The 1,153,433-nt window shown below is 40.6% G+C and overlaps 4 protein-coding genes and 3 long non-coding RNA genes across 25 annotated transcripts in view; 3 read left to right on the top strand and 4 right to left on the bottom strand.

The window, feature by feature from the left end:
- LOC132375170 (uncharacterized) overlaps positions 1-128,571 on the top strand; it is a 136,133-nt gene extending 7,562 nt beyond the window's left edge. For 2 of the 6 annotated variants that reach the window (XR_009505943.1, XR_009505942.1), the window contains exons 2-7: positions 22,659-22,753; positions 102,139-102,199; positions 105,608-105,848; positions 111,359-111,529; positions 114,898-115,011; positions 126,648-127,797. This is a non-coding gene — a long non-coding RNA (uncharacterized LOC132375170). Of the gene's footprint in view, positions 1-22,658; positions 22,754-78,889; positions 79,324-102,138; positions 102,200-105,607; positions 105,849-111,358; positions 111,530-114,897; positions 115,012-126,647; positions 127,798-127,873; positions 127,973-128,059 lie in introns of those variants that run through there. The other 4 variants (XR_009505944.1, XR_009505940.1, XR_009505945.1 and 1 more) reach the window with 4 other exon arrangements.
- ITPR1 (inositol 1,4,5-trisphosphate receptor type 1) lies at positions 112,547-437,194 on the bottom strand. Its single transcript, XM_059940230.1, has 59 exons — positions 437,027-437,194; positions 436,102-436,177; positions 412,471-412,578; positions 407,966-408,036; positions 314,254-314,369; positions 305,761-305,847; positions 303,611-303,769; positions 301,336-301,434; positions 300,117-300,200; positions 299,873-300,019; positions 295,714-295,809; positions 293,998-294,042; positions 290,267-290,421; positions 283,586-283,685; positions 282,435-282,595; positions 281,769-281,910; positions 279,007-279,165; positions 276,729-276,901; positions 275,240-275,359; positions 274,063-274,257; positions 271,718-271,969; positions 271,045-271,186; positions 270,152-270,305; positions 268,920-269,107; positions 265,043-265,181; positions 264,460-264,518; positions 261,834-261,995; positions 261,553-261,723; positions 260,978-261,043; positions 259,892-260,029; positions 256,370-256,495; positions 254,046-254,246; positions 251,543-251,794; positions 248,850-248,975; positions 246,739-246,867; positions 241,698-241,818; positions 239,255-239,439; positions 235,199-235,347; positions 234,139-234,250; positions 215,156-215,288; positions 212,928-213,118; positions 183,420-183,600; positions 181,667-181,920; positions 175,258-175,458; positions 173,649-173,759; positions 171,297-171,392; positions 168,630-168,752; positions 167,544-167,648; positions 164,419-164,611; positions 159,620-159,742; positions 154,039-154,214; positions 149,399-149,563; positions 143,836-144,031; positions 142,400-142,492; positions 141,074-141,213; positions 140,325-140,490; positions 137,340-137,500; positions 120,761-120,922; positions 112,547-113,035 (listed from the first exon to the last, which is right to left on the bottom strand). Exons 3-59 carry the CDS (start codon positions 412,560-412,562, stop codon positions 112,949-112,951), a joined length of 8,130 nt encoding a protein of 2,709 aa, XP_059796213.1. The 5' UTR covers positions 412,563-412,578; positions 436,102-436,177; positions 437,027-437,194; the 3' UTR covers positions 112,547-112,948.
- A 26,293-nt stretch (positions 437,195-463,487) lies between these two features.
- Positions 463,488-604,268, top strand: SUMF1 (sulfatase modifying factor 1). 9 transcript variants are annotated; one of them, XM_059940219.1, is made up of 10 exons: positions 463,488-463,770; positions 472,628-472,801; positions 475,978-476,052; positions 525,388-525,470; positions 527,516-527,638; positions 528,398-528,512; positions 536,162-536,278; positions 565,327-565,386; positions 578,631-578,688; positions 603,820-604,255. In XM_059940219.1, exons 1-10 carry the CDS (start codon positions 463,501-463,503, stop codon positions 603,882-603,884), a joined length of 1,140 nt encoding a protein of 379 aa, XP_059796202.1. In that variant the 5' UTR covers positions 463,488-463,500; the 3' UTR covers positions 603,885-604,255. The 9 variants fall into 9 exon arrangements, with proteins under 9 accessions (XP_059796202.1, XP_059796206.1, XP_059796205.1 ...); XM_059940223.1 differs by lacking the exon at positions 603,820-604,255 and adding an exon at positions 598,870-599,714; XM_059940222.1 differs by lacking the exon at positions 603,820-604,255 and adding an exon at positions 598,867-599,714.
- LOC132375166 (histone-lysine N-methyltransferase SETMAR) lies at positions 598,500-607,111 on the bottom strand. Of its 3 annotated transcripts, XM_059940228.1 has the most exons (3): positions 606,925-607,111; positions 598,844-599,517; positions 598,685-598,748 (listed from the first exon to the last, which is right to left on the bottom strand). In XM_059940228.1, the coding sequence occupies exons 1-3, from the start codon at positions 607,039-607,041 to the stop codon at positions 598,730-598,732; spliced, it is 810 nt and encodes a 269-aa protein (XP_059796211.1). In that variant the 5' UTR covers positions 607,042-607,111; the 3' UTR covers positions 598,685-598,729. The 3 variants fall into 3 exon arrangements, with proteins under 3 accessions (XP_059796209.1, XP_059796210.1, XP_059796211.1); XM_059940226.1 differs by having other exon boundaries at positions 598,500-599,517; XM_059940227.1 differs by having other exon boundaries at positions 598,500-599,517; positions 606,967-607,111.
- Positions 607,112-607,200: 89 nt separating this feature from the next.
- Positions 607,201-1,104,804, top strand: LOC132375162 (uncharacterized). Its single transcript, XR_009505936.1, has 7 exons — positions 607,201-607,312; positions 617,342-617,414; positions 619,384-619,442; positions 767,812-767,928; positions 793,440-793,519; positions 1,002,956-1,003,078; positions 1,104,773-1,104,804. It is a non-coding gene; the product is annotated as an uncharacterized LOC132375162 (long non-coding RNA).
- Positions 773,057-797,771, bottom strand: LOC132375163 (uncharacterized). The gene is made up of 3 exons (XR_009505937.1): positions 797,713-797,771; positions 792,986-793,121; positions 773,057-773,330 (listed from the first exon to the last, which is right to left on the bottom strand). It is a non-coding gene; the product is annotated as an uncharacterized LOC132375163 (long non-coding RNA).
- Positions 951,898-988,141, bottom strand: LRRN1 (leucine rich repeat neuronal 1). 4 transcript variants are annotated; one of them, XM_059940203.1, is made up of 2 exons: positions 987,670-988,141; positions 951,898-955,071 (listed from the first exon to the last, which is right to left on the bottom strand). In XM_059940203.1, the coding sequence occupies exon 2, from the start codon at positions 954,790-954,792 to the stop codon at positions 952,642-952,644; it is 2,151 nt and encodes a 716-aa protein (XP_059796186.1). In that variant the 5' UTR covers positions 954,793-955,071; positions 987,670-988,141; the 3' UTR covers positions 951,898-952,641. The 4 variants fall into 4 exon arrangements, with proteins under 4 accessions (XP_059796186.1, XP_059796187.1, XP_059796189.1 ...); XM_059940204.1 differs by having other exon boundaries at positions 987,607-987,683; XM_059940206.1 differs by lacking the exon at positions 987,670-988,141 and adding an exon at positions 977,441-977,459.
- Positions 1,104,805-1,153,433: the final 48,629 nt, after the last annotated feature.

The raw sequence follows: 1,153,433 nt of genomic DNA, 5'->3' as shown, positions 1-1,153,433 counted from the left end.
GGCAGATTCTCCACCACTGCGCCACCAGGGAAGCCCCTCTATGTAGTCTTATCACGTGTGTAGATTAGTGTAACAACCACCCCATCAAGATGCAAAACTGTCCTATCACTATGAAGTCCCCTGTTGCTACCTCTTTATTGTCATACCTATTTCCTTCTCTTCTCCCATCTCTAATGTCTGGCAACCACTAAAATGTTCTCCGTCTATAGTATCATGTTAAGAATATTATAAAAATGGAATCATATATTATGTAACCTTTTGAAGTTGAATTTTTTTTTCTGCTCAGCATAATTCTCTTGAGATCCACTCAAGCAGTTGTGTGTATCAATAGTGTTTCTCTTTTATTGATGAGTAGTATTCCATGATGTAGATGTGCCACAGTTGTTTTAACTATTCATCCATTCAAAGACATTTGAGTTCAATTTTTTTTTTTAATAAATTTATTTATTTATTTATTTTTGGCTGTGTTGGGTCTTTGTTGCTGCGCGTGGTCTTTCTCTAGTTGCGGCGAGCGGGGGCTACTCTTTGTTGTGATGCACGGGCTTCTCACTGTGGTGGCTTCTCTTGTTGCAGAGCACAGGCTCTAGGCGCGCGGGCTTCAGTAGTTGTGGCAGATGGGCTCAGTAGTTGTGGCTTGTGGGCTCTAGAGCACAGGCTCAGCAGTTGCGGCGCACGGACTCAGTTGCTCCGTGGCATGTGGGATCTTCCCGGACCAGGGCTCGAACCCGTGTCCCCTGCATTGGCAGGTGGATTCTCAATGACTGCGCCACCAGGGAAGCCCCTGAGTTCTATTTTTTTTTTTTGCTATTAGAAATAAACCTACCATGAACATTTTTCTACATATTTTTGTGTAGACACAAAAAGCTTTCTTCTCTGGGATAAATGCCCAGGAGTATAATTCCTGGGTCATATACTAATATATGTTTGTTTGTTTTTTAGGAAAATGACAAACTATTAGCCAGAGTAGCTGTACCATTTTATGTTCCCAGTGGCAATGTTTGAGAGATCTAGTTTCTCTGTATCCCAACCAGTATTTGGTATTGTCACAAATTTTTTTTTTTTTTTTAGCTTGTCCAAATAGGTGTGTAACGCCAGGTATCTTTTTATATGGGTTTCTAATTTATTACCATTGGGTCAGAAGACATACTCTATTTTATTTTAGTTCTTTGACATTTGTTAAGATATCTTTCATTGCCCAGCATATAGTCTATGTTGATGAATATTCCCTGCGGGTTTGAAAAGAATGTGTATTCTGTAGTTCTTGGGTGTAATATTTTATCAAGTCATTTGGGTCAAATTGGTTGACAGTGCTGTTCAAATATATCTCTCTACTGATTTTTTTGTCCATTGTCGTATAATTACTGAAATAGGAGTATTAAAATCTCTCCAACTATGATTGTAGGTTTGTCCGTTTCTGTCAACTTCTGTTTTATACATTTTGGAACTCTATTCTTAGTTGCATACACATTTAGGATTGATAGATCTTCCTGATGATTTTATTCCCTTGTCATTAAAATTTTTCCTCTTTCTCTTCAGTAATATTGTTGTTTTGAAGTATGCTTTGTCTGATATTAATATACCCACACTTGCTTTTTTATACTTAGTGTTTGCATGATATATGTTTTTCTACCCTTATGCTTTCAACCTGTGTCTTTATAATTGAATTGTATGTTTGTAAACAGTATATTGTGGGATTTTGCTTTATAGCAATCTGACAATCTCTGCCTTTTTATTGGAGTGTTTAAGATATTTATATTTGAGGTAATTATTAATATGGTTGGGTTTAAATCTCCCATCTTGGTATTTATTTTCTACTTATCCCATTTGTTCTTTGTTTCTGCTCCTACTTTTCTGCCTCCTTTTGGATGTGTTGAATTTTTTAATCATTCCATTTTATCTCCTGTGTTTAGGTACACTTCTTTATGGTATATTCTAGTAGCTGTTGTAGAGCAGTAGTTCTTAAACTTTACCTGCATTAGAAACAGCTGGAGGTCTTATTAAAACACAGATTTCTGGGCCATACCCCCATAGTTTCTTATTCTGTGATAGAGCTCAAAAATTTGCATGTGAGTTCTCAGATGCTGATGATATATATCTGGGAAGCATACTTTGGAAATCTCTGCACTAGAGATTGTGCTCTGTATCTTTAAGTTACCACAGTTTACCTTCAAATAACATGCTAAAAAATGCTACTATACAACTTGACAGATGTATAAGAGCCTCACAACAATATAATTCTATTTATTCCTCCCCTTGACCTTTGTGCTCTTGTTATCTTACACTTTACGTATGCTATAACTGTCACAATATTTTGGGTTTGTTTTTATTGTTTGTTGTTTGCATTAAACAGTCAATAGTCTTTAAAAATGTTATTCATTCACAGATAGATAGATATAGACGTAGACATATTACTTTGAAAAGGTCTTTGACATTTACCCATGTATATATCCTATCTGATGCTCTTCACTTCTTCCTGCAGTTCTGAGTTTCCTTCTGGTTTCCTTTCTGTTCATTCTGAAAAGTGAATGTTAGCTTTTCTTGAAGTGTTGGTCTGCTGGAGATGAATTCTCCCAAATTTTCTGCCTGAAAATGACTTCATTTCATTTTCACTTTTGAAGTATCTTTGAAATATATTTTCACTGGATATGGAATTTGACAGTGTTTCTCTTTTAGCATTTTAAAGAGGTTCTATTTTCTTCTGGCCTCCATTGATTCTACTGAAAAGTCACCTGTTCTTGGTATGTTAGCCGTAAATTTATGTCTTCTTTTCCCCTCTGGCTGCTTTTCAGATTTCCCACTTACTGTTGCTTTTCAGCAGTCTGGCTAGATTTATTTAGGTGTGGTTTTCTCTGTGTTTAGTCTACGTGGCATGTGCTGAGTTTCTTGGTTTTGTGAGTTGATATTTTTCATCAGTTTGTGTAAGTCTTAGGCAATAAAACTTCAGTGATTTCTTCTGCCATGTTGCCCCTCTTCTCTTATTTCTGGGATACCATTTACATGTATGTTGGGTTGTTTGAAATTAGTTCAAACATTGTCAGATGCTCAGTTTCCTTTGCTGTTGAGTCAGCTACTAAGCTTATATAATGAATTTATTTGTGATATTGTGTCTTTCATTTCTAGCATTCCCATGTGGTTGTTTTTTCTAGTTTCCACTACTCTGTTGAAATTCCCCATCTCTTCATGCATGTTGCCTTCCTTTCCATGAGATCTTTTAATAGTTTTATATCATAGGAATTTTGTATTTTAATACCCCAGTTTGATAATTTCAACCTCTGAGCTATTTCTGGATCTGGTTCTATTGTTTCTTTCTTATATTAACCATGAGACACATTTGCTTCCTTTTCCATAGGTCTTGAATTTCTTATTGCATGGTGAATATTTTGTAGGAAAGAGAAGTAAAATACAAAGTAAATAATATTTACCTCCAAAAAGAGCAAGCCTCTTCTTCCATGAGAGGCTGAGCCAATCTAACGTATACTTGACCTGGATCTGGGCTTAATTGTAGCTTTAATTTGATTCACTTGACTACTGCTTTCAAGTGTTTTGAGGGTGAGGTAGGACTTTCCCTTCAGCGGGGGCTGGGATCTGAGCACTGGCAAGATTTTTGAGATCTGCCTGTTCTTCAAAACCAAGCTAACAGGTTTCAGACCTGTGGGAGGTCTCTCCCTGCTCTACTGCCCAGCTGATAGCTTTTTGATTTCTCTTTGCCCCTTGTCCCCTGCTTTCTGCACCCACTGGAGATCTCTTCCAGACTTTTTGCTCCTTGCAGGCTTTAGCAGCTGCCTAGACTCTGTGAAATGCCTCAAGGAGTCCTCCTCAGCCCTTCTTCCCTGCCCACAACTTTGGTGAACTACTTCCCACCCTGTGTGAGGGCTGCTGGGACAGGTTAGGTAGGTAGGTAGGTGCAGACTCGCTTTGTGGCTGCGGCTCCTCAGCCCACAGGCAGCCGTTACACGTTTGGTGAAACTTCAGCTGAGTTCTCCTCATCCCCACCAATCACAAACTCTTCTTCCTTCTGCCATTCCACCAGAGGCAAAAGTGGCTCTGGGTCTCTTGTCTCCTATGGAGAGCTTGTCACTTTTTTTTTTTTTTTTTTTTTTTTTAGCTTGTCACTTTGAGTTTAGTTCATTTAGATTTTTTTGGTGCCCTCAGTTCTCTAACGGGTTTTAAAAACCATTGATTATTTTGGGCTTACCTGGCTTGTTTTGGTTGTTAGGGTGAGAATGACAGTCTCTTGCAACCCTATACCTCTGATCTATAAGCAGAAATCCCCCAGATAACTGCCTCTTATTAAAGATGAGAAGGTGTGTAGGGATCAGAAGGAAGAAACCAACTGGTAGTAACTGAAAATCTGAAAGATGAAGCCAGCGCAGGGAGCGGACAAAATAGAGGATAGTAAAGGTTTGCCCTCAGATCTATCAAATAGGTGCTAAGGTGCTCATCACACACACACACACACACACACACACACACACACACACACACACACACACATATATATATAGAGGCTAAGGCAAAGAAGATGGAAGAGATGCTTTGGGCACCCAACAAGTGACACTTACTTTGAAGAAGGGACATGCACGGAAGTCTGTTGTTTTCCTCTTCGGAGAACGTCCCCCTCCCTCCTATGTCTCTTAGGGCAGTGATTCTCACATTTCACTCTGCATACAAATCTCCTGAGCATCTTGTTAAAATTCACATTCTCTCCTTCTAGATCTGGGGCTGGGCTTGAGATTCTGCATTTCTAAGAAAGCTCCCAGATCATACTGATGATATATGAATAGCAAGGTCCTAGAGAATGTACACCTTCATTTGTGAGTGGTAATAAAAATGGAACTTAGAGTCATGCAAGGTGCAGAGAAAAGTGACATTTTAGTATTGAGGAAACCTTGTGAGAGGCAGGCTTCTTTGGATGGCGGTTTAAGTTTTTCTTGAAGTGGGCAGCTGCCATGCTGGGCGCTAGGGTCAGAGGTGGTTCATTGCCATAATAAACCAGGCTTTTTACACCTCTGGTCTCAGACCTGCCTAAGTCCATGGAGCACCAGCTCCATGGGGAGAGAAGGATGAGGAGAGGATATGGGGAGAGGGTTTGGGTAGCATTAGGGAACCCAGCCAAGTTTGGCTGAGTGGTGCCAGCACTGACAATTGCAGAGAACATTCATTGAATGGTTATAAATTAGCACCTGAATCCCACCTCCCCTTCCAATGACCAAGTTTATTTGTTTATTTCCACCAGAAGAGACTTACCAATTGAAATTTTATAGCTCTGATATTAGCTATTGGTCCTACATTATATACAGAACTAATTCACGCATCATAAGAAGAGAGAATTAATTTTCCCTCATTTTCTGCGCTTACCAATGCAGCGCTAATGTCAAACAAAGATGATTAGGGTCCAGACCACCTTGTTAGGAAGAAAGCATGGAGAAATCTGGAAAATAATGACAAACCAGCTGAAGATAAGGATTCAATTTAATAAAACTTTACCACTCACAGACATGCAGAGGGAGGTAGTCTGAGGTTTGAGTAACAACTAATTAAAGAAAATTTAAGGGATTGTAGTATTTATTTAACCAGAACATTTACAGTCAGCCCTCTGTATCTGTGGGTTCCACATCTGCAGATTCAACCCCACCACCCAAAAAAAATTCCAGAAATTTTCAAAAAGCAAAACTTGAATTTGCCCCTCACTTGCCACTGTTCACATAGCATTTACATTGTATTTGGTGTCATAAGTAATCTAGAGATGATTTAAAGTTTACAAGAGGATGTGCATAGGTTATATGCAAATACTACACCATTTTACATAAGGGACTTGAGCATCCTCAGATTTTGGTATCTGTCGGGGTGGGAGGTGTCCTAGAACCAATCCCCAGCGGATTCTGAGGGAGGATTGTACTGAGAGTTTTCTATGTACCAGACATATGCTATGTGAACAAAATTCTCATGACTGGACTCTCAAGAAGCTTACAGTTCTCATGGATGATTTTATTACTTTGAAGCATATAAGAAACTTGAACTAGGCTAAGTGAATATTGCATACATTTCCCTAGGGCAACTGTTTAATGAGTAGGTAAGAATTATTCAAAATTGTCATGCTTTTTTTTCCCCTACAAAAGGGCATTTTAACTGGAAAATAATTTGTTCTCTTAAGTACTTAAGCCAAGTTTTTTCAGACGTCACTCACACTATTTGTTTTCTTGAGTAGGGCCCTTTCTTTTCTCCCATGGCAGGGACAAATTTGAGGCTGACCAGTAGTCAATTATCGCAGTGTTCTAGAAGGGTAAGACTTTCATTAAATGGGGATTGATAAATGAGGCTACGAGGTCCGAGAAAGCTGGGTAATATTGTTAGCGGTTAGAGCCAGTACTTTGGTGCAGTGAGACTGACATGGATGAAAGTCTCTTGCGTGTTCCTTAAAGCCTTAGTTTGCTCATCTGTAAAATGGGGTAATGATAGTAGCTACCTCATAGGGTCGTTCAGAGGATCAAATTAGATCAGTGTTTAAAATACTGATGACAGTGCCTGGCACATAGTAATGACTCTGCTAATATCTGTTGATACCGTGTATTATTCTTGGTAGCGTGCCAGTAATAAGTTAGCACATCTAAGCCATTAGGCCCATAGATGTAATTTGGATATTAGTAGTACAGTCATTTTCTCTGCAAAATGTACTGAAGGTGACCTCAGATTCTAAGACTGGGTGCGTGTTATATACAAACTGTTGATTGCTCTTTGGACCAGCAAGCAGGGAAACAATTTCAGAGTCCTGAGCTTCTTGCCCAGAAAAAGATAACATTGACCTATGTCACCCTTCCCCAGCACAGTGATGTTGTCCAGAATGACCCAATAGGCTTTTCTTTTAAATAAATAGATAAAATCTTAAGTTTTTGATATTTAAGTATATTAACAAGATAAATAGATGATTCTGAGGAATGTGAATGAATGTTTATAAGGATTGTGATGACTAGAAAAAAATTAGACCCATTTTTAAAGTATCTTCCCTTAGAAGTAAGAAAAGTCATGGAAATTTTTAGAATAAACCTGTATAAATTCATCCCACAAAGAATCATGCAGTTCCATGGAGGTGTTCAGAGCTCTGTGGTTTTGTCTACATGGTGCTGAAACTTTTGAACAATTCAAACAATGGCCCAGTATTTTTTTAAAAAATAAAATAAAATCAAAGCTCTTTGATGGATAAGCCTGGTTAGTTACAACATCTGATCTGGTAGCCAACTGTGCATATGGACTTTGCCTGGATGTATCTTTCAATAAAGTTTAGCAGTAACAGGAATTTGTGATAAGAGTAGCAAAGAAAGGTAGGCGTGTGTTTAATAAAGCTCCACATCACAATGGACTAAGAAAATAGAGTATGAAACACTGGCCAACTGACACTTTAAAAAATCATCCCAGGACCACTCAGATTATAAAATGTAGTTAACCGTTGATTGCATACAGGAGATCATATATTCGTTCATTCAACAAAGATTTATTGAATGCTGTATTAGTCTGCTTGGACTGCCATAATAAAATACTATAGATTGGGTGACTTAAACAAGAGAAATTTATTTTCTCACAGTTCTGGAGGCTGGAAGGCCAAGATCAGGAAGCCAGCATGGTTGGTTCCTGGCATGAGCTCTCCTCCTGGCTTTCAGATAGGTGCCTTCTTACTGTGTCCTCACATGGCAGAGAGAGAAAGAAAGAGAGAGAGAGTTAGTTCTCTGGTGTCTCTTCATATAAGGGCACTAATCCCACCATGAGGACCCCACCCTCATGACCTCATCTAAACACTAATTACCTTCTAAAGTCCCACCTCCAAATACCATCACATTGGGGGTTACAGCTTCAACATATGAATTTGGGAAGGACACAATTTAGCCCATAGCAAGTGCCTTCCTATGTTTGGTACTGGAAATACAAATATGATCTCTATGTTCCTGGAGGGAGGAAACAGACTATAAATGAGTAAACAAAGTCAATTAATTTCTGAATATGACGACTGCCATGAAGGAAATGAACAAGGTTCCTAGAAAAATAATGGGGCAAGAGATGAGGAGGCCACTGGCCCTTCTGATGATGGAATGTTTAGGCTGAGACCTAAGGATTGAGAGGGAGCCAGCCATCGGAGACTAGCCAGGAGAAGGGCATTCAACAGAAGGGACTGCAAGGGCAAAGGCCCTGAGATGGGAAGGGGCTTGCCATGTTCTAGGACCAGTTACAAGACCATTGTGATTCGAGGGTCATGACTGAAGGATGAGTGACACAAGAAGAGGTTGAATTGGTAGCCAAGGGCCAGATTATCTGCAGTTTATTTAATAGTAATACTTAGGTGTTTTTTGGTACCTTGGCACTTGTTATGAGTTAAACTCAATCATCTACAATACTGTAGAATTTTGTTTGATAATTCAGCTTCCTCAATTCACTTTGCCTGGAGGGATACCCTTTGAAACCAAACTGAACACCTATGGTAATTTAGGAAGACTCAAGATGTGCAGTGCCATCACCAGCATGGGACCAGTTAAGCCAAGTCAATTACCTGAGGCCGTTTTTGTTATTGTATTAATACCAGATTCTTAGAATATCTGATACCACACTGAAATCACCTGAGGATAAACAGCCATGCAAAATGGTGTGACCAATTAAAAACTGCCCTTCTTTGATGGGAAACCAACCCTTATGAGTTAAGGTACAATGTGACTCGTCAGAACTGAGTCAGCAAAGTAGCCCACGTGGGATTAAAACCCATGCTGTTTGCCTCCTTCTATAAACAAGTCAACTCAAACCCAAGGGCATATTTCCCTCCTCATTTGGCACAAGAGATTTTTTTGTCCTGGCACAAGAGCCCGAGGAGGTCCTGGTACACAGCCTTGATGTTATGCCAGCTACATTTTTGAGAGGTAGAAAAGATTTGCTTTGTGGGCTTTTGGTAAATTCATACTTTCACCCAATACCACCCATTGTTCAGGAGTAGAATCCAAGGTTCTTCTCACGTGGAAAGGTGCTTCCTTTCTCTCTGCTTCTGTGTGTTGCTGTGAAGGGGTCCCTGAAAAATATGCAAAGGTAAAATGCAAGAGCAGCACATAAAATGGACAACTTTTGATCTCCACTGTTTGCAGTTTGGAGGGTAAGGTTTAGTGACTTTTAAGGGCTGGGTATGTTGCATGTTTCCTCAGTGATTCAACCATGTGATTACAGAAGGTATTGAATATGTTACTAGCATCATAAGTGCTAGATGAAATGTTTAGTCACGGAGGGAAAATGTGTATTGTTACTTAAAAGAGTTTGATCTCATAAAATGCAAATACTGGAAAGAGAAGGAACACAGTGGTTCTTTCAGTTTTCTCGACCTGGAGTGTGAAAATCCTAATGGCACCCTCTCAGGAAACCCGAATTCTTGCCCAGGGAATATATAGATATTTAGTGAATGCAGTAACCGTTTTAATTATACAGATATGCGCTTTCTGCTTCTTAATTCTTCCATGAACTGGACTATAATGTAGAACTATCTACTATCACTTGCTTGTATTAGAGTCTAATTAGATTGATAACCAAGCAAAACTTTGTTACCTGATACTTAAGCATGCCATTTGAAAAGCTATATATATTACTACATTTATTTGGATTGGGTTTCCCCTGAAGTTTTTTTTACTTAAAACAAACCAAAAAAAAAAAAAAAAAGGGTATAAGAGTTATATTGACATTGAATTCACGAGTATCCTAAGTGCATCTGAGTGTATGCCACTGTGAAACTTTCAAGATGATTGTTTTCATGGATTTAAAGAAACAGGAAGAAAGAAAATGGGAGAGGGAAAGAAAAGTGAGTTTGTAGAATGTACACACTTTCTTGAACAAACAATTTGTTCTCAGGCTCTCTGCCCCAACCAGCTTTAGTCATTAGCTGTAGGATCAAACAGGGCTTTACACTGGGAGGGACATTGAAGCGAGTGTACAAATGGAAAACAGCAAAGATCTAAGCAGAACATCTGTCTCAGAAGAGAGACTCTAAAAAGAAGGCAGGGGCCTCTATCTGATTCATATGTTCATACATTCATTTGTTCACTCATTCATTCATTCTATTTATTGAGCCCCAGACATTGTCCTAGTCATTAGGAATCATTTACTGACTTTCTCTTCGTCTGCTGTTTTCAAGAATGAAAGAAACAGAGCAACCAGTGATTTCCGGTGTGTGGAACAGACCAGTTCCATTTGGACTTCCTTTCCCTGGACCAGCTCAAAGGGGCAGCCTGGCTCTGCTCAGAACACCACCTGGGTTCCGGTGCCCTTGGCCAGCCCTCCACAGTAAGGCTCTGCCTCCAGCGCAGGGCCAGGAAAAGACTCCACAGCCCCTAAGCTGAGCCAGAATCGCTATAGAACATGTGGAAGAAGGTCCAGAAATGTTTCTGTCATCTTTAAAATGATGACCCCTGACTAGATACTGCAAATGAGGAGTGGCCAGAGAACATTTCCCTGATTGTGTTTATGGTAGAGTTCTTTCAGTGGTCGTATCGGGCATTCTTTCTGGTGTGGGGCTCGGGTGAGGCAGTGAGGCACCTAGGATGTGAAACTGAGGGAGGTGCTCACGCTTGGGTTGTGCAAGCGCCTTTGCACAGGTGGGGGCTTTCTTTTTTTTTTTTTATTGAAGTATAGTTGATTTACAATGTTGTGCTAATTTCTGCTGTACAGCAAAGTGACTCGGTTATGCACATATATACATTCTTTTTTTTAAATAATTCTTTTCCGTTATGGTTTTTCCCAGGAGATTGGGTATACTTCCCTGTGCTGTACAGTAGGACCTTGTTGTTTATGCATTCTAAATCTAATAGTTTGTGTCTCCTAACCCCAAACTCCCAGTGCATCCCTCCCCCTCCTCTCCTCCCCCTTGGCAAGGACAGGTCTGTTCTCTATGTCTGTGAGTTTGTTTCTGTCTTGTAGATAGGTTCATTTGTGCCATATTTTATTTTTTTAAATAAATTTATTTATTTATTTTTCTCTGAGTTGGGTCTTCGTTGCTGCACGTGAGCTTTCTCTAGTTGCCGTGAGCGGGGGCTGCTCTTCATTGCAGTGCGCGGGCTTTTCTTTGCGGTGGCTTTTCTTGTTGCAGAGCATGGGCTCTAGGTGCACGGGCTTCAGTAGTTGTGGCACACGGGCTTAGCTGCTCCGCGGCATGTGGGATCTTCTCGGACCAGGGCTCGAACCCATGTCCCCTGCATTGGCAGGCGGATTCTTAACCACTGCACCACCAGGGAAGTCCTTGTGCCATATTTTAGATTCCACATATAAGTGATATCATATGGTATTTGTGTTCCTCTTTCTGACTTACTTCACTTAGTATGATAATCTCTAGTTGCATCCATATTGCTGCAAGTGGCATTCTTTCTTTTTTTTATGGCTGAGTAATATTCCACTGTATATATGTACCACATCTTCTTTATCCATTCATCTGCCAGTGGACATTTAGGTTGTTTCCATGTCTTGTCTATTGTGAATAGTGCTGCTACGAACATAGGGGTGCATGTATCTTTTTGAATTATAGTTTTGTCCGGGTATATGCCCAGGAGCGGGATTGCTGAATCATATGGTAAATCTATTTCTAGTTTTCTGAGGAACCTCCATATTGTTTTCCACAGTGGCTGCACCAACTTACATTACAGGTAGGGGCTTTCTTAAATGTTGTGCCCTAGGTGTCTCATTCACTTCACACTAGTTCCAGCCCTGCAATTAATTCTTTTTTTAGTCCCCTCACCCCTTCCTCCAAAGAATCTACTGTCAAAGAAATTTGGAAAATATTGCTTATCATAGACGGTGTATTCTTCATTTCCCCATCTGCATCTTTTGGTTTATACACAGTACACAGTAGTCTATTATGGGCTCTGAGTATTCCTGCAGGAAAGAAATCCTGTAATCCTACTGAGCCCTGCATTTCCCAGATGTATTTGTCTGTGGAATTGTTTTCTTTTTAAAGAAAAACTTATTAGCATCTCATGGGACATTCAGGGAAGTTGGTTAAAAACTACCTCAGAATGGTTGCATATGGAACATATTCATTATTTTGAAAACTTTTTTTGCTGAGTAATAGCTGTGTTCTATTTTGGGTTTGGGTTCATTTGCAAGTTGCACGAAACCCTCCAGCCTCTGAGTAAGGAAAGGGTTAGAATGCTCATTCATACCGTCCAACTCCCAGACGAACAGTTCATTGAATCAACCAACATTGATAAGACACCTACTATGTGCTAGGAATACAAAGGTGAGTGAAATGGTTTTCCTTACCCCTAGGGGGCAAAGGAGGAGCAGAGACTTACACAAGTCCAAGTCCAAGTCCTCTTGCTGTAAAAGTGCAACACAAATAAGGAAAGTAGCTCACAAAAATGTCCTTTTATGATTTTACCTCCAGACCAAATGAACTGCTTCTAAGGAGAGAGCTATTTATGATATTTTTCAATCTTTCCTATAACATCTAGCAGGGAACTAGGCATCTAAGGGGTGCTCGATAAATATTTGTCAAATAAGTAATAGTTGAGGAAACATCTTGCAACTTAATTGATATACATTAGATTATAATATCTATTAAGGATCACTTACAAACACACTTTAAGAACTCAAACAAAAGGTTGTACTAACCCTTCTAAGTTTCATTTCCCCATCTGTCAAATAAGGATAATAGTACTAATTTCAGGGGGTTCTTGAGAGGATTAAATGAGAATTACAAAAAGCAGCTATTATGTTCCCTGGCATGTAACAATTTGGCCAATAAACTACAGTTATTATGACTACAACACCCTGTGATTTTTATCCAGAAAGTTACTGTAAGTGGCACACTCTCTGATTTGGCAAAAAGCTCACTTAGAGCTTTATGTGACCCCATCAGCACTGTCCCCTTGCTGAGAACATATGGTTTGGAAAGGTTGTTGTGAACACATGCAGGTCAAGAGCCCTAGGTAAGGCTGTACATACACACACACTACAACACGCCCACCCCACACTGACACTCCTCCCTCTCCCCCCCATCTAGCTCCACCACGAGGCACCAGCAGCAGCTCCCTAAATGGCCTGATTTCCCCAGCTGCCAACGTGAACTTGTTGTGAAATAGTCAGGCTGAGTCCTCCCTCTGAAGGCACTGTTTTGAGACACGAAGCAGGCATGATAAGTAGAAGAGAGACCCCGCGAGCACCCGTGAGCAAGACCCCGCCGCACGTCCCGTCCGGTTAGCTTCAGGTTCCTCAGCTGACTCTCTGCAGCGTTCGCTTTGGACGCCTCACTGATTTCTGCTGCCTTCGTCCCCGCTGATCTAAATGCTCCCCGAGAAAAAGCTCTGAGCCGCGTTCACCTGGATTTCCCTGGCTCCCCCTGCAGTGTTTTCTGGACTGGAATAGGCATTGGGTGACTTGTTAAATACACACAGAGTGTCTCCAAAATCTCTAGGCATGGGCCCCACAGAGCCGTGTTGATAAGCCTTCTGGGGGAATTCTTGGCAATCAGGGTGGTGTTTGGGCCACGCCGGCCCACAGCACTGCATTCCACGTCTGCTCACAGTTGGTCTTCTATGTTTATTGAAAGAAAGAATGACCTATGAGAGGGCAGGGATTCGGCAAATAAGGCATTTTGCAGGAGTGTGGATGGGTGCTCGCGTGTGCCCACATGCATATGTGCCGCGTGATCTATAAAATAGAGCTCAGTCTGTGGCGTAAGATGCTGCCTGTATAGTAATCCCCCCTTATCCTTAGGGGATACATCCCATGACTCCCAATGGATACCTGAAACTACAGATACATAGGTACCAAACCCTATATAAACTGTTTTTTTCCTATACATATATACCTGTGATAAAGTTTAATTTATAAATTAGGCACAGTAAGAGGTTAACAACAATAACTAAAAATAAAACAGAACAGTTATAACAATCTACTGTAATAAACATGGTGTGAAGGTGGTTTCTTTCTCTCTCTCAAAATATCTTATTGTACAAATTTAAAGCCTTTTCCGTCTTAACTAAGCATTTATCATGCACTGTGGCTGTAACTTTTGCAGTCTGAGGTTTGAGAGCCAAACTAGCATGAATTTCTTTTTCCTTCTTCACGGTTTCACCCATAGAAGAGTCATTCTTACCGTAGATCTTAGCAACCTCAGCAGATGATTTCTCTTCCTTTCCTCATTAAGTGGGGGAACTTTGACCTTTTCACTTGAAGGAAGAAGTTTGTGGCGTCTCTTTGGCATTATCCGAATTGCCAGCATCATTACTTCTGCGCTTTGGCGCCATTATTAAGTAAGATAAGGGTCACTTGAACGCAAGCACTGTGATACCTCGACAGTAGATCTGATGACTGAGAGGCCTACTAAGTGGCTGACAGGCGAGATACGCTGGACAAAGGGATGGCTCGTGTCCTGGGAGAGATATCACGAGATGTGGCGAGATGGCGCGAGACTTCATCACGCTACTCAGAAGGGCATGTGATTTAAAACTTAACGAATTGTTGGGAATTCCCTAGAGGTCCAGTGGTTAGGACTCGGTGCTTTCACTGCTGTGACCTGGGTTCGATACCTGGTCAGAGAACTAAGATCCCACAAGCCACACGGTGCAGCAAAAACAAAAACAAAAACAAAACAAGAAACAACCCCCCCCCCCAAAAACTTATGAATTGTTTACTTTGGGAATTTTCCACTTAATATTTTCAGACTGCGGTTGACCGTGGGTAACTGAAAGAGTGGAAAACAAAACCGAGGGTAAGGTGAGACAACTATAAATCAGGACCAGGTGACCCAGGAGTCACAAGGTCCACGAGGGAACAGTAATCACGGAGCTGCAGTGACTTGAACGATGCCAAAGCAAAGCCAGCACCTCACCCTGCAGAACAGCACAGCAACTGAGCGTGGTAGTCTCGACTCTTTTTGTTGCTGGAACAGACAGCTCCAGATTTACATTATCCTGTCCAAAGGAACCCAGAGGAAGGTGAGCATCCGTTAACAAAATATCAGGATAGGAGCCTGATGGACCCAGCTTAGGTCACATACCCTTCCCTGCGCTAATCTCTGTGGCCACGAGGCTGGGGTCTATATTGGCCAGTCTTGGATTACTTATTGATCCTTTGGCGAGGGAACAGGGTCCCATGATTGGCATCTCCAACAGAAGCACGTGGAGTGGGAATCACAGTTCCTCGAAGGAATAGTGGCTACTGCCAGAAGAACTGGAAGAGGTGGCTGTGGAGATGAAACAGGTTCACTCCCAGCAGTGACCTTGACCTATTCTAATGAACTGAGGCATCCAGCCAGCCCCAAAGGGATGCATCCTATCCCCCCGACCAAGCTCCTTGAACCTCCCCATTGAAGGACTGTTCACCTTGAAGTGACCTTGAAGGTAGTGTTTATTTCCTGGGGGGTCTAGGGTCATAGTGCAAAACAAGCATGGTCAGTCTAAACATCTTTTTGAAGTCTCCTGTTTAAAACGAAAAATATTTTGTGAATTGTATTGAATCCATTTAGTTTAAAAATAATGTTTTATCCCAAATTTTTATTTTGAACCTACAGAAAAGTTGAAAAAAAATAGTACAATCAACACCCATTTTCATCAGATTTGTTGTTAACATTTTGCCACATCCACTTTATTTCTCTCTCTTCACACATACCTATGCAAAGATACACACAAAAGAACCTAAAGATATTTCCCCTTTTTTCCCCTCTAAACCAGTTAAGAGTTAGTTGCAGGTACAATGACACTTCATCCCTAAGTACTTAAAGTTATACCTCCAAAGAACAGAAACATTCTCTTACGTAACTGCAATTTAATTATTATACTCAAGAAATTTGACATTGATGCAATAATATTATCTAACATATAGCTCATATTCAAATTTCCCCAAGTATCTCAATAATGTTCTTTAAAGTGTTTGTGTTTTTTTTTTTTTTTCCCGTGCTCTGGGATCCAGTCAAGGATGACACATTGCATTTGGTTTTCTTATTTCTTTAGTCTCCTCTTTTTGTCTTTCATGCCATTGATATTTTTGGAGCCCAAGCTCCAGTTGCCAAACGTCCCTTAATTTGGAACTCTCTGATTCTTTCCTTATGATGAGATTCAACATTTTTGGATGGAATACTATGTACTTCTCAGTGCATCCCGTCAGGGAAACATGATATCGGTGTGCGCAATTATTGGCAGTGTTCACTTTGATCACTTGGTTAATATGGTGCCTGCTGTATAATTAATAAGGAATTCACATGAGATCACGTAAATGTCCTGTTTTCCAGCAGCCTTCTACACTATGGTGGTTATTGTCTGAATCAGTTATTCCTCTGGTGATTATAAAATGGTGATTTTTCTATTTCTGTCATTTCTTCTTACATTTTTGAGTTGGTATTATTCTATCTTTTAATAAAACCTTTCCCTCTATGCAACATTTATTTTTTATTTTTAGTAACAATAGGGACTTGTGGATTTTAAAAAATTTAATGTGTTATAATCCTTCTTGTTTTTGTGCATTTTGATGCTCATATTGTCTGAAGTTTGGCCAGAGAAAGTTCCTTCACACCACCTCCTCTGTCCTTTTGAGATAGCTACATCAGTTTTTGAGAGTGTTCTTAATGTCTGGCAGAAGATATTCCAGACTGACCTTGTACTTTCTCTGCCTCAGCCCTGGAATCAGCCATTTCTCCAAAGGGCGCTGATTCTTTTTCATGAAGGATGGTATTTAGAAACCAAGGCATAGGTGGTGGGTGTACTCATTACTATTGGTATGACACTGCTTCCATGCTATTAGAGCCAGGGAATACATCTATGTATATACGTGCACATACACACATATACCCACACATATCTGTAGTTATTTCTACATCTGTCTATACATATTAAAAGCTATGAGTTCACAGTTCACACTGGTAGCTCCAGTTCCAATCAAATAGCCCAGGATTCATTCTATCATTCTCCCTTTCCATATTTGCAACTCCATTCCTCAACAATGAGAAACCATACGGAGGATAAAATTTAATTTTGCAAACATTGTGTTATATGCATAGAATGGAATTGTACTCAGTAATAAACAGAAAGGAACTAATGCTCAACATGGATTAATGGATGAATCAAAAAAATTACATTACAGCAGAAACTAACACAACATTGTAAAGCAATTATATTCCAATAAAGATGTTAAAAGAAATTACATTGAGCAAAAGAATCAGACACATATACAAAATAGATACACATAATGTATATTCCATTTACACAAAGTCCAAGAACAAGCAAAACTAATCTATGGTGATAGAAATCAGAAAGTGGTTGCTTCTGGAGCGGGTGGGAGGAGTGGCTGGAAAGGAACACAAGGGGATTTTCTGGGGTGATAGAAACATTCTAGATCTTGTTCTGAGTGGTGTGTACACAGATGTATTCAATTGTCAAAATTCATTGAACTGAACACTTTATATCTGTACATTTTATTGTATGTAAATTCCTTCATTAAAAAAGGAAGGTACATCTAGAGAATGAATGTTCACAATTCCCATTTCCCTCTTTTCCTCCCAGTTCAGCCACCTAACCCCCCCTGCCCTGGCTCTGAGGTCTTCATCACTAGTCTGTCTGAGGTATGGGAGTCCCCATCATCCACCATCAGGGATAAACAAGATTTGAGAGAAAGAAGAGGTAACAGTGGACAGACTGAAAATGAGAAAGCTGGAAAACACCAAGGGCAGGGCAACCCTCGTGCACACACGGTGGTCACGTGGGGGGACACAGCCATTTGGCAGAGGAGTGGAAATCAAATCAATCCTGTGGGTCAGTGACAGTCACTGACACTTAATGAGCACTTACTATACGCCAGGCATTGTTCTAAGCACCTTACACAGGTTAACTCATTTATTCCTCACACCACCCACACAAAGTACTATTGCCCTTGTTCCCATTATATGAATGAAGAAACTGAGGCACAGAGAGGTTAAATGGCTTGCCCTAGGCCAGGCAGCTAGTGATGGAGAGATAAGTCCACACAGGTGGATCTGGCCCCAGAGATGACCCTCAACCACCATGGCACCTGCTTCTGTGTCAAGCTCTCCTGGGTGTGTTTCCCAGAGAAATTCTCCCACAGGTCCCTAAGAGGCTGTGCTTGATGACGACGAGGAGCTCAGGTGGTTGGTGGAGTTGGGAGCTGGGGGGTGGTCATCACTGGCGAAGCAGAAAGAAAAAATAAGGTGGATGATGGGAATTCCCTGGTGGTCCAGTGGTTAGGACTCCATGCTTTCATTGCTGAGGGCCCAGGTTCAATCCCTGGTTGGGGAACTAAGATCCCACAAACTGCGAGGCCAAATAATAATAATAATAATAATAATAATAATAATAAGGTAGAGGTAAAAGGCAGAATAGAATAGAAGTCAGTGATTGGAAGCGGCCAATTAGCTATGTGGTAACAGAGAAGGGAGAGAGAAAGAGAGATACGAAGGGAGGGAGGGAGAAATGGGGTGCGGGGGGGAGAGAAGAGGAAGAAGAAGAGAAGGAGGGGGAGGGAGAAGGGGGAGAAAAGCAAAATATATTCTTCTCCAGTCTACCCAATGAATGTGAATGTATCTTTCTGGGGAATATGTCTATAAAATAAACTGGTAATTTGTCAAATAAAAAAAAAAAAAGGAAGATACAAAAATATGCAAAATGCTCTTGAACAAATGAAAAGATTAAATTTCATTCATAGTAAGAGGATGCAAATTAAAACTGCACTGAGATACCACTTTCATTTATCTAAATGGCAAAAATTCAAAACCTTGACAGACACACTATTGGTGAGCCCATGAGAAAATAAGCAATAATATCTAAAGATATCTAAAAATAGCTATATTTCCTCTCTGCGCCATTCTGGGTATTTATCCTGAATATATAGTCTAATGCTAAATTTCCGTATATACTTGGGTCTGTTTCTGGACTTCCTAGTTTTTCTGCTAGTCTGTCTATATTATGCTCCAATACCATACAGCTATAATTATAGAGGTTTTATAGTATGTTTCAATGCTATTAGAGCTAGTCTTCCCTCCTTGCCTTTATTTTTCAGTTTTTCTACCTATTCTTGTGCACCTTATTTTTAAAAATGTATATGAAGTTTAGAATCAACTTGTCTAGTGCCAGAAACAAAAACTTATTAGTATTTTTTTTGGAATTGCATTACATTTATAATTTAGGGATAGGTGACATCTTTATGATGGGTGATACTTCCCAAAAGCAAGGAATGTCTTTCCATGAAGTATACTTTTACATGTTTCAGAAATGCTCATATGGGATTTCCTCATATAACTTTTACACATTTCTTGTTAATATCTAAATATTTTATCTTTGTTGTTGTTGCTGTTGTAAATGGGGTTTTGTTTTTGTTACCCCTTTTAGCTGGTCATTGTTTGTGTATATGTACCTGTTGATTTCTGTATCTTAATTTTATATCCTGCTATATTATTGAACTGCTTTTTTTGTTTAAGTTAGTTTTATCTTTGGACCACTTGGCTTTTGCAAGTATAATATGTCATCTGCAAATATAGTTTTACTTCTCAGTTTCCAATTTTTATAATTCAAATTGCTTCCTCCTGTCTAATTGCATTGGCTGTAACTCAAATATGGTGTTAAACATGTAGTAGTAGAGATAGTTGGCATCCTTGCCATATACCTGACTTTAGTGGGAATGTCTCTAGTGTTTCCCAATTAAATAGAAAGCTGGCTTTTGGACTTAGGTATTTTTTTAATTGTGTTAAGGAAATACCCATCTTCCTATTTTATTTAGTATTGGAATGAGTGTTGAATTTTATCAAAAGCCTTTTCAGCATTTATTGAAAACAATCATACAAATGTTCTTCTTATATTAATATGGTGAATTATATTAAAGGATTTCTTAATATCAAACCATTCTTGTACTCCTCATATAAATTCCACTCCATCATGCTATTGGATCCTGTTTGCTAATGTTTTATTTAGGTTTTTTTTTTTTTTTGCATCAATATTCGTGAGACTGATCTTTAAGTTTATGTGTATATGCTATATTTATTAGGTTTAAGTAGGAATGTTAATCTTGCTTTATACAAAAGTTAAACATTTCTGTTTTCTATGCTCTGAAATAATTCACATAGCATTGCAATTACTCCAATTTTCAAGATTTGGTAGAATTCCTCTCTGAAACTATCTGAGCGTGATGATTTTTTTATGGGGTAGTTCTTTAAAATGTCCTTAAAAATTTTAATGGAAATATGTCTGCTTAAGAATTTTCTTTCTACTGGGGTCAATTTTGTAAAATTGTATTCCTAGAAAGTTATCCATTTTATCTAAGTTTTCAAATTTGTGTAGGATTGTGCAATGTAGTCTTCCATGATTTTTAAAATTTCCTTCATGTTAAGACATTTCTCACTTTCCTTTTTTCTATATTCATGCTTTTTTTCTTTACGTTAGCCAGTGTGCCTCTCACCCCCAAGGAACCATTTTAATCTATTAATTAGTTCTCTTATTTTTCTGGGATTTTAATTTCTGCTTTAATATGTATTACTGCTTTCCTTAAGTTATTTGGTTGACTTTGTTTTTCTAGCTTTTTGAGTTGGAGTGTCATTCACTTGTTTTCCTTCTTTTATCTTTATGGATATAAGTATTTGAAGTTATGAATTTCTCTTTGATCACTGCTCTAATGTCTGCCATAAATTCTCATATATAGTGCTTTATTTTTTGTAAGAAATACTACTGTTGTGGTTTTTATTTCCACTTTCACCTGACTTTTTTTTAAAATTAATTAATTTATTTATTTATTTATTTTTGGCTGCGTTGGGTCTTTGTTACTGCACGCGGGCTTTCTCTAGCTGTGGAGAGCGGGGGCTGCTCTTCGTTGCGGTGCACGGCTTCTTATTGCAGTGGCTTCTCTTGATGCAGAGCACGGGCTCTAGGTGCGCAGGCTTCAGTAGTTGTGGCACATGGGCTCAGTAGTTGTGGCTCATGGGCTCTAGAGCGCAGGCTCAGTAGTTGTGGCACACGGGCTTAGCTGCTCCGTGGCATGTGGGATCTTCTGGACCACGGCTCGAACCCGTGTCCCCTGCATTGGCAGGCGGATTCTTAACCACTGTGCCACCAGGGAAGGCCCACCTGACTGTTTTTTAATAGAGATTGTTTTAATTTTCACCTGTAAAGGCCTTTAAAATATTTCGTCATTTCACTGTATTGTGATAAGAATTATAAAGTCCTCATCAGTTAAAATTTTTTTCTTCCAAAATATTAAAGTAAAATTGACATGGAGAAGATGAGATATGTTCACCTGGTAGTGTCTTGTTGCCCCTGGTGTACAACCACACATCCCTGACAGCATGTTTAGTAATTTTTGGTCATATTTTTAAAGGGTAGAATCAGTTCTTCTCGTAGGTATTCAAGTATTATTTTCTTATCAGTATAATGATAGTATTTGATTAAAGTAGTCTGGATACATCAAACCATATTGGTTCACTAGACTATCAACCTAAAATTATGTATATGCACTCAGTTCTCCTATGGTTCAAAAATTTTATGATAATTAAATTCCTCCCTTTTTTTCAGTCCCCTGGAAATTATTTGATTTCATGCAATCTTTGTTTTACTGTATGCTCAAGGTTACCTAATAGGTTATCAGCCTGCATTAAGAACAAGGTGATGGCTGTAATCACCACAACCTAGTAAAGATCTAACAGTTAATAAGTGTTCAAGAAATAATTTTTAAATTGATGAGAGAGTAAATGAATATTTATTCATATAGATTATAACATCAATTATGATTACATATAGAACATATAGATTATATGTTAATATATGCATATGTTACATGATATATTACATATGAATATAATATATAGAACATATAGATTATAATTCACTTACTTTTGCAAAATAACATCACTCTGATAGATCTTCAAGTAGTTCAGTATGGATGTTTTCATCTTAGTACTAATACCCCTTTTGTGTCATACTTATCTAAGGTTAATGGGTTGTGCTTTATAGCTTAAGTACAGTGTGTTGGAAATTGCATTTTCAAGGGTGAGTGTCAGAAGACCTAGAGTTTCCCAGGCTAATGGAAAGGAAATAATTCCTCTGGCTGTCTTAAAATAATAAATCATAAAGTCTTTCAGTTGATGGTACAAAAAAAAAAAAAAAAAGAACTCTTGAAAGGATTGATGATGGAAAGGATGGCTTTACAAGTCACCAAGTCTTTTCCTTAGGTGAGGGTCTCCAGACGGAATGTGCAATGGAGCACAGCTTTAATAAGCAAAACTCTGAGAGTTGTGTGGTTGTCTGTTACATTTGGTAGCCTCCAGTGAACCATGCCTCCTGGTGTGAAAGTTCCAGGGTTAAACCTTAGAAGCCTTGTCAACGTCTGCTTTTCATTCTTGGAACCAGCCACCATGCTGTAACAGCCCAAGCCACATGCAGAAGCCACACTGAGGAGTAACAAGGCACTCCAGCGGTGAGCCACCTTGGATGTGTCACCCTAGTTCAGCCCCTAAATCAAGGGTGAGAAAACTATGGCTTTCAGCCAAAAGTGGCCTGCCATCTGATTCTGTAAATAAAGTTTTACTGGAACACAGCCATGCCCATTTGTTTATATATTATCTATAACTGCTTTCTCACTACAATGGCAGAGTAGAATAGCCATGACAGAGACCTTATGACCCACAAAGCCTAAAATATTTACTATTTGACCCTTTATAGCAAAGTTTGCTGACTGCTGCCTTAGATGACTGCACCCTCATCTGCCATCATGTGAAGCAGAAAAACTGCCTGGCTGAATGAAACCAACCCACATCGTGAGTGATAATCTAATTGTTGCCGTCTTAAATCATTAAGTTTTGGGATGGTTTGTTATACATCAACAACTGAAACAAACTGTAAAATCTAATATCTGTATTTTATAAGCTTGATGATTTCATGGTTTAAATTTTTCTTTTCTTTTCTCTTAACTTCCAGTAAGCTCTGTTGAAATTTTTCCTGTGTGTCTTAGCTACATGTCACTGAAACTTCTCTCTCCAAGGTGAACACATTCTTTGTTCCTAAATCCACTAGATGTCTTTGAGTCTTCATCTCATTTGACTCTTGGTCAGCATTTGACACTCCTGACCACCTCTTTGTTCTTGAAACATCTTCTCCCTTTTATTCATTTAAATCATAATCTCCTAATTTTCTTTTGTCTTTCAAGAAGTTTCTTGTCAATTTCTTTTGCGGAGGGTGGGAGGGGAGAGGCGGGTGCTGATCTTCTGCCTAACATTTAATGTTCAAGTCCTCAGGATTCTCTCTTAGAGTTCATTTGACATTCAACTAATATATATTGAGCCTACTACTGTATGCCAGACATTATTCTAGGTACTTGGGATACATTAGCAAACAAAACAAACAAAACTCCCTTCCCTTGGAGAAATTTTTAAGTGTACACATAATAAAATAAATCAGTACAAAACTAGATGTTAATAAGTGCTTTAGAAAAAATAAACAGAACAGGGGCGTAGGGAGTATGGGGTAGGGGGAGGTGGGAATTTAAAGAAAGAATAGATCAGAATAGGCATTTCTGAGATTATGATATTGGAGGAAAGCCTTAAAAAAGGGAAAGGAACCAACCTGTGGGTATCTAGAAAAGCATCCCTCTAATAATTAATGATGTTGAGCATCTTTTCATGTGCCTCTTGGCCATCTGTATGTCTTCTTTGGAGAAATGTCTATTTAGGTCTTCCACCCATTTTTTGATTGGGTTGTTCGTTTTTTTGATATGGAGCTGCATGAGCTATTTGTATATTTTGGAGGTTAATCCTTTGTCCGTTGATTCATTTGCAAATATTTTCTCCCATTCTGAGGGTTGTCTTTTTGTCTTGTTTATGGTTTCCTTTGCTGTGCAAAAGCTCTTAAGTTTCATTAGGTCCCATTGGTTTATTTTTGTTTTTATTTCCATTACTCTAGAATGTGGGTCAAAAAAGATCTTGCTGTGATTTATGTGAAAGAGTATTCTTCCTATGTTTTCCTCTAAGAGTTTTATAGATTCTGGTCTCACATTTAGGTCTTTAATCCATTTTGAGTTTTTTCTTTTTTTTTTTTTTGGCTGCGTTGGGTCTTCATTGCTGCGTGCGGGCTTTCTCTAGTTGCGGCAAGTGGGAGCTACTGTTGGTTGCGGTGCGCGGGCCTCTCATTGCGGTGGCTTCTCTTGTTGCAGAGCACAGGCTCTAGGTGCGCGGGCTTCAGTAGTTGCGGCACGTGGGCTCAGTAGTTGTGGCTTGCGGGCTCTATAGTGCAGGCTCAGTAGTTGTGGCACACGGGCTTAGTTGCTCCATGGCATGTGGGATCTTCCCGGACCAGGGCTCGAACCCATGTCCCCTGCATTGGCAGGCGGATTCTTAACCACTGCGCCACCAGGGAAGTCCCTTGAGTTTATTTTTGTGTATGGTGTTAGGGAGTGTTCTAATTTCATTCTTTTACATGTAGCTGTCCAGTTTTCCCAGCACCACTTATTGAAGAGACTGACTTTTCTCCATTGTATATACTTGCCTCCTTTGTCATAGATTAGTTGACTATAGGTGCGTGGGTTTATCTCTGGACTTTTATCCTGTTCCATTGATCTATATTTCTGTTTTTGTGCCAGTACCATACTGTCTTGATTATTGTAGCTTTGTAGTATAGTTTGAAGTCAGGGAGCCTGATCAAAACTACAATGAGGTATCACCTCACACTGGTCAGAATGGCCATCACCAAAAAATCTGCAAACAATAAATGCTGGAGAGGGTGTGGAGAAAAGGGAACCCTCTTGCACTGTTGGTGGGAAAGTAAATTGATACAGCCACTATGGAGAACAGTATGGAGGTTCCTTAAAAAACTAAAAATAGAATTACCATATGACCCAGCAGTCCCACTACTGGACATATACCCAGAGAAAGCCATAACTCAAAAAGACACATGCACCCCAGTGTTCATTGTGGCACTATTTACAGTAGCCAGGTCATGGAAGCAACCTAAATGCCCATAGACAGAGGAATGGATAAAGAAGATGTGGTACATATATACAATGGAATATTACTCAGCCATAAAAAGGAATGAAATGGGGTCATTTGTAGAGACCTGGATGGACCTAGAGACTGTCATACAGAGTGAAGTAAGCCAGAAAGAGAAAAACAAATATCGTATATTAACACATATATGTGGAATCTAGAAAAATGGTACAGATGAACCTGTTTGCAAGGCAGAAATAGAGACACAGACATAGAGAACAAACGTTTGGACACCAAAGGGGGAAAAGGGGGTGGGATGAATTGGGAAATTGGGATTGACGTATATACACTAATATGTATAAAATAGATAACTAATGAGAACCTGCTGTATAGCACAGGGAACTGCACTTTGCTGTACAGTAGAAACTAACACAACATTGTAAAACAAGTATACCCCAATTAAAAAAAAAAAAAAATAGGACAAGTGAAAAGCATCCCAGGCAGAGAGTGCAGAAGTGCAAAAACCCTAAGGCAAGGAGTGAGCCTGGGCTGTCTGAGGACAGGAAGAATGCCCCCGGTGGTGGGGTGCAGTGAACCCTAGGATATGAGGTCAGAGAAGCAACGGGCTCCAGATCCTGTAGTCCTTGTAAGCCATTGTCAAGACTTGGTCTTTTCTCAGGGAGATGGGGGTGGTCTTTGGGGAGTTTTGAGGAAAAGAATCAAGTCATCAAAAGGACCACTCTTGCTGCTGAGTTGAAAAAGAATGGAGGTGGCCGCAATGGCAGCAGGCTCTGGGAGAGAGGCAGACAGAAAAAGGTGCCAGCAGAAACCAAGAGGAGTAATTCTCTCCTCTAACTGGACACACTTTCCTTGGACAATCTGAGGTACTCATGCTGTCCTGGTTCTAATGATCATTCATGGGCTGATGTTCCCAAGTCTATTTTTTTCCAGCCCAGATCTCTCTCCTGAGTCTCAGACTCACAAATCCAAAAACCTACTGGTCATCTCCTCTTTGTGTTTTGTGGGTGCCTCAGGCTCTGCTTTTTCATCTAAAACCTTTGTCTCCTCTGGTGCTCCCTGGATTTCACTACTGAAGCCACAGCCATGCCTTCTTATTAAGACTTTGTCTTTAAGAGGCCACTGCTAACATATGTTAGTGGACAATCCGTGGTGGCGCATAAATGCTCTGGGTTCCATTAACACATCGTTATGGTTTAGTTTATCAGATTTTCTGCCTATAGCACTGGCTTGAAGGATTGGACATAGAATAAGTAGGTTTTAACTGGGGCAAGATGATGGAATGCTGCCTTAGATGACAGTTCAAGGCAGGGTGCCATAGTGGTAGGGCACTGAATACCCAGAGGATAGAGGATCGGACTTAGAGTGGATTCCTTACATTTTGCAGTTTTGACCAATAGGCGCATTGCCATTGGGTAAGTAATTCTGAATTTGTCACTTTTGTTACAAATAGTAAACTTACCATGTAGCCAGAATACAAGAGTGAAGACTCCATAGATATTATAGAATTTTAATATGTGAATTCAATTTTCTTCCATCTCTCTTGGGAATTTTTTTGTCTACTCCCCATTACAATTTTAGAATTTAGTATTCATTCTTTTGACTTTAAGCAAAGGAGTTATGGAAAATATTTTATTAGAAGGGTGTGTGATTCCTTTTTCTATGATCTTTTTTTAAAATATATAATTTGTGTGTAAAGGAGCTTCAGAAATATCTTAATCTTTTTTGTCTAACTCTTATAAGTGGTTTTTAAAAAGTAAGAATTTATACAAGGCAAATAAATCTTCCCAGATTATTTTTTTCCATATCACACTTGTATGTGGGAAAGAGTCTTGTAAAAATCATTAGTGTGAAACTAGGCCAGTGAGGGCTATTATTTTTTATTAAAAAATCAACTTCAAAATGAATGTTTAAATGCAAGCTTAACATAGTTAAAAATGCAATTAAGTCTCATTCCTTGACACTTGAGAGCTCTTTTTATTTATTTATCATAGTCAACAAATATTTTTCAAAGGCTTGCTCTGTACCAGGTAGTATGTTTGTGCTAGGGGTAGCGGTAAGCAAAACAGAGAAGGAACTCGCCACCATGGAGCTTACTTCCACTGGGGGAGGGAGACAAAAAAATAGTACAAGATAATTACTGCTTGTAGTAAATGCTAGGAAGGAAATAAACAAAGCATGGAGGAAGAGAGACAGACAGCCTTGGGGATGCTACCTAAGGAGGGTCTCTCTGAGAAGGTGAATTTGAGTTGAGGCTTGAAGGATGAGGCTGAGTCCACCGGGAGAACTGGGAAGCGCCTTGGAGGGAGGGACCAGCAGGAGCAAAGGCCTAGAGGCAGGACAGGCTCAAGGTTCAAGAAAGAGAAAGGAGGCCAAAGTGACCAAGAATGGCAGAGGCGGAAAGAGGGGCGGGAGCCAGATTGTGCAGGATGTTATAGGCCTTGGTAAGGAATTTGAATTTTATTCTGAGTGAGTGTAGTAGGAAGACAATGAAGGATTTATGCAAAGGAATGATGTGGCCAGGTGCTGTTCTTTGCTTTTTAAAAAATTGTGGCAAAATATACGTAACATAAAATTTACCATCATAACCATTTTTTAAGTGTACAATTCAGTAGCATTAAGTGTATTCGTGATGTTGTACAACCATCACCACTGTCCATTTCCAGAACTCTTCGTCATCCCAGACAGAAACTCTGGATCCAGTAAACAGTTACTACAGGCTGCCTTATATGGGAATCATTTTCTGTTCCTTTAAATTTTGCATGCCCATGATGACTTTTCTTAGAAAGTCTCCCTAGGGAGAAGTCTTTCCGCCCAGGGAAAGCTATCATGGTGACTCCAGCAGTTCTGTCCCTAACCCTTATTATCCTCACACCTGTAATCCAGACTGGAGCTCACTGAAGTGCAGGCTAGTGCTTCTGGTTGGGGGCGAGTAGGAAGTAGCAGCTGGGTTTTAGACCAGTTCCGAGCAAATGATCTTCCTCGTCTCAAAAACTGGCCACGCCACTTTGGAAAATAGTTTGGCAATTTTTCAAAAAGTTAAACATAAAACTACCGTGTGCCCAGCAGTTCTACTCCTACGCGTCTACTCGGGAGAAATGCAAACATGTATCCACACAAAGAATCCCACCTGAGTGTTCAGAGAAGCTTTGTTCATAATAGTCCCAAACTAGAAGCAACCCACTGTCCATCAGCTGACGAATGTATAAACACAGTGTGGCCGGTGCATGCAACAGAATACTTTTCAGCCCCCAAAAGGAACAAACTACGGACACAGGCTATGTCAGAACCTCAGAAACATGATGCTAAGTGAAAGAAGCCACACACAGGCAAGCACATATTGTGTGAACATGAAATAACCAGAAAAGGCAAATTTATAGACAGAAACTAGAGTAGTGGTTGTCTGAGGTTAGGACTGGGAACAGAGATCACCTGTAAGTGGGCATGAGGGAGCTTCTTAGGGGAGATGAAACTATACTTAAAACTGACTGATGATGATAGTTACACCATTTGGTAAAGTTACTAAAAATCATTGAATTATACACTGAATGCGAGTGAATTTTATGCTGTGTAAAACGTACGTGATCAGCAGCTTGGATAGGGTCTGGTACTCAATGCTCACTGGAAGACAAAAGGTTCACCTGGACCAATATTGAAACCTTTTAATTGAGCAGAATGGGAAGGACAGTCTGTCCTAACATTGCTGATACGCCTTGCTTTATCTGTGACAATTCTATTTTGAATGGCTCTCAGTCTCTCTATTTTAAAGGGAATTAAAGTCTCTAAAGCCTTTTTAAAAAGCCATAATTACCTAAGGTTTTCCCTATAACTGTGCAATTCTTATTTCCTTCAGCTTTTCCTACTAGGACTTCGGATCTGAAATAATTTCTGTTCCCTGAACTGTTATGTCTGTTCCCAAGTAAACTGGTTGTATCAAAGATTACTACTGAATATTTCATTTTTGGTGGCTTTGAGGAATTTGAGGAATTTGTTTTTTAAATTCTCAGAGAAGCTTTTGGTCCTCAAATGGCTGAAAGTTTCTGATCAAGATAACTTCACAAGATAACTTGGCCAGTGTTTGTTCAAATCCTGTGCTTGGCTGTTTTTGGAAAAATATCTTCAAATTAACTTTTGTTTACAGGGTATGGTTAGGAAAAGAATAATTATATTATAAACATCCTTTTGAAAAGTAGCAATTTAGGAAGAACCTAAGAATCAGGACCTGTGGCGTGACCCTGGGTAAGTCTGATTACCTCTGTTTTCCCTCTTTTCTCATCTTGTTCCCTGGGGACAGTATGTACCTTAAAGACAGCGACATATAGAAACACCTAGAACAGTGACCACCAGCTAGGAAGCACTCCATAGGTGTTTTCTTTATTCCCATGGAAAATGACCATCCGTAGTAGTTTGTATGGTATTTCTTTGGATGTTTTTCTTTTTGCACAATCATTTCCTTTCAAGAAGCAGAATGAACACCATTGTATATCTTGGTTTTTGAAAGAACAAAGCCATCATCACCATCTACATTATCATCATCGACAACAAACACTTATAAATGCAGGGTGGGGTTGTGGTTAAAAGAGTGGGAGCTGGGTCAGCCTAACTGGGTGTGAATGCCGGCTCTGCTGTTACCAGCTCAAGTGACCTTGAACAACTCTCGTAGCTTCCCTCGGCCTTGTTTTCATTAATAAATTGGGACTCATACTGGTACCTTTGTCATAGGACAGAGATTAAATGCTAGAATATGTGAAAAGCACAACACTGTAAAAATGGGGCCAAACGATGACTCTTAGTAACTGTAGATGCTTAGACTCTGTAGGAGAGACCATCCCCATTCTTGACCGGCCAGCAATCTCTGTTTGCACTTGAATGCTAAATTTTATGTGACTTTAATCAGTTTAGAGTTGCTAAGAACTCACATTTCCTTACTGGGAAATAGAAATTGCTACTGTAGATTTAGTGAAAGGCAGAGACGTGTACTGTCTGGCTCTTCCCTCCTTTGGGTTTAAGGAGGTGTGTACAGTAGGTGAGTCCAAGGAAAAGGTCTGAATTGGGCAGTGTTCATGTCTTTGGACCTCCTCTTAGCAGTAATCTCTCACTTCCCCTCATCAAATTTGAAGCCTCTTCTCTGAATGTCTAGGGTCTTCATGTTGCCTCCTGTGGGAGACTGAAAAACGTTGCAAAGATATTTGACAGCCACTCTCATGAAAAGGTAGAGACTGTTTGTCCACACCTTGAGTCTGGGCTGGTCTAGGCGCTTGCACTGACCAACAGAATGTACCAGAAGTGACTGTATGCAAGTTTAGGAGCCTTAAGAGGCCTTTCGTCTTCTGCCTTTGCCTCTTGGAACCCTGCCCTGCAACCACCATGCTATGAAGAATCCCAGAGTGAGAGATCATGAGAGGGTGGTGCAGTGGTTAAGAATCCGCCTGCCAATGCAGGGCACATGGGCTCGATCCCTGGTCCAGGAAGATCCCACATGCCGTGGAGCAACTAAGCCCGTGCGCCACAACTACTGAGCCTGCGCTCTAGAGCCCACGAGCCACAACTACTGAAGCCCAGGCGCCTAGAGCTGGTGCTCTGCAACAAGAGAAGCCACCGCAATGAGAAGCCCACGCACCGCAAGGAAGAGTGGCTCCCGCTCCCCTCAACTAGAGAAAGCCTGCGTGCAGCAACAAAGACCCAATGCAGCCAAAAAAAAAGTCATCTCTAAATGCTCACTGTGCCATACAAGATATGATACCATTTACATAAAATCATACGTTGTGTACATTTTTATGTAAAAAGACATTTTAAGATAGATCTATATCTACTGTTTTGTAAGTAGTGCACATCTGTGATGTATGTAAATGTATATACATATTGTATAGTGCAAAACCAAAACTTGATAGTAATATGTATATTGTAAGTTTATTTTGGTAAAAAGAAAAATGTAAACTCTCCAGTCAAAGAATCAGCCAAGTAGTTAGAGCTAATCCCTGTGTGTGTGTATGTCTGTGTGTGTGTGGTATGTATGTAAGTGTACCTTCAGTTGGGTATGTTTGTAGGGAAAAAAGAGAGTTTCATTTTATTTAGAGACTACTACTTTATTTGTAATGTTACTATATTATATATACACATATGTAACATATATAAAAACATATATAAATATACATATATATATATATGTCTGTTCAAGGAAAAATATGCGAGGGTTCACACCAGGCTTGTACATTGGTTATCCTGGGTGAGGGAGAGGTGGTATTAGAGGCATAACGATTAGCAGAGATGACAATACTTTTCTTTCCTCTTTTTTCCATTTGTTACCATATGAATCTATTACTTTTGGAATTTTATAATTAGAAAATAAATTTTAAAAAGTTTATATGGTAACTGGTAAACATGTAAAAAAAAAAAAAAAAAAAGAAATATCATGAGAGGAGAGAGGCCCAGGACATTCCCCTGCTGAGCCCACTGGAGTCCAGCGCCAGCTGACCCCCCCTGCTGACTGCAGCCATGGGAGTGAGCTTAGGTGAGACCTGTATGAGCCACAGAGTTGTGAGAAATACTAAACCATTGTTTTAAGCCACCAATTTTCGGGTGGTTTGTTACACAAAGAGTGTATAACTAATACTCCTGCAAACTTCCCAAGACGTCACCTCTACCCCACCCCACATGCCCCACGCACACTCACGAGCGTCTCTCTGACTTGCTGGGCTAAATCAGTAATGCTTTGCTGTGACCCCCATCCCTGTCTTAACCCTACATTAAAACTTTCCTCTGATGTGTCCTGGCCTTTAGGAGCCTTGCAGTCAGTTAATGGGTTTGAAAGCAAACTCATACTGTAATTCATACTGAGACCCTAGGAACTGATATTTGCTTAATGTTTTACGTTGCTTTTTTTTTTAAATTAGGTTATTTATTTATTTTTTAAAAAAATTTATTTATTTACTTATTTATTTTTGGCTGCATTGGGTCTTCGCTGCTGCTGGTGGGCTTTCTCTAGTTGCCGCGAGCGGGGGCTGCTCTTCGTTGCGGTGCGCGGGCTTCTCATCACGGTGGCTTCTCTTGTTGCAGAGCACGGGCTCTAGGCGCGCGGGCTTCAGTAATTGTGGCTCGCGGGCTCAGTAGTTGTGGCGCACGGGCTTAGTTGCTCCACGGCATGTGGGATCCTCCCGGACCAGGGCTCAAACCCGTGTCCCCTGCATTGGCAGGCAGATTCTTAACCACTGCGCCACCAGGGAAGCCCCTGTTTTACCTTCCTTTAACCCACAGGAGTAGCTCCTTGCAGTGAAGAAATTTAAGACCTGAGGCAGGCGAGGTCCTGGGAAAGATCCCTCTCGTAAATGGCTGACTCCTTTTCCTAGAGGTAGAACCTTTAGGTATATGAAAGCTAAGTAAGGTGCCTCCCACCTCTGAACTCTTTTCACCTGCTTCTAACATTGCACTTCTTTTGAGTAGGACAGTGGTTTAAAATACCCATTCTTGGGTCCCGCCCACCGAGATACTGAGATTCTGATTCAGTGGGTCTAGGTGTGGTCTAGGTGTCTGTATTTTCACTGATGTTTGGTGACTCTGAAAATCACACACACACACACACACACGGAAAGAATTCAGCCCAGTTCAGCTGAGGAATGAATGGGTACCGGTGGAAGCAGCCTGATATTCACATCACATAGTAACATGGCAGAGGTAAAGGGGGTTAACTTTTTTTTTTTTTTAATTTATTTATTATTTATTTATTTATTTATTTTTGGCTGTGTTGGGTCTTCGTTTCTGTGCAAGGGCTTTCTCTAGTTGCGGCGAGCGGGGGCCACTCCTCATCGCGGTGCGCGGGCCTCTCACTGTCGCGGCCTCTCTTGTTGCGGAGCACAGGCTCCAGACGCGCAGGCTCGGTAATTGTGACTCACGGGCCTAGTTGCTCCGCGGCATGTGGGATCTTCCCAGACCAGGGCTCGAACCCGTGTCCCCTGCATTGGCAGGCAGATTCTCCACCACTGCGCCACCAGGGAAGCCCAAAGGGGGTTAACTTTATAATGTGTAACTATCCTTTGTTATTGATTGAGGAAGGGAATTATACCACCAAGTCTCATCACTCAGAAATCTTGATCTTCTGGAATGTAGGATGGAAAGGGGGCTTTGAGAGATGATCTGATCCATAGGCAGAAACAATCATGTCTGCCTAGACATAGGAGAAGCTATCCTATTTCTAAAGGCTCTGAAAGTTGGCAATTTTAAAATCTGGTTTAATCATGCATTAATCCCCAGATCTGGAGTTTACTACCTTTTGTCAGTAAAAATTGAAGCCCAGCAATTTATTTTTTAAATCTTTACATTTTTTGTGCGTTTTACAAACTCACGTCGTACAAAATTCAAAAGGGACAGGAGTGTACAAAGTGAATATTTCCCTCCTATTCTTTTCCCACCTTCATTCAGTTCCCTTCTCTGGGGCCCAATACTTAAAAAAATTTTTTTTTAATAAATTTATTTATTTTGTCTTATTTATTGTATTGTTGGCTGTGTTGGGTCTTGTTGCTGTGCGTGGGCTTTTCTCTGGTTGCGGTGAGCAGGGGCTACTCTTCATTGTGGTGTGCAGGCTTCTCATTGTGGTGGCTTCTCTTGTTGGGAGCACGGGCTCTAGGCACGTGGGCTTCAGTAGTTGTGGCACACGGGCTCAGTAGTTGTGGCACACGGGCTCTAGAGCGCAGGCTCAGTAGTTGTGGCGCAGGGGCTTAGTTGCTCCGCGACATATGGGATCTTCCCGGACCAGGGCTCAAACCTGTGTCCCCTGCATTGGCAGGGGGATTCTTAATCACTGCTCCACCAGGGAAGCCACCAAATACTGTTAAAAAAATGTTGTTTTAATTGAAGTAAAACATTTACATAAAACATAAAATTCATCGTTTTAACCATCTTTAAAGTATATAATTCAGTGGTTTTTAGTATGTTCACAGTGTTTTGCAAACATCAACCCAATCTAATTTCAGAATACCCCATTACATCAAAATGAAACTTTATACACCTCCCAATGCCCCCTCCCCCAACTCCCTGGCAACCACAGCATTGGACATTTAATAGAAATAGGATGATACAATATGTGGCAACTTGTGTTTTTGGCTTCTCTCACTTAGCGTAATGTTTCCAAGGTTCATCCATGTTCTAGCGCGTATCAGACCTTCATTCCTTTTTATGACTCAGTAATATTCTGTTGTATGGATACACTGCATTTTTTATCCATTCATCCACTGATGAACATTTGGGTTGTTTCCTGCTTTCGGCTATTATAAATAATGCTGCCGTGAATGCTCACGTGCAAGTTTGTGTGTAGGCGAATATGTTCCTAGGAGTGGAATTGCTGGGTTAATGGTACCTCTTTAACTCTTTTTTTTTTTTTTTTTTTTTGGCTGCTTTGGTTCTTTGTTGCTGTGCAAGCTGTGCGCAGCTTTCTCTAGTTGCGGCGAGCGGGGGCTGCTCTTTGTTGCAGTGCGCGGGCTTCTCATTGTGGTGGCTTCTCTTGTTGCAGAGCATGGGCTCTAGGCACGTGGGCTTCAGTAGTTGTGGCTCACAGGCTTAGTTGCTCCGTGGCATGTGAGATCTTCCCAGGCCAGGGGTTGAGCCCGTGTCCCCTGCATTGGCAGGTGGATTCTTAACCACTGCGACACCAGGGAAGCCCTATGTTTAACTTTTTGAGGAACTGCTAAGATGTTTTCCACAGTAACTGCACCATTTCCTCTTCCCACCAGCAGTGTATGAAGGTTCCAATTTCTCTGTATCCTCACCAACACTCATAATTTTCTGTTTTTTTATTGCCTTCCTAGTGGGTGTTTGTTGCTAGTGTATGGAAATACAATTGATTTTTGTTTATTGATCTTGTATTCTGCAACTTTGCTGAACTTTTTTATTAGCTCTAATAGTTTTTCTGGTGGATTTTTTTTTTAGTGGTTTCAATATATAAGATCATATTTTCTGTGAATAGATATAGTTTTACTTCTTGTTTTCCAATCTGAATGTCTTTTATTGCTTTTCTGTGCCTAATTGCACTAGTTAGAACTTCTAGTACAATGTTTAATAGAAATGGTGAAAAGTACATATCCTTTTCTTTTTCCTGATCTTAGGAGGAAAGCTTTCATTGAGTATGGTGGTAGCTGTGGGTTTTTCACAGATGCAGTAGGAAGGTTTGTGTGTGTTCTTTCAGGGATAGTATATTCACATATTAGAAAATATATTAACATAACTTTTAGCCTATATACACTGTCTGCACCTTGCATTTTTCAGCTAAAAATATATCTTGGAGATCTTTCTAAATTAGTACTTAAAGAATTTCTTCATTTAAAAGAAAATGGTTGCTTGGTTTTTTCATTGTAGGGACACACCGTCATTTATTTAATCAGCCCTCTATTGAAGGATAATCTAACTCTCAGCAGTATTGGTCATATGAATTCAAAATCAGCAATCATTTATTTAATCCCTAATATTTATTTAACTCCTACTATTGTGTAGGGCACAATAAAAGTTATTGAAGAAAGTAGAGTCTTTCATTCACCTCATTTTCCTATTTTTGTTATAGAAATACTTGAGCAAAAAAAAAAAAGTTAGCCTAACCCTATTTCTTCCAACTTTCTAAATTTCAAACACATAGAAGAGTTGAAAGAGTTGTACAAGGTAACTCAAATAATAATTACCTAGATTAATCAATTGTTAACATTTTGCCATCTTTATCTATGATAATATGTTTATTTGCTCTGTTTGCTGAATCATGTGAAAGTAAGTTGTGGATTTCTAGACAATTCACCCCTAAAAATAAGGATGTTCTCCTACTTAACTACCATATTATATCACACAGAAACTTAACTGTTTATTCCTAAATATCATCAAATATCTGATCCATGTTCAGCTTTTAAAATTTGTCCCCGCAGTGTCATTTCAGTGTCTTTTTTTTTTTTTTTTTTCTTAATTAAGATCTAATCAAAGTCTACACACTGCATTTTGGTTGTTATCTCTCTTAAGTCTCTTTTTTCTAGAACAGTTCCCATATCTTTTTTTTTAAAATAATATTGACTTTTTGAAGAGACTAAGCTAGTTGACTTTTAGAATGTCCCACATTCTAGCTTTGTCTGATTGTTTCCTCATGGTATTGTTTACCCTGTTCTTTTGTTCCCAGTATTTTCTGTAAATTTAGAGGTTAATCCTAAAGTTTTGATAAGATACAGGTTATCTTTGGGACAACATTTAGTAAGTGAATCTATATACTATTGCATCCTATCAGGAGGCATATGACGTCTTTATTCTCCAATTAGTGATGTTAAGTTTGATCACTTGTTTTCAGTAATGTCCTCTAGAACTCTCCATTGAAAAGGTACGATTTCCCCTTTAAGCTCTGATACTTACTCCTTTAATCATTAGAGAATGTCAAAGACTTGTGTTTGGAGGAGAGGCGGTGGAAGTCTGTTTGCTTCTTTTCTTCCTTATATACCTCAATCCCAACTAGTGGTTTAGACAACTTTTAGTTACAAATAGAAATCTAATGGCAGGCATGCAGTAGATCAGGTGACGATCTATAACCTGGAGTAGTAGGGCATGATCAGCCCCTTACTCTGGGATCAATGGAAAGGTCATTGCATTAGAAATCAAAACCAGGGGATCACAGTTTCAGTCTCTAATCTGCCACGAACTAGCCATGTGACCTTAAATCATTTAACTTCTCTGGGCTCCAGTTTCTTCATCCCTGACTTCAGATGGTCTGTAGAGTTCCCTATGGCTCTGGTGATTCTATGGTTTTACTCCATTTCACTTAGTGAAAAATATTAGATCATGTTTATTAGGTGTACAATGTGGGAGCTTTTATTTCTCTCAGAAATTAAAACACTTGGGAATTTCAATTAATTCCATGACTAGGGGATGCCTACCCCATGTAGGTGTTCACTACATATTCCTGTGAATCAGGATACTAGTTTTGATGAGTGGACTTTTGTTTTCATTATTATGTTTTATTTTTATTTTTTCCTTTTCTTTTCCATGACCCAAGAAAATTGTCGGGCAGCTAGTTTACTTTTTCTTTGTCCTATCGGTTGAACTGTGTCCCTCCACCAAATTTAATGTTCAAGTCCTAACCCCCAGTACCTCAGAATGTGAACTTATTTGGAAATAGCATTGTTGTAGATGTAATTAGTCAAATTAAAATGAGGTTATTAGGGTGGGCTCTAATCCAATATGACTGGTATCCTCATAAAAAGGGGAAATGTGGACAACAGAGACATACACACAGGGAGACTTCCATGTGAAGATGAAGGCAGAGATTGAGGTGATAAATCTATAAGCCAAGGAACACCAAAGATTGCTAGCAAACCACCAGAAGCTAGGAGAGAGACCTGGAACAAATTCTCCTTCATAGCTTTCAGAAGGAACCATCCCTGCTGACACCTTGATGTTGGGCATGTAGCCTCCAGGACTGCAAGACAATAAATTTCTGTGGTTTAAGCAAACTGGTACACTTGGTATCCCTGATCTGGTAATCAGTTCCTCGAGGAATTATATTAACCTATAGGGAAAGTAAAGAAATCACAAGCTTTTCTCTCTTTTTTTTAAACCATTTTTAAAAATTGAAGTATAGTTAATTTACAATGTTGTGTTAGTTTCAGGTGTACAGCAAAGTGATTCAGTTATATATACATATATACATATATATGTTCTTTTTCAGATTCTTTTGCATTATAGGTTATTACAGGATATTGAGTATAGTTCCCTGTGCTATACAGTAGGTCCTTGTTGTTTATCTATTTTATAGATAGTAGTGTGTATATATTAATCCCAAACTCCTAATTTATCTCTCTCCCCACCTCCCACAGGCTTTTCTCTTGTACAGATGTCAGAACCCTTACCAGGCTGAAAAGATATGTATGAATATATGTATGTATTCATGCAAATTCTGTATCAGACCAGACACATTTTCTGAACCATTCATGGGGTAATTTGCTGCTATTGTGTCTCTGGTAGGTTTTGTGCATCTGTACATGTGCACATGTGTATATTCTCAGGCATGAATATATAAATGTCAGCCTTACCCGTTCAATAGATTCTGACTCTTGATACCAAGGAGACAGACTAGAACTCATTATTCTCTAAGTGAATTTAAATATCTTAGTTGTTTCAGCATACATACGGTCACGTCCCCAAAACAAAAAAATTATAATCAGACTTTTGAGTAAAAATCTTAATAATTGCTCACAATTCCTATATGTAGCAAGATACCAGCCATGGAAAGATATAAAGGGAGCCAGGTAACTAGAAAATTCCTCTGAAGAATACAAAGGATCTGCTAGAATTTTCCATTCATTTCCAAGTTTTGCCAGAATCTTGGAATGTGGACCTCTCGATACATGTTATACTTCAATAGGTAGTTTAAAAAGCACACAAATGCAAAAAATGCTTTTGTTTGGTTCAGATGAGTGGCTTCAGAAAGCTATATGGATGTAGTGGTTTTATGAGCATTTCTTCATCTATTCTAACAGTATAATTTGTTCTGCTTTGGAGGAATTTCCTCACCTGTGTCCAGATGATCACTATGGTTCCTTCCACCTATAAAATGCTATCAGTCTAACATAAATGATAGCAGAAGTAGTTAGTGCTAGCATGAATTTTTCAAATACGACCTTTCAAGGTTGACATTCTGACATAAGCCTTCATCAGTGACTGTTACTTAACAACAAAATCATCTTGCAAACGTAACAAACAAATCTTGCTGTTGTTTTAAAAATTTAACTGTCTGTGTCTTTGATCATGTACTGTGATAAGAACAGAGTGCTTAACCAGAGAGTTGATGGATATGAATAAAAAAAGGGACAATAATGGAATTTTTATACTTACTGATGAGTAGAAGTTCAAGTGTATCTGCATGTCTGCAATTAACGCCTTGTGTAAATGTAAGCAAAATGCACTTATCTACCTGAAAAGAAGCTCATCTTGCAAAAATAAAGATTTAGAATAGTTCTGTTTTGCAATAGGAAAGACTGGTGATAAATGAGAAACGTGTTCATCATAAAGACGGCTGTGGTTCAGACGAGTCCAGATGCCACAGGGTCACTACCAAACTCTTAACACTCGTGGTTGAATTTAGAGTGGTTTGCTTAGGCACATGGTTTGGAGTGAACAGTCATTACCCAGACGTTATACACATGTCTCAACTTCTATAGTGGTATAGAAAGAACGGAGACCTCAGAATCTCCTCTTCGGATTCACAGTGTTACAAAGGCAAACTAATGGAAACCAAAATGAACTCCTACGGGCCCAAAGAACATAACTTTGACACTATCAGCCTAAAACTCTGCCTTTACCTAGTCTCATGGAAGTTCTAATAAACACTGCAGGAGGCATTCATCCAGGGGTAAAATGTATTCCATAAAAATTGTCCTTTCTTTAGGGATACTTCTGGTATGATAAGCACTTATCTCACAAATCGTTCCAAAAATGACTCCATAGTCCATGATTTATCTTTTCAAGTGTGCATCCTAAGAGCCCAACCCTGGCAATTCCATTTTCAAACCCCAAAGAGATATAAGCAGGACTGTGAATTATGTCACCCACCTGATAATAACCAGTGACCAAATTTAATCTGTTTCCAGATTTTCTAATAATGATTCGATGTTACAATGTTTGGCTTCAAAAATGACATAAATAGCACATTTTTTACTGCCAATGTTTTTATGATCTCTTTTCATATGTGTCAGTTCAGATTATTCAAGACATCTATCAGTGTATATCAGGCATTGTGCCACTTATTTGATTTTACTTAGATCCAACTGCTTCTTTGAAAACCTATGCTGAATTGGGTTCTTGAATTACGATAGTGAGTTTCTCAAGTTCACATATCTGGCAAACAGAATTTTTTTGGTATTTATTAATCCATTTTTAAAAATAATTTTATGGCTAGTGTGGGCTGCCAAACACAAGCTCAGTGAAACTTTACAAAGATGGGGAAGGATTAACTCTTTAATGTAATTATTTATTCCTGTTTTGTTCACAGTGACAATCTGTCTTAAGACACCCTAAGACATGCCCTGGGCTTAGGCTCTTTTCCCCCTAAACTCTCCAGTGTTAGCAGATGTGCAGGGACTCAGGAAGACAATTGTTGATAAAGTACCAGCTAGTTCCCCAAAGACCCAAGGCTTGTATACATCCCAGCAGCCCATAAGCATATCCTTCTTCTGACCCGGCAATAGGAGCGGGCAGAGATGGGAGTGATCCTTTTCCATCTACTCGCCGGAGGATGTGCGTCCACACTTCTCTTTAAGGCTTGGGTGATGTTTGCAGTACGTGTGTGCATGCACCCTGCTGAACCTGGTGTGGATTGTCCAAATGATCTCCCCTTCCTTCCTTCAAACCTCAGCTTGAATATCCCTTCTGCCAGGAAGCCTTCCTCCATCAGCCTAACATGGGGCGTGGATTAGGGTTGGCACATTGCACAACTGTAGAATATATATATATATATATATATATATATTCTTTTTCAGGTTCTTTTCCCTTATAGGTTATTACAAAATATTAAGTATAGTTCCCTGTGCTATACAGTAGGTCCTTGTTGTTCATCTATTTTATATATAGTCGTGTGTATATGTTATTCCCCAATTCCTAATTTATCCCTTCCCCCGGACCTTTCCCCTTTGGTAACCATCAGTTTGTTTTCTATGTCTGTGAGTCTCTTTCTGTTTTGCAAATAAGTCCACTTGTATCAGTTTTTTAGATTCCACGCATAAGTGATATCATATGATATTTGTCTTTCTCTGTCTGACTTACTTCACGTAGTATGATAATCTCTAGGTCCATCTATGTTGCTGCAAATGGCATTATTTCATTTTTTTTAATGGCTGAGTAATATTCCATTGTATATATATACCACATCTTCTTTATCCATTCCTCTGTCGATGGACATTTAGGTTGTTTCCATGTCTTGGCTACTATAAATAGTGCTGCAGTGAACACTGAAGTGCATGTACCTTTTCGAATTATGGTTTTCTCTGGATATATGCCCAGGAGTGGGATTGCAGGACCCACGTGCCCTTCTTATGTGCTACAGCTTCCACTGACTTTACCCTGCTGAAGTGTAACTGTTTCCTTGTCTGCCTTTCCTCCTGAAGAACAGGGACTGTATCTTAGGTGGTTGAACCTGACAGAGTATGTGCTCAGTAAAGGGTAAACTGAGTTGTTAAGTTCTGTGGCTCTGGATGCCGTATCCCCCGATGTGTGGGCCTGAGCAAGCAGTTGCCATAGTCTTGTTTTGGAAGAGAGGTGCTACCCGCGTTAGAGGTCTCCCTATTCCTCGTCATTTATGAGCGTTACCTCCTGCCAGGCCCCAGTACCCTGTGTACCTTCTGAGAGAACAGGGCCGCCGGAGGGCTTGGAATGGGAGAGAGGGGCTAAATAAACCCAGGTGCTCCAGCCTTGGTTGGTACCATGGTTTTTTAAAAAAGCATGTCCACCCCCTTCCACACCCCTTATCTTTTCTAAGGTAGACCTGTCATTTGTAAATTCGAGTTTAGTGGCAGAGGATTATATAATCTGTAAGGTCTGATTTGTTATTTATTCATTTAATATTTTCTTTATATATATATATATATATATATATATATGGAAGAATCAAAATCATTGAAATCAAAAAAGATGGTTCTGCTTTGTGGAAAACAAATCCTTATGCTATAGTACATTTTTCTATTAAAAAAAAAAAAGAAAAACTGATTTTCAGAGTTCTGCCAACAACACTCTAAGTGCTAGATTTGCAAATAGGCTTATATTCGTATTTAGAGAATATGCATATTCAGAGACATATTATTCAGGAAATATTTGGTTATCTTCAGACTTACTAAAACTTACGGCTAAAAATAAGAGGGGTAAAATATAAATAGTGGGGAAAGTTAGGGAAGATGAACAACAGCCATTACAAGAATAGAAAAGAGAGGAAGAGGTAAGGGGAAGTGTGTGTTATTTTCTGTTTTGGTTTATGTCTTCACCACTATCTGAAATTCAATTCAGTTGAACAAATATTAACTAGGTACCCAGCATGCAGAGGGTCAGAAGATGCAATATCAGCCTCCATGTTCTTGGAGTTGAATAGACAGGGTATAATGACTGACGCCCCAACATTCTTCCCTTCAGGTTATGAAGCCATGATGTAGTTTAGGGTTTGGACTCAGTGCCATGGTAGCCCCGCCCCCTCCCCAAAGAATTGTTCAGACACCCAGGCCTAAGCCTGAAATAAAATTCCTCCAGCCACAATGGTTGGTTCAGGAATGATTGTGTGACCCAATTTAGTCCAATGAGATGCAAAAGGCAGTTTTCTGAAGGCGCCGGGGAGAGTTTCCTGATTCCTAAAACAGAGAATAGACAGTAGGGTATTCTTCCCAGAGCCCCAAGTGGGTATGAATAGGAGACCCACAAGCACTGCAGTCTCTTGCTGTTTGAGAATAAAAGTTGTGAACAGAGGTCAGCAGAGTCAATAAAATCTCAGAGAAATGGATAGAGAGCACTGGTCAGGCCTTGCCTGAATTTGCGCTAATACTTCATTTCATTTTAATTGTATGAATCAACAGATCTTTTTTTATTGCTTAGGGCAGTTTGAGTTGGCTTTTTGCATTCTAACTGATGCACTTGGTAAGCACAATGATATTTATAATGCTTGTCAGAATATGATCAGTGATATAAAGTTTATGATGAAGAACAAAGCAGAGTCCCTCGGGGAGGGGATCCCATTACTAGTAACTGTGGAGTAAAATAATATGAATATTATCAATTAGAAATTAAACTGGGTTTACAAGAAGGAATTAACACACAACAGAACAAATAACAAATGTTAAATAAGAGAAACCTAAGTTAGAAATGAATCATAGAATTTGAGAGTTAGAAGAGATCTCAAAGCTTAGATAGGAAAACCCCTAGATTTCCTGTGTACAAATAGGCCCCGAGAGGCTAAGTGACTTGCCCCAAGTCGCAGAACTGAGTTCCAAGGTTGAGAACCCAGTTTTCTTGAATTCCAAATGGGGTTCTTTCTGCTGCATTACACATAGTTCCGTCTCTAAAGATAGGAAAAGAAATAGGAAAATGGTATTTTAAAATGTCAGCATAGGAAGGAGAGTGAGGAAAATGCTGCATTTTCATTTAACAGGGATTTAGGAAGCTCATAATAGAAATTTTGGATATTTTGTTTTTAAATAAGGCCGTGGCCTTTACTAAAAGGTTGAGCATATGATACAGCGTGGAACCACCTGGGGTAGCAATGCTATGTACGTCGTGTAAAGCCGGACGGGGCTGGTTCAACCCATTCTCACCCCAAACCCGGGACACCCCGCCCCCCCCCCCCCGAGCTGTCAATCATCTGGCTCTTGATAGAGTTAGACTCTACATTCTTTTACAAGATCAAAAACCATTCCGTAAGAGGTCAGGACAATAGTGTATTCAGCTTGGTGTATTTGCACTGAGGGACCTTTTTCTCTATTTTTCCCACATATTAAGTGAGGTAGGAGATTCCAATAGAACTGTAAATGCTAAAACTGCAATAAAATGGATCTCTGGAGTTAGACCTGTGTTCTGGTCTCAGGTGTTCTATTTTAATTGCTCTAAGATCTTAAGCACGTTGTATAACCTCTGAGTTTCCATTTCCTCGTCTGTTAAACTAACAACTGCCTTGCCTATCTTTCGGGGTTGTTATGAAGATCAAAAGCGCTCATGACTGTGAAAAGCAGAGGGTGATTTCCACAGCCCTTCATGCCCCTCAATTTAAAGATTAGGGAGCCAGGGGCAGCTGAGTGACTCCCAGGTCTGTTAGTGACAGACAGGTAGACCAACCCCTTCCTGAGAATGGTGAGATTCGACCTCCAGGATAGAGACTCATAATTACATTCAAAACAGCCACCAGATTTGCTAGATTTATTCAACAACCGCCTAACAAAGCTATATATGAACACTGGATTCTACCATTTCTCTTAAAATGATGCCCCAAACGTAATAAAACATTACATAAAATGCCAAGAGAGATCGGTATGAACAATCTAGCAGAATGAAGCCCATTTTAAAATCAGTTTCTAGCACTGTTTTGCTTTTTTAGCTAAAGAAAAGAAAAAACACTCAAAAGAGTGACTCAGAAGTTCAATGAAGGAAATGAAAATTATTTCTTGCGGACATGCGTTAACAGTACAGACACTCAACACATCATTGTCTTCTTCAGACCTTTCCCAAATTCTCCTTTTCCCTGAGTTTGTGAACCCTGCAACTTGACTACTCGAGGTATTTACTCACATAACGCTGCCAGTCTCCTGCGTTAACAATTTGAACGATGTCTTTCCTCAGCCAGAAGGAATGTGAGATCTTGTGATCTACCATATTGACATTCTTTCTATACTCTATGTGTTTGTCTGTTTGCCACTTTCACAGAAGGATTTGAAGCAATTTATACAAATATATGCTCTGTCCAAGAATAAAACAAAGTGGAGTGAGTTTGGGGAAAGAAAAAAAAAATATATGGATAAGGAAATGTGATGAACTGCCAGATATATATACACAGTAGCCCAACTCCGTTGCCAGCAGTGGGGGGAAAAAAAGAAAAAAAAAAAAAAAGACTCTAAGCTTTTCGAGAAGCCAGAGCAAAGACAAATCTTTGCTACCTGGTGATCGCCATTTGGTTTATAGTCAGCAGCCTGTGCCGGGCTGGAGAGAAGCAGCAGAAGGGACGCTTGGATTACAGCCAATGCAGCATATACTCTTAGGGAGCCGTACTAGCGAAAGCATTAACTTGCACCCTGAACTCTAAATATTCACTTTTAAAACATCCATCTGTCCACCACCCACGAGCCCAGTGGAGTGGCTGCTTAACTTCTCCAGTGAGTCCCCGATCTACAGACTCTCCTACCCTGGGCAAATTGGGTTATATCCAAATTCAAAGGCTGCCTTTGCTCCCACGGAAGCCACTTCAGCGTCTGCTGCCCTTGGTAATTCACTGCCCTAGGCAACTGCTTGTTCCATCTCTGTTCTTTTCCCAGCCAGAGTCATTGTTGCAACTTATTTGTATGAGTCAATGCTTCTCAGATACCCAGAAGCCTATTCCCAGAGCTCACTCATTAGTCAAGTCTGTTTTTTCACTAATCAATTACATTCTTTTGTAAAACTAGCTAATCTGAAGAAAAGTGAGTTAGCTAATTTGAGAAAACAAGTGTTGAAATTGTTGTAGTATCATGTTAGAGAGAGAGAGAGAGAGAGATTCATAGAAAGTGCTTCTCTAAATAAGAGTTGAGGTATATATGTGAATGATGCAAGTGGTCACGGAATTTTAGGAACGAGTCTTTATCCTTGTGGCCATCTCCCTAGATTTTCTTCTCTCTTCCAGTGTACCTTTTTTAAAATTTTTGTTTTATGTTGGAGTATAGTTGATTAACAACGTTCTGTCAGTTTCAGGTGTACAGGAAAGTGTTTCAGTTATACATATACATGTATCCATTCTTTTTCAAATTCTTTTCCCATTTAGGTTATTATAGAATATTGAGCAGAGTTCCCCATGCTATACAGTAGGTCCTTGTTGGTTATCTATATTTTAAATATAGCAATGTGTACATGTCAATCCCAGACTCCCAGTCTATCCCTCCTCCCGACCCTTCCCCCGGGCAACCATAAGTTTCCAGTGTACCTTTTTGACAACGGTGCTATATAAACAACCTTGTTCCTAGTTGAAAGAAAGACCTGTAAAATGACAGGCCCGTGGGTGTGCATGGGAGGGTAAGATTGAGTCATGGGAAGTAGACAAAGAATGGGTGACACTATTTGGGCAGCTTGATTTAGCTGTGTCTATAATCATTACTTTGTGATCACTTTTATCACCATCTGCCTAACTAATAGTGTTTTTAAAACCAGGGCCTTAATTCAGCCCCTACGGAGTGTGTGTTTTAAACTCTTTGGTCTATCTAACAACTGGTGAGAAACTATCAGAAACTTGCAGAGAAAATTCTTTCATTCATTTACACAGACTTGAATGTTTCAATTGCATGAACACATCACTTTTATTTTAGTCACAGCTTTCTTCTCTTGTTTTGATCTGCTGTTTGACTTTTTGCCTTGCCAACCCAGATTCAACTGTCTTCAAAGATGTCTTTAGCGATCATTAAAAAAATCAGCTCTCTTTTCTTTGGATAACTCTGCAACCTGGAGAATTAAAACAACATTGTCTAGTTGTGCTGTTGACTCATGTGCAATCTTCAGAAAAGTAAATCATTTTCCTGTGGCTGATTAGCTTTTTTTTTTTTTTTTTTTTATAAATTTATTTATTTATTTTTGGCTGTGTTGGGTCTTCGTTTCTGTGCGAGGGCTTTCTCTAGTTGTGGCAAGTGGGGACCACTCTTCATCGTGGTGCGCGGGCCTCTCACTCTCGCGGCCTCTCTTGTTGCGGAGCACAGGCTCCAGACGCGCAGGCTCAGTAGTTGTGGCTCACGGAACTAGTTGCTCCGCGGCATGTGGGATCTTCCCAGACCAGGGCTCGAACCCGTGTCCCCTGCATTGGCAGGCAGATTCTCAACCACTGCGCCACCAGGGAAGCCCTGATTAGCTTTTGAAGCAAGGTTTCCATGAACATATGGTCTTTGGAGACTAGCAGTAATTCCATCTGTTTTTCTTTCCTATCCTTTGTCATACAGAATGTGGAGGATCTATAGGAGCTGTAAATTACTGAAATTCTCTATACCTTTAAAAATGCATTTCCGATGCAAAAGATTTTCATTATTTTTGATAAACAGTACAGTTTAGGAAAAGAGACTATTTTTTAATCTGTAAAACTGATATGTTTTATAGATTTGGATTTCTATGGAGTCTATTTTTTTTTTTTGTCCATCTGTTGTCACAAACTCACAAATGAGAAATAGCAATTATTGTGAAAGCAGAATAACCAGAATAATAATCTCCAGTTTTGGAATAGGTTGTACTATTTTGTATCTGTCTTCACCTGCACATGTCAATCTTAATGCTTCTCTGAGGTAGATAATTTTATGTTATTTTATAGATAAGGATAATGATGTACTGAGAGGTTGATTAAGTCCTGGTGTCATATCACCATGCCACAAAGTAAGATTTTAAAGCTCAAATTCAAGGATCAGAAGTATGATTTGCTGCCAAACCACATCAGAAAAGATTCCCAGATTTTGACACCAAGGTTGTGTCTATTTGACATAAGGATATGCAGGTTGACTGGGTCAACTTTTTCTCTGCCTCTCAGGTCCTCTTTCCACTTAATCAAATACGACGTAGCCTCGAAAACAAGAGCCGTCACGCTCTCCCAAAAGTTTTATCTTTATAACAGGGAATATAAGCCTAATACTTATAGAGTTGTTTTGAGGAGGAAATGAGAAGATGTACAGGCTTTGTTACAGACACTGGCACTTAGTAGGTATTCAATAAATGTTAACTACTATTATCATTATGATCAGCTCATAGAGGAAAGAAATGGAGGACTTCAAAATCCCTGACTTGGAGCAGATTAAAAGAATGTTTGTAATAGGGTGTTTACTTTGAAAAAGAGAAAGTTTCAATTGTTTCTTCCAAAAGCTTGGAAGAGCTAAAATACTCTTCTGTAGACGCACAATGCTTGGAGCCAGGAATTCTGTCATGTATTACCTTCTACCTATTATCAATTCTTGTCGTCTACTATCATCTATATATCTACTATCTATCATTATCTATTGATTTTCTGTCAGTTATCTATCATCTGTTATCATCTATTATCCTATTACTCGAGAATAAATTTTTATCCCGTAACTCTCCCATTTACCCACAGCCAACTGACAAGGGTCAAAGACCTATCACAGGGATAATAAAGGAGAAATAGCAAAGTGGTAGCTAGCAACCACTTATGAAATTACCAATATTTGATGATTTTTGACCTACATGAGTAGCAATTTCATATGATTCAACCTAATAGACTATGAATCCAGACACATCCAGGCTATGAATTAAAACCTAAGAGACAATGTATTTTCTATTGTTTTTTTCTGACCTACTTCCAAAGCATATGAAACAAACATATAGCAAAAGATAAAAAAAATTGAATAGGAAATAGTGATTCACCAGGGTTGTTCAAAGTTTAGAGAGTACAAATGAATTCAGCACAATTTCAGTTTATTGCACTTGCCATCTTCAGAAGCCATTTTAGATATAGGAAATGGCATTTTCTAAATATAAAACAGAAGTAAACATTAAAAAAATTATGGCTATTTCTAGCATGAAAGCCCACTGTCTTTTAAATATTTCTTTTTAAATTTAATTTTATTTTTGGCTGCATTGGGTCTTTGTTGCTGCGCACAGGCTTTCTCTAGTTGCGAGCCGGGGCCACTGTTCATTGTGGCTTGCGGGCTTCTCATTGCGGTGGCTTCTTTTTGTTGTGGAGCACGGGCTCTAAGAGCCCGGGCTTCAGTAGTTGTGGCATGCGGGCTCAGTAGTTGTGGCACATGGGCTCTAGAGCACAAGCTCAGTAGTTGTGGCACGCGGGCTTAGTTGCTCCGCGCCATGTGGGATCTTCTTGGACCAGGGCTAGAACCCGTGTCCCCTGCATTGGCAGGCGAATTCTTAACCACTGCGCCACCAGGGAAGTCCCAGGACAGGGTTATTTTTAAAACAAAATTCTCTGCTGCCTTAGACTATATATTCTTATTATGTGTTAAATAGCTCTAATACTGAAGAGTATTTTTACACGATAATTTTATACCTTCCTTCTTGCTGTTTCCTGCTTCCTTAATTGGTCACCTCGCTAACGGAACTCTCTCTTTGAAACATTGCGGCTTCCCTGTCAAAACGGAGAGGCCAACAGTCTGTAAGTAATGCTGTCTTCAAGGCTGGGATTATTATGATTCCATCCGTCTTTCTTTCCTATAAGCTACCGTCCATTATAGGCCATACACGCTTTCCCAGCACAGGCTGACCTTCAGCATGCTAATGAAATCAAGACATGTCTTTCACCACACAATTAAATTTCAGTGAAGTTCAGAGGTTTTCAGATGTGACATCTTGAAGACAATTTCATCTGCAGAAGTTTCACAAATCACACGCTGGCAAATTATCAGCTGTACAGAGTCAACACTATCAGCTGTATCTCCTCAGGAAAACAGGCTGAAGTATTAACAGGAGGTTTTCTGAAAGGCTCCCTATGGCACCTTTGTTGAAAAGATATTAAACCAAACAGCTGCTGATATGGAAACTGGCTGTTTGAACTCTAACTCAGATATGTTGATAGGGGAGCCTATGATGTCTGACAAACGTGATGCAGGAAATGACTAAACATTTAATACTTATTACTCTGCAGTATTTCTGGGGCCAGGGAGGTAGCAGGGATGGCGTTGTATGGTGCTAAACCGAGACCCAGGTCAGTGAGACTTGAAAGGAACCATTCCTTTGTCCTCCTTTCTAGAGTTTCAGGCATTATAAATATTAACTTGTCGAAGATCCTGCTTCAGAGCCATCCTTGACAGGACGAACGAAACACTTTGCAACACCTTAAAAAGAAACAATCCTATCACTGCTGCAGAGCTAGTTTTATTATCCCACTTCCTAAAAAAGCCAAGAGACCTCAATAGCTCTGGCAGAATCTTTGTAAAGGTGATGGAATTTGGCCTTTTAATGACGCAAAAAGATGCACGCATGGATTTTGCAAGTTTATACTTCCACGTACATAAATGCTGGGTTTCACACATGTTTGAACTGTTTGGACTTTTAAAATAAAATAAATACAGATACTATCGTATGGAATTTCTTTTAAAAGCACAAAAAGTTAAGAGTATAAAAGTGTATTTGGGTTATGTGGCACAGTTGGTCTTTCACAATTTTAGAAAAATGAAAGAAAGCATTCTCATTGCAAATACTGTTATTTTTAACCAGTACAAAAGTCATCAGTTGTGCTAAAATTTCCATAAATGCAAAATAAGTGTGTTCCAACATAATTCAAGACCATGGATGACAATCCAAGAAATACTTACTAAGCCAGCGGTCAGGCAGACCATGGCCAGAGGGTCAAATCCAGCTCCCAGCTGATCTGGGAGCTTAGGATGGTTCTTATATTTTTAAAGACTTGTAACAAAGAAAGCAAAGAATGATCAATCGCAACTGTTCATGGCTGGCAAAGCCTAAAATATTGGCTAACCAGTCCTTAGCAGAAAAACTTTGCCCTCTCCTGTAGTAAGCAGTTTGCTATGCTGTGAGCAGAACTGCGTCTTCCGTCAGACCATGCAAGATTGAGTAAAATCTTCCTTGCCCCTTAATAGTTTATAATCTACACATAAGGGGCATAAGGCCAGTAAGCTCGACTGTAAAGTAAATGGCGCCAGATAAGGGCTTCAAAGGAAGAGACACCAGGCCTGGTGGAGAAATAGGGAGTGGCTTCTTGGGAGGTGATTCAGATGAACCCTGAAGATAAGAGATTTTGAAGGAGAGAGGTGGGTGGAGTAAAGAGGGGGTCAGAGAAACCGAAATGCAGGGAGTGCTCTGGAACCTCAGGGCGAGTCAGTTTCAGAAGCAGGTGGCTGAAGGGGTGGCCTACCAGGCAGGAAACTCAGGCAAAGGTATAGCACAGGCCACGGGTAAGGAGTTGGTAGGGAATCTAGAGATTCATTCTCTTAGAGGCCCAAAGGACAGCAATTCACGCTTTTACTTTGGTGTCTGATGTAACTGTATTCTCCTATCCTTACAGGGAAGTGTTGGATTATACTCAGTGACAAACGAGAGAAATAGTCCCTCTTAGCCTGAGTATCTAGTAAATGAGTGGCTTTGGCTGTAAGTCAATGAATAACATTAATATATGCAGTTACCAAGTCACCATTAATAAAGCACTGCAGAGTTTCAATCTACTCATCAGAATTCTTAAATGTCCTATTTTTAAGGCAGTTCAAACCGAGGCAAGGCAGCCGAGGCTGCAAGGCTTCCAGGAACACGGAGTCCTGCCTCTGAGGGCTTCCCTGACTCAGTGCGTGACCTTCGGCAAAGCGCTCAGCTCTGTCTCAGGTGCCTTGGCAATAAAATGGGGGTAACAGATCTTCGCCACCTCACAGGCATGTGACGGAGAGCAATAAATGTCCGCCAGAAGCTTTCAAGATAAGTGCTCTTGGAAACTGAGCTGTGAAAAGTTCTCTTTCAGGAGTTCAGGGGAGAAAAAAAAATTTTTTTGTAAATCAAAATAGGACACTGTTTATAGCTTCTAAGAGTCAAGAGCTTTGCAACACAGAAAGGATCACTGATGGAAGATGCAGAGCCTACAGATTGCTAAGGGTGCCCATAAACTACCAGGAGAGTTCTGTTCTGTAAGTTAATATGAGGGAAGAAATTGTTTTAGTTTAAGGTGGGAGAGGATACTGAAAATCCGACAGCACTGCCCCGCACAGGACAGCCACATGTGGCTGCAGGATCTGTACTTCCAGAGCTTGGAATATTCTGCCCACTTCTCCTGTGTGTTATTCAGTTATGAAGGTACATTTTCTTTTCTCTTGAGACTTTCATAATGTGTGCTAGAGAGAGACTGTCGTCAGTCTAGGGACAGAAGGGCTGCCTCGTAGCTGGCAGTCTGTCACTGGCCCTTGGAGTTTGAGGGAGATGCTATCAGGTTGAAAATACTAACATTTCAAAAGAACATTGAAGAACCGACCCCTAGGTATGCCCACACCACAGCTAGAGCAGACTCCTGGGGATACAAGACCTGAGCTGCTCTGCTCTGTAGAATTCACGGTGAAGTATTTCTAGGATTCTGCCAAGAACGCGCACCTTTTTATCCTCTCCTCCTCCTCTTCCTCCTTCCCTCCCCCATCTCTCCTTCCCCTCACTCTCTCTCTCTCTCTCTCTCTTCCTTTCTTGCTTAAAGAAATCTTGATCTTAGAGTTGACCAAACAGGAGAGATAGGCCAAAAGAATTCAACTTGCAATTTGCAATCTTGTTGGGAGGACAGCAGCTCAAAACCACAAAGCCCTGAGTTTGACCCTAGCACTCTGTGGCTACACATGACTCATCTTGATAATTATCAGACTGAGTCTTCTCTATTGGTTTGACAACACCTGATGAGTGGAAAAAGAACTTCAGTCAAATGTGCACCCCTAATAATCGCTCTCCTTATTGCCTTTCTAGACTCATTGTTCTCTTAATTTTCCTGGCATGTATCAAACAGTAAGATATCCATGCAATCCTTGGGTGCTGCTTAAAAAAAAAAGATAAACTGTTTTCAAATCCTTGGAGAATGTTGCCTGAGTGACGAAGGGAACAGCAAGGCAGAAGTACCAGTCGGGGGTGGCTGGAATAGGAGGAAGTGCCCTTTAATGAAATCTTGATTTTCTATAGCTTTTTTAATAACAGGGTTGCTAAGTAGGAAAGTCACTGGAACTCGAGTGCAGCAATTTTGCCCTTTTTTTTTTTTGGAGCTCTCAGTTTACTGAAGCTCCCTGCCACCTCATCTGTCTATAACTTTTCATCACTTTTTCCTCAAAGTAAGGAATGTGTCCCAGAAAATGCACCTCTGTGACTTAGCAACGTGCCAAAGTGATCTGAGCCTTCCCAGTGTTCCAAAGGAAGCAATGATTTGAATTCAGCTGCTCAAACAATTAGTCTCTAAGCAGGCAGCTTGAAACTTCCTAAAAGTAATGGTGTAAGTTCTGGAGGGGAAATCAGCTTGTTGGTAATTGTTTTAATCTTTCAGTTAATTAATCGTTCGTTTGGTTGCGTACAGTCTTTTGAGCCTGATACTCTGCTAAATTAATCTTGATGTTAAAGTAAGATGGGAACAAGATCAATTTCTGTTCAGCGAAACTATGTACTTTCTGACATTGAATTGTACTTGCAGATCCATAGTAAAAATCACGTTTGAATGAACCACAATTGCAACAGTGTGTATAAGCTATACACATACACATATATAACATATACATATATATCAATAACTTACATATGTAACTTATATACATGTCTGTAATGTATATTTAGGTGTATATATATGCACCAAATAATTACATTATTTACAGCAGCACTATTCATTATAGTCAACAACTGGAAACAACTCAAATGTCCATCAACTGTAGACTGGATAAATAAATTGTGACATACTTATACAATGACCTATTACATAGCAATGAGAATGAATGAACTACTGCTACAAAAACATAGAGGAATTTTACAAACAAAACACTGAGCAAAAGAAGTCAGATGCAAAAGGACACTTAACTATAAATCCATTTACATGAAGCTCATAAACAGTCAAAATTAGTCTATGGAGATCTATTCTAATAGAAATCTGAACAGTGGGTGTCTTTGGGGAGAGGGATACAGAGACTAAAGGGAGAACAAGGGAGCTTCTGAGTTTTGGTGAGGGTTACACAAGTATATTTGCTTTGCGAAAACTCATTGCACTGTACAATAATGATTTGTCAACTTTTATGTATGTGTGCTTTACTTCAGTAGAAATATACTCAAAAACCTGCAGAGTCATTATGATCTGTTTTGGTTTAGTGTAATTTCACTTTTCATCAGAATGAAAGAGATCAAAATTTTGTGAATGCTTTCAAGATGCAAATAAGAGGAGACCCAACTCAAAATGGTTTAAACAGGGGTTGGCAAACTTTTTCTATAAAGGGAAAATAGTAAAGATTGCAGGTTTTTCAGGCCGTGTGGCTTCTTGTCAAGACTACTCAGCTCTACTGCAGCGGAAGAGTCGTCACAGACAACACGTGAACAAGTGAGCGTGGCTTTGGTCTAACAAAATTTATGTGATCATGGGGCCATCACAGAATTCTGCCTGCCACGAGCTCTAACGTGAAAAATTAAATCAGGTAATAGAAATAGAATCAGGCAGTAGAAAATTACACATTTGGAAGAAATGGGCTTTCTTTGGCATTCTCCTTTCTCGGAGGATTTATATTTAAAACCCAACTCCATAAAAACAAAGATAACATGAAAGTCCTGAAAGATCTTTAGCTATTTGCTGTAGCAGGATTGTCAAAATACCAAGTAAAATACTGAACTGTTTTCATAAAAACGATCAAAATGACAAAGGCTTTTATTTAAAATTTTGTCTATTTATTTCTGGACTAAGTGATACATTCACAGGGCTCATATTTCCAAAGATAAAGGGATGTGCAGTGACAATCTCTTTCCCAGTTGTCTCTTTTCTGTCTCATAACTGATGACTGCAGGTCCTCATTTACCTTTTTCTGTGCAATAGATCATGGAAATCATTTCACATCAGTACATAAAGGGCTTCCCCATCCCTTTTAACAGCTGCATAATATTCCATTGTATTGATGGAACCGATTTATTTATTTCCTATTAATATTCACTTAGATTGTTCCTCATCTTTTGCTATTACAGAAAATTATGTATTAAATAACTTAGTATCCAGATTATTTCACACATGCTTGAGCACATAGGCAGGATAAATCCCTGCAAGTGAAATTGCTGTGGCATAGTATACGTCCATTTATAATTTTGATATATATTGCCAAATTGCCTGTGATGGTGGTGTAATGATTTAAACTTTCAGCAGTAAAACTGGAGTACCTGTTTGACCATGCTCTCTCCAACAGTGAATTTTACTTAATCTTTTCCAATCTGATAGGTGAAAATGATATCTTATTATGAGCGAAGTAGAGCTTTTTTCCACTTATTTCTTTTTCTGCAAACTGTCTTTTTTAATGGAAACATTGATCTTTTTCTTATTAATTTGTAGGAATCCTTTATGTTATAAGAATGGCATTTTTTAAAAAGTTTGTTGTTTGTCTTTCAACTTTGCCAGTGTTTGTTGTTTTGCCATACAGAAATATTTGACTTTATGTATAAATCAACTTTTTTTATGGATTCTGACTTTTTTCTATATTTCAAAGGGCCTACTGTTCTCTAAGATTATGTAAAAAATTATCTAACAATTTATTCTGGCATGCTCAGGATTTTCTTTATTTCTAAAAATGTTACTCCATCTGGAATTTATCATGGCAAAAGGTATAAGGTTTGGATCCAACTTAAATTTTTCCCCCCAGAGGACTGCTCGGTTGTTTGCACACCATTTATTGGATAAGCCATCTCTCTCCACTGATAAAAGATGCCATTTTATCTTATACTAAATGTCTTTTTGTATCTGAGTCCATTTCTGTTCCACTGAGCTGCCTGTCTGTTCAGGTACCATGCCTTTTTAATTATTGTAGCTTTACATTTTACTATATAACACAGCTAGGCAACCCTTGCTTCCCTTTTTCAGGATTTTCCTGCATACACTTGCTTGTTTATATTTCCATATTAATGTTATAATCAACTTGTATCATTTTTAAAAAAAACTTTTTAAAAATTGAGTTGTTTTTTTTTTTACATGTATAGGTAATTTAGGAAGAATGACATTTTTATTTTTATTTTTTAAAATTTATTTTATTCATTTATTTTTGTCTGCATTGGGTCTTCTTTGCTGTGCGTGGGCTTTCTCTAGTTGTGGCGAGCCGGGGCTACTCTTGGTTACGGTGCACAGGCTTCTCATTGCGGTGGCTTCTCTCGTTGCGGAGCACGGGCTCTAGGCACGCGGGCTTCAGTAGTTGTGGCACGTGGGCTCAGTAGTTGTGGCTCGCAGGCTCTAGAGCGCAGACTCAGTAGTTGTGGCGCACGGGCTTAGTTGCTCCGCGGCATATGGGATCTTCCCGGACCAGGGCTCGAACCCATGTCCCCTGCATTGGCAGGCAGATTCTTAACCACTGCGCCACCTGGGAAGCCCAAGAATGACATTCTTATAAAGCCTTTTTACTTAAAATCATGGATATCCTTTCCCTTTGTTCAAGTCTTCTTTTTGAACCTCAGTAGCTTTAAAAGTTTATTCTTAGGAATTCAATCTTTTTGTTGCTAATACAAATGGGGTCCTTTCTTCCATTATATTTTCTAACTGTTGTTTCAAGGACTTTTAAAAGCCAAAGAAAAAATTTATTCTTATCTCAATAAATGGAATTTTCTAAACCATCGTAAGTAACCATAGCACTTGTAATTTAATTCTGTTCAAAATATTTCAAAAGGAAAAAAAAATCGCAAATTCATACAAGTAAAAGGATATTAGGAACAGACTAAAATGTCCTTTTAAAACTATTTATTGATTCACATATAAAATGAATAAATAGAATCCACATAATTTTCTTGTTCTCACAAATCACTCACTGTTCATCTTTTCCCTAGTAGGGCGCGCAGATTGTTTTTGCTCAGTGCTGCTTAGGGAGCTCTGCTAATTACTTACCTCTCCCCAGGTGTAGGCTGGCAGCTCAGCTATTCTGATTCTTTCTCACCTAGATCTTAAGAGACAAACACTGCTGGGGACTAGAGCTTGCAACTCGAGCAGAGGAGACAGATGATGCCTCCCTGCTTTCCCCCCCTGCCAGTTCCCCTCAGCACAGCCTGGGGAAGAAATATGTATCCAGGAAACCACAGTTCTACCCAAACCTGAGAACATTTTCAAGGTTAGCTGGAAAGAAGAAAGAGGAAAGTCTTTTCAGGGGACCTCCATTTTGGTAACCTGGGAGGGTGCAGTATGGACGAGCAAGTTGTTCTAAGAGGGGAGCCTGGAGCTGGGAGGTCACTAGGCTGTGTAGCCTTAGGGTGGAGTTTTCCTTTAGTGAGTGGTCACATTCTAGTCTTGGGTCTCATTCTTAGAACCGAGTTGGTTGGCTCTCTGACTTTGGAAGAATCACTGATTGGGCTGCGAGAGGAAAGAGTAGGGTGACTTCTCACCTCTCCTTTCAGGCAGGGGAGGAACTGGAGGCCATAATTTCCCCTTTCTGACACCTGAACAGCGTTCTTGTAGGCAGAAACCCTACCGATCCCATTGCTTGGGTTAACTGGTGGCCCCTGTATTTATTGAAAGACAATCAAGAGGCCTTCTGCAGAGTAACACTAACAAGGAGTAGAAAGGTTACGGAGTGTCCACCCCTGTCTCTGCCATGTACATGGATTCCCTTATTTTAATCCTCACAACAGCCCTGTAAGTTAAATATTTCTGTTATTTTCAACTCACAGATGAGGAATGTCAGGTTCAGGGAAATTAACTAAGATGGCAAAAGACAAGAGTCAGGATTTGAAATCAAGTGTCTGCCTTTGATGATCAAGCTTTGTACCACTATACTTGGCTCTTAGGAAAATTAATGGTAAACCTCAATATTTGGAAATAAGGATGAGCAAAGGAGTTAAAGTTGCTTCTATATACTGAGTACTTCTTCCTATACTTTTACGTATGAACATTTATTCTAAAATGTGGGTTTTACATATATAGGCAGAGCTCATGTCAATGAGAGTAGTTGTAAACTCCACTCAAAGGCATATAATATTTTGTTCAAGTGATAGATATACTCACAAAGACATTGAAACATAAATAACAGATCAGCTAGCATGTTTATTCTACAGTGCTCTGAAGACTGTTCTACTTGTGACTATAATTCTGTACTCATAGTTTATTACATTCTTCCAGAGATGTCAGATGTGTGATGCCAGATGTGTGTGTATGTGAGTGAGTGAGTGTGTGTGTATGTGAGTGAGTGTGTGTATTTATGAATAATATGATTTCCTTGTGGGTGTGAATTTCACCCTCTTTGTGATTCCTGTGCCCTAACCATATTGCTAGGCAACACCAAGAAACACACAGCCCACATTCTCCTAACTCCTTTTGATGTTCCACAAATGGACTTTTGCTTTTCTGTGCAAGCAGAGTCACACCAGTGGGTTTAGAATTTCGGATTTTTAAGTCATCAGGTGTCCACGCAGATCTAGACCAAGTGACCATAACTATCAGAAACTGGCAGAAAAGAGGAAGAGCTGGCATAAGGGACTTGCACATATTTGTTTTAAGTCTTTAGCTGATAATTCATTAGTGAAATCAAATGTGATTCTTGTAGGTGACATGAAGGAGAGAGAGGGTGCTGGCTTCCTTCTAAAGTACTCCTAGGACTTGGAGGGTAATTGGGTAAGGAATACTCTTCATGATACTGGTGACGTCAACATACACAATTCGCCAGATGCAAATCGGGTGCACATCTCCTCGGTCAACATAGAGACTAGTATTTTCAGGTCCGGCTCTAGAGCTTAGCAGAGCACAGTGAATGGATCCTGTGTCACAAGCTAAAGTCACTTAGAGCCCTCCTGCTCTCCGTTTCTAGAGAAAGGTCAGAGAGAGGCTTCAGTAGGCTGAAAAATGCCAGAATTGGGCCTGCAGTGGACAAATGCTTAGCACTTCATTAGGACATAAAAGATCTCTTGGTTTTTCCCCATCCTCTCAGGGAACCACAGGAAGCAGAATTTTCAGGTCTTTACACGGCTGACAGACATGACTGAAGAAGTAGCACTGCCCAAGTCAGAAAGTCTGTGATGGCGCACTGAGCTGACACTCAGCCTGTGAAAGCAAATATCACATTACAGTACCTTAGTTGTAGGCTTAAGAAACTGCAACATTTTTGCCAGTTGGGAGATAAAAATGAAATGGAAATGGGGCCACTGGTAAGAACTAAACGTATGGGAAAATATGGTTGTATTAGTTATCTAAGTCTGCGTAACAACTTCCCCCAAAGCTTAGCAGTTTAAAACAATAATAAACATTCCTACACATGGTTTCAATAGGTCTGGAATGGAAGAGTGCCTTAGCTTGGTTCTGTGTCATGATCTCGTATGAGCTCGCAGTTAAGATGACAGCCAAGGCTGCAGTCGTCTGAAGGCTTGAGTGGGGCTGGAAAATCCACTTTCAAGATGGTTTAATTGCATGACCTGCAAGTCATTGCTGGCTTTTAGCAAGAGGATTTAACAGCTAAACATGTGGCTTCCTACGTGTCCTCACAACATGGTAGCTGCCTTCTCCAGAGTGGATGACCCAAGAGAGAGCAAGACAGAAGCCACGATGTCTTTTGTAACCTAGCATGAGAAGTCACACTCCACCATCTCCACAATATCCTACAGGTTATACAGGTCACTCCTATTCACTATGGGCGGGGACAACATATGGGTGTGAACGCCAGGAGGTGGGAATCACTGGGGCTGGCCATCAAGTGATAGAGACATATCTGTGCATACAAGATTGAGAAGAAATTCATGTATTGATTGAGTGATTGACTGCTCTAGGGCAGAGGTCTCAATGCAAGCGGCAAGCAGTTCTGTAACAGACTCACCTGAGGAGCTTTAACCATGGTTTCCCTGCCCCACCCTAACCCCCAATATTCTGATTAAATCAGAGATGATACCCAGATTTGGGAACTACTGGATTACGTGACCACCAAGGTCAAGTCCCACCTTAATCCTGTTCGCCAAACTTTCCTATCGTTTACCTAGTGTTACCTGGGGAGTTTGTTAAAAATACAGATATCCATGCTCCACCTCTAGCTTCATGAATCGGAGTCTCCAGGGAGGGGCCTAAAAATCTGTATTTTGGCTTAATTTTTAAAATTCTTGACCAGGTCATACATTGAACATGAATAGAAATCCCAAAAGATATAAAAGAATGTCATTGAAAAGTCCCCTTTCCAACCTTGTCCTCCCAACATCCCAATTCACCTTCTGGAGGAGGTGATGAGTGTTACTGGATTTTTTTGGTATGTGTATATTCCTCCAGCAATATGTGAATATATAACACATGTAAGGTAAATATATTTACTTTCCATATATATGTGTGTATGTATATATGTGTGTGTGTGTGTGTGTGTGTGTGTGTGTATTTTTTAAAGAAAAATCCAAAGAGTATACAGTGAAAAGCCAGTTCATTCCTGGTCCTGATCTCCATTTCTCTTCTTCAGAATCAGTCAGATTCAAACGCTTTTCCCAGTTTTTTGTGTGTCTCTTTCAGAGATAGAACTCTGTCATTTTAACAAGTGACTCAAGTCATTCTTATAATCTGGTGGGTTTGCGACACCCTGATCTTTCCAAGCTAGAAAACTTCACTTGGTTACGCTTGAGTTGTATGAAATGCATTTAGTTGGATTCTATCCTGGATGTTATACTTAGTTTTGTGGATTTAACCATTTTTTTTTTTAGAAATTCACGTTCCTTTATTTATTTATTTATTTATTTATTTATGACTGTGTTGAGTCTTCGTTTCTGTGCGAGGGCTTTCTCTAGTTGCGGCAAGTGGGGACCACTCTTCATCGCGGTGCGCGGGCCTCTCACCATCGCGGCCTCTCTTGTTGCGGAGCACAGGCTCCAGACGCGCAGCCTCAGTAATTGTGGCTCACGGGCCCAGTTGCTCCGTGGCATGTGGGATCTTCCCAGACCAGGGTTCGAACCCGTGTTCCCTGCATTGGCAGGCAGATTCTCAACCACTGCGCCACCAGGGAAGCCCAACCATTATTTTAAAAGGCCTACTATGTGCCGGGCCCAGGCGGTGGTGAACAATGAACCCAGCTCACAGGTGCTCACAATCTGATAGAGGAAACAGCCACTTTCAGCCCGAGTGTTATGAGGAAGGTGCATGTGGGGACCACAGCAGCTGCTGGCACTGGAGGTGAGGGGGGCGTTCTGAAGGAAGAGCTTTCCACCCTGAGGCAAAAGGGATGATGAGGTGGTGCAGACCAGGCAAATGGAGAAGGAAAGTATTCCTGGCAGAGGAAAAAAGAAAGATGCAAAGGCTTTAAGTTTTGATCCAGTCTGCTGCTCTCGGCAACCAAAAAGTAAAGCATTGTGGTGTTTGTGTGCAGGAGAAGTTCAAGATAAAATGAGGGAGGTTGGGACTTCCCTGGTGGCGCAGTGGTTAAGAATCCGCCTGCCAATGCAGGGGACATGGGTCCGAGCCCTGGTCCGGGAAGATCCCACATGCTGCGGAGCAACTAAGCCCATGCGCCACAACTACTGAGCCTGTGCCCTAGAGCCCGCGAGCCACAACTACTGAGCCTGCGAGCCACAACTACTGAGCCCACGCACCTAGAGCCCGTGCTCCGCAGCAAGAGAAGCCACTGCAATGAGAAGCCCGCGCACCACAATGAAGATTAGCCACCGCTTGCTGCAACTAGAGAAAGCCCGCGCACAGTAATGAAGACCCAACGCAGCCAAAAATAAATACATAAATAATTAATTTTAAAAATATATATTAAAAAAAATGAGGGAGATAAACTGGGATCAAAATAAGATGGGAAAAAATAAGTCAGGCATTAAGCTTGGGAATGATATAACCAGTGTTTAAAAGAAATGAGTTGGAAGGGGGTGGGAGTGGAGTCAGGGAGATAACTGAGGAGACCAGGACTGGCTTGAATTAGACGGCCATGGTAGGGAGGGAGAAGACAGCAGACATTTTAAAGTTACTTAAAAGGCAGATTCAGCAAGAGTTGGTGATGGATTGAAAGGGCTGTAACTGGGACAGCCCCAGATTTCTACGATGGGCAGTCAGGTGTTTTCACTTCAACCGGGAACACAGGTGGGAAAGCGCTTTGGGAAAAGGGATTTGGGAGAATGAAGGATTGAGTTTGACATTTTCAGTCCGAGGAAGAAAGGAGAGCTAAATTAAAGTCTGCAGTCCGACTGAGAAATGAGTCGTTTGGTGGTAGCTGGTGGCAGGACAGGCATCTCCTAATTCCTCTTTAAACCTTATTGAGTTTGCATCTCGGCCTCCACCCCTGCTTTTTCCCTGCCCCCCACACTCCCGACGCCCCTCCTAAAGCAGGCTGAGCCTAATGGTCTTTTCGTCCTCTCTGCATCCTCCAGAGTGGAGGGGTCCGAAGGATGGTCCTGCGTTGTAAGCTGCCGTGTTTACAAAATTCAGGAGCTGGTGTGTTAGGTTCTGTAAAAAGAAAATACTCTTAAGGTGCTTATAAACCATCACCTAATGGTTCCATGTTTACCAGAATAGTGTACAGCACGGATTCTGACTCTCTTTAGTTTCTCGTTTACTCTGGGTACTAATGATATACCTCTTTAGTACTGCACTGGCCACCGATTGCACTGTGGATGTGTTTGTAATAATGTAAGCCTGCAGTCATAGTTTCCTTTGCCATTTGCACTTATTAACTCCTTTCGCCGGAATTAATAGAACTTAAGCAAGTTAGATATTGGAAAATACGCACCTTTGCTTTGTGCTGTGAACAACCAGCCAGAGGCATTTCAAATTGTGAGGGTGACTAAGAAAATAAAATCTTTGCTATTGTGCAGAGAAATCTGAAGAATTTTATCCATCCTTCGGTTCTCTCTAAATGGCTCATTGTATGCTATCTGTAATGGCTCTAGGACAGATTTCTCTCTGAACTTCACAGCATGGGTGGAAGAGAGTAATTTGGCCTTTATTTTTTCCTGGCAGTCGGTGCTGGTCCATTTATATGGTATGTTCACAGGAGAGCTGACAAGTGTTGAAAGGTTTTATTCGATATGCATTTTTTTTTAAAGTAGAAACAAATCCGTAAAAATAGGTACGTTTAAGCTAGTTTTCCTAGTTATTCTTAAGACCATAACCAGTTCGGTTTCATTAAGGAGTTCCACCTCAAATAGACTAACTAGCTATGTTAAACAGTCTGGGCTATGTTTAATATTCATGATAAAACCGTGTACTGTATGAACAGTTTTTAATGATATAAATGCAAAATCACATTATTTTTCTGTGTAACTTGTAAAAGCCATTCCTTCTAAAATGGGGCTGCTTATGCTAATTTGTTATAGTTAGTGAGTTGCAGGCAGCTCTGTGAATTTACTTTTCTTGGCAGTTCTAGAATATCCTGCCATAACACATACTGAAAAACTGTTTGATGGGTTATGAAAATCTGGATGTACTAAAGGTACATCTTGTGCAAACCGTAAAATAAATACATGATTACATTTAAAAATCTGTTATCTTATCAGGTTAAGGAAATTGTCATTATAACAACCCAAGGAAAATTAAACCATTTTCAACGGAAGATATACTTCCCCTTTCTACATCCTGTAAATATTTTTAATATCCAATGCTGGCTCAATTTTGCTGGTCTTTCTGGAAAAAAAACCCCAAAAAACTGCCAGCTGGAGGTAAAATGGATTCCACCTAGAACCTATTTTGGAGATAGGTAACACCTCATGGCTTTAGTTGGTACTCTGAATAAAGTGTAAGAAATGCTAGTTGTCAGGATTATTGGTATAAAATATATTTTGAAATTTTCAGCATTATTTCTAAGCAAGCCAGCCAAGTTCTATTATTTCAAGGATGTTGAATTCTGGGTCTGTCAATATTACTGTTGCCACTGATACATGATTGCTTCATTCGTAATAAATGAATAAGCTATATAATTTGGTTTGGTGCTGTGCTAGCTATACCTTCCCAACTCCTTTGAGACAGCCTCGACCTCCAGGAGCTTAGATTTCTAACACATGGAAAGATGTTGGGGAGAAACAAAGGCAATTCATTTGTCCACTTATTCAACAAATGTATATTGAGAATGTACTATGTACAAGGCCCCTTGTTACACTTTCTTCCGGCCTGGGGAATATATTGTGGCAAATAGGAGAGATTTGGTTCATATCCTTGTATTCTATCGGGGAGACAAAACATGAAACGACAAATCATACAATTAATTATTTAATAATTAGGGGAAGTGTTTCAAAAGATACCTGCAGGGTGGGTTGAGGGCAGATATCTGGAGGCCGGTGGAGGAACAACCTTCTTTTTTTTTTTTAAATATATATATATATATATTTTTTAAATTTTTATTTATTTATTTATTTTATTTTTAGTTGTCTTGGGTCTTCGTTTCTGTGCGAGGGCTTTCTCTAGTTGGGGCGAGTGGGGGCCACTCTTCATCGCGGTGCGCGGGTCTCTCATTATCGCGGCCTCTCTTGCTGCGGAGCACAGGCTCCAGACGCGCAGGCTCAATAATTGTGGCTCACGGGCCTGGTTACTCCGCGGCATGTGGGATCTTCCCAGACCAGGGCTCGAACCCGCGTCCCCTGCATTGGCAGGCAGATTCTCAACCACTGCGCCACCAGGGAAGCCCGAAACAGGCTTCTTTTTAAAGGAGTTCTTGAAGTTTAAATTGTGTTTGGAATGAACTGGGATAAAATCTTAATTGTGTCAAGTTTAAAAAAAAAATTATTGTATTTAAAGGTAAAGAGTCAAAAGATCTCTAAGATAAATATGGTGTAGTTTGGTAATAATATTATATAGCCAGGAATATGTCCGTGCAGGTGCCGAAGACAATTTCCTACCACTTGAGGAAATGATTTTTAATCTTAGGGTAAAAGTAAGATATTATATTCCACTTAAGAAGGAGGAAAAATGGATAAGAAATGCAGATGGCCAATTAACTTCTTCAGCCAAACCTCATGCCCATGATAAAAAATGTAAAGCTTAACGTTAAAAAAAAAAAACCTTTGACATGCTTATATGTTTGTAAAAGCTTCAAATTGATTAAAATTCTTCAGTGACAAGGTTAGGTTCCTTGATCAGTGAATGTTCTCATATATTTCTAAGCAAAATGGAATGATTTTATTTGAAGCTGAAACATAAGGACAGAGTTGTACAAGGAAAGCCTAAATTGACTAAGAAAAGTCAAATATATAATTTAAATGATTTTTGCAATTTACTCTTTCAATAATAAATTTCAACCAAACCTAATTAATTCTCAATTTCTAGCACAACGTGCAGTTTTAGAAAATGTGTCATTAAAGAGATATACAACCAGGGACTTCCCTGGTGGCGCAGTGGTTAAGAATCTGCCTGCCAATGCAGGGGACATGGGTTCGAGAAGATCCCACATGCCACGGAGCAACTAAGCCCGTGCGCCACAACTACTGAAGCCCTCGCACCTAGAGCCTGTGCTCTGCAACTAGAGAAGCCACCGCAATGAGAAGCCCGCACACTGTAACGAAGAGTAGCCCCCGCTCGCAGCAACCAGAGAAAGCCTGCGTGCAGCAATTAAGACCCAAGGCAGACAAAAATAATTAATTTTAAAAAAAGAGAGATAAATAACCAGAAGTAAAGTAAATGTAATCATCTACTAGGCTTAGATTGGGTAAAAAGAGTAACTTACGCTTATTCAGTACTATTTGAATAGGTAATATGTACATTATTTTTTTTTAAACATTATGAATTGTACATTTATTTGGTTCAACAAACATTTTCTTGAGCATCTACTAAGTATTAGGTTTGATGAGGGGCACTGGGGATACATAACATCTGCCCTTGGAGAAGTCTCAAGCATAGCAAGTCAACTCTGTACCTTGTAACATTGTGGAGGGTGCAGAGCACTATGTGGGAGGAATTTTTAATTCAACTTTTAGGTAATAAGTACATTATTGAAAAAAAAAATCAAGGAATCCAAAAATTATATATCTCATCCCATCCTGTTCTCCATCCACCTAATTCTCAACCATCCTAGACCGTGCACAGAGACGGCACACCCTGGAAGTTATTATTACTTGTGTGTGTGTATACATGAGTTCTTTAGCACATATGAGCAAATTTCGATATGGGCTTGTTTCTTTTTACACAAAAGGTAAAGTCCCGAGTACACTGTTGAGCCTTCACTTTTTTCTCACTTATTTCTTGGAGATCTTTTTGTATCAATATGCAAATCCTTTCACTTTTGTTTTTTCGTGTACAGCTGTATCGTATTACACTGTATGGATGTACCATAATTTATTTGACATTTGGGTTGTTTTTAATAAACAGTTCTGCAGTGAACAACCTTATGGGTGGTTACTTCCCAAGTATACCCAGAAAGGTAGAATTGCTAGTCAAAGATACAGTCATTAGACATTTTAGTAGCTATTGCAAAAATGCCCTGTGTTTGTACTAATTTAAAGATTGCACTCATTTACCCTTCCATCAGCAATATATGAGAATGTTTATTTTCCATTTGGTGTTATCGATCTTTTAGATTTTTTTGGTGAGTGATTGGAGAAAAATGGTATCTCAATTTTTCATTGTTTATCTCTTTTAAGATTTTCTATTGGACTGTTAGTCCTTTTTCCCCCTTATTTGAAAAAGCTCTTTTATATTAGGAAGGTAATATCTTCATTAGTAATATGAGTTGGAAATATTTTTATCTTACATTCTCATTTGTTTTTTGACTTGCTGGGGATGGCTTTTAACACAAAAGTTTTATTTTTATGTAATTGAATTTATCAGTATTTTCTTTTATGGCTTTTGGATTCGACTCATTGTTGGAAAGGGCAACTCTACTCCAAGATCATTAAGAGAGCATCCTGTTTTTCTTCTAGGGCTTGAGTACTTTTCATTGTGTGTCTTCAAATATTTTATCCATTTGGAAATTTTCCTGGAGTAAGATATGAATTTTCCCCCTAAAATGTTACCCAGTTATCTCAATGTCAAGTATTGAATTGTCCATGTTTCCACACTGTTTTGTGATGTCATTTTCATCTCATATCTATTTGGATCAATTTCTGAACTTTTAAAAATATACATATTTTTATACATTTCAACTCTTAAAAATGTTCCCATGCTGTTTCTGTGTTCAGGTTCCTTTTAGGTAACTTCAGTGTTTACTTTTTTTTTTTTAATTTTAAATATGCTTTTTTCCTCTTAACAAAGCTTTGCATTAGTTGCTTCCTTGAGCAACATCTCTAGAAATTTACACAGAATAAAAAATGTACTTGCAATTATGTGAAAATATTATTCGCATCAGAACTAATTCTGCAAAAGCTGAATTCTTGCGAAAAAGAAAAATCTATTTCAAGTGAACTTCCCTCAGTCCCAGGGAACCTCCATATACTCAGGTCAGAAATATTTCTTTACTATACATAATGTATTTTATTTATTTATTTTTTTTTTTTTAAATTATTTATTTATTTATTTAATTTATTTATGGCTGTGTTGGGTCTTCGTTTCTGCGCGAGGGCCTTCTCCAGTTGCGGCAAGTGGGGGCCACTCTTCATCACAGCGCGCGGGCCTCTCACTATGGCAGCCTCTCTTGTTGCGGAGCACAGGCTCCAGACGCGCAGGCTCAGCAATTGTGGCTCACGGGCCCAGTTGCTCCGCGGCATGTGGGATCTTCCCGGACCGGGGCTTGAACCCGTGTGCTCTGCATTGGCAGGCAGACTCTCAACCACTGCGCCACCAGGGAAGCCCAATGTATTTTAAAGTATTTAAAGATGGATCAGTTGGGCAAAGAGTTGGAAGAAAGGGTTTTAGATCTACCTCAGAATCTCTTGGTGAGGTTACTTAGAGACTTATCCTTAAATCACATTTATTGCAGGCTGGTTTTGTCACTTTTTAAAAATATTTTTAAATTGGAAACAACAGCGGGCTGGTTATATAATACTTGTAATGGCAGGATTTTAGGGAAAATATCAGGCCTGCAGGCTTTAGATAATCACATGCAAAGTCACGTGTGAGAGTAGGAAATGGGGAAGAGCAGTGCTATGTCTGATTATTTACTTTCTAGGGGTGCACACAGATTATTTCTGGTTTAATCTGGAAGATTATATAGCCGAGAATAAAGATCCCATAGACTTCTGCAGACGGCAGAATCTCACCAGTTGGTTTTAAACCTGAGGCACATAGGCTGCATTAGACACTGGACCACCCGCTCATGTCCTATTCCTGACTTTCTTGAATCAAATAAGGTCTTTTTGAAAAGCTTGAAATTAGTATTCATATAAACAGGGAAATGCTGAAACCAGCTGGCATTCTGTAGATGAAATCACTAGAACAGGAACTTGGAATAGTTTTTCTTCCTGATTATTTTGCTAGGTCGTCACCATAAATCGGGCAACTTGGGTCAACCCTCTGACTCTTCCTGGGGAAGACATCCACCTAAGTATTTTACAGTGTTTATTAAATTATTTTAAAACATATACTGTGTTTAACATAGACATGGCTATATATAAAAATAAAACGTCTATTTGGCAATCAGGGAAGAATGACATAGAATGCTAGAAAAAAGAGGAAGCAGTTTCATTACTATCAGACGTGGAGTAGAACTTAGTCTTAGCTAGATCTCATTTAAGAAATGGAAACAAAAAAAGAAATCTAATTTACTTCCTAAGTTTGTATCAGAATATCTTTTCTTCTTCAGAATATTCATCCTGAAATTTAAATGAACGCATCAAAAATGCAAGTCCAATCTCCTCTAGGAAACTTAATATGATCACTTGAGAAAAATATCTCATTAACTATACCCTGAATAGTTTTTGCCCATAACTAATAACATGTGTAAACAGAAATACAGGAAGTCAAAATTAATTTTAAACGTACTCAGTAAATGAACAGCTCTCTATTTTTCATAATCTAAAGGGAGAAAAAAAAAAAGCGTTACTGAGAAAATATCCAAATTTCTTTGAAAGAAAGTTTATTGAATATTAGCACCGAACTCCTTTCTTGTGTGAAATGATTGACCAATGTGTGAATTTTTTTCTGAGAGTAAGGGTATAGGCATTTCAAAATTGGGATTAGGAGGCTGGATGATTTAAGTGCCCTGTGTAATTAAATGTGCTTCTTTGCTCTAAAAATAGCATTTTGTTGGGCTTACTGATACAATAGTGAGATAACCTATAGGAGGTAACTTGTGATGACACTATGGTCACTATTTTTTTTTTTTTTTTTTAATTAATTTATTTATTTATTTATTATTTTTGGCTGTGTTGGATCTTCATTTCTGTGCGAGGGCTTTCTCTAGTTGCGGCAAGCGGGGGCCACTCTTTATCGTGGTGCGCGGGCCTCTCACTGTCACGGCCTCTCGTTGCGGAGCACAGGCTCCAGACGCGCAGGCTCAGTAGTTGTGGCTCACGGGCCCAGTTGCTCTGCGGCATGTGGGATCTTCCCAGACCAGGGCTCGAACCCGTGTCCCCTGCATTGGCAGGCAGATTCTCAACCACTGCGCCACCAGGGAAGCCCTATGGTCACTATTGATAAGAAGTCATAAGAGGTCACAGTTGATAAGAAGCGTTGGTTGATGGTTACTATTGATGAATGAAGAAATTATTGGGATAAGAGGGAAGGAGAGAACAGCTGTAAAGTTGCTAGCATGAGGCAAAGAATGAATGAAGCAGTGGATAACAGTGATTATTTGGTGGTAAAGCACTGAAAGCAAGGATTACAGTTTATATTTCTTTTTTTAACCTTTAGCACCTCATACGGCTTTCATTGTTTGCTAATTGTGTTGCCTGAGCAGCATAAATCTCCCTGTTTGATTCCTTTTTAGTGGTTCTTTATTAAAACTGCCTATGAGAAATGAAAATTGAAAAGGCTTTTTTTCTTTTTTCTTTTTTTTAAGGAAAGGAAGACTGGGGTAAGGTCAAATTACTGTTTGGTTAGTGTATATAATAGGAAACAATTACATGAATTGAAAACTTCCTTTCCTGGTATTTCAGACATGCTAGGGTTTGTGTTTTTTAAATTAATGGATGTATTAAGCACCTTCTGTGCTTAAGGGGTAAGACTTGGTGCCTATTGTTTAAGCAAATTATTTCGTTTGAGTGACAAAGTTCATGCTCCCTTATATGTAACATAAGTGTAGTATAGTTAAGTCTATACTAAGTGTCTAAGAGGATTCAGGTCACAGAATTACGTGAACTGTCAGCGCAGGAAAGTTTTCTTTCTTTTTTTTTTTTATAAATTTATGTATTTTATTTATTTACTTTTGGCTGCGTTGGGTCTTCGTTGCTGCACGCGGGCTTTCTCTAGTTGCTGCGAGCAGGGGCTACTCTTCGTTGTGGTGCGCGGGCTTCTCACTGCAGTGGCTTCTTTTGTTGCAGAGCACGAGCTGTAGGGGCACGGGCTTCAGTAGTTGTGGCACATGGGCTCAGTAGTTGTGGCTCGCAGGCTCTAGAGCGCAGGCTCAGTAGTTGTGGCGCACGGGCTTAGTTGCTCCGTGGCATGTGGGATCTTCCCGGACCAGGGCTTGAACCCATGTCCCCTGCATTGGCAGGCGGATTCTTAACCACTGCGCCACCAGGGAAGTCCCAGGAAAGTTTTCTTGAAAGAGATTAAGGTCAGTTCTTTCTCTTCTTCCACGTGTGGCCTATAACTGCCCAGGAATCAGAGAACTGGATTGCTCGTGCTTACAAAAGAACAAAGGGTAGGATTAATGGGATTGGGGAACTTTGTTCACAATCTTGGGAAAAGTGCTTAACATGTCACTGGGGGCACTTGGAGGGTGTGGGGTGTTTGTGTGTGTGTACCCCACCACGATCATATTTTTTCCTGGAATTTTCCCTTTCCGAGTTAGTAGCTAAATATGCCATAGCAAGAATCGAGGGGGGGCAGAGATGGTTTAGGATTACATTTGAATGAAAAAATGGTGGTTTCAGAGGGTTCATTGCAGCCCCTGAACCTGGGGAAGGGCCTTCCCCCGGACCCTGTCTGGGGAAACCGTATGAACGTGTCATTCCTCTCAGTGTGAGTGAAGTTGACATTAGAAGGGAATTGAAGAGAGCTCAGGGAAAGACAAAACGGGCCTCCGTTTTTGATAGGAATGGAGATAGGGGCAGATACATTTGACGTCATGGGGAGATTCTTTCGCCTCTGAACGCATTCTCAACCGGCTCCTTGGAAGTCTTTCCAGTCCTGTGGCATCCTCCAGCTCGTGCCTTAGATTTCTGCTTTCCAGCAGTTACCTAAAAGCACAGCCAGACGTTCCTGACTGCTCACTTCTAGCAATAATCTGCTCCTTTGACAGAGCCTCTCATGGTGAGAGTCCCGTCTCCTGCTTTCGACACACATGCCTGCCTCAAATGTTCTTCTGACATCCAAGGTACAACTCTGAATTCTAGGAATTCGCTGACCCTCTGCTCTGATCCCAGAATGAACAGTCGCCTGAATCAATACTCAGGTCATTCTTTACAAATGAATACCTCCTGCATCACCCCATGCAGACTGCTCTACCACTGAAACCTTTCTTCTAGACCTGGAATTGCTAGGAATGAACGTTTCTTCAGGGATCTTAGCAAATCTAGAGTCTCCAGGTGTCTGCTAAATCCTACCTCTGTTGAATCATTTTGTTGTTTAGCATGCAGTTCTTTTCATTTGTCTGATCTAATTATAGCTGAAAACCTATGACAACTTCCTATGGTCAGTATGTCATCCTGACCCTCACTTAACAAATATCAGAGTTCTAACTACGTGCTGGTGTGCTCTAATGGCCTTCTTTTTTGGGGAAATGAAGGTTGCTGCTATACCAGCATGCTTCTGTGTGTGACTTGCCATCACATTTCTACGTCTTAAGACTCTTCTTTATTTTCCAGGTATTCTATACTGATCATATGTCAGTGCCCTCTAAAAAGTCATCTGAATAGAAACATCATCCCTCCCCCAAATCGACACAGATAGAAACTTATAAAAATAATATATGAAGATGTTCACATACACGTATACACATATGTAACTTTTAAATAAAGATTCACAACTAGGAAGTTTTGATAATAGTGATATTTGACACTGACCTAGTGTTTTACCGTTTAACAGCTGTTTTCATATATCTTGTATTGGAGGTCGACTAGCTTAGTTAGAAGTCAGTTCACATCTTGATATGGCGTGGGCTGGGCGTTGAACTTCTCTAAGCCTCAGTCTGATCTCTGGACCTATCTCATAAAGTCATTATGAGGATTTGGTGGAATGACGCTTGTAATGCGTGAAGAGGGTCTAGATCATGGGAAATGTTCAATTCACGTTCCTTACTGTCTGATTTTTTTTCCCCCCACAAACATTCTTGTGCAAAAGTAGGGCATGGGGGATTATCTTCATTTTACCAAGGAGGAAAATCGTGCTCAGAGAGATTTGCTGAAATGACAAGCAATTCTTTAGTTTTTAAACTGAGTTCCAATTGCAGTCTTATTGCCGGCCTGGAAAGGGCCATCAAGTGAGTCCCCAGGGACCTTTCTCTAGGGCGGAGCAAACACACAGGGAACCTGAAACACCCGTTGAACCACTCTTGTGGGATTAAGAGAACCCCTACGGATCTGACCCTGTCAGATCCTCTATAGAGTCGCAGAGCTAATGGCCTCAGTTCAATTTGAGTCAGATGTTAACAAGGCAGGTTCAAATCATTCTTTACTCTTTTATGGGGGTGCGGGTGGGGGAAAAGATGAAAACAAATTATATTAATTTCAGTAACCTTCTCATTTCTAAATGAAACTTACTTGCCTGAGAATTTCTGTGAGTGTGTAGTTGCTTTCAAAACTCAGCTGCCTTAGAACACTCTATGACATAAATCACAGCAAGATCCTTTTTGACCCACCTCCTAGAGAAATGGAAATAAAACCAAAAATAAACGAATGGGACCTAATGAAACTTAAAAGCTTTTGCACAGCAAAGGAAACCATAAACAAGACGAAAAGACAACTCTCAGAATGGGAGAAAATATTTGCAAATGAAGCAACTGACAAAGGATTAATCTCCAAAATTTACAAGCAGCTCATGCAGCTCAACATTAAAAAAAACAAACAACCCAATCCAAAAATGGGCAGAAGACCTAAATAGACATTTCTCCAAAGAAAATATACAGATTGCCAACAGACACATGAAAGAATGCTCAACATCATTAATCATTAGAGAAATGCAAATCAAAACTACAATGAGATATCATCTCACACCGGTCAGAATGGCCATCATCAAAAAATCTACAAACAATAAATGCTGGAGAGGGTGTGGAGAAAAGGGAACCCTCTTGCACTGTTGGTGGGAATGTAAATTGATACAGCCACTATGGAGAACAGTATGGAGGTTCCTTAAAAAACTAAAAATAGAACTACCATACGACCCAGCAATCCCACTACTGGGCATATACCCTGAGAAAACCATAATTCAAAAAGAGTCATGTACCAAAATGTTCATTGCAGCTCTGTTTACAATAGCCAGGACATGGAAGCAACCTAAGTGTCCATCGACAGGTGAATGGATAAAGAAGATGTGGCACATATATACAATGGAATATTACTCAGCCATAAAAAGGAATGAAACTGAGTTATTTGTAGTGAGGTGGATGGACCTAGAGACTGTCATACAGAGTGAAGTAAGTCAGAAAGAGAAAAACAAATACCGTATGCTAACACATATATATGGAATCTAAAAAAAAAATGGTCATGAAGAACCTAGGGGCAAGATGGGAATAAAGATGCAGACTTACTAGAGAATGGACTTGAGGGTACGGGGAGGGGGAAGGGTAAGCTGGGACAAAGTGAGAGAGTGGCATGGACATATATACACTACCAAATGTAAAATAGATAGCTAGTGGGAAGCAGCCGCATAGCACAGGGAGATCAGCTCGGTGCTTTGTGACCACCTAGAGGGGTGGGATAGGGAGGGTGGGAGGGAGGGAGATGCAAGAGGGAAGAGATGTGGGGACATATGTATATGTATAGCTGATTCACTTTGTTATAAAGCAGAAACTAACACCATTGTAAAGCAATTATACTCCAATAAAGATGTTAAAAAAAAAAAAAACCTCAGCTGCCTTGGTTAACGTAGCTTTGCAAAAGGGGCACACACAGAAGCTTGGAACCAACGGCGGGATGCTGGCCGGCCCTTGCCTTATTTGGGCATGTGTGTTCATCCAGCGACTTTATGTGAGACAGGGCTCCTCTTCTTAAACTACTTGAAAAGTAATGCATCTCATCAGCTTGTGACAAAGATGCACTCTGTGATTCTTCTTAGCAGTTTCATTTCTTTTACAAGATTAAAGTTAACGCCTCACAGCACTTGTTGTGTTAACCATTCTTGGGCAAGTAACCCAATTTTCTTTTTCCTAAAATGTAGTTTTAAAAACAAATTCATTTCTTTTACAATGAACTGAAATGTTAAAATGTTTCGGCTAGGAACAGTGTCACCCTTCCTTCTGCTGTACTTCTTGCAAAAGTATTCTTGGACTTCTCAGCTTTAAGAGAGATAGACTATGTCAGTGAAACATTCCCAATAAGTAAAGGGTAATAATTCACATTATTAAAGATATTTTGTTCACTGATGGATTCTGTTAGTGGTAACTTATTTATAGGAGTGAAATGTTAGGAGTCAGTTGACCAGCAAAATCTCTAAAATCACCTTGTTGAGAAGACAATTGAAAGGGCAAACATTTGATATGTACCAAAGTTTTTGGTAATGCAGCTATCTGGTAAACTTCAAAGTGGAATCTACAGAGATAGTCTGGAAAGCTAATGTTAAAAGCTTCATAAAATCATAGCTCTGAAATATGATGAAAACACAGTTTAGGAAAATAAGCTGGAAAAACTAGGTTTAACGGTTAGACCACAGATAGAAAAGTATTTAATATAGGCATGATAATCTGCAAAGAATATATGGATAATTTCTACTGGATATTTATTTTTACTTCTGACAATTTCAAAAGAACTACAAAATGCCATAGAAATATAACAGCTTTTCTCTGATTGGTACATGTCCCAGGGCATGTTTTTGCAATAATAGAAATGTTAGTTTTGCTGTTCACACAAAAAACCTCAGTTTGGCTAATTTAAGTCTTAGGCACAGAATGATGCCTACCAGAATGACAGGGAGATACTGCACACGTTGCTTCCTGTCCTGAGCATTTGAGTGTTGCTAGGCAACAGTTAAAAAGGCACCACATACCTTTGGTGTGACATTGCCAGGTGTTAAAAAAAAAAAAAAGGTACCAGGTAAGCTGAGCTGAGAAGCTAGAAATCCATTAGGAATAAAAGATTCCTGAACGAATCCACACTGAACGAGTGTGGTTTGTGTGCCTGCCTGCATGCACGTGGATGTAGAAACATGAGTTATTAGTAGTCATCCGCAACTTGTTACAGAACATGCAAAACTAATTTTCTTTAAAATATGTGGTCACAAGAGCAACCTTGCCATGAATACCCTACTTGTTTCAACTGTAAGCAGTGAATCGATTTTTTTTTAAGAGGTGAGAGGTTTACAAAACAGCCGTAATAGTAGATTATTCATTATCCTCCTCTCCCCAGTTCTGAAAAACCTGGGGAAGAAGGAAATTAAACTGTAGCCTCCAAACCAAGACATCTATAGGAAAAATGAATTAACTTTCATAGGGGTTGCAAATAGAAATAACTCTCTTTTTTTTTTTTTTTTTTTTATGTCAAAGCTCCTGGGATTAGTTTTTCTATCAAGATTTTATCCCTAGGGTGAAATTCAGATGCAGAGTTTAGAAGCTGAGGTGGGGTTGTGTTTTCCAAACACATGCCCTTCCCACATGTCCTTCTAACAGTGTGATGATGGCATCCCTCCATCAACAGGTGGGGCCTATGTCCCATTTCCTGGAATATGGGTGGGCCAATGACAGGGCAGAAGGGATGTCACCTGACTTCCAAAGCTAAGTCATGCAAAGTGACAAAGCTCCTGCTGGGATTCCTTTCTCAGAACTTTGTCTTAGGATCCCTAAGACACACCTGTGAGAGTACCAGCTAGCCTGAAACCACCTTGCTGGAGAGACCACATGGGAGGCTCCTTAGCGACAGTTCTAGCCTCTAGCTGTTCAAGCCTTCTTCCCACCACCAACCTCCAGACACAGGAGAAACCGCCTTCAAATTATCCCTAGCTGATGCTGAGTGGAGCAGAGACCAGCTGTACCCACTGAGCCCTGCCCAAACTGCAAAGTACAGAGCAAAGTAGTGTTATGCTACTAAGTTTTCTGGTGGTCTGTGATGCATCATTAGAGAACATTAGGATTTGGAGAAAGTTTTGTTAGAGTTAAATGCTAAGTAAAAGTTAATATACCCAGAGCAGGGTTGTTTGATCAGCAAATTAATAAACTGTCATTTACAGTGTTAGTGTCAAGTTTGAAGCAGAAAACCACCTTGTCTTGATGAGAGCTGTTGACAAACATGGAACCGTTTGGTTGACGGGCTTCCTTGATAGTCTTCTGAAGCCTAACCGTAGTCTAATGTCTTGATTTCTTAATTACGATAATCAAGCGAACAGAGGAAGGCAGAGGATGTAGTGGTCTCTTAGTTGTCTGCTTCTCGTGATTCTCTGGGTTAGGAATTGGGATAGTGGTCAGCTGGGTAGATTTCCTGCTCCATGTGATTTGGTGGGAGTCACTCACTCAGCTGCCTTCAGCTTGTGGCTGGGCTAGGATGGAAGGTCCAAGAAGGCCTCTCTTGCGCATTGCCTCACCACTCATGTGCTGTGTCTCATCACTCAGCAATGTAACCCCAGCTTCTTTAATGCATGGAGGCTGACTTCCCAGAGCGGAAAGCAGAAGCTGCCAGACCTCTTAGGGCTTGAGCGTGAAAGTCCGAGAATGTCCCTTCCACTGCATCCTACTGGTTAAATGAAGTCACAAACCAAGTCAAGGGGAGGGAAAAGAGACTCTACCTGTAGAAGGATGGTGTGGCATGCACATACAGGGTGGGAAGAAATTGTTGGCCATTTAGGAGACAAACGGGAAGAGTAATTGGCTCTGAAGAGGGAGAGAGGGGTTCTAATCCTAGCTCTGCCACTAACTAGCTGTGTGGTTTTGGCCAAGTCACCTGTTAATGCTTAACTTGTTTGTTCACATGCCAGGTGAGGAGAATGAGCCATGAGCTCCAAGACCCTGTCTAGTTCCAAAAATTTGCCTCTAATCAAGACAGAACCTACATTAGCCTAGAAAGTGAGGGGGGGGCAGGGTATATAAACAGAAACACAATTAATGAATTATCCAGTTGTTCTCTTCTGGGCTGTTGTTAGCCTGTGTTTAACCTTTAGCTCTGGACAGGCTAACTAGACTAATCAATCACCATAGGATCTCAGCTTTTGAGGCTTATTCCTCTATCTTCAGGACTTTGCTCCGGGTACAACCTACCTTCCCCTTCCACCTCTTCCTCCTCTTCAGCCTCACGGGGTGGGAAGTCAAAATGCTGTTCAGTTTTACACCTGAGTTTTTATCTTTTACACGGAGCGGGAAGCATTAGGGCTCTGAAGGGAGTTGGAGTAGGGACCCTGGAACTAGGATTTGACAAAATAGTGTAGACAGTTGAATACCTCTCTGAATATTGTGTTGAACAATCTGCACCTGTTGCAAGATGAGACCTGCCCCCTCACCCCCAAAGTGAACTGAAACAGGTTTTTTTGTGTTTTTAAAAATCTTCAACCATGGGCTTTATACTTTTGAAATGTACAATTCCTTCAGCAAGCAGTCTCAAAAACTTGATTTCAGGAGAACTACAGGTTGCCACAAGGACCCCCCAAACTAGATCTTTGATCGTTATTTGGGAGGTTCAGGATGGAAAAAGATCTACAGTGGGTACACAGGGTCTTTACCTTAAGGAGCTCATCATTGAGTAAGTTATCAGGTGCCTTCCAATTTGCAGGCCTAAGTTAGACATAGCAGGTGAGCCCTTACTGGCTATACCTGCTCCAGGAATTTCCACAACAGCATCCAGATACAGGCAGAGCCCTGTGTATCTTACCCCGTTACTCCTTTACCGTAGTCCGTGATTTTTCAAGTTGGGGGTAGGGTGGAGACACTAAAACAATGTGCACTGAGATCTACTGGATCCCAGATGATCATTCTGGCACTAAACTCTCACCCCTCGCTACATCTTTCTACTTTATTGCCAGAACTCTTAGGACTCCTCAAATGAGAAAATAGTCATGTTTTTTGGTCACCATAAGCAATATACAAATCCTGATGCTCAAGAATGCAGCTTATCATTACTATCAGAATAATCTGCTAGATCTGCCAGCCACTCCATGTTTTTGGTCTTCATTCTTTCTCTAAGCGCTCTCTGTTATCTCCACCAGCTAGGATCTTCTTATCCTTGCTTCCTTACTATCCCACACCGTCTCCCCTCACAACCTATTTCCAGCGCTTCCATTCTGTCAACATTTCAGTTTAGGCCCCTACAAATCCAAATGCAGGAAAGATATTCTTTCAAATGTTATGAAGAAACATGTGATCAAAATCAATCCATGAACAGTCACTGTTCTAAAATCTTTGGGGGAGAGGTGTTAAAGATGAACCAGAACTTTAAGACCTCAAAGCAGTAATGCTTTTTGTTATTGGTTCAATTCTCATTGTTCCTTAATCCTTCTCTATGAACAAGGAAATGAAATTTGGGGGTAGAGGAGCAGATCTGAAGCTATTTCCCCATTATATTTGCACCCAGGTTATCAACCTAAAAAAACTGTCCACGGGACAAATATGACAAATGGGGGACAGATGTTCACCTAAGTCCTGTATCAGGAATGCCCCAACTTAGGCCACGACAGCTTCTAAGTCGTGTTAAAAACAACAAAAAGCTAGTTCTCAAGGGACATGTGTCTTAATCGAGGGACCTATGGCATAAGAATATACAAAACTGACATAAGGCACATATTTCAGGTTTTGAATCTCACATCGTGGTCTACATCTAGCCTTATATTTTTCTTCGTATGACCATACACAAGAAAGCTGCACAAGAATACCTGTAATTGGGTTACGTTAATGGAAGAAGTCGAAGTGTCACTAGAGTTGTATGCGTGACCTGGACTGGCCTCTAAGGCCGGCCGATGGCCGGGTGGGCGCCCTCGGAGGAGAGCATCACTCTGAGCCTGCTACTTCTGCTGGAAGAGACTCTGCCCGCAGAATGCTCTAGAGATGATCATTACTGAAGGGTGTGCTGCTCTGAAGGAACTGCTGAGGTTCATGACATGAAGGAGTTAGTGAGGGTTCCAGAGATTTGCATTTAGACATGAAATGGGGAAATCTGGAGCAGTCCTTTCTGACGTTCCTCTGACAACCCCAAAAGGGCAGGGTGTGCGGCCCGTGACACCCACTTCCTTCCTTTTCCGAGGAAACGCCCCCTCCCGCATCCAGGCCTGCCCGGACCCCCCCGCCCCCCGCCTTCCAGTAGAGCTCGCGGCCTTAGCCGCGCAACAGTTTTCCGACCCCCTCCAAATCCCTACCTGGCGCACGCGCACACAGCACGCGGCCAAGCAGGCGCGGCCGGCTGCGCGAGAGGGGCATGAATCGGCCGAGCCTGCAGCGCTCCCTCGGGGGGCGGGGGCAGCGAGGGGGCGTGGTGAGCGCGAGGCCCCGCCTTGCCATTGTAGGCGGCGGGGCCAGGTGCAGGCCCACGTGAGCAGCCGGCCCACGTGAGCAGCCGGCCCACGGGCTCTAGGGCCCGGGCGCGCAGGCGCACAGCAGGGCTAGGGCGAGGTCGGAGGCGGCAGAGGGGTAAAGGCGGAGGAGGTAGTGCCTGGGAACAGGCAACCTGTGTCTGGCGCGGTGCCCTGCAGCTGGTGGCGGGTGGGGCCGGCGGGCGGGCTGCCGCTTTCCCCTGTCGACGGAGGCTGCCGACGGGAAAACGATACGGGAGGGAGCGCCTCGGCCCAGGTCCCTTCCCCTGAAAACCTGCGGGATTTCAGGGCCGAGTAAGCCAAGCAGAAGAGCTGGGCGGTGTTAACAAACGGACGTTGAGACTCGCAGAGATCAGCCTTCGAGGCCTCTGTCTGCCCGCCACCGGCTCTGTGACCTCTGGCGTGGCACAGCCTGGCCTCAGTTTCCCCACCCTTCTAGAGGGCTTGCGGCTTGCGAGTGGCCCGGAAGAAAAGAGTTAACGTCACAAATACTACCAGCCTAGTGAGTATTTAGAGCATCTGAGTCACGCCCTTGCCCTCATTTCAACAAGGTGAAAGTTACACGGTGGTTTAGTGCCAGGGCCCCTGTGTGAGCTTGGGCCTCCGTTTCCTTGTCAGCGCACAGAACGTGCTTCGAAGGTAACGAGAAGGGAGTGTGGAGCGTTGTTCCTGGCACATGCTGGGCTCATAATGCTAGTTCCAGGCGTCAGGCAGAGCAAATGGCGTCGACGTAGAGTCTATTTTAGAGTAGCCAAGCTGTCTGGGGGATGCAATCACAGACCATGTGAGCCAGGGTGCATACCTGCGGATAGCGGTCCCTTTCTACTCTGTCAGCTAGCCAGGGAGACGGGATACACTTAATAATTGATTAAGTACACTCCCACTTATCCCTGACTTAGAAAAGGCTTCCTTGGTCTAATTTTCCCTATCTCTCTAGTTGGTAGTGTTTTAGAAACGCTAAAAGAAACGTTTCATTGATTGTTCTGAATTTGATCTTAACATTTAGTTCTGTTTTTTAAATTTTTTAAAAATAATTTTTGGCTTTCGTTGCAGTGCACAGGCTCTTCGTTGGGGTGTGCTAGCTTCTGCCTAGTTGTGGCGTGCGGGCTCTCTAGTTGGAGTGTGTGGGCTCTGTTGCCCCGCTCTATTGCCGCTCGGCATGTGGGATCTTAGTTCCCTGACTAGGGATTGAACCTATGTCCCCTGCTTTGGAAGAGGGATTCTTAACCGCTGGACCACCAGGGAAGTCCCCATTTAGCCCTCTTCTGATGATGATGATGATGAAGGAATTGTGATTGATCTGTATTTGGCATGGTTATTAGTGTACTGGATTAATTTGGGATAAAATTGTCCATACTCAGCAGGAGAGCTGGCAAAACCGTATGTTCAACTGTTACTGGGGCTCCATGTTGAAAGCTTAAAAAATATTCGTGTTCTGTGCTGTATTACCTTCGTGGTCTCAGTAATACCCCAGCTTCCATTGTCTCTAGGGTGGTCCTTGAAAGCTTTTGTTAATTTTTATTTTTCAGACATTTTGACCTTAATCTCACCTTTTCCTACCAGTAACCACTTAAAGATCCTGTTGCTGCAAGAGTTCAGGGAAAATCCATTTGTAATATTATTTGGAGAAGGGTGACCACACCCTTGCTTCTACAGTGTTGAGTAAACCAAACTACTGTTCTTACTAGAAAAAACCTGCAGCTGAAACTGGGGTTAGGGATAAAGAAACCCAGCTGGATTTTGCCCCTCAGTACCAGTGATAGTTTGTTTGTGGTGTGTTTATCATAAAACATGCTTTGCAAGAGTGTGACTAGCTTTTTATAAGTCTACCGTGACTATACATGGTTTATGATGCCTAGCATCTAAGATATGTACAAATAACTGATAGATCCTGACCCCCTTAAATGACTGACAGGTGTTTGCAAAAGTCAGTATTCTGCCCACACAATAGCTCCTTGCTGGGAAAAGTATTTGGTTGATATTATCTATGACTGATACTTTTAAAATATAGTATTGAAAGCATATGAGAGATTTCGGAGTTTGACTTTTTCATTTATTTTCATCTTCTCGTTTCAGTATTTTAAACAGTTGTAGAACTTATGTGCTGGTGTTAACAACTTCTTGAATTTGGCTTAAAAGAGCTAGTTGTCCTTGGTCTCACTATTTCAGTTCAACATACATTATTTAACAGAGAGTATAATATGCTGAATAACTGCAACAGTCATAATAAACATTCATTGAGAATGTATCATTTCCATTTATAGTTATGTTTATCATACATATCCATTTTATTTCACCATTTTGGACACTGGGGAATAAGACACTGTTTATTATGTGTTCTTTCACCTCAGGAAATTTATGACTTTGTTTCCTCTATTTTTTTTAAGAGAAAAGAATCTTTCTGAAAAGTGAAACCTTTTAATTGTGGTAGAAATCCTGAATATAATGTTTCATTGAGAAACAGTAGTCTCCTTTAAAATTTTTGTTGTTTTTTCTTTGTTTCAAATGAAATAACGAACTCTTACAATGTTAGTGTGGCCCTTAGCCAAAACCAATCATTTCTTACTTTAGTAAACGGATCAAGAATGTTAATTTAATACATAGCAAGTATAATACTTAAGGATCTGCTCATAAAATTGATATTGGATGACAAGTGTTTTAAAACAAGGGTTTTAGACTTTAGAACAGGAAAGGTAAATTTGTGTTTATCCTGGGCTTTATTAAAATATTGGAAATTAATAGTAGAAAGCACTGATGGATTAAAAACAAGCCATTAGACTTTGGGCAACATGGATTAGTCAGTGAAACATATATGTATATAATGATATGTATGTATATGTACCATTGTTTGTTTTACAAAAGGCTTTCACTTTATCTCCTCTCATCAGTTCTCCTATATCACTTTAATATAGGTATTGCTTAAGCCATTGAAGAAATGAAGAAAAAATTTCAGAAAAGGAAAAAAAAATTCAGAGACGGTGAAAGGAAATTGCCCAAGGTCTTCTGAGTCCAAGTCCTATAATGCTCACACAATAAAAAAAGACATGGTGGGCAATGAATATTTTTGATTGAGCCCATTGTCAGTGCAGTCAGTATAGCGGAATTACAATTCTTTCACTGCGATTGACTCCTCTGTTCTAATTTTTACCCGTTTCTATTAACAAAATAAGGATTTCTGAATTTAACAGTAACAGGAATAGAGTGGTGAACAAGATGTAAAGCAGCCCCAGCTCTCATGGGAGTTACAATTTAGAGAGAGGTAACAGAGAGCAAAATAACTTCAGATTGTTAAGTGCTAAAGAGATAAAGAGCACATAACCCAGCTTAGGGTGTCATGGAAAGATCCCCAGGAAAAGGGTACCTTAATTGATGTCTGAAGGATAAGTAAAAATCAAGTGAAGGCAGGAGGAGATGGACAGTCTCAGTAAAGGAACAGCATGTGAAAAGACGTGATGCAGAAGAGTGCATCCATTGTTCTAGGACCTGGAAAGTACAATGTTAATCAATATAGATGTATAGATGTAGGGGTGTGTTGGGGGCAGTGGCTTTGGTGAAAGAGGAAAGTGTGAGAGATGAGGATAAATAAGGAAGAAGGAGTCAGAGGACTTTGAATCTGTGAGTAAAGGTTTCGGAAAGTAGGGTAGACGAATGCTGGGGGCTTCAAGACTGTGAGTAGGAGGAACAACTATTAGGAGACCATTGCAGAAGTCCAGGTAAGAAATGATGGTTGCCTGGAAAGGGTAGTGACACTGCAGATAAAATGAGGATGGAAAAGGGAAGATAACTGAAAAAATATGTATGAGTAGAATTTTTTTCTTCAAAGAATGGTGTATCGTCCTAGAACATAATTGGTAAAAACTCAAGTTGCATACTGCAGAACTTGCATCTTTTTTTAAAAATATTGAAGTATAGTTGATTTACAATATTATATTAGTTTCAGGTGTACAACATAGCACTTCAATATTTTTATAAATTATACTCCATTTAAAGTTATTATAAAATAATGACTATATTCCCTGTGCTGTACAATATATCCTTGTAGCTAATTTCTTTTACGTGTCATAGTTTGAACCTCTTAATCCACTGCCCCTATTTTGCCCCTCCTCCCTTCCCTCTCCTTACTGGTAACCAGTAGTTTGTTCTCTATATATGTAAATCTGTTTTTTTTTAAATTCATTCAGTTTTATCTTTTTAGATTCCACGTATAAGTGATAGCATACAGTATTTGTCTTTCTCTGTTGACTTACTTCACTAAACGTAATACCCTCCAGCTCCATGCATGTTGTTACAAATGGCAAATTTTCATTCTTTTTTTATAGCTGAGTAATATTCCACTGTGTATATGTATGTGTATTTATATATATGCCACATCTTTTTTTTTTAATTAATTAATTAATTTATTTATGGCTGTGTTGGGACTTCGTTTCTGTGCGAGGGCTTTCTCTAGTTGTGGCAGGCAGGGGCCACTCTTCATCGCGGTGCGCGGGCCTCTCACTGTCGCGGCCTCTCTTATTGCGGGGCACAGGCTCCAGACGCGCAGGCTCAGTAATTGTGGCTCACGGGCCCAGTTGCTCCACGGCATGTGGGATCTTCCCAGACCAGGGCTCGAACCCGTGTCCCCTGCATTGGCAGGTAGATTCTCAACCACTGCGCCACCAGGGAAGCCCATGCCACATCTTCTTTATCCATTCATCTCTTCATGGACACTTCGGTTGCTTCCATATCTTGGCTATTCTAAATAATGCTGTGAACATTGGGGTACATGTATCTTTTTGAATTAGTGTTTTTGTTTTGATATAATTTCTATTCTGTTAAATTTTGGGGGACTTGTTCTGTGGCCTAGCATATGATCTGTCCTGGAGAACATTCCATGTGCAATTGAAAAGAATGTGTACTTTGCTGTTTTGGGATAGAATATCCTGTAGGTATCTGTTAAGTCCAGCTGGTCTAATGTGTCATACGTGTCATACAAGACCACTGGTTCCTTATTGATTTTCTGTCTGGATGATCTGTCCATTGATGTAAGTGGGGTGTTAAAGTCCCCTACTATTATTGTATTATTGTCAGTTTCTACCTTTATGTCTGTTAATACTTTATATATTTAGGTGCTCCTATATTAGGTACATATATTTTAATGAATGTTGTATGCTCTTCTTGTATTGATCCCCTATCATTATATAATGCCCTACTTTGTCTTTTGTTACAGATTGTGTTTTAAAGTCTACTTTGTCTGATATGAGTATTGCTACCCCAGCTTTCTTGTTGCTTCCATTTGCATGAAATTTCTTTTTCCATCCCCTCACCTTGAGAGTGTGTGTGTGTTTGTGTGTCTTTACGTCTGAAGTGAGTCTCTTGTGAGCAGCATATAAATGGGTCTTGTTTTTTTCATCCAAGTGGCCACCCTATGTCTTTTGATCAGAGCATTTAGTCCATTGGCATTTAAAGTGATTATTGATAGGTATGTAGTTATTGCCATTTTGTTACTTATTTTCTGGTTGTTTTTGTAATTCTTCTCTGTTCTTTTCTTCTTTTAGTTTTTACCCTTGTAGTGTGATGATTTTCTTTAGTTGTATGCTTGTGTTTCTTTCTCTCTAGTTCTTGGGTATCTATTGTAGGTTTTTGATTTGTAGTTACTATAGGGTTCATATATGTTGACCTGTAACTGTATCTCCTTGTTTTAAACTGATAGTCATTTAAGTTCAAACACATTCTAAAAGATATACTTTTTAAAATTCCCCTCCCCCACGTTTTGTGTTTTTGGTGTCATATTTACATCTTCATGTTTATCCCTTAACTGCTTCTTGTGGTTGTAGTTGATTTACAGTTTTTGTCTTTTAATTTTCATACTAGCTATTTAAGTGGTTGATCCACAGCCTTTACTGTATGTTTGCGTAGGTCCTGACCTTATCGCTTCTCTTGCTTTCCTACCTGACTCCGTGTGGATCTTTCTTTACAGCCTTGCACATATAAGAGTCTTTATGCCTGTCTCCAGTTTGCTTTCAGTGATAATTGCTCTGCATGTAAATGTATTCTTGATGTGTTTGTGTAGGGAGGCAAGTCCACTGTCCTCCTACTCTGCCATTTTGATCTCCTCTTATATATGAGTAGAACTAATGCAGTCTTGTGATAGCTTGGATGAAGGGAGACAAGAGAGTAATGCCTGGGTTTCTGTTTTGGCAATTGAGAGAATAGTAATACTACTCACTGAGAGGAGGGATACAAAACAGGGGTACAAATTTGAGAGGAAGACTGTGAGGGGAAAGATAAGAGTTCAGTTTTAGACATACTGAGTCTAAACATCAAGCTGAAGATAATGACTTGGGAGGTTTGAGTTGAGGCCAGTGATTTGGGAATTACTGGGGGGATAATGTTTGCTTCTCATTACGATTGGGAGAAGATTAGAAATACTAAGAATACTTCAAGCTCTTTTTGAAGAAAGGAATTATGTTTAATTTACATGACAAGTCTATAAGCAACCTCTAGAACAAGGAAAAAATTGCATTACAAAGAATCAGAGCTAGTGGCTTGAAAAGTGCCTTAATATGGAAAGACACCTAATTTTCTTTTTAAAAATGAACACTGGGAGGGCCCGGTGGGACGGAGGCTGGGAGACTGGGGCAATTAGCATGCAGCTCAGCGGGAGGCAGGTGCCTGGAGATGTGACTGGGGCCCACATGGCCAGGTTGCCATCCCAGAGCAGGGCTGCTGCACCCTGGCCCTGGGCCACCCGCATTCTGCATGAAAAACCAGCTCCATGACCCCCCAGCACAGGTGCATTTTTTAAAAAACAAGTACTTAGAGGGAGAATTACATTTCAAAAAAGTACTGCAGGGATTGTTAGATTGGATTTTAAAAAAGTCAAGAACCAACTCTATATGCTATCTACAACAAACTCACCTTAAATATGGAGACATAGATAAGTTAGAAGTAAAAAGATGGAAAAAACATATGCCATGCAAAACACTAATCAAAAGAAAGAAGAGGTGGCTCTATTAATACCAAAGTAGACTTCAAGAAATACTACCAAGGAAGAAGATGGGCATTACATAGTGAATAAGGGGTCAGTTCATCAAGAACACTTAACAGTCACAAATGTGAATGCACCTAACACAACTGAAAGAACCAAAAGGTGAAATAGACAAATTCATAGTTTTAGCTGGCAAGTTCAACTCTCCTTTTTCAGTACTCCATAGAACTAGTAGACAGAAAATGAGTAGGGATGTAGAGACCTAAACAGCCCTATTAGCCAACTTGATATAATTGACTTTTAGAGAATACTCCATCCAGCAGTAGCAGAATACACATTATGGTCAAGTGTATGTAGGAAATTCCCCAAGTTAGATCATATTATGGGCCATAAAACAAATTTCAACAAATTTAAGAAATCATATAAAGTATGTTCTCTGATCCCAGGAGAATTAAGCTAGAAATTAATAACAATATCTGGGCAATTTCCAACTATTTGGAAATTACACAACACACTTTTAAATAACCCTGAGTCAAAGAGGAAGGCATAAGGGGAATTAAAAACTACTTTGAATGGAATGACAGTTAAAATGCAGCACATACTAAAGCAGTGCTTAGAGGGAGGTGTAGCATAAAAGGCATATATTAGAAACAAAAAAGGCCTGAAATCAATGATCTTAGCCTCCACCTTAAGAAACTAAAAAACAGACGAGCAAATTAAATCCAAAACAAACAGAAAATAGGAAATAATAATGATAAGGGCGTGAATAAAGTTGCAAACAAAAATAGAGAAAGTCACTAAAACCAAAAAGTGGTATTTGAAAGATAAATTTGATATACCTCTAGCTAGACTTATCAGGAAAAAAGCTAGACTTAATCAAATCAATATCAAGAATGAAAAAGAACATCACTACAGACCCTACAGACATTAAAATGATAGTAGGGAATATTATCAACAATTTTCTATGTCAATAAATTTGATAACTTAGATGAAATGGGCAAATTCCTTGAAGGACTAACTACCAGAACTTACTTAAGAAGTAGTAGATAACCTAACAGCTTTCCCACAGGAAAAGTCTGGTGGCTTCACTGGTCAATTGTACAGGTGTTTAAGGAAGAAATAATACCAATTCTACACAAACTCTTCCAGAAATAGAAAAGGAGAGAACACTTCCCAACTAATTTTATGAGGCCAGCAGTATACCTCACACCCATTAGGAAGGCTACTATCAAAAGAACCAGAAAATAATAAGTATTGGTGAGTATGTGGGGAAATTGGAACCCTTGTGCAGTGTTGATGAGAATGTAAAATGATATAGCTGCTATGGAAAATAGTATGGTCGTTCCTCAAAAAAATTAAAAATAGAGTTACCATATGATCTAGCAATTCCACTTTTACATCATAGGGATGTAATACACATTATATAGCAAATAATACTGTAATAATTTTGTATGGTGATAGATGGTTACTAAACTTATTGTGGTGATCATTTCATAATGTATTTGATTGTCAAATCACTATGTGTACACCTGAAACTAACATACTATTGTATGTCAACTGTATTTCAGTTAAAAGGAGGAGTTTGAAGAGATATTTGTACATCCATGTTCATAGCATTATTCATGATAGGTAAAAGATGGATGCACCCCAAGTGTCCGTTGATAGATGAATGGATAAGCAACATGTGGTATATACATGCAAAGGAATATTATTCGGCCTTGAAAAGGAAGGAAATTCTGGTAATGCTACAGTATGGATAAAACTTGAGGGCCTTATGCTGAATGAAATAAGCCAGTCACAAAACAACAATGCTAAATGAAATAAGCCAGTCACAAAACAACAAACACCATATGATTCCACTTATATGAGATACTTCGTGTAGTCAAAGTCATAGAGGCAAAAAGTAGAATGGTGATTTTGAGGGGCTAGGGGCAGGGGGAATGGGGAAATATTGTTTAATGGGTACAGGGTTTCAGTTTTCCAAGAAGAAAAGAGCTATGGAAATGGATAGTGGTGATGGTTGAACCCATATTGAATATATTTAATACCACTGAACTGTACACTTAAAAGTGGTTAAGATGGTAAGTTTTCTGTTGTTCATTTTCTCACAGTAAAGAAAATTGAACAAAATTCACTATATAAAAAGAGTAGAAAATATATCGTGACCAAGTGGAGTTTATCACAAGATGCAAGATTGGTTCACTATTGATAAATCAATCAATGCAATTCACCATATCAACAGACTAAAGAAGAAAAACCATATGATCATCTCAATAGATGCAGAAAAAGCATTTTAAGAAACATTTATTATTCATTCCTGATAAAACTCTCAGAAAACTAGGAATAAAAGTGAACTTCCGCTACCTGATAAAGGGCATGAATGAAAAACCTACAGCTAATATCATACTTAATAGTGAAAGACTTGAATGCTTTCCCCCTAAAGTCAGAACAAAGCAAGGATGCTGGCTCTCACCACTCTTATTCGTCATTTTCCTGAAGGTCCTAGCTAGTGCAATGAGGCAAGAAAAAGAGGCATACAGAGTGGAAAGGAAGAAATAAAAATGCCTTTATTTGTAGATACCGTGATTGTGTAGAAAATCCCAAAGAATCTCCAAAAAACTCCTGGATATAGTAGGTAAAATTAGCAAGGTCACAAGATCCAAGGTCAATATATGAAAACTCTCGTACTTTTCTAACAGCAAACATTTGAACTTGAAGACTTTTTAAAGTGCTCTTTAAAATAGCATTCAGGGAATTCCAGTGGTCCAGTGGTTAGGACTTGGAGCTTTCACTGCAGTGACCTGTGTTCAGTCCCTGGTCGGGGAACTAAGATCCAACAAGCTGCAAGGTGTGGCCAAAAAAAAAAAAAAAAAAAAAAAGCATTCAAACTATTTAAATACTTAGGGAAAATATAACAAAATATGTGTAAGATTTGTATGTTAAAAACTACAAAATTGATGAGAGAAATTAGAGAAGACCTAATATCAGTGGTGAGATATTTTGGGTTCATAAGTTGGGAGACTCAATATTATCAGAATGTAATTTCTTCCCAAATTGATGTGTAGATTCAATGAAATTACAACCACAATCTCAGCAGCCATTTTTTGTGGAAATTAATAGGCTAGTTCTAAAATTTATATTGAGAGGCAAAGAACTTAGAATAGCCAAAACAATTTTTTAAATTTAATTTTTACTTTATATTGGATTATAGTTGATTTACAATGTTGTGTTAGTTTCAGGTGTGCAGCAAAGTGATTCAGTTATACATAAACATTTATCCATTCTTTTTTAGATACTTTTCCCATATAGGTTATTACAGAATATTAAGTAGAGTTTCCTGTGCTATACAGTAGGTCCTTGTTGATTATCTGTTTTATATATAGTAGTGTGTATATGTTAATCCCACACTCCTAATTTATCCCTCCCTCCTCCATGTTTCCCCCTTTGGTAACCATACGTTTGTTTTCGAAGTTTGTGAGTCTGTTTCTGTTTTGGAAATAAGTTCATTTGTATCATTGTTTTTAGATTTCACATATAAGTGATATCATATGATATTTGTCTTTCTCTTTCTGACTTACTTCGCTTAGTATGATAATCTCTAGGTCCATCCATGTTGCTGCAAATGGCATTATTTTATTCTTTTTTATGGCTGCATAATATTCCATTGTATATATGTACCACATCTTCTTTATCCATTCCTCTGTCCATGGACATTTCGGTTGCTTCCATGTCTTGGCTCTTGTAAATAGTGCTGCAGTGAACATTATAGAGTGCATGTATCTTTTTGAATTACGGTTTTCTCTGGATCAGTGCTCAGGAGTTGGATTGCTGGATCATATGGTAGTTCTGTTTTTAGGTGGTTTTTTTTTGTTTTTTTTGGTTGTGTTGGGTCTTCATTGCTGCACATGGGCTTTTCTGTAGTTGCCACGAGCAGGGGCTACTCTTTGTTGTGGTTCACGGGCTTCTCATTGTGGTGGCTTCTCTTGTTGTGGAGCACGGGCCCTAGGCACGTGGGCTTCAGTAGTTGCAGCACGTGGGCTCAGTAGTTGTGGCTCACGGGCTCTAGAGCGCAGGCTCAGTGGTTGTGGCACATGAGCCCAGTTGCTCCACGGCATTTGGCATCTTCCTGGAGCAGGGCTTGAACCCATGTCCCCTGCATTGGCAGGCGGATTCTCAACCACTGTGCCACCAGGGAAGTCCCTACTTTTAGCTTGTTAAAGAATCTCCATACTGTTCTCCATAGCGGTTGTACCAATTTACATTCCCACCAACAGTGTAGGAAGGTTCCCTTTTCCCCACACCCCCTCCAGTATTTGTTATTTGTAGACTTTTTGATGATGGCCATTCTGACCAGAGTGAGCTGGTACCTCCTTGTGGTTTTGATTTGCATTTCTCTAATAATGAGCAGTGTTGAGCATGTTTTCATGTGCTTTTTGGCCATGTGTATGTCTTCTTTGGAGAAATGTCTATTTAGATCTTCTGCCTATTTTTTGAATGGGTTGTTTGTTTTTTTGATATTAAGCTGCATGAGCTGTTTGTATATTTTGGAGATTAATCCCTTGTTGGTAGCTTCATTTGCAGATATTTTCTCCCATTCTGTGGGTTGTCTTTTCATGTTGTTTATGGTTTCCTTTGCTGTGCAAAAGCTTTTAAGTTTCATTAGGTCCCATTTGTTTATTTTTGTTTTTATTTTCATTACTGTAGGAGGTGGATCCAAAAAGATACTGCTGTGATTTATGTCATAAAGTATTCTGCCTATGTTTTCCTCTAAGAGTTTTATAGTATCCAGTCTTACATTTAGGTCTTTAATCCATTTTGAGCTTATTTTTGCGTATGGTGTTAGGGAGTGTTCTAATTTCATTCTTTTACATGTAGCTGTCCAGTTTACCCAGCACCACTTACTGAAGAGACTGTCTTTTCTCTGTTGTATAGTTTTGCCTCCTTTGTCATAGATTAATTGCCCATAGGTGTGTGGGTTTATTTCTGGGTTTTCTATCCTGTTCCATTGTTCTATATTTTATTTTTGTGCCAGTGCCATACTGTTTTGATGACTGTAGCTTTGTAGTATAGTCTGAAGTCAGGGCGCCTGATTCCTCCAGCTCCGTTTTTCTTTCTCAGGATTGCTTTGGCTATTTGGGGTCTTTTGTTTATCCATACAAATTTTAAAACTTTTTGTTCTAGTTCTGTGAAAAATGCTGTTGGTAATTTGTAGGGATTGCATTGAATCTGTAGATTGCCTTGGGTAGTAGAGTCATTCTGACAGTAATGATTCTCCCAATCCTAGGACATGGTGTATCTTTCCATCTGTTTGTGTCGTCTTCTATTTCTTTCATCAGCATCTTACAGTTTTCAGAGTACAGGTCTTTTGTCTCCTTAGGTAGGTTTATTCCAAGGAATTTTATTCTTTTTGATGTGATGGTAAATGGGATTGTTTCCTTAATTTCTCTTTCTGATCTTTTGTCGTTAGTGTATAGAAATGCAAGAGATTTCTGTGTATTAGTTTTGTATCCTGCAGCTTTACCAAATTTATTGATGAGCTCTAGTCGTTTTCTGGTAGCATCTTTAGGATTCTCTATGTACAGTATCATGTCATCTGCAAACAGTGACAGCTTTACTTCTTCTTTTCCAGTTTGGATTGCTTTTATTTATTTTTCTTCTCTGATTGCCGTGGCTAGGACTTGTAAAACTCTGTTGAATAAAAGTGGCAAGAGTCTTGTCTTGTTGCTGATCTTAGAGGAAATGTTTTCAGCTTTTCGCCATTGAGTGTGATGTTAGCTGTGGGTTTGTCATATATGGCCTTTATTATGTTGAGGTAGTTTCCCTCTGTGCTCACTTTCTGGGGAGAATTTATCATAATTGGGTGTTGAATTTTGTCAAAAGCTTTTTCTGCATCTATTGAGATGATCATATATGGTTTTTATTATGTTTGTTAATGTGGTGTATCACATTGATTGATTTGCAGATATTGAAAAATTCTTGCATCCCTGGGATAAATCCCACTTGATCATGGTTTCTGATCCTTTGAATGTATTGTTGGATTACGTTTGCTAGTATTTTGTTGAGGATTTTTGCATCTATGTTCATCATTCGTATTGGTCTGTAATTTTTGTATGTGTGTGTGGTATCTTTGTCTGGTTTTGGTGTCAGGGTGATGGTTTTGATATCAGAATGAGTTTGTGGATGTTCTTTCCTCTGCAATTTTTTGGAATAGGTTCAAAAGGATAGGTGTTAACTCTTCTCAAAATGTTTGATAGAATTCTCTTGTGAAGCCATCTAGTCATGGACTTTTGTTTGTTTGAAGTTTTAAAATCACAGTTTCAATTTCAGTACTTGTGATGGGTCTGTTCATATTTTCTATTTCTTCCTGGTTCAGTCTTGGAAGATTGTACCTTTCTAAGAATTTGTCCATTCTTCTAGGTTGTCCATTTTACTAGTGTAGAGTTGCTCATAGTAGTCTCTTATGATCCTTTGTATTTCTGTGGTGTCAGTTGTAACTTCTCCTTTTTCATTTCTAATTTTATCTTATTTTATTTTTATTTTTTGGGGGGGTTTAAAAATTTTTTTTTAATTGAAGTATACTTAATTTACAATGTTGTGTTAGTTTCTGGTGTACAGCAAAGTAGTTCATATATATTTGTGATATATATATTATATATTATTTTTCATATTCTTTTCCATTATGGTTTCTTACAGGATATAGAATATAGTTCCCTGTGCTATACAATAGGACCTTGTTGTTTATCTCTTTTATATATAGTAGTTTGCATCTGCTAATCCCAAACTCCTGATTTATTCCTCCCCCTCCATTCCCCCTTTGGTAACCATAAGTTTGTTTTCTATGTCTGTGAGTCTTCATTTCTAATTTTATTGATTTGAGCCTTCCACCTCTTTTTCTTATTGAAGCTGGCTAAAGGTTTATCAATTGTGTTTATCTTCTGAAAGAACCAGCTTTTAGTTGTATTGATCTTTGCTGTTGTTTTCTCTCATTCCTGTGAGAAAACCTCAGCAATGTAATTACTTTCCTGTTCGTGGGTTGTCCACCCAGTGGGTATGGGATTTGATTGTATTGCGAAGGCACCCCTCCTACTGTCTTGTTGTGGCTTCTTCTTTGTCTTTGGATGTAGAATATCTTTTTTGGGTAGGTTCTAGTCTTTTTTTGTCGATGGTTGTTCAGTAGTTAGTTGTGATTTTGGTATTTTCATGAGAGGAGGTGAGCTCAAGTCCTTCTACTCTGCCATCTTGTCTCCAATCATGCTGTTATCTCAATCTCTAATTGCCTTTTATTAAATAAGCTCTTTCCAGTGTTTTTCAAACCCCCAGCTGGCTCATGATGAAGCTTTTTTGGGTCCTCTTTAAAGATGGGTGTCTGCTGTGGTCAAGCAGAGCTACCTTGAGGTTCTTTTTTTTTTAATATTTATTTATTTACTTATTTGGTTGTGTCGGGTCTTAGTTGTGGCAGGCGGGCTCCTTAGTTGTGGCTCGCTGGCTCCTTAGTTATGGCAGTCAGGCTCCTTTGTTGCAGCAGGCAGTCTCCTTAGTTGTGGCATGTGAACTCTTAGTTGAGGCATGCGTGTGGGATCTAGTTCCCGGACCAGCAATTGAACCTGGGCCCCCTGCCTTGGGAGCACGGAGTCTTAATCACTGTGCCAACAGGGAAGTCCCAACCTTGAGGTTCTTATATACCGGGAAGCTGGAGATCTGGGATGGGGCTGAGCATCAAGAATGGCCCAGAGTGAAGATTCCAGTAGGCTGTTCTGGATTTCTCATTATTTTTTGTGGACTCCATAGTTTGACTTCTGTATCCACCACCCTAACCCAGGAGAAACTTCCCCGAATTCATTGCACAGGCAGTGCAGAACAGTACAGTTTCTCTACTCCTCGGAAAGCTGAGGTAAGATTTGCCACTGGCAAAATCGAAGCTTCTGGGCTGCTGTTTTTTTTGTTTTTTTAAAGTATGGTAAGAACATAAAATACAGAAGATGAGATCTACTCTCTTAATAAATTAGTATACAGTATTGTTAACTACAAGCACAATGTCATGTAGCAGATCTGTAGAATTTTTTATCTTTTACTACTGGAAGTTTATACCCATTGAATAGCAACTCCCCATTTCCCCTTTCCTTCAGACCCTGGCTACCACCATTCTTCTTGTACTTTGATGACTGACTACTTTAGTTAACTCATATAACTGGAATAATGCAGTATTTGTCCTGGCTGGCTTATTTCACTTTGTATAAGGTCCTCAAATTTCATCCATGCTGTAGCAAAGAAAAGGATATCCTTCTTTTTATGGCTGAATAATATTTCACTGTATGTATATGCCACATTTTCTTTCTCCATTCATCTGTTGACTAATATTTAGATTGTTTCCACCTCTTAGATCTTGTGAACAGTGCTTCAGTGAACTTGGGAGTGTAGATATCACTTTGATATCTTGATTTCAATTCTCTTGGATAGATACCCAGTAATTGGATTGCTGGATCATATGGTAGTTCTATTTTTAATTTTTGAGGAACCTCCATACTGTTCTCCATAGTGGCTGCACCATCTGACATTCTCACCATCAGTGTACCAGGCTTACAGTTTCTCTACAGCCGCACCAACACTTGTTATTTTGTTTTCTTGATAATGGCCATCCTGAGAGGCGTGAGGTGATATCTCATTGTGGTTTTTTGATTTGCATTTCCCTGATGATGAACATCTTTTCATATAACTGTTGGCTATTTGTAGATCTTCTTTGGAGAAATGTCTCCCCCAGTCTTTTGCCCATTTTTAACCAGCTTATTTGTTTTTTTGCTGTTGAGTAGTAGTAGTTCCTTATATATTTTGAATATTAATCTCTTATCAGTTTGCAAATACTCTCTCCCTTTCCATAGGTTGCCTTTTCGCTCTTGATTCTTTACTTTGCTGTGCAGAAGCTTTTTAGTTTGATGTAGCCCCACTTGTCTATTTTTGCTTTTGTTGCGTATCCTTTTCATGTTCAAATCAGTGCCAAGACCAGTGTCATGAAGATTTTCCCCTATGTTTTCTTCTTGGAGTTTTAGAGTTTCAGGTCTTATATTTAAATTTTTAGTACATTTTGAGTTGATATATATGTATGGTGTAAGATAAGGGTCCAGTTTCATCCTTTTGCATGTGGATATCCAGTTTTCCCAGCATCGTTTGTTGAAGAGACTAACCTTTCCCCGTTATGTATTCTTGGTATGCTTGTCGAAGAGCAATTGACCATATATGAAGACAATGAGATATTGGTGAGTGGAAAGACACATAGGCCAATGGAATAGAATACAGAGTACAGGAACAGACCACACAAACATGGTCTGACTTTGGACAAAGATGCCAAGATAACTCATGGGAGTAGAGATAGTCTTTTCAAAAACTTGGTGCTGGAATAATTGACATCCATATTTTAAAAAATGAACCTTGTATGTATACAAAAATTAACTAAAAATGTGTCATAGACCAAAATGTAAAATTTAAAACTACAGCACTTCTAGAACTTCCTGTTGCATCTGTTAGCCACATGTGGCTATTTAAATTTAAATAATTAAAACTAAATACAGTGTGACAATTCAGCTGCTTAGTTGTTCTAGCCACGTGTCAAGTCCTCAATGGCCATGGGTGGCTAACTAAAGCTGTATTGATTAGCTCAGATTACAGCATATTTCTTTTCTTTTCTTTTTTTTTTTTTTGAGCTTGGTGGGAAAGGCTTTTCTGGTTTTTTTTAAAATATATTTCATTATTATTCTTTTATATCTTTATTGGATTATAATTGCTTTGTAATGTTGTGTTAGTTTCTGCTGTATAACAAAGTGAATCAGCTATACGTATACCTGTATCCCCTCTCTCTTGCACCTCCCTCCCACCCTCCCCATCCCACCCCTCTAGGTTGTCACAGAGCACTGAGCTGGCCTCCCTGTGCTATACAGCAGCTTCCCACTATCTATCGGTTTCACACATGGTAGTGTATATATTGTCAGTGCTAGTCCCTCAGTTCGTCCCACCCTCCCCTTCCCTCCCTGTGTCCACAAGTCCTTTCTCTATGTCTGCATCTCTATTCCTGTTCTGCCACTAGGTTCATCAGTACCATTTTTCTACATTCCATATATATGCATTAATACATGGTATTTGTTTTTCTCTTTCTGACTTACTTCACTGTGTATGACAGACTCTAAGTCCATCCACATCACTACATATGACTCAATTTCTTTCCTTTTTATGGCTGAGTAATATTCCATTCTATATATGTGCCACATCTTCTTTATCCATTCATCAGTCGATGGACATTTAGGTTGATTCCATGTCCTGTCTATTGTAAATAGAGCTGCAATGAACATTTTGGTACGTGATTCTTTTTGAATTATGGTTTTCTCAGGGTATATGCCCAGTAGTGGGATTGCTGGGTCATATGGTAGTTCTATTTTTAGTTTTTTAAGGAACCTCCATACTGTTCTCCATAGTGGCTGTATCAATTTACATTCCCACCAGCACTGCAAGAGGGTTCCCTTTTCTCCACACCCTGTCCAGCATTTATTGCTTGTAGATTTTTTGATGATGGCCATTCTGACCAGTGCGAGGTGATACCTCATTGCAGTTTTGATTTGCATTTCTCTAATGATTAGTGATGTTGAGCGTGTTTTCGTGTGCCTCTTGGACATCTGTATGTCTTCTTTGGAGAAATGTCTGTTTAGGTCTTCTGCCCATTTTTGGATTGGGTTGTTTGTTTTTTTGATATTGAGCTGCATGAGCTGCTTGTATATTTTGGAGATTAATCCTTTGTCAGTTGTTTCATTTGCAAATATTTTCTCCCATTCTGAGGGTTGTCTTTTCATCTTGCTTATGGTTTCCTTTGCTGTGCAAAAGCTTTTAAGTTTCACTAGGTCCCATTTATTTATTTTTGTTTTTATTTTCATTACTGTAGGAGGTGGCTCAAAAAGGATCTTGCTGTCAAAGAGTGTTCTGCCTGTGTTTTCCTCTAGGAGTTTTATAGTGTCTGGCTTTACATTTAGGTCTTTAATCCATTTTGAGTATATTTTTGCGTATGGTGTTAGGAGGTGTTCTAATTTCATTCTTTTACATGTAGCTGTCCTGTTTTCCTAGCACCACATACTGAAGAGGCTGTCTTTTCTCCATTGTATATTCTTGCCTCCTTTGTCAAAGATAAGGTGACCATATGTGTGTGGGTTTATCTCTGGGCTTTCTATCCTGTTCCATTGATCTATATTTCTGTTTTTGTGCCAGTACCATACTGTCTTGATTACTCTAGCTTAGATTAGAGCATATTTCTATCATCACAGAAAACAGTCTTATGCACTGCTGTTCTAGAAGAAAACATAGGAGAAAATCTTTGGGATCTTAGTTAGGCAAAGATTTCTTAGGACACAAAAATTGTGACCCTAAAAAAAAAAATGGATAAATTGGGTTTCATCAAAATTAAAAACTTAAGGTTTTTGAAAAGCTGTGTTAAGAAAATGAAAAGACAATCCACAGACCAGGAAAGAAATATTTTCAAAACATATATTTGATAAAGAATTGGCAACCAGAATATTAAAAAATTTTTCAAAATTCAATAATATCAAAGAAATTAAGAAGTGAACAAAAAGTTTGAAAAAACATTTCACCAAAGAAGATATATGAATGGCATATTATTTAAATTTTCTAATCTTATATAGGTATGTTTTGTTGTACATTTGTTTAATCAACAGCGGTTATCTGGTTGGGGAGTTTTTGGTCCACTTTTGTTTTCTTTGTACCTCACTGGATCTTAACTTTTTTTTAAAAAATTAATTAATTATTTTTTATGGGAGTAAAATTGCTTTACAATGTTATGTTAGTTTCTGCTGTACAATGAAGTGAGTCAGCTGTATGTATACCTATATCCCCTCCCTCTTGGACCTCCCTCCCACTCCCCCCATCCCACCCACCTAGGTCGTCACAGAGCCCCGGGCTGAGCTCCATGTGCTACACAGCAGGTTCCCACTAGCTATCTATTTTACACATGGTAGTGTATGTCAAACCTAATTTCCCAATTTGTCCCACCCCCTCTTTCCTCCACTGTGTCCACATGTCTGTTCTCTACATCTGCGTCTCTATTCCTGCCCTACAAATAGGTTCATCTGTACCATTTTTCTAGATTCCACATATATGCCTTAATATACGATATTTGTTTTTCTCTTTCTGGCTTACTTCACTCTGTATGACAGACTCTAGGTCCATCCACATCTCTACAAATGACCCAGTTTCATTCCTTTTTATGGCTGAATAATATTCCATTGTAAATATGTGCCACATCTTCTTTATCCATTCATCTGTCGATGGACAGTTAGGTTGCTTCCATGTCCTGGCTATTGTAAATAATGCTGCAGTGAACATTGGGGTGCATGAATCTTTTCAAATTATGGTTTTCTCTGGGTATATGCCCAGTAGTGGGATTGCTGGGTCATATGGTAGTTGTATTTTTAGTTTTTTAAGGAACCTCCATACTGTTCTCCATAGTGGCTGTATCAATTTACATTCCCACCAACAGTGCAGGAGGGTTCCCTTTTCTCCACACCCTCTCCAGCATTTATTGTTTGTAGATTTGTTGATGATGGCCATTCTGACCTGTGTGAGGTGATACCTCACTGTGGTTTTGATTTGCATTTCTCTAATGATTAGTGATGTTGAGCGTGTTTTCGTGTGCCTCTTGGACATCTGTATGTCTTCTTTGGAGAAATGTCTGTTTAGGTCTTTTGCCTATTTTTTAATTGGGTTGTTTGTTTTTTTGATATTGAGCTGCATGAGCTGCTTGTGTATTTTGGAGATTAATCCTTTGTCCGTCACTTCATTTTCAAATATATTCTCCCATTCTGTGGGTTGTCTTTTCATCTGTGTTATGGTTTCCTTTGCTGTGCAAAAGCTTTTAAGTTCCATTAGGGCCCAATTGTTTATTTTTGTTTTTATTTTCATTACTCTAGGAGGTGGGTCAAAAAATATCTTGCTGTGGTTTATATCGAATAGTGTTTTTCCTACATTTTTGTCTAAGAGTTTTATAGTGTCCAGTGTTAACATTTATGTCTTTAATCCATTTTGAGTTTATTTTTGTGTATGGTGTTAGGGAGTGTTCTAATTTCATTATTTTAAATGTAGCTGTCCTGTTTTCCCAGCACCACTTATTGAAGAGGCTGTCTTTTCTCCATTGTATGTTCTTGCCTCCTTTGTCATAACTTAGGTGACCATATGTGCATGGGCTTATTTCTGGGCTTCCTATTCTGTACCATTGATCTGTATTTCTGTTTTTGTGCCGGTACCATACTGTGTTGATTACTGTAGCTTTGTAGTATAGTCTGAAGTCCAGGAGCCTGATTCCTCCAGCTCCGTTTTTCTTTCTGAAGATTGCTTTGGCTATTCAGGGCCTTTTGTGTTTCCATATAAATTGTAAAATTTTTTGTTCTAATTCTGTGAAGAATGCCATTGGTAGTTTGATAGGGATTGCATTGAATCTGTAGATTGCTTTGGATAGTATAGTCATTTTTACAATATTGATTCTTCCAATCCAAGAACATGGTATATTTCTTCATCTGTTTATGTCATCTTTGATTTCTTTCATCAGAGTTTTATAGTTTTCTGAGTACAAGTCTTTTTTCACCTTAGGTAGGTTTATTCCTAGGTATTTTATTCTTTTTGTTGCAGTGGTAAATGGGAGTGTCTCCTTAATTTCTCTTTCTGATTTTTCATCATTAGTGTATAGGAATACCAGAGATTTCTGTGCATTAATTTTGTATCCTGCAACCTTACCAAATTCATTGATTAGTTTTAGTAGTTTTCTGGTGGCATCGTTCGGATTCCCTATGTATAGTATCATGTCATTTGCAAACAGTGACAGTTTTTTTTCTTCTTTTCCAATTTGGATTCCTTTTCTTTTTCTTCTCTGATTGCCATGGCTAGGAATTCCAAAAGTGTGTTGAATAAGAGTGGTGATCACGAGTGGACATCCTGGTCTTGTTCCTGATCTTAGTGGAAATGCTTTCAGTTTTTCACCATTGAGTATGATGTTGGCTGTGGGTTTATCATATATGGCCTTTATTATGTTGAGGTAGGTTCCCTCTATGTCCATTTTCTGGAGATTTCTTATCACAAATGGATGTTGAATTTTGTCAAAAGCTTTTTCAGCATCTGTTGAGATGATCATATGGTTTTTATTCCTTAACTTGTTAATATCATGTATCACATTGATTGATTTGCATATATTGAAGAATCCTTGCCTTCTTGGGATAAATCCCACTTGATCATGGTGTATGATCCTTTTAATGTGTTGTTGGATTCTGTTTGCTAGTATTTTGTTCAGGATATTTGCATCTATGTTCATCAGTGATATTGGTATGTAATTTTCTTTTTTTGTGATATCTTTGTCTGGTTTTGGTATCAGGGTGATGGTGTCTTCGTAGAACAAATTTGGGAGTGTTCCTCCCTCTGCAGTATTTTGGAAGAGTTTGAGAAGGATAGGGGTGAGCTCTTCTCTAAATGTTTGATAGAATTCGCCTGTGAAGCCATCTGGTCCTGGACTTTAGTTTCTTGGAAGAGTTTTAATTACAGTTTCAATATCATTACTTGTGATAGATCTGTTTATATTTTCTAATTCTTCCTGGTTCAGTCTTGGAAAATTACACCTTTCCATGAGTTTGTCCATTTCTTTGTGGATGTCCATTTTATTGGCATATCGTAGTTTGTAGTAGTCTCTTATAATCCCTTGTATTTCTGTGGTGTAAGTTGTGATTTCTCCTTTTTCGTTTCTCATTGTATTGATTTGCGTCCTCTCCCTTTTTTTCTTGATGAGTCTGGCTAAAGGTTTATCAATTTTGTTTATCTTCTCAAAGAACCAGCTGTTAGTTTTATTGATCTTTGCTGTTGTTTTCTTCGTTTCTCTTTCATTTATTTCTGCTCTGATCTTTATGATTTCTTTCCTTCTACTGACTTTGGGTTTTGTTTGTTCTTCTTTCTCTAGTTGCTTTAGGTGTAAGGTTAGATCGTTTATTTGAGATTTTTCTTGTTTCTTGAGATGAGATTGAATTGCTGTAAACTTCTCTCTTAGAACTGCTTTTGCTGCATCCCATACGTTTTGGGTTGTCGTGTTTTGGTGTCATTTGTTTATATGTATTTTTTAAATTTCTTCTTTGATTTCTTCAGTGCTCTCTTGGTTATTTATTAGCACACTGTTTATCATTCATGTATTTGTGTTTTTCACAAATTTTTTCCTGTAACTGATTTCCAGTCTCATGGCGTTGTGGTCTGAAAAGATGCTTGATGTGATTTCAATTTTCTTAAATTTACCGAGGCTTGATTTGTGACCCAAGGTGTGATCTATCATGGAGAATGTTCCGTGTGCACTTGAGAAGAAAGTGTATTCTGCCACTTTCAGGTGGAATGTCCTATAGATATCAATTAAATCTATCTGGTCTATTGTGTCATTTAAAGCTCCTGTTTCCTTATTTACTTTCTGTTCGGATGATCTGTCCACTCGTGTAAGTGGGGTGTTAAAGTCCCCTACTATTATTGTGTTACTGTCCATTTCCCCTTTTATGGTTTTTAGCATTTACCTTATGTACTGAGATGCTCCTATGCTGGGTGCATAAATATTTATAATTGTTATATCTTCTTCTTGGATTGATCCCTTGATCATTACGTAGTGTCCTTCCTTATCTCTTGTAACAGTCTTTATTTCAAAGTCTATTTCATTTGATACAATTATTGCTACTCCAGCTTTCTTTTGATTTCCATTTCCATGGCATATCTTTTTCCATGCCTTCACTTTCAGTCTGTATGTACCCCTAGGTCTGAAGTGGGTCTCTTGTAGACAGCATATATATGTGTCTTGTTTTTGTTTCCATTCAGCCAGTCTTTGTCTTTTGGTTGGAGCATTTAATCCATTTACATTCAAGGTTATTATTGATATGTATGTTCCTATTACCATTTTCTTAATTGTTTTGGGTTTGTTTCTGTGGGTCCTTTTCTTCTCTTGTGTTTCCTGCCTAGAGAAGTTCCTGTAGCATTTGTTGTAAAGCTGGTTTGGTGGTGCTGAATTCTCATAGCTTTTGCCTGTCTGTGAAGCTTTTGGTTTCTCTGTGGAATCTGAATGAGATCCGTGCTGGGTAGAGTAATCTTTGTTGTAGGTTTTTCTCTTTCATCACTTTAAGTATATCCTGCCACTCCCTTCTGGCCTGCAGAGTTTCTGCTGAAAAATCAGGTGATAACCTTATGGGGATTCCTTTTTATGTTTTTTTTTTTGCTTTTCCTTTGCTGCTTTTAATATTTTTTCTTTATTTTAAATTTTTGTTAGTTTGATTAATATGTGTTTTGGTGTGTTTCTCCTAGGGTTTATCCTGTATGGGACTCTCTGTGCTTCCTGGACTTGTGTGACTATTTCCTTTCCCAGGTTAGTGAAGTTTTCGACTATAATCTCTTCAAATATTTTCTCAGACCCTTTCTTTTTCTCTTCTTCTTCTGGGACCCCTATAATTCAAATGTTGGTGCGTTTAGTGTTGTCCCAGAGGTCTCTGAGACTGTCCTCAATTCTTTTCATTCTTTTTTCTTTATTCTGCTCCTCGGCAGTTATTTCCACCATTCTGTCTTCCAACTCACTTATTCGTTTTTCTGCCTCAGGTATTCTGTTATTGATTCCTTCTAGTGTATTTTTCATTTTAGTTACTGTGTTGTTCATCTCTATTTGTTTGTTCTGTAGTTCTTTTAGATCTTTGTTAAACATTTATTTTCTCAATCCATGCCTCCATTCTGTTTCCATGATTTTGGATCATCTTTACTATCATTACTCTGAATTGTTTTTCAGGCAGATTGCCTATTTCCTCTTCATTTATTTGGTCTTGTAGGTTTTAACCTTGCTCCTTCATCTGTGACATATTTTTTTGTCATCTCATTTATTTTTTATTTTTTTATTTTTGATGGGTGGGATTGTGTTCCTGTCTTACTGGTTGTTTGGCCTGAGGCTTCCAACACTGGAGTTTTTAGGCTGTTGGGTAGAGCTGGGTCTTGTTGATGAGATTAGCACCTGTGGGAGACCTCACTCTGATGAATATTCCCTGGGGTCTGAGGTTCTCTGTTGAACCAGTGGTTTGGACTTGGACTTTCTACCGCAGGAGCTCTGGCCCGACCGGACTTTCTACCACAGGAGCTCTTGCCCGACCCCTGGCTCGGAAACCAAGATCCTGCAAGCTGCAAGGGGTGGCAAAAAAAGAAAAAAGGAGCAGAACGATAACAAAGAGCAAAAAATAAAATAAGATTAGAAAACTAACAGATATGTTAGAAAGAACAGAAAAACAAAAATTTAGATAAAACTACAACCGGAAGGTAAAACAGAACCACAATAGTAAAAAGAGGAGGGGAAAAAAAAGCCAGAAAATGCCTTGGCTGTGCTGGGCGGGGCTTAGGCAGGGGTGGGGTTTACACGGTGGGCAGGGCTTATGCTTAGGACCCACAGGGCTGGAAAAGGGAGGTGGGGTGGGGGGTGTTGGCGGGGTTTAGCCTTAATGCAACAGGAGGGGCCCAGGAGTGCCTCTGGCCCTGGAGGGCACAGGAGCAGGTCCAGGACCCCAGCAGGCTCACTGGGCCCGAGTGGGCGGGGGAAGTGCTAGGCCCGTTCCCCGCATCCTCCAATCTGGAGGGCCCCTCCCCATTGACCTCTCTTCTTCCCCCCTCCTCCCTCCTATGCCCCTAGCACCCACATGGCTGGAGGGAGCCCCGGAAATCAGAGGACCAGACCTGGAAGCCCAACAGGCTTCCCAGAGCCAAGTGGGTGGGGGAAACACCTGCGGTGCTTCCCCTGATCCCCCGGCCCAGGAGGGTCCCCCCCCATTTGCCTCTCCTCCTCTTCCCCCCTCCTCCCTCCCTCCTCTGCCCCTAGGAGCAACGTGGCCTGGAGGGGGCCTTGAAGGGCGGGGACCCAGCCTGGGAGTCCAGGCTTCCCGGGGCTGAGTGGGCCTGGGAGACGCCCGCCACACCTCCCCGATCCTCTGGTCCTGGAGGCCCCCTTCCGCCCGCCTCCCTCCTGTGCCCCTAGGACCAACACAGCCCACAGGGGGCCTCAGAGGGCCCGGCCCGGGAGCCCCGGAGGCTTCCAGGGCCTGATAGGGCAGGGGAAACGCCTGATCCTCCGAGCCCCCCGGGGTCTCACCAGGCGTGGGAACCCCTCCCGCCTCGAGCCACCCCTCAGGGGTGCGTCCTGTCCAGCCTCCATTTCTCCTCCCACCTCAGTGCCCCCATGTCCTACCCGGTCGCTCAGGGGTTCCTCCCCTCCCCTCGGGCATCCATGTCCCGCACCAGTGTCCGGCAGGCACCCTAGTTGTGGGGAGACGCAAACTCTGCGTCCTCCCCTGCCGCCATCTTGACTCTGCCCCCTCTTAACTTATTTGTGAAATGCTAATCCTTACAAGTAAAACCTGAGGTAATAAAAACTCTAATAAGGGGTGTGTGTGTGTGTGTGTGTGTGTGGGTGTGTTTGTATAAAAGTAAACACATTTTTAATAGCTGTTTCTGGTTCTCCAAGAGTATCAATAGTGAAAGTAAAAGGAAGCCACAGACTGTCTTGGGTAATCATATGTAGCTTCATCATTGTAAATGGTCATGTTAATTAACTGACTTGTTCAGCCTGTTTGGACCATAAGAAAATGTGACCTTCCCAATTGTATTCAAATCTGTCAAGCGTGAAAACAGGCGATTTGTTTTTCTTGTCCTAAACCTAAACATCTGCCTGGTTTCTGCTTAGGCAAATGTGGTGGGCGGAATAATGGGCCCCTTAAAGATGTCCAAGTCCTCATGCCCAGACCCTGTGAATGTATTACCTGACACGGCAAAAGGGATTTTGTGGATGTGATTATGTTAAGGATTTTGAAATGGGGAGATTTCCTGGTTTATTCAAGTGGGACCAATGTAATCACAAGGCTCCTCATAAGTAAAGGAGGGAAGCATAGCATCATAGTGTGATAAAGGGTGTGAAGGGACTCGACTGGCCATTTCTAGCTTTACAGATGGGAGTAGGCAACGAGCCAAGGAACGCAGGCAGCCTCTAGAAGCTGAAAAAGGCAAGGAAGTAATTTCTCCACTAGGGCCTCCGGAAAGAATTCAACCCTGCCAACCCTCTTCTTTTTTTTTAAGTTCTTTAAATTTTTTGATGAAGACCATTTCTAAAGTTCTTATTGAATTTGTTACAGTATTGCTTCTGTGGTTTTTTTTTTTTATGTTTTGTTTTTTTGGCAGCGAGGCATGTGGGATCTTAGCTCCCTGGCTAGGGATCGAACCTGCACCCCCTGCATGGAAGGTGAAGTGTTAACCGCTGGACCACCAGGGAAGTCCCCTGCCAACCCATTTTAGACTTTGATAGACAAGCCAGCACAGGTTTATCTGTTATAAGAATTGAAAGAAGGGAGAGAGATTGGGGTTACCTAGTGAGAGGGAGGGGGCAGTGGGGGATGGTTTGGGGTTGTGAAGCAGGACTCCTGGGGCCAGAGGCATTATGATTACCAGATAGTTATAAGATTAAATGGTCCGCAGCAAAAAGGGTAGTGACTGCCTGATCTTTTGTTGTCTGTGCAACTCCTTTTGGGCCACTGCTAAATAGTCCTTCCTTAGTGAAAGACTCCTAATTGACCTTGGCTCCAAAACCCTCAAGCAGATTACGTGAAGGTTCACAATCTTTTTTCCCCCTCAGGTGTCTTGAGCCCCTTTATTGGCAGGAATTGTACTAGTTATTGAATGAAAAAAACTAGTTACAGCCCTTACCCATAAGAAGTCTTACTTTGCATCTCTTAGAACTCTTACCTGGTATTTACAGATCTTCCCCGAAGAGGTGGACCGGTCGAGGCCCCAGCACCTCATCGGCAGGATTGCACCCGGCACAGTGAAGCGCTGGCCTAGAGAGGAAGGTATATGATACGGTCAGCCCTCCAATCCTTGGATGTGGAGCCTGTGGCTACGGAACCCGCGTAAATGGAGGGCCGATTGTACTCCTTATGTAAAGGACATGAGCACCCGCGGATTTTGCTGTCCACGGGGGTCCCCATGGATACCGAAGGGTGAGTGTATATCGTCAGATGATCTGCCTTTGAATCCCAGGTCTGATGTTCTAGTTTGGCCAAATCGCTTCACCTTTCTAAATTGATTTCTTCTTCTCTAAGATAGGGAGTTATCAGGAAGGGAAAAACATAAAGCTATTTTAAAAGCTGGTTGCTCTTTGAGTTGAAAGCTAAAGACAGATGAATTATAGTCTTTTTTTCGTTCTGTCAAGGTAAAGGGCTAATCTAGATGGGAGGGGTTGGGACCAGGGGGCTTAAATTGTTCTGTATAATAAAGAAACAAGAATTTTTAGCTTTTACTTGAAGCTGGAGGGAAGTTTTTTTTTGTTTTTATTTTGCTTTTGTTTGGGCAGGGGTGGTGAGAGAAAGTGGGTCCTAGAATTAGGCTCGAGATGAGCATACAAATGGCTACTCCACTGGCAGAAAAGGAAGGGGGCAGAGATCTTCAATGCCTGATTCTCAGTTTTAAATCGTTTCTTACTATTTACTTGTTATTTATTTGTTAGTTAAAATCTTCCTCTACTAAAGGTCTGCTTTTCACAACACCCAGGTGTTAATGTGTTTTGGAGACAGAGTAGAGACGGCTGTGTCTACACTAGGGTGGAGGGGAATAGAGAGAGGGGAGATGATGAGAATTAGGTTGCAGTCAGGATTTAGGATCAAAAAGTGACAAGGAATCATTAGGAAGTTGTAAGCACTCACCTTAGGATCCTTGAAATTATTAAGGAAAGTCCTGGGCTTCGTACAGCTATGTGAAATAACGGTCTAAAATTTGCATTTGAATGTTAAAGATGGTACAATTTAGGACCGTCTACATGTCAGGGATAATACCTACTTAACACGGTTGGGAGACTTTTACCTAAATGAGAATGTAGGTAAAAGCACTTCATAAACTAAGGAAATACATCATCACCCCTAAGATAAAGTGTCTTCCCATGAAGATTTTGTAAAAAGGAAGTCAGACGTAAATTCAACTCTGATCATAAACATGAGAATTAATTATCCGGAAGTTATGAGCTCTATGATAGTTCTCTTTCTTTATGAATTCAGTTCAAACGGATAGTAAAAACAATTTGGATGTTAAAGATATAGTTTTTAAAAATGACTCGATATGTCCCAAACATGTCATATTAAGACTTGGGGGTTTAGGATCCCACTGTAATAACTTCAGGCCCATCTAGTAGGAACAGAAGTAGCTGTGGTCGTGCAGTATTTAGCTGACAGTGTGGGTCGGCCTGAGCACGAGGAAATGATGATGTAGCAGAGGAATGGGAAATGACACGTGTCAGGTATATACTCGACACTTGACATATATTGCCTTTCTTAAAGCTTATTGCTGCCCAAAGAAGTGGTAGTGTCTCCAGTCTTTAGATGGTGGTTGGGGGAACGGGCAGGGCGTGTGTGTGTGTGTGTGTGTGTGTGTGTGTGTGTGTGTGTGTGAGAAAATTACAGTGATTAAAGAACTTGCTTAAAGTCATAGCGTTGAAGTGGTAGAGCTGGCATGAAGACTCTTACCAGCCTCGAGGTCCAGTTCTTTCGCTCCCACCATGCTGCCATGGGGGCCCTGAAGTAAACTAACACTCAGCAGCCGAGCCTTGTGTGGTTCTGGTTCCTTGTCCCAGTGTCATACCGCATCTTAATTGTTTTTCTTCTACAGAGCACTTACAGAAAGCTTCTGACAAGACTTCGTGAGATGTTATAGGTGACAAGTATGTGGGAAAAAAGATGAAATCATTAGCTGAATTAAGTTCTGGAGTGGACAGGCTAAATTCCTGGATTGCCTGAAGTTTCATTTACATGGGACCAGATGTCTTTCGTGAGGTCATGACAGAAATGCTGGCAAACTCTTTCCATTAGTGGGTCTTGCATACAGTATGCACTTCTTATGTTGTAGGACTCTTTTTTTTGTTGTTGTTGTTCAGAATTCACCTTAGGGGTTTTCTCAAACTCGGCATTCTTAATCTATAGTGGTTCTTAGCTTTCTTTTTTCTTTCCAGACTGCGTGAGTGATGCAGTTTCACTTCTAGGTGTTAGGATTCTCTTTCACACTGGTTTGTCATGACCTTAAAGTATTTTAAGTTTCTCTTTGCGTTAATTTTTTTTTTTTTTTTTTTAACGTAGTACCCCAGTGAGCTCGAGATTTGTTTTACCAAATGAGTTTAAATCACCAGCAGCCGGAGGGTTGTCCACGAGCGTTGTCGGACTTGACCAAATGTAAAAAGCTGCCAGTGGTCTTTTTCTTTTCTTCAACTTGGTAGGTTTTGGGGCCCAGACTCGAAGGCTAGTTACGCTTCTGCATCAGCCTTTAGGTTGTTACGAGTTGCCAAAGATGGCATACAGTACCAGGCATGGAGAATCGTTAGCACGATCAGAATGGTCTGAGTTCATAATCGCCGTCCTAGCTCTCCCCTGTGCGTAACTGACAAGTCCTAAGAGTCGTTTTGAGCTGCAGCCACCCACAGAAGCCACACGCGTGGCATTTTACTCAAAACTTGACTTTAACCACTGCTTTGTGATGCAAAACTGGTGGAATTTTGGGTACTTTCTGTAAAATCGAAATCTTTACGGGGGTTTTCCAGCATTCTAGTTGATTGTTAACAAATGATCACTGTAACGAAGATGAGAGAGCAGAGTTGGCTAATCAACACCGACTTCTGTGGTAGGTAGGATAGGATGCCGCTCTGTATGGAATATTTTCACGTGGAGAAAGCCACGTTGACTGAGAGAACAGATTCTCCTTCTGAAAAATGCAATTAAATAAGAGATATTTATATGAGATTTGTAGTTGTAAAAGATAGAGATTTTAGGAGCTTCTTATCTTTGCCACAAAGTTTTCAGTCTTGACAAAGTAATCATATTCAGGACTTTCTAACTTGTAGATCCTCTTATGAAAGAGATTTGAAAAGAAAAGGAAATCCATTTGTATCGTAGGACAAAATACAGTTCTGCATAAGAACTTTCTGTAAAGGGAGACCTGTTATGGGAAACTGATGACCGATAAGATACTATAGCCCGTTTCTGGAATGGGGATAGCAGGTGGAAGAGCTCTCTCCTGTTTAGCTGAGTCAGGAGTGCTTTGTTTATTCTGGAGCTAAGCCCTTGGGCAAGTCACTTTACCACTGTAAGGCTCCATTTCTTACCTTTAAAATGAAAGCTCCACTCCCGTTCTGTGGTTTGGTAGATACGAACACGTTGTCTCAAGAGCCGTCAGTAGGAGTCCTTTGTTATTATATCCTGTCTTGTGTAAAGGTGACTTTTACTGTCATGTCAATTAAGCCTTCTATCAAGCTCATTTTGTTTTCTAAAATCTGTGAAAACATTATTTTAGCAAAACTCAACTCTGCTTGTGTAAGTATGTAGTTATGCTCCTTTTGTATTTAATAGTATTGAAGGACTAAATTTCCTTCTATTGTAGCCCAGAAGTCAGACCGATGGTCTCATGATTAGCCTTAAAATAACTATCAGAAACTTTCAGGCTGTTTCTCATTAGCGCATTATCCCAACCAACCGTAGGAGGAGGATACAGAAATCTATAATTGAGGTTTTTTTTAATTAATGAATTAATTTATTTATTATTTATTTTTGGTTGCATTGGGTCTTTGTTGCTGTGCGCGGACTTTCTCTAGTTGCGGCGAGCAGGGGTTACTCTTCGTTGCGGTGCGCGGGCTTCTCATGGCAGTGGCTTCTCTCGTTGCGGAGCACGGGCTCTAGGTGCGCAGGCTTCAGTAGTTGTGGCTCACGGGCTCAGTAGTTGCGGCTCGTGGGCTCTAGAGCGCAGGCTCAGTAGTTGTGGCGCACGGGCTTAGTTACTCTGTGGCATGTGGCATCTTCCCGGACCAGGGCTCGGACCCATGTCCCCTGCATTGGCAGGTAGGTTCTTAACCACTGTGCCACCAGGGAAGCCCTATAATTGAGTTTTTAATGTGATAATTCCTTAGTTTACTGTGAAGATCGTGGTAATTTCTCACTAGCACATAAGTAAAGCTCTGTTTAGTTTGCTACTGCAAAGACTGAGTTGCTGGTTAGCTTCCACAAATAAGGTGTGCTTGCTTTATAATTTATGTTCGGAAATGTTTAAACAGGGTGAAAGAGTAGTTTTTACAGGAGCAAAATCAAGCAATCCATTTTCAGAAAGTAGAACCACATAAAATAAAATTGACTGAAGAATAACCAGTAATGAACTTGGAAACAGGTAGGTTGAATCAAATTTTTAAAAAACAAAGTGAAAAGAGTTGTATTTTGTATGTGTGTGTGAGGAGTCAAGGCATACGGTTCTAAGAATATTTGTGCAGGATGCAATATGAAGTAAAGCTTTAGGACTCAGCAGAGTGGAAGCTTTATCTGCAGGGGGAAACAAGGTTTATCACTACATAATTTTAGGGACATAAGTAGAAACGGGCCAGAAAATATAAATGTTAGAAAAGTGGAACGGAATTTCCCAGACCCTTTGACTTAACACGTGGCTTAGTTAAGGAAGTTGGCAAAATCTTGAAATTTGAATCCGTGCTACAGCAAACTTTTAAAATTAAATAATCAGAGCCAAAAAGACTTTTTGCATGTTAGTAGTATGCTATCACATTTGTTTCTTAGCCCGATAGCACTAATTTTTCACCTCGGTGAGTAACTTTGAAGGTGACTTGGACCTTCTTGATCCTTGAAATAGACGTGTTGAAAAAGCGATGTCTGGAGAAAGGTGAAATCACAATCACACATCAAAGGCTGTAGGAGTTATAACTTCAAATTTTATGTTTCAGTTGTACCAGCTTTGTGTTCACACCCAAACTCCAAGGGTAGGATCTACTGCTTGTAGGGTGGAGTGGCATTCCAACTCCATTTATTTTCTGCTGAAGCTGGCGAGTTGAATGAAGATTGTATCTCAAGTGACAGGATTCGAATGAAACAGGACAAACCTGTAAAAGCTGCAACCTGAACGTGTCATTGCAGAACTTTGCAGTGAATGAGATGGGACAGGGCTTGGGAGACAAACCACACACACTGCCTCTCCGTGCTGGGCAGCTCAGGAGATCAAAGGGAGATCCAAGGGGAGCAAGTCCTTGCTGGCTGGAGCTCACGTTCGGGGAAGGTTGGGGGTTCGGCATGGAGCGCCGATCTGTTTATAGATACAAGTACGTATCTATTGGGCTTGCCTTATTATGGAAAGATTCTATGGAGATATGCTGCACTGACTGGAAAATTATTCACTTTTTTTTTTAAATTATCAATTATAAAGTAGAAGCATTGGTTTTGAAACTAGTCATTTAACTGGAATTTAATCACGACCTAGTTCCCAACATTGGATGGTAATTATCCTTATTTAGCAAAGCACAGGGAAAATCAGTGTTTGTTAAAAGAGCAACCACGGTGGGCATTGCTCTCAGGAGGGGACAGGTTTCACTACCTTTGGATAGACGAGTTAGCTTTTGCAAAACATTTTCAACTGTCGTGAAGGACTCTGACCGCTGGGCATGAGTGAGAACTAATCTCCCTGTTGGTGATTCTTTGCATTGCAGGTAGCAAGTTGCAGGTCCCCCAGGGAAAGTGCAGGAGTGGGAGCCTTACCATGTGCTGCGGTGCTCGTGACAGTCTGCTTGGCAGTCGCTTACCGAGAAGAATGAATGGCTGGCTACTGCATAAACCCTGCCCCATAGCTGTTCAAGTAGTTCTCAGTTATCATTAATCAGGTAAGCATTTTTGGAATTAATCTGGTAGGCAAACCAGTTATACTTTAAATTGGTCCTAAAGAAAATATATAATTGGAATAGCTGTTATGATGCAAAGAAATGTCTAAATGAAAGCCACCAGTCAGTCACTGTATTTTATTCTGCATCATTTATTAAATATTATTTTTATATCTGCATTTACAAACTTTACTCATTTCAGAACTCTGCTTTCAATACATGTTTAACTTTTTTTGTAGAGAGATTCTCTTGTAAAATGAGATCCATGTACAAAACTAGGCAACAGATATAAAAGTTTCCTTTCATACTTTTCATCCATCAAGAAAAGAAATAATGTGACAAAGAAATAAAACCAAAATGTGGCTCTTTCACAAGAATAACATGTCAGTGTTCAAACTATGAGTTCTAATGGGATAGATCATATTTCATCTTTATATGGATGGATATAGTTTAATAAATACTTCTTAGCTACTGTAGCATGTTGGTTCAGATGAAGAAAAAAAATCAACTCTACTGTTTGGACTAGGTAATCTAGAGCCCATCAATTACTCATTTCTTTATAACGTGACACCAAAATTCACCTAGGAGATGACATTGATTGGCTAGCAGTATGCATTTACCTCAAACGTGGCATAAAGAGTTCCCTTTAAAAAATTCACTGACTTGGCAAACTAAAGTCTGAGCCTCTAATTTAGCTCTCTTTCTTACTTAAAGAAATAGTTTAAATGATCAATTCAGAAGCCTTAAAGTATCTTTGAAAGTAAAGTTGCTTTTCTTAAAATGAATGCTGACTTGACAGTTCCTAGGCTTGGAGCACTGTCACCATGAGACAGAGGCACTAGCGCCGCTAGCAATGAGAAGTAGTATCACCACAGGATAATTATATGGTACAAAATGCCCGGGGGCCTGAAACTCACTATTAATATGATTTTGGCAGCAGCATCATTTGATATTTAACCATTTATTACGTACTATTTATTAACACACCAGCTTCAAAGATGTGCACTCCCCTCAGGATACTCAGGAGTTACAAATTTATTGTGATTGCATAATTGGTATTGCACAGTTTTATAAAAAACATAAATACTGGCTATTCTAGTTTTAAATACAAAATACATGTCATATACTTTTAAATCTATATAATGTGGTTCAAGTGCAAATCAGGTGCTTTCTTTAGTCCTTCCAAAAAAGGCATTTTTAATACTTTTTGGCACAAATGAAATTTCATCGTGCCAACAATTCTAATTACAATACATATATCCACACCTTGAGAGTAGCAATCATATACATACAGTATAAAACTGAGTATTTACACATATACTAAGCATAAATGTGACCTCTGTGGGTGAGTCAGAACGAATTAGCCGTACCCACACTAAAAATAATTTAAAAAGGTAAATACGATTCCTTTATTTCATTTGCTTATGCTGGTTGCTGTGGGTTGACGTTCATGTGAGGAGGATGCCCTAGAAGACCAATTCTTTGTTTCTGCTTCCTTTGTTCTGTCATCTGGAAAGTTAAAAAGTTTCATCATTAGACCCAGACGCTTCCTGTACGTCAAATCATATACTCAACCATAGATTACCTCTGTGGTTATGGTTTATACTGAAACCCACTTTCTACAAACAGTGTACTGTCAGTATATCAAACACAGAACTTCAAAAAGGACATCTTCCTAGGCAGAATGGGGAATTCTGTGCCTTAGGCAATGCGACATTCAGAAACTTTGCTCTCTACTTGTTTCGTAAAGGAACAAAAAAAACAAACAGTTAAAGCACAAGATTCTTGATCGTTTCCCAAATCCGCTTCCAACTGATAGCTTTGTATGATAGTAACAACACACTAAACTGTCAAAAAAGCAGCGTGTTTAGAATCCTAGGTTTAAGAGAGATTAAGTCCACAGTCTTCAGGGGGGTCTTGATTCCTCTCCAGTGACTCTTGGGTAGTTTTGATTTGCGAGAAAAAAATCACATAGCATTTCTAGGGAGATGAGGAAGGTCCTCTCCTCTGAGGTCCAGGGTGACTAAATAACATAATCATGGCCTGGCACTCAGTGGTGACTATTCCTTGCCACCTACAGACACCATTTAGGTGTCTAAAGGTCTCTTTATAGGAAAGACCATCTCCTAAGGCTGGTCAAATGAAACAGTGCTTTCAAAACCCAAAACAAGAGGTTGGTACCGTTTATTTTGGCTGCCGAACTAAATCAGTTCTCAGACTGACAGGTATCTAGCTCTGTTCTGGCTATTTCAGGGCATAATTAATTCCCTGCATTCACATTTCTCATAACCCAGTTAGTCCTAGCTCAGGATTTGATGCTGGGCATCAAATATTTTGGTACAAAATATCCTGAGAACATAAAATAAGATTAACTTACCTAGGTTCAATTTTAAAGTGGTTATTTTTTTCTTCAACATAGCCGTTTTCCTTTCATATCAAAATACTATTTTTAGGCTCCTGTGAAATGCCTTCAGTTATATTTTAGAAGAGAAGATTTACAAGGAGTGAATATTTCCCAAAGGCAGCTTTTTATAAAGCCTTTTATAAAGAGTTGAATTAGGATATTCCAGCTAGCCTCTAAAGTTTCCTTGGATGAGTGACAAATCGTGAAGGGAGGTGTCACACCCTATACTACACAGATTCAGCTGCGGAAGCAGAACCTCACGTGACCCGTGGAATAAATTCACAATTAGATTGTAATGCAGTCAGTAATTCAGTCATCTCACTGCTTGATACTTCATGTACTTAGCCCCAGATTTTCACCCCACGACTAGCCCCTCGGCAGGTAGCCTTGAGAGGGAATCCAATACAACTTAACTAAATTTAATAATCGCCGCATTCTCACAGATTTAGGAATCTTGGTGCGCTCAACCCGTATGGACAGATACTTTATTCAAAGCTTCCATTTAAAGATGCTGCGATTTTTCTGCTGTTGAAGTTGGCCATTAAAGCTTTTCCTGAAATTTTTCCATAAATAACTACGTGCATTTGAGATGACCTTTTATGTACATGCATCTTCACGCCTGTTTGTCGGATCAGCTTTTTGTGACTTTTCAATCTGTTGGCTCTTCCTTCTCTTAAACTTAAGAGCTTCTAAACTGGGTTCCTTATAGCAAATGAGTCTTCAACTGAAGGCACACCTTCCTTCCCTCTTCGACAGGTTATCGCCTGACAGCCCAGTGGGGGTCCGATTCTAATTCTCCAGGGTTGTCTTCCTAAAATAACGATCAGATCACCCTCCCTGCATCACAAACCTGAAAGCTCCCTACTGCTGTAGGTTAGTGGCCAAAACCTTCGTTCAGGCAGTCATATTCCTGGTAATTTCAAGAACCTAGTACATACCTACCTAATTTTGTTTTCTGTTTCCCTAGAATAATGGTTCTTAAACTTTGGCGTGCACCAGAACCACCTAGAAGGCTCCTTAAAACACAGACCCAAGGGCCCACAAACAGACTTTCCGACTCAGGAGGCCCAGGGTAGGGCTGGTGAGTTTGCATTTCTGACAAGTTCCCAGGTGATGTTGGTGTTACTGGTCTAGGACCGCTGCTGCTCCAGAAGAGCTCCTCACTGATTATCTCAGAAACAGGCCAAGATCACTGTGCTTATATTTTCATATACTTGAATACTTTAAAAAAAATTATTTTGGGTACATGTATTACTTTTCTTGAAATAAGACCTTGGAGAAGATTCTCTGCCGTTGAGCGGGTGGTCGGCACACAAATCTGACCCCCTGGATTCTGTCCTGATCGACCATGGCCTTTTAGACAGAACGGCTACCATTTAAGTGAGTCATAAATGGTAAGGAATAGGGCAGCTGCTTAAGTATTGGTCCCTTTTGGCAAGGTCATCATCCAGTGATAATTATATGGGAACACTAATGAAAACAAAACCCCCTAAAGGACTAAATTTGGCCTATAAGAAACCAAGCTCGACACTGCTGGCCAGTTAAGTTTCCCTGGCCCCTTAGTACATATTCTCACATAACTTCTGGCTTTATTAGCTCAATTCAACCTACTTACCTATCGGTCTTCATAGATTCACATGCACTATGTATGTTATTTAAGGCATCATCGTTATCTGTTACTACTACTTATATCAAAACACAGAAATAATGACCAAAGTCTATCCTTAGCATATTCTCACAATATATTCTCTCTGGACATTTGAAACAAAACTGACTAGATAAAAATATCCATCAGGGGCTTCCCTGGTGGCACAGTGGTTAAGAATCCGCCTGCCAATGCAGGGGACACAGGTTCGAGCCCTGGTCCAGGAAGATCCCACATGCCGCGGAGCAACTAAGCCCGTGCGCCACAAGTACTGAGCCTGCGCTCTAGAGCCCGCGAGCCACAACTGCTGAGCCCGCGTGCCACAGCTACTGAAGCCCGTGCTCCACAACAAGAGAAGCCACTGCTCGCCGCAACTAGAGAAAGTCCACGCACAGCAATGAAAACCCAACGCAGCCAAAAATAAATAAATTAAAAAAATATATATATCCATCAGATTCATGTCTAAGGTGGTAACTTCAGTCAAAATTCTAATACTGAAAAAGCTACTTTGATTAGTGTGAATGTCCCATTTGTAGTAGATATGTTTAAAATCCTCAAAATCTACATTTAGCTAAGGATGAATATTCGAAGCAATATTCTTCTTCATAATCTATATACAGACTAACTTGAATTTCAGCATTCCTTCTTTTGACTCAGTCTAAACAAGAAGCAAACGATATGGTAGCTTTACAAGTCAGATGTAGCCAAACATCTAAAAGATCTTCCATGAAAATACGGAGTGTTGAGTGCAAATGGGCAAAATTTACTCCACCGCTATTGGCCTCCAAACGATTAAGGGCTGGCATAGCAGGGAAGGTTCATCAACAGCACACAAAAGCTGCAAGCCGCTTTCCTGTCACAGTGAGATCGTGGCTACTCAGATTCTAAACAGCCAGGAAACTCCAGTCATCAGAATTGCGCTTTACAGTCCTATGAAATCAGTCACGCTCCTAACGACGAGCCTAAAAATATTCAGAAATAAACCTGCAGCATCTCTTGAATGCAGTTATATTGGTTTAATATAAATACACAGATATTCACCCTCCTGAGCCTTAGTGTGCTGTTCCTCTCTAGTTCATCTGGCATACTCGCAAGCTTTGAAACCAAGCTCCTCCATTCCCACCTCTGAGAGGGTTTCCGAGGCATTGACTCGAATCCTCTCCCTGTGATCAGGCTGAATGAAGTGCTCCCTTTTCTCCACTCCCAGAGCAATCTGTTCAAACCTCTGTTACGTACTTACCATGTTGAATTATAATTTGTTTGTTTACTTGTTTGTCTCTCACTCTAGGCTGTTAGTTCCTTGAAGAAGGAGAATTGGTTCTATTCACCTTTGTAACCCCAGTACCTAGGGCTGCACCTGGCAAATAGGTGTTTCATAAATGGTGGTTCGAAGAACAAATGACCCAGAGCACAGGGCCATTCCTCGAGCATGCCATGCGTTTTCATGCCTTTGCTCATGCTGATTCCTTTCCTGGGATGCCCCCTGCTGCATTTCTCAGCTAGCTCAGAAGTCACCTGCTCGTAGGACGGTAGAAGCTAAACTCCTCCGACCCTCTAAGGCCTCACACGGGACTGCCTGCCTACTTCTCTGTGCTTCTTTGTTCACAAATGAAACTCACTTCATTCCTCGGGCCATGGAACTTTTCCTACTGTATCCTAACATTAGAGGTCTGCTGCTTTCTGGATCAATTACAGTATCCTAGAGGGCAGGTGTTACCAAAGGCCTCTTTTGTGGTTCCAACACAGTGTAAGGACCACAGACATTCAAGTAAGGTTTAATATTCCATTCTTCCAACTGTGGGGAATTATTCTGTTCTTTTGTTCTTCCTTCCTTCCTTACGCAGTTAATGTTGACAAGATGATAACCCTCTTGCGTGAAAAATGCCAAACACTATCACGTGCTAATACGATATGAATTTCAAGCACTACTTCTTTTCCTACCAACTACAAATAAGGGTCACTGTGCTATACGAAGCCAGTTACATTTTCAAGGAAGTGAACCCTTCTCTCAATATTTATTCTTTTGCCTTATAAAGAAAACATGCAAAAAAAATTTAAGTTCTTACATTAGTTCTCCGCCTTGGAATAAGAATGTAACAGAATCACATTTAGTATTCAGAATCTCCTGGGAGGGGAAACTTCAAGATGAGAAGCATCATTAAGTAACACTTAGAACAGCAATTTTAATTAACTGTTCTTCGCAGTAATAGAAAAACCACTAACCAGGATTTTACTAATATCCTTGATAAGAACTTTTTCTCCTCAAACTGGCATTTTAAGAAAACAACAACCCACGAGGTCAATAACAGTAAAGATTAAATCCCAAGACATTCAGCTGTCTTTGCTCCATTATGCTGGTTTTTGGACCAGAAGATCTGCAAAAATATCTAAGTGATGAAGCAATTTTTGTATTTTCCAGTGAATGGTATTCTTTCATAGCTGTTTTAAAAAATATCTGTCACAGAGTTTCTTGTTCATTAATCATTCATGGAGTTTTTATATTTTAATTTAGAATTTTTTTCCCTTTGGAGGGCAGGAATTCTCACAATTACCATTTAAGAACCAGCAGTTCTCTGACCTGTCTGCATGGCTTTTTATGCAGAACAATTTAAGAAATCTTTAGGACTGGTACACACCAAATTTAATAAAATTCAAATCTTTTTTGATTTGAACAATGCTGAATTTTTCCTGTGATTCTGGTCACCTTAAAACCTAAGCAGATCAATGCTGGTAAAGGCACTTGAGAATATATTACTGGTTTCCTCCGATTTCTTCTTAGCCTATAACATCTTCCAAGAAAAAATGGTTCAATTTCAAATTCATTCATAGGGGAAAGGTTTTCTGAAGGGTGGTTCCAACTGCTAACTTTAAAACAAAAATGTAAACAGAGCTGAAACCAAGCAGTTTAAACCACACTGGTTTTGATGTCACTTAATGAACCTTAGTCCATATGTAATCAAGTTTTACATAGTTTGTTCAAGCCAAAATTTTGGCTTCATAGAAACGATTCTAATGCCAAGTCTCTGATCAATGGTGTAACATGGCAATGAATGTATCACTCCTTAACGTTTAAGCGCGTGATGCGACTTCTGAAACTCTTTAACGTTCTTAAAAAAATGAATGAGAATTTAAACAGTCAACCATGAAAGGCAAACAGGGTACAGTGACAAAACAAAACAAGGGAAAATAAAAACACAACGCACACCCAAAATCAAACCCAGACTGTAGGACCAGGAGTTCCAGCCTGGCATTTTCAGGTAAAGTTGGATAAATTTCCTAAGAGCCTGCCGTGTACCTGAATGCCCACACGAAATAAAATGAGGGAATTGGGTGCAGTGCCATCTGAGGTCTTGGCTACCTCCTATACCTGTGATGCTCTGTGCGAATTCCCCAGCTTCAGTTCACTCCTTAGACCAGCGTCACTGGTTTGCACGGTGTGCACCACTGAAGCAACTTCAGAACCACCCTCAGGGAGCGATTCAGCACGCAGGATTCTAAGCATTGAAAGGACAGGCCCGGCCTATAGAGAAGGGCTCGAGTGGCATTTACTACCCGAGAATACCCAATAATAGTTTGTTTCAGACGTGTTTACAAATGGCACTTTATAGAGCGCTAAATACTTCCTTTATTTAGGTCTGCATGAGATCAATTTTTGTAAGATTTTTTGGCATCTAATTTAAAACATCTGACTTAATGGAGATTCTTGTAGCCACAGCTCTCTCACAGGGAGAGGAAGGGAACTTGAGCGTTGCTACATGCCGTATGGAGCTGCCTCGCTCTTCAGGGGGGACACAAGCAGCTGTAGCAGCCGGCGTGCTCGTGAATCAGTGTAGTCCTGTGGAGCGTTTGTCAGGTGTTTCACAGCAGGGGTAAAAGGTTAATAAAATAATCAGCAAAGTAATCTAGTTAGATCTTCATTAGTTGTACTTATTTAGGTTATTACTCATTTTAGGTGGCTACCAAGCTCAGCGCTGTAGACAGCCTTCATAAATAAGGCCTTCTGCTCCCATTAGTCTTTTTATTTGTATCTTAATACATGTGAAAGGAAAGAACTTGAGGCCAAATGGTATCTTGGGGCTCAGTTTGGAATAATTTAGTTAGAAAAGAAAATACAATTCAAAGTAGGATTGTTAAAGTGCCATGTAAACTACCTCCAAGAAGAGTTGATCCCAGACAGGGTCTTCACTAGTTATTAGGTACCGAAGAGTAATAAATCACCTGTGGGTATACCTTACAACTTACCTCCAGGCCAGCCTTGCCTGATAACTATTGCTGTGCAAAATTTATAATCTTGTCTACGGAATTGATTAAAAGCTTTCAGCACCGCGTACGGAAGGCTGAACTGTTGGCCATGTTTGTGCAGGATTACCCAGTCAGCTACGGCAGAGCACAGGTCCTCCCAGCAGGAGATCACCACCTGGTGACTGTGAGCGCTCATTTTAAGGGGGTCAAGGGCGGGGCGGGGGGGTGGGGCACCGGAGTATATAGGGTTTGCTACCAACTTGCCCCCTTCGCCCAACTTAGTTACAGGGGCAAAGCATTTATCTTACGGACAGAGAGCAGGGTGGGGCAGCACACCTGTAGACGGCTCAGCTCTGTGAGAGCAGGGATGCGGCCGGCAGACGGGCCACTGCTTCACCCCCAGCACCTGCCACGCTGCCTGGACTATGGGAGCCACTCAGTAAGGATCTGGCCAGTGAATGAACCAAAAGGAGCTCTTCCTTGACTATGGTTTAAACCAGGATGCTGAATTTAAGTATCTGGGGTGAGGGGTTGATAGATCTGAGGGCTGAAAAGCAAAACCAGAAACAGCCTTTAATCTTTGGTCAGTGAAGGAAAGTCAAGAGTACAGCTTTACACATCGTGTTTTTCTGTACAGCACTTCATTGAAGTAGTTTGCATTTTCTCATTTTCTGGTTTTGTTTTTCATATGAAAACCTCATCCTGAGCAGCAATGAAAGTAGCGTCATGGGCTTATCCTGTCAAAGGGCAGTGAAGGGGGAGTGGAGGGGAAACTGACGGACTAAATGGGTTTGTCCTCTGTTGCCCGTTTCCTTTTCTATCCAGGTGATAAACTTCAGCATTTTAACATGAGCACTACTGATTTTTTTCCTCACCACACTTGGTGTGTATGGTAGTGGGTGTGTGTGGGTGTGTGTAGGTAGGTGGGGTTTCTTTTCTTTACCTGGTCCTTTAATTCTGACAGCTGCCCAGAAAGATTAGTGACCAGCTTCATGGTGGACTCCAGCTTCTCCTGCAGGTTCCTCAGCTCATTCTGTTCTCCTTCCGAATCGCTGCTGACCAGGGACATGGCTCTCATCCTTGGGAACCAGTCAAGGTTTCTTTCCTAGAATCCACATGAAAAAAAGAGGGAGTCACTTCAAAGAGGAGAGACAACAAAGGCAGTCTTACCACACCATCTTTTCTTTGTGCCATCTTTCACCGGGCTCTTTCTGATTGCTGCAGAACTAATGTACTGTACTGTGTATTTTTTTAAACCCTTCAGTAAATATTTTTTTAATTGAATATAATTAAACTCTCTTAATTCCTGGAAGAAATCACTTTAAAATATGAGGAAAAGTGGGTTTCCAAACAAGATTCCTAATCTCCAAATACGACTACTGCCACTCCATCTGTGACCTTTGCAAATGACACAGCTAATGAGATTGGAGTTTTAAAACTGTGTTAAAATATATGTAATAAAATTTACCATTTTAATCATTTATAAGTGTACAGTTCAGTGGCATTAAGTGCATTCACATTGTTGTGCAGCCATCAACACCATCCATCTCGGGGATTCTTTTCATCTTCCCCAACTTCAACTCCATCCCCATTGAATACTAACTCTCCCACCCCTGGCAACTGCCTCCTGTTTGCGGTCAGCGACTTTGACCACTCTAGATACCTCACACCGTGCTGAATATTTTTTAAAGCACTATACTTGGAAAATCATTTGCAAACACTCTACAAGTACATGAATTTTAAGATCCCAAGTGCTGTGGGATCGACCCGATACGCGTATGGGTGTGTTTGCTTGGTAGAGGGTTGTTAAGAGGCTGAAAATGGAGAGCGGGTTCAGTTTCCCTCTTTGTGAACATATGGACACCACCTCTCGACTCTTGTTTCCTTTTCCTTCCAGCCTGAAACGGCTGGTGGGTGCTGTCAGTTGGTATAAGAAAGACCCATTCAGTCTCCTTCCCTGTCTGTCTCCTCCCTTTGTTTTGACGCCTATAGCTCATACCTGTAAACATAATTTCTCACCGCTGGTTAACAGAATGGACAAGCCTCCTCCTCCCACCTCACTTCTTTCTGCCCACATATGCTTTTCTCATAAAAAGTACACCTCACACCTCCTGGGTGAGTTCTGTACAGAGAGGCAGGAATGAACTGTAAGAAAAGCTTCATCAGCTGGAGGTAAGGGGAGGCAGACTGACTCATTCCACATCCATCTGGCATCACATCTCACTTGGGCCATTCGGATCTCGTCGGGATGAATTCTAATAAACATCCTAACACAAATCATGCCCACTCCACCAACACACACACACACACACACGGAATTTGCTCTTGTTGCTTTGTGTACACCAGAGATCAGCAGAATTTTTCTGCATAGTAAACATTTTCTGATAGTAAATATCTTTGGCTTTCTGGACCATATGGTCTCTGTCACAGCAAATCTGCTCTGTAGCCCCCAAACACCCATAGAGAATACACAAATGAACTGGGGTAGCTGTGTTCCAATAAAACTTTATTTACAAATGCTGGCGGAGGGCCAGGTTTGGCCCACAGTCTGGAGTTTGCCAACCACTGTCGTATACAATAGAAGGCATCAACATACTCAAAATCAAGAACAAAATACCACAAGACGTCTAAATTTTAAAAAGATAACTAAACCGTGTCTTGACCTAATGCAATCTAGCAATACAGAAGCCAAACAAGAACTAGCTGAAGATATTAAAAAGAAGGCATGAGGTGTCCCATCTACTTGAGAGCATTTTGCTTAAGACGTGTGGGGAGTCTAGTCGGGACTCACTAGCCTGCCAGTGTCCTGAGAGCAGGAACCACCTTAGTACAGTGACTGGAACACAGCAGACCCTTGATAAATATTTGTGAAAGCACGAATGATAAATCCACTGCCTCCTGGTGGGCCCTGGTAACTAATGCTTAAACGGTAAACCTCCATTGCTTAGAATGACTGCTGGAAGAGGGAAGTGATGCTGTTTACCTTCCCGTGCCACACACCCTGTGATCAACACTCCCTTCCCATGTGCCCTGATGTTAGCCTGTACTCGTTCTCATCAACCTCCCACCACAGACAGAGCAGTGGGCAAAAGGACGTTTGACAAAATACCCCATTTCAAAGATGACCAGCCTAAAACCCTCGAGCGTTGCCACGTCTAATCAGTTTTCTGCTGTGTGTCTACAGCGAAGAGGAGAGAGCAGACATCTGAAAACATTTAAGCACAGGAGCGACACTGAAAGGCAGCTGAGGTCACCTGTCACTGATTATACCACCGCCCCATGTTAGTCCTTCACACATCATCCCACCATCCCACCGTGCCACTCTAAGGGAAGAAGCACCTGACTCTGCTCAGGGCACACGGAGGGGGCAGGTGGCTGGCGGTTACTCTCAATAGGCAGCGCGGGCCCCGTGACGGAGGGAGAGACGGGTGGCCAGGCTGATGGACCATGGGCACAACTGCAGCAAGGCCGGCCGTGTACCCGAGACTGGATATCCATGGGGACGGCTGCAAATGTCTGCACACTGACCCCTGAGGAGAGCAAGGTGAAGAGGAAAGATCCAAAGTCCCACTTAAACCGTCAGACTCAGGAGCATATGGACACACCATTGATGGGGATACGACAGAATGTGACGTAGCAGGGAGTTCAGAGATCGCTAAGGCCTACCCTGCGTGGTAATGCAGGACACAGCCCCAGGAGGGAGGAGACAATCCCTGTATTTCAAAGGAAATCCTGAGGATGATCCGGTGTTTACAGACTGTAAACTTCTATTACTGAGTATGTTTAGGGGGAAATATTTGATAGTTCTCTAGATTCAAGTCAAAAGTATAAGCACTCTTGGAAGAAAACATTTTTAAAAATACAGCATATTCAGCGAATACTTAAGGAGCCCTTACCTTACATGCTTGGTTCTGAGGAAACAGCAGTGAGCCCCCTGCACTTGGTCACCGCCTCCTGGACCTCTTTAAAGTGGACGTGGCCTTGAAACCTAAGTATGAGGTAGGGTTCCTGCCATCAAAGTGCTTGCAATTTAGTTAAGGAGAGTGGACATTTCAGTTAAAAAAAGAATGGAAATAAAGTACCTAGGCCGTGTCAAATGAGCGGCAGGAAGAGAAGGGTCAATGTAAGGACTGACTACAGTGGTTTTGCGTGGCTGGAATCCTCTTCGTGGAGGGCCTGGGCCTGAAGGAAGGTTATCACTTGGCCAGACGAGGGGCCAGCGTGAGGGCCTTCTCAGCAGAGTAGCGGGGGGGGGGGGGGTTGGCACAGCCCTGAAACCAGTGTGGCCACAGCTGGGGCGGAGGGCAGACAGGCGGGGCAGCAGCCCAGACCGCGGAGCACTGGGGAGCGATGCCGGCTGGGCTGGCGAGGGAGAGGGACGGCGGTGACAGGAGGAGGCCTGGACACATGGGTGGCGGGGAAGGGGAGGAAGTGACCGGAGCCCCTGCCCGACGAGGCGCCGGCAGAGAGAGGGGACGTGTACGAGCCGGAGTGAGAGCTCACGTGCAGCCCACCGACTCCCGACATGCAGAGGAATGTAGAACTGCCTAAAATGGGTAGAGAATTCATCTCAAACCTGCCTCTCAAATTTTCATGTTCATTTGCTTAGCAAACCCTCCATAAAAATAGAAAACACAGATTTCCAAACAGTCCACGTTAAACAGGTCTTCAAAAAAGAAGACAGAAAATCGATGCAAGAGTCTGCTTAAGTTCCTTAAGTTTAAGGAACAGTTTCTTTTCCTTATTTTAACAGCAAGCGACCACATGACGATAGATGAAAGAGAGAATTTTTCCACGGCAGTTTCCCACCTTCTTCCATGGTGTATGTGATTTGATCCCTGGACTCCCAGGCAGTGATTTCAGAAAGGTCTCTGACAAATGCAAAATGCACAGACCTCATCCAACAACCGTTTACTGACTATTTCTAATTTCTGTGCCTGGCACAGGGCTGAGTGCTGAGGGTCTAGAGATGAGGAAGACAAGGTCCCTGCCCCCAAGGGGTGGAATGCGGTGCAAGGAATGTGTAGTGCGGGGCTCAGGGCGGGGCTCAGGGCGGGGCTCTTGGCTCCCGTGGACCCCACTGCAGCCCCCGCTCCGAGTCCCGAGTGCCCAGTGAGTATCCGCTAGGCCATCGAATGGGGTCCACTGGCCTTAAAATGGCTGCTACCGGCATCTTTGCTCCTCACCGCAATGGCCAAGAGATGCACTCAGATGCTGCTTGTATCTGTACTTCTGTAAATGGGCTACCACCTGTAATCCTGGGGCATGAAGGCCCTGCCCAAGGGGTACATAAAACCATAGACAGAAATAATGCATCTTTTTAGAATGTCCATTTTAGTCAGTGGTTAACGATCGAAAATATTTTTATATTAAACTCAAAATATGCCCTGGAGAACATGAAACAGTCCGATTTTAAAGGTAAAACCCCAAGATTTTAAAGAAATGTCATACTTTTCACAGGCCACTCTGTACCATGTGCCCCAATCCTGGCAATACACCTTCGTTCTCCATTACATGAGAGTCCTTCAGTACAAAGGGAGGAACAGGATTTCCTGGTCGAGATGTTTACCAATTACCACCTTAAAGGTTCTCCCTCACTGCCCTCCTCCAACCTTAATATCTAACAATGCAAAGCAGAGGTGGGGCCCCATTCAAACCCTCAACCACAGGAAACAAGGTGTCCAAGTGCTCTGGATGGTGTGTACCGGTAGCTCTTCTGCCCCGACATGGGTATGTACCCAAATTTGAGGTCCTAGGTGGTGCCAGTATTTTAATTAAATAATCATCCTGGGCTGTTAACTCTAATCTCAAATTACCAACAAGCATCTAGTAGTTAAAATTAATTAACAATTCTAGCCAGACTGTTCTCTCAGTTTCCATTCTGCTTTGCACCCTGCGCAGTGGGATAAGCTCCGACGCAGCGTTAAGGCTCCTCGCCAGCAGGACCTTCTGCACAGAGATCGAAATCTTTACAGGAAGATCGTTAGACTATCCCAATCCTGGCCTTGGAGCAGAGAGAGAACCCCTGAGTCCAGTCACTTTCTCTTTGGCTCAGACTTTCAGAGCAAATGCTGAGCTTGTCTGAGTGCTCAGTGACTCCAGGGAGGCCTGCGCCCGTAGTTCCCCAGCCAGCCAGGGGCTGAAGGTCTATAAATGTTTGCAGAATCCTGCCTTTATGTCCATTCCAGATCAAAAACATGTCTCAGTATCCTGACTTCTCTTGCCTTTTTAAGAAAGTCATCAACGAAGGCATTTTTGTTTATACATGAATTTATCTCGGGCTGTGTGTGTGTGCGTGTGTGCGTGTGCACGCGTGCGGTCAGGAGGGTGGGTCTGGGGAGGCTCGTGGGTTCACTGCACGTCTCCCAGCCGCATCTGTCGCTCTGGGTCTGAGAGCCCCTCTGCACTTCCCTCGCTTTCCTCGCTGCTGGCACCTCGCATACCAATGTCATTAGGCACTGTCTGCCCTGGTCCTCCTACAATCCAGCCAGCGCAGTTCCCGTCACAGCAAGCACTTCCTCTGTCAGAGCAGACAAACCGACTCAAGCCACAGCCGGAAGCAGGCTGACCACAAGTGCTAAGGTTCTGGTTAGTTCTTTTCTAGGTAAAGTTGGAAAAGTCCCTGCAAAGGCGAACACTGAAGTTTTAGACACGGGGGCGGCACTGACCTCTTGAAATGTTCTTGACTGGAAAGAGGGAGGGTGTGTGTGTGAGAGAGAGAGAAACACAGAGAGAGAGGAGGAGAGGAAGTTGGATTGCATGATGCAAATGCTCATCATTCTGAGAAGCGTTTTTTTTTTTCTTCTTCTTCTTCTTCTTCTTCTTCCCAGGTTCAACTGAAGAGGCTCTTCTAAGAAAGACAACTGAGATCATCAGTCTCCTCCTCAGAGAAAGTGCACTGAGGTAGAGTTTTGTTTACCATGTAAACAACGCAACATTTATTGTTGGACCCCTTATTCTTTTACAGCCAGACTAGAGAATTGCAATTTTTTGTTTTTTTTTTTTTTTTGATGGGGGCATGAGGGTCAAAGTAAGGGTCATGGGCGAGAAGATGGGTCCTGGGGAAGATGGGCCTGTAAGCCACAGAATCCCCTCGGGGAAGATTCAGGAAGGCAACGACCGTCCTTTCAACTCACGTGTCAAGTGCGCTCCCACGCGTCTTACCAAGCACGGCGACAAACCGCGTTTTCCCAGAGTGCCTGGCGATGCTTCGGTGACAGGAGTGACGGAGGGGCAGGCCTGGAGACAGATGCTTGGCCACCCCGTGTATCCAAACCAAACCTCCCCGTGTATCCAAACCCCCAGAAAATGCCTGGAAGAGAGCGGAAGGGGAGGACTGAAGATAATCCTTAACTTTTCTAAAGCGGGAACATATTACACTCAATAAACTTTAAATATTTGCCCCTCTTGTGAGTTAGGGTGACTATTTGCATTGAAGAGGAAGAAAATAATCTTTAGAGCTCACTTTTCTAAGATCGTGGAAAACAGATAAAACGCAGAATCCATTGCTTTGGGCGAAAAATAGTGATAATGACTCTACGTACGCTCAATGACTCCAGAATTGTCATTGATAGTATCTATTATACATTAAAAAAAAAAAAAAAAAAACTAAATTGAAAAAATAGATTCCAAAGGTAAGAAGATTGAGGGTTGGGGGCTAGAGGGACGAACAGGTAGAGCACAGAGGACTCGCAGGGCAGTGAACCTATTCTGTTTGCTGCTGTAACAGTGGATCCATATCATTATACATTTGTCAAAAGCTACAGAACGTACAACGCTAAGAGTGAACCCTAACGTAAACTACTGTCTTTAGTTAATGATGATGTATCTAGGTTAGTTTATCGATGGTAGTAACTACACCACAGTAATACAGAATAACGGGAACCGGCAGGTGAGGTGGGGAGAAGGGGGCATACGGGAACTCAGTCCTTTCCGCTCCGTGTTTCCTGTAAAAAATAAAACCTTTTTAAAAAAATGGATCCCACACCTGGAATTTGTTGGCCAGCCTGAAATTCAAGGGTCCAGGTCCCTGTGTCTCACAGGCTTGTTTCCGCAGCAAGCCCATGATGTCAGTGCGTCAGCGGGAAGAGCTGCGTCCTAGGGTCCGGAGCGGAAGCCCTGACAGTCCAGCGTGTTCGCAGGACACTGAGCTGGGGTGAGTCAGCCAGCCAGCCTGGGTCTCTACTCCCTCTTTTTTTTTTTTTTTTTTTTTCTGAGAAAGAGATTACTGTCTACTTCACAGGGTTAATGTGAGGATCAAATGGCTGTAAGAACGTGTCCCGTCAACTGGAAAGCACTATGCACAAGTATAGGTCGGTGTCAGCAGCCTAAGGTCACAAAGCTGGTCTGCGGCCCACGATGCCGACTCCAGGTGTGGCGCCCGACTCCCACGTAAGTTAGCTCTTCCTCTCCCGGGGTGAGGGTTTCGATTTTAGAGGCACAGATTTCTCTTTTGCCGATGGAGCCATGGGAAGGGTGCCCACGCTGCTCGCAAATGCAGGCGTCAGCGTGGTCTGCTGCTCTCGTCTCGGACGACATCACCCAGACAGGCCTCATTATATAATCTTCAGCTGGGCTGGAATGACCACTCACCCTTCCAGACTCAGTTAATAGCTGTCCTTGGACGACACAGTGTAACAGAGATGGGTCCCCACCAGGGAGAGAACCACACCCATTTCTGATGAAATCCCTAGGCAAAGTCAGCTGCAGAGTCACTGCTTCATGTCACTATGGGCCCTCAGGTGAAGTGATGCCGGGCTCCCACTGGGGCCACGAGAAAGCAGCGCTCCCTACTTGGAGAGGTGCAGCTGGGTCCTGGGCCCCTGGGGTGCCGGGAGGAAGAAGCCTGAGGTCACATAGGAGGGGAGAAAGGTGGGGGACGGCCTGTGCTGGACCAGGGCAGGGCGGGCCGGACGGAGATTCCTGATGAAGAGCCCTCAGGCGAACTCGCCTTCTCCCGGGCTGGCTCAGGATGTTCTGCTCAGGCCACGTCCCCTGCACGTTCAGTTAGCTAAGCAATCTACCAGAATATTCCTTGTGGTTACATATGGGATTTTAACAGTTTTTCTTGGTTTTCCTCTATTCTTTTTTGCATTCCACGAGTTTTAAACTTTGATCTCTTTATACAATGGTGGTTTTTTGGGTTTGTTTTTAGCCTACTTAAAAGGCTTTCCAAAGCTCTTTGCTATTGTTTCGGGGAAAAACACTTAGTGTTTGTCTTTGGACATACACTCACGCACACCCACGTGCCACCCCGCTCGCTGCTTCACCTGCAGCAGGGTCCCGCTAGGTAGCGTGTCAGCCTCTGGCTGCTGTGCTGGAAATCTCCTCCTGATTGAAATGGTTTTACTGAAGGCCAGCCCTGGCTAGACACCCTGAGAAACCGGCGATGGGAGGGTGTCATCTTTGTCACCGTCCGTACAACTTCAGTGAGAATTCAAGGGTGCGCCACCACCGCCATCCTGACTTGAGAGGGGTTTGGAAGGCAAGGTGCCCACAGCCTGAACTCTTCCGGGAGAAAGTGCAGATTCTCCAGATTCCTCAATGCTTTCCAACCGCCCCATTTTACCAAGCTGCCCCTTGCACTCTGACCCACGCACTCACTAGCTCGTTCACACGGGTCTCCTCTCTCCCTCCTGACACAGACCCTCGGTGGTCGTTTGAAAGTTGCTTCGTGGAATTGCAGAGCTAAAGGTGGCCTAAGAGACCCTCTGGTTCAACTTTCTCACTTTATAGGTGGTAACACAGTGGCCCTGTAAAAAAGTGCATTTGTGAAAGGAGAAACTGAGACCTTGTCCACGTCATAACCTTTAAATACGAACAGCTGTACCTAAATGCTAGCATCTCTTCCTCATTCTCACGTTCCCTAGACACACACTAGTAGGCCTCATTCTGAAGAGCTACATTTTAAAGAATCCTGAATATATGTACTCGATGAAAACAAATTCAGAACATTCTCACGAAGGCCAGGTGGTCACACCTCTCAGTGGCATCGGGCACTACCGTCCGGCTCTGTCAGACGCAGTCCGTGTTCAGAGCAGAGAGGAAATGAAGGCGTGAAGGCCAGGGAGTTACCGGCGTGGCGACGGAGCCGGGGACCGAAGGGGCAGGGACGGTGGCCCAGTGGGGTCTGCGGTGGGGGAGGAGCGGGAGGCGGGCTCAAGGTGTGGAAGGGAGAAAAGTGCATTTTGGGAGCTTAAAAAATCTGCTGAATTGGGAGAAATATGCGTGTAAAGAAATATTTTATATACGTGTACAAGCATGTACAAACACGTCAATCCCCACACACACCCTGGGACTGACCCTAGCAGAGGCGGTGAACCCGCCGGCAGCCACGCTCGTATTCCGCCCAGGCTCGCGGACCCGAGTCCCGGGGCCCTGCGCGAACGGCAAGTTCATGGCTCTGCTCCCCTCGCTGCCACACACAGTGCCCTCGCACACCCCGGCGAAGGGCAGGCGTGGGAGACTCGGAGGACAGGGCCGGGAGGGCCGTGCGCGGACCCGCCTCCCGATGCCGAGCGCTTGCGGACAGGAGGAAGCCGCCCACAAAGCACGGCCGCGCAGGGGCGGCTTCGTGCCTCCACACTGGAGGGCGGGACGCGGTGTGAGCCTGGGTGGGGAAACCTAAGCTCGGCAACTGCTCCCTGCAGCTGCCATGGACACGAACCCCGGCTCAAGCGCAGAGGGTGGGGCGAGAGCGCGTCTGGCCGGCTGGGTGGCACGTCCAGTGATGCCGACGCGCTGTTCCCAGCCGCCGAGAGGCGAGTGCCAAATCCCTCTCCACTTCTCCCGCACTCCGACGTGCCTGAACTCTGCCGTGGTGTCAGCGAACTTCAGAAAGCCTTCTGGGCTGGATGAGAGGGCAGCGCAGCCCGTATCCCTACCCACCCCCCGCTGAGGGCCGGCGGAGCCCAGCGGGCATCTTAGGCAACTCCGTGACCTCCCGGCTTAGGCAGGAGAGCGGAAGACACATCTCGGGGTCTTATCAACAGCCCCCCCCCCCCCCACGGCATATCCTCACTGGAATTCCAGCATAAAAGCCCAAACCCATTCCTGTACCTCTGGGCGGAAGCAGAGGGTTTCCACGTCACGGTATCAGCAGCCAGGGCCCGCCTGCCAGGCACACAGTGAAGCACAGGTGAGGCGAAAACTCGGGAAAGGGGAGGTCGTGGAGCCTTAGGTGCACGCCCCTCCCTCTGCACCCGAAGTCCGAGGAGGTCAAGTGAACTGATACAAGATGGAACACAGTTGAAATCTCCGGGGGATCAGTGTGTGTGGGTGGGGTGGGAGTGGGGGGATGGGCAGGCAGGGGGAGAGCGCGGCCTACGCTCCTGTGGGAAAAAGTCGGCGCCAGGCTTCAGGGATGATGGATCAGGAGCTCTGATGTTTAATTTTCAGGGAGTTCTGTGCGTTCACATGAGTCACCTGGGTGTGGGAGCCCAAGTCTGGCGGGGGCTCCGGTGAACCGTCCTTCCCCTTTAACCAACCCCTCTCTCTCCCCAAATGTGGTCACCAAAGGAAATATCATCCCCTGTTCCAAGCTTAGGTGAGGGTCACGAAGTTTATCAGATTGTAGCAAGTCCAAATGAACACCTATGGCAGGTACTCCCTTTGTAAGAGCTGTTCTCTGCCATTCCTGAACTCCAGTCTTTTAAACAAGCCCTGTAGCACCGGACTCAGGTGGCTGCCTGACTAGTGGTGCTGGCGGCAGCTCAGAGACTTAACACCATCGTGTTATTTGTGTGCGTTCCCTAGGGGATCCTCTCTCCTGCTCTTCTCCCTATCCCCCTTTTTCCGGCCCTTGCCTCTTCTGAAGGCAGCTAATTCAGCACCGCTGCGGAGAGGAGGGGCCCGGGAGGTGAGCCAGTCCTAGCCAGGAAAACCTGCTGCATCCAGAGCCCAGCGGCTGCGGGTTCTCGACACCGAGGCATGTGTGCGAGCACAGGTGGAGCCACACTGAACGTGCACATGTCAGGACACCTCCAGGGTGGGTGCTAATCAGCAGACCTGGATGTGAATCTCAGCCCGAGCACTTCTCAGCCGTGTGACCCTGGAGAAGCGGTTCAACCTTCCTGGGCTTTAGGTTCCCGTCTGGGAGATGGTGATAGTGCCACCTGCAGTGCTGTTATGGGGACCAAACAAGATCATGCACGCAAAGCATTTATTTCAGTACATACTGATTAAACGAGACCTATTACCACGGTATGATCCAGTCTGCTCGGGTCAGGGCAAAGCACGACACAGCCCACAGTTCACAGGAGCACCCTCTGTGCCCCAGAATCAGGCTGGCATGGAAGAAGGTTCTCCCCAGCTAGGTCACCGTTCAGTTCACTCGTCAATTCACACGCTAGCCTGGCAAAGAGGAGGGGCCAGAGCAGCCCCTGTGAGCTATGGATGAGCGGTACCCCATCTGATCACCCTGTCTTTAAATGCGATTAACTCAAAAACACACCTCTGAAAATACACTTTATGTTGCCAAGGGAGAATTCCAAGCTTCAGAAGGGAAATCTCTATTTTATTAGCAAAACAGATGCCTTAATATTTAAGTGATTGTTTGGTCTTCTTTACCAGCCTTCCCTCTTAATGCTTCTCGAGTTTCTAACTTTCAAGAATAACTTAAGTCTGCTTTTCAAGGACTGACTTTTCTCCTGAGCTTGACTGTCATAGAAAATTGGGCTGCTGGGTCTTTGCTTGGAATCATATATTTGATCTTTTACCTACAACACGCCCACTGTGCAGTATTTAAATTCCTTCAGGCAAAGATACTCACAACTGATTTACCACTTATTCTGGTTAAATACATCAGACTGCATGGCCTATCAAATCATCATGTATAGACTAACACAAATTCTCATTTCAGTTGGCAATGGAGAAAAGCCAAATAGCTCTAAACATCATTCAAGCAAGGGCGTGTGGTACATAAATTACAGTCCAGGGTTAAAAAAACAGTCCACTTATTATAAAGGCTATCGCCAAAACTCTATGTGGTAGCACCAGACTTCAAGTTCATATGGGGAGAAGGGAACTCAGGGTTTTTTCCTCCTCCTTTGAACTGCCAGGGCTAAGTGAGGTCACTCTGTAGTCACATTTCTCTGAACGTTCAGCCCTGTCTGGGGCCTGAGTCAACGAATCTGAGACCGGCTCTGCAGTACCGGGTGGCGCTGGGAGTCCTGTAACTCAGAGAGTCACAGAAGAGGCTGAGCGTCCCAAAGTCACCTCCTCGCAGCGCCACCTCCCATCATGTGCGCAAAGCCAAGAGACGAACCCACCAGCTAACCCAGTATAATCGTGATAGAACCTAACACACAGCACTCCGGGGGCACTCCCCACGTCGCCGGAAACCCTGGTCCTGGGCACTGAACCCGAGCAGAGGACAGCCCTAAACACACAGAGAGAAGTCACACGTATCCGTGACCGACTCAACGGAGAGACAGTGATAACATCAGCCTCGTCCTGCTTCAACATTTAAGGACACAGCAGTTTTAAATTTAAGAGAGAGGAACACACAGGAATTTTCCACTGGAGGATGCCCATTCTGACTTTTCTCAGTAATAGCACGTCAACAGCCGAGACGCCTTATGCAGCCCTGGCACCTAGGAGTCAGTGTTCGCACCAGCTGTCCACACTGCAGACCCTCTGCTTCCCGGCTGACGGCTCTGTGCCTGAGTGCTTACCGCCTCTGCCCCCGCGCCCACACGCTCCTCTCCTTTCCACCAGCCCATGGACACGTGAGGGGACACCGACCCCGATTCACACATGGGTCAGGGAAGGCCCGTGACTTGCCCGGGGTTACCTGGCTCGGAAGGGCCAGAGCCAAAACTCACACCTTTGATGTTCTGCCCCCCAGATCCCATTCTTAGGTGGTGATGACTTCATGGGAGGCATCAGCCTGGCCCTGGCTTTGCCAGGAAAGTTCCCATCTCCAGTGAAAGGAGAGGGAAACAATTTTCTATTATGTTTAGACGAAAACTAATTTGTGGGTGAACATCCGGTTGCTAAGTTCTTGACTGTGAGGCAGAGCATCAAATGCTCCTTTGCAGATGTTTCCGTTTCTAGAGAGAGGTCCTGGCCCCCTGACTGTCGGCCAGTTCTCGAGGGAACTGCAGCCTCAGGAGTTGCCCTCTCAAAGTCAGCTTGGGCTTCTAAGAACCCTTCTCCCATCAGAGCCCCTGGCAGAGTCTACTAAGCAGTTGTTGGTTTCTGAGATGAAAACCTAGTTGCCATCCCTGACACCCCATCTGCAAGCAGTTGTTTTCGGCGCGTCTGCAGAGCTCGCCCACCCTCCGAGCGGCCGCCCGGGGCCTTTTCCATTTGGCTCTATAGGGTCGTCTTTTGGCAACTGTGACATCCCAGTTCTTTAGGAGTCCCTGGGATCTGAACGAACGGGCTAAAGGAGAGCTGAAGAAGAACTCAACACCCACAGCCTCGAGCCACGAAGCAAGAGGCGGTTTTCCCGAGGAACCCAAAGAGCCCGTCTCAGTGATTTCTTCCGGGACGTGATAAGCCAAAGGGCCTCACGGACTCCTGGCCGGCCTTTCCTTCCGTCTGACGCTGCTCGTCAGCTGCCCTTCTCCCTCCTGACGCTGGAGTATTCGCAGCCTCCCGGAGTTGGCTTCTTCGAGACATCTCCTGGCTTCTCCTCCCAGTGGCCCGCCTCCCAAGGAGGGACGCTGAGGACCGCCCCACCGGCTGGGGCTGCGTCTGGGGCATCTAAGTGAGCCCATGACCGGCGCAGGGCGGCGGGGGGAAGGAGCCAGCGCCACGGTGGCGGCTGAGTTCCCTCGGGCTGCCAGCCCCGCACTGAGTGACTCAGCTGGGCACCCGAAGTTCCTAGCCCACTGTGGCTCTCCAGGGAGGCTGCCCGGCAGGGGTTCATGCGGCTTCAGGGCGAGACACCGCCAGGAACGGTGTTGGCAAAATGGCATCGCCTTTCGGCTGGTGGATCGAACGCTTCCTGGGCCCTCGCCCAGCACACAAGACATCTGGTTCCTCAGCAACTTGGACATTCAGAGTTCAGAATTCTTTGATGCTACAGATTTTTAGGCTGTTTGACAAGAAGTTCTCATACAAAGGATGATGCGGATGGGAAAGCACGGTGAACGCAGGGGGCTCTGAGCATGCTGGGTGGCCGGCTGGGGGTGGCTTCTGGCTCGTAATCCTCATCGCATGACTGCTCACAAGCCTCCTGTTAAGTCTTCATGACTGAGACGGAAACCCAGAAGTGCACCAGACTCTTCTGTGACCGTAAAGCAAGGTGATTAACAGAAAACTTCAAAACTGGCCCCCGAAAGACTTAAAGACAGGGCACGTTCAGAGAGAGGCAAACGAAGTAAGGGGAGAAAAGGAATGTGTGATGAGGGTGAAAACTACAGGCTATCTCTTCTAAACATTAAAGGATTTAATGCAAATGCAGGTTGGTTTAAGCAATGCAGATAGGTTTGTGTCTGCATGAATGCCGATCAAACGCGGTTTAATTTGGCACTGTCAACACCAGGAGGAAAAGAAAGGACCTGAAGGCTTTTCAGTTAATGTGTCCTGACCCCGGAAACCTACCCTGTGAACATCTGCACCCGACAACCACCAGAATTCCCAGTCTCCCTCCCTAAGAACAGACCCTGCTCCCACCTGGCCCAGAGCCGCCAGTGCCCTCCCCGTGTCCTCCCAATGCCGGGGTTACGGAGTGCAGTTCCGGGTCATTAAACCCGGGCTTGCATCCCAGCTTCTGAGCTCTTCCTGGGCAGCTTACTTAACCTTAAGCCTCCCTTTCATCTGTAAAAGAGGACATCCATCACCCTCATTCTGGGACTCGTGTCTTTTTCTCCCCCTTCTTTGTGTTATTTTTTTTCTCCTTGCCTTCTCCTACTCTAATCACTCTGGTCTCTCTACCCTTCTCTCTTTCTTTTTTTTTTTCTAATTTGGTTGGACCACGTGGCTTGCGGGATCTTAGTTCCCCGACCAGGGATCGAACCCGGGCCCCCTGCAGTCGAAGCACGGAGCCCTAACCACTGGAGCGCCAGGGAAATACTGTACCTTCTCTCTTTTAAAACCTTTCAAAAAGTCATCTCTGTGGTGAAACCCCATCTATTTCTCCTCACCCCCAAAGTTCTCTCTTCCTGGCTCCCCACTTTGGGTAGTTTTCTTCATGCAACACCATGAGAGATGTGGAAGAGCTTCACAGACCACAGACAGCTAAATCCACATAGAAGAAGGAATGCTTCTCCTCGGCAGTCACATAACCAGTTTGGCTGATAATTTCTTAAAACAGTATCTGTTTTGTCTCTCCTGTTAGACTCTTACTATTCAGCGTATGATTCACGAACCAGCAGCTTTGGCATCCCCTGGAAGCTTGTTGGAAATGCAGAATCTCAAGTTCTGCCAGTGCCTGCTGAATCAGAATCTGAATTCTAACCAGCTCTCGAGATGACTCATATGTACATTAAATTATGAGAAGCACGGAATTAGACTTAAGGGCCTCCGTGGTACAGACGGTACAGCATCCTCAGACAGCCCCTCAGAACTGGGTGCTCAAGAACTAGGGCCACGTGAGTACTGGCCTGCCGGCGTGCACCGCCAGGGATCAGCCCTCACCTGGGCTTCCTCTGCATAAAAAGCCTTAAAATCACATCTGCATAAAAAAACACAGAAGGGCTCATTTAGGATAACTTATACCTGGGCAGAGTGCTCAAGTCCTTGGCAACAGGAGGGAGATCAGTGAATTGTGCAGTCTTTCTTCCCGGCTCAGGGTCCCCTCTCCTCAGTGAGCTGGTGTAAATCACAGACTCCCTGAACTTCACAGCCCATGCCTCGTCGCTTTACCATACGCCCCTGAACGTTTCAGTGAAGTTCAGAACCACAGGGATGAAAGGACAGCTGGCCCGGGACCCCCAGAGCACACGCCTGGTGCCTCTACAAAGCCCTGCCTGAGAAGAGCGCTCTGCAAACCTGCGGCAGCTTCCCCCTTCCCGGGCCACGGCGGTCACGCTCCCCGTCAGCCAGAAGATTCATCTGGGACTCAGATTCCTCCCTCGCGTGATCCCTTCCTGATGATTAGCAAATTGTCTCCCAGAAAGGCTAGGCTGAGGCCAGACAGACCAACCAGGCTGAACTACACCGAGTGATCATTTAAAAAATATACCGCTTAGAGACCAGGTCTTATATAAGGAGAAAAAACAGAAAAGGATCCGTCATCAAGAAAAGAGGCCACGTACATAGAGATGGGAAGGCGGGCTACAGGGTGAGATCTAGGTTAGAAGCCCAGCCCCGGTTCGGGCGGCCGTGTGCTCATCTCTCTGAGCTGCAGTGCTTCCTCCTTTAACCTGGAGATGACACCACCTGTCTGGGGCTTCTGAAGATCACCTGCAAAGACTCACGAAGAAGTTCCAGAGCCTGGCGCCCGGTCCGTGGTAAGGGATCCGTAGACGCCGGCTGTTATCTTCCCCACTGGCTCCCAGCACCATGCTCCGAGCGGAGGCCAGGCCAGCAGGCCGGAGCGCGACCCGCCTCCAGGAGCTCTCCCCGCTCACCTTGATCATTTCCGCCACGTAGCTCTCGGGCCCCGTGTACTCCGTGGAGTCCTTGACTTTCACCAGGACGATGAAGCACAGGTAGTGCCACATGTTGTGCTCCTCCTTGATGTGCTCTTCAAAGGTGACGGTCTTGTTGTCAAACTTGTCTCTTTCCAAGCCTAAAAAGAGACAGAAAGCCCCGAGTGAGCAGCCGTGGCGCAGAAAAACCCACGAGAGAACTGCCCATAGAGAGGCGGCTGTGGTTTCACTCCCGTCTTTCTAAAGGGTTGGGTTCTGTTGGCCTTATAAATGCATTCACTTCTGCATCATAGCAGGAAAACACACAGGCTGTGGGTCAGATGGACTTGGGCTTGGGTTCCACCTCTGCCACTGACCAGTCACTGTTTGGTCTCCACGTGCCTTAGCTGCCTCCTCAGGGGATGGGAAGACAACCATCTAGGTTCCAGGAGTGTGTGTGGGTTAAATGAGTGTGGGTGTGACAGGCCCGTGCACACAGGCAACCAGTGAATGTGAAGTCCCTTCTCCCAGGTAAATGTCAAAAGGGAGACACGTTAAAAGGTTTGTGAGGAGACAGTGTAAGGACAAAAAGAACTAGACATACAGTTTAAACGCCAGCTGGTAAGTTTATATTTTGCAGAGGTATAGGTGAGCAATTCTGAAAATAGCTTCTGTGTATTCTTAGATTGAGGAAATAAATAAATACATGGTGATACTGGGAGTCAGATATCTAACTGTCAAAGAAGGGAGCACAAAGATAGAAAGGGAGAGAGAGAAAATAAACTCTGATTGTTGAACTGGAATTAGAGGTATGGGTGTGAACTCATCCTTTTTCATGTGTTTATAAAATAGATAGAGAACTGTGTGGATACATGTGTCCTCTAGATCTGTGCCCTAATTAGCCCTGGGAGCAGTGACACACCAAGAGGAATGAGCGCACCCAGTCACCAGATCTTGGCTTCTAAATACCAGTCTCCACTAAACAGAACCAGAGCTCTTTGGAGAAATGGCTGATACCAGGGCTGGGTCAGGGAAGATACAAGGTGAGCTTGCATCTAGACTATCTCATGGTGCTAAAAAAGTAAGAAAGTCCATAATAAATGATGGTGACATGGCAAAAACACAGAAGCCAGCTTTGAAGGGGCTCTCAAAATCTGGGGCAATCTGAGCATCAGAATAAATTGTGACAGTAAAGGATTACATAACCCACTGAATTAACTAAAAATACACAAATCCATTGTGTTACAAATACAAAAGTACAAATATACACAGGGAAAACAGAAAGTTATTTCTTAAAGTAAAAAGCCAATTAACAAATGTAGAAAGAACAAGAAAGTAAGAAAATCATCATTTGGCAAACATCACAATCACAGACTCAGGAAAAAACTGGATGCAGAAACTGGTGAGTTAACATTTAATTTGAGAAATAATGGGATATTTATGTTGCCTCAAAGTATCTCCTCATAAAATGGTTCTCAATTACAAAGAGCAGAAAAGTAACTTCAGTGGAGAAACAGGGCAATTACCAGCTTAACCAAGGGATCAGAGTTAATACAACCAGTTATAAGATGAACTGGCATCATGTACCTCCTGATATGATGCACTGAGGAGAATACAGCATTTCTTTGATGTTCCTATAAAAAAATGCATCATCTCAATCTTACCATGAGGAAACATCAGAAAATCCTAAACCAAGGGACATTCTACAAGACAACTAACTTTTATATTCTTCAAAAATGTCAATGGACTGAATTCAACACATGACCTGGGACTATCATTTGCTATAAAGGACATTATTGGGATAAAGTGTGAACTTTGACTAGGATCTGTAGATTAAGTAAGAGTATTACATCCTTGTTAATTTCCCAATTTTGATAATTATATTGCATATATATGAGAAGGGTCCTGTCTTTAGGAAATATATAGTATTGAAATAGGGATAAAGGGGCATTGTGCCAGCCACTCTCAAACTGTTCAGAAAAATAGTGTGTGTGTGAATAAAGAAAATGCAGGAAAACTTTAACATGTGAGGAACTGGAGTAAAGAGTATACAGAAATTCTTTGTACTATTCTTGTGACTTCTGTAACTGGAATTCTGTCAAAATGAAAAGTTTTAAATGGTTTTAAGGGGGCAAAAAGCTAAGATCTTAAGTTTTGAAATGGAAAAATGATCATTCTTTGCGTAGACACACCAGTAGGAAATTTATGTATTTAGTAACTACATTATGAACAATCCTGAAATGACTACTCAGCTCCCAGATTCCTACATGATTAATCTGCATTTACATGTATTTCCTTGTAGTTATACTGAAAATGATATCTTTGGTACCCCATGCACCTCCCTTATGTAGCAGTTTACTACTTATCATTAAGTGCCTACACAGTGCACGTGCTATGCTAGGCATGTTTCATAAACTAGCTCTCCTAAGTCCCAAGATAAGGCAGAGAAGTACATATTATTGTACCCATTTTAACAGATGAGCAATAAAGGTTGAGAGAAGTGAAGTGACTATACCATGGTTACACAGCTAAGTGGCAGAGGTTTAATCAGAAACCAGGCCTGACTCCCAAGCCCAAGCTCTGAACATTTGCACTATATGCTCTTAGAGGACTCTACTTCCACTTAAAACCTGTTACCGTCTGCAGTAAAGACATCCACAGGCTGGAGGTGGAGGAAAGATCTCCATTCTAGTTACTTAGAATGGGAACAAGAGATGCTCTGGCAGCCCAACAACCATGAGACCCTGAGACACATACATTTCAAATGATGTACCATGATGTTTCTGCTAGCCCAAACTTCATTTCTTAAAACCAACTGGCAAGTGCTGCACTAAGTCCATGGGCACTCCAGATACTCTCCAGAAGAACGGATCAGAGGCCCGCTCAGTGCCAAGGGCAGGGACTCTGGAGAACAGCAGCGGCCCTTCCCACGGAGAGTCTGGGCAACCCCCAGCCCCGCGGCAAAAGCCAGGCTGCACCACTCACCGCAGATAAAGCACGTGGTCTTTAAGATCTCCTCTTTCTTCTGCTTTTCACTCCTCAGATCGGCAAAGGTGTCAATGATGACCCCGAAAATCAGATTAAGGACAATGATGATGACCATGAAGAAGAACAAGAGGTCATAGATCACTCGGGCAGCAAAGAGGGGCTCCTGGAAAAGAGGCGCCTCCGTCAGCGGATTACCCCCTCTCCCCAGCACTTGGGTGGGTCTGCAGGGCTCGGGGCGGAAGGAGGGGACTTGATGCATCCAAGTCAGATGTCCCAGCCCTCCTGGCCCACCCCAACCCCCAGCAGCGCCGTGTGCTTCGTTCGGCACGTTACATTGGGCGTCAAAGTGTACAAGCCACAAATGCGGCTCTTTTCACACCCGCTGTGTATATTGTGAGTTCTCCAAGTGTCACGTGGCACGTGCCCGAGAGCAGCCTCCTGGGATCTAAGGGGTTTACAAATGTGTTCATGCAGGCCGGACCTGGCCCCCGAAGGAAGGGATGGCTTAAATACACGGAGAGGAGAGCAGAAGCTGCCCCCTTCCGCGCCGGGGCTTCCTCCCAGGGCTGCAACTCGAGGGTGACCGGAGAGGAAAGCGGCCCTAGGCAGCTGGTCCCGCACGCATGTCGACTCATCACCGCTCCCAGCTCTGCCTCTGTGTCTTCGGTTTACGCTGGAGCCCACTGCGTTGTGCTCTCACCACCCACCCTGCCCCCCCGCTCTTCCTTCCCCTGGGGCGCAGCTACCTCTTTGGACGGCTTCCTGAGCACATCTCCCACTCCGCCCCCGCTCCGCAGCCCGTGACTCAGCACCGTGACGATGCACATCAGGAGCGTCTCGCACGTGTGCTCTTTATCCTGCTCCGTCTCCTCTGCAGGGACCCGCTCTGCGAACACGCCAAGTCGTGAGAGATGCGAAACGTGAGGGAAAAGAGATACCGGGATATGGAGATCAGGATTCCTGAATGCCACCTCACCAGCTGACAGACAGGAGCCAGAAAGAATAAAAGAAAGGAATCGAGCATCCAAAGCTTTCTTTTTCATCACTGTTTTCATCACTAAACCTTGCTAATTTCTCAAGCCCAGAATTGCCCTTCCCTCTATTAAATCTAAAATATTCCCTATCGTTTTCAGATTTTAAACTACAGTGTCAGCTCTGACCAGGCGCTTGACCTTAGGTAAGTCGCTCAGTACTGAGTGATAAGCCTCTCTTCTCTCAGCTCAGGGCCCGGGTGCCTCACTGGGGATGTTGTAGGGCTACATCCAGCAACATTTTTGCAGTTGGTCCTCTGAAGAAATCGCTTTAAACTGGAAACTGTCCATTCTTACTGGTTTTTGGAGGAAGAACTTGCTGACTGCCCTGTTCTTTTCTCCAGCTACAGTGAGAATGGTCTTGCTAAAACACCTATCTCATCATATCACTCCCCTTTCAACAACCTGGATCATCCTTTAAGGAAGCTTTGACCCCCTGAGCCTGACATGTAAGACCCTTCATGATCTGGCCCTTTGTTGACCTCTCTGGCTTCACTTCTTCCTGCTCTATGATCGTTATCTCCCTAAACATGCTGTATTCTACGTCCAAGCCTTTAGGCATGCTGTTCCCTCCAACAGGAATACCGACCCCTCCTCCTTCGCCCAAGATTCTACTGTTTTCATTTAGCTGTCATCTCCTGGGTGATACTCTTACTCCAGTATTAGGCTGGGTGCCTATCTTCTATATTCCATCCTTATTCTCAGCACTCAGCACCCTCTCTAGTAATCACCTCTTGGCCCACCTCCCTCCCCCGCCGCCGCGACCCTGCCACTATAGTATTATATCTTAGAGTACAACACAGTCCCTGGCAAAGAGTGGGCACTCAGTAAATACTGGCTGAATCCATGAAGCAGCTATTTTCTTCCCATATAGCCTTCTTTCCCCCGCTTCATCCCCCTCCTCTCTCCCAGCCCTTCCTCTTTGCTACTGGCCTTACTTCTGAGCAGTGAGTCTGCTTTCATCTGCTTCCAATGTCATGTGCACCATCTAAGCCTCTGGGGGGAGCCTGGCACTAACATGGTAACGCTGCGAGGTCCTACCTTCTTTGGGTGCCGGAGAGGAGCAGTTCTCCCCAGTCTCCACCCTACACACGTCAGAGTACAGGAACTCGCTTGCCAAACTCTCACTGGCTTCTGGAGAGAGAAGGAAATTTTATGATGAACAATCTGGCAACATATGGTTAAAATGTTTGAAGTCCCCAATTCACGGCTGATTAAACAATTCTTTACATAAATAACACCCGACAAGCCTGCATATAAATTCAAAGCAGAGATGCAATTTACACTTTCATTTGGTGATCTGTATGGGAAAAAAGCCAGAAATGTCAATTCCTGTAAGCTTACTAGAAATATCGCACTTAAATAGCACCTCTCCAACTTTAAAGACAAACAGCTGAAACTCTTCGACAAATACTACTGAACATACAGACTCCAGCAAGATTTATACCAAGTCTGCATGAGAAGCAGGAGTGGAAATCTGAGGTCCAGATCAGTTTAGTTCAGAACCCTAAGATGGTTGGCAGTGAATGTCATTTTTAGTGTCAACTTGGAGGCTGGAGTTACATGCCAAGAATGCAGCATTTGGGAGGGAGAAAAAGGCTGCCTGGCTTAGTTACAATCCTAGTTTGTTCCTTGGACTCAGGGTGCCTGGCTACCAGATGAAAAACCAGTAATATTTCACTGACTAGTGTCAAGTATTTTAATTGAGGGAAAAGGCACTTGGGTATCACTCAAGAATATGTATCTCTCTCTCAAAAGAGGAAATCTCTTCTGTTTTTTCTATAAATTAAAATCATATAAGCTCACTGTAAAACTTGCACACTGTTTAAAAAAAAAAAAAAAAGCCCCAGAGACAGCCACTGATTGCGGTTTGGGGGTATATTCTTCCATATTTTATAAGACATATGAGCTTTTTAATTAAAAATAAAAATCTACACAGATCCTATTGTAGTTATTCTTCTGCAATTTCCTACCATATCTTGGGTACTTTTCCATGAAGGTTTATAAAGACGTACCATATCTGCAGGGTTCACCACACCATGCATGAACCACACTCTAATGAAACACTCCCTTACGTTGAGATTGCTTCCAATTTCACACTGCAATGAACATACTTCCGTACACATCTGTTTCTACATTTTTTTTTTAAAGGATAAATTCCTAGAAGTAGATTTACCAAGCCAGAGGGATGCATACTCCTATGCTTTCAATATACATGGTCAAACTGTTTCATGAAAATGTTGTACTAGTTTAAAATAGGACTTTAGTAAATAAGTTCAACGTAGCATCTGGACACTCACACTTAGCACTGACACGTCATACCGCCCTTTGAATGAAGTGAAAGCTAAGCCCTGTATTCAGTTCACACTCTGAGTGTTAGGGAGATACCTACACTGCCAAAGTCATCATTTTTAGTTCAGTTGTAATCAGGAAATACTCTTTTAACATTAAAAAAGCTCAGAAGATCCCAAACCCACCTGGAAGAGCGGTTTCATTGGGCAGCCTATCTACTTCCAAGATGAAGTCATCCTTGAAGAAAAGGTAGCCCACTATTGAGAACAGGTAAACCAGGATCAAAGCCAGGACCGCCGTCAAGATGATGGACCGTCCGTTGCGAGTGACGCTTTTAATGACATTAAGCAGAGTCTCTTCTCTGTACACTAAGTCAAAAAGCTTTAAAAACAAACGAAAGGACGACAATGGGACAATTTTAAGAAGCCTCTATATTAGATGGATATCCATATCCCCTAATGACAACTTGATTTATAAAGAATTTACCCTTCCGGAAACTCAAAAGCATTATACTCTTAACGTGTTACGCTTGCCTGTCTTAACAGTGAAAACCGAGATGGTAAAAATAAGGAAAAACAAATATAGACAAGGAGGGTGGGAAACAAGAGCAACTTCAGGTTGTTTACGTGCAGCTTAGAGGTCTTGGGAATAGAGAAAATACAGGCTGTACCAGTGAGCTGCAGAGGACAAGGGGGACGAAAGGGATGAGGGTCCTGGTATTCATTTAGGGATTATCCACTGAGCTTCTATTAAGGGCCAGCCACTCTGGACATGGGACTGGCTGACCTGCAATGGGCCAGGCCAGGGAGCAGGGACTCTGGAGTGGACAGAGGTTCAAACCTCAGCTCAACCGCTTGCTGCCACCAGGACCAGGCACTACCCCCTTCCTCTCGGAGCCTCAGTTTCATCATTTGCAAACTGGAGGAGAGAGACTTATTGTAAAGAATAAATAGACAATGTATATAGAGTGCTTAGCAGACAGTCATACTTCTGTGCTGAGTAAGTCCACAGTCGATGGTAATTATCATTAAATTCCTGACGAAGAGGCTGGGCCAAGGTCACACAGATAGTACACAGCAGGGACGCTGGCGGTGGTAGCACGCCAGGAAGCCTAAACCCTTCCTATGGCCCTGGTCGGGGCAGAGACGCCCTGCGGTTCACAGCGGGTTCACCATCTTGGTGCGCCCTCTGTCCAAGGGGCCTGCACTTTGCAAGAACTTGGCTTCATGAGAAAGGGAGGCTCCCTGGAGGTACTTAGAGGTATGGGAGACCAGCAGCTGGTTTTCTAAGAACTACAATCTCAGATATTTGGCTGGAGGGATGGCGGAGAGCCATGAGAGAAGAGATGCACGGCGTTGTTCTGGACCTGGGGGGACTGGCTTTAATATGGCCTCTGCGTGGACATCTGATCCTGTCCTGAAGGTCCTGCTTCCACCGTGGCTTTGGGGAATGACTGTGCACAGCCAAGTGAGTCAGGGGACAAGGGTGTGAATCCTGACTCTGCTTTTAATTTGTTGCAAGCTGTTGATCGGGCCATGAGACCTCTCTGGACCTCAGTTTCTGCATTTGTAAAATCAGTGGACTGAACTAGCTCATCTCCGAGTCCCTTCCAATTTAGAATTTTACGTCTGAGTTCATTTTCTGCTCAGTTAGCCCCTCTGCCTCCATAAGGCCAGTCTGTGTCCTGAGACCAGTGTGAAGGGCACCGGGTAAAGGAGGACACTTAAAAGGAAGCAAGGAAGAGGCGTTTATTCGATATAAGAGTACAAAGGCTAATGTTGCTGTTAAGGTTGGTTAAATATTTTCCAGCAACCCACCATGAAGCAGCAAGTAAGAGCAACTTCAGACAACAAATGACACTTGTTTTCTGGGGCTAAGAACTGTAGAGATTATATAGCCCCCAAATCACTGAAATGACAAGTAACTTTTTCCTTTTCATTTACCTATAATTTCTGATTTTAAAACAAGGGACATATATCACTTGATAATAAGGAAAAACTTTCTTCTAATTAGAAAATTAGACAAGTTCAATGGAGAAAACTTTGAAAACACAAAAAAGCACAGAAAAAAACAAAAATCACTAATAACTCCAATATCTATAGACATTTACTCAACAAATTCTTTCTTTCTGACCTTACTACATAACTGAAAAAAGTGTAACGTACGCATACATGTTTTTACTAAAATATTATACCATAAGCTGGCATATAGTCCGCTTGCTTGGTAAAAAGAATCATGAACATTTTCATGTCAAAAAGATCACCTAGTTAAAGTACCTGCCTGGATGATAGCCTGATTGACAAACTCAGAATCTCTGTGAGGGTGTGATCAAAATAGATATTTTTTTCAAATCTAAGTAAATAACTATCATCACAGCTCTGGTTAAAAATAAGCAGTGGTCTGATTTTCTGGACAATACCTTTTCTCTCTTCCTTCTGGTACTTTCACTCATTTTAGACTAGAGATTATTCGAATATGGTCCTGAGGTATTTATAGTCTCTTGAATTTGGGCAATATAGCTGCCACCTGTGTCTATATTTAATAAAAAGAACAATTAGATCTATTTGGATTTCTGAGAGCTTTTTCATTTTATGTCCATGGATCTTTGTTAAGGAAAGTTTTACTTCATTATGTTTTTAAGCTTTGTTTCTGTTATAATTTTTTCTGAGGAAAAAAATAATAAACCTTATGTCAGTTTCAAAAAAAAAAAAAAAAAAGATCACCTAGTATTCCAGTATATGGAAAAACCACAGTCTACTCAACCAATATCTTTTCCTTTTTTAAATAGTCAAGATGTTTTCAATTATATATCATTAAAAGTAATGCTGTGATGAACACCTCTGCATGTGCCTGTATATATACCTGTCCAGTTATTTCTTTTTGGCAAGTTTCCAGAAATGGAGCTGTTGGGTCAAATATTATAACACACGATATCGCTCCACTGCTTTCCGGAAAGGCTGTACCAATTTATCCTTAGCACTGTTAGAGAACGAGGCCCGTTTTAGCGCACTCTCACTAGAAGTGGGCATGATCATGCTTCTGAACCTTTCCCAACATTACAGGTACAACACGGGATCACGCTCGTGTGTTAACCAGTACGTCACTGTTTGACATTAGAACACGTCCACGTTTACTCTGAATTTCTCCTTTTCTTACCTGCCTGCTAACGAACTTTGCACACTTTCATCTTGGGATGTTAATAGTTTGCTAAGGACACAACTTGAAGGCAGGCTTGGGACCGGGTTCAGCCAGTCTCGGGGTGAACTTCAGTTAGGCCACAGTCGCCCACTCTGCCTTTCCGCCCTGCTGGTGTAGAGCTTTCACGTGACGTGTGGGTTTTCCCTGCTACAGGTCTCTCTCTAATTCCTTCCTGTCACAGGCTGTCCTCATTTGTGGAATAATGTGAACGGTTTCAGTATTTTGTCTGTGGTTCCCAACAGACACGTTAAATACTGCTTTTGACACCAAAAGGAACACATCACTTGAAGTCACAGAAAGTCAAGGCCCAGATGGCTTAGAAACCCCGCAGAAGCACCTATGCGAAGCGTCCAACCCCGGTCTCATTGGACCCTGGTCAGTCTTTCTCAAAGTGCACTGAGCCGAGGTAACATCACCAGGAGCTCTGAGCTCCTCTGATCCTTCTGTGACGGGTGAGGGACGGCAAGGCATGCAGACTGCAATGCGAAATACCGGTTTCACCGGAGCAGGGACTTTTTCACAGGCTCAAAGGAAAGGCAGCTCAGGGCCGTGCTTAAGCACTTAGACCCGGGAGTCAACAGAGCTGCGTCGCTATTGTGGTCTCTGCCCCTGACTTGCGGTGCGACTCTGGGCAGGTGACCCGCCTCACCAGGCTCCACCTCGCCAGTGGTAATTTGCAGAGTTCGTCCGCCTCAAAGGCGGTCGTGAGAGGGGACAGAAAGAGCACACAGGGAACAGTCAGTAAGTGACAGTAACTGTTCTTTTCTACACTGTGAGGCCCGTGAGGGCTGGGACGACACTGCCTCGTCTCACCATGACACCCACCGCGTCTAGTTCTGGCACCGGCTGGCACTGCCAATGACCAAAAGAAGAGGATTTGATGAACAGAAAAGGAAACAGAGCCAACGGGATGTAGATGGTCGGAAAAGTCATTCTCTGCCAAGGCGAGATGGCACTGTCTCAAGGGGACTCCCCTACCTCGTGGGAGAGACCCCCTCAGCAGGGGTGGGAGAGACCCCGACTCAACTCTGCCTCCCTACTGAGAGAGGACAGGAATTTGTCAGGTTCCGGACTCGGGCCTCCCAGACTCACAAACAGGAACCCCACCCAGGGGTGTTACTGCATGAGACAAAAAGGCTTAGAAATATACACAGAGCTCTAAAGATCTCTGATAGAGAGCGACCAAAATAGGGCACGTAATGGCCATCACAAGTGTATCCAGAGACCTCTTTGCCTAAAACCTCAAAGTACGGCCAGACCTATTTTAAAATGAGGGAAACGAATCCATATGCATATCCCTCAGCCTGCCGACATCCACCACTAATGGAAGGAGCTAATCCTGGAGGCCTAGATGCTGCATTCTTTATGGTGTTTGGGTGGGAGAGGGGAGAGGGGAGACGGGATGACAGAGACGGTAATAACAGCTGGCCATCGCTCAGCATTTCTGTGGCGGTGCTGTTCTCAGACCCTGACACGCGAAGTAGCAGAAAATCCCTATGATGGCCCTGCCAGGAAATGGACTGTTCTCCCCATTTCGTAGATGGGGAAACTGAGGCACAGCGCAGTTAAGTCACCAGCCCGGAGACCACATGGACGGCAACTCCTGGAAGTGTCTTCCTTGCCCTGCTTTTTGCAAGTAAATCCCTCCTCGTTTCTTTTTTTTGGCTGCACCCCGCGGTTTGCGGGATCTTAGTTCCCCAACCAGGGATCGGACCTGCACCCTTGGCAATGAAAGTGCAGAGTCCTATCCACTGGACTGCCAGGGTATTCCCAAGTCCCTTGTCTTAAGTCAACACTTAGGCCTTGATCATTTTTTAATCATCAGAAACATTCTAATACTTCTATTCCCTTTATGGACGGTTTTGCTCGCACAAAGGTCAATTTTACGCTTCCTGTCATTTGACATAGGTACAATGAAGTGGTTTTTTATCTACAACTCTACAGGTCAAGATTCCCTGTAATGACAGGAGAATAAGCAGATAGAGGTCTGTCGTTTAAAAACCTGCTCAGGAGGAAAATAATGGAAAATCAAGACATTTAAGCACTCGGCTCAGACTGGAACACAACTTCTGCTGAAAAGGCCTCCTGGATCAATAAATCTATCAAGCTCACTGTCGTGGGTCTTGGGTCTTTGAAAATAGCTCCTGCTCTTGTTGGCACTACATGTTTTCACTGGACAATGGATCCCATGAGAACTGTCAGAAGGTGACAGTCGCAAAAACATTCTTCTTGTAAGTGCTGGCTGAGGCCAAGAAATAAGACAAACAAAGGTGCACATAGAGGCAACACCTCCTGATCTAGATGGTGGGCATCATCTGTCATCGTGATCACGCAGTGTGATCGGGCACCTCCTGGGCTCCTGAGAGCTGACCTGCTCCCTGGGTACCTTTCCTCTCCAGATGCCCCAAACGCTGCGTACAGCGCGGGCTAGGACCTCGTTAGCCCAGGCACACCAGTCACCATGAAAAGGAGGGGTCTGTGAGGGGAGGAAGGACAGAGGATGCTCTCCTAGCTGCCCACGTGTAACATCTTTCAACACCAGCAACTCACCAGCAAACTGTAGAAGAATTCATGGACGAAGAGCCCCATGGCGCAGATCAGCAGATACAGCAAATGATAAAGGAACTCAACATCCAGAACCATGGCTCGGTAGCCTCTGGTGAATGTTCCACAGTTGCCCACAAAGCTCATCAGAAAGATGATTTTATTGCAGACCTGACAACAATGACAGCAACAGTCAGATAAGCACGGACCATGGCGAACTCGAGACTCTTCACAAGAGCCGAGGGCAGTTTGCCCCCAAGCGTCTCTCGGCGCCTGTGCCCAAACAAAAGCTTCCTTTTGCACCCAGGGCCCATCGAAGGCGCTGAGAACTGTTCTGCGGATCAAAGTCATTTCATTACTTTGCTTTTCAGGCATATTGCAAGTTAATGTGACAGTCAAATAACTTCATGTGCAACACTAATCAAGTGGCATTTGTAAGTGACAAAAACAAAATTAACACATACTGAAATTATGATTTTCAAGATGAGATATGAATCATTTCTAACATCCTTACATGAGTTAGTCAAACACAGAAGTCACCTCAATCCACGAACCCTGTGATCAGCATGATTAAAAGTGTTTTCTAACTTTCTGTTACGTTCTAGGCATTAGAGGGTTGCAATTTAATGAGAAGCAGCCACTTCTTGTCACCCATTGCTCCTAATTTTACAGGGAAAATGAGAATTCTCTTGGGGTGGGCAGGGGAAAGTAAGTGACTTCAGGATGAGTTCTATTCCCCTGCCCCCCCTTTCTGGGAATAACTTCTTTTTTTTTTTTTTGGTGATGAAAGTTAAATTTATTGTGGTATTCATTTTGTAATTCATATACATATCAAATCAAAATGTTGTACACCTAAAACTAATACAATATTATATGTCAATTACATCTCAATAAAAAGTTAAAAAACAATATATGAAAAGTATGTAACCTTATTAATAAGCAAAGAAATGTGATTTTCCTGATTTCTTCTTTTTCATAAACTCATATTTGAAATAGTCATATATACATGGTAAAACAGCATTTTTTTCCAATAGCATAGAAGAGTATAAAGAATAAAGGTAAGTCTCCCTCCCAACCTATACTATCAGATCCCCCCCACTCTCCAAGAAGACTACTCTTATCCCCCAGAAGGAGCCACACTGGGACCTCGTAAAGTACCAACGTTTGGCCCTTCTTGGGTTGGGAATAACTTCTATTTTTCCTCTGGCATCCATCCCTTCCCATGTATAGGTCCTTGAGGTCTGGGTGGGGCTCCATCCTGGCCAGTCAGAATTATGGCAATCCCCTGGCAACAACTGGTTCAGGGATAAGCACGTGACCAAATGGAGTCAATGACACCCACTGAAATCTTTCCTGGGACTGCAGCGTAAGACAACTTTGTTCTTTACCCCTGACCTCGGACCTACCTGACAGTAAGTGAGCTCTGAGGCTGCTGGCATCCATCCTGCATTACCATGGAGCCCAAGGGTACCACCAGCGCAGAACCAAAAGAGAGGAACTGAGCCCTGACGCTACTGTCTAGCCTCCTGAATTCAGCTACACCTGAAGCCAGGCGCTAGATTCTCAGGCACATTTTCTCCTTTGCTTATATTAGCGTGGATTAGGTTTTCTGACCCCTGCAACTGAAGGCTGACCTACTGTATAACAGAGTTCCACTTCTGAGAGAAACCCCATGCCTGAAGTCTGCCTATAGCAACATGCTGCTAGAAAAACCTGAATCAGGAGAAAGGTGGAGAGAATGCGCTTCGGCTGCACTTGGTAAAACCATCTCCTGCTACCCGAGCTAGCTTGGCCACAGGTGCTGGGGAAACGGTGCCAGTTAATCTGGTGGGTCAGTGCAAGCGAGCTTCTCGGCAATCAGATAAGGGGGGAAGCCAACACCCACGGAGAAGGTTCGGCTTTCTCAGACAGGCTAACCTTTCAACCCACCAGGTCTTTTTCTTCTAATATTCTAAACTTTGCCAGTGTAGGATCTTTTTTAGGGGGAGAAAGCATCATTCATTCCGAAAGAACTGTGTTGCTGGGGTTTCAGAGAGGAAGAAAAAAAAAAAAAAAGGTCACGCTCTGGTCGACATTCCAGGACCTCACACAAGCCCAGGCACCTGCGGTATTCACAACAGAGCAATCCACTTCACCTGAGTCCACTCTGCCCTTTAACTTCTGCCCCCACCTTCTCTGTCGCTTCACCAGCAACTGTCTCCTATTCATGGTCTTCGTCTGCTGTCCCACTTCCTACGGACCCCACTTTGGTTAGTGTCAGATGTGGCTTTTGGTCCCAGCTCTCTACTGCAGCGGCTCTCCCCACGTCCCCAGCGATTCTCCAGGGCACACACAGCCGTCTTGCCCTGTCCACTCCTAGCACCCAACCCCAGCTCCTGCAGCACCCTTCTCACCACCCTCCCTGCACGTGGCTGCCAGGATACCACCCTGGGCTGCTTCCCCAGCTCTCAGATCTCCAACATTCCTTCGCGGTGTTGCCCACAGCTGCTATTTCTTCTCCCATTGCTCCATGTGAACGTTTCTCTTTTTTTATCCCCTCTAAATAATTGTTTACTGTTTCAGCTTTTTCCCCCCCAGCTAATGGTATTATGAATGGTCGTTAATTATCCAAATGGAGTCTTCCCCCCAACTGATTTACGTTAAAGAGAAAACTATGGAATGACCAAAGGCCAGAGAAACAAAAGAATTAACTCGCAGAAGACAACCTCTGAAATACTGAGTGTTTTTTCCTTTTTTTAATTTGTTTCTCCTGTATTTCTTTCTTGAAAAGCTTCCTCTCACTGCAGGTGAAGCCTGCATTTCCTGCTTCAATGCTGATGTGGCTCTGTCACTCTGGTCACGCATTTCCAAACATCAGGCCCAACATTAATAGCTTGTCTTGTTACCTCAAGCCCAGTGAGCCAACAATTTTGGTCTATTTTCACCCTGAAAACCAGGTCTTGCATGACTTCGTTTTAGCTGGAGGCATCATTCTTCTCCCAGCCTCCCGTGACTAAAAATTTGGAGTTATACTTGCCTCCTTCATCACCCAGTCAAGACAGTAATACCTTCTTTGCCTGGAGAAAAGGACCCAGACCAAGCCCTGCACTGCTTTCAGGCTTAAGGCTCAGACCCTACGCCCACCATGTGTCACTGTTCCCTCTGAAGCTCTGACATCTGTACCTTCCTTCTTCTCCGTTATGACCAAGACGCAGGCTTGTCACACGTAATCGAAAGCCCTGCTAGAGGCCCTAAGTGGTCCCCCACCCCCCGTGCTCAAATCCGTGTATATTCATGCCACTACCAAGGGAATTTTCTCAACCACTGAATTGCTCAAAAACCCTGAATCATTTCCCACTATTGGGAATAGAATTTCCCAACCTATATTCTATACAACAGTAATTCCAAGTGATACTTTACAGAAAATGTGGGCAAATAAGTTCGGGAAACACGAATACCCGGTGTCCCTTTCTTACAGATTCATAACCCGTATCAGCATGTTAAAGTCTCAGAAATGCTGCCGTGAAAAACCTTTCATGTTGCTTAACCCAGCATTTCGCACATTGATTTGACCAAGGAACGCTCTTTTCACCTAAGATTTATCAACTTGGAACACGCGGACCTGGAGGATGAAGGCCCAGTGCGTCTTCCTGAAATTCAGGGCCCAGGTTCCTTGCACAGGATCAGGCCCTACACGTCAGTACATGAGCCACAGAGGAGGCGAAACTCAACAGCTGGTCGTCTCCTGAGAAGGTCTGGGCTCCCCTCGCTGCTGTGGCCTATGGGGAAGACGCTCCTCTCAATCCCTGCTTCGTGGCCCCACTGTCTCCATTCTTTAAGACAAGACTTCAGCCCTGTCCTCCTTCTCTCCTAGCGCCCTTGCTGCCGCTGCCATCTGAACAGCCATTTGGGGACACTTATGATTGCCCTCAATTACTGGATTCACCTTTTTTGCAATATCACTTCCATTTTTGAACAGTGACCTTAGCTTCCTTATACACTCAGGGCAGAAACCTCTGGAAGGCAGTTTTAGATCCCCACATGTCCCAATTCCTTCCTTTTTTTTTTTTTTTTTTTAACCAGGAAACCTCTCCAAATTATGGCTTTATATCAGTTGTGTCCATTTCCTAGGAATTCCACAGATGGAGTTGGCACCTACCCGTCCACAGCGGTGAAATAGCATTTCCAAATGTCACTACTGACTTTGAGGTAACTCTCCTTGATTCTCTTCTTACCTCTCCACCAGCTCCATCTCTGTCAACAGTTCCTCTTGCTTCTCTGCGGTCCTCACCAGAAGTGGGTGCTGTGTTAACATTCGGTCATTTGACTTACTGGCTAAAATCTCTCGTCCTAGCACACCTTTGACCTGATTGGCAAAACTAGCCCAGACCTCAACTTCTCTCCCTTTGTCTGCCTAATTCTGAGAGGAATATTCCCTGAAAATGAGACTGTCGGTGCCCGGAGAGTACGTTAAGAGGTCCACCGTCCTGTGAGAAGGGGAAGAGGGGGACGGCCACCTGCAGCTCTCCTTTGCTTCTGCTATTTTAAGAGTTGACCCAGATAATATTTTTCTGCGCTGGAAGCACAGGCCAAGATTCTGGGGAGGATGGAAGGCATTCCTACTTGTATGTAAACAAAACTGTGGCGATGAAGGTATTCATACTTACGTTGAAAGCTCCCAGAAGAAACAATGTGGGTTGTAACCCGACCGAAAATATCAACCGGAGAATTGTGGAAGCGATTAAGGCCCGGATGCCGTGGGGCTTGGGGAGGGCGATGACAATGGCCAGAGATATGAGCATGGCTGTCCACAGCAGCCCTGACCAGTGTGGCTCCAGGGTTCCTGGAAGGACAAGGCAGGGCTCTCAGAGATCAGAGCTTTCACCGGGTACAGGTGACAGACCAAAACAGGTTTAACGTCATTTTCTTCAACCACCTCTCTGGCCTTGTATGTCCCAACCCTCACGTCCAGTTCTCTGCCCCAGACGTAACCCATCACATCCATGTTTTCTTACCTGCAAGCCTTCTACCGATACGTGTTCCTTCTACCTGGGAAATTCTCTCCCTTTCCCATTCATGTTAAGTCTTAGCTTAGATGTCACCTCTTCTAGGAAGTCTCCTCCACGCCCTTCCTCCTCACAAAACATGCCAGGTGCTCCTTCCTTCTCTGATTCTTGTACCCCTGGTCATCCCTATGGGACACTGTTCTCTAGCGGTCACTACCCCCACCCTAAACCCCATCCCTACCAGACTCCAAATTCCCCAAGGGAGGCACTGGGCACCCAGTAGGCACCCATCAAATGAGTTTGTTCCATAAGCAAAACTCATACATGTGTCACACTTCACTCTTAGGGGAGGTGAGCTGGAAGAATAAACTTCTAATTTCTATTAAAAGTATGCTAAGGAAAATTGCAGGTCCCCTGCCTGCATCAGATTTCTTCAAGGCAAGGAGGAAGGCAACTTCCTTATCATTAGCATCATCCTACAATTAGATTATCCTTGTAGTCAAAGAGCTTATACCAGTTTTTGTCATCTCTTGCTATTGCAAGTTCTATTTAGAGTGTCCCACGAGATGGCTTGGTTATATAACATGAGCCAACAGGGCTAAAAATAAGGTTCTGTAAAACACTCATTAAAAAAAAAAACACCCCTATTTCAAATGCTGTCACATTTTGAGTTTCCTTCAGATGTAAACAAGCAGCACTACATGATTAAGGCCACTTATATAAAGGAGTTTCAATTCTCCAGAACTGCTGGGATTGAAGCACCGCCCGGGAAAGAGGCGCCCTGGCAGGTTCCAGCTCTTCCACGAGCCTGCTGGCTGCCCTAGTTCATTTCGTCCACACCTGCTGAGACTCACTTTCTCTCTGAAAACTGTCCCCCTAACCCCAGCCACCTACCTCTTCCCTTTGGATATCCTTCAAAGGTAAACCTGATTAGGAATGGGCACCAAGAGGCAGAAGCGTCTCAGAAATTCAGGAAGAAGTGCATATTGGGGTCTAGGCATCCCTTGCTGTGCATTTAACAATTGTTAGATATTGTATTAAGCCATTTACGCTGATTATCATTTATTTAACCCTCTTGATCACCCTATGAGGTTGCTGTTATCATCTCCATTTTACTCCAGAGGAAACGGAATCTTGGGTTACGTATCTTGCCTAAGGTGACACAGCATATACCAGGAGTATATACGCCCCCGGAGGAACGGTCCTTAACTATCATTAAAATAAAAAAAAAAAATCCATCCGTTTTAAGTGCACACTTTGATGACTTCTGGCAGTGTATACGGTCATATGACCTCATGCAACTGCCAACACAATCAAGATATAAACAACTTTATCACCCTAAGAGGTTTCCTTGTGCCCTGTGCAACTGACGCCTTCCCCCATCTCCAATGCCAGGCAAATATGGACCTGCTTTCTACCACTGTAGCTTTGCATTTTCCAGAATTTCATGGAATGGGAAAAATAATCATATTTGTAGGTAGTCTTTTTAATTCTTTCACTTAACAAAATTTTAAAGATCCATTCAGGTTATTGTGTATGTTAATAGTTTATTCTTTCTATTGCTGAGTAGTATTCCGTAATATGAACATACCACCATTGATTTATCCACTTAACAATTAATGGATATTTGGGTTGTTTCCAGTTTGGAGTTGCTACAAATAACGCTACTGGAAACGACCAAGTACAAATCTTGGGGTGGGTGTATGTTCTCACTTCTCTTGGACAAAAACATGGAAGTAGATTTTGGGATCCTAAGTACATGCTTAACTTTAGAAGACCTAACCATACTGTTTTCCAAACTGATGGTACCATTTTCCCTTCCCATCAGTAATATATGGGAGTTCCACTTGCTCCACATTGTCACCAATACTTGGTATGGTCAGTTTTTCTAATTTTAGCCATTCTAGTAGGTTTCTAGTAACATGTCATGGTGGTTTTCATTTGCATTTCTCTAATAACTACTGATGTTGAATATCTTTTTATGTGCTTCTTGGCCATTCATATGTCCTTTTTTGTGTGAAGTAACTGATCAAATCTTCTGCCCACTGTTTTAATTGGGTAATCTTTTTATTGTTGAGTTGTAAGAGATCTTTATACATTCTGGATATAAGCCTTTTGTCTGATGTATGATTTGTATGTATTTTCTCCCAGCCTGTGGCTTGCCTTTCATTTTCTTAAGCGCTTGATTATCATCTTAAACTGCTCTTAAGAGCTCAGTGTAATAAATGTGACCAGTACAACACATGTGCTCAAATCCTGAAGGGGACAATATAAAAACCTGCTGTCTTCCCACTATAAAAACAGAGGTGAAAATTAATGCTAGATTCCAAAGAAACAATTATAGAAAGACTTCTTTGAGACAACTGGAGAAACATGAATATGGACAGGCTATGACATGATTTACTGTTGGTTTTGTTAGATATGATAATGGTATGGTGATTATACACATTTTAAAATATTCTTAGAAGTTAGGGATGCACAGTGAAATATCTATGGGCAAAACGACAAGATGTCTAGACTTCTTTAAAATCTTGCAGAAAATACAGTAGGAGTACAAATGAAACAAAACTGGCAAAATGTTGGTAATTGTTAAAGCTGGGCTTATGGGTATATGGCAGTTTACTATACTGTTCTTTCTACTTGTGTATATATTTGAAAATTTCAACAGTAAGAAAGTTTAAAAAGTAGTACTTTATGTGCTTTAATCATCATGCCATGTTTACAAATTCAGTATGGAATCTGAAGATGCCCAATTTTCATGCTTTTCAAAGACTCTGTGACTCATCAGTTCTGAAATAAAGGGGGAAAATGATACTTCTAAAAAGGAGCTTTTAAGGCCACAGTGTCCTTGGCAGCCACAAGCCCTGGAAGTCACAGAGCCACATCGGCACACATAGCAAGGTCATTACACACCTGCAAGAGGGACATTTTGGAAATCCTGGTTTCAGGATTCAACGAGCACAAATATTGCTCTCAAAGAAATACTTTCAGGTAACCAATCAGATTTTGTTTCTAGACAGGGCTAACACAACCCTCCTCTTGAAGATGGTCAACAGTGAGTATAGAAGATGCCCCCGACACATCTTCCAAAAGAAAAAAATAAATCCCTCTGAGTGAGTGGATGTGTTTGAGGTGATCTCAGTCACTGCATAATGGAAAGGGCTTCCTTAGGTTGCATCAACCTTGCTCTCTCCAAGGACATCTAATTACGTTTTCTGTTGAGTCTATCTGCATGAAGTTCTAAAGCCAATGCTGCCAAAACAGAAAGCCTGGACTTCTACAGATCAGCCAGGGTTGATGCCACCTTGAGTGCCACCACTGTAAAGTTGGAAGGACCTTTAAGAAACATCGCATCCAGTAGTTCTTGAACTTAGATGGGCAAGAAACAGGATGCTCCAGAGATCCTGACTAGGTCAGCAACTATCTTCTCCTGACCTCTACAGGAATTTCCAAATCCACACCTAGGTTTCACAACTACTGGCTCAACTTAAGCACCTCTTAACAGAGAGGATAAGGAGAACTAATTGAAGTGGCTCGCCCAGAGTCACGTGGCAGGTGAGTGGCAGAGCCAGGCCTAGACACGAAATCTGGACTTTGTAAATCTAGCTGTTCCACTGGATGAGGCTTATCATTGAAGAGGAGAGAGGTGTCAATGAACCGTCCCCAGCACTGGCCTCAAAACTGCCACAAGTGACCAGTGAAGAAAATGGCCAAGATATATTAAAAAAATCAATTTTAAATATTTTTAAAGAAGTGGAGGGTAAAATGAAAACACATCCAAAGTAACAGCTGAAGAATCTGCTGTGATGTGCACAACAGCTCCCCAGAGGTGAAAAGAGGCCTGGGCTCTGTCCCTTCCACCTAAGCCCCTGGTTGACCACTTTGCACTCTTTCTTACCTCTGCTGACTGGCAGCCTGATGAAGGCAGACACCCCCCAGGGGGAACACCCTGCAGCCCTGTGAACCTGCCCAACTTTGCAGCCAAGGACACTTATGATTCCTGATATTGCATTTTAAAGGAAAATGCCCCTTGGGCTTGTGTTTAAGTACTGCTTTTGGGGGGAAAAAAAAATCACTTAAATGGAGCCTTCAACATAGCTTCAGGCCAAACAGAAAAGCTGACGCCTCAAATGAGTAAGTTAGACGCATCATAGAACATATGACCACTTTCAAATCTGACCTTAAATTTACTTCCATTACGTTTATGACATCTGCATTATTAAATCCAGAGCTGAGCCTGGAATTTACCTCTGCACTGTTTCTGTTTTTTTTTTTTTTTGGGTCTTACTTTTGGGCTCTTCATCCCATTATGTTTCACACAAGGTGGCTCCTGGCAGGTTGTGACATATATATGGGAGGTGATCTGCCAAAAAGCTCTGATGAGAAATTGAGCTGAAAAGTAGGCCTCCCAGGAGGCTGTAGCAGGTGTCAGAAAAGTAGGCCGTAGATGTTTAACAGAAGAGGAGCTTCCGCCAACCCCCAGAACCCCACAGGCGTAAATGTCTCCAGAGAGCTGTTAAGCAAACCAAGGAGCCCCAAACAGAAAAGTGCCCCTCCTGAACGGTTTGCCTTTTCTCAGCAAAATGTGCAGAATTGCATACAGATGAGTGGAAGGAGACAGTGGTGGGGGAAATCCATCAAGACCATGGACAGCACGTTTCATTACGTGAATAATGGCATGTAGCTCTTAAGAGATTAAACAGCCAAGGATGTGCAGTCTGCAGTCACCCAAGCCCTGCCTCACCCTACTTCTTGTCCAAAAAAAAAAAAAAAAAATTCCAGAGATTTCTTACAAATTCTTTAGTCTGAAATCAATTTCACAAGTATGGCATGGGAAAAAAAGAATCTACTGGACTGAGCATCAAAATATCCACGTGCTAGGGTTAGCTCGGTTGCTAACTGGCTGTGTGACTTTGGCTAAATCTCTCAGCTTCTCTGACAAATAGTTTCCTAACATACAAAACAAGGAGGCTGACTGAGATGAACTCTTACAGTTTTAATACCGTATCCAGCTTCTTCTCTTTCTTTCCTGGTAAATAAATATGGACATACAATTTATATTATTTCAAGTTAGATTTAAAAATAAACCCGTGGTAAAAGCTACACTCTCATTTTGTCTGAAAATGGGTAACTGGGATCCCATAACTTGCACCAGTACTTCCGGGGATCACGTTTAAGATGCCAGTCACAGCCTTCCTGCTGCTTCTGGAATTTCCCTTGAAATTAAAGATATGGGTGGTACCTCCTCGGACTCCTTTAAATGGGTAGAAAAATGCCACAAGCAGATTCATCAGGACAGCCAGGTTGAATGAAATGCTGCTCCAGAAAGACATGTTGCGGGCACACCAGTACAGAACGGGCTGGGCTGTGGAAACAAGGACAGAGCCCCGTGAGGTTCAAGACTGCAAGCCAGAGCGCTCGGGATCCACACGGCCCTCCCGCTCCGCCCCGACAAGTTCACTTTTGTTCCCAGTTTTTACCACAACAGTAAAAACGATCGTTTGTTTTGAAGGTGACTCATAGGCTCAGAACGACACCAGATTGGGTTTGTTTCTGTTTGGAGTACTTACTGGAACAAAAGATGTATTGGGGGATAAGGAGGAGAAGAAGGGGGAAAAGTTGGAGCACCTAAAAACCCTGCAAGCCCCTGTCAACACCATCAGTTATGGAATCTTGGGGGTTATCCAGGGTTCATGCACCGCGTCCTCAGTTCCCCCTGGGGCGCTGGGACTGGATGAGATGCCTAAGGAGACCCGAAAATTCAATGAGACTTTGAGAAGTGGGGGGCGCTGGCTCGGGGGTGGGGGACACACAGCATTCAGAGTTGGCCCAGCTGGGCCCCAGGCTAGGAACAATGTTACCTCTTCCACACTCTCCCCTTGCTCGAAATTCTTCACCAACTCACTGGTGACTGAAAGCAAGATAATGATCCCTTTCCCAACACCAGGTCATCTGCCATTTTCCTGAAGTCTGGAGATCACTCTTGGGGGGGGGGGGGCAGAGGAACCAGGAGCGGGGGTTCTGCCTGGACGGTCAGAAGCGGGGCTCCTACTTCCAAAGGCTACGGTAGAGAAAGGATGCGGCACCAAAGCCCTCACAGAGGGCGAGAGACCCTTTAGGCAGTGCTGCCATCTCAATCCGTTGTTACCGACAGGTGATACCACACTGGCTGCATCTCGGCATTAGGAGAGCAAGCCGGTGACCACATTGTGTGCCCTGCTGCCTCCTTCTCCTCTGAACTCTTCAGTGGTGCCTTACGCTCAGGACGATGCTCAAAAACAGATATGGCAGGAATCATTTCCATCTCCACGCCACAGGCAAAGTTTCCAAAAGACAGTCTCATTCAACATGATGCTCCTCCGAAGAGAAGTGTGGAGTATGTGAAAATGGATCTCTAGAGTGTTATGTCTCTTTCCCAATGAAGTCATCATTTAACTTTAGGACAGCAGCCAGTGACAAATCCAGTGACTCTCCAACGATGCCTATAGCAGTAGCCAAGCCTTTGGAAACTTCTATCCAAAATAAAGTTATGGCAGAATTACACAGAGCCCTGGATAATTTAATAACTGCTCATCTCATGTTTGTACTTGGTAAGAGGCCATGTTTCCAAACTGTAGAGTTTTAGAGCTATAGGCATCATCTAGTTTAAAAGATCTCATTTTATAGATGAGGGAAACTGAGGCCCAGCAGAGGACGAAAGGCATGGAGATCTCATTCCCCAGCTCAGAGACCCGCTGGGCTCAGTGACAGGGACAAAGTTAAGCGGCTCACGTCACCATTCAATGGAGGAGCCGACCAGGAATCAGTCCCACCTATAGTTAATGAATGACTTTTTCATAAGTTAATTGCCAAAGCAAATTTAAGATGAGAAATCACCCGCTCTGTAGATAATGGCTATTGGTGTTTCTTCTGGGACTGAAGCCCATTTCTGATCTGAATATGAAAACTCCAGAGAGCACAGAAGAGACACATGGCAAGGATGGCAAAGGGCTGAAAACTGTTGAAGCTGAGTGATGGTTTTGCGGGAATTGACAAAATCCGCCTCACATCAGTGTATGTGTAACAGGCTCTTGAGAAGTTAAAAGACAAAGGCAGGAGATGGCAGGGCTCAGTGATGGGTAAGCCAGAATTCTCTTCAGAGGAGCTCTCAATACTAAGTGTGAGAGTAGCTGCTGTATGATGGTCTTCAACTATGGCAGACAGTTCACAAATCTTACATTTATAAGGCTAACATTGTACTTAAATTGTGGTGTCACTCTGAATATGAACAAACATTCCGTCCTTCAAGTCAACTGGGTATCTACACAGGTGCAAGAAGACAGGGTACCATGATCCCAGATGGGAAGGGCGATTTAAATAACTGCACCCGGGGCATCTCTTGGTAACCCTCTTCCCTAGTTTGTTTGTTTGTTTTTAAGGAACCGGGGCTTGCTTGAGGACTTGGACTCCACGTGCATATAGCAAGAGAATTTCCCACTCTACTCTGATGAGTGTCATAACCATGAGGGTAAACTCCACGTAATACCACATAACAAAGTGTCAGCATATGCAACTCTGCCTCAATTTCCTTTCACTACCTTCTAGTTTTCTTAGCCCAGAGTTTTCTCGTCACTGGGGCCAGGATCTTCAGGAGAAGATGTCAGAGAGGCACAGTGGACAGAGGATGTGAACGCACAGAATGGGTGTGTGTGTGTGTGTGTGTGTGTGTGTGTTTTGAGGAGAGCAGGGAAGAGGGTTTCAAGAGAGCACAGGACCTGAGTATCTTAATACTTGCAGAAGAAAAGATGAAGCAATCCGAGTCTCAGACAGACCTTACTGTGTACCCGAGCCCTAGCTACAGATTCTCCAAAGCACAAATGATTCTCTGTGATACTTTCAGGAAAAGGAAGAGGAGCTTCATGAATAAGCCAGAGAAATCTTTTCTGCAGATTTATTAGAAGAGAAGTAAGCTACATAGAGAGGAAAATATATTTCATTTTAATTGCACTTCTGAGTACATTTCTCCCCTTCCTAAATATGCAAATCATGTTTAATTCAGTTATTACTTTCAATTTTTCTCTTACCAGCAGAAAGATATGAAGCCAATTAAAATCTCTCAGTTGACAGCCATAGCTGTGTTTAAGCTTCACCGAAACAAAAACTGCTTTTGAAACAAAGACATACTAAGTAAGAGAAGGTATTAGCTACAATGCAACATAAATCTTGGAATGATGAGATGGCCATTCTGTGATCAATCAAACAATCAGGTAGTCTTAATTCCCCACTTTATAGGTGAGGGCCTAGAAGAAGTTAAGTCATCTGCCCAGAGCCACAGAGTCAGGGGGTGGAGGGAGGAGCATGGAATTCAGATCTCCCACCTCTTGGGGCTGAGGTCTTCCTATTATGCCAGGCTGACGACAACATCTCAGGGATGACAAGGTATCTCACCTCATCATAAAAGGTGAAAAACCTTCCTTTCAGTTCATAAGCCCCACTGGAGAGCCTATTTTATATACCGATTTGATAACACAATTCTGAGAGAATGAATATATCTGACCAGTCTTAGTACTTAGTAGACCCATACATTGGTAAGGGTGAAATCACCATTTTAATAACTATTTTGGAGGTTTGGATACACGAATTCAGGATCATCCCCTAAAGTTGGAATTATGGACTATTTCAGTGAAGAGCAAAATCAACAAATAAGAGGAAGTTCCCTTCTATTTCACGGAAGAGCTAAAAACACAAGAGTACACGACGGATGGGGTCTCTGTCTACCTTTTTGGGTATCTTTTTTATCCTACTGCCCAAGCATGGTGCTGTGTAGACATTCAACACTACTCACGACGCTTGAGCTGGAGGAGCTCAGATCAAGCCCACAGTGGCTACGAGGACACACAGAGAGTGGGGCAACTTGTCCCCTAGGTCTTCTGAGGGCCACACCAAGGAGGACACGCACGCTGTTCTGCTAAAGGTGGTCCAGACACCAAGCATGGGGCTGGGTGAGGAATGGGTTGGCTCAGCAAAACATACGATAACGCTTTAAAGTGCCGGACGATGAGGTGCCCCTTAGAGATCAGGGAGAATGGAGTGGGGGTGAGGTGAGAACAGCGTCTCCTGGCCAGCCTGCTTGCACAAGCCCCTCTGACACCAACCGAATCTGGGGAGGCAGGGAGCAAAGCAGTGCAGCGGAAGCAGTAAAGGAGGCTGGTCTGTGCCGGCCCAGGCTGGCAGGGGCGGAAGAGGACAAAAGCGTCCAGAAACTGACCTCTAGCTCAGCTTCCCCTCACCGCAGCAGGAGCCCCAGTGATCACAACTGCAGCTGGAATCCAGGGTTTCAAATAAAAATCCTGGCTCCTGACTAACAGACAGGAATAAAGCACCATCCTCTCTAAGTTGGTCCTAACGGTTGGTGCCTAGCGTACTGGCGGTACTGCAGGATCACGTTAAAACCCTAATGAAAACCGGGCGCGGAGAAGCCCTCCGGGACGGCCCTATGAAAGTATTTTAGATGAGTCATTGCAGCCCGCCTGGCTGGGCTCCGCCACGGGACTCGCTGGTGACCAATGGCGCATCTCAAGCGGTAAATGATTCCACTGCCTATAAAATGACACTAGGGTCTAAAATCCGAGCTACCCCATAAAAGGGGGGAGACCGGCATCTTCCGAGCAGGTGGGCTAGTAAATCAGCATTCAGGTGGGCTGAGTCTCCTGCTCAGACATACCATCCTGTGAGTGCCAGGCCCGCCTGTTCTCCGCTCCTTTTATTTTCTACATCAAGATACCAAGAAAGGGCACGCCAGGTTCTCCCTGGAGCTCTGCAAGCGGATCAGATCAAAGGCGGCAGGAAGCAAGCCCTGTCAGGGGAGGCGCCTCCCTGAGGCTGGGGCACACTTCTCAGCTCCAAAGGTGCCCAGTCTTCTTGGTGCCCAGAGGGGGACAGAATCCTAAATCGCACCAGCTCCGCTCCTACTTGGGGGTCCACGCACCCACCATCGAGCCCCGCTGTGTGAGACCCCAGAACCGCGTGTCTCTGTAGCTTCTGGAGGCGTTGCTGACCTACCTCGCAGCTTCTTTTGCCAATTCATCTCATTGAAGAGGTCCTCGGACCGCAGGAAGAAATCGTTGATCTTGCTGCCTTGCTCATCCCTCTCTGTAGTGTAGTATATTCGGAGCTTTGACTCCTTGGTGAGGAATTCACATATACTGGGCACGGGGAAAACAATCTGTTCCATGGTTCGGTCTAATCTGACAATCTAGGGGGAAAAAATGGATGAGGTTCAATAGTCATCATCTTCAAAAACCAACACAAAACTAAGGATCTTTGCACTGGCCACAGGCTCAGTATTGAAGATCAAGCACAACACAGACTTGATCCAGAGTCTTCTATGATCTTGTAGCCCCCAGACTGGGCTGTATCTCTTAGATCTATAAGAAAACAGTTTTGGTAAGTATTAAAGTATTTTTCTAACTTCAGACCCATTATTTTGACTAGTGACTAAGTTTTACCCGGAACAACTTAAAGTGTGTTTTGTGTACATATTCAGATGAGGCTCTGGGCTGTGGATATCCAGTAGAACTTTCTGTAATGATGGAATGGTTCTGTATCTGTGTGCCTGCCCCGTCCAAAAGGAGAGTCACTAGTCACACGTGGCCATTGAGAACCAGCACGTGTGGCTAGTACAACCGAGGAACTGAGTTTCATACTTAATTTTAATGTAAATAGCCAAACATGGCCAGTGGCGATCCTACTGAACAGTGCAGCGCTAGGCTGTGGTGCAAATCTCGCCTAACAGCCTTTCTCAGATTGCAAAGTTGCGTTATTTTTCCTAGATAGGAACTCTACAAGGGGATCACTGGTTTATGCAGTTGCAGTGACCTCCTACCTCTGACTTGTCATGGCATCTAACATGTGCGATGCATGAACCAATATGCCCATTTAACACTGGTAGAGTAGAACTCACTGTTCTTTAAACTAGCTTTGTTGGGTCCCGGGGTCGACACCTCACAGATTTTCCCCGGGCCCTTCCTAGATGGGCTCAATCCCCAGAGAGAGTTGTCTGGTCGAGATTGTTCAAAATTTTCAGCACTACATTGTCATGGTCCTGGGGGGCAGAGATTTCCAAAGGGGTACGGGCTGCAGTATCACAGGGGCATGGCCTCCCTTTATCCTTCCTCCCCAGAGGCTGGACAAGTCAGGTGAGGCCCAGGGCCCACGCCCTCTACAAGAAGATCTGGTTCTCTCTCTCCCAACACTGTTCCCAACGCAGCAAGAGAGGTGACTCAGGTCAAGCTGCAGTGGGAAACTCTCAGAAGCGAGACAGGTTCCCACAGCCCTGCCTCCATAAATTCTGGGAGACGTCATCTTGAGACCAACGGCTTCCAAAGTGAGTTGGAGGTCAGGTTATGGAAGCTTCCTTATCATACTAATTGTGGTTCATAAGCCAACCTCATTTAACTGGAATTGTAGTGCGGGGGTTGGTAACACGGGTGCACACACAGTCTGAAGTCTCCCACTGTCCAGAGCCGCCCTGCTTCACACTGTCAAGTGGGCTCTGGATCAGCCCCCCCTTACACGGCAGGAACATGATCTCAGAAGTGTGTCTGGGCTCAGGAGGCAAGGGAGGAGGACACAGGAGGCTCCCTGGCAAGAACTGATTCCCAGACTCCAGGGCGACCCGGCCCGAGTGACCAGAGTGAAGGCACGAGGGTCTGCAAGAGCCCCAGGGAGTGACAGCGCTCTCCGCCTTGCATAGGTAATTCCCTGGGAGGCTGGAAGGTACGGGCAGCTGCCCAGGAACAGGATTTAAGAGCTCGGGACACCCTGCCTGGCCACTTCTCTCTAGCCTTTAAGATTGATCCGTGCCTCTTTATTTCAGTAAACTTACAGTTGGGAATCAGAACTCAGCCCTTCTGCCACCTCTAACAGGGTAGATGACCTTGTTCACACCTCTTAATCTGATCAAGTGTCAGTCTGCTCCCCGGCGAGCCAAGGAGCTCGCGATGATCTCCAAGGCTCCTTCTCCTCTGACATTCCACACCGCAAACACCTGAAGCTCATCTTCTAAGGGCGCCAGAGGACAAACTTCCGGTCATTAACAATAAATCAAGAATATGTGCTTACACACACTGTCATGATCAACTAATCAGTGAAATGATACATTTTATTAGGACAGCCCAGAGACCCGAGACAGCGGGTGAGAATATACTCTTACAAGACTCCATCCTGAACATTTCACACGGCCCAAAGGAGTCTGTGAGTCCTTCAAAATCTTTGCCCCGACGCTGATACTGAATCTGTGCATTTCCTCATTAGCCAAACAAGACAGACACACCGTCGCTTACTGCCCACAGCCTGCACCCATAGGTCTGTGCTCTCCCGACCGCCAGGAGACAAGGCAGGTAACATAAAAAGCACCCATAGGCTCGGGGGTCAGCGCCAGACTTGGGTGAAAATTCCAGCCCTGATAGTGATAACTGGACAGATGACACAACCTCTCTGAGTCCTATTTCAGAGTTTTCCCATCTGCGAAATGGAGAGGATTCTGTTCCTTGTGTGTGTTTTCTCTAAGGCAGGTCTGGTCGTATCACTCCTAGGTGTACAACTCTCCCATGATTCCGCACTGCCCTGAGGGTCAAGTCCAGACTTCTTCTGAGGACGGCGGACACGGTCCTGCAGGATCTGGGCCCGCCTGTCTATCCTCTCTGATCGTGGGCTGCTCTCCCTCTACCTCCCTACATCCTACCCCCTCACCTTCACCTCCCACCTCAGGGCCTCCCCGTGTCTGCAAAGCTCTTGCCTCCCGGCTCTGCCTGTTCATTCCCATCCTTCTGAAGGTCTGTGCTTAGATACCATTCTTCAGAACAGGCCTCTCGGACCACCACAGTCCACAGCAGGTCCCTCCGGGGGACCGTCTCGTGATGCCCTGTTTGTCCTCACGGCCCTGTCAGAATGCATGGCGCGTCTCCTTGTGTGGACTCGCCTGCCTTCTCGCCAAGCCTTACGCGGGCCTCGGGACCGGCTTGGCCATCACCGGCTGTTAGCACTGAGCGCAGGCCCTGGTGCAGTGTAGTTTCCCACGACCTGTTGACCGCTCCGACCAAGGACTGCGTGCCAGCCCCAGCCCAGGGCACCCGCACCGGAGGCCCTCGGCGCAGGCCCGGGCCCCGAGTTTGCTCTGCCTTTACCTCTATCTGGGCCGTGTGCTTGGCGTAAAACTCCAGAGCTTCGTCTCCCTCCACTTGGCCACCAGGTTTCAGCATGGTCTGAAGTTCTTTGTTGTGCCGAGCCAACTAGAACACAAGTGCAGAAAACGGGGGAGTCATGTCTCTCTGCACAGGAACACACAGCTCCTTCCCAGCTCTGGGTAGAGAAGACGTACAGTAACCAACAGCAAGCTGGAGGGCGAAGGGGGCGAGGGCGCCCCTCCTCCCCATCAAGGGGCGCGCTGCACGGCAGCTATTCCGGGCGCTGGCAGAGCAGCGTGGAAAGCGCGTGCCCACTCGAGGTCCCGCTTTGCCCTGATTCCTTTAGCCAGGCAGGAGGGAGATGGGGTTTTCCATCCAGCCCCACGGAGCCGGCATTCGGAATGTCCCGAGACCTCTCAGGGGCTAAATGCCGGGAACGGAGGAGATAAGGGGCAGGGATCTATCGACCTCCGGCCCAATCCCATTACTGTTTTCTACCAAACTCCTCTACCTAAGAGAGGTGAAAGGGACAGGAAGTGCCAGCCTGCAGCAGAGTTCCCGGCTGCCCACACACATCAGCCTCCAGAAAGAGGAAGTGTCTGCAAAAGCCCAGCCTCTTGGGAAGAGAGTTACGAAACAGGGCATTTTGGTGCCAGGGTAGGAAGTATTACTACATCCCCCAAAATGCAAACAAAAAGAAGTCATCATGACAAGTTCCCAAAGATGTCCAAGTGCGATCAGCCAGGCAGCTGAGGTTTATTTCTTTAGATGGTTAAGACAGACTCGCCAATATTTATGAAAAGACTAAGACTCCTCCTTTCAACTGTCTTGAGACACAGCCGTGAACTATCCGAGTGTCACTGCTCAGCGCGGACGCTTTTAAGAAACGTGGGGTTTCCAAGGACATGACCCTACGGTGATGGGCAATGGAAGCATCCTGGACCTCGGCACACTTGGTCAGGTGGCTGGCAGTACCCGTTACCACGAACCCAAACAAGCTCAGGCGAAAACCTTAAAGGAAAAGTAAGTTAAAGGGCACACAGCATGGAGTCCTGTCCAGCAGGTGGGCGTGGGGAGGGGTGGCACCTGATGAGCTAAGATGTAGATGTTGTGTCCCACGTTCCTGGGGGAAGCAGCTCCGTCCTCGCCATTCTCTCCATCCTCGAATTCCACTTCGCCTTGCATGTAGGCTTTCTTGATCACTTCCACCTGCAAGAAGGGCCAGGGAACAGAGTTCCTGCTTCAGTGAAGACCCACGTAGGACTGGCAATGACAGCACGCATACTATCAGCCTCCCCTCCTGGGGCAAGACACTGCCATCAGCCTCAGTACGCTCGGCCGGCAGGCGTGGACACAGCCTCAGAATTCTTCTCAATATGATCGCAGGCAGTCACCACCAATCAGCCTTCAATGAAACAAGGGGGGAACCCATTCGCTCTCGCGAGGCCAAGAGACATTCTGTGGCTGGTCCATGCCCTTCTACTTTAGAACGGGACAATGGCTAAAAAAAACACAAAAAGCCTCCAAACAATGATGTGATACAAACAAAGGCTAGAAGCCACGCTTTCCCTTTCTCTCCATTTCATTCTGCCAACTCTCCCCGTCCCCTACCTTTGCCATTTCAGGAAAAACTAAAAAGGAAAGCATTTGCCTTTAGGAATAGTTGATGAAACTATTTTCTGACTCCAAATGTTTCCCTGTCTCCCACAGCCTACTCCATGTGAAGAAAATACCACTAACAGGCGACATCTACCAGCACTTTCTATGTGCCAAGCACTGTGCTTAGTATCTTCATTTTTTCAGAAACTTTAATGCTCATAAACATTTTATGAGATGTCAAAGATTCCTCCTGATTATGGATGAGGAAGCAGACCCAGAGAGGAAGGAGGCGTGCTGAAATTCACACGGCTAGTGAGCTGAGCTTTGACCCTGACTGTCTCATGCCGAGAGCACGCTTCCCAGAGCGTTTCGGTGCCGGCCTTCCTGCTCCCAGACACTGGCCTCAGCTCCCCAGGACCAGGGCTGGCTCTGCCCATTCCTCAGTCCCTCCCTGGTATCCCGCACAACGCCCTGGACAAAGCAGGGCCCCACCAATATTTATCAAATGAACCTATCATTCAAGATTTAATCATTCAAGATTTAATCATTCAACGATTAAGAACACAATGCTTTCCACCCTTAAGTTGTGCTAAAAATTAATCATTTTCTTTGATGACTCAGAAGGCATTTCCGCCTCCTGCATCGCCTCGAGGCCATTACTCTGAATTATTTCTCATTATCCAGGACCAAGCACGGCAGAGGGCCGCACATTTCTGTACTGACGTCAGGTCAGGCCCTAGAAATAATTTTGGAGACAAGACCCTCGCTCTCTGAGCTTGTCTTCCCTTCCCTTCTCTAAAACCAAACTGAACAGACAACGTGTTGCACGGGACGTGGGAGCCTGAACGCACACACATACGCGTGCACACACAAATGTGCACACGTGTTCCGCACACGTGTTCCGCACACGTGAGCGTCTTGGCTATGCGCATGCTCAGAACCGTGTTTGCACCGGGAAGCCTTTGACTCTTCCCCGAGATTTGGGAATGAAGCTAATCAACCACAAGGGGGCGACCCGGGAGTCAGTGGCACCTAGAGCCCGGGGTGCTGCCAGGTCCCCCACCCAAGATGGGGCGTGCTCTGGATTGATGGGAACTGGAGCAGGGTCTCTGCTAAGTCATTCCGTCCCTACTCAGGAGCGACAGATCCCAGCCTCCCCCAACCCCAGTTACATAAGCCATTACGTAAACTCGGCGAGGACTTCCATCTCAGGCTGAGAACTCACTCCTGACCTCAGAGATCAAAGAGCTGGGCTCGCTGTGAACTTTATTTAAAGGAACACATAAAGGGACTTCAGCCTGGCCCCAAGTGCACACTGGGTCACCGGGGGGCAGGAAAGTTTTAGTGCCCTCATTTAGGTCTGTCAGTCACACTTCATCTGCGTGGGAAAAAGTCCAAATAGAGAGTTCCGTCCTCAGCTCGGTTCAGCGTCTCTGAGAGCTGCTGTCTCACAGTTTGCAGCACAGACTCCCAGCCTGGAAGTCACAGCCAATTGTGAATATCACCCCCCAAATATAAACAAGATTGTGTTTTCTTTTTTAAAAAACCCAAAACATCAGCACCCCCCAAAACACCCTTCTGTTGCGCAGACCATGGGCACCGAGAAGAGATGTGAATTCTTGAGCCCTGGAAGAAGACGCGGCACAAAGCGGCAGTGAACGAGTACGAGGAGGCCGTGCATTCTCGAAGGGGTTTACTGTGTGTGCGGGCACCGTGCGCAGGGCCCCGTGGGAATCATCTGTCTTGTCTCCAGAGCAACCCTCTGGACCAGCTGATACCATCATCTCCCTTTTAGGGAAGAGGGAAGTGCAGCTCAGAGAGTTCAAGGGCCTCCCAAGGCGACCCAGAAAAGGGCAGAGCGACGGACGTGAATTCCAGTCTGCCGGGCTCCCAGACCTGTCCCGCTGCCACCTCCCCCAAGGGAAACAGGCCAGGGGGGCTTCCATGCGTGTTTGTGCTGAAGGCAGAGGACACTTCCTCCACGCAGGGCTCACTTCCCTGCCCTAGGCAGGGGCCCGAATCAAACGTTCTCTCCGCACTTTTTGATCGTTGGCATCGTAAAGAAAGCTCGAGGAGGCAGATGCCCTGCTCTGCCACAAGTGCAGCTCTGAGGCTAGGCAGTGCCACGGCCACAGGCTCAGCCGTCCGACTCACCAGTTCCTTGGGCCTCATGTTATAGAGTATCCTCTCGGCATTTTCACTGTCGTGCCTGCTCTCCATGATGGCCAGGAGCAACTTGGATGCGTTGTTCTAATTGGAGACACAAAGGGAGGAAGAAATGAAGAGGAGTGTCTGGGGGCAGCTGGCCTGAACCATGGGTGACCAGCTGCTGCGTCCTGGCTAAACAGACACTCTGCCCCACGGCAGGGCATGGGTCAAGAGCATCACCAGACTGAGAATGTGCCACTTGATGCCCCAAAAACATGCCGCAGAAACTGCCTGGGGTCAAGGAGGCACCTCTTGGTTTGGGCACAGCTGCCCCCTTATGTCACTTGGTCCAAGCCCTAGCGGACATTTAAACATGGGTTCTGTGGGTACACTGGGACCCTCATGATAACAGTGGTCAGGAAGCACCTGATACATAGACCCACGACGCCTCCGGGGGGTGGGGAGTGGTTACAAACACTGTGATTCAGCCTTGCAGGTCAGAGAAGGCAGGCAATTCAGGTAATTCCCGCCCCCGTCCTACAACAGTGCTCTCAGCTCTCATGACCCCTACTATTATCATGAGATACAGCGACGCCAGTTAACAAAAGTGACCCAAGGGAGCACCATTCTCATGCCAAACCATAATTTCCCATTATATTCAAAGTTTTCATGTGCCCACACCCTGTACTTCTTGACTTGAGCTCATTTTAGGCCCCGGGCCTATGATCATCCATATGTTGCTTCACGTATAGGACTCGAAAGTTGTTGTTTTGGTGAGAGGGGGCAGTATATTTTTTTCTCCCCAAGCACAGATCACAGCAGTTCCATCAGGTTGTTGTGCTGTCAAAAGGTGGCTTTTCACAGAGCAGAAATTTCTATAATAACCTTCAGGTTACCAGATGAGTGGTTGAAAAAGCCACTGAAATGCTGATTAGGAATGCATGAAATTCTCAGTTTATTTCAGGCTCTCATCATATATGTTCTGATAAATGGTAGCCAGGGATGTGAGCTTGAATGATGTTCAAGTCACTTCTACAACACGATTTGTCAAAGGAGTTAAAAACAGCCCCCCCCCCCAAAAAAAAATCCACTTAAACCATACACCCAAACCATCTATTAGTTTGGACACTCATTTTGAAATACTAAAATAAAATAAAAATAACTGTGCAATTCCTGTGGGCTTCTATGTTACCACCTTCCCTAATGACCTTTCTGTCCTCCGGCACCACTGAGGCCATAAATACAGATCGGCTTTTCAGCTAAACCCTGTAGGTCCAGGCTCTCCTGTGACAGTGATAAAGTGCCCAGTGCTGCAAACAGGGGCAAGATGGGAGGGCAGATCTCAACCTGCCCCAACATGGAACAGGTGAAAAGGAAGTGTGCTCAGTAAGGCTAACATTTTGAAATATACTTTAGACACCAGGATGGAGCTGCAAGTCTGATTCTCAGAATTGAAACTTTGGACTCAGAGAATCTTTGGAAGCCCTAAGATAAGTGAGGGGCTTTTTGTTCATTTGTTTTTACTTTTTAATATTTTTTAAAATTAATTTTCTTGGTACACTCAAGAAATCAACATCAGGAGTAGTGGATCAGCTTCTCAAACATCCCAGAGGCTGGCTTGTAAATCCAGCAGCTTAATCACCTTGAAGTCACTGCTTCAAGGTGCTTAAGCTTGGTCACCCCATAAAACTATTTTGGTATCAGAGGGAGTCAGCATGTCAAGGGTGCTTCTACATCAGTCATCTGTCATCCACTGTTTGTACACGATGCAAAGAAACTCATCAGAGGCCCAGAGGCACGATTATGGACAGTTTAACTCTCCTTATTTTAACCCAACATTTATGAGCCACCCTTCTGCTAAAATCAACCACAGAACAGAAAAAGGTGTTCCCGGATAATATAAAAGGTCAACTTTTTTTTGGTCCTAGATAGTTTTTATCTGTACTATTCTTCAACTGGCCCTTTCTCCTCAATGGGGGAAAGATGAGAGACCACAGAGGGAATGGAGTTTCCATTCTTTCTCCGTCTGCGGCTTTCAGAATCAAGGCTGCTAGTTCTTGGATGCTGTTCGAATTTCTTTCTCAGCTTTGAGTGATGATTTCTCATTCCATGTGACCTGTGAGTTGAAAAGCTGGTATCCTATCTTGGGACAGGAAAGGAAAGACTGAAGTTCTGCCTTTTGGAAGGGAAAGACTGAAGTTCTGCCTTTTACTCAGAACTTGCAACGTGGATCATTCATTTACTTTAAAAGAACTGTCTTTAGTAGTTAGTTTCAAGGCAGTGACCACGTCGCGTGCACAGGCAATACACAAAAGGGTTTCCAGATGCTACTGTCTTTTGCTTTCAATTCCTACTTGCCTTCAGTTCTAATACAAGGTCCATCCTCTTCTTTCCCAGAGGGTTGATGTCATTGAGGATGAGCGCTGTGATGATATCAATGCCATTGGACTCATGGGTGGCTATGCAGTTCTGAGGAAAGAGACACATGCAGACATTACACAAACGCTGGTCGTAGATCAGACGTCACAGGCCGACAGGCTCAACTACAATTTCAGCACAATGCTTGCCAGTCCCAGTAATGTCTCTAGGGGAGAGCAGCAAATTTTCCGTGAGAAAGTGGTAAAAATAAAAGACAGATGAAAGTCTCTAGTTTCAGAATTAACAGTAAACAGTAGGAAAGTCCCCATGCACTGTAACTGATAAATTGGCCGCGTCTAATCCAAACAGTGCGGTGGGCTTTTGTTCTTAAGGGAAAATATGGTGTGTGACTGATTCTGGGTCCTGAGCGCTGTTTTCCCCTTTAGAAGTGTGTTGCGTTCTCTCTACATCACTCGGTTTTCGTACTGCACACTTTTGCTTAAGTTTGGAAAGCAAGTTTTAATTCACGTAATATCAGAATTAATCACCTTCCCCCAGGTAAGATCCCCATTTGCAGCAGAATTCACCCCAGTGTGCTCCTTTTAACAGGCCTCTGTTTGGCAGAAAAGCCATCTTGAGGTTATAAAGAAATTCACTTAGATAAAGCCTCTCCCCCAAAGCCTGTTGGAATTGTTTTGTTCCTTTTCACTTTACCTCAAACTACCCCATTGGTCCCATCAGGAAGCCTGGAGACGAAAGTGGATCTAACAAAATGCTAGCTTCGTAGTCACGGACAACTAAGATGAGATTTTTTAATATACAGCAAGTGGTTCCTCTTGTAAGCCGTTCTTCTCTTCTGAGTGAAGGTTCTGGCCTTGCTTCCCAAGTAACACAGCATGTCATACCTTTCCTGGCCACTGGGTTTATAATGGGTCATTTAAGCACTGACCTACCCCCTCCAGCCAGGATACAGCTATAATTTGAGGTAAAAGTCACACTCATTCTAGCATCAGTGCAAAACCGCACGAAATCTGCAAGACGTCATGGATAAGCAATGACTCTACTCAAGAAACTATTGGGTTCCACTCCAAAAATATACTTCTCGAAAAGCTCAAGTCAAGACTAACGGAGTCCTTCTCTCCTCTGAATGTCTGTGGTGTTAAAGTCTCAATCATACGTTTTCTCATATTATTTTCAAGTTGTCTCATATACAGCAAGGTTTTTCTCTCTAGTTAGGTTTAAACCTCCTTCCATGAAGTAGCCCCTTTTTGAGTCTTTCCTAATATCTGAAATAGAGCCCAGTCTCCTGGTCATATTCATTTGACTCCAACTTTAATATGTATCCCTAGTCAACTTCGAGTTGGGCCGTTCAAACCAAACCAAGCTGGGCATGATCACCCAGACAGCCCCTCTAGTGCCTGTGATTAGGTCACATTCTGGAACATTATAAAGCTCGGTTGCTCCTTCCTCACTGCTGGGAAAAGGCCTCCAGTTCTACTGAATCCCTAGGTCCCTAGGTAGATGTTGTATGACTTCTGAACTAGTCCTTGTCAACAACGTTTCAAAATGATAAACTTTTTTTTCCACCCCCAAATGCAAATGGATTTACCTGGTTCTCATGGCAAGGTCCTTGACAGTACTCGGTCAGACTTTCCAGGGTTTGGTTGATGAGGGCCACATTCTTTTCGTTGATATAGAGTCCGAGAAGACCAAGACCCCCCGTGGTACTTCCACAAATACAGTCCAGAAACTGCAGCGTCTCACATACCAAATTGTAGTTGGTCTTGTTATTTTGGCAACGAAGGAAGTTCTGCAGTTGGGCAGTCCCCAGGTTGGGGGAACAAAGGCAAAGAGAAGAGGGAAAAGGTCACTCATTCTGCCCTTTTGATGGTATGTAATTGGTTGGGGCCTGGGATCAAGCAGCAATTACGCAGAGAGATGCAGTGTTGGGTAGAAGAGAAGAGTCAGTCAGCCCCCATGACGGTCAACCGTGGACACGGTCTATGGCAATGGCTGCAAACACTGTGGCCTGTTCTCCAAGGTGCTTTTGTATGGGACGCAGGGGAGGAGAGCTCCTCTCTGACAACCCAGTTCAGACTCCAGTAGCCTTTTTTAAGTTCTCATTTCTTTCTTTTCCGCCCTAGCCCACCCCCCCACCCATCACATGTTAAGTTCAGAGTCTTCTGATGCTTCCAAGGACAGAAGTTAAGGTTTAAAACATGATGCTGTGGTCTGGATGCTGAATGCCCAGAACCTAACACTGAGGATAGTGCATCACAGAATAAAGTGTTACAGGCTGGGCTTAAGCCCACTGCCATGCTGGGAACCTGGCTTATCTTGTTTGGCCACTTCCGTTGTTAAAGGAAGGAACAAAAGCGAGTAAATGTGTGTGTGCTTGTGTGCACATGCCCGAGTATGTATCCTCCAGGTAAACTTGCAATGCTAACAAGAGACATAACAGCAGGTAATTTCTCAACAAAGTCAAGCAAGCCACATTCAACCACCTCATAACACAGAGTCTATTCTGATGCAGAGGAGTTGTTTTCCTCATAGACTCCAGTAATCTCTTCTTAAAAAGAAGGGAAGATTAACCACAGATATTCTTTTGGGCATAGTTATAAAAGTTACACATGTTTACTGTAGAAAACTGTAGAAAATTGTATCTTTTTAAAGTAAAAAGATATAATCAAAAGATAAAACGAATGTTAACTTTTGACCTGGTAATTCCACTTCTATCACTATTCACAAAGTACGTACTGGATGTTTGCTACAGCACTGTTTGAGAGAGAGGAGAACTGGAAACAAGCTAAACGCCCATCAGTTGGGAAGTAAACAAATGATAGTGTATCAACATCATTTAATATCACAAGTTGGAAACACTGAGGTAGGTCCATACGTGCCAATATGGAAAGATCTCTAGGACATACTGTTAAGTTAAAAAAACAAAAAGGCAAATAGCAGATTAATATGTATCCAATGCTTCCATCCAAATATACAGAAAAAGGTCAGGAAGGATACAGTCCAAACCAACAGTAGTTCTCTCTGGGTAGAGAAGTGGGAATGGGTAGAGGGACTGTTTTTTTAAACCAAACACTTATTTTCATTTAAACCTTCATAGAATATATTCATGTACTCCTTGTGTAATTAAAACATCCATAAATGCCCAGATTAAAAGCTGGTAATCAAGTTTATGCTCGACTCATCCTCTAAATAACCCCCCCTCACCCCCACCCCAAGTTAACCTTAGGCCCTTCTGCTCGAGCCTTCCTGACTAGTCTAGAAATTGCACAGTCACTCAGGTCCAGGTGGGAGGTGGAGGAAGGACAGGTGATTTGAGACCACGTGGGCTTTCGTAAGGTGACTATTTTTCTAAGGGTCACAGGAAGCCAGAGGAGGGTTCTGCAGCCATTTCTTGCTCCAGCCCCTCAGGGAAGATGCGACCCGTTCGAGGGCCTGGCTGAACCCCTCAGCATGCAGTGGTGGCGTGAAGGAGTATTCAGGAAGAGGGCAGGAGACGGCCAGGCTAACCGAGGCTCAAATTCACAGCATGGCTCTCGAGGCCCCTTTGCCTCTCCAACTCCTGTGCCATCATTCCTGCCATGTCCTGCCCCTCCCCACCTCTGCTCAGTGATGTGGCCACTCCCACCATGCCCCTCCCTGTTCAGGGACATCATCTGTCCCGCCGTGCTCCTCTGTCTGGCAGCAATGGACTTCTTCCTTCTCTTTAAGCACCCTTCATTCTCTCATCTCCGGGGCTTCAGCCCCACTACTCCCTCTGCCTGTCACTCCCCGCCTCCCTGTCTCCAACCTGATTAACTCCTCTTCCTTCAGGATGGCGTCTCAAGTCACTTCTTTCAGGAAGCCCTCCATCCTGACTCCAGTGAGACTGGAGCACCAGCACTGGTGACCGACAACCAGCACAGGGACTGGCTCGTGCCATGGGCTTCATAAACACTGGCTGAAGTAGCTGAATTAAGTTGGATGAAGGAAAGGGGACTTGGGAAGTCATCAAGGCCGACCTGTGACATGTTTCAGACTCCCCAGGAAGGATGGTGGGCTGCCCTTTCTTGAAAGCCTCTCCCATTTCTCATGGCCTTTGCAGAGTGTCTAGCCAGAATCTCTCCTTCCTAACTCAGTTCCATTTTCTCTTGTTCTCTACAAAAACAAAGGCGTGCCACTCGCTAAAGGCCCATGGGAACTCTTTCTATGCTCAAGGAATAGAGTTCACCCATAGCACATACCACCCACCCAACCTGGTCCAGACTAGAAAAGTCCTGTTCTTTTTGTGGTCTTCCTTGGAGGGCCAGGGACCAAGTCAAGATGGGTAGTTGAAGGAAATCAAAGACCTCAAGTCTGTGCTTAAACAGACTTCAGTGGAGAGAGAGCAGGACCTGTATTCCTTAACCCAGGTGAAAGGCAAAGCCAGCCTCTCAGGGGAAGGTTCAAAAGCACACGGAAAATGGTTCAAAAACAGTCCTTCCCATCAAATTTCTCGCTACTGTGAACAAAGCTTGCTTAAGGCAGCAACTGCCCATTCAGCAAAGTCAAACTCAGTGGCTTTATCGCTACTGAACATTTACCAACAGGAAAGTTAAGGTTCTAAATATGACAAGAAACTCTGGGCAATTTCAAAGGGCCAGATTCCTTCTCTCTCTGGGCTTATCTGCACTTCCTTATACCAGGGAGCTGATAATTCTCTCCTTGTGAGAATGTCTTCTCCCTCGGATCCACGAGGAAACCCTGACCCAGAGATCCACCATCGGTTCCAGAAAACTGCCAGTAGGGTGGCATACAGAGTAGTTGAATCCCACTTAAAGCCATCATTTTGAGAACTGGATTCCTACAAATATCATCGTATCAGAGCAATTTTATTACTACCTCAGTGTGCCTGACTTAGTGCGAGTCTGTAAAGGTGAGTGCAGCCTTCCTCCTTGTGAACCCCTGGTCCAGATCACGGGCTTTCCAGCCACTCCCTGCAAAAACCTGGAGGACCCCAGGAATGCCCCAGCTCTCAGGGCTCCTGCAGGTGAGGGAGGAAAGGAAAGTTCTAGCACTCTGTCGTTTCTACTCTGAACAAAGCAGCTTTGTTCTCATCTCCCTTATCACGTACATTTCTGCCTAAGATGTTCGAATGGAGGATTCTGCAGCCCCAAACAGTTAAAACCACTGGCGTTATAGAACCTTCAAAGGTTAAGTTGCTAAGTTTTAAAAATATATATATTGAAATATACTGTACACTCCCTCTCCCTCCGATACCACTGTTTCTGGCAGAGTGGCGTATTAGAGAATGTTGTTTTGGAAGGACTCATTAAAAGGGGCTTCTGCCCATGGGGTTCTTAGGGAATTAGTTCAAAGCAGAGTTTTGCAAAGAGCTAAGGCACAAAACAAAAACTGTGAAGACTTCCCCACAAGAAGGGGTGAATTCGTACAATGGGAGGCTCCCTCTGCTTTCCCAGTGGAGGCTGGGTGTGCTGTGAAGATGGCAGGTCAAGGGGGCGGGCGGGAGACAGAAGAGGTCCATGAAACCAGAGCCACGTCCAGGAACCAAGCACATCAGGACCGGCCCTCTGACGTTCATGGATGGACTCTACTCAAGGCAGCCTTGTGTTCTGTTTGCTCAGAGCTCAGCAGATATCAGGTCCTCTGGGAAGCCTTCCTGGACCCAGTTTACTGTGCTGGTTCTCCTGCTCTGAACCCACAAAACCCCTAAGATGACACGACTGTAGCACTTATCACATTGCACGGCAGTTTCCCGCTTGCCGAGTGGCTCCTGTCCTAGATGCGCAGCTCTGTGAGGGGAAGAGAGGGGGGGTCTCCATCACCCCCAGGGCAGGGCACAGAGCCGGGTACTCGCCGAGATGAGGAGATCAACACACATATGCATAGTCTCAACCGACTTTTCCTTTGGAGCCCGAGGTTGGTGGAAACCAGTAACACTGGTATAGGGGAACAATGTAGGGCACTGGCCACCAAGTTCAGCCTAGAAATCGCCCCAGCAGCAGGGTAGGGCCCCCATCCACAAAGACACCACAGTCGAGCTGTAGGCTTTGTTTTCTTACTGGCGGGACAGCCTGTTTCCCGTGGCGTCGCTCACACTCCCTTGGCCTGTCTCCCCGGTGATGAACGGTGTAGACACGGTAGGTGGAGCAGACACAGTCCGCCTTCAGACAGAGGAACACCAGCCAGTGAGCCAGTAACCAGACCCTGGACCTTTGGGTCACGAGGGCTTTGTCCACCCACTGATGTTGGCATCCAGGCAAGTCAGGCCAGTGCATCAAGGGCCGACGTGTTCTATGTCCAAAGTAGGAATGTTTGAGCAACAGGCAAGAAAAACAGACTCACAGCCAAGATCCCACACTCAGACGTGGTCAGGGATGAAGCTGGGAACGTCAGGGGAGGAAAGGAGTGGGCAGCAAGGCAGAGAAAGAGCCTGAAGTCCCTGCGTGGCGGACAGTGGAGCTGATGGAAACCCCTTCATTTTGAAATACGGCCCAGATTTGGCTGGTTGATGACCTTGGATCTAAATCCTTTTTTAAAAAATTTTATTTAATTTTTTATTTTTTTTGGCCATTGCCACGAGGCATGTGGGATCTTAGTTCCCTGACCAGGGATGGAACCCGTGCCCCCTGCAGTGGAAGCACGGAGCCTTAACCACTGGACTGCCAGGGAAGTCCCTAGATGCTTTTTCAAAGCCCAGGCTCTTCGGACCCATTTGATTGAAAACAAAAATCAGCACAGTAAGTATTAATACTGCAGACTTCACCCACTTCCATTAAATTGTTCTGTCTTACTGCTTAACAATATAATTTCTTACTCAACTTAGCCAGGGAGAGAATCTGCAGCAGATTTTAAGTGTTAGCGATTTCCGGTGGTGGCACCAAATGGTCTGGCCACAGCTAACATGTGAAAGGCCATCAAATCACCTGGTGGGTAAAGTCAGCAGTGCAAATATTTCAAGGCTGCACCTTCCCCTTGCTATGTTTGGACTAGAATTATTTTCTTTTCAAAGCATCACGATTCAAATAAAACTACCCCCACCAATTTATTTATTTGAGGAGAAAACATTCTATCTTAGAGGAGTTCAGACACACTTTTCCTGTTCATCCTCATCCTTTTTAGGCAGAGAGGGGTGTTCTCCCCAAGAGTCAGCAGCAAAACCAGGAGAAGGCCAAGGACCCGGTGCTCTAGCATGCTTCTCCTGGGCAGAGACAGCTTCCACAGATCTGTGTCCACTCAGAACAAAGACGGTATCTCTGGAACCCACCCTTGGCCCTTCCTGAAAAGCCTTTGCTGTTGGGGAAACTCTGCAAGGAAGAAAACGCCCTCCGTCTTAATGCGGTGGTTGACAGCACAACCTCTACCCACCAGACTGCCTGGGTTCAATTCCAAGCTCTGTACTCCCTAACTGGGTCTTGTGCATCTTGGTTTCCTCATCTATAAAACAAGTGTTATAATACAGGCAACACTTAGCATCCAGGATCATCTAAGTGCCCAATAAACCTGGCCATTGTTATCATCCCACGACAAAAAAAAAGTGAACAAAGGATTTCTGGAATAATCAATCAGTTCAACAAATATTTTTGAACATTTGTGTAAAACGCCAGAAAGCCACTTCATTCATTCGACCAAGAAATATTTGATTAGAACATTCTATGTACCAGATTCTGTTAAGTCTAGTATATTTAATCATCCACCCCTCCATCCAGTCAAGTTTTACCTGTGCACCTATGTATCAAACGGCGGCAGGCTACCAGATACACACACACACAGAGGCACATACACACATATAACAAACACGTGTGGAGCAGGTGGCAACTACACTGCTGAGCATGAGATCTGGTCCCCGTCCCCGTGGAGACAGTGGGGACGACAAGACAAACACTTCTAGTGCCCAGACGTAGAGAACCATGCTGGGTCCTCAGCTTGAAGAGACGGGCTGAAAGGAGAGGAGCTGAGATGTCACAGTAAGCGGTGGCAGCTGTGAGGAGCTGGGACCCCCGCTGCCCCCCGGCCCTCACCTGGAGGTCCCGGTTGTGGTTTTCGCACAGGAGCTGCAGGAAGCGGAGGATGGGCTGCATGATGGTGATGACCGCGCTCATCTCCAGGTCGTCCTTGGTCTTGTCTGCTGTGGCCTGGGCGCCCTCCCCTGGCTGGTAGTGATCGTCGGGGTCAGCCTCCCTTCTGAAGGTGGTGAAGGCTTTCCTGGTGGCGGCAGAGGCCTCCAGGAGCTGATCCCGGACCTCTTCCGTTATCTGTGTCGTGGGCTCTTTGGCTAGAACGCAAATGTAAGACGGTCAATGCTGCCGAATCCCAGGAACACCATTCACCACGCCAAAGATGACATTCAGAGACCTAAGTTCTGGAATTCACCCGAGAGTCTCTCAAGGTTGGCAAAACGCTCCAAGAAGGCACCATCTTCTCTCACCTCTTAGGATTAAAAGTAAGTGGAGCCCTTCCAGCTTGCTGGTGGCTCTAACATGTCACCTACACTTGCTCTGTGGTTTAGAGGAAAAGCAGTAGAGGTTCTGTCAACCTCATACATCTATGACTCTGGGCCTCAGCTTCCTCATCTGTAAAATGGGGAGAACATCAGTGAAGTCTTCCTCTAGAATGTTCCTGAGACAGTCAACATAAGCTAAGCAAACTGTAATTACTGTTCTTAGACAACAATTGATGGAGCCCTTTACTAAGCCCCAAGGCACCGTGATTAAGCACTTGATGTTTATTACCTCATCGAATCTTCAGAGTAACCCTGTAAGGTAACTAGGCACTAGAGTTAGGAGCATTAGACTCTGTAGCCAGACTGCCTGGGTTCAAATCCTGGCTCTAGAACTTACTAGCTCCATATCCTACAAGTTAATTACCATCCCTATGCCTCAGCTTCCTCATCTGTAAAATGGGGATAACGATTTTATCGATTTTACAATGTCGACTTGAGTTCTAAATGAAGTAACACATGTAAAGGACTTTGGACAGTGCCTGGTTCATAGAAAGCACTCAGTAAATGTTAGCCTTTCTTCTTTTTCTTCTCTTTATCCCCATTCTAGACCAGTGGTGATCAACTAGGGATGATTTTGACCCCATCTCCACCCAGGGGACGACAGGCAATATCTGGAGAGATTTTGAGTTGGGGGTGGGCTACTGGTATCTACTGGGTCAAGGCCACATATGCTGCTAAACAGCCTGCAATGCACAGGACATCCCTGATAGCAACGAATTCTCCAGATGTCCCACGTGCTGTGGCTGAGAAACTCAGCTCTAAATTTAAAAAAATGAGACTCAGACCTATTCAAGGCCATTTGACTCCAACACTTTTGGGTCTACCCACTCCCCAGTATAACTTCTCTTCAAGGGGGATAATGGATAAAAAGCTTTATGAACTTTCAAATATTTCAGAAAATATGGGAGGATTAGCTGACAAAGGACGACAGCCAGTTTTAAAGTGCGTATTCCACAACTTTCTCTAACATTAAATGGAAATTACAGGAAAAGATTATTAATGGATTTCCTGCCAATAGAACCTTGAGTTTGACAAAGAAGAATGTATGTTAGTTTATTAAACAGTGGGAGGAGCTTCCAAAGCAGCAGGAATTCAGTTCAGGTTACACAGGAAGAATTATATCACAACCGGATTGGTTTTCTTCTTCTGAAAGCCCCAGTCAGAAAACAGTCTGGAGTCTAGAAGTCGTGTAAAAACTAAAGGAAAACCAGGCATTCCTCCCATGTTCACAATCCAGCTGACTGAAGAGCTGCACGCAGGGGCGCATTTACCTTTTTTCCGTGATGGGGCGTCCCTGTCTACCTCGTCATCTTTCTTTTTATTTCCCAAGTCACTGGTGTTCACTGTCACCGTTGCCTTGATTTCTTGCTGGGCCACCTTCATTCGGTCATAGAAGACCTTGAAGAATTTCTCCGACTTCTTATCTTCTGTCAACCGGCAGAAAAAGGAGTGCTGCCAAGGAAAACCCACAGCTTTTTCAACACTGTGACACACCAGTTACTGAATCCCACTCAGGACACCAAAACCTCGTGGAGATCAGAGCCAGGCACAAAACCTCAAAAACGGTCTAACTTTGGACCAGGGTTAAACACTGTTCCATGCACTGTCATTCTCTGGCTTCTACAGCCTGAGGTTTTCTACACAGAGCCTTTAAAAGCAAACTGCCATTCCTTGGCTGAATCAGTCATATAGGCTTGGGAAGCATGCTAAAGGGTGCTGGGCAGATTTCAGCCAACGAAGCACAACCCCCTACACACATATAAATCAACTCCACTAACAATGGAAACAGAATGCATTTTTGGTGATTGTTGCAGGGCCAGTCATGTGTTTAAGGACTTCTATGAGCCCTCCTCTTTGCAAAGCCTTGTGAATATATACAGATGAGTAAGACGTGCTACCTGCCCCCATAGGGCTCCATACCAGGTTAGCATGACATGCCCATGAAGAGGGCTTAAATGCGTAAAACGTGCTCCAGAAGCTACACAGACAATTATATTATAGAAGCTCAGAGCTGGCAAGGATGACATTGGGCTGGAGTGATCCCAAAATTGTCGTGAAAAAGGTGATTTTCGAATCAGGTTTTGAAGGGCAGGTAAAGGGTGGTTAGATGAAAAAGCTAACAATTAACAACAGGTAGCTCGCGTCTTGAATACACATTTGTTTTTGGACCCACTGCAAGCAATAGTATACATTGTTGATATAAAAACACAATATGGTATCTCAACTTCATTTGTGAGCATTCTCTTTTCACCCCTTTACAAATACCACGCTGTTGTGAATTATTTACATAAAAATACAATACGGTCAATTTCCAGAGGAATAAAACAAGGCTCCAAACAATATATTTGCTTCTCCCAGTTGGAGCTTTCTGCCAATTTCATATCCTCCCCCATTTGGAAAGATGGCACTTCCCTACAGAAGGTAACCCTAGGCTTGCAATCCCAGAAAAAAACAACATCTTACCAGCCTCGTGAAGCCCCTTAACTGCTCCATCTCTCACCCCGCCACACCCAGTGCTTGATTCAGCACCTGCCCCCGCCCTGAGGGCCACCATGTTTCCATCTGCCAACATGCAACTTCAGTCACTGTGACCCTTCTTCTAGCCACTAGCCCATATGCTACCCTGACAAATGTCTGCCTCATTGGCCCACCAAGCTCTTCTTGATCGTGCCCTTTCTTCTCCCTCTCCCTGTTCTTCTTTCCCTCTGGTTGTTTCTTACATACAACACAGGATCCAGCCTTCCTACTTGTGCTCGCTGGTTCTGTCTTTTCTCCTCCAGCCACTCCCAAATGCCAGTTTACAAGTCACTGCCTGCCTCCTGCTCGGCCTCATCATTCCGTGTGTCACTGAGTCCTCCAACCCTCCCACTCTGTGAACCAAGCTCGAGTCTCTAGTGTGCTCCACTGCCCTTGACTTCCCTCTGTTTTCTTTTAGGCTTCCATTTGTCCATCCGTCCATCCACTATTTACCGTGCACCTGTCACGAGTCAGGGATTACGCCCATTATAGGAGAATCAATGCTGAGCAAAAAGAGGCCTGCGCCCCATGAAACTGGCGGCTTGGTAGGAAAAAGACACAGTCATTCAATAGTCACCCTAATGACTTTCACTAAAATGGCCTTTTAACCACTGACTCAACAGAGTGCTGGCAAACAGTAGCAGACACTCAGCGCCACTGCCCTGTTCTTCCTGGCTCTTCCCATGGCTGGAGGGCCCTCATCTTTCAGTCACAGCATTAACATCACCGACTCAAGAAAACCACCCCTGACCATCCTACTCACGCAGCAGCCATGCCAGCTGTTTATTCTCACATGTTCTATTTTATTCTTCATAGCAATTGGCCCCTGAAACGACACTTGTATTTACTGTTCACCTACTTACTGTCTGTCTTGGGCAGAGTGTAAGCTCCAAGAGGGCAGGAGCCTCACCTATATGGTTCACAGCTGTCGTCAGAACACCCAGAAGAGGCCCAGCACATAGAAGGCGCTCTATAACGATTTGATGAAAGAATGAATACAACCCAACACTTTATGGCTCCTCTTGACTCGCTACCCCCCCCATCAGATCCTGCTTATATTCAGTGTCCGCGGCAGAAATAAATTCCCGCCATACTGTAGATTCTTATTTCTCATATCCTCTAACGTGAGAAACCAAGTTCCAATTGTTCACTTCTTTGAGAGCCAGTGCTTCCGCAGACAAACAAGAGGAGATGTGCGGGGGACTAACACCTCAACCCATAGCCACCTAAATACAGTGATTACATTTTCCACCAAGGGGCGTCACACAGCATCTCACGCACACGGGGTCAGGAGGGGACCGCACGAGGAGGCAGCTGCTCGGGGCAATGAACTTCAGTTGCTGCCCCTTAGGTCTTCTCATGGCATGGAGGCAACTTAAAAAACATCCTTGGACACTCTGGTCATTCAAGAAAATAAGTGCACTTTAAGTAAATAAGAAAATAAATAAAGAGCCAAAGCCTGCCATCTGTCATCGGTAAGAGTGCAAGAGTACACACCCACGCATCACCTGCTACAAAGGCACTGCTTCACGTCTAGCTGGTTAACCCAGCCCCTGTCACCTGACAGGGTCAGGGCAAGGACACCTCTTATAAAATGAGAGAAGGGCAAGGCACTGAGGATTACAGGCTTCTACATATGTTTCCACAATGGCCAGTATATTTATTTTGCACTGTTTATAACAGTCTCCGTCCCTCAAGGATTTGAAGCTGCTTTATAAACAGAACGTGGTCAAGAAAACGGTAGAGTGGACAGTGGGGTACGGTGACATGAGTAAGCACAGAAAACCGACATCAAGCAAGGATGGGGGCTGGAGGAGGGGAGAGGTGATTCCGGGAGTCTTGGACTCGGCTCCGAGGCACCCGGCCGTCAAGCTGAAATGAGAGGCCAACTCCATCACACCTCTTAGTAAGAATCAAGAGGAGAGATACCACCAGTGCTTCGAAGGGAGGAAACGTCTCTTAACGGAGGGGTTAGTAGGGCAGGCTTTCCGGTTGGACCTCCTGGGTTCAAGGCTGGGGTCCCTCATCCACTGGCTCTGTGACCCTGGGCAAATTACTCAACCTCTCTGAACCCACGTGGAAGGGCTGCCAAGGTGCACACAACGTGCTTAGCCCAGTGCCCGCTGAGTGTGTTGGTTTCGTACTACCATGACATTAGTATCATGTGAAAACCGCCCAGCAAAGGCATCACCCAAGCAGCTAAGTGGTGAGAACTGCCAGAGAGACCGGCCTTCGGCTCCACCACTCACGAGCCAGTGTCACCTCAGAAAGTGACAACGTTTCCGAAACCCAAATCTTCTCATCTGCAAAATGGGCACCATAACAGGGTGTGCCCTTCACGGGTGGTTATGAAGACCTGAGATAATCATAGCAACACTCCCAACGGCTGACCCGACGAGGTGCTGGGAACTTGGGGTGCACCTTCGTGCGTGTCACCTCACACACAGACCCTGATGAAGCAGTTGTTACTATTACTCCTTTTTGAGATCAGGAGACCCTTTTGGGTCTTTAAGATAATGTGCATCAGGTGTGGAGCACGCCCGAGAAGCCCACACTGTGACAAACGTCGTCTTCCCAGGACGCCGTGAGAGGCACGGGCCTGGGAAGTGGCAGAGCAGCGAGGAGGGGTGACAGCGGGGCTGCAGGGGCCCCAACGGAGAAGCTCAGCAGACGCCCTGGAAGGAAGACATCTGGGCTCCAGAGGGGAAGTGCTGGTACCTCGTACGGGAGGAGAAGTGAAAACGGAGGCATGGGGAGGAACTAAGGACCCCCGGTCCCCAGTCAGGGGCTGTGCCGGGGGAAGGCGTGGGGGCCGCAGAGCAGGCCCGGGCCAGGGGCTCCTGGAGACCCTCGCTGCCCCTCCCTGGTGCCTGGTGTCATCTGGACTCGGTGAGACCAGGCCCCGCACACGGCTCACAGACCTGTTCATTCCACCTGCTTCCGTCACAATGTGCTCGGAGGACCTGCAGGCGGGAAGGGGTCGCCCTCCTCAGGACTGTTTCCCCAGAAGCGGGTGGGACCTCAGACCAGAGCAGGAGGGGACTCGGCCCCGACCCGCCTCAGGCTCTTCGTGGGCACTGGTCTACCTCCCTCCATGGGCGTATTTCAGTGAATCACACCCCAACCTCCACCCCCAAAACCTAGAGCCAAGAGCCATGGAGAGACTGTTTCACTTCTCCAAACTTTGCACTCCACCCCACCCAGCAGGTTTGAGCACCCACTTCCACATAAACCTGGCCTAGAGGAGGCAACATTAGTCCCAGGTAAGAGAAAGCAAAACGGGGGGCGGGTGAATGGGAAGTGACTAAAAGGGAAACAAGAGAACTTTCTGGAGTGAAGAAAATGTCCTGATTGGGGTGGAGGTCACACAGGTGTGGTAGAGAGAATAATGCGGCCCCATCCCTGAAAAGATGTCCAGACCCTAATCCCTGGGACTTGTGAATATGTCACCTCACATGGCAAAGGGGAATAAGGCTGCAGATGGAATTAAGGTTGCTAACCTTAAAATAGGGAGATTATGCTGGATTATTCAGAGGGGCTAGTGTCATCACAAGGGTTCTTAAAAGTAGAAGAGGAGGGTAGAGTGATAGGGTGTGAGAAGGACGTCACTCAGCATCGCTGGCTTTGAAGATGAGGAAGGGGCCACAGCCAAGGGGCCTCTAGAAACTGGGAAAGACGGGGAAACGGATTCTCCCCCGGAGCCTCCAGAAAGGAATGCAGCCCCACTGACACCTTGATTTTTAGTCTAGTTAAGACTCATGTCGAACTTGTAAGATAAAAAAATCTGGCTGTCTTAAGCCACTAAGACTTTAGTAATTCGTTACAGCAGCCATTGAAAACAAATACGATAGGTATAAACATTTGTCAAATCTGATCAAATTGTACACTTAAAATCTCTACATATTATTGTATGTAAATCATATCACAATAAAAAGGAAGAGAAGGAAAAAAAAGCTGCTTTGTTACCCGAAGGCTAGAGAACTTTGTCAAGGCTGTCCAGACAAGGGGACACCCTCAGAGGCCATCTCCCCCTGCAGAGGGATCTGCGTCTGCTACCCTAATGGCCCATCTTTCTTCACCCTCTGCTTATCTCCAAATCGCATGTGATTCCAAAGCCCTCTTCACATAAGCTGTCTCATCAGCGTTTTAGGAGATTGCCAAGATAGATATCACCATTCATAAATCCATCACGTTATAGACAGGAGAGCTGGGGTCAGGAGAGGTCAGCTGACGTGTGGCAGAGCCTCGCCCGCTCCCTGCCTCTGCACTCAAGGCCCTGTGCACCGCCTGCCTTCTTAGTGATCACACGGAACACCAGCCCCAGTGATCGGCAGGCAACTCCAAAAAAACGAGGGTGGGTTTGGGGGCAGACACAGCGTCAATGCCAACATCACGGACAACAGGTCCACGTTTGGAGTGGCCTTAGGGAAGGAAGCCGGGGTTGGGCCAGGTGAGAAAGTGACCACCTGCAGCGGCCACCTCCATGGAAGCTCTGGGGGACAGAGGTGGGAGGGGGCCCAGGTATGGTCACTGTAAGCCAGGCTTAAAAACAATCCCCACAAAACAGAAAATACGGATCACAGAAGGTTAAAGCTGGAAGCACTCTGTTCCAGACAATTCCAGATGTTTTTCCCAGCAGGGAAACCCTGCTCCTCCTCCGTCGCCTAACACCATCTTCCATAAGGACCCGGGTATAAGAGAGACACAGGCAGAACTGCTCAGCCTGAAACACAGCAGGGAGGATGGCCCTCACACCACCGCAACTCCTCCTTGCAACGCCAGGGCTCCACAAAACGCTGTTTGGGAACTACCCATTTAGTCCAGCCCTTCACATTTTACAGAGGGGGAAACAGACATCTCAAGGCCACACAGAGCCCACGTCTCCTGCCTGCTCGAGCCAGTCCCTTTGCCCAGGCTCGGCGGTGGCTGGGTGACACAGCAAGCAGCTTGAATTTCATTCCTGCTCTCAGATAACTGTCGAGTGGACACAGTTTGCCCTCCTCGGGCTGCCTGAGCTGTATGGTGACTTAAGAACTGAGGTCTTAGTTTAAAATAATAAGGAAACCATCCTTTCAGATCACTCTTGGAAATAATAAGAGATCCCTTGATTAGCCTGGCAGCCACCCTCTATGCCCAGCCAAGTCCTTGCAAAGGAACAGAGCGTGATTTATGACAGGTCCACCCAGCTCCTGAAACCAGAGGCGGCCCGAAGTTAGGGGCCAGCAGACAACGGGCAGCTCCTCTGAACAATAGGCCGGAAGTGTGCAGGACAGGGTTGGGGGGAGAAGAATGGGAGCCACGGGGCCTTCGCCATGTGCTGGACATACAACAGGGAAGGTGAGCGAATCAGCACCTTATTGAAAAGCCATCTTCCCCAGAATTCAGAGACTTGGGGGAAGGAGGGCAAAGACAGTCTTGGAACCTTGGAACCCAGAGCCAGCCTGCACCTGCAGGGACACAGGAGGGGCCCTTTCCGAGCATCTCAGATAAAGGAAGTGGCAGCAGCAGGAAGCAGAGGTGGAGGTGATCCAGGACAGGTCTGGCGGGAGAGGGGATGGTATGGGGGGAGCAGTCCCCGGCGCTCCTGGGACAGCTTCGAGACTTTGATCCTTCCCCAAAGGAGAGCATTTCACCCGGCAGCAGTCCACCTTCCAGAAACCCTCACACTGAGCCTTCAGAGAGACTCCAGAGAATGAGCTTTTCTAGCTGACCGCCTGGTACACAGCCCATGACATTCACTCTGCGTGCTCACTTATCTGCGGCAGAATGAATTAAGTTCTCAGGCTAAATGCAAGAATTTGAAAAATGTGACTGCTGAACAGTGCTGAATCCTTGTGCTTCCAGGAGCAGATGGAAATTCCGCCCTGGAGTCTTTTTCTCTTTTTACTCTGCCTCTGGCACACGGGGACCTCGGCCTCGGCCCTGGAGTCTCCAGGACTTGAAGGGATGTCCCCAAACAGACCAACCCGTTCCTGTCCAGCTTGTTCAGAGGCTCTGCGGGTGACAGAGTGACAGCAATGGCTACCCAAGTGTGGGGTTTACCTTGTGGGGTTCTCTTCCTATACCTGTGATTAACTGAGATTTCATCACTTCCTGGGGACCCCTGATCTGTAAATTACAGTGAACAATAATTGAAGCCTTCTGATTTGCTTGGCACCTACTTAAGTGCTTTGTATACAGTATTTCATTAACCCTTCTAACTATCCCATGAGGTAGGGGCTACCACTATCCCCACTTTACAGATGAGGAAACTGAGGCTCAAAGAGGTTAAATAACTTGCCAAGTCATACAGCTAGGAAGTGGTGGTGGTGCCCCAGGACTCAAGCCCCACTGGTCTGACACCTCAGCCCATGCTCTCAACGCCCCTGCTTTGTTCAACACCTCTCACCTGAGCAAGAGTGTGTCAAACTCCAAACACCTTTTGGTTTTTTATAATGCACTCCCTACCCACCAGCCCAGGTCTCTCAGCTGCACAGCAAAGAGTCTCACAGACTCTTCTCACAGGAAAGAATAGCCATGGTAGGAACACATGTGAATGCCTCAACTTTCCTGCAAGGCCTGATGCTCTTGTTAATCTCGGCTCCCAAACAAGCCTCTTTTGCTAGTTGAAGCTTTGCCGGGGCTGGGGGTTACAGGTTGTTCACCGAACCACTGTCACTCAATGACCCCCGTAGGTCTTGAGTCCCTTTCTTAGAAACCCATGACAACAATCAAAACCCAAAGATGATGTACCAGGAACCAGGTGATAAAACACACATGCTTTAGGCACAGGAGCCTGGAGAATTGCAAGTCTGGAAACCTGAATTTTAGCCATTGCTCCTCGATAACCAGCTACGTGAACTTGGGCAATTTGCTTAACTGGATTTGTGCCCTAGGTTCCTTATCTGAAAAACATGACTCTTACCACCTGCCTTGTGTGCATCACATGGAGGGGGTCCATCAAGGTTGCAGTTATGAAACACTCTGTAAAACACACTTTGATTACTACGGGAAGCTACTCAAATGCAGGGTGTATAATCTATCAATACCACTTTCAAAGGAAATCAGTTAGCAGGTAAGATAGGTGGATCGACTAATGTGCTGGGTGTTATGTGATGACCAAAGTCTAGTGTCCCCAAAACATCCAAAGATAAACAAGCCCAGCTCGTACTGGTAGGTCACGATGGCCTGTAAATTGACAGCAAAAACACACTGAAGAGCCTTTCCCAGTAACTGTCACAATGAAGGAAGTTACAAAAAAAATCCAGCTGGAATTCCACTAGTTACAGACGCCATTCAGATTCCGTTAGACACAGAGACAAATGTTTTTGCTTCCACTCCTCAAAGTGTAATACACCCGAGGCAGAATGGTGTCAGACCCTCCCCCTGGACAGGCCCAAGCCTTTCAATATGAACTGTTTTTCCAATATCTTCAACTATTCTTGACTTCAGGAAAAGTATGATATTTGAAAAGAATCTAATAATTAGTGAAGAGGGCATTAAGAATCAAACACTCCCCTGGTATAAATGATCACTCACTCTAAGGACATTTTTTTAGCAAGGTTTGATGGGTTTCAACCAGTAAACACCTGCAAGTCTCAGCTCACCAATGTCTCTGAGGATGTTGCCGGCTTTAATGAGTTCAGAAATAATATAAACTTTAAAACAGAAAAGAAGGAAGTGATGAAGTGAACGAAGTATGGGTTGTAAAGGCACTGACGTTTCAACTTCATTTTTCTGAAAAGAGTTCCTCCCTCATCCAAACTGTAGAGCCATCTCTTGATAACTCAGACATAAACAGCGTGTTTCAACTCCTGTTTCCTGCCAGGGCTGGACGGAGGCCACCGTCTGCTTATCGCTGATCCCCAAGGCCTGAGAGAGGGGCTGGAGGACAAGGAAGACCAAATTAATCTGGGCACTGGGCTCCAGGGAAGGGCCTGAGCTCCAAGGTCAATACCAAAGCCCTGGATCTTCATGATGCTTTTCAAGGTGAGTTAATTCTGGTTTTAGCAAGCAGCAAAGTCCCACCTGTTCCCTAAGAACCACTTTTCTTCTGAGACCTGAGAGCTTAACACCTCTCCGTACCTGTCCCCCGGGGCCCACAGGAAACAGCACTGGCCAGGCGAGTCTGCCCGATCTGGTAAGCAGTCTGGTCCCCGCTCCCCCGTGAGGATCATGACAGCTTCCCACATACGCATCCATGACACCTCAACCAACAAACTGTACTTCCTAAAAAAAAATTTTTTGAAGGTGTTATCTTACAAAGCCCCTGGATGTGTAGGTAAACTGTCAGCAATAACATCTCTAGCAATATTTCAGAGTAAAATCACACAGATTTCAGGGAGGCAGGTCAGCCTTCATTCTAGAAGACCCAGGGACAAGAAGGTAAGGGGACTCCAAATTTTCTCTGGGTTCAATTCTCAAACCTCCTTACAGAAGCCAAAGGCCAGCACATTTTGTGGGGTGCACTGGCACAGCCGTCTGTCCCTTCCAGCCACAGGCAGGAAAACAAAGAGCCTCCAGAGAAAAACAATGATGACCAGTAAGATGGGAAACAGAAGCAACCCCAAATTTGCCTGAAGCGACGGGAGATTGCGGCAGGGACCTCCTTGGGAAATTTCTTTAAGTACAAGAAGGTACTTTGGTTGCTCTACAAGCCAACATGAGGTTCATAAAAAAGAGAGGCACTGTGAAGCAGACGAGACTTTGGTTAGACCTCAGGGACGACTTCTGTTAAAGTACTCAGGGAGGTTTTGGAATCTCGGTCTACAGACATCTACTCAACTAGAGAGGAAGAAAATCAGTATCAGTGCACGTCTGGGGCTGCTGGAGATGCACACTAGTCTCCAAGGGTGCCCTCCAGGACTGACTCTATGATTTAATGCAAGTGCCTTCTGGTGGTTCAGGTGACACTCTCAGGTCTCGTGTCAGCTCGCCCACAGCCTTGCTGCGGGATCTGTGACAGGGGGACAGAGGCCTTCTCAGTGAGCCTCCAATGTGTATCACGAGACCTGAAAAGAACGATGCAAGAGGTGCTGCGAAAACTCCATCAGCAAGAAACGCACCCCGGGCATCAGCAAAGGAGGGCTCAGGTGGGTCCCCTGCCCAGAGCCTAGGGGCGACGCGGCTGCTGTCCCTTCCCGCTTCACTTGGGGGTTCCATCTTCATTATCAAGAAAGAACTGACACAGGAGTCGGAGGATAAGACCTTCGTTCTTTGGTCTTATTTCTGTCCTGGTTACCTGAGGGCCAATCAATCAACACTGACGGACATTTTCTGCCCTAAAATCACCAAGGTTCCCCAGGGCATCCAACTTGAGCTTTACGTCGACGTCAAGAAGAATCCTTTGCGCACCCATTCTCTGTGTTTGTACGGAGAGCAGCAGGGGCTCAGAGAAAGGGCTCCACGTCCTACACACTCAGCAAGGTACAAACAGATGGACAGGGGTGACTGAGGAACTGGGCAGGTATGGACAGGGCATTTATTAACCTGCAGCCTCGGTTTCCTCATCTGTAACGGAGGAAGGAGGAGGGGAAGTGCCACCCAAGAGGCCTGGAGGATGGAATCAAGAAGGTACAGCACAGGGCCTGCACCTGATACGTGTTCTGTACCAGACACTTTCCCTTCCCCGCTCTCAACAAACCAAACTGTGACACACCTGCTCGACGGATAACATCCAAAAATAAATAAATATACCCTGGCCTGTCGGGGGCAAGGACGTTGGCTGGCAAACAGCAAAACATCAAGCAAAGCGAGCACCTTCCTGAAGGAGGGCTCACCATCACCCGCTGTCCTCTGCTCGATCAAATGACCTCTCAGGTCTCAGTCCTGGTCTGAACCCCAAAGGACACGCTCCAGGACTTTCAGTCCTCCCAACCCAGCAGGTCCATTTCACTGGGTACTGGCCCAGCAGGGGGCCCATATGGCTGCAGAGAACATCCTTGGGATCCAAGAGTAAAACGTACAGATGGCCAGACGGATGGAGATGGCGGGATAAAATTACACAGCACTCATCTGTGTAAGTGCTGCTTAATAGATTATGGCTCTGGCATCAGTAACGTGTATCCAAGTAGGTTACAGCCCGAGCCAACTTGGTGCCCTTTAGAAGCACTGACTAGGGCTTGGCAGGGGCTGTGGAGATCACCTAATTCAGCCTCCCACCTGATGATAAGCTCAGTACCTGGGTCGAGCAGTGGTCTCATGTCCCGCGCCCCTGCCCACCCCCCAGTGCTATGCTCCAACCACGCTGGCTTCCTTCAGCTCCTGCAACACGTTGGCTCATGCCAACCCATCTGTCTGAACACTCCTGCCCTCTGCTTTTCACGCCACTGGTTCTCTTCTCGTCTGCTAAGTCTGGGCTTAAATGCATCTCCCTGGAGAAGCCTCCTCTGACCACCCTAAGTGGCTTCTCCATGACACTCTTCCCTCTTCACGCTTCTCCCTTATTTAACTGTTAACTGGCTTATGACCCATCTCCCCTGCTAGACTATAACCTCCTCGAGGGCAGGCCCTCTATGATCTCAGTCCGGACTGCGTCACGGCCACCTCATCCAGTGCCTGGCACCCAGCAGGTGCTCCATCAATACCTGCTATCTTAATGAACGCACAATAGTCCTGAAGGACGTGCCATCCTGCAAAACTTAAATCGAGTCCAGCTTTGCATCTAAGGCAGCTGAAGTTTAACTCAATAACCAGAAGATCCCTGTCCGTGAAAGCTCAAAGTCCTGCCCAGCGGGGAAAACGCCGAATGCCAAAGACCAGCTGAAAGAGGCTAATGCGGCGTTCCCACCTCTCAGAGGCTCATCAGGTTTGTGCCCAGGCCTCCGTGATGGGCTCAGGCTGGCTGGGGGTCCTAATCCATGTCGTTAACTGTTAACTACTCTGGCCTCACTGACACTTGCATTATTAAGGTGGGGCGAGAAGGACAATCATTCGTAGACCTTCCATCTCAGAACCTGGCTCCCACCCCTGACTTGATAACTACAAGCTCGGGGCTGAACAGTTTGTGGGCTTGTGTTGCAAGGAGGCTAATGAAAACACGTTTTTCAAACACCGTACGGTGAGGGCCACTGAAGCGCTGTCCTCCTCCAACAGCGATATAAATTTTTAAGTCCTGAATTCAAAGGGAAACAAGTGGCTTGAAGATATCAGATGGTTTACAGGACTCTCCCCTCTGGCATCTGGGACATCTTGATGACAAATTTAAAACCCAGGCAAAGGTAACTGGGAGAAACATCAAGAGAGGCTCTGACACTTTCACAAAGGAACTTAGAGGACTCAGGAAGTGCACGTGGGCATAGATTTCTCAGTGAGAAGGAGGGTCATGGCAGAAGTGCCGATGCCAGCTATGAATGTCACTTACGTTCTCAGAGGGCTCTGGGTCCAGGCTTGTGAGTGACGTGTCTTTAAGGCCCCCATGTCAGGACTCTAGCCGCTGGCAGTTTCTAATGAGAAAGTATTCTCAACCATGAAGTTAGCTCGACTGGAAAAGTTCCAAAGGGAAAGTCCCTCCAGTTACTCAGAGTGGGGGAAAAAAAGTTGCCTTCTTGGTCTGGAATCTGGGGATATTTTATGCAGATGGCTCTAACAGAAGTTACTAAGGGGAAGTCAGCTCGCCTTTGATTATTCAAACAGGCTACTGCTATTAAGAATTGCACAACTCTTGGGCAAGGCAGGGGTGGGTTTCGGCTTTGTTTTTTTTAAGCCTATCCTCACAGGAACTACTTATTCTTTTCTAAGAACATTTCATTATAACCTCCCTAACTCACGTCTTTTAAATGTCTGTGCTCTGGTGGGAATGTGACCGACAAGGCAAAGCCATCAGGGCAGCCAGGGTGCAGGTGGGCACCCCCGGAGCCGCCACCGGGGCTTCTCAGAAGGGCAGTTCTGCTTCCCTGCCGAGAATTGGATGGAGCAGCCACTTTTTTTTAATGCAGGCTGAGTAATCTCAACCTGCAACCTTCAGGTAACACAAGTTGCCCAAGCTCCAGGAATTATCACTGTGGGACAAACGCCTTCCTTTGTTTTCACGTGGTTCCATCTTATAATGTGCTAGATGAGATAAGAGGTGTCACCCCACCCAGGGCAAGAGCACCAGAAGGATTATGGAAATGCCAAGAGCCCTCCTTCTCTGGGGCAGAGCGATGGTCTGTCCGACGGGCAATGGAATCCATCTAGTTCAGGGGCAACCCGAGAGCAAAGGGTAAGCTTCTATCGGATGAGCTTGAAGACTCCCAGGACAGGTCCCTATAATGAAGGGGCTGGTAATAAAGAAAAATATCCTAGGAAAAGAAATAGGTGAGGGTGGGAGAAAAGACACCTTAGCCAAAACCCTTCTGATGTCTTACAGCTACACAATGGGGAACTCTTAGGGGGAAAAGGAAAATATTCTGTTTCTGGAGACAGCTCCAAGAATACTGAGCTAGGCGTGAGAAACAAGCAAGCGGATAGATTGGGGGGAAAAAAGAAAGAAAAAAGAAAAGGTGGGGAGAGGAAGGAGTCAGGGAAGGGGGAGCGAGATGGCTGAGAGACAGGGGAATTAAAGAACACCATGGCAACAAGTCCGTCCACCTACCCTGGCCGCCCACCCACAGCCAGATTCTTTGCTGACGCACTTGAGAACAAGCTGGTTCCTACCAGCTCAGGAAGGTGAGCAAACCCGGAGAGCTCATTAAATCCCTTCTCAGCGACTCTTGTCTGCCTGCAGATAGTGAGCAAGGAGGATATAAATAGAAGTTATATAACATCTCTTTGTTGATTCCTGTGCTTACCAAAAAAATGCAGCATGACCTTGTTTTTTTTTCTGCAGCGTTTTCTTCAGCCTGCGGGTTGAGGACTTTCAGCCAGTTAGGGATCATCTTAAAGTTTAGAGAGTAGACTATAGATTTCCACGCTAAGGACACTCAGGAGGGCCATCCCAGTTCGGAACCCTCAGGATCAAGTCCTCCTCAGGTATAAAAAACAAAAAATCTACTTGCTGTAGAATAAAACTTTAAGGAATCTTGTGGCGCCCTCTGAGGACATTTCTGATGATGTCAGGAGTTGTGTTAACACCCAAGAGCAGAGAACCGTGTGAAACCAAACACATGACTTGGGTTTTCAAAGGAGGTCAGAGCACTCAAAATACATACATTTAAAGCCATCTGATGGTTTCTAAATACCTCCAGGAAGACTCAGTTGTCTTTTTCTTTCTCAACAGGCAAGACAGTAAGAGGCCAGTGGAATGCAAAGGCCTCCTCCTTAGGGAGGCCAACAGAGGTGAGACGTGCAGAGGGAAACACCAACGGGAGGCCCTGAGATCTACCCCAACCCGGTCAGAGCCTCCAGCGCTGCCAAGGCTGCTGGACGGACTCTTGTTCTGGCATCTTCACCGGGAGGTAGCTTTAAAGGAGCGTGCGCTTACAGGCTGTGCTGTTGAACCCCCATTACTCTGCTATCTTGTCTAACCTAGTGATGCCACAAGACTCTTTCAAAAAACTGTTACCATGGGAACTTTTCCCTCTCAAGCATTTTTCAAGAAATGTCACAGGTGCTGGAGAATTCAATGCCCTTGGTCTCTGTAAGCATGTTCTGAGTCCTTGAACACGTGGCTTCAACCGAGAGGACTTTCAAACCCATGACGCAAGGGTTTTGAACACAAATCTCTTCAAGGGATGCGGTTAAGGACACAGGGCATGGGTGCTATGATGGCCTGAGGCCCCACTAGGCACGCACATTCTGAACCACAGGGCCTTTAACACATCCTATCCGCTAAACAGAAGACCCCATAGGGATATAAGCAGCTCAGAGGGTGACCCCAATAAGGGATGCTGTGCCTATCATCCCTACCATGGGATTTCCCTTCTCATCAGAACTGGGAGGTGGTCAACAACACAACAAGCCATCCACCCAGGCAGGGCAAGAGCCACCATCCCCCACTGAACCCCTGGTCCTAGGTCAGCACATCAGCCCATCTCTCAACTGAGCCCTATGAGCCCAAGCCTTCTCCTCTTCTAAATTCCTGTGAGGAAAACACCATCGACCTTCTATAATATAAACAGCGTGGATCTGGTAGGAACCAATACACCCTCCTGCCCCGACGTGGCAATGTTGCCAGGTAACAATGTAGAAATACACTCAGAAAACTGTATGTGACAATATACAACCTCCGCTCTGCAGCTGATAACCGAGGGAGTGTTAAAACACCATGTTCTCTGAACACTTGGGCTCTTGGTGCGAAAAGAAAATTAAACGGGATATTTCCTCCTGTAAATATAAGACAGGCATACGGCTCACACACGCAGGCACTAACCGCAAATAGTAGAGGGGTTTGCCACAGCCATCTGCAATGCACCACAGCTTTCACTCTCCTGCCCCTCCACTCCCCCCAACATGGATTCCGGAAAACTAAGAGAAACATGACCAAGCACGAGCCTCTCCTGTGTTAGGGACAAGTTCACCTCTGACCAGAGAAAGGACACCAGTGGCAACTACAGAAAAACTCATACCTTATCATAAAACTGGGCGTGCTTCCATCGTGTGGTTCCTAGGTTGACTTAGAGAATTCACTGCATGACCAAGCAGTGACCACTCGCTTCTCAGATCAAATAACCAGCGCTGCCTACCGGCTCCCAACAATGACGAGGAAGATGTTGCTCTGGAGGATGCAAAGCACCACAGTGGATGTGGAGCGCTGATTAACTCCCTGGCATTGGACCCATGCAACTTCAAGGCTGTCCAGCATGGTAGAAAGTCAAGAGGTTTTTGAGGGAGATAGACCTGGGTACCGAATCTCAGCTCTGCTAACTAGGTGACTCTGCATAAGACCTCCCTCGATCTTTTGGGACTCAGTTTTCCCATCCAGAATTGGGGCTATCCCACCTAGCCCAGATCAAGTACATAGCAGCCCCATGCGCTGTGCCTGCCCTGGAACGGGCACTTTATAAAGGCAACAAGTCCTTTCCTTTTCCTTCTGCAACACATAAACACTCTTCAACCTGCCCAAGACTCTAATATGGGGAGAATCCAGTGCATGGAGCTTCTTCACGCAAAATGGGCAAAAGATGAGCTCTAATAAGCCTCACATTACACCAAAGTACATATGCTCCTTTAGATGTAAATGAAAATCAAAAATTGTAGCAGTATAATCTAACTTTTCTTAGGAGCCCTAATTCAATGAGCTGCCCTCTGTCTCCACGAAGTTATGCAAGAGACCTTCCTTCCCATTAACTTTCATGGACCTGAGACCCTGGAACCCGCTAGAGGGGAAGCAGCATGTGTGGCACATATAATTTTTATTTGGCAAATGGGATGCCCAGCCTGAAAGGTAAAGTCTTTCATGGTTCACTTCTCTGTCATGCACAGGTCGGTGATATAACCAAAGCAAAGACACACAAGCCATCTCAGGACTTCTCTGGAAGGCAGACCGCCCTCCACAATGAGCTCACTAACAAAAAGAAGAACAAAGAGAGAGAAGCCATAAATTCTGCAGAGGGGCTGAGACCTCAGGCTCTTCTCTATATTTATTCACTACGTACAGATCAAGTTCCCTTTACCCAAAACAGGCAGAGACTTCCTTGGGGAACGTGGGGTTGAAACAAACCCTGATACAACTACCAGCTACCTCTGTGACCCTAAGCAAGCAACTTGACCTCTCAGATCCTCTATTTCCCGCTGAGCAAAAAGGGGTCCAGGCAGTACCTGCCCACACAGGACCACCACGCAGAGTAAATGAGATCACGCAGAGAAAGCACCAAGCCTCGCTCCTGGCATGTGAGCGTTCAGACTTTGGTACTCATTATTATTACCACCAACTATAGTTACTATAAAGAAGAAAAGAAGGAAAAGATCCATCAAGAATCTCTGGCATCACAAGAAGATTTCTCCAAATTGACATTATATATTTCCCTTGGGTTCAGATAAACTTAACTCCTTCTCTCACCTAAAGAAAGTGCCTCTTTAAAATTGTGATAACCGTTAACAACACATTTTCACCTTTCACATCCTCATGTTTATATTGGGAAAAGAACAAGACGACGAACGTAACATGGTGGCCACATAGAGTCCAGACTTTGATTCATTCAGGGAACATTTATTGAGCACCCACCATGGTCCAGGTGCTGGGAAGTAAGACTGAGGCTTGACCCTGGGAGAAATTACACTCTTGGGTGGGGGGAGTGGGGAGGAGAGGAAGACATACAACCAAAAAGAAACTGTGAGCAATGACTACGTATTAGGCACCATTCTGAGCTGCTGTGTGCTTTCCATATATTATCTCATTTAATCCCCAGAGTAGCCCTACAGAGCAGGAGTCTCTACGTCTATTTGTTACGTACAGATTGACTTTCCTTCATCCAACACATGCAGAGACTTCTCTGGGGAACCTGGGGGTGAAGACAGACTTGATCTCTGCCTCCTCGGGTCTTACAATAAGCCTCCCTTTCAAGAGTGGTGATTGCTAAGTAAATGAACTGCCCAGACAGAGAGACCACTACCTCTGCCTCAGGGGATCAAGAAGTTTCCAGAGCAGGAGGCAATTTAAACAGGGCTCAGCGAGCGTGCCAGGCAAAGGGAAGGTGGGCACATCCCACACGGAGCAGAGGCATCTGAGTACACGGCCAGGGCCGGGCAAACGAGCAGGTTGCAGCCACAGGACAATGAACACGGGGGTGAGTGTGGGAACCCAGGCAGGGCCAGGCACGTGGGCACCAGTGGATCACAGAAACATGGCGGTGGATTTGGTCCTCCGCGGAAGGCTGTTAGGACAGGGAATGAGGCGGTCCGGCCTTCATCTGGGGGGAAGGGGTGGGCATCACTGACAGGAGTATGGAAGAGAGAAATGTCCAGAGGCGGGGACGCCCTGAAGAGCCCATCTCAGGCTCAGAACTCAGGTGGCCCCTGCTGGCAGATGGTATAGGATGCTGGTCAGGGGCAGGAATTCTGAAGCCAGAGCGCCTCGTTTCCAACCCCACCTCCCCCAGCCCCAGCTGGGTCACTCTGGGCATGTCATGTAGCTTCCAGGTGTCAACTGTCTGGCTCATTACAAGTCTGAACTAAGTCCTGGCTATTAGAATACTGGGAGGTAGAGCGGACGCAGAATGAGTTCCTGATGAAAATCAAGAGGGAGGAGACGGATGACATCAAGGCTTCCAGCTCGGGTGACTGTAGAGGTGGCGGTGGGAAGTCCACTGACCTAGATACAGAACACAAGAAGGCCAATGGGGTGGAGGACTGGAGGTGATGGGCGAGGTTGGGGTCGCATGAACTGAGAGTTAACACAGGTGGAGATGCCCAACGGGGATTTGTGCAGAAATCTGGAGATGATCACGGAGGTAGGGCCAGGAGCTGTTGGCATAAATGGTAGCTGGGAACCATGGGGATGGATGAGGTCACCCAGGGAGCTTGGAGAAAAAGACGACAAACAGGCTGGAGACCAGGTGCCAGCATCTCACGTATTTGAAGGTTAACTGTATGTGTCCCAAGGAGTGCCTTGTTCACCACGAGGAAAACCTCCAGAGGAAGCACAGAAATAGCACAGCGTCAGGCCAGCAGGAAGTGACTGACGTAAAATGTGGCACCCTGGGGTGGACGGTCAGACAGGGGTTCCAGATGAAAACTCTGGACTCCTGAGCCACGTATACAAATCCCCTCGGGAAGGAGCTGACCGAGTCTGCCTTCCCAGTCTGCATTAAAAAGTGGTAAGCAGGGCGATGGAATATATTCCTGCAAAGGCAGTAAAGGGAAAGGGGAGATCACCCCTCCAATCAAAAAAGGAAAGAAAAAGTAGAGGCCTCTCTTTCCCTGAATTTCCATTTATTAGCTGAGTAAGTGGCCAGACTCTCAGGGGACTTAGGATATTAGTCATCTGGTGAATATTTACCACAAACCTATCACTGCTCTACCAGGGGGTGAAGAACACAGAACAGAGGGATTAAGACATGGTTCTTTTCCTTAAGTAGCTTCCTATCTCGACAGCAAAGATTCAACAAACACTGGGGCTGGCAGAGGCTTTCCATAAAGGTCCAAATGGTAAATATTCTAGGATTTGCCAGCCATTCGGACTGTGGTGCAACTCCTCAGCTCTGCCCCAGCAGCGTGAGAACAGCCAAAGACAACACTAAAGGTTATTGTAAGGCTGGCTGCGTTCCAGTAAAACTTTATTTACAAAAGCAGGCGTCAGGCTGGATTCGACCTGCCGGCCATAGTTTGCCAATCCCTGGACCAAGGTATCAAAGCCAACGGAGGAGAATTTGGTGTCAGCTTAGAAGTTCATAAGAGGCACTCCATCCTCAGAAGTCACTATGGAAAGTTAGGAAGAATGCAGACCTCTTGCTAGAGCTGAAGGAAGAGAAAGAAAGAAGGACAATTTAGACTTGTGGATTTAATAGGATACAATGAAGGCATAGTGACAACAATTTTCCAGTCTTCTCTGACATTTTTTTCTGCTCCTCAGTCAAACTTTGGAGACCATGGAAAACCCGAGGTTTCCTCTGAAGATATCTCCTCTTAGAAACGAATTCCTGCTTATGGGTTTTCTAGGAAGCAAGAAGATTAACACTTTGTATCCAAAGATCTCCCCCCAGCTCCCTAACGACTGCAGTCCTGTTAGGGAAGGCCAGAAGAGCAGACGTATGGAACCGTCCACTTCTGCCTACACTGTTGGCTTTGCCACTCAGGAAAGACGAAAAGTAACATTGGGTCTCCAGTTCCTCTAGAGGCACGAGCCGGCGGGCACATCTTCCCCTCGGACCACCGCAATAGGACCGTGCTTCTCAAACCCAAGTGACAGGGAACATGCTGACCATCGTTGCAGTAATGTTTTGTCCTGAACTGCAGTAGGTCCATGCATCATCCAGGGTTCACATCACTTGGACAGCTGGGGGCGTTCATTCAAGTCTTATATTCCCAACAATGGGAACTACTTTTGGATTTTGAGTCTTCACTGCAAAACCTTGGTCTAGACCAATAATCCTAAAAGACTCCTGTTCAGTGACACACCAGTTTCCTGGGAATGGAGAGGAAGGGCCTATGTCCAAGGATGACTTAGACCAAAAAGTAATAATAAAAATAATAATAATAGAGAGAAGGAAAGAAAAAGTCCTGGGTCAGGGAGCAGGTAACTGGACTGCCTGTTACTTTCTGCTTCACCCAGACCGTCCGGCAGTGTAAGGAACCAGGACCCGAAGCAATGAAGCCTGCCACCCTCCTGGACCTCTGAAGTTACCTCCCACACAGAACGAGTGAGAGGGACTTAGGTGAACAGTGTGTGAAAACAACATACGACAGCACACCCCCCCAGGCCCACTGCATCATCAACCACTAGACTGAAGCAAAATATCAGAAGTTGGATTTCTGACGGAGAACAAACTGAAGAAAACAAAGCTCATTTTTAAATAGTAAAGACCGTATTAACACAAAAAATCACCACCTCGTTTTGAGATCCTTCTATGACCTGGGCACTGAGTAAGGCACTTTTGGTGACTCACCCTGTCCGACCGTCCCAGGAGCCCTGGGAGGTGGGGACGGACACCGTCCTGCTCCCCAGGCAGGAGCTGGGCTGGGGGGTCAAGGACTTTCCCTGAGCCCTGGGGTGGGAGGTGAGACGCAGCGCTGGAGGCCTTCGTCCCTCCATCAAACCAGCTCCAGGGCAGCGGCTCATTCCTGCAGCCGCGCCCTCTACCCACCATGTGACCCTGTTTAATCCTCTCAATAACTGCATAAGGAAGGGACTCAGTTTTTCTAACTCGTGTTTTACAGATGAGAAAACTGACTTTCAGAGCATCCTGAGAAAGTCCAAGGTCACCCCGCTGGCGGGGGGCAGGGCCGGAATTGTAGCCCAGGTGTTTCCACTCTGGAGGCCAAGCTCCCTCCCCTGCCATGCCTGCCCTTCTGGGCAGTGTCCCCCGAAGTCCCTGACCCCACGCCACCCGTTCTCCAAGGAGGGCCGACTGGCAGCGCCTGCAGCCCTCCCTGAACCAAGCCGGACAGCTTCGCCGTCCAGACCCCTGGTGGCTTCAGCCAAAGGGCACAGGGGGCCAGGCCACCTGCCTTCCTCTTATTGTCATGGCAACGGCTCCCACACCCCCCGGGCTGAGGAGAAAGCAGTCTCCTGACTCCACTGCTGGCCGTGCTCTTCTCCCACATGGATAAAACCCGAGGTCAGAAAACACCGCTCCCGAGTGACTCATTTCTGATTTGGCTGCCAAACACAACACCCTTTTACGTAACTCGCTTGCACACCAGTCTCCTTCCTCCTCCTCCTCGGGGTAGCTGTCCTGTCAAACCAAGGCTGATCTTCTTCACCAGCTGGCCTCCCATCTCCCGCAAAGGCAAAGCAAAGTGCCCTTCCTGCCCTGCATCTCCGCTCACTGGGGTCAGGGGTGGCCTCCAGTCCAGCGTGCTCCCTGCTCAGTGCCTTCTTGCGGTGACTTCTTCTGGAAGGGGTGGGAGATTTCCTATCGAATACTGGCTCTTGGGCTGATGACTTAAGCCAACCACAAAAAATAAGTGTGTGGCAAGGGAAAGGCCCCTGGACGAGGGACCTCTCTCTCTCTCAGCTGAATCCGCAGCCAGCTTCCTGACAGAGCACTTCTCACTTTTTCCAACTCGAGCTGTGTACGTGCGGAAAAGAAAATCCTTTCTGGGTGTGTCTGTAGGCTAGACTTGGCATGGGAAGGGCCGTGGGCAGCCATTTGATACATACAATTCACTGGGCTTCTGCAACCGGAAGCAATTAGTCCACAAAAAAATTTTTTTCTTCGATCTTTTCCCTTCATTTGCTGTGAGGTTCTCTATGGTCATGACAGCACGTACAGCCCCAAACATCTGTATGTGCTTAAAAAAGAAACCCAACACTGGGTATGTTCAAAGATACATTCTACTCCTCCTCTTCCCCCAGGTGAGAGCTGTCTCTGTCCTCCCGAAGCGAAGAGGAAGTGGAGGAACATCCCCCGGGTGCCGGTGGGGACATCTCAGGAGGAAGAAACACAGAAATTGGCAAGGACGCGAAGGACGGATATGCAAGTGCCATGAGACTCACTGAGCCCTGTGTGTGCCAAAAATTAATTCATAAGCAAATGCTTATTTTATAGTTTCCCACTTGCTACAAAACATCAAGCGGAAAGATTTCTTCTGGGGGCTGGCAGGAAGTAGGTGGCATGAGAGAGGGCAGAGAGAAGGCAGGAGTTACTCTTTTTTTTTTTTTTTTTAATAGATCTTTATTGGAGTATAATTGCTTCACAATACTGTGTTAGTTACTGCTGCACAACAAAGAGAAGCAGCTATATGCATACACATGTCCCCATATCCCCTCCCTCTTGAGCCTCCCTCCCACCTTCCCTATCCCACCCCACTAGGTCATCGTGAAGCACAGAGCTGATCTCCCCGTGCTATGCGGCTGCTTCCCACCAGCCAACTATTTTACATTTGGTAGTGTATATATGTCGATGCTACTCTCACTTCGCCCCAGCTTCGCCCTCCCACCCCGTGTCCTCAAGTCCATTCTCTTTGTCTACCTCTTTATTCCTGCCCTGCAACTAGGTTCCTCGGTACTAGTTTGTGTTTTTTTTTAGATTCCATACATATGCGTTAGCATACGGTATTTGTTTTTCTTTTTCTGACTTATTTCACTCTGTATGACAGACTCTAGGTCCATCCACCTCACTACAAATAACTCAATTTCATTTCTTTTTATGGCTGAGTAATATTCCATTGTATATATGTGCCACATCTTCTTTATCCATTCATCTGTCGATGGACATTTAGGTTGGTTCCATGCAATCCCTATCAAACTACCAATGGCATTCTTCACAGAATTAGAACAAAAAATTTTACAATTAATATGGAAACAGAAAAGACGCCGAATAGCCAAAGCAATCTTGAGAAAGAAAAACGGAGTTGGAGGCATCAGGTTCCCTGACTTCAAACTATACCACAAAGCTACAGTAATCAAGACAGTATGGTACTGGCACAAAAACAGAAATATAGAGCAATGGTACAGGATAGAATGCCCAGAGATAAACCCATGCACATATGGGCACCTAATTTACAACAAAGGAGGCAAGAACATACAATGGAGAAAAGACAGCCTCTTCAAAAAGTGGTGCTGGGAAAACTGGACAGCTACATGTAAAAGAAGGAGTTACTCTTAAAGAGAAGCTTGATCCCACGGCTCAACGATGTCACCCATTCCTGGAGAACCCCAGGGTAGTGGTACCATCTCTTTGTTCCTGTAAGCAGAGGGTTCACCATGAAGCCTGAGCCACTCTGACAGCACCCAGGTAGGAGAAGTTTTGGAGGCAATATCTATCTTCAGACATTGTCACCATCAGAGAAGCCAGGGCAGGGACAGAAGATATGGGAAGACTTGGAGTCCACTATGCCAGGCCAGGAACTATCCCCAATTCAGCTTCCAGGCATTTCAGGGCTTAAGTGATTGTGTGACAGATTACAAGGTTTCAGACTAAGGGCAATTCTCTGCATGAGGGTTCCTAGCGAGCACTGTAGGTCCTTAGTTTTGGACTGCTACAAATGGAATCCCTCTGAGGTCTGGACAATGAAGTTTAGAACTTCTGAAGAACTCTGGTCCCCAGTGACCTTATCCTCAGTACAAGGGTGAATTTTCACACACCATCAAAAGGGGAAGGACAGGAGTCGACACTTCTGCAAAAATGGGATTGAACTTCCAGAGAGAACTGAGCTCCTCCATTACAGAGACAATAGTGTCTCCCTTTCTTGCCCAACTCAGGGGCTTGACCGACCCATGGCAGGTGCTCAATCAACGATAACAAGGGTGTGGGGGAGCCAGCCTCCCTCTCTGCTTAGTGCACAAGCTCTAATCACAGCAAGAGGTGCCACTCCTCTCCCCTCCTTCTGTAGCCGAGCCAGTCTCACGACTGGCTTTGACCAGTAGAACGTGGCAGAAGTGTTGTACCATGGATTCCAAGCCCAGGCCTTAAAATGACTGGTAGCTCCCACATCCTACTCCCCAAAACACTGCTTCTTAGAACCCAGCCACCATGCTCTAAGAAGCCCAGACCACACAGAGGAGCCACATGGAGGAGAACCAAGGGCACAGCCCCCACTCAGCAGCTAGCTGGGAGCTAGCACCAGTGCTACAACCATACAAGTGGCCATCTTGGCCGCTCCAGCCCAATCAAAGCCCTGATGACTGCAGCCCCAGCCAGGATCACAAAGGGCAGAACTGCTTACTGCTTGTATGATGAGGGGCGAGTTCCTTAGCTATTCTGGGCTTTAGTCTCCTCATCTGAAAAATGAGATAATCATGGCACCTACCTCTTAGGGAGACTGTAAGAATTAAATGAGATGATACATGAGAAACACGTAAGCATAGTTCCTGGTCCACAGTAAGCCCTTAATAAATGCTGGTTAACCGTCATCATCATTATGGTTTTCACTTTAATTTTTTAATGATCATACAGTAAAACGGACTTTTTTGGTGTGCAGTTCTACAAATTTTCACACATGTATAGATTTGTGGGTCCAAAGCAGGACACACAACTGTGGCATCACCCAAAAAACTCCTCTGTGCTATTCCCTTATAGTCGGATTCTCCCCTCAGCCCTATGCTGGCGAACACTGCTCTGTTCTCCATCACCACAGCCTTGTCCTTTGAGAATGTCATACAAATAGAACCATCCAGGGCGTCGCATTCTGAGACTGGCTTCTTTCACTCGGCATAATGCCTCTGAGGTGCACCCACGTAGTCGCATTTATCAATAGTTCATCCCCTTTTATCGCTGAGTAGAATTCTGTTGCACGGACGTACCACAGACTGTGCAGTCACCGTACTGTAAAGAATTATTTTCACAAGCCAGGGAAGAAAGCCTACAGAAATGGAGCCAGCCAGCCATCACTACTGGATTCTGAGTATTTCTGGAAAAACATCTAATAATTTCTAAAAAGTCCTGATTCAAAGCAGTAAGGAACCCAGGAGTCCACATGCATGTATGTCTCATGATAGATACACACAGGAACAGAAACCCAGGGATGACTTCCCTAATCCCACACAAAACTGGGTTGGGAAGCAGATCTCACTCCCCTCCTTCTCCACGTGAAGCCTGCTGCACGTCCTGGGAGGAGGCGCTAGTAAAGGTAAGGGCTCTTCTGCAGCTGTCTCCTCGGAGAAGCAGCACACAGCTCTGGAACTGTGCAGCGCTGCATGCCCCACAGCGACTGCCCTTTCTACCACCTGTACCTGAGAAACACGAGTCCAGCGGAGCCCACCTGGACTCCCTTCCTGGGACTGGGACACATCACGCTGAACAGGAAGGACGGCGGGCAGTGCGCTCCAGCTGGGACCCACCCCGCCTGCAATGACTGACAGCCTTCGGCGGTCATCAGCAGTCACAACTGCAGCCTTCACCCAACTCACACTAACTTCCCAGCTGCTCTTTTACTACTTTGAACCGGCTTCTCTAAAGCAAAACAGAACTGAATCACACTCCCCCTGGGACTTCAGGGTGTCTGTGCTTAGCTGGCCCCAGACAACTTGAATTCCACATCATTTTCTCTGGAGAAAGAGAAGCTCAGGGCCAAGCCAGCTCCAGGCTAGAATGAATTTTCCTGGAACCACAGGTTTCTAATGAGGCAGTGGGTGAAATCCTCCCAGCAACCCCTGAAATCACAGAAGGAGAGAGAGGAGAGAGAGATGGGGCGCGGGCAGAACCAGCACACGCTCCATGCTGTGCCCTCCCAACCTGGCAGGGGGCTCGCGGGCCGCCCCATCCAGGCCCACCCAGCCATGAGCACGCTGGCTCTTCCAACAGACGGCAGCTCCACTCCCCCGAGAGGCTGCGACTGGAGCTCCACCGTGGCATTTCATCTGGAGCCTGAGCATATGAGTAATAAATGTGTGAAAACATGAAACTAATATTCATAATTACTTTACAAGATAAAGAACTTGAAGGAAAAACAGCTTCTGTGTGCCTTGCCATCACCATCAGGGGTACGCTGTGAAAAACACAGCATCTCGCCAGAAACTCAGACTGCGCCGTGCCAGCCGGGCTCAGCGCCGGCAGCCCTCAGTCTCCTGCTGCCCTCCCCGGGCTTCATTACTCCTTAATTAACGGTGTCTTCTTGTGTCCAGTCATCCAGACTCGGTAAAGCCTCCGGAGCCAAGTGGGGGCCCTCTGACCTTCTCGCTTCTGGCATCCAATCGGGTGACACTTTGGCCAACATGCATTAACTATAAATGGGTCCAAGGCACCAGCCTTGAGGAGGAAGCGAGCGTTGGAGAGTCTCCATTCATGACGTCCTGTCCCCGCCAGGCTCAGGATACTTTTCCTACTTTATTGAAGTATAGCTTTTGTATAGTAAAGCACACCAATTCTAACTGTATGGCTCACAGAGTTTGAAACAGATTTATACCTACGTAACTACCAACATGTAGCCCATCATTTCCAACACCCCAAAAGGCCCCCTATGCCCCTCCTAGAAAACATCCCGCCCTGCGATAGGACCAATTCTCTCATACATTTATTTTGAATTCAGGCTTTCATTAGCTCTCTCCTAAATAACTTCTGATTAACTTTTAAATTATTGGACTGCCTCCTTCTAGGCCCTGCTCTCCTCAATTTATCTGTCAGATTCATAGTCCTATGTTATAGCCCCGAGGCCCCTTGGGGGGCTGCCCGGCCCCCAACATACCCTAACCCCCTTTCACTCTCCTCCGCCGGCTGGGCTCACTCTGAAGGACCCCAGCCCTGTCCTGTGAGCACGCCTTCCACTCTTGTGTCTCTGGGCCTTCTCGCCCTGCGGCATGGTCCAGCCTCCCCACGCCCCAGCTCTGTGCACAATTTCCAACTTTCAGACCCACACCCATCCTTCAAAGCCCACGTCATCAAAAAACCTTTCACTGACTCCTCACATGGCTGCCGTTACTTCTTCCTTGGAGGGTCCGCAGTATCTTTCCTGCCTCCTGGATGGCACTACACATCAGTCTTGAGACACAGCTTCCTATGTGCATGCATACTAAGTCTTATATCCTTGCTCCATTTTTAATTTCTTGAAGACTGGGATTAGCAAACTAGCAGCTTTTTTTTTTTTTTTTTAATTGAGGAGGGGAAGGAATAACCTAAGGTTTCCAACTTCTTATCTGGCCAGTAGGAAAAAAACCCCAAACACTATCAACACCACTTCATTCAAGAAAAGACATCAGAGATTAAAAAAAAAAAATTGGACAGGCTATAACCTCAGAATAAAATGGTCAGATGGGCCTTCAAACTGATACATTTGGTTTATGAAACACTGACCACATCGCCCTTGTTTCCACACTTGGCTGTGCCTGGAGAAAATTCTCATAGACCGACCGGCCCCAGTGTCTGGAAACCACTGCCCTGAAGTCCCTAGTTCAGCGTCATGTACACAGCAAGTGCTCAATTAATGTTTAGTTTGACTGATCTAGTCTCTGGGAATCACATGGTTCAGAGACCAGGAGAGTTTCAGCCCTGCTTCCATGCCAGCGCACGCACCCGGACAGCAGGACCACGGCAGCGGGCGAGCGAATCCTCGTGATCAGAGGACCTGCAGGACCCACCCACGCGCACACGCATGGTCAGACTCATGCGGGACAAAATCAAACGGCAACCCCACATGTTACAGGTCACAGGTGCCCGTGTGACAGCTCAGTCATGCAGCGGACTCTCCCACGGGCACAAATCTCAACTGAGGGCAGCGCACATATGAACGTCAGAAGTGTGTGTTGGGGCGTTTGGGCTGGAGGGCGAGGAGACAGGCCGCCGCAGTTGCCATGTGGGGGGTGTGGGGGTGCACAGGGCACCTGGCTGCAGGAGCGAGTGGGGCTGAAACCCAGGTGCCCTGGCTCAGGCCCAAGAGAAGAAATGCCCTTTTTAAATTTGCACAAAGAAACAAAACTTCATTAATCCAGATTCTGAAATTAAATTCAAGACCAAGAATATATGGTCAAGGCTTCCCTGGTGGCGCAGTGGTTGAGGGCCTGCCTGCCAATGCAGGGGTCGCGGGTTCGAGCCCTGGTCCGGGAGGATCCCACATGCCGCGGAGCAGCTGGGCCCGTGCACCACGGCTGCTGAGCCTGCGCTCTGGAGCCCATGAACCACAGCTGCTGAGCCCGCGTGCTACAATTGCTGAAGCCTGCACGCCTGGAGCCCGTGCTCCGCAACAGGGGAGGCCACCGTGGTGAGAGGCCCATGCACCGCGGCGAGGAGTGGCCCCCACTCACCGCAGCTGGAGAGGGCCCATGAGCAGCAACGAAGACCCAACACAGCCAAAAGTAAATAAATAAAATAAATAAACTTATTTAAAAAAAAAAAGAAATAATACATTTAAGTAGGGGACCAAACATCCCAGCGTATACCTGCTGACCCAGCAAAATAATTGATGGCATAAAAAAAAAAAAAGAATATATGGTCAAGTCAAATATATACATAAGGGTGAACTTTATGGTATATGAATTATATCTCAATCAAAAGCTGTTATCAAAATGTGTGTGTGTGTGTGTGTGTGTGTATGTATACACACACACACACAGCTAAGTAAACCCTTATTCAAAGCCAACAAAGAACAAAGAATGCATGAAGAAGGGAGTATCCAAAATATTTTAAAATATTTAAAGGAATCTTTTTAACTGCCATGTCCATATGAAAATTATGTATATATTATTAAAATTCATTAAAATTGCTTCTTTAAAGACTTCTACCCAGAATTCTACTTCCTATTGTTATTTTAAAATATGTGTCATAACAAGCCAACAAAAAGTCATCTATTTATCTTTGACTAACCTAGCCTGGCTTTCCCCTATTAGCTCCTATTAGTTCAAACTGGTTCAGTTTTATTGAGCTTTTCAGTTAAAAGAAAGAGAAATATATAGTTTGCAAGAGCTGCAAGGTCCATAGATGTAACAAATCTAAATAGCACACACAGTCCAAACCCCTTCTGGTCATCAGGTGATGGGATCCTCTATGATCTTGGATAAAAACTGTAAATATAATTCATGCGATCATTCATGGGACAAACATTTATGGATTATCTATTATGCTCCAAATCCTGGGCCAATTTTCTTCACACATCCTCAGCATTTTATCAGTTTTTGAATGTAACTCATGTTTTAGAACCAAGTCTGAATTATGACAGGATGACCACAGCAAGATATCAAAAGAATTCGCTTTTCAGAACAAAACAATTTTGTGCCCTAAGAATGAGCTCTCTCTCGTACAGGAGTCTCAGCACCGCCCAGTACCTGGTTCCCTGAACGAAGCCTCCTCCTGTTCAGCAAGGACGCCCCATCAGCAGCGAAGCTGCCTTCTTACCTGTATGGTGGTGTTGCCTCCTTCCAGCAGGGCGATGGCCAGGAGAATGCTTTCATGGAACACTCGATCGCTGGATGCGTTCATTATGAGGTCGATGACCAGATTGGAGGCCCCCTCCTTGTCAAGGTGGCACTGAACCTCGGCCAGGCTCATCTCCCCCCTGCTCATGGAGCTGGACCCGGAACCTCCCCCTAGGAAGATGGAACATTGCTCTTATCAACCACAATCAGAGCAGTTAACATTTATTGCACACTTAGCGCGTACCAACACTTTGTGCCCTCAACACTTTAATGATACTATCTCTTTGAACCTTCTTAACAAGCACAAAGGAAGGCACTCATTATTAGCACAGAGATGAAGTCACTTGTCCAAGGACACCCAGTGCAGCTTGGAAGTAACAGAGGTGGAACTTGAATGGAGGCAGGTAAGATGAAGGAAGAATAACACATTTCAAGCAAGAGACTTAAAGCCATCCAGTCAAGACTCTCCCTTACATTAAAATGCAGTGACCTGAGGCAGAATTATTAAGAACTGATCTGAGTTTAAGAGACAAACCGAACTTAAACACTTCTTAGAACTTAAACACTCTCAAGAAGCATAGCCTACAATGATCACTTCAGTCCTCTTTCTAAGAAACCCACCCTAGCCCCAAAACTCACCCTTTCACATACTTTGTATCTGTTCATTCATTCATTCAATAAATATTTGACTCAGTGCTTGGCATGGAGCCAAGAGCTGGGGGTAGGGGAGTGAACCAAACAAAGTTCGCCTCCTCCCTGAGCTTCAGATGAGAAGAATATACTTAGGAAGAGATGGCCTGTGCCATTTAGTGGAACAGATTCCAATCGTGTTTAGAAAGTGCCTATTTAAGAACTTGCACTATTATTGGTAAAACCCGAAATATTAATGTTCATGGGGAAATGGGGTGATCAATTAAAAAAAAAACATAAAAACCCCAGAAAATCATCTATCAGTCCCTCCCGGCAGAGTTCAATTCAAATGCCACATCCTTTACATTGCTTTCCTTGACCTTCTAGAATCTGTTACATTTATAGTACAAGGTAGACACTGGGTGTCACATCTTCTCTCCGACAGCTTCTCAAAGCAGAACCTGTCTCTGATGCATTTCCAAACCCCCCTCCTGATATCGCTCCGGAGCCTCACATGCTTGTTGAATGACTGCACTTCGGCGAGTAAAGAGAAATAGTTTGGAGATGTTGTGGGAAGAACTTCTGCTTGACGATCGCTGGGAATGTTTGGATGAGAAGCTAAGGTCTGTCTCTGGGGTGCTCTGTGGGCAGATCCGCTCTACATTTTCATTTGGCGAGAAGCCCAAGATCCCTCCCCAGAGCCTGCCAGAATTAATTTATTAACCACTGCGTATCTCTGTGCCACCAGCAGAGTCCACCAAGGACTGGAAGTGCTCAAGAGTCATCACCATAGCCCGGGAATTAGGCAACTCACATTTGTGCTTTGAGCACGGAACTACTGGCCCCTCTTAAAACCAACACCATCACCCACAGTTGAATTCAACGTTTTGGTAGCCTTTACCTGTAATTGTGCTTACAGTGTTTTGGGACTCCTTTCAGGATGTGTTTTTAAGCAATTCTTTACTGGTTTTTTTTTTTTTTTTTTTTTTTTTTTTTGCAGAAACCTAAGACTTTGGGGAGGCACAAAGCTTGGGCATTAGAATTAGATTTAATTAATTTAAAGCAGCTTTACATTACAGACCAGCCACTAACAAGCTCCCCTTTCCTCTGTTCAACAGGGATGACAGCAGTCCCTACCAGATAGTGAGTAACTCGGAGGAGAAAAGGAGATGAAGAAGGCAAAATGCTTGGGAAAGCCCTCGGCTCAGTAAGTGTATAATAAATGGTGGCTTTCGCCCTCCTCACTGCCAACAGCATACTCATTTTATGGGAAAACATGAGTCCTCGTGGCCACGAGAAAATGTGCGGTAAAGTCAAGTTCATTGAGTCATTCAAGTATCACCAAGAGGGTTGCTGCATGGGAAAAAGGGGCAAAACGCTCAGCCAATATCTAATTGTAGGGAAACATTTTTAGACACCAATTTGATGGTAGACCAAAGACAAAACAAGCCGCTAAAATAATACACTTGCAACCCAAATGCATCTGTTAGAGGTCCAACCTGCTAATCAGAAACACGCAGCTCTTGCGTGGCACACTCAGTTCCCACGTGCAGCTAATTAGCACCCCACGTGGCCTACCTCCTCCCCCGGACTTGCCGGGTCCTCCTGGTGACAGCGGGCCATTGCCAAAGCTGGTCAGGCTCTCTCTTCTTCCTGAAGGTCTGACGTTTCCATAGTAACGGTTGACCAAAATCTGCCTGAGGGCCTCACCCTTAATTCAAACAGGATAATGAAATCAGGTTCGGAATTTAACGCATGACTGAGCTACTAATATTAAAAAAAAAAAAAACAACAACACAGAGGTACTCAGTTATAATTGGCTCAGTCTCACTCAGTGAAAAAATAAACTATTAATAAGAGCATTTGGAAACTCTAAAGTTAACTTCTTCAGTGTTTTCTCAGGAAACCACATCATAAAAAAGCATCAATCTAAAATATTAAATATCTGAAAGTACTCTCTCAACACAGTGATAAAGACAGAACATTAATCTCGGAGGGTAACTAACAGTAACAAAAAACAAAACGAAACAAAAGAAAACCCCTTTGGGATAAGCCAATAAAATTCAGACAAATTGAAACATTCACAGGTCATCCCCACAGCAATATGAAAATGTTACTCCAACCAGAGCATTTATCCCAAGGTCTAAAGAAAATCTCAACATATCAGAGTAATAGAGTAAATAAAACAATAAGCTGAAAGTAAGCCTTTCTTACAGAAATAGTCAATGGGCCACAGAGTGAAGAAAAAATAATGCAAGAGAAAATAAATTTCTGTCAGAGATCAGATATATCAATCAAAAAATAGGCAGCATGGATAAAGTGACATTTGGGATTTGCTTTGAAGTAATATGGGAGGAGGGACTAGCTGAGTATAAATGAGACAAGACTGGGCATGAGTTGATAGTCAGAGAAGCTGAGTTATGAATGAGGGTTCTCGAAACCCTTCAAAATATGTATTTCGAATATTTTTAAACATTTCCATGATAAAAGCTTAAAAATACACATAAATATCAAAGGACTCCTGGGCAGGGGATATAACAAACTCTTTGCCACGATTCCAACCAAAAAAGAAAAAAACAAAAACACCGAACCAAAAAAACAACCTTGATTTATTCTCAAATACTACGCACATTGGTAAAGCAGCACAAAGCAGTAGGATTTATTCTCAGCTCTATTCCTCGTGCAGTCTTGCTGAGGGACTCCCAGACCACCTCCCAATCTGGAAGTTTCTACCAGTTAAAGGATATATGGATTTCCCCTGGACCCCTTTCTCAAGGACAAAGCAGTTAAATCCTGGAGTTCCTCTGGCACATCACTGAGAGGTTAGTGAGAAGTCTAGCAGAGAGAAGAGGTGCTGCAGTACAGCAAGTCTCTAAAACAGAGACTCAGGAGTTCTTCTGAAGAGACCTACCACTGTAACGGGAGCCAGTAGAGCTTAAAGTGATTTGTGAAGAGGCTCTGAGAATAGGTCTGGAGACTTCAAGGAGGGTGTTTGCAAAACAAGATGGGAGGGAGAAGAGTGTCCTAAGGGTGGTGGGGAGGCAAGGGGCCCCCTGAGGGAGTTGGGACCAGGGAAGAAGTACGAAGGCAGAAAACTCATTAGTTCAGTTGTCAAAATGATGTGAGGTCCCAGGGCCACACAGCCTGGCTTTTCTCCTTTGTTAAATGCATGCTGCCGGTCAGAATCCAGGGAAAAATGGAGAGATGGGGTAAACAGGAGAGAGAGAAGGGGGGAAGGCAGTCCTGATTTTTAAATGAAAGTTCAGGCATGAAAAGAAATCTCAATTTTCCTCTCTCCGTTCCATCCACAAATACGTCTCTCGTCGTAGTTAAGCAAGGGAGAATGCTTGTAACTAGGACATGAAACTGATTTCGTACTTCGACCACCAGTAAATTCAAGATTCCGAGAGTACTTTCAGTGAAGAGGCTATTTGTGATCTTTAAAAATACTTTCAACGTAAGCTGTTTTCAGTATAATATTCTTTAATGGCTTAGGAAACCACATTTTGGTATAAAGATATAGCTTTGCACCAGTGCAAACGTTATCAACACTCTCCAAAGCAGTCATGGAGAGCATGGTGATTTTAAAAGGCTGACTCCATAAGAGAAACACAAATTTCAAAGGAATGGTCAAGAAAGCTGACTAAGAAAGAAAAGGGGGAAAGACAAGCTTACCTCCACGTTGAATGTAACACTACATTAAATGCCATTTCCCTTTGTCAACACAATGATGCATCTACTTGATTTTCTTTCTAAAGATACAGACTTTGAGTTCCCCCAGAACGGAGGGTTGGCAGGAAACCATCCCAGTTTTCTATGGGATCCTCTTGGGCACCACAAGAACATTGTTTGAGAGGTAAATGAGACCTGTAAGCTGCAGCCACAGAGAACAGCCAACACTGCCACTGTGGCAAGAACCTGGAAAACCACAGGGTTGATGGTCAAAGGCAGGTGACTGTCACCAGCCAACAAACATGCATCCTTTAAGGGAAGACTCAACCAGAGGCTTCACACTACGATTCCACCTAGGACTGGAGTGGCTCAGTTAGAGTTTCCTCTCCTCAGGGTTTTGAGGGTCTCATCAGCAAGACCCAGGTCAGTTTGCAATCAAGGAAGCAGGAAGTAGAGAAAGGAGCATATGCCGTCCGGGAACACGTGGACTCCAGGAACAGGAACTTCACATTTATGCAGCCTGGGTGCCAACTGAAGTTACAAAGGGATCTCACATTACCATTTTGCCTCTCCTTGCACAGACAAACCCTAGCAGTTACCACAGCAACGGATGCATCAAATGGTACCTTTTCCCCCATAAGAGAATATCATAAAATGTGTTCATTATGGAAAACACACACACACACGCTCCACCCTACAAACTTTTAATTTTTTCCCTCTTAATTATAAGGTTTTTGGCACACATGCACCTCACCTTCACTCCACAAAAAATAAATTTTAAGGCAAGGGGAAAAAAGAGAACATGTGGGATTTGCTTTTTTTAAAAAAAAAAACAAAAAAAACAAGATGAGGTTCATTCCCTTTCTGAAAGAATAAAGAGTGAAAATTTTAGGTAAAAAAAGGGACAGAAAGAGAAAATGCATAAGCTTTATTAAAAGTGATGCAAATCCCTAGTGTGAAAACTTAGGTTCAAGGAAAATTCTGTTTTTCTGAGCTCGTGGTTTAATTTAGGAAAAATTAAAATCTGCAGAGAAAAGCCTTCCTAATCATCTTGATATAAATTACTCAACAGCACTAAGCTGTTCACGACGTACTGGGCTGAGAAAGCTGATTGCAGAGAAGGAAAAAAAGTCACTTCCCAAAAAACATCACTTCTCCAGCTCTCATATTTGGCCATGCAGCCTTTTCTTCAAAAAGAATACTAGTTTTCCCCCAGCAGTTTACACCTACAACATGCAAACAAATATCAGATGTTTGTCTCTGGTAAAAAAATTCTACATTCCACACACATGATTACCTAAGACTGAGAAAAGACAAAGGCAAAGAGTTTCATTTGCAGTTAAGTGTCAGGTGAAAATGGTGAAAAAGGCAGGTCAGTGACGTGGAGTCAGAAACCAAGCTCCTGCCTTGCAAGTCAGTTCAAACGAGTTTCATTCTGTCAATTAAACTCGTGGCTAATGAACTGTGTGGGAATATAGCCCAGCGTTGGACACAGCACTAAGAGTTAAGATCGCAAAGGAGAGAAAGAGTGACCTTTGGGCTCCCAGGTTCCAGCCGCTTAAAAATCAGGTGCTTCAGAAAAGATTACCCTCTCACATGAGCAGTGAGCCTCTCACACCTTAGTCAGCACTAAGGCAGCACCTTGATTTAAAAATACCTTCCTTTTCCTACTCCGGTTGTCTGTCAAATCACTGCTGTGTCTCGGTCTGCAAGGTGACCCTGATCATTAATATCCCTTCTCAGAGTCCAGCCACCGTGCTAAGTGCTTCAAGGGCACAGCTCTGGAGAACAGTCATAAGGGATGGAGACGATTACCCGCATTCTACAGCAGGAGAAACTGAGGTTAAATAATGTGCCCCAAATCACACAGTGAGGGCCCGGCAAAGGCAGGCTTGAACCGGTTTCTAATTCCAAAGCTCATGCACTGGGGCAAATCAAACTTAGGGCACGAGAGACAGCTATGTGCCTTTACCAGCTACTTCTAAGACCCAGGACAATTCTGGAAGGACAGGCAAGGATGGAAAAAACAGGAATGCAAGGTGCCCTTCATCAATGAACGGCAGGAGACACTGGAAGCTGGTGAGGAAGGGCTGAATGCCAACTTCCTAGAAGAGCTTCTTTGGTCGTAGTCTGAGAAAGCACAATCGCAAGAAACAGGAAAGGACTCGAGATGTGCTGGGACTGCGCAGGGACTGAAAGCACGTGAGCAGAACAAAGGTGCCCCAGGCACCCACTCATCTCAGACGAACATTCTCCAGGACACTGGTGAACACGATTTCAGGGCAGTACTCGCCACGACTGCCCATTTCCTAACCCTATGACTTGTGAAATGGAGGGGAAGGCTGTCTCAGTAGGTCAACATCAGCATTTATAAACATTTACGCGTTAAAACACGTAAAAGTCTTAGCATAGTGATCGGCATATGATAGGCACCCAGAAAACCAGGATATCTGGTATTTTCCAGAAATGGGTAACATGCAATCAGTGGTCAGCATGCTAACGATGTATGTAGCCTTCTAGGAAATGGTTTAGCAATGCATAACCAGCACCTTAAGAAAGAATCTACCTGTTGGCCTAGAAATTCCCCTTTTATGAATCTATACACATATGTACACACTTGTTCATTTCCTCATCAAAGGAAAACATTACAAAGTACTCGTTAATTTGTGGAACTTTAGCCAGTTGTTAACTTTCAAAGACTATCAAAGAAAATGCTTAGATATATTAAAGGACAAAAGCAGGGAAGAAAAGTTATACACTTGGAAGAACCTCAATGACAATGAAAGTGTATCTGTGTGTGTTGCCACACATTCTTACGTGTGCAAAAAGGGGGGCAGAAGAAAATATTAAATCAATGGCAGCTTTTATAGCTAGGTAGTGTAACTGTGAACATTTTTTCCCTCATACTGTTTTTGTTTAGTATACTTTACCCATGATGATCATCCGTTACTTACAGAAAAAAAAAAAAAAAAAAAACAATTTGTTTTTAAGGCTACACTTAAGGAAAAAGCCACTCGAGGAGAAGACGACAGGATGTGAAAAGCTGACTTGGTCGTTACTCGGGGATTGGCTGGGTGTAGTGCGTGAACAGGTAGTTTACAGGTAGAGTCACCAGTCAGTTTCATTTCTGTAAGTGGCTGTGATTGGTCCTGAGCCAGTCGATGCTACACCAATGACAACAGCAAGCACCACCATCCGTCTTTAGGTCACAGCCTGTGGCTGTGGACAGTGTTGTGGTCATTAGCTCCCAACACCCAGGACTACGTACCCTTTTATGGTCCTCCAGTTGCCTCAGGGGTGGACTCAGTTCAAGCTCCTGCTAAGCAGGCAGAAATTCCATTTAAGTACGTACAACACCAGGGAGACACTCCCATCTTCAGGATCAGCCACAAATAAAATACACGGAGCATGCGTACATAGCGAAGACTGACACAGAAGGAACACAGGCCTGTGTGTGGCTTTCCCCAGACAGATACCAATGCTCCATTACTTTGGATACCGCTTAACAACTCGCCCATCCCCGACCCTCGGGCACCGTTTAAAATGAACAGACACATGACTAATAGCTTTGGCCAATATTATTTTTTGCATAGATTATGGAAAGGAACTTCAATGTTAGGTACATTTACATGAACCCAAAAGGGGTTATAACGCAAGACTCAACCGGGCAGGTCCTTATATGACTCACACATGCATTACTGCACAGCACATGCGTGAGGACATCAATGCATACACTTCCAAGCAGACACATACATGAGCCCTCAGCTCTCCCCAGGCCACCAGCACACGGCATTCTAATCAAGGCTACTGATGCTGAAGAGCTCTGATTAGAATATTAGAGAATGATCATTACTAAGCATCCCCACTGGAACTCAGCTATTTGATAATCTGTTTCATTTCTAAGATCTCCTTTCAGATAAACTACACTTCATTTTAGCTTTGACTCCTGTGATTCTATAACTGTTTCTGAAAGTAAATTTTGATCCTTGGAAATATGCCTCCCCAAAAAGCTTCTCTGTAACTTTAGATGTCTTAATTAATTCTAGTCCCTCATTTAGCAAGCTGAGTTAGCGACAGGAAGAACAGAAACAGTGTACTGTGAAACTACAACTTTATCAGCAGCTTCACCAAAACTATACATGAATATCCAGAACTTCAAATTCACTTCATCTCTGCGCAGAACCCAGAGTTCTATTTTGTGTAACAGCAGAAAGGCCTGGACGTTCCAGCATTTCTCAACTGAACATTTCAAGACAGAGATGAACGGTTTTGTGTGAAAACCTTTGGAGAGTCACGTGCCCTCACCTGCAGGACCCCGTGGTTTAAGCTCCAGCAACTAAGAAGTTTCCTTCTACACCAAGAGCCACCCGATTACAGCAGTGATCAGGTCCCAGCCAGACAAGAGACTTCCCTCCTGCACCTACCAGCGGGACAGACACTTCCCCAGAACAACTCACGCACTCAACCAGGAACACTGACAAGCACCCATATTTGCTGGCGCTGCAAATACAGGTGAGCAGCACCCACCTCGGTGGAGTTCTCAGAATCCGGAGCTTGGGGCAGCTAGTTGGGAGCAAAACGAAGCATGTTAGTTACAGCACGTGCATCTCATGCGCCACGAAGAAGTCCAGAGACCAACACTCAAGGACGAAACATGGAGGGCAAGATCAACGATGAGGTGACAGAGGTGCCACACCCACTGAAAGGGGCTTCAGCCACTGAGGGCAGGAGACACCCTCCCTTTTGAACTGAACTGAATGTGCTCGTGTTGGGAGAGACAACGGGCCTGAGATGGGGAAACAGATTTAAATTAAGGAAAGAAAAAAGTCTACCACTGATCAAGTAGGAAGTACGCCTTAAAAAAAAAAAAACAAAAACGATGTCAAAGGAAGAACTACTACACGTCTATGTTTTGTTCGTCCACAGAGAGGAAAAGTGATACAGCGTATCCCCATGGAGGCTCACGGAGGGGAGAAGTGTGTGGGTAATGGCAACAGGGACCTCAGGTGCAGCCCCCTCCCCGGAGGCCCGAAGCCCTTGCAAAGTCTGTACCACCACTCGCCATGGGTGGGTGTACCACCACTCGCCAAGCTTCTTCCATGGGCAGGTGCGTCCTCCTGGGTCTCTCCTTTCCCCACATCCCGGCCCTGAATCAGAGGGTAAGACCCGAGGCTCTAGCTCAGGGACTGAAAAAGCCTCTCTCCTCCAGCAGCTCTGGGAGGAGATAGGAAGGCTCCTGGCTGCAGGTTTACTTGGCTGGCCACTCGCCCCTCCACATACTTCCCTCAGGGCTCCAGGGCCTGGGGTCCCCGGCGCCACCCCACCATACCATGTAGACACCCCACTCCTCTGACTCCCCCTCAATTTCATTACACCCAACCCATATCTGAGAGACAAGATGATGGCCCCGAGGAAAAGGAAAGGCAATTGCGAGGGTGCACGTGGCGGCTAAAAAGTCCACAGTTCCACGTGGCGGCAGCACCACGAATCTGTCCACCAAAGGGCACATGCTTGGAGGAAGGACTGACATCAGATGTAACCGCCAGACCGCACCCTGGGCTTCCCAGGACCAAAGTCACGCACCGGGCACGGCTGGCTGGTTCAAGGTGCGGTCTGGGGCCATGGAACAAAGCCAAGGCTCACGCTGCAACTGAGTGACCTTGGCCTCCTTCGGCGGGGCTCCAGCGACACAGCACACCTCTCGGGAGGCCAAAGCGTGACTGTCAGGTGTGAGCCAGCGCAGGTGCTGCAAGCACGAGGTGGGGAGGCTGGAAGCTGTGAAATCTGGCGGGGTCTCAACCCAGCTCAACGCTTGATACCCCTTTTCATGGTTTGATCCCCAAGACAGAAGAAAATGCTCTTCATATAAGACTGTTATTATGTAACCTAATGATTTCTTTTTTTTTTTTCTTTTTCTATTTGCCAACAGGTAAAATGAGGTAAAGATACATGGGCTCTCTTTAAGCACAAAGATTAAACTAATTTAAGAAGGACAAGGAGGCATAGGTGGGGGGTTGCTCACTCGGTTCCGGACAGAAGAGCTTTCAGACCTGAGCGCAGCTCCACTAGCCTCAGGGAGAAAATTTCCCTCCGATGTGCTTCGCTTCCTGTTGGGGTCGGGAAGCACAGAGTGGTAGCATGGACTTGAGTGTGGCAAGGAAAATAAAACCAGAGCTCAGGCGTACGTGTTTTCCAGATAATATAAATAATATCACGATCCAAGAACGCACTTTAACTCTATCCTTACATCCTGTATGCTTTAGGCTAAAGAATTAAAACTGTGCAAACACTTGTGCCATCTACTCTTAGTGCAAAAAGGACACATAAGAAAAAGTAGAATTAAAGCAACTTCCCATGCATTTTAGAGCAGTCAGAGATACAGATGGGAAAAAGTACTATCTTTTACAATTTGCTTTGGCCACATTTCACCAACATAGCCTTTATACTGATTCTGTATGATCAGAACCAAAGAATTATAGGCAGGCATTGACTGTAGGAACCTACAGAGCTATCCTCTTACTCCCTTGCCCATCAAAATAAAAGTTAAAGAAAAAGAAGAAGATGGAATGGAAGGAAGTAGCGTGTCTTTTTAAAATTCTCTTGTCTGAGATCTTTGTCCAAAGAAGCATCTTGAATTCTTTCGGAACGTTCATGGGTAGTATATAGCTATTTCTTACACACTCAGAGATCAGTCGTTTCTGATATGTTTTATGATTGTACTGACACTCTATTGCCTCCCTCAACTGCTGTCATGTTAGTTTTCGTTTAATTTTTAAAACAAAAATTACAGTTAATGACCTTTTCCCCTAGAACATTACAGAAAGACTTTTGAGACAACAGAAAATTTTTTGCTGCTTCAGGAATCACTATTTAAACAGAAGGACAATTTTTTAACGCTATCCATTCAGGAAACAGAATGGAAAAACTGACAGCAGTGGAAAGGTATCATGCGACCGTGGCTCATGCAGGCACTGGTGCTCTGTGTGACCCTCGGCCAGTCACTGAACCTCTCTGGGCTTCCACTTCCTGACCTGTAGTTCAAGGAGACTGGAGCTTATTATTTAGGATTCCTTTCCAGCTAAAACATTAAGTAATGCTTGGTATATTTTCAGTAAACTTCATTTCGTAACATCTAACAGGCAAGTTCTCTAAATAATACAACACAATAGGACATAAAATGATTTCAGGCATGGAAAAGGCCAAACCAAGCCTGGCGTATAATTTGGTAAAATAACCAATGGCCTTTACCAGCGCTTCTTCCTATGAGGATTTCACCTGTATTTCCGGGAGGATAGGCTCTTTTATGGCGGTAAGCCACACTTTTGAAAAAGAGCTATATATATTCAAATCAGATAACAGCTACATAAATACAATATATATTATCCGAAGCAAAAGATAATTTTGGTAAATGAATGAACTGATTTTCTCAAGATATTTTTATTATCAAAGTAACTTTTTTTTTTTTTTTTTACATGAAAGGTCATTCTCAGTGACCACATAGTAAGGGAGACTATTCTTAGAAAATGAGTATTTCTGCATTTCCCAGGTCTTGTCTTCCACCACCTCATCCCAGGATCGGCCACTATAATCAGATGCTGACACCTCCAGTCAAGGTGAAGTCTCCCCAAATGAACAGGTGACTGGCAGTGATCCTATGCTGCCTGGTTTTGAACTTGGAAACCAACTATTGCCCTCTGTTGCCTCTGCATATTTCTTCTTGGATCTTATGTCTTCTCAGTGCTTTTAGACAAGGCCAGCAAAATCAAACTTCACAGGAAAAAGATTTCAAATGACTGGCTTTGAAACAGAAATTCAAAATGAACCTCAAGTCACAGAATCCCAAGTGTCCTTCCCAGATGAGGCCACGAATCAGGTCATCGTAACTACGGCACTTGAGTAGTAACTAGATTCGTGCAGATAAGATGCTAAAACACTCGCTTTCTATACATAATGTACCTAACATTTTATCCGGGGATGGATTTCTACTACAAATGAAGGAGATTATACTTTGCCATTCTTAAAAGAAACCCACAGACTTCTGAGGGTTCCTATTTGTGGTGTGTGTACAATGGCACATCCTCACATACATACATACTGTATATATATACATATATATACATCCGTTTCATGTGTGCCTATTACAGGCCAACACAGAGCACAGCCACTTAAAACACCCTGTTTCCTGCTGCCATCAACATGAATCCTTCTCCCCTGGGCTTCTAGAATTTTCCTTTGAAATAAGATGTCTCCTTCCATGGACCACCCCTAGCAGAGGTTGAATACAGTTCAAGAAATGAGACTGTACTATAGATCTAATTATCAGCACAGCAAAGAGAATTTACCATCTCCAATCCCCTGAATCAGCCTTCAGTTTCTTTCACCCACTCCATCTCAGAGGAGGGAAAAAAATAAACAAACAGCGAATGGCCTTGCAAATATGTTTGCTGGGTCTTGGCCTTCACGAGCCTTTGAAAACCCACATTAAGAGAACAGAATGCTTGAAAGAAAATTGAGCTAAAATAGAAGTTACCTAACATTTCAGCAAGGGCAATTTTAAATCTTCACATTTGCTAACACAATGCCGTTTACTAATGGCATTTGTTTCTAGAAACAAAGTAAGAAAGAAACATTATCTAGTTCCAACGATGACGTTTCACCTGGGTCTTATAGAACAAGTTCACCGGAACCCAAAAGTAAAATTCATTTTTAAAAACCACATTCTGACTTGACTGAATTATACAACTTCCGTCATTATGGAATCATCTCAGCATTTAAAAAAAAAAGAAAAAAAGAGAAAGAAAAAAAACTTCCCCAGATTCTGCAATAGCTTCTGTATGCTCCGACTTGAGCTCACTTGCTCTATGGCTGCCAGTGTCTAACAGTAAACAGCCCCGCTGCATTTATTGGCAATTACTGCTGAAGGTCACACATCAGCAGTGAGCCTAAATTCCAGGAAAAAAAGAAGCTCTTATGTAACTGCCGCCTGAATGTTGGCAGGTGCCCAACCCAGCAGTTCACAGCAATGTAAAAAAGTAGGACACCTCCACCCTGGGTTGGATGTCATGAGAACGCCCCCTGAAGGTGAAATTGAATAATTCTTGGGTTTGTCTTCTCTGTTTTCTCCCCCCTGAATTTTACTGGCAGTGGCCTCCTTTGCTTGCAGAAGCAGCTCTCGGTGGCAGAAGCTGAGAGAACTCAATATATAGGCAGATACAGGCAGGCTGCCGCCACCCTAACAAGTGGGAACACCAATCCCACTTGCTTTTTTGTTGCAGTGCAAGGAGCTGAAGTTGCCAGCTGCCGCTAGTGGCTCTGGAGAGGTCAGGGTTCCAAGCGAGAGTGATTAAATGGGGATCATATCTCCAATAGGAAGAAATGCAGCATGTCCACTGAGCTACAGCACACACTTTCTAAACACGCCCTGCTTTCCAAAGACGCACACGTGAAAATGAGGTAGGTTACTGTTCTGCCCACCGCCTCGGCCTGAAGTTTGAGTGCTGCATCAAAATCATCCCTTTGTTTAGTCCAGAAATTTACAGTTTAGGAAAGTGACAAACACACTCACCTGCCAGGGGTCCTCACGGTGTGACCTGACCTCCTAAGCTGCTACCTGACCTCCCTGCTCAGGTACAAGTCCCTAAGTTACACGGTCTCATGACCCCAAGTACTTCACCTTCCTATATTTCTCATGGTTGATGGCTGTCATTTAACATAAATTTGGATTACTGTCTGTCACCTCCACAGAACCGTGAACTCCAGAAGGGCAGACACTGCGCCTATTTGGACCCAACTCCCCTAGTCAACGTGCCTGGGATGGAACAGGCACTCAGGTATTAGTCATATGAACAAATGTCTCAAGCAGCAATCAGTGTCTGTTTAAAGCCAAGAATGGGTAGATGAGGGAACTTTCTGGGCCGACAGAAACAGTCCCCATCTTGATTTGTGTGTGTCTATAGGTAACAATTCGTCAAGATACAAACTGAAGAATAAGCTGAATGGACACTAATGGAAGCAGCTCCCCACCCTTCTCCCCTCATCTGTCCTCCCCCTGCGCCCTAAGGAAAAGGTAAAATCAGGGGGTAAGGATGGAGACCCTGCCTATTTGCAAAAACTGATAATAATAATAATAATAATAAAGAAAAGAAAGAAAACCCTCCTTTTCCTGGTTTCAAATGAAATTTTACTCCAGAAGACAGCTGGGAAGGCTCCCACCATGCACTTTTCTTGCAGGGACTCTGATTCTGTCCTCACTTCACCCTCTTTTCTCAGAGCACAGACAGAGACTCGGACGATGCTGTGCTTTTTTTCCAAGCCGTTCACTGCACATCTCCTCTCTCACGATGCTCAACAGGCCTTTATCACTGAAGAGTGGTGGTCCTTCCCCAACCTAGGGACCATGGCTCTCCAGATATGCTGTACCCTGCTCAGGGGCTATTCCCCAGCACGTTTCAAGGTTGAAGTGCTGGTTTGCAATTTAGGTGGGAGGCCTTGCCCGTACCACAGGCCAGCGTGAACTCTCATTAAGTTTCTTAATGGAGTTTCTGCAGAACTCCAGCTGTGGGCTGCTGGTTTTCACCCGCACACGTGGACAAAAGGCTTGGTGGGAGAGAAACCTCAGGAGCTGCGGCTGTTTCCAGAACAGCCATGGATAATAAAGGCCAATCAGGCATCTCTGCTTAGAGGGCCAGAGCCGACAGCCCGAGGGCCTGTGTTGGTGCTCCAGGGCTCTGAGGGCTGCCAGGGATAACAACGGAGAGGGGATCCACAGTTGCTTCCTCAGGGAATTTTCAAAGAATCCAAGTGGCTGCCAGAACATTCTTCTTTTATAAACAGACAGTATTCTATTTCCTAGTGTATAATTATAAACACACCTGCTCCAACTGTGGAATCTTTCCATAAGCGAGCAATAAACTCCCAGCCAGGAGACCCAAGTTCTATCTTGAGCAAGCAAACACATCAAATGATTACTATGGTGCAAAACAGTATATTAATAACACTGCAGACTCCGATTAGGGAAGGTTTTCCTTTCCTGGCTTAATTTGTCTTTAAGCAAATAGAAACTCAACCTCAATATTTCAGAGGAAAAATTCAAATGAGAGAGGCATTTACAACTCTAGGGAGAAACAAGAGTGTCGAAGGGTGCCAACATGAAAATTCAGCATGAGACGTTTTGCTGGCATACAAATAACCCGGAAGACAGAAGACCAAACAGGAAGTAGCAAAAATCACCGCAGTTAAAGTAGTTAAACCCTTGTACAACCTTTTGTTTTTCTCACCCTCTATTCATCCCAGAGAAGCACAGCCTCCTCACCTGTTCATGCTGACCGATTTAAGGAGAAGTCTGCACTTACAGAATCTACCATGGCTGAACAGTAAGCGCTCCAGGCCAGCAGATGAGCCAGCAGTACTAGTTCTGCTTTAGCCGCTATCTAGCTGTGTGAGCTAAGACCACTCACTTAACCTCTCTGAGCTCCATTCCTGAGGGGACTGGACCACATTCATAACCACTCGTGTCGCTTTCAGTTTTAAGTCTGTGATTCAAACTCTCCTTAGGTACATCTGAACCATCTCTTAGTATTTCTGAAATTATGGTGGTAGATATTAGAGCAGGCCTCATATTCTATTTGGTAGCTCTATCCCACCAAAATAAGGTATTAATCGTTCTACCAAAAGAATGAACAGATACCTAAAGAAGCAGACCAGAAAATTAATTTTTAAAAGTCAGATAAAATTTTTTTCCAGTCTGCTTCAATTTACTAAGCAATTAAACTCCCTCAATTATACACATTAATTCCCCTCATTAATCCTTTCTATTATCATTTACCAAACATGTATCACATCCTACAGATATGGCAAGAAATGTTGAAAAATACTCATAGGAGAGAAAATATTTAAGACACCCTCAAATCCCAAACAGAATGGCCACTCATCAGTCTCCAGGGTCATTCTGGGTAAATGAAACTAATTTGATACATAAGTATAGAAACCATCAGATGACATTTCAATTTCTTGATCTCTAGTTGGTTTTCCTAGAAGAGAAGCCAGGGATATTGTACATTCCTAATCCCACCACAAGCCAGCAGCTGGAAAGTCTCAACTAGGGCTGTGGAATTTGCACTGCACTTTGACAAAATTTTATATGACCCCTCACACTTAACACTTCCAACATGTAGGCCAAGAGAGCAGTGGTTTGGTTTTTCTTTGACTACTTCCAAACTATACCAATGTAGTTATTGCTTTTTGCATGGGTGCTTCACATATGGACAGAAAAGCTCCTCATGGTAATATCAACACTCAGTTTCAGAGAGATGTTAATAGCCAGTGTCAACCACAAATTCAGTTGAGATTCTAGACAGTGAAGGATTGAAATCTTATCACAGCTTAGAAAATCTTTATCTAGACTCAGATGGGATCTCCAAAGACAAATGGCAAACAAACTCATGGGAAATGCTAACACAAACACAAAGGACTCGACTCACTCCCAGAGGCAACACTACACAAAGTCAGATACTAGACGCTGCAGAGACTAGGGGACAGATCACAGAGTTCACTGGAAGAGGGTCATGGAAACATCACCATGGGACACTTAAAAAAAAAAATGAAATTAGGACCTCTGCATTATCCAATTCATCAATGGAAATCAGCTGGAAAAGAAAAAAAGGGGGGGGGGGAGAAAAAGAAGGAAGTGTTAGAAAAGGAAATACAAGCGAGCTAAGTGTTAGAAACTTTGTCACTGTAATCTTATCACTGACTCAGGTTGAAGCATCTTTAGAACGTGACCATCTTAAGAGGTGCAGGCATTCAGGACACCACCGCACCTCACCCTGACATCTGCTCTGCAATGTTCTGCTCCGGAACAGAAAGGGCAGGGTGCTGCCACCCTTTGCTCACATGCCAGGTATCAAACCTCGCAGGTCACTTAACCAAGAGCCCAGGACAGCACCTTTGCACTCTCTTGTAGAGAGAACCCTTGAACTGAGCTGTGGGCAAGGGCAAGTTCCCCGATCAAGAACCATGTCCTTTCAGAAGAGGATGGCAAGGAGTAGAGCCAAAGGCTAAACTCTGAGCAACTCAGCTTAGGACAAAATTCTTTCTTTGGACTCATCTTCCCATTCAGTGGGGGAGGGGGGAGTCTTCGGTCCAAACTATCACTGGGCTAAATCAGATCCAACTTCAATTTAAGTAGTAAGACCAACATATCCCAAGCCCAGAAGCTCCGAATCCTGATACTGTTGATGATTAAAGAGAACAGATTTCCCCCAAGGTGATTAGCGCCTACCCAAGTGATAGTAGTAACAAGTAAATGATTTATTAGCATCAAGTTCAAGAAAAAGAAAAAACAAAAGTATTAATCACAATTATGCTTGTTTAATGATAGATGCGTGATCCTCAAAATGTACTAAATATTATGTTTCATTAATATTTAGTACATTTTGCAAATTTAAACTCCTATTAGAAACACTGGTAGCTGGAAATGTTAATAGTTTATTCACCTAGAGAAAAGGAGCAGTGGTAATTAACAGGGGACTGACAGTTCGTATGAAATGAAAACCCTGACATTACTTAAGGTCAAAAACTCTCTAGTAGTATAACAGCTACTGTTATTCAGAAGAAAAAAATGGACTTTAAATAAACTGAGATACACTTTCACATTAATTGTCGGCCTCTGAATTTCTTTCCAAATCCCTGTGACTAAAAAGTAGCTTAATAAAAATCCTACAGTAGATAACAGAGTAGCCAATATATAAAATAATTATGCTTTCTTTTCAAGCAGGCTCTAAGAGCTTAAAGATGTTCTACGAGTTATACAGAGATTCAGGTTAAATTTTAGAGATATTTAGCCATGGGAGGTTATTTTTTTTAATGGTTTAATCTGTAGATTAAAAGCAGAGTTTAGTAGGCATTGCACACACAGAATGGTTGCAAAGTCCTGATTTTAAAGTTTATTAACTATGAATACATTGGATAGAAAAACACACGAATCACACAAAAATGTATTCCATCGTTATTTTGGTGATCCTTTTAAATATCCCTTTATTTTATATTTACCACTCTTTGGTAAATACTGCTGGCCCTTTGCATTTTAGAGACACAATAGTAAAAGATGATTTCTTTAATTCCTAAATGATCATGATTAAATTTTGTGACCATCTTCTTTGTCCAGCCCTTACCTTTCCATCATATGTCATAGTTCTTGGATGGGCACATCTTAGGCAATGGACCAAGACAAGTGGACTGACCACTGGCTTCTCACGGATCTGACTCCTAGGGCCTGACACAAACCACAGGTGATGCCAGAGCCCAGTGGACCAGATCCATGACCATGAAGACTCAGGGGAGGGCAGGGAGAAGAACAGCCCTGGACATCCCAGGAGGGTGTTAGTCATGGGCCAAGTTCCACTTAAGAAGCAACTAATAGAAAAATTGGGCCAAGAAGACAGAAATGGCATTCACACTTGCCCTTGTGTCCCAAGCACCCAGTCCAAAGCACACCTCATTTATTTTATCGACTAACGCCCACGGGTTTGCCTAAGAAAGGTTATTTCTTTGGCTCTGGGTTCCTTCCACCCTTGAAAGAGTCAGCCTGTCCCATATGTCACGCTTCTTTAGTCAAACAGGGGCAGCCAATAAACCATCAAAGGCATTTTCCAAAAGCCTCAGTGAAACTGGACAAAGTGGATACCAACAACCAAACTGGAAGAAAGAGAAATCGTTTAACAACCTCCACCCCCTTTTAAAGTGAATGGTTAAGGAGCCTTTTCCAGCAGTCAGAGCCGGGGGCCAGAAGCTTGGCACACACGTGCTGTCGGTCGGGAGCTGCTGACGAGCACGGGTTTCCAGAACGTCTTCCTTGGTTGCAGAGCATTTCCCACACTTGCTTATAGTACTTTCACTTTCAACAAGGGGGATGACAGCTCCAATCAGACTGGAAAGAAATGTCATCCTGCCTCCAAGCCTCTATCTGCTAGGGTATGACTAATTTCTTCACCAGCTGAAAAGGGATTTGAGCTACAGCCTAAGGACCTCTTCTCAACTCTGATAACTCTTTGAGAGTGACCTCCATCTACTGCCCTCTTGAAGCCCTGGCTCTGTCACTCTCCATGAGCTTTCTCACAGGCAGTGGTACAACATCTCAGGTCTGCTGTCTCCCGGGGGCCGTGACGGTGTTCTCCCTGTTGGCACTACTGGGTAGTGAAAGGGAGCAGGGAAGCACACCTCTACACGGCCCCAAAGACCCCGGTGTACTTTTCTGTCCAACAGCAGACAATCGACCAACTCCTAGTACTTCTACTTTCCATGTTATAAAAAGAAAACTTACGAGACATAAAAGTATAATCACAATTTGCAAAATTCACTGGAGTTGAGACACAAAGTTTACCTGAAGTACCTTGGGTATAGAAAGAAACAGCTATTCTCAAGAAGAGAAAATTGTGGTCTCCACATTTTAAAAGCAAGTTCTCTGCACCAAAGGTGCTAATATATTCACAGCTGGTTAAGGTCCCTTTGGTGGATTTTATCTTATTATGGAGAGTCAATTTCTATAACTAGAGTCATATTTTTTAAACATTTCTTAAATCTCACCTTAAGAAAAATAAACATCTTGTGGAATAAATGGTTATTACTTACTTATTTGATAAGTGTATTCTCTATTACTGCCCACCCCCCGCCTTTTTTTAGTGCAAGACCTACCTAGTTGTCTACACAGGTGTTGTACGGACTGGTCCTCTCATTACTTCCCACTTGTACCAGTGTTCTTTGCTTTTATATTTATAAACTCTTTTCTGGCAGGTTTCCTACACAAAATTCCTCCTGAGTTATAAACACTTATTTTCTAATTAAGCAACATTTATTCAAGTTTTAATTTATACATTGTACAAATTTAGAGTGACGTTTAAAAGCCTTGGGTTTGGGGGCAGTGGAGAAATGTATACTGCAAAAAGGACTGCATACCTTTCTGTTTTATTTTTTCTTATCCAAAGACCCTCACACATTAAATTGCTCTAATATTAATGACAGATATAGCTTAGGTTAGAAAGCAAGATTCCGACAGACTTTTACACTTGCAAAAATCTGGTTGTCACCTTCCCTTTTGATAAGGAAGACTGTGATTTAATTACCAAGGCTTCTTCACAGAGATGAATGAGTTACTGTGTATTTGATAAGTCAGTGATATCAGCACATTTACATGCTAGGAAGATGCTGATAGAAGTGGCTTGAAGACAATGAGCATTATTACCTTCAAATGAAGACTGGTGAGATTTAAACTCAGGCCCATGCTTTTTTGCTGGGGGCAGAAAGGAAGAGCAATGGGGCTCTTTTTACCCCACTTGGACCAAAATCAGGGGTGTGAGGGCTGTTCTCTGTACATCACTGCTCACTGCATGTGCTAAGAAGTCTCATGTCCCAGGGATGGTCCATTTCCCAATCTCAATTAGAAAAGGTGACAGGTTTGTCTGTCTTCATTCCAGTTAGAACTGGAGGCAGTTTCTTCATACACTGGAAGGATTGTGTAACATCTCACCAGAAAGAAGCAAGTAAACCCATAGGTATGCTTAGCTGGAACCCAAAATTCAGGAACACACACCTTGATACACAAGAGGCATTTGCATTCTCATTGGGAATTTAAACATATGGAAAACCTTGCTGTTACTGTTTTTCTGAATATAGACTGTATGGCAAGCAGCCTGTAAGAGACAACTAAGTATATATGACTTTAAGGAGACATTCATATGATTTAGCTACCTTCACGGCAGGATAAATAGTTTAAAAAATCTAAAAGTTAACCCCCTCAGTCAATATGCCTGAACTAAGGTGGATTTCTAACCGCTCCCACTCCACTTCAATTTAATAGCAAAAGCTAGTTTTAACATGAAAATAAAATGCAGTACCTTTTCTCCATAGCCTCTATCTTTGGTCATCATTTCTCTGAGGGTCTGTAGGACCTTAATGCAGAGTTTCTCCTCATTCTCCTCTAGCAGCTGTTTAGTGTGCTTTATTAACCTGAATGGAGGGGAAAACCACAGATTACATCCCTGAAACGATCTTTAAATTAAAAAAAAAACAAAGAACACTTGACAATCAACTTATTGGAACTAGTCAGTTAATGAACAAATATTTACCAAGGGCTCCCAGGTTAAACAGGCTTCCGGGCCGTCCCTGCACTAAGAACAGCCCGTTGGTGTCTCAATAGCGACACCTGCTGGTCGGTAACAGCAAACAGGCTCCCTGGCCACGGGTCTGCCACACATAGTGGAGAGATGATAGGGAATGGAGAACAGAGGCAGGGGCTTCCTCAAACCAGCTCGTTTAGGAAGTGCAGCTATTTATCCACTGAGGATTGTCAGTAATGCGGCTACAATATGCCAGCGGTGTAAAAAAACCTCAGGAGTATGACGGTTGGGGCAAACACACTGTTCTCTTGATCCACTCTTACTCTTTGAGGGGCCCAGAAAAATAAGAAACTCAGAGGCAGAGCCCACGCTCAAGCTAAACAACCAACCAAACTTAGGGTGAAAATCAGATGGAGATTTCTGGTGACGGAACCGATCGTTTCTTCTAGATTTTGCCCCAAGGCACAAACTAACAAACTACAAAGCTGTTAGGAACAGATTGTGAGGCCCTGGTAGGTGTGAGTTTTTTGAGGGCACAAAGGCCATGGCTTTTTGAGTCTGTATGGCAGCTCATGGTGGGCACCCTATCCACACGTGTTGAATGGAAGATGAACACACGGGCATGCCGTTCAAAGGAGAAATTTTCACCAAAACAAGTGTCAGTAAGTAGGACTGAACCTACACACTTACTTTGGGAAGGTCAGAACAGATTCCTAGCACGGGACCTTGTACTCATCAAAGTCAAAAACCAGGCCAGCCCCTCCTTCTTCAGGAACCAGTGCTGTGTCTGGTCAGTGGGATTCTGCCCGTGGGCACTGCAGAGAAAGGGGTTGCTTACTTGCAAATGAAGCCACCACTCTCACACTTTCTTCTGGCATCTGTGTTCTCCGGGAAAAGCAGCTCAGGCCTGTGGAGGACGTCCACCAGCACAGATAACTCGGCCTGCACCAGGGGCCTGAGACGGTCCTCCAGGGCAGAGACGATGTCCTGGAATGGAAGCACAGCCTTGGTGAGCAGCTTGGGCTGCAGCTGACTGCAGGAGGGTGAGAACATTCATTTCTGACCTAAAGCATGACCACAGACGAGACTGGGTTAGACTAACCTTAGCACCGTCTGGTATTTGCCTCAAATTATTAGACATTGCCCAACGGTTACCTGAAGCATTAGGCCCTGACACAGAAAACAAAGTGATAACAAGTCATCATTCCCACCCACCCTGTGAGATGGTCCTTAAGCTACTTAAGGGATCATTCCACGTACTTTAAAATATGATGCAAAAAGTACATTCGACAACATGGAAAGGTGTCTACAATATGAGTGTGAAAAATGGTCAAACAATAGTATGGACTATATGATCCGCTTTTTATAAACAACGTTAATATCTAAAGCATATGCAGCAAACATTACTAAAACATCATTAGTGGTCTTCCCTGGGTGGCGGAACTATGGGTGATTGTAGTTTTCTTCTATATATCGGTTCTTGTCAGTATTGTCAAATTATTTCCAATGAGCATGAATTATTCACATAATAAAAAGTCATATAAAAATGAGAACACAAATGAATGAACATGCTGTATCAACATGCTAAATACATGTACCCTGATAGCATGATGGTCTTCAAATGCAAAACACATAGCTGTAGGAAAGGAAAACAGAGAGAAGTTGAAAGAGCAGCAAAACCAACACAACAAACACCATATAAAGGCAAATGGCAGAAAACAGATGAAAATTATCTTCAAAAGATGCTAAAGTCCGCTGTCTGGCTTGCTAACTCAGAACCAAGGTATCGGCATGCTGGCTAAGAAGAGCAGAACACAGCGTACTGGATAAGATAAGAAGGATCCGTTAACCAAGGAGATTTGCATGGAAAGGGCCACTTTAATTGCATTCATCTCAATTGGGGACCCAAATTTCATAGGCCAAAAATTCATAAAGAATTGGGTGATCTTTTATGCAGAAACTAAAACTAAAACTTGTCAATACAATTTTACTTAATCTTAGATTTAACAAAATCTGTAATCACTCAATAATATTTAGGATGCACTAAAGAATGCATGAATGAATCAAACTATTTCTTGCGGGGGCTGGGGGGGGCGGACAATTTTCCCAAAAAGTTGGTACGAGTACATTGCCACATCCCTTAATTCAGAGTGACTTCCACACCGCTGTCACAAAGAGGGTCGCTCTGGCAAAATTCTCTGAGGGTTTTGTCAGTTTCCCTAACAGTTTCCTCTTAGAAAGCACCCAATCTCCCCTTCTTCAGTAGTTACTGGTCCTAACTCTGGCAAAATGTTACTTGCCTCCAGCATTTGCTTGAGATTGAAGGAGTTCTTCGGCATCATGTTCATGAAATCTTGCATCTTTTGCCAGGTTTGAACTTCACATTGCAATTGATTTGCATTGTATTGTCAAATGTATAACATTCGGCAATCAGGGAAAGACCAACAGACAAGGATGGAGAAGCAATGGGCAGAGGGAGATGCTAGTGTTAAGTGAGGGGGGATGTCTGAATGGGGGTTAATTATATAAGCGTGTCGTTTGCAACTTAATGTTCTCACATTATGACAACTTTTGCTCTTCTGGGCAATCTCGTAACTCCAGGGACTCAGACAGACAATAACTCATTAGATAACGAGGACCCCTTTAGCCACTGCCCAAGTCTTTAAAACAAGCACTACCTAAACTTATGTATTTTATTCTATTCCCCAAGAGTATGCATAATCAATCTAAGAAGAGCCCTGGTATGTTTCTGCAGCCACAGATAATTTATTTAGTTTGAGCAAGAGAAAATACGGTGTGTTCATACAGTTATGAGGCTACAATACAATAACCTTCCTCTTTCTAAAATATAGTGGGGTCAGGAAGCACTCCATGAGGAACCAAATTACCTTTGTTTAAGAAGCGGTTCTGTCACAACAAGGCTGAAATTCTTCCCTTGACCTGCGAAGCTCTGCCCACCTCCCCAGCTCCATGGGTTCTGGCCACACTAACCTTCCTTTGGCCTTTGCACCATATTCTCTCCTGTAGAATGGTCTTTACACATGCTCTTTCCTTCCCTTCCACTCCATTCTTTAAGTAAGTCCTACGGTTTCCTGATCTTGGTTCCAATGCTACTTCCTCAGCAATGCCTTCCTTGACCACCAGCCCCAATTCCAGGCAAGATTAACTTCCTCATCAGTGCCTTTCGTAGCACTACTCATTCCTCTGCAGTGTTTGTCCCCCCTGCCATTTTACTTTTATCTGTGTGATTAGTTGATTAATGTTTGTCTCCCTTCCAACACTTGAGAGTCTATGAGGGTTAAGGTTACTTCTGGTTTTGGTCATTGTATCCCCCGTGCCTAGGGTGGGGTTGATGAATGAATCAGTGAACTCATTCGTCTTTAGGTAACTGATGTAACCCTCAGAGATTCATTTACTTCACCAAATGATAATAATTATTACAGTCATAACAATAATAATAGTAATAATAAGAGCAGCTCACTGATCAAGTGCTCACTACATGCCAGGCTCTGTTCTATGTGCTTTATGTGTATTGTATTTTCCAAAGATGGCCATCGCAGTATAAACTATCTTGCACGCTCTTCTTACAATGAGTCACTGACATCCCTCCCATCAAATGGTGGTCCATGTCCTCTCCCCTTGAACCTAAATGGACACATGTCACTGCCTTGACCAAGAGAATATGACAGAAGGGGTGCTATGTGATTTCTGAAGCCAGGTCATTAAGGCAAAACAGCTTTTACTTATCTCTCTCAAGAGAGACTTATTTTGGGACCCAGCTGCCATGTTGTGAGGAAGCCCAGACCACATGGGGAGACAATGTGTAGATATTTTAGGTGACAGCTGAGGTCCCAGCTGACAATCAGTATCAACTGCCAAACATGTGAGAGAGATTTCAAGATGAGTCCAAACACAACCACCATCTGACTGCAACTGCATGAATGGACTTGAGCAAGAAACACCTCACTGAGCCCAGTAACCTCCAACAGTAAAAGAGAATAAAACAATCGCTGTTGTCCTTTGTTAGGCAGGCAAAGATAACCGGAACATCTTGACTCTCTTAATCTTCATATCAACCCCATGACGTAGGTGTTACTATTATACTATTCTACAAGTTAGGAAACTGGAGAAGGTAAGTAACTTTCCCAAGGTTATGCACTTCTAAGCAGCAGAGCCACGATTTGAACCCAGGCACTGGCCTGAGATCACGCTCTTCACGACTGCACCATTGCACCGAGCTCATCTGAAGGATCTGTGATTCTCCAACTGTGGTCCATGTACCACCTGTGAGAAAATCACCTGGGGTGCTTGTTCAAAGGAAGATGTTAATATTAAGATGTATGTTTAAGTGTTTAACATCATCTAATTCTCACTACTCTCCCTTTTAACAAAGGGAGAGCACATCTCTTCATAGGTACTAAGAAAAAAAAAAAGAGTATACTCTAGCTAGAATTTAATAACACTTTTATTTTCATTTGGCTCATTTTGATATAAAACTCCTCTCTCAAGTCATGATTACACTTGTTTACCTACTGATTCAAGAGGCTAAAATCCCAAGGTGACGAACAAAAAGGAGCTGTTATGCCCTGATTCCAAGCATCCTCTTCTAACACTGATGTACCCCTTCCTAGTAAGAGAGGAGGGACTTCTTCATAAGGAGATCTGTAAATCAATGAATAACCTCTAAAGACCATGACTTTGTCAGGAGCTTTTCTGGTCCCAAGTAGCTCTGCACTCCTAGTCCCACAAACATTATTGCATGTGACTGTCCACTCACCATACTGACATCCCGCTGTGGCCAACCCTGGATTTTCTCTGGCTCAAGGAGGCACTTCTGTGTGGGGAACTGTCTTAGGCCAGGTGAAGGATCGCTTCTGTCAGCACCAGGCATTACCTGCAAGCGCTCGATGATATTCCGGTAGTCTCTGGAAGCTGCCAGGACAGAGTCTCTGCGAGCTGCATTGCGGGCCGTCAGCCGCCAGTTCATGGCAGTTTTCTGCACGATGTTGTGGGACTTGAGGAAGAGGTTGTTGACCTGGCTGTCCAGGTCCACGGGGATGGCAATGGCCCGGCTCTTGGCTGTACAGGAGAAAGGGGACTCGTGAGCCTACAACTTTGATGGGAGACACCCTAGAGACAGACAACTCCCCCTCCACCATCCAGCAGGCAGATGTTTCCACACCTGTAACATGAGTGCAGATACGGAGTAGCTCAACTGAACTTCATAACCTGTTAGGTCGGGTTTTCCAATGTGAATTCTGAGGGGCAGCAGCTCTCAGGGAATTTATAATGCTCCAAGGTCATACAGTTTAGGTAACTCAAAGTCAAAGTTCAAGGGGCTTCCTCAATGAATAGCTTCTTAGGGTCTCAGATGTGTTCATACATTTTAAGAATTATCAAGACAGGGAACTCATTTGGCCAGTGAACTGTTTTTCTAAAAATTCTCCAGTTTGGTATTCTTTCAACAATCTACAAAATGCTGTTTTAAGCCAAACATAGTACAAAGGATAATATTTACAATGACATAAGCTATTCTTTCCATATAGGCTCTTGCATTTTTTTTTTTTTTACTTCCTTCAAAAAAGGACAATTCCAGTCCCATCACGAGAAAAACATTAGTCAAATCCACAATGGGGTATACTCCAATAAAGATGTTAAAAAAAAAAAAAAAGTAACCAGATGAGCAAAAAAAAAAAAGAAAAACCCCACAATGGGGGACATTCTACAGACACCTGACTAGGACATCTCAAGATTGTCAAGGTCACAGAAAATAAGGAAGGTCTGAGAAACTGTCACAGACCACAGGATACTGGGTAGGCATGACAACTAAATGCAATGTGGTAGCCTACACTGAATCCTGGAGCAGAAAAAGGACAATAGTGGAAAAAAGTGGTGAAAACCAAATCAAGTCTGGAAGTTTAGTTCATAGCAACAGGCCAATGTCAGCTTCTTAGTTTTGACAAACGTAGCTGGTAATGTAAGATGTTGATAGCGGGGAAAACTGGGTGAGGGATATATGGGAACTCTTGTGTTATCTTGGCAACTTTCTTATAAATCTAAAATGATTGTAAAATAAAAAAATTTTAAAAAGGAAAATAACTAGACGAACAATCCTTTTTTCCATCTGTGAAATCCAACAACATGGAAAAAAATAAGACAACTATTCCCTGTCTTCAAAGCTTCATACCAGTAGAAGCAAAAAAGTGCTGGGGTTAATGGGTTGTACGGTTTTCATGCTCTGCTGTTTCACAAATACCGGCTCTCCTTGCCTTTTCTCATCACGGCCAAGACTATGAAAACATTTCCTCTCTCTGATGATTACTGGGCTAGGGAACTCAGAGATCTGCCCAAGTTTTAACCAACAACCTTAAGTTGCAGGATCATACATGGGCAGAATTTAGGGCTATCTGGGGAGCCCATCACAGAACCCTATTTGAGAGATATCACACCACGAACCTATAATCTGTAACGTACACACCTTCAAAAGCCTAATCTCTTTCTGTGAAATAGTGCCATGTAAATAATAAAAAGACACAAATACCTGCCATATGAGTGTAAAGGAAATCAGGCAGGGATGACTGAAATCGGGCAATGAGCCCTAGTAAACACAATCTATACTTGCTGGACAGCTACTCAACAGTGCTAAGAACCCCACTTGTCTTTTCTGGTGTCTGTAGAGATCTTAATAGCTACTAGAGACAGACAACCCTTCTCAATTTAGGCAGGAAGATTATCCCTTTGCATAGCATGTATGGGGAGGGGGTGGAACAGGGCAAAGTAACAGAGTCTGACAAGATCAGGGTGAAGGGAGCAGTAATGGTTGTAACTTCCTTTCAAAGCTGCCTATGAGAGGTGATACAAGGTTGGGGGGAGGGGATGGAGAAGTATTTATCATCAAGAGGCAGAAGGGAGCAGTGCACCATTTCTGAGAAAGGGCGTTCCACAGGATTGGACATGTGCTTTGCACGAAAAAAAATTTCCATGTGGTCAAATATGTTTACCGGATTAAACAAATTACTTTCTTGAACAAGGGGCTTCCCAGGGCCTTGAATAAACTTGAGCTCTGTGACTTGCCAAGAGTTGCCTAACATTTAACCGTGGAATCTTGTTTTTCAAAGACTATCTTTCTTTGGGACTTTCTGGCTCTGGACTTTGGCAGGTGCTGGCTTGGAAAGATGAAAGGGAGGTTTAAGAATCAAGACGATCTCAGTTCCAGTTCTGGCTCTGCAGCCTCCCGGGTGCGGAAGCTATAGCCACTGCTCCATCCAGGGTGGCCTTTATTCCCACTGGGCAACGCATTTTCATCATGTTAAATCCCACCTGAGTTGGTGTCTTACCTACATCAGAGAGCACCCGAATGCAGCTCTCCACCGAGGCCTTCTGGCTCGGCATGAGCCAGTTGCAGTGGTAAACCCTGAACACACCTTGCAGCAGCTGCACAAAGACGGGCTGGCGAGTCTGCGAGAAAGAGAAGCCAAGAGGAAGGCGACGTGAAGACTTTTATTTGTGAGCGATTGGTACACTGGTCAGAAACAGACACTGCCTTGAACCACGGGTTCATGGACCCTTATGCAAGAGTGGGAAGGGGTGACCAGTGATGAGCTGGATTCCAGAAGTGGCCTGGCCAAGGGAGAAAAAGTCAGAAGCATTTTAAGGCAATGCACAAACTTGATGCTAAGTCTGACCACCAGAAGGAGCAGCAGAATATCACAGCCTGAAAACAGGTGTTCTTGTCTAGTCACCGACTGGCTGTGTGACTGTAGGCAAATCACTTCACTTCTCTGAGCTTTAACTTCGTGCAATATATAAAATACAGGGATTGAGGCCAATGAACCCCCAAAGTTGTTTCCAGATGTTACATTCCATGAGTAGAACCTATATTTTTAATCAGCATAAACAAACTGGTAAGTGAATCTCACCTAGAATGCTCCTTACTTCTTTATTTCTGGCAGTGTCTTCAATGACATGAGGAGAAGCTAGTTCTGATGGTTACTCTTCACAAGTGTTCATTTACTACAGATCAGTACTTGCACGTTAACTACAGAGTAGGATTTATTCCTCTCTATGACGGTATAAATTTGTACTCATTTTAAAATAAAAGAACTCAAACTACGACTTAATCAATTTGACACTGACTTCCTGAGTGCATTTCAAAATTATAATTTTGGCCTTCATCCAAAGCTACCTGGATCAGAGTAGCTTTAGACCTGCAAGGCAAAGGTCACTGTGTATGGTAAGCTACGCCACTGGTCTTTAATTTTTAGGAGAAAGTACTTGCAGATCCCTTCCGAAAAACAGGAGGAGTTAATACAGCAAAGAAAAAAAGTACAGAAAAAACTCTAGAGAAGTTTCTTAGATAAAAGAAAAACAATTGAAAAGTGCTAGGGGAAAGGAAATTTACTGTAAGAAATTAAAACAGGATATGATATCACTTATATGTGGAATCTAAAAAAAATGATACAAATGAACTTATTTACAAAACAGAAATAGACTCACAGACATAGAAACAAACTTACAGTTACCAAAGAGGAAAGTGGGGAGGGATAAATTAGGAGTTTGGGAATAAACTATACACACTACTATATATAAAATAGATAACCAACAAGGACCTACTGTATAGCAGAGGCAACTATACTCAGTATCTTGTAATAACCTATAACGGAAAAGAATTTAAAAAAGAATACATGTGTATGTGTGTGTGTGTGTGTGTGTGTGTGTGTGTGTGTGTGTGTGTGTGTAGAACTGAATCACTTTGCTGTATACCTGAAACTAACACAACACTGTAAATCAACTATATTTCAATTAAAATTTAAAAAAATAAAACAGGTTAATAAAAATTCAGAACCTCCTCTATAAACACCGTTCAGATAACTTTCACTTATTAAGTACCACACACTTCACATAAGTGCTCACTGGGGCCTTGGTAAGTATCCTATGACAGAGGAGTTACCTTAATACCACAAATGAAAAACAAAAGCTCAGAAAGGTTAAAAGAAAGCATCCAAGAGAACAAAGTGATGGCCAAGCAGTGAGTCACCTTCAGGGCTCTCTGATGCCCAAAATCTGTGCTCTTTCTACTAAGTTCACCTACAAACCAGAATCTCATTACTTTCTGGAGGGAGTACTTTCTGTTCTGCACCTCACAGCCCACCAAGACAGTCATCTGTGTTACTAATAGAGAACAGGCACACAGGGAGCCTGAGAAATTGGCTGAGAAGCCCTGATACGGAGCTCCGGAGCCCAATGGGTCCACTGAGAGCAGCTGTTTACTGAGAACACTTCTTCCCTGCCTGTCCCTGTGCTGAGTGCTTTATACACACCTCATCTGACCAACCCCTGACCCCGTGAAGTAAGCAGTGGTATCATCACCCACCCTACTGGCTAATGTGCGTGGAGTTGGGATGGGAACTCAATGGCCTAACTCAAAGAAAACGAATCCTTCGACTAAATGAATTCAATTGAACCAATATTTATTGAGCATCTGCTCTATTCCCATCTGGCCTCTGAATAAAACAAAAGATGAATAAATCTTTTGGCAGCCAGAGGAGCTGATTCCTAATTATCCATTTTAATGGACAACCTGGGGGCATCAGCTCACGCGACCTCTTGGGCTAATGACCACGGCTGCCCATCGCCTTCTTCCTGAGATTCTTCCCTGCTTAGTTCTTAAGGCCTTGCGTTGCTCGTGAATCCCATTCTGACTGTAAGATAACCCCTTGATCTTCCTCTGCTCTCTTTTACAAACTGTCCTTAATTATCTGTGCTCTGCCCAGTTCCCTTCTAGTCAACCCCTTCATTTTCCCAGCTGAGACTTGAACTAGCCAATGTTTATATTTGGACTTTACCACTTCCCTCTCCTGAGTCTCCCTGATTCATTTAACTCACTCAACAAATGAACATGTACCAGGGGCCAGGCACAGTGCTCGAGATAGAACAGTACCTGAGACACCTCTCTGCCCTCCCCCCTGGAGCTTGCCGTCTAGCAGGACACAGTACAAACTGCCAATTATTGAGCACCTACTGTGTACCAGGCACTATGCTATATTTTCATGAACATTAACTCTAATTCTCACAATAATCTGCAGGGTTGATACTATAACCCTGGTATAGTAAGAAATGGGGTTCTGAAGTTTCAAGATCTACCCAAGTTCACAGAGCTGGGAAGGGGAGCAGTGAGGGCTGGAACCCAGCTCTGAGCTGCTATAAAAGCCTCCAAAGTTCTGCTGCTGCTGCCGGATCCCACATTTCCAGCTGCCTCACGGCACCTTAAATGCAGCACAGCCCAATCCCAGGCCACCATTTTCCTCCCTCACAAATGTGGGTTAAAAGAAAGGAAGGAAGGAAGGAAGGAAACAAAACCAGGAAGGAAGGAAGGACGAAGGTACAAATCTAGCTGGGGAGCACGACATCGGCTTTCCAACAGATAAAGTAAGACAGGTTAGGACAGCTTCAAAAATGGTATTCCTTGAAAATAAATATTCTAGAAATCCAGCTTGGACTTTGTATTTTAAATAGGCTTCGACAACCTGGGCCTTGCTAGGGACTTACATAACATTTATGTTGAAGATTTATTTCTCTGACCACTCCTGCCTGTTCATGGGCTTAAAATTGGTTTCAGAGCGAGGCAGTGGAAGGCGACAGCAGGGGGACCAAGATGAAAAACCAAAAACACAAATTCCTGTTGAATGGTTTCCATTAAATTAATTTGATTGGTCTACTCTGACATTTGGTTTTGCAATACTGTTTCACAATCTCTAGGAGAATGGGCTTTGCCATAGCAATTGCCACTATGCAAGTCCAACTGCATAACTATGCCACTATGCATGTCCAACCTGACTAACCAAAGCAGTTGGCTCTGTAGAACAGCACTTGGTAAGGAGCACGTTCTGGCCTCCAGCAACTCATGTGCTTGGGATCTAACAAGTTCCTGTTGTCCAATTACACAAAAACTATGTACAGATATTCTAAAAGTCTCATTCTAACTTTATGATGCTTCAGAGCACGGGTCCCCAACCCCCGGGCCATGGACTGGTACCTGTCCGCGGCCTGTTAGGCACCGGGCCGCACAGCAGGAGGTGAGTGGCGGCAAGCCAGTGAAGCTTCATCTGCCCCCCCCCCCCCATCGCTCCCATTACCACCTGAACCATCCTCCACCCCCCACCCCGTGGAAAAACTGTCTTCCACGAAACCAGTCCCTGGTGCCAAAAAGGTTGGGGACCGCTGCTTTAGAGATAACTAAAAGCTAGCAGTGAAGCTCAATTAAATAGAAGGTTACCAACAGTCCCTAAGAAAACATATCTCACTAAAAATTCCATAATTCAAGTTTTAGAGTCAGACAGGCCTGGGTTGAAATCATGGTTTTGCCAGGTAGTAGCTGTGACCATGGCTGAGCATGGTCATTAAATCCTCTGAGCCTCACTTTGCTCAGCTGCAAAATGGGGATAATACCATCTGTACTAAGCTAAAATGAACTCCTTTACATAGGTAATGGAATATAGCAATATCTGATAAATGTATCAGTGATATTATACTGACCATGAATCACTCTTCTCTTGGAGAATTTACCTTAAGATTATCTGTCTACGCTCCAACCACCCTGGGCCACCCATCAACCCCAGGACAGCCTCCATCTATGTGCATGACAAGGAGGGTTACTCTTGCTCTTCTGACCACTGGAGACCAAGTCCCGCTTTCATTCTGCAGGCTGTACACACAGACCTGCAGCAAGACTCCCACAGCCACGGACCCAGACATCAGTTCTAAAAAGAAGAGCGACCTTTCCAAGTAAAAGAATAATAAAAACACGTCCCAGATCCAGGGATTCAAATCTTTCGAAATCTAACTACACTGACAATCAGCACGCAAGGTTGCTGCATCGCACGACTCCGGGGGCTCCACGTGAGCAGCACGTGCTGGGGCCGGTGCAACGTGGCAGCCCTGCTGTCAAGGCTAAAGGACTCCTCACTCCCGCCTGCCACGTACCCCTTCTGGTGAACTCTAGGCACACACTTCAAGCTAAAATGCAGATTTCCAGACATATTTTTCAATAGTGTTAATAACACGCTAGCATTTATTTGAAAGCTGCTTCTCTTTCTAAGATTGGAGGTAAGGAATCAACAAGGTGGGGGGGAGGGAAGAAGGCATTTTAAGGAGAAAATCAACAACCAATAGAACCATCTGGGACCGAAAATCATTCTCAGGCACTTGATTATCCAAGGGATCCTGTAAAAACCACTCTCCACAAAGAGAAAAGCATCTGTAGCAATGCTCTGCAGAGTGGCTCATCTATAGCCGCTCAGTCCCGAATCCGCACCAACTCCAGCTGCCAAATATCTATTGTGAATACCCTGCGTGTATCAATACATTTGTATTTCCTACCTGCAAAGTCGTACTCTGGTCTGAGAAGGGAGAACTGAAGAACGTCGTAACGATGCTCATGACAATTTCGGTGACATACCTCTCCAAAATTGAGTCTGCGTGTTTCCTGTCACTTGTGTTGTTACAGGCCTGGAGGACAATTGGACACTTTAGACATTATACCAAAACCTGCACACCAGTTGTAAAATTAAGACATCTGTGACTATTCCTGCTAATTACCCTTAACAAAGGAAAAGTAAAAGCCTGCAAGTCAGTACTTCTCCCCTTAAGAGACAGCAATGATAAAAAATAAATCATGGAAGAAGAGAAACAGATCAACTTGGGTATCATGGTGTGGAATCACAGAACATTAAAATTGGTGTGGGACCTACAAGGCCATCGCTTCCCAATTCCTACCAACTTGTGGCAAATCTAAAACCCAAAAGGCGGTAAGAGGCACAGTAACTACAATTGTCTACATTTTCCCTAAAAGTAAACTGTTTAAGCCATTCATCTTCTCTAGGCCATAGTTTCCTAAAGCATATAATTAAGATCCTGAATCAAATATTATCACTGAGGTCCACTGTGCATGATATTCTCCAAACCTACAACACTCTTCCATTCCATAAAAATTCTGCTGATATGCAGTTGAAATTAGTGGGCTGTGACTCAGGATAATTGTATAAGTTTTGGGGTGAAGAGAGACTTCAGATTTCACCTGGACTCTACATAATTTCGCGGCGTAGAATAAGATTAGAGATTTATCAATAGAAGAACAAGTTTAAAAAATTGATTTTATTAAATCAAGTTTTATTACCAAATTCATGAGCCCTCTAATTTGAGATATAAAATTGTATATAATAAAAAATCATGAAGTAAGGGGTAAAACGATCAAATTTTATTAGCTATCATGCTCTGAGCCCAGTGATGAGCAGTCTGTGGACACATCCAGGGAATGAAGGTGGCAACAGATTTTACAGCATTTTTGAACAATTTAAGGCAGGGGTCAGCCAAGTTAAGTGCTGCTGGCTGTTTTTATAAATAAAGTTTTATTGGAACCCAGCCATGCCCATCTGCTTACAGACTGCTATGGCTGCTCTCATGCCACCAGGGCAGAGTTGTAGTTGTGACAGAGACCGCATGGCCCACAAAACCAAACATGATTACCATCTGGACCTTCACAGAAAACTTGTCAGAGTCCTGATTTAAAGAGGTAAAGCAGCCTTCCATTTCAAGCCTAAACCCCCAGATTTATGGGATTAAAAGACTAGGAAGAATTTGAGATAAAAATATATACATATTTAAATAATACATCAATATATATATCTGTGACACCAACACCAGGGTATTATTAAACATAGTCCTTCGTTACAAGGAAAATAAGTTCTTGCAGGCTCCTTGTCTCACACTGGGAATTGTACAGTCAGGAGAAAATACCACATTCTAGCGTTCTCCAATGCACCTTTTTTTTTTCTTTTTAGCATCACAACGTTTCTGAAATTGGTATTCATCCCACAATCATTCTCTCAAGGACTGAATTACTTTCCCCCCAAGCGCCCTCCCCCCGAAGCCTACCACCACAAAACTCATATGAAATCCATAAAGCGCCCTGTGAGGTCGCAGTCCCATAGCTTTAGAACCAATATTAAGCTCAGTGCAAAACCAAACCAAGAGTACTGAAGCCCACCCCAAAGGCTGGGTCAGGAAAGCAAAAGACGGAAAGTGACATGCTTTGCAGGAGGCTCGACACCAGACTGTAGGAGATATTATAAATGCTCACACTCAGGAAGGTGTCCTTCGAGGAAAGACTTATTCTCAAAGAAATGAAAAGTTTATAAATTTGATTTTAGTATGTCCCAGGTTATCATTCACAAATCAACCCATAGAGGATGAGATGAAAACCAGAAATAATCTACCTTCCCTGAAGCTTGACAAGTAAAATCTATTCTCAGCTAGGAGTAAAAGGGTCAAAAGAAACGAGACGTGTGGAGAGATGATAGCCAGGTGCCTCCCTGTGCCACAAATCAGCGAGGTGAAGTTACGTGACTGCGTCCTTACGTCTGCACAGCACAGGGTGACCCAGACCCACACGTACCCCCTCACCCTGCCTCCTTAGCTCCAGAAAGACTTACCCTGCAGATGTCCACAAGGAAATTCTCAAACAATTTCCACATGTGATTACTGGTATAAATCTCCTTCATTTCCACCTCCGTATCCACATAGCAGTGATTCAAGAAGTTAATGTACGCAATTTTAACCTGGAAGAGAGAAACAGGCTTTTCTCAAAAACCAACTTAGTACGTGCGGGATTGATTAGTTCCCTCATTTTAATAGTGACAAGGATGGACCATGATGGTCATTCCATTTTCCCCTGCACACTTTAACTTCTATGATTTTTTGATATTCAAAATTCACTATTATAAAATTCAAAAACAAAGCTTTTGGAAGAGAATATGTTCATGACCTCAAGGTAAAGAATGGAACAAAAAACACTGATCATAGAAGAGAAGATGGACACGTTTGACTACATTAAAATTAAGAATTTCTGGGACACCCATGGTGGTCCAGTGGTTAAGACTCCGTGCTTCCACTGCAGGGGGCATGGGTTCGATCCCTCATCAAGGAACTAAGAAGAAAAAAAAAAAAAATTTCTATGAAATGACACTGTTACAAGAGTTAAATGACACGATTTGGGAGAAGCTGTTTGCAATGCATATCCCCGCAGAGGATTCCTACAGATTTGTGCATATAAGATGGCCACGCCAAAGGAAAAACAGGCAAAAAATCTGATCTGCTATTTACTTAAAGGAATATCAAATCTCAAAAACAACATATGGAAAGGGATTGAATTTCATTTAGTAATCAAGAGGATAGAAATTAAAACCACTATGAGATATCATTATACATCCACCAGATTGAAGACAAATATATACTAATAAAGGGTCTGATAATAGCAAGGGTTGGCAGGGTCTGGGAGCAACAAGAGATCTAGGGGGAGGGGTGGCCACTGGAGTAACTGCTGGAAACCACTTCACATTATCAAGTCAAAGGGAAGAAATGCACCTTGTATGACCTAGCACTTCTAAGTATACCCCCTGCAGAGGTGTGTACACCAGGACACACGCACTGGTCCTAACAGCCAAAAAGCAAAAATAACCCAAATGAGCATCGACAGACGTACAGAAAATCATATTGTGGGACAATGACACAGAACAATGCTCCAAATCAAAGGAAATGAATACAGGTGTGTATGTCAGGATGGATGAATCCTAACACCACACATCGGAACAGGAAAAGGCACAAAATAGTGCATAAAGGAAGTTCAAAAGTGGTCAAAACTGAATTACACTGTTTAGGGATGTACAAAGAAAACTACGTAAGAGCCACCTCACAACTATACCTCCATGAGGGAGCCCTCTGGGGGAGGCTGGGGGCTGGAAAAGGACACAGGCGAGGAATGAGGCACATTTCCTGACCGGGGTGGTGGTTACACAGCCGCTATCTTCGTAATTATTCTTATACTGCACAATTCACGTCTATGTACTCTTCTGTACTTACGTTGTATTTCAAACAAAATGGGTAAAAAACAAGCTATTATACCTCACTTATGCATAATAAGAGAAATGCAAATTACAACCATATCGAAATACCACAACCATCTATCAGGGATATGAGAATCCAAATGTTTGATAATATACTGTATAAACCAGACTGTGAGAAAAATTCAATTTTTTATTTCCTTCTTCTTATTATTATCACATTATATAATAAGCTGGTTCAACATTCATGGAAGACAACTATGGTACATCTGTACAATGAAATTTTATACAACTATAAAAAAGGAATGTAGAATCTCTTTATGGACAGATATGAAAAAAAGAATGTACCTGGAATGTCACCTTTTGTGTTAAAAAAGGGGGGGGCCAGGATAATAAAGTATATATATTTATAAATGTTTATATGCAAAACTCCAAAAGGATACACAAGAACCTAATAAATAATTTTCTGAGGGCTGTGGGGAACAGGTAAAGAAGATTTTTCATAGTTTACTCCTTTATGGTCTTTGCTATTTGAATTTTTCAAAATGTATTAACTTTTCCAAACATTAATCTAAAAACAGTACATATATTTTATACTACATATGCTATATATATATATAAATGTATGTATATTTAGTTTAAAATATAAACTAAGAGTATATATTTTAAAACATACAAAGATAAAATATATACTATATGATCCATTTTTTTGTTACTAGCTAATGTATATGAATAGGGAAACAGAAAGCTGGAAGAATTTACTTCAAAAACCTAAGAGGTATTTATTATGGGCAGTGAAATGGTAGATTACTTTCATTTTCTTATTGGTTACCTGTAGTTCCTGAATATTTTATAGTCGACATTATTTTTGCAATACAAGTTTTTGTTTTAAAGAATACACTTACAGAGTTAAGTTTTACATTGGTATGAACTGTATCTCAATGCACCGTTTTTCTCATTTCTGAGAAGTTCATTCAGGTCAATGCTCTTTGCTCAACACGTGGAACCATTCGTTCCACAGAGCTGAAGCCCTCCAGCAGTTTCCCATTCTTCTTCAAGGAGACAGACGGAAAAATTTACTTCCCCCATCATTCCTCTCACCCAAAACCAATGCTCAAGAAGATGCTGTTTCAGCCAATGGAAATCTCACAGCAAAATGAGCTGCAGGTGTCAAAACTGTGAGGTCCCACCTAGGTCAGCGGAAGACTCCCATCCAGCCACAGCCCCACACACCACGAGGAGAGACATGAGCAGGGCCCACCCATCCTGGGGATAGAGTCACTCACCTCGGGGATGCAGTCCTCATGGGTCACCACGCGGACAATGTCATCCAGCGGGAGCAGGGAGTTGCACTTGATCTCCGTGTAGACGTTCTTGCCCTCTGTGCACACGGCCAAGAGCTCGACCAGGTGGATGTGGTACATGAGAGGGCTGTTCTCATCCATCCGGTCCCGTTCCGACCTCATCATCTGGATCAGAGTCTGGAAAGAGGCTCTGTCGTTGTAGAATACAAGGACATCCTCTCCTGAATTAACCAGCTATAATCAAAAGAACAACACTTGTTTATAGCACAAATTTGCAGGGATGGGGGAAGCATTAAAAAAAAAATTCTATTCACAGAGAAAGAGATGTTCTGTTAGCATTTACCTTCCAAAACCAGTAGCACCTGTACTACTGAACTCACCTATAGATTTCATTCATTTATATTACTAAACAACTACAAATCTTCAGCAGCATCATTTTCATTCACAGATATAAAAATATCACAACAGTCCTAAAAAACTATCAGGGGAAGAGAAAGTCTACATAACAGCATTCATGTATCTGGTAAAAATGTAGATTTCAAGCTTGCACTTGTATTTCCAAACTAATAATTAGGCTATGATTTTTGTTTTTAAAATTGTTTCCATCTCCTTTTCATGCCTTATAAGTATTCTTCTTACAACTCTTTCATACGCTGCCTTATTTCTTCACAATCACAAATTATCCAATTCTAATTAAGATACGCCTTCCTTTCAACACTCAAAGAGTCAAGGCATTCCTATTCGTAACTTGTCTCCCGGGGACTGGGGCTTCTCATAACTCTACTTAAGAATTAATCAACAGGACATGGAAGCAACCTAAGTGCCCATCAACAGATGAATGGATAAAGACGATGTGGCACATATATACAATGGAATATTACTCAGCCATAAAAAGAAACGAAATTGAGTTATTTGTAGTGAAGTGGATGGACCTAGAGCCTGTCATACAGAGTGAAGTAAGTCAGAAAGAGAAAAACAAATACCGTATGCTAACACATATATATGAAATCTAAGAAAAAAGAAAAAAGATCATGAAGAACCTAGGGGTAAGACGGGAATAAAGACACAGACCTACTAGAGAATGGACTTGAGGATATGGGGAGGGGGAAGGGTAAGCTGTGACAAAGTGAGAGAGTAGCGTGGACATATATACACTACCAAACATAAAATAGATAGCTAGTGGGAAGCAGCCGCATAGCACAGGGAGATCAGCTCGGCAGTTTGTGACCACCTAGAGGGGTGGGATAGCGAGCGTGGGAGGGAGGGAGACGCAAGAGGGAAGAGATTTGGGAACATATGTATATGTATAACTGATTCACTTTGTTATAAAGCAGAAACTAACACACCATTGTAAAGCAATTATACTCCAATAAAGATGTTTAAATAAATAAATAAATTAAATAAAAAGTAAAAAAAAAAGAATTAATCAATTTCACCACTGCATGAAATACAAAAGATCCAAAAAGGGCCGGCACAAAAGTCAAAATAAATACAGTCCATATTATTTACTTAATAATAACTAACCTTTATGAACTCTGATTATGTGCCAGATACCATGATTACTTACAACAGCGACTAGAGTAGCACAGCAGACTTCCGATAAACGGTAGCTATTATTGTCATCATTATCTCATTTAACCTGCCTATCAGCTCCTCAAGTGAATACCGCCATGCCTTCATTTACAGAAACCCACGTTGAGGGTTTGAGAAGTCAAATAACACGTCCCGAATTACACGGCCAGGAACATGGTACTGCCAACGTTCGCATCCCAGGTCGAGCCAACACTTTTAATGACACTGCACCACCTTTCACTGAAATCATATATGTGGATAAGATTATAAACCCAAGTGTTAAGTGGATTTACTTGAGATTCCTTTTTTTTTTTTTTAAGGTGGAAGGATGGATGAAACCAAGCATATGCAGATGCCAAAGTTGCGGGAGTGACAGAGGACCTTCCTGGCCAGACTGCATCCATGGGACACTGATGTCCCACAGAGAACCAAGGGGGACTGTGCCCCAATTCCACTGACCAGCTTCTCCTTGAGAATCATCAAGCAACAATTTTTCCAGCTAATTAATTCGGTGAATAATTTTTTTTTTTTTAAAGTCATAGAATCTACAAGAAGGGATGCTCTGGCTCAAAGGGCTCTACCCACATTTAACCTCCATCCACTGTATTTTGGTTCAGTATTCCTGGGGGTGTTTTTCCCTCTCAGAAGAATCCAAGCCAATGATCCTCAAAATAAACAGATTTATTGCTACAAAAAACTAGATCAGACTCTTGCCTGTATCTATAGCTTAAGCTCACAAACACGATGACACACACTTATACGCACACACACAACACACACACACACACACAATCACTTTCTGTCCTTTCCTATGGCTCCTGGACAGGGTGCCAGTTTATACTGATAAAATTAAATAATTTTTAAGCTCCTACGGAACACCAGAGGAAGATATATACAAATCCATAGTTGTCACCTCAGCCATGACCATGTCTTGGCACTTTTTGATGAATTTCCCTTCGGCCTTGACAATCGTCTGCAAGAACTTGATGTACTGGACGTTTCGACCGTGAGTCTCAATGCAGTGAACAAAGTGCTGGACGACTCTCTCGTTGATCTCACTACACAGCTGGAAATTGTTCATGAAGATGTGCTGCATCGTGACCGCCTCCAGGATCTGGCACAAGAGTGAGGGCGGGGGCACAGGGACATGGTCAAAGGAAGGCCAGAGCAGAGGACCAAGTGAGAAAAAGAAGAGTCCACGACAAACACAGAGAGGCGGGCATTTAACCCCGTGAAAGCATCTTTCTCCATTCTCGCTTCTGTACCGCCTTCCTTTTTACTCAACTTTTTCAATAAACACATAGGGCACTAAACTAATCATTAGTTTTCTGCTGAATGAATTCCAGAGGGACCATCAGCACCCAGATCAAGAAATAAAACAGGCAGCCTTTATGGCCCACCCCCCCAGTTTTACTACTATTTTGACTTGCACAACCATAGATTTGCTTTGCCTGTTCTTGAACCTCATTCATCCTCTTCTACCTGGCTTCTTTTGTTCAACGTTACTTTTGCATGTTGTCATCCATGTTGTTGCATGTATTACTAGTTTGTTCCTTGTCACCGCTATGTACATTGCATTGCATGACTATACCACAATGCATTGATCTGTTCTATTGTTGATGGGCATGTGGGGGAGTATCCAATTTTAAGAGTAAGTAGTTACACAATTCTTATGACAAATACGATGAACAGTGTGAACAGTGCCGCTCTGAACATTCTTCTAAATGTCTTCTGATAAACACAGTGTATGCATCTCTGTTGGCTTTATACCCAAGAGTCGAATTGTTGGGTTGCAGAGTTTAAATATGTTTGGCTTTGGAAGATACTTCCAAACAGCTTTGAAAGATGTTAACAATTAACATTCTACATTACAGCTACTCTGTATCCTTGTCAATACTTAGTAATGTCAGTCTTTTCATTTTAGTCACATTTTGTTGTACGCATCTTGCTTGATTTGCATTTGTCTGATGACTAACCATGTTGAGGGCCTTGTCATATTTATTGGTCATTTGGATAACCTCTACTGTGGAGTGTCCCATTGTTAAATTTTTTGTCCATTTAAAAAAGTGGGCTGTGAATTTCCTTACGGACTCTCCTGAGTTTGATACCTATTCTGGGTATGAACTCGTTGCTGGACTCGTACGCTGTGTCTTCTCCCACTCTTTGGCTTGTCTTTGCTAACTTAATGGTGTCATTTGATGAAGAGAAGTTTTTAATTTTAAAGAAGTTCAATTTATTGATATTTTCCTTGATGACTAGTGCTCTTTGCAGACTGTGTGAAAAAACTTCCCTTTCCACAAGGTCATGAAGGTATTTTCACGTGCTCTTCTAGAAGCTTAATTTTCTACTTTATACCCAGACTTACTGAGTTATTGGGTTTTATGACTAGTATGAGGTAGGGGGCTTTAACCTTTTCATTTTTTGCCTTTTCTTTTTCTTAACATGACAAAGAGGGAACATTACCCTACAACGCAGTAGTCCTTTTCCTGGAAAGTTCCAGCAGTACGGATGAGTGAGTGCTTATGTGTGTTTCTGTGTGTGTATGTGAGGGTGTGTTCATGTACAAAGATGTCCTTTGCAGTACTGTTCACAAGCCAAAATCAGACACTGCCTAATTGTCCATTAATACAGGAATGGTCTAAAAAAAGTTACATTCTACAGAATGCTATTTAGCCATGAAAATGAATGAGAAATGTTTATGTATTTTTCACTTGCAAAGACAGCCAAGATGTGTTAAGTGAAAAAAGCAAAATGCAAAACAATGGGTGGAGTGTACCACCATCTTCTTTTAAAAAAAGCATATTACATATTTAATATATTTTTTAAAACATATTTAACTAAAATGTAACATAATTATGTTTTACATGGATATATGATGTTTCGTATAAACACAGAAAACTTGATGTGTGACCTGAGGAGGTTGTGTCTGGGCTGTGAGAATCAGTACTTTGCTATGGCTGGAGTTTAATGTAAGGAGGACTGTTATTAAGAAAAAATATCAATTTGTCTTACCTTTGCATCTACCACCTCTTCCTCCCTCCTTCTACCTTTTTTCCCAAAAAGATGGGGAGTATTTACATCCTCCTGAGTGTTGATCAAAATGTTCCCCGTTGGAATGAATGTTGCCTCATAACAAGTCCCAGCGGCCACAACAGCAAAAGAATAAGGTGTTCTTCTCTCTTCCTGCTTCCCCAGCCTCCTCCCCACACAGATTTCCAGACAGGCCTCCAGTCTTACCCCTGGGTTGAGAAACAGGTTTATGTGTTTGTGGAGCAAAGCCTGATTCTGCTGGTTGCCAGCACAGAAATTCTGCAGAAACTCGTGAGCCAGCCTCATTATCTCCTGCATCTTGGTGTCTTCGGCCTGTGTGGAGGGAGAGAGACAAAAAACAGGTTGAAAACAGGGCTATGCCTTTGACTGGAGAAGGTCGACAGGAGGAAGCACTGATCTCTCGGCCAGGAGGCCAGGTTCGATGACGCCCCCATCCCCTCCGACTAATGTGGGGCTCTGGGGGTGTTTGCTGGGGGCGGGCTGTGTGAAAACATTGGGGGACTGCACTGCTGACCCGGCAAAGAAGCCAACAACTTGTCCATACTTCATGGAGAAAAGTGAATTCTCTCCCACTAGCTTTGGGCAGAAATGAAACGATTTTATTGGGGAAAAGGGCAATAGAGAGTGAAAGCTAAAAGGAAGTGTCTGGAACTCCACTGTCTAGCAATGGCTGAAATCTCTGAACCCCCTACTTCTGAAAAGACGGACGGACAGCAGATGGGAGCCGACTTCCTCAATGGCCATAAACCCACACCTCCCCAGCTCTCGGGCATACATTTTTAAGTTGCCTTAACCTGTGGACACACTAACTTTTGGCAGTAGCTAACATGGCACAGTGGAAATCTCTTTAGGTTCTAAGTTAGGGAACAGTTATCTATCTTAACTCCTTTCCCTGTCACTTCAGGCACATTATTTAACCTATGACTTAGTTTTCCCACCTATAAAATCAGGATAATATGTGTCTCAGGCATTTCACATGGTTGATTACGATATTCTCATTTCATATATCAAAAACACACACTCGATAAGCAACAAGGATATATTGTACAGCACAGGGAAGTAGAGCCATTATCTTATAATAACTTTTAATGGAGCAAAATCTATAAAGATACTAAATCCCTTTGCTATACCCCTGAAACTAATATTGTAAATCAACTATGCTTCAATTTAAAAAAATATACTCAGTATTTGTAAAGAGTTGGATGTCTATGACAAGACAATTATATAAAACCTCTTGCCACTCTGCCCAGTTCTAAACAAGCCACCATTTACAATAGTAAAAATGCCCCAAATGGAAATCATCCCTCAGATTCATAGAGCCCACATCATCTTCCTAAGTCATCACACATACTTTGCCTCATTTCAAGGGCCAGAAAGTGTAGCAGTTGGGAATGCAGACCCTGAAAACAGGCTGCCTGGCCCTTATGCCAGGTCTACAACTTCCAAGCTGTGTGACCTTGGGCAGGTGACTTAACCTTTCAGTTTCCTCATCTGTAAAATGGAGCTAATAACGCACACACTTCCTACTGTGGTTACGACGATTAAATGAGAAAATTCATGTCAAGGGCTTAGACAGTAATGACTCAGTAAACATTAGCTATTGGTACTGGTCTAGAATGAGTGTCAGCAAATTTTTTTCTTAGAGGTCCAGATACGTACTTTAAGGCTTTATGGGTCAAAAAGCAAAACGGAAGACATTATGTACAAACTTATATAACCCCTGAAAATTTAACTATTCAAAAACGTAGCAACCATTCTTATCTCATATGCTGTATAAAAACAGGTGGTGGGCTGAAGTGATCCATGTCTGCAGTTTGCCCACCCTGGTCTAGACAACAACCCTGTGAGAAAACAGAAGACGTCTGCCGAGAACGCTGACGGACGGAATCCGAGCTGTCAGTGTGACGATCGAACAAAGCAGGAGATTTAAAAGGACATCGTTAGCAAGTCTCAGAACAACAGAACGGGTATTACATTTGTCTCCCATTTACAGAGAGAGGGGCAAAGCTTCTAGCTCTAAGAAACCAGAGGGTTTGGGACAGACAGACACCGCAGCAACCTTGAACCACTCTGCATTCTTCCGCTTCTTCAGCTAAGAAAGGAATCTGCTGGTGCACAAGCTAACTAAAAAGCTTCTGGCCTTCGAAGCAGACTTTTACAGGGCAAGCAAGCTCATAAAGACATAACAAGAGGTTAGCTGTTGGTAGGAATCCCTCCACTGTTCTCACACACTGGGATGACCGTACCCATCCAAAAACCAGACAAATTACACGCACACACACATACACCATCTTCTGCCTTTGAGCCACCAATTCCAACCGAATCTGGTTCCTATAGATCGATTCAACACTGCTCTGTAAATGAATGTCTCTCGTTAGGGAAACGTTATTATGAGGCAAAGCCAAGGCCAGCAAACTCCCTCCTCCCATTCTTTACACAGAGGGAGGTAAACCCACTTGCTCTTTCTAGTCCAAATGTCAGCCACGTTTGGATGACACCCACACCTGTCTACATTAATTCCAACTTAGTTAAGTGCCTGACCTATTGGAGGGATTAAACTTGTGCTTTACTGGCGGCTGGTGAAAGGCCTGACTCATCTGATTCACACAGGCACCATGACTGAGGAGGAGGCCTTGGCAGGGAACTCCCTAAAGTGCAGGGCGGCAGGTAAAGGTGTGTTACCTACAAAGGTGAGGTACAGGTAAGGTGGAAGGCACAGAGGTCCAAGGCCCGGGCTCCGCAGGTGAGCGGAGCTGACTCTGCGAGGTGCAGCTGGGCCTTCCAGGCAAGTTACTAAGCCTCTCCGGCCTCAGTTTTCTCATTTAAAATGGGCCTTCTAATAGTACCACCTATCTCATCTGGGTGTCCTGAGGATTAAATGAGCAAATGACGTAAAGGCCTCAGCACAGTGTCTGGCACCCTGCAAGCACTAGGCGGGGAACCTTCTTCAGGCGACTCTTCACTAGCGAGTCTCTGGGAGCCACTGGCAAACTCAAGAGACCAGCGTCTATGCCTTTGGACTCTACACTTCCCCAAGCCTCAGTCTCCTCATCTATCAAGTGGCAACACCAAGATCGCCATACTGGGTTTTAGAAGCTTGAATGAATGCTTCTGAAAGTGCCCCGTCAGGCCACACGGATGCAAATGTTACCCTCCTTCCCTCAATCCCATCACTAGTAATGCCAAATGCTAACATGAAAAATGGGAGACGCAGTGTAACGGTTAGCAACAGACCAGAAGACTTAGGGCCAAGCAGTATCTGATAGATCCAACTCAACCAGTTGTCAGCATGAGTGAGGACCTTGAGTGGGCGAGTCCCATGTCCCCACGTGCATTTATAACTTGTAGTGCTTACACGCCTGAGTAACACTGCAGACGAAACTGTACAGCACAAGCCCATGTGCAGAGACAGCTCTGTCATCAGACCTTTGTATTCAGACCAAGCTGTCCCCATCCAGCATGGTATGGGAGAGAATACACAGGCTGCTCCTTCTTTATAGAATCTTCCAAGTGGAGGGAGGTTATGGGTGGTTTTGCTTCATTGTTAGGATGCTCTATTTGTTTCATATAAATTACCTGAGATTGCTTTATAGTGACAATCGTCACATCAGCTTCATTTCTGCACCAACCGTTCCCAAGTGCGAAGGGTCTGGGGAGACCCAGGGACCCGCCCCCCATGCAGCGGCAGCCGCGGATGCGGGCGCCCACCTTCTCGTAGGGGATCTGTAGCAGCTCCAGCACCACGGCGTGGGCACCCATGTTCCGGAGCAGGCGCTGCTGCTGCTTCCTGCTCTTCCGCACCGACGCGCTCTCTTGGACACAGAGTTTGCTGAGTCGAATCAAAATCTGGTACGAAGAAAGCATCAGAGTTTCTCCCCTGACCCCCATCTCAGTTCCGAGGACCTAACCTACAGCCTAGTGACTACAGCTCGTGAGACCTCACTGTAGACTTGGAATTTGCTAAGGGAGTAGATCTTAAGCGCTCTTATCTCCCCCGACCGGCTCCCCCCAAAAACCTAACTCTGTGAGTGATGGATGTTTAATTAACTTGACTGTGGTAACCATTTCACAATGCATATGTATATCAAATCATCACTTTGTCAAGTATATTATAATTTTGTCAATTATACCTCAAAGTTGGAAAAAAAATTTTTTAAGAAAAAAGAAATCAATCTCAGAAAACTAGGAAGTGTAGTTGGAAAAAAGATTGCAGGGGGTGGTGTGGACAGAAAGGCAAAAGGATCACAGTATATTAAGAACATAAGACGAGGGAAACTCCTCTAACTTGTAGTATCCCTACTGATTGTATTAAACCAAAGCCACATACGGCTAAGAACAAGTCTTCCAGAATAACCAATGGATTACGGCTCCATCAGCAAGTGGGATGGTTTCAGAGCTCCTAAAATGATATGACTCAGGATCATTGCCAAGGACTTGGGAAGAATTTGCTCCAGGGTAAAAAACACCAAGCTCCAACCTCCCAACTTTGAACTACCCTATGCAAAGATTCCTAAAGAACTATGGTTCTTTGTATGGTGGGTACTACGTGCCAGCCGCTGAGGTAAATCCTTGACAATTTCACCACTTAACTCTTCCTTCAACTGTAAACCTTCAGCAGTATAGGTGCTGGTGGCACCTATACAAGGTGAGGAGACTGAAGACACACAAATAATAAGTGGCAGAGCTGGATTTGAACAAAGACCTGACACTAAAACCCATGCACTTAACCTCAGAGGTTTACTTTCTCCCTGTTACACTTTCCATGAAGGGAAAAGCTCAAGAGGGGGCACTTACCTCTTTGACCACCCTGTAGTTATAGCTGCTGGTGCTTTCATGTTTCTGTGACTTGTTATTCCCCTCCTAGGAACCAAGATGAACATGAGTGGGGTTTGTACAACTCTTAGGATCCTGTCTGTTTGCTAGGATTAGCATCACAATTTAGGAAAGAACAGGAGTTTTGCAGCGTTTTCCAGTTGCCATGCTGGGTTTGTGCCTGTCATTCACTTGCTCACAACTCAGCTCCCCTCTGATGGGAGAGGATGCACATTATTGCACTGATGGGGGAGAGGATGATGGTCCAGGCATGGCTGGAGAACAGGTTCTTTCCCAAGTGCGTCTGCAAGCGACACCTGGTGCTAGTTCATTCTAAGTCTGTTCTACATGGGCCAAGGTGGCACGAGAGAGGACGCTGAACTTGTATTTGTAGCTCACTTCCTGGAAGAATGGCTGTCACCCTGTTAACAAGCAGACCTCTTGAGAATCAAGCCCATCCTATAATCTGCATTTTTATCTAAAACCGGAGGAGGACGTTTACTTGTTCTGAGGACCCCATCCATCTCCTCCTGCAGCGTAACTTGTGTGTCACCCACCTCTGTTTTCTTATGTTCATTTTCACCAGATGCACCGTCCATGGCCTCGTCGGGGCCCTGCCCTTTGTACACCCAAAGCTCTGACTTCTCCACAATGGATCTCAGTTGGTCCAAGTCTTGTTTGATCTGTTTGTAGTTGTCGACATCTTGGCTGGTAACAAGCAGTTGAACCTGAACGAATGCAATTCATTAGTGACTCACAACAGCCTCTCAGACAATGCCAACAACACACACACACACACACACACACACACACACACACACACTGCAACCCGACCTACCTGTTTGAAGGCCTGCAGGACCTCCTGCCTCTGACTGAAGTGCCGAAAGAGGAGCTGCAGGGCCCCTGACACCAGGGGTGGGTAGTCGTGCATCGTCAAATGGAGCAGGACCCGGAGGAAGGTTCTGCCGCCGTGGTCGTCCAGGTCCAGGGGCGTGTTCTCCTCACTGAGGGGAAAGGCCAAATGAGCCAAGACGCCGTCTCCCGTGCCCTTGGGCCCAGACACACCTCACCTAGTGAGATTCCTGACTCTGTAGCCCACCCCAGCCGACCTGGCTCTTCATTGCCTCATTTAACAATATACAACCTTATTTGCTCTTCAACTATATTCTGAGGTGAGGGGGCAGTTAAGCTGTCACAACTGGGGACCTCCCTGGTGCCACAGTGGTTAAGAATCGCCTGCCAAGGCAGGGGACATGGGTTCGATCCTTGGACCGGGAAGATCCCACATGCCTCAGAGCAACTAAGCCTGTGCGCCACAACTACTGAGCCTGCGCTCTAGAGGCCATGAGCTACAATTACTGAGCCCGCGTGCCACAGCTACTGAAGCCAGCATGCCTAGAGCCCATGCTCCGCAACAAGAGAAGCCACCGCGATGAGAAGCCCACGCACCGCAAAGAAGAGTAGCCCCTGCTCGACGCAACTAGAGAAAGCCTGTGGGCGGCAACGAACACTCAAAGCAGCCAAAAATAAATAAATTAAAAAAAATAAAAAGATGTCACAACTGTCAAATTTTTAACCAAAGTCCCCACCTTCCCACAGTGACAGGCCTGGCTTTGCAACCAGATTCCCAACTGGTGTTCTGCTGGGCTTCACCTGTGGTTTGAGAGCTGCACACAGCTGTGTTTCTCCCGAGTTACTAGTTTATTTTTTATTTAAGATGCTCTAATTCAGCACCTAGCAAACCCTCTGTGGTGAAGGATGAGCTTTTTTTATGTCTAGTCTGTAGCCAACTGCTGTCTTGGTCTGTACCATGTCCACTGATGGTGCACTTGGATGCGGTCACAGTATCCAACTGCCATCAAAGTGCCCAAAGGCTCACTTATCTAAACTGGTAGCAAGCGGTTCGGTCCCACAGACCCCACTTTGCGGAGTGTTGCCGTGAATCACCCCAACTCAGTGTTCCTCCAACTGGGGTTAATCAGTATATTATCAGGGGTTCTCTCAATATCTACGGTAACTTGATTGTGTGTTACTTATACAAGTAAAAAAGTAATAAGCACGTGCTGGAGCAAATGGCAGACCACCTCGAACCTGAGCGCTGCCACTCAGTTTTTGTGTCGGTGCCCAATTTCTATTTCCAGTCAAATGAAGGCCGAACGCTGGGACCTCTGTGGCTGCAGACAAGCAAGAAGGCCACAGATGGGACTCAGTGTGTAAAGCCTCCGCCCGTGCTACGTGCTCCAAAAAGGTGTGAAGAAGCTTTCATTGCTGTTCAATATCAGGAAAGTGGTGGGAGAGCTGAGACACCACTCGGCAGACCGAAATGACATCAGGTTAAACTCAAAACCCCTGAGTTTCAGAACAGCAACCTCTTCCACAGAGTAAACGCTGCTGCTAATTCAAATTTCACAGGTTTTACATTAAGCACCGTGGTAGACTGTTAACATCGGTGGTCCCTCTCTGTATAAACACTTGTATACGCCCCTCCCACACTGATGCTGGGCTTGGCCGGGCGATTTGCTCTGACCAATAGGACGTTAGCAACATGATGCAAGCAGAGGCTTGCTTAACGCTTGCACATTGTTGGTCTCTGCACTTAGAGCCAGTCACCAAGCTATGCAGAAGCCCAAGATACTCGTGTGCAGAGAGAGACAAGTCCCAGCCTTACTGACACCTCCACCAAGGAGCCAGAAATGCGAGGAGAGCAACATGGACGTGCCAGCCCCAGTCACAGCTACCACAGCTGCACGACAGACCCAACAGTGACCAACAGAAGAATCATCCAGCTGAGCCCCCGTCAACCCACAGAACTGTGAGAGGCAATAAAATGACTGTTGTTTTAATCCATTAAGTTTTGAGAGTAGGTTATTACATGGCAGTAGGTAACTCAACCAAGTGTGCATATTCTAAGAGTTATGCATAGAAGGTATTTATACCAAGTTTGCCGGCGTTTGAGGCTTATAGGTATTTGAGTCTCATAACAATATTTTGAGTCAACACTGAGCAATCTCATCTTTTAGAAAGGGGTTCATACATTAATCTCATGTTAGGGACAATGAAAGAACAGTATAAGTGCCTGTGTCCTTTTCATTTTTGCTTGGCTTCTAAAGGGCTCGGGGGTGACTGCAGCCCATTAGCAGCAATGATCTTGCTACACTCACTCTGTTTCGAGCCCCCCCTTTCTTTCAACTCTATTTCCTCACCATTTAAAAAAGTTTTGTAATGTGTGTACTTTGGGAAACCTCCGTCAATTCTTTCTGTCGTAAGAAGGAAACACACACACACGTGAACCCAACTAAGATCACTCTGACCTGAGTACTGACAGTTATAAAGAGAGCAGTCAAACAACCTAAACCCAAAGACTAAACGTTTCCTAGAACAGTAAAGGAGAAGCCTTTGAGAGCTAGAAAAGAGAAGCCTCCCCCATCTTAGAACCACCTACAAAACAGAAACTGAAAATATACTTTCCTTCCTCCGAAGATGCCCTCGGCTTGCTCCTCAATGTGTTCAAAGTCAAGAGCACCTGCAAAGTCGGAGAACAGAACTTCAGGCGCAGGAAGGGGTGAAAACGTGCTGCTCGTGAACGTCCCCCCAAACAGGCTTGCCCCTGCCCCTCAGGCCTCGACAGGTGGGGTTATTTCTACCACCACCCTTCTCCTTATCCATCACCACTATTTCCTGGGCAGGGAAAAGCATCCACCATGAGTAAAAGTTGGTAGTGGACAGTAAATTTTCTTGGAGAGTTTTGTTTTGGGTTTTCTGTTTTTTGTTTTTTTGTATTTCACCGTAACACTAGAACCCTCAGCTGTCTTATGACTAAGACACTCCAAGATGGAAGGAAATAAGACCTATCCCAGAAGGGATCTGGGCCCTTTCAATTATTCCCCTGCCCCAGAAGGGTGACTCTCAGGGTCTCATTCTAAAATGCAGTCATCTTCAAAAACGTTCACATATTACCCTTGTTCTAGAACGTACTCTTTGGACTTCCAGTTTTCATTAGACCCAGGTCCCATTTTATGGCTCAAACCCCATTCTGGCATCACTAACCTGGTACATTACTTGGTCCCTCTTGGCTGCTGTTTCCGGAGGATGTTTCCGAAGTCTGGGAATTGCTTTCATCAAATTCCCGCTTAAATATACACAGGAGGCAGGAGATCCTATAATCCAACCTCACATTCAAAATAAACTAAAGAATCAAGTGGAAATGGAAACAGATTGGTTACATTAGCAGACCACCTGGAACATTCTGCCAAGCCACCGCACTCTGGCTGGGCCTGGCGTCTGCTGCATCAATTACCTTAAACACTACGTGAGTCAGATATTGGCTTAGATTTCAAGAGTCACTTTAACAAAAGACTTCTAGGAGTATATCAAGTTTGCCCACAGCACCTTAGCTTCTAGTGTAAACTCCAGCGTCCCGGCAATTAATTTAATGCTCAGAACAATAAATCACTCACTCCCCACTCCATCCTCTATAAAACATTGCTTTAGTTCAGCAAGTATTGAATGACAACTCTGGGCCTTAAGAAGGGTGAAGTTGGCTGCTTCTAAAAGAACTGACAGAGAAAAATGTGTTTTCAGTACTGAAAATTAGTTTGGTTCTTATTTTCTATTACTGATTGTTTTCTTTGATGTAGATACAAACCTTTGGGCTCCCTCTTCTTTCACTCCCTGTATCCCCTCCCTGTCCACTCCAACAGAAAGCCACTTTTTCCATGTTTGTGGCCGGAGCCAAAAAGAAAGATCAACCACCTGGCATTGTTTAAGGGCCTTACCGACATTCTCCCTTCCGTTCTCTCATCTCTGCCTGGCCCTCCTGGCGACCTTACCCAATGCCAGGGCTGTCACCTCTCCTGGATTGAAACAGATCTTTGGCTTATCTTCCAGGCTCTTGGTTCACATTTCCTACTGACTGCAGGACATCCCCTTTGGTGTTTTCCCAGAGTCTCAAACTCAGTCTTGTACCAAACTAACAGTGTCCATTCTGCCTGGGTTCTCCCGCCCTCAGTCAACCTCAGGACCATCAACTCTTCCTTCCTTGATACACACATCTCATCAGTGACCAAGCCCTGCGGGTTCTACCTCTGCCACTCCTCACGGATCTCTCTCCCGCCGTCGTTTACCCCCGCTCACGGCCTCTATCTCCCTCCTCGGCCATTACAGAAACAAGTTTACCAGATCCACGTCTCAAAGGTGCTTATTCTTAGGTTAGCCCCCTGCTTGAAAGCATTCAAAGGCTCCCCACAGAGTAAAGTCCTAATACTTCAGGCACCCAGAGCTCCCTAGAGCATGGCACAGTCCGCCGTTCCAACCTCATTTCTGATAACTTCCCTTCAGCACCGCTCCACGTCCCTGCCCAAGGAGAACAGCTTACTGATCCATGCACCACGATGCCCTGGTTCAACCCGCTCCATCCACCTGAGAACGCCCCCTTGTTTCTATACATATCCCGTCCAGGCCTAAAAGCTCAGAGAAAATCTTACCTCCTCTGGTCCTTACTAAATGGGATCACATGACCTACCCGCATCTCAGGAGAACACTTTTCTCATGGTTTTATTTCCATGTACACACAGCTTCATCACACCTTATCTTCCTATTAGACTATAAACCCCCTGTAGACATAGCCCGTGTCCAAATCATCTGTGCCTTCCTCATAGAGCCCAGCAAAGTGCCTTGCATATGGTAAGGGATCAGTAACTATCTGCTGAAAGAATGAATCCATCAACCAAATGTTCTCAGATTACTACAGTGAGTAGACCTTAAGATGTGACCAAGTTTCACACCGCATCAATTCTGATAAACATGCACGATATTCGCATACTTGGGACCTGTAAGCCATGGCCTAAGAAATCCTTGAGATCCTTCTCTACTTTTGGTCAGACATAAATTCAATGAGTTTTCTTCTTTATTTAAATCACTCTTTATTGTCTTTAGTAATTATTTTGAGGAGTCCCACTAATGTTTTCAAACCATTAGTTAACTGTGATTTCAGAATCGAAAAAAAATCCTCAAATCTGTAAACATTTATAGTTCTCTACTCCATGTTCCGGGGTTGAGATTAGGCAGTGCGGGATGAAAGAGAAAGGTGATAACAGTATTCTTTTCATGAAGGAACAGCTGATTCTGTTAATGAATAAAAAATTATCAAGGAGGAGAAAGAGGAAAATGCACACTGTTGGCAGGCTGGGAGGTTCTCATATGGAAGATCACGGCCTCTCCAGTAAACTGGCTCCCACCCCCTCTTGCCTATGCCAGGACTTTGCTCCTACAATTATCCTCTCTCCCCTTCGTCAGTAAGTCTTCCCTCTCTACATGATCACTCCCATTCACCATACAATCTTGCTGACATCTCCCAACTTAAATATTACCAATAATCACCCTGCAGCCACCTTCCCACTCTTCTCTGTTCATCTTTACAGCAAATCCACTCAAGAGGTTGTATGTACTGACTCCCCATTTCATCTTCTCCCATTCTCTCTTGAACCTGACCTGTTCCCAGACTTGTCAAGTATGCTCCCACCTCAGGTCTTTGCATTTATTGTTCCCTCTTGGAGTCCCGGAGACTGTTTTCCTAGATACCCACATACTAGTTCCCTCATTGTATTCAGGTCTCTGATCACATAACCTTAATGGGGAGACCTTCTCTGACAACCCCATCAAAAACAGTATCCGTGGCCTTTACCCCCAGTGGCCTCCAAACCATCTTGACTCTCTGTTATATTTTAACATCCTTAGTATATACATTTTTATATGTCTATGCCTCCTATCAAAATGTAAGCAGGAATGATGCTGTTCATTGCTGGATCTTCAGTGCTTAAAAGTACTCGGCATGCTCTGACAAGTACAGGTTTCTGGTAACTGACTATACTGCTGAACTGAATGAATAAGCATTTTCAGAACTCTAATGGAAAACTGATGAATTCATAAAAGTGCTAACAAAAGATCAAGATGAAAAAAAACATTAATTACATGGGACTGAGTGAACTGATGAGGATGATTATAATTTTTGTGACTTTCCGTTTGAATTAAAAAAAAAAATCCCACAAGGACTCAGAGGCAAAAAATATACAAATCAATTTTCACTGCAAAGTAGCTGTTACAGTGGAGGATTACTGGACTGAATGTCAATATTATGACATAGTATGAGTGTGTTTCGTGTTTGGTAATTGCAATCATTGTTGCTTTTGTTGTGGTCATCCATTTACAATGCTTGGTGTCAGTTTATTTATCTCTTGTAAAAATAAAATACAGTGTGTGTGTGTGTGAAAAAAAGATTAAATGAGATAATGCATATTAAAAAAAAAGCATTAGAAACAAATATGCTTTATTCTCATTGTTAACTGAAATGGTACATGATGTTTAAATTGTATAATTATAATTAATTGGTAATGTGGTACTCAAAATATAAACAAATATATCCCTCTCACAGTAACACTGCTAGAGGTAAAACAAAAAAACAAACAAAAAAAGTACTTGGCATGGAATCAGTCTCTATAAATGGCTGTTGAATGAATGAATGAATGAATAAGGGAGGGAGGAAGGGAAGGATTGAGGGAGGAGTTACAAACTTAACAGAACCTTGACTGAGTTATGAACAAAAACCAGGGAATTCAGCTATGTAGAGAAGCATAAGTGAGTTAATTCTAAGTGGGTGAAGACAGAGACCAACGATTAGGGAAATCTAAGGTAACTGCAGAAAGTCTGGCATGGCTGGAGGAACAGGGCAGGCTGGGGAGGGGCAGGAGATGACAGCACAGGGTGCAGAGGGCCAGTTCAGAAACAGCACTTGAGGCTGAGCTAAGACTCTACCTCCACTCTCTTCCCAGAAAGCCTAGGGCTCCATCAAAGCAGGGACACCGGATGCAGATGGTCCCCTGGGAAGCACACTCCCGCCCACCCTGCCCCCGCCCCGGCCCATGGTTACCTGGAGTATTTCAATGATCTTCAACTTGGTGTCCATCACCATGATGTCCTCCTTCTCCGGCTCTGCTTGCTTCACGTTGCCCTCAGGGGCGGCGGCCGTGGGAGTCATGGGCAGGAAGCCTCCTCCCCGGAGCACCACCTGGGTCATCAGCTCTCCAACCCCATGGATGGACCGCATCACGTTACTACCTAGGAAGGGCCAGGACACACCTTGGTCGTGACAGATCCCTGGTGTGCGCTCAGGGCACCTGGCCAAGGGCAGAGGCTCTTCGGGACAAATCATTTAACATGTCTCTGTTCCAATACATTCTAAGACCCCGGGAACCTGAAACGGTTAACAACCATCAGAAATGCAGGGCTTCAAGGAGTAGGGGAAAGAGTATGGAGCATTTATGTATGTTAATTCACCTGCCAAATTTTATTGGTCACCTACTACATGCTTGTTGCTGTGCACAGAACTAGGGCTGCAGGAGCTAACAAGACCCACATCTGGTGCTGCTACCAACAGCCACTTGATCTTGAATACATTATGCTACCTCTGAGGGTCAGTTTCTTCCACTGTAAAATAAGAATAACGGAGCCCAACTGACACAGATTAAGTGGCAAAATGTATGCAAAATGACTGAGCACAGGCCCTAACAGATAGTAGGATGTAAGTAAACATACTTTTTCTATTCTAGCTGTAGAGACCAGTTAAACAATAATCCACACATGAGTACCTAGTATGTGTCTACTACGACCCTAAAACAGAAGGGAAAAAAAACATATAAAGGCAGATTTTCCTATTTACAAATTGGAAATAGGATACCCAGACACAGTCTGGATTTCACTTATTCATATACTAATATAAACATCTGAGGACCTCATGACACATCAAGAACAATGACAGGACATGTATTTTTAAGACATAAGCATTAGGCAAGTGTTAGGCAACTTTCAAATGGTGCAGTGAAATGTACAGACTCATATATATAACTATAAAAAATACAATAAAGTGTTAATAATCATTGACTCTAAGTCGTGGGTCTATAGGTGTCCACTGTACTATTCTTTCCGCCTTTATTTATATCTGAAAATGTTCATAATGAAAAGTTGAGAAGAAAAGGACAAAGAAAGGATGCGCCATCACACAGTAAGTATGAGAAAAGCAGGAGGAGGAGAGGCCGGGCAAGCGTGTCACGACGTATGGGCGCCATGAGATCTCCCTCCTCAGCTTCTCCATGTTATTCTCACCTTTATTCTCCTCTCCCTTCGCCATCTTGCTGATGGGGAAGATTGTGGTCACGTGCACACAGTCCAATATGGCCAGGAGGATTTTGGTTAATCGTAGAAGGTCAGAGAAGTTGTAGAAACCAAAGTATATGAGATTCCTAGCTAAGTTTACAACCTATTGTATTTAAAAAAGAGAGAGAGGAGGAAGATGGTATTAAATAAACAGTATCCTTCACTTCCATTTTAGGTTAACTATTTTATAAATGACTGATTCTGATCTTCTTTACAGTAAGAGAAGGCATTTATTTTACTTGCAGTTTCTGACCAAATTTCATTTTGTTTCATAAGGAGAAAAAATAAGAAATAAAACCCTGCAAAGCTACTGATCTGCTCTGTTGACTGGTTAATAAAAAACTGACCTCATCATTGGCTCTGTGCAGCTTCCCAGAGATAATACAGGGCAAGCCAAGGTATACAAATCAAGGACACAGATAACAGCAGTCCTTGGAAATCTAACTCCTCAAAAGGCAAAGTGATCTCAAAGAGAAATACTCAACTCAAAGGTAATAAGGATTTATGTCCCTCAAATGATTAATCTATGACAGATCCCAAGCACAGACTGTTTCTTTCCTGTCACTTTTAGTATAATGTACAGATTACACATAATGTTCTATCCTTTCTACATGATTCAGTTCACCACATGTATTTCTTCCACGAGCATAACTACCTCAAGCCAAGTGACTGGTATTAGTTCTATTTTACTAGGCAACAAAACTGAGCTGAATTCCTTTTTATTACCAAACCAGAGTAGCATGATAAAAAAAAAAAAATCACCACCTATTTTCTATTTACCCCATAGAAAAATGATCAATAAAAAGCAGACAAAACACACAGATCACTTCACCATGAGTTACCTCAAATGTAAGTTTATTTTTCTCCTTATCAGAGAAAGGGAACCTCTGACACACCACATCTCTTAAATACTCCTCCACAAATTCCATAGTCTGAGCAAACCTCTCCTTAATTTCATCTTTGGAAGTGCCACTACTATCATAGCTAAAAGGAAAGGAGAAAGAAAAGGAAATCAAATTTCAAGTTCTAACCAGTGAGGCCTTCCCTGTTTGCTCAGCCCCCAAAGCTATCACCATCCACCCCAACACTTCCCATCCTCCTGCCCCTACTTCACTTTTCCCTCCTCAGCACCCATCACACCAAGGTATATATTTTAGTCCTTTATCTTGGTTACTGTCTGTCTTTCCCCACTAGTGTACACACAGTTTTCTTGTTTGTTCCCAGATAGATGCCTTGAGCCTGGCATGCGGGAGACACTTTAATATTTGTAGAATAAAAGAGATATAAAAGGACAATCATGCCATCTTTTACATTCTTGAGGAAACAAATAACATTTGCCACCCTTAATTATATTTTAAGCTTAAAGAAAAAATGACTTCATCTTTCCTCTCTGATTTAACTAGACTTATTAACCTGACCATAAGTGGTTTGTCTTCCGCTACGTAGAACACTGTAACTAAGAAGTTTTAAAGCAACATGAATGAGGTCTTAACAAGGTGAAGGAGCCAGGCTCACTCATCAATGGCGATCTCGGAGGGAATCTCGGACCAGAGGCGGGCGTATTTCACGGGAGTGACTTGCTCCTGTGGGTCTCGGTCCACATGCATGTGCAGCATGAGACGGCAGAAGGACGCCCGCAGGTCATAGGGCAGGTTCTCATCAGACATGCAGCGGAGAATGAGATCCACGTCCAGCTGGCCCGAGATTTCGTTGATGGCGAGGTACTGGCGGTCCAGGCACATCCTCGCAAAGAGGTTCAGCTGGTACCTGGAGAAAAGGAAAGTTACACAGGGCTCACTCTCATGGAAACACACAGCAGGAGAGTCGCAGGGGGGCCCCAACTCTCATAGGAGTGACAGGTGGCCACGGGAACCTACACATCAACACTCTTCACTTGCTTGTGTATACAAACTCTGGCTTCTGTACCAAGCGGAAAAAGGAACAGTTCAAGCCACGCCAACAGTCACATGTGCCTACCCTGCTGTGTGGGAGTAATTACATGGCTAGTTGATGCCATTTTGCCCTTGTTTATTTTATAAAATGGTGTGGGGGGGAAGCATTAGGCTGAAAACGGTTGCCTGTTTCTTTAGTTCTGCTTTTATGCAGCACGTGAAAGACCGCATAGGAAATGGTAAAGGTTTCAGACCCTTACTAAGTCTGCTTAGAAATTTTATGATACTTTCAGGGTCTTATCCCATAGAGCTCTCCTCTTTGACTTTTACACACACGTGAAAAACATGGTATTAAAAATAGGGGGCTCCTCAAAATGTTACGGTTTCTTCCTCACCTAATTACATATGATCTCTGTTAACTTCCAAATTTGACCACTGAAACACTCTTTCTCATTCACTGCCAGCAGAAGACATAGCAAACATTAAAAGAGTAACCACACCCATAATGTGAAATAAGAAAGCCTTAAGGTTCCACGGTGGCCAATTCCAGCTTCTGACTTTAAAACCCTATTTATTACCAAGAATCATGAGTTGGAAATATTCTCAACTGCACTAGGTATCAGTGAAATGAGGATTAACCTGTGTTCTATTTCATGCTCGTAAGATTAACAAAAATTAAAAAAGCATCACTGTATTCAGAGATAGCAAAGACAAAGGGAAACAAAAGTTCTCTTTTGGTGGGAGTGTACACCAAAATAGCCAATTTAGGATTGGTTGCTCAGTTTAAAATATGCATACCCCCCAATCTCATAATTCCCTGGTGTGGAATGGAAACTCCTACACATATGCACAAATTTGATCAAGGATATTTCCCGACATGAAAAACTAAATTGTGGCATACACTGAATATCAAAGAGCAATGAAAATGCGGCACAGTAATAAAATGGAATAGCATTCAGCAGTCAAAATTAAAGAAATGGACCTACCACCATTAGCATGAATCCATTTCAGAAACAATATGAAAAAATAAGGCAGATTTCAGAACGGAACTCAGACTTTGGAACCATTTATATAAAATTTTAAGAATCAACAAAATACTACGTATTATTTATGAATGTACAGAAATGTAAAATATAAACACACAAAGAGTGTGGAAGGTCACACACCATCTGCATGAATGGAGAGAAAGAATACAGGAGGTAACAAAGGGCATTGTAATTGCAAAGTTTCATTTATTTCTATTAAAAAATGCTGTAAGCACTTCATCATCTTTCCTTCCCTCTTCTTTTATTTTAAAAGTATTTATTGAGTCAGCAGATCTCAGAGCTGGGACCGAGGTGACACTGGGATGGAGGAGGTGACTGGCAGCGATGGAGACTGAACAACACGGCGGGGACAGTGCCAGCCAGCTTCGCACTGTCCGAGGAAGGAGTTATGAATACAGAAGCGTGAAGGCTAGAATAACACTACAGTGTTGGTACAGAATTGGAAGTACTGATGTGAACTCATGATTTTTATTATATTTATATAGATCGCTATAGAAATAGATATGTGTGTGTCTACGTGGACAGACAAACAGACGTGTGTACAGACACACACATTTCCTAGCTCTGTCTGCAAAAGTTCTATGACGTTGTAACTATTGTCTCTATTTTACAGATAAAGAAACTGGGACATGAAGAGGTGACTAACTTGACCAAAGTCAAAAAGCTACTATGTAGAGAGGTGACCCCGCAGCCTGACTCTTAACTACTACAAAATATATCCGTGCCACGTGCCATGCTAGGTAGGGATCAACTGTAACTGGGGGCTGATGCAAACACTCAGCCTTCTTCTGACGGAGCCACACCCAGATGGCGATGTCCTATCTAAGTATCAACGAAACCTTACACTCTACAAACTCCTGAAGTACACAGCCGTCTTTCTGACAGACGGTCTCATCAGAGGACCCCCGTGCCGCCCTCGCACCTGTAGTAGCTGAGGACGTCCCGGTCTTCCTTCTGACCCTCCTTAGCATCCTGCGCCAGCTCCCTCACACTCTTACTGCGAACCTCTTTGTTGCCGTCCCTCCAAAACAGCCACACCTCTTCCTCATCCTCTCCTGCCTCCAGAGCATTCTCTCCAGTAGAAACACCTTCAAATTCGAAACGAGAGAGCACCAACCTGGAAAATAAGAGGAGGGAGGAAACTCATTACATTAGAAATCCTTGCTCATCACTGATCAACTATATTAATGCGTTGAACTCTAGCTGCAAAAAGACACACACAGAAAGCCACTTTACTTCTCCCATCGGCAGAACCACAAAGAACCAAACATTAATGTCTTCATACACTTTAGCCCAGGGGTTCTCCACCAGGGTGACTGTGTCTCCTGGGGGACATCTAGCAATGTCTGGAGACATTTTTGGTTGTCCCAACCAAATGGGAGGGGTACTGTTGGCACCTAGCACGTAGAAGCAGGGAGGCTGCTACACATCCTACAATGCAGAGGACAGAACCCACAGCAAAGAATTACGTGGCCCCAAACATCAAAAGGCCAAGGTTGAGAAAGTCGGAATTAGCCCAAGCCCATAATTAAGTTATGCATGAGAAACAAAACAAATCACTAGTTTAGAGCATAATTTAGTGTTTTTTAAATAAACATTTTTTTAACATTTAAATATTACTGGCACTATGCTTCTCAGGAAAACTGCTCCCCTGCTAAAAACGAATTGCTACTATTACCAAAACTTCTGTGGACCAATGAACACTTTTCGAACAGTGATGATTTAACAAGCTCTTCCCTACAATGACTTAATATCAATAATGAATTACCTCCTTTAAAATTTAAAACTGATGATCATAATTAGAGAATTTTAAACTCTTAAAATTAAACCAAGGATGTGTAAAACGTTCCCTGGTGAGCTCACATTACTGTCAAAGGATGTGACATCACCATGCAGAGGAGCCCACACCAAAAGCAAACTTGATAATTCCTCTGATCAAGATCTTTGCAAGAGGACGATCAATAGCCAGCCAACCTGACTTTAGAAATCAAGGAGCTGGGTTTTATTACCTATGAGCACAGACATCCACTGAGCCACACATTCTCCATCTAAATCCTGTTCTCATCTTTCTTTACCTTAAACCCGCAGACCCCACTCACTTGGTCTCAATCAGAATGTCAGCGTTGGTTGGATTCAGCACAGCTTTACATATCAGTTCCTGGGTCACCGGAATGGATTTGTTCATGGACACGCAGAGATCAGAGAGGTAATCTAAGAATCTATTGAGAAAGAGAAACCAAATAAAACAGTTTCTGTAGACAGAGCAGGGGTTGGGCTCTGGGAGCCTGGCTCTCCCTCAAGAGGACTGACCCGGCCTACCTTTAACACAAGTCAGCGAGGCTTTGGGTTTTAGTGTCAGCATCCATGGAACCCCCAGAAACCCAGACACCAGAGGGAAGGAAGGATGGATGGAAGGAAGGAAGGAAGGAAGGAAGGATGGATGGATGGATGGATGGATGGAAGGGAGGGAGGGAGGGAGGGAGGGAAAGGAAGGAAGGAAGGGAAAGAGAGCAAGTAAGGAAGGAAGGAAGGAGGGAGGGAGGGAGGGAGGAAGAGCAAAGAAAGAAAAGCAAAAGAGGAAGGATGGCAGTGACGGTTGTGAGGAAGAGCTGACAAGGTAAAAATGAACAGAAGGAACCACCAAATAAGAAGTTCACATAAGGAAGACATGGTTAGGATGCAGGGTACCCAGAGTGGTGAGGGGCAAGGCTCTGATGCTTGAGGCCCAAATCAGAACCCTGGTTCTGATCCACTACGTTCTGATATGTACTGTTATTTGGGGAAAATTACTTAACCTCCCTGTGGTTCAGTTTTCTCATCGACAAAACAGGCTAATATAGAACCTCGGAGAGTTCTTCTGAGGATTAAATAAGCTAATTCATGCAAAGTGCTTACTTAGTTCACTCACTGGCACATGAGAATGGTCCATAAAATGTTATTTTATGGGTGGGGACAGTCATTTTTATAAGAACACGTTCAGCTCTCCAGGGTCACCGTTCATGATACGCACATTGTAAACTATTTCCCACTTCACCTGAAATGGTGTGCATCTTAATTAATTAGAAGGAGAAAAAAAGAGGGAAGAGAGCGTAGGGGGAGGGGGAGATCTGTATGAATGCAATAGAATTGATAGAATTCACTAATGTAAATAAAAACACTCAAGTAACAACTATGTGTGCAAAAGACTAACTGATGATATTCGGGGGAGTTCTAACTGATCACCACGGGGTGCTACGAAGTGAATGAGTGGCCGATAGTTGTCATTTACTGTGCACCTCCTAAGTGCCAGGCACTTCACATGTATTTATTCTCATTTAATTTTCACAGTGACCCATCTAGCGGATGAGGAAGTTAAAGCTCAAGGTCACCCAGCTGGTAAATGTTGCAGCTAGGATTCTACCCTGGTCTCATTCCCATACCAAGCTCTTTCAGCTACTCATCAAAGAGGCTGTCAAGACCTGCCCAATCAAAACCTGTCCCTAACAGTCCCAGACAAAGGAAACCCAGGAGAAAGCACCACGACCCACTCAGTGCCTGCATCGGAAATGCAAAGACACCTTCTGCCTATCAACCCCGCCCCCGCCTCACCTGGGCTCCCTGTTCTTTCGCACCAGACTGACGAAGGTGTCGATCTCCGCCGCGGTGATGTGTTTTTCCAGGAGTTTCCGATTATTGTGGAGCAGGGCAGTGATGGTGTCTTCAGCCAGCACGTCATAGCCAATCTGCTTCTGCATGAAGCCAAACTGCTTGGCTATGTACTCCTTCGAAGGAAGGAAAGCGAGGTGAGTGGGGAGGACTGGAGACAATGTGCTGAGGCTGCAAGTAAGGGAGGGGGCAGCAGCCCCCGAGGAGCACCACTGCCCATGAGGGAAATCACAGGGGAGCATCTTTCCACAACTTCCTAATCCAGGGCGGCAGCTGCAATCTCCCTCGCATCCTTTATTTTTACGAAACCTGCCACACAGATGTAATTAAGTAAAATACCCTGTATTTACAGATAGGCATTTTTATTAAGTCCACTGGATAAATTTTAATGTAGTGACTTATTTTTCGAAAGGTCAAAAGTTGTTTTTCAGCTCTGATTTTATTACTAATTCAAGAGGATTTAACTGTGCCTCACTGCTCTGTGTTGCTGAATAAACACAGTCAAGCCTACCTGGATATTTAGAACAATGCTACCCCATTGCGTTTTCCTTATCTGGGGTGAAAATACATTTTTAAAGTCAGTGGGTAGCAGAAACAAGTTAGGAATACGTAAGCCACTCAATTATGTTCGTAGAACATATGAAAACACCTCTGGCTTCTCTTTTGGGGATCAGACATGACATTCCATAGAAATATTTAAGAACTCCAGGAAGCCTCTTATGAATATTTGTTTGTTGCTATTCAAAGACATTTTCCCTGCCCAAAACAGACTGTTTGCTTGCTCAAAGTTCAAACGGCCCTTGAAACTTGGTTTAATTTTTTTTCATTAATTCCAAAATTCTAAAAGTGACTCAGGATGAACATACCGGACATGGGCCACCTTTCAGCCCTCACTCAATAAGGATGCATGTTTGGGAATTCATCAGCCCCCAGGGATGTACTACTGCCAGCTGGCACAGGGTCCATAAGCAACCAAGCAAAGACATCCAGAGTTGCAGCAAGAGGGACTGGTTTAGTCCCCTCGTGTACAAGCAAAATGTCCTGGCACACACTACAGACTCTGACGTATCCTCATTGCAAAAAAATAAAATCACTTTGGCACGAGTATGGTATTCATGGACCAGAGGTAGATTTATAGCAACCATAAAACTAACAAACATAGCATCACGGGTATGTGAGGTTTTATATTTAAACAGTAGCAAAGGCAAAGTGAAAGGTTTAGAAATACTAGCTAACAAAGTTACATCTAACATTTTAGAGCACTGCTTAGGATCAACACTATCTTTATGATGACACACAAAAAACTTTAACTGCAGAGAACAGTTTAAATTTAAAGGCCAGATGTAGGGGCATTCAAAGCTTAAAAACAAAACCTTTTGTAACACAAGGCAGGGATTGGAATTCCGGTTACAATAAGCATCACTCTGTGCACATACAGTAGTTCACGGAGCGCAGGGTTTCTCAACCTCAGCACTACCTACTGACTTCTTGGGCCGCAAAATTCTTTGTTGCAGGGGGCTGTGCGGCGCATGGCTGGATGTTAATGGCATCCGTGGCCTCTGCCCCCTAGATGCCAGTAGAATTCCCAACTCATGACACTCAATAGGGTCTCCAGACATTTCCATATGTCCCCTGGGGGAAAAATTACTCCCAGTTAAGAACTACTGATACAGTGATTCCTCAGAATCTCCAATTGTTAGGAACCCTCACAGAGGTTAAAACACCTAATTCACGGACAGAATATATTGGTTGTGTGTGTGTTGACTGTCATCACACAGTTGATGACTTAGAATGTCATAAAACATGAGCCAGAACCAAAACAAAGAGAAAGTTACCAGCAGAGATGGAGGAAATGGATGGGACAGGAAGAAAAGATTTCACTCCATCTTCAATATAAGCACGTGGAATCACTGTGCCCTTAAGTCTTACGGGAATGTGCCATAAGAAGTACTGTATATGTAATATCAATGTCAAGAAAAAGAAATCTCTTTCAAAGGTGGCTGTAGAAGGGGAATTTTCAGGTATCCTTCTCAACTCTGTAATACATCTTCCCAGGCTTGCAAAAAAAAATCTGTGTTTCCTTTCTAAGAGCAAACTTAACAATGAACTACTACCTGGCCATTAAATAAATATACATGTGACACCTAAAACTCATTGAGGAAAGTTCATGAACTTCAGGGAGGAAGCTGTCCATCACTTCCCATCGGTCCTTAATCCCAACCTGGTTCTTTCTGTAGTCCTGCTGGGAGTGTCTCAGGACCCTGTAGCAGAGGCGGCAGATGTGTCTGAAGGGCGCGTGCCGCTGGTCCCCCAGCTCCTCCAGACGTAGCATCGGGCCGTCACCGCAGTCTGTGAATGGGGCCTGTAACAACTTGAAGATCTGTTTGCAGAAAGAAGAGAATAAAAACTGCCATCACCTACTGTTTTAAGGGCTAACCTTCTCTTTGGAAGTAATATAACCTCAAGGGTGGCTAAACTATATAGGAAAATCTCTCTATGCAAACAATCATGAACCTGAAAACTGCATTCATTCCATCAATTGGGACTGGCTCCTCCCTGAATTCAGTCCTCCTGGACCTAATTGGTCCTCAAATACTTGAAAATGCGGTGTTTCAAGCAGTGCCTGAGAGCACAGACTCTGGAATCAGCAGATTCTAGGTTGAAATTACACATCTTTATAACTTTCCTACAGGTACAGATCATGGTCAAGGTAACCTTCAGTTTTCTCAGCAGTAATATGGAGAGAACAATACCTAGCTCACGAGGGTGTTGTAAGGATTAAAGTAGACAGTAAGTGTCAGGTCATAAGTGTAGCGCTCACACAAGTGCTCAACGAAGGCTCCTCCACAGTTTCAGACCCTCTAGGAATCACTATTGTGGAAAAGAGCATGGGCATTAAGCCAGAGGTCTTATTTGGCAGTTATCACATCAAACGGCAGGGCATAATTTATTCTGGGACTTTAAACCCTTGTTGAAACAGGATGGAGTGTTAATAAATATTGTCTATCATAGTCCAAAAGGAGAAAGGATTCTCAAATCCAAGTTCCTACGGAGAACTATGGGACTTGTAACTAACGCGTTTTTCTTTTGGCTCTAGTGGCCCAGCCTCTGACAGCTTTAGAGAACTGTGTGGCATACATTTCCGTGTACTTCAACTACCCTGGACTTGTCACTTTCCTCCCTCTAATTTATTTCTACCCCAGTTTATTTAACTTTATACCAAATTACATCATCTATGTATTTTCTGTGAGTTCATTTTATTTTCTACTCATTCTTCATTTACAGTAAGATTTTTTGGTGACTTATAATGGTCCCCATAAGAGCCTCTACAGGCCTTCTGAGTTTATCATATACTCCAAATCTCCCAGATACATGAAATAACCTCAAGGATACACTGCACTTGATATTATTTGTGAGGAAAATAAAGTTGTCAACTGAATTCTTGTTGGGATTCCTAACAGGTAAATTCTCACATGGCTGATATTCAACAAGTGTGTTAACAATCAACTGAACTATCAAACCATGAAAAGATGCAGGAAACTTGAATGCATTTTACTAAGTGAAAGAAGTAAAATCTGAAAAAGGTACATACAGTAGGATTCTAACTATACGACATTCTGGAAAAGGCAAAACTATAAAAACAATAAAAAGATCAATGGGCCATCATCAAAAGATCTACAAACAATAAATGCTGGAGAGGTTGTGGAGAAAAGGGAACCTTCTTGCACTGTTGGTGGGAATGTAAACTGATACAGCCACTATGGAGAACAGTATGGAGGGTCCTTAAAAAACTAAAAATAGAACTACCATATGACCCAGCAATCCCACTACCGGGCATATACCCTGAGAAAACCATAATTCAAAAAGAGTCATGTACCACAATGTGCATTGCAGCTCTATTTACAATAGCCAGGACATGGAAGCAACCTACGTGTCCACCAACAGATGAATGGATAAAGAAGATGTGGCACATATATGCAATGGAATATTACTCAGCCATAAAAAGAAATGAAATTGAGTTATTTGTAGTGAGGTGGATGGACCTAGAGTCTGTCATACAGAGTGAAGTAAGTCAGAAAGAGAAAAACAAATACCGTACGCTAACGCATATGTATGGAATCTAAAAACAAACATGGTTCTGAAAAACCTAGGGGCAGGACAGGAATAAAGACGCAGATGTAGAGAATGGAATTGAGGACACAGGGAGGGGGAAGGGTAAGCTGGGACAAAGTGAGAGAGCGGCATGGACATATATACACTACCAAATGTAAAATAGATAGCTCGTGGGAAGCAGCCACATAGCACAGGGAGATCAGCTCGGTGCTTTGTGTCCACCTAGAGGGGTGGGATGGGGAGGGTGGGAGGGAGACGCAAGAGGGAGGAGATATGGGGATATATGTATACATATAGCTGATTCAGTTTGTTATACAGCAGAAACTAACACACCACTGTAAGGCAATTATACTCCAATAAAGATGTTAAAAAAAAAAAAAAAGATCAATGGTTGCTCGCCATCAAGGGTTGGGGGAAAGGGAGGGACAAATAGGCAGAGCACAGAGGATTTTTAGGGCAATGAAACTACTCTGTATGACGTGATAATAATGGATACATGTGATTATACATTTGTTCAAAGCCATAGCACGTACAACACCAAGAGAGAAGCCTAATGTAAACTACAGACTTTGGACAATTATGATGTGTCAGTGTAGGTTCATCAGCTATAACAAATGTACCTCTCTGGTGGGGATGCTAGTAACAGGGAAGGCTGTGGATGGGTGGAGGTATGAGGTATCCGGGGAATCTCTGTACTTCCCACTCACTTTTGCTGTGAACTTAAAACTGCTCTAAAAAATTAAGTCTATTTTTTTTTTTGAAAGTCAATGGATCAAGCCTGTGAGGTGGAAATCATTCACATCCCTCTATAAGAGCAGTGATACCACTGATTTCTTATAAAGCAAACCCAATATGTCACCACTTACTGACCTGCTTGAGGATATTCTGTTCTCTCATCAGCTTCTGCCGTTCTCTGTTGGGCTTAGAGAAGACCACTTCGAGAACATCTTGACCGGAATTAGTTCCACCAGTGACAAAGTAAACCAAGTCTTCCAGCAGCTTGGTTACAGATCTTAGGAGGAAAAAAAGCTATTAGATATGGGAAGTGTTCGACGGGCAACAGGCTGAAAGCTTCACCTTGGAAGCCTTCAGGCCAGAGGAACCAGTTAAGCAGAAGCAAACCCATTCTCCCAGTTTCCTTGAAATTGTCAGTTGAGGCCAATTACCAATAAGAGTGAAATAGAGACAATACCTCCACATTGTCCACAAAAACATTATCACCTTCACAAAATATTAGACATTACATTTTATCTCGGAGTAACCTCAACCCCTGACATTTAGTAAGATAGTTCCAGAGACCAAGTTGGAGACAGGGAAACAGAGAAAGAAGGAGACATTTACAAGTTTAGAGACTTTCAGAACAGTGAAAGCAAAAGTAACTATTGCTTGAAAACCACACGTTGAAGCCACCCACAAATGCTAAGGCCTGCTGCCCTCACACAGAGCTCTTCCAAGCACCCTCTCTCTCTGCAAGGGATTTCAAAAACCCACAGTGGGTGAGGATGAGCGTGATCGGTTCTGGCAAGGAGCCCTCACCTTCTCTCATTCTGGGTGATGGTGCCCTTCTCCAGCTTCCCAGCTATGGAACCCAGCACCTTGCTGGCGTCATTGGCAAAGTCCAGGTCCCGAACCTCAGCAGGAGAGACTGGAACTATGGCAAATGCTTCTTTGTCCTCCTTCACGGGAGAGGTTCCAATCTGAAAAGCAAGATGGTCTTTGTGGAACAGCCTCTTAGACTGAGAGGGTAAGACATTAATCAAACAGTGTATTTATGGGACATGGGGCAATCCAAAAAGCCTAGAGCTCTCTTGTGGTTCAAATAAACGGACATAGAAAAACACCTGGAAAGATGTACCCCAAATCATCAACAGCTGTTACCTCTAGAGGTTGATATTGTGGAGAAAAGTAAGGCAGGAAATGGGGCAGTACTATGATTTTACAGCTTCATTTGTTACAGGGAGCATCTGAGACTTTTGTAATTTAAAAACACGTTTATAAATACATAGGGAAAAAAATCAAATGTACAAAATGGTAATTCTTGTTTCTGAGAGTATTATAAGGGTAGACACTGCACTGATCTTTTAGCTTTTCTATACACCTGAAAATGTTCATTAAAGTAGAGGAAAAAATTCCAATAATCTTCCCCATCACCAAAAGATATTATGTGAGAGTATAATTCCATTTTTTAAAAAGAAAAACCCTATGTCTGTGTATTTATGCTCTATGATCCTGAACAAGGTGAGAAAGGAGAGGTGGGCTTCAGGGAGAGAAATTAAAGAGGTTGGAAGAACTTTCAAGAAATAAAAGTACATATTTAAATACACAGAGAAATAAAGAAATAATAAAGATTGTGGGGAATCAACTAGGTATGTGATGTACGTCAAGGCACAAGCAAACATTCCCCCAGCCAAAATCAGCCTTCAGACAGATATGAAATCCAGACAATTGCTCAACCTTTAGGGCAGAAGCTATGTAATAAAATAAAAGGTTCTAGTTATTTCAAAAGCCCTGGGCTTGCTTTAGCCAGGTCCCTTGGAAAGAATTCTTTCATCACATTCAAGTTTGTCCGCCACCACGCTCCTGCCGAAGCAACAACTTCAGACCTCCATACGCCTCCATCTGCCCTCAAAGGAGCCCTTTCATCGGGAGCATGAGACCGAGGGAGGCAGCCAAGTTCAGGGACTTACTTTTAGCATCACGGGTTTTTCTTCTTCCTTGTCAATGGGGATATTTGTGCTGTGAACCCAGGTATTAGTACACAGGTGTCTGAGCCGGACATATGAGTTTCTAAAGGAAAAGAAAAAAAAAGAAAAAGGATTTTAGGGACAGGGCTATTTAGGTTCTCTATAGCCACTGGCCTAGAATACATCCTATAAGAATAAAAAAAGGATACCAAAATGGTTTTCCGCTACACACATTGGACAGCATAAACTTAAGAGCAAACGGTTCTGGTCCAAGATACACTTTGACAGATCTACAGTGGCAAACCATTCATAACCACTCTAAGGTGATTGTCTCGTGCTGTATTTCTAAATGCAGCCACACCGCATTCTATCATGTTTGGCTCTATTGCCCTTAACAGACACTGTTTTTTTGTTTTTTTAACAAATCAAAGGTTTGTTCATCATGCAAGTCTATAGGTTCCATTCTGGCAATAAAGTATTTTTAAATTAAATATGTACATTGTTTTTTAAGACATAATGCTATTGCACACTTAATAGATAACTGTGTACTGTAAACGTGACTTTCATATGCACTGTGAAACCCCCAGATTTGTGTGACTTGCTTTATTGTGATACTCGCTTTATTGTGATAGTCTGGAACTGAATCCACAGTATTTCTGAGGTATGCATGTATAAAATTATACACCGTGAATGACTGTCTCAGAACAAACTGAGCATGAGACAGAGTAACAAAAAGTATTTACTGAGTACCTATTAGAGCTTATCATGAGAGATGATAAAGCAGTAATTGAAATTTTCATATGGATCAATAGAGCAAAAAATAAAACCATTAAATGCCTGGAAGAAAATGTGAGTAAAAATTTAATAATCTTGTGAGAGGGAAAGCCTTTTGAAGCACATAACAAAATACAAGATTTCCAAATTTCAGAAGCAAAAGATGGATACATCTTATTACATAGCTTAAATTTTACATTTCCATACAGCAGAAGTAGAAAAATGTTCCAATTTTTAAAAACCATCATGAACAAAACTGAAAGAAAATTGACAACCTGGGAAAATAAAAGATTAATATATAGTATAAAAGGGTATTAATCCACATATATAGAGATCTTAAAAATCAGTAAGAAAAACATCATGAGTATTGGAAATGAAAATGGAACATGACACAAACCAGTAATTTAATAAAGAAACATAAATGACCAATAAACATCCAAGTACACATTCAACTTCCTCAATTTATACAAATTAAAACAATATGTCATTTTATTGTATCATATTCCAAAGATCCGGGAAACTGATACAACCCAGTACTTAGAGCTTAGAGAGCTTACAGAGCTTAGAGAAATGAGTTCTACACACTCATGGCAAGAGTGTCAACAGGTTAAACTCTGGAAGAGAGTCTGGCACTTTGTATAACATGTAAAATGTACCTACCTTCTCATCTAGCAATCTCATTTTTATATTTCTTAAGAGATGACAGCACAGGTGCAAAATGAGGCAGAAAGATGTTCAACAAAGCATTATTTATAATAGTTAAAATCTTGCAAACAACCCAATGTCTCAGTAATGGACTAGTTAATTATAGTATGTAAGACAGAATAGTACAGAGTTCTTTAAAAATGATTACAATCGATATTTATTTACTTGGAAGTATGTACAGGACATATTGTTCAGTGGAAAAAATGTTAAAAATAGCTTGATTCATTTATGATAAATTATACACAGGTTATCTGTGTGCCCAGAGACGTGTCTGAAACTACAGAAAACCAAAATGTTTGTCGTAGTTACCTCTGAATGGTTAGATTTTATGTAATTTTTTACTTGTCTCTCTGTTCTCCATGAGATTTTAAAATATTTTTGTTGTTGTTCCTTTTTATGATGAGCATGGATCATTTTACAATGTTTTTCAAATTTGCTTTTCTTTTAAAGAAGTAGTGACATAATACTCGCTCTTAAGGAATCTACCGTCGCATTAGTGAGATGAAATGAACACACGCCAAGCAAAAGTAACAGGAGACATACATTAGAAAGGCTTTAAGATGGGAGACAGTCAAGGTAAGTACTTTTAGAGGAGGAGATTAAGGAGGCTTCAGGGAGTCATGGGATATTTTTGTTACAGAAAACTTGAGCTGGAACTTTAAACGCTGGTGGGACCAGAGCAGAAAGGACAGCGTGGAAGTCATTTGCATTAAGAGGAATTCAAAACAATAGCATCCCAAGTTCATGGGAAAGGGGCACGGAGGAGGGCACATTAAACCAGGCACATCTCTTCAGCAGATCCTCTAACTTCCTTCATTTTAACTGTCTTGAAAATTACAAGTGGTATTTACTTTGAATAGCACGAATATAAATTAAACAACATGAACAAGAAATTTGACAGAGATCTGCATTTTTTCTTCTGAGGAACTTGGATTCATTTTCTTATTTTCAAAGTATAACTGAAAGCTTGGAGCTTAACTTTTACTTGGATGATTGACTACATTCTATAGAGTTCTATGTCAAAGTTCATTTAAAATACCAAGGGCAGGGGGCTTCCCTGGTGGCGCAGTGGTTGAGAATCTGCCTGTCAGTGCAGGGGACACGGGTTCGAGCCCTGGTCTGGGAGGATCCCACATGCCGCGGAGCAACTAGGCCCGTGAGCCACAACTACTGAGCCTGCGCGTCTGGAGCCTGTGCCCTGCAACAAGAGAGGCCACGATAATGAGAGGCCCGCGCACCGCGATGAAGAGTGGCCCCCGCTTGCCGCAACTAGAGAAAGCCCTCACACAGAAACGAAGACCCAACACAGCCATAAATAAATAAATAAATAAATAAAAATTAAAAAAAAAAAAATACCAAGGGCATTCTATCTATTCATCTGAAGTCTCATTCCCAATCCTTAGCTCAAAAGTCATGATATCAGGACAACTGCAAAAGAGCCACAAAGCTGGATGCTCTCCCAATGTTCATTTATTGCATCTAATTTGCATAAATTGCAATTTTACTATCTTGCTTATTATATCCAGGACTTGTCACTATCCCTTTCCGTTTGTCTTGAAAGCATTCTTTCAACCAATGACTATTACAAAAAAGTTCTTTACTGGTAACATTTCAGGTACTTTCATGTATCTACCGCCAGACTTTCTGATCTTCAAAGAAGCAAAATTTAGCACAACTCTAAGAAAGAGGGAAATGTGTGTACTCCTCCTAAAATTTTTATGACTCCACTGAATCAATGAATAAGAGGCCCTGTTCACTTCTGGCTCTGAGGTTGGTGGCCAAGGGCAAGAGCAGATAAAAATTTAGAAAGCTAAGACCAAGTCCAAGATCATAACTAATAATAAACACATTGGTAAACCATGCCAGACACTTTTTCCAGGGTGAACACAAGGCTTCCCTTGCTTATGAGTTTACAATCAGACTGTCTATGGACAACTGCCCACAAAGAATGTTTTCCAACAGAGAAACAGTAATGAATCAAGGGGATACAGAAGCAGGGCTCTACAGCCAACCAAAGCTGTTTGGCAAGCTGACCTAGAAATTCAAACTTCCCCTTCCCACGGGATCATGGGGATTTCCAACCCACTGGGGAATATGGCCAACTGGCACCTCATTTCTCTTCACCAAGGGAATGCCATGAAATATCTTCTGACGGATATTTTACATCACATGGTTCTGTTCTTTCCTAACCCTTACAAACAAAAAACTTAGCAAATAAAACTAACGTCATTCCCTTGTCTTCTGGGAGCCTAAGAACAAAATCCATTAAAGAACTTCCAGAATAGAGGACACAACACATGGAAAAGTACTTAAACCGAAACGCAATTGGATTCTATAGTCCCTATGCCTATCTAGGTAGTAAGTGAGAAAGGACACTTTACAAAAGCAATCTACCCTACTTCAAACCGGATTTTTAAAAATGACCTCAAAATCGATCAAAGATCTAAGTGAAAAGAGCACAAACTACTAAAACTCTCAGAAGAAAACATTAGCATCAATCTTTGTGACCTCGGATTAGGCAACAGTTTCTTAAGAAAGCAAAAACATAAGCAACCAAAAGCAAAAATAGATAAACTGGACTTCAACAAAATTAAAAACTTTTGTGGTTCACAAGACACCATCAAGAAAGTGAAGAAATCTACAGAATGGGAGAAAATACTTGCAAATCATAACTGATAAGGGGTTTGTAATACAGAACATTTAATACTCAATAATAAAAAGACACATAACCCTTTTTTTTAAGTGGCCAAAAAATAATGGGCAAAGGATCTGAATAGATGTGTCTCTACAAATGATATACAAATGACCAATAAACACATGAGAAGATCATCATCATTAGCCATCAGAGAAATTCAAGTCAAAACTACAATGAGATACCACTGCACAGTTACTAGGATGGCTCAAATATAAAAAAGACAGATAAACAAGCATTGGAGAGAAATTAGAACTCTCATATACAGCTGGTGGGAATATAAAACTATAAATGTAAAACTGGCAGTTCCTCAAATGTTAGACATACAGTTACCACATAACCCACTAATTCCACTCCTAGGTAGAGACCCATGAGAAATGAAAATGTATGTCCACGCAAAAATGTGTACACAAATGTTCACGGAACAGCCAGAAAAAGGCAAATAACCCAAATGGCCATCAACTAGTAAGTGAATAAATAAAACGTGACATAACCATACAGTGGAATCTTATTCAGGAATACAATGAAATGAAGAATACATGCTACAAAATGGATGAATCTTAAAAACAATGCTAAGTGAAAGAAGCCAGTCACAAAAAGCCATTCCATTTATATGAAATGTCCAGAATAGGCAGATCAATAGAGACAAAATGCAGATTAGCCTAAGGCTGAGGGTGGAGCCTGGGGAAATAAAAGCGACTGCCAATGGGTACGGTGCTCCTTCTTGAGGTGATGAAATTGTTCTAAAATCAATTGTGCTGATGGTTGCCCAACTCTGCTAATCTACTAAAAACCAATGAATTGAGCACTTCCAGTAGGTGAATTGTACGATACATGAATTATATCTCAATATATCATTTTTTTTTTTAAAAAAAGCAATCTACATCAGGACAAACTTGGAGTACGCGAAGCTGTGCCCATACTTGGGATTTAATAGGAGAACATCTCCAGCTTTTCACAGATTCTCAAGGGGTTAATGACCCAGCAGAGGGTAAGAACCAGCGATCACTGTGCTGAATGGCAATGAACAGCATCCTTGTAAGGTTCTCTTCTTGTGGACACTGCCTTCTGTTTATCACTCTGAGAGGGATAGGAAGAGTATCCAGAACAAGAGAAGCTTCTCCTCTAATTCTTTTTTTTTTTTTTAATTTCATGTTTTGGCATTTTTGTTAGCGTTAATCATTCCCTTCTCTGCCGTCTAATTTTATTAAGCACCTAAGTGTCTAGTGTATGCTAGACACTTGGATACGAACTTTTCCATAGCCATTACTTTCTTTACAATTCCTTTAACGTTCCCTATAATACAATATTTAAGAACATAGTCTTTTGCGTTACACAGACATTTCTGTGTTCTCCGGTTGTAACAGCACCCAAGCTGCAGTTGTCACTTTCACAGCCCAGCTCTGGCTGAGTAGGTAAACAGCCATGATACACAGGAATAATGAAACACAAAGGAATCCTCAGAGAGAGGGGCCCTGTGGTAAAACCTCCCAGTGCCACGGAGACTTCCACTACCCAAGGCTGTGTCCAAGAGTCAGAATTGCCAGAACAGCCCTATCTGGCTCTGCAACGGTGCTCGCTGACTTGTGATAAGTTGTTTAAATTCTCTGAGCCTCATTTCTTTACCTCTAGGAAAGGTCAAATAATAATACCTATCTCACAGGGGTTTTGGTGAAGGTGAAATTATGTAACATGAGTATTTAGCATTATAGACGGCATGTAGTCAGCACTCAACAAGTGTTGGCCACTATTAATACTTTTGTTGATTTTTTGTGTTTTCAAGATTTTTTTTTTTAATGTGGACCATTTTAAAACTCTTTATTGAACTTGTTACAATGTTGCTTCTGTTTTATGTTTTGGTTTTTTGGCCATGAGGCATGTGGGATCTTAGCCCCCCAGCCAGGGATTGATCCTGCACCCCCTGCATTGGAAGGTGAAGTCTTAACCACTGGACCGCCAGGGGAAGTCCCTGTTGATTTTAAGAGTGAGCTTTTGTTCCATTTTCAGTCTAGTAAATGGAAATGCTTTTTTATGCAACAAAACTAAAAGTCAAATTTAATAAAATAACCAAAGAAGACTGGTCTGATTTCTCAATACCTTTAATAAAATTTACTATGCATTGAGTGAATTTCAAACGTTCCACTTTCTAGAATTTCTTTTCAATTGTTTATTCAATTGACCAGGAGATCTCTCAGATTTGGGAAGGAGGGAGAGAGTAAAGGAAACTAGAAATATTGAGCTACTTAAGCTTAACGTTTGGTTTGTTCACCTAAACATAGCACGTCTTAGCTAACCACTGACTACTGAGAACTTACAACTGATAAGCCATTAAAAAAAAAAAGAAGAAAAAAGAAAACTCAGATGTCATTTCCATGGGCAACCAGAACAAATCCTTTACCAAACCCTGTGCAAAAGCTTCCAGAACGACGATGACGTTGTGGATTCCGAGAACCCCAGCCAGGCCGCATATACCACCCCTGACTCACTTGAGATAAGCCGTTTTGGACTCATACCTCGGGACAAGACTATCGCCTCCACGGAGGGTGGTGGGATCTAGCTCAAAGATGGACGAGATGTCATTGCCTTCGGGCACAGAGACCAGGGAGTACACCATCTTCTCTTGGGCGTTTCGCAACCTGCTTCGGGAGGCATCCTGATCAGGGTCCAGCTGAGGAGGAAAAGTCATCAAGTCAAGGATTGCACGTGCCACGGCCTTCCCTCACTACAATCACTGCACAGTCCACAGGAACAGGGAAGAAACAACAGTGAGCGTCAGTAGTTGGCAGGAAGAGCATCACAGTTTCAGAGCAGTCATCGAAGATGATAGTTGGCCACCCACGCCAAGATTGACACTCTACCTCCTGGTGTTGCAATAAAAATGCTTAAGCAACGTGGGGTTGCATTACTAGCTCTCCTCGGGCAGAGTGCTACAGGCGGTACACCCCTGCGCAGCGGTCGGGAGACAGGAGAAGCACTGTGAGAAAACTTAGCCTGTGGATTTTGTCATGGGCGGCTGTGTTAACCGACAGTGAAACTGTCTAGCGAGAATATGATACAGCTACTTCCCAGGAGAAAAAAAACAATGCAGTGAAATAAACCTGAATCCAAGTGTTTGCAAGCAGCTATCCCCGTGTGGCCAAGAAAAATATTTGAGAAGTCAGACTAGCCCTGAAAAAATGTTCCTAATTAATCAATTGCTGACGACAATTCAGGGGAAAAGGGGCCCCTCCTGCTACGTGAGGGATTTGGCTGAGACTGAAGAAAATCTCTGACAGTGAAGGCTGAAGAACAAGGATGAAAGCTTTCCCAAGAAACTGTAAGAACACATCTAGTCTCCAAAGGCCAGCTGCCTAAGAAGCCTGAAGCAGCATGCTGGGCCTAGCGTCTGCTCTGACAGGCTTCACAAGGTGGCTCTCCGCCGTGCGACTCTATACGGGATCATTTTTCATGTTTAACATCCTTGCAAGATGACAATATCCACCTGTATGTACTAGGAAAATCACATTTCCCTTGTCTCTATCTTGCTTTGCTTAGGCTGAGGCCCTGCTTCCTTTCCAAATGGAATGGAGAAAAGAAAAGCAAATCTAACAGGCAAAGGAGAGAGCATAAGACAATTTCGTTCCATGGGGCCTGAGCTCTAGGACTGTAGGCAACAGTTTGCTTTTTCAGTTCATCAGCAGCCCCAGCCTTTGTCTATAAATAAAAAAAAAAAAAAAAAAAAAGGAAGGAAGGGAGGGAGGGACGGAAGAAAGAAAAGAAAATGCAAACAATTCTTCTAATACCCCCAACCTCTGTCTTCCCCCTCTCACACTCCCTCCTCTCACACCCTGTACCTCTGGCTAAACAAACCCCATTCGCTATTCCACCTACACTAACGTAAGAATCCACTGGAGAGGATCAGGGCATCTCCAAGAGCTCAGCTCAGGAGAAAGCACTCTGAACAGAATTTGCCCTCTTCTAACCACTGTTACCTGCAAAGGGTTGCACACACCACTTTCAAAATATAAACCCTGTCCCGGTTCTGGTGTGAGACACGGGGCTCAGCTACAGACTGGCAGCTAAATTTCAGACCTGCCACACGCCCGAAGAAAAATGCCAACTGCACTGAGTCCCCTGCATCCGCACTGTGACTGAGCAAGGCGCCCTCATCCTCCCGAGTGCGGTCGGCGTTTGCCACCTAGTGGGAGGAAAGGCACATGTGCAGAAGGCCGTCAGACCAGAGCCAGCTCGGGTTCTTCTTTCTGTCCCTGTGGCGTCAAGCCCGTGGCTCGAGGGGGCTGCTGAATTTAGAAAGAGGAGAGCGACAAAGCTGAATGGGGTCCCAGGCAAAACCACAGGCACGGGGTGCCAGTCTCAGGAAATACGCGACCAATAAGCAGAGCAGAAAGAGAGGCTTCCTCTCCCACACTCCCGAGTCTCCCAGCCAAGAAGACGGTGAAGGACCCTCCCAACGCTGACACCTTCCTCCCAGAGGCAGGAGCTGCGCTGCTGGCCTTGTGGGTGCAGGGTGAGCCCCCCGCACACACCCCTCCTCCACGCGAGGACCGCCACCCAAGCGACACCCCGAGTAGCCAGAGCAACGCAGCCCAGACCTGCAGCCAGACCCATGCCAGATGGCACTGCCCTGGCACGGAGAAGCACGAAAGAGTAGAAAGATGACTGCACTCCCAGAGACCCTGAGGAATGTGGCCAGTGAGGACCGCTCTCTGCTTCTTCACCCGTCAAACAAAGATGGAGAGACCTGTCCCAATTCCTTCGTGCAACTGCTGTGCAGCCCAGAGGAACTGGTGGATGGAAAGGCACTGAAAATGGTAATCATCCTTTGCAACTTACAAAAATGCCATTTATTAAGCGTTTACTATGGGCTAGGCACTTCATTTGCACAACATCTCACTTCGTCCTTACAACCAGCACATTGTCCACAACTACAGATGAGGGAATTCAGTCTCAGAGAGGGCAAGTAACCTGTCCAGAGTCACACAGGTCATAAGCGGTGGGTCCGCTATTTAAACCCAAGTCTCTCTCTCTCGCCCTACTTTTGATCACTTGTCCTTCCCCCTGCACTGCACATGCCTGTCTTCCCCTCGCACATGAACAGGCCAGGAGAGCAGTCCCGTTCCACACAGAGCTCAAGGTTCACTCGGACATCAGCTCTCCCTGAAAGAAACCATGGTTCTCCTTCAAAGTCACCTCTGAGGGGAGCCTTAGTCCCCCAGCAAGTCCAGCAACTAACTAATGGTGGGACACCCTCAGCTAGAACTGCTCTGCGTTTCTTCCAAAGCTAACATTCTGCCCAAACGTAATTAGAAGCTTCATGGCTGCTGAAGAATTCACAGCACTTTTGATGACAGTTACATTCTGTATTATCTCTACCCCAACTCCCTTCATTAATGTACCTATGTTAATATCCAATTTTTTCAAAATTTTACGAAAAATAATACCCTCAATACCACCTAGCATATTCACCATCAAGATGATCACACGGACACACAACGTCAAACAGAGCAGCAACCGTTTGGGTCTTTGTTTTGTTAATCCTAGACCAGAACGAAGCACTCCACAAGAGAACTGCATGACTTACCCCCTTCATCTCCCTGTAACACAACCACTTCCCTCTTCAACCCGTAACTGTGGACACCTGAACCCCAACCCAAGTGCCTCCATATCAGCATTAATTGGCAATATGGCCTCCAAAGAAGGATCCAGCTGGCATTAAAATTCCAAACCACATAATAAGGTCTATTTCTGACTTTGCAGAAAGGACAGATGGTTAGACAACTGAGTGTCTAATCAGCGGTCATGCCTCATGTGCTACCTCCACACTCTAAACGACAGTGTCCACCTTATACACTCATTCCTTGAAGACATCTGAGTGAGTCATAGATTCACGTCAACAGCAATGAGACACTGGCATGTAAAAGGCTGGCTTCTACAGGGACCATCACTGTCTCCAACCTAGCAATATTCCAAGAGATACCGTGAACTTCTGCAACTTAGAGATGGAGACCCCTTGACTAAGCACACAGAAAGAGCATCATGACCAACAGTCTCTTGGACCAACCAGGACACAAGGGGGTATGACTGCCCTCAAGGGAAGCACAGAACAAGATCCTCTGTTAAGGCAGCGTAAGGTCTCCCCTTCCCCAGCACTCAGTGACCACAGTGGCAGTTTCTTACATGGGGTTCCAGATCACATGTCCTCACCCTACCAGACGAAGACAAGAAGGCTCTTGTCCATACTTACTGAGGGCTGAAACTCCAGGCATTCTTCCTCAAAGTCAGGGTCTACCTGATGAAAAAGAATCATTAGGAAATTAAAACATCCATTGTTTTCTCAAGGACTTGGCCCCACTAGCAGGAGACTTCAAGGCCTGCGAATATCTTTGGACAGCTAAGAACTTCTCCCTTCCCTCTGTTCACGAAACCAGCATGCCACAATCACAACACACATCGCACGAGTACAACACACATGGAACAATCTACCAGTCACCGATAGATGGCTCTCAAATGTAGACAGAGGAACACAAAGAATCCACTAGCAAAGCAACAGTTAAAAGCCTGAAATAAATAAAAGATCAGTATCCAGTCATTGATAATCCTGCTTATTTCTAGTTAGAAATAAAAAAATGTCTGCCTTCCAGCAAGAACTACATTCGCCCCAGGACATAACAGATAATGCAACCACCATTGATCTCTGGCAAACCATGTAATCAACATTTCTCACAGCTGGTTAGCTGGGTCCATAATTTCCTATGGCTCCATTTTAAATTTCAACTTAGTCTTCATCTTCGGCTCTTCAATATTTCAAAATCATCAGTTCATACAAGTGTCAGGCATCTCAGGGGGGTTGGCACATTTAGATTCAGCCTTCCTTGGGGTCAGCTGCAGAAGCAACACTGACACCCAGGCATCAGCTTGAAAATCTCTGAGCAGTCTCACCAGTGGTACCAGACGACAGGAGGCGTGCCTTGATGTACGGCTAGAGTCTGGTATGAATATGCATTGTACATCTTCCAGCAGATCAGAGTAAAACTCAACATCTGTCACACAGTAACACGGCTCCTTAATTTAATACAAAAACTAAAAGGGAAATTCCTCCCATCCTTCAGTGTTGAGTCTTGCCTTTCCTCAAAAACCCTTCACGGTCATTTAAAATACATCGCTTTGATTTTTTACATTCCTGTAAGTAAAAGACCCTGTCTATTCCACTAAAGCTCTGAGTAACCAGGCTTTATAAAATTATCTAATTCTTTATGGGCTTTAATGCTTCCAGCTTTACATACCATGTTTCACTGCGGTCAAGTCTTGGTCATTCATATTAGGATCAGGGTTGGTAAATAAGATGCGGTGAGAGTAGTAAACAAGAGCAAAATGGAAAGATAATCCTAAAACCCTGATTAGCATGATTTTTTTCAAGATCTATTCTCTTAGCCACTGTCAAATACAGCTGACCCTTGAACAATGCGGGAGTTCACACGTGTATAATTTATAGCTGGCCCTCCAAATCTGCGGTTCCCCGTCTGCAGTTCTTCTGCATTCTCGCATTCAACCAGCCACAGACCGCGTAGCACTGCAGTGTTTACTACTGAAAAATATCCACAGGTAACTGGACCCGTTCAGAGTTCAAACCCGCATCGTTCAGAGTCAAATGTATACAACACAGTATTATTAAATAAAGTCACCAGGATGGACATTACATTCCCACGACAGCGTTATTTTCTAACTGACCTTCTCCCCACATCTTGATCAGAATCCCTGTCAAATACTAAAATGTGTTCACGACTTTTGCCTCTTCTTGTCTATAAGCAGGGAAATGAGGTGGAAGGAAACAGAAAAGCAGAAGGAAGAGCTAGGTAACTGAGCATTACCCTCAGCCCCTAACTACTCAACGGCTACAGGTAAGTGAGGGAAGAGGACTACATCATCCTTGAAAGAGAAAAACTATGGGGCTGCCACTTACCTCTGCTGCTAAGTAATGCCCTGTAGCAAGATGCTTGAAACGGAAGAGGCTGTTCCAATACCCTGCTCCACCCCGACACGGGTCATGCTGGACCACCTGCAAGAGGAGAAATGATCAACAGGAGTGGAAGAAATGTCAATCCAAATAACACTGAACACTGAATCTGAGACATCACACAGAAGTCATAGTTCAGGAGCGGTATTTAAGCTGAAAAAAACCATTATCTTCCAACAAACCCGTTAACAAGTACCATATGTATCGTTAAGCGATGTTTCTCCAAAGAAAAAAGAGTCCCCTAATTAACATGAAACGGTTGTAAGACAAAGTTCAGTGGTTTTCGGATTATTTGCCTTAATCATAAGGAAGAAGTTAAGACCCTAGACTTCATCCACAAGAAGCAAAACAAACCAAAAAAAGAATCTCATGGAAAACTGTAACAGCAATTTATCCATGCACTCATGCACTATAATACATCCACACGCCTGTGCTTTGAAACTGGACACTCACAGTGCCTGGGCCAATTCAGCACACAAGTAAATGTAACTGTAGCTTCTGCTCATGATGGAATAACTGGCACCGGTAGTTGGTGCCATGAATAGACACCTCACACAATACATGAACATGCCACAGACAACGAGAAAACTGAGTAAGGTATACAAAACAACTGGGTTCAGATGCTGGATGACAGGTAGTGCACAACTGTGATCTCTGAGGACAGGGAAATAAGGTGATCTCCACAACTGCTCCAGCTTTCTGCTGGGAGGTCCCCCTCTCTGGACAGTGGCATTGAGAAGAAGTATTCAAGCGGAGGAGACCAGTCTCACTGAGGTGAGGAGATACGTCAGAACTTAAGGAGGCTGAGGTGACTGGAATTTGTCAGGGCAGAATACAGAGCTCCCCAGAAAAAAAGTTCCAGAAATCTGCACAGGGGGCCTCCTTTAGTCTTTGGCTAAATACCAAGCTGCATATGTGTAAGGCGAGACCCCACAAGGCCAAATAAAAAATGAGAGGGTAGTCGCAAGCTCAACAATCCAGGAGTTCACACAGGACTAGAAGGTGTTCTGATTCTAACAAGCCAGGGGAGAGGCCGGTTGAACACCTGCGGCATTCAGTAGCGACGTCAAAAGGCTCGCCCCTTAGTAGCAGGGCTAGTCAAGCCCTAAAAAAATGCTACAGTACACTTGACCTAATGAAGCTTTAAAACAAACCTCCAAAGGATCAAAGTGATCTACAAGTAACTTTGTCTGGCAAAACAAAATTCAATACTCTTCAAAGGAAGGCAACAGATGCAGACAGTCAACAAAGGAGCGTCAGGACATTCAGCATACTGTCATAAAGCAGTGGACAGGCAAGAATCAGGAAAATGTAACCTGTCAGACAATATCGAATGACCCAGTATGTCCATGTGGGTTGGTGGAGGCTAGAGAAATACGTAACAGTGACCCCCAAATTTTCCCATTTTGATACACACCCACACATTTTAAGAAACTCAGTGGTTTCAAAGTAGGATAAATACACATACACACACTCACACATGCATCAAGACACAGCATAATTAGGTTAATGTAAACCAGAAATAAAAAGAAAAAATTTTACAGTAGCTAGGGAAAAAAAGAGACACTATATGCAGCGAACAAAAGAAAAGAAAACCACTGAATTCACATCAGAAAATAATGCATGCAAGACAACAATGGATGAACACCTTCAAGTACAAAAAGAAAAAACTGTCTATGTAAAATTCTACATTCAACAGAAATACCCTTCATGAATGAAGGCCATATGGAGAAATCAGAACCTTTAATACACTGCAGGTGGGAACATACACTAGTGCCTTCAAGACAGTCTGGCATTTCCTCAAAAGGTTAAACAAAGTAACCATATGATCCACAATTAAACTCCTCACAGAAACTTGTGCATGAATGTTCACAGCAGCATTATTCACAACAGCCAAAAAGCAGAAACAATCCAAATGACCATAAATAGTAAATAAAATATGGTATATCCATACAGTGGAATATTATTTGACAATAAAAAGAAATGAAATACAGATATGCATGGCAACATGGATAAACTGTAAAAACTTTATGCTAGGTAAGAGAAGTCAGGTACAAAGGACCACACATTGTAGGATACCATTTATACGAAATGTTCAACCTGGGCAAATCTATAGAGATAGAAAGTGGACCAGTTACCAGAGGTGGGGAGGGGCAAACCTGAAGAGAGATGAGGTGTGACCTGCTATGGCTCAGGAATTCTTCTGGGTCAACTAAAAACCACTGAGAACTACACACTGTACATTTGTGAATTGTGTGACATATGAATTGTATCTCAATGAAGCTGTTATTTTCAAAAACGAAAAATAAACTGATTTTTTTAAATGAAGGTGAACTAAAGATATTCACGGACAAATATAAAGCTGTTTTCTTGTCTTCAAATGAGAGCTGAGAGAATTGGCCAGTGGCAGACATGCACTACAGAAATGACAAGGGGGTTCTTTAGGCTGAAGGAAAATGATTCTAGATGAAAACTCAAATCTGCACCAAAAAATGAACAGCTGGAGATGATAGCTATGTGGGTAAAAGACTCCTGTCCTCTCGTTTTTCCATGTTTTTAAAATGCAACTGACTCCTTAAACAAGGCAAAAAAAAAATAAAAATGCACTATGGAGTTTATAGCATATATAGAATAAAATGCAAGAGAATATCACCACAAAGGACAGGAAGGGAGAAACAGAAGTGCAGCTGACCCTTGAATAACACGAGTTTGAACTGCAAGGGTCCACCTACACGTGGATTTTTTTCAATATTAAATATTACAGTGCTACATGGTTGGATGAATCCACGAATACAGAGGAACCACGAACACAGAGGGCTATTAGTTATACATGGATTTTTAACCATGTGGAGGGTCGGAGCCCCTAACATCCGTGTTGTTCAAGATTCAACTGTATACTATTGTAAGGTTCTTACATCACGTGTAAAATGATATGACAATATGTAAAACTGATTGGCAATAAGGTGAAGATGTATAACGAAAACCCTAAATCATGACCAGAAATATAAAACACGTGGTATTGTCTTCCTTCTTTTATTTGGAAGAGGCACTTAAGTGTCTAAAATCCTCAAGAAGAAAATAAAAAAGGAAGACGCTCAGTGTTTCCCTAGAGTATTCAGAGGGAAAATTGGCAGGGAACAGTTTTGGGGGGAGTAAAAATTAGACAGCTGTTGCTCCTCAGACGAAAAAATATAGAAGACGTTCTACAGTGGAATTCTGGGTTAAGTTAGTCCATACTGCAAAAATTCTCCCCAAAAGGTTGACATGTTTACTTCATTTCAATCAGTTTGTGAGTGAAGAAGACATGGTACTTGCTTTTAAGGTTCTAAAGTCAGTCACGGTGACTTCTGTAGGGTTCTGACATTTCTGATACTTTTTTAGTTTATGAATTAAGTCCCAAGTCCCTACAGCCTGGATATGTTGCCCTTCAGGATCTGGTCTCCTAAAACAGTTTCTGTCTTATTTCGCAAGACTATCCTCTGCTCCTCATCAAATGAGGTTACTGAGTTCTAACCCAAGGTTGCCTCACATTTCCAATTCCACGTTAGTATTTTATATGAAGTGACCTACTCCATTCATCCCTTCCTTCTGAAATACAGGTCATCCTGTCAGCACCAGCTCAGATGCTAGCTCCTCCAGGAAGTCTTCCTTAATCGCTTGCCCTGCCTCATCTACACCTCCAGAGAACAGGGAATGTGCCTCTTTGTGCTCTGGACGTGTAGATACTTCACCACCCAGTATCTTCCCATCCTATCACCAATGTGCAGTCACCTACAGATCGTGATGGGTTAGGCACTTGATTACATATTGCTGTGATAGATAACTGAGCAAGGGAAAGAAAAAAAAAAACAGAAGGAAGAGATGATCAGATGATCCAGAGAAAGAAATTTCTAACTTCAGTTGGAAGTTGGCTTCCAAGGTAGCTATTATTTTCCTCCACAGAAACATCCGGCATCCTTCTGATATGGCGTGATGCGTTTGTTTCTCTAAGTCATCCCAAGTCATCCATTGTTTTTGGAACAAGGTGGGTTTAAGCACCTGGATGTGACTTATTCCTATAAATCCGTAAATCCTTTCCCCCTGCCCGCCCCGCCCCATCCCTTACCTCCACCTCCCACAGGGCTTTGGAGCTAGTGGCGGACGTGGCTGACTGCCGCCCGGTAGTTCTCAGGAAGACGTGCTGCTTCTTCCTGTGCTCGTCACAGGTGAGGAACTTCTCCTGCTCGGCGTGGAACAGCCTCACGACGTCACCCTAAAAGTCAACACACGGAGGAATTAAGGAAAGTGCATTTAAAAAGAGAACCAAAGAGGAGCCAAGTGCTGCCCAGCCTGTAACGTATCAAACTTACCCCCTTTAATATGTCATCTTTGTTATCACTCCATTTCATGAAAAGGACTATTTTCCAGCTTGTATTGCAGTTGACGGAATTGACCTAGAAAACAAATTAGAGTTATTTTTTCACATACCCCTCAACAACTGTGGTCTCCTGCGCCCAAATGCCTCATTTCTGCCCAAGAAGCAAGGCTGTGCTTCAGCCCTCCAAGCCTAAAGATTGACACCATTAAGATCATAGAACCTGCAAATTCAATTGGCCTGATAGAAGTCTTCGGTAGTAAATGGTTTATTTGTACCAGTCAGTATGTATGCTGCAACTCTGGCTAACAGAACCAAGCTTCCTGCCCTCCTGGAATGATATCTTCTTCTTCTTTTTTTTCCCCCAAGTCTCTTGGACTATAGCCAAAAAGTAAAGGCCCAGTGAAAACAAGTATGTATAAAATGAGATGAGCTACAAAGGCAAAAAAAAAAAAGTCCAATGTATACATTCTAAAATGTTAATGATACAGCCATTGTTTGTACACAAAATATAGGCCAGGCACTGGGCTAACATTCACTAATACATTTTATCCTCAGCAACACCCTAAAAAATAGCAATAACCATCATGCCCATTTCAGAGGTAGGAAAACTGATGCCCAGGGAGACTGGGTAATGAACCTACAGTCACAGAGGTAGGGAAGGGCAGATTCAGGATTTGAATCCGTATCTGTCAGTTTCCAGAGCTTGTGTCCTCCAAACAAACATTAGGCAAACATTTATGTCACAATCAAGTTATTGCCCTTGTGTCCTATAATTGCCAATTAAGTTAAGTAGATGTATTGCCAAAAGTAAGATATCACTCTCACAGGGCTGCCGATGGCCGGCAGTGTCCCCTTCTTATGAATTAGCAAAAGACACACTCTTTAGGGAGACCAATTAGAAAAGGGTACCCCTCTGGCCAAAAACGCTTGGTAAAGGGGGCCCTTCTCTCATTAAAGAAATTAGAACATAATCCCCCAGGGATACAAAGCTTAGCAAACTGAGCCCTCAGGTGAGTATCAGCCCCCACCCAATGAACAGGCTTATATAACCTCATGTGGCAGGCCTGGCTCTCAGTTTGTTCACCTGCAGAATGGGTACACTGCCCCGAGTCACTACTCAAGTCGCTTTGAGCACGCACATGCTCTAGCCCCAGGAAGGTCTGCTTCTGCAGCATATGCCTGCCCACAAGCCATAACTCGATTTCCCTTACCTCGTTGCAGCCTGGGTTATCCACCAGCTGATGACTGCTGGCATGTAAGGGCTGGCCAGCATTCACGGGGTTCAGAACAACCTTGTCACCTATGACCACCTGGAAAGGAAAGGACCAATAGAGCATTTCCCAAAACAGGTCAGGACTGCAGACTGACCAGTGGCTAGTTCTGGCAGGAGCTGTAAGAGCCTGCAGAGAAGAAGGCCCAGCTTCCAGCAAGCAGAACGATACAGCACAAATGCACAATTAACTCGGCTCAATATTCTATCATAACCTAAACGGGAAAAGAATTTGAAAAAGAATGGATACTTGTATGTATAACTAAATCGCTTTGCTATACACCTGTAAATAACACATCATTGTTAATCAACTATACTCCAATATAAAATAAAAATTTTTTAATATATAAAGAATGGAATTTCAAAAAAATAAAAAATTAAAAAAAGATTTTAAAACCCCGAAGCCTGACCCTGACCAGGAAGGGGTGATGTTTACAAGCCTAAGGGTAAATTTTTGCCCACAATTGTCAATGATTATCCAAAGGCGATCTCAAAGTCAGTCCAGAGCAGGAAGAAAAAAATCAGATCTTTGTTAGCTTCAGTTAAGGCAGTTGTACAAATAAGCTCTAACTAAATTTTAGGAGTAGAAGCAGATTATTGCCTGAAGTAAGTCTTTATCTTTGAAAGAATAAAGCTATAAATTTATATTTCTAAAGCAATGACTTCTATACTTTTTTGAAAAGTCGTATTAAGAAATACGTTTTCTATTATGACTCAGTCATACATACAGACTTATGTGGCTATATGTGTATATGTATGTATGTGTATATACATATATGCATGTACATATAGATATAGAGATCTCTATTTATCTAAAAAAAAAAAGTCACCCCCCCCAAACAATCTTATCCCCATTATGTTTAACACAGCTTGATACTGCCTATTCTATTCCACTTTCTAAAATGAGAGTCACAAGCTACTAAATTGATCTCTTGGCCCATGAGTAGATGAATACCTGTCCTTTGAAAGACACTATTCTACAAGTATTCAAGTCCATCTTACTTTCTCAACTAAGGCACAGCTAAACAGGTAAGCTTAAAGGACAGGAAAGCAAGGGACTTGCTACAAATGCAGTTCAGAGCAAAGCACCCCTGTCTTTTATTATGGGAGTGGAAGGAAGAAGAATGGAAAGGATGGTTTCCTAAGATGTAAAACACACCTATTCTCGGTTTGATACATTTGGGGAACACATACAACTAAATTTTCTCTAACTCAAAATATATGCAAGTTAAATATGTCAAGAAACCCAACCCTCTAGGTGAAACCTAAGCTTTACTGGACTCGTTCTTCTATACTCAGGTGACGATCACTATGCACTGTACACCAGCTGCGAGGGGGCCGCTCAGGTACTAGATGCTTCAGGTATATTGTATATACTTTAATATGCACGCAAGCATATAAACTAAGACATATTTAAACGACCCAAAGCTTGTATACTTAAATATTAAAAAAATGGGAAAACTCAGTTTCAGGTGAAGGCAAGTTAAGCTTTTTGACAAGATTTCACACTGTTTAAATACATATTTCTTTTTGGTAGAAAACAACTATTTCAGAATCTTAACAAGGTTGGAAATACAGTTGATAGCATTTAAACATAGTCACTGTTAAGTATATGCCCACATAATGAGTTACTAAGGTAGCTAATAAGTATCAGAACTGTTCTAAGTCACCCCGGAAAGGATTTCTGGGGCTTTATAACTTAATGACCCCTCAGGAGAAGAGCCAGCTCGGGACCAACCACAGTCACTGAAATGGAATCAGGAGCCTGCAGAGTTATGAACAAAGAGCAACTGAGGATAATCCTAAAATCCACTCTCCTTCCCTGATCTCTCTACCTCTTTTCCATCCTTCTGCCCTAACTTTATTTCCGCAATAGAGAAGCATTTCTTTTCCACTACTGATCTACAAGGACAGGGACACTCCCCAGGACACTCATACATGATAGCTGCTTTTGTGGTAAAGTTACTCAAGTAATGGGCTGCTCACATGATTTTTTTCAGAAGCCCAGTAGGAAAAAAACAGAGCTACTGTATTTAGGTCACATTGCTCTCCAAATTTCCCTGTTTCCCAAACACTGGTTTCCATAGTGATTTCCTTCTCCTCATACAGGATAAGCCTCTGGCTCCAACTTTAAATTTCTCTTAGTTGACTCTAGTGTACAGTTATGGTTGGAGGCCTGGCACGGAGCACGCCCTGGGCTGGGCGTGTGCACTTACACTGTCTCCGATGGATCGCAGCTTGTAGAACGGCTGAATGTAAAACCAGGACCCTTCGTTGCCAGCCTCATCCAACGTGACTCTCATGGCATTCTTCTCCAGCAGAGCTGGAAGCCTCTTATTCACTGTTAGGTATTTATTACTTTTCAAATGCAAGAGCTGAAAACCACCAAGAGAATAAGGTGAGTGTCAGCACATCTCCGAAGCTCTACATTTCTCTCTCAGTCATGTAAGATATGTATCAAACACTCCTCCCACCACTGAGCCACCTGTGGAGTTAGAGAACCACAGAAGTGGCTAAGGCAGGGAATGATTAGGAAAGAAGGAAGAGCAAAGGGAGCAGAAGTAGAAGAGGAGAAGAAGACATTTTTCTTCCCCCAACACAGCCCTGGACACGATGGATGCCGCTCAGGTCAAGGCACCGTCAGCTAGGACAGCACTCTGCCACTGGTTAGCAGGAAGGGGTCTAACCCCAGGTAAAGGGACTAAAGAACTGCAGTCTGAATATGCCCTGACATGAAGGTGGAGCTAAGGAAGGGCACTTGTGAACAAGAGAAACAGTTCAATTTAATAAGTGACCCCATTAGGGGCCTGTCAATTCATTTGGAAAAAACACGGCTGCTATAGATTTCCACCTTGAATTTCTAAGCGCTCTATTCTTAATTCTTGTGTCACGGTTACATGAAGGGGATGGAAAGATGGAAGATCTAGATGGGAAACGTCTCATAGTAAGTCTAGACCAGGAAGAGCTGACCAAGGCTTCCCAACTCAACAGGCTGTAAGAGAAGATGGAAGGGAATATGAAAGACCGTCCAATCCCTGGAGAAATGATAAGACTAGCATGGGACACCACTCCCAACTGCCAGTATCTCCCTTTTCAGGTTAACAGGTACAGTTTCTAGAACACTCCTAGGAGGCCCACAAATCTTCTTGTCTGATCCGTGAGCCCCTGACATCCCCTGGCCATGATACATAAGGCAATGCCTTCCCAAGCTTCCGTGGTACGCTGATGAGTAGCCCCTGATTCTCCATGCACCTCTCCAAGTGCTGGATTTAGCTGGTTTCTAACCTGGCATTACCTACAGGTGATCCTCAAGATCTAGGCTGGGAAAATAAGAAATATTAGGTAGTAAGTATTCACAGCATACCCTGTGACAGGTACCTCTCAATCATCCTAGGCAACAGATACCATTATTATTCCCATTCTGCTAGTGAGCCAGCTGAGGCATGGCAAGAATTCTTGCCCAATACCTAAAAGGAAAAAAAGTGGGAAGGAACTCCTCTGTCATTTGTAAAGTTAATATTAGTATTAGTAAAGAGAGATAAATTAGGAGTTTGGGATTAACATATACACACTATTCTATATATAAAATAAACAACAAGGACCTACGGTATAGCACAGGGAACTATATTCAATATCTTGTAATAACCTATAATGCAAAAAATCTGGAAAAGAATAGATATATGCACATATGTATAACTGAACTACTTTGCTATATACCTGAAACTAACACAACATTGTAAGTTAACTATACTTCAATTTTTAAAAATGGTTAAAAAAAAAAAAAAAGCCACATTTGGCACTGGACTTCTTCACAGTTTTCTGCAAGGATAGACCTAGGTGGATTTTTTTTTTTTTTTTAGCAAAACCTGTTGTAGCTGTTTCTTAAATTGTCTTTTATCCTGTCAAATTTGAAGGTACCAGATATAAACAAGTAAAGCTCACAACCCGTGAGCTAAGACATGAGACCTATCATCAAATATTCTACCTGAAGGTACAGACTTGCTCTTATTACTTCTGGCGACCAGCTCGTGAACCAATTTTTACCAAATATGAAGAACTTTCAAGCAATGCAAGTTAGGCAAAAGTGCCACAGCCAGGCTCCTCTTCAGATAGGGAGCCTCCCATCTAAAAAATGTGGACAGATTTTAAATTATCAGTACAGAGGAGAGAAGTGGACTCTTGCACTGAGAAAGAACCAACTAAAAGCCCAAGAGTCCAGCCCACATCACAAGAAATGCTAGACCTTTGCAATAAACTGGCTGTTTCCATGGAGTCCTATCTGTTCAAGCCAGGTTTCGTGTGCTTGTTTTTCATTTCACTCTTTGTAAAGCTTCAGCTCCACGACAGAACAGTGGCTTTGACCCACCTGGATCACATTGCCATACTGGATCACGGTCCCCAGCAATTTCCTGTTTTCCGTCTCATTCTGCTTCTTTTCCAAGTCTGCAGCATGCTGTACATAGAGGAGGAAGATTGGTTACAAAGAGGAAACAATGGGTTATATATTTCTCTGCCGCAAGGCAAAAGCAATATAGCCAGTTCATACAAGAACCACAGAAATAAGCAAATACCTAAGTACACCCTGAGGCGAAGTGCAATGCACAAGGGGTTCAAGAATCCAACCCACTAGGCCTTGTTTGTTGGCCTTCTTGGCTTTTCAAAAATGTATTCATTTTTTAAGGAATTCATGGACATCTGGTTAGGGTAAGACTAAGTCACAAGCTTATGTATTTTTAAAGAAAATAGGGTAGGGTTGGAAGGGAATTTGCATAGCCCTTTTATAATTTGTAAAGGTCTTCTTTATAGCTTTGAAGTAAAATAAAACAGGATTTAAATACTGGTTTTGTGACCAGGAATGTGTTATTTAACATTTTTGCAAGCCTCAGTTTCCTCTTTTGTAAAATGAAAATAAAGATAGTACCTTCACCTCACAGGAATCACACAGCACGGTATCTCATCGTTGCGGCATTCATGGAGTGTTAGTTATTATTGTTACATACCAATTATAATTTATTTAATTTTCACAGTAGTTCCCTGAGGAGATCATTATCCCAATTTAATAAAGAAGAAACAGACTCAGAGAGATGAAAAAGTTTGGTCGACACTGCATAGCTAGTTGAATAGGTACAAAAGGAGTACTATTTTCTCTACTACTGTGTATATTTGAAATTTTGCTTAATAATGTCATTTTTTTTTTTAAATTACACATCTATTAAGTAAGTAAGAGATAATTCTCAAACCCACATTTGGGTTAACTCCAGATTTACACATTCACAAATGAGGCTGGAGATATTACTAGTGCAGCTCTGGCAGGCCAGGGAACATGGTAAAACCAGACAGAGGGTTCCCATAACAGTTTGCCAAGGCCACCAACCCGCACAGTCATTTTTCCTTCGTTCACCTGTGTAACTCTGCAAGTCTCTTAGCATATTATAACCACACTCAAGGGGAACTAGTTTCATCCTAGGCAATTAAACTGATGTTCCAATCTCTGATTTCCAAACCCAGACTAAGTAAAACAAAAGAAAAATAATGGAAGAAATACGGTAGCTAATCTGATGGGTGATAGAAGCATGATGGTGACCAATGATGTACTTCAGAATCGTTTCCAATGTTCTCTTTGTAGAGTCTCCCCTTGCCTTGAGGCAAGATGCTACCAGATGCCAGTGGGTTAATGGGCTTCTTTCCCAGGGAACACGTCCGCATTTCCACACAACCCTTCTGGACTTGGTCTTGGTTCCACCACAGACCAGCTTTATCGTATTGGCCAGGTCGTTTAATCTCACCAAGGCTCACTCAGCATTCTCATCCACAAAATGAGGACAACACAAGCCTTTTTTCTCCCTAATCAGAGAGATTACAGAAAATCCATACCAGACACAAAATAGGCATTCAATAAATTTTAACCATTGTTATACCCAAGTTTCCATAACTAAGAAATGCTCTAATGAGAATTTCAAAAGGTGAACTAAGGTGGGTGGGTGAAGAATCTTTCAGTTTCCTTCAAATTCAGCATTCGCTCCACCTCAACCTGGAGTATAGGTATTTTTAGGAAGGAACATCTTTTGAGAAAAATAAGCTGCAGGAAGCAATCCTAAACCAAAAAGAAACCACATTTATAGGAGGGTAAGGACTTGCCTACGTTTGTGTGCATGACTGCAAGTTTGCAGCTTGTCTCAACCCTTTAAAACAATGGTCTATTCAGAGGCTTCCCTCTTTCTCTTTCGGAATTAGTCACCAGTCTGCTGTTCTCAGTTACAAAAAGGTAATATCCACTGGGTTCAAGACACATCCAGAAATAATACCAGCGTAGACACCATGGCAATCCTTGGCATCCAAACCGCCCTAGGCACGGCTCTCCCCCACTCTCTCTTCCCCTCCATAAGCACCTTCCCATCCCTTCCTCCCACCTCCGTCCGTCCTCCCTATTTTCATGCCTGAGCTGTACCTTATCCAGAGGGCTCTACAGTACCCACATGTTCTGCAGGTAGTTTTCAAAAAAAAAAAAAAAAAATACACTGGACTGAATCCACTTGGAAGGCAGGTTTATACTTTGCAGAGAGCCATTTATTCTTTCTGCTAAGCAGTTCTCAGCTAATAACGACAGGAAAGTTGAGAAAGCAAAAAAATGTCAAAGGGGGGGGAAATCAAGGAATTCAGTAAAATAAAACAACATTTCCCAACAAATACAAATTTTCTCTGCTCGAAACACCACACCAAAAGGATTCACCTTGAGAAAATTATAAAGTAGTGTTTCTTGAACTTAAATGATATAAGGGCTCCTGTTTAAGAGGGAAAATTCTCATGGCTAATCCTCTTACTCTCAAGAATTTCCAGTGGCTTCAATCTAAGAAATATTAATCTAAAATATTAAGTTCCTGCCTATGCTCAGACTAAGTACACAAGTGGTAATCCACTGGTCACTGGCATATCTAAGAGGAAATGTCAGATTAGTCACCAAGAAGGCACATATTTCATACTTAAGACTAATTAAACACCAGCAGCTCTAAAGATTAAACGGCATTTGTCTACAAACATACAAAAGATAAAATTAGGACAGAAAATACACAACTGGAGAATAAATATCTAAGAATATCAAATATCACATCTGAAAACTCCATTAAAAAGTTTAATGATGACCAAGCCTACATATAACTACTAAACAAACATTCCATGCATTAAGCTTATGGACCATTTTAAGAATTCACTTTTCCTATAAGCACTATTTGTTTAAGGAGAAAACTCTCTCGTTCACTTCACCTTTTACTAAGTGTACAAATACTATATATGTGTTCATCTGAGTTCACAAATCAGTCTTCAGATAACTCCTCCACAAAACCAAATTTGTTCCCTTCCCCCAGTTTTACTGATATAACTGACATATAATTTGGCTTTCAGAAAAAAAAATCCATCATGATTTTTAGTTCAAAAGGTTGATAAAAAAGGAAGTAAAACTAACACAACATTTTAAATCAACTATACTCCAATAAAAATTAATTAAAAAAAATAAAATTTTAAAAAAGGAAGTACAGTACAGACAATACCTGGGCCCACTGACCAAGGCTGCTTTCACCCTTGAAAAAATGAGATCTGGTCTATTAAATCCCTCAAGTATATTCTAAAGAGGAGCCCACACTGTAAGACAGTGAATTTGTATAACCTTTCTGAAGAATAATCCAGCAATATCTACCAAAAAGTTTTTCAACGGGCATAACTTTGATTTAGCAATCCCATTTCTAGGAGTTTCTCTAAGAAGATAATCTGGCATGTGCACAAGGCCATAGCCATCATTTATTCTTTGGGGGAAGGGCAAAAACTGTCAGAATCCTGAATACCTCCTCCCCCCCATAGGGATTGGCTGTCTAAAATTACAATACTGCTGTACCATGGAGTAATCAAGTAGCCATTAAAAATACAGAGCTACCTATTTATTCATGACATATTAAGTGGAAAAAAAAGCAGGTGAAAGAAAGAGAAGTGAGGGACTTCCCTGGCGGCCCAGTGGTTAAGACTCCACGCTTCCAGTGCAAGGGGCATGGGTTCAATCCCTGGCCAGGGAACTAAGATCTCACATGCCACGCGGCACCGCCAAAAAAAAAAAAAAAATTGGAAGAAAGTGAGATGGCATGCCCCCATTAATACTTTAAAATATAGACATAAAGGAATAAAATAGGGGATGGGAGACTGGGGCACACACCAAGATTATCTTTGAGAATTAAGGTTTAGAGATCTTTTTTTTTTTCCTTTTCTTACTCATGTATACTTTGGAGCTCACTTCCTACAATACTCACTTCAGAAACACCTTCATCGTACCTCTGTGGCAAGAAGCCTAGATTTTTAAAAAGCCATCTTAAATGTGTTATCTTTTCAATATTTAAAAATCCCAATAATTTAAGTACCTGTTGCTCTTTTCCCTTACACAATGGGTTGCGGACAGTTCTGAATTTCTAAGGGAGAAATCACGCTCTATGCTATGGTCTCTACCACCATGAATCACCACAGGCATTACGATGCTCCCTAAGCAACATCAAGGTCAACCCCATCACAGTCACCTGTTATTTTATTTCAGAAATGGAGAAACCATTATTAAGTTACTACAGAGATGTCACTGGAACAGTGGGGAACCTTATTTATTTAAGGTCAACAAGCTCTGAAGTATCTAACATAAATATTAAGGCTTCTGAAAACAGGCAGGACCCAGGCTTCAGATGACAACAAAGACTCCTGACTCCTCTGGTTCCTCCTAGCTTGTCGAAGCTATGGCTTAAGGTAATGGACCATTTCTCAGAACCAAAACAATGTAGGTGCTGTTTCAAGGTAACAGGTAAAAATGCTGTCGGGAAACGGCAGTCGAGGGCTGTAGAACAAATTATGTGATTTGCAGATGGGGGAACCTCATTCTGCCAAGAGTCTTGGGAAATCACGACCAGGCGAGTTAGACTCCAGTTATTCTCTCAGAACGAACAGACACACATAGCAACCAGCCACTAGATGTCATTGTCCTTCAGGGAGTTGGTGGCATGTTGCTTATCCTAGTCAAAAGGAAGTCAAGTGGTCTAGACGACTAATTCCTTAAATGGCATTAATTTAAAATAATCTGACCTTTGACTGGGGTGCTCCACAGTAGCTGACAAAAATAAAAATGAAAACCCACTGGAGACTGGCCGTCCGCCCCCAAAGGCAAGTGGCTGCCCAAAATACAACATTTTAATGACGGCACTAGAACATGTGGATGACTTTCAGACACAAGAGGGGGGAAAAAAGGTCCAGCCAAGCAGGAAAGCAGGAACTGCACAAAGTTAACAGCCAAGACCTGCAAGTCATGTCAGTGATCCTGAATCAGGAGACTGTGCTGGTTTCCTTTTAAAATTTATTTAAAACAAAAACAGCATGAAAGAGAGAATTTATTGTTTATTTTAGTAAGGAGTTCAAAGTTCTTGGTCACCTTTAGGATCGCCTTTTTCAACTCTGTGGTTTTTTTCACGGTTCATTTGTGGGAAGTGGGGGGAAAAGGAACTGCTGATGAAACAACACATGTATCACAGGCTGCGAATAGTTGGCCAGAGAACGCCATCCTGTTGAGCCATTCCTGTGTTGGTGCTGAGTGTTATGTTTTAAACTTTAAGGGAAGTAGCTGCCAACATTTTTTAAAAATTGAGAGATGACACATCAAAGCATGGATTTTTAGCTTCTCTTGAAGAAGCAGAAGATGTGGCGGCAGTTCCTGGCCCACCTTCCCAGGCAGCAATGGCAGGGGAGCGGAGCTGCCCCCCAGACCCGCACACGGGCACACGCCCCTTAGCAACCCAGCCCACCAAGGCCCCTTGGTTCCAACTGGCTTCCTGCTTGGCCACGAGGAATCTGAATTTACAACTCCAGCTGTAAAAAGTATAGGAGAAGAAAGGGTTTGAGATGGACTAAGAATACCTCAATGGACAGAATCAATTTCATCCGAGAAAAGGGGCCGCAGGACTGCTAAGGCCGCACTCCTTCCACCAAGATAACCGCACAGGCGTACGTGCTAAATGGCTCTCCCAGGAGACGTGCAGAATTGAGCAACCTTTCCTACCCATTCAACTCGATTCCCATGCTCCCTGTACAGGCTTCGGGGGCGTCCTGGATCCTCACAATGATTGGGGAAGGAGGGGATCGCTACTCATACGCCATGGACAAGAGCCAGGGATGCTGCATGCCCTGAAATGTATAGCACGGTCCTGTGCAAGGAAGAAGCATCGTTCCACCCACAGAATTTGGTATTCCAGTGGACAGTCACGTGGCTTAAAAAGCTGCAATTTCTGAGCCAAACCCCTAACTCCACTTTACACATGAACACAAAGCATGGACCTGCATGGTTCAATTAATAATATTATGAACACCTTTTCCAAAAATGGGAGTGTCATTTAATAAAGAGAGGAGTGTACCTTGCATTCTTAGTAACATTACCAAGAGCAGCTGACCATTTTGGAACACCACATTATGGAAAACATGCTTTTTGGGTCACCAGTACTATAGACCTACATCGGCCACAGCCTTCAGCTGCCTCATTCATGGGGTCTATACAAATAGGTAAAAGCATTTATTTCCTTATGTCCTCTATAGTGACTGTGCCTGAGCATTAACTTAATAAAGTATACAATTATAAAATTTATTACTTTCCCTTTATTTTGCCTTTATAATTCAGTTTCAAAACTTTGGTATCTTGGGAGATTATATTATTTACAGATTTTATTTCCTGTTTATACAGTTACATAATATTTGCTATTCAGAGGGAGCAACGGGTCTGCTGAGGTTGAGAATATCTGCCCTAAAACCATTAAAATAATGATGCAATCCCAGAAGCTTTCAAAGCAATCTCTTTGCTTCTGTTGTTTTCTTTTTCTCTCCTACCCTCTTACTCCCACAGATGCCTCACTCTGAGGCTTACCTGTCACCTCCTCTTCCTCCAGAAAGCCCTCCCTGACTACCATATCACCCATCCTTATACTCAAAAGCGGATTTGACTGCCCCTTCTAGGTGCTCCCACAGCCTCGGTGGTTTGCCCTATAATAGAACTTGCTACAGTCGTGTCACTACCTCTTTATTCTTAATTAGCTATTAAGCTCCCAGAGGGTTACAATGCTGTCACAGTTTTATCACCATCACCTAGCACAGTGCTCACTCATTCATTCAAGAACTATTTCTTGAGCACCTACTATGTGCCAGACACTATTACAATGCACTGGGGATACAGTGGTGAACAAGACAGGCGCTGCTCCTCATCTTGTGGTGTCGTCATTCTGAGTGACAGATGATAATTAAGGGAACTCTTAAATATAACTGCAGACTCTGATCAGTGCAGAGAAAGATATAAACAGGGTGCTATGACGGAGGAAAGCAAGCAAGACATGGCTTAGATAAGGAGATGGGGAGAGACCTCACTGAGATGACTTACACTGAGAGATGAAGGAGGCAGAGGTCTTAAGCTTAGGCAAAGTCAGGAGAAGACTGTTTTCAACAGGACAAACTGCAAGCGCTAAGGTCGTGAGACTGTTAGGAGTCTGTGGTTCTCAAAAAAATAAAACGAAAGGACACAGAGCAAGTCTAGCTGGTTCAGAAGCCTCAGAGGGAAAGCAGGGTCCAGCAGGCACAAAGTCTGCATTTCCTTTTAAGGGCCATGTGTGCTTGTGTGTCTTCACGCTGGAGGATCAGCTCATGGAGGTTAGGAACCTGGTCTTCTCATCATGCCTGGACCCCTCACCCCTGTCTAATACAGTATGTGCTGAATAAAGGCGTCCCTTCCATGGGCCCTACCTTACCCAGTGCAGCTGGCTGTGACTTTGCCATTTATTAGTCACGAAGAGAGAAGGCGTGAGCCCCACGTGCTCACAGATACTCTTCACCCTCGGCTATCATCACTAAGTCTCAAGAAAGAGCTTTTTTTTTTAATTAAGTTAGTAAATATTTGAGTGCCTACCATATGTTGTAGGCAAGAGGGATACAGCAACGAGCAAACCTGACACAAATTTCTGCCTGTGAGTAGTTTACATTCTAGTGGGGGTAGAGAGCTGATAAATAAATTACAAAGATCATGATAAGTGATGTGGAGAAAAATAAAGCAGAACAGGGGGATGGGGAATGGACTGCAATTTCAATACCACACTGGATATATGTCATGTCTTTCTTCCCCACATCTCAAAGAAGTTCCACACAGATTAGCCTCACAGAAGAATTAGATCATCCCGACACTAGAAGAATTATATCATCATTTGACAGATGGAAAAACAGGCTCAGAGAGGCTCAAAAATTTGCTTATGGTCACAAAGCACATCAGCAGTAGAATGAGCATTTCTCTTATATGCCAACTAATAGACAAGATAAATACAATGATAAAAGCTAAAATTTTCTGAGCACTTATCACGTGCCAGGCATTGTTCACGTGCTTTTTATGTTTCATTTCATGTAATTCTCACAACAACCTCTTGATGTGGATATTATTATCATTCCCATTTTACAGATGAGGTAACAGAGGCACAAAATAGCTAAGTAACTCACCCAAGATGTCCAGTTAGCGAGTGGTGAAGCTAGCATTCTAAGCTAGGCAGTTCGCTTCCTGAGCTTGTGCTCATAACCAGTACTGTACCTAAAGCCATCCCAGAAAGGGAATGGCTGAGAAAAAAGTAACTCTCAAGACATCTCAGGATGACTACGACCCACCTTTCCTTAGGGTCAGCCCCCTTTTAGCCCTTTACCAAAGACTATATGAAAGCTGGTGTCCAGAGCTAGAGGACTGCAAAACTCATCTTCCCGACCCATTCCACTCAGACACAACCCACGTGGCCGCTCATGAGACCTCGTCATGGAGCTCCATCCCAATACGTACGTGTAGTTTGTTAAGCAGTACTGCGTCTGTCGTGCTGTTGGCTCCTGGCTTAGCAGCTTTCCAGAACTGCTTCTGGGCAGAGTAGCGATTCATGGGACATAGTTTAAAGAGGCAATCTAGAAGTGAAACAAACAAGTAAAAACTGTTACTGAGGAAGTATATACACTCAACCAATGAAAAAAACTTTCCCCTTTTATTTCTAGGCATTATAAATTACATGAAAGTGTAAATGGTAAGTTACAAGGCCCTTTTACAAATCTCTCCTTTGAACTTTAATTCTCACCACCATTATGTGAGGTTAGAAATGAGGAAAATGAAACTTCTAGAAAGTAAGTCAAATGTCCATTGTCACACAGCCAGTTAGGGGCAGAGCTGGGACTCAGAGTCCAAATCCAGAGCTCTCAATGCTGCCCCAGAGTTACCTCCTTTCCTTTATGATGGACAAATTTAAGGGCAGTAGTCTCACTGTATGCAATAGTACATATAAACATTTCTGGATATAAATCCAACTCACTTCAATTCGACTACATTTAAAAAAAAAAACAAAAACAGAAGCTTATTTGGAGGCACCTCCTTGGGCAATGGTATCTTGAGTGTTGTTTACCAGATGATTCTCTGGGGAGCAGGAAGAAAATAAATGAACTTGCAGAGACACTCTGTGTCTTCTCCCTCTCTCTCAGTGCATGGTGATGTGCTTCTGTTTAGGAATGCCTGGGGTCATGACTTTTTACATTGTTTTATGTAGTAGAACTAACTCACAAAATGGACTAGTGGCTTCAAAAGATGTCTGCAATGAAATCAAAACACCGAAGAGGGGAGTAATGCAAACCCCACAAACAAGAAAAAGGAAAAATAATGATGATCTAACCAGATGTGAAAAAAAGTCACCCAGATATTAGAAACTGTTTTAAAAAACACTTAAAATGTTGTCTCTAATGATGAACGTTGCCCTTAAAGCACCCATGTGCCTTAAGATATTCACATGATAATATGCTAATCATGATTGAGAGTACACCACATTATTGTTTAATCTTAACCTTTTTCATCAACATATATTTTCCTGCTTGCTTTTATAATGTATAAAATCTATTAGTACAGTGACACATGTATATAACTTTTAAACACACACACACACACACAGTTTAGGGGTATTTTTGTCAAAATTTTTTGATAGGGATATGCCATGGAAAAAGTTTACAAATAACCGCTCTAAAAAACTAACACTATAATTGATACTCACTCTCTGAAAATTTTACCTTTTGACATACAGGATTTTCAAATGGTATTTGAAGAGTAAAATTAATAAATTTGGAATGAACACCCAGATTTAGAAAAACTGCACCCTGAAAGTAGATCAGAGCAAGCTTTTTTAAAAAACTTAATCTACTAACTGTACACTTATTCTTATCTGTTCACTGAGACATTCCCTGAAAGGACACTGAACAGGTAAATACTGTTTTTGTCTTAGCCAAATAACTACCTCAAAGTAAAAAATATTCATTTACTGTCAAGGACGCAGATACTAAGTCTTTCCTCTAATTCAGATCTCCCTTTCTTCTAGTTGGAATCAATGGAATTTTACTAAGTACAGTGCACACAAATACTTGACATTGTTCAGAAAATAATTTTTAATCAATTAACTGTAGAAATAAAAGGTACTTTCCCATTTCTATAACCTCCTTCTTCACTAAATATTTCTACCTAGTCACAATCAGCTGCCAGACAAATATAAGATCACTGATATCCATCTTTATCAAGAATATAATCCATCTGCTGAAAGTAATTGTTAGTGCACATGAAACACGCTATCCAGGTCTTTAGAGAACAAAGGACATGGCAGGAAACTGGTTTAAATGATAGGGCTGCTCTCTCCATCTCTAATGAAACTAACAGGTCATTGTTATTTACTGTATCAGTGGCAACTTCATGACATCACTGAAAGACAAAGTTTTTCTACCACTTTGATATACGTGAACCCTCCATTCACCCTGAGAACAATCACACACAACCATGAGACTACCAGCCAGTGTTAAATGTCCTATCTTTGACACAAGACAGAAGGTGGCATTTGCGCAGGACCAGGGTGACTTCCTTGATAATCACAAGACTTAATACCAAGAAACCATTCAAAACACTTAAGTCACTGGCATTAATATCTGATACACAACTTTTTATGGATTAAGTGAGGTTAATAATTTCAATTTTCATCAATAAGAAGACACTGAGAAAAACTATTATTTTTCCCTCCCACACAATTCATATGATGATGGCTAACTGGTATGCATTACCACCCCACCCCAGCCATAATTTGACTTAAGTTGATTTGAGGATCCGGCTGGATCTATAACACCAAGGGATTAACATGCACTGGAAAGTACCATTTTACAACTGTTGATGGTACTGTCAGTGGGTATATAACCCACTTAACAAACCAATGGACTACAGACAGGCTCGAATTTCAGATAGCTTTCCATTCACCTAAGATGAGACCGTGAACTGAAGCACTGTCAATCCAACCAAAGCCTTGCTGTAACTTCCACACCAACTATTTTTCTTGGGCAACACAGAGCATTGTACTGGATTAAGCATTTTTACAACCAACTGTCTATGTAAATATGAGATGTTAACATACTAGTAACAGAACCAAATTAGCCTTGCTGATTTTGTCCTGTCTTCCCAGTTGCTTAGCAACTGATTCAAAGTGAAAATTAGATTAAGCAATTCAAATATGATGTTAAAGTAACCTTCTGAAATTTTGCACTTCAGCGGCTCTATATTGCCCTTTGCTATTTGGATGGCACAGCAGGACAAAGTTAAAGTTCTGCTGGATCCCAATACTGTGCTAAGTATAGAGATGCACAAATACAGGGAATCTGGTGGAAGAATTGTACCTATTTGGGGGAAGTATGTATGTGTGTATATATATGTGCATGTACACACACACACTGTGCTTTGATTTTGCCCCAAAGAAATGCCACAAAGATCTCTTATGTGACAAGTGATTTTTCAAGGCTTTTAAAAAATAAACTAAATTAAGCTTTCAAAAAATTACTTTGGAATATTCCTAAGCTTTAGCAGATGCCACACTGGGCTAGCAAAGGAGAAGTGAGCGGAATGGAGGGGCTGGGTTAAGTGTTAAAGGGCACGTGGGCTGGAAACAGGCCATAGCTGATCTTCCATGGTTTAAAGAACATTCCAGGGACTTCCCTGGTGGTGCAGTGTTAAGAATCCTCCTGCCAATGCAGGGGACACGGGTTCGAGTCCTGGTCCGGGAAGATCCCACATGCCACGGAGCAACTAAGCCCGTGCACCACAACTACTGAGCCTGCGTGCTGCAACTACTGAAGCCCGCGAGCCTAGAGCCCGTGCTCCGCAACAAGAGAAGCCACCGCAGGGAGAAGCCCGCATACCGCAACAAAGAGTAGCCCCCGCTCGCTGCCACCAGAGAAAGCCCGTGCGCAGCAACGAAGACCCAATGCAGCCGAAAATAAAATAAATAAATAAATAAATTTATAAAAAGTAAATAAATAAAGAGCATTCCAGAACTTGGTTGAAGGGAGAACACTCAACTGCTTAGCAGCTGCGTTAACCATGACCTTAGGACTTGTGCTTGGTTAAGAAAAGACAGGTGGGGACTTCCCTGGTGGTGCAGTGGTTAAGAATCCGCCTGCCAATGCAGGGGACACAGGTTCGTGCCCTGGTCCGGGAAGATCCCACATGCCACAGAGCAACTAAGCCCGTGAGCCACAACTACTGAGCCTGTGCTCTAGAGCCCGCGAAATACAACTACTGAGCCCACGTGCCACAACTACTAAAGGCCTGTGTACCTAGAGCCCTGTCCTTCAACAAGAGAAGCCACTGCAGTGAGAAGCCTGCGCACCGCAACAAAGAGTAGCCCCCGCTCGCCGCAACTGAGAAAGCCGATGCACAGCAACGAAGAACCAACACAGCCAAAACTTAATTAATTAATCTTTTAAAAAAAAGAAAAGACAGGAGCAAGAGGAGCCACAGGTGTGCTTGGAGCCCACCTTAATGGGGACCCCAGCGGGGTGAGAAAGCAAAGAAGCCGACCTCAGAGGGAGCCACACCTCAGGGACTCAGTGAGAGAATAAAGTCTGCCAGAAGAACGGCCGAAACCCCCCATCTCCTTTCTGTCTTCCACACCCTTAGAACTTTGAACTCTAGAATGTGAAGTGCCTGACGGCAGGGACTTGCGTCTGTTCTGTACACTCTGGTAACCCAGGGGCTGGGAGTAGTGGAGCAGCACAAAGATGGTGGTTGTATTAAGGGTTTAAACGTGCTGAAATCCCCAGGTCTCCAGAAGCGACATCAGGTTTGTCCTCCTAAGTCACTTCCAGCTTTGAGCCCCCAGCAGTCTATTCATGAATCCAATGACTACTTATTAAAGTGCCTACTATGTGCTGGGCACAGTACAGGGGGCTGACACTGTAACAGTGAACCCAATGCACATGTTTCTTAGTATAACCCTAGTGACAGCGAAAAACTAGTCAAATACACAAGTTGAAGTATACAGCAAGTTAAAGGACTATGGAGACGAGAATCATCTATCAGCCCAATACGGCTGGTGTGGAGGAGCAGCACTTTATACAGGGTCATCAGCGAAAGGCATGTCCACGGCTTCTGAGCGGAGAGCTGCAGGGTGAGAAGGAGCCTGGCTTTGATAACAATGAAGAGGCAACGTCTTCCAGGCAGAGGGAACAGCAAGTGCGAAGGCTTCGAGTTGGAAGGAAATCTTCAGGAGGTTAAAAATGAGCAAAGAAGGGCTGGAGGGTAGCGGAAGAAGGGAGAGTTGCGGGAGACATGCCTGCAGAAGCAAGCAGGGGCCACGCGGCGCAGGGCTGTGTGGGTCACGGGGAGGCAATGCTTGTCCTTGTGGGAAGCTACCAAAGGGCTTTAAACAAAGAAGAACCTGGTTTTTGTTTCTACAGGAGCTTTCTTCTTGGTGATGGTACCTCCTAGGAAAGGGAAGGCTGGGAGGGGGTGGATTTAGAGGAGGAGAGGAGAAATCAAGAATCTTATTTTGGCTTTGCTTGGTTTGAGATGCCTATGAAACAACCAAGCTGAAATGTTCAGTGGGCCATTGGTCAACTAGCAGGTTGAAAATACAGGACAGTCAGTAATTTAAGGGGTTAGAGGCAGAAGAAGAGGAAGGATAGGGGTACTGGAGAAGAGGGTTGAGGAAATCAGTACGACAAATGCAATGTAGCGACTCATCTTGGCTAGAGAGATCTAACCAAACCTAGAGAATATGTTAATTGAGACTTACAAAAGCTTGAACTTGATTCATAGTTTTCAGAGGGCAGAATAAAGACCTTTCCTCTCCTTTCCCCCTCCCCCAACAAAAAACTCCAACACAATGAAAATTAAAAACAAAAAAATGTAACTTCACCTTCTGAGAAACTCAAATCCTTCTTTTGGAATAAATGAAGATGGAAAGAGGATGGAGAGGTGGAACTTGAGAGGTGGAGGGAGGTATCTACAGTGAGGGTACCAGTGAGAAGCAAGCTTATTTGCCCTGCGGAACCCTGGAAAGGCTCAGGACCCCATGATGACACTGTGCAGGGCATCACTGCCCAACCTGGAGCAGGGACAAAGGGCCCACGGGCGGAGGCCCAGGAGTGATGGGTCATCCCCTCCGCCTGCCACATGGAAGCGTGATGAGGCTTGCAGAGGGAGAGAACACTAGTAAATGCTGCAAAAGAGCTAGGCAAATAAGGACAAATGAGATTATTAAGAACTCCAGGGAAAAGCTGTGTACTATTGATAAAATGTAGTATGTGTTTAGCTCAATGGTGAACAATATTTACACAGTCATAAAAATCTAAGACTAACTATTAATTTAGCCAAAAAAAGTAATACAACTTTAATGGGAGGATGGAGGGGGAGCAGGAAAGTGTCAGAAGCCACCGTCATGTATAATAACAGGAAGTGAACAGGTGATATTTAAGATAAATTCATCTACAGATATGAAGAGACACACATCATCTAGAAATACAGTGGGAAATACCAGAATTAAATGTTAAAATGTTTTCAATTGTTGCCTCAAAAAAGTGGGAAAGCGTGAGGTGTCAGACATAAGACCGTAATTTTTATTCTGCATTTTATCAGTATTTGACTGTTTTAAGTTCAATGCACATAAAAGTAACCATTTTCAAATGAACAATTCTGTGGCATTTAGTACATTCCCAACATTGTACAACCACCACCTCTATCTAGTTCCAAAACATCTTCTTCACTCCCAAGAGTAAACCCTGTATCTATGAAGCAGTTCCCCCTCCAACCCATGTATCAATGAAAATCTTTAACTTTTAAAAATGACCTTTTTATACTAAATCACTGTTCAATATCATAGTGAGATATCACTTTACACTACAGGGTGACAAAAGGCAACAAGCTGCATAATAACAAGGATCAGAGGGGGTGCAGAAACCTTTCTGCACTATTGTTCAGTGTGGCTACAAAGGAATGCACACATAACCTCTAACACATAATTCAGCAATTCTCTGCTGGGCAAACATTCCAAAGAAATCTCTCCCAGGTCGCCAGATCTCGCACTTCCACATGTAGAAGGATGCTCTAGGAAAAAGGGCGATGAGAAGGCACATCTGCTCTTGAGCACACTGGCCTGGAAGCAACATTAAACTTGAGCTCACAGACCATCAGTGATAACCACTCACATGATCCCCCCACCCCCACGATGCCAGGAGCTAAGAAATGCCCTTCAGTCGAGTGCCCAGGAAGAAGAAATGAGTTTGCTGTGGACCTAAGCAACCCCTGCTGCAGTCTGTCCTCCAGGTTGCCAAGCACCCATTTCACTGTCTCTTACCCCATCCACTGGCTGATGCAGTGGCAGTTAACTAGGCAAACACAGTCCCTCATCGCACAGGATTTGAGCTCTTCTAACCCACCTCACTGACCAAAGAGACGAACAGCCAACAAGCTATCATTTTTTTTTAAATTCCTCATTCAGTGAGTATATATAAATGCAATTTTATATAGGGAGAAATCAAGGGTAGATTTACATGAGCTCAAATATGAAAAATTTAAGTGTCGATAGTACATATCTTGGCTTCTTTTTGAAAAAGGTAAGAGGCAACAGAATACAAATTTCAGAAGGAGCAGACAATATGATTAACAAAGAGAAAGGTGAATGTTAATTCCCCATCAAGGGAGTTAAGATTTCAAAGAAGCAATGAAAGGGGAAAACGAAATTGTTGGATTTTAAGGACTTTCCCGACTCAAACTTACTAGACAAACAATTGCACGAGGGTAGAGCTTATCTGCCTTGTGTATCATCCTGTCCCTGGTGCTTTCAGTAAATATGGGATCAATGAATGAGTACTCAATCAATGATTGGGTACTCAAGGTGGAAGCATGCTCTTCAACGGCAGTTCACAAAAGGAAAACCTACTCCTATTTCCAACAAAAGCCTTCCACAAACAAGTAATTAAGTCCAGTTCAGTAAGAGGAAACCAGTACATCACACTGTTGTGTCTGTTGCATGCGAATCACATTTCCCAAGCCAGGACAGAAGAAGCCCTTTGAAGTCCTGTGACATTTTCCAACAGGGACTGCCAAATCAACCTTCCATTACCCGTCTACAGAAAACATAGACATTCTTCCTGAGAGACAAAGGACAACAAGGTAATTTTTTTCCCATTAAGGTGACCAGATGCTTTTTCTGAGTAGAAAACTCAGACTGAGGACTCCCAAGGTTGCTCTCCTGTACCATTTATCATCTTACCTGGTTGCAGGACCATCATTCACAAACACATTAAAAACTAGAAATGTAGGGAGAAACTTCCCTTTTTGACCTACTTTAGCTTGGCCAATTAAATTTTTATTTACCTTTTTGGATATAGATCAGAGAAGTAAAAACTTAGTTGGGAAGGCAAGGACTCTTCCCATTGTGAAAGACAAAAGGGACCAGGAGTTCCTTCTAGAGGCAGCCCCAACACAGGTATCTGCCTTCGCTTGGACAGTTGGAGCCTCTGCCCTGGACTCTGCACCCGGACAGATGGATACAAAGTCCCAGGGCCAGTTCAAGACTGTTCGTGGGAGCGAGGCCGGATGTGTCCACGGGAAATGTCCAGAACCTGCCTCCCCCAGCACCTGAGTCTGGTTCCCTGCTGACTCTGCGAGTGACTGATAGTCTTTCAACAGTTTCCTCTTGGCTTAGGTCAGTCAGTTTCTGCCGTTTGCAACCAAAAGTCTGAGCTGACCCGTACAGTAATAAAAATGCCAAAAACAATAAGAGACAAGGAATCTGGAAACCCGGGTTCCAGCCCTGGCTCCACCACGCAATAGCCAAGAAGCCACAGCCAGGTTACTAAAGCTCTCTGTGTTCACACATCTTGCCTGGAAAACAGATGATCCCCAAGGCACCCCAGAGCCCTAAGACCTGATGATGTTTGTGGAAGCTTATAGACCACATCAGAGAAGTCACAGAAAACCCAAATGTGGAAGCGCTGAGGTGTACACTGATCTGCCATCTGGACGAATTGGTTTAAACCTCAGCTCTATACTATGTTGTATGATCTTGGGGAAAATTATCTCATCTCTGTAGGTTTTCATTTCTTGCCTATAAAAGGGCAATAACCACAATGGGTAACTCACAAACTAACCTAAAAGATTAACTACTTCACTTGAAGCACTTAGTACAGATTCTGGCACAGAGTAAACAAATATTAGCTGCTAAGACAGAATGGATAAACGAATTGCATCTTCATGCTCCACTGTGATGCCGGACGCCTACAGACTATTGTTACACGTAACAACATGGATGCATTCCACAAACTTTTTTTTTTTTAATTTATTTTATTTATTTATTTTTGGCTGCATTGGGTCTTCATTGCTGCGTGCGGGCTTTCTCTAGTTGCGGCAAGCGGGGGCTACTCTTCGTTGTGGTGCACGGGCTTCTCATTGCGGTGGTTTCTCTTGTGGAGCATGGGCTCTAGGTGCGTGGGCTTCAGTAGTTGTGGCTCGCGGGCTCAGTAGTTGTGGCACGCAAGCTCAGTAGTTGTGGCTCACGGGCTCTAGAGCGCAGGCTCAGTAGTTGTGGCGCACGGGCTTAGTTGCTCCATGGCATGTGGGATCCTCCCGGACCAGGGCTCAAACCCGTGTCCCCTGCATTGGCAGGCGGATTCTTAACCACTGCACCACCAGGGAAGTTCCCACAAACACTATTTTGAGTGAAAGAAACCAAGGCAAAAAGAGTCCATTTATACTGAACGAATCCATTCACGTGACATTCAAGAACAGGCAAAACTTTGCTAGAGCCACAGTCAGAATAGCAGTTACCTTTGGGGGCGGTATTTCCTGAGAAGGGGCACTTTCTGGGGTGCTGGAAATGTTCTCGTAGCTCAATCTGGGTGGGAGTCATGTGGGTATAAGTGTATTTAAAACATCATCAAGGGGCTTCCCTGGTGGCGCAGTGGTTGAGAATCTGCCTGCTAATGCAGGGGACAAGGGTTCGAGCCCTGGTCTGGGAAGATCCCACATGCCACGGAGCAACTGGGCCCGTGAGCCACAGCTGCTGAGCCTGCGCGTCTGAAGCCTGTGCCCCGCAACGGGAGGGGCCGCGATGGCGAGAGGCCCGCGCGCCGCGATGAAGAGTGGCCCCCGCTTGCCGCAGCTGGAGAAAGCCCTCGCACAGAAACAAAGACCCAGCACAGCTAAATAAATAAATAAATAAATAAATAAATAAATAAATAAAGTAGCTAAAAAAAAAAAAAAAAAATCAAGCAGTGCTCAAATTTAAGGTTTGTGCATCTTTGTGTGCGTGCGTGCGTGTGTGTGTGTGTGTAATAACTTAAGGAAAGAAAAAATTGAAATAGTACTTGTTCTCACAAAAAGGAGGATGATCTTGCTGATAACAGAAAAACAAATTTCCCCTTCATGTAAAAGGTTAACAATAGTGTCTGACTTCTGTGGCTGCGAAAACACACCTTGTTTTGTCAGGGTTTGGGTTGGGCACTTGCTGGTTCATAATGGAGAGGAGGAGGGGCGGAAGAAAGATGACATCACTGTCTCCCCAAAGGGCAGCTGTTATTTGTTCACCGCAGGACACTCTGGGCAATGAGCCCGATGCCCGGAGGGATTCTGACCGAGTCCCTTTTCCCCACTGATTCCCTGTTCTATCCAAACAGTTTTAAACCATTAACAGGCAGTGGTTTTAAATCTGTAATGAAATGCCATGTTGTCTGACATTTGCTTCAAAATAACTGGGGAGAGAGAGATGGGAGGATATAGATGACTTGAGATTGGCCATGAGTTGCTAACAGTCAAGGTGCATATTGGGTACATGGAGGTTTATTATACTATTATTCTCTCAATTTGTATATGTGCTTAAATTTTTGTATAATAAAAGGTATTTCAATATCTTTGAAATCATCTATGAATTTATTTTCAAATGCGAAATTTTTATAAAAATCAATCAAATGTTCACCAAGTTCAAAAAAATACTATTTTTAAAAGAGGAAGAAAGGAAAAAAGGAAGAAAGGGAGGGAGGGAAGGAGGGGGAAAAAGGAAGAAAGGAAGGAAGAAGGAAGGAAGGGAGGGAGGGACAGAGGGAGGGGAGGAAGGAAAGAAGAGGAAGAAAGGGAGGGAGAAAAGCATGTTATTTATATCATCTGGTCCAATTTGCCAATCTACCTGAAAACCAATATATTCTAGAAAGAAGTAAATAGCTGGATGGACTTGTCAAATAAATACAACAGTCACAAAAAATTGAGATAGGATGCCCAGCTCTGTGTTAGATATACGAAGAGTAAACAAAATCGTGGACTTCAGGTTAAAAATCTTGCTGTGTAGAACTCTACATGCTCAATATCTCTCAAGGCAAATCAAATCTCACAGTGCATAGTAGCCCTGGCTATTTCAAACACTACAGCTCATGTGAACCTCTGAGGATATGTCACATCTTCTACAAAAGGGCATTCAGAAGGTCTGGAACGTGTGGTCTGAAAAGACTTACATGAGCTATTGGGTTGGTTATCCCAAGATCCTCCTGGAAAAATACTTTTGCCATCAGAAACGCCCATTACACGAAGGAAACGTACACAGTTTCTCCTGAATTTGATTTCTCCTTCATTCAACAAACATTTCTTAAGCACATGTGTGCTGGAGACACAATGTCAGTAGAACCTGGTCCCTGAGAGTCCTTGGGGAGACAGAGGAGCCAACAGGTAGCTCCAAGGTGTTTGGAGCAGAACATCTAACCCAGCCCAGGGAGACATGGGAGACACAGTGTCAGAGGTCTTCTCAGCTGAGCTTAACAGCATCTACTGCTCAAGCCAGTGGGCGGGGCAGGAAGAGGGATGGACGATATGGAAAGAATGAGAAGCTGGAGAAACCTGTTGCATGATATGTTGCACATCCTGCTTTTCTGTGAAGTGGACCAGACCTCCTGATACGGCCCATGGTCTAGAAGAGAAAGGCTAATACTGCCAGCCTGCTGGCCCTCCTCTCACCCCTACCTAGGCAGGGTGGGGGCAGGGGCAGGGAGGAGGGCATCACCCTTTGACCCCATGAGTGCCCTTCCCTCCCACGTTCTCCACGTGGTATCCAAGGCAACCTTGGCCAAGTGAGCTAAGCTGTCATTGCTGGTTTGTATTCACATCTCCATGGAGAGGCAAGAAGGCAAGTGAACAACAACGACCAAAGGAAGATGCAGCCCCATCTGTCTTGCTCTGTTCGTTTGTTTCCTGGTCTCCACTGAAGACCTAGTGACCCAGCTCTGGGTCCTTCAGTGCTTCCAACCCAGGATTCCCCAACCAGCCCCTTTCATACGTGATGTGGGCCACTCCCTATACATATTTTTGATTTTTTTTTTTGCATACTAAGCATACCCAACAATGAACAGATTATTTCCAAAGGGACCCTTTCACCAACCCTAACTCAGCGAAAAGGCACTAAGTAAACAAATAGGAGTCACTCAAAGATGTCATATATTTATCCTAAATAAAAAGAAATGTCATTTTCTTAATTTATTTCATGACTTAGGTTTCCTTTACTTACATTTGATTTTTAATCCTAGCAAACACAGTCTACCATCAAACAGCCTTTACAAGTCAAAATATTTCTCAAGAAAAATCACTGTCAAGATTTTTCTCTCCTCCAGAACACCTATCTGAAAGACACGATACATTCCCACCCAAAACAGTGGCTCATTAGAGTAGCAACTTTCCAGGAAGGCACCTCAAGAATGACCCCTTGATTCAAAATTATTATACCAGGGTTTCTCAGCACAGGCCCGACACTGTGGGCACCATCTATAATTCTTTGTTGGGGGGGTGGGTGCTGTCCTGTGCATTGTAGGAAGTCTGGCGGCATCCGTGGCCTCTACATCTCAGGGGTCACTAGCACCCAGGTACTACCATCAAAAATGCCCCCCACTGAGAACCTCAGGATTAAGCCTTCCTTCCCATTCTTCTCAAGAATCAATGTCCTAAAGTTACCGAAATTGACAAAATGGACTGATAAAGACAATGGTGGGGGGTGAAGAGGGAAGCAGTCCAGACCCTTCTGTACTACGTCTCAAAACCACATTCTTTGTTTGCTGTATTTGCAGCTCTACTTTATGGCTACAGCTCTCGTTCTGAAACTGACTCCCCTGCCTAAAACCCTTTAGGGTTGAGAGTCTCAGCCCTGGCTACTCCTCATAGTCACACAGGGAGTGTTTAAAATACGACTATGCTCTGGCCCCTCCCCAGGAGATTCTAACTCATTGGAGGTGAGGTGTGAGATTTCAACTGAGAACCACTCCTTCAGGAGTTCACACCACAGCAGTTGAGCTCAAATTCAGAAGTACAAATTTCCTAGTTGCCAGGGGATTTTATCAATACAAATTAATACAAATGCCTGAGTGGAGGGTCAGGGCCCAGGAATTGCCATTTTTTTTTTAATAAATAAATTTATTTGTTTGTTTGTTTATTTTTGGCTGCATTGGGTCTTCGTTGCTGTGCACAGGCTTTCTCTAGTTGCGGCGAGCGGGGGCTACCCTTCGTTGCGGTGCACAGGCTTCTCATTGCGGTAGCTTCTTTTGTTGCGGAGCACAGGCTCTAGGTGCATGGGCTTCAGTAGTTGTGACTCACAGGCTCTAGAGCTCGGGCTAGGTAGTTGTGGCGCACTGGCTTAGTTGCTCCACGGTGTGTGGGATCTTCCCAGACCAGGGCTCAAACCCATGTCCCCTGCATTGGCAGGCGGATTCTTAACCACTGCACCACCAGGGAAGTCCAGAGTTGCCATTTTTAACAAGTTCTCCAGGTGACGTTTCTTTTTCTTTTTTTTTAATTGCAGTATTGTTAATTTACAATGTGTGTTAGTTTCAAGTGCACAGCATAGTGGTTCACTTATACATATATACATATTCTTTTCCAGAGTCTTTTCCTTCATAGGTTATTACAAGACGTTCCCTGTGCTCTACAGTAGGTCCTTGTTGTTTACCTATTTTATATATAGTAGTGTGCATCTGCTAATCCCAAACTCCTAATTTACCCCTCCCCCTCCCTTCCCCTTTGGTAACCATAAGTTTGTTTTCTATGTTTGTGAGTCTGTTTCTGTTTTGTAAATAAGTTCATTTGTATCATTTTTTTAGACTCCACATATAAGTGATATCATATGATATTTGTCTTTCTCTGTCTGACTTACTTCCATAAAAAAGAATGAAATACTGCCATTTGCAGCAACATGGATGGACCTAGAGATGATCATAGTAAGTGAAGCAAGTCAGGTGATTCTAATGTGAATTGTCCCCAACCACACTCAGAGAAACACTAACCTGCAGAATAAATGAATTCTAAGAACGGTACTTCTCAAACTTGAATATGCAGACCAATCATCTGAGGATCTTGTTAACAGGAAGGCACTGATTCAGCAGGTCTGGAGACAGGTCTGAGAAGCTGCATTCCTAACAAACTCTCAGGTCATCTGGAAGTTGCTGGCCTGGGGAACCACTCTGAGTAGCAACGTTCTATGAAACTGAAGTCACTGCCAGCCACTTGGATTCCCCAGTCCTGTCGGACATACCTCAAAGAGCTTAGCAAGCAAAGCGTTCAGATGCCTCAGATGACAGCGTGGTGCACAGAACGTCAGCTGGGGATGAGTGGGCTTCCCACCTTCCCACCCACCTCTCCAGTTTCACTTCTTTAAAATGCTCCTCCACCGACACCCCGCTCCCACCATTCCAAAACACTTAACAGTTCTCACAAACATGTGCCATATGTCACTCTTCTGTATTTTTACCAAGTTGTTCTCTCCGCCTGAAATTGTACTCCCAGGTCCCCACCTTGACCAGCACCATGGCTATTTTCTGCTAGGCCACTCTTCATCTCTCACATGCTTTCAGCTCACCTCAAAGGCCAGCCGCCTGGAGAAGACCTCCCCGTTCCCCATCCTACCTGACGCTGCTACGATGCAGACTCATCACTCCCTCCTCCAGGATGCCAAACAGTGCCTTTCTCCCTTATGATCTATGTAACAGGTACGTGGACCATGAAGGACTCATCTATTCAGTGGGAAAAATTACCTCCTCTGCCCCGGATTTAAAAAAAACAACAACAACAAAACAGCAAGACATTGACTACCCTAAGTTGCAAACAGTGCCAATTCAGAAATTTAAAGTATCTAAACCCTTGTAATGATCAAAGCTGCCAATATTATTTCAAGCCAGGTTTCCACTCCCCCACTCCCTTCTGACTTACACCTCCATCCTCCCCACCGTACCCCCATCCTGCCTACTTCACTTTCAGATCCAGGGATACGGGAAGAGATGAGGGACAGGAGAACAGCAGAGTCCTTCCTTGGCTAGCTTCACACTCTAGCCTGGCATGACAGATACTTAGAGCTGCTTCATTCACGAGCACTTTTTCTTAGATTTTTATTTGTAAATAATTGGAAACTTACAGAAAAGTTACAAGAGTAATAATACGAAGACTACTCTTTACCCAAAGTCACCTATTGTTAACATTTTGCCCATTTGCTTTATCATTCATGCTCTCTCTGTATGTACGCATATAATATATAACACTTCGTATGTATGATATATACATATGACATAATTTCCTGAACCACTTGGGAGTAAGTTGCATCCATTATTGCCCTTTATATTTACTTCAGTGCCCATTTCCTAAGAACAAGGATATTCTCTAACGTGACGATGGTGCAGTTATCAACTTCAGTAAATTTAACATTGATCCTATACCTTTATCTCAACGTTTATGGTCCAGATTTTCATTTTGTCATTTGACCCAATAATGTCCCGTCTAGCACTTGCTGATCCAGTCCGGGATCCACTTTAGGATCAGGGATTGCATTTAGTTGTGATATGACTACAGCTGTTACTCATCTTTTATGATCATGACATTTTTTAAGAACACAGTCCATTTTTAAAAAACAGAACACTCCTCATTAGGGGTTTGTCTGTGTTTCCTCAAGGTTTGACTCCAGCTGGAATACTACGTAAGGGATGCTGTGTGCTTCTCGGGGCGTCACAGCTGGAGGTATACGGCATCCATCTGCTCTGGTTGGCACTTCAATAGGCATCTTGGAGGTAAGCCTGCCATTGCTAGATGTCCCTCCTCTGCATTCCCTCTTCAGGGGGAAAAGCATCTGTTCTGGCAGTCACAACCCCTCCTCAGCCAATGAAGGTCCGATCCATCAACCCTAGGTTCTTCTCCATGGGGCGCCCTTCCTGGCTAAGAAAAGCCCCACACCAGCTCACCCACACACATGGCCCTTATGAGCCCAGTGGAAAAATCACACATTCTTTGCCTGAGGAAATGGACGCCAATGTAGCAGAAATGCTCTTTTACTTTGCTGTCAACAGAGCTAGACAACCTCTTTCATCCCCATATATTCCCTGGTTGGAATCAGACACCCTCATCCCTCCCCCAGCAGAGGAGATACATACCCAGCTCTCCAAGTAATCCAGTAACTTTTTTCAGTTAATGCTTTTATAAAGACTCTGATCCCTCAACAGGAATGCATCGTCCTTTGTGTCCTGGTGCCTCAGCAGAGACTTCTGACTTCATCCTACCTGACCTCCCTCCCACCTTCCACCTCCACAACTCTGCCAATGCCTGCAAACAGAAGTCTACGGTCTTATTCATCCCTGTGTTCCAAACAGCCTAGCAAACACATAAGCCTTCCCTAACTGTTGTTGAGCTACAATGTACCTCCTACCTAGAACACATCCTCAGACACATTCGAAAACTGTCATCTGAAAAATGGGTCTTGCCTTATTTCCGTCTCCTTTACTTCCTTTTTTTACTTGTTTAGTCAAAAGTAGATGCTTTATTATTTTATTTAATATTTCTGTTTTCATATGTTTTGTTACCTGTAAGCTTGAAATTTTTAATATGTACCCATTTTTAATTGATCTATCATTTACATCCAACAAAATTCACACTTTTAAAGTATACAGTTCAACAGTTTTTTAAAAGAAATTCAGAGTTGGTATAACTATCACCACTATCTAATTCCAGAACACCTGCATCTTCCCCAAAAGAAACCCTGTACCTAGTAGCAGTCACTGCCTGTTCTCCTCTCCCCTCAGGACCTAGCGGCTTCTAATCTACTTTCTGTCTCTATGAATTCTGGACATTTCACATAAATGGAATCATAAAATACATGGCCTTTTGTGACTGGCTTCTTTCACTTAGCATGTTTGGAAGGTTGATCCATGTTGTGGCAGGTATCAGTACTTCATTCCTTTTTATGGTTGAATAACAGTCCATTTTGTGGATATACCACATTTTGTTTATCCATTAATCAGTTGATGGACATTTGAGTTATTCCTACTTTTTAGCTATTATGAATAATGTTACTAGAAAGATTCACATACAAGTTTTTATGCAGATCTGTTTTTACTTCTCTTGGGCATGTACCTAGGAGTGGAATTGCTGGTGATATGGTAACTATATTCAACCTTTTGAGGAATTACCAAACTATTTTACAAAATGGTTGCGTGATTTTACAATCTCAGACGTATGAGGGTCCCAATTTCTCCACATCCTCACCAACACTTATTACTGTCCACCTTTTTGACTCTAGTCATACTAGTGGTTTCTCATTGTGGTTTCCATTTGCATTTCTCTAACGACTGATGATAATGAGCATCTTTTCATGTGCCAACTGGCCATTTTTATATTTCCTTTAGAGAAATGTCTATTTAAATCCTTTACTCATTTTCAAACTGGAATTGTTGTTGCGTAATTCTAAGAGTTTGTGTGTGTGTGTGTGTGTGGAATTCTACAAGTTCCTAGATACTAGTCCTTAAAAGAAAAATGATTTGCAAATATTTTCTCCCTTTCTGTGAGTTGTCTCTTTATTTTCTTATTGAAGAGAAAGATATTGTCCTTTGAAGGTTTTAAGTTTCATGAAGTCCAATTTATCTATTTTTTGTTTTGTTGCTTATGTTTTTGGTGTCATATCAAGTAACTACTGCTTAATCCAAGTTCATGAAGTTACACCTATGTTTTCTTCTAGAAGATTTATATTTTAGCTCTTATATTTAGATCTTTGATCCACTTTGTGCTAACTTTTGTGTATGGTGTGAGGTAGGGGTCCAACTTCGTTCTTGTGCATCTGGGAATCCAGTTGTCCCAGCACCAGTTGCTGAAAAGACCATTTTCCCTTTTTAATTGTCTTGGTACCTATGTTGAAAATCAATTGACTATAAATCATGGGTTTCCTTCCCCTTTACTTCTAAGAGGGAATTAATTGTCGACCCAACACTTCCCAAACTCAACTATCAGCAACAAAAGGAAAAAAAAGTCTATTTATTAAAAAAAAAAAAAAAAAAGTTCTAGAAACTCACCAAGAAAGCCTACAAATATAATTAAAGACATTTGAAAACGTAAAATTAGTATTATTTCTCTCAAAGTTAAACAAACATATATACAAGAACAAAAAACACCATCTATACTGCACTTGAGTATGTAAGAATGTGTGGTGATGCAACTGGGTCTGAAAACCCAACTTTTCAAATACAGGAGGAAGACAGAAGGTCTTCAGAATGGGTTCTGTTGACATATAAGGCAGTGTGAGATTACATTCCAAGGCTACTTTTCTTTACTGTCAATAACTTTTTAAACAATGGATATGACAACATACTTGGCAAAGTTAGCTTTGACGAAGTTCTCTTCCAGGAATAAATTCAACTTGTAATACTGAATGAATTTCTCTAAAGACCACAAAATTATGATGTGGTTTCATGAGCTGTACCACCCAACCAAGAAATTAAGTGGGACTCTTATTTCTCCATTCCTGTGTTGTGATGGCTACTGAGGTTCTGTTGAACTCACATTTGGAAAGCAAATCAGTCTTAGAGGGACAGCCATAGAAATTAGCTTTTATGACACAATCTTGACCTTCTTCCAAGGAATGTGTCTACCACCATTAACTTTAAATTCTCAGAATACCAACCTTCACACCATAATCTCCACATACAATTTCTAACCAGCCCACAGACTATCATTTTACATAGAAGACACATAAACATTCACATATATTTGACAAATGCCAGGAAAGTGTTCTCAATTTAGAAGCCAAAAATTAAAGCTATTTAAACCCTTCTCAAAAAAACACAAAACAGGAAGGTCGGTAGAGACAGGCTTCTTTCTGAGCTCCAGCCTGTCAAAGAGCCCATCTGCATGTTCCCCAGCAAGGCCACCCACAAGACCCAAGGTTGCCCTCTCCTTAGAATCCCAGAATCATTTAAGACCTTAGAAATCCTGGATGCCAATCCCAATCCCTGGGGGAGCTTGAGAGAACATGACGAGTGGCCAGAAACCGGGGCCGTAATGTCCAAAAATCTGCCTTGAATGGATAAACAAACTGAGTTATGCAATGGAACTGAGCTCAGCGGTAAAAAAAAGACCAGACTTCTGACAGAACCACAACATGAATGAATCTTAACATAAGTATAGTGCATGGAAAGAGGTCGGACAAAAGAGAGTGCATGCTGTATGATGCCATTTAAATATACAATTCTAGGAAATGCACACTAATCTATAATGATGAAGCAGATCAGGGTTCCCTTGGGTAGGGGTGGCAGTCGGGTAAAGGAGGAGGGAATAGGGATTAAAAGGGGGCAGGATGAGACTTTTCGGGTGGTGAATATCTTAATTATGGTGATGATTTCACAGGTATATACATGTGTTAAAACTTACCGAATTGTACATTTTTTAAATGTGGAGGTTATTGTATGCCAATTATATTCAATACCGCAATAAAACTATTTAAAACAACAGTAACACAAAACTACATCCACCACCTTACAACAGGGCATACTGACGTGCGAACCGGACACTGTCAAGCCCAAGACCAATTCAGTGCAGAGGGGATCCAACTTGTGCTAGTGCCAGGGAAGTAAAGCCATGACCCCAAGGACCCCAACTGTAAAAAATGCCATCACTGGGTGGGTGAGGGCTTCAGCCAATTACTTTCATTCAACGATTTTCATTTTTTAGAGTTCATTACTTCTCTTGACCCCAGCTTTATGAATCAAGTACAGCATCACAAATCCAACTGGCTGCAGCAGCCACTCAAGAATTTTTAAGAAGGTGAGGACCACAGGATATGGAGGGATGTTAGCAAACTGTAGAGTGTGTCCCCCCTGAAAAATTGTCAGTTTCTGACCATTTTGCCACCTAAGAACACTAATCCAAAGTGGCTGGATCTTCTGAATTTTCCCCAAAAGCCAGAATTTTGTGTTTTTATGTAAAGTATACAATTTTAAAGGGTGAACCAACTAACTCAATTTTTAAAACATCGTGCAGGTTAAACAAAAACTAATGAGAGCAGGAGTCAGCCCATGGGTTGATGATCTGCAAATGTGGACAGAGAGGCTATGAACACAGGCTCTGGGTTCAAGACCAGCTCTATCCCTCCCTGCTCTGCAACCTCAGGTAACTTAACCTAAGATCCCATATCCTCACCAGTAAAATGGGGCTATTCATAAAGGATCTACATCTGAGGGTTGCAGTCAAGATGAAATGTTTAACACCCAGAAAAATCCCCAGTACATATCACCAATATTATTCTCCAAATGAGAGCATGCCTCACTTCAACAGACTTCTCCAAAAATAGATTTGTCTTTTGTATTGAAGCTGCAGATGGCATGAAGCTTGGAGTGATCTTAAGAACACTGGTGAAGCAAACAGGCTTCAACAGGCCAGAGGAAGGAGACAAAACAAACCACATCACACAGGTTCAAGAGTAAACTTCTGCGTGCTGGGGAGCAAATCCTAACTCACTAAGTAAGATACAAGCAATATGCAACTCGGAAGGACTTGGAGGGATGCGAGCAGAACGTGTCAGTGTTTTATGGCAACAAAACATGGTGGGGAGGAGGGAAACGCATTACTAATGATCCTGTGCACTAATTAGACCACAAGTGAATACGACATCTAGTTTTGGAAGCCACGCTGTAGGAGACACAGTGAATGGGATACAGACAGAGAGAGGCACCAGGACAGCCAGAGAGAGGCACCAGGACAGCCAGAGAGACGCACCAGGACACCCAGTGGACTTGACAATGTTTCTGGAGGAAAGTAAGGCTCGGTTAAGTTAAGTACCTTATGTGAGATCATACCTGAACTGAGACGCTCCAAATCCAGAGCCACACTTCTAGACATACTTTTGGAAAACTTCATTTGGAAAAAGTTGAAACGATTTACTGTAAGACTTGATAGAGCCTTTACTATACTCCCATGCTTTATGAGCATCTTAAAACATGGACCACAACCGTGTGTCCTAAAACTTCTCTACCTTTATTTTATTTATTTTTCACCTTTATTGTTATTATTTTTTAATCCTCTGGTCAAACTAGGGTTTCCCAAAACAGACCCAGAAAACCAAGTAGGGAGAAGACCTCCTTGCTGCCCTCAAGAATCACAGGACCCTGTTATAAAGGGATTGCACTGCCATAGGCAGCGTGCAGAACAAGGGCAATGACAGGTCATAGTCAGGAGAGCTTGCTTCCTTTCAACCAGGGGCGATGAGGGCAGTGACACACCTTAACCGGGAGGAGGACTGAAGCTTAGCACTCCTCGCTATCCAGAGCCACACAACGCTGTGGAGACCTAGGACAGGCGCTGAAAGCTCGTGCCATTTGATAAGAAAATTCAGCGGGAAACAGTCACAGAAGCACACGGCAGGCGAGTTCCAGGATGGTTTATAGAAACAGCTCTCTGAATCTGAAAGTCAACTAACACTATCAGCCTCCCAAGGTGCAGGTCTCTGCAGATGTTTGCAAAACCAAGCACAGGGATTAACACAATGGAGATGACCACTGTGACTTTGTGTACTTTAGAGTCTGACCACACAGCCGGGAATGGCCCAACAAGCGAGGAGGGGCAGCCTGCAATGAGCACAGCTAAACAGGATCCCATATCATGCTAGGTCAGAATCCCCAGATAACAATTAATCAGGACTTGACCTCTAGCCAAACCCAGTTATGGACCTGAACATAGCTTGCTCTCACTTCTACAACTTTCCTTGGGCTCCTCGGTACCTAGAATGACCCCTTGATACATCATCTTCCCAACAGAACGCAAATGCGCCCCTTCCTTGGTGATGCCAGCCAGAAGTCATCTCTCCAGCCTGGAAACCCTGCGGCACTTCTGCCCTCCTCCTCTTACAATGCTTCTCAGGTACGGCCCTGGATTACTGCCTCATTTATCTACGGCACTGTGAGCTCCACGGGGGCTCAAGTGACATCCTCATCACCTACATAGACTCCCAGCCCCAGAAAACCTTGCTCACTGCTCTGACATAAAGACACATTCAATGAACCAATAGTAGCTTCACTTAAGAGCATTATCCTAAGCCAAGGTTGCCAGCTGGTGGACTTCAGGCCAAATCCAGCTCACAGATAATGTTCTATCTGGCCAGCTCACTGTTTCAAACACTCATATTAATTGCCACTGTTTAAAAAGCAGGCAATTTCACATTAAAATCCTCCTCTCCAGCTTTTTATCAAAAGACAAACAAAAACAGGAATTGGCAATGCTGGGCTCCTATCTCTGCATGGCAGCAAGTTGCCGGAGGCGAGTGAGAGGACCCCTAGCGACAGGACATACACTTACTTCCTCATCTGCCCTCATCCCCTCTGAGCTCATTTACTCACTTACCGCTCTGCAGGCCTCACTCATGCTTGCTGAATACAGTAAGTAAGGGCAAACCCCTGCTGACATATCAACACACTGAGAAAATCAGCCTCTAAAAGTTACATCCTTTTACTGACCCAGAGAAACACTGTGAAGTCAAGTTGCTTTAAAGTGAATTACAACCACATTCCCATTTCCCCATAGGGTGACTTCTGTTTTGTCCTGTGTAGTAAGCATGGAGTAGTTGCTGGGTTTAAACACTGCCAGGGTACACAAATGAAAGGTGACTGTGGAAAGACCCAGAAGCTAATGAGGAGTTCTGATCATAAGAAGCTGTCTAAGACTGTAGGGAGGAGAGAGATTTCCAATTATCAAAATTAAAAGGATTCTAGCAAAGAGGAAGCCATTTAACCCACATAACCCGACACCGGAAAGGTGACACTTCACACCTTCATTAGGGTAACAACCTGCTTTGGAGAACTGCAAACCCATCTGTGACCAATTACTAAACCCTTCTGAACATAAATAAACCCCATGTTCCACTTCTGCCATCTATAAACAAGGGATCAGCAGAGTACAAACACCACTTAACACGAACAGTAGATTATTATTTCACTTGACTACTAAGTCTGAGATTTGGAATCAAAGATGATGAAATATAGGGCAGTTATAAATATTATTAAAATCAATATTTTAAAAGCAGGAATGAAAACTCATACAAAGATTTTATCCCTTTATGAACCTGGTTTTCAACCACAAAGGGAGACTCTTCATAACAAACCCTAAAGAGCGTCGTTCTCAATTCTTGGCTCATCAGGGAACTTTACTGTAGAGACTCACCTACAAGCAAGATACAGACATCAGAGCCACTTTAAGGGATTAAACTGGCATTCTAGTGAGACTCTCATAAGCAGGGGATCTGGATTTAATTTCTGGTTTCACCATAATCATTGTGGGGTGCAGAGGCTTGGGGTGGGGGCAGGGCAGGGTGTGCTTAAGCAAATCCCAAAGAAAAACACACAAAGACCATAGTTCTTCATCTATGAAATGAGGGCCATACCTGGCCGCCTTTCTGATTTCATGAGAACATTCTTCCCCAGGCGTGTTTCTAAAATTCCCCCAAAGGTCATCAATGACCTAGTTGCTATAAAGTCAATGGACTTGGGACTTTCCTGGTGGCGCAGTGGTTAAGAGTCCTCCTGCCAATGCAGGGGACACAGGTTCGAGCCCTGGTCTGGGAAGATCTCACATGCTGCGGAGCACCTAAGCCCGTGTGCCACAACTACTGAGCCTGCGCTCTACAGCCCGCGAGCCACAACTACTGAGCCCATGTGCCACAACTACTGAAGCCCACGTGCCTAGAGCCCGTGCTCCACAACAAGAGAAGCCACCGCAGTGAGAAGCACGCGCACCGCAACGAAGAGTAGTCCCCACTTGCCCCAACTAGGGAAAGCCGGCACGCAGCAACGAAGACCCAAGGCAAATATAAATAAAATATTTTTATTTTACCCAAAATAAAAATAAAGAAATAAATTTATTTTAAAAATAAATAAATAAATAAAGTCAACTGACTTTTCAGATCTCATCCTCCCCAATCTCGGCGCCGTCTGACACTCTTCCTCACCCTCCCCTGCAATTTCCAAGTTCCCTCCCTCCGTCTCGTTGCTCCTCTTCAGGCCTCTCTTCACTAACAACTTCTCTGCTCTTAAAAACATCCCTAAGCCAAGGCCCCTGCTCCTTGCATATACTGGCCCAAAATAACTAATATATACCAGGTACTATGTGAAGAGCTTCATATACAGTATCTACTTTAACAAATTCTCACAACTGCCTTTTTAGCTAGATTCCATTATTATCGCCCTCCTCATTTTTCAGAAGAGGAAACAGAGGCTTAACAATTGGCCCAAGTTATACATCATGTAAACATGAGAGCAGGGGAGGGGTTTATAAACCAGGTCTAAATCCAGAGCCCAAATCCTTAACCTCCCTGCTCTATTTCCTCCTCCTCAGCCAGGCTTTCAAAAGCAACACTGTCTGCATGCTCAGTTTTGAATTTAATTTCTGCAGCAGAGACTGTTTGCTGCTTACTCAGTACCCATTCCCCCTTCTTCTCACTAATAGAACACTTTATCATTGGGGTGGCAATGGGCCCAGATTCAAATAAACACACAAAGCCACACACAGACATTTCCCAGCCTCCCAGTGAGATGGTCCTGGGGAGGGCCTTTTGGCTGAGGGTTTTAAACAAGGCTCAATCAGTGGGTAGGTGCATCCTTTTGCCCTTTCCTCTTTCCCATTTCCTGGAATGTGAATGTGATGGCTGGAGCAAGAGTAGCCATCTTATGATAAAGAGACAACCTGAGGACAGGCACGCACGAGGGATGGGAGAGCAGAAAGACACAAGGGGCCTGGCCTCTTGATAACCACACAGCTGCCACAGCAGACCTGGAACACCTCTACCTGGACTTCATTTACCTGAGGTAAAGATGAACCCCTATCTTGGGCTGACTGGGACTAAGATTCATATACAAATGATTTATTAAGGAAGCGTGGGCTTCCCTGGTGGCACAGTGGTTAAGAATCCGCCTACCAATGCAGGGGCATGGGTTCGAGCCCTGGTCTGGGAAGATCCCACATGCCGCAGAGCAACTAAGCCCATGCGCCACAACTACTGAGCCTGTGCTCTACAGCCCGCATGACACAACTACTGAAGCCCGCGCACCACGATGAAGAGTAGCCCCCGCTCGCCACAACTAGACAAAGCCTGCTTGCAGCAAAGACCCAACGCAGCCAAATAAATAAATAAATTTTTTAAAAAAGGAAGTGCTCCCAAAATAAACCCATAAGGAAGTGGGGGAAGCAAGACAGGGAAGAGAGAAAAGCTCATCACAGTGGACTGTTAGGTACAGTTCTACAGAGGATGACTTCAGCCTGATCCTACGAGGAGCCCCGGGGTATAAACAACGCCTCCTGTTTTCCCGTCCTGAGGCTGAGTTTTCATTCTTCTGTATCAGTCAGTCCCTGGTGAAGGTGGGAAACTTCAGAGACTCCCAGATACTCTGGGCTCTCCATGTTTTACGGCAAAGTGGGTCCTGCAGCCTGAGGGCTATCTCCCCATGATGAGCTCCGTGCTCTTGGGCTGTAGGACGCAAATGCCCCAAAACTGAGGAGGAACACATAGGGATCCCAGGGGACCCAGGCCAAGCACTGACTGCTGCCACTACAGCATCCATTCGGTTGAAAGCTCTGCGATTTATATTTCTGTTCTGTAACAGCCAGACCTAAACCTGAGTGATGCAGAGTCTTGGCTGAAGACGTCCACATTTGCATCTCCAGCTCTAATGGCTCTCCTGAACTCCAGACCAGAATGTAAGTGCCAGGTATTTCTCGCCACATTGGTTCATACATACCGCATCTGGCTCCTTCAAGGATACAGGCAGCTGACATCTGCCTCATGGCCATGGTGACATGAACCAGTGTCAAACCATTCTCTGCCCCTATCACCACCCGAAATCCGTTCCTTCTCCTATCCATCTGCAGTGATTCACAGCACCACTACCTTCCTGGTAAATCAGGAAAGAACACTTAAATGATCTCAACGTATCTCTCTCCCTCACATCTCCCAAAGCCTGTGAGCAGGTCCTAGTGAATCTGCCTTCTACGTACGGCCACCCCACCTTTAGTGCTGCCTCTGCCTTGGTTTTTAATCCTGTCATCTGCCACAGGGATTCTACTGGTAGCCTCTCTGGCTCCAGTCTCCCACTTCTCCACGAGGGGTGACCTTCTGCAACACTTGTTGACCATAGCCTTCCCTACCCAGCAGTCTTCAGAGGCCAAGAATAAAGATCTGAGTACCTGAAACCAGCACCCAAGCGATGGGGCCTCCAGCCACACTTCCGGTTTCATCTCCCACCTTATCCTGTGCATCTTTAACAACACATCTCACACTTTCTGCCACTCTGGGCTCCCCTGGAATATTACACAAGTCTGTTTATATAAATACGAAGGTGTATTTATTTTCTCATGACTTATAATAGAACTATGATAGAATACAGTTGCCCTCTCTCTCCTACAGTGTTCTCGATGCCCGCACGGAAGCACGGCCATCCTATTCACTTTTATATTCCCCCAAGGAACTAGCATCAGAACTTTAAACAGAATTATTCAATTTATGATGCTGAATCAAATTCAAGGCTATAAGGCAAAAAATCTGTCATCAGGCCCCCCACTGCTGTGTTCACTTCTTTCTAATCTCAGCTCTTAAAGTATTAAACGTAACCCAGACTCTGCCAGTAGCTCCAGTCTCTCACCTGGACTCTCACATTCCTTCTCTTAAAATGGAGGGAGGGGCCTACATGACATCATAAAGCTTGAGAGTGAAGAGTGACCTTGTTTAAGCCTCCCATTTACAAATAACGGTAACGCTTACTCAAAGGAGGGAAATGACATGTCTCGGCTCACAAACATGCAAACAAAATCCACACGTGGAAGCTATGGGTAAAGCATCGACGACAGACACTGTTAGACGGGGTACCAAGTGCCAAAGCAAGGGTGACAAGAGCTGAGGTCGCCTGGCTTTGAGCAAGTTCTTGCCCCAGCACACAGCATGTTCTGCGCTCTCCGACCATGGGTCGCTTTCCAATGATGACACCAGAGGAGCCAGTGGTTCGTAGGGTGCCCAGCTAAGCCCAATCCCCTACTCTTCCAATGACATGACTCATTTCTACAGGGGACCAACCTCCAGCCACACCCAAGTGCAGTGTTTGGGTGGAGCTCACTCAAACTCCCTGCTCCGCAGGTGGGCCCGTGACCCACCCTGGTCAGACAGGGGATTGCCTCCCCAGGCCACAGTGCTAGGAGCCCGGGGCCTCTGAGTCGGTGGGATTCAACTGGCTGGAGAAAATAGGCGGAGACATCTTCCTTCCCCTAGCCTGGCTGACAAGAGCGTGCAAATCCAGAGCTGCACACCACAGTCTGGATGCCACCAAGGGAAAGGCTGCCTGAGAAAGGAGCCCAGCCACAGAGGAGCAGAGACAAAACACGGAGAAAGCGGCAAGTACAGCCCCTGAAGACACATCATTTCAGTCCCTGGGCTCCAGCCGGTAACATCAGCCAACAAATCCCTGCATGAGTGAGGCTTCCAGCTGTCTGTACCCTAAGGAATCGTGATTCATATAAAAGCCACGAAGGAAAAGCAAGAGGAAGGAACTGCTTCACTTAAACAGCCAGAAATGTATCTCACAGTAGACAAAAGGCTTTTTATGTTTTACAAGTAATGAGCAAAATATGATGCAAACACTTAATGTACAATGAGTATCACCAATGTGTTGAGACTAAGAGACAAAATGCATAACAGAGGCCAACAGTGCTTAGATACGTAACATAAAACAAGACAGTCAACCTAAGTACACAGAGTGACTCTTTCACCTTCCCGGCGTTCCCAGGTGTGACAGGTAAGGCACCAGCCACACTTACACAAGAGCGACACAGTCCCCTGCCTTCAACTCAAACTTTGTCGTTACTACACACAGACATTATTCTCACTGCCCTCTGTTTTCAGTTGAAGAACTCTTCAGAACCCCAGCTCTGAATTAACCTACTGAAGGGGGGATCAAGGGTAAAAGATCAAAAGCAGGAAGACCAATCCTTAACGTGTGTAACATAAAAGAAGTTCTAAACCCTAATTGCAATGCCTTTTCAATTTGCATCTTTAAAAAGTCTGATTATATAAGACAGCTATATCAGATCTGACTAGTAAACTGACACTGCTCCAAACGAGGACAAAAAAAATCAAGTCGAGGGAAGCCATCATTTAAATAAATACCTCACAACCAAACCCAAGCCAGAGTAACCACTGACATTTAATACTCTGGTATCAGTCCTAAGTGCTGAAGGTTTCTGTAATTCCATCATAAGCTTCTCTTCAAAAAAATTTTTAAATGCCCAGGTTAAATGAAAAGCTCTTTCAAACACTCCCCCCAAACTGGAACCAGTTCAAGGCAAAGATCTAGTGATCTGAACACAGTCAAGTCACTTGAGGAAAATAATCAGGTTATCCTGCCATTCTTTGTTTTTCTCCTTTACATTCTTCCCTTAGGAGGAATCGAGGAAACACCATCCTGAATCAAAATACATGGAGAGGACCAGAGTTACAGGGATGAGGCATTCCTCCTGCCTCGTGGTCTTGAAATAGCGAGGGCAGATTCAGTGGTAAAAAGCCACAAAAACCATAATACGGTCATCCAGTTACCTTGCTGACTCCCATTCATTCATAAATGCTGATTCGGCATCTCCTTTGGGCCAGACACTGTTCTAGGTACTAGGGATACCTAGTGCCTTGGTGACCAAGACAGATAGGACCTCTATCCTCACATAGCTTAAATTTTAGAGAGGGAGACAAAGAGTGAATAAGTAAGAAAACAATAAAAAAAAAAAAACCCATAGTATTGGGAATAATAACTGCTATGACGAAGAATGAAGCATGGTGGAGGGACAAAAAGGGATGAAGCAGCTAAAGGGATCAAGGTGATAAGGCAGGAAGGTCAGGGGAGGTCTCTCTGAGGTGGTGACATCTGTGCAGACACACGAGGGAAGTGAGGGTACGAGTCCTGTGGGGTGGGGGGACGAAATTTCCAGGCCAGACAACGGCTCTGGGGCAGAAATTAGCTACGTGCACAGAACTGTAAAGCAGCCCATATGGTTAGAGCTGAGCCAGCCGGGAGAGCCACACGTAGGCAGGAGCCAGGTCACGTTAAACAGCAGTTCTCAATCCCGGTCGCATGTGCACATGTTCTGATCCAACTCCTCTGTGATGTACCCTGGGCACTATGGTTTCTTGTTGTTGTTTAATTCCTCCAGGTGATCTTAACGTGCAGCCAGCCAAGGCTGAGAACCTGGTTTGACAGAACGTCCTATAGGATTTTATTATAAGTGAGCTGGGAATTAGTGGTCAGCATATTTAACCTCGCAGGACTGGGCGAGATCATCTAGAGAATGAACATCGGTAGAGAGGAGATGAGGGCTGAGAACAAGGCCCGGGACCAGACGAAGGTACAAGAAAGAGGGAGAGATAGGGAGACCCAGAAGGTGCAGCCAGGGAGGTTCTGGAGAACCAGCAGGGTAGGGTGTGTGCAAAGCCAGGCGAAAAAGGGACTTCATTGCTGCTTTGAATAGAGGTTAAAAAAAACCCACTGTAATGTTAAAATACACACTCAGTAACAGCCTTCTTTTAAAAAAAGGTACACACATAGGTGAATAATTGCAGAGGAAAAAACCTGCAAGATTACTGCACCATCGATAATAGTAGTCAACTAGGGTCAGGAAGGGAATAGAAGGAGACAAGCCTTTGCATCAATGCCTTACATGTTTATGGAGAGATTGTAGTTATCTATTTCTTATAGAATGGAAAGCTCTTAAATGATTCTGCGGGCAGCCAGGGCTAGGGATCCCGGGGTGGGGACACTCAAGGGGACATACTCCAGCATTAAATATCATATTGAACCAAGTGTCTTGGAGGGCTTTGAGATTTCCTACGACTGATTTCATATCAAGGAAAAAATCAATACACAGCATGCTTGGCAACTGAGGTATGCTTAGGGAGAATCTCCCTACACAGCTTCTATTTTGGATTCCAGCAGGCTATTTAACAAAGTCAGATGAGAGGTGTTAAAAACCTCTGCAGCTAGAAGCTGTCTTCAAGAAGACTCCACGCAGCTTGATTTGCAGCCTTCAGTGACAAAGATTAGATTCTAAGTTACTTGTTAAGAATACCTGCCTTTTTAACAAGTCCTTTCCAAACTGAGGCAGCTTCTCTTTCTTTCTTTCTTTTTTTTTTTTTGGCTGTGCCACACGGCTTGCAGGATCTTAGTTCTCCAACCAGGGATTGAACGCAGGCCCCAGCAGTGAAATCGCCGAGTCCTAACCACTGGACCACCAGGAAATTCCCCAGTTTCTCTTTCAATACCCTTCCATTTTGCTCCTTTTTCTCACTTTATCCCAGAAGCAATGACATCCAGTAGGTTGTTGGAAACCACCAATTCCAGCCACTATGAGATACAACTCACTTAACTGATTTGAAAAGGAAAGGAGGAGCAGTCAAGATGCACCATCTCAGCACCATTTACTTAAAATAAAAACTGTGAACCCGTAGCTTCGGCATCACCTGTGCTCTTGTTAGAAATGCAGGATCTTGGGTAGAGAGGCAGCAATCAGAGGCCAGACTGATTCCGAATCTGCGTTTTAACAAGATCACCACGTACTTCAGCAGTAAAGTTGGAGAAACTGCCTGAAAGCCAAGTTAGCTGATCATCATAATCTCCAGGTAAATGTTAAAAATATATATATATATACATGTATTGCCAAGTCCTATCCCAACAGCAGGGATGGAGCCCGCCAATCTCATATTTTCATTCTCCTAGGTGATTCCAAGGCACAGTCAAGGTTGGGAACCAACGCCTTTAGAGGACCCACAGGTCTGAGACCTACCTAAGTAGCAAATGAACCAAAGTCAGAGACAAATGGAACAGGGTAAGAAGGGAGATGAAGTTTAAGAGAGAACATGGCAGCAAAGCAGGGCAGAGGGCTGAGTGTGTTAAAGACCCAGTAATCTCGGCAACTTACTGATGTGCATTTAGCCTAGACAGTCCTTGCACCATGATCTCCAGAAACTACTTAAAGAAAGAAGCACTCAAGGCTCTGGGCAGCGGGACAATGACGTAAACAGTGTTAGGAGGCAACAGAGCAAAGCAGTTGGCAAGACAGTGCTTTCCAGTTAACTGTACTGCTTTGGGCATGTTCATTCTGTAAGCCTCAGTTCCCTCAACAGTCAAACAAAGAGTTAATCAGCACCAGCCTCTCAGTGTCGCTGTGAGGAAGAAATGGGGAAATGGGAGTAAAGCTTTCGGTAGAGACCACTACCGTTAAGCTTCGTGTCAGCAGTAATCATTATAGTTAGTGTGACAAAGAGTTATGTGCCCCAGGACAGATAAGAATGAATAAGGAGGATCAAAGAACTAATCCGGCCAAAAGACATTAATCTCTAGTGTACAAGGACTAGCGGTAGTGAGATCAAAATATTCCTGTGGATCCTGTACGGGCACATGATTGGCTGGGTTTACACGCTTAACCCAGCGTGAGGCAAACTTGTTCATTTACACACCTAGCACATTGCTTCCAACCTCCTCAAACTTGCTTGTTATTTTCTAAAGGGGAAACAGAAATACTCAGACCTGATAGGACTGAACTGAGTATTCAAAACAAGTGGCTGGTCAGAGAACAGCCCAGAATTCATACCCGAGGAGAGTGGGGGACACGCGTGTGCCTCTAACAGGTTTGGGTAGGAGAGTAATACGCTGTCAGAGGTCAGGTCAGGTTTATTTAACTCTGGTGTCTAACTTTCAGAGGCTGCCCTTCTGTTTTCCTCCTTCTGGCTTTCCGTCCCAATAAACGTCTAGATGGCACATACGTGCCTGTCCATGAGTTTTCTGGGGATGCCTGGTGATGTTAAGCATCCCTTAACTTCACACACACCCCCAAAATGAACTGCAGGGTAAGGAAGAAGAAGAGGGAGCCTTTCTTTCTGCAGCAAAGATGAAAAAATGCTCCACCACAGGCCCCTGAAAATGAAAGTGAGTTCAGTTCAGGAGTTTCGCTGCTTCTCCCACTGAGGGGCAGCCTCTGTGTTCTGGGAGGTTAAAAAGAAAACACGTTTCCTTTGCCCCCTCCCTCCAAACTCTTAATGAAATCAACTTCCTTGTACTTTATAAAACAACAACAACTGACTGTTCTTTTGGCAAAGAGTGAAGGATCAGCTTACATCAACCTCACTTCCTCTCCTCCCCCCTCTCCATCCTCATCTTCTATCAGAAAGAATATAACTATCTTTTTGAGGATGAGGGGTCTACAAACTTCCTTTTTATGCTAAAGCAGAAAACAAATTTAAGCTCCAAGAAATAAGGTCCACCTTCTCATCTCTCTAAAAGTTATGCTAATTATTTTTTAAAGCAATGCTCCTTAGAAACAAGAGAAGGGTGTGTAGTCAGAAAGGTGGTGTGGGTGTGCTAAGAACATGACTTCATATACCACAAACATGGTAAGAATACGTCTTCCTATAAATAACATCAAAAGAGGTACTTACCGAATATTAAACCGTGAGCTCTACTAAAACCTGGGATGTGGAGCTCTTATATGAGCAAAATTATCTGTTCCTTAAAAGGCATAGGAAAAAGCCCCCTAAGTAGTAGGGAGAAAGTAGAACCGGAAATAATAATTGGGGGAAAGGTAATCTAGATAACAAGATACAGGGAAAAGGGAGAAGGGCATGCCCATTCCAGGCCCTGGACAAAGCAAAAAGGCCGGCATCTTTCATGAGTCCCAGTTTCAAAAGGAAGTTTACACTGCACTATATATATTACGTGCCAACCTCTCACTACGGAGGGATATATCACCGTCAGCCCTGTATACACTGAGGATTCTTAAGGATACTCCAACCCTGCAATTGCCCCAGCTCGGAACAGACACCACAGAGCTACCAGCAAGCTCTGGTTCCCAGCTCCGAACTAGATGCAAGTGGGAAATAGTCCTTGAAACCAGTGAAACAGCCCTTTCCAGGAACAACGAAGCCCACAGCTTTACCAAATAAGGCAAGTGAAAGCGAAAAGCCAAGGAAGAACAGGCTCAAGCTGTATCTTTCCTAAAACTAGCCAGCTGGATGATAGAAATGTGAGTATACCGATTCTACCGGCATGGATGGCAAATGCAAAGAGAAAATGTGAAGAAACCACAAAGGAAAGAATATTTTGCCAAAGAGAGGCCCGTAATGCACGGTTCCCAGCCCGTGCAACTTTCAGGAAGTTTCAAACCCACTGGGCTGCCCAAACGTTCTCTTGTGAAACACGTAACTCAAACTGGAACAAGGCTTTGCTATGATTCAAATCCTAACTCTTTCTCAATGTCATACATGAACAGCTTCAGAGCAAACAGTTCAGATATAACATATAGTTAGACATTATTATATCAATAGATAAGGTTATCCAATGAATTTTCTTTTTTTTTCAACGAAAATATTTATGAGACTACCTGCGTTTAAATATTTTTAAAAAAACACAATAAAAACCCATTTATTTAACTCTATTTTCTTCTCTTCCAAAGAAGTTCCACATCCAATTTCCTGTTTTAGCACATCTCCTTTATAGGAAAAATGGGTTGATTTTTATAAATCAACTTTTCTTTCCCCCCTTATGCCATGAGTCTTTTACATGCCGGAGATGAATTTTAAATAAATATTAGAGACAAAGGTTGCTAAAATAAAGGCTGGGGGTAAAAAAAAAAAAAAATTCTCTCTAGGGTTGTGATTTAGACTTTGACACTGTCTTCTGCAGCTTTTGAGACAAACCACCAGCCCAAAGAGTACGGACTTCTTACAGCAAAGGAGGCATTTTCGCTAAAGCACGCACAACACTGGGAGAAGAACGACACATTCCATAAATTCTTCCAGAAAGTCTAGTATTGCTTTCAGTTTCCTTGAGTCATTTAGGTTTCTGAAAGTTAATCATCTCACAGGAAAATCGAACAGATGGTAAGAAACTTTCAGAGCCATGAAGGGATGCACTGAAAAGGTTAAGAGGCTCAGAGAAAATGCAATGTCCAGTCAAATGCAGAAAGTGACTCCTCTGCGTCCCCGTCCTCTTAGTGCAACCTGGACAGTCACTTACAATCCTGGACCTTTTCTTTTTTTTTTTTTTTCTTGAAGTTTGGAGGTGATAACATAAATCACAATGCTACAGAGAAACGCTCAAGTCTACGTCTGTCTCTAAATGCACCTCTGCTGGCGGGTGGGACACGGAGTTGGTGACTATCCATTCTCCAAAGCACACAGGACAAGTGGGTTAACTGGGCTCCCCTTGGACATAGTCAGACTGTGGGGCTGGGGGGTTGCGTGGGGGGAGCATTGTCCTATAGACGCATCAGGAACAGCCTTGAGGCGTTACAATAACCAGCTGTTCCTTTGGCACGCTCCAACGTTTCTGGATCAGAAAGCTTGTGTATTTGCTAGGGGGAGAGGGAACTTGCCTATCTGATAAAAATCAGAAGCGTCTATCTTCTGAATGCAGAGCTTGATTTCTGATGCTGGTTTGAGAACACTGGCAAACGCACTCCTTGGGAGTACAACTCAGGCCAGTACGGGCGCTCCGGAGTCTGCAAGCCTCATGCGTGGCATAGCTTAAGAAACAGCGTCATCTACATCTGTCACTCTATTGAAACTAACACAACATTGTGAATCCACTATACTCCAATAAAAATTAAAAAAGAAAAGAAAAGAAACAGCATCAGCATTAGGAAATGTGGTGAAGATCTGAAAAGATGTTAACGATCCTGTCTTTTGATTACTCTAATGTGTGGTCTGTTTATTTCCATTTCTCTTTCCTTAAGCCCTTAAAAAAAAAACAAAAAGTCCTCAATACTCAAATACTAGACCATTTCTTTTAGGCAATCAAAAAAAAAAAAAAAAAAAAGCCTGCCTCTCTAAATTATTTTCAGTTTCCTTCACAGTTTGTGTGGACAAGATGACATTTCAGGTCCACAGGAAAAACTGCAGGTCCCTCCAATACCAGAAAAAACCTTGGAATGACCTAGCAAAACTGGTCCTAGGGCACAATTTATGACCTATACTAGGTTAGTCATAACCAGGGCAGCGAAAAACACGGTTCCCCCTACGGTCATTTTTTGCATTACAAATGGTGTCTGAGCATTTGGTTATTTTCAGCCCTTCATATAGTAGAGTCTGCACAAAGCAAAAATAGATGTTTGCTTCATAAAAAACTTGTAATGGGGTGGGCGTTGCCCGTTGTCCCAGACTCATTTAATACTGAGAAGGGATGGTTCCCAATATAGACTCCCACTACCAAGCTAAATTTTCCTAAACGAGGTTTATATAGAATATGGCAAGCAACCTAAAATTATGTAAAAATGACCAATGTATACAACACTAGTCTGGGAACAACAAAGATATCTTTCCTGGGAGTTCTGAACCCCCCAAAACAGAGCTAACCTCACGACGTAAGACCACAGCGCCACACTCCATGTGTCTCACCCGTGCAGACAGCCCCCTTAGGCAGAAATCTCACGGCCTCTCGGCAGCTCAGAAGGGACTGACACTTGACGCTCCTCCTCCACCTTACTCGTGCTGCCTCGGCAAAACACTCTGCAAGGGCTTCCCTGGTGGCGCAGTGGTTGAGAATCTGCCTGCCAATGCAGGGGACACGGGTTCGAGCCCTGGTCTGGGAAGATCCCACATGCCACGTAGCAACTGGGCCCATGAGCCACAACTGCTGAGCCTGCGCGTCTGGAGCCTGTGCTCCGCAACAAGAGAGGCCGCGATAGTGAGAGGCCCGCGCGCCGCGATGAAGAGTGGCCCCCGCTTGCCACAACTAGAGAAAGCCCTCGCACAGAAACGAAGACCCAACACAGCCAAAAATAAATAAATTAATTAATTAATTAAAAAAAAAATACACTCTGCAAGATGGCTGGGCTATCAGAACAGATCTGGGTGGCTTCTAAGTGTTTCTTAGGGGAATTACTTTGAATTTTTACCAGTACCTGAAACAGGGAGTATTTGAAACTTCTGAGATGTTTCAGTTTGGTGCCTGGGGGGTGTGGGGATTGGTTTATATCCCAGGGTCAATACAGTTAAGTCCTAAGGGTTACAGAGTCCAGAGGTACAGAGTTTAATTAACTGCTCTGGCACGGAACATACTGCTTGGTATTTAGAGAACCAATACATATTTGCTGGACAAGGTGGGACTCTTCATTCCTCTTGCCTGAGGGTAGGGGCATCTTCCCAAGGGTGACACTGGTAGCCTCTCTCCTGTCCCCCTCAATCCCTCTTCCTGGCAGGAGGAAGTCCCACTCAGGGACTGGAGGACTGGGAGAAGCTGGGCATGCTTCGTTCAGTCCCTGTGGCTTGTCCACTGAGAGGATCTGTTCTGATCAGTTCAGCCGGGGAAACTCTGTCCCTGCAAGGGGCTGGGGATAAGGACAGCTGTGGGGTCCTACTAACAAGCCTGTGGGATGGCAAGACGAAAGCCACATCCTTCACTTGCGACATGAGTGAGCTGTAGAACCCCAGCGCAGCAAACTCTCCGCTCTGCTCATCTATAACCTCCCTGTAATACTTGTTCTCGCTGCCAGGATCCTCAGCAGGTTACGTGACTATGCTGCTTTGAATAACTGGCTTGGTAATTTTTACAATGAAAAGTGTGGGGAATTTGTGGGGTCCTCTTGTTCTGACTCCCCTTCGAAAGGGTGACGTGGGTCATAAGAAATAGCCGGATGAGTAAATTTGAAAACCACTTCTCTGAACCATCAACCGACCAATTCCTTATTTAACTAACTTGAACCCTTATCCTTCCTCCTCACTTAATGCTTATTACTGTTAAGATTCTCCATCAGGGGGTCTTCCAACATATCATAAGGGGAAAAAAGGCTTGATTTAACATTCACAATGCAGTTATATCTAATTATCCAATCCAGATAATATATGCTTGTAAACTGCAGATGGTGGGATGTGCTTTAAAGACAAAGCAATGAAGGCAAATAATTCCACTTAGTCTATGTCCAACCTCATTTTATACAGCACCAAAAAGAACCCACCATGCCTTCTGAGAATAACACTTTTCAATTCTCTATCATTAAAACAAAAACTCAAGCTCAGTGCCACTGTCTAAAATGAACTTTCCTACAGAAAGGAACCCAGATCAGTAATAGACTTTCTATTAAAGGGAAACCACCAAAGAAGGACGTACTCAGTTAGTGACTGACCAATATTTCCTCTCTCTAAGCACCTCCAAGCCAAGCACCAACCTTATTCCACAACCATTCATCCCGAAAGGAGAAAACACTTTTCCATGAAGACAGCTCTGGTCAAGTTACAGGATCAACATGATCTAATAGATGCTGATTATTCTAAACATTTAAGCTATAGAATATATATAACATAGAATATATAACATTTATTATATATAATATATAAAACAAGGATTTAAAGTATATATTGATATTAGTGAGGTATTACGATCATCATCATTATATGAAAAAGAATATTTATAGAGCTCAACAAATGCTCAATTGTACTACTATTATTAAGTGCTTACAATGCTCTATTTGCTATGTAAGTACTTTGCAATATCATCTCATTTCATCATCAGAGGGACATATCCTTTAGAAGGCTGTGAGAGGTTAAGTAATCTTCCCAATATCACATAGCTGATGAGCTGTGGGCTAGAAATCAAACCCAGGCAATCTGACCCCAAGTCACATGAAGTCACTGCACAAATGGACCTTCTTCGTATCAAAATGCTCAGGTCATAACAGCCATGGAATAACATAAAATTGGTTGGGTAGAACCAAATGAAATACTTTGATAGGTCAAAATTGGCAGTAACACGTGGGTCAAATTTTTGTTCTAGTCAGAACTGTAGAAGCCTCAAAATTACCAGACAAAAGATGCCTTGACCCCTTGAGTCCTATGCTCTCGACGACACTGTCAAGTTCACTGTTATCCACCTCATTTGGTCTATCTCTACACAAACCAGTAACAAGGACTCTGTGCTCACACAGACAAAATGTAAAAGGCACCAAAAAAAAAAAAGAAAAGAAGAAAAGACTACAATAAGAAAAACTTTTTGATGTGTAGTCATTTTATAATTCTTCCGTTGTTCCTTGGAAACGACACATTTCATTATGGCCATCAGGAGAGCCGTCAACGGCCAAATCTCATGCACAAATGTTGATTGGAAGATTACTAAGCACAGACATCATTAAAGAAGGGGGATTCGAACGATGATAACGCCACAGCTGAGCCCACCGCAGAATGCAGAACCGCTGGGCTAGGTTAAGCACCAAGGCCCTTCCTCCTTCTAAAGATAACACAAATTCCACAATTTTAAGTGGCAAAGGAACCTAGAATAACAACTGGATTAATGCTCTTGTTGTCAGCCATGGAAATTTCTAATTTGAACAAGGAGGCCAATACACAATGGAAGGAAATTAATCAAGGAGGTCGAACTGAAATTCTCCCTCCTGTGATTTTCTGTATTTTCTGATATTGTCACTCAAAAGATGGGAAAATCGCTCTTTAAAAAAAAAAAAAAAAAAAAAACAGGTGGCAGAGAGAATCTGTTTTCTATAGAATCTTATGTAATTAAGTTTTTAACCTCATATCAAACAATTTAAAAAAAGAAACACGCCTACACAAAAGCTCAATTTATTCACTTACAGCCTTTAAAAAGCCCAACAGTGTAAAGCATTATAGCAATCTAAAAGTAATAATTTTTCTCCTTCTGCCTGCTATAAACAAATTATGAGCCGGAAGTGAAAGGGCTGATATTTGGAGATGTGTATAGAATGTGCAGTTTCACTGGCTTTAGCTACTGGAAGAGCTTCAGGTAATAATGCTACCCACTTTCAAGATTTTCTGTTCTGGGATATACTATCCTATGCACTAATGTAAGATTGGGGTGGGTGAGCAGAAAAAAAACCAGTGTGACTTCTATCCAAATGTACTGCAGCTAGAACACCCCAATACAGATATCCTAGCATCCTTCCCAGTTCCTTTATAATATTTGTCACACTTGTAATTACAGTCTCTTCTGCTATAATGTGATAGTTGGTGAATTCCAGAAACCTGGTTTATCCAAAATGATGTTATAATGTTTTCAATGAAAATGGGTTAGAAAGGACTTGCAATCATGAAGTTGTTCTTCTGGATGAATTTCAACAGCAAAGGTATTTTTGTAGTTACAATGGACCTTGTTATTATTACAAGCTGAAAAAAAATCAGTTGATCCAAACTAACGAAAACCCCACGGCTTATCCCAGAAGAGATCTTCAGTGACTCAGAAGATCCTCTAATATCTCCAGGTTTCTAGATTCTTGCTATTCAGCGTGGTCCACCTACTGCCAGCATCAGCACCCTTGGGAGTTTGCTGAAAACGCAGGACCTCAGCCCTCACTTTAAACCCACAGAATCTGCATTTTTAACAAGACACCTAGGGGATAGCCTTGCACAGTAAATGTCAAGTAGCACAGCTGTACATTATTCAAATAAATCATAAAAGCTTGCATTAAATAAAATAACTCAGGGCCAAGGAGCAACCTGCCACTCAAACAGTGCAGCTGTGTAGAGAGCTGCACAGCTAATCATGTACCCAGGTCCTCATTTCAATAATATTGTAATCAGCAGGGGGCTGCAAAGTGCAAAGCTTGTTTCCTAATAAAACAACCTTACTGTATTTAACTGGCATCGTGGGAGAAAGAACTCACAGTAGGAGAAATTCCTGTACTTGTTCTACAATTGGCTCCTTCCTTAGACTATAAACTCCACGAGGGCAAAGGCTGTATCATTTTTTTCTTTTACAGCAGAATCTCAGGGCCCAGCCCAGGACTGAGCATATGGTAGGTGCTCATTAAGTGTCTGATAAGTGAACAAATAAGTGGAATGGTTACTCATCAGGAGATTTCTGAATTTCAGCCAAAGCTCTGCTGACCCCTCACAACTTACTTCCCTGGCTCTGGGGCTCCCAGTCTTTTCAGCCCTTCAATGACAGGTTAGAACAAAAAGCTACTCTGAGATTGGTTTCAGCTCTGACATCTTAAGGCACAAATTCCTCTAGAGTTGACATTTTCACTTAAATATTAACCTCATTCTTAAGCCACCTTCAAATAAAATCAGCAAGTATAGATCATAGCATCCTATGGCTAACAGGTTCAACCGCTATTATCTGTTCTGGCGTCAGTCCCTCCAAAGCTAGAGACTGCCCGCCACGTTTGCTCCTTCTCAGATACAGTCTCTGTTTCTATCTTGAGAATCAGCCTGCCTCCTCACTGAATGCTATCGTTTTTCACTTCCAAGCACTTGCCTTCCACCCATCCTCCTCTCACCCCCTACCTTCACTTCCCATCATCACTTCTCACAGCATCCTCTGTGAACCACCCACACTTGCACAACGGTAGGCTTCCTTCCCCCAGACCCGCGGAACATGGGGGCAGGACCTAGGAATCTACACTTTGAACTTGTTAACAAGGTATTTCTTCTGCACCCGCATGTGTGGAACCCACTGTTCAAAGACCAGTTTGGGTGCTATCTGCTCTGAGGACTTCAACTGCCCAACAGTTCCAATCCCTGCCCATCAGTTCCTGCTACGAGCTCAATGCGCTTGCACTAGAGAAATTAGCTTTATAGCACCTTGCAAGGCTTGCTAATTATTGCCTATTATGATTCTGTTCAATCATTATGATGAAGAGAAACAATAAAACCATTTTGTCTCATTAGACTTTTTCACAGTGAGCAACATTTTAAAAAATAATTATGTCACGTTTTTAGCCATTACCACCTCACCACCCCTGACACGCGTAACACCAACACCACTTTCCTCCAATATAGCGTCACTGCTGGTCATTAATTATAATAAATATTTCACAGTAACGAAACACATCAATGGACCTCCCACAATCAAGTGTTTCAACACTCATTCATTCATCCACCTAGTCATCCATGCCAATAGTGAGGTAGGTCTGGGGAGACAATTATCAACAAGTTCCCTGAGGGCAATGATATTTTTAACATGTTTTTTGCTTTTTTAACCAATATTTTATCTTCTAAGCATGCTATCACAGAATTAGAATCTAACCTACTTATTCTGGTTTTCTCTGTATAAATCCTATCGTGTATGGAGGAAGCCAGGAAAAGGTGATAAATTCCATTTAAATCTTCTCTCAGATTTTCCTCCACCCATTAAAAGATGAGTTTGATCCCTTTTATTTTGCTCCTCTAATAGGGCTTTCTTTCATCCTAGCAGTAATCTGAGTGTGTGATCTTCTATTTGACTATCTCCACCAGCAGGAGATCTTTTTGCAGATAGGAACTATGGTTGGTTTGTTTTCTTCAGTAAGCCTTTTTACTGAAGTATACCATACAGAAAAGTACACACAGCGTAAGCAGAGAAGCTGAATTTTCACAAAGTGAACATGCTGTGTAAGTAGCACCCAAATTGAGAAACTAAAAACTATGTTTGCAATCATCTTTCAACCTCTTGCAATTGACAGACCCCTGGTTACCTATCCAAAGACTCCAGGAGTCTACGGACCATTTTGGCTATCACTGTCTCTAACAGACTAGTAAGACTGAAATAGACTTCTCAAAGCCACGAGGAGGCATGAACAGACAAAGATGATGTCCCAACCCTATGACATTACCACTGTGATGATGCACCAGAAGCTCTCTTCCACAGCGTGGAAGCCCATTTAAGGTAGGGGCACTCTGCTCAGCAAGCATGTGCAGATTCTTTAGAATTAACTGAGTGTTTCCACTGGAATAACTTCATCACAAACCCAGCTGGGGGAAAACAAAGCTGCTACACATAATTCTAATCCCCGAGCCCCTAAAGTATAGGATGGCAGGAGTGCCAGGAATATCCCAGACAAACTGGGAAGAAAAGCCCATTGTTTTTGATACTTTGGTATCTTTTATAATGACAGTAAGAGGAGATTCCATTATGTAATTCAAAGACTTGTCCAACTACCATGTCCCCTGCAGGAGGAATTTCTGGCTTTGCTTTATGCTTTAAAGCCCATTTTCAGCATTCACTGTGCAAATGAGGCATTGCCCTCACATTACAATAGGAAATGTGATTGCAGGTAATAAAAAGCAGCCGAAACTCATTTAGGAAGGGTTATTTGGGGCCAAGAGGACAGAGGCAAACAATGCCCATCAATTCCTGAATTGTTGTTTTCTTCTTCCATAAGAAGCTGGGTGAGGCATCTATTTATACTTTCCCACTCAGATCTCTTGAGCAACAGCCCACAAGTGAATAATAACTGGTGAAATCAGCTGGAGGAGGGAGAAAAACTAAAGGCATTCTCCTTAGAAGTCCCCCACCTAGGACACCAGGTGTACACTAGGTATCTCTGTCACCATGACCAAAGCTGTTTAAATACATGAGTACAAAGTATTCTTTTATTCATTCAACAATTATTTATTGAGCATCTTTTACGTGCAAGACACTCTTGCAGATGCTGAGAGAATTCATGGTGCTGAAATTGTCTTGGAGGAGAAAGCCAATAATAATGTCACAAGTAAGTATAGTACGACATCAGAGAGTGGTAAGTGCTCAGCGAAGGTTGACAATGAGCGCCTCTTTTGATCAGGTAGTTTGGGAAGGCCTCTCCGAATAGGTCACAACTGAGCAGACACCTGAATTAAGGAGGAAGTGAATCAAGAAACTGTCCATGAATAAAGCTACCCGGGTTGAGGGTACAACAAATTCAAAAGCCCTGAGGCAGGAACAATCTTAGTGTGTTTAAGGCACAGTAGGAGGTCAGAGTGTCTGAAGCCACATAAGTAAAGGGATGAACATTTTTAGGACATTATACACCAAGGAAGAGACTTTGGATTTTATCCTCAGTGTGATGGAAGCCATGAAAATGTTACGAGAAGAAGAGTGATAAAACCTGGCTTATGTTTTAAAATTATCACTCTGGCTGCTCTGTGGAGAACACACTGTAGGGGGTAAATGTGGAAACAGGGAGACCAGTTAGAAGACTATGGGCGTGGTCCAGACAAGAGCCAATGGTGACTAGGGAAAAAGTGACAGTGATGGACAGATGAAAAGCACTCAGATGGGGGATATATTTTGAGCACAAGTCAGGAGGATTTGCAGATGGATTTCATTAGCTATCTAATCTAAATTAAAATAAGAGGAGTTACAAAGACTCCAGATCTTGGATGTGGAGAAACTGGAACCCTTGTGTACTGTGGGTGAAATTGTAAAATGGTGCAACTGCTGTGGTAAACAGTATGGGGGTGCTCCAAAAAATTAAAAATAGAACTACCATATGATCCAACAATCCCACTTCTGGGTATATACACCCAAAAGAACTGAAAGAGATATTTGCACACCCATGTTCATGGCAGCACTATTCACAGTATGCAAGAGGTGAAGGCAACTATATACCCAAGGACAGATGAACAAAATGTGGTCTGTACACACAATGGCATATGATTCAGCCTTAAAAAGGAAGGAATTCCTGCCACATGTTACAACATGAATGAACTTTGAGAACATTATGCTAAGAAGCCAGTCACAAAAAGACCAATACTGTATGATTCCTCTTTTATGAGTTAAATAAAGTAATCAAATTCATAGAAACAAAGTAGAATGGTGGTTACCAGAGGCTGTGGGGAGGAGGAAAAGGTGAGTTTTTGTTTAATGGATACAGAGTTTCAGATTTGCTAAATGAAAAAGTTCTGGAGGTCTCTTTCACGATAATGGGAATATACTTAACATTTCTGAATTGTTACCCATAAAAATGGTTAAGAGGGTAAATTTTACATTAAGCATTTTTTACCACAATAAAAAATGAAACTCATGTTTAAGGCACCATTTAAGCACCTATTGTGTTTAAGGTATTCATAAATGAAAATACGAAGCATCCTAAAGAAAAAGACTTTTAATATCTACAGATTTCATCTGTATCATATTAAGTTTTCAAGTTTGCTTCCTTTTATAATGTACATACTATATATATTAGAACTGTAGTATATGCATATCATTTTAAAATAAATATATAACCAAACGTAAAAAAAGACTCCAACAAGAGTCTTAAACAAACGGGAAACTGGAATTACCATTTACTGAGAAAAAACTGAGAAGTGCAGGCTTATGAGGGGGAAATCAAGTGGTCTAAGTTTGAGATGCCTGTGAGATATATCCAAGGGGAAATGTGCAATAAGATATAGTGTATGTGAGTCTGGAGTTCAAGGGAGAAGTCTAGGCTGGCGACAGTCATGTCTGAGTCATCAGCGTTGTGGTAACATTTAAAGTCATGGGACTAGACCAGCTCAGTAAGTGAGGGAGTAAATAAAGAGAGGAAATCTGAGAACTCAGCCCTGGGAGACACAAAGAGTAGATCCAAGAATGACCAATCATTGAGCAGGAGGCTGGGACAGGAATTTGAGACAAACAGATCCAGACAGTTCAGATGTGGTGGGTGCTTGAGCTGAAAGGCCACACAGAAGTGGGACAGAGGAGGCCATGATGGGTTATGAGCGAGAGAGAAGAAATAGAAAGAAGCAGAGGGGAATTCCCTGGTGGTCCAGTGGTTAGGACTCCGCGCTCTCACTGCCAAGGGCCCGGGATCAATCCCTGATCGGGGAACTAAGATCCCACGAGCCACAAGGAGTGGCAAAAAAAAAAAAAAAAAAGGAAAGAAAAGGAAAAAGAAAAAAAAAAAAAAGAAAGAAGCAGAGATGAGAGAAGCCATTCAGACTCTCAAAGACAGAAGAGCCTCAAACTCTGTTTAGCAATCTCAGTACCAGTGAGAACTGCTTATTCTTGGTTTCCTATTGATACTTTTACGTATCTGTGAGCCTGCCTGTTCTGTTTACAGTAACCTTCAAGGCAACTTGAGTGTTGAGTCTTTACCACCAAAGAATCCCTCACGTAATCCTAAAGGAAGGAGACAATGTATGTGATGGGTAAGAAGTGAAACCAATTGGTCTCAATCAAAATTCTCTAGTTTACTTGATGGACTGCCACATTTGGCCCCAGTTCTTCACTTCTCCCTGCATTCATGCCCTTTGCCTTGTAACTCTGCAGTGCCAGTCTTCCATGTGTGGGGTGGCCTGCTCTGCCTCTTGACTTTGGCCTCAGCCCAGAGTGACATGCTTTGGTCAAGCAGACATGATGCAAGCAGAGGCTTCATGGGTTTGTACACTGGGGCTGGCTCTCTAGAGCCACTGCCAAGACTGATGGAGAAAGAGAGACGTGTAGCAGAGCCAAGTCACCCAGTCACCTCACCCCATCCTACAGCCAGCCAACCCTAGACACGTGGGCGTGCTCACCCACAATCAGCAGAACCTCAGTGACCCCAGACACATGAGCAAAAAACACTTATCGGTGTGCACCCCTAATGTTTTGTAATTGCTATGTTGCAAGTCACTATGTAGCAAAGATAACTGATACATCATCGATTAAAAACACTGATTGGATTTGATTGACTTACTTCCTATTCACAGTTATCACCACTGGTAAGTCAGGACAAACTTGGCCCCCCAAAACTGTGAAATACAGACAAAACATAATTGACAGAACAAAAAAGGAGCTTCAAAAATATCTAGGTGATGCGTGATCTGACTGATCTACCCCCAACTACTGTAGAACTACTTATAATTTTAAGGTTTATGGTAAAATAAATGAGCAAATAGACAAACAAGCAAGTAAAATAATACTAAAGACTATGAGGCATTCAGACTCTTCTACTTGTGATTTGCTATACGGGTGTCTGGAAACTCAAGAAACAGTCTTATTCTTTCAGCATAAAAACATCATTTATATTCAGTGAGTGGTTACACGGTCTATTTGTACTGTTAGGTCAAACAGTACATAGGTTCCAAAAACATTAGAGAATGATTTTAGGGGAACTCAAGTTAGTACGGCTCTCATAAATGATATTCATAGACTGTAAGAAATTGCGAACATAGAGCTGGCTATTTTATGAGAAGTACAAAAGTTCTCAATAAATTGAAATTAATATTTCAATAGTCTATACTTTTATTTTGATAATATCATGAGGCTCAGGAGCTTACGAAGACTGAAAGAAGCCCAACTAACAACTTCCTATTTGCCTCTGATCAAGTTTGAAATTTTGTCATTTTCCCTCAGCAACTGTATTTGTATTGTACATTGAAATAGTAAGCCTCAAAGTTGGAGTGTGAAAATATGCAATGCTCCAAAATTGAAGGGTAGCTCAATTGCACAGTTGGGAGAAGAGAGGAAATGAACAGCAACATAACCCTTAGCTGTTATACTTGGGACTCCTGGAGTCAAGAATATCAGTAAATACCAGTCCTTGGTCAGCCCACAGTTTAAAAATATTAAATTCCCACAGGAAGTCCTTTCCTTGAACCTGAGCATAATTGTCTTAAGATCTTTAATAGCCATTCAAAAAACTTAATTAAATATGCATGAATGCATTCAGCAGTTGGTCTTTAAAAAACACATTATTCTAGAGTTCAATGTGAGCAAAGTTTAAGGTTAAAAACTGGTTTCCAAAACTATGCGCTCCCATGACAAGCTCAAAGACCTATTCCTTAAATACCAAAACATACATGCACCCTTTGAAAGACATCTATAAAACAGCAGTGTTACCTACGCAGGCAAACACATGGAATTATAGGTTTCCACTCTGGGGATCATGAGTTCTGGGATTTCTCATCATACACAAAAAGAAAGGTAAGCATTTTTAAAAGACACCAGAGATCTGAGTTTAGGATCTTTTAGCTTATGGTTCTCACACGCTAAGTTTTGTCCTTTGACACTCAATATTCATTTCTCTATAGAAAAAGGGTGGTCACAAAAATGAGTTTACTTATAGGAACCTAAAATATCATTTGTTTAAAAATGTATAAAAGTATTGCTATAATGTTATACTGCTACACTGTTAGAAATACATTTTATATACATGTATACAGAAATATATATACTGTTATAATGCTAGAAACTCAGCATTTTTAAAATCAAATTTTAAATTTTATATGAAAGACTGGAGGTAAGAAAACATGTCTTGCACACTATCACCAGAATTAACTTTCTTTTAAAAAAAAAAAAAAGCCAAATTGTAATGATTTTTAAGTCATGCTCTGACTTACAAACTTTCCTGTTTTTAAGGATTCTTCCAAAGTCCTTATGCCTTGAAGAGAGCATAAAAGAACTTGCCCCATACAGCCCTCATCAGCATTTCCAGCCTCACCTGGAACCACTCCTGATGTCAAGAGCCAAGCACCCTGTACTCCGGCCACACAACTCTGTGCATCCTTCACTCAAGCTACGGCCTCTCATCTTCTTGATGTTGCAGGCTCTACTCCCTTTGCTGAAGTGCTTTGGTCAACATCTACCCATGTTGCAAGATCTACCTCAACTGAAGCCATCCGCATCCTTCTTAGCCCAAGACACACTGGGACATTGCCATTAATTCACACCACTATCTTCCCCCTCAGGGGAGATGACCTCCAGGGGAGGGATGTAATCTTTACCCAGCCTGTCAGCCCCTAGGGCCTAGCATATAATAGGTATTCAACAAAGCTCTGTGGAATGGGAGGAAGTAGAAGGAAAGGGAAGAGAAATAGAAACAGATAAAAGCGCGCACAGGTCCCGAAGGGCAGTAAGGAACTTAGCAGTAGAGTATGACTAGTTTTCACTGTGTCTCAGTTCACAACAAAGCTTATTACGTTTTTTGCTATCTGTATTTCTCTAAAACATCATTAGCACCCAAAAGTTTTACCATAAAACTCTACAGTACGTATCATCAGTTCATGGCCCAAATTTTGCAAAAAGAATAGACTTCTTTTTTTTTTTTTCTTTACGTCCTCCTGTCCTCAGGTCCCTGGGTTCGGGCTCCCTCACCCCCATGCCCTGCAATGGCTTTGGCATAGACTCCCAGTGACCACACATCTGCTAGATCCAATGAGAAGCTCTCTTACCTCAACATAGTTGATTTGTTGGGGGTGATGATAGTGTTGAATCTTCATTACTGAACCTCTAGCCCCGTCTGGCATCCAGGACTGCCTCCTCTCCCAGATATTCTGCATTTTCCCCCCACTGCACCTGCCCCTGGGTTTTCTCCCTTCCCTTTAATTTCCCCCAAATGCTGGTGTTTCTTGAGTTTCCAGGCTTTACTCTTTTGCCCTTCTTTTTTCTATGCCATCTCATCCATCCCCAAAGTTTTTAAGTACCATCTGCTACTGACTTCTAAACATGTACCTAAATTCCGCCACATCTCACTGCTGGACCCTTTTTCCTTGCCTACTGGGTACTGAACATACCCTACACTGAACTCAACACAACTTCATCTTCTCCTCCCATGCTCCCTATCGTGGTTAACTGCACACCATTCCAGTAAGCTCTCAGGGCAGAAACCTGGCAAATGTTCCCAGAGGCTCCCTCTCCATCAGCACTCATATCCATCAGATGCTAAGTCCCGTCAAAGCACTTCTTAGATTTCTCTCCTCTCCAGCCCCACAGCCCAGGTTCCTCACCATCTCTCACCCATAGCGTAGAATAACTCGTCTTTGGCTTTCTACATCCCCCCTTCTCCACGCAACCCATCTTATGCGTAATGCTAGCACAGCTGTCCACCTAAAACGCAAATATACCAGACTCACTCCTCTGCCAAAGCCCTTTAATCGCATCCCTGACTAAAGGTAAAGGCCGAGTGGCTTCACTGCCCACAAGACTCTCCATGACTTGGGTGTCTGTTCATCCAGCCTCACCTTCTGTGCGGCATGACCTCTCAACACCCCCTCCAGCCCCAGTGAACCTCTTGCACAGTCCTCCCAATGCTCTGGTATCTCCACTGTTTTACTTGTGAGGTTATTTCTTCCTGGAATTCTTCTTCCCATCTTGTATGACTGGAAAATGCCTCTTCATCCTTTAAGAATTAGCCCAAGTGTCACCTCCTCAGGGAAGCCCTCCATGATCAACCCTTGCTCCCAAGACTCCTCCATATAGTTGAATGTTGTCTTCCTTTGTCCTACCTCTAATCTTGGTTTGTACTTGGGGTCTAGCACTTTCTACACTATACTATAATCCTCTGTTGCCATATCTCCTCTCCTGGTACACTAAGTTACAAAACAGAATTTATCTTATTGTGCTTTATCTTTTCACTTTCAACCTGGAGTTTTTCAAGAATTCAACAAGGAACTGATCCATCAGCAATTAGGTCCTTTCTTCTTATCTCTAGTGCTACAGGAATGAGTAAGAAAGAGAAAGAACTAAAGCAAAATAGATAGGGATTGTCCAATGTTACCTAGGTAAGAATTGAAGGGCATAAAGAGGACAATTCACTTCCTCTTCAATTTACATTAATTGAACACATTCCGGGCCACATCCTAAGGGTTTAACACATTATCTCATCTAATCCTCAAAATATTGTGATCAAATAGGTATTATTATTATCCCCATTTTACCGATGAGGAAACTGAGGCAAAGAGAGGCTAAATAACTTCCCCAAGGTCTACATATAGGTTTAAAGTGGCAGAGCCAGGATTCAAACTCAGGCAGTCTTAACCTACCCTGTGTTACCTCTCAAGATACACGTCGAGGAGAAAGAGAGCTGAAGTGGGAATGGAGGAAGGCAGAGGAAATGAAAGGAAAGCAATCTAATATGCACTCAACTCTCCTGAGGAGAGATTAAGAGAAGGAAAATGTCTCAACTGCTCTGGGTGCCAGGAGAATACCTAGTAGTGGCCAAGGACAGGGCAGGTGGGTAACTGTCCAGAGTCATACGGGGTAGACAGGTGGAAAAATGCAGGGAAAGAAAGGGGGAGGCATCCTTATTGCGTTCAGGAGGTCAAGAACCTGGGAAACAGCTCTACTTTTGCAGTGAGTATGTGTGTGTCTATCTGTCTGTCTCTCGGGCCAAATACTGCTGGCTATTTCTCTCCACTCCCAACTCTGAGCTGGCTCTGAACTCTGAGCTTATCCACCCTCACTCTTGGCCGAGCTGAATCACCGATTCCCCACTTTACCTATTTCTTCATTCCGAGCTGAGGTTCTAGGAGCTGAATTCAACAGACAGAGTCTTGCTCATAGGGAAGACCAGAATAAATGTCAATATATTCTGGGAAAACAGCTCCTGTGCAACAAAAAATTGCTGATATATATAGTCAGGGTTAATTAAATAAACTGTCCTTTTGAAAAGCAATTGTTAAACACATAAGTTGAGGGCAGTGCTTAGAAGATCTATCCAACAGGAGAAGGAAAGAATAGTCTTTAAAAGTCCAAGATTCAGTTTCCAATTTGGCTCCTAAGTTGGCTTAAATTCTTAAGCCAAATAAATTCTTACGAGTCATGATTTTTTTTATAGTTATTTGTTCTGTGAATTCATCTTCTCCTCCATCTCCAAACACACTTTGACAAAGTTTATTTGAGGATATGTTACAGCTCATTGCATAGGGATTTGGCTACCAGAAAGGGCAACAGGCAAGGCAGAGCCAACACTGTGCCACTCAGATCATTAAGAGTGAGACATCGCAACTTCCTGGCACAAACCTCAGGCCAAAGTGGTAACAAATGAAAAGGAGAAAGAAATAACCGCAACCTTGTGTTCTGAAACGTCAGTATCACTTCCAGAGTTAATATACTTAGTCAAACATCAGAATCACTCTTCAAACTACTTCATCTCTGAATTTCTGGGGTTGTACTCAACAGAATTCCCTAGAAGTTAAAACTTAAAACCTGTTTCAATATCAATCACCTTTCTATTTCCCAGAGGGTCAACTGTTCAATAGCCTGCAGAATCCAATCTAGGTTAAAAGAGAATTGAGTACCATTCAGACCTTCCCCTTGGGTGGGTAATCAATACAGCTTACTCCCTGTGAGGACAGGCTCTCCTGCATCCTAAGGCGAGCTCTTGACCCCAAGCAGGAAAGAAAAAACTGTTTATTTCTTGGCACCAGGAGACCAAATTTAATTCGACTTAGCGTTCATGAGCTTTTCATCTTCAAAGTGCTTCACAAATATTAACTGCTGCACAATGACATAAGATCTTCCAAGGATAAAGACCAAGGGAGGCACTGAACAGCCACAGAACAGAATTAGGAAGATAAGAAACTCCTTTTACCTAGAGGTGTTGTTAGAGGTAATGGCGGCTCCCAGTACTCCACCAAGGCTAAGCCGTTTGAGATGAGTATGAAAAATAGTGTTGAAACAAGAGCTGCTGTGGTGACAGAGCCCAAGGTTCCTTACAGCACTAAGTCTCAGTTCCCTCAAGGGTAAGTGAGGTTGATTATAGAATCATCTCCAGAGGGTGCATACAAGGATTCAACAAGGCAACACATGTCAAGACCTTAGCACAGAGGACCCTAGTAAGTGCTCAATAAACACTAAGCTGTTACTAATTGAGAGCGAGCCATGGCTTCCCGGTGCCTGAACTGAAAAAATGGGTTAAACAGCTTCAAGAAATCTGCAGACATTGTTCATTTTTCTGTTTGTGGGAAACAGTGAATTCAGCCAAATTATATACATTTCTCTTAAGGATTGAATTGTGCCCCTCTCCCCCAAAATTCATATGTTGAAGGCCTAACCCCCAGTACCTCTGAATGTGACCTTTTCTGCAAACAGGATTACTGCAGAGATGAGGTCATAGTGGAGCAGGGTAGGCCCTAATTCAGTGTGACTGGTGCCTTCTAAAAAGGGGATATTTGGGCATGGACACACACACACACAAACACGGAGAACGCCATGTGATGAAGGCAGAGATCAGGGTGATGCAACAGAAACCAAGGAATGCCAAAGATCATCCGCAAACCACCAGAAGCCAGGAGAGAGAGACAATGGCAACAGATTTCTTCCTCGCAGCTTTCAGAAAGCTGCCAACACCTTAATTTAGGTGAGACGATAGAATTCTGCTGATTTAAGCCACATGGTTTGTGGAGCTCTGTTACAGCAGCTCTAGCAAACTAATATACCCTCTAAATAAAGTCATATTTGTTTAATAAACAAGCATGAACCCACCAAATTCCAAAAGCAAATATGTTGGTCTGTCGATTCACAGACAACCCAAACATCCTGAATGGACAAATCCAATGCAGTCTCCTCTCCTCGCCAAAGAAAGAGTAAGCAAAATAGGAAACAGGGTGCTGGAAATCCACACAACTTGGGGTACTGGGGGCAAAAGCTCCTGCATTTTGGTAGGAAATCAAACTTTTGTCACCTGAACTTTGCAAGGCTTAGCAAAACCCAATTTACATAATACTTCTCAACATCTGGGTAAAGAGACCAAATTACTTCTTGCAGGGTCTTGAGCACTCCCTACAGTGGGAATGGTTTAGGACAAGGTGATGGGCTCCCCACCATCCAGCTTTCTTCCTATTTCTCCAACACCCCTTGCACCCACATTGCGGTTTCACCCTCGGTATTCCGGGTGCCTGGCACACCATCCCCCATAGGCTCGCATGGCTGGCTCCTCTTAGACTTTTAAGTATCAACCCACACTTTATCTTCTCTAGAAGATTCCCTCACCTCTCTATTTAGGGCTGGCCACACCACTCCACCCCAGCCAAACTGCATCAAACCATCTTACCTGATACTTTTCACAGCATTTATCATTCTCTGGTGCACCTTACTATTTATTGTTTACTTGCTTGGTGTTAGTCTCACCCCACTAGAATGAAAGTTCTATGAGGGCAGAGATTTCATTTGTCTCATTCAGTACTACAGCCCCAGTGGTAAACATGGTGCATAGTGCTTTGCAGGCACTTTTTTTTTTGAAAGAATAAATGAGTATCACCTTCAAAGGTGAGCTATTTTCAGCGAGGTGCGAAGTCCTGCAGTTTATTCAAGGGAGAACCACTAGCTGGTGCAATTATAAGACTCCGGAAAGTCTCAACATATATCTAATTGGCAAATCTAAAACCTAAGATATTGGAAATGTGTATTTAAATGATCCCTGCTATAAACAATTTGCTGAGTGTAATATAAACATGTCACATATCGTTTCCTAAGTAATTTCAGCTTAAACAATTAGTCCAACTGCTTCACCCACTCAGTATTTTTTTCACACACTATCAGCTAAAAAAAAAAAATCTATGATTACCACAAAACAAGCTTTTAATGAAATTGGGGACTATTATCACCCAAAAGGCAAAGCTACTTGTTGAAACTTAACATTTCAATCTAACAATTTTTCTTATACAAAAATACAAATTAAAAAAATTTAGAACACCAAGATATCTTGATAAGATGTATCTAAATGCCAATGTTCTATACAATCAGAAACTAAACAAGCATTAAAAACAAAGTTGAATAAATGTCAGTGACCTAGGAACTTTTCATTTCAGCTTGTCTAAATCATTCTCCCAAGAAACACAGCCATCCTGAGAGTCACAAGCTCTGAATCCTGAATGTAACCTTTATAGCAAAACAAACAGTTATCTGTTTGTATTGTAAAATAGTTATTGGCAGGTCTATTACTCATGTTCTTTTATCCCACATCCAAAAAAATTAATAAACCTTTAAGTCATTTAGGGTAAACCATAACTGTTACAAACCAATGCCATGAATAAAAAAATAAAGAAGTCCCTAGGCAAGCATAACACAGTCCAAAATCCATTCCAGATCCAAAAATCAGAGATAAAGTTGATATATTTTCTTCTTATTTTCTTTTTTTTTTTTCCTTTTGGTCAGTTTATCACACGGGACCCAAAAAAGTCAGTAAGTTTGAAAATATAAATGTACTTGGATAAGTACACAAATTCTAAACAATTATGTATTAGCAAAGTTCAAAAGGTTAAAAAAAAACAAAAAAAACAGGCAAGCCAACCTAGGATTTCTGGAGCCATCTTTAACTACTCAGTCACAGTATCTTTCCAGTCACGAGAATTGGTCACATGTCATTTGGAGAATAAAGGTAGACAATGGGAAATTCCATGCCAGTCCTTCTCAATTAAGTCAGTTTTCACTCACATCATTACCAATTACAGGAACAATCAGCTACTAGGCCAAGCAGATCATCTCCTTCCATCTGACACTACTTACCCAAAACTACTTGGCACTTACTAACACCTATCACACAAAAGTAATCAGCACATCACAGCCAACCAGGTCAGCTGCTGAAAATGGATCAGGAGGCATTGAATACAAGATCCTCCACCTCATTCTACGGACAGCTCCAGCAGAATCCATATATGACCTAAAGTCCTATCAGCCTACATCCTCAAAACAGCAGAGTGCCATCTCAGAAGCAATTCATTGGTCTCCAAGTTGCTCTAGTCTCCTAGATTATAAATAATTACGCTTTAACCCAGTTCAAAAGGTTAAAAAAAATCAGTCAAACCGAGCAAGGAGTTCTGGAGCCATCCTTAACTGCTCAGTCACATTATAATCCACTTCTCCCCTCTATTTCCCTTCATGAGACCTTGGGGACAGATTATGTGGCAGAGGCTAAATGACTGCATCTACTAGCCAGCACTAAAACTTATCTGCCCCTCCAGAACCTTTTGAGATTTCAACTGCATGATGTGACTAACATTTTTTTTTTCCTTTCTCCTTGAAAGGAAAACCTAAACCCAGTTCTCTCTCCTTCCACAGAAAGCTTAACACGATAGTTGCTTTTCATGCTTCCTGATAATTCAAATGATTTGAAGAAAGATGACAAAAACAAAACAAAAAGGAATGGTTAGAAAAGTTGATCTGAACATTAAGTATCAAGAAATATACCAACAAAATACTATGAGCCTGATGGAGAATTTTATTACATTAAGAGATTCCCTTCACTGATGAGATACTGTAAGAAGACACTGCCTACTATCTGCTTCTACTTTTTATTTGTCCATCCGTCACCTGCCCATCAAGCCACACATATGTCAGGCAAAGTGTTTCCAGCTGCAGCTATTTAAATCATTTTTTTGTTTATGTATGTGCCACAGGCTGTTCCATGGTCTTTACAAATAAGAAGTCATTCAATCTCATAACGGCCTATGAAGCAGGACTACTATCCTCATTTCACAGATGGGGAAACTGAGACACAAAAAGATTATGTAACTCACCCAAGGTCACAGAGCTACTAAGTGTCAGAGCCAAGATGGAAACCAGGCAGTCTGGCTCCACAGCCCATATTTTGAACCAGTACAGGATGCTCTTTGTTAGAAGAGATGACCAGCGCATCAAAACTGAGAGGTTTAGTGATTAAGAACTCAGGGTAAAGCATCAGAAAGACTTTGTTCATATACAGGCTGAGTCACATACTAACCTAGATGACCCCACACAAAGTTACTCAGTCCCCTTGGGTCTCAGGTCCCTTGTCTGTACACTGGGGATTCTCCCATAGGGTATGATAAGGATTAAATAAAATAATACATTTACGGCACTTAGTGGCTGGCACCTAGTAAGGGATCCATTAGCTGTTAGCTTAAAAAAATAATTACAATTCCATATGGCAAAACGCCTCAGCAGGGACATCCATAAACTGCCCTCTATGACTAAACTGAAAAATCCTTGTGAGGAAAACAATTATTTTTCTTCACCTTTGTAAGCAAAGAATCCTGCCCAAAATAGTTGATAACTGAATGCTTCTGCATTAGAGATGTTTAAATTTAAGCATTAAAAAGGAATTTTTATTAAAATATACTTAAAGTTAAGGAGAACATAAGGCTTTTAAAAATGTATAAAGCTTTGAAGTTTTTAATCAAGTTAAACTTTTTAATCAAATGAATGCAAACACATATTTTCAATATCAAATATTGTCCATTAAGTCAATTGCATGATAAAAAGCAAAAGGGAACTAGTCTAGATTAAAAGGGACTTAAAAGAGATTGAAGAGATATATGCCTATGTACAAGAGGAGGCCTTGTTTGGAAACTCATTTGAACATTTTAATTATTAAAACATTTTTTTTTCAGATAATCAGAGAAAATTCAATGTTGTGGTAATGATAGAAATTGTTAGTTGTATTGGCTGTGATAATAGTATTGTGCTTATCTAAGATGTCTTTTTTATTTTGAGATGCATTTGGAAGTACTGAGGTGAAATGGCGTGACATTTTTTTTTTTAAGTATCCTAGCCAAAAAAAAAAAAAAAACAAGATAAATGAAACAAAAATGGTAAAACATAGAGTGTTGTTGAATCTTGCAGACAGGTTCATGGGGGTTCACTGTATCTATTTTGGGGGGATTGGGAAATTTCCATCAGAAAAAAGTTTTAAAAATCAAATTAACTTGAAATGAAAAGCAACAATCTCTTGTCCTGTAATAGAAGCCACTTTCCCCAAATGCCTCTCCAGAGAGGATGCACTCTTAACTCTTTTCTCTGTTACTTCTTAATATTTATTTTCCTCTCGTAAAAAGATTAGTTTGGTATTTTCTTGCCCATGGATTTTTAACTTATTTTTTAAATGTAGTCCCTTTTAACTCCTGTTCCACCACCTTCAGTAGCTCTTATCTGCTCTACTTTGATATTACTGTCTCCTCCTTCACTTCTCCATGTCTTTCCATCTCTTAACATCTACCTTATATAATTTTACTTTTGCATCATCAAGATTGATTAGTGATAATGTTTTCTAACCATGAGCTTTCTATTTTGTCTGTAAATTGACTTCGTGTTTCTATTATTATGATCATGTAAATATTGTTCGAAACATATCAGATAATGTAATATGAATATACTTCCTTTTCAGTTCAGTTTTAGTTTTTCCTGGAGTTTCTACCTGCTTTTCTTTTTTCTTTCACTATTTGCCTTTAGCATATCCTCGACTTTCTTCAAACTCTTCATCATATCAAGCATTCAACTGGATGGCTTTAATTCCAATTAACCTCTTCCCCCCCTATGTTTTAAACATACTAAACCTGTCACATGACAGAAGAAATTCTCACTCAGAAAACATATTCCAAAGCCTATTTTCCCTGTTTTTAAACTGAGCTGAGAAGATGTCCAAACACATCTATAAACTTATTCAGAGTGGGCAGAGAATGTTCTTGTAGGAAAGGAGGTGGAGGGTAGGGGTCGCAGCTTATGCAGTTCTAATAAAGCTTATGTTCAAACTCAATGGAGTCACACCATGAATTTATGAACATCAGTGAATTTACAATGAATGCTGAAATCACTGCATTTTTAGAGAAGTGAGGTATGCATCCACATGAATCTCCTGATTCATGTTTACATTTAGAATAACTGGGAACAATCCTACCCTTATCCAAGCTTCTGAGTCATATCCATGCACTATAACTTTGATAGAGGGAGAAAAAATACTGAATCTGCAAGAGTAGAGTAGGGTTACTCTACTTCGTAAGCTTAATTCCAAATGCTAAAAAAAGAAACAAAATTTAAGCTAAAAAGCCACAGATGACTATTTAGAAGTCCAATCAAAGCTTTAGCCAAAATATTTCATCATATGGAGGCCCAACTGAACAGAGTCAAAAGGAAATTAAACAGTATTAAGAATTGAGGCTCTGGAGTTGGAGAAACCTGGGTTCAAGTCACCAACTGCCACTCACTAAATGGGTGATCTCAGCTGATAGGAATGTAAATTGGTACAGCCACTATAGAAAACAGTATGGTGATTCTTCAAAAAATTTAAACTAGAACTACCGCATGATCCAGCAATCATACTTCTGAGTATATATGCAAAGGAACCAAAATCACTATCTTTAAGAGATACCTTTAAAAAAAAAAAAAAAAAAAGAGAGATACATTTACACCCAAGTTCACTGCAGCATTACTCACAATAGCCAAGATATGGAAACAATGTAAGTGTCCATCAACCTTTGAATGGATAAAAATGATGTGGGGGGGCTTCCCTGGTGGCGCAGTGGTTGAGAATCTGCCCGCCAATGCAGGGGGCACGGGTTTGAGCCCTGGTCTGGGAGGATCCCACATGCCGTGGAGCGGCTGGGCCCGTGAGCCACAATTACTGAGCCTGCGCGTCTGGAGAGGCCGTGATAGTGAGAGGCCCTGCGCACCGCGATGAAGAGTGGCCCCCACTTGCCACAACTAGAGAGGGCCCTCGCACAGAAACAAAGACCCAACACAGCCATAAATAAATAAAATAGTGTTTAAATAAATAAAAATAAAAATAAAAAATAAAAAGCCAGCTTGTATATCACCTGCTCTTTAAAAAAAAAAAAAAAAAATGATGTGGGGCGGGTGTGTGTGTGTGTGTGTGTGCGTGCGCGCATGTGTGTATTTACTTATATATTTATATAAACAATGGAGTATTATTCAGCCATGAAAAAGAAAGATATCCTGCCATTCAGGACAACATGGATGGACCTGGAAGGCATTATATTAAGTAAAGTAAGTCAGACGAAGAAAGACAAACACCGTATGATATGACTTATACGTGGAATCTAAAAAAAGCTGAACTCGTAGAAATAGACACCAGAATGGTGGTTACTAGGGGCTAAGGGATGGAGAAAAAGGGGAGATGTTGGTCAAAGAGTACAAACTTCCAGTTATTAAGATGAATAAGTAAGTTCTGGGGATCTAATGTATAGCATGGTGATTACAGTTAACAATACCGTGTTATATACTGGAGAGCTGCTAGGAAAGAAGATCTTAAATGTTCTCACTACAAAAAAGAAACAGTAGTCATGCAATGTGATGCAGGTGTTAGCTAACACTACGGTGGTAATCAGTTTGTAATACATAAACCTATCAAGCCAACAGGCTGTACAACTTAAACTTACACACCTTAAACTTACACAGTGTTATATGTCAACAAAGCTGAAAAAATAAAGGAAGGAGGGAGGGAGGAAGTGTGTGAGTGATCTGAGGCCATAAAAACCGTACCACATTGTAGTTTCTTTAAAGTAAGAGATTCCGTCTGGCCAGGTGTGGGGACTTCGTGGGATAAGGCATAACAAGCATTTAGCACAGTGTTGATAAAGGCTAGTCACTGATATTATTATCAGCTCAGAAGCCATCTTGTGTCCGAATGCTTGGCCATTTCTCCATAAAAAAGTTTCTTAGATAATTCTATTTCTATGCTACCTATTGCACAGAAATATTTGCATTTGTGAACGCAGAGCTATGTAAGCTAAAAAGCAGCACAGTGCAGTGTTTAAGAATTCAGGCTCTGGAGCTGGACTGCGTGCATTCAAATGCTGGCTTTAAGCCATGTGCTGCTAAGCAAAATTATTTAATTTCTTCCCTATCTCAGTTTCCTCATCTGTAAGACAGGTAAGCCTCATTAGGCACTTATAAGGATTCAATTAATTTTAGCACAGCATATGACACAAAGTGGGGGCTATACAAATTTTTTATAAATAAATTACAATATTGTTCATGATAAAAAAAAAAAACTTGTATGTTTACCATTTGGAAAATGCCTACTTATGCTCTAACATATTCATATTATGGAATAATCCTCTATAGTTGAAAAGAACTAGGCACTGGCTTTCTTTAAAAAAAAAATGGGTTAAAGAAATACTTCCAGGTGAAAAAAATCAAGTTGCAGAAGAATAATTTTAAGTTTAAGAGGACTCATAAAAATGTACATGTTTATATACTTGTATATGCCTTCCAATGAATAGGAAACATTCTGGAAAGATAGACACCAAACTGCTGAAAGTGATCCATTACCTCTGAGGATCTAGGTTCTTGTCTAGGCGCTATAATAATTAGCTGTACCACCTTGGCTATGTCACGTAACTCAGTAAACACCCAAGGATAGCTTCCTCAGCTTAAAAGACAGGGAGAGTTAGGGATGACTAGATTCAGCAATCCCTCCAATCAATTCCAACCCCCCAAATTCCCTGACTTTGATTATGGGATTCTGGTCCTTTCTATAAATAATAACACTGAGTTCTCCAACACTCCACTCTGCTCGGTATTTATCAAAAGCCCTATGGAACAGGGCGCACTGTTTCAAAAGCACAGCCCGTACCAGATCGAAACACATTCCACGTGGGTACAATTCCATCCACGGATCATGCTCTCAGTAATAAACTCTTTCTTCGCTCTTAGCCACCACACCGGTGCCATGTGTTCTCACAGAAGAGAGAGTTGCTTTATCAAATGATATATGAGCAACGGTTCCTTTATTGCCATTTTTGCTTTTTCTCTGGATTATCATTAGAAACATATTTACACTACCATTCGTAGACATATGTAACCCAATTAATCTACCAACAGGCAGGAAGACAAGAAACTGCTGTTTCAAAATCAGGGTCATGGGCTTCCCTGGCGGCGCAGTGGTTGAGAATCTGCCTGCCAATGCAGGGGACACGGGTTCGAGCCCTGGTCTGGGAAGATCCCACATGCCGCGGAGCAACTGGGCCCGTGAGCCACAACTACTGAGCCTGTGCATCTGGAGCCTGTGCTCCGCAACAAGAGAGGCCGCGATAATGAGAGGCTCGCGCACCTCGATGAAGAGTGGCCCCCACTTGCCGCAACTAGAGAAAGCCCTCGCACAGAAACGAAGACCCAACACAGCCATAAATAAATAAATAAATAAATAAATAAATAAATAAATAAATAAATAAATAAAATCAGGGTCATGTTTCCATCATTCGCCCAATGACCAACGACAGAGACACTCCCTGTCACTGACACCAGTCATGATTCTTGGTCAGTGACACCAGTCATGATTCTTGGTCACCATCTTCTCTCACTGACTAGACCTGCAACCTCATCCTCACTCCTTCCCATCTGGCCTTCCTACCTCCCTACAGCCTCTATCCCTCCAGCCCAACCCACCAATGAGCTCACCACTCTACATCCCCAGCACCTACCATGGTGCCTAACACACAGCAAGCATCAAATATATTAATTCAATGGATTCATCACATACACACACACACACACACACACACACATCTATTAACTCAGCCAATACATACTATTACCAGACTAATGTTCGTAAAGGAAAGTACTGATTATATCTATTTATAGACGCAAAAATTTATTCTCAAACCCCGGAACACCTGTAGGTTGCAAAGCATAGTGCTCACTTCTAATGATATAAAGAATGATATACTGCTCCCCCACTCACTGAGAAACGCTAGGCTCACAGACATCAGTGGGTCTCTGTTCCTACCAAAGAGAATTGAATTTATCACCAACTCTGCTGCTCACTGATTACCACAGTCTGAATGTTTGTATCCCCCCAAAATTATATGTTGAAACCTAATGCCCGATGTTGACAGTACTAGGAGACAGGGCCTTTGTGGAGGTGGGGGGATTAGGTCACGAGGCAGAGCCCTGAGGAAAGGGATTAGCACCCTTACGAGAGAGAGTTGAGAGAGCTCGCCACCTTCCACCATGAGGACACAGCTAGAAGGCACCTCTATGAAGAGAAAGCAAGCTCTCACCAGACTCTGGGTCTGCCTTCATCTTGGACTTCCCAGCCTCCAGAACCATGAGAAAGACATCTTTTGTTTATGAGCTACCCAGTCTATGGTATTTTTGTTATAGCAGCCTGAACAAAGACAATGTGTGATCTTGGGAAAGTTACTTAAACTCTCCGAGTGTCAGTTTACTCATCTACAAGACGGGGATACCATCACTATACTATATGGGATTGACCTAAAAAATGAGGTAAGGTATATAATGCATTCAGCATAGCAAGAAACTAATAAATGTTCTTTTTCACTAGTAACAATATTATTAACAAAATCAGAATGCCTTAAGTCTAGCAAGGGCTTCAAAATCTGGCACTGATCAACCACTTCACCCTCAACTTCAAACACTTTGTCCCAAGTCAAAAAAGATACCTCTGAACTCTGCCCGTCTATAGTTTTGGCCCTATAAGTCACTGCATAGGAATGTCCCTCCCCTCATGTACCCCAATGCCTCTCATTCCATTCATCTCTAACTCCCATCCATCCTTCATGGCCCAGCTTTATATGTCTTCTTTCAAAGTTTCCCTACTCTTGTCTACAACCCCTTCCCCAACAGACTTCATATACGCTCCCACGGCACTTTACACACTGATAAAACAAAACTTCAACTGCTCTTTATAGATTCAATAAGATTTTGTTGAGGACCTGTTTTGTACTTCATTTTGAGTTGGGAATCCTGAGGTCAACAGGAAAGACACAACCCCTGCCCACAGTATAGGAGGAGAGATACACAGAGAATAACTCGTTACCCAAATAATTTCTTCCTTAAAATTGTGATAAGCACCCTTAAAATAAAACAGATAAAAATACAAATAGGATTGCTTCTGCTGTACTGAGATCTGAATTAACAGCAAGTCTGTTTTAACATGGTACCTCCAGAATGTACTTCATAAATGTTCACTGTAGTCAACCAAATTATCTTTTCTATTAAAAGCTGAGTTAATTGAGAGTAGGGAACATGTCTTAGAAGAGAAAAAGAACTAGATAGTTAGTTGCAGCTATAATTCTTTGACTTACCAGTGATATAACCTCGGCCTGACCCCTCTGATTTTCAAATTCCTCACTGGTATAAAAGAATAATTCTTTAGAAACTATTAAAAGCACTGCACATGAAGTATTACCTTTTCATCTACCCCACTGCAATTAGCGCATATTATTAACATAGCAGAATTTGGAAGTATTTATTGAATGAGTGCTAAATCACTGGCCAAGGCCGGGGCTACCTCTCTTATGACCTTGTTTCACAGGCAAGGACCAACGTCAATACTGAAACATCTACTCAACCCTTTATAATTAAGACGTGGAATAAACTCTCTAGATAAGAAGCATAGGCACTTCTTGGCAATGCTTGAGAGATCAGAAAGATCTATCCTAATAAAAAGCATTATACACTGAAGTTATGAGAAGAGGGTATCTTCTAAGGAAACATTTCTGAATTGTTCCATGATTTTACATCTTTCAATCTCAGCACCAACAGTGAGGGGCAAGTAAAAGAGTTCACCCCATGAACACGATGATGCTGGATGATTCTGACATACTCTCGCCATTCCCATTACTTTTCCCTTCTAGACTCCAGCAGCTGGTCTCTGTCTTTTTTTCTTTTCTTTCCTTCTCTTTTTTTTTTTTTTTTTTTTGGTTACACGCAGACCAAGACCAGAATGAAACGAACAAAACACACGTTGTAGTAGAGGGACTTCCCTGAAGCCCCGTCCTTGGCCTCCAAACCTCTGCTGTGAGAAGCCACAGCTGGCATCTTCTCTTCCAAGTCGCCACGCCCTTACACACATACACACAAGCACTTCAGCTCTGTCTGCTCGATGCAGTGGGAAAAACAGCTCCGTGTAAGACGTAAACACAAAGCCAGACAGCCCTATTCTGGTCTCAGTCCTCTTCTTCTCCAGCCATTTTGGTTCCCAGGGGAGTCATCTTAATCTTCCACAAATCAATGTTTTGAATTTACTTCTTCAAGCCCGTGTTAGCAAAGCATGTCACTTGTATCTGGATAAAATCTAACTTAAAGATAATTGGCTAATTATGTGCTCGGGTTTTTTGTTTTGTCTTTTAACAGTTTAGGAATATTTATTACATGCCAGGTGTAAGAAACACAAAGTTTCAATTGTTTATTATGTACCAGGCACTAAATGATTATCTGAAACAGCCAATAAAATCATCATCACAACCCTGTCAGGTAGGTGCCAGTGTGGCAGTGGGATAGATGGTTACCGTGCACTTGTGCAGCGGACATGTCAGTGCCTTTATGCTGTCACTTGTGCTTGGGGCATCTGCACGTACAGGGTTCCTACTGTATGGAAGGAGCTGGCTGTGGCCCTTTGGAGCAGGGTCTAAAAAGCACAGGTACTGGAAATCGCCAATATGGCCCTACTCAGAGAATCATGGGGTCTTGGGAAATTTTTAATAGCCAGAAATCAACTCCTTCCCCCAAGAACAGCTTTCTTTCCGGCATGTGCCAAGTTGTTAGCAGATTCAATGACAGGTGAATGTTATAACTATAAAGAAAGAGACGGAAAGCACAGGAAATGCTGCAGACACTGATTTCATCAGCAAAAACAGCCTAGCAAAGAAAACACGGGCAATTGAAGTGATGTCTCAAGAAGAAAATCTTGTTTTTTTCCTTGGGGGCAGGGGAAAAAACCACCACCTTTGACTTTTCTTTTTTTTTTTTTTTTTTTTTTTTTTTTTTTTTTTTTTAATGTCTGAAACATTTATATTAACATATTTCCATACATATTTCCATACAAATACAAATATAAGATTTTTAGAAATTTCATGTAATGTCTGAAACATTTATATTAACATGTTTCCATACAAATAACCCAATGAAAGTTTAGTATTAGTTGTTTTGTTTGTTTTTTTATACTGCAGGTTCTTATTAGGCATCAGTTTTATACACATCAGTGTATACATGTCAATCCCAATCACCCAATTCAGCACACCACCATCCCCACCCCACCGCAGTTTTCCCCCCTTGGTGTCCATATGTCCATTCTCTACATCTGTGTCTCAACTTCTGCCCTGCAAACTGGCTCATCTGTACCATTTTTCTAGGTTCCGCATACATGCATTAATATACGATATTTGTTTTTCTCTTTCTGACTTACTTCACTCTGTATGACAGTCTCTAGATCCATCCACGTCTCAACAAATGACTCAATTTCGTTCCTTTTTATGGCTGAGTAATATTCCATTGTATATATGTACCACATCTTCTTTATCCATTCGTCTGTTGATGGGCATTTAGGTTGCTTCCATGACCTGGCTATTGTAAATAGTGCTGCAATGAACATTCGGGTGCATGTGTCTTTTTGAATTACGGTTTTCTCTGGGTATATGCCCAGTAGTGGGATTGCTGGGTCATATGGTAATTCTATTTTTAGTTTTTTAAGGAACCTCCATATTGCTCTCCATAGTGGCTGTATCAATTTACATTCCCACCAACAGTGCAAGAGGGTTCCCTTTTCACCACACCCTCTCCAGCATTTGTTGTTTGTAGATTTTCTGATGATGCCCATTCTAACAGGAGTGAGGTGATACCTCATTGTAGTTTTGATTTGCATTTCTCTAATAATTAGTGATGTTGAGCATCTTTTCATGTGCTTCGTGGCCATCTGTATGTCTTCTTTGGAGAAATGTCTATTTAGGTCTTCTGCCCATTTTTGGATTGGGGTGTTTGTTTCTTTGATATTGAGCTGAATGAGCTGTTTATATATTTTGGAGATTAATCCTTTGTCCGTTGATTCATTTGCAAATATTTTCTCCCATTCTGAGGGTTGTCTTTTCGTCTTGTTTATGGTTTCCTTTGCTGTGCAAAAGCTTTGAAGTTTCATTAGGTCCCATTTGTTTATTTTTGTTTTTATTTCCATTACTCTAGGAGGTGGATCAAAAAAGATCTTGCTGTGATTTATGTCAAAGAGTGTTCTTCCTATGTTTTCCTCTAAGAGTTTTATAGTGTCCACTCTTATATTTAGGTCTCTAATCCATTTTGAGTTTATTTTTGTGTATGGTGTTAGGGAGTATTCTAATTTCATTCTTTTACATGTAGCTGTCCAGTTTTCCCAGCACCACTTATTGAAGAGACTGTCTTTTCTCCATTGTATATCTTTGCCTCCTTTGTCATAGATTAGTTGACCATAGGTGCGTGGGTTAATCTCTGGGCTTTCTATCTTGTTCCATTGATCTATGTTTCTGTTTTTGTGCCAGTACCATATTGTCTTGATTACTGTAGCTTTGTAGTATAGTCTGAAGTCAGGGAGTCTGATTCCTCCAGCTCCATTTTTTTGCCTCAAGACTGCTTTGCCTATTCGGGGTCTTTTGTGTCTCCATACAAATTTTAAGATGATTTGTTCTAGCTCCGTAAAAAATGCCATTGGTAATTTGATAGGGATTGCATTGAATCTGTAGATTGCTTTGGGTAGTATACTCATTTTCACAATGTTGATTCTTCCAATCCAAGAACATGGTATATCTCTCCATCTGTTGGTATCATCTTTAATTTCTTTCATCAGTGTCTTATAGTTTTCTGCATACAGGTCTTTTGTCTCCCTAGGTAGGTTTATTCCTAGGTATTTTATTCTTTTTGTTGCAATGGTAAATGGGAGTGTTTCCATAATTTCTCTTTCAGATTTTTCATCATTAGTGTATAGGAATGCAAGAGATTTCTGTGCATTAATTTTGTATCCTGCAACTTTACCATATTCATTAATTAGCTCTAGCAGTTTTCTGGTGGCAGTTTTAGGATTCTCTATGTATAGTATCATGTCATCCGCAAACAGTGACAGTTTTACTTCTTCTTTTCCAATTTGTATTCCTTTTATTTCTTTTTCTTCTCTGATTGCCGTGGCTAGGACTTCCAAAACTATGTTGAATAATAGTGGTGAGAGTGGACATCCTTGTCTCGTTCCTGATCTTAGAGGAAATGCTTTCAGTTTTTCACCATTGAGAATGATGTTTGCTGTGGGTTTGTCATATATGGCCTTTATTATGTTGAGGTAGGTTCCCTCTATGCCCACTTTCTGGAGAGTTTTTATCAGAAATGGGTGTTGAATTTTGTCAAAAGCTTTTTCTGCATCTATTGAGATGATCATATGGTTTTTATTCTTCAATTTGTTAATATGGTGTATCACATTGATTGATTTGCGTATATTGAAGAATCCTTGCATCCCTGGGATAAATCCCACTTGATCGTGGTGTATGATCCTTTTAATGTGTTGTTGGATTCTGTTTGCTAGTATTTTGTTGAGGATTTTTGCATCTATATTCATCAGTGATATTGGTCTGTAATTTTCTTTTTTTGTAGTGTCTTTGTCTGGTTTTGGTATCAGGGTGATGGTGGCCTCATAGAATGAGTTTGGGAGTGTTCCTTCCTCTGCAATTTTTTGGAAGAGTTTGAGAAGGATGGGTGTTAGCTCTTCTCTAAATGTTTGATAGAATTCACCTGTGAAGCCATCTGGTCCTGGACTTTTGTTTGTTGGAAGATTTTTAATCACAGTTTCAATTTCATTACTTGTGATTGGTCTGTTCATATTTTCTATTTCTTCCTGGTTCAGTCTTGGAAGGTTATACCTTTCTAAGAATTTGTCCATTTCTTCCAGGTTGTCCATTTTATTGGCATAAAGTTGCTTGTAGTAGTCTCTTAGGATGCTTTGTATTTCTGCAGTGTCTGTTGTAACTTCTCCTTTTTCATTTCTGATTTTATTGATTTGAGTCCTCTCCCTCTTTTTCTTGATGAGTCTGGCTAATGGTTTATCAATTTTGTTTATCTTCTCAAAGAACCAACTTTTAGTTTTATTGATCTTTGCTATTGTTTTCTTTGTTTCTATTTCATTTATTTCTGCTCTGATCTTTATGATTTCTTTCCTTCTGCTAACTTTGGGTTTTGTTTGTTCTTCTTTCTCTAGTTTCTTTAAGTGTAAGGTTAGATTGTTTACTTGAGCTTTTTCTTGTTTCTTTAGGTAGGCTTGTATAGCTATAAACTTCCCTCTTAGAACTGCTTTTGCTGCATCCCATAAGTTTTGGGTCGTCGTGTTTTCATTGTCATTTGTCTCTAGGTATTTTTTTATTTCCTCTTTGATTTCTTCAGTGATCTCTTGGTTATTTAGTAACGTATTGTTTAGCCTCCATGTGTTTGTCCTTTTTACGTTTTTTTCCCTGTAATTCATTTCTAATCTCATAGCGTTGTGGTCAGAAAAGATGCTTGATATGATTTCAATTTTCTTAAATTTACTGAGGCTTGATTTGTGACCCAAGATGTGATCTATCTTGGAGAATGTTCCGTGCGCACTTGAGAAGAACGTGTAATCTGCTGTTTTTGGATGGAATGTCCGATATATATCAATTAAATCTATCTGGTCTATTGTGTCATTTAAAGCTTCTGTTTCCTTATTTATTTTCATTTTGGATGATCTGTCCATTGGTGTAAGTGAGGTGTTAAAGTCCCCCACTATTATTGTGTTACTGTCGATTTCCTCTTTTATAGCTGTTAGCAGTTGCCTTATGTATTGAGGTGCTCCTATGTTGGGTGCATATATATTTATAATTGTTATATCTTCTTCTTGGATTGATCCCTGGATCATTATGTAGTGTCCTTCCTTGTCTCTTGTAACATTCTTTAATTTAAAGTCTATTTTATCTGATATGAGTATAGCTACTCCAGCTTTCTTTTGATTTCCATTTGCATGGAATATCTTTTTCCATCCCCTCACTTTCAGTCTGTATGTGTCCCTAGGTCTAAAGTGGGTCTCTTGTAGACAGCATATATATGGGTCTTGTTTTTGTATCCATTCAGCCAGTCTATGTCTTTTGGTTGGGGCATTTAATCCATTCACGTTTAAGGTAATTATCGATATGTATGTTCCTATGACCATTTTCTTAATTGTTTTGTGTTTGTTTTTGTAGGTCCTTTTCTTCTCTTGTGTTTCCCACTTAGAGAAGTTCCTTTAGCATTTGTTGTAGAGCTGGTTTGGTGGTGCTGAATTCTCTTAGCTTTTGCTTGTCTGTAAAGCTTTTGATTTCTCCATCAAATCTAAATGAGATCCTTGCCGGGTAGAGTAATCTTGGTTGTAGGTTCTTCCCTTTCATCACTTTAAGTATATCATGCCACTCCCTTCTGGCTTGCAGAGTTTCTGCTGAGAAATCAGCTGTTAACCTTATGGGAGTTCCCTTGTATGTTATTTGTCGTTTTTCCCTTGCTGCTTTCAATAACTTTTCTTTGTCTTTAATTTTTGCCACTTTGATTACTATGTGTCTCGGCGTGTTTCTCCTTGGGTTTATCCTGTATGGGACTCTCTGCGCTTCCTGGACTTGGGTGGCTATTTCCTTTCCCATGTTAGGGAAGTTTTCGACTATAATCTCTTCAAATATTTTCTCTGGTCCTTTCTCTCTCTCTTCTCCTTCTGGGACCCCTATAATGCGAATGTTGTTGCGTTTAATGTTGTCCCAGAGGTCTCTTAGGCTGTCTTCATTTCTTTTCATTCTTTTTTCTTTAGTCTGTTCCGCAGCAGTGAATTCCATCCTTCTGTCTTCCAGGTCACTTATCCGTTCTTCTGCCTCAGTTATTCTGCTATTGATTCCTTCTAGTGTAGTTTTCATTTCAGTTATTGTATTGGTCATCTCTGTTTGTTTGTTCTTTAATTCTTCTAGGTCTTTGTTAATCATTTCTTGCATCTTCTCAATCTTTGCCTCCATTCTTATTCCGAGGTCCTGGATCATCTTCACTATCATTATTCTGAATTCTTTTTCTGGAAGGTTGCCTATCTCCACTTCATTTAGTTGTTTTTCTGGGGATTTTTCTTGTTCCTTCATCTGGTACATAGCCCTCTGCCTTTTCATCTTCTCTATCTTTCTGTAACTGTGGTTTTTGGTCCACAGGCTGCAGGATTATAGTTTTTCTTGCTTCTGTTGTCTGCCCTCTGGTGGTTGAGGCTATCTAAGAGGCTTGATGGGAGGCTCTGGTGGTGGGTAGAGCTGACTGTTGCTGTGGCGGTCAGAGCTCAGTAAAACCTTAATCCACTTGACTGTTGATGGGTGGGGCTGGGTTCCCTCCCTGTTGCTGTGGCGGGTCAGAGCTCAGTAAAACCTTAATCCACTTGACTGTTGATGGGTGGGGCTGGGTTCCCTCCCTGTTGGCTGTTTTGCCTGAGGCAACCCAACACTGGAGCCTACCCGTGCTCTTTGGTGGGGTTAATGGCAGACTCTGGGAGGGCTCACGCCAAGGAGAACTTCCCAGAACCTCTGCTGCCAGTGTCCTTATCCCCACGGTGAAACAGAGCCACCACTCGCCTCTGCAGGAGACCCCCCAACACCAGCAGGTAGGTCTGGTTCAGTCTCCCCCAGGCTCACTGCTCCTTCCCCTGGGTCCTGATGCACACATTACTTTGTGTGTGCCCTCCAAGAGTGGGATCTCTGTTTCCCCCAGTCCCGTCAAAGTCCTGCAATCCAATTCCCACTAGGCTTCAAAGTCTGATTCTCTAGGAATTCCTCCTCCCGTTGCCTGACCCCCAGGTTGGGAAGCCTGACGTGGGGCTCAGAACCTTTACTCCAGTGGGTGGACTTCTGTGGTATAAGTGTTCGCCAGTCTGTGAGTCACCCACCCAGCAGTTACGGGGTTTGATTTTACTCTGCTTGCGCCCCTCCTACCGTCTCACTGTGGCTTCTCCTCTGTCCTTGGACGTGGGGTATCCTCCTTGGTGAAGTCCAGGGTCTTCCTGTCAATGATGGTCCAGCAGTCAGTTGTGATTCTGGTGCTCTCGCAAGAGGGAGTGACAGCACGTCCTTCTACTCCGCCATCTTGGTTAATCTCCGTCCTAAGTGTCTGACTTTTCAGTTAGTAGAAATAGCCACCTCCTTTCTCTTCTCCCATTTCCTTCCTCGGAGTGCCCACATGGAACGGGGCACTGACTAGACCAGCTTCAACCCCACAGGAGAAAATGCAGAGAAATGGTCCAGAGAAAGAAAGTAATAGTTAACACTGACAATTTGCTACCTCTCAGCAATCCAAGTTATAGTTTGGGGAAACAAAGAATCAGAATGTTTCAGGCTTTTTTTTAAAAAAACGCTCAGACTTCAAGACAGATGATCGTGAGACATGAACAAAGCACTTGAATCCTTTATTCATGGTGGAGCTGTCAGGATTTTAGAAACCTGGAAATCCTTTTTCTATTTTTTGCAAGAGAAAAATAATTTCAAGCCCCTCTGCTTTAAACAGCCCTGGTGAGTCTTTAAGTTATCTTTGACTTCAATTTTAAATAGTCTTGTGATAAAACAGAAAGGAGGATTACTAAATAGCCATGTCAGTGCATTTGCTGATTATGAAAAAGCAAAGCATCATACTTATTTAAACATTTACTATAGAGAAAGTCAGTATTTGAAAGTTTTTTTTCATATTTTCATGTTATAATTCTCTTATTAACCAATCATTTCTAAAAATTAGAAAATCAAGAGGGACTAAGATTTTTTTCCTACTAACTGGACAACCAAGGGTGCTTTGTGTTAAATTGCCCTCTGTGACCAAGAAGAAAAACAAGCCATGCTCTCCTGAAAAGTGATTCCTTAGAAACATGAGAACCACCCATCAGCTTTCCACTTCAAGAAGACTTTTTTTTTTTTTTTTTTCTGCTGAGAAAGGCGAGTTAACAACCCAGATTTTCTTAATACGGTTTACAGGTTAGGTGAGAACTGGAGCAGTTTTACTCTAAGTGTAAAATGCAAACACTGACTTGAAATTTGTCCCTCTGACTTACAGAGAATGGGGGGTCCAGGGCAGTTCTTTAAAAGATCTCTTAGCCATTAGCCCCAAAATTTAGCCCCCAAATGAAACTTAGGACTTGAGCTCCTGCTCTTCCTCCCCCCAATAACATATCTTTGGTGTCACCTTGAAAGAACGGAAGTGATCAGTGTAAAGGGTCTGTGGCACAATTCCAATCAGCAGGACAAAGGGTTCCTTCATCACTACCTGTACATTTCAAGAGGAAACATACGGGCTTTAGGAAAAGGTGCTGAGATTTATTTTCTGCATGAAGGAAATCAAACAGCTGCGAAACTTGATGAACTTAGACGCCATCGGATGGCATCTTAAACTTAGATGCCACCCAAGAAATGAGAAATAAAGTACTGAGTATCTACTAGGAAGAGGAGAATATCCTAGTTTCACACACACGCATACCCCTCTTTTACTTCACAAGTTCTTGGATCATGTGGCTAGAAAATGCCATGAAAAAGGAAATCCAAACATGTAAACAATCCAAACTTGGTTTTTGACAGCAGCACAGAGGCGAAAAACTGAAGATGAACACTGACTGAGACGTAATTCTCAATTAATTAACCAGATTCAATTCCACTGGTTTTAATTCAACTGCAATTGAATCTTGGCAGTGTCTAGCCATTTACAGTCAGACTGAGGTCTTATTAACTTTATCTACTACTGAAGACAAACCTAAGCAGGACAGGGGACAGACTCCATTCTAACAACCCCACGGCCAGTGCTCACTCAGTCACCCTACATAACCCTGACCAGTGCTTGGAGTTGAGAGAGGGTTTGGTTATTAATTCAGCGTGGGAAATAAGAAGTAGGATGGCTTAGTCACAGGCAGGCACCCAGACGGAGCCAGGCTTGTAACTGTGCTTCAGAAGTGGGTAAAGAAGAAAATGTGAATTTAATAGAGTGAAATAAAATGATCTAAATGATATCTAAGACCCTTTTGCCAAGAAACAGTCTGATAACCTGTTTCATATCCCACCTACCACACTACAAGTCTAAGTCTTTGCAGGGTAGGAAGGAAGAAGATGACTCTGGTGCATCTGAAGCTCAACCCCCTGGATTTGGGTAAGTGACTTATATCCCAATGTGATTGGGTAGGAAGGGGGTTGGAAATTAACATTTACTATGTGCCTGTGACATGCACAGTAGACCATCTTTTTGATGGGGATAGTATTTTATAGCTTAAGTAACTGAGCTTCTGAGATACTAACACATAGTAAATGGCAAAACTAATATTTGAACCCAAGTTCCACTATAAAGTCTCTGATATCACCACCATATACCACCACTCTACCATGGACCAACATGCCCAACTCCTTTGAAGCCATACTGGACCAGGGCACAATTAAGAAGGGCAAATCCATGTCATCAGTTGGGACATGGAGGTGGGGAACCCAGCAGCATAACACAAGGAATGGCTGCAGATCTGTCTTTTCATTGCTCGTATTAAGGCTTTCCATTTGGGATAATTTTAGACACTGTTATCACTTCTTGGCCAAATGTTTTTTTTAAATGCATACATGGGGTTTATCCGTATTAAGTAACTATAGGTGATAAACTGGAGGGATTGGTATGTGCTTCTTACAACCGAGATGCAAGAACAAAATGTCAGACCTAATCTTTCATAAACTAGACATTAAAATCAATCAGAGACATAGAGCGGACCTGAGTGATTTAAGAGACTGTAAATACAATTGTAATACAAACTGTGCCCAGCTCAGGCCTTGCATGGGATCAACACTTAATAAAATTCTGTTATGTTTCATTATCCAGGCCAGCATTCTCACGTCACAGATGACGAAGCAAAGGCCCAGACTGGTCAAGAGCATTGCCCGAGGTCATGTTGCTAGTCAGGGGCAAAACAAAGGCTGGGACTCGGGTCCTTCAGCTCCCATACCTGGACTGATTTCTGGACACTCCAAGTCAGCCCTCTCATTTTCCCCTTGTTATGTCTTATGTGCCCACACTTCTTCACATGACAGGAACTCCAGGAAGGTCTGTCAAGATCTACTGCAGAATGCAGCACATTGTCATTCCAAAGGGGAAAAAGCCAAAGTTTTCCTAATGCTTGGTTTAGTTCATTGAGTTTTAAGCATCACCCTGTCCCTCTGTCACTGAATTATTTGTCCCATCTTAAGAGAGACAAACGACCCTTTTATGTAAATGAAGAAGAAACAACAAAAAGTATAATACAGTTTTCACATTCATGGGCTGAAGGTCGAGCGCACATTTGCTACCGAGTGGACAGAAGAACCCAGTTTGAGCACGAGCCTGAGCTAAGGCAGAGCCTTGAGGCAAGAACTTCCAAGAGGAGGAAAAGTTCAGGAGCTCCCTTTTAGTGGCAAGTCTTGCTCTATCGTTTGCCAGAATTATGAGTTTGGGCAAGCTTCATAACCTACACGGTCATCTTCCCTCAACTAGAAAATGGTTATAATGCACCAACTTCACCGAACTGAGGTAAGGATCAGATGATATAAAAGTGAATGAAAGGTTTTTGTATATACACACTCTCAGGCGCCAGCAATCCCAAGGTCTTCTTATGATGCCCTGAGAAGATACTTTCTGCTCCCCAACTCTATCTTCCTAAAGAAAAGAACTCCTTTTCCAACTCAGAAGCATAACTCAGAGAGGAGGAGAAAAATTTACATCTCTATCATCATCATGATAATAATGTTGAGCACTAACTACATGCTTACAGTGTCCTTGGCTTTGCTCTCAGAGCGTTTCTTACATCCCTTAGTCCCCCAAACTCTCTAAAGTTGTTACCATTTTACTTAGGAGCGAATCAAGACAGAAAAATGAAATACTTTGCCCAAGATCACACACTCATCAGGATTTGAACCCAATAAAGATGCTTCCAGAGCCAAATTCTTTTTTATACCATATGCAGTCTCCATACACAAGTACTAGAAATAGGAAAGGAAAGATTTCCCTACCACTTTCCAGGAAAAATTACTTCCTCCTTAAGATGAAAAAGGAAAAAACACTGAATTTGAAGAAGATCATCTAATTTATTTTAGGTTTTTCTCTCAAGCGTAATCTTTTTGGGGAACCAAAACCAAACTGTTTTTGATACTGCAAGTAAGCTTTTGGTTCTTAAGAAGCTGTTCCAATGAAAGCAAACCAAAGGGCAAGCTCATAGAATGACCCTCCAACATCGCCATCACATAAAAGTCCATTTCGCCTTGCAAACTGGCAGTGTTGTTCCAAAATAACTGACATGGATGGCCCCCAGACTCGATCAACGGAAACCCAGTCACGTGTATAAAAGGCTTTTCTTCACCTAGTCCCACTCATCTAGCCAAACCGAGGAATTACAAACAAAAAGCAGAAATTATTCACTTGGGGCATACCTCTCATATGCCAGCCAATAAAACAAATCAAGTGGCTATTACTCATTAAGTTATCTGCTTTCACCAACAGTCATACTATTAATGGCAGATACTGGCATCTGGTGAACATATATGGTTGCTTGCATCCATTTAAGATGCCTTTACATGTTTAACTTCAACTGGGGAAAAAAAAAAATCTTCTTGTTCTTATAGATAGGTACCTCAAAGTATTTATTCTTGATAAAAGCCAGTATTCTTTAATCACAAAAACACTAAAAATTAGACAGAAGGAAAACCACGTGGAGCCCTCCACTGCAATCAATGTACCACATTATGGAGGTCCTAATGTCTACCCTAGCTATTTCTAACACCTCTTTCCCTGGCCGCTTCCCCCAAATTCCTTGCAGCTAAGAATAGTATGGAACCCGGTACTGACCAATGAAACGAAAATAGGATCCTGGGGAACGCAAAGATAAGCTTTTGTTGCCTTATTTAAAAGGACAAGAATGAGAGGAGAAAGCTCACTGTGTTGCCCCCATCCCTTTAATCTTGCCATGAATGCAAACAGGATGTCTGATGCCACAACAGTCAATCTGTAACCAAGATGTGACAAGAGCATGAAAAGAAAAGTCCATACCCTGAGTATGTGGAGCAAAAAGATAGGACATTTTAGAGTCCTTCGCTAAACCTGAGACTGCCCATTCTCTGGATTTCTAATTAAGTAAACAACAAATGTACTCACATTTTAAGCCACTATTAGACGGACCTTTCTCTTATTCAAAGTCAAAATCATTCCTAACAGACTCAAGTATCATTCTTTATTCCCTGATAACCACCACAGCAGACCAGTACCCAATACCTCCATTTTTAGGAACTGATTCTAGCCCAGGTGGTTTTCTTGGGAGCTTCCATGTCAACACAGGTAACCCTAAGCCCGTAGTCTAATCCCCCTAAGCTTTTTTTGATCCAGAGGAAGACATGTGACTGAAGCTCTTCTTGGAATTTTTGATTATTAAAACAACAGAGATCAGTCTCTCTCCAATGATTAAAACTGTAAAATTCTAAATTTCAGGAGCTACTGGCAGCCGTGTTTTCCATCACCCAGAAAATGACACTGTGCAGGAGGTAAAAAGCCAAGATTGTGCACATCTATTTTTTTTACAGTGTGACCAATTCTGAATGAGCCTCTCAATCAAAACACAAAAAAAGCTAGATGAAATATTGAAACACATTTTAAGGCACCTACTGAAGTATCTACTGAAGTAGATAGCTAGTTGGGAATCCAAAGAACCCAATAATGAAGTGAAAGCAAGACCCCTGGGTGGTGCATGAGTCTTAAAGCCAGCATTCACCCTGTGGTTATCTGGAAAACCTGCTGACCTCAGGCTTCCATTCTGATAGCTGTACTGGATACAGGAGATAAAGCTTTGAGCCTAATCAAGGTCAGAAGTCTTCTAGGAGACTCTTGCATAAAGCTTGGACTCCCAAGGGGTTACACCTCCAAAGCAATGATGAATAACAAAGAAACCTACTCCGGTAATTTGTCTATCTTGACTTCGGCACTAGCTATAGGAGAGGAAACTCTCCTATAATTCGTAACTACAGTGGGCTCTCATACTTGTTTGTTACCCCGATTCACACTATACAGGAAATCTTTAAACTCTAAGCAGAAAACAAACAAAACAAAATTAAAGAAAACCTTAGGCAGAGAATTTGATTTAAAGAAGTCCTGAGTTATGGCATCTCAGGCAATTGGCAAAAGGAAACAATTTTCTCTGGAGGAACAGAGCTTTACCACAGTCCTCAAAAAATTCCCAAAGATGAAAATCCACAAAACACAAGCAATAGTCAAAATCACAAAATACACAGGGAAATAAGACACCAGTTTTAGAACCAGCCACTACAGAAGATAGAGTCAGATCTGTAGAAAACTGGAATTTTTAGAGATAGAATATTTTAACACTATGTTTTGTTTTGTTTTGTTTTATGCAACAAGAAGTAAAACAGAGGCTTGAAAATATGGAGGAATACGGAAGAATGACCAAACGTTTTTAGAAGATACAAAGAGAATTTTAGAAATGAAAAACAGAATTGAAATTAAACTCTCAAAGAATAAACAGCAGTTTAGAATAAAACAGAATTAGTAAACAAAGATAGAGTTGAAAAACTATCCAGAGCACAGGCTAGAGAGCAAAGATGGAAAAGATGAAGAGGTTAAGAAACATAACCTAACTAAAGTTCCAAAAGACAACAGACAGACTGGGAAAGGAAGTATTCCAATAGACAATTGCTCAGAATTCTCCACTATTGTTATAAAAAAAAAAACCCTCAATCTAGGAATCTAACAAATATCATTTAGGATAAATGAAAACAAACCAACACCTGGAATCATACCAATAAAACTGCAGATAAGCAAAAGCATAGAGCAGATTCTAAAATCAACCAGAGAGGAAAATACAAACTTTCTGCCTATTGCTTTTAACAGCAAAAATGGAACCCCAAAAAAGAGCAATGCTGAGACAAAGTACCCATCCACCTACAATTCTATACCAAGCAAAACTATCACTCGAGAATAAAAGTCAAATTTTCAGACAAACAAAATAAAACAAGTATTTTCAAAGAAAAAAAGAGAATTTACCACTAGCAGACCCTCTAAATTCTATAGGGCATTTCTGAGGTGGAAAGACAATTATCCCAGATAGACAGTCTGACAAATTCTAATGCGTTAAGTCAATTTTTTAAAAAAGACAATATAAAAAATCATATCTAATATGTAAGCTTAAATAAAAAATAAAGTACTAACAAGAGCATATACTCAGAGAGGGTGACAGAAATCAAAATGTTTTAAGGTCCTTGTATTGTACGTTAGGCTTAATTAAATACACATTAAAATATCTTGAGTAACTGCTATAGTAAACATGTAAAGTATAACCTTCAAGCTGGTAGATGGGAAAAAAATGGAATGGAGAACAACAACAAAAAAGCCTTCAGTGAAATTTAAAGAAGGCAAGAAAGGAAAAAAATAAAGAAAAAAATGAGGTAAAAAAAGAAAAACACAAGCTAAGTTTGTAAATCCAAAACCATCAGTAATTACAACAAATATATATGGAGTAAACATTCCAATTAATAGACAAAGATGGTCAGAATAGTTTTTAAAATCTGGTTATGTGCAGCTTATGAGAGACATCTCCAAAGCATAAAGACATAATTTAAAAGAACAAGTTATACCAAATATATGCTAACTAAAACAATTCTGGTGTGGGTTTATTAATAACAGACAACAACAGACTTCAAGACATAAAACAGATAAAAATGTTCCTTGCATAATGATAAAACACTTAGTTCACCAGGAAGTTATAACAATTTTACAAGTGTTAGCCTTTACTGACATAACTTCAATAAACTAAAAACTAAAAAAACTAACCACAAAAACTTAAAAATTACAAGACAAAATTACAAATCCACTGTAATAGTGGGAACTTTTTAAACCTTTAAAAAATGTTTACATACAGTTAAATTCACCTTTTTCTTTGGTACACAGTTCTACGAGTTTTAACACATACATGTATTGTATAATCACCAACACAACTAGGATATAGAACAGTTCCATAACCTCAGAAAATTAACAGTAGGAAATTTTAAGAAATGTCTTGATAGATCCAGCATACAAAAAACAGCAACAAAAAAGGACCCTAATGAACTCATATATAGGATATTGCACCCCAGGCTGGAAAAAGCATATTCTTTCCAGCACAGTGGAATATGCATAAAAATAGGTCACATGCTAAGCCATAAAGCAAGCCGCTCCAGTTTTAAAGAACTGATAGATACAGATCATATTGTCTGACCAACATACAACTAAGTCATAAAAAAAATTTTTAAAGACAGAACCAGAAATCTCCCATACAACAGAAAATGTGAAATACTTCTAAATAACTCATAGATAATAAGAAATGATAGTAGATATAAGAAAGTATTTAAAATTTAATAAGAATAAAAAATAATACATGTCAAAATAGGTAGGACGCAACTAAAGCAATATTAAAAGAAATTTACAACTTTAGATGCTTGAATTACAATGTGAGAAGGGCTCAATATTTGGAGTTGATTATCCAACTTAAGAGAGTAGTAAAGGAAGAGCAGAATAAATCCAAAGAAGGTAGAACGAATAAAATAAAAGGCAAAAATTAATGAACTTCAAAACCAACCTACAATAGAATCAATAAAGCCAAAATTTGTTCCTTTGAAGACTAACAAGACAGAAAAATGTGCCAATACTTATCCAGAAAAAAGAACAAATAATATTCAGATTATTATTGTAATAATCCTGTTGATGCTGTAACAAAGTACCAAAGTTTAGTAGCTTAAAGCAATACAAATCTGTGCTCTCAATGTCATGAAATCTAAAATTAAACTGTCAGCAGGGCTGCACCCCTTCCAGAGGCTTCCGGGGAGAATCTATTACCTTGCTTTTTCCAGCTTCCTGTACTCCCTGGCTCATGGCCACATCACCCAATTTGTTGCCTCCATCCTCACATCGCCTACTACTAACCCTAATCCCCCTGCTTCTCTCCTATAAGGACCTTTGTGATTACATTAGGCACCTCCCAAAATCCAAGATAATCTTCCCATCTCAAGATCCTTAACTTAATCACATCTGTGAAGTTCCTTTTACCAAATAAGGTAATATATTCACAGGTTCTGGGGGTTTAAAAGTGGACATCACGAGGGAGAGGGAGACTCTTAAACTTACCACAGGGCCCAAACCGGACACTTCTGGGATTAACAAGATAATAGAAGGATATTATAGGTTTGAAAACTTAGATGGCATGGCTACCTTCGCAGAAAAAGACAACTTACAAAACTGACCCAAGAAGAAATAGCCCTTTAAGGACATAAGAAAATTGTCTACTGATAAGTAGTATATCTTGCTATAAAGAAAACACATAGGTTTTTATAGTTTCCAGGAAGAGCTAATTCCAATGCTACACAAACTCTCCCAAAGAACAGAAAAACAGGGAACACGGCACAACTCCTTTTAGGAGTGTAGTATAACCTTGACACCAAAACTAGATGAGAACAGGAGAACACAAAGTAGCAGATGTGCAGAGAGAGGAAGAGACCAGAGATGGACACAGGTTGCTGAAGGTACTCAGTGCCTGAACGGGTCTCTTCCTGAGCCGCTGTTGCATCCCTGCCCTTCATGCAATTCAGTTGTTCAGCCAGTGCTGTTTGAGCCAATAAAAGCCCCTTTATGTTGCGCTAGTTCAAGCTGGCTATTACCCACAGCCAAGAGCCTGGACTAGTTCACCATTCCACCAACCAACTGGACACACTCAATCTCTTCAATGATACTTGCTAAGTATCATCAATTCAATTATCCACATTAATGCAAGGGCCCGAGGACACAACGGTAGTGAAAGCCAGGTCAACCGGAAGTACTTTAAAATGTGTGCTGTCACTTTCCATCAAGCTCTCTAACTGCATTTTTTCTGAAGCTATTATTTTTTTTTAACATCTTTATTGGAGTATAATTGCTTTACAATGGTGTGTTAGTTTCTGCTGTATAACAAAGTGAATCAGCTATACATAAACATATATCCCCATATCTCCTCCCTCTTGCATCTCCCTCCCACCCTCCCTATCCCACCTCTCTAGGTGGTCACAAAGCACCGAGCTGATCTCCCTGTGCTATGCGGTTGCTTCCCACTAGCTATCTATTTTACATTTGCTAATGTATAATGTCCATGCCACTCTCTCACTTCATCCCAGCTTACCTTTCCCCCTCCCCGTGTCCTCAAGTCCATTCTTTACGTCTGCGTCTTTATTCCTGTCCTGCCCCTAGGTTCATCAGAACCGTTTTTTTTTTTTAGATTCCATATATATGTGTTAGCATACGGTATTTGTTTTTCTCTTTCTGACTTACTTCACTCTGCATGACAGTCTCTAGGTCCATCCACTTCACTACAGTTAAGCTATTATTAAGATGAATTCAAATGATTTGCGCACAGTGACCTGATGGAATACATGGAAACAATGAATATCAGGGAAATAAAACCATGTCTAGGATTCAATTCTCTAAGAATAATCCTCAAAGTAGTTCTCACTCATCTCTCCTCATAAGATTGCAAATTCCTTAAGGGCAGGGACCATTTCTATTTGTTCAGGTAGATGACCTTGTAAATAGTCAAGAAGCTTGCACAGTCCAATGACCTTTCAGACTATGTTTCTAAGAGTCTTGCCAAGCACATGTTTTCCATTGCAATAGTTAAGATGCCAATACAGAAACATGCAAAATGGTGAAAAAATCAAATGGAGAAAGTTTATAGCCCCTTAAATATAGCCCACACTTCAAATTCTATGAAAGAATTGTTTTTGGGTAAAAGAGAAAAAGTTGAAATCATAATAATGAAATTGAGAGAGAACATTTATCATGATGTTATTGATAAGAAGATACAACAATGGACGTTGCAGAAAATCCTGAGCCATGCTTTCAAACAGTAATAAACTTGGCAAACAGACGAACTCAATTACACCTCTGCAGCATCCATGGCAGGCAGTGGAAAAATTAGACAAGAATGTCAGCTAGGGATCTGAATACATGTCCTGAAACCACAGAGCCTGAAACCTTCCTCGCTCCAGAAATGTTAACACAGCTTTCTGGATTGATGCAATACTGGTAACATATCGAGCCATCGTCAAAAAGATGAGCTACTGCAGGCAGGGGTCTTAATAGGTAGATGACAAGAGATGCCAAATTCTGCGTAATCTACATACGGGTCATTTTCTTGGCGCTCAATCAGCGCTCAATGACCAGCTAACTGTGGGGTTGAGGGAAGAACACAGCTGTACTCAGAATGAGGGGACAACAAAGGGGCATTGGCCCCCTCATCACACATTCAGCATTCAAAGGAACTAAAGTCTAGAACCTAGCTGCTAAGATTTCAGACAGGAAATAGCTTTCCAAATGCCTCTCCTTCTCCCCAAGCCGACTACGACACCACCAACAAGTGTCCTTGTGAGAATCGCGGCCCAACATCATTTTCAGCTCTTGCCTTGTGAGTCTGTACCCCGCAAGGGACAACTGGAAATAATGCTGAATGTTCTGTTTTGCTCTCTCAGCAAGCTTTGTGTATTCATTCCTGACAGATCTGAAAATAAAGTCAATGCTAACATTAAAAAAAAAAAGAAAGAAAAAAAAGAAAAGTTCTTCTAGCTTGCAAGAGACCAGTGAAGGACAGTTATGGGTTTCCTTCCTCCCCCTGACCGGATCAAGGGACTGCATTCCCCTGGGCTTTTATATCCTTGTGTAATAGTTAATTAAATACTCTGTGCTTACTGGTTTATGTACTAGAGAGCACTAATTTTAGAAAACCGATTAGCTAGTTCTTTCTAACTGTATGTTATTGTAGCTAAGGTCAAATTTTTCACTGAAACTATGGCAACAAAACCCCAGTATTCTTCGTCGACAAGACCGAAGCAAAGTTCTCAGGAGCAGGCCTCTACGTGATGGCTAAACCTAGGCTGAATTATTCTATTTTCTACCTTTACCTGAAATGCCATGTTTCTGAGAATGGATATGGGGGAGGGGGTGACCTCAGTCTCAGAAACTTGCTAGCATAAGTCCAAGTGAGCTTATACTTAACTGTCATCACTGATAACATTTTTAGACACATATAATTTTAGCAGCATAAAATATCCAGACATTTCAGAAGCATCCAAATTGGAACTCAAATGTACCTGGAAAAATACCAGACGAAAAAAGGAACTTCTAAATGTCAATAAGAGAAATAATTGCCCAACTTATTTTCTCAATTATTGCAACTGCTCTAATTGGAGTTCTTCTGCCCTGACCTCCAGCTATTGCTTTGTCAGTGAAAAAAGATGGACTCTTTGAAGAGACACATTCTTCTCCCCACACCTGTGGCCACTCTCCACTTTTTTCCCCAAGTCAGTGGACACAAGTACAATTCTTGCCTTCTCTAGGAGCCACGCTGGCTTCTGCCTTGGCCAACAGTACCAAGGAAGCAGCCGCTGGATATCCCTTCTCCTGGAAGCTCAACTGTCCTCACAGCCAGGTAGAGAATGTCACTCTGCAGGCCAACTGGCAGGCACCCCTCTGAACTTACAAAAAACACACAGCAGGGTGGGGAATTTCAGGAAAAGAGCAGATTGGCAATATCTGCCTCCTGTCTGTCAAGAGTGGTCCGAGTGCCTGCTGCTTGGGTTAAGATAAACACAACTTCCTCTCTCGGCTGGGCCTGTAATTCTATACATAAGGCAGGATTGCCATCTCAAGTGAACGCCCCATCAGTAAGTGAGGCCCTGATCAAGGCTTGTGTAAGTAGAGAAAGGCCTTTGGTTTCTCTTCAAAAGGCTGCAAGCTCTCGAGCTCCCTCTTGTTCATGAACACGCTCAATAAAGTATAAGAAATGCAGAGAGGTTAAAGTGTGCCTGGCCATGGATATCTTTGTACACTCCACATACTGAAGTTTTAAAACGGACATATCAACGTCTGAAGGGCAATGTCTGATGTTCCTAAGAGATGTCCGGAAAGCTGTTAATTGCAAATTTAGCCACAAGAGCTACTCAGCTACTACATATTAAGTGCTTAGGTTGTGCAAGGCATGCTGCCAACAGTGTTACACACATGCATCACCTCACCCTAAAAAGATCCCATCGGTTCCAGGCTATTATTAACCATAGTTACCAGTAGGGGAGACTAAGGTGTAGAGAGGTTAAGTAATTTGCCCACGGTCACACAGCTAATGAGAGGTGGGCAGGGACCTGAGCCCGAGTCCGACTCCAGAGCCAGCACTCTCAACCACGATGCCCATGGCCTCCCCAATACATCTTACTATTCATTTAAACCAGATCTGGCAGGATCCTGATTCAGAAAGGTTTTTGGATTTTTATATTTGCTCACCTTTTCAAATATTCAATAATTCCATCTTTCCACTATTACCTATTGTTTTCTACCCACTGAACTGAACATACTTGGTTCCCTGAGAGCCACTCATTTGGAGAGCGTGTCTGTACTCTCCCCAGCTGTTGGCTGACCCAGTGCCCCCAAACACAGGGCTTCCACGGGAAGCAAAAACAGAAGAAACAGCTGGGTCCTTCGGTGGGAAAACACAGACACTTACAGTCAGATGGGATCATCTACCTAACCTCTGTCCCAGAGCAGAAATCGTCTCCAAGATCCCTGACAGATGCTCAGACCCCTATGAATGAGAGGAAACTCAGTAGTTTGAAGCAGGCCTCTTCCCTAAGCAATGGCTCAGCATTTATTACAGTCAGAAGCACATCTCTAAAATCGAAAACTCTGCCCCTGGTCACTTTCCTCTGCTGGCCCTAATTCTCTGTTGTTCTGGGCTCCAAACATCCCTCCATATGACAGCCTCACAGTAAGAGAAGACAACTGTCAGTTGTCCCTTCGGGCCTTGCATCAGCATGGCGGTTTGTCAGAAATGTAGAATCTCAAGCCTCACCCAGACCTACTGAATCAGAATCTGCATTGTAACAAGATCCCCAGGTGCCCATTCAAGTTTCAGAAGTGATGCCTTAGAGGTTTTTCTTCATTCATTCTACAAATATGCAAGAGCCTACCACAGGCCAGGGCCTGTGCAAAGCCTTAGAGGAGACAGGCACAGCTTCCGAGCTCACGATGAATGGAGTGGGTAAGAGTGAAGTCATACACCAGCAAGAGCAGCCAACGTTTTAGGGCATTTAATACGGGCCAGGCACTCCTTTAAGTGCTTTACATGGACTGGCTCCTTTGACCCTCACAAAAACACCATGAGGTGCATATAATAATCTTCCCATTTTCAAGATGAGGAAATGGAGATACTGAGAGGTTCAAGCTGACATGACCAGCATAAAACAGAGCTGAGAGTCAAGCCCTAGCAGTCTGGCTCCAGGGTCCGGGCTGAGGAGGAGTAGCCTGTGTGTACACGGGGGTCGGCAAAGACCCTCCACAGGGGATGCCTGAGGTTTGAAGGATGAGTGGGCATGAGAAAGACTTGGGTGGGTGGGGTCCCAGGAGGAATGACAGAGATGGGGAGATCATTTCAGAGAGAAGATAAAGGACACGCAAAGGCCCAGAGCACAGAGCGAGTACCCTGACTGCCAGGATGAAATGACTCGGTGTGGCTGGAACACAGAATGTGGAGCCGGGGGGGGACTGCAGGTGAGGCTGAGAGGTAAGCAGGGAGACTCACGCAGGACCCTGCGAACCCCGAAAGCACGTCCTTCATCCTAAGCACAACTAGGGAACCACCAAGGGCGCCAAGCAACCAAGTGACATCATGAGACCTGCGCTGATTCCTCTAGGCGCAGGGAATGGATGGGAGGGGCCCCAACGCTCAGGCCCAAAGGATACAGAGAGGAAAATGCAGAAACCAGCAAGGAGACCACTGCAGCAACTTAGGTGAGAAATGTTGTTGCCCAGTTAGTCTAAAATGTCTCAAGTTCTCTCAGTTACTCACCGTTCAGCATGAACGTCATGACTTTGGGACCTATCCTCCTGGTTACCCCTCCTTTAGCTTCATTCCCATTGAGCAGTATGACTCTTAAATGGAGAACCCAGGATGTGATAAGACGCCCCAGGTGCTTCTTGAGAAGCACAACTCTATTAATTCACTGCAATGGTTGAGTAGAGACATTGCCAAGAACACTCCAGACATGGGTTCAAATCCAAGCTTGGTCCAGACTGGTTACTGACCCTCTCCAGGTTCAGGGTACCCAACTGGAAAGTGGGGATAATACACCACCACACCACAGGAATGCTCCAACAGTCAAGAGCAAAGGCATACCATGACTCTGCCAGAAGACCAGACACAAAGGAGGAAGGGAATTAATTATTGCTTGTTTTTCATGATCATGTATTGAATGAAGCCAAGGAATCTCAAAACTGTGGGCGTAAGAGAGAAAAAAGATCAAACACTGGGGGAGGTCAAGGAGAAGACACCCTCAGAGGATGAAGCCAGTCCACATTCCAGGGAGAAGACAAGTCAACTATAAGACATCTGCTCAGAAATCTTTCCAGACTCAGGTAGTTTGGAGAGAGGTTATAGGACAGCATCAGGCATCCATGTAGAAAAAAAATTAGCCTTCAGTTAACCTAAAATGTCATCAGCAAAAAACGCTGCAAGAACCGGGAACAGTGAAAACCATTTTAGAACAAGCACTAATTCCTTTTCAACCAGCTTTTAACTAAGGACCAGCATTATGCCAGGCGCTGGGCCAAGAGGGCAGGGCAAGATCTGGTCCCTCCAGGTGCTCCAAAAGCTAGCTGGGGAGACAAAAACAGAAGACAGCTGTGATACACACCACACTGAAGGTTGTTAAGTAGGCAGTTAGCATGTACCTCCAGTATGCAGACATTTGCGCCTGTGCAACGCATTTCAGAATGCCATATTTCGGGGCAGTAGAGGAAGAAAGTGATTAAGAAGGAGTCCAGTAATTTGGCAAAGGAATACTCAAAGGCCCGTCTCCTTCTAAAGCAGTTTAGAGTAGGTATTAAAAGGAAGGCTTCTGATGTCAGACTGTCTGGGTTCAAATCCTGGCTCTGCCACTTCGAACTATGTAACTTGGACCCACCACTCAACCTCTTGTACATTAGTTCCTCATCTATAAAAGGAGGGCAAGACTTCATAGCTCTGTAGCTGCCTTATGGGGTTGTTACGAGGGTTAAATAAATTAACGTATGTAAAGGAAACTATACAAATTAAATAAATAGATTAAATTTCATTAACATATGTAAGCACTATACATGGTATTCACTATTATTTGCACTTATGGAGGGCAGATTATCATTAATTACACAAGGTGATAGGATAAAAAAAAAATTTTTTTTTTAAATCCATTGTTCAAACACAGCAGCCTAAAAGATAGTGTGGGTGGGGACCCAGGGTGTGTCCCAATCCCAATTTTGACACAGAATTGCTTTCTGACCCCAGGAGACGACCTAAATGTCTCTAATTTCCTCATCTGTCAAAAAAGGGAGGGAAAGGATTATCATAAACTCAAGTGATTCACCACATAACTTCATCAATGCTCTGAAGACAGGATTATAAAAGCCTTCACCAAAAGAAAAAGTCCTTCATCAACCACTATGTTCTGCTTTCAGGAGAACCATATAACAACAGTATGACGCAGTTACACGTGCTCTCTGTCCAAATCAATTTTGCCCTCAATGGAGGAAGCCACAACAGCAATACTGAGATTCAATCAGATGACAAAGAAAACAGATCCCTTACAATGGAAGCACTTCATGCATATAGAGCTGAAATTTGCCCTCCATTAGCAAATGAATTATTATGAGTAAATGAATATAAAACAGGGGTCTGGGGTCTACTCTCCCAAGGGTGACTCAGCTGTTCAAAAAGGAAGCCATCCAAGGCAACAGAGTATAAAGCTCTCCTGTGCCCATGTGCAGGACGCTCAGACACCTTCAGACACGCATCTGAAAGCTTTGAGCAAGTAGGCCGGAACCCAGCGAGGGCCACTTGCAGTGCGTGGGACTCCAGAACAATCACGCAGCAGGCATCACCCCAGTGACCGTGGAACACGCTGTGACCCTTCTAGGCTGTCCGGGGAATTGATTTAAATGACAGTGTTGTTCCCTTTAGATGGAGTCTGTTGGTTCAAGATTGGGATAAGTGGGTAAATCTGAAATGAAGATTATAAAAAAACCTACTAATCTTTTTATTAAATTTGAATTGATTTTGTGAATACGGAACACGTTGCAAGAGACGTTCCCACAAAGCAGCTGCTGGCACGCACAAAACCTTGAATATGCTTCAAGGCATATACTTGACAAGCACCTTAAATAGAGTGATTTTTCTGCCTTATTTATAACCAGACAGGCAGAAAACTCAGGCCCACTGCGAAAGGCCCATCATGGATTAGAATCAAAAGAACAAACAAAATTTAAGGGAGGCCCTCCCCTTCGCATGTAGGTATTTAAAACTAAGTAAGATATGGGTTCATTCCTTCGAGGCCTTGCCAAAAGGAAAAAAAAAAAGGAGAAATAATGTTGCTTAGCAACAATTAGACAACGGGCAGGGAAGGACAGCGGGTGTGAAAGAAAGCTGAGCCTATGAGTTCATTATGGCCACCCTAGTCCAGATGACCTTTGTGACCCAAGAGCCAGGCCGTGTCCCCATTTGGCCTCAGAATAAGGCCTGGCTGTTTCCATCCATTCGTCTTATCTTGACGAAGAAGACCTGTAATCCCAAAGAAACAGAAACCTACTTCTGGACAGCACGAGGCTCCTGGATAACAATGCTGCCTTGTGAAATGCTAACCGGCCTATTCTGGCGCTGATCGCAGTTTCAAGCTAAACTCCATTGAGCAGATGGGAAAACGGAGGCCTGGAGAGATGCGGCGACCCCCCCCCACCACCACCACGGCGTCACAGTGGGTGGGGCAGAGCCTGGGCCCAAGGCGCTAGCTCTCAGGTCGCCTGGGGCTCTCTACTCCAGGGCTAGCAGTTTTCCCACATCTTCGAAGGACCATCCCCTACCTCAGCCTAAATCGCAGGCAAGATTGTGATCAGATAAGCGGGTTGCTGGTGCTCAAATACTTCTCATCACTGGATCATGAAAAATGCCATTCTTATTTGAGGCTCCCTTCAAAGCTGCTGGGAGATCCCAGGACAGTTCACAACGAGCTTGCAGGTGATGGGAAACCCTTCTTTCTCTCTCTCAACCAAGCCATCTTACTAAATCCACAAGCCCCCTAATAGGTGGGCTGACATAGTGCAAGCATTCTGGGACTGCAGAAAAAGAAGAGTCCAATAAAAATGAAAAGGCCCTAGGTCTGATCCTCAAATACACAGCCATGCTTTAGATCCAGAGTGGTTTGTCACCGCCAACCAGCACGCTCCTCATCCCAGTATCGTCCTGAGACCATGATTCCTAGGCTGTCATTGTTTTAAAGGGGACGCGTGCTGAGCAAGCAGGAGTCTTCAGCCAACATGTTACTCAGGAGACGCCCAGAGGCAGGGTTATACTGCCCCAGACCAGACCCTCATTTGCATTACAAATGAGATTCAAATAATGTTGCAGGTCACAGACTGAGTACCCCACACCTTGTCCTGGTGATAGGTTAAAAAGTTAAAAATGCATTAAGTTAAAGGGTCCAAGTGGTCTTCTATCTTGCAGTGGGCTTTCTTCCTCATTTATATGGTCCTAACTTAATGCTAGAAAGAGTGTGGGCAGACAGCAGAAAAGCCATAACCTAGTCCATTCCCATTTAGAGACTGCAGGTGACACGGCTTGAAGGAACCCTTGTGCTTTGCGTGGGGAAGGGTCCCTAGGGCAGAGGGAAGACAAAGCACTGGGTCCAGGCCTTTGCAACAGGGTTCTGGCCTGACTCTGACACTCACACATCATGTGATGCTGGGCCAGATCCTCAACCCTTGTCAGCCAAAATGGCATCAGGGATAAAACACATACACCCTGGGCTGAAAAGGTGTTGCAAAGCTCAAGGAGAGAGAACACGTGAAAAGTGTCATAAACTACTTTGCTCCAACAAACTACTAGATTAGAGAGGCAATTTTCCTACTTTATAGAAAGATATTTCACCTGCTGGACCTCTACTTGCACATAAACAGCTGTCACGTGGACAACAAATTACTCTCAACACAGCCCTGAAAATTGTTAACTGTGTATTGGCGTTGACTTCCTTGACAATGTCTGTATCTTTCCTCCCTGGGACATAAATGGCTGGTGCACAGGAGGCAACCAATAAATGTTTGTGGAATGATAATAATCATTCTAAGAAGGGACATTTAAGTGACTATGGGCAAGCTTCTCAATTTCTTAGGGCCTCAATTTCCTCATCTGCATAATGGGAACACTGATACCTACACCTCATAGGAAGGTTACCAGACTAAAAGAGAGAATCCACGGGAAGTGCTTTGCACAAGTAAATGCTCTATTACTGTTGGCTACTGTTATTTATAATGTGGGTCTGTTTCTCCAAGACACCTTAAGACTCTCAAAAAGCCAGGGGGACTGTGTTCAACTCATCCTGCCTTCCCTTATCACCAAAACCAGCAGCTGGAACACAGCAGGACCTCAACGCTTGTTGAGCTGAGCACTCATTTTCATAATACATCAACCTAGTGGATTATTATGCTTGAAACCAACTTGATTAGGGGAGAAAGACGAAGCACAGCGGACAAGGGTGATACTTACCTAAAACATCCACACTTTCAGCCTGATCTCTGAGCTCTTCCCCAATTCACATGAAGCACTGAACGATATCAGAATGCTTCCTTTCTCCTCACCTTTCCCTGCCCAAACTAAACTCCTCCCCATCTTTCACTGTGAGTTTTCTTTCAAACAGCTTTTCTTCTGAAACTAAAGGTTCAACTACCAGGTTAAAAACCTCTCACACCTTGGTGACACTGATAGGATAGCATCTGTACAAGATCAAGAATTTGGGGCCAAGATTGGCCTCTTGACATAAATGGAAAAGATCAAGTTTTGAGGGCAAGAACTGGACCACTGCTCCAGTCTGAAAAAGGAGATGACACAATAAACCGCATCAACACCAAAGTCTATCTTATTTCCCAAAAGCCCCAGTTCTTATTTCCACTCCAACAGTGCTGAAGGTTATACTTAAAACAGCAGAGATTCAAGGATCAAAATGGACGATGGTTGTTAGTTTCCATCTTTTCTTTGTAGAAGATGCCGGTATATATACTAGGGGGAAGGGATGGGTGGGAGTGAAAAGGAAAAGATAACGTAGAGAAAGGAAATCACTAACCACAAAGTTTCTATTCCCAGTTTCAATCTGATGTTTGCCTTGCCTATTCTTTTAAGATTATGGGCAAAGCAACACAAATCAGGAAGAAAAGAGATTCTGCCTTCCCTTCCATGGACACTGGTGCTTTAAAATGGTACCACATTAACAAAAGGACTAAAGTAACTGAATTATTCTACATCTCAGCTCTTCTCATCACCTAGAGGACAAGGACACGGTCCAAAATTCATTCGGATAATGAAAAAGCCTTGGCTTATGTGAAACAGACGTGCAGCCAATCTTTTCTTCCTATAGACAATGTTAGGGGCAGGAGATATAGTCAAAGGAATCACAAAAAAAGCAGTTCACTTGGAAATGTGCTTTTACTCATCAGAAAGAAGCAAGTGTGTTCAGCAGTTTAACTCTTCTGCATCTACTGTGGAAAATAAGAGCAACCTGTCTGTCACTGAGCAAGCCCTGTGTACCCAACTACTCTGTTTGGCTCTTTACCCATATTATCTTCAATCCTATTATCTTTATGAGGAAGGAATTCTTTTTCCCCCATTGCATAAGTAAGGAAACAAGCTTAGAAATTTAAGTCATCTATCAAGATCACTCAGCTTGTATATGGGAACACTGGGCCTCAAATCTAGGCCCACGGGGTCCACGTACACACCCCTAACCACAGAAGCATTTAAAGACAAAAAGTGGAACCATATATAAGAATTCACATATAGTTCCTTTCCCTTCCGCCACCATTTATGAGCATTAGGCTCTGTACTAAGAACTGGGAACAAAAAGACAGGGATAGCTAAGGCTTCCTGAGCCCTTAACTAAGGGCCAGGCTCCCTCAGTACTAAATGCGGAACACACATTTAATCGTCACAATAACCTTATGAGGGAGGGACTAATACCATCTTGCATTTTGCAGATGAGAAAACCAAGGTTCACGGAGGTTAAGCCATTTGTCCAGGGTCACATAGCTAAGAATGAGTAGAACTTGGATTTGAACCCAGGAAGCCTGATACTACAGCCTATGTTATTAACCACGAGGGTAGCAGATTTCAAGAGGAGCTCACACAATTAAAAACCCCAAGTCAGAAGCCACAGGGAGTATTACATAAATAGGCCTTTGGCTGCCATTTACTTAAGAACAGGTTACGATGGTTCTCAGTATAGGAAATAACTTGGCAAGGAAACGGTGGAAGCGACAGCAAACCCAAATGACTAAATGTAGCTCTGCTGATTGCTCGGATAAAGACTCCATCATCCTATGCGGCCGCTTGCCAGCACCTCACTTTTCCATATGTGTTTGTTAAACTTTGAGGTGCAATGGCACAGCAAGGAAATGGACTAGAAATGCCTCCAAATTGCCCAACTGCCCTATGCACCATTTCTAAACATCAAAATGACTTTAACTTCAAAATAGACTAGTATTTGGAAAGGCAGTCATCCCTTTCTAAAGAGAGCTCTTTCTCTTCATTTTAGAGAAAAATGTTTCAAAGTACGCTACACCAGAATTGAAAGGCTGCTTTGGAAAATGTCGCCCGGGTTCCAAGGTGGAAGAGACCTTCCTGGCACGGCAGCGGCTGCGAAGGGAGATGGGCCTGGGCCCCTCACCTGTGTGCAGAGGGCCTCCGGCTCACAACAAGGAATTTAGGCAGTCCTGACCTACATTCACAAAGCCTGCAGCAAAGCTTGTTTTGAACCAGATTTCCCACAAGTACAAAGCACCTCACAACCTAGAAATCTTTATTTTTAATTTATGGGGAAAGACAGTCAACAAATTAAGTCACTGTCACGTGACCGCCTGTAGAACCAGGCCAGGCCATAAACGGAGTTTGGTTCTTTCTAAATGGTCTCTATCGGACTGTCACTTTTATCTCAAAACAATCCCTTCCAATCAGCCACCAGTTATACATCTAAGCACCAGGCACTTTTACCCTAGTGCCAGGAAAACATATCTCTCTCCTGACTTCCCCTGGCTATGGTCCTGTTTATTTTAACGTTCTAAACCTGTATTCAAACAGCCACTGGTTAACTTTGTACAGTACATTAACATCTTTCTCAGCTTCCTTTCCCAACTCCCAGAGCCTGGGTGTAGAATGGGATAAGAGCTCACATTGGACCCAAGCAATAAGCTTCCCATCCCTTCACTTGCTCCCAGCTGCAAAAGCAATGTGTGGACCAGCTCCCTGCTACGTAATAAAGCTGGGAGTTTATAGCTCAGGCTCTATTAGCAGTGGTTCTTAACCTAGGCTGCACAGGAGACTCACCCCGGGAGCTTTCAAAATACCTCAAACGCCCAATTAAATGAGAATCTCTGGAAGTGGAGCTCATATGTGATATTTTTCAATGTCTGTGCAGCCCAAGTTGACAACCCCAGCTCCTACTCCATCCATCACCAGCTCTGTGACTCCAGACAAGCTACTAAACCTCTACCTTTGAGGGCTTCGATCCCCTCCCAGGGAGAACAGACCCTTCCAAGAGCTAAAAATGCTTGCAGAGCCCTTAGCACATTATCTGTCCATCACTCTTGGCTCAAGTCTATCACTCTTGGCTCTTTTAAAAGATAAATTGCAGCACATTATATAATTCAGAGTAGGGAATTAATTCTATGAGTGAGTGACTGGATTATGATCATTGGATCAAATCTTTCTGCTGCATTCAGGATTCTGTTTTGGAAGATGACATGGAACAGGAACTGAGAAGAAAAAGCCAACAGAGGCAACAGGAACCTCAGGTTCCTGTCACATCAGGCTTACGCCAACAATTTTTTTTTTAACAGTCTCCCACCAGCACCCCCCAGGTGAAAACATTCTGCTGGCAGACTCATGCCAACTGGATGCAGCTCAACACTGAACGTCTTCCAAATGGCTTCTCTCCATCTGAACGTCTGCCTCCTATTTTATTCTAATTTCTTTAGCTTTTATCCAAAAAACTCAAACAGTTTCTAAATCACCTAACAATAAGAACTTATAACTCAAAGGATACAATCTGCAAACAGCAAGGTTTAAACTCTTTGGGACTGAAGCCATCAGTCAAATACCTAACCTAGTGGGTTCTCACAGCCCTGGCTGCATATAAAAATCACATGGGAAGCCTTAAAAATGCCAGTGCCTAGGCCGCAACCTTGAGAGATTCTTTAATTGGCCTGGAGTGGGGCCCTGGACAGCCATTTAATTTAAAATCTCTCCCAGATAATTCTACTACACAGCCAGAGCTGAGAACCACTCACCACAGCAACAGCAAAAAATAAAAACAAAATGTTTCTCACTTTAAGATAACAACTATATTTTAAACACCTCCTGGAATAAACTAATCTACCTTCCAAGGAAGGCATCAAACGCAAGAGGCCTACAAAGAAAGCCAACACTGCTAGGCTACCAGCAGGAAAGCTGTCCCACCTATGCCTTTTAACTCAAAAAGTAAGTAATAATCAGGAACTTCTCACTCCAAGGCGAGGTATCTAAGGATATCAAAGCTCCAAGATCTGCTGAAAGAACACTTGTTCCTTGTGACTCAATCCATAAATCCTGTTTGTTTGGACATATCTGCACAAGTGTAAGGCTTTAAACTGAGTTAGCACTTACCAACGTGTATTCAAGAGACAAATGAAGGCCCTAATACAAGCCATCCCAATCTTGACACTGAACTTATTTATGCATTTTCAAGAGGCCAGAAAGCTTGAAATTGGTATCATACTTTTAAAAAACATGTAAGCAAATAAGCCTATGACTGCTTTAAAAAAACTAAATCCACACAGAGCAACACACTTCATGAATTTTCAAATGAGGCAAGGGACCCGCTCTGGGAAGGTCACCAACTTACCTCTGAATTTCTTGGGCGGATTGTTAAGGTCCCCAGCTTCTGGCTGTACAACACAACGATCATCAACCAGGCTGCAAAGAAAATAAAGATAAATGTTGCACCAAGCCGAGTCTAAGAGAATAAAACCCTAAGCACTATGCAAAAATCAAATACTCAGGGCTATTCCTGCACAAAACTTAGGCTGCCCTATTCTCCTGCCAGGGAGCTGTTGACACTAGAGGTTTCCTATGTAGGGAGTTAAACCTCATCCAAACGCCCAAGACTCTGCTTCTGCAATGGACACATTCAGCTACTGTTTTCTGTGGCTCTTTTCTCTTACCCACAGCCATGAGAGATCTGAGCACAGCACGTACTAATGCTCAAGTCGGGGGCATAGCAAGGGATCCGTGCGCTCAACCAACGGTAGCTGAGGGGCCCACCCCATGCCAGGCACTGAGCTAGGCCCTGGGATGTGAGGATGAGTAGGAGCCAGGCCCCTGCCCTTAGGGAGCTCAAGGCTAGTTCGGGCAGGAGCCACAAAGACAAACTGATAACAAGAATATAAACCAAAGGCTGTAAGGGAAGAGAACAAAATACAGCCAGAAACTAACGGTGCCTGAGGCCATCTGAAAAGCTGCTGGTGGAAGAGGGAAAACTGGAGCTATTGGAAACTGAAATCAAGGTGGGGGATGAAGAAGACGGGAGCGTTTTCAGAGCGAGGGAACCCCACATACAAAAGCATCGAAGTAAGAAAGGACTCTGGAGCTTCAAAAGCAACTAGTGCAAAAATTACACATAAATAAGCAGCCCCAAATTATATATAAAGACCCCGTGTTTAAAGTCCCAACTGACCAATCTGACTTGTACAATGCTTTTAGAAGAACCGATTTTAAAACAATATTTTTGTTTGAACAGATGAGGAAATTGAAGCTCTGAGGAGTTTAAATGACTTTTCCAAGTTCCTAAAAGTGGTATCGGAAAGACTGGCTCATTTTCCAAGTGACCACAGAATTTGCTCTCAGTTAATACGGTTTTCCAGGGTTTCTCCCATTAATCTGTGTCTTTCCCCAAAGGCAAGGTACCGTTAAACACCCGGCCTTAATTCTTACTGCTCCTTCCTCCAAAATTCCCCGACAACTCCTAAAGTCCTGCACGTCTTTCAAGACCCTGATTCAGAGCCCCCATCTTCTCCATGAAGGCCCTCAAGCCTCTCCTGCCCCAGGCCCTCTCTGCCTCTCCTCTGTCCCCCCAATATCACTGGGCTGAAACACACACGGTGCACTAGGCTACGAACTCCACGAGGGCAGAGAGCTGCCGGCTTGGTGGCCCAGAAGGTGCCCAGGGCCAGCACACTTCCTGCCCAGGCTGGGTGCTCAGTATCTACTTGGTGGATGACTCAAAAGTGTCCCACCAGCAATTTGCCTCCTTCAGCTCCAAGACACAAGAGCTCTCTGCATCAACAAGAGGGACAGTGTGGTCATAGCCTGAATTGTAATGCAAAAATCAAGAGCAGAAAGTCAAGAATCCATGAGCCTCTGTGAGTATAAATAAGGTAATGCCACCAGATCAAATATAACATGTGTATGCAGGGGCCGGGGGGAATGCCTTGGAATCCAATGCAGGACTGGGTTAATTTATCATCAAGCTCTCAAACAAGGAGGAAGAGGTAGGAGAAAGGGTCCCAGTCTAGGCTGGAAGAAAATGAATTGTAGATGGCACTCGGCCACCTAGTAGCAGCACGACGCTAACACCATCACTTCACTCCTCCTGGTCTCAGTTTCTTCATGTGTAAAATCGAAGAGTAGGTCTCAAGGATTCTCAAGTAGGGAGATGTTCATAAGACTTTTTGTTTCTTAAATATATTGATACCAGTGTGCCCATCCTCCCCAGGCCTACTAAAGCCGTGTTCCAGGATGGGACCCAAGAACCTTTATTTTTAACAAGTTCCGCAGGTGATTCAGAAGCACTTCTCTGACACTGCAGTTCATACGCTTGGGCTCTCCAAGGTCCTAGTTGAGTTCTAAAGTTCAGTGAGTCAATAAAGCCATTTGGAGGTAACCACCATCTATGTAAGTGGAACTGGGCAACATAAATGGAGCTGGAGGCTGATTCCACAAAAACTGGCAGTCACTCATCATCATCCATGACTGGTGCTCCATAAATGTAAGAAATATGAGAAGGAAAAAAAGGTCACACTTTATTTTCCAAATCCATTTTTACGCCAATTATCCTCAAATATGTGCAGGGAACCAAGGGAATAAAATATGCATCTAAAGGAAGGACTAGGGCCCAAAATTCAAAAAAGAGCCATCCTCATGTTAAAAGGGGAGACCTTATCATTAATTTGTTCAGAATACTTGAGGAAAACCCTTAGAAAGCTCTGTACTTCACAGGAAATCTAAGAACAGATGCTCTGGAAGAAAAGGAGGTACTAACATTTTAGGGGCTGGCACAGTAGACTGAGCAAGTGACAGGAAGCGTGCCCGGGTGACTGGAAGGGCAGTGGCACCGTTAAAAGAAACTGGGGCCAAAGAGGAGGGATGGGGCATATAGTGGGGTTGAGGTTTAACAAGGCATCCAGGTAAGAGCTCTGGGCAGACAGTTAGGAGGGTGGTGAGCAAATTCAGCCAGAGAGGGGTGGTCAGCAAAGCCAGGAAGGAAAAGTCTACCCTGTCAAGGGCAACCGTTAGGAGTGCTGGTCTTAGAGTCCTGAGTCTTCGCAACTGTGAAACCCCGGGCCAGGTGACTTCACCTCTCTGATGCTCAGAGGTTTTGCCCCCATAAATAGCAATCATGATAGTGCTCATTGTAAAAAGCTGTTCGGGGATTAAAGGGATGGTGTATGTACAGTATGCAGCACAGAGCTGTAAACACCCATAGGATTCGTGTAAGTAGTTACCACTCCTACTTATTATTGGTGCTGTTATGGCTGAAAAATAAGAAGAGGACGCAAGATTCAACCACGGATGGAAAAAGCAAGGAGTCAGCCAAGAAGAAAATAAAGGACAACAGAGAGGCAAAGCAGCAGGACTCTTTGCCAAAAGCCACAGAAGGTAAAATGTGAAGGGTGGGTCTTAAGAGAAGTTAAAAAAAAGGTAAGGACTGAGAAAAAAAAAAAAAATCACTTGATTTGGTGATCAGGCAGTCGTGGATGACTTGTTTTTATCGGATGACTTTTGAAAATAAAATCTTTATTCAGAGAGGTCCAGTTGAGCTACAGAATTCTTTACCTGAAATAACTTGCTCTTTGAGGCTGGAGTAACTGCATGACAGCCCGAGAGTACTCACTTTGCACAAACACCAGAGAACGAGCATACTTTAAGAAGTATGATTAAGGGCTTCCCTGGTGGCGCAGTGGTTAAGAATCTGCCTGCCAATGCAGGGGACACGGGTTCGATCCCTGGTCTGGGAAGATCCCACATGCCGCGGAGCAACTGGGCCCGTGAGCCACAATTACTGAGCCTGCGCGTCTGGAGCCTGTGCTCCGCAACAAGAGAGGCTGCGATAATGAGAGGCCCGCGCACCGCGATGAAGAATGGCCCCCACTTGCCGCAAATAGAGAAAGCCCTCGCACAGAAACGAAGACCCAACACAGCCAAAAGTAAATAAATAAATAAATAAGTAAATAAACCTATTAAAAAAAAAAAAAAAAAAAAGAAGTATGATTAAAATGAAGGTTCTGGCTGCTGTAAGAATGAGGTTCTTGGAGAAGCTGTTGCCTTCCTTCGCCCCATCTATGTGAGATCAGCTCTTGCCAAATACAACAATGTCACCCACTACTCCTTTCCAGCAAAGACATTATAGACCATTTGTGACTCTTCTGCAGTTAACCATCTTCACTCCCCATTCTGCTTGTGTCTGCCTTTGGGGCTAATTCACCTCTCATTTCCTCTTCTAGACAATAGGAGTAGGGAAAGAAGGGAGAAGATAATCAAATGAGTACATTAGGGAATGTATTTATACCCTTAAGAGTTGGGGGGAAAAAAAAAAAAAACTGAAGAAAGCACAAAAGACCAAAAATCTGATTTAAAGAACTTTGTGCAATTTGTAACTTTCAGATGCACAGAGCAACTTGAAGTAGGAAAAGTTCTGCTTCGAAGAAGAGAGATAAGCATCTGAGAAGTTCTGGTCTTTGCTTGTACAACAAACAAGTCAGCATTTAAAAATAAGAGCTTTTACGAAGCTAAAGCACTTCCTTGGGGTCTGTATATATTAATCTTAAAATTCATCCCATATACTTAACACTTTCCCCCTGACATATGAAAAAAGAGGAAATTATAATAAATTCTGGATTAACAGAGTCCTAACTAATGAGATTTCACTCTTGCAGAGAACTGACAGGAAAACAGTATTTTTGTGTAAGATGTTAAACTTGGTTAACGTGAGATTTGATATTCATGATTCCAACCACTGCTGGAAAAGCCAGTAAAATGGAAACATTCTTGTCCTAGAAAAATCACGGTTTTTAAGCTGATGTTATGATGTCTTAAACAAATCCTGCCACACAAGGAACCAGGTGCGCTTACCCCAAGGTGCTAATAAATCCATTTGTCGATCCCTCGGCGTACAGAGAACAAATGTCTCCGATATGAAGGAAACTAGACATCTTGTCAGACATGGCTTTCTTGAGAATCCTAGACAAAGTAAAATATGCAACATTATTAGAAGGAAAGAAATGCTCGGGGGGGGGAGGAAAAAAGCCACTGAAAATTGGCTTCGCTCAATTTTCCAAAGCGTCCTACTTAAAAGTCAAATTTAAATGGGAGTGCGACAGGCAGGCAGTTCCCTGAGCCAAGCAGGACATCTGTAACCACATTTTTCCCACATATTCTTTAATTTCAGGATATTCCAACCACAATAATGCTTCTTTCTAACAAAACCATGCCTGAATCCAATTCTCCAAGTTGAAGACCCTCGATAATAAATAGTGAATATGAAGACAGCAGGGAAGTCAGCCAAGAACTCTGCAGTGATGAGGAGCTGGAAAGTCTGACTTATGAAACATTAACGTATTCAATCTGCCTCAGGGAATGTTCAGTCAGAAGGAAACACCTGGTATAAAACTTGGGTCCGGCAGTGCCTGGGCTGAGGTGCCAAAGCAACAAAATGAAATTAATAAGAGGAAACCTAGTAATAAATACCACAAAGCTCTGGCAGCCTTTTAAGAATTCAACAACCTACACACTTCACCCAGATGCTATTCCAGTGTCTTTCCTTCTCATCCTTCACCAAGAAACACTTGCAGAGGGAGAAAGAATCTTAGCACCTGGTCCAAACCCTTCCCGATGCAATTAAGAAGAGTAAGGTTGAGGTCGCTTAAGAACCTTGGTCAGGAACGCACACAGCTCGTTAGGGGCAGTCCTAGAAAATGCTCTTAAATTCAGGAAATCTCTACACAGCCTAGTAGACACACACACAAATATCAACGAAAATATTGACATGACTCATAGAAACAGCTTTCATCAGGGCCATAAATATTGAGGAGTGGGAGCCAATTGTAAAAAACTAAACTGACATTTAAGAAACAATCTCAGTTTTGTGGGAAGAGCGTGTGCTGGTGTGGACTGCAGTAACTCCCCATCATTTCCTCAGGCACCTGGTGTGTAGACGTTCAGGGTCACCTAGGACTTCCCCAGACCTCTCCTCCAAACCCAGACCCCCTTAAACATCTTTGCCCATCTCTTTACTCAAGATACCTTGCCAGAAAGCATTCCTCCCACAAAGCCACAAGAGTTGTAAGGGCGTGGAGAAGCATACTCTCTTGAAATTGCTTTCTGGGTGCCAAGTTTTCTTTTCGGGAGAAGTATGCAGCAACGATTAGCAGGAAACCTCAGGAAGCATTTCTCCTACCTTAGCAGGAGTGGCAGGTAAGAAAACAAACCATTAAAGAACCTCAGTTCACTGCTTGTGAGAAACAGCCAGGAAAAACTAATTTATCCCCCCGACAACCAAGATGTTACAAGAGAGATAAAGAGCACTGCCTTGAACTTATGTATAAAGAGAGACAGCGGCTGAGAACACAACTCTCCAACAGAAGAGCCAGCATCTCTGGACCTTGGGGAAAGACAGACAACAGGCAGAGGGGCGGTTTGCCAAGTCCCACTCTGCAGAATCGAGTCTATCATCCTGTCATTTCTTCCTAACTGGATATTTTATACCTAAAGGCAAACCAATGTTTTAAACAACATCCCCAAAAGCTGCACAAATGAAAACCACGAAGGGGCATTAATATTTCCCTTATGTGCTTATATACGAAAGTTTTACCATAAAGGGTCAGGAAGTCAGTGTACTTCTGGAACTGATTACTGGGAAACAAGTTCTGTTTGAATTTTGAGTCAGACCAAATTTGTGTCTGCACACTTCGACCTCCCAGAAGGACACTGGGAAGTTGCTGAATGCAGGAGAGCAGGTACGTGCTCAGGCAAGAGGGCAAGGGGACTTGTCTACTGTGACTGACTCTCCTTTCGGGCTTGGCCTTTGAATGAGTATTTGGCCCCAGTGGAGACCAGGCCAGGAAATAGGAGCATGACTGTTATTCACTGAACTTTCAGCACCACCTGGTCACCTTACTAAAAGTTTCAGGCCCTTAATGGGAAGAAGTGGACACAATTCAGTGTTCTGGAATGACAAAGCATGACATACTCAACGTTGCCTGCAGATGATAATTGCAGTAGATGTCTGGACCACGCTCATGCAGCAAGGTTCTGCATTACGACCATTTCCAATAATAATGGCTAGCATTTGGCAAGCATTATCATGCCCACCATTGTGCTGAGAGCTTTACAAATGTTCTCAGGACCACAGCATGAGGCAGGCACTACCATTATTCCCATTTTGCTGTTGGGAAACTGAGCTACAAAGAGGTTAAGATGGCCAAGCCACATATAATTAACAATCAGGAAGGCCAGGGTTATAACCCTGGTCTACATGACTGGTAAACACAACTGTTCAATGGTGATACCTGGAACATGGATTAAAATGTTAACCATTCTTATTCTTTGGGTGACAAGACTATGGAGAACTGATGTTCTTTTATATGCACAATTCTGTTTGCTAATTTTTCTACTTTGGTATTTCCTAATTTTTCTACCGTCGCCACATAATATTTTGATAGGGAAAAATTTTAAGTATCTTCTTCCTCATCAACATGCTTATTAAGTAGATAGTTGAACAAATAAACTTTAGGCATACTTTACATTTCCCCCAGAAAACGCAGGCCAATACATCCACCACAGTTAATGATCCTCTACTGAGCCATCTGCCAGGGGTCCCAATTTTAAAAAGGCGGGGGGAGGAGGCGGGGGCAGGGACAGATTCTTCCCCAGGGTCTCAAACAATAAGTACCCTCACAAAGGACCAGGCAGAGCCTCCCTGGTCTGGCTGGAAATCTTTGGAGGTTTCCTGTCACCTACCATTAGTCAAGTGGAGGAAGAGGAGAAGGGCGAGGGAGGGGGATGAAAGGGAGGAGGGGGGGGAGGAGGGGGAGGAGGGGCAGGAGGGGGGAGGAGGGGCAGGAGGGGGAGGAGGGGCAGGAGGGGGAGGAGGGGCAGGAGGGGGGGAGGAGGGGCAGGAGGGGGGGAGGGGCAGGAGGGGGAGGAGGGGGAGGAGAGGTTCTGGTGCACTCATCAGTGATGTCCTGGAAGTAAAAACAAAGGCCACGATAGTCAACAGAACAGGCCCCTGGGGCCTGGAGGGGAGGAGGTGGAAAGTCAGCCTGTGCCATGGGCCTGGGAGCAATCTTATGGAAGACTTCCTGTTGTTCAGAAGCAGGGTGGGACAGCCTGCCTCTTTATCTGATCCTGGACCACTTGTGCCTGCAAACTTCTCACAGCTGTACCCAGGGCTCCTGTGTCACTCACACAGTGGCTGGGGATCACCTAAGGGAAAAACAGAGCCAGGGCCAACCTGCAGTTGAGCTGCATGACGCTGGTACATCAAATACTATATGGACACCTAGGGCTCTTTGCTAACAAACTCTGAATTGGTCACCAGACATCTATGAGAACAAGCCCAGGTGGTCAGCTCCAGAGCTCCAACTGTCTCTTGGTCCACTAACTATTATTTTTAGTCCACCACTGTCATCCAGACCACTTAAACCTCTCTGCTTTCCTTTCCCCATCTGTAAAATGGGGATAATACGTACTTCAAGGAGTTGGGGAATAGATGAAATGGTACATGAAAAGTGCCTAGTACAGGGGCTGGCAGACTTTCACTGCTCAATGCTAGCTATTTTTCATTACTTTTTTAATGAGGTGAGGTGGAATTCTGGATGATTCTTGGGCTTCAAAATTATGAATCACTATGTTGTATAACCGAAACTTATATAATATTATAAATTTACTATACCTCAATTTAAAAAATAAAAAGAATTCTTTATATTAAACTTTGTCTGTTCATTATAAGATAAATAAGTTCTGGGCATACAATGCACAACATGACAACTATAGTTAACAATAGTGTAGTGTATATTTGAAAGTTGCTAAGAGACTAGATCTTAAAAGTTCTTATCACAAGGAAAAAATTTTTTAACTATGTATGGAGATAGATATTAACTAAACTTATTGTGGTAATCATTTTGCAATATATACATATATCAAATCATTATGTTGTACACCTTAAACTTATACAATATTATGTGTCAAGTATCTCAATAAAACTGGAAAATTAATAAATTTTTTAAAAGTTTAAACTCAGCAAAGGAAAGGATCCCCTGCATAAAAAGTCAGCTGGGTATCATAACAAATGAACTCCTGTATGACCCATGATGATACATTTCACTTTAGGGAAGATAATTATCCTCCCTAATTCACCCCTTGAGAAAAAGCTGAACAATGCAGAATTATACTCAACTCCCAACCACAGAGCATTCTGGCCTTTCCAAGTATACAGAATCATAGAATAAATGGCGGAAGCAACCCTGCAAAGCCTGTAATTCCATGTCTTGCCCAAAAATAGAACTCCCCCCGTCCCACCCCACCCCCCCATCTCGCCTAGGTATAGTCTTCGCTTCTGCTTGAACACCTGGCAATGAGGTCTACCCTAGGTTCAAACAGCCTAGTCAGAAGACACTCCTGCCCTCGTCCCCACCGACACAAGGACAAACGCCTCCCAGAATTTTTGCTACTGATCTGTCTTCCGATGCTCAGAGACCTCTGAATATGTGAATGCTCTCTATCTGATTTCTCCTTAAGACCTGGCTTCTGATTGCAAAGCATCAGCACCCTCCCCTGTTCCTGACAGCACCTGGCCTCAAGAGCCAGGGTTCCAACCCCAGCTCTGCCACCTCATCACTGCACGGCTTCAGGCCAGATCCGTAACTTCCCTAAGCCTCGCTTTTCCCATCTATAAAAGGGGGATAATAAGAGTACCTCCCTCAGCAGGTGGTCAGGGGCTCAATACGATCGTGTTTATAAAGCACCCACCAAAGTACTCGGCAGGAAGTAAATCATGCAATCTACGGAAGCCATTTCTAGACCACCTCCACCTCCCACCACTGCTCTAACCAGCTGATGCACCTCCTAAAACAGGATCCTCCCAAGGAGGCTCGACCAGGGTGGAGAAAGGTGGATTACTACTGCCTCTGTGACGTCCTCAGGCAGATGGAGCTGTGGTGGCTTTGCTGAGCCTCACATCACCCACTGGCCCAGCTTCAATTCACTGTCCTCTGAAACTGCTCCCTGAGCAAAGTGTAAAGAAAAGGGATGTCGGATTCTATTTGTAAGCAAAGTGGGAATAAAAACGCGCCAATACTCAAAAGCATTGAATTGTATCCTCTTTTTTTTTTTTTTGGCCGTGCCACATGCCATGTGGCATCTTAGTTCCCAGACCAGGGATCGAACCCGTGACCCCTGCAGTGGAAGCGCAGAGTCTTAACCACTGGACCACCAGGGAAGTCCTATTGAATTGTATACTTTAAAAGGGTTATCATTTTTTGTACGTGTATCATACTTCAATTTAAAAAAATCAATGTGAGTTCACAGAAAAGCAGACATACCAAGCTTTCCACAAATATAAAGAATACTGAAAAGCCTGAAAAAAAAAATGCACCAATTCAGAGATCTCCTTGGAGAAGAGAAACCAGAGGTGGTGGTCTTCCAAATCCGTGGTCACAGAATCTGTGTTGCTCTTTGCCTTTTCTATACCTCCCTGGTTATCTTGCCCACTCTGCTGGCTCCAGTGGTTTCTATATGATGAGAATTCCCAAATCTGTCTCATGGCCAAGAGCTACCAGGATTCAGCTCCCAAATGCCCACAGCACCTCAATGTACCAAGAAGAACTCACCTGTCTGGCCAACCCTCTTCTCCTCCTCCATACTCACATCATCTACCTCCACAGAGTCTGGCGGCATCTCCCGTCTTCCCTCTCTCCTTATCCCTGTCACAGGGCCTTTGCCCATGCTGTTCCCTTGGGCCTCGAACACACCCATCCCTATCTCATCCCTTGCCCTACTTAAAGCCCAGATCTGTTTGGGATCTGTTTTGCATGCCCACTGCATTCCCATCACCAGTGCCTACCACATGGTAGGTGCTTACTAAATATGTCAAATATATGAATGAAGAAGTTTAATGGGCATCAAAGCTTACTGATTTTAAGCTTTAATATAGTTCTTGACTCCCCCAATTCTTTTAAACTCCTCTTCCCCCACCCAATTGCAGCCATGATCATTTCTCAAGTGGGCTCCATAAACCCTTCCTATTCATCTCTCTGAATCTGTCTTTCTCCCTGCATCTATTCCACACGCACAGCCAGTATGACCTTTAAGAAGCATAAACCAGACCATGTCATTCCTCTACTTAAAAGCTTCCCAAATCTCTTCAGGGCTCTCCATAATCTGGTCCCTGTCTACCTCTCCTTCCTCGTCTCTCTGTACTCTCCCCACTGCTTGTACACTCCAGCCATGATGAACTCTTCCAGATCCCCCAACATGCTGTACGCCTCCCTGTTCCCCAGGCCTTGGCATATGCTGTTCCTGCTGCCTGACACTCCTCCCCTCCCTACCACCCACTGTGGCTAACTCCCAGTCACCTTCACAGTCCCAGTTTGATGTCACTGCCTCTGGGAGGCCCTCTCGGACTCCCCAAATCTGGGTTATATGCTGGCAATACGCTTCTCTATAAAGCACCCCAATTACCCCATCTCAGCCCACTACCACTGTCCTAAAATCACCTGTTCACTTGGTTGCTTGTTTACCTGTCTTCACCGTTAGACTGAGTCCATGAGGGTAAGAACAGCAGAATTATTCTCCCCCATCGCCTCCCGGTCCCTAGTACAGTGCCTGGGACACGGCAAGCAGTCGAACTTGGGTTCAACGTACTACAGTATCAACTTGTCTGCTGCCTAAAAGAAATTACACTGTTTTTTAGGGGACTGTTTTCCTAAAACTAATTAAAGCCAAGTTTATACTGTTGGATCAAGAATGGAGAATAGAGGCCTGCTGGCCCTTTTCAACAGATTTCTATGAGAAATCTGGGGAGCCAGAAACAAAATATCTAACTTCCATCCCTGAAAAGAAGTACCCCTCTCCCACTGACCATCCCTCAATATGTGCAGAAAGGCTAGAAACATTGACTCAGAACACCTGGATTCAAATCCCAGCATCATCAGTTACCTGCTGTGTGTTCTTAAGCAATTTACATAACTTCTGAATTTCAACTCCCTCGTGCATATAAAAAAAAAGGTGGGGTGGACACCCTTCCTATGTCTCAGGGTCATCATGAGGGGCAAACCAGATAATCCACACAAAGTGCTCAGCCCAATACCTGGCCCTTACTAAGGGCTCACTTTTTTATTTTCAAGTGAGACTGAAATGAAGACGTTCCCTTTTCTTCCTTCGAAGTCTTCACTCACTTCTGTCCATAACTTGTGATTCTTCTATTGGATAGATCCTTCTTACTTTGTCAGCACTGCTGGAAACACACTCAAATAAACAAAGGTCCCAGAAATGTTTCAGTCCTCTGCAGACCCGTTAAGTGGCCGACAGTAGGACAAGTCATCCAAGGTACTGCTTCTCAGCCCCCAGATTCAAAACACCCAAGACAGCCAGATTTCATCTCCACTTTCCCTTTTTCTAACATCAAACCAGGCCCCTGCTGGAAGGCGGGGGTGGAGGGTGGAAACCTCTTCAAAGGAATGATAATTCAATATTTAGAACCTCTCCTACTTTTGGTGTTAAGAGAGGCTAAAGCACAGCCTCGTCGAAAAAGAAGTATGTTCATTTCATTTTAAACAGCTCAAGATAGGAAAGAAATCCAAATTTTTTTTTTTTTTTTTTTTTTTTTTGCTAAAAGCTTTGTGGCAGAACCTCACTGATTGTCATTTTTCCCATCTATTTCTCCTGCACACACTTAACTAATTGCATTATACTCATTTTTCTAAAAAAAAAAACTCAACTTTCGCCTACACACAATTCAGAATTTAAAAGTTAGCAACTCCTGAAATGAGACCAAGTTAGAACACTTTCGTTAACCAAGAAGCTAACTAAGGTATCACTTAATCCTCAAGGGTGGACGAACAAGGGAGGAAATCAGAATCATTACTTTATGGCAGTGAATAGACCCCAAAACCACAGACTCACACATTTTTATTAACATGTAGAAGCAAGCCTCTTGTATTGCATTAAGATGAAGCCACCTGGCCCTTAGGGCTGAACAGTCTGACTTTCAGTAATCAGGGGACAAAAAGAAACCCACTGACACTGCCCTTAAATTCGGCCCTTCCAAGCCCTGGTGTCAGGCACTGAAGACCCCCGTCATGCCTGCCCCCCTGGTGCATCACCCACTTCCTGATGACCAACTGCCCCATGTGTTTTCCCGCCCACTTACCTTAACTTTGACAATCGTATACATCACCCAAGACACATGCAAAATACTCCCCAGAGACCTGGATTTGCACTCATTTGCCCTTCTTAAACAGTTAAACTGACTAACATGGAATACCTCATCTACTTTTCTTTTTGGCCATGCCGCGAGGCATGGGGGATCTTAGTTCCCCAACCAGGGATCGAACCCATGCCCCCTGCAGTGGAAGTGCAGAGTCCTAACCACTGGACCGCCAGGGATCTCCCTCATCTACTTCTAATAGCTTCCACGTTGATGCTTTTAACACCAGTTGTGACAGAACCCGAGGAAAATAATGCTTCGAGACAATCTAATTTCTATCACAGGACACAACTTCATCTGAGGCCAACAGCTGCAAGAACCACCAAGTAAGGGGTTGTAGAGTAACAGCCATTAAGGAAGTTGCATTTGAAGCGACTGTTTTCAGACATGGAGAGGAGAGGAACCTGCGCTTTGCCATTTTTTAATGACCCCTCCCACTGCGGAACTTCTGGACTGGTTGGTGTAATCTTGCTCATCTGAAAAAGATGAACACAAGTACCACTGGCTTCCAAGTTCTCAGTGTTCCTTTGCAATGCAGGAGGAGCTTTAGCTGGGAAGCAATTTTGTTCTGCAATAACAGCTTAAACACATTCCCATGCATATATTTCCGAACAGAAAGCTTCCTCTCCCAAATGTCCCATGCCACCATCCAAGCTTCCAAATCCTATAAGCCAGTGGCTCTTATCCTATAAGCCAGTGGCTCTTAATGGTACCCCTGGGACCCCTGAGAGCTCCCAAGACCCTTTTGGAGAATCTTCAAAGTCAAAACTATTTTCATAAGAACACCAAGGTGTCATTTGCCTTTTCACTCAGTCTGTCATACGTGTACAGTGGAATTTTCCAGAGGCTGCAAGACATCTGATGTCACAAGAGATTGGAGGCAGAGGCAGGTATGTGAGTCCAGTTACCTTCTATTAAGCCAGATCTAAAAGCAATTTTCAAAAATGTAAAACAACGCCACTCTTCTCACTGAATTTTTTTTGTTTTGGAAAACATAGTTCTTGTCCATTAAAAATATATGTTAGGGGCTTCCCTGGTGGCGCAATGGTTGAGAATCTGCCTGCCAACGCAGGGGACATGGGTTCGAGCCCTGGTCTGGGAAGATCCCACATGCCGCGGAGCAACTGGGCCCGTGAGCCACAACTACTGAGCCTGCGCGTCTGGAGCCTGTGCTCCGCAACAAGAGAGGCCACGATAGTGAAGAGGCCTGCACACCGCAATGAAGAGTGGCCCCCGCTCGCCGCAACTAGAGAAAGCCCTCGCACAGAAAGGAAGATCCAACACAGCCAAAAATAAAAATTAAATAAATAAATAAATAAATAAATAAAGATTACTATAAGAACAGATGTCTCAAGTTAAAAAATATATGTATGTTACTGTGTTAATATGCAACAGGTCTATTTCTTATATTTTCTGTGTTAATTTTCTCAGGGTTCATTTTGAATATTATAAATACAGATTGGTATAACTCATGTCAACAGAAGTTCTTTGAGGTCCTCAGTAATTTTTTCAGCATGTAAAGAGCTCTTGAGGCCCAATAGTTTGAAAAAAATGCTGCTACAAATCTTCTTTAAGATTTGCTCTGGCACTGGCTAGTTGTGCACTTAGGACTCACATCATACAAATATAAAAAACTGAATAGAATAGGATTAAAATGCAAACCATACAACTTAATAGCCAGGGCTTTAGAGAGGACCCCTTGATTCGAAACTTACATCCTTTTTATTTGACACATTGAGTACCTACTATATATTACCCTTAATTCCAGGTGCTGAGGATGCAGGTCAAATAAGACAGTCATGGTCCCTGCTCTCATGATACACATATTCTAGTGAAGACAGTAAACAGACAAACAAAAAAGATAAAACAATCAAGTCAGAAAATGATAAGTACTATGCAGAGAATTAAAATTGTCACCCAATCATATCAGTTATGGCTGGTCAGAGAACAAGTTGAGACATGTAAATAAGACCTGAAAGTCAAGACAGAGGCAGTCATGCAAAAAAAATCAGGCGGAAGGGCATTTTAGGCAGAGCAAACAGCTAGTACAAAGGCCCTACAGCAGAAAAGGGCTTGGCAAGTTCAAGAAACAGAAAACCAGTGTAAAGGCAGGAGAATTAATGGGGAAAGGAGGAAAGTACTGGGCAAGGTCAGAGAAAAGAGAAGCCTGTACCAGTGGAACTTCACAAAGGTAAAATGCATGGCTTTTATTATAACTGTGATGGGAAGTTCGGAACCTTGACCAAGTCACTTACTCTTTCTGGGCCTCAAATTACTCATCTGCAGAATGGGGATCCTGAGGGTTTACCTCATAAAGTTGTGTTGAGGATTAAACACAAAGAAAGGAAATAATGGACTTAGCACACAGGAGGCAAGACATAGGAAACATTCCTGTGTGCTATTATTCTACCTTCTGATCTGCTCTCCTTTCTTCTCTCATAAGCTACTCGCATTGAGGGCTTATGGGCTTATGATCAGTTGAAGATCAGTCTATCAACCAGCAAGTCCAAATGAATGCAGACAAGGGACACATTGTGACATGCGTTTATCTGAACACGCCAACACCAACTCCTACAGAATGTTCTCCCCAAGTAAGACCCAAACCACCCAAGCACCGCCAAGTGAAGAATGGATGACTGCATGACACCTAGGGAACCCCAAGTTTTGCTACTTGGCCTGAAAGCACCATACGCTTGGAAACTCATTCTTCTGCTGAAAAACACAGCCAATGGAAATCCATCAGCTTTTCCTGCTCTTTCTTGGCATATCCACATCACCTCCAGCCCCTAAAAAACAAAGGGCTTTTGCCAAAGTCTTTTAGTGCTGGTTTTATTGCTGCTCGCTTTAAAAATGACTGTTTAAAAAGAATGAAATCATAAAGCACCCTTTGGGCTTCCCTGGTGGCACAGGGGTTGAGAATCTGCCTGCTAATGCAGGGGACACGGGTTCGAGCCCTGGTCTGGGAAGATCCCACATGCCGCGGAGCAACTAGGCCCGTGAGCCACAACTACTGAGCCTGCGCGTCTGGAGCCTGTGCTCCGCAACAAGACAGAGGCCACGATAGTGAGAGGCCCGCGCGCCGCGATGAAAAGTGGCCCCCGCTTGCCGCAACTAGAGGAAGCCCTCGCACAAAAAACGAAGACCCAACACAGCCAATAAATAAATAAATAAATAATTTTTAAAAAAATAATAATAATTAAAAAATAAAGCATCCTTTAAAGTTAGGCTGCAAAGAAGAGGGCTTATGCACAGAGACTTACAAGCGCCTGGAGAGCCAAGAGGCCACAGGCACTCAGAAACACGGGTGGACCACAGCCGCCACCAACACAAAATGGCATCACTTCACTTTTAGCTCAAGCAGCCCCCGGTGGGCAAAGCCAGGCAAACCACGAGGCCTTTTAGAGGGAAAACAAGAGTATGCCCAGAAAAAGGAAGAGCTGCCAGCATTTGATCAATCTCCTGGCTGGAGGCCAAGGACACTCCCTCCAGAGAAGCACAAGCCTCAGTAAGACGCCCTAGCCCAGGCACATATATGGTAACACGGCTGTAAATACGGCGGAGAGAAAACCCATCCTTTTCATGGTTGACTCTGCCAACAGAGGAGAAAAGGTTCTCTTTCTAACCGTCTCTGCTTACTCGGGGCTCTCACGGTTAATTTTGGAACTTCCTTTGAGCAAAGATACTTTGACAATATCATCTTCATTGTGAAACGAGGACGAGCGGCACCACATTTCTGAGTCAGACACCCGGCTAGATGCTCCCACCCCCACTGCCATCCACGCCTCTGTGCAGCCCCCTCCTTGCCTTCTTGTCCCGCTAGAGTCTAATCAGACTGTGCTCAGAAATGCAGTGTGTCCCCATCAAGAGATAATTTATTTTATTGCACAAAGCATTTCTCTCTGGAGCACAGAAAATCGCATTCTGCTTTCGTTTTCAGCCAGTCCCAAAGAAAGTCATCAGTTCAGAAGTTTCAACTTTAAGCAGGGCCCTCTGTTACAATCTCAGAAATAATAATCGTAAATCTGAAGTTCAGAGCGATCCTCTAGTTTAAACGTTGCTCGTTTAGACATCTCACACACACACACACACAAAGATAAACCTACTTGCCTTTTCACAAACACATCTGCTAAATAAGCTATTCTTGAAACAGGTACATGATCTACAGAGTTATTTCTCAGAAAAGATGTCAGGGGACTTCCCTGGTGGCGCAGTGGTTAAGACTCCACGCTCACAATGCAGGGGGCCTGGGTTCGATCCCTGGTCAGGGAACTAGATCCCACATGCATGCTACAACTAAGAGTTCACATGCCACAACTAAGGAGCTGGTGCAACAAATAATAAAAAAATAAATTAAAAAAGAAAAAAAAAGAAAAGATGTCAGTATGACACGTGCTCCTGGCCTACTCCTAAAGGCCAACGTTAGAGAAACCAATCAAAGTTGGCAGTCAGAGCACTTTACATTTGGTGGGGAGAGATCATTTAGCCAAAAGTCCTCATTTTACAGGTGGAAACAAACAAACATCCTCTGAGTGATTTCTTGGAGGTCACACAAACCAATTAGTGGCCAAAGCCTGCAGACCACAGGGCTCCAGGAACCAAGACCAAAGCTTGGAGGGATGGGGAGGGTGTTGGTTTTGTTAAAAAGTTAAAGTCAGTCCCGACCTAAGAAGACTCCCCTCCGCCCCCCATAGCCTGAACCACAAAAGAATAAACAAATAAGTAAATAATTTTAAAAAGCACGTTAGGTTAATATCCTCAGAGAGAGAGAAAAGTCTCACTAAGTCTGGGAAAAACACTCTAGGCTTTCTCAGCCTCAGGGCTACTGTCACTGGGGGGCAGACGATTCTTTGCTGTGGGGGACCCTCCCTGTGCACTGCAGGATGCTTAGCAACATCCCTGGCCTCAACTCACGAGGTGCCACTAGCACCCTCTTCCCCTCAGCTGTGACAACAAAAAAAACCCATCTCTAGCCACTGCTTAATGGTCCCTGGGGGACCAAATCACTCCGCTGGAAAGGTTTGGTTGTTTTGATCTCTGAGACCTTTTGCTAGCATCTATTATTCTCTACAACTTGGCAGCAATGCCCCAAAGCAGGTATTTTTATACCTCTTCTACAGAAGAGGAAACAGACGCACAGATGTTACATGTTTTGCCTGGACCGAACACGCAGGCGACACCCAGTTCTCGGGAGTTCCCATCCTGCGGCTCGGCAGGATAACACCATTTCAACCTGAGAGCAGCTCATTCACTACCTCATTCCTACCTCCACTCCCTTTCCGTAACCATCACCAACTTTCCAAGCCGAATGCCCTCCAGAGAGCTGTGCTGAGCAAACACCTCAAAAGCAACCATGAGGAGCTGCTGGAGACCCTTCTACCCGGTCCTCACTTCACTCTCCACGGCAAACGGGCAAAGCACTAGGCCAACTCAGGAAACAGGTCATCAGGACAGGGGTACAAAAAATTAGATGAAGAAGTAGCCTACAGACTTCAATGGGAGATAAAACGCAGATAAATAACCTCATTCACAAGTATCTGTGAGCACTTACTATGTGTCAGGTACTCCTATGGGGGAAAGATCAAAAAGGCCTATAGATATAAAGTGTCACAGCGATTCAGATGACAAAGACTTTTAAGGTTCAGGAAAGGTTTCCCAGAAGAAGAAGACCTGGCTGGGAAGAGAAGCACTTGGCAAGGTGGATACAGAGGGGATGAGGACGGGGTCGGCAGGCAGAAAGCATACGTGCAAAGGTACAGAGACAGAACATGATCACGCATGTGGCTGGGAGATATGTGAATGTCCCCAAGTCTAGGTGTTTTTGTCAGCTTTTTCTGTTCAGAAATATGTGCATGCGAAGTGGGTATGGGGAGCTTTTCAAGCTGTTTTTGCAAAACAAAATCACTTCCCAGAGAAAGCTGCTCCTGAAATGCAAACGAACACCGAGGAATTCGGAGGCTAGTGATATTTTCTTCCTCTGTTCATCTTTTTCTGATGAGCAACACTACACCAAGCAGTCCAGGAGTTCTGCTGACTCGAGGGTCACAGAACATTACAAAACGTAAGCTCCTCAAAGCATCTGACAACAGGTGAAAATGCAGCTTTCTGTATGTCTGTGGCTTCACAATCTTAAGTAGGCTTTACATGTAGATCTTGGTCTCTTTCTACCTCTATCCGAACAGCCAATTTAAAAAAATCCCTCAATGTAACCATGAAAGCTCTCATTTTTATCAGAGACAATCCTGCCAGACTTTTTTTTTTTTAACATCTTTATTGGCGTATAATTGCTTTACAATGGTGTGTTAGTTTCTGCTGTATAACAAAGTGAATCAGCTATACATATATCCCCATATCTCCTCCCTCTTGTGTCTCCCTCCCACCCTCCCTATCCCCTCTAGGTGGTCACAAAGCACCGAGCTGATCTCCCTGTGCTATGCGGCTGCTTCCCATGAGCTATCTATTTTACATTTGGTAGTGTATATATAAGTCCATACCACTCTCTCACTTCGTCCCAGCTTACCCTTCCCCCTCCCCGTGTCCTCAAGTCCATTCTCTACATCTGCGTCTTTATTCCTGTCCTGCCCCTAGGTTCTTCATAACCATTTTTTAAAATTTTACTTTATTTATTTTTTTATACAGCAGGTTATTAGTCATCCATTTTACACACATCAGTGTGTACATATCAATCCCAACCTCCCAATTCACTAATGATGAAAAATCTGAAAGAGAAATTAAGGAAACACTCCCATTTACCATTGCAACAAAAAGAATAAAATACCTAGGAATAAACCTACCTAGGGAGACAAAAGACCTGTATGCAGAAAACTATAAGACACTGTTGAAAGAAATTAAAGATGATACCAACAGATGGAGAGATATACCATGTTCTTGGATTGGAAGAATCCTGCCAGACTTCTATACCCTCACCTTAGTTGGTGATTTCGCCTACCTTTCCTCTTAATTGAACATGAGAAGGCTGCTAGGGGAAAGTACAAAGGTCAGTTTCAACAGGTGACAGCTAGCCATGAAAAAACAAACTATAAAAATAAGTTCTGAAAAAGCACAGGGGCAAGCACCCTCCGGCACAGATCTTCTCACACTTTCACACGCATTAAGAATCCCCTGGGGACCTTGCTAAAATGCAGTTTCAGATTCAGTGGATCTGGGGTGGGGCCTGAGAGTCTGCATTTCTAACAAGCTCTCAGTTTGAAGCCGATGATGCTGGTCTGGTGACCACAAATGGAGTAGTAAAGATGTAGAACAAGGTTTCTCAAATTTTTGCCTGTGACCCACAATAAGAAATACACTGAACTTACAATCCAATGTTTACTCTGTGTGTGTGTGTGTGTGTGTGAGAGAGAGACAGAGTGAGAGAGTGAGAGAGTGAGAGAGTGAGAGAGTGAGAGAGAGAGAGAGAGAGAGAGAGAGAAGAGAGAGAAAGAGAGAGAGAGAGAGAGAGAGAGAGAGAGAAAGAGAGAGAGAGAGAGAGGGATTGAGAAAAGTTGTTGCAGCATACATAGTTCTTTTAAGTATCCATGTGATATACTGTGACGTTTTCTATCCTGGTCTACTTTATCAAACAATCATCTACCAAGGTCCACCAAACTGATTTCACAACTTCTTAATGGCTTGCCACACAGTTTGAAAAGCATGGCTATAGAACAAGAGTAACATTCCTGCTTGACTGGGGAGAACTCCTACATCCTAGCCCCAGCATACTAAAGCTAAAACTGAGACCAATTTGAAAAGTTAACAGTATGTTCAGAATTTTTTTTCAAAGGCAAGGATGTATCGATTACATTCTGGAAAAGCTTTCATGAAAAATGTTCAGGTTTTACATTTCCTTCATTTTAATTTGTTTTCTGACCCATAGGATGAGAGTGAGAAGCGTACCTACCTGGCCCTAAGCTCAGCTCTCTAAGTACCATCTCCCACTCAAAAGAACTAGGGCTTCTTGGAGGAAAGACTGATTTCAGGTCTGCATCAAGAAATATAGAAGATGAGCCTGGAACATCTTGTCATACAAGAAGCAGGAAGTCTAAGACCACTGGGGTTGTGTCTTTTGAATCAACTTGAGTAGCCTCTCTCTGCGCAGAGATGGACAATTTGAACATCAATAAGGATGACTACACAAAATGAAACATAGAAAATATGTCTAAAGCCATGAGTTCATAATGATACTAAAAACACCATACCCATTGGTCATCTTGGTACAGGGTTTCTCAACAGTGGCACTGCTGATACTTCGGAATGGATCATTCTGGGTTGGAGGGCTGTGAGATGTATTGAAGGCTATTTAGCAACATCCCTGGCCTCTAACCATTGGATGCCAGTAGCACCCTCTCCCCAGCTGTGACAACCAAAAATGTCCCCAGATATCGTCCAGTGTCCCCCACTTGAGATACATTGCCATGGATCATGCTAGGGAATTAACGCGTTATTTTTGAAAACTGATAAAACACAGAGAGAGACTGAAGTATTGATCCTGTCTTTTGTTTATATATATGAACTTTACCCCAGGGAACCAAAAACTAAGTGGAGGAAATTTCATTTCATAAAATATTCCAGCTAATAAGTGAACTAGAAAAAATAGAATTAGGAGGGTTACAAGTCCAGTTGAACTAATGGATTGAGGCAATGAGCATCACTGGGTGCTAATCACAAGAAAGCGTATCCAGACACATCACACACTCCCGTGAGTGAAGCTCACAGCAGACTTGGGGGAAAAAAAGCGTGACTCTGGGGCTTCCCTGGTGGTGCAGTGGTTGAGAATCCGCCTGCCAATGCAGGGGACACGGGTTCGAGCCCTGGTCTGGGAGGATCCCACATGCCGTGGAGCAACTAGGCCCGTGAGCCACAACTACCGAGCCTGCGCGTCTGGAGCCTGTGCTCCGCAACAAGAGAGGCCACAATAGTGAGAGGCCCGCGCACCGCGATTAAGAGTGGCCCCCTCTCGCCGCAACTACAGAAAGCCCTCGCACAGAAACGAAGACCCAACACAACCAAAAACAAAAATAAAATAAATAAATAAATTTATTAAAAAAAAAAAAAAAACACTGAAATCCACATTTACCTCTATGCCTCATGCATACCCTACCTCTCAGAACTCCAACTTTCTCAAAAAAAAAAAAAAAAAAAAAAAAAAGCGTGACTCTGATCAAGCCTCTGCATCTAACCATCAAATTAAACATAAATATAATAAATATAGAGGACAGAGGAACATGTTCAACTACACCACACTGATGCAGTCAGCAAAATCCAGACTGTAGGAAAAGATATCACCCAGTTTCTTTAATAACAACCAAAAAATGCATGGAAAGAAAAGAGGGGTCGAGGAAATATACAGATTAAAAGACACGGTGACCATTTGCAATGTATCCACCTTATTTGGTTCCTAATTCAAACAAACTGTTGAAGTATGCATATCTGTTATTATCATATATATGTTGAAATAATAAATTTATTTAAATTAAGGAGGTGAGAACACAGACGCAATTTTAAAATTTGCTTTTTTTTTACCCTTGAGATGGACAATAGTATCGTGATTATGTTTTTTTTTTTTTTAAAGAATCCCAATACTAGAGACATATACTAAAATATAGATGAACTGGTGTATCTGAGATTTGTTTCAATGCCATCCAAGAAGAAAGGGAAGAGTATATGAGAATGTGGATAAAACAATATGGGTCATGAATTGACAACCATGGAGGGTAAGGAGTAAAGAGGGGTTCATAATACTAAGATCGCTACTACTACGTGTATCTCCAATTTTCTAGAGTGAAGTTTTCCTGTTAAGTGCAAACAAAAGAGTGCCTGGCCCTAACCCCTCAAGGGATTAGGTTACTTTGCAGAACAAATGAGAAATTTTTTATTTAAACACACGATAACTAGGCTTTACCCTTGTAATATGGTAACTGACATTTGAATAGTGTTTTACCTTCCATTTCGTTTTCTTTTTTTTATTCTTTTCTCCTTATTTCTTTTTGATTTGTATTGGAGTATAGTTGATTTATAATGTGTTTCAGGTGTACAGCAAAGTGAATCAGTTATACATATACACATATCCACCCTTTTTTAGATTCTTAAAAACAGTACAAACTGAATGAGAAAACCTGGACTCTATGACAGTGATGAAACCTGAATGATAAACTTTTTTTTTTTTTACCCTAGCGATTCCATACATGTCCTCATTCCAATGAAGTCCCATCAAAGGTACAGCCCCCTTTGGATAAATGACTCAGATGTCTATTTATTAAGAAGAAAAGATGTTCACAATATAGAATGCAAAAGGCAAGGAATCAAACAGGAGGTATGAGTCCCTTTCCATGAAATTTAAACATACGTGTAATTTTTATATGTCTATACATAGAGGGAAAGTTTGAAACCCTAATCTTAGATGGTAGGACTGGGAGTGACTGCTTTTGTTTTGTTGCCTATATTCCCTAAGGTTTTACAACTGACTATGTACATCTTATACAATAAGTAACAAAATGTATTTTTGTTACACGTTTGTACACATTGAGGGGTCCACTCCACTCATCAGGGAGAGTCACTTAGAAGGAGCTTCATATCCCCCAAGGATATTAGATAGCAGAGCATGAGTCCTCTTTGTGTAATTCCTTAAAATGAGACTAGACAGACTGCAGAGTAACCACAGGGCACAAAAGGTTTGTGTTGAAGATAAACCCCCAGGAATATCATTAGGTTCTTAGAATTTGTTTTGTTATCCAAGCTAACCATACGTTCACCTCTTTTATCAAAGATGCCTTTCCTCCTGAAGTGAATTACAATTGCAGGTAAATCAGGTGATTAAACAGACAGTCTACAGATCTGGGTTTTATCCCCCAGCAAGTTCCAAGCTGGTATGTGATCCTGCCAGCCTCACCAAAGCCTCTTCGGAAAGGACAAGGGGTTCAGTGATGCCGAGAACCGCTGAGAACGCTGTGCGAGTTTAGAAATCCTCGGGGAAACAAATCATTGCATACCGGCAAACACCTGGCCCCTGCACAACCTGCCCGATTCCCTCTCCCAACCTGAACGCCTGGCACTTTCCCTCAGCTGCAGCCACCCTGGCCTCCTTGCCCTTCCTCTAACAGGCCCCACCTGCTCCCATCTCAGGGCCTCTACACTGGCTGCTCTGGCCCTTTGGAACATACACCCCCCCAGACACCTACATGGCTCACCCACCCACTTCCTTCAGATCTCTGCTGAAATGCCACCGTGTTAAACAGCGCTTCCCTAACACATTGCAAATCAACAAAAATTTAAAAAAAAAAAAAAAAAAGAGAGAGAGAGAGACAAGCAGACATAACAGGTAAATGAGTACAGTTTGAGCTGACCAATTAACAGTTGATTTCCCTATTACCACAACCATAAACAGAGATGAGAGACTGATCACAACGTTTTCGCATTGCAGGTATAAATAACAAAAGGCAAACTGAAAATAAAAAGAGACCTAACCTGACTGAAGTCAAAAGAAAAAAAAAAAAAAAAAAAAAAAAAAGCCCTTCCATGACTCCTGATCTCCCAGAGTACTCCCTTATCCCCTTCACTCTGTTCTGTTGCTGTTATCATTTTTTTCTTTTTATTGTGGTAAAATATACATATGTAACACAAAATTTACCATTTTAGCCATTTTTAAGTGTATGATTCAGAGGCATTAAGTACATTCACATTATTCTGCAACCATCACGACAATCCATTTCCAGAACTTTGTCATCTTCCCAAAAGGAAACCGTACCCGCTAAACACACTGCCCATTCCCCAGCAGCCCCGCCCAGGGCAACCACTCTTCTGCCTCTTGTCTCTATGAACTTGATTGCTCTAGAAACCTCTTCTAAGCGGAACCATACACTATTTGCTCTTTTGCATCTGGCTTATTTCCACTTAATAGAATGTTTTCAAGGTTCATCTACGTTATAGCATGTATCAGAATTTCATTCCTTTTTAAGGCCAAATAATATTCCACTGTACAGATATACCACATTTTGTTTATCCATTCATCTGTCAATGGGCATTTGGGTTGTTTCCATCTTTTGCCTAACGCTGCTATGAACATGGGTATACAAATGTGTTTGAATCCCTGCTTTCAACTCTTTGGGGTATACACCCAGAAGTGGAATTTTCGGGTTACCTGGTAATTCTACATTTAATTTTTTGAGCGACAGCCACACTGTCTTCCACAGCGGCTGCACCATTTTACATTCCTAGCAACAGTGCACAAAGGTCCCAATTTCTCCACTTCCTCACCAACACTGTTGTTTGCCGTGACCCCTCACCCAGCTTTATTCTTCTCCTTAGCATTTACTGCGTATCATACTACAATACTTGCTAATTATATTGGCTGCCTACCCCCAGTTAGGATTTAAGCCTCTTAGGAATAGAACTCTCATTGCTGCATCCCCAGCATCTAGAACACACCCTGGCACGTAGCAGTTACTCAAAGTTTGTTGAATGAAGAAATAAAATATTTGAATCACAACTTTAACAGGCATTAGAGTTTCTAGAATAGATTTATCATACCAAGAGCCTTAAACAATGTCCAGTTTAGGGAAGAACCTGGACATGGTTCAATAGGAGGAATAGCTCAGTGGGTGATGGTTTCAGGTCATCCTCATTAGCAATAACCTCAGAACCACAAACACTATGACAATTGGTAGGAATCATGGAAATTATGTCATTCCTGTCACTGACTTCAAGCCTTAATTGATTTCATCAAAAGAGCCGGGCAAAAACTTAGTGAACTAAAAAATCGCATGTACTTCCAGTTACTAAAGAAAGAGCCTGTGAAAGCAACGTGTTTTATTTTAAAAGATCAAACCAACAGCAAAAAGATGGGGCACTGGCCTTGGGTAGACTCCTTAATTAGACGTGCCCAAGGGCAGCATGACCTAAAAACCTAACTCCAGGCCTAATTTTAATTCTTTGAGTTTTTTCTGTTGTTCAGATTTGGTGTTTGTTGTTTCATTTTGGTTTGTTTTTTAAGAGCTGCTTGTAAAGAGATCAGATTTTCTATGAAATCATTACAAATGAGCTAAAAAGCCATTTGAGTTTTTGCTGTGGAAGTCAGTTGGTAGTATACCATTGTATTAGAAGTTTCTTTCTCTCTTTAAGACCACGGTCTTCCTCAGCTGAAAATATTTTGAGATAAAAGCCAACACATCTGTCTTCAGTTTGCCTATTTCTTCTCCTCTAAGCAACCATTCCATCTCTCCTTCCTCAAGAAAAGATGTTAATTCCCTCCAAAAGGCAACCACTGTGTTTAAATGGATAACACCACCGTCAACCCCAAACAACTTCCATGAGTGCCGAACTGGAGGCCAGGAGTAATTCATTACGAGCATGAAGAACTTTCCCTGCCTGATAAGGAAATCTTGATAGGATATTCTGTTCCAATTTGAATTATTCAAAAAGCAGATTATACTTTCAACACAGTCACACACACACGCAAGTGAAAGTAAGAAACGAAAAAGAAAAGTGTTCTTGCACAACTGGCCACAAAGCAAACTGAAGGATACATGAAAAGACATCAACATTTCACAATTTAGACTCAATGCAATTTAAACTTTCGAAGTATTCAAATAGAGAAACACCTGATTCTTGTAATCTGCTCAGATGCCTTGATGTAGACGATCAAGATGGATTTCAGGTATGAGATAGACCCAATGATGAACTTAAACAACGTTCCTTGTGGTTTGGTTTGGTTTCTTTTATTCTCATGCAGACTTTCAGCACACAGCTTACCAAAACGAACTCAGTACAACACCTAAGACCTCCTCCAATACCCACAGTATTTTATTCCTACATCTATGGCTACATCGTTTTCTTCTTACATCAAGGTCACTTTGTTCCTTCATCGTTTGGTGGGACACAAGCAAAAGTTATTTCATCGACAGCAATAAGTTTACCACTTTTCCCAGTTACCCCCTTATCCCCCCACAAACCTAGGTGCATTTGTGGGAAGCAGCAGAGTCCCAAACCCTGGGGTTATATCTTGCATGCACTGGGTGCTAGTTACCGGACAAGTGATTTCACTCTCTGCACCTCAGCTTCTTCACCTGTACCTGACTCACAGGGTTTCTGTGATGCATGGCTCTGGACCTGGCTTACAAGTACTTAATGGGTATTATTATTTTTAGCAACCAGTCAGAGAAGAGACCACTTTCTCCCTGCCTGCAGCTTACCCTGAAGAAGGGACCTGAACCCAATCCTTGGCCTTATGCGTGCCCACGTAGCCACACGAGTCAAGAGAACTCCAAGAAGGAAGTAGACCTCACACATCCAAATCCTTCCCACTCCACGAGCACTCCTGAGGAGCTTATCAACAGGAAACAAAAGCACAATACTACTATAATGAAATGTCTGGCTTTTCTTTTCTAATTAGAAAAGCCCGAAGATTGTAGCCCAGGGAACAGCTAAATATTTAGAATGTTAAAGAAGTTATGAAGACCGAGGCCCCCCACCCCTATTACCCTATCGTTTATCCTGTTCCTGACCATTTCAGAAGAAAAAACTTGTGATGCTCAAATCTGCAGCAATGGGGATGTATGTGCACCCGTTGAAACCTCCCTCTCGTGAAGTGCAGTCTGAACATTTGGGGAGGAAAAAAATAGGAGCTGCTTGTGTCTATAGATAAATGCTGCTTTCAGCTCATATCCCATGACAGGCACCTAAACCATAGGAATCCACCAGATTCCTTGATGTTCAAGTGGCTTCAAGTCAAGGGCTGGATGCTATTATCTTATGTTTCAAGAACTTCCCTTTTTAAAGTTCTAATTCTTTCAGTTTGCCAGCAACCACTTTCATTTCTTGGAACCCAACCTACTCTGATTAAACACACGTTCACAGTTAAGAAAAAAGAAAGTGACTATTTTTGAAAGAGAGAAGCAGATAATTTTTGCTTACATATCTTGGCAGATGAAATACACTGTATCCTTCAGAATTTAAATCATCAGCACACCACCTGGCAAGTTCAATTCTCACGTCACCAATGGGCATCCCTTTTACTGCTCCCTTTAATGTTTTCTTTTTTTCCCCTCCTCTCATAAACCTTCAGGCTGCTTCACTTCTGAGCTAGGGCCAAAAGTACTAGGCAGGACTGCCCCCTGGATCTCATCCGCTCCCTAAAGCCCTCACCAAAGGCAGTGACAAATTTTGGACACTGAGCTATGAAGTTTCCTTTTCTTTCCTACTCCACATCTCCATGACTCTTTAGAGAGAACTTAAATAGGCTTAGGAGAGAAACTCCTTATTGATTACAGCTCTCAGGCTTCCACACTCACCTGACCCGGGTCAGGCACTCTGTTGCCAACACACGCCCAGCCAGGGGTGCGAGTCCTGCTCCTCGGTAGTCAGCTCCTAAATATTGAGAAAGAAAGAAGACTGAATATGAGATTGGCCAGATGTGGGTGCCTAAGAGAAATTTTCAAATTCCACACTTCCACTTTCGTTAGCCTCCTTCCTGGAGAGACGACCCCCCTCCCCCCCCAAAACACACACACACACACACACACACACACGACCACCACCACCAAATCTGACAGGTAGGTTGGTGGGATCACTTAGGTGAGGATTACAGGTAACTTCGCTTATTTGTTTCCAATATATAACTGACAAGTGAGACTAAGTGCGCACAAACTTCGAACACGCCGGGGGGGCTGAAACTAAGCGAAGTGTTTGGCAGAGCCCAAAGCACTTGTTTCCCAGAGCGGAGGCCAAGTATCCTCATCGGGCGTGAGCTTCGTCCACACTTCATCCCTCACCGCTCCCGGGGTTTTCTTCCGTTTTTTAAAACCTCCCCACTGGGGCCCCAGCGCATGCATTATTCTCCCAACTGTGCAGCACGAGGGACGGCTACATTTTAAGAAAGATTGTTTCCTTCAGCGGACTCACACAGGACACCCCCGCACACACCTCCCAAAAAAAAAAAAAAAAAAAAAAACTGTTTCCTGCAGCAGCTGCAACAGTTTCCAACTTGGGGGAATGCCATTCCGATCCAGAATGAGTAGCCCTCAAAGCCAGTCGATGGAGTCCAGAATATTTTTAAACTCAAATGAACCCCCCAAAAATGCCCTCAGTAAAAGAACCTCTAAATGCATGCAAGTGCATGCAAATCCACCAAGAACTCCCAGAGAGCGAGGCAAAAACTTCTGCCCCCGGGGGGACAGTACCAACTCCCCGCGCCCTCTGCCCGGCCCCAGCCGCTACCTTGGTGCCCGGGGAGCCACGCCGCTCCGGGGGAGCAGGGCGAGGAGAGGGGTTAGCAGCCGCTGGGTAATCCCATGTCCGCGAAGCGGGAGCTCGTTCCGTGAGGATGGAAGCGGAACACCCACACCTCCTCTGGGCGTGAGCGTTCTCTCTCCACCCTCTGCCTCCTCCTCCACCACCACCTCCTCCTCTCCTCCCACCCCAGCGAGCCTGAGGAAACGCTTCAGCAGCCCATCCACATGGTTACTGCACTTCAAGCGACTCCTGGCAGCTTATATAGGCCGGGAAGCTCCCTGGGCAATGTAGTCCGAGTCCGGGGTCGTGGCGGCGCCTGGGGCCGCGAGGATGAACTACAAGTCCCAGAATCCTATGGGCTCCCGGGCTGGGCTCTAAATAGACGCACGCCGGGACAGGGAGGGGCGTCCGGCCGAGAGTCCGGGCTTCAAAACCAGCTCGGGTTTGAGAGCCGGCTGGGTTTGGAGCCCGCGACCCAAAACCATCTCTGGGGGCGCCCCCAACCCTTGGGGACTCTCCTCCTTCGGTTGCCCCCTTTCCCTAGAATCCAGGTGTCACTGGGAGCAGAGAGCGGGGAGGAGCTCGGATTTCTGCTTTGGGAAGTTTTTACAAGCTGTTACCCACCCTTCCCCCGCTTTGAGTCCCCGAGCCAAGAATTTCAGAAATCCAGGGCACAAAAACGCCAGTGTTTGCGGTCAAGGATTAAAGGCGCGAGGTTGTCTTTATTTAATCTGCTCTGCCCTGTTCGGGTTTGCACAGAAAACTAAGTCTGGGAGCAGCGCAAGCGGGGATACAGGCAAGTGGCTTGAGAACACTTTCCTGAACCCGAACTGCTTGTGTGTTTCCTCGCCCCGCAGGTGGTAAAGAAACGCAAGCCTCTCGGTGCACAAATAAAGGAGCCGGGTTGTGACTTGCCAGCGCTGAGATTGAGAGGCAGAAAACAAATACAAACCGCGACCTCGGTCCTGACCCTGCTACAGGCAGCCCCTCTGCTCCCGGCAGCTGTAAATGCTTAAGTAAATAAACCGCAAACCAGAAAAATAAGGGCTGTGGAGAGAGGAGCTCACACAAAGATGCGCGTCCAGGCGGGGCGCCCTCCAGCAGCTCCGACAGGGGCTTCAGGGACAAGGTGGCTTTCAGCTCACTGCTAAGTGATGCCTGGCTATAAGCTTCAGGCTGCGGCTTTTGCAGGGAGGGCAAGTCAGCCTCAGAAGATGTGCGTTCATTCCTCAAACGTTTCCTGAGAGTCCACTGGGTACCAGGCGCTGTGCCAGGCACTGGAGTATGGTGGTGAGCCAAAACACATCGCAGTGTTCCGGACAGGCACTGCCTACTGCCGCGTAGGATCTGCTACAGCAATAGCAATAATAATAACTGGGGAGACTGATTTTGAGCCCAGCCCACATGCACTTTTCATGAGTTTTAACAACCCTAGGCATATTTATTATCCCTATTTGACAGACGCGCAACTGAGGGCTCAAAGAAATCAAGTAACTTCCCAAGATGACACCGTCAACTAAGTAGTGCAACCTGCATTCCAAGTCCAGCCTATAAGTGTACTAGGTCCTTGTCTTTCGGGAAATCCATCACCACCGCCTTAAACGGCCTCCCTCCCCATTTTGGGAGCAGCCTCTCAGCCCTTGGGCAAGTCATTTTTATCTCTTTGCCCTAGTTTTGCCATCTTGGAGGGAGAAAATCATTAGAATTTGCCAAATTTCTGTCAAGTTTGCTTGATACAGAGTCAACAGTCTTGTGAAACTTCAGAAACAAATTAGGGGAGCAGCATAGCTAATAATTATTACTGACATAATAATGCCAAAACTAATAATAATTACTGACATTTATTGGGTACAGGCCATGTGCCAGGCATTACTCTAAACTCTTTATGTACATTACCTCATCAAATCCTATTAATGAACCTTTTTATGAGAAAACTGAGGCACAGAGAGGTTAAGTAACTTCCCCAAAGTCACACAGGGAGTAGGCTGTCCAACTCCCAAACCTTGGTTTTTTACTACTGCCCTCCACAGCTTCCCCAATGTAAACATATGTGTTGTATTTGCGCATATAAGCATTTAATCATCCAGGAATGGTTATCACATTCACCTTTGTCCCCTCCTCTCTTTCAGCATCATCTTCTGGTCCCTGGACACCACAGGCTTGTGCCTAATGCCTCAAGCTACCACTCCCATCAGCAGGAAGCTCACCCATCTTGTCACAACAAAGGGGTTCACACCTTTCCCATCTGTCCCCTCTCTTCCTCCATGAAAACAATCTGTTTTATTGCTGAAGGGTTTTTTGTTCTGCTTTTCATATTCAACAAATCAATCTATGCTGACATAACTGGTAAATACTAAAGGGCAATTGTTCCCTGTGCTTCTAATTCAGAAACACAGTGGGATTTTAACGTGGATTTTCTGAAGAAAACTTGCTCAAGTCTGAGGGCTGGAGTTGGGTGATTTTCATCCTCACCATATAGTGGACACTTAACCTTTAACTGCTTTCTCCACTGTCTTCCCACCCAGACCACAAGTTTCATTAAAGGCAGGGACCATGTTTTATTTATGCTTGTATTCCCTACCACCCCTAACCCAACAGGCCTTAGTCCTCTGTCTGCGCATTTTTTTAGATATGCAAAAAAAAAAGTGTTCATTTTAAAAAGGTGTTTTGACAGGAGGTGTGGCAGGCATGTGGAAAGCTAGATGAACATATTTTTTGAGCACACAAACCTTGTAGCCCATTTGCGTCATAGACTGTTTCCTCTACCTGTGTGTATGAATGGTCCTATTCAACATTTTGCAACTGGCCTCAGGTTCTGGAAGCTACTGGATCACTAGAAAGTAGTTTTGCTAAATTTGCTATGATGCTCAGAGGTTCTCTATGATGGAGTATGACTGATGATTGAATTCCCGATAAAAGGACCACAGCCCATTTCATTCTCCATTATCCATAGACAGAAGGGGGCTTCTTTGTCTTTGCTGTATTTTTTTCCTGGTAGAATTTTCTAGATCTGTGCTTTCCAATACAGTAGCCACTAGGCATTTGGGCACTTACGATGTGACTACTTGTAACTGAGATGTGAAGTAGGTATAAAATACACACTGAACTTTAAAGACTTAGGACCAAAAAATCAAAATATCTCATTAATAATTTTTATATTGATCACGTGGTGAAATGATAATATTTTGGATATACTGAGTTAAAGTCGATTATAAAAATTAATTTCACCTGCTTCTTTTTACTTTTTTAGGGTATTACCGCAATATTGAAAATTACATATATGGCTTATATTATTCGTTACTGGACAGTGCTGGTCGAGAACACCAAGAATCTGATTCTTGAGATCCAATTTGAGAAGATGACCAGCCCTGAAAGTTGCCATTTATGACTTTGCCCTTGAAAACGCCCTATGCAGGGAAGTAGGAGAGCTTTGCAGTCAGGATACTATCACAGATTGAGTAGAAGTCTGAAGAACGTCCAAAACTAGCACACCAGCCTACCCCAGGGAAACCCTACAAATAGAAACAGGTTCTCGTCAGCGGTATTTAGCTGAAAACTGCAACTGAATTAATCTTCCTAGAAGCCCACCCTCAAATGCTACCCTGATTAACACAGCAAGATATGCTGGAGAAAGCAAAGAACAGAAAAAAAAATGGGTGTGACACCCAGGTGCACCATTAATATCCATGTAACTGTGGCCAGTCACCTAACTGTGCAGAGGCTCAGTTTTTTTGATAGAGTAAAGCCGATAATCCTTGCCCTGCCAAGTTCACCAGATCAAATGAGTCATTGGACATGATTGGCGTTGCAAGCTCACGGTAGCTGTACCAAGAGAACATTATCAACAAGCATGGGGAAAACGTTGATGCGTCATGATATAGTACTCAGTTCCAAACCAAACTTCAGATTATTAGGGCAGCATTAGTCCCAGTTTTCTCCCAGGCAAAAGATTTAAATTGCCTATGAATGTCACAGTGAGCCTTGAGTACTTTCATTAATAGCTCTCCAAATCACTCTTAAATGGCAAGACAGAATGACTGACACTGAAGTCAGAGAATTTGATGTATTTTTTCGGGCCCTGATGAGTTACCTACATGTGCCATCAAACATGAGAACTATCAGTAAAGAGAACGAGCTACTATATAGCCAATCTTCCAACTGTTCTCTCTTGGTCATTGGTCATTATTTACTTTTTGTGGTGGAAGGATGAAATCACAGTCCTCTTCGAGAATCTTATAAAACCCACGGACATTTGCCCCAGCACAACACAGATGCTCACAATTTTAGCACCAGTTCTTGGAATTTCTTGTACCAACACCCCCAGTCTCATTCATAGATACCCCTACAAGACTAGATTGTCTTTTAGCTCCATCTTTCTGTCATGTTGTCTCTCCAACCAGATAAACCGTTTGAAGATAGGGAGCAGGTCCTATATTTGTGTAGCATCTAGCTCAGCTTTGCATACAGAGTAGGTGCACAGCATTTACTGGCTAATTCACTGTTGAAACTATAAGGATGGCCAGAAGAAATGATGCACAAACACATAGCAGCCCTACTTGAGATGGAAAAAGTGCAGTTGGCATTTGGACAAGAGCAGAAGAGAGGCCAATTTGGCATGGAGCTAGGAAAAGTAAGGTGTTTTTCCTGAGCCCAGGCTCTGGGCATCCTCTGAGGCTAGGAAAAGGCATGAACAGGGACAGGCCCTATATTTGCTGTCCCATCTCTGGAACTTAAAGAGACTCCTGGTCAGTAACCTTGCACGTGGAGGGAATCTGGGCAAATTGTCAATGATATAAAATCTGGGAGGCAGCATAATAGCTACAGAAGAATGCAAAAATTAAGTTCTCACTACCACTTTAAGCTATATGAAAGTGACAGCTATACCATCTCTGATTATTGCTGCCAACATTATCAAGAACCACGTAAGCAAATCAAGAGCACTATTGCTTTCTTACCCATTAACTTCCTGGGACACATGCAGAACCAGGGCTTTATTATCGTCTCAGACATTTCCCCCATGTCCTGCCTCCCAGCTGTACGACTATCATCCTAATCTACTCTGGTAGCCAAGCTAGACCTAGGGACTTGAAGAAATCTTGGGAAAGTCCTCATTATCTTATCCTAGTGTTTGAAATGAAAGGCAATCTGTCAAAAGAAAAACAGAAAGCTTTTCCTTACAGAAGATTTCAGCTAATACATGTAGAAGGAATAATAAAATTAGAAAATCACCATTTTGCAGCTTCTGCTGTAAACATGTGTTTAGACAGATATCAATAAATGCCAAACCTCCTGGGCGAAATGTTGATGGGAAAAAAGATATCATATGGTCCTTAAAAATCACCTCCCACACTACTCACTAATTATGAAGTGGAAAGTGGACCTTTACAGTGAAGAAATATGGCAAGCACCCACATTAACCAAGTAATCAAATTTACCATCAAGAATACTGGAACACGCAGAAACTATTTACATCCTGATATGATTCTATAAGAAACCCACAATATCACATGTGAAATGTTCTTGCCCAAAATGTTTCAGCATACAGTCAGACAAACCCAGAATATGGGGCATTCCACAAGACCACTGGTCTGGACGCTTCAGATAAATCCGTGTCATGGAAAAAAAAAAAAATCGCAGGAGGACTATCTAGATTTAAAAGACTAAAACAAACATTACAACTGAATGCAACATGTGACCAGTGATTGGATCCTGAATTGGAAGAAATAAGAAAATATATCTATGGAAGACATTTTTCAGCAACTGGAAAAATTTGAATCTAGATTGTATATTAAAGAATATTATGGAATTATTCATTTTCTTGGGTGCGATAATGGTATTGTGGTTATGTAGGAGAATGCCCTTGTCCTTAGGAGGCATACCCTAAAGCAGCGGCCCTCAACGTTTTTGGCACCAGGGACTGGTTTCGTGGAAGCGTTTTTCCACGGAGAGGGGGAGGCGATGGGTCAGGCTGTAATGCGAGGGATGGGCAGATGGGGAGCCGCAGATGAAGCTTTGCTCACCCACCGCCGTTCACCTCCTGCTGTGCGGCCTGGTGCCTAACAGGCCGTGGACAGGTACCGGTCCCCAGCCGGGGGGTTGGGGACCCCTGCCCTAAAAAAGTATTTAGAAGTGGAATCTCCTGGTGTCTGAAACTCACTCTCAAAAAACGCATATGTATTTAATCTGAAAAAATTGTTTATGTATTGGTACTTGTCTACTTCCTCAAAAAACGATCTAAAATCTTGCCACATTTATAGATATTTCTATGACCATTTTTGTGATCCTTTCACAGTTATGCTGGAGAATTATTTCATAGCTTTGAAGGTGATAGTTAAGTGCAATAAATTATTTTACAATTTCCATTTAAGTTTTTCAGTAAAATGTAAAACAAGCTAGTTCCTGTAACTAGGCATATTTGTGTCAAAGGTGTCCAAGTTATGAGTAATTCATTGCAATTACTTAAGGTCTTTTCAAGGCAACCAGAAAAGCAAAGCAAATGACACATGAGAAAAGGGAAGTGGAAAACTTGAGAATTTTTACAGACTTCATTTTTCCCTTCTCCTGGGAAAGTTATTTAATGATCAATAGACCTGGTCACTAAAGCAAGTACTGAAATCTACTTAATTCAGTTACCAATCAAGCAGAACCTGCAGCTTTTTCACTTCCCGTGTTATATCAGTGTATCTGGACTCAAGAGAGTTAACTGCTTCCTTTTGTTCCCACTTAATTTTGTTCCCAGATTAAAGTAGTATTTTCCTCTAATTGTAGTTTTAGGATATGGGTAATCTGCATCATGAGTTCAACCCAGATGGAGAGTTTGAGTTTAATCCTTCACGAAACAGATCAGTGAGGGGGGGTCAGCCCAGGGAAGTGGGATTGGAGAGGTGGGGAGTAAAGTAGAGGGATTTATATAGGAACACTTTATTGGCTACTTAAGTACCTGGCTGTCAGTATTAAACTGATATTTAATGGGTACCTACATACTCTACCAGGTGCTTAGCTGGGCACCAGGAAGCATGGAAAAGACTAAGTAGAATGCAGAGTGTTTTGCTGTCTGCTTTTTCTGTATCATTACCTTCCTTCCAAAGGAATTTCAGACTTTCAAGTGTGGTGTTTAGAGGGTAACAAATAGGAAGATTGGCTGCTTTTTAATGGTTAAGTTGTAGCCCTTAGATGGTGTTTCATCCCATTTCCTTCACTATCCTTCTTTCCAGTAATATTTTGCAGACCTAGCAGCTGTGACCTAGGAAATCGCCTAGATGCTGTCCAGGTCCTCCGGCCTTCTTTAATTACTTCACCACCATCTAGGGTGATGAAGTAGTTAAAGAAGGGACTATTTCTCCAATAAAGATACACATTATCAGGATGATTCTTTGTCATGGAAACACTTATATCGAATATAATATAGCAAGTGAAGGAGAGGAATAGCTTCTTGTGAGTAGTTTCTCTATTCAACTCTCCCTCAAACAAGCCCTTTTAATTACACTTATAACTGTGCTACCTCTCAGGGGTAGGAGGAGGAAGAAGAAAGTGCATCTATTTTAAAGGCAAAGTCTCACTCAACACCTGAGATGCCTGGAGAAGTAGATGAAGTTGGCAATCCTTGATGCAAATGAGCGATTCTATGCAGATAAGTGTTCACTAGAAAAAAAATTAAACAAGCAGATTGTACTCTCATTATCAAAAATAAAGATATTTGGAAGAGAAAGATTGTTTCAAAAGAATCCCATTCATAGGAAAAGCAAGGCCTTTCTTTCTGAGTTTTTGAATATACTGTTTTCTACCTGAATGAAAAAAACATGTAGTAAGGCTCAATGAAAATAATTCCACGTAGTAACAAGTAAACAGAGCTGGTCTTTCCAAAAAATGATTCCAGTAAGAATTTACTAATTATTTTTAACTTGTGCATAATTGAATGATCATTTGACCTTCAGAAAAAGCAAACTATTTCTGTTCATGTGATTTTGGAAAAGTACACTTGGCTTGAGAAGTAGGGTGAAAAGCTATTATTAGATAGATCTTTGTGTTTTGTCTGTTGCCCTTGCTTTAAAAATAAGAAGTGTACATTCTGACCCCAAATCAGTGTTAGAAATTAGGTTCTCAGGGCTTCCCTGGTTGTGCAGTGGTTAAGAATCCGCCTGCCAATGCAGGGGACTCAGGTTCAAGCCCTGGTCCGGGAATATCCCACATGCCACAGAGCAACTAAGCCCGTGCGCCACAACTACTGAGCCTGCGCTCTGGAGCCCGTGCTCCGCAACAAGAGAAGCCACCGCAATGAGAAGCCCGCGCACCGCAAGGAAGAGTAGCCCCCGCTCTCCACAACTAGAGAAAGCCCACGCACAGCAATGAAGACCCAATGCAGCCAAAAATAAATAAATAAAATTTTTTAAAAAAAGAAAAGAAATTAGGTTCTCAGATTAATAGCCTTTATTTCTCTTCCACTTAGCTTATTTTCAGAACATTATCACAAGGGAAGAGGCACCGATATTAAAAAAGAAAAGGGCAGGGTTTCCCTGGTGGCGCAGTGGTTGAGAGTCTGCCTGCCAATGCAGGGGACACGGGTTTGAGCCCTGGTCTGGGAAGATCCCACCTGCCGCGGAGCAACTAGGCCCGTGAGCCACAATTACTGAGCCTGCGCGTCTGGAGCCTGTGCTCCGCAACAAGAGAGGCCGCGATAGTGAGAGGCCCGCGCACCGCGATGAAGAGTGGCCCCCACTTGCTGCAACTAAAGAAAGCCCTCGCACGGAAACGAAGACCCAACACAGCCAAAAGTAAATAAATAAATAAATAAATTTATATAAAAAAAAGACTTCTTATAATGCTAACCTATTTTGGAACCATGTTTTGAAGCAAGAGCGGCACTTGGTGACATGTCAATCCACATTCAAAGTAAAAGAGGGAAAACACTGTCATGTGTTTCATGGAATAATTTTTTTTTTAATTTTTTTATTTTATTATTATTTATTTATTATTTTATATTATATATTTTTATATTATATTTTTTTATATTTTTTTATATTTGTATATATTATTATTTATATTTTATATTATATATTTTTTATATTTGTATATATTATTATTTATATTTTATATATTATATTTTTATATATATATATTTTATATATATACTATATATATATATAATATATATATATATATTATATATTTTATATATATATACTATACCTATATAGTCAGCCATAAAAATAAATGAATTACTGACACATGCTATAAGACGGATGAACCTTGAAAACATTATGCTAAATCACAAAAGGCTGCATATTATATGATTCTATTTATATAAAACATCCAGAATGCACAAATCTATAGAGACAATGCAGATCATTGTTTCCCTAGGCCTGGCAGGGAATGGGGTTGCTGGGAGGGAATGGAGGGGACTGCTAAAGGGTATGGAATTTCTTACTGAGGTGGTGAAAATGTGCCAAAATTGATTGTGATTATGATTGTACGCCTCTGTGGTTATGTGAAAAGCCACGGAATTGTACACTTTACATGGGTGAATTGTATAGTAGATGAATGATTTCTCAATAAAGGTATTACAAGAGAAAAATGCTGGGTTTGAAACCTGGGACCCTGCCACTTACTAACTTAGGTAAATTACTTATCTGAAAAGGGGCCAATATAGTGTCTCCCTCATGGGGTTGTTGCTATAATGATTAAAGGAGATAATTCTAGGGAAAAGCCTCAAATATAACAAGCACGTAAGTGGTAGTATCATTCGTTATTATAGTATATTGGCTGATCCACAGCCCCTGCTGCTGTGTTTTGAACCATTTAGGAGACACCACAGGACCATAGCCAGCAGTACAACTGCATGTGAAAAGGTGACCTGAGCCAACGGCTGCTCTTTAATTAATTAACTAACTGACTTATTTTTATGTTTAGCTTAGTTCTATTTTCTTCTTCCAGTTTTATTGAGATATAATTGACTTACAGCACTGTATAAGTTTAAAGTGTACAGCATAATGACTTCTACACACATCATGAAATGATTACCACAATGTTTAGTGAACATCAATCATCACATATAGATACAAAATTAAAGAAAGAGAAAAAAAATTTTTTCCTTGTGATGCCAACTCTTAGAATTTACTCTCTTAACAACTTTCATACATAACATACAGGAGTATTAATTGTATTTATCATGTTGTACATTACATCCCTAGCACAATACTTATTTATCTTATAACTGGAAGTTTGTACTTTTTGACTGCCTTCATCCAATTCCCTCTCCACTCCCCCCTGGTAACTACATATCTGATCTTTTTTCCTCTGAGTTAGTTAGTTACTGAATTACTTAGTCTGTTTTTGGAGGATAATTGGCCTACAGCACTGTGTTAGTTCCTGGTACAGAGTATAGTGATTCCATATTTCTATACATGGAATGTATTTCAAAATGATCACAACAATAAGTCTAGTTATGATCTGTCACCATACAAAGATACTACACGATTATTGACTATACTCCCCACACTATACATTTTGTACCTGTGACTCATTTATTTTGCAGCTGGAAGTTTGTACGTCTTAACCTCCCTCACCAATTTCTCTCCCTGACCTAACCCCTCACCTCTGTCAACCACCTGTTTATTCTCTGTATCTATGACTCTATTTCTGTTTTGTTTTGTTTGTTCATTTGTTTTGATTTTTAGATTCCACATATAAGTGAAATCATACAGTATTTGTCTTTCTCTGACATTTCACTTAGCATAATAATATACAATGGGGAAAAGACGGCCCCTTCAACAAATGGTGTTGGGAAAATTGGACCACTCCATGCAAAAGAATGAAACTGAACTTGTCTCTCACACAGTTATAAAAATAACTGCAGGTCCCTCCATGTTGCTGTAAAAGGCAAGAATTCATTTTTTATGGCTGAATAATATTCCACTGTATTCGCCACTTTCTTTATCCGTTTGTGTGTTGATGGACACTTAGGTTGCTTCCATATCTTGGCTGTTGTAAATAATGCTGCAATGAACATAGGGGTGCATATATCTTTTTGAATTTGTGTTTTCGTTTTCTTCAGACAAATACCCAAAGTGGAATTGCTGGATTGTAGTGTAGTTCTATTTTTAATTTTTTGAGGAACTTCCATACTGTTTTCCATAGTAGCCCCACCACTTCCATTCCCACCAACAGTGCACGAGCGTTCCCTTTTCTCCACATCCTTGCCAACGCTTGTTATTTGTTGTCTTTTTTATTACAGCCATTCTGGCAGGTGTGAGGTGACAGCTCATTGGTTTTTTTTTGATTTGCATTTCCCTGATGATTGGTGTTGCTGAGCATCTTTTTGTGTCTGTTGGTCATCTCTACGTCTTCTTTGGAAAAATGTCTTTTTAGATTCTCTACCTTTTTTTTAAAAAAATCAGGTTGTTTCATTTTTTGATGTTGAGTTGTATGAATTCTTTGTATTTTTGGATATTAACTCCTTATCAGATATATAATTTGCAAATATCTTCTCCCATTCAGTAGGCTGCCTTTTCATTTTATTGATTATTTCCTTCACTGAGCAAAATGTTGTTAGTTTGATGTAGTCCCATTTGTTGAGTTTTGCTTTTGTTTCTCTTGTCTGAGGAGACATATCTAGAAAAAATATTACTAAGACTTATGTCAGGGAGTGTACTGTACTGCCTAGGTTTTCTTCTAGAAATTTGATGGTTTCAGGTCTTACATTTAAGTCTTTAGTCCATTTTGAGCTTATTTTTATAACTGTGTGAGCGACTAGTTCAGTTTCATTCTTTTTCATGGAGCGGTCCAATTTCCCCAACACCGTTTATTGAAGGGACCGTCTTTTCCCCATTGTATATTCTTCCTTCCTTTGTTGTGGATTAATTGCCCATATAAGTGTGGGTTCATTTCTGGGCTCTCTATTCTGTTCCATTAATCTATGTGCCTGTTTTTGTGTCAGTACCTAACGGTTTTGATTACTGTAGCTTTGCAGTGTAGTTTGAAATGAGGGAGCATGATACCTCCAGCTGTATTCTCCTTTATTTTGATAGAGAGTACACTGAATCTGTAGATTGCCTTGGAGAGTATGGTCATTTTAACAATGTTAATTCTTCCAATACATGAGCCTAATATACCTTTCCTCTGTTTGTGTTGTATTCAATGTCCTTCATCAGTGTCTTATAGTTCTCCAAGTACAGGTCTTCTACCTCCTTAGATGGATTTATTCCTCATTATTTTATTCTTTTTGATACTATTGGAAATGTGATTGTTTTATTAATTTCTGGGACAGTTCATTGTTAGTGTATAGAAATGCAACAGATTTCTATATATTGATTTCATATCCGGCAACTTTACCGAAATTGATGTTCTTTAGATTTAAATAAAGAAACAGAGAGACTAGAGTAACTGACTGTGAGGCCTAAATTTTCAAGGTCACAGGGGCTGGACAAGCCCTGTGCAAATCAGAGTGATGAGGGAGCAGAAATAGCTGTGAGGGAACAGAGAGGAACACAGAGGAGATGCTCACCAGAAGGTGAGGTGCTGGGAGTAAAGTTGAGGTTGGCCAATACCTAGAACCGTCTGAAGTCCTGGTAATTTCCTTGTCACATTCCAAGCCATTCATAGCCATGCAGTGTGCCACCACCACTGTGTGAGGCAGTGTAACCGAGTACTAAATAGCAGAGGTACTGCCGTCACATTGCAGAAGTCCAAGTCCCACTTTCCAATCCCAGCATTCCACTTACCAGCCCCATGACTTTGGGCAAGACCTATATTGGTCCCTTTTCAGATAAGTAATTTACCAAAACTCTCTGAGCCTCAATTTCCTCATCAGCCAAATTGGTATCATTATAGAACTTCCCTCACTGCCTTGTTAAAGGAATGAAATGAGACAATGCACCTAAGTGCTCAGCACGTAGTAAATACTCAATAAATGAGAGATTATTAGTTAACACTACAGTCTTTATTATTATTATTATTACTATTAATGCAACTTTACTCCTTGCACGCAAAGGCATTTAGTCAAATAGCTGGTTATGCCAAGCTGTTTACACAGTGAAGTCCTTTAGTTGAAAAGTAGTTTGTATAAAAGGATACTTGAAAGCAGAAATTTTGGGGGGGGGGCCATGCCACACAGATTGCGGGATCTTAGTTCCCCAACCAAGGATTGAACCCGGGCCCTCAGCAGTGAGAGCATGGAATCCTAACCACTGGCCCACCAGGGAATTCCCAATAGTGGAAATTTTATAAAGGAGTTATTTACTCAGTCCTTTCTTTTGCTGACGAAGGAACAGACATCTAAAGATTCAGTGGTTCTTGCCCCTAAGGACTACAGGAAGGCAGGGGGAAGGTGTATAATAGAGTTGAAAATACGATAGGTTTTCTTGCTGAGGATGTTGAAAACTGTCTGCAGGTAAATCCGCATATGGGGGAAGCTTGGTCCGGGGGGAGAGTGGCAGAAAATTCAGCAACTTCTTTTGACAAGTGTCATTTTCATTCAGTCTTTTCCCTAACTATGCAGCTTATCTCTCACTTTAAATAAGCCTACCCTTCTGAATTTATACCATTAATAAAATAAGACACTAATTTAAAAAAAAAAAAAAAAAAAAAAAAAAAAATAAAGATTCAGTGGTTCTTCCAGTTCATAGAGACACACAAAGGCTATGTGGGGTTGAGAAACCAGGCTTCCTGACCCTAGGCAGGAGGTAAGTCCACTGACTCTCAGATCTCTGGGATTGAAACTACTAAATTAAAGTAGCAAACTTTTCTACCTAGTCTCTTAACCAGCTCTTTATTTTTAGTTTTTAAACAGAAGTCAAGATTAAAATCCTAATGCTATTTACTTTTTATTATATCAATGTTTATTTCTGTAAATTCTATTATACACATTATAATAAATTAAATCCACCATTTATTTTAGTTAGGTTTTATTCCACTGAGCTTTTGGCTGGTCCATCAATATAGCCAAGTTCCAACAGGAAAGAGACACTTTTCCGTGGTGAAATCTCAAGAATGTCCTGGGTTCCCAATGACCTAACCTGTTCTTCTGTTGTGTGACCCAGAGAAAAAATTCCTGAAAGAGGAGCAACAGTGGAGTCATTCCATGGCTGACTTATTTTTTTTTCACATGACAGTAATACCAATTATCCTAGAAATGGGAGGGGAAAAACACCAAAATCCTTACTTTTTTTGTCAGATTTCCCAGAGGAGCAAGCATGGCACAGTTCCTTTTTCTTTTCTGCAATTATGTCCAAATTAATTTGCTCCTGGCCCAGTTTACTTTTATTCATTTCTATAGCCATTGCATCACACCCAAATGAGCTTCCTCTTTCTATTGTTAGACAAATTTTCTCAAAATATTTTAAAACTTTCTGCTTCCTCTCCATTCTGTTTTGTGGGTGAAGCGTTTTATTCAAACTCTTTCCTCTGAGTCCTCTTGAGTTACAAAGTTAAATGATAATCCGTGGGTGGGAGACTTTGAGAAAGTTTTGACAGTTTTAGGAAGACAGTTTGTGAGATGACATTTACTGTCTCTCATTGGCTTATCTATGGATGTGCCTGTGGTGTCTTGTATGTTACACTTAGTAAGTTGTCATTAATAATAATGATGATGATGATAAACACATTATAATAGAGACCATTTATTGAGGTCTTACTATGTGTTAAGTGCTTTACATAGGTCATTCTATTTAATCCTCTTCGCAGTCCTAAAGCGTGGATTTTATTAACCCTATTTGACAGATGAATTCCAAAATTTAAGTAAGTTGCCCGAGATCATTCAACTTGTAAGCAGCAAGGGTTGTCTGAGTCCTAAGCTCTTATTCGTTATATCCATGCTTCTCCAACTGTGGTCCTCAGACCAGCAGCAAGAGAAGTACCTAGGAAATTGTTAGAAATGCAAATTCTCATGCTGCATCCCAGATCTGCTGAATCAGAAATTCAGGGAGTGGGGCCCAGCAATCTGTTTTAATCAGCTCTCTGAATGATTCTGATGGATGCTGAAGGTAGAGAATCAGCTGCAGCATGCTATGCTTTATAGGCACAAAAGCATCACACCTGTAAGGAGGGAACTGGGAAGTCTTCTGGGAAATGACTCCAGGAACTTTGCCTGGCCAGGGACTGACTGGGACCTGTGGCTTCCTGTCTCTCACAGGGAGGTCCGAGACTTCCCCTGGGTCCAAAGGCCCACAGATCTCCAGGGGTTGGGTGGTTGGCCTTTCTCTGAATTCCCCTGAACAGCTAGCATATGAGCTCTGTCTGTGCCTGAACCCTAAGTGGTTTTCATCACCCTCCAATTTCTCCCTGACCCCATGCAAGACCACTCTCATACTTTTCTAGAGACAAGGGAGAACAGCGAGTGTGAAGGTTGAGGTGCAGAGTCCCCCCTCTGGTACTCAGACTCACTATGGTCCAGCTGTGCCCCCAGCCAAAGCACATCGTCTGACACTCCAAAGGATGCTCTATACATCTGCTGACCTTCTGCTGTGAATCCCAGCCTGCCTCTAGTGATAATGCTGGAACTGAAAGATGTATTTATGTTAGTTTCCTATTGCTGCCATAAAAAATGATCAGAAACTTAATGACTTAACAAACACAGATTTATTACCTTATGGTTCTATAGGTCAGAAGACCAACATGGGTCTCATTGAGCCAAAACCAAGGTACATTCCTTCCTTTCTGGGGACTCTAGAAGAGAATCTATTTCCTTGCCTTTTCAGTCTTCCAGAGGCTGCCCACATTCCTTGGCTTGTGGACCCTTTCTCCATCTACAACATCAATAACATTGCATCTCTCTGACCATTCTTCAATAGTCACATCTCCCTCTGACCACAGCCAAGAGGCATTCTCCTGCTCACCTATGTAATTAGATCGAGCAGGACAATCTCCCCATCTCAAGGACCTTAACTTAATCACATCTGCAAAATCCCTTTTGCCACACATAAGGTAACATATTTATAGATTCTGAAATTAGGATGTGGACGTCTCTGGAGCCATTATTCTGCCTACCAGAGTCTTCTCTTGTAGCACAGAGCACAGCATTCTTTTTCGGAGACTATAGTTGCAAATTCCAAGAGATAGGAGCAAGAAGAGAAAATGAATTCATATATTATTTGTCATTTAGAGGACTATACAAAGCCATGTTTCCTTGATTCCAAGACCATTTACTGAAATATATACCCTGTTTTGAAAAAAAAATTTTTTGAGGGAAAAGGAAGCACTACCATATTATATGTATCCCTAGCTCACAAGATACAACCAGAATTCAGAAGCAATACAATGAGATGTGGAAATGTGTTGCAGAATCAAAGTGATAGCTTAGTAAAACCAGCTAGTGTTTATTTCCTTTCTTATACCCATATATTTGGTCTCAATAAAATATGATTATGAAGTAGGCAAGGTAGGAGACTCAGGCGCGTAGAAGCTTAATTACTAAACCTAAAGTTTCCTAAAGAAATGCTGGGACCCAAAGCTAATCTTTGAGTCTGATGCCAGGACCTCTCTATTACGTGAGGCACATCTTCCCAGAGAGACATTACTTCCTCAGTGATCTCCAGTCTTTGGGTCACAGACCCCTGGGGAACCAGTGATTACAAGTATTGGGAGTTCATTCAAATGTTAAGCATTGCCTGAAGCTCAAAAAGGTAATATATTTCTAAACCTTTCATATATGTACAGGAACTGATGTGATTTAATACGCAGTTTCCTTTGCTAATGTACTGCCTTCAAAGCAACATCTTGATGTTTCATTTTCCAAATAAGTGGATACTAAAAGTAAAACTTCTATTGTAGGAGCATCTGAAATATAAATGTATGTTTATACTATATATACATATATATATATATATATATATATATATATATATATATTCACTTTTCCAATTGAGATCTTCTTGAAAAAGTTGGGAATCATTCTTCTCCATCATTTCATTTGACTTTCCATCTTTACAGCCAGGAGGGTCAGCCAGATGGATATAACAGCACCTCCATCCAGTGGTTATGTGACGATCCACTTTAATTCATCCAACAAGTATTTATTGCGTATCCACTAGGTGCTGAACACAATTCCAGGCACCGAAGATACAACAGAGAAGAAAACAGATGAAGATTCTTGCCCTTGTGGAACTGACATTAAATAATTTAAAACATGAAATACTTAGAACGTTGCTTGGTACCTAGGAATAGCTCAAGAATGATTAGTTCTTATGATTATTATAATTATCAACTTATGTAATATCTAAAATGAGCATTCCAGAGTATTTTTTAAAAATAGAACACATTCCTCTGAATATTTAGAGAGTAAAAATGGGAAGTCCAAAGAGGCAGAAACATTTTGCCACGGGGTTCTTTCATTAGGCATTCTTTAGCATCACTGTGTGGTGAAATCACTGGTTTGGAAAGTCTGCTAACTGAGGCTTTTTAATTTTTTTTTTTTTTTTTTTTGTGGCCTTGCGGAGCAGCTTGCAGGGTTCTTAGCTTCCTGACCAGGGATTGAACCTGGGCCCCGGCAGTGGAAGCACCAAGTCCTAACCACTGGCCCGCCAGGGAATTCCCTAACTGAGGCTTTTTAGTTTTGCTAGTTTGTGCTGCAGTCAATGAGAAAAATTTATACCGAGAAAAATTTTCATTTTGTTTGCTTTTTTCTTTTTCTCTTGTTCAAATAGTTTCATCTTGCTTCTCTCCCACCTTCAGAGCCAAATGATGTTGTGCACTAGTGTTGAGGCCACGGACACCAGCCTGATCGGGACACTTCGTGGCCTCACCACTGTGGCACAGCCCTCGTCCAGCTTTGACGGCTGCTGACACTCGAGGTATCACTGCTTCCCGTTCAGCTGTCAGAGAGGAAACCTGGTTTCCCCAGCTCCTCTTTCTTTCCCCACAGCCCACCACAAGCCCACAGAAGCCTATGGTTTAGCTGTACTTGAGTCACATGGCCATCCCTGGTCCAGTCAGCTGTAACTGGAAGTTCAGGCAAAACCGCCTTGTGCATCAGAACCACTTAAAGCAATGCTTGGTGGCCCCACCCTCAGAATCAGGAGGTCTTGGGGTGGGGCCCAAGAATTTGCATTTCTAACAAGTTCCCCAATGCTACTGATGCTGCTGATTCAGATAGTTTATACATGCCGGCTCTTGTAAACCAAGCCGCTAGCTGTACTCCTTTGTACCTGTGCTGGGAGGGACATTTTTCTCTTAGCAATGCTGGAGGGAGGCGTGGCAAGCTCCGTGACAATTCCAGTGCAGCCTACCGCTTTCCTTCTCCAAACTTACCATCCGTTCATATTCCCGATGTCCCGAACAGTGGTGATTGGAGAGAAAGATGGGAAGAAGCTAGAGTGCACCAAAAGAAGTTCAGAGCAAGTCAAAGATGCTTTCTGGGCCTTTGGGAAGAGAGAGGAAGGAATAACATAAACAATCACCGTCCTAGCTTCTCTTCTAACTCCTAATAACATTGATGCTCACCCACCCTGGAGAGGGCTTTCTGCTTTAACCAGTCCATCCATTCAAATGCTAATCTCCTCCAGAAACACCCTCACAGACACACCCAAAAATAATGTTTGACCAGATATCTGGGCATTTCGTGGCCCAGTCAAGTTGACACAGAAAGTTAACCATCACATGCACTAGACAGAGAGGATTTTCCTGCTCAATGCACCTTCCTGCCTCCTTCCTTCCACAGGTTTCAAATCTGTATTACGGTCTGGAGGCTTTCAATGCCTGTTCCTTTGTATTCCCTTGTCCCTTTAGTTTTCACAGGTGTTACCAACAATACATCTCTTGCATTTCTGATTACATCTTGGCATCTGATTCTTTTTAAATTAATTTTTATTGGACTATAGTTGTTTTACAATGTTGTGTTAGTTTCTGCTGTAGAGAAAAGTGAATCAGCTACAGGGATACATATATCCCCTCTTCTTTGGATTTCCTTTCCATTTAGGTCACCACAGAGCAACGAATAGTGTTCCCTGTGCTATACAGTAGGTTCTCATTAGTTATCTATTTTATACGTAGTAGTGTATATATGTCAAATCAATCTCCCAATTCATCCCACCCCCCTTTCCCCACCTGGTATTCATACGTCTGTTCTCTACATCTGTGTCTCTATTTCTGCTTTGCAAATTAGATCATCTGTATTGTTTTTCTAGATTCCACATATAAACGATATTATGCAATATTTGTTTTTCTCTTTCTGACTTACTTCACTCTGTATGACAGTCTCTAGCTCTATCCACATCTCTGCAAATGGCACAATTTTGTTTCTTTTTATGGCTGAGTAATATTCCATTGCATATATGTACCACATCTTCTGTATCCATTCTTCTGTTGAGGGACATTTAGGTTGCTTCCAGATCCTGGCTATTGTAAATAGTGCTGCAGTGAATATTGGGGCACACGTATCTTTTGAATTATGGTTTTCTCCAGGTATATGCCTAGGAGTGGGATTGCTGGTTCATATGGTAGCTCTATTTTTAGTTTTTTAGGGAACCTCCATACTGTTCTCCATAGTGGCCGTATTAATTTACATTCCCACCAGCAGTGTAAGAGGATTCCATTTTTTTCTCCACACCCTCTCCAGCATTTATTGTTTGTGGATTTTTTTGGTGATGGCCATTCTGACCGGTGTGAGGCGATACCTCATTGTAGTTTTGATTTGCATTTCTCTAATAATTCTGTAATAATTTGGTTGGATTGTTTGTTTTGCTGATATTGAGCTGCATGAGTTGTTTGTATATTTTGGAGATTAATCCCTTGTCAGTTGCTTCATTTGCAAATATTTTTTCCCTTTCTGAGGGTTGTCTTTTCGTCTTGTTTATGGTTTCCTTTGCTGTGCAAAAGCTTTTATGTTTTATTAGGTCCCATTTGTTTATTTTTGCTTTTATTTTCATTACTCTAGGAGGTGGGTCAAAAAAGATCTTGCTGCGATTTATGTCTGAGAGTGTTCTGCCTATGTTTTCTTCTAAGAGTTTTATAGTGTCCGGGTTTACATTTAGGTCTTTAATCCATTTTGAGTTTATTTTTGTGTATGCTGTTAGGGAGAGTTTCTAATTTCATTCTTTTACATGTAGCTGTCCAGTTTTCCCAGCACCACTTATTGAAGAGACTGTCTTTTCCCCATTGTATATTCTTGCCTCCTTTGTCATAGATTGGGTGACCATAGGTGCGTGGGTTTATCTCTGGGCTTTCTATCCTCTTCCATTGACCTATATTTCTTGTTTTGGAGGCGTCTGTTTTTGACATGAACCACACTGACAGAGTTGGTACTGGAAGTGGTCTGAGAAAGCAGGTGATAAGATGGGATTTGAGGACTGGGTCATCCACTGCCTGGCTGGCAATGAGGATGCCCATCTCTTTTTAATGAGATGGAGCTGATGTACAATATTATATAAGTTACAGGTGTACAACATAGTGATTCACAATTTTTAAAGGTTATACTCCATTTATAGTTATTATGAAATAGTGGCTGTTTTCCCTGTGTTGTACAATATATCCTTGTATCTTCTTTATTTTATACATGGTAGTTTGCCCCTCCTCCTTCCCTCTCTCCACTGGTAACCACTACTTTGTTCTCTATATCTGTGAGTCTGTTTCCTTTTAGTTATATTCACTAGTTTGTTTTAGTTTTTAGATTCCACATATAAGTGATATCATACAGTATTTGTCTCTGACTTATTTCACTTAGCATAATATCCCCCAAGTACATCCATGTTGTTGCAAATGGCAAAATTTCATTCTTTTTTATGGCTGAGTAGTATTCCATTACATATGTGTGTGCATATATATATATATGTATGTGTATATATATATATATATATCTTTTTTATCCACTATTGATGGACACTTAGGTTGCTTCCATATCTCGGCTACTGTAAATAATGCTGCTATGAACATTGGGGTGCATGTATCTTTCTGAATTAGTATTTTCATTTTTTTCAAGATGTATACCCAGGAGTGGAATTGCTGGGTCATATCGTAATTCTATTTTTAGTTTTTTGAGAACCCTCCATACTATTTTCCACAATGGCTGCACCAATTCACATTCCCACCAACTGTGTATGAGGGTGCCATTTTCTCCATATCCTCACCAACATTCCTATTTGTGTTCTTTTTGATGATAGCCATTCTGACAGGTGTGTGGTAATATCTTTTTGTGGTTTTAATTTGCATTTCTCTGATGATTAATGATGTTGAGAATCTTTTCATGTGCCTGTTGGCTATCTGCATGTCTTCTCTGGAAAAGTGTCTGTTCAGGTCTTCTGCCCATTTTTTAATCGGGGTTTTTTTGTTGTTGTTGAGTTGTTTGAGCTGTTTATATATTTTGGATATTAACCCCTTATTGGTCATATCATTAGAAGATATTTTCTCCCATTCAGTAGGTTGTCTTTTGTTGATGGTTTCCTTTGCTGTGCAAATACGTTCAAGCCTAATTAGGTCCCATTTGTTTATTTTTGCTTTTACTTCCTTTGCTTTAGGAGACAGATTCCCCCCAAAAAATACTGCTGCGATTTATGTCAAAGAGTGTTCTGCCTGTGTTTTCTTCTAGGGGTTTTATGGTTTCCAGCCTTACATTTAGGTCTTAATCCAATTTGAGTTTATTTTTGTATATGGTATTAGAGAATGTTCTATTTTCGTTCTTTTACATGTAGCTGTCCAGTTTTCCCAGTACTCCTTATTGAAGAGACTGTATTTTCTCATTGTATATTCTTGCCTCCTTTGTTGTAGATTAATTGAGCATATGTGTGTGGATTTATTTCTGGGCTTTCTATCCTTTCTATCCTTTTCCATTGATCTATGTGTCTGTTATTGTGCCAGTACCATACTGTTTTGAATCCTGTAGCTTTGTAGTACAGTCTGAAGTCAGCAAACATGATTCCTCCAGCTCTGTTCTTCTTCCTCAGAGGACCCCCATCTTGAGTGGTATGTGGGGTACGGACAGCCCCTGGCACAAGGTGGCAGCCCAACTGTTAAAATTTTTACTGGTGCTGACCTGGGAAAATGTCCATGTGGAAAGGAACGTCTACACCAGTGTGCTGATTTTGGGAATTTGAAAGATGTAGAGGAACAATGGATCCAAGAATAATGGGATTGGCTGGTTATTACCAAGTGGCATTGACACCCTACAGAGAGACAAAGAGAAACAAGGGCAGCTAAAAAACCAGTTAAAAAGTACATGTGAGAGCCAAGGGGGCTCTTTGGTAGCTGTTTAAGAGCAGGTCGAGCTGAGTGTCAGGCTAATGATCTGATTGTTAGAATCCAGAGCTCCAGAGATGTTTGGATGCTCAGCCACGGCAGGCTTCCTATGCTAAAGTCTGGGATCAGACTGGAAAAACCTGGGACCCAAAACATGGGGCAGGAACATGTAGGTGGAGGCCCCTGAGAAATGTGGCTCTGCAGACTTCTCTGATCCCCAGAGCCTGCAGAGAACTAGTATTGAGTTTGGAGAAGTAGCAGTTCCTCCACGTGGGAAGACGCGGAAGGTCCCCCTCACCCCAGGCAGTGCCCCCACCTCCTCTGTGCCTGCCAGGCTATAAGGAGAGTTAAATCCCAGTATAGCCAAACTGAGGAAATGCTGGGCCTCAGAAAGGAGAAAAGAGATTTTACTCTAAAGGAAATGCAAGAATTAACTAGCATGATGGAGAAAGTAGAACCCCTCAGGCATTGTTGATGGGAATGTAAACTGGTACAGGCGCTTTGGAAAACAGTTTGGCAGCTCCCGCAAGAGGTTAGACACAGAGTTACCATATAACTAAACAATCCCACCCCTAGTTTATACCCAAGAGAAATGAAACATACGTCCACACAAAACTTGTAGACAAATGTTCGTACGCTGTTCATAGCTGCATTATTCATAATAGCTACAAAGTGGAAACAATCCAAATGTCCATCAACTGATGAACGGATGAATTCAATTTGGTATTTTGGCCACAAAAAGGAAAGAAGTGCTGATTTGTGCTACAACATGGATGAATCTCAGAAATATTCCAAGTGAAAGAAGCAGACACAAAAAGTCATATATTTTACGATTTCATTTACAAGAAATGTCCAGAATAGGCAAGTCTATGGAGACAGAAAGTCGAGTGGGTGTTACCTGGGGCAGGGTTGCGGGGATGAGGGAATGAAGAGTGACTGTTAATGAGGTTTGGAATTTCTTTGGGGGGGATGATAAAAATGTTCCAAAATTAGATTGTGGTGATGGTTGTATAATAATGTGAGTATATGAAAAATCATTGAATTATATACTTTAAAAGGGTAAATTGTGTGGTGTGTGAATTATATCTCAATAAAGCTGTTTTACAAAGGAATTAACTAACACATATGAACCAAAGCCAGGGGAGTAACCTTGGGCCTGAACTGTGTGGGTATTTGATTAAGGGCCCCAAACACAAGAATGGATGGGCAAGAATGTACTGACTTGGAAGTTCTCACTTAGGACTTGGGATTTCATACCTTGGCAAGGACCCCAGGGAAAGAGGCAGACTCACTGCTAGAGTGGATCTAGAAGCTGGGAGAAAGCAGTGGCTTACTCTAAATGAAGGTGAAATGCATGGGTTGCTGAGGCAGATAGAAGAAAGGACTTGATAGCTCAGGGAAGTAAAAATGCTGTTTGGATTTATTCTGAGAGGCCAGAAGACCCACTGAGGACTGTATTCCCCGGGAGGGCCCTCATGAGATGCTAGGTGCCAAGGCTGTCAGGCATGCCCGGGGCAGAGGGGCACCAGCATCACTCAGCAATTCAACAGAGGCTCGCCTCGTCCTGGGCCTCAAAGGAGTACACTCTTTCTGTGCACAGGAAAGATCCCATTGAACTACAAGCCATGACTGCTATCAGGGCACTTTGGACTCCGTGTGTTCAGGGACCAGCAGGAAAGACAAGGAGTCTATAACTTGACAGGGAAATTGACCCTGATTAGCAGGAAAAGTGTGAGATGTCTTCTCAAAACTGTGTTATGACACTGCCTTTCAGTTAGAGTAAAAGCTTACTAGATCCTACATAATCTGGCCCCCTGTTACTTTCTTGACCTCGTTTGTTTTTCCCCCCTCCCTTGTTCATTCTACTGCAGTCACACTGGTCTTGCTGTTTAGTGAACACAGAAGTCACTGTCAGGTCTGAGGTCTTTCATCTAGCTTCCTTAGGTGGAAGGGGCAAGAAGACCAGCAGAAGGAACTTAAGTGGGAGTCAGAGCGTGAGAGAAAGTCTAGATAAATTGCCCTAACTGGTGTAGAGTTGATTGCTGAGCTGTACTTTTAACTCTGATTCCTAGCGTGACCTTCTCACCTACGGATTTCTCATCATTTTTTCCCACTTACTCAGTGATTAGTGACCAATAAGAAACTATTTAATGAATTGAGAGAGAAGGTTGATACTTCCTGGAGAATCAACAAAGTTTCCATCTTTGATAATGATGGCTAATAATAGCAAACATTTTTTTGAGGTATTGTGAAATGCTAAGACTTTTACAACTCTATCTCACTTAATCTTCATAAAATCTGTAAGAAGGTGCTATTATTATCCCCGTTTCACACATGAAGAAATAGTGGCTTAGAAAGGTGAATGCTTCTTGTAAGTGGCCGGCTTTAAACACAGCTCTTTCTGAGTCTAAAATCTGTATTATTTTCTCAACAATTTGCTTCTCTTTAAGGGAAAGAGGTCATGATTACTGCCATTCATTTTTCCATTAACTCAATAAATATTCACTAAGTGTTTATTAAGTGCCAGGTCTTGGCCTAATTTTGCAGATACAATGGTGAACAAATAGGCAGGATCCTTGCCTTCATGAAGCTTATCTCCTAATAGTGTAGCAGGACCATCAATCAAAGGAATTCAGGGCTCGGTAGGGCAGCAGGCTTGTGCTGAGATTGAACACTTGCAAAGAGACTGACAAAGATTATCTCTGGCCTGGAATCTATATTTGTGCACAGTTAATATGTAAAACCTTGGTTAAAGCATTGATCTTCTAGCCTCATCAGTTGTAAAATGGGTATAGTAACAGTAGATTTCTTGCCAAGGGGTTGTGATGTCAAATGAGAAAATGTGTGAAAGCTCTTGGCAAACTGTAAAATAGCAAGTATGGAAGGACTTAAAATTTTTTTCACCTGATTTTTTTTTTTTTCATTTGAGATATAGTTGACATATTACATTAGTTTCAGGTGTGCAACAGAATGATTCCGTATTTGTATGTATAGCAAAATGATCACCACGAACTTTCCTTTATATTAAAAAAATTCAAACATAACCTAGAAAGAATAGAACAATAACCACTCAAAAATCCATAAACCAGCTTTAACAATGACCAACTCATGGCCAATTGTGTTTCATCTCTAGCCATCCCCCCCCATTCACTGTATTTTGAGAAGCAACTCCTTGGCAACAGCATGTCTTTCTGTCTATCTATCTATCTATCTATCTATCTATGTATCTATCTATCTATCATCTATTTCAATACATATATCTCAAAGGAAGGAATTCTTTTAAAAAACATACCCACAAATACCATTATCACTCTTAAAAAACTAAAACCAAAATTGACAGTAATTCTTAATTTTATCAAATATCATAACTTGATTTAGTAGCCATATTTGTCTGATTATCCTAAAAAATTTGAGATCAGTACATTTGAATCAGTTTTTAGATAAGGTGCATATATACTACAATTGTGTGAGATGTCATATTTAATCTATAGGTACCCCCTCTTTCTGGTTTTTGTTTTGCCTTTTTTTTTCCCCCCTGAAGAAATTGGGTCTTATAAAACAGTGGTTCTCAAACTTTAGTGTGCATCAGTATGCTTTAGAATCATCTGGAGAACCTGTTAAACGCACAGATTGGTGTGTCCTGTCCCCAGACATTCTGACTGGGTATTGACTTTCTAACAAGTTCCCGGGTGATGCTGATGTTGCTGGTCTGGGACGACGCTTTGAGAGCCGCCACAGTAGGGATTTCTCTAACTGTATCCCTTGGTGAGGTGTCCTTCAACACGTTCATCTTCCATTTTCCTGTTAAGGGAAGCTTATTGAATTACCTACATTACAGCATAATGGTTTAAAACTCAGGGTCTGAAGGTATGTGTTAGAGACGCAGTGTGGCTGGGTTTAAGTCTCGTCTTTTGACATTTATTTGCCTTGTGACCTTGGGCAGATCACTTAATTGTTCTGTGCACTCAACATTCAGGGTCCTCGTGAGGATTAAATGAGATTTCAAAAAATAAAGTGCTCACCTAGTGTATTGCCTGGCACATAACAAATGCTCAATAAACTCGATTATAATTTTTTCAACCTAAAAATAATAATGGGGCGCACAGGCTGCGGAAGGCCAAGACTTTTTGGGTTTTGTTGTTTTCACGTCAGGAGAGCCAAGGAGGAAGGCTCTAAAGGAGAGGTACTTGGAGAGAGGTGGAAAGAGGGCAACTCTTAGGGACACTGAAGTCAGCCTAGGGCTTGGCCCCTTTAAGGAGGGCGGGGCCACGTGACCCAAAGGGTCACATGGCTCGTGGGACAAGATGGCTGCGCCCGCGCTAGGGCCGGCTCGAGGACGAGGCGCCGGGCTCGGTCTCGGTCTCTCTTTGCCTCTGCTCTTGCTGCTGGGCCGGGCGGCGGGGGGCGAAGAGGCCGGGGCCGAGGCGGGCGCGGCGTCCCTCGCGGGCTCGTGCGGTTGTGGCACTCCCCAGCGGCCCGGGGCCCATGGCAGCTCGGCGGCCGCGCACCGATACTCGCGGGAGGCGAACGCCCCGGGCTCGGTATCCGGAGAGCGGCCATTCCCGCCCACCAAGGTGCTCTCTTGGTTCCCTAACGACGGGTGGGGGTCGCCGGGTTCCTCGACAGGGTTGGGATGGGTAAGGCAAGGGGTTGGAGAAAGGCAAGTAAAGATTATAATCACATTGCCAAATCGCGCACTTGCAGATCCAGTTTGATGAGAAGTTCTTCCGCCCTCCGAAACGGCTGGGTCTTGGGGCTCTGCGTAATGCTGAGCATTAGGGAGTTTGGTTTGAGGACAGTTGTCTCTCCTTTTCTTACCTCTTATCTCCTGCTTCCTCGTTCTTGCACCCTGTCTTCTTGATGAGGTTCTCAGAATTTTAAGTCAGATAGATGTGGGTTTAAGTCCTGCGTTCCTCTCATTAATTGTGAAGGAATCAGGACACTGGGTGTCAGTGTCTCTAACCTTGTTGTTTACTTATCAGTAGTCTCTGACAGTAGACTCTGCTTCTTGAGGACAAGGACTTGTCTTATTTATTCTGCTATTCCTAGCACTTTAGTACGTGGGAAAGACTAAGTAAACAGTAGTTGTTTTATTACTATCGTTTATCTATACCTTGCACAGTGCCTGAATGTTTTATGTGCTAGGATATGTAAATAATAACATTAATAATAACTATTACTTAGTTCTTAATTAAAACAAAAAACAAAAAAATAATAACTGTTCCTTAGTTCTTACCATCTTCCAGGTATTTTGCATATTGGTATGGTTGTGAAAACGACTTAGATCTGTTGACTCCCAAAGAAGTTCTTCTTCTTGAATACTAGTACACCCTTTCCAGCTTTTTCCGTCCCAGTTTTTTTTTTCCTGTGGGTTAATTCTGACCAATTTTCAGGACTTAGGTGAGAGGTAACATCCTCCTGCAGGCCTTACCTGACCTCTTTCCTTCCTTCCCCTTCAGTATTTCCATATGCTGCCGTAGTTGTACCTGTTTGCTCTGACATAACCATTACTGAAGATACTTGTCTGTTGGTGTCTCTCCCCAGCTAGGTTGTGAGAGGGAGGGGAGTCAGGACCATAATTTTGGACTTGGTTATAGAGTGTTAGGAGGTTGGTAGCTGGACTTCTCATTGTTTCTCCATCCTGTATAATTACTGGCCTTTAAAATTTTTCCTGTTGTTGCTCAGAGGATGCCCTGCATTATTAGTGTTTATCTTTTGTGTGGTGGGGAGCCTTGGTTACAGTTGTAGTGTGTGTTGGCCATACTTGATTTTAATTCCTCTATAACTTGAATGGTAATTGATAATCAATTTCTCCCTCCTCCTGCAGGGAAAGCCCTCTGTTTATCTGCTTTGTAACTAACAGGGGCGCTGTCTTATTTGCATGTACATTGGTCTGTGTCAAACTTTTGCCGAGAACCTTCTGGCCAGTACTGAACACTCCTCATTTTAAATACTCCAATGTCCTATTGATTCCAGAATGGGATGTACGTATCATTATAAGATATACATTTTTCATCGCTTTAGAGTGGTTTCACGTCTGGACTGAGTATTGTATAGGTCATCTTTGGCCATATCTTGCATTCATTTTATAAAAGGGAAAATATATAATTAATTAATTAATATTTTGTATATGTGCATTTATTTTATGTTTATCTTCCCTTGCACTCAGTTTCTATAATGTTTGGCAGCATCCCAAGTTATTAGTAAACTAGCAGTTGTTGAGAACACAGCTCACAAGCCTTCAAGGACTCTTAAACTTAATGCTTGAACCTGAAGTAGACTTCTTATCAAGACAAAGGACTTCATCGGAGGCTGTTCTTTGTCGCTCTGTTTTCCTTGGTTTCAGATGTTTTAGTTCATGTGCAGATGACTTTGGTCTAATTCTGACACTTAGTCATTTATTCTGAATTCAGGAAGTCCAATATTATGTGAGATACATGGTCGTAGTGATAACCCTTTATTTTCTTAATTTTCTTTCTTTCTTTTTTTAAATAAAAGGATTAATTTTTTGAGCAGTTTTAGGTTCACAACAAAATTGAGAGGAAGGTAAAGAGATTTCCCATATACCTCCTGCCCCAACACAGGCATAGCCTTGCCCATTATCAACATCCTCCACCACAGTGGTACATTTGTTACAATTGATAAACCTACACCGACTATCATAATCACTATCATAATCACCCAAAGTCTATACAGTGGACCCTTGAAAAACATGTGGGTTAGGGGCACTGGCCCCCTGCGCGGTCAAAAATCCTTGTATAACTTTACAGTTGGCCCTCCATACCTGTGGTTCTGCATTCCAGGATCTAACAAAGTGCAGGTCATGTAGTACTGAAGTATGTATCTATTGAAAAAATCTACGTATAAGTTGACCCTCGCAGTTCAAATCCATGTTGTTCAGGAGTCAACTGTAATTTACATTAGGGTTCACTGTTGGTGTTGGACATTTTATAGGTTTGGACGAATGTACAGCGACATATGTCCATCACTATAGTATCATACAGAATATTTTTATTGCCCTAAGAATCTTCTGTGCTCTGCCTCTTCATCCCTCTCCCTGCTCCCCAGTGGCAACCACTGATCTTTTTACTGTCTCCATAAGTTTTGCCTTTTCCAGAATGTCTTATATTTGGAATCATACAGTATGTAGGCTCTTCAGATTGGCTTCTTTCACTTAGTAATATTCATTTAAGTTTCCTCTGTGTCTTTTCATAGCTTGATAGTTCATTTATTTTTAGTGCTGAATAATAATGTATTGTCTGGATGTACCACAGTTTATCCATTCACCTACTGAAAGGCATCTTGCTTGTTTCTGAGTTTTGGCAATTATGAATAAAGCTGCTATAAAAATCTGGGTGTAGGTTTTTTGTGTGGACATAAAATTTTCAACACCTTTGGGTAAATACCAAGAAATGTGATTATTGGATCATATAGCAAGAGTATGCTTAGTTTTGTAAGAAATCACCAAACTGTCTTCCAAAGCGGCTGTACAGTTGTGCATTCCTACTAGCAACGCATGAGAATTCCTGTTGCTCCACACCCTTGTCAGCATTTGGTGTTGTCAGTGTTTCAGATTTTGGCCATTCTAAGGAATGTAATGGTATCTTGTTTTAATTTTGCATTTTTTGGTTGACATGCTGAGCATCTTTGCCATGTGTATATCTTCTTTGGAAGGTCCTTGGCCTATTTTTAATTGTATTGTTTGTTTTCTTATTGTTGAGTTTTAAGAGTTGTTTATTTTGGATAACAGTCCTTTATCAGATGTGTCATTAGCAACTATTTTCTCCCAGTCTGTTGCTTGTCTTCTCAATCTCTTGACATTGTCTTTTGAAGAGTGGTCTCTGTCTAGATTCTTTTTTTTTTTTTTTTTTTTTGCACGTGGATGTCCAGATGTACCAGCATTTGTTGAAGAGACTGCCTTAGCTTCATTGTATTGTCTTTGCTCCTTTGTCAAAGATCATTTGATTATATTTATGGAGGTCTATTTCTGGTCTCTCTCCGCTGTTCCATTAATCTGTTTGGGTGTTCTTTAACCAATACATGTCTTGGCTACTGTAGTTCTATAGTAAGTTGCATAGTGTCTTTCCTCCAACTTTGTTTTTCTCATCAATGTTGTGTTGGTTCTTCTGGGTCTTTTGCCTCTCCGTATAAACTTGAGTATCGTATGGTTGATACCGATCAAATAACTTGCTGGGATTTGGATTGAGGTTGTACTGAATCTATTTTTGTTTTCTGTTTATTTAGTTTAATTCAATAAATACTTATTTGGCACACGTATTATATAAGACTCTGTCCTGTGTTCTGGGCTTAAAGAAAAGAAAGACCTATGCCCTACCCTCAAGGCATTGACTTGTTGGTAGACCTCTCTCTCTCTCTCTGTCTCTCTCTCGTCTCTCTCTCTCACACACACACACACACACACACACACATAATCACAGTTTTATGCAAGCATCATTTTTCTATAGTGACAGTCCTATAGTAGGAGTATGTACAAAGTACTCGGAGAGGAAGAAAGGATTCTTTTTTCCTGGACAAGTGAGGAAGTGCTCAAAGAAAAGGCCACATTAGGCTAGGCCTTGGAGAAGACATTTTCAGGAGTTGGGGATGGAAGGGCAGATTGAAGGACGTTGCAGGAAGGAGAATAGCATGGGTACAAACAAAGCATTGTACAAGTGCATGGTGTGTTCTGGGATATGTAAGCAGTTTAAGGTTTCTGGGGGTGACATTTTCACCCTTTTTAATGTAACACTTTTTAGGTGTGAGTCTTTTTTAAAAAATATTTTGATCAATTTAATGAACGCTTGGCAAGTGCTATTTACAGAGAAGTAAATAGCACTGGGCTTTACCCTCAAGGAATTTAGGTTTCACTAGAAAGTTATGGCAGTAAGAATTGTCTGGGAAACAATATAGATATTTTCAAATTTTACTTAACTTCCCTCTGGTTAAAAAATATACAATGCTCATTGAGAAAACTATTCTAACAATGTTCTGTACAGCTTATTATTTTATAAAAAGGTATCAAAATGTTTTAATCTCCATGTATCTTTTAAAAGAGTTGTTTGAAAAGGCATTGAAGATCATGAGACAATAAATTGTATGTGGTATCTCTGTATATGTGGGTAAAGTCCGTCAATTTCCGGTCTGAGGATGGTTTGATCGGGTAATGCTTACCCAGGTGTCAAGACACAATTGAATACCATCTCTTCTATGACCCCTTTCCTCCAGGAAGAAGTAGTGTTTCTATCCTCTAGATCCTCATAGCATTTTGTCAATGTCTGATGGAAACTTGTATATTTTCTGTAAAGTAGTGTTACTTGTGTAATTGATATCTCTTTCTACCGGGAAAGCAACTTTTTAGGCCTCTTTTAATGTTTGTATCCTCCAAGCGCTTTACACATTTAGGCATTGTATAACAATTTCTGGAATGATCTTTTACCTTTTTTTGTTGGATACAATATTGAGAAACTGCCAGGGGAATTAAGGGTATGAGATACTTTTTAAAGAAACCTTTGGAAAGCAGTCTTTTTGCTGTATCTCATCCTCCCCAGGATCCTGTGAGATATTATGCCCCACTTTACAGATGTGACAACTGAGGCTGAATAGAATCATGAAATCCCAGGGCTTGAAGGAACTTTAATGCCATTTCATCCATGATTAGTATCAGTAGAGTGACAGGATGATATAGGTAGGTAAGCCCTGTGTAGATAGATAAGGCAGCAGTTTGTGGGCAGATCCAGGGAGATTGCTTCTCTTGTTATTCACCCAGCTTTCTCCAGAGCCTTTAGCTTTTTACTTACGTTTGAGGAGAGGAAGGAAGGAAAAAGGAGAAGTGCTACACAAAAGAGTTGCCTATAAACTTATTTCATTTTTGTGTGTAAAACAAAAGTCCCACAGAAGCAAGTGAAAGAAAAGATTCTTAAAACTAGCTTAGTAGGCTGATAAAGAAGTGTGGGTAGGGACATTTATGGGCTCTCATGGCTGGGAAGTTCAAGTGCAGATATGGCCCCAGACACAGCTGGATGCAGGGCCTCAGGCAGCATCTCCAGATCCCTCTTTTTGGCTCTCTCTTGGCAGCTCCTCTTTCTTCTATGTTGGCTTCATTTTTAGGTAGTATTCCTTCTCCTAATGATCAAAGAGCTGGAAGAGAAAGAGAGTTTTCTTTCCCTCATAGCTCCAGCAAAAGTTCTGAGATTAACTTTGATTGGGTCGTGGGCCTATCCCTGATTACATCTCTGTGGTCAAAAGAATGTGGTAATTGGCTAGGCCTGAGTCATGGGGCCGGGGCGGGGTGTGTGTGTGGCGGGGGGAGTAGGGGGCGTGGGGCAGCATCATCCAGCTCCACCTGAGACATATACTTAGTCGAAGAAGTGGTTTTCAAAGAGATGTCACTTGCCCTTACAAGAACAGGAGGGAATGGGTGCCAGGTGCGCAAAAATCATAGATGTCCACTGCACCTGGCCAGAGTATGTAGCCCAAATATGGTCCTAGTGATAAGAGAGTTGCTTTGACTTCACCTGTCCTTTTGGCTTGCTTGGCAGTGGCAGAAACTGATGTGGCAGAAGGGGTTTTAACTTACCTCCAAGGAGGAATGGATTGTTTTGAATCTGGACCTTCATGAAGACTTGATCAAAATGGTTCTTTGTATTTGGTTTAGGAGTGTGAGACCTGATGCTCTGGATTTCACTAGAACGACATTTTACATTTGTAGGACAGAGACTTCACTTCATAAGGGTAAATTGGGAATTATGATCCTGTCAGAGCCATGCAGGCTATTTTTATCTATAGGCTCCAGAATGGAAACTTGGCTTATTCATTGCTGGCTATCTCTGATGGTTAATGAAAGAAAAAAAAATTAGGCCAGGAGTCCACAGTGGAAGCTGTGATTGTATTAGCATTGTTGCTGCTCACCTTGAGGGAGAGTGGGATGAAAAACTGAGATAATTGTAAAACTTCATTGGGTACAATGGGCACAGTTTCCTGTAGGCCTTGTGTTTGCACCTTGGGATGAACAATCGTTCTCAGAAAAGGACCTGCTTGTCTGCTGCTGGAAAGCTTTTTTTTTTTTCGTTAAGTCCTTTAGGAAACATGAAACCTTTTATTAGATCATTTTAATAATCATGTTAAGTTTTCGTCTGCAGGCTTCTATTTTTCTGCTTCTTTGCAGAGCTGCTTAAAATTCTGACTTCTCATCTCGACTGAGGAATCTTGTGTCCCAGATGCTTGGAGAATAATGAGAATAATGTGTGAACCTAGTTCAGTCTTTGAGCAGAGTCTCTTAAACAAGTTTCACTGTGATGCAGACAAGCTATCCATGTCTGGGATGGTGTTATAAAAGACAGAGAATTTTTATAATTAGGAATAATTCAAATGATACATTTTTCATTGTATCCGTGATGTCTCTCTTTCAGTCAATGAAGTTTCTTCATCCATCCATCCCCCCCACTTCCTTCCTTCCTTCTTTCCTTCCTTCCATGAATTATGCACCATACTAGGAGCTGGGGATATAGAAGTGAAAACTTTATTTCTGGTCCCCAAGGAGGCTGGGATCTAGCACAGGTAAAAACAAGCCATTAAAGTATGTACAGTGCATGCCAGTTGTTTAGAGGGTGTTTATCAGAGGATCCCAAATGAGGGGGATATGCGCAGCCAGCAGAGGGAAAGGCAGGCAGGAAAGGCCTTCTTCTGTAGGAGGTGATCCTTGAGCACTGATGTTATTCACATCACAAGAGATGAAGTGCAGGTGGAGTACAGGGTGAGAGAGATGGGGAGAGATTAGGCTCTGATGCTGAGATATTTTACCCTCAAAGGTGATGGGGATCCCTGAAGAATCTAAGTAGGAAAGTGGTATAATCAGATTGACACTTCATTGTTTGTTTTTTTGAATAGAGTACGTTACATGGTTTTAAAATTTTTAAAAAATTCTATAGAAGGGTGTATAGTGAAAAATTTTCCTCTTACGTAATAACCTTCCCCTCGACAACCACTGCATGAGTTTCTTGAATATCTTCCCAGAGCCGTGTTCTGCAAATGTAAGCAAATCCAAAAAAATATGTGAATCTATGTTCTCCCGCCCAACTCCTTTTCACGCAAATGATAACACACCATGCTTCTAGGGTGCACCTTGCTTTGTTCACTTTCCTCTTTATCGTGGTGAGATCTCTCCATATCAGTATATTAAAGTGTCTTTTTTTTCCTGTTGTTTTCCTTCTTTTCCTTTTCTTATGGCTGCCTAATTTTCCATTTTCTGGGTGGCCCACAATTTAGTTAATCATTCCAATATTGAAAAATATTTAGGTTGTTTCCAGTCTTTTTCTGTTCCAAGCAGAGCTTCAATAAATTGTGTGGGATACAGAGGACAGATGTTTTGGAAAGTTCAGCAGGGGCTTAAATACTTGTTGTATGAATGATTGAAAGGAAGGTTGATGGAGGAAGGAAGGTTGAGGAGAGGTTGATGGCTTAGAGAGGAAGGGATGAGACTGGAGGCAAGGAGACAATTGTGAGGCTACAACATTAATCGAGGAAAAGAAAGGGGAGAGGACAGAGGGATATATATTTAGGATACCCAGTAAAACTGGATGACCGCTGTAATGTTGGGATTTCCCCAGTGATGCTGAGGATGGACCTGTGTTTCTTAACTGAAAATGTTCGGTGTGATCCTCAGATCTTATGTTTAGTGCTAGGAAAACGTGAACAGAGCAGCCTCAGTTGCTGCCCTCTTGGTGTTTAGAGGTTATGTGAAACAGTAGATAGGAACAATTAGAGTTTTAATAAGGTATTAAATAAGGACAAGACATGGTCCTTTAGTAAACCTTTTAGATTTTCCATTTCAATGATTTAAGTCTTTTCCATTATCATTGGGAACCTAGATTCACTCAGTGGGTTTTAAAATATATTATATATGGGGACTTCCCTGGTGGTCCAGTGGTTAAGACTGCGCTTCCACTGCAGGGGGCGCGGGTTTCCCTGGTCGGGGAACTAAGATCCCACATGCCGCGTGGCCAAAAAAAAAAATATATATATATATTGTATTTGGCATTTTTATATTTGCTTTTAAAAATAATTCAAAAGAAATACGGACATAATAAAGGACAAAAATGCACAAATATATAAAGAAGTGGAATATTCTCCCTGCCTTTGCACTGCAGCCATTAGCAGCTTGGTGACTGTTGCTCCAGACCTGTTTCCATGGCGTGTGCAGATGTGTATTATGTAGCGTTTTTCCTAAAGAAATTACTACCCTAAAGAATTTTCACTTCTTTTTGTGACTAATCATTCATTGGCATATGCCATGATTTTACTCATTTCACAGTGGCTTTTGTGGCGGAGGTTGGCTCGCTGTTGGGTGCTTACTGTGTGCTGGCACTCTACACTTGACCCAGGTTCACTCCGGCGGTGACGGCCTGACTTCCCGTGTTTCCCCTTTTGCTGCAGATGGTCCCCATCCCTGCCGGAGTATTTACAATGGGCACAGACGATCCTCAGATAAAGCAGGATGGGGAAGCACCTGCGAGGAGAGTTGCTCTTGATGCCTTTTACATGGATGCCTATGAAGTCAGTAATGCTGAATTTGAGAAGTTTGTGAACTCAACTGGCTATTTGACCGAGGTAATGGGGTTGGGATGGGGAGGAAGAACTTTATCAGTTGACCGCTTTTTCCTATGTGCCCAGTGCTGTGATAGGCACTTTATGTATATTTCATGTAATTTTTGTTCTCATAGCAACCCAGTGAGGCAGGTTATTTTTCAGGTGGCAAACTGGGGATTAGCAAAGTGATTGGCCCTGAGTCCCACAGCTGGTTAGCGGCGGAGCTGGGATTCAAGCCTGGCCAGTGTGACCCCAGGACCTGTCTTCTTAACCATTATGCTCTAGTGTGTCAGTGCTTTCATCTGCCAGAGAGCATCACTGTCCTCTCAGGCTTTTTGAGATGATAGCGTGTAAAGTAAGGCCACTTTTCCCTCTCAAAAAATTATAGTTTGGATGTTCCAGAAGCATTGCATAATTCATAAGTAATAGATGCAGAAGTGCAGCTTTTCATTTTTGTGGTTTTATTCCAGTGCCGGACGACTCATAAGCTTTCCTTTGGCAGTTCCAGGCTTTATCCTGTGGTCACTGAATCACAGAGCAAGGTTCTGGAAGTGGATGTTTGTCCTAAACGGGAATAGGAAGAGAGAGGCTTTCTAGTTTATGAAAGTTTCTCTGAGTGTCTAAAATATCCTTGTTATGTAGGTTTCCCATTTTTTTCTTACCAAAGAACTCTACCCTACCCTTGCCTTCAGTTTGTGGAGTCCCTGTCCTTGTTTTTGTTTTTTTCCAGGCCAGAACTTCTTCCTTTCTTTAAAAAAAAATTTCAGAGTGAATGCTGAAAGCAAAACAACATCCGAATTTGGTTTTGCATTTCTTTGGAATTTCTTAAAATATACAAAGTGGTTGTCTTTTTGTACCTATTTGTAGTAAGAAGTTGCTGTTCTTTTTGTTTCACGAGGATACTCTCAGGTCAAGTTCCTTAGTAGTCTGATGAAGTTAGAAGTGGGCTTCTAAGGCAAGAAGCTTCCCTTAGACTAGGGTTCCCATCAAGGCTAGATAGAATAAGCAGAGTTTAGGGCATCTAGGAGCATGGATGGGGAAATATTCCATCTGGATTTCTATTACCCTCTAACTGAAGTTCAGCATTTCCTTCAGTTAGGAATAGACAACATACCACAGTAGTGGCAGCAGTGCCTATGACTTTATCACCAATAGAAATCACAGACATTTTGTATCCCATTATTGTTGTTGTTTGTATTCATCCTCACTTTAGAAATGATAATTATGAGACCTGCCACTAGATCTTATTTAATGTATTATTTATACATATTTATATTTAATGTGTAGATATATATATACACACATATATGTATATGTTACTATAGCACAAATTTTTTTACTAATATTTTGATATAACTAGTTTTCTTTGTAATTGTATTGATTTTATTTTATACACTTAAACATTTCATTCTGAGAAGGAGGTCCTTAAGCTTCACCGTACTGCCAAAGGAATCCAGGGCACAAAAAGGGTTAAAACCCCTGCTTTGGATAAAATATTTCATATGATTATGGCATTCACGTTTCTTTTCTTCCATTTCTCCAACTTCATTTTCTATCACATTTCCCTTGCTCACCGTGTTCTAGCCCTGCTGTTCTTGTTTCTATTCTTTGCAGACTTGACACTCTTTCCCATCTTGGGGGTGCAGCCCATACTTTCCCCCTGCTTGGAATTTCCTGACCCCGTTGCCTGTCCCCTTTTTGCATGGCTGTCTCCTTCTCATTCTTGAGTCATCTCAGCTTAAATATCCCTCTCAGGGAGGCTTCCTCTGCCCACCCTATCAAAAGGAGGCTTCTCTCTACACTCTCTGCCTTAACAAGGTCAAGTAAAGTTGTAATTATATTCTTCCTTTCTTTGTTTGACTTGACTTCTGTTTGTGTCCCCATATGTGAGTGCTCTAAGGACAGAGACCATGCCTCTGTGATATTGACCTTGTAGCTCTGTCATTTAGCCCAAAGCCAGGCATCTGATAGGTGTTTGGTACATGTTGTTGAGTGAAGGAATGGTCTGGGTTCTCAGGCATGGTGATGCCACAGGGGAATAGAGAAATAAGAGCTGGGGTGGAGAACAGATGATGAGCTCTAATCAGGAAAAGGAGTTTGAGGTGCTCAGAAGGCTGGAAATACAGGGATCTAGTAGGCAGTTGATATCATGTGGTGAGGAGAGGAGAGGACTGGAGGTGGAGATATGCGCATCATTTGAAATGCCGGCGGTGGTTAAAATCATGGGATTTCAAGAGTTTGTCCAGCAGCAAGTCCGTGTATCTCATAGTGTGATCTCTTAGACCACATATATTAGAATCACCAGCTTATATGTTCACACGGGCAGGTTCCTTGGCCTCACCCCAGACCTACAGAATCAGAGCCTCTGGGCTTGGGGAGCAGTGCTGTGTAGCTATAACAAGCTGGCCAGGTGATCTCAACTGCACAAAGCCTGAGGGCCACTGGTGTGGAGTAAGAAGAGCAGAGAGCCAGGGCAGAGCACTGGGGAGCAACAGTGTCTTAGGGGCAAGAAGAAGAGCCCGTGTATTTCAGGAGATGAGAAGGAGGAGTCTGAAGTGGAGGAAGAAAACTAGAAGAGTAGAATCATGGAGACCAAGAGACTACATTGGGTGTTTCCAGAACTGGGGTCATATGCAACGAAGAAAACCGGGTAGATATGGACTTGAGACAGTAATGGTAAATAAAAATGATTAAAATAAAATTCCATCTGGTGCTTGAATTGGCCACTTGAGATGTATAAGCACAGTGGACACCTTAGTGGAGTGTGTCAGAATATCAACAAACAGTGCCATTTACTTCTTTTAGCTAGGTTCCAGGAGCAGAACAAAGGACAAATGTTGATTACATAATCTGACATGTAAAGAATCCTGTTATTTTCCAAAGTCATTTGTAATACTTGGGGAGATGTGTTTCCATCAACAGAAACAATCACAGTCTCAATAGCTAATCTCTTACAGTCTGCATTCTTATCAGCTAAATGAGCCTTAAATAAAAATGGTCTCTGTAAGTGACAGTAACCTGTTTTAACAGGAAGCCAGATGCTTTTAGGTCATTTCTGAATCCTTTGGGAGGTTATAAGACAAATTTAAGTTCATTTGGACAAGAAGAACCACTTTAGTAGCGTACAGAGAAAATGGCACATGTGAAATATGTTACTACAACCTTTTCTGGATTTTTATTTCCTTCCTTTCCTTTAGGCTGAGAAGTTTGGTGACTCCTTTGTCTTTGAAGGCATGTTGAGTGAGCAAGTGAAGTCTGATATCCAACAGGCAGTAAGTAATGTTTCAACAGGCTCTCGTATTTCTCTGTTGCTCACTGGAAAGGGCTTGGGTGAAAAATCCAAACTACCAGCGCCCCCCCGCCCCCCCAAAACGCCTCACCATTTTCCTGCTATAGATTTGCCCGTAGAACAGGCCTATGGAAACAGGGCACCTTATCTTGAGGAAAATGGCACGAACCTGGGACAGTATCTGAAGTGTTGGGTCTGACTTGAACTTCTGTCTTGTGCACCTGAGTATAAGTGGAGCTCAGCTGGGCTTTAGACACTTCTGGGTTTCTTTTGCTCATAGCTATTTCTAGAATGGAGGGTTCAGTGTGCATGTTTTTTACTTCTATTCTTAAAGTCTTGGTCTCATCAGGTTCTGGTATGGAGAGAGAGCTTCCTATTTAAACATTCCTGAATTCACTTGATCAGAGTAGTAGTTATGAAAGGGGCCCTTTGCTGTGGATGTACACAGGAAATTGAACCCAGGACCTGGTCCTTACCATCCAGGGTGTACCTTCTCTCGTAAAGGGGTCCAGGGAAATCATGGAGAATGGACTAGGTCTCCATAAGCCCCTGTGTGGTGAGTGGAACTTGGGATTTCTGTTCCAGACATTTTAGTAGGTTTGTTTATATTTGAGAATTTGTTTACTCACATGTCTCATGAGAAAGCAAAATTACAAGGAAAGGAGTGTGGGTAAGCTGGGAAGCTGAGGGTTCACAAAACAAGGATGGCTGAGGACACAGAAGAAGCAGGAGGTGGTAAGAGAGGAAAGGAAACGGGGTCAGCTGACCCAAGGGAGACTGATTAAGATACAGACATCGAAGACAGGAATTCAGCACTAATCTTCCTTTGTTTTACAAGTTCCCTTTCAACTCCTGCCTGAAACTCATCTTTATGTGTTGGGGTCACTATTCTCTCTTGTGAGCAGCAGTGCCAGAAAAATTAAACATTCCTGGCTCGGGTTTGCTTTCTCTTCAAACTCTTGGCAAAACTTGGGGGGGAAAAAGATGAGGTAAAAGCAGATGTGCTATCCAGTCATTTATAGGAGAATCAGGCCACTTTTATGTATGTATTTTAGAAAAATGTTTTAAAAACATGACTGAATTCCATCTGAATTTCAGAGCTTTCTTTGCTTGCTACAAGTTTATATTATAAGTCTATTATATAATCTGATACCCCCCCCCTTTTTTTAAAGGGCTTTGAGGTCAGATTGGCTTAGTGTTGATGAGCCAGTAGCTCAGGATGTGGTGCCTTGTTTTATGATGGGGAGTTCAGCTGGGGGAGGGCCTTTGCACTTATTTTTGTAATTTGTGCTTTCCGAGACAAGGCCTCCTGTCACTTGAGAACCTCTGAGCACATTAGGCATAAAGGCAGAGGCAGATTATTACTAGGCTCTGACGGTGCCCTCTTAAGTCCATAGTGAAGTGTGTATGCTGGTAACTAGGATGAGGATAAGCAGCTCTTACTGGGTTGTAGTGTTGGTCTCTCGCTTAAATGCTCATAATGGAAAAGCAAACCTTTTAAGCATGTTTAGAAAGGGTTGGAACAAGTGAAATGAATCTGTTGGTGATCTGAGAGAACTAAGTTTTTGTTTTTAGGTCTTGGCATACCCTAATGCACCAGACCTGTTTTTAACCCAGTGTTTCCAGAAGTGTAGGATAGGAGATGGTCCACGAGGTGACTTTAAGTGAAGCAGATGACTTAAGGTGGTACATGGCCAAACGTAAGATAATCCTGAATCACATTGTCTCAGGGCTTTTTCAAGACCTGATTAAGTTGAGAAGAAAGTCTCATTTGAGTGCTGACCTGTCACTAACACTCAGCGGCACTTGTTAATCTCCTTTTTAACACAGAAAATAGGCCTCAGAACCTTCCTCAGGCTTCAGTGGCTGGCTGGAATTTAATAATATGGTTTATGTTTGTGTACATTTTATTTATTTATTTACTTTAAAAATTTTTATTGGAGTATGGTTGCCTTACAATGTTGTGTTAGTTTCTGCTGTACAGCAAAGTGAATCAGCTATATGTATACATATATCCCCTCTTTTTTGGATTTCCTTCCTGTTTAGATCTCCACACAGCATTGAGTAGAGCTCCCTGTGCTATACAGTAGGTTATCATTAGTTACCTGTTTTATACATAGTAGTGTATATATGTCAATCCCAATCTCCCAATTCATCCCACCCTCCCTTTCCCCCCTTGGTGTCCATATGTTTGTTCCCTAAATCCGTGTCTCTATTTCTGCTTTGCAAATAGGTTCATCTGTAGGTACATTTTAAATGTGGTTATTTTATAAGATTGCTTACTTTCACATAGTTGTTTTAGATGTTTACTATCGTGTAATTATTTTAAATGTTTCATATAATTATTTAAAATAAATGTAATTATTTTAAATGTCATAAGTGTTCTGTTATGACAGGTAACACTAGTGATATAACTTTTCCTTACTAGAAAAAGCCTTTTTATTGTAAAAGAAAAGTCAAATACAGAACATCACGCAAAGCAAATGTGTAGCTTTACTGTGTTATTTTAAAACAAACATGATCGTAACCTTCCCTTAAGTCAAGAATTAGGATTTTGCTCCCTGCCCAGCGACCGCATCCACGAGCCACATCCTCATCACCACCCCCTCTGTCCCTGAAGTAACCACTGTCTTGATTTTTGAAGTAGATGCTTCCCTGCATTTCTTTATAGTAATATTGCCGGGTGTGCATCCCAAGACTACCAATGTTTATTCCTGTCTATTTAAAGGAAATGTGTGTCTTTTAAGACTCTTTTAATCTATGGATTTCCCTTCCATTACTCTGCTCCTCCCCAGCCCCTGGCCCTTGCCCCCCTTTTTTTCCCTAACAATTCATCTGTGGAAGAATCCAGGTTGTTTTAGCGGTAGGCTTTCCCACAGTCTGAATTTTGCTGCCTGCACTGTCACAGTACAGCTCACCTGTCATCTCTGTCCTGCACGTTGGTAGCTGGATTGCCAGGCCTGATCAGACTCATGTTTGGACCGTATGGCAAGACCTCAGATAGTGACGTGTTCTTTCACTACGAGGCACCTAATGTCTGCTTCTCCCTCTTTTTGTGATGTCACCTGCTGTTAGTGCTCAGTGCCTAGATCCATTAATTCACTGGGAGTGGGAAGAGTCTCATAATCTAATAGGTTTTTTTTCATTTATTAATTGAGATACTTTTGTAAAGAGATGGTTCCCTCATCTGCTATTTTCTTTTTTTTTTTAAAGTGACCAATTAGGTTTCTTTTTTTAAAAATTAAACATTTAAAGAATATTATAAATTACATGCAGTTGTAAGAAATAATACAGAGATCCTGTGCACCTTTCCCCCGGTTTCCTTCAGTGATAACATCTTGTATAATTATAGTACAGCTTTACAACCAGGAAATTGACAATTGACACAACCCACTTACCTTTGTCTGGTTTTAGCAGTTTTATACGTATTCATTTGTATGTGTGTATTTAGATGTATGCAATTTTATCACAAATGTAGATTTGTATAATCACCAGATTAATAAATTATCTTCATGAACCTATGGATTTAAAAATATTTTATGGGTTTTATTCACTTGGGATCATGATACCTTTTGAATGTCAAATTTTCCTATTTTGGGGTATTGAGTGCCTCTTTAAGTTCTTGTGAGTTCTTTTTTTCTTCTCTTTTTAAAACAGCTTTATCGAGGTATTTATTATCCCACAGAATTCACCATTTAAGTGTACAATTTATTCAACTTTTTCTGGTGTATTTATAGAGTCGTGCAGCCTTCACCACCATCCCCGTGCAGAACATATCCACCAGCCCAAAAGGAACCGTGTGCCCATTTGCAGTCAGTCCCTCCTCATTCCCACCCCGAGCCTTAGGAAACTGTCCTGAGTCCTTTTGAAGTAACCCTAGTCGTCTTTCAGTGCTTCCTTGCTTTCTATAATGACCCCCTGGCCTGGAATCAGCCATTTATTTAAGAAACACTAGCACCTTTTAGTAGAAAATAGTATTGCAGGACCCTGTCTAGGTTCTAGGTGTGCGCATTGCCTAAGGTTGGTCATTGTTTCTAGGCCTCTTCAGTGGGCAGAGCTATGATAAAATGCTCTATGAGTTCATAGCGATGTTTCTAGGTTAAGGTTTATAACTTAGCCTGTTTTTGTATTACATGTATCTCCTTCCTTCCACATCAAGAATCCTGGTTCTCAAGGACACAGGGGATGATAGAATCAGAATAACCCATAATTACTCATTTATTTTATCCCAGCTCTTATACATGGCAGTCTCAAAATAACAAGACTAATGCTACCATCATCAATGGAATTACTGAGACTAGGTCAAAAAAAAAAAATAGCTTTTACATTTGCTTTTCCTGTTTCTCTCCCAGTTTTAAAATTGTTGTACTATTTCTGTTTTATCAGAGCATGTGTCTATTTTTTTTTTTTTTAGAGCATGTGTCTATTATATAGAGTACTCACTTCCACAAGTAACTATATGTTTAATGCTTTCTGTGTTCAATGTCTCTCTAGTCATTTGGATTAATGAAGCTTTTTCTCTACTAGATTCTTAAGGAAATGGTCTTGGGGACAGTATTGCCTAGTTTTTGCATATTGTTGACAGTTTGTCATTGCCCATTAGACTTTAAAGTCAATTTTGCTGTATATGAAATCTGGTTCACTTTTGTTTTTCTTGAGTATCTTATATATGTTATTTTGTTTTCTCCTGGACTAGGCATTACTGTTGAAAGTCTGATGATAGTCAAATTTTCTTTCCCTTGAAAGCTGCTTGTTGTTTCTGCCTAGGTACCCAAGGATTTTTTTTTTCTTTTTCTTCAGTATCTAGTGATTTTATCAGAATATATCTTGGTGTTTCTTTATGGGTCAGTATTCTCAGGTATGGGGTGTGTTCTTTCAATATGTAGCTTCAAAAATTTTTTCTAATTTCAGGAAATTTTTCTTAAAGTTTTTGCTATTTTTTTTCTGTGCCTTTACTTTTTTTTCTTCTTTAGGAATTCTTAATATATCTGTTTGTAAGATTCATTTTCAGTGTTTATCACTTTCTTTTGAATCATTTCTATCTCTTTTTTTAATTAAATTCTTCCTTTTCATCTTCTTTGTTTCTTAAGTATTCTTGTGTTCATTTCTGAACTGACTTTTTCTTTTGTTTTAGTTGTTTCTTGACTCCTCTACCTCATCTGAGTTTGCTGATTCTGATTTATTTTATTCTCTCATGAATCATTTTCTTAATTCCACTGACCTCATTTTGAAATGGCCTGTTGCAGGCTTATTTTGAGCATGACTTAACCTTTAAAAGGAGACATGGCCCAGGGTAGCTTCTGTAACTTCACAGAACCCTTTCTTCAGTTGTACTCATGTAGGCTTCAAAAATATGGCCTCCTGGGACGTCCCTGGCAGTCCAGTGGTTAAGACTCCGTGCTTCCACTGCAGGGGGCACAAGTTCGATCTCTGGTTGGGGAACTAAGATCCCACATGCCCTGCGGCCAAAAAAAAAAAAAAAAAAAGGCCTCCTGCTTCCTCAGATTGCCGGCATCTCTTCCCCTCCAATCCTTCTCCTTTTCTCTCTTGTCCCTTGTTTTCTGGAGTTTGATTTCATTCTCTGAGGTTTCTCCTTGGTGAGGGTCTGTGTTCTGGAAGGGAACCCTGGCAGGTCAGTGTAAAGAATTCATAGGGCAAGACTGTTCTAAGGCCTTTATACTCTCTCACTGCGGGCCCCTTACATACACTCACCAGCAAAGTGGGCAGAATTCCTTCCCGTTTTCAATGCTTTCTCACACTGTAATTCTCTGCTTTCCGGTGATACCCATTGGCTACTGTGGGATTTTCCTCGTCTCATCTCTGATGACTTGCCGTTTCTTCTGCTTTCTCCTGCGCAGCCATAGGCACCGTGCAGGTTGTATGGCTATTGGCAGTTTTTCCTCACCTACTTGTATTCTGGCTTTGATGAAGGTACCCTGTCACATAGATAGGCTCTGCATGTTGTTCTTGGGTTTTTGGTGTTGTTACCCAGTGGTTATCTAGTTGCTCTGTCTTGTTTTATACGTAGATTTGGAGAGATTCAAAAACGATTCTGATGCTGCTATCCTCTTTGGTTTGTTTGTTTTTTAATGTATACAGTTTTGAGGCAAAACACTGATCTGGCTCTCAGGGTTTGCTTGTAAAGATAAACTGTGAATTTAATGGTTAAAAATAGAGTACATGTGCATGCTGGAATTTTCTTATTCATGATTATTATTTGGATGCTGAATTTGAAACAGTGTCTTAAAAGCTATAGATATCAAATCCTAGAAAGGATTAAGGTTGTTGTGTTGTTGTTTTTGTTTGTTTTGGGGTATTTTACCCTAGAAAACTTATTGTTGAAAAGGATGGTATTTAAAATATTTAATTTCTAAAAAGTATGTTTCATTTTTTTACTTGTGTCATTAATATATCTCTTAAATCTTTGACAGAGGAATGGCTGTGGGGTGGGAGAAAACAGTTCCTCTTGATGGGAGCCTGAGAAACAATGATCATCTAGTGGTTTGTAATTTGGTACTTTCAAAGTTGTTAACAGTTTAAGGAAGCAAATTCCTGAATAAGTGTCCTCCATAAAGGAGGCTATTCTGAGATGTTATTTTCAACTGAAAGCCGATTTCAGTGAGGATTCAGAATTACCAAGCCTGCTGCTTCTTTTTCTTCTTTTTTCGAGTAAAAAAAACAATGTCTCTTCTGCCTAAAGGACATCCTTTGGTAAATGTTTTTGTTAGTAATTGTCTTAAAATATCTTTATTTTGCTTCATTACTGAAAGATATTTTCACCAAGTAAAAATTTTAGGTTGGCAGTTATTTCCTGTCAGTACACCATAGGGCTTATTTCACTGTCTCCTGGCTTTTGTTGTTGCCATTCAGAAGTCAGCCGTCAGGAACATCTATTGCACTTCCCCTGTAAGTGATTGGGCTCTGCCTGCTTTTAAAACTGTCTCCTGTCTTTGTTATTCTACAGTTTCACTATGGTATGTCTAGGTGTTGACTTCTTTCATTTTTACTGCTTGAGTTTTATTGGGCTTCCTGGGTCTGAGGAGTGGTGTTTTTAAAACAAATCTGGATTATTCTTTTTTTTTTTTTTAAATTTATTTTTTACTTTTTACGCCACGCCATGCGGCATGTGGGATTTTAGCTCCCCGACCAGGGATTGAACCTGTGCCCCCTGCAGTGGAAGTACAGAGTCCTAACCACTGGACCACCTGGGAATTCCCTGGGTAATTCTTTTTTTTTTTTTTTTTGGGAGAAAAGAATTATCTTTTTATTTATTTTTTTATATAGCAGGTTCTTATTAGTCATCAGTTTTATACACATCAGTGTATACATGTCAATCCCAATCGCCGAATTCATCACACCACCACTCTCACCCCCCCGCAGCTTCCCCCCCTTGGTGTCCATACGTTTGTTCTCTACATCTGTGTCTCAATTTCTGGCCTGAAAACCAGTTCATCTGTACCATTTTTCTAGGTTCCACATATATGTGTTAACATACGATATTTGTTTTTCTCTTTCTGACTTACTTCACTCTGTATGACAGTCTCTAGATCCATCCACGTCTCGACAAATGACCCAATTTTGTTCCTTTTTATGGCTGAGTAATATTCCATTGTATATATGTACCACATCTTCTTTATCCATTCGTCTGTCGATGGGCATTTAGGTGGCTTCCATGACCTGGCTATTGTAAATAGTGCTGCAATGAACATTGGGGTGCATGTGTCTTTTTGAATTGTGGTTTTCTCTGGGTATATGCCCAGTAGTGGGATTGCTGGATCATCTGGTAATTCTATTTTTAGTTTCTTAAGGAACCTCCATACTGTCCTCCATAGTGGCTGTATCAGTTTACATTCCCACCAACGGTGGAAGAGGGTTCCCTTTTCTCCACACCAACTCCAGCATTTGTTGTTCGTAGATTTTCTGATGCTGCCCATTCTAACTGGTGTGAGGTGATACCTCATTGTAGTTTTGATTTACATTTCTCTAATAATTCGTGATGTTGAGCAGCTTTTCATGTGCTTCTTGGCCATCTGTATGTCTTCCTTGGAGAAATGTCTGCTTAGGTCTTCTGCCCATTTTTGGACTGGGCTGTTTGTTTTTTCAATATTGAGCTGCATGAGCTGTTTACATATTTTGCAGATTATCCGTTTGATTTTATCCGTTGATTCGTTTGCAAATATTTTCTCCCATTCTGAGGGTTGTCTTTTCGTCTTGTTTATGGTTTCCTTTGCTGTGCAAAAGCTTTGAAGTTTCATTAGGTCCCATTTGTTTATTTTTGTTTTTATTTCCATTACTCTAGGAGGTGGATCAAAAAAGATCTTGATGTGATTTACGTCAACGAGTGTTCTTCCTCTGTTTTCCTCTAAGAGTTTTATAGTGTCCAGTCTTACATTTAGGTCTCTAATTCATTTTGAGTTTATTTTTGTGTATGGTGTTAGGGAGTATTCTAATTTCATTCTTTTACATGTAGCTGTCCAGTTTTCCCAGCACCACTTACTGAAGAGACTGTCTTTTCTCCATTGTATATCTTTGCCTCTTTTGTCATAGATTAGTTGACCATAGGTGCGTGCGTTTATCTCTGGGCTTTCTATCTTGTTCCATTAATCTATATTTCTGTTTTTGTGCAAGTACCATATTGACTTGATTACTGTAGCTTTGTAGTATAGTCTGAAGTCAGGGAGTCTGATTCCTCCAGCTCCGCTTTTTTCCCTCAGGACTGCTTTGGCTATTCAGGGTCTTTTGTGTCTCCATACAAATTTTAAGATGATTTGTTCTAGTTCCGTAAAAAATGCCATTGGTAATTTGATAGGGATTGCATTGAATCTGTAGATTGCTTTGGGTAGTATAGTCATTTTCATTTTCACAATATTGATTTTTCCAATCCAAGAACATGGTATATCTCTGCATCTGTTGGTATCATCTTTAATTTCTTTCATCAGTGTCTTATAGTTTTCTGCATACAGGTCTTTTGTCTCCCTAGTTAGGTTTATTCCTAGGTATTTTATTCTTTTTGTTGCAGTGGTAAATGGGAGTGTTTTCTTAATTTCTCTTTCAGATTTTTCATCATTAGTGTATAGGAATGCAAGAGATTTCTGTGCATTAATTTTGTATCCTGCAACTTTACCAAATTCATTGATTAGCTCTAGTAGTTTTCCGGTGACATCTTTAGGATTCTCTATGTATAGTATCATGTCATCTGCAAACAGTGACAGTTTTACTTCTTCTTTTCCAATTTGTATTCCTTTTATTTCTTTTTCTTCTCTGATTGCGGTGGCTGGGACTTCCAAAACTATGTTGATTAATAGTGGTGAGAGTGGACATCCTTGTCTTGTTCCTGATCTTAGATGAAATGCTTTCAGTTTTTCACCATTGAGAATGATGTTTGCTGTGGGTTTGTTGTATATGGCCTTTATTATGTTGAGGTAGGTTCCCTCTATGCCCACTTTCTGGAGAGTTTTTATCATAAATGGGTGTTGAATTTTGTCAAAAGCTTTTTCTGCATCTATTGAGATGATCATATGGTTTTTATTCTTCAGTTTGCTAATATGGTGTATCACACTGATTGATTTGCATATATTGAAGAATCCTTGCATCCCTGGGATAAATCCCACTTGATCATGGTGTATGATCCTTTTAATGTGTTGTTGGATTCTGTTTGGTAGTATTTTGTTGAGGATTTTTGCATCTATATTCATCAGTGATATTGGTCTGTAATTTTCTTTTCTTGTAGTATCTTTGTCTGGTTTTGGTATCAGGGTGATGGTGGCCTCATAGAATGAGTTTGGGAGTGTTCCTCTGCAATTTTTTGGAAGAGTTTGAGAAGGATGGGTGTTAGCTCTTCTCTAAATGTGTGATAGAATTCACCTGTGAAGCTATCTGGTCCTGGGCTTTTGTTTGTTGGAAGACTTTTAATCACAGTTTCAATTTCATTACTTGTGATTTGTCTGTTCATATTTTCTATTTCTTCCTGGTTCAGTCTTGGAAGGTTATACCTTTCTAAGAATTTGTCCATTTTATTGTCTATTTTATTGGCATAGAGTTGCTTGTAGTAGTCTCTTAGGGTGCTTTGTATTTCTGCGGTGTCTGTTGTAACTTCTCCTTTTTCATTTCTAATTTTATTGATTTGAGTCCTCTCCCTCCTTTTCTTGATAAGTCTGCCTAATGGTTTATCAATTTTGTTTATCTTCTCAAAGAACCGGCTTTTAGTTTTATTGATGTTTGCTATTGTTTTCTTTGTTTCTGTGTCATTTATTTCTCCTCTGATCTTTATGATTTCTTTCCTTGTGCTAACTTTGGGTTTTGTTTGTTCTTCTTTCTCTAGTTTCTTTAGGTGTAAGGTTAGATGGTTTATTTGAGATGTTTCTTGCTTTTTGAGGTAGGCTTGTATAGCTATAAACTTCCCTCTTAGAACTGCTTTTGCTGCATCCCATAGGTTTTGGATTGTCGTGTTTTCATTGTCATTTGTCTCTAGGTATTTTTTGATTTCCTCTTTGATTTCGTCAGTGATCTCTTGGTTATTTCGTAACGTATTGTTTAGCCTCCATGTGTTTGTGTTTTTTACGTTTTTTTCCCCTATAATTCATTTCTAATCTCATAGCGTTGTGGTCAGAAAAGATGCTTGATATGATTTCAATTTTCTTAAATTTACTGAGGCTTGATTTGTGACCCAAGATGTGACCTATCCTGGAGAATGTTCTGTGCGCACTTGAGAAGAAAGTGTAATCTGCTGTTTTTGGATGGAATGTCCTATAAATATCAATTAAATTTATCTGGTCTATTGTGTCATTTAAAGCTTCTGTTTCTTTATTTATTTTCATTTTGGATGATCTGTGCATTGGTGTAAGTGAGGTGTTAAAGTCCCCCACTATTATTGTGTTACTGTCAATTTCCTCTTTTATAGCTGTTAGCAGTTGCCTTATGTATTGAAGTGCTCCTATGTTGGGTGCATATATATTTATAATTGTTATATCTTCTTCTTGGATTGATCCCTTGATCATTATGTAGTATCCTTCCTTGTCTCTTGTAACATTCTTTATTTTAAATTCTATTTTATCTGATATGAGTATTGCTACTCCAGCTTTCTTTTGATTTCCATTTGCATGGAATATCTTTTTCCATCCCCTCACTTTCAGTCTGTATGTGTCCCTAGGTCTAAAGTGGGTCTCTTGTAGACAGCATATATATGGGTCTTGTTTTTGTATCCGTTCAGCAAGCCTGTGTCTTTTGGTTGGAGCATTTAATCCATTCACGTTTAAGGTAATTATCGACATGTATGTTCCTATTACCATTTTCTTAATTGTTTTGGGTTTGTTTTTGTAGGTCCTTTTCTTCTCTTGTGTTTCCCACTTAGAGAAGTTCCTTTAGCATTTGTTGTAGAGCTGGATTGGTGGTGCTGAATTCTCTTAGCTTTTGCTTTTTTGTAAAGCTTTTGATTTCTCCATCAAATCTAAATGAGATCCTTGCCAGGTAGAGTAATCTTGGTTGTAGGTTCTTCCCTATCATCACTTTAAGTATATCATGCCACTCCCTTCTGGCTTGTAGAGTTTCTGCTGAGAAATCAGCTGTTAACCTTATGGGAGTTCCCGTGTATGTTATTTGTCGTTTTTCCCTTGCTGCTTTCAATAATTTTTCTTTGTCTTTAATTTTTGCCAATTTGATTACTATGTGTCTCGGTGTGCTTCTCCTTGGGTTTATCCTGTATGGGACTCTCTGCGCTTCCTGGACTTGGGTGGCTATTTCCTTTCCCATGTTAGGGAAGTTTTCGACTATAATCTCTTCAAATATTTTCTCTGGTCCTTTCTCTCTCTCTTCACCTTCTGGGACCCCTATAATGCGAATGTTGTTGCGTTTAATGTTGTCCCAGTGGTCTCTTAGGCTGTCTTCATTACTTTTCATTCTTTTTTCTTTATTCTGTTCCACAGCAGTGAATTCCACCATTCTGTCTTCCAGGTCACTTATCCGTTCTTCTGCCTCAGTTATTCTGCTATTGATTCCTTCTAGTGTAGTTTTCATTTCAGTTATTGTATTGGTCATCTCTGTTTTTTTGTTCTTTAATTCTTCTAGGTCTTTGTTAATCATTTCTTGCATTTTCTCAATCTTTGCCTCCATTCTTATTCTGAGGTCCTGGATCATCTTCACTATCATCATTCTGAATTCTTTTTCTGGAAGGTTGCCTATCTCCACTTCATTTAGTTGTTTTTCTGGGGTTTTTTCTTGTTCCTTCATCTGGTATATAGCCCTCTGCCTTTTCATCTTGTCTGTCTTTCTGTAAATGTGGTTTTTGTTCCACAGGCTGCAGGATTGTAGTTTTTCTTGCTTCTGCTGTCTGCCCTCTGGTGGTTGAGGCTATCTTAGAGGCTTGATGGGAGGCTCTGGAGGTGGGTAGAGCTGACTGTTACTGTGGTGGTCAGAGCTCAGTAAAACTTTAATCCACTTGACTGTTGATGGGTGGGGCTGGGTTCCCTCTCTGTTGGTTGTTTTGGCCGAGGCAACCCAACACTGGAGCCTACCTGGGCTCTTTGGTGGGGCTAATGGCAGACTCTGGGAGGGCTCACGCCAACGAATACTTCCCAGAACCTCCGCTGCCAGTGTCCTTGTCCCCACGGTGAAACAGAGCCAGCCCCCGCCTCTGCAGGTGACCCCCCAACACCAGCAGGTATGTCTGGTTCAGTCTCCCCCAGGGTCACTGCTCCTTCCCCTGGGTCCCGATGCACACACTATTTTGTGTGCGCCCTCCAAGAGTGGGGTCTCTGTTTCCCCCAGTCCTGTCAAAGTCCTGCAATCAATTCCCACTAGGCTTCAAAGTCTGATTCTCTATGAATTCCTCCTCCCGTTGCCGGACCCCCAGGTTGGGAAGCCTGACGTGGGGCTCAGAACGTTCACTCCAGTGGGTGGACTTCTGTGGTATAAGTGCTTGCCAGTCTGTGAGTCACCCACCCAGCAGTTATGGGATTTGATTTTACTCTGATTGCGCCCCTCCTACCGTCTCACTGTGGCTTCTCCTCTGTCCTTGGACGTGGGGTATCCTCCTTGGTAAAGTCCAGTGTCTTCCTGTCGATGATTGTCCAGCAGCCAGTTGTGATTCTGGTGCTCTCGCAAGAGGGAGTGAGAGCACGTCCTTCTACTCTGCCACCTTGGTTAATCCCCCTAAAGTCCCCCACTATTATTGTGTTACTGTCAATTTCCTCTTTTACAGCTGTTAGCAGTTGCCTTATGTATTGAGGTGCTCCTATGTTGGGTGCATATATATTTATGATTGTTATATCTTCTTGGATTGATCCCTTGATCGTTATGTAGTGTCCTTCCTTGTCTCTTGTAACTTTCTTTATTTTCAAGTCTATTTTATCTGTTATGAGTATTGCTACTCCAGCTTTCTTTTGATTTCCATTTGCATGGAATATCTTTTTCCATCCCCTCACTTTCAGTCTGAATGTGTCCCTAGGTCTGAAGTGGGTCTCTTGTAGACAGCATATATATGGTCTTGTTTTTGTATCCATTCAGCAAGCCTGTGTCTTTTGGTTGAAGCATTTAATCCATTCATGTTTAAGGTAATTATCGATATGTATGTTCCTATGACCATTTTCTTAATTGTTTTGGGTTTGTTTTTGTAGGTCCTTTTCTTCTCTTGTGTTTCCCACTTAGAGAAGTTCCTTTAGCATTTGTTGTAGAGCTGGTTTGGTGGTGCTGAATTCTCTTAGCTTTTGCTTGTTTGTAAAGCTTTTGATTTCTCCATCGAATCTGAATGAGATCCTTGCCGGGTCGAGTAATCTTGGTTGTACGTTCTTCCCTTTCATCACTTTAAGTATATCATGCCATTCCCTTCTGGCTTGTAGAGTTTCTGCTGAGAAATCAGCTGTTAACCTTACGGGAGTTCCCTTGTATGTTATTTGTCGTTTTGCCCTTGCTGCTTTCAATAATTTTTCTTTGTCTTTAATTTTTGCCAATTTGATTACTATGTGTCTTGGCGTGTTTCTCCTTGGGTTTTTCCTGTATGGGATTCGCTGTGCTTTCTGGACTTGGGTGGCTATTTCCTTTCCCATGTTAGGGAAGTTTTCGACTATAATCTCTTCAGATATTTTCTCTGGTCCTTTCTCTCTCTCTTCTCTTTCTGGGACCCCTATAATGCGAATGTTGTTGCGTTTAATGTTGTCCCAGAGGTCTCTTAGGCTGTCTTCATTACTTTTCATTCTTTTTTCTTTATTCTGTTCTGCAGCAGTGAATTCCACCATTCTGTCTTCCAGGTCACTTATCCGTTCTTCTGCCTCAGTTATTCTGGTATTGAACCCTTCTAGTGTAGTTTTCATTTCAGTTATTGTATTGTTCATCTCTGTTTGTTTGTTCTTTAATTCTTCTAGGTCTTTGTTAAACATTTCTTGCATCTTCTCGATCTTAGCTTCCATTGTTTTTCCGAGGTCCTGGATCATCTTCACTATCATTATTCTGAATTCTTTTTCTGGAAGGTTGCCTATCTCCACTTCATTGAGTTGTTTTTCTGGGGTTTTATCTTGTTCCTTCATCTGGTACATAGCCCTCTGCCTTTTCATCTTGTCTATCTTTCTGTGAAGTGATTTTTGTTCCACAGGCCGCAGGATTGTAGTTCTTCTTGCTTCTCCTGTCTGTCCTCTGGTGGATCTCTGGATTATTCTTAACAGTCATCTTTTTTTTATTTTATTTTATTTTAAGTAGTTCGGCTTTAAAAAAATGTTTTAAATTTTTTGTAAAAAAATTTTTTTATTTATTTTTGGCTGCATTGGGTCTTTGTTGCTGTATGTGGGCTTTGTCCAGTTGCAGCGATCGGGGGCTGCTCTTCATTTCAGTGTGTGGGCTTCTGACTGTGGTGGCTTCTCTTGTTGCGAAGCACGGGCTCTAGGCGTGTGGGCTTCAGTAATTGTGACATGCAGGCTCAGTGGTTGTGGCTTGCGGGCTCTAGAGCACAGGCTCTGTAGTTGTGGCGCACGGGTTTAGTTGCTCAGCAGCATATGTGATCTTCCTGGACCAGGGTTCGAACCCGTGTCCCGTGCATTGGCAGGCGGATTTTTAACCACTGCACCACCAGGGAAGCCCCCATCATCTTTTTAAAATATTGCCTTTTCCCCATTCTTACTTCCCCCTGGGACTCCAATTAGATGTTGGTTAGACTTTGTCACTCAATCTTCCATCTCTTAACTTCAGTTTTGAGTAAATATACATATATTCTATATATACTTATACATATTTAGTGTTTATATATGTGTATACTTTATACTATACATATTTAGTATATATATTCCATTCTAATTTCTTTTAGCTTTTGGCTATATCTTTGGTATTATTTTTTAGTAGTTGTTATCAGAATTTGAATATACATACCTAAGTTCTCACAGTCTACTATAGAGTTAACATTTTAACAGTTTAGGTGAATATAGAAGCCTTATAACCATATAGGTTCCTTTACCCTACCCCCATGTTATAGTTGTCATATATAGTACATCTTCATACATTGAGAAAAACCCAAGACAGTGTTATAATTTTTGCTTGTAGCACTCATACATATTTTTTATAATTTAAAGGAGAAAATAATCTATTATATTTACGCAAACTATTTCTGTTGCTCTTCCTTCATTCCTGAAGTTCCATGTTTCCCTTCACCTTAAAAAACTTCTTTTAGTGTTTCTTTTAGAGCAAGAGTTATGGTGATGAATTCTCTTAGTTTCTCTTCATCTGCAAATGTCTTTATTTCACCTTCATTCTTTTTTATACAATTTAAAAAAAATTAATTATTATTTTTTTAAACATATTTTATTTATTTATTTATTTATTTATGGCTGTGTTGGGTCTTCGTTTCTGTGCGAGAGCTTTCTCTAGTTGCGGCAAGCGGGGGCCACTCTTCATCGCGGTGCGTAGGCCTCTCACTATCGCGGCCTCTCTTGTTGCGGAGCACAGGCTCCAGACGCGCAGGCTCAATAGTTGTGGCTCATGGGCCCCGTTGCTCCACGGCATGTGGGATCTTCCCAGACCAGGGCTCGAACCCGTGTCCCCTGCATTGGCAGGCAGATTCTCAACCACTGCACCACCAGGGAAGCCCTGTTTCACCTTCATTCTTGAATGCTGTTTTCACTGGATACACAGTCCTGGGTTGACAGTTCTTTGCTTTCATAACTTCAAAAATATTTCACTCTTTTCTGTTCATGTGGTTTCTAATAACAGTCATTTGAATCACTGTTCTCTCATATGTATTGTGTCATTTTTTTTTCCTGGCTTCTTTCAATATTTAAAAAAATCTTGTCTGCAGCAGTTTGATTATAATGCTTTTGGACATTGTTTTCTTAGAGATCATCCTGTTTGGGGTTTGTTGAGATACTTGTGTCTGTAAATTTGTGTCTTTAACCATATTTGGGGGAGTTTTTAGCCATGATTCCAAATATTTTTTCAACACCGATCTCGCTCTCATTTTGGGATACCAATGCATGAATGTTAGACCTTTGATTATCTGAGAGGTGCCTTAGGCTTTGTTCACTGTTTAAAAAATTTTTTTCTCTATTCTTAGGTTATATACTTTCTATTGATATGTCTGCAAGTTTCCTATTTTCTCTGCCATTTTCATTCTGCTCTTGGCCTGTCCAGTGAATTTTGAATTTCAGATATTGTATTTTGCAATTCAAAGTTTCCTTTTTAAAAATAGCTCCTGCTTCTCTGTTGAGAATGAATGCCTGTCTTTTCATTCATTTCAAGAGCATTCATCTTTACCTCATAGCTGATGGTTATAATAGTGGCTTTGGTCTTTGTCTGATAATTCCAATATCTGGGTCATCTTGGGGTTGGCACCTGTTCATTTTCTTTTCCCTTCAGTATTGGGTCTCTGGGTCCTGTTATAATGCTCTGGAGAATGTTGACTTTTTTTTTTTTTTTTTATGGCTGTGTTGGGTGTTAGTTTCTGTGCGAGAGCTTTCTCTAGTTGTGGCAAGCGGGGGCCGCTCTTCATCGCGGTCCGTGGGCCTCTCACTATCGCGGCCTGTCTTGTTGCGGAGCACAGGCTCCAGACGCGCAGGCTCAGTAATTGTGGCTCACGGGCCCAGTTGCTCCGCGGCATGTGGGATCTTCTCAGACCTGGGCTTGAACCCGTGTCCCGTGCATTGGCAGGCAGATTCTCAACCACTGCGCCACCAGGGAAGCCCTTTTTTTTTTTTTGAGTCAATCAACCTGATAACCTGGTTAAGTATAGATCAGAAGTTTTGTCTTGCCTACTGCTCGTAGTGATTTTGTAGCTCTGTTCATTCATCCCTTTCATTCTAGTGTAGCACTGTAGTTATTTTTTTGTTTGTCATAACTAGCATTTGACTTTTTTTTAATTGAAGTATAGTTGATTTACAATGTTGTGTTAATTTCTGCTGTACAGCAAAGTGATTCAGTTATACATATATATATATTCTTTTTCATATTCTTTTCCACTATGGTTTATCACATTTTACTTGTTTAATCAATTTCTTGTAATTGATTAAAGGCATAATAATGCCTACCTAGTAGAGTATTGTAAAGACCAAATGAAATAATGTACACAGAATCACCTAGTAGTATAATATCTAGCACATAAAGAGCCTTTTAGTAAATGTTGTTATTCTGGTTTCTTCAAATGGACTATCTCTTTGCCTGGCCTAATTGAAAATTTATTTAAATCTTCTTTGCTTCACTCTTGCCCATTTTTAAGAATTGGCAATGCCACATATAGTATTCTACCAAATTACATTGGCATTTTTAAAGGATTTGCTATTGTGAAATAAAGCCTCTTGGATTATCTCAGAGTCCTTGACTGGAGGAATATACAAGTGATAAATCTTTTTTTGGTGGGGGCGGGAGGTAAAATATATATATAACATAAAATTTATCATTTTAATTATTTCTAAACGGGTAATTCACTGACATCATGTACATTCCCAATGTTATGCAACCCTCAATCACCACTGTGCATTTCCCGAACTTGTTCACCATCCCAAACAGAAACTCTGTACCATTAAACAATAATTTTTCATTCTCTCCTCCCCTAGCCTCTGGTAACCTTTACTCTACTTTGTGTCTCTATTAATTACTCTATTCTAAGTGCCTCATAGACGGAATCATACAATATTTGTCCTTTTATGATTGGCTTATTTCACTTACCATAATGTCTTCAAGGTTCATTTGTGTTGTAGCATGTATCAGAATTTCATTCCTTGATAAACAACAAGGTCCTGCTGATTAGCACAGGGAAACATATTCAATATTCTGTGATAAACCATAATGAAAATGAATATAAAAAAAGAATGTATATATATGTATAACTAAATCACTTTGCTGTACAGTAGAAATTAACACAACTTCGTAAATCAACTATACTTAAATGAAAAAAAAATTTCATTCCTTTTTAAGGCTGAATAATATTTCACTGTTTCTGTATACCACATTTTGTTTATTCATCTGTCAGTGGACATTTGGGTTGTTTTCAGCGTTTGTGCATTGTGAATAATGCTGCCATGAGCATTGGTGTACAAGTATCTGGCTGAGTCCCTGCTTTCAATTCTTTTGGGTATATACAGTGACATATCTTTTTTTTGGATTCATGCCTCCTTGATTGTCTGCCATCCATCAGTGGGGTCTGTTTTTTGACTTCTAGTGATAGAAATGAGTCTAGCTCCCTCTGTTTGAAGATTTGCTTTCTGGCTTAAAATATGGGCTGTTTGTTTAGCAAACCATCAGAAATGTCCTACTGTCTTCTAGGTGCTGTGCTATTCCTGAGAATACAGGAATGAAGATACCTTCCCTGTCTTTTAGCTGCTCAAAGTCTAAGGGGTACAGTCATTGACTCTGAACTGATATGAGGTGTTTTTTATTTTTTTTTCTGATTCATGACTTTTTAATAGAGAAATAAAAATGAAAACACATATATCATCTGTTTAAAAATTCTTGAAAAGAATAAGAGTATATCAAGTCCATCCTATTCTGTAGTGGAAGTACATCAGCAGGTGCTGTGATAAAGAGAAGTGGTGAGGAGTTGGGGGAGATGCCTGGAAAGCTGAATTTGCTAGGTTGATCAGAGAAGGCCTGTGTGAGGAAGAGCCATTTTAGGGAAGCCTTGCAGGTGAGGAAGAACCCATCTTGGCATCAACTAGGGCACAGCGTCTGGTGGAGGGCCTACTATGTCCCGATGCGTTGACCATCCACCTTCAGCTTTACATGATCAGGACTCAGCTAAGCTTACTCTGGGAAGTCCATTTGAAATGCCCTTCCGTTGTCCCACATTTCAGATTTAGATGCTTCCATTTATTTGTTCTTACGGCTTCTTGTGCCTTCCTGTTATGTCATTTATCTCACTTACAATTATTTGTGTAGGTATTTGTTGAATGCCCTTTGATTTACCTGATATGTCCTGTGATGGTGGGTGGGGATGCTTCTGTATTATTCACAATATCCCCAGCCTAGTAACTTTCACTTAATAAGCACTTAATAAATATTTGTCGAAAAATGAAAGAATGCCATTTGGGTATCACCTGGAGGAACATTAGTTTTCGAGGTCTGCGGGACTCAGACCTGGTATGACCTGTCTTATGTTGGAAAGGCAGCTTTTCCTTGGCACGAGAACACTGATCCAATCAACAGGGCTAAGGTGGGTTCACAGTAACTGAAGAGTTTTGGCAAGGGCGATCCAGGGCTGGCTGATTGGATAAGAAGGGAACATGGTCAGACAACCGTATTTTATGTCTGTTTTTGAAAAGAGTAGTTGTCTGCCTGTCTTAAGAGTCAGTGTGTGGTGTAGGCTCAGGAAGCAAAGCATGTTAACCCTGGAAGCTGAGAACCCAATATAATAAGATAACAGGACACAATATTTTATTCCAGCCTGCTCCAAAACAAGGCACCTGATCAGAATGAGTGTGAGTGAGGTGTGTTGGGGTCCCAGGGGCTCAGATTCCAAATATCTGTTTAAGGTGTTCTTAAGTGTCTTTTCAAGTCATGGGTCTTTTGAGGTCTGTCTTGGATTAAGAAAGAAAAATGATTCTCACATCCCCCCTACCTCCCAGATGTTGGCATTTGCGTTGTAAAATCTCCTTGGTGAGACAAAGACAGACTATCCAGTAGGGAGTCCTGCTCAGGGGATATCCAGCTTTAAGGACAATTTATGCAAAAATGAGGGTTTAGAATGGAGGGAACTTTCAAAATCATCTGGCAAAAACCCTTCCTCTTGTAGATGAGGCAGCCATGGCCCAGGAGGGGAAATGGCTTCCCTCAGTTCTCAGTAATGTTTGAGGGGGGCCACGAAATAGTACCTGAGAACTAGTCTAGTACCTTTCCCCTTACAGACCCCTGTGCAAAACCCATAAGACAAGGGCTGATTCTCTCTCTCTTTAAAAGTATATCCCACTGAAAGACTATATTTAAAATAGGTGTTTATCCAGAAGATGGTCACCCAAGGTGGGGAGGGGTTTGGAAACCATGGAAACCTCAGGAACAGGTGAACTTATTTGTTAAATAAATGTTGATCCTGTGTATGCTGTGGGCCAGGCAGTGTTCCGAGTGCAGTGGATACAACAGGAAACCAGATATAAGTCCTCACTGTCACGAAGGTTATAACTCTGGTGAGAAACAAACTCTACACAAGTGAACTTTTAACTATGTTAATGGCCAGTGAGTAAAATCAAGCAGGGTAATGGGAGAGAGAGTGATTACATATAGCGTGGTTGGGCTTCTTGGGCTCTTTTATTTGTGGGGTGTGGGGTAGCCTCTCTGAGGAAGCGACACCTGAGCCGAAACCTACATGGTGAATAGGAGCCAGCATGACCTGTAATGAGGGAGTGATGAACAGGGGGAACTGGGATGGGGGTAAGGCTTGGGTGGAGAAGTAGGCAGCAGATGGATGGCATAGGGCTTTGTGGGCCTCAGAGAAGTTTGGGTTTCTTCTTCAGGGCAGGTAGAAGCCACTGGTTCTAATTAGCATTTTGAAGAGACCACTCTGGCTTCTGTGCGTGTTTTGTCATAGTCCAGGTGAGGCATGATGGGGCTGTGGAGCAGGCTGGCAGGAGCAGAGATGCTGAAAGGGGTGTGGTAGTGGGAAGTACGTCTGAGAGCAACGGGGGAAAAGGAGAGCGAGGAATTAAGTATGACTCCTAGGCTTTGGCCTGAGCAACTGGGGAGGTTGTGATTCCCTTAACTTGAGATGGTAGAGCCTGGGGAAGGTTGAATAAATTATTGAACCTAGAGAAGGCTAAGAGGTGAGTGAATTATGATGATTGTACAAATGTCTGAAAGGTGATCCAGAAGGAATTTGACTTATTCCATGTGATTCTGGGGAGCCTAATTAGTGCGAACAGATGGGAGGCATTTTTCTTTAGCTGTTGGTGAAGAGCTCTATTTATTAGAATGATCTGAATGTGAGGAACTGCCTGCAGGGAAGTGATGTCTGTCACCTAAATCGTTCAAGCTAAGATGGGGGACCATCTATTAGTAGAGTGACCATATGATTTACGGTCGAAATTGGGATATTTTTGAGAGTAAAATGGGTTGCTCTTAATTATGTGGGGATAACAGGTGTACGTCTGGACTGCTCTGATCAAATGGGGACCAGTGTTCATCCTGTCTTATGTATTCATCCTAGGGATGCTGTAGTGAGGATACCTTTGGGTATGGGTTGAAACCAGGTGACCTCTTGGCATCCTTCCATGTCTAAGATTCTGAAGATTTTTGGTGTATTTTATTTCACACAAAAAAATTGATGTTCAGCTTTTCTGGATTAAGTGAAGTACGCTTACAATACAGGCAGATTAAGGGAAGTACACATATAATAAAGGCAGCCTCCCATGTGGCGCATCCTACTCATCCCCTTCCTGCCTCAGTTGCTCCTCCTTCTCACCTCCTATGGGAAGCATTTGCAGAGTACCACTTTAGTTGGGTGCCCATCCTTGGGCTCCCATAGCTCACTGAGCTCCTCTTAGCCATGGTACTTAGTGAGCCTTGAACTCATCTGCTTATTTGTCTGTCTTGACTCCTAGATAAAGTGCTTTGCTTCTGCACCCCTAGGGCCTTGCACAGGGCTGCATAGGGCAGGTGCTCATCAAGTGTTTGTTGAATGAATAAATGAATGAATGAATGGCATTATAAATTGGTTCTATAGCTCTCTCATACCAACACTTGAAACATACTTGTCTCCTGGATGCTTATGCTAAATCCGTACTATAGCAAGCCTATTAGATAAGTTCTCTTAGTATAATAATTTTACTTGATTGAGAAAAACCAAGGCTCAGAGAGGTTTAGTAACCTGCCCACTGTCACATAGCTAGTAAGTAGTAGTAGAGCCAGAATTGGAACCCACTAACCACTTGGCTCAAATCTTAACTTAAAACTATCTCTGAGAGACCTTCAAGATGGCGGAGGAGTAAGATGTGGAGATCACCTTCCTCCCCACACATACATCAGAAATACATCTACATGTGGAACAACTCCTACAGAACACCTACTCAACGCTGGCAGAAGACCTCAGACTTCACAAAAGTCAAGAAACTCCCCATGTACCTGGGGAGGGCAAAAGAAAAAAGAAAAAATAGAGACAAAAGAAGAGGGACAGGACCTGCACCTCTGGGAGGGAGCTGTGAAGGAGGAAAGTTTTCCACACACTAGGGAGCCCCTTCACTGGCAGGGATGGGGGGTGGCAGGGTGGGGAGCTTCAGAGCCACGACGGAGAATGCAGCCACAGGGGTGCGGAAGGCAAAGCAGAGAGATTCCCACACAGAGGATCGGTGCCGACCAGCACTCACCAGCCCGAGAGGCTTGTCTGCTCACCCACTGGGATGGGCATGGGCTGGGAGCTGAGGCTCGGGCTTCGGAGGTCGGACCCCAGGGAGAGGACTGTGGTTGGCTGCATGGACACAGCCTGAAGGGGGCTAGTGCACCACAGCTAGCCGGGAGGGAGTCCGGGAAAAAGTCTGGAGCTGCGTAAGAGGCAAGAGACCATTGTTTTGGGGTGTGTGAGGAGAGGGGATTCAGAGCGCCAGAGCTCCAGAGATGGACATAAGCCACGGCTATCAGCGCAGACACCAGAGACGGGCATGAGACAGTAAGGCTGCTGCTGCAGCCACCAAGAAGCCTGTGTGCAAGCACAGGTCACTGTCCACACCTGCCCTCCCGGGAGCCTGTGCAGCCCACCACTGCCAGGGTCCCGTGATCCAGGGACAACTTCCCTGGGAGGACACACGACGCGCCTCAGGCTGGTGCAACATCACGCTGGCCTCAGCCACTGCAGGCTTGCCCCGCATTCCTTACCCTTCCCTCCCCCTGGCCTGAGTGAGCCAGAGCCCCTGAATCAGCTGCTACTTTAACCTCGACCTGTCTGAGCAAGAACAGCCACCCTCAGGTGACCTACACGCAGAGGCGGGTCCAAATCCAAAGCTGAACCCCAGGAGCTGTGTGAACAAAGAAGAGAAAGGGAAATCTCCCCCAGCAGCTCAGGAGCAGCTGATTAAATCTCCACAATGAACTGGATGTACCCTGCATCTGTGGAATACCTGAATAGGCAATGAATCATCCCAAAATTGAGGCGGTGGACTTTGGGAGCAACTGTGGACTTGATGTTTGCTTTCTGCATCTAATTTGTTCCTGGCTTTATGTTTATCTTAGTTTAGTATTTAGAGTTTATTATCATTTGTAGATTTGTTTATTGATTTGGTTGCTCTCTTCCTCCTTTTTTTTTTATATATAGATATATATATTTTTTTCCTTTTTCGTTTTCTGTGAGTGTGTATGTGTATGCTTCTTTGTGTGATTTTGTCTGTATAGCTTTGCTTTTACCATTTGTCCTAGGGTTCTGTCTGTCCTTTTTTCTTTTAGTATAGTTTTTAACGCTTGTTATCATTGGTGGATTTGTTTTTTCGTTTGGTTGCTCTCTCCTTTCTTTCTTTCTTTCTTTTTATTACTTTTTAATTTTTAATAATGATTTCTTACTGTTTATTTTATTTTTTTATTTCTTTCTTTTTTTTCTCCCTTTTCTTCTGAGCTGTGTGGCTGACAGGGTCTTGCTGCTCTGGCCGGGTGTCAGGCCTGTGCCTCTGAGGTAGGAGACCTGAGTTCAGGACATTGGTCCACGAGAGACCTCCCGGCTCCACATAATATCAAATGGCAAAAGCTCTCCCAGAGATCTCCATCTAAACGCTAAGACCCGGCTCCACTCAACAACCAGCAAGCTACAGTGCTGGACACCCTATGCCATACAACTAGCAACACAGGGACACAACCCCACCCGTTAGCAAAGAGGCTGCCTAAAATCATAAGGTCATAGACACCCCAAAACACACCACTGGACGTTGTACTGTCCACGAGAAAGACAAGGTCCAGCCTCATCCACCAGAACACAGGCACTAGTCCCCTCCACCAGGAAGCCTACACAGCCCACGGAACCAATGTTAGCCACTGGGGGCGGACGTCAAAAACAACGGGAACTACGAACCTGCAGCCTGAGAAAAGGAGACCCCAAACACAGTAAGTTAAGCAAAAATGAGAAGACAGAGAAACACACAGCAGATGAAGGAGCAAGGTAAAAACCCACGATACCAAACAAATGAGGAGGAAATAGGCAGACCACCTGAAAAAGAATTCAGAGTAATGATAGTAAAGATGATCCAAAATCTTGGAAACAGAATGGAGAAAATACAAGAAACGTTTAATGACGATGTAGAAGAACTAAAGAGCAAACAAACAATGATGAACAACACAATAAATGAAATTTAAAATTCTCTAGAAGGGATCAATAGCAGAATAACTGAGACAGAAGAACGGATAAGTGACATGGAAGATAAAATAGTGGAAATAACTACTGCAGAGCAGAATACTGAAAAAAGAATGTAAAGAATTGAGGACAGTCATAGAGACCTCTGGGACAACATTAAACACACCAACAGTCGAATTATATTATAGGGGTCCCAGAAGAAGAAGAAAAAAAGAAAGGGATTGAGAAAATATTTGAAGAGATTATAGTTGAAAACTTCTCTAATACGGGAAAGGAAATAGTCAATCAAGTCCAGGAAGTGCAGAGAGTCCCACACAGGATAAATCCAAGGAGAAACATGCCAAGACACATATTAATCAAACTATAAAAATTAAATACAGGGGCTTCCCTGGTGGCACAATGCTTAAGAATCCACCTGCCAATGCAGGGAACACGGGTTGGAGCCCTGGTCTGGGAAGATCCCACATGCCACGGAGCAACTAAGCCCATGCGCCACAACTACTGAGCCTGTGCTCTAGAGCCTGTGAGCCATAACTACTGAGCCCGCGTACCACAATTACTGAAGCCCGCACACCTAGAGCCCGTGCCCCGCAACAATAGAAGTCACCACAATGAGAAGCCTGCTTACTGCAACAAAGAGTAGCCCCCACACAGCAACGAAGACCCAATGCAGCCATAAATAAATAAATAAATAAATGATAAAAAAATTAAATACAAAGAAAAAAATATTAAAAGCAGCAGGGAAACAACAAATAACATACAAGGGAATCCCCATAAGGTTAACAGCTGATCTTTCAGCAAAACTCTGCAACCAGAAGGGAGTGGCAGGACATATTCGAAGTGATGAAAGGGAAAAATCTACAACCAAGATTATTCTACCCAGCAAGGATCTCATTCAGATTCAACGGAGAAATTAAAACCTTTACAGACAAGCAGAAGCTAAGAGAATTCACCACCAAACCAGTTTACAACAAATGCTAAAGGAACTTCTCTAGGCAGGAAACACAAGAGAAGGAAAAGACCTACAACAACAAACCCAAAACAATTAAGAAAATGGTAATAGGAACATACATATCGATAATTACCTTAAACGTGAATGGATTAAATGCTCCAACCAAAAGACATAGACTGGCTGAAGGGATACAAATACAAGACCCATATATATGCTGTCTACAAGAGACCCACTTCAGACCTAGGGACACATACAGATTGAAGTTGAGGGGATGGAAAAAGATATTCCATGCAAATGAAAATCAAAAGAAAGCTGGAGTAGTAATTCTCATATCAGACAAAATAGACTTTAAAACAAAGACTCTTACAAGAGACAAAGAAGGACATTACATAATGATCAAGGGATCAATCCAAGAAGAAGATATAACAATTGTAAATATTTATGCATCCAACATAGGAGCACCTCATTACATAAGGCAAATGCTAACAGCCATAAAAGAGGAAATCAACAGTAACACAATCATAGTAGGGGACTTCAACACCTCACTTTCACCAATGGACAGATCATCCGAAATGAAAATAAATAAGGAAACACAAGCTTTAAATGATACATTAAGCAAGAGGGACTTAATTGATATTTATAAGACATTCCATCCAAAAACAACAGAATAAACTTTCTTCTCAAGTGCTCATGGAACATTCTCCAGCATAAATCATATCTTGGGTCACAAATCCAGCCTTGGTAAATTTAAGAAAATTGAAATCATGTCAAGTATCTTTTCTGACCACAACGCTATGAGACTAGATATCAATTACAGGAAAAAAATCTGTAAAAAATACAAACACATGGAGGCTAAACAATACACTACTTAATAACGAAGAGATCACTGAAGAAATCAAAGAGTAAATAAAAAAATACCTAGAAACAAATGACAAGGAAAACATGATGACCCAAAACCTATGGGATGCAGCAAAGGCAGTTCCAAGAGGGAAGTTTATAGCAATACAATCCTAACCTCAAGAAACAAGAAACATCTCAAGTAACAACCTAACCTTACACCTAAAGCAATTATAGAAAGAAGAACAAAAAACCCAAAAGTTAGCAGAAGGAAAGAAATCATAAAGATCAAATCAGAAAGAAATGAAAAAGAAATGAAGGAAACAGTAGCAAAGATCAATAAAACTAAAAGCTGGTTCTTTCAGAAGATAAACAAACTTGATAAACCATTAGCCAGACTCATCAAGAAAAAAAGGGGAAAAGACTCAAATCAGTAGAATCAGAAATAAAAAAGGAGAAGTAACTGACACTGCAGAAATACAAAGGATCATGTGAGATCACTACAAGCAACTGTATGCCAATAAAAGGGAGAACCTGAAAGAAATGGACAAATTCTTAGGAAGACCCCGAATAGCCAAAGCAATCTTGTGAAAGAAAAATGGAGCTAGAGGAATCAGGCTCATGGACTTCAGACTATACTACAAAGTAACAGTAATCAAGACAGTATGGTGAGCAGAAGCAAGAAAAACTACAATCCTGCAGCCTGTGGACCAAAAACCATAGTTACAGAAAGATAGAGAAGATGAAAAGGCAGAGGGCTATGTACCAGATGAAGGAACAAGAAAAAACCCCAGAAAAACAACTAAATGAAGTGGAGATAGGCAACCTTCCAGAAAAAGAATTCAGAATAATGATAGTGAAGATGATCCAGGACCTCGGAATAAGAATGGAGGCAAAGATTGAGAAGATGCAAGAAATGATTAACAAAGACCTAGAAGAATTAAAGAACAAACAAACAGAGATGACCAATACAATAACTGAAATGAAAACTACACTAGAAGGAATCAATAGCAGAATAACTGAGGCAGAAGAACGGATAAGTGACCTGGAAGACAGAATGGTGGAATTCACTGCTGCGGAACAGACTAAAGAAAAAAGAATGAAAAGAAATGAAGACAGCCTAAGAGACCTCTGGGACAACATTAAACGCAACAACATTCGCATTATAGGGGTCCCAGAAGGAGAAGAGAGAGAGAAAGGACCAGAGAAAATATTTGAAGAGATTATAGTCGAAAACTTCCCTAACATGGGAAAGGAAATAGCCACCCAAGTCCAGGAAGCGCAGAGAGTCCCATACAGGATAAACCCAAGGAGAAGCACACCGAGACACATAGTAATCAAATTGGCAAAAATTAAAGACAAAGAAAAATTATTGAAAGCAGCAAGGGAAAAACGACAGATAACATACACGGGAACTCCCATAAGGTTAACAGCTGATTTCTCAGCAGAAACTCTACAAGCCAGAAGGGAGTGGCATGATATACTTAAAGTGATGAAAGGGAAGAACCTACAACCAAGATTACCCTACCCGGCAAGGATCTCATTTAGATTTGATGGAGAAATCAAAAGCTTTACAGACAAGCAAAAGCTAAGAGAATTCAGCACCACCAAACCAGCTCTACAACAATTGCTAAAGGAACTTCTCTAAGTGGGAATCACAAGAGAAGAAAAGGACCTACAAAATCAAACCCAAAACAATTAAGAAAATGGTCATAGGAACATCCATATCGATAATTACCTTAAACGTGAATGGATTAAATGCCCCAACCAAAAGACATAGACTGGCTGAATGGATACAAAAACAAGACCCATATATATGCTGTCTACAAGAGACCCACTTTAGACCTAGGGACACATACAGACTGAAAGTGAGGGGATGGAAAAAGATATTCCATGCAAATGGAAATCAAAAGAAAGCTGGAGTAGCTATACTCATATCAGATAAAATAGACTTTAAAATAAAGAATGTTACAAGAGACAAGGAAGGACACTACATAATGATCAAGGGATCAATCCAAGAAGAAGATATAACAATTCTAAATATATATGCACCCAACATAGGAGCACCTCAATACATAAGGCAACTGCTAACAGCTATAAAAGAGGAAATCGACAGTAACACAATAATAGTGGGGGACTTTAACACCTCACTTACACCAATGGACAGATCATCCAAAATGAAAGTAAATAAGGAAACAGAAGCTTTAAATGACACAATAGACCAGATAGATTTAATTGATATATATAGGGCATTCCATCCAAAAACAGCAGATTACACGTTCTTCTCAAGTGCGCACGGAACATTCTCCAGGATAGATCACATCTTGGGTCACAAATCAAGCCTCAGTAAATTTAAGAAAATTGAAATCATATCAAGCATCTTTTCTGACCACAACGCTATGAGATTAGAAATGAATTACAGGGAAAAAAACGTAAAAAAGACAAACACATGGAGGCTAAACAATACGTTACTAAATAACCAAGAGATCACTGAAGAAATCAAAGAGGAAATAAAAAGATACCTAGAGACAAATGACAATGAAAACACGACGACCCAAAACCTATGCGATGCAGCAAAAGCAGTTCTAAGAGGGAAGTTTATAACTATACAAGCCTACCTAAAGAAACAAGAAAAATCTCAAGTAAACAATCTAACCTTACACCTAAAGAAACTAGAGAAAGAAGAACAAACAAAACCCAAAGTTAGCAGAAAGAAAGAAATCATAAAGATCAGAGCAGAAATAAATGAAATAGAAACAAAGAAAACAATAACAAAGATCAATAAAACTAAAAGTTGGTTCTTTGAGAAGATAAACAAAATTGATAAGCCATTAGCCAGACTCATCAAGAAAAAGAGGGAGAGGACTCAAATCAATAAAATTAGAAATGAAAAAGGAGAAGTTACAACAGACACCGCAGAAATACAAAGCATCCTAAGAGACTACTACAAGCAACTTTATGCCAATAAAATGGACAACCTGGAAGAAATGGACAAATTTTTAGAAAGGTATAACCTTCCAAGACTGAACCAGGAAGAAACAGAAAATATGAACAGACCAATCACAAGTAATGAAATTGAAACTGTGATTAAAAATCTTCCCACAAACAAAAGTCCAGGACCAGATGGCTTCACAGGTGAATTCTATCAAACATTTAGAGAAGAGCTAACACCCATCCTTCTCAAACTCTTCCAAAAAATTGCAGAGGAAGGAACACTCCCAAACTCATTCTATGAGGCCACCATCACCCTGATACCAAAACCAGACAAAGACACTACAAAAAAAGAAAATTACAGACCAATATCACTGATGAATATAGATGCAAAAATCCTCAACAAAATACTAGCAAACAGAATCCAACAACACATTAAAAGGATCATACACCATGATCAAGTGGGATTTATCCCAGGGATGCAAGGATTCTTCACTATACGCAAATCAATCAATGTGATACACCATATTAACAAATTGAAGAATAAAAACCATATGATCATCTCAATAGATGCAGAAAAAGCTTTTGACAAAATTCAACACCCATTTATGATAAAAACTCTCCAGAAAGTGGGCATAGAGGGAACAAAAAAAAAAAAAAAAAAAGACAGTATGGTACTGGCACAAAAACAGAAGTATAGATCAATGGAACTGGATGGAAAGCTCAGTGATAAACCTACACACATATGGTCATCTTATTTTTGATAAAGGAGGTGAGAATATACAATGGAGAAAAGACAGCCTCTTCAATAAGTGGTGCTGGGAAAACTGGACAGCTACATGTAAAAGAATGAAATTAGAACACTCCCTAACACCATACACAAAAATGAACTCCAAATGGATTAAAGACCTAAACGTAAGGCCAGATACTATAAAACTCTTAGAGGAAAACATAGGCAGAACACTCTATGACATAAATCACAGCAAGATTCTTTTGACCTAATGAAACTTAAAAGCTTTCTCACAGCAAAGGAAAACGTAAACAAGAAGAAAAGACAACCCTCAGAATGGGAGAAAATATTTGCAGATGAAGCAACTGACAAAGGATTAATCTCTAAAATTTACAAGCAGCTCATGCAACTTAATATCAAAAAAACAAACAACCCAATCCAAAAATGAGCAGAAGACCTAAATGGACATTTCTCCGAAGAAGATATACAGATGGCCAACAAACACATGAAAGAATGCTCAACATCGGTAATCATTAGCGAAATGCAAATCAAAACTACAATGAGGTATGACCTCACACCAGTCAGAATGGCCATCATCAAAAAGTCTACAGACAATAAATGGTGGAGAGGGTGTGGAGAAAAGGGAACCCTCTTGCACTGTTGGTGGGAATGTAAATTGATACAGTGACTATGGAGAACAGTTTGGAGGTTCCTTAAAAAAACTAAAAATAGAAGTACCATACGACCCAGCAGTCCCACTACTGGGCATATACCCTCAGAAAACCATAATTCAAAAAGAGTCATGTACCCCAATGTTCATTGCACCTCTATTTACAATAGCCAGGACATGGAACCAACCTAAGTGCCCATCGACAGATTAATGGATAAAGAAGATGTGGCACACATATACAATGGAATATTACTCAGCCATAAAAAAGAAACGAAATTGAGTTATTTGTAGTGAGGTGGATGGACCTAGAGTCTGTCATACAGAGTGAAGTAAGTCAGAAAGAGAAAAACAAATACTGTATGCTAACACATATATATGGAATCTAAAAATAAAAGGTTCTGAAGAAACCAGGAGCAGGACAGGAATAAAGACACAGATGTAGAGAATGGACTTGAGGACATGGGGAGGGGGAAGGGTAAGCTGGGTGGAAGTGAGAGAGTGCCATGGACATATATACACTGCCAAATGTAAAATAGATAGCTAGTGGGAAGCAGCTGCATAGCACAGGGACATCTGCTCGGTGCTTTGTGACCACCTAGAGGGGTGGGATAGGGAGGGTGGGAGGGAGACTCAAGAGGGAGGAGATATGGGGATATATGTATATGTATAGCTGATTCACTTTGTTATAAAGCAGAAACTAACACACCATTGTTAAGCAATTATACACCAATAAGGATGTTAAAAAAAAAAAAACTCCCCTTACTTAGAACTTAACCATAACTGTTATGTTAGCAGTTCAAAGATTTTGAGAAGTTCTGCAATTAAAATGTAGTTTAACTTGATTAACCCAGTGCTTTCCTGGCTAGTTTAAATGCTTTGATTATGTTAGTTTTTCTCCCCCCTGTACCTACTAAAGTCACGTGGAAGACTTAGGAAGCAGCCACTGGGAAATGCTTGGCTAGTAGAACAGAGTTATAAATTGAATATCTGCGGCTGCGGGTTCTTTTCCTGGCTCTGTCACTACCTGCCACATTTCAGGGCTTATTTTTCCATCCTTAAAATGAGGGAATTTGAATACACGGCCTCACTGATCCTTCCCACCTTTAAAATCCTGCGGTACTGTAATCCTGCCTGTGTTAACCATGCACCCAGGCTGGGAAAGCATCGTATATGCCTTTTCTATATTCTGTCTTCTGTTTGACCTTTTTTCTCAGAAGCCTCAGAACTTGTAAGCTATGAAATAAAAGTACAGAACCAATCAAATGGCATTTTGACTTTCTGTAATTTCCCTGTTTTATACATTGAAAAAGGTCTGTAGGTAAGCCAGTAGCAATTTAAGGAGCCTAAATGGAGCCATCTTGTAAAGAGTTGTAATAAAAACCTCGCTCTGGGGTGCCATGAGTTTTACATATACTCATCCCTTTTTCCAGAGGGAAACTAGACATGCCATCTATTAATGTTGGTAGATTTTTAAAAATCCGTTGTTGATTTTTAAAAAAAAAACGATGATTTTTAGCAAGAGCCACAAAAAGACACTCTTAGGTACAGTGATGCCAGTTCTAGAAATTTAGCAAAAGCAAAAACTAGATGAATGTGTTTGAAGATGTTCACTGTAGTGTTATCTATAGTAAAAAAAGCAACAAAGTTGAATATAACCTGAGTGGTTCAATGTTAGGAGATTCCTTGGTAAATTAGAGTACATCAACACGAGAAAATATTGTGCATCCTCTAAAAATGTTTGTTGTGAAGTTCAGATAAAGCACAAGAAAATATTTTATAAAGTAATTGAAAACAATCAATACATATAAATTTGGAAAAAATATGTAAAAATGTGTATGCTTATTGATGAAACTGGAAGCTGAATATAAAAACAAAGTTTATAGAGAACGGTGAATATGTTATTTTTAATTAAATTAATAAATATTTAATTATTTAATATTGCTTACTTTTGTTTTTTCAATGTAAATTAACTCTCAGCTCTGTTAGAAGAACAAACTTAGAAAATCTGAATAAAAAATATATTCACTGTAGATAATTTAGAAAAGAAAAATGACACAAAAAGAACATTAAATATCACCCATCATCTCACCACCCAGAAATAATCATTGCAGACATTTCAGTATATATACCACTAATCTTTTCTTGGTGGGGCGGGGGTGTGTGTGTGTGTGTCTGTTTCTAGACATATTTTTAAGCAGATTTGTACAGCCATACTTTCAAGTGGCTCTTTTCACTTTAAATTGTGAACATTTATCCAAGTAGTTACGTTTTTTCCTGCATATAATTTTTAGTTATTATGTTGTATTCCTTCATATGGATGCACAGTAAGGGACTCAGCCAGTCTCTCCTATGGGTATGCATGTGATGTAGCCTTTTGCTGAGTATTGTCAAATTGATTTCAAGATAGGTTATAATAATTTACTTGGTCACCTTACCTAAAGAAATAAAAAATTACTTAAAAATAATAAAACATTGTTTTGTCTTGTTTTTATGAATTTTTTAAAAAGCCCCAGATCCTGGACCTAGAGAGTATTATGCTAAGTGAAATAAGTCAGACAGAGAGAGACAAATACTGTATTTTATTACTTATATGTAGAATCCAAAAAATAAAACAAACAAATACATATAATGAAACAGAAACAGATTCACAGATACAGAGAACAATATAGTGGTTACCAGTGGGGAGAGGAAAGGGAGGAAGGGCAAGATAGGGGTAGGGGAATAAGAGATACAAACTACTACGTACAAAATAGGTAGGGAACAAGGATATATTGTACAGCACAGGGAAATAGAGCTATTGTAATAACTTTAAGTGGAGTATATGTTGTACACCTGAAATGAATACAGTATTATAAATCAACTATACGTCACTAAAAAAATTTTAGTAAAAAGCCCCTAGTCTACTTTTCCCATGGTTATGGAGTTCTCAACTGAGAATGAGTCAACTAGATCACTTTTAAAGGGTTCTTTGATGCCAAAGATCCCTTAGGCCGTTTTTTTTTAATTTTTAAATTTTATTTAATTTATTTTTTTATACACCAGGTACTTATTAGTCATCAGTTTTATACACATCAGTGTATACATGTCAATCCCAATCGCCCAATTCATCACACCACCACCACCACCCCCTGCCACTTTCCCTGCTTGGTGTCCATACGTTTGTTCTCTACATCTGTGTCTCTATTTCTGCCCTGCAAACTGGTTCATCTGTACCATTTTTCTAGGCTCCATGTATATGTGTTAATATACGATATTTGTTTTTCTCTTTCTGACTTAGTTCACTCTGTATGACAGCCTCTACATCCATCCATGTCCCTACAAATGACCCAATTTCGTTCCTTTTTATGGCTGAGTAATATTCCATTGTATATATGTACCATATCTTCTTTATCCATTTGTCTGTTCATGGACATTTAGGTTGCTTCCATGTCCTGGCTATTGTAAATAGTGCTGCAATGAACATTGGGGTGCATGTGTCTTTTTGAATGATGGTTTTCTCTGGGTATATGCCCAGTAGTGGGATTGCTGGATCATCTGGTAATTCTATTTTTAGTTTTTTAAGGAACCTCCATACTGTTCTCCATGGTGGCTGTATCAATTTACATTCCCACCAACAGGGCAAGAGGGTTCCCTTTTCTCCACACCAACTCCAGCATTTGTTGTTTGTAGATTTTCTGATGCTGCCCATTCTAACTGGTGTGAGGTGATACCTCATTGTAGTTTTGATTTGCATTTCTCTAATAATTAATGATGTTGAGCAGCTTTTCATGTGCTTCTTGGCCATCTGTATGTCTTCCTTGAGGAAGTGTCTATTTAGGTCTTCTGCACATTTTTGGATTTGGTTGTTTGTTTTTTTTAGTATTGAGCTGCATGAGCTGTTTATATATTTTGGAGATTAATCCTTTGTCTGTTGATTTGTTTGCAAATATTTTCTCCCATTCTGAGGGTTGTCTTTTCATCTTGTTTATGGTTTCCTTTGCTGTGCAAAAGCTTTGAAGTTTCATTAGGTCCCATGTGTTTATTTTTGTTTTTATTTCCATTACTCTAGGACGTGGATCAGAAAAGATCTTGCTGTGATTTATGTCAAAGAGTGTTCTTCCTATGTTTTCCTCTAAGAGTTTTATAGTGTCTGGTCTTACATTTAGGTCTCTAATCCATTTTGAGTTTATTTTTGTGTATGGTGTTAGGAAGTGTTCTAATTTCATTCTTTTACATGTGGCTGTCCAGTTTTCCCAGCACCACTTATTGAAGAGGCTGTCTTTTCTCCATTGTATATCCTTGCCTCCTTTGTCATAGATTAGTTGACCATAGGTGCGTGCGTTTATCTCTGGGCTTTCTATCTTGTTCCATTAACCTGTATTTCTGTTTTTGTGCCAGTACCATATTGTCTTGATTACTGTAGCTTTGTAGTATAGTCTGAAGTCAGGGAGTCTGATTCCTCCAGCTCCGCTTTTTTCCCTCAGGACTGCTTTGGCTATTCAGGGTCTTTCGTGTCTCCATACAAATTTTAAGATGATTTGTTCTAGTTCCGTAAAAAATGTCATTGGTAATTTGATAGGGATTGCATTGAATCTGTAGATTGCTTTGGGTAGTATAGTCATTTTCACAATATTGATTCTTCCAATCCAAGAACATGGTATATCTCTGCATCTGTTGGTATCATCTTTAATTTCTTTCATCAGTGTCTTATAGTTTTCTGCATACAGGTCTTTTGTCTCCCTAGTTAGGTTTATTCCTAGGTATTTTATTCTTTTTGTTGCAGTGGTAAATGGGAGTGTTTCCTTAATTTCTCTTTCAGATTTTGCATCATTAGTGTATAGGAATGCAAGAGATTTCTGTGCATTAATTTTGTATCCTGCTACTTTACCAAATTCATTGATTAGCTCTAGTAGTTTTCTGGTGGCATCTTTAGGATTCTCTATGTATAGTATCTTGTCATCTGCAAACAGTGACAGTTTTACTTCTTCTTTTCCAATTTGTATTTCTTTTACTTCTTTTTCTTCTCTGATTGCTGTGGCTAGGATTTCCAAAACTAGGTTGAATAATAGTGGCAAGAGTGGACATCCTTGTCTTGTTCCTGATCTTAGTGGACATGGTTTCAGTTTTTCACCATTGAGAATGATGTTTGCTGTGGGTTTGTGGTATACGGCCTTTATTATGTTGAGGTAGGTTCCCTCTATGCCCACTTTCTGGAGAGTTATTATCATAAATGGGTGTTGAATTTTGTCAAAAGCTTTTTCTGCATCTATTGAGATGATCATATGGTTTTTATTCTTCGGTTTGTTAATATGGTGTATCACATGGATTGATTTGCGTATATTGAAGAATCCTTGCATCCCTGGGATAAATCCCACTTGATCGTGGTGTATGATCCTTTTAATGTGTTGTTGGATTCTGTTTGGTAGTATTTTGTTGAGGATTTTTGCATCTATATTCATCAGTGATATTGGTCTGTAATTTTCTTTTTTTGTAGTATCTTTGTCTGGTTTTGGTATCAGGGTGATGGTGGCCTCATAGAATGAGTTTGGGAGTGTTCCTTCCTCTGCAATTATTTGGAAGAGTTTGAGAAGGATGGGTGTTAGCTCTTCTCTCAATGTTTGATAGAATTCGCCTGTGAAATCATCTGGTCCTGGACTTCTGTTTGTTGGAAGACTTTTAATCCCAGTTTCAATTTCATTACTTGTGATTGGTCTGTTCATATTTTCTATTTCTTCCTGGTTCAGTCTTGGAAGGTTATACCTTTCTAAGAATTTGTCCATTTTATTGTCTATTTTATTGGCATAGAGTTGCTTGTAGTAGTCTCTTAGGGTGCTTTGTATTTCTGTGGTGTCTGTTGTAACTTCTCCTTTTTCATTTCTAATTTTATTGATTTGAGTCCTCTCCCTCCTTTTCTTGATAAGTCTGCCTAATGGTTTATCAATTTTGTTTATCTTCTCAAAGAACCGGCTTTGGGCTTCCCTGGTGGCGCAGTGGTTAAGAATCTGCCTGCCAATGCAGGGGACACGGGTTCGAGCCCTGGTCAGGGAAGATCCCACATGCCGCGGAGCAACTAAGCCCGTGAGCCACAACTACTGAGCTTGCGCGTCTGGAGCTTGTGCTCCGCAACGGGAGAGACCGCGACAGTGAGAGGCCCGCGCACCGCGATGAAGAGAGGCCCCCGCTCTCCGCAACTGGAGAAAGCCCTCGCACAGAAACGAAGACCCAACACAGCCAAATATAAATAAATAAATAAATTTAAAAAAAAAAAAAAAAAAAGAACCGGCTTTTAGTTTTATTGATGTTTGCTATTGTTTTCTTTGTTTCTGTGTCATTTATTTCTCCTCTGATCTTTATGATTTCTTTCCTTGTGTTAACTTTGGGTTTTGTTTGTTCTTCTTTCTCTAGTTTCTTTAGGTGTAAGGTTAGATGGTTTATTTGAGATGTTTCTTGATTCTTGAGGTAGGCTTGTATCGCTATAAACTTCCCTCTTAGAACTGCTTTTGCTGCATCCCATAGGTTTTGGATTGTCGTGTTTTCATTGTCATTTGTCTCCAGGTATTTCTTGATTTCCTCTTTGATTTTTTTCTCTGATCTCTTGGTTATTTAGTAACGTACTGTTTAGCCTCCATGTGTTTGTGTTTTTTACATTTTTTCCCCTATAATTCATTTCTAATCTCATAGCGTTGTGGTCAGAAAGGATGCTTGATATGATTTCAGTTTTCTTAAAGTTACTGAGGCTTGATTTGTGACCCAAGATGTGATCTATCCTGGAGAATGTTCCGTGCGCACTTGAGAAGAAAGTGTAATCTGCTGTTTTTGGGTGGAATGTCGTATAAATATCAATTAAATCTATCTGGTCTATTGTGTCATTTAAAGCTTCTGTTTCCTTATTTATTTTCATTTTGGATGATTTGTCCATTGGTGTAAGTGAGGTGTTAAGTCCCCCACTATTATTGTGTTACTGTCGATTTCCTCTTTTACAGCTGTTAGCAGTTGCCTTATGTATTGAGGTGCTCCTATGTTGGGTGCATATATATTTATGATTGTTATATCTTCTTCTTGGATTGATCCCTTGATCAATATGTAGTGTCCTTCCTTGTCTCTTGTAACATTCTTTATTTTAAAGTCTATTTTATCTGTTATGAGTATTGCTACTCCAGCTTTCTTTTGATTTCCATTTGCATGGAATATCTTTTTCCATCCCCTCAACTTCAATCTGTATGTGTCCCTAGGTCTGAAGTGGATCTGTTGTAGACAGCATATATAAGGGTCTTGTTTTTGTATCCATTCAGCCAGTCTATGTCTTTTGGTTGGGGCATTTAATCCATTCACGTTTAAGGTAATTATCGATATGGATGTTCCTATGACCATTTTCTTAATTGTTTTGGGTTTGATTTTGTAGGTCCTTTTCTTCTCTTGTGATTCCCACTTAGAGAAGTTCCTTTAGCAATTGTTGTAGAGCTGGTTTGGTGGTGCTGAATTCTCTTAGCTTTTGCTTGTCTGTAAAGCTTTTGATTTCTCCATCAAATCTAAATGAGATCCTTGCCGGGTAGGGTAATCTTGGTTGTAGCTTCTTCCCTTTCATCACTTTAAGTATATCATGCCACTCCCTTCTGGCTTGTAGAGTTTCTGCTGAGAAATCAGCTGTTAACCTTATGGGAGTTCCCGTGTATGTTATCTGTCGTTTTTCCCTTGCTGCTTTCAATAATTTTTCTTTGTCTTTAATTTTTGCCAATTTGATTACTATGTGTCTCGGTGTGCTTCTCCTTGGGTTTATCCTGTATGGGACTCTCTGCGCTTCCTGGACTTGGGTGGCTATTTCCTTTCCCATGTTAGGGAAGTTTTCGACTATAATCTCTTCAAATATTTTCTCTGGTCCTTTCTCTCTCTCTTCTCCTTCTGGGACCCCTATAATGCGAATGTTGTTGCGTTTAATGTTGTCCCAGAGGTCTCTTAGGCTGTCTTCATTTCTTTTCATTCTTTTTTCTTTAGTCTGTTCCGCAGCAGTGAATTCCACCATTCTGTCTTCCAGGTCACTTATCCGTTCTTCTGCCTCAGTTATTCTGCTATTGAACCCTTCTAGTGTAGTTCTCATTTCAGTTATTGTATTGTTCATCTTTGTTTGTTTGTTCTTTAATTCTTCTAGGTCTTTGTTAAACATTTCTTGCATCTTCTCGATCTTAGCTTCCATTGTTTTTCCGAGGTCCTGGATCATCTTCACTATCATCATTCTGAATTCTTTTTCTGGAAGGTTGCCTATCTCCACTTCATTGAGTTGTTTTTCTGGGGTTTTATCTTGTTCCTTCGTCTGGTACATAGCCCTCTGCCTTTTCATCTTGTCTATCTTTCTGTGAATGTGGTTTTTGTTCCACAGGCTGCAGGACTGTAGTTCTTCTTGCTTCTGCCCTCTGCCCTCTCCCTTAGGCTGTTTTTTACACATTGTCTATAATGAGTGACTCTATAGGATTTCTGCTACTCTGTTAAGGACACGGAATGAATATTTAGAGTATACCGATTGGTGTCAGGGAATGCAGTGTATTCTAGCATGAGGAATTTCACTAGGAACTGAAGCAGAAAGTATTGAAAAATTTCAGATCTGCCTTAAATTTCTGAAATATTTGTACTCTGTTTGAAAAAGCATGCATTTTTTACTCTCATGTGTTCTATTAAGTAGTCAAGGTACCTGCTTTAGGATTTAATTTGAAATAAGCTGTCAGACTTGACTACCTATCTATTTTAATGACGAATTTGTTTTTATTCTTTTTCTTTCTTTCTTTCTTTCTTTCTTTTTTAATCAGTCATCAATTTTATACGCATCAGTGTATACATGTCAATCCCAATCGCCCAATTCAGCACACCACCATCCCCACCCCACCGCGGTTTTTATTCTTTATTCAAGTCTAGTTCTCAATTTTCTACATTTGTATTGGGTGTTGAAGAAAGAGATTTTTACTCATGTGTGCTTTCTATTCCATTTTATTCCTTCAGTTGCATTTGATTCTCATCCAGTTTTATTTATACTTCATGAATTTGAACAGACCTGTGATTTCTCATTGTTCACTGGTGCCAGTTGAAAAATTCTCCCAGGCTCTTTTTATGGGGTAACTGTCATATTTTATAATGTGTTTCGAGAAATGTCCATGTTTTTAATTCTCTTGTCTAAATACATTTAATTTTTAAAAGAACAGTTGTAAAGTTGTGAACTTGACATCTTTACACTTGAATGTGCATAATTACACAGTGCTCTTTGTCCTGTGCCGACTTCTTTCTAGGCTGTGTGTGTATGAGAAGCATAATTTACCACTTGGCAAGAATAAAGGCACCTTTGCTGTCTTCCCCTTTTCTTTTCTTTAAGCTGTTACTACAAGTATGGTTATGTCCCTAGGGAGAGGTGGGAAAAGATGTCTTTGCTCTCTGAAGTCCATTTCTCAAGGGGACATCAATACTCACAAGGATCCTATTTACATTGTAATTGGTTGCTGGCTGTCTGGTACAGCTGTTTCAACTTAAACCGAAGACAGTCGCTATGGAGATGGTTGACTTGAAATAGGTCAAGTAAAGTCCTTTTCCCCCTGGGTATGAGGGAGTGCTGTAACTCAACTAGAAGTGTCTCAGTTGAACAGAAAATATGTAGATGGGCAACCACATTCCCCCCCACCCCCCAAATTTCTCTTTTTAGGATGAGGCTTGTCACAAATGCTAGTCCACTCATGTTGCTGCTGTGAATCTGGAAACAACACCCCTGAAGACTATTTTTGTTAAAGAAAAGGAATGAGAGATGTCATAATTTGCAGTGTAAACTTGAATTAACTGGCTCATGTATGACTCTCAAAAGATGCTTATTTCATAAGTTCCTAAACATAGTAGAATAGCATTTATTTTTAAGACATGACCAGGAGTTCAAGAACAAGTTTGTAAAAACATGGAGTTGAGGGGGACCTTCAAGATGGAGGAGGAGTAAGATGTGGAGATCACCTTCCTCCCCACAAATATATCAGAGATACATCTACATGTGGAACAACTCCTACAGAACACCTACTGAACGCTGGCAGAAGACCTTAGACTTCCCAAAAGTCAAGAAACTCCCCATGTACCTGGGGAGGGCAAAAGAAAAAAGAAAAAATAGAGACAAAAGAAGAGGGACAGGACCTGCACCTCTGGGAGGGAGCTGTGAAGGAGGAATGGTTTCCACACACTAGGAAGCCCCTTCACTGGCAGAGACGGGGCGTGGTGAGGTGGGGAGCTTCAGAGCCACAGAGGAGAGCGCAGCAACAGGGGTGTGGAGGGCAAAGCAGAGAGATTCCCGCACAGAGGATCGGTGCCGACCAGCACTCACCAGCCCGAGAGGCTTGTCTGCTCACCCGCTGGGGCAGGTGGGGGCTGGGAGCTGAGGCTCGGGGTTTGGAGGTCGGATCCCAGGGAGAGGACTGTGGTTGGCTGCGTGGACACAGCCTAAGGGGGCTAGTGCATCACAGCTAGCCGGGAGGGAGTCTGGGAAAAAGTCTGGACCTGCTGAAAGGGCAAGAGACAGTTTTTTCCAGGTGCGTGAGGAGAGGGGATTCAGAGCACCACCTAAAGGAGCTCCAGATACGAGCACGAGCCTTGGGTATCAGCGCGGACCCCAGAGACAGGCATGAACCACTAATGCTGATGCCGCCACCAAGAAGCCTGTGTGGAAGCACAGGTCACTGTCCACACCACCCCTCCCGGGAGCCTGTGCAGCCCGCCACTGCCAGGGTCCCGTAATCCAGGGACAACTTCCCCGGGAGAACACACGATGCACCTTAGGCTGGTGCAATGTTATGGTGGCCTCTGCGGCCGCAGGCTCACCCCACATTCCATACCCCTCCCTCCACCCCGAACTGAGTGAGCCAGAGCACCCGAATCAGCTGCTCCTTTAACCCCGTCCTGTCTGAGTGAAGAACAGACACCCTCAGGCGACCTACACGCAGAGGCGGGTCCAAATCCAAAGCTGAACCCCGGGAGCTGTGCGAACAAAGAAGAGAAGGGAAATCTCTCCCAGCAGCCTCAGGAGCAGCGGATTAAATCCCCACCATCAACTTGATGTACTTGCATATGTGGAATACCTGAATAGACAACAAATCATCCCAAATTGAGGAGGTGGACTTTGGGAGCAACTGTGGACTTGGGGTTTGCTTTCTGCATCTAATTTGTTCCTGGTTTTATGTTTGTCTTAGTTTAGTATTCAGGGTTTATTATCATTGGTAGATTTGTTTATTGATTTGGTTGCTCTCTTCCTTTTTTATTTAGTATATAGATATATAGTTTTTCCTTTTTCTCTTTTTGTGAGTGTGTATGTCTGTGCTTCTTTGTGTGGTTTTGTCTGTATAGCTTTGCTTTTACCATTTATGGTTCTGGTCCTACGGTTCTGTCTGTCCTTTTTTTTTTTTTAAGTATAGTTTTTAGCGCTTGTTGTCATTGGTGGATTTGTTTTTTGGTTTGGTTGCTCTCTTCTTTCTTTCGTTTTTTCGTTTTTTAAATTACTTTTTAATTTTTTTATTTTTATTAATTAAAATTTTTTTTTATTTTAATAACTATTTTATTTTTCTCTTTTTCTCTTTCTTTTTTTCTCCCTTTTCTTCTGAGCCGTTTGGCTGACAGGGTCTTGGTGCTCTGGCCGGGTGTCAGGCCTGTGCCTCTGAGGTGGGAGAGCCAAGTTCAGGACACTGGTCCACAAGAGACCTCCCAGCTCCACGTAGTATCAAACAGCGAAAGCTCTCCCAGAGATCTCCATCTAAACGCTAAGACCCAGCTCCCCTCAACGACCAGCAAGCTACAGTGCTGGACACCCTATACCAAACAACTAGCAAGACAGGAACACAACCCCACCCGTTAGCAGAGAGGCTGCCTAAAATCATAAGGTCATAGACACCCCAAAACACACCACTGGACGTTGTACTGTCCACCAGAAAGACAAGATCCAGCCTCATCCACCAGAACACGGGCACTAGTCCCCTCCACCAGGAAGCCTACACAGCCCATGGAACCAACGTTAGCCACTGGGGGCAGACGTCAAAAACAACGGGAACTACGAACCTGCAGCCTGAGAAAAGGAGACCCCAAACACAGTAAGTTAAGCAAAAATGAGAAGACAGAGAAACACACAGCAGATGAAGGAGCAAGGTAAAAACTCACCAGACCAAACATATGAAGAGGAAATAGGCAGTCTACCTGAAAAAGAATTCAGAGTAGTGATAGTAAAGATGATCCAAAATCTTGGAAACAGAATGGAGAAAATACAAGAAACATTTAATGACAAAGTAGAAGAACTAAAGAGCAAACAAACAATGATGAACAACACAATAAATGAAATTAAAACTTTTCTAGAAGGAATCAATAGCAGAATAACTGAGGCAGAAGAAGGGATAAGTGACATGGAAGATAAAATAGTGGAAATAACTACCGTAGAGCAGAATACAGAATAAAGAATGAAAAGAATTGAGGACAGTCTCAGAGACCTCTTGGACAACATTAAACGCACCAACATTCGAATTTTAGGGGTCCCAGAAGAAGAAGAGAAAAAGAAAGGGACTGAGAAAATATTTGAAGAGATTATAGTTGAAAAGTTCCCTAATATGGGAAAGGAAGTAGTCAATCAAGTCCAGGAAGTGCAGAGAGTCCCATACAGGAAAAACCCAAAGAGAAACACACCAAGACCCATATTAATCAAACTATCAAACATTAAATACAAAGAAAAAAATTTTAAAACAGCAGGGAAAAACAACAAATAACATACAAGGGAATCCCCATAATGTTCACAACTGATCTTTCAGCAGAAACTCTGCAAGCCAGAAGGGAGTGGCAGGACATATTTAAAGTGATGAAAGGGAAACACCTACAACCAAGATTACTCTACCCAGCAATGATCTCATTCAGATTCGACAGAGAAATTAAAACCTTTACAGACAAGCAGAAGCTAAGAGAATTGAGTACCACCAAACCAGCTTTACAACAAATGCTAAAGGAACTTCTCTAGGCAGGAAACACAAGAGAAGGAAAAAGACCTACAATAACAAACCGAAAACAATTAAGAAAATGGTAATAGGAACATACATATCGATAATTACCTTAAATGTGAATGGATTAAATGCTCCAACCAAAAGACATAGACTGGCTGAATGGATAAAAAAACAAGACCCTTATATATGCTGTCTACAAGAGATCCACTTCAGACCTAGGGACACATACAGATTGAAGTTGAGGGGATGGAAAAAGATATTCCATGCAAATGGAAATCAAAAGAAAGCTGGAGTAGTAATTCTCATATCAGACAAAATAGACTTTAAAACAAAGACTCTTACAAGAGACAAAGAAGGGCACTACATAATGATCAAGGGATCAATCCAAGAAGAAGATATAACAATTGTAAATATTTATGCATCCAACATAGGAGCACCTCATTACATAAGGCAAGTGCTAACAGCCATAAAAGGGGAAATCGACAGTAACACAATCATAGTAGGGGACTTGAACACCCCACTTTCACCAATGGACAGATCATCCAAAATGAAAATAAATAAGGAAACACAAGCTTTAAATGATACATTGAACAAGAGGGACTTAATTGATATTTATAGGACATTCCATCCAAAAACAAGAGAACACACTTTATTCTCAAGTGCTCATGGAACATTCTCCAGGATAGATCATATCTTGGGTCACAAATCAAGCCTTGATAAATTTAAGAAAATTGAAATCATATCAAGTATCTTTTCTGACCACAACACTATGAGACAAGATATCAATTACAGGAAAAAAATCTGTAAAAAATACAAACACATGGAGGCTAAACAATACACTACTTAATAACCAAGAGACCACTGAAGAAATCAAAAAGGAAATCAATAAATACCTAGAAACAAATGACAATGAAAACAAGATGGCCCCAAACCTATGGGATGCAGCAAAGGCATTTCTAAGAGGGAAGTTTATAGCAATACAATCCTACCTGCTTTTCCACAGCAAAGGAAAACATAAACAAGGAGAAAAGTCAACCCTCAGAATGGGAGAAAATATTTGCAAATGAAGCAACTGACAGAGGATTAATCTCCAAAATTTACAAGCAGCTCATGTAGCTCCATAACAAAAAAACAAACAACCCAATTCAAAAAAATGCAGAAGACCTAAACAGACATTTCTCCAAAGAAGATATACAGATTGCTAACAAACACATGAAAGGATGCTCAACATCACTAATCATTAGATAAATGCAAATGAAAACTACGAGGTATCACCTTCACCAGTCAGAATGGCCATCATCAAAAAATCTACAAACAATAAATGCTAGAGAGGGTGTGGAGAAAAGGGAACCCTCTTGCACTGTTGGTGGGAATGTAAATTGATACAGCCACTATGGAGAACAGTATGGAAGTTCCTTATAAAACTAAAAATAGAACTACCATACGACCTAGTAATCCCACTACTGGGCATATACCCTGAGAAAACCATAATTCAAAAAGAGTCATGTACCACAATGTTCATTGCAGCTCTATTTACAATAACCAGGACATGGAAGCAACCTAAGTGTCCATCGACAGATGAATGGATAAAGAAGATGTATATATACAATGGAATATTACTCAGCCATAGAAAGGAATGAAACTGAGTCATTGATAGTGAGGTGGATGGACCTAGAGTCTGTCATACAGAGTGAAGTAAGTCAGAAAGAGAAAAACAAATACCGTATACTAACACATATATATGGAATCTAAAAAAAAAAAATGGTTCTGAAGAAACTAGGGGCAGGACAGGAATAAAGACGCAGATGTAGAGAATGGACTTGAGGACAAGGGGAGGGGAAAGGGTAAGCTGGGATGAAGTGAGAGAGTGGCATGGACTTATATACACTACCAAATGTAAAATAGATAGCTAGTGGGAAGCAGCCACATAGCACTGGCAGATCAGCTTGGTGCTTTGTGACCTCGTAGTGGTGGGATAGACAGGGTGGGAGGGAGACGCAAGAGGGAGGAGATTTGGGGATATATGTATATGTATAGCTGATTCACTTTTTTATAAAGCAGAAACTAACACACCATTGTAAAGCAATTATACTCAAAGATGCTAAAAAATAAATAAATAAATAAAAACATGGAGTTATCAGTGATATTTGGAAGAAGGCACCTGGTGACACTCGATGGGATTTGCCATAAGTTTGGCCAGAAAACATGGCTTTCCCAGTACAACTTGGCTATGATGAATGATGTACTACCTCTGAGCTCAGTCTTCTCTTGTGGGTGACTTTGATTACTTATCTTTCCTTCTTCATGTGTCCTACGTGGAAATGGTTCCTGACTCTGAATCTGACCATTACAATGGGGACTTACAGTCTTTCTGACAGGTGGCGATGCCGTTAGGTTCCCTTATAGGCCCCCTAGCTTTGTCTTGTATGGGGCTTGGTGAATATGGAGACATTTTTGGTTGTCATAGTTGGGTGGCAGGTAGGATGCTACTGGCATATAGTGGGGAGGGGTCTGCGATGCGGCTGAGCCTCCAAAGTGCACGGGACAGCACCCGTCCAGCAAGGAATTATGTGGCCTAATAAGTCAGTTGTGCTGAGGTGGTCTGTTTTCAATGGGTTGCTAAGAAATGTGAAAGATTTCAGGCAAGAGTGGTAGTGGGAGAAATGAAAAGCAGATATCTAGAATGAGAGGAAAGTGTGTGTATATGATGGGGAGGAAGTTGAGTAGGAGCTATAGAACCCATGTGTCTAAGGTGGTACCTGGACCCACCAATTTGAGTTTTGTAGATATTTTTGGAAGAAAATAAAATGACTAGGTTCACACATTGTATCCTGCTTTGTGCAGTTAACCATGTAAGATAAATATGTGCAACAAATAGTTGAAAAACTCGCAATATACCAACTGTCTTAAGTCATACTCTGAGGATTCTGGGAGTTGAAGATCCCCTTTAGGAATTAGGCTTAGCTCCTGGCAGACAGCAGGTGCTCAATAAATATTTGCAACCAGAGTGAGTTAAGGGGAAGAAGAGAGGGAAAGGGAATGGACTCAGAGGCCACTGGAGCAGCTGCCCTGTGTCTACCACACACAGTCCAACTCCATGGAAGTTCCCTGTTGAAGAAGGTCGCGAACTGTGGAGGACTTCTGCCATTAAGGCTTGTGTTTGCTGTCTTTACTAAAGCTGTGCCTGTGTCTACCCTGGGATCCAGCAGTTCCACTCCACAGCGTGCAATCAGCAGAAATGCTTACGCATATTTACTCAGTCATGAGCTTTCAAGAATGTTCACAGAAGTAGTACCATTCATAGTAGCCCAAACTGGAAGCTACCCAAATGCCCATCAGTAATAGAATAGATAAATAAATCCATTAAAAAAATTGCTAATGGACTTGAGGACACGGGGAGGGGGAAGGGTAAGCTGGGACGAAGTGAGAGAGTGGCATGGACATATATACACTACCAAATGTAAAATAGATAGCTAGTGGGAAGCAGCTGCATAGCACAGGGAGATCAGCTCGGTGCTTTGTGTCCACCTATAGGGGTGGGATAGGGAGGGTGGGAGACTCAAGAGGGAGGAGAAGTGGGGATAAATGTATATGTATAGCTGATTCACTTTGTTATACAGCAGAAACTAACACACCATTGTAAAGCAATTATACTTCAATAAAGATGTTAAAAAAAATTGCTAATGATGAAATATTTCCAAATACAATAGGGTATAAGAAAAATAGGCATTCTAGTTCCTACCACCCAGATTTAACAAAGGTTAACATTTTTCCTATTTGTTTGTTTTTATTCTTCTTCTTCTCCTTTTTAAAAATTTTTTATTTTTTATTTGAGAAATAGAACCTTCTGGTGGCCTTAGTGTTGGGGGCAGGGTAGAGGTGGGTGAGTGATGTACAGATACTGAAATGTAAGAGTGGGATGACCTGGGCTTTCTCTGCAGGTCTTCCCTTGACATGGAATGAGTTACCTGTCACTGGCACCTAAACATCAAGCAGAGTAGTCAGCGAGAACATCTCCTCATTAAAGATTCCGCAGTGCCACAGAAGAAATAGGAAGAAGCCATGCCTTTCACCTCTCCTGCTCTCTGAAAAATAAAACACTTTGCAGTAGTGTCCTTTAAGGACACAATGCCTCTTTCGTTGAAATATAAAAGAATTTGGCTTTTTCCATCAAACTGTGATTGGAATACCATGAATGTTTTGATTGCGCTGATGTGAAAAAAGAACCAGACAGGGTTTGGTGTTTTCAGTGATTGCTGTAATTGGTAGCAGGATCACATTCCCCCTTCTCTTCCGCTCAGGCTGGCTCATCAGGACGCAGAGGATTGAGAGTAACATTGTCATGGGGATAACCTTGAGTCTGCTCTGGTTTATATTAGAAGAAACATTTGCACACTTCTTTACTTAGTATTAGCATCATTGATGATGGTAATTTTTTTGTAACTCTCTTCCTGACTGTCATGAGGCCCATGGTTGAGACTGGTTCCCTTTACTGAGTGCTTGCTAAGTGCTAGGCCTAGTCCTAAGCCGTGTGTGTACGTTCTGTTTCCTCCTTGTAATAACCCCTGAGGTAGGCATTGTTCCTGTCTTCACCTACAAATGAGAAAACAGGTGTGGGGAGGTTGATTAGGTTGCCAGGGGTCACCCTGGGAGTGGCAGAGCCATGATTCACATCTCATTTTGCCCGACTCCAAAGCCAAGTTCTCAATCAATCGCTAAATGAGGTCCACTTGATATTGGTATTTAGGTTAACAGAACTGTAAAGTAGGAGTTAAGGTTCTGGGAATAGGATCTGGGCTGAGCACTTCCCAGTCCTATCTAATGCAGCCTCCTCTGAGTCTGAGGTAGGTGAGGCAGGCGGGCCTGCTCCAATTTCACAGATGAGGACTCTGGGGCCCTGCAGGCAGTGAACTTGCCCAGAGCCATACAACTAATGTTGGGCTGGATATTAACCAGGGTCTTTTGAAAACACACTCCAGCTCTTTATGCTGTGGTTCAGCTTGGTCTCTGACCACCTTGGTTGACCTTCAGCCCGGCACTTAACTGTAAGATTAATGCTGTTTCGCCATCTTTTAAATAGGAGTAGTACTACCTGTCTCACTTGTTAGAGATTATAGAGGGTTAGCTAGAAGTGTGTCTTTTAAAATTCTTGGAGACACACACCATTTAGATACATATTTATTTAATCACTGTGGTGCTTTATGATGTGAGATAATGCTTTTTTTTTTTTGGCCACAATGTGTGGCTTGCTGGATCTTAGTTCCCCAACCAGGAATTGAACCTGGACCACAGCAGTGAAACATCAACTCCTAACCAGTGGACTGCCAGGGAATTCCCGAGATAATGCTTACTTGTTAGATTTAGTTACATATAAATCTTTATTTTTGATATTCTGGTAAAGTTATTTGGTAAGTCACCTGGAAGTTGAAGACCTTAAGAGAGATTTTTTTCTGCACAGACTGAGTCAGTGTTTTTCTAGAGGCATCATAACTAACCTCAGCTTATTCTGGGTTGCTTTGAGGTGGCAGCTGCTCCCTGGTGGTTACCTGTTAAAGGCGCTAACTGGAGACACCCAGAAGGGCCCGACTCTACTGTCCTGCACAGGTGAGGCTGGCGGGTCTTTCCCCAGATGACATGTTTCCTTCCAAAATAGGTTCCTGTGCTGTTGAAAAGAAACTCAGTGGCCATCTTCTATAAAAGCGTGAGTATGACAAACTCTACTCACTTGGTTGGTAGGAAAATAGGATGGCAGGAAATACTGTATGTACGTACAGACCCAAACATAGCGCCTAATTCACAGAGAGCTCTCAATAAGTGACCTTCTTCCTCCCTCATTTGGCCTGTCAGAGGGTTCCCTCTTGCAGATTTTTTCCCCCTTTGACAGGCCTATTACAAATCTCATGACATGTTTAACCTTTACAACTTGTCTGTTTGCTCTCCCTCATGAGTGGGTCATTGTGAGGAAGGAGACCATCTGTCTTACAGATAAGTGGTGGTGTCCTGCCAGGTGGCCACTGTAGAAGCTCAGGCCTTGGGTTTAGGACTCATGTTATCTCCAGTCCTGGACTGACATACTTTGAAGCCACCGTCTGACTGAAAAACCACAGAGCTGCAAGTCGGTCAGCAAGTCTCCAGGGTGGCAAAGAAATAATTATCTCAAGCAAAAACGGATGGCACTTTAAGCCCTGAAGACGCAGAAAGGTTTGGGTCAGGACTCAGCATCTCAACAGCCCAAGAAAACTGTTCTCCTAACCTAGTTTTTCAGATGGGATTTTCGAGCTTCTATTTTTGACAACATTCCCGGTTATTGCCCTCATTGTCAGGAAGCTGGAGGTACATGAAGTTCAGCTTTAGGGATATAGCCCCTTGAAAACGTCAGAAATCTTTCGAAGCCTGAGGTGGTAGCCTCTATGGTAGAAATAGACCATGAGGTGGAAAGTTGTAGGATTCTTGGGTACCTCAGGTTGACGGCCTCTTAGGTCCCAATTATTATCTTCTTCCCTGAATTTAATAGAAAAAGAAAAAGCAAAGGGTAGAAGGAAAACTCAGAGTGGAATGTATTATATGCACTGACTGAGTCCTTCTTCTGAGAAAAGTGCGTGTCTTAATATCAGTGCTGAAAACAGTGACTGGCATGTAATAGGTACTCAATAAACGCTTGTGAAGAATAAGTGAAAGTCATGGTGTAATTACTGTAGGGAATTCAAAGATGCTGAAGAAATAGCCTAGGAATGTAGAGTACACCTGAGAAAGAGTGAGCAGGGAATTAAAGTTATCTGGTGCTGGGTAAATATGTTTATCCCCTTATTCTCAAACTTTCCCCCTAACCTTCCCTACCCCTCTATACCTTTAGAAAAAATAAAGACTTACTTGGAATCTGCTAGATTCCTCACTTGCTAGAGTGAGGCACATATAGCTGACTCATCTATAGCAGAAAGACACAGAGTTTAAGGCCAAGTATCACAGATTGGATTCTCTGGAAACAGATGCTGAGATAGAGCTTGGTGTGCAGAATATTTATATAAGGGGATCCACACCTGTGGAAGGGATGGGGAGGAAACAGGATTGGGCAGAGGGCGAAGCCAAGACTACAATGCAGGTCCAGGACGTCCCACCTGGTCCCTGGGGCTCTGGGGTATAAATGACCCATAGGATTTAGCTATGGTGAACTCACATGGCTGTGCCTTTTTGCCCCTGCCGTGGTTGGTCATTGGTGTCTGTGAGGTGGCTCTTTGCAGCTCTCCTGAAGGAGCTGAGAGCTGGAAGCTTCTGCTGATGCCACTCCCAGCAGCTGGAAAATCAATTCCTTCCTCATAGGGGGATCTGGCCGGTGCATCTCCACACCCACTGCACCAAGTGAGATTCTCTGGGGGTCCAGGCCTGCCTGCAAAGTGAAGAAATGTTTTGAGTCTTGTTCCAAGGGGGATCATAAGCTCTTTGGGAGCCTGAGATGTCAGAAACCCGTGGTAGAGGGTGACAGATGTGGCCCGGCTGGGGCTTGATTTGGGGACCAGGCCCAGCTCAGCATCACAGATTGAGGTGAAGGTGATGATGGGCACTTTGCTGAAGCTGGTCCTGCCGGTTCCTGTTCCGGTTCCGGTTCCGGTTCCGGATCCTGCCCTGCTAACTCTGCTCTCGCTGTTCCCCAGGCCAGATCACCCGGTTCTTCACGTCTCCTGGAACGACGCCGTCGCCTACTGCACATGGGCGGGGAAACGGTTGCCCACGGAAGCCGAGTGGGAGTACAGCTGTCGAGGAGGCCTGCAAAATAGGTACTTGGAGGGTCTCGTCTTTGCCTAACAGTATGTGGACCTTTTTCTAAATCTACGGAACTTACTTTGGCTGGACAGTTGATTTAAAACCCCAGCCAGATCGCAGCTTGCTCCTACTGGGCTTTCTTCCCGCCCGTGAAGTTACTTGGGGAACATGCATGCAGGGGTCACCACCCCCTGACAGTCTCCCAAAGCCATGTGTGCGGTGAGGTGGGCTACGGCAATTGAGCCCCCATCCCCGTGTCACATAGTCCTCCTTGGAGCCTCCTGGCAGGCTGCCTTGCTTTTTGGATTTTCTTATTTTAGGCATCTCCTGAAGCAGCAATATATCTTTGCTTCCAGAGCCATGAGACAGAAAACTCATGTTTGGGTCACATCTTCTAGGAAAGGCTCCTTAAAATAACGAAGGCTTTATAAAAAAGTGCGGTGTGATGTTGCCTGCTTCCATATAAGTCCAGGATGATGTCTGCTTTCCCAGCCTCCTATAAGCCCTTCTTTTAGTTCTGTGATTTATTTCAGGCCTCCTGAGTCCTCGGGAGAGACCAAGGTTGTTGTGAACTTGACATGAACTGGTTGTGCGGAAGTTAAAAAAAAAATCCTGATTAAAGGCTTTATGTATTTTTTTTTTTTTTTTTTTTTAAGTATAGCTCACTCGGAACAAGCAAGCAATGTTCTCTCTTTCACTGCCTTCCTCCTCTTGACTTTCGTCCAGAAGCCTGTGTCTGTTTGACAGGCTGATGCCTGTGTCTCTTCTGACAGACTCTTCCCCTGGGGCAACAAACTGCAGCCGAAGGGCCAACATTATGCCAACATTTGGCAGGGCGAGTTTCCTGTGACCAACACCGGAGAGGACGGCTTTCGAGGGACTGCGCCTGTGAGTAGCGAGGCTCGTGACGGATGGCGGCGGCTGCAGCGCACCCAGAAACCGCCAGCAATGGGTGAAAGCGCCGCTCACTCTCTGCCCACGTGCTGCCCCCTTCCTGCCTCCGTCCACCACCGCACGTAGCAAATACTAATAATTAACCAGACGTTCTTTTTCTGTAACACCTTTTTCTTTCTGATTCCATAATACGTGTTGTGGAAACTTTGAAAAAACAAGCAGTGTACAGGGGAGAAAATTGAAAGGATCTGGAATCCTACCACCCAGAGATAGGTAACCCCTGTTAACGTGTAGGTGCATTTCCTCCCATTCGTCTCCCGTGTTAATGATGCTCCTAATGGCTAGTAGTTAGTGAGTGCTTGCAGAGTGCCAGGCACGTTGCTGAGACATTTGCATGAATTATCTCATTGAATGTCTCTTCAGCTCTGTAAGGTAGGTACTGTTATCCCCGTTTTCCAGGTGAGCATGAGGCACACAGAGGTTAACTAACTTGCCCAAGGTTACACAGCTGGAAAGCAGCACAGCTGGGATTTGAACCAGGTCGGTTTGTTTTCAAAGGCCATGCTCTTAACTACCATAGATGCCAGCATAAATGTTTCTGGTGTATATGTGCCTATATATTTTTTAGATATTGCTTTTCGGTCATACTATAAATATTTAAAATCCTACTGTTTTTCCCTGTGTAATATCAGCAACATTTTATCTGTCATTAGCAGTTCTTCACAAATACATGTCTTTTAGCAGCTGGATAACTTGTCATTTGAATGAACCCTAATTTATTTATCTCTTATTTTTGCAAATTTACATTATATCTATTTTTCTGCTAAACAACAATGAACATCTTATGCATAGATATTAAATTGTATCTCCGATGATTTTTTAAAAAATTTTTATTGGAATATAGTTGATTGTGTTAGTTTCTGCTGTACAGCAGAGTGATTCAATTATACATATACATATATCCACTCTTTTTTAGATTCCTTTTCCATGTAGGTCATTACAGAGTATTGAGAAGAGTTCACTATCCTATACAGTAGGTCCTTATTAGTCTGATGATTTTTTAAAAGATAGATTCCTAACAGTGAAATTAATGAGTCAAAGACTAGAAAACTTTCTTGATAAGGGTTTCAGATATATAACCAAACTCTTTTCCAGACTGCGTATCACATGTTTCCCTCCACGAGTGTTCCTTTCTTTCTGCTCTTTTGTCAGCAAAACCATACATTAATGAAACAATGTTGAAAGCATTTCGTTTTCTCTTTTTTTTTTTTTAACATCTTTATTGGAGTATAATTGCTTTACAATGGTGTGTTAGTTTCTGCTTTATAACATAGTGAATCAGCTATACAGTTACATATATCCCCATATCAGCTCCCTCTTGCGTCTCCCTCCCACCCTCCCTATCCCACCCCTCTAGGTGGTCACAAAGCACCGAGCTGATCTCCCTGTGCTATGCAGCTGCTTCCCTCTAGCTATCTATTTTACATTTGGTAGTATATATTAGTCCATGCCATGCTCTCACTTCGTCGCAGTTTACCCTTCCCCCTCCCCATGTCCTCAAGTCCATTCTCTACGTCTGCATCTTTATTCCTCTCCTGCCCCTAGGTTCTTCAGAACCACTTTTTTTTTTAAGATTCCATATATATGTGTTAGCATATGGTATTTGTTTTTCTCTTTCTGACTAACTTCACTCTGTATGACAGACTCTAGGTCCATCCACCTCACTACAAATGACTCAGTTTCATTCCTTTTTATGGCTGAGTAATATTCCATTGTATATATGTGCCACATCTTCTTTATCCATTCATCTGTCGATGGACACTTAGGTTGCTTCCATGTCCTGGCTATTGTAAATAGAGCTGCAGTGAACATTGTGGTACATGACTCTTTTTGAATTATGGTTTTCTGAGGGTATATGCCCAGTAGTGGGATTGCTGGGTCATATGGTAGTTCTATTTTTAGTTTTATAAGGAACCTCCATACTGTTCTCCATAGTGGCTGTATCAATTTACATTCCCACCAACAGTGCAAGAGGGTTCCCTTTTCTCCACACCCTCTCCAGCATTTATTGTTTGTAGATTTTTTGATGATGGCCATTCTGACTGGTGTGAGGTGATACCTCATTGTAGTTTTGATTTGCATTTCTCGAATGATTAGTGATGTTGAGCATCCTTTCATGTGTTTGTTAGCAATCTGTATATCTTCTTTGGAGAAATGTCTATTTAGGTCTTCCACCCATTTTTGGATTGGATTGTTTGTTTTTTTGATATTGAGCTGCATGAGCTGCTTGTATATTTTGGAGATTAATCCTTTGTCAGTTGCTTCATTTGCAAATATTTTCTCCCATTCTGAGGGCTGTCTTTTCATCTTGTTTATGGTTTCCTTTACTGTGCAAAAGCTTTTACGTTTCATTAGGTCCCATTTGTTTATTTTTGTTTTTATTTCCATTCTCTAGGAGGTGGGTCAAAAAGGATCTTGCTGTGATTTATGTCATAGAGTGTTCTGCCTATGTTTTCCTCTAAGAGTTTTATAGTGTCTGGCCTTACATTTAGGTCTTTAATCCATTTGGAGTTTATTTTTGTGGATGGTGTTAGGGAGTGTTCTAATTTCATTCTTTTACATGTGGCTGTCCAGTTTTCCCAGCACCACTTACTAAAGAGGCTGTCTTTTCTCCATTGTATATTCTTACCTCCTTTATCTCTAATAAGGTGACCATATGTGCATGGGTTTATCTCTGGGCTTTCTATCCTGTTCTATTGATCTATATTTCTGGTTTTGTGCCAGTACCATACTGTCTTGATTACTATAGCTTTGTAGTATAGTCTGAAGTCCGGGAGCCTGATTCCTCCAGCTCCATTTTTCTTTCTCAGGATTGCTTTGGCTATTCGGGGTCTTCTGTGTTTCTATACAAATTGTGAAATTTTTTGTTCTAGTTCTGTCAAAAATGCCATTGGTAGTTTGATAGGGATTGCATTGAATCTGTAGATTGCTTTGGGTAGTATAGTCCTTTTCACAATGTTGATCCTTCCAGTCCAAAAACACGGTATATCTCTTCATCTGTTTGTGTCGTCTTTAATTTCTTTCATCAGTGTCTTATAGTTTTCTGCATACAGGTCTTTTGTCTCCTTAGGTAGGTTTATTCCTAGGTATTTTACTGTTTTTGTTGCAACGGTAAATGGGAGTGTTTCCTTAATTTCTCTTTCAGATTTTTCATCATTAGTGTATAGGAATGCAAGAGATTTCTCTAATTTTCTTCTAAGAGATTGCATTAATTTTGTATCCTGCTACTTTACCAAATTCATTGATTAGCTCAAGTAGTTTTCTGGTAGTGGCTTTAGGATTCTCTATGTATAGTATCATGTCATCTGCAAACAGTGACAGCTTTACTTCTTCTTTTCCGATTTGGATTCCTTTTATTTCTTTTTCTTCTCTGATTGCTGTCGCTAAAACTTCCAAAACTGTGTGAATAATAGTGGTGAGAGTGGGCAACCTTGTCTTGTTCCTGATCTTAGTGGAAATGGTTTCAGTTTTTCACCATTGAGAACGATGTTGGCTGTGGGTTTGTCATATATGGCCTTTATCATGTTGAGGAAAGTTCCCTCTATGCCTACTTTGTGGAGGGTTTTTATCATAAATGGGTGTTGAATTTTGTTGAAAGCTTTTTCTGCATCTATTGAGATGATCATATGGTTTTTCTCCTTTATTTTTTAATATGGTGTATCACACTGATTGATTTGCGTATATTGAAGAATCCTTGCATTCCTGGGATAATCCCCACTTGATCATGCTGTATGATCCTTTTAATGTGCCGTTGGATTCTGTTTGCTAGTATTTTGTTGAGGATTTTTGCATCTATGTTTGCATCTATGTTCATCAGTGATATTGGCCTGTAGTTTTCTTTCTTTGTGACATCTTTGTCTGGTTTTGGTATCAGGGTGATGGTGGCCTCGTAGAATGAGTTTGGGAGTGTTCCTCCCTCTGCTCTCAAACTCTGAAGAGTTTGAGAAGGCCAGGTGTCGTTTTCTCAACGCAGTCAGGAAAGGTGTCTTGTGGTGAGGAAATAGCACCTTACTGGGTTTGTTGTTACAGAGAATAATTTTCTTTCAACAATCTTTCAAACAGTTGTTATTTTTAAAATATTTGTATTTTTGTTTCACACGAATATATTTCTTCCAAAATGTATTTATGAATGTAGCACACATATGTTATTTGGAACATGACCAAATGATTCCAGAATTTCAACTGAAATAATAAACAAGTGAGAAAGACCGAGACATTGGAAAAGATGAAGAGTGAGGAGACACTTGACCTATCAGAACTTTAAAAATATTTTGAGCCATATAGTTAAAGCAATATAGTTTTATTTTTTTTGCAGAGTTAATATAGAAAAAACAAGTTGCATGAGAATATGTTGCCCTTAAATAGGCACATGAGTGCATATGTGTGTGCTTCTAAAATTCTATATGTATGAGTTAGGTATATGATAAAGGTACTGACACAAACCAATGCGAACTGGATGTATTATTCAACAGACAAAAGACTAATCAGGCCATCTAGAAGTTGGTTCTTCTCAAGTTTCCTTCAGGATCGCTTGTGCTCTCATGGGTGCATAGTTTTAGTCAGTAAAATGAGTGATTAGAGACCTCGGGGTCTAAACTATCTCAACCTTTTCTCAACCATTTCCTGGGTAAGAAGCCCAGCCAGTATCTCATGGGCCACCTTTTGTCGGCAGAACGGCGCTGCAGGATGAACAGAATAAGGTGCCCGATGAGGTTGCTCATGACCCCCCAGGAAAAATGATAGTTGGTGCAGAAACAAGACAGTGGCCATCACGTGGTTTGAGAAGGGCCTCGGCAGCCTGGATGTCCCTTTTCGATGGGAATCTGTGTGAAGTAGGGCCACTGCCCTTAGCCTTGAAGCCTATGGCGTGGGCTTCTGATGGGCCACACAAATTATATTAGCGCCTGCCAGTTTTCATAAAAGGCGATGAGAAGCTGTATTGGACAGTTATGAATATTTTACAGCACTTAATGGCTACAGAATTTCTTATCATTATTTAAGCACATGAGCCTCCAAGGAAAATAGTCATTTATTCTCAAGTCAGTGCACCTTTTCAGAAAACACCAGTTTCCGTATGAAATAAGGACAGATATTTAGAGTTGGAACATTTAACTGTGGGTTCAATAGATGTCTGCTTGGAGTATATTCAACAGAACTTACCTGAAGAAGTTGCCGTAGAAGTTCCTAAGACAAAATTAGAACAGTTACCAGGAGCCTGCAAATAACCAATTTGAGAAACAGGACCTGAGGAGAGAAAAAGCAGCAAGTTATAGAGAGACCACTTCCACCTGTGTTTGGAATGAGACTTGACAAGATCTGTACCTTTAAATTGGGACTGTTTACCCAGAGAATTATCTCGTCCTTCTTAGCTGCCTTGTTGTGTCCACAGGCCCTGGTCAGTTGAGAGCAGGAATTGAACTTTAATGATAGGATGGACTACAGTGAAATAGCTCCCTCCTCTGCTATTTTATGTATTTTATTATTTTCACTCTGGTTGTAAACTGAGCAGATTATTCTGACCACAGTGAATTTGAAGAATTAGATTTGTATTTGGTTAGGCCTCGGTTGTACAGTTATTAGTATGTTTTGGTTTTCATGGCTATCAGCTCATTCACCTGAAAATAAACATGTTTGAAGTATTTCTCAGGTACATTTGTCTTCTTCTGAGCTTTCTGGAAGGAAGCTTTGGTTGGTGTGATTAATTTAACCATGAGCATTTAAAATTTTTATACTCTGTGTGGTAATTTTGGGGGTGGTGGCCTCCTGATTTTACCTCACTTAAACGTCATTGTTTAAAGAGGGATAACCCCTCAAACCTTTGAGTAGATGCTCTTATTTCCTCATCTTATGGCTTAACTGCTCCAGATAGGCTAACTTGCTTGCCCAGTGGTTTCTGTGTGTTGGCACATAAAGCGGACCTCAGGCTGACTGACCTGAGAGCCCCTCCACTTGTCTGCTCTCTGAGCCTGAGAAATGATTCCTTCTTCCAGAACGTTCGTTCCACCTCACTTGCTCTCGCATCCCTTGCTCCTTCCCTTCTTTCCCTGAAATAACTTATTTTCTTCTTTTCCTTCCTTCTCTTTCCAGCTGTTATTCTGTCTTGCTCTTCCTGATCATCTCCAAATTCTTGAAAGGACAGTGTATCCTCTGGCCTTTCCTCCTTTACTGTCTCTCTGACTTTTGAACTCTGACCTCAATTCCCACAAGGTACCTCTACCTTTGTTGAGAAGGGTTCACCTTCAGCCCGAAATCTCTCCCTCTTGGGAGTTCCTGCACCTTTTCTTTCATTATGTTACCTTACTCATCCCACCCTGCCTTTCAGGATTGGATTTTTTTTTTTTGGTATCCTCCTCCTTTCTCCCTCATTAAAGCTTGTTCATGTCTATGTCATCAGACCCTTCCTGCTTTCAGTCGACACGCATGGAGTTACTGAATGAAGCAATGAATAGGTACCACTGTTTCCATAATGAATGCTGAGTAAGGAAGCAGAGTGGTAAAAATTTTCAGCTTTCCACCTTGCCTGGATTAAGTTTTTTTTGGAGTAGCTTCATAACTTTGAAGTGCTCTGAATTGCCCAAGTATCAGATGCTTCCATATTTATGTGTCGATCTAAAACCATCTGAAGCCAAGTAGAAGTGAATGGTATTCCTTTTAGTTCTACCTCATTAATTGGGAAAAAAACATGGATTTAAAAAAAGATTTTTAAAAAAGAACCCCAAAGATACCTTAATATTTTTTTCATTTAAAAAATAAAAGTTTTCTTCATGTATAAGAATTTCTATTACAATATGTTAGGAAAAATTTTGAGTCCCTAAAATAGCAAAACTGTTCTGTACATATTTACTATTCAGTCAAAGATTTTTCTCTCGTCCTCCTCCCCATCCTCCTTCTTACACAAGTAAGTACCATGTCTGTGACAGTATTATGTGGCAGACTGTCTGGTCTGCCTTTGAAATGTGATCAGACTACTTGCTGAAGAGCCTGTGCAGCTTACCTCATACTTCCAGGTGCCAGAGATTGCAAACCCTCTATGTATTACAGATACGCTTGGCAGTGAATTCACATTTTCTTTATAAAAACAAGTCCCCTCAGTGTTGCGATGATAACGACTGAGGCGTAAAGATAAGCTGGAGGGGGCTGGTGGAGAGGACAGAATTGGCTTGAGGTCTCTCAGTGCTAAAAAGACATCATGGCCAGCAGAGCTCAGCTCTGGTGACAAGACTGATACCGGGTCTAATATGGTGTTTCTGTTATGCTTTTGAAGGTCGAAAGATCGTTTACCCCTCACTCCCCAGTCAGATACAGATTTGACTTATGATCAGTACTAGTCTCTCTATTAGGAATAATTTCATTGACTTTCCTACCATGTAATGTAAACTCTTCTTAGGTTTCTAAACTCTCTTTGAGAGCTCAAAGCTGAAAAATATCTTTCTTTGTTTCTACATTGGCCAGATTGTATTTTCACTGTTGGAATGAGAATTAATATTCATACTTTAAGAGTTCTTTGTGCATTTTTGTACCAAAGAGGTTTTCTAGACAAGGTGAGTACTTTGACAACATTTCCCCCTTTTTTTAATTTTTAGGTTGATGCCTTTCCTCCCAATGGTTACGGCTTATACAATATAGTAGGGAATGCCTGGGAGTGGACTTCAGACTGGTGGACCATTCACCATTCTGTTGAAGAAACCATTATTAACCCAGTGAGTATCAGTCTCTGAGTATGTATTGTGAAAAGGTTACCTCCATCCCCTGGGCAGTCTGTGGCAGCAATTTCATGTGTTTCGGGTATTTATTTTCTATTGACATTAATCTTGGAATTTCCCCAAAGGGATATGAAGCACTTGTCTCTTATTTCAACCTTAAAGCATTGTGTAGACATGTCTATGGACATTTTATATGCTGCTGGATTGTGATGGTGATAATGATTTGAGGGAATCTGTCTATAACTTTAGAAATTATTTCAGCCTCATAAAAGTGATCAAAGTGAGATATATAAATAAGTATGCAAGATTCATTAATGTTTATTAATAACTAGTGAGATCTGGTAGATGGCGTTTATCATCCAGCTAATTGCCTGAGTTTTCATTGGTTGAAATTTTGATTGAAGAGCATTGTTTGGGGAAAATGAGAAAGGATGTTTTCTGGGTGAATGTTGAATCAGGAAGTTGAGTCATTTCATTATTATTTGCTGAACTCCACAGTATGTCAGTTCAGTGCATCATAAACCATGGGAATTTAGACAACCATGTTTGAGTTTTACCTTTTCTGGCATGGGAGGAATGTTGACTGCAGCTAGTGGACTCCTCTGCCTCTAAAACCAAGCTCTCCCAGCAGAATATACAAAAATTGAGACGCTACAAAAACTGGGCATGTGGGTGGGAAGTACTTCCTTTAAAAAGAACATGTCTGAATATTTCTTGTGTAAACAGATTGGGGGGAAAATACCATTTAAAAATCCTATCTCGAGCAAACTAGACATTCATAAGTCAGATCCAAGAATGTATATTTATACCAAAACTAGCTAGACTGGGAACTTAATATGTTTAATTTTAAACCTTAACCTCTTGAAAAGCCACAAAAGGTAGTGATAAAGAAAATTAATTCTTTGATCTCTTCTCAGTGAAGTGTTAAACAGCTCAGAGTAATTGAGGAAGTTGTCAGACTCTGAGCTTCGGGCCATTTTTCAGAATACAGGGATAAATTTGTTTGATATGCTTGATTTTTCTTCACAGAATAACACGTGGATTGCTCATGAATAATCTAGAGACAGAAATCTACTTTCTTGGGGGCAGATGAAAAAGCTGAGTTCTTCAGAAACTGTCATTTCCTCCTTGTTTTCCTTGTACTTTCTGGCAGGGCTGGTGGAAGTAGTGGTCAAAGACAACCCATCTCTCCAAAATGAGAATAAAGTTGTGAAGTTCTCAGTGGGTTTGTGGTTGGGAGACGCCATTCTCTACTGGCAAGATGTGACTTGGCGTTTGCTGTCAGAATCAGAAATAGCATTTTTTTTCCCCTCAGATTAAAGCATCTGCATGTTTGGAAGGGGGTGCACGAGGCTTCAAAATGCTGGCAAGTTGTGAATGTATCTCTCTGACCATCTGTTGTCGAGCTGAGTGCTTATTAGCTTTCAGTTTTATAATTGCTTGTGTTTCTTCTAAGGATTTACAGAAAAATCCATATTTTTCTTATTTTCCCCAGTCCCGGGCTCTATCTCAGATGTTGTCTTTGCTGTATAAATCATTCTCCTTGTAGGGTTCTTTCTGTCACAGAGGCCTCATTTGCTTCCTTATTTGACTGGGATAAAATTCAACAGTTTTGAGAACTAAATCCCAACTCCCTTGCAAACTCAGACTCTTTCATTCAAATCTTCACAGCTCTCCTTCATTTGTAGAGCCACTGCCTGTCTCTCATCTGCATTACTGCATCAGCTTCCCAGCTGGGCTCCCTGCCTTCACTCTGCTCTACTGTAGCTGTAATGATCTTTATAGAGGACACGCTTAATGCTGTCACTCTTCTGTTTAAAATAAAGTACAAACTCTTGAACATGACTTCTGAAGGCTAAAATAATTTAGCCCTTGCTGATCTCTCAATGGCCACAGCTTTTTCTTCTTCTTTCAACATTTAATTATGAAATGTTACAAAAATTCGGACAAGTACAGAAAATAGCATAACAGATACCTATGATATCGACCATTTTGATTTAACATATATTGACAGTATATTGTATTTACTATATTTCTTTTAGCTAAAGAACAAGAAGAAAAACTATTCTAGTCAACACTTAATATTTGTCAGTATTTTTAATTTAAGCTATTCTGGTCAGTGTATAGTGCTATCTCACTGTGGCTTTTTAGTCATCATATATGTATATATATATTAAAATTTATTTTGTTGAAGTATAGTTGATTTACAGTGTTGTGTTAATTTCTACTGTACAGCAAAGTGATTCAGTTGCACATAAATATACACATTCTTTTTCATATTCATTTCCATTATGGTTTATCACAGGATATTGAATATAGTTCCCTGTGCTATATAGTAGGACCTTGTTTATCCATTCGAGATATACTAGTTTGCATTTAGTCATCATATATTAAAGTCTGTATCTGACAACTCTCATATCTGGCCACTCTGTTGATCTGCTTCTGTTGTCTGTTGTTCTTGAATTTTGGTCCCATCTTGTTTTCTCACATGCCTTGCTATTTTTGATTGAGTACCAGATATTGTTTAAGAAAAACTGTGGTGATTATTTGAGATCTGGATAGTGGGATCTTTCTCTAGAGTGGACTTACCTTTGCTTCTGGAAACTTCTATTTCACATTAGCTTATTCCAATCACAAATTGAGATGATTTGAAGCTGAGCTTCAGTTCCTGTGAGGGCTAGTTGGGTATAGTTCTTCAGGGTGCCAACGAACAGTCTAGGGGTTTTCCATGACTTTTCTTCCTTGTAGGCCCCCGAGCTCCAGGTTTTTCTTCCTTGGCCTAAAAGTCTATGCAAAGTTCTGTTCAGCTTCTCAGCATTATAGCTGCTGCCACTGGAATCAATAGACCTCTGGGAAAATAGGCTCACCTCTCTGGACTTCCCTTCTCTCTGGGATTTGAGCCCTGCAATTCCTCACAGCCCTGATAGTTCTCATCTGATCTGTTTAAACTCCCAATTGTCTTTGAGGTCTTTTTTAAAAAAATTAATTTATTTATTTTGGCTGCGTTGGGTCTTCATTGCTGTGCGTGGGTTTTCTCTAGTTGCGAGGAGCGGGGGCTACTCTTCGTTGTGGTGTGTGGGCTTCAGTAGTTGTGGCACACAGGCTCAGTAGTTATGGCTCACAGGCTCTAGAGCGCAGGCTCAGTAGTTGTGGCACACGGGCTTAGTTGCTCCGTGGCATGTGGGATCTTCCCGTACCAGGGTTTGAACCTGTGTCGCCTGCGTTGGCAGGCGGATTCTTAACCGCTGCGCCACCAGGGAAGTCCCTTCTTTGAGGTCTTAATTTATTCGCCTTTCTTCCCTGATGGCCTGTGTATCTCCAGTGCCAAGCAAAGAACCTGGTACATAATAACTGGTCGTATGATAAACCCAATTCCAGATACCTAGGATCAAGAGAGTTTGGTTACTGTTCATACTCCAGGTGTTTCAAAAGCAAAGGCTAGTTAAAAACAGATATTTTCAGGGAAAGCTTTGGACCAGAATACCCATGTGATTAGTAAACATTTCAGCCCAGGAACTGACCTCTTCAGTGTCATGTGTATATTTTAGTTCCAAGACTAAATCATAATGGCAGATCATTTTAAATCTTCTTTGGAGAGCTTAGGAAAAGTCAGTGCTCTGTACGCAGAGGCTATTCGGGGATTATCTTTTTCTTATTCAGTGACTTCCAGGGAGCACAAGTTAATCATTAGTGTTTATTTTATTGGGTAGTCATTTATGGCAAAAGCAGGTGGTGGGAACACCTTGTGTGCTTTGTACACACAATCCTAGGAGAGGCTGAGCTATTTGGCCATATGGAGTGAGGGTCGGTTTGGTCTTACCTGGTAGAAGTTTCTTGGGAATGTGCATGCATGCATGTGTGTGTTTTCTGGAACTGCTTAGGGTGGCATCACCTCTTCCCACACAGACACAATCCAGAGTGTGGCTGTTGATACTATTGGTTTTTTTCACCCAATAATTATAGTAATAAAAGATGATTTGTGGTTTTTTTCCTTTTCAGTTACCTAACCCGGAGACCCTTATTAATCTGTGGCAGTGTGTGGTGCTTAAAAGACTATGTAGAGCTTATATAGCATCCTGATTTCTCACATCTGCATCCTCACTCGCACTACCCTGGTATCATGCTGACTTGTTCACTGATGATGTGAAAGGATGGAGTGATCTATAATATCTTTCCCACTCTTAGAGGTACACAGTTTCATTCGGGCAGCTTTTTTTTTCTAAGGGAAAGAATTCTAGTCTTAGAATTAGTCAAAGTAACTTGGATTATAGCTCTGCCACTTAATAGTAAAGGAATCTTTCTAAACTTAGAATATATCTTAAGTTTCCTTATCTACAAATTGGGAATAACTATACCTATCTCATGAAATTGTTGGGAAGTTAGATTTGATAATGTTGTATGTAAAAATACTTTATACCCCAAAAGTACTATTGTGGTGGTGGTTTACTCTTTTTGTTTAAATTATTTTTGGGTACCTAATTGGGATATTGTATGCTTCTGTTCAGCAGAATTAATGAGGAATGTTGGCCTTTGGAAGCAGAGGGGGAGAAAATGATGTTTATAAATAATGAATGCCTAATATTCCTCCTATCCTTACCTTTTGTTAGCATATCACATAGTCATCCTTACAATGAAAATCTCACTTCATGGCCCATTAAAGTCCAATGGGAATCAAGTTTTCTAAAAAGTATGCCTCCTCTGAATGAATTCCTGCTGCTTGCCAAATTCTATTAGCCAGAGATTCTGTTTGTTTTGTTTTTGTCAACGTTTGATTGTTCAGTTAGATTGTATAGCTCTAGACATCTTGGGAAGTGTGCTCTGTTTTGCAAGTCTGCGTTGTTGTGGTGTGGAATTGATCAGGAGGCTGTAAGCCCTCCTTGTGTGCCAGCCGTGGTTTGCAGTTTGCACTCTGCTCGTTTTGAAGGACACACAGCTGAGCCCTTTCCCATCTCACGGGGCACATGCCAACCCTCTGACCTGAGGTGCTGGCGGATGCCTAATGGCCAGTCCTGCTTTTGCCATTGGGTGACTGGACTTGGGGCTTGGACTTGCGTTTGCCCATCCTCTAAACCAGCGGTCCCCATCCTTTTTGGCACCAGGGACCGGTTTTGTGGAAGACAGTTTTTCCACGGATGGGGTGGGGGGCGGGGGGTGGGGGATGGTTCAGGCGGTGACGCAAGCAATGGGGAGCCGCAGATGAAGCTTCGCGCTCTTGCCTGCTGCTCACCTCCTGCTGTACGGCCCGGTTCCTAACAGGCCGCGGACCGGTATCGGTCTGCGCCCCGGGGTTTGGGGACCCCTGCTCTAAACTCCACATTTGGTTGTTCCTCTTCCCAATAACCCCTCCTCTGGCCTCCCACCACTACATGGATCAATGAATTTTGTGCATCAAAAATGTTAGATCCCTGGGGCTTCCCTGGTGGTGCAGTGGTTAAGAGTCCGCCTGCCAATGCAGGGGACACGGGTTCAAGCCCTGGTCCAGGAAGATCCCACATGCCGCGGAGCTACTAAGCCCATGCACCACAACTACTGCACCTGCGCTCTAGAGCCCGCGAGCCACAACTACTGAGCCCGAGTGCCACAACTACTGAAGCCTGCACGCCCTAGAGCCCGTGCTCTGCAACAAGAGAAGCCACCCCATGAGAAGCCCGCGCACCACAACGAAGAGTAGCCCCCGCTCTCCACAACGAAGAGTAGCCCCCGCTCTCCACAGCTAGAGAAAAGCCCGTGCACAGCAACAAAGATCCAATGCAGCCAAAAAATAAATAAATAAACTTAAAAAAAAAATGTTAGACCCCTGCTTAGCCTGTCTCCTAGTCCTCCTCTGCCTATGGCATGAGCCTGTCCTTGTCTCAGCCGGGCAAGAAACTGTAAATATCACATCATCCTTAGTTGAGATTGCCCCACCCATCGGCTGCCCCATCGGCAGCCTCATCAGTGGAGCAGGCATACCCAGGATGTGCTAGGAGAAGGAGTTCATTGAGGATTTTTATCTGCCGTAAGGCCTTCATTTGTGTATTTTCAATGAGGACAGTTTAGAATAAATCCGTTTGATGTAGAAGTGACCTGGTATTCAAAATGAAAAAGGCATGAAAGTGTTAAGGAAGTTGATTTAAACTTGATAATAAATTACTGTGGTTGTGAATTATATTTAATAAATCCCAAAGGGAAAGCAGGGCAATCAAAAATCATCAGTCTCTAGAGGCCACGCTTATGAAAAGAATTTTATCTTCTTCTCCCTAGTGGAAGATGAAAATCATTCTGGAGGAAAAGCTAATGTTTATCCATTGCCACTGTTCTTCGTGGTTCTGGAGCAAGGTTGATCATTCAACAGCAGTAACAAAAAAAACTGTTGAAAAATAGAAAGAATAAGCTTGAATGTATATGGCTCAGATATTTAGATCCTGTAAACACATTTTCAAACACATGCTTCTTGCTTGAAAAGAGTGAATGCTAATTCCAGTTGCTATTTGGAAGGTGGTAAAAATGCTATTCACAATAGTATTACCTTCACAGTCTCATGTTACAACTCTGGACTCTTCCTGATCAAATAGAGTGGGACACCCAAATGTATTGTGGCCTCCTCTCTTAGTTTGGAGGATCAGTGGATCTTGGAGGGAAGTGAAAACTTCCAGCTTCTACCCCTGCAGGAACCCTTTCTTTGGTACCCATGACAGCTATGGTCCTGCAGCCTCGAGCTTCAAACTTCCTGGGGCCAAGAACGCCCTAAGGTCTGGGGCATCTAGTTGTGTTATCAGATGTGCTCGTTGTTTGATGTTCTCCCATGGACAACCAAATATTCCGTCCCCGGAGTTTCAACTCACTGGTGCTCTTTCTGCAGTTGGTGGAATACAGAACACAGCTTCTGTCTCGTGCATGAAAGCTTTTCAGATACCTGAAGAGAGTCATAGCCTGTGACCCCTCGTCTTTCTCTTTCTAGATAAACATCCCCATTCCTTCAGCTGCACCTTGAATAACTTGGTTTCCAATCCAGGGCAACCGAGGTTACGTTCCTCTGAATAATATGAGTGGTTAAAAAAGTCCCATTTTCTAAATGGGCTTCTGGACATGTACACAGCATTCTAGATGTTCCCTGATAGATGCAAATAATAGTGGGGCTGTCCTTTTTCCTCCTTGTCTGTCATCAGGTCTCAGATTGTGGTAGGAGTTAAAGGTTGAGCCAGTGGAATTCGGTAGAGCCAGGTTTGGATTTTATTACCGTCACTGTGGTTTACCAGGTGTGTGACCCTGGGCAAGTCACTTAGCTACTCTGGGACTCAGGTTTGCTTCTTTCGTAAATGGGGATGTAGATTCCTACTTCATAGAGTTGTTGTGAGGAAGTGAGAGAGCGTTTGTAGCCACTTAGCACAATGTTCGGCAAATAGCAAGCATACGGTACATGGCAGCTTCTGTTTTCAACATGACCGGTTCTCTCCTCCTGCTGCTGTGAATCCTCTCACTACTATGTGTAGTAGTAGCAGCAGCAACAGGAGCAGCTTGTAGTAGCCAAATAAAACTTGCCTTTCTTCCCCTTATATTGATTTTAGGCTAGGTCTCCCTAAATATTGTTGTTATGCAGCTATGTTTTATGCATTTATTTTTTTAAGTAGTTTTAAACTTTTTTGAATCTTCTCTTTATGTTATGTAGCTGTGTTTTTTTTAAATTTATTTATTTTATTTATTCATTTTTTTCTTTGGCTGCTTTGGGTCTTCATTGCTGCATACGGGCTTTCTGTAGTTGTGGAGAGCAGGGGCTACTCTTCATTGCAGTGCACGGGCTTCTCACTGCGGTGGCTTCTCTTGTTGCAGAGCACGGGCTCTAGGCGCGCAGGCTTCAGTAGTTGTGGCATGCAGGCTCAGTAGTTGTGGCTCGCGGGCTCTAGAGTGCAGGCTCAGTAGTTGTGGCTCACGGGCTTAGTTGCTCCACGGCCTGTGGGATCTTCCTGGACCAGGGCTCGAACCCGTGTCCCCTGCATTGGCAGGCAGATTCTTAACCACTGCGCCACCAGGGCAGCCCCATGTAGCTGTGTTTTGAAATGTAATGAGGAGCCTATCTCTTCTCTCCATCAAATTCCATTTTTTTTTTAATGGGTTTCAACCTTCAGAGACTGCTTACAGACCTCATTGTGACTATCAGCTCTGTCATTTATGGTAGTGGTTTTCCCTTCCAGCTTCTTATAATCAACCAATTTGGCTGTGGTTTTGTCAGTGATACCACGTGAATGGGACGAGGCTCAAGGCAGAGGTCAGGCCGCATTTCCTGAGGACTTATACTGTGTTATGGGGCTGTATCGGCTCTCGGGGATGCAGAGGTGCCTGAGATGGGCCGGCTGTTAGGGAGCGTATAGTCTAGGGAGAGGGTGGGTAGTGACCAGGTAGATCACGATGTGCTGTGGTAAGGTTTGCTGCTGATGTGGTTGAGGTGTGGCCTCCCTGAGCTCTTTTCTCTGCTGGTTGGAGCCGTGAAGGCTTCTCTGAGGAGATGCCCTTAGAAAGGACGGCAGCAGTTGTGTGCCACGTCCTTGGCATCCAAACACAGGAAGGACATGGCATGGCCTTGTGAGGAATTCATGGTAAGCAGAGAAAGGGATTTCATTCCTTTATTTCCCTGCTGCTTTCAGTTTCTTGAAGTGAAGCCCCCGAGGCCACAGCTGCCCTCTGCTTGCCCTTCAGTCCTGAAGCGCCTTGCCTTTTCCATACTCACGGTGAAAGTAAAAGTAAAAGCAGTGAGAGGGGTGTGTGTGTGTGTGTGTTTCTTTCTTTTAGTTTTGCCGCAGTGTATTTTTCTTCTTATGGGCACAGTCGAGCTGTTTCAAGAATTTCTGTTAGCTAACCAACTAGGGGCTTTGGAGAGTGACTTGTGAATTGCTTTCCTAGTTTGGCATGCTCAGTAAAAGGGCTTTTATGAGCTATCTTTTTCACAGTGTAGAGCACTCCTGGGAGGGGGAGCCATATGCTCTAAGATTGGGATGGCAGAAGGTCGGCATAATGGGTTGGGGTTATAACAAAAACGTTACAGGCAAAGAGCAAAGAGTTTGCTAATGTGGTTATTTGCTGTCCTCAGTCAAGTTCTTCCTGCTGCACTGAATAACAGAACTGTGGCCTTGTGATGAAAGCAGAGGTCAGCAGCCTGGGTTTCCATCTGAGATTTAGCTTTAAAATGTCAAGGGACCTTAGGTGAGTCATCTTGCCCTTGTCTGGCTTACTGCTTCATCTGTAAATTTTGCTGGGGATGTAGCAAGCCATTCCTAGGGTACAGTAAATCTGGACAGCAGCCCTGGAGTGTCGTGCTGGCTTGGAAAACAGGCAGTGATGGATGAAGAAGCTGGTAGGAACATGGTTAAGAGGACAGGTTTTAAAATGATTCACACCTCGTTCTACATCCTAGTTTTGCCACTGATGGCATGGTGGCCTTGGGAGAAGGGGGTGACATCTTTTGATTTTGTTTCCTTGTCTATAACGTGGGAGTAATGATACAATTTAAGGACATTGGGTTGTTCTGAGAATTCACAAGAGATTCAAGCACATGACACTGTACCTGCACGGTAAGCACGCAGTAAATGAGAGCTAATTACTTTCCAAGCACCCCGCAGTTGGAACATTTCCATTTTGAAAATCCTTTCCCCTTCAGCACATCCTCTTGTTTATTAGACCAGATTATGTTCTTTTCTTCCATTTATTTAATAAGCATTTATTGAGCACTTGCTTGGTCCTAGGGGCAGACATAAATGTCACACCATCCTTGCCTGCAGAGAGTTTGAGTTTCACAGTCCCTAATTACAGTTCCTTTCTTCCATGATACTAGGAAGCCTTTGCCCCACTGACGCTTAGGAAATCAGAACTGAAGCCCAGGTTTTTGGCTTCCTTTCAGAGGTTGTTTATTCCTTCTCTGCACCTCTGTTTACCTGGAAGGGGCCTTGGGGAAAGGAGGGTGGGGGCTTGCAGAGTCTCTGTCACTTGGGTCCCTTATTTATTTGGGTCCACAGCTGACAGGCCAAGTCTGAGCAGCATTTCTGGACAGAGGCGAGTACTCGCCAAATTCTAGGTGGAAGAGGCCTCCATTATGGGTCAGTTGCCCAAGGTTTTTCTCTCCTTTCCTGGTGTGGTTTGCAGTATGAATCGACAGCCGGAAGTGCAGGCGCTGTATCCAGAGCCAGAGCCTCTGCATCAGGCTTGGCGTCCTGGCTTCCGCCTCCGTGGGCCTCCCTTCCCATCTCCTTCCTACCCTAGGCCTTCCTGGACAGATCGTTTTTCTTGGTGTTGCAGTGACTCCCTCAACACTCCCCCAGTATCTCAGCCCCTAATTTATGCTTAACATTTTCGGCTAAGGCCTCTGTCTCATCATGCTTGACAGTCAACAAAGGTTAGTGTATGTGTATATTCTGGCACACAGAATAATTCTCTTCTTTACCATTTTTCACATACGACAGTCTGTAGTCGTAAACACCTTGACCACAGCACTCCTAAACCAGAGGTGGAATCATTGCACACTGTTTGGGAAGAAAAAGTGTGGTCTCTGTCAACCTGGAGGCAGTCCCCCAAGCCCTTCTGCACTCTAGCTTTCTAGATTATTACAATAGAATGTTTGGGTTGCAGAAGAAGCGGTGTGCCTCAGACCCTTGTCCACAGCCTGAATTTACCCCAGAGCTGCCCAGTGCTTTTGTGAGGAGCCAAGTCAACGTTCTTTATACTTTACATTTACATTTGGTTTTTTTCTCCTTGAAGAACTCAGAGTCCTCTCTGTCTCCCTCCCTCCCTCTTTCTCAGAGACTCTTCTGTATTTCTCATACCCGCAAAATATTCCTGATTGTGCAAAAGGAGACATGTGGTTTTAGTCTCATTTCTTATGATAATTCAGGGAGAGGAGAGAGGTTCTCACTTTGCCCCAGATTTTGAATTTTATTTGCGGAGTCAGGATTAAATCCCAGGTCTTCTGATCTTGAGACTCATACAGTATTTACCAGACTCCAGATGTTACTTGAAATACAAAACTTGAAAGGCTACTTACTTTCTTATAGTATCTTACCACAAACTGCATACACTAAGTCAGGAATTTCAGAAAGTGTTATAAATATGAAAGTTAATTTAAGAGATGTGAATTGCTGTGTCATGCAGTGGCTTCTTCCAGAGCAAGGGAGAGGCAGTGAATTATGCCTATGGTTTTTTATATCTTGAGATTTTAAATCAGTTTCTTGTCCTTTTTACCTTCCTAATCTCTTATTTCCACTAAATTGTTCTTTAAAAGTATTGATTCGGCAAGTCAGTTTTTGCACTGAACATTTAACCTGTTAATGAATTGTGAAGTAATGTTGCGTCATCTTCCACTTCTATAGCTTCACCTTTCATGCCTTTTCCTATGCCATAGTGTGACTCATTTGTTCTTTCCCTAAGGATCTGGAAATAAAAACATGTTATTGAGAAGAGAAAAATAGAACAGTTCAACCATCTTTTATATCAGGTTATTCTGGGGATATTTTTCATGTGGATATGTGGACATATTGATAGTATAGGTACTTACATATCCACATGTGTGATTTCTATATAAATATATACTTTTATTCTTTCAGCAAAATTTATTGGCAATCTGTTGAATACCAGACTTATGTGCTGGGTTCTGGGAATCCCACAGACCTGATCTGCTTGCCCTCGTGTAGCCTGCAGATGTTAAGGAGTCAAACAAACACACCTCGTTATATATATGTGCTTATGTATTTAACTATATGTGAAGAGGAAGTATAGCATGATGGTTAAACTCAGCAGTTTTGGAGTCGGACCTGGTTTCCTATCTTAGCCACTTACCAGCTGATTAACCTGGGGCAAGTCACTTAAATTCTCACTCAGCTTCCTCATCTGTAAGTGAGGAAATAGTAGTTACTCCTTGTAGAGTTACTGAGAGATTTCAATGAGATACCACAAAGAAAATGTTTAGTGCAGTGACTGGTATGTGGTAAGCACTTGATAAATCTTAATTGTGTCTATTGTTTTTATGTGTAATGAAAATTCAGATACAATAAGCTAGCAAGTTATGAAATGATACCTCACTCTGAAATCTAATTCATGAAAGACATTTATTCTGGACCTTTTTAGGGATGTGGAAAGGAGATAAGACATCTGGTAGCATGCAACTGTAAATAACACTTCTTTCCGTGGACAGTCTCTGCTTTATACTCACTAAAAAAAGTGAACACTGCTTCTAACGAAGTGACAGAACTTACAGAATCGGGCACTTAGCACTAGTCTACTTTTACAATGTACAAAATAAAATCATGGAAGTGTTCAAGTATTCTTTGCAAAAAAATATTTAAAAATACTATTTGGTATAAACTAATTGCTTATACTCTCTCATAACTTGCTAATGAGTTGTCACTGAAGAACACAGTAGATTGTGAGTGTAAGAGAATGTGATAAACGAAATCCTCAGGAAGACTAAACTGTGTTTTTCTTATTTCTCGCAATGCTTTAGAGCCATATCTGGCTTTGCAAGCAGGACTGAACGGTTTCACACCATTATTCTAAGAGATGGAAGTGACTGAACCTGGAGTAGACCTTTCAGCAGATGTAGCTGGTACCCTGTGATCTTGGTGGCTTGGTTTTCATTGACCCAGAAGTCACCTTTCTTTAGGATGATGCTACTATATACCTTGCCTTGCTTAGAATGAAACAAACTGATTTCTCTATACTTTAGAACCAACCCCTCCAGGATTGGATAGACCATGAATGTTCTTTTGTGTAGTACATTAGCATATTAAGCTTTCAGAAATTAAAAGAACCATCTGCATTATTAGACAACAAATTCCATTTAACAGTGTACACCTATTAGCAGATGATAAGAAAGTTAGCTCTTCATTGCAGAAATCCAATGTGCTACTTATTTTCTCTTAATAGTTGCTTCTTCTGTGTTTAGGTTGACTAGTTTTTAGCATTTAGATATTTCATGGCCTTGTGTTGAAGACTACCACTTATTTGCACAATTATTATGGTCTATATCTCTGAAACAAATCATATGTATCTACCGTTGTATAAGTCAGAGTATTAACCATTTTCCTGGACTTTGCTGCTCTTTCTTCTCTCTTTCCTTCTTACCTAGAAGTTTCTACCCAGAAGCTGTAGAAGTTGAGGCCCTTGGCCACCTCATACCCACTAGGATGGCTACTATTTAAAAAAAATAGAAAATAACAAGTGTGGGTAAGGATGTGAAGGAATTGGAACCCTTGTGCACTGTTGGTAGGAAAGTAAAATGGGGCAGCTTCTTGGAAAAACAGCATAGTGGTTCTTCAGAATGTTAAAAATAGAACTCTGATCCAGCAGGGCCACTTCTGGGTATATGCCCAAAAGAATTGAAAGCAGGATCTTATTTTTTTTAATTTATTTTATTTTATATTTTTTTAAATTGGAGCATAGTTGATTTACAATATTGTGTTAGTTTCATGTGTACAGTAAAGTGATTCAGTTATACATATATATTCTTTTTCAGATTCTTACCCCTTACAGGTTATTATGAAATATTGAGTATAGTTCCCTATGCTATACAGTAGGTCCTTGTTGATTTCCTATTTTATATATAGTAATGTGTATATGTTGATCCCAAACTCCTTATTTATCCCTCCTCCTCTTTTCCACTTTGGTAACCATGAATTTGTTTTCTATGTCTGTGGGTCTATTTCTGTTTTGTATATAAGTTCATTTGTATCCTTTTTTTTTTTTTAGTTTCCACACTTAAGTGATATCATATGATGTTTGTCATTCTCTGTCTGACTTACTTCACTTAGTAGGATAATCTCTAGGTCCATCCACATTGCTGCAAATGGCATTATTTATTCTTTTTTATGGCTGAGTAATATTCCATTGTATATATGTATCACATCTTCTTTATCCATTCCTCTGTCAGTGGACATTTAGGTTGCTTCCATGTCTTGTCTATTGTAAATAGTGCTGCAGTGAACATTGGGGTGCATGAATCTTTTCGAATTATGGTTTTCTCTGGATATATGCCCAGGAGTGGGATTGCAGGATCATATGGTAGCTCTGTTTTTAGTTTTTTAAGGAACCTCCGTACTGTTCTCCATAGTGGCTGTACCAATTTACATTTCCACCAACAGTGTAGGAGGGTTCCTTTTTCTCCACACCCTCTCCAGCATTTATTATTTATAGGCTTTTTGATGATGGCCATTCTGACCAATGTGAGGTGATACCTCATTGTAGTTTTGATTTGCATTTCTCTAATAATTAGCGATGTTGAACATCTTTTCATGTGCCTTTTGACCGTCTGTATGTCTTCTCTGGAGAAATGTCTGTCTAGATCTTCTTCCCACTTTTTGACTGGGTTGTTTGTTTTTTGATATTGAGCTGTATGAGCTTTTTGTATATCTTGGAGGTTAATCTCTTGTCAGTCACATCATTTGCAGATATTTTTCTCCCATTCTATAGGGTGTCTTTTCATTTTGTTTATGGTTTTCTTTGCTGTGCAAAAGCTTTTGAGTTGAATTAGGTCCCGTTTGTTTATTTTTGTTTTTATCTCCATTACTATAGGAGATGAATCCAAAAAGATCTTGCTGCGATTTATGTCAGAGTGTTCTTCCTATGTTTTCCTCTAAGAGTTTTATAGTGTCCAATCTTACATTTAGGTCTTTAATCCATTTTGAGTTTATTTTTGTGTATGGTGTTAAGAGAGTGTTCTAATTTCTTTCTTGTACGTGTAGCTGTTCAGTTTTCCCAGCATCACTTATTGAGAGCCTGTCTTTTCTCCATTGTATATTCTTGCCTCCTTTGTCACAGATTAATTGCCTATGTAAGTTTGGGTTTATTTCTGGGCTCACTATCCTGTTCCATTGATCTGTGTGTCTGTTTTTGTGCCAGTACGATACTGTTTTGACTACTGTAGCTTTGTAGTGTAGTCTGAAATCAGGGAGCATGATTTCTCCAGCTCCATTCTTTCTCAAGATTGTTCTGGCTGTTTAGGGTTTTTGTGTTTCCATATAAATTAAAAACAAAAATTTTATTCTAGTTCTGGGAAAAGTGCCACAACACTTCTGACACTAAATGTATAGGTTTTTTTCCACACCAACAGCCAAGTCCAATTCTCTGGACACCAACTGAGTGTCCTTCGATTCAATTTAGTCTGACACTAACCACCTGGAGTCAGCACAGACTCCAAGGTTTAAGGGCTCAGTCCCACAAGTCTGCTGCCACTTCAGATGCCAGTCCAAATATTGGGCACTCTGGGTACCCACACTTCTGCCTGAGCTGGCTCCTAAGTTGGAAGTTCCCACAGCTCCCCTCTTTCAGGTTTGATAATTTTCTAGAACAGCTCACAGATCACTTAACTTACTATCACGGGTTTATTATAAAGGATACAAATGAACGGCCAGATGAAGAGGTACATAGGGTGGGGTCCAGAAGAGTCCCATGCACAGGAGCTTCTATGCCTGTGAAGTTGGGGTGCAGCACCCTGCTGGCATGTGGATGTGTTCACCATCTCTGAAGCTCTCCAACCTCATTGTTTGGGTTTTTTATGGAAGTTTCATTACATGGGTATAATTGATTAAATCATTGGCCATTGGCGATTAGCCCCAATTACCAGCCCTTCCCCCTCCCCAGTGATCAGGGAGTGGAGCTAAAAGTTCCAACTTGATAATAATGCCTGGGTCTTTCTGACTGACCAGCTCCCATCCTGAAGCTCTCTAGGGCTCTCCAGCTACCAGTCATCTTATTAGCACACAGAAGCCACTCATCACTCTGGAGAAGCAGTACAAAGACCAAATATATATTTCCCATTGTATCACAGGGGGCTCTCCCGTCTTACTCTTCTTTCTAACTTTCTCGCCTATTTTTTTTGGTGAATCTCTACTTTGACCAGGAGTCATTACACAGAAGCTTAAGTGCAGGGTGATCAACTACTAGTTCAAATAGTGTTGACATCTACAATCCCAGCCACTATTTAAGGCTCAAATGATAAAGCAGTGAACAGAGCAAAGTCCATGCTATCAAGGTGTCTGCTTTCTGGTAGGAGAAGGAAAGCAATTTGTAATTTGTCACCAAGTGGTAAGCGCTGGTGTACTTAATTTTTTCTGGCACCGTTCTGACACCAAATGTGTGTGTTTTTTCTGACACCAAATACGTGTCATTTTTCCACACCAATTCTCCAGCACCAGCTGGGTGTCCAGAAATTCAGTCCAATTCTGATACTAACTTTTAGAGTTATCCCAGACACCGCAGATGAAGGGCTCAGTCCTTCAAGACTGTGTCCACTTCAGATGCCAGCTGCAAATGGGGTACCCAGGCTAGCCACACTTCTGCCTGGCAGACTGTGAATTTGGGGGTTCACATGACCCCTTCCTCAGGTTTGATAATTTACCAGAACAACTCACAGAATTCAGGAAAGCACTTTACTTATGATTGCTGGTTAATTATAAAGTATACAACTCAGGAATAGCCAAAAGAAAGACACATCTTTTCCAAGGGTTTCAGCTCTGTGCCAGGAACTGGGGACAAAGACCAGATATGTGTGTTTTGATACCACAGCGAGGAAGAAGGGGGATATATATAGGGTAGCAAGAGAGAGAGTGATGGTAGGTGGAGGAGGGTATGATCTTTCAGCCTGTCTGGAAGCTTGTCATTTGACAGAGACACTAAATGGAGTGTGAAGTCTGAGGGAAGAGGCAGAAAGAACTGTAAGTGCAAAGGACAGTGATGTCACGAGGGACCCAAGAAAAGGGATAATGGGAAACAGACCACCATCATGTTGCCTTAAGAAGCATGTCCACACACAGTCTTGTGTGTACATAAAGACACTTTCTACTGACCTGACATTGTGGCTCATTGAGGTCTCATGGCACCTGTAGTTCATTTTGTAATGAAAGGAACATGTTGGATTTCCTCCTTACCCCTTTAGTTCTGGGGTGTGATTTTTCCTTGGAGGTTTTTGAAAACCATTCCAGTAATACACAAGGGAAGATGAGACTTGACAAAGTAGGTCTATGAAATGGAACAGTTGCTTCCATGGTATGAGGTTGAGACCCCCAAACCCAGGGGGGTTTGAGCCAGTGAAACCACTGAAGGCATCTGCAGTATCAATCTAAGTATGGATGTCTGTTTAAATGGTAAGTGTTGCTACTTTAAATGTGTATTTATTCCTAAGTGAAAGAAGCAGATGTCATATGCCAAGAGAAGTACTTTAGGAGAGGCACATCTAACAAGGGGAGTTATTTCAGCTCTATCCCGAAGCTAATGAATGTCTTTTATTTTTTAACAATGTGAACTCTCGACTCACAGTTTCCCATGGGTTTTAGCCATTTTCTTGGAGTGAGCTTGTGAAATGCGGACAGCCTTGTGCTCTTCAAACTGGAACAGTGGAATAATTTATTTAAAAAATATGATACCACTTCGGCTCATAAGGGGCACATGGCTGAGTGGCTGAGTATGAGCCTGGAACCATATGGCCTGGGCTTGACTCCTGGCTGCTCCGCTTACTAGCTGCGTGACGTCGGACAGGCAGTTTAACCTTTCTGTTCTTTATTTCTCCATTTGTAAGATGGGGCTAGTGATGGGGTGTCCGAACATTCCTAGCCTGTGCTCACGCCTGGCACAGTTGTTAACAGCGGCCCTGTTCACTCCCCAAAGTATCCTTATTGGGACAATAAATTATATAACTGCCCTACCAATAATAGAACCTACATCAAAATATCGTTTTAAAGATGAAAAACATTAAAACAGTACCTGACTCTAATATGTGCTCAGTAACTATTAGCTGCTATTATTAGCTGCTACAACTGGCATCAGTGTTTTTAAATATCCAGTTTTATGTATTATCCCCCACAGCAAGAATTGTTACTGTAGTCCTTGGGCTATGAAAGTGACATATTTTTTTGGAAAATGGAGGACCATGGACACTGAGAGTGAGTTAACACAGCTTTGCGAATTCTCTTCCTTTTTACCCTAGATTGGGTGAAACAAGTAGCATGGAGGAAATGACTGTTTTCATTCATTTCTCTAACAGGGTAATCACCATACAGCACATGCTGATTTTACAGAGAAAATACTGCAGGGGTTGTTAACTTGGATTGTGTGTTTAATGTGCTTTTCTTTCCAATCTGACCTCTAGTTTCCTTTCTTTGACCTTTCTCTGGGTGTCACCCTCCTTTTTCTCTCCTCATGCAAGGTCTAAAGCTAATTGCAGTCCCTTCTGTTGGACCTTGTGCTGGGGGATGAATAAAATTACACATAATTGAAAAAGCTTTATTTGAAATACAGGTTTCAGCTACCCACTCTTAAAATCCCTTGTTATGTTCGACATCAGGTAAACAAAGTGAGTTGGTCCGAGGTGCAGCTAGCCCGGAAGAGATTTGAGCTAGACAGGCACAGAGGTGGGAGGGACCTTGACTCCTGGCCTTGTCACTTGCTAGCTGTGTGACCTGGGGCTCTCCATTTTTTCTGTCTCTCTGAGTTTCACTATTCCTCATCCCTAAAATGGGGATCATGATGCTTCCTGCTTCCCAAGGTTATTGTGAGGATCAAATGAGAGAAGAGGTGTTAGCATGCTCTAAGCAAATGTGGGCAGAGTTCCTTTTTTTAAAAATGGTTGAGGTGATTGAAAAGAGATCCGTTTTAGGAGACACATGAGCAGAGGCTTGAAGGAAAAGATTGAAAAGGCTGCTCCTGTTTGTGTGTTTCTGAGCTGCCTATTGCTATAGTACCTGGTGAGTTAACAAGGGTGCTGTTTTAGCATGCATGAAGTGCTTCAAATGGGCAGCAAGATCATTTTTGTTTAATCCTAAAGTTCAGGCTGCCAGAACCATGCCTGTGGGAGCCTGGGTGATAAGATAGCTTGAAGGCTTGACCAGAAGTCAAGTGTGCAGAGAGCACAGCTTTTAGCCAATCAGGGTGAGGATGACTTAGCTCAAAAGGGAAGATACACGCTTCTCAGGGTCAGAGAGTGGAGAATGAAATCTGTCCTTTTAAACTCCAAACCCCCTATACATAAACTTCTAAGGAAACCTTTGACTCCTAGCATTTTGGGGCTCTGGAAGTTTTTTCTTCTTTGAGCTTAATCTGGTTTATGATTTTCTCTCATTTAACTAAAAACTTGTTTTTATTATAGAAAATTTCAAACATGCAGAAGTTGAGAGAATAGTATATTAAACCCCCATGTCCTTAGTACCCAGCCTTAATAATTATCAACTCATGGCTAATCTAGTTTCATTTATATTTCCGTCCACTCATCCCTGCTCCCCTTCTCTCCTGGATTATTTGAAGCCAATCCCACTCCTCATATTTTATTTAAAATACCATCATTTAAAAAATTTGTTTACTTTCATTAAAAATAGCTTTATTGTGATATAATTGGCATAAATTGTACATTTCTAAAGTGTACAGTTTGATCAGTTTGTATATGTATATATACATAATTATATATATAAATATATATACTGATCAAAAAATAAATATATATACACACACATATCCATGAAACCACCATAGTCTAGATAGTGAACGTACCCAACACCCCAAAATTTCCTTGTGTCCCTTAGTAATCCCTCCATTTTGCCTTCTCTACCTCTCATACGCGAGCAATTACTGATCTGCTTTGTGCCATAGTAAATTAGTTTGTATTTTTTAGAGTTTTAGATAAATGGACTCATACAGTGTGTACTTTTTTTTTTTTTTTTTGTCTAGCTTCTTTCACAATGGCATAGTCTTTTATTCATTCTACAAATATTATTGTGCTCCTCCTACTAGGTACCATTTTGGAAACTGCAAGACGTCTTAGATGGCTATTGTAGTAGTCCAGGGGAGAAGTGGTGGTTTGGAGCCAGGGTGGTTACTATGGAGATGATAGCTGCCACCCATTAGCCATCTGCCTTGGAGGTGGAGCTCATCAGACCAGCTGGATGTCGGGGTGGGAAGAGGGAGGAATTGAGAATTGCTCCTCAGGATTCTGGCTTGAGCAGATGGGTAGGGTGTAGTGAAATGGAGGAAGACTCAGTGAGAAATAGGTCTGACCTTCCCCAATTTGATCCTTTACTGGGTGTCTGTTGCTTCTTCAGAGTTACTCTTGTTATCATTTGTTGGTCTTATGCGGTATGTAATATGCAGATGAAAACAATATTTAAAACACTTTAAGGTATTCACAAGATTTCTGGGTCTTCTCACAAATGTTATTAAAATAAAGGCTAGCTGCCGTTGTCAGATTGAAAATAGTGAATCTCAGTTTTCTCCTCAGGTGTTTGTGGTATCGGTTGTACCAGGCAAGGGAAAGAGAAAGTAGCACAAAGTCAAATGATATTTTCAGACTTTTAAAAGTTTCTTGAGGAGAAGTTCACTCCACTCTTTCTCTGGCCCCCAGAATGTTTTTGTTTGGGTTTTACCATTAAAAATGTTAACGTTTTGCTAAGTCGGATGCTGTGGTAACAGCCTCTGCATGCTGCGACCAGCTATGTGAATTTCATTGTACTATACAACAGTCTGTCTTCCTTCTGCAGTGTTAGTAATAGGTCAGCTATTTTATTAGCACTTAGACTCCTTTTGGGGGTTTTGGCCTTAGAAAAAATGGGTCAAGTTATCACTGTGGTTTTGGAATTTTGGAAGTTACATGCCACTTGGTTTATGGGCACCTTCGGGAAGTCTGAGTTAGTCATGAACTAATAATGTGTAATAATAAACAATAATGACTGCACGTTTATTGTTTATTATTTGCTCAGTGCTTTCTATGCATTCTCTCTTTCAATCCCCACATCATTCCAGTGAGGGGATCTTATATGTGTATGTGTGTGTGTATAAATAATCTAAATGTCTACTTTTCACCTAAAAAGCAATAAACATACAAACAGGAAACTGTGACCAATACCAAGGAAAAAGATTAGTTAAATAGAAACTGAGTAAGCACAGATACTGGATTTAACAAAGACTTAAAAGCAGCTATTATATTTAAAAGATTAAGGGAAAATATATTCAAAGAATTGATAAAAAATACAATGTGAATCAACAAATACAGAATCACAACAGACAAATGGAAATGATAAAAGAAGAACCAAGTGAAATTTCTAGAATTGAAATTATAATAACCGAAATGAAGAGTTCCCTAGATGAACTTGATAACAGATTAGAAATGGTAGGATGGCAGAATCAGTGAACTTGAAGGTAAATCAAGAGAAAATTTCCAAACCAAAGAACAGAGAGGAAAAAAAATTGGAGACAGATCAACAGAGACCTGTGTGACAGTATCAGACATTTCAACGTAATTTCAACACATGTGTAATAGGAGTCCCAGATGGAGAGGGGAGAGAGAAAGGGACAAAACATTTTTGCAGAAATGATCTAAATACTTACCAAACTCGATGAAAATTATTTACAGTTCCAAGAAATTCAATGAACTTCAACTAGGATAAACACAAATGAGAAATATACCTAGACATGTCATAGTCACAGTGCTGAAAGACAAAGAGAAAGTCTTGAAAACAGCAAGAGAAAAGCACTTTATCACATACAGGACAATAATGTGATTAATGACTGCTTTCTCATCAGAAACAGTGGAAGTCAGAAAATGGTGGAGTGATACAGTCAAAGGGCTGGAAAAAAACAACTATCAACTAAGACTTCTATATCTAGCAAAACTATCCTTTAAAAATGAATGTGAAGGAAGTCTGACTTGGTTCTGGGAAAATGAAGTAGACATACATTTCCCTCTTCTTCCCACTAAATACAATTAAAACTCCAGACACTACCTAGAAAAGGAACATAAGAAGTCCCTGAAGAGCAGAAAGAAGGCAGAGTAGCTGCAGACCTTGGGACCCTAGGAATGACAGGGTGGTGAGTTCCATGGATTTTCTTTTTGCCTCATATATCCCAGACTTGGAGCTGAAGAAGCCAGCAAATGCCAGGGAATGTAAACCAAAAAAGTCCCAAGAAAAGCCTGCTCTCTCTAGCCAAAGGGGAAATAGGAGATGGACAGTCTAGCAATACTGAAAACTTCTAGTCAGTAAACCACCCTACTCCATCTAAGCATGACAGAAAAAAACTGTGTTTTCTTATGCCTGCAAAGGCCAGGGTGGGGAGCCTATACTTGCACCCTCATGAGGCTGTATTGAGGTGACATAATACCTCTGCCAGGGTGGTGTCAGAGAAGGCCAGGTGGGGTGCCAGGCCTTTCATAGTTGCCTGGCAGTAATGAGGCCACCCCTCCCCATGGTGTAAGTGGCTACCGTTTGGGGAGCCGAAACTCTCACCTTCTCCAGTAATGAGCATCCCTCATGAGGTGTCAGTGGAGGCTGAGTGGGGAACCCAGACTTCTGCTTCCACCTGGCAGTAACGAGATGGCTCCCTCCCTTCCCCTGCCAATGTGGCGTCAAAGAAAGCCAGGGGAACAGAATATTTAAATAAGAGCCAGAGTCTTGTAACATATAAACATTATCCAGGTTTCAAGTGAATAATGACTTGTCATATCAAGAACCAGGGAGACACCAAACGAGATGAAAAAAAGACAATCGATAACTAACGCTAATGACAGAGATGTTAGAATTACCCATTTAGCTAAAGATTTTAAAGCAGCCATGATAAAAATACTTAAGTGAGCAATTGTGAACATGCTTGAAACAATGAAAAAAGAGAATAAAAAACTTCAGAAAAGAAATAGAGAGTATAAATGGGAACTAAGGGCAAATTTTAGAACTGAAGAATAGAATAACCAAAATAAAGCTTTGTGAATTGGTTCAGCAGCATAATAGAAGGGACAGAGGGGGAAAAAAAATCAGAGGGGGGAAAAAAAACGGAAACAAATTATTCAATCTGAATGATGGAGAGAAAATAGAAAGTGAATGAATGAATGAATGACGCCTCAGGGACCTTTGTGACTGTAAAAAGATCATCTAACAATTTTTTTCTTATTTTATTTTTTAAATTAAAAAAATTTTTTTAACATCTTTATTGGAGTATAATTGCTTTACAATGGTGTGTTAGTTTCTGCTTTATAACAAAGTGAATCAGCTATACATATACATATATCCCCAAATCTCCTCCCTCTTGCGTCTCCCTCCCACCCTCCCTATCCCACCCCTCTAGGTGGTCATTTGTGTCGTGGGAGTCTCAGAGGAGAGGGGAAAGAGCATGGGGCTGAAAGAGTACTCAAAGAAATAGTGGCTGAAAACTTCCCAAATTTGGGAGGAGATTAAACCTGTAGCCAAGAGGCTAAGTGAACCTTAAATAGGATCATCCCAAAGAAACCCATACCAAGACATATCATAATTAAACTTTTGAAAACAGGAGACAGAGAAAAATCTTGAAAGCAGCCAGAGAAAACTGATACCCTATCTATAAGGGAAAGGCCAGTGTGAATGACTGTGGGTTTCTCATCAGAGACCCTAATAAAGGGCAGAAGAAATGGCATGATACTTTTCCCCTGTATTCCTTGTGGTCATGATATTTTTTAAGTGTTGAAAGAACTGCCAACCCAGAATCCTTTATCTAGTGAAATGTCTTTTACGAATAGGAGGAAATCAAGATATTTTCAAATGAAAGAAAACTGGAGAATTTATCACCAGCAGACCTATCCTAAATGAATGTCTAAAGGAAGTTCACTAAACAGAAAGGAAATGATTACAGAAAGAACCTTTGAACATCGGGATGGAAGAAGGAACATAGTAAGGAGAAATACAGGTGCATACAGTAGGCTGTCCTTCTCTCGAGATTTTTAGGTTTTGTTTGATGGTTGAAGCAGAAATTGTAACGTTGATGTGTTTCTAAATGTATTTAGAGGAAATTTTTAATGCAGTTATAAACAGGGGATGCTAGAGTGTTGTGAAGGGAGGTAAATTTTCTATACTTCACTGGAATTGGTAAAATAATACCAGTTGACATATCTTATCACAGTTATATGTATGTATATATATAAATGTAAATGTATATAAAATATTTTAAATATATATAAATATAATATTTTATATATAACTATATATAAAATATATCCACATATTTTATTAAAAATATAAAATGTATTTTATATATTAAATAGTTATCTATTAATATATAATATGTATTTGTTATATATTTATAAATGTATATGTATTTTTATATATATAAAACTGTGATAAAGCATTATAGGTAAATAAAAATGAATTTCTTTAAAAAAATGTTCAGGTAACCCACAGGAAGGCAGAAAAAAGAAAACAAAAAAAATAGAGAACAGACAAAAACCAAAAAATAAAATGACAGTCTTAAGTGCTTAGATATCAATAATTTCATTAAAAGCTCAATGGTCTAAATACATCAATTAAAAGACAGTGGCAGAGTGGATTAAAAAACATAACCTAACTGTATACGGTCTACAAAAAACTCACTTCAAGTATAATGATAAATAGGTTGAAAACAAAATGATGGGAAAAGATGTTTTAGGTAAACATTAATCAGAAAAAAACAAGAATGGCTGTATTAATGTCATATAAAGTAGACTTCAAAGCAAAGAAAATCACCAGAGTCAGAGAAGGACATTGTGTAATGATAAAATGGTTAATCTACCAAGAGGACATAGTAATACTAAATATGTATGCCCCAGTGAAAAGAGCTGAAACATATGAAGCAAAAACTAATAAAATTGAAAGGAGGAATAGACTAACCTGCAATTGTAGGTGGAGACTGTAATGTTCCTTTCAACAGTTGATGGTACAATTATATAGAAAATCAGCAAGGATATAGAAGAACTCAACAATGTCGTCAACCAATGGGATCTAATTGACATTTGTAGAACACTCTACCCTACAACAGCAGAATACCCATTCTTTTCAAGTACTCATGGAACATATACCAAGATAGACCGACCGTATCCTGCACCATCAAATAAACCTCAACAAATTTTGAAAAATTGAAGTCATACAGAGTGTGTTCTCTAACTGCAGTGGAATCCAACTAGAAATCAGTAACAGAAATAAAATAGGAAAATCTCCAACACTTGGACAATAAACACACTTCTAAATAATCCATGGGTCAAACCATACACTGAAGTGAATGAAAATGAGCACATACGGACGAGTGCATGCCTGACCTGTGAGGAGCGGCCTGTGGGGTGAGGCACCCTCCTGTGCCCCAGGGCCAGATGCTCACTGCAGGTAATCAACTCCCCACTGGGACACAGCGTATAAGAAAATCAGAATAAATGCTTGATTCCATGGCATTTTCTAAGTGAAAGTGACAGTACAATATACTCATACAGAAGTGCCTCATATTTTTTTAACATGCCTCATTTTTATTAACAGCTGCTTAGTATTCCACACTATGGATTTCATCACACATGGTTTAAAAGAAGTGCTTTTTGTCTCTTTGCTGACTGATGAAAATTTGTCAGACGCTCTGTTCCCTCTTTTGCTGTCCTTGTTGTTGTGTTGCATATGACACGGAGGGAAAGGGAAGCGTATCTCTTGACTACATAAAATGTCGTGGTTTATGCTCCTGTGGAGAACGACCTGGCCACCCCCAGCACATTGGTCAGCCCTCTTCCTGCAGGCTTACTCCTCATTCAGCAAGCCAGCCTTGCTGGTGAGTGGTTCTGTGGCATCTACTGTGGATTTGTTTCATCACTAAGGACTTTTATGCCTTGCAGGGTGTTTCACATGAGGATCTCTTCCCCTGCACTAGCACTTGGAGCATTGCTCCTTCAGCTCTTGTCCTGAGAACTGGAGATGCACCTTGCTTGGACTTTTGAGATTACTGGGGCTAACATTTAGAAACCTGCTTTTTTGTTTTTTGTTTTTTTTTCTTGCTGTCCTTGCAATCATCCAAGCATTAGAGACCTGTTCGTATTTTGCTGTCTGGGAGTAGAGCAGTTATGGGTAGTAGTCCCTTTGGAGACAACATTTACATGGGTTCTTGTCTGTTTCTGATCAGGGTCTCTGTGTTCAGTGTGTATTTTTACTTAGATTCTTGAGTACTGGTGGTGCAGGTTGTGCGGCCCGGCAGCCTCTCTTCTTGCCAAGTATACAGGCAGAGCTACCGTCGGTAGCTTCTCAAGTTGTTTTAACCTGCAGTAATAAACTTGATCATGAGAGACAACATGAATTTTGATTTATCGATCCTTTCTTTAATGAAAAGAAATGGAGACATTTCCCCCTTATGTTAGTTTCCTAGGGCTTCCATAACAAATTACCACAAACTTGCTGGCTTGAAACAACGGAAATTTATGCTTTTAGTTCTGGAGGCTAGAAGTCTGAGACCAAGGTCCTGGCTGGGCCATACTCACTTGAGAGTTTCTAGAATCCTTCCTTGTCTCTTCCTAGTTTCTGGCAGTTCCCCAGAATCCTTGGCATTCTTTGACTTGTAGCTGCATCACTCCAGTCTCTGTGTCCATCTTCACATGGCCTTCTCTGTGTCCTCTCCTCCTGTTAAAAGGACACCAGTCATTGGATTTAGGGCTCACCCTAATCCAGTATGACCTCATCTTAACTAATACAGAAATTACAAATCTGCAAAGTTCCTATTTCCAAATAAGGTCACATTCTGAGGCTCTGAGTGAACATGAATTTGGGGGGGGGAAACTATTCAACCCCCTACACACTCCAAGTAATTTTTCTGGTTTTTTTTTTTTTTTGACAAAGTGGTAAGCATTTCAAACAGATGTAGCTGATCCTACATCATGTTGTTTTCTGGCAAAAATAGTTGTATTTATAAGGACCAGATGAGCAGCCACCTAGAGGACTGTGTTAACTGCTGTGGCCGTATCAGCCCGGGATGACTCTCATTAGTGCTTGGGTCACTTTGATGAGTGTCATTTTCATTGATTGCAGACTTCCTTCATTGGAGATGGTGGTGAAAGGGAACCGTTCTGTTCTCCTTCCTGTTGGCACATCAGCTCCTTTTTGTTGTTCTTAGATCTAACTTGACAAAAGAATTTAATCTTGCATGATAGCAGATACTGTGAGAGACTTTAATCAGCATTTAAACTGTCATTTTTTGCATTGTAACCCAGCATGCAGAGAACCCTCTGAAGCAGTGTAACGCAAGAATCCCCAGCAAGAAATTTAATGTAGGAGAGAGCGGCCGTTCTATGGGATAGCTGCACAGCTTTAAATGCTTTCACTTCTGCTTCAGTGAATTCTTGGTGATTATGCTGCTTTAGCACAGAATGATAAACTCACCCAGCAGATTCTGTTGTAATGGCTGTCAGATTCCAGATACTCCTGGGAAGGATGCTGTGTTGTGAAGTCATTATTTTCACATGTAGCTCCTCTCAATTATAGCTTGCCCATTTGTAATCAATAAAAGTTTGTTAATGTAACATAAAACATTTAAGGCCATCGAAATACTGTGGCCTTGCAGTGGAATGAAAAATAATCAGTGGCTTGGTCTTTGACAGTTTTTAAGTACCTGGTTTAGAAGAAAACATGAACTTCTGCCCACAAGTTGACATTTGTGAGTCAGTGTGTTAGCCATGCTTGGAGAAAACATGGTTCTTTTAACTTCTGCCACTGACGTCTGGGCCTTTGACAAGGAAAAGGAAAACTAAAATAGGAGGCTCTGTTCAACCTTCTCTTATTTTCAGTAAGCAAAGAACAGGCAGCTGTATTAGTTGACTTCTTGCGTAACAAAGGAAAAGCAAAAAATTCTTATCCCCCTCAGACTTCCCAGATATGGCTCTGGTTCGTAGGAATTTATTGGTAACTCTCAAATACTCTTTGCATGGCTTACCTGACGATGAGGCTTTTGTCCTGGCAGCTTTACGGTGTTCATTTCCATTGCACATTTATCCAGAGCCCTCCCTAGAAGAAATAGTCTTTACCTCTTGGCTGGCTTTTTCTGGCTCCAGTTCGCATTGCAGTGGTAGCCACTGTTCCTTCTTTTTTTGGGGGTAGGGGGACTGCGTTGGGTTTTCGTTGCCGCGTGCGGGCTTCCTCTAGTTGCGGTGAGCAGGGGCTACTCTTTGTTGCGGTGCGTGGGCTTCTCATTGTGGTGGCTTCTCTTGTTGCAGAGCACGGGCTCTAGGCACACAGGTTTCAGTAGTTGCAGCATGCAGGCTCAGTAGCTGTAGCACGCGGGCCCTAGAGCGCATGGGCTTCAGTAGTTGCGGCGCATGGGCTCAGTAGTTGTGGCTCAAGGGCTCTAGAGCTCAGGCTCAATAGCTGTGGCGCACAGGCTTAGTTGCTCCGCGGCATGTGTGATCTTCCCGGACCAGGGCTCGAACCCGTGTCCCCTGCATTGGCAGGCGGATTCTTAACGACTGAGCCACCAGCAAAGTCCCGCCACTGCTCCTTCTTGCCTTCTTTTAGGCCTTGCCCAGTTTCCTATACTCCTGGTCTCTAAACTCTGGATCCAGGCTGCCTCGGTGTGAATCCTCGTTCTGGCACTTGCTTAATCTCAGAAGTCGTTACAGAAATTACATGAGTTAATATTTGCAAAATACTTAGAACCCTACTTGGTTCATAATAAACACTGTATAAATCTTTTTGAAAAAGATAAACTATGTTCTATATCTTGATTGTGGTGGTGGTTACATGACTATACACTTGTCAAAACTCATCAGAAGTGTGCATTTAAAAGTTTTAAAAGTATAAAAGTTTACTGTATATAAAGTATACCTCAGTAAACCTGACCTAAAATTTTTCTAAAGATAAAAAGCATATCCGTTTATTCAGTCAGCAAAGGGTTTATTAGGTGTTGCACAGTAGGATTTTAAAAACATAATTCAAAGAGGCTTGCCAGTCTAGTTGAGCTGGCCAGTTATAATGCAGGATAAATTTGCCCATCAGTGTGAGAAGGTGATGTAAGAGGTGCTGCGAAGCAGCTTATTAGTCATCTAGGTAGGAAACACTGTCGGGGTTTGGATTGCTTAAGGTAGTCACAAAGAGTTCACCAAAGAGTCGGAACTTGAGCTGGACCTCAGAAGATGTAGGATTTGGAAAGGTGGGCGTTCAAGAAGGTGCATGGGTGCAGGTGCAAGACCCAGGGGCAGAAATGCATGTGGAGACTTTAGGCAACCATGTGAGAGCTGGTTGGATTAAAATAGACCCTCTGACTGTGGGAGGGACAGCTGTGCTTTCTGGACTAACGAGTTCTCTTCTCTTCATCCACAGAAAGGCCCCCCTTCTGGGAAAGACCGGGTGAAGAAAGGTGGATCCTACATGTGCCATAAGGTAAGTCAAGTCACTAAACTCTGTTTTGGTGTTCTAACAGCAGGTTTATGGATCCATTGTAAACATTAGCCCCAAGATGTCTCATCCACTTCTGTTAATACATACCTATCTCCATCAATGCCAGAAAAAAAAAAAGTTTGTGCACAGGCATGGGGAAAAGTGGTGCAAGAAGCAGAGGCTGTAAATGATCTCTTGTCAACCATATTCCATCTGTTGTATCTTGACCCTTTGAGAGACCTTTGTTGTCCCATGAATCAGGGTGAGCTGTATATCTGGTTTCCAGCATGTAAATCTGGAAGCACACCCTTAATTTATTTGAGACTCCTGTAAATTTCTGGCTTGTCTGTTGAGATTAAGTTGAGAGTTACAAATGGAGGGTAGATTGTGGTGTACTGGAATGGAAACATCCCAAGTGTCCTAGGTATATAGTGTGTGCTTTGTGGAATAAACATCTCTCTCAGAGAATGATTCTTCTCTTTGGGCTATAATTTCAGTGTCAGAGTTGGTTGTTCTTGGCGAGTAGAAGTAACTCAGTGTTTCATGAGTAACCTTTTTAAGGAGTTCAGAAATCGAATACCACTTCTCTCCCTTTTTTTCTTTAAATCATATATTTTTAGTATCTCTAGCACTTCAATTTCTGTCTTTCTATCTCTATGCAAACATGGCATTTTGCAGATTGTTATTAAAAGAAGCTTCCTATGGTAATTCAGTCAGTCTAGGCAGTTAGAGACTTAAAACCGTAATGGCTCCAAATTAAGTTATTAATTTGATAATGGAGACATTGTCAAACTTTGCCTTAAAATAATGGTTCTCAAACTTTATTGTACATTAGAATCATCTGGGATCTATAAAATATACTGATGCCTATTTCCTCACTCACCTCATTCTGACTTGATATTTCTGAATTGTGACCTGGGCATCAGGATTTTAAAGCTCTCAAGGTGATCATAACATACATCAAAGTTGGGGAGCCACTGGCCTAAAGAGAACCTATTTAAATTATGTATATGTGTGAGTTCGTAGGGGTGTGTGTCTTCTGCATTTCTTAGAATTTTTAGTGTAGTTATTTAGGTGGCAGTTCATAGAGTTGAGTTCACTTTATGCTTTACACCTACCTTTATAACAAGATGTGGACAAATTTATCTTTAAAATTCTAATTTTAATTTTAAATTAAAAGCATTGCCCTATGTTGTCCCAGTACTTTTAGGTGTTCATATACCCATCTGTCTGTAGTCCCAGATTCTTTTCCTCTGATTCAAGCTGTTGCTGCAGGTGTATCTGAATCCTCTTGCTGGGGAACCAGACTTTCATGAAAAACAGGTGAATCTCTTTTTGCACGAGAGCATCTCAAAACCCTAATTACCACCAGTTATGTGTCTGACATATGGCACTTTTCCTAATTGGGAGTCCATTTACTCTGTAAGAATTAAAGACCAGAAGATTTTTTTCTCACAGATAAGTGGAGAAAATGAATCCTGTAAAAAACATTTTAAGCATGAACACCAAAATATTCCAGTGCCATGCATATGAATGTGTCTACTTTAACATTTCATTTTTCTTGCTTATTTTAAATGTTTTAAATTTTTATAAGCTTCTTAGTTTATTCTTTTAAAATATCTTTTAACGTAATATATATTTTTAATAAATACATTTTCATGGTACAGTTGGTTTTTGTATATTTATCTTGTGTCCTGTAACCTTGTTAAACTCATCTGTATTAGTGATGTTTTTGTAGACTCTTTTTTTTTATATATATCTTTATTGGAGTATAATTACTTTACAATGTTGTGTTAGTTTCTGTTGTACAACAAAGTGAATCAGCTCTAAGTATACATATATCCCCATATCTCCTCCCTCTTGAGCCTCCCTCCCATCCTCCCTATTCCACCCCTCTAGGTCGTCACAAAGCATCAAGTTGATCTCCCTGTTGTTTTTGTAGATTCTGTTGTATTTTCTACGTAAGTGGTTATACCATCTGTGAGTACAGACAATTTTACCTCTTCCTTTTTAATCTGGATATCTTTTATTACTTTTTCTTGCTGTATTGTGTTGGCTAGAACCGCCAGTATATGTTGAATAGGAGTGGTAAGAACAGGCAGTCTTACCTAATTTTTGATCTTAGGGGAAAAACATTGGGCTTTTCAAAATTAGCTATGATATAAGCTATAGTGTTTTCAAAGATGCCCTTTATCAGCTTGAGCAAGTTTCCTTCTACTCCTGGATTTCTGAGAATTTTTTTTATCAGAAATGGATGTGGATTTTGCGAGATGCTTTTTCTGCAGCTATTGAGATGTTTATGTGGTTTTTCTTTTTCAGCCTGTTAATATGGTGAATTATAGTCATTGATTTTCTGTTTTCAAATGTTAAACCATCCTTGGCTTCCTGGAATACATCCACTTAGCTATGGTGTATTATCCTTTGTATATATTTTGGATGCAGTTTGCTAAAATATGTTCGTGATAGGTATTGGTCTCTTGTTTTTTGTTTTTTTTGTTTTTTTTCTTGTCTGGTATTAGTATCAGTGTATTGCTGGCTTCATAGATTGAGTTGGGAAATATTCCCTCATCTTGAATTTTTTGGGGAAGAGTTAATGTTGAATTAGCATTTTTCTCCCTTAAATGTCTGATAGAATTTCCCCAGGAAAACCATTTGGGCCTAGAATTGTAACCACACATTTAATTTAGTTAATAGCTGCAGGGTTATCCAGATTATCTGTTTGTTCTTGATTAAGCTCTGGGAGTTTGTGTCTTTCAAGGAATTTGTCCATTTCATCTGAGTTAATGAATTTATTGACATAAACTTTGCCTTTTCACTTGCTGTTTAGACCATTTACATTTAATGTGATTGTTGGTATGGCTGGGTTTAAATTTGTTGTCTTGAGATTTGTTTTTCTCTTTGTCTCATCTGTTCTTTTCCTATTGCTTTTTTTTTTTCTTAACTTTTTTTGGATTAAGTGTTTTTTTATCACTTCATTTTCTCTCCTTTGGCTTATTAACTATAACTCTTTGTTTTAAAAATTTTGTGGCTGATTTAGAGTTTATATTATACATCTTTAACTTTTCTTAGTCACCCTGAAGGATAAGCTTTAATTTAGTCAGGCTCAGAGTGATGGAGAGAGTATTCCAGAAAAGAGAATAGCAGAGTGACAAAACTGAGTGGGATCCACAAGGTTTTCCAGAGAGAAATGGCAGCTCTAGGATCTTTGGTCAAGTTAATTGTAGATGATGTAGGTTTTTAACTTCAGTCTGGTTATTTTGGTGTAGTCAAGAAAACAGCACAGTATTGGCTGTGAATTACTTTCAGTGCTTATTCTTTACACTAGATTAAGAGTGGTAGTTTTAACTGCCACTAAGTATATTAAGATGTGGACTCTAGAATTAGATCTGGGTTGGAGTTCTGTAACTGTTCTTTGCTAGTCTTTGCCTGTAACATTAGGCAAATTACTTAACCTTTCTAAGCCTCAGTTTTCACATTTGTAAAACGTACATCGTAATTGCACCTATTGTAAGGTTCTTATGAGGAATAAATGCACCAAAGTAAATAAGCACTTGGTACAGTGCCTAGCTCATGGTAAAGTGTCCGTAAGTTAGTTGCTGCTAACACCATCATTCTTTTTTTTTTTTTAATAAATTTATTTATTTTATTTGGCTGCATTGGGTCTTTGTTGCTGCACGTGGGCTTTCTCTAGTTGTGGGGAGCGGGGGCTACTCTTAGTTGCGTTGCGGGGGCTTCTCATTGCGGTGGCTTCTCTTGCTGCGGAGTACAGGCTCTAGGCATGCGGGCTCCAGTAGTTGTGGCACGTGGGCTCAGTAGTTGTGGCACACGGGCTTAGGTGCTCCGCGGCATGTGGGATCTTCCCAGACCAGGGCTCGAACCCGTGTCCCTTGCATTGGCAGGCAGATTCTTAGCCACTGCACCACCAGGGAAGTCCAACACCATCATTCTTAATCATCATCTTTATTATAATAAGATTTTTTTCCCTCATTTTCTCTTTTGAATAAAAACCAACTAATGAACTGCTAACTAGTTAGGCAGAATCCTGGAAATGATTATTATGGCACAGGTGAAAATCAGTAAAAGAAAGAAAATAAAAAGAGAAAAGAATAATGTAATTTATTTTGAAAAAAAAATCACCTTGCTTAGAAGGTGACTTACTTTTGATCGTGGCCCAGGGCCAGTTTGCATGTCTAAAGTAAGCTCTGATTATTATTTTTGACTTTTTGAAAGTCCATCCAAAGTATAGCTTCAGTAAGGAGACGAGGCACAGAAGGAACAACTATGAGTCAACATGGTGTTAAGAGCACAGATTCTGGAATGGGACTGAAAAGACTGTAATCCTGGATTCACAGTTACAAACCATGTGACCTAAGGCACACGATTACCATACCTGTGCCTCAGTTTTTTCCTTGTGTATACGATGCACATGCTTATAATGCGTACCTCAGGATTATTGAGAGGATTAAGTCACTTAATACATGTGAAGTTCTTAGAACAGTTCACATAGTAAGTACTCAAGAAATACTAGTCTTTCTTGAAGTTGTTAGATTCATCTCTGTGGGATCTTTAGCCCAACCTACAACATTGACGAAATCCTAGCTCCCCTACCCCCTCAACCCCACCATTTTACACCAAGATTACTAGCAAAAGGAGTTGTCCAAGTGTCAGTGGCAAGAGCAATGGATGGGAAATTGAGAGACCTGAGTTCTGCTGTGTCATTTTTCTATAATCATTTTGTTCATAATGAGCTACAATTACCTTAAAACTGTTCTTTATCCCTAAAAGTCTTCCTCTCATAAAAACCATATTGCCGTCCCACTTGACTTCAGAGCCCCAAGGCTGGTAAGCCATTATCTTAAATGAATTGTTCTTGAATCCAGGATCATATTCTTAGTGCAGATATCGAGGTCAATTTCACAAAGTAATTAGCCATTTTGATGAAGTGGGGCTAAAACAGGTCCTCACTACTACCTCTGTTCTTAATTAATAAAATGACCCATATTTCAACCACTCAAAGACCTAACATCATTAACAACCATTTTTGGTGCTAAAAGTAGAGTTGGAAAAAAAAGAAAGAGCAATGAGGACATATGAAATCAGGCCATTTTCCTCTTTAATTACGTATTTCATTAGCTGCCCATTACTGGAATTTAAAATGAACTACTTATTAATAAATGTTTGCTGAGTGAATGAGTGTATTTGCAGTGGAATGATAATGTGAATTGACTGTTTTCTCATGTGATGGTCCTGACCTTTCAGGACACTAACTTGTAGTGAGACTTGCTTTTTAGGGTTTAGTTCTTCATCGTTTAGGTTAATGGAAGATTTTAGGTACTGCTATGATCCAAAAAAGGACTAGCTCTTTCTGTTGTCACTGATTTTAAGCTTTTTTGTTATGTAAGCAAAACATTTTCATTGCATAAAAATTAGAAAATAAATAATAAACATACAAATGAAAAAAATCATTCACCCTGCTTTCTGAAGAAAACTATTAATAGTATTCTACCAAACTTTTTGGTGCACTTTTATTTTTTCTCCCCAAAATGGAATTATGCTGTATGTACCAGGGTCTTCCAATATGGCTATGGTCAAGAATCTCTTATACATCATGGATCTCTTTTCTGATCATAGTGTTCCAGGCAGGCACAATTCGTCACAGTTGCTACAGCCTGCATTTTGTGGCATATGAAAACCGAATTTTAAAACAGTTTGTTATATAATTTGAGAGATAAGTTGCATATTGAACTATGCCATCCAATAAAGATCTCAGTCCTATGCCTTGTCACCAGAGATACCCCTTCACCTTTTCCATTTATATAACAAATAATTTTCCTATTTTTGTAGCAAATGCGTAACCATATTCAGATGCTGGCAAGGAATCATCTTCCAAACACAAGACCACTAAGTCCTGCAGAGAAGCTGCTTTTGTTTTAGTAAGGAAGTAGGTTAACCCAGGGAGGTCAGATAAGACAGGCAAAGTGAGTTCCTTTAATTAAGAGTGTTGTGTTCATTATAAAGTAACACTTAGAATAATCGCCACATGTCTACTGCTTTGCTTTTTCATGTAAAGATAAGATGAAGCATTTTGACATCATTCCATTAATAGCCCCATTTAATCGGAAGAGGGAGCAGATTCAGAAAGGCTTTGCCTAAGGTTAAATAGCTAATGAGTCTTGGATTTTGCCTTTTCAGGTGAGTAAATTAGCAAAATGTTTGTCACAATTTCCACTCGTGTCAAGCCCAACCTCTTTCTGCCAAGAAGACCACCTTTAATGTGACTCCATCCTATTTTTCCACCCACGTTTCCGCTTTTTGTCATTTATCCTCTCTGTACCAGTCATTGCTTTTGCCTGGAATTCTCATTCTCTAAATCTTTGGGCAGCTCGGCTTTCGCAGCGCCTCCTCAGAGGAGCCTTCCCAGGCCACCTTATCTAAGTAGCACCTAGTCACGCCTAGTCCTCTCTCCCTATTTAACTGTCTTCCAAGCTGACCACTGCCAGAAGCAGTCTTGAATTTATCCGTTTATTTATTGTCTGACTACTTAACTCCTTGTTGAATGTAAGCTTCCCGATAACGGGTACATTGTTTTGTTCCGCATTGCTTCCCTCGTGTCCAGAATAACATCTAGCATGTTGTAAACTCTCAAATATTTAATGAATAAATAAACCATGCTCTGACACTCTCAGGCTGTGGCCTTGCTATCCTCTTCACTTGCCTGAATTTTTCCATTTTCATGCCTCTGATGTCATTGTTTTCTCCACTTAACATACCTTCTTTCCTCGTTCCTAAGTCCTGTAAATCGGTGCTACTCAGTTTGTGGTCCATGGGCCCATAGCATTAGCAGCACCTGTAAGCTGGTTAGAAATGCAGATTCTTGGACCCCACACCAGACTTACTGAATCAGGATCTCTGGGTTTGTGGCCTAGGAATAGGTATTTACATGAGTTCTCCAGGCTATACTTCTGTATACTCAAGCCAGAAGACCACTGCCATAATCACATAAATCCAGCTCTGGCCAAGTTCTGCCTTCAAAGGTCTTTCTTAAAAAATTAGACATTTAGTGACCATTTCCTCCCCTGAGTTAATAGTAGCCTCAGAATCTTTTAATCCTAGCTTGTTTTGTAGCTTTTTGATGTGTAACATTGTTTCCTCAACTAGCCTGTGATCTCCAGCGGGACAGTGTGCACAGAAGGCGATCAGGAAACGCTTGATTGTTTTTTGTCATGTGTGGTACAGTTATGGAACAAGAACGTCCCTGTCTGACTGCCCCCCCGCCCTGAACTCGATTCTTGCTCCAATGTGAAATTCACTACACATACTGAGAGCATGGGGCCCTGCATTATCCACAGGAGCTTGATTCTAGAAATACCAAAGCACTTTGCTTCACAGCAGCCCAGTGAGTAGGCCCTACATGGAACAAAGCTTCTGCTGTGTCTTCCTGCATGGTCACCTCTAGTCCTTTGAGAGCTTCCATTGCATCCCAATCACAGGTAGTAGCAGGTGCCATCACTTCTTTCATTATTTCAGGCATATTTTTTAATTCATTTTCCCTCTGCCTGCCTGAATATTGGTAATAGTGTTACAGTCTTCACTGGCCACAGGGAAAATGAGAAAATTGGTTGCTATTGTTTTGCTATCTATAAAAGACAGAGCACCATGTCTTTTTTTTTTTTTTTCTTTTTCATGGTGGAAGTGCTCCAGAGAATTCCTTTGTCAGCTCTAGAGATAATTTTTATGAAGATTAGAAACATTCAACTTTTGTGAGAGAAAGGAGAATAATAAGAATTAAGGAAAAAACAAAAAACCTCTTTCATGCTGACCTATTTTGCCCCTCCACAAATTCTCTCTCCTTCATGAGTTCCAGAGTTACTCTACATGATTCTTTGTGCAGTTTCCTTAACCAGCGGCAGGGACTTGAGTTTCCCAGGGCCCACTCAGAGTTGATGCTCTTGGTACACAGGGTAACTAGTTTATTTTCATTCTCTGTTATTTTTGATCAAAGAATAATCTTAGGACATAAGAGTTCCATGCATGGTTATTTTTGGAATGTGGAAGCTTTTGAAGTGTTTGAATCAAGTCATCTGTGGTAATTCACTGAATATCTAGTAGGTGACCAGGGATATGTGTTAGGCTTTCTTATCTGTGGAAGTACATGTGTACATGCAGGGGGCTATAACAGGGGTGGGACAGAATCGTGAGTTGTGATGCCTTTCCATCTACGAGTATCGACTCTGGCTAGGCAGGCAAGCACACCACAGTTAGACCTGGGTTCGAATTCTACTTCTTTTAACAACTGTGTCATCTAGGGTAACTCATTTAATTCCTCTGGCCATTATGATCAAATCAAGTAAGTGATGAAGGCGCTAGCACCATGCCTGGAGAGCTTGATGTCTGTGTGTTTGTGCATATGTATATACCATACTCTGCTCTTATAAAATAAAGCAGTACCCACACAAAGATACATAGCTTTATGAATTACTATGATTTAAACTCCAAAAGCAATGTATTAAGAAAAAATGTTTTCCACAGCCTTTCCTACTCTTGATGTTCCTGGGCTTGCTGTTCAATCTTTGCCAACCTGCTGGATGGTAAATAATATCTTAATGTTGCTCGTAATTAATAGTTTCTCAATTGCCATTTAGCTTTATTACTTGGTTTCCTGTCAAATGCTATTCTAAATGTACAAATAACTTTTTTGAATTATAAAAGTAATACATAGTTATCATCGGAAATTTGAAACTCCACTGCCTGAGGATAACTACTGTTCGGATTGTGGTGCAGTTTGAATCTTCCAGTCTGCTGTTCTTTGGCATACGTGGATTGAGATCATAGTGCATATACAGTTTTGTATTCTGACTTTTTCATTTAAGATTGTATCCTGAGAAATTCCTATGTCATTAAATGTTACATGAAAACATGCCTTTTAATGGCTGCTTACTAGTCTAAATTACGGATGCGCCATAACTTATGTAACCATTGGTTGTTACATTTTTTTTTAACTGTTCTAAGTAATGCTGACACCAACATCTTTGTACTATATCTAGTCACGTTTATAGCATAACACTGGAGAATGTGATGAGCTCTGAATGTGCAGGAGGCGGGTGCCTGTAGGGCAGGCACTGTCTGCAGGTAGGCATAACTCTCTACAGTTGGTACTTGGGTACAACATCAGTCTGACAGTTGAGAGCCTTCAGCCCAGAGTCCAAGAGCACTCATGTGTCTGGTTCTCTCTGCAAAGTCCTACTGCTACAGGTATCGCTGTGCCGCTCGAAGCCAGAACACACCTGACAGCTCCGCTTCGAATCTGGGATTCCGCTGTGCAGCCGACCACCTGCCCACCACAGGCTAAGAGCCACGAAGAGCCTTCCCGAATCGGAGAAGAAGTCGTGTCTAACCTGCACACGGCTTCCCTCAGAAGGCTGAACAATGTCGTGTGAAGAATTCCCACCCCGAGGTGGCTTACATACCTGCCCGATGGCCAAAGGAACTGTATGGCGAGACCAAATAACTGACCTGCATCAGCAAGTGTGCTTTATTGTGTGGTGTATTTCATGTTTTACCTTTGAGAGTCTTTTAAAGAGGAAGGCGGTGGAGGGCACCCTGAGCTAGGCCTCAGGAGGTCTGCGTTCTACCCAGGCTCTGCCCCTGGGGTTAGACCCCAGGGTCCCACACTTGACCTTCCTGGGCCTCAGTGACCTCATCTGTCCAGTGAGGGGATGCACAACATGATCTCTGAGGCTGTCTCCCAACTCACAAATTGTCTGAATATATCAGATTCTATTGTGATTTCATAGTGAGAGTTTATGGCAGGTTATTTTTTAGCTGTTTTTTCCCATGTGTGAACCTTGGGTAATACTAATCATGTAAAATAATTGTTCTCTTATATATTATTTTCAGAAAAGAATGGGGGGGGTGGCGGTAATGGGTCTTTATATTCATACGGCACTTTGTTTTTTCAAGGAAATCAGTGTCTTTTACATTGTTATAATGAATCCCACTTGGGCCAGTGATGGTGCGCTCAAGTTCAGCAATCTGAACACGCAGGGATGTCTGTGAGGTGACTTTACTGTGCTTTATATTTTAACATTAAGTGCCTTTGGTTCAGGGGGGCAGTTACAAGCCCTATTTCCCCCTCTCCCCAAAGCCTTTGGTGAATGTGAAATGTTTGCTACATGGAGAAACCTGTTTAATTCTAAATGTAGGAGAAAAAAAACAAGAACCTTGAATGAACTGTATTCAGGGTATCCAGTATTTTGTAATAGGGAAGTAGGAAATCTTGTTGGCTGTGGAGTGTCAGATGCTTCAGATCATGCACTGTGTCGAATAAAGTGGTATCTGCTAAATCAGGCTTCACTCTCATTGTTTCCTTTTCTCTTTCCCTCTGTTATGTTTTCTTTTAAAGAAATGACTTTGTGATATGTATGCGTTTTGTTTGCTAGAAAACTTTCATGTTGTTTAGCTACTTGATAACTTGGATATTTGAGCAGTTTGTGGGAATTTTTATTCCAAAAAGCAAGGCTGTTCTGCCAGGAACCTAACTATGACCGTGCTTCTTCATGCCTCAGTAGATGAGACAAGGTCAAGGGCGGTGCCTCCTGCCTGTGAAACCCAACAGCTGCTTCACATGCCAGGAAAGCACCTTGACTTAGAGTGATGGCTTCCAACCAGAGGTCCCTATCATCAGGATCCCACCCTGATTCCCCAGTCCTTGAAGACCCCATATTTGTTTCTAGCATGTCATTTGAAAGGAGAGGCTTGTCTTTATGTTGGTTGTTCAAAAACTAAGTCACATAATATTCTTAAGTGTTCAGCCAACTCTTGATTGCTACTTTTGCACCTAGCCTCCTAATGTTAAAACAATTATCGTGAGAAACAGTTGTGTTGCTGGGGTGTTTGGCCACATTTGTTAGTCTGTCACTTTGTGGATATAAAATGTTTCTTTACACGCTTTCATCAGTTGATGATTAATTTGGGCAAAACAAACAAACAAAAAAGCATTTGCTTCATTGAAAAGGCTAATGGAGGAAATAAGGTATTTTATTCTTAAAGTCACCACTACCCAAGCACAGTTTTTGTTTTTACTTGTTACCTCCCACTTACTTACATTTTTCACATGGTTATACTTTTAGTGTGTGTATTTTGGATTCTTTTCTTGGTAATTAATGTTATATAGCATAAATATTTTGGGGTGTGTTTTGGCTTAGTCTTTAGAATTGCATTTTTAGCAGCAGCATAATGTTAGAAAGCATTTATAGTGAAATCCTAACAAGGCCTTCGTTTAAGAACCACATTTCTAGGTTACTGACTACAGAGCGTGCCAGACTACAGACAGCTGTGGCCACTGCGCTTTATACAAATTGTGTGTTGACTTACGAACAGACCGACAGGATCGTAGTTGTACTAACTGCAGCTTTAATGCCGTATACGCATTTCTGAAAAACCTCACCTTCTGCAAAATCGTGTGGAAAAAACAGGGAGCATGAGGAAAAACAGAGGTAGGGGCAGACCACTCACATGTTAAGGAACTTTGCCGCTGGAGCGCTAACAAAAATAACACCTATCCCAGTAAAATCAGCGGCTCAGATAAATCTGCAGTGGCAGCAGCACAGCCAGTCAGTCCTTTGCAGCCTTAAGCCCGGGGGCTCCTCCGTCTTTCTTCTCTAAGATGTAAGTTTTTTGTTTTTTTTTAAATTGTCTGCAAGGACTCACGACACCTTGAATCCAGGTTGCTGTTCTTTTTTTTTTTTTTTTTTTTTAATTTATTTACTTTTGGCTGTGTGGGGTCTTCGTTTCTGTGCGAGGGCTTTCTCTAGTTGCGGCAAGCGGGGGCCACTCTTCATCGTGGTGCGTGGGCCTCTCACTATCGCGGCCTCTCTTGTTGCGGAGCAGAGGCTCCAGACGCGCAGGCTCAGTAATTGTGGCTCACGGGCCCAGTTGCTCCACGGCATGTGGGATCTTCCCAGACCAGGGCTCAAACCCGTGTCCCCTGCATTGGCAGGCAGATTCTCAACCGCTGCGCCACCAGGGAAGCCCAAGATGTAAGTTTTTAATGGCATTTGCTTTTAATGGAGACCACCTCCATCAAAAATAAAGATCTGATTGGGGTTTAGACTTCTGCGTCAGTCTTTTTAAGGTTAGGGGGGCAATGTTTTTGTAGTATCTTTATTTGAACTCACAGATTTTCAGAGAGTTTATTTAACATAGGGCAAATTTTAGCAATTTTGAAGCCACTAAATAAACCACTACTTGTACTTCCGTAGGATTAAAAAAAGTTTTTTGGAGGTCTTCATATATTGCTAAAGTTTTCTATTAACTTTCAAGAAAGTTTACCCGTGATGGTTTCAAAACACATTTCAAATAACATACACCCCAACATGACTTTCACATTCGACCATCTTCCAATCTCTGTTTACAAATCACTTATGAGCTATTTCTGCATTAAAGAAATATTCGTCGTAACAGGACAGACTACTTGGCTGATGTGCCAGTACCAGTATAGGAAAATCTGTGTTTTGTTTGTTTGTTGGTTTTGTTTGTTTTTTCAGGAATTCATATATTGGGTGTGTGCTTCTAATTCATTTTTTTGTCCCATTGAAGAGTGGAGGAAATTTAAGGTTTGTTCTCAAATCTGCTTTGGTCCTGAATCTTGGGCAATCTTAATATGTATTCAGGGGTGTACATGAGGGTCTGAGTAGGGAGCAAGTCATCTTTTTTTTTTTTTTTAATTTATTTATTATTTATTTTTATTATTTATTTTTCGCTGTGTTGGGTCTTCGTTTCTGTGCGTGGGCTTCCTCTAGTTGGGGCAAGCGGGGGCCACTCTTCATCGCAGTGCGCGGGCCTCTCAATATCGCGGCCTCTCTTGTTGCGGAGCACAGGCTCCAGACACGCAGGCTCAGTAGTTGTGGCTCACGGGACCGGTTGCTCCGTGGCATGTGGGATCTTCCCAGACCAGGGCTCGAACCCGTGTCCCCTGCATTGGCAGGCAGATTCTCAACCACTGTGCCACCAGGGCATCTTTTGTTTTTTAAGCCTGTAAACATGAGTAGAAGGGGGTAGGTGATGGGGAGTGATGGTTGTGGTGAGCAAGAGTGACCTTTCCTTCTTAGAAAACATCAGATTACTCAGAGGCATCAGACTTTACATGGTTCAACCTACAGCTTAAAATGAAATACAGATCTCCACCAATGCAGACATTTTTTTTCTTTTCTTAACTCTTCCTTCCCCACTTTTTTTTTTTTTGACAGAGCATCTCTGTTGTCCACATGAAAGGAAAAAAAGAAATCGAAGATGCTGTTTATTTTAGTAAGTGTTGGTTTGGGCTGGGGCGTGGTGGGGTAGTGGCTCCAAACTAATATGTTGGTAAATTCTGTTTTCCTTGGACCGTCTTTACTAAGAATTCTGTTGTTGACATAAAATAAGGCAAAGGGCCTTTCATCCATGAGAATCTCAGAATCCTCTTGCTAATCACCTTTTCAAAACAGATCATGTTTTCAAGCTACACATAGAATTGTTCTATGTGGTAAAATCCATAGTTAACCTAGTGAAAGGAGTATTTTGAGGAAAAAAAAAAACGTGGAAGTATGATGTTTTCTGTTCTGAGACTTCAGGAATTTCATACAAGGGACTAGTGTAGGATTTATTTTTCCTTCATAAAATATTTGGTATGCATTTCTTCCTCCTTCCTTCCAGCAAATACCAAAACTAATCTTACCATTTGCAATATTTATCACCAGGGAGTTAACCTGCAGGCTGGCTTTTAGGAGGGGCACCAGAGGTGCAGAGCCTGGCTCAGAACGGGGGGCCAGGCAAGAAGCAGGCTGAGTGATGCCCATTCTAAAGGCGCTCTCACTGCTCTGCCCTCCCTTGGCCGCCATGCAGAAATGTGAGCCCAGACTTGCTCGATTGTCCAATTTCTGGGAGTACGTACCTGGCTCTTTGCATTTTCATGTGAAGTTTTCTGAGTTTTTAATGTTGGCAACCAATTCAGATTAAAAAATACCAAACACTGTGAGGACCTAATAAATTGCTTCTGTAGCCAGATTCAGCCTGTGGGGTGCTACTTTTCAACCGAGATTAGGAAAAGTTGATTCATTTCATGGAGCACGAAATCTCATGTATTTCTTTTCTGAAAAATGACTGATCAAGTAAGTAACGTACCAGTTAGAAATGTCCGAGTTTGAGAAAGGGCAGTGGCTTGCCCAAGGCCATCATCTTGCCTAGAAATGCGTAGGGAACACCTTTTCTCCATCTCCACCCCATCCCACCTAAAATCATTTAATAGCCATAGGCAATCTCAGCAGTGCTATCAACAGTTCATTTTCATTAACTTTGGCACTTATTATTAAGTTTGCAGACTAATATCAGAGAATAGCAGAAATGTCCATTTCTTAACTGTCGGTTTCATTTATTAAAATTTAATTGTCTGTAATACGAACTACCCCAGAGTAGGCATTGTTTTTATAGGTTTTGCCAGAATCAGCCATGCTTTTAGTGAAAGCTGGCCTTTGTTGTTTCAAATGCTTAAAACACCATGGAAATTATTAACGCCAAGAACCTCAGTTGGAGCCCTGGCAGCAGGCCAGAACTCCTTCCTTCCTCTGACTCTTGTGTTTAGACTATTAAAGCAGGAGTTTAATTAATTTTATGATTAAGAAAAATCATTACAGATAATATTCAGGTAGGCTGTAAAATGAGATACGCTCTTTTCTGAAATTTGCCCTATTTAGGATTGGAAAGTTGAAGGGATTAGCACCAAGGAGGTGGAATTTTTCAGCTTCAGATCAGATTCTAATCTGCCCCCAAATGGTAATTGACTCCACAGTCATCATTATGAGAAGGCTGGTTGGGCCTTTGGAATTAGTCATCGTTGTCAGGCAAAAAGACACTTCCATTGCAGGGTAATTGAAGGCCGGGTAGGATTCTCTCCCATTGCTGGGCCTGGGCCATGTTTGACAAACTCCTTGTTTCCTTTGCTGAGGAAATGGAAGACCGATCAGACCAACCCTTTTCCAACATGTCAGTTTGGCACCTCAACAGGGTAAGGTTAGAAGCTCTGAATCAGCCCTTAGCAGGAAAGTGAAACCAGCTGACAGTCAATCAGGGGAACAGAGATAAGCCCTTCCTTGTCAGGTGGTGCTGATAAAAGGTTCACCTGCATTTAGTTTGGTGCCTATTAAGAAGGGCCCTTTGTGGTTGCTTTTCTGAAGCCCACAATTTTTCTCTGCTCCAGACACTTGCCAAATGAAATTTTATTTATTTTCTTTTAAATGATGTGGAAGGATGCCCTTTTTAATCTCTTCCGTTATCTTCTTTAAAAGGCAGTTTATCATGGTGTGAAGAGAGCACCAGAATGAGATTATCTGGGATTGTTTCCCTGCCTCTCCACCTACTTACCTTGTGACCTTTAGGCAGGTAATGTCCTCTCAGGTAAAACAGGGATAATAATAGTACCTACCTCTTGAGGTTGTGGGGAGATATGAAATAATGCAAAAATAAAGTGTTTAGCACAAATTACTTGGGTAAGTGCTTGCTAGGTACTTGTTTCTATTATGAGTATGATTATTAAGATCAGAGGAGCAGGAAGATACTACCAGACAGTCCTCAGTCATGGGGTTCAGCTTAGAACAGAGAGCAAAGTGGGCCAAGAGGCAGAAAACAAAGAGGCTGAATTTAAAAGCATAACTTGATCTCTATCTCAAATATAAAAAAAGAAGCTGGCATGATTGACCCCCAAATCTCTGTTAATACTTGAATTTGAAAATGTTCTGATACTATATGGTCCATCTGTTCCGCAAATTTTGGCTGTGCCAGTGCAGCTTGTAGGATTTTAGTTCCCCAACCAATGATCAAACCCGGGCCCTCGGTAGTGAGAGCACAGAGTCCTAACCACTGGACCACCAGGGAATTCCCCCCATCAAAGTTCTCTTTAAAGGAGAAAGTTACATCTGACTATTGCTACATAGATTGTATAATTCTGAAGCTTTTCCTCCTCAGTCTATCTCACAGAGAACCTCTGGCAGGTTTAATACCAATGAAAACGTCATTCATGGGCAGAACAATAGTTAAAAATAAAGAAAACAAAAGGGAAGGCAGTCTGTTGTCTCACAATATGCTAGTCAGCCTGTTAAGATTTTCTGTGGTGTTTTCAATGTTAATTTGCATGCCAGTTTTAGAGAATAGTTGTTTAGGTAATTCTGGGAAGTCAATTAAATTATTTCTTCTTACTTAATTCTTCTCTGAGATTTTTGGTCCAGGATCTAGATTCTAACTTCATAAATTACCACATTTAAAACTCAAAACAACATCCAAAGGAGAATAGTTGAGGGTTTGGCAACGCTCATAGGAATTGGTGTAATGGGTTTTGAGAACAGCAACTCTCAAAGTGTGGTCTGTGGACCCCATTCAGGGAGTTGAGTCAAAATTATCTTCATGATAATATTAAGATGTGATTTGCCTTTTTTATTCTCATTATCTCATGAGTGTATGGTGGGAATTTCCAGAAACTACATGATAGGTAGCCTGATGGCTCATAGAATATAAGCTTGTATATTTTTATGTTTTTTTTTTTTTTAATGAAAGCTTATTTATTTATTTATTTATTTATTTTTGGCTGTGTTGGGTCTTCGTTTCTGTGCGAGGGCTTTCTCTAGTTGTGGCGAGCGGGGGCCACTCTTCATTGCGGTGCGCGGGCCTCTCACTGTCGCGGCCTCTCTTGTTGTGGAGCACAGGCTCCAGACTCTCAGGGTCAGCAGTTGTGGTTCACGGGCCCAGTTGCTCCGCGGCATGTGGGATCCTCCCAGACCAGGGCTCGAACCTGTGTCCCCTGCATTGGCAGGCAGATTCTCAACCACTGTGCCACCAGGGAAGCCCTATTTTTATGTTTTAAAATGTTTCCAGTCTTAATTTTTAATATGCTAAATGTTAGCTCTGACCCACGTTACAAAAGCTCCTTGGGGTCTTCAGTAAGATGTAGGCATGTAAAGGGGTCCTGAGAGCAAAAAGCTTGAGGGCTGCTGATCTAGGAGAAAAGCAAGGTCTCGTGGTGACCAAGTCTGTCTTGGGAATAATGACCAGCCCTTCTCCAGCTCTTCCGAAGACAGTCAAGAAGAATTGAGTTTAAATGACCACAGGAGAAAGTAAAATTATCTGCTAAGAGGTGCTTCTTTCCTATTCGTTTCTGGAGACCTATTAAATGCAAGAGGAGAATTTCCTTCCCTGGCTCTAAGAAGACCCACCAATGATTTAGTTGACGTGGTCACGTGGAAGGGTCAGAAGAATCTTGTTCATTTACACATATACATATATCTATTGATCTTTGTGTCCTTTTCCATGTAGGTTATTACAGAGTGTTGGGTAGACCACTCTTGGTATTCCATAGGTCTTTGGGGATGATATATTGTATATGTATTAGTATATGTTTGTTAACCCCAATATCCTAATTTATCCATTCCTTACACCTTTTCTTTGGCTTAACCATAAGTTTGTTTTCTCAATCTGAGATTGTCTTTCTCTGTGGAAATATGTTCATTTTTATGAATTTTCAGAGGAAGCTCTGGGGAGCAGCACAGACCGATGGCCCCGCCATGGGTTGTCACATTTTCTCAGAGATGGTGATAATGGAGTTGGGTCCTCTGAGAGACAATTCTGTGAGTGGACTGCCCTAAACAATCCTGTAATTGGAGTCACTCTGATATACAAGGACTCCCCAGGAGGGCTTTGGAATATCAGGTGCACACAGTGTAAGTTCCCCCCCTGTTGCAGCCTCCGCTCGAGGTGATGTGGTTGTGGGACCCCTGCATTGTCAACCATCTGCCCCCTCAGATGGTGGTTGTATCATAAAGCAAGTGAGGAGGGTCAAAGTGTTACTTTCATGAAACAGCTCACTTTCTCCTGGTGGAATTCATCTTCAGTAAATTGTGACTGTTTTACCTTCCTCTTGCCTGGTTTATCTTCCAGTCACAGTTTTAGGTGCTCCTTAGCCAGGCACTACGCTGAATGCTTTATGTACATGATCTAATTTCATCTGCAGGCGATCTCGGGAGGAAACGGTTATTTTTGGTTAGTATTCCCACTGTGCGCTTAGGAAACTAGGACTCGGTGTTTGCAAGGCGTCCAGGTGACACGGCTGAATGAAGCCAAACCAGGACTCACACCATTTTTGTGACTTCTCTCTACTACATCACTAGATCCACAGTTTTGAGTTTGGTGTGGGGAGGGGTGGATTGAAGAGGGGAGATTACTGAGGCAAAAGGGAGCCTGAAGGAGAAAAAAGGCAAAGAGCGAGGAGACGGAATGGATTAGTGGTTAAGAACATGGACCCTGGAGCCAGACTGTCTTGGTTTAAATTCTTACCCTACCACTTGCTAGATGTGTGACTTCGGGCAAGTTACTTAACTGATTTGTTTTTCAGATTTTGAAAATTAAGTGGAAATACTTTCAGAAAAGGTAGAATCAAGGCAGGAGTGTTAAAATTGTCAGTATAGGGTGATCTGTGTGCAAATTTTTGACCTGCTTTACATCCCTTCCGTGTCATTCTCAATACGGCAATGAGACATCCAAGGTTAGGACCACACATTTTCAAAAGGCGTGTTTTCATGACATCCTTTTCTTTTCCAGAATGTGCCGCTTCTTTTTACAAAACGATCATGTTTCCATAAAGAGGCGGATTTTTTTTTTTTTTTAGGGGTGAGGTTGGAGAAAGCTGGGTATATGGGAAACATTCACCTGCTGGAAATAATGAAGATCAAAAGGTGCATTATCAGCTCATTCATACCAGGCTCAAATTCATGAAAAAAGTTACAGCTGATAAGACGACTGAGATCACGTGTGAAGAGTGAAAGGAGAAGTGTCCTGCACCATGCTTGTTAAATAGCGCTCTGAAAAAGCATACGGGAGGACTTCCTTGATAAGAGTAAAACCCCTGGTCTTTGTGAAACTGGGCTAAAGTCTCTTACTCGCTTCCCCTAACTCTGCTGAGCGACTGAAAACTGGGCATTGTTTCTTAAGATGTGGTTTCAGGGCAGCTTCCAACTCAGCATTTTCCTCTGTTCCAGAACATTTGTAAATATTCAGTTTGGTGGGTAGGGAAAAAAAACCTCATTAATGTGGGAATCACATTCACATTTGCAATTTTATATTTATTAACAAACTCTTTTGCTCCAGAATATATTAGGCAAGCCAAAGGATGAATCACGTTGATTACTGCTTCTGGGCTGTTAGCTTTGGACAGTCTCTTTTGGAGGCAGCCCTTGTATTGATACCCCCATCCCTGGCAACTGGAAGTGGTTTTATGTGTAATGTTCCCCCTCTAGTGGCCAGATTGGTTTTGATTTTTGCACAAATGATCTCTAGAGTTGGAGAACCTTTCGCTTAGGGGTACTGTGGATTTGGGAAAGCCAGGGGGAGAGGATAAAGAAGAGTGTGCAAATCTTTATTCCATAGGAAAAAATTGTTCTGAATTTTTTCTCCCATCCAGTCCCTAGATTTTTAAAGAGCTGATGGAGATGGAGACTGACCTGCAGAAGGGAGGTCTCTCATCTTTTCACTCTGATTGTTTTCTGAATTTCTACTGCCTTTATTAAGAATTATCTTATTGGGACTTCCCTGGTGGCGCAGTGGTTAAGAGTCCTCCTGCCAATGCAGGGGACACGGGTTCAGGCCCTAGTCGAGGAAGATCCCACGTGCTGCGGAGCAACTAAGCCCGTGTGCCACAACTACTGAGCCTGTGCTCTAGAGCCCACGAGCCACAACTACTGAGCCCCTGTGCCACAACTAGTGAAGCCTGCGAGCCTAGAGCCCATGGTCTACAACAAGAGAAACCACCACAATGAGAAGCCCATGCACTGCAACAAAGAGTAGCCCCTGCTCGCCACAACTAGAGAAAGCCCGCGCGCAGCAACGAAGACCCAATGCGTCCAAAAATTAATTAATTAATTAATTTTTTAAAAAGAAGTATCTTATTAATAACTCTCCATCAAGTTTCATTAGAAAAATCTTTATTATTTTTTAATTATAAGAGCAATAAAATGCATAGGGTAAAACTAGAAACTCTAAAAAAATATTCAGAGTGTCCTTCATTCTGTGAGTTCTGGTCTTCTCCCAAATCTGTGCCAGCAGGTAACTACTATCAACAGTACGTGCACCTTTCCAGGCTTTTTTCTATGCATTTACAAACATGTATTGTACATGTGTCTATTGGTATATATTGAATACAGATGACTTATCAAAATATACATAGATGCACACAGAAATCACACACAATGTATTCAACTTATATTTGGTTTTCATGAAACAAAATCAAGTCATACTACAAATACTATTCATTTAATATGGTTTGTACACTCCATGAAAGTAATATATAGGTCTAGCTCTTTTTAAATAGCTGAATTAATGACATTTATTTATTTAAGCATTCCCTTATTGATGAATATTTGGGTTATTTTCAATTATTACTGTTAAAAAATGTTCCCATAAACCTATCTGTACCTACTTATATCTCTGCCGGTTTGTGCAGATATTTTCTGTAGGACAAATTCCTGGGAGTCTAATTCCTGTATCAGAGCTTATGGTTATTTTAAATTGTGATGGATATTGACAGCCCTCCTTTTTCTGGCTGTACCAATTTACGTTCCCACACACAGTGAATCTGCAGCTTTTTAACGCTATTTTTTCATCCTGAAACGAATCTGAGAACAACCAAGGTAGCTCAGTGTAGGAAAATTTTCTGTAGGATTCAGGAATAGTTGTCAGGGGGGATAAATGAAATCAAACTGAGGTCTTCATCTGGCCTCCGCACTGGAGCATTCCCCGCTCTTCTGTGGCTGAAATACAACCCTGGGGTATGCTAATTGGTCCAATTTTGATGGCAGATGACTCCAGTCTGCAAAAGTGATTCACTGTTAATGGAATCAGTCTTGAGGAGTAAATTGTTTCCACTCTCCACCCCTGCCCCCAATCCACAGTGACCTCTTTACTGCCTGTAATTTCCATGTTATTTTTCTCCTTGTGGTCTGGCGATGAGGAGCTCATCTCTGAGTTAATAATTCTGACCTTTCCTGTGTATGGCTGGTTGCCCTTGAAAGTTAAAAGATCATAGTCTGAAGGTCAGAAACCCTGCATGCTATCTAGCCTCAGCAGCTTCCTCGTCCCCATCTCTCTACGCCATCGGATGTCCTCAGAGCTGGTCCCTGTGCCAGGCCTGGCTTGTTGTGTTAGAAGTACCCGGGGGGGTTGTCACAAATGCACTTTCCTGAGCCCTCCCCACTGAAGACTGAGTGAATAGGGCTCCAATGAGGCCTGGGATTACATACTTCTCAAAATCCCCATTCTCACCTCCTGGGCCTCTTACCCCTTGGGAGCTTTAGTTGCATTATCTGTAAACTGAGGGCTTGAAGTATATCAAACTCTCCTGTACGGGAAGGGAGGAGAGGAGGGTTGTCGGGAAAATTCTGCCTGAGACTTTCGATTAGGAGAATTGCTCCGGGGAGTCACTAGTGTGTCCATTTTGGTGGAAACATTGGCCAGCAGATGGTGCTTCTGCTTTAGGCTCTATTTCTTGGCTCCCTTCTGGAATGACATGAAAGCAGATGCAAGGAAGGCGAGACTGAAAAAAATGTATGTGCCTCTCTTGGCGTAGACCTGTGGTAGATCCCTCATTTCACAATCTCTAAGGACCCTTCACTCTGGAATTCTGTGACTGGGGTCCCTGGTGAAGTAAACCCAAAGGTGAAGCCAGCGACACAAAACCAAGCAGTAGCTTTTGCTTTATAGTACCTTTGAAAAACAATAACAACAGAAGGCTTTCCTTGTTATTGAAGGACCGAAATGATAGCTGGTATGTTGTAAGTGTTTTATAAATGTTTATAAATGTAAAAAGAGCCAAATGACCTGAGTTTTTGACATTTGCTGGCATTGAGGAGCTAAAGTCAGCCTGCCAGCAGCTTCACGATGGTGTGTGGCTTTTTGGTTACCCTTGGCACGTGCTTCCTCTGTTGGGACCTGTGGGTTTTGCAATATGAACTTGGAGCTTTGGAGCTTTTATGTCCCATAATGTCTATAAGACTCATAATCAAGTTGGCTTGGTGGTAAGGGATAAATTATTACTTACTGCTTTGTATATCCTCAGAGTGTCACTATTTAAAAACAAATAAGCTGAAACTGCAATTGGAGAATTCCAGCTTAATTTTTTCTTAGTTAAGAAAAAAATGTGAACAGCATTTATTATCACCGTATATGTTTTATGGTAGTGTCAGGGTAGGTGGAAAAGGTGTCAAACGAACCACAAAAGTATAGGTGTATTGGTAAAAAAAAAAATGCAGTCTTTTAAAGGAAAAAAAATGTGAAACCATTTGATCTCTGTCCAGTAACAAATGCCTAATGAATGCTTGTTGTACCTAAACCATTTTACATGATAGGTGCCAAAAAGTGCCTTATAAGTCTCCTAAGTTTTAAAAAACATATTTTTATCTGGTATCATAATGAAAAAGAAAGACAAACTCTACATTCATTCATAGCAAGCGAGAAAGAGACTCCTAAATCTTAAAAGGTAAAGCATAGGGTTAAAAGGTGAATAAGTTCTGGGGATCTAATGCATAGCTTGTGATTATAGTCAATGGTACTGTATTATATACTTCAAAATTGCTAAGAGACTAGATCTTCAGTTTTCTCACCACAAAAAAGAAATGGTATTTATGTGACATGATGGAGGTGTCAGCTAACACTGTGTTGATAATTACATTGCAATATCAACACGTTGTGCACCTTAATCTTACACAATGTTAAATGCCATTATATCTCAAGTTTAAAAAAAGCAGAAAGTGGTAGAAAAGCCTAGATCTAAAAGGTACTGCAGAATGTTACCCATGTTTTTGAAGTGAATACAAAGTTAATATGAGGCACATTCATTTTTCTACAACCTTCTCATGTTAAAATATACTCCACAAAATACTAAACGTTAAATGTTAAAATCATTTAAAGATATACTCTACAAAATACATAATGATAATAATAACTGATTTAAATGGGAAAAATAGTAAAAACTGATTTGAATGGGAAAAAAACCCTTTAAAAGTACCAAAATGTCCTTAATCTCCCAGAAGAATCATTGTTCTAAGCACCTCTGCTTCATGGTGGGAGGTCTGCTTGAATTAGACCACACCGTCTACACTGTTTGATCATACTCTCCTTTGGTCATCCCTCCTATTATTCTCCTTTGTATGTTGTCATCAGAATGGCCAGAGCTTGTGTCTGAAGTGGCAGAACATATTTGGCAAGATGCTGATGTACTTTCTGGCAATAATTCCAACCCATGTGATGTTCTTTGTCACCTTTTTTGGGGTACAGTCACTTGAGAACAAGATGTTCTCTTATGAGACTTTAAATTGGTTTTTGGTGGTCAAATAGTCAAAGAAGCATGGCTGAAGACTAAAGCGGCATCACATACATTCCTTTACACTGGGAATATAGTGCGACACAATCACGTTTACGTGGAAGAAGAAGAAAAATGAAGCACCTCAGCGAGTTTTTAAAAAATATATTTATTTTTATTTATTTTTGGCTGCATTGGGTCTTAGTTGTGGCATGCGGCATCTTGTTGTGGTGCACAGGTTCCTCTCTAGTTGTGGTGCACGGTCTCCAGAGCGCGTGGGCTCTGTAGTTGTGGCATGCGGGCTTAGTTGCTCTGCGGCATGTGGGATCTTAGTTCCCCGACCAGGGATCGAACCTGCATTCCCTGCATTGGAAGGTGGATTCTTAACCACTGGACCACCAGGGGGGTCCCACGAGTTTTTTTTTAAAGCATGTGCAATTTGGGGAAATAAACCTTCCCCCCCCCAAACTTGTAAAAGTTTTGCGTGCGAGAGTCTTGTGTCCTACAGGCTGTTTCTCTCATAGTGTTTAGGATATGGTGCCTCAGTACATCCAGCTGTATACTCCAGAAATTGCGGTGTCATTCTTGACCTCTCCCTGTCTCTCATCTCCCACATCTAGCCCATCTCCAGGTCCTGTCACTGCTGCCTCCTAAATACCTCTTTGAATCTATTTTTCCCCATTTTTAATAATCCAAGCTGCATATCTCTCCTGGACAAATACAAAGCGTCTCCTAACTGGTCCACCTGAATCTCCTCTCACAACTCCCTTCTGTCCTCTAACCCAAGTCGGGTGTCCCCATTACAGTCAATTCTCTTTCTTTTTTTTTTGGCCGTGCCTTGCGGCATGAGGGATCTTAGTTCCCCAACCGGGGATCGAACCCATGCCCCCTGCATTGGGAGCGTGGAGTCTTAACCACTGGACCGCCAGGGAAGTCCCCTTTTTTTTTTTTTTCTTTTTGAAATATAAATAATATGTACCCATTCTGCTCAAACTCTACCAGTGGCTTTCCATTTACTTTCAGGAAGAATATTATCTTAGCTTGGGCTACTCTGATAAAATACCATAGACTGGGTGGCTTAAACAACAGACATTTATTCCTCACAGTTCTGGAGGCTGAGAAGTCCAAGATCAGGGTACCAGCTGTTCAGTGTCTGGTGAGGCTCTCTTCCTGGCTTCACAGACAGTTGTCTTCTCCCTGTGTTCACATGGCCTTTCTGTGGTGTGTGCTAGTGGAGAGGGAGAGATACAGAGAGATGGAGAGAGGGTGAGGGGGAGGGGGAGGGGGAGAGGGAGCAGAGAGAGAGAGAGAGAGAGATTCCTCTTCTTATAAGGGCACTAATCCCACCATGAGGGTCCGACTCCTTTGAGCTCATCTAAACTTAATTACCTCCCAAAGAGTTCTACTTCCAGATAACATCACATTAGGACCTAAGGCTTTGATGTATGAATTTGGGAGGTGGGGGAGGGATGCATTCAGTCCATAACAAACATAAACCATAACATAGTCTGTAGAGCTTGGTGTTCTTAAAAGGATGAGACTCAAAAAGATGACACACAGAAATAACACAGCACAAGGCAGCAAATGGTAAGAGCAATGTGAATGGTCAGAAGTTAGGTGGGTTAAGGCTGTATGTGGTTACAGCATGTCGAGGTTACAATGTAATCACAGCGTGTCGAGGTTACAATGTAATCACAGCGTGTCGAGGTTACAATGTAATCACTGTGATCCTTCAAAGTAGCATCAGCATTACCTGGCCACTTATTAGACATGCAGATTCTCAGGCCCCACCCCAGATCTACTAACTCAAAAAACTCTGAGATTAGGGCTAAGCAGTCTGTGTTTTAACAAGCCCTCTGGGTGGTTTCGATGGGTGCTGAAATTTGAGAATACTGGTGTAGTGAATGCTGTGTGCTGCGCGCACATCCCTCCGAAGGCCTGAAGGATTTATTCCTCGGCCGCTGAGAGTGCTCTCAGCCCCCTTTCCACAGGCGGTCTGCATCCAGTGACTGGCTGATGCAGGACTGTAAAGGCTCTACCTCTCACTACAGCTAGTAGAGGCAACCCTGAAAGGCCGCCCCAGCTTCAGGGCCCCCTGTGGGTTGGCTGTGGTCTTTGTTGAGATTTCACTACAGCCCAAGTTCTCCTTTGCCCCTCCCGCTTCCTTCCCTTCCATTCGATCACAGGCGCTAATCCCAATGGCATCGCCTGCTAATCTTCCTGCCCTCCAACCTTCCTCTCAGAGTGTGCTCTCCAGGGAACCCAAACACGTGCCTCACAGAGGAAGTGGGATTTGAGTTGAGACTTTCAAGAAGGATGGGAAAGAAGTCACTAAGCAATGAAGGGAGGGGTGGAAGGGTGGAAGAGGGGAGTTGTCCTGAAGGAGGAAAGCAGCATGAGCAGAACTTCCCCCAAGGCCTGATGAGGAAATGGAGAGCTACCCAGAGGGGCTATAGGTCATAGAATGAGAAGTGAGCAGTGGGGTTTTGCTGAAAAGCTAGACTGTGGAAGGCATTAAGGTGCTCCCATAGAGAATTTGGACTTCATCCTAAAGATAATGTCAGGTTCATCACACTATATAGTTCATTCACTCAGTGATACCCATTAAGTGCTAGAGAGAAACTGGTGAGCAAAATTAGATCTGGTCCCAGTCCTCAAGCAGCTTAAGAGTCCAACAGAGGAGCTAGGCATAAATCAATCACACAAGTGCCAAATTTGTACACACATACCAAATTAAAGTGTTTCGAAGACTTAAGAAGTATAGACATAATATGTAGACCCTTGAGACCCTCTCACGCTAATTTTTTTCCCCTTATTGGACTCTAAACACTTTGGGAATGAAGATGGCTTTTGGTCTCTATTTCTCCAGAATGTAGCATAGTAGGTGCTTGGAAACATTTGCTGAATTAAATATGAATTCAGGGACTTGACTTCACACCACCAGCACATACTAGGTACTTGATAAATGTTTGTGAATGAATGAATGAATTGAATTAATGAACAAATAACAGTTGTTTAGATGACTGGGTGGATCAACCAGAACCACTTCCCAAGTACTGGTCTCGGCGAAGAAAAATAAGGACGAGGTGTCATGTTGTTTATAAAGCTACACTGATTTCATTTTAAGAACTGCTGAGAGATTTTAAGGGGTTATGTGCACCCCCTTCCCTGTGCCTTCTCTTTCTGAAAGGGAAGTGATAGTAAATATTAGGTTATTGTAAATCCTCTCACTAGACAAAAAAAAATCAACAATTTAGTAGCTAAAATGGTTTTAAACTAGTCAAAAATTTGCAAGCAATTTCTGCAGGGCAAGTTAGGGTAGTGGGAGGTCTGGTGTCTCTTGAAGATCTAGGATTAGTCTTTGAACCATCCTTATTTCCACCCTCAAAAGAGCTGAGAATGCATTCCGATGAGTGTACAATTGGGGGAGGAGGTGTGGGGAAGAGGTAGGTTGGTTACTGCCGTGGAAAGGGGAAAGAGTTTATTTTGAAGAGTTGGGGAAGGCAGGAGAAACAGATTGGCAAGCAAGCAGACACTTCCAAGATAAACAACAAAAACAAACCCACTTTGCCTTGAGGGTAAATGGAAGCTCTAATTGAGGGAATTCAGTTATATTTAAATACAGGCTAGGAGAACTCTGTCTTAGATTTGTTTGGAGGCCCTTTTCTGTGTCTGCCTACTATGTACAAATGCTTTGAGCTGGTGGTAGGTTAGAAAAAGAAGACAGAAGTGGTCTAGGGATGGAGGGAGGGTGGAGCGTGGGCTGGTCAGAGAGGGACGTGGTGAGCAGAGGCCATGGGACATGTGGGGTTGGAATTAGTGGCATCAGCACTGTGTAATTGACTGCCCTTATAAACAGGGAGCATTGAGTATGTCTGGACCAGACGACTAACAAAAGTTAGCAAAGCAGTACACAGCAGGAATGGTACTGTGGTAGATCAAGTACTTTGTATTTTCCCAGTTCAGCCCTGGAGATTTGGCAGTGAGGACAAGGCTGGGCAGGTGGCCGAAGGAAGATGAATGACAAGGAGACAGCAGGCTGATGGAAGTGATGGCTAGCCAGCTAGCAGCAAACAGAAATAGGAGAAGCGGGGAAGGAAGGAGGAAGAGACAGGGAAAAAAACAGAATATATTGCTGGCTGTCTTGTTATTTTAGCTGCCTAGTAGCCATGTAAACAAGCAGCATAGGAGATGTATTCTGCAAAGAAGGCCAGGGTAAGAACAATTTAAAGTAAAACCACACACACACACACACACACACACGACCTTCTAATGCCCCCTGGAGGTAAAGTTAAGGTACACACACACACACACACACACACACACACACACACACGACCTTCTAATGCCCCCTGGAGGTAAAGTTAAGGTACACACACACACACACACACACACACACACACACACACGACCTTCTAATGCCCCCTGGAGGTAAAGTTAAGGTACACACACACACACACACACACACACACACGACCTTCTAATGCCCCCTGGAGGTAAAGTTAAGGTACACACACACACACACACACACACACACACACACGACCTTCTAATGCCCCCTGGAGGTAAAGTTAAGCAACCTGCTTCTTTAAGCTTTTTCCAGAAGGGAAGGGGAGGGTGAGAGGGCACGTGGCTTTTCAAGGTGGACCTCAGAGTGAGAAGATGAGTGAGAGATGAGGTGGAGACGGGGGCAGGGGCCTTCTGGTCATCTCGAGAAGTTTGGGCTCCGTCCTGAGTGTGATGAGAAGTCACTGAAGGCTTTAAAGGCAGAGGATACACTGTGGGGATGGTGAGGCCGAGAGGCTGTTGCCGGGAAGAAATGATGGAAGCATGGCATAAAACAATACGGGCAAAACGGAACAGATGGGAGAGATGTGTAGGGCAGGGAATGTATAGGACTTGGTGACTGATTAGTTATGGGGAGGAGGAGGAAGAGGTACGGATGACTTGTAGCTTTGGGCAGTGAGGCAGAAACTAAGGCCATTAACCGAGTAACAATATATACAAAAATAGCAAGGCTTTTTGTCATCCCAGGGAAATCCCAAGTAGTTATAAAGTAAAAGGGAGCTCCAAGGATGTTCTTCAGATTCTGTTCATCATTTGACTATAATTAAATGATCAAAGACAAGTATCCTTTTATTTACTTAACAGAACTCCTTTGGGAGCTTATTCTAATACTTCCATAACATTTACCACCAAGAAAGACTTACCATTATATGGACTCTAAATGAATCTTGACTATGATAATATGATAACGTGTGCGTTCGGTTCTGTGTAGCAGAGTGTAAACCCAGAAATATGCCTGTAACGATAACCAAATTTATATAGTACTTTATAGCCTATATAAGTCCATTATTTTATGTGAGTCCCTTAACAGCCTTACCAGGGAAGCTAGTTTCTTCCCTCCCTTTATAAGCATCAAGGCCAGGACAGCTTATGGGAAATCCACAGGCAATATGTAGAAATATTTAAAAGTTATAAATCAAGTTTGACAAAAATGTCTTCATAACCACAAGAATGGAAAACATGTATAAAGTTAGGGTTTTTATATGAGTGAAGTTGGCAAAATATCATATGTGACTAAATTTAATTATCCTTGCTCATTCCTGGGCATCCAACTGAGTTGGCAATGTTTGGATGAATAATAAAATAATGAGCTATGTGATTCATAATTTTTTACATATTTATGCCAAAAAACAATTTTTCTTATTGTCCTTTCAGTAAAATCATAAATTGTGCTGTTATAAACAAGATTTTCACATGGTTGATGTTCTGTTAACAATGATACCAAATGAGACCATCTTTTCTGAGTTATTGTAGCTCTTTGATAGTTTTTTATTAATGTCAATTTAAGAAAGCTTTACTCCGCTGAAACAGAGTTGAAAATAAATCATGAAATTTACTTATCATGTCCAAACATTGTAATGATATTATATCTGATGAATTATTATCATTGCAGAAAAATATATTAATTATATCACATAAACTACTATCACTTATGTTGTCATTTTAACTGTCTCTTAAATGTAATGTAATGAGAAGAACCAAGTAACGTGAAGTAATGTGAAGAACCAATATCAAACTTGTAGATCCACACATATACAAATGTAAAAGTAATATGAATTGTTTAATATTGCAAAATACTTCTGTCTCCATGTGCAACTGTAACGAATACTGTGCTGATTCGTGAGGAACCACACGAATCTCTGGAACCACAAACTTGAACAGAAAGAGAGGCAAGAAAGTTGATATTCAAGACTACAAGGAAACAATACTTTGTTATTTAAGAATTGCATTCATGCTATCTGAGAGGAAGGATCTGACTAATTAATCCATCCATGTTCTTACCAAACTAAGCACTCCTATTATTCAAAATCTCACTGCCCTGTGAGGCAGGGTCTATCTCTGATAGTGGTGATAGCCACAAAAAAATCACAACCTTAGACGCGGTCATGTTTTGTTTTGAGGACATAAAGCAAGTGGAGAAGAATTTCCTTGGGATCTGAGAGTGTTTATTCCTGAGAGCAACGTCCAGAGTTACAGGTTACCAGTTTCCAAGTGAGAGGCACCCGTATCTTCTTGTTTCTTTTTCTTATGACAGGTTTATGGAGATATAAATCACGTAACATGATAGTCATCACTTGAAAGTGGTTTTCAGTATATTCACTCTAAAAAGAAACTCTGAACCCATTAGCAATCACGTCCTATACCTCCCTCTCCACCAGCCCCTGGCAACCATTAATCTACTTTATGTGTCTACAGAGTTGCTTATTCTGGACATTTCATATAAATAGGATCATACAATTTGTGGCTGTTTGTGTCTGGCTTCTTTCATTTAACATAGTATTTTCAAGGTTTATCTATGTTGTGGCATGTGTCAGCACTTCATTCCTTTTCCTGGCTGAATAATATGCTGTGATATGGATACCACATTTTGTTTATTCATTCATCAGTCAGTGGACATTTAGGTTGTGTCTACTTTTGGGCTATTACCAATAATGCCACTATAAAGGTTGCATACAATTTTTGGTGGGACATGTTTTCGTTTCTCTTGGGTTTGTTACCTAGGAATGGAGTTACTGGGACATGTGGTTACTCTATGTATAACATTTTAAGGAACTAACCAAATGGCTTTACAAAGTAGTTGTGTAATTTTACAACTCTACCAGCAATATACAAGGTTCTAATTTCTCCACATCCTTGTCAACACTTGTAGTTGTCTTTTTGGTTATAGCTATCTTAGTGCTGCATCATTGTTTAAACGCTTTACAAGTGTTAACTTATTTGATTCTCCCGAAAATGCTGTATCCAGAAAAGGGAATTCAGAGTCAGAGAGGTTCAGTAACTTGCTGAACAATAACACACTGGAGAGGAATATGTAATAAGGAATATGTTACACAAAGAGAACATTATTTGAACACTCAAGGGAATGAAAACAACTTTGGGAGATTTTTTTCCCCCTTTTTAAATGAGATCTTCCTGAGTTTAAGATAAAATCCTCTGTTCTATGCAAATTAGTCTCCTATTGATGTACTTAATCCACTCCTGCCTTATGCTTCAGAGTTAGGCAGTATTGGGGCTTAATATTGAAAACAGGGAGGGAGAAAAATAATCTCTGAATATTCACTTCAATTAAGGCAAAATTTTCCATTTAGCCAAGAACAAAATCTGTCAGCCACTGATATTTCGTGAATATTAATTTGAAATTTAAAAACATTAATTTAAAAAAGAAGATTTGAAAAGTTTTGTCCTCCAAGTATGATCTTTGTTATCCTTGGGCCAAAACAGTTTCCAAGGTACACGTTTCCACATTCTTAGTGAATTCAGTGGAAATTGACTTCAGAGCCATTTTTGTGTTTTAATTCCATGAAGACACATAACACCTTTTAAAATTCTAATTTTATACTAATTTATAATTGTAAAAAATTTATATGTTTTTTATATTGGGATAACAGTCAAGCAGAAGTATATCTTTTAATGTTTGCTCTCAAAAGTAGAAGTGTCAACTTTCTTAGGAACATGGCAATTAAGTAAATGCAGTTAACTCAGTACCTAGAAAAGTCTTGGAAGAGTCTTCAACGCTTACTTTAGGAATCTGATTTCCAGGCGACATTGCTATTTAAGAATAAACTTGTGTGTGAGTACAAAAAACTCCAAGGGTCTATATTCAGTGAGTTCTGTCTTTGGAAGAGACATCACGATGGAGGATGCCGCTCGTGTCCTCAGTAGAGTATTTCTGATACACAGACGGTGATATTCAGTAGCTACGGAGCAGGAGGAAGAAGGAAAGGGTATCGGGAGCATCACACAGTGAGCCACTCAACGTTCCTTCTGACCGTTTCCTTATTGCCTCTTAAGTAGCTCAGTTACTAGAAGCCCTTGTGAGGAGGAGAAAGGCCATTGTAAAATGAGAGATACAAGCTGCCTTACAAAAAGCAGGACTGCTTCAGAGAAATCAGTTATAGAGGAAGGTTGGCAGGGAGAAATGATGAGTTTGGAGGAAAAACTCATTCTGTTTTAGACACTGCACATTTGTAGTTTGGGGCATTTTATGGGTACTCTAGTATCATCTATTCACATGGAACCATTCCTGATAATGTTATGTGAATACGCAAACCCTAACATAGTTATTATTTTAACAGTTTTATTGAGATATAATTCTCATACCATACATTTCATTCACTTAAAATGTACAACTATCCTACTTATGATATCATACAGGAGTGTTATATATAACATGGGTCCCTATGATATAACTTTGAAAGCACAGCGTCTCCTGGTGGTAGGGTCTAAATGTACTAGAAAAAGAAATTATAGGGCCCAAGTAATTATTTTAGCTTTCACAAAGTCTAATAAACTTCCATAGTAGCTTTGTTTTTGCAACACTCTTGCTTTAAGGAAGGAAGTTAGAGATGTTTGCCTCTCCAGAAGTTTAAATGGAATTATAAAACTCCCGTCGCCTTTGGTGGTGTTGACAGGGTTATTTTCATGTTGTTAATACATGAAGTGAGGCTGTTTGAAGTTTTGAAGCATAACTTCACAAGCCTTGAAGTACAGCAGGTATATAGCAAAAATTTTACAATTTGTTTCCTTTTATGACTTTTGGTTATACACATGGGAAGTCATTCTCACGGTTATGTTTTTCAGTATTGGCGATAATCATTAAGGTTTTTAGCAGGTGATAATTAATCATGCCCTTGTCCTTGATATGTTTAGAAACAAATGAGAAATAAAATGCAGGAGTCAGACAGAAATGAAAATACCAGCCTTATTACTGATAAAATTGACTGGAAAGCAATGCTTAGGTATTCAGCCATCAGGGTTTCTTTGGATCACTGATTAGGGTTGGTGCTAGTACTAGAAAGTTCAAAATAACAGTGGCATAAATGACGAAGACACAGTTTCTCACCGAAAAGTCCAGAGGTGTCAGGTCAGGACTGGTAGAGTGCTGGACAGTATACAGCCCCCAGACTCCTTTCAATTTTGCTGATTTGCTATGTATGGCTTCCTTTTCCAAGGTTATTTTGGGGTATGGTATGGATGCTCCAGCTCCAGTTATCATGTGTACATTCCAGCCAAGAAGAAAAAAGAGTGGGATAAGGGAAGGATATCTCCACTGAAGGGCACAGCGTTTTCCCTCATATCCCACTAGCTATGACGTAGTCCCTCAGCCACGTCTCACTAGGAAAAGCGAGTATTCTCAGCAGTCATGTACCCAGCTAAAAACTGAGAATTCTATGATGGAAGGGGAGAGAGAGTGTTGCTGGACAATCTGTAGTCTCTGCCACATTCCTAAGTGACAACCACTGGGCTCCCCTACAGTGAGGGGCAAGCTCCTTACCACGGAGCGGAGACTGACCCTGAGGGTAAGTTGCTTGTAAGAGGGGAACCCAGGAAGGGCTGAGCCAAGCACGCTCGATTCCTCCTCGTTCTCCTCCACTGCGAGGCCAGACACGCTTCTGCTATACTCTTCCTTCCTCACTCGTGTTTGGCTTTTCTAAGGGGCAGTACAGTGAGCTGTCATAAGGCAGGAACGCAGCACATGATTCAGCACCACAATAACAAGGTTTCCTTAATTTCCCATTATCTAACCTTTCTTTGTCTTCACTATCCAGTAGATTAAGAAATCTTCCTGAATAGTCATAAGAGAGTTCTTCTTCTGGCACAATGTCCTTGGCTGCAAAAAGTGCCAACTTTGGTACCATCGAGTTGATTCGGACAGGAATCATTAATAAGTTTGGCTCACAAGAATGGTTAAGGAATCTTCCAATATTTCCTATAGAGGTAGGATCAACAAACGTTTCCATTACCTGCCCATTATAAACATGCTCCCTGACGGCTATAATGTAATTCGAATCGTGTATTGTTTGTAACTGAATTCTTCTCTGTACTTCCGAGAATCCTAAAACCTCGCCAGCATATTCACAGACAAACCGTCCTTTTGGTATAAAGTCCAAGGTACGAAGTCCCCAGCCTTTGCGATCTGTCTGGAACACCTGGAGGCGGAACTGCAGACCCCGCTGGACCACTCTGTTCCTGCAGTGGTCGCTGCACTGACACAGGACATTGCATTCGAAAACTGGCTCAGCGCACTTTGCTTCTGATCCTATGTGTCTGAGGCATAAATTATCATCATAGTTTTTCTCACGACGGAGACAGGAGCAAGTTCCAGGGAGGCAGGGAGTTTTGACACAAACGCATCCGGGAAAGGTTATTAGAGTGGGGTCAGTGTCTCCTCCAGGCCCGGCTACATGATCAGGAGTATACTGCAAAAAAACGGAAATACTGTTAAGTCAGCATGGCATGTCATCTATCTCACCTGTATTTCAAGCAGCTTTTGGCTGAGACAGTTCCTAATTCCAACAAACAGAATGAAACAAAACAAAAAAATGCAATATATTGCAATATTACCTGAAAACATCTCTCTCCAATTTAAAAACCAGGGTTAATTTTTAGATTTAAAATTTGGTGGTTTCCTTTTAAGCAGTGGAAAATTTTATGTATTTTTCTCTTATCAGATATTGAAAAATTTGTAATCTATTTTGTTTCCCTGTTAGCTTTAGATGTCAGGAAAATCAGTGCCGAATTTAGGTTTTGAATGCAGTTATGTGTTTTCTCCTTGGCTTTTATCTCTTACATTTATCTGGTAATACAAATGCATATATGTATTTTTATTGTGAGTTACCTCATATCCTTTTTGGGGATAAGAAAATGATAAATGATAAATCAATGAAAAATGGCCTTTGGGAGAGAGTCTTCCATTGATTTTTTAAAAGAATTTTTAAATTTGAAGATTATCTAAATTCCTATATATTCTCTCATGTTTTTAAAAAATGCTATTACCTTATAGTTCTATTTGAGTCTTCACAAAGTTAAAAGCAGAAATTTGGCAAAAAACTTGCAGAGATAATTCCAAAAATTGTTACATAATATTAATAGATATTGAAATTTATTGTAGATATATTGTATACATGTAAAGAAATCCTGTTCTTATTAAGTGCGAAAGGGAGAATACAAAAAAGTTTCTCTGTCTTTTAAACGTACCTGTATTTTCAAAATGTTACATTTATAAAATGTTATGATAAAGAATTCTTAAGTCTAAAGTCTCTGTGAAACCTGACCTCTGGTTATTTCCTCACTGGCAGAATGAAGCATATTCTCAAACTCTGAAGATTAAAGTATCTCTCATGAGCCCAGCATATTTCTTCATGTATAGAACAATTCATTTATTTATACTTGTTTTTTTCCAGAAAGGATTTAATGAGGTTTACAAAGAGGTGAGATAAATGAACAACAGGTAAGGAAAGTAAGGTGAAGGGAAAAATAAGTCGAGAGAGCTTAGACACACTAAGTGTGCAGAAGTAGACTGGACATTTGGCACTGCCCAAGAACAGCCACTTCAAAGAGGGAAATATGATTCGATGTATGGCTTGTACTGTCCGTAAGGAATAATCTCACTGTTCAGAAGCATTGACTTTTTCCACTATGGAGATGGGAGAGAAATTTCACAAATGAGTCTGTCTAAACCATTCTTTTCCAGGATGCAGCTTCATGGGCTGTTTTTCATTTCATTCATTCTGACCCTCAATAAAGGCTGTTGGCATCCTGCCACATGAAGTCAGTAAGAGCAGTTGTGCAAGAGACCAGTCGATAGAATTTAGCATATCCAGAGGAACGTTTGAACAGCCTACCTTTCAGTCAATTATCCATTAATGTTGTGTCAATACTTTTAGAAAAAGTATTGAGCAGCATGTAGTTACACTCCCTGTGGAGGCCTTGGTGGAGCTATGCAGTTAGGTGCAAAACCCTATACTTTAAAAAACGCTGGGGGCTTCCCTGGTGGCGCAGTGGTTGAGAATCTGCCTGCCGATGCAGGGCACACGGGTTCAAGCCCAGGTCTGGGAAGATCCCACATGCCACAGAGCAACTAAGCCCGTGTGCCACAACTACTGAGCCTGCGCGTCTGGAGCCCGTGAGCCACAACTACTTAGCCTGCGCGTCTGGAGCCTGTGCTCCGCAACGAGAGGCCGTGACAGTGAGAGGCCCGCGCACCGCGATGAAGAGTGGCCCACGCTCGCCGCAACTGAAGAAAGCCCTCGCACAGAAATGAAGACCCAACACAGCCAAAAATAAATAAATAAATAAATAAATAAATAAATAAAAAACAAAACAACAACAACCAAAAAACAAAAAAACCGCTGAGCTGGGGGGAAGGATTGACATCCTTCTGTGAAAGGATGGTGAGTGGGCGTACCTGCAGGGAGGGGGGCGAGGGGGCGAGGGGGGAGGGGGGAGAGGGGGGAAGGCTAATACTGCTTAAAAAGTGATTTGGGGGTGGAGAGTAGAAATAGCTTCTCTTGTTTGTGTCGGTTCTTACAGCTTTAGCTTAGCAGAGATGTCATAAAAGGATAAAGGATGGCTTAGAAAAAGATGCCCTATCAGTCAAATTCAATGACTGCTGTCTTTTACAGAATCTACTTCCAGACTTTAAGAGTCAACTTAGAAATGGTTACTGAGACATTTTAAGAAGTGCTTGTAAAATGAAGATTGTACTACCACTTTGTTAAACTTTTCATGAAGAATTCTTTTCACTTGATTTGTTCTTAAAGGTGCATATAATTTTAATGTACTACAGAAATCACTAAACTCTAAGGTGATTTATTTATTTATATTTTGATGCAGATAACAACTTTTAAAATCAACTCTGACTTACTGCAGTTTTCTAACCAGGAGAGCATATTATTCCTTGTTGTTGGATAAATACTTTTTGGAAAAAATACTATTATTTGCTTATTTTTACTTTTATTTTTACATTTAAAATAAGATTTTGGAGAATCTGGTGATACATTTTTAAAAATTCTGCAATTTAAACTTTTTGCACAATCTCAGATCCTTTAGAGACTTAGATTACAAATGGTAGCTGATTCCAAATGAGCTGCAAACACCGTCCAAAGGATAATAGAGACTTCTGGATGATCTTCCTGTTTAAAGAGAATATTTTTTTCCCCTTGATCGATGTAATCATTGACCCTGATACCAATAATAATCACAAATCATTTTATCTCTATATGTTTCCACTTTCTCCTTCATAAAAAGATTGGTTAAATACCATTCCAAAAAGATATTTTACCTGATTTAGAAAAATGGCTATACTAAAGAATAGTCTTTTGAAAACTGTGGTCTAATTTAACATATCATTATGTAATTATCTATCTTTTCAGGTATCTACATATTGAAAAGTTAATTATTCTTTTCAGAAATAATCTGACATTTTATTCAAATATTTATATGCCATATAAACTTACATTTTGCGTTTCAGAAAGCTAATGTTAAGTGTGTTACAAATTAGGAATCAGCTGGCATCAGCTTAAATGCTCCCCATTTGTAACACTCTTTCCATAGTCTGTACCCTACTCCCTGGTACAAAGCCCAGGACCAAGCTGATCCAAAAAGGGTGTTACCCTGAGGGGTTTTTGTGCTTACCCTACACCAAGGAGAGATCAAATCCTGGACATGTTTTTAAATCTATGCAGCATCTATTCTTCTTCTGATGAAAGCATCCTGAGTCTTCCCAGGGGAACCCTTCTCACTCTTGTCTTAATGGTTTGCTGGGGCTTCAGGTTGGGTGGGGCCTAAACCTGGCTAATCGGAACATCGCTTGCTCTTTTCAACAGTACTTTTGGTTCATGGATGGGCACAGGACATAAGCCAGGTCAATGAAATATAATTCTGGGACTCCTGCTGAAAAAATTAGGGAAGAGGTGTTCTTTTTCCACTGGGTTTGCTAAACTACAGAGTATCCATCAGGCATTCCCAAGTTGTACCACACACATAAGACCTACTGAGTGTGTGGCCCACCACAGGAAAGGGGAGCAGGGGTGCGAAGCAGGGAGGTGGTAGAGAGAAATATCTGATGACACCTTGAGAGTTCCTGGATCCAGAGATGCCTACAGTTACCAGTCTCGGACTTCGCTGTTATATGAGGAAATTCCTTCCCTTCTTTGCCTGAGTTAGTTTGTGTCATATTTATGTTTCTTGCAAACAAATGCGTCTTGACTAATAAACTCAGGGTGGAAGCTGAGAATGGTTCCAGGAAATAGCTGGAAAATTTAGTCAAAGGTATAAACGGCTAATGAGCAATGAGGTCGCCAACCGGGAGGTGAGAATGGAGCAAAGCGTGAAGGAGGCTAGCCAGGAAAACTGTGACTGTGGCCTGAACACTGGGCAAGCAGTGGAGAACGTCTTAAGGCAGAACATGGAATGTCCTAGAGGAGACACATACAGGACTAGGATCTTATTAGCACTGTGACCTTACAGCCAGTGACTTGCTAAACTCTGGGTTAGCAACTATAAAACAGGGACACTACCTATATCTGAGGGGGGGGAAAGGTTCTCAAGAAATTTAATGAACATAACACTATACTCTGTGTGGGCCACTTTGTACTTTTAAAATAGTAACTTTCTTAAATTCTTCTAGATATTATTTCGAGATTTTATATTTAAAACATCATATATTTCTGTCCCATTACTTAAGCTCTCTAAACATTCCCTTTCTATTTCTCTTACAGGTTGCTGTGAAGGAAATACATGTGAGAAACCACGTAAAAAGCTTTCTCTAGTGGCTGGCACATAAGTGTTCAATATGAATTATGCAGGCTATCTAGTAGGGTGGTGAAAAAAATAGGTTTGGAGTTAAACTTCTCAGGTTTAAACATACTCAAACCAAAATTATGTTTGGAAAACCATATGATTATAGTCCTACCTCCATTATTTATCCATCTTGATGGGGGGAAACTGAGAGCTGACCCAGCACAGACTGCTTTCAATCATCAGTAAATATTGCCTTATTGTCTATTGTATGCACATGCTGGGATTTAGAAAGAACCACTCAGAAAGATACAAAAGAGGACATGAAGAATGGGATTTTTATCATTTTTTCAGTCGTCATAACAAAAGCTTTACTTTTTCCTGGTATGTATCAAAGTGCAAAATTGATCATGTAAGAGTTGAGAATAAATACAAAATGATCAGTGCAAAATGCACTAGAAACCAGATCCTTGAAGAACTGGATGGAGACTTCACATTTTGTGACAGAAAACTTGAGACTTTTTTTTATAAACTATGGTCACCCAAGAAGCCAAAATGTAAACAGAAGACAGCATGTTAAAGTGCAATTATATTGTACCTCCTTGGCTACAATTAATTTCTCCCTTATCTGAAGTAGACCTGCACTTATTAATAGTATGAACTTTGGGATCTAAGTGGCATAGACTGTTGGACTCTCACTAAGTATGTAGGTCTGATCTTTCTAACAAATGTTTTAAGGAAAGGCATGGTCAGGAGGTTTGGGGTATGGAATGGTGATAGGGGTTGGGTTCCCATCCATAGTACTAGGCACAGAGCAGGTGGCTCAGGAAATATTACTTGATTGCTTAATTGAAGCTCTTAATAATTTTTGATTGGAAGACTAACTTTTCTGAGTCACATTCTGTACCAAAGCCCCAGAAACTGAAATGACACTGCACAATATTCTGGGCTTAAAATCTAGGCCTCAATTCTGAATTTTAAGGAAGTGCTGTGAAAATCTTCATTCCATTTTTGGTTGTTTTGAAACACCAGCTACAAGAATCTTTGTACTTGGCCTCTAGCCCCATGAGTTTGTTTTTGCTCCAAGCAGCTATTAGGAGACTGTGAGCCAGATAATTCTTGTCAAGGCCATGTTGAGACCTTAAAAAGGATATCTGAAGCTGGTTTCAGAAACCTGAAAAATGGCTAGATCCAACTCTTAGTTCAAGAAAATCAATCGGTTTATTTTCTACTTGTCTTTCGACCCCGATGACATTATGATGTGCTTGTTTCCGATCTGAACATTTGAATGTTCTTTTTGCCTTTTCATACAGGACCCAAAGGCAAACTAGACACCAAGTTATTTTTACTTTGAGTTTTTCATGCCTTAATTCTTATGTGTGCACATGCCTGTGAAGGCAGGGTTTCGGGCAAGCAAGCTGTTTTGACCTTTTGTAAGACTGGTATTGTGCTCCATGAATATATGGAAGCAAAGTAGTTGAAGGCCCTTTTAGGCTTGTTATTTACATGTTTCAAGCATGTTTTATCTTCTTGGTAAGACTATAAGCTCCTTAAGGAAGGGATCCTGTCTTCTATCTGTAACTCTAAGTATACCTAGAGCTGTGCATACAGCCAGGAAGCTAGAACACTGTGGGATTGAGTCTTAGTCTCCTGATTTTCATTTATGCCCATCAACTATAGGTATAAGGATCAATCACAAGGCTTCCTCTGCCCCCCACATAGTGCTTTCCATATGCTCTTGTAAGCTCAAGGGCAGGAATTGTATTGGCACCATCTTACCTTCTATGCCTAGCTTAACACAGTGCCAGGCACATTATAGGCACTCAATTATTTTTTGAAGAAATAGAACATATGTCAGTGTTTTTGACCAGGCATTCAGCAATGTTTGGTCTTCAGTAAGCTTTTAGGGATCAGTGTTTAATATGGTGCTAGCCACCTGTATTATTAATGATAAACTGCCTAATGTAGTTTGAGGAAAAATAACCATTTCTAACATTAATAGCCTGCTCTACTCTTTTTAAACTGCTGCTGAATCTGTCCTCTTACTTGATTCTCAAAATAACCCTAGGAAGGACAGACAGGGTTTGATATTGATAATGGGTGTGACAAGGGCACTAAAACTTTATAATTATTTTCATTTTGCAGATGAAGAAACTCAGGCTCTGAGACATGGCTAAGATGCTAAGCCCTGAACCTAGCTCTCCTACTTCCAAGTCCAGGGCTCTTTCCACTCCAACATCCTTGTTTTTGTTTTTTGTTTTTGTCATTCCTTGTTCCTTAGGCAACATGCAGGCCAAGGTCAAAGGGGTGAGAAGGTTGGAGCACAAAGGTCTTTGAGGTAATAATAGTAGTTAACATTTATTGAGTTCTTTCAGCAAACCAGGAACTGTATTTTACTTGTAATTCTTGAAGCAATCCGGAGAGAGGTATTACTATTTTAATTGCACACGGGAGGACTCTAAGGCTTAGCTGAGGCTATTTACATTTGCCAAAGCACTCACAGCATGAGGGAAACCTCAACTAAGTGACTCTAGAGGCTAAGTTTTTAATCATGACACTAGGCTAAGATCCGTTAATGGGCCCCATGCCTTATCTTACAAAGAAGACATCTGAGACCAGAGAGGCAACTGATTTGCCCCGGATCTCAACGAGGACAAAAAGACAGGTTCTCACGGCTCTTTCCAAGGGACCTCACGAGACCTCTGGTTTTGCCTTCAGGAAACTAACTGCCAGTCTATGGGCAGAGAAGACCGTGTAAAGGTCATTGCGAAGGGTTAATGGGAAAAGACCGAAACCTGTGAGCTATTTAAGAGCTTTTCCCGCTCGCAGATAGCTGTGCGATCGGGTAAAAAAAAGAAGGTCTAGAAACTTGGAGACAACAATCGAAGCACTACCACGTAGGGTAATTTAGAACTGAACCCAGCTACCACTTACCCCGGCACGCTACCTGGAAGGCCGCCAGCCCCGCCCCCGGGCTGCGCGCGCAGCGCTCGTGATCGCCTAGCCCCGCCCCTATAGAAAAGGGTACCGGCCACGCCCCCGGGGGCCGCGCGCAGCTCTTGGGCTGGCCGAGCCCCGCCCCCTACCTGAAAGGGCTCTGGCTCTGTCCCTGGGGGCCATGCGCTCACAGGCAAATTTTCCAGCCGGCGCGCGACGTCCAGCTGCTCCGTCAAGGGCTCAGGCTCCTCCTCAGAGGCTGCCATCCCGCAGGGCCAGTTCTGCACGGCTTTAGCGGCCGTATTACGCCGACACGATGCGTCTACCACCTAGACTCTCTTGAACCTCGCAGAGGACGCTGGGAGTCGGGTCCCGGGGCCCCACAGCCTCATGGGAGTCGTAGTTTTTATCTCCCCTATCAGAAGTTTGCCTGTGAGGGCGTCTCCTCCCTCGACTCTCAGCGTTCCTTGACTTTTTGGTCTGGCTCGCTTTTTGTTTTGAGCCAGGTGCACAACAGATAATACAAAACCTTGTAAGGTATGGACAAAGCTTTGGGAACACACAATGAAGTGCTTGAATTTTTCCTGTGAGCCCAGGGAGGGTTTTCGAGGCGAGGTCGTTTGTCCGTGTGTCTGAGGGTTTGGAAGCTAGCTGGCGCGGGGGCAGGGGCGCGCCCTAAGCTGAGGGGGTAAGGCACCCCTGGGTCTCTGAAGTCCTGGAACTTGTGGGGCAGCTGGAGTGTGTGTGATGGGGTTTGCGTTCGGGGGCGGAATAGCCTGACTGGGCGTCGAAAGGCTGTGTGTCGAGTCCGCGCGTTCCCAGACTGGGATCCCTGTTTCCTTTCGGCTTCCCCTGCTCTGAGGAAACCGAGACCCGCCCCGCAAAGGATTCCGATAACGTCGAAATTGCTGAATCCAGTGGAATATTTTCAGCCTTCCCAAAGCTCGCTGACCCGATTGTCCTGCTGCTTCTATGTGAAACCGTCGCTCCTCCCAGCTTGTGGGCCCCTGTCCTGGGTGCGCTTGCCTTGCGCAGACCGCCCTCCCTCTCCTGTCCTTCTCGGGCCTGACTCTGAAATGGGGGCGGGTGTCACTCAGGTTTCTGCCCCGGGCCCCTTTCTCACCTTCTCTGGGTTCCTCAATAATAGCATCCACTCCCTGCCTTCAGATACTCTTACAAAGTATTAGGTCTTCATCTCCAGCCCAGCTGGAGATGGATATGCGGTTATGGTTTCTATTTTCTGTCTTATATGCACCTTAAGTTCAAAGTGACCTGAGTTGACTTACTCTTCTGCACATCTTTCTTTCCCCCTTTAAAATAATGTAGGAGAACAAGTTGTCCATGATCTCCAGAGCTACCAAAGCAACACACCAAAGCATTTTCCTGAATTCTTTCCTCTCCCTAGAGCGCCGTAGCTAAGAATTTCCTGGCCAAATCTTGTTGATTCTACTTTCATAATGTTTTTCATTTTCATTTCTTCTTACTCTCAGGCTCTTGTTCCTTGCTTGAACTCTTGAAGTGATATTTTTCAAATCTAACATTCTCCATACCCTCGCATTCCCTGACCGCTGCTTCTACAATGATCGTTTGAGCATGCACATCCAAGTACTGTATTCTGCTGCTTAAAACTCTTGTGTTTGCTCCATGTGTCTCTCAAAGTCCGCCTTCTATATTCTGGTTTATCAGTTCCTTGAAGATCCAGATCCTACTTGTTTCTTTAGTCTCTGTTTCGAAAGTCTTGTTCTATTTATGTTTTCTCAACAAGTCATGTTGCTTGGGCTTCTGCCACCTTTGTTCACATTGTACTTGGGTCGCCAGTGCCTTTTCCCCGTACTGTCTGTCCACTCAGCTCAAGTGTCCCCTTCTCTGTATCTTTACTGACCCTATTTCCCATAGCATTGGTTACCCTTTTCTTTGTTCTCCCATTTTACTCTGTAAGTGGTTTCTCATAGTCCCAGCAACTCTTTAGTATACTCATAGGCAAAGCTCTTCTATTGAAGTCGTAAAAATTATATATACATAGGAAGAGACAGGCAAAGAGAGAGATACAGAGAAAGAGACACGGAGAGGGAGAAAGAAACATTTTGTTTTAACTTAAATACAGTTGACCCTTGAACAACATGGATTTGAACTGCCCAGGTCCACTTATATGTCGTTTTTTTCCAGTAAATACCACAGTGCTACACAATCCACAGTTGACTGAATCCACAGATGCAGAACCATGGATATGGAGGGCCTCCTATAAAGTTATACATGGATTTTCAACTGTGCAGAGGGTCGGTTCCCCTAACCCCTGTGTTGTTCAAGGGTCAAGTGTAATTTTGGTACATTTATTTACAAGTCTTTTGATATAGGGCCAAGGTGATGGGGTTTTTTGTTTTTTTGTGTGTTTTTTGTTTGTTTGTTTTTGTGGGTCTACTGATTAGAATTCCATGTCATGCTTACTTTGAGTTTCAGTTTGGGTGTCTCTAAAGTGGGGCAGGAACTAAAAGATACTGAAGCAATCAGAGTTCATAGTCTGTTTTTTCTCCCCCCCAGTCTTTTAAACTGTTCTTACACTTACTTCAATAGCAAAACATTTTTTTTTAGTGACTTGCCTTTTTGTCAAGTCTTTCCAGAGTATGTTATTTAGTTTTCTTGTGTGTGTGGGATTTCTTTACCCTCATAGTTCATCATTATTCCCTCAGCTATTATAATAAATTATATCTGGCATTTAACAGTGACTTAGTTTGGGCTGCTGTAACAGAATACCACAGACTGGGTGGCTTAAACAACAAACATTTATTTCTCACAGTTCTGGAAGCTGGAAGTCTGAGATCGGGGTGCCGGCCTGGCTGGCTTCTTAGTGAAGTCTCTCTTCCTTGTTTGCAGATGGCTGCCTTCTCTTTGTATCCTTATGTGGGGGAAACAGAAAGGGTTAGCTATCTTCCTCTCCTTATAAGGATACTAATCCCATCATGGGGTTCTACCTTCATGACATGAAAGGTCCCACCTCCAAACACCATCATATTAGGGCTTCAACATCTGAACTTTAGGGGGACACAAACATTTGTTTGGAAGCAAATAGGTTTGGGAATAGACACTTGGATCCGGCTTATGATGTGTATCCATGCAGGTAAAAAAGTCACTTAATTTTGCACTGAAGTACGCATGTGTGATATAAAAACCCATTTTTGAGAGCAGGTTTAGAGGGAAGGAGATAGGAAATTGATTTTATGTAGAAAAGTACCAAGGAGTAATGGTGCATAGGGTCTGGAATCAGACATGTCTGAATTCATAGTTCTACTTGGCTGGTTTCTGACCATGGGCAACAGTAGGTAACATTCATTGAGTTATTACTATGTGCCAGACACCATTTAAGAATTTTACATATACTAATTCATTTAATTTTCATAATAAGCTATTAATACTTGAAACCTTATTGAAATGGTCCATCAAGGGTCATTTTAGATTCAACTAAATATTCCGACTCACAGGACTCTCATAAGCTGCACGTGTCATTAGGTTCACTCAGAAGGTCACAACCTGCCAGCACAGAGGCTTCAGATGTTCTTTGGGAACAGTGCACGCAGGTAGTTATCACACGGTAGGTTATTACACAGTAGGTTACAAAACTGCCTTGGAGTGTTCTTCTTTGTCTTCCCAGAGGATGGCTCAAATGCAAGAGGAGATCCTTATTAATAGGGTGTGGGATCATCCTGAATTAGAAGTCTTAAACCCCATTGGAACCATAGGCTTGAAGGTAGTCACCTAGTAAATATTTTATCAGACATGGCTGTATACTTGCTGTAACTTCGGAGATAGTTACTTAGGTAATGCAACTGGGTATAGTATAATTGAGGGATGTAAGGAAGGTTTAGGTAAAGTGGAACTTCAAAAGTGGAAAGATTACTTGTAGCTGGGAAGATCAGAGAAAGCTTCATGGAGAAGGGGCTACTTGCCATAGGCCTTGAAGAATGAGTAGGATTTATGAGATTAGGAAAGGGTATTGCAGGCAGAAGGAATAGCAGGAGTAAAGGAATAAAGGCACGTGTAGAGAAAAGAGTATTTTCATGTTGGATAGAGGTCAGGTTCATTTCATTTTTCAGGAATTGTAAACAATGAAGGAATTTTGCAAAAATCCAAAGAACATGCTGTCCTTTCATTTTAAGAAACATTTTTGAACGCTGAGTACATGCACAGTGCTACATTTGCCAATTTGGGGAATGTACCATGAAGAAGACATAGTGCCCAAGGAGAGCTTCCAATCCAGTAAACAAAGAACTATATACACCCAGAAATTACTAAGAACTATAAGAATGTTAAGAAGGAATTATATGAGCGGTGAGGAGAACCACACTCGCTGCTTATTATGCTGTTTTTCTTTTTGACTCTTTCTTGGTAATATTGTTTGACCTTTGGAAAAAGTGTTTTGAAGGATCCATTCTATTTTTTTTTCTAAAGCTGTCAGTGATGGTGCTTCCAGAATAAGATATTCAGTTCATGTCCTGCCTTCAGTTTAATTTGTTTTTATCTTTCTGGCAAAGGATCCCAAAGTATTTTATATAAGTGTGATATTAAAATAATGAGAGGGTGTTTGCAGGCTGATATAACCAATCTTCAGAGTGCCAAGCAGTCAGTCTTTCATTTTTTCCAGGTCTAAAAACCTATCTTATTTCCTCCAGACACCTGTTCTTCACTTACTGGAAGCCCGAATCTTCAAAATTTGTCCTGAAAACCATTATAGCTACTTGGTGAAAAAAAATGTATCTCTGGACAGTAATGAGTTGCCCAAATTGACTGTTATAAATAAGGCTTGGACCTGATCATTATGTTGATTATTCAGATTTCTTCTGGCTTTTTCACTGGCAGGAAAGAAAATAATCTGGTCAATAATAAATTTAAAAATTAAAGAAAATACAATATAGTAAAACTCTAACATTTTATATATTCAATTATCTTTAGCTAAATTATGGAGTATGGCCATATGACCTTCCTGTTTTTTAACAAGAGTGGCCTTTAACTGACATGTTATCCTTAGGCTTTTTTGGCCAGTGTTTTAATGAAGTTTTGCATGATTTTGTATTCAGAAGCCATTCTTTCATTAAACCTCACTAGCATTATCTGAGCTTAATCTGGGATATACTTTACAGCCAGTGATGAAAGGTCTAAAGTTAGCAGAAATTATATATTTATTGGTGTTAATGATAGCATGAATAAAATAGTTTGGAACATCTTAGCTTCCTAATAATAACTATCACTACCCGATGTTAACTAGGCCTAGGATAAGCACGAGATCCTCTCATCAAAGAAAACTGTATAAATGACATCATTTTGAAGAGATTAAAACATAGTAGTTGATACTTTGGAGGGTTTCTGCCCAACTTGTTGAATATTTCATTTCTGAGAACATGCCAGCCCTACACAGCCCATCTCTTGGGCTGAGCTCACTGCAGTCATATTTATATTACACAACCCCTAAGCCTTGGCCCAGACTTTTGACCTCTGGATGCACACCTGATTCAAGCTAGACCAATCAGATTCACTTGATTAGTTGAGACCAAGAAACAGCTAAAACTTTATAATTTGGGAGCCGAGAGGTAGCTTTATTCAGTATATTGATAAAGAAGCAGAGAAAAGTCAGTCTTCCAAGAGAAAAATAGAGCAGACGAGTAACAAGGAGAGAGGACTTTTTAGTTCCTGATGACTGTTCATTTCTTGTTCCAATCACTTTTTGATTCACACAAGATATTCATATTCTTATAACAAATTCTTTCTTTGGATTTAGGTTAAGTTAGTGTTTTCTGCCACTTTAGTCAAAGAATTTTGACCAGTGAAAATGATGGCATTATTACAGGCATACTTAGGAGATACTGTGGGTTCATTTCCAGGCCACTGCAATAAACTGTATATCACAAGTGAGTCACACGAATTTTTTGGTTTCCCAGTGCATATAAAAGTTACGTTTACACTATACTGTAGTCTATTAAGTGTACAATAGCTTTATTTCTAAAAAATGTACATACCTTATTTTAAAAACACTTAATGGCTAAGAAATGCTAACCATTATTTGAGGCTTCAGCAACTTGTAATCTTTTTGCTGGTGGAAGGTCTTGCCTTGATGTTGATGGCTGGGATTCATCAGGGTGGTTGTGGTGTCTGTGGCAGTTTCTTAAAGTAAGACAATGATGAAGTTTTCTGCGTTGACTCTTCCTTTCATGAATGATTTCTCTGTAGCATGTAATGATGCTTGAAAGCATTTTGCTCACAGTAGAACTTCCTTCAAAATTGGAGTCAATCCTCCAACTGCTTTATCAACTAAGTTTATGTCATATTCTTAATCCTGTGTTATCATTTCAAAAATCTTCACCAGGAGTAGATTCCATGTCTTCCCTTTCAAGAGACTGCTTTCTTTGCTCATCCATAAGAAGAAACTCCTCACCCTTTTAAAATTTTGTCATAAGATTGCAGCAATGCAGGCACACCTTCAGGCTCCACTTCTAACTCTAGTTCTCTTGCTGTTTCCCCTACATCTGTAGTTTCTTCCTCCACTGAAGTCTTGAACCCCTCAAAGTCATCAGGAGAGTTGGAATCAACTTCTTCCAAACTCCTGTTAATGTTGATATTTTGCCCTTTCCCCATGAATCAGGAATGTTCTTAATGGCATCTGGAATGGTGAATCCTTTAGAGAAGTTTTTCAGTTTATTTTGCCTATATCCATCAGAGGAATCACTATCTATGGCAGCTATGCTTTACAGAACATATTTCTTAATAAGACTTGAAAGTCAAAATTACTCCTTGATCTGTGGGCTGCAGAATGGATGTTGTGTTGGCAGGAATGAGAACAACATTAATCTTGTGGTACATCTCCATCAGAACTCTTGGGTGAGAAGGTGCATTGTCAATGAGCAGTAATATTTTAAAAGGAATTTTTTTTTCTGAGCAGTAGGTCTCAACCTACTTAAAATATTCAGTAAACCATGGTGTAAACAGATGTGCTGTCATCCAGCCTTTGTTATTCCATTTGTAGAGCGCAGGCAGAGTGGTTTTAGCATATTTCTTAAGGGTCTTAGGAATTTTGGAATGGTAAATGAGTATTAGCTTCAACTTCAAGTCACCAGCTGCATTAGCCCCTAACAAGAGAGTCAGCCTATCTTTTGAAGCTTTGAAGCCAGACATTGACTTGTCCTCACTAGCTATTGAAGTCCTGGATGGCAACTTCTTCCAATATAAGACTATTTTGTCTCCATTGAAAATGTATTGTTTAGTGTAGCCACCTTCAGTAATTATCTTAGCTAGATCTTCTGGATAACTTGCTGCAACTTCTTCATCAGCACTTGCTGCTTTGCCTTGAACTTTTATGTTATGGAGATGGCTTCTTTCCTTAAACCTCATCAAACTTTTCTTCTGCAGCTTCCTTACCTCTCTCACCCTTCATAGAATTGAAGAGCTTAGGCTTTAACTTAAGGGAATGTCATAGCTGGCTTGATCTTCTATCCAGACCACTCACACTTCTCCCATATTAGCAATAAAGCTGTTTCACTTTCTTATCATTTGTGTTCACTGGAGTAGCACTTTTAATTTCCTTCTAGAAGTTTTCCTTTGCATTAACATCTTAGCAAATTGTTTGGCTCAAAAGGGCTAGCTTATCTCATCTTTCTACATGCCTTCCTGACTAAACTTAATCATTTCTAGCTTTTGATTTAAAGTGAGAGATGTGTGACTCTTCATTTGAAAGCTTTGAGGTCATTGTAGCTTTATTAATTGGCCTAATTTCAATATTGTTCTATCTCAGGGAATAGGGAGGCCAGAGGGGAGGGAGAAAGGTGGAGGAATGTCCATTCAGGGGAGTAGTCAGAACACACACATTTAGCAGTTAAGTTCACTGTCTTATTTGGGTGTGTTTAATGGCACCCCCAAACAATTACAATAGTAACATCAAAGGTCACTGATCATAGATCACTGTAACAAATATAATAGTATTGAAAAAGTTTGAAATATTGTGAGAATTACCAAAATGTGACACAGAGACATGGTGTGAGCAAATGCTATTGGAAATATGGCGCCGATAGACTTGCTTGATGCAGGTTGCCACAAACCTTCAATTTTGTAAAAAACACAATAGCTGCGAAGCTCGATGAAGCGAAGTGCAGTAAAATGAGGTATGCCTCTATTACCATTATTATTATTAGAAAGTTTGGGCTGGATAATCAGCTGCTATTGCTCTGTACAGAAGTTGATGTTATGAATTTTTGTTCATTTAAAAAGTTGGTAAGCTATGCTTTTTTTTTTAATTAATTAATTAATTTATTTATTTTTGGTTGTGTTGGGTTTTCATTTCTGTGCGAGGGCTTTCTCTAGTTGCGGCAAGCGGGGGCCACTCTTCATCGCGGTGCGTGGGCCTCTCACTATCGTGGCCTCTCTTGTTGCGGAGCACAGGCTCCAGACGCGCAGGCTCAGCAGTTGTGGCTCACGGGCCTAGTCGCTCCGCGGCATGTGGGATCTTCCCAGACCAGAGCCCGAACCCGTGTCCCCTGCATTGGCAGGCAGATTCTCAACCACTGCACCACCAGGGAAGCCCAAGCTATGCTTTTTTAACACTTTGTCTTGCTGATGTGTCTTCACTAAAGAACGTCTCCTCAAAATAATATGAATAAAAATTTACATCAAAAAGTAGTAAAGGGCTTCCCTCGTGGCGCAGTGGTTCAGAATCTGCCTGCCAATGCAGGGGACACGGGTTCAAGCCCTGGTCTGGGAAGATCCCACATGCCGCGGAGCAACTAAGCCCGTGAGCCACAACTACTGAGCCTGCGCGTCTGGAGCCTGTGCTCCGCAACAAGAGAGGCCGCGATAGTGAGAGGCCCGCGCACCGCGATGAAGAATGGCCCCCACTTGCCGCAACTGGAGAAAGCCCTCACACAGAAACAAAGACCCAACACAGCCATAAATAAATAAATAAATAAATAAATAAAATATTAAAAAAAAAAAAAAGTAGTAAAAAATATAAAATTTCTGTCTAGTGGAAGGGATAATAATATAGCAATAATAGCTAGTAGTTATAGTACTACTATATGCCCAATATTGTAAAAAGACAGCAAAATAGAAAGTAAACTGGACAGAAAAAATGTCTTTTTAGTACCTAAAGTTTTATGTCAAAGTATACTGCATGTAGATCATTTTGCAATAAGAGAAAATATGGCAATTGATTAAAATAAGTTGAGTTATATTTTACAAAATTATGATCCTGTGTTACTTATGCTTTCCAAAGGATAGTATTTTATGTTTTTGAGTTTCGACTGCTAGTAAATATATGTTTTCAGCAGAATAAAAAACTTGCCTCTTGTCCGATGTTTTTATCATGGCATTGTGGTTTAATGAAATCCATAATTTCTCTCATTGATGTGACAACAAAAAACATCAAGATATAATCACAATCAGAATGTTGTTAGTGTAAGTACTTTAGTTGTAAACTAAATATCCAGTATTGATGATTATAGAATATTAACTCATAAAAGTATGCAATCAAATGGGGATTGTTTGATAATAGGTGCAGAGGTGAAAGAAGCCAATTATGTATTTATTTAACCTAAAATGTATCAGCAGGGAATAATTTCACTCACCAAAGACCTGTGATCAAACTTATTATCAGGTGTGTTCAACTGTTATTACCAAGGCTATGACAACAGACTTGCTCTGTTTTCAACTTGATCTAGAAAGGCATAGCCTTTCAATGAGTTATGTTCGCACATTTTCATTTTGACTTAGGAAGGAGGCTTTGCTTATTACCTCTAAGGATACCACCTATAGGCAGAACATAATTTTTTTCTTTTTCTTTGCCATGCTGAGTGGCCTGCAGGATCTTAGTTGCCTGACCAGGGGTCGAACCCGGGCCTTGGCAGTGAAAGCATCAAGTCCTAACCACTGGACTGCCAGGGAATTCCCCATCATGTTTTTCTAAAAGTACTAGACGTTTCTTCTCCCCATTTATAATGAAGCACAGGGGCCAGCCTCTTCTACTTGTAGTTTTGAAAGCAAAGATGTGTATCCTTTGAAGTTTCGTACCACAAATGTCCTGCTACAGAGAAATATACCCAGAACATTTAAGCCCAGATCTACAAGGGTCTATAGGATAATTTCACCAGATACCGCCAAGTATCATCTGAGATTAGAATTCTTAGAATTTCAGCTTCTAAATTTCAGCTTCTTGTAATTCCTCATTTCTTAACTTTCTAGACTCATATTAGCGTTTTCTCTCTAGTATCTTACCAGCTCCAATTCTGGTATTTGGAAGGAGAAAGGAAATGAATCCGAAGAACATAAAGACTAATGCAAAGAATTCTACTCAAGTGCCCAAGACTAACTTGGTTAAAGTTTCTCTGGGGAAATGCTGATGATTCATACTTATTTTTAGATATTTCAGCCAAAATTTGGTGTGAAAAGAATCCTACAGAGTAAAAAACCTTTTTCTTTTCCATTTTCTCAGTAAGTGTTGGTGTGTTAAAGTCTACGTTGTTGCTATGAGTAGGTGGATCTTCGGGTATGAACTGAGGGGTACTATGGAGATTCTTTTTCTCTCCCCACCCTCAGAGTCCAGAAAGACCTTCCCCAGTGTCTGCTGTAATGCCTGAAACCTCCATCATTAGAATTTCTCCCATTTGTGGTAAGCATTGCTTTCTCCTTGCAGTGCTCTTTTAGAACTCCAGTACTCCTGGGAGAGAAAAAAATGATAAACACATATATGTCTTATCATATTGCTTTCCTTCATGATAAGGAGATACCTTGGGAGGCCTGAGAACTTAGAGGAACTGTAGAGGAGGAGAAAAAAAATGCCACACAGATCAAATAAACATTTATTGAGCACTTACTAGATTCTTTAGCAATGTTCAAAAATTTCTGTGATGATAAAAATGTTCTTTCCAGCCACATGTGATTATTGGTTACTGGAATATACCTAGTGTGACTGTAGAACAGATTTTTAAATTTTATTTAATATTCATTAATTTAAATTTGATTTAAATAGCCACATGGGGCTTCCCTGGTGGCGCAGTGGTTAAGAATCCACCTGCCAATGTAGGGGACACAGGTTTGAGCCCTGGTCCAGGAAGATCCCACATGCCGCGGAGCAACTAAGCCCGTGCACCACAACTACTGAGCCTGCACTGTAGAGCCCGCGAGCCACAACTACTGAGCCCATGTGCCTAGAGCCCGTGCTCCGCAACAAGAGAAGCCACCGCAATGAGAATCCCGCCCACCACAACAAAGAGTAGCCCCCGCTCGCTGCAACTAGAGAAAGCCCGCGTGCAGCAACGAAGTCCCAACACAGCCAAAAATAAAAATAAATAAATAAATAAATTTAAATAGTCACATGTAATTAGTGCCTGCTGTATTGGACAGCACATTTCTAGGCAATATACTAAATACTATATACATTTCTTATCTAATTTCAGCTCTATGAAGTAGGCAATATTATCTCTATTGTACAAGATTCAGGAATTGAAGTTCAGATAAATTAAGTAATTTTTTTCATGTACCCCACATGTATGAGTGATAGAGTGGGATTTGGGCCCAGGTCTGAAACTGCCTCTAAAGACAAAGTTTCTCACCATTTGTTTTGAAAAATCTTAGCCATATTCAGAAACTGCCTTTCTTCCAGCTGCTATGGAGGAAATAAAGGATTAGAAATAATGGGATTAAAAATATATATACAATATTTTGTCTTATTTGAAAATATAGTAATTTACGTAAGTAAGGGCGTTATTTAACTTGAGAGTTTTTTTTTTTGTTGGTGGTGTTTTTTTTTTTTTTTTTTTAGGTCTGTGCCCTTGGGCTTTGAAAAAACAATAGATGATTAATTATTCTGCCTCAAAAGAAATCTTCATCTCACTGCTGGGTCTCCTAGTCCTGAAGCCTGACTACTGAGAACAGTCTCTTAGGCTACTGAGGTCTCTGCCTTGTGACAGTCAACTGCTATTACTATGATTTTACTAATTTTGAGTTACCTGAGAGAGGGGGTGAATAATAGAAATCAATTGCATATGTGATTCTGTCTCTGTCTTGGTACTAATCAAAGTGTAGAGAAAATCACCAATTTATGAAGGGCCATAGAAGCGATTTCTAGTTCTACTCTCTTTATCTTTTAAGCATTTTAAATAAGTAAATGGAGGCAACAAAATTCTCAATTCCTGTGCCACTGAGAAGAGGCAAAATAGGTGGCTCTTTGAATGGCAGAACCTTTCAGCTTCACAATAGAAGGCCAAAAGTTTATTTTTATGGGAGATCAAACTTTCTTTGTAATAGTTGGAGGGTTTTTTCCGTGTCATTCTAATCCTTCCACTGCCAGTTATATATTATAACTACACTATGTGGTTAATAAGTGACTGGTTATATCTTGCAGCTCTGAATTTCCTTCTCTAATTCTGATTCTAGCTTTAATCCCCTCAGTTGGAAAGTCTCACCTTTCATTTAGCTGTCCCATTGTAATTTTAATTTGCAGTGTTTTTTTAGTCAAATATTTTTTAAACCTATTTGCTTTAGTAAAGTTTTAGCTCTGGAAGATGACATTTTATATTCTGGAATTCACCCATGAGCTCAGCTTAGAGGAACATTGAACATAATGTGCTTTTTTACAGAGCCTGGAAATTACAGAGTTGATGACAGGGGAAACCACTTCTCTCTGAAGATGAAATCTGTGAGTCTTCTCATCACCTCTTAGCAAATTAATTAAGTTTTCCTCAAAAGTGGGTTTTTTGTTTTTACTTGGTAAATAAAACAGGAGGTTCAGATTGTGTTTTCTAGACCCTAGATTTTGTAGGTATTTGTTGCTGGGACTTTTGTCTGAATGAAGTCTGGCAGTACCTCTTTAGGTGAGACACTAATTTTACCTTTGCCCTGGCACTGAGTCCAGCCATCTGCTCTCTGTCTGGATTCAAACACAAAGAGAAAATACAAAGGATAGCTGACTTGGTGGTGACAGCTGTTGGGAAAAAGAATCATTGTGTTTGACAGTGTCCTTTGGAAACAGACCAGGAAGTGAATCAAATACAATGTACTGCTTCATCTTACAGATGCCTGCAGGTTAGTTGGAATTTTAATTTCTGACTCACCCACCTTATTTCTACTTCTGGAGGAAGCCCCTCCTGTCACACACTATGTCATTGACATGTTCTTGGATAAGGGTAGACCAACACATCGCCGTAGTTATTTCACTAAACAAAGTGCTTGCATCAGCCAGTGCCTTGTGGATGTGCTATTTGTTTCAGCCTCTGTGTATTTTTAAACCAGAAATGGACAGAATTTGTATATTCTAGGGCAAATGGTCATCTTAGTTTTATTACTAAGCCAATATTTTACTTTTTCCTCCATTAAAAAACATCTCTGGGCTTCCCTGGTGGCGCAGTGGTTGAGAATCCGCCTGCTAATGCAGGGGACACGGGTTCGAGCCCTGGTCTGGGAAGATCCCACATGCCGCGGAGCGGCTGGGCCCGTGAGCCACGACTACTGAGCCTGCGCGTCTGGAGCCTGTGCCCCGCGACGGGAGGGGCCGCGATAGTGAAAGGCCCGCGCACCGCGATGAAGAGCGGTCCCCGCACCGCGATGAAGAGTGGCCCCCACTTGCCTCAACTAGAGAAAGCCCTTGCATGAACCGAAGACCCAACACAGCCAAAAATAAAAAAAAAAATAAAATAAATAAATAAAGTAGAAAAAAAAAAAAAAAAAAAAAAACATCTCTGTGTAGCTAAGTAAGGAAAAACTTATTTTAGATGAATAAATTTACATTTGAGCAATTGGAATTTTATTACAAACCATCTGGAGTAAATCATTTTCCAGTCTGTTTTTGCAACTAATTAGAACAAAACCAGAAAATTGAAACAACTAATTAGTTGCAATTAATTAGTTGTTTCAATCTTTTGGTTTTGCTTTTTAGCAAGCAAATGAAGCTATAGCAGATCCTTAAACATAGTTAGTTATTGGAAGCAGCCTTATAGCTAAAGAAACACCATATTAGGATTGCAGTGAGGTAGGTAAAGAGATATGAGGGTGACATCTACCTTAAAGGATAAGGACATTTCTTGTGTTCCTTTTTGGAAAGTGTCTGGAATTCATGATAATTTGGTTTTCAACTTTGTGCTTGGAAACTTAATTTTGTCTTTTCCCAAAGGAAAGGGCCAATCAAACAGGAGCACAGGATCAATGAAAGTTGTGGTAAAAAGCTACTTTATTTTGTTCCCTTGGAGAAATTTAAAAAGCTTATTCGCTAAACATGAAACCAAGTTATCTATTATTCACAACAAATGTTTTCTGGAACAAAGTGAGGCATAAATTATATATTTTGCATTATGAAATAAACTAAAAAGAACAAGGAGAAAGGAAGGCACTTTAGACTGAATCAGAATGGGAGAGAAATGCAGAAGGAAACAAAGATCTGTATCTATATCTCTCTAGATCTATACTTATCTAGAAAATATATCTAGAATTTTTATCTAAATGAATATTTCTAGAAATTTTAGAGATAAAATCTATCTATCAATTGATTTAGAGCAGGAAGAGGCAAAGAAAAAAAGTCTGGGTTATTTATAAGTAAAGAGTTTATATTCCTGGTAATGATCTGTCCTATTGTTAACCTGGGGCTACTATCAGTGTTAACATATCTTAAAATATTCCATTGAAATTCTTGATTTCATTTGTCATTTAACAACTGAGTATTTATTGAGGGATTTACTACTTGCAAGGCACTGTGATGGGGTATGGAGATTGATTATAATATTTGGTTAGCACACACTATATGCCAGACACTAGACACAGCCTTTTATGTGGGTTATTTTGTTTAGTCCTTACAACAGTCTTGTGAGGTAGGAGCTGTCCCACCTCTCCTCACTACATATTACAAGTAGAGAAAATGAGATGTGGAGAAGTTAAAGATGATTAAAAATATTTTTTTAAAGTATCTTGATTTGTGGTGTTTCCTGATTTCTGTTGTATAAAAGTACCTACCATGACCAATTTCAAGCTACCGACAGTTTAACAAATGGCTTGCAAAATTTCTGAGTATTAAACTGTTGGTGAGAACCCGTGTGAGCCAGTTTCAGTACACATTGTCTACATGTCCTCAAAATACTTACAGTGAGTATAAGACTAAGTAATGCCAGCTAGAAAATAAGAGGAACCAGGTAAGGTGGCATGGAAGTTTAGAGCAGAGATGCATTTTCATTTAGCCATTTTCCTGTAATTGTAATTTAGAGATGATTCTATGATGTGGACATTTAAAAAAAAAATTAACATTGGTTTTATTCGTTAGAATCATTAAATTCAATCCAAAGTGCATATCTATATAACATTATAAAAATCTGTCCTCTTGTTAAATGTTTGAAAATTCCTCAGTCTGTCATATTTTACAAGTTACTTGTTTTTAAACTACTCTATTTTCCAGCAAAAATCTAAAATATCATAAAATAACATTTTAAATATTTTAATATTAATTGCAATTTTATGTTTAAACCAAATGAAAATAATCTTCTTGCGTTGCATACAGAACAATTGCTTTCTGAATTTTCTCTCATATAACGCTATGAAATCCCATACCATTCACATTCATATTTGTTCATTTAGCAAATATTTATTCATTACATGAATGCTTATTAACTGCCTCCTGTGAGCATGCTGCTGTGCTAGGCCATAAGTTTGTATATTCACTGTCTCCAAATAAGGGTGAGAGATAGGCAAACAAAAATATTTAACTCAGAAGTTGGTCAAAGATACAATAGAAGTAATACCCAGAGTAAAATTACTTACAGGTAGTCTATAATTTGGTGATAAATAAAACGTTTCACAAATAATGATGGGGACATTTATTTATTTATTTATTTATTATTAATTTTTATTGGAGTATGGTTTCTTTACAATGTTGTGTTAGCCTCCACTGCACCACAAAATGAATCAGCCATACACGTACAGATATCCCCTCCCTTTTGGATTTCCCTCCCATTTAGGTTACCACAGTGCATTAGGTAGAGTTCCCTGTGCTATACAGTATGTTCCAATGATGGGGACATTTAAACTGCATTTTGAGTAATGGGTAAGATTTGAAGATGTGGAATTAGGGGCAGAAGAACTGAAAGCGGTAGGAAAGTATGAATAACCACTGTTTAGTGTTTTCTGTCCTCTCATTCTTAAAATGTGCTTTTGGCTCTGAAAAAGCAATACCCTAACAGTCCACGAGGTGGTAGGATAACTCTATCCTTTTCTCCATTTAAATGCAAATGATAAAATACTAATTTTACTTAAGCTGGACAAGATTGTTTTCCCCTGTTGAAACTAAGAATTTGCAAATACTTGCAGCAATTGATGAGGCGTTTCAGAGAAATGCTTCCTTGTGCCGTGATATGTTTAGTTTCACATTTATATGCAATCTAAGAGAAATTCACATTCAAGGTATAACTTCACTAGGTACGGAATTCTAAGATGACTGAGTGAATAAGTTTGACAAAGAAATAAAATAGTATGCAGAGGTACTAAACTTGGGAACATATTTTATTTGTTTGAGAGGTAAGAATTAGCTTTCTAAGTTTCAGTGTGATTAAAAAAACAAAACCAACATAATTTAAATTTATTCACCCGGTTTGAATGACTAGATGTGCCAGTCATTATGACATGTATGATTCGTGTATTTTGCTTATATCTGGGTCTCATTATATCTAGATCTGCCAATAGTTGCAAAAATGCAACTCAGTCAATTATAGTACAAGTTTTAAAACATGTTGTTTTTATCAATACAATTTACTTGACGTTAGAATCATTTCTAATAAGAAATATTCATTTGTAGCATTTGTTCATTTAGCTCTTCAGCACGTTTATTGGGAACCTGTTGTATGTTGGCCATTGTGCTAGGTGCTATTAAATTAATTAAGTTTCATGTTTGGTTGCTTTTTTTTTTAAATTAACTTTAGTGTTTAGAACAGTTATAATTTCACAAAACAAAACGTGAAGATAGTACAGAGTTCCCATAAACCCCCATCCAGCTTCCCCTCTTATTAATACTTTACATTAGTAAGGTATGTTTGTTACAACTAATGGACCAATACTAACTAAAATCCATATTGTATTCATATTTTCTATTAGAGAATGTTATTAAAAATGAACATCTGGGCACTAGGTGTGCTTCTTGCTTCTGGAGTGTTGTTGGTTTTAGGCCCTCTCAGATGACAAAGCAAGAGAATATATGTATATATGAGTTAGTATACATACATACATATGTGTATGTACATACATGAATTCATACTGGTGTTTCCATTTCTAATCTAGTACCACATGGATCATTCATTCACATGTCTCCTTCCCTGCATATCTTTATTTATTTATAAATTTATTTATTTATTCATTTATTTTTGGCTGCATTGGGTTTTCTTTGCTGTGCGCGGGCTTTTCTCTAGTTGTGGTGAGCGGGGGCTACTCTTTGTTGCGGTGCGTGGGCTTCTCATTGTGGTGGCTTTTCTTGTTGAGGAGCATGGACTCTAGGCACGCTGGCTTCAGTAGTTGTGGCTCCTGGGCTCTATAGAGTGCAGGCTCAGTAGTTGTGGTGCATGGGCTTAGTTGCTCCATGGCACGTGGGACCTTCCCGGACCAGGGCTTGAACCCGTGTCCCCTGCATTGGCAGGTGGATTCTCAACCACTGCGCCACCAGGGAAGCCCTATTTATTTATTTATTTATTTATTTATTTTTTTTTTTTTTTTTTTTTTAAAAGAGTGTGTCACTCTTTTTTTTTTTTTTTTTTTTTTAAACCAAGGAAGAGAGAAAGACAAGGGCTTCTTTTTTTTTTTTTTTAAAACCCCACATTTGTTTATTTATTTATTTATTTTTGGCTGCGTTGGGTCTTCGTTTCTGTGCGCAGGCCCCCTCCAGTTGCGGCAAGCGGGGGCCACCCCCCATCGCGGTGCGCCGGCCCCTCACTATCGCAGCCTCTCTTGTTGCGGAGCACAGGCTCCAGACGCGCAGGCTCAGCAATTGTGGCTCACGGGCCCAGCTGCCCCGCGGCATGCGGGATCCTCCCAGACCAGGGCTCGAACCCGCGTCCCCCGCACCAGCAGGCAGACTCTCAACCACTGCGCCACCAGGGAAGCCCTATTTATTTTTAATTGAAGTATAATTGACTTACAATATTATATTAGTTTCAGGTGTACAACATAGTGGTTTGATATTTTTATACATTACAAAATGATCACCACAATAAGTCTAGTTATCATCCATCACCACACAAAGTTATTACAATGTTATTGACTGTGTTTCCTATGCTGTACATTACTTCCCCATGAGTTATTTACTTTATAGCTGGAAGTTTGTATCTCTTAATCTCCCCCACCTATTTTTCTTACCGTCCCACTCTTCCTCTCCCCCTCTGCCAACTGCCAGTTTGTTTTCTGTATCTATGGGTTTGTTTCTGTTTAATTATATTTGTTTATTTATTTTGTTTTTTAGATTCCACATATAAGAGAAATCATATGTTATCTGTATTTCCCTGTCTGACATATTTCAGTTGAGCATAATAGTAACCTCTAGATTCATCCATATTTGTTGCAAATGGCAAGATCTCATTCTTTTTTATGGGTGAGTAATATTCCTGTGTGTGTGTGTGTGTACCACATCTTCTTTATCTATTCATCTGTTGTTGGAGAGTTAGGTTGCTTCTGTATCTTGGGTACTGTAAATAATGCTGTAATGAACAGGGTGCATATATCTTTTTGAATTAATGCTTTTGTTTTCCTTGGAAAAATACCCAGAAGTGGAATTGCTAGTTCTTAGGGAAGTTCTGTTTGTAATTATTGAGGAACTTCTGTAGTGTTTTCCATAGTAGCTGTACCAATTTCCATTTCTACCAACAGTGCATGAGGGTTCCATTTTCTCCACATCCTTGAAAACATGTTATTTGTTGTTGTTGCTGTTGTTTTTTTTTCATGATAGCCATTCTGAGAGGTATGAACTGACATATCATTGTGGTTTTGATTTGCATTTCCTTGTTGATTAGTGGTGTTGAGCATCTTCTCAAGTGTCTGTTGGCCACCTGTATGCCTTCTTTGGAGAAATGCCTATTCAGGACCTCTGCTTTTTTTAAAATCAAGTTGTTTGTTTTTTTGATGTTGAGTTGTATGAGTTCTTTTTACATTTTGGATATTGACACCTTATCAGATATATTGATTGCAAATACCTTCTCCCATTCAGTAGGCTAGCTCTTCATTTTATTGATTGTTTCCTTTGCTGTGCAAAAGCTTTTTTGTTTGATGTAGTCCCATTGTTTATTTTTGCTTTTGTTTTCCTTGCCTAGGAGACAGATCCAAAAAAATATTGCTAAGACTGATGTCAGAGAGCATACTGCCTATGTATTCTTCCAAAAGTTTTATGGTTTCAGGTCTTACATTTAAGTCTTTAATCCATTTTGAATTTATTTTTGTATATGGTGTGAGAGAGTAGCCCAGTTTGATTTTTTCACTTGTAGATGTCTAGTTTTCTCGACACCATTTATTGAAGAGGCTGCCTTTTCCCCATTGTATATTCTTGCCTCCTTTGTTGTAGATTAATTGCCCAGAAAGTGTGGGTTCACTTCTGGGCTCTCTGTTCTGTTCCATTAGTCTATGTGTCTGTTTTTGTGTCAGTATCATATTGTTTTGATTACTGTAGCTTTGTAGTATAGTTTGAAATCAGGGAACGTGTTGTCTCTAGCTTTGTTCTTTCTCAAGATTGTTTTGGCTACTCATGGTCTCTTGTTATTCCATAAAAATTTTAGAATTATTTTTTCTAGTTCTCTGAAAAATGTCCTTGGTATTTTCATAGGGAATGCACTGAATGTATAGATTGCCTTGGGTAGTATGGTCATTCTAACAATATTAATTCTTCCAGTCCATGAACACAGTATATCTTTCCCCCTGTTTGTGTAGCCTTCCATTTCTTTCATCAGTATCTTGTAGTTTTCTGAGTATAGGTCTTTTACCTCCTTAGATAGATTTATTCCTAGGTATTTTATTCTTTTTGGTGCAGTTGTAAATGGGATTGTTTTCTTAATTTCTCTTTCTGATAGTTAATCGTTAGCATATAGAAACACAACAGATTTCTGTATATTAATTTTTGTATCCTGCAAGTTTTTGAATTCATATGTTCATTCTAATAGGTTTTTGGTGATGTCTTTAGAATCTTACATATATATAGTATATAGTGTCAGGTCATCTGCATAAAGTGACAGTTTTACTTCTTTTTTTCCATTTTGGGTTTCTTTTATTCCTTTTTCTTGTCTGATTGCTGTGGCTAGAACTTCCACTATGTTGAATAAAAGTGGTGAGAGTGGGCATCCTTGTCTTGTTCCTGATCTTAAAAGAAATCCTTTTATCTTTTCACCATTGATTATGGTGTTGGAAGTGGGCTTGTCATATATGGCCTTTATTATGTTGAGGTATGTTCCCTCCCTTTGTTGAGAGGTTTTATCATAAATGGATGTTGAATTTTGTCACTTTTTCTCCATTTATTGAGATGATTATATGATTTTTATTCTTCAGTTTGTTAATATGGTATATCACATTGATTGATTTGCAGATAATAAACCATCCTTGCATCCTCCCTGGGATAAACCCCACTTGGTCATGGTGAATGATTCTTTTAATTTCTTGTTGAATTTGGTTTCCTAATCTTTTGTTGAGGATTTTTACATGTACATTCATCAGTGATATTGTCCTGTAATTTTCTTTTTCTGTGGTGTCTTTGTATGGTTTTGTTATCAAGGTGATGCTGATAAGTTTGGAAGCATTCCTTCCTCTAATTTTTTGGAATAGTTTGGGAATAATAGGTGTTAACTGTTCTTTAGGTGTTTAGTAGAATTCATCTCTGAAGCTGACTTGACCTGGTCTTTTGTTTTTTGGTAGTTTTTACAAATTACTTATTCAATTTCATTACTGGTAATTGGTCTGTTGTATTTTCTATTTATTCCCGATTCAGTCTAGGAAGATTGTATGTTTCTAGGAATTTATCCATTTCTTTTAGGTTGTCTAATTCCTTTGGTGCATTATTATTCACAGTAATCTCTTATGATTCTTTGTATTTCTGTGGTGATGTTTGTAACTTCTTGTCTTTCCTTTCTGATTTGTTTATTTAGGCCTTCTCTCTTCTTTTCTTGATGAGTCTGGCTAAAGATTTATACATTTTGTTTATGTTTTTGAAGAATTAGCTCTTAGGTTCATTGATCATTTCTATTGTTTTTTAGTGTCTATTTCATTTATTTCCTCTCTGGTCTCTATTATTTCCTTCCTTCTACTAACTTTAAGTTTTGTTTGTTCTTCTTTTCCTAGTTTCTTTAGGTGTAAGGTTAGATTGTTTATTTGAGATTTTTCTTATTTCCTGACTGGTATGCTTGTATCACTATGAACTTCCCTCTTAGAACTGCTTTTGTTGCATCACACAGATTTTGGAACATTGTGTTTCCATTTTCATTTGTCTCCAGGTATTTTTTGATTTCCTCTTTGATTTCTTCAGTGATCAATTGGTAGTTTAGTAGCATATTGTTTAGCCTCTACCTGTTTGTGGTTTTCTGCAGTACTTTTCCTTATCGTTGATTCCCAGTCTTATACCACTGTGGATGGAAAGGATGCTTGATATGATTTCAATCTTAAATTTATTGAGACTTGTGGTGGTCTAGCATGGGATCTATCCTGGAGAATGTTCCATGTGCACTTGAAAATAATTTGTATTCTGCTATTTTTCAATGGAATGTTCTATATATACATCTATTAAATCTATCTGGTATGATGTGTTTTTAAGGCCAGTGTTTCCTTATTGATATCCTGTCTGGATGATCTGTCCATTGATGTGTTTTCATTATTAAAGTCCTTTACTATTATTTTCTTCCTGTCAATTTGTCCCTTTTTGTTTTTGCTTTATGTATTTTGGTGCTTATATGTTGGGAGCATAGATATTTACAACTATTATATCTTCCTGTTGGATTGATCCCTTGATCATTATGTAACGTCCTTCTTTGACTCTTGTTATAGTATTTGTTTTAAAGTGTTTTGCCTTTTATCAGTATTGCTACCTCAGCTTTCTTTTTGTTTCCATTTTCATGGAATACCTTTTTCCATTCCCTCACTTTCAGTCTGTGTGTGTCTTTACCTCTGAAGTGAGTCTCTTGTAGGCAGCATATAGATGGGTCTTGTTGTGTTGTTTTTATGTTTTGTTTTGTTTTTTTTGGTCCATTCAGCCACTCCATGCCTTTTGCTTGGAGCATTTAGTCCATTTATGTTTAAAGTAATTATTGATAGGTATGTACTTATTGCCATTTTAATTGTTTTCAGGTTTTTTTGTAGTTCTTTTTGTTGTTGTTGTTGTTGTTCTGTTCTTCTTTTGCTCTTTCCCCTTTACATTTGATGACTATTTTGTGTTATATTTGAATTCTCTTCTCTTTTTTTGTGTGAATGCATTTATTATAGATTTTCGTTTGTGGTTACCATGAGGCTCATATATAACAACATTTATAAACATATGTGAGGGACTTCCCTGGTGGTGCAGTAGTTAAGAATCCACCTGCCAATGTAGGGGACACGGGTTCGAGTCCTGGTCTGGGAAGATCCCACATGCTGTGGAGCAACTAAGTCTGTGTGCCACAACTACTGAGCCTGCGCTCTAGAGCCTGAAAGCCACAACTACTGAAGCCCACGTGCCTAGAGCCTGTGCTCCACAATAAGAGAAGCCACCACAGTGAGAAGCCCATGCACCGCAACAAAGAGTAGCCTCTGCTCACCACAGCTAGAGAAAGCCCATGCACAGCAACGAAGACCCAATGCAGCCAAAATAAACAAACAAACAAATAAATAAATATATTTTAAAAACAGTAAAAAAATAAATAAATATATGTGATTATTTTAAGTCGTTGATTTCCTAAGTTCAGACACATTCTAACAACCCTGCATTTTTACTCTCCAACCATGTTTAATGTTTTTGACATCATATTTTACATCTTTTTTGTTTGTGTATCCCTTAACTACTGATTGTGGATATAGATGATTATACTACTTTTGTCTTCCTACTAGTTTTATAAGTGGTGGATTTACTATCTTTACTGTATATTTACATTTATCAGTGGGATTTTTCCTTTCATAATTGTCATATTTGTAGTTGTGGTCATTTTTTTTCCTCTTGTAGAAGTCCCTTTAACATTTCTTGTAAAGCTGATTAGTGGTGCTAATCTCTTTCAGCTTTTGTTTGTCTATAAAACTCTTTATTTCCCCTTCAAATCTGAGTGATAGCCCTGGCAGGCAGATTAGTCTTAGTTGTAGGTTTTCCTTTGCATCACTTTGAATATATCATGCTACTCCCTCTGGCTTGCAGTTTCTGCTGAGAAGTCAGCTGATACTTTTGGGGAGTTTCCTTATACATGGCTAGTTGCTTTTCTCTTGTTGCTTTTAAGATTCTCTCTTTATCTTTAATTTTTACATTTAAATATATTGTGTCTTGGTGTGGACTTCTTTGGGTTCATCTTGTTTGGGACTTTTGTGCTTCCTGGACCTAGGTGTCTGTTTCTTTTTGCAGGTTGGGGATATTTTCATCTATTATTTATTTAAATAAGTTATCTGCCCATCCCCCACCTTATCCTTCTGGGACCCCTAAGATGCAAATCCTTGATGTTGTCCTAGAGGTCTCTTAAACTGTCCTCACTTTTTTTTTTTTAATTTTTTTTTTTTAATTTATTTGTTTATTTATTTATGGCTTGTGTTGGGTCTTCGTTTCTGTGCGAGGGCTTTCTCTAGTTGCGGCGAGCGGGGGCCACTCTTCATCGCGGTGCGCGGACCTCTCACTGTCGTGGCCTCTCTTGTTGCGGAGCACAGGCTCCAGACGCGCAGGCTCAGTAATTGTGGCTCACGGGCCTAGCTGCTCCGCAGCATGTGGGATCTTCCCAGACGAGGGCTTGAACCTGTGTCCCCCGCATTGGCAGGCAGATTCTCAACCACTGCGCCACCAGGGAAGCCCTGTCCTCACTTTTAAAAATTCTTTTTTCTGTTCAGCCTGGGTGATTTCCACTATTCTGTCTTCCAGTTTGCTGATCCATTCTTCTCTATCATCTAATCTACTCTTGATTCCTTCTAGTGTATTTTTCATTTAGTTATTATATTCTTCACCTATGCTTGATTCTTAAAAATATTTTCTAACTCTTTGTTAAGCTTCTCACTGTGTTCATACATTCTTCTCCTGAGTTTGTTGAGCATCTTTATGTGATTACCTTGAACTCTTTATTGGGTAAATTGCTTATCTCCACTTTGCTTTGTTCTTCTGGGGTTTTGTTTTTTTCCTGTTTGGAACATATTTCTTTGACTCCTCACTTTGCCTGTTTCTTTTTGTTTATTTCTATATATTAGGTAGGTTGGTTATGTTTCCCAATCTTGAAGTGGCCTTATGTAGAGTTCCTATGGAGCTTAGTAGCACACTCCCCTCTAGTCACCAGAGCTATATGCTCTAGGAGTGTCCCCGATGCTGGCTGCATGGGCCCTTCTGTTGTGGGACTGATTACTGTGTGTGCACTGGTAGGCAGTGCTGGCTCCCTGCTCAGTTGGCTGCCAGGTTCTCCCTTGTATGGTGGCTGCTGGCCTGTAGGTGGGCAGGGCTGTGTCCCAGGTTGTCTGACTCTGGTGCCTAAGGAGCCAGGGCTAGTGCTGGCCCACTGTTGGGCAAGGCTGGATCCTGGGGTAGCGGGCTGCAAGCCTTGGGAGATGGGCGGTGCTAGATGCTATTTTAAATGGTCATTTATTGCACATTGTGCTCTAGCTAGAAACTTTACAACTAGACATTTACCTTGTATGGATGATAGCACCAAAGAAAATGAGTTTAAGTTAAGAGAGATTGTAGTTCCAGTCTGTAATAGTGTAGGAAGTACTGGAATGAATGATGGAAGGTGGGTATATGTGGGGGGGTGGTACTTCCCAGGAAATCTCCAAGAACAGGTGAGGTGTAATTAAGGCCTATACTTGCATGAAGGCATATATTTAAGCCCTGTCTCTTAGGTTCCTTCCAGTTTTATTTCAAGTTTCTTGATGTTGGAGCAGTAATGCGAGAACATTCCCTTAACACGTCATCTGTGAATGACCAATGTACACCAAAGTGGCCAAATATGCTCCTTGTTCTCATAGATCATTTCCTCAGTTTCATAGGATAGGCCTGACGATTTAATTAGGCAGGAAATGTGGGGCATGTTTTGGGAACTGGAAACTGCTTTTTCAGTTCTAAGAGGGGAAGGAGAGCTGTAGATTCCTGACCGCCATCCCCAGGTGAGAGTGTCCTGGCCTCCAGCTGCTCTTTTACCTGCAGTCTGAGGTTTATAGGCTTCCTTTATGTCACTATCCTCCTCCCAATCTCCACCTCAACTCCCAGTTGTTGTTTTTTATCTAGTTCAGTTCTGGCTTCACTGGGATAAAGTTAAAATAGCCCTCCCTCTGAATGTGATGTTATTACAGCCCACCAGGAGAAAGTTATGCTACATACTTTTTCTGCTACAGAGCTGAATAGCAATGTATAATGGGATAGCACTGGTAGGAAGAACAAAAAGCACTCTATGGGCCTGAGGTTCTTCTTGATTCTCATAGATAAGTAGTAAATAAGAAAGGAGTAAAGTAAAGGGAGATTTGCAAAGTTCCAAAACCATTCTTATTGGTTAAATTTAAATTAAAGTTAAATGTTTTTACAAATAGAAGGCTGCGTAACTTCTAGTTTTTGAATGAGGTGATTATATTGCAACACTAAGCTAGGTTAGAAGGACTAACTAGATGCTAACCCTACAGGAATAGCTCACTGTTTTGGGATGGAGGCCAATCATAGTTCAGTTAACCCTTGAACAACATGGTTTTGAATAGCACAAATCCACTCATCTGCAGATTTTTTTCAGTAAATATGTACTACGGTACTACATGATCCAATTTGTGGTTGTGTGACTCCATGGATGTGGAACTGTGGATACAGAGGACAGACTCTACAGTTATATGTGGATTTTCAACTGCATGGGGGTGGGGGGTTGGTGCCCCTAACAAGCTCATTGTTCAAGGGTCAACTGTAATTCTTTCAGAATCCTTCCCAAAAGTTTTAGAGTATTTATTTTTTAAGTGGAAAGACATACAGAACAATTATTTCTGCTTCTTAATTCTTTGCCTGAAGCTGATGATATTTTTGTGCTATGCCAAGAGGGAAATTCTCTCTATGCATAGTTTCTCTGCTTGTCAGTACTATTTGCGTACTGCTCAGATATATTTGCTAAGATTAGGAAACTGGCATTTATGCATCAATGATGAAGCAATTAAGAACTTGGTTATATCATTGGACCTGATAACCTCATCTTTCCTAGGTGTTTTCTGATGAAGTCGTTCTAAATGGTCACAAACCTGTACTGAAAATAGCAGGTGCCTGAACTCTTAGGGGTCATTATTTTGCTTTTACACAGATTCATCTTTAAATTTTTCATGCCATCGTAGAGTTGGGAAAGGGAGCTCAGAAGATGAGGAGAAAAGAAAGCATGTATGTCAGAGCAGCAGTGTGAATTATCCAAATACATGAATTATCAGAAAGACTTCAAAAATCATCCTATTTTCCTATACTGGATGATTTGCTAATTTACTTTAAGCTCTGCTTAGTTGATAATAATGGAATTTTCTAACCACAAACAGCTGGCTAATGCAGAACTAACCAAGGTGACAAGGAAAAGCACTCTATGTTTTAAATCTGTTGTTCCCAAAATGCACTGAGGCACCTTAGGGAGCCTAAGGGGAGCTCACAGGGGTACTGCACGTTATTTTAAATATTCAAGGGGAACACAGTATACTCAACATCTGTGCCAATTATTAGCTCTAGGGTAGTTCAGTTTCAACCTTAGATCCTCCTATATTCCTTTTGATTAGGTCATATCTTTGTGAAGTTGGGTTTTGGTGATTACTGTGATAAAGCAAGTACCAGTGACAATCAACAGGAAGTAAGAGCGAGTTTTCAACCTGATTCTAAGGTTTGAGGAGTTGTGTAGTGACCAGGAGGCACACACATCTCATTAGTAAGTAACTGTCCTTAAGAATAAAATAAAAAAATTTTCAATTTACGTGAATTACCCTTCCAAATGGCTATTAAGTTGTCGGGACATATATAGTTGTTTGGATCTAACAGAATTCATATTTTCTCCTGGCTTAGGGATGTCATGAAAAAATTAGTCAGGCACAAAGGTTACCATGATCCAAAAAAGTTTGGCAACCTATGGGTTAAATGATTTTTAAAAATTGGTTTTGGTTTTCTTGTTTCTTCTTAAAAGCTTTTTGTACTTTTCCCCCATCATTTTATCTAAATGTACAAATGTAATCATATACCTATTTTTTAAGGTATTTTCTGTTTCTGCTAGCTTTCCTCTACCTCCTCCTTCTACCTCCCCACTTCCCTACCAGGTAGGAACCTGATATATGTCATTAGCAACCTAGTGTATATCTTTTTATATCTGTCAAGGATATGCTTCTATAAGACATATATACATATTTATTTAAATATACAAGGCTGGGAGGCGTTACTGTTTTATGAAAACTAGAGAATGTTAGTTATGAAAGGCAAATATTATGAAAATAATTTTAACCTTGCAGACCCACTGTAGTAGTCTCAGAGATCTCAGGGGTTCCTAGGCCATGGTTTGAGAGCATTTGCAATAGATATACTTTTACAGCAAATGAAAACCTAAATCTGGATTGCAGTGATACACCCATAGCAATGTTTTTTTTAAGTTCTATATAAATACTTCATGTCTAAAAATGCTTGATGATTTTTATCTACAGTACATAGTGTTATAAATGTATATTAAGTGTCATGGTATGTTATGGATTTTTCTTCATATTTTTCATTTACTTTATTGACACTGATAAAATATCTTTTGAACTTATAATTGTTTTAAATACTCTAGGGTATGAAACTTATTTGTAATATTCTTTTGATTTTTTTTTTTTTTTTTTTTTTCTGCCACGCTGCGCGGCTTGTGGGATCTCAGTTCCCTGACCAGGGATTGAATCTGGGCCACAGCAGTGAAAGCTCGGAATCCTAACCACTAGGCCACCAAGGAACTCCCATATTTATAGTATTCTTTTTTTTTTTAATTAATTAATTAATTTATTTATTTTTGGCTGCGTTGGGTCTTCGTTGCTGCGTGTGGGCTTTCTTTTTTGTTGTGGTGAGCGGGGGCTACTATTCATTGCCGTGCGCAGGCCTCTCATTGCGGTGGCCTCTCTCGTCGCGGAGCACCGGCTCTAGGCGCGCGGGCTGTAGAGCGCAGGCTCAGTAGCTGTGGCACACGGGCCCAGCTTCTCTGCAGCATGTGGGATCTTCCTGAACCAGGGCTCGAACCCGTGTCCCCTGCATTGGCAGGCGGATTCCCAACCACTGTGCCACCAGGGAAGCCCTATATTTCCTTTTTAATTGGCATTGGCTTGATGGCTAACAATGATGATGTGCTTATTGATTATTCGTATATCTTCTTCTGTGAATTTTGTTCATGCCTTTTGTTCATTTAAAAAACCGAGCTGTTAGATTCTTATTGTTAATTTGTAGTAGTTCTTTATATATTTTGGATAGTATTCCTTTGATATATGTGCTATGTTTTTTCCAGTCTGTGTGTGTAGGGTTATTTTGAGATTCAAATGAGGAATTATACGTTAAGGACAGCGCCTGGCACATAGTAATTATTCAAGATGGAGAGAACAGAGGTTACCAGGCTATGAACTCCTCTTTCATATTTTCTGTATTCATTTAATTTTCTTTCAGGGACCATGGGCTTAACATAATTGCTGTTCTGATGAAAATGAATTATAAACAATAACACATTTGAGCATCATTTTTATTTAACATTTTGTAAAAATGAGTCAATCATATTTTTTGTTCAAGTAAGTCATTTTTCATTTCAGAATTAAAATTTATTTCACTTTGCACTGTTTCCTGCTCAGCATCAAAAGACATTCTAGGCTGTATCACTTCGTACAGGATTAGAAGATGTTCCCATCCTTGTTTCTTTAGTAACATGGTTTCTGCTTTGTTTTCCTCTATATTCATAAAACTCATGTTTATAATATTCAAAAAGAACATTAAGAAACTATCATAACTTTATAGTCTTTTTATTCTGAGTACTTATTTTTAATATTTTATTATAGTTTTGCATTTATAAATGCCAAAAAAAACTGTGCAGTTATTCCTTACACAAGAATAGTAATACACTGAAATCAAAACTAAAGAAAAAACTAAACAATTTAGAAATAGAAGCAACTATATAACTTGGGAATATTGTAAACCGGTGATGCTTTTAAGGTGTCTTGTAAAGAATATGCAGTATATTCTTGCTGCATACTGTGATGTGGGCCAAACAGATGGGTATTGCAAATATTTCTTATCTCTCACTAGTATCGAGGCCTGTTTAGGATTTATTTTTATGACATACCCTAACAATTGGCTTGAATTAATGAAGTGAACTTATAATTTATATTTTTGGTTAATCTTCCTGGTTATTACTTTACCATTATAGCATTTACCAATCAGTATGGAAGTATGTGAACATTTTAACAGTTCGGGTGTGTATCAGATGAATATATCAACTCTAACCTTTGCATTCTTGGAAGTATCATTCATTCCTCAAACAGCTACTAATTACTTTCCAAATATGAGGCACTGTGAACCACTGTAGGAGAGTATAAATATGTAATAAGATCCAGAATGTGCCCTCAGAGAGCATGTAATCTATGATACATCTATACAAGTAAATAGAACATACGGAAGAAAATGCTAAAGACTAGGAAAGAAGTATTAATAACATAATGCGTTCACGGAGACATACTAGTTTTGTTTGAGAAATTTCATTGTCAAAGATTGAAATTAACCATATATACAGTATTTCTTCTTATAATTATGTACCCTCATTGTGAAAAATTCAGAAACTCTAGACAGTCACAAAGAAGAAAAATTGCTTGTAATTTCACATAACAATTGCCATTATTATTAGTATTTTGGTGTTTGGCTTTTGCCACTTAATTATTTTAAGTAGACCCTTTGGAAAGTAAAGATACTCATTCTGGGTACAGTTCTAGGAGTAATGCAAATATTACATACAGCCCTTGCTATTGGTGGTTCTGGAAGAGGAAGTGCTATTAAGTCAAGTTATTTTACGCACAAGTTGTTTAATGGACAGTAGTGATTTGGCCAGAGATTATGGTTGTAACTTTATAGTTGTGCCCAAGAGATCTGAAATAGATAATGCAGCTCCCTTACTGGTGGATTAGGGACAGAAGAATCTCACTCATGGAATGCTAAGAATGTGATAGGTTCTACTCAGAAAGAGAAGCAAGCCTCATTTTACTTCAGAGAAGAGAAGCTGATTCTTAGAGACAGTATTATACATACATGAGGAGTAGAAGCTTAGCAAATCCAGTATCAAAAGTATGTTCACATAAAGGTTATCAGTTAAATCTTAGTATTTAAATTAACATGGATTTATCTCTCCTCCTCATTTAGAAATTTTAAGTAATTGTTGAAACTAGTGTGAATTCCTTAGAGGAGCTAGGTTAAAGACATTTTTGGTGGCAAGAAAATAATCACACTGGAGCAAAAGATATGTCAAACATATTTAAAATGGATCATTCACACGTAGGTAATGGAAAGTTGATAGCAGGGCCACCTGTGTGCAAATAGAAAAGCGGCAAGCCCACTTTTTTGTACTTTTCCATTTTCTCTTTTATCATTCCTCATTCTTAGCTCCCCTTACTATTTTTCTAGGGTCCCTTTCCGGTGGGTAACACTTACACCTGTCCTCATTATGTGGTGTCCAGTACTTGGGCTTATCCTGTTCTTTGTCCCTTTATCAAAGATGATGTGTACTATCAGCAATTTTCTCTGTTATCATGTTAAAAAATAAACGAATGTACTGATCCTCCCTAAAATGTTAGGTTTTTTTTAGGATATTTTAATTTATTAATCTTTCAGTCCTATTTGCATTTTGACAATTTTTAGAGAGGCAAAATTTTAACCAAGAAAGAGCAAATACTTAATGTTAAATTTTCAGGTGGGTTGGAGAAAATATTTGGAGACCAGGTTAACATTACAGACCCCTCAGTTCATCCTATAGATAGCCAGACAGTTCCAGCTGAATATATATTTCTGTTGTGTCAAGAATAGAAAAGTGCTATTTGTGTCTTTTAATGCAAATAGGCATGTGGAAATTCCTTTTCCACAGAGTTTTGTAGACTTTATTGTTGCCTCCAGAAGTTGAATGTGGGGGCAATTTTCGGGAAGAGATTTAAACTAATAGGAGCACACTTGTAGCAGATTTGCAAGCCTTCTCTCCTTAGTGATTTCTCTCTCCCTAGAGTCTAAAGATCCTCAAGGGAAAGGTACCACATGCAGGACGTCAGTTCCTTTCAGACCCACAGTCTGAGCTCCTAGAATGGCATAATACTCCATCTGAAAAAGAGATGCAGTCATCTGATTCATTTTGTACTCAAGACTAGAAAAGTGTAGTACGTGATTACAGATTGAGCTTTTAGGAGAGCAATAAAAATAGTTCTGACAGTCATTTCCAATAAAAATTTTTTTTTCATTGGGCAGAATATCCAATCTATAAAGACATTTTTGGAGTTCTTATTTGGTACTATGTTTGAAGATATTATGTCTCCAAAAGTAGTCATGGGAAAAAGGAATACATGATTGATGCAGGACAAAAAACAGACAGCTTATTTTAAGAGAACTGATTTATGACCTTTAATTTTTAAAATAAGATTTCCTTTTAAGATCTTTTTCTAAATAGGAATTGACTGAGCAACAGTTCTCTCACCTTATACTCTTGTGCGGGTATCATTATTTTCAGTGAAAGTGCCATTTAGTATAAAATGGTTGAAATTTTAACAACTGTGGCTAAGAGCCATTCATGTTGCCATGAAGATATTTTTCCCACTCTTGGGACCAAGTAGTTCTGTTTGTTTGCTTTGATAAGTCAAGAATTGGGGAGTAGAGAAATTGTGGAAGATTTGTATGCAATGGTTTTTGATTCTAATTAATTGACTGTAGAAATTAAATAGAAATAGCAGTCCATTAACTCTACATACTTCGCCTCTGTGTGTTTCTTCTTTCTAAAAAGCAAGGTTTAGAATTCTTAGCATTGTGTCTTATTAATGGCCGAGTATTCCTTCTGGTAAAACTGCAAAAAACTTCCCCTACCTCCCCACTCATTTGAATGTGATTTCTTTCTATGGCTAGATAAGTACATTGATTTTGTGTTTCATGGAGATTAGTGGTTTAACAAAATGATAATAGGGACTATTGATTCTAATTTTTGTACATTGTTATTGGACTTAGTAGTCTTTTTAACCAGTGCAGAGTCTTTAAAGATGTTTTCTCTTTGCTCTAAACAATATTAAATGAAATGTATAATGATAATACAAATCAGGCATGTTAAGTAAACAAAATTAAGATTGTGGGTTTTTACCAAAAGCCCAAAGCCAACTTCTAAGTACCTATATAATCTTCTGCGTTCTGGCTCGTTTTTGCTATTCTACTGAATTGTTCTTTCTTTATGAAGTGTTTTATGCTGCTTTTTGAAAAGGAAGTATGTTCAAATGGATAAAAAATGTCAAAACAATATAAAAAGTTTGTGGTAAGGATTCTCATTCCTACTCCTGTTCCTACTTTTCTTCTTTCTCTGTTCCTACATTCTATTCTACATGTAATAACTTTTATTAGTTTCTTTAAATCCTTCCAATTTTTCTTTATCTAAATACGAATATTTTTTCTCCCCCCCATTTTCCCCCAAAGTTTACTTAATATGTAGACTATTCTGAATTTTTCTGTGTTATTTTTTCTAATTATTTTCTCTCACCCCTGAACTATAAACATTTTCCCCAGATTTTTTGGTTTTCTGGTCAGACCAACCTGTATATGAGTGCTGGCTCTACTACTTACTAAGTATGTAATCTTGAGTTAAACTTGAGGGTCTCAGTTACTTTACTTTTAAAATGGAAGTATCATTACCTATGGGATAGGGTTGCTGTGAGTATTAAATGAGGTAATCTATGACTAGTAGCCTATGGTGGGCAATCAATGTATATCAGTTTCTCTTCCCTTTCCTCTGGCCTTTTCTCTCTCCCATAGTACAATCACCCTTTTCCATCATTAAAGGTACAGTAACCTCACAAATCGTCTGTGTCTCCAGTATAGCCCCTGCCCATCTATTCTTCACACTGCAAGTTAGATGGGCCTTTCCGTGGCTTGTGTCACCTGTACAGAGTATGAACTTCAAAGAACACGTGATACTCTTCATGGTCTAGGTTCTTCTTACCTGTCCAGCCTCATTTTATACAATTCCTCTTTTCTGCTCTATAGCACATAATTTTCTCCCTGCCCAGAGGATATTCTGAATTCTTTGTCTGACAGTTCATAGATCTCCTTTTCTTTAGGGTCAGTTATTAGAGCTTTATTAGTTTCCTTTGGTGGTGTCATATTTACCTGGTTTTTCACAGTCCTTGGTTCCTTATGTTGGTATCTGTGCATTGGGGCTCCTCTTCCGGACTTTACAGGTTTGCTTTTCAGAGACAGTTCTTCACCATTTAGCTTAGTTTGGGTTTCGGGGTGTGTCTACTGGTAACGTCTTTGGGCAGATGGTCTGTTTTTGAGTGAGGCAACTGTTTGAGCTCTGAGGATAGAGATGGGGGGTGTGCCACTGGCTGAGAGCATTTGGATAAGACTGCTGGATGATCTCTGTGGTTGCTTGAATTCTCTGGTCAGGCTTACTAGATGGTCAGGACTGGCTACTATACTCAATAGTTGGTGGGACTATGACATAGCTTCCCTTCCCTGACAGGGAACAGGCCAGGGCTCAGGGCCTGCAGATATGTACAGTTTGGGGGCCTGATTCCAGCCTGAGTGAGCACTGAATTCCCTGGTCAGGTGTGGTCACCGTTTTTTTCCCTTAATTAATTAATTAATTTTTGGCTGCGTTGGGTCTTTGTTGCTGCGTGCAGGGGTCCTCTTTGTTGCGGTGTGCGGGCTTCTCATTGTGGTGGCTTCTCTTGTTGTGGAGCATGGGTTCTAGGCGCGCGAGCTTCAGCAGTTGTGGCTCATGGGCTTAATTGCTCCGTGGCATGTGGGACCTTCCCGGACCAGGGCTCGAACCCGTGTCCCCTGCATTGGCAGGCGGATTCTTAACCACTGTGCCACCAGGGCAGCCCTGGCCACCGGTTTTGCTCTGCAGACAAGAAAAGTCATGGGCTGTGCTCTGTGTTCAAGAGCCACTATATGTAGGGCTGTTGAATGGGCTATGCAGCTCCCGGTGTGCTCTGGTTAGATTCTCTGGTCAGACAGCTGAAGGATGTATTCAGTAATGAGTGGGGCTACAAATTAAATGCCCTGCCTGGGTGCAGTGAAAGAAGCAGCTCAGAAACTGGTAAAGCACTTTGTTTGTTGTCTTAACTCAAGCCATCACACACCCCATGTTCCCTGGCCAAGCATGTCCACTGACTTTGCTCTATAAACTGTTGGCTCTGTCTGCCCTTCTGTCATCTTAGGCGCCACAGGCCTGCACAACTTCTCGGACTTGTTGCCTGCCCTCCTGGTCGGATGGGGCCAGAAGACTCTGTCTACAGCAGGTGGGGCTATATCTGAGCCCCTTTGCCCCGGGCACGAATAGGAGGGGGTCACTCCAGGCTACTCTGAATTTCCCAAAGAGGATCTCCAGTTGGGAAGGGCCAGGAGCTACCCTCAGCCTTGGCTATGGATTAATCCCTTGCCTGTGCATAGCATGGAAAGTCTCCACACCTGGTACTGGCTTTGCTCTGGGAGCATTGGCTCTGCCTGCTGGGCTACACAGCTTCTAGGGGTTGTCATCAGTCCTTCTGGTTAGATGTGGCTGGAAGGCACTGTCTGTAGCAGGTGGAGGTATGACTCAGCAGCTTGCCTGAGTGTGGGAAGCCGGGATCTACGACTGGCAAAACTCCTCATTTGAGGATCCGAATCAGCAGATATGCATCCTGCCAAGTTCCCTGGTCCGCGTCCACCCCCGACTTGGTTCTGCAGATGAGCAAAGCCACCAGTTGGGATTACTACTTGGGCACTACAGGTATGAACTTGGTCTGACAAGGTCCTTGTGCTGGTTGTTGCAAGCCTCCCCCACTTCTCTGTCACAATCGGATTCCCAGTGTTTGAGCCCCACAGATTCCTCCGTGGTCTGTGTGGTGAGAAATCAGGGTAGGCCTCCCCACAAAGTGACCCACAGCGCTTTGGAAAGCTGGTTGTCCCCCCACCACTCTCTTTTCCCACTGGAGGAATCGGAAACTGAGGGGAGGCCTCTGTGTGTGGTGCTGCACTGGCCTGGGGAGGGGCAGTGTGGTCAACATGGAGCTGCTTCTCTCTCCCTTCTAATGCGGTCTGTCTTGGTGTTTGAGGCGCCAGGGGTGCTTCAGCCTCACCTCTGTGTAATAGGATTCTCTCATTGCTGTTTTGGTCTTGAATAGATGTGAGTTGTCCTTGTGAGGGAGAGGGAATGACCTGTATTTCGCCATTTAGTCCATATATAGTTTTTTTTTTTTTATTATGAGCTTTTTATCGTTGAATAAAAAAGTGATTAGTATCAGATTTAAGTGAATTAGCTTTAATGGTGATTCACATTTTTTCCTATGTCACTAAGCACACTGTTTAATACTGCTGAACTTTTTTTTCCTTAATAACAAGACTTTTTCAATGAAGGAAGTAGTACAGTGGTTTACATTTTGGCTCAGACTCCCTAATCTGAGTAACTATTCCAAAAACATTTCCTGTCATTGGAACTGTGCCATCTGAACACAGTCATATACAAAATTTAAATTCCAAATCATGTGTTGACAAGGTTGACAACTTAGAATTTTATACAGTTAAGAACTAGTTGTGTTTATAAGCAGTGTAGCTGGAAAAAATCATAAATATGCTAAAAAATTGCCATATTAACAATGAAAAATACTTTACTGGCTATATTTGTTCTATGAGTTGAGCTTCCATATCATTAGCCGGTGCCTGGCTATTTTGGGCTATTGTGTCATTGAAAAGTAGTTTTTGAGCTACTTTCTTTGCCCTAGATTCACCTACATTTCCAAGAAAACATTTTTGTGTTTTTTCAGTCTTAGCAATCTAAAGTGCTACATAAAAAAAGGCTGAGAAGCACTCATATTTATATGTGAGATATTGAACACCTGCTTCTATTAGCTTTTTAATTCAGCTCGCTTTCTTTCAAAGAATTTTTTGGCTTTGAGCTTATTTCTTTATGATTTATATGTAAGATCCACTCAAGTTTTGACCACTCAGCACGTCTCCACAGATAACACATTGTGATTTTAGTACTTCACTCTCAATTATGGCTACATGACCAAAGTCAATATACAAGTATCATATTCCTAATAGAGTTAGAACAAACTTGTTTGGTCCTCATTTACTTGGAATAACTTCCATCATTATCATTTGATTTAGTACCACTGCTGCATGCAGAAAAATGAGTGTCTATTCTTGACAAAAACAAACTTCAGTAAGGTTTATCTTGGCATATGTAAATTAGAGTTAAAAATAAAATAATTTTATGTTCTTGTTTAGTTTATTAAAGTACATTTTTAAAAAGTAAGCTTGATCTAAAATCATAATAATTGTAAAAATAGCAAGTTGTAAAAATAAACAGATATCTGCATTTTATCAGATTTTTATTCCCTTGTGGGTTATAGGTGACAAATTCACCTGAGATATCACGTATTATAAGGTCTTACTGTGCTTAACTAGCTTGCAGTTTATGCCCCATGCGGCTCACCACTTGAGTTTAACAGCATCCGAACTTGTGTATACCTTATTTATCAAAACGAGTCCACTGATTCCAGACTTGGATGTTGTGGCAATGCCAAATGGTTAAAGAAGTTTCTAAACACTTATTGTCATATTCTATAGTTATCTTGTCAAGGACCAGTAACAAACAGCACTGGGTCAGAGACCACACTTTGAGTAGTACTGGCCTAGTAGATTTTAATGTGCCATAATAATACTAGCTAATGTATATTAAAGTTGTATCGTATGTCAGGCTGTTTGACAAGCAATTTACATGTTTGTCTCATTTAATCTTCTCCACAATCCAGTAAGATATAGGTAGTGTTATCATTCCCACTTTACAGATGACAAGAATAAGGCTCAGAGTAATTTAGTAAATTTCCAAGATCATGCAGTCTTCCCAGCTGGAGCTGGGATTTAAGCCCAGGCCTGTGGACTCCAGAACCTGAGCTCTCAATCTCTAATTCAAATGCCAGAAAGCATTGTCTTAGAACTTACAGGGTGAGTTATAGTGGAAAAAATGAGGAATTAGGTTCTGTTCTTAGTTTTGGTACAATCTAGTTGTGAGGCCTTTGACAAGTCACTTTATCTCTCTGGGCTTTGGTTTTTCTATCTGAATGTGACATGGGGAGGGTAGAGGCATCAGTTGTGTGGTTTTTAAGCAGTGGTGTGCTGGAGGCAGCTTATACCATCTCCGAAGAGCCAATTGTTAAACTTATAGGTATTTTGTTAGCTGGTTGATTTCATCCTGGTAGCTTGAAACTGACCATCACGAGAGTATTTACACCATGGAAATTGGCAAACACTGTAAGTGTTTAATAATGTTTAAACACTTAACCAAGGCTTTCCCTTGGTTGTTAAACATTTACCAGCATAACACTGCTTTCAGGTCTCTTCGAGTTAATTCTGTTTCTTTTCAATCTTCCCTATCAAACAGGGAGCAAGTCCTCTGTCTCTTTATCTCTAGCACTGTGGGTGGGTATGTAGTACATATTTGATGATGATGATGATGAAATCACCACATCTATATCTTAAAACTTTGGATGGGCCCTGCTTGAAGGTACTTGCCTGGAAATAGTGGACCCTCAGGGGAAGCTCTTCCTATGGCTCCAGTGAACTGTGTATTGGCCTAATTTTTAGTGGAGATATTCTAACACTGCTTACAGCTTTCTTTTGAAATCTGACTGCCCTTTATCACATTATTATGCTGAATGAGAAAGTATAGCACAGAAATGGTACATATGAAGTCATTCTCTTTTATGCTAGTTTTCTTGAGTTGTTCTGGATGTAAAGAATATTAGTGTTTTTCATTTTTAAGGTCCTACTGTGTTGGTCTATTCTCGTTTTCTAACTTGGAGAGCATCCCTGCCGTTCCTATCTCCTTTTCCTCCAATTTCCTCTGTCTTTTTGATTAGCACTGTGTCTCTCTATGTGCATTAAGTCATACCCTGTAGCTGTTTTCCTATAGCTAATCCTCATTTTCATGCTCTCTCTTGAATAGTCTTTCTTCTTGGATCCAACGAGTTACAAACTGGTTCTTAATGTAATGTTAAGCATACTGTTTTAATGTAATTATGATGTATATTGATGAGGTAATGGAAAGAATCCCAGGCTTTTGGTAAAGGAGACCTAGATATTTTGCTTTTGCTTTTTTTCTTCAACTATTTGCACTTTTTCTCATTCATTAAATAATGCAATTGGACTATACTGTGGTTCCCAAACCTGCCTGTGCTTCAGTATCCCTCAAGGAATTTGGTTAAAATATAGATGGCCAGTCTCACCGTACTCCAGAACTAATGAATCTCTTTTGGGGTTGGGGGACAGTGAATTGTTCGGAGAGTTTATTTTTCCATCCAATGGGTGGCAGAACTAGAGTTACAGACAATTCCCACAGGGATAAAGTTTCTTCTTTTTTTTTCTTCTTATAGTGGAAACAAATAGAACTACAACAAAGTATTGGTGGAATGTTCTACTGATAGTTAATTATACTCAGAAATTCTCATTACTCATAGTAAAAGAAATAGTTACATTTTTAAATGTAATAACAGCATTTAGGGAAATCAGTTAAACATTTCTTGTTTGGTGAGTCACATAATGTCTTTTAAGGCTATTTATTCATTTAAATCAGTTTGCATATTTATAATGTGCTGCCATGATCTTAGTTTTAGGAAATCCAATAAATAGTATTTTCTGCCCATTCAGTTAAGCATCCCTGTTGTCTCCTGTATAAGATTCCTTCAAATCTCTTGCTAGAGAATGATGTTGAGCTATGAGGGTGGATTCCTGGTCAGTGAATTCCCACAGGGGACTTGGGATCTGAGAGAAATTACTGTCCCATGCTTGCACACCTGAATTTGGCTGCCAGGCACATCAGGGTTCAAATATTTTATTTTTCATGTGTAAGGTAACCAGACACAGTGAAATGAAACTGATTTGGGAAATTAGCTTCCTGGGAGTTTTTTTAAAGATACAAATTCTCTTAGGACACTAGGGTATGAGCAGAAAGAAGCCAGTGTGATTTTTTCTGTTCTTGTTCCCAAGCTCCGGGTTCTCCTACTTCTGATCTTTACGTCATAGTTGCTTGGCAAGGTGACACTTGCTGATTTCAGCAACTAGAGCACTTATGCAGGGAACAATGTTGGTTGTACACCCAACCAACATTTTTCCTTTTACTTCTTCCTGAGAGAATTCTGACTTTGTCTGAATATCCACCCCTCCTCCCCAGAACTTTGTGCTTTAGGGGTAGTTGGCCTCAGCAGTAGGTAAAGCAGGTAGCTCCTGATTAGAATGAGCCAGTCATGATGATTCCAAATGGATCACATGCCAGTGATTGGTTTAGGGTTGATACATGATTTTTTTTTGGCCAATAAGATGTGAGGGAATGTCTGCTCGGGTGGAAGTAGGGGGTTTTGGGAAAGGCTTTCTTGTTCTTATACCCCAGAATAGACCGTCCCTCTTTTGACTCTTGACATTGTCCATTTGTATATTTTGTCTGGAACTACCTTCTCTTTTACCACCAGCCTAAGGATGAAGCCAACACAGAGGAGAGAAGAAGCAAGATAATCACAGGGAAGTGGAGGTGGAGCCCCAATCATATAACCTCTGAAATTGCTCTACCTCTGAACTTCCCTGCATAAGAAGCAATACATATTATTTCAACAAATTGAATCTGTCTGTACTTGCAGATGAAGTCACTCTAACGGCTACATCTCTCCTGTCTGTTATTCTAGCATGGTCACAGGTTCTTTTTCTAATTGCTCACAGCAAAAACTAAGGTCAGACTATAATGAAAAAGATGCGCAGTGTGGAGAAAAATTTTCAGCTACTCATAACACAGATCAAACCTGGGGTCTCTCCCTAGGTGTAGTAGACACAGAGATGCGACATATAAGAACTCTAATGGTCAGTGCTTGCTCTGGAGATTCTCACCAGGCTGGTCAGGGCTTTATCAGGCCTGTGTCACAGTTGAACTTCTTTTGTCCAATCCTGCCTCCTAGTCCTTCCTTTCACTGATGTTCTTTCCTAATAAACACCTTGCACCCCCAAAACCATCTCAGCCTCTGCTTCTGGAGAACCCAACCTGTGATTCCAGGCCAGCTTCCTGTTCACTTCTGTCCTGTCTCTATGTGGCCAGGAGCAGCTCATCTCCCACTGTCATTCCCGATCTCTCTGAAATTTGGTGTCCAGGTAAATGAACCAGTAAGAAGTTTTTTTTTAAAAAATTTCCAGCTGCAGGAAAAACTGCTCCCCAGGATATTTTATAGTGGGGTGTTCAGTTTTTTTAGGGGAAACCCCATTCCCATTCATAGGGGGCAGATGCAGACCAGGATGTTATTTTAACCCCATGGTTCTAAGTTCAGAAAAAATAAAAACCACTGATCAGGTCTTGTCACTTAGTGCATGATGAATGAGGACATCCAACCTCCTTCCCTCCCTCCCTCCCTCCCTCCCTCCCTTCCTTCCTTCCTTCTTTCCTTCCTTCCTCTTTACTGAGTATAATTTACTTACTATAAAATTTACTCATTTTAGTAAATTTAGAGATTTTTAGAAAATTTACAGAGTACTGTCATTGCCACAATCCAATTTTAGAACATTTTTGTCACTTCCAAAATATCGCTGGTGCCCATTTGCAGACACTCCCTGTTTCCACCTCCAGCCTCAGGCAATCCTTGATTTACTTTCTGTCTCTCTAGTTTTGCTTTTTCTACACACTTCATATTAAGGGAATCATGTAATATGCAGTCTCTTTTGGCTTCTTTTGCTTAGCGTAATGTTTTTAAAGTGTATCCATGTTGTAGCATGTATGTATCAGTACTGAATTCCTTTCTATTGCTGAATATTATTCCACTCTATGAATATAATACATTTTGTTATATTATATCCATTTACCAGTTGATAGACATTGAATTGTTTCGATTTTTTCGGTCTATGTTGAATAATGCTCTTATGAACTTTCCTGCATAAGTCTTTGTGTAGATGTATATTTTCATTGTCTTTCACCCAGGAGTGGAATTACTAGTTCATATGGTAAATTTATATTTACTGTTCAGAGAAACTACCAAACTGCTTTCCAAAATGGTTGCACCATTTCCTATATTTATTGCCTTTGATTTTTGTAATTATTTTAAGATAAATTGTATAGTATTTATTAAGAAACAGAAAGTTATTAACAACAGTACAGAGTAATTATGTAGCAGACACTCAGATATGACACCCAGATTCTCCTTTAGGACTGAAGGATCTATTCCTCTATCTTCTGGAAGTGCTGCTAGCTGACAGTCCTCAGGTGTCAGCTCTCGCCAGAAACTGCCCTTGGCTAAGCAGTCACCTTGTCCATGGTCATGGCTCCTTCCTAGGGGCAGCCTATATCCAATGACTAGTTGATATGAGGCATGAAAGCACTTTTTGCCCCAACTTAGGACAACTGAGGGGGCCATCCAGCTTCAGGGTTCTCTGTGGGGCTGACTGAGGCCCTTGTAGAAACTGCATTACAGCCCCAGCCCCTGTCTTCTTTCTTCCCTTCCTCCAGAAGAAGGATTGCTCCTCAGACTACTCTCATAAACATTCTGCACATTATTGTGCACCTGTCCATCTGAATTGCCTCTTGGAGGAAACCAGTCTTGAAAGCAACAAACTGTTACCTTTTAAATAATATAGATTATATTTACGCTTGTCTTATGAAGGAGATCCCTCTGTTGGCAAGAATCAGAGTATCTTATTGAAGCCTAAACCAAGTTCCAATCCCTGCATAGAAATCAGCTTCTGTTATCTCAGTATCTACCAAGAGAGGGCAGTGAGATGCTAGTTAAACTAGCAGCCCTGTGGTGAGAGTAAAGCAGAATTTAATTATCACAGAAATTCCCAGCACTTTGTTCTCCAAAAAAAAAATTTTTTTTTTTGTTGGCTCTTTCTGTATTATCCAGAGATCTGTAGGATTTGTAGGAATAAACTTCATTTAGTATGCTCTAAATAAAGCAGAATTCCAACGAGCTCCTTTTTTTAAGGACAGTTCTGACCACAGACTGTGGTTTTAATTTTTAATTAATTAATGTTTCGTTTGAAGCATTTGAACAAAGTGCATTCTTTTTAAAATATAGTCATGGATGACTTATAAAATCAAATAATGTTAGACTCCAGAGTTTCTTTAGTTCAGCCTCCTTATTTTGTAGGTAGAAATACAGGGCATCAAAGACTTGGAGTGATTAGTTCAAGAGCAGCAAGGAGAACTACGACTAAAATTTGGTCAACTGTTTTTTTTCACTATACATTACTCCTTTTCTTCTCTTATAGAACTTTGGTTATTTATAGTTTTTCAGGGAGTTAAAAACACTTATTCATAAAGAAAAACACTGCAGAGATCCTCCTGAATGGGATTAGTGATGGATATGAATGTCAGAGAATTAGGCTGACTATATTTTCAGTGACTGAGTTTGGCATGTTCCAGGATTTGTTTTCTTTCTCTGAATTTCCAGTCATTTTAAATACTACTGTTATCAATATTTTTGATATGCGTAACTATTCAGATTTAACAGTATTTTCTATCTGCTATCTTGATAATTTGCATAATTAGTTCAGTCAGATCTAGTTGACCAGTTACCATGTTACATGATTTGGTTTCACTTTGTGGTGTCCAAAACTCTTCTATTGGGTGAAATGGTATTGTTTAAGAATATAAAACCCTCTAGGGAAGTTTTTAACACAGTGAAAAGCAAATAACCATCTTTGTTAATATCAAGTTATCTAACATCTTTGCTTGGCAAGACCAGGAAATATCCTGCACCAGACCTGATTCATTTTTAATACTAGTTATATTTAGGGAGCTTCCCACATGCTGGTGTCCTTTATTAAAATCTGAGGCAAAGTTCAGTGCCATTTATTTTTTGATGACCTTCTTCTTGCCATGAATTAAAATTCCCCTTATACTCAATTCCCTTTGTCTCTGTAAATACGTACCCTTGTTATGGCAGAATCCTAAAGAATTAGGAAGTGTAATTATAAATGATTGCTTTTTAGATAGTTTAAGTTTTCTGTCTCTTTATCAGTGTGCTTTGAATTTAAGTGTTGCATGTGTTTGATAGAGGGAAAGATGAGGGAGAGGGAGAGAGAGAGATGGGGAGAGAGAGAGAGAGAAAGGAAGGGAAGGGACCTCCTCTCTGTTGGTCTCCCTGCTTGTTTTCTTCTAGACCTGGGGCCCCTTTATCACCTGCAGAGTTGGTTGTGCTTCAGCTATTGATTGTTTCAATACTGAGGTTTCTTTTTAAGGATCCCACAGCTATTTACTCAGCTTCAGTTTAGCACCAATTTAGCTTTAGTGATAGTCCAGCTCTGACCTCCAGTTCTTCATTTGTTTTCCCTGAACTTTGGGTAAATGATCTAACTTTTCTGAGCCTTGGTTTCTTATATATAAAACATGGTTAAGAATACCCAACTCATAGCATCAGTGTGAGGATTAAATGAGATGGTGGGTATGAAATGCTTAGCACATAACGCTCATTCAATATGTGTATCATTACCTCATTGTAAGCTCTTCACCTTCAAAAATTTCCCTCTTTTTGACTGCTAGTTACATGGAGTGTAAATAAACAAGAGCAACTTCTGTAATATGCTCTATGTTTCCCACTCCATCCCCAAAAGGGTGAAACTCTAATAGGACCAAATCCTCAAACAGAACGGATGCATGTCTGGTAGAATTTCAGGCATTAACCAATCCAATGGAAGAATATGATGGAGTGTCTTTGTTAGCTTTTTCATGGCTTCCAAAATCATTCCACATTAGGAATATTCCTATTTTGCCTTTGGGCATGACTGTTGGGTTTTGGGAAACGAAGTTTTGATTGTCAGGATGACTACTTCATTCATTCTTCCTTTCCCCTGCTTCAGGCCTTTATCTACTCTCTTCTCCCCTCTTAGTGATGCCCTATCTTCTGCTTATACCAACTAATTTGAAATATGGCACTTTTGTTAAGACTGCTTTATATTTGCATGTGTCTATTAAACATCCTTTAATTATGATATATGACTAAACTAAATTAAAATTTTATTTCTGCATTTGTCTTGAAAATTTGAATGCTGTAGTTCCAATAGTTTGATAAGTGTGTGCTGCTAAAAAAGACTAGTTAAGCTCTCAGATTTCTAAAATACGATGTAATTCTTTCATTCTTTAAAAGAAAAAAATATTTTACTACTTAAAAATAAGTTGGGAAGATTTAAAATATTTTTGTCTTTTTATGAAATACTATAATTTGGGGGTAGTTAGATAAGCTTGGGGCAGTTAACAGAGACACTACTGTGAGAATTTAAATAACATCATTTGTGAAAAATGTTTTGTAAGCTATAAAGTGTTATTTATATGAGGAATCATAATCGTTACTGCCAAAGAAGCTGACAAACCTGACTTGAAGTCGCTGTTATAAATAACAATAGGAATTTTAGAGGAACAAAAATGTGGCCCACAAGTTTGATCTCTGGGTTCAAGGTTTGGCTACATTGTCTTTAAGATAATTAACCTTGGGATTCTCTGAAAACAGAAGCAGGAATTCAAAAATAAAACAAAATATTAACACAACCAGGGCTTTCCATGCTCCCACCAGATGCAGAGGACACATTTTTGTCCTATTTATTGACTGATGAGCGTTGGGGTCAGATGTGTTAGAAATTGCTGCTGTAATGATGTCTGATGTTGGTTAAGTATCACTTTTATAGTCAGAGTCAGGGTGCTCCTTCTCTGACATACCCCTTCCATTTACAGCCAGCCTGTTTTCTGATGATATACTTTTTAACAGTATCCATTTTATCACCCAATTAATCAAGCTTGATGGAAAACCTAAATGGGGTGTTATTTTTCTCAGAAGAAAAGCACTTTAAAGGTATTTAAAGGGCAGCTGAGTTAGATGTTTGCAAGTCATATCTATGGAAAAATAAAACATGTGCCTTTCCCTGCTGTCTTTCCTTTATAAAAGTGTACTGATGCTCCAAGTTACAAAAACATTTATGGCTTATGAAACTTTCAGTACCCCAAACTCCCCTTTCCCCTGGTTTTTAGCGTGGTAATGCTTGCTGGCAAGAGAGGGACTCTGACATTTTGAAGAGGCATAGTACCAGTGCTATGGCTTGTGGTGGCTCTTTTATTTAAAGTCTCACTGTGCCTTTCCAGTGACTCCCTAATTAGCTCAGGCTCTGGCCCAGAGGACTGTGCATGGCGGTATTTAACTGCCTGGAAAGTGGCTCTGGAAAGATGCTGGCTCAGCGTAAGTAACTGCGTTGTATCCTGGCTGCCTTTTGGGTGAGAGCTTTGTTTTTAACTCTACTCCCTAGTTCAGATGATTGCTAAAGTTAGATCACAGTGAGGAGAACTTGGTTTCATTCTTAGACCTTTGTTTTCTATTTGGTAACGTTCATAACCGTTTTCTTCTTCTCTTTTGCCACTAAGAGGAGGAAATCAAATGATAGGCTTCTCTGGAAAATGTTATGTGCATAATACTAAAGATTTGCTATGTATTTTTCTGTCTATAGTTTTTGGAGGAACAACTCTATCTTCTTTTCTTCAGGTCTTCTATCACCAAATGATATAATACATAAACAAAATAAGCAATTCAGTTGCAATTTCAGGGTGGGAAAGAGGCTATAAATATGTAGAAAATGACACATCCTTGCCCACTAAGAGTGCGTATCTAAGTATAATATAAGGTAGGCTGAAATATGGTCAGGAAAGAGTATTAATAATATGCTTTAAGAACTCAGAGAACTTAATAAGCGGATCAGGGAATGCTCCCTGGAAAATGTGATGTATGAGTGGGGTTTTTAAAGATGAGAAGGGTTTTCTAGGCAGAGAATAGGCTGGGGGCATTTCCCAGTCAGTGAACTGAGTGGAAGAAGACAGGAGTCATGAGAATGCTGGGTGCGTTGCTGGAACAGAAACAGACCAGTGTTGATGAGTGTGGGGTACACAGTTGGATGTACTAGGAGACAGAGCTAGAGAGACAGGTTGTGGCTGGGTCAAGGGGGGTCTGGAATCTGCTGGGCTAGGGAATTTTATACTACTAGATCTCTTCCCGTAGTGTTTGGAATTAGTTGACTTTTTTTTTCTTTGTTTTTTGAAAAACATCACACACCTATTCCTTGAATTCTTTTGGAGTCATGCTCTTGGTTTCAGAGCCACATATCTTAGTGAAGCAGAAATCATTTGGAAGACAAGTTCATGATGTCATTTGTCTTATTTAGTCATCTTCAGGAGTGACTTTTAAACTGATCAAATGAGATAATATACATGGACGCTTTAAAAAGAATAATGTCTTATTACAAATGGTAGATTCTCTTATTCTGAAGAAAACCCTTGACATTTATTAAAACTTAGCATTGCTTTTCTTTTCCTTTACTCCATGCTCTCCACCTTTATTGGAAAAATAAAGACAATATAATAACATTAAAGAAAATTTGGAAACAGAGGGGAAAACATACCTACAAGTCCCCTCCTTTCATTGGTCCTGGGTTAGAGCAAAGTTGGATTTTGGTTGTTTTTGCCAGGCTTGCTGGCATATGTTCTCTTTTTTCCTTGAGTAGCACTCTGACTTCCCCTGGAGAAACAAGCCACTCTTGGACCATGTGGCTGGGGTGGGACTGACCTATTGCTACAGCTGAAAGGATCTTGGCATGGCCAAATGGGCGGTTACATCATCCTGGTTACGATGATTAGTTTAGGGATGGGCATGTGGTCCATGAACCATAGACTCAATTCTGTGACTTTCGTTGGAACTTTTGGAAAAGAAGCGTGCTTTTCCACTGGCATTGCTAAGACAATAGAATAGAAGTCTAAAGCTGCCGGTAGCCATCTTGCTACCACTTGAATAAGAATGAGGCCAACTTGGGGGAAAGCAGAACCAAGAGCCAGAGAGAGAGAAAGAGGGAGAGCTTTCTGATGGCTTTGCTTGAGAACCAGCCACACCAGCAATTGCATTATAGTCATGAATAGTTTTTAGTTATGTCTGCCAATAATTTTCTTTTTTGGTTTGGTCACTTTGAACTGTATTTCTGTCACTGATGAACACACAGAGAAATACTTGAGGTGTTAGGGTTTAAACTCAGAGGAAGAAGATCATCAGTGGGAGCTGCAGTGGTTTGGGAAGTCATAGTGTTGGAGATGGCATTTATAAAAGCTTTGAAGGATGGCTAGGATTGCTTTGTTCTATTAGGCTCAGCTCTCTCCACCACACTCTGGGCGTTGTGCTGGGTAGTGTGCTTCCTCTTGACCTGGCCCAGGGACAGGGCACTTCCATGTACCCTCATGGAGGAAAGGAGAGCCACCCTACCTTTACTCTGCCTGCCTGGGATGAGACATGGCTTAGACACACTTTAGCTTACAGCAGCTCTGAGTGCACAGAGAAGATTGGAGACACCATCAGTTTTGGCCATTTTGATAAGAAGAGGGACAGACTGTGTTACGTACTTGGTTTCTCCCTTCATTCTCATCCCAGAATATTTTTCCTGGTGAATCTGGCTAAAATGAACATCAAGGACAGCCCGAAAGGACAACCTGCAGGCTGCTTGCAGAAATGGAGTGGGATACTTGCTGTGGACCTTTAAAACCAAAAAGTAGAAACGTCTCCTATCCTTCCAGCTGTCTCTGTGCATCAGTGCTCAAGTGCCAGCAACACAGGCACTAATTGTGGCACCTTTGGAAGAAGTCTTTGTGTGGCACGAAGGCTGTTCTTTTACTACACACTGGAAGGGGAAGCAGAAGTGAAAGTGGACAGATTTTTCCCGGCAGGCTTAAGCTCTCATGTCCTTCACGCTGCTGACTCTGGCACCGCTCTTGTCGTCGAGCTGTGATGGCAATCATCATCTCGGCAGGCATATCACAGCTCCAGTTATACTGCAGATGGTTCACACCCAAGCCAACAGAAAATGTGCATAATCCATGGGCTAACAGATCCTTACAAATCCTCCAGAGACAGCAGGACATGCGACCCATGCCCAAGCTGTTTTAATTTCTGCAAATTCCAAACTGGTTAGACAGCAAAGAATCGAAAGCAGGCATTTAGGTAACAATAAAAAGGTAGGCTGATTATGTAGTGGAGTGGCTTTGCATTTTAAACTGAATATATCTCTTTCTTCCTTTCACTTACTTGTCCTTTTAACTAGTTCTGAATCCCAAACCCAATGTTACTACTCCATTAAGTCCTAGTTAAACAGAATGTCTCTCTCTCTCTCCTTTCTTTTCTTTTCTTTTCTTTTTCTTTCTTCCTTTCTCTCTCCCTCTCTCTCTCTCTCTCCTCCCCCCACCCTCCTTCCCTCCCTCTCTCCCTGCCTCCCTCCCTCCCTTTCTCTTTCCCTTTCTCTTTCTTTTCTGTGCATGTTATTGATTCTGCCCTTATGAGAAAATCACATAAAGCAAACACAAAAGCAATCAGGGCACACTGGTACAGAGGGAAGATCACCAAATGTATTTTTTTCCTAGCTTTGTCTTTATGCTCTGTGGACCTTAGTTTCCAAATGTATGAAATGTCAAGCTAGGACCGCAGTATTATTTTGTTACTGTTGTTCTAACAAATGATCATAAACTTAGTGACTTAATACAAATTTATTATCTTACAGTTCTGTAGGTCAGAAGTCTAACATAGGGCTCATTGGGCTAAAATCAAAGGCTTTCATTCTTTTCTGGAGGCTCTAGGGAAGAATCTGTTACCTTGCCGTTTCCAGCTTCTAGAAGCCACTACCTTCTTTGGTTTGTGGCCCTTTTCTTCCATCTTCAAAGCCAACAACAGCAGGTCAAGTTCTCATGTCCTGTCTCTCTGACCTACTCATCTGCCTTCCTTCCTCTTCTGTTTTTAAGTACTCATGTGATTAGGTTGAGCCCACCAGGATGATCCAGGATAATCCCCCTATTTCAAGCTCCTTAACCTTAATCACATCTGCAAAGTCCCTTCTGCCATGTAAGGTAACATATTCACAGGTTCTGGGATTAGGGCATGGACATCTTTGGGGAGAGTTCAGTATTAGTCTGCTTACTGGTTAGTGAATCCCTAAGTCTGTATCAATATTGAATTCTCTTTGTGGAAGCTTCTCGTCTTCCCAGCATTGTCCTATAGATCAAGACTATGATCTAGGTCCAACCCAGGTTCAACTCAATCTCTGATAACCAGGACTACAAACTGGTAATTGATAGTCCAATTTAGGCTCATCATCATGTAAATTAGCCTACATGTTTTAAAAAAATGTCTGTTTAATTGAAAATTTTTAAATTGGGAAATTTCACATAAAGACACAAATTTCCAGCTTCTCTCAAAGGAATAAAAACAGCAACAACAACAAAATAGGAGAATTTGATAACACTAGGCTTTTTTTTTTCTTCCTTTGCATGGCAGCCCTTGGCCAGAATTGAGTAGGTGCCCATTGGTTTTCTTTTACAGACAGGAATTTTGTACCTGCTTATTTATATAACCTGCTTGGTCCCTCTGTGAGCATTTGAATTTTCAAGCTCTGTTCTATCCCTTCTATGACTTCAGCCCTACTATAAAATTGATCTTCACCCTGATGACCCAGAAGTGCTGCAAGTTCCTGAGTCATTAATTATACTTTATCCATTAATTATTGAGCTAGACAAACAGATTACTGTATTTTATGTCTTTCATTTTTTTTCTGGTTCAAAAACTATACATTTATTATGGCATTTGAGAAAACTTTCTAACTCACCACAACTATACCTCCTCCCTTGAGGGTTACAGTTTATTGAGGTTTTCAATATTATTGGCTTCCTTCTGTTTATAAAAGAAAAGTTGAAAAATGGTAACTGTTTTGTAGGTAGTAATTTATGGGTTGTTTTAATAGCCTTCTTTTTGAAAATGTACTTTCCAGTTATCCAAAGTGCAGGTGATACTTTTATAATCTGAAAAAATTTAGTGGAAGTTATTTATTTCATTAACATCCTTTTGCTACTAGGTTTTGTGTGGCTATTACTGAGCTCTAGGCAAAGAGAGCTGAATGGAAAATTATTCATTGCTTGGTATTTTGAGACTTGCAACTCCCTTCCTAGTTTATTCAAGGCCAGTTATAACCCAAAAGGCCAGGTGCTGAGATTTATTGATAGGAAAAAAAAAAAAAAGCAAACCATTGTCCCCAAAAGTCACATATTCCACATCTAATCCAAATATTACTTTGATGAAAAGGCAGAAACACGTAAATAATTCACATCTAAGGTTTTAATACTATGTCAAATGATCTTGTCATCTTAAATAATTGCAGACTCAACAAAAGCTGTCTTTTTGCCTTATGAAATATGTAGGTCAAATAGCGTACTACTCATTTAAATTAAAATTGTGATAGCTGTGAAAGTTCAGGAGCAATGGAAAGAAACTTTGCTAGAGATAAGCAAAGTTCATCCTCAATTTTTTGAAGGGAACAAAAGAGTTGGAATGTAAACCAAGAATTAGTTGCATGAATTGAGCTTATGTCTTAAAAGCTTTTTAACAATGCCTTTTTTTCTTAGACTACAGCTCATTAGACATATAACATTTAGCTGGGTTAAAAAAATTTTAAACCTTTATGGAAAAGCATATAATTAAGTCTAATTGGTGATGAAATACATTGAAAGTAGATGATGTAAATCAAATGTTCCGTAATTCTGGTTTCAGAAGAGCAATGAGCCAGTGGAGAGGTTGGCATTTTATGAAAGAATAAGCCATGAACACTTTTGTATAGGGTATCTTTTTGTGTTTAAATATCAAGAAACAGAGGTGCAATTTCAGATTATCTGTTGACTGCCTGAATATTCACCAAATCAGGCAATTTTCAGTTTTTCATTTTGGAGGTAGAGTTCCTTCCTTTGCCATGATTTTCCACTGTACCTGGTGAAAGAACAGATTTTCCCTTTATTGAAGGGGTTGGCTGGGTGCCTATAGTAAATTGGAAAGAAAGTGGTTTGATGGAAACTGCTTGAGGTTGTAACTTTCAATTTTCCTAGTTTTCGTTCTCTCCCTGAGACCTTTGAGTTCATTGTACCTGTAAAAAAGGCGAAGAGGCAGGCTGGTAATGAGTTTGGCTGCCTTCATTTCCCCACTCCTGCCACTCAGGGTTTTATTTTTCAATATTTGAAAGCTCAGCAGTTTCAAAAGGGTAAATCTATTTAGGGATTACTTTGTTTTTGTATTTTGGGATAATAGATAATGTGGGAGGTTGTACAGATTTTTTTAAACAGTTCAGGGTGTGTGTGTGAGCACATGTGTGCATGTTTGAAGGGGAATCCAAAACCTCCTAAGGAACTATTATTTGTTACTTTCTTGCTTGTCTTTTCAGGGGATTTGTTTGTCCCAGAAATGACACTTATGTAGCCCAATGAAAAGAAAAGGACATACTTGAAACATTTAATTCTATCTCCATTTTGCAGATACTGTTTATTTTGTAGGAGATTAGGATCTTTTTCAGAAATGTATGAATTTTTTTCAGGTAAAACATCCCAAATTACCCATTTATTCATTTAATTATGTCCCTGGTGTAAAGACAAGGAGGAAATTAGTATGGAAACTACCACTCTCTATATTTGGAGGCTCAGTAGAATGCATAGTTCATAGTTAACTAAAATTACCTTGATATTTGGTTTGCTAATTGTCAGAGACACACGGCATCCAACTCTGTGAGAGAACGCAGAGTTTATTTATCCCTGATAGTTTTCCAAGCCAATCCATTAGGAAGACACCTCCTGAATTAGGGGCAGGGACCCCCTCTGCCATGTGGGCCTAGTGGCTTCAGGCACATGACCAGATGCTACTCAGTGAGAAAGGAATAATGGGACGAAATCTCCTGCACATGAGCTGCCATGGCTTCTGGTGGTCTCTGTGTCTCTCTCTTTGAATGTGTGTCACACCTCTTTGAATCCGAGGATCCTTTCAGCAAGTCTGCAGGTCCCAGTGGGGCAGTTTGGGCATGTCTGGTTTTCTTCCATACCCCATGTAGGTTCTAGGAACACGTTACTTTCAGAGACCTTTTCTCTGCCTAGATCTTGTCTCCCTCTGTCTATAACCACCTCTTTCTCTACTACAGCCTCCGCATGTTGGTTGAGTATATGCTGAAAGATTGCATCCTTCTAGGATTCCAGGTGGAAGCAGGAAAAAATTCCCTTCTACTCTTGGATCCTCGAAGTGTAGCTGAGGGAGGGCTGTTTCTAGTACCCATTCTCCCATTCTAGGAATGAAACCCAGGTCTATGGGGATGTGTGGGAAGTCATGAAAGAAGACCTCACTTACATCTAACTCTTCTCTTTTTTTCCCTCAGCTCCTTAATCCAGCCCAGGAATGGTTTTAAGGGCTTTCCTTTGCAGTGGAAAATTGCACTTGCATTCATGGCCTCTGTCTTTCTTACTCTACTGCTCACAGGAAAAAACAAACAAATGGATGCCTTATTTTAGTCAGCTTCTGGTTTTTAATGTAAAGGGAAGCTTTTGGAATTTAGGCAACCTTTTATCCTCCTAAGTGTGTGGTCCTTGCTGTTGAGACCTATTGCTTTCATGACCGTTACCCTTATTATGACTTAAAAAAGTTGAAGTTGAGCAATGACGCTTTGTTTTCCTCTCTCCAGCAGTGGATGCTTCAGACTCAACGGCTAGAGGGTCACAGGGGCAACAAGACTTATGCAGGATGAAAATATATCAGACAATATTAAAAATATTATTCCATGAAACAATACTAGTAATATCAAAAGACATACTAACACCACCACCACAACTTTACATTTGTGTCAATTTGCATCTTACAAACCATTTTCTGATAAAATGCTTAATTCCTTCCACAACTTTGCAAAGTACTATAGCTTTTTAAAATTCCTTTTTTTGTATGAGGGAATTAAGACAGAGAGATCAAGGGGAAAGCCCAAGGTCATCTATGTTGTGAATTTTCGAATCTAGACTGGGACTGAGGCATTCTGATTCCAGGTACTCTTTGCATTTTATCAGTCTTGGTTTCTGCATTAATAGGTCTTGTGGCAGCTTGTCTGGGTCATTACATTCTTCTGCTTCATGCTTTTCTAGGCTTAGTAGGCCACTACTCTTCCTTCAGTTCTGTCTGACTCCTTCTGTCTATATTGAAACTTGCTCTTATTTTAGTCTGGATGTCAGCTGCTTGGTCCAACTCATGTCTTGCTTAGTCTCAGATCAGCTAGCATTCCAGATTTCCAGCTGGGCTTCTCACCCTGTCTAATCCTCTTCTGCCCGTTTACTATAGGAGATTATAATCAGATTTCATGAATGATTAATGTAGTGAATAGTGAATAATGCCACTTTCTAAAATCCTGAATTCTAATTTTAGAACCTAATATTGAATTAATAGCTTTACATAGAAATCTTTATTGGTATTTTGTGTCCTGTTGATTTCACTTTAGCATAGAGTTGAGTTGAATTAATGATTTTTGCTGTTCATGGGACAATTGAGGACATATTGGCTCGAGTAGACTGGGCCAAACGTGGAAATTGTAGAACACATATTCCTAAGTACTGAATCTTTTATGCAATGGAAGATGCACAGTAAAGTAATTAGTTGGCCTTGACTCTGGTCCCGCTGCTGCTGCCGCCGACTCACTATTTCACCATCTGAGCAATGGGGCAGTGCAGACTATATGCCTCCTTTGCCATGTATCGTTATATTGTTTTACTATTTGCATAGAATCCATTTAAGTAGCAAGATAGAGGATAATACTTAAAACACAAAGTCAACTCATAGATACACCTTGAAATCGATTTCCCATGATACATGCTTAAAGCTCCATAGTTGCTAGGGACTCATTAACCCTGAAACAAATTGGTTGAACTCAACCAAAAATGAATTATGTGTTAAGAAAATATGTAATAAAAAAACTGTGGATCTGTGACCTACAGAATTAGTGTTATAATTCTTCAGGTTACTGTTATATTTGCCCTTATTCTTCTGTCATAGGGAAATATGGAAATGTCAGGAGTTAGGGGGCATTTGTCTAAAGCTGGCAGCTTAACCACTTCTCTTAGTGGCTTGTAAATAGCTTCAGTTAAAAGGCATCAGGGAACAGAGAGAAAAACAAAAATCTCTGATGACAATGCCAGCTAAAAAGGAGTGGGACTTTCTAATGAATCTCTGTATCATAAGGTCATATACCAAGGCCAGCTTTTATACAAATTGTGGCCAAAATGTGAGAATGTAATTACATCAGTGGACAAAGTAGCAAAAGGTTGTGGGGTCGGGAGGATGTATTTTAACAGGGTTCTCTATCACAGAAACAAAGGCAGATGTACTTAGCAGAAATAAAACAAATCAGCAACTGGTTCCCATTACGTGCCAGGAGAGACGAGGTCCTAATAATAACCGAAAATTTGAGTAGACCTCTGAAAGATAGACTCAACTCTGCTAAGAGAACAGGATCATGACTTAAGTGAAATAGTTATCAGAATTATTTAACTCCTATAGGGACTAGGGATTTGAAATAGACGGTGAATGAAAGAGATACACTGTCACTTGGGGCAGTTAAAATAATTTAAAGTATTTTGGTTCTTTGGAGTACTGTGTTTTTCATTTTTTTCTCTTTAGACTCTCAGTACACTTTTGCTTTTACGTTTCATCTTTTAATTCGAGGGACAAAATTATAATTTGTTAATACTACAATACTATGTATGTGGTAGGCACTCAATAACTATTTGTTAAATTGAATGAATGGTTGAATCAATCAATAATTACAATGAAAATACAGAGATTACGTTATTGTAACACCTCATAGTTTTGTATTTGCTGTGTTTATTGATGGCCAGGATTAAGGCAAAAATTGATTGAGGTTATGGAGCTTTCAGAGCTGATTTTAGGGTTTGATGTTTCAGAATGACAGTTTGTGGAGAAAGGGATGTACTTACTATTAAAAAGTATAGATGGGTAGCCCCCCAATCACCTTTACAATGAAACTTTTTTTGAAATCCTTCATCTTTTATATGTCTTTCTGAAACCTTTTGCTCCCAACAGGGCCAGTTTAGACACTGCTATCATTTACCTGACATTTTCCATGAGTTATGCTCGTCTGCTAATTTAAAGCCATTTATACAAAGATTGGAGCAGTTTAAGTTATCTTAGAGGCAGCAGGGATTTGAGGTTGGTATAATCTGGCTGTTTCTCTTGTCTGTCATTTGAATAAGAGGTGTGATTTTGGTAGACAAGCATCCTAGAGCCAGTTAGCTACTTTGAGCATTGAAGCCACCGTGGCACAAAGGAGAGTTGCAGACCAACGAATCTTTTCAGTTACCCCCTAGATAACACATTTCAGTTAGTGACCAGATTATTTCAAGCAAAAGGCACTCATTTCTAAGACTAAGAATATTGTTCAGTCATGACAATGTGTGTAGAAAGGAAAGAAGCATCACATAAACTCAAGGGAGGAAATAACAAATACATGTAGAAAAGGCCACCGTGACTTTCTAATGTGCACGTGGAACACAAATCAGCAAGACTTTAGCAGGAGCTGGGAGGACAGGCAGGGATTGAATAAACTGACTGGAGGAATCTGATGGTAAAAGTTAATAGGTGTCGGTAGATTCAAGGCAGAAGGTACAGAAATGGATATTTGTTTTGCCAGGTTCCATGTTCTTTCATATGTGTTCTCTCGTTTAATCTCTTTAACAGCTTTGAGAAGTGGGACTTATTAGCTCTATTTATCTTGTTGTGTACAGAAGGAAACTGAAGCACACAGAGATTGAATAACTGACCTAAATTTGAGCTGTTGGTAATAGAGCCAGGATTTGAATCCAGGGGTGATTCCTCATCCCCACGTCTGAAGCTTCTCACACAATGAATGTTTCCCAGTTGATGCTCTGCTCTTTGTAGTTTTCCCTGACTTTTCTTGAGTCTGTAAGTCAGATTTCCTTAGAAGGTTGAACTTTCTTGTCTCAAGAACTATATGCCTCTTTTTGGCTACCAGTATATACCTTGTCCTCCTGCCCTGAGCCAGGGGCACACGATCCAGACTAAGGTCAGGTTCATCACCACGCTGTTCCTCCTGTCAGTTTATTTAACCCCTGCCTGTCCCTTCGAGCTCCCTCTGAAGTCCTGTACTCTATACTTTAAAGGTTTGGTCTCTGGCTCTTTTTATTAGCTTCTTTGAGCCTGGATTCTTGTTACTCTCAGTGTCTGGGTCGCTTCTCCTGTGTTCTAACTAAAGTTCTTGCTCCTTGTTCCCTGTACCCTCACTATGTGTGTATACTACCCACACTGTGCTAGAAGCCCACACCCTGTGAGGTCCTTTGTTCCCTCCCTGCTCCTGCTCACCTGTGCCAATCTCCTGCCTCTCTAATCTGGGCCGCGTACTTCACTTGCCTTTGCCAAGGCCCCTGGACACCAGATGTTTCCTGACATGATGCATAAGGATGGGTGTTATTCCTGTGCGTATTATCCTTACACAAGTGCATGCAGATTTGGATAAAAATACAATGTAATTAAGCAAATAATACCACCCAGTTGTATTCATTTGGCATGGCATTCTTTAAGATATTTTGTTGGATGTAACTAATACAATTTACCAATTTTATAATCTCAAAATTATAACTTACATAAAAAAAATCAATTAACACGACTAATATAATTTGTATCTTCACTTTAGAAGAGGAGTTATGCTCTACTAGGTCATGAAGGAAGCAAGTATATGCCAACAAGGAATAAACATAAAATGCTTTATTTTATTGTGATGATTATAAGGCTTATAATTTCAAGATTTTAAATAAATTATCGGTGTGACTAGCATTGCTCTAAAGTTCACCTGAACAACCACATGGTATTTGACCTAGAAATTCTGATGGTTATTATTAGCAGAAGTGTTCTCAGCATCACTTCCACTCATGCGCTAGGTAAGTGTGTATGTGTACTATTCAAGCTTTCTTAATCTGCGCTTGATTTATTATTAAATGTTTATGCCTGTGTGCGCAAAAATAAAAGAAGGAAAATAAAACTTACCGATAGCGTGTGGTACAATAATTTTAAAAATTGTTTCAGTTACCAGTTGTATACAGTTGTCCCTCGGTATCCATGGAGGATTGGTTCCAGGATACCCCGCAGATACTAAAATCAGTAGATGCTCAAGTTCCTTGTATACCATAGTATAGTGTTTGTATATAACCTACACACATCCTGCCGTGTACTTTAAATGATCTCTAGATTACTTATAATACCTGATACAATGTAAATGCTATGTAAATAGTTGCTGGTGTGTGGCAAATTCAAGTTTTGCTTTTTGGAACTTTCTGGACTTTTTTTTTTCAAATATCTTTGATCTGTGGTTGGTCGAATCTTCGGATGTGGAACCTGCAGATGTGGAGGTGTGAATGTATTAGTGATGAGAGGACGGTGAAGTTTTTAGCACAAATGAAGTAGTCTGAGGGTTGTGTGAGCTTAATGTCCCAGTGCTGTAACAGCTCCTTTCTCTTTCATTCAAGAAAGCATTTCAGAATGGATGTGAGTGAGAGTGGAATTATTACAGGGAAATCCACAGTGGTTGATCATGTACTAACTTTAGCACATTGGTACTCGTACTTTTATTAGAATCCAGTTATTTTTGACATCTCACTGTTGATCAACATATTAGTATATCTTAATACTGAGGTTAAGACCTCCATTCTGGCTGTTGATGCTTAAACTCACAGTGCTTGCTAGAATTTTCCAGTTTTTTCAGACTTTGGCTCTTGCCTCTTTTCATCTTTTTCCTTTTCAGTAACCAAAATATGTTGGTATACCATGTTGGAAAAGGGTGAGAAAAATGAGACCAAAACTCATTACATTTTATTGATTCCTCCCAGACAATATTGATTAGGTTAAGTTTAATCAAGAATCTCTTTTTTTTTTGGTCATCAATATTGTTTTATAGTAGTAGGGTCAAGGAAATACAATGGTCTTTTTTTTTTTTTTTACAATGGTATTTTGAAGTTAGAATGTTAATAGAAAGTTTTCAGCTCTAGGACCCTGTATGTAACTGTGTATATAAAAAAAAACCTGTATGTAAAATGTACAGTAACCTGGCATCCTGATCCATTATGGGCAGAGCAATGTTTCAAAATACAAAATGGATCTTGTCACTTCTCTGCTCTTTAGCTTTCAGTGGCTCTCATTGCTCACAGAATAAAGACAGAAACCTTTAACATAGTCTACCTTTTTACTCTCATCTTATACCTCCTTCATTTTATACATGTCTGTGCTCTGGACACACTGTCTGCTTTTCAGTGTCTTGAATGTCACTGTCTTGTACCACAGGACCTTTACAAATGCTGACCCCTCTATTTGATCCTTTTACTTTTTTCTTCCCTGCCATTCATTGCTCAAATCTGAGCTCAGGAAAGACTTTCCCAAACTCATTGGTCCAGATCAGATCATCCCCTTCAACTAAATATTCTTTTTTTTTTGGTTGCGTTGGGTCTTTGCTGCTGCGCGTGGGCTTCTCATTGCGGTGGCTTCTCTTGTTGCGGAGCACGGTCTCTAGGTGCACGGGCTTCAGTAGTTGTGGCGCACGGGCTCAGCTGCTCCATGGCATGTGGGCTCTTACCGGACCAGGGCTTGAACCCGTGTCCTCTGCATTGGCAGGCGGATTCTTAACCATTGTGCCACCAGGGAAGCCCCAACTAAATATTCTTTTTATTGACATCACAATTTTCATTTTATAGCATGTGATTCTGTGATTGATACTTACTTCCCCCTCTTGGTGGGAGCTCCAAAGTCTTTGTCTGCTTTTTGTTCATTACTGTTTATTTCTAGTGCCTGGCACATAATCTTCTCTGAATGAATAAATAAGTGAGTAGATAAGGCAAAACAATATAAAAATGGCTGGTGATGCATTTGAGAGCTTGTTTAGTTCCAGCTTGGAAGCACAGCCGTAGGTAAACTTCAGCCAAAGAGTGGCCCTTGTCTACCTGAGAAGGACATCTGCCTTTTGGATTGAGATTCAATAGTGCTGCACATGGAGTTGCCACGGAGGAAGAGGTTGCTTGCCTTGGCATCCAGAATGTCTGTCAGTTGTCCTTTCAACCAAGGATTCAATTTTTGATCTTTGAATTGCTATTGGAAGCCAGACAATCTGTTGTTGATAGGGCGAGAATTATTTTATTATAAAATACATTCTGTTTGTTTAGCACATCTTAGCTCTCATTTATATGAACTCAGTCCTCATGACCACTTGAGGATAGAGACAGAGCTGGTATCATTAACAAATGGAATAACTGTTCCATATTGGTTATGTGACTTATCCAAATTATGCCCTAAATAAGCAGTTAGGGGCCTTCAGACTTCAGAACCTATTATTTTGGAACAGGAAGTCAGTGAAATTTCATTTGGTAGCTCCTTGCCCCCTAGTGAGGATAAAAGACAAATGTCAGGATAAGCTGGATGTAGTTTACATTACAGGGTTTCAGAAATTGAAGATCCTTTGCTCTCTTTTGAAATACCATGTTACACAGAGATATTTGAAGAGCCCTTTCTGGTTTCTGACAATAATTTTCTCATTTATCCTTCCTAACCCCCAAATCTCTCTTCTAATTATCTCCCTAATAAACCAAACTCTAGTAATTACTTTCCACTGATTTCTGCTCTGGAGTTTTATGTGTGTTTTGGATGCTTAAATCTACTTCGTGATAACAATAGGAAAAGGCATTTTATCTGTATATTGGTCTAGTGTCCTGAAAAATATGTCATTTGTCACTATAAATCTTATTTTGAGGGCTTTTATGAAAATCTTAAATATTCTCACATTATGAAACTAATATACATCATATAAAAACTAAATAAATATAAATAATCCATATTCCATATTTGAATTGATAACATTTTGTATAATTTCTACCAGGAAACTAAAAATTATTTTAAAATATCATTTTTAATAGCTTTATAACATTTCATCATCTGAGTGTAATATACTTTATCTAACCATCCTCGTAATTTTTTGATACTTAGGTTCTTTCCAATTTCTCATAATCATAAATAAGCATTCAAAGTGTTGAATAAACATCTTTGCCCAAACCTCTGGTTATTTTCTTAGGATAATTGCTTAGAAGTTGAATCATCAGTTTCATCATCCTTCTAAAACATGCAGTTGGAAACAAAAATAAAATAGTACCAGCGGGTTCCAAGTAAAAATTAAAAGCATTTTTTAACCTTCATAAATAAAACTCAAAATGAGTCGCAGACCTACATGTAAAATGCAAAACTATAAAACTTCTGGAAGATAACATAAGAGAAAATCTAGATGACCATAGGTTTGGCAATGACTTTTTAAATACAATACCAAAGGCACAATTCATTAAAGAAATAATTGATAAGCTGGGTGGAATTAAAATTATAAACTTTTGCTCTGCAAAAGACATTGTCAAGAGAATAAGGTAAGCCAGAGACTGGGAGAAAATATTTGCAAAGGACACCTCTGACAAAGGACTGTTATACAAAATATACAAAGAACTCCTAAAACCCAATAATAAGAAAATGAACAATCTAATTGCAAAATGAGCAAAAGATCTGAACAGACACCTCACCAAAGAAAATACATAGTTGGCAAATAAACATGTGAGAAGATGCTCAACATGATATGTCATTAGGTAATTGCAAATTAAAACAACAAAATACCACTACATGCCTATTTGGATGGCAAAAATCCAAAACACTGACAACACCCAAGGTTGATGAGGATTTGGGGCAACAGTAACTCTTATTCATTGCTAATGGGAATACAAAATAGTACAGCCACTTTGGAAGACAGTTTGGCATTTTCTTATGAAACTAAAATACTCTTATAAGATCCAGTAATTGTGTTCCTTTGTATGTACCCAAAGGAGTTGAAAACTTATGTCTACAGAAAAATCTACACATGGCTATTTATAGAAGCTTTATTCATAACTGCCAAAACTTGGAAACAAACAAGATGTCCTTCAAAATGTGATTTTTTAAACTAATTGTGGTACATCAAGACAATGGAATATTATTCAGCGGTAAAAATAATTGATTTTTAAGCTATGTAAAACCATGGAGAAGTCTTAAATGTTTATTACTGAGTGAGAGAAGCAAATCTGAAAAGGCTACATACTATAAAATTCCAAATATATTTTATTCCTGAAGAGGTAATACTATGGAGACAGTTAAAAAATCAGTGTTTGCCAGGGCAGGGAGTGGGAGGAGGGATGAATAGGTAGATCACAGAGGACTTTTAATGCAGTGAAACTATTCTGTATGATATTGTAGTGGCGGATACATGTCATTATACATTTGTTCAAACTCATAGAATGTAGAATGCCAAGAGTGAACCGTAACATAACCTATGTACTTTGGGTGATAATATGTCAGTGTTGGTTCATCGATTGTTACAAATGTACCACTCTGGTGCAGGGATGCTGTGTATGCATGGGGTGGAGGCAAGGGGTTATGCAAACTCTTTGAACTTTCCACTCAATTTTGCTGTGAAGCTAAAACTGCTCTAAAAATGGAGTCTATCTGAAAAAAATCTCCTTCACCTTTCCCCCTTTCTACAGGCTCATTCATTAGGAAAAAAAAAATCCATCTTTGGCCATTTCTCATTTCTCTTCTTAGTTTTTCTGGTAGTTGTAAGATGCTTATATCTTTAGTCTTCAATTTCTCAGCTCGGGAAGTTTCTATTGATGCTATAGTAAGAAAGATGAGGAATTCAGCTCACATTTATTATCCCCTGCCAATTTTTTTGGGTATATGGTTTTCCTATTAGTTTCCTTTGTAGCTTTTAAACTAAATTTTGGTAACTTAATTTTAATGTGTTGTACTTCTTGGGATAGTGTTATATTTGTCTTTCCTCCTCAATACTTTCCACATTGTCATGAAAACCACCTCAGAGATGAATAGGCATGGTGGTGGGGGAGGGATGCAGTAACTCAGGGCAGCGCTGTGTGGAAAGAAGGGAGGGAGATGGCACTCTTAGCTTCTAGCAATGTCAATTCAAAACAACGGTTACACGTAGAAAAATAGTAGGGGACATAAGTAGTACTTCCCTTGCCTCCTGTCCCAGCCTTCCACTACCATGAGAAACACGCGGTTCTGTAAGAAATGCCCAAAGGAGGGCCTGGGGTGCCCTCATATATGTACGTAGTGATAATCACTCAGTTTGTAGTATACCATTTAAATGCAACAGAATATCATAAAGCGTTTCTCCTAATCATAACTTTTAGTTCTTGCTTAGTTTCTATAGAATTGTATAATAGTTTATTTAGCCATTTGCTGATTGATTATCCCTGAGAGCTTTCTTCTGGGCCCTGTTTTCTTCTTTCTTAGTATATTCTTCGTAGTTGGTCTTACCTTCAGTATGCTGATGACTCCCAAATCTTAACTCTAGTCTAGTCTTTGATCACACAAACTTCAAACTTATGAAATTCAAAACTGTACTTATCCTTTCTTTCCAGAACTTGTTAATCTTCCACATTATAATGAATGGCACCACCATCAAATAATTGCATAGGTAAGAAAATTAAGTGTCAACCTTGACTCTTCCATCTCCTTAATCCCCCCACATCTAGTTGGTCATCAAGTTCTATTGATGCTCCCTGCTACTTTTTTTTTTTTTTATTGTTTCATTCACTTTTCTCTGTCTCTGTCATTGTTATCCTTCCTTGCCCAGGCCACCATTGTTTCTCAACTGGATTGTTGCAGCTGCTTTCTGTCTGGTTTCTCTGCCTTCAGTGTTACTCTCCTGAAATGTATTCATTGTGCTGCAGCCAGAGTGATCTTCCTAAAATACCAATTCAGTCAGTGTTACTCTCCTTCTTAAACCGTATGTATGTATGTATCTATGTAACATATATATACATATATATGTGTGTGTGTGTGTCTCTCTCTCTCTCTCTCTCTCTCTCTCTCTCTCTATATATATATATATATATATAGCATGGTTCTCCAGAGAACAGAACTAATAGGATATATGTCGATATGTAAGAGGAGATTTATTATAGGAATTGGCTCTCATGGTTACGGAGGTGCTCTCTGCAAGCTGAAGAACCAGGAAAATGGTGGTGTAATTCAGTCTGATCCTGAAGACCTGAGACTCAGGGGCCTGATGGTGTAAGTCTCAGCTTGAGTCCAGGAGCTTGAGAACCAGGAGCACCGAAGAATGAGGGCAGGGGAAGGTGGATGTTTCAGTTCAAGCAGAGAGAGTGAATTCTCCATTCCTTTGCCTTTTTGTTCTACCTAAACCCTCAGCAGAGTTGATGTGGGTCATCTGCTTTTCTCAGTCTACTGATGCTAACGCTTATCTCTTTTTGAGACACCTTCAGAGATGCACCCAGATGTAATATTTTACCAGGTCTCTGGGGATCTCTTAGCCTATCAGGTCAACACATAAAATTAGCCATCACATTATGAATACACACACACACATACAGACGCGTGCACCATTGATGACATGTGCTTGCAGACCTCGTTAACCTCATCTCTTGCAAGAAGAATTTCTTTTCCTTCACGCTACCATGCTCTTTTGCTTCTGGAGTGTAACACAGGTTATTTCTTTTGCCTGGACTATTCCTCCTGTGCCTCTTTAATTGTTAATTCTTTCTCATCTTTAGTATCTCAACCTGGCTTACTTATTTCTTTGTCCGTGAATGCTTTCTTAATCAGTAAAGTCTGGAATGGGTACCGTTCCTAGGTGCTCCAAGGGAAATATTTCTACTTCTTCCATCAGAGCACATATCATGCTGTGCAGTAATTGTTTGCGCTTTGATCCTCCTGGGCTGTGAGTTCTGTATATATATATGAATACACACCAATATTCATATTCATATATTCATGTTGTTGAATGAACACTTGGATATGCATGAGAAATGGAAAGATTCCATCTAGCATCTATCAGGGCTTTTGGTGTTACGAAGAAGTCTGTGGGAGGAAAAGCAAGAAAAACAGGAACATGGACGTAAACATTTAATAAGTAAAGGTAAAGTTTTCAATTGCTACTTCTACTTGAAGTGAAAAGGTGTGTAATAAATAATATTCCCCTTGAACTTTGATAAATTAATTAATTTCCCTGAATCTTAATTCATAAAATAGAAATATTTAATTATGAAAATCATTCATATAGTCCAACACCTAATTTTAAAAGTGAGAAAACAGAGGGTCAGAGAGATTAAGTGACTTGTTTTAGAAACAGAATCAGAACCCTATTCCAGTTCTCTTGACTCTCAGGCACTATGTATGATTTTAAACACCCGTAAAATGTCTAGCATTGTGCTTCCTATACAGAATTATTCAAGTTTCCAATTTAGGCATTATGGGAAAATGGCCATAATTCTTTTAGGCTAGGAGGGAATCATTTCAGTACATATAAGATATTGATGAACAACAAAATGTTAATCACTAGTTAGGCAGGAGTGATCTAGTTAGTTCCTGGGAGAATCTGGTGAATGTTGGGACACCTCTGCATACAATGAAATATTTATTAGTACATCTTTGGAAACACTGTGCTTTTATTTTGGGGATGGGAACATCAGTACACAGCTTTTCCCACATATCCTTCTTTCTGGGGCTCATTTAATATTGACTTCAGTTTTATAACTTATGTCCTCACCTAACTCATACAGGTTCAGAGACTCCCTCTAGAAACTTCTATAACATCATTTCATGTCTGCTCATCTGTGCCCAAATAATTTTTCATAACTCAAACTTTTTGAAACTGCAGTGTGATATTTTAAGGCCTTATTGAATTACATACTTTATATTAAACAATTCAGATTGGTTGTGTGTTCTGTTAGTAGAACAGGGTGGATGTTTCTGGATGTTCAAAAACACACCAAATTAAGTTGGTACTTTTTTATAGTTTAGTAATCACTGACTGAAAACATGTAGGCTGACTACCTCCTCAGGGACTAGGAAGAACAGCTTGTGATCATTTTATATTAAAAATGAAAATTGGTTATAAAAAATAAGAAAATTGCCCACTGTAGGTAATAACTCCCTACAAGTTTTATTATTATAACTTACTCCTCATTGTTCTGTGAAGTAGGAAGATTTGAAGTAGATGGTTTTTGAAGCATATCAACTCACACTGACATGATAGGTCATAATGACATCCCTCATGATGCCATCTGCAGATCCCAGAATAAACGCTGGTGGAGCTCCCACAGAAGGTGTAGTGTTTACTCATTGGTCTACAAAGGGTATGCTGCTGCCAAACACCCATTTGTGCCTGGATCTGAGCATGAGTCTTCCTAAGTCCAGATCATTTGATTTGGATTCACCGTTGAAAACCTGGCTCAGGAGAGGGTATTTGCCTTACTTTAATCCACAGGCTTTTGTTACCTGCAGCTGCACATACAAAGTAATTGAATTTGAGAGTTAGGAACTCCTGGTGAGACCTGTGGAATCTCCTGCATTTTTAACCCTTCTTTAGATGAGGAAGGAAGGAAGGAAGGACGATAACCCACTGAACTTTGGCGTTTGGTGCAGCAACCAAGTGTTTGGACATTCTTGTTTGGAGCACAGGTACAATAACCATGTTGGAATCACTTTCTTAATGCACAACAGCTTGGGTATCTAAGGTAGTGAGAGTGTACCTGAGATTGTACTTTTTGGCTGGTGAGGTCTTTTATGCCCTGGGATTGTCTTCTTTATTATATCATATGACCTTGAAAGCCTTCTTAAATGAAAGACAAACACACATACATGCTGTTGTTTATAGCCTTCTTTTTCCTTCCTTTCTTCTTTTGGCCACGAGCAAGGATAAATCCTTCTTTCAGAATGATACCCTGATTTCCGTTGAGAGGACTGTCCTCTATCATTTCATGTGCTGTTGCTGGGATGGTAAATTTTCAGGTGCCTGTCTGCCTCCATGGAATCTGAAAAAGCCTCCTGCCCTCTGCTCGTAGGGGCTGACAAGTGACCTAGCCCTGGCAGTCAGATTCTTTCTCTCTCTTGAGCGAGTGATTTAAGGACACAAAGTACAGTTGGACATCATTCATCCTGGGGAGCAGCTGCAGCAGCGTCCTGGTCCAACTGCAACAATGAGCTCGTTGTGTTTCCTGCTTCTTGGCTCCTGGGATTCCCTTGCTTGCCACGTGGTGCTAAACCTGCTCCTCCAGGCTCCTGTTGGATCTGTGACACTCTCCACCCACAGTACGGTTGCTTTTGATTAAGTTAATCAATGTCCATTCTGTTGCTTACAATCCAGAACACTGATGCATGTGTACAAGTCTGGTGGTGTAAAATGAACTCCCCTTAGATTTTTCAGTGTGGTACTGGGAGGAACTTTCACTGGACATTTGCTAGTTTTAATTACTCTTCCAATTCCAATCATTCCTATTAAATTAATTCTCTCCAACAGCACCTATACTCTTTGCCACTCAACAGATTAAGAAATTCCTGTCTTGGGACTTCCCTGGTGGTGCAGTGGTTAAGAATCCACCTGCCAATGCAGGGGACACGGGTTCGAGCCCTGGTCCAGGAAGATCCCACATGCCATGGAGCAACTAAGCCCGTGCGGCACAGCTACTGAGCCTGTGCTCTAGAGCCTGCAAGCTACAACTACTGACCCCGTGCTCCACAACTACTGAAGCCCATGCGCCTAGAACCTGTGCTCCGCAACAAGAGAAGCCACTGCGATGAGAAGCCCGTGCACCACAATGAAGAGCAGCCCCCGCTCACTGCAACTAGAGAAAGCTTGTGCACAGCCACGAAGACCCAACGCAGCCAAGAAAGAAAGAAAGAGAGAGAGAGAGAGAGACAGACAGAGAAAGAAGGAAGGAAGGAAGGAAAGAAAGAAAGAAATGAAGAAAGGAAAGAAGGAAGAAAGAAAGAAAAAGAAAGAAAGGGAAATCCCTGTCTTCCCTGGGCTTAATAAACCATGGAATGAATTCCTCTATAATGAGATCACTCTGAATGTCGATAATGTCTTTATGACTGTGACATAAAGAAAGGTAGGGTGATTTTTATATCCCAGATACCCATGAGCACACATGTACTTACCTCCTACTGCCAGGATTCTCTCTTGCCTGGAGAGTAGCATGCATTGTTGACCTACTCCTCCAATAAATGCAGCGATTTTCTAATGTGAAGAAGTATATGTTATCAAGGTATGGTGTTTTCTTAAGGGAAGGCTGTTACACCTGTCCACCTGCCCTTGACTGCTCAAGAGGATATCTTGACTTATTTATCAATAAAACTGGAGAGAGAGAGAGAGGAAAAAAGATGCATCCTTCTTTGTATGTAAAAGGACAGGGCATATCAGTGGGGCTATCAGGATGGCAAACACCTCTGTGACCTGCTTCTCACAGTCACCAGTTCAGGTTTCATTTCTTGCAGACTAAGTTGTTACCTGGTTTGGATAACAGTAAGGGACATGGTGAGAGGTTGAAGTAAAATAGCATGCTTTCCATTTAAAGAGTAGTGTTATTTGAGACAGGTTCTCCATATTAATTTCCACTGGCAATGGTAGCCTTTCTAGGCCGTAAAAAGGAATGAAACTGGGTCATTTGTAGAGACGTGGATGGACCTAGAGACTGTCATACAGAGTGAAGTAAGTCAGAAGGAGAAAAACAGATATTGTATATTAACGCATATATGTGGAATCTGAAAAGATTGGTATAGATGATCTTATTTATAAAGCAGAAATAGAGACACAGACGTAGAGAACAAATGTATGGATACCAAGGGGAAAAGGGAGGGGTGGGATGAATTGGGAGATTGGGATTGACATATGTACACTATTGATACCGTGTATAAAATAGATAGCTAATGAAAGCCTACTGTATAGCACAGGGAACTCTACTTAGTGCTCTGTGGTGACCTAAATGGGAAGGAAATCCAAAAAAGAGGGGATATATGTATATGTATAGCTGATTCACTTTGCTGTACAGTAGACGCTAACACAGTATTGTAAAGCAACTATACTCCAATTAAAAAAAAGAAAAAACTACCATGAAATGGATTTTCGTCTTAGGATGGTTGATCAAGTAAAAATAAATTTTATAAACTTCTGTTTCTGCAACTGTTTATCAATTCACATTTAAAGAGCTAATAAAATAGTTTTTTCTTAAAAAAAAAATAGGGTTATTGCATTTGAAAGCAAAAAGGGGCCTGAAAATCATCGATGTACAATTATCTCATTTCATCAGCAAGAAAAGTGAAGTCCATAAAGGTTATGTGATCTAGCTAATATTGTATGGTTGGTTACATCACCCTCGTCCTTCTCACTGTCTTGTAATAAACTCATTCTCGCCTCTCAAATCTGGGTGGTGCCCAGCTGCTAACAGGCCAGCTCTCTAGTTGCTTCCAGGGTAGAAGATTTTGTGTTCTGTCATTCTTTTGCATGCTGAATTGTTTGGGAATATCTGTTAGCTGGTTTGATATCGAGAGAGAGAAATGGGTGGGTCTTTTAATATTCTTATCACTTCTAGAAATTATTTGTGGACATAGGGTTATTAAACACTATAATTCAAATGTACTTCCCCTTACCCCACAGACTTTTTTTGAAACTGTGCTGTCAGCTTTTGGGTACCCAAGTGTGATACGGTAAGAAATATATATTTGGTCTTTGTCCCAGATTCCTGGCACATAGCTCCTAAAACCTTTATTATCTGTGGAGTGATCAGAGTATCTTTTGTCTCCTAACAAGATGACTGATGGCTGGGGACCCCAGAGAGCTTCAGGTTGGGGTTTGGTCACCAGAAAGACCAAGGCATAATTAGAGGGTTGGAACTTTCAGTCCAACCCCCAACCTTCAGGGAGGGGAGGGGGCTGGGATTTGAATCAGTCACCAGTGGTCACCAATACCCAGTGATTTAATCGATTGTGCTTATGAAATGAAACTTTCATAAAACCCCTAAACAACAGGGTTTGGAGAGCTTCTGTGTTGGTGAACACGTTGAGGTACTAGGAGGGTGGTGCATGCAGAGAGGGCGTCCACCCGCCCCTGTGCATCTCTTCCATCTGACTGTTGCTGAGTGGTATCCTTTATTATAAACCAGCAAACGTAAGTAAAGTGTTTCCCTGAGTTCTGTGAGCTCTTCTAGCAAACTACTGAACCTGAAAGGGGGCATTGTGGGAACCCTCAGCTTTGTCGCCCAAGGGACAGAAGTGTGGGTACCCAGAGCACCCAGTACTTGCAACTGCATCTGAAGTGGGGGTAGACTCGAGGGACTGAGCCCCTGAACCCGTGGAGTCTGTGCTAACTGGGTGGTTAGTGTCAGAATTGAATTGCATTGAATTGTAGGACACCCAGTTTGTGTCTAGAGAGTTGGAGAATTGGTTAGTGTGAGGAAAAAACCACACACTTGCTGTCAGAAGTGTTGTGAGTAGAAACAGCATAGACCAGTTCCCATTTGTAACACTCTAGGGAAATTTTCTATCTAAAATTTTTCTATCTATGGGAAATACTTGTAAAAGGAAGGTTCTTTCAATATTGTTAATAATCTTTAATTTATCTATTTGAAAACTCTGACTTTCACACATTATATTTTCTTGGAGCAGATAATACATAATACTATGGTCAATAAGAGCTGGAATTTATTAAGTGTTTACTATGTGCCAGGCACAATGCCAAATGCTGTGTATGAATTATTTCATGTAATTCTCAGAGCAACTCCATATGGAAGGTAATTTCACAGATGAAAGAACTAAGGTTCAGAGAGGTTAAATAATTTGCCTCATATTACCTAGTTAAAAAGGAGTGGAGCCGAAACTCTTAGGAGAAATGACATGTCTAAGACAAGCTGTAGTGGTTTCTCTTCTTGGCTTTTGGGGCTGTAGACATTTAAAAGAAATGTGGATTGTCAAAGGCTCACAGAGGATTTTAGGGGAATAAAATGTATTTAGCCAGGTGCTAGATTATTAGGGAGGATGATTGGTGGGGTGGGCAGTATATCTGTGCCCGTGTGACAACAAGGGAAGAATGCAGGAAGGAATAGGGCTTCCCCTAAGCCCTAAGTTTAGACCAGCCAGGGAGAAATTGGCCACACAGAGTGTGTTTATTTGTCCAGCATTTTACTTATCGCTCTGTATGTCCTTGTTTTATTTCATTTGGAGCTTACATTCCTAGAGGCTTGTTGTTGTCTTGATCTAAATTGCTTTGCACACCAATCAGCACAGTTTCTTGATGATGAATTTCACAAAACACAGTGGGTATGGACATTCTCTTTGCATTTGGGTTTGATTCTTATTTCCTATTTTTACCTGCTGGGTATCCTTTGTCATAAAAATTTATCATTCAGGGCCTCAATTTCCCTCTTTATAATTTGGGAAAAATTGTACCATCCACTTCATAGGCTTACGAGACAAAGGATGTAGGGGCTTCTCCTGGTGCCTGACATGTAGTAATGGCTATAAAAAGCATCTAGTGCTACCGCTGCCCCCACTGGTACTTCTGTAATTAAATAAAGTGGTCCATTTAAAAGAACTGATATGTCAGGGTTTAAGAATTTACAGTGCTTCTTAGGGTTTGGGACCTCGGAAGCCTGAAGGAAAGAATATTGAATGTCCTTTACTTAGAGGGAGCAGGTGTTTGAACTCAGTAACCACATTTTCTACCATCCTTAAATTCCCCTTACACCTGATCTAGAGAAGCAATGAAGCAGAGCTGCGTAAAGGTGAGGGCAGATCAGAGAATACAGCTACCACTACTAGAGTTGGATATTGGCTCTAATTGGCCCCATGGGGGCCACTTTCTGTAAACGTATTTATTGGAACAGCTGTGTTATCCTGAGTATTCTGTCCCCTGCCATCTGCTACCAGAGGATGTGTATTTTGTCCTAGCAGAGGATGAGAAGAATTTGGACCCAGAATCAGCTGAATACAGTAGCAAAGTGTATATTGAAAGAGTCAAGGAGACAAGGTAGAGTGGCTTGATGTGGGGATAGTTGTATTTCAGGTTAGAGAAGGTTTCTAGGAGAATTAACATTGGCTAAAGTAATCTGAGTTTAACTCATGCCGTTAAATGTAGATTTATAGTCATGTATTATATACCAAAAATGAGTTACCAAGTGCGCCACATAGCCTGCCTAATCTGACTCCGTCTACCTCTCCCACCTCCTCTCCCACCACTCTGGTTCCCCGGCACCACGCCTGCTTTTAGTTTCTTCAGAAAGCTCTTTCCCGCTTCAGGGTCTTTGCATATCTTGTTCTCTGTGCCTTGAACCTTGACCTCCAGCTCTTCCCTTGGCTACTCCTTTTGCTTATTCTTCTGGTCTCCGCTCAAATATTAGTTCTTCAAAGAAGCACTGATGTCAAATATAATTTAGGTTTCTATACTTGTAATGGTTATTTCTGATAAAATAATGAAAATTAGGCAGAAAAAGGAGTTCATTGGTCTCTGAACCAGGGAGCCTAGGGATGGATCTGGAGCTTCAGGCGTGACTGGGTCTAGGGACTTAAAAACAACACCTCTTAGGTTCTGGCTCTCTTCTGCCCCTCCCTCCACTCAGCTTGGTGACTCACTGTTGAACTCATTCTTCCCATCTGGGGACTGACTCTGTCATGTGGTCGGGAGAGAGGAGGTCACAACCTCCTTTCTGGAGACCACTTCACATCCCTCTTTTATGGGGCTGCAAGACCTGGGTTGGGGGGTGGGCATGGAGCCCTGTTTTTGAGGCATTCTCCCAAGATGGTGTGGAAAACATGCTGGTGTCTGTGAACTGGTGGGGTGGGGGAAGGGGTACGGAAGGAAGGAACAGGGAAGAATGCATATTGGACAGATAAATGCAACACGTCTCCACTCTTGTTTCTCTCATGTTTTTTCTTATAGAATACAGTTCTTTTTCTTCACAGCCCTTGTCCAGTTTGAAATTTAGTGTACTTTGTGTGTTGATTTGGTTAATATCTGCTGCAGACTCCTCCAAGTTGGCTGTATTCCCAGTGCCTGTGACTGGCACACAGTAGGAGCTTGGTAATTACATGTGGAATGAATTAAATAGTCAAGGAAATCAGAGTGTAGCCAAAGGAGGGGGATGGGTGTGTTGTAACCATTTCTTTATACCTAAAGAAGCTCTGGAGTGCTTTTTGGGCAACTTGGTCATTTCATTGATTGACAGACACGTGAGTAGAGGGCTAGAGTAGGGCAGGTGTTGCTAAAGTGCGGTGCCCAGACCAGCAGCATCAGCATCACCAGGGAACTGGCTAAAAATGCAAATTCTTAGACTTAGGTGGGCCTAAGCCTCCTGAATCAGAAACTCTAGGGATAGGATCCAGAAATCTGTGTTTTAACAAGCTCTCTGGGTGGTTTTGTTGCCAGGTAACATTTGAGAATCACTGGAGTAGGGGATAGGAAGGAGCAAGAAGGTCACACTTACACAGTTGTATCCTATAAAAATTACTGGCAGGGACTTCTGTCTGGGTTTTTTTAAACTTCTTTTGAGCTGAAAGAAGGCAGTAGAGTATAATGGTTAGGAGCTCTTGAGCCAGGTTCTGTTTTAGAATCCTGGGTCCTCCGTTAATTATTTGTACAACTCACTCAATCTCTCTAAGCCTCTAATTCCTGACCTATAAAATAACCGTAACAAATAGTACCTAACTCACGGAATTGCTATGAAGATTAAAAATGGTAATGATGATGGTAACTGACATTTATTAAGACCTTACTAAATGTCTAAACACAGTGTCGAGCTTTTTACAAGTGTTAACTTATTCATTGCATACAAAGCACAGTGCCTGGCACATGGCTAACATTTATTGAATGCTTACTGTTATTGCTTATAAATGGAAAGTGAATGGACCTTGTCTATTTGGGGAGGGCCGAAAGCTCCCCTAGTCAAGGGGATCATGGTGAAGGCTGATCAGACATCTGTGTGACCTGTGAGAGGGTGGGTTTGATGTCCAGCCTCCTGTTCTGTGTCTGCTTCTGCCATCCTGCTTTCTCATGGGCCATCCATCCTACATGTTCCTGTCTTATTGGCTTCCCTTGATACACAGCCTTATAATAAGCCACAAACACTTGTACACCTAGTGATGTCTTACCGGGGATCCTCACTATTATAATGAACTCTTACAGGTGGGATTAACTGAAGGCCTTCTCTAAGGCATTACCTTAGGCATTACCTAAACTCTGCATTTCTGAATATTTGCACTTTAGGAATTTTTCTTAGAACCTACTGAGACTTTGCTAACCTCAGCTGACTTTTCCCTACTCACTGTTCATGATCAAGGTCACCCAGATATGGGTCTGATAAGCCCATGGATATTGGTCATTTGAGCTCTGGTCCCCAGGGATTTGGACCCTTTAGCCAGTGCTGTTTGCTTGCATGCGTATAAGCTGGACCTGTACACCATGGTCTGAGGCAACTCTCCTGCCTGGTCAGGTTGGAGACTGAGAAGCTTTGCATTGTGTTTTGTGGGCACTCTTTTGTGACCTAAACATTCCTTGGGTATTTACTGTGTACGAAGCCCAGAGCCTCCACTTCTGGGGAATGCTAAGGAAGTAATAGCTTGTCACAGTGGAATTTGCTTGTTGGAAACAACCTGGGGACAGTGGTATTATAGCACAGAAGAAGGTGCATATTAACTTGAAGCAGACTGAAGACCTGAGACCTGGGGCCACGGTGGGGAGTGGGAGGAAGTTAGCATGGGCCAGGGTTGTTGTGACACAGAGGGGTATCCTGGGGACTCCTAGGCATAATTTTCAGCAAATACTTATTTAACGTTAACTATCACTAGTGGCTAAATGTGCTGTGGGGGGAGCTTTCTTCACATCAGAGCCAATGCCCAGATTTAGGGTCTTTCCCTCCTTTCTCCTTCTATGGTCTTTCTACCATAATTAATTTCGTACATGGTCACTTCTTGTGCACAGCTAAAGTTTGCCTCAATGTGCAGAGGAGTTTTACTCAGAGCCTTTGATTGTATGTGACAAACCCAATTTAAAGACGCTTAAGGAAAAATAAAGAGTTAATTGGCTCAGGTAACTGGGAAGGATGATGGTAGAGATCACAGAATTAAAGAAAGAACTGCAGGACCCAGGGACTTGGGAATCAGGACGCAACTTCACTGGGGTTTTCTCTTTGCTCATCTCTCATTTCTAAGCCTGTCTTTGTTTTCATTCTGCTTTCGTATCTCAGGTTTCATGTCTTAGCTACCCTAATGTAAAAAACTTTGCTTCTTTTTCCCCAGGTCTATTTGTCATTCCAAGAGAAGGATTCAGTTGGCCCTGTTTGGTCATGGGTCCACTGCTAGACTCATCATATACCCAGGGGAGTGGGCAGAGCTGGTTGCCCACTGGTTAACCAGTACACTGGTTGTACTGGTTAACCATGGTAGGAGCTCATCCTGACTGGTGGTGCCCTTGCTGTGCTGATTGTGAAATATTTTGAGTAGCATCCTTAGAAACAAGGTACTCTGTCTGCTTGGTCACATCTGGGTCGTCTGTCCATCTCTGTGATCCTGGGGGAGGGGGTGGTACACATGGCATGATTTGTTATAAAAATAAGGGATGGGGGAAATGTGCTAGGGAGCCCAAAACTATTGTCATTGTAATATGTCTCAAACATTAGGTAGCTGAATTCAATATGAAACAGCCCGTAGTTACATAGCTTGTATCTAAGCACCCCATCTAGGTCATCTGTTGATACTTGTAAAGCTAAGTTCTTTTCCTCCACTTTCCAGGTCTTTCCTGATGCCAGGCTCACCTGCTTTGCTTTCTGATAGAAACTATTATCTTCATCAGTCTTGTGGCATGAGCCCTCTGACTCTGTCCCTAGGAATCATGACTGTCTTTTCTCCTAATGATGGACATGCGGTTCTCACACTGCTCCCCTCATCAGCCGCTGTCCTTCTTCATCAGCCCTTACCGCTCCCCGCTCCCCGCTCCCCGCTCCCCACTCCCACTCTCCACTCCCCACTCCCGATCCTTTTGTCTACCCTTGTTTCTTCCTTTTTCCCCGTTCTTTTTCACGTGCTTTTATCCTTAATGCTCTTCTATATTGAGCTGTTCCTGACAGAAGGAATGGCTGAGGGGATTATGATGCTTACTTAACAGATTGAAGAAATGAAGGCTCAGAGAATTTAAGGTGATTTGTTTGTTTGAGATCACACAGCTGGTAGTTGGCAGATTCACAGTTTTTAGTCAGAGGCTTCTGACACCAAAGCTTAGGATCTTTCCTCTCCCTCAAGTTCTCTCACTGTGTTTGCTCATTTAATTTAACTGTATTGCCACCCTCCCAATAAATTATCCTAATTTGGAAAGGGGGATTATTTGTGAGAGTGATTTAGGGATAGTTTTGGAGTAGTGAATCTTGAGTCTGGAAGAAGACTCAGGGTTTTGATGGATAGAATGGGGAGGGGAGGCCATTCCAGGGAACAATAGCCACCTGAGTAAGCAGCTGAATGAGAAGTAGCTTCTGTCATGTGTCAGAAAAACAGCCTGGGAGTAGTGATACTAACAACAGTAGCCTCAAGGAATGTGATGACGGAAAAACAGTGGGCAAAGTGGGCAGCTTCTCTGCTCCAGGCACGTTTCTGTGCACTTTCATGCACTATCTTGTCTAATTCTTAGGGTAACCCCCTGAGCTGTGTAATATTATTATCTTCATTTTCCTGCTGAGGAAACAGAGGCACAAAGAGGGTAATTAACTTGCCCAAATCACACAGCTAGTAAGAAGCAAAAAGCTTATATACAAACTTGAACCTCTTTGATCCTGAAGTCCATTTTCTTAACCTGGAGGCTCTGCTGCTAGAGGGTGTGGCAGGAATTTGATAAGAGGCCAAACAAGCAGTCCTAGGTCTGTCCGGAGACCTGATGCTATGCGTAAAAATTGTTGTTTGTCAGATATTTTTATTTTAAAAAGGTGTATCTTTATTAGATTTGAGCTTTAATAATGAATTTAGAAATATTATGCAGTCTGCTTGTAAAAGATTCAGACAATATAGAATCAGAGGCAAATGTGAAAGCTTTCCTTTACCGTTAGTGTCCCTTCATTCTGTGCAGAGTATTTCGTATTTTAATTTCTGTATCAGACTGCTGCAGTGGGGGAAGTGACTCTGTCACCAACTTGTTGGAGGACCTGGGGCATGTCGCTCATCTCTGTACCCCATTTCTTCAACCATAAGCTTGATCTTCTTGCTTGCCTCCCTTCCAGACTCAAGATTCTCTGAATCTCTCTTTTCTTGCAGAGCAGCAGTGACTCAGGAATCCTGTGGGTAATAAATTATGTTCTATAGTAACGGGCCTTTCATTCCGTTCTGTCTGCTGGTTCTCCTTTTCACAGTGAACCTTGATGGGTTGAGGCAGAAAAACTCAGAGTTTAGAAATGAGTTCCTACCCCTTGGAGGTGCCCTCTGTGTGAGGAGATGAACATGAGAGGCCCTCTGGAGAGAGCTAGGAACAAGGTGTGAGGGCTGTCGGGGACAGTGCTACTGCGTGCATAACTCACAGCCCAACCCTGAACACTGGTGGCGATGTGTCCTGCTAGGATTTGAGACACTCACTGAAGCTCCCAGTGTTTGCTGACCATGATCAAATACTAGTGTGGGCGAAAGAGCTCAGATACCTGGTACCTTCCTCACAAGAAAAATAATTATGAACAGTGTCTCATGCTTGGTGTTAAGGTGGCAATAGATTCAACAAAATTTATAGGTATTCAGCAGAGTGAGATTGTGTGGGCTGAGGGTGGAGATGGTCAGTGAAGACTTCCCAGAGGAGGTGAGAGTCCAAGGATAAGATAAGTAAAAATTACTACATGTTCAATGTAGAAAGCTTGGATAATTTTTAAAAAGCATAAAAGACAAAATGATCTATTATGCCACCAAAGATAATTGCTATTAGTATTTTGGTATATGTGTTTTTAGTTTGTCATTATTGCATTATATAATCAGAATGAAATCTTATTATACATGATGTTTTGCAATTTTAATTTTTAGCAATGTATGCCATTTTTCTATTTCAATAAATCTTTAAACACATGAAATTTTTACAATGGAAATGGCTCTTTTCTTATTATAAAAGTGTAATGCTTGCCAAAAAACAAACAAACAAAAAAACAGAGGCTATATAAGACATTATAAGGAAGAAAAGAAAAAAAGCACATAATCTTACAATCTTAATTTTAGTAATCTTACAATTACTACCATTAGCATTTGAGCATATATACTTCCTGACTTTTTTCCAAATACGAGTGTGTATGTGTATAAAATACATATGTATAATATATATTATGTTTTATTCCTGTACATATTTGATTAATTATCTTTCATCCACCTTACCCCCACAGATTTTAAGCATCGTGAAGGCAAAGACTATGTCTTTCCCATTCACGAGACTACTGTATTCCTAGCTTCTTGCATAGTGCCTGGCACATAATAGGCAATTAGTAAATATTTATGACATGAATGAATGACTGAATGGTAGGTCCATATTGTGGTGGATCTTGAATGAGGGGATAATAAGAGTGCTGTCTAATCACTGGGAAATGAGCAGGGCTTTCAGAACTTTGGGCATCAGGTTATGACTCTTTGCTTATATATGGTCAACATCTGTGCATTTTTTTTAAAAAGCCAAAGCAAAAAAAAATAAAATAAACAAACCCAAACCAAACAAAACCCAAACCATTTGCTGCTTTTTATTTGATGAAAAGTTGAATTTTGACTATTAAGATTCATGGCAACTTAAATCACCTCCTTCTCTCACTGTCCTCATCTCTCTAGCTAGCCCTAGGAAGCCAAGGAACATGTCTCGTTCATCTTAGTACTGCTAATGCAGTGCCATATGTGTCCTTGGCATCATTGCATGTTTCTTGGTGAGTGTGATGGTAGGAGGAGGAAGGCGATGGAAAGTTATCCACAGAGAGACCTGTGGTGAATAAAAGGCATGCAGCACTTCTCTGATGTGACGGGATGCTAAGATGACTGCTTATTTCATTAAGATGCCTTTCCCTTATCTAGTTTTGCTAGACCTGATTAAAGAAGTTGCAGTGAGAAATACGTGTGGGCAGACAGTTAAGTAGCTAGACCAACTTTATTATAGCTCCACTGCTGTAGCAGAAGACTCTAGTGCACATTCTGAGAGACATTTTAAATGCTCTGAACTTAAATGAACCGAGGAGTAATTTGGATCCAGAGATTTTAAACTTTCATGTTGTTGGGATCCATTGTGTTCCACTTAGAATTGTAGAATATTTGGATTGAAGGGACCTTGGATATCCACTAGTGCAGTCTTCTCATTTTACAGGGGAAGAAACTGAGCTCCAAAGGGAGAGTTGAATTACTCAAGGTCCGGTAGCAAGTCAGTGGAAAAGCTGGAACTAGAACTCAGTCATTCTGAGTTCCAGGCCCATGTGATTTCTGACTATTTGCTGTGAGAAAGATAAAAACTTAAAACATCCAAGAACAGCTCGTGACCACCATTGGAATGTGTTTTATATATAGATAGGAGGCAGGAAAGAAAAGGGGGGTAAGTGAGGACAAAGGATAAAGGAAACAAATGCAAATGAGAGCCTTTCCAGGTAATGCATTCTGTGGTTTCAACTCCTAGGGAGCAAAATTTTGGTCACACAAAACGATTTGTAAAGTGTTGCTCTCCTGAACTTCTCTAGCGTGCGCGAAAAGCACGGAAGGTTGTAGTTTTAAAAATGAATTTGAAATGCTTTGGACATCAGTAGTGGAAGCTCACTACCTTTTCTTTGAATCTAAATGAATTTAGCAAAGGAACTCAGTTTTAGTCACAGGAGACTAATTAAGCCATCTTGCATGAGCCATAGCTAAATCCCCTTGTAAGAAGAGTAGCACACAAGGGGGAGAGGAGCTGAACTGTGGCACAATGTAATATGCTCACAGAATCAACTTGGTCTCTTAGTAACAGGCAATGGAGCCTCAGTGAAATGAAAGGAAAAAAGTATAGACATTTGGAAGAAGATGAAGAGAGGAAATTATAGTGACTTTTGTAATGCTCCTTACAGTTTTTCTTTCTATTCCCATATTTACCCTTCCCTCCCATCCTGCTCCTCAAACTGGGCTACTGCAGTAATCTCAGACTCATAGACTCCAGTCTCTTTCCACTCCAGCACAATCTAAACACTGCTTCCACGGTTATCTTCTTAAAATAATCCTTTGATGATTCTCGTCTCTGACTCAAAACATCTCAGGGTTTTCATTGCTGAAAGCAGTGGCTCTCAACTTTAAAGCTGGTAACAACACATGGGGAAGCTTGTTAAAAATGCACATTCCTAAACACACCCCTAAGAGAACCTGATTCCATGGATCTCGCATGATGCCCGGGAAACTATTTTCCCAGTGTATTTCTGATGCAGTTACCTCAGGGACAATACTGCGAAAAATTTGCTTACATGGTCAAGTACAGCTCTTTAGCCAGAGGACTGACCTTTAATGATGGAAATTCAGATCTAGGGCAGGTAAAAGAAGGGGGAGAGAGGTTTGGGGAGACTGGTCTCCAAAATATCCATAGGAATGAGATACATTGGCAACCACGATTATGGGAGGATTTGCAGCTTATGGATGGAAAAGAATTTGTAAAACCATGTCATCAGTGTTTGGGCTTAAGCCTGCCAGACAGCTGGCATAGTGGGACGTCTGGAATAAATGCAGAAGATATAGGTGTAGCCCCTTGACTTCCCTGAGCCTCAGCTTTCCCATCCGTGAAATGGGAATGTAAAATGCCCTGCTTCCTCATAGTTATAAGGATCAAATATATGAAAATGCTTTGAAACTTGGAAAGTGTTGAATAAAATAAGGTAATTGTTTCTATTAATAGCCTGTTCTCTTCACCCTCTGTTCTCTCTCTTCACCTTTGCCAAATGACAAAAAGGGTCTCGCTCAGGACAGTAATTGCAGTTAAATAGGCTAAGCCTGTGGCGGGGGGCGGGGGGGGGGGGGAGTGTGTGTTGTTGACATTAATCCTGCTACAGCTATTTGTAGGAGAAAAGAAAAAAGTCATATAGCAGCCAGCAGAATGTTTTTGATTATCCCATGGATTTGGGTAGCTTGGAGATCTGCTGTTGAGCTGTAGAGCTGGAATCTGACTTCCTCTGTGAGTATGAATTTGGCTGAGTTTAGCAGTGAGAAAAGCTTAAGTAAAACCACACATGCTGAAACCCAAAAGGCTAATGAGGAGAATAAACAGCTTGTGTCATTAGACCTTGTGCATTTCTCTAAAAAGAAATCATGAAATATGAACAAAATGTTGTCTCTGAAGGTTTCATGGTTACTCGGTCTAGTTTTTAATTTGGAAACTGTGCTCATTGCCTGCGGGAATTACAAGAACAATAGGCTTCTGGGTGTTTATGAATTGATGCCCTCGCCTGAATTCTGACGTGATGTCCTGTCCTGGCCCCACTCGCAGCAGCAGGGCGCTCATGCAGGCCAGGTGTTGCTCTGTTCTGAACACTCACAGCTTAGCAAACGTAGGGGGCTTTATATTGTGTCTTCTTAATGAGCCAGAGTCTGTGATTTTGGCTTCAAACATGTTTATTCTTCCCTGTATGGCTTGTCCACAGAAAATAAGGAAATGCTTTGTTTTAAATAAATTCTATTGTTCTTCTTAGAGTCCCCTGGTGTTTTCAATAAAAGGACACAACTGCAATTTTTTTCCCCCTTACCACCCAGGTTTGTCAAATCTCTGCATTTTGCCACTTTTGCTCCATGTCTTTTATTATATAATAAGTATATATATTTTTAAAAGAAATAAAATGTAGATGCAGTTCAAGCCCCTGTGAAATCCTTCCCACCCTATTCCTGTTTCTCTCCCTCCCTTTCCAGACCACTATGCTGAATTAAGCAAGCAACATGATGTTCAACTGAATGTTTTGACCAAGTAGTAATATTTCAAAGTGAAGTTCCCATCCCTTGTGGAAATAGGAAAGTAGGTGTCCCAAATCAGGCCATATGAAAGTCATATGAAATCTTGTTTCTTCTGTAAATCATTTCTCAGCTGGTATAAACCTTCATTTTTTTCCCTGCTGAATTTCATTAGCAATACTTCTTTTTAAAAAATAAGTAAAACATTTACATGGTTCAAAATTCAAAATAATTCCCAAACAATTAATATTGAGCTATCTTTCATCTACTTTATTCCCCTCCCTCCCAACCTTGTGGTTAACAGTTTTTATTAGTTTCTTGTTTGTACTTCCAGTGTTTTATTATGCACATAGAAAAAATGTGAATATACATTCTTATTTTCCTGCTTTCTTTACTCAAACCATTGTATTCCATATTCATTGTTTTACCCCATATTTTCTACTTAATAATGTATCCTGGAGGTCTGTATACCAGCATCCCCCCTTCTCTCCCTTTCTCTCTCATTTTTTTTTTTTTTACAATTTTGTATTTTTTATAGTTGTATAACATTTCACCCAGCACATATTAATACGTAGGATTTTATTTATTTTACAGTTACATAGTGTTCTATTGCATGAAGGGAAAATATTTTTTCAACTAGTCCCCTATTGCTGGACACTTGGGTCATTTAAATCTTTTCCTATTTCAGGTAATGTCCTGAAGACTAATATTGTATATACGTCACTTCATATGTGTGCAGGTATGTGTATGCAATTCCAGAAGTGAGATTGTCAAAGGGTAGATGCAGTGCTTCCTATGGGTTGCAACATTTTGCATTCTTGAAAATAATGTTAGTGTGTGCTTCCCCACAGCTTTGCCAAAAGAGCATATTAAATAATTTTTGGAGTTGACAGGTGACCATATATGTGTGGGTCTATTTCTGGACTCTTCATTCTGTTCCATCAGCACACACAGCACATAGCTGTAATTATTGCAGTTTTTTAAGTTGAAAAGATATATGCACCCCATGTTCATTGCAGCATTATTTACAATAGCCAAGATATGGACTAAACCTAAGTGTTCACTGATACATGAATGGATGAAGAAGATGTGATAGATATACATATACACACACAATGGAATATTACTCAGCCATAAAAAAGAATACAATCTTGACATTTGTGACAACAGGGATAGATCTAGAGGGTATTATGCTAAGTGAAATAAGTCAGACAGAGAATGACAAATACTGTATGATCTCACATGTATGTGGAATCTAAAAAACAAAACAAATGAATATACAAAACAAAACAGAAACAGACTCATAGATACAGAGAATAAGTGGGTGATTGCTAGAGGGGAGGCCAGTGGATGGATGGGCAAAATCGGTGAAGGGAATCAAGAGGTACAGACTTGCAGTTATAAAATAAGTAAGTCACAGAGATATGCTATACAGCATAAGGAATGTAGTTAATAGTACTGTGATAACTTTGCATGGGGACAGATGGCTGCTAGACTCGTGGTGATCATTTTGTAATGTATTTTAATGTTGAATCACTATGTTGTAACCTGAAACTAACGTAATATTGTAAATCAACTATATTTCAATAAAAAAATTATCATAGTTTTTTTTTTAAATATTGACACCTCGTTGTGTAAACTCCCCAGTTTTATTCTTCTTCAAGATTGTATTGCTCTTCTAGGTCCTTTGCATTTCCATGTAAATTTTAGAATGTATGGAAAATCCCAACTGGAATTTTGATTTAGATTGCACTGAATGTATGGATAAATCTGGGGGTAATTGACATTTTAGCATTTCTCAGATTTTCAATCTCTGAGTATTTATTTAGGCCTTCTCTAGTTTCTTTCAGCAGTGTTTCGTAGTTCCACAAAATCAATTCGATGAATTCCTAGATATTTTACATCTTTCATTATTATTTAAATGTTTATCATTTTAAAATTATGTTATCTATTTGGTTATTGTTAGTAGATAGTTGATTTTGATATGTCGAACAACTTTTCATGTATTTTAGGACCACTTGTCCTTAAATGGCAACCGGATTTTCTTTTTCTATTGCTTTTTGAGTTTATTCTTCTTGATTTTTAGAATTTCCTTATAAATTAGGAATAACATTTTGTCTGCGCTATGAGTTATAAAAATTTTTCTCTGTCATTTGTGATAAAGTTCATTTTTATGCTTTCATCATAGACCAAATTATTTAAATACTGAAAGGATCTTAGAGATCTTCTACTCTCTCATTTTACAATGAGGAAACTGTGGCTTAGGATGCCTGAGTACTGAGGCCCAACTACCAAGTAAAGACAGAAGCTGAATTTGAATACAAGTCTCAGCCCAATGCTTTGTCCACCATTGTGCCTGTATATAATCAAATAGTACTTTTTATTATGGTGTGATTGACTTGTGTAAACTCCATGAAAATAGGAATTTATGCTTCCTGAAAGACAGCTATGGAGCTACAATGCATATATCATAGTTCCCCAATGATTTAGTTGAATCATCAAAAGAATATTATCCCATGAAGAACTATCCAGGTGTAGATGGTTTAACTAGGGAATTCTATAAGATATTTAAGGAAAATACGATACTAATTTTGCACAAACTCTTTCAGAGAATAGATGTGGGAGACCTTCTTCCTAATTCATTTAATGAAGCCAGTGTTACCCTGATACCAAAGCCAGACAAAGACGTCACAAGAAAAGAAAACCGTAGACCAGTATCTCTCATGAACATAGAAGCAATCATCCTTAACAGAAAACAGCAACCTGAGTCTAGCAACATGTAAAAAGGATTATCACCATGAACAAATGGTACTTATTCTAGGAATGTAGGGTTGATTTATCTCTTCCTTCTCCTTTAGTTATTCTCATTATGTGTTATGTTATACCTTTTGTAGTTGTCCCACAGTTTTTGGGTATTCTTTTCTGTTCTTTTTTCAGTCTTTTGTTTTTTCTCTTTGCTTTTCAGTTTTGGAAGTTTCTATTGTCATATCCTCAAGCTGAGAGATTCTTTCTTCAGAAAATTAGTAGCTGTGTCCAGTGTATTAATGAGCACATCTAAGGCAGTCTTCATTTCTGTTACAGTGTTTTTGATCTTAAGCATTTCTTGTTTATTCTTAGAATTTCCATCTCTCTGCTTTCATTAGTCATCTGTTCTTGCATATTGTCTACTTCAATTAAAGCTCTTAGCACATTAACCACAGGTTTAAAAAATTCTGTTAATTCCAACATTCCTGCTGCATCTGACTGGTTCTGATGCATTTCCAATATCTTCAAACTGTACTTTTTGCCATTTAGTATGCCTTTTAATTTTTTGTGCAAGTGCCTATGATATACTGGGTAAAAGGAAACCATGGTACGTAGGGCTTTAATGCAGTGATAAAGTGTGGGGAGAGGGGAAATATAGTCTACAGTCCTGTGATTCGGGTTCAGTCTTTTGGTGAGCCTGTGCCCCTGGATTGTGACCTCCCACAGTGCTTCCTAGTGCACCTCCACCCCATCCCTTCCCCCCGCCCCCCTCCCCCACCATTTAGGTGGGATAGGATGGCTAGAGGGAGCTGGAGTTTGATGCTTCTCTTCTCCCAGGTAGGTTAGGCTCTGGTAAAATTGTTTCTCCTGAAGGCAGGCCTTGTTAAGGAAAACAGAATGGTCTAGTGTATTTCAAAATGATTCCTTTTTCCCTTCCCTTGCTGCAAGCACAAGAGAGTTTCTCTCTGATAGTCACTGTGAGAACAGGGTGAAGCTCTTAGAGGTAAAACTTAGAAGTGTGCCTCCCACCCCATGACTGGGTCCCCCTGGAGTTTTTATCTCTCAGACTTTTGCACACTGAGCCTCCAGCAATTGTCAATTACAGTTCAAGTTTTCCTACCCTGGTACTGGTTTCTATGGATGTTTCTGCTCCAGTAGGTTCCGATTCTCTGTATCTGCCTGTCTCTCCAGTTTTTGGAGCAGCAGTTTGTCCTGTGGTCTCACTTCTCTGATGGATCTAGGAAGAGCTGATTTTTCAACTCTTTCATCTTTTTACTTGTTGTTACGGTGGAGTGGTAACTTCTAAGCGCCTTACGTTGCAAGGTTGATTTATTATCCAAAAATCAATTTGGGTAAAACAATATGTTAATAGAAAAAAGGACAAAAACCATGTGATTATCTCAGTAGACATAAAATGTTTTTTTAGAATATCCAACATGCATTCTTAAAAGTTCTCAACAAGTTAGGAATAGTTGAAATTTTTCTTACCCTGATAAAGAGCTACAGCTAACAGCATGCTTAATATTAAAAGCTTGAATGCTTTTTCTCCTTCAGATTTAAAAGAATATCTGCTCTTGCCTCTTTTATTCAACACTGCACTGGAGATTCTACTCTTTAATTTCTTATTCTTGCAATAAGGCAAGAATAAGAAATTAAAGACATACAGATTGTAAGATAAGAAGTAAAATTATTTTTATTCACAGATAATCTGATTTGTATGTAGGGAATATCTGTCAAAAAGCTACTAGAAGTACTAAGCAAGTTTAGGAAGGTCACAAGTTACAAGATCAGTATCTAAAAACCAACTCTTATTTTCCTATTTATTGGCAATTCACAATCCAAAAATAAAATTAAGACAATAATATTGTTTACTATGGAATCAAACAGAATAAAATACTTAGGCATAAATTTAACAGAAGGGAGCAAAAACTGTATGCTGAAAATTGTAAGACGTTGCTGAGAGAAAGTAATGAAGAGCTAAGTAAGCGGAAAGATAAACTATGGTCATGGATTTGAAGATCAGTTTAATTAAAATGGCAATTCTCTTCTCAAATTGATCTATAGATTCAACATAATCCCTATCAAATTCCCAGCAGTCTTTTAAATATAAATCGACAAGTCAATCCTAAAATTTAAATGGAAATTCAAAGTACCTACAATCAACAAAACAATTTTAAAAGACAATGTTGAAGGATTTGTGCTACCTGATTTTCAAAGCTTACTGTGAAGCTACAGTAATCAAGACAGTGTGGTATTAGCATTAGACCATAGATCAGTGGAACAGAACAGAGTCCAGAAATAAACCCATACATGGTCCCTTGTTTTTTGACAGACTTGCGAGGTAACTCAGTGGAGTAAGAGAGTCTATTCAACAAATGGTGCTGGAACAATTGGGTGTCTCTATGCAAAACAAAAGCAAAAACATAAAACCCCTGGACCCTTACTTCATACCATAACACAAAGTTCTATTCAAAATGGATCATAGATCTAAATGTAAGAGCTGAAATGATCATGTAACTAGAAATAAACAGGGGAGAAAATATTTGTGACTTCGAATTTCTTAGATAGGACACAAAAAATATGAACACCAAAGGATAAATTAAAATGTTTGCTTTTCAAAAGATAGCACTGAGAAAATGAAAAGACAAAGACAAATAAAAGGAATTGCAGAAAATATTTGCAAATTATTTATCTGATAAAGGACTTGTGTTTGGAATATGAAAAAAACCTCTTACAGTAAATAGTCTGAAAGCACCCAACACAATTAAAAAATGGGTAAAATTTTGAATAGAACCTTCAAAAAAGATCTATGAATAGCAAATAAGCACATGAAAAGGTGTTCAACATTGTTAGTCCTTAGGAAAATGCAGACTAAAATCCCATTTAGAATATACTACACACCTCTAAAATATATGTAATCAAAAAAGATTGAGAATACTGTTACTGAGGTTGCATAGAAACCAGAACTCTCATATGTTGCTGATGGAAGTGGAAAATGATACAGTCCCCTTTGAAAAATTGCCTGGCACTATTCTAAAAAGTTGAACTTATATTTACCAAATGACCAAGAAATTTATTTTCCAGGTATCTGCCCAAGAGAAATGAAAAGACTTGTATCCAAATGTTTGTTAGGCTCAATATCTCCAAATATTTGGAAGCAATCCAAATGTCCATCAACTGGGGAATAGATAAACAAAAAGTGGTATATCTATACAATGGAGTGCCATTCAGCAATAAAAAGGAGTGAACTACTTATACATGTAACAGCATGGATAAATGTCAAAAATACACTAAGTGGAAGAAGCCACACAAACAAAAGAATATATACTGTGTGATTGCATTTGTATGAAATTGCTAGAAAAGGCAAAACTATAGAGACAGCAGGTTTCCTGGGGCTGGGATTGGGAGCAGGGATTGACAGCACATGGACACAAGGGAATTTTGGGGGTGATGAAAGTGTTCTAAAGCTTGAGTGTGATGATGGTTACACAACTGTGTAAATTTACTAAAACTGACTTGATCTGTATACTCCAAATGGGTAAATTTTATGCTATTGTAAACTATACTTTAGAAAGGGTTAAAGAAGGAGAAATCTCTAAAGAGGAAGTTGTATCAGATGTTAATAGCTTGGAAGGTATCTTTCTTAAATGATTGTTTCTTGTTTTTTCCTTTCAAGTGAATAGGGTTTAAATTTTTTAATTTTTTGCTTTTTGAACAGGCTACTTCCTGGTGGCTCTCGGGAGGGATTATTCCCTAGAGCAGATGTACATTACAGCTCAGGCTGAGTCTCTTCCTCAATGGAGACAGTTGCCAACAAAGAGCGAGACTCAGCTGGAGAGGGCTGAGTGAGGCTTCTCGGGTAGGCGCCCCTCAGGTTTTCCTCTAATTACTCCAGCTGAGCATACAAGAAGAAAGGCAAAGCCACAGGGAGGCATATTAATTAAAATGTCTCCTATTTCAGTGGGCCATTGTGATTCTCTTAACTTTTAGGAGGTTACAGTTGTAGGTTTACAGTTTGTTATTTCCTTCCCTGTCCAGCATAATTGCATGATGAAAGAATCCCACATTTTAATATTCAGAAACAGTCGCTTGGGTAGATTAATAAGCAGGAATAGCTAATTACCAATTAGGGTCAGATAAGAAAAAGGATCTACTTTAAAAATGAGACTATTGGGAACTATCTTGAAGGGGGACTTTGACTATAGATTTCCTTCTGGTGTAGCTTACTTGGACATAGCAGGAAAGGTCTTGGTCCCTGAGCTTTTGGTGTCCAATTGCCTGTTACTCCATAGGAGGTATAATAAGAGATGTGAAAGAGCCCCTCTCACTGGTTTTATTTCCACTGCTTGTTTAGACCTTTGCTTCCAATTAATAAAGAACAGGAGAAACATGCCTTTTAGGGAATATAGAGAAAATTTTGCTTTGATCTTATCTGCTGCAATTATTGAATACATTTTCCCTTTGACCAGTGCCCCTCTCTCCCTTCCCACACAAAAAAGCCTAAAACAAACAGAAAGAAACCATTAACTTAAACTGGTTGTTATTCAGAAGTGTTTTTGATTTGATGCTTTAATTTTAAGGTTACTCTGTTAATTGTAAGATCAGAGGCTTATATTTTCAGGGCCATATGCTGCTTTGGTTCCATGAACGGATACCCTGTGGATCTCAGTGGGAGTTAAAGCAGAGCTAGTTGCAGGATGGTGCTTTCTTCCTTTTTTTGCACAAGGAATTTTTCACTTGCTTTTTCCAGAGTGTAATCGGCATGTATTAAGGCCACTTGTTTGGCATAAATGTTTACTGACATGTTTGGCTAGACAATAGCAATTGTTTAATAGACATTTCTTAGTTTACTTGCCAGCGCTAGATGTGCTAAAGATTCTCCCCTAAGAGTGGCTTCCCCATCCCCCTGATGGGCAACTGTGTTCTATTTCCTGAATTAAAACACTCTTTCTCCTATTTCAGAAGAGCGGGATGTTCCTTTCTCTGTCCTAGGAGCTCATTTCTTCCGCACAACCTTTCCTTAGTCTGTTTAGCCCATCTGTCATAACCTCTCATCTCCAAACCTTATCTATCTTTTAGAGCACAGTTTAAAGTTTAATCTCCTTTATGAAATCATTTCCTTGTAGCTCAGAGCAAACTTCTCTCTTTTCTGAACTCCCGAGCTTATATTTTCCCCATAGAACTCATTTCCAAATTATGACAAGCACTGATGGTTGGTTCACCAACTGTTTTCTCTTTGTAGACACTACTCACTTAGAATGCCCATGTGTATCTCAGTTCAGGCTAATAAGATGGTAGCAGTCTGCTGTAGGGTCTCTGGGAAGATGTATTTTTCTGATGTAGGTGACGGGCTGCCAGGTGTTGAGGTGGTCAATTAAGACAATGAGCCAAACTGAAAGTATCAGTCAAGTCTTTATTTATTTATTGTGACAGTGCAAGCAAGAGGCAAAAAGTGGCACCGGCTCCCTAGTGCTCCATTTTTTCCCTGTGGAGCAGCCACACCTGGCAAGGGTGAGGGGCATGCAGTGCAAATGAGGGGAAAGGTTTTATTGCTGAGGAGCCTGGAGCAGAGGGCTCGTGCCTTTTCGTGGTCTGGTAGAGGGGGAGGAGGAAGGCTAAGGAGTAGAAAAATACTGATTGAGCATGAACAAAATGCGTTAGTCAGGCTCCCTGGTAACGAGGTCTTGGTGGAGGTGTCCGAAGTGCCTCAGCGAAGGCCTCTGATAAAGGGGCGTCTGAAGAGAAATGCTTGGGCTAGATGTGTATATGCTGATATGTGTATGAGCATGGCTGGCTCAGATGGGTGGAGTGGAGGTGGGGTTCCTTGAACGCAACTCTCCAGAAAATTGCAGTGCAGTGGCTGTAACCAAGTCTGGTGTGGGGACGGCAGCTTTTCACTGTGACGTCTGTCGGGCAAAGCCTTGCAGTTGCCTATGGTTGGGTCTGAACGATCACATGCAGGCTTTTAGTCTAGAGGTGGACTCTTCAATAGGTTCCACCTCTTTCCCTTTTTATTTTCTTGAAGCTGGAATGTGACCTTATGGTTGAAACTGTAGCAGCCAACCTGTGTCCCTGAGAGAAATATCAAGGGAATTCAAAGGCTCTGGAGTTAACTAAACCAGAAACAACAACTGCACGCATCTGGACTTCCCATTATGTGGGGGAAAAGTAAGTTTCTAATATTTAAGCCACCAAAGTAATGTTTTCTGCTCCTTGTAGCCTAAAATGTTCCTAATTGATACATCATTTAATCATGCAGTGTTTTTAAATGTTATATAACTGATATTGATCTAACTTATTACATATTGTTTGAGGTACCTGAAAGGAACAATCTCAGCCATCCTCTGCTACCATAGTCCTATTTCCTTTTAATCTTATTGCAATTCAGAATTGGTGGTAAGTATACTTTGAAGGTGTCATTGTTTCTTTTTTGTAGATGAAAAACCATAGGATTCTTAGTTTATTTGTTAGTGCTCATAGAAGAGTGATGCTGACAAAATTCCTAGCATCAATTACCTGGAAACTGAAGACCTGAGTCTGGGTCCCAGTAATAGTTTCTGATTAAATAAAGCCCCAGGTAAAGGTCATTTGCCTTTGGAATATTCATTACTGCTTACCATGATGGGCTTAGGTCCTTGTCTACTTGTTAATCCTATTGCCTAGAAGTAAACAAATGCCTGGGATCATGTATAGGATGATTCTAGTAAAAAATGCTTTATGATCTCTCTAAATGATTCCATATAGATGTAGGCCAATTTCCTTTTTGATAAGTTGCTCCTCTGGGTTTCTCAGGACAGTAATTTTCAGGAGTATCTGGGTCTTAGGCACAGCTCTTGTCTTATTGACCAACATTACATAAGCTTCATCAGTTTGTGAATACATTTCTTAGGAACCTTGAATAAACTTTGATTTTATTGACCTTCTATCAGCCCTTGGCTTATGTACAGGAATGGGTTACACTCTAGATACACAATCCTAGCTATTGATACTTACGTGAGACTTGTAAAACCACTGCCCATATTCCAGGTCATTAGAGTAAGTTTCTTGGTAGATTAGATAATTTTAAGGGAGACAAAATACAATATGTTTCAAATTCTCCTCCTTCATGTGTTTCTTAATGACTTGATATTATTCCTGGATGAGCCAAATTCATGCTTCCCTGCTATAAGGAATAGATAGATAAGCATTTGCCTAAATGCTAATGATATAGTTTATTTTCTCAAATTTAGAGTAGCCTCCACAAACAATGGCCCTTCGATCTCATTACTTTAAATCAGTTACTTCAAAACCCAAGTCATCAGTTTTGGCAGAGGTCTTCAAACATTTAATTAGTCAAAATCTAAGAACCCTATATAGAAGGTCAGCTTGTTCATTTACCACTAGCTTGTCTTAAAGAGTTACTCAGTAAATAATACTGTTTGCAATTCAATATTACATGGGCACTGTATTGAGATTATTAACGTCTCCAGTTGCAGTTATTAGAGGCATATTTTATAGCACAGAATAATTCTGATAATGATGATAAAAGAGGTAAAACTGATTGAGTGTTTGCTGTGCAAGGCATTGTGCCAAGCAGTTATATGTATTTTCTCTTCTAATTCTTTTTTTTTTTTTTTTTAAAAGCACTTTTCTTTTTTTTTTTTTTATAGCTACTTTATTTATTTATTTTATTTTATTTTTGGCTGTGTTGGGTCTTCGGTTCATGCGAGGGCTTTCTCTAGTTGAGGCAAGTGGGGGCCACTCTTCATCGCGGTGCAGGGACCGCTCTTCATCGCGGTGCGCGGGCCTTTCACTATCGCGGCCCCTCCCGTCGCGGGGCACAGGCTCCAGACGCGCAGGCTCAGTAGTTGTGGCTCACGGGCCCAGCTGCTCCGTGGCATGTGGGATCTTCCCAGACCAGGGCTCGAACCCGTGTCCCCTGCATTAGCAGGCAGATTCTCAACCACTGCGCCACCAGGGAAGCCCTCTCTTCTAATTCTTGCCGCGGCCTGTTAAAGTAGGTGGAACTTTGGGGCCTGTTCTCGTAAACTGTAGTCAACTCTGGACTGTTTTCTGAGGAGAACCTTCCTTTATCTGCAAATATTACCTTGGCCCAACTCCATGTCACAGTCAGTGGGCTTTTCTCTAGGCTCATGCCTGATTGGTAGGCTTCTTGACTATATAACAAAATCTTAAACCTGTTTTTTCTTGGATGCACACTGAACACACGATACTGCCTTTAACCAGTAATGTAGAGTTAAGTGGACTTGAGTTCTCATTTGCAGTCCTTGCTGGAAGCTTGGCTGTGAGGAATATTGTTCACGAAAGAGCACCCGAAGGGCATGTGGGCTGTCTAATACACCCTGGTCATCTTCACTGTCCAATATATGGTAGCCACTAGTCTCATGTAGCTATTTAAATTTAAATAAATTAAAAATGAAATAAAATAAAAATTCAGTTCCTCAGTCAAAACACCCGTATTTCAAGTGCTCAATAGCCACATGTGGCTAGAGGTTTTCATACTGGACAGCACAGATATAGAACATTATGGTCATTGCAGAAAGTTTTATTGGGTAGTGCTGTGATAAACTGTTAGAGTTTCACATCTGGACTGCATTTTCTTTAAAAAAATTATTATTTTCATTGAATTGTGCTTTGATGTGTTGACAGTGGCCTGCACTGTGGCCCATTCTAATAATAAGTATTGAGTGTTCTTATGTATCAGAAATGGTTTTAAACACGTTTTACGAATTAACTCAATTCTTATAACAATTTTGTGAAGTAGGCATTATCATCATCTCCATTTTACAGAGCTCAGAGTGTTAAGTGACTTGCCTAGAGTCACCCAGATGGTAAAGAGTGGCGATGGAATTTGCATCCTGTAAGTCTGGCTCAAACCTTTGTTCTTCACCACCACACCATGCTGCCTCTGAAACCCCTATAACGCTGTCTTGGATTTCATTCTCAGGATACGAGTAGTAATAACCTCATTACTTTTATCACATTATTTTTGTATTCCTATTCCTCCTGACTGTAGCTCTTCATTTATTTAATTTCTGTTAGTATAATGTTGCAATGAAATTCTGATGCCAGCCACCTGGAGTTAGCACAGGCTCCTTAAGTTAAGGGCACAATTCCCTAAAAGATTACCCTCACTTCTAGTACCAGTCACAATTCCAGGAGTCCCCAGACCACTTGCACTTCTGACCAACTGGCTATAAATTTGGGGGTTACTCTAACTCTCTTAGGTCTGATAATTTGCTGGAATGACTCAAAAAATTCTGGAAAGCACTATACTTATGATTACAGTTTTATTAGAAAGGCTGTCAATCAGAACCGGCCAAATAGACAATTAGGATGAGACCTGGAAGGGAAGAAGAATGCATCACCCTTCCCATTTATCAGTGTGTTCAGCAACCAGGAAGCATATCTGAGAGTTGGTGTCCAGAGTTTTTATTGGGGTTTTATTACAGAGGCATGATTAATTGAATCATTGACCAGGTGATTGAACTCAATCTTTAGCACCCCCTCTCCTCCCTGGAGGTTGGGCTGGCTCAAGCCTCAGCCCTCTAATCCCATGGTTGGTCTTTCCGATGACTAACCCCCATCCTGATTTATCTCACTGGTATAAATCAGGTATGATGCAAGGGACTCATGAATAACAAAGTCACTCCTATTGCTCAGGAAATTCTAAGGATTTAGAGGTTATCTCCCGGAGCCAGGGACCAGATAAATTCTTTATTATACAACGGTATGTATTTTTCCCTTTTTCTTGAAGTATAGTTGACTTACAATATTATATTACTTTCAGGTGTACAACATAGTGATTCAATATTTTTATACATTATGAAATGATCACCACTGTGAGTCTAGTTACCATCTGTCACCATACATACACCGTATTACAGTGTTATCGACTATATTCCCTATGCTGTGCATTACATCCCTGCGACTTATCTCTTTTATAACTGGAAGTTTGTACCTCTTAATCCCCTTCACCTATTTCACCTATCCCCCTGCACTCCTCCTGTCTGGAAACCAGGAGGAAACTAGTTTGTTCTCTATATCTATGAATCTATTTCTGTTTTGTTATGTTTGTTCATTTGTTCTAGAAATCTATAAAACTATGATTAGTAGTCCTTTTGCACCTATATAAAAATATATATTTATACTTGTCTACATATATGTTTATGATGTTTTTACTTACACTCACACGTACATAAATACTTCATTTCAAAAAATATTTGAGACAGTCATGTATTTATTTAGGCTGACTGAAATCCATTTTGAAATGAGGTAGAAGATCTATGTGTGTTTGAATATAAATAAAAACATAAACATTTTATGTAGACATGTATAAATAAACAGTTTTTAATTTAGGTGCAAAAGGACTAACCATAGTTTTATTAATTTCCAGATCTATAGATTGCCTTAGAAATAGCTTCATTTTACACTCTTATTTTTCTGATGAAGAAGTAAGCCCAGAGAAGTGAAGTGGCTTGCTGGTTAGTGGCAGAGTTGGGACTGAAATTCAGGGTTTTTAATCTTAAATTTAATACTCTTCTTGTCTTCATAATGTCAAGCTTCTCCTTTACATTAGTCATATAATTATCACCTCATACTTTTCTCACCATTTTGCTATGCCCAGAAACCTCAGGCTGCCCTCAGGATACAGCTTTGGCGCAATGGGTGAAGCTCTGCACAGACTCCATTTTTGTACTTTCTGCCTTTACACATGTGCTATTCCTTCTGCCTCAAGTGCCATTCTCACTCACTGGTCATTTCTTAATTGTTTTTAAATGTACAAGCTAAACCTCACTTCCCTGTGAAGGCTTCCCTGACCTTCTCTCCTCTCACAGAGTTAATCTTTCTCTTCCTTTTCACATTATTTAGCATATGCCTTTATCTCAGTGGCACTTATCACACTGTATTTTTAATTCTTTTTCCACATCTCAAACCTTAACAGAATTATTGATTTCACCCTTGTTGCCACTAAACCTATTACTCTCTTTGTCTTCCCAATCCCGATATAGCATCATCAGTGACTCAGCTGCTCCATCCAAAAATCTGGAAGTCACCTTGATTTCCCTCTTGTCATCATCTTGCACATCTAATTAACAGCAAGTCCTTTGGTGCTATAGCCTAAATATAGCCCAAAGCTTTCACCTCTCACCTTTAAACTGGTCTATTTCCACTCTTGCTTTCTTTCAATACATTCTCCAAACTGGGGCCAGAGTTCTTTCAAAAGGTAAAACACTTCATGTCACTTCTAGCTTAAACTCCTCCATTGGTTTATACTTTCAGTAAAATAAAATCCAAACTTCTTATTGTGCCTGGAAGGGACCTACGTGATGGAGCCCATTCCTTCTGCATTTTTACCAGGCCCTCTCACTGGCTAGGTGCTGGCTTCTCTAGATTTCTTTCTGTTTCTCAAACACACCAGGTTTGTTTCTTTCTCAAGGCTGCAACAAGGTATGGCTTGTTGTGTGTACGTGACGGGAGGGAGGGAGATTTGGCAGCTTTTCCTCCCCCATGTTCTCCATTAGCTTCCCCGAAAACCACTCCAACAAGAGTTGGCTTGCTGTACAAATGCAGCCTCAAGACAAGAAACGAATTCCCTGGTCTCTCCCTTCCAACCATATTGCTGCCAGGATCTTTAGGTTTGTTTCTTTTCAAGCTTTGGTTAAAATGTCATCTCTTCAGAGGGACTTTCTTCGATCCATTATAGCTTCCTAGATCCTCCAAACTCTATGATATTACCTTGTTTTACTGAGTTTGACAGCACTCAATAAATTGTCTTGTTTATTTTAAATTGTGTGCTGTCTGGCCTCACTAGAATGCATGTTTCACGGCGGCAGGAACCATGTCTGTTTTGTACATTGCTTATTTCCCAGTCACAGTGGGCGCGTAGAAGACGCTCAACAGTGAAAAGCTGCCGAGTGGATGAACACCCCCTGTTGTCTGCAGCAGGCTGTGCACCCCCTGAAGGCGGCCTTTGTGACCCTTTCTGGTATCCGCAGTGCTCAGCACAGAGTCGCGCAGGGTGCGAAATCAATTCAAGTTCACTGAGTAATGCTGAATAAACTTTGTCTTCTACCATTTATTACTTATGTCACCTTGGCAAGTCCCTTAACCTCTTCTAACTTCATTTATAATGCCCATTTCTTAGGGTTGTCAAGATTAAAGGAGGTCAATGGATACGGTATTCTACGAACGTAGGGGATTGTTATTGCTATCATTGGTCACTTTTCTGCTAAACATGCCATTGGGGCTTATATTAACAGTGCATGCCTCAGTAATGCCAAAGCTACTCCTTACTGGCCTTCATAGGCCTGAGATGCCTCATATGGTAAATTCTAGAGAGGCTGGAAGGATGTTATAATAAACTCTTTTGCTTCTGTTCTGTTTGTAGTAATGCAGGCCTACTTGGTAACTTGGAGTTGCCTATAGACACACTGCTGTTGCCAACATGTAGTTCTTATTTATTCCGTGCTTCCCTAGTGTTTCCATTAGCCATGTAATATAGTTTTTCCAGCTAAATGATTAGCGTCCAACTGTTCCTGTGTTAATGCTTGTGTTCAGTTCGTTAAAAAAAACTCCCAATAAGGGTTGTTAGTTCATTTAAAAACTGTTTAAAACTCAGAGAATATTTGTTTCTTATTTTTAAAAAAGTAATCATTTAGTTCAGGGACTTCTTTTTTTTAGGGTGGGACTAAGAATCTTTACAGATATCAATGATTATTTGGAAAAGTCAAATTAGAGTGCAATTCACTGATGTTGTTAAGCACAACAGCTACTGGAGCTATATTTAAAAATGTGTTCCAAAGTGAAGGGTGAAGAAAATTGATTTTGCAGATGCTCAGATGAAAACAGTCACTTCATATTAGGCAGTTTGAGATAATCTCAGTATGAGGGAAGTGTGATTTTTAGACCAGCGAAAGAATAGGAGCATACTTGGAAGGCTGGAAGTGTGGAAGGGTGTATTCACTGATCCAAAGGGTATAGAGGATTAGGGAGAGGGTGGGAAGATAATGTCAGCCTAGGTAAGGGTGGATAATGTATTTTTAGTTTTCTCCTGACTTTAGTTCTTAGACACCCTGAGTCTTTAATCCAGGCCTTCCGTTCTGTTTCCCTACCTTGTATAATTTAACCTTTTTCATCACTCACCTCATCACAATGTATGCATCCTCTCACCTATCCCATCAGCCATCTGTTAGCTAAGCTCGGAACCTATTTAGTGGGTACTAAATGAGCATAGCATGAGATTGTTCAGGTAACATGTCTGCACATTTGTCGGGAATCCCCCAGGAATATCATTCCTGACCCCAAGATGACGATGACTGCTAGCTTGGAAATTTACGCATTTCATTTCAAGATACCTATCTTTTCAAAATTTCCCTGGACAAAATTGGCCTTGAGCTGGACCAGTGGGAAGTCAGTTGTGGGTGATAATCAGAGAAGTGTAGAAATGTGTTGGTGTGGAGTATTCAGGTTCCTCCGTCCCCCAATTTTAGTTCTCCTAAATTAACTTTCTCTGTCCTGAGACCAGACCAGGGATACAAATACGATATAACCCCAGCTTATTACATTCAGAGACTATTACTAATGGATTAATATTTTGGATTTGTTTGTACAGACAGCCGGTTTACCTCATTCTCACATTTTCTGATTTAACAGAACTGTCAAACCTGACCAAATCACCTATGTGTTTTAAGCTCATAGAATGTCATATCAAATCCATTGAAATTGTTGTTTTTGTAGGTCAAAATGGTGAAATATTGGTAATTTTATACAGTCAAACCTAATAGTAATCACTAAGAAAAGCTAACATTAATTACATGTGACATTGTGGTGTTTATTCAAATTAATACAAATAAGCACTTCTGAGAGCTCCTGGCAGAAGAGGGTGACACCATGTGCTTTATTCTAAGTACTTTACATGGATGACCCCACTTAATCCTCACAAACACTTTCTGAGGAAATGGTTTTTATTAACCCTGTTTTATACACGAAGAAAATGAGGCTCAAAGAGTAACCTCTTTGAAAGTGCACTAAGAGATGGTCCAGCAGTGTGTCTCCCAGCCTGCTCTCTTAACCTCTACACACATAATCTCAGATGCCTACTGTATGCCTATTGTACTCTCATTAAACAAATGTTTTGTTGAAAACCTACTGCCTAGAATTCTGCCCTGGATGAGGTTTTCTGGAGAGATAACACATGTGCATAAAAAAGTTTTACTATCAAGGGTCAAGACCAATGTCAGTACAAGATAGCAACATTGGAAGTGCATTTTAGGGTCCAGGTGCATGGCCAGAAAATACTATTAAGTTAAAGCATTATTTGGCAATGTGAGGTCCAGAGGAAGTTTAAGATAAACTACCAGTAGACATTAAATTCAAAACTAGAAAAAATTATTGATTTCGATTCTTCTATGTTATTAATAAATCAGTAAGTTTCAATTATTGTTGGCACACATACTTAAATACTGTCACCTCCATATACATATGCTATATTACCAGTGGTTGGTGAGTATAGATGTGAGATTACTTACAGTTGCTGCATTGAAGGCAACTTTGGTTTTCATTTATTCAGAACCTCCTTCAAATTATGTCCTCTTCAAGTTAAAATCCACAATTCTATTCATTCACTCTTTAAAAACTTATTGAGCATCTATAATGTACCAGGCACTGGAAATTATATACCAGTAAACAAGACATAGTCCCAGGGCCTAAGGAGCTCACAGTCTTCTGAATGAAAAAAAAGTCACGTTTGAACAAGAACTCAAACGTCTGAAGAAGAGAATCAATGTTTCAGTACAGCACAAGTCTTAGAATTAACAAAGGTTTACTCAGCTGCTTCCTGACATAAAGGTATATTGTCTGTGTTGCTTCATAACTTAAGTCTTTTATCAGTTCAGAAGATCCATGGTCTACTATCCCACTGTATAGTCACAACAGTTCAGGTCCTGCTGGAAAGGTACTAGTAACATATTGGTTTGTATCTGTTACCTTCAGAGTGATTTTCAATCAATGTCTGATTTTGGAGTAGATCTAAACTTTTACTGGAATCGGGGAAAATTACACCAATGTAGTATAGAGAAGAAAGAGAAGAGTTTGACTCAGTACATTTTCAGAAACTTTGCTAACCTCATGAATTCCTGGCATGATGGGAGCAGACAACTTAACTTCTCATTTTCTCCAAGGAGAAAATTTTATTTAAGTTTAAATAGTTAATTTGCATCTTTATAGAGAAGTTACCTTCTGCAGTCTGTGTGTAAGACAGAATTTGGGTGTAATAAATATTACTTCTGACTACTCAGTAAAATTGGTCTTAATCATAGGGACATTCTTATTTTTCAGCACAAAGTAACTGAGATTGGTTAAGAAATGGTAGATCAATGCATTTCACTTCCCACTCACTCTTGGCCATATACTTACTGAATGAAATGGTGGACAGACTTGCCTACATTATTTAAATTAATTTTTTTAACTGAGCAACATATATTTGAATTTGTCTAGGTTTGAAGAGCATATGATGATAATCCACTGTATTGGCTATGCCCTTGCTCTATATAATATAATTCTCTTCCAGTTCAACTATCCCCTGTTACTGTAACAACCCACATGAGTAGAGTCTTACTGGAAAAAAATGGAAAGATTGAACCTCCAAACACAAACTTGACCCCAAGTTGGAGGTGTTGGTCTTCAGGTTTTGATTATTGTCTTGTAGGTTCTTGGTATTTTGTGGCATACAGTATCTGCCCATAAACATGAGTTTCCAAGTTGATCCATACTGTCCTAATGTCTTGGTGCCAAGGATATAAACTCCCTCAGTGTTTGTTAAACGTAGAACTCGCAACATCTTGAGTATATTTAAATTTACCCCATCACAAATGATGACACAATTGGTCATCTTAAAGGTACTATCCATACGGACAGAGAAGGAATAAAGATGGGTTTGAGATATCCATTTGCTTCTGGAATGTCCAGTGTGGCTCCATCCTAGCTGAATTTCAGAATTCCTTATTTTAGTCCCACCTACCATAAACAACTTTCTCCATGGGAAAAACATTACTAAATAAATAAGAACAAGGAGATCCTATTTAAGCCAGCATAATTCACAATCCTGGCGATTAGCACATGTTTGTGGTTATCTATATATGTACAAACACTTTTTCTTCTCTTTCCTTATTAATATTTTATCATAAAGTTATGCTCTAACTTACTACTACAACATTTATTACAATAGATCTATTAATTTATCATTACTGTAATCATTATTGCTATTATTAACTGTGGCATCCCTTGTAATTATTGTTGTTTTTGGTTCCAAATATTAAATTTCAGTTGCACAGTTCTTGTTATTACTGACTTTGTCGTTACCTTCAGTGTGTGCTGTCCCAGTTTAGAGAAAGGAAGCATTTCTGTCTGCTAGGCCTGAGGCTTAGAACATCGGAGACTCTCAGTGGATTTTCTGTTGAGCACAGAAGACATGGGAGCTTTCATGTTGGTTATTGGACTGGAGTAGGATAATGTATCTTGCATTAAGTAATTCACAAGCATCTTTAGTTGTCATTAGATTCAAAGAAACAATGAAAAATAAAATAAGCCCATCATCATCTTCTGCAGCTGAAAAATCATTATTCACCCATTATTGGTTATTGAGTGTACATGTGAACATTTTGAACATATAAAATTCTGTCTTTATAGTAAGACGGGGTACATGTGATGTTCAGATGATCTCTTTGGAGCTTCAGCTATGGATTGTTCAGTAAGCAAGGACCATACCTTCTGAAGTCTGCATACAACATGACTTCTCTAGGGAAATATGTAGACATAAAAGGAGCATGATATGTGAAACTCCTAACTTCTTGCTTTATAAGACTGCTTCATAGGTCTGACTGTCTCATAATCAGATTTTACCAACCAAATCTCCTTGTATATGACATAAGATGATCATACCTTATTTTAAGTCACAGAGAAGTTTACAGAACTTTTAAAATGTGTTTTAAAAAGCATATGGGAAAGTGTCTAGCATATTTTAAACCAGGGAAAATTATTTTTCTGTAAATACCTAAAGAGGTGAAATTGGATTTATTAATTATCTCATTATGAGATCACAGAACATTAAAGTTGAAGTGACCTTCAAAACAATCTTGAGACCAAGTCTTTTTACCATTTTTCTTTAATGCCTTTTTTGATGGGGTGTATACTTCTTATAAGGTAGCCCATTACATTGTGGACCAACTCCCAATTATTTGCTTTAATTAATGAGATTTTATTTCCTTTTAACTTCCTCCCATTGGTCTTGGATATCCTGAATCATATATGCAGGTTTCAGAAGAACGGGAAAATCATATGCTGATTTTCAGTGTGAACACTGATTTTTTCCTTGAATCTTTTTTGCCGTTAGCACCATAGATTCTTTAGGTGCAGATCCTGCCAAAGAAGTGAGCATGTGACACTTTATCCTCTAATTAGTTAGCTCTGAAACTAAATTAAGTCTGAATCAGCAATCTGCAAATAAGTACATTAAGATTATTATCTGGTGAGTGCTATCAATTTTCCTTCTGTCTCTGAATTATTAGCCTCTTATTTGTTTACATTACAAATTCAGGAGGAGTAATTATGTAAGAAGAAAATGATAGTGTCACTTTAAATAAACTGCTCAGCAACTGAAACATCAGGACTATAATTAAAGGCATCACTCACAGCTTCCATTTTAATACATAAAGAAGGACATGATTAGATTTCAATGAACTTGCTTTTGTTTTAGCTTTATTATTGTTTTATTTTAATCTGGATGTGGTTATTTCAAAACACCACTAAATGTTAGTAAGCATTCTTAATTTCATATATTGGGATTGTAGTAAATTTAACTGTCCTTGCCTCGGACATCAAGCTTTCAGTTTCTAATCTGTTCCTTAAATGTAAGCACAATTCCTTCTAGTACCTGGAATGGAGAAATTCTCCAAGGCAGTTTAGGCAAATTTCCAGGCCAGTAAACTCCCTTATTCCCGGCTGACCAATGGTAAAAAGGTGTCAGGTTACACAACTAAACCCTCAAGCAAATGCCATTGTCTACTGCAGTCCTTAGTCTAAAAGAAGCCTAGAGTTGGGACTGCCTGAGGAGTAATGGAAGGAGTACTGAGCAGGAGTAATAGAAGGAATACTTGGAGACTCATGACTGGGGCTGAGTGTATGAGCTGCTGAGTTGCCCCCTCTTTCAGCCTCAGATTCCTCGTATGTAAAATGGAGATAATAAAATCTACCTGTGGAGTTGTTGTGAGGAGTGTCTCAGATTAAGGATTTGAGTCTGTTTTATTAACTATAAAGTATGGTACTGGTTTTGACTATGATTACTATCTACTAGTACAAACTGAAGTGTTTGGAAACTATACCTGAGATTTCCCCCCAAATCTTCCCCATATCCTGCCATTGTAACTGAAATTTGCACTACAAAAATACTTCTTTTGGAATAAGTTACTGTTTCTCAGTGTGCCATCTGTAGACCTCCTCAGGTGTTTTTTAGAACATTAAGACTCTTGGACCTCACCCCTGGCCTACAGAGTTAGAATCTCTGGGCTGGGACTCAGTAATCTTAATTTTAAACACGCTTTCTTGGTGACTTATAGGCATACTAAAATTGAGAACTCCCCAATAAGGCATTGAAACCTCTGTTAAAATATCAATACTTTGGGGGCTTCCCTGGTGGCGCAGTGGTTGAGAATCTGCCTGCCAATGCAGGGGACACGGGTTCGAGCCCTGGTCTGGGAAGATCCCACATGCCGCGGAGCAACTAAGCCCGTGTGCCACAACTACTGAGCCTGCACGTCTGGAGCCTGTGCTCCGCAACAAGAGAGGCTGCGATAGTGAGAGGCCCGCGCACCGCGATGAAGAGTGGCCCCCGCTCGCCGCAACTGGAGAAAGGCCTCGCACAGAAACGAAGACCCAACACAGCCATAAATAAATAAATAAATAAATAAATAGATAGATAAATAAAATGTTAGAGAATTGTGTGAGTTGGTTGTTAAACAGCCATTGTTAGAATTAAAAAAAATCAATACTTTGAAAGGGTGATATGGGTCAGCACTATTAGCCATTAACATTTTAAAATTAATTAATTATTTTTTATTTTTGGCTGTGTTGGGTCTTCATTGCTGCACGCGGGCTTTCTCTAGTTGCGGTAAGCGGGGGCTACTCTTGGTTGAGGTGCACGGGCTTCTCATTGCGGTGGCTTCTCTTGTTGCGGAGCATGGGCTCTACGTGTGTGGGCTTCAGTAGTTGTGGCATGTGGGCTCAATAGTTGTGGCACGCAGGCTCAGTAGTTGTGGCGCATGGGCTTAGTTGCTCCGCGGCATGTGGGATCTTCCCGGACCAGGGCTCGAACCTGTGTCCTCTGCATTGGCAGGCGGACTCTTAACCACTGCACCACCAGGGAAGTCCAGCCATTAACATTTTAACATGAATTAATGTATTGGAATATTTAAGCTTACAGGGAATAGGAGCTAGGCCAGGAAAAATCAAAACAAAAAACTGGGGGTAGAGGGGTGGGCAAAAATCTGGTTTTAACTGAAACTTATAGAACTCTGAAGACCTGGACTCTTGCATGTGAATCTCTAGGGCAACCTTTCATATTTTCAAGGCCCAGGGCAAGAATACAAATGATAGCTCACTCACTATGTGTCTAAATATTTAAAAGTTGTAAATCACACTAACAAACTGACAGATATATTCTTTCCTCCTACATTAACAAATTAGTATTGTAATGACTTGGAAGGCTAGGTTCTGGCCTCCTCAGAGTTTGGTGCCAGTATATGGTAGTAGAGGCAACCACTCAGTGGCCTGTGCCCCCTCCCACCAGCCCCCTGCCCATCTATGCGTGTGGATACTTCAGTATGCATGTCATACCCTCTGCAGACAGCAGCCTCTCTGGAAGCTGGCTCAAGGCCATTTGAGCAGAGAATTCTAGTGTCCTGGATGCTTGGAGCTGGGTTCAAGGGTAGGCTCATCCCTTTGGTCCTAGGGACTCTCTCAAGTATGGGTCCCAGGACAGGAGTCCTTCTTGCCCAGGTATAAGGGAGATTCTGGGAATCTCGCAAAATATTGGAGTTATAAAACTGAAAGGGAACTTGGAGATCATTTGATCCAAGGCCTTCATTGGCAAACAAAGCAACTGGGATGCAGAGAATTGATATGACTAGCTCAAGCTCACACAGTAGCTAATGGCAGAACTAAGAGTAGAGCTCAGATCTTCTTCCTTTCTTTTCTGTGTCCAACCCTTTTATATATGGTGAAATCCCCAGGTAGAAGTATTTTCTATTGCTTCTTCGGTCGGAGAATGTTGTTGAAGCATCCTTTTAAATAACCATGTTCCCCAGTGTAAGTAGTGAGTTACGCCGGGAGCCTTGGTGGCAGTGGCATTTCATTAACCAGGAAGGAGGAAGGGGGTGAAGGTGGGGAGACGGGGGTTCCCTTGAACAAAAGCTCTAATGGAAAATAGAGCTAGGGAAAACACGACTTAAGAACTGGTCCTTTTACCAAGCGTAAGTCAGAGGACCACCCTCACATGGGAGCACAATATGAGACATTCTTAGTTGTACACCAGTGTTTTTCCCTCCTTTATTCTCTGTGTAGAAATTCCTATGACACCTTCTGGTATGGATAGCAGTTACATAAAATATATTTTCACTCTTTCTACTTGATTTTCTAACCTCCAAAATTAACGAAATGTATTATTATTATTACTGTTTTGGTTAGGAAATGAATTGTAAGCTTATTTTCCTTGAATATTCAAAGAGAGGTATGTTTTAGTAGTAGACTTCTTACCAACCACATAGGGAACCCAAGTTTAATTTCCAGATTGGGTAACCATAATCTAATCCTGGCTAATAATTGCTAATTATATGACTTTGGGTAAAGAGCAATTTCTCATTTGTAGAGTGAAGGTTTGGCTAGATATCTTAGAGATTAAGAAAGTGTGCTATTAAACCCGCTCTTAGACTTGCTCCTAGGCAAGTCACTTAACGTCTCTGCACCTCAGTTTCCTCATCTGCCTGACAGCTAATAATAGCACCTATCTTATAGAGTTGTTATGAGGATTAAATGAATTGTATAAGGAAAGTGCTTGGAAGAATGCCTGCATTCAGTAAAGTTTGCTATTCATTATTCTTGGCTGGGCTTTAGGCCCTATTTTTGAGCATATACCTAGAAAACACACATGTTAAATACTATAGCTTTACAAACTCCATGTGTCCAAAATCAAGCCTATCATCTTTCTTTCAAAAGTATCTTCTCCCCCACGTGTATTTAATCTTGGTACTGACATTGCCATTCACTCAGTTTCCCCAAGCCAGAAATCTGTGAATCATCTTAGCTCTTTTTTCCCCCTTGGCTTAAGTCTAATCGACTATTAAACATTGTGGATTGAGTTTTTCAAACACTTCAAATCAAATCAAGATTTAGATTTAAGTACATTCTGTTCTTTCCCCCCTTCTTGCATTGCCACTGTCCTCTATGAAGTCTGTGTGCTGCGGAAACTTTCTAACTGATCTCCCTGCCTCCATTCTTGCTGCGTTAAACACATCATCTTGCTTTTGACAGGATCTTTCTAAAACACACATTTAATAACATCACTCCTCCAGTTGAAGGTGCTTACAAGGGTGAAGTGTGCTTTTGTCAACTTGGCACAAAAGGACGTCATGGTCTGACCACAATCGCATTTCTCACCACATCCTCTGGCGCCTCATGTTTCAGATATACAGAAGAACTAGCTTACTCCTGAACTTACTTTGTGCTTTCTCTCACCTCCGAACATGCTGTCCCCAGTGTTTAGCATGTACTCCCCAGCCCACAGCTCCATCGCCTCCCCATCTTACAAGCCCATCTACCTGCAACACCGGTCATTCTTCAGACTTGGTTCTGAAGTGTGAAGCCTCCTTTGGCAAGGAAACAATTTGCTAATTTATTTTTTGATACAATCATCTGGTCTAATTTAGATAAAATCATGTAGCCTGAATTATTCAGATAATTCTTGGATTTGTTTGGCACATTTAGATACGTTTATGAAATTCACATTCAACTATCGCCTAACTAACACCTCAGAGTCAATTTACCCTTGACTTTTGGCTTTATCGCCTGTTCTGGGGACCTACTTCTCATAAACTCCTGTGTGCTGACTAACATTTCATTAATTGCATGATGAGGGGATTTCCCTGTGTATTAGAGAATCCTGGAATAGATTACAGAGCATCTGTAAATACTTCTTGCTGCTGATAGTGGCAAAATCATTAGGAGTTGGCAACATTCTGTGTGGTGGTATGGAGGACTGTCACATGGAACAAGGTGTTCATTCAGCAATACTTGAAAATAGGGTATCTTTTCTCCTTAAGGATGGATGTTTGAATAATTCTTTTACAAAGTGTGAATTTGAGGTTGAGATTCTGTTTTTTCACCTTTAGGACTAAGTAATCTTCATATTAGAGCCTCAGAAATATTCTCATGAGGCTAATCAGAGTTTGGGTGAATGGCATAGAACACATACGTTATCACATTCTTCAAACTTCTTTTACATTTTCTCTCTTATAAAAACATTGAGGTGTAGACCAGGCAACAGTGTCTGACCTAATATGCTTCTGGGTTTATCCTTTTTACAAACCATGAAGAAAAAGCTGCTATTCTTTTGGTGTATGAGTGTGAGGAGTGGATTAAAGTTCATTTTTTTTGCTTATGGATATCCAACAGTTCCAGCACCATTTGTTGAAAAGGCAGTCCTTTCTTCATTGAAATACATTTTCACCTTAGTGAAAAATCAGTTGACTATATGTGTGATGGCTTAATTCTAGACTCTCTATTCTGTCCAGTGACCTGTAGTCTATCATTTTGACAGTGCAACACTGCCTTGATCACTTGCGTTATAGTAAGTTTCAAATCAGGTAGCTTAAGTCCTCCAACTGTCTTCTTCTTTTACAAAATCAAACACATTTTTAAATCAACTGTCCTTCCCTCTCCCTTAAAACACTCTTACTGAGTGCATCTGCTCATTGTAAACTTAAAGCATGGTTCTCAAAATGTGGTCATTGGAACTTGTTAGAAATGCAAGTATTAGGCCCCACCTCAGATGTTTTGAGTCAAAAAATCCAGGGGACTCAGCAATCTGAGTTTCAACAAGGCCTCCGGGTGATTCTGATACCTGCTAATGTTTGAGAACCACTGATAATAGAGCTTTCTACTTCAGAGTTCAGCAAACTTTTTGTATAAAGAGCCAGATAGTAAATATTGTATGCCTTGCAGACAATCTGGTCTCTGTTGCAATGACTCAACTCTGCTGTTAAAGCACGAAAGCAGCCATAGACAGTCTGTAAATAAGTGAGCATAACTGTTTTCCAATAAAACTTTATTTACAAAAACAGGTGGTGGGCAGATTTGGTCTGCAGGCCACAGTTTGCCCACCCCTGCTGAATTCCATTCCCACCTATTCCACATCTAAAACCTTGGCATTTGTCTCATTTCTCTTGCAGATCCATATTCTCCATCATTGTGGGCCCTCTTTGTTTTAAAGCTCCTCGAGGAAGACTCTCTCAGTGAACCTATACATAGTTCTTTTAACAGGGCTTTTTCAGTTCTGAGGTCAGATATTTCACCTATTCCAGTTAACCTTTAAGGCCTGCTACCATATATCTGCTTTTTATTGTAAAAGCAGGCAGTTTGTCATTTAGCCTCATTCTTGAGCATGCTAGCTGCTTGAGCCCTGCATGTTGTCCACATACAGGAGCTTCTCATTTTCCTCAGATCAGCAGCCCCAAAGAGGGTAATGGTAATTTTATTAGTTTGTTAGGCTACTGTAATAAGGTACCAAAAACTGGATGGCTTTACATAACAGAAATTTGTCTCACAGTCTAGAGGCTAGAAGTCCGAAATCATGATGTCCGCAGGGCAATGCTCTCTCTCACGGCTCTAGAGAAGAATCTTTCTTGCCTCTTCTAGCTTCTAGCGTTTGTCAGCAATCCTTGGTGTTCCTTGTTTTATAGATGCATCACTCCAGTCACATGGCCCCTTCTTTCTGTGTGTCTTTACATTGTCTTCTCAGAACATGTCTGTCTCTGTGTCCAAATTTCCCCTTTTTATAAGGATACCAGTGGTATTGGATTAAGACCCACCCTAATGACTTCATCTTAATTTGCTCACCTGCAAACTTTTTCCAGATAGAGTCCCTTTCACAGGTACCAGGGCTTAGGACTTCAATATCTTTTGTAGGGTTACAATTCAACCCCTAACAGTGGTGAAAGTGGGAACTGAGATTTAATAGCAGCCGTTTTAGATAGAATCTTTGCTCATGAATTTGCAAGCCTTATCTGTTCCAGCTGTTACAAAATGTAATATTTACCTCTGGGAAAGGTGCAGAGATATCTCTTTGCTTTATGTCAGTAAAAGAGACAATAGTCACATTTTGCTAATCAAAAAAAATTCTTTTTTGAGAGAGAGAGAGATCATTATTACCTGTATAACAAATGGTAGGGAGGCTTCAAGTTATCAAGAGGAATTTGACAAATGAGTTCTTTGAACAGTATCTAACATAGTTGCTGACACACAGCATGTGCTCGTAAGTGGAAGAAATGTCTGGAGTTGAGACGGAGATTAACATTCATTCATCCATATTAACTACAGTCACCATGTGTTAATCTCTTCCCGTGTGTTTGGCACGATGCTAAATGCTTCACGTGCACCTCACTGAACCTTTACCCTGACACTGGCTACTTTGACATCTCCTTCTTACAGATTAAGTCTAGAGAGATGAAGTATGTAGTGACTTGCTCAATGTCATGACTGGAAGGTGGCAAAACAGGGATTTTAACCCAGTCAAAATAATTGGAAAGCTCATTAAAAAAATCTTTTTTTGCAGTGCAATATGCACACCGAAAAGTGTACATATTTTAAGTGGAAGGAAAGACCATGTTTTAACCACTGTGCTATTTTTACCTTTCTGTAATTTATTTGCATAAAGCTTTTATTGACTACCTACTGCATAAGTTTAATGACAAGTAGTGTGGAGTCCATTTTGCTGAAGAGAGCTTAGGAGGGCAGATATCCTCATCTGTCTTCAGATCACAAAAGACCCTGAACTGCAGGCTAAAGAGTTCATATTCATCCTTAGGCAAATCAGTGTCATTATTGATTTTTAAGTAGAGTAGAGACATGATTAAATTGAAATTTGAGGTATGTGCTTTGGGCGGGGTTGGAACAGTAATAAGTAGAGATTTTGTCCACTACTTCCAAAATCTGTCATATGGAGGTTGTAATCATATTTGGAAATGGAAACCTTTCCAAATAAAAACAAAATTAATTAAAGTTCTTATTAAGAATCACCTTGTTCTGATTGAAGGCATATAGTCTGCTACACTGTAAACTTCTTAAAGTAGAGGCTATATGTGTTAGATAATGGTTATTGCTAAGTGTCCAAGATAGTATTAAACCTCTGTGAGCACATTAAATACTCCTGTGAAAGACTGTGGGCAAAACTGGGCAAGACTATGGTCCTCCACTGTTGGAACACTGTACTTCATGCTGGGATTTCAGAGAAGCAAGTGATGATCAGATGCGAGAAGCAAGGGATGATCAGATGCCTGCTTTGCCTCTTCCCTATATCTAAAAAGTACAATTTCCTTCCATACAAAGGAGCTGAAAGACTGTCTGTACAGATATGTCTGAGAAAGTGAGTCCGGGAACAGTATCCCAGGATGCCAATGCAGGAAAACCAAAATGTCACCAAAGAAATTGAAGGAAGATCCTATAATAGGTCTTCAAGAGGTATTTACATAGGTCACTAGATAGATTTTCTTAAGTCTTTACAAACTTCTTTTCTTTCCTCTCCCTCCCTTCTCCCCCCCCCCACCACACCCTTTCTCTTTCTTATAATGAGAATCCCCATGAAAAGGAATTCTAAAAAAATGACAGGAAGAAGATTGACATTGCTTTTTGGTATGATGAAAACAAGGAGAGAGAATCGGTTGGTTGTTTTTCTTCCTCTTCTGTTCAGTGAGCTATGTGCAGTGACCTGGAAATCCTGGCAATCTACTAGAAGGAAGGTGGTGGCTACATTTCCTTGGCATAGAAGTACACAGAGAATTTTCCAGACTGCTGCTTAGTTCAATGCCCAGTGACTTTACATCAGACCTTTGTAAGTTTTTGACCCATACTGGGCATTGTTTCCCCTTCAGCTCGCCCACCAGGGCTAAATACTTATGTTTTAGTGGGCCCTAAGGTGATGAGTTTGCAGCTCTGTGAAACATTACACACTTTTCAGTTTTTCTTCACTACTATTCAAAAGCTTTATGTATATCTTTATTGTAACTTACCACATTCTTTCTTGTGTATTTAAGATTATTTATGTAAACACCTAAGACCATTATAAGCTCCCTGAAGGTAGAGGCTGTGTTTTGGGCCTCTTGGGAATTGTGAAGGATGCTTAGTGCAATACCTGGTACAGAGCAGATGCTCCCTGATTTGAACTCAGTTGGATTGAATTCTCCTGGGTTGTCTAGCAATTAGGGCAATAGCTTAAATAAAATCAGTGCTTTCCTGTAATATGTTCAACCTACCTGCTCCAAGTATTGAGCAGGGCTATCAGACCCAGAAAGTGTAAGTGCAGAATACAGTATTGGATGCATGACCTAAGTATAGATATATCATTGTTATGGGCTTAGTGCCCAGAAAGCTAAACAGTTTTTAGCTTGGTGACAGGGTGGAAGTGGTAAATTTTAGAGCCTAGGTGTGTTGTAATAGAACCAATTACTAAGAGATGCCTTTCTGTCTCACTTGTGTAGCAGGAACTTAAAATCCTGATTGCCTCATGTTGGAAAATGGAATAAATAGAGAAGTTTATAGAAATAAGCAGAGTGATAAGGGAAACAATATAAATCATCCTGATGATTAGTGGGTAAAACACTGGGAAGAGAAGGTACATGGGCCAATTACAGCAGGATGTTCCAGAAGTCAATGCTTGCTCTCCGATTCATACTTTGCCAGTTATGCAAATGATTCTGAGAAAGTGACCCTAAGGGTAAAATATTATGATATAAAACTATGAAGAGGGGCTTCCCTGGTGGCGCAGTGGTTGAGAATCTGCCTGCAGGGGACACGGGTTCGAGCCCTGGTCTGGGAGGATCCCACATGCCGTGGAGCAACTGGGCCTGTGAGCCACAATTACTGAGCCTGCGCGTCTGGAGCCTGTGCTCCACAGCAAGAGAGGCCGCGATAGTGAGAGGCCCGCGCACCGCGATGAAGCGTGGCCCCTGCTTGCCACAACTAGAGAAAGCCCTCGCACAGAAACGAAGACCCAACACAGCCATAAATAAATAAAAATAAATAAATTTTTAAAAAATGTAAAAAAAAAAAACTATGAAGAGAAATATTTTTTTAGAATGTGTCCTATTGTTTACTTATTTATTTTTAACATCTTTATTGGAGTATAATTGCTTTACAATGGTGTGTTAGTTTCTGCTGTATAACAAAGTGAATCAGCTATACATATACATATATTCCTATTTCTCCTCCCTCTTGCGTCTCCCTCCCACCCTACCTATCCCAACCCTCTAGGTGGACAGATTCCATATATATGTGTTAGCATACAGTATTTGTTTTTCACTTTCTGACTTACTTCACTCTGTATGACAGTCTCTAGGTCCATCCACCTCACTGCAGATAACTCAATTTTGTTTCCTTTTATGGCTGAGTAATAGTCCATTGTATATATGTGCTACATCTTCTTTATCCATTCATCTGTTGATGTACATTTAGGTTGCTTCCATATCCTGGCTATTGTAAATAGTGCTGCAATGAACGTTGTGGTACATGACTCTTTTTGAATTATGGTTTTCTCAGGGTATATGCCCAGTAGTGGGATTGCTGGGTCATATGATAGTTCTATTTTTAGTTTTTTAAGGAACCTCCATACTGTTCTCTGTAGTGGCTGTATCAATTTACATTCCCACCAATAGTTCAGGAGGGTTCGCTTTTCTCCACACCCTCTCCAGCATTTATAGTTTGTAGATTTTTTGATGATGGCCATTCTGACTGGTGTGAGGTGATACCTCACTGTAGTTCTGATTTGTATTTCTCTAATGATTAGTGGTGTTGAGCATCCTTTCATGTGTTTGTTGGCAATCGGTATATTGTCTTTGGAGAAATGTCTACTTAGGTCTTCTGCCCATTTTTGGATTGGTTGTTTGTTTTCTTGATATTGAGCTGCATGAGCTGCTTGTAAATTTTTGAGATTAATCCTTTGTCCATTGCTTTGTTTGCAAATATTTTCTCCAATTCTGAGGGTTGCCTTTTCATCTTGTTTATGGTCTCCTTTGCTGTGCAAAAGCTTTTAAGTTTCATTAGGTCCCATTTGTTTATTTTTGTTTTTATTTCCATTTCTCTAAGAGGTGGGTCAAAAAGAATCTTGCTGTGATTTATGTCATAGAGTGTTCTGCCTATGTTTTCTTCTAAGAATTTTATAGTGTCTGGCCTTACATTTAGGTCTTTAATCCATTTTGAGTTTATTTTTGTGTATGGTGTTAGGAGTGTTCTAATTTCATTCTTTTACATGTAGCTGTCCAGTTTCCCAGCACCACTTATTGAAGAGGCTGTCTTTTCTCCATTGTGTATTCTTGCCCCCTTTATCAAAGATAAGGTGACCATATGTGTGAGGGTTAATCTCTGGGCTTTCTATCTTGTTTCATTGATCTATATTTCTGGTTTTGTGCCAGTACCATACTGTCTTGATTACTGTAGCTTTGTAATACAGTCGGACGTCAGGGAGCCTGATTCCTCCAGCTCCGTTTTTCTTTCTCAAGATTGCTTTGGCTATTTGGGGTCTTTTGTGTTTCCATACGTATGGTGAAATTTTTTGTTCTATTTCTGTGAGAAATGCCATTGGTAGTTTGATAGGGATTGCACTTAATCTGTAGATTGCTTTGGGTAGTATAGTCATTTTCACAATGTTGATTCTTCCAGTCTCTCCATCTGTTTGTATCATCTTTAATTTCTTTCATCAGTACTTATAGTTTTCTGCATACAGGTCTTTTGTCTCCTTAGGTAGGTTTATTCCTAGATATTTTATTCTTTTTCTTACAGTGGTAAATGGGAGTGTTTCCTTAATTTCTCTTTCAGATTTTTCATCATTAGCGTGTAGGAATGCAAGAGATTTCTGTGCATTAATTTTGTATCCTGCTACTTTACCAAATTCACTGATTAGCTCTAGTAGTTTTCTGGTAGCATCTTTAGGATTCTCTATGTATAGTATCACGTCATCTGCAAACAGTAACAGTTTTACTTCTTCTTTTCCGATTTGGATTCCTTTTATTTCTTTTTCTTCTCTGATTGCTGTGGCTAAAACTTCCAAAGCTATGTTGAATAATAGTGGTGAGAGTGGGCAACCTTGTCTTGTTCCTGATCTTAGTGGAAATGGTTTCAGTTTTCACCACTGAGAACAACGTTGGCTGTGGGTTTTTCATATATGGCCTTTATTATGTTGAGGTAAGTTCCCTCTATGCCTACTTTTTGGAGGGTTGTTATCAAAAATGGGTGTTGAATTTTGTTGAAAGCTTTCTCTGCATCTATTGAGATGATCATATGGTTTTTCTCCTTCAATTTGTTAATATGGTGTATCACATTGGTTGATTTGTGTATGTTGAAGGATCCTTGCATTCCTGGGATAAACTCCACTTGGTCATGGTGTATGATCCCTTTAATGTGCTGTTGGATTCTGTTTGCTAGAATTTTGTTGAGGATTTTTGCATCTATGTTCATCAGTGATATTGACCTGTAGTTTTCTTTTTTTGTGATACCTTTGCCTGGTTTTGGTATCAGTGGTGGTGGCCTCACAGAATGAGTTTGGGAGTGTTCCTCTCTCTGCTATATTTTGGAAGAGTTTGAGAAGGATAGGTGTTAGCTCTTCTCTAAATATTTGATAGAATTTGCCTGTGAAGCCATCTGGTCCTGGACTTTTGTTTGTTGGAATGTTTTTAATCACAGTTTCAATTTCAGTGCTTGTGATTGGTCTGTTTATATTTTCTATTTCTTCCTGGCTCAGTCTCGGAAGGTTGTGCTTTTCTAAGAATTTGTCCATTTCTTCCAGCTTGTCCATCTTATTGGCATATAGTTGCTTGTAGTAATCTCTCATGATCCTTTGTATTTCTACAGGGTCAGTTGTAACTTCTCCTTTTTCATTTCTAATTCTATTGATTTGAGTCTTCTCCCTTCTTTTCTTGATGAGTCTGGCTAATGGTTTATCAATTTTGTTTATCTTCTCAAAGAACCAGCTTTTAGTTTTATTGATCTTTGCTATCGTTTCCTTCATTTCTTTTTCATTTATTTCTGATCTGATCTTTATGATTTCATTCCTTCTGCTAACTTTGGCATTTTTTTTTGTTCTTCTTTCTCTAATTGCTTTAGGTGTAAGGTGAGGTTGTTTATTTGAGATGTTTCTTGTTTCTTGAGGTAGGATTGTATTGCTATAAACTTCCCTCTTAGAACCACTTTTGCTGCATCCCATAGATTTTGGGTCATCGTGTTTTCGTTGTCATTTGTTTCTAGGTATTTTTTGATTTCCTCTTTGATTTCTTCAGTGGTCTCTTGGTTATTTAGTGTACTGTTTAGCCTCCATGTGTTTGTATTTTTTACAGATATTTTCCTGTAATTGATATCTAGTCTCATAGTGTTGTGGTCGGAAAAGATATTTGATACGATTTCAGTTTTCTTAAATTTACCAAGGCTTGATTTGTGACCCAAGATATGATCTAATCTAGAGAATGTTCAATGAGCTTTTGATAAGAAAGTGTGTTCTGTTGTTTTTGGATGGGATGACCTATAAATATCAATTAAGTCCATCTTTTTTAATGTATCATTTAAAGCTTGTGTTTCCTTATTTATTTTCATTTTGGATGATCTGTCCATTGGTGAAAGTGGAGTGTTAAAGTCCCCTACTATGATTGTGTTACTGTCGATTTCCCCATTTATGGTTGTTAACATTTACCTTATGTATTGAGGTGCTCCTTTGTTGGGTGCATAAATATTTACAATTGTTATATCTTCTTCTTGGATTGATCCCTTGATCATTATGTAGTGTCCTTCTTTGTCTCTTGTAATAGTCTTTAAAGTCTATTTTGTCTGATATGAGAATTGGTACTCCAGCTTTCTTTTGATTTCCATTTGCATGGAATATGTTTCTCCATCCCCTCACTTTCAGTCTGTACCTGTCCCTAGGTCTGAAGTGGGTCTCTTGTAGACAGCATATATATGGGTCTTGTTTATGTATACATTCAGCTAGTCTTTGTCTTTTGGTTGGAACATTTAATCCATTTATATTTAAGGTAGTTATTGATATGTATGTTCCTATTACCATTTTCTTAATTGTTTTGGGTTTGTTATTGTAGGTCTTTTCCTTCCCTTGTGTTTCTTGCTTAGAGAAGTTTCTTTAACATTTGTTGTAGAGCTGGTTTGGTGGTGCTGAATTCTCTTAGCTTCTGCTTGTCTCTAGAGGTTTTAATTTCTCCGTTGAATCTGAATGAGATCCTTGCTGGGTAGAGTAATCTTGGTTGTAGGTTTTTCCCTTTCATTACTTTAAATATGTCCTGCCACTCCCTTCTGGCTTACAGAGTTTCTGCTGCAAGATCAGCTGTTAAGCTTATGAGGATTCCCTTGTATGTTATTTGTTGCTTTTCCCTTGCTGCTTTTAATATTTTTTCTTTGTATTTAATTTTTGATAGTTTGATTACTATGTGTCTTGGCGTGTTTCTCCTTGGATTTATCCTGTATGGGACTCTCTGCGTTTCCTGGACTTGATTAACTATTTCCTTTCCCATATTAGGGAAGTTTTCAACTATAAGCTCTTCACATATTTTCTCAGTCCCTATTTTTTTCTCTTCTTCTTCTGGGACCCCTATAATTCGAATGTTGGTGCGTTTTATGTTGTCCCAGAGGTCTCTGAGACTGTCCTCAATTCTTTTCATTCTTTTTTCTTTATTCTGCTCTGTAGTAGTTATTTACACTATTTTATCTTCCAGGTCACTTATCCGTTCTTCTGCCTCAGTTATTCTGCTATTGATTCCTTCTAGAGAAATTTTAATTTCATTTATTGTGTTCTTTATTATTGTTTGTTTGCTCTTAATTTCTTCTAGGTCCTTGTTAAAGGTTTCTTGTGTTTTCTCCATTCTATTACCAAGATTTTGGATCATCTTTACTGTCATTACTCTGAATTCTTTTTCAGGTTGACTGCCTATTTCCTCTTCATTTGTTTGGTCTGGTGGGTTTTTACCTTGCTGCTTCATCTGCTGTGTGTTTCTCAGTCTTCTCATTTTGTTTAACTTACTGTGTTTGGGATCTCCTTTTCGCAGGCTGCAGGTTTGTAGTTCCCGTTGTTTTTGGTGTCTGCCCCTAGTGGCTAAGGTTGTTTCAGTGGGTTTTGTAGACTTCCTGGTGGAGGGGACTGGTGCCTGTGTTATGGAGGATGAGGCTGGATCTTGTCTTTCTGGTGGGCAGGACTGCGTCCGGTGGTGTGTTTTGGGGTGTCTGTGAACTTATTATGATTTGAGGAAGCCTCTCTGCTATTGGGTGGTGTTGTGTTCCTGTCTTGCTAGTTGTTTGACATAGCGTGTCTGGCACTGTAGCTTGCTGGTTGTTGAGTGGAGCTGGGTCTTAACATTGAGATGGAGACCTCTGGGCGAGCTTTCACTGGTTGATATTACATGGGGCTGGGAGCTCTCTGGTGGAGCAATGTTCTGAACTTGGCTCTTCCACCTCAGAGGCTCAGGCCTGACACTTGGCTGGAGCACCAAGATCCTGTCAGCCACTCAGCTCAGAAGAAAAGGGAGAAAAAAAAAGAAAGATAGAAAGAAAAAAATAAAATAAAGTTATTAAAATAAAAAAAATTTTTTTTTAAGTAATAAAAAAAAAAGAAAGAATAGAGCAGGCAAACCAAAAAACAAATCCACCAATGATAACAAGTGCTAAAAACTATACTGAAAGAAAGAAAAAAAAAAATCCTGGACCATCGGAACCCTAGGACAAATGGTAAAAGCAAAGCTATACAGAAAAAATCACACAAAGAAACATATACATACACACTCACAAAAAGAGAAAAAGGAAAAAGGAAAAGAAAAAAATATATATATAAAAGAAAGGAGGAGAGCTACCAAATCAATAAACAAATCTACCAATGATAATAAGTTCTAAATACTAAACTAAAATAAACAAAACTAGAAACAAATTAGATGCAGAAAGCAAACCCCAAGTCTACAGTTGCTCCTAAAGCCTACCTCCTCAATTCGGGATGATTCGTTGTCTTTTCAGGTATTCCACAGATGCAGGACACATCAAGTTGGTTGTGGAGATTTAAGCTGCTGCTCCTGAGGCTGCTGGGAGAGATTTCCTTTCTCTTCTTTGTTCGCACAGCTCCTGGGGTTCAGCTTTGGATTTGGCCCAGCCTCTGCGTGTAGGTCGCCTGAGGGCGTCTGTTCTTCGCTCAGACAGGACGGGGTTAAAGGAGCAGCTGATTAGGGGGCTCTAGCTCACTCAGGCCGGGGGGAGGGAGGGTACGGAATGCAGGGCGAGCATTCAGCGGGAGAGGCTGGTGTCACGTTGCACCAGCCTGAGGTGCACCGTGTGTTCTCCCAGGGAAGTTGTCCCTGGATCATGGGAGCCTGGCCATGGCGGGCTGCACAGGCTCCCGGGAGGGCACGTGTGGATAGTGACCTGTGCTCGCACACAGGCTTCTTGGTGGCTGCAGCAGCAGCCTTAGCGTCTCGTGCCCATCTCTGGTGTCTGTGCTGGTAGCTGTGGCTCAGGCCTCTCTTTGGAGCTCATTTAGGCAGTGCTCTGAATCCTGTCTCCTCGCGCACCCTGAAACAATGGTCTCTTGCCTCTTAGACAGTTCCAGACTTTTTCCTGGACTCCCTCCCGGCTAACTGTGGTGCACTAGCCCCCTTCAGGCTGTGTTCACGCAGCCAACCCCAGTCCTCTCGCTGGGATGTGACCTCTGAAGCCCGCTCCTCAGCTCCCAGCCCCCGCCCGCCCCAGCGCGTGAACAGACAAGCCTCTCAGGCTGGTGAGTGCTGGTCGGCACCGATCCTCTGTGCAGGAGTCTCTCCGCTTTGCCCTTTGCACCCCTGTTGCTGTGCTCTCCTCTGTGGCTCTGAAGCTTCCCCGCCCTCCCACCATCTCCGCCAGTGAAGGGGCTTCCTAGTGTGTGGAAACCTTTCCTCCTTCACAGCTCCCTCCTAGAGGTGCAGGTCCCGTCCCTATTCTTTTGTCTCTGTTTTTTCTTTTTTCTTTTGCCCTACCCAGGTACGTGGGGAGTTTCTTTCCTTTCGGGAAGTCTGAGGTCTTCTGTCAGTGTTCAGCAGGTGTTCTGTAGGAGTTGTCCCACATGTAGATGTATTTTTGATGTATTTGTGGGGAGGAAGGTGATCTCCACATCTTACTCCTCCACCATCTTGAAGGTCCCCCTATGAAGAGAAATATTGACTTAAAAATATTTTGGAGAAAGAGCAAATCACTTCTTCCTACGTGAAATGAACAGAGCATGATGACCAGAGTGTTGATAAATACTGCATCATAAGCTAAGGGGTGATAAATAGCCCAATTGGAAAGCAGCCTCAATTGACTGTCAAGGGCTGATTGTCTACGGAGTGGGAGGAAAGACAGAAACCCCTTCTCTGAAGTGCTACAGCTCAAAGAACATGATGACCACACCCAAGTGGTCACTAATTGGTCTTGTGGTACACTAGAAAAGTGAGGATATTGGGTTGGAGATGTCTGTGATGCTAAATGACCTACTATTGTTCTATGAATTACCTCCGTGATAGGACCAAATGCCAAGCAATTAAATGGGGTGGGCATACCTGAAGGTAAGGGGATTATTGATTAATTTAATAGCCAGTAGGATGAATGGTAAGAAGTTGGTCTCCAGACACTGGAGGATGCTTTGGGTACTGAAAAGCAGGTAAATTGACTCTGGGGCTTTTTTCTGCATCAACTTTGGAAAAAATAAAAGGATCTGAACATGTTTTAGTGATGGCATGTATTTGCATGTGAAGACATGTGCATTTTGTCATTAGTAGCATTAATCACTCAAGTTTGCACTTAGTTAACTGGGATCTAGGAAAAACTATTTTAAAATATTTATTGAGCATCTGTTCTGTGCTAGACACTGTTCTATGCACTGAAGGTGCATTGGAGAAAAAAAAATAGAAAACCTCTGCCCTCATTGAGCCTTCTTTAGTGAATACCTATAACATTAGATTAGGTACTAATTAGTACTATGAAGTTAAAGTATGGTAGAGGATACAGAGAGAGGGTGTAGGAGTGTTGATAGGAGGTGGAGAGAATTTGCATTCTGGTTTCTAGAAGCTGTGTAGCCTTGTACAAATCGCTTCCCCTCTCTGGGCCAAAAATTCTTTGTCTGCTAAATGAGAGGGACAGGCTACATTCTGCATTCTGCAGGAACCCTTATATCAGATGTACACAACCAGGTTACTTTATGCTGATAAGGAAGCAGTGGCACTTTGCCATTTTACATTTCACAAGCCAAGTTACTACTGTACTCTGGTATACAAGTTTTCTTTCTTAGTTGCAGATAAAAAACTAAAATCCAGGTCAAACTGTTGGACCCAGCTCGGGTCATGTGTCATACCTGGACTAATTACTGTATTCAGGGGAACATGATTAGCTTGTGTTCAACTGTAAAAAGTACCTGTGGAGGGGCAGGATAGGGGAACCTCTGTGATAAGCAAGCTGATTTTGATATACTCTTTAATTTGGGATCAGGGCAGTTACCCTAACCAAATGTTGTAATGTTACTAGAAGAAAAGGCTGAGAGGGATGCTGGTTTTCTTTCCCTTACCCGAGTTCACAATGACCTTCCTATTTTGCTGACCCCAAGGCGGTTATCACAGACGGTCTTACTTAAGCTGTATCCACATATAAAAGAAAGCTGTCGTTTTGATGTGTTCTGGAATGGGGATGCGGTGGTTGCCCTACTATTTGCCGGTGAGCATCCTTTCCTTTTCATAGTGCAGTTCTTAGAAAACTCATATTTTCAAACTCTGAGTCTATGGACCTGTTTTCCACAGCAATTCATAAGATAACCAATAAGATAGTGGGCAATCAATAAATATTTTTTGAATAGATAAATGAAGTAGTATGGAGTCCTGAAAAGAGCTCAGAGTTTGGGGATAGGTAGACTGAGAGGTTGAATTCTCTTTCAGTTACTTCATAGATGTGTGACCTTCAAAAACTCATTTAATGGCAATGAACCTTATTTATTCATTGTAACATGGAGATAATGGTCCCCATCTTGCATGTATGTTGCCAGGATCAAATGAGATAATGTACATAAAGTGACGGGCACATAGTAGGTGCTCAATGAATGTTCTCTGTTTTATTATTCATGATAGCATGGTAATTCATTAAATGTTGATGAATGAAGAAATGAATGGATGTCATGAGAAATTCCAGTGCTGGGTGTAGAGCTTCCTCGTTTTTGGTGGGGTGAGGTTCCCAGGGATTAGGATAATCTTATGTGAAGGCTTGTGAAGGAGAATAGAAACACTTAAATTCAGGCCCAGAATCTGCCATCATGCTTTCCCACATGCTGCCATTTCTCTCTAGAATATCCTTGCTCCACTTCACCTGACTTCTTCCACACATTCTACAACATCTAGCTCAGGAGTCACCTCTTCCTCTGAGAAGCATCCTTTGACTCCTCAGTCTATGGTGGGCACCACGCCATTTCATGTTCACTTCCACCATATCCCTTGTCATAGTCCTCAGTTAGACTTGTGTCACCAGCACCATCTGTGGTGCCTGATTCTTTGCAAGTTGAAGAAATGAATGGATGGATTGTTGTCTAGATTGTATCAATACAGTCAGATCTGATTCCTTAGGCAAGTGTCTTAACCTAAGCTCCAGTTTCCTTGGTAGTAAGATGAGGATGGAACGTGACCTCTCTGCCTCCCAACCATACTTGTGAGGATCAACTGTGACTGTGGAGGTAACCTAACAGGGCCCTGAGAGCTTGTCTGGGGTATTCAGAAGACCAGGGTTGGTGAAAGAGCAGGTTTTTGCTTAGCTTATGCTGTACAACTAGCTTTCATTGTATTGGGTGGGGATTACAAGCTAACAGGATTTTAAGTATCTCTAGGGAAAAGGTAAACTGCAGAAACTGGAGCAATTGTCAGGGAGAGAGACTAGGGGTTTAGAGAGAATTCTAGAAATATTTCTTCTATCTACCCATGAATCCATGACCAACAGTGACGTTACTCAACAGTGCTTTTGGAGTGGAGTTTCTGAGGTTTTGTTTGCGGGAGTGGGGACCAGGCAGAATCACTGATTGTTGTTATTGGCTTCAGGATGGCCATGGGCCACAGGAATCATTGGCGCAGTGAGGTGTAGGCAGTTGTAAAAGATGTCAAAGTGGTCTGTGTTGAAACCCATCTCTGAGGTGGGTTATGGAGTGGATCCATATACTGTTCCTTCTGTTTTAGAAACTGAACTACCTTTCCAGACTATCTGGCAAATGATCAAATGCCTTCTTGGATCAAGCCCTTTCTTCCTTTTCCATCTCTTACTGAGTCATCCCAGGTAAGTTAGTAAATGAGTCTAAGTTTATTTTAAACATCCAAATTCTTCCAGTTCTTTGTTCTTTGCAATGCTGCAGTTTAGTGCTTCTGTATGATCTTAATGCAACTGAGTGCTTCTGTATGATCCTAATCTTTACTCACGTTTATGACCCGTAGGCTGGTCTCAGGAATAATATCAGCTATTTAGATGTTTATGTGATGTTAGATCATAAATGCTTGCATTTTTTAAAAATTAATTAATTAATTTATTTATTTTGGGCTGTGTTGGGTCTTCGTTTCTATGCGAGGGCTTTCTCTAGTTGCGGCAAGCGGGGGCCACTCTTCATCACGGTGCGCGGGCCTCTCATTATCGCGGCCTCTCTTGTTGTGGAGCACAGGCTCCAGATGCGCAGGCTCAGTAGTTGTGGCTCACAGGCCTAGTTGCACCGCGGCAGGTGGGATCTTCCCAGACCAGGGCTCGAACCCGTGTCTCCTGCATTGGCAGGCAGATTCTCAACCACTGCGCCACCAGGGAAGCCCCAATGCTTGCATTTTAATCATACTAATCCTTGAATTGAATTAGGGAACGATAAGCAGGGTTTTGGAAACTACCTAGCAAGTAGAGAATTTTGAGGGTGACAGACGATAAAACCTAGCTAGTTATCTTGCTTACATGAGAAGGTCATTTATGCCTAGAGTTGTCCCATTCTAGTCCCAATGCATCTTTTCATAGGGCATAGAGGACTGGCATCACTGTTGCTTCCTTTTCTTATTGAAAATAAAGTTGAGGTAATTATGAGTAATTCCTAATCTACATATTTTTGTTCAGCAGTGGAATGCACAGCAGTTTTTGTTTTTGTGTGTAAATCAGTACACCAGATCTCCAGAGGCTAAATTTTAATGTCTAAGACATCCAATTGAAATCCACTGTTATAAATATGAGCCTACTGAAGTGATGAGTTTCTCATAGGCAGAGCAAATAGATAAATGGTTCAGATACAGCATCAGTTGAAGCAAGCAAAACTCTATTGGCCTCTATCCATCAACACTTTGCTGTACCTCTTGGCACCAAGTAGCACTGCAAACCTATAGGCAAGGCAGCAACCCCATATGTGAGGACCACGTGGTCTTCCTCACCCAAAATTGCATTATTAGCAAAATTTCAAAATGATTGAATATGGCCATAGATTTCAATGGTGCCAAGTGGGAACAGTTGCTTCCTGTTTGGGGATTATCCATAGTACCTGCAAAGCTTTGGGAAGATAAATATTTTAGCTCAATCTGAGGAAGAAATTCCTAATGAAATGGTTCAAGGAAGGAATGTGTCACCTCCAGAAGTCATTAGTTTCCTCTTATGGTAGGTATTTTATCATATGCTCAGTGAACTGTGTGGTGATGTGCTAAAGGGATTTCAAGCATTGAATAGGGCTGGGCTAGGTGTACTGGCATTTTATCTTATGCTGGGGTAGATTTTAAGGTCATTAATTATAGTAACCCTTGGAAATCGATTATGAAGACACCGTTATAGAGAGCCACAAACTCTCTCAGCTAGTTCATTGCTTCTCCTTTCCCCTCCAGCCTTGGTGTTTTTTTAAGTTGGGCTGCAGATTAAGTAATTTGTGAGTGCCGTAGTAAGAAAGTAAAATAGTGTCTTTAAATGCTACAGCTAGAACATCACTCTGTAGGGCAAGGTGCTCATGTGATGAAAGATCTGGTGAGTTTCAGAATTCCTCCGGAACTTCAGAGGGGCAAGAATCAGGAAAGGTGAGTGATTAAGGAAATGTGACATTTCTCCCCTCTTTCCTCAGATCTTTCTTCCTCACCAGTCATAGGTTAAACTAAGTAGAGTGGTAGGTTAATTGTCTGTAGTATTTGAATTGTTAATTTTTTCCTCTTCCTATCTGTCTTTTTGAACTCATAGCATGTAAAGTTGAATTTGAGTAAGTAAATGCACAGTTGATATGATTGCTGTGTGAAGGTCCTTCCAAACATGAGATTTTGCAATTTCTACCCAGTGGGCCTCTAGAGATCTAGTTTGAGAAGTTGCTAACCCTTCAGCCCAGGGTGGCAAACGATGGCCCAGTCTGCAGACCAAATCTGGCCCATTGCCTGTGTTTATAAATAAACTTTTATTAGAACACAGCCATGCCCATTTGTTTATACATTATGGCTGCTATCAAGCTACTGTGGCAGAGTTAAGTGGTTACAGTAACAAGTGTATGGACTTCACAGGCTAAACTATTTACTATCTGGCCCTTTACAGGAAATAGTTTGCTCACCCCTGCTGTAGCCTTCTTTTTTTTTTTTTTTTTTTTTTTCCTTTTTTGGATAAGGAAGCATGAATGTACTTATCCATTTGCACTTGCATACACTTATCCCCTTGCACACAAAGTGGCTTCCTGTAAGGCTAGAGTTTTCTAATGATTCTGGGAAATAGCTCACCTGGCTAAGCACTCTGACCCAGAAGATTATTAGTACTTGTTTTTCCACTGACTAAATTGAAGCAAAGAACTTGTATTAAAAGAATCCATGAAACACTAGTTATCACTATATCAAAATTGTCAGTAAAAATCAACCCCCATCTCTTGGGTGAGAAATTCTGCAAATGATTATGGCTTAACAGAAAGATATTTATCTAATTCCTTGCCTCAACAGCAGCCTTTCTCTGCCTGATTAGCTAGGGTGGAATTTAATTCTGCATTTGAAGATTTCAGATTACATTAAAAGAAATGTTTGTTCAGAGGAGTGTGTGGGAGCTATACCAATGTGTGGAAATGGCTGATATTAAACCTTGTGATTAAACTTACTTAAAAATGCTTTATTTATTTTTTTTAATGTGCCAAAGGAGGTTTATATTTCATCTGACCTCAATTTCCCTGAATAGAGCTGAGTGAGATTTCCTAGCATAGTGCAGAGCTGCTTATCTTGAGGTGGAAAAAAAAAAAGTGTCATTAGCTGATTCCTGCTGAAGCATCATATTTAGAAGGCCTAATGGTTAGCTGGCTAACTTAAGATCAGATAAGATTATTGCTTATTATAGGACTATTTCCATCTCTGATATGGGTCCTTATTTGATTTGAGAATTCTGCAGACTTAGGAAAAGGGGATGGTGGTGCTAGTTCTTTTTATATATATCCTATATCACAACTGTTATAGGGAAGCATCTGGTTCCACACAGCAGTAAGTTAGTCACAATATGTGGCCATAGTTTACATTCTAAAAGATTTTTTATGTAGGCTTGGCATATAGCTTTTGTCATTTTCAAAAAGGCTAGAAAAAGACTATAAATTCTGTCAACAAACAACTTTTTAGGTGAGGCATTTATTATCTCAGATTCAGTACCAATCAGCTGCTAGCTGAGTTGAGAAACTTCCATTCTCTAAGTCTATGATTCCTTACTTGTAAAATGAAAGGTTAGATATATGATTTATGTGGGTCTTTATTTCTGATCTTCCAATAATCAGTGCTATTTAGGACTATCAATTTTTGTCTTTCACTTCTTCATATGCTGTCAGTGCTGACTGCATGTAGAAGGTTGGAAAATGGTACAGACTTCTCTGTTCACCTCTCCCCATCTCCTCTCTCTGCAGTAGATTCCATCACTCTCCATCTTTCCTCAGACTGAAGCTCCCCACTTCCTGGCTTTTCCTTCACCTCTTCCTTACTCTCTAAAAGCTCCCCACTTTTGCTCCCTCTTCCATTCTCATTGTATCTATTTATTTCTGCATATTTTCACTATTGCCCTCCTTCCCTGCCTTTTTTCTTTCCCCTCTTTCATTCCCCCCCCACCCCGCCACATTTTCACAGGCTTGTTTTGAAACCACCTCCCAGAGCATACTTGCGATTCTGTTTTCTCTCACAGTGCTGAGGTCCTCAGGTGAAATGCCTTTGCTGGAGATGTTAGGCAGAATGCTAAGTGTTTTAAGGACCTGCGAAGGTCAAGTACCTGTCTGCTGGAATAAACGGAGCCTCACAGTGAGACCAAGTCGACACAATGGGAAGACCCAGTGGGTTTTTCTTTTCTGTTAGTCCATGGTGAAATCAATCATAATATGCCTCCCTGAAAACTGAACTCAGGGAATTGGAATCAGTGAGGTTCTTTTTAACTGTACCTGAAGGGGTAGGAGGGGAAAAAGGGAGAGGTGAATGGGCTGGGCAGCCTTTTACAATAAGTGCCTTAAAATACTTTTCCATTGATCATTCATCCTTGTCCTCTGCCCCATTGTCTTTTATAAAGAACAACTAGAAACCATTCATCATGAAACCCAAAGCCCCCAAAACTCCTTGATTGTGATTTGAATATGAATTCCATCCATATTTTGAGGCAGTTATGAAGAAGGCATAGAAAACATGTGGCAAAAGTTGACCATGAACTTCAAATGTGAGTCAAATGCATTATGTACAGAGATGAAAATAATCCCAAAGTAATATATGTGTAGATTGGAAAAGCACTGTAATTGCTTACAGCTGAAGGGCAGTCATGTAGAAGAGGAAGCAGATTTGTTCTCTTCTGAACCAGAGTGATTGGATATGAATTGCAGGAAGGTAAGATTTAGTAGAGTGTAAGGAAAGACTATCTAATAAGCATACCTTCCCACTAAGTAATGGGTCTCTGAGTTTCCAGTTCAGGAGAAGCTGGAAGGAAGACAGCTTGCAAGAGATTTACTCATTCATTCAGCAGATATTTACTGAGTACCTATTCGATGTCAAGCACTCTTCTCGGTTCTGGGACCCAGCAATGAGCAGAGATATCTGGAGGATTCAGACATTACATATGTGACTTTAAGATCCCTCATACCTTGAGGATAATTCTGGGATTTGTTCAGCTTTTAGGATTTTAATTAGCTAAAAATAAATGAAGCCATCACATATGAACTATCTGTTTTTCAAGAATTAAAATGAAGTAAAACTTACTCAGAACTGAAATTACACTATACACAAAACTCAGATGAACTCGTCTCTAGATTTTAAGTGCTATAGGGTCATCATTCCAAATATCAGTTGCAAGTACCAGAAGAAAGCAGATTGTTTGTGCTTTGGAGTGACTTGGATTATGAGTAAGTAGACATTGACGTCTCTTTCTAGGTTTTTTTAAAGGCTAGTATTGAAATGCATTTGTATTCCTAATGATGGACCTGTAGAGGAAACTGAAGAGAAGGGGTAATTTACTTTTAGTCCCTTCCTTCAATTTTTGCTTTCCTCTCCCAGCTGCAGAATCTTCTCTTATTTGCTTCAGAGACAGTGGTACTCTCAGGGTCCAAGGCTCCCATAATTCACTTTGTCTCCTATCTTCCAGCACCCTTCAAAAAGTGTCTAGAGCTTTCCAAATCATACATTTCTACCACCTCTCCTCTCATCTCTCAAATATTCTTTTCCTCAATCCTGCTTCCCAAACTATCATCATAACAATAAGAAAAAAGGTCATGAAGAACCTAGGGGTAAGACGGGAATAAAGACACAGACCTACTAGAGAATGGACTTGAGGATATGGGGAGGGGGAAGGGTAAGCTGTGACAAAGTGAAAGAGTGGCACGGACAAATATACACTACCAAACGTAAAATAGATAGCTAGTGGGAAGCAGCCACATACCACAGGGAGATCAGCTCGGTGGTTTGTGACCACCTAGAGGGGTGGGATAAGGAGGGTGGGAGGGAGGGAGACGCAAGAGGGAGGAGATATGGGAAAATATGTATATGTATAACTGATTCACTTTGTTATAAAGCAGAAACTAACTCACCATTGTAAAGCAATTATACTCCAATAAAGATGTTAAAAAAAAAAAAAAAAAGAATGCGGCTGCATTAAGGAGGGCACATTGTTTGGTGCAGTGCTTCTCAAGCGTACACATCATTTAATGCATACATGTCACTGTGGCTCTTGTTAGGATGCGGAATAAGTTTCAGCAGAACCGGCTTGGGGCCTGAAATTCTGCATTTCCAACGAGCAACCAGATGCCGCTACTGCAGCTGCACTGCAAATCACAGTATGAGTAACAAGGGTTTGACGAATTAGGTTTTGGAACTTTCTTGCTTGATTTTATGACCTTGGGAAAGTTACCTACCTCCCTGGGCTTATCTTATATAAGAATGGAGATAAGCCAGTCCCCCCTTTCTCTGCATATTCTCAAATCTAAGTTCAACTAGTCTTCATACAAAGAAAACTACTTCCTGTTTCACAAAGTGGGCTTTGTGAATGCAGTTTGGTCACATTTTATATCAAAATAATACAGACTATAAGCTACTAAATGATTATCCTCATTGGGGTGCATTGTAATATCAAGAGTGAACTCACTGTTCAGACATAACGGCTACTGCTCTTGATCAAAATCCTACCATCTGACATCTCCTTATGTTCCCTAGGAAAAAACAAAACTTGCTTCCTGTGGGGTACATTTGACATTCTTACAGTCAGGGTCACCTGGGAAAAGTTATTGCCATGGAACTCAACTTATCCCTGGCACACTTTGGGGGCAAATTTGAACCAAGTTTTCTGCATTGGTCTGTTCTTGAATCTGGCACTTAGCATCTCTCTAAATTTAGTGGTCATTTTCTGCTTTAATGAATATCTAACTGTGTAAATATAGATGTTGTTTGGTCAGCATTTTCCCCAGCAGTATTTTCCAGGGATAATTTGCCTGCAATAAACTCCTGAGGCAAACATGCTTCTCCTCTACCAGCCTTGTACAAACAGCTGATCTAGGCCTGAGGACATAAATAACCTTTTTGCAGAGAGACACTTACCTCCAGAGAGTCCCAAACTTTGTCAGAGAAGTTTCTGTCTTGGAAGCGACTGCCTTTCACATTTCTATTTGTTGAGTCTCTTGAGTTCCTCTTGGGACTTGATATAGGCAAGCATGGCCATCCTTTGTTAGGGATTATGGATCGTTTTAGAGCTAGAAGTTCTTTGAGATGACCTGGTCTAGTCGTTCTCTGTCTCTCTCTTTTTTTTTAATTCAAGTATAGTTGGTTTACAATGTTGTATTAGTTTCAGGTGTACAGCATAGTGATTCATTTCTTTTTTTTCCAGATTACATTTCATTATACATTATTACAAGATATTGAATGTAATTCCCTGTGCTATATAGTAAATCCCTGTTGCTTATCTATTTTATGTATAGTAGGTTGTATCTGTTAATCCCATACTCCTAATTTGTCCCTCCCTTCCTCTCTCTAATCATAGGTTTGTCTTCTATGTCTGTGAGTCTGTTTCTGTTTTGTATATGGATTCATTTGTATTGTTTCTTAGATTCCACATATAAGAGATATCATATAGTATTTGTTTTTCTCTTTCTGATTTACTCCACTGAGTATAATATTCTTTAGGTCCATCCATGTTGCTGAAAATGGCAATATTTCATTCTTCTTTTTATGGGTGAGTAATATTCCATTATATATATATGTATATATGTGTGTGTGTGTGTGTGTGTGTGTGTGTGTGTGTGTGTGTATATATATGCCACATCTTCTTAAGCCAATTATCTGTTAATGGGCACTTGGGTTGTTTCAATGTCTTAGCTATTGTAAGTAGTGTTGCTATGAACATTGTAAGTAGTGTTGCTATGAACATTGGGGTGCATGTATCTTTTCAAATTAGAGTTTTCTCTTTTTTTGGATATATACCCAGGATTGGGGATTGCTGGACCATCTGGTAGCTCTATTTTTATTTTTTTAGGGAAACTCTGTACTCTTTTCCATAGTGGCTGCACCAATTTACATTCCCACCAGCAGTGTAGGAGGGTTCCCTTTTCTCCACACCCTCTCTAGCATTTATTACTTATAGATTTTTGACGATAGCCATTCTGATTGGTGTGAGGTGATACCTCATTGTGGTTTTGATTTGCATTTCTCTAACAATTAGTGATGTTGAGCATCCTTTCATGTGCCTGTTGGCCATCTGTATGTCTTCTTTGGAGAAACGTCTGTTTAGGTCTTCTGCCCATTTTTTGATTGGGTTGTTTGTTTTTTGTTTGTTTTTTGATATTGAGTTGTATGAGCTGTTTGTATTTTTTGGAAATTAACCCCTTGTCGGTCACATTGTTTGCAAATATTTTCTCCCATTTTGTGGGCTGTCTTTACGTTTTGTTAATGTTTTCCTTTGCTGTGCAAAAGCTTTTAAGTTTAATTAGGTCCCATTTGTTTATTTTTGCTTTTATTTATCTTGCCTTGGGAAACTGCTTTAAGAAAATATTGCCATAATTTGTGTCTTAGAGTGTTTTGCCTACATTCTCTTCTAGGCGTCTTATGGTATTATGTTTTATATTTAGGTCTTTAAACCGTTTTGAGTTAATTTTTCTATATGGTATGAGGGAGTGTTCTAATTTCTTTGATTTACATGTGGCTGTCCAGCTTTCCTAACACCACTTGCTGAAGAGACTGTCTTTTCTCCATTGTATATTCTTGCTTCCTTTGTCATAGATTAATTGACTGTAGGTGTGTAGGTTTATTTCTGGGCTCTCAATTCTGTTCCATTGATCTGTATGTCTGTATTTGTGCCAGTACCATACTGTTTTGATAACTGTAGCTTTGTAGTATTGTCTGAACTCTGGAAGAATTGTGCCTCCAGCTTTGTTCTTTTTCCTCAGGATTGCTTTGGCAATTCTTGGTCTTTTGTGGTTCCATATAAATTTTAGGATTATTCATTCTTGTTGTATGAAAAATATCATGAGTATTTTGATAGGCATTGCATTAAATCTGTAGATTGCTTTGAGTAGTATGGCCATTTTAACAATATTAACTCTTCCAATCCAAGAGCATGGGATATCTTTCCATTTCTTTGTATCATCTTCAGCTTCCTTTATCAGTGTTTCATAGTTTTCAGTATATAGGTCTTTCACCTCCTTGGTTAAGTTTATTTCTAGGTTTTTTGTTTTTTTTTTTTACATGATTTTAAATGGAATTGTTTTTTACTTTCTCTTTTGATAGTTCATTGTTAGTGTAAAAAAATGCAACAGATTTCTCTATATTAATCCTGTATCCTGCTATATTGCTGAATTCATTTATTAGTTCTAATAGTTTTTGTGTGGAGACTTTAGGGTTCTCTATATAGAGTATTATGTCATCTGCAAATGGTGACAGTTTTACCTCTTCCCTTCCAATTTGGATACCTTTCATTTCTTTTTCTTGTCTGATTGCTGTGGCTAGGGCTTCTAATACTATGTTGAAGAGAAGAGGTGCGAGTTGGCATCCTTGTCTTATTCCTGAATTTCATGGGTAGGCTTTCAGCTTTTCACTGTTGAGTGTTATTGGCTGTGGATTTATCATAAATGGCTTTTATTATGTTGAGATATGTTCCCTCTGTACCCACTTTCGTGAGAGTTTTTATCATGAATGGATGTTGAATTTTGTCAGATGCCTTTTCTTCATCTGTTGAGATGATCATGTAGTTTTTGTCTTTCCTTTTGTTAATTTGGTGTATCATGTTGACTGTTTTGCATATGTTCAACCATCCTTATAACTCTGGAATGAATCCAGTTTCATTGTGGTGTATGAGCCTTTTTATGTACTGTTGGATTTGGTTTGCTAATATTTTTTTGAGGATTTTTGCATCTATATTCATCAAAGATATTGGCCTATAATTTTCTTTTCTTGTAGTGTCTGTCTATTTTCTGTGTCAGGGTGACGGTGGCCTCACAGAATGAATTTGCGAGTGTTTCCTCCTCTTCAATCTTTTGGAATAGTTTGAGAAGGATAGGTGTAAGTTCTTCCTTGTATGTTTGGTAGAATTTCCCAGTGAAGCTGGGAAGTCTGGTTTTGTTTGCAGGGAATTTTTTTAAAATTACAGATTCTATTTCACTTATTGGTCCAGTGGTTTGTTTATTTGTTTGTTTGTTTGTTTATTTATCTTTGGCTGTGTTGGGTCTTCGTTGCTGCATGTGGGCTTTCTCTAGTTGCAGCGAGCGGGAGCTACTCTTCATTGCGGTGCGTGGGCTTCTCATTGCAGACGCTTCTCTTGTTGCGGAGCACGGGCTCTAGGCGTACGGACTTCAGTAGTTGTGGCGTGTGGGCTCAGTATTTGTGGCTCGTAAGCTCTAGAGTGCAGGCTCAGTAGTTGTGGTGCACGGGTTTAGGTGCTCCGCAGCATGTGGGATCTCCCCAGACCAGGGCTCGAACCTATGTCCCCTGCATTGGCAGGTGGATTCTTAACCACTGTGCCACCAGGGAAGTCCCATTCTAGTGGTTCTTAACCTAAAGGCTGTGATGGTTTTGGGGGGCTTAAATTTCAGATCCCTTCAAAATGTATGTACACTTTGGAGGGTATGGAGGCTGTGAGACAGGTGCAAAGCATTCATCAGATGTTTTTAAAAAATACATTTATTTATTTATTTTTGGCTACATTGGGTCTTCGCTGCTGCGTGTAGGCCCTCCGCAGTTGTGGTGAGTGGGGGCCACTCCTCGTTGCAGTGCGTGGGCCTCTCACTGTGGTGGCCTCTCCTGTTGCAGAGCATGGGCTCTAGGCACGTGGGCCTCAGCAGTTGTGCCTCGCAAGTTCCAGAGCTCAGGCTCAGTAGCTGCGGCACACGGGCCTAGTTGCTCCAGGGCATGTGGGATCTTTCCGGACCAGGGCTTGAACCCATGTTCCCTGCATTGGCAGGTGGATTCTTAACCACTGCGCCACCAGGGAAGCCCCATCAGATTCTAAAGAGTCTGTAATTCAAAAAAATTTAAGAACTTCTGATTTGATCAAGGTTCCCTCTTTCCTAAGGCACCTTTCAAATACATAAAATAATAATTAACCTTTATCTGTATCTTATAGTCGTTAAACAAGCAACAAATTTGTTGTGTTAAGTACTGTGGAGTGTGCAAGGAGATGCAATGAATAATCACTACTTTCCTATATCTTAAAATACATTATTCATTTACTTATCAAATAATTAAGGATTAAAAATTGCATGGCATCTCCTATTTAGACTGGGGATTCAGAGATAAAAGACACTTCCCCTGCCCTTAGTAACGCTTCAGTGCAGATAAAGACCTGTGACCATACAGCCATATGTGATAAACATCAGTGTATTTTATGTCCTCCAACTTCCCACAGGAACTGTAGGATACATGATAGAACTGTCAAAAGTACTGATTCCATAATCAGCTTATGTGAATTGGGAAACCTAAGTGACAATTCTGTTTATTCTGCAACAGTATGAAAAAATATTTTTAAAAATAACTTGTTTCTCATTAACAGAGAAAATAAAGGCAGACCAACTATTCCCTGGGAAAGTTTGGGGAGGAGTTAGCAGTATCCCAGGATTGGGGGAAACAACCATATCCACTGAATAGTTTTCAAATTTGGCTGTACGTTAGAAAAACCTGGAGAGATTTTTGTTCTTTAATATATATCAAAGTAATTCGTGCACACAGTTATAAATATCAAATAGTAGTCAAGGACTGATTGTGAGGAAAAATGGTAGCCGCTGCTTCAACAATTTTTACTCCCTGGTCTTGCTTGAGCAGCTTTTAAAAACGTACAGGCTACCCAGATCTAAAGGTCTCCTACCTGTTTGGATGAGTGGGAAAGGTCCCAATTTCTTCTCTCTTGACTATTCCAACAGAACTTCTGTTTATCATATGCCTAACTGCAGTATGCACCATGCTTACCGATGGTTACCTCCAGATGAGGGGGAAAGTGACAAAAAGGTCAAGGCATTGCAGCATTTTCTTGAAGGCAGTACACATTGCCTTGTAAAATGCTGTGGCAGAAAACACAGAGAACAAAAATGAAAATATGCTTGTGACTAACTTGACCTATGCTCATAACAATCTCTAAATACTAATTTCATTATGTGTTTCTAATGTGCATGAAGATGAATGTTTCTAAAGGTCAGTAATAAGTGAATGTATTAAAACAGTCTCTTGTCTGCTTATCAGGTGAAAACCCAAGAAATGCAAGCTTTTACTATTTTCTAGGGACTTCATTTTTTTCCTCTTCCTTGTTTCTATTATGTTTCTTTGACCTTAATCTCTACAGGTTGCTAATAATCTCAGTTCCTTGAGAGATTTATGATCTTCAACACGACAAAAACTTTTTTGTTTTCCACTTACTGTTGGAGTAAGTGGATACCTTTTCTAAGGGTATCCCTCTACTTTGAGGACAACCTGAACTATTCTCTGCTGAAGGGATAAGAAAACTAAATATTGTATTAATGATAAAATAATTTGAAATTCTTGGGAGAAATATACTATATAAAATACCATATAAAATAGTGTCACTTTGTTTCAAAGGAGAAGTAAGTGCAAGAATTAGGTTAAGTCAAGAAATGGTATAAAGTGTTACAGAGCAATAGAGGAATCGAACAATAAGAAGTATTTTATCCACTGTGGGAGAAAGAAATATGTTTCCTCTTTATTTAAGTTGGAAGGAAAGCAAAGAACAGATGATTCCAAAGTGCACTGATTTTTCATAATTTATAAAGAGCTAAACTCTTCTTTGAAAACTGAAATAGACAAATAATGGCATTCCAGGTTGCGATAGCAGGGAGTTACATTAGAACAGAGTAGGAGGCAGTTTTCTGAATCCTTTTAAAAATGATGTTCAAATCAATTTTGGTTGGGGGAAAAACCCTAGAGAAAACCCTAGGCCTTGGGAATGCTTACAGATGCATCAGAGGTGTAAATAGAACTTCTGTTTTACAGTACACTCAAGTCAGGGTTAGATTTTGGGAGAAGCTGATACGTGTGAATTCTAGAAGGGGAAAGCCAGAAGGGCAAGTTCATGCCCAGGTATCCTATGGAGAATTAAGTCAACTGCAATGGAAATTAGGTTATATTCCAGTCCAAAACCTGGGATTAAGATTAGGATTAGTGATAAGAACTGGAGCCAAGAGTTTGTTTGTTTGAAATATATTTTATTTATTTATTTTTATTTTTCTTCTTCCAGTTTTACTGAGATATAATTGACATACAGCACTGTATAAGTTTAAGGTATGTACACAGCATAATGATTTGTGTACATACATCATGAAATGATTACCACAGTAAGCTTTGTGAACATCTATCACCTCATGTAGGTACAAAAGAAAAAGAAAAAATAATTTTTCCTTGTGATGAGAACTCTTATGACTTACTCTCTTAACTTTCATATATAACATTCAGCAGTGTTAATTATATTAATCATGTTGTACATTACATCCCTAGTACTTATTTATGTTATAACTGAAAGTCTGTACCTTTTGACCACCTTAATCAAATCCCCCCTCTCTTCATCCCTGGTCTCTGGTAACCACAAATCTGATTTCTTTTTCCATGAGTTTGTTTGTTTGTTTGTTTTCTTTTTTTTTTTTTTTTGAATTATAGTTGACCTACAACACCATGATATTTCCTGGTGTACAATATAGTGATTTATTATTTCTATACATTACAAAATCATCACTGTAATAAGTCTTATTACCATCTGTCACCATGCAAAGTTGTTACATTATTATTGACTATATTCCCCACTCTGCACATTTTATCCCAGTGACATTTATTTTGTAACAACAAGTTTATACCTCTTAATCTTCCTTACCTATTTCACTCATTCCCCCACCCCTTTCTCCTCTAGCAGCTACTTGTTTGTTCATTGTATCCTTGATTCAGTTTCTGTTTTATTATGTTTCTTCTTTTGTTTTTCAGATTCCACATATAAGTGAAATCATATGGTATTTTTCCTTCTCTCACGGACTTATTTCACTTAGCATAATACCCTCTAGGTCCATCCATGTTGTCGCAGGCTACAAGATTTCATTTTTCTTTTTTTTTAATGGCTGAGTGATATTCATATATATATACATATGTATAAATATATATACACATACACACACCACATCTTCTTTTCCATTCATCTACTGATGGGCATTTAGGTTGATTCCATATTTTGGCTATTGTGAATAATGCTGCAATGAACATAGGGGTGAATATATGTTTTTGGATTAGTGTTTTTGGTTTCTTTGGAAAAATACTGAGAAGTAAAATTGCTGGATTGTATGGTAGTTTTATTTTTAATTTGGTGAGGATCATCCATACTGTTTTCCATAGTGAGTGCATCAATTTACATTTCCACCAACAGTGCATGGGGATTCACTTTTCTTCAGATCCTCACCAATACTTGTTATTTGTCATATTTTTGGTAATACCAGTCTGACAGGTGTGAGGTGATTATCTCATTGTGGTTTTGATTTGCATTTCCCTGATGATAAGTGATGTCGAGCATCTTTTCATGTGTCTGTTGACCATTTGTATGTCTTCCTTGGAAAAATATTCAGGTCCTCTGCCAATTTTTTCAATCTGGTTGGTTGTGCTTTTGATGTTGAGCTGTATGAGTTCTTTGTATATTTTAGATATTAACCCCTTATCAGATGTATCATTTGCAAATATCTTCTCCCATTCGGTAGGTGGCCTTTTCATTTTTGTTGATAGTTTCCTTCAGTGTGCAAAAGCTTGTTAGTTTGATGTAGTCCCATTTGTTGATTTTTGCTTTTGTTTCCCTTATCTAGGAGACAGAGGCAAAAAAAATATTTCTAAGACCAATATCAAAGAGCATACTGTGTTTTCTTCTGAGAGTTTTATGTTTTCAGGACTTATATTTAAGCCCTTAATCCATTTTGAATTTATTTTTATATACGGTGTGAGAAAGTAGTCCAGTTTGATTCTTTTGCTTGTAGCTGTCCAGTTTTCCCAATACCATTTATTGAAGAGGCTGTCTTTTCCCTACTGTATATTCTTGCTCCCTTGTTGTAAATTAATTGCCCATTTAAGTGTGGGTTCATTTCTGGGCTCTCTATTCTGTTCCATTACCTATGTGTCTGTTTTTGTGCCAGTACCATACTGTTTAGATTACTGTAACTTTTTAGTATAGTTTGAAATCAGGGAGCATGGTACCTCCAGCTTTGTTGTTCTTTCTCAAGATTGTTTTGGCTATTCAGGGTCTTTTGTGGTTCTATACAATTTTAGAATTACTTGTTTTAGTTCTCTGGAAAATGCCATTGGTATTTTGATAGGAATTGCATTGAATCTGTAGATTGCCTTGGACAGTATGCTCATTTTAACATTATTAATTCTTCCAATACCATATCTTTCCATTTTTTAATGTTATCTTCAATTTCTTTCATCAGCATCTTACAAGTTTTCCAAGTACAGGTCTTTTACCTCCTTAGATTTATCCCTAGATATTTTATTCTTTCTGGTACAGTTGTAAATGGGATTGTTTTCTTAATTTCTTTTTCTGTTAGTTCATTGTTATTGTATAAAAATGCAACAGATTTCTGTATATTGATTTTGTATCCTGCAACTTTATGAATTCATATATTAGTTCCAATATTTTTTTGGTGGTGTCTTTAGGATTTTCTATTTATAGTGTCAGGTCATTTGCAAACAGTGACAGTTTTACTTCTTCCTTTCCAGTTTGGATTCCTTTTATTTTGTTTTCTTGTCTAATTACTGTGGCTAGGACTTCCAGTACTATGTTGAATACTATGGCAAGGGTGGGCATCCTTGTCTTGTTCCTGATCTTAGATGAAATTCGTTCAGCTTTTCACTGTTGAGTGTGATATTGGCCATAGGCTTGTCATATATGGCCTTCATTATGTTGAGGTATGTTTCTTCTATACCCATTTTTGTTGAGAGTTTTTACATGAATTGATGTTGGATTTTGTCAAAAGCTTTTTCTGCATTTTTTGAGATAATCACATGATTTTTTTAAAAATTTTATTTATTTATTTATTTATTTATTTATTTATTTATTTATGGCTGTGTTGGGTCTTCGTTTCTGTGCGAGGGCTTTCTCTAGTTGCGGCAAGTGGGGGCCACTCTTCATCGCGGTGCGCGGGCCTCTCACTATCACGACCTCTCTTGTTGCGGAGCCCAGGCTCCAGTCGCGCAGGCTCAGCAATTGAATCACATGATTTTTATTCTTCAATTTGTTAATGTGGTGTATAACATTGATTGATTTGCAAATAATAAATCATCCATAATTCCTGGGATAAATCCCACTTTATCATGGTGTATGATCCTTTTAATGTATTGTTGAACTCGGTTTGCTAATATTTTGTTGAGGATTTGTGCACTGTGTTCATCAAGGATATTGACCTGTAATTTTCTTTTTTTGGGGTGTTTTTGTCTGATTTTTGTATCAGGATGATGCTGGCCTTGTAGAATGAGATTGGAAACGTTTTTCCTGAATTTTTTGTAATAGTTTGAAAAGGATAGGTGTTAACTTTTCTTTAAATTTTTGGTAAAATTCACCTGTGAAGCCATTTGGTCCTGGACTTTGTTTGTTGGGAGTTTTTTTTGTTTTTTTTTTAAATTACTGATTTAATTTATTCCTGGTAACTGATCTGTTCAGGTTTTCTCTTTCTTCCTGATTTAGCATTGGGAGATTGTACGTATCTAGGAATTTATCCATTTCTTCTAGGTTGTCCAATTTTTTGGCTTATAATTGTTCATCATCACCTCTTATCATCCTTTGTATTTCTGTGGTGTTGATTATAACTTTTTTTATTTGTGATGTTTAAAATTTGGGCCCTCGGGCTTCCCTGGTGGCGCAGTGTTGAGAGTCTGCCTGCCAATGCGGGGGACACGGGTTCGAGCCCTGGTCTGGGAGGATCCCACATGCGGCGGAGCAACTGGGCCCGTGAGCCACAACTACTGAGCCTGCGCGTCTGGAGCTTGTGCTCCGCAACAAGAGAGGCCGCGATAGTGAGAGGCCCGCGCACCATGATGAGGAGTGGCCCCCACTCTCCGCAACTGGAGAAAGCCCTTGCACAGAAACGAAGACCCAACACAACCATAAATATAAAAATAAATAAATAAAATTAAAAAAAAAATTTGGGCCCTCTTCTTCTTGATGAGTCTGGCAAAAGGTTTATCTATTTTGTTTGTCTTTTCATAGAGTCAGTTGTTAGGTTTCATTGATCTTTTCTATTGTTTTTTTTTTCAGTCTCTATTTCATTTTTTCTGATCTTATATTTATTCTTTCTCTCTATTAGCTTTGGGTTTTGTTTGTTCTTCTTTTTCTAGTTCCTTAGGTATAAGCTTTGGTTGTTTATTTGGGATTTTTCTTGTTTCCTGAGGTAGGCTTGTAATGCTGTACACTTCCCTCTTAGAACTGCTGTTACTGCATCCCATAGATTTTGGATTGTTGTGCTTCCATTTTCATTTGTTTCCAGGTATTTTTTAATTTTATCTTTGATTTCTTCAGCGACCTATTGGTGCTTAGTAGCATATTGTTTAGCCTCTATGTGTTTGTTTTCCTTGCAAATTTTCTTTCTTGTAGTTGATTTCTATATCATAGTGTTGTGGTCAGAAATGATGCTTGATATGATTTCAGCCTTCTTAAGTTTACTGAGATTTGTTTTGTGGCCTAGCATGTGATCTGTCCTGGAGAATGTTCAATGTACAATACAATGTGAAAAGAATGTGTGTTCTGCTAGTTTTGGATAGAATGTTCCATATATACTTATTACAGCCATCTGATCTAACATGTCTTTTATGGCCAATGTTTCCTCATTGATTTTCTGTCTGGATGATCTGTCCATTGATGTAAGTGTAGTGTTAAAGTTCCCTACTATTATGGTGATACTGTCAGTTTCTCCCTTTATGTTTGTTTTTGTAGTGCTTTTTCGTTTTTTTTCTTCTTTGCTCTCTTCCCCTGTTATTTGATGACCATCTTAGTGTTAAGTTTGGATTCCTTTTTCTTTTTTTTTCTTTTTTGTGTGTATCATAGATATATGTAATTATTTTTAGTTGATCTCTTAATTTCAGACACATTCTAACAACCCTGCATTTTTACTCCCCCACCCTGTTTAATGTTTTTGATGTCATATTTTACATCTTTTTGTTTTGTGTATCTCTTTACTACTTATTTCGGATATAGATGATTTTACTATTTTGCCTTTTTACTACTAAAAGTAGTAAAAAAGAGCTGTATGATTTAGCTTTATAAGTGGTTGATTTACTACCTTTATGTGTATTTGCCTCTACCAATGAGATTTTTCCTTTTGTAGTTTTCATATTTGTAGTTGTGGTCTTTTCTTCTCAGAGAAGTCCCTTTAACCATTTTGTGTGAAGCCAGTTAGTGGTGCTGAACTCTTCTAGCTTTTGCTTATCTGTAACAGTCTCTCTCTCTCTTTCAAATCTGAGTGATAGCCTTCATGTGTAGAATATCTTTGTTGTAGGGTTTTTCATTTCATTACTTTGAAGGTATCATGCCACTCCCTTCTTGCCTGCAAAGCTTCTGCTGAAAAGTTAGCTGACAATCTTACGGGAGTTCCCTTGTACGTAACTAGTTGCTTTTCCCTTGCTGCTTCTAATACTCTCTCTTTAAGTTTTGCCATTTTAATTAAAGTCTTGGTGTGGTTCTCTTTGGGTTGATCCTGTTGGGGCTCTCTGTGCTGGGCCTGGATGTCTGTTTCCTTCCCTGGGTTAGGGAAGTTTTCAGGTATTTTTGCCTCAAATAAGTTCTCTGTCCCTTTTTTTTTTTCCTCTCTTCTTCTCTGGGAACCCTAATGCAAATGTTAGTATGCTTGCTGTTATCCCAAAGGTCTCTTAAACTGTCCTCATTTTTAAAAATTCTTTTTTCTGTTCTGCCTGGGTAATTTCCACCACTCTGTCTTCTAGTTTGCTGATCTGTTCCTCTGTATCATCTAATCTACTGCTGACTCCTTCTAATGTAATTTTTATTTCAGTTATTGTATTCTGCAACTCTGTTTGGTCCTTCTTCATATTTTCTAACTCTTTGTTAAATTTCTTACCGTGTTCATCGTTTCTTCTGGGTTTGTTGAGCGTCTTTATGATTGTTATGTTGAACTCTTTATCGGGTAGATTGGTTATCTCCATTTCACTTTGTTCTCCTTCTGGAGTTTTGTCTTGTTCCTTTGTTTGGAAAATATTCCTTTGTTGCCTCATTTTGCCTAATTCTCTATATTTATTTGTATGTACGGGGTAGGTGGGTTATGTTTCCCCATCTTGGAGAAGTGGTGTTATGTGGGAGATGTCATACGGGGCCCAGCAGCACACTCCCTTCTGGATACCAGAGCTGTATGATTTAGGGGTGCCCCCTATGTGGGCTGAATGGACCCTTCTGTTGTGGTGGGGCCCGCTACTGTGAACGTGCTGGTAGAAAAGGCTGGTTCTCTATTTATTGCCTGGTCTTTCCTTGTGTGGAAGCTGCCAGCCGTGGGTAGGCAGGGCTGGGTCCTGGTGTAGCTTCCTGCATGGCCTGGAGAGTCCTAGGGCTGCTACCAGACTGCTGATAGGCGGGGCAAGGCCCCAGAATGGCTGGCTCCATGGCTCTGTGGTTTGGGCCTGGTGCTGGCCCACTGGTGGGTAGGCCTGGGGGGGTTCTGGGGCAGCTGGCTGCAGGCCCTGGGGGATCCTGTGCCTGATTGTGGCCTGCTGGTGGGTGGTAGAGCCAAGAGTTTTGAGTTAGGTTGGAATAGTGGCTGAGCAAGAGCTAAGAGAAATGAGTTAAGAGACTTCAGAAATGCCTTATGGTATTTATGACTTAGTCATTTTGGGTTCCTGCAAAGGATGTGTGGTCCTTTGGAGTGTCTGAAAGAGATAGAACATTCTTGTAATTGAAGCACGTATGCCAAGTGCACATGTTTAAAAAGCCCAAATAAACTCTGCAGTGTGTATATAAAGAGTAGGCTGGAGTCATTGCAGAACTGGTCCATATCATTTTTTATGAAATAATGGTGACCTTGGAGGTTGAAAGAGGGAATGTTTTACTTGTCAACCTTACTTCTATGTCTAGAATTTATTAAAGCCAATTGTGTAATTAGACTTACTGTACAATTGTTTGTCAAATGACTAGACCTATTTCCTTGAGGATAATAACACTAAAATCAGTAGTGTGCTGGTAAATGAATTAACAACTGGATCTCAAAAAAAAAGTGTGCATATACATATGTACTCAAGTTTATTACATATTTTACTGACATAAAAGATGTATAGCACACAATTCACAGTTAATAATAAATTATACAGTACTTTTTATTGTAAATTCCATAATAGCCAACTGATTCTTACAGAATGCTCTTATTGATTTTTTTTCCAAATTCTTGTTTATGTAGCCAAGTTATGGTTGCAGCTGGTGAATTAGTGTGGTTCTGACATGAATATTGGTTGATATTTTCATTTACAATAATGAGTGATATGAAAGTGAAACAATGAGGCCATATGCTGGAAATTTACTCTTTTGTCAATAATGCCAGCAATTTCTTTGCTGAACTGTAAAATAATTTTCAAATACTGGCAGAATATTTTCTGAGCTTTTTGTGCTATTCAAAATGTAATGACCATAGATACAATAAACTTTTATGTTTAATCTGTATTAGTAGTAGTTTCAATATCAACAAAACAATAGATTAAGCCCTGATTCATAGGTTTTACTGATTCTATGGTATAAATACTCTTATGGTCAATTGAGAATAGACCATGGTGAATTTCAAGGTACCAATGTGAATCATTGCACATGGAGTTGGGAAGAGATCTTCATTACCACACCATGATATAATAAATCCAGCATACACATAAATTACACATAAATACCTTCAAGAGCATCAGACCAGCTGGCTATAAACTTGAGGGCTCCTACAGCCACCTTCAGGTTTGGTCATTCATTAGAACAGCTCACAGAATTCAGGAAAGTGCTATACTTAGGATTATAGTTATATTATAGCAAAGGATACAAATTAGAACAAGCCAAAGGAAGAAATGCATAAGATGAAGTTTGGGGAGTGTCTAAACATGAAGCTTCTGGTTGTCTTTTCCTTGTGGAATCCTGGGTGTCATTACCTCCTCCCAACTGTGATGTGTGACAATACTCAAAACCCTCAAAATTCCCAACCTGGAAAGCTCACATGAGCTTTTGATATCCAAAGTTTTTATTGGGGCTTGATGATATGCTGCTCACATGGCTGACCTTTAGTCTCCATCCCCTCCTGAAGATTCAGCCTATACTTTAATTATCCATTTCCTCCAGAGATTAAAACTAATAAGGCATATCCCACAGTTCCCATTGTAAATCACAGTGTTAGATTATTCAGTGGTTAAAGCCCCAGGCAGCCAAAGACACTCCTCTCAGGCAGGGTATTCCAAGGACCTAGAGATCACCTCCCAGTACCTGAGGGCAAAGACCAGACCTCTTTTTAGGTAAAGTTAATTTTTCACTATACAGATTTTGATAGGGATTCTGTTGAAACTGTAGGTTTGTTTGGGTAATATTGTCATCTGAAAAATATTATGTTTTCCAAAGCACGAACACAGAATATCTTTCCATTCATTTAAGTCTTTAATTTCTTTCTACCATTCTTTATAGCTTTCACTGCACAAGCCTTACACTTCTTCTGTTAAATTTTTTCCTAAGTATTATATTCCTTTTGATGCTATTATAAATGGAAATTTTTTGTTATTTTATTTTAGGATTATTCATTGCTTAGTGTATAAAAATATAATTGATTTTTGCATATAATTTGTATCCTGCAACCTTGCATAACTTGTTTACTAGTTCTCATTGTGTGTGTGTGTGTGTTCCTTAAGATATTTTATAAACAATATTGTTATCATCTGCAAATTGAGATAGTTTTACTTCTTTTCTAATTTGGATCTTTTTGTTTCTTTTTCTTGCCAAATTGCCCTGGCTAGAACCTCCAGTACAATACTGAATAGAAGTGATGAGGGCAAACATCCTTGTCTTGTTCTTGATCTTAGCGGGAAAGCTTCAGTCTGTCATCACTAAGTATGATGTTAATTATAGAATACTCATAGATGCCCTTTATTAAGTTGAGGAGGTTTCCTTGTATTCCTCCTTTGTTGAGTATTTATGTACTTTAACTTTAATAATTGTTGTGTTTAACAACCAGATTACAAAGTTCTTCATAACGTAACAGTTGGTACTCTTGAGCCAATACAAGCCAGCTGTAGCATACTACAGTAAAGTCAACCCTTTTACTTACTTTAACATGACATTTTCAACTGTGGCAAATGAGACCTCCCACATGCTAATTGAGTGAGTGCTAATGTGTTTATAATGCTAACGAATGCCTTCAAGAAAAGATTAAATAAAAACATTAATTTCCATAATAAAAATCAGTTACCCCAGACTTTTTTGAAAACGAAAAGTATATCTTATATTAAATAAGTAACTTGCTTTGGGAGTAAAATTTTTCAAGTACCTAGTATATTCATTTATGTAATTTAGTGAGATGCTTACTGTATAAAATGAGCATATTCTGATCGATTATCTAGTAGCCTGGCTGTCCTAATTCAAGTTTAATTTGCAAAAGATGCTGTCAATGAACATCACGTCTGTTTTGATCAGGGTGGTTTCTGCGGTTGTGAAAGTATTAACCACAAAGCAATATTCAGTAATAACAACAAAAGCATTAGTACTATAGCTGTGGAAAATGTCTCATTGAAAAACACATTTCAAGGTACACTGTTTTGGTTTTGCCTCATTACATGTGCAATTAAGGAATAAACAATGAGAAAAAAAGTTTTCTTCTCTCTTCTACCCCAGTTACCTTTAGGAAGTTTAATTAATCTAAGAAATTTGTAGAAGAAGTAAATTTGAATATGAAACTTTGTCATGTAGTCTGAAAGCATATTAGTGGAACTCCATAATGGTTTATACCTGCTATTTTTTCCATGAAAATAGAAAAAGATGGCATCAATGAAGTCAGAATCTATCATTTATGGTCTTTACTTATACTTAATCTTTGTTTTCTATTGCTAGATTTTATTAAACCATCAATTTAATGATGTGAATTGGTTAGACAAAGGCATTTGAGACATATCTCCATGATTTTATAGCCTTTGAATGTTCAGATTATTGAGATGTTTGCTGTCTTTTGTATTCTTATTAAACCTAAGTCGCCCTTTTTAGCGCTTAGCAGGGCCCTTGGGGGAAATTTATTGATTCTTCTTAGAGTATGAAATAGAGACTAGAAGTTTGGTCAGAGTCAGATATGAACCCCAGAAGTTAAGAAGTCACATATAAAAAATCCTCATTTAAAGCATTTTGAGCTAAAAGATGGCTTAAGAGGGTTGATAATTCTCAAAAAAGTTTGTAATTATCATAGTGTGAACAAGAAAAGGTATTAGGATCTAAAGAAAAGGCACCAACTCAAAGAGTGCTCCCTTATCAGTTTAGGCTTATTGGTATAAAGTAGATGTATTTGGGGATGTCTTTCCATCTTACAATGACGTCCTTAGCCTTTTCTTGTGTCCATGGACATAGCTTCCTGGCAACCATCTTCATACTACGTGATTGTACCTCCTGGAGCAGCAAATTGCAAGTGGGGAGGAAATCTGACCCAAACATTATTAGACATTGATTTATCAGAGAATGAGTTTCTCTGTGTATCTGGAACTATACCATAGGGACATGGGGGTTCTGGGCAGCTATCTTCTCTCTGCCTTGTTTACTGAGGGGCATAGAAAGCCAGTTAGAAGGAATGAAGCAGATGCACATGCAAAGAGAAGAAAAGATAGAAAAATACATGCTGTTTAAAATGTCCAGGGGATTTTGAGCATGAGAAGGAATACTCATTATTCTTTGTATTCTTTGTTCAATTATTAATCTCATATTCATGTAGAAAACCATTTTTTGTTGAATTCACATTTAGATATTGATTGCAAATTTTGATTAAAGTCCTCTAAACAATTTAAACTGAAGTTATACATTTAGTGTAGTTGATTCTTTTCCTCAAACTCCTTGAACAGCAAATGAAGCATAGGTAATATAATGATTACAGATCTTCTGAATAACCCTTTACCAAGGATAGTTACAAAAATACTAATACCTTCTAGTTAACTTTGTTTCTTATTTTTTTGCCTCATCTCTTTTTACGGTTTCAAAAACTACAGTTTCTTAGGGTTTCAGAAGTTCAAATCGAATATATTTTTATATCTTCCTCAATTTGTTTTTTGAAATCTTACCAAAACAAAAGTAAAAGAATATCTCAGACAAGCTGGGGTGCAGGTTTTGTGTTTTTAATGGATTGTATTTTATAGACAAAGGTTTTTCAGAACTCAGCCACTGGTCAAACAATTTTAGCTTTTAAACCTTTTCATTGAAATGTGACTTATATTCAGAAAACTATGCAAATCATAAGTGTATAGCCTAGTTACTTTTCACAGTTGAACATTCTTGTGTAACCAGCACCCAGATCAAGAACCAATACAGCAGAAACTAACACAACATTGTAAAGCAATTATAATCCAATAAAGATGTTAAAAAAAAAAAAGAAACGATACAGCACGCATCCCTAGAAGTCCCCCACCAGTTACACCCCCAGGTAACAAGTATAGTTATTTTAAAGTCCTTGTCTGCTAATTCCAATATTTCAATCACCTATGGGTCTTCTTTCATCATCTGTGTTTTCTTTGTGTATCAGTTATATGATCTTGCCTTCCCCAAGTCTCCTAATTTTTGATGGTCCAGTGATCAAATACTAGTTCTCCAATTCTCTGAAACCAATTGGGTGTCCTCCAATTCAATTCATATTTTACACTAACTGGAGTAAGTGCAGACTCCACAGGTTAAGGGCTCACTCCTACAAGATTGCCTCCATTTCAGACACTAGCTGCAAATGAGGTCCCTAGGCTACCTACACTTCTTCTCAGATTACTACAACTTCGGGGGTTCCCACAACCCACTCCAGGTTTGATGATTTGTTGCATTGATTTACAGAACTCAGGAAAGTGTTGTACTTATGATTACAGTTTATTGTAATGGATGCAAATGAATAGTCAGTTGAAAAGGTACATAGAGTAAGTTATGGGGGATACAGAGCTTCCATGCCTTCTTTGAGTGTACCATCCTCTAGCATATCAATGTGTTTACCATCCCAGAAGCTATCCCAAACCTCCTTTTTCCAAGTTTTTTTTTTTTTTTTAAACTGAGGTTTTGTTATATAGGCACTATTGATTAAGTCATTGGCCTTTGGTGATTGAACTCAACCTCCTACCTTAGTTTCTTCCTTGGAGGTCAGGGAATGGGGCTAAAATTTCCAACCTTGTAATCACGTGGTTGGTTCCTCTGGTGACTAGCCCTCATCCTGAAGCTATCTAGGGGCCACACCTTGAGTCGTTTCATTGCCTAAACTCATGCATAAATTCTTGCTCAAAAGGGGCTCAAAAGACACGGCTATCACTTAAGGAAGTTCCAAAAGTTTTAGGAGTTCTGTGCCAGAATGTGGCAGTGGTGCAAAAATAAAATATATTTTTTATTATGTCACAAATGATATTGTGAATGTTATACATAATAGAACCAAAAAGGTTCTAGATGATATTATCTTCCACCACAGATAATTCCTCTTTCCTCTCTTAGGCTCACAGGGCAGAGGACTGATCATGTCAATCCATTCAGTGTTTTCTTTGAGTCCAGCCTAGGTAACAGTTTTGGTAAGACTCTATATACTGTTGGTTCACCTACATTTCTAGAGTGGTATTCAACTGAGTGCCTGCCGGGTCTTTGTTTCCTTAGCCCTGTAAGACTGGGAAATTCAGCTCTTCAGCTTCCTGCCCCATGCAGCTTCAAAATTTTGCAAATATCTTAAGGGATAGATTGACCATGTGTTTCAGGACTCCCAAGTATCCAATTTTATCACTCTAGCTCAAAAGAAATACCACATCCTCTGCTGGTTTCTCTTTTTCCAACGGTGGCCTTCAGTCAGGGGTCAAGCCTGAGCTTCTAGTGAGCCCGGAATTGATAAGTGCCTCTCTGTGAAAAGTGGCTGTGGAGCTCAGGGTCAATTTACCACTCCCTCTAGCGTTTTCATCTCTTGCCTGTTTTGTTTGCAATCTCCCTACTCCTGGAGGTTTTTCATTTCTTAAGCACGGCAGGATTTCAACCTGCGTTTTAGAAGACTGTGGCCTAGCTCTTTAGCTTTCCACATAAACATCAGAATTCAACAAATACTATTGAGACGCATTTGGGGCCCTTTAACTCACCAAGTTTTTCACTCCAGCCCTGTGCAACTGCTAAAAATGATGTTGATTTCTTTTACTCCAGTTGCATCTCTGTTTAGACCAAACCTAAGTACTCAGTTTCATTTGGTGCTCTGAATCAGCAAGCGCCCCCAGGGGAAAAAATATCTGCCACAATCTTTAATTTACCTCTAAATAGTTCTCTTCTGGCTGGAATTTTAGTTCTTCTAATCCTTATTGTCTCTATAGTTTCATGCAGTTTCCATATACTTTCTTGTAATTTATCTGGCTTTTTGTTCCTTCTTGTCAGTAGGAGTGTTGCCCTGACACGGAACCTAGAAGTGGATGGGTTGCAAAACTTTTATCAAAAATGTGCCACTTGTTAATCATAGAACTCTTTTATATTTGTTTTTCCTACAGATTTTGATTTTTTGAGACTACATACATTTTTGACAAATGATCTGTTCTTTATTTTATATGGCATGACGTTAATAACTCATCATATTGGCATGATATATTGTTAGATAACCATTTTTTATAATTAGTATACTTTATTATAATTAGTGGCTTTGTTCCTGGGAGGCAAAGATGTGATTATGTGTCATTTTTTTGCTTCTTTAGGATGTTTGGCTAATTGATCATCTTGGAAGACATACTTTTGCCAGAGCTAATCAACTGCAGGGCTTTCACTCTTCCTGGTTCTAACAATGAACCCTGTGGATTTGTTCTTCCTGTTCTTGCATAGATACTACTTTTTGTGGTGCTCTTTGGCTCACATGTGTTCATTCACTCTTGAAGAAGCTGGTATATATCTATATTTTTTAGACAGACATATGCTTAACAGAAGAATAAATATCCATATATATTTTTTTCTTTCCTACTTGTTAAAAATCAGTAAAAGTTCAGTAATCTGTTATATTCACTCTAAATTTGTATCACTACATTTTTGTATTCTTTTTTTTTTTTTTAAGAAATTCACGTTCTTTTATTTATTTATTTATTTATTTATTTATGACTGTGTTGAGTCTTCGTTTCTGTGGGAGGGCTTTCTCTAGTTGCGGCAAGTGGGGACCACTCCTCATCGCGGTGCGCGGGCCTGTCACCATCGCGGCCTCTCTTGTTGCGGAGCACAGGCTCCAGACGCACAGGCTCAGTAATTGTGGCTCACGGGCCCAGTTGCTCCGTGGCATGTGGGATCTTCCCAGACCAGGGCTCGAACCCGTGTCCCCTGCATTGGCAGGCAGATTCTCAACCACTGCGCCACCAGGGAAGCCCACATTTTTGTATTCTTTACATTAATTTTTTTCTCTTCTGCATCATTATGGGCTCATGGCCTTTTACACATTCACGGTCTTTTATACATTAAATTATATATTAACTTGTTTCAATTTATTATTATTATTTGCTCAGATTGACATATCTTGGTCAGTGAGAGATCTCTAAATTGTCTCATTTGACTTCTGGAGTTCTTGGAAGCAATCTTTACTTTTTGAAAATAGTGGATTTCTAACCCATTTTAAGTTTGTTCTTCCCAAGATATGGAATCAATTACCCTCCACTGAGTGTTGGTGACATCCTAGGGAAGAATACTAGAGATCAAAGAGTATGCATGAGATTGAAGGTGGGTAAGAGAGCCATTACTTTCATTAAGTCTCTCTTGATAGTGACAGGACAGAAAAAATATTTATTTTTATGATCTTTTCAACACACCTTTTCAATTTAACGTATGGTTGTTTCCTACTTTTCTTATATTATGAGTTTTATCAACTGCTATTATTAATTTTGCCCTCTTTGAAATGTGACACCCTTCCACTTGCCAGTTTTAGTCCTTTCTGAGAAGTGGTTGTTTTCATACCCTTATTTGGGCTTCATATCCCTTTATTCTTCAAACTTCTATTGCCAGAATTAGCTCCAGTGAGCTTTTGCTTCTTGCAACCAAAGGTCTTAACAAACACAAGCTTATTAACTAAAGATGAATATGAGTCTGGCAGATGGGCTAGAGGATAAGATTTACTGAAATATGTTAAAAAAAGTTGTAAGAATAAGATTCTATTTATAGTTTGTTTAGAGAAAGAAGAGTAAGCAAGGGTGTTTTAATGGTGTAGCAGTAGCAGAAAAAATAGGGAAGGCTACAGAGAAAAGAGAAAAAGCTGTCAGGGAACATTATATTCAAACTTGAGTAAGTAGAACATTCATGGAGAAGAAAGTTGAAATCCACAGGGAACACCTCATTTTAACTGAGTTTAAAATTATCTAGGATGTAAAAAGTATGTCCATGGATACAAAGAAATGACTGGACTATCGTCAGTGATCTTTGTGGAGTCCTGGTTACAAGAGTGACATTAAAAATGGAAGGGAAGCATCTACAATTCTGATTTTTTTATTTGAGAGGACATTGATGGGCAGGGCACTGGTTGTAGGTGAGACTGTAGAAGATGTAATTCTAGTGATGGTTTGTTCATGCTTAGAAAAGATGGCACAAGGGACTGGCATGGGTTTAATAATCAGTGACCGGGACAGTAGAGCCTTCTGTCCTCTATTTATTTCCTTCGACAGAGTTACGGATATCCATTACAACAGACATTGGCACTTGGATTTCAGCAAGGCATTTGATAATATGTCTCATGACATTCTTATGAATAAGAAGAAAGTTAGTTGGTTAATGGCAAAAAGCAGGCAGATTTATAACTGGTTAAAAACTGTACTCACCAGCATTGATGTACACATTGGTATCTATTGGAATAATCAGTTAAAAGAATGAAAGAAACATTTCTTTCAGGGCTGCACAAAGATGATATAGCCCAGTGCTTTTTTTCTGTCCCTTCATACCAGCACTGTCCAGTAGAATGTTCTGTGATGATGGAAATGTTCTGTATCTATGCTGTTCAGTACACTGGCTACATATGGTTTTCTGAGCATTTGAAATGTGGCTAGTGCAACTAAGGCACTGAATTTATATTATTTTATATTTAATCATTTCAAATTAAAATAGCCCCATATGGCTAGTGGCTACTCTATTGTACAGCACAGCTTTAAACTATCTCCAGATTTTTAATGAAACACATGCAAAGTGTATATTTTTTATTAAGATTAATTTAAAGCTACATTTTATAGGGTTATGAAATGGTTTTGCTAAGAGAATCGTCAACTGTATTACAACTGTTTACAGATGATAAAAATGAGGCCCAAAGGAAATGATTTATTCAGAATCACACAGTTATCAACCGAACAGGGACTCAAACTAAGGTTCTTTGAATCTCAGTGAATATATTTTTCACATGTACCATATTGTAGAAAATAGCCCTTTATAGGTATATAAGTGGGTATTAGATATTGACTTCCAGTGACCAAGCAGTAAAAAATTTTCCTTCTGAATTTTTTTGATAATGAGTAAAGATAAGTAGTATCTGAAGTCAATATATTGACTCTTTGTAGATAAGGATTCCTAAAAATGGAATGTTGAGTTTTTTTTCTCAGTTATGAAGGCCAAAGCTAATTAATGTTAGCTTACAGTGAGTAAATGTGTATCCTCTTGGGAAGACTATTTTTAGGTCCCTGAACTTAAGAGTTGATTTCCTCTTCTTTTTCCTCCACTCAATTGAAAAATATATTATTTAGGACTATGGCACTGTGCTAATGTATTTCTGAAAAAAGAAAGAGGTGACCTGCTGCTCTGCGAAATTGTAGCAAGAAATCAACAGGGAAGGGATTAGAACAATTGAAATCTTACATTCACAAAGGGAGGAAATGAAGTTTGATTAATAAGATTTATAGTCTGTATTTATAGGAAAGAGAATAAAACTGTATTTCAAATATTATTTGTACCAAACTAAACTCATTATCTTCTTCCACCTTCCAAGATATAAGAGAAATCCTCCTTCTAATATCAAATTGAATGGACATATGCATGCTTGTATAATTTTCTTAAGAGTAGAAATGGATTGTCTTGATGCCATTTTAAAGAAAAATCCGTTTGTTCTGTCTCCTCAAGTGTAGGGAGGTGATGTGTAAAGTGGGATTTTTATTTTTCAGAGAGGAAAAAAATCCCCTAAGAAATCGATGTAGTTTTAAACTCTGGTTATTGATATATTTAAATCCTCTTGTTTTATTCTGGTAGGTAAAGGGAGGGAGGGAGAGATTTTTTTGAAAAGGAGCTGAATCTGAGAAGTGCCAGGGTGGAGATAAAGATGGGGAAAGCAATTTATGCCCCACAGAAATCATCGCCCATGTGGGTTAGCCATTCTTGAGTCCCCGTATCTGGTCAATGTCTGCAGTACCCTGGCTATACCTCTCTCTCTGATCCCTACTCTCCCTCTGCCCCCGTATGTATCGAATACGAGAAAAAAACCTCAGAGATTTTGTAGTCCAATTTTCCCATTGTACAGAGGAAATTGACTTGCAAGTAGTGAAGTGATTTTCCTGTGTTTGCACAGAACGTTGACAAAGTTGGGGGTCTCATAATTCCCAGTTCAGCATTATTTTCTCTCTACTGTGCTACTCTTCCAGTCCTGCTTATGTAGAAGTTTGAAAATGGCTTAATTCTTGCTTCCAACCATTTAATATTAATATTGATTAACATAGCAAGTACAATACCTGTGTTTCACTCTGGGCTTCATTGTAAGTTACATGTGTGTAGAAGAAAATGTTTTAGGGCCAATGATTTGCTTCCTACAGACAAAACTCAAAAACAAAACAATCCCCACCCCCCCCCCCTAAAAACATGGTTGTATGCCATTTAGCCTCTTCCTCTTATTCTGATTTACAACAGTATTTGTTGTGTCCTTTGTATGAAGAATGTGGGACTTAGCTCTGTAAGGAGTTAGCTCGTGAGATAAAGTATCTGTATTAGTAAAGCTAGTTTCTGCAGTGCTCCAGTATCATTCTCCCACCCCAGCCCTCACTCTGAAGATTAGGTCTCACTCACCTAACATATCACTTCTTCAAAGATGCTTCCTTGTCCGCCTTCTCTTATGCTGCACCTCTTATCCCCTTTACTCACATCTATATTACTCTATCTTCTTTTCTTCATTGCTGTGATCTTATCTGAATTTATCCTCTTTCTTTTCTCATCATTTGTGCATCTTCCTCAATATTATGTAAGTTTCATGAAAACAAGGATCATCTCTGTCTTACACAAACTATAGAATAATGCCTGGTACTAAGTAGATACTCAGTAGATATTTATGCAGTGAATGAATTTGCCTTTGACTGGGCACACATCCGCTTTCCCCCTGGTGCCTGGGTGGTTGATGCAGGGGTAACATCAACTTCACCAATGCCTGGTCTCCTCCAAAAGCAACTGAGATCCTGCTGTTGCAGGCGGGTAAACAGTCTCAGATTCTACCCTCTGTTAAAGGCTGTTTTCCCTTTCAACCCCTGGGGTTCTTTCCTCCTAGTTAACCAGTCATAGCTGTATTAGTCCCTCTCAGCAGGTTTTAGTGACTTTGAACTTAGGTCTTGATAAGGACTTCAGATTCCTAGGACTAGTTTTCCTTCATTATCATGTCCCGTTTTTCCTTTTCCTCATATTAGTAGGCATGTACTTTTTTTTTTTCTTAAGGAGAAATTCACATAACATAAAATTAATCATTTTACAATCAACAAATCAGTGGCATTTAGCATATTCACAGTGTTGTATAGCCACGACCTCTATGTAGTTCCAAAGCATTTTCATCACTCCCAGTAAAACCATGTATTCATTAAGCAGGTATTTCCCATTCCCCACATACCCTCCCCTAGCCCCTAGCAAGCACCAATCTGCTTTCTATTTGTATGGATTTGCCTATTCTGAATAGTTCGTATAAATGGAATCATACAATATATGTGGACTTTTGTGTCTGGCTTGTTTCACTTAACATGTTTTTGAAGTTCATCCATATTTTTAGCATATATTAGTACTTCGTTTCTTTTTATGATTAAATATTACCCACTGTATAGATATTCCACAATTTGTTTATCTATTTATCTGTTGGACATTTGAGTTGTTTTCACCTTTTGGCTACTTTGAATAGTGCTGCTATGAACATATGTGTACAAGCATGTGTTTTGAGTCCCTGTTTTCAATTCTTTTGGGTATATACCTAGAGATGGAATTGCCAGGTCATATGGTAACTCTATATTTAAATTTTTGAGGAACTTGGTATTTACTTTAAAAACTATGTCTTTAGGCCACAAGGAGCCTCACAGGTGGTTGATGGCAGAAAGAAAGGTCTACCTTAAGTTGACATCCCAAATTCCACCAAATTAAAAACAACTATCATTTTTAAATGGTAGTTACCCTTGCCAAAAAACAAAAACCCAAACGTCCCCTGCTGTTCCCCAAACAGCTACAATGCCTGTTATGAGAATATTGAGATCCAAAAATCATGCATGGAATCTAATATATAGTAAGGATTAATATATATTAATTACCGTCTTTCATAATTTATTAGTCACTTGACCTTAGAGAGGTCATTTAATCATTCTGGTCTCAGTTCTTTCATTGTTAAAAATAATCTTATTCATGAAATTGGGGGCCTGGGGAAAAAAAACTCAATGGAATTTAGAAATTTACTGATGGCTAGAAAAAAATCTTTTTAAAAAAAAATAAATTTATTTATTTTATTTATTTATTTTTGGCTGCATTGGGTCTTTGTTGCTGCACAGGGGCTTTCTCTAGTTGTGGCGAGCAGGGGCTACTCTTCGTTGCGGTGCGCGGGCTTCTCATCGTGGTGGCTTCTCTTGTTGCGGAGCATGGGCTCTAGGTGCATGGGCTTCAGTAGTTGTAGCACGTGGGCTCAGTAGTTGTGGCTTGTGGGCTCTAGAGCGCAAGCTCAGTAATTGTGGCGCATGGGCTTAGTTGCTCCGCAGCACGTGGGATCTTCCCAGACCAGGGCTCGAACCCATGTCCCCTGCATTTGCAGGCGGATTCTTAACCACTGTGCCATCAGGGAAGGTCTAGAAAAAATCTTAATAGTCAAGTCCAATTTTCTGAAAATACAGTCGAGGAAGCTATATCCTTGAATGATTATGTGACTAGCCCAGGGTCACAATGTTGTTGCTGAGCTTATCACCCTGGTCTGCAGTCTGGTCCAGGGTTTTCCATCCCATAATGTAAGTTCTAGTTCACTTACTTCCTATTTGTTTCCAACAATTGATTACCCAGTATAAGCTGGAGACTGGGCCTGGCATCTAACATACTTTAACTTGTGTCCTTGCAATAATCCTACATTTTACCAGTGAGGAAAGAGAAGTTCATGGAGTTTTGGCAGTTTACCCATGGTGGAGCCAAAATTAGCAATCAGGTGTGTTTGACACCAAATTGTGAAATTTCCTGATACCACAAGTTGTAGACCTTAAAGAAGGGAGGGGTAGAGTGTAGAATCAGCAGCCTTCCCAGCCCAGCTAGAGTGATCTACCTAGAAGTTGTCTTACCCAGACATCCTCCTTGTAGCATTCTAGAAATCCCCTCCTACACATATCTCTACCTGAAATCTCTGGTGAGAGAGGAACCCTTCCCTTCTTTTGGCCTGCCATTTGGCCTTGAATTTCCCACAGGTATAATTGTGACTCCAGGTAGCCAGGTGATATCATGATTATTTTCCACACAGGGGAAACAGAAGATGGTATTCCAGGTCAGATTTGCACAAGGATATCACAAATACCCTGTAATTTTAGCTGCCCCAGAGTAGTTCCTTGAAATACCTTTTTCTAAAGTGTACATCCTTTGCCAAATTATAGAAGCCTAAAATTGCAAATAGGTTCTGAGACCTGAAAATATTTTCAGAGAGCTTGGTTTTGAAAGGCATATTAGGTTTGCTCATTCAACAAAATTTATTGAGTGTCGTGGTAGGTGACCAACGCTGCGCTTGTCACTGAGTATATAACTATGAATAATATATGACCTTTGATTTCAGAAAGCTCACAGTCCAGTGGTAGAGATGGAAACATAAATGTATAAATTACAATACAAGCTGGAAACTTTTATCTTAGTGGTGTGAGAAGACAGACTTTCTGTGTCTGGAGATCTGCAGGCACACACATTATTCAGGAACATTGTGTCCTGACTCACCTTTCTCCCCTCTGTGAGGATATGCCTGTGCTGGTGCTGAGTTTGGATTAAGAACCAGGAGGGCCTGTTGTTTGTTAACATTTCCTGAAAAGCAAGATCATAGCTTGTTAGTAGAAACTCTTCCGGAATGGTGATTATAAGCCCAAGTGTAAAAGGGTGGTGGTGTAGCAAGATTTCAGCTTCTGGGACTTCCCTGGTGGCGCAGTGGTTAAGAATCCGCCTGCCAATGCAGGGGATACGGGTTCGAGCCCTGGTCCAGGAAGATCCCACATGCGGCGGAGCAAGTAAGCCCGTGTGCCACAACTACTGAGCCCGTGCTCTAGAGCCCACAAACCACAACTACTGAGCCTGTGCCCCACAACTACTGAAGCCTGTGCACCTAGAGCCCGTGCTCCACAGCAAGAGAAGCTACTGTGATGAGAAGCCCGTGCACTGCGATGAAGAGTAGCCCCCACTTGCCGCAACTAGAGAAAGCCCGCCAGCAGCAACGAAGACCCAATGCAGCCAAAAACTAAGTAAATGAATGAATTAAAAATTAAAAAAAAATATGTATATATATTAAAAATAAAAACAACAAAACGATTTCAGCTTCTTTCTCAAATATGGCTGTATCCTACCAGAAGGGAGAGTGTCAGTGGCAGCTACACAACCTGTGGGGAACCAAACAACAAGGAAAAAGCTACGCAAGAATAAGCTGCATGTGCTCCTGCTCTGTGCATCCACTTCTGTTAGGTTCTGTGTTTAGCCATTAGGGAAATACATTGAAAACTGTGTCTGTGTGTGTGTGTGTGTGTGTGTGCATGTGCATATACGTGTCGTCTTCCTGCAGCTCCAGAGCCTGACCTTCAGTGCTGCAGGCAATAAGAACACAAGACTGTGAAAGCACTGAGGAAGATGAATCTACTTTGTGTGGCTTCACAGAAAAGGTGACATTTCAGCAAGGTCTTGAAAATTAGTATGAGTTTTCCAGTTGAAGAAGTTGAGGAGGAAATGCCAGACAGTGGGAACAGAATGTGATGAAAGTAATGAAAGAGCCTGAGGCATTCAGGGACCAGTAAGGAGTCCAGTGTGTTTGTGCAGCAGAGGTTGTATGTATATTAAGGCAACATTGACTGGAATGTGGGTTGTAGTCAGATTGTGAAGGACTCTGATGCCAGGAAAAGAAAATTGTACTGATAATGAGTCATTGAAAGGTTTTAGGCAGGGGTAGGATGTGGTCAGATTTGGGTTTTAGGAATATAAGAGGCAGTAATGCAGAGGATCAGTTAGCATGGGAAGAGAATGACATTTGAAGAGAAAAATTAGGCCTAAGATAAGGCAGTGGCAGTTTGGATGAGGAGGGAAGGCTGAATGTGAAAGGTCTTTCTGATCTGAAGGTTGAGGAAGGAATTGAGAATGCCCATAGTTTCTAACTTGGTCAGATCATTAAGCTGGATGGAAAATGTAGCAGAGTGGATATGGGTTTTGGAGGTGGGGGGAAAAATGGGAAAATAATGAGGTCAGTTTTGCCCATGTTAAGTTTGAGGTGTTTTTAAGGACATCAAGTGAAGATATAAACAGCTGGAAATATAGTTCATGAGATACAGATTTTGGAGTCATTGGCTTATAAATTGGTAATTGAAACTTGACAGTAAGGTCATCCAGCATGAGTACATGGATTAAGAGTAGGATAACTAAAGACGGAACCCTAAGAGACATCAAAGTTTAATGTAATGTAGAAGAAAAATCATGAATGGTGATGTTGACCTAAAAGCAGGAGAACTAGGTGTGACTGCCCTCCCAGAAATTAAGAGAAGATTGTGGAGTGGTCAAATGCAAATGTTGTATACTTCTCCAATAGTATGAGTATTGAAAATAGCTCATTAGATTTGGCATTTAGGAGATCAGTGTTGACTTAGTAAATGTGGTTACTATGGAGTGTTAAGGAATAAATTAGAAATGACAATGTAGGATATAGTACGTGTAAATAATATTTTAAAATTAATTTTTGTTTTTATCAAGGTGATACATGTGCATATTAAGAAAATTCAGAAGCTACTAAAAGGCTACTAGGAAGATTTTCTTATCTTTTCTCTTTTATTTCCATTAAAAAAATCTTTTATGTTCTATTTTCTGGAAATTTCCTTGATTAAATCATGAAACTCTTCTATTGCATTTTAAATGTAGACAAATGATTATGCTTTAAATCATCAGAGCTCTTCTTTGTTCTTTGATGGTTTCTTTTTCACAATACCCTGTTCTTGTTTCATGTATATACTATCTTCTTTTATCTTTCTGAGGAAGGAGAGACAGAACTAGAAGTAATGATGCTGAGAACTCCAAAGAATTCAAAGTAGAACATTTCTATGTGTTGTTGGGAGAGGAGGGTCCTATTCACTCATGCAAATGGAATTCTCATGGGCCCATCCCACCAGGCAGATTTGTCCTGACATGGTTGAATATTAAGGGTAGACACAGCTTAGGTTCAAGCCAAGAATCCTGCTACAAAGACATATATGCAGGCTCTGTTTTGTATGCTGAACAAAATTCAGACCCATACCAAACTATTGGAGGTAATCATGTCTACTTTGGCCCAGTGGGATGATTAGAAAATCATAGCTATTGTCAGATCCTAATTTGAATATCAGTTAGAACCAAGTAGCTCATTGGAGTGAGATCCAAGAACCTTATGACTTAATATATATATTTCTATTTCAGGCAGAACAGAAAACCAAAGTGAAGATCAGGGCAGAGATTCATGTTTAAGTTGTATTTTTTGAGTTCTAACTACATGCTCCAAATTTTCATACACATTTTCTCATAGAATTTTCACAGTAACATCATGAGTAGGTATTGCTGTCTCATTCTTGATAAAGAAATTGAAACTCAGAGAGGTAGTGAATCTTACCCAATTAAGAGAGACTAATGGGATAACCAAGGCCTTCTGACTCCAAGTCCAAAATTTTATCCACTAAACCACCTATTTGTTCCCAAAGCAAATAAGGAAGAAAACCAAGAAAGTAAGTTGCAGAGAAGAGGAAGAGGCTGCCCACAACTCCTTGATCACCTATTTGTAATTTCTTGAGTATTAATTAGCATGTATCAGAATTTTAATTTCTCCCTAGGAATAATTTGTTATTTGGTCCCATGCAATCTTTTCCTTTACATTTATTTTACTCTTTAACCATTTCCATGTTTGAAAGTTGGGAAAGGGTGGATCATGGCTCTGATAACCTTTGTTTTAGTTATCTTGCCACAGGTAGGGTTTGACTTTTCCATTATTATACGGTAAGAAATATAAGTTTATTGTGGAAAAACTAGAAAGTATAAATAAAAATTTAAAAATTAAAAAAAATCCGGGCTTCCCTGGTGGCGCAGTGGTTGAGAATCTGCCCGCTAATGCAGGGGACACGGGTTCGAGCCCTGGTATGGGAGGATCCCACATGCCACGGAGCAACTGGGCCCGTGAGCCACAACTGCTGAGCGTGCGCGTCTAGAGCCTGTGTTCCGCAACAAGAGAGGCCGCGATAGTGAGAGGCCCGTGCACCGCGACGAAGAGTGGCCCCCGCTTGCCGCAACTAGAGGAAGCCCTCGCACAGAAACGAAGACCCAACACAGCCAAAAAAATAAATAAATTAATAAAAAAAAAAATCCATAATTCCTCTACCTAGAGAAAGTCACAATTTCCACACTCTCTTTATTCATGGATATATATATATATATTTTTAAAGACACCAATTGTACTTGAACATTTGTTATTTTTTTTTAATTTTTTAAAATTTATTTATTTATTTTTGGCTGTGTTGGGTCTTCGTTTCTGTGCGAGGGCTTCCTCTAGTTGCGGCAAGCGGGGGCCACTCTTCGTCGCGGTGCACGGGCCTCTCACTATCGCGGCCTCTCTTGTTGCGGAACACAGGCTCTAGACGCGCAGGCTCAGCAGTTGTGGCTCATGGGCCCAGTTGCTCCGTGGCATGTGGGATCCTCCCAGAGCAGGGCTCGAACCCGTATCCCCTGCATTAGCGGGCAGATTCTCAACCACTGCGCCACCAGGGAAGCCCCAGGGATATTTTTAAATGGAGGCGTGTTATGTATAGTTCCATAAATTATTGTGAACATCTAATGTCAGTAAATGTAAATCTATACAGTTGCTTTCAATGATTTAAGAGTTTTTCATTATATGATTATAAGTAAAGCTTTGTTTTTGTTCACCCAGCATTCATTAACTGTTCACAAGCTTTGTTGTATACAGAATTCCAAATAGATTTCTTTTGTCTTTTGCAATCCCATGTCCCTGAACTTATTCACCTTCTAGGTGCTGGCAGAGTTGGACTTATGATTTTATAACTGCCAGTTTCACTAGGCATTGAATTGACTTGATAGAAATTGCTGGAATTGTTCAGTGAGAAGAAGTAAATTGTTGTGTAGTACTTTTTTTCAGCATGATACCCTAAGTGAAGACACCAGATAAGAAGTGATTAAAGTACGGACCACAGAGGCTCTGAGTGAAAAGCAAGGGCCACTGCTTTATTGCTTTTCATATAAAAAAGGGAATAAAAAGGAAGAAATTTCGGGGACAAAGTGTAAATGAATTTGACTTGCTGACCCTTGAGAAATTTGGGATTTGAGCACTGAATCTTAAACACCTTCAGAGAATCACTGAGTTAAAAATTTAATAGATCAAAATGGAATATGAGAAGATAAAACCAGAAGGTTTCTCATACCTCCATGTAGCAATTGATATATCTTTTGAAAATTTCAGGTCATGGGAAAACTTTCCAGGAAACCAACTACATGTGTTAGTTGTTGAAAATTGCTTATTTTGAGCAAAGGGGAAAGCCAGATCCAGGAGAATAATAATGAGTGTTTCTCCGTTTCTAGGAAGACGTCTAGGAGATGTAGGTGATGTGGACCCTGATGTTGGGAAGTCAAGTGATGTAGCAAATCACTTTGTGATGTAAACAATTAAATTATCAACCAGGAGATCTAGTTCATCCCTATTCTACATTAACTTTTTGTGTTACTGTGTACAGGTCACTTAACGTTTTTGTATCTCAGTATGTTCATCTATAGATTTGGGGATGGTTTTAACTCTGGTCTGATCCACCTTGTAGACATTGTGGGAATCAAATGACAGAATGATATAATGAGTTTGAAGACACTTTGAAAAGAACCAAACTCTCCAGCTTAGGGGTTCATGAAAAATAATAATAACTTTCATTTACTTCTGTTTAATCAAGTGCCTGGTTTTCTTGTTCCCAGAATACAATTCTTAAACATCAGAACTGTTTCCCTCATTAGAGATCCTCAGTAGAAGACCTACGAGTTCAAATAGTTAATCCTCCCAGAGTTAAGCATTATTTGTTTAGAAGATAGATTTTTTCAGTTGTGTATTTTAAAATATAATTTCATGTCTAGAAAATCTTCATCAAGGTATGTAGTCTAAAACATAAGATCATTTCTTTAAAAAATTAGACTCAAACATGGAGAGAATGTGGTTAGCTAAAACAAAACCCAGCAAGGACACAAATTAAAAATCTGCTCATCTAGTCCAAGAACTAGATTATTTTTCCCCACAAAAAAGACTATGTATTTAAAATAAGTGGAAAGAATTTTAAAGAGGCAATGAAGGCAGTACAGTAAGGACTCTGAAATCATGGGAACACTTACACTTTACCTTTGATAAAACTGGGCTTTTTAAGTATCTTTCCTTAATTGGGGAAATTACACCCAGAATTTAGAGGTACTTTCATTATATGGGAGTCTAGACTTGTTTTCCCTTTCTTTTGTCCTAGGAGTTTGTACTGTAGATCACACAGGGCTGTGATAGAGAACATAAAAGCTTCGATTCTGCCGTTGAGAGTTCTGCATGGCACCTGACTCACCCAAAAGACTTAATGTCCTTCCCCATTGTGAGTAATTTTCTCCCTATTCGTTGGTAGTATCTGTACTAGATCAAAAAGTTCAGTGGTATAATGGGAAAGCTTGATTTTGATTTTAGGCTTTTGGTCCCTCAATTTAACTGTGGAACATTTCCCAGCCCCCACCTAAGAAATTTGCTTATAAAATTTCCACCAAGAATCAACAGAAGTTGAATCTGGGGAAAGTTCATTTAGCACCTTTTGATAGTAGCTTTCAGAGAAGGAATAACTTTCAATCTGTTTGCTATATAGGACATTTTATAAATGTCTATATTCCAAACGTCTAAAGGAAATTTAGAGAAGGCATATATACTTTGTCCATTACTTCACCTTTTTGGGGAGGCATTTGAATCTGTAGGATAACTTTGAGTGGTTTGTTCTCATTCTCCTACCCAGAGTCAAGGTCGTGATGACCTTTTTCCTGACTCTGATCTGTGAGTGGTGGTGGATCTAAATTGTCCCACATAAACAGAGACTGAGGTTTTTTTTTTTTTTTTACATCTTTCAAACAAAGCATTCTCTTTTATTGACCATCTCTTTTAGCATTATTAATTTAAAAATCCTCTTGTTAGTTAGCTTTACCAAACATGTCTTTTCAATCAGTGATGAGAACCAGAAGGAAATAAATGGGTGTGGAGTGAGAAGACCCCATGCTGCCACAAGCATTAGAAATTATAACCTTTTATGCAGATTGGCACTCAATTAATATTTGATTGATTGACAAGCAAGATCAATTTAGATTCTGTTGGCTAGCAGGCAGTATAATAGCCTTGAAAATTACTTGGGTGCATTGGTGAACACCTAGAGCTTTTAATGTATGAAAGCACAGATTGTTCTCACTTTATTGGGTCATAGGGTGAAGTGGGTAATAAGAAATCTGGAGTTCACTGTTCTGCTTTCACTACACTAGCTGTAGTTTCTACTTATGCTGATTACAGCCGTTTCACCTCCTGTCCCCCTCTCCCTTTCCTTTGCCCATCTAGCCCCTGAGTTTAGCCTCTTCTTACCCAAAGTAACTACAGACTCATTAAGGTAGCTTTATGAAGTAGTTTAACTTGATACAAGTCTCATTAATCTTTATGTTGGTCACTTAAGGTATTTCTCTATAAAGCACAGATAATTTTAAGCAAAATCAAGAAGGAAAATTGTAAATTGAAAAGAGGTACTAGAAGGTGCTGAAGACAAACAAGTCAGCACTTTCTAATGACCCTTTGACAACTTCTTCTCACCTTTTTAGTAACCATTAGCAGTTTCATCTATTCTTGAAACATGCTAGCTCTTTTACTGGAAGGTACCAAGTACACTAAAGCTAAGGAGTAAATGAACAGCAGAGAGTTTAATCTGTTTATCCCTCCCATCGTGTGTGTGTGCATAGTCGAATGTTTGAACAGAAAGATGTTCTTGGTTCTAGAAACCAGGCACTTGGTCCATCCACCATGCACATTTTATGTACCTGGTGTTTCAGGCACATTTTATGTACCTAATGTTCTACTTCCATTTGTAAGTTTCCTTAGTAGATTGGTTTCTTGCTTGCTTGGTGTGTATTTTGATTTGTTTTATTTACTTGAATTCTTAAGGCAAGTTTGAACTATAGTTAATTGTAGCATAACTCTGTTTGTCTCAAGTTAGAAATGAAAAGTAAAATGAGAGTAATAATAACATACATCTCCCTAGGAGAGCTACTGTTTTCTTTTTTGCTCATGTCTTTCCTGTTATTTACCAACATACAGTCATATTTTCTACAATTGCCACTCTAACATCTGTACCACTTTGGAACCTGCTTTTCCCTTAACATTATTATAATTCTCCAGGATTTCTTGCAAGTAAATTTTAAGGAATGAATGTACCTAGGCCAGTACATTTCAAAATTTTTTGGCCATGCCCCAGTCTAAGAAATATATTTTACATTGTATTTTGCAAGCATACATAGATGTACATATGCACATGTACACATACATATGTACATAGAAATAAAGGTTTCAGGAGATAGTACTTGCCCTCACAAAGGGTGATGCAATCTGATATTTTCCATTCCATTTCACTGTATTTTCTTTTTTATCCATTTCATTAAAAAAACAACTGCTGGCTTTGACCAAGTAAAATATTTTTATCACTCCCCGTAGATTGATATACTACCATTTACTCTCCTATTGTTGGGCATATGGATTATCTCTAGAAGTTTTTTCCTCTTCTTTCCTGACCTTCCTTTCTTTTCCTTTCCTTTTCTTTTTGTTATCACAGAACATATTATACCAAATGGCTCATGTATTTAGTAGTTTTCTTTTGTTGAATTATTCCCAAAAATGGAATTACTAGCACAAAGATTAAAAAAAGTATGGTCTTTATATTTGCACTTTAATAGAGAATAATTTCTTAATGCCAGGCAGTTCTGATAGGTGATTAGGAGACAGGTGGGACAGAGAGGTCTTTATTTACAGACATCCATTAAGCACCTATTAAGACCTAGGCACCATAGTGTTGTGGGGAAAGGATCAGAGTCAGAAGCCCTGAATCTCTCAACTTTGTCATTTGCCAGTTTTGTCAGTTCTCTGATCTTCAGTGATAGCTACCTTGGGCTGTCGTGTGGAGTAAACAAGATAATACATCACTGCAAAATGTCATTGTTTCATTATTACTGCCCATATTTCTATGGCTAACTCTGTATAGCTCTCATAAGGAAAACTTTATTCTGCATTTAATCAATTGGGGCATCAGCAGTTTCTTAATTGTTGCCCTCGATAGAAACTGGGTGGTCTCCTACAGAGAGGGGCAGAAAATCTGGCAAATAGTAGTCCCTGGACGGCTTATTCCTTGTCTACAGAGTGAGGGTCACCTCAAGTCAGATTTTAGTGACACCAGAGGCACTAGCTTCTGCTTCTTGTCCCTGAAGCTCCTTTTATCTCCATTGGGGTTTGATCTGAAGAGCTAACAGAAGGATGAAATTGAAAAGATAACAGAACAGAAAACAAAAGGGACCCCACAAATCTCCCTACAGTAATTTTGTCCTTCCTTTCTGACAAAAGGGTTGGAGGGACATGTGAATTTTTTTAATTACATTTTGCCTTTGTTCTAAAATCATCATGGAAAAATACAGTTTTATTTATCTGATGGTGTAGCTTTATTGTTAAGATTCTAATAGACACAGCCCATGTTTACTTAGGGTGAATCATAATTTATTTCACCTTCTGGAGGGCTTCTGACACAAGTTTGACATCTGCAGTTAATTGAAGAATAGATCTTTTTGCCTCAAATCAGGGAACCCTCATTGGGAGGACAAATTAATTTTACAAGTTCAAGTAGAGTCAATTCCTGATTTCTCCTGGGGTTGACTAGTTTGTAAATTATCCAACTTGTACTTTTCCCACCTCCTGCAAGTTACTTGTTATTTATTTGTTAGTGACTTTACTCTTTATTTGCACTGAAAAACCGATTTTAAAAAAGGATGCACTTAAGACAGTTGGAATTTTCTATTTTTTAGATTATTCTCATAAAAAATGTAGTTGGAGGGCAGTTTTAGGGCATCAAGATACTGTGTTATGGTACTGTACTGATAGATTACATGTGTATTTGTTCAAAGCCATAGAATGTACAACACCAACAGTGAGCCATAATGTAAATTACGGACTTTGGGTGATTGTGCTGTGTCAGTGTAGGTTCATCACTTGTAACAAATATACCACTCTGGTGGGGGATGTTGATAATGCGGGAGCCTGCGCATGTGTGGATGGGGGGGTATGAGAGAAATCTCTGTATCTTCCTCTCAACTTTGCTGTGAATATAAAACTGTTCTTTAAAAAAGTCTTTAAAAAAATGTAGCTGTAGTAGAGATTGAAACTATTACCTAAAATGAGGCATCTGTGAATTTCCGTCATCCCCTGAAGTGTAGGTGTGAAGACTAAATGAGATAACGATTGCAAGATACCTGATTTAGGGCCTGGTGAACAGTGCTATTTTCATCTCGTAGTTGAAAAAAATAGAAATCTAGCTGCTGCAAACAGAAATATCTTTATCTTCATTTCTTCTTTCTTATTTTGTTTATGACTACTGTTAAAATTTAATTTTGGCAACCAGGAGCACAGCACTTCAAAGTCAAGGTATCTAAACTCAGTTTTCTTTGGGTCCAGCCATGCCACAAGAGCCCTAGAGGTAGTTCCTAAGGAGATTTATAAAGGAGATTCACTGAAGCATTGTGGGTTGTCGTGAAAAGTCTGTCAATAGAGGAAGAGATAAAGAAAATGTGACGTATTCATATGATGGATTATTGCATAACTGTTAAATGACAGATCTATATATGTCAATATAGATAGATCTCCAAAACATAATTTTGAATGAAAATCTCAAGTTACCAAATTATGGAAATAGTAAACATAACACATAAAATTTTATAATTGTATCATTATAAATAATAATAATAGTATGTAAAGTATAAAAATAGTTTCTAAGGGTATATATTAAATTTATGATAGAGAATTCTCTGGGAGAGGGGGCTAGCAGGACAAAACTGGAGTGTGGAATGGAGAGTACTTCAATTTATCTGTCTTGTTTAATTTCTTTTTAACAAAAAAGGACTTGTATTGCCTCAAACAGATATTCAAATGAAGAGACAGATAATCACGGTAACATATAAACTCCTAAATGTTTATTAGTGTCCTCATTTCTCTCATTATTGTTTTCTAGATTACCTGGGCTCAGAAATCTAAGAATAAATTCTATTTTTCTGTTTTATTATCTGCATCAGTCTTTCATCCATGTGTGTTACTTCTTTTAGAAAGTATCTCAGAATTGGACATTTTTTTATGTTTTTAATATCACTGTTTTAATTCACAAAGTTATCACCTATATCATTCCGGCTCCCTGCAGGAAACAGATGGCACACTTAAATGTTGTGATTGAGGCAAGTTTAATAAAGGGATACTTCATAAATGTATGAGCATAGAAAAAGCAACAAGTGTGGGTGTAGACTGGTAACACGAAAATCATACATCACACCACCTGTAGACCTGAAAGGTTAAGAGGAAAAAAAACTATTAAAATAAGAGAGAGAGAGTGTGTGAGAGCGAGAATGGGGGTGGGAGAGCACGAGAGAGAGAGAGAGAGAGAGAGAGAGAGAGAGAGAGAATTACCAGGAGTCTTCTCCCTTTAGTAGAGGTCACAACCAACCTGAGGGGGTACATCAGTAAGGCATCTGGGGAATACAGGCCCTGACTTTTCTCTTTTCTGGTTCTCTGTCCATGCGTTTCTCTGGATAACCTCAGTGGGAAGCCACAGAGCAGGTGCCTTGCTTCAGGTCCTCCAGGTCAGCAGCTGGGGTGCAGAGCAGGGTGGAGGAGAGTAGGGAGTGGATCTGGAAGGCTACATGGGAATTTCCAGCATGCCATCTCATCTTCTCATGTCTGGAATTTTGAAAACACAGATGTAGGATGTATAGACAAAAACTAATTAAACAAGGTAAACTTTGCTGTCAGGTAAACTCTGTGTTATCACTAAAACGAAAAATGTGTGAGGGAATTGAAGGCTCTGTTTCTGCTTTTCCAGGTTTACTAAGCACCACATGTTGATTCTTACATTAGCGGCTTTCTAACTGTGTGATCTTGAGCAAGATGCTTAGCCTCTCTGTTTCAGCTTTCTTATCTGTAGAGTGGATATAATCATAGTGGTTTTCCTACAGATTAGGTTAAATAATTTATGTTCAGCTCCTAGCACAGGGCCTGGTACATAATAAATGTACACATTAAATATTAGGGTTTATCCTCTATTGTTATGAAAACTATTCTCCAAGCCCACAAAAGTCAAGCTGCAATCACTGTGTTAGTCAGATCAGAAGTCACTAATTACTAACGGCCAATACAAGAAGTGAGGTTGAGTATCAAGGAACATTCTAGGACTGGCCATCCTCTTTCATTTTTGCTTATCCAATTCTCCACTTCAAGTTCTAGCCAAAAAAGCACCTTTTTATAAAGCGTTGTCTGAGTTCTGCACCCCACAGACTATCATCTTTCAATGTATAGCATTCTTCTTAGAAGCCAAATACTATATTGTGTGGTTATAAACCACCTAATACAGGCTTCCTGTTGTACAAAAATATGTATTTCTATCTACCCAGCTAGATCAGAAGCTTTTTGAAGATAGACATAATTGTTTAAAAAAAATTCTTAGAAGTATTTATTAATCTATCCATCTTTCCTTCCTTTCCCTCCCTCCCTCCTTCTCTTCCTTTCTTCTTTCTCTCCTTCCCCACTCCTTTCTTCATCCTATCAATTAAGCTGTATTAATTTATTAAGGACCTAACAGGTACTATGCTATTGCTGCGGGGATGCACATGGAAGGAAAAGACACAGACTCTACCTTTATAGAGCTTAAGATACAGTTGAGGAGATAGGACACATGAATATATTAACTACAGTCATAATTATTCCATGTACAATACTATACAATGTAGAAAATAGTAAGCACTTTTAGAAAATTACAGTTGAAGTCTCTGGATATTTAAACTACAGAAAGATAAGCTTTGAAGAATAGGGAAGACCTCAGCAAGAAAAGAGTTGATGAAGGGCCAGAAATTAAGATAAGAGGAGGGACTTCCCTGGTGGCGCAGTGGTTAAGAATCCGCCTGCCAATGCAGGGGACATGGGCTCTAGCCCTGGTCTGGGAAGATCCCTCATGCCGCTGAGCAACTAAGCCCGAGTGCCACAACTACTGAGCCTGTGCTCTAGAGCCCGCGAGTCACAACTACTGAGCCCGCCTGCCACAATTACTGAGGACCGTGCACCTAGAGCCCATGCTCCGCAACAGGAGAAGTCACTGCAATGAGAAGCCCACACACTGCAACGAAGAGTAGCCCCCGCTCGCCGAAACTAGAGAAAGCCTACACGCAGCGACGAAGACCCAACACAGCCAAGAATAAATAAATTTATGTATATAAAAAAAAAAAGGATAAGAGGATACCCTCACTGCTGGCGAAGAAGGGAATGAGCCATAACGGCAAATGAAGGCTGGACTGTACCATTACTGCTGTGGGGTTTCCGGGATATTTGCTACAGTAACGTTAGCCTGGAGAAGCTTGTATTCCAGCTCAGGGCTTGGGCACTGACCTGTTTACCGGAACTTTCCAGATGAACATCTTCTAGTATTAAGATGTTTCCAACCATGATTACTGATGTTTCTGACAAACTCCTGATTTTTCACAATCAAGTTTGGAGTGATGAGTTGGTACCAGTGGATGTCTTTGTATGGATTTAATGATGTTAAGGAGCATAGCCCAGATATTATTATGTGCAGGTATCACATTTTAAGTAAAACTCACATTCTCTGCCTCTTTCTGAAAAAAAATCTATATCAGAGTCTATGGAGCTCAAAGAACAGGAGGGGGTCACATGGCTGTGTGATGCAAATTAATTATATAATAATTACAGCTGGAAAATAATTAACCAGATCTGTGCTATCAAATGAAAACAGAGAACAGGGGAGGAAACACAGATAACTGACTTGCTAGATAAACATCCTGAGACCTTCTCCAATTATAGCATATAATATGCAACATAAAATATGTATGCAACTATGGAGAAAGAGAAGGTGCTTCGTGCTGTTGCCCATCTTTTATTAAGCAATTTGTTAGGTAATGCCTATTAATGATATTAATAGCTGACATTTCTGGAGTATTTAATATGTGTTGGCCACTGTTAGCCAACACACACAATAGCACTGTGTACACATATAATAGTATTTAATTGATTATTGAGACAATGCAACTTTAGGTTGAAGTTGGTTGAGAAATGAGGGGGAAGTGAAAACAACATGAGCAACTCTTTAGAGAAATTTGGCTGTGAAACGAAGATGAAAAAGGAGTAGAAGGAGGAAGTTGTAGGCGAAATTGTATAAGATATTCTTTCTTCCACTTTTCACCTGGGCAAACAGGTGCACAGAGTATATATGACCCAACCAATATTTAACAGAGTCAGTAAAGGAATTTCAAATGCTTGTACTGGCTTCTAGGGCAGTAGATTATCTTTTGCCAGCTGACAACACCATTCCCTCAAATCAGGAAAGCATGGAAACTGCAGAATCCATGTTGGACTTCTGAGTGAGGTTTTTCCTAGGAGCCCTGAATCAGAGTGAGGTTAGGGAGAAGTCGTCTTCATTCTTATTTTTATGTTTTATAGTCACTGGAAGAATGTTCTAACCTTAGTAGGCCCTCAGTAAATAACAACAGTAACAAAAACATTTATAGGTCACTTACCCTGTCAAGTCCTAATCTGAAGCTTTATACACATCATATCATCTTATTTCATCTTCACAACAATGCTATGAAGTATATGATGTTATTATCTCCATTTTAAAGATAAAGATATTTAAGCCCAGAGAAGTAAATTTCTGTAAGAATATATTTCTACTAAAATTGAGTTTAGTCTTTGGGTCCAAAGTCCAGATTATTAACCACCACTACTTCTTATAGTATCTTGCTGGGGGAGGGAGTGGAGAAGTATATGGTAAGGGGGTGGTTTAAAGTCCACAACTATCTGCTTTTATCCAGCTCCTAATTTGGAAGCAAAGTAGTTTCTCCTCAAGTTACTATTAACTGGACACTATATTGGGGCAGATTCTGATCTATTCTTATGCCATCTCATGACTCACAGGGAATAGGCTTGCTTAGGTTTTTGCTAAAGACTCCAGTGGCAAAAGTCTGTTTTTCTGTCACCAGTGGGTTAAAAAAATCCATTTTCTGAAGATCTAGTACATCAGATGTGAAGTGAATGCTACAAATCTGCTTAATGAGTCTTGAATGTGAACAGTGTATTGGCATATTTAAGACAAATTGCAATTGTCAGAAATTCCTTTGTGGCTTCCTCTTGAGGCCTGTGAGTGGAGGCAAGTTAACTCTATGGTTCTCTGGCAGTTTTAATTTTTACAATTTTTTCTCTTTTGGTTTGAAACCATGAAGAATGAATTAGCTGCAGGATGCTTTTTGGTGGATGGAGGAAATATTCTGAAGGCCTCAAAATGAAATACTGTACAAACATTTAGCTAATATGATCATGCAATGGTCAGGGAAAAAAGGTACTGTGCATAAAAATATGGAGATATTTATTACAGAAAAAATAGTGTACATTTAGAGTCCCAGAAAGCTTTCAGAGGAAACAGCTTCCTTTGCTTTTGAGAGCCATTAATCATTGCCACACAAAGGATATTTCTAGTATTGGAGATAGAAGAATACAAGAGAAATACATCTAAGCATTCTTTTTGAAATGAAATAGAGAATTAAACAAAAATAGATTTTCAGGCTCTGCTGCATTTTAATATATAATGATGTGTGTCCATATATGTTCATACCCTTGAAATGTATATGTATGTTGGTGCTTAATCTACCTTATTAGAGACATCAACTACTTAGAAGCAAGTGTGCTTCTAGAAGGAACATAATTATTTTGCTCCTCTGAAGAGATGTCTTCAAGAATGGCCTCAGTAAGTGAAATACCTCAACACCTGCAATGAGCAGTACTGCTGTGGGACCCTCAGTTTTCATATGAGGCTCTCCCACTGAGCTCTTCTGATGTTCACTTCGTTGTGAAGGTTAGCATTAAAGATGAAAGTGGTGTGAAGCAATTTTGGAGAAAGGAAGCTTTGAAATCTCAACCCCGGGGGGAAGATAAATTATTCTTCTAGGTACTTTGGCAGAGGCACTGTTTTGAAAGGCAAGAGGCCAGAGAAGGCCTGAAAAATCATGGCCATTGTTTCTGACAGCTTTTGGGGTGTTGATCAGATTAAGCAAGACCAGGAGGCTGCATTTTCAGTGAGCCCTGAGAAGCCGTGGGAGCCTATCTCTGGGTGTGCCACACCAGCCCCTGGCTGTTGTCAGTCTGATGGATCGCTGGAGCTAAAGCTTTAGGTGCAGGGACAGCTGGGGGTAGGAAAGGGTGGCACTCCTGAGAGAACTCTGGTTAATCTAGGTACTCAGAGGTTTTGGACGCCGCAGGGTAAATGTGGTATGTTTTCCTGGAGGGTCAGTTTTACTAGAAGATTAGAGGTGCAAATCATCTTTTTGATATTAAAGGGAACAACACAGATGTATTGTGAATCGGAAGGCAAAAATTGCATAAATTTTAAAGATAGAACTAGAGATTGTAAGGAAATAATAAGCTTGTAGTAGGTTAGATTCTGATCGCCTCCTTTCCACCCGATCCCAGTGAGTATATGAAAACTCTATTCTACCTTTAAGGGCCCCTGTGTTAGGCATCTTTGAGCAATTAAATACAATTGAACCCAGAAAGGATAAAAGAGTTTCTGTTGCTTAAACTGAAAGTTTTAAATTGAAATTTGTGGTTGAAAATTGTCAGTCTACAGGCTGATTCTGACAGGTCAAATTTAATCAACAGACAGGTTTTGTTTGATCCATGCAGTGTTAATTTTTTCAATTAGTTGCTAGAATTTGTAAAACAAAGTCCTCATAATAGTCCAGTTTCTCTTAAAAAAAAGGAAAGTTTGGCAACACCCAGCATGGTCTCTTGCATGGCAGTACTCAACTAGAGCTAAATAGTGTTGGCTGCCTTCAAAACAGTATGCTTCCAGCCCACCGCACTTACCACCCAGCCCAGTTCTCTCACTGCTATCTGCCCGATCTCTATAGACATTTCCATTTGTGACCCATTCTTCAGCCATGATACCCCTGGGGTTTTTCTCGTGGCCTTATCTTTATAGGATTCATCTTTTCATTTTGGTCTTGTGCCCTGCTGTAGACCATGGTTATCATGGTAATCTATAAAGTTTTCTTTGCATTCTGAGAACTAATCCTTACTGAGGTGTAGATATTAAGTGTGCACAGACAAGCTGCTGTGTGTTATGGCAGTATGAAGACTGAGCCTGTAAGCTGGTGTTTGCTACTTTGAAAGGGACCTACAAAAACTGTCCATGCCCACATTTCACCCATTTTTGACTAGGTGAATATAACTCTTTATGTTATCATTTATTTTAAAACTTAGTGTGAAAGAGGCATGTGTCAATTTTGGTATAGAGGAGAAAGTGTAGAGAACTTGGTTGCTTGTCAGCTATAGTGTTGGAGAAAGACCATTAGATAGGGAATTAAGGTCCTTGGATTATAATCCCAACTCTTCACTTACTGTTCATTCTCAGGTGTGAGGACTAAGTTGGTGATGCTTGGCTTCCTCGTCTTATGTGGATTATATCACCTGCCTGTTCTATCTCACAAACTCCCTGAGAATCTCAACTATAATAATACAAAGAAACCAGCTTAGAAAACCATAGAAAACTTTACAGATTTAGGCATCACGTTCGTATGAAATCCTAAAATGGTGGGTTATGTCTAGGTAATTCTCTTTGACCAATATAATCCCCACGACAGTTAATTATATTTCCTGATGGTGATGTAGTTTCCGTTTTTAAAGACTGAAGAGAGAATTCAGTTACAACAAGATGTATCTTTATTGGCCAAGTAGGGCCTTAAAATGATAAAAGAGTGTCTTGCTATCCCTTTCTCAATGAATACCAGAGTTATTTACCACTAGCTCCAAACAAGAAATAATAAAGTTATATAAAACTGTGTTGGATTTTTATAGGCTTGGAGGTCACTGGGATCCAGCTTTATATTCATTATTTGCTAACACCATTTTTCTTTCATGCACTGTGAATTTGTGAGGGTCTTTTTCCTTTCAGGCAATCAGAAATATGAATTTGTTTTATATTGATCTGCTTATGGTAGCTGGTGTAACAGCATCTTGTAGTAGACATGCTGCAGGTCATATCTTCTTTTACCTTTTATAAAAATTTTAGTGTTTCTCGTCGGTGGGAAAAAACATCAATGTTTCTCCTTGAACAATTCTGAACAAGTCTTTTGATGTTTTCTGGTTTAGCTCTTAAAGCTTGTGTGGTGTGGATTACAAAGAAAAGAGACATTAGGGATTCTTTCATCAATCTCATTCTTCAGAGATTTCAAAAGAAAACTTTGAAAGGCACTAGATTTTCTGCAGCTAAGGAGGCTTCTGGCATGTACATTCATAGAGATGGCTTGCACAATAATCCTTTTTAACAAGAAAGCAGAACACCATTTGTTCTGTTACTCATGGTTGGCATTTTAAAAGCCATTTTAATCTTGAAACCTAGAGTCCAAGACCTATGGATACACTATATCCTGTACAAAATTGTTTCTTTTTAAATTCAATAATTATGTCTTTGAAAAAGCCAAGAAATTGTTAAGAGATTTGTATTTTATATAGATTTGTCCTGTATAAGTACTTTCAAATTGCATTGTAGGTGACACAGAATTAGCCTAGACTCTCTTATTGAGAAATACATTATTTATGATCAGTACCGCACTCAATGTTTATTTTCCTGTTTCAACATTGCTGCTATTTGGTCATATGGTCCTGTGTTTCTTTTCTTTTTTTTTAAACATCTTTATTGGAGTATAATTGCTTTACATTGTTGTGTTAGTTTCTGCTGTGTAACAAAGTGAATCAGCTATACGTATACATATATCCCCATATCCTCTCCCTCTTGCGTCTCCCTCCCACCCTCCCTATCCCACCCCTCTAGGTGGTCACAAAGCACTGAGCTGATCTCCCTGTGCTATGTGACTGCTTCCCACTAGCTATTTTACATTTGGTAGTATATATATGTCCATGCCACTCTCTCACTTCATCCTAGCTTACCCTTCCCCCTCCCCGTGTCCTCAAGTCCATTCTCTATGTCTGCGTCTTTATTCCTGTCCTGCCCCTAGGTTCTTCAGAACCTTTTTTTTTTTTTTTTTTTAGATTCCATATATATGTGTTAGCATACAGTATTTGTTTTTCTTTTTCTGACTTACTTCACTCTGTATGACAGACTCTAACTCCATCCACCTCATTACAAATACCTCCATTTCATTTCTTTTTATGGCTGAGTAATATTCCATTGTATATATGTGCCACATCTTCTTTATCCATTCATCTGTTGATGGACACTTAGGTTGCTTCCATGTCTTGGCTATTGTAAATAGTGCTGCAGTGAACATTGTGGTACATGCTTCTTTTTGTATTATGGTTTTCTCAGGGTATATGCCCAGTAGTGGGATTGCTAGGTCATATGGTAGCTCTATTTTTAGTTTTTAAGCAACCTCCATACTGTTCTCCATAGTGGCTGTATCAATTTACATTCCCACCAACAGTGCAAGAGGGTTCCCTTTTCTCCACACCCCCTCCAGCATTTATTGTTTGTAGATTTTTTGATGATGGCCATTCTGACTGGTGTGAGGTGATACCTCATTGTAGTTTTGATTTGCATTTTTCTAATGATTAGTGATAGATATTGAGCATCCTTTCATGTGTTTATTGGCATCTGTATATCTTCTTTGGAGAAATGTCTATTTAGGTCTTCTGACCATTTTTGGATTGGGTTGTTTGTTTTTTGATATTGAGCTGCATGAGCTGTTTGTATATTTTGGAGATTAATCCTTTGTCCATTGCTTCGTTTGCAAATGTTTTCTCCCATTCTGCAGTCTGTTTTTTCTTCTTGTTTATGGTTTCCTTTGCAGTGGAAAAACTTTTAAGTTTCATTAGATCCTGTTTGTTTATTTTTGTTTTTATTTCCATTTCTCTAGGAGGTGGGTCAAAAAGAATCTTGCTGTGATTTATGTCATAGAGTGTTCTGCCTATGTTTTCCTCTAAGAGTTTTATAGTGTCTGGCCTTACATTTAGGTCTTTAATCCACTTTGAGTTTATTTTTGTGTATGGTGTTAGGGAGTGTTCTAATTTCATTCTTTTACATGTAGCTGTCCAGTTTTCCCAGCACCACTTATTGAAGAGACTGTCTTTTCTCCATTGTATATTCTTGCCTCCTTTATCAAAGATAAGGTGACCATATGTGTGTGGGTTTATCTCTGGGCTTTCTATCCTGTTCCATTGATTTATATTTCTATTTTTGTGCCAGTACCATACTGACTTGATTACTGTAGCTTTGTAATATAGTCTGAAGTCCGGGAGCCTGATTCCTCCAGCTCCGTTCTTCTTTCTCAAGATTGCTGTGACTATTCGGGGTCTTTTGTGTTTCCATACAAATTGTGAAAGTTTTTGTTCTAGTTCTGTGAAAAATGCCATTGGTAGTTCATTAAGAATTGCATTGAATCTGTAGATTGCTTTGGGTAGTATAGTCATTTTCACAATGTTGATTCTTCCAATCCAAGAACGTGGTATATCTCTCCATCTGTTTGTATCATCTTTAATTTCTTTCATCACTGTCTTATAGTTTTCTGCATACAGGTCTTTTGTCTCCTTAGGTAGGTTTATTCCTAGGTATTTTATTCTTTTTCTTGCAGTGGTAAATGGGAGTGTTTCCTTAATTTCTCTTCCAGGTTTTTCATCATTAGTGTATAGGAATGCAAGAGACTTCTGTGCATTAATTTTGTATCCTGCTACTTTACCAAATTCACTGATTAGCTCTAGTAGTTTTCTGGTAGCATCTTTAGGATTCTGTATGTATAGTATCATGTCATCTGCAAACAGTGACAGTTTTACGTCTTCTTTCTGATTTGGATTCCTTTTATTTCCTTTATGTCTCTGATCACTGTGGCTAAAACTTCCAAAACTATGTTGAATAACAGTGGTGAGAGTGGGCAACCTTGTCTTGTTCCTGATCTTAGTGGAAATGGTTTCAGTTTTCCACCATTGAAAATGATGTTGGCTGTGCCTTTGTCATATATGGCCTTTATTATGTTGAGGTAAGTTCCCTCTATGCCTACTTTCTGGAGAGTTTTTATCATAAATGGCGGTTGAATTTTGTCAGAAGCTCTTTCTGCATCTCTTGAGATGATCATTTGGTTTTTATTCTTCAGTTTGTTAATATGATGTATCACATTGATTGATTTGCGTATACTGAAGAATCCTTGCATTCCTGGGATAAACCCCACTTGATCATGGTGTATGCTCCTTTTAGTGTGCTCCTGGATTCTGTTTGCTAGTATTTTGTTGACGATTTTCGCATCTATGTTCATCAGTGATATTGGCTTGTAGTTTTCTTTTTTTGTGACATCTTTGTCTGGTTTTGGTGTCAGGGTGATAGTGGACTCGTAGAATGAGTTTGGGGGTGTTCTTTCCTCTGCTATATTTTGGAAGATTTTGCGAAGGATAGGTGTTAGCTCTTCTCTAAATGTTTGATAGAATTCACCTGTGAACCCATCTGGTCCTGGGCTTTCATTTGTTGGAAGATTCTTAATCACAGTTCCAACTTCAGTGCTTGTGATTGATCTGTTTATATTTTCTATTTCTTCCTGGTTCAGGCTTGGAAGGTTATACCTTTCTAAGAATTTGTCCATTTCTTCCAGGTTGTCCATTATATTGGCATAGAGTTGCTTGTAGTAGTCTCTTAGGATGCTTTGTATTTCTGCGGTGTCTGTTGTAACTTCTCCTTTTTCATTTCTAATTTTATTGATTTGAGTCCTCTCCTTCTTTTTCTTGATGAGTCTGGCTAATGGTTTATCAATTTTGTTTATATTCTCAAAGAACCAGCTTTTAGTTTTATTGATCTTTGCTGTTGTTTTCTTTGTTTGTTTCACTTATTTCTGATCTGATCTTTATGATTTCTTTCCTTCTGCTAACTTTGGGTTTTGTTTGTTCTTTCTCTAGTTCCTTTAAGTGAAAGGTTAGATTGTTTACTTGAGATTTTTCTTGTTTCTTGAGGGAGGCTTGTATAGCTATAAACTTCCCTCTTAGAACTGCTTTTGCTGCATCCCATAGCTTTTGGATCGTCGTGTTTTCATTGTCATTTGTCTCTAGGTATTTTTTGATTTCCTCTTTGATTTCTTCAGTGATCTCTTCGTTATTTAGTAACATATTGTTTAGCCTCCATGTGTTTGTGTTTTTTACGTTTTTTTCCCTGTAATTCATTTCTAATCTCATAGTGTTGTGGTCAGAAAAGATGCTTGATATGATTTCAATTTTCCTAAATTTACTGAGGCTTGATTTGTGACCCAAGATGTGATCTATCCTGGAGAATGTTCCATGTGCACTTGAGAAGAAAGTGTAATCTGCTCTTTTTGGATGGAATGTCCTATAAATATCAATTAAATCTATCTGGTCTATTGTGTCATTTAAAGCTTCTGTTTCCTTATTTACTTTCATTTTGGATGATCTGTCCATTGGTGTAAGTGAGGTGTTAAAATCCCCCACTATTATTGTGTTACTGTCGATTTCCTCTTTTATAGCTGTTAGCAGTTGCCTTATGTATTGAGGTGCTCCTATGTTGGGTGCATATATATTTAGAATTGTTATATCTTCTTCTTGGATTGATCCCTTGATCATTATGTAGTGTCCTTCTTTGTCTCTTGTAACATTCTTGATTTTAAAGTCTATTTTATCTGATATGAGTATAGCTACTCCCGCTTTCTTTTGATTTCTATTTGCATGGAATATCTTTTTCCATCCCCTCACTTTCAGTCTGTATGTGTCCCTAGGTCTGAAGTGGGTCTCTTGTAGACAGCATATATATGGGTCTTGTTTTTGTATCCATTCAGCAAGCCTGTGTCTTTTGGTTGGAGCTTTTAATCCATTCACGTTTAAGGTAATTATTGATATGTACATTCCTATTAGCATTTTCTTAATTGTTATGGGTTTGTTTTTGTAGGTCCTTTTCTTCTCTTGTGTTTCCCACTTAGAGAAGTTCCTTTAGCATTTGTTGTAGAGCTGGTTTGGTGGTGCTGAATTCTCTTAGCTTTTGCTTGTCTGTAAAGCTTTTGATTTCTCCATCAAATCTAAATGAGATCCTTGCCGGGTAGAGTAATCTTGGTTGTAGGTTCTTCCCTTTCATCACTTTAAGTATATCATGCCACTCCCTTCTGGCTTGTAGAGTTTCTGCTGCGAAATCAGCTGTTAACCTTATCAGAGTTCCCTTGTATGTTATTTGTCGTTCTTCCGTTGTTGCTTTCAATAATTTTTCTTTGTCTTTAATTTTTGCCAATTTGATTACTATGTGTCTCGACGTGTTTCTCCTTGGGTTTATCCCGTATGGGACTCACTGTGCTTCCTGGACTTGGGTGGCTATTTCCTTTCCCATGTTAGGGAAGTTTTCGACTATAATCTCTTCAAATATTTTCTCTGGTCCTTTCTCTCTCTCTTCTCCTTCTGGGACCCCTATAATGTGAGTGTTGTTGCGTTTAATGTTGTCCCAGAGGTCTCTTAGGCTGTCTTCATTTCTTTTCATTCTTATTTCTTTAGTCTGTTCTGCAGCAGTGAATTCCACCATTCTGTCTTCCAGGTCACTTGTCCGTTCTTCTGCCTCAGTTATTCTGCTATTGATTCCTTCTAGTGTAGTTTTCATTTCAGTTATTGTATTGTTCATCTCTGTTTGTTTGTTCTTTAATTCTTCTAGATCTTTTAAAACATTTCTTGCATCTTCTCGATCTTTGCCTCTATTCTTTTTCCGAGGTCCTGGATCATGTTCACTATCATTATTCTGAATTCTTTTTTTGGAATGTTACCTATCTCCACTTCATTTAGTTGTTTTTCTGGGGTTTTATCTTGTTCCTTCATCTGGTACATAGCCCTCTGCCTTTTCATCTTGTCTGTCTTTCTGTGAATGTGGTTTTTGTTCCACAGGCTGCAGGATTGTAGTTCTTCTTGCTTCTGCTGTCTGCCCTCTGGTGGATGAGGCTATCTAAGAGGCTTGATGGGAGGGACTGGTGATGGGTAGAGCTGACTGTTGCTCTGGTGGGCAGAGCTCAGTAAAACTTTAATCCACTTGACTGTTGATGGGTGGGGCTGGGTTCCCTCCCTGTTGGTTGTTTGGCCTGAGGCAACCCATCACTGGAGCCTACCTGGGCTCTTTGGTGGGGCTAATGACAGACTCTGGGAGGGCTCACGCCAAGGAGTACTTCCCAGAGCTTCTGCTGCCAGTGTCCTTGTCCCCACGGTGAGCCACAGCCCGCCCCTCCCCCGCCCACCTCTGCAGGAGACCCTCCAACACTAGCAGGTAGGTCTGGTTCGGTCTCCCCTCGGGTCACTGCTCCTTCCCCTGGGTCCTGATGCACACCCTACTTTGTGTGTACCCTCCAAGAGTGGAGTCTCTGTTTCCCCTAGTCCCATCAAAGTCCTGCAATCAATTCCCACTAGGCTTCAAAGTCTGATTCTCTATGAATTCCTCCTCCCGTTGCCGGACCTCCAGGTTGGGAAGCCTGACGTGGGGCTCAGAACCTTCACTCCAGTGGGTGGACTTCTGTGGTATATGTGTTCTCCAGTCTTTGAGTCACCCACCCAGCAGTTATGGGATTTGATTTTGCTGTGATTGCGCCCTTCCTACCGTCTCATTGTGGCTTCTCCTTTGTCTTTGGATGTGGGGTATGTTTTTTGGTGAGTTCCAGTGTCTTCCTGTCAATCATTGTCCAGCAGCTAGTTGTGATTCTGGTGTTCTCGCAAGAGGGAGTGAGAGCACGTCCTTCTACTCCGCCATCTTGGTTCCTCCTCAGTCACCCTGTGTTTGAAGAACTTACTTTGTCTTCAAAGCCTAGCTCACATCCTAACCTCTCCATAATGACTTTTCTGGTTTCTTCAATTGAAGGTAATTTTTCACTACACTGAAATCCCTCTTTTATTAAGTGTATCATTTTCTAAAGAATTTGAAAAAGAAAAGGTACATGTATATGTATAACCGAATCACTTTGCTGTATACCTGAAACTAATACAACATTGTAAATCAATTATACTCCCCCCCCACCAAAAAAAAAAAACTAGAGAAAAAAAAGGTATTATTTTCTACCTTGTCTTAATGGCTACTAAGGTACATTTCATATCTCCCCTATCTATATTTATACCATCTTTCTATCTCCAGTACAGATTCATATTACTCTGTCTTAATAAGTATTAATACATAGTTTTGAATGAGTGAGTAACAGAATGGATGAATAAATGAGGTTAACACCAAAAGTCTGATAGCCTTCTCTACCGTTATCTTTTCTTCTCTTAAAATAAATGGTCTACAGTCAGTGTATTTTACCATCACACATCCCTCATAAATTTTATTTCTTCCAGGCAATTTTGACTCTCCCTCTTATTTATTTGCTGTATCCAGATTTATTTAGGCATAACTTGGATTTGTTTCCTTCATTCCCACTGTCAAAATCCAGGTCCAGGCCCTTATTATATTATTCTTGGATGTATGCTGCAGCTTGCTAGCTAGTTATCTTGTTTTGAATTTCTTTTTAATTCCTATTTTGGACGTACATCAGCCTAATCTACCTAAAATAGAATTTCAGTATTTCTCCCCTATTTTAGAACTAAGAATCCTTTCCAACAGCCCATAGACTAAAATTCGTACTCAAACTGGCATTTAAAGCCCTTCAATAACTGGGTATAATTTACGGATTCAACCTTGCCTTTGGAATTTTTGATTCCTCTTTTTAGAATTCTTAGTCCTCATCATCTGATTCCTTTGCCTAAAAAAAAAGTTCAAATCTGGTTTTCTTTCAGTTTTCCAGCCTTGCTCCTTGCTGTTTTCTCCTCCATACCCTGAACTCTATCCACCACTAAACTGTTTGCAATTCTCAGATCACTTAAACATCCATGCCTTTGCAAGTTATATTTATTCTATCTAGAGAAACTTCTCTCTCTTATGACTTATATATTCCTACTCATTCTGTTAGAATTATCATAATCATTACCCTCTTTGTAGTGTTTTTTTCCTCATCCTTCTCTGCTCCCCAACCATTGTTAGGCATTCATTTTCTTTGCTTCTATTTTCATAGCTGTAGCACAATATGTATCACAGTGAATTATTGACTAGTCTCTTTCATTTTCAGATTGAGAGTTTTTTGAGGTCAAGGGCATAGTTTCACTTTATTTGTATCTCTTGGGCCTAAGGGTGATTAGTACACAATAAGTTATCAGCAAATATTAATGTACAGTGCTATCAATATGGCTAACATTTATTGCATACTTGCTTTGTGCTGGGTATTACTTTGTGTGATTTCATGTAATTTAATCCTCATAACAGCCTTCTGAGGTAGTCCTTCTTAATATCATTATTTTACACATGAGGAAATTTAGAGGCTCAGGGAGGTTAAGTAACTTACCTAAAGACAAAAAACTACATGACAGAACAAGGATCAGAAACCAGGCTACCAAATTGCAAAGCTCATACTTTTAAGCATTGCACATATTTATTCATTTCTATCTCTAAACATTGGCATGTTTGTGGTAGAACTTCCTCCCTAATTTTTTCTTTTTTATCAAATTTAAGGCACAGGTCAAAATCTAATTCCTACTCATTCCTTCCATGACTGTATCAGTCTTACCTTCTTGCATTTACTTATTTGGCCATATGTTGCACAAAGTTCAGTACTTTAACATGAATGGCTTGACATGTATTAATTTAAAAATCCATTTCTTGATTCTTTCTGGACTTGGATTGTGATCTTTATTTAAATGACACTCTACCCCCAGCCCCATGTAACACACAGTTATCACAGTTATGGATACTTAATAGCACTTAGCTAAAAATTCTTGGTTTAATACCACATGTAGTTGGGATTTTTTTGGTTTTTTTTCCTTTTGTGAGTCTCTCTAAGTTGGAGGTAGGTTAGGAATCTGACAGGGTTAACTACTTTGAAGACTCATCCTTGTCAAATTCTCTTTACTAAGGAAAGGGTTACCTATTTTCAACAATGAGGAAACAGAAAGAAAAATAGGCCTGGCACATCAAAACAGTGATCCCCCCAAATGCATACACTCTCTGTTCTTGAAAGAGTCCTTTGAAGTCATATAATTCACCTCCCTCTGAAAACAGAAGGGGAACTGAGGGAGACCCTATGTTGCTACCTGCCATGCTCATAATCCCCTGGCCTGTACAGCAGAGCCTGGCCAGTGAACTTGGATCTCCTGGTTATTTCAGGTCCTATGCTCTGCTATGAAAAGAGGCATCTGTGAGTGAACATGTAAAGGGTCAAATGCAAATACTTTGCACTTAAGAGTGTTCCAGAATGGAACCCTAGCCCTGTGTGGAATTGTTTTTTAGATGCCACAGGGTTTCAAAGGAGACTATGACAGCGAGCTATGGGTCAGGACAAGCAGCCAAACAGCCCTAAGAGGGGATTAAGAATTGATTGTTGATAGTTTGTCTCTACCACATGTCAGGCCAAGTGGCTGCAGCTGGCCAGGGTGCCAGGGAGGATTTTCCAGTCTCTTCCTTTACTCTATGCTGATTTGGCCTTTTGGGAGAAGGGGTGATCATTGCATGACAAAGTGACTAAAATGTATTACATCTGTCCTTTGAAGGGTCCAAGGATTACTTAGTCATTTCCTGAAGATGTTTTCTTCTTAAAGAAAATTACACGCTCAAAAAATACAGTTGAAATGAAAATGGAGTATTCAGAATAATGAATGTGTTTGAAGTAGCTGTGATGTTTATGTCCTTGTGAGTAAATGTTGGTCCCAAAGGGCATCCTACATAACCATTATTACCAGTGAATATATTGCACATACTTGTCCAGCCAAGCTGCCAATTGTGGCAGAATTATTATTTTTTTCTTTTAGATTCTGATAAATGCTGTTTAATTTCAATAAAAATGAATTTTTGTTCAAGTGACGAAGGACTATTATCCTGTTTGAGGTTGTTTTAAAGGCTGCAACAGGTTCTTTTGTCAACAGCATAACACCTTGTAATGGTTTAAAATAAGTATTCAGTTTGAACACACATACAAAAAGAAGTCTTTTGAAGGAAGATGGAGGCCAAAGACAGAGAGCAGTGATGAATTCTTAAAGCTGCATTTAGTTCCTTATGTATCTCTTTTCTTTTCTTTTCCCTGCCACATAGATGCATATATATTTTCATGCACGTATACACAGCTTTTAGGAAAATATATCCTATCTAATATTCATTAAGCCATTATCATGTTTATAAAGCACATGTTATGAGAGATATAAGGAGCTTAAAATCTTTAGGGAAGATACTACATATATATGAATTACATATTAATCATTAATTTATTAATTTAACAGGTGTTAATAGAGCAGCTACTATGCCAGGCACTATGCTCATGGTGGGAATACATGGTGAACTAATATGTGGTCACTAGACTCATGCAACTTAAAGTTTAGTGGGGGAGACATTTCCAAATTAATTGTTCCTATAAACAGATGTGTAACTAGAGCTGACATAACTGCCCTGAAAGAAAAGAACATGGTTTCATGAGTATGTATAACAAAGGAACCAGTCCAAGATAACGGAAGTGGTCAGGGAATGAAAAGACTTTGGAGCTGAAATTGAAGGATTTCCACAAGGTAAAATGTGGTGAGTATATTAAGGAAGATACTAATAAAACGTGATCAAGGGGTAGGAAAAATGAGGTTTGGGTTGGGAAAGTCAGAGAGACTTTGGTAGAAGGTAGTGGCTGAGTCTTGAAGAATGAGTTGTGAGCTACGTAGGTTAGGGGACCTTTAGAATCTCTGGCATATCAGGTAATAAAAAAATCGATTATTCTTCCTTTGTTCTGCAAAGGAAGCTTTTCATCCAGTGAGTTATTTATTTATTTGTAAAACCCTGCAGTTCCAGGTATAGGATAGGCTTTATTGCTAGAGAGGCACTGGGGGATAGACAAAGAAGAATAAAAGTTCACATTCTGAGACAGATTCAAGAACAAGAACAATGTCCTGTATTTTTCCTGTATCATCCAAGTGTTTTCTACTTACTTACTACATATTATTCTACTAGACCAACTAGCTTCTCTTATTTCTCAAGTGACATTCTTCATCTTGTCTTCTAGACAAGAGGTTCTATAAGGCACAGTTAAAATTCTGGAATGTTGCCAACACTTGTGATTTATGTCCTAAGTAATTGATTACTAATCACAATGAAAGTATTAAATTTTAGGAAAAATTACTTTACAAAATAGAACAGATTCAGGGTTACCCATGTGGAAATAGTGTTCATCCTCTTGAAATCCTAGCTCCTAATGCTTTCTTGAGTAGGAGCAAAAGGGTGTTGTTTCAGGACACGAGAGAATTACACATATACATGTAGTTCATTTTTTTAGTGCCAAAGTTTGTAATGTTGGACATGGCTGTGGAACTGTCTGACAGGTGTGAATGTCATCTGTCACATGTGCCTGGTTGAGAGTCATTGGTAAACCACGAGCTCCTTAAGAGCATAGTGCATGACTTAATTACTTCTTCTTCCCACAGAGACAGATGTTATGTTCATTTGTTCATTCACTCACTCATTCATTCAGCAAATGAGTTTCGTGGTTTTTGCTCCTCACATCTATCTATTTAGCATTAAAGAGCTTGTAGGCATTAAGGCAGCTGGAGAATCTGACTAGGACAGCCAATTTGAAGACTCTGCTTGTCAAATTCTCTTCAGTAAGGAAGGAGTTATGTGCAGTAAAGGCAGAAATCAATTTCTGTGTGTCAGGCTCCATCATAGGTGCTGAGGACTCAACCATGAGAGAAGCATACAAAATAATACCTGTCTTCATGGAACCTACACTTTAGTTGGGGAGATAGAAGTAAATAAAATGAATAAATGAAAATTTTAATGTGCTAGTGATAAATATCATAGAAAAAAAATAGAGAACAACGAGAGGAGAGGGAAGTAATAGGGAAGTGGTAATGTTGGTGGGGCTGGCAATTTTAGATGGATGTCCCTGGAAGCCCTCACTGAGAAGGTGATATTTGCATGAAGACCTGAAGGAGATAAAGACAGATAATCGTTATTCACAAAGCGTTATGAATGAAGTGAATAAAGTGAGTGAATAAAGATTGTCTCAATGTTAAGTGAGGTTTACCTGGTGGCTCAAGTGGGGAAAGGAATTCAGAATATTATTTTTGCCTATTTCCTGAGGTGAAATGTCAAGTTCATGGCATCATAAAGAGCAGACTGGCCCTGTTTGAGTATGGAAGTGAAAGGAATAGATGGAAAGAAGGAATGGCATGGCAGTGGCTGGAAGAAGGAAATGGTGGAAATAAATCACAGGTGTGCAGAAAGAATGCACACTTAGTACTGAGTTCAGATGCTGCCTCTAACCCCATCTTCTCACAGGAATCAAACTATGTCTCCCTGCCTTATTAGTCCTTCATTTGTCGTCCTTTCCCCCGCTTAGACCATGCTTCTGCTTAGGAAGATTTGTATTAGACCTTCTTAGAATCAAATAGGCGTATACATTTTTTTTTTTCCTAATCAAACTCTCGATCATTAATTTCCCTTCAAAAACTTTTTCAGGCTGTTAACAAAAATAAATTATCAGTAATTGCTAGTAACGGCTGATTTGTCTGGGATTATCACTGAAGTATAAAATGCAATTTAGAATCTCATTATGATTATTATTCCATTTCATTCACTAAATGTGGTGACCTTCTAATTTAGAAATTTTAAGATGCTTATTAGATAAATGTTAAAATGGTGCTTATATAATTGTAATGATCTTTTTCTAGTTTCTTTTCCATTTGCTTATATACTATTTTGTTTTATTGCCACTGGGGGATGGAGTTGGGAGGTAATCCATTTCTCTCACTGTCTCTTATGAAGCCAGACATTAAAGAGTCTCCCAAAACTGTGAAACAGTGCCACTCTTCTCATTATTTTAGTTTTTGGAAAAATGTAATTTTTTTCACAAAATATTTTATTTATGTTAACATGTAATAATAGGTTTATGATTCTTATTTTTAAATGAGTTCATAAAGTTTAAAGTGTTTCTCAATTTAAATTTCTAATATAGTAAATATCAACAGATATAATTCTGAATAAAAGTTCTTTGGGCTCCTCAGTAATTTTTCAGTTCTCAGACCAAAAAGTTTGAGAACTGTTGATTAGAGGTCAATAGCATAGACGCTGAAATCAGACTGATTGCCTGTCACTGAACACCAGGTGACCCTAAGCAAGTTAAGTCCTGGTGCAGTGCCAGTTACTTCACCTGTAAAATGAGAATGATGATATTACCTATCTCATAGGGCTATTTTGAGGTATAACAGAAGGAAGGTATGTGAAAAGCAATGCCTGGCAAGTATTAAGCGTTCAGTAAATGGTAAGTATTGTAATTTGCCCAGCTCTGTGAGATCTGGAAGCTGAGGGAAATCAGACTAAGTACCTTGCTTGAAGTCACACAGAGTCTGTGTGGGAATTTGTCTTCTGAGTCTCACTACTCCACACTGCATCTCCAATACTTCATCAGCTATTGGCTCCAAAGTTGCTCAGAGCAGTAGAATTATCACATTTTGTTTTACCTTTGGAAATTAAGAAGAAAAGATCTTTTCTGTTAGATGTTTTGATCATAATCCTTCTACTTAATTATAACTGTATAACATTTACAGTTCTCTAACCACTTTCAATCCAATTCTCTTCAGCCACACAAGGTAGGCAGAGCAGGTGAATTTGTCTCCATTTAATAGATGAGGAATTCTGGGGCTCAGGGAAGGTTAAATGACTTTCCCAACACTTTCTGACAGATCAGGTATTGGACCCCAGGCTTTATAACTCCCCTGTGTTTTATTATGTAGCTGTTCAGCATTGTAAATATCGTCTAATCTAACTTAATTTCACAGAGGAAAATTAGTCCCGGAGAGGTAAAGTGACTTTCCAAGGGTACGAAGTTCCCAAATAAGGTGCAGAAGAAGCCGAAATAGTAAGTGTGGTTTCCAGGTTCTTGTGTTTCTTTGTTTTAGGTTTTAGTTTACCTAAATTTAATAATGATAATTCCATTTTCCTCTGATTCTGGGTTGTATAAACACTGTGGGGCTTATTGGTTTAGTGTTTTAAATACATATCATAACTGGGGTGATGCATATTTTGCCTCATCAGCTAGGTTGTTTAATGCCCCTTATTCTTGTGTTCTCTGTGTTTAAAATCTCAGCCTCATTTTGCTGTGGATCTTGTTGGAGGCGGTCGGCATTAACTTGCACCAAGGGATACATTGACTGCTTCCCAGATTGAGCTTTATTTCAGACATTTGCAAATTTCAATTTTATACACTTTTTGTGTTTGACTGGTGGTCTATGTATTTGTTTGTTGGTTTTCTGGGAGAAGGAGGAGGGAAAGAATTATGAATTCCAATGTCAAATCATTGGGACATCATCTATTTTTGTAGGAGGAATGTCTAGTGTAACATCAAAATAATAATATTTCTGTCCCTTTTTGGGCCTTGTATCAAAACAGCTTCATGTCTCATATTTGTAGTTCTTTAGTTAAAAAGAAATTTAAAAGACAAAGGAGAACAAAGAACATCAAGTCTCCTTAGCATTATTGTTTTTTCCATGTACTGCCATATGGCATCAGTCTTGTCTACAGTGGTTTTAGAGAAGTATAAGAAACATGGACATGATTGAGTGTCTGAAAGAATGAACTTTGTTTCACTTATAGTTTTCGACTTTATAATGGTGTAGTCCTTCAAACAGGACTATTCACAACTTAACAAGACACATGAGGCTCTCTTACAGGCTAATAATTTGATGCTTGTTTGAGTAGATGTACTTAAGTGTTTGTTCATTTAGAGGTGAGTTTAAGCACTATATGAAATAAAGTAGAGAAAAATCACTGCTGGTAGCAGCCCCCCACCTCATCTCTATTGTCTAATCTCTAGCCCCCAAGTATATATTTTAAACTTAGCAAAGTCAAAGCCCTCAGCTTCTCACATCTACCTTTGTTTGAAGGCAACCATTTTTTTTCTATTTTCTATTTTACTGACAAAGTATATAGAGTTGCATAAATTTCTCTCATCTTCAACAATAAACAATAGCAACAACTACAGCATATTGATCCTATGTCACTCTTCATTGACCATCCCCCATTACTCTGCTCCCTTTTTAGCAGAACTCTTCAAAAAAGTTGTCTGTTCTCACTGTCTCTAGTTATCTTCCCATTCTCTTGAATTCACTTCATTCAGATTTGGAATGTAGTTATTTTGGATGCGCCTTTGTAGGGTCTCACAGAACATCCAAAGCAGTTTAGTAAGTAATTGTTTCCAGCCATATATATTTTTTCCCTAATTGGAGTTCTGGCAAACACATGTTCTTCATCTTATTACATTTATAATAATTTAGTGCCACAAAGACTATATTTCAGCTTCCCCTATATGATATTGCTTGGATTACCCAAGTGGCTGGCCCACCTCTAATATGTTTCTGAATCTATCGTACAGCAATAGATCTTCTGTATTAAAATGCGTATGGTAGATAGGCAGTGTCTATTTCTTGAATGAATGAATCAAGATACACAATATAAAACTTGTATTTCATTCACTTGTAGTCACTTGAAAATTCAAGATGGTCTTTTTGACACCTTCCTGTTAGGTTAAAATCCAGGAAAGATGTGGGATTGGTGTTTCTGGAGGAAAAAAGTCCTCTTGTCATCTTTAAACAAGATAACCACACACTATGTTTTTCCAAAATATAGAGATCATAACTATAATCCTTTGTTTTTGCAAGGTATGAAAAATGTTAACAAACGTTATTTACCAATCTCTAAAATAACCTTGTAAAGTAGTAAGTGCAAGGTGATAACATTCTCAATTTAGAGAGTAATGTTGCTAATTGAACTCAAAAGAGGCTCCGTGAATCAAAGGTTGCACATTATGCTGTGTGCCGAAGTAGGGAAGAAACTTATGTCTTCTGTTTCTCAGTCCTGTGTTCTGTCTGCTTCATGACGTTACCTTGTTTTTGGAAAAGGTTTAGTTCTAACCAGTCAAGCAATATAAGCGTAGACTGTTATAGGGTTCTGGGATGGGAGAGTTGCGTTGTATGCAGATTCTCTACAGCGGGGGTGAGTTATTTCCTCTGAGAAGACATCATTCCATTGGCTGCTATGACCGACCAGTGAGTAGACAATTGCTCACAGGCAGGTCAGAACCATGAGCTGGTTCTCATTAGCTGATTTTTTCTCTTTGGCAAATTACAGCATTTCCTGAAACATCTGCTCCTGTGTAGCCTCTTCTGTAGTCATTCCATTGGAACTGCTGGAATGACTACAGAAAAGAAAAGAGCCTTGCCTTTTGTGCCACTTGCATATTCCTGGACTTTACTGAGAGGATAATTAGGAGCAAGTAGTGGGGAATTGTGAATTTGCTCATGCTCATGGAGGAGGTGCCTCTCTTCCTTTAATGATGTCCCAAGGAGGTAACGTGGGGACCAGGCACCCAACAAACTTACTATTATTCTACCAAATAATATCCATTTAAAAAGTACCATTTCCTCCATGAAGTGCTTTTTCTTTTTTGAAATAGCAGTATTGTTTTTTGTAAAAATGATTCATACTTACCAGAAAAATCCAAACAAGGTATAAAGTACTAAGAAGAAGAAGGCAAAAATCAACCCAACTCAGAGAAAACAAGTTAACATTATGGTGAACATCCCACAAAATTCATTTCTAATCTCTTTCCTTTTGGGATGTCTGTGTGGCCAAAGATGATGTCATACTTGTTTCTGGTGTATATTTATATGTCTTATCTTTCCCATAGATTATAAACTCTCTTTAAATAGAGAGATGGAGATGGTGCCTCATATATTTCTGGGCAGTGTCTAACAAGGTATTGCATATTTGGTAGGTTTTAAAGACTACTTTGTAAAATATAGAAGTCAGAGATTTAAGTTCTACTTTAAGACCCTAATTTTGGGTAGTCTGTGCTCTCCTTGGAACAGATTGCAAATGGAAGATAGTGATAGCAGAAGACTGAGGAAATTAGATGAAGTCATGAGGCATGTAGATTTTTCTTTGTGTCTCCTGGGTGTTTCACAGTCACAGTGGGGGGCAGTCCACAGATGCCCTGGTGATAAGCTCTGGTCTGCTGATGCATCCTCATAAGCCTAAATGAAACTTCTCACTGTGGGCACTGAGCAGTGACAATCAGCATTTGGGGTTTGATTGCTGAACTTCAGTGCGTTCAGTTTCCAGTGATTTTTAGTAGTGTGTGTCTTGGCAAAAGGACAGGGTGTTAGCTCAAATGTCATGTTTAAAGGGTAGGCGGCCTGTCTGCGAGGTTCTAATTGTGTAGCCACCAACAAAGTTTGAATTATAATTTTAATAACAAGTCAGTTTGCAATCTCTTAATCAAAAGTGATGTGTTCGAACAAAGCCGCATCCCAGCAGATGGCCCCAGATTTCAGCCTTTTCATCATTCATTTTTCTCTAGTGAAATCATACCCATTCTCCCTCCATTCTCCCTAAGCAGAATATAATCTTCTTCTCTTTTGAACCTCTACTTATTAATAGTTCATAGAGATATTGCACAATTAATATGAGAAATTGAGTTGGTTATTAAATAGTGTCTGCAATTAAAAAATAGGCATTGTATACTAATCTCTCTCACTCCACATCAGCAATCCTTGCCTCAGACCTTTGGATGTTGCCAGAGTCAATCTGTTGGAAAATTTTAATTTTAATTTAATTCTATTAATTTTTATTATTTAAAAAATTTTGACTTTTTATTTTAAAATGATTTCAGACATAAAAAATTGCAAAAATAATGCAAAGAATTCCCATATATTTTTACCAGGTTCCCCAAATGTTCATATTTTTCCATATTTGCTTTATCATTATCTATCTGTATACAATTTTTCTACTTAACTTGTTGCAGGCATCATCCTTAGGAGAATTTTAGACAAAGACAAAAACGTATTCTTACACTTAGAGTCATTTTGTTGAAGGCTTTTTCTATGGGTTCAATAAATAATATTTTAAAAATAACAAAATACTACTAACACTATTAGCAGTTAATATTCATTGAGTAAATGCTGTGGGCCAGGTATTGTATCAATCAGGGTTCCACCTCAGGTTTCCTGAGGTTTAGGAAAGTTGGGTTCTGCTCCTGGCTCTGTAGCATCCTACCTTGGTCTGCTCAACTTTAGGCAAGTAACACAGCTCTTTTCTGAACTTGTTTCTTTATCTGCAAAATAAGAGGAAATAAATAAATTGATTACTGAAGTCATCAATCCAAGAGGCTTGCACTCACCATTGTCTTGAAATATGTGCAATCACTGGGCTAAGCACTTAATGTGCATTACCTCACTGAGTCCTCACAACTCCTATGAGGTTAGTCATTATCATTCCCATTATACAGATGAGCAAACTGAGGTAAGACAATTTAATAACTTGCTCAAGGTTAGAAAATGGAAGAGTCTGGATTTGAACCCAAATAATTAGCCTTTTGAGTCCAAATTCTTAACCTCTGTGTTATACTTCTCTGAAATACATTGGGAAGGTCTTAGTTAAATCTGAATATGTGATTCCTGGTTTACAAAACCAGTACTCTAATAATCCTTGAGCTGGGAAGACTTTAAAACATGTATACAAACCGTCAAGTACAAATATGTGTTTTATGACATATATATGCTTGTTCCTAAGTCTATATTTTTTCTTTCTTTTCATACCATTGTTTGTGTGTTTATTAGAATTTAATGCCTATCAGAAAATTAATAAAAACCTGGATTTTGCCCAGTGGTTTCAATTCAGTGTTGGATTTTGAAGCAGGGCATCCAGCTGTGCTGGACTCAACTGAAAAAAAAAAAGGGTTGGTTAAAGTAATATCATAGGTCCATTTATTTGTTAAATATACCTCAATAAAAATAATTTTTAAAAAAGTATTAGAATATGTCCAGAAAGTCTGAATTTAGGGAGAGAGTTGGAGAGAGATAATCTGGGAAGTGCACCACAACACCACCTTGGCTGAGACTCAAGAGGAAGTGAAAAGCTGCTGATATGATCGTTGTGGGTCATAGCCTGTTAGACCCCCTGAGGCATGCTGAAGACATAATTGTGTAATCTTTTGGTGTCCAGCTGTGGCCTTCATTACTAAAAACCTGAATTTTCAGAACAAAGCAAATGGAACATATATTCTGTGAAAAGAACACCTTAGTGGTTAGTTAATACCAAAGTTGTCAAAACTGGAAAGAAAGAATTGCTGTTTGTAATATCCATTGAATTATGGGAAAAGTGTCCTCACCCCCTGGAAACACAGGACCACCTGGGTGTGACTGCTCTGTGGAGATCAATTAGATTCTAATTCCTGTATTTTGTAAATAAGGAAGCTGAAGTCCAGAGAGCAGTGATGTGCCCAGGGTTGCGTGTGGCTCGTGAGCCGAGTCAGGGCAAGAACCCGGTGTTCTTTGAGGGCCTCCACTTTTGAGGAAGACAACACATGTGATTTGGAGAATGTCCCAGATTGTTACAGCTGCAGTTTCTCCATCTGTATGTTTAAAGAGTTGGGACTAGATCAGAAATGACGTATGCCTGGCACTGCTGCTGCCTGTCTCCTCTAGGAACCATGCCAGACACAACAAATGGCTTATGGCCAATATGTAATAATAATATGCTGAGTATTTAGGGTATGTTAGATGCTCCAGCAATCATGTTACGTGTATTATTTTGTTAAATTCTCACAACCAACCTGTGAGGTAGATTTTATTATCCTCATGTTACAAATAAGTGAATTGATGGTTAGAGAGATTTAATAACTTGGTCATTGTTGCCCCATCAGAGAGCAGTGAAGCAAGACTTGGATTTTTGGAAATCTAACCCGAAAACCCATATTCTTAAGTGCTCTGCTATATTGCCAGGATAGCATATGAGCCTCTGCTGCTCCCTCTCTATACCCATCACTTATCAGATATGTACTCTATCCCGATATGCTCCAAAGTGGCCTCAAAATCCTTGTCATCAAGTTGCTCCACGCATCTACTACCAACTGATCAGATCAGAGTGGGCATGTGAGATAAACCTTTCTCTTATCCCTGGATTAGATGATCTCTAAGGACTCTTCTGGCTCCAAAATTCTAGTATGTGATTTTAAGGATTAAAGGAAGGTATTAAATAATAATATTTACAAAAACCGGAATATAAGATATTTTGACTGGCTGAGCTGATGTCCTGAATGTTCTTATTTCTTGAACTGAGCTTGAACCCTTTGGTTAGAGTAGGAAGGACTGAAACAGGTGAAATTGTTCATCAGGTACTTTATGAGGCAGCTCAAATAGAACTGCTCTAGAGTCCAGATGACAAAGAATGTCAAATGGTAGAAGGCCTGAGACTGCAAGACCCCCACGCCACCAAGAGCATCCAGATGCAGCATCTTTTACAAAATATTGCCATGTTTGTGATGGACACCTTCTGCAGAGACTCCTTCAAGAGGTTATAGTAGTACAAACTCTATATCTATCCTGCCTTGGTTCAACTGCTGGCTCTGCTATTGATTAGCTGATGACTATGGGCCAGTTATTTAACTCCTCTGTGTTCCAGTTTCCTCACATATAGAAATGGCATAATCACAGTACCTACCACATAGGGTTGTTGTATGGATTACATGAGTTGATATACACAGATCACTTAAAACAGCACCATAGAATAATAAGCACCGTAGAAATATTGATCAGTTTATTGCATTATATATTTTTCAAAGGTTTCTACGCTAATGTAGTTAAAAAGAGCTCTAAATTGTGGACCACTTCTGTAACTAATGAGATATGAATCTGATTACCTCGTTTATTAAGTTGACTTTTGTTATGTTGTTTCATACATGGAGATGGAATGGTGGGTTCACAGGGAGTTGATAGTTCACAGAGAGTTTAGCAAGCTTGGCCTGTTCTTTACCATCATGCACACCACCCAGTATTTTCTTTGCCTGGATTGCCACTCCCCTTCTATCTGCATGGTTTGGTTTTGGGGGATGTCCATAGATTTAACATGTGTACCTGCTTAGATTGCTCCTTGGAGCACTGCTTTGAGAAGGATTGTGATGTCATGTATGGGCTCAATGAGAAACAGTGCCGTATGTGATAACATTTGCCTTAAATGTATGAAAGGGGAAAGCTGCATGCTTGCTGTCAGGGTTGGCTACATAATTTGTGAGACCCAGTGCAAAATTAAAATGTGGACACCCATGTTCAAAAGCAGAAAAAAAAGTGTCATTACACGTGGTAAAATATAAAGCTTTTTCCTTTCCTCCATGGTTTCTCTCTCTCTCTCTCTTGATTTGTCCTGGTATTTTTATTTGCTATTTAATATTGTTCTAAATTTTTTAAAAATTAAAAATTTAAATTATTAGCAGGAATTTTACCATTCATGTAATATTGTTCAATGTGAGTTTTAAATGTAAATATAAGGCATTTCGCTTGTATGCAGAATCACCAAAATTACTCAATTTGTTTTTCATAGCTTGTACATATATATTTTATTCTTATCAGAACTGTGAAAATGCTGCACAAAGCTAAATCAGTTGTTATTTCTTCAGTTCTTGATAAGCACATGTTCTACTGACACTCTCTACCATAGACTTACTGATGAATAAGAAAGGACTAGAAGGAAAAGAAACTATGGTTAGCTCTCTGTCTTTCCCTTTTCTTCTGTGTCCTCATTTTCAGTATGAGTGGTTGGCTAATACAGGGAAGTAACCAAATGGGAAAGATATGATAGGGTTCATTGGTTGTTCATGTTTCTCAGAATGCTACCGTCTTTTTTGTGTTCAAAGCAAGTTTTTGTTCAAATGAAAATTGTGGCCTCTTGGGGTTATCTGCTTATTCAGTTGTAGTCATAACATACTTACCTTGTACTTGCTTTGAGTCTCTCTGAACTCCCACACATTGTAGGTCTACTGCAATTCTTTGCTCATAAGGCATCATGAACACAATATGCAAATAGAGTGGCAAGAAATGGAGGTGGACACTTAACATTGCATATTACGTGTATTTCTTCTGTTCATGCACATGCTTCATTGTCCCAGCACACTTCACTTAAAAACACAACTTCAAAGATAAAATTATTAATAATTTCAAGACAGCATTAGACCGAGTGTGGGGCCTTTCTGATTATAGGACCTTGTGTGATTGCACAGGTCACATGTTCATGAAGTTGACCCTACTTGCATTTGCTGGTCATAGCCTACTTCTCCCATATGGGACCCTAAGTACCAGCTCTTTCTGGAAAGACTATCATGACTATGACAGCCCATGTTGATCACTACCCTGGATTTCTGTAGAGTTCACCTTTTTTTGCCTGTTAACATGCTATAAACTGCCTTAAATGATTAGTAATTTCTTCCCCTGTGTTCTTTCTCTCTACATTATAAGCTCCTTGGGACAGTCCTAATAATGGCTCCATATATCATGCAAGGTTGGCCTTGTTGAGGTTTGAGTTACAATTCTCTTATCTTATTAAAATATAATACTTGGTAGCTGTCATTATTATTGCTTTTATTATTATTATTCTCATAAAAGAGTCCAGATGCTGAAATCAGATTGCAACTGCTCAAATTGTTATTTCCTAGCTATGTCCTAGGGCAAGATACTTAATCATTTTATGTCTTGATTTTCCTTATATTTTGTTATAAGAATTAAATGCCGTAAGTCCGGTAAGAGTTAGTAGTGCCTGTCACATGACAAATAAATCTAGCTCTTCTTCTTCTTCTTATTTTGTATTACTATTATTGTTATTATTCATTTAATTCCCAAGTGTATCATTATTCCCAATTTCAAGATGAGGAATATAAGAGATGTTTAGAAGACACAGCCAGCCAGTGGAAGACCTTCTTGTCTCCAGAATGGTGCCATCCAGTATGGCAGGCATCAGCCACATGCATCCACTGAACACTTGAAATGTGGCTGGTCTGAACTGAGATGTGGCATAAGTATAAAGGACAAACTGGATTTTGAAGACTTAATATCAAATAAAGGATGTGAAAATCCTATGAATATTTTTATATTGATTACATGTTGAAATGATATTCTGGACATATGGGGTTAAATAAAGTACATTATTAAAATTAATTTTATCTATGTTCTTTTTATTTTTTAAAATGTAGCCTCATTTTAAAGAGTAAAAAGAACAACTTTAAAATTGTTGATATGGCTGCATTATGTTACTGTAAGATAGTACTGCTTAAGGGCTATGGTGTGAGGGCTGACAATTGGAAGTAAAGCCCTCTTTAAGAACACATTCCACTGAGCAAGCTAATAAAGCTCTTTGAATTCCTTGCTTATCATAATCTTTAAGATTTAATTTTAATGACCATAGGAGGAAATGTGGATTCTACTTATCAATGCAGAAAACATTTTAAGCTGGTAATTGGTTTGCATCTCAGATGAACCTAATTCTCCGTGACAGGAAGCTGAGAGGCTTTATTTTCTTCCACGTGCTGTAAATGGCCTAAGGAAGAGCACAAGCTTTAGAATGGAAGGTTTGAATCTCTGCTTCCTCATCTAGCTATGTGACTTTGGGCAAACTACTTAGCCTTTTGATGTCCCAGTTTCTTTATCTAAAAAAGGGACGATAATATCTACTGAGCCAGGTTTCTTTGCCCTCTGGAGACAGTCTTCATCCTTCTCTAGCTTGTTCTGCACTCTGGGAGGATGACCTATGAAATATGTCAATTACTATCCTTACCCACTGGTTTCAGGTTCGCTTTGGACAATGGTAGTGGGCACCCTCTGGATGTCAAAATATTGTGGAAGAAGTATGTGGATGGACTTTTTTGGAGTAAGCATAGATATTTGTGTTCTGTGTTGATGACCATTGAAAGCACCCACTGTGGCTGATGCTCTAGGTAACCAGGTGGATGAGACACCCATTCGGTGGATGCTCCAGTGCTTGCTCAGCGGGCTCCTGAATAAATGGCCATGGGGCCAAGAAGGGATTAGCATTCATGGGCTCAACAACATAGACTTCTCTCAAAAAGGCTAAGTGCTTAACATGCCCACAGCAGAGGCTAATGTCCCAGCTACATGGAACCATTTCCTAAAGGGAACAGTGGTTACTTGGTGACAGATTCATTATGTTGGACCTCTTACTTCACAGAGGGGACTTTTATTTGTCCTCATAGGATAAAGACATATTTCATATGTATATTTGCTATCCCTGTTCTCTGCTCCTCTGCTATCACAATGGTATCTCAATATCATCTCTGACTCAGAGTCACATTTTCCAGCAAAAAGCATGCCATAGTCAGCTCATGCCCATGGAATTCATTGGTCTTCACCTAGAAGCAGCTACTTAACAGAATAGTGGAATGACTAGTACAAAGATAATCTACAAATTTGGAGTGCTTCCTTCATGATGTGGTATACATGCCTCACAACAAATGGTCAGGATATCGTATCATTCCCTATAGACAGAAAGCCTAGATCTTGGAACTGTTAAAGAAATAAATTATTTATGATACTTGTGAAAGATGGTAAGGAATACTTTATGTAAGAGAGACTTCTACAGTGGGGTTTTGCAGTAGGGTAGAGACAGTAGAAAACAATGAGTAAAAGTGAGAATTTATAGCCAAGAAGGAGGGTGGGGGTGATTGGACAGAAAATTACTAAGAGGAAGCATTAGTAATTACTAATTAGAATTCTTGCTGAAGGCAGGCCAGGGACCTCAGACATCACCTGGGGGAAGATGGAGGATGAGGAACCTGATTAGATTTGAGATGATCAGATATTGAGGATGGGGGATTAGGTTAAACTGAGTTAGCAGAGTTCTTGCTAAAAATGGACGATACAGAGATGAACACAGAAGCCCAAAAGTCCGGGCCTTGTTGAGAAGAGCATTCAGAGGAGCCTGACTAAAGTTTGGCCAAGGAGAGACTCTTTGTCAGAACCAAGGGTGGAAATGGGAGTGGCTGGTCTTACAAATACACCCAATTACCCATGGGAAGAACTTCTGCTTCGTGTTCCAGAGATCCTGATGTTCAAAGAAAGAATGCTTCCAAATGGGATACAGTCGTAGTTCTAGTGAACTGGAGCTGCAACTGCACGTGGCCATTACGAGCTCCATGGGTTGCGGACCAGCAGGTAGAAAAGAGCTCACTGTACTTAGCAGGGTGACTGATCCTGACCACCAGGGGGAGCCAGGTTGCTGTCACACAATGGAGTGAGGAGCATTATGCCTGGGACCAAAAGGGTCCGCTGTGGTGCCTCTGGCCCAGTAGTCCTGGTCAGTGGACATCGGCAGCACCCCAATAAAGACAAACCTCCAAGAATTCAGATTCTTCAGGGATAAAGATTTGAGTCACCTTAGAAGTAAAGAACAACATCCATTTGAGAAGCAGGCAGAGGGTAAAGGGAGCATGCAATAGTGGTGGACAAAGGCTGGCTGCTGTGTTTACCAGCTGAGGCCTTGTGCTCAGATACAGAAGCTACAGAGACTGTTAACAGTTAGATTTTATGTTAAATAGTTATCTCCCTCTTTCACTCTGATATACTTTATGAAAAACACTGATGGTTGCTCATGTTTGGGGTTTCATTTGGGAAGATGACTGAAATTGACATCATCCCATCCTGATTTGGCATCCTTTCAACTGGATTGTCAAACAATAATTAGTATCTTAGTAACAAGGCTGCAAAGAACAAAGAGCTTTACTTGAGGCCTTCGGAATTGCAACCTGGGAGACACAAACTCCGGTAAAACTGAAAGAGTGTTTGTGGAAGAGAGATTCAGAAGCTTATAAAGGCAAAAGCCATGAGGCTGTTAAAGTTGTCTTGGAAGAATTATGATTGGCCTGATGTAAAAAGAAAATATTTGTTCTTAAGGGATAAGCTGTCATGAGTTATTTAGTGTAAGGGTCCAATAAATATCTTGAGTTTCTGGAACAGATGTTCTGCAGATGTTCTGGATGCCTGCATTAGACATTAAGTGGTCAGTAGTTCACATTTCATCCAGGCTGAGACATGCATTAAGTCCCACTTCCTCAATGACCTCCGGGCTTCATTTTAGAGAGCTCTCTTAGCAATACCAACTCCTTTTTGATTTTCCTTTCACAGGATTAAAGATAAAAGTAAATCATGAGGGAACATAAAAGAGTGGTCTGTGCTGGATAACTTCTGTTCTTCCCTCTAGATCCACTTTTCACCGTTATCCATCCTACTGTGTGCCCAGGCACTCAAATAGGTTGCACCAATGGGATCCCTTGCCTCTGGTTCCAATTGTGTTCAGTCAGTGGAGGGTGAAGGCGGGGGTAACGAGCAAAAGATGAGAGGGCCGGTGAACAGTGAGTTCAGAATATCTGTTTTCCTGGCCATCTCCCTAGTGTATCACAAGGGTTGACTGCTTCACTCCACAGAGAGCCATGGTTCCTGTTGCCATTTGCTAGTTTCTCTGAGTCCCCACGTGCTGTTTCTAGCCTCAAGTTACTACAGCACTCCTTGTTAGATGACTTTAAACTCTGCTGGGACCCTTACTGATGTGCCTGCCTTGCTGGGTTGTTTTGATGTTTGGAGATAATGAATGCAAATCACTCAGTAGTATGACTAGCACCTGGTAGGCACTCAAAATGATAATTTTTTTCTCCCAAATGCTTGAAAATTCTAAATTCAAATGATTGCTTAAAGAATTACCACTGTTTTAGGAAATAAATGAGATAATGTATGTGAAGGTGCTTTGTAAAGTGTAAATCACTATCCAAATGCAAGGTATTCTTATGTTAGACTTCCTAAACCTTAAAAATATTATTTCAGAAACAGTCATTCATGTCTGTCTTGCCTTAATCAGATGCAATTACGTTTTTCTCAGACATGGAGTAGGGTAGAAACTTTAACTGCAGATTTCCATGCCAATCTCATTAAATTAAAAACTTTGTTCATCTTTGGTTTTAGATTTCCCATTCCCATTTCCTTTTCTTTCCAGCTCAATGAAGCCTATGTATCAAGATGAGCAGACTGAGAGGTAATTGCTTCTCTGTCTCATTGTACAAAAAAAGTAAAAAAGCAATAGAAAAAAAAAAAAAAAACACCTTGAAATGTGGAAGAACCTATTAAGGCTGCCTTGTGGCTTTCCACAGTACCTTCTGACACAGGAAGGGAAATGGGTTCCTCACTTATCAGGCTGTTATCTCAGCCCCAGTTTCTTTCTCTGTCAAATGGGGCTAATAATTGTATCTTGTTGAGACAAACAAATATAACAGTGACTGAAACAAGCCCTTTATAAAATGTCAAGCGCTGTGCTGATTTAAGGGGTTATTATTTCTAAGGTAACAATCTCTCATAAATGAATTTGACTTTCATTAAGCTGTATTCACCTTGAAATAAAGTCCAAGAAACATTTAGTAATTGAATAAGACATATGATGGTGTTCACAAAAGTGAGATTTCTGACTATATAACACATTTAGAAATATCTAGGATAGTCCTTGGCATATGGTAAAACAATCCTCAAGGCATTTGGGGGTCTTATGGAACTTGATAACTAGAAGGACTTAAGAGGTCATCTTTTTCATTCCTTACATTTTATAGATTAGGAATTCGTAAATTCATGCAGGTAGCTAGTTTTGTACCAAGAGCTTTATTTAACAAATTCTTCTATAGCATTTACTATATGTCAGGCACTGTCCCAAGTGCTTGCAAACAATGATTCATTTATTCCTCATAACAGCCCTAGGAGGAAGATAATACAGGTCTACAGTTTCTTACTTGCAATTCTGAACTTTAAAAGTCTCTGAAAAAACATAACTTTCTTTTTTTTTTTAAGGTTGGTGCAAACTCATTGGTAGCAAAACCTGATCTGAATTGACATAGCCAAACTCTAGTTATTGTCTTAATTATCGCACATAGTGTTAATAGCTTTACATTTTGCTTTGAAACATATCAATGGTTTGATTATGGGGTCCTGCCCAAGACTCTGCTGGGGATGGTACTGAATATTTAATATAACCTCGTACCTTTAAAAAAATCCAAAAATTCTGAATTAAAGAAAAAAATCTGACTCTGAAGACTTTGGATAAGGGATTGTGGAAACTGTTTTATTATGCCCATCTTACAGATGAGAAAACCGAGGCAAGGAGATTTCTTAACTTGTGCAAGGGTATACATTGGCATCCTGGGATTCTAAGCCAGGAAGCATGGCTTCAAAGTCTGTGCTTTTAACCAACACAAATTCCCTGATCCCCGCCACACAGTACTCTCCTGACAAGGCCAACCATACAGATTGAGACTGCCCTTAATTGCTCTGCCCAGGTACTTCGTGTGCATATGATGTCATGTAAATTCAGACACCCCTTAATCTCCATCTCTACCCCCACCACTTGAGTTCTGCCATTAGCTCTTATCTCCACCCATTTGTTTACATAGAACAGCTAGGGTATTTTCAAAATGCAAATCTGATTCCTATCACACCTCTCTATCAACCTCTGCTTCAGTGCCTTTCCATTGTATTTATAAGAGCCAAAATTTTCCACTTGGCTTGGTTTGACCCTGCCTGTCTCTCCAGCTCCGACCACAGCCCCCAGGCTTTCTGTGCTCCAGGCACTCCCACCTTCTTTCAGTTCCTTGACTGCATTGTGGTCCCTCTTGCTGCAGGGCCTTTGCACGTGCTGTCCCCTCTTCCAGGAACACTCTCCACTTTATCCAGATCTCTTACCTCTGTCATGCCATAAACAGAACTATCCCCACCATCTTCTTGGGTATCATAGAGTTGAAATTTCAGGCGTTCTTTAAAAGTTAATGACTGCCTGGAAGATTTAAGCTTTCATTTGCAGAATGGCAATTTCCAAGGACCTTCTTTTCCTGCTCTTACTGACATAGGAGGGCCAGTCAAAATGGGCAGCAGTAGAGAGAAAGTATATCACTTTCCTATAAATACAGATAACAAACCAAGTTGTGTTAGGTGCTCAGTTGACTATAGCCTTCACACTGAGTCAATATTACAAGAGTGACAAAGGCATCTGTCTGCCCATATTCTAGCTTTATGCTGAAGCTGGTGTTCTCTGGAGGGAGTTGAGCTGCCTTTTTATTTATTTAGTGCAAGCATATTTGTGGTACTATTATAAAGGCCTCTAGGAACCTGTCACATAAAAGCTTACTGTATATTTGGAGTGACCAGCTTTTCCAGTATGTTTTCCCAAATTCCCCCTTTTCTCTATAGCTTATTCCCCCTAATGAAAAGAAAGGGATTTTTTTTAAATTTACAGGTTTATCAAATGCAGTAATCCATTATTTGGAAGGAATTGCTAGAGTAATCTCACCTCATTGGTTTCCAACAAAGCCTCCCAGACTGACATCTCACAAATTGAAAATTAAATGCAGTATAAGAGCTATTAATTAAACCTGTATGCTAAAGGGGTATTAGGTTAACAGAATTAATGAGTGTTTTTTTGCTTGTATTTTCTTGAATGTGTCTTAAAAGCCTTTCTTCTCCCAGAATCTTTTCCAGGAACCATGCTTGTCTAAGTTTATTTTTAATAATACTATTTTTCCTCAGCTTTGCTTTTTCTTTTGCATAGAGATATAAGGTCAACATATTATCTTGAGAAATGCCTCACCTGTACAGTCACACAATGGTTTCCCTAGCCCCATGTTTTTTCTTTTACCTGATTTCCCTCTTACTTTCCCAGACATCTTTCAAAAGAGCTTCCTTTCCATCCCGGGAGGATCCAGCCAGTTCCCTGGTCCCTTAACCTAGGCACTTTCTTGACCATGTTTCTCCTTGATTTGCCATATCCAGTCAATCTCCCAGAATGTCTGCTTCTTCCCCTCCACACCCTGCTCCTTATCATGACCCTAAATATCACTGCATTCCAAGGCTTTTTCTGAACTTAAGAAATATTAAAGGAGCATTTACTATGCATGTGACCCTTTATAACGGGTGTGGGTGTGTGGGCAGTGCTTAAGGGGGTGACAGGGCAGTCTGGTAGAATATACGTGCGTATCTGCTTTGGAGCAGTGTCACCTAGTGGTTATGGACACAGATTCTGGTGCCGTACTGTCTTGATTGGAATGTTGGCTCTTTCGTCTACTACCTCTGTGCTCTTAGGTTGTATTTAACCTCTTGATACCTAAGTTTTCTCATTTTTAAAAATGGGAACAATTATCTCACATGGATATTGGGGAATTTAATAAACTACTATATACAAAGTGCTTATTACAGTGTCCAGGACAGAGAAAACACTCAGTTATAACTACTGGTACATCTAGGCTCCAAAGCCTGCCCTGCCATTCTCTTAACTCCTTGAATCTCTAGTTTCATAAGGCAATATAGACAGAGAAAAGAGCACAGAATTTAGAGGCATAGGGTTCAAACTCTACCATTTATTATTATGTGACTTGAGACAAGTTAATTAAATTCTTGGAGCCTGAGTGTTCATCTCTTTAAAAATCATCTATTCTCAGAAGCTACTTCAAATGCCAGCCTACCTTCCACCTACCTGCAATTTCTACCTTCACTTGCCTGGGCCACTTCAGCTGCTGCTTTACTGACGATTTTCTCCTTCCTTCCCCATGATGAGTCTTTATATTTTTCAAAGTGCTTTTCACAAACACCATGTAATTAATTTAGTCCTCATCACAACTGTGTGAGGCACGTGGGCATTATTCTCATTTAAATTTTATTGTAGATATGGAAACTGAGGGCCAGAGAGATGACTAGACCATCTCAAGTTGGCACAGCTGCAAATTGTGAAGGTGGGACTTGTACTTGCTTCTTTCTTTGATTCCACACAAGCCTATGAGTTCAGTTTTTTATTTACCCATACAGTTCACTTTTATTAGATCCTCCTGTGCTTTCCATCAAATTTGAGCTCCTCGTCATGGGCCAACTGCCCTCCCCTGACTCATGCCTGATGCAGTGAGTGATGGAGAGGAGACAAGAGTGACTAGCAAGTGACCTCCAGGCTTTGCATTTATCCCCTCAACTCCATTCTTTGGTCTAGCCTGCCTTAGCAGACTCCTTGACCATTTGTGCATCCTGAAAACTCCTTCTTAGTGAGGACTTTTAATTCCCTCCCCAGCTCAGAGCAGCTGGTGGTGCCACCCTTGCTGCTCCCCTGCCACTCTTCACATTCCTTTATTGGCACGCATTTCAACGCATTTTATTTTTTAATAAATTTTTGTGATTACAAAAGCTATTCATGCTTGTTGTAAAAAAAACGTGGAGCATAGTGAGAAAGAAGCAAAAAGCACACATAATTCCACTACCCAAGAGATAAACACTGTTAATATTTTATTATTTAAACTTCTGGTTTAATTCACGCTATATGAATCTCTTTGGCTTCTAAGTTTTGATAGCAGGAGTTCCAACAGGGAAAGTTCAGACAGTGACAGTTACCTGGTGTAATGGCTTTAGATAGATGTGGATCTTTGGGGGTAAGAAGATGGGCTGTGGTAGGTAGCATCATGACTCCTAAAGATGTCTATATACTAATTCCCAGAAACTGAATATTCTAGTTTACATGGCACAGGAGAATTAAGGTTGCTAATCAACTGACCATAAAATAGAGAGAGTATTTTAAATTATCAGGGTGGGCCCAATGTAATCACTAGGGTCCTTAAAAGTGAGAGAATTGGAAGACAGAACCAGAGGGATGGCAGTGTGAGGAAGACTTGGCCATGCATTGCTGGCTTTGCAGGTGAAGAGGATCAAGGGCGAAATGGAGAAAAGGGAGCCCTCCTACCCTGTTGGCGGGAATGTAAATTGGTACAGCCACTATGGAGAACGATATGGAGGTACCTTAAAAAAGTAAAAATAGGACTACCATATGACCCAGCAATCCCACTCCTAGGCATATACCTGGAGAAAACCATTATTTGGAAAGAAACATGCACCCCAATGTTCATTGCAGCACTATTTACAATAGCCAGGACATGGAAGCAACCTAAATGTCCATTGACAGAGTGGACAAAGAAGATGTGATACATGTATACAATGGAATATTACTCAGCCATAAAAAAGAACAAAATAATGCCATTTGCAGCAACTTGGATGGACTTAGAGTTTGTCATACTGAGTGAAGTAAGTCAGACACAGAAAGACAAATATCATATGATATTGCTTATATTTGGAATCTAAAAAAAGGGTACAAATGAACTTATTTACAAAACAGAAGTAGAGTCACAGATATAGAAAATAAACTTAAGGTTACCAGGGGATAAGGGGGGTAGGGATAATTTGGGAGACTGGGATTGACATATACACACTACCATATGTAAAATAGATAACTAATAAGAACCTACTGTATAGCACAGGGAACTCTACTCAATACTCTGTGATGGCCTATATGGGAAAAGAATCGCAAAAAAGAGTGGATATATGTATATGTATAACTGATTCACTTTGCTGTACACCTGAAACTAACACAACATTGTAAATCAACTATACTCCAATAAAAATTAAAAAAAAAAAAAGAGCTAAAGAATATGGGAGGCCTCTAGAAGCCAGAAATGTCAAAGAAGCAGATTCTCCCGTAGAGCCTCCAGAAAGGAATGAAGCCTTACCAACACCTTGATTTTGGCCAACTGAGACCTGCTTGAAATTTCTGAACTGTAGAACTGTAAAATAACAAATTCGTGTTGTTTTAAGCTGCTAAGTTTGCGGAAATTTGTTACAGTATCCATACAAAATGAATACACCTGGTATATGCAAATAAATAGAGTTGTCGTGAGGGGTCAGTGAATACAGAAAAATAGCTCAGAAGATACCTGGATCATAGTAAACAATAAAGGCTAGCTAACATCATTTTGCATGTTTGTAATGTTTTAAAATCTGCTTTTTCCTCTTCACATTTTTCCACTTCTTTATATTTTTGCTATAACATCATTTGTACCAGAGCATTTTCCAACCATTCCCTAACTCTTTTTCACTGTGTGCAGTGATTTGGCTTAGCAGATGAGTATCAGCAACATGCTGAATAAAGAAAGGGTATCCTCCCTCCACTGTAGTATCTAGTTCTCCAGCACCACTGAGGAAAGTGAGCTGGTGAAGCTGTGCAGTGTGTTGATTGAGTGCTGTTCGTCAGGTGTGGGAGTTGGGGAGACTTTCGTTTATATCCCGTTCGTGGTCTTGGGGATGTTTCCTAACCTTTCTGAGTCTCAGTTTTCTTCTGTGTAAAATGGGGATAATTATAATACTTAGAGCCATGTTTATTGTGCAAATGACAAAAATTATGTGTATTAGCCCGTAGCATAGTTCCTGGCACAAAGCCAAACCTTGATACCTGTTAAAAGGTATTATTATTCTTGTTGTTTATTTATCAGTTTCTCTTGAATTCTGGGTCAAGAAGGTTGGGTATGGAGATGTCAGACCTTCTGTGTGTTATTTGCAATGAGCACAGTGTGAGTATCTCATAAATATTACATAGTATTGGGAACAGGCATGCTCTTGATGCTAAAAGATTGTGACATAAATGGAGGGTAGAGGGTAAAGAAGTCTTTAAAAGCAGGCAAATAAAAATACACCTGTATAAAATATTTTAACTGTTTGCTACAGCATTTGCAGAGGTTTCAGAGGATGGGATACTGATGTCAGAGAGATAATAAAAGAAAAATAATTTAACAAGGTGGTAGATTGTCATGACATTTTTGCTGCAGTCAGCAAATTTTTCAGTTTCTACTAATCTTATGTTTCCTTTGAGGATTTCTGGACCCAGCACTGACATTTCAAAACATTTTATCATTTATATGATAAATTCTTTAAATTGAATCTGTGTTGTTTCAGGTGAAGGTATGTTTGCTTTGAAAGCCATATTAGAGATCTGCAGTGAAATTATGCTCGTATACTATTCTTTTTATCACTACTGACCTGCATTTATTTATTTAAAAGTTATTTATTTTACAGAGTGTCAGCTAAACAAATGGTATTGCTCAAAAGGTCATGCTTGAGTTCTCTCTGATATGATTAGTTTTATTGGTCTTTATTATTTCTCAGACATTCTTTTTTGAATGTGTTACTATTGTTTTGGTAATTGATTTGGTAGAGACTAATTTTGTGGAAGGTGGCAGCTTTTAACCCACAGAAAAGGTGATTGTAAGGCTTCCAAATTGTTCTAGAGACAGTGATTATGGTGAAACTTTACTTTTCATTGGAAGGATTTTATAGGTGTTTTATTACTTCCTAAGCTTATGCATATTTCATATTTCTCTTCCACTGGAAAGGTGAAATTATTAACTGACACAGACCACATGGAGGCAATGACAGGTATTCAATGTTTTAGTGTGTGTCTTGGGAATTGCTTGTCCTCCCCTCTCCCTTCTATACTACTTAATAAGATTAGTTTCCTTCCAGTTCTGGAATCTTATGACTATTCTTTCCTCCAGTTTTAAAGGCCATGTCAAATGGATAGGGGAGGGCAGTGGGGACTCTGTAGGTTGGGAGAGGAGATTCTGGGATTCTAGTCCAGCTCTTAAATTGTGCTGTAAATGTGTGCATTCCTCTTAGCCTTTTTGATCCTTATTTTTCCATTTTTCAAATCATAATTGTTCTACCTATCTCTCAGAGGTATAGTGAGGAGCAGATTATGTGTGCAAAAATAGTGGACTAAAAATTCAAAGAAAAAGATGGATTGTTATGTAGCAGTTTCAAGTAAGCACCTAGGTCAGTAATACTGCATTTGAGAGAGGAGCTTCTCCAGCAGTTTTTTGGTATTATAGTAGTTCTCCTGGAAGCTTTCATGAGCTGCAAGTTCCCTGGGAAACACATGAAGGGGGGTTAAGCATGTATGTACAGAGCACTGGGCTAGATCTGAGACTAGCCTTGGGTCAGTTCCAGGAGGATAACTACTTATAAACCCCTCATTTGTAGACCTGCCCTCCTCCTACTGGAGTATTCATTCTCTTTCACTAATGATGTGTGGAAAGTATATATTTGGAGGCTACACCTGTCCCGTCAGCCAAACCTACTGAATCAGCAAGGTGACCTTTACAGAACCAAATCACCCACCACTCCCCCATCCTTTCCCTTCACATCTGTAACTTATCATCATGTTACATTGAGGAGGTCATTTCATTTCTGAGTCAGTTTTCATATGTAGAGAATGAAGAGATTGGACTCTAGATCTAGAAATTTTTAATAAACTCTTTCAACCCATTAACAAAAATACCTCCTGAAAAACTTATTCATAGGGTTGTTTTATGGGTGGAATTGTGTCCCCACCTTAAAAAAAGATAAGTTGAAGTTCTAGCCTCCAGTACCTCAGAATGTTACTTTATTTAGAAATAAGGTCCAATTGTAAATGTAATTAGTTAAGACGAGATCATAGTGCAGTAAGTTGGCCCTTTAATCCAATATGACTGGTGTTCTTGTAAAAAGATGGCCATGTGAAGACACAGGGAGGATGCCATGTCACGATGAGGGCAGAGATTGCAGTGATATAAACCAAGGAACGCTAAAGATTTCCAGCAAACCACCAGAAGCTACAAAGAGGCAAGGAAGGATTCCATTACAGGTTTCAGAGGGAGGATATCCATGTTGACATCTTGATTACAGACTTCTAACCTCCAGAACTTAGACACAATAAATTTCTGTTTTTTTATAAGCCACTCAGTTTGTGGTGCTTTGATGCAGCAGCCCAAGGAATCTCATACAGGTTGCCTTGCAGATAAAGTGAGACAGAAGCTGAAATACATTTTGAAAGTTAAAATGCCATGTGGTGCTTAGTTGATACTCTTGTTTTGTGTCAGTCATGATCCAAAGTGCAGTAATGGCCTTTCTCTGGGACAGTTTAGCACTTATGCTGCAGGGATAGAAGTGAAGGAAGAAGAACTAAGAGCTAAGAAGGCCAGATCTCTTCCCATGCGGGAGCATGTCCACATCCTTATAATTCCAGTAGCGTGAAAGGGAGAAAAGACACAAGGCAGCGCCTAAGCAGTGGTGTTGTATTGCCCAATAGCCCGCCTTCAGTAGCAAACATGGCCCAGTGTCCTGGAATCAGGCCATGTCCTTGAGAAGCATCAATGAAGATGTGGGTAGGGAGGGAAAAAGTGGAGGGCTTCCTCCCTCTTAGGTATTTACATAGCACATCTATTTAGAAACAATACAGCTTTAACATGTGCTTATCCCCTCATCCTGAAAACACTTGTATGGAATAGGGGGTATAGTAATATTTAATTTGGGGGTATTTACCTTTTAAAGCTCCTTCAGTCACACACTTGGATGAGTGTAGACTGTAGGATAGTGGAAATGCTGTCCATCATGGGAAGTACTACGAGCTTGCTGGATCTGGTCTTGAGTCTTATCTATAAGTAGGCAAGCTGGGAAATGTACAACACGGGTCCTCCACTGAGCCCTGTGCGGGGAAGGGATATGAAGACAACGCAGAAGGATAGAGAAACCCTGGCAATTTGTGCAGCCCTTGGATACAAGGGCTTGGATACAAGGTACAAACCCTTGGTTTGGTTCTGTCTGGGAAGGACAGGTAGTTTCATTATTTTAATGGTTTTCTTTCACTGCCTTCCTTCCTCCTTTGCCATATACAGTTAGTCCTTTCCTAATTATTTGAGTTCTGGTATTAGAAGGGTGTGTGGATGAGTGTTTGCAGCAAGTCATTTTAACAGGTAGACAACCAACAATATCAGCCAAATAAAATTGCCAAGCTTAAGGGAAAGTGGGTGGTTTTGTCTCTCCAAGATCTGGAGGAATTAATTTTTCCTACACTTCACAAGACAGTACTTGGATTTGAAGATTGTGTTTCCCCAAAGTCTAATATTTAGTGATCAGCTGTGCCAGGCTCTTGATGGGTGCTTTCACATACATCATTACAGTTTCCAAAGAAGTTCTGAAATTCTATTTTTTTTCCTATTTTACAGATAAGGACACAGAGGTCCAGAGAGAAACTTCTAAAGAGCTGATGGAAAAACTACCAATTTCATCACTTTAGTAACAATAGATCGCTTTTAGAATATGTAGTGGTCTTTCTGGATGCTATGTCAGGTTCTAACTAAGTCATTTCTCAGTGTTTTCTCCTGAGCAGTCTGTTATTGGGGCAGTCATTAGAGCCATTCACCAATGTTTTTGCTTCTCCTCCCTGCTATGGGATAGGAAGGCATTCTCACACCTTCTTTGTGTGTGTGTGTGAATTCAGGTTTATCCTTCTTTTAAAAATTTTAAATTAATTAATTAATTAATTTTTAATCGAAGTATAGTTGATTTACAATGTTGTGTTAGTTTCAGGTGTACAGCAAAGTGATTCAGTTTGAATGTATGTATTCTTTTTCAGATTCTTTTCCCTTATAGGTTATTACAAAATATTGAGTATAGTTCTCTGTGTTATACAGTAGGTCCTAGTTGTTCATCTGTTTTATATAGAGTAGTGTATGTATGTTAATCCCAAACTCCTAACTTATCCCTCCCCCCAACCCTTTTGGTAACCGTAAGTTTGTTTTCTAGGTTTGTGAGTCTATTTCTGTTTTGTAAATAAGTTCATTTGTATCTTTTTTTTTAAGATTCCACATATAAGTGATATCATATCATATATTTGTTTTTGTCTGGCTTACTTCACTTAGTATGATAATCTCTAGGTCCATCCAAGTTGCTTCAAATGGCATTATTTCATTCTTTTTTATGGCTGAGTAATATTCTATTGTATGTGTGTGTGTGTGTGTGTGTGTGTGTGTGTGTATATATATATATACACACACACACACCACATCTTCTTCATCCATTCATCCGTTGATGGACATTAGGTTGCTTCCATGTCTTGGCTATTGTAAATAGTGCTGCAGTGAACATTGGGGTGCACGTATCTTTTTGAATTATGGTTTTCTCCAGATACATGCCCAGGAGTCGGATTGCAGGATCATATGGTAGCTCTATATTTAGTTTTTTAAGGAACTTCCATACTGTTCTCCGTAGTAGCTGTACCAATTTAAATTCCTACCAGCAGTGTAGGAGGGTTCCTTTTTCCTCTCCCCCCTCGTCAGCATTTATTATTTGTGCACTTTTTACTTTCTTGTAGGTAGCTAATGAAATGTGAGTAGAAGTGACACAGCGTTACTTCCAGGTAGAAGCTTTAACAGCTGCTATATGATTTTTGCTCTCGTTTACCTTCTGCCATGGCAACCAGTTATGCTCTGTTAACTTGTTCCCTGGAGTTAGGATGATGTAGAACAGTGCCCTCAGCCTACAATATCTTATAGTGAGAATGAAAAATAAAAACTTTTCTTTAAGCCACTGAGATGGTCAAGGGCTTATCATAGCAGCATAGCTTAATGTATCCTGACTGATAATATTGTGTGACTTGGGTTTCACATTACAGATTTTTTTTTTTCTTGGCTTTCAAACCTATACCTGTTAGATAATAAACTTCTCCTGTAAAGAAACTATGTGGTGATTTTATCTAGTCCCTACTTAGGAACCTTCAATGACATAGGGTTTGAAATGTTACAGACCTATAAGTAAAATGTGTTTTGCAAATGTTTTTTGAACTCCTACTATGTACAGAGCATTATGAAGGATGCAGAGATAAATTATGTAGGTAACCTGCCTGAGGGAGCTTACAGTCTAGCAGAAATGGGCTAAATTTACGTATGAAATATATACAATGAAATGTACATAGTTCATTCATTTATTCAGGCATATTTGTGTAGGTCCATTACTACTATATTTGTCAAGTTCTGGCAATTTAGTAGAGCAAAAAGAGATATAGTCATTGCCTCATGGAGTTAGGGACTAAAAAGGGAATTAAAATTAATCATGTAGTTATAAATAAAATATTAACTATGGAAAAGATTACAAAGAAGAGGTATATGGCCCTTTGAGGGGAGGATTTATTTAGTCTAGGGGTGTAATGGAGAGCTTAGAGTAACTTTGTGGAAATGCCTTGGGCTCAGGCAGGTGTCAAGCCAACCTGGGTTTAAATTCGGATTTTGCTGCTTTGAGCTGTAAGAACCTGCCCAGGGCATTTCACCTTTCAGAGCAGATTTAATGCCTACTTCATAGGATAGTTGTGAGAATGATACAGGCTTTTATTGTGACAGTGCACATAGTATATTCTTTTTTTTTGGGGGGGGGGTGGGTATAGTTGTTTTACAATGTGTGTTAGTTTCTACTGTACAGTGAAGTGGAGTTCACTGTGCTATACAGCAGGTTCTCATTAGTTATCTATTTTATACATATTAGTGTATATATGTTAATTCCAATCTCCCAATTCATCCCACCCTCCCTTACCCCCTTTGGTGTCCATACGTTTGTTCTCTACATCTCTATTTCTGTCTTGCAGACCGGTTCATCTGGACCATTTTTCTAGATTCCACAAATATGCGTTAATATACGATATTTGTTTTTCTCTTTCTGACTTACTTCACTCTGTATAACAGTCTCTGGGTCCATCCACGTCTCTACAAATGACCCAATTTCATTCCTTTTTATGGCTGAGTAGTAATCCATTGTATATATGTACCACATCTTAAATGTTAGTTACTGACCCTCTTTCCCCTATATGATTGATTCCACATGACCAACGCAGGGAAAGGTGAGGTGGGGGATGGGTGTGTCTGCAATTTAATCAAGTCTTCATGGAAGAAGCGGCATTTGAGCTCAGACTTAAAGAATGGAAATGGCTTTGATAAAAATAATTGTAATTATATGATGAGATGATAATTATAAAAAGCAGGTGATGTTACTTAGCAGCCAAGATCATAGGCTTCAGAACTAGACAGACCCCAATTCAAATCTAGGATCCATTACTTATTAGCTTTGTGATCTTCAGGCAAGGTGCTTCTTTTCTCTATATGGAAGTTTTCCCTTCCATAAAATGAGTATATGAATACCTATTATTTAGGCTTGTTGTGAAGATGAAATTAAAAAGGTGTGTAAAATATTTAATACCAATCTTAGTAACTGAGGAAATGCTCAATATAACTAGCAATCACTATTTACTCTTACAGGTAGGGAAGGGACAAGCTCTGGGTTCCTTTTTTTTTTTCTTTTTAATAAATTTATTTATTCTTTGCCTCCGTTGGGTCTTCGTTGCTGCACGTGGGCTTTCTCTAGTTGCGGCGAGCAGGGCCCACTCTTTGTTGCGGTGCATGGGCTTCTCATTGTGGTGGCTTCTCTTGTTGTGGAGCACAGGCTCTAGGTGCACGAGCTCAGTAGTTGTGACATGCAGGCTCAGTAGTTGTGGCTCGCGGACTCTAGAGTGCAGGCGCTGTAGTTGCAGTGTGCAGGCTTAGTTGCTCCCCGGCATGTGGGATCTTCCGGGACCAGGGCTTGAACCCGTGTCCCCTGCATTGGCAGGTGGATTCTTAACCACTGTGCCACCAGGGAAGTCCTGGGTTCTTTTTTGTAATGTTTAAATTCAAACTTCTAATGCTTTGTCTGACTGCCAGGGGCTGATGTCATTGAGTCCAATGTGAGATTTACTGTCTCCTTAGAGTATTAATACCCACCAATTAATAGTGACAGACACTAAACATTTAGTACCTAATGAGCTGCATCTCCTCAGTATGGGTGGAGTGGCATGGCCAAGAAAATGTGTAATTCAGCTCACCAGACTTCCTTCTTGCTGGTTCTCCATCACCTCCCCACTGAGCTGCCTGAGGGGGTTGACTTCATCTGAAAAATGCATTTAGAAATGTCAGTGTCTGGAAAGCCCTGAGCCCTAAAGCCTCCTTGGAACTGTGGATGCAAAGAATGTCAGAGCCGTTCCCTAGTAAACTGGTAATGCCAAGTCCTCATCCTGAAAATGGGAAAATAAAGATTAGAAAGGGGAATGAGATGGCCCAGGTCACACTGTTGGGGATATAATAATGAAGAAGTTAGGCAAGGTCCCTTCTCTTGTGAAGCTAATGATCCATTGAAGAAGAGAGACAAAATGCAAGAAAACAAATAATTCCAAAAGCGAACAGGTTATAGTGACAAAGAGTAATGAACTTGAGGGATGTTTTATATAAGATAACCAGGGAAGAGTCACTGAAGAGGTAGCATTTAAGCTGTGACTTGAAATATATAAAGGCAGCAGCCACACAAAGATCTGAGGCAGGAGTTTTCCAGACAGAAGGGACAGCAAGTTCAAAGTTTGTAAGGCAAGGATACACTTAGTTTATTTGCATCTGAGTGTGGTAGAAGCCCACTGATCTAGGGTAATATTGGTCACAGAGAAACAGTGATCAGTACTATAAATTATAAGTTAAAAATTCTAGGGTTTTAGGCCACTAAAAGGAGATCAAATTTTATTGTAAATACAAAGGAAAGGAAGGCTGCTGGGAAGTCTTAAGCAGTGGGGTGACACAATTTGATTAATGATTTAAAAAAATCATTCTGCTGTTGTGTGGAAAATAGCCTGCTAATGATAAGAATAGAAGCGGGGAGACCGGTTAGGACTTTATTTCAATAGTCTTGGATGAGAGGTGGTGATGGAGTGAACTAAGGTAATAGTCTGGAGGAGAGGGAGAAAAATGGACAAACTGGAAATATATTTTGGAGAGAGAGTTGGCAGGATATTGGGAGAGATTAAGGTAAAGGGAATGGAAATCAAGATTGACTTCTTGATTTTTGCCTTGAGCAACTGACTATATGGTAGTGTCATTTACTGAGATGAGGAAATCTGGGAGAAGAGAAGAGGTGGGAGCATATGATTAAGCATGTAGTATTAGATAAAATAAGTGTGAGATGCCGGGGTGACATCCAAGTGGCGTTATCAAGTACGTACTTGGCTCTAAAAGCCTTGAGTGTTCTAACCACCACTCACTGGCTATATAAGCCTGTGGAAAATACTAGAACTTCGTGATGCCACTCCCCTACCCAGTGCCACACAGACATCGCGCTTAGATTACAGCGCTCCTTCCTGAGGAGCCGCAGTGCTCCAGGCAGCCACACAGCTACTCCACCGGTGTTGGTGTTCGAAAGACATCTATTGGCCGCTCCTTCTGTGTTGTATTAGCATCTTTTCTTGATCAACCATCTCAGCTTATTACTGGTTTTATTGTAAAAGTTAGAGCTAGTGAAGTATGATTCATTTTCATCATTTACTAAGAGCCACTGTGTAAGTCCATTGCTCTGCAAGGTGCTGTGTTCTAGTTAAGTTAATTAATATATGGATTGGTCCTTCCCTAAAGAAGTTTACAGGGCACCCATGGTGGGTGGGGGTATGGGATCAAAGGAAAGTGCAGGACAGTGTATGATTAAATGTCCAAACAGTTGGTCTAAACAGTATGTTTAGAGGAGGGCAGGATGACCATGTATTAAAGCATTTCTTAAAGTGCTGGAGAGAGATGAGGCTTGATCTGGCCTTGAGGAAGAAGAGGATTGAGATGGGAGGATGGTGCCATCAGATGGGATAAGCAGTCTGATTAAAGGACTGAAGGAGGAAGTGGGAAATCAGAAACAGAGGAATCTGGCCATTTGGAGAGGGAAATTGGTGGAAAAAAGTTAAAACAATGGTCATATTATTGTGCTGACTTTAGGAAAAGCCTCTAATCAGTGGTTGGCTTAAGTGCTGGGTTGTTTACTGTGTAGCATGAATTCCCATTTCTCCGTTTGCATTCTCAGTTTCCTTGCCACTGGCTACCTGAGTAAGCCAATGCTGTATATTTTTATTACAACAGCATGGCAAATTCGGTCACAATTTTTGTTAGCTGGCTGATCTAGCAGATAAACTCCCAAATCTCAGTGGCTTAACACAGTACAAATTCTTATCTTGCTAACATAATAATCTGATGCAGTTGTTCTCAATCAGTTGGCTCTCCTGGAATCTCTTTCCTCCAATCAGTGATTCAGGGACCTAGGCTCTGTACTGTATGGCTTTTCCATCTTCAATATGCGGCTCTTACGGCTGCCCTGGGAATTGGCTCCATTCCAGCCAGACAGCAGAGGAAAAGAACAGGAAGAGTTGGGCATGGGAGGTGTTTATGAGCCAGGTCTGGAAGTGGGAAACTCTGCTCTCATCCCACTGGCTAAAATTCAGTCTTACAGCCATATCTAAGAGCAAGGGAGTCTGGGGAGTGTAATTTAGCTGGGTGGCCTAAAAGAAAAAGACATGAATTTGGTGATTATCTCTCTCACAAGGTACCACTGGTCACCTGATTCTTTGGTATGAGGGCTCCTGAGCCTGAGGGTCATCTGGCACACAACTTGGGTCAGGAGTTTTCCTCCCAGCCCATCAGCTCACCCAGCCACTGGGGAGCTGAGTCAGCCCAGATCAGGTAAGACCAGAGCTAGTGTCTGGAATAGCCCCTGATCTCACCCCCACTCCACCCTCCCCTCCTGTGATTTCATTTAACTTTTTATCCTTTAGTTCTGACTCTGAACGCATTCTTCATCTTGGGCATGTCTAGGCTCCTGTTTGAACACCGACCTTACTCCTGTGTCTTTTCTTGACCTCTGATATCCATGTCCACAGACTGTCTCAAGTTCATGATCAGTTTCTCATGAAGAGTAACATATCTGGATGGGGTGCTTGTGGCTTTGAGTATGATTGTCTGTCTTAGTCTTCGAGACTAAGGATCTGGTAGTGTTAAAAAGTAGCCTTAGAGTGTAAGAGAATTTGCAATATCTAAAAAACACAATGGTTTGGTAAGGCCTGTTAGGAAAGAATGCGTTTTTATGGAGTTATTAGCTAGATTGGAGTTAGTCACATCCAAAAGTAATACTGTGTATACTTCGTTACATTCATTTTGTGTTAATTCACTTTTATGCACATAATCTCATTATCTCATTTTATTCATACAGCATTCCTACAGAATAGGCGTTATTATCCCCATGTATCAGTCATATATAACCAGAAAAACAAAACCACTAGGGTGGATAGATAGATTGATTGATTGTTTGCAAGGAACTGGTTTACACAAGAGAGGGCTGGCTAGGCAAATCTGAAATCTGTAAGGCAGGCTGTCAGGAAGGGCAGTTTGGAACTCTTGGGCATAAGCTGAAAAGCACAGGTAAATTTGCTTCTTCAGGGAAGCCTCAGTTGTGCTTTTAAAGACTTTGAATTGATTGAATCAGGCCTATTCAGATTACCTAGGATAATTTCCTTTACAAAAGTGAACACCGACCTTACTCCTATGTCTTTATAGCAACACCTAGATTAATATTTGTTCAGTAAATGGGGATTAAGCCTAGCCAAGTTAACACATAAAACTGATCATCACGCCTCATTTTACAGATAAGGAAATACAGGGATGTAGTAAGTTGCAGAGCTGGTTATTTGGGCTTTTTCTTTTATGCTAAAATATACTCAGGTATTTTTCAAGTTCCTAAATTACATATGTTTGCAGCAGGCTCCAAAGAAAATTTTTGGATTGATTTGCCGAGAGTGATCTAAATGATATAATATTCAAAACATAATAGTGAAGCAAGTCATTCACTGTATGGCAGCGAAAAGAGTATGAGAATGACTCATTTTTCCCTATCTAAAAGTCCCATTGTGAATAATTGCCAATATGGATAAAACCTTGATTTTAAGGAAATCAATGATGGTAGAGTTTTCTTCTATAATTCTTCATTCAGGATCGCAAGAGGCACAAAACCTTAACATTTATTTCCAGCCCTGAGGCTGAACAAGTTATTGGTATAATTATGGAAAGCTGAACTTTCATCTTCCTTTAATTGAGCATGGATAATTTGTACCTGTGATCAGTAGCCAAAATGTCATAAAATCACTTACGAACTTTTATACTCTTGAACTGTAGTAAAAATACCAGTTATTTTGTGTGTCTGTAGAGTCATCATTTGGAGCACCTGTTTCAATTTGTTCGTAATCTTCAGCGCTTCATGACTATTGTGGTTTGCAAAGTGTCACGAATAGTGGTCTTTCCCTTTTGGTGACAGCCAGTACATTTAGGGAAGAGGAGGCCAATGAGGAGACAGATGCTGGCTTCGTGGGCACATGGTTTGAATGACAAGCAGAGATCAACAGATTATTATTTTTCACAGCAAGGAGAGGAGGAGGGAGCTCAGGAATTCTGAAGGAAATGTCAGCTTTTGGATGCTTTGGTTGTGCATTCTAACACAAGAAGGCAAGGACATTTTTGTTTGTTTTTCTTCCCTCCAGTCACACTCTAGGAAGACAAAGCTATTATCATAGGTTATGTCTAACCACCAAACTCATGGTCTTTAGTGAAAAAGCACCCTAGAGGCCAAAATGACTACTGTGCCTGTTTCTGCCATAAATTTTGATGGTGGAAAAGAGTGTTGGACCACTGATTATTGCAGCCTTGGAGATAGTTACCAGCCCACATGCCTAGTAACAATTGTGATCTCGTTTGAAAGAAGAGGGACTTGACTGTACTGTCAGTGTAAGAACAGTATATATAACCTTGAGGAAAAAACTGATAGGGTGGTTGATATTTTTTATCCCTTTTAGGCAGAATTACCTTTTTTATAAAGGATAGTTTGCGAGACTTCCCTGATGAAGCAGTGGTTGAGAATCTGCCTGCCATTGCAGGGGACACAGTTTCGAGCCCTGGTCCGGGAAGGTCCCATATGCCACGGAGCAACAAAGCGCGTGCGGCACAACTACTGAGCCCGGATGCCACAACCACTGAAGCTCACACCCCTAGAGCCCGTGCTCCACAACAAGAGAAGCCACCGCAATGAGAAGCCTGTTCACTGCAACAAAGAGTAGCCCCTGTTCTCCGCAACTAGAGAAAGCCCGAGCGTAGCAACGAAGACCCAACGCAGCCAAAAATAAATTTAAAAAAAAAAAAAAAAAAGGATAGTTTGCAAATTTGGAATTGAGAGAAATTCATGGTTTGAATAGAATATGTTTCCCCTGAGGTAAACTCAGAGAGTGCATTAATGCTGTTCCTTAACCCAGACAGGTCAACTCTGGGGAAAGGAAGTGTGAGACAGAGGAATAAGAAAGGCTGGGGGAGTAGGAGCTAAGGAGAGGGCTTAGCAGCTTTTAAATTGGTAAAGAAGAATTGGGAAAAGGAAGATACAAACTGATGGCAAGTTAGTACCTGGAGAAGAATGGACGTGGCCTGGGTTTCCTGCAGAAGGAGTCTGGGAAAAGTGAGGACAGGGATGAGAGAGGAATTGGAGATAGGTGGTAAACGTTTCCTTGGTAGCCTATGAACAAGTAGTTTGGAAATGTGGAGTTTATCAGTCAGGAAGTCAGCAGACAAGAGAAAGCATGCTTAACTAGAATGTTGTAGAGAATTTAATGAAGGTACTATTCAGAGCTGTGTAGGCAGGGCTGAGGCACCCAGGAAAAGATGATGAAGTGCCGGGAATTAGCAACATCAAGAAGCTGTTACACTGTCTAGGTCTGAAGAGCAAGGGGTGAACATTGGGACCCAGTGTTACTGGAGCCCCATGAGACTTATCACTGTAGAATGACCCTCTAGACATGAGGTGAAATTGTAGAGGGATCAAGCCATTGCCAGAGCCACAGTGCTGAGGCAAGGGGAGAGCATCGGAAGAAATGTCCCAACCTCTCTCTCCTCCCACTCTCTCTCCTCTCCTCTCTTCTTGTCCTTCTTTTGGTAAGTCCAAGCTGAAGTCAGAGGAGACAGGATGCACAGAAGGGCAGAGAATGGTTTGGGGATAACAGCACAAGAGAGAATAACTAGACAGGTGAGAGCCAGGAAGTAGGGGAGGTCCAAGTACTAAGTACTGGTCTTGGCTAGGTAATCAACTTGCACAGGGACTTTAAACAATTAGATTAACCCTTTTCTGTTTCTTTTTTCCCCCATCAGTAAATGGGGATAATAATTCTTGCCCATATCCTGGAGTTGTTATAAAGATCAGATGACTTAATAGATGTATTTGTTTCATTGATTTATATTTATATTGCACTTTATAATTTCCAAATCTTTCTTACGTCTGTTACCTTATTTGCTTCTCAAAATTAGCTTGTAAGGTATGCAAGATAAGTTTTATTATTCCCATTTAACATTTGAGATGATTGATTCAGAGAAATTAGGTGGTTTCTTCATGGTCACAAGGCTAATAGTCCTTTTGCCTCAAACTTGACTGTAATTTTCTCTTATCACACTTAACTGCAGTTTAGTTCAACATTTCAGGCAGTTTTGGGGGACTGTTACTGTCTTTGATTATCTGGGTGGGTCTTTGTAAGCCATAAAGTTTCCAGATAAGGAGCCTGAGACCACACCTTTCATGTGGGGAACAGCATCCATAATTCAGGAGGTCTTTCTTTTTTGAGCATAATCTTGGGAAGAAAAAATGGGGAAGAAAAGGGCCTTGTTCTTTTTCCATAACTGACCACTCTTCCTTCTCTCTTGACAGAAAATGCAAAATGAAGTGCTATAAAAAAGTTCTGTCCGCCTTAAATTTATATGTTGAGGCCTAACCCCCAATGTGATGGTATTTGGAGGTAGGGCCTTTGAGAGGTGATTAGGTCATGAGAGTGGAGCCCTCATGATTGAGATTAGTGCCCTGATAAGAGACATCCCAGAGAGCTCTTTCTGCCATGTGAGGACATAGTGAGAAGAACTCTCTGTTAGTTATCATAGTGGTTCTATTTTTTTCTTTTAATAATATGGCTATCTATTTTATAAATATTTCAACTTTAGAAAATAAATGGCCTTCCTTTATCAAAGAGATTGTGTACTCACTTTTCCTCCCTCTACCTTTATCTGTTATTATATTAGCACGTGTGCAATTCTATTTCAGTGTATCCACTTGTATATCTTAGGAAGAATGCTAAAGTGATAGCTGTGTGAAGAATGGGTGAAAACTGAAGATGGAGAAGATGACTAGTTAGGAATCGTTGTAGGAGTTGAATGATGGGAGTGGTTTTGTCTGAATGACGAGGAAGGGGCCTGATATGAGATTGTTTAGAAATCTAGTTTCAGTTTCACCTTTGCTATGGGGCTTTCTTCATTGAAAAGGAATGTGATCTGTCTGTACCATTTCTTTATTCTGCCTCACCCATGCCAATAGGTCACTCTCCTCTCAATGTATTTGACTAGATCTGAATCCTTAGAATATTTCTATGGTTTAGGCAGTACTTGAATTTACTTGTTTTCTCTTCTGAGGTGATGTACCTGTCTGTTTTGTGTGTCCTTGACTATTTAGAGCTGTTTGTTTTTGAACCTTGTTGTCTTCATAGTCTGAAGCCCTGACAGTGCCCAGAACAGTGTGAAGGCTCTCTGAGCATCTCACTATGTGCTTTCACCTTGGCTTTTTCTTTCTGCCTCACTGATCCCAGCATCAAATGGAAATGACAAAAGCTGCCCAGGATCTGCTTCACATGGGCACTCTAACAATTAATTCGCTTTTTTTTTTTTTTTTTTAAAGTAAATTTATTTATTTATTTATTTTTGGATGTGTTGGGTCTTAGTTTCTGTGCAAGGGCTTTCTCCAGTTGTGGCGAGCGGGGGCCACTCTTCATCGCGGTACGCGGGCCTCTCACTATCGCGGCCTCTCCTGTTGCGGAGCACAGGCTCCAGACGCGCAGGCTCAGTAATTGTGGCTCACGGGCCTAGCTGCTCCGCGGCATGTGGGATCTTCCCGGACCGGGGCACGAACCCGTGTCCCCTGCATTGGCAGGCGGATTCCTAACCACTGCGCCACCAGGGAAGCCCTTAATTAGCTTTTTATTATTTTAATTTTTTTAGAGCAGAGCCCCTGTACTTTGATGAAGCAGAGACAGAACTTCTAGTATCAGAGTAGGTTATCACGTTAGTTTTTGCTCACAGTTGGGCTCTGTGCAGCTTCTCTGGAGTGAGCAGGTGTTGGCTGACCTGTTTTTCCATATGGATTTATTTATGAGGATCATAGCAAAGAAGCAAAATGGCAAGAGACGGAGTGAGAAAGCTCCTCATGCAGCAGTCTCTGCTCAGGCCTATGGAAAGAGTTATAGGACTCCACACACAGGTGTTCTTTTCCACAGAGCCTATATTTTTTGGCCCCTTTGCCCTCCAAAAGTCACCAGAAAATTCTCAGCAGTATTTAACTTGGAAAAAATATAGTCCAGGGAGCAGTGTTCTCCCTGAGCATCTGGAGGGGCAGTATTCTTGCCTCAGGCAAAGACACAAAATAATAAGATGACAAACAGCTTTGGGGAGAACCAAATGAGATATTACATATGAAAGTGCTTTATTTATGTTCTAAACACTAGATCTCTGGATGTCAGTGACTAGATTCCCTCTCAGATATGATCCTTTGTCTCACATTCATAATTACTAAGTAGCTGACTTACTGTATGCTAGGGATGGGGCTGAGTATTTTACATATATTACTTCTTTTAATCCTAATTTACGTAGTTAATATTATCAACTCCATTTTACCAACTTCAGATTTAAACAAAGGCTATTACAGAGCTAAGAATTGCACCCAGGGCACTCATCTCTCAACCCTGTGCATTTAAGCCCTAAAATATATGGCCTGTTTAACAGATCTCACATGACACTAGTCCGTTTATATGATTAACATTAGCTACAATTTATTGAGAATCCACTATGTACCAGACACTATGCTAGGTATCTTAGATCGGTACATGACCCATAATCCTTATAACAACCCCATGAAAATTTATTATCACCATCTTACATACTTGTTCCACTTATTGTGGTGACACAATAAGTAGCAAAATTTCTTTTGAATAAGGATTCAAATTCAGATAGATCTGCCTTCAAAAACAATTCTGTATTATGTTATGGTCGCCGGTAGTGAGTTGAATGGTGACCCCCCCAAAAGATATGTCCATGTCCTACCCCCTGTGAATGTGACCTGATTTGTAAAAAGGGTTTTTACAGATATAATTAAATGAAGGGGCTTGAGATGAAATCATCCTGGATTATCTGGGGGGGTCCTAAATGTTCGTATAAGAGAGAGAGAGAAGACATGGGGATAATACAAGAAGACCTTATGAAGACAGAGGCAGAGATTGGTGTGATGAAGTCACAAGGCAAGAAATGCCTGGAGCCACCAGAAGTTGAAAGAGGCAAGGAACTATTTTCTTCTATAGCATTTGGATAGAGTACAACCCTGCCAACTCTTGATTTTGGACTTGTGGCCTTCAGATCGGAGGCCAAACAAGCAAAGAAGCTTGTTTGTTGTGCAGTAGATTTTCCTCATCACTCAATGGATTGATTCATTCAGCTATCTGTGGGTTGCATAGGAGGATAATGTGTTCTGACAGATCCACTGGGGTCAGTCCTTTTCTGCTTAAAAGTCACATTTTCTTTGGCACTCTTCTGTGGTAGCAGACAATTGCATGTGCAGGCTTGGATGCAAAGGGCTCTGTATTTTCTTATTGTCTCCAGGCATGCTTTGAAGGATATTATATAGACATACCCACTTTCTTAAATGCTTGAAATTTTAACTAGAGAATTACACACTTTTTTCCTTGTCCCAATATCAAACAATCAGTTATTTCTAAGGGTGAAGCTGTTCTTTGTATTCACTATTTAGGACCATGAAAAAGAAAGTGATGTTATCATTCTTGAAATTGTCTAATGCAGTTTTTGCCTCTAGGCCAAGGGAAAAGACCTGCCTTTTCTCCACAGCAGGCTCGTTTTGCGAGTGGTTACAGTTTTATTGTTGACACTGTACCTCTGTATTAGTGTTAGTGCAAGGCTCATAACCCTTAGCAACTTCATTACTCACCAGTTAGTTTCAAATGAATTCTACTGTCTTGGATCTAATGGTGCTCTTCATGGAGTAAGCTTCACACTCATAAGGATTTCACTTCTAACTGCCTGGGGTGATGGCATAGAGTTGGAGTCACCAGTTCTTTAGTTAGGAATTCTTATTTGAGGGAGATCCCTCAAGGTCTCTGAGGACACATTGCTTCCTCTTGTCACTTCTTTCCAGTTGCATTGATTTTACCTTCCCTTTCCTCAGAAGTCCATGCAAGTGTGACAAATGACTAGGAAATGGGACCAGAAGACTTGGGTTTTAGTCTGAGCTCTTTTGCATTTTGGTATAGGACCTCAAACAGGTTGCATAAGCTTTGCAAGTCTCAGATTGTTCATCTATGAAATGGAGATAAAAAGGCTCATATCACACAGAGTTTTGTGAGAATTAAGTGAGATAATGGACATTAAAGTGGTTTGTGAACTATAAAGTGTTCTGCAAATTTGAGGAAGGAACATTATTGAGCCAAGGAGGAGCATAGCCCTGTAAAGATCATGCTCATCCTGAGACCTATTCTTGAGATAAAATAAAATTGGGATACCATCCTAGATCCTCCTCTCTGAAGAGCCCCCATTACAGCTCTGCAAGGCAGTGACTTAAGAAATAGGTGAGGCCTTATGTGCAATGTAGCTGGTAGAGCAATCCTTACCCTCACCTTGTTCTTTTTTTCCTCTCTACTCAACATTATGACATCACCTCCCTTCCTGGCTGTCATTAATGGATATTTCATCCTGGTTTCACCTGGATTGAAAGACTGGGGAAGAGCAACATTTTTATGTGTTCCAAGTCCAGGGTGGATAGGTTAGCCTTATACCTTCTTAGCCCTATGTTAGAGGAAACTTCTCTGAGTTTGGTTCACTTTGTGGGCTTTTAATTACCCTTGGAGAGGTTATGAATTTAGGTAGATCTCATTATCCTCTATTTCCAGGAACCCTGTCTCAGAGCTAACTAGCTTAGTTTCTTCTCTCCCTCTCTCCTTCCCTCTCTCTCTCCCTCCTTCCCTTACTCCCTCCTTCCCTTTGATATTAGGATAATAGGAATAGATATTAGGGTAACTTACTAATTTGAATACCATTAAATGGCCAGGTTTGTTTAAGTATTAACATTAACCTGTAAGACTTTTGACTGTTGAAAAGTCAAAATAATAAGGGCACCTTATTCATGCCCTTCTCTTTTTATTCCCCAGAACCTGGTACAGATAATAGGTGCCTAGTAAGCATCCACTGAATGAATAGTGACTAGTAACGATCAGCACTTTTCAGGGTATAAAATGTGTTGTGAACCCTTTAGGGATACTCTCATTTAAAGTTCACAGTGGCCCTATGAGCAGATAATGTCATTCCCATTTTATAGATGATAAAACTGAATGGCGGGCACTTAGATTTATCCAAAATCATGCAGTGACAAAATGTATGGATTTGAATTTAGGTTAGTATTGCTCTAAAGCCCATACATCTTATGCTATATTTATGCACCTTAAAATTACTGTCTTCTGGTCTTAATATAAGTAATTCCTTGGATAGTGTAGCATCTAACAAGGGTAAAATGGTACTAGAGCAGGGGCTATAGAAAATCTATATTTAAGAAAGAGAAAGTGTCTGGCATGGAGATGAGCTCCTTCTTCTCTTCTTGAAATCTCATTCTATTAAATTTCTACTCAACTTTCATGAAAATAACCAATATTTACCGAATACTTGTGTGCCAGGCTGTGATTAGTGCTTTACATATGTTTAATTCTCACAACCACCCCATGAAGCTGATACTATTGTTTTTCCTAATTTTTAGATAACAAATTATGACACAGAGAGAGTAAGCAGCTTGTCCATGGTCACACAGCACATCCTGGCTTAGATGTAAACCTAGGTCTATCTGACTCCAGAGTGCATTTTCTTAATCACTTCATGGTACTATTTTTCACTTTTTGTGCCTTTATAGTCAGAACCAGCAGTTACATATTAGTTTGTTTGTGACTGTTGATAATCCCTACCAAATTGTAAACTCCTTGGGAGTTCGGCACCTTGCCTTTAACATCTATATTTCCCCATACTGTTCAGATAATGTTCAATAGGTGCTCATTTAATACTTGTCAGGCAATTCTCAGACTCAGCTAGCTGATCAGTTTGTCCCTCTGTAGCACTAAGAATTAAGAGATACGATTGTTCACCCTTTCAGTGTTATCACTGGCAACAACCCTTCTGTGCTGTAGCAGATACTTTTTGTGTCCTGTGCCACATTCTCTTCATCCACCATGAATCTCAGCTGTAGCTGTGCTGGACAGTTCCTGTGTAAGCTGACCACATCCTACCTTACGAGCCATCCATTTCTCTCGGCTCTTCTGCCTCAGGACTGGTTTTGAAGTCCCTGAAGCTCTCTTAGTCCACTTTTTGGGCAGGACAGAACAGCATGGAGTTAATGACTCCAGTGGCAAACCTCAGCCAGTGGAAAATAGGATAAATGCCTCAGCCTCTTGTCCTTCAGAGGAAATTCTTAGGTGCATTCTCTGTGGTCTCTCAAGAATCCGTCCCCAGATTCAGGTTTTGTGATCTTTCTATTAAACACAGTTGCTTTATGCTTCTAAGTTGACCCTTTTAAATTTATCTTCCATCTTAAAGTAGTTGTTTGTTTGGTTCCTTGGAAGTGGGTAGGGTAACTCAGATCCACACCTTGAGTGTGACTGTAGCCTCAAAATAGATGGTAGGTATATGTCAGCGTGCATACGTATAAGGGTGGGAAAAGGGAAATGGAAATCATCCTTTTTAAAGAGCCTTTCCCTTTTAATCTGTTACAGTTTCAGAGGAGTAAACTGAGCTGTGGGAGGTATTACGAAGAGACTCATCAGATGTGGGCTGTGAGGTCTAAAGCGTATTGCACTCAGTCTAGATATAATTACATGTTTGTAGTCCTGCATTGTCTTCTCATTAACTGTGAGATTTTGTGCAGGTCCCCTTTACCTCTCTGGAGTAAATTTCATCTCTAAAAATGGTGTGTGTGTGTGTGTGTGTGTGTGTGTGTGTGTGTGTGTGTGTAGGGAATCATTATAGAATTATTGGCAGAAATTCTGACTGCAAGTCACAAAAAGGACTTGTTCCCTTTTCCCTCACATTTGTTGCTTAGTGAGCTAGAATGTGCTTGTTATTTGGGGATCTAAGGTTGAAATGTATTCCATTATGTAACCCAGCTCTTCCAAAGGTTTGGGACCAGTCCCACCTGTCTTTGAATTACAGCAGTTTTGTAGAGCTCATTGCAGGCCATTTCTAATAAGGGAGGATTGAATACTGGCATGTTTATTTCCAGTTAGGATAATGAAATGTTAGTGCTGGGAGGGACTTTGAGAGCCAGTAAATATAGCCACTTATTTTATAAATAAAGAAGCTGTGGTTTGGACAGAGAAAATGGAGAACTAGGATGCATAACTGAAGACTTTGAAATTTACGTCCAGTGTTCTTTTCAGTATACCAGGTGGCTTATTTTATTCCACCCTTTATTTTCAGTACACTTGAAAAGATTTTAAAATTATCTCTAATATAAGTAATATTTACATCTCGAAAAGTTAATGAAGTCTCTTTTTCTATCTTCCTTTTCTGATAGAAATATCCTTTCTCTGATTGTAAAAACAATATATGCTTATTGTAACAAAATTCAATCCATTCAGAAGTACACTAAGTAGAAAATGAGGGTTCTCCATGATATCAAACCCCTAGAGACAATCACTGTTAACTTGTTAATTTGGTTCATGATTTTTAGGCTCTTCTTTCTCTCATACTCTTGCATATATAATTACATCTATCTATTTATCTATCTATCTATAAATATATCTCATTAGCTGTGATATATATGCTATATATATTTTTTCATACATTGATCTTGAGTATGTACCTTACATATTTATATACAAATTTGTATATACATTTAAATTATATAAATGTGTATTTATATATAAACATATATAGTTAAAAATTAGATTGTATTACATATACTGTTTGTATCCTATTTATTTTTCTGAGCAATATTTAAGGGACACATGGACATCTTTTCTTGTTAGTACATCTAATTTATTCTTTTTATTGGCTGGCTGGTAGTTCATTTTGTGACTGTACTTTACTTAAACAAGTCTCTCCTGTTGGATATTTATATTGTCTCCAGTCTTTCACTATTTTAGGAAATGCTGCAGTGAACATCCTTCTGCATGCATCTTTGCATATTTGTCTGTTTCTTCATAATAAATTTCTAGAAACCACACTTGACATTAGTCATAGTATTTAGACACAAAATTGTATAAGTAAAGCAATATAGTTAGCTAATTCCTGTAGTAGGAAAGGAAGGAGATTTCAGACTGAGTGTGATTTTAGATACAAGGTCATTAAACACATGAATCTTTCCTTGGTCAAGCTTTGTAGTTTTGTCATCACAGTTTTGTAGAATCAGCTCAGCGCAGCAAATTCCAGTTCAGTGAATCCCGCAAGTTCTTTCTAGTTGCTCTGTAAATAGTTGCTTCACTTGGCTCGAGTTCACTGTAAATGGATCTAATCACGTTAAAGACATCTAGAGTTTAGGTTATTCCTTCTAGCCCACAATAGTTATTTTCCCTTCAGCTATTTAACGAAACTATCAGGTGTTTGGAGGGACTACCACTTACGTGTCAAACAGTGAGGTAAAGAGGAAAAATATTACTTCCCTGCTGAGAAATTGTGAGAAAACAAACTGATGATGTCTCTGAATCTCTGAACTGACTTCTTGCCCAAGGGGATCACCAGGAAGAGAAGAGCCCCCTCTGGCTTGGGTTTTTTGTTCCCTTTAGTTGCTTGAACTTTGCTCTCTCTGTATCACCTGTGATGTAGCCAGTGCTTTCATAAGGCATTTAGTAGCTTTCCGACACTCCGAGCCCTAACACAGCCGATGTGGTCATGTCTAAGTTAAAGGATTATTTCTTCTTCAGCATAAATCTAGAAACTCAGGGGATATGAGAGGGAGGAGAGCCATCAGAGGTCATCTGGTAGGGTGACCTCTTGCCTCTGGAATTCCTCTGACAAGAGCTCTGAGGGGTCATCATCTTTGAGTGGCTCCTCTTGGTCTTCAGAATAAAGTTTATATTCCTAGGCTAGTGCTTAAACCCTCTGTGGTTGAGATGTAGATGACCTTTCCATCCATGTTCCCTAGCTTCCCCAAATATGCCCTGTACTCCAGTCAGTCTTCAACTTCTCCCGTCTGTCTTGGCTTATGCCATTTGCTCTGTCTGTTAATGCCATTCTTCTGGCTTAAATGTCATCACTTCCACAATATCTTCCTTCCTGAACTACTGTGACATTTAAACTGTACTTTTTTTGGTGACACTAATAATTTTCTATTCTATATTGGAATTTTCTATGTATCTATCTTATATCTCCTGCAAGAATCTAAACTCTTTGAGAGCAAGATTGGCATGACTATGACTATTCTTTGTGTTCCTCCAATATCCAGGACATTGCCTGATATTTGATAAGTATTTATTATGGAGATGGGTAGACAGACTAACCCAGTCTTCAGCTGTAAATAAATGTATATCTACATATGCCTTCCCTTTCTATTTCCACAACCTCCAAATGGTTACTAAGAAGTACTCTCCCTCCCTTGATATGCATTATCAATAGAGGAGGTGTTGTGGGCAGGGCAGATAGTCAGACTGTACACATATCAGCGCTGGGGGAGAACTTAACAGAGTCATGAACTAGGTGTGTAGTTCTTCTCTTTGTTCATCAGATTCTGGTGTTGCACACAGCAATCTGGCATGGCTGGAAGTCATATTCTGGGAGGGAGATTCCCATCCTTGGGCTTTGGGGCTCTTAAGCCGAATTTTTAGGGAAGCATCAGTTCACCCTTGCTGCAGTCAGTAGCCAGTCACAATACAGTAGCATTATGAGTTGGCTCCAGCTACATGCTCTTAACTCAGCATGTATGGTTGGGGGTAGTAGCATCAGCCCCTCTCCTAGAGTGATTAGCAGGCTAGACTCCAAGCCTTATGGTTGTAGCTGTGTGACCTAGCAAGCTATTGGCAGGATTTGCTACATCAGCATTCAGGCTGGGGAAGCTGGTATGATTGGGGGACTGGGGTCTAAGACTTGCCATCATTGACCAGGATTAATTGACTTAAGCAATAGGCCACTGATGAGTTTCCATGGAACTTTTCAGAAAGCTAATTTCTTTCCTAGGAGGCCTGCCTTCCAAGGACAAGTCTTGGGCATGTTAAACCTCTGTCTCAAGGGAAGTTGTAGCGGTACAGAGAAGAGAGATAGGTAGGTGGCTGGGGAGTTTGCATTTGAGCCAAGATTCAGCACCGCAGCCTTCCTGTCCTGTCCCTCTGGTCTTACACACTCAGAGCCCAGGTTTGAATGCAGATGTTTTTATTCACATCCACTGTTCTTTGCACCATCCTTCAGCTCTTCATATATTTTTATAAAGAATGATTTTAGAGCCTCTGGGTGTTGGGTATAGTATGTATAAAGGGATTATTCTTTTTGGCAACAGCAGCTTTGCCTAAGTAATTCCAAAATAAAGTTAAGATTTACTCTAGGCTCAAGAAGTTACCCTGCCCTCTCTGTTGGCTGTGAGGGAATCTTAAAGACATTTGAACACTTTATTCATTTTACTCCATGTTAGAACTTCAATTTTATCACCTCTTTCAGTTTTCTTTTGGAAGAATCAATTCTTGTTTTAAATTATGAATTAAAAATTTGTATGTTTCAGGCTACACATCTTGTGGCTTTTCACTTTTATTGCCCTTGTTGTTTGGTGCTTTACTTTCTGCCATTCCTGGATAATCACTCATAAATTCGCCAAACTGTTTGTCGCGAGAATAAGTAAGTTCAGCCCTCCCTGTCTGCAGATTCTGGATCAAATTCCGTCAGCAGTTGGTTGAATCTGTGGATGCGCCTGAGGATATGGAGGGCCAGTTGGGCTCCGCCATTTTTACCTAAGGGACTTGAGCATCCACAGATTTGGTATTGTGGGGGTCCCGGAACCAATCCGCAGGGGATACTGAAGGAAGACTGTCCTCTTGTCAGCTTGGAGTAGAGAGTTACAAAACTGAATCCAAACTAAACTGCACATTGGATGCCATTCTGAAACGGAAATATGTGTACGTCTTTTAAACATGTGGAATTGTGTGAGAAGGTGCCCAAAGCCATGCTCTTTGTTGAAACAATATTTTTGACCCATAAAGAGTGAAAGCATCTCCCTGAACCTCTGTGATTTCACTGAGACCAGTTTCTACGATTTTTACCCAGACCACAGACTTATGGGGCAAAACTACCTTGGGAATACAATCTAAGAAAAACCACCTTTGTTTACACTATCTTTTTGCTTTGAATCTCTTTTCCTGCAATCTTTGCCTGTTAAAATCTTAGTATTACTCTTCTCGTCATCTCTACTACTAAAAAAATATATAATTAGTAGCTAGTAAGCACTTATGGGCCATTTATGGTGCCAAGAGATGTACATGCACACCCTCCTCCATTTATTTATTTGTTTGTTTTTAACATCTTTATTGGAGTATAATTGCTTTACAATGGTGTGCTAGTTTCTGCTTTATAACAAAGTGAATCAGCTATACATGTACATATATCCCCAAATCCCCTCCCTCTTGCATCTCCCTCCCACCCTCCCTATCCCACCCCTCTATGTGGTCACAAAGCACCGTGCTGATCTCCCTGTGCCATGTGGCTGCTTCCCACTAGCTATCTATTTTACATTTGGTACACCTCCTTCATTTATTGGTTTATTTTTCATTGCCTATTCTGTGCTTGCACTGTGGACCAGCAAACAAGAAAGGTGTGGTCTCAGTGCTCATGGTGCTTACATTCTAGTAGGGAAGGTAATAAAAAGTAAACAAACCACAAGATAACGTCAGAGAGTAGTGAGTGTCGTGAAGAATGTGAGATAAAGTAATGTGATAGAGGGTGACTGGGAGTGTGCGGTGATGGGGGAGCTTTTAGATAGAGTTACCTCAGAAGGCCTTTCTAAAGAGAGGAGAAGGAGCCAGCTATGCGAAGAGCTAGCAGAAGAGAGAATTTCAAGGCCAAAGGCCTGAGGCAGGAGTGAGCCTCATAACACCCCCCTGAAATCACTAGATCTGTCTGTGTGACTTGGTGAAGGAACTTAAACTATCCGAGTCCCTGTTTCCTCATCTCGCAAAGGCAGATTGTTTAGCTCATTCATAATATTTTCCTTGAGTGCTTACTATGTGCCAGGTACTCTTTAGACTCGGGATGTATTACTGCCCTCATGGAGCTCATGTTCAAGCTTAGGTAATGTAAGTGCATTGAGGAAAATGAAAGCAGAGCAAGGAGACGGAGAGTGAAGGTGGGAGATGGATTATTAGGAGAGTCAGGGAGAGCCTCTCTGTGGAAGTGACACTTGAGTAGAAACACTGATGAGGACAGGGAGAGAAGCAGGCCACATGGCTATCTGGGGGTGGGGTGGGGAGCATTTCAGGTGGAAAGAACAAGTATCAAAGGCTGTAAGGTTGGAAGGAGCTTGGAATGTTCAAGGTATAGTGAAGGAGTTGTGTGTGGTAGGACTTACGGTCAGAGAGGAAGCAAGAAACCAGATCATGGAGGACCAGGTCATTCTCAGTGTGATGAAAAGCCTCTGCAGGGTTTGGAGTAGGGACGTTTTGGGAGTAACGTTATTTACAATGGTGTTGGGAGAATTGAGAGGTAAGGTGATACACAGCCTAGCACAGTGCCTGATACACAATAAGTGCTAAAAGACCTCTTGTTTCCTTCTTTCCTTTCTTCCGTAGTCACCCCTCAATATTTCCTTCCCTGTTCCCTTCCTTCGTCCCTCCTTTGTACACCTGTACTTTTCAAATACATCTCGGAATAAAATGCTTTAATTTGCTGTTATCTGTTTCTTTGTCATCTTCATGCCACACTATAAGTTTCTTGAGAACAGAAATGTGTCTCTTATTTCTTTGTAATCGCTCTATCACCCTAGTGCCTCGAAAATTGGTGGAATGCAACAAAATGTATTGAATTGGCATTCAAAAATTCTGCTCTACAGGGAATGGCAGTGATGCCTGGGAGTTAAGATGTATGTTTGGACTGGCAAGACCTTCTTGTTTGCACTGGAGAGTCCTGAGTTTGGTCACAGCAAAAACACCAGGAAGGCTGCAGCAGTATCGTTGTTCATGAAACAGCTTGCCAGTAGTTTGGACCCAGGTCCCAATTCCAGTGGGATTTGGGCAAGTCACTTACTCATCTGTACAACTGAGATGAATATCCACAGGATTATTGGGGGATTGAATGAGACCGTGCGTATAAAGCTCTAAGTATAGTAGACAGCTCTGAGTGATCAATAAATATTATTATCTAGTATTGAAGGTGCTGTCCTGATTTCCTGCCCTTCCCCCAAAACAATTAGACCAATTCCAGAGTCAGCCTGGAAGCTGACGTCCAGGAGGAGGGGGAGGGGTTTATCCCTCCCTAGCTGAACTGGGACGGACATTCTACCTCCTTAGTTATAATTCTGATAAGCCTGTTGCAGGGCAGAAAGTCAAATAATTTAGTGCTGGCTCCTCCTGTTTGACCTTGTCTACCTATTTGTGCCAGATTTACCTTAGCTCTTTGAAAGCAAAGAACTTCTTTTATTTATCCTGATGGTAAAGAGGAAAGTAACTTGCCTAAATTCACACCTCTAATAAGTGGCAGAGCTAGGCTTTGAATAAAAGTCTGGCTCATTCTGGAGCTCGAGGGAATGGAAGAAAGCATGCTCTCCCGAGAGGCAGGAAACAGGATCTGGGGACTCTACCACTTACCTTGACACCTGGGGGAAATGCACATAACCTCTCTCAGGAGGACTAACCACCTTGCTGATCCCCAGTCCAATGCCCTTTCCCTTGACCTTCTCCGGTTTCATTTTCCACATGTACCAGTCGAAGGTATAGTAATAGTCTCTGACTCTGTACTGCATTTTTTAATACCTTAGGGATGATGCACATGCCCGAGAGTCTTATAGCTGACCTGGTTCTGTCAGGTGACCTTTCTGCTGAGAGATCTGTGTGATTATTCCTAGGCACCAATCTCTACCAATACTTGATAAAGCCACTTAACATTGCAAAATAGTCACTAGAGTGTGTTTAGTTCAGCTGGGGAGATAACCTTACATTTCCAAATCCTTTGCTCTCCTTCTAAGTCCTCTATATACCCTTCCTCCAGCCTTGCTTTTTTCTTTCATCAGCTGACTTCTGCTTTTAGTCCCATCTGTTCTTCCTTTTGTTCGTTTTATCTCTAGTGGGGACAGGAAGATAGGAAAACATACACCTGAAATACAGACTTGTTGTCTGGGAGAGATCAGAGGATTATTTCTTTCTTTTCTCTTCTTTTCCTTAACAGCATGATCAAATCTTGGTTTTTTGCTGATAACTTTTCCAGGCTGCCAATTACAACGTTGGATAATGAGCATTTAGTGTTCTGGTGATTAAGACCTCCCCCACCTCGCAGGTCATTGCCACCTGAATTAATTGGCACTTTCTCAGTTGGAGTTCAGTTCTCACATGTCTTATGCTACAAAGAATGGCATTCAGAGATCTCTATAATCCATCATCATGCAGTTTTCCCAGCCCTTCCTCCATCTAACTATACCACTCGTCTCTTGATTGAGTGATTTACCCTCTGTCACTCTCTTGCTATGTGATTTGCATCCCCATGGAGTCTGTTCCTTTCCTCCCCCTCTGCCTGGAATGGTGTGGTTGCCACTACAGAGTCAGGAGACAGTCTGTATTGAAATCATTGCTACCAGCTCTGCAACACTAGTTGTTTCACCCCAGCTTTCTCACCTATAAAAGGATATGATAGTGGCTTACTCACTTCAGTGGATAGTTGTGAGGATGATATAAGGTAGTGTAAAGGGTTTAGCGAAGTACCCAGCCCCTAATAGTAAATGCTCACTATTAGCTCTGTAATTTTCCACTTAAACCTATTCAAATCTCACTGCTTCTTCAGGGCCGCCACTCAAAATACACTCTCACTTCCTACACGAGAAGTCTTTTTTGACTATCTTCCAGTCCAAGGTGACCTCTTTCTCCTAGCGGTCTTATTTTATGACTTGTATAGAATTATTTGGTGGATCTGAGATTATGTTCAAAGTCCCCGCTACAGGTGAAATGCTCTTTCTCCTGAGCCTCTCAGAGCCAAGGCACATCTCTATAGGATGGAACTGTCTGCCATCTCCTCCCCCTGAGTTAAGGGACTTTCATTCTGTTGATGTTAGGTTCTTGAGTATTCTACTGATTTAATGAGTGGTCATTTCTCACTGTGTCAAGACACTGGTATCCTGGATGTGTTGCTTCCAAGAGAGTAGTCAGTTCAGACTGCTAAGGCTGCCACATGGAGTCTGGTTTAAGTCAAGGGCCTGGCTATTTGGCAAGCATTGGTAAGGCCTGTTTTGGGCCACTAAGGTCATTTACCTTTGGCATGCTACAATACAGGATGTTTTGAAAGAACCTTTAGGGTAAATCACAATATCATCTATGTGCATCTGCAGTTCAGGTTTACAAAGAGAAATTTGGTTCCTGATTTATAGTAGCAGTATTATCAGACTTTTTTAACTGCAAGAAATTTCACATATATTTTACTTAACAAATACCTATAATTAGGTCAGAATTCAGAAAAGTGGGCTTCTATTTGCATAGAATGACTAATTCTGCATTCTCTCCTAACAAGGTTCAAAGAGAGGATTAATCACTTATTCATGCAAAACCAACTCACATGAATCATTTATTTATCTTGTTCTGCTAGTTTTGCAGAGCTCATTTTTATATGCCTCAGGTTGCAGATAAAGTGAAAACTCAGAAGGTGATTTACCCTCTACAATAAAGACATAATGGCCATGTAAACAGGATGTTTCCTATAGGAAATCAATGGGTAACCATGGAAATGACTCTACAATGGGAAATTCTATTTCCTTATGAACAAATCATCAGAAAGATCAATTGTAAGATGAAAGAGCTTTGCCTGGGCCTATGCCTTTCACAAAGGCTCTCAGTCTATGAAAAGGAGAAAACATGTACATCAGTGCTCGTCAGCAATTATCTTAAGCTATGTTGAGAGTGAACATCATTTTTACTTTCTGAAGTTTAGGCTGGAATTTCTTGAGCACTCTTCTTAGAGGTCTAGCTAAGAAACTTACATCTAATGACAAGAAGAATGGTCCAGAGTATAGGATGCTTGAATTCTTGACCCAGCCTAACTTCAAGCAGCAGTGAGATCTTCGACAAGATCTTTGGACCTCAGTTTCTTCGTCTGTAAAATGAGTGAATGGGACTAGCACAGGGATGGCAAGAATGTTGTCTGTGTACTGTCATCTCAGTTTCCCTTCCTTGGAAGATATTACTAATCAATCGTGGAACTCCTTCTCACTGAGCCTAGACAGGGTCTCAGAATCCTTATTAATACATTTCTCCAGGCAGCTGCCTCCTACATGTCAGGGTTGTCATGTGGAAGACATCCATTTGCGTCTATTTGACCTTTAAGGCTCATGTAGCCCTGACATTATAAGAATTTGCAAACTAACTACAAGTACAAAATGTCTGTTCATGTCCTTTCAGTTACACTTGAACACAAAATCCAAGTAACAACAATTAGAAATAATAATTATATTGTCTGTATTAAGCCACAGGAATTGTTGGATCTCAGCAATGAATCAAATATCACTTCAATGAAAAAGGTACTTTTGAATCACTTATTGATAAAAGTGAAATGGTGTTTGTAGCGCTTGGCAGCTGTCCATTTTTATTATCAGCTCAGAGACACAACTTAAATAGCAAGTTTGTTTGCTGTTTTCATGCCTACTCCTTTGTGAACAGTAGAGGGCAGCACAGTTATTTTCAAGTGTCTTCATGGAGAGCCATTTGCGTATGTACATCAGCATTGTACACAATGGATCCATAGATATGGGCTGTGGTGGGTTGCAGTGGAAGAGTAAAGAGTATATTCACATGTCAAAAGAGCCACCGTAATCGAATCTCCTAGATTCGAATTGTCCTCTTTAAGGCTTTCAGAAATTACCATTACCCTCCTTGTAGAGTGTTTACACGTTTTAGCATTTCATATTGATTCTTTTTATTTTAGTCTTGCTGGTGGTTTTTTCTCCTCTTATTGCTTGTCTCATCTGAGAGGCAGTGTTATTTAGGCCAAAAGAACACAGCTTTTGGCTTCTGAAGGTGTAGACTTGATTCCCAGCTCTCTCTTGCGAGATCTGTGACTTTGAGCCAGTCAGCCTCTCAGAGGATCAGCATTCTCCATTGTTAAGCAGAGACAGAAATGCAAAATCTTTCCTACCATCTCGTTGTTGTAAATATCAAATACAATCAGTACATGTGAAAGCCTTCTTAAATATAGGTTTTAAAAATAATTATTAATCTCTCATGTGCTATCATTGTTAATATGAACTTAGCTTTTCATTCAAATGGATTATAAACATAAGTTTTAGAGTTTCTTTTTGAATTATAGGATGGCACCTATAAATGGGTAGTCTTGGCAGCAAGGCTTACTGGGGCATCCTCGGCATGGAGGGAGCAGGATGGCAGGAACTGGTGTAGCTCTAAGGGCCGAGTCCTGAAAGGGTGTGCCAAGGATGCACAGGTTATTGTGAATGTTTACTTTATCCTGAATAAAGGCTCATATTGATATTGCAAACCTATCGCACCTAACATCTCTTCCCAACAGATATTTGGTAATGCCCACTTTACTTTCAAAGATAACACAATTCATAGATAGTAAAACCTAGCTACACATATCATTTCACACAGAAAATAAATTAATATAATGCCTTAATTTTGATGAAAAGGGCTAGCAAATATAATTTAAAATAACAATATATATCTCAATATGTAAGTACATGGGCCTGGTTTCATTAAAAGGCATAATGAAGCAGTCACATGTTTGTACCCACATGGTGAATGGAAACCACAAATGCAGCCTGATACAGAAGCTGCGTACCTGTGACTCAAGTACCAAGAATGTCATTGCGTTATTGGTGAGGTGACTTTTATAGCAATGAACAATTCTTGGTAAAGGTTCCAGCTAGATGGTATAGTCTCCACTTCGTTTATAGGCTAGAGACTGTTCTGGAAAGTTTGTTAGCTATTAGGACTTGCTGCAAAATATACTTTGAGATTATATGTAAAACAAAGTTAGCATCTAGCCTCAGATAGTATCAAAGAGGTTTATGCCCCTAAATGAATGTTCACAGAGACACGGTACAACTAATCCTTGTGTGGGGCCGTCCAATGCATTGTGGGATGTCTGTTTTCACTGGGCCCACATTCTGAATGCTAGTAAAAGCAGGATGATGATGTGAGAGGAGGCAGCTTCTATTGTGACGACCAAACATAGCATCAACAATTTCTAAAACCCCACTGGAGGCAGAACCATTACAGCTGAGAATCATATAGCAGCTTGGGCACGCCAAGAGTAAAAGTAGCCCAGCCACTGACTAGATGTAGAGGATGGAAGCCAGCCCTGAAGTGTGCAGGTGGCAATGCCTGGGCAGAGTGCCAGTGCCCCAGCCAAGAAGGCTAGGGTTCCAGGGAGAGCTTTGATAGAGAACAGGAAACCCAGAGAGAGGTCCAGGTGAACGGACTAGACTGGTGAGGTAGAGTGGGGTTGAGAGGAAGGATGCAGCTCAACAGACATACAGCTGCCCTGGGCTCATAAGTCACTGAAGCCCAGGGTAATGGCTGCAGGATTCCAGACTCACCTGTTTGTGGGGCTAAGCATAGTGATCTTGATCAGCCTTGGTTCAGATTTACTCAGGCACCCCATAGGGCTGGGTCACAGACCTAAGTTATCGTGGAGTCTTCTCTGAAAGCCTCTAGAGAAAGCAGGGAGTGTTTCCTAGAAACATTAGAAGAAAGTTACACTTCAAATTATAAAATAATGACCTACTGCATGATAATAATCTCTTACATTTATAAAAGCATTTCGTAGTTGGACATTTAGCTTAAATCATTCATGCCTTCTCTTGCCCAGTAGTTTAATATTGTCCTGGATCATTTATTATTAGCCATCTAGTGAGTTCACCACTCACGTTGAGGTAGCAGGAGCTTCACATATTATCTCCCAGGGGCATTGCTGTTGAGAAGGAAAGACCAATGTTTATCATAGTGGACTGAATTGGTTTTCCATATTGTCTATGTTTTAGAATCACTTGGAGAGATTTACATATATATATATATATATATATATATATATATATATATATATATATACGGATGCCCAGGGCCCTCCTCAGGCTATTTAGATTCAGTAGATTTGATTACAGGATATGCATTTTTAAGAAGTCCCACAAGTGATCCTTTCAGCAGTAGAGGCTAAGAACAACTTTCTTAATGTATAGATTCTTTTTTCCATATTAGAATGTAAGCATCTTCAACCAGAAATTCAGTTAGAACACTCCATAACACCTAGCTAAGTGCTAGTGACAAAGTTCTTAATAAATATTTGTCAAATGTTTGATTAATGCATTGTACTGTGGCCTATGTACGTACAGATATGTGTTTGTGTGTGTGCATGTGCGCACGCTCAAGTGTGCAGCATTTTGGAGCAGCGTGGGGCTTTTATAACACATTTCAGCTTTTAACCTCACAGGCCATTGCTTACTTCTTGGAAATTTAAATCTGATCCTAATCCTACTTCTCTAGCAGGTTAGTGGTTCCCCTTCCTTCCTTCCTTCCTTCCTTCCTTCCTCCCTCCCTCCCTTCCTCCTTTCCTCCTTTCCTCCCTTCCCTCCTTCCCTCCCTCCTGCCATCTATCTATCTGTCTGTCTATCTATCTGTCTGTCTATCTATCTATCTACCTATCTATCACAGAGCGAATTGTGTGCCCCCACTCCAAAGTCATATGTTGAAGACCTAACCTCCAGTGTGCCTGTGTTCTGAGATAGCTTCTTTAAGGAGGTGGTTAAGGTTAAATGAGATAACAAGGGTGAGGCCCTAATCCCATTGGACGAGTGTCTTGTTTTTTTTTTTAATACATTTTATTTATTTATTTATTTATTTTTGGCTGTGATGGGTCTTCGTTGCTGCACGTGGGCTTTCTCTAGTTGTGGCGAGCGGGGGCTACTCTTCTTGGCAGTGCACGGGCTTCTCGTTGTGGTGGCTTCTCTTATTGCAGAGCATGGGCTCTAGGTGTGCAGGCTTCAGTAGATGTGGCTCACTGGCTTCAGTAGTTGTGGCTCGCGGGCTCTAGAGCGCAGGCTCAGTAGTTGTGGTGCACGGGCTTCTCATTGTGGTGGCTTCTCTTATTGCAGAGCACGGGCTCTAGGTGTGCAGGCTTCAGTAGATGTGGCTCACTGGCTTCAGTAGTTGTGGCTCGCGGGCTCTAGAGCACAGGCTCAGTATTTGTGGTGCACGGCCTTAGTTGCTCTGCGGCATGCGGGATCTTCCTGGACCAGGGCTCAAACTGGAGTCCCCTGCATGGCAGGCGGATTCTTAACCACTGCGCCACCAGGGAAGCCCAGGCCTGGTGTCTTTATAAGAAGAAGAAAAGACACCAGGAGTGAGCACAGAGGAAAGGCCATGTGGGACATAGTGAGAAGTTAGCTATCTGCAAGCTGGGAAGAGAAGCCTCACTAGACACCAACCTGGTTGACACCTTGATCTTGAACTTCCGGCCTCCAAAACTGAGAAAACAAATTTCTGTTTTTTAAGACTCCCAGTCTGTAGTATTTTGTTATAACAGTCTGAGCAGAGTAACACACTGTCTGTCATCTCTCTGTCACTCATCTCTTACTGGTGTGGAGCACTTTGTCTGGCAGGTAGTAGCTTCTTTCCCATTAACTCAAAGACATCCCAGAAATGATCAAGTTTTAAGAATTATTATTAATAGCAATTCCAGGCACTACTGTTCCTGCTTTTATATTGCAAAGAGAAGGGGGTTATCTAAAGGATTGGACGTCCTAGGTATTTTTCCATATTGAGTGGCAAGCAGCTTAATAACACAACTGCTGACATCAGGTGTTGCTAATGAGCTATTTCTTTAACTCTAGGACTGAGTAGCTTGAGCAGGTCAAAGAAGAGGCAATGTCTTCAGGCATTTTGGTGCATAATGAAGTTTAATAAAATCTTTACTTTTAGGAGTGGCGGTTATGCTTCTCCCTGATAATTCATGAGAATAACAAATTGCGACAATAAGGCTGAGAAGCTGAGGGTTTGTGCAGCATTAATTTTAGTTTACTGTGTCATTGCATTTTTTGTCAGTAGCCTCATTTCCTCTCATTTTCATACTTAGCAATGAGTTTAACACCTTTATAATGGATTACATGCCCGGTGATGAAAGAAAAACCAGACATTTTCTCCCCCATACACTTGTGTTTAATATGTCTAAATTATACCTAAAGATCTACCTTTGGCGGCCACCCTTTATGAGCTCTAAGCATGTAACAGGATCTGAGTTTATGAGTCTGACTAGGTGGTTTTAAATCAATGCCAAAGCAGTTGTATGTGAAAATCTTTGGATAACAGTTAGGACTTCATCTGAGTGGAAATGTTTCCCTGGGGGTTTCAAATCTGAAAATTATTCTTCCATGTATGAGTTATACATGTGTCTATTTCCCTTGAGGACTTGTACTATGCATGTTATCTCTCTATCACCCTTAGCACTTAGATTTTCATCTAAAAAGTCACTCATTGTTTCACATGTTTATCAAACATACAATTATCTAAAGGTCTGCTGTCTTTGAGACCTTCACAGACTTGTTCAGAAGATAGACATGTATGTAAACAAATAAATAAAATGCTCTTTAGCAAGAGATACAAAAATTGGAGCACAAAGAAAGGAATAATAAACTCTCCTGAGAGGTTGGAGAAGTGGTAATTTTGGAGCTCCATCAGGGAGAACAGTGGGGCATTGGCATGGAGGAAGAGGGGAAGGGCTTTCCTGACAGGGGGCACAGCTTGGATTAAAGCAAGTGGAACATGGTGATGCCCTTTAGAAGGCCTGTGGAATGCAGAGATAATTTACACTGTACAGCTGTGAGGCTGCTTTATCATATTAGGTTTGTGTAAAAGCAAAGGCTGTCTTGTTCATGATGTGGAATGTCTTTCATGCTTTATGTTTGCTGTTTCTCAAACATGCTATTCAAACCCATGCCTTTTTTCTCATGGTTCCTTCTGCCTAGAATATCTCCTACTGATCTTCTGGGGCTTAACTCCCCTGTAGAAACTTCTTCCCACTTTCTTGGCAGAAATTATTGCTCTCTATTCCATGTTCAATTTGCTGATATTGCTATGCAGTTACCATACAGCTCATTGTTTATGATGAGTTTTTCCTTGCTAAGTTCTTCATCTTAGCAATTGTGAGTTCTTCAAGTGTTAAGACTGTATACTGTTTCCTTTTTGTGTTCTTACTGTCTGTCATACTGCTTGGCGAACAGTGTGCTCAAAAAATGTAGAATGAATATAAGAATGCCCACTAGTGCTCCAAACAGAATACTTTTTAGAGGAGAAGCAGCTTGGTGCAGTGGGAAGAGGTCTGACGAGGATACTGGAAACTGAAATCTAAGTTCACGTTGCTTCTTGGTGCTAATCAGCTGTCTGTCAAGAGGCCTGCCCTTTACCCTTCTGGGGCTTCCTTTACGCTCACATGGATAGAGCAATACCTTATCAGGATAAAGCCAGCAGAAGTGAAATGATCTCTTGAGGTTCCTTCTAACTCTAACAGCTGTGATTTTAAGACATATCTGATGAGTTGACTTTATATTTACTCACATTTTCTTCATTTTCCTTTGAAGTGGCAGGAGATTTTATTATTTACCTGCTTAACTGTTCTTATCAATGATACATGGAGGTTTTTTTTTTTGTCATTAGGTATTAGGGAAGGGAGCTGAAATCCTAGGTTTGTGCTCTGAAATAGTCATAGGGTTAGAAGGGATGTGGAATAAACAAATATGACCTAATGAAACTTAAAAGCTTTTGCACAGCAAAGGAAACCATAAACAAGACCAAAAGACAACCCTTAGAATGGGAGAAAATATTTGCAAATGAAGCAACTGACAAAGGATTAATCTCCAAGATTTACAAGCAGCTCATGCAGCTCAATAACAAAAAAACGAACAACCCAATCCAAAAATGGGCAGAAGACCTAAATAGACATTTCTCCAAAGAAGATATACAGATGGCCTACAGACACATGAAAGAATGCTCAACATCATTAATCATTAGAGAAATGCAAATCAAAACTACAATGAGATATCATCTCACACCGGTCAGAATGGCCATCATCAAAAAATCTAGAAACAATAAATGCTGGAGAGGGTGTGGAGGAAAGGGAACACTCTTGCACTGTTGGTGGGAATGTAAATTGATACAGCCACTATGGAGAACAGTATGGAGGTTCCTTAAAAAACTACAAATAGAACTACCATACGACCCAGCAATTCCACTACTGGGCATATACCCTGAGAAAACCATAGGTCAAAAAGTGTCATGTACCACAATGTTCATTGCAGCTCTATTTACAATAGCCAGGACATGGAAGCAACCTAAATGTCCATCGACAGACGAATGGATAAAGAAGATGTGGCACATATATACAATGGAATATTACTCAGCCATAAAAAGAAATGAAATGGAGGTATTTGTAATGAGGTGGATGGAGTTAGAGTCTGTCATACAGAGTGAAGTAAGTCAGAAAGAGAAAAACAAATACAGTATGCTAACACATATATACGGAATCTAAGGAAAAAAAAAAAAAAAGGCCATGAAGAACCTAGTGGCAAGACGGGAATAAAGACACAGACCTACTAGAGAATGGACTTGAGGATATGGGGAGGGGGTGGGGTGAGATGTGACAGGGTAAGAGAGTGTCATGGACATATATACACTACCAAATGTAAAATAGATAGCTAGTGGGAAGCAGCCGCATAGCACAGGGAGATCAGCTCGGTGCTTTGTGACCACCTAGAGGGGTGGGATGGGGAGGGTGGGAGGGAGGGAGATGCAAGAGGGAAGAGAAATGGGAACATATTGTATATGTATAACTGATTCACTTTGTTATAAAGCAGAAGCTAACACACTATTGTAAGGCAATTATACTTCAATAAAGATGTTTAAAAAAAAAAAAAAAAAAAAAAGAAGGGATGTGGGATCATCTTTAGAATATCTCACTGTCTCTAGGCAGTTCTCAAACTATGATCTTATGCAAATACAATCGTATGTTGTTTTCTCTGCACTGGTGTTTTAACATCGTATGTCCAATAACTTTCTTTGTGAGTTGAATTTTTAATGAACTGATTAGCAGACAGATGACCAAAATCTAGGAAAGTGAGAATAAATCATTTTATCAGTATTCACAACCAAAGTCCTTTGAAATTCACAAGGCTAAAGGAAGTAACTCAGGAATTCTTTTTTATCTGATTTTCATTATTAGGAAAACATGTTTAAACAAGTATATCAGGTAAGAAGAGATGATTTTGTAAAACATGCAATTCATCAATGAAGTATTAAAAGAAAGCAAATATTTAAGATACTGCTTTCCAATATGTACATCAGTAATGTTATCTAGCTGTTCTGATATCTGGGCAGATTATGACTCTGTTCTTTCCTTGAAATGCATTTTATTGTTAAGTGGTATCATGAACAGAGCCCTGTAGTAATTAACATATACACTAACGATATCGTTTCCTAACTGTCAGGGGTCATGGGTATTTGAAAGAGGCAATGGTGATGAGAGGGTGAGAATGGGACCTGTGGCTTCAGGGCATTTAGGTGTTATTCAGAACCTTGGAGAAGGTGATGGGCAGTGAGGGTAGCAGGTCAGAGCCCACAGAGGGCTGACTGGGCAGGAAGGCTGAGGAGACAGTCTTTGGCTTCACTGCATTCAGTGGTATATGGCAGGTTAACCTGACTGAAAAACTATTGGTGTCTTTTTTTTTTTTTCTAGTTTTATTGAGAAATAATTGACAGACATCACTGTATAAATTTAAGACATATAACCTGATGGTTTGATTTAAATATACTGTGAAATTATTATCACAACAGCTTCAGCTAACATCCATCCTCTCATATAGATACACTATAAGAAAGAAGAAAGAAAAAAAAATTTCTCCTTATTATGAGAACTCTTAGGATTTCCTCTCTTAACAACATTCCTATACATTATACAGCACTTTTAACTATAATCATCATGTTATATATTACATCCCAAGTACTTATTTATCATATAACTGAAACTTTGTACCTTTTGACCACCTTCTTCCGATTCCCCTTCCCCCCCACCCTCCTCCTGTGGTAACCACGTCTGATCTCTTTTTCTATGAGTTTGGGTTTTTTGTTTTTGTTTTTTTAGACCCTACATATAAATGAGATCATACAGTATTTTCCTCTCTGACTTATTTCACTTAGCATAATAACTTCGTGGTCCATCCACGTTATTGCAAGTAGTAGGATTTCATCATTTTTATGACTGAATAATATTCCATTGTGTATTTATACTAAAATTTCTTTATCCATTCATCCATCAATGGACACTTAGGTTGTTTCCATGTCTTGGCTATTGTAAATAATGCTGGTATGAACGTGGGGTGCAGATATCTTTTCAAGTTAGTGTTTTTGTTTCCTTTGGATATATTCCCAGAAGTGGAATTGCTGGATCATATGGTAGCTCTATTTTTAATTTTTTGAGGAACCTCCAAACTGTTTTCCATAGTGACTATGCCAATTTACATTCCCACCAACAGTGCACAGGGTTCCCTTTTCTCCAGATCCATGCCAGCATTTCTTTTCTTTTGTCTTTTTGATGGTGGCCATTCTAACAGGCGTGAGACGATATCTTATTGTGGTTTTCATTTGCATTTCCCTAATGACTAGTGACGTTAAGCATCTTTTCATGTACTTGCTAGCCTTTTGTATATCGTCTCTGAAAAAATGTCTATTTATTACCTTTGCCCATTTTTCAGTTGGGTTATTTGTGGTTGGTTTTTTTTCCTGTTGATTTGTTTAAGTTCTTCATTATTTTGGATATTAACCCCTTATCAGACATACGGTTTGTAAATATTTTTCCCATTCTGTAGGTTGTCTTTTCACTTTGTTGATGGTTTCTTTTGCTGTACAGAAGCTTTTTAGTTTGACATAGTCACACTTGTTTATTTTTGATTCTGTTGCTTATGCTTTAGGTATCATATCCAAAAAATCATTTTCAAGGCCCATGTCAAGGAACTTTATTCCTATGTTTTCTCTTAATAATTTTGTGGTTTCAGAACTTGTATATTTAAGCTTTTAATTCATTTCAAGTTAATTTTTGTGAGTGGTGTAAGCTAAAGGTCCAGTTTCATTCTTTTACATGTGATTATCCAATTATTCCAGTACCATTTATCGAAGAGACTGTCTTTTCTCCAGTGAATATTCTTGTCTCCTTGTCAGATATTAGTTGACCATATACGCTTAGGTTTATTTCTGGGCTCTTGATTCTGTTCCATTGGTCTATCTTGGCTGTTTTTATGCCAGTACCATGCTGTTTTTATTACCATAGCTTTATAGTATATCTTGAAATCAAGAAATATGATGCCTCACGCTTTGTTCTTCTTTCTTAGGATTGCTTTAGCTATTCAGAGTCTTTTCTGATTTCACATAAGTTATAGGAGGGTTTTTTCTACTTCTGTAAAAAATGCCATTGGAATCTTGATAGGGATTTTATTGCATCTTTAGATGGCTTTCAGTAGTATTGAAATTTTAACAATATTAATTCTTCCAATCCATGAACACAGGATACTTTCCACTTATTTCTGTCCCTTTCGATTTCTTCCATTAGTGTCTTATACTTTTCAGAGTAGTGATCTTTCACCTCTTTAGTTAAATTTATTCCTAAGTATTTTATTGTTTCTGAATGCTGTTGTAAATGGGATCAATTTCTTTTTTCTTTTTCAGAAAATTCATTGTTAGTGAATAGAAATGCTACAGTGTTTTCTATGTTAGTTTTGTATCCTACAACTTCACTGAATTGATTAGCTCTAACAGTTTTTTGATTGAGTCTTTAAGATTTTCTGTATATGTAATCATGTCATCTGCAAATAGAGACAATTTTACTTTTCCTTTCCAATTCTGTTACCTTTTATTGCTTTTTCTTGCCTGATTGCTCTAGCTAGGACTTCCAGTACTATGTTGAACAGTAGGGGTAAGAGTGGGTACCCTTACCTTATTCCAGATCTTAGAGGAAGACCTTTCAAAGTTTCACTATTGAGTATGATGTTAGCTGCTTCTCTAACCCTCCTAATACAATCTCTCTTGGTTCCTGTGGTGCAGGGGGTGCTTCAGCCTCACCTCTGTGTTCTAGGATTCTCTCAGTGGTGTCATGTTCTTGAAGAGTTATTAGTTCTTTTTGTGAGGGGGACAAAAGTCAAGGACACCTCTGGTGATGTTATGCCCCACTACTGAGGTCTTGAATGAGAGAGACCTGTCTTTTTTCTTTTTTCCTCTCCCTCTCAAAAGAGAGTAGCTAAGTCACAGACCTTGGTATTCCCTTGCCCCAGGGGAGAGTTTAGAAGTTTTTGTTTTGGATATTCCAGTGTTCTGTAGAGATAAAGAAGGCTGGGCTCCCTCACCTCCACTGGGCTTCTAGGCTTTACCACCCTGCCCCCCTGCTCTACTAACCCCTCATGACCTGGGCCAGGGTCTAGCTAGAGTTACCCTCAGCTGGCTCTGATCTTTTCATATGTGTAATTAAAAATATTTCAACATTTTTATGATTAAAAAGCAATACATTATTATTTTAGAAGATGTGGGAGAATAGAGACCAGGAAGTATAAACAAGAAAGTAAAAGCCATCCCAAATCCCACTGCTCAGAAATAACCACTGCTAATATTCTATGCATTTTAACATAATTGAGATCATAGTTTGTTTACAACGTTTTTCACTGAACATTAAATCATAAGCACCTATTAGGCCTTTAAAAATGCTTCCTAAGTATTTTTTAAATAGCTGCTTTACATGAAAGAATATCCAGAGTTTATATAACATATCTCCTATTGTTGCATATTTAGGATTATATGGCTTATATATTAGACTGAAGAGTTTCACTGGCCCAAAGGATTAGGTGTTTTCTTTGGAGGGCACTTTGGTTCTGCCTGGGTTACCTGGCAGGCCATATAGCCACGCTGCTCCTCGAGGGATATGCCTGCCTCACATGGCCATTGTAGACATCCTGGAACTCAGTGAGAAGGTTGAAGAGTCGCTTTGATCTCAACTGAGAGGAAGTGATGAATACTCTGGATGTGCATTGGATCTTGTGAGAAGGAAAAGAGGATGAGTTTATAATCTGACTTGACTTTGTTGGAAGTGAACAAGCAAAGCTGCTTAACTCAACCTTTCAGAGGCATTTTTGTCAAAGGCAGGAGAGCATAGTGATTAAGAACATTGGCCTCTGAAGTCAGACTGCCTGTGTTTGAACCTAGTTTCTTAATCTCAGTAAGCCTCCATTTTCTCCCTCTACAAAGGGGTAGCCTGAGGGTTCAGAGAAATTATGCATGTAAAGTACTCAGCACAGTGCATGGCACATACTCTAGTATGTTTATGATACATGTGAACAAATGCTCTTTGCCCTAGCACGTAATGTCACTACAGCTGACGCGCAAGAGAGTCTGTCTATCCAGAGACCAACAAAGTGCAGGGCATATTTTCTCTTACTGGATATGAAGTCCTTTCTTTCATGTCCATTTTATTTCCTGAGGGGCAAGCAAGTTTGACTTGAATCTTTCTAGTGCTCTGTGCTCTGACAGCTAATGGCTTCTGGGAGTCACTGTCACACCCCCTTTTCCCTCCTACACCAGTGAGTCCCTGAGTGCTGCCTATTCTGTCTCCGAAATATTTCTTGAGTCTGACCTCCCTCTTCACTTCCTCTGCCCCTGCTCTAGCTCCCATGCTCTTCTCTCCTGCCTGGTTAATTCAGGAATCTCTACCTTATTTTCCTTTCTCTTGTCTCTTCCCATCTGGTCTGCTCCTTTCCTTTGCTATTTTCCCTGGCCTACAGAATAGTGTCCTGACTCCTTAGCAAGACATTATTTAAAATCCTTTTTGGTCTGATTCCAGCCTACCCTTCCATCTGCAAGAATCTCCCCCATAAAACATCTACTAGTTCCACAGTCACTGATGTTCATGGTTCCCTGAAAACTCCCAAGCCCCAGCACCCGTGAAGGCCTTTGCCCATGCTGTTCTCGCTGCCTGTCTGCCTTTACCTCTTCTCTGCTTGGCTAACTTCTGCTTATCTTCCAAAGTTCAGCTCCTCTTCCCTGGGTCCCTAGCCTTGTGCTTTCATAGCTAGATGTACAGGCAGCATTTAGCACACTACTTAACAATTGCCTGCATACCTGTCTCTACGCTTATATGCACCGTAAGTTCCTGGAAGAAAAGGGACATGGCTTATGCATTTTTATGCACCCAGGGCCTAGAAAAGTGTCCAAAAAAGAACATATTTTCTACAATGAATATTGTCCTTAGGTTGTAAATCAGGAAGGATAAAACACACTACTGTGCATTTCTTTTAATATAGCACCATTTTGTGTAGTACTTAGGACTTTTTCTTTCTTCCTTTTTTCAATATTTTTCAATTACACAGTAATAAATATGGGAATTTATTCTTATTAAAAAGTATATTAATTTCCTCCCCCAAGGTAACCACTGTTATTAGCTTGATGGGTACCCTTCAGGATTTTTCAAAATTATTTATTTATTTACTTTTAATAACAGCTTTATTGAGATAGAATCCACATACCATAAAATTCACTCTTTTAAAATGAACAATTCAGTGGCTCTTAGCATTTTCGCAGAGCTGTGCAACCATTACCATTATCTAATTTTAGAACATTTTAATCACCCTATTAGTAATCACTCCCCATTCCTCTCCCCCACTTCCCCACCCCACCACCAGCCCCTGCCAACCACTAATCTACTTTCTGTCTCTATGGGTTTGCCTACTCTGGATACTTCACATAAATGGAATCATGCAATAAACCTTTTGTGCCTCATTTCTATCATTTAGAATAATGTTCTCAAGATTCATTCATTTTGTAGCGTGTTAGTACTTCATTCTTTTTTATGACAGAATAATTTTCTATTTATGGATATACCATATTTTGTTTATCCATTCATAATTTGGTGGACATTGGGTTGTTTCCACTTTTTGGCTTTTGTGAATAATACTTTATGAACATTCCTGTATAAGTTTTTATGTTGACATATATTTTCAATTTTCTTGGGTATGTACCTAGGAGTGGAATTGCTGGGTAATATGGTAACTCTATGTTTAACTTTTTGAGGAACTGCTAAACTGTTTTCCACAGCAGATGTGCCATTTCACATTCCCACCAGCAGTGTATGAGGATACCAACTTCTCTAAATCCTTGTCAACACTTGTTCTTGTCTTTTTTACCATAGCCATTGTAGTGAGTGTGATGTGATGTCTCATTGTGATTTTGACTTTTATTTCCATAATGACTAATGATCTTGATCATCTTTCATGTACTTATTGCCATTTTTGTTTCTTCTTTGGAGAAATGTCTATTCAAATCCTTTGTCTAAAATTTTTAAATTGGTAATTTGTCCCTTTATTGAGTTATAAGAATTCTTTATATATATTCGATATAAATACCTTATTAGATATATTATTTATTAATATTTTCTTCACAGCCTTCTTATATACATGTAAATAAATGTGTGTTTATTTTTGTGCATATGTTTGTATATGTAAAGATTTAAATAGGTTTCTCTTTTTTGTACATGTGGGGTTATATTCTTTGTATTGTCGTGTAGATATCTTCCTGGGTCATGGTACATATCAATCTACTTCATTATTTTCAATTTTTGCATAGATGTACATGTAGCCATTCCCCTGATGATGGGCATTTTGGTGAGTCTTGATATTGTTATCATTAAAAACAGTTCTATAGTCAGCGTCTTTGTAAAGGTCCTTTTCTGCACAGGTGCAAGTATCTCTCTAGGATACATTGAAGAGGGATCACTGAGTTTACGGGTATCTGAATTTTTTATTTTAATACATACTATCAAAATGTCTGTCAGAAAAACTGTACAAATATGTTCTCACAGTAACATTGCATGGAAATATTGTTTGTTTGCATACTGGCCAAGATTGAAATTTAAGCATTTTTGCCTAGTTGATGAGCAAAAATGGTACCTAACTATTGTTTTAATTTGCTTGAAATAGTTTCAATATCCTGATTTTCATAATTCCATTATTTGATGTTCAGAGTAGAGCCCATCTTTCATCTAATTCTGTAGATCTTTCCTTCACATGGGAGCCCCTACATGACATGGAAAGGAAATGATAGATGGGCTGGAAGAGTCTGGATTTATGCTTTAGCAGTTATGCATGGTGAGGCCAGCTTGAGAAAAACATGGTTCTTAAAAGACTTTCCATTGTTTGAGGCTGACCAGACTTTTAACCACAATCCAGAGACTTTTAACTTCACCAAGATGTGGCATTTTATTTTAATAAAGCTATCGACAGTTCTCCCATTTCTAGTGACTTTTCAAAACGTGTCTTCTGTCAGCAGAGAGCTTTTATTAGCTAATGTAACCCTGCTGTACTCCATGTTAGCAGAGAGAGAAAAGAAGTGTCTTTGGGTACTGAATATGGAAAGTGTGCAAAAACTCTCAAGGGCAAAGAGGTTGTTCAGCCTTTTGAGGCTACATTTGTCACTCTGTGTTGTATCTTAACTAAGAATAATAAAGTTCTCCAAAGCTAATGTCCAGAAGGTAAAGATTTACAAGGTTATGCCTGCAATCTGACAGTTGTATAAAAAGAAATTACAGAGGATTAATATGGAGAGACCAGGTAGAAGCGTGGCCTTAGCTGTGAGCATAATAACTTGGATAGGCTCAAGTGTGAATGTCTGTGGTCTGATCCCCTGAAAACAGGGAGTTAGGCAAGAAAATCTAAGAGTGAGAGTAATAGGCTTGGCTCTGAAATGGGGTAGCTAGCTGGTGAGGGCTTACTTTGAACCATTACTGATAAGTGAGGAGCACCAATAGACTGGAGGATCATGGGGCAGACATACAGACTGTGGGCTCTGGGCACAAGTCAGGTGGAGAGTCAATGGTGTGGTTCCAATAATCAGTCCTTTGATGTAAGCCTTCAGTCAGTAGTGGAGGAGACTGGGCTTAGGGGCTTAGACAGGTGTCAGGACACTAGAAAACAGACTGGAATTCTCGGACAGGTCCACTGCAGTGTGGGAACTGATATACTGTCAGGACAGAGCTGTCTGACCTCAGCCAACATGGTAGGAATGGAGAAAGTTGCATCTCCAACAGAGTCTGTACAATACTTCAACTGAATGACTTAATTTCTAAAGCCATGAACAGTTAAGGTAGGACAGCTAATGCCTCTTCTGCTCTGTTAGGGACTGACTCACAAACTGAGGAGGGCACCTAATGGATACCTGTGGACTTGATGCTCAGAGCAAAGAGTCACCAGAGAAGGCAGGAAGGATATTCTGATAACACTGGCCCTGAGTCCCCTGATATTACTACAGATTTTCTCTCATCTTTGCTGGGAACCGGTAGGTAGTGGTGCTTGATGTCTATTAGACTCCAATTCAATTCTGAAGTCCATAATTCAGTAAGGATAGATATAAAAAAGGGTTCTTTTTTCATCAGAAGGGTAATTACCTAGTTATCAGTGTGTTGGAAGGATGAGAGCTCATGGATTTTTCATAAAATCATAAGTTCATAATGGGCTGGGTGAAGTCATTTCGTTCTGTCTTCAAGGAGGGCTGAATTTAATTCACCCGTGTTGGATGGGATGCCATTTCACAAAAATCTCTAAAGAGAAAGGGTTGACAACCATTAGTATTTTAACAATTTTCAATTGCGACATTCCTTCTGTCTTAGTGAATGTGTTGGCATAGAATGGAAGCCCATAATATTTTGTGTCCTCTTTGGGTAGAGAGAACAGTATTATAAGTGTCTTTCATTTTCATTAATTCAAAGAACACTTATTGACTACCTATACCATGTGCTAGATGTGGGTGATACGGTAGTGAAACGGTAGGAAAGACAGATTTGATTCTTGTTGGCATTTACCTAAGAGACGTGATGGATAATAACCAATAACCAAATAAATATGTGATTACAAACTGTAGTAAGTGCTGTGAAGGAAACAAGGAAGTGCTGTAGAGAAGAGCAGGAGGAAACTTTATGCCTAGTTTAGATGGGTGATTAGCAAAGGCCTCTTTTTATAAGTGACATTCACTGCAAGCCCTGCAGTATAAAAGGAACAAGCTTTTTAGAATGCAGAGAAGAACGTACTTGACAGAGGGAGCACCATGTGCAGAGGTTCTCAAGGAGAAAGAGTGTTGTGTTTGAGGAATTTGAGGTTAGCTTGGCTAGAGCAGAGGGGTCAAGGGAGAAGATGGCATGCAGTGAGGTTAGAGAAGGAAATAAAGGGCCAAATAATGTCTGAACTTGTGGACAATGATGAAGGTTTTGATTTTATTCTAAATGGAATATTTCTAAAAGATCAACCTGGGTGCTCTGTGGCAAACATATTAGCAGTGAGAATATCAGAACAGAGAGACTAGTTAGGAGACCGTCCAGGAGGGAAATGTTGGCACTTTGGACTGTATTGGTGGCAGTAAAAATGGATAGAGACATTTTTGAGATGTACTTAAGGAGTCTCACTGATGTGTCGGATGTAGTGTAAGGTAAATGAGAGATGCAGATTCTAGGCTGACATCTTGGTTTCTAGGTAGAAGAACTGGGAAGAGTAGTACAGCAGATGGAGAACAATTAGGGGGGAGCAGGTTTATAATGGGAAGGATGGGAATTGAAAGTTTGCATTTGTACATGTTAAGTTTGAGATGCCTGTGAAACACACAAGTGGAATTGTTGATTCAAAGTCTGGAGTTAAGAGAAGCCGGCAGTGGAGAAATACATTTGGGTGACACTAATCTGTCCATGGTAATAAAAGCTATGGGGAAGGATGAGATTGTGAAGGGAAAGAGGAAAGAGAAGGAAAGGGTCCCCAGGTGTGACCCCTGAGAAGCTCTAACATCCCCCAAGGCCTTGGGAAACAAGGAGTTGAGTAGAGAGAGCACCAGACTGAAAAGCGTGTGGGTTCTGATCCCATTTCTGTTTTAAACTTGATGACCTTGAACAAGTCACTGCCTCTCTCTTGACTGTCAGTATCTATTTCTTTAAAATGAGGAGTGTGAGCCCTCAATTCTTTTCAGTTGCCAATATTCTGTGATTCAGCTCTCATTCAGTGTTAGGCTCATTTCCCAATTACTTTGGCCATTACCTGTTACTTCCTTTACTTACCTAGGTTTAGCATATCCAGAATACCCTTTTCTAATTTACTCTTCTAATTTTGGGTGCATTAAGTTACTCTAAATCTTTGCCATCCCCTGCCAACTTGTTCATTTTTGGGCAGTTTGAGTTGTTACGTTCCAGTTCAATTTGGGGGTGGGGAAGTCTGTAGCACTGTGGAGATTGATATTGATAGGCTTGCTTTTTCATTGAAAATTAGTCCCTTTATTTTTACTATTCCTCTTCAACTCGATTTTCTGGTCTCTTTTAAATCAGCTTTAGAGATTTGAGGAATGAAAGGGGTTAATGTTTGTGTTTTGTCCATATCATAAAGCAAACCAAGTTGACTGCCACTGCTCAGTACCCAATAGGACTTATAACCCAGGTGAAAATTTGGGTTGAAAGGTGTATTCCCAACTGCAATGTAGTGGATGTGTTTGTAGCAAATGAAGTTTCAGAACATTGCTTAAGGATCTCAGGGAAGTATCTGTCCTAGATATTTTTTTCTTAACAAATTAACACAGTCAAACTACTCATGTTGGAATGATTTTTCTTAACAAAGTGCCTTTGTTGCCCAGTCATGATGCTTTATTGCTAATTTTTCTTGTGAGATGATTCTCCCTGTTGCTTTTGCTTTTGTCTCACAATGTACCATCTGAACCTGCTGAGAGTGTTGGAAAAAAAAGAAAAAGAAAAAAAAAACAGTTCAAGCTGAAAAACAAAGGTTACTGGTTAGTGAAAAATGATAGGTAAAATAGCATTTAGAAGTCTCATTAACAGACATTCTTTTTTTACTAAAAAAATACTCTGAAACTGGCATTGGGTCATCTCAGGAAAGAAGGAATACAATTATTATAGTGATGACAATCTTCCTGACATAGGTAAGGCCTTGTCAGCAACTTATTTCTTCTATGTGTCACTCTTTCCACGATTTGAGGCTCTAGTCATGGCTGATATGGTTATTATCATAAAGAGATAGAAGGGGTTAGATTAAATGAAAACAATCATTCCCAGTTATGTCTTGGGTGATTCAACTTAATTAACAGTAGTGTTAAATGTGTAATGCAGAAAGTGGTGAGAAGGTGTGAGCCAGTAACGTGATTGCGCTTGGATGAAATGGAACATTATCAATCTAATTGCATTCTTCCTCATGCTCCTAGAGTTCTACATGTAAACCCTTTCAAATTCTCTAAAATAGACCCAGCTGAGGTAAGCCTCAGTATCTGTGTTTATATGAGGCAAACATTTCCAAACTGTTATATGATTTTTGGCTGTATAATTTGTCCTTCCCTCTTCCCACTGTAATGAGTTGAATGTAGACCCCCATCAAAGATATATCCAAGTCCTAACCCCTAGTACCTGTGAATGTGACCCTATTTGGAGAAAGAATCTTTGCAGATGCAATTAAATGAAGGATTTCTAGATGAAATCATCCTGGATTAACTGGGTGGCCCCTAAGTCCAATGACAAATGTCCTTTTAAGAAGAAAAGATATAAACACACAGGTATAATAAGGTCATGTGAAGACGGAGGCAGAGATTTGAGTGATTTGTCTGTAAGCCAAGGTACACCAAGGAAGACAGAGCAGAGATTGGAGTGATTTGTCTATAAGCCAAGGAATGCCAAGGAACATCAGAAACTAGGAGAGAGTTACGGAATTGAATCTCCCTCAGGGTCTCCAGAAGCTTGCTGACACCTTGATTTTAGATTCTTGGTCTCTAGAATTGTGAGATAATACTTTTCTATTGTTTTAAGCCACCTAGTTTGTGATAATTTGCCACAACAGCCCTAGGAAACTAATATACCACCTTCTATTAAGCATTCTGTAGGAGGCAGCATGCTGGAATAGAAGGACATTGGACTTAGAGTTAGGAAACATAGGTTCTGAGCTTGATGCTGTTACTAGTAGCTGTGTGACCTTGGGTGTGTCACAATCTCTCTCTGCGCCTCTGTTGCTTCATCTGTAAAATGAAGATTTGGACTTCCCTTTCAAGTCCTTCTAAGTCTAGCCTTATTCTCCCACTATTAAAAAAATTAGGAAACTGTATAAAACATAAAATAATGCTTTTTGGTTATTGGACAACAGGCAGTGTAGGAATGTGTTCACTGAGAGGAGCAAAAAAAGAAAAGACCCCTACGATTACTCTAGCTTTTGGCTTGCAGGCACTTTCTGCCCTGTGCCTCAGAGAGGGTGAAAAGCAAAGCCTGGCAGTATTGCTGAGCTGATGAGAAAAATGTTGGAATTTGTGGATGACAAGGGCACTGAAATTTGTGATAAAGAGCGTCAGAGGTGAGCGAATTATGTAGAAAAATTGCTCCAGAAATCTGCATAGCATTCACCTGAGTCTTTGCTGAGTACTAAGATATAAATGCATATGGTGAAACTACATAATGTCGGGCAATGGAGTGACTTGGTAGTTGTGAGCTATGTGGCTTCCACATATCACATAGCCTGGGGGCTATTTCAGTTCCAACCAGTCATATTGGAGAGACTTCATTGAACACCTGGCATGTCATTAGAGACCCCAGAAGGGTTATGTCTTAGTAGTAGGACTAAACTAGCTTTAAAGTAAAGGCTGCTCTTGACCTACCTTAACAGAGCAGAAAAATAAGCCTTGAAAAGATCAGGCTCATTTACCAGTAATGTTAACTGCCTTTCAGAACAGACTTCAACACTCCTTAAAGGAAGACAACAAAATCCAGGTACTCAGTAATATAACTTTCATAATGTCTTTGATCTAATTAAAAATTACTGGATATTCTAAGTAGCAGGAAAATGTGACTTATAGCCAGGAGACAAATCAGTTAGTAGAATCAAACCTAGGAATGATAGAAACAATGGAATTATAACAGATAAGGATTTTAAAACAGCTCTGATAAATATGCACAGAGATTTAAATGAAAATATGAATGTAATGAAGAGAGAAATGGAAAATGTAAAAAGAATCAATAGAACTTCTAAAACAGAAACAATAGCAGAAATGAAATATTAACTGAATGAGTATAACAGCAGATGAGGACCCCCCAACCCTCCCTACCCACCAGAAAAAGAGACCATAGAACTTGAAGACACAGCAGTAGAAACTATTTAAACTGAAGCACAGAGAGGAAAAAAAGTTTTAAAAATAGTGAGAGAGCCTCAGTGAACTCATGGGATCATAAACGGTCTAACATACCTAACTGGAGTTCCAGAAAGAAAGGATGGGACAGGGACATAAAAAAATAATGGCTGAAAAATCTCCAAATTTGAAGAAATATCTAAGTCCCTTGATCCAAGAAGCTCAATGGGCCTCAAGCAGAATAAACACAAAACTATGCCAAGGCATATCATAATGAAATTATGGAAAATCAGTGATTTTAAAAGTCTTAAAAACAGCTAAAGAAAAAAAACACCTTACACACAGAGGAACAAAATAAGAAAAATTTCTTATTAGAAACAATATAATCCAGAAGAAAATAGAATGGTATCTTGACTATGCTGGGCAGAAAACAACCATCAACTTAGAATTCTATATCCAGTAAAAATATCCTTCAGAAATGAATGTGAAATAAAGAAATTTCCAGACAACAAAAAAAGCTGAAAGAATTCATTGCCAGCATATTTGCACTTCAGTAAATGATAAAGGAAGTTTCAGGATGAAGGAAAATGATGCCAGATGGAAACTTGGACCTACAAAAAGAATGAAGGGTTCAGGATATGGTAAATATGTGAGAAAATACAAAAGACTCTTTTCTCATGTATATATTTCTTTGAAAAATAATTATAGTAAAGATATTATGTAGTTTATAACACAGGAGTAAAATATGATAATAGCACAATGGATAGGAGGGAGAAATGGAGGTATTCGATTGTGAGAGTCATACATTATATGTGAAGTGGTTTAATATCATTTGAAGGTAAACTATGATAAAATGAATATACATCCTGCATTCCCCAGAGCACCAAAGTTGTCTTATAAAAGCCTCCTAACTAATCTCCTTACTTCTGTCCTCAATTTTGCAGCTAAGTAAGATCATATCACACCTCTGCTCAAAACTCTCCACAGACTTCCCACATCAGAGCAAAGGCTAAAGGTTTATAAATTTATACTTAATCTTGTCTAACATGACTTCTCTGACCGCATCTCTAACCTCTGCCCCCGTCACTCACTCCATTTCAGCTGCATTAGCCTCCTTGCTGCTCTTTGAACCTGACTGGCAAGGTCTCTCCTTGGGGTCTTTGCACTTTCTCTTTATTTGGCTCTCACCCTGCTCATCCCAAATAGCTGGCTTACTCTCTTCTCTCCTTCAAATCTTTTTTCAGACTTACCTTCTCACTAGTGTCTTCCTTGAACACCGATTTAAAATTGCAAACCTACCATTTGCTCCCCTGGCTCTCCCCATACCGCTTCCTTTCCTTACAGTACTTATAATACTTCTGTTTTCTTTGTAGTACTTTTCCTTGGCTTCATTTTCCTTGTAGTACTTTTTATTTTCTAAGGTATCATACCCTTTACTCATTTGTTTTATTTATGGTCTCTCTCCCCAGAGTCCATTACAATATATAACCTTTACACAAGCAGGTTTTCTTTTGTTTCTTTTGTTTTGTGTACCCGTGTATCCACAGGGCCTAGAATAGTGCCTGATATATAGTAGGTGTTCAATGAATATTTGATTAAATGACAGGATCTGCAACCAAAAGCTTGGGCACTCCTGGAGAAGCACTAAGACTCCTTTTCTTTGCCATTGCTGCCCCAGTGTGTTGGGCCCTGTACGCCAGCATATAGAGTATGGCCCTGTCCCTGCCTTCTTCAAGCAGTTTCCCCATCATCTCCCTGTCCTTGTTTGCCTCAGAGCTTCAGGGGATTGGGAAGATGTTCCTTATCACAAAAAGAGAGACTTGAGAGCCCTGCTCTAGGCATTTTTGTTTGCCCTGACAGATATGACAACCTGTTTTTTGTTTGTTTGTTTGTTTGTTTTATGTGTGGTAAAGGATATGTGAACTAACTTTATTGTGGTAAAACATTTTGCAATATATACATGTGTCAAATCATCATACTGTATACCTTAAACTTGCACAATGTTATATGACAACCTGTTTTTATCTTTAAAGCATTTGAGGGTCTGGAAAGTAGTCACTCTGAGAAGGCTGGGTTTTCTCTATTTCAAAGGGAACTTGTGGTCTTTCTTGGATTTTGATTTCTATCTTTTGGAAAAGTCGGCGCCCACAGCTCTGTTGCACTTGAAGCTTGGAATCTTTTATCCCTGAAGGTAGGAGGATAAAAAGGAGCTCACCGTGGTCTACTAAAGAGACTTTCTTATGCTTAAGGCAGCTCTGGATGTAAGCAAAGGCAAAATGACTGCAAGACTCTTGCTTTTTTCTGGACCAGGGTTGAGGAAAAGATAGAGCCTAGTTTGCCCTACACTAATTTATTTTGCAGACACAGCATTTGGAGGGGCAAGACAGTCTTCACAGAGAATCTGTTTCGCAGTCTGCCTCTTTGCCCCATGACTTGTGCTTTGGTGGGAGAGCCCAGAGCACTCTGATCACAACCTCAGTCTAGCAGCCAAGTTCCTTGATGTCTAGGGCGCTGAAAGGAAAGGGCAGCACAAGACTAATGGGCAGATGTTGAATGGTCTAAGGTACAGTTTGTGACTAAAGCCTACTTCACTGGAAATGATTAAATATCTTTTAGGTAATGATTTTGAACTATATCTGAAGGTTAAGAGATTAGATGGCTATTTCTTCTTTTAAACAGATTTTATCTTTACATGTGTCCAGAAAATGAATAGTGGTAGTTTCCATTAGTAAATTTAATTTTCTTTTGAGTTGATTATCCAAATAGCAATGCTTCTCCATTTCCCTAACATATTAAGTGTAGCTAACCCACTAGATTCATTTCCTTGGTGGTAATGAGTAAAACTTTCTGGGGTCAGGACTTCTGAGTGTCTGCTGACGACTAGAGGTGTTAGCTATTTTGCCAACAGGTGACAGACTAAATTATATTCTCCCTTTCTCCTTCTTGACTCTTTCCCCAGCTATCCTGGAAGGATAACCGTTTGTGAAATAGAAATTCAAAAACAGAGTAAGACAAAATCTGTGTTGGTCTATGTTTATAAAAGGGAGGAAGGGCTTCAACTAGAAGGTAAAGGGTGCAGTTAGGTTGGTGGCTGGGGTGAAGGTATCACATGTCCCCTTTGTTTTAACTAGGGTCTTGTTTTAAGATCAGAGATGTGTTTTTCCTGAGAGATTAATAGTCCAAACAATTGATAAAAGGTCACAGATGATTTCAATATGCCTCTCATGCTCTAATTTTATTTTTTACTCAATAATCTCTTGGTTGCAACCAATAGACATCCAACTTTGATTAACTTGAAAAATAACACGGAATTTGTTACTCTTATGACTTTGAAGTTAAGGGTTGTAATGGCTTCGGGCACAGGTGGATCCAGGGGCCCAAGTGATGTTCTCAAGACTTTTATCTCCCTCACTTCTGTTTTTCTTGGTGGATCTCGTATTTTTCTATAGAATATAGGATTTTTCCATGTAGCAGGAAAGATGGTACTAGCAGTATTTGATTCACATCCTTCTGGATCAGTGACTCAAAACTCAAGCTCTTCCTGTATCAGAGGTAAATCTAAAATTTCTTAGGGGGAGAACTTTGACTCAGTTTCATCACATGTCCAGTTCTGAGGCCAGGTGGCAGAGTATTTTGATTCTTAGTTATTATGGTCACACATTTAAATTTGGAGAGACATTGTTTTGTTAAGTTTGGGTAGTTTAGTTTGATTTTACACTTAATTTTTATTTTGTTCTTTTGCTTATCTTTTGATTTCTTGTGCATAAAATATCACTTTAAAAAAACATTTTTATTGTCTCTATTACATGGTCATGTAAATAAGTGCTGACCCCAATACCAAGGTTTAATAATTTTATCTCATTATTGTGATTTGCACAATACTACAGTGGCATGTCTTTTGAGAAAAGATTCATTCATTGAATGCAGACAGGTAGGTATGAATGAATGAATGAAAGATATAGGACATGTCTGAATTCCCATCTTTTGGAATCCTTTATTTACTTAATGTGCAATCTGGACATGTTCTTTAAACTTGCTGAAGCTTGGTTTTCTCCACTGTGAGTAGGGTTGTTTTGAGGACTTAATGAGGTCATGCATGTAAAGTAGTAAGCTCAGTGATTCAGGTCCATAGTATGTATTCAAGAAATTGTTAACCATTGTTGTTTTGGTTATTGTTATTATTATTGTTATGGTTAAAAAATAAAAGTCAACTAAATTTTGTTTTGATTATGGATAAGCATACGATACCACCTAGGGAATACTTTGGTGTAACGATGTTTGACCTGGGAATTTCTGATACAGCAGGATTGAGCCTTAGTCTTCTATTTGTGTAATTAATTCACTGGTCACTCTCAGTGCTGCAGGCTTCACACAGGTGGAAACAAAACATTAGGACCACTAGTAGGTCATTATGATCTTTCAGATCTCCATGAGTGGGTATAACTCGCTTATGGCTTTGATTTCAAAGGTTGATTTGGGTTGTTCAATTCTAATAATAATAGTCAAATACTTCCACTTGGAGGGCAATTGGTGTGAAAGAGCAAACATATCTGTGTACCTTTAAGTAGATGAAAGCGTACATATAATTTGACAAAAGTCACTTCATGGATAGAGTTGTAAGGTGATATTGGGCTAGAAGCAAGCATTTGAACACATAATAGACATGGAATTTATTCTGCCGGTATCTTAATCTTTCTGTGGATAAAGACTGAATGTTAGATGATATCCATAGAAGAAAAGAAACAATTATTAAAACAGAACTCTTTCCACCCAAATCTTTTCCTCTTGTAGTCTTATCCATCTGTGTAATCGGCTCAAGCCAGAAACATGACCCCTCCCTGTCTTCCCTTCATCTCACCCAGTCCAGAGGCTAAGATCTAAGATCTGTCTTCAAATATATATTCTGATCAGACAACTTCTCTATTTTTCTTTTATCATCCTAATCCAGACCTGGTCACCTCCAGCCTAAATTATTTTGATAGCTCCTAAGTGATACCTCCTACTTCCACTTTTGTCTTCATGCTGTCCCTTCTTTGCATAGCCACCTGCAAGTTCTTTAAAATCTTCTAGTGCCTCTCCATTATTCTTAGAATAGAATCCACATTTCCTCTCTTGGCTCACCTACTCTCTGACCTCATCTCCTACCACTCTCCTCCCTACTAAATGAGCTCCAAGCACAGTCACCCTATTTCTATACTTCTAGTGCACCAAACTCAAGCTTGTTTTTGCCAGACTGCTTTGATACTTGCTGTATCTTCTGTCTGAAATTCTCTATGTTTGGGTTATTCCCAAAGCACCCTCCTCCTTGTCATTAGGTCTCAGCTTGGAGAAGCTTTCCTTGACGATTCTTGACTATGGAAGCAAAACCAGCACCCCCTCTCCTAATCATTTTCTAGAACATCCTTCATAACTTTGAGCACTTACCATGCTGTGCAATTATTTTGGTCATTTATTTATCATTTGTTCTCTTTTTAAAGACACCAGAGCAGTGATCTTGTGTTTCTGTTTTATTCGCTACTGTAACCACAGCACCTAGAAGGCGTCTGGGTTATTTATTGAAGGTGCTCAATAAATATCAGTTGAATATTTCCAGGCATCTAACAAGGCAGAAATCATCACTACCTTCATGAAACATATGCTTCTTTAGTCAGTTACACTCACACTTTTGTGTGTGTGTGTGCGTGTGCGTGTGTGTGTGTGTGTGTGTGTGTGTGTGGCTGCATTGCGTCTTCATTGCTGCGCACGGGCTTTCTCATTGTGGAGCAAGCGGGGGCTACTCTTCATTGCGGTGCACGGGCTTCTCATCGTGGTGGCTTCTCTTGCTGTGGAGCATGGGCTCTAGGCTCGTGGGCTTCAGTAGTTGTGGCACACAGGCTCAGTAGTTGTGGCTCGCAGGCTCTAGAGCGCAGGCTCAGTAGTCACGGTGCACGGGCTTAGTTGCTCTGCGGCATGTGGGATCTTCCCGGACCAGGGCTCGAACCCGTGTCCCCTGCATTGGCAGGTGGATTCTTAACCACTGCACCACCAGGGAAGCCCTCACACATTTATTTTTTAAAAAACATCGTGACTTTTTAAATGTAATCAGTTTTGAGAATATATGAAAGTAACTTGGTATTCCTGGTACTTGAATTAAATTCACATTCCTATTTTCACTGATTGATCTTCCTTCCTGCTGATTTTAGTGATTGTTCTGCCGATAGGCTAAGCAATGTGTTAGAACAATATAAAGGCTGCCATATTTTATTGATGTTGGATATGTGGATGATACTTAATAGAAAATGAAAAACTCTATAGGTTTTCCACTTTTCAAAATTTGCTTTTAGTAAGTCAGAGATCAGAAAGATTTTTAAATAAATCTATTGAACTAATAATATGAGAACTGAAAAGCGAGCCAATACGTAGTTTTCTTCCTGGCTTTGAAATGGTCTTTCATTATTCACAAATAATCTTTCTGAACATTTGGATGTACTTCATGAAAATAGGTTTTGAAATAGTTCTCAAATATTCAGTTTGGGGGTCTTTCAGAAGTGAACAACAATTTTGGTCTCATCATTAATGTGTGCTCATTACAACAATTTAAAATGTATTTTTTGATTTTTTTAATTCTTGATAGTTCAATCTGAGGTACTTTTCACATGTTTAATAGTCTTATCTTGCCACAATTTGGTAGCAAAGTTAGAGCAATCATTTTTATAACTCATTGTTGCTTTAATATTTATTTTAAATTGCACAGGGATTTTTGTTAAGATTTGTTTAAAACATTGCCTGATTCTTTTGGGGGCATTTTGGTCAAGTCATTGAAATAAAATAATAAAAAAAAATACAATATTGAATGCATACTAGATGCCAAGAGCATTAATTCAAGTTCTCACATGCTAGCACTTTAAGGTAAATATTATTACTTATTAGCCTCATTCTTCAGAATAGAAAACAAATTCTCAGGCAGGTGAAATAACTTGTTCAAAGGTATATAACAGTATGGCAGAGTCAGCATTTAATGCAAGATCTAGGCAGTTCTGAAAGTTTTTGATGATCCCACAATACTAATGTCCCTTCTTTAGGGTTAGTGTCATCTTACATGTTCTTCATGACCATTTGAAATACTGGTGATGAAAACTAGAGAACACAGGAAGGGAATCCAATGCAAGACCATTAAGCTCAAAGATAAATTAATTGGAAAATTCCTAACTTGGGATACTTATTCCTAATTTGACATACGTGTGCAGCCATGGAATTTCATAGCAGAAGGGTACCTTAGAGATGACTTACCACTTCTAATCCAACTTCATTTTGCAGATAATAAGGTTGAGGCACTGATACCTTAGGTTCCCACTATGACAAAGAGATGACTGGGTTAGAACCAGGCTTTCTGTGTCTAAAAAGAAGATCTTTCAGCTACTGGAAGACCACATTTTTCTGTCATACCAATACTCTTGAATTACTCTTTGCTGCCTGTGATACCACTTTATGATAGTCAGGCATATAGCTAGATTCTTTGCAGCACTATCTCATTTAATTTCCATGACGGATTGTTGGGATGGATATTATAATTCCCATTTTACTGTGGTGAGCCCTGGAATTGCTAAATAACTTGAATGGCAAAATAGCTTACCCTGTCAATAGTTGAATTGGCAGTCCAGCCTAGGTCTATTTGACATCAAGCTGTAGTGGTCTCTAGGAGCAGTTTAGAGGTCTGATTAGAAATGGGAAGTGGGGGAGGGAACTTGAAGGTGCATGACTGAGGAAGATCACCAAGAATCCCAACAAACCCTTGATTTAGCACTGCCAGTGGCTCCTTATGCTGACACCAGATACCCAGGATTCTATCCTGTGCCTGATTTCAAGATCCTGTTCTTTTGATTGTTGCTGATTATAACTATTGTGAACATATTTTAGGCTATTTGCGGAAAGATGAGTAAATTAATTTTGAATCTGTAAGTGATCAAGTGTGTTATCAAGAAGGGAGCTGAAGAGCAAGCTCTACTACCCCTCTAAAAAGTAACCCACTTGAATGATATGTGGGAATATTTTCATTACTGTCTTTTATTAATTTTCCTTTTTTTTTTCTTGAAGTTCTGTTCTCAAATCTTAATTCTCTTAACAATAACTTTATGTGCCTGTCATGTTCTGTACCCATGGCTTCCTTGTATCCTCCATCCACAAATCAGTGGGCTTTGGGTGCTTCCAAGACTCCGCTTCTTTGGATCTTAGCCTGACCTGCCCTCTCTGTTATGTACAATGCTTCAAATCTCTGATTTTTTTTTTTTTGTGCCTCATCCTACCATATAAAAATGGCTGTTTAGAACAAACCATTTTAGCCTCCTCAAACTGTAATGTTAGCACATACTGAAAAAGGAGTCCGTAGTAGAACAAATGTAAAATCACTGTGGCTTCAGTTGATCAGAATCAATAAAGTAATGAACTTATAACAATGCCAGTGTTAAGAACTTTGGTGACTTGATAGGTAGATAGATAGATAGATAGACAGATAGATAGATAGATAGACAGATAGACAGTTGACTTAGTTTTCATTTAGTTAGTTCTGTTTCTATTGAAACTGACTTAACAGTTTGAATGGCACTAACAGAGTCCTCTACACTTGGACTTTTCTCAAGGATAGACATAAGATGCATATTTGTACTCCAGGTAGGAATGCTACCTTTAGAATTGGTGTTCAAGGACAGCTAATTGAGAAACTGCGTTACAAGTTCTGCTGGTTCTTTTGGAAATAAAGATTCCATTGATAAGAATGAGGATGATAATGGTGATGATGAAGATGGAGATGATAATGGTGGTGAAGATAATCATACTGGCACTGTGCCTGGGTCCTCTCAATTTCTTATATAATTCTTATAACAAATCAAAGCAATAAGTTCTGTTATTACCCTTATTATAAGATGAGGAAACCAAGACAGTTCAAGTTTACATTACTGTTCACTCTTGGTGTAGTGCATTCTATTGGTTTTAACAAATGCATAATGATATGTATCTATCATTGTGGTATCACGCAGAGTATTTTCACTGCCATCAAAATGTCCTGTGTTCCGTCTATTCACCCCTCCTCCAACATCAGCCTCTGGCAACCACTGATCTTTTTACTGTCTCTATAGTTTTTACTTTTTCTAGAATGTCATGTAGTTGGAATCATATAGTATGTAGCCTTTTCAGATTGGCTTTTTTCACTTAGTAGTATGCACTTTTGTTCTTCCATGTCTTTTCATGACCTGATAGCCCAATTCTTTTTCAGTGCTGTATAATATTCCACTGTCTCTGTGTGCCACAGTTTCCTTAGCCATTCACTTATTGAAGGACATCTTTATTGCTTGCAAGTTTTGGCAATGATGAATAAAACTGCTATAACCATCCATGTGCAGGGTTTTGTGTGGATATGAGTTTTCAACTCCTTTGGGTAAACACCAAGGTATGTGATTGCTGGATTGTATGGTAAGAGTATGTTTAGTTTTCTAAGAAACTGCCATACTGTCTTCCAAAGTGACTGTACCAGTTTGCGTTTCCACCAGCAGTGAATGAGAATTTCTGTTGTTCCACACCTTTGGCAGCATTCGATGTTGTCGGTGTTCTGGATGTTGGCCATACTAATAGGTGTGTGGTGGTATCTCAGTGTTGTTTTAATTTGCCTTTCCCTGATGGCAAATGATGTGGAACATCTTTTCATATGCTTATTAACCATCTGTACATCTTATCTGGTGAAGTATCTTTTAAGGTCTTTGGCACACTTTTTAATTGGGTTGTTTATTATCTTGTTGCTGAGTTTTAATAGTTCCTTGTGTATTTTGGATAACAGTCCTTTATAAGATGTGTCTTTTGCAAATATTTTTTCCAAGTCTGTGGCTTCTCATTCTCTTGACAGTGTCTTTTGTAGAGAAGAGGTTTTAAACTTTAATGAAGTCCAGCTTATCAATTATTTCTTTCATGGATTGGGGCTTTGGTGTTGTATGTAAAAAGCCATGAATTCCAAGGAATTCATCTAGAATTCCTTTATACTGTAGTTGTGCACTTTATATTTAGGTTTGTGATCCATTTTCAGTTAATTTTTGTGAAGGATGTAAAGCCTGTGTCTATTTCTTTTCTACTTCTTTTTTTCTTTTTTTGCGTGTGATGTCCTACTGTCCTAGCACCATTTGCTGAAAAGACTATCTTTTCTCACTTACTCTACTTTTGCTCCTTTGTCAAATCAGTTGACTATATTTATGTGGATCTGTTTCTGGACTCTTTATTCCGCTCCACTGATCTACCTATGCATTCTTTTGACAGTATCACACTGTCTTGATTAGCATAGCTTTATAGTCAGCCATGAAGTTGGGTGGTGTCAGTCCTCTGGCTTTGTTCTTCTCTTTCAATAGTGTGTTAGCCATTCTGGGTCTTTTGTCTCTCCATTCAAACTTTAGACTCAATTTGTCAGTATCCACAAAATAAATTACTGGCATTTTGATAGGAATAGCATTGAATTTATAGATCAATTTGGGAAGAATGATATCTCGACAATATTGAGTCTTCCTACCCATGAACATGAACTGTCTGTCCATTTCCTTAGTTCTTCTTTAATTTCTTTATCAGAACTTTATAGTTTTCCTTATATAGATATTTTTCATATTTTGTTATATTTACACCTAAGTATTTCATCTTTGGAGGTGTTAAGGTAAGTGGTATTGTGTTTTAAATTTCAAATTACGCTTGTTCATTGTTGGTATTTAGGAAATGATTAACTTTTGTATATTAACCTTATATCCTGCAACCTTGCTGTAATTGGTTATTAGTTCCAGGAGTTTTTTAATTGATTATTTTGGATTTTCTACATAAACAATCATGTTATCTGCAAAAACAATTTTAATTCTTTCTTCCCAATCTGTATGCCTTTTATTTCCTTTTCTTGTCTTATTGAATTAGCTAGAACTTCCAGTATGGTGTTGAAAAGGAATGGTGACACGGGACATCCTTGGCTTGCACCTGATCTCAGTGGGAAAGCTTTGAATTCCTCACATGAAGTATGATGTTAGCTGTGGGTTTTTTGTAGATATTCTTTTATCAAGTTGAAGAAGTTCCCATCTATTACTAGTTTACTGAGAGTTTTTTTTTTAATCATAAGTGGGAGTTGGATTTTGTCAAATGCTTTTTCTGCATCTATTGATATGATCATGTGATTTTTCTTTTTAGCCTATTGAGATTATATTAATTGATTTCAAATGTTGACTCATTCTTGCGAACACTTTCTCTTTTAGTCATTCTGCAGTAAAGTCCTAATGAGCTATGTAAGTCAACCTGGTTGCCAGGAGACTCTGGTATACCCCAAACAGAAAGAATTACTTTGTGCAATGTCTAAAAGACCATCACCCATGGTTTAAAACGCTTTTGATGATGAAAGTTTAGAATCTCAGTACATAATACATTGATCTCTAGACATTGACCCTTTGGGTTATTTTCAACATAATTTACTTTGTTACATCTCTAGCCATAACTACTGAGAGTCATAAAAAATAGTTTGGATGAGAGCCTTACAATTATTTTCTCTACAGTCAATTAAACTAAGATATAAACATTATCGGAATTCCCTGCCTGTCCAGTGGTTAGGACTTGGCACTTTCACTGCTGGGGCCTGGGTTCAATCCCTGGTTGGGGAACTAAGATCCCACAAGCCATGGTGTGGTCAGAAAAAAAAAAAAAGGTATAAACATTATCATATACATTTCCTCCTGTTTCTGTCTATCTCTCTCTGATATCTATATCTATATCTATCTCTTAGTGTATTATATATGTAAAGTATAATATATATATATATATAGTATAATATATACTCAGTTTGCCAGGTTCTAATGTTTACAGACATGTTCCTTAGCTTAGGATTCTTCTCTTTTTGCTGATCACTATTTTATTTTTTGTCAGCATAACCCATAATTGTTCACTTCATGAGTTTTGAAACTAAAATACCTAGGTTAATATCCACAATTTGCAAGTGAAGTTTATGGAATGAATATTGAGTACAAACTTTTATCTTTGGCTTCAACTGCTTTCATATGCCTCTTTTCCTTTTGCTTTATCTTTATTTTATTTTGCTCTATTTTTGGCATTTTAAAAGTCACTTTAAAACCCTTTTAAAATAAACATGATATACATAAATGATAAAACATATTTACACTAGAATTCAGTATTTACATTTCACATTATTATTTATGAACTATTTAGAGATACATTTAATACTCAGCTTGAAAATAGTCACCTTCCCTGAGTAAGCAAAAAGAATGTTCATTGCACTTAATCTATTGTCTGTTTCTAGCCACAGGGGATTGTGAAATGGGGGGGGAAAACAGAATTGGTTTTTCATTTTAAAAATAAGTTGCATGTCCATGCCACTCTCTAACTTCATCCCAGCTTACCCTTACCCCTCCCCGTGTCCTCAAGTCCATTCTCTACGTCTGCGTCTTTATTCCTGTCCTGCTCCTAGGTTCTTCATAACCTTTTTTTAAAAAATTTTTCTTTTATTTTTAGATTCCATATATATGTGTTAGCAGTTAGCATACGGTATTTGTTTTTCTCTTTCTGACTTAACTTCACTCTGTATGACAGACATGGACTTATTTTTACTACCAAACGTAAAATAGCTAGCTAGTGGGAAGCAGCTGCATAGCACGGGGAGATCCACTCAGTGCTTTGTGACCACCTAGAGGGGTGGGATAGGGAGGGTGGGAGGGAGACGAAGAGGGAGGAGATATGGGGATATGTGTATATGTATAGCTGATTGACTGTGTTATAAAGCAGAAACTAACACACCTTTGTAAAGCAATTATACTCCAGTAAAGATGTTAAAAAAAAATAAGTTGCAGGGTTATAAACTGTGTGTTGTATTAATTTTTCTAAACCTGTTAACGGTCTACTTAAAATGTAATAATTTTTCATCTTTAAATACGTTGAAGAGTTAGATGCAATGTCCGAAAGCATTTATAAGAAAAAATTTCAGGTTTCCTTACAAATATAGTGGGCAGCAATGTATAAGTAGTAAGTGTATCATAATTTAGGCAGAAGAGCTAAAGGCTATTTTCTGTTTCAACTGGAAGTTATGAAGAGTTGGATTTTCCCTAAGGAGCTAATTATTTGCTGAGATCACTATGGTAGCAGATTTTATAAGAAGTTCAAGATCTCTGTAAATAGCCATAAAAAAACTGTAGATGTCATTTAAATGCAACACTGAAATCATATAAGCTAGTTTTAAAAAAATGGCTGAATGTATAAATGATTAGTTTAACTATAAAGAATTTTTAATTAAAAATTTTATAGTCCCTATGAGGTAATATTTGAAATTTTTTCGATTCTCTAATTCCTTGGCCTACTGTTAAAAAGATAATAACATTTTATAATTTTCCAATTGACGTATAAAGTTCATAGTCTTTCAGAAGATGACATCTTTATCCGCAAGATACTAAAAGTTGTAGTAATGGTCCTCCATAGTGCGAAGTATATTGACAAATTTTTAAAATACTATCTTTGGGAATATTCCATGGTATCCTATGTGTTTTCATGAGGTACTTATGTCCTTTACAGAGTATGTGTCCTGTTAGTGGACATTTCTGTTTCTTGCCCCTCAGACCAGCTTCCATTGTCTCTTCTGGTAAGAAAACCAGATTTCTGTGTGGGAGGGAACTACTCCTCCCTGCCAATCAGCCTGTATAGTTTGGATGGGCCTGAGTCCACCTTGTGACTCTAAAGGGCATGAAAATCCAGATTGGACCAAAGAGAAAACTCACATGCTATGTCAGGGATGGGGTGCATGACCCAAATCAGGTCATGATCAGGGAGCACCAGTCTTGGAACATTTTACTGGAACTTCTGGCAAGAGGTGCTTTCGTTCCACTAGGTTGCTAGGATGAGAGAATATAAGCGGGAAGCTTCTGTTTCTCATATTTGCCACGATATGGGTATGGATATGGATATGGATAGAGTCTTCCTGAGGATACAGATAGAGCCTTTCTGAGAATACTGAGGAAGCAGAGCCCTAAAATGGAAAAAGAGTATCCTGATGGTCTTTTTGATCCCCTAGATCTAGCTATGCCTATAGACAGATATACCCCTGGATTGACTAGCCACTTGAGCCACTATTTTACCTTATTTTTCTTAAACTAGTTTGAATGGTGGTGGTGTCTTTAACCAAAAAGGCTGGAAGGTTCAGACTGGATCTTCCATAGTCCACTATATTGTGGGTTATAGTAGGTGATTTAATAATAAGATATAGTTTTACTAAGGTCCACCCTATGCGTTTTTGTGAAGGGATCATTGAGGCAATTATCCTGACAAGTCAAGGAAAAATATCCTCAATTACTTATCTATTTCCCACTGAATTCTTTGCATGTTTAAAGTTTTAAATAGCCAAACAATCTATCACTGACTAATATTAATCTTGAGCAGACAAAAGAGGAAGAGCAGGAAGATAAAGCATAAAGAACACTAGGTGAAGTGTGGGAAAATAAATTATGCTGGACAGGATTAAATGGAAATATTAAAAAAGAATTAAGGGGAACTCTAATGGGCACCTAGTTTAAGACACCAAAGTCTGGGCCAGTAGACATTCCAAGCCTACTTCGGTAAGCTTTTAATTTCTCTCCATTCTCCTTAATATGGTTTTACATCTTGGTAATACCTTAATTTTTTTTAATCATCAGCATGACTTCCTACAGACCTTTTTGTTTTAAACCATTTTTACAGTATCCTGTGGTGATGAGGATTTAGTAATTTAGTTAGAGCTGGGATTGCCCCTATCTTTGCTGTGCAGGATTTGTATAATTTGGGGGTTATCTATAATTACGTCTTTTAAATATTATGGAAGGCACATAAGGAGTCTCGGTGATATCTTTGCTTGACCAAGAGAAGTTGGAACTATCTGGATTCATCTGGGAAAATTTTTCAGTTCTAACTGGATAGTGCTATAACAATGTGACTCTTCTACAAGACAAGATCATTAGATCTTTGAAAAGAAAGCTCCCCTCTTTGCCTCTCTTGATAATGGTCCCTCCTCTGCTTTTTATGGAATGTGGTTTGTGAAGGTTATAGTTGGGGGAAGGGCACAGAACTCGGAGTGGGTTGGAAAAGATGTTACTATGTGTAATGGAATTTAATATATATTGTATGGATTATAATATATACCATCTATCTATTATCTATACATTTATATACCTATAGTAAAAAGTATGTGTGTGTGTATTACATATTACTCCTTTGGGTAGGGTTTATGATGTGACCTTGTCTACCCATATACAGTAGTATGAAGAAAGTCTCTTAAGTACCTGACAGCTAGATATGCCTCTTTTTTTTTTTTTTTTTTTTTTTTTGTCTCCTGACCTCTTGGAGGTCAAAACTACTGAGCAGTGCCTGTTATTGGTAACAGGTTCTGTTCCTTGCTTTTTTACTATCTGGCTCTATGACCTTGGGCAAGGTACCTTATTTAATCTGGATATTTGCTACAAAGGTATTTTCAGTTAAATTTTTTTATTCTCTGAGAGTACTTTTAGGTCATTCTAATATTAACACCAGAAGTATTTGGGGCTGAAAAACATGGGTAGTCATATTATTTCAGTTTCTTCAGGTTTTTCTCTTGCTTAATTATCTAATGTTGCTCTTCATACCCTTGGGGAGCACAACATACTTCATTAACATAGACATTCTAACTGGATAATGAATCTATTATTCTGTCTGTTTATCAAGTAACATTCGAGTGGGTCATAGTGCCCTTCTGAGACATTTTGTTTACTTTTGATACAAGTTGTTCTTTATGTAACTCCCACCTTGAATTCTCTCACCTTGGTGATCTCCAAATTTGAACAATAACAGTTTCCTTTAATGTTGCCACTTATTATAGAGATAGACCAGTTCCTGACAATAACTTGTACAGCTTGATGACATGTTTGAAAAGAACATAGTCTTTCCTAGAAGAGTACCGTCTTCTGGATGATCATTGATTTTTTTCCCTCCCACCATTCTGTTTCTAACCAAGTATACTGCAGATTTCTTATCAATGGTATCAGAGATATATGGGAAACCCAGTATTTTTTCTGAGAATATTATTTGTGTTGTCTCTCTCCAAAAATGCAAGGGAGAAAAAGAGATTCTGTACCTTCACATAGTCTTCCAGACAGAGTAGAATACTAAAGAGTTGTAGCACAATTATATGTTCTAGCTATATCAACATTAATATTGATTAACAATCTTAAATTTCAAAAGAAGGAAGTGACACTTTCAAAGTTGATGTTACTGAACTAGCATCATAAATTAGTGATTACTATGACTTCAAGGTTATGAATAATACATATTTAAGGACAGTTGATGAACAGAATCTATCTGTGTATTTTATGCAACAGTTAACATTAGCTAGGATAATATAATAAATAAATAAACTACAAGTGAAAATCAATTCTTCCCATTCTTGGAACATTTTTAAGTGGGTGTCTTTGGGAGTCTCTCTTATTTAGTGTTTCAGTGACAAATTGAAAACAGTAGTGTCTAATTCAAAGCCACAAAGATCAGTTTGTAAGTAAGTTAACATAGATACCAATCTAGGCTAGTATTAGGGTTTTTTGTTGTTGTTTGTTTGTTTGTTTTTTATACCAAAGGCTTGTGGTTCAAAAAGGAAATAGTCTTTGGCTCTTTTCATTTTTCTTCCTTATACTTGGGAAAGTTCCTTATATTTCTTCAGGTTTATAAGAGCTGACACCTATTTTCATGATTTTGTGCAACATGAAATAACAAGGAACTCAGAGGTGAATCTTTAAAAAAAGGAACTTATGATATATAGACATAAAAAGTATAAATGCATCTTTTGTAGTGCTGTTTGTTTATTTTGTGAATATTGCTAATTTAATAAGTATTTTATTTTTTAGCTTGTGAATTCAGTACAATGTTTAAAATCATTTTCTATCTTTATGTGAATATCTGTGCATATGTGTTTTTCTGTAGGATCTGTCTATGGTAAACAAAATAATATGTATTCAAAAAGTTACATAAATATATTAAAAAGTGCAAATATTCATATAGCTCAATGAATTTCCATAAAGTGAACACACCCATTTCACCATCACCCAGATCAGAATAAAACTTTATCAGCACTCTTGAAACCCTCTTCATATACCCTTTCATACCCAGAATCAACAATTCTCCTGACGGCTATAATCATTAATCATTTTTTCCTGTTTTTTTTTTTAAGTCTTTATTGAATTTGTTACAATGTTGCTTCTGTTTTATGTTTTGGTTTTTTGGCCCCAAGGCATGTGGGATCCTAGCTCCCTGACCAGGGATGGAACCCTCACCCCATGCATTTGAAGGTAAAGTCCCAACCACTGGACTGCCAGGGAAGTCCCTTTTTCCTGTTTTTGACCTTTAAGTGAATGGAGTCATATCCAAGGTACTCTTTTGTGAATGGCTTTTTTCATTTATGTTATATTTGTGAAATTCATCTATATTGTCGCATGTGGTTGTAACTTGTTCATTCTCATTGTTGTGTAGTATTCCATTGCACAAATACACCACAATTTATTTATCTGTTTTATTGTTGATGGACATTTAGGGTGTTTAGATACATAAATATTGTGCTATGCCCATCATCTACATGCCTTTTGGTGCACAAATATGTATGCATTTTTTTGGATAAATAAATACATAGCAATGAAATTATTGGGTCAAACTGTATGTGTGTGTTCAGTTTTTATAAATACTGCTGAACAATTTTCCAGATTTATACTTAACAACAATATGAAGATTGTAGTTGTTCCTCAACTTCATCAATTCTTGGCATTGTCAGTCTTTTAAGTATTGCCATTCTTGTAGTTACATAATAGTATTATATTTTATTGTGATTTAAATTTGCACTTCTTGGATACTAATAAAATTCAGCACCTTTTCAAACATTTATTGACCATGCAGATATATTCTTTTGGAAGGTTTTTATTCAAGTTTTGTGCTCATTTTCTTCTATTTTATCATTATCATTATTATTTTTGCAGTAGACCTTTTATATATGCTCTTTACAAATGTTACATACACTGCAAATAAAATTTCCTGCTCTGTGGCTTGCCTTATAAATATCTCTTTAATGAACAGAGGTGTTTAATTTTAATGTAGTCCAATTCATCAATCTTTTCCTTTATGGTTAGTGCTTCCTGTGTCCTGTTTAGAAAATCTTGGACTACTCCGAAGTCATGAAAATATTTTCCAATGATATATCCTAGATCTTTATTGCATTAGTTTTATATTTAGATCTACAATTAAATCAAGTGATTGCATATGTGTGAGACAGTTCCTTTTCTCTTTCATTGGTATATTTGCTTGTCCTTAGGTCAAAACATGCTATCTTAATTACTATAGTTTTTTGTAGGTCTTCATGTCTGGTAGTATAAGTCCTCCAGCTTTGTTCTTCTTCACGATATTCCTGGAGGGAGGATTGTAGGAAGATAGCAGAGTAGGAAGCATCAGGAATCTGTCTCCCAACCTAAACAATAATTATACTAGCTGAATCTGTCTGATGTAACTGTTTTGGAACTCTCGGGTGTACTGAAGTCTTGCATCCTCCAGGGTAAACTTAGATGGTAAATTGTGGCTAATTTTGGTCCATTTCAGCTCTTAGCACAGTAGTAGCTACACATCCTCCACCCTTAGCCATATAGCAGGCAGCTGTGCAAGTGTTCCTGGAGCAACATGCACACAGCTTTTGGGAGCCAGAGTGAGCAAAAAGCACACTGTCTTCCAAATATCGGGGATCTGTACTCTCATTGCTGATTGCTGCTTCTGATCACAGAGGTGCAGACAAATGGGTAGGTGGCCATTGTTGCTGTACCTCCGCTCATTGTTGCAAGCCCCTCCCTTTCTGGATGAAGTGACTTCCAGAGGATTTCAAGGGCCCTTCCTCCCCTCCCCCTTTCATTTTTCTCTTTTTCCTCTTTTGGGAGCCAGATGCTAAATATTGGGACATTCAAAAGGAACCACATAGAAAGGGAAAAGTAGAAAGTGATCCCACATGCCCAGGGGAAGGTGCACATTCATAAAAGATCTGAGAAGACCTCAAGTTTACACTTCAGGCTGATACTTGGCATATAGAAAGCCTACAGCACTAAAACACACACAAGCACAAAGAAAAAAAAAAAAAACAGCAAAACTTGGGGATGGGTGAGAATCTAATTTCCAGAGGTATCACATCATTAAATTCAGATGTCCAGTTTTCAAAAAAAAATCACAAGACATACAAAGATTCAAGAAATTATGGCCCATTCAAAGGCAAATAAAAAACCAACAGAAACTGTCCTTGAAAAATATATTCCTGGGTATTCTTGGCCTTTTGAATTTCTATATAAAATTTACAAGCAGCTTATCAACTTATGTTTTAAAAATACTTGCTGAGATTTTGATTGGGATTACATTGAGTCTGTAGACTAATTTATAGAAAATATTTTTATAATATTAAGGCTTTAGTCCATGAACATTGTATAGTTTCCATTTAATTAGATTTTCTGAATTTATCTCAATTATTTTTAATAGGATTTATTTTTAGAGCACATTTAGATTATTAGCAAAATTGAGTAGAAAGTACAGAGAGTTCTCATACATTCCCTGCTCCCTCACACTCCAAACCTCCCCCACTATCATCATCTCTAACCAGAGTGGTACATTTTTTACAACTGATGAATCTACATTGACACCCAAAGTTCATAGTTTACATTAGGGTTCACTCTTGGTCTTTGACATTCTGTGGATATTAACAAATGTACAATACATATGTTCCATTATCATATCATGCAGAAAAGTTTCGCTGTCATAAAAATCCTCTGTGTTCTGCCCCTTCATCCCAACCTCCCTTCTAAACCTTGACAACCACTGATCTTCTTACTGTCTCCATAGTTTTGCCATTTCAAGAATATCATATAGTTAGAGTCTTACAGAGAGCAGTCTTTTCACATTGGCTTCTTTTACTTGATAATATGCATTTACATTTCCTCCATATCTTTTCATAACTTGATAGCTCAGTTCTTTTTAGCACTGAATAACAGTCCATGTTTGGATGAACTCTAGTTAATTTATCCATTAATCTATTGAAGGGCATCATGGTTGCTTCCAAGTTTTGACATTTATGAATAAAGCTGCTATGAACGTCCACATGCAGGATTTGTGTGGACATAAGTTCTCAACTCATTTGAGTAAATACCAAGGATCATGATTGCCAGATTATACGATAAGAGTATGTTTAGTTTTATAAAAAAAACTTTCAAACTGTCTCCCAAAGTGTCTATACCATTTTACATTCACTAGGAATAAATGAGAGTTTCTGTTGTTCCACATTGTCATCAGCATTTGGTGTTGTCAGTGTTTTGGATTTTGGCCATTCTAATAGATGTGTAGTGGTATCTTATTGTTTTAATTTGCAATTCCCCAGTGACATATGATATTGAACATCTTTTCATATGCTCACTTGCCATCTGTATATCTTCTTTGGTGAGGTGTCTATGCAGGTCTTTGGCCCATTTTTAAGCGGCTTGTTTGGTTTCATATGTTGAGTTTAAGAATTCTTTGTGTGTTTTGGATAACACTCCTTTATCAGATGTGTCTTTTGTAAATATTTTCTCACAATCTGTGGCTTGTCTTCTCATTCTCTTGGCAGTATCTTTCACAGAGCAGAAGTTTTTAATTTTAATGAAGTCCAGCTTATCAATTATTTCTTTTATGTATCAAGCCTTTGGTGTTATATCTAAAAAGTAATCACCATACCCAAAGTCATCTAGATTTTCTCCTATATTGTCTTCTAGGAGATTTTAAATTTTGCAGCTTACATTTAGGTCTACAATCTATTTTGTGTTATTTTTTGGGAAAAGTATGTGTCTAGATTCTTTTTTTTTTTTTGCATTTGATGTCCAGTTGTTCCAGCACCATTTGTTGAAATGACTATCTTTTCTCCACTGTATTGCTTTTGCTCCTGTGTGAGAGATCACTTGACTGTGTTCATGTGAGTCTGTTTCTTAGCTCTTCATTTTGTTCCAGTAATGTATTTGACTATTTTTTAATCAATAGCACACTGTCTTGATTACTGTAGCTTTATAGAAAATATTGAAGTTGGGTAATTTCAGTACTCTGAATCTGTTCTTTCTTTTCAATATTATGTTGACTCTTCTGAGTCTTTTGCCTCTCCGTATAATCTTTAGAATCAGTTTGTCAATATTTATGAAATAACTTGTTGAGATTTCGGTTAAGATTGCAGTTAATCTATGGATCAATTTAGGGAGAACTAGTATCTTGACAATATTGAATCTTCCTATCCATAAACATGGAGTATCTGACCATTTATTGGTTATTTGATTTCTTTTGTCAGTGTTTTGTAGTCTTCCTCATATAGATCTGGTACATATTTTGTTAGATTTATACCTAAGTATTTAATTCTTTGTGGTGTTAATGTAAATGGTATTGTTTTTTATTTCAGACTACTCATGAGCCCATCAAAGCATTCTTCATTTCTGTTACAGTGTTTTTCATCTCTAGCATTTCTTTTTATTCTTTCTTTGAAAGAATATTCTTTCCTTTATTTTGGCATGTCAAATATGTCATCCCATTTTTTTCCTTGGGTCTTATCACTTACTTTGAGAAGTCACCTTTCACCATTATTATTGTTTCTCTGAAGGTAATATGTCATTTTTCTCTAGTAGCTCTTAAGATATTCTCCTTGTGTTTTTTCTTTTATTAGCAGTTTTGCCATGATGTGTCTAGGTGAGATTTTCTTTGTATTTTTCTTTCTGGGAGTTTGTAGGACTTCTTGAATCTATTGGTATAATGTCTTCCATTAGTTTTGGGAAACTCTCAGCCATCATTTCTTCACATATTGGAGCCCTATTTTGTTCTCTTTTCTATTCCCTTGTAAGATGCAATTACACTTTTGTTAGAGCTCTTCACCATGTTTTCTGTAGTGTATTAAAGGTGGCCACAGATTCTTTGCTCCTCTTCCCAGGAAGGGGTGGAGTCTATGTCTTTTCCAGCCCTACCCCCCTTGAAATCTGGACTGGCCCCGTGACTTGATTTGACTAAGAGTACCTCATCCCTGCAGACACTTGTACACAAAGTATGGTACCTGGGCAGTATCAGCATTACCTAGACCTTGTTAAAAATGCATATTATTTTTCTTATCCCAGACTTACTAAGTTAGAAACTCTGGAGATAGGGCACAAATCCTCAAGGTGATTTTGATGCATGCTAAAGTCCTAGAATTACTGTCCTAGGCAGTAGTAATTGGTCTAAGAGGTGGTCAGATGAATGAAGTCCTTTCCTATGATTGTATGAACTCTAGAAGGAGGACGCTGTCTTTTCCTGATGGCATTGCTACCGTGGTATGATATAACCCTGGAGCTGTTGGCAACCATTGTCTTTCCCTTCGTAGTAGAAGTCCCTATGGAGCAGGACAGAATGAGACTGACCCATAGGTAAGATAATGTCCATAAAACTTTGTCTGAACCCTGAATCCAACTGTGCCTGAAGCTTCAGACTAGCCCTTGAGTTAATTATGTGAACTTTTTTCTTTTTTTCTCAAGTTAATTTGATTTGATTTGTGCACTTCCAACTAAAGAATCTTGGCTAATACACAAGTAAACCCTCACTTCCTCTTTCAAATGATGTCCCATGCAGAGCCCCCGAAGTATAAAATAGATAATTGGAGGTCTGCTCTGAATGGAACAGAAATAGAATCCCTCAAATCTTGCCATATGGCTTTTCCCAGGCCTCCCTCAGCAACTCCTGGAGACTCTATGCAGAACAACGCTAAAGCTCTAGGCAACATACATTAAAGCCCACTTGCAGTAGACCTTTTCGTGGCCTATGACACAACCCCTAGTTCCACCTGATTTCAACTGCAGCTGTGATACAAATTTGCTTTATGTGGCCCAACTCAAGCATCCTGCTGTGTCTCTCTGCTTTTTTGTCCCTGGGATTCTCTTAAGTCACTTGGTTTGCTTAGCATAGACAGGCAGCCTGAAAATTCAGGAAAATTTATGCTTCTGGGGGCAACCTTCTACAGGGATGATACATAAATGTCCTGGCTTTCCATCCTGTGGAGGCACATTTCTTTGGCACATTCTCTAATTCTAGAGGGTCCAAGGGATTGGGCCCTAGGAGTCCACAGTAGTAACAAGATTTATGTTGCATGTTTTTTCTCCTTCCCTGCCTCATCTTCCTGTTTCTTTGCTCCTATTTCTTGGATTACTTCCAAAATAAACCACCTACATTCAGTCCTTTTCTCATGCTCTGCTTTTGGGAAAACCCAAAGTAAGATATCAATGTTATAAAGTATAGAACTCAAGTTAGGACATACGGTTTTGAATCCCGCCTCTGTGAGTTAGGTTATGATATAGGTCTAATCATTTCTTTTCTCTAGGCCTTAGTTGTGTCATTTGCAAAACAAGGAAGGTGAATTAGCTGCTTACTTAGTTTCCTCTAGCTCTGACTTTTTAGGTTCCTTCTGGCTCTGACTTTCATGTAACTCTGTGTACTGTTTTAGAAACTGAACAGTTACACATGAAACTAGAATGATGAGTATAGTCAGGTCCTTGTGGTTTTTCCCTCTTTTCTAAACACCATTTCTGTTTTTTCCCATTTTCCCCCACAGAAGTATCCAGAGGATCTGATTCACCGTTGATTGGTCTTTGTAGATATAGACCCAGAAAAACAACCATAAATACCCAGTCCCACGCAGACCACACACAGCTATTCTGACAGGTCAGAAGCTCTCAAAACCACTGACATTCAGAGTCTCATGTTTATGTAGGACATAAAGTCTGAACATAAAAGCAAGTATTATAAGGTGAATATGATCAACTCTCTGGATGACTAAATGCAGCATAATAGCTTAAGTACTTTAGGGCTGGAGCCAAAGATACTTAACAAAAAATGGCTTCAATTTCATATTGATTTTTAGAAAATGAAATGTTACACCTGGGGATCCAGCTATGGATTTCAATCTACTTTTTCTTGTAATTTGAGACAAATTGAAATCTATGATAATGAACCTAATCAGGAAGGGAAAGTCTATTCTTTTCTTTGTTCAGCAACTAGAAATGATCAATTTGAAACTTTATTGTTGTTGTTTTTACACAGTGGTGGCTTCCAGTGGGGCCTTAATACAATGATTGTGTTGATTCCTCTTGGGGAAAAAAAGAAAGGGAATAGACACTTGCTGTTTTAAAAGGAAGCAGAAATGTGGAGGGTAGGGCACAGAGGACATTCCTGCATACTTTTGTCAGGTGAGAGAGGTTTCCCCGTGCTCACCAATGGCTTCCCTCAGCGCAGCTGGTCTTACACAAGAAGAGGGTAAGCAGCTCCCTACAAATGTTGTTTAAGGGGTTCATGAAAGGCTTCTGTCTTTCAATATGCTTTGTCCATTTGGTCCTTGATGCGTGAAATTTCTTTGAGGTCAGAGCCCTTCCTTTGCCAAGTAAAGAAAAACTCTAGTGGAAAACACCTTTGTGAAGATGTAGTGGATAGAGTCCTAAGTTGAGAGTCAGATACAGAACCCTCACCTCTTCTCTGTAGATAATTAACTCTATGAACTCTGATAGGTCACTTAACCTTTCTATGGCTTGGTCTCTACATCTCTAAAATGAGTGTGTTCATAAAGGATGATTTCTGTCATTCTTTGCAGCTTCAGAATCTGGATTATTGATGGAAATTCATGCTAGCATATAACTAACAGATAGATATTTTTTCCTTAGAGTGGATTTAATGAGAAAGGGTGAGTATCAGGGCTTGGAGAATTTGAAAGTGGCCACAGATAGAGAAAGGATAAATTCTGCTTCTTTATAATTTTTACCTCTCGTCCGTATGACCACCCCATCTGCAACATTGCATAAAATGACAAGACATACATAGGAGGCTTGGACTAGTCTAGAATTAATGGCTTTCACTGAAAGATAGACTGAACTAGGTTCTAATCCTGGTCTGACCCTTATCAGTGGTCACAAGAAGTTGCCTAACAGCTCTGAGCCTCAGTTTTTACACCTATAAGATGGGAATAATACTACCTCCATTGTGGGGTATTAGGTATCCCAGGAAGTGATGGTCAGGTGGAAGTAGTCAGTAGGGAGGAAGATTACAAGGTTTTATAAGCCAGCTTTGTCCTCTGGATGACATTGCGTCACCCTGGTACAGAAGAAGGTCGTAGAGCTCTGCTATCTGCAAGATATTTATGTGAAAGATGGAGGATGTCATCAGGCATGCTAATGCTTTGGTAATTACACCAACAGTTAAGTTACATTATTACTACTCAATGCTGTGTCATTGCCAAGATGGGATCCAATGTTGATGTCTTTAGAGCTTGCAACATTTTCCAAAAGTAGCAATGCATCATAGATCTCATCAACGTCACTTGGTATATGGACTCATATCTGGGCACATGAAAAGCAAAAGCAAGGTTATGGATTATTGTGTAGCACGTATGCTGTGTTTACATAGAAAAGAGTCTGAAATAATTAAAACCATTTTTTTGACGAGAATAGTATAACCTCAAATGCTTGCTTTGTATTAACGTTCATGATGTTGTCAGAAAAGCTTATTAGTTTCTTATATTGTAATTGGTTTAAGTGTAAAGCTTCAATCATAGAGAAGAGCAAAATATCTCAGAACATATCTTTAGTTGATTCTGGAAATTCATCTTTCCACAATGTGCTCTTTGTATCTTGGAGATGATTTGATGATAAAAACTTTTATAATCCCTGATATTTTATTAAAAGGTTCTTTAATTCTTCTTTAGACCAATGACTCCCAATCTTTCTAGTGATATGTGACCACCCTCAAACCAAGAGCAGCTGGAAATTCATCTTAACTCTGAGGATGACGGATTTAGAGCAGTTTGGACCTAATATGTAGACCACTTAAATTTAAATGCTGCACCCTTTCAGCTATGGCTATTATAGAATCAATAACATTTATTCCTCCTTTCATTTCTACACAGTAGGAGTAATATTCAGATTTCCTGCAGCTTATTCTTGTAGAATAGGGGATTGAGATGCAGATTACTTAAACCTACTATGAAAAGTTAATGTGGGAAAACATTCAAGTTTCCAGTAATATTTCCTTCCCCTTATATCCATTTTATTTTATTATTTTTATTTTTTTTAACATCTTTATTGGAGTATAATTGCTTTACAACGTTGTGTTAGTTTCTGCTGTATAACAAAGTGAATCAGCTATATCTGTACATATATCCCCATATCCCCTACGTCTTGCGCCTCCCACCCACCCTCCCTATCCCATCCCTCTAAGTGGTCACAAAGCACGGAGCTGATCTCCCTGTGTGATGCAGCTGCTTCCCACTAGCTTTCTCTTTTACATTTGGTAGTGTATATATGTCATTGCTACTCTCTCACTTCGTCCCAGCTTACCCTTCCCCCTCCCCATGTCCTCAAGTCCATTCTCTACGTCTGCGTCTTTATTCCTGTCCTGCCCCTAGGTTCATCAGAACCTTTTTTTTTTTTTTAGATTCCATATATATGTGTTAGCATACGGTATTTGTTTTTCTCTTTCTGACTTACTTCACTCTGTATGACAGACTCTAGGTCCATCCACCTCACTACAAATAATTCAATTTCGTTTCTTTTTATGGCTGAGTAATATTCCATTGTATATACGTGCCACATCTTCTTTATCCATTCATCTGTCGATGGACACTTAGGTTGCTTCCGTGTCCTGGCTATTGTAAATAGTGCTGCAGTGAACATTGTGGTACATGTCTCTTTTTGAATTATGGTTTTCTCAGGGTATATGCCCAGTAGTGGGATTGCTGGGTTGTATGGTAGTTCTATTTTTAATTTTTTGAGGAACCTCCTTACTGTTCTCCATAGTGGCTATATCAACTTACATTCCCACCAACAGTGCAAGAGGGTTCGATTTTCTCCACACCCTCTCCAGCATTTATTGTTTGTAGATTTTTTGATGATGGCCATTCTGACTGGTGTGAGGTGATACCTCATTGTGGTTTTGATTTGCATTTCTCTAATGATTAGTGATGTTGAGCATCCTTTCATTTGTTTGTTGGCAATCTGTATATCTTCTTTGGAGAAATGTCTATGTAGGCCTTCCACCCATTTTTGGATTGGGTTGTTTGTTTTTTTGATACTGAGCTGCATGAGCTGCTTGTATATTTTGGAGATTAATCCTTTGTCAGTTGCTTCATTTGCAAATATTTTCTCCCATTCTGAGGGCTGTCTTTTCGTCTTGTTTATGGTTTCCCTTACTGTGCAAAAGCTTTTAAGTTTCATTAGGTCCCATTTGTTTATTTTTGTTATTTCCATTTCTCCAGGAGGTGGGTCAAAAAGGATCTTGCTGTGATTTATGTCATAGAGTGTTCTGCCCATGTTTTCCTCTAAGAGTTTGATAGTGTCTGGCCTTACATTTAGGTCTTTAATCCATTTTGAGTTTATTTTTGTATATGGTGTTAGGAAGTGTTCTAATTTCATTCTTTTACATGTAGCTGTCCAGTTTTCACAGCAACACTTATTGAAGAGGCTGTCTTTTCTCCATTTTATATCCTTGCCTCCTTTATCAAAGATAAGGTGACCATATGTGTGTGGGTTTATCTCTGGGCTTTCTACCCTGTTCCATTGATCTATATTTCTGTTTTTGTGCCAGTACCATACTGTCTTGATTACTGTAGCTTTGTAGTATAGTCTGAAGTCAAGGAGCCTGATTCCCCCAGCTCCGTTTTTCTTTCTCAAGATTGCTTTGGCTATTCGGGGTCTTTTGTGTCTCCATACAAATTATAAAATTTTTTTTTCTAGTTCTGTGAAAAATGCCATTGGTAGTTTGATAGGGATTGCACTGAATCTGTAGATTGCTTGGGGTAGTTTAGTCATTTTCACAGTATTGATTCTTACCATCCAAGGACATGGTATATCTCTCCGTCTGTTTGTGTCATATTTGGTTTCTTTCATCAGTGTCTTATAGTTTTCTGAGTATAGGTCTTTTACCTCCTTAGGTAGGTTTATTCCTAGGTATTTTATTCTTTTTGTTGCAATGGTGAATGGGATTGTTTCCTTAATTTCTCTTTCTGAACCTTTGTTGTTAGTGTATAGGCTGCAAGAGATTTCTGTGCATTAATTTTGTATCCTGCACCTTTACCATATTCATTGATTAGCTCTAGTAGTTTTGTGGTGGCATCTTTAGGATTCTCTATGTATAGTATCATGTCATCTGCAAACAGTGACAGTTTTACTTCTTCTTTTCCAATTTGGATTCCTTTTATTTCTTTTTCTTCTCTGATTGCTGTGGCTAGGACTTCCAAAACTATGTTGGATAACAGTGGCGAGCATGGACATCCTTGTCTTGTTCCTGATCTTAGAGGAAATGGTTTCAGTTTTTCACCATTGAAAATGATGTTTGCTGTGGGTTTCTCATATGTGGCCCTTATTATGTTGAGGTAGTTTCCCTCTATGCACACTTCCTGGAGAGTTTTTATCATAAATGGGTGTTGAATTTTGTCAAAAGCTTTTTCTGCATCTATAGACATGATCATATGGTTTTTATTCTTCAATTTGTTAATATGGTGTATCACATTGATTGATTTGCATATATTGAAGAATCCTTGCATCCCTGGGATAAGTCCCACTTGATCATGGTGTATGATCCTTTTAATGTGTTGTTGGATTCTGTTTGCTAGTATTTTGTTGAGGATTTTTGCATCTATATTCGTCAGTGATATTGGTCTGTAGTTTTCTTTTTTGTAGTATCTTTCTTTTTTGTAGTATCTTTGTCTGGTTTTGGTATCAGGGTGATGGTGGCCTCGCAGAATGAGTTTGGGAGGGTTCCTTCCTCTGCAATTTTTTGGAAGAGTTTGAGAAGGATGGGTGTTAGCTCTTCTCTAAATGTTTGATAGAATTCACCTGTGAAGCCATCTGGTCCTAGACTTTTGTTTGTTGGAAGATTTTTAATCACAGTTCCAATTTCAGTGCTTGTGATTGGTCTGTTTATATTTTCTATTTCTTCCTGGTGCAGTCTTGGAAGGTTATACCTTTCTAAGAATTTGTCCATTTCTTCCAGGTTGTCCATTTTATTGGCATAGAGTTGCTTGTAGTAATCTCTTATGATGGTTTGTACTTCTGCGGTGTCTGTTGTAACTTCTCCTTTTTCATTTCTAATTTTATTGATTTGAGTCCTTTCCCTGTTTTTCTTGATGAGTCTGGCTAAAGGTTTATCAATTTTATCTTTTCAAAGAATCAGCTTTTAGTTTTATTGATTTTTGCTATTGTTTTCTTTGTTTCTATATCATTTATTTCTGCTCTGATCTTTATGATTTCTTTCCTTCTACTAACTTTGGGTTTTGTTTGTTCTTCTTTCTCTAGTTCCTTTAGGTGTAAGGTTAGATTGTTTATTTGCGATTTTCTTGTTTCTTGAGGTAGGATTGTATTGCTATAAACTTCCCTCTTAGAACTGCTTTTGCTGCATCCCATAGCTTTTGGATCGTCCTGTTTTCATTGTCATTTGTCTCTAGGTATTTTTTGATTTCCTCTTTGCTTTCTTCAGTGATCTCTTGGTTATTTAGTAACATATTGTTTAGCCTCCATGTGTTTGTGTTTTTTACGTTTTTCTCCCTGTTAATTCATTTCTAATCTCATAGCGTTGTGGTCAGAAAAGATGCTTGATATGATTTCAATTTTCTTAAGTTTACTGAGGCTTGAATTGTGACTCAAGATGTGATCTATCCTGGAGAATGTTCCGTGCGCACTTGAGAAGAAAGTGTAATCTGCTGTTTTTGGATGGAATGTCCTATAAATATCAATTAAATCTATCTGGTCTGTTGTGTCATTTAAAGTTTCTGTTTCCTTATTTATTTTCATTTTGGATGTTCTGTCCATTGGTGTAGGTGAGGTGTTAAAATCCCCCACTATTATTATGTTACTGTCAATTTCCTCTTTTATAGCTGTTAGCAGTTGCCTTATGTATTGAGGTGCTCCTATGTTGGGTGCATATATATTTATAATTGTTATATCTTCTTCTTGGATTGATCCCTTGATCATTATGTAGTGTCCTTCCTTGTCTCTTGTAACATTCTTTATTTTAAAGTCTATTTTATCTGATATGAGTATTGCTACTCCAGCTTTCTTTTGATTTCCATTTGCATGGAATATGTTTTTCCATCCCCTCACTTTCAGTCTGTATGTGTCCCTAGGTCTGAAGTGGGTCTCTTGTCAACATCATATATATGGGTCTTGTTTTTGTGTCCGTTCAGCAAGCCTGTGTCTTTTGGTTGGGGCATTTAATCCATTCACGTTTAAGGTAATTATCGATATGTATGTTCCTATGACCATTTTCTTAATTGTTTTGGGTTTGTTTTTGTAGGTCCTTTTCTTCTCTTGTGTTTCCCGCTTAGAGAAGTTCCTTTAGCATCTGTTGTAGAGCTGGTTTGGTGGTGCTGAATTCTCTTAGCTTTTGCTTGTCTGTAAAGCTTTTGATTTCTCCATTGAATCTGAATGAGATCCTTGCCAGGTAGAGTAATCTTGGTTGTAGTTTCCTTCCTTTCATCACTTTAAATATATAGTGCCACTCCCTTCTGGCTTGTAGAGTTTCTGCTGCGAAATCAGTTGTTAACCTTATGGCAGTTCCCTTGTATGTTATTTGTCGTTCTTCCGTTGTTGCTTTCAATAATTTTTCTTTGTCTTTAATTTTTGTCAATTTGATTAGTATGTGTCTTGGTGTGTTTCTCCTTGGGTTTATCCTGCCTGGGACTCTCTGTGCTTCCCGGACTTGGGTGGCTATTTCCTTTCCCACGTTAGGGAAGTTATCAACTATAATCTCTTCAAATATTTTCTCAGGTCCTTTCTCTCTCTCTCCTTTTTCTGGGACCCCTATAATGTGAATGCTATTGCGTTTAATATTGTCTCAGAAGTCGCTTAGGCTGTCTTCATTTCTTTTCATTCTTTTTTCTTTATTCTCTTCTGTGGCAGTGAATTCCACCATTCTGTCTTCCAGGTCACTTATTAATTCTTCTGCCTCATTTATTCTGCTATTGATTCCTTCTAGTGTATTTTTCATTTCAGTTATTGTGTTGTTCATCTCTCTTTGTTTGTTCTTTAATTCTTCTAGGTGTTTGTCCTTCAGTTCTTGCAGGTCTTTTTTAAACGTTTCTTGCATCTTCTCAATCTTTGCCTCCATTCTTTTTCCGAGGTCCTGGATCATCTTCACTATCATTATTCTGAATTCTTTTTCTGGAAGGTTGCCTATCTCCACTTCATTTAGTTGTTTTCCTGGGCTTTTATCTTGTTCCTTCATCTGGTACATAGTCCTCTGCCTTTTCATTTTGTTTGTCTTTCTATGAATGTGGTTTTCGTTCCATAGGCTGCAGAATTGTAGTTCTTCTTGCTTCTGCTGTTTGCCCTCAACAGTCCTATTTTTCCAAGTTCTGATTAAAATGCCTGTAGGGCACACAGATGAGTATGTCAAATAGGTAATTGGATAAATCAGTTTTGAGATAAATCTAGAGGTAAGGGCTAGAGAATTATTTCATAGAGACTGTATTTAAAACCAAAGTTCAGATGAGGTCATATGGGAGAATATTTGGACAGAAAAGAAGGTGAAAGATAAGTTTGGTGTACTCACACTTCAGTGATTGAAAAGAGGAGAGGGAGCTAGCATAAGTGATTGAGAAGGAATGGCCAGTGAGGTGGAAGGCAAATGGGGAGAAATCAGGAGATGGGACTATTTCAAGAAAAAAGGGGAACAGCCATGCCACATGCTGCTGAGAGGTCAGGCCAGATGAGTATACAGAAATAATCATTTGAGTTAGAAATGGGGGAAACACCTTGACAAAAGTGGTTTCAATGCAATTGGGGTGGGGGCAGGTGTGGGAAGAAGCCTAATTGGAATGGATTGAGAGGAGACTAGAAGGCAAAGAAGCAGAAATATATTCATTTAGATAGTTTTTTTCAAGAATTTTGCTAGGAGGTAGAACAGAAATATGGATGGGTAGAGATGAATGGGGGTTATACTACAGTGACAAAAACCAAATAAAATCATGAGAAAACTTGACTATATTACCTGTCAGTAGCTAGAGTCAGCCATGGCCCTCCACCATGGGTCTTGTGATTTCTGGACACAAGCTGACAGAGCTCTGCCAACCTAGGATATGATCCTTTGATGGAAGAGGGAAGGAGCAAGAAACAGAACTGTACTATGCCTCAAGTCTTCAGCTTGCACTTGTCATACTTTATGTTTGTTCACATTCTATTGACCAAAGCAAGTTACATGACTAAGCTCAATGTCAGTGAGGTAGAGATGTATACTCTTTCTGCAGAAGGCCCTGCACTTCTCATGGTAATGGAAAGGTATATATACTTGTCTTCTAAGGAAAACGTAGTGATTAGTTGGGAGCAATAATGCAATCTGCCTCTTAAACATACACATTTTTTGATGGGTGATGTAAATCACGTTTGTATGCTGTAAAAATAATGCTAGAAATAGACACATTGATTACAGAAAAAAAAGCCTGTGAGAGTGTGAGGAAATAGGTGCATTTTTAGGAGTAAGGGCATATTATTAATAGGAGGAAAGGCTTAGAGAGAGTATAGATATTAAAAGGTTGGTAGTTTTGCCATGTCTTTTATAATAAGACTTCTTCCTTTCTAAATTTTGCTTCTGTTCTGACTTTCCAGTAATTTCTAAGATCAAGGTACATGGGAGGTATATTTTGTGAAACTTGAATGTTTAGGAATCTTCCTTTGTTGCCTTCAACAAAAACAAATAGTTTGGTCCAGAGTTATTTTTTAATCTTCAATTGTCTAGAGACATTGCTACATTCTTGTAGTAATTAGGATTATAGAGGAGGTTAGAGCTAAGATCTCATTATCTCCAGGACATGCCTCATGCATGTTAGAGCGGCTCAGTACATACTTATTGAATGAGTGCATGCATGAACCCCACCCATCACATTTCGCAGGCAACTTTTTAATGACTAATTCTTTAATATTTTAAACTTGTTCATCTCTTTTAGCTCTGGCAGAATGAAACCCAATTCCCTTTAATGAATACAAGGTATGAAAGGAAAAGATAAATCTTATAAGTATATGCTTTGAGAATGAAGTTCTTTAAAATGTAGATATATCAGGTACAATTAAAAACTCATATATAAGTTTAGCCTCTTTTCTGAGAACAGTTGAGGGAAAGTTACATATCTGTTATGGTGGTAAACAGCAGGGCTTTTGCAGTGAAAACTGGATCTTCCTTATAATGTATATATTAAGAACATCAGTCTTAGTAATAACTTCTACTAGATGAACACATATGAAGGATTCCATCTACCTAGAGTTAAGGAATGAACTCATTTCCTTCTCATAAAAATATCCTTTTCTTCATAGCAAAGGTATAAAGTAGTAGCTCAAGTAATTATCACTGAAGAATGAAAATGCCTACTTAAAGTATTGTTGTATAGATGATTTTCTTGCTCTCTTCACTAAGCAAAGCCTTTTGGATTGGAGAGATGGCTACGGATGCTCAAGTGTGTGGGCACTTCAATATGCAATGGAATTTTTCTGCAGATTTTGAGCTATTGAGTTGCCACTTGTCTTCTCTGAGAGCCATGATTCTTAATTATGAGAAACCCATTTTGACAAAGATCAAGAGTGGCAGAGACTTAAGTGGGAAAGTTAGCTGTCAGAATATCATCTGTCTCCCATTTTTCTGAATTTGGGAGAGTATATTGGAACAAAGTCCCAATTTCATAGCTATTACTCCTTCACAGATAAATTGGCAGTGATTTGGGAGAGAGGCTCCTGACATTTCTGCCCAATAATTTTTAATCATTCTTTTAAAAAAATCCACTGGGTTCATTTTTGAAACTTAGGTGTTGTCTCAGTCCCTAGCAAACTCAGAGACCTCTCTGGGAGACAGCAAGTCTTCTACTGCAGCTTGGACACAGATGGACCCAAGTTTGAAAACTGTCCTGCCACTTACTAGCTGACTGACATTGGGCAAGTTTCTTTACTTTGCTGGAGCAGGTTTAACTCTTCTATAAACAAGAATACTATTGCTTGTCTTACTAATTCATTTATTTACTCTTTTAATAAACATGAAGTACTTATTATATTCTCATACCTGAATTGTGTGTACTAGGGATGCAAATAATAATAGCTAATGTTTGGTGAGTATTAACCAAGTGCAAGCCCATTCTAAATATATCTCCTTTATTTTTCCCATCAGCTTTATGAGTAAAATAGATACCCTAATGTTCATTTATCAGATAAGGAAGCTCTGCTTAGAGTTTAAGTAACTTGTCCAAGTTATATAAAGTAGAAAGCAGGGAGACTAAAATTCAAGCCAAGACAGCTTTCAATTGAGAGTGCATGTTCTTAACCACTGTACTATACTGTAAAGATGCAAAGATACAATCCCTGCCGCTAGTGTGGACACAGAGAAGAAAACGAACAGTCATATTAAATGGATGTGCAAAGTATCCAGGCATTTTGGAGAAACAAGCCCTTAATTCCCTGGGATCAACTTTGGTCTGAAATCTAAGACCATGATAAGTCTATGAAAGTTTTACCTGTAATCTTCGGATTGCTGCTGATTTCAAAGTCACTGGTATCAGAAACACACATACATACTAGAGCTTTAGAAATGTCAGTATTTATCATTTTAAAGTCAGACTCTCCATAAAAATTCATGATGTCGCAGTGATAAGTACCAGAAATTTTACCAAATGTCTGCTTTTGGTAAATACTTAGTCCATGCCACCATTTACATTAAAGGATGATTGGACTATTTAAAAGATTATGATATTGGTAACGACTGATACTATTAAGAATACACTTCACAGAAAATATGCTGATATTATTTTCATTAATCAAGTGCATATTTTAATAAAAATAGGAAAAGTGCTTTTTATGAGCACATTATAGGAGGATGTGATGCGTGAACTGTACTGTAAAGGCACCAATAAACTAGAATAAAACAAACGAAAATGGTACATTTTTAATGACTTGAAGTTTGGGTCAGATAAAATGAAATCGGCAAGTTTTGAATTAATAGCACACCACAAGCTTGGAAACTTGCATGCAATCCAGTGTTTGTATATATTGTATGCTATTAACTTGAAAGCAAAAATGGCTTCTGTAAAACATTGCCTTTTGTTAATTAGACAACTTCAGGCCTTTGAACGTGAATCATTAACTGCTGATATTGCCCTAAGGACAAATGTTTGTGATCTCCTGGGGCTTTTAAATATAAAGAAGAGGGGAAAACCATGAGGAAAGTGCTTATTTCTCAGTTTTAGATTATCCAATTATTTTAAGTAGAGAAATATCATTACTAGGGTCACTTAAAATAGAAATAAGTGGGAAAATAGGAAGAAAGCATCTCAGTTGCAGCCATGAAGTTTTATGACAATTAAAAAAATAAAAATTATGAAAAAATAGCTATTTATTATTTTAATGGTGACAGGAGACTAATGGAAGTTCCTGTATGTGAGGAAAATATGACTTGTGCCGGTAACATCTATGTCACTACAGACTCTGGAACTCTGTTTGCAAGGAAACCCATCAGCCATTATTAAGGAATCTTGTGATGTTCTTGGCAAACACTATGTAGATTGAAAGGAAATTTCATTGTATCTTTAATAATTCATAGTTCACTGATCTTGAACAGCCTGGCTCTCATTTCAGGTGTCTTTTGCTCCTTGGGTCTTTATTAATGGTGATTTTTGCATTTATTACAGCACAGAGAGAGGGACTTTTCCCCCCTAAGTAGGTTTACTTCCCATGTGCTATTTTTTGTTAGTGAGGCTGAGTGCTTTATCCATCAATCCAGACTATGTGACGGGAACATTTGCAGGATTATCTCTTTGATGCTCTGGTGTCACTATCCACTGTACATATGGTGGGGAAAGGGACATGTGTCCTAGTTTATTCTGCAAAACTATATATAAACAGGCCTAGCCCACTTTCCTCTGCTCTCAAACTCCTCTGGGGCTTCTGCTAGTGGAAACAAAAAGTGTAGAGATTGTAGGTCAGAACCGAGGTGTTGCACATTTCACTGACATGGAGAGACATCAGCACCCAGAGACTATAGACAGGGGTTTAAGGAGAAATGGAGTGAGGAGGTCACAACAGAGAAAAATGACTCTTCAACGCTCTATAAAATGCAAAAGGCCATGTTTAAAGATTGGAGATATTATTGTTTATTGCTTTGGCAGCTTAAATTCCCTGGGCTTTCTCTGAAATTATGCCAGGGTCAGGTTGGATTTTGCTTTCTAACACTTTTTCGTCCCTTTCTTTCCTCCTCTGTGCTCTTCTGGCTCTTCCTCCTGTTCTGCTCCTAACAACTGAGGGGCCAGTAAGTGGAGGTTGGAAGGTCTGACCAAGCTACTCCTTGCCCTCTCTTCCTTGCTCGCCTCTGTCCTTCAAGCCATGAATGAACTCATGGCAGCATATTTGTACCTTTTTTGCCTGACCATTTCATAGCATTCCTGTGTTAAAAACCTTCCGTTTGAGTCACCATTTCTTTCTGCTTCAGCATCCTGGCCCTGTAAACCTGCCTGTCCCATGTCCTCTTCCTCATATCTCACTTTCCTATGACCTATCCCTTGCCTCCATGAGAAGCTATTTTTCCTTTTTCTTTTTCTTGTTCTTTTTCTTTATGTGCTCCATTTTAATAGAAGTGGTGTCCCTTTTGCATTGGCTGGTGACATTTCATGATAGTCTTCAGGCAATAAAAGAGAGGAACACATTTTAAATGAAAGCACCAGGAACCATGTGCTCAGATTGCCTTTGTTGGGTACAAGCCATTTTGCATGGCTAATGGTCTTCTTTGTGCGTGGGTGGTTATTAGATGTTTAATGACCATTGTTATTAGAACTTTAGGTGGTCTTAGATTTGGGTGAACAGTTTGAAATCTGGCTACATTAGCTAAGGTCTCATTGTAGGAAGGCATATTTCTGCCTGTTTATAGATGAGAGCCCAAGCAAGGTTTAGTTTTTGACTTGGATAGACCTTTTATTGGGGATGGGGGGTCTTGGGGGAGTGTGGGTCTGTTTTGTCAACAATTCTTACTAATGACATATTAAGCATTAATCATACAATAAGCGCTTGTGTATTTAGAAAGAAGGGAGATTCAAATGTCTGGAAAGACATACTGTTTCTAATTTTATTTACAGCGGCAGTGCATATCTTTTTGATCACTGATTCTGGGATTCTATTTCTTTCTGTTTGTCTGAAGCCTAGGAAGAGACTCGGTCCCTAAGGGACACTCCTTAAGTGTCTGCTGAATGAATGAGTACAAAATGCAAACACAGGAAAGGAGATCCACAGTAAGCAGAATGAAGGTGCTCAGGCGCTGTGAGTGAAGCCGTCCATCAGAGGAAAGAGGGGTGGCAACATCTTCAAGAGAAATAGTGAATAAATGCATAAAGTGTGTCTTGCTTTGTCTTCATGACCTCTCAGTGCCTCAGTTTCTTCATGGATAAAATAAAGGGTCTGAGTTAGTTCAGTATTTTTAAAACTTTAGCTTTGTGCATGATAATCACCTTGTTGAAGTGTAGGGTCTGGGAACCCATCCTCAGGAGTCTGATATCACTGGTGGTTCTGGCTGGATATCAGGAGTTTGCATTTTTTACAAGCCCCATTGACCATTCTGAGAGCAGTGGTCCATGGATGATCTTTAAGTTCCTTATGTGCCTTAGAAACTCTCTTTCTACTTGTCCCAAGGTACTGACGTCTACTAAAAGTCCTTGATGTCCTCATATACTCATCATTCATGGTGCTTCTTAAAACCCCTCATTACTCCCCATGTATACCCATCAATTCTAATCTTCAGAAAGTTGTGGCTGCAATGAAGCCAGAGTCCTATATACAGAAGACGGCCTTCCCTGCTCGAGGAACTTCTTCCCTCAGAAGGCGCTGTGAGTGGGAAGTACTGTGACTGACCACCCAGGTCACTGCTATCTTACTTGGCTCCCACATGCGCATCTCTTTTTGGAGACTGCCGTGCTCAAGGTCACTGAGATATTTCTAATAGAGTTGAAGCCACAACGGGTTCAGCTGTTCAGCTTTTGAAATGCTGTGCTTTATGTGCACAAAGGTGACAGACCCTACATGAACCTTTGCTGCTGTTATTGTGGAAAAACTGGTACCTGTTTTCACCTCCCCTCATACCTTCCAAAATTCCTTTCAGTGATGAATATTCTTTAGCTGAGTTGGTAGATTATGGCACTCCTGACTTGAGGTCCAGTATACATGCCTTGAGTAAAATGACATTTATTTTCCTTCTGTTTCATTTTTTATATGATTTTTATAGGAATGCATTTTACAGTTCAATAGCCAGAAAAAGTGAATGAGCATGGCTAATCCTGTTAAATATCTCTTTCCTCCTAGTGTACTGGAATTTCTTTTTAAATCTGATAAATCTTTCCAAACAGCTTGACATTCCTCCCATCTGTTCCTTAGGTCACTCTTATTTTCTGGCTGGTGAGGAGTGCTTGTAGCATTCTGCAAATGCCTCTGCCTTAACAGGGCCTTGTAAAACATTTATTGTGGTCCTTTCACTCAAATTGCAAATATTGTCATAAAAGTTCATTTCCATGATGTGTTTTGGGAACCGGTATGTTGCCAAGAATGCAGGGCTTGGAACACTGTAGATTCCCATAAATGCTGTTGAATGAATGGATTAATGCCTGGATGCTGGGTGTCAAGGAGTTTAAAGTCTAGTCCTGGCTATGCTACTTATGAGTTTTGTCTCCTCAGGCAACTGACTCAGCCTTTCTGAACCTCAGTCTCCTAATCTATGAATGTGGAACTCAGCGTAAATGGCCTCTTTCTGCTAAAAAAAAAATGCAGCAATTCTAATATAGCTCTAATGATTTACAAAACACCCTGGCTAGGTGTGGTTGTATATTGAATGTTTGCCTCACTTCTGTGGATACTTCCAGCTGCATATTCAAAGTAACAAAATCCCAGACTGAAATGGCTTCAACAATAAGGACATTTATTATCTTACATAACAGGAAGAAGAGAGGTAGTGCAGGCCTTATATTTCAGCAATTCAGCAACTCAACAATGTCATCAGGAGCCCAGGAGCTTTCAGTCTCTGATCTGTGATCTCCCATGTAACTGGTTCTCCTAGTAGCTGTATGTAAATTGGAGCATCATGCTTCTTTTTTCATATCCAGTGGGAGAGAAGAAAATCTCCTAGCCAACCACACAGTATAATTTCTTCTCTTCAGGCTGTCTGGGCCTAGCGAAGACCTGTGTCTGTCCTTGGATCAGCTGAGTCCTGGAGGACTTGAGTGGGGTGATTGGATTGGACTGGTCATCTGGGGTAGAATGGACATTGGGGGCCCAACCACAATGTCTTCTGTACACTATTAACCATTATGCATTTGGTCTTGCAGTGCCAAGTAGAAGGCAAAATCTACTTTGAAGTCTTTATACATCTACATATGCTGTTCAGTGTACACTTGCCATTGTACCTGTGACACACCAAGAACCCAGTTTCAGGGTGGTCACTATATAGTGGGCACCTTTGATATATTTCAATCCATTCCTGGCACCTTATAAAAGACCCAGATGAAGTAAACAAAACACAGTCCCTGCTCTCTGGGAAAATAAAGTCTCATGGGAGAAGCAAGAAATAAATACCTGAAAAGGTAAATTAGAATACAAGGAAAGTATACGTCTAGTGTCAAAATAACCATAACCATAAGTAACCAATTATGAGACACCTACTGTGTACCAGGCATTGTGGTTGGTGCTTTACATATGTGATTATATTTCATTCTTGGAACAACCTTCATAGGTAGACAGTGACATTACCACTTGGCAGAGGAGAAAACTGAGGCTCAGAGAGATTAAATACCGTGCCCAAAGTTATTCAGCTCATTAATGCCAAGGCTGAAATTTGAACCTAGAACTGTCTGTCTACAACACCTGTGCTCATTTCTGCTTCATCATGCTTTGGGCAATAGTTGAAAGTTGGACCAGAAGCTTCCAACCAATTAAGTCTTTTTACCATCCTATTTTAGGATGATGGGCTAAAAGAAGGTGCCATTAAGAGGGCTAAAGTCACAGAATAGAAAAAGGGGATTATCACTGGTTGGGTTCTTCAGAAAAAGATGCTGAAATGGAGTTTGTGGTGCAGGGTGTTTACTGGAGATCAGCACTTGGGAAGGAGCAAACAAAATTGGGCAGAGGAAGAAGGGACTGTGCAAGTAAGTATTGCTCTGCAGAGCGTCCTTCTTCCAGCTGAACAGTGAGGCCTTTGTACCCGCTTTGCTTAGTCACTGGATACAGGCTACCCTGGAAAAGGTGTGACCTCAGTGAGCCTGCTCCCTGGAGCTGAGGCAGGCCCTGGAGAAGTGACAGCTGGAGGCTGTCTGCTGACCACACTCCTCGCAACTAGGAAGCAAGGCCTTTCTTGAAGGGGAGCTGGGCAGTGCATTTCTGTGTCTCTCATAGTGATGCTAAGGGCGAACTCTGACTATATCCCGATTCTGCCCATATTCTGGTTTGTGTCCAATGAGTGTTACTAAAAGTGGTGACTGGAGGCCTATTTGACTGAAATGGGTAGGAGCCTGGGAATGATAAGACTGCAGATGTCATTTCCATGCTTGCTAAAATGCTTGTAGAAGGACATCTTTTAGTCTGGCCTCATTTATTTCAAACCAAGGTCTTATTTACTTCTCAAAGATGCAATTTCAGAAATAGGCCACATTGTATCAAAAGGCAGGAGCCATGTTTTCTCATCACAGCAATGAGATCAGGCCAAACTAGGTTGCCAGATTTCATTGTTTTTCTGAAGTTGGTGGATTTCTAGAATAGGGCTCTACTAAGGTAATTATGGGATGTTTGCTGGCTTTTAAAGGTCAAAAGTTAGTTTCAGATAGTATGTTAATTAGATTGATGTAGTAATCATTTCATTATATATATCAAATCCTGTTATATACCATAAATATATGATTTTTGTTTTAAAAAAAAGGACAAATATGGGCCCAGTGATAAAGCCACTCTTGGGGTGGCTAATAAAACAAATACACATGATGCGATAAAGCATGGATCAGACAGGCTCAAATTTGAATTCTGCATTACAACTTGCTTGTTGTATGACCTTGGGAACGTTTCTCTCCAAGTCTGCCTCCTCATTTGTAGAATGGATTAGCTATTGCTGTTATTGATGTCATTATTATTTTGGTTCCCCAACATTTTACCCTCTTGGTTATTCTCTGCCTGTACTGCCTCTTAAAATGTGGAATTCAGAAAGGAATATAATATGCTGGACCTAGTATGACCAAAGTGGCATACCATGAGACTCACCCTTCCTTGTCCTAGATGGTACACACCTATGAACACCACACAGTCTGCGGTAGCACAGATAACAACCACACACGTGTTGGCTCAGTTGTGATCAATACCTGCAGGTCTTTTTCTCACAAACTGCAGATAAGTCAGCTTTCTTCTTGCCTCCCATCCATCAAATGCAATTGAATTAACTGAAAAGTAGGAGTTTACATTTATCTCAGTTAAATTCCATGCTATTTCAAAAACAAGGGAGATGTTTCTCACCTATCACACACCCCAGCTGTACCAGTTGTCTGTGGTTTATGGTCCATGCAAAGCAGAGGGAAAAAGTTTACTGTTTACTTCTCTCATTCAGGGACCCTGGCTGACCCCCTGACTCATCTACAGAGGTACTGGTTGCCAAAGTGACCTGGAGATGTCTTCTCTCCCGTATTGCCTGCTTGCATTTTTGTGTCACAATTAGGAGATATGATAAAGTCTGCACCACACTCATGTGCCCATAGAACAGGGCTGGAGGAAAAGTGTAGACTCTCCCTTCTCACTCAGATATCATATGCAACAATATTCCAAGTTAATTTGCAATGGCCAGCCAGGTCTGGAGTAGGACTTCCTGGCTCTCAAGGATGCTGGGGTCACTTTGAATGGGAGGTCAAGCCCAGTGCAGGTTAGTGGGGATATTTGCAAGCAAGCCGTGTGTACCTGTGAAAGAATCCTCCCAAAGAGGTTTTGGGGCTGCCAATAGATTTTTGAAAATCTCCCCCACTGAATGTAAATCGATACAGCCACTATGGAGAACAGTGTGGAGGTTCCTTAAAAAACTAAAACTAGAACTACCATATAACCCAGCAATCCCACTATTGGGCATATACCCTGAGAAAACCATAATTCAAAAAGAGTCATGTACCACAGTGTTCATTGCAACACTATTTACAATAGCCAGGACATGGAAGCAACCTAAGTGTCCATCAACAGATGAATGGATAAACAAGATGTGGCACATATATACAATGGAATATTACTCAGCCATAAAAAGAAATGAAATACAGTTATTTGTAGTGAGGTGGATGGACCTAGAGTCTGTCATACAGAGTGAAGTAAGTCAGAAAGAGAAAAACAAATACCATATGCTAACAAATATATATGGAATCTAAAAAAAAAAAAAAAAAGGTTCTGAAGAACCTAGGGGCAGGACAGGAATAAAGATGCAGATGTAGAGAATGGACTTGAGGACACAGGGAGGGGGAAGGGTAAGCTGGGACGAAGTGAGAGAGTGGCATGGACATATATACACTACCAAATGTAAAATAAATGGCTAGTGGGAAGCAGCCACATGGCACAGGGAGATCAGCTCGGTGCTTTTTGACCACTTAGAGGGGTGGGACAGGGAGGGTGGGAGGGAGACGCAAGAGGGAGGGGATATGGGGATATATGTATACATATAGCTGATTCACTTTGTTGTACAGAAGCAACTGACACAACAATGTAAAGCAATTATACTCCAATAAAGATGTTAAAAAAAAAAATGTCCCCCACCTTTTCTGCCCAGAATGTGTCATGCTCCTTCATAGGTAACATCAGGCACCTGGGCTTGCTGGAAGGGGCATGAGAGCCCTTGATCCACCTGACCTGGGCTCCCAAGCATCAAGCACAGTGACCACAGCTGGTGGAGGAGGGGAGCTGGCTTTTGGCAGGTTTCCACAGCAGCTCTGTTGGAGTGATAATTGCAGGGGCTGTCATTACATACCTCTTAATGGCTTTCTTAACTGTGCTGACTTAAATTTATTTAGTTTCAGGGGTTCTCTGAGTACTCATAACTATATTTCAAATAGTGATTTCTATAAATTAGAAATACCATTTTTTTTAGCAGAAGAATTTCGATGAACCAATTATTCAAAACCAAATTTAATCAAGGGCATTTTTTTTTCCCTTGGCAAGTGTGTGTTCCCTGGGCCTGCAAAGAAACACAAAGTTGCCATCGGATTGGCTGAATAGAGCTGATTGATGGGGCTGTCAGAATTTATTGCTAATTTGGTTGTTAAGCCTTGCAAGGACTTGACAGCATTGGTGCCTTACATAATGATATTTAATGTCTGGTCTTGGGTTTGAATTTCAGTTTTCCCAGGTGTTGGTAAACATGCAGCTTTGCTCTGCATTTGCAATATATACCCTAAACTTACTTGATTTCCTTTGGTGGAGGGCAGTTTGCAAGTGTGGCAATAGTGTTAGTGTATGCTCTCTTTGTTATCATTATACCCACGTGCTGTGACTTATGTTGGGTTTGTGTGTGAACAAGTGACCACTTCTAACTGTGGCATGGAAAACGAAGGACATGGAAAAAATGAAAGATACAATATCCTATTGTTACTTCCTTGGGTAAGGGTAGGAATTATGGTAAGAGAAGTGCATGAATTTGCCAGAGTAGAAGAGTATGGGAAAAATTAGAAATTCGTTTGTTATCATGTAGAGCCCCAAGGGTATTAAGAGCATAAAATCAAGTGTTAAGAGCTCAAGTTTGCCCGTGTCTGGATTCTTGGCATCACTACTTACCACTTGTGTGACCTTGGGTGAATTACTTATACACTCTGAGCCTCAGTTTTCCAGTCTATAAAATGAGGATAATATAATAATTGGAATGTAAAATGAGAATGATAATAAACTTTGTCTCCCAGACTTGTTATGAGGTGATTATGTTGTTGGCCATTGTCTAGTTAGAAAGTACACACTTCATGTTGGCTATCGTTATCATCGATTCAAGGGTTAAAGGCATTGTTGAATGATTGCTTCACAGAATTCTTGGATGAAAGTAACCCCATGAAACAAAGACAAAGTAGACAAACCAATAAATGATTCTCTTCCTACCTTCCATAAACTTCCTTTGAGTTTGACATGTGCATAGCACTGTAATGGGATCTCTGGCCCTCCAAAAACTAAATAATAATAACAGGGGAGTAAAGCCTTGCTTTTGAAAATTCCATAATCAAAATATGATTAGAGTAAACTATATCTAAGTTATTTTTCAGCCTGAAAGCCTGTGATTTGGGGTCTCTTCACATTCAAAAATGATGATTGTCATCTTCTTACACCTCCAGGGAAGTCTGGGATGAATCTAACAGTGAAGTCTTTGGATTGGAGGCCTATTTATGGAGGAGTTTGGAAATGTAGCCAGAACTCAACTCCCATCTCCACCTCGGGCTTTCAGGACCTATCCTAGCCCAGTGCCTTGGTGCAAACCTGAAGGAGAGAAGGATTTCCTCAGATAGTATGGTTGACTCCTCAGTGTTTTAGGGTGGCTCTCTACCATTGATAATTATTCTAATAGCTAATATTTATTGGTCGCTTACTATGTGCTGAACATTGTACTGAGTTCTCTATGTGTATGTCTCATTTAATTCTTACACTAAACCTATAATGTAGACATACTAGAATCCTTATAATTCAGTTACCTAGGTGGAAATTGAAGCTAAGTGGGATGAAATAAGGGGAAAAGTTGGACCCTCAGCTCAGATTACCTGACTCCACAGCTTATGCTCTTAACCATTTCCGGTCTTGGCTCCCCTAGTACCAGCATGGTGTCATGCACTAGTCTTTTCCTGGCTCTTATTCTCACTCTTCTCATCTGTAAACTGAGGGCGCTGGGTTCTGTCTCTAAGACTCTTCCAGTTCTTATATTCTATGATTTTAGGTGTGTTGAATGCTTTGTATCAAACCCAAACATGGTAGAATCTCCATGCATGTAACTCATCTTCCTCTTTATTTCCTTTGTCTTTCTGTCAAATTACCTGAGGATGGATTGCAGAGAAGTAGTGTGTATATGCGTTTTATTTTATTTCTTTTTCTAAAAATTTAAACTGACCCGAATAGGCCACCTACACATTTTGGACATTGCTGGTTTCTGTGTCTGATTCTGGCCCTGAGGGGCCCCCATCCTTGCCTACAGAGATGTCTGAGAGCAGCTCTCTGGGGACATTTGACAAGTCTTGGGAGAAGCAAGATAATGACTGTGTTCAGTAGAATGTTGTCAGCCAAATAAGAGCTGAGACTTGAGGAAAACAGGTAATAGCTGACCCTCTATGAAACAGAAGCATTTGAGAATTTGGGAGTACTTAGGAATGTGTGATAGTAAATATATGGAATTATTTTATTCAGGTTTAGCCTATCGCTCATTCAGGTTTGATTATTAATGAGGAAGCTATGAATATTGGAGAATGATAAAGCACTGCCTGCTCTCTGATGAATGATATGTGGAGTTCAACGAAGTGTAAAGATATAGTAAAGAGAAAAGGAAGGTGAACTAGAAAAATTTCAAGTCAAGTCCATGGAAATGTTTAGTGTAAACCTTTACCTTCTTGGAGATTTTACTCTCTTCCTTCAAACAATGCGTAGCATAAATGTAAACTTACCCGGTAATTAACTATATTTATAACTAAAATAACATTACAAACAGAGAGTTTTTGACCTCAACCCAACAATTAATGGCTAAAAATGGGAGATAAACAAGAATCATCCATCTTTTATTCATATACTTAATTATCCATTCAATAATTTTAGAAAATTATCTGAAACTCAGCTCTCCTACGCCACTAACACCTAGCTAACTCTTACCATTGTTTTTTTTCAGCTTAAATGTTGAAAACTGGCTTCTTCTACCTCCAAATTGTGTTGGTGCTGCTGACATGTGCTTTCAAAGGCATCCTGTACTTCTCATAATAGCACTTAACACATTCTGTTGTAATTGTTTATTTCTCAGTCACAGAGCTTTTGGCATTTTGTTCATGACAATTCTTCATTGTGTTAAATTATCCCATATGGTGCTTACTAAATGCCAGTAGATTGTCCCAATCATTTGACAACAAAAATGCCACCATTCATTTCCAAATTCCCTATATGGGTGAATATTTTTCCTAGTTGCGAACCAGTGGAGGATATACATTCTAAGAAGGCAGGCATCATACATTCTTGCTCAATATTGTATTCCTTGTACTAAGCATGCTGCCGAGACACAAGCAGTTCTCAATAAAAGTACATTTTATTGAGTGAGTGCAGCTAGCTCCTGCTTGGTTTGGACTGGTGTGGAGAGAGGGAAAAATAATAAAGCCATTTGAAGTGCTGGGTAAGAGGACCTCAGGATGCTTTACAGTGCCAACTGCCAAGCAGTTTGCTGCTGATTTTGTTTCTCTAGATCTTTCCTCATGTGATCAGGTGATAGAGAAGGAAGAGGGATAGAAATAATGAAATGAATGCTATCTACCTAATTAGGATAGGGTGAGGGGATTCTGAGTCTATATTTATTATCCTACCAATTTCATTTCGTCTACCTTTTGGGAATCTGGAGATAAAATTCATAAAATGGAGAAACGTGAGGGTATTTTTAGGAGTAATACTGAGATTTCACTATAGATAGTTATTTCTCCACTTGAGAGAGTACCAGCTCTACATCAGCCTTTGAAAAGCAGACACAAAATCCGATGTATTTTGCAGCTCTCCATCTGTGTCTGGGGTCAGAATAGTTCGCGTAGGATTGTGTCTGAACTCTGGACAGCTGTTTGGTACTTCAATCTTCAGTTTCTTTCTTTGTGAGATAAATTAGAAATTGCTAAAGCCCAAAGATTTTGACACTTGAAGGCCACCATAAAAATATTTGGGAAGGCAGATTCTAGGAGGCTCCATTAAGCTGGATGTCTTATTTTCTTGGCTGTCTGACCCTCCAAAGACTGAGCAATTAGCTTCAGGAAGCTTCTGATGTCTGAAACACATATGTACACAAACAGAGCTTATATATAGGAAATATAAAATTCAGGACCAAGGCATGGAAAAGAACAAAACTCTAACCATTAGAGTTAATATAATTGCTAAACATAAGATTTGGCAAAGAGGTTCCTGGTTGCCAGGACAAAAATGGAAACCCTGAAAATTATAAGTTTCTCTTCTTAAACCCGTTTCCTTCTGATGGGAAGAAGGAGATACATGTTTATTTTACCTCAGGCAATAGAGATTTTACTGTTAGAATATTCCACAAGGTAAGGAAAGACTAGAAATCCTCTCAGTAAATATATAGACATGCCTCATTCAGAGCTCAAATGTTCACAGTAGGTCAGGGGTTTTAGTGACCCAAGAACAAACCTTAAGTCAGCTACCTTCATGACTCAGACTTTTTTCTTCCTGTTTGTTTCCACTCCCTTACTGAGTTGATTGCCAGTGTTCTTTGTTTGTCTTGCATTCTAATTCTACAGGAGAGGAAAATTGATGGGAACAGTTGGTCATTAGCAATATGGAGCATTCCTACTGGGCAAAGTTCTCAAGTTAAGTCACCCTAAAGGTCACTTTCCAGCATATGGAACTCCATTTCAACCATTTGTGGCTAATTTGGCCTGGGAAAATGGAAAAGAGCATGCCAATCTCTGGGTAATCATCTTCCTGTAATAGTTTTCTCAGAAGAGAGCAGTGTAACTGGCGGAAACTTTGGGGCTTCATGACCATTTATTTGATGCACTCTCTTTGTTAGAAAGGAAGAGGTCATTGTTGACTCTCTGCTCTATATCTGGGACAGAGACACCATCCATTTCTGTGTCATGGGAAGAGTTGGATGTGCAATTTCTCCATTTCATCTAACCCATTAAGGGGGCCAGGAGAGTGAGTTCTGGGTTCCTGGGACTTCTTTTCAAGCAGCAATGCTAATGAGTAGAACAAGTAAGAGAATCTGAATAAGCAAGTACATTATTTTTTTTCCTACAATGACTTGACCAACATTGTTGAGAAAAACAATGGGTCTGCAGAATCTAGAAATTCACTTAATGGTATAAGCTCAAGTAATTTTTTGTTTATGCCTAAATTCTTCTCCTTCCTGATTTATTTTGTTTTGTTTATCTCCCAAGTTCTCCCCAGACCTCTTCTCAGATGAAGATAACTTATAGCTCCCCTTCTAATTACTATTTGCTTCCTGTTATGGACTGAAAGTTTTTGTCCTCCGAAAATTGTTATATTGATACTCTGTCCTCCAATGCAGTAGTATTAGTACGTGGGGCTTTGGGGAGATAATTGGGTTTAGATGAGATCATGAGGGTGATGCCCTCATGAATGGGATTAGTGCCCTTATAAGGGTCATGAGAGAGCTTGCTTCCTCTGTCTGCTTTCTGTCACTTAACAATACAAAGAGAAGCTGGCAGACTGCAGCCTGGAAAAGGTCCTCACCAGAATTCAACAATGCTGGTGCCCTGATCTTAGACTTATATGCTCCAGAACTGTGAGAAATAAATTTCTGTTGTTTACAAGCCATACAGTCTATGGTACTTTGTTATAGCAGCTTGAACTAAGACCGTTGATTTGCATGCAAATATTTTCATTTTAATGCCAGGACAAGCAGGAGTGAATTATCCACAGTGAAGTATTTAACAAGAAACAGGTTTCCACTTCACCTTCCTACTCTGTTTTTGGTTCCTCCTACTCTTCAAGTCAAAATTATGTAAACCCTTCTGAGGTTCCTCTTGACTCTCTGACTGTATTGTTTCCCTCTTTCACCATGATTTCTGACTGTGACCTGAATTTATTTACCTGAGTTTATTTACTTAAAAAATTTTTACTAACCAACTTTAATACCTTTTTCTTTCCTTTTATAATTATTTCCCCTTCCATTTATAATATTGCTCCTTCGATATGTAACAATATTACAGGAGAAACAAAGCTTTTCCTGGATTCAAATTTTAAAATAAGATTCCAATACATATTCTTACATGGAAGTTGAGTAGTGCAATTGAGGAACAATTGATGATGAGTTATATAGCAGTACTAACATAGTTTGGCTTTTGTCAGCACCCAGTGATCCTGGGAAGGGAGTTGAGGAGTCATGCATGAAACTCTCAAGAGTAGAAGTACAGAATTATACTTTTAGCCTGTTTTTCTTTGTCTTGCATTTCCTGCTTATGATAGGTTTATCTCAATATCTGTCCCTTTGTTGTTGTTGTTCAGGACAGTTTCTCATGATAGGAAATGTCAAGCCAAATAGCATGACGCGACTTGCTGAAGGACTGAGTCAACTCTTGACCGCCAATGGCATTGTCAACCATGGCTGCTGAATAAGAGGAAAATTAAAACTCCATTTTCAGAGGTCAAGAGAAGTTCACTATTGTTTGACTTCACATGATTGACGACCAGTTTTCTACACTTCATTTTAAAATTTTTGATATTGAAAACTACCTGAAACAGAAGACCATTTAAGATCAATGGCCAATGTCAGAAAGGGACACTCTTCAGATTTGAGAGGCAGCACTTTAGAAGGAACTGGTTGTCAGATGATCTGTGTTGGAATCCTAGCTGTATGACCTTAGCATATCATTGAACCTTTTAAAGCATTGTGGGGTTTTTTTTAACCTGTAAAATAGTTTTGGTTTATTTCAGTGATCAAATAACATGATCAGTGTGAAAGTTTGCAATCTGTAATGCACATTACAAATCTGTTATATATGACAATGTACTTAGTTTTTGTTTTTCGCTTAAAATTTTCTTATTGATCAAATTTTCCTTAAAGATTTCAGTCAGTATTATATTGGATCTGCCTTTGACAGGAGAATGCTGTTAAGCGATATTTCACAGGTAGTATGATAGTTGCAAATAAAAGGCAAGAAAATTTTCCTTTAAACGAAAAGATTCATCATATGCCTGAAAGATTGACCAGAATTCTGAACAGATGTACATCTACTTAAGTGATATGCCTCTATTAGTTATCTCTTACTACACAAAAAATTAGTCCAAACGTAGCCACTTAAGACAATAAATGTTTATCATCTCAGTTTCTCTGGGTCAGGAATTCTGCTTAGTTGTGTGGCTCTGGCTTAGTGTCTCATGAGATTGTAGTGCAGATGTCAGTTGGGGTTACAGCCATCTAAAGGCTATTGGCAGGAAACCTCTGTTTCTTGCTGACTGTTCTTTAGAGGCCTCAGATTTTCACCATGTGGGCCTAGCCATAGGGTTGCTTGAGTGTCTTCACAAAATGACGTTGGCCTCCCCCAGAGAGAGTGAGCCCAGTGAGAGAGGAAGGAGGAAGTCACAATGCCTTTACCACTTAGTCTCTGAAATCACACACTGCTACTTCCATTAGGGTTGCCAGCTACAAAACAAAATACTCAGTTATATTAGAATTTCAGGTAAACAACAGATAAATTTTTTAGTATAAGTATATCCCATGAAATATTTGGGGTATACTTATACTAAAAATATTCATTATTTATCTCAAATTCTAATTTAACTGGGCATCCTATATTTTTACCCTAGTTCATGGTACCTTTATTTTAGAAAACATATTGAATCAAACAGGTTAGAGTTACTGCTTCCTCATGCTGTGTATTTCTATCATCCACTTGAGAAAAAACATACGGTCAAATCTATCTTCATCCATTTTCTTAATGAGGTAATTAGCAAAAAGGATCACTGGCCACTTCAAAAGGGTCATCTGGAATCAAAATCCAGGAATCTTAGGTCTGTTACCATTTTTTGCCCTTTTTTACTTCACTTGGTATGTAATGTTGTCTCTTTTCCCATGCAGATTTTAAGTCAGTAGGTTTCAATCTGAGGAGTTCCCTCTGCTGCTGCAGCCAATCAGTTTACCTCTCTGCTGAAATAAAACCACTGCATTTACCATTTATTATATACCTGCATTATTGGAGCAAGGGGAGTTTAGAAGGGTACTGACTACAGATGTTCTCAGTACTTCTCACTTATCTTCAGGAAGGACAGGTTTTTCTCTGGGTATTATTTTGGTTTTTTTGTTTTTGGTTGTTTTGTCTCCTGAAAAAGATTTTCTTAGGAGGAGATCATGTCTCAGCAGCCATATTGCTCATAAATCTCAAAAACAGTGAACCAGGAGAAAAATATAACACAAAATTTGATTTCACAATGTCTCTAAGCTTCCCAGAACCCAAACTGGGGACTCATTGAATGAAGAGAATTTGTTTTTCCATTGTTTTCTTCTTGAAAAATAAGAGATGACTTTGAAAGTCAGTGACTTCTTTCAATACCTTTGATAACTTCTCAAAGTCTTATAAAGTGCTTGATGAAAGCAAGTCTCTTGATGGGTTTTTCTAATGTTTCAGGATGGTTTTCTTCTGGATAGAACATACCAAAAGATTTCAAAAAGTTCTGTGGAGAAAAGGCCAGCAGAAATGACAAATTATAGGAATCAAAAAAGAAATGATGAAAAAATTTAAATGGAATAGTTTATATGTACATTTGTGTGTATATATATTTCAGTTTCCATCGTGGGTGACATAAAACAATATCAGAAATAATTACTTTTATAATATAACTAAGACTTACAGTTTTAAAATAGACAAAAATTTTACAGTAATTCAGATTTTAGCATGATATGTTTATACATATATGATAGATACATTTTTACCTCTCATAATAGCAATGAAGGTTATATATGAAAGTTATTAAACAATTATGAAAATATATTTAACTTTCACTTAAATATATAAGCTGTTTCATTTAACTTCTTTCAGAATGATTTGTTCTTGTTATTTACCTTAGTTTTTGAGGGAATTCAAGAAGCTAGCCATGTTTTTAAAGTCTAAGATAACCATTCCTGCCCTTTTCGTTCTAACACTTTCTCTATTTTTATTTGATAAATCTGGCACCGTAACTTCCTTTTTACTCTGTTTGTTTGAAACCAGTCGTTAAGCTCAGCCTTCACGCAAGGGGAGAGGAATTAAGTTCCGCCTCTTGGAGTAAGAACTATCAAATAATTGTGGATATATTTTTAAAGCCATCATAATGGCACAGTGGAAAGAATGTGGACTTTTAAAGCCAACAGACATTGGGTTCAAAACCTACCGCTTCTATTCATTAGCTTTTCACTTTAGGCTAATCACCTATCCTTTTAGAGCCTGTTACCTTATGTATAAATTGGGAATAGTAATACCTACCTGCTAAAGGACTACCCAAAAGCCATTCTCCTTCTCTCTTGCTGGGTCCCACCACAGAAGCTAAAAATTTAATACTCTCATTCGCAGCTTTTTTTGCAGTTTGGAATGGCCACGTGCCCTAGTGCTGGTCCATAGAAGAGAATAGAAGTGTGCTAGGATGGGGGCTTCTGAAGGAATACTTTCACTTTCCTTATAGAAGGGGGTAGACCTCTGCTGGCACCAGTAACTAGTATCTGATTGGCAGAGTCTATGTCACATGTCAGTTCTCTGGTGGGAGAATATATATATACACACACACACACACACACACACACACATATTTATAGAGATTTATCATGAGATATATATAGCACTTTACAATAAGATATATATATATGTGTGTGTGTGTATATATATATATATAGTGATTTATAATAAGATATATATTATTTGGTCTTCATCTCCATTTCTGGCACAGAGATTCTAAAAACCTTGGATAAGAAATAATGAGAGAGATAAAGGTGTCTTTCGTTATGTTAATGAAGTACTTTTGGAAAGCCCTTAGGTAACCTAAGGATGGGGGGCCAGTTGCCAGGGGAACCAACCCTATGATAAGAGAGTTGGAACTTTCAGTACCACCCACGACCTCCCGGGAGGGGAAAGGGGCTGGAAATTGTGTTCAATCACCAGTGACAAATGATTTATTCAGTCATGCCTATGTAATGAAGCCTCCATAAAAGCCCAAAAGGACAGGGTGCAGAGAGTTCCTGGGTTGGTGAACAAAGTGGCGATTCTGGGAAATCTGCGCACTCAACGAGGACATGGAAGCTTTGCGCCATTTCTCTACACCTTGCCCTGTACATTTCTTCCATGTGCCTCTTCCTGAGTTATATCCTTTTTAATAAACTGAGGATCTAGATAGTAAAATATTTCTCTGAGTTCTGTGAGTGACTGTAACAAATTAACTTGAACCCAAGAAGGGGCTGGATGAAACCTACAATTTATAACCAGTTGGTCAGAATTAGAGGTGACACCTAGACTTGCAGTTGGCATCTGAAGTGAGGGCTGGGCAGTCTTATAGGACTGAGCCCTTAACCTATGGGATCTGATGCTATCTCCAAGTAGATAGTGTCGTAATTGAGTTGAATTGTTAATATAAAATTAATTCATATTTTTCAGACTCTATGGATACCCTGTAGTTAAATGTCACACAATTTGTAAAGAGAGAGTAAGAACAGTCACCATGCAGAGATAATACCTGAAGAATAAGCAATTTTCTATGAACATCACGTTGGAGTGATATGCATTTCTGCCAAATTAACCAATATAAGTAGTTTGAATTAATCACGAAAATGAAATCAACGTGGAGGCAGGATAGCATAGTAGTTAAGAGGATAGCCTTTGTAGCTCCCATTCTGGCAATATGACTCTGGGCAAATTACTTATCTTTTAGGGCTTTGATTTGCTTATCTGTAAGATGGGGCTAGTAAATAGTACCCATCTCAAGGGGGTTTTCTTTTCTTGGGATCAAATAAATTTTATATATAGTAAGAGCTCAAAAACTGTTAGTTATAATTATCTAGGAGTGACTGAAATATAGAAGTGGGTAAGCAGTGTTCCCAGTGGAGGAAAAGTCTGTCTTTGAACAGCTAATCAAAAAAACCCTTTGACTTACACATGTCCACGTTTGATGTGCTATACACATGAGGAATCTAACTGGTTTGTCTTTTGTGAGCGCTGGCAGATCATCATCAGTTTGTACCCCCTACCTAGCCTATATGTAGTAAGCCATTAGAGATCTAGCAATGAAGTGAACCACACAGTAGAAATCTTGGGTATGAGTCTGTCCCAGTCAGCTTTTGCCATAATAATACTACATTAAAAACCACCCCAAAGTCATTGGCTCACAATAACAAACATTTATTTCTGACTCATACATGTCTGGGTGTGGCTGAGTTCATGCCTGCTCAGTGAGTTTCTCATTTTCTTTGGATCAGCAACTGGTTACCCAGTTGCTGAGAATATATTCTTTTCATGGCAAAGTACAGGAGAACAATAGGACAAACCCAACCATGCAAGCATAATTCAAGCCATTGCTCATCCCATGTCTGCTAACATCCCAGTGGCCAGAACAAGTCACATGGCAAGTCCAAATTCAAAGGGCAGAGGCATATACTCCAGCCAACTATGAGGCCATAGCCTGGGTGTGGATGTACAACACGACTGCAGAGAAATGAAGAATTGAGATCAGTAACTGAACTACCACAGAATCTTAGCTCTGAGGGTTTGGCTATGCATTCATTTGCAGCCACTGTACTGCTCGAGGTCTGAGCTTCTTTATTTGTAAAGTGAAGAGGTTGAATTAGATCAGTATATTAAAAAAGCTGGGAAAGCTTTTAAAAAACACCATTTGCTGGGCTGCATCCAAGGCCAATTAAATCAGAATCCCTAGGGGTAAGGCTCAAGAACTTTTATGTTTACAAAGCTTTCTAGATGATTCTAGTGTACAGCCAGGATTGGGAACCACTGTGTTAGACGGTTTCCAGTGTTTCTTCTATTCTAAAACTAATTTAGGTTCTAATAGGACTGGTTGGTTGGCCATAAGGACTTGTTCAAGGCTGACATGCTGATTGGTAGGGTAAAAAGCCTGTGTTCTTCGCTAATTGCTGACACCCGCCCCCCGCCCCCTACCAAATAGCAACAACTATCTTGTTTTCTCTCAGTTCCTTTGCTCAAAGACATTCCTGCATTCTGGCAGATGCCTTCTTCCTCCTCTTCTCTCTCACCTATTTCAGTTGCTGGAAAAGTTTTCTGAAATAAGTGAGAGCTCTTCCCCCTCTTCTGTGTCATTTATTTTCCAGCTCTGCCTGAATTTCACTTCAAATGCTACTTCCCCACTTTGCCACTTAGAACTAGCAAGTGTCACCCACCTTCCCATCAAGGTTGGCACTGATGATTAGCACACCTCCACATGCTGCCACTCTTTCCCCACCTACCCCAGTGTCAGCCCGTGTGTCAGAAGGGGATTTACATTTCCATAAAAGCAATTCTAAGAGCTGTCAAAAGGAGCTCTGGAATGAAATGCAACATAACTATCATCTGAGTATTTCAGAGATGCCCTAGAAGAGATACTTGCCTTGGGAGGTGGGGAACTAGTGCCCGAGGAGTTCTCATTCCTTTCAAGGACTCCATGAATATTGTAGGGGATTTGTCATAAGTCACCATGATCATATATTATGATTCTTTGTTGGCTCTCTCTGGCAAGTTCCTTAATTTTTCTTCCTCACTAACAAGAATTATAATTTGGGGCCTGTAAATAAATGAAAAATTCACAGATAGATCTGGTCACTGAGAAATTAGTTTATTGAGAATTTTCTATTTTTCCTTTTCCTCTTCTCCATCTCTTATTATTGTACTACTTATATAAACTATTATGTTTCATGGATTCTAAGGTGAATTTTCTCCCAGAATTTTATCTCTCTGCAATGGGGATGTGTCTCATGGTTGTTGGTGTCTTAAGTTTAATTGGCAGAAGTTTTTTCTTTCTTAGAGGAACACACAATAACGGTACACCTCGTAATGGGTGACTTCTGTGAGGCAGTGTAATAGGGCATCATCTAGGCTTTGTGCTAAGTCTGTTGCATACATTTTCTTTTTTAGTCCTCACAATAATCCATTAAATAATTAATTTATCAGTACTTTTTTTCTTATCAACACATATTTATTGAGCTAATATAATTAATAATAATAATTAACATGTATTGAGCAGGCATTATGTAAGTCCGTTAAAAATACTCTCTATACTTAGTACCTAGGAAGATGCTGGGAGGTAGGTATTGATATTATTTGTACTTTATAGGCCAGCAAAAGAGGCATTCAGAGGTTAAGAAACTTGCCAGAGTCATAGAGTTGGTAGGAAGCAAGGCAAGATTCAAACCCAGGTCGCTCTGACTTCAAAGCCCATGCTATTAAGCACCACCTACAATTGCATCAAATATTTGTTATTATTATAATTATTAATGGTGAAGTACTTTACCATTTACAATAAGCTTTCACAAACACCCAATTTAATCGTAGCTTAATAACCTGGCAAATGCAAATTCCTTTACATATTTTGTATTCAGAGATGTAAAACACTGTTAAAATACATTCTTAAAAGTCTTCGTAAAAAGGTATAAGCCATCCAAAGAAACCCCAAGGAAAGCTAAAAACCTGGAACTGTTTTACTTCCTTAGGGCCAAGTCAATAAAAGCTGGGTCAGAGTCCACGCTGATTAGTGTCAGAAGGACAATCATCCCCTGGATTATGGAAAGACAAACTATTACAATGCATAAGCCTTCACTCTGAGATATAATTCTGCATTTCTAACTAATTAAGGAAAATACTATCTAAATCAAATGGACTTTAAAAACAATGGATAATAATAGTTTGTAAAGTGGATCAGTGGAGTTGGTAAATATGATAAATGAACTCAGGCCGATGACTCTTCCGTATAGCTTCAGTTTTATAGGGAATGACCTGAAAATGCAGGATATCAATGTATTTGGGTTAAGCCTATTGTTTTGTTATTCTAGTGATTTATGGCCAACAAAGAAATCCCACAAAAGGGACTATATCTGAATGAATAGGAGAATTATATTACTTTCAAATAATTCTATTCCTTTCATCTATTAAATAACCTAGGTAATCATAAAGCCACAGAATCACAGGATTCTAGAGTTAGAAGGACCCCCAGGAGGTTGAATGTTTTCCACTTACATAGGTAGAAACATGAGCTTTCTAAGACATCCATCACTGTTTCACTTCATTTTGTCTTTGTTGGGTGGCTTCTTCAATATCAATTTGTTCTGTCTTTTAAGTCTTCATAGGTGTTTGATCTGGGTTTATTGGTTTTTGAAAATCCTGTTTTCTGGGACACCCCCCCCCCCTTCTAATCTCCTTCTAACCAATGTGGGTAAAAATGGGATGTCTAGCTTTAACATGTGGTTAGAAATATTGCTACCTTGAAAACTGGGTATCCTTCCCTAAGCACCCCGTGTTTTATGCCAGATATGAATTATGTTTGTCCCTGGACGATTGCCTTTTAGTCAAAGATCTCAAGGTGAATGAAGCACCTACCAACTGGTTAAAGGGTTAGTAACTAAGATGGGTAAATTAAGTCTTTCTTTTATCCAACCCCAAACTTTTTCTTTTTCCTCTCCTCAGTCTCTGAGATAAAAACAGATCCCCACAAAAAACCTTTATAGCTCAAAAGACAGGCAGTAATTCGTTATCTCTAGTTTATAGAATACCAACATTTCATTAGAGCTCATTGTAAAACATTTTTCTTTATTGTTAATAACTCAACATATTTGTCATGGAATTATAATAGATCTAGGACTGGAATGTACCTCAGAAATCATCCACTCCAATTTCCTTATTTGCAAATGAGAAATTTTGTTACTGGAGCGATTAAATGCTTTACCCAGGAGCATATAGCCAATTGGTGGCATATGTAAGGGTAGAACCCTGGTCTCCTGACTCCCAACTTAATTCTCCCCCCAAAAATATTTCAGTTAATATTGGTAACTTCTTGCACATGAGAACAATGTCCATGAAATTATTTTCTTGGGAAAATAGCAAAAGATCCTGACTTGATTGCAAAAGAGATTTCTCTTTAAGACAAGGCTTCAAAACTGGCCTTTGAGGGCATTTTCCATATTTCTGATTACTGGGTAAAATAACCTTTAGCTGAAGAAAAGGGCATCCAAAGAGCAGAGCAATAATAGAGGAATTACTTTGGCAATTACCATTACAATTACAAGTCCACCTTTGAAAATAGATCGAGGAATCAGTAATGGAAATAGCCAGCCTCACCGCCTATGAGAAGAATAGAAATGTCAATATCAAACATCTAGGCCATTCCATTGACTCCACTGGTTGAAATATAACTGAAACAAGCAAACAAACAAAAAAAGTGCTTTTTTTCCCACTATAGTAAATGGCACTTTCTACATAGTTCGTGCTATTAAACCTGAAGAACTACTCGGTATCTTTTCATTACTATGAACCATAGCCTCACCATCTCTAAAACGGAAGTAATATAACCTAACCAGCCTCCCTCATATGATAAACATAAGTTTAATAAATGATCAGACTGAGAAACCACTGTGGTTTTAAGTGAAATTTTTGAGCTCTGTTGGGGCTTTCTCTTAATGAAAGTAGCTTTATTTTGCATTTCTTTAGATTATTTTAAGTGTTGGCTCCAGCCTCCCAGGTTTCTCTAGAATGTGGAAGAAGACAAAGTATGCTGCCTGATACGAGAAAAAGCTCCTGGTCCCTTTTATTTAACCTCTTCAGTTTAGTATAACTGAATGAGAGAAATTACCAGATGTACTCAAGAGTATGCCTTCAACGCTTCCCAAAACACAGCCTTTGCTTTGCTCATGATGGCATCATAAACAGAGCCCATCTTAGCGTAGCAGAACACTGATTGGACCCATTCAACCCTTTATATGAGCAGGTATAATTAGCTTTAGCTTCCTTTATCTTTCCTAATAATGCAATGAGAATTTCTTTTTTTTAACTTTTTCCTCAGACATTCACTTTTCTATATACCCAAGTCCCTAATTTTCTAATTTTTTCCAGAATTAAGAATTTTAGTTTGGGAGACGTGGTGTATTGGTGGTAGAAAGATCTTCATGACTCTCTCCTCTGTCGACTTACAATCCCACTGGGGACCATGACAATTCTCTTGCAATCCTTCTTCTCTGTTTCCTCCTTGGAGGAGAAAAGCAGTGTCTTTTAACTGTAGTTTACCCATTAGGGATAGTCTGAGAATAAATGAAATCATTATGTGTTGAGATAATCCTGTAAACAAAGATGCTCTGAGAATCTAGATAACATTCAGTGTTTTAATACATAGTCACAGAGCCCAAACTCCCTCACTCCCCTGTGCCAGGCTAGCCCTGAGGTTTTGAAGATACAAAGGTTTTACTCTCAGTTCTCTCCCTGGTTCAGCTATAGGGCCAAGTGAACACCACTTCTCAGCTCTGTGCCAGGCTTTTCTATCTCTAAAGTAGATATTATCATCTTTGACATCTTAACCAGAGCTTCTAAGCAGCTTCCTACCTCCAGTTTTGAACAGGACTCTAGCTGGATGAATGATTTAAAAAATCATATCAAATAAAAATATTTATACCTGTGTAGTGCTTTTTTTAGATATAAATGTATTCATTCAGGGACTTCCCTGGTGGCGCAGTGGTTAAGAATCCGCCTGCCAATGCAGGGAACACTGGTCTGAGCCCTGGTCCGGAAAGATCCCACATGCCGTGGAGCAACTAAGCCCGTGCGGCACAACTACTGAGCCTGTGCTCTAGAGCCCGTGAGCCACAACTACTGAGCCCGCATACCACAACTACTGAAGCCTGTGCACCTGGAGCCCATGTTCCGCAATGAGAGAAGCTACCGCAATGAGAAGCCCGCTCATTGCAACTTGAGAAAGCCCACGCGCAGCAATGAAGACCCATCGCAGCCAAAAATAAAATAAATAAATAAAAATTTTAAAATACTTTAAAAAAATGTATTCATTCATAAATGAAAAATGAAGCTAAGATTTTGAGGAATATGCTTTCCCCAAATCTGAAGTGTTCTTCATGAACTGGCTATTAAAGCATCAGCCCTGCTTTGCTACTTGACTTAAAATTTCTGTGTTCCAGTTTTCTCCTCTGGGGAAAGGGTCAGAGATTTTATAAGAATAATGAAGCCACCACTGGATTCAGATAATCCCCTGGACAAATGGGCACGTATTTATGCATGAGCATTTTTAGCCCTGTTTTCCTGGACACTCCTTCATCAAATTGAATTATTTTCATGTTTTTTTTTTTAACACCCCTTGACCACATCAAGATTTTTGATTTCATGTTAAGGTTTTGTGACTTTCAGAATGAACCATGCTATCTGGTATAAATGGGGGTTCCATTTTAATCTAAGAATTTCAGAAATTGCTGTAGGCTGTAATCAGAGCAAAGGAGCAAGTGACAGAGTGTTTTTCTCTGAAATGGAAATAAGTAGAGAAATGCAAAAAAAAAAAAAAAAAAATCTTTCTGTAGTCTGTTCTAACCAATTCTACTTTGGATTCCAAGGCAACTGTCAATTTAATACCAGCGCCCCTTTAAGCAGAAGTTTTGACTTGCCGTGAATTTAGCAGGAGTCCCTCTCCCTATTCCTTTCTTCTTAATCAAATCTGCCCCAGCTGGTCATGCATTTTCCAAACCTGTCCTTAGGGATCCTTCTGCCTTAACACCTCGAATACTTTCCGTCTCCACCACCCAGCTGACCCATCTCCCGATAAGAATAAGGTCTTTGAATGCAGAGAATGTGCTTTTTATTTTTTTATTTTTATTTTCCTATTTCATATATTCCTGGATACACAGAGTGCTCAACAAATACTTGGCTAATCAGACAGGTTAGCCATATCTTCCCAAGGGTCTCAGCTTGTGGGCGTCAGATCAGTGGTGTCTTTCTCTAATTTGCCTCGTCATGGTTGGTAGAGTGAAATATGATGGGTCTCTCGGCCCCTTCTCAAGAGATTCTGGTGATGTTAACATTACATGACTGTTTTGTGAAATGGGAACTGTCAGACTCCAGGTAGCAATTTGGGAAGAAAAACTGATGTATTCTATGATGTTTTAGGTATAATTGACTTGTGTGCTGTTAAATTTCACTTTCATTCACTTTCTAGCTTTGAGCTAGAAGTCAAGAGACTCAATTTTAGTTTCAGCTTTGCCATTAATTAGCTGTGTGACTTTAGGCCAGTCTTTTCCTCTCTCTGTTAATAACAGCTATCATTTATTGAACACTAACCGCTATATACTTTGCTAGGTGCTGTGAATCCATTATCTCACTTAATCCTCATATCAACTTTGTGAGGTGGACCATGACTGCTCCTAGTTCCAGATGAGCAAAATGAGGCTCATGTTAGAAAGTTCCAGAGCTAGTAAGTGACACAATCAGAACTCAAAGCCAGGATTGGCTGCTTGCAAAGCTTATGAGCTTAATCATTATGCTTCAGCCTTAAATGAAGAGACGAGAGTGCCATCTCTAGGAAGCTTTCCAAGTTTGTGACTCTTCTCTAAGTACACATGTTATTTCAGGCATGAAATTGAAATCTGTAATTTGTAACCAAGCCACAGTCACCCAGCTACCACTACTCTAAGAGGAAACTCTCTTCCCCACTCCTACTTGGCAGAGTTTGGGGTTGGGGATGACCTCCCTCATGGATGGGCATGTTACCTAGAACGAAGCTAATCACACATTTCATTCTTGGGCCACGGGCTTGGTCATGTGACTTAATTCAAGCCAGTAATAATCATGTTCATGACTTTTATTCTGACTTTCAGGGGAAAAAAATTAGTACTCACTTGCATTGAAATAGAACCTGGGAGAATGCAGGCAATCACCCATGCTGGTGGCAGTCACCCATGTTACTACTTGTGGAACCTGGAAATTAGCCACCACAGGGCAGAGCAGAGCCCAAAGAGACTGGGTCGTGGTGACATTGTGTTATCCCCTGAATCCACCTTTACCTGAAGCCAAGCCTAAGGTTGGACTCTCCAGATAACTGAGCCAATTTGGGGGTTCAGTTTTGTGTTACTGGCATCAAAAGATAAGATGAGTTCATTGTTCTTTTCTTTTTTGGCACAAACCTACCAAAATCTTATTGAACAAGCAATTTCTTCAGGCTCAGGCCCAGCCAGAATGCATCAGGCCTTGAATCATCTCTAATTACTGTAGGAAATATATTATCACCGTGGATGAAAAGGTACCTAATTTATCATGTGATAAAATATCTGTTAAGTGGTACAATGAAATCTTATGACTCTCTTCTGCCAGAAGGCTTCCTGATCATTTGCTTGTCTCTAGAAGATGTTAATTGCTAATTGTCGATGTGCATTTCAGGAAAGTGAGCCGCTGCCTGGGATGCCTGTTAGCTTTAACTGGCCACTCATTTCTGTCCCCGCCATTTCTTTGTAATTACATTTGGACTTTGAAACCAAAAATCATTTAGGTTAAGGCAATATGACTTGAGTGAATGAATTATCTCTGTACTTTTACCTGTCATTATATTTCATTGAATCACAGAATTTTAGGGTTGGAAGAGACCTTTAGAGAACAGCTTTTCCAAACCCCCTTAATTTAGTAGATGAGGGAAATGGCAGGCAGACATTGGCACAGAGTCACACAGTAGTTAGAGGTTGTCAAGGGCTCGAATCAAGGTCTCCTGACCTCAAGCCAGGGTGATTTCCACCACACCACACCCCCTCTGCTGACCTGTCCTGCTTTATTACATGAATGTGAACTACAAAAGCCTGAGACACATGACAGATAACTGCAAGTCTTCCAGATGAGAATGCACCTCATTCACAGTCTCCCCCTTCTCATTCCTACCGACTCTGTTCTTTTTGGGCGGCAGACTAAAGGGAGCACAAATGCCACCTGGGTAGGTAAGCCAGGCAGGAAACCTACCTGGAAGTTAATGTAAAGTATGGTACAACCTTAGGCATTTTCCACCAGAAATTAAGGAATTTGTTTTGGTGCCTGGAAAATAAAAGCATTTTCTAGAAAACCACTTACTAATACAAATGATTCTAGAGTTTTACTTACCGTAGATTTGGTCCATAACTCTGCTTGGCAATACTTTTAGACATTCAATCTGTGTCATTAACTACCCTTGACAATAAGAAGATCCCACTTATTTGTTATATTCTGTAAGTTTACCTTTTACTCCATTACAAATTCACTTTGTGCACCAAGATTTCAGCTGTGTAAGGTTTACTACCAACGAGAGAGAATATTAAGTTGATTTTAGTATCACTGTGTTCATTGTGGACTAAAGCCATTTAGCAATGAGTAAGACTAAGTTATCCTAAGTTAATTCATGAGTAAGGGGTTTGCCGCCCTCTTAGAAACTTAATTTGTACACTGCTGTCAGTGATTTGTCAGAAATAAGAAATCAGAGGAGAATGAGAAGGGAGACCAATCGGAGACTTAGAAAGCAACAGCCCTTTTCCGTTATCTATGAAAACCGCGATTTACATTGCAGTTCATCAGTAGGGCATCAAAGACAAGGTTTAGGCTCCCTGAAGTTTCAGCTTTTGATAGATGGGTTTATCAATAGAAAGTGAGAGCCTCAGTTCAGAATTAGAAACATAAATTACAAATGTATAAAGTCAACTAGACTTTGACCTTAAAAAATTGTATCGCAAGTATGTATTCAATTATTGATTATTGTTAGTAGCATTAAGGTTACAAGAAGAAGAAGAAAAGTAACTTTGGGAGATATTAAAATAAGACCCAGTGTAACTTCTCCTACAGTAAGATGACCTGGAGGTGATTGTACATTTTTCTTAAATGACTAAGCAAGTGATGTTATTTATTCTGGTAAGTTGGATTTTTAAATGAAGATAATAATCTTAGGATACAATTCTATTTTATGGAAGAACTGTTGGGAGATTAGTGAATGCCTTTTAGAAAATGCTGAATCCCTGTTAAAAACAAATCTGTCAAGCAAAAAGGAAAAGTCCCCACCTTCTGCAAGTAGTAAAGCATTCTTTATGGAGTCGAAATGTGAAAGGTAAATGGACAAGTTTACTGCCGATTTAGTGTCCTGTCTCTGCTGCTTTCTAAAGCTGCACATAGAGAAGAAATGAAGGGCCTATTAACAGGAACTGCCCCCTTGGAGCCACAGATGAGGGTGGAAGGAGAGCAGTAGACTGAGCGGAGGATGGCCGTTTAACACGGTTGGCAGGTGTTATGAAGATGACTGCATTAACAACAAGAAAAGGCCCTCCAGAGCCGATTCACAAAACCACTAAAACAAAACCACCACCACCGCAACAAAAGACCTCCCTGGACAGTGAAAGATTATAGGCCCCCCAGTCACATCAGATAGGCAGGTATGATGCCAAGTCTCCCTGAGCACCCTAACAACCCCAAGGGCCTTTCAGAGCCCACGATCCTATAAGACTAAGTCACACCAGTCTGCTATCTGTGCAATTGTGTGGACCCATATTTGAACACTTCTCTAAGAATCACAGAATTTAATCACTAAATTATAAGAGACCTATACATTCCAACTAGTTAAAACCCTTCGTTTTGAAGATTAAATAAGTAAAGTAATCTTCAAAACATACTTATTGAGCCTCTATTGGGTGGCAGATGTTATTGCCTCATGACCCAGAAAGACTAGTTGTTTTCTGAGCAACAACTGTGTGCCTGGCATGATGTTATATTTACAGGATGAACATAGTTCCTGCCCTTTGGGAGCTTTCCATCTGCTGCGGAGATACGCAATAAGCACATGAACAAATAGAGGGTGTGTAAACTGATGCAAGTACTAAGAAGAAAACAAACAAGTACAATATCAGAGGATAGCAGGAGGAAGTAGAAAGCTGAGGCAAAGACATGGATGATGACTTGTTGTAGGCCACTCAAGAAGCTAATGTTTGACAGAGATTGTTGAATCGGGGAGTAATTATTAAGCTCTTACTATGTACCAGTGCTGTTCTAAGCACCGATAAAGCAATGAAAACAAAGTTCTGGACTTTATGGACCTAAATTTAGTTTGGAGAGATAGGCAACAAATAAATGAGTGAATGAAATATACAGTATGTCTGCTATTTCTAATTTACGTGGTGAAATTAGGAAAAACAAAGCAGGGAAAGAGGATGAGAAGTAGCAGGGCAGGGGTGACTTGCTGTTTTAAGTAGCTCGATCAGAGAACACCTCACTGATAAAGTAACATTTGGGCAGGTGCCTTACAGAGGTGAGGGCATGCGCTGTGTGAGTATCTCAAGGAAGAGCACGCTAGACCTGCTTTAAGAGTAGGCACTAGCCACAGGTGGCTGTTTACATTGAAATTAATTAAAATAAATACTATTAAAAGTTCAGTTCCTTAGTTGTGCTACCATAGTTCAGGTACTCAACAGCCAACAGTTGTCTAGTGGTTATGGTATTGGATAGCATAAGTCCAGAACATTTCCATTATCACAGAAAGTGCTGTTGGGTAGACAGAGAGACTAGCTAGTGTACAAAGGCCTTCAGATGAAAGAGAGCCTGAAGTGTCTGAACAACAGCAAGAAGACTGGTGTGGCAGGAGCAGGAGATTGAGTGTGAGAATAGGATGGGAGGAGGTCATAGAAGTAGTTGGCAGCATGGTGGGAGCTCATACTAATAGAGTGTGGAAGGCAATTGCAAGAATGTCGGCTTTCACTCTTGGTGAGATGGGAAGCCACTGGAGGGTTTTGAGCGAAGGGATTATGTGCTCAGTCTTATGTTTTAAGAGGATCATTCTAGCTACTCTGTCAAGAATATACTGTGCAGGGCAAGAGGCAGGACAGGGAGACGAGTTAGGAGACTACTGCACTCAACCAGGCAAGAGATGATGGTTATTTAATCCAGGTGAGAACCAGCTTCTGGATATTTTTAAGGTAAACACTATAGGACAGAATTATCACCAGTAATTCAAGTGATGAGTGACATGGATTGGGTTTGTATTACTGGAGGTGGTAAAAGTAATTGGATTTTGATTTTATACTGAAGGTAGAGCCAACAGGATTTGCCAATAGACTGTAGAAGTGGTATGAGAGGAAGAGAGGAGTCCAGGATGATTCCAAGGTGTGAACAAATGAAGGATAGAGTTACTCTTAACTAATATGGGGAGGATTGGGGGTAGAGCATGTTTTGGGGAAAGATCAGGAGTCCAGTTTTGAACATGTTGACTTTGAGGTGACTTTAGGTGTCAGGGTAGAGCTGTCAAGTAAGCAGCTGCAGTCTTCCAGCAGAAGACAGGGATTCAGGAGGGAGGTCTGAACTGGAGATAGAAATTTCAGAACCATGAATGTGCAGATGCCAGTCAAAGCCCTGAGACTAGAGTGAGTGTGGATGGAGAAGAGGTGTGAGAACTGAGCTGCAGGTCACTCCACCGTGAAGAAGTCAGGGAGATAAGGAGAAGGACTGGTCAGTAAGGTGGGAGAAAAACCAAGAGGGTGTGATGCCTTGGAAGCCAAGGGAAGAAACTGTTTCCAGGAGGAGGTGATCAACTGTGCCAAATGCTGCTCATTGTGCAAGTAAGATGAGGACTTAAATCAACCATTTGATTTAGCAGCATGGAGGCCATTGGTGTCTTTGTCAAGACCAGTTTCAGGGAAGGTGTCAAAGAAAGGATGAGAGGAAAGGAAGTAGAGAGAAGTTTTGCCTTAAAGGACAGGTGAGAAATGAGGCTATAGCTGGGGGGAGAAGTGGGTCAAGATTATTTCGGTTTGTTGAGATGGAAGAAATTACAGTACATTTGGATGCTGACAAGGATAATTCAGTAGGGAGGGAAATTTTAATTATGCATGAAAGAAAGGAAACAACTGTTAGGGCAGTATCCTAAAGTAGGCAAGAGGGGATGGGATCTAGTGAACAGTGAGGAGAGGCATGAATTTAGGTAGGAACAAGGATAGTTATTCCAGGAAGCAAACAGGAGTAAAAGGAGGGAAGGCAGAGCATAGGGACACAGATGCAGATGGGTGTGTAGATGTGGTGGTGAGAACATATGGAATTTCTCTTCTGATTGTGTCCATTTTCTCAGCGAAATTGGGAGAAGCTCATCAGCTGACAGTGAGATAGTAGGAGGAGTTGGGGAGCTGGAGAGAGAAGGCATGAAATAATTCTCTTAGGAGAGGGGGAAAGGGAATGATTGGGAAATACTGCAGGATTACTGGGTACCACTGAGACCCTTTTCAGGTTAGTGGTCATAAACTTGAAGGCAGAGCATTTCTAGTGGTTGTAGTTTTTTTTTCCTCAGCCATGTTCAGCTATGCAGGTATAAATTCGGTGTTGTATAGAGCTGGAATTAGTTAGCGTAGGGTTTGCTTGGAGAGTATGAAAACAAGAAGGGGCAGGGGAGTGAGGATTGTATGTACATCAGGAATGTAATGATATATACCAGGAATGCAAGCCGGGTAAGAAGGAAGTGAGGACACATGGGAGATGGAAGTGACGAGAAAATGGCATTAGGACTAAAGTGTTGCTTGTCCTATTTGGGTATAAAGAATAATCGAAGTAAGCTGGAATGACAGGAGGTGATGGGTGGAGAGTGGGATATTTGAAATTGAGAGTATGGAGGGTTGTTAGGAATGACGAAGTCCAGAATATGGCTGTGGGGTGAGTGACTGAGGTCACGTGGGGGACAAGTTCACTGAAAAAGAGAAAGGACATTAAGGGATTAAGATGCCAGGCAATTGGAAGGGTTATCTACAGCAATATTAAAGTCATCAGGAATTACGACAAGAGTAGTATTGGAGAAAGTGACAGTGAGTTGGGACCTAAAATCTCCAAGGATAATTAGGAGTCAACTGAGGGTCTGTAGAAGCCTATACCAAGGAGGAGCAGTGAGTGGTTTAGCCAGATATTGGGGTGTTTTATGGAGGAGGGAAGGAGAATAGTCTATAAATAGAAAGAATTACAGGACACTTTAGAACCCTATTCTTTTCCTAAATGCCTGTATCTTCACCTAACTCCCATTAATAGGGGATCCTTCTAGACGAGGGAAAGGTCTGGGTTCTGCTCCTCACCAGATTCATTGCCCATGATTTTTGTCAGTTGAGAACAACTGTATGTGTTATAACACGTGTTATAACATTCCTGGGTTTCAAGGCTGAACAGACACATGATTGTTTGAGACGCCGGAGGGAACACAGCCCACTGGTGAAATGTTTCAGTTCCAGAATCAGAGTATACTATATTCAAATGCGCTTTTCCCCACTTACTAACAGTGTGACTTTGGGCAAATCACTCAACCTATTTTTGTCCTCCATGTCATCTGTGTAGCTGTTATCTGAATTAACAGCAGTAACTACTTCATCAGATTATGGTGAGTATTAAAGGATAATCTAAGTCAAGGGCCTTGAATGTACTATGTTTTTTGGTAAGTTTTACTATTGTTAATATTCAGGTTGTGATGTTTATCTTTGCTTAGCAAGATTTACTTTGCAAAGTACATTCATTCCCTAGATTGGGAATTGGTTCATTCCTTTCAAGAACTGTACTTGTAATTCAGGTAGATGACACCAGGGGGAGTGAGGGCCTGTTAGATTTCCCAGATGGGCTTCCTCCTGCGGTTGGCCCAGCAGATTATGTGTCCTCTATTCAAGATTTAAGAGGAGAATTCACTTGTGATCTTGAGCAAACCAATAATCTTCTGCATCTTAGTTTCTGTATCTGTAAATTGAGATAATACCACTTGTCTTATCTAATTCAGGATTAAATGAAGAATCACATGACAAGTATGAATTACATTGTAAACCATATTGTTTCTGTAAATACAAGAGCTTTGTATTACTAGTATTACTAATACTAGGCTTTCATTCATTTTTAAATGAAAATTTCCCTCAAATATCTATATAAACTGATATTTTTATAATTTGGGTTCATGAAATTTTGCCATTGTCCTCATGTGAAACTTTTAGATAGGTCTCAAATAGAAAAAAAATCTCTAGAATGGCAATCTTGTAGCTAACAGTTCACTAGAAGGTAAGTTCCAGGATGACAGAGATCATGTCTGTTTTGTTGCTCATTCTTAGTGATCAGCATAATACCTGACATATAGTAAGTGCTCAATAAATATTGTTGAATCAGTCAATCAATTGAACAATCATTAAATCAGTCAGTCAGTTGGTTACTATTTGGAGGAAACGTATCCTTCCAACTTGTCTCATTTCTAACTGCTCCCCATCTTGAAATCTATACACTAATCATACCAGACTATATGTATTTCTAATATGTCATTTCCTTTAAAAGTAGTACAAGTCTGAGAAGAGTCAGCTATGCTTTTAATAAGGTTGCAAGTAGGCTGTATGCTGACTATTTTACACGTATTATCTCTTAAATTTTTATAGTAGTATCCTATGGAGGTAATTACTATCATTATCTTCATTTTACAGGTAAGTTAAAAGACTCAGAGAGGTTAAGTTCTTGTCCAAGGTCTCGGTTAGTAAGCAGCAGAGCCTGTATTTGACCCTAGACTGTTTGCCTTCAGAGCCTATACCCCTGAAAACTTTGCAACTGAAATGAGGGCTTTAAATGCAGCACTCCTGCCTTGAGCATCTCTAGTTCATGTTTCAAGATGCCAACTTTGTAGATCATTTTGGTGAAAAATAGGATTTGATGAAACTGTGCAATGAAGAAGTATGCTGTCTTTTCTTGCATTGTACAGTTATTGCTGCCTCTCAACTTGGTCTTTAGGCAAAATAAAGTCACTTCTTTTCATCTCTTCTTGAAAACTTACTTTTCAACTCTCAGAAGTACTGTGTTTTTAGAGAAAGAGGGGAAAAGGAGCAAAGCATGAAAGAGGAATTGGAAGAATAAGATAATTAGACAGAGTAATGTTCGGCTGGGCCTGTTTCTATATACATGGTTTAATATGAAGTACATCCTAGCAGGTCATAGAAGAAGCTTGTTTGATGTTTTCTTTGCCTTTCTGCAAAATTTCCCCATCCATTCTCTCCTCCTCTGAACTCCTGATATAGGAATCTCAATTACACAACTTAGTATTTGACTTTGTGCTGTCTAGATATTTCTCAGCTGCAAGATTTCCTAAAATTCTAAGATTTTAGAAGTTAGAGTTAAAAGACACATTGGACACCATTTTTCCAAGTCCCTCATTTCCAAATGTGGAAATCGAGGCCTGGGCAATGTAAATGACTTGCCTAAGTTCACACAGCAAGTGAAGGACAGGGCCAGAATTGTAAGACAGTTCTGCTTGCTGTCAGGCTAGGAGTTTGGACACTAGATTGCACTGCCTCTTGCCTTCTCAATTAGATTTTAAAAAATCTCATCCAAATATTCATCCTTGCATACAGCTAACAGACATTTGCAGAATGCTTCCCATGTGTCACACATGCACTAGGAATTGAGTTACAAGGAATAAACCATGGTCCCACCTCAAGCAGCTCAGGCATGGAGACCAAACATTCCCTTGAATACACACCCTCACAGGTGGTGAGTGCTAATAGAGGTGTGTACGCAATACACCCACTCTGGATGGGTGTACTGGTCCTCTCTGTGTGTCCAGATAATTCCCTGAGCAGGAGTCTCCCAGGCAGGCTGGGAGGCAGAGCGCACCCATGCTGAGCAATGAGTTTGTGCAATGGAGGAGGATGGTGTGGCATATAAGGTAAGGAGGTGTGAGGATGAGATAGGACACCTGGAGGGAGGGAGCCTCTTGGGGAGCAGTGGGCAAAGAGCCTATGGGGAAAGGGCCAAGTTGTGAAGGGCGTAATATGGCATACTGGAAAGATAGACTTTATGCTGTAGGGAATGGGAAACTACTGCAGGTTTTTAAGCAGGAGAATAATATGATCAGACAATATTCCCTCTACTCTTCTTAAATCTTCACCTAGAGTCAGGCTGGTGCTGGGTAGATAATAACACGAACTTAATTGACTTAAAAACAGAAACAAGAGGCAGTGGAAAATTTCCAATCACGTGTACACTTTCTCCTTCAGGAATTTCTGGAAAATAGCATGCTTTATTTATTAAAATTTAACAGCATTTTTGGAAACAGCTACAATGCTTTATTATATTCGGTGGTTTTGCTGTAAAATTTACAGTGTTTGAAATAAAGGAGTAGCTCACTTATTCTCTCTCTCTTATTTTTTATACGTTTTGTTTGAGATATAATCCATATACCACAAAATTTACCTTTTACCTTTTAAAAGTGTACACTTTGGTGGTTTTTATTTTAGTATGTTCGCAAAGTTGTACAGCCATCACCACTAATTTCAGAACATTTTCATCACCTCCAAAGAAATCCTGTACCCGTTAGCAGTCGCTTCCTATTCTCTCCTCCCTCCCCCAGCCTCTGACTACCACTAACCTACGTTCTGCACCTTTTTTCCCCAAAGGATTGGCCTATTCTGGACTTTTTGTATAAATGAATCGTACAATAGGTGGCCCTTTGTGAATGGCTTCTTTCACTTAATGTTTTCAAGGTTCAGCCATATACCAGCATGGATCAGTACGCCATTCCTTTTTATGGCAGAATAATATTTTATTATAATATATAGGAAATTTTGTTATCCATTCATCAGTTGATGGACATTTGGGTTGTTTCTACTTTTTGGCTCTTATAATGTCACTACGAACATTCATATATAAGTTTTTGTGTGGACATATGTTTTCAGATCTCTTAGGTGTATGTTTAGGAGTGGAATCGCTGGGTTATATGGTAATTCTATGTTCAACCTTTTGAGAAACTTCCAGACTGTTTTCCACAGCAGCTGCACCATTTTACCTTCCTACCAGCAGTATACAAGGACTTCAGTTTCTCCATATCCTCCCCAACACGTGTTTTTATTTATCCTCTCTTCTGAAGGAGTGGTTCTGCACTTGGCATTAACACCAGAATCTCGCTATAATGCTATCCTACAGGTAGGCAGGTAGATAAAGAAATGTAGAAGGAGACAGCATGGGTGAGTGGAAAGTGCTCACAGGGATCCATATTGAGCACTTAATGATCAGAGGTAGACAGTTAGTGGGTATTTCAAACCCACCTTAACCTTCGTTTCTCTTTGGGCTGTTTCCTTATATACTGATTAGATTCTCTATTTCCTTCTATGAATAGTGCCTAATAGTAACATTCTCCAATATTTTTTTAAAATATTTTTACAGTCTCCTTTTGTGATTCTAGAATAAATTGAGAGCCTTCACTTTTCCTGGGCTTGCTTTGTAGATGTTTGTAAACTGACCTTTTGTCTTATCTGTGATACTTGGATATTAAACCTTGCAGAAGATGTTGTGAAGCTAAATTTTATAAATTACAAGTCCTTGTCCTTATCTGGGGCCTTTTCCAGTGATAATAGACAGGGCCATTTATCTCAAATCGCAAAGAACCCATAGCAAGAAAATAACATTCCAAGATGAGATCCACAGAGAGACATGGCAAAGTGTTCTCCTTTCGCCTCTTTCCATAATATTCCCCATTGTTTATTTAATGACTGAATTGTTGTGATGGAAGAGAGGGTGTTTGTTGCCCTGGGAGGGGATTAGGAAATAGGCTGCAGTTTGATGAAAATAGTAGAGGGAGTGGGTGCTCCGCTCTTACCCTGTTGTTGGATGTATACCAACCTGAGGTGTAGATGCCTATACCTGCATCTTTGCCTGAAGGCTTTTTTTGATCACCTTAGGGCACTCACCTGCCTTCAGGCTGGAAGTACTGGGGAATTAGCACCCCAGGAGTAGTCCCTAACCAACAACTCATAAGAGTTGGTGTATGTATTAGTTACCTCTTGCTTTTGTAACAAATTATCACCAACTCAGTGACTTAACACAAATTTATTATCTTGCAGTTCTGGAGGTCAGAAGTCCAACACAGGTCCTGTGGGACTAAGTTAAGGTGTCAGCAGGGCTGAGTTCCTTCTAGAAGACCTAGGGGAGAATCTGTCTCCTCACTTTTTCCAGCTTTTAGACTTCTTTGGCTTGTGGCCCCATATTACTTTGACCTATGCTTCCATGGTCATATTTTCTTCTCTGACTTTGACTCTCTTGCCTCCTTCTTATAAGGATTACACTGGACCCGTCCAAATAATCTCCCCATCTCAATGCCCTTCCTTAATTTAATCACACCAGCAAGTCCCATTTGTTAGCTAAGAACATATCTACAGGTTCTGGGCATTAGAACACAGATGTCTTTGGGGGTCATTATTCTGCCTACCTCAGTGTAAAATAACCCAGTTCCCTCACTCCTTGAGTGAGATAGCTCTGAGCATACGTTCTGCACAGTTTCCAGAGTTTCCCAGCAGGCCTTTGCTCCAGCTATCCATGTTGATTACTTGCTCGTTAATATAATATACCCTTTCCCAGTTTCCTTCCCTCTCCTGTTTCACTAACCCCCATTTCCTGGGAGAACCTCCCACATTCAAATACATATGGTCCCCAACTTACGATTGTTCTACTTATGATTTTTCAACTTTACAGGGGTGTGAAAGCAATATACCTTCAGTAGAAACTGTACTTTGGATTTTGAATTTTGATCTTTTCCTAGGCTAGTGATATGTGTTATGATGTTCTCTTGATGCTGGGGAGTGGCGGCTGCATCTCCTGGTCAGCCACACAATCACAAGGGTAAACAACCAGTGCACTTACAATCATTCTGTACTCAGACAAACATTCTGTTTTTCACTTTCAATATAGTATTCATTACATTACAGAAGATATTCAATACTTTATTGTAAAATAGGCTTTGTGTTAGATAATTTTGCGCAACTGTAGGCTAATGTTCAGAGCATGCTGAAAGTAGGCTAGGCAAAGCTATCATGTTCGATAGGTTAGGTATATAAAGTGCACTTTCTACTTAACGATATTTTCAACTTATGATGGATTTATGGGGACGTAACCCCATCACAAGTCAAGGAAGATCTGTACTTTCCATTCAAATCTCAGGGTCTACTTCTTTTTTTTTTTTTTTTTTTTAACGTCTTTATTGGAGTATAATTGCTTTACAATTCTGCGTTAGTTTCTGCTGTATAACAAAGTGAATCAGCTATACACATATACATATATCCCCATATCCCCTCCCTCTTGCATCTCCCTCCCTCCCACCCTCCCTATCCCACCCCTCTAGGTGGTCACAAAGAACCGAGCTGATCTCCCTGTGCTATGCGCTGCTTCCCACTAGCTATCTGTTTTACATCTGGTAGTGTATATATGTCAACGCTACTCTCTCACTTCGTCCCAGCTTACCCTTCCCCCTCCCTGTGTCCTCAAGTCCATTCTCTACATCTTTGTCTTTATTCCTGTCCTGCCTCAGGGTCTGCTTCTTACAGCTCAATTGCTTAATATCTGTAAACCCTTAGAAGAGTGAATTTCTTTGAGTACTCAAAAAATGATGGGAGTAGGGGCTTCCCTGGTGGTGCAGTGCTAGAGAATCCACCTGCCAATGCAGGGGACATGGGTTCGAGCCCTGGTCCGGGAAGATCCCACATGCCGTGGAGCAACTAAGCCCGTGTGCCACAACTACTGAGCTCTAGAGCTTGTGCTCTAGACCCCGTGAGCCACAACTACTGAGCCTGCGTGCCGCAACTACTGAAGCCCGTGCGCCTAGAGCCCGTGCTCCACAACAAGAGAAGCCACCATAATGAGAGGCCCGTGCACTGCAACGAAGAGTAGCCCCTGCTCGCCGCAACTAGAGAAAGCCCGCCCGCAGCAACGAAGACCCAACACAGCCAAAAATAAATAAATAAAATAAATAAATTTATATAAAAAAAATTATGGGAGTAGGTCAAATGGACACTGGAGCCAGCTTGAAGGAACTCCCACTAGCCAAATCTAGACAATAAATAATGATTATAAAGGATTACTACCTATTGAATAATGTAAGGATCCATGAGTCCACTGATAAAGAAACAACAAACATAAATAAGAAGGGAAAGTTCTTCCTTACAGTCAAATCCAACTAATAAATGAAGAAAGGAGGATAGAATCATAAAATCATTATTTGGCAAAATCATAATAATAACTGATTCAAGCAAGAAAGTTCAGTGGATGCTAAAACCAGGGGGTAAAAATTTGGGAATAACAGGAGTTTACATAGTCTCAAAGTATTTCCCTACAAGGACATTACAAAGGGTAAAAGAGTAGCTTGATGGTGGAGAAATCTGGTAGCCATCACCTTAACCAAATTATCTAATTGGTCAATGAGACATAATCATCTGCCTTCCGATATGAGGCACTGAGAGGATCTCAGTGTACTCCTGCCAAAAGGGCATAACTTGAATCTAATCATGAAAAAAAGTGACAGAACCAAATTGAGGGACACTCTATAAAACAGCTGGCCTGTCCTCTTAAAAAATGTCAATGTCGGGGCTTCCCTGGTGGCGCAGTGGTTGGGAGTCTGCCTGCCGGTGCAGGGGACGCGGGTTCGAGCCCTGGTCTGGGAGGATCCCACGTGCCGCGGAGCGGCTGGGCCCGTGAGCCACAACTGCTGAGCCTGCGCGTCTGGAGCCTGTGCTCCGTAGCAGGAGAGGCCGCGATGGTGAGAGGCCCGCGCACCGCGATGAAGAGTGGCCCCCACTTGCCGCAAATAGAGAAGGCCCTCGCACAGAAACGAAGACCCAACGCAGCCAAAAGTAAATAAATAAATAAATAAATAAATAAGTAAACCTATTAAAAAAAAAAAAATGTCAATGTCATGAAATACAAAGGAAGATTCAAGAACTATAACTATTCCAGAATAAAGGAGACTAAAAATACATGAAAGGTAAAAGAAATACATGATCTTGAGTTTTTATTTTGCTATTAAGAACATTATTAAGGCAACTGAAAAAAATCTGAATAAGGGCTTTAGATTAGATAATAGTATTTTATCAATATCAATGACCCTGATTTTATAAATTGTACTGTGGTCATGTACAAGCATATTCTTATTTTTTATGCTTAGAATACTTAAGAGAATTTTCTTATTTTTGAGAAATGCACACTGAATTATTTAAGGATGAAGGAACATCCTATAAGAAACAAACAGTTCAGAAGAGAGAGACAGAGACAATGAAACAAATGTAGTAAAATGTTATCATTTGGAGGATCTGGGTAAAAAGTATCCAGGAATTTTTGGGTACTGTTCTCGCCGGTTTTGTCTATATCTTAAGTATGGCAAAAATTTTTTAATGTAAAAAGTATAAGGCATTTTAGTTATTGAGTCATTGCCCTGCTTACCTACAGGTTGCTGTGTTGACATTGTGAGATAAATAAAATGTCCTCAGCTTTCTTAAGCCACACTGTCTCTGTCTTCACTGTGTCCCAGAGATGTGTTGACTGTTGAGTAGAGTTTCTAATACCTGCAACAGAGCACTGGATTGAGAATCAAGAAACTGAAATTTGAGTTCTGGTTCAGTAGTTGTGTGACCTTTGATAAGTCATTTTACTTTTCTTGGCTTCAAACCATGTCTGGAATGTTAAAGATTTTAACTGTTCTTTGATTCTTCTTCATCCCTTCCAGAACACTCATTTATGATTCTCTAATGTCCTTTGGATATTTGAATAACTGAATCTTTTCTTCTGGGTATGGTTCATAATGACTTTGCCTTATAATACATTCCACTGGATGTGGCGACTATGACATCAAAGAAATTTCCAGTGGAAGGTTATTATTTGTTTGTTGTTGTTATTGTGAAGGAGGGAAAAAGCCAGGCAAAATATTCAAGAAAATTATTCAGTCTGTGATTGCACTTATTAGATTTCTCACATAGGATATTTTATAAGTTTAGGTAATCAAATTTCATATTAATGACTACTGGGAACAATTTTCTTGGTGTAACAAATTAGCCCTTTTTGCTGAGTTAGTTTGAGCTGGTTTATTTCCAGAACCTCCAGGCATGTGTGAGTTCCTAACTTACACTGAAGGAGAGAATGAACAGTCTAGTGGAAACAGCTAGGAACAGGGCAGTTGAGCTCAGCCACTGAATCAACCCTACAGCTGCTCTGCTCCTTGGTATTTGGCTGGGGGTAGTTCTCTAGTCATTGCCCTTCCTCTTTATTTTAAATAGAGGTGATGAGGCTTGAATCTCTCTCTTGCCTCTCAGAAGTGCTGCAGTGATGAATGGAAATGCCAGTTGAAAACTGCTGTGCCTCCTTTGCTAGGGAGCTATTTCAGTAACAAAGCATCCTCATCAGAGTACAGTCAGCTCCTGCTGTAATGCCAGCACCCCAGGGTATTGAGTCTTCTCATATTAGCAGGATCTACAATGTACTGTAGGTAGCCATGCTGGGGGAGAGGAACAGACCGACCGCCCTCTTTCTCCCACACTAGTTATTTTTATTCAGTACTTACATTTTCTTCATAACACTTATCATAAGCTGAAATTAATTAACTAATTATTTAACTTATTTATCTCTGGTTGCCCGTCAAGAACATAAAAGTTCAAGGGGGGCAGGAACCAAGTACGCTTTGTTCTTCTTGTGTCCCCAGCACCCAGCACAGTGCCTGACAAATAGTAGGGGCTCAATCAAGATTTATTTAGTGATGAATGAATGAATTATATAACCCATGATCTAATCTTCCTGTTCCTTTATGACAGGATTTGACCACATATGCCAGGATGCCAAGATAACTGCCCATGAGCTTTCAAATTCCAATAACTGAATAGGCAATTTCCCATGAAAGTGATTTTAAAGATACCAATTATAGACAAGAAATAAATAAGTTGACACATGATACCAAACATGTGGGTCTCTCCTATATCAATGGGAACTTCTTAAGGAGCTTTAGCATACGTATCTGGTAGCACTGAAATGGGTAATTCACCAAGTATCAATAGATTCTTTTTAAGTTTGGAAAGTAATTTGTTCATCTCTTTATTTTTCTGATGAAGAAATTCTTAACACACATTTTGTTGTGTTAAGTTGCTGTAAAAAGTGCACCCTTTTTTTTCTTTTTGTCAGTTTTGAAAAGCCAAACAGTTCATACTACTGAGGCAGAAAGGGGGTGAGGGGGTAGTAGGGATACACACTGAGATTAATCATTTGCCCTAGATAATCTCCAACCGGTGTACCACCTCTATAGGTGATTGATTTTTGTTTCTATACAGCTTTAAAAGGTGAGGCAATTTGTGTGTTGAACCTTCCATCAACCACCTGTGAGGATCTGAGTCACCTGTCCCTCCAGCCTCCTTTGTTCTGGTGCCCAAAGTCTGATGACCTGGAGCTATGCATGAAATGAGGGTGGGGAACGGTGGAGACTCTCGCTGACTGCTTCAATTCCTTAATGGTAGTTGAGGTTGGGAAAGAGCCTTTGTTCTTGAAAGCTGTACTTTTTTTTTACTCTCTGTATAAATTCTAGGAGGTCTTTTTTGTGTATATTTTGGACGCTTATTGGATCTCTTTGCCTTCCTGAAGAATGACATTGATTATGTTATTGTTCAAAACCCTTCACCAGCTCCCCAACACTTGTAGCTAAAGTCTTCAGCATTCACTCTGCACTTTTCTTACAATCAAATTCTAGAATAGTGTTGTGGTTACGAGCATAGATTCTGGGATTAAATATCTGATTCTGCCTCTTGGATGACCTCGGGCAAATTGCTTAATCTTTCCAAACCTATTTTCTCATGGAGCAAACAAACAATGGAACCTATCTCCTGGGGGTTGTTTTAAAGATTAATTAAAATTATGCATATAAAGTGCACACTCTTATGCCTACAACATTGTAAAGGCTCAATAAAAGGTTGTTATTTTTACCACCTCTCTCCCCTGATCCAGCAAATGGAACTAATTACTGCTGCAAGCACTATTGCAAGTACCCCATAATTTACATTTTCTTTCAGACTTCTTTTGCCTCATGCTTTTCCTCACTCCTTCCCCTCTTTCCCGAGTTCAAATGTTCTTCATTCTCTGATGCCCCTTCACAATGTTGCCTCCTATCTAACTGCTTCCACAAAAGTAATTCCTCCTTTCCTGCTCCCCACACTTCTAAGTGACCTCTCCTTTCTTTAAATCCTGTTGACATTTTTTTCTGAGGTGAAAGTGGCAGCCACTTGAATCAAGGATGCTCTTCTGGACTCCCTTTTGGTGGCTGAGATCTGGAGCGTGTTTCTTCCTTTCCCCTGCATCTCTGAGGTAACATCAGTCCTCCCTAGCATGCTGCTTGGCCTTAACTGGTAAATGCAACCTCCCTGTGATCATGTCCGGCACACAGTAGATGCTCAATAAATATTTATTCAGGGAAAGGATCTGTGTGGAGTGAAAGGAACTCTCTGTGGCTACCATGTGTATCATGCCATCAGAAGACCGCATTTCATCCTAAATTTGAAATTCCTCAGTAAGTGTGTGTAGTGAGATTCGAAGACCCTTTGAACTTTGAGCCTGGGGAGGATTTGGTGACATGTCAGATATATTTTATGGCTTATGGATTTAGGTTGGTTTTGGGGATTCTATATGTGAGAGCTGAATCTTTTCAGATTCATAGTTCTTTTCTCTGTGATAGCTACCATTTTCACTCATGATCCAGGTTAAAAATGATTGTGTGGGAAACAGAGTGCTTTGTTATTTGAACAGATTATGATGGATTATTTCTGTCTTGTCATCTTCTTCCTTCGCAAGATGGTAGAAAAAAAAGATGAAGTCCCCTATATTTTGAAAAAAATGCTTCTTTTCAAGAATAGAATTGGCCTTGGGGCGAGGGTGCTACCTGTGGTTTTGCTCAGCACAGTTGATGTGGGCAAGGTGTTGAGGTTAAAAACAGAAAGGAATTTCCCGCCTATATTGTAGGAGCTAAAAGCAGGACTTTCATAACCAGAACACTGTATGACCACAGATTATTTGTCCTTGACAGACTAAATGAAATAAGCCTGATACAATTATCTTTTTGATGCAAGGTGGGAAAATTTGGGGGGGAAGCTTAAGTTTGCCTGTTTCTGAAATTCAGGAGACCGTGGTTCTAGTTTCAGTTTCTCTACTCACTGGATGGGGAGATTTGGCCAAGTTGGTATCTTTCCCTGGGTCTCACGATTTAAAAGATAACTTAATGACCAGGACCCTGCCTCTACTCTTCTAGGTCCAGCTAGAAGGTTCTCTTCACTCCCCAGGAGAAAACCCAAGTGAGAGAGGGGCCAGGGGTGATTGTAGAAATGTCAGAGCGCTTTGCTTAGAGAAAATGAGAAAAAAGGAGGGAAAAGGAGACCGATTCACAAAAGATCAATTTAAGAGGCTCTTTTTCAGCAAACTTTGTCCTTTCTCTGCTTCTACCATGGTTGCATGGTACAGAGCTTTTAGGGAGGTGGTGGTCTCTCTGCACTCTGCCCCAAAGCAGTTTTCTGTCTACATTGTCCCCATTGTTTGGCATTTCTCCAGTCACTGCATTGCATGGCTTTCTTTCCATTTCTTCCTTAGTGGCATTACTCTTAACAAAACTCTTCCCCAGCCTGCCTATTGGTAGTTGTGAAACATGAGGGAGATTGTATATGAATTTCTGCTTGTCTGCAAAGCACAAGGCTTTGTGGGAAAAACAAAAACAAAAAGGTAGCTATGCTATTTTGACTAAGGCTTCCACAGTTTGGGAATTGGGAAGGTGTACTCCACTGAACTATAAAGAATATGTACTCATCTGCATGGGGGGTACTCGAGGCTACCAAAGCCACTGACAGTTGCGATATGCCCAGACAATGTAAGCTGTTGTGTGGTGTGTTCAGGAAATCCCAACAATCCTGGGTCACCAAAAGTGGCTCAGCTCAAGCAGATGTCCTAGGTTGCATGATATCCAGAAACTTGGATTGAAATTAAGGCAAAGTTTCCCAGTCCTCAATACAGAAGAAAAATAGAAAGAAAATACAAGAAATGCAGTCTGTTCCCCAAATCAACCAAATGCCATCTTGCTCCCTGCAGCAGTCCAAAAATCTATTACCAGACAAAACAAAATCTAACTAGGAAGATGAATCTGCTCCTAGCAAAAACTTATTTTTCACTCCAGAGTCAAAATTGTGAATGAATTCACTCATTCACCAAACTGCTATTGACTTTAGGATTGCCCAGTGTTTTTCGTTGTCTACAAAACTGCTTGTCTCGATTTATGTACCTAATGGGAAGATAACTATAACTTACATTGTCTGTCTGGGGAAACAGATTGGAATGAAGACATCTGTAGAATGGTTATTTTAATTTTTCTCCAGAGAAAGACCAATAATTCAGAGGGTGAGTTGAGGGAATGTGAAAATAGGCTTGGACAAATCTCCCAATGAAAAAAACACTGCTAAATATTATGTCCCACTAATATACTTATTAAGAGCAGAATTAGGAAAATGAAACTTCTCTACCAAACTCTTCTTGCTGTCATGAATTTCTATTCTCAGGAATTAATCACATTAAGAATCCAAAGGAAATCCCATATGAATGGATTCTAGATTCAGAAGTATTTTGTATTAGGTTACACTACAGTGTTTTTGACCTGTTTTGCTTTGGGGAACAAAGAGGGGTGCAGTGTGTGAGTCTGGAGGTAGATGTGTCAAAGTATGGCTTGTTCTTTATTGCTATTCCCAGCCCAAGGCCTAGTTTGTTACGTTAAAAAATCAGGTTTTTTTGTAAACAAGAGAACCAGAAATATTTGTATTTAGTGGGTAAGGAGCAAGTTGAACAGAGAATTTTTGTGCTTTAAGATCTCACATAATCAGTTTCCATCTTCCAAACACGCGCTTCCTATTTCCTTGACACCACAATCACCAAAGGAAACCTGAACTAACTGCAGGCCACTGATGGGTAGACATATGCAATTAGGGCAATCTCTCATTTGTTTAATGCTTAGGTTTTATGTATTTCCGCAGTTGAGATTCCACGTTGAAGCCTCGGGGCTTGGGAGGTTTATCAAGTTGCTCTTGCAAGCTTCTCTTATCTCACCAGGAAGGCACTACTCCAGGGATTATGTGGAATGGCTAAAAGAAATTAAATTGGGAGCAAAGCTCCTTCTGGGGCCCATAGCCCCCTTGTATTACTCAGCCTCACCTTCTCATCTCTGCACAAAAACTTTCCTCCTGCCTCAGCTTCCTATTTAGTTACTCTGTATTTTTAGTAGCCCTTTCCTCATCGCCAGAATGCCTCCAGAATCCCCAGCTCCTCTGAGAAGCCTTCTTCCATGTCATCGGAAGCTCTGTGATCATGGGGATTTGCTTTTCACCCAGAACACCCTCCCTCTAAATGTTGGCTCCTTGAATGCTCACCACATCATTTTTTTTTTAATAAATTTATAAATTTATTTATTTCTTTTTGGCTGTGTTGAGTCTTCGTTGCTGCGCAGTCTTTCTCTGGTTGCGGCGAGCGGGGGCTACTCTTCGTTGCGGTGCACGGGTTTCTCATTGCGGTGGCTTCTCTTGTTGAGGAGAACGGGCTCTAAGCGTGCGGGCTCAGTAGTTGTGGCACTTGGGCTCTAGAGCGCAGGCTCAGTAGCTGTGGTGCCGGGCTTAGTTGCTCCGCGGCATGTGGGATCTTCCTGGACCAGGGCTCGAACCCGTATTTTCTGCATTGGCAGGCAGATTCTTAACCACTGCGCCACCAGGGAAGTCCCTCACCTCATCTTTTAATTCTGAGCTTAGGTAGTAAGATTTGAAGTTTGAGCTCCCCAGCTGACCAGGGTTCTTTTTCCTGTGCTTTCATGCCACGATTTCATCCTCTTGGTGGCAGCTCTCATACTGGGTGATCACTTATGTGGATGTTCATCTTTCTTTGTGACTGTGCACTGGAGAGCATGGGCATGGGATGCTTATTTTTATGCCCCTAGTGCTTGATGTAGTAGAGGTAAATTGCCCCCAAAGGGAGGAATTTTTCAATCACTGGATACCCATATGATTATACAGACTTTAACAACAGGCTTTCCAAGAGAATTTAATAAATAATATGAGAAGATGCTTATTTTTTGCATGAAGAAAAAAAAAAAACCAGTATACAAAACCATATATACCAGGATTCTAATTCTATATTCATAAATATGTATATTTTTAAAATTATTGTATATATACATATATAAATATACACACAGAGGGAAAAAGGACTAGAAGAAAGTACACCAAAATCTCACTTGGTTATTTTGATAAACACTATTTTTTCTTACTATTTTTCTCCAGATTGTCTGTAGTGAACATATGTTAGTGTCATAATTGAAGAAAAATAATACCATTTAAAAATGAATGGCAGATAGGAACTATCTTATGATGGCAGGGGTACACCTAAGCCAGTTAGAATAAAATTTGGTGAAATAGAGCATTGTTATGTGTGATATTCTAACAAGAGGAAAAATAATACAGGAGCATACATTTTTAGTTACTATTCATAGTGGCCTTTTTTTCATAGTTTTATCAGTAGAGTAGGAGGTATTTAAACCAATTTGCTTCTTATAAGATAGAAAGTAATATATTTTAAAATGAAGGGCTATTGAGATCACAAAGATATGGCATAAAACTCTTCATTTAAAGGTACCCCAGGGAGTTTATCCTCCCTGAAAACCTCCCTCGCCTCCGCCCCACCCCCGCCATACACACACACTGGTCCCCTGGAATGACTTACAGGAAAGTTAAGATTAGATTACACTGAGCACCAGAACAAGTCTTTGCTCTGGGTGATGTGGTGTAAAACAGGTCAGAGAAATGATTAAAATGTGAGGCTGACCTTAATGGTTACAAAAGAAAAAGACTGAGGCAGAATTTTTCTCCCTACCAAAGCCTGTGGCATTAATCCCACGTTTATACACCTTTTGTAGGAAGGTCCTTGCAAGATCCTCACAAGGTCATGAAACCTACCCTTTTTCTTGCTTCTCACTCTCAGGGAAGAACTAAATCAATCAAGCAAATGAGATGGCCAGCCCAGTCCTCTGGGTGCCTTTTAGGTACAAAACAGTTTAGTGGTTAGTCTTGGGCCTTAGAGTCTGACAGCCAGGGTTGAAATCTTGGCTTCAAGATTTGACTTCAAATTAAGACTGATGAACTGAGGCTCAGTTTCTCCATGTAAAAAAATGAGGATATACCTATTTCATAAAAATAACCATACTCTGAGTTCCACCCCTACCCAGACTACCCTCCCCTTTTTTTTAAACAGTTTTTTCTTCTTCAACTTCAGTGTCTTCCATTTGCTTGTATGTATTTGTTATCACAAATAATCCTTTACTTTTTCCTCTCTCTGGCTTACTATTGTTTCCGTATATTGATCTCAGGTTTGGGTCTTAAATTAGACCCCTGTACTCTGAGTCCTCACTTCTGGGCAGTGCCTCTCTTTGCTCCATTTTTCCTTCTATCTCAAGTGCCAGATTGGCTTTTGGGCTCTGTGTTCTACACTCCTGGTCCAGATTTAGCCTGCAGACCATTTTATAATGGAAAAACAATAAGTTTTATGCATATAGACCTCAAGTTTAAGTTCTGCCTTTTACAAGCTGTGTGATTTCAGGTAAATTGCTTGCATCTCTGAGGCTGAGTATTCATTTTTCTCCGCTCGAATGGAGGGACAATGGTACCTGCCCTGTACCCACTCCCTGGGGGAGGAGGGTCAATTAAAAGGATTAAATGTAAATGATCTATGTGAAGTTCCTAGCAGAGGGCTATGTACACAAAAAATGTTTCTCCCTCCTTTTTCTTTCATAAGTCACCACTGTAAATATGTTTTTCTTCCCTCCAGGACCACCCTGTCTTGTTTATATTAGTAAGACAGGCTGAGGTGCAGACTGATGCATTAAAATGCTACGTAATTCAGGGCAGCCCCCCTATAAGGAATTCATGACCATTTTGTCAGAGCCCAGGCTGAAATTTACCTTGTCAGTTTAATCTTATGGGAGAGAGGGAGGGAGGCAAGGTGGAAAGGAGAGGACTGCATGGTCTGACCCACTCTGCACCCAGAGCTACTTTCATGAAGTGAGTGAAACTGGTTTTGCTTCATATTAAGTGGTATGTAACTGACAAAATTAGAGTATGTCAGGAGGGCTATCACATTTATTTAAAAAAAAAAAGAAAGACATCCTTTTAATATCTTACGGCCTCTGGATAGAATTTTTTTCTGGGGAACAGAGAGATCCCTGAATAAAAATATCCCACCAACTCCACAAACTTGGTGATTGTACAAAAGCCATTTGTTTCCAGGTATGTCATATATACACCCTTGCAACTGCCCAGTTGTATGAATTTCACATTTCCCCCTTTAAGCTTTGGAGCTAAACATTGAGTTTGTTACTAATTTTACATACGCCTTCCATGATTTACTGCTAAGGAAAGAATGAGCTTGGAATTTCCTCCACAAAATCTTTCAAATTTTCTGAGCAGGTAACAGAGAGGAGAGTATAGGAGAACTGAAGGTTAGAATTAAAATTTAGCCTGATGTGAACACAGTTTTGATGGGTAGTTTAGAAATTCCCAGCACATAAATCTTTAAAGGGGAAGAGAGAAGAACATTAAGACATAGAGAAAGTTTTCAGTGTTATCTCCCATGAGTTCTCCTGTATGTACTTACTCTGCTTTCCCCAGGTGCCCTGTGACCTCCAGCCTCTCACCTTCTATAGATACTCCCACCTCCACCTTAGAAGGGTGCTGGATGGATGGAGAGGAAACTGGAAGTGAAGGGCCCCATCATGGTCACCCACTTACAGAAACTGTACGGTGTCACCAAATGATTACTCCTATGGGCCTTCGTTGCCTTTTCTGTAAATTGCGAAGAATCATAGCCAATTTATCAGGACTGTTTTGGAGATTAAATTAAATCCTCAGTTTCTCAGGGTCTGTAGTACAGAATAGTAGCCTGAAATATACTAATGGTCAAACGGCTGTGGGAAATGCTATGTAATTAATATTAGTACCATCAAGTCTCTGAGGAATTCTACAATACAAGAAACCCATTTAGTTCTGTTAACGTGTGCTGGGCAATGCTGAAACAGCAGGTACAAAAATAATGAGTTTCCTTGCCATCTCCTTATTCTTACCATATACCCTAAGTTCCTGACTTGGAGTACAGAGAGAAGGAGCTGGTGCTGGTATCACTGCAAAGGGGGGTAGGGGGGAGGACTGAGAAATCATGCCCACACCAGATTAGATCAAGTCCTGCAGGGATTCTATGCCAAAGTCATTCCAGAGCTCTGGATGGATGATGACTCTCAAATTCATCTTTTAAGAAACATTTTTCGTCCAAGTAATCCCTTATGAATAATAATAAAAAAACTCTATTTGCAAGCAGGATGAGAGTGAAAGAACTGACATGAAGAAAGCATATTCAGTTGTAGTCAGAATGCATCAGAAATAGTCAAAATCCCCTTATCAGTGAATAGAAAGGCAGAAAATATGGTTTTCCCGGCAAAGTGTTAGGGATGTGTAATGTTTTTTTCCAGTAATGAAGAAAAGAAAATGCCCTGGAAGATGAATACAGAGAGAGGAACCAAACACCAAGTAAAGGACTGATTGTGGTGTCCTTGGCAAATAAATGAATGAATAAATAGAAAACCACATGAGAGAAAATAATGGACTTTGGTATTGTTTGTTTGTGAAAGAATGGAGATGACTCCTTTTTGCCAATCACACAGCCAAATTAGAAAATTTGATAATCAAACATTGCATTTGTTTTTATATTCATGGCATCAGTTCAGTTTCTCATTAATTAAACAGGCAAATTTAGGAATGCCTGTTTTAAGAAGCTGATCCAAAAATAACCTTGTAAAATCAGGTTAGAGATACATTATATGCCCTGAGGGCAGCCCGAAGCAAAAGGGAAAATATGAAATTAGAAAGTGACCTATGATAGTCACTTCATTGGTAAAGGTGACATAACCTCCATTACCAATCAGGACCTAGTTTGATGTCTAATTTTACTCGCTGTCGAACTTATCAAATTAAATTAAGTACAAATGAGGAAATACTTGGCTAGGGAAAAAAAAGTACTATGCCATTTTGCTTTCTATCAACTGAAAACCAAACCAAGTAGCACGGACAAGGAAAAAGAAGCTCAAATATTTTATTGGAGGAGGAATAAAAGGGATATTTTCCCCCCCAAAGTGGCCTGGCAAAAGGTAGTTGGCAAAAAAACACTTGGATTTCCTGGTGATTGCTATATATCCAGAATAGAGAAATGGTTGTTTTTTTGGTTTTTGTTTTCATTTATTCCACTAATATTTGAGTGTTGATTATGTGCCAGGTTCACATCATTGCTTTATGGGATAAACAATGCCTCCTCCCTGCTCTGGGCCTAATGCTTCGGTGTCCTTCCCCTTTCACTGTTTTTCTTGGATAGTCCACTACTCTCTGTAGATATTTGAAGACAAGAATCCCCAACAGGAAATCCCCCCCACCCCGACCCCTGCCCAAGGTTGCATCCAAGGCATCTCTAATTCTCGATGTTTCCCACATGTACTCGGCAGTACCCACAATGTAGAAGCTTTCCTGACCCTCTGCTCTGCCCTTGTGCTAAAATATGTTCTGAATAAATGAGAACTTGAGGATATAGTGCATTTTTGGAGCAAGAGCACCAACAGTTGTTGAGAACTGAAAAAGATAAGCTCTGCACAGCAACCTAGAAGGCTGCTGGACCCAGAGCAACAGATGGATGGCAGAGTTCTCAATGGGCAGGAGTCTGACCGGGGCAAGTTACAATTCTTCCCTGGGCCTAGGTTTTTCTGACAACAGATGTAGGCTGTGGAAAAAGATGCTCCTGGTTCAGACACTCATTGTTTTTCTGTGCAGCTTACTTGCTTCAGCATTTGAAGTTCTTTTCTCCACCTTAGAAATGGGAAGGAAGGTGATGATTTTTTTCCTAAGTGATTCATGAAACAAGGAATTTTACAAAGAAAGAAATCCTTCATCCTTCCTTGCCTGCACTTTCTTTCTCCCTTTTCCTTGCTTTTGCTCAGCTGGCACCTGCTTGCTCTCAGTCCCTTTTTACAATTTCATCGTTCCTGGTGTGATAGCATGTCTGTGGAAGCAGGTGCCAGCTAGAGCAGCCTTTAAAAAAAATTTCTCTGCTTTATCAACCTGCATTTTCAAGTGGGTCCTTTTTCCTCCACCTATACCTTTAAATCTTCCCCCTCCCCCACTTTGTGGAACTGGGATCCTACCTAAATCTAGCTCCTTCTGTTCTAAATTTCACACACATTACCCGTGAAACACTTAATTCTGCAAAACTGTTTCTGTATATTATTTGGATGAAAAATGCCAACTGTAGAGAAGTTGTTGTGTTTTCTATTAATCATTTACTTGTCTCAGCAGATATTTTCCCACTGATATGTGGGCTAATATGGATCTAGGCATAATGACAGCTGTTAAAAGAGGGATAACATGTAATGAATTTTGGAATATTACATAGCAGCATGTTTTAGACTTTGATGGGGAATATTATACTACTAAAAAAAAATCAAATTTTAACAAGACCCTTACAGAAAAGGAATGTGACATATCCAATGTATATATCTCTTTTACCACGTTTAGCTATACATGGGATACAGTAATATACCTTTTTTCTTCAAATGAACTTTTCCTTCCATTAGGTCTGGTCAGTAATATTGAAAATATAGAAATCCTATTCATTAAAATATCTTCATTAAAATATTTATTTCTTCCCTTAGAAAAAGAATTCAAAACTTTTTAGGGCCTAGTTTTAAAAAGCAACATGCTATATAGGTAATTTATTTTGGTGGTTTTTGGGAACGTGAAAAATATCACCACTGCAACTAGCAAGAACTATAAATGATACATTATTGCAAGTGTTCTAAAAAATCAGAACAAAACTAATTTATTATATAGTTCTGTCTTCATTATACACCACATGTTGGTGAGTTAAACACAAAATTATTGTCTTTTAAAAGTGTTCTACTAAAGATAAAAAGAATAAGGTAACAATTAACATGTAGTTTGTTACATTAAAAAATCTGATATACATATTTCTATTGCCTGTTAGCTTGTTCTAAGCCTTTTAACTATTACAAAAAAAAAAAAAAGTCGTTGTTCAAAAGCAAACATTCAATTCAGTTGATACAACATTACAGTACAGTCAACTAACATCATTCAACAAAGGTAACAAGTCTAGCCTTAGCTTCTCCAGTTAAAAGTCTGTAGACCAAATTGCTACAAAAAGTTCAATGCTGCTTCACAACTGTGTGTGAGCTTTTTGGAGGACGTGGTACTGTCTGCTCATGGCTTCAGAAGAAGGGGTCATGCTACTGGTAAAAGCACAGGGGAACCCCAACCTGTCATTAATCATTTTATTTAGCATTTAGTTAGAACAGCATTATTGAGTTTAGCACAACAACTAAAACAAAATAATAATCATAATCATAATAATGATGAGAATAAAAACCAAACACAAACTGGAAGCCTAGAGACGCTGCCAGCTGTGTCAAACCCTTGCGATACGCTATACTAAAAAAATTTGAAATATCCACCCATCCTCTCCGCCCTGCCACAAACTAGCAAAGTCAAAAATACAAAAGTCTTCAACTTGTTACTTTTGCAGAATAAAGCAAAAACGTCTTTGTGCTCCTTACTACCAGAAGCAAAATATCCACTGAGTTACCACATGTAATAGCTTCTGGATGTGTCAACTTGGGTTGGCTTGGTGTCTGCAGTACCATCTTTGTCTTTCTCGCTGTCACCTTCCCAGAGGTTAATGAGTGGTGGGTACAGCTCATTTAGTGGGATTGAAGAGGTTTTTTGCATATACTTTTTTAATGAATGGTGGTAGTCTTTCCTCTTAAATCTTTTGGCAATGTACACAGCAATGGATGCAAGGCTAATGACGGCAAACATGGACCCCATAACTGCAGCAAGAGCTGTACTGGTTTCTTGATCAGAAATGTCCAGCGCGAAGGCAGCATTTTTGGTTGTGACATTAACACATGACTTTTGAGTCTGCTGATGAATATTGGACACTGTGAGACACACTTCATAATCTGTGGAAGGCTGCAGGTGTGTTAGGTTATATTCGTGAACATCTACCGGGACCCTGGCAGTATATGTTATGTGGGGATTGTCAATCTTCATGGTGGCAGATGACCATTTTAAGTTTGACGTCATGACATTGGAATTAACTTTCCAGGACACTAAAATGGAATGAGATTCTGTCTGCTTGACATATATTTTCAGCACCTGGGTACCATCCAGAAGGGTTCCATTAACCTTAACTGTCACCACTCGAGTGTCTGCCCCTTCAACATTCTGGGCAACACAGGTGTATCTTCCTGAGTCTTCAGTTTGTATGTTAGATATTTCCAATGTACCTTCACTACTTAGTTTGTATTTATCTGAAAGCGTTTCCACAGTTATCTTATTTCCAAGGGGAGTGACCCAGTAAATTTCAGGTTCTGGCTCGGCCATGGCCCGACAGTCTAGGAAAACTGTTGTGCCAGTATCCATGTTTAAATGATTTGGGAATGTGTCATGAGATATCATTGGGAGGCACTGTTCACCTGAATCCTGAATTAAAACTTCCTTCACCTGCTGCCCTCTATATTCAGGCGGCATGGCACAGAACATGGATAAGGGCTCCATGAAGCGGATGTTTGTCTTGTTGGAATTAATCCAGTGGATAACACAGTCACACCTCAGGGGATTGCTGTGGATACTGATCTCACGCAGATTAGGAAGGGATTCTACTGTCTTCTGGTAAACAGCATTCAAGGCATTGTTGTTCAACATCAAGCTTTCTAGGGCAGGGACACTTCGAAAAGCCAAGCGGTGGATGTAAGATAATTTGGGGTTATTGGTGGCTTCTAACTTTGTGAGTTCAGGCAAGTTATCCAGGGCATAGCGGTCCACAGAGACAAGTTCCCCCATATTGTTGATTCCCAGTTCTTTTAACCGGAGCATATTTTTGAAGTCCCCTTCCTGGATTTTGTGGATGGGGTTTTTGTTGAGGTCTAAGAATTTCAAATTTGGAACTTTTTGCAGGGCAAGTTGAGGGACTTTGACCAGTTTGTTATCATAAAAGGACAGGCTCTCTAGGCTATCCAAGCCCACCAAGGCATTTCCAGGAATATCAGTGAGATACATTCCTGCCAAAACTAAGCTTCTCAAATTTGAGAGGGGTTTGAAGTTCATATCCAGAATTCCAATCACGGGGTTTTCCCCAATCATGAGAATTTCCAGGTTGGGTGTTGAATCAAACCAGCGGCTATCAATCACTTTCAATCTGTTGGAGTTTAGGTGGAGCCTTAAAAGATTTTTTAAGCCTGAAAAAGCATTAGCAGAAATAGTGCTAATCTGGTTATGGTTGATGTAGAGTTCTTGAAGGTTGCTGAGATCTTGCAGACAATAATCATTCATTTCCGTAATCTGATTTTCCTCCAAATGCAGAGTAGTGAGCTGGGTCAGGTTTGCCAGTCCTACCTCCTTAATATTTGTAAAGTTGTTTTGGGAGAAATCTAGCTCAGTCAGGTTGAAAAGCTGCTGAAGCTCATCCACGGTCTTTGCGATGTTATTGCTCTGTAGGAGAAGCACTTGAGTATCACTAGAAAGGTTGCTGGGAATCCTTGTTAAGCGGAGATCATTGCAATCGACGGTGGTGGCTTCTCTGTATGTTGACTGCGGGGTAAACCAGGGCCTAATTTCACATACACAAAGTTGTGGACACTCACTATTTTGTAGGGAAGACCCAGTTAATGAAGTCATTAGCAAGCTCAGCACTATTCGGCAAGCTGCTAAAGCAAAGCTCATCCTAGCCATGCTGGCTTGCTGAGCAAGCTCAACTCCTGATAATTGTTAAGTTTTAACAAAAGGTGAACACTGTATAGTGGTATGAAGGACAGCAAGAAGAAAATGTAAACATTCAAGCAAAGTCTCTGTTGAGATGTGTAGAATGCCAGAGTCTGAAGGGATGGTTTCCTGGAGTTTTTGAAAGGCAGGAAACAGTTTGGAGTCTTTTACCTGTGTCTCTCAATTCCAGGCATGCGCACAGCTCTGTGGCATAAGTTATTTCAGCCAAATCAAAGTCTGGAGATGTGCCTGAAAATTAGATTAGGACAAATATTATGTTTATTCCATATACTTTCTAATACATTATAGCTTTTCTTTTGTCTACAAAAAGGCATAATCACTTATAAATCTAGTAACAATGTTCAAAGTAACTAAAGCTTTTAAACTGTAGAATACTTTTAATATATTATTACACTTAGTAAACTAGTTTTAGTGTTCCTTCACATTTACAATTAAATTGGGACCGCTTGTATTACTGGGTAAAAACATTAAACACACATTGCACATACACACCCATTCACACACACACACATAATAGAAACACTTAGAAAAGCCCACAGATATCATTTCTTTAAAAACAAAGGTGACGTAGAAACTACATATATTCATGGCTCCAAAAAAATCAAAAGGTAATTCCTCATGAAAGCAAAACATGGTTTATTAAAGATTCAAAGTTCATTTTTAGTTATTTATATTTTAATTAATACTTCATTTGTTTTTAGGAATTCTTTCTTTTCCAAATGGTACATTCTGTAGAAATATTCAGCCAAACCTGATCTAGCTTAATTATTCTTATGCAAAAAATTAATCTAACAGAACTAGAAAAGAAAAATATCAGTTTTTCTTGTATTCTCATAGCCATATCTGATCTTGACTGAATGAAATTGTAAAAGGACTCTATTCCACCACACTACTGGTCTTCATTAAAAATACAAATACACTTATACATGTATATATATATAATCTCACATGCATGATTTCATCAATCTCATGGGAATGTCATGGCCACTTAATAGTCATGGCTATACACCATGAATATGTTATTTAACCTTTTAAAGCCTCAGCTCCTTCAACCATAAAATAGGGTTGGTCATAAAAGTATCTCTCTTATAGGATTACTGAGAGAATTAAAGGAATCTATGTAAAGCTCTTAGTGTAGTGCCTGGCAGATATTAAATTCTTATAAAGGTTAATTGTATTTATTATCATCTTCTTATATCTCTCATCTATTTAATTTTAGCTATGTAGTGGTTATTGGAGGATAAGTAAAAGAAGGAAAGCTGGAGATATTTGATTTTATTTAGCTGTCATCTGTTGACTTTGATAAGGTCTTCTGAGGTCAAATATGTACTGCTCACCTGCTTGTAAACATCATATAGTAGCTAATGCTGCTAGTTTTCTGGATTCCAGTCAGGTGTAAAAAGCCATTATGGATTCAGTGTCTGTCTTGCTTTCCCAAGACTACTCTAGTCACTTGCTAAGATATGGAAAGTAGAGATATGTATTTCCTTTCACTTGTCTTGTTATAATGCACTTCAGCTTTGAGTAGAAGGAACTTAAGTGACTAGTGTTTTCTTTATCTTCATAAGATTACTGTAAGGATTCAATAAAATAGAGCATATAATATATTTGAAGCCCTAGTGTTCAACACACTGCAAGCTCTCAATTCATATTTGCTACTATTACTACCTTCATACTTTGCAAAACACAGTTATCCTGTGATGGACCAAGAAGTATAATACTACAAACAGCCAGTCCTAAAGTTCTGTATTTGTTATATTTTAGTAGAAAGAATGAAAAATTCTACATTTTTTGGTTTGTTTTACAAAATACACAAACCAAGTTACCAGCTAACAAGATGGAGTTTTAAAAAACCATCCAGTCCAGATGTGGCAAATCAGAAGTGGGAGAAGGAAGCGTATGTGTTGCGTAATGCTGGATCCTTGCTCTTCTCTGTGGGGAGAAACACGCTGACATTCTCCTACCCCCTGATCTGGATAGTTTACCATATATCATGGACATGCAAAACTTTTCAATATTTAACACTATCTGATTTTGACTTTTATCAAGAAATTCCATAAAATAAAAACATACCTCAGAGAATAGCATTTTCCAAATATTATTAACTCCACAAGTTTATTCCACTCTTTTGTTTCCATTTAGAGTAATCCTAAAACAGGGACAGTAGTCACAATAAATGTTCAGTTAAGAACATTTCTGCCACAGGTTATTCCTTAATTGTAATTCAAAATAGAAAACCAGGAGAATAAAATCTACCTTTCATAACTGAGACGGAATTTCAACTGATTCTTCTGTTTTGACTGAATTGAAGAAAACAGCAGGAAGTAAAATATGTATTAATAAGTCATGTGAGACTCCCAAAGCAATCTGTTACCATTAAAAAATATATTTTATGGGGCTATACTTTGAATACTGTCATGAGTAATGCCTCCATTTTAGTTTAAGTTATATGACTTGAGGTTATTATATTGAAATATTCAAAATTCTCTTTGACACACATACACACCTCTTTAAACACACAAACCACACAAGCTCAGAATGTCAGCTGTCATGTCAAACACAGAGGGAAGACATTTTCCTTTCTCAAACCTGCATTTGGCTCCTTTGGGAGTAGAGAATGAAACTTCCTTAACACAAAAGGAGGTGTTTAAGATGTTTCTATTTGTATAACATTGTAAATTCTCTTTAGCATTTTTTCCCAGACTTACTTTTGAACGTGAAATTATATATAGAACAAAGCTTCAGAGCCCCTATACCATTTTATACGTTTAAAACTTAGGTTATATCTCAGGAGCTATTCACTAACAGTGTTTAAAAGTAAATCCATTATCACAACAAGAGAAGAAAACTACAGACCAATATCTGATGAATATTGATGCAAAATTCCTGAACAAAATACTAGCAAACTGAATTCAATGACACTTTAAAATGATTATACACCATGACTAAGTTGGATTCATACCTCAAATGTAAAGATGATTCAATATATGAAAATCAACCATTGTAAGACACCATATTAACAGAACGAATGACAAAACCCACAAAATCATCTCAGTTGATGCAGAAAAAGCATTTGACAAAATTCAGCACCCTTTCATGATAAAAGCACTCAACAAACTAAGAATAAAAGAAAACTGCCTCAACATAATAAAAGCCCTATATGAAAAGCCCACAGTCAAAATCAGACTCAGTAGTGAAAGAGTGTAAGTTTTTCCTCTAAAATCGGGAACAATGCAAGGATTGCTACTCTAGCCTCTCCTATTTAACTTAATGTTAGAACTCCTAGCCAGAGCAGTTAGATAAGGGAAAGAAATAAAAGGCATCCAAATTGGAAGGGAAGATGTAAAACTGTCCCTGTTTGCAGATGATATGATCTTGTATGTAGAAAGCCCTAAAGATGCCATGCAAAAAAACTCCAAACTAATTAAACTAATGCTAATCATTAAACTAATGAACTAATTGTTCATTAAAACTAATGAACAATTTAAGGAAAGTTTCAGAACACAAAATCAATTGTGTTTCAGTACATTAACAATGAACCATCTAAAAATGAAATTAAGGAAAGAATCCCACCTACAATAGCATCAAGAAGAATAAAACACTTAGGAATAAACTCAACCAAGGAGGTGAAAGACCTGTACACTGAAAGCTACAAAACATTGCTAAAAGAAATAAAAGAAGATACAAATAAATGGAAAGACATTCCATGTTCATGGATTAGAAGACTTAATATTGTTAAAATGTCTATCTACCCCAAATAATCTACAGATTCAATTCAATCCCTATCAAAATCTCAATGGCAATATTTGCAGAAATAGAAAAAAATCTTAAAATGCATGTAGAATCTCAAGGAACCCTGAATAACCAAAACAGTCTTGAAAACAAAGAACACAGATGGAGGCCTCACACTTCCTGATTTCAAAACATACTACAAGTGGGACTTCCCTGGTGGTCCAGTGGTTGAGACTTCGCCTTCCAATGCAGGGGGTATGGGTTTGATGCCTGGTCGGGGAGCTAAGATCCCACATGCCTCATGGCCAAAAAACCAAAACATGGAACAGAAGCAGTATTATAACAAATTCAATAAAGACTTTAAAAATGGTCCACATCAAAAAAATCTTTTAAAAAACCCCAAAAAACATACTACAAGTAATAATAACCAAAGATAGACATATAGACCAATGGAACAGAGAGCCCAGAAATAAACTGTTCCGTATATGATTAGATGATCTTTGACAAGCGTGCCAAGACTACACAATGAGGAAAGGATAGTCTGTTCAACAAATGGTGTTGGATATCCACGTGCAAAAGAATGAAGTTGGGCCCCAAGAGGATAGCTACTGTCAAAAGAACAGAAAATAACAAATTTTGGTGAGGATGTGAAGAAATTAGAACTCTTGTGTACTACTGGTTGGAATGTAAAATGGTGCAGCCATTATGGAAAACAGTATGGAGGGTTCCTCAAAAAATTAGAAATAGAATTACCATATGATCCAGCAGTCCCACTTCTGGGTATGTATTCAAAAGAATTCAAAGCAGAATCTCAAAGAAATATGTGCACACCAATGTAAATTGCAGTATCATTCACAATGGCAAGAGGTGGAAGCAACCCAGATGTCCACTGATGGGTGAATGGAAAAAGAAAACATGGCATATATATAAAGTGGGATATTATGCAGCTTTAAAAAAGAAGGAAATCCTGTCATATCTACAATATGGGTGAACCCTGAGGACATTACACTAGATGAAATAAGCTGGTCACAAAAAGACAAAATACTGTATTGATTCCACTCATATGAATTATTTAAAATAGTCAAAATCATAGAAAGAGAAAGCAGAGAGGTGGTTGCTAAGGATTGTAGGGAGGGAAAAGAGAGGATTAGATTTTAATGGGTAGAGTATCAGTTCTGCAAGATGAAAAAGTTTGAGAGATCTGTTGTACAGCAATGTGAATATATTTTAACACTACTTAACTATACACTTAAAAATGGAAGATGGGGGCTTCCCTGGTGGCGCAGTGGTTGAGAGTCTGCCTGCCAATGCAGGGGACACAGGTTCGAGCCCTGGTCTGGGAGGATCCCACATGCCGCGGAGCAACTAGGCCCGTGAGCCACAACTACTGAGCCTGCGCGTCTGGAGCCTGTGCTCCACAACAAGAGAGGCCGCGATGGTGAGAGGCCCGCGCGCCGCGATGAAGAGTGGCCCCCGCTCGCCGCAACTGGAGGAAGCCCTCGCACAGAGACGAAGACCCAACACAGCCAAAAATAAATAAATAAATAAATAAATTTATATTAAAAAAAAGAAAATGGAAGATGGTAGATTTAATGTTAGGGCTTTTCATTATAATGAAGTATATTATAATACGAGCCAACTTTTATCACCCACATACAAATTAAGATCTTAAATTCTGCAACAAATAAAAAATGGCTGGCATAGATCTTTTTAAAAGTAAAATTGCTTTGTTCTAGGGCAGACTGAACTAAGTTGGTCAAATGTGAGAAGAAAATGTCTTCCACAAACAAGTATGGCAGTTTAAAGGAACAATCCCTTAAATAACAAACCATGGCTTTAAAGGCCCAGAATTGGCAAGGGATGCCTTTCAAAGAGGCCCACAAACAACTATATAATTAAATTTGATGCTTCTTTTTCTAACAATGTATGTTTGGAACACTCTGCTCGGAATATAAAATTCCAAAGGAAATGGACTGCATGGTCATCACCATCCGTGAAGTTGGCACTGACCCCCATTTCTCCCATGGAATCATGTCAGATGGGATGTTAGTTTAACAAAATCACAATAGTTGATAGGAATTTGGGCTAGGATCCTCATTCATTAAGTTCTTAGGGAGTTGAGCGAAAGAAATAAGCAATCACAGTAACATGACGATTATGTGAATTCTAGGTATACTAAATCCAAATAGCGCTCAACTTATAGAAAGAACTCTGTCCTGGGGGAATCAAGCGATCTGGACTCAGAGTCCAACTTCTTCACTTACTCAATAGAAGTGTTACCTTGTATGAACTACATACATTCTTTGTGTCTCAGTTTCTATGGCTTAAATTAAGGCTTATTATACATACTTCATATATGAATACTATGAACACTAAATAAAATACTCTATGTGAAAGTAGTCAGCCCAGAATCTGGGGAAGAGTCCAGTGCAGACTGAGACCTCAAATCCTTGTTTGAATCTCTGGAACCTCATCAAGTTTGCCGTTAAATTTCATTCTCACCCTGCAGGGCTTTTGGGAGGTAATGAATAAGCAAATCTCTTTACGACTCTCGGGCATAACAGGTACTTAGAAAAGAGTTATTTTTTCTAATTATTTCTAAACTATTATTTACCATTTCCATTATATTTTCAATCAGTATTATTGGAATTAATAGTGTTAGAAATCCAGAGACCAAATATTACACGGGGGCTAAATTAAAACCTGATGCAGGCAAGCAAATTATGAAACACAAACTCCCCACATGGAAATTAACATCATCTCAGAGACATTATTAGTCACAGCAATGAGGAACTAAAATTTTGATCTCCTAAAATATGAAGAAAATGCCTTCAGAGGACATGTGCTTTTATGCCAAGTTTCTTTGGTGGCCAAATTCACACCATGTACATAATGTTCAGAAAAATCAGTCTTTTAGCTCTGTTGGTCCCCCAAAGATCCAGGGCTAATGCCACATTCAGATTTGCATGTCTTCTTTTGGGAATGGCTTGAATAATGGAGAAATGGGATTTTTGTTCAAGTAAGCTTTCCTCTGGTTATAAACAATGATTGTCTCAATACAAATTATCCCTGTATCCACTCTCCTGGTGTGGGTGGGGGCTTGCGTGGGGGGCTAAGGTACAGCCAGACTTCACTCGATGGATTGACCTCCCAGAGGGAATCCCCCCGGGTCTGAAGGCCACCTTGACTTCTACTGCAGGTACAAGTGGCTGATTGTTAGACTCACAAGGTTGTTAAGCTTTCTGAAACAGGAATTTAGCATAGAGTTAAGAGTGTGGCTTCTGGAGAGACATACCTGGTTTCAAATTCAGCTCTGTGATCTTGGGCAAGTTATTAAAGATTTCTAAGTCTATTTCCCTTTTTTTTAGAAAATGGACATCATAAAACCTTCTTTGCCAATGGTGGTTAAGAGAAGTAGAATGAGATGTTAAACACAGAGCTTTTGGTTGAGGGCCTGGCACATAGCAAGTACTCAACAGATGTTAGCTATTATTATTTACAGGTTTGATGTCTCATATTGAATCTGAGTCTCTTTATGGGCACTGAGGATGAAAAGGTAGTGGAAATCAGTAGAGGGTGCCCTTTGTGGTATTAGCAACTGCAAGTCCTGAAAAGGGCCTGGCCGGAGACCTTCTAACAATGTAGATGACTAGTGTAGGTAGAGCCAGAGAGAGAGAGAGAGATTACAGAGATTTCTTTATGGAGGGTATATTTTATTTCCCTTGAGCAGGAAAGAAGGTCTTGCAAATGCATTCTGAATGCTGAATCTGCATGGACTTTTTTTAAAGACACTAGTTTCTTGGACTTTCGTTTGGCCCCTGACCCTTTCTGACTTTTAGATTTCTTTCTCCATTTTCCAAAATTAAGTTCCTTGTTCACACATTATCCAAAGTGAAGCACCCCGTAGTGTGTGTTAGTGATCGCAGATGGAGGGTGCGTATGGGAGGAGGAGCTATAGTCGTCTCCATAATGCATGAAGAAAACAGTGAAGTGCATCCCTCGCAAGGACATAATGGAGCTTGCTGAGGCTCTTTTGCATAAGGAACTGTTCCTGAGAGCCCACATTATTCATCAGCCAACAGTGCAGCAGTGTGTGAGTGGGCCGAGCAACAGGATGAGGACGCCAGGGAAAGGATTCTTAGTTTTGGCTTCACCACAAACTTTCTAGGTGACCTTGAGCAAGTCCAGTAACTTTGTGTCCTATTTTATTTGTCTTACAGTAAGTGGGTTGAGAGGAGAGACAGTCACAGCTTCCTAGACCAACATGAACCTCGGGAAGTCATCTTAGCCCATTCTCCCATGTCATGAAAACTATACTTCCAACCATTATCAGAGAGGTAATCCTTCCTCCTGCCTTCTCTTCTTCCTCTTACCTCCCTCTCTTCTTTCCCTCATTTGTTTCCCTTTTATGATTCTTAAATTGTTGTAGAGGCATGTTTGATTATGCCAACGATCTCAAACTGCAGTGCCTTCAGGGGCCAGGTAGGTCAAGTCAGTTGAGTTGAACACAGAAGGAAGTAGTGATCATGTAAAAAGCTGGAGAGTGTGCACTCCAAGAGGCATCCATGGATGTTTATAACTGTACAAGCTAAAAAAATCTGCTTTCTGAGGCCTTTTATGGCGTGTGGCCAGTCTGACACCTCTGAATTATTTAAATATCACCATAAATAACCATTATCACCAATAATGCGGAGGTAATGGGAGGATCTGATAATTAGATATCAATTTTCAAATATTATTGGCAAATACTCCATATATGAAAACCTATAATTAGAAACAGTATATTATGGTGTGACTCTTTGCTCTGAAGAAAACCTGTTTAGTGCTTTTTAAAAAACCATTACATTAACAAAAATTCATCTTAACACTCCTTTTCTTTTGGAAGACCTACTTTTAAAGGCAGGCAGAACCTTAGAGATACCCTCCCTAGGTGATCCAGGATGACACAGTTAATTGGCAGAGGAACAAAATAAAACACAAGTGTCTTGATCCCTGATTCAGCATTTCCTGCTCTGACCACTTTAAAATTCTGTGTTGGTTTTTCTGGTTCCCAGAGAAAAATTTGGTTGTCCTTTCCTTAATTTTATTTTCTTCTTGTATTTGTTATTCTTAATTAACAAAGACTCAAAAATTCTCTGGCACACTTAGGCAGTACAAATGCACTAGTGTGTAAAGCAGAGGATGGACACAAGTGATCTTTTGATTCCCCCTCATTTTCCTTCCTCTTTTGGGCCGGGCAAATCCATCGCACCGCAGGTGCAGCATCAGCCAACACCTCTGGGAAAAGCTCAAAGGCGCAGCTGGTCTCCAAGCTGAGGGTATAAGCTGGAGCCACAATTCATTAGGTTCCTGAGAGGAACTGGGCATGGACAGCACACTAGCCATTGTAGGAGGGTTGGCCAGGGATGGTAAACAGGGCAGGCTAGGACTGTATGAACTGAAGAAGTACAAAAGAAAATTATAAAAAGGTGAAAGAAAAACGAAAGCCAAAAGCCCAGAGCCACCTGGCATGAATCCAAATCGAAGTAGGTGGCTTGGCATGATGAGGAAGGTGCTTGTGGAAGAGCCCTGGGGAAGAACATCTACTTCAGATTCTGATTTGGCTTCAACTGATCAAAGGCAAGCAGGCTAGCCTCCCTTTGAAATATGAGGAACACAAACTGTGAAAGTTGGATAAGGCCTTAGAGATCACCTGGCACATCTAAAAAAACCTCTCATTTCACAGAGGACACCTCAGAGAGGTGAGATCACACATTTGGAGGCCAAGCTTGACTGCATTCCATTCCTACTCTCCAAACACAGGGTCCTTTACAGAACCCTACGCTGCTTCACTTAGTCTGGGATTAGTTGAAATTCATATTCTGGCAGGGTCTAAATGGGCAGGGTCCAAAACTCTCTGAAGAATGTTGGCCTCTAGTACTCCATTAATCAGTTACCATTTATTAGACACATAGGAAAACATCATTCAATTTAGGAAGAGTGCTGTGGCTTGTTTAGTAACCTGTGTCTTGACCTTTGCTTAGGTAGATCAGAGATAGGGTGGACAGCTCAATCAATCATGCTGATGGCCAACTTATTACAAAAAATTAAGTCAGGTCATCTAAACAATGTTCACTGATTTTTTAAAACATGGCAGTGAATTGACTATAATGGTTGATTTGTTCTATAACTTTAATTTGTAAAATGCATAAATTGAACTTCTTTTAATTTGATGGATTGTGTGTTGCAAACTCTATAAGGGCATAGATATTCAAATGTAAGAAGCGTAAAGTGGATGAGTAGGAGTTGGAAAGTGAGCATTCAAGACAGGAGATGCTTCATGAATAATAATAATAATGAATTAGCTAACTTTATTAATAGATTTACTTTAATAGAAGACTTACTATGTACTAACCACTATAGTGAGTGACTTACACGTATATGGTATAAAGTGTGATCGTCCCTATTTTTCATAGAGAGGTCAAGTCGCTTGTCCAAGATCTCAAATGAGACTGAGTCAAGGATATAAGGCTCATGCCCTAATACTGTCTAGCTCTGAATCTTATCTGGTTTGGAGGTAGTTCGAAAATCAGAGTGGTGCAGAGATTGGAGTATTAGATGAAGAATTAGGTGACCCGAGTCCTTAGCTCTGGTTTTTCCTCTGACTCAGATCATGCTGGCCATCTTTCCTGCCTGTAAATGGTGAGGTTGGGCAAGTCTAGATGATGTCTTAGGACTCCTTCAGCTCCAGGATTTTAAGTATTCGACGCTTCTTTTTCTGAGTTTCTACTCTTAATAGCACCCATGTAAGCAGCACTTCTTATGCCTGCGAAAAACCTTCACAACAAGGAAAAAGACTAATCTTCAAAACACCCATGTGAGGCAGATAAATGATGATCCCCTTCCAACAGGTGAGGAAACCAAGGCCCAGAGAGTTAGACTAATCTGTCCAAGGTGACGTACGTAGTTCAAGGATATGGACCTAGCTCTGTCTGCCTCTTTAGACCATTTCTTTTTTTAAAAAATTGCTAAACACAGGTTCTCTTAAAAAGCCTGGATCAAAGGCAATGTCATTTTTGGAATTAAGAATATGTCACACATTTATTTTAATGAGACAATGCTAATTAAATCTTTACATGCTGGTTACTTAGGGTTTCAATTTTGCAGTTTAATGGTAAACCCCTTGAAGGAATTCTCCTTTGCAAGCATTATGCTAAAAAAAGTGCATATACCTCTCTACCTTTAGAGAGGTTGAATGACAACCCAAGCATTTCCATTTCCAAATGAGTTAAATCCTTCGCCAAACAAAGAAACAAAAAATAAAGCAAGGGATGGGCATTTACCAAAACCAAAAATAAAGCAAGGGATGGGCATTTACCAACACATTTACGTATTTATCTTAATTACTCTGGCTGCAAAGATGTAAACAATAAGCAGAGGGATTTAAATTGTTAGCCCAAGAAAGATAGTAAGCATCTTTTCCAAATAATGAGGTATTTTCTAGCCTTGTAGACACTTCCCATTTTTACATCTAATGTTTGTTGTGGAGTCGTTTTGGCTGAGTAGTGGTCATAATAATAGCAGTCAGTACTTGCTAACAGCAGTCAGCTCTTACAGTGCCACAGGCACTGCACTAAGCACTTTACATAAATTATTGCATTTAATGCTCACAACCCTATGAGGTAGGAAACATTAATTTTTCTATTTTTATGGATGATGAAATGGAGACTCAGAAAAATGAAATAAGCTGGCCAAGATCTTGGAGCCAGTAGAGTGGTGGAGAGTCTGTATGAATCCAGGCACCTGAGGCCAGAGCCCAAATCATGCTCCTCTTCTATCCCAATCTGTCTGGGCATGGGGAGTCCTTGCCAATATTTTAATCTGCCAGGACTAAATTGAGTTTCACGGGGTAGATACCCTGTTTCCGTCTTGTTCACAATGACACTGGCCTGGCATCTACATAGTGGGCACTCCATAAATAAATAAAATAACTAACTGAATCAATTAAAATGTGCTTTCCAGGTACCCAAATATGACAATGATATTAAGCTTGCAAATGTTCAGTCCTACTGGGTCTCTTCTACATTTGGGCTGATATAAACCCTGTGCTTTTAAACGTCACACTTTTATTTAAAATAAAGAAGAAGAAGAAGAAAAAGCTTGCAATTTAGCACATATCTGCTCCCCATCCATCCTCATGCTTGTGATTTATGAAAATCCTGCTCTCTGATTTTTTTTCCAGACTGTGATGAAATCAGGATTCAGACTAAATGCAAAAGAGGTCTAATAAACTGATGCCCAATTTAATTAGATTCATTAAATCAAGCAAATACTCATTGGGTGTTTACTGTGTCACAGGGCCAGAAAGACCAGACCCTGCCCTTAAAGAATTTATAATCCTGTGGAGAGAGAATAAGACAAATACACAAGTGACTGTAAAATAAGATACATGTCAAAAGGAAGGAAGGAGTGAGTAGATATGTGGATCCTTGGGAAGGAGAGATCAGAGTTGCCAACATGTGACAGCTCCATCGGCGCTCTCCAATCCAACCCTCTGATGACAGACATGTTCTGTATTGGCACTTCCCAATAGGGTACTGAGTAAGCTACTGAGTACTGGAAATGTAGCCAGTATGAATGAGAAATGGAATTAAACATTTTTATTTCAACTTATTTCAATTACATGTAAATAGCCAGCAGCTACCATATTGGGCAGCAGAGCCCTAGATCTACAAACTTAGCTGTTCATTACCCAGGGATCTTTTTAAGAATGCAGATTCTGGGCTTCCCTGGTGGCGCAGTGGTTGAGAATCTGCCTGCCAATGCAGGGGACACGGGTTCGAGCCCTGGTCTGGGAAGATCCCACATGCCACGGAGCACCTGGGCCCGTGAGCCACAAGTACTGAGCCTGCGCGTCTGGAGCCTGTGCTCCGCAACAAGAGAGGCCGCGATAGTGAAAGGCCCATGCACCGCGATGAAGAGTGGCCCCCGCTTGCTGCAACTAGAGAAAGCCCTCACACAGAAACGCAGACCCAACACAGCCAAAAATAAATAAATAAAATCATTAAGTAATTAAAAAAAAAAAAGTAAACTTAAAAAAAAAAAAAGATTACTTTAAAAAAAAAAAGAATGCAGATTCTCATTCCTTATGGAGATTTTGATGAAGTTGGCCTGGGATAGGGTTTGGGTGTATAAAGCTGCACATGGGTCTCTAAAGCAGACCAAGTTTAATACTCCAGCCTCAGGCTATCCTAGCTGGGCTCTGCCCTATCACCACTCACAGGCTCAGAGGGTCTGGCAGCCACGTTGGCCTGGGCCTGATAACTGCAAAGATGTCACTTGACTTGCCTTTGCTCTAAGCCACTCTGTTTCCTTTCTCTACCTACTCAACCAAATGTTTTTAGAGCTGACCCAAACTCTAAGCTAATATATAACTGAGGTCCAAGGTTGTGTTTTATTCCTCTTGGTAGGCACTGTACCACAGTGCCTGGCCTATGAGTGGTATATAAATGTTGGCTGAAACAACCAAGATATGTCACAAAACACATTTTCAACAGCCTTCCACTCATGGGGCCTGCCACCCTGGAGAACAAAGTCCACCTGAAACAGGTGTATGGATGATGGTGTGCAAAAAGCAAATACAGGAAAGCCAATGCACTCTTTAAAAGATTCATAATTTGACTCCAGAAGGAAAGTCATAAAGAAAGAATTCTTCTGTCCAGAATCTCAGGATAAGGCAAACAAGTCTGGACTCCTGCCTTCAAACCAAGTATCAGAGTGCACCATTGTTCTCCTTACCCTCTTTGAAAATAGTTGTCAGAAACCATCCTGCATAAAAACTAACCTAAACAAAAAATGTCTATCCCTGTAGCAAATGCCATGATTCTTTGTCTATTTCCTAAAGACAAGGCTGAGTGTAGGAAACTTTTTAGAAATTAAGAATTTTTGATGGTGTTTGCTACACAGTGCCTGGTAGAGTGCTGAGTGTTTAGGGGGCGCTCAGAATCGGTTGTGGAATGAATAGGCCTTTAAGTGCTAATGCCCCTATCTGTTTTGTGTTTTAAGCATTTTAGTTGGCTCCCATCAAAAACATTTGTCATTTTGGGATCATACCCTTGGGCAAGATAATAGTAGAAGACATGAGATAAAAGTAATGCTAAAAACTAGCAAGGCAAATTCATATTATGGTAGGAAAGATGGAAATCGTTTTTGAGAACTCAGGAAATGATCTCTATATTTCCCTCTAGAAGAAAGGGGATGGGAAAACATGCCAACTGATAAGGCAGCTCTTGAGAAGATGAGAGTAAACTCAGGATTTGGAGCCAACAGATTGAATTAAAATCTGGCTCTGCATGCATGAGAGTCACTTTTCTAGACTCCAAGTCCTCCTTTGAGAGCAGTGTGAGCTTCCTTTCTTCCTGGGGTCGTTTAAAAGGCTCAAATGAATTGTCCTCCCTCAAAAAGATATGTTGAAGTCCTAACCCCTGGGACCTCAGAAAGTGACCTTTTTTGGAAATAGGGTTGTTGCAGATGTAATTAGTTAAGATGGGGTCATACTGGCACAGGGTGGGCCCCTAATCCAATATAACTGGTGTCCTTATAAGAGGGAAGATGATGTGAATACAGGGACACACACGGAGAACGCCCTGTGTCAATGAAGGCAGAGACTGGAGTTGTACAGCTACACCAGTACACAAGGAGCACCAGTTTGCCAGCAAACCCCCAGATGCTGGGAGGGGGCAAGGAAGGGACCCTCTGCAGGTTTCAGAGGAAGCATGACCCTGCTGATATCCTGATACCTTGATTTCAGACTTCTAGCCACCCAGACTGTGAAACAACAAATTTCTGTTGTTTACGTCACCCAGTTTTTGGTACTTTATTATGGCAGTCCTGAAAATAATACAGTGCTGTATGTGTATTAACTACTTTCCTAATTATTTTTACATGAATGCTTATTTTATTTAATATTTAAGGTGCTCACTCTCCTCACCACCTTTCTCCCCACTGCACACCTACAACACATACACTGGTTATGAAAAGAGGTTGTTTTCTACCATTGCCTATACATCGTATGGATAGGGAGATACCCATTCTGAATTTTAAACGTCGTGGTAAACTCGATGATCTTGGGAGCTTCTTCTCTAGGACTTAGCAAGCAAGACTAATACTTACTCATGAGCTATCTCAGCTCTATGCCAAAATCACTTTTCCTCCACTGTTTTGAAAGTCATATGCCAGTTACAGTTTGCAGACTTCCTGAACGTACAGTCTTTCAAATCCCTTTTAAACCTCAGATTCTAAGACAGGCAAAGGAAGCTGGACCAGGAAAAAAAATTTCTTTTCTGTTTACATTACTTGCAGGATCAAGAAAGTTTTTTTTTTTTCTTTCTTTCTTTGTAAGAAATGAGCTATTTGCATAACTGGAATCGTAAAGTAGCAATTTAACATTATTGAATTGAGAAACCGACAGAAGGCTAAACAGAACAAAACATGAACCAACAACTGGGCTATTTTTATTGCTCCTTTTTAGTACCAGCAAGTGCAGTGATATAAAAACTACCATGAAATCAATTAATTTTAGTCTTTTAACAAATTATTTTAATTCCTCTCCTGTAATATGTCTGTATAAAATAATTGCTCTGTAATTACCGACATGATTAAATGTTAAATAAACGCGCAATCTTTAGTTCGGCAGCCTTAACATGCCTAGAAGGCTAAGTTTCATTACTTCTTTTTAAGAACTTCACAGTGTATTGCTTAGTATTTTCACTGCACACATAGATTTCATCATGCCATGTTAATAAATGTTCCATAAGGAGCCAGTTGCTACAATGGATCTTGATTATACATTCGAAACTACAGATAGACCAACGAAAAAAATAGACTCATCATGGTTGGTACTGAAAGTGCCAATATGTAGGCTGCTAATACAAACGCTGTAGATTTTTGGATGCCAACCAAGTCAAGCAACTCCATTAGATTGTATTAGATTTTCTTTTGCTCTAGACTGAATGAGAGTTTAGTTTGTAATAGTGAAAGTAACTTCTCATCAAAAAAATGGCAAACATTTTTACATCCATTTCAGAATATTTATTGCGTTTTTCTTTGCTCTAAGAGTTCTGTACTATCTTTTGTTATATTTTTTTATATCCAGTAGTAATCTTTATTAGCTAACTGACATTTTCACAAAATTTTTATTTAAAAAATGAAAGCATCCAATGTCCTTCAGAGGGGAGCCTATACTTTTAGATCTCATCTAGTAATATTTCTCTAAAGAATCTGACTGCTTAGAATTTGCCAATTAGAAGACTAAGTGCTGTTTAAATCTCAGACTGAGAAAATGTCAAGAACATATCCCTTCCACGTGGTAATGTTCCTTTAAAATTTGGAGACCGACATATAGAAGTATACATATCTTTAATGTAAAAAGTTCCTGCTACTCAAGGTTAAAGACTGCAGTGTTCAGGGGAGTGACAGTATTTGCCCTTCAATTTGATAGACCTTAAGGACATTGTATTTCTACAGAATGCCATCTTTTTTAAAGAAGCAAAATAAAGCCATCTGTCCCTGAACTCTTAAAATAAACTTGGTTTCAGTTCTTTTTCTAAACTATTTTTATATGACTTTGTTCTAATAAGGACTCAAAGAACCTGATTTTCTTCATCACTGGGAGAGGATAAATATAGCAAAAAGTGTGCCTGCCTGTTCAAACCTTCCCTTTGAAGGCCTGGGGGCTGCAGTGGCTCTCTAAGGAAGAGTGCTAACATAGCCAAAGGCCAGGGATGGGGAGCAGGATATAGAGCAAGAGGGACAGCACCGTGGGAAGTGCTTTGCCTACATTCTCACAGCACAAGATGGTGGTAGATGTGATTATTTTCATTTTATAAATGACCTTAGGGCTCAGTGATCAAGTGACTTGCCAGAATTCCCACAGCTAATTGGTGAAAGAGCCGATATTAAACCCAAGTATGTTACATTCTGAGTGAGAACCCTTTCTGTGAACCCACTTGCCTCAGTGTTCTTTTTTTTTTTTTTTAATACATTTATTTACTTATTTATTTATGGCTGTGTTGGGTCTTCGTTGCTGTGCGCGGGCTTTCTCTAGTTGCGGCGAGCGGGGGCTACTCTTCGTTGCGGTGCGCGGGCTTCTCATTGCGGTAGCTTCTCTTGTTGCAGAGCACAGGCTCTAGGCGTGCGGACTTCAGTAGTTGTGGCACGTGGGCTCAGTAGTTGTGGCTCGCGGGCTCTAGAGTGCAGGCTTAGTAGTTGTGGCTCACAGGCCTAGTTGCTTCACGGCATGTGGGATCTTCCCGGACCAGGGCTGGAACCCGTGTCCCCTGCATTGGCAGGCAGATTCTTAATCACTGCACCACCAGGGAAGCCCCGCCTCAGTGATGTTATGGGACCTCCAGTAAGTAGCGTGAATACACTGCAGCGTTCTCCCAGGTACACAGAATAAAACTAACTTGTAAAGTAAAACCTTGGTTAACCAGAAGATTAGGCTCAGGGAATTTGCAAATTTAAAGGTTTCCTAGAAAGCTTTTTGCTTCAATCTCTAATACCCACTTTCTTGCCTTTGATAATGGTAGTTAAATTTTTGTTTTTTTAAAAGACATTTTTTCTTCAAGGCCTTGATAATGAACACATATTGGAAATTTTTTAAAAATCTAAAGCCTTGGTTATTAACTTATTTTCTTCTAATTTCCCATTTTCTCCTAAAAGTGGACTCTAGAGGAAAAGAATTCCAGTTAATTAGGATTTTAGTAATCTGGTTTTTAAATTGTTTTAGTAAATTAAAATCAGGTGAAAGCTACCTCCCTGAATTTGAACTAGTTTCTTATTATAGATTCTCTTTGATGCCAGTGTGTTCACCTATGTTAGTATGCATTCGAAACTAATGGTCCAATACTCAAAGTACTTCCGCTCGTGGATGACCTGGATGCCATAAATCCACCAGAGCACATTAGTGGGCTGGTCCTTAATTACACAGTGTAGGCTTTGTGTAATCAATGGTGCAAAGGAACAGCTGAGAACATTAAGATGCCAGCAGGCATTGTAAATCATAATGCATTCTATAGTCTCTTCAATTCATGTGTCTTATTAAATTAAAAGTAAAAAGAATAGTTTCAGTTAAATATCTGTATGGCCATCATAACCATTAAAATATAAAATAATCCAATGCTATTATAAGATCATCTTTATTACTTTCCCTGGTTTTCTAATGGAAATTGTAGTTACTTTTTGAACCTTAACTATAGGAATGATTTTTTTTTTTTAAGTTATTTTGGACTTTTTTTTTTTTAATTTATTTATTTATTTGCTGTGTTGGGTCTTCGTTTCTGTGCGAGGGCTTTCTCCAGTTGCGGCGAGCGGGGGCCACTCTTCATCGCGGTGCGCGGGCCTCTCACTGTCGTGGCCTCTCCCATTGCAGAGCACAGGCTCCAGACGCGCAGGCTCAGTAGTTGTGGCTCACGGGCCTAGCCGCTCCGCGGCATGTGGGATCTTCCCGGACCAGGGCTTGAACCCATGTCCCCTGCATTGGCAGGCAGATTTTTAACCACTGCGCCACCAGGGAAGCCCCAGGAATGATATTTTTAATGAAGCAAAATTAAAGTTATCTCTTAGAAAGGTTGACTAAATAAAAAGGTTATTTCATAAAAAAGTACATTTTAGAATAAAATGCAGTGCAATCTTATCTATCTAGGACTAACATACACCTTAAAAGCTTTCTGTAGAGTTTTAGGTTTAAGAGTACACTATTTAAACTGTGGAATGTTCCACTGGTTATAATAGTGATGAAATATATTAATGTTGTTTTATTATTACTTCAAGTTATATTTAAATGAGGATAATGAAGACATAATTTGAACACAAGACCAGAAAATGAGAATTATTTTCTTGGAGAATTAAGCAACTTTTAGTAAGCTTCAGCAACTTGGGATAAAATATGGACAGGTAACTTATTTTTGCTTCAGGACTTTTAAGTCTCCAAAATCTAACAAGCACCCATGTTAGCACTCATGAGAAGATTCTGGGTTCAGAAGTATTACCATCAACATGTGGCTGGCAATTAGGTTACTGTACCCTTCAAAGGAACAATAGAAATGAATTAGAATAGTTGACTGGGCAGTTCTTCTGTGTAAGGCACTGTTGAGGAGTGGGGGGAAGCAGGCATCCTAAGTGGAGGTGAAGTTGTATGCAAAGCAGTGGTGTCCTGAGCCAATTGTAAGCATTTCTTTTCACATCCAAGTTTAGAGACATCATGTTGTTAGCTTACGATTGGTCATGGTGAGTGTACTTACACCACAGAAATTGGCAAACACTACGAATCAGGCTTATCTTTTTGGAGATCTGACTGTTAAACATTTACCAGCACACCGCTGGTGTCAAGGCACCAAAGTAGCAGAGGCGGAATAGGTACATGGAATCAGAACTATTTCATTATGAATGAGATTCAAGGTCTCTAAGATAGGAATGGAAATCAAGACAGAAAAGAAGGATGGTGCCTAGCTATGGAGGGCTTTTTATGCTTCACTAAGAAGTATTCTCTCAATTTATTATCATTGTCAGAGACCTAGCAGAAAACAGAAGGTACATTCAAAAGGGAGTGAATAAAGAAAATTTTAAAAAAGGGACCATTTACAAGGCATGGACAAGGTTAAGGTAAACTCACAAAGGATGGCCCAACACCCCTGAGCTAGCTACTGCACGAAGCAGAAGTCAACAGAAACCAGATGGCAAAGGACCCACTGGGACAGTCCATACAATCTGATTCCCAGGTTGCAAAGCAAAGTGGAGTAGGGTGGTTCTGGAGGGGTATGGAAAATATCCAGCACAATCTCATTATCAGTGGGGACCACTAAATGTCTTTTGCAGGGAACTATGGGATCATTTCTACAATTCAGAAAGATTGATCCACCAGCTGTGTGTAAGACAGGAGAGGGAACATAATGGATATGGGGAAACCCACTAAGAAGCATTTTCAATAAGCTAAATAAGAGGTAATGAGAACTGAAATTGGTAAGACTTAAGAAGATCTCAAGAGGCATGGAGAGAAAAGTAGAATAGTAATAAAAGGGTTCAGGGGACCAGAGATGTACTGCTATAAAGCACAGTATAAATATGAAGGATAATGGCATCTTACTGAAAAATAAGTCACTCTATCTCCATCATCTCCTTTGATAACTATTTGGTGATAGTGTCTGAATTAAGTTATATGTCAATACAAAGATGAAGCTAAAACAAATTATTACAGGGGCAGCATGCTAACTCAGTGCTGAAATGATCTCTGTATTATGAACCATAATAATTGAGATCAGGCAGAAAAGTAGATCTCTCCATGGAGGACAGATCAATAACAACTAGGTTTTACGGTCATTAGCACCCTAATGGAATTACTCAGCATCTAAATCTCTTGGAGGATCTTGAACACTCAACATCAGTCACGTCTTTCATGTTAACACCCGGCCAGATGTGGCTAAGTGCAATTTACATAATGGAGATCAGGAACAAGAATGATATTCCACACATGAAACATTTGCATACCAAGCAAGAGGGTTTTAAGATACCCCTAAACTAGTATTTAAAAATTTACATCTGTGGGCAACACAGCTGATGTGTTGTCAGTTAGCCAGTGTCTTAATCAGGGGTTCATCTACAATAAAAGGAAATGTATTACGGGGGAAAAAGGCAATGGAAAGCAGGAAATTAAAGAAGGTATATTAGCTTACTAGACACTCTGTGTCACTCTCACATACATTTTATCTTTAACCAAGAGGTGGAAAAGTTAAGTAACATGCCCAAGACCACACAGAAAGGAAGGAGAGACTTTCTCCTCCTGTGCTCTTTAGCTGTTAGTCTTGGTATGTCAGTCCAAACACGTCAGGCATTGGCATGCCACTCAGCCAGCCCAGGCACCTGAGCCCTTGCTCCTGCAATTCTTCTCTCCAGGAATTCAAGCCTTCTGTTCTCTTCCCCTTTCCATGACTAGATTCAACACATCGCATCCCTTCTGTACATAATGCAAACTCCCCCTTTGCGGAACTTCATAATAATCTGTCTTGTCTGAACTCCAGTGTACTTTAGAGGAAAGGGGAAAGGAAGGTCTGAGATTAATGGCCCCCCTTTTGCTCTATTCTAAGCCTCACTGGTCTTCTGTTTCTCAAACCCATCGAGCTTCTTCCAACCTCCAAATCTTAGCTTACAAAGCTCCCCCGTGCACCCCATTGCCTGGCTAATTCTCACTTATGCTTGGGATTTTGGTTGAAATGTCACTTCTTTAGGCAGGTCTTCTCTTAGAAGCCTCCATGTAATGTTCTATTCTGGCCTCATGAACTTCTCTTTCACTGGACTTAACACAGCCATACTTTTACATTTCCTTGTGTGATAATCGGATTAATGCTTTTATCCCCCATGAGAAGGCAAGCCCCACATAGGACGGGACTGCATTTCATCTGTTTTGCCCACCACTGTATCCCCAGCTCACACAAAAAGATCTGTACAGAGGTGATGCTGTCAATATTTGCCAAGTGACTGAAGTAAATGACTGTCATGTTCTAAGCATTATAGCAAGAGCTTTCCCACATATCTTCAGAGCAGCCCTGTGGGGTCATATCACTCCTCCATTCTACAGATGAGACAGCTTGGGGAATCAGACAAGTTAAGTCTTTTAACCAAGATCACACAGCTAGTATGTGATAGAGTTGAAATTCAAACCCAGACCCATCTCATCCGAGCCCCTCTTTTTTTCTGTTGTTGTGGAATTTCCACAGACGATCACTTAATTATTTTGTCTTGTCTCTATTCATTCTGTTTCCCCAATGAGTCTCAAAGCTTATTTGGGATGGAAATAACACCTTGTACACTTTTTTCATTCCTCCACATCACCCTGCTAATAGCACTGGATATTCTACATGCATTTAATGAATACTTTTTGATTAATAACACTTCCTTGGCATTAATAACATAAAAGCATCCCCAAATGAGTTCAGCTTTCTATAATAACCTATCTAAAATAGTAATGTACTAACATCTCTGAGTATAAATACAGGTTTAAGAGCTACTAATTTCTACCAAACTATTTAGGAAATAATTTTTTTTTTTAATTATTAGAAGAAACAGCATGGCAAAATGAAAAAGAGATATGATATGGAAATCCCTTTCCTCTTTCATCCACTGAATATTTGTAAGTGTGTTTTCCATGTGCCAAGTACTCTTCTAGGTGCCAGGGACTCAAGGCTGAGTAAGCCATAGTCTTTCCCTTAAGGAGCTGTTTGGTGGAGGGGGTGGTATCACAATGATGTGAATAAATAAACTTAAATTAAGATAACACACTATGCTTGAAGTGAGGACAAGGAAATGCGGGAAAGTCAAAGACAGTGTGACTAACTCAGCCTGGAGGAAAACCAGAGTTAAAAGCACCTGGTCCTATACACTAACTGGCTGTGAGATATTGGACAAATTCTTTGTCTCAGGTTTTTTCCTTATCTTTAAACCGGGGATAACAGTTGCTGTGCACCTCCTCTCAGTACACTAGAAAATGCTGTTTATTGGCAAGGGTTACCAGAGGTGACTAACTGGGTGGTACTGGCTGTCCCCAAGGGCTAAGAGTATCAGTATCTCCAATTACCTGTAAATGCACCCAGCTACCAGTTGGGAAGCTCTGATTAGAAGGATTAAACAGACAATGAATATAAGGTTCTCTGTACATAATTATTATTTCCAGCCCTCAAAGAATTCAAAGAAAATGAGGCACTTAATTGTATTCTAACACTCCCATTCATGAGTAAAGGAGAATATGCTAGCTGAAACGGGGTAGAGGCTATAGAAGCTAAATCATAGCAACTTTTTCCTACGTCAATCTACCAGGGGTCTTCTTAAGAGTCACCTGATTTGGCTTGCCCGGTACTTCCTCTTGCTTTGTGACTGACCTGCTCCCAGGAGGACTCTTGGTTACACTGCATTGGGTTCTAATCTGCTCCCAACCAGGAGCTTTGTAGTTTGGTCAAGAAGCAAGAAGATAAATGTTATGAAGATGGTGATACACAGAATCAACAATAACAGTGGTAGCAGCAGGATTTATTGAGCATTTACAAGATGCTAGCCATTGTTCTAAGAGTTTTATACGCCTCAACAACTTTATTATCTAACAATGGATTTCAGAGAGTTGAAGCTTTTGGGTCTGTTAGTTCTAACAATGTCTTGAATTCAGCTCCTCTTTGGGGGATGATAGCTCTGAACTGAACCTTTTCTCTCTGGTTAGACAATCTGATTCTATGAATCACAACTTAGGAGTATTATAATATTTTCAGAGAGAGAAAAGAGAGAGTGGATACAAAGCAGAATCTAGAAACAAAAAAGCTCTAATGTATTCATGTGTTTGCCACTTCTTTCAAAGTACATCCTCTGACTCAAGATTTCTTGCATGTCTGGACAAATATAAAGCTCTCTTGGGGTTCATCACAAAAGGTGACAACCGTGTGAACTATCGACTTCTCAAATATCTAGTCTGAATCTTCTTGTCTGTTAAAATACATCCACTTGCCTCCAAAAGAGCATCCAGACACAATAGCAGTCAGAATGCCAGATTTCCACATAATAATACCACTACTACCCATTGCTACTATTTACTAAGTACTTACCTTGGTCCAGGAAATATGCTTTAGACACATGATCTCATTGAATGAATCCAATGATTCTATAAGGCAGGTTCTATCATTATCCCCATTTTACAGATGAGGATACTGAGGCTCACTGAAATCACTCCATCGCACAGCTAGGATGCAGTTTTGGAACCAATTCTTCCCAACTCTTAAGACCTGCCTAGTTATCCACTCTCTTTGCCCTGCCTTGGATTGTACATCCTGTAATACTATGGCAGGGATTCACATTGTTCTGATGCATCACTTGGATGCCAGAAGGATCTCTTAAAGCAAAACAATATTTAGAAGCAAATCTCAAGTAGTTTCTAATATTGCTAGCAGCTTTAAGCTCTTGTAAAAATCACTCAATACTTTTCATAATATTCAGCAATCTCCTTATCTCTGCAAATATCAGAGTAACTTTTTTCACAATTAATAATTTGACTTCTTTTCTCTGTGTAACAGAAAGATATTTTTCAATTTTTAGAAACCTTCTAAATTTAGACGATGATATAATTCAATATGCCATGTGATGATACTGGTTAGGAGAATGCAATCTTTAAGTATGCATTTTCATCTATTTAAAATTACTTATCTTAAAAACAATTTAAAAACATGCTGTTAATAACTCCAATGTAATTTTAAAGGATAATTCAATGATGATTGGTTAAATAAAAATATCAGATTTTAAAATTTAAAGTAATAAAAAATACATCATGTTTTATTTTACATAAACCTTACTTTAATAATGGAATTATAGAATTTTTAGAGCCGGCTGGGCTATGAAAGCTAGTCTAGTCCAATCCTTTTGTTTTATAGCTGCAATTAAAGAGAAAGAAGCATAGCCAAGTGCTTTAACAGTGCAGTTTCAGAGTCGGACCCAAGTTCATATCCCTGCTCTGTCACTTACCAGCTCTGAGACTTCATCTGTCATCCAGACGAAGTTAGACTTCATCTGTCATCCAGACTTCATTTGTCATCATTCTTGAAAGTGCCCTGCTTAGAAAGCAGGACTGCTATAAACTGAGAATTCGAATAAAGGACTCTCTCCTCTAAAACAGATGTATATCCTATTCATTCATTTATTCATTTGATAAATATTTATTGAGTACACACTAGTTTGTGGCCTTGGGCAAGTTACTTATTTGCTTTGTGCGAGTTTCCTGAGCTATAAAGCGGGTGTCTACATTTTACAGTAGTTGCAAGGATTAAATGAATGAATGTGGGTAAGGTGTGTGAGATGGTTCCTGGCACACTGGAAAGGCACAATAATGTTGGATAGCATTACCTTTCTCCTACTGCTTCTACATTCTATATTAGGTAATATGGTGGGCCCTGGGGATGCTATTTGGGAGTTCCATATAATATTTTCTTCCTAAAAACTAAAGCATCTCATGTGCATGGAGTGAATCTCTCATTCCATTGCTCTATCCTGAGGGTGAAGCCATTTGGAAACTTCTTCACTAGGGTTCTATTTTGACAGTGTTATCCTTCATGCATGAAGAGAAAACTATCCCACCAGTATTTGCCCACATACTTTGTGTTTTTCCTTCAGATGGTTTGGAAGAGACCCAAATTTTTCACCTGGCCTCCCAGGAGAGAAATGATGAGTTTGTGGGTATGTGCGGGAGGTCGGCTGGGATTCCAGAGACAGACTATCCCCGTAGGACACAGCAAAGCTAACTGGTCCTTTGAGGGGTTAAACCTGACGTGTAGTTCTCCCTGCAAAGAACCATAATCAGCTGGAAGAACAAGTGGAGAAATCCAGTTAATTGCCACTCCAGAGTCTTCAGTGGTTCTATCATGCTTGGATAAGTTAATATACATTCCATTAGTGTCTCGGAAACTCTCAGGTCATGGCTGAAGTCCTACATAACTCTCGCTCATGATCTTGGAAATCACAGAATTATGAAGATGAAAAGAAATTTGAGCAGTCAGGCAGCTTCTCAGTCTTCCTTCTCCCAAGAAAACATTACTCCATCGCACAGAAGTGAGAAGTAGTTAAATCTTTAAAACCTTGAGAGAAGGCTCTCCCCAAAGCTCATTTTTAATGTGCCAGTCTTAATTAAAGCAAAAACATAAATGTCTCAGTATGGAATCTAGTGTGTCATCCCTGTTGTATGTGGGTGTGCATGTGTGTGTGTGTACACGCTGGTCATTGTTCTCTGGGAGGAAAGTTAAAATACCCCTGCCAAAGAACAGAGCAAAATCAAACAAAGGCAGAAAGCCACGCCACTACTGCATCTCTTTTCTAGGCAGAACATCGTCAGTTCTGCACACACATTCTGGGTTATATCATTTTCTTACCCTAGCATCACTCTCCTATGAACCTTTCTTCCCAGCTTGTCACAGTATTTTTTTAAGCTTCTAAGGTCAGCTTAAAATAAAATATTAGAGGGAAAGTCTGATTAGTCCTTAGGTATCTGGGAAACCCAGCTTAAGTTTCTCTGCATTATACATTATAAATGACGCCTCCAAAATCCTTGCTCTTTTTGGTAACCCAAGAGGTAGAATGCTGAATCACTGTCATATTATTACCTGTTCTGACTTCATGGTCCAGGAAGCAGCCTTGGTGTGAATGGGAAAGGCACTGGGTCTGAGAGAGGCAGTGAGGCTGGTCTTATCCCAGCTCCACTGTTTCCCTAGATGTGTCCTTAGACAAACTGAACTTGCATTAGGAAGAAGAGCCTTGCAACCCCTCTTCTTTTATAGATAAACATTAGAGAAATATTAAGTGACTCGTCCAAGGTCACACTGAATCTCTCCATGGCTCTGATACCTTAGTTATTGAAAAAAGGGAGAAGGAATGATAATACTTGGTGTCTCAGACTGTGGCAGGTCAGATGAGATACATATTTAAGGACTCTGCAGAATTTGAGGTTCTAAAACATGAGGCATTATTCACTTTGTCAACTCAGCTACATCTTCTCTTTAAGCAGCTTGTACAGCCCTATGTTTCTCGCCGCTGACATTCATTCTGTTTCCAGCCTCCTCTCCTAACGACTCAAGACACTCTGAATTCTGAGTCCTACAAGGAATTAACAACTCCATCCCCAGTGTAGAGTTCTCAACAAACTTAAGGCGTCCACCCTCTTTCAAACAACCATCCAACTCACTTATGTTCAATGAGGTTAGATCTAAAATTGTCTCCTGCTGAACACTGGTGTTCCAGGTGATAGCCCATTCTGGGAATTAATCAGAATGTTTCTTAAAGCTTTTTGCTGGCAGCCAAACTTTGAATGAAGGCTCCTACTTCTGTACAGATTCTGTAGCTCACACTCTTACCATCACAGCATGCTTTATTGTACTTGCCAGTCTCCTTTCTGTAACCTGTACTAGACTTAAACTCACTGAGGGCAGAGCTACATCAACCAGAGCAGGATTCCTCAACCTTGGCCTGACTGACATGTGGAGCAGATACTTCTCTGTTGTGGAGGGACTGTCTGTGCATTTTAGGATGTTTAACATCATCCCTGGCTTCTACCCAGTAGCACACCCCACCCTCAGTTGTGACAATAATTGACAAAAATGTCTCCAAATGTCCCCTGGGGGCGGGGGGGTGCGCAAAATCACCCCTAGTTGAAAACCTCCATGCTAGATCTAGCCAAGTGCTTTTTCATACCAGGCACTTAATAAATACTTAAAATGCTTATGATGGATTTAGCATACAAGATGCAGAAAAATCAAGCTAATTTCTTTTGGTTTTAGTACCTCTTATGATGCCTGGCACATGGCTGGTGGTCAGTATATATTTACTGAGTGTGCAAGCAGCTTCCTATATCCCAAGTAAAATTCTTTCCCTCAAGAGAGTCCAAGTGAGGTGGTGGGGAATTGTCACATTAGGGGGAGAAAATTTTTAAAAGAACAAAACAATCTCTCAGTTGTGGGATTAGGAACCAGAAAAATCACCTTGCCGTGTCCCCCAGACCTTTAGCTCTCCATTTCATCATGACGTATAGGGCAGAAATCAAATTCTTTGCAGTGGTAGTACTAGAAATATCTACCAGTGTTCCTGGATCCTTTAAAACACAACTCGGATAGGGACGTGAAGCACCAGGAGGGAGGCAGGACATCCAGAAGGTCACACATTCAGTCATTGGTGTCAGAGCTGGGAAATGAGCCTGTGCCTTCCTGACTCCCTGTACAGTACTTGATTACAGTGATTATTATAGATGCAAATTAAGACTTATTACTATTGTGAAATAACAGTGCAGGTTAATGATATTCTTTATTGCCATGCTAACATTTTTTTCTAGAGGGGAAAATTATAGGCATGAAACCAATTAAGCAATCTTTCTTTGTAAAGCTTTTTTAGTTATCCTAAATGAAGATTCTCTCTTTGTGCTTACTGCTTAATAGTGCAGATTGATTTTTTTGTCTCCTGGGTCTTACTGAGATGGATGCTGTCCATTTTTCCTTGTATGAATCAAAAATGACTATGCTGATATATTATCTCACAAAGGGCAGTCATGAATAGGAGGAGCAAATATTTTGAAATGAATACGTAACAGACATCCTCCTGTAGAGGTTAAGCATTGTTGGAAATGCCTCCCTTGGAAATCTTTGCTAGTCAAAGTCTTGCGATTGCCTTTTCCTGGACCTCACTGTAGGATGGCTCTTCTCCCATGATTGAAATGGTGGCTTCAGAAATGGACAACAGATTAATCTATGTATGCCTCAAACTTTAGATGGTTGTCCTTTACTCCCAGGTCAACATAATATTTGCAACAAAAACCTTTCACGAAGAAGTATGTCAGGTCATTTGTATATTGTTAATGTAACTATGGTAACCAAAATATGCCACCAGTGTGTCTGTTTCATATACAAATGAGGGGGCAGTTGTGGAGTCCACATGTCTGCCAGGGGTATAATAGATGTGAGCTAGGATGGCCAGAAAATTACAAGACACTTATATTAATCAGAGCTTTCAAATAACATTTCAACCCCTGAGCTATGAAGAGTGTAAATGGAAGGCAATAAGCCATTGTAAACACAGTTTTCACTCCTCAGTTTTCAAAACTAAATGTTGTAAGTCAAGGCAGCAGCATCTTTGGAGGGTACCCTCAAATCAGAGCTGACAGACCTCCAGTCTGTATCAATGCAAGTTTAAGCCTAGTTTCTGTGCATCTCAGGATAACTTTTGGTATATTAAGTGTAATGGTTCCGTCCAAATTAAATGTTTATGTTAGTTGTGGTATTGAAGACACAGCTTCCACAAACCTTTTAGCAATCTCACTAATTATGGTAGTTAGTCCTTCCAGCCCTATACTCCCAACCTTGTCATGATACAAATGAGGAAACTGAGGGTTGGTGGGGTTAAGAAGCTGATCTAAGATCACCTGGCTATGACTAGGTAGCTTAGTTACCCACCAAATAACTGATAAAACTGCTAATAATATCCTACCTTTGTTAGACCTTTTGGAAATATTCAAAAAGTAAAAATAATAATAATAATATATAAGCCTGCATATTGTTTCTTTAAAAAAACTCTAACATAAAATGGCATATGTTTTAATTATTGAATAATATGCTTAACACTTCTATAGGGTGGCCATAAAGTCTGAAAATATATACTATATTATTTTATCATGTATTGTAATTTTAATGTCAGTAAACAATTTATTATGCATTTGTCTATGTTTTGAGACTTGGATGCTACATCCAGTGATGTATCCATAAAATAAGTAAAACAAGAAAATTTAAAAGGCAGACTTCATTTAAGAAGACTTGTAGAATGAATGGTTCCCTTGGTCACTAAAGTATTGGATTTTACATATAGGGTTTAACTTTTGTCTCTGTTCTGCACTTTGAGCCAAAACAAGAGAGAATACATGTTTTTCTGACTTCATCTATATAATTATAATTTCATCTTGAATAAAATATTAATCAAAGCTCTATTCATGAGTTAAAGATACTTACATTGTTCCCAGAAACCAAAATATGATTATGAGTCTAAATTGGAATTTGCTTTATCTCCAGATTGCCTTAACCCAAAATAGATGTTCAGCATAATAATTCTGAAAAGTTAAATACAATATTTGAGCAAGCTTACATTAGTGCTCAAGCGAATCATTCAAAGAACTATTATTTTGTAGCTTAAAAATAAATTATAAGAAAGCATTATGAAAGTCTAGTAAAAAGTGACACCCAGGTCCTATAATTTACCATACTTTATTCATGGCTTATTTATGGTGACATTAAAAAGTCCACCATTCTAATTATTTATAATCATGCCCAACTGGCTTGGGAAGTAGCATTGTAATTCTGTAGAGACAGATTTTCTTTAGTACCTACTGGGTTTGTTCCCATGGGTGTCACTGGTTTAGAATATGTGATAATTGTTCTAACAGTTCAGGTCAAGAGGCTAGCCTTAGCAGGGTCTAACCAGAGAGAAATCAATGGTTGAGTTTTCCCCTGCTTTTTGGGAATTCCAGACACTGCCCAGAACTATCTATATTATTGTTCAGAACCAGAGTCGGCAGTTGGATCCGGTCTAAGATTTTACTTAGCAGAGTGATCCTTTTCTAATAATAAGTACTTTATTACTTTTATTTACCAAGGAGTAAGCCCTAATCTTCCCTTTCATTAGACTTGCAGAACAAAGATTTCACACAGGCAGGTAACAGCCGAAGTAAGTTCTCACAAAATGTGAGGCTTTGGTCATTTTAAACTTACATTTGTTTCCAAAATACCTAGATGATAACTTTACAGTAAAACGGCTTATTGCCTAGTTTAGAAATGTCAACTGCATTTTACAGGTAGCCCTCAAGTCCATAATAAAGACAAAATCCCAGGCTTAAGTCACATAAGAGTTTATTATAATGATTTGTTACTTTCTGACTTCTAGATAGCTCTAAGACAGAAAATGTAATCTTGGCTATAACATTTTCTTACTTAAATTTGACTCAGTTCATTTTTCCCCTCCTGGGAAAGTACTGCTTTATGTGTAAAAAAGTTACTGAACCAGCGAAAATAACTTAAGGAAACATGTAAAACAGCAGACTAACATCTGTTATCCATCCCCCATCCCCCCACACACTGAGTCCTCAAAACAATGTTGTCTTGTTTTGGGTTTTTTTTGGTTGTATTTTAATGTCCCTTTCAGTGAATATATAGCATACAGTGGCAAACGCTGTTTAGTGAATAGGTTCTTTTTCCCTTCAACAGTGTTTGAGACTGACAAAAGAAGAGGCCACTGGGCTGGCTTGTCAGTAGGTATAACCCCTGGGACTCACGTGTGGCCCACACTGCCCGCCTTTTGTTCATCGGTTGATCAGTGCCAGGAGGTGAGCAATGCAGAGGTCTATTAGCTACTCTTAGACAAGGCAGAAATGTCCCTGTTTTGGGGTCTATTGCATGACTGACTCGCTATTCATTGTTCTGTCCTGTGACCCTAAAATCCCTCAGGTGACTAGGAACGTGATGGTTTCATCACCTGCAGTTCTATAAGTTTGGTGCTTGTTACTAAAATGATTTTGACTGGACTATGGACATTCTAATGAGAGATTCCTGTTAGTCATCTACAACTATCTTCTCCTATATTGTATATTTCTGAGGATGGAGAGCAAATGTGAGCAGGAGGTGGGATTACTAAAAGAAAAAGAGAAGAAACTCTAAATAAAAGTTGAGGGGTCAATTCAGAAATTACTTGAAACCACCAGAAGTGAAATTAAGTTACTGTCTGCTTCATATAACCATTTTCCTCACTAGTTCAGAACATCCAGCTTGAAATTGCACACAAACACACAGCCAGGTAAAGAGCAAGCAGTACTTGAGGCTTTCAATACAATAGCACTCAGAGAATTTGGCTCCTGAATAAAGGTGTCAGCAAGCCTTGGAATTCCCAAAGAGAAAAACTCACTGCGCCTTTATTCCATTTTCTTAAGGTCTATTGTTAACTAAAGACTCCTTGTCTTTTCAAATTCCTTCATGTGAATGGATGAGGCCAGACATCTGCCAGGATTCGCTCACATTTGCATGCAAATCAGAGACTTTGGGACACACATGGCCCTGGAGCCAAGAGCACCACTTTTACTCTAGAGTTACACTGATCAAAGTACCTTACTGAACTTTCCAGTCCTCCAGTCCTAGCTCTTAAAAATGAAGTCATGAGTATATTCGAGTGATATTAATTCTTTAGACCATCGTGGCAAGGCAAATTGCGAAACAAAACAACATACTGCCTTTCAAAAAAATCCTACAAGCAAAAGCTCAAGTCAGTAATACCTGTCGCCTCACTGAATTCCACTTTTTCTTTATTTTCTGGGTCTGGGAGTGAAAATGCTAATGCTAATGGTGGCATGATATTTAGAGAAGGGTCTCTTTTCCTGGACCCTTGGCCTTTTCCTCTGTGGTTCGAATGCCTCAAAACCATTCCCACCCCGGTCATTCATTCATTCAGTTCCGGGCACTGTGGCTACAGCGGTGAACCCAGCAGTCAAGGTCCCCCTCTGTCTCCCAGAGCAGGTACCACCGCCGAACCTCCCAGTGCGAGGAGGCAGGCCGGCTCCCTCACAACCGTCCTGGGACGGGTTTTCCCACCGGCCCCGAGTGCGCCGCGCCCCTCCAGCTACTCGATCTGTCCACTCTACCTGGGCTTGCCAAGCAGGGACTCGCCTCCGCGGAGGTAGTCGCTGCAGGGCCCTGGGAAGTGCCGAGTCGGCGGCTGCCCACACCCCTCTCCACGCAGCACAAAGGACACTCGCTGGCAAACTTTCCTCGCCATCGACCCCGGCCGCGCGGGGAACCCAGCACCGGCTCCGTGCCTGGAGCGGACCGAGGCTTCCCTGACATTCCAGCATCCTTGGCAAGCCTCCTGAGGCTGCCACCCCTTCTGGACTCAAAACGTGTAAGATGAGGTCTTTTCCCCACTTCGACCGCGCGACAGTTGAGCAGATCCTTCCCAATACCCTGACTTCAGTACACTCGATGCTTTGTGAATTACGCCCCTTGTCCCTTTCTTTACCTACAAGGCCACCGCCAAAACATCCTTCCTCTTTTCTCTTACCACAGCCTGCCACCTTCTTTCCCCTTCTCTTAGTCCTCTTTCCAACTCCCCGGGCCCCCCTTTCGCGCTCTTCTCCGGCTCCGGCTGCCTTCCCCAGTTCACATTCCAGCAGCCCTCCTTCCTCCGGATACCCGGGCATCACCCTCCCCCGCGTCGGTCCCTGAAATCTAGCGGGCTCGCCTCCTGTCAATGCCTTTTGCTCGCTTCTGTTCGGCCTTCCTTCCGAAGTATCGTTCTCCCCGACCCCAGTGATTTTTTTCAGTAAGGAGGTCACTAGATTCTGGTTTCCCCGACTTCGTCATTTTCCCCAGTTTCATGAGCCGCGCCCCCTCGTACCCCTTAGGCCCGCGATCTTGTCCCAGGTTCCCCAGACCCTTCTCGGGCCCGCCACGCCGCCAAGTTTACCTCGACTTCCCCTCGCTGCCGCCCACATCTCCCGCCGCTGCCCGGCTAGGCGAGCGCACTTACCCCGAGGCCCGGCTGGCGGGGGTGTCGGGGTGCGCACGGACCAGGCACCGGCGGCGGCAGCAGCAGCAAGAGGAGGAGGAGGAGGAGGAGGAGGAGGAGGAGGACCGGCTGAGCGGCGCCTCCCTCCCAACCCACAGGCACTGGCTCCTTGGGGGGCTCCCGGCAGAACACCAAGACAGGAGGCGAGGCAGCCACACGAGCAACAGCTGCTGAGCGGGCCTGGGCTCAATCCGGCTCTCGGGGGCCGGGGCAGGGGCAGTCAGGATTAGGGAAAAGGGCAGAAGTGGGGTGCAGAGGGCGGGGCAGCGAGCGTCCTGGTCCGGAGGACGGCGTCCGGGGCGCCTAGGGACGCCACCGCGCGGATGCCGCTGCCCGGGCTGACGCCGGCGGCCCCTCTCCCCGCCCGGAGGGCGCTGCAGGCGCGGACGCACTGGCCTCGCCTAGCTCGCCGGCTTGCTGCCGGCGCCCTCGGTGCGCCCGGCTTTGTGCTCCCCGCAGCCGGCGTGCACCTGGTGTAAGCAAAAGCGGTCAGCTGATGGGCTGCACTCCGATTGGCTGCTCCACGGTCTCCTCCCCTCCCGTCCGACCCCCTTCCCGGCCTCCCCCTCCGGTCCTCCGGCCCCCCACGCCCGCCCCCGGCTCAGCCCAGTGCTGGGGCACCATCTGTAGCCGGCCCAACAAAGGCGTAGCGCCGCGGGTCTCAGGTGGCCCGGCCTCCCTGCGTCGCCGCCGCGGCCGCTGCAGGCAGCAGCGGGCTGCCGCTTTTTGTCTAGGGGACGACAGGCTGCGGCTGGGTTAGGCAGGCAAAACACATTGCCGTTTCTTAGCAAAAGACACACCAGAAAAAAAAAAAAAAGAAAGCCCACGGTAGCAGGCCAACTAGGCACAACGGTGCCAGATCTCTGTGCAACGTAGAACTTGGGCTCCAGGGACTGAGAAGCAGATAAAATTCAACCCGAGAGAACCAAGTCTCAGTATGAAATCTGACCCTTCCTCCTAAAATGAATGGCGATTCCTTGTGCTGTGTGTACATGCCTGGGTATACATGCCTGGGTGTACGTGCACGCGGAACTGGTCTGAGCCCTTGCCGCGGAAAGAGAGTATTATGACACTTAAATGAACGGCGAAGCAGCTTCTTATTTAGGGAGGCTTTCAGAAAACATTTCTGAAACTTTGTAATTACAGCTTTCTGATTTGGTAGGTGTGAAAGTTGTGTTCAAATAAGCGGAGGATTGAGAGTATATATAGTCTGTTTGGAGAGGGGGGTGTCAGAGAGCAAGGTGGAAATGGGTTTTTGGAAACTGCTCATGAACCTGAGTTTCATCTTCCAAGTGGGCAGCTTAGAGCCAGACTCCAGAGAAGCCCTTGGTTCTTGTTATTGGGGGATCTGATTTAAGCTAGAGCATTATTAACCCCTCAGTGCCAAGCAACTTCACGCAAGAGAATGTGGTGACATTTCCTCATGATGTCCAAGCTTAGAACTTCTGGGGAATTAGGACGGATACATTCATTATTATAGAATCATCTTTTGAATTCCTTGAAAACATAGTAGAAGTTTAACAACAATAATCTTATATCTTGATTCTTATAGCATTTCTTGGTATCTTTCATAGATGTCTGATAAATATTTGATGCTCTCATATGTCCATTTACTCTATATTATCCTGAAACTGTCATATAAATACCAGTGGGTCACAGTGTGCCTTAGAAGGCTCTAGGGAAAGAAGATATTAGGATTTAGGGAAGAAGGTAAGTGAAGGGTAGAAGGACAACTATAGGAAACGGCCCATTGCAACTAGAGTGGGAGGGTGCTACCTATAAAAGAAGATTTTAAAACTTTCAAAGCAACTTGTCTAGAACCTTTCTCAAGAGCCATACTTTTGTCTCTTCCTCCCTTTCTCATGCTGATTACATGTAGCTTGGAGTTTGTCTGAAGGAAGGTGGGCCTCTGGTAGAAACACAGAACTTGAATGATCAGGGAAAGACAGAACACAGGTTTCTTAGGGAGTCTCCTTTAGGTTTTTCTGGGAGAGGAGGGGAAACAATTCTGTACCTTGCGCAGTGGGGCTTTACAGAGGTAGGCCCTGGGGAGCAGTTGAAGCAATTCTTGGTGGTTTGCAGTTACACTTCCTAGGGGGCAAGATATCTAACAGCCTCCAGGTTTTGGAAGAGACTTCATGAGAATGGTTTTTAAGCCCAGCTAAGAAGAAACTGAGTCAGACTCCAAGGTATGAACTTTGAAACCAGGCTGACACTGCTTTAAATCCCAGCACTGCAATTTATGAACTGTGTCCCTCTGGGGTAAGTCACTTTACCTCTTTAAGCCTTGGTTTCCTTGGCTATAAAGTAGGGTTAATAGCAGTATCTATCCCAGAGGGTTGTGCTGGTTAAGTAAGAGTAAGCCTGTAAAATACTTGGTGCAGGTCTTGGTATACAGTAAGCATTCAACACATGGAAGCACTCGGCATTATTAGCCAGGTAGTGAGGACTAAAGCAAGACATCAGGTCAGACAGGTGGGATGATTCTTTCACAGAACCGACACAGGTGACAGAATATTTTAAAAGCACTACTAGCAGCTCCAATGAGAGAAACAGACTCTGTCTCTCCACTGTTCATTTCTTTTTAAATCACCATATCATTTATTTAAACTAATTTCCTTCTTCCCCAAGGCAAGGGTGAGAACGGAAGCTCTGCCTGTTTCCCCTTGACCATGGCATATATTTGGCTCCTGACAGAAGGAGCATTATCATTAGGCAGAAATGTACGTGCCAGAGATTGCTGTGTGTTGGAAAGATTGCTGTGGGACAGAGGAGGACAAATGTAGGCAGAGCATTTATAAAGAAATCTGAAGTTTGATTCAGTCATTGGAAATTTGATGAATTGCCTAAATGGTTTATGGGTCCAAATTTTAGGAGCTGCCATTTTGTAACTCTGCAAAGTGGTTTCAGGATTGTTTTATCAACTGACACTTAAAAGCCCCTTGTCATTGGGATGAATGAAGAGGAAACACTCAGTCAACAGACAGGGATAACTAAACCAAACTCATTTGTTTCTTTTGTAGAATCCTCAAATCTATCTGAATTACTCCTAGTGAGCTCACCCAGTTCTGGGGTCCTAAATTTATTAGTAAATATTGATTTATTTCTTACATATTGGAAAACCTTGGAGGCTTTGGAGGAGAATGGAAGTGGATAGAAGGGCCCCAGAGTTCCCAAGGGAGCCAGGTGTTACTGTTGATGTACGGAGGAGTTCTTGCCCCTGGAGTTGGCCTTGTTGAGGCACTACAAATCCCTCTGGGTTCCCTCACTATCCCGTTGAGCTTCTTCAGCTTCACTTTGAAGAAACATTATAATTGGTTTTAGCCTAATTGTACTGGTCTATGTGGTAAATGAGGGAAGAAAGAAAGGTGAAACTTTAGAAGGTGATCATCTTAGAATAATCTTTAAAAGGACATCTGTATTTTAAGAACAAAATTATAATATGCCGTTTTAAGCCACAACTTTGAAAAGTTGAAAATATATCCCTCTCTAAGGGCTTAATTTCTAAAATATATAAACATCTCATACAACTTAACAACAAAAAAACAAACAACCCAATTGAAAAATGGGCAGAAGACTTAGACATATTTCCAAAGAAGACATAGAGATGGCCAATAGGCACATGAAAAGATGTTCAACATCGCTAATTATTAGAGAAGTACAAATCAAATGAGGTATCACCTCACACCAGTCAGAATGGCCATCATTAAAAAGTCTACAAATAACAAATGCTGGAGAGGATGTGGAGAAAAGGGAACCCTCCTACGCTGTTGGCGGGAATGTAAGCTGGAACAGCCACTATGGAAAACAGTTTGGAGGTTCCTCAGAAAACTAAAAATAGAGTTGTCATATGATCCAGCAATCCCACTCCTGGACATATATCTGGACAAAACAATAATTCAAAAAGTTACATGCATTCCTATGTTCATAGTAGCACTATTCACAATAGCCAAGACATGGAAACAACCTAAATCTCTATTGACAGATGAATGGATAAAGAAGATGTGGTACATATATACAATGGAATACTACTCAGCCATAAAAAATAATGAAATAATGCCATTTGCAGCAACATGGATGGACCTGGAGATTAAGAGATTATCATAGGGCTTCCCTGGTGGCGCAGTGGTTAGGAATCCGCCTGCCAATGCAGGGGACACGGGTTCGTGCCCCGGTCCGGGAAGATCCCACATGCCACGGAGTGGCTGGGCCCGTGAGCCACAACTACTGAGCCTGCGCGTCTGGAGCCTGTGCTCCACAACAAGAGAGGCCACGATAGTGAGAGGCCCGCGCACCGCGATGAAGAGTGGCCCCCGCTTGCCGCAACTAGAGAAAGCCCTCGCACAGAAACGAAGACCCAACACAGCCATAAAAATAAATTAATTAATTAATTAATAAAAAAAAAAAAAGAGATTATCATAGTAAGTGAAGTAAGTCAGAAAGAGAAAGACAAATACCATATGATATCATGTACATGTGGAATCTAAAATATGACACAGATGAACTTATCTACAAAACAGAAACAGACTCACAGATATAGAGAACAGACTTATGGTTGCCAAGGGTTGCAGGGGGGAGGAATGGAGTGGGAGTTTGGGGTTAGCAGGTGCAAACTAGTATGTTTAGAATGGATAAACAACAAGGTCCTACTGTATAACACAGGGAGCTATATTCAATATCCTGTGATAAACCATAATGGAAAAGAATATTAAAAAGTATGTATGTATATGTATAACTGAATCACTTTTCTGTGCAGCAGAAATTAACACAACATTGTAAGTCAACTATACTTCAATAAAAATAATAATAATAATAAAGAAAATGTCTCTCTCTAATTGAAATATTAATAGAGTGTTCTTTACAGCCTCTGAATTAAGATTATAGTTTCAAAACTGTAATCATCACCAAGCTTTCAGAGGATGATGACTGTAAAACTCATAATTATGTGATTGTTGTGATCATTGTTAACCCTCACACGAAATGTGTACTTCTCTAAAAATTTTTGACAGTTGAGTGACTTTACTACATATTCATATTTCCTGTTCTTTCAGTTTTGTACTGCATATGAAATCATTCCAATACAAAAAAGGTATTCATTAAGGTTTCTGTAATTATTATGTATTAATTATTATTAGCAAAATAATTTGATTATTATTAATTAAAATTATTTTAGCATTGAAGTTAATAATTTGACATGAAACTAAGGTGACCAACCATCTCGGTTTGCCTAGGACTTTGCAGGTTTTAGTCCTAAAAGTTTCACATCTCAGAAACCCCTTAGTCTGGATCAAACCAAGGTGATTCATTGTTCTAAATAACTCAACATTGATAGGTTTATGGTACTTTCGCAATTTTAGTTGTGTTATAACCTTGCACATACACCAAATAATGTCCTTATGCCTGACTGGATCAAGAATCCCATTTCCACTTAATTTAATTGCTGCATACATAGCCCTTGACAATCATCTAAGCCAACCTCCTTATTTTACACATAAGAAAACTAAGCCCTAGAAAGGGACTGTGCCAGTCTGTTGACGAAGCCTACACTAAGAAGCTACACTATATACTGTTTGAAGGCAGAGACCAGATGGCCGTCTCCTAGCCCAGCACCCAGCATGTAATCAGTACTCAGTAAACATTTTTTGAATGGATGAATTGAATCAATTAATAAATTAATGTCTCTATATAATTAGAACACATTATATCATGAGCATTTTCTTCATATTATTAAAAAGTCTTTAAAACTATAATGCTTTATGGCTGTATAATTCCACCAGTCTTCTGTTGGTGAGAAATAAGGCCTTTATCAATTATTTGCTAAAACATATGTTATAGTAAACATACTCATTAGAAATGCCCATTTTGGTTATTGAACTATGGATACATAAACTATAGCTTGGAGCATCAATTTAACATATTCAATTTTTTCTGTTTTCATTACTATTTATTTTTAGACAGCCAGGCCTTACTGAAAAATAAAGGATTATTTAGGTTTTTTGCTTCTATGTTATAAAGATTTTAGTTGATATGTTTGTTTTCAATTATTTGCTCTCCATTCTGATTTCTCTTTTGCCTGTATAATAATAGCTAACATAAATTAACATAAATTAAGTACTTACTCTGTGCCAGGTAATACACTTAGTAATGTTTCTTATATTGAAAGAGGCAATATACTATAATAGTTACAAGCTAGAGCTCTTTATTCATGTTACTAAGGTTTATATTCCAGCACAACCTGTATGGATTTGAACAAGTTATTTAAGTCCTCTTTGTAACTGCATCTATATCATGCAGTTTGTGAGGATTAAAGAGATGTTTATGTGCCTAACATATAGCAAGCATTCACTAAATATTAATGTATTAGTAAATATAATGCTAGCTACTGGAACAAATAAAGAACCCCAGGAGCTTAAATAAGGCAAGTTTATTTCACACTTGTGTAACAGAGTGTGTTCCTGGCTGGGTGGCCTCCACATGGTCATTTAGGGTGTAGGCTGCTTCCATCTTTTGATTCTTCTTCCTCTATTTCTGTAGACTCCTTCCCATTCACCCAGAGGATGGGGAAAGAAAGACAGAAGAAAAGACCACACGGGAAAATTTGATGGGCCAGGCTAAGAAATGGCTCACATCACCTCCACCTACATTCTGTTGGCAAGAACTCAGGTACATAGCTACACCGAATAGCAAGGGAAACTGGCAAAGGTAGATGAGGTGTGTGCCTAAGAGTAGAGGACAGTTTGCAACACACAGCGATCTGTATTAAATATATAGCAACATATATTAGAAATACAGCAATCTCTCTTACTGTTGGTTCTCATCTTGCTTAGTCCTCATAACGAGTTTGACAAGGTAGGAGAGCGAGGACATGACGGACTCAGGGTCATACAGCAAGGAAGAGGCCATAATTACAGCAAACAAAACACACATAGAACAGCTGTTAGACAGGGCTTTCCAATTCTTACTTCCTTTTTTAAATTATTATAAAACTTTAAAATTGAAGTATAGTTGATGTATAATAGTATACATTACAGATGGACAAGATAGTGTTTCACTATTTTTAAAGGTTATACTCCATTTATAATTATTATAAAATATTGGCTATATTCTCCTCTCACTTCCTCTTAAAACTGTTCTTGGTGGATGGCTAACCTGATTACCCTCACCATATTGCCTTCCCGAAGTTCCCAGAGAACTTAAAGCGCAGAGAGGTGACTGTCAGCTGCCCCAATAGCAGCTTGAACTCCTTCTTTCATTGACATCCTTTTTCTTTCAGTAACCATAAAACTTTAAAGAAGTTCAGAATATTTCCTCGTAAGAAAATGCTTAGAGACTACTGCACTGGAATTCAGTGCCCCTATTACCATAAATTTAATATCCACATTTACTTTTAGTCCTAGGGGCCTACCAGGCTATAAGAGAAAGATTGTCAGGCAGAGTAGACACAAATGGTTTATACACATCCTGCAGAAACACGGAAGCTCACAGAATTTCCCTACATTTCATCCAACACCTTCCTCTGTCCAGTTTGTCTGCATTTTTGACTGCACTCCATTTTATAACAGAGACGTTCACACTTTATATCTCTGAGCATGTTAACAGTCTCTTCTGAGTAAAACATTGCCTATATTCCATTTTCATGGATAACTAACTACTCTCCTACCAGACCGATCATCTAATGAAATCCTTATTTCTCTGAAGTTTGACTCACATTGTACCCTTGAGTCTGTATACTGCCCAAACCTTGCACTGTACACAGCCTTTTGGAAAAGGGACCTGGTTTTTGAGTTTTGTGACTTGGGGAGAAGAAAAAAACACAGAGAGATGTGCGATATGTAAGCGGTGACTTAGGCTTGTCGTTAGAAACGAGGCTGTATTGCAATTCAGTTCAGCAAGTACCATAGGATTTGAGGGCTGAAAAGAACCTTAGAGATAATCTGGCTCAGCCCTTTCATTTCACAGATGAGCAAACTCAAGTCTCAAGAATGCTAACATTTCCATGTACCTCAAGAGCATCTGAGAAGTTTGGGTGGATTTAAACCGTTATCCAAGGTCACACTGCTGGTTAATAGGAGCACTAAACCTAAAATCTCATTCTTTGATTTTTAGGTCAGGAATCTTTCTCTAGCAGTAGTATAAATTTAACTGGGATCCTCAGGCACCCTAGGATTTTGTGGATATACCCTCAGGAGTCTGCTAGGTAACAAAATACCTGTAAGAAAATTTTATTTGTTTGAATTTCAATAATAATCTGAAAAATTAATATAAGCATATTCTGAATCATTTGAATAGCATCCTTATAATTGAATGAAGAAAAATGCCATCTAGTGCCAGTGTTTGTGTTTATGTTTGTGTTTATGATCACATTCATGCCAAGCAGTACCACTTAAAGTATTTGGAACTAATGAGAGAAAAATGGGGTGGTTTTGATGTAGAAATGACGTCTTCTCACCGGGTAAAGGCCACATGATGTCTCAGCACATTCCAAGAAAGAAGGTTCCTGAGAAATTTCATGAGTTAAAAGTGAGGGGAGAAAAAAAAAGGATAAGAGAACTGAATCACCCCACAACATGGAGTAGTCTAAACTAGAGAGAGAGAGAGAGAGAGAGAGAGAGAGAGAGCGAGAGAGAGAGAGCATGAGTACCATGTTCACACTTAAAAAGGTGACAATTTTAGGAAAAAAAGGGGAAAAGTTCAACTCTTACATAAAATTGATGGTTGAATTTGAGTTTAACTGGTTTGGTAGGTTTTTTGTTTTTTTCTAAACAGTTTTATTTAGCTATAATTGCTAGTATGAGTTGAATTGTGTCTCCACAAATTCATATGTTGAAGTTCTAACCTCCAGGACCTCAGGGTGTGACTTTATTTGGAAATAAGGTCATTGCAGATGTAATTAGTTAAGATTAGTCATTCTGGAGTAGGGTGGGCCCCTAATCCAAAATGACTGAGTCCTTATAAAATGGGGAAGTTTGGACATACATGCACATGGGGAGAGCACTAAGTGAAAACAAAGGCAGAGATCAGGGTAATGCTTCTACAAGCCAAGGAACACCAGTGTTTGTCAGCAAACCACCAGAAGGTAGCGGAAAGTCACAAAACAGATTCCCCCTCGCAGCCCTCAGAAGGAACCAGCCCTACCTACACCATGATCATGAACTTCTAGCTTTCAGAACTATGGAAAAATAAATTTCTGTTGTTTAAACCACTCAGTTTGTGGTATCAATACTTTGTTATAGCAGCCCTAGCAAACTGATACAATTGCCATATAATAAATTGCACATATTTATAGTGTCAAATTTTGACCTCTGTATACACCCATGAAACCATCATCACAATCAAGATAATGAAAAAATTCATCACCCTCCAAGGGTTCTTTGTGCTTTCTTGTATTCTATTCCTTCCTACCCTCTGTGCCCTCCTCCTTGCTGCCCATCCCTAGGTTCAGTAAACTCACCTGCTTTCTCTAGATTAATTTGTACTTTCTAGAATTTCTTTCACTCAGCATAATTATTATGAGGTCCTTCCATGTGTTGTGTGTTTTAATAGTTTGTTATTTGCTGCTGAGTAGAACTCCATTGTGGATATACCACAATATGTTTATTCATTCACCTGTTGATGGACATTTAAATTGTTTCCAGTTTTTGCCTATTACATATAACACTACTCTGAGTATTTGTGTTCAAGTCTTTATCTGGATGTATGCTTTTATTTCTCCTGGGTAAATACCCAAGCATGAAATGACTATATCATATGGTAGGTGGGGTTTTTTGGGTTTTTTTTTTTGCTTTTTAAAAAGTGCCAAACTGTTTTCCAAAGCGGTGGTACCATTTTTTATTCCCAGCAGCAGTGTGTAAGAGTGACAGTAAGCCTGCACATTAACGACTCTTGAAGGTGAATGTTTTCAGGGAGGTAGGGAATTTTAGATGCTCTCAGAAACCACCCTGCCTATTGCCTTACACCAGACTTGACTCACACACTTAGGTTACTGGTCTGTTTGGTTTTGAAATGTACAACCTATGATTTATAAATCGGTTTAGAATTGGCTATTCAAATATATTATTCAAGTGTTACTTGTATATAAATCTCTAAAGAGTCCTGGACTAAAGACAGAAGATATAAATGTGCCAGTGACCAGCCATGTACCTCCCAGTGTGCCATCTGCCAGCTTAAATGTGCACCCTGAAAAGTCAGAGAGTAAAGACATCTGTCCAGCCTGCCTCCTCAGAAGGTGTTTTTTTGGATCAAGTCAAACTCTTCAGCAAAGCACTTTGCAAACTCTGGAATACGTCAGCCATTTTCTCCATGATGCTGGGAAAATGGAAGGTTCTCTGAGAGATGGGCTTCCAGCATGAGGTTTCCACAGACTGTGACAGCCTGCATGATGTGGGTGGTATCTAATGTAGAGTGTGTCGGCCAGCTGCTCCTGCTCCCTCCCCCCTCATTCCTGGGCAGAAAAAAGGTACCAGCAGACGCTGGGACAAATAACTAAATGCCCTCTGGGGCAGTTCCTTTTGAAATCTGAAAGGAGTTTGGGATTGGAAGACAGGAAGCAATTTTCTCTGGAATTTTCCCTATCATAGTTAAGATTTTGTTTTAATAAGGAGAAGAAGAGGGAGGAGGAGAAGAAGGAGAAGAAGAAAAATATAGCAGCTAACTCTTATTAAGCATATATTATGTGCTAGGCATGGTGCAATTTTTGCATGGATTCCATGTAGTTCTTACAACAATCCCATGAGATGGGTAGGTATGATTATCACTCTTGTTTTTTTCAGATAGGATAATTGAGATCTTCACAAGGGTAGATAACATGCCCCAGATACCAGAACTCATGCTCTTAGCTATGATATGGTATATAATCTCAGATTCCGTCTGTGATACAGTACTATAATCTGAAAGACCTGCACCACTTTGGTCATATTGACATAGATACACCTTTTGGGAAAATTTTTTTTAATTAAAAAAAAAAAAAGATTGATGTAACATTCTAGGAACTGTCCCCAAATATCTTAATACTTTTGGAAAGGAGAAATCTGAGGAATACTAATCACATTTTATTAGAATAATGGAGACAGTCACAAAATAATAAGATTTGATAGTCTACAGCAGGACATTTGAAAACTTTTGAAATGTAAAAGGAAACAATATTTTCATTTGTAAAACTGGAGCTTTTTAAAAAGTGTGCAGGAAGGGCCAGACAAAGACCACCTAGGTGATTCTTAAGGACTGGGCAATTGAATGGGATCTGGTTTGCCAAGGTCACTTTCTGGAACATCACTTGGTGAGCCTATCATGAGAATTGGATTCTAAACTCAGCTTTACCACTAATAGCTTCACTTCTCTGAACCCCAAGTTCTTTGTATATAAAAGAACTGATAGAATCAGAACTGATAGGCAGCTGATAGAATCTGTAGTTGTCACATTTTCTTCCTCCCAGAATTCTTTGGTTAAATAAAATCATAAGGAAACACTACATCAAGACATAAAAGCAAATTTGTCTGGGTTTTTGGTTGCAACCACCAAATCTACTGTAGGCAGTTCAGGTAGGAAGAGCTTAATAAAAGGTACAAGTTAGCCTACAGAGTCTCTGGAAGGCTGGACGGCTGGGCATGCATATTGCCCATCCAGGAACAAAGCAGCTAGAGAATTTTCCACCATGCCCCTATTCTGGTGGAAGCCACATTGTCACTTGCCCATCACTTGATACCTACCACACTATAGACTGGAATCCAGAAACTCTGCACAGCTCTGCCTAATGATGCTGCCATTGTCCTTGCCAGAAGATCTGAGCCCCCAGCCTATGGCTGCCTTTTCATGTAGCTCACTTGTACCTGTGTGTTGCTTGACTGAACCCAGGCACTGTGCAGGACAGGAGGCCAGCTAGAAAGGGGTTGCAATACGTGCTGGGTGGGTCAGCTCACAACATATGCCATCGGTGCTCACTGAAGACGAGCAGGAGCCCCTATTTGACCGTTACCTGTCACTGTTCCTTGATGTTGATGGGACCCTGTTGGCTGGTCACTCGCTAATCAGGCTCCCAGGGCTCTGTAGACCAAAGGTAGAAAACCACCAAACTAGATTATTTCTAAGATTCTCTCTAGTGTTAAAATTTCTTGATTCTATGCATTTCTAAGGTTAAATTAGAGAAGTTTAAAGAATTATTTCCTGTAGGATTCAGCTAATTCCAATATGTTCTCTATAATTATAGTAGTTAAGGATATTATACTCAAGGAGTATGGCTTCATCTACATTTACATTTTGCTTGATTCCCTCAGTTAGGTATATTGGTACAAGAACATCCAATTCACGCAAAAGGAGAGAAAAGGGAGCGCAAGGGAAAGAAAGGAGGGACATTTGACAAAGACGTTGCATGGGATTTTTTTTTTTTTCAGAAGGGCATATTTAGGGCCTTTCGAGGGAAGCATTTTTAAGTTTGCAAATACTTGCAGATGCAGGTATAGGAACACTGCTTACAGTGTTTGGCACAGGTTCAGATCTACAAATTCCAAGCACAAAGTTTCAAAAATCAGAAGAAAGAACAAGCAAACTTAATCCACCTTAAATATCCAAAGATCTGTTTACATTATCTTTTACTCCCTAACATCTGTCAGTTACCAGAAAATAACTATTCTGGTTATTAGCTGGACACCCCAAAGACAACAGAAATCAGTGAGGTACCACATTATTACGCATGGCATATACATCAACTGTATGATAACATGGAACGTACTATGTCCTTGTGCCTAAGAGCTTGGCTTCTGGATTCAGTCCCGTTAGAAGCTTTAGTCAACTTATCCACAGGATGGGAATAATAATAGTAATGGTGTCATGTTGTTGCAAGTATTAAATGGGCTAATTATTAGCACATTGCCTGAGACATGAGAAATGTTTTCTAGAACAGTCTTTGGTGCACCTACCTTGACCTTTGCTCCTTTGGAAGCCCAGTTGGTGTTGGCAGTCGAGCAGTGATTTAGGGAGGCTGCTGCCCAGGAGAGGAAATGTGGCTCCACCAATTGATCTTCTAGCGGAGAGAGATGTGATATTCATAAATGTGCAATTGACCCCCAAGTCCTCTACCATCATCAAGTTGTAGAGACAGAGCTCTCCCTTGCTTGGAACCTTCTTTATTCCTTTAAGACTGCCATTAGTGTTTATTACAGACTGATTTCATCTATACATGATTCAGTAAACACTGATGAACATTGACTAGAGGCAAAACACCATGGTCGGGAGCTTCCCTGGTGGCGCAGTGGTTGAGAGTCTGCCTGCCAATGCAGGGGACACGGGTTCGAGCCCTGGTCTGGGAAGATCCCACATGCCGCGGAGCAACTAGGCCCGTGAGCCACAACTGCTGAGCCTGCGCGTCTGGAGCCTGTGCTCCGCAACAAGAGAGGCCGCGACGGTGAGAGGCCCACGCATCGCGATGAAGAGTGGCCCCCGCTCGCCGCAGCTGGAGAGAGTCCTCGCACAGAAACGAAGACCCAACACAGCCAAAAATAAATAATAATAAACTAATTAAAAGAAAAAAAACAAACAAACCAAAAAACACCATGGTCCATGAACTGGGAGGCTGGACAAACATGGACACAAATTCAGCAAATATATGTTGAGTTTCTACTATGTTTAGGGGCTATTTTTGGCTCTGAGCTTTAGCTAGGCCCTAGGGGATCAGATGTAGGCTGTGGTGGGGACATGGGAGAATGATGCTAAAGAAGCAGATGTTAGGGTTGACTCTGGCCCCTACATATGTGGGAAAACTACAGGTAGGCTGACCAACTGTCCCAGTTTGCCTGCAACCGAGGGGTTTCCTGGTGCACAAAATTTTTCTTTTTCAAACAGAGACTGAGTGATTTCCCAGGATGCAATATTTTGGTGCCCAAAACCAGAAAGGTCAGTCTAGACCAGAGTGAGCTGGTCATACTAACAGGTTTTATATCCACTATTAGGCAGCCTCTCTACCTTGGAGGACTTTAACACCCTGCATCTAAAATGAGAAACTCTGCGCTGGGAGGTAGCTGTGATGTGGTCCAAAGTGGTCTGGAGTGGGGTTTAAGGGAGCAGATGAGACTCTGGCCCTAGCTCTTGGTATTGTGATAACCCTTGACAAATTAATTACCTCTCCAAACCTCAGCTACCTCATCTAGAGAAGCAGGTACTGTTTAGATACCTACCCTCTGTGTGTTTGAATAGGTTAAATGAGATACTACACATGCCTAGCACAGAGAAGAAATGCAGTATTTTAAAAATTTTCTATCTTCAATTAAGAAAACATACTACCCTGGCTTAAAAATAAGAAATTTCATATACGCGTGTTGGTCTGCATTAAGCTTCGTCATTTGTGCTTCATGTATTGCCCTGGAAATTCTCTTTAAATGTTTTCATTGGTTGAACTCCAAGTGTAGGTGTGAACTCTTTATGTCTTGGGTATCTTTTAAAAGCTTCTAGAACTTAGTATGGTCAAATTTTGGGAACACAAAGTGCTGCAGTTACTTTGTCAGGCCCCAGAGATAAAATATGCAGCAAATATTTATTTTTTATGTGTTTTTTTAAAATGCAAGTCTACCATGATGAATGTTATTTTTATATAGATCATAGGAGCCAGCTCAGATCATATCCTTTTGAAGCCTCCCCCCTTACCTAAGTTATTGCATCTTAATCCCTTTATCTGCGTGATTTCCTTGCCATGTGCAAATTTAAGGGAAAGGAAAGGCGACAGAGACAGGACAGATATATACATTTTGCCATGTAAAGTAGGCAGAAATCTTTCTGTGCCATGAGTCTGAGAAAACACAGTTGAAATGTCAAAAAAAGAAACAACAGGCCCAAAACGGAGTTGCCTGTGCTAAGTCCCAAGTCAGCAAACCAAGACTTCATACCCGACCTAACTGCAGTTTCAGCCTCTCCCAGGAATGTGACCTTTATTTATTTATTTTATTTTATTTTATTTTATTTTATTTTGGAATGTGACCTTTAATCAGTCAATCTGGAATTATCTGGTCAGTATTAATGAGGTAATTTGCCTGAAAGCCCCCTGCCTTTCCCCAAAGGAAGGTGACCTTGCCTGAAACAATCCATTCTTCACTAAAATAGCTTCCTTGCCCTGCCTCCTTCTGCCTATAAAAGTTTTCCATTTTGTACAGCTCCTTAGAGCTCCTTTCTATCTGCTAAGATGGGATGCTGCCCAATTCATGAATCATGAAATTAAGCAAATTAGATCTTCAAATTTACTCCATTGAATTTTGTTTTTTAACAGACTTGGTGGCAATGGTGGTGTCGAAGGAGACTTCCAGTGGCTTCAGGGACAATGAGAAACAGAGGCATAGTAACTGCAAACTCTTCTGAGTTCTGTCTTTCTCACCATTTCTGAGGGCTGTGGGTAAGTTCTTCTTGGTTCTGAGCTCTGTTCTCTTTGTGTCAAGCTCCTGATCTAACTGGCTTTGCAGTGCAGGGCAGGGCAGCATGAGTGAGCAGATGGTCCCATCCAGAGCCCAACACCCTAGCCTTTGGTTCAGTCCACAGTTTTCCATTTGATTGGAAAACCTCAGCCTTTGGTTGTGTCCCTAGATTCCACATTGGGAACTGCTGGCAGTTTAGTCTGGAGTTCCTCATTTGTCTGGAATCAGCCTGCAGTTCCCTTTCTTTGAGATCTGCTGGTTCAGTTCTTTCCCCAGCCCCCAGTTCCATGGGAACTGCTGTTGGTGTACACAGGGCCTTCTATTGGCCATTCCACAGTAACATCTCAGTGATAATGCTGGTATGTTAATGTGCACCTGAAGTAGAGGCTATTGCTAATGGGCATCTCAGAAGCCAGAAAGCCACAGAAATGTACACGAGTCAAGCATTTAAAAGGTGTTAGAGTGCTCACCCCTAACACACCCATGTTAGGTTAAGTTGGTCATGGAATGGGTTAGATTGACATTGACCTGCCAATCTCGAGAAAATTTCTGTGCAATGAGGTACACTGCAAAACATTACACAGTTTCCCAACGCAAAGGCACATCCCTTTTAGGTATTAGTTTGGCTCCAAGAGACCCAAAGTTTTAGCTAAAATAAATAAATAAATTAACGATAATAAAATGAATGCTTAAGTTCCAAAGAGTTGGGCATGCCATCTCTGGCACAGGTGCTTATTTTATGTCTAAGAACTATGGTCCCAGAAGCTATAAATATCTATAGAAATGGCAAAATCTTACTAAAGACAATCTAGTATTACAATGGCCATTACGGGGAATGTTCCAATTAGACAAGATTGTTCATTTAAGAAGTGCAGTTGAAAGCAAGGGTTCCTGAATTAGACAAACAGAATGGGATACCTATTTTAGTTGGTGTGCAGAAACATCCAAAAGGCTTCAAGATTCCAAAATCTCTGAATCTCTGTCTGTAATACCAGGTAGACAGAGGAAAAGAAAATATCTTTTGCATCCTTTCTGGGGCCACCTCTTGAAGGGGAATTATTCAATATTGCCAAAATTATTTAATTATTTACTGTTTGTCCTGGCTAAAAAGTAACAAGATATTTGAAAGGATTTTTTTGTTATGTTTTGTTTTGTTTTAAGTAGCTCTGGCATCAGAAGTTGGCCAAATCTGAAGCTGATATTCAGAGCCTGATAGAAATTTTTTTTTTTTAAAGCTTTCTCCCCTAAGCTAAAAGAAAACTATGTACCCAGAGGGAAAGAAAAACCTTCTGAAGCTTTTGTGAAAGGATTTACTAAAACATTCCAAAGGCAAACAACTTGTAGGTGTTGTAAAAATTCTGGCCCTAGGGAACAAAAGTCTGTATTGGAGGATCCTGCATTCTTTCTCTGTGCCTTTGAGATGTAAATGTTCTACCTGGTCTTCGCCTAGAACTCTTATCTTCTTATCTAGGCCATCTCCTTGAAATGAAAACTTCAGGGAGGTAATTCTTATCAGAAGGAAAAAAGTAAAGGGGGAAAGGTTATTTTGAAACTTAGGCGAATGGAAAATCTTAAGTGTGTTCTTCACTACTATTAATAAAAAGCTTTAGGGAATTCCCTGGCAGTCCAGTGGTTAGGACTCAGCACTTTCACTGCCAAGGCCTGGGTTGGGGAACTAAGATCCCACAAGCCATGTGGTGCGGCCAAAAAAATAATAAATTAATAAAGATCATGCTTCCTCAGTCTTTCTTCCTAGCTGAGTTTTCTGCAGTCCTCTGTTAAATACAGATGTTCTTAAGGTTCTCTCTTTGACCCTCTTTTTAAATATTAAAAAAAAAAAAAAAGCTTTAACTATCTGAGCAGGTAACTTTAAATTTTTCCAACTGCTAGAAACGTAATTTGAATCCAACCATTTTTATAACTAGTGAATTTTGTATTATTGTGTCTGATTCATGGCTAAAATTTTTAAATAGAAGTTATAAGGTGTCTGTTTGTGTCTGTCTATATGTTTATCTGCATCTATGTATATGTGTTGTAGATATATGGTGTTTTCTACCTCTGGATGATATTACTATAATTGATTTGAAGAAGAACTCTATTTGATTGGCTTGAAGAGAATTAAGTGCTTATATAAATTAAAGATTCCTAAAGCTCTTGGAAATATAAAAACATAACTCAAATTCAAGTTCTCATGATACAGGATTAACCTTTAGTAAATAAAAGCTAGTTTAAGGTTTTTGGTTTAATTAAAACAGGCATATCTTTAGAGTTATCAGCATTAAATATAATCCTTTCATTCTGTCTGGGTTTACTGATTAAGTTCATGTTATCTCCTACAAAATTTGTTGGCCAGAAAAATAACTTAGGATGATTACCTTTGTATAATGTCTAATGAAGTTTTTGCAGGTAATCGAAACATGATTGTTAAGAAAAAGTGGTTTAAAGATGTAATAGATGTAAATGGAGTAAGAGTTTCTAGGTGAACTTTTCACCAGGTTCCAAAGTCTTTTGGTTACTTGTAACCTTGAGGTTTTGCCAAGTTAATTTAAATGATGAGTTAAGTCAAATTTACTGACTATCTAGATTATCTCCAAATAAAAAACTGAAACATTACTAAAAACAGGTTTATACATTTTTGGCTTCCTTTAGCAGAGGAACTAAAGATATTTGGGTCTAATGGTAAACATGTTTTGTGTCACATTGGAAATGCACTATGAGGAAAATATACTTTTAAGAATTATGAAATGTATTCATAAGTTTGTCAGTAACAGACTATTCACAACTGTTTAATGCTATTAGAAAGAAAAAGGGCAACATCTCTAGTATGCATGCAAAGTAGGATTGTGTTTTTGGTAAGGGAAGGAATGAGAAACAGAGATGCATTTCTTTGAGGGAAAAGAAAGTAATTTTGTCCTATTGTGAGACAGGGTATTTCAGAGTAGGAAAGAGGAAAAACAGAACAGAATCTGAATGTTAAAAGGAAAGTTGTAGAAGGTTTGTGGAAAAGGCGTCTTTAGAAAGAAACTTTAATGTGTGGACAAGCGGGCTAAGATTGCAAAGCATCCAATTACATTCTTTAAAAAGCGAACGCCTAGAGGGCTGGTGTGTAATAGAGCAGTGCCTTTTAGGTTACGTAACTGTGCCCCTACCTCTTCACAGACAGACCGAGGCATCTCACTAGTCCACTCCCTTGAGTTTACATCGTTGAGTTAGGGAGAACCTACCAGGATGCTTTCATAAATCAGGATTTGCTTTGGCAGGTCTCTAATTCCCTGGTTAGGAGTAAATGTAAATGAGGCTATGATCAGGAACCTCTCCTTAACTCTTCAAAGTACTGCGGAATCCACTGCTAAAACAATAGCTACCCCAAAAAATCCTAGGAATCTCTGGCTAAAGTCGTTCTTGGTAATAGGACAGCCCTTGACTGTCCTTTAGGTGAATAAGGAGGTGTCTGTGCTGTGGCCAACACCACCTGCTGTACCTGGATTAACACTTCTGGGGAAGTTGAAACTCAGTTTATGTTAGATCACTGAGCAAGCCACTTGCCTTAAAAAGGTGACTCCTTCAACAGGGTCTTTCTCTGACTTATTTGATTTTGATTGGCTTGGGCCTTAGGGATTGTGGCTCTGAAGTACAGCCCAGATATTGGAAATTATCCTGCTTATAATAATCATAGTAGTTCCCCTGGTACACTGTATTCTCTCAAAATCTTTAAATGAATGTTTACAGGTATTAATCACCAAGCAAATGATCTTAAGACTGGAACATCAAAAAAGGAACAAAGAGAATGACGAATTAAAAAAAAAAAAAAGAGAGAGAGTGAACCTAAAGTTATGACTTGTGAATACCTCAGAGGTTTACCAAAAATGTCATGACCTGTGAGTACCACATGGTGTATTAGCAAAAATTGGGAGAACACAGAGTGGTAGCTGAGAGTGGTGCTAGTGTCTTCAGTTTGGATCACATCTGTCAGTGAAGCTGTGAGCCTGATCAAAAGGGGGGAAACTGTTAAAAAAAAAGAAACAGCAGGCCCAAAAGGGAGTCACTTGTGCCAAGACCCACGTCAGCAAACCAAGACTTCACACCTAACCTAACTGCAGTTTTGGCCTCTCCCAGGAATGTGATCTTGAACCAGTCAACTTGGAATTACCTGGTCAGTACTAGTGAGATAATCTGCCTGATAGATGCCTGCCTTTCCCAAAAGGAAGGTGACCTTGCCTGAAACAATCTGGTTTTTGCTAGAATAGATTCCTTGCCCTGCTTCCTTCTGCCTATAAAAGTTTTCCACTTTGTACAGCTTCTTGGAGTTCCTTTCTATCTGTTAAGATGGGATGCTGCCTGATTCATGAATCGTGAAATTAAGCAAATTAGATCTTCAAATTTACTCAGTTGAATTTTGTTTTTTTGACAAAGCTAACAGTGTGGGTTCTGGAGTTCATAAGCAGCAACAAGCCAGCACATTACAACCCCACATTAGACAAATGGAGATAAACTTCTTTGTAATTTCTAATTCCCTGTTAAACTAATAGTCATTCTTATCATTTAGGAAACCCTGAAGAGCTTTCTCTTAAAGTACCAGCTAGGAGAGAAAATGTCACCCATTAGCAGCTAGCTTGACTCTTCCTGTATTAATTCCCCATTTCTCTTTATCCAGCCTCCCTCCATCTCTTTCACATTAGGCAGTTTCTGCCACTGATTTTATGCCAGAATTTCGGCGTATTGACATATGGTGTTGTGCAACGGCTGTGTTGGTCTTCACATTAGGTGTCTTCTCCTGATGATTAATCAGATGTTTCAGATGCACTTATGACTAAAGGCACCATAGATTCTGAGAGATGGCTCATCACCAGGTTTTTGGGATTATTCCCTAAAGCAAGCTGGAGAGATCTAAAATTGTATAACTAGAACCATCCTCTTCTGATGCTTGAAGGATGTTCCTGAGTTTGTGCCCATAGATTATAAGAGGTCATTCCCAGTGTTTTATTTTTATAGTAAGATCTGAGAAGGGGGGAGAGTTCAATAGAATGTTTATAATTGCTAAAAGATGTTTATAATTGCTTAACGTGACCTCAGGCTGCATTAAAAGAAGTATTGTGGTTAAAGCAAGAGAGGAGAAGTTTTAGCAGCTGTCTTCAGCTTAAATTATTCATTTATTCAGCTAAAAAGAATGACACCTATTCTGTGGAAGACATTGGGCTGTGAAAGATACAAATATAACAAGTAGCATACTGAGACAGATATAAACGGTATTAAATGAGAGTTCTGTGAGGGGGCTGCTGCTTTTCTGGTTAGGCTCATGGGGCTATCAGAACTTTTACTACAGCAAACCTGTAGATCAAAGGTGTCTCCAGGAGGCTGACTGCTAAGTGAGTAAGATGACTTGGTGGGCCTGTGTCAAACTGGCGAGCACATGCCCTGTTTAAAGTGGGCGGCTGACATTCAGTAATGTTAGATTGTCATCTTGTGAGAATATGGGTCTGGTTTTGCCAAGAGAAACTGGTGATCCAGAATTTTATGTGAAACATTTCATTTAAAAATATTGTCAAGATGGTAGCTGATTCAAGTGATTAAAAGCTCCACAGAACTCTTACATGCCCTTGGGCTACATTCTACTCTTGGGCTTCTGATTTGTACATTCTGCTCTCACCATTAGAGTCCCCCCAGTCAAGGTATATTTGCCAATAGTTAGAGGAGTTCTTTAACTTGAGACTTCAAGTAAATACCTAATTGGATACCGCAGTAAGAATGACTCAGTTTACTTAATGTAATCAGTAGGTGAAGACAAATGAGTGACATATGCATGTTTTATATAATTTTGGTGGGGGAGTCGGTTCTTCACTCACAGTGGAAAGTTTTAGCATATTCAACAGCCTGTGACCTGAAAGCATTTCACATTTCCACTGGGACAGGTGAGAGGAATAAAAACTCCTGGACTCCATTTGCTAATTTGAGGATGTTGAAAGCTATTTCTATGAGGTTTCTCAGTGTGGATTTATGATGACCTCAGGCCAAATTCTCTGTTGATGCTTTGAACCTCTGTCCAGAGCATCATATACATTTCAAAGGAGCTTGCCTTCTCTGTGTCCTGGTGAAAGAAATGCATGTGCTCAATTAATGGGTCACTGGCTCTTGAGTAACTTCTGGAGTTGCCCGGATGGAACCTCTATTCCTCATGGACTATAATCAAATTCCATCTCTTTTCCCGCTGCCTGTATCATGCCAAAGATAGAGCCGGGATTTGAACCCAGCTGTGTCTTAGTCTCATAGCAACTCCAATTGCGAGCTATGAAATATCCACGTGGCCTGTTTCGGTTTCAGAAAAATTACTGTTATATTTACTTTTACCCATAGTTAATTTGAGTTTGGATATTTTTAGCAAATACATTTAAACTGGGAAGTTAACACTTGAGAAGCAAAGAGTTAATACAAACCCAGTTTTCTATTCACTTTAAAATTGAACAGGAGTACAGTTGACATCTGTGTGTTTAGGCAGATTAACTGACATAACTAAGTAGAAATCCTCCTCTTTCTTCTGGAGATATGGTAGTTGGATCTCTGCTGTTACTTTATGAAGATCTAGATTGAGGCTTGAATAAAGAGTCCATCCAGGTTCCTGGGCTCCTGGAATTTTTAGGAAGTTATTTAGATCTGATCTCATCAAAATGGCTATGTTGAAATGTGTGTGACCCTGATAAAAGCTAGTACTCTATGTAATCCAGTCCTTGTCAGTGTTGCCTTAGAAGAAAAATACAGTCCATAAATCAAAAGTACTTTAGACACTTTGAATCTTTTCTGAAATTTCTTGAATAATGTCAAGGCAGATACAGTCTGAAACTCTCATCTTTTTTTCGTTAAAATTATCTTTTCCTAGTTTTTTCAAATATCTCTCAGAGCAGTAGCTAAACTTGAAATTTTCTTTCTCTCCCCACTGTCAACACTCCAACCTTTTTCTTTGAGTTTAAGCGGGTTCTTGTTTTTAATATCTTATCCCTTTTCATTCTACCACTTGCCATGTTGTTTTTTTGTTGTTGTTGTTTTTATCTAGCCGTTAACCATCTCTGTCTAGCCATTGCCCAGAGTCTCCATCACAAAATCCCAGGAACCAAGCTATTAAAGACACAATTCTCACTAGATGACTACTGAGGAAGGCAAGGCTGGGAATATTCACCCATTAATAATTTTTGCTCTGCTCTGTCACATATAAAAAATACTATATGTAATTACTAAGGATTATACATAACAGATATGCTTGGACATACATTATCCCAGAGCCCCCTTTTGCACCCTCACTGTGGACAAGACTGAAGAACAGCGTGAGGATCAGGAATGGTGAGAGATTCAAGTATGTGGTGGGAGGTGAGGTCGGGTTCATGGGTGGACTGAGCATTAGCCCTTGGTTGAAACTCAGCATAATAAATATGACAGTTTTTTGGGTGATTTTCTTAAAATTACATTTGATGACTTCTGTTTTGAACAGCATCAGAATAACCCTGTGCCAGAATAACTGCGGCAGAATGTTGTTTACTCTGGCTTTGAGTAATATAATATTACGAATATTCTTGCCTCTCTCTTTTCCACGTGTATCACTTTTTCCAAATTTCTAGATACCAGATCAAGTGTTAGGTTGAAATCATAGAATGTCAGGCTTGGAAAGATAAAAGTTATGGAGTTTGGTGGTTCCCAAATCTTATACCTGTCTCCTTTGTCAAATTGCACATTCTGTATTCCACCGCTCAGAGGTACTGATTTATTAGTTTGCCGTGGGGCTCTAAAATATGTATTAAAAAAAAAGTCTCCTGAAGTGTTTTTGTTAACCATTCTGGTTTGGGAAATCCTGATCAAATTCACCTCCTTCCACCCCGCCTGATGCCTGGATTCCCTCTAACAGCCTACCTCTTGATAGTCAGCCTGGGGATGACGTTGGTGATGGTGAAGGAAGCCCATAGGTACCAAGTGCTTTCTAACTGTTAGGCACTGAACTAAGGCTTTATCTAATTTGTCCCATACACTACCTATAACAATCTCAGGAGCTAGATAAGATTATTATACACACGTTTCACCCCACGTCTTTGAATTGGCTATGATCTCACTTTCTTCTAGGTTTTTACTCATGTATTGTTGCCCTTGCAAGGCACTCCCTGCCTAATTATACTTGTCTCCTTTGAGCTTCTTTATCATCTTTACTTTCTTCTATTCCTCTATATTTTATTGGGAAAACAGTACAGTTTAACAAATTAAGGATATGGGTTCTGGAGCCAGGCTCTGTGGGTTTAAACCCAGCTCCACCATGCTCTGACAGTGTCGTTCTGGGTTAAGCTAACCTTCCTTTGCTTTCTTCATCTGTAAAATGGAGATTTAAAATACACCTCTTCACAGAGCCCATGTGAGGGTTAGTATATTAATGCATGTTAAACATTCATAATAGACCCAGGAATGGAATAAATGCTCGATAAATACTACCCATTTTTATCTGATTATACCAAATTTTAATTGTCCATTTACTTGTCTTTCTCACCTACTAGGCAATAAGCATCTTGAAGGAAGAGAGTATATCTTGTTCAATCTTGTATCTCAAGTGTCTACTGCAAGGCCTAGTAGATAATAAATGTTCAAGAATTGGTAATTTTAAGTGTAATTCTAATCTGTAAGAAGGTTCAGAATAAAACATTATAAAGACTTCCAGCCTACACACTGATTTCTCTGAACATTTACAACCCTTCTAAATCATACCACTCCACTGCCAATTAATAATAATTTTTTTATTGTTATTAAACCACATGGCCCTGTAAGTTTGCTCACTGCTTTGCCTATCAGACAAACCTGGGTTTGAATATCCTTGCTTGCTTCTCTTGTTCTCTTGATTTGGCATTGGGCAAGTCATTGTACTGCTTAGATCTTCATTTTTCTCATCTATAAACCTGAGGTGAAATATCTTCCCTGCAGTGCAGTTGTAGGGTTAACAGTGTTGTGTGATGGACATGTTATATAGTGCTTGTGATGGAAAAGATGCTCAGGAAGAGGTAGGTAGGCTTAATGTTGCATGGAAGAAGTTCAACACGAATGCTTGTTGATATAGTCTTGGCCTACGTTCAGTATTCTTCATTCATGTAGCCTGAAACCTTTTGGAGTCAGATTTCTTTAAGTACTGTGATGGTTGAATTATGTCCCCACCAAAAGATATCCTGACCCCCAGAACCTCAGAATGTAATCCTTTTGGAAATAGGGTCATTTTAGATATAATTAGTTGAGGTGGGGTCAAACTAGAGTATGATGAGTCCTTAATCCAATATGATTGACGCCTTATAAGAGGAGGAGAAAGAGACCCAGGGAAAAGAATGCCAGGTGATGATGGAGGCAGAGATGGGAGTGACGCACCTGCAAACCGAGGAATTCCAAGGATTGACTCTCACCACCACAAGCTAGGAGGAGGTAAGAAAGGATTCTACCCAGAGTCTCAGAGAGAGCACAGCCCTGCTGACACCTTGACTTTGGACTTCTAGCCCGTAGAACTGTGAGAGAATACTTTTAAGCTCTTTAAAGCCACCCAGTTTGTGGTACTTTGTTATAGCAGCTGTAGGAAACTGATACAAGTACTATGCTAAACTTAACGACCATGACTTCCTAAAGCTACTCTGGAAAAAAGGGAGCAGTTGTGATACTTACTCATAAAAAGGAGCAAATTGAGGTTTTCCAACCTAAAAATGATTATGCGTATAGAATGATAGGCTTCTGGAAAATAAGGGAGAAACAAATCCTTAATTTACCACTCTCCTTAAAGCGTTTAAAAAAATATTTTTTCCCCTTGAACTTCCAAACTTTTGTTAATAAGTTTGGGTCCCTAAAGGACCAGAAAGCTTTCAGTTGTACTTGTTCAGAAAGGTAAGAAAATCCTTTTTGCATTTTCTATTTATGAGCTGTGGCTTCATATTGTCATGTGGTCAGGTGATGCTTGCTTTTAAGAACCCGCAAATGAGAACAGATTCATTATTTTTTAATGTAAAGAGGATGATGGCAAACTGTACAGTGTTATATACAACCAGGCTGTCACTCTTGCCCTAGAATTTGTATTAACATTGTTCATTTAGAAACTAGTAAACCACATGCCATATTTATAAACATCATATTTGACATAAAAGCAATATTTGTTGGAAATTGCATTTAAGTGTTTAATTGCAGTACATGCTTCATAGGACAATCTTCAATTCTGAACGGTTCCATGGTACTAAAACTTGGGAGCACATTTTTTCCATGTAAAGTACACATCTAATAAGAAAATCCCTTCACTTTGCTCTCATAGTTCTCTTTCAACAGGGGGGCAGCTGCCATTTCGGGTGCTAAGTTCATTCAACTTCTAAGTACAAGGAAAATGAAATCAAAATACTCAGATCAGTTGGGGTAAAAAAACCAAATACTAATGTTATGGTTAACCCAAAGTGTTCTAGAAGAAAATTTAATTTGTACTTATTTCTAAAAGCTTTTCTTCTGGGGAGAAAAGTTTTGCATTGCCAGTCTGAAGTAATGTAACTGGGAATCCAGTCCTGTCTTGGAGAAGCTGCTTTTCTCTGTCCTTTGTATATATTCAACTCTCATGTATCTGTCCTGGCCTCAGCTTTAACAAATGTCATAAGCTATGGGAAGATGACATTTCTCTCTTTTGAAGGAAGCAGTTTCACATTTCCTGGAGTGAATTTTTGGCCCAGGTTACTACTGTAAAGTTGTGATTTTTTAGTATTTTTTACAGATTAGCATTTTTTCCCCAGAATTTTCCTAAAATATCTGGATTTTCATAGAATTATTTTCTCCTCTTGAAGTCCATCTTCCATTGCTTCTGCTCTTAGCTATATCTGTTGCCTAAAACACCTAATAAATCATTTTCATTCACTTTTTCATTCAACTACAGCCCACCAGTGGAGTTGACAAACTAAGGCTCGCTGCCTGTGTTTGTGCTACTCAAGAGCTAAGAGTGTTTTTTACCTTTTTTAATTGTTGAAAAAAAATAGCAGCAGAAGAATGATATTTTGTGACACAGGAAAGTTACACACAATTCAAATTTCAGTGTCCAAATAAATTTTTATTGGGACACAGCCTTGCTCATTTGTTTACATATTATCTATGGTGAGTCATGGCTTAGAAAAGCCCCATGGTCATTCTGGTACCTCAGTGTTTTGCTTCCTTCTCGCAGTTCCAAATCTGCCAGCACTGCCCTTAGACCACATGTCCCTGTCATGCCCCACAGCCTTGCATGTATTTTTCTCTGCTCTTCCTACTCACCTTTGTGGGACACTCCAGTAGGGCTCTGCATGGCCAGATCCCAAATTTCTTCCTTTTAAGACAGCTCTGCACCATAACCTAGCCCCACGCACCCCTACTTCCCGTTCATCTGCCAGTATGGTATCTGTCTAAGTCAGCTCAGGTTGCTATAACAAAATACCATAGTCTGGGCGGCTTAAATACAAATATTTATTTCTCACAGTTCTAGAGACTGGGAAGTTCAACATCAAGGTACTAGCAAATTTAGTGTTAGTTGAGAGCCCACTTCCTGGTTCACAGATGACCACCTTCTCCCTCTGTTCCTGGTGGAAAGAGGTGAGAGAGCTCTCTGGGCTTTCTTTTATAAAGGTATTCATCCCATTCATAAGGCTCCACCCTCATGATCTAATCACTCCCAAAGGCCCCTACCTCCTAATACCATCATAACAGGGTTTAGGATTGCAACAGGCAAATTTAGGGGAAACACAATTATTCAGTCCATAACAGAATCCCATGTACTCTTTTGTCTGAAAGGGGAGCTCAGATAGAGGAAAGATAAAAGTCATGAATTTTTTAAAAGACTCTTAAGCTGGGTCTCGCTCTTCTTGCATTTATTTAGTTTTCTTTTTTTTTTAACTTAAATATTAGGAATCTACTTTCATACTTGTTAAATTTCTCCTGATTGGTTTTAGCCCAGCATTGCTGCCTGTGAAGCTGGTTTTGAAACTTCATTTTGTTGGCCATTATACTGCTGTGTTTCCCAGATTTGTGTTGTTCTCAAGTTTTTTTTTGGAGATGCATGTTCTACATTTTAATCACATGTATTGAGTAAGATATTTGAGGATTGGACCCCAAACAGAACTTTGTGGCACTCTCCTGGAAACTTCTTTCCATTTCAATATTGATCTCTTAAGCAGCACTCATTGGTTCAAATAATTGCCAATCCCCCTTATAACCGTGATTATGGAAGACTCTGTGAAGTACTTTGCTAAAATGGATATGAACTGTATCTAAACCCTTCCCCTGATCCAGTAGCTTAGAGCTTCTCATCATGCTATCTATAAGTATGTCGGGGTCAAAGGAGAAATTTTTGCAGTCAGAGAAACCTGAGTTCAAAAACTATGTCTGTCCCTTCACCTAGGAAAATGCTTTTCTAACCCTCAGTGCGGTGGTAAGGATTCAAGAATTGAAGGGTGAACTACTAAAACAATTAGAACACAGCATTACATGTAGGAACTTCCCCTTAAATGGTAGCTTTAATTATTATCACTAATAAGATTATCAAGAAAGGAATGAGATTATTTTAGGATAACTTGTTCTCAGTAAATTCACAAAAGTACCTAGTGAAGAAGAAATTTGTTTCTAAATGTCCATGTATCATTTTTTGATCACTGATTCTTGTAGTTTGCATAGATGTGATGTTATGTATACTGTTCTAGGGTTTCTGCGGTCTACTCTTGGCTGAAATTTGTCATCCTATACAGCTGATTTCAATTCTTTGGCGAATCTCCTATTTATTTAAATTCTTAAATATTATTGATAGTCTTTTCATTTTCAGACACCCTAGTATATAATTTGCTTGAACACGTGGATATGAACACACGGAAGCAGGCACGTATTTCTGTATCATCTTTCCTCTGCAAGGCTTCTCTTCAGCTGAGAAACTTGATTTGGGGTTAAGAGCTCAGGATCAGGGATAAAAACATCCAGATACTGGTGCATAATCTGTTCCTTAACTAGCTGTATGACCTATGATGTGCTGTTGGACCTCTCTTGGCATTATTCTCTGTAAATAATGGTTTCTATCAGATCCTTTCCATGAGTTCCTTCTTGTTCTAGAATACCATGATCATAAGCAATCTGTTAAGCATATACAAGAAATCCCTAGAGGAGTTTGCAGGGAGGGAAGATGATGGAATCACTAAGTAACTACACAAGTTTCATGAGATGACAGCAAAAATAAAGGCAGCTCATAAATTCTGCAGAAATTCAGAGGAGGGAAGGAATGGTGGGTGTAAGGCTTTTGGGGGTAGACTTCATGGATGGCGCCTAAACAAAAGGGAGAAAAGAGATTGTCAACGGTTGATGTCAGAAATGCTTTTTATTTTTGTTTTATTTTGCTGATGTTTTAATCCTCTCCAAGGTCAATGTCAGTGCAAGATATTTATTTCCCTGCCATTCTTTGGAATATTACCTTGATCCTTAATCAGTAGTCCTAACTTAATCAGTAGTCCTAACTTCTACTTTCAAAACTGGACAAGATATTGCCATTTATTCCCAAGCACACCATTTTGAGGTGGTATATCATCTTATTTGGAGGGAAGTAACATTCAACAACATGAAGATAGGGAGAGAAATTTTGGAATTGTCTTCTGGCCTCAGCAGCATTTGAATGCAAACAATTCAGATAGTTGCTACGAAGTGGTTGCTTCATAATGTTGAGTAAAGGATGAGAAAAACATTAAGGGAATAATAGATGCCATCAATTTAGCTTGCTCTTTTGAGGGACGTAGTGAAATGTGGTAGTTAGGAATATAGGCTCTGGATCCACCATTAGTGGTTGGATGAGGCTGGAGAAGTTACTTAACCTTTTGAACCTCAATTTCTTCATTCATAAAATGGGCATAATAATAAAACTTATAGAGATTTTTTAGGGTGAAAAATCATCACATAAATATCTTAAACTAGTAGTTAATAGATTGGAGGAAATGCCCACTGTCACTTCTTATTATTCTAAGTGTTTTTGTATTCTCCCATAAATACACACACTTATTATCACAAGGAATATGGAACAAAGACAGCATATGAAATGGAAAGGAGAAATTCGAAAGATTGAGTCTTTCTAAAGGCATAAATTATAACAATTGAGACCTTGGCTACTATAAATTCTCCTTAAGAAATGGCTTCTCTGACAGTCACTTCCAACATGCCTCTTTACGCTTGAATTCAAAGTTGTTGCAAAATTAAAGAATAAGATCTTAGAATTTTGAGTGATCTCTTTGGACCCTAGATGACATTGTGTCATATGACTCTATTCTGTGATTTTACCATTTAAGATTATTTATTATCATTGAAATGTCATTAATTAAACATGGCAAGAATGCAGCAAAATCAAGATATAAGCATTATTTTGCCTAACCTCTGAATTCATTTTAATAATTAACTGTGTAAAGAATTTAGTTATGTAGTAAAATATTTTTTTTAAATTGTGGAAGGTTGCTAAAATGAATAACAAAAGATAAATACAGTCCTTTAGGAATTTTTGGCAGAAAAAGAATTCCTAACTGTCAAACGAATATAATAGATGCTCCTCTTGCAGAATTTCTGTGACTCTTTTTTTCTTGGGTTAACTCAGCTGTGTGTATGAACAGCTGGAGAATATACCAGGGTGGGTGAGACATTACATGTGGGAGTGAAGAAGGCATCAAAAGACATTAAAAATTTGGAGGCACTGGGTAGGGCCAGTGCTACTGCAGGGGATCAACTCTCTAATGATTATAAAGCATTTTATACATTCTTAATTCTGTAGCAGAATTAGGAACTATTTCTTCAACTATGTATGTCTTTTCTTGTCTTTTTTCTTTTTTATTGAAACATAATTGACATAAAACATTCCATTAGTTTCAGGTGTACAACATAATGATTTAACATTTGTATACATTGTGAAATGATAACCACAATAAATGTAGTTATCATCTGTCACTTATATGGTGACAGAATTTGCTTTTTTTTCTTGTGGTGAGAGCAACTTTCAAATTTTCAATACAATGTTATTGACTATAGTCACCATGCTGTACGTTACATCCCCATGACTTATTTATTTTACAACTGGAAGTTTGTACCTATCGATCCCCTTTGCCCATTTCACCCACCCCTCAACCCTCCTCCCCTCTGGCAACCACCAGTCTGTTCTCTGTATCTATGAGTTTTGTTTTGTTTATTCATTTGTTTTGTTTTTTAGATTCCACATATAAGTGAAAACATATGGTATTTGTCTTTTTCTGTCTGACTTATTTCACTTAGCATAATACCCTCAAGGTCCATTCATGATGTTGCATGTGGCAAGATTTCATTCTTTTTTATGGATGGGTAGTATTCAGTTGTATATATATACCACATCTTTATCCATTCATCCATTGATGGACACTTAGATTGTTTCCATATCTTGGCTATTGTAAATAATGCTGCAGTGAACATAGGGGTGTGTATATCATTTCAAATTAGTGTTTTTGTTTTCTTTGGAAATATACACAGAGTAGAATTGCTGGGTCATATGTCGTTCTATTTTTAATGTTTTGAGGAAGCTCCATACTGTTTTCCATAGTGACTGCACCAATTTACATTCCCACCAACAGTGCACAAGCTTTCCCTTTGCTCCACCTCATCAACACTTATTATTTCTCGTCTTTTTGTTGATAAACACTCTAACAGGTGTGAGGTGATGTGCCATTTTGGTTTTGATTTTCATTTCCCCGAGGATTAGTGATGTTGAGCATCTTTTCATGTGCCTGTTGGCCATCTTTATGTCTTATTTGGAAAAATGTCTTTCAGGTTCTCTGCCCATTTTTTAAAATTGGATTGTTTGTTTCTTTGTTATTGAGTTGTATGAGTTCTTTATGTATTTTGGTTATTAACTGTTTATTGGATATATGATTTGCAAATATCTTCTCCCATTTAACACGTTCTCTTTTTATTTTGTTGATAGTTTCCTTCACCATGCAGAAGATTTTTTAGTTTGATGTAATACCATTTTTTAATTTTTGCTTTTTGTAGCAATTACTTTTGGAGTCAGATCCAAAAAAATGTCACCAAGTGACATTTGCTTGCATGCTGCCATTTTATCCCTTTAGGTGTTTTAATATTTGCTTTATATATTTAGGTGCTCCTGTGTTGGGTGCATAAATGTCACCAAGTGACATTGACACCAAGTGTCATGGAGCTTACTGCCTATATTTTTTCTATGAGTTTTATGGTTTCTGGTCTTACATTCCAGTCTTTAATCCATTTTAAGTTAATTTTTGTGTATGGTGTAATATAGTGGCCCGGTTTCATTCTTTTGCATACAGCAGTCCAGTTTTCCCAACACCGTTTATTGAAGAGACTGTCCTTTACCCATTGTATATTCTTGCCTCCCTTGTCGTAAGTTAATTGGCCATATATGTATGGGTTTATTTCTGGACTCCCTCTTCTGTTCCATCGATCTATGTGTCTGTTTTTATGCTAATACCATACTGTTTTCATTACTGTAGCTTTTTAATATACAGTAGACCCTTGAACAAAGCCACTTTGAACTGCATGGATCCACTTATGTGTGGATTTTTCACAATAGATACATACTACAGTACTACACAGTCCAAGATTGGTTGAATCCCTAGATGCAGAAATCCAGAAACAAAGAGCCTACAGTAAAGTTATACATGGATTTTTGACTGGACAGAGGGTTGGATCCCCTAACCCCATGTTGTTGAAGGGTCAACTATAGTTTTAAATCTGGGAGCATGATGCCTCCATCTTTGTTCTTCTTTCTCAAGATTGCTTTGGCTATTTGGGATCTTTTGTGGTCCCATACAAATTTTAGAATTGTTTGTTCTATCTGTGAAAATGTCACTGGAATTTTGATAAGGATTTTGTTGAGTCTGTATATTGCTTTGAGTAATATGGACCTTTTTACAATATTAATTCTTTCAATCCATGAGCAAATCCATTTATTTGTATATTCCTCAATTTCTTTCATCAATGTCTTATAGTTTTCAGTGTACAGGTCTTTTACGTCCTTGGTTAAGTTTATTCCTAGGTATTTTATTCTTTCTGATGCAATTGTAAATGGGATTGTTTTCTTAACTTCTCTTTCTTATAGTATTTGGTATATAGAAACACAAAAGATTTTTCTAGATTGATTTTTACCCTGCAACTTTACTGAATCTGTTTATTAGTTCTAACAATTCTTTTTTTTTTTTTTTTAATGCTTTCCTTTTTTTTTTTTTAATTTTTATTTATTTATTTATTTTTAATTTATGGCTATGTTGGGTCTTCGTTTCTGTGCGAGGGCTTTCTCTAGTTGTGGCAGGTGGGAGCCACTCTTCATCGCTGTGCGCGGGCCTCTCACTATCGCGGCCTCTCTTGTTGCGGAGCACAGGCTCCAGACACGCAGGCTCAGTAATTGTGGCTCACGGGCCCAGCTGCTCCGCGGCATGTGGGATCTTCCCAGACCAGGGCTCGAACTCGTGTCCCCTGCATTAGCAGGCAGATTCTCAACCACTGCGCCACCAGGGAAGCCCAATCTAACAATTCTTTTGTTGGAGTCTTTAGGGTCTTATATATATGAAATCATGTCACCCACAGAGGTGACAACTTTACTATTTCCTTTCCAATTTGGATGGCTTTTATTTACTTTTCCTGCCTAATTGCTCTGGCTAGGACTTGCAATATTATGTTGAATAGAAGTGGTGAAAGTGGGCATCCTTGTCTTGTTCCTGATCTTAAGGAAAAAGTTTTCAACTTTTCACTATTGAGTATGATGTTAGCTGTGGGTTTGTCATATATGGCCTCTATTATTTTGAGATACAGCCCCACTATGCCCACTTTGTTGAGAGTTTTTATCGTATAAGTGGTTGTGGAATTTTTTCAAATGCTTTTTCTACATTTATTGAAATGGTCATATAATTTTTACCCTTCTTTTTTTAATGTGTTTAATCATTTTGACTGGTTTGCAGCTTTTGAACCACTCTTGCATCCCTGGAATAAATCCCACTTGATCGTGGTGTATGATCCTCTGAATGTATTGAATTTGATTTGCTAACATTTTGTTGAGGATTTTTGCATCTATGTTCATCAGGGATATTGGCCTATAGTTTTCTTTCTTTCTTTCTTTCTTTTTTTTTTTTTTCTTTTTTGTGGTGTCCTTGTCTGGTTTTGGTGTCAGGGTAATGATGGCCTCATAAAATGAGTTTGGGAGCATTCCTTCTTCAATCTTTAGGAAGAGTTTGAGAAGGATAGCTATTAAATCTTCTTTGAATATGTAATATAATTCACCAGTGATGTCATCTGGTTTTAGACTTTTGTTTGTTGGGAGTTTTTTGATTCAGCCTTCCTACAAGTAATCAGGCTATTCTGATTTTCAGTTTTGTTTGATTCAGTCTTGAAAGACTGTGTGTTTCTAGAAATTTATCCATTTCTTCTAGGTCATCCAATTTGATGACGTATAATTGTTCATAGTAGTCTCTCATGAGCCTTTGTATTTCTGTGGTTTCAAGTGTAACATCTCTTCTTTCATTTCTGATTTTTATTTGAGCCCTCTTTTTGTTCTTAGCAAGTCTAAGTTTTATTTATCTTCAGAGCACTGGCTCTTAGTTTTATTAATCTTCTCTGCTGTCTTTTTAGTGTCTGTTTCATTTATTTCTGCTCTAATATTTGTTATTTCCTTCCTTCTAGTAACTTTGGACTTCTTTTTCCAGTTCCTTTAGATGTGAAGTTAGGTTGTTTATTTGAGCCTTTTCTAGTTTCTTGAGGTAGGCATTTATTATTGTGAACTTCACTCTTAGAACTGCTTTTATTGCATCTCATAGATTTTGGTATGTTGTATTTCCATTTTCATTTGTATCAAGGTATTTTTGATTTCTCCTTTGATTTGTTCATTGACACATTGGTGTTCAGTAGTATGCTCTTTAATATCCACATATTAGTGATTTTTCCAGTTTTCTTCCTGTAATTGATTTCTAGTTTCATGCCATTGTTGTCGGAAAGGATGCTTGATATGATTTCAATCTTCTTAAATTTATTGAGACTTGTTTTGTGGCCTAGCAGATGATCTATCCCAGAGAATCTCCATATTCACTTGAGAAGAATGTGTATTCTGCTGCTTTTACATAGTATGTTCTGTATATATCTATTAAGTCAATCTGATATAATGTTTCACTTAAGGCCAGTGTGTCCTCATTGATTTTCTGTCTGGAGGATCTATCCATTGATGAAAGTAGGGAATAAAATTTCCCTTCCATTATTGCATTGCTGCCATTTTATCCCTTTAGGTGTTTTAATATTTGCTTTATATATTTAGGTGCTCCTGTGTTGGGTGCATAAATATTTACAAATATTATATCTTGTTGTATAGATTCATTTATCATTATGTAATGCCCATCTTCATCTTTTATTAGAGTCTTTGTTTTAAAGTCTATTTTGTCTGATGTATGTATAACTACCCCAGCTTTCTTTTGGCTTAGGTCGGTATGAAATATCTTTTTCCATCCCTTCACTTTTGGTCTGTGTGTGTCCTTACATCTGAGGTGAGTCTCTTATAGGCAGCATATACATGGGTTTTGTTTTTATCCATTTAGCCACTCTATGCCTTTTGATTGGTGACTTTAATGCATTTATATTTAAAGTAATTATTTATAAGTATGTACTTATTGCCATTTTTATCATTGTTTTCTGGCTGTTTGTAGTCCTTCTCTCTTTCTTTCTTCTTCTCTTGCTTTCTTCTCTTGTGACTTGATGAGTTTCTGTACTGTTATGCTTAGATTCCTTTCTCATTATCTTTTGTGTATCTATTATAGGTTTTTGCTTTGTAGTTACCATGAGGTGTATGTTTTATATCTATCTATCTATCTATCTATCTATCTATATATATGCACATATATATATATATCAGTGTATTTTAAATTGATAGCAAGTTAAGTTTGAAAGCATTCTAAAACTCTGAATTTTTACTCCTGCCACCCCATTTTTTGTGTTTTTGATGTTATATTACATTTTAAAGTTTTTTTATCTTGTGTATCCCTTAACTAATTCTTGTAGTTGTAGTTATTTTAATTACTTTTGTCTTTTACCTTCATATTAGCCATATAAATGATTAATCCACTACCTTTACTATATATTTACCTTTACAGTGAGAGTTTTACTTTCATATGTTTTCTTATTACTGATCAGTGACCTTTCTTTACAGCTTAAAGAAGTCCTTTAACATTTCTCGTAAGGCTGGTTTTGTGCTGATGAACTTCTTTAGATTTTATTTGCCTGGAAAAATATTTTTCTCTCCTTCAATTCTGAATGGTAACATTGCCAGGTAGAGTATACTTGGTTAGAAGGTTTTTCCTTTCAGCACTTTGAGTATATCATGCTATTCCCTTTTGGCCTGCAAAGTTTCTGGTGAAAAATCTGATAGTCTTATGGGGGTTCCCTGGTATATAACAAGGGTTTGTTTTTCTCTTGTTGCTTCTTAAAGATTCTTTCTTTATCTCTAATTTTGAAATTTTAATTATAATGTGTCTTACTGTGAATCTTTTTGGGGTTCATCTTGTTTGGAACTCTCTGGAGTTCAGGAATCTGGATGTCTGTTTTCTTCCCCAGGTTAGGAAAGTTCTCAGCCATTATTTCTTCAAATAAGTCTTCCCATAACACCCCCACCCCCACCCTCCGCCATCCCCCTCTGGATCTCTATAGTGCATATATTACTCTGCTTGGTGTTGTTGCGTAAGTCCCTTAAGCTACTTATTTTCTTTCATTCTTTTTCCTTTTTTGCTGCTCTGTTTGGGTGAGGTCCAGTGCCCTCTCTTTCAGATCACTGATTCTTTCTTCTGCTTTATCTGGTCTGCTGTTGAATCCCTCTAGTATATTTTTCAGTTTGGTAATTGTATTCTTTAGCTCTGTGCATCTTTATATCCATTAATTTGAACTCTTTATCACGTAAATTACCTATCTCTTTTTTATTTAGGTTTTATTCTGGGGTTTTATCTTGTTCTTTTGTTTGGAATGTATTCCCATGTCTCCTCATTTTGGTTGTTTCTTGAACTGTCTCTCCAATTATTCAGACCTGTGGCACCCAGAAACACAATCCTCCTGTCCACAAGAGCCTGGCACTCAAGGGGTGTCCCCTATGTGGGCTGTGAATGCCCACTGATTTTGTTGAGGCTGGGGGAATGGCGCAGGGGGCAGGGCATTCACTTGCCCATACTAGCAGGTTAGAGTAAGAATGTAAAAATGGCAGCCACCAGCTCTAGTGCTAGCAAGGTAGAGGGAGAATGTAAAAATGGTGCCTGCCAGAGCCTCCATCCCTGGAAGGAGTTCCAACAGGCTTCTGCTCCTCTGCAAGATGCTTTAAGGTTGGCAAATGAATCTCTTTCACATATGGTCTAGGCTCTTTTCAAGTGGGTGCTTTTGAGCTGGGTTTTGGGCTGTGTCTGTGCATAGGCCCTTTAAGAGCAGGATCTCCATTCCCTATAGCCCTTTCGTTCTTTTGAATGTAGGTCCTGTGGGTTTTCAAAGCCAGTTTTTTAGGGGGCTTGTCTTTCCAGTGCACGTCCCAAGGGTTGGGGTGCCTGATGTGAGACACAAACATCTTGCTCCTCAGAGAGATGCTCAGTATTTATGAGATCCCTCCTGCTTGCATGTTGCAGTGCAGTGGGTGAGCTTTTGGGTGAAACTGTGTCTCTGCCTTCCCTACCCATCTCTGCATTCCCTACCCGTCACTTTTATTTTTTGTTGTTCAGCTAGTTCTCAGGTTCTTTTTTTTTTTTTTTTTTAAAGAATTTTTTAGTAATCTTTTTTTTTTTAAATTTTATTTATTTATTTATTTTTATTTTTATTTTTGGCCGTGTTGGGTCTTCGTTTCTGTGTGAGGGCTTCCTCTAGTTGTGGCAAGCGGGGGCCACTCTTCATCACGGTGCGCGGGCCTCTCACTATCGTGGCCTCTCTTGTTGCGGAGCACAGGCTCCAGACGCGCAGGCTCAGTAGTTGTGGCTCACGGGCCCAGTTGCTCCGCGGCATGTGGGATCTTCCCAGACCAGGGCTCGAACCCCTGTCCCCTGCATTGGCAGGCAGATTCTCAACCACTGTGCCACCAGGGAAGCCCTCAGGTTCTTTTCAGAGGGAATTTTTCCATGTGTAGCTGTGGACTTATTGTGTCTGTAGGAGGAGGTGAGTTCAGGATCTTCCCATACCACCATCTTGAACTGCCTCCTCCTATGTGTGTTTTCTTTTCAAAGCCTCTGACAATCAATTCTCTGTTTCCCTATTTTTCTCCCTTTTTCCATACATACTTTTATTGGAAACAAAATAGGTGCTAATGGGAGGCAGCAAAAAGGCCTAAAGGGGTGAACATAGTCCAATGCACATTTAAGGTAAGAATAGAAACCTCTTGATCAATGAGAGGTCTTAGGCAGCAGAAGTCTCCTTGCTTGATACATTTACAAGTAGAGCAAGTAAAGCACTAGAAAATACCTGCCAAGCAAGACCGCCATTTTTGGCAGGAATATGGGTTAGATTCTACTGTAGAGTTTCTCCATCTTGAAGTTCTTATATTTTGTAATACAAGACATTGGTTCATCATACCATGCGCTGAGAAAATTTTTGCTTATGTACAATGGCTGGATTTGAGTGACTGAAAATGCAGCCAACAAAGAGCTGCAAGACAATTGCTTGTGCACAAAACCTCATAACCTTGGCTTTACACACAGTGAGCCCCTTGTGAATGCAAGGCTTAATTTTCTTCCAGGTGGGATATTACCTGTGAATGTATTGAAATATGGTTACACTCAATGCTTTCCTCAAAGAGTTGGGTTACACTGTAGCGAAGACACATGCAAGATTTGTCACCTGAGCATTTCTTTGTTATCATTCTCTACCATCTCCATTTCCTTTGCATGTAAAATACAAATTGACCCTTCTCTGCAAAACTTATTTTTTTTCTACTTGAGGAAAGGAATCATTATTGGAAGTGACTCAATGCATGCTTATGCACCCTCCTCCCACAAAAGGATTGAAACCACTGAGTATCATGGAAAACACATTTTTTAAACCCTTTCAAATGTTTTGAATTGTAACATTATGATTTCACCTCCTGCTTGATTATCCATTATCGTGTTGACGGGGAAAATGCGTTCTCTTTTGTGATCTTCTCTCTTAAAATGCGTATGAAAAATAAAGACCACCTGTTGCCATTTAGAAGTATAGTTTTTCTCTAAATCCACTTGGCATTTCAAGGCTTCACGTCTGCTACTTTGTGATAACATTTTCCTTTATAGATCATGTGGTTTCTAAAATGGTGTCATGTGTGTCAAAATCTAGCCAGGAATGGTTTTTAAAATTACTAATCTTAAGGGTGTTTTAGGATTTCATCTCCTATAGGGGAAGGGGTTCATGGTGATTATACCACACTCTTATCTAAAATATATGAAACACATTTCTTCTCTTGTGCCCATTCTGATCAGTTAGATGTGAGTACATGAACTACTGGGTTGAAATTGGCTATTTATGGTTGCCCAAGTAAAACAGTCCTCACTGATTTGGGTTGCCTGTTGTAGGTGACAGATTGGGCAGTGTCCTGTACTGGCCATTCCTTCTTTAGAACCTTCTTACAGGTGAGAGAAGGATGTCATTTCTGTCCCAGGTACACTTACATTCTGGCTGAGACAGCAGGGTGGCCAAGGGCATATGGCAACAAACTTCTACCTACTTGTCCTTCCCTTGCCCCTCCTCATTTAGCTTGAGCAATATTCAATCCCTGTGAGTCTTCCTAACAAAGAGGAACAATTCCTGCCCTTCCTTAAAAAGCCCAGGTGGTGTGATTTGTGCTCATCAAGATAAAAATTTATCCTCAACCCTCCTCTCTGGGCCTCAGGGGGTTCTTAATCACCAGAGAGGTTCAGGTTGCAGCAATATTTGCTCTTGGTGCATTTTCAGAGGCTGGGGTAATTCCACGGCCTGCAAATGAAGATAAGAGGCAGGTTGCAGGCTGGGCAGCAGTTGCCGGTAGATAAGGGCATGTTATTCCATGCCAGAGGTTAATGGGAATTGTCAGCGTGGTGGTGATTTTTCCAATCCTTTGTCCCTACTATGACAGAGGATGTGGTCTGAGACAAACACAGGATCCTATTTCCAAGGACACCTGTCGCTTCATGGATCAAGCGTAAGAGATACCTTTTGGGAGATCCTTATATCCCAATACACCATGTCTCTCTGTCATATTCTGTCTACATTCCTGGCATAAGCTTTCCCCCAGCTGCCTTCATTTGCCAAATGGCTAATCTTCTCTTTGCTGCATGTTGTTTTCTTGCAAAGCTTTAAAATTGTTTCTGTATTTTTTCTTTCTCTTTTGTTTCTGAGAAGGGTATATAAATAACAAAAATATATTTCAAGTGAACACTTAAATATCTCTGTCAGCTTTAATAGAGGGCTCTGGGTAATAATAATCCATGAAGGAATCAAAGTTAAAGTTTATTTTTATATTTGTTTTTAATATGTAATCAGTCAGACACATATAAATGTACCTTCTCAGTACCCAGAGCTCCTCTCTCTCCATGGCTGGTGTCCGCATGTGAGTCCAAATCTAGGGTAGTCCAGTCCCTGCAACTGTAAATGATTCAGACCCAGTGACTGAATGACTAGCGTTAGTTTTCAGTGGATTTTTTAACTTATGCTTATCTGAATAGCTACAAATGTGTTCTGTTCTTTAAAAAATGAAAATATTTAGTGGACCAGTCCATAACATGACAAGTACCATTCACCAGCCTAAAGAAAGCAATTTACTGTAATCAGGTTATTTCACCTGGAAAAAAGAAGGGGCATCTTGAGAAAACAAAAGGACTTGTTGGCTCTGTTTTGAAGGCATTGTTGTGTTATTTGTTATCTATTATAATTAATAACATATCCCACTTATTGAGTGCTTACCATGAGCCAAGCATGGAGCTAATTTTGCATGCTTGCCCCCAGTTAATCCTTATGGAAACTTCCTGAGGTAGGTGTATATCTCTATCTGATGGATGAGGATACTGACCTAGAGTGATGGAGCAGCTCGCCTGGGGTCACACCGCTAAGAAGAGATCGAACTAGGTCTTTCTGCTTCCAATGCTCATGTTCTTTCCTGCCTTCCACTAAAGCAACAGACTTGGTCTTCAAACTGACAGTGCCAAAGGATCTCTTTCCAGTTTCTGAATTTCTCAGGCCTTCTCATTTTTTCCACACTTGACTAAGGTGTTGAATATAAGTGTCCATAACAAAAATGAACCCTTGTTGAGAAAGTCGTAACTGGAGTCCGTGTCTCCTGGCTCCTAACCCAGAGCTCTTTCACAGTTTCACCAGTCCCTTTCTTGAGGCTAGTGACCGGAAGTAAAGCAATGGCAAACCATTTTCATAAGCCCTTCCCTCACTGAACCCCACTTCTCCCTCCACTCCACAGCCTCTACTCTTTTGTTGCTCTACTCATTTTCAGAGACTGTGTCCCTCCTTGACATTTTATTAAATGTTTATTTGCTCTCTGTTTATCATGTTTCCCCATAATAGAACACCTGCCCTAGGAGAAGAGAGAAGAGAGACTTTGCTTCATTCTCTGCTGTCCTCAGGACCTAGAAGACTATCTGGCCCTAGTAAGCCCTCAATAAATATCTGTGGGATAAATAAATGAGGACACAGGCTTAGCTAGATGATGGTATTTCCTTGAACTCACTGGTGTTTGAAATTTATCAAAACCCCCTCTCCTTCATGTGCTATATACGAAGAGCTGTGGACACTTTTTTATGCACTCTAGAAGCAGTGTTTTTTTGTTTTACAAAAATGATTTAATACATCATTAATATAGTAATGTTTCATATTCAGGACACATCTATCCACAAGCTCTGTCCTTTTGAACACTTAAGCCAATTTGAAATTAAATACACTTCAGAAATATTGCTCTAATTTATCATTGCCACATCATAGCACTCGAAAACATTTGATGTTTCTTTCTCCTTCACTCTCTCAATATACAACCCCCCTAAAAAAACCCAAAACAAACAAAAACTGTTCTAGTGCACTGCTTCAGCTTTTTGTAAAGCCTTTCAAATGTTCATTAAATTTAGGAAGAATGTGTACATGCTCTCTCATGTTAATAGGTCCAGATTTTCCAACTTAGAAAGATGTAGAGAAAACTTAAGCTTACATGTCACATTTTGGGAGAGAAAGGAAAAACAAGGCCCAGGGTTCCCCGACACATTTCTGGCTTTGGTTGTTCCCCATGCATTATAGAGTGTTCAAGGATTGGAATTCAGGCTACATAACAAACTTTCCTAGGAATTAATATTTACAAAGGTGTGAGTGTCAAAGTGTTAAGAAAGGCCATGGGAGCTGGGAGATGGAGGAAAACCTGGGAAGAAAATATTTTTCACTTCTAATGTTAATCTAGGGAATGATCTTTCTTGCACTCGGATAAGTGGGAAAAGCTTTCTCCTTATTTCATAATGCAACTGCATAAACAGTGATCTTCCTTGCATATGGAAATGACTCAATCTCAAAGAATTTTCTCAACCAAGGTTATCAGCTTTTCTTTCTTTTCCTTCAGTACTACTAAAGGCTCCTTTGCTTTCTCTTTTCTCACTTCCCCACAGTGAGCTTTTGCCATGTAATTTCTTCTGAAAGATCCAAATTCCCATGGACTCTTTTTACTTTAAAGTGTTTACTTAACAGTGAATGATCAATGTTGAGCTAAATAGGGAAGAAATCATCTGTATAGTTACATTTCTTTATATCTCTCAGCAAATGTTCTCCTATTTTAAATGCTAACATGGCAAACTATGTTGGATAAGCATTCTGGGGTGTCCATGTGTTCATTATTTTGCAACACAAAGTGCAGATACTCAATCCTTGAAAATTGCTTTCTGAGATTGAATGCTGTACCGTATCTCCTAACTCATATTTGTCCTTAATAAAAGGTATTACAGGAGGAATATGTTTGTTCTTGCTGGATCAACTCTTTACTATAAAAGTGGGTTAAGATATAGTGACATTTATTCTTTTGGGAAAAGTTGCTCTGGTGTGTGTGTGTGTGTGAGTGTGAGTGTGTGTGTGTGAGTGTGTGTGTGTGTGTGTGTTTAGTATGCAGCTATTTACCAGGTAGATTAACTTTTTCAAAAAGGTAAGTCTCCTTTTTAAAAAAGTCAAGGGTTAAGGGTATGGCAACTCTAGAAAGGCAGATCTGGATTTGAGTTTTGACTTTAGTTTTCCAGCTTTGGGCAAGTACTTAATTCTTCTGTGACTCAGCTTGATTCCTCATCTACACAATGGAGATAAGAGTATCAATGTTAAAATGGAATTAAGGGTTAAATAGTTGATCTGTGTGAAGCACTCACCACAAGCTGAGCACATGATACATCCTTAGTTTATGTTAATTACTAATATCATTTATTCAGTTGGCAAGTGAACATACAGTGAAGCAGACCAGGGTTTGGAAAGGGATGGTCAATGGCCTATGGGCCTTAATTAGGTAATGTATTGTCCTCAGGGAAATTTGCTTTGATTCCCTAAATTAGGGTAGGCAATCCCTGCTATAAACTTTTATAGCATCCTTTACAACATTTACCACAGTTTTATTTGCATGATTGTCCATTTAGGGTCCAATAGGTGATGGAAGGGATCCTATGTATTTTGTTTACTGCTATCTACCCTGTGTATATTCCATAGCCTAGAACAAAGTGGGCGCTCAAAACCACTTGGTGAATGAATGATGAATTCAGGAAAGAGTTATAAGGTTCTCACGTACCTGGCAGAGCTCCTTTGTAAATGAATGAATGAGTGAATGAATGGATAGATGAATGGATGGAAGAACTCTTCTAGTTTCATTCGACTTCTTGGCCGCTCTTTTTCAGGGTCCTTTGCTGGCTTTTTCTCATTTGCTCAGTGTCTAATTGTGTGTGCGCATGTGTGTGTGTGTGTGTGTGTGTGTAATCTGCATATCCAATTCCATGTTAGGGGAACTTATTGCTTGGTTACATCACCATTCTAGAATCTGCAGCTTAGAACTGGGAAACGTGGTCCTTGAGGTCTTGAAATAAGTTCCATCTCTACATTGTGCCTGGTAATATCAAAATTCCCCTTTGATGATGGATTCTACATGCCGGCAGAGACTTGAAGGTCTTTGTGCAGTTGGTTGCAGTACATCAAGTCTGCTATGGAAATAGCAACTTGTATGCACCCAGTGGCAAATTGGACATGAGTGCCCCTTCCAGGTGTAGCCCTCACTATGTTCCTATTGATTTTTGTCACATGAGAACCCATCATTGCCAGATCTGCCATTTTTTTCAAGAGAAGCTAGAAATCTACATTTCTCTGAGACGTTCTTTTATTTAAAAATATTATCAACTAATTCTTTCATTTTTATTAAAAAGTTACGTGGTCCGAATCAATAGTTCTAATGACTTTTAATTCAGCCCATGAGGAGGCTGTTTGGACAGTTGTGTCTGTACAAATCAAAATCATTTACCGTTAGGTGAAAAAAAAATTCCCTAGATAATATGAGAAAAGCTACTCCAAAAAATGTCTACAAAGATTTGTTGGTGCAGTAGATACAAACACAGCCTTTAGATTCATACAGATCTAGGTTTGCAGTGTGACCCTGGACAAATTAACCTCTCTGAGATTGTTTCTATTGCTAAGTTTTTTTTATTTCCTGGGGGCTGATTTAACAGAGAGGAACATAAACTTCTATCTATACTTTGTAAAATGCTCAATTTATTAAATGTACATACCTAATGGACAAAACTTGACACATCAGATTGATCATTTAAAATTTATTACACATGCAATTAATTAAACTCTCATAGGAAGTGCAAATTACAATTAAAATTTTAGTGTGACTGAAACTTTTGGACACTATAAATACCTTAAAGAGTAGAGAAAACAATTATAATTATAATGGTTACTAAACTTATTTCTGTAATTACACTTAAACTATTCAAAATTATCAATGTTCTGATGTATTTCCTTGTTATTACTATATATATTCTTATATACCTTTGTAGGGTTACAACAGTACTTGTTTTAAGTTAATTTAGAAATTATAGTAGAGTTTATATTGACTTGTTTCCAAGATTACAAGGTCTTTACTGGTTCCCCCCCAGAAAATCCAAAACAAAACAACCCAAATACAAGGTGATTTTTGATCTGTGAGTGAGGCTGATTTCTTGTCCCAAATTAGCCACTGATTGTTTGGCATGGTCCTTTATAAAACTATACTTTATTTGTTATATTAATGGCATGGTATTAATCCTGTGTCTTCCCCAGAGGTTTAGATATTTGCAACTTGTGTCTTTTCCCCAGAATGAGGTGTTCTTTAAGTTTTGCATGGCCAACACCATATCATCGATTATCCTGCCAATAATAATACATTGCCCTGTCCCATAGGTGTTATTAGCAACTTATCTAAGCCTCATTAGTATTTTATTATAATCAGTAGGACCATCTAACTCTCTGAGGACATTTGGCTAACCAATCATCTCACAATTCTCTGTTGAACCCTCTGTTTGGTCATTGAGTGTGACCATTGATTGAACCTCATTCTACCTGGTTATTACCTGTAGCCATAATCAATCTTTCCTATTTAGGGATTTAGTTTCAAAATTCCTTGGCTGATTCATAATTCCTATGTCTACCCTTGTCTACTTATATAGCAAGTACATATCTATACCTTATGAGCAGATGTACAGAAGAATAAATAGAAGAAATAACACACCTAAATATAGTTTCTCTTTTAATTATTATAACCAATTAAAAAGCAAATATATATATTTATAGCCACTCTTATTTTTGCATTAGAACTACCCTGTAGTTCACTTTGTGTTAACTTTCCCCATTTGTTATCAGGATGGAATCAGCCTTTCACAGACTGAAATTTGTTCCATTTAACCAAAATTATTTTTCTCTTTTTGATGCTCAGATTGCCTTAACTTGGTCGGTAAGAGTCTCTTTAAGCTGGCCATTTGTCCTGATGGCCTCAAGAGCACCAACATTCTTTAGCAAAATTCGGATGTTCCAGGCTCTCCCGATATTATTACTGAGTTCCAAGGCAGGGGATCAGTTACCTTCTCAGAATCCCAGGTTTCTTTTTAGGAGAAACTTATTAGAAACTAACATCTGGGCCCTAGAGATCCACATAAAGAGATGATGGAATCAAAGGGCGGGCTGCTGACACTGTTGTGTCATTTTTAGAGGAAAAACAAACAAACTGAGTTCATATTATTTTTTCCAGTTTAGCTATTATGTCTATCAATCTTCCCTAAAATATTATTTTCTAAGTAATTCTCTCCATGTTAAAAAAAAAAAAACTATCTCCTCAACCATACTGTAATTGTATAATCTGTTACATTCCTTATATACTCCTACATTTCACCAATCTATAGTCAGTTTAGGAGTTCTTCCTCTCATGAAATAATAAGATATATTTTTTGATCTCTTCCCCCTGTACCCGACAGAGAGTTTCTAAATCCCTTGGAATTTCCTAGGTGATAGGAGCATCTTTTAGTGTAATGAGGTGACTCTTGGTGGTCTCCTGTTGAGGGCTGGTCACCAGAAGGACTAAGCCATGATTAGAAGCGTGGAACTTTCAGTCTCACCTCCCATTCTACAGAGAGGTGAGAGGGGCTAGAAATAAATGGAGTTAATAACTGATGATACGTATGTGATGAAGTCTCCATAAAAATCCCCAAAGCATGGGGTCTGGAGAGCTTCGATGTTGGTGAACACATTCACGTACAGGGATGGTGGTGGTGCGCCCCAATTCCACAGAGACAGAAGCTCTGCACTCGGGATCCTTCCAGACCTTGCTCTATGTACTTCTTCATCTGGCTGTTCATTTGTATCTTTTAAAATATCCTTCGTAATAAGTCAGCAGTAGTAAATAAACTTTTCCTGGATTCTGTGAACCACTCTGGCAGACGACTGAACTCGAGGGTAGGGGTTATGGGAACCTCTCATTTGTAGCCAAGTGGGACAGAATGTGAGTAACCTGGGGCCCCACTACTTAAGATTGGCCCCTGAAGTGGGGGCAGTCTTGTGGGAATGAGCCCATAACCTGTGGGATCTGCCTTAACTCCAGACCATTAGTGTCAGAAGTGCTTGGTATGGAAAGGCCACACACCTCCTCAGTAGAAGGAGTCTAATAACATGGAACTCTCAGGGTTACTGTGAGGAGTAAAGAAGTTCCCTCACAGTGCGTAACACAGAGCTCACGTTTGGCGCATGGAAGCTATCATGATTAAGCACGCATAACCCAGAGGCACTTACCCACGATGCAAGATACAGCTTGCTTAGAAAGTAGAATTCATGTGTAAGCTGTAGAAGCTCTATTTAAAAGGTACAAGTGATACACAGAAAAAAAATTACTTTTCAAAAATAAATGCCTTCTATCTCTTTTGTATTGCTAATCCTCTTTGTGAGATTCTGTAGCTCTTTTAAATATTTTTGCATTAACATTGAAATTATCCATCTGGGTGGTTTCTGCATCGGCTTGGGTATTAACAGTTTGTTCTGATCCGTTTCCATTTATGGAGGAGCTGTTACATCCTCAAGGATTTGGATGGCTTGGCCTGAGGCCATTAGCAAAAAGCAGATCTGAAGGTTAGGTAACTCAGATGTATTTAGAGCAACCACGGCCGTAATCACAGGCAATTCTTTTTGTAGTTGTTTTTTAAATTCGAAAATTATCCTGGCTGGCGCTATAAAAGATGAATCGCCACCCCACTTCTCTTGCCTTACGGATGAAGCTGATTTTGAAAGAGGCCTCCCTTATTTTATTCATTAATCAGAAATCCATCAGTCTTTCCATAAATACCCACTAAATACCTACCATGTGATCAAAGCTATCTGAAACACATATTTATCAAGGGTCCTAGGTTTAAAAAAATCACTGTTATTAGAAACAGCACTAGTCTTAGAGTCAGAAGTCCTCATTTTAAACTCAGCTGTATCTTATTAACTGTGCAACCTCAGATGAATTGGCTCCCTTTTCTGGGCCTCTGGGTCCACCTCTATACACAGGTGAAGATAATACTAAACTAATTGGATTATAGTGAGGCTTACATGTAATGAGGTAGGTTTGTCAAAATGCTTTATATACTGTAAATGTACACTCAAATGTGTTACTAATGAAAAGCAGACTATAAGGCACATTGCTCTTATGACTTAGGCAGACATACCTAATAAAATTACTATCTGCAAAGTAATAAATTGTCACTGTCAAAAAAGTATCATATTCATAAGTTGCCCTACCAGTTCTGAGGGGAAAGAGAGCATACTTTAGATGTTGGGGTGATCAGGCAATGCTATATATAGGAGATAAGACTTAAATTAGGCTTTGAAGAATAGCTAATATGGGAAGAAAACAAAGGAGCCCCCAAACATTTCAGGACACAGTGAATAGACCCATCTGGCTGTAACTGAAGGTTCCTGAGAGGGGCAGAGAGGTATAAATTTGGAAAAGGAAGTTGGAGCTAAATTTTGGAGAGTCTTGAATGCCTGGGTAAGGATTTCAGACTATCTGGTCAGCAATAGGGAAGCTTTAATGGTCCACATAGAGATCTTAAACTATAAGCCTCCTGCAAGAGATTTTGTCTGTTCTACCATTCACACATGGGTAACAGGTTTATTTGATGATGGAATAAGATTTACCTTGATGCTATTTTCAATAATTTTCAAATGATTCTTTCTGTGGCCCTTAAAGATGATTCTGGGAAATATTTTTCTTTTCCTTGTTACAAGGACAAAATTTCTGGTTGAAATTCGAGGCCCATGTGCTGTTTCTCTAAGCTCATATCTTCATTTCCCCTTTCTTTTTTTAGTCAAATATGTTGATCTGTTTCTCAGACCTGTTTGTTGACATCCCCATGCTACCCCACATGCTGTCCTGTGTCTGGTAGCTCCACTGCTCCATGAGTGTAGAGACCTCTCTGTCTTAACTGCTCCATCCCCAGCCCCTGCCCCAGTACCAGGCACATACGAAACTCTCAGGAGAAGTTTGTTGAACAGACGAGGAAGGAGGGAAGGATAAAAATGAAGAAAATGAAGGACAGCAAGCCTACCTAGAAAATGACAGGCAGCATCATTTGAACACAGCAAATTGAAACCTCATGCATTCGACCATTTATAAGCTCAGTTCTTTGTGATTGGGGTGCTAAAGACTGAAATCAATAAGAAAGATTTATCTCGCAAAATAACAGAATGTTTTGAGAAACACTTTGTAATAGAAGGCCAGTAGGGAATTTCTAATGGACCGTATATTCCCGGCCATTTTTCCGAGCCATCGACTTGGTATGATGCGATTTAAAAGGGCTTGGGGAGCTTAAAGCAGATTTAAAGGAACTCTGAGTGGTGACATGAAAAATAGGAGTGTCGGGTAATAGTTGCTGCGTTGGTTGTTTGCAGCTACATATCGACAAAACAAAGTCACAAGACTATTCTGTTCTCTACTGCCTTCCAACTTTTTTCTTCCATCAAAGAGGAGGCCTTAAATGTCTAAAATGTGGTGATATTTTTAGAAGAAAAAGAGTACACAAGCACAAGTAATAAATAACACTAATCTATTATTTAGAGACATTAGTAAGTTCTCCTTTGTATATATGGCTTTGAATAGGGAAAAAACGGGACGGGGGCAGAAAATAGCATTCGAGGACTAAATTGCAGTGACCTTTGAAATGCCTTCAGTGTATTACCACTCTCCTATGGGACTAAGTTTATTTGGGCGCAGGTGTTTCATTTAGCCATGAAAAGGGGGAAGTCACCACTTTTTATTTTACCACTAATATCTTCTAGAACTGTAACATCTATTATGGTAGCCAAAGTCATGTGTGGCTATTTAAATTTAATTTAAATGAATTAAAATTACATAAAATTTAAAATTCACTGCCTCAATCACATTACCACATTTCAAGAGCTCAAGAGACACACGTGGCTAGTGACAATAATGCTGCACAGAGAAAATACAGAACTTTCCATTGTCTCCGAGCATTCTATTGCACAGTGCTGCTTTAGAACCAGCTTCATCTGATTTCTTGAAAACAACCAGGCTTTGGACATAACCATCAACAGCCTGGATCTCACAGTGTCTCTAAGTCTTTCAATTCAGATAGTTTTTTTTAAGCTGTTTTTATTTTTATCATATGTATAAACAGTGGAGATTGTACTGAGCCTTTGGAGAAAGTTTAAGATGGTTTGGTAGGGAGCAGCAAAGGAGAAGCTTCCATTAATCATGCTTAAGAATTTGTTCCTTGCTTCCTGAGAAGTTGAAAAATAAGGTTAACTAATTACATGTGTCTTTAAAACTCCCAGTATAACATTTTCCAAAATGCATTGTTAAGGGTACTCCAGAGGAAGATCCTGAGACAAAGCAGGGCTCCCTGTCAACTAAGCGTGGGAAATGCTTCAGGCCATTTTCCACACAGCAGTGAAAATGAGCTTGTAAAATTGATAAGGATATTTCAGTTCCTCCTTAAACAAAACAAAAATGATCTTCAAATGCTTTCTTTTGTCTTTTATTATCCAAACTCCCTACTAGGGTGTCCAAGGCCATGCACGTAGAGCCTACTTACCATTGCAACTTCGTCTCCTGTCATTCTTCCCTACACAGTGGCTTTCTTAGTCCTCTAAATAACCATATTCTTTGCAGGTTTATGTTTTTGCACATGCTGTTCCTCTCCCCCAGAATGCTTTTCCCCTCCCTTGTCTTCTGACAACCTTCTTCTAGTAACTTAGTTCTGAACATTCCTTCTTGGGGGAGGACTCATGTGACCACCTCCCCAGTTTCCAGTGCTTCTTTATCTCACAGGGCTCTGTGTTTTCCCTTGGCCATCCCCTTTACAATTCAGCCTTACATATTGGTTTACTAACTTGTTTATTTTCTGTTGCCTCCATTAAACTGTAAGTTCTGCAAGTGTAGATACCATGGCTGTTTTATTCATCATTGGTTAACACCCAGTCTGCTGAAGCCAGTTTGAACTGGCTGGAAAGAGCTGACTCTGTGCATTTGGTCCCTACTCTGAGTTCAGTGATGTCACATTGATAGCTTGAAATCAGCCATGTGGGAATCTATACATTAAAGAAATTGGCAGACACTTCAAGTTGGGGTGTTTGGTTTCTTTTTCCTTAGAGAGCTGGCTTTTAAACATCTGCCAGCACACCTCTGTTAGCATGTTGCCTGGCATATGTTAAATTATTAATATTTGTTAAACAAATGACTTATTGTCTCTTGGACAATCAAAATACCCACCAATAGGTTAATGCTCTGAGAAGTTCTGCAAATTGAATTCATACATAACCTGATATTCTGAAACATATCAGGCCAAGAGACACCTTTTCAACTAACTTTTTTGGATATCACTCAGAAGTAGTGTGGAACACATTTTGGAAAATGCTGCCCTAAAACATTAGGGAAGAGGAAATACACATGCCCTAATCTGGCTTTCCCATTGTATAAAGACTCCTAACACAGAAGATTCCATAGCATCTCTTCTAAGGAAACTGAATCTCATAATCACCGGGCATTACTCTTGTGCCTACCACACAGAGCACAGTGTAGGCAGAAGCAGTAATCTTATTCAGTAGGGAGCTCCTAGAGGTGACTACTTACACAATCTATAAACATGAATTAGCTATTTATTGTGTGTAGAAATTGTATAGAAGCTAAGTAGCATTCAAAAGAAGTAACAACAAGAAACAAACAACAAAAAAAGAAGTAACAAAAATGTTTCCTGCCACTGAGAAATGACAGTCTCACTGAGAAGACAGAGTCATTGTCTGAAAAGATGTTGAGTGGCCATGCATTTGACCACATAACTATTTTAAAGACCATAACTGAGGCTGGAATGGCGAGGTAGCATGGTCTAGGTGAAAGTAGAAAGGTGGAAAAATGTACCATTTGATTGGTTGTTTCTGCAAGAGCACAGGGCTCACATCAAGAATTAATCAAAAAAAAAAAAAAAAAAAAGAATCAGAGACACGTTTGAAAAGGAAAATCAAATTTTGAGGACCTTGTATGGCAAGCTGAAGGGTTTGGATTTGACTAATGGGAGAAAGGGCTATGAAAATTTGGGGATATAAGGGTAAAATTCATAATAGGGGAGTCTGCATCAGAAAGATTCTTTGTGGGCTATTAAAGTACAGCCAAATCATCAATCCAGCCTACAAAGACTTTACAGGGTCTGGCCTTGCCTATGTCTGTAGCATCACTACATAATGATTCTCCTGCGACCATCACTCTGTATTCTAGATACCCTGGCGTTGGTTTAGATCCCTGAACCATGCTATGCGTCCTTCTCCTCCAGGACTTTTTCTCTGTTTGGAGTGCTTTTCCCCACCCCTACACCTTCATCTTACTAACCTCTACTTGTCCTTTCGGTCTCAGCTTGACAATCACTTCTCTAGGGAAGCCTTTCCTTACCACTTCCCTGCCTATATCCACATTAGATTACTTGGTTTTAATCACTAATACAATTGCATTTAAAAAGTTTCAGGACAGTTATATCAGTTTGTAATTGCACGTGTATTAATATGATCAGTTATAATCTGTTATTCCCACTACACCTTATGTTTCCTAAGAATAGAGACTTATGTCTGCTATGTATCCCCAGAGCCCGGCCCAGAGCCTGACACCATAATTGACACTTAATACATATTGGTTGAATGAATGAATGAGCGAATGAATGAATTAAAGGCAATTGATAAAAATCACAAATACCATAAAACAGGGTGAGAGAGCTGATACTTTGGATAGTAGATACAGTTTTCAAAGTTATCTTCACAGATTAATACAACAGGCCTAAATGTAACAGGATGAAATTATAATGGAAAATATGACGAAGAAGTGAGGAGGCACAGTACAGCAGATGGGAAAGGAGCGAGTTTTAATTAACTGTAGATTTAATGTGGTCTCAGAGTAGTGTGGTGGAAAAGCTGATGCAGCCTCCAACTGCAGTAATTGGAAAGTACACACTCCACACGAGAGAAAATTGTTTCCCTCTCCACTACATTCATGCGATTACTCATGGAAGATTGTGCCCAAGTCGGAAGAAAAAATATTTAAAAAAGGAGCATGTCCAGAGGATGGCCAGAATAATGTGGGAGACTCAAAGTGATGTTGTGAGAACAGGCTTCAAGTGTTAGCAATGCTTGTCTAGGAGAGAAAAAAGTCTGTGAGGGGTCATATTGGCTGTCTATGTCTACGATTGTCATTAATATTTTAAGAAAATAAATTGCAAAAGTGGATGAAAAAAATAAAACAATTCTGTTTTTTTCCTTTAAACAATAGAAAAAATACTGAGATTTTTGATTTAAAAATACATTTGGAAATACACATGGAAAGGAACGAGGACTATTTTGAGAGATGCAGAAAAGTCAGGCATTAGGAAGAACTGTTTAATAATAATTAGAGACATCCTGTAATGAAATGGTCTGCCTAACGAAAATGGCAAGTTACTTTTTAGAGGAAGCAGGCAAAGTCAATCTGGCAGCCTTTTGGCTTTGTCTTTGAGGGGAATTCATGCATATGTTAAGAGTTTGGCTGGGTTGCCTCAGAAATTCAATGAGGAAATAAAAACAGCAATTGATCTCAGATAGCTACACTTTAAAACTGGAGATTAAAAATGAAATGTTGAATTTGGAGACAACCAAGATGTCCTTCAATAGATGAATGAATAAATAAACTGTGGTACATCCAGATGATGGAATACTATTCGCACTAAAAAGGAATGAGCTATCAAGTCATGAAAAGACGTGGAGTAAACTTAGATGCCTATTGCTAAGTGAAAGAAGTCAATGTGAAAAGGCTACATATTGTATGATTCCAACTATATGACATCCTGGAGAAGGCGAAACTATAAGACAGTAAAAAGATCATTAGTTGTCTGAGGGATGAAGGGTGGGAGGGATGAATAGGCAGAGCACAGAAGATTTTTAGTGCAGTGAAAATATTCTGTATGACACTATAATGGTGGATACATTTGTCAAAACCCATAGGATGTATGACACCAAGAGCGAATTCTAATGTAAACTTTGGGTGATAATCATGTGTCAGTGTAGGTTCATTGATTGTAACAAATTTGGCACCCTGGTGGGGAATCAGTGAGGAAGGCTGTGCATGTGGCAGGGTATGGAGTACCTGTGAACTCTGTACTTCCTGCTCAGTTTTGATGTGAACCTAAAACTGCTCTAAAAAAGAAAGTCTTTAAAAAAATAAGTTGTTACACCAACTCATAGAATTGTGGATCTGTCATCTTTTGTTTTTCAATGTAAGACTTAAAAACTTTTATTTTCAAACTTTAACCATGTCTCCATTTTTACGAAAACAGTTTGTTGTAGTTTACTGAAAGTGTAGGAATACTTTTCTTGAGTACTGGTACCAAAATCACTTAAAACTCTATCCTGAAGTGTCAGTTATACAAAAATCTAAACTTAGTCACAAAAATGTTTTAGATTTATCTGACAGTATATGCAAAATCTATTGTCCTGAATAATATAGTACTTTGCTATTCAGACAATGAAAAGGGGGGGAAAATAGGAGAGTCTAAGCCTTCAACATGTTTTTCTCCCTTCTTTAATAAACTGAAATTGAAAATCAAATCCACAAGGAAAATGTTAGGACTTTGAGCAATGAAGACACATGTTTGCTTCTCCCTGGTTACCAATATAATTCCGATTCTAGAACAATGATTTGGAAACTCCAAAAGGATATTTGCTTTTGATTTTCATTGATTCTGAAATTCCTATTATCCTAAGTAACCTGTGGTCTGCATGTAGCAAATGGGACTGTTGGGTTCCAGAGGTGTGCCTTGACACGAGAACAGTGCATGTAGTCTGGCACATGGAACAAAACACTGCTTTGATTTTTATCAACTAAAGGATTTTAAAACTTAAGACATACATATATTTTTTTTTTTTCTTAGAAACAGTATTCTGAGAAATTCTGAGGTCTTTACTATCAGATTTGAATTCAAGTCTTCCCTAGGTCAGCATTTTCATTTTCTGTGCTTGTTTGATGTTGAACAGGTGGCTGTTCATATAGGAAAGGAAAAGTGATATCAAGAAGTCCCTCCCTTAGAGTCAGCATTTTGACTCAAACTCTAGAGAGCCCCCCCTCCCAGCCAAAGGAAAATTACTCAGGTGTTCACACTGGCCTACAGAGAAATGATGCCTGAATTTCCTAACATTTGGTAAGAAAATGGGATCATAAGTGAACGTTTTTATTAAATAGAACTGGGAAGTGAAGTGTCCCAAGAATGGAAAGTCTTGAGTTGAGAGCACCTGAAGGCACTGAGCTGAGGCTTCAGGGGATCAGGCCTGCTGGATGCCAAGTAAATCAACCCAGGACACCCAGCATCTGTACGCAGCTTGGTCCTTTGGAGCTGACGAAGTAGGTATTCCTCCTGGGCCCTTTCAGCACAGTACCTTTTGGTCAAATATTTCTGCCTCTCAGAAGCCTATGAAGGACTCATGTTTTTTTCTCAACAGGCAACCTCATTGTTTTCTTCTATGGGTAAATGTCCTGTAGTGATTTTTAATGGTTGCTTCCATTGAGGAGGTGAAACGTTCCTTGCTTTTTCTTTTTAGCCATCTTCTTTCCTGTTTCTCCCTGCATACTCCGGAATACAAGTAAACTATGGATTAAAGAATTCTAAGGTTCCATGGAAGTGTCACTTGGAGGTTCCCTAGGATGGATGAAAGGGGCCAGGCAAAGCCAGGGAAGGAAAACACAGGTGGCCCTACTCATGCACAGACTCTCCACGACCCAGCTCTTCAGCTTCATCTCTCCCATTTCTCTCTTTATATGTATGTCTCTGGTCCCAACACACCAAGTTTTTCTCACATGCGCTCATGTTTTGGACTTGTCCCCAAATCTTGACCCCATCACTGGCTTGCTAGCTCTCCTTTCTTTCCTTCAATAAACCTTCCCTGGCTCCCTCTCAGCTGGTTTGGCGCTACCATAATATTCTGTGCAGAATTCTCCTTGCATTTCCCACAGTTTTTTAGAATGACCTGCTGAAACATGTCTCTCATTCCAGACACTGAGCTCCTTCAGTGTAGAAACTGTGTGTGATTCATGTTTTCATCCCTAGTGCTTAGAATTGCCTGGAATATAGTTGATGATAAGGAAATCATTCATTCTGAATGAATGAAATACTTCTTTTCCTGCTATGTCTTTCCAAGAGCTTGGGTCCCTTCTGGAATGTAATCATTTATACATATCTTTATTGAGTATGTGTTAAACTCTGGGGTTAGTGAAGGCATCAGACACTGATGCTTTCTTTCCCCCTCTATTATATCCATAAACTCTCTTCATGAAACAGGTGAAATACCTCCTCTAAGGTCCACTTAAACATTACTTACAATAAATGGTTAGGTGGATTGTAGGGCTTAGACTGGTAAGGTTCTACCATTACTCATTAATTCCCAATTGAGTGCACTGAGAAGGCATCTACATTTCTCTATAGAGTACACAGCATTGATTTCCAAACTTGCCTGCTGGAGACCGAGGAGTCTTCGGAGGGCTCAGGGGTAGGCCCAGAGAACAAGGAGGAAAGACCCAGACTGGGAGGTTTAGTCCCCCTCCATCTAGTACTCCATTTTCAATTTCATTTTTTTTACAATCATTTCCCCATAAAACTTCCTTTGAAGAATGAATTTGCTGGGCTTCCCTGGTGGCGCAGTGGTTGAGAATCTGCCTGCCAATGCAGGAGACACGGGTTCGAGCCCTGGTTTGGGAAGATCCCACATGCCACGGAGCAAATGGGCCCGTGAGCCACAATTACTGAGCCTGCGCGTCTGGAGCCTGTGCTCCACAACAAGAGAGGTCGCGATAGTGAGAGGCCCGTGCACTGTGATGAAGAGTGGCCCCCGCTTGCCACAACTAGAGAAAGCCCTCGCACAGAAACGAAGATCCACCACAGCCATAAATAAATAAATAAAGCACACCTAGTATAGTGTAATTAAAAAAAAAAAAAAAAAAAAAAAATTTGAAAAAAAAAAAAAAAAAAAAAGAATGAATTTGCTAACTAAAAAAATTTGCACGCCATTGGTATTGTTTGTGAGAAGTGAGGTCAAAGAAAGAAAATCGTGTGCCTATATTCTTTTTATTTTTTATTACTGTGGTAAAAAACACATAACAAAAAAATTTACCATCTTTACCATTTTTAAGTGCACAATACAGTGGTGTTTATTATATGTATGTTGTTGTGTAAAGATTTCTAGAACTTTTTCATCTTGCAAAGCTATATTCTTTTAAATACAGTAACATTGGAATAGTATAACATTTTGCTATTAATTGCTCATTTCATCCTGTTTTAAAATCAATTTCCCTCCCTTTGGCCAATTTACCCTGCTAGCATTATAAAAGATACTTATTTCCCCTCTCCTATTTTGTGCATAAAGAGGACACATTAGCATACTAAGCTATGGACCCTTTGTTCTTAAGTACCATGTCTTGGCTTTATTTATGTAATGAAAGCTTCTAAGGACTGGAATGTAATACTGATCATCTAGTTCAACCCCCTCTTATTTGACAGATGAGAAAATAGGTTCAAAGAAGCTAAGTGACTTGCTCACAATCACAGAACTAGATAATAGCAGCACTTGGACTAGTTTTCTTACCACCTGACCAATGTCATCTACCTACTTAATTAGCTTCATTTCAAAATCAAATGTTAGTGGATTATTTGCAGTCTTTTACCCTGAATCCCTTGCTATGTGCACACCCCAGTTCCTTTTGCAAGGATTGTTTATGGGGAGGAAGGAGAGTATTAATGATGGGGTGTGTCTATTGCTACCAGCTCTATGCCAGATACTAATTAGGGGCTTTACTTAGGCCTTCTAACTTTTTTTAACTTTTGAAAATTTATTTTTAAAACTTATTTTAAAGAGTATAGTAAAATACACATAGCATAAAAATTACTATCTTAACCATTTTTTTAGTGCACCACTCAGTGGCATTAAGTATATGCACATTTTTGCGTAGTCATCACCACCATCCATCTCCAGAACTCTTTTCATCTTGAAAAACTGAAACTCTGTTCCTATTAAATAATAACTCCCCAACCCCTTCTCCTCCAGCCCCTGGCAACCACCATTCTACTTCCTATCTTTATGAATTTGATTATTCATATAGAATAATATAAGTGGAATCATACAGTGTTTGTCTTTTTGTGACTGGCTTATCTCACTTAACACAACCTCCTCAAGTCTTATCCATGCTGTAGCATGTGTCAGAATGTCCTTCTTTTTAAAGGCTGAATAATATTCCATTATACATATATACCACATTTTGTTTACCCTTTATCCATCAATGGTTAGGCTGTCTTACTTTTGAAGGAACGTTATTATCCTCATTTCGTGGATGACGAAACCGAGAATGAAAAATGTTCGGTAACTTCCCCTTGGTCCCAGAGCCATAAGCAGTAGCATTACAAGCTAAGCCCAGATATACTTGAATCTAAAAGTCATGCTCTTTTCAGTGTTGTGTGGTCATCTCCCAATATCTGCAATATATTTTACCTGTATCAGCATTGTTAGGGGGATGGAAGTCCTTGATTTTACATTTTAGAGCCTTTATTTCTCATATGTTAGCGATAATCTAGAAGATTTACTAACCTTTTTAAAATTGATTAGGGTTTTAACCTTTCAGGTTTATTTACTTGCTGGGAGTAAGGTATTTATTCAAAGTGATTTTATCATAGTATGAATAGATGGCAATATTCAAATAAAAAGTAGATTTTTTCAAACACACAGTTCTTTGGTAAAATACAAGATGTAAAAATCAACTCATACCATTATGAAAAATCATTATGCCCTTAAGAGTTGGAGGAAAATATTATCAGCATGGGCTTCTCCTCTGTAAAGCAAAGCAAAACAAACTGAGCTTTAATGATCTATATCCCCACTTTCATGATAATAATAGCTAGCATTTCCTGCCTTTCTGCTATATGCCAGGCATTATGCTAAACACTTTACGTACATTATCTTATTTCATCCTCTCAGCAGCCCTGTGAGGTCAGTACTCCTTGTATCCTCATTCTGTAAAGGGGAAGTGAGGGTAAGAGGGAGGTTTGGTAACTGTTATGGGTTGAAATATGTCCCCTTCCACCTCCACCAAAGATATGTTAAGGTCCTAACTATTAGTGTCTCAAAATGTGACCTTATTTGGAAATAGGGTCTTTGCAGAGGTAATCAAGTTAAAATGAGGTCATTAGGGTGGGCCCTAATCCAATATGACTAGCGTCCTTATAAAAAGGGGAAATTTGGACACAGATATCAACAAACACAGAAAGAGGATGCCCACATGACTGGAGTGATGCATCTATAAACCACAGAATCCCAAGGATTACCAGCAAACACTAGCATCTAGGAGAGGGCAGAAAGGATTCTCACCTAGAGCAGCAGGGGGATCATGGCCCTGAAGACACCTTGATTTCAGACTTCTAGCCTCTAGGACTGCAGACACTAAATTTCTATTTAAGCCACCCAGTTTTGGTATTTTGTTACAGCAGCTCTGGAAACTAATACAGTAACTTTTCTAGGTCAAACCAACAGCAAGTGATGGAGCTGGTATTTGGACATAGGGCCTACTAAGAGCTTAATAAATATTATCTGCTATTACTAGTTATAACATTAGCAATAATATTTAATGTTATTATTAATACTAAAACTTGGGGCTGTTGTTGTTTCCCTTCTCCTAAGACTATACTGTTATCCATCCACTATGCTACAATTGGGGCTTGCTTGTCATAGATTCAAAAACCCATCAATCTCACTCAAAACTGAATATGAAATCAGTTATCTATACGCGAGCAGCTGGCCAAGTTCAGACACCAGTTCGTCCCCACTTAAAGGAAATGTGCCCTTAACAGTCTATGTGAGACACGTGTGAAACTCTGTGAGAGAAAATTCATGAAAAGATCACTAACTATAGGCCTTGTACATAATACCCACCCAAACCTGAAGTCCTACATCCTGAGCAAGTGAAGACAACAGATTGTTAACATCCTGTGTTTTGATGAGGATTTATCTGGAGAGGATTATTATAGCTCTCAACTCTGCACTAATGTCTAGCATCTGAACGTGCATCCACGGAAACACAATTCAACTTCTTAATTTTCCAGCCCTGCAGATAATTGGTTCCATAGAGACACAAAGACTCACGCTCTCAATATATGCGTCAGAGATACTGCTTACCAGTAATCACAGGATCAGCTTCCTTTGAAGTTCAAAAATGTGTGCATGGAGGGGGTTTGGGGTAGGCAGAGAATCATTTCTGGGTTCTTTATCATAATTAAGGTGGATTATGATTTTTTTTAGGGTGAAACAAATTTAGCAGAGCCAGACCCAAATTTTTCACCCTCTCTCTGCTCTGTATCGCAGCTGAAGTCTCATGCGGTTTGCCATGCTAAAGAGTACACTGGAATTTAGTGGAAAACAAAGCATGCAGTTTCTCTAGTTTCATAAATCATCCTCATCCTCATCTTTGGGGGAATTATGAATCGCTAAGTGGGGGCAGAGCTGGTTTTGTGGATAAAGTCATAGGCTGGACATTTGGAGATATGGTTTCTAATTTAGGTTCTGCTTCTGGCTTGCTTTGACCCTCTGGGAAGTCACATTGTTCCCATGACTTTGGTTGGGTTACTTGTGAATTCCAGAAAAACATAGTCCAGAGTTGCAGCACAGAGTTGCTGGGAGGCTTATTCTGATTGATTGGAAATATGGTGGTCTTCAAAATTGAAGGCCACTGTTATGGAACCCTGCCTCTATGTAGAATTTGTTTGCATGACACAGTGGATTAAATTCTTAGAAAAGTTGGAGAGGAGTATCATGGCTAATATCAGGCAATGATTTTTACCTCCTTTCTCACCTAGGCTTTTATCAGAGCTTTGAATTCAAAATAATCCCAGAAATCTTCATCACATTCCAGTTATGCTAAGTGACGCTGGCTGTCTCCAAGGGTGAAAGAGTCAGGGCCAAGCACTTATAAGCAACCAGCCACAATCAGTTCAGACATGGGCTGTGCCTTTTAAAGTTGTGAGAGCCATTCCTTTAGCCTGACCTAAACTCCAGCTCTTTTCCCCTATAGTTCAGCTGCTATGAATTTTAGATTATTTTGTTTTGCTCCCCCTTGTTATTTTGTTTTGCTCCCTCTTGTTTTGGCATTTGATAATAGTTCCATTGCTCTGTTACCTTGGAATTCCACCTCCAACATTTGCTCCTTCCTTGAGAAATTTAGATCCAAAAAAGCAGATCTCACAGTAGCTGTGAACAGTAGCTCTAGATGGCAGATCTATAGTATAAACAAGGTTTCCAGTCTGTGGCCCATCTTGGTCTCAGCGCTAGAGAAGTTCAGAGAAGGCAGAGCAAAGGATTGATTTACTTGTTCCTGTTAGAGAACAGGTAAAACAACTGCCTTCTAAATCATGCACACTATTTCCAGATTAATCTTAAAGCCTCGGTTATACCCCCTTCCCACCTCCAAAAACCTTCAATGACTTCCCAATTATATCAGGTAGCTTTCACTGCAAGCCATTCCAAAAGTTGGTGGACTCAAACAATAAATATTTATTACTTGTAGCAATTCGGTGGGTTGTTTTTCTGGTCTGGGTTGGCTCTGTTGGGCTGGAATGTCTAGGATGGCCTCATTCATAAATCTGGAGGTGAGTAGGCTGGTGGGTCTAGGAGTCTTATCTGGCACAGCTTGTATGAAGTGCACCTGTCTCTCATCCTCCAGTAGGTTAGCTTTGGCCTCTTCACATGTGATCTCAGGGTTCCTAAGAGCAGTAAGAGAGGGCAAACCCCAATGTCCCAGTGCTTCTTAAGACTTTGCTTGCACCACACTTGCTAATGTCCAACTGGTCAAGCCCAGAATCAAAACAGGGATATAGGAAGCTGTGATTGTTGCAGGGGATCACTGCTACAACACCATTTAATAAGGTCCACACCCCTTATCACGGTATTAATTCATTCTGAATGCAATCTAGCATCCCAACACTATGCCACACTGTACACCACTAGCACTCAGGCTCCAGCCAAACTGAACTTGCTGTTTCTAGTAGCTGCCACACTTTCTGGTCCCCATGTCATTATTCTTGCACTTGTCTCTATTAGAATGCCTTTCCTCCACTTGCCACACAGCCAAATTCATCACAGAATAAAGTTTTTAAGCCCCTACACTGTGTAAGCAGTCTGCTAGGCTGGAGATGCAACCTTGCAGAAGCTCAGAGCTACCTATCCTGTATAGTTTTCTATAGTTTTCTGTAACAAAGTACCATAGACCGGGTGGCATAAACAACAGAAGTATTTTTTCTCACAGTTTTGGAAGCTAGAAGTCTGAGATCAAACTGCCAGCAGGATTGGTTCCTTCTGAAGTCCATGAGGGAAGAATCTGTTCCGGGCCTCTCTCCTTGGCTTGTAGATGGCTGTCTTTTCCCTGTGTCTTCACATGGTCTTATCTTCTGTAACTGTCTGTGTTTTAATTTCCTCTTCTTCTAAGGACTTCAGTCATAATAGATTAGAGCCCATTCTTACAGCCTCATTTTAAGTTAATCACCTCTTTAAAGACCCTGTCAGTAAATACAGTCACACTCTGAGGTACTAGGCATTAGGACTTCACCATGTGAATTTCTTGGGGGATACAATTCAGCCCATAACATATCCTTAAACACCCCCACTCAATTGCTATGTCTTCTTTAAAACCTTGATAATAACTCCTGGATAAAAATAAATGTTATCTCCTTTTACCCTCCCTTGCTGATTTAATTGCCTCTTTTATGATTCTGATCAGTTACTGTCTTGTGTTATAGTTAGCAATATCTGTGTCTCTTTCTCCTAATTATTCATTCAGTATGTATCCGGCACCACCCATGTGTCAGGCATTGTACCAAAGGCCAGGTAATAGAGGTGTAGCAGACACTGCCAGTGCCCTGCCCACTTCCCTGCTGGCATCCACTGTTGCAGTACGTGCTGATGGTGTCTTATGCAAGCTCCACAACTCTCTGCCCCAGGGTTTTCTACCGGGCGCCCAGAGCAGGTGGCAGTGCCAGGGAGTTAATGCCCCTGGGAGCAGCCCTCACTCAGTGGTGCCGGGAGTTAGTGGATAAACAGCCCAGCTTCCTCATCTCCTCAGCCCTTACCTTCTTCCAAAGGTGGTTGGTGGATAAGCACCCCTGATTCCCACCCCCACATGGGACATGGAAGCATGGTTTCCCAGAGGTTTCTAACAGGATGGAGCTTCAGCTGCCCATGGAAGGTCCTGGCTACATAACACGTGTCCTCACTATTGGCTCCATCCTCCATTCTTGCCTTATTTTCCTACTTCCCTACCCATGCTTCACGGGATCAGCTTCAAATGGACCACTTGCTCTCAAATACCTGTCTAGGGGACGACTTTTAGGACAACTCAGCCTAAGTCAAGTGGTGAGCAGAGAGGTTGTGGTTTCTCTTCTTACGTAACTGATTTACTCACAGGGATGCAGACAAGAGAATAGGGAATCCCATTACAGTATGCTAATTGTTAACATTTATTGTGTAGTCTCAAAAGCAATTCTAATACAAATAAGAAATATTATTATTCTCATTTTACATATAAGGAAACCAAGGCTTAGAGAGGTTGACAGGGGCAACAGAAACTGAGAGGTACTAGGGATTTAAACCCAGATTTGTAAGATTTCAGAGACAGATCTCTGCCATTTAGTTACCTGCCTCTCATTTAGTTGTTTCTTCTCCATTTGCAGATGGTTTCAGAAGGGTTTGATTTATTAAAAACAAACAAACAAACAAACATGAAACCTAACAGGGATTGAGGTCATGGGCCATAAACATCGCCCAGGTGTCTAATTAATGGCTACAATCCATCACGTGGAAACCTGGCATGAAGTAGTGAGTCACAGGGACCCAGACCTGCCCCAGGCCCTGAGACGTGTTATCTCTCCAAGCCAGCTGGTTACTTACGGCAAATCCACTCCCTGTAAATGCCAGCAAGACCTGGGAACACGTGGATTTCTTCTTATAGCAGAGCTGATGGACCTGGCATCTTGGGTAACAGCAGCTGCTGGGTTTGTCAGCTTCCAAGTGGTAAAGACCTCCTCTGGGCCCAGCCTCCCTCATGACTGCTGTAGTATCAGGATGGGGGCAGGGCTCTTTGGCCTTCACTTACCAGGTCACTGATGACAGCATTTCATCCTGGGCAGCTAATTGCTCCATTCTCCAAGAGACCCTTTTGTCAGTTCCGGGTCACCGGGGCACCCTTTCCCACGGGAAGTCAGAGAGGCTGCTCCTTACTTAGAGCTGGCCTGTTGGGGAGAGCGGCCCCAGGTGCCTGGGGAGAGCCAGGGAAGCAGGCTCAGTGCTAACGGGCCACAGGGCTCTTCCATTTAGCAGGGATATCACAGCCAGGATACAGCACCTAGAAGGCCAGCACCCTGTTTCATTTTTCCTCTCCTGTTTCTCGGATTAAAAACGAGCAAACAATAACAAAAGCACAAAACAACGACAACCGTGACTATAGTTGCTTATTCTATTCTGTTTTACCAATTGTTGTAATAAAAAACCTAGATTTGAACTTCTGTTCTACCAGTGCCTGGCCGTGTGACTTTGGGCAAGTGGCCTCCCCTCTCCCAGCCTCTGCTTCTCCTGCAGTCAAGCAGGGTAAGTACTTTATCTAAGGCCACATGGCTAATGTGGCATGGCTGGAATTCTATCCTGTGCCTCTGTTGGTATCAAAACACAATGCTTCCTCTTAGAAAGGTGTTGGCACATAACATAGTAAAGGCTCAAAAGGTTCAGCTCTAGGACACTGCACTGACACCAAGGCAAAATTGTGAAGGAGATACAGTATGTGCTGACTGTTCTCAGTGTTACCCTTTTCTGTCTTCCTAAATTTCAGGCACCCAGAATTCTTGACATCTCTGCCTGTCACCACATTTCCCTTGCTTCTTAGAAAGAGTCTGGAATTTGGATTTTTCTGAAATCCTTAGACTTGGGTTCCAGCTCTGCCACTTACTGGCTGCATGATGGTGGACACTTTAATTCTACATTTTTATGTCTCAATTTCTCATTTTTAAAAAGGAAGGGGCTGGTCTGAATAATCTGTTAATTTAGTTTAAAATGATAGGTTTGGAGGCAGATGGTCGGGTTAAGGATCTCCAAGTGTGTGAACTTGGACAAGCCCTCACCTTCCCCAATTCTGAAGTTCCTCATTTTTAAAACGGGAATAAGGAAAGCCCCTACCTCACAGGTAGTGGTGCAAAAGGGTCAGTGCAAAGGAAGCATTTCTTAGGATAGTACCTGGCACATACTATTAGTAGTAGCAGCAGTAGCAGTCATATTCCTAATGTAAAACTCTCTGGTCTAGGATCAAGTTGGTCATTTCCATCTTAGCCTGAATTTCAATCACGGTGTTTCCTTTCTCTGGAGGCGGTTGCTTTATAAAGACATGGTTAGCTGTTAAAGGGATTTCAGTCAAAAGGGAGTATTTGAGGGGCTTTCCAAGCTCCTTGGAAAGCATGCCACTTGGGCAGCTGCATACTCCGACAATTTATGCAACGTGTTCAATGGGGAACAACCAGGTAGGTGGGCCAGGAGGTCGGATTTTTTTCTTCAGAGGCTCTCCCCGGAATGGTAGAGCAAGTCTTCAGGTTGAGTGCACGTGGGTCTTACGGGAGGAAGGTGGAAGAGTGTGGCTGAAGATGCCAACCGAGCCCTGGTCTGACATATCCTTGTTAGAATTGAAAGAGGCTTCCTTCCACCTCTGCTCTCTCTGGGCTCTGCCGGCTGGCATTCTTATTCAAATCAGACCCCAATCAGAGGGGAGTACACATCAGTCAGTCAGACAGGCTTGCGAGCGTGGGCTTTAATTACCCTGTGCCTTCTCATAGTTCACACCCAAAGGAAATCACTGCAGCAGAGGATCTGGACTTTATTCTCAAAGGAAGCATTCAGTGAATAGAAAGTGCAGAGCCTGTGAAATGTGATGGAAATTGGCATGCAAAAAGAGATGGAGACAGGCCATAGAAACTTCGTCAGGAAACTTCTCAGGACTCCTGAGACCTTTTCCCAGGAGTCTCTTACTAAGTATTTTTGCTTGTGATATGTAGGCTTCCACAGCAGAAGTCCTTCTAATCATAGAAGCATAGCTTCATGTGGTTCAAAAGGACCTTAATGGGCATGTGTTCTAATCATCCGTCTGACATCTGAATCCCCGCTACGCCATTTCTGCAAACAGTTCTGCTAATCTCTGCTGCAGTGTCTCCAACAGTGGAATACCTATCTGGTCCAGTCCATTTTTGTTCAGGTATCTTAGAAAGTTCTTCCAGAGTGAAGTGTTCTTCCAGAAGCTTCCCTCTTTTGCTTCTAGAACCTCTTTGGGCCACTCAGCACATATAATCTCAATGTTTCCCAAAATTTTGTTATTCGTGCATCACCTTTACAATTGTTCTATATCTGTGCTCTATGTGTAATACTATCAACTGGATATTTTCCTTTTAATGGATTTTTAAAACTTAAATGCTTTAATTTTGTCCTAAACAAAATATCTGTGAAACTATGGGTTTAAAGGGGAAGTATTGTTTTTTACATTATGTATAAAAATAAATATACAGGGCTTCCCTGGTGGCGCAGTGGTTGAGAATCTGCCTGCTAATGCAGGGGACACGGGTTCGAGCCCTGGTCTGGGAAGATCCCACATGCCACGGAGTGGCTGGGCCCGTGAGCCACAACTGCTGAGCCTGCGCGTCTGGAGCCTGTGCCCCGCAACGGGAGGGGCCGCGATAGTGAAAGGCCCGCGCACCGCGATGAAGAGCGGTCCCCGCACCGCGATGAAGAGTGGCCCCCGCTTGCCGCAACTGGAGAAAGCCCTCGCACGAACCGAAGACCCAACACAGCCAAAAATAAATAAATAAATAAATAAATAAATAAATAAATAAATAAATATTTAAAAAAAAAATAAAAAATAAAAAAATAAATATACATACTAGGTAAAACCACCTGTGTACCATCAAGGGTGGCACACCATGTGTCTGCTGTCTAAATAACAATGTTTCATCATATTTAAGTAAATGAAATAAGTTTGGGGGATGTTTATTGAGTAGTTATTATATGCCGGATACACAGTAGGTGCTTCATATATGTTATCTCAATGAATAGTTTAATGCTCACAGTAACCCTCTGAACTCAGTGTTATTTTTATACTTGTTTTACAGATAAAAAAGTAGAAGCTCAGAGAGGGGAAATACTGACCTCAAGTTATACAATTAATGAATGAAGAGGTTAGGGCTTGAATTCATGTCTTCTGGTTTCAAACGCCAAGCTTTGTCCACTGGTCCACAGAATGACCAGGAGTTCTATTTGCCCCAGAAAAAAGGTACTTCCAGTGGCTTGGTGCCTTTGCTTTATTTTTTCAGCCAGGGTGGAAGAAGATATCCTTGTCTCCAAACAGCTCACTGCTGATGAGAACAGTTGTTCATTCTTCAGTGAGTGCTCTTATGGGCTCTAAATAGACAGTTAAGTTGACAGACATAAGTGTGGCAGGTGTATCCTAGCCATAATTCCTTTCTTTGGAGAAATGTCTTGGTCTGTAATCAAGCCCAAGGCACACTAGACACAAATAACAGATAATATAAAAGTGGGGTGGAGTGGAGGAAGGGACAAGAAGAGTTTCTCCCCAGCGTCTCCTATCTAATCCTTTCAGCCCTTCATGTGCTACTTTGAACGTGTGCTGTGTACCATGTGGTGGGCTGGGAAGGTGGGAATGTAAGAAAAGTTAAGGACAAGTTACAAGAAAGCTGTTGGAGCTATTTGCTCACACAGGAATGAGGAATAACTCTGAAAACCAGCAAGATCCTCAGGCTAGGGGAATGATGTCCTCCACCCTTTCCTTCCTTTAGTTCCAGGAGCTTAAGGTGCTCATGTGCAGGTTCCCTAAGCAGCTCTATACTGATATTTTATAATATCTTAAAAAGAATTCCATGAATAAGGGTCTCATGAGCGAATACATTTGGGAAATTGTTCTTACTATGTTCTCTTCTTGTTGATTCTAAATGTATGTTACCCATTAAAGGCTCTGAGAAAAGATACCTGATAACTTTAACTCAGGGCAACTCAAGCTTATTTGATCACTGTCAGCAAAAGTTGAAAGGCTTTGAAATGGCCACAGGATTTCTGGGTGTCCTTTCAGTTGAATATGAGGCATTAACTACCTTAGCCTTTTGGATTATTTGATTTTATAGGGTCTTTGTCTTTTACTTTCTTTGACCAAACTATTTTATAGATCTGTAAATTGTAGACAACTAATAGTAATGCAAATGATTCTTGTTCTTGAAGTGCAAATGCATTTTTTTTTCTGGTGGAGTTGCATAGATGCATATGCTAGCAATTTTATTTCTGCATTACTGATTGCCTATATATGTGTCTGTTCTTTGAATTCTCCTTTGAACTCATTTTTTTACATCTTACTTGTTCCCTCATTATTTATTATAAATTTTATATTAATTTATCATAAATAAATTTTTTGACCCACTTTAGTTTTATATTTGTAGGAGAAGCATGATTTTTCTCTTTTCTAAAAATTACCCTTTTATACTCAGAACCTCATTTTGTTCCAAGTCTGTTATGAATTTGATCTCTTCATATACCTGTGCATCTAGCCCCTGTGGCCTGCCGATTCTGGCCCCTGGCTTCTCTTTCTCTTCCAGGTCAGCAACTTTAGTCTAAATCTTGCAGTAACCTACTACTTTCTGGTCTCGAACTCCCTCTTCTGCAATGCCTATGGGCCAAGTAGCTTAGGGAAGCACAGCATCTAACATGCTTTCTCTAATGGTCCTTCCCAGAACACACTTTTTAAAAAAAATTTTCCTGTCTTCACTTCTGGCATGATTTTCTACTCTCTGAGCTGCCACCCCCCAATCTTCACTTAACCAAATCTTTCTTATCTTCTCAGGCCCAACCTCTTCCTCCATGCAGCCATTCTTGGTTATTCCAGCCTGAATTACTTTCCTTCTGCCCTGAAGTGCCTTAACATTTTTTATCACTCTTATGGCCTTCTTCACATACTTCCTGATGGCGTTTATGAACATTTAAAAAATCTCAACAAATTCCGGAAGACGGCATAATTCTTTACACTTCTTGGTGGAAGAATCATGTGGTTGGTCTTGGTGCATGGGTTTGTTCTCTTAGACTCAGTCAAATTGTGAAAAGTAACGTTTTGTGTGTATGTGTACGTGCACGTGTGTGTGTGTCCATGTGCATAAGTGATTTTTTATGACAAGGACCCAGGGTATGGGAGGAAGCCAGGCAAAAGTGAGATCTCACGCAGCATCTTTCAGAGGCTACGTTCAGCCTGACCACGTTGGGAACTCTGGGGCATAAACTGTGCCTTAGAGCTGTCCTCGCCAGGGAGTACCTGTGATTTGGATGAGGGCTGCCCACTCACTCCCTGGGTATTTGTGAGGAAAGCGTGGTGCAAATAGCCTGAGGGAAGTTCTCCAAGGATAAGCTATGGGTGCTGCTTTTTAGAATCAAAATTATACAGGAAAAGGGTGCACAAATACGTTAAACAGGGATCAAATGGGATCTAGGTGCACCACCAACATTGTCGATGACCTTGCTTCATAAGAAATTTTTAAAAATTGTGATACCATACACATAACATAAAATTGACCATCTTAAACATTTATAAATGTACAGTTCGGTGGCCTTAAGTACAGTCACATTGTTTTGCGTCACCACCACCCATCCACAGAACTCTTTTCATCTTGCAAAACTGAAACTCTGTACCTATGCAACAATAGCTCTCCATTCTTCCCTTTCCCTAGCTCTTGGCAACCACCTTTCTACTTTCTCTCTCTATGAATTTGGACTATTTTAGGTACCGAATAAAAGTGGAATCATACAGTATCTTTCCTTTTGGGGAACTGTAAAGTTTTTCAACAAGTGCCAATAATCCTTTAAGAAATAGTGCCCTGAAATGTTTACGTCACAGAAGTGACCTCCCCAGCCCTCTTTTATTCTTACAGGGTACTAGAGACCCCTCTCACTCTTGCCAGTAATTTCAAATAATAGATCAAGAATAGGTCCATGAGGACTTTGACTTACCTGGAGCTGTATGACCCCTACTGCTGGTGATGAAATCAAGTCACTGTGGTACTTCTTAAAATACAGATTCCAAGGTTCCTCCTCAGACCTATGACTCAGAATTTCCCACAATGGAATATATGTTCTGTTTATGAAAATTCTTTTCCACGTGAACTTTGTGTAGCCAGAAAAGCATTTTCAGAATCACCAATCTCGAATAATAGTTTTCAATCTTGTTTTTAAGCCACTGAATCCTTTCTTGAAATGACATTTCTCACCAGGCACAGTTTTCCAAGAGAAGAGTAGAGCTGTTCAATCTGATGGAGGAAAGAGGGACTCAGGATTTGGTCACAGCTCACCTCCCTCTGCCCTGCCAGCTATTCCATCTCAGGGCCACAAGGCTTCCTGGAAAAAGCCTGAAAATTAATGATCTAAAAAATTGTGTTGAAAGCTTCTTTTCTCTACTCATGAAAAGTGGGCCCTCCCCAACCAGAATATATCCACATCAAGTCCCTGGAACTGGTGAATGTTATCTTATTTGGAAAAAAGTGTCTTTGCAGGTGTGATTAAGTTAAGGATTTTGAGATGAGGACATTACAATAGATTCCTCCTGTTGGCCCTGAATGCTGTCACAAGTGTCCTTACAAGAGGGAGGAGAGGGAGATTTTAGACAGAAGAGGAGAAGAAACAGTCACATAGAGGATAAGGCAATGTAAAGACAGAGGCAGAGATTGGAGTGATGTTATCGCAAACCCGGGAAAGCTGGGGCACACACCAAGGGCTGGAAGAGGCAAGGAATTGATCCTTGTCTAAAGCCCCCAGAGAGACCGTTGCCCTGTTAGATTTTGGACTTGTAGCCTTCAGAATTGTGAGAGAATTAATTTCTGTTATTTAAGCTAGTGGTAACTTGTTACAGCAGCCACAGGGAACTAATCCGCCGTGCAATTAAAAACCAGTTTTCAAAGGTGTAAAAAGATTTCTGTAGCTACTCTACGAAAACAGTTGTTGATTATTGTTGTTCCTTCCATGGGCAGTAGATGGGCCCAGCAGTAACGTCTTGGATAAGCACCTGGATACAATCAGAAAGCTTCCTGTCTCTTTCCTCCTTAGGGGAAATAATAAATCTCTGTCATGTCAGTTAGTTAGATTTTTCAAGTTTCCCTCTATTTACTTAGGCGTTGGAGAAACTCTTGTGGGTTAAAAGATTCAAACAGTTTCAGAGTACCAGCCCTTTTCCCAGTCAAGTTTTCCCCTGTGAAGAGTATATTTTGTTTCTGTGCTACTAATCCATTTACATAAGTTCTGTCTAGGGGAGAGGGGAATGTAAATGTCTTGGAAAAAAAGGACTCTGTCTGCAATAAGAGATAATGCACCTTTTTATTTTGTGGAAATTAAGCTCTTACTGAGTCCACATATTATAAATATTTAAGCCATTAAGTGGCATTTTATGCAAATCAATAAATGAGAAGGAAACACCACTTGCAGAAAAATAAATTCACTTTTATGGGTGTAGCATGGCCACTTCTTGACTGTTGTTATTATACAGAATAATCAGTAGGATGGCCGTGTGCTGTAAGTCTCAAAAAACAAACTCCATCAAGTATTTTAAGTCCTAATAATTCCTTGTGTTTGTGTAGTACTTTGCAGTTCGCAAAATGCTTTTATATTCACTCTCTCTCACATCAACTTTGCAAGTAGGTAAAACAGGGATTACCAGTTGGTATGGGTTGAATTATGTCTCCCCTGCCCCTTCCCCAGCCTCACCCAATTCACATACTGAAGCCCTAAGCCACAGTACCTCAGAAGGTGACCTTATTTAGAAATAGTCACTGCAGAGGTAATTAATTAAGATGAGGTCATATTGGAGTAGGATGGGTCCCTAATCCAATATGACTGGTGTCTGTATAAAAAGGGAAAATTTTAACACAAACACACATAGAGGGAAGAGACACAGGGAGAAGATGGTCATCTACAAGCTAAGGAACACCTGAGGCCATCAGAAACTAGAGAGACAACTGGAACAGATCTTTCCCTTATGACCCTCAGAAGAAACCAATCCTGCTGATACCTTAATCTTGGACTTCTAGCCTCTAGAACCGTAAGACAAGAAATTTGCATTTTTAAGCCACCCAAGTTGTGGCACTTTGTGAGGAGCCCTAGCGAACTAATACATCAGTGGAGTTTAGGAAGTGACTTCATATCAAGAGACTATTGCCGAGATCCTATAAGAATGGATCCAGGACTAAAACCTGGATTTTTCTGATTCCTAGTGCCGTGGTGTGAACATTTCAGATTCTACTGATTATAGGTGCCAGGCCTGCGTAAGAGGACGTGAACCATTCCCTGCAGCTGATGAGTATCCAGAGCAGGAGTGAAGTAGAACATCATCCTCTTCTCCAGTTGAGATGAGAGAGGTGGAGGAACCACGAGAGGCAGCATAGGCTCGGACACAGCGGAGAACTCTGAATCACAGCAAGCAGCTGGGTTGTGGGGTTTGCAGGCATGTGCTAAGAATAACACATAGCAAGTGGTTCAAGGATCAGAAAGCTGTGGTTAATGACTGAAGAAGCCAAAGAACTGGTGAGTTGAAGTCAAGCCCACCCTTCCAGCTGCCCAGGAATTCACCGAGGACAGGGCAGGCGAGCCATGCCGTCAAGGCGCAGGGATCTCTGTAGACCGAGGCAGCTTAGGTGATTCTCCCTGGGAACTGTTCCTTGGGACTAGAGGGAACACATTTCCAGAAGCGTGGGTTCCACCAAGGATTGTATGACTCTTTCCCACTTAGTTCTTGTGTTCATATGGAGACATGATAGGGAAGTAGTGGGTTTCAAGGAGGGTTGTATGCCACCTGACATCCTCTGCTGGGGCTCTGATTGGAGCCAGGTGTGGGCTCATAATTGAAGATGACTGCACGATTCCCAGCTACCTTGTGAGGAAGAAGTGCAGATACAGCCCACTGTTGCTTCCTGAAAGTCAGTTGTGTGAGTGAAGAGGATAAAATGCCCAGTGTGACGGGAAGCATGTGAGGTAGGTTCTTTTGGTAGTAGAGACACTCAGGCTACCTTAAGGATCCAGAGGTGTATCATATTGATTCATGGATGGAGAGAGGAGACAGGAATATTGGCCATGCACTGGATCCTCTCAGAGGTCTGGATGTGGTTTGAACACTGGAGGAATCCAGCACCTCTCTGCTGTCACGCTGCCCATCAGCAGAGCAGATTCCTTGTTTCCTACACCTAACCTCTGCTCCTCCTTCTCTCTGCTTCTGTGATTCCTGCCGGTAGAGGCTTCAGGAAACAGGAAATCCAATATATGGCAAAGATAGGACCAGTGAAAGTTCTGAGGCAGGATAAAGAGCATCTCCCCATGGAATGGTATTGAGGGGTACACAGCCAGATAGTTGATTCTGAACGGTAGCCAGAAGATTTTGCACCAAGAATTTGAGGAAACAAAAGTGGACAAGCTATGGCAGCTTCAGATTCAGTTCACGTTTGCTAAGAACTTAACATAGTCTACACACTGTGCTTGATGCTTTTACCTATATTATTTCATTGTAAAGCTGAAAGTAGAATTCCTCTTAAGGAGGGGATTGTTTCTGTTTAGGGAAATGCTTGGATTGGTAGCTTTTCTGGATGTATGTGAAGAAGTCTTCCCTGCATCTCATTTGTTTATGGGCAAAAGCAGGATATGGAAAGATCTTAAAGCTGTTTGTGATGAAGCTGGAGAATGTCTAATTTCCAAAGATGGCCCAAGAAGGAGGGGTTATAGAATCATATACTTTATTCCTCACGGTGACTGTATGAGAGAGATACCATTGTTATCCTCATATAAAATAGAAGACACTGCACAGTAAGGTTTACTAACTTCCCCAAGGCCACACAGCTAACTAGTGACAGAGGTGAGTTTGAATGCATTCTATTTGATGGCAAAACTTGCACTTTTAACCATTAAGCTATACCCTTAGAAACATTTGCCCTTTAGTAAGTACCTAATGCAATAAGATAAAATAAATCTTTAATATCTCCAGTTAAATTTCCACTTGGCTTAAAGAATCCAACTCCCTTTTGTATTTGTAAGTGGTTAGTGTGGTTTGTAGCAATATGACCAGCACAGTGAGCTAGCAGACGGTCATCGTGAGGGAGGCTAGAGCATCATCTCTGCCTCCTTCAAGAGTGGATGTAACAGCGACAACAACAAAAATAGCATCTCAACAGAGCTGCTTTCAGACAGGCTTATGTTTATGGCTTAGACTTGACATTGTAATATCTTATGACTGAGAGAGAGAGAGGCTGAAACTTATGCTGTTCTTGAGATAATGCAGTAACCTAGAATGCTTAAGTGATTTGCAGGAAAACTACCAACAAAAAGTAGGAAATAGATTCTGTTTAGAAAGCTTAAGCAAATACATCTTAAATTTGGACTGGATAGCCCATTGCTCATGTGGACTTGTTAGCTAATTTTAAGCTTCTTGACAGATTTACATTCCTCAGGCCGGTGGTGGGGATGGATTGAGTGTCAAATTCCATTCGTGGAGGAGACCGTGTGCTGGGCTCAGAAACTCGCAAAAATAGCTTTTAATTTGCTTCCCCTGTAAGCGGATTATATAGAGTGTGATTTTCATGTTTTTGGGATCTTACCTCTATTCCAGCCACTATTACAAGAGCTGTCAGAGGAAGGGAACTGCTCGTGTTCTGCAAAGCCGAATAACCATGTTTCCTTTGAATTTTACAGCAGCACTTTCTCTAGATTTACTTTGCTTTAAATCCTGAAAAACCTAGAGATATTACACACCTACCTGACTCTGAAAGCAGAGGATTCCTGTGGGGTGTTTATTTCTATCATAATCACAAGATGAACTGATAGTGCCTGAGCTGGGATAGAGGAAACAAATAGACCGTTTCCAAATGCTTTTGCAATGAATATAGCTGAACTGTCTTTAAAAAACAAAACTAGTCAAAATATGTGTGATTATTCTGAAAAATAAGTCATCTTTATAAGTGAAGCAGTCTGGAAATGTAAGCTGTAGAAAGCAGAGAGTGTGTGTGTGTGTGTGTGTGTGTGTGTGCGCATGCGTGTGTGTGTGTGTGTGCGTGTGGTTGTTTTTAGGTGTCTGTCTTCAAAGCCTGCAATCATCTGACAGCGCTTGCTTAAATTCTTCAGAGGATTTTTGACTGTAGTGTATATCAAATGAAGGAGGAGGAGGGTAAATCTAGCCAACCATTGTACAGTTCAGGATGCAGTCTGTACACTGTGCCCAGGCTTCTTATGATGAAAAACATTAATTTCCCTTAGTTCCTAGAAGGGTTTTGGAACATAGGTGTTTATTCCTAGCCCTGTGGGAATGCACTTTTATTTATTTATTGTATTCATAAAAACCACTTGGTCCCATTTAGCCTCAGGATACCCTAATATCATTTAAAAATATCCAGAATTAATAACCATTTAAAAATCCCTTAGAAACCTAAGTTTTTCACTGTCTTTGTATCCTTCAAAAGGAAACATAGCCAGGAAGGCAGAATGGAAAGGAAGAAAGAGAAAATGAAGAACAGATCAAACTTAACTGGCCAGTGCAGTAGCTTGAATACCAAGTCTCTCTTCCCTTACTTCAGAAATGACCTGTGTTGTGAGGCAATGTTTTTGAAACACAGTGGCTGGTCATAAAATATTTGACTTTCTTTGGAAATGTTGGAAGAAGAAACTTACAAATTTAGCAATAATGACCATAACATTAACTATTATTTATATATAGTACTTTAGAGATTTACAAGGCAAATATCAGACAGTTACACCCTAGTGCCTGTGGGATTTGTTAGATAAGACGTGACCAGAGATTGGGGTGGGATGAAAAGACAGGGAGAGGAGAAGTGTGGTCCTTCACTTATAATAACTGCTTGTTTATTCTTTGGTTTCAATCATGGTTCTTTTACTATTGGTTGTTAACTTATAAAGTTAAGAATTTGGGAAATGAATAAAAGCTGTGAACCCATTCCTTAGAAAAGTAAATACACAAATAACCAAAACTCTATCTTTACTTTCAGGAGGTTAATGGATGCCTTGTAGGCCAGTTGGGGACCTGCCTTAGAGAATTTGGCCTCTTAGTACAAGCCTGACAAGGCAGAGCAGACAGCTAAGAAATCGTGGGCAGGGATCTTGCACTCGTATCTACCACTGTATGCCTAATGCACAGCACTTTGGAAGGTATGCAGTAGGTGTTTAATAGATACATATTTAATGAATGAGGAAAATTAGACTTGGAATTTCTATAATGTGCCTTTCAACCAAGCATCTCAAAATATTAACTTGGTCGTCTCTTGACTATTCAAGCCTATTTTTGGTTTGAGAATTATCAGTAGGAAATATTAATTTGGGGTCAGGTTTTTTTTTTTTTTTCTTCTGCTGTGCTCTCTTATTTCTAACCAAATGAGTACTTCTGGAAAACAATTGATTCTAACATCTATAAGAAGCTGTGTGAATTTGAGTGAATATTGTCTTTGCTAAAGTTGAGATTCAAATTTAATACCTTGTCTCCCAATCGCACTGGGATGTTAGAGGAAGAAAGTGACATGATATATGTATGAATTTTCTTTAAAAAGGACCAAGTATTTTCCAAAGCATTTAACTTAGGTTGATGTGGTTCCAGGGATAAGGGTCCCTTCTGTTGACCATAGTGAGAGAGATGTACCATATGCTATTAGGTACTTAGTGACCGAGGTTTAGCCTGCCACAAAAGGGATGTTTTAGGGCAATATTTTGTAATGGGATTTTCTCAGAGGGAACAATAAAAATATTAACAAATTGGAAGGGCTACTCTTCTGCCTGATATTGAACACCCCCCACCCCCATACACACACTTCCTTCTCTTCTTATATCTTTATCCCCCACTATGTCATCACCATCATCCCAAACAGATTAGTCCAGATTTCCTCACCAGGAAAGTGATGTTGACCACTGTCTTGCCCAAGATACTCTAAAGACTTTTTGCATCATCCGTATTGCTGATTTGGAAGTTTAAGCTTCTCCCTGCCTTCAAGGATGCCATGTAAATAATTACAACTGTTGTTCTTAAAGTCACAACATGCTCCTGTAGATCACCACACCCATGAACACTCCCCTTCTCTCTTCCTTGTTCTGTCATGTGATTAAAGACCTTTGTCCCATTGTTAAGTCAGATTTGGGTTTAAATCCAAGTTCTTCTATTTACCAGCTGTATGTTCATAAGTTTTTAATCTCCTGATCCTCAGTGCTTTTGTTTGTGAGAGGGGGCAAATATAAGAGGACACTGTATAGGGTTACTGTATGAAAATGTATCTACAGCCCTTAGTGTTGTAACTGATCATAAGAAAGAGCTTTATAGCTGTTAGTTGCCGCTGCTCTCGTCATTGATGTGGTGATGTTTGTTTGTTGAAGAAGCTGTCCTGAGAGAGCTAGTCTGGCTCTGCGTTGAGAGCGAGCCCTGTGGCCTAATGCAAGGGGGTTTCCTCTTGGGGACTCTTGCTGGGGCTGCAGTCAAGCAGGAGGGAGGCTTCGCCGTCTACCAGTGCTCACAGTCTGATACTCAGGATGATTCAGGGCTTTCTTTCTCCCTGGGTCAGGATGGACACAAGCTTCATTGCGGGGCTGAATATCTCAATATTCAAGGAGCTGTTGAAATAAACTGTTTCTTATAGTAGAACTTACAAAGAGCTCCAGAGGTCTCTGCCTAACCTCTGATAGCAGATCCCAGAACTGCAGCCCTACAACACGCCGCCTTTTGGTCCATACCGATTCTGCTGGCCCCAGGGTCTCTCTTTGCTGAGAGCCTAGTGCTTCTCTATTAGACAAATGGATGCATCAGAAACTCTTAACCCATCTCCTTCTACCCATGAGATCAACCAGAGCTTTCTATCCCTTATAAAACATATTGCCTGAGGCCTGAAGAATGTGGCTTGCTCCCACCTAGTGGGCTGCTCTGTTTCATCCTGGTTCTTCTGTTTGCATCAGTGCAGTTGCATACTTGCCAAGAGTCAGCTGTGTTGCTGCCCATATCTATTTATGCCAGTTCTGTTTGTTATGTAATTACATATTTCAATTAAATGTTTCACAACGGATTTAATATAAGTGCAGAAAGAGAGTTGTCCACTCAGTGAATGTTTTGGAAGCAGTAAGGTTGAGTTGCTAAAAGTGCTGTTGAATTAGATGTGGATGAGACAACTCTAAAAACTTGGGGGTTGGAGGGAATCATAAAAACCAGAAGAGTCTGTGCTCAGATGGTTTCACAAAGGTCTTTACTTTCTCAGTGTGCTTGTTTTTTTTTTTTTAAATTAATCAATTAATTTATTTATTTTTGGCTGTGTTGGGTCTCCACTTCTGTGTGACGGCTTTCTCCAGCTGCGGCGAGCGGGGGCCACCCTTCATCACGGTGCGCGGGCCTCTCACTATCGCAGCCTCTCTTGTAGCGGAGCACAGGCTCCAGATGCGCAGGTTCAGTAGTTGTGGCTCACGGGCCCAGTTGCTCCGCGGCATGTGGGATCTTCCCGACCAGGGCTCGAACCCGTGTCCCCTGCATTGGCAGGCAGACTCTCAACCACTGCGCCACCAGGGAAGCCCTCTCAGTCTGCTTTATAGAAAGCAAACCTGGAAATCCTAGCAGATGATGTTTGAGTTGTTTATGCAAGAGAGATGGTGTGACCTCTGATCACTGTACTGTTTTAAAGTCAACCACCACAACAAAACTTGTCCTACATCCAAAGCTTAGGAGTGAATCTATTTCATACATTTTAAGTTACAATATAAATTTAAGGTATGTATGCATCATTTTTAAGGATTTCCCAGTTTAACCAATATTTTTTATGAATTGACCCACTACCTGTCTGTTCACAATGGATGACAATAGAGGGTTTCTACTGTCCAAGGTACCCACCGTGATACCTGATACATCTGCCGTCCACAGCACAAGCTCTTTCCGGAACAGCCAGTGATGGTGGTGGGTTGAGCAGGTGTTTTTGAGCTCACACTATGAAGCAGGCACCTAGGGCTGACGTTGTATTCCATGGCCAAAGAAAATTTGTGTGACTGCTTACCCATATGAACTAGTATTTGATGGATAATTTTTCATACACTGCTTTATTCAATCTCCAAATAGCCCTTGGGAGGTAGGAATTATCCTTGTTTTCTAGTTGGGGCTGCTGAGGTTTAGAGAAGTTAGATGATTTGGGCCTAATCACACACCAAGTAGACATGCCTAAGACAAGTCACAGGATCTAAAACCCATGATTAACCCATCAAGACTGGTTTGCCTGTTGATTTGAGTGGCAGCATTAACTGATCCGCTCAGTACTGAGATCCACGTCCTGATGCTGTTAACCCTGAACTTTAACCAGTTCCACCTAAATATGCTTCTCAATTCTTCAGAGTCTGGTCAGTTGGAGTAGTTTCAGGCAGTGAACTTGGTGCCGACCATGCTCTGAGCTTCTAAGTCAGGGCTTTGTCGCAGCAACATGATTCCTGATGAGCCCCCAATAGCCCTCCATTCTCGTGCTGGCTATGCTGCCTGTGTTCTGTGAGTGAGAGGACACGCTAAAACATGTGAAATGAGCCACCAGGACGAGAGGGGAAGGCTTTTGGCAACACAAGTTATTTGCATTGTTGCAACACGTGCTCCCTTTGGTGCAAGATAAGGGTCTGTCAGAATTTCCGTTATTCCCCCTATTCAATGGGAGGGTCATTTGGCTAACTCTTTTCCCTCTGGTCAACAATTTGGGACATGGTATGTCGGTTCAGCCAACATTGCTTTATTATTAAAATCGTTGTTGACCTTTTTGAGTTAGTATAGAACCAAATACATGTGTTTGTTTTTTGTTCTACAGAATACTTGTGAAAAAGCACAGGAGAAAAAGCCTGGCTTTTGATAAAAGTCAGGGAAAAAACAAAACATCTTAGAAGTTTAAATCAATGTTTTGTAAAATTTTCTCTGTAATCCACAATTATTGGAATTACCAGAGGAATTTATTAATCACACACATTTCTGGACTTTGCCCCAGATCTGCTCAATCAGATGCTATAGAAGTATAACCTGGGATCAAAAATCTGAGAGCCACTGGTTTACATGAATTACATGGAGCAATAAACATCTGTATCAGTTTCTTAGGCTGCTGTAACAAAGTACCTCAAACTTGGTGGTGTTAAACAATAAAAATTTATTCTCATACAGTTCTGGAGGCCCGAAGATTGTGTCAGCAGGGCTGTACTCTCTCTACAGGCTCCAGGGGAGACTGTTCCATGCCTTTATCTTACTTTCTGGTGTTGTAAGTAACACTTGAAGTTCTTGGACTTGTAAATGAATCGCTCCAATCTGCCTCCATCTTATCATGGCATTCTTTCTGTGTCTCTGTGCCTCCTCTCTTTTTGTAAGGATGCCAGTCATATTGCATTAGAGCCCACCCTATCAAGTGTGACCCCATCTTAATTTGATTACATCTGTAAAGACCCTATTTCCAAATAAGGTTACCTTCACAGGTACTGGGGGTTTGGACTATATGTATCTTTTTAAGAGAAACAATTCAGTCCACAGCAACATCCTACACATTTGCTGACAGGACCTTTTTATTAATGGAAACAATGCATGTTTTACATCCTAATGTGAAAAATGTAGCAGGACTTATGATTATGAGAAATAAGCATTCAAGTCAAATTTTTTTTTCATGTTTCCTGAAGATATTTATTACCATCCAAACATATTTTCAACATGGAAAGGCATGATTCCTAATTTCCCCAGGATCCATGTTTTCAAAGTCTCCCAGGGAACCCGTCTTTCATGGAACCCTCTGGGGACTTGATCTCTGCAAAGGATAAACTAACTCAGACTCCGGTTTCCTCTGCCAATTCCTGGGCTGACCTACAAATTCCATCTTACTATTTCCCTTAGGTCTCTGGTTCCTTTTTGTTTGAGGTGACAATTACATGCATGACCTGCCAATGAGCCCTACTGTCAGGCTATTGAGGGCACCGTGGTGGCTGGCCGGGATTGCTTGTGGCTTCCCAGCCAGGCCTTCAGAAGAGCTGCAACTCACCACCAGTCTTTCGGTGCCTCCAGCTGGTTTCCCAGGAGACCTGGCCCCTCTTCTTTGGTCTCAAGGGCCTCAGGAGCCCAGAAGCTCCTGATCAATGTCCCAAGTGAGGAAGCAATAACAGGAAGTCCATGGATTCCCAAAGTTGTTGGGATAGACACTGGACACAGTAAGGCACCCAAGTCTCGAGTTGGCTAAATATGCTGAGGGGGTAGGTGTGCCCTGAGACTGGAAGAACTTCAGACAGGATTCCATCCTGAGAGTGTCACTTCAAAGACTTGCCATCCTCACTAGCTCAGATTTTTTATTTCATGACAGCTATTTGAAATTCTGAAACCTTACTTAATATGTGCCTTCAGTCATGAAACCTCCTTCATGTAAAGAACTCTTGACTTTCTTATTTTTCTTTTAAATAATGATTTTTCTACTAGCTGGAATATAGTAATGAATTTCTCTTTTTTGTAACTTATTCTAAAGAAAGATATTATTTTATTATCAGTTTTATCCACTTATTCATCCAAAAGTATGTTTAACACTATCTCCTATATTCCAGGTGCTATTTTAGGCCCTGAACATACAGAAGCAAATGATACTTAAGCTTTTGTATTATAACATAAAAATATTATTTTTTCTTATTAGAAATTTTATTTTTTCTCCATTTCCACTATGCATCTATTAATGTCAAATTTTCTGTCACATTTTTTTTCTAGCTTTATCGATTATAAGTTGAAGGTATACAAAGTATTGATTTGATACATACTGTAAAACGATTACCACCAGAGTATTAGCCAACACCTCCATCATGTCACATAATTACCATTTCTTTTTTTGTTGAGAACATTTAAGATCTACCCTCTTGGTAATTTCAAGTGTATAATACATTATTATTAACTATAATCAACATGCTGTACATCTGATTCTCAAAACTTATTCATCTTACAGCTGGAAGTGTGTAACCTTTGTCCACCATCTCTTCATTTCTTCCACTCCCCAGCCTTCTGGAAACCACCACTCTACTCTCTGTTTCTGTCAGTTTGCTTAAGCCTTCATTATTGAGGGCTTTGCATTCTAATGGTAGAGAGTGATAAGTGAATTAGACATTACATACAGAGTGGCATTACTATGGTCAAAGTAAAGAAAATTATGCGTCATGTGGCAGGTGGGAGAGGTAAGAAGATGGGCAAGGAAGGCTTCCTGGAGGAGCTAACTTTTGAGTAGATGTTTGAAGGAAGAGTAGAAATTTGTCTAGCAAAAAGGGTGGGAAGGGCAAAACAAAGGATGAATAAATCTGAAAAACCTACAGGAGTTTGTTAAGTGGAACAAAAGGAATAGTGAGCTGGTGCTGGGAGATAGAAAGGTTGATGGCATCAGACCATTAAGACCCTGCTTGTTACAGGGAGATCAGCTCGGTGCTTTGTGACCACCTAGAGGGGTGGGATAAGGAGGGTGGGAGGGAGACACAAGAGGGAGGGGACATGGGGATATACGTATACATATAGCTGATTCACTTTGTTATACAGCAGAAACTAACACACCATTGTAAAGCAATTATACTCCAATAAAGACGTTTAAAAATAAATAAATATATATTTTTTAAAATTAATTAATTTGTTTTTATTTATGGCTGCGTTGGGTCTTCGTTTCTGCACGAGGGCTTTCTCCAGTTGTGGCACGCGGGGGCCACTCTTCATCGCTGTGCGCGGGCCTCTCACTATCGCGGCCTCTCTTGTTACGGAGCACAGGCTCCAGACGCGCAGGCTCAGTAGTTGTGGCTCACGGGCCCAGTTGCTCCGCGGCATGTGGGATCCTCCCAGACCAGGGCTCGAACCCGTGTCCCCTGCATTGGCAGGCAGACTCTCAACCACTGCGCCACCAGGGAAGCCCCTTTATATATTTTAAAAAGAAAGAAAAAAAAGAGCCTGCGTGTTTTGGGTGCTTTACCTAAGTTTTTCTCTGGAACAGAGTTTGCTGAACGTTGAACATTGTTTGACCTGAAAACCTATTTTTAAAAAAAGAATGGTTTCTTTTTGGTAAAGTGCTTTCTAAAAACTACACATTACTGCATTATTCCTTTCTTATAGATTTACAGAAATCTTTCACTAATAAAGGTTCTAAAATCCTGTAGAAAGGAAATCCATTTTACTTTAACTTAGCATTTCCCCAACTTCCTGATGATGAAACTTCATTACAGAACTGTGAATCTCAGTGTTTCCTGGGTCTGCATTGAAATAGCCTAAGGGGACAGGGCTGGAGCAGTCTAAAGGAAGAGGCGTTAGTGATAACCTCGGGAGTAACTCTCCTGGAGTGGCTAAAAAGTAATCTCCTAATAGTCTTGAGGGGGAAGCTTTATAAGGCTGCTTCTCCATGTTAAGAAACCAGATAGAAGCAGGAGAAATAACAAAGAAAATTGTATAAAGGGATGTAAAAGATCTTAAGGTTAAAGATGCTCTTTTATTTTTTTTGATAATGAAATTTTTAACTGAAAAACAAGTCATTGTAAGGGTAATACATAGTCATTGATGAAAATGTTTAAAACAATACAGGAGCATATAAAGTAAAACATGAACATTTTTATTTATATATATTTATTTAAAAGTTTAATTATGCTCTACTCTCTCTTTTCCAAGTTGCTTTTTCACTTAACCATGTACTGGAACCATGTACACAGAGCGTTATCACATTGTATTGGCAAACCATAATTAATTTATCCAAATACTTAAAGATTTTAGAATTATTTCTTATATTGGATGTTTCAAATAGTGCTGTACTAACTATCCTTATGCATATATCTTTGATACCTATGTAACTAGTTTCTAGACATGGAGAAACTGTGTTAGATACAAGGCAGAGATTGCTAGTTGCCTCTCAATATCCATTATTTCCTGCTTCTCTAATAATGTAACTTTACATTTGCTCCTGGCAACAGTGAGCCAGGTAAAAGACTACGTTTCCCAGCCTCCTTTGCAGCTATGTATGGCTATGTGACTTACTTTTAACCGATGAAATATAAGCTCAAGTGTTATATAATTCTTTTAAGTCTCTTTACTAAGGAAAGACTAAACTGTTCTTTGCCCCTTCATCTTTCATGCTGGCTGGACTTGAGCAGCCTCTTGGATCATGAGATGACATGCTAAGGGCACAGGAGGGTAGCAAGACTGAAGGAATCTGGGTGTCTGATAACTAAAGCCACAATGGTAACCCTGGGGTGCTTCCCTCTGGATTTCTTTTACATAAAGAGAACTACATTTGAGTCTTGTTCAAGTTACTGCAGTTTTTTCTCCTATTATGTACTCTCAGGTTAAACCCTAACATATTCAAATGAAATGCATATTGAAAAATTTGAAAATAACATCCAAATGCCCTGAAAAGGGGCTATACCAATATATACTCTGAGTAGCAGTGAATGAGATTGCCTGGAAAAAAAATGAAATTGATTACAAATGATGTATCATTTTTTCAAGAGAATTTTAATGGTTTTTAAAAGCTTCGTTTTAAGCCTCTAAATATCCATAAGTCACCAGCATTCAGTAGAGAGGAAATAGTCATACAAACTTCTTTCATATCTTGACTTGGGCACTTAATAGCTTTGTGACTGTGACCCTGATCTAGATTATAACCTTTTAGAACCTCAGTTTCCTACTTTACAAAATGGGGTCAACAACAGTACCTCCGTGGGTTATTATAAGGAGTAAGTAAGATCATCTATGTAAAATACTTAGCACTGAACCTGGTATAAGACACTCAACTAATACTATTCAATAAGCAAATTGGGTGTCTGCTTTTATGAGCTATCATATGGGATACAAGTGTGGATGACCCAGTACATATAACCAAGTAGCTCAATAGAATAGTTGTGGGGAAAAGACATGGTTACACACACTGTAACCACCACAGTGAAGACAGCAGGAATCCCAAAAAAGAAAAGTCACAGGAATTAACGGATGGGAGAATTCCTTCTGTTAGGGGCATGTTGTCAAGAGAAGCATCTCAAGGCTTTGAATGGTGGGGGAAATTCCAACTGGCAGAAATATTAGAGGACTTCATTCTAAACCAGCCAGAATGGTAGCAGAAAAATATTGGGACAGGAAGGCATGGGTTAGCTAGAGAGCCAGGTGGCTGAGGTACAAAGAACATACAAGGTGAACACAGAGAATTGTAGCAGAAAGATAAAGCCAGAGCCTAAAGGGCTCTCACTGAACCGTTTGAATGGGTCCTTAAAGCACTGGGGAGTCATTACAGGGCTTTAGAAGATAAGAGATGTGCTCTCTGAAAGTTAACTTGGCACTGGTGTGCAGCATGGATTGGACAGAGGTAAGACAGGTGGTGGGGTGTAGTAACTACAGCCCAATGTTGTGTTGTCACAGTGGGAATGAATAAGAATATATCCCTGCACGGAACATCCATCTTTATATTTTTTTCTAATTACCATTTGGGGAAACCAAGAGGCAGAGCAGCCCTGTGTCTTCCAAAGTTGGTAAATGAGTTAGTAATGAATCCATTAGCCAGCTGCCTTTGATTCCTGCTTCTCATCCACAGAGCAAGTTTGTCTCTTAGCAACACGTTTTGAACTTGGCAACACTCAAAGCTCTCTGTGAATGAATAAAGCAAAATGGAGGCAAATGTGAAAGTTACTTTGATGTGAGGAAGTGTGTCTGCTGGGCATGTGTGGGATCCCCAAATCAAGGGGAGCCAGTGAAATGTACAGCAGGAGAGTCAGTGTTCAGTAAACAGAAATTTCCTTTCTGGCTGTGGTTGGAAATTGGACATGGTTTTAAAATACATAAATTAGGCACTTATGGAGGATCGCCTACTTTTTGTTACTAAAGAAAAGGACATTCAGGTATTAGAGATAATTTTTCAAAGGATGCAAAGAATAGCTGTAAAGCTAAAATTAAAGCAGAATAACCACTACCATGGCCTCAGCTCACTTTATGTATCTTGAGGGCCTGAGCTGTGTCTTTTTAAGTAGATTGGTTTGTTGCTCATATACAGGATTGTATCATATACAAGTAACTTCTTAGGACTTTTTTCTTTATATTCATTTAACATATTTATTGAAAACCTTTGTTTTTAGGCCTTCAGAGTGTTGAAAGCATGGGTTTGACACGGTGAGGTGGTGAGGTTTGTTTTTCAGTTACCCTGCTGGCCGTGTCAAGCAGGATAAAGAGGGGAGAAAGGCTATGGACTGAAACGCAATGAGGAGAGTCTTCTTGTACCTGCCCAGCTAAGGCTGTCAGAACAGGTATAGCTTTCTACAGTGCATAACAAATTATCATAGACTTAGTGGCTTACACTAACACATATCAATATCCCACAGTTTCTGTGTATTATCTCACTTTCATGAGTCCAGTAATGGCTTAGCTGGGTTCTCTCTCAGTTGGGTCACTCACAAATCATTGTATTGGTCAAGTTGTATTCTCTTCTGGAGGACTGACTGGAGAAGAATCTGCTTCTAAGCTCTCTCAGGTTACTGGCAGAATTTATGCATTTATTTATTTTTGCAGATGTAGTTCTGAGAGCCTCAGTATTTTGTCAGCTGTCAGCGAGAGGCTGCCCTTAGCTCCTAGAGGCTGCCCTCAGTTCCGGGCCATGCGGCCTTCTCCATATGCAGTTTATATCCTCTCGGTTCACTTCTCCAAGACCAGTGCAGAGGGAGACTCGAGAGTGACCCTGCTAGGAGTCACAGAATGTGAAGTAATCACAGGGTGACCTATTTGCTGTAGCGTATTGGTTAGAAGCAAGTCACAGATCGACCCCTTCCCCCCAGAGCAAGGGGAGGAGATTAGAGAAAGGTGTGAAGAGCAAAAGGTCGGGTTCAGGGGGGTCACCTTAGAGTCTGTCCTCCAGAGAGGGTTTTGGAAGACAGATATTCAAGGTAGGCCCAGAATATATCTTACTTAACTTTCTATCCTTATTGCCTGGTTCACAGTGACTAATGAAGGAAGTAAACTTGATTGGGCTTCTTTACTGATTGGATGTGAGGAGCGGTGGAGTAACTAAGGAGTAAGCTTCGAGGATGACCCCAAGGTTTCTAGCAAGGGTTATCTGAATGCGGCTGCTACTATATTAACCAGGACAGGAAAACAAGTGGAGGAAATGTTGAAGGTTAAGGGGACAATAGGTTAACTTGGAGACCCTACTCAGGTGAAGGAATCTTGTAGAGCAGTTCTTCAACTTTAGTGGGATGTGGATCATTTGGGAATCTTAGTAGAATGATTCTGATTCTTCACGTCTGAGGTTGTGGCCTGCAGTCTCTAGTTCTCATAAGGTCCCAGGTGATGCTGATGGAGTCCACGGGTCACACTTCCAGGAGCAGGGTTTAAGAGCAAAGGACTTCACATGTCTTTTTTTCTGAACCATCTAAAGCATTTTGAAAACCTACCTAGAGGAGTGGGATAGGGAGGGTGGGAGGGAGACGCAAGAGGGAGGATATATGGGAATATATGTATATGTATAGCTGATTCACTTTGTTATAAAGCAGAAACTAACACACCATTGTAAAGCAATTATACTCCAATAAAGATGTTAAAAGCAAACAAAAAAAAAGAAAACCTACCCTCTAGCACATTTGTAATTTGACATCTAATACTTTTCATTGTGTTAAAACAGTTAAAAAGGATATGATTTCCAGTGTGTTGTCACTTCATAGTTTAAAGTAAAATGTTACATCTCTCTTTTAAATGTATCCCTGGGTCTATAAACCATAGGGATTTGGTCATCATCTGTTTAACAATATACTTGAACAAGCTTTTCTTACATAGTCAAAAAATTATACGCTATTCCTTTTTCTCATTGAACTCATATTTCCATTCTACTTCCCCACAGAATTTTATCCTAAAGTGACACAATTTTCTGTTGGAATCTTTTATTGATCACTCTACTTAGCTACCACAACAATGCATATAAATTGAAATATTTTAAAAATTAAAATTTCTTATGTCCATAAGGTTTGAATGTTTAAAATTTCTTCTGGAGTAAATTATTTGTTACATTTAGTTGACAACTGATCAAAATAACAAATAATACAAATTTCAGTAAACACTAAGTAGAATTGTACTGGAAATGCATCTTTTGATGAAATAAATGGGGCCAGTTTTCTTTTATACTTAGCTCCTGTGTTAAGGATAAAAATTACTTTTTGTTAGGATTAGACACTATACAACATCAATTCTCTGTCACTTCCCTGTTTATTTTTTTAAATAGCCATGTTACTCAATGCTATGAACACTTTTAAAGATATTTGCGAAAAAGTCACATAATAATCTATCATCAACTTATTTTTAATGATGTGTTAATAGATATGTTCATTTAATTCTCCTTCAGATGTATTGAAAGCAAAGAATTGGAAACCATCCAATGTATCCTATGATAGTAAACATCAAGATAGGTGAGAGCTATTCCTTCCTTTGTAAAAGAGAGAAAATGGGGATGGGGGAGATGGATAGGAAATTGGCATAATGCTGACTAGAGGCACTTTCTCAGTCAGGTAAGTTTTAGGGAAAAGGATACATGGAAACTGAAGGTCTGAAAATGTATTTCCATGAAACTATTCTTGCCCCCATAACCTTTGGAAAGTCTGTGCACAGGAGGGCACAAGAATCCCAGTCTGAAGACTGCTACAGTGGAGAACTGGAAATTTATGGAGTTCAGGAGAAAGGACGGGCTGAAGGTAAAATTAGGGACATACAGACAGAAATTCATGCACATTAAAATCTGCATTGCACAGACCCCATAATTCACAATTTTAGGGGTAGAGTCTGGATTAAATGAGATTTTGTCTTGTATGTGGAAAGACAAAAAGTGGTTAGCAAACTCAGAGCTGAATAGGCTTATAGGGAGACTGAAAAACACAGTACCTTCAAGTCCTTTAGGAAATCCTAAATCTATGTGTACAGAAGTAATTGATACATGATTATCAACCACCCTTACCTGTGTTACAGCTGGTTTTCTGCTCAGCAACACATTGTCAGCTTAATTCTAGTTACTCAAGTGTATACAGTGTGCCTGAGCTAATGAAACCTCCTTACTTTAAAAAAAAAGTAGGAAGGGAGGGAGAGAGGGAGGGAGGAAGGAAGGAAATCTGATTCTGTCCTTTTCCTCAATCTGCCTATTCTTCTTCTACTACATCTGAAGTGGCTAAATCTAGGTGACTTTAGAAATTCCTTTCAACACCAAGAGGTTTTGGTGCTATGAATCAGTTACATTTTTAAGATATATAAAATAGAATGAGTCACACTTTTCTTTTTTACTTTTATTTTGAATAGATCCTCGGAAAGGCTTTGTTAGAAATACTGAATTTATTTCCATAGGGAGGCCAGGTGAAAGAGAGTGAAAACTTCTACTACCAAGCCATTGCTGGGAATTTCTAATTCTCAGCTTTATCAAATAAGTGATAAGGAACTACTATAATCTAAGGCTGGGGAATGTCTACCTTAGCTGAACAAGCGAAAGGAAGACTAGAGGTTTGCAAGCCACATTCTAAGGCTAAATCACCACTCCCAGAAAGAATGTATTATCTGTCTCTGTCATCCCCAGACCTATTTTGTGCCCACCTCTGTCATTTCTTTGTGATCTTCTCTTTCTGGGCTGTATGTAGGCTTTTGCCTTCCTTGTTTGTGTCTATGATCAAATACCTCGTGACATTTAAGCTTAAGCAGCAAGGTATTCCTGAGAACGACTGTAGTTCAGTATTTTCGTTAGAACTAATAATAATCTGCTGTCTAATAACTATGAAGAGCGCCTGAGCCTTATGGAAAATGTGGAGGAGATTGAATTTTCTCAGTAGTGAACCACAGGGCTAGAAGAGACCTTCCTTTACTCCTATAAAACATCCAGGGGTTTTGTTTTGTTTTGGTTTTTTTCCCCCTATCATGTGAGAAAGTTGAAGGAGAGGCATAATAAAAAGTTCTAGATTCATAGCTACACATTTGCTACATCTCCTCCCCTTACTTCTGTTCTGTTTCTCCACTTCTGACCTAATATCCATTTATACACTTAGCAGTTAAATAGGTTGGAGGAGATGCTAATGCTCCAAAGCAGCAAATCAGCAGGGAGAAGAATCTAGAATCAAAACTCTGCTTTGCTGCAAATCTTAAATGCAGAAAGGCAAAGCTGTTTTCACCTAATGCATCTTATGTCTTTTCTTCATCTGTCAAAGCATGCTTGGCATCTAGTAGGGGCTTAATTCTTATAACTGGATGCAACATTTTGCATGTTTGTGAATTTTTCTCCATAGCTTTCATCAGAGCCTTGAAAAGATAAATTTCTCCCTCAAGGTAAAGAATCGCCAGCATGACGAGCTGATTTTTCTCCATGGCATTGAGTAGCTCCTAAGGTTGCCCTGGCAAAGTGTAGAATTCATGGCACCTCCCACCCTCAAATTTTTTGAAACTTGGACACTTTAGCTAAATAAAGACCAAAGTTTGCCCTCTGGTGTGTGTTCTCTTAGAACAACTCTCTACTCTAGGCCCAATCTCAGTTGCATTTTTCATCAAAAATTTAGCCGTGATCATGAGAATACTTTTTTAGTGTCTGCTACGTAAGTGGGAACTGCTGTTGATATAATCTGATAATAATTCACTAGTACTCAACTACCACCACCTACCCTAACATTTATTGGGTCCTCACTATGTGTCAGGCACTGTACTAAGCACTTCATGAGCATTATTTTATTTCATTTTTGTCATAACCCTTTTAGGTAGACATTATTGTTATTCCCATTTTGGATATTGCCATTATGGATAAGGAAACTATAGCACAGAGTGATAAGGACCTTGCTAATAGTCAAAAAGCTAATGAGTGAAATTCAAACACATACCGAGACAATGTGTTTATGGAACATGACCTAGTTTATCAAACTGTTTCTCTCAATTAGGTGACATTAGGTAATGGTATGATCAATCTGTTAAAAAAATGGGAAAACACAGAGAAGTAATCAGAAGGCTGGTATAGCAGAGGAAGCATTGGGTTGGGATTCTGGGAATCTATTTCTTTCCTTTTTTTTTTTTTTTTTTTAAAAATATATGTTTCTTATTTATTTATTTTTTTTTTAATGCTATTCTTGTCTGCTTACATTCTTTTTATGTATGTATGTATGTATGTATGTATGTATGTATGGCTGTGTTGGGTCTTCGTTTCTGTGAGAGGGCTTTCTCTAGTTGTGGCAAGCGGGGGCCACTCTTCATCGCGGTGCGCGGGCCTCTCACCATCGCAGCCTCTCGTTGCCGAGCACAGGCTCCAGACGCGCAGGCTCAGTAATTGTGGCTCACGGCCGAGTTGCTCCGCGGCATGTGGGATCTTCCCAGACCAGGGCTCGAACCCGCGTCCCCTGCATTGGCAGGCAGATTCTCAACCACTGCGCCACCAGGGAAGCCCTATTTCTTTCCTTTTTTGTTATGAACACCTTTTATTTTCTTTATTGTTTAACATCAAGCTTTAACTTTTTTTTTTTTTTCAACATCTTTATTGGAGTATAATTGCTTTACAATGGTGTGCTAGTTTCTGCTCTACAACCAAGTGAATCAGTTATACATATACATATGTCCCCATATCTCTTCCCTCTTGCGTCTCCCTCCCTCCCACCCTCCCTGTCCCACCCCTCTAGGTGGTCACAAAGCACCAAGCCGATCTCCTTGTGCTATGTGGCTGCTTGGGAATCTATTTCTTAATATCCCCTTGGTCATCAACTTCTGAAGTAATATTAAGACAGTTATTTAATATTTCTGTGCTGTTTCTTCTGAAAAATTATTTAAAAATTTTATTATTGAAGTTAAAGTAATAATAGATATCAAGGGTTTTAATAAAGGAAATAATTATGATGATAATAATAACAATAATAATGCATCTATAGATTCAGATTAGAAGCCTGAATGCAGGAAGACCTCAGGTTTCCTTTGTGGAAAAGATCCCTTTGTTAGTATTATCTTGAGCGTGGTTCTTATTGTCAAGGAGTGAATTCTAATCTTTTCTCCAGGTTTCTCCCATTTCTCCCTCTCAGTCTTTCCCCCTTTCTTCCTTTCATTTCCCCTCATCCCTCTTCCTACACTGTCCTTCTCCCCTCTCTTCTCCTCTCCTGCTTCCCTGTCTTGGATTACAAAGACGGCACTGTGCCTGGGAGAGTGCTGAGGGTGCCGTGGGCGATGAGAACGAGGCCGAATCAGTTCTAACAAACTCTGTCTCTCTTTGCAGCTGCTGTTTGGAAAGCAGGCTTCCTGCCATTCTGGGCCTGAACCTGCCAAATGCCTTATCCTGGGCTGAGCCCCAGGACCTCAGCCACAGACCACTGTCTATGGCATTTCCAAATGCAGTCCCTCAGCTGTGCTGCAGGCAATAAATATCTCTTTCTGTAATGGGGAAATGGGCCCATGAAATCTATCCGTTCATCCTTCAGAGCCTCTGCTTGGCTGCCTATTTATTTTCACCCAAATTGCATTATTGCTCTTTAAGATAGAATCTGGAGACATTTATCAAGTGCTGGTGTGCCAAAGTTCTCACTATTAGAATAATTCTCGAATTCTCCAAGGGAGAGATCAATAGAAAATTGTAGCCAGAGGACTGATTAGCAAGATAGTATGGAAGATATTTTTCTTTCCTAGAGACTATAGCCAGCTTAACTCACATCATTTAAATTTCTTAGCCCCCTGTTACTAAAGATAGTAACTCAAGGTTTTACGATTAGAAACGTTAGATTTATTTTCTTAACATTAAAGAATAGAACTAGGACTGCTACATAGAGCTACTTAAATGTGGCAGATGAACCAAATGATGATAATATCAATTTTTATTATGTATTTATACATATGTTGTTGGCCAGACAATGCATGGAGTTTCTCTTTATATATCATCTCATTTAATGTCCAAAACAGCCTTGCAAAATAGATATTGTTAGCTGACGTTTAAAAACAAGGAAAGCAAAGCTGAGTGAGTTTGGCCGTAGGTATTTCTTCTTAATATTATACATCTTAAATTTACATGCTGAAAAATAGACATGCTCATACACTGTTGGTAAGAATGTAAATGTTGTAGCAGATAATTTTTCAAAGGAATCAAAATTAAATGCAAGCATAACATAACCTTTTTAAAAAATAAGAATGTCTATCCATCCATCTATATATCTATACACACACACATTCACACACAATTATATTTATATCAATTTTTTTATTTGGGTAAAAGTTATGGAAGTATATACATGGTTATCTCTGTGGAATGATACCAGAGGATTGTGGAGAGAAAGAGAGCTTTTATTTATAACTTTATGCTCATCTGAACTTTTGATTTATTTATTTTTTTGCCAAGACCATATATTACCTTTATATTATAAAAAACTAGTTTAAAATGAAATGAAAATGAGCCTGGTCTTTGACTCTGCAATTATATTTTTAGTAATTTATCCTAAGGAAATAATTAAGCAATTGTACACAAATATGTAAAGAAAGGTATGCATTGTAGTGCCGTTAGAAACACCTAAATATCTATCAGTAGATCTTCAGTTAAAGTATGGTAAATTCATACAGTAGAATGCCATAAAATGATTTTTGAAAATAAATATATACATATATGCATATTGACATCAAATTTCCTCCAGCTAATGCTCACCTGGAATACACATGTAGTTGAACAAGTTGGGATTATTCCTTGTTACAAGGAGGGAGAACCACACCACAGAGGATGGTGGGGCAATCTGAGTTAGAGGTGTTAGAAAGGACTTATAGGGGACTTTGGCCTTGTGTCAGGTGGTTTGGGGGAGGGTTTAAGGAAGCAGGGCTTTGCTGTGGATTGGTTGCTGTCAAGCAGTGGATGTATATCTTAATCAATCTTTTCTGGAAGGAAGACAGAGTAGAGCAAAGCTAAAGCTGTAATTGATAAAGAAGCAGCAATCACTGATATTAGTCACGAAAGGCAAATGTCTGGTTATTTTTGTGGTGGCTTGGACAATGTTCACGTTTTGTCCATGTTCAGACCTGGTACAGGTTGTCTGGCTTTTGTCTTGATCCATCGTGGTCACAGAGTGGCCTTGTCTATTGTTGATGCTCTGTGAAATTGTTCACGTTTAGCAGAAGAACATCAGGCTCTAGCTGTAGAACCAGTCCAGCTGTCAGATGTCAGAGGCTGCTTCTCTCTTTCTCTGAAGACACCATGGTATATTCAGTAAAAAATAAAACCAAGTTACAGAACATTACTTATGACCTAATCTCATTTCAAAAATAGCAACATATGTTTTGTTCAAACATAGAGAAAAGTTTGGAAGACTAGATTCCTCATTATCAACAATGACTCCATTAAAGAAGGTTAGATTGTGGGATATTTTTTTAACAACTTTCCACTTTTTGCTTCTCTGTTTTGTTTGGAAATTTAAAAAATAATAAGCACATATTATTTTTACAAGCAGAAAAAGAAATTAAAATAATTCTAAATGGAGAATAGAAACTGGGATATCTGTCCAAGTAACCATGTGTTTGTTTCTCTCCACGCAGTGTCTACATGGTGAATGTATTCTCTTTTCCATACTGACTCTCTCCTATGGTAGAATTGGGAGATAAAGCCATATCTTTGATTTTTTAAACACATGGTGGCCACAATTTGAGTTGTACTTAATCGTTAGAGCAATAGGTATGGGGGAGGTGATTTGAGTTTCAATAAGCAAGATAGTTTTTAATGCTCTCCTCCACCCTTACTTTTTCATCCCTTAAGATAGAGAGCTATATACCATATGAGCTACTGTGAACACATATCATGCGAGGGTCCCAGCCAGTGATCCAACTTAATTTTTTTTTTTAAAGCTTATTTATTTATTTATTTATTCATTTATTGATTGATTGATTGATTGCTAGGTTGGGTGTTCGTTTCTGTGTGAGGGCTTTCTCTAGTTGTGGCGAGCGGGGGCCACTCTTCATCGCGGTGCGCGGGCCTCTCACTATCGCAGCCTCTCCTGTTGCGGAGCACAGGCTCCAGACGCGCAGGCTCAGTAGTTGTGGCTCACGGGCCTAGTTGCTCCGCGGCATGTGGGATCTTCCCAGACCAGGGCTGGAACCCGTGTCCCCTGCATTGGCAGGCAGATTCTCAACCACTGCGCCACCAGGGAAGCCCCCAACTTAATTTTTGATAGCACTCTAGCTCTCAAAAGTATCCTGGTTTGGATATCAGGTTACAGAGTCACTTCAGGAAAGTCTTCCCAGAGGAAAGATGATTGGGATGAGTGACTTGACAAATGTGGAGGGAGTGGTCTGGGAAGAAAGACAGGCGGATGGGGCAGTGTGTGCAAAGGCCCATAGTGGGGGTCAGTGGGGAACATTTGAGGAACTGAAAGGCCCATGTGGCTGGAGCTCAGAAGGGGTTAGGGGGAACATGGTAAAAGATGAAGCTGGAAAGGAGACTTGGGAGCTGAGTATGTGGGGCTTGTTCATCTTGTTAAGGAGTCTGGACTTTGGGAGCCATGGGCAGCCACTGAATTGTTTTCAGCAAAGTATGGTGTGACCAGGTCAATATTTTGAAATGAATCTTTTGTTGGTAGTGAGGAGAGGCACTGTAGGGCTAAGAAGAGTTGGTTCATGCAGGCTGTTTAGAAAGTTGTTGCCAAAAGCCAAGTGAGAAGTGACGGTGCCTTGCACTATAGTGATGTCAGTGAAGATGGTGATAAAGGGACCAGTTGGATAGATATATAGGAGTTAACAGAGCATTCTTCCAAATATTTTAAACTGCATCCATTACTCCAAGTCCTAGACAAGAAATGAATACATAAGAGAGCCCAGGGGCAAATAATGAAAATGGCTTATGGTAAACCCAACCTTAGTATCAGTAGAAGTTGACCAAGACTGATTACACCATCATCTCATCCAGCATATTATGCCATCCCCTAAACTGCCTCCCGCTGCCCCGCCTTTCTGCACCTATGGAAGACACCACTAATTTATCACAGCACTCTCCTTCTGAGCCCTGGCAGGGTCAAAGAACCATTTTCAAATCAACATTCGTAAATGAACTTTCCAAGCAGCGTCTAAGAGTTGTTCAGGATTATTATGCATGAAAAGGCCTATCTGCCATCTTACTTATTTAGGAGAGAACTTATTGCACGAATGCACTTGCTGATTAAGCAAGTCTTCTACCACTTTATCTTTCTCTCCTGTACCAGGCCATCTGAGCATCTGGAATGCAGAGCTGGAAGAGGTTAAAAAAAATCTCTGGACACTCTGCATTATTTGGATCCAGAAGGATCTACACATATATTATGAGATTAAAATGAGATAAGCCAAGGGGGAAATGAAGTATGTTCATTTTGGATTGAGGACATGTTTGCCATTATAAGGTATAATATAATGCTCTATATTTAATAATCTGGATGGTGTGTTATGATGGTGGTCTGGGGGCAGGAAAAAGCTTATCAGCTCTGAAGACCACAGATGCGAGCAATGAAGAATACAACCTGTAGGTTTACCAGTGCCACAGCCTGGAACAAGCACAAGCAATCTGCAAAGTTTTATCCACTGCATTTGACTCTGTATTGACATCTGAGAAACCTTGAATTCTGCAATCAAGGAGAAGTAGACTTCATGTGCAAGTTCAGCTGTATTCTCAATAGTTCTGTTTTCAATCTGCGGTGTAGTTGAACTATTTTGGAAATGTGAGCGATCCTTTGCTCAGGTCTGGCATTGCTGTGCAGGGGTATTTGGTGGGTTGTTTTTTTTTCCTCTTCCTCTCTGATTAAAAAGGTATATTGACTAGGAGAAGAGTGGAATAGGTGAAGCACCCTTACATTTACAGTGTGCTGGTAAATGTCTTATATGCTAATTGGCAAAGTCGGTGGAATGGAATTGCTCTTAAATAAGTAAAAAACTTAACCAAGCCATTCAATTACCTTAAAAAATGGGTTTAATTTGGAGAGTTTCATGTAACATATTGTGGATAAAATCTCATTTTGTTTTTTTAAATTTATTTATTTTTATTTTGGCTGTGTTGGGTCTTCGTTTCTGTGCGAGGGCTTTCTCTAGTTGTGGCAAGCGGGGGCCACTCTTCATTGCGGTGCGCGGGACTCTCACTATCGCAGCCTCTCTTGTTGCGGAGCACAGGCTCCAGACGCGCAGGCTCAGTAGTTGTGGCTCACGGGCCTAGTTGCTCCGCGGCATGTGGGATCTTCCCAGACCAGGGCTGGAACCCGTGTCCCCTGCATTGGCAGGCAGATTCTCAACCACTGCGCCACCAGGGAAGCCCCTCATTTTGTTTTTATAAACTTTATTTTGCTAATGCAAGGCAAAAGTGTTCTATGTACTAGATAAATAGACTAAAGGTCTTATTGGGGAGGGTCAGAGATCTGAGATTCTCATATTTTGGGGAAAGTGATTTAAGTTTCCTAGAATCATTTTTTTTTAATAATAGGAGTGTCAGCCAGCCACAGCCATGGGGATGACCCAGTAGGGGTTCACAGAATTTTGCAAATGCTCAACTCTGCCCAAGAGGAAAAAAGACCCTTTCCTACCTGCTATACCCACCCAAAGAGACAACTATCTTAAGAGTCTTGCTTCTTTCAGAAATGGCTTTAAACCTTCCTTTTTTTTTCAGACTCTCCATCTTTCCTTTGCTGTTTTATTTCTTCTGATTGTACCACTGCAGGGGAAACCCTTTGTGCAGTGGAGGGGCTAAGAGAAAGGACTCTGAAGTCACACAGGCCTCCCAGCAAATCTAGACACTACAATTTATGAACAGTATGATGTTGACTACTTCACTGAACCCCTTTGAGTTTCAATTTTTTTTCATGTAGAAAATGGGGATAGGAATATTTCCTACTTAGAGTTATTTGAGGATTAAATGAAATTGTGCAGGTGAAGTGGTAAGCAGTAAATGGGTATTAGCAATTGTAGTTATTGTTGCTGTTACTATTATTTTAACCTGTAGGGGTTTGATTCAAGTTCAGGCTGTCATAATTTGCCAGGTTGTGTAGCTGTGCCAATAGTCCCACTGGGTTCTGAGGCAACGGTGTGTGGTGGTGGTGGAGGAGATGGTGGCAACTGAGAGGGAGAGAAGAGGGTTTGGGGGAAGCAGGCATGGTGCAGAGAAGGAGGCTGGATGAACACCTAGAATCAGGAAGCATCACACAGTCAAAACTATGAGTACTGAATCCACAAATCAGAAGGGTTTCTTATCCAAAATGAAATGTAAGTGTTGAGTAAAAACTAATAATGTGAAACTCTCTTGTCCCGCCTAATCATGCTTGAAAGTAGTCTGACAAGGAGCTTCTGCCCTTGGCATTTATAGTAGTTAAAGGGTTTAATATCAAGAGCAACCATTTTGAATAACAGTGCTTGTACCACTTGAAAAGAAATGTTGCAAATAGCCTGTCCAGTCAGAATGGAGGAAGTGATTTCACTTAACCATTGAGAATGGTAACTTCCTGACCTGCCCGTACAGCTGCTGGCATAGAACTTACCTCTATATGCCTGATTAGACAATTGTAGTTATTTGGTTTCTGTCAAATACACCTGGATTCTTAGTAAACACCCTGATTTATGTCTATTGGGACTCAAAATAGAACCAACTGAAAATCAGGATAGAGCTGTTTAGGATCCTATGTGTATATAGAAAAATGGATCAATTTTTTTAGGCCTGGAATCATCACAAAAAACCCACTTTAAGTTCCTGTTTATCATGGGTTTACATGGAGTTAAGTTTAATAGGCATAACTTCTAATTTCAAAGAAGTTATCATCTTCTTGCCAGTTGGAGTAGTTATTAGGAACCAGACAGCTAGCATTTAAGTCCTGGCTCTGTCATTTACTAACTTTGTTAGCTTGAGAAGATCACTTATCTCTCTGTGCCTCTCTGGCAATAATAAAGGTATCTACCTCTCAGGGATGTTTTGAAGATTAAATGAGTTAATATGTGTATATTGGTTTGCCCTAGATGCAGGCAAGAAGAAGAGGTATGCATTGTCCATGGAGAGTTTAGGAAGAATAAGGAAACCAACTGGAAGTCTGGAAGCTTTTTGCTACCCTCATGTGGTTGCACTTTCTAAACAATATCGGTCCTGGAGTGGACTGCTCCTTCCACCCTGACCCTTGATTACACCACTGGGACACAGTGTTGAGAGCAGTGCTTGAGAACAGAAAGTTCTCAGTGTATTGTCACTCAGTGCATTGTCATTGTATTTATCTTGGAAGTTCCAGCTCTCATTACCTGCTCAAAATCTTTCAGTGGTTCCCTACTGCCTACAGAAAGGCGGTTCAGACTCAGCCTGCCATTCAAGGCCCTCTCTATCTGATTTCAGCATACTGTTTTCCTAGTCACACACTCATTAGACACTTTCTTTTAACTTACAGGAAAACCAAGAGAATTGTTTTCCCCTGAAACACCCGAGGCATATGCATATTGTGTATCCTTTCTCCTATCTCTTCTTGACCAAAGAGCCTGTGTTCTTTAAGACCTAACTCAAACCTATACAGAATTCCTCCATCAAAACTGTTGCTCTTGCTTAGAACTCTCCTAGCATTTCATCTCTTTTTTAAAGGATTCTCCTTTCCTTTTTTCCACCCAGTTACATCAGTACTTTCTCTCTCCCGCTACACTCTAAGTTTCTTGGGACAGAATATAAGTCAGATTGGTCTTTGATTTCTCACAGTGCTTTGTATAGCACTTTACTTCTAGTGAATATTAATAAAGGCATGTTGAATGAATGAATTCCAGGAACTACTATGGAGTGAAATGCAAAGCCTGTCTTCTAAGGGAGGAGACTCATACCTTGCCACCATGATCATCACTCAGCAGAAACACAGTTAGTAGGCAATTAGCCACACCATATATTTTATTGGGCTCTTCCTAGAGGTTTAGAAATTGGCTAACATGACAGAGCTAACTGATTGTATAATTTGATATATGAAAACTTAGTTAAAGATGATCATTAAAGTTACAAATATCGAGTGCCTGTTGTATGTATAGCAAAAATACACTAGAGATAGGTCTAGAAGTAGAAGACATCATTCTTGCCCCTAGGGAGCATATAGTCTCATTGGTGAGGAAAAAAAAGTTATGCTAGAAACTAAGCAACCCTTATTAAGCAATGTGTAAACATGTTTACAGGTCTCAACTTATGATGGGGTTATATCCTGACAAACTCATCGTAAGTTGAAAATATCATAAGTTGAAAATGCATTAATACACCTAACCTACTGAACATCATAGCTGAGCCTAGCCTACCTCACACGTGCTCAGAACACTTACATTAGCCTACAGTTGGGCGAAATTATCTAACACAAAGCCCATTTTATAATAAAGTATTGAGCATCTCCTGTAATATATTGAATACCATGCTGAAAATGAAAAACAGAATGGTTGTATGGGTACAGAATGGTTGTAAGTCTATCAGTTGTTTATCCTGGGCTGACTCAGAGATACAACTCACTGCAGCTGCCCAGCATCATGAGAGAGGATGGTACCATTTATGTTAGCCTAGGAAAAAGTCAAAATTCAAAATTCGAAATTAGGTTTTTACTGAATGTGTGTGGCTTTCGTATCATCATTAAGTTGAAAAATTGTAAGTCAAACCATTGTAGGTCAGGGATTGTGTGTATATAGTTATGTACATATTTGATGAAGAAATGTCCATATATTTGTGGAGAAAAGAAATTACCTGAAAGAACAGAGTCATTCAGGGTCATTTTGAAAGGAGGAGGCGGTGATGCAGGGAACAAGTGTGCTGGTTGTTCTCTATTCGCCCCACAGGATCTGCTCTCCACCCTTGTCACCCTGTGCCCCAGGGGCTCACCTTGATGAACAGCATGGATCCTCCACCATGGTCTCAACTTCCTGTTGTGTTCAGCCAATAGAGGCACTTGCAGGAGGTTGAGGGACTTGACGGGCAGGGGAGGGTGAGGTTGGGACCCCCATTTCCTTCCCTACTAGGATGCAGGTTGGCTGCTTCGTTCTAAAGAGGGTCCCAGCTCCTACCAGGCAGGCCTCTTTCAATATCTATGGCTTCAGCAACTTTCTTAGGGCTTCTGGAACAGCTTTCTTCCCTTACCCCTTCAGGACTAGAAGGGGTAGTAACTCTTTGCTCTTGTACCCGAGGGTGCTTCACCACCCGGTGATGGTGAACTTACCCTCACTCTGCCTAGACCTTGTAAATAGCCCCTTTAGTCAACTCTCCGCAATTACTCAGTGTGAGTGGGCCATCTGTTTCTAGCTGAGATCCTGACTAATACACGTTTGGAGGTTAGTGTGGTAATTCAGTTCCAAAACGCTTACTGAACATCTTTACATGTCAGGCGTGGTTCTAAGTTCTGGGGATAAGACAAGATTAAAACAAAATATCTGCCATTGAAGAACTTCTAGTCTAGCAGGGAAGACAAACGTGTAAGTTGGTTTAAATTGAGAATGGATGTTGGAAGAATGTCTTGTAACAGGGTGAGAAGGAGAGGGGAACTTATGAGAGAGATGAATATAGCTAAAACCAACCGTCTGACATTTTATCATCAAAATATGTTGAGGACTTTTAGAACCAGAAGGCATAATAGCTGTTTATCTGGCTCAGTGCCTTCATTTTACAGAGGAGGAATTGTAGGGTCTGTTGAATTAAAATTACCTGTCCCCACTACTGGCTAGTGAAAAAATGGGTGTGAGACCTGAGTCTTCTCCCTTCTCGTCCACTGTCCTCTCTCCCTTTCCCTTTAGACTGTAGTCATTGCCAGTTCTAACTTCACCTATGTCCTCCCTGCCTCTGCCTTGGCTTCTTCCTCCTAAACCATTTTTCATTTCAAAGCACTTGAGTATTTGGAGCAAGGAGGGTGAACTTATTGATTTCAATATTCTCATGGTCACAGTCAGAGGGAAAGGTGAAGAGGGCTGAGACAAATGGAGGTGAAGTGTGTGGTTAAGGACAGACCACCAATACTAATCCACCCGTCTCAGGAAGCAATCTGAGTGTCTGCAGGCTTTGAAGTGTTTCCAAGCCTCCTCCCTTTGCTTGCGAGTTTTCTGGATGCTCCAGCCTTACTGGGGCCCTAATAAACATCCTGTGTGGGGCTGATTCATCCTTCCTTCCACCAGTGCCAGAGAGAGGCTGAAGTGCAGGGTAAATTTTTCCACATGATACTTTAGGTGATAGGAAAAGAAGTTTCTTTGTATAAAATGACTTTGAGTGTTACAACTTAATTTGTTTAGGTCCTGAAAGACTGCGGTTATTCATACAAGTAACTGGATGACTTGGAGTTGTATTAAATTTTAGGGTTTTAATAATCATAATAACTTCCATTTATGGAGTGATTACTATGTGGCAGACACTGTCCTGAGGGCATCACATGTGTTGACTAATTTAATCCTATGAAGTAGACACTATTATGATTCTTATGATGATTAAGATGAATACTTCCACATTATAGATGAGGAAACAGGGGCCTAGAGCAGAGGTAACTTGACCCAGTTCACATATCGTGTCAGTAGTAGAGCAGAGATACAACCCAGGTACCTAGCCCCAGAGCCAGTCTTGCACATGATAATAGGGTGTTTTTTACAGCTAGTCATCCAAAAGCTAGTGTGCTCTTGTATTTGCTTTTCTTTGATTCCCTTTTATTTTCTGGAGTTCTTCTATTTCCAAGCATGAGGGTAAGGGAATTTGGGGTAGGTATGTAGCCTCTGGGAGCAACACCTCAACCCAGCACGTCATGAGGTTTTAAACATCAGATCTTACCTCAACAAAAATTATAGATTTGACTTAAGAAAGAAGTAACATGAGCTGTGTGTGGGGAATAGAATGTTGGTGTAATATGGAGTCTACAGGGACGCACAGAATTGATGTGATGATGCGTAGGTCTTCCATGAGCTACCTGGTTCAATGGAACTTCCTTTTATGCTAGGGTGGCTGACTGTCCCCGGACTGGTTTTCTGGGACATGGGACTGTCCATGCTAAAACTGGGGAAGTTCTAGGTATACTGGGATGAGTTGATCACTCTGCTTTACGCACTGTTGGGGTGAGTTGAAACTCACTTCTTTCCCAGATCCTGGAATCAACCTTACCTTAATACAGAGGGTTTTTTGTTTTGTTTTTTATCACATAGAGCGCAGATCACCTGCATTTGAGTCACTTGGGACCCTTGTTAAAAATGCTGATTCCTCCATTTCCCTACAAATTTACTGAAGTGTGATAGGTAAGCAGGGTACAGTTAGAACTTAGGGAATCTGCATATTTAAAAGAAGCCTGCCAAATGATTCTTATGCTCATAAATGTTTCCAAACTACTGACTTAGTCTATAAGGAAATACAGAAATCATACTTTTATAGCTTAGGTGCTCTGGCTATCACTGTTGCTGCTATTCTTGCTCTGACTTGGTGTCTCAGTTCTAGTCAGTAGGATCCTGCTTTGTTTCTCTGTCTCTATTTGGAGCACAATTTCAAGAACTGTGTTTCTGGTCTCTACCTCATACTCTACATGCTAGTACCTGCCATGAAAACTAATCCAGTTCCCCATTTTCTATGAGGCCAAGGCCCCACCCTGCCCTCTTCTGTTCTTCTGGAACTTAGTCTCTCTACCTACAGAACTCCAGGGAGTCAAACTCTAGTCTGTCTGCTTCCAGCTTCCTGATTCCACCCTCACATCTTCTGATCAAATCCAAGATTGAGAAGTAAAGCAATTGTTTCTGTAATTCTCACAAGAAACTGCCTGTTACATGGTCAAAAGCTCAAAATATCTACATTGGCTTTGAAAACTGGCTCCACTGGTGCCTGTATCTACCTAAGCCAAAGCACATGTGTATTTATCTCAGCAGTGAATTTGACCCCGGCTACTGCATAGGTAGGACTGCATGCTCCCTGGCCTTTCTGTAATCTGGTGTGCCACTATATTTATTTGCAAGTAAGTAGCAGCCCTCCACATCACTCCGCTACATTTGCCCAGAGAACACCTACTCAGCTTAGATCTGTTGTCGTTGAAGTCTTCCCTGATTCACCAGATAGGACTAATATTTTCCCCTTCTGGGTCCCTACTCCACAATGATAGACTTCTACAACATCATGTGCAGCAGAGACTGCTGGTACTATACATTCCATACCCTCTGGGCTACCTCAGAGCCTACCTGCATCTGTGATGAATAGTTTCCCCTGCATGGCAATGGCTTCCCACCTCAAGAAACTGCATTTTCTGCTTCTCTGCCTAAGGGTGTTTTCTAGCTGACAGCCTAGAAGTTCCAAAGACAAGCTTCAACCAATGAGGAAGTGTGTAATGGAAAACTCAGTCTATCTAACCCTCACTGGGTTGATTCTGAGGTATGCTGCACAGGGTTCCTCACAAGGACCCATGGAATTGAACCTCAGTTGCCCACATGGTAACCTGCTCATTTGTGATCCAAGGATCGTCTTCCAAATAAACTACATGTAGCCGTGTATTTGTAACAGAGTCTGCTTTTGGGGAAATCCAAATTAAAACACCATATTTAACTTATCACTAGATATATACATTTTTGTCTGTCTCCTCCTCTCAGACTAGAAGCTTCTTTACAGAAGGGAACATGGATTAAATGTCTTTGTATTCTAACATGTAACCTGCCACCTAATAAGCACTCAATCAATATTTGTTGTGTGAAAGAATGAGTTTATCTACATCTTAATGACATAATAATGTTTCTGAGGTACTGTAAAGTCTTAAAGTATGTCCTAAAGCAGCCGTTGTACTTCCATAGGAATTTTAATTTAGTAAATTCTTTAAAAAAATCAAAACTCTACTAGGATTCTACAGGTTTCTTAATATTACATCTCTTATTTGATTAGCCAGAATTTTCTTAATATTATATCTCTTATTTGATTAGCCAGAATATCCCATTCCTTTTATTGAACCACATAAGAGAGAATGTTTTATACTTTTTGAATTGTTTTATTACCTTTTCCCTAAATAAGGATAAAATCTGTGTCTCTTCTTCTTGGTCTATAATAAATATTAAGACTATATTGAAAATAAGTCTTTCATCTGGAAATGATGACAGTACGATAAGTGATATGGAGAAATTGTTAATAAATTGAGGACTCCCTTTTTATTGCTTTACTTAAATGTCTTCTTTAAATAAATGTATTAGACTTTCAGAAGAATTCAAATTAGTTTATCCTCAAGGGACTACAATCTTTAAATACCTTCAACTGGAGAAAAAACTCACTGTGACAATTATATGTCATTCTGTTAATATTTCCAGAAGACTGGCAGTTCTTAAGCAGTATTATTAAACCAATAATTTATTTTAATTTTCATCCAGAATCAGTAAGACATTTGTCATCAGTGAGCTCTCCGTCTATCATTTAATTTTTTTCCTTCAAAGTTATGCACATTCAGTAGCTTCACCAGTGAGAAAACACAAATCCTGCAGAATTATGACTATGCCATTTGGCTTCTAGCAAAAGTACTAGAAAGAATTGAAAGGAAACAATAGGAGCTAAAATAAAGAAAGATGCACAGATTGACCAGGAACAAGTTCTAATGAATATTTATGGTTAAAAATGTATTAATTTTCTATTTATCATCCTTGCTGTACACCAAAATAAGTGATATTATATTCAAAGAGCAATGAAAAAACTGAGCTTATAAGAGGGTTTTAAAATAGTTTATATCAGAAGCATTGTTGTCATGAGATATTATTTTTAATAAATCACTCTAATAATCACATATTATTGAGATTTTGGGCACCCTGTTTTTCATTAAAATATACTATGAGTCAAATATAGAAAAACTTGATAGCCTTACTGCAGCTAAGAATCTAATCACAAAAGACTGTTTAAGGAAGAACATAAATGTTGATATGGGACTTTTCAATCAACACTAAAAAATAGCAAGAAACTCATTATTTCATATTACAAGGTCCAAAAAAAAAGAGAAGGCTAGCATCACAGTAACATAACCAGTTAGATAAAATAAATAAATAAATAAATTAGCTATTAAAGAATGTGGTGGTAGATATTTATTGTACCAATTTTGATTGACCTTAATGTTGATCCTTATTATATTTTAAGCTCCTCCAGAGTAAGATCTTTACATTGGTGAATGCACATGATAGAATTTCAATTTTCCATTGAATGGATATTTTCCCTTTATTAAAAAATATATCTTAATAGGGACTGTGGAAATCCTTGTGAAAGGACAAAAATAGAAATAGGACATTGTGATTTATTCCAACAACTCAAACAAACCATCTTCTTTTTTATTTATTTATTTATTTAGTTTTTAATTCAAACAGAAAGTCACAAAAATTATAATCATCCTCATCAGTTCACTCAGTCCCATGTAATTAATTTTTTTTTCATCTTGGTCTTTTGTTAGCACTTTTATGAATTCATCAGTTTTCCATTAGCGTTCTGAAAATGCTTATTCATTCAGTTCAGCAGTATAGTCAGTTACCAGAAACCTGTACTTGTCAGAGTCTTTTCCATGAATTCCTTGAAGATGAAACCCTTTCATAGGAACATTTTTGCAAAAACATCAGAGTACACCCAGAACTGTCTGTAAATGACAAAAGTCTTAAAAATGACCACAGTTAAAGATTTGATGAAAGTTCATAATAATGCAATTGACAAGGAAATTTAGTTATCTGAGATATACCTTTTAAAGTAATAACTAGGATTATGACTTACAACATTATATCAGAACATATAAGATTTTTAGAAATTTCATGTAATGTCTGAAACATTTATATTAACATATTTCATTACAAATAACCCAAAGAAAGTTTAGTATTAGTTGTTTTTTTTTGTTTGTTTGTTTTTTTATACTGCAGGTTCTTATTAGTCATCAATTTTATACACATCAGTGATACATGTCAATCCCAATCGCCCAATTCAGCACACCACCATCCCCACCCCACCACAGTTTTCCCCCCTTGGTGTCCATACGTTTGTTCTCTATATCTGTGTCTCAACATCTGCCCTGCAGACCAGTTCATCTGTACCACTTTTCTGGGTTCCACATACATGCGTTAATATATGATATTTGTTTTTCTCTTTCTGACTTACTTCACTCTGTATGACAGTCTCTAGATCCATCCACGTCTCAACAAATGACTCAATTTCGGTCCTTTTTATGGCTGAGTAATATTCCATTGTATATATGTACCACATCTTCTTTATCCATTCGTCTGTCGATGGGCATTTAGGTTGCTTCCATGATCTGGCTACTGTAAATAGTGCTGCAATGAACATTGGGGTGCATGTGTCTTTTTGAATTATGGTTTTCTCTGGGTATATGCCCAATAGTGGGATTGCTGGATCATATGGTAATTCTATTTTTAGTTTTTTAAGGAACCTCTATACTGTTCTCCATAGTGGCTGTATCCATTTACATTCCCACCAACAGTGCAAGAGGGTTCCCTTTTCTCCACACGCTCTCCAGCATTTGTTGTTTGTAGATTTTCTGATGATGCCCATTCTAACTGGTGTGAGGTGATACCTCATTGTAGTTTTGATTTGCATTTCTCTAATAATTAGTGATGTTGAGCAGGTTTTCATGTGCTTCTTAGCCATCTGTATGTCTTCTTTGGAGAAATGTCTATTTAGGTCTTCTGCCCATTTTTGGATTGGGTTGTTTGTTTCTTTAATATTGAGCTGCATGAGCTGTTTATATATTTTGGAGATTAATCCTTTGTCCGTTGATTCGTTTGCAAATATTTTCTCCCATTCTGAGGGTTGTCTTTTCGTCTTGTTTATGGTTTCCTTTGCTGTGCAAAAGCTTTTACGTTTCATTAGGTCCCATTTGTTTATTTTTTTTTTTATTTCCATTACCCTAGGAGGGGGAACAAAAAAGATCTTGCTGTGATTTATGTCAAAGAGTGTTCTTCCTATGTTTTCCTCTAAGAGTTTTATAAAGTCCAGTCTTACATTTAGGTCTCTAATCCATTTTTTAAAAATATTTATTTATTTATTTTATTTTTGGCTGTGTTGGGTCTTCGTTTCTGTGTGAGGGCTTTCTCTAGTTGTGGCAAGTGGGGGCCACTCTTCATCGCGGTGCGTGGGCTTCTCACTATCGCGGCCTCTCTTGTTGCGGAGCACAGGCTCCAGACGCGCAGGCTCAGTAATTGTGGCTCACGGGCCCAGTTGCTCCGTGGCATGTGGGATCTTCCCAGACCAGGGCTCGAACCCGTGTCCCCTGTGTTGGCAGGCAGATTCTCAACCACTGTGCCACCAGGGAAGCCCTCTAATCCATTTTGAGTTTATTTTTGTGTATGGTGTCAGGAAGTGTTCTAATTTCATTCTTTTACATGTAGCTGTCCAGTTTTCCCAGCACCACTTATTGAAGAGACTGTCTTTTCTCCATTGTATATCTTTGCCTCCTTTGTCATAGATTAGTTGACCTTAGGTGTGTGGGTTTATCTCTGGGCTTTCTATCTTGTTCCATTGATCTATGTTTCTGTTTTTGTGCCAGTACCATATTGTCTTGATTACTGTAGCTTTGTAGTGTAGTCTGACGTCAGGCAGTCTGATTCCTCCAGCTCCGTTTTTTTCCCTCAAGACTGCTTTGGCTGTTCGGGGTCTTTTGCATCTCCATACAAATTTTAAGATGATTTGTTCTAGTTCCGTAAAAAATGCCATTGGTAATTTGATAGGGATTGCATTGAATCTGTAGACTGCTTTGGGTAGTATAGTCATTTTCACAATATTGATTCTTTCAATCCAAGAACATGGTATATCTCTCCATCTGTTGGTATCATCTTTAATTTCTTTCATCAGTGTCTTATAGTTTTCTGCATAGAGGTCTTTTGTTTCCCTAGGTAGGTTTATTCCTAGGTATTTTATTCTTTTTGTTGCAGTGGTAAATGGGAGTGTTTCCATAATTTCTCTTTCAGATTTTTCATCATTAGTGTATAGGAATGCAAGAGATTTCTGTGCATTAATTTTGTATCCAGCAACTTTATCTAATTCATTGATTACCTCTAGTAGTTTTCTGGTGGCATTTTTAGTATTCTCTATGTATAGTATCATGTCATCTGCAGACAGTGACAGTTTTACTTCTTCTTTTCCGATTTGGATTGCTTTTTTTCCTTTTTCTTCTCTGATTGCCGTGGCTAGGACTTCCAAAACTATGTTGAATAATAGTGGTGAGAGTGGACATCCTTGTCTCATTCCTGATCTCAGAGGAAATGTTTTCAGTTTTTCACCATTGAGAATGATGTTTGCTGTGGGTTTGTCGTATATGGCCTTTATTATGTTGAGGTAGTTTCCCTGTATGCCCACTTTCTGGAGAGTTTTTATCATAAATGGGTGTTGAATTTTGTCGAAAGCTTTTTCTGCATCTATTGAGATGATCATATGGTTTTTATTCTTCAATTTGGTAATATGGTGTATCACATTGATTGATTTGTGTATATTGAAGAATCCTTGCATCCCTGGGATAAATCCCCCTTGGTCATGGTGTATGATCCTTTTAATGTGTTGTTGGATTTTGTTTGCTAGTATTTTGTTGAGGATTTTTGCATCTATATTCATCAGTGATATTGGTCTGTAATTTTCTTTTTTTGTAGTATCTTTGTCTGGTTTTGGTATCAGGGTGATGGTGGCCTCATAGAATGAGTTTGGGAGTGTTCCTTCCTCTGAAATTTTTTGGAAGAGTTTGAGAAGGATGGGTGTTAGCTCTTCTCTAAATGTTTGATAGAATTCACCTGTGAAGCCATCTGGTCCTGGACTTTTGTTTGTTGGAAGATTTTTAATCACAGTTTCAATTTCATTACTTGTGACTGGTCTGTTCATATTTTCTGTTTCTTCCTGGTTCAGTCTCGGAAGGTTATACCTTTCTAAGAATTTGTCCATTTCTTCCAGGTTGTCCATTTTATTGGCATAGAATTGCTTGTAGTAGTCTCTTAGGATGCTTTGTATTTCTGCGGTGTCTGTTGTAACTTCTCCTTTTTCATTTCTAATTTTATTGATTTGAGTCCTCTCCCTCTTTTTCTTGATGAATCTGGCTAATGGTTTATCAATTTTGTTTATCTTCTCAAAGAACCAGCTTTTAGTTTTATTGATCTTTGCTATTGTTTTCTTTGTTTCTATTTCATTTATTTCTGCTCTGATCTTTATGATTTCTTTCCTTCTGCTAACTTTGGGCTTTGTTTGTTGTTCTTTCTCTAGTTCCTTTAAGGTCAGATTGTTGACTTGAGATTTTTCTTGTTTCTTGAGGTAAGCTTGTATTGCTATAAACTTCCCTCTTAGAACTGCTTTTGCTGCATCCCATAGGTTTTGGATCATCGTGTTTTCATTGTCATTTGTCTCTAGGTATTTTTTGATTTCCTCTTTGAGTTCTTCAGTGATCTCTTGGTTGTTTAGTAATGTATTGTTTAGCCTCTATGTGTTTGTGTTTCGTACGTTTTTTTCCCTGTAATTCATTTCTAATCTCATAGCGCTGTGGTTGGAAAAGATGCTTGATATGATTTCATTTTTCTTAAATCTACTGAGGCTTGATTTGTGACCCAAGATGTGATCTATCCTGGAGAATGTTCCATGCGCACTTGAGAAGAAAGTGTAATCTGATGTTTTTGGATGGAGTGTCCTATAAATATCATTTAAATCTATCTGGTCTACTGTGTCATTTAAAACTTCTGTTTCCTTATTTATTTTCATTTTGGATCATCTGTCCATTGGTGTAAGTGAGGTGTTAAAGTCCCCCACTATTATTGTGTTACTGTCAATTTCCTCTTTTATAGCTTATGTATTGAGGTGCTCCTATGTTGGGTGCATAAATATTTACAATTGTTATATCTTCTTCTTGGATTGATCAGTTGATCATTATGTAGTGTCCTTCTTCCTCTCTTGTAATATTCTTTACTTTAAAGTCTATTTTCTCTGATATGAGTATTGCTACTCCAGCTTTCTTTTGATTTCCATTTGCGTGGAATATCTTTTTCCATCCCCTCACTTTCAGTGTGTATGTGTCCCTAGGTCTGAATTGGGTCTCTTGAAGACAGCATATATATGGGTCTTGTTTTTGTATCCATTCAGCAAGCCTGTGTCTTTTGGTTGGAGCATTTAATCCATTCACGTTTAAGGTAATTATCGATATGTATGTTCCTATGACCATTTTATTAATCGTTTTGGGTTTGTTTTTGTAGATCCTTTTCTTCTCTTGTGTTTCCCACTTAGAGAAGTTCCTTTAGCATTTGTTGTAGAGCTGGTTTGGTGGTGCTGAATTCTCTTAGCTTTTGCTTGTCTGTAAAGCTTTTGATTTCTCTATTGAATCTGAATGAGATCCTTGCCGGGTAGAGTAATCTTGGTTGTAGGTTCTTCCCTTTCATCACTTTAAGTATATCATGCCACTCCCTTCTGGCTTGTAGAGTTTCTGCTGAGAAAGCAGCTGTTAACCTTATGGGAGTTCCCTTGTATGTTATTTGTCGTTTTTCCCTTGCTGCTTTCAGTAATTTTTCTTTGTCTTTGATTTTTGCCAATTTGATGACTATGTGTCTCAGCATGTTTCTCCTTGGGTTTATCCTGTATTCAACTCTCTGTGCTTCCTGGACTTGGGTGGCTATATCCTTTCCCATGTTAGGGAAGTTTTCGACTATAATCTCTTCAAATATTTTCTTGGGTCCTTTCTCTCTCTCTCTTCTCCTTCTGGGACCCCTATAATGCGAATGTTGTTGTGTTTAATGTTGTCCCAGAGGTCTCTTAGGCTGTCTTCATTTCTTTTCATTCTTTTTCTTTATTCTGTTCCGCAGCAGTGAATTCCACCATTCTGTCTTCCAGGTCACTTATCTGTTCTTCTGCCTCAGTTATTCTGCTGTTGATTCCTTCTAGTGTAGTTTTCATTTCAGTTATTGTATTGTTCATCTCTGTTTGTTTGTTCTTTAATTCTTCTAGATCTTTGGTAAACATTTCTTGCATCTTCTCCATCTTTGCCTCCATTGTTTTTCCGAGGTCCTGGATCATCTTCACTATCATTATTCTGAATTCTTTTTCTGGAAGGTTACCTATCTCCACTTCATTTAGTTGTTTTTCTGGGGTTTTATCTTGTTCCTTCATCTGGTACATAGCCCTCTGCCTTTTCATCTTGTCTATCTTTCTGTGAATGTGGTTTTTGTTCCACAGGCTGCAGGATTGTAGTTCTTCTTGCTTCTGCTGTCTGCCCTCTGGTGGATGAGGCTATCTAAGAGGCTTGTGTAAGTTTTCTGATGGGAGGGTCTGGTGGTGGGTAGAGCTGACTGTTGCTCTGGTGGGCAGAGCTCAGTAAAACTTTAATCTGCTTGACTGTTGATGGGTGGGGCTGTGTTCCCTCATTGTTGGTTGTTTTGCCTGAGGCAACCCAACACTGGAGCCTACCTGGGCTCTTTGGTGGGGCTAATGACAGACTCTGGGAGGGCTCACGCCAAGGAGTACTTCCCAGAACTTCTGCTGCCAGTGTCCTTGTCTCCATGGTGAGCCACAACACCCCCCCCCCACCCCGCCTCTGCAGGAGACCCTCCAACACTAGCAGGTAGGTCTGGTTCAGTCTCCCTTGGGGTCACTGCTCCTTCCCCTGGGTCCCGATGTACACACTACTTTGTGTGTGCCCTCCAAGAGTGGAGTCTCTGTTTCTCCCAGTCCTGTCAAAGTCCTGCAGTCAATTCCCTGTAGACTTCAAAGTCTGATTCTCTAGGAATTCCTCCTCCTGTTGCTGGACCCCCAGGTTGGGAAGCCTGACGTGGGGCTCAGAACCTTCACTCCAGTGGGTGGACTTCTGTGGTATAAGTGTTCTCCAGTGTGTGAGTCACCCACCCAGCCGTTATGGGATTTGATTTTACTATGATTGCACCCCTTCTACCGTCTCATTGTAGCTTCTCCTTTGTCTTTGGATGTGGGGCATCTTTTTTGATGAGTTCCAGTGTCTTCCTGTCGCTGATTGTCCAGCAGCTAGTTGTGATTCTGGTGTTCTCGCAAGAGGGAGTGAGAGCACGTCCTTCTACTCCTCCATCTTGGTTCCTCCTCAAAATATCTTAGAGGCTGAGATTCTGAGGCCAGGAATTTATGCTGCTGCCACCATCTCTGTAGCTACCACTACAGCATCATTTCCGTGGAGCTGAAAACTTGACACTGGAAAGTGGGGCGTGGGGTACTCACTTTAGGAGACACTCATGTCTATCAGTTTTGCTTGCCATCTGTCATACCTATAGAAGAATCCAAACCATCTTCTAAAGCAAACATATGTCATAGATGTTTGGTTTCCCCCCAAGAAAAATAGATTATTCTATACGAACAGATCGTAAAGCCTGAACAGCTAAGGACAACATATTCTAAAAGTTTAGGTTTGTCAATTGTTCTAAAGGCCAAATAATAAAAATAATAAATTTTTCTTTATAAAAACCTATACTCTTCCTTTTGGTAAAGTTCCTGAGAAGTTTACTTCATGCAAAGTTTAATCTCCATGTTAATCTTCAATCAGTGTGCAATACCAAGAATTGCCCCTCTCATGATTATTCAATTACTCTCCTCATAGTTGGATAGAAAGTCATCATGTACATTTAGTCCATGCCTTGAGATTCCTGCCTCAGGAAGAAAAGTTAACCAGCTGTGGGGAGACTGGTTTCTTTTTTTTTTTTTTTTAAACGCATTGTTTACTTTGTTTATTTATTTATTTATTTTTGGCTGTGCTGGGTCTTCGTTTCTGTGCGAGGGCTTTCTCCAGCTGCGGCAAGCGGGGGCCACTCTTCATCGTGGTGCGCGGGTCTCTCACTGTCGCGGCCTCTCTTGTTGCGGAGCACAGGCTCCAGACGTGCAGGCTCAGCAACCGTGGCTCACGGGCCCAGTTGCTCCGCGGCACGCGGGATCTTCCCAGACCAGGGCTCGACCCCGTGTGTCCTGCACTGGCAGGCAGATTCTCAACCACTGCGCCACCAGGGAAGCCCGGGAGACTGGTTTCTAAACCTATATAGGTAGGTAATATTTTGATAATATTTTGATGTTTTTAACTAGAGTTCCCTTAAAATGGGCCCTTTCATTGTCCATTCTCTTAAACAAATTGCTCTTCTCTTATTTACTAATAAGCATTCATTGCCCCAAGTAAGGGGGAAATATGGCAGAAAAGCAGAGAAATTACTTTCAAGTACCAAAAACTAAGGCATTTCCGTCTCAAGAACCTGCGCTTAGCTTCAAAATTTGAAGTCCTAAAGGATTCAGGGTGTTATATTTATGCAATAAACAATAGATTAGATAAACTGAAATACAGGATACCCCCCAGCATACTGAGATTTAGGCTGGAATTACTACTGTTTGAGTTGGCTCTCTGGGGTAACTAAATTTGAGCAAAGTATTTGATAAAGTTTACATAATGCCCTTGAGAAAAATGTCTGCCAAATGGTAGTGATTTAAGGGGATTAATAAGTTGAATGGTATTATCAGCATCAACTTTGAGCCAGGTTACCAGTGGCATTCTGTGAGGCTCTGCTTCGTTCAACATTTTAATAATTTAGATAACAAATAGAAAGTTTGCCAATCAGATTTTTGAGAGGCTCGAAATTAGGAGAGAGTAGACATTATGTTAGAAACCACATGAGAGATTGAATTAAAACCAGTCAGAAAGGCAAATTGGGCCAGATTTAACAAGATAAAAAATATACAAGGATAAATGTAAAGACCTGGGTTTAGAATTTAAAAGAGTAAAACAAAACAAATGAGGGGCTGGGCAAGGCCTGCCTGAAAAAATATTTCTGTGAGCATGACCTGAGCATCTGAGTTAATTTCACACTCAAGCTGAATGGATGAGGTTTATGCCAAAAAGATAATGTTTCATTGGGTTGTATTGTACTTTGGATGGTCAAACTATACCTTGAAGAGTGTGCTCAATTCTGATTTTTAGCTTCTGGGTTGGATATCAATGAACTGTAGGATATCTGAGGTATGTTGCTAGGATTTTATATTCAGAAAAAAAATGTTTCTGAATTCCTCTTAGGTGCTAGACAATGTCCTAGGTACTATGGATATAGTGGCAAACAGGAGTTAAACACGGTGAATCTGGAAAGGGGATGCTTAATCTGGAGATGATAGGAGGGTCCTTGGTAGCTGACATCCATTGAACAGCTGACATATACAAAAAGAATTAGCCTGATACTGTGTGGCTCCAGGGAGATTAGGCAGAAGTTGTAGGGGTGCAGATTTTGGTTACAGCATCTGTTCACAAGTGGAGAGTGTGGCTTTGGGTTGAAGAATCCCTTGTCATTTTCCAGCAGAGGCAGAAGTGCATCTGTCAGGGTAAATGATATAATGCAGAAAACATTTAGCACAGTACATGGGGATATCACAGGTGCTTAGTCAGTGGAACATAATAATTGTACAGGGTTTTCTTATATCTTTTGGGAGTAATGATAGATGATTCTAGAATTCTAGAGAACAGAGACTCTTACCATATTTTTTCTCCTGTGCCCACTACAGAATTTGGCATATGGTTGGTGGTCTTTAAGTGTCAAATAAATAAATGAGGGATCTGTATCATCTCTAAGACTGTACATTAATAATTATGATGTTAAAGAAGTAGCAGAGTTCAGAAATCATTGTTTCCAGTTCCATTTGCAGTGACAATGTGATTCGACATTACATTTTTTCAGCATCCTTTTTTTTGCATATTACTTAAAGAAAATCTCAGTCATTCTCAGCAGCACATGGATCTTTTTGTCATTTCATAGAACCTTCAGTGACTTGTAGATCTACTGAGAATGTACAGAGGATCCATAATTTCATTCTCCAAATCAAGTAGCATCCTGTTAAAGCCCAGCTCATCCTGTTATAACCTGCATTATTCTGATCTGCATGATACATCCTTCTCCTCTTTTATGAAATCCTCTTGCTTCCAGAAGATTCTCGTTGTATGAATATATTCCCTTTATTCTCAAAATGAACATGATTAATTTCAACATTCTTTCTAATCACTCCTCTCCCCCTAAACTCATCTGGAAATAATTATTCCTAGTCCTCTCATGAGCTGGATAAATGTGTCCATGTTAACTATCCTAAGACTCTCTAACATCTCTTGAGTGCTTACCATGTGCAAGGGGCCTGACGTATCTTATTTCCTTTAAAGGTCCTACCAACTTTATGGTGTTGGTGTTGTTATTCCCAGTTTACAGATTAGGAAATGGAGGAGCTATAGGATTTGAACCCAGTTCTTTGTCTTAACCTCCTACTCCCTATGGACCCTTCATGTCAGTTAGAATTTTGGATTGAAACTGTAAATATGCTAAAAAGAGAAATGGAAAATTGGGCTTTGTTTTGAATGGGGTTTATCTTTGTCAAATAAGTTGCAAATCTCCTTAGTACAACTGACCATAAACAATGAGGGATTCAAAGGCTGATGCTATCGTGCAAAGTGTCCCCACATTTCAGGGTTAGGTGAGTCCCTATCAATCAGACTAGAAAGTTTCTTCCAGAAGTTTCAGGCCAACGTCCTGGTCTTAAGACAAGGAGTGAGGTGCTGACTTGCTCAAGGTCACCAAGCTGGTTAACAGCACAAAAAGGGCCAAAGGCCAGCCTTCTAGATTTCCAGATGATCAGACTGTTCCTGGGGAAATTTGAGTGAAATCGTGGGCATTTTCCCCTGAAGAGAGACTACTCAAACATTAGACTCAACAGAAGAAATGTATTTTTGATAGATTCAAGCTAAAAAAAAAAATCTTGATTTATGATCAAGCAAGTGTTTATAAAGTATTTCTGAACCCCTTAGAGAAAGGTACTTTCTAAATGAAAGTTTCATTTGATCATTTTGAAATGTTTATTTTAGGCAAGCATTCTTTTCATAAAATATTTACACATGCTCTAAGAGCAAACATTCACATTAGTATGTGCTAAAGATCTGAAATTTACTTAACCAAAATTGTTTGCTTTTCTGGGTCCAACCAGCAGGATTTCCAGCAATCCAAAAGAGATAAAGGGATTTCCTTACAAAGCCTGTTAAAGAATCAGATAGGAATTTGGAAAGGGCAGTTCTAAAATAAGGCTCATTTAGAATAAGAACTTCCTTAAGATCTTGACTTGAAGAGTCTACACTAGCTCAAACCCCTGCAAAATGAGCAAATAAGGCATGATTTCCCCAAGACTTTAAGCCAAAATCTTGCTAAGTTCTTTTCACTGCCAAGGACTCAGTTAATGTTTCAAAGAACGAAGCACACAGGTTTTAGCAGTTTTTCTGGATTTCTAGAAGAGAGAATAAATTTGGGACTTGCCTGATTTATCAAAAGAAAATAATAGAGTAAACTTCTGCCTCTATTAGAGATAATTCTAAGAGGTCAAAATATTCCTAATGTTGGCAGCAAGACCGGTGGTAGGTGTATTTTGAATGGAAAACGACCCCACCTGTTTCTTTGAGCTTATTTTTGAATAAATCTCCTGGGAAATCACAAAGAATAAGCTCTTTCTGATAAGGAAATCTCACTGCTAGAAGCTCCATGATGTAGCAGGAAGAGCATTGCGACAAGGTAGCAGAGTTTCTAGTTTCTTCTTCCAGCTTTGCTGCCTATCAGATATTGCCCTTAGGTAAATCACTTACCCTACCTGTGCCTCAGTTTCTCCCTCTGTAGAAGGAGGGCAACGGACCATTTCTAAGGCTTCACTAGTGTTTTTTCGTGTATGTCCTTTATTGGTGATTTAGCTATGGTTCTTTCCCAGGCTTCTCATGAATCCACCTCCCAGAGGCACTGTATCATTATGAGATACAGCTTCTCTCTACCCTTGAAATGATATTTATAAGGTAAGAGGCACACATATCAATTCTTCATCTTTTAAATCACTTTTCCTACATGTAGAAAACTTGTAAAACTTTCTCTGTTGTAACCTTATCAAAGTTTTTCTTTGTTCTCTTTCAGAAAAGAAAGTGGCAGTCACTTAAAACTATGCAAATCAGGTTTGTAAGTGGAATGTTTGATTTCCTTAAGAAAATTATCTCTTTAAGCATTGCGGCCAGTTGTTCTAATGATGCGATAATGACACAACTAAATGGAGTAGGTTTTGGCAAGGGCTCACAGTCTGTTAGCCTTAGCTGGATTTATAAAACATGATTGAAAGTAATGAGGCCCATTTCTTTCAGAGGGGTTTTATGGTAGAGGTTTTTTACTCTGTGGCTATACACATAGAACTAATTAGGCCTTTGGATCCGAATTGGCCCATCAAATTGAGTAAGGGGGAAAAAACAATTAGTTACCTTTGAAAAAGTATAGTCTTCCAAAAAAGTTAATCTAGTTGTACATCTAAAATACTTTTCAGTCTGTGGATCAAGACAGATTGGCAGGTTTCGAGATCCATGTATTGGCTCAGAGGCAGCCTTAAAAAAATAATACAGACTAGAATAGAAAATATCAGAGTATATCATAATGATTAGTATTGATTTGTGAAAATTAATTTTATTTATATAGAGGGAACACATGTATATGCATATATGTTCCTGGTCACAATGTAAATTTTATTTCTCACTCTAGGTCTGGTTACAAAAAGGTCAAGTTCCTGGGGAAAGATATTCTGAGATGGAGATTTGTGTGCATTGGGTTTACTGGGAAGTGCAGTGCAGGAACAACATCTGAGAGAAGGAGAAGGAGGCAGGATTGGGCAGAAGAAGAAAGTGAACAGAGAGGCAATCACAACAGAGGTCTCAGCTGATCCCTATGGGGAGCTTGGGGGCTTGGAAGACCTGCAGTTGTAGTCAACCGAGGAAGGGGGCAGGGCCTTTGTAGCCCCGCAGCTTGATACTGGTTGTAGGCTGCTCCCAGGGGAGGGGCATTACCACGGGTGAGGTAGCTGCCTTTGCTGGCCAAGGGCAGTTCCAGCAGAGGAACTCTGCTGTGAGCAGTCAGCAGCCTGCGCAGCTGGAAAAGTGAGGGCCTGGGTGCTGAAGGGGGCCCTCTTGGAGGCACCCACAGCATCCGCTCAGCCACTACCTAGAAGGAGCCTGAGTCAGACCACCCCAACTCCAGTGCAGGGGCTCTTGAAACCTCAGCATTACTGGAATTCAAGCCTGGAAAAACTTTTTTGTGGGGACTGTCCTGTGTATTGCAGGATGTGATAAAGAAACTGACTCCATTTTTGATGATCACTGACAACTTTCAAACCCTGCCACTTCCCATTGCCTTTTTGCCCCGCAGCTGAATAGTCCTAAGAAAGCTAGGATGTTCCTTTCCTTGGCTCTAGCAGGGAAGTTCAAATCAGGCAACCCCAGGCCTGTGGGTAGGAACCCTTACCCTAGAATTACTTCCTAACCACAATGAAAACCCAAGCCATTTTCAGGCTGGCTTGGGCACCTGCACTCTCCAGGAAGCCTTATTATGTGAGCAATAAACGTTTTCATACCCCCTTGGTATTTGTGTGTGCATGTGATCATCAGTCTTGATAACTGAACCAAATTTCAGACACAGGACACCCCACATCATCCCTGTCCTCTACCCAGCAGATGCCAGTAGTACCCGACACCCTCCAGGATGGGACAACCAAAATGTCCCCAAACATTGCTAGGTGCCTTTGGGGGACAAAATCACCCCTGACTGAGAACTGCTGCTCCAGAGCATAAATGAACCTTTGCTAACTAGGCAACTGGTAGCACCTTTAAGTCCAGTGTGCTGTGTTCCAAGAGTTTTTATATGATATCCAGAAAAGACCTGTGGTCATTCTAAATTCTTACGACTCAACGATATGGTAAAGATGGTTTCATAGGTTCTGTGTGATTAGATAGGATGTCTGGTTTCCTACAGTCTGGCTGTGAAGTCAGAGTGGGTGGTCCGGTGAGAAAGCAGGCTGGAGGCTTTAAACTTTGATTGTTTTATTTATGGGCCATATTAACTCCTTCTTTGGAAGGCACATAAAATCATTTAGGCCCAGTAAAATGAGATAATGTGGTGATTTGCATTTGCCTGCCATTTTAAAAATCCATTTTATGAAGTGGGAGTGAAACAGAATGGTATAGTTGGATTTTAATCACTAGAGTTTTGACTTCCCCTCTTGCGTGCTATTATGCTATTTCAAAGATTAGAAACTACAGAGAGGAAAAGAATAGAGGAGTTTAAACAAAAATCAACTCATTTGTATAGTACTTCAATCTTGACACACACTGATGTAAGTTTCAGCTTTGCATATTTTGGTTTGGTCAATTCAAGGCTAATTTTATTGAAGAGAAAGGAAGTGGTTTTTAATGGGGTCATTACTGACTCACCTGTGAGGAAGTCATCGTCTCATTGCTGGGCTTGGGTGCCAAAAGCACGCTGGGCAGTGCCATCAAGTCTAAAGAAAGCATAAGAGCTGGGAAACACCATAGAATTCTGTGCAGTGACTTCTTTTCTAGACAGGATTCTTTTGATTGCTAGGAACAGAGGCCACTCAAGTTAGAGCAAGAAAATTGGACATTACTATAAGGATTCAGCAGGTTTCCTGGAATCCACGAATATGACACAGAGCATTGCTTGATCTCATGGGAACCAGGAAGCTGGTGGAAACTAGGTCCGCCTTTGCCACCGTTTCTCAACATTGTTTGCCTCTGCTTCAGGTTTGCTTCATTTTCTTGCCTTCGCTATGGGTTGTTTTCCTCTGGCATTCCTCAAATTATCAGCAATCCAACTACTGGACTAAGGGCAGGAGTTGACATGACTTCCCCTTAACTTCACACATTTACTGGCCCAGAGGCCCAAAGCCAAATTTCTAGAAGAGGAATCTGATTGGCTCAGCCTGAGTTACGTGTCCATTCTTCATCCTATCAGCTCTGGCTACCTGGGCCAACTCTTTCTCCCGTGTTGTGGATGGGCAAGTGTGGCACACCAGGTCTGCTAGGTTTTCATTTTAAAGATAAGAGAACTGAACACCTGCGGGGGAAAGTGATTTGTCCTTGGTTATGTAGCCAGCTATTGACTGATGGACAGTAATAGAACCCAGGGTTCCTTATTCCTCTACAGTCCACACCACATTGCTCGCTCCACATTTTTTTAATCATCAAAGGTGTATTATGGCTGTCACACCTTTCTAGCATTTCTTCCTAGTTCGAGGGAAGGAGAACACTCTTGGGTTGGGCAACTGGGGCAAAAGGGTGACTGGCAAGTTGGAGATGCATCCAGGTTTTCTGCATAACTATTCCGTAATTAGTAGGTTGTCTTTTAATTGCTTTGTAAATTCATTTGCTTTATTGAGGTATAATTTACATATTATAAAATTCATTCATTTTAAGTGTACAAGTCAATAAACTGTAGTATAGTCATAGTTATACAACCGTCACCACAATCTAGTTTCAGAAGATTTCCATCACCTAATGCCCATGTACAATCATACATTATATTAATGAATTTGTTGCATACGCAACAACAATCTAATTCAATGTTATATATATATTTCAGCTCTACTATAAACCAGGCATTGTGCTAAAAAAGTTACAAAATATTATCTTTGTCCTGTGTGTCTTGTACTTGAGCTGTGATGTATATCTAAATAATACATGAAAATTGCTGTAATAGATGTATGGACAAAGTGTGATGGTGATGCAGAGGAAAAACCAATTAATTCATCAGTACATAATATAAAATAATCATTTATAATAATAATTTATAACTATAATGACATTAAAACAGTTGCCAATTATGAAACTTACTGTGAGACTGACACTGTGCTACGTATTTTATAATTTAATACTAGTTTTACAGAAAATCTATCTCTCCTTTTTTTACATTCAAAGATTATGATATTTGAAATTACATATAACTTTAAACCAATTTGAGAAATATATATTAGCTATCTACGTACCAATCACCATTGATGACACTAAAAAAGTAATGTTGTCCTGGCCTTTACCAAGTCTAGCAGAGGAAGGATATATTCACAAATTACTATTTTATAAAGGTAGAATATTATCATATCCCTTCAAATAGCTATGAAGTCATAGAAAAGGGAGAGATTATAACTTATGAAATTAGGGAGTTCTCCTTGTAAGAGGTAGTAATTATGCTCACCTTGAAGAAAGGGGAAAATCTTAAAGCTAATAATGGACCTTGGTAAGGTGACAATTTATTGTTCATAGTTGGACAATAAGAGAGATAATTGCACTGATTACACTGATGCAATAGGAATAAATTGGGATTTTCCTGGGAAAACTGGGATGTGTGATCACCCTAGTCATTGGAGGGAAGCTATGATCGGTGGAGAAGACATGAGCAAGAGCTCAAAGTTGGGAAATGGGAAGGCTATTTATGGAAACAGCGTATGAAATGATGTTGCTGGGCTTACCAGTATTCTCCTTTATAGGGGCCATATCTAATGGATTCTGTCCTCTCCCATTGTGGTGGGTCATGAGTTCAATTTCCCACTAATTCCCCACCCTCTGTTTGGGGACAAGGGATGAGGATCCTGGGATTCATGGGAAGATGGAGACTTTGGATATTCAGTGGCCAGCAGGCTGGACTGTGGAGTTCATCACTCAGCTCCCAATCCATTTTCTTTCTCCAGGGAGAACCTTTTTTTCCTCACTCTCGCTTCAAGTACACTGGTTTCTCTACTCCTACAATCTGAGTTATATTTCTAATCTCACCTCCCTGTTTCTAGCCCAGTTTTATCTATTTTTATAGAAAAGCAAATTCTGCAAACTTTTCTGTCTCTAATTTCTGTCAGCTAATTATTTGAGTCTTTGTTTCTGGTTGAGTGTGGGCTAAGGGAAAATGGTGAGTTATAACACTGCCATACAATTAATCTATTATGGTTGTTACCTAGTTGTAACTAGGGCAGTGGTGGTGGGACTGGAAAAATTCATGAAAGAGGGACACATTTGTTTTGAGTGCAATTCCTCTGGCCCAGTTTCAAAATGCAGAACCTCATGGAAGTAGAGAGACTAATTGTCAACATGGAACATAGATAATATCATGTATGGCAAAGGAATTGGATATTTATTAGGGAGATCGAATTAAGACTCTGGAATGAGAAGACAACCAGAAGGATTGGTGATGGATAAAAAATGGTACTGAAAAAAATTTTAATACAGTTTTGTTTAGAAAAGTTCCCATGAACAAATTAGCAGTACTAAAAACTTGGGCCTAATTTAAAGAGTATTTAATTTGGGAGATCTTGAACTGTACCTTTCATAGAAGCTGCCCATGTACCTACCTAGATATCTACTACTTGACCTTAAACTTGAGAAGAGTCGTATTTCTTTCGCTCTTTTGCTCTAAGGATTACATAGGCCCTTCCCATGAAGCACCAAGAGAAAAACTGTACGTGAGACACTAGCATGGGATATGTATGTGTGGGATTTGTTTCAAGATATTGCCTGGAAGTTAAAAGTCTCCCAAAATGAAGACCTAAAGGACCTTCAGCTAGTTTACTATCTGTAAACATTTCACTGTGCATAATAAAATATAATATTCTAAGAGTTCCAGAGCCTATATAACTCTCTAACTTCCATATAAAATATTAACATTAAGTAGCTTTAAAGTAAAATAGGACCCTGGTTTCTTGTGCTTCTAGAGCAATTTAATAAAGACGCCATTGTAATAATCTGGTAACATTTCAACCACTGAAGAGCTGCAAGATGAAAGGAACTGGTCTTTATGTACACTAGGCTAATTAAAAAAGAACTTAGTAGTTTAGGATTTTCATTTTCATTGTAAGTCAGAAAGTAATCAAGATAGTTAAAACAATATAATGAGATACTGATATTTTTATTCCAATGATGCTCCCGTGAAGTGGGGATCAACCCATTGGAACCATTATTATTCTGTTAAAAATGAGTCGGCATTGAGTATCTGTGAAAATTTGTCATGGCCCAATTATGAAACCACATTAGCTATAGTTTATTTAAGCTGCCAGCACAAAGTAAGCTCTAGAGAGATTATTATTAAGAGCATAAATCCAGGAAGAAATGAATAAATCCATAGCATTACTTCAATAAACAGAGAAAGCTTTTTCTTTGTATCTGAAAGACTGTAGAATTTTACCCAAATGAAGAGTACTGGATTTCATCTTGTCCAACCTAATATTTTATAAATGAAGAAATTGAGAATCAGTAAGCTAAGTGATTTATCCAAAATCACACAGCTAGTCAGCAATTGATCTAGAACTAGAATCCACGTGATTCTAGAATAAAAGTGAACTATATTAACAGGAAGTAGTGTTTTTCACAGAGTACTGCTATGCTTACTTGCTGGTAAAACCTCTTTCGATAAAGATGTTTGTTTTAATTAGGGATGAATGGACAAATCTCTCTCTCTGCCACCTTGAAGCTATGGCCAAGTCACTTAATCTCAGTGTCATGATTTAGTTGTTGGCTAGTGGAAATAATCTCTGCCATGCTTCCTTCTTAGGTTTGTTGTGAAAAACAAAGAACAAATTCCTTTATTTATTCTATATTTTAGTGGACACTTACATGTTTTTACTGTCATGTTGGGTATTAGCTCAAAAGTGAATCAGATTGGAAACTGCATTTGAAGGCTTGCAGGATAGTCAAGGAGCTAAGGCTTGTCTGTCTCCTCCACCAGATTGCAAAACTGTGTCCAGTGCTATTTCCCTAGGATCTAGTATAATGTCTGGCATGCAGTCAATGTTCAATAACTACTAATTGAATAAATGAATAAAGGACCAATTGAGTATATAGAAATAACTCTAACATAAGGTAAGAAGTAGTAAGAGCCATAGGGAACAGCAGATTGAATGTTCTGGGTGTTTATAGATCTTCGTTAGATTCCAAAGAACCGGTGAAACTGATGTCAACACTCTCAGCTCAAACTCCAGAAGTCTAGGGTCCTAGAGCCAGTCCTAACATGGTAGCTGTTTCTGTGATCTTGATCCAATCACACAGACTTTCTAGGTTTGATTTGTAAAATGAAAAGATTACACCACAGAGACCAGGCTGACAGTATAAATGAATGAAGTAGAATGAGGGCAAGATAATGGGAGCTGGTAGGGATGGTATAATCTAGAAAGCTTCCCAGTCTGGAAGGGATTACCTCTTCTCAATCCAGCAGATTGTTTCCATTCAGGAATAAAAACCTAATGTTGCAGATCTTTCACATTTTCAAGAGAAATCCAGATTTTTCAACTGTAAGAGTTTCCGGTTTTTAAATGTTAGCTACTAATTCAAAAAAAAAAAAAAGCAAGTCAAGCAAATCTGTCTCTGGACCAAATCTGGCCCACAGGTCACTAGCATTTTACTTCTAGACTAGATGATCTTCAATATTTTAATAATCTCCAATTCTTTTTGTTTTGCTGAATGCCTTAAATTTATATTGCTAAGATTAGGAAACTGAGGTTAATTTTGGAGTGATCTGATTTTTCCCAAAATATCTCTCAGTCAACTTTTACTTAAGAAGTTTGTGCTGCCAATTTTCCATGCAGGTATGGTCTATGACATCAAACATAAAGATTGCTTCCTGGAATTTTTGAAGGATAATTAATATTTGAAAATCATGCTAACATCTGTAATTGCTGCTAACCACATACAGAAGGACAAAAGCAAAGAGTTTATCATTATTAGGGTTTCTCTATTCAGTTTATCTTGCAATCTTTTTGCAAACTGTTTTTCCAGAGATATGCCCTTAATTGAAGTTGACAGCTTAGAACTAACTGGAAGAGGTTCTTGGCTTTCCCATCATACATTTCTCTCTCTGGTCTGGGTATCCATTTACAATGAGCTGACTGTTATAGAACAGTAGATGCCTTTTATTATTGCTGACATAGATCTTGGGTTTTTTTTCCCCACATTTGCACCATGTAGATTGATTTCTTTTATGTTTATTCAGCTAAAACTTGCATGCCTGAGAGAAAATGAAATGGTACGCCGTTTGTCATTTTACCTGGCCATGTCTTTAAATATCACCTGTTTTTTTAATTAAATATTTGCAAAATAATTTATTTATAGAACTTATATGAAAGCAGCCTGGTAGCATATTACAATATCTTCTATCTGTAGACCTTATACTGTACTTCTCCCTGTTTCCTTTTGTAAGATGCAGTTTTTAGTAGGGGGAGTTCATAGGCCTCCTTTTACCTTCCCATGACACAGTTATGCTTTCAGTCATTTATCTTCATGGCAGGTTTCCCCTAATACTTTTTGAACTAAAAATTAAAATAAAAATTAGCATGGAATAGCATGGCTCTGACTTAGATTATCTGGGTGTGACTTTCATCTATTTCTGCCACTTACTGTGTGATTTTGGGCAAGTTACTTAACCATGCTGAACCTCAATTTCATCATCTGTAAAATGGAGATAATAATAGTACCACCTCATACAACTGTTTTAAAATGTAACTATGAAAATTAATAGTACCTGGTACATAATAGTTATTACGCGATCGATAATTATTAGCTATTATTTTCATTATTATTTTAAACTTTCTCTTGGGAAGTATAGCATTAGGCTACAGGTAGCCTTAGACTACAGTTCGGGGAATAGCATTTACACTGCCCTGTCCCCTTTTCTAAAAATCTCACCTTTCTCCCTTCCTTTCTTTCTGTATTCCATTGTCCTCTCTCCCTGTTTCCTTACCTCTCTCAACTCATTCTTAAATATTTGAGAACCCAGTAAGTGCATGACATGGGCAAAAACTCATGAAGACAAAAGAGATTCACAAGTGATCGAGGGCTTCCCTGGTGGCGCAGTGGTTGAGAATCTGCCTGCCAATGCAGGGGACATGGGTTCGAGCCCTGGTCTGGGAGGATCCCACATGCCGCGGAGCGACTAGGCCCGTGAGCCACAATTGCTGAGCCTGCGCGTCTGGAGCCTGTGCTCCGCACCAAGAGAGGCCATGATAGTGAGAGGCCCGTGCACCGCGATGAAGAGTGGCCCCCACTTGCCGCAACTAGAGAAAGCCCTCGCACGGAAACGAAGACCCAACACAGCCATAAATAAAAAAAAAAAAAAAAAAAAAAAAAGTGATGGAAAGAGACTCTGTCCCAGCTCTCAGAGAATTTACAGGATGTCAGAGGTAGGAGGCAGGAGGCAGTCATTAATCCAACAATGGCATGAATATACAATTGCAACTGTGACAGCTAACCAAAATTAGTGCACACACTCAATTTACCCTTGCTCAAGGAACTGTGAAGCATAACAACATTAGCAAGTAATATTTATGTTTACCTCTTGCAAAGCCCTTGTACTTATTTGTTTTATTTGAACCTTATAATGGTGCTGTGATATAGATATTACTAATTCCCACTTCAGAGATCAAGAAACTGAAAAGTTAAATGACTTGCTTAGGGTCACACAGTAATGTTGTTAAAAGACTTAGGGCAGGATCTTCTGTCTCCAGACTCTGCATGCTTTCTAATAACCTGCAAAATAAAAATTTTTTAATTACCAAACTCACCTAGCAGGTTCCAGAAATAGATGTGTCTCTCAAAGGACTTGTATACAAATGGTGTTTTGGAGCCCAAGCTCTAGGCTTTAATTCCTGGATGGACCAGGTGACCAGCCTACCTCTAGGCTGTGGTTCTAATCGCAGCCACTTCCTCCCAAAGCAGATTGTAAATACCAAGGAAAGCCATTGAGATTTTAGCCCTGCTTTATTAGGACCCAACAGTGCTTTTGGGAAAGCCCATTTAAGGTCCAGATAAATATGGAGGTCCTTTCCCACCCACCTTGGTTGCCAGGCTCCGTACTACAGTTCTTGTTGTTCCCACCCTCCCCAGTCTGATTTTTCTCTCAGTTTATAAAGACAAAGAGACAATAGTAGAAAATATCCACGTCTTTCCAGCAGAGTTAGAATTCTTAGAATATGTAAGAACTGAGTTGTAAAGCCACCAACCATGGCTTGACCGAATGGGAATTCCACTCTTCCAGGTATGTGTGCTTTCCTGGGCACAGTGAAGCCTGTGATGGCCTCACATTTCAGGAAATGACATGATACCAGGTCACCACACCTGGGATACACACTCAGAGGAATCTCAGGGGAAGCTTTGCCCATATTTTCCTTGTAGCTACACCTTTAAACAGTCCATCACATTGACTTGCACGCTTGCTAGTAAAATCTGGCTCTAAGAGGTGATTCTATTTTAGTAGGTTCGGAAGGGTCACAAGCAGTCATGGAACACAGGGCAGCCTCAAAAACTAGTTTCAGGAATCAACCCTGAGCCTGCTCCCCGCTCCGTCTTTGAGACTGCCCAGTGGTTACAGCCACAACACCAAAACTTACTCTCCATCAATGGTCCTAGATGAGCACCCTCTTCAGACTTTTTCATGAGTTGTTATGGGAAGGAAACATGAATTCTGGTTTCGCCAAAATACGGTTCTCATCAGTGCCTTCATTTACCGAAAAGGGAACTGGGGCATTATGGTTGGCAAAATAATGGCTCCTCAGAGATGCACATGTCCTAATCCTCAGAATCTGTGAAAATGCTACCCTGCATGGCAGAGGGACTTTGCAGATGTGATTAAGGTTGACGACCTTGAGAGATTATCCTGGATTATCCTGGTGGGCCAATCTAATCATGAGTCCCTGCAAATACAAGAGGAAGGCAAAAGAGTAGATCAGAGAGATGCAGTGTGAGAAGGACTCTACCAGTGGTTGTTGGCTTTGAAGATGTAGGAGAGGGACCTCCAGCCAAAGAATGTAAGTCCCGTAGGAGCTGGAAGTGACCCTTCCCTTACAGACAGCAGGGCAGCTGGAGCCTTGGTTCCACAACTGCAAGGAACTAAATTTTGCCACCAACCTGAATGAGCAAAAAATGAATTCTCTCCTAGAGCCTCCAGAAAGAAACACAGCGCTGCCTACATTTTGATTTTAACCCAATGAGACCCGTATTGGATTCCTGACCTAAATGTAAGTAATAGGTTTATACTGTATTAAGCTGCTAAATTTATGGCAGTTTGTTCTGGCAGCAATAGGAAATGGACATAGAGGGAAAGAGATTTGGCTAATGTCACATACCTAGTTTATAGCCGAGCTGGGAGCTGTACCCAGGACTTTTGACCTCATGTTGCTCTAGTCTTCCCAATCATCTCAGCTTCATTTACTCTCTAACACGTATCCTGGGTTCTTTCCCTTATCCTGGTGATCTTCCCTCAAACAAGTCTGATATTATCTTGCTTCCATATTTGGTTTTGTATCATCTGTCTCACTGTCCCGAGTGGAAGCTCCATGAGGACAGGGACTTTGTTTTCATTGCTCACTTCTTTACACTTAGTTACCAGCACAATGCTTAGTTACACGTGAAGTAGATAGAGCTCAATAAAATCTGTTGAATGAATAAAAAAATAAATAAATGAATGCGTGAATGAATAACCACTATGTCAAAATCAGTGAAAATGGATCTATCAAGCTAAAAGAAATTTCATAAATTTATGCTCAGATCTTTCATTTTACATATGAGGAAACATGAGGCTAAGGAGATCACAGGTTCAATTCTTAGCAGAGCCTAGGCCTCCTGACCACCTGGACAGCACATTCCTGTTTTTCATTTGATGTGTACTGAAATGTCACAGTTAAAAGCAGTGTGGATGTAGATGGGTGCTGTGCAACCAAAGTGTAGTATTTGGAACTGATACTATCTGGGTGTATATATTTCTGAAAATACCCAGGGGCGATACTTGTCCTGAAATTGTTTGCCTTTTAAATTTTTCTCTATTAGTTCGGATAGACCACAGACAACTCAAGCAAGCACTTCCATTCATTCCTGAAAATAGACTGTAAAGGTCTTTAGAAGGAACAGGCATGGCAGTTCCGTCCCGATTGTACTCTGGACTAAAAGGAATTGACTGCCTGTCTGGGTGACAATATAAGTTTGGCTTTTAAAATCCATTTCTAAGTGGCTCATATGTTCCTATTTCTTTTTTGATTTTTACATACCCAGTGTCCAATGTTTTAATTACCATCTCCATGTGTTTTAGTCAAATCTTTTTGGTTCATGTTTTTTTGTGCAAGAAAAAGATTTGGAATCAAGCAATTTCTTATCTATCAGCTTCATCTATTCAGAATACTCCAGGATCAAGAGCAGAGATGCCAGCTTTGAGAGGACTTCTAGATCTAGACCAAGGGCATCCCTGCTGTGACCGTCAAGGACAGATGCTTAGAGGGGTCTCCCTGAGAGGGTCACAGGAAGGCCACTGACTCATTGTAGAGCCAGGCCACAGGCCAAATTGTAGTTTGCACTCCTGCATATACTTGGTGCTATAGACTAAATGTTTGTGTCTCCCCACAATTCATATGTTGAGACCTAATCCCCAACATGAGGGTGTTTGGAGGTGAGGCCTTTGGGAGGTAATTAGGTCGTGAAGGTGGATCCCTCAAGAATGGAATTAGTGCCCTTATGAAAGAGACCCCAGAGAGCTCCCTCTCCCCTTCCTCTATGTGAGGACATAGTGATAAAATGGCCTGCAACCCAGAAGAGGTTGGTTCCTCACCGGAATCTGATCACACTGACACCCTGATCTTGGACTTCCAGCCTCCAGAACTGTGAGAAACACGTTTATATTGTTATATAAGCCATGCAGTCCATAGCTCTCTGTTATAACAGACCGAACAGATTAAGATACTTGATTTTTCTGTTGTAACATTTTCCTTTGATTTACAAATCCTTCCTCAGTCTTCTCTCACTGGCTTCATCTTCTTCTCTTCCCTGAAAAAAAACAACACTTTATCCGTCTGGGCCAAGGATGAAAAAACCAGGACACTTTAAAAATGGAAAATAAAGGGAAAGGTAAAACATCAATATGTAGCTGTGAGTGACCTGAATCGTATTGGATTTCTCTCCTTTCTTGTCTTGTACTGCCATTTCCACTTCTGCCAGGCAGTATCTTCTGCTGGGCCAGGAGGCCAAGTCAGATATGTCTTCTGGGCTGTATGGAAGCACAGCCTGTGCCCAGGCTGGTTGCATCCATCAGCGCGGCTGCCTCTGTGCTTTTTACCTCAGTGTCCCTGGGCCTCCTGCCTGCAAAGAGGAAACAGCAGACACAGCCGGGCTCCCACGGGTGAGTGCCACAGATCAAAGTGTCACTCCTTTCATAATCTGACCCAGGCAGTCACTCCCATGAGACAACCATTTTCCAGGAGAGCTTCTTCTATTCTGACAAAACCCAGGAGGCAGCTATTTTGTGAAGAGATTGAATCTAGCTTTCCCATCAGGAAGAAAACTTCAAAAATTATACTCTAGGCAGTGTTGATGCCAGAGCCAATTCACAGGAGACTCGCAGGGAGTCTAGTCACACTTCTTTGGCTGATCAGCTGGGCCTCCTTGGAAAAACATTTTGACCTCTCTGGGCCTTGGATTTCTCATCTGTAAAGTGAGAGTTGGTCTAGTATCAGATATGACAACGTGGAGGCCTGGGGTCTGAATTCTGTCTACACGTGTATTTTATTTATTCTGAACAGTTTTTCTTTCTTTTTGTTAAAGCGAGATTTTTAATGCCTTCATTTGAGACAGTTGCCCGTGAGTCTCTCACAGTCTCCCAACCCATCTTGGCTTAAATTCAGTTTTACTCATTAACCTTACCTATTTGGTCCCTGGAGGCATTAAAGTGTGCAACCCCTGGATTAGATGACCCTAAGTTTATTCCTGGTTTTAATAGTTTATGACTCCCCAATGCTAAGTCATCTGCAAATGAATGAAACAAAGAGAGGTGAATTAGACATTTTATGCATTTGATTCTAGAGAACTAATGATTCTTCCCATTTCACATGCCCTCACATTTCCATGCATGGTGAATACTTTCAGCAATAACTCTCTCTTTGGTAAATGTGTGTGACTCGATGCCCTGTGAAAGAGGAGAATATGAGGGCTGGTGGCTGAGTTAGGCAAGTGAGTGTTTTCAATAGTTTTGGACTTGCAGAAAGGAGAGACTCTGTGGTAGATGGCAGAGCGGCCGGAACTCCGCATCCACCCCTTTGTGCAGAGCTTTGGTAACGTGACTTTGCAGCTTGTCCCACTGAGGTAGAGTTCATTTCCCCACCCCTTGAATCTAGGCTGGCTTGTGACTTTCTTTGGGCAACAGAATGTGGCAGAAGTGACCTTATGTCAATTCCAAGTCTAGGCCTCAAGGGCCCTGGTGTACTTCCATTCATTGTCTCAGAAGCCTAGCCTGACAGCTGTCGTATGAACAAGACCTGGTTAGCTTCATGGAAAATGAGAGATGTGTTGCCCACATTATCTCAGCCAACAGCCTGCCAACCCTACAGGCGGAGTTGCCTACCTGACCAGCAGGTGACTGCGCTTGCACGAGTGAGCCCGGCAGACGCTAGAAGAACCTCTCCAGCTGAGGAGAAATGGGGGCTGTGTTAACCACTAAGTTTTGGGGTGGTTTGTTATGCAGCAGAAGCTGGCACAGACTCATGTGATCAATTCAATGCAACAAACACTGGACGAGTAGCACGTGAGAATACAGATGAGTAAGATATATTGCTATCCCCAAGGAGTGTACAGTTTAGCTGAAAACAAGAAAACTGGACAGATATTGAGAGGTGAAATGAGATATGACAGATGTCACAGTGAAGGTGCAATCGAAGCTTTAGAGTCTAGATTGGAAGAACGGAGAAGACCTAGTAAAGAAGGACCATTTGAAGTGGATATTAGATAATCTACACAGGTGAAGATGGGAGATGGACTTGTCATTTATGGGAGAGGTAGCTGAATAGTGGCAATAATAAAGATTCACAGAAATGAGAAGCAAGAGCAGTTTCAACAAGTATTTACTGCATTCTTGTTTTCCTATGTGTGGAACCACAAAGACATACATGATATAAATCTGGACCTTAAATGGCTCATGATCCAACTGGAAAGACAAGACACAACTACATGAAACAAATTATAAAGTAAGACATGAGGCTTCTCCCAGAGCTATCACATGGGAGGGTGGCTGTGATGGTAAATGAGTTCTCAAGGCTCAGGTTGTCCAGCCTGATGACAGTATGATGTTTGGGGAGATTACCTGCAAGGAAATTCCAGGCGAAGTCATTTTTGAGGGTGACTAGTATCTTGCTTTGCATGATATTTCCTCTCAGGCACCAACACATTTTCTGGTGATACTTAAGAAACATATTTCTTAAATTTCTGTAGCAGAAGGTGATGACAAAAGTTTTCTTGGCTATTTAATGATTGTTGGCAAGAAATGTGCTGCTGATCTGGGCCTGAAGAAGGGTTACAGAATGGTGGTGAAGGAAGGCTCAGATGTGGCACAGTCTATCATTTTCATGCCCACATTCCTGGAGGTCAGCGGATGAATTGGCCTCCTGGCTTAACATGGCTTAGGGATAATTTCTCCTTCTCTAGGCAATAATCAGGCTTGCAAGTTCCAATATGTTGAACAGTATACTTATTTTTTGCTTGTATATGGAGAGGTTGAAGAAATAATTTAAAAAACCCATTCATGATAAAATATATTGCTGCATGGTTTATAGTAAAAAAAAAACCCAATAAAACATGAATTAAATGACAACACAAAAGTAGCTGATCCCTCTATCAAGGTTATGAGACACCCTAGAAATAGGGTTCAGTATTTTCCAGAGAGTTTTGTGTAGGACCTCAATCATGTAAGATGCTTCATTGTCCAAGAAGTTTAGGAAATGTCACATACTCTAAACTGCTCTAGATTAATCTTTCATTTTAACATATGAAAGTTCTGAGAAGTTCCTGCTTTAAAAAGACCAGTGTTTCTTGAGGGACAACTAAAACAACTCAGCAAAACTTTGATCTAATCTGGTCTTTTCCTTTCTCAGGAGAAGGAACCAGTTAGTGGCTAAGTGATTTACTCCAAGTCTCAACCCAGTTATTTCTAAAGATGGATAGGACCCAGTTCTCCCCATGAGCTTCTCAGTCCGGGGTGTTCTTTCTTGGACTTCTTTTTGCCTCACACAAGGTAATCAGAGTACAGTGAATCCACAAGCAGGAGCAAAACAGAGCCTTGCAAGCAAGAACCATGGGGAAGCTCCCTGAGTGTGGTGGAACTTGGGATGGGTATTGAGCGACAGGGAGGATTCAGACAGGCCGAAAGCAGCAGAGGGCGTTCCAGGGAGTGCAGAGAACATTCCTGACAGGCCTCACTCTCACCGCTGCACGCCCCTCCGCCTGCCTTTTTTGCCCTTTTTGTTTTAATAGACTTTATTTTTTAAAGGTTTAGGTTCCAGGCAAAATTGAGTGGAAGGTACAGAGATTTCCTGTAAGTCCCCTGACCCCACATACACAAAGCTTCCCCTACTGTCAACGTCCAGCCCTACAATGGTACATTGGTTACAACTGATGAACCTACATGGACACATCATAATCACCCAGAGTCCATAGTTGACTTTTGGTGTCATACGTTCTGTGGGTTTAGACAAATTTATGATGACATATATCCACCATTATAGTATCATACAGAATGCATCCCTCTTTGTATTTGCCCTAACGGATAAAATCAAAATAAAAAAGCAAAATACCTCCATTCTATATATAAAGCAAAATCCAATTGGGGAAAGCCAAACTGCATTAGAAATGCAGTTTTATAACTCATTTGAGTTCATGGTTTTTTGTAGCAGTGCATTCGTGCTGTGATATTATGAATCATATCGAATAACATGATAGGTTAGGGTTCCCTCCTGTCTGTTCTCTCTTTTTTTTTTAAAGTTAGTATTTTTAAAAATTAATTAATTAATTAATTAATTAATTTTTTGGGCTGCATTGGGTCTTTGTTGCTGCACGCAGGCTTTCTCTCGTTGCGGAGAGTGGGGGCTACCCTTGGTTGCGGTGTGCGGGCTTCTCATTGCGGTGGCTTCTCTTGTTGCGGAGCACGGCCTCTGGGCACGCGGGCTCAGTAGTTGTGCTGCATGGGCTTAGTTGTTCGGTGGCATGTGGGATCTTCCCGGACCAGGGCTCGAACCCGTGTCCCCTGCATTGGCAGGCGGATTTTAACTACTGCGCCACCAGGGAAGTCCCTGTTCTCTCTCATTCTTGAGTATGCTATGAGTAATTGTTCCTGTCCTTTGCATATGACTTTGCTTTCAGAGTGTATTAATTCAGCCAAGATTGAGGAATAAGGCAGAAGCTTTTTAGGAAATTACTAGGGCACGGTAGTGAAGAAAGATTTGTTTAAAGGTATTAATTACACAATGTTGTGAAGAAGCAGTGTAGGGGTCATGTAGATTAGAAGAATTGCACAGAACATCAGGATAAAGTGATTAGATGTCAGAACAAACGATGGAGTTGCCCAGGCTGGAATCCCATTAGACCTGATGTGTTCTCAGTCTCCAGCATGACAAATGGGCCTTTTGTTCCTCCCTGAGTACTCACACAAAGCCAGGAGAACTCATTTAGGAATGAAGGAGGAAAGAGGAGTAATGAAAGAAGAAAAGTTAGCTTAGGTTTGAGGGCAAAAGGCCCTTCTACAAAACATTTTATTTTTTTAACACCTTTATTAGAATATAATTGCTTTACAATGGTGTGTTAGTTTCTGCTTTATAAGGAAGTGAATCAGCTATACATAAACATATATCCCCATATCCCCTCCCTCTTGCGTCTCCCTCCCAGCTTCCCTATCCCACCCCTCTAGGTGGTCACAGAGCACCGAGCTGATCTCCCTGTGCTATGCAGCTGCTTCCCACTAGTTATCTATTTTATATTTGGTAGTGTATATATGTCCTTACCACTCTCTCACTTCGTCCCTGCTTACCCTTCCCCCTCCCTGTGTCCTCAAGTCCATTCTCTACGTCTGCGTCTTTATTCCTGTCCTGCCCCTAGGTTCATCAGAACCATTTTTTTTTCTTTAGATTCCATATATATGTGTTAGCATACAGTATTTGTTTTTCTCTTTCTGACTTACTTCACTCTGTATGACAGATTCTAGGTCCATCCACCTCACTACAAATAACTCAATTTTATTTCTTTTTATGGCTGAATAATATTCCATTGCATATATGTGCCACATCTTCTTTATCCATTCATCTGTCGATGGACACTTAGGTTGCTTCCGTATCTTGGCTATTCTAAATAGAGCTGCAATGAACATTGTGGTACATGACTCTTTCTGAATTATGGTTTTCTCAAGGTATATGCCCAGTAGTGGAATTGCTGGGTCATATGGTAATTCTATTTTTAGGTTTTTAAGGAACCTCCATACTGTTCTCCATAGTGGCTGTATCCATTTACATTCCCACCAACAGTGCAAGAGGGTTCCCTTTTCTCCACACCCTCTCCAGCATCTATTATTTGTAGACTTTTTGATGATAGTCATTCTGACTGGTGTGAGGTGATCCTCATTGTAGCTTTGATTTGCATTTCTCTAATGATTAGTGACGTTGAGCATCCTTCCATGTGTTTGTTGGCAATGTGTATATCTTCTTTGGAGAAATGTCTATTTAGGTCTTCTGCTCATTTTTGGATTGGGTTGTTTGTTTTTTTGATATTGAGCTGCATGAGCTGCTTGTATATTTTGGAGATTAATCCTTTGTCTGTTGCTTTGTTTGCAAATATTTTTCTCCCATTCTGAGGGTTGTCTTGTCGTCTTATTTATGGTTTCCTATGCTGTGCAAAAGCTTTGAAGTTTCATTAGGTCCCATTTGTTTATTTTTGTTTTTATTTCCATTTCTCTAGGAGGTGGGTCAAAAAGAATCTTGCTGTGATTTATGTCATAGAGTGTTCTGCCTATGTTCTCCTCTAAGAGTTTGATAGTGTCTGGCCTTATATTTAGGTCTTTAATCCATTTTGAGTTTATCTTTGTGTATGGTGTTAGGGTGTGTTCTAATTTCATTCTTTTACATGTAGCTGTCCAGTTTTCCCAGCACCACTTATTGAAGAGGCTGTCTTTTCTCCATTGTATATTCTTGCCTCCTTTATCAAAGATAAGGTGACCATATGTGTGTGGGTTTATCTCTGGGCTTTCTATCCTGTTCCATTGATCTTTATTTCTCTTTTTGTGCCAGTGCCATACTGTCTTGATTATTGTAGCTTTGTATTATAGTCTGAAGTCCAGAAGCCTGATTCCTCCAGCTCCGTTTTTCTTTCTCAAGATTGCTTTGGCTATTTGGGGTCTTTTGTGTTTCCATACAAATTGTGAAATTTTTTATCCTAGTTCGGTGAAAAATGCCACTGGTAGTTAGATAGGGATTGCATTGAATCTGTAGATTGCTTTGGGCAGTAGAGTCATTTTCACAATGTTGATTCTTCCAATCCAAGAACATGGTATATCTCTCCATCTGTTTGTATCATCTTTAATTTCTTTCATCAGTGTCTTACAGTTTTCTGCATACAGGTCTTTTGTCTCCTTAGGTAGGTTTATTCCTAGGTATTTTATTCTTTTTGTTGCAACAGTAAATGGAATTGTTTCCTTGATTTCTCTTTCAGATTTTTCATCATTAGTGTATAGGAATGCAAGAGATTTCTGTGCATTAATTTTGTATCCTGCTACTTTACCAAATTCATTGATTAGTTCTAGTAGTTTTCTGGTAGCATCTTTAGGATTCTCTATGTATAGTATCATGTCATCTGCAAACAGTGACAGCTTTACTTCTTTTCCGATTTGGACTCCTTTTAGTTCTTCTTCTTCTGTGATTGCTGTGGCTAAAACTTCCAGAACTATGTTGAATAATAGTGGTGAGAGTGGACAACCTTGTCTTGTTTCTGATCTTAGAGGAAATGGTTTCAGTTTTTCACCATTGAGAGTGATGTTGACTGTGGGTTTGTCATATATGGCCTTTATTATGTTGAGGTAAGTTCCCTCTTTGCCTACTCTCTGGAGAGTTTTTATCATAAATGGGTATTGAATTTTGTCAAAAGCTTTTTCTGCATCTACTGTGATGATCATACGGTTTTTCTCCTTCAGTTTGTTAATATGGTGTATCACATTGATTGATTTACATATATTGAAGAATACTTGCATTCCTGGGATAAACCCCACTTCATCATGGTGTATGATCCTTTTAATGTGCTGTTGGATTCTGTTTGCTAGTATTTTGTTGAGGATTTTTGCATCTATGTTCATCAGTGATATTGGCCTGTAGTTTTCTTTCTTTGTGACATCTTTGTCTGGTTTTGGTATCAGGGTGATGGTGGCCTTGTAGAATGAGTTTGGGAGTGTTCCTCCCTCTGCTATATTTTGGAAGAGTTTGAGAAGGATAGGTGTTAGCTCTTCTCTAAATGTTTGACAGAATTTGTCTGTGAAGCCCTCTGGTCCTGGGCTTTTGTTTGTTGGAAGATTTTTAATCACAGTCTGAATTTCAGTGCTTGTGATTGGTCGGTTTATATTTTCTATTTCTTCCTGGTTCAGTCTCGGAAGGTTGTGCTTCTCTAAGAATTTGTCCATTTCTTCCAGGTTGTCCATTTTATTGGCATAGAGTTGCTTGTAGTAATCTCTCATGATCCTTTGTATTTCTGCAGTGTCAGTTGTTACTTCTCCTTTTTCATTTCTAATTCTATTGATTTGAGTCTTTTGCCTTTTTTTCTTGATGAGTCTGGCTAATGGTTTATCAATTTTGTTTATCTTCCCAAAGAACCAGCTTTTAGTTTTATTGATCTCTGCTACTGTTTCCTTCATTTCTTTTTCATTTATTTCTGATCTGATCATTATGATTTCTTTCCTTCTGCTAACTTTGGGGTTTTTTCGTTCTTCTTTCTCTAATTGCTTTAGGTGTAAGGTGAGGTTGTTTATTTGAGATGTTTCTTGTTTCTTGAGGTAGGATTGTATTGCTATAAACTTCCCTCTTAGACTGCTTTTGCTGCACCCCATAGGTTTTGAGTCGTCATGTTTTCATTGTCATTTGCTTCTAGGTATTTTTGATTTCCTCTTTGATTTCTTCAGTGATCACTTGGTTATTAAGTAGTGTATTGTTTAGCCTGCATGTGTTTATATTTTTTACAGATATTTTTCCTGTAATTGATATCTAGTCTCACAGCGTTGTGCTCAGAAAAGGTACTTGATACAATTTCAGTTTTCTTAAATTTACCAAGGCTTGATTTGTGACCCAAGATATGATCTGTCCTGGAGAATGTTCCATGAGCACTTGAGAAGAAAGTGTATTCTGTTGTTTTTGGATGGAATGTCCTATAAATATCAGTTAAGTCCATATTGTTTAATGTATCATTTAAAGCTTGTGTTTCCTTATTTATTTTCGTTTTGGATGATCTGTCCATTGGTGAAAGTGGGGTGTTAAAGTTCCCTACTATGTCTGTGTTACTGCCGATTTCCCCATTTATGGCTGTTAGCATTTGCCTTCCGTATTGAAGTGCTCCTATGTTGGGTGCATAAATATTTATAATTGTTATATCTTCTTCTTGGATTGATCCCTTGATCATTATGTAGTGTCCTTCTTTTTCTCTTTTAATATTCTTATTTTAAAGTCTATTTTTTCTGACATGAGAATTGCTACTCCAACTTTCTTTTGATTTCTATTTGCATGGAATATGTTTTTTCCATCCCCTCACTTTCAGTGTATATGTGTCCCTAAGTCTGAAGTGGGTCTCTTGTAGACAACTTATGTACAGGTCCTGCTTTTGTATCCATTCAGCCAGTCTATGTCTTTTGGTTGGAGCATTTAATCCATTTACATTTAAGGTAGTTATCAATATGTATGTTTCTATTACCATTTCCTTAATTGTTTTGGGTTTGTTATTGTAGCTCTTTTCCTTCTCTTGTGTTTCCTGCCTGGAGAAGTTCCTTTAGCATTTGTTGTAAAGCTGCTTTGGTGGTGCTGAATTCTGTTAGCTTTTGCTTGTCTGTAAAGGTTTTAATTTCTCTTTCAAATCTGAATGAGATGCTTGCTGGGTAGAGTAATCTTGGTTGTAGGTTTTTCCCTTTCATCACTTTAAATATGTCCTGCCACTGCCTTCTGGCTTGCAGAGTTTCTGCTGAAAGATCAACTGTTAACCTTATGGGGATTCCCTTGTATGTTATTTGTTATTTTTCCCTAGCTGCTTTTAATATTTTTTCTTTGTATTTAATTTTTGATAGTTTGATTAATATGTGACTTGGCATGTTTCTCCTTGGATTTATCCTGTATGGGACTCTCTGTGCTTCCTGGACTTGGTTAACTATTTCCTTTCCCATATTGGGGAAGTTTTCAACTATAAGTTCTTCAAATATTGTCTCAGTCCCTTTCTTTCTCTCTCCTTCTTCTGCGACCCCTATAATTCAAATGTTGGTGCATTTAGTGTTGTCCCAGAGGTCTCTAAGACTGTCCTCAGTTCTTTTCATTCTTTTTTCTTTAGTCTGCTCTGCAGTAGTTATTTCCACTATTTTATCTTCCAGGTCACTTATCCGTTCTTCTGCCTCAGTTATTCTACTATTGATTCCTTCTAGAGAATTTTAAATTTCATTTATTGTGTTGTTCATCATTGTTTGTTTGCTCTTTAGTTCTTCTAGGTCCTTTTTAAATGTTTCTTGTATTTTCTCCATTCTATTTCCAAGATTTTGGATCATCTTTACTATCATTACTCTGAATTCTTTTTCAGGTAGACTGCCTATTTCCTCTTCATTTGTTTGGTCTGGTGGGTTTTTACCTTGCTCCTTCATCTGCTGTGTGTTTCTCTGTCTTCTCATTTTGCTTAACTTACTGTGTTTGGGGTCTCCTTTTCTCAGGCTGCAGGTTCATAGTTCTCATTGTTTTTGGTGTCTGCCCCCAGTGGTTAAGGTTGGTTCAGTGGGTTGTGTAGGCTTCCTGGTGGAGGGGACTAGTGCCTGTGTTCTGGTGGATGAGGCTTGTCTTTGTGGTGGGCAGGACCATGGCTGGTGGTGTGTTTTGGGGTGTCTGTGACCTTATTATGATTTTAGGCAGCCTCTGTGCTAATGGATGGGGTTGTGTTCCTGTCTTGCTAGTTGTTTGGCATAGGGTGTCCAGCACTGTAGCTTGCTGGTCATTGAGTGGAGCTGGGTCTTAGTGTTGAGATGGAGATCTCTGGGAGAGCTTTCGCTGTTTGATATTACGTAGCGTTGGGAGGTCTCTGGTGGACCAGTGTCCTGAACTCGGCTCTCCCACCTCAGAGGCTCAAGCCTGACACCCGGCCGGAGCACCAAGACCCTCCTATGGCTTCTTCTCTTCATAAACCAGGAATCCGAGCTCCTTCTCCACTTAGAAAAATCCTACTTATTCTTCAAAAGTTTTACAGCCTCTGAGCAACCTCCCATGACTTTCCCTCCATGAAAAGCTACCACACTTGCTCTGTCTTGGTTCCAGTATGACAGTTAGAAAGCATTTTGAATATGATTTTTTTGGCTCCTTCATTTATTCGCAATAAATAGATGTGAACTCAGTGCTGGCTCGTCTACTCTGGAAGAGAGATTTTTTCCCCTTGGCTTCAGAACAGGCATAATGCAGAGTTTCTTAGAGATCTTCTCTCTCCATAGCACTCTTCCATTCTCTTCTGACTTCAGATTCAAGAGCTGTAGTTTCTCTGCCTTGGCCTTCCTTCCCTGTGATTTGACAGATGCACATTTTTAGAGGCAAGATTGTCTTCCTCTCTGATTTAAATCTGTCAGCCCTGCTTCTAGAGCTCTGCCCACCCATGGCACAGACACTTCGGTGTAGCAGTTATAAGCAATGTCCTTTTGTGGCCAATAACTCTTCTCTCTAAATTTTGTATGTGGTCATAAAAAACAGACGTTTTCAAAGGTCTCTGAGACTTCAGTTCCATCTTCTGAAGCCTCAGGTTTAACTTGCAGAACTTTGTTAGTCTAAGTCTTAAAATTGGCATCCACTTAAACGTGGTAGTGTATTTCTCCAACCAGATTTCATCTCGCCTCTAAAAACACCTGCTGCTCTGTCTCTGGGCTACATCCTGCCTCTTCCCCTCCCCACCTAAAAAAGCAAACTGCTTCTTGCTTCTGGGCACAACAGAAACATAAGTGAACTGCAGCGGGGTTGGTGTTCAACCTCCATGCCGCACAACTCAGGCTGACTGATTTACAGAGACTCTGTTCACAATGGCTGTCCTGGGGCCAATAAAGACTTTTAAAGGAGGGGATTATGGAGAAGGAATGGCCCAGCCATTTCCACGAGAATTTCTCTGTACTCCAGAGAGGGTCTGAGTTTCATGGGGTGGCAGGATCAGCTGCAAACTGCAGCTTGCTGGATTTTGGAGTGTAAGGTTCCCCAGGCAGGGCTGGAAGGGGCTGGGAGGGGGCAGTTTGACAGAGAGGTTATAAGGCACTGGGGGAGGCCCTCAAACATATGCTTCTCTTCCAGGAAAAGAGTCTATTCGAGATAAGCAGTTAGGACACAAGAGAGGGGGTAGAAAGAACTTCAAATCACTAAAATGGTATATGATAAATGAGTGTTGTGAGCAACAATTGTGAATGAATTTAGAGAGGAAAAATTATTTCTTTCCAGCAGGTTCTGGAAAGGTTTCAGAAGGAAAGTGGAATATGATTTGGAGTCCAAAAAAATCGGCATCACATCAACTTAAAAATTATAATAAACATAATTTTTAATGTAAAAATCCCCCAATAAAACAAAACTATCACTCTATCATGGAACCAGAATAACTACTCTTATGTTCCCTTTTAATCTGGGATTATGTATTTTAGAGTTATAGTGTGCAAACAATTATCTATTGTGCTTTTTCTCACATTTTTTCCTGTACATATTTTGAACAAAGTTTGTAGACATTGAAGTAGGTGTCCCGAAAACAGCAGTGTATAACAGAATGATCAAATTGTTGTCCTGTTTTAGTTTCTGTCTTTCCCAGTTTTAGCACTGAAATTCCCGCATCCAGCAACCCCCTACTCCACCCATCCAGCCTCAACAAACCAGGACTGTTGGTCATCCTATAAAAAGACCCTGACTTCATAGAAATTACAGTGTGGTGGAGACAGGACTGTAAGCCTGTAATTTTATGTGCACTGAATGTTACAAGGGAAGGGCAGTGACAAGTATAATGACTGGGGCCTGGTTAGGCACCCTGAGGAAGTTATATTTCATGAAGTCCAAAGAAGAGTTAGTTAGGGGAAGAACCCCCTTAAATAATGCTGCACCTGGAGTCACACCCACTGTGGGAAGTGAAATTACATTATCAAAGTTGCTTTTGACCCTTAAAGCAAAATCCTAGGAGAGTACGGGGTTGATTATAGTGTTTAGATATGCTAGGGGAGGTCTGTCCACACATGCTTCTGTGTATTAGTAGAACTGCATACAGTATTAGTTTTATTCTTCTGTAATGATAAGGTTTGTTCGGTTGTTTGTTTTCCATGTTGGTAACAAATTTTGCAATTTTTCAATTATTGAACTTCAGATAGAATGATGACTTATGATCACAGTTTATTCAGATAGTTTTGTATATTCCTGATCTTTTTCTCATGTTCTTTATAGTGACACATACTATTTATTTCCTCTCTGAAAAATTTGAAACACATGACCTCTATCTTCCCTTTGCTTTGCCATGCTTAAGAAATGATGGCAGTCTTAAAGAATGCCCCTCTTGACCTTAAAATGACTCTGTAAGGGCCGACTGGTGGAGGTCACTGCATCTCCACAGGCCTGAATGAATACTTTTTTTAGTATTCCATGCAGACCGTCCCCCATTTGTATAGATGTGCTCTTTCTTCAGATATGCTAATACTGTTGATTAAGCTACTGCTTTCTTTTATGCTCAAACTTTGATTAGATTTTCTCAGTTTTTTGTTTTTTTTTTTGTTTTTGCTTTTGGCCTGGGAAATATTCTACAAGGAAAGTTGCTTTCTGAAACAGTCAAAAGTCAGCCATTACAATATTACTGGTGAAGCCGTCAGAGATTGTGGGGTCTCTTACTGGTTCCCCTGTGTTTTAAACATATTTCTCTGTTGATATTCCCATCCCCTGCCTTGCTCCTCAAAGAGAATTTTATGTGGTCAGTGCCTCCCTAGGCTTCCGGTAAGGTGCAAACTCCTGCACAGGAATAATGCGATCAGCCCCAATGGGAAGTTAGAAGTAGAGGTCACCCCTGACCCCAGGAACTGTCATAATGCACTGTTTATTTCCAGATGGAGAATAAAAAGAAAAAAAAAAAAAGAAAATAGACTTTTTAGTTCAGGGGAGAGAAAAATTTTTGTGTAGTCCAAGAATGTTCAACGGAGGAAGAGACTTGATCTGGGTTTTGAAAACTAGGGAGAGTGGAGCTCCCAGTAGAAACTATTTCCCTTATCAGCATATCATCATGAATAATGATACGGTGCGGTGGTATTTTATTTTGCTAATGCGTTTCTTATACTGCTTGGGGCTTCACATCAAGCCCACTGACGCTTTAAAAGAACCTTCAGAATTTCTTCAAACAAGGAACTCCTAACCTGGATAATAGTAACCTGGGGTGAAAGGTTTGCGTCTTCATTTCTATACAAGCTCAAAAGTCTGTGGTCAGCCTGGCCACTGTGCCATTCACACATCTGCCTCTTCTAAGGAGGGGAGGATATGCAATGTCCTCTCAGGCAGACAAATGATGGGGCATGGGACTGTAGCAGGGAGCTGAGGAACAAGGAAGAAGTCTCCTCATGATGGAGAATACCTGATCAGGTTACAGATCTCCTTGCAAAATACCCAGTCAGGAACAAAAACAGCTTTACTGCTGCATAAAATATTACATCATAAATAAGAATGTGCTAATTTTTTCCCAAATTAAATTTTCATCAATGCCCATGGCTTCTGAAGAATAAAGTGCAGCTAAGACAGGCATTTATTTTGTGAAGGCTTAAAATAAAATTTCAACTGAGGAAAAAAAAATAATAAAAAAAATGCAAGTTTAATGTCTAACAAGACATACAGGATGTAATTAAACTCAGCTTTATCAGCTCCAGCATTCATTAATGGATTCTAAGCCTGAGGAGCTATGAAGTTCTTTAAGAGGCAATCAATAATCCATTACAATTGTGACACAAACTCTGAACCTAATTACCAGCAACAGGATGGTTGTGGCCCATTTGAAAAGACTGTCGTATTAGTAGAGGTGAGCAAAGTTATGTGGAGGTTAATTGACATTGGCTTATATTTCACCAAACCTATACCTCAATTTTTCCTTTAGAATACTATTGAGGAAAAGCTATAATTAGAGCTGTTCATTAGTTTTTCCTATTCTTTCTAACTTTGAACTCCACATTTGTTCTTCCTGAAAACTTTGCTTTTCAAGTGCTCTGAAGAATGGATCATTTAATTTTATGGTACCTTACAAGATTTCCACGGAATGTTTCTCCTTCTCAGCAGCCTTGTGGATTGCCTTCACCATTCTTTCTTTTAATGCTCTTTAATTTACTCTGATGGAAACCCATTCTTCCACAGGCATTTTCACTTGGATCTTTGGAGTGTCATTGTCATTGAACACTATGCTGACTCTTCTATGTGCCTGCTCTGCTAGAACAGATTTGAAAGAACCGAATGATGTACACACTACCAATGTATCTTACTGATGTTACCTACTTTCTTACTATGAGTTCCACTGAAACAAACCCTGAGATAGAATTTGATGTAAGTAATTTATTTGGGTGGTAAAGAGAGCGCCAGTAAGGACTGGGGAGGACAGTGAAAGGAAGGCAGCCCATAAAGCATGGCATTCATAAAACCAGATTTACTATGGGCGATGGAGTTTAATCCTACTGAGGAAATTCTGGAGGCCAGGAAAGAATACGCACCCCAGAGTTCTCTACCCAACAGGCTGAGGAGCTGGGTATTTACACACCAATTCTTGTCAGTCATTGTTTGAGGACTGCTCCAAGGGTGCATTAATTCCCTGGTCTGCCACTGGGACGGCAAAGGGTGCTCAAGAGGTAGGAGAATGCCCTCGGTGTTGGCAGGTGGAAGTCAGGCAGTGTTCACTGATGCAGAGAGGGCAGAGGATGTGGAGAAGGTACCCAAAGCTTCTGCTTCCTCCACCACCGGTGGGGCTTCTGCCCATACCGCCTTAAGTACTTGAGGTCTGGAGGGCCTTGATTAGACTCTTACATTCCTAGCAATCCTTGTTGTCCTGGCAGACATTTTAGATTTACACTAAGTGTTAGGAGCTGGAGAAATGGGCTTGGGGGTCTAGCTATAGAAATAAAACAGGAAAGATCTTGACATGAGAGGAAGCTAAACGTCTCAAGATGAGAAAGGGAGGGAAGAAGAAACACAGTGGCTGTTACTGAAGATTTTCCAGACAGTTATCACCAGATACAGAAAGAATCACATGAACAGATCATTTGCCAACTTCTTGTAGCCCCAAAAGGGTCAAAATTAGGTAATAGCCTAGGATCAGACTGGGTGAGATATGCAAAATTCTGTGTGTGTGTGCATGTATGAGCCAGGGAGTGTGTGATACATGTACATATGCTGGGAGATGCACCCACAAGACTGCAAATCAGGGATAGTTTGTCTTGTTTAGGTTTTGCATTAGGCTCAACACCCTAATGCAACCCATGGATCCCCACTTGTCCCTTGTCTTAAAACACTTTTCTTCAGACTTATTTTCAAAACCACGACTTGTCTCTGAAGACCAAAAGACTATGAGTAAATAGTATTAATTGAATGAAGAAGCAGAACATCTTACAGAATTCAGCTGTTTATCTTGAACATAACCCACGAGGCTTTTCTGTGATCTCGGTTTTCTCTTGAAGAATGTTATTTTGGGGCAAAATCAGCATGTGTGACGTTATACTTCCAGACTGAGTAAGAGTGAGGTAAATCAGACTTAGCTCTTCAGCAGGGGTTGTTCAGGTGTCTGTCAGTGCTTATGGTGGCAAATGCTGCAATTATGTGTGTTCACTGGTGTGACCCAGATATGGCCATCCTCAGATTACATTCTGCATATGCATACAAATGGAATCCCATGAACATTTTAGAATCTGAAAGTTTCTTTTGCTTTGATTGAACTGTTCATCCAAAGCATTTTTCTATTTATTCTGTACTTCTCAAGGACTATTAGTATACCTTAAAACGATTTTTTGTACAATAGTCCTGTGGATGCTAATTAGAAAATCATCGGCCTTTGTAGTCTTTTGGAATTGCCCAGGAAATTAACATAATTGGCTATTTCTTGCATCCTGAAGTTTCACATACTTGATGAAGGACACATTCATCTTGCATTGATCCTTCCTCAATTCCCCATCCCCCTGTTCTTGGCACCTAATCGGTATTCAATAAATCTTGGTTGAAATAAATGTGTCTTCTAAATCTTTCAAAGTCAGTCCTTAAGTCGTCTGTCTAGTTAACACTCTAGAATATTTCAAAATAGTTGAGCTGTGTGTTCACCAGTCCCTTTCAACTGCAGTGCCCTATGAGTCCCACTGTAAACTCAGATTACTGAGTCCCTGTGGGAGTAGGTAGACTATTAACCCAAGCCAAGAGTGGGCTTTGGGATTAGATTTGTTGCTTTGACTTTGGAATTTGTTGTACCTGAGGGTACATGTCCACTAAGCCTTAGCATGCTCCTTTTGTGGGCACCTAGGATGTATGGTTGTGACTCTGCCTTGACTTTCTTCCCTAATTAGCACTCATTTTGTCACTAGAACTGCAACTTGTTTAGGATTCAACTTAGCTGGGGTCTTGATACCTTGCTTAAATCATGCTAGTTCCTTCTCCAAGGGGCTGAATCATATGCAAATAACTTAAGCCACTGTCTGTATTTCTCCTGTGAATGTATTTAGGACCAAAACTATTCTTCCACCACACACTTGACCTAAGGAATTTGATGTCACTTACATCTATGACATTGAATCATGCTGACTGAATTTGCTCACCTCAGTTTTCTATTTTCCTTAGCCATTCAAACATCCAACTATCCAGTTATTTATTCATTGCATTGATCCTCTTACCCTTCTGTGAGGACTACTCTGCCCCAGGCACAATTTCAAAAGAGATTCTGTCTTTTGGACCTGCATTTTGGATTGTCATCTACTATACCAAGATCTGGTTCCACACCTGGTCACTTTGCCTCATCCCTTGATTTTCACCCACACCAGCTTCTCCTCCTTATCAGCCCAGTCACAGAAGTCCTTACTTGTCCTGTATCCAAACCTACCCATTTCACGAGGGCTCAACTAACTTTAGTCTTTATATAGTCCATCTACTCCTGCCAAGTACATCCTATTGTTTCTTTACAGTTTATATGGCAGTTAGAGTTAAGAATTGATTTTATAACCTTAAAGGAAGAATCAAATCATATAAGTTAATTAATTGGACACATATTTATTGATTACCTAGCATGTCTCAGGCACAGTGGGATACAGCGAACAAGACAGACAAGACCCCTACTAGGAAGGTTATGATCTAGCAAGGGAAGCATTCATTTTTCTAGGACAGTCAACCCCTCATTATTCCCAGATTCCATAGTTGCGAATTCACTGACTCACTAAAATTTATTTGTGACCCCCAAATCAGCACTTTCATGGTCATTTGCAGACAGGCACAGAGCAGCAAAGAATTTGAGTTGCCCAACCCCCGTGATCCCAGTAGAGATTAAACAAAAAAAACACTGCCTTCTTATTTCAGTTTACATGCTCTAAACAAGTATCCTTTTCGTGGCAGATTGAGTGCCAGGTGTTTTGTATTTTTGTTGGTGAGTTTGCTGTTTAAAATGCCCCGCCCCCAATTTACTGCTGTCTAGTGTTTCTAAGCACAGGGAGGCTGTGCTGTGCCTTACAGAGAAAATCCCTGTGTTAGATCAGCGTCATTCAGCCATAATTGTAGTGCTGCTGGCTCTGATTTCAATGCTAATGAATCAACTATATATATTTTAAAAGGTGCTTTAAACAGATATACACATAAACAAGGTTATGGATTGAGTAGTTGACAAAAATGTAATGGCCAAAGATTCACAGGAACATAACCCTGTTATAACATTTCCCCAGGAGCAACGCTTCAGTATTCACTAATTTAGTTTTCATGGTGACTTTATAGAACATAAGTACTTGAATAATCCCCTATAATTTAATGAAAACCTCTTTAATTGCTTATATGATAAGTACTACAAATTAATAGTACTCCATACCATGAGAGTATATAATAGAGGGACTTCATCAGAGAGGGTAGGAAAGGCTTTCCTGAGGAAGTTGCATTTTAGCTGTGACATGAAAGAGATGTGGGGATTAGCTGAGTCCAGAGTGTGTGGAAGAGCACTTCAGATAGAAGGAACAGCCTGGGCAAGCCCATGAGGCAGGAAAGAGTGTGCTTTGTTTGAGGAATAAAAGAAGGCCACTGTGAGAGGATGATTTTGTATATGGGGGAGAGAGTGATGAAAAGTAAAGTTGTGAACATGGACAGGGCTTTGCGGGCTAGGTTAAGGATTTGAAATTTACTGAACAGCAAGAAAAAGATGCTGATTTACTTTCATTGGAGGACTGATTAGTCTTTCTGCTCTAGGAAGAACGGATTAAAGACAAAGTGGAAATGGGGTGACCATTAAGAGTCTGTTTCGGGAGTCCAGACAGGGGATGATGATGGTTTGAACTAAGCTGTGAGTGTGGGTATAGGGAGAAGATATATAGAAGGACACATAGAGATAGATTTATAAGAAATATCAGAGGTAAAAATGACAACATTCAGTGATTGAGGAGACATGGAGGATGAAGTTAAAGGAGGATCATCATGGGAGGATCATCTGGGTAGAACATTTCTGAAAGGGGGGAACTCTGCAGGAAGAACAGAGACAATGTCATAAATTTTGTTTCCAGTGATGGCTACAGTGAGATCTCCCATCTTGTCTGCTTTCTTGCAGTCTGACCTTACCACTACTAAAGAGGTAGGATTTATTTCCCCAATCCTTGAATCTGGGCTGCTTTCATGACCCGCTTTGTCTAGTAGAACTCAATGAAAGTGATGCTGTATAGCTTCTGAGATTAGACCTTAAGAGAATTACAGCTTCTGCCTTCATCTCTTGGAATACTTCTTCTTGGAATCCAGTTGCCATCTGTGAAGAAGCCCAAGCAGCTACACGGAGAAGCTTACACGGAGGAGAAACGGGACCATGGCTGATCACCCCAGCTGCCTTATAGCAAGTGGCCAGCATCAGCTGCTAGCCATGTGAGTTTTAGACCTTCCAGCAGTTGCCCCACATGGAGCAGAATAATATCCAGATAAGCTTCAGAATCATGAGAAAAAAAATTTGCTCTTTTAAACCTTTCAGTTTTGGAGTGATTCTTTATACAGCGTAGATATCCAAAACAGAGATAGATAGGGATTCAGTTTGGGGAATGTCTATGAAATGCTGTGGAACATTCAGGTAAAGATGACTCTCAGGCAGCTGGTTATAAAGCCTGGAGCTGAGAAGTGACGTCTGGGTTAGAGATATAACTTTGGGAGTTGCTAGCATATAAATGGTGTTTTTAGCCATAGAAGTTGATAAAACAAACAAACAAAAAAACTAGTGAGAATGTAGAGTGAAAAAAAAAAAAAGCACAAAGTGGAATTAGGACTAGGCTTTGAAGAAATCTAACATTTAATGGTCATGAATGGAGAATGTGCCCTCAATGGAGATTAAGAAGGAGAAGCAAGAGAGTTTTCTTGGTATTACAGAAGCCAAGACAAGAAAGAGACTATTTCCAAAAAGAGAGTGTGCTCAATAGTAGTTTCAAAAGCTAATGAGAAATTACATTAAATGAGTTCAAAAAGTATCCTTTATTGATTTGGAAGCAAGGTGGTCATTGATGAGTCATCTAAGTAAATTTCCAGAGCCCTATGATTGACTTCTCACACTGCTGATATTTTTATTTTAACCATTTTAGGTAGAATAGTTGACATTGCGCCATTAAGTGTATGCAAGGCATTGTATTGGGTTCTTCATATATTATGTCATCTCTAATTTAACCATTATGACAACAATATTTATTTTTGAAGCAACTAAAGCTTAAGGAAAATGAATGAGCTTCCCAAATTATTCAGCTAATAGGTAGCTACATGGCCTCTGTTCCCTTCTCCATGCCCCCCATCTCCATCCCCACCCCCAGCCCCATCATATTTACTGCTCCGAGTCTATTGAAGAAAAGAAAGCCACATATGCAAGTCTGATACAATTGTGTCCATAATGAGTAGAAAAGTACCTAATACTGAGATATTATTGTTAATTATCTTAGGTATAATAAGGGTCATTTTCACGGGGTTTTTAGAACCTCTGTCTTTTAGAGGTAAAAAATGAAGTACTTACGGATGAAATTTTGTATCTTGCATATGCCTCAAAATAATCTGGTTGAGAGGGGAAGTAGATAAGTGTAGATGAAATTAGATTGGCCATGGGTTGATACTTGTTGAGGCTGTGTGATGAGTATAAAGGGAGCCATTATACCATACTCTCTGCTTTTCTGTACTTTGAAAATTTTTAACAGTAAGTTAAAAAAATAAGTGTCTCAGTGAGATTATGAGGTCTTCACAGTGAATAAAAGTGTGTGGGCTTTGTAATAGCTATTTTGGTACTTAGAGTTTTATTTCTGGTGTTTTTTCTCTGGTGTCATGGGTAGCTAGAGGTGCTAGATAGATGGCCCTGGACCTAGAAAGAACTATTTATTAAGAACTCTATAAAATCTGCAGAAAGAAAAAATGAACCTCAAATTTTAAGTTACTGAATAAATGCTAAATGTGACATTCATCATGACTCTATAAGCTTAGTAGCATTTGAGAGATGACAATTAATTAGCCGGCTAGCTTTATAAAATGCACGTTGCTTTTAATTGCTATGGCCGATTTTCCTTGTTTAATACAAAATTGGAAGGTCTTAAATGCATCCGAAATCTTTCTGGATTTGCTGTTGCATGGTTCCACAGGAGTTTCCCCCTGGAGACATGGTAATTTTGCAACTTTTAAATATTCAACACAACTCTAATTATAAATAGTTCTCTTTCAAAAGCGACAGCCAGACTCTTGGCACAAACCACCTCTTGTTATATGGGTAAGGATGACAGCATGGTGACTGATGATATGTGTGAGATTCCCTCATTTCTCTTAATTAGAATTTTCTCTGCATTATCACGCTTTGTAACTAATCAGCTCCTTCCTGACAATGGTTAATGGCATGGGGAATGGTTTATTGGGAATAACTTTGTATTTCATCGGGAGAAACAAGCCCAGACAGTCTGTGTGGTAAGCTTTGTGGGCAGAGGAAGAAACCTCCCCCAACTCCTTCTAATTTTTCTGTTCTACTTGGGCTGGTCAGGATATGAGGACAGATAGGGAAAGAGTTCTTTGCTCTTAGAATTGGAGGAACAGATACAGAGGGAAAAAAGGATGCAGCCTTGGGATAGAAGGCAATGAGAAGGTTAGAGAAGGTGACCACATGGAGCCATAAATCAGTAGCTACCCGGGCAACAAAGCTGACCCTGGACATCTGGTTCATGACACACCAGTTATTTCTTGAGCACCTGCTGTGAGCACAGCCCTGCCATGGTCACTGTGGGGAAACACAAAAGACTCCAGAGACCTTTTCCTTGCCTTCAATTCTAGTTAGAGGCAGGCCATCTACAATTTAATATCCTCCTTGAAGGCAAAGACTCGGTCTCTTTGGTTCGCCCCTATATCCCATTGCCTAGTACCAGGTATAGCTCACAGTCATTAACTTTAATAAATGATTTGCTAAGAAATGGATGGATGAATTAATGAATAGTTATGGGACCACTTACACAATGTCAAAATAACCCACTTCAAACGAAATATGTAAACGCTGACAGGGTGGTAACAGAATATAGGAATGATCAGAGCAGGACGAGGTTCTGTAAGAAGATGCCAGGCTTCTGGAAAGCCTCTCTTGGAGCCCATTCCTCCTGCATCCCAAGACAGGATCAAGTAAGATAAAGACTATGGGGATTAAACTGCCTAGAACCTCCCCCCCCAAAACACTCATGAAACATTTGTGACAGCAGAACTCCTAGGAACTGTCCCTCAGGTAGGTGAGAGAGTGTCTGGTAGTTATAAGGTGAGAGACTTTCAGCTCTCAAAGCTTGCACAGAAACTCATGGGAGAGGAGACCATGTAGCTTTATCAGAGTCCCAGGTGAGCTGGATGCAGGATGCTGGTGGATCTCAAGATTTTTTTTGACTCTGTGTTGTGGCCAGTCCTGTGCCCCTTGAAGCATAAGGAGATAATGTCACAGAGGTCAGTTTTTATGGTGCTGTGCAAAAAGGGATTTCTGAGCCTTATACACATGACTTGATGGGAGACCCATGGCACTGTTACTGCAACATTCCAGAAGACTCAAAAAAGATACTGTACTTTGCCTTCAACCCATACATTGCTCCCTGTCAACAAAATGAGGACTATGTGATAGGTTTGAAAATGTAATTTTTGTTTTTGAATCCTCCTGTGGATTCAGCAAAATACCTGATCTGAAACAAGTATTTGGATCATTTTGTGGGGTTGCTTTATCTATAAATTCGCATCATATTTGTCCTTCAAAGTAGTGACGTATATGAAGTAAAGTAATTTAACTAGAGAATTTATGATGAACACTCTCCCATCACCCTTCCCACATGCAGACATTCGGGAACTTCTTTTTACTTTTTCTTCCAGTGAACCTGTGAAGGTTTTGCTAAGTGGAACATATTGATTAATTATCATCGCATGACCAGACCTCTGCTTAGGAGAAAATATCATTGTTATAGATAGAATTATGTCCTCCAAAATTCATATGGTGAAGCCCTAGTCCCCAATGTGTCTGTTTTTGGGAAAAAAGGCTTTTATGGAGATAATTATGTTAAATGAGATCATAAGGGTGGGAACATAATCCAATAGAACTGGTGTCTTTATAAGAAGAGGAAGTGATACCAGGGATGCCCATGAAATGAGGAAAGACCATGTGAAGATACATCAAGATGGCAGTCATCTGCAATCCGAAGAGAAAAGTTTCACCAGAAACTGACCCTTCTGGCACCTAGATCTTGGACTTTCAGCCTCCAGCAATGTGAGAAAATATAGTTCTGTTGTATAAGCCACTCAGTCTGTGGTATGATGTTATGGCAACCCTAGCAGACTAATACAGTCATCTGAAAGTAAATAAATAAAACATGGCTTCAATTCTCAATGAAGCTAAGTTCAGTTGAGGAGAAGAGACTAATGTACATGAAATAGAGAAGATACACTGCTATATTGAGTAATTCTGCCCATAAGATAATAAAAATAATAGCCTATTTTCATGGTCAACTTTCTGTGTGATCATGTCAACTTTATGTTTGATCCTTGTTATGGGTTCAATTGTGTCCCCTCCCCCAAAAAGGATATGTTAAATTCTTAACTCCTAGTACCTCAGAATGTGACCTTATTTGGAAATAGGGTCTTACAGAGGTAACTGTGTTCAAATGAGGTCATTAGGGTGGGCCCTAATCCCTTGTGAGTTATGTCCTTATAAAAAAGGGAAATTTGGACATAAAGACAGACATGCACAGAGGGAAGACGATGTGAAGACAGACATGCACAGAGGGAAAACGATGTGAAGACACATAGGAAGAAGGAGCCATGTAGCTGGAGTGATGCATCTACAAGCCCAAGAAGACCAAGCATTGCAGGCACACACCAGAAGCTGGAAGAGGCAAGGAAGGATTCTCTTTCACAGCCAGCAGAGAAAGCATGGTTCTGTTGACACATGGATTTCAGATGTCTATCCTCCAGAACTGTGAGACAATAAATTGCTGCCAGTTTTTGGTTCTGGCAGCCCTAGGAAGCCAACACCGCCCTGTTCTCAGAGCTGGATAGAGGGCAATTTAACAGGACAGCTTCTCAGTCGCTAATCCATAGGTGGTTTTAAACTATGACTGGAGTCATTTAGAAATTATAGGACCAGCTACCACAGGTTTCCTCACATAAGGTGAAATGACCCTGCTGGGGTCGTAAGGTGTCACTAGTGGAAAAGAAGAAAATAATAATAGTTTAAAACATCACTTACTATCACCCAAATAATGCTGTTGAGTATTTTTGTGATGTACACACGATTTGCATGGAGACTTCCTATAAAGCAGATACTGTTATTATCTCATTTTACAGCTGAGGAAATGAGAGTCAGAGAAATTAAATGATTTGCTTCACTTGTCCTTAGTCACACAGCTGGTAAATCACAGAGCTGGCATTCAAACTAGGGTTTCCTAGAGCTAGATATTGAAAGGTGAAAGGATTTGGTAAATAAAGAAGAGAGTTGGAAGTACTTCTGAGCTGGGAGAGTAAACACGGTTATTTGCACTAGAGATATTTTCAGGCATACATAAAAGAGAGAAGGGAAAGTGTGACTGGGGAATTAGGAGCCTAACATAACAGGATTGGAGTGGGCAAAAATTCAAGGTGGCTATTCAGTTCCATATAAGGTCAAATTTTCCCCATCCTTAAGATTTCATGCTTCCAAGAATAGATTAAGAAAAGATAAACGAACAATAGAACTCGACCTAAATTCATTTAGTGTATCCTGTTAACGTGAAATTCTCTGTCCTCTTCTTGCTTCTTCTCTACCTCCTTATCTCTTGAGATTCTATCTGGTGTGGGGAACTATAGAGATTGTTGATCATATCGATCACATGGAAAATCCATATGTCCCTTCTGAGATTTACAAAGAAGAATCTAAGCAAATAATGGGCATTTTCTCCAGAGTTATGTTGTAGTTTACAAACAAGTAGTAATATCCATTATCTTTCATTCTCCATTCATGAATCAATGTGCTGTAGTAAAAATAGTAACATAACATGGTAAAACAAAACAGTAACTGCAAACTTAATGCAGATGTTCGGATGGAAAGACCATCTGCTCTCCTGAAATTCCAAATTGTAGAGTAGTTAACAAGAAGCATAGCTTTGTAGGAAAAGTCGGCAGCCAAATATGGCCAAATGCAAACATAAGGATTTACTTAAGAGATAAGAGCAAGTCGTCATTAATAAAACAGGGAGAGGGTGCAGCACTGTGCAGAAAAAACTCTTATTTGTGACCGGAAGATCTGATTTTGGTTCTGCTGCTGTGTGTCTTTGGGGTGTCTCTTCACCTCCCAGGGCCTCACTGTTCTCATCTACAAAATGGGTAGCTTTCATTAAAAATCACAAATTCCTCTTAAGCTCTCAGTCCTGCCTTGTCACGTATAGAACTCAGTGCTTGTCACTATAGAACTTAGTGCCTAAACATACTTCCAATTATCTTTAATATTTGAACCTCATTAAGATGGGGAATATCTTCTCCAAGCATTATGCTCCGGCTGGGAAATCTCTATCCTGATCCAATTAGAATGACAATAAATGCAAATCATTGGTGTCTAAATGAGGAAGATGTTATCATAGTTGAGCATATAAGCAGGCCCAGGTGGTTACACTAACAATCTTTCTCTCCTCAGGACCTTTTTGTGCCATATTGATAATTTATTCCCTGGCAAATGACTCTGTATCTTAGATTCTGAACCTAGCTGCTTATAGTTGTACCAATATACAAGCAATAGTCAATTGCTTGAATTATCACCCCAAATATAGAATAGTTATTAAAGTCACTGCAATCTTCTGGATTTCACATATTATTTACATGGGGTTCCTTCAGTATATCATTTAGATATAAAGCAGATAATGACACCATGCATAATTTTTTGGGAAAAGTGTAGTGTTTCTCTCTCCTAATTAATCTATCTATTTAGAAGTTCTGTCCCCATGCTTTCCCTCCTTATTATTCTTCCCCAAATTAAAAGGAATAACTTGATTGATCAAAACTGGGGACATTCGCTGAGCCGCGTTTTCTAGGGGACACGATAACCAAATTAAAAAGGCAACCCCGGACCTTCTGTTGTGGTGTTGTGTGCTGCATTCTGCTGGTGACGATGTTTGGGGCAGGCCCTTGTCTTCCATTCCTCTGGCTGGGTGGGGGAATACATCCCTTCTGCAGATCTAGCTATCCTCACACAGGTTGACGCCAGGATTCAGCTTTCTGAAGGAAATAAGAGATGCTCACCTCAAATCCAAGCTACCTTCACCAAAACCATTTACCAGAACCCCCGCATTTGAGAGTCATTGGGTGCTTGCCCAGCCATGGGTAAAGCTGATGTGTTATATCAGTTTCTTGCATCCATTAGTTAGGACCCAGGTTAGGAGGGGGGAGTCTTGGCCCCCTCCCAACTTCCAGCATTGTTGTATGTCAGCGTTGTCGACAAGAGCTTGCAAACTTCTGACGCTTCATCTGATTCAATCTGCCTCTTCAGAAAGCCTCTCTATCCCAGTTTTCAAGACACATCTGTGTGTACATATATGCTTGTATTTTAAAGTAATCCTGTTTTAACTAGCATAGCTGTTACTTTTATGTGTTATTATAAAACAGTGCTTCAGATGTCAGCATGTCTCCCTCCATATGTTTTCCCTGTGTCTTCTGACACTGCCTTTCCCGGAGCCCAGAGGAAGCAGAGGGAGTCTGTAGCTTGCCTGGAGGGCTGCCTCTGGGTCATAGTACAGTTCTGAAGGGCTGTGTCTTCTCACTTAGTGCTTCTCAACTCCCTTTTGCTGAGTCAGGAAGATCCTCCCCTATCTCCAGCACCCTGTGCTTTTGGGCATGGAGCCTAGTTCTTAAACCCCAGTGTAACCCAATGCTGAAATTGCTGTTGCTGCCGTTTTATTGTGGCAGATGGGAACTTAGACAGTGTTTTGGATTTTATATCTTCTAATGGCAAAAACTAACATGTTCCTTTGGGCTTGTAAAAAGTCCCTTGCATTTATACATGCTTTATGGTTCACAAGGTATTTTCATATCTATTTTCTCCATTGAGGTTTGCAACATTAAATACTTGCACAATACTTATTATACATAAACCTATTAGAATGGTGACAAATCAGCCAGGTGTTATTTGAATGCTTACTGTATGCTGGGCGTTAGGAGTTTGAAGGTGAGCTTATTATTATTGCTATGAATATTGATATTGGTATTTATTTGTCTATTTATTTATTACTTTGTTCCATTTTATAGATGAAGTTACAGTCTAAGAGAAATTAAGTGAATTATCTTAGATCACCCAGATAGTAAACATTGGAGTGAAATTCTCACACCTAGACATTTTCTTTTCAATTTTAGTATGGTCCTTTTATACACCATTATAATTTATCCCTCAGTTAGTTTCTTCTAACTTAGCACTTTTCTTTGGAAAGATTTTTTTTTTCTGGTTTAGCTCAAAGGCTAACAGAATAAGCAACTATTTACTGAATGTCTGATGGCCCCTCGGTATTAATCATTAATGCTAAGCTAATGTCAGAAGTGAGAAGGAATGTCCTGAAAAATATAGATTTAGAGAATTCAGGGTAAAGAGATACAAAAAACAGGAAGGTAGCCCTTACGGAGAAAACATAGGTATTAAAATGATCTTTTTTGTACTTTCTTCACTGATAGGTAGATTGTCTAATGTTTTTCTGGACTGGCAATTTCACTTCCTGGGCACATTGAGAGTTGGACTTCATTTTTAAAAAAAATATGGTTTATATCATAATATAGGTTTTAATTTATTTAAATGTTAAATAGAAACTAGAAAAGTATTATGAATGATTAGAAAGGAACTTAACTGAAAAGCTATTAGAGATACCAACAAAACTCCAAAATTAAGTGAGGCATGAAATAAATATTTTAAAAATTACCTTGCCTCTGTACCAGTAATATGCTAGACAACTTATTAAAATAAGAGATGATATTCAAAATAGAAAGAAAAATACTAAAGACTTTGGAATAAACTTAGAAAGTAATATATTGTTCCTAGAGAAAAAACTTAAATCAAGGGATCAAATATTGTACTTTAACACATGGATAGAAAAACTGAATATTAGAATTAATTAATTCTCACAACATTAATTTCTCATAAAAATATACAGGTTAAATGCAATTGCCGCTAAAATCTTTGAAGGACATTCTCTAGATCTTGCCATAGTTATCCTGAAGTTAACATTAAAAAATGTTGCAATAAAAAAAAAAAAAAAATGTTGCAATAAACCAAGAAAATTTTGAGCAAGAAGAGTAGGGAAGGGGACATTTGACTTCTGAGATATTAAAATATATTAGAAGGTTCCTATAATCAAAATATGATGTTATGGTTCAGGATTGGACACATAGCACAGAAATAGGTTTTGGTGCAAGTAAGCAATACACATACAAATGGCAAATAAATATATAAAAGAGTTCAATTTCTAATAAAAAAATCTTAATAAAATATATTATTTTTCATCTATTAGGGTAAAAATTATTTGGCAGAACTTTTAAAATGATAATGTTTAGTGGCATCATGTTCAAGACATGATCACAAAAGTAGGCATGGGAATTGTGGGTGGAAAAACAGGATAAGCTATTACACTTTTTTACTGCTACACAAGAAGGAGTATGAGTTAATATGACCATTCTAGAGGGAGTCAAGAGCAAGCAGAAGTCTTAATATCCATGACGTTTGGTCCAATCACTTGATTTCTAGAAGTGCAAGGAAATAGAGACGTATAGAAATCATAACCTATAGGTATATTTATTGCATTATTGTTTATTTTTAACAAAAATCAAAAACATTCTAATGTTTAATAATGACTAAACTGTGATATGTATGTACATATATGTACATATATACACATATATGCAAATGATCAACTGCTTTGTAACCATCAATGCATTTTCAAAGAATATTACATAAAATGGGGAACTGATCAAAATATGTTAGATGAGAAAAAAACAGAATCCATGATCATATATATGAATGAAATATGGAGTTAAAAAACCTACCACACTGTTAATAATGGCTACGTGTGGGAGATAGAACTTAAGGTCATTTCAATGTTACTATTTATATTTTTTCATATTTTCAAAATTGCCTACAAAGATCATGTCTCATAGTTACACTTTTTTTAATAAATTTATTTATTTATTTATTTATTTTTGGCTGTGTTGGGTCTTCGTTTCTGTGCGAGGGCTTTCTCTAGTTGCGGCAAGCGGGGGCCACTCTTCATCGCGGTGGGCGGGTCTCTCACTATCGCGGCCTCTCTTGTTGCGGAGCACACGCTCCAGACGCGCAGGCTCAGTAGTTGTGGCTCACGGGCCCAGTTGCTCCGTGGCATGTGGGATCTTCCCAGACCAGGGCTCGAACCCGTGACCCTTGCATTGGCAGGCAGATTCTCAACCACTGTGCCACCAGGGAAGCCCTCATAGTTACACTTTTAAAAATGAATGATATTTATTATTTTTAATAATATTTTATTATTTAATTAAAAGTAATATTTTATGTATCCAAATCCAGAAGCTAGTCAATTACAAAGTCACCTAGTCAATAATTTCATTTCCCTGAGTGCTTTCCTTGGTTAATAATATAATTTTACAAATTTCTTCTTAAGATATGCCATTTGATAGTTGTAAGTAGTATTTTTGAGGTTTTAATTGGTATTTCTTTAATATTAATAACATTAAACATAGTTTCTGACATTTATTGGTCATTAATATTTGTACTAATGTTTTTGTATACTAAACTATGATTGTTACACATCGTATTCCATTTGTTTATTTGGCTGTTCTTGTGCCACTACCATGTATTAATTACTTAATTTTATAATATGTCTTAATATCTGGTAGGGTAGGTCAATTTTCAAAATTGAAGTATAACTCAATAACTAACACTATATTATCAGTAGTTTCAGGTATACAGCATGATTCGATACTTGTGTACATTGTGAAATGATCACAGTAAATCTGGTTATCATCTGTCATGTTACATAGTTACAAAAAATTTTTTCTCGTGATGAGAAAGTTAAGATTTACTCTCTTAAAAACTTTCAAATATGCAACACGTTATTAACTATAGTCAGCATGCTGTACATCACATCCTCATAACTTACTTATTTTATAACTGGAAGTTTGTACCTTTTGATCCCTGTCAGCCATTTTACCCATCCCCCACCTCTGCCTCTGGCAACTACATACAAATGTGTTCTCTGTATCTATGAGCTTGGGGTTTTTTGTGGATTTCGTATGTAAGTGAGATCATATGGTATTTGTCTGTTTCTGACTTCTTTCACTTAGCATAATGCCCTCAAGGTCCATCCCTATTGTCACAAATGACAAGATTTCATTCATTTTTTTTTTAAAGTATTTGTTTATTTATTTATGGCTGTGTTGGGTCTTCGTTTCTGTGCGAGGGCTTTCTCTAGTTGTGGCAAGCGGGGGCCACTCTTCATCGCGGTGCGCGGGCCTCTCACTATCGCGGCCTCTCTTGTTGCGGAGCACAGGCTCCAGATGCGCAGGCTCAGTAGTTGTGGCTCACGGGCCCAGTTGCTCCACGGCATGTGGGACCTTCCCAGACCAGGGCTCGAACCTGTGTCCTCTGCACTGGCAGGCAGATTCTCAACCGCTGTGCCACCAGGGAAGCCCTCATTCATTTTTTATGGCTGAATAATATTCCATTGTATATGTAGACCACAGTTTCTTTATCCATTCATCCATTGATGAATTCTTGGGTTGTTTCCAGATCTTGGCTATTGTAAATAACAGTGCAATGAACATGGGGGTTGCTTATATGTTTTCTAAATAGTGTTTTCATTTTCTTTAGATAAATACCCAGAACTGGAGTGGCTGGATCATGTGGTAGTTCTGTTTTTAATTTTTTTGAGGAAACTCCATGCTGTTTCCTATAGTAGCTGCACCATTTTACATTCCCACCAATAGTGCACAAGCATTCCCTTTGCTCCATGTCCTTACCAGCACTTGTTATTTCTAGTCTTTTTATTAATAGCTACTCTAACAGGTATGAGGTTGTATCTCCTGTGGGTTTGATTTGCATTTCCCTGATGATTAGTGATGTTGAGCATATTTTCCTGTGCCTGTTTGTTATCTGTATGTCTTCTTTGGAAAAAATGTCTATTCAGATCCTCTGCCCATTGTTTAGTTGGTTTGCTTTTTTGCTGTTGAGTTGTACAAGTTCTTTGTATATCTTGGATATTAAAGTGTTATCAGATATATGGCTTGCAAATATTTTCTCCCCTTTTATAGGTTAGCTTTTCATTTTGTTGATGGTTTCCTTTGCTGTGCAGAATCCTTTTAGTTTAATGCAATCCAACTTGTTTATTTTGCCAAGACGAAGACCAATGGCAAGGAACTTACTGTCTGTTTTCTTCTAGGAGCTTTATGGTTTCAGGTCTTAGGTTCAAGTCCTTAATCCATTTTGAGTTAATATTTGTGTATGATGTAACAGAGTGGTCCAGTTTCATTCTTTTGCACATGGCTATCTAGTTTTCCAAACATCACGTATCAAAGAGACTGACCTTGCCCCATTGTATATTCTTGGCTCCTTTGTTGTAATTTAATTGACCATGTAGGCATGGGTTTGTTTCTGAGTTTTCTGTTCTTTTCCATTGATCTATGTGTCTGTTTTTATGCCAATACTATACTGTTTTGATTTCTATAGCTTTTTAATAGGGTTTGAAATCAGGGAGCATGAATCCTCCAGCTTTGTTCTTCTTTCTCAAGATTTTTTTTTGGCTCTTCAGGGTATTTTTGTTGTTCCATACAAATTTTAGGATTGCTTGTTCTATTTCTGCAAAAAATGCCATTTAAATTTTGGTAGAGATTGCATTGAATCTGTAGATTGCCTTGAGTAGTATGTACATTGTAATTATATTAATTCTTCTAATCCATAGGCATGGAATATATTTTCATTTACTTGTGTCTCCTTCAGTTTCTTTCATCAACATATTATAGTTTTGCATACAGGTCTCTCACATCCTTGGTTAAACTTATTCCTAGGTATTTTATTCTTTTTGATGCAATTGTACATGGGGTTTTTCCTGATTTCTCTTTCTGATAGTTCGTTATTAGTGTATAGAAACACAGCAGAGTTTTGTATAGTGCTATTGTATCCTACAATTTACTGAATTTATTAGTTCTAACAGTTTATGTTGAAGTCTTTTAGGGTTTCCTACTTCTTATATCATGCCATCTGCAAATGGTGACAGTTTTACTTCTTCCTTTACAATTTGGATGCCTTTTATTTCTTTTCATTACCTAATTGCTCTGGCTAGGATTCCAATACTTTGTTGAATAAATGTGGCAAGAGTAGGCATCCTTGTCTTGTCTAAACTTAGAGGAAAATATTTCAGCTTTTCACCACTGAGTATGATATTAGCTGTAGGTTTGTCATATATAGCCTTTATTATGTTGAGGTTCACTCCCTCTGTATCAACTTTGTTGAAAGTTTTTATCATAAATTCATGTTAATTTTGTCACGTGCTTTTTCTGCATCTATTGAGATGATCATGTGATGTTTATCCTTCATTTTGTTAGTGTTGTGTATCACATTGACTGATTTGCAGATGTTGAGCAATTCCTGCATTCCTGGAATAAATCCCATTTGATCATGTTGTATGATCCTTTTAATGTATTGTTGATTTGGTTTACTAATATTAATATTTTGTTGAGGAATTTTGCATCTATATTCATCAGTGATATTGGACTGTAATTTTTTTCTAGTGGTGTCCTTTTCTGACTTTGGTATCAGGTAAATGTTGGCCTCATAAAATGAGTTTGGAAGTGTTCCCTCTTCTATTTTTTGGAAGAGTTTGAGAAAGATTTGTATTAATTCCTCTTCAATTGTTAGGTAGAATTCACCAGTGAAGCCATCTGGTCCTGAACTTTTGTTTGTTGGGAGGTTTTTGATTACTGATTCAATCTCCTCACTAGTAATTGGCCTATTCAGATTTTCTGTTTCTTCGTGATTCAGTTTTTAAAGGTTGTGTGTTTCTAGGAATATATCCATTTCTTCTAGGTTGTCCAGTTTGTTGGCATATAATTGTTTGTAGTTGTCTCTTATGATCCTTTGCATTTCTTTTTTTTTTTTTTTAATTTTATTTATTTATTTATTTATTTATGGCTGTGTTGGGTCTTCGTTTCTGTGCGAGGGCTTTCTCTAGTTGCGGCAAGTGGGGGCCACTCTTCATCGCCTAACATATAGTCCCTTCAGGAGAATGTTCCATGTGCACTTGAGAAGAAAGTGTATTTAGCTGCTTTGGGATGGAATGTTCTGTATATATACATCTGTTAAGTCCATCTGGTCTAACATGTCATTAGACCAGGCTGATGTTTCCTTATTAATTTTCTGTCTGGATTATCTATCCATTGATGTAAGTGGGATATTAAAGTCCCTTACTATTATTGTGTTGCTGTCTGTTTCTCCATTTTGGTCCGTTAATATTTGTTTTATATATTTAAGTACTTCTATGTTGGGTGCATAAATATTCACAAACGTTATATTCTCTTCTTGGATTGACTCCTTTATCATTATGTAATGACCTTCTTTGTGTCTTAATACAATCTTTGTTTTAAAGTATATTTTGTCTAATGTATAGCTACTTCAGTTATTTTTTGTTGTTTCCATTTGCATGGAACATCTGTTTCCTCCCTTTACTTTCAATCTGTGTCCTTACATCTGTGGTGAGTCTCTTGCAGGCAGCATATAGATGTGTCTTGTTCTTATCCATTTGGCCACTCTGTCTTTTGCTTGGAGAATTTAGTCCCTTTACATTTAAAGTAATTATCGATAGGTATATACTTATTGCCACTTTGTTCATCGTTTTCTGCCTTCCTTTATGATTTGATGACTTCCTTTAGTGGTATGCTTAGACTCTTTCTCATTCATTTTGTCTATCCACTATACGTTTTGCTTTGTGGTTACCAAGAGGCTTACAAATAAAAACATATATTTATAACATTCTCTCTCTCTCTCTCTCTTTTTTTTTTTTTTTTTGTAGGTCAAAGCTGTTTGGGTAGCAACCATTTTCTATGAGTGAAGCCAAAAGTGAAGTGCCAGCACATAGTGGGTCCTCAGGGAAGGAGTAGGAAATGAACATCTCATGCATATGGAGGTTATGTACTCCTCAGTGAGAACAAAGCTGTCTTCCCAATGTCCAGTTCATTCGATGAAAAATGCAGTTGAAATCAGGTATTATTTACAGCTCATGTTTTTTTATTAAGTGTTATGAGCCCATAAAGTCTTGAGAAGCAGCTGACAGGAAGTAGCTTGTTGAGTTTTGCTGTGTTTTAATGCTCCCGTCTGCGTTCTCTTTTAAGTTGAATGCAAGTTAAGTTTGAATGCAATCTAAAGCTCTACACTTTTGCTCCCCCTCATGTTTTATGTTTCTGATGTCACATTTTACATCTTTTTATCTTGTGTACCCCTTAATTAATTATTGTAATTATAATTATTTCTACTGTTTTGTTTTTTTCTTTATATTAGCTTTATAAGTAATTAATCCACTACCTTTCCCATATATTTACCTTTACCAGTGAGATTTATATTTTCATATGTTCACTTGTTCGTACTTAGCACCCTTAATGTGTCTTATAAGTCTGGTTTAGTGGTAATGAACTTCTTTATCTTTTTCTTGTCTGGAAAAATCTTTATCCCTCCTTCTATTCTGAATGATAACTTTGTAAGGTATAGTTTTCTGGGTTGGAATTTTTTTTTCTTTCATTACTTCAAATGTATCAGGACACTCACTTCTGCCCTGCAAATTTTTTGCTAAAAAAATCTGCTGATAGTTTCATGGGAGTGCCCTTGTATGTAACAAGTTGTTTTTCTGTTGCTGCTTTTTGTATTCTGTCTATATCTTTACCTTTGAACTTTTAATTATAATGTATCTTGATCTGGGCCTCTTTGAGACTCTCCGGGCTTTCTGGATCTGGATGTCTGTTTTCTTCCCGAGGTTAGGAACGTTTTCAGCCATTATTCATTCAGATAAATTTTTTTAGCCCTTTCTCTCTCTCTTCTTTTCCTGGGACCCCTATAATATGAATGTTGGTCCACTTGATGTTGTCCGTACATAGTGTAAGTCATTCTTGCAAGGGCAAATTATTCTCCCTTTCCTCTATAGCTTTGCCTTTCTCTTCTTTTAAAAATATTCTCAGTTGCTGATTTTTTTAAATGATGAATTGTTTTACAATAGAACTTATTTCCTGAGATAAACACACTATGATACTTAAGGTTAAGAAATTGGTGCCACACTTTTATTTTTTAAATTTTTTAATAGATCTTTATTAGAGTATAATTTCTTCACAATACTGTGTTAGTTTCTGTTGCACAACAAAGCGAATCAGCCATATGCATACACATATCCCCATATCCCCTCCCTTTTGAGCCTCCCTTCCATCCTCCAAATGTATTAAAGACTTAAATGTAAGACCAGACACTATAAAACTTTTAGAGGAAAACATAGGAAAAACACTCTTTGACATAAACCACAGCAAGATCTTTTTGGACCCACCTCCTAGAGTAACAGAAATAAAAACAAAAATAAACAAATGGGACTTAATTAAACTTAAAACTTTTGCACAGCAAAGGAAACCATAAACAAGACAAAAAGACAACCCTCAGAATGGGAGAAAATATTTGCAAATGAAACAACAGACAAAGGGTTAATCTCTAAAATATACAAACAGCTCATGGAGCTCAATATCAAAAAAATAAACAATCCAGTTAAAAAATGGATGGAAGACCTAAATAGACATTTCACCAAGGAAGACATACACATGGCCAAGAGGCACATGAAAAGATGCTCAACATCACTAATCATTAGAGAAA

The sequence above is a fragment of the Balaenoptera ricei genome, chromosome 11 (genome assembly GCF_028023285.1).
Source record: "Balaenoptera ricei isolate mBalRic1 chromosome 11, mBalRic1.hap2, whole genome shotgun sequence".
Lineage (NCBI taxonomy): Eukaryota > Metazoa > Chordata > Mammalia > Artiodactyla > Balaenopteridae > Balaenoptera > Balaenoptera ricei.
This window is presented reverse-complemented; position numbering and strand designations above follow the sequence as displayed.

Excerpts from the sequence above, each read along its gene's own strand:
- ITPR1 (XM_059940230.1), bottom strand. The coding sequence starts at position 412,562 with ATGTCTGACAAGATGTCTAGTTTCCTTCATATCGGAGACATTTGTTCT. Across the intron at positions 305,848-314,253 it reads TACTGCTTAACAAACTACAC|CATGCTGCAGACTTGGAAAA; the intron begins GTACGTATTGGG and ends CTCTATGTACAG. Across the intron at positions 282,596-283,585 it reads AAAAACCCGTGATGCTAAAA|ATTGGAACCTCTCCCGTGAA; the intron begins GTAAGTCCCTGA and ends CTTGCTTTTCAG.
- SUMF1 (XM_059940217.1), top strand. The coding sequence starts at position 463,501 with ATGGCTGCGCCCGCGCTAGGGCCGGCTCGAGGACGAGGCGCCGGGCTC. Across the intron at positions 536,279-565,326 it reads AAGAAACCATTATTAACCCA|AAAGGCCCCCCTTCTGGGAA; the intron begins GTGAGTATCAGT and ends CTTCATCCACAG. Across the intron at positions 565,387-573,912 it reads GATCCTACATGTGCCATAAG|CCTTTCCTACTCTTGATGTT; the intron begins GTAAGTCAAGTC and ends TGTTTTCCACAG.
- LOC132375166 (XM_059940226.1), bottom strand. The coding sequence starts at position 607,041 with ATGGCAGCCTCTGAGGAGGAGCCTGAGCCCTTGACGGAGCAGCTGGAC. Across the intron at positions 599,518-606,924 it reads CAGAGCCAGAGCCCTTTCAG|TATACTCCTGATCATGTAGC; the intron begins GTAGGGGGCGGG and ends GTTTTTTTGCAG.
- LRRN1 (XM_059940203.1), bottom strand. The coding sequence starts at position 954,792 with ATGGCTAGGATGAGCTTTGCTTTAGCAGCTTGCCGAATAGTGCTGAGC.